Genomic DNA, 1,153,433 nt, shown 5'->3' with positions numbered 1-1,153,433 from the left:
TAAGTGTGTGCCTGTGTGTATAATGTGTATATCTATATTTATATACACACATTTATTTTCTGAATTATTTGAAGGTAAGTTGCAGGCAGAATGGCACTTCATCCCTAAATATTTCAGCACGTTATCTCCTAAAAGGACATTTTTTTCCAAGTTAACCACAATACAATGATCATGCCTAAGAAAATTAACACAAATTTCATAACGTCATCTAATATCCATTCCACAGTCAGTTTTCCTGGTTGTCCCAATGTTGCATATACGTCCACTGTTGTTCTTTTTCTGAACTAGGATCCAATCAAGTTTATGCATGGCCTTGTATTGTCACTCCTTTTCAGGTTCTTAAATCTGGGTTTTGTTCCCCTTGACACTGACCTGTGAAGAGTCCTGACTAGCTGTTTTGTTGACGGTCTCTGTCTAGCATGGGTTAATCCTCCCTCCTCTGTTTGACTACATATTTATCTCCAGAGTCACCTGGAACGGAGTACTGACCCGTGGTCAAAGCTACAGGCTGCACTAAATTCCCTATTTTTTATTGATGTCTGTTTCTCGGACCCACCCTCCATCACGTGGAGTGTTTCTTATTCTTGGGCATCCAGGTCCTTGAGGGTGAACAGCTTCTCCTCCCCAGGGCTCTCACCCCTTCGTGCTCTGCTCTCTGTGGCAGCTCTCAGCTGGGCCTCAGCAGTTACCACCATGCCATCTGTTCTCTCTCCTCCATAAATTTTGTCCTAGTCTGGCTAAGCAGAGGCAAAGGCTAATGAGCTACCACTTTACTAGGAAGTGTGATTCAGGTACGAGGGGAGTGACATGGGGGAGGAGGGAGAGTCAATAGGAAGATGTGCTGGCCAGGTAAGTACAATGGATTGTCGATCTCATGGGACAATCCTGGAAAGGGTCCAATGGCTCCCATCTCCCATGTGCCAAAGGTTTGCCCCGTGAGACATTAACATCCCACATTTCCAGGTAGCCAGGGGGGATCCTGCAGTATCCTACCCCTCAGTCTTAGCAGGGAAGGCCGAGGCAGGAGACAACACCTGTCAGGTGTCTGAAGGAAGTTGGCTGAAGCCCTTCCAGTGCCAGCTGGGACAGTCGTGTCTGGGACAAGGGATGAGGCTGAGAGGATCTGAAGTGGAGCCTAGAAGGCATGACAACTCTGGCTGATGGCCGGCCTCTCCTTCTTTTTGTCATCATTGACTTACACCTTTTTTGTTGTTTACCATGATTTAGAAGGGTGACAGGAGAGAGGGTCGGTCAGTGCACACAGTCAGTCCTTTACCACCAACAGCGAGCATCCTCTTCATTTGCCTTATGTGCTTCCTGAAATGTGCAGATGTGAACTTGGCAGTGTATCGGGGAAGGTGGGACAACTGGCCCTCTGGGACAAAGTCCTGATTTACAGCATTTGCTGATTCCTGCGGTGTAAATACTGCCACCATGGCCAGTTTCAATGTCACTGAATGCAGTTGGGAAGAGACACACACACAACTAGCTCCCGTGAGCTGGTACAAGTCGATGCCAGCACACCCCTGTGTGACCTGGACAGTAAGTAATGAGGACAAAGTAAGTGTGGGAGGGACTGCTCCATGGTCAAGTTGTGCACAGCAGAAAAAGTAAGCAACATACAAACAAAAGAAAAAGAGCAGTCCTCCATTAGCTGACCCTTTACGTGCCACAAATAACCGACTTACAGACGAAATCTGGGAAAACAGCTTGTTCTGAAGATGGGGACTGCTTATATGTCTCAGCCATGCCTGATATTTTTGGGTTACTTCCAAATCCAAATAAGCTACCACTGAAAGCAACAACAACAAAATAGAGTTTGAGGAGGATGCAAGGAAGAAGGGCCTGTACTTGTGGAGTCCAGGGGCTTCGCAACCAAACTGACCTAGAGCAATAACTCTACTTCTACCAAACAACTGGAGGAATTGCAAAGGATCCAGCACTCCCATAACAGCTAACCTCCGTCCGCACACTTAACTCATACAACGGATTTCACAGCCAAGGGATTTTCTTTCGTGAAACACATCAGTAGCAATCTGGCGAGCTTTGCCCAGGCTCCACTCTAGGCAAATTGAACACAAATTCCCATGTGACTCTAATGTGCCTCCCGGGTTCAGAATCACTGCGCTCGCTGCTGTACAAACACTGACGTCACAGCCGTGGGTGCGTCCTCAGGGGGCACCACTGAAACGTCAAACCTCACCGATCTATGAAAATGCTTCTAATGGCTTCCGTTGTCACTAGAAGACCCTTGAGGATATGGCTTTGAGGTCAATCCACCTGTCTATACACACACTGGATCCTGAATGGCCTAGTGAAGTGGCCTAAGGACCATGGGCTGGCACCAGCTCACCCGATGCCAGTTCTGCGGAAGCGGAGAACTCGAGACTCCCGTGAGGGGACGAATGTCAGCCACGTGCTCACGGAACTGTGTGCAGAGGAGCTTGGCGCTCTTCTAAGTCCTGGCTGGGTGAGAGTGGTCAAGTCCTGAGAGGTTGTAGTGACGCGGCCAGACTGTTCCCACACACGCTCTGCGCATGTACGCAGGCTATGCTCACACCGGTGCTTTTGCTGCCGCAACATTTCAGGATCCGGCCTCCAAGTTCACTCGGATCATAATGGATTTTGATCATATTTAGTCTCAGATTTTGCCTGTCTAGATCAGAGAGGCCCAAAGCCTGCCCTATCACTTTTGTGGCCCTTCTGCGGGTGGCCTCGTCTAGGTCCCAGAGGCACAGTTTTGCAAATATGTCCAGTCTTATTTCATTACTCATTTCAATTGAATGCTGTTGGTTGCAAAGAACAGAAAACCCAACAAAAAATGACTTAAACAAAAGAATATTTATTATCTCCTACACCAAGAATTCTGGAAGTAGATTGGTTCAGGCTGGGTTAATTAAGCAGCTCAGATATTATCAGAGACCCAGCCAGGTGCTTTCAACTTTTCCACTCTGTCATAGCCCTGATGTTGCCTACTGTTCTCAGGCTTGTCCCCTGATGTCACAGATAGGTGCCCCAGTGCCCAGCTCCTCGGGCAGACACAATGACGGGATCAGCAGAGGAACAGCCATCTTCTCACGTGTGTTTCCCTTTATCAGCAAGGAAAATCTTGTTCTGGAGCTTTCTAGAAGTTTCCCTTCATATCTCACAGGCCAGAATTTCATCATATGCCCACGTGTAACTGATCCACGGAAAAGAAAATGGCTTTACCGTGAATGACTTGACTAATATTTAACCCTCCCAGCTGCCTGTCTGAGTCACATTGCCGTCTTGTAGCGAAGAAGATGGGGGAGAAATGGATGTAAGGAGGTACCTAACCGGGCCGCAGCACCACACATCTTGATCCCAGCTGTACACTTAAGGAATGTGCCCATCCCGGTTCCCAGGAAACGTTCTGGAGACCTTTATTTTAGAAATGGTATATTGTTGGTTCCTCACACATCCAAAGGTATCTTTATTTGCCCCACGTTGCACTGACTTGTCGGACCCAAAGCACTTTCCCACAGAACTACGAGGAGTTAGTTGTTCCAGCATCTTCCAGCTTTCGGGGTGTCTGAAGAGAAGTCTGACTCTCAGGTAAAATGTTGTGTTGTCTCTGGAACAGTTTTGAATTTTCATTTTACCTTTGTATTGACATTGCACCCAAATGATCAAATGGGCCTGGCGGGCCCTGCAGTCTGATTATCACTCCTTCACTCCCACCTTTATTTACTCTTTATTCCCTCTGCTTCTGGAAGTCTAGTGGAACTGATATTTCACCTCCTGGGTCTATCATACTTGTCTAGTCACCTTTTTGAATTTCCTGTTTGTGACTGCTATAAATTATATGAGCTCTCCTTGGCTGATCTTCTAGACGGGCCATCAGCAAACCACAGCCCACGGGGAAATGTGGTCGCTGCCTGTTTTCGTATGGCTCTCAAGCTAAGAATGGGTTTCGTATTTTTAAATGGTGGAGAAAAAATATATTTTGAGGAAGGTGAAAATTTTATGAACTTCAAAGCTCCGTGTTCACAAACGAAGTTTTACTGAAGCCCAGCCTTGCGTGTACATATTGTCTCTGGTAGCTTTGGGCTACAATGGTGGAGCTGAGCAGTGGTGACAGAGACTACATGGCTCCCAATGCCTAAAATATTAAATTCTCTCCAGCAATGTACGAGCGAGCCAGGTGTTTCAAATGCTCACCAGCAGTTAGTAAGTCTTTTAAAATTTTAGTTATGCTGGTAGGTATGTATTACTATTCATTTGGTTTTAATCTGTGTTTCTCTAATAACTAATGAGTGAAAAAGTTGAGGCAAAGATGGCAACAGGTGATCCATTTGGAGGCAAGGTGCCGTGTCCCCACCTGTCATTTAAACAGGACAATCACAACGATGGTGGTAAGATTCTGGAAACGTATATTTTTTATGTTTTCCAATATGTTATTATAAACATTTTTTTTTATTAAGAAAAATTAGTCTTTTTAAAATTGTCTTTTCTCTTGAAAAAATGGGTCACATTTCCCTGTTTCTTTGTATGTTGAGTAATTTTGGATTGTTTTGTAAATGTTATGTTGTGGAGACACTGGGTTCCATTACATGCCTTTGAAGAGTGCTTATGTTTTTTAAACAGGCATTTAACTTGGTTGGACTCCAACTGTAAACTGTTTGCCCTGTGGTAGGTGGCTACTCAACATCGGTTCAGTTCTTTGAGCCTTAGCTAAGTCTCCGGAAGCTGCCCTTCTTATGCTGGTTTGGGGTCAGCCAGAGATTTGGGTTGAGTTCACACCCAGAATTTGGGGCTTCCCTCCCTCCTTTCCAACTTTTATTCTCTCATTTTCTACCAGATATAGTTGCCTTGAACTCTCCTAGTTCTTCAAATCAGAAAGATTACAGGTTTTCTATTGGAATTTTACCTGCCCTATATGGTGAACATTTGAGCCTTCCGTTGCATAATACCCATCAAAAGTGGGAAATTCACCCAGTGTGATCCCCTCCTTCTAGGTTCTCATGCCCCTCATGAATCTGTCTGCTCTAGGTTACTCTCCGGTTATTTAAATTTTATGTTCTATATAAAATTTTATATTTTATTATCTGCACAAGAGTATATTTGATTAGAATGTCATAGCAATAAATCACTGGCTATATTTTACAGTTAGAATGTAGGGCTTGAGAGAAATTTGGTTTTCCTCTAAGGAGTTTTAACTGAACTTTTGTAAAAATCAGTCTCAATTGTACTGGGGAAGTCTGGGGACGGTGTAGAGTTTGGAAGGAAGAATAGAAGTTCAGTTTGGAAATGTTAAGTTTGAAATGCTTGGTGAGTAGGCCATGGGATACGAAAGTGGTGAGTGTAGGAGATACATCTGGGCTGGAAACATATATATTTTCGGAGCTCTCAGCATACGAACTTTATTTAATGTCAGGAAACTGGGTGAGATGATCAAGAAAGTGAGTATGGATACAGAGTAGAAGACCAAGGATTGAGCCCTGGGCGCTCCAGACTAAGTTAGGAGAAGAAGAACCAGCAAAAGAGCAAGAAGAAGCAATCAGCATGGGAGAGAAACAAAGAAACAATGGCATCCTGAAAGCCATATACAGAAAATGTATCAAGGAGCAGGAAGTGCTGCCTATAGGTCAAGAAAGATGGCAACTGAGAACTCAGTTAGTAGCTTGGAGGTTATGGGTAATCCTGAGCACTTTTAATGAAGAGCACTTTTAATGAAGTCCTGGTGGGCGGGTGGTGAGGCCTGATGGGAGTGGGCTTAAGAGAGAACTGGGGGTTACAATTGGGGGCATTGAGGGGCTTTTTTTAGTAGTTCATCTGCAAGTGTGATGTAAGGATAAAGATGACGGCATTATCAAGGTGGTACTTCCAAGTGTGTGATGCCTAGAATTACTAGGACTGGAAGGGAAGCCAGAAAAACACTCATAGTAAAAGCTCAATTGGCCCCAAAGTTCCTGAACTCTGGAAGAACCTATGAGGTGGGATAAAGGTGTGAGAAGTCAGGAGGAGGAAGGCGATTGTGGTCAGAGAGGGGTGCCCTGACAGCTAGTATTCCCACATGGGAGCAGTTCAGTATGATGAGGAGGTCTAGAGCGCAGCCATGGGAAAGGATGGAAAGGCGGAAGGAGGTCAGTAGAAGTTATAAGAAGTTATAAGAAGTTAGGAGGCCTGAGTTGGGTGGAGCATCACGGGGATAACGAAGTCCTCCATCATGTTGGAAAGGTCTGGGCTGGAGAGAAAGCCTGGATCACTGGATCCAGTTGTCAGCACTGGATGAACATGGGGAAGTAAGTGGGAGAGGAGAAGATGACAGGTGATGAGGGTGAGGCTGGCCCAGATGGATGGTAAGAGCCCTATGAGAATGGGGGTTACATGAAGGTAAAGCAGTGATGGTTTTCAAGTATTACCCCCACCATCTTTGTCCCCGGGGTATTGGCACAGGGGAACAAACAATCCCAGGAGACCAGGGCTTGGGGGGATCGCAAAGCTTCAGCTCTATTACTCTTAAAAACAGGGGATTATTTCTGTTCCATCATTCAACCCTTCAACAAAAATCGTCAATCCCAAATACTTTTCAGTCCCAGACTCGTCACTGCTTGGCATTCTGTCCTCATCTGTCCTCATAATATATTTGCAAATTGATTGTTCAGTGTTTTTTTACTTAACTTTTCCTGGTTAGTGGTAGGCCAATGAACAAGGTGTGCCCTCCCCAAAGCCTCCTCCTGCCCTCTCAGTTCCAAGTAACCCCCCTCCCCCTCCCCCCCGCTGTCTCCCCTAGTGCTCAGCTCTCTTCGGTCCTAAGCCCTGCTCACTGTTCAGGTTTCAGCTTAATGTCATCGTCAGGGAGGACCTCCGACTCCTCCTCCCCAGTCTGTTCTTTGTTTCAGCACCCTCTTCCTTTCCTTTGTAGAACGTACTCCAATTCATTAATTTATTTATATGTTTCCTCTATTTCTCTCATTAGAATATAATTTCACTAGGAACAGCCTCATCTGTCTGGTTCACCATCATAGTCCCAGTACCAGCCATAGTGCTTGGTACATAGAAGCCACCTGAAAGATATGTGTTGGGCAGGTATTAGTAGCTCCATTTTATAAATGACAAAAACGAAATTCAGAGAAAGTGGCAATGCCTGGATTCCAGCCCAGCTCCCAAAACCTTCCTAGTTCTAGAATCCCTCTTGGAATCAGGGGTTTATTCTCTAAATCATCATGGTGGATTAAAATGGCCACAAGTTCTTTATCACATTATCTCCTGCGTGGTGCATATTTCCCAGTCCTCAGATCCGGGCTGGTTCTGACACTGAACTGACCAAGAGGATGTAGGAGTGAAGCTGTACCAGTTCTAGGCTCAGCCTTTGAGGGGACCAGTGGATGCCTGCAGTGCTGTGAGATGGACTGTCCTTCTGGAGAGACCCCCTGACAACACCGTGGGGAGAGACCCAGCTGTCCCAGCATTTCAGAACACCTCCAGGTGACTCCAGCCCCAGCCGCCAATCGGTGCAACCTCCCAAGATCTCAGGTGAGAGCAGAAGAGGCGCCCAGCTGAGCCTGTTAAGCACAGTACCACGAGAGGTATTAAAATGGTGGTTGTTTTAAGCAGGGTGGGGACTAGGATGAGCTAAGAAGGCAGCTGGGGCACATGTGGAAGGGGGCGCTCACTCAGGGGCCCACTGTACTGGCTGCACCTGGAGAGTGAATGCCTCCTTAAACCCTGTGCCCTGGGGGCTTGCCTGCCTTGCTCCAGTCCTGGACTCTGGTTTTCAGCCATTAGGTTTGGGTGGTTTTAACCCAGCACTAGACAACAAACACTCCTGGTACCTGGCACAGAGCAGGTGCTCAGAGACCCATATTTAATTGAATCAATGACAGTACAAGTCACAGCTTCCAATGAAGTGCTTTCCATAGGACTCCCTGGCCTGGAACATTTTGTAGCGAACTTTCTTCAACACATCATTCTTGTACATTCCCCACTCATTTTTCCCGGTAGTTCTAAACCCTGTCATTTCTCCATTTCAGCAAACATTTATTGAGTGTCTACCTCAGGCTCAGCACAGTCCGAGATGCTCAGGGATGTGTGTGTGTGTGTAGTAAACACAAGTGAGTAAGATGGGTTCCTGCCCGACCATGGACTGAGGCAACTGCTGTGGACAGCGAGAGAGCGGAGAGTGGGTGTAGGGCTAGTTGGCGGCAGCGCCTCGGGAGGTGGGTCCCGGGGGACAGGAGAAGGCTTTGGAGCGGGCAGGTTTGTGCTGAGCCTGAAGGAAAAACCAGGTTCTGACCAGCAGCAGCAGCGAGGGGACGGATACCGAGAACACGTCGCACACAGCAGTGACCTTGCCAATGGCGCTACTCACATCCCCCTTTGCCCTTTTGTTCTCCTGTTTCAGCCCCTTCTCCCTGCCACCCCCTCTTTGGACAGAGCAAGTAAAGAGCACGTTCATGGAGGTCTCTCCAGCACTCACCTCCACAGTTGTTTAGATGGACTCCATGAGCTGCTGTCTTTCTGGGGTGACGTTTTTCTGGTGAATGGCTGGTAACGAAGTCTCCGTACCCCTAACCAGCTCCATCATCCTTTAATAAAACAACCTGAGGAGACTCGATCTGTTGCTCCTATTTGCAAATGTTCCGTAAAACCCGACTCTTTCAAAGTAAGCGTGCAGGAGAACTCTAGGTCGGTGTAGCGCTGGTGCCCGGTCCCAGCCGGCCTGCCTCTGCCAGGTGCTCCCGGGCTGAGGATGGGCCTGGAGCAGAGAGATGTTCGGCTGGGCCGGTTCTAGTGTGATCGTTTACACTCAGTGCGTGGGTTGTCTGCAGAAAAGGGCGGCGACTTTTAGACGAGTATCTTCTCTGTAGGTTAAACATTTACCTTGTGCTCTGCTAACAGAGTTAATTTGCGGAGTAAACCACCTTTCCTCATGTACAATGTCAAGGTAAATTCCCGAGCCACCCGCTTTTCTGAGGGCTTTATTTCTCTCACTCCTCAGGTTCAATGAGGCTTTATTATACCACTTTACCAAGGAGAGAATGCAGGCTCAGGTGAGGCAGGAAATTTCCCCAGGTTCATATAACTTGAAAGTGGTAGAGCCGGGACTCGGACTCAGAATTACCTGGCTCCGGAGTCCTCATTCCTCCCGTGAAGAATCTGGAGACAGATTCGTCTCCTTCACTTGATGGGTGAACACATGTGGCCACGGAGCTCAAAGGCTTTGCCAAGGTCAAGAGTGAACATGTCGAGCAGCTGGAGCTGGTCTCGCCGCTGTGCTTTCTATGTTGGGGTGTGGTCGACTGGAGCCTTTGGGGATGTGTCCAACTCTGGGTGACGCCAGGCTGGTGGAGGCAGGTCGCTAAGTCCCAAGCACAGAGACCCTTGTGCCACTGTCCCCTCTTCATGGCGTCCTCAACCCCAAGGGTTACTTTGGATCAGACCAAGCCACAGTCACTTTCCAAAAGAAGCCACTGGAATAGTCATGAAAGACCACCTTGAATGTAGCTTGTGACACAAGAGCTGGTTGGCAGTTGCCCATGTATAGGGGCCCCCACCTACAGAAACCCTGCCCTGAACCATGGGCCCTGGTCTTCTCATCTCACCTTGGGCGCTGGCTGCTCTGTTGCTGGCAGGCTTGTGTCTTGGGGACTTCACTCAGGGCCACACAGGGCAGCAGCGACGAGGGTGACCCAGTTCCTCATTGCCAGCTCCCTCCTCTGCCATCCGCCTTGGTCTGTGAGGTTTCTGTGAGCTTCAGTCCCCAGCAGCCAGCGTCCTCAGATTCGTTTCAGCCTGGTGAGCTCTCCTGCCGCTGAGCCACCTGTCAGCCAACACCTCCCACACCAGATGGCCGCCCCATCCTGTCCCTCCATGGCAGTGCAGCCAAGCCCAGGCCCGGCACGGACAAAAGAGGACCTGAGAGGCTGCGGCCAAGGTCAAAGTGTCCATCTGGACACAGGTATCCGCAGAGCTGAGGCACTGCCACAGAAACCACTTCGGTGAGAGAGGCGTTCCCAGGCTTCAGCTCTTAGTTCCCATTCAGTCTTGTTTCAATCCCAAAACTGTGCCCAGAGGCACCGCTGCCCCAGCAGGTGGGCAGATGCCTGTAGAAGGCCTTCAGAAACGTCTCTTCAGTTAGGGCGGCTCTGCTTTTGGTGGCCACTGAGGACAAATAATCCCACTCTTTTGTGTCAGAGAGAAGGTTGACCAAGCCCTAGCTCCCACTCCCCCCGTGCCCCTTCTCCCGAGAAAGTCAAAGCCTTGACTGCTGAACTTCTTCCAGTTGCGTCCCTCCTAAAGGCTTCCTTTTAGCTCTTAGATGTGACCTCCTGCTGTGAGTCAGTCTAGAAACGTGAGGTAATATTATTGTACCAAATTGTTTACAAAATAGAAAACTGAAGAGGAAACTGTGCTTTGTTTTCTGAACAGTGAGAAATCTAAACAGACCTACTTCTTTTCAATTCCCGTTCTTCATTGTGTACATTAGAATGCCACTGAGATGGCCTTGCAAGAACCTTGTTTTCACTTTGAACCAGACCCTCTCCCTTCAAATCCCGTTGGTAGGTAATATATTCTGAATTTAAAAAAAAGAATCCCACTGCATTCTGAGTTTCCAAACCGGCATAACCCATTTCTTATTCTAAACAAGTGAACAAACGTTTGTTTTTAGGGCCAAGATGTTGGGGTTAAAAAAACGTTTTAGGGAAGAAAATCAAAACCCAACGTGCAAACCTGGGCCAGGCTGACCACACGCATTAGCTGATAATTGCAGAGTCTCCAGGCTTTTTCCTTATGTCTTTTAATTTATTTTTTCCCAAGTGGGAGCTTCAGGGAGGAATCTTTGTTCTCATTCCAGTGTGGCCTACGTTAGGTTCAGTTTTTTCAACATGGCACCAGAAACATCTTATCAATTTCCCCAGTAACTGGTAAATGGAATGCATGTGACTGATCATTTTTCTTTGATGAGAGACATGTTTGAATAGGGCAGTCTTATTTACATTAAGCCTGGATTTGGCGTAAGTAAATTCAGTGTTGGACTTGCAGTTCTGTTGGACTTCAGACAAACAGCTATGTTGATTGAACGCTGATTTGCTGGCACTCCTCAAATCACTGTTCTGCCATCTCAGCAACCCAACTCTTGCAATTTTTTCCATTTGCTTCTTTTGGGATGGGCAAGTCACTTGACAATAGCTGCCTGGATGAAGCTGGCATTGCAGTTTTGCCATTCGGACTCAGCTGTCATCTGATGCCAGGCTCATTTACGTGGTGCCAATTCTAGGGGGGAAATCAAATCTAATTTGAGCACTGTTTTATCTGCTTGTTTTACACAGAGATGTGAGTACATTTCTCTCTATCTTACATAAGTATTTAAGCTTTCGTTCCAACTGTTTTCAGCACTTACTACAGCAGACAACCAAATATATGTGCACATATAGACAACCCTCTCAGTGCTAGAAATACTTCTTCATGGACCTTGTTCTTCAAAGGCTACCAGAATATCGTGTATTCTGAAAGTGTGTGCCGAGAAGTGGCAGGTGGAATGAGTCTCCTCTGTTCCCAGTTTTGGCTCCTCCAAATGAAATATTATTGATATTACTACTGCTGCATTTGGCAATATGAAGAAGCTTCCATGAATAAGTTGTGCTTACAAAAATGACTGTATTCATTGAAGGTTAGCAAGACCACAATTTAGGTAGCATAACAGATGTGTATTCCCCAGGCACTTAAATCAATCAGGGAGTTACCGAAATCCTTGAGGATAATTCACTCACTCAAATGAGGGTTCACCAGGTAAAATGGACAAAGTGCTGTGTCAGCAAAACCTTGCTCCGCTAAGCCAGGACTCAGCCTTTCATTTTGGCTGTCTAATCCCAATGACTTACTGCTGGAGTCCACACAGTCAACAGGTATACATATGCCGTTTTATAGGGGCTAAGCATGGGTCTCTTAGTGCATATGATTTTAGTCTGATGTCTGTGGTCATTCTGGTGGGTTTGTGAAGTGGACTGCCAAGTAGCATTGGAGCTTTGAGGCAGGAGGCAAGTCCCAGCGAGAGGAGAATGTGTATTAGTCAGCTCAGGCTGCTACGACAAATACCGTAGACTGGGGTGGGGTGGAGCTTAAACAACAAACATTTGTTACTCACAGTTCTAGAGGCTAGGAGTCCAATGTTAGGGTGCCAGCATGGTCAGCTTCTGGTGAGGGTCCTCTTCCTGGCTTATAGACAGCCACCTTCTTGTATCCTCACCTGGCAGAGAGAGAGAGAGAGAGACGATCTCTTTCCTACTTCTTCTTATAAGGGCAGGTACATAGAGAGAGATTCAATTGGCTTTGGTACAAATGTGTCTTATATTGATCCCTGAAGGGGCCGTAGCAGAAAGTGATGGCCAGATGGTTGATGTTGACAGCATTTTCTTCCTCTGCCCAAACCTCCCTCCCTCATTGTCTTACAGGTGTTATTCCCAGTGTGCACTCCCTCATAACCCTCCTGTGTTCAAAGGTCCAGTAATGAATCTGTTTCTAGGCAATCCAAACTAACACACTCTCCCTGTTTTATTGTCCAACTTCTTTAACTTGTTCCTATGTACGTGGGTAGACAAATACTGTTGAGTTTTCAAAGGGCTGCTCTGCAAGAGACAGGACACTCAGCCCCAAGGCAAAAATCGTCAAGGCAAAAATGCTTTGGGACAAAAATCGTCATCATCACCATCATCACCACATTGTCATCCATACATTAATAACCACAGTATACAGAAATTGACTTGGCACACTTCTTCTAGGTCCATTATCGTAACTCATGAGGCAGCTTGAAGACTCTGAGATAAGTTAAGGCTAGATGGATGACCAGAGGAAAGAGCTCATAAAAAAGGCACAAGTCGCATAATCAGGAGATGGTAATTCATGTGTGGTTTAAGGTAGATGGACGGGAAAACGTGAGAAGGGACAGGGAGTGAGATTACGGAATAATCTCTCATCTGACAGATGTTGTTGAGCTGTTTTGTTTGCATAGACTCTATTGTGGATTGACTTGATGGACACAGCCACAGAACGATTATATCGGATCTAGTAACTTGAATGTAACTTTTTGTTAACTGATGAGACAGGTTGACATTGTCAATTTCATGTAGAAGAACAAAGAAATCTGTCTGAAGCTCTGCCAGCTAAGATAAGACAGAATAGCATAGAAGATATAACTATTAAAATCATAGAGATTCATCCCCCTTTATTTTTCATAGAGGGGAACAGGGTAACCGTTCTTGGGTTGTTGGCACTATTTCTCCCATTTGTATATTCTGTCTAAACACGAACATTATGTTGTTTATTCATCTGTTAATGACAGCTGATTATCGAGCCATAAATATACATGTCGGCTCTAATGGTTTGTGAATGTGAAGCCTCAGACAGTAATATTTGTGGGTATTTAGAAAAGAACTCTATAGCTTCATCCCAATCACTCACTATCTAGCTTGTCAGTTTTCTGTAGAATTATCTGATTCTTTGTGCTGCCAGCCGAATCATGTATTAGGCAGGAAGCAGCTCCCCCCCACCCATTATTGTTATTTTTTGTTTTCTGTCAGCAAACAGATTTTTAAAAAAGAAAGAAACACAACTCTCTTGTGTAATCTAGGCTACAGATATCATATTTTCTCTATGTCTTTTGGAAAATAGCAAATGTGATTTTTTAAGGCTTTTCATTTTCAAATCATTTCAGGAACATTAGCAGATACATATGAATGCAGTATTTTTGTACCATATATTGGAGAAAGTAACTGATATGAAGATGCTAAAGTTCAAATTAAAAATCCTCTAGCTCTGAAGTCCCATGGTACTTATTTAAAATTAAAAAATATTTGGCCACTAGCTGTTTGCTCCCTGAATGCCAAGATACATTTATTTATTTTCTAAGCACAGCCATAGTAGCCTGGTGTTAAAGCTTTGACAGTATGCAAATGTGTGCTGGAGAAAGACACACCGTTCCCCAGGGTGCCGCCCAGAGCCCCTGAGAACTTTAACTTAAAATGTCTTCATTCTTCCATTCACCCAGAAAAGTATCAGGCACTTACTAATGCCAGGTCTGCATTCAGCTCTGGGGAAACGGGAAGCGTCTGTGCTGGGGGCTCTGAGGCTGATGGAATGGGGAGCAACACTACATAAAGGGCATGGCCAGAATCCCAGCCTGCCTACCTGCATAGGGCATGCCCTTCACCTCCCCGAGCCCTTCATGTTTGTCAGGGATGGAAATACCCACTCAAGGAGCTGGGCGATGAACTGGCTGACTTAGAGATACACAGAGCCGCGCTCTCAGGACACTCCTGGTGTATTTCCATTTCTTTCCACTCCCCCTCTTCTCCCGACCCCTTCCAATTTGATTTCTATTCCACACACTCTACCAACAATGCTTTCTTATCTTCCTCCATTTTTGCTGCTGTATTGGACCCTTCTGGCTCTCAAACTCTGCCTTTCTTTCCCTGCCCTGTTCTCTTCTTATCTCTCTAGAGCAGTGGTTCTCAACTGTTAGGGAGGGCTTGTGAAGACATAGGTTTCTGGGCTCCAATCCTAGAGTTTCTAATTCAATAGATGTGGGGGTGGGAGCTGGAAAATCGGCATTTCTAGCAAGCTCTTAGGTGCTGCTAGTGCTGTCGTCTAGAGATCACCAACGTAGAGTATCCGTGCATTTTCCCCACCAGCTGAGGTATCTGATTAGTTCCCAAACCTGTTTATGTCAGTCGTGCCGGTTATTGTAACCAGGTAATTTAATTAAATATTGAATGAACTATGAAACATGAGGGAGCAAAGAAAAATAATTATATCTATAAATAGTACAAGCTGAATGCCATTGTAAAGACTGAATATAAGTGAGTCATTGAAAAAATTGCTGTAGAATTGGGAGTGGTCAAGACAATTGGAGAAAGGTCACGAAAATTGAAAATTGAAACGTCACAATAATCTAGGTTATTCAAAAGATTACTTGTAAATGTCTCTAAGTTCTTGCTCCGTTATGAAGTATCTCAAAAATAAAAATGGATGCCAATGTATTCATGGTGTAATCTATATAAAAAGGTATCTGAAATGCTGTTGTACACTCAAAGAAGAGGTCTTGTACCTATATTAGAATATTGTCAAATACGTATAAATTTATTTGTTTTAATTTTAAAGTTTAAACTGCTTATGAATTTTGTTTTTACTGATTCCCTGATTGGACTATTTTTATCCACTGACCTGTCCTGGTCCAGTAGAATGAGAGAACTTCCCTGGTCTCCACTATCAAATGTTTCTGTCCTGGAGCAGTTTTCTTTTCCCATGAATGAAGTTAGAAACTAAGAATTCCAGTGAGGATCCTTCAGTGTCCCAAATGGTATTTTTTCTTTAAAAATGTCAATCTAGTGTTTTAAATGGTACAAAATTGTCTATTTTATACCTTGCTGCCAATCTATTTGAATCATTACCCTCACCCCCAAGTACACATAGAATAAAATCTAAATCCTTGGTGTGGCATTCGAGGGCTCTCTCTGACTTGGTCAACATCTCTCTTACTCCCTGTGACTTCTCACTTTTTCCCTTCATATGCCTTGAACCCACACATGAATTACCGTTTCCTGATTATGCAACTTGTACCATTTTTTATGAGCTCTTTCCTCTGGTCATCCATCTAGAGGACTCCTGTTTATTCTTTAAAGCCCCGCCCAAATGTTCCATCTCTGGGAAACCTCCCTCAAGTCCCTCCTTTATTCTAATAGCTCCTTGTGCATGGTCCTTGACAGTGCCTGTCGGATTGCTTTGGATTTCTTTTTCTTTGGTTTCAGTGGAACCTGTAGGATCTTAGCTTTCAGTGTCGAATCTTAGCTTTTCAATCTAATGAATTAGAAACTCTAGGGGTGGAGCCGAAATAATATTTATACCGTGTTTCCCCGAAATAAGACCTAGCCAGACCACCAGCTCTAATGCATCTTTTGGAGCAAAAATTAATATAAGACCTGGTCTTATTTTACTATAATATAAGACCGGGTCTTATATAATATAATGTAATATACGTCTGGGTCTTATATTAATTTTTGCTCCAAAAGATGCATTAGAGCTGATGGTCTGGCTAGGTCTTATTTTCAGGGAAACACGGTAATCTTTTACCATATTTTATTTTACAACCTTACCTGAGATTTGCTGCTGTCCTGACACTTGGTAGGGGCCCAATAACATTGATGAAAACTATGAATGAATGAATGGACACTCTTGACCTCTTACATATTTGCCGCTTCTTACTGAACTGCCTGTAAACATAAAAACCCACTGTCATCTGAATGACAATTTAAGTATAATACATATTGTCTTGAATTACACCATTCACTCTTTTAATGCTTAGCCATTTCTTGTATTCATAAATAAAGCCCATCCATGTTCTAAAAACTCTTGAAACCACAGGAGCAAAGCTGACATCATTGAGTAAATAGCTTTATTAAATGTGATAGCTTCAGCTTTTTATAGATTCATCAGTGAAACTTCTCAACTGAGAGAGTGTGATGCTCCTTAGTCTCCTCAGCTGTCAAATGGGGGCAACAGTGGGACTGACCTCTCAGGGGCACAGGGAGTATTCAGAGAGATCGTTTATGGAAGCTACCTGAACACAGCGAGGACCCAAGAAACCAACTGCCTACATCTAACTGGGGATTCAACTGACGCCATTTTTGTTCAATTGAGTTTAAAAATAGTTAGGAACTATATTGCTGTGCCCTAAGACCCAGGAATCCCACTCCTAGGCATCCACCCAATACAAAAGCTCACACAGGGCCATCGAAAGACATGGCAAGAATGTTGATGGCATCAGCACTCATGGTAGTCCCAAATGGGAAACAATCCAAATGTTAGAATGGAAAAATGCCTCGTGTCACACTCACACAATGGAACATTACACAGCAACAAGAACAAATGAAGAACTGCAACGTGAAAAACATGGTGGAATCTCACAAGTGCAACACAAGGGCACAAGTTGGATGTGAAAGAGTACAAGTCAATTGATGAGAACTATCACAGCAAGCAAGCTAACCTGTGGTAGAAATAGTGAGTGGCTACCGAAGGGCTGGACACTGGGGGGTTGAGGGCACAGGCAGGTCTCTGGGATGCAGTGATGGTTTAGATCTTGAGCCGGATTGGTTAGCTGGGTGTGTTCACTTTGTACTTCATAGCGCTATGTATGATCTATGGGCTTTTTTGTATGGATGTCACACTTCAATAAAAGGCTTAATTAAAAAGATAAAAGACATAGCTGGCTGGTTGATTGGAAGGATGGATTTGACAAACACAACGACTAGGAATTCCTGGTGTTTGAATACTGGTGGGGAAGCAGTGAAGAGAATGCACCAACGTATGAGTGAAATCTTATGGTTCTCGGCTTTTTCCTTCTGACTTAATGTCACCCCAATAAATTTGTTTAAAAAATTAAAGCAAATGCATCAAGAACATACCCCTCCAGTCTCTGTGTATTGACAGATGAAAAACAAAACCTCTGGCAGTAACAGCTTGTTTTCTTCTCTGAATGACACAGCAAAAATGCTTGTCAGCTTATCAGACAGGCGAGTGGACATCTGGAAAAATAAAATTCACACTGTACATCAGTATAAATTCTAAGTGAACCAAAGCTTTATACATAAAACAGAAAACTGTAAGTTTACTAGAAGAAAAATGGGAGAATTCCTTTTTAATCTTGGAGTGTGGAAGGCCTTTCTAATTGTGACACGGAAGCAAGAAAACCCTGATAAATTTGACTGTACAATAGTAGAAGCCTCTTGTATGGCAAAACCACCACAACCATATTACACACACACACACACACACACACACACACACACACACACACAAAGCAAACAAAAAAAACCCTACAAAGCAAAGCTAAAAGACCAATGAAAACCGAAAAGATAAATTGTACTTCATATCATAGCAAAAGGATTAAGCTTCCTAGTATGTAAAGAGTTCCTAGAAATTGATAAGAAAAACAAAAACAGAAATCTCAATAGAAAAACAGGCAACAATATGAACAAATAATTTACAGAAAGGGAAGTACACATTGTTCTTAAGCACATGAAAAGATGCTTAACCTCTCTCATGATAAGAGAAAGGCAAATAAACATGGAGACTCCATCCTTCACTTATTGGATTGGAAGAAAAACATGTTTCATAATATTCTGTTGGTGAAGCCGTGGGGAAAAAGGCATGTTTATACATTGCTGTAGGTGTTTAAACCCGTGCAACCTTTCTGCAGACTAGCTGGCCATGTCTATCAAAGTTAAAAAGGTGTATCCCTTTGCCCCTGATTTCTAGTTCTGGGAATTTGTCCTACAGATTTACCAGCCCACGTGCAAAATGATGTAGGTGGCAGGTTATTTATGGCAGCATTGTAATGGGAAAAGCCTGGAGATAATCCAACTCCATCAACAGATGGCTGGTTACAAGGATGATGCATCCATACAATCTCTGTTTAGATAAATATCTCCAAGATGCAGACACCATTATACAGAAAAAAGCAAGAAAGAAAAGTATATGTAATATGTTACTTTTTATGTAAAGGTATGTGGAGGGTGGGGGCAATAGAAGAGTCTATATTCTTTCTTGCCTGATTTGTGCAGAGAAGCTTGGAGGAATACATTAAGAATCCCCAAACGAAAGTTACCTGTGTAGAGAGGTGGACATGGGTGCAAACCGAGTGGGTAGCAGACGTTTCCCTGATTACCTTTTCCCATTAAAAGATGTTTGACCTTTGGCTCTGGTATAGTTTTGGGTAGAATGCGACGCCTCTTTCTTAAGCTGGCAATCTAGCAAAGTAAGATTAGAGAGAGAGAACTTGTGTTCTTCTGTGTTTTCAGTCTTTTCATTAATACAAGAGCAAACAGGAATCATACGTACACTCCTCCAGATTCATGTTTTCTTACAATGGCTTTTAGTGAAGTAAAGGGATTTAAATGTGTTGCCCAACCTACTCACGGTAAAGGACCGAGTTTCAGAAGTCTACAAGTGGGCAAAGAGGCACAACAAATGGAAGTGTTTTCTGATCACTGACATGGAGCTTCTCAGTAAGACATGAAGGTCGGCCAAGCAGAGGTGGCTAGCGGCAGCGTGCCGTGAAATTGAGCGAACTCCAAGTTTACTCAATCACCTGGATGTTTTTAAAAGTAATAACTATGTACAGCATCATATGAGTAATAGACGTATTGGGGTTATCACTTTGTGAGGTGTATACTTTGTGCTCACAAAGTATGATCACATATCACTTTGTGATCACAAAATACAGTGAATGCTGCTGCTGAGTGCCATCCCATGGAAAGGCAGGGACCTTCAATATGGGAAGCGGTGCATAGAACCTTAGTAACAGTGTGTGACAAGTTTCACCTTGTTTGGTGCAGTCAGTTATGATTGAGAGAAGGTGCGTTTGAAAGTGTGCCATACATCATCCTCCATCATGACAACGCTCCGTGTCACACATCGCTTCTGGTAACAGCAATTTCTGTCAAATAAAAACATTACGGTGTGTCCTCATCCACCTTATTCACCGGACCTGGTACCCTGTGACTTCTGGCTCTTCCCCAAAGTCAAAATGATTCAGGACATCGAGGCAGCCATGACAGCGCAACTAAAGACACTCACGAAAGAGCTCTTCCAGAACTGCTTCAGAAAGTGGCAAGAACTATGTGATAAGTTTGTTTAAAGTGAGGGAGATTAATGGCAAAGTGTATTTTACTGTAATAAATTTTTGTTATTTAAACATTCCCCATATTTTTTTATCACAGCTCATAGATGTTCATGTTGTTTTTGTACATCTGAAACTAATAAAAAACTGAAATGGGAAATAAAGACTTTCTCTGACAAACAGACAAAAAAAAAGAAGTAGCCGTTAGGTAAAAAGAATTCTGGAAAAGTAACATGATTTCTTTTTATTTTATGCAACTTCACAGAGAAGTCTGACTCAAAATCCATGACCCATCCCTGTCTAAATTCCACAGGCGCTCTCTGAAAAGCAGGTAGCATCATGCTTCTTCATGTAACACGTACTTCCCGAGTGAATAACCGAATGAAGCAATTTTTTGTGTTTCTATTGTTTGGGCAGAACTTGCCCCACACAAGTGAAAAGGAAATTAACATGCGCGGTGCACGCGGCCGGTGGACCTGGCGTGGTGAGTGGCTCTCCATTAATTAAAGAGAACGTGAGGTGAAGTCGGTGTCTGCAAGTTACAGACTTTGAGAAATTGTCTCAATAAGGGAGAACTTCATTTGGCCTTAGGTAAAAGCCAATCAATAAATTAGTTGGCTAAGGGCAGAGACGTGAAGGGAGAAAGAATAAGGGTCAGGAGCACGGTCTGTGTAAAAGCAGGATGGCAGTAAAGAGTTAGGGGTGGGGGGTGCAAAGCAATTTACAAAGGGTAACAAAATAAAATGAAATGAAAAGCTGCTCCAACCCCCGCCTGCCATTTCCCTGTGATGTATAAACTAGCCCATCTTTGTTAGCAGTGGTTAGCCTTGGGAGCTGCAGACAGGGTGGAAGGGGGGTGATTGTCACAGCCCCGGGCCATCTATTTCTCCTGTGTGATCAGCTCCATTAGGACAGAGGGGAGAGCCATCAGAGGGTCACCTCACTGAGAAGATGTCCCGGGCCCTGTAATTCTGTTCTGAGCTGATGCCAGTGCAGTTCTGAGAGGTGTCCTGGCAGAGCCCCAGCACAGGTGTGGGGAGCGCTGAGCAGAGGTGCACTGCATCACTGTGGGGAAGGTACGGGGCAGGGGGAGCACCGGTGATACCTTGGGCTCCCAGACGGCCTTGTAAGACTTGAGTCATGGTGACAGAATTCTTTCCATCATCGTTTATGCCGCACCATCCTGGCTACATTACTCTTATTTAGCATCCTTCCGCCATCCATAAAGCACTCCACCGCCATTTGTTTGTTATTTCTCACTCTTCTGAGGTTCTCTGTTCTCATTCCCTGTCTGGAGGAGAGGGAGGGAGAGAGAGAGAGAAGAAAGGACTCTGTCCCAGGCTGCTGCCTTCAGCAGCCCCCCACAAGGCCCCATGCAGGGGCAGGTGCCTGTCTTCCATCTGAAGGGCCCTCCCACCCTTCATGGTGGCACCTGTCAGGTGAGTGCGTCAAGCCTGGAAAGAGGGGCCTGGCATCTGGCCCTCTTTCCCCCATTCTTCTGTGTTACGACTGTTGGCAAATCCGTCAGTCTCTTTTTTGTGTTCTGAGCTGTAAAACGAACGAAGTATGGTGGCCCCATTTCCCTCCACGGTGATGTCATGCTGTATCTTTTGTTTTTCTCTAACGTAATGTGAAATGAATTCATGTTGATAAGAACTAGAAGGAATATGTAAAAAATAAAAATAAATTTGGGGTTAGGTGATTGTATTAAAGGTAATACAGATAACTGAAAACAGAGAAACTGAAATCTCAGTGGCTTAACTCACTAGAAGTGAAGTTTTACTCACAGCAAGTCCTATGAAGATATTCAGGGCCCGAGGCTCCTTCCAGCTCTTGGTGATCCCTCGCCTAGGGCTGTGAAATCTTCTTCATTCAGTAGTGAATAAAGGGCCAAGTCTTACCCCACTTTGGCCTGGAGGGGACAGTCTATTTCCACTCATACTTGATTGGCCTGAGGGAATCACATGGCCCCATCTGGACACAAGGAGGGCTGGGTAATGTAGTCCCAGTTGGGCTGCTGCTCTCCAGGCTCAAGTCCACACTGTGGAAGGGAGCATAGTATTTTAGTATATCGGACTTTAAGTACTTTAAATACTTTAGTATTTAGTTATTTGTATATCTGTCCCAGTGATATTTTTCTTTACTTAAAATTTTACTTAGTTTAATTATTATTAGTAAATAAAAAGGATGATTGTACTTCAACAAATTAGATAAGTTAGATGAAATGGACAAATTCCTATAAAGACAGAAATTACCAAAAATGACGTAAGAAGAAATAGAAAATATGAATATAAGTAAGGAGATTGAATTAAAATAAAAAAAATCTTCCCTCAAAGAAAATCCCAGGACCAGATGGTTTCACTGGTAATTTCTACCAAATTAATTTCTACCAAATTAACACAATTCTTCACTAAGTCTTCCAGATATTGAAGAGGGGGCATCACTTCCCAAATCATTCTAGAGGCCAGTATTGCCCTGAAATCAAAACCAGACAGTGACCTCACAGTAAAACTACAGACCGATACCCCTTTGAATACATGTACAAAAATTCTCAACAAGACACTAATTTGTTGAATCTGGCAACATATGAAAAGAATTGTATACCATGACTGAGTGGGATTTATCCTAGGAAGGCAAGGTTGGTTTAACATATGAAAATCAATCAGTGTAATATTAATAGAATGAAGGACAAATCTCATATGATCATCTCAATAGATGCAGATGTGCCCAATTCCTATCTCTGCCACTCACTGACTTCATGCTCTTGAGCAAATGTCGCGGCTACTCTGAGCTTTAGTTTCTTCGATGGTAAAGGATTAAATCACTTAGTATAACTGGCATCATCCACATCTGCTAGTAATTCTTAGTGGAGAACATGAGAGATTCTCACGTGGTTGATCAGGAGTAAGCTCAGGTATGTGTATGTACATTTCATTAACAAGTTTTCATTGAAAAATGTGTGTGTTAATCTAAATAAAATTATCAGGATGTATTTGATGAAAGTCTCCTCTGCAGTGGTGAACAGTATCAGACATTTTCTGGGGCGTGTACATTTTCCCACTCCCCAGGGACGTGTGTGCCATAAAGTGCCACTGGGAGCCACGTGTTTCTGGGTAGAGACCCAAATATGTGAAACATCCTGGCACATAGTAGGTGTTCAATGAAATTTACCTCCTCCTCTCTTCTCTTGATACATTTCCTGGGTCTCTGGTGTGACTTTTATGGAGCTCATCATTATTCATATTCTGTATGAACTGTATGCTTTGTCTTTTGAACTAGCTTATAAATTCCTTTGGAGGAGGGGTCTATCTTCAACCCCTTTTACACTTACTACAGGGCCATGTGCATAGCAGGTGTGTAGATTTGCTTTTTAAAAATATGCTGTTGGAACATATTAGAATTGATAAGCTAAGTGAAACAACTGCTTTTGTGTTAATTTGTAAAGTCATTTGGAAACATTACAATCTAGCAACAATGCACTAGATACGCTATTTCCCCGCAAGGGTCGTGCTTGAGCAGTGCAGAACACAGTTACATCTGACAACATAGCACCGAGCACATAGTAGGTGCTTAAACCACTGTTGAATTCACTGAATAGTGATGAAGTGTGGACTTATTGTTATTGATGAGAGAACCAACAGAAACACAGAACCCGTATAAGACATGAAATATGTTAGTGTCAGGATGAGCAATGAGTTCTTACCTATACCAAATGTGCGAAACAGGTTTTTGGAGAAAAAAACAAAAGGTTATTTTGAAGGCAATATATTTTGTTTAATTTTAACATGGTCTCTTTTGTGCCAAGTGATTAGCATTTTCTCGTTAGCTTAGCAACTGCGATATGGCTAAAATATTTGGCAAAATGCTGATTTGAGAAGTCAGATGTTGTGCCAACCTTGCTAAATGATCTAGATATAATTTTTAAACCACCCAACCACTTCACGATTGTTTAAATGGGCCATAATAGCTTTTCATCAAAAGAACGATCTTTTTCTTGGTGGAAAGAAAGATATTTACAGTACTGAAGATAATGTTGAATATTAGAAAAAAGGGAACACATTTGAGATGTTTGAAAGGTAGAGATATTGGATATTAAAGAAAAATCACTCCCTGGAGGAATCCGCTGGTATAGTTCCCACAAGACCGAGAGCAACAGAGAGGTCCTGGGGCGCTGCTCTCAGGACCACATTTCACGGAGTTGCAGTGAAAACGGAAAGGCCGAACTGCTCCTCCTGAAATTTATTTTTATTTTGACTTTGCCTTTTCATGTCAATTAGAGACTCTTTGTTAAAATGATTATATAATTTTTGCAGAACTATGTTATTGCAGACGGGAGGATATAAAGCCTCTTAAATGAGAATAATGTACTCACAAATTCCTGCCCAGGGCACAATTTTTCACTGGGGGCTTCCGCCGACCATCTTTTTAAAGAGCAGCAGAGAGATGAAAATGCCCAAGAGATAGAGCGAGGCTGATGGCTGAGATGGGGGAGAGACTCCCTGTTCAAATAGCCGACAGAGATTGCAGGGAGCTAAAGCATCCTTTGCTTTGGAAGTCATCTCCACTCTCGTTTCCTGTCTTGTGATAAGGTTACACTGAATGGGGCTGGCACCCTTCAAGGTTACTGTTCCAGAAAATATTTGCAAATAATTTGACGTGCTGTCAGTTAGCTGCAACAAATTCTTGTAATTCAACATTCTAATGAGGTTTTTCATGCCTTAAGCTATAAATAAGTTGGATATGCAAAAGTTTCTATAATGTTTATTTAATAACAATATTTAAAAAAATAAATCTTCATTATTTTATTGTGTGCTCCAACGGAAATCTTCCACTCTGATGGTTGTCTGTGACCTCAGGCGGTTTCTTCCTTTCTTTGTCTCATTTGATGTCACTAAAGAAACATGCTTCTATTTCTTTTCAGTCTTTTGGAAGTAGCACTCTGATGCTTCTGCCTACGTGTTCCCCATGCCAGTCTCTGCTTGTTAAACGACTGAACTCAATTCAAGCTGAATAATCCCACTGGGGTGTTGCATCCGTGGGCTCAGGGCCTTGGGCTGGGGACACAGGAAGATGAAGCGGGCACCCCTGGACCTTTACCCCTGGCTCGTAAAGGACCGATCATATCACAAAATCATCGATCAGTTCGTGGAGGAGGTGGCCCTGAGTGGGACATGCAAAGATGTATATAAGATTTCACCAGGTCGAGATGCAGAAGTGAGGTGGCAGGTAGAACCACCTGCTTGTCCAAAGATAGAGATACTGAAACAGGGGGCTCCTTAAGGCAAGACCAATTGTAGTAGCGATTTGAGTACTGATAAGTTTCTGGAACGAAGTCATTTAAACTATAGCTAAGCTGAGTGTGCTTGTGTAGCCTTTCAGGAGACCTCTAGGAACTTCCGGAGCACCGGGGTTGGTGGCAGCAGGTAACAGGACCCCAGGGAACTGAAGGGCGTCTGTTCCAGTGGGGGCCGCTGGTCTGAGAGCCCATGGCTCATGCCCTTCCCCGGGGGTTGCTGTCTCTGGTCCTAAAGGAGTCTAGCATCTGAAATGAAAGGACACTAGAGTGATGATGGTGCTTAACTGACGTGAGCATGCCCCAGTGCACCCCACACTCCCATTCAAGGTTGGATTGTGGAGCGCTACCGTGGCAGGGGTGGGGAGCAGAGAAACAACTTTGCAGCCTCACGTTGTTCCCACGGCTATTTCTGGAGGGAGGGTGGGTCCTGCCTTTGGGGAATTTTACCAGGTACCTGGAGGTGACTCAAGTGCAGGGGGCAGCTGGGGAAGAGTAGGTTAGCATCCACCCATTGGGTGCAGGAGGTGTGGCTTCCCACGTTTCTGTGTCTACTGTTTTAAAAAACAATTTTATTGAAATATAATTCACATACCCTACAATCTGCCCAAGTAAATTGTGCCATTCAGTGGTTTAATATTCCCAGAGTTGTGTATCTACCACCACAATCAATTTTAGAACATTTCATCACCCCCCCAAAGAAATCCCACACCCCTTACCTGTCACTCCACCCTGCTTTCTTCCATCCCTCCAGCCCTAGGCAGCTACTAATCTACTTTCTGTCTTTATAGATTTGCCTATTCTGGACATTTCATATAAGTTGAATCATAATATGTGGTCTTTTGTGCTGGCTTCTTTCCCTCGGCATAATGTTTTCTAGGTTCGTAAATGTTGTAATTAGACTATAAGCTCCCTAAGTACCTGACACACAGTAGGTGTTAAAACATATGTGTTGCATGAAACAATGCACAAGTGATAGTAGCTGTGGGGCAGCCATGGCCTTGAACTTGTCATCTGAAGACTTGGGTTCCTTCCCACCCCAGCTCAGCCGCGTGCCACCATATGACCCTAGATTCTTACCTTGTCTCCCTTTAGTTCTTGTCTGTACTGCCACAAAAATGGTCTCTGGTTCGTGGAGAATGAAGCAGAATGACTCCGAAATCGTACATGAGGTTTGTAAATCTGAACATGGTATCTAACATGGTATCTATTATGAACAGAGCAGTTACAGAACACACAACACTGGCAGCCTCCGGAACACGGCAAGTTTAGCAATAGCCAATAGCTTAGTAGCACAGATCATCTTATGAAGACTTTTCCCCTTACCTTCTTCCCCTCCTCCGCAATAAAATATACAAGTAAAGCAAAGGTTAAATCAGGCTTGAAAATATTTTTGTTGCTCTTTGAGCATACACAATATTGGGGGAAAGAATGCATTCTTTATAGTTATACTCTACTAAGCAGAAATCTATCTACAACCATGATTTCTTTTATATTTTAAATAAGTAGACTGGCTTCTTTTCCCCTCAAAGTCATAATTGTATTTATTCTAAATTTATATCCTGTCTGCTTCAAAAAGGAATTTGAGGCAGCGAGGAAAATCATAAGCTATAAAATGAGCAAGCTCCATTTTATACTAATAAAATAAAAGTTAGGATCTCATCAGTGAAACAACTTCTCTTTGTGCTATACTGTGTGCAAATATTTGGATTACTAAAGTGAATTTATGAAGCAATTACTTTTAATGCTATAAGAGGAAATTAAGTACTCATTGATTCTTGATTTATAAGCTAGAGCTAAAGATCATGAAAAAGCAAATATAACTTAATTAAATGTCCCTTGGCTTTGGTACTATTGAGGTCTTCACTCATAAAGTTAGTAAAACAAACCATTCCTAGAACATAAATGTATATTGGTTCTTCCAGTTGGGAAGGCAAATAATTTACTTGTTAAATATATTCAGCAAAGTTAACCCAAGTGAGAGATTTTCCCAGTGTCCTCTGGGGCTGGAAGAGATAAAAGCTTTTGTTGTAGTTTTAAGGAAACCAGTGTCCTGGGAATGACAGGCACTGACTTGCTGTAAAAAGGAGTAAACAAAAGGGCATCTCATTTTTTTCTATTAGAAAATATATTTTAATAATATGCTCACAAAATAGGCTATAGATCTGTGAAAGAAACAGAGCGTTATAGTCTATTCATTGGCTGTTCACTTGTGGTTATTCATTGCCTACTGTGAACATATTAACCTGGAATAATTTAATTGAATCTTCTAGTAATGTTGCTATTTTTCTACTTTGAAGTGTAAATGATTTTAAAAAATTGGGTTCTAAAATGTAACACTTCAAGTGATGCATACAGCAAATCGAGGACCAGTGCCAGCCCCCTTTTGTGCTCCAGGAGTTATTGATCAGAAAAGAAAGGAAAAATGAAAGAAAGGAAAAGTGCAGCAGCAAAGGAGTGTCTGACAAGACGCACTGGACAAGAAGCGCCCCCTGTGAAGACCCTTCACTTCTGTCCTCCTTTCCTGCAAGTCGGCAGTTGCAGGAAATTGAGATGAATGGAGTCAAGGTTTAGGTTTCTTACCTAGTTGAGTAAGAAATTGTAAAGGGGTGCGGACATTCAGAGTTTCAAAGTTTCCCATGGAAAATAAAGGCTTTGAGAAATTCTCTTCTCCATCACTGGGGTAGATTAGAATCGTATCTTCAATGGCACATCAAGCTGGTTTGGGGAAGGAAGCAGCAAGAGCATCGGGAAGTGTTAGGATAACAGTGAAAACAACAGAAAAATAGAAGAAGCTCAGCTCAAGGAGGTGATCACCACCAGCAGGGCCTGGACTTCGAGGCTGTGCTTTAGGAAGGACTAGAGGGCTAGCAGACGTCCTCTTTGGTTGGCCGTGTGATTAGGCAAACATTTTTGTCCAGTGCCACTTGACGTTAGGGGCATTCTACAGTGATGAGGATGTTTCCCTCCTGTTTTCTACCCTGTGATTGAGTCCATGCCCTTGATCTCAGTGGCAATATGTTCTAACCCCAGGTACTAACTGGCCCCGATTCGCATACTGGGCACGCTAAGAGTACACTAAGAATATGCTAAAAATATAAGAAAGTCAAGGTGAAAAGATATATTAGTTTGCTAGGACTGCCATAATAAGACTGGGTGGCTGGGTGGCTTCAACAACAGAAATTGATTTTCTCACAACTCTGGAGGCGGGAAGTCTGAGATCAAGGTCTCCGCAGGGTTGCTTCCTTCTGGGGCCTCTCTCCTGGGCTTGTAGATGGCCGTCTTCTCCCTCTGTCCTACATGGTCTTCCCTCTGTGTGTGTCTGTGTCTTAATTTCCTTTCCTTAGAGGGGACACCAGTTGTAAGGGATTAGAGCCCACCTATCGACCTCATTTTAACTCAGTCATCCAGTCGTCTCCTTAAAGACCTGACATCCAAATACAGTCACATTCTGAGATACTGCGGTTAGGACTACGACATATGCATTTTGGGGGGACATGTTTCATCCCATAACAGAAGAGAAAGATGAGGGAGACGTACACAGTTGAGTCACTAATAAGGAGACTAAAGGAACAAATCTTGCCTTTCTTACTCCCTGTGTTTTGTCCATTCCTGTCAGTGGTGTGCTGGTAAGTGTTGGCCAACCAGCTACCTGATTTGTTGTATTTGCTGATTTCCATGGTGTAAATTTTTCCAGCATGGCCTGTTTCAACCTACCAACGTCACTTACTGAACATGGAGTTGAGAAGAAACCTGCGCAATCAGCTTTCACGAGCGGGTAAGAGCTGGGACCAGAACACCACTGATTTCAGTGATCAAGACAGAAAAGTAAAGGGGAAGAAACTGAAGCACAATTTTGGTCATTTTAAAGCTATTCCTATAAGGCTTGGTAATGGAAGGAGGTTCAAAAATGTTGATTAAACTAAATTATCTGTAGTTTTTGTCATTTTGCTCTTTTTTATTAGTAAAAGTCAGAATTTTACAGAAATATGGAGAATGAGGACTGGTAAAAAGGGATAATGATATAAAAGATGTTAAAAGATCCCACATTCATGGTAATGTGGCAGACTAGGAACCCTGACACACAGACACATACACACATACATACACACCCCTTTTTAAAGTGTCAGTGAGCTGGTAAGTTAGTAAGGAATATTCAGAAGCCAATTCAAAGACAAAGCAAAAATTCAGACAAAAATTGGGGCACTGAGATAGGGTGGCTATCCTCTTGGGAGTATTTGATGAACAGGATAACCTTGAACTTTGATTCTCATAGCTCCAGGGGAATGGGAGACAAAGCTCAAGATCTATTTAAGGATGGAGTCTGAAAGGAGAATCCCTGATGGTACTCTAAAGTAGTAGTTCTTTCCTAACTGGGGGTGATTTTGCCTACCAAGGCACATGTGTCAATGTCTGGGGATACTTTTGATTGTCACGGCTGGAGATGTGCTACTGGCATCTACTGGATAAGGGCCAGGGATGCTGCTGACCACCTCACAATGCACAGGACAACCTCCCACAATGAAGAATTATCTGGTCCAAACTGTCAGCAGTGATGAGGCTGAGAAACATTGCTCCAAAGGGATACACTGTCAGTGTAAGAGTAACCTGGAAATTAGACCATTTTCTCCCTTTCCGCAGAATGCAAGCAAAATTGTGTTTCTGAACCGTGGTACTCCATGAGATTTCAGAAGTACAAGCTGCCCCCTCTACAGATTAGCACCTCAGATTCATTCTAACAGAGGCTAATTTATCTCAGGCCATTTGAAAATGGTTCCAGGCCAGTTGTCCTCCCAGGTGCTTGACAGAAGCAAATCACCTCTCTCCTCTTTGGGCAAATCCATGATCAACCTGGGTCTCAAGTAAACCACACATATACACTTCCTAGAAATATACACACATAGTAAAAACCACAAGAAAATAATGTAACAAGAGAGAAAGCCAGTAGAGGAGGAGAATCAGATCGTCATATACTTCAGTTGTTGAAATCAACACAGAGAGAATACAAAATAAGGATAGTTAAATGTTTAAAGGAATAAAATGAATGAATGCAAATGTGATTAAAGAATATGAATTATAAATAATGACTGAGCAGATTTGAAAAATAAACAAATAGAACTTTAAAAATGAAAAACAGAATGATTAATATCAAAAACTCGATGGAAAGCAATTAGACATAGCTGACGAGAGTTAGTAAACTAAAAAGCAGGTCTAAAACTTTCCCACAATGAAGCATAGAGAGATGAAGATAGGGAAAAGAAGAAAGAGTGATGAAGAGATGTGGAGGATGGACCAAGAAGGTCCAACCTATAGCTAATTAGAGTTTCTGAAAGTGAAGAGACGACAGTGGTGCAGAGGTCAGATTTAAAGACATACTGGCCAGTCATTTCCCACAACTCCTGAAAGACGCCAGAGTGCGAAAGCCGAGTGCGTCCCAGGTAAGATGGATAAATAAAAGGAAATCTTACACATAGACCCATCACAGTGAAGCAGAAGAACACCAAGAACAGAGACAATCTTTAAAAAAATCCAGAGGGAATTAGATTACCTTCAAAAGAATGACAATGAGACTGACCACTGACTTTTCAATAGGAACAACAGACGCCCAAACAAGGTGGAATGGTATCGTCATTATCCTGTGAGAAAATAACTATCAACCTAGTGTAATGTACCCAGTAAAATACCTTTTAAGAAAACTGAGAGACTTTGCTATCAGTAGACTTCAAAGTAAAGGAAATTCTGAAAGATGGACTTTGAGTAGAAGGAATATGATCCAGACGGAGAGCTTGAGATGCAAGAACTATGTGCAGCTAAACAAACACGGACTGAATGAAATAATAAAACAATATTAACAATTCCCCTGAGTTGAAAAAGATAAATAAGAACACATATAAAATAGCACTAATGTGTGGAGGCGGTGAGAAGAATTAGTGTTCTGAGGTCTTGTATTGTTTGGGAGGAGAGTAAAGATAGTCATTAGTTATCCATTTTGGTAAATTAAGTGTGCGTGTTAAAATCTCTAGGGTAACCATTAAAATAATGAAAATGAGATGCATAGTTTCTAAACTGACAGAGGAAAAAAGGGAAGGAGCCGTGTACAAAAAGTTTAAAAACAGATTAAACTGAAATCTATATTGTTTAGGGATACAAACATATGCTAAAATTATAAAGAAAAATAAGAATGAAGGATCATGGTAACGGGGCAGGGAGTGGAAAGAATCATGAGATGGGGCGGGACAAGCAGAGCACTGACTTCAAAGGTAACTGAAAAAAATTTTTCCTAAACTGGGTGATGGCTACATGATCATTAAATTGTTATTAGTTACATCTTAAATGTAATTCATAATCTTTTGTATCTCGTCACATTTGATTACGAAAACAACAGACTATCAAAAGAAAAGGAAGACAATATTCCCCTCAAACACTTTCCATTTTCTGTAACACGCGGGGGTCAGAGATGTATGTCAGTGGCTCTCCTTCTCAGCCCTTGTGGGCGGGATCCATGCCTGTCTGTCCTTCTGTCTCCAGGGGCATCGCACTTAGGACTTTGGACAGAGACGGTGTCCCACACACACTGTGGCGTTGAGTTTATATAAATGAAGTTATAAGTGTCAGGACAACTGTATTTAGAAATTAAAGGAACGCTCTTCATTGTTCACAAATAATTTAAATAAAGTTTGTGTGTTTTTTTGGCAACGCTTAAAATAGTGTCTTTCATCTCTTTGGGGGGTTGTCTTGATTTGGGTTCCCCGGGAAGCAGATCCTTAGATAAGGATTCCAGTGATAAGTCGTAAAATTGGGAAGTGATCCCAGGAAACACTGGCGGAGCCATGGGGAAGTGAGACTGGAAAGGGAAGGAAACAAAAATGGGATGATTATGGAGCCAGTCAGTGGGGTGGGTTCAACCCCCCTGGGGCCTCTAGTGGAAAGTGAGGAGCAGGCCTCAGAGGTAGCTGAGCCACGCTGGGTATTTGCCACCTCTGCCCCTGGCAGGAGGTGCATTGCCACCCGGGGAACTCCCTCTTCAAAACTCCTGGTGTGTCCCGTGCACAGCCCAGCCCTCTCCGGACTGGAGACAAAGCCCCCAGGCAGAGAGCTGGAGTGTTTGCAGTGAGTCTCCTTCCGCTTGTGGAGGTGAAATCTAGGGCAGGGGACTACACCAACAGGACAGTACAGCCTCTGCTAGAGCAGAGAGGCCTTTTGGGTCGAAAGCGGAGGTACGTGAGCGTCGGCAGGGAGGCGTGGTGGAATTTAGATGTGAGAAACAACTTAGAGACTTGAGACAATAAAAGGCATTGGAAATACAGGGGCCACTGCAGTGAGTGCCATGGTCTCAGCAGCAGTAAGTGGAAAGAGGTGCATGGACACAGATAGGACTGTGACAGCTGTGACAGTAATTGGGGCTTGTCTGAACAGGGAGGTGGAGAATTAGGGGCATTACAAATGCAAGCATTCTACATATGGCCAGGGTGAAAAGGTCAACAGTGAGCATTGAAGTTACCATGAAAAAAAGGTCAGCTTTTTCATGCAGGGCAGATGTGTAAAGAGAATTGAGGTATATCACTCACAAGGGTGAGTCCATGGATGTGGTTTCATTTCTAAAAGGCATAAATAGATAGATAGATTAAAACACACTATACAAGATAGGCAAAGATATGGCAAGCAGAATGGAAAATAAAGCAGGTTACAGTATGAAAATCAACTAAAGGAAAATTAGTTGGAAGAGGCATTAAATGAGAAAACTCATGTTATGAAAGGAGTGAATGGACGTACATCGGTTGCTTTTCCAGAACCTATCCCCCCAATATTATTCTGATTCTCTCTTGAGGAATTTATCATTTCCCTATTATTAGCTGCATGTGTTAAGGTGGTAATGACCCACTTACAGCTTTGGGATGGGCACTAAAATAATACAAATCCTCCAAAAGACAGAGTAGAAAGAGGGAAAGAAACCAAGATCTCTGTGGGATTACGGGGGTGGATGGGGGGGGAGTTGGATCAAGCCTCGCCTAGAATCTGCTTGTTAGTTACAAGAACCAGTGTGTCCCATTTACTGTTTAAATAAGTTTGAGTGGGGTTTCCTATCACATGCAATGTAAAGAATTTTTACTACCACAAAGAGCATAGTACACAATTAAGGTAAAATTGTCATAATCTTTATTAGCTAAATAAAACCTGTCATTGAAATATATGAAGAAAAAACTCAAGAAATGCAGGAGAAAACATATAGAAATAAAATTGTAATGGAAGACTGTAGGGACCAAATAGGAAACAAAGCAAACATGTGGAAATCTGAATTATATAATTAACAAGGTGGATCTAATAGATATATTAGCAACAAAGGAACAAGACAAAAAAAGAAACAAAAACTCATAGGCACAGACAACAGTTAGTGGTTACCAGAGGGTAAGGGGGGAGGGGATAATAGAAGAGGCTAAAGGGGGTCAAATATATGGTGATGGAAGGAGAACTGACTCTGGGTGGTGAGCACACAATGTGATATATAGATGATGTATTACAGAATTGTGCACTTGAAACCTATGTAATTTTACTAACGATTCCCACCCCAATAACTTTTAATGAAAACATAATAGATATATTAACTTTGCACAGTCTACCTTTTCAAGTGCCCATGGTACACTTACATATATTCACAATTAAACCACACAAAAAAAACTTGATGTGTTCCCTGAAGAAGAAAAAGCACCACACTCTCTGCCGAATACTCCAGGAGTTAACAACAAAAGTGGATAAGAAACAAACCCCAAACCTCCAAATCAAACAAAAAACCTTCTTTCTAATCCATTCTTTGAATCAAAAAGGAAATAAAACTTGTAACTATAGATAGAATATCTAGAAAATAACTACAATAAAAATACAACTTTAAAACCATTGAGATATAATTGAAGTTGGACTCTAAGGGCATTTTCTATTAAGCAGTTTATTAAATAAAAAAGAAAAATACAAAAGTCAAGTATTCAGTTCAAGTAATAAAGAGAATCTGTACTTTTTGCTCAATTTTGCTGTGAACCTGAACCTGCTCTAAAAAATAGTCCATTATCAAAACAGTTCATAAATCTTAGGAAAATAGAAGTAAAAGCTGAGACATGAAATGAAATATTAATAAATTAGAAAATGGTATAACTCATAAATAAGCAATAGTTCTTGGGGTGTGGGGAATCCATGTATTAATCTACTAATTAGCTTAGACAAGAACTCAAAGAGCCCAAATATTCAAAACTAGGATTCACACAAGAAACTAAGCATAGATACTGAAAAAAATGGAAGCACTTTAAGACAGTACTTTGTTTGATTTTATGCTAATCAACTTAAATATAAGAAATAAATGATTTCCAAGAAATAAATGATTTCCAAGATCGTAATCAGTGGAAAGATAACCAGAAAATCTAAACGATAACCAAGGAAAGGACTGAAGAAGTTGTTTAGTAAGTCTTAGCTTGCAAAGTTTCCAAATTCAGAGGGTTTCATGGGCAATTCATTCAAATCTTCAAGGAATAGATAATTCCGATGCTTTGTTAGCTCTTCCAGAGCACAGAGAAATAAGGAAACCTCTAAAAATCTTATTAGAAAGCCAGAAATTGTAAAAGAAAGCATGCAACAAACCAACGAGCTTACTGACAGACAAACAGCAGGCCGGTCTCATTCAACACCCAGGTCAAAATCAGAATCCTCTATTGAAATATAGTCTATGGGATATTAAAGGAATTATGACCAAGAGGATCTTAGTAGAGGAGTAAGGATGACTTAATATTAAGAAATAGTACCTTGAGGGTAGGTTATCACTTTATGAGGGGTTTAAATGTCTATTACCTTGCTTTGTACACCTGAAACTAATAAAGAAAGGAAGGAAGGAAGGAAGGAAGGAAGGAACGAAGGAAGGAAGGAAGGAAAGAAAAAAGGAAGGAAGGAAGGGGAGAAAAGAAATCTATTCATATATTCCATCATATATTACCAATAGATACCAAATATTCATTTACTAAGTTTCAGTATCTATTCCTTTTTTTTAAAAAGCCCATGATAAAATAGAAACAAATGGATATTACCTAGATATGTTATGTGTGTGTATGGCATGTGTGTGCATTTTATCACATAAAACAATAGCCATTATTCTGCTTAATAATAAAACACTGTAAGTAACGCCCATTAAAGTCAATAAAAGACAGGAGTGCTGGTTATTATCACTGTTATTACAATTTGATAGTTCTCACCAAATTCTCGTGCAACAAGGTTTCAGCAGTTTATACACCCATCAACTCGATATGAAAGTGCTTGTTAACCTACGCTCTTGTCTGCACTACATATTCCACCCTTTTAAATCTATGCCAACTTGGTACGGAAAATAATATTTTACAGTAGTTTTAATTATCATTTCCTTAAGCATCGGTGTGCTGAATTTTTACATGTTTAAAAGCCATTTGTACTTTTGTGAATCAACTATTTAAGTCCTTTGCCCATTTTCCTGTTTGATATTCTTTGTTCGATTTTTTGGATTTGTAAAGTAACAATCATTCTTTGTCATTCTCGGTTTGTCTTTAAGCTTGTTGATGCTGTCTTTTGACATGAAGAAATTTAAGTGTTTTTATATAAGAAAATATTCAATCTTAGCTCTACATTTTTCTGGCCTTGGTGTTTATATTGAGACAGGCTCTCTTCCAAACCATAAAAAAAATTCCCCACTGTTTTGTTTTAATAGTTTTATAGTTATAATTACAATGTTACATGGAGTCCTCTGATTCACCTGTAATTTATTTGGGTGTAAGGACTGAGGTAGGGATACAAATAGCTATCAAGTTTTCCCGTATCCGTGGACTAAGCAATCCGTTTTCCACCCCCGGATTTCAGGCCTCCGCCTTGAGTACTATTTTGCTTTGGAACCTCAGGTCTGCTTGCATACATTCGATCCTGTTTCACCTGTCTGATGGTTGTTGTGACGCACACATTGTTTTAGAAACCAGCATTCTAGGCTCTAATATTTGCCAGCGCAAGTCTCCATTATTCTTCTAGTTCAGATTTGTTTTCTCGTTATCCTCACAAGTTAGTTCTTCCACAGGAGCTCTAGAATTATTTGTTAAGTTCCAAAAACAAGTTCTTTTGGCATTATGACTGAATTCTAGTTCGATTTAGAAAGAAATACTGAGCATTTCTACCTAAGAGTAAAATATGTTTATTGTAAAAATCATTTTTATATAAAACCCAGTGGGTTTTATAATTATATTCATGTGCATCCTATGCATTCTTCACTAATTTTATTCTCAGGTGTGTTATATTTTTGGTACTATGGTGGATTTTCCACTATATTTCTTTAAACCATATTTTAAAACTGGTTATTGACTATGTATTAAAAGTTACCTGTATATTAATTTTAATTGGTAACCTACATGGTAATCTATATAACATAATATTATGAAAAATAACTGTATATTTTTCAGTTATAATATTTTCAAATATTATAGTAAGTATGATGGCATTGTTTTACATTTTTGCAAATCTCTTTAATATCTAGGTTAATGCAAGACAGCTTGGTTCTCTGATCTGCTCTGCATTCAATCTACTGTGTTGTCACATTATCATGTAGCCTCTGGAAAACTATACAAGATGCTAGTAAAAGAATGACAGTGAAAAAACTCAGCAACATCTTTATGGTATAACATTCTCAGGGACCTCCAACACCTTTGAGAACCACAGCTCATAACCACTATTATGAATATTAAAGAGGCTATAACATGTAATTTAAGAAAAAATGCTGTTTCTTGAATGCTTACTTTGTGCTAGACCATCTGTTTAAGTCTTCAGAACAAGCCTTCAGGGGAGGCATTATCTCCTGCCTCCTCTTCCTCCCCCCAATTTAGAGACGAGCAAACTGAGACAGAGAGACTCAACCATGTCCCCAAAGTCACGCACTAGTAGATAATGGTGATAGAATTCAAACCCAAGTCTATCCAACTTCAAAGCACAAACCCTTTCCATCATCCCTGTCTCTCAGCATCTTTTATTAAAAACAGTTTCATGAAAAACACTGTATGAAGGTGAATTAAATGACAGCAATTTCTTTGATCTCCTCACTGAGTGCTTTGTTAGATAGATGCAAAATGCTATTATGGTTCTTTGTGTGACCAGGACCTAAGCTGACCTGAGCCCTGGCCTGGCCACTATCCATGAAGGACACCCAAAGCTTCTCCATGTGCTGGGGTGCCATTAATTCTGACAAATGGCTCTGAACATGCTTTTAACATATTGCCTCACACACTTTGGCATAAGGACGATTATTCTGTAATAAATGAAGGGCTCACATCCTCCTGTGAAGAATAGGCGGCAGTGGTAGATCAATTTCTTAAAAAGATTTTTTCTTTATTACTGTCAAGGGGTTAGATCTAGGATAGTGTAGCATACAGATAATAAAGGTGAAATACAGGATACTTTGCAGATAACTACTATCCACTTTCTTTTTCCTGACAGTTATGGAGGGAAAAGAGAACCATAGATGTCTGATAAGACCCAGAGACATCCTTTCAGTATGTGTCTTAAGAGATAGGAACAACTGACAGTAGAGCAGAAAAAGATACAGAAAAAAAATTAGGAGGATGAAGAAAAAAAAAAGATCAGTCCTGTATTATATGGGTAGTTTCTGATTACTGCACATCTGTGGACAATATTTGAGATGTATTTATTCTCTCTGGGGATTCCTTGCTGGGCTAAATGTGACGTCTGGAGCTATGTATAGCATCTGCGAAAGGATCTCTTGGCAAATTAATTCCATGGTTTTGTCTTCATTCATAACACATCTCTGCAAATAACTGTTGGAATTTAGACTAGGAAGCAACAAAATGGTCCTGGCTGTGGGTCTAATGAAAATTGGAACATTTGCCTATTCTGAAGTCATCTCTGATCACTTTCTTTTTCACACTAGACTAATCTTTTCCCATTGAAGTGGTTCCTGCATTTAGGATTATCAACAATGAAAAATGAAAACAAAGACGCCATGGCGCAAGTTTCAAAGGAAGTCTTTTTTCTTTTTCTTTCTTTTTTTTTTTTCTACTGTCTACAACATTTGTTTGTTTATCAAGAGAAACTATCCCTTAGCCCAAATATCCATGTTTCATAGTTCAGGAACACAGGTCAGTGACAAACTTCCATGGAAGTCAACTCAAAGAAATTCTTTACACTCTGAAATCACTTTGCTCTCTGAAAGATACCAGCCTTCCTCATCTCCTCAAAATCTTTTATGGAATCATAATTTCTGTAGAAATCTGCATATGCCTTCTTCCTTGGTTCAGCCTCAGCAAACTTATAGAAAGCTGCAACCCCCAGAGAAACAATGATTGCTCCAACAATATGAAATAGCAGACGCTTGTCCAGAAGGCCACACATCTGAGGTTTCGCCAAAGCACTGGAAGCAATGGTAGCTATATTCTACCTTAAAACCAGCATCCTTCTGGATGGAGCTCAAAAGAAGTCTTTATGCTAATATCATCCATATGAAAATAGGAAAAGAATCATCATAAAAATTTGAAAGAGAAAGGATAAAGGAAAAACCCAAACTTTTCCACACTGGCCTCACCTGGGGCACACAGTAAGTCTTTTATCAGTGATCACAAGTCATGGTGGGCAGATTCAACTGTTTGACGGAATTATTTCAAGGTCGAAACTTAAGGTTCCTATAAACAAAGTTACAGATCTCAAAGTACTCCAGAGACTTTCACCCCAGTCAAGCAAAAGAACTAACACATCTTCACTATTGAGCTCTCTGAGACCGAGGTAAGAAGGCTAAAAAATGTGGCGGTTCAAGCAGGCCATAACTGATGAGCCAACCAACTTTTCAGCCCGTTTGAAGAGCTGAGAATTACGTAGATTCACTTTAAGTTCAGGTAAAAATTTGTTACTTTTCTATTTTTGTTTGTAAATGATCAGTATACTGTTTGAAAGAAAGATAAGTGAGAATATAGATTACAAAGAAATTATGAAACAGAGCACAGGAAAAGAAATGTAAATATGACTGAGTAAATAGAGAGATAAAGGAAAACAATTATCCATAATCTTACCATCTTAATACTACTATTTGTAGCATTTTAATTTTTTCCCTTCTGATATTTTTTCTCCTATATGTATATGTATGCACATACTCTCTTTTTAAAAAATGGTCCTAGTCATATTGTGATATAGTTTGCGCCCTGTTTTTTTTTTTAATTTAGCATTACAAAATAAGCATTCACATAATCCAAATAATCTATGTAGTGGATATACCATAAATGATTATTCTCTTATGACTATAAGTGTATGTTGTGTCTAAATTTTTTTTGTGTGTGTGTGTATGTATTGAATATGGTCACGCATACTGCTTTCCCCTTTTTCCTCTCTCCTATTTTTTAAAAAAATCTTTGTTTTCTTTCATCCCTAATGCCCACTTGCCCATTTCTTACTTTCTTCACTGAGTACCAAGGTTGAGATCCATCCACATTGCTTCTGGCTGCAGCAAACACCCGTGGCAACCACCACACACTGCACAAACATCCACTCTCCCACGCTGCGATTCCAGATTGCCTCTGAGTCCCCATGCTACCAAAAACTCTGTCATTGTATGTGTCCCTTTTTGGATTTCTTTGAGAATTTCTTGGGGCGGTAGATCCATGGTTAAGATCCATAATACGTGGTTAAGAAGAGTCAAGATTATTCTCAAAATAGCTGTGTAACTTTTAATATTCTTACCAGGAGTGCATGAAAATTACATATCTTCACATCCCTTCCAACACTTGGAGTCATCCCACTTTCTAATTGTTGCCAGTGTCATAGATGTCAAGTGATATCTCATGGCTGGTTTAATGGTCACTCTCTAATAATAAATTTGAATGTCTTTTATTTTGCCTGCTAACCTTTTGGGATTCTTCTTCTGTAAACTGCCTTTTCATATTGTTCCCTCATTTTTTTATCGAGGCTGTCTTCTTTTGATTTGCGGGACTTCTTTGAATATTGCAGATATCTCTTGTTGGTTTTGGAAACTGCAAATAACTTTTACTCTCATCTTTCTTTCATCTTTGACTGTAGTGTCTTTCATGGACCAGAAATCTTTACTTTTGATGTAATTAAATTCATCCATTTTATGCTTTATGATTTGTGCTATTGAAGTTTTATTTAGAAAGTCATTCCATTCTCCTAGATTGTAAATATGCTCTCCTATAGTTTATTGTGTGGACTTTATAATTTCGTATTTCACAATTAGGTTTTAATTCATCTGGAGTTCACTTCTGAATCCACATTCAAATAAGTAGAAATCTGATTTGGTTTCTTCCACATACAGTAAGCAAGTTTTCCTAACACTATCCATTAAACCAATCTATTCTGTCCATATTGATTTGTGGTGTCACCTTTGTAATTTTTAGGTTCTCATATATAATGGATCTGTCTCTATTCCATTTGTCTATTGCCTGCTTGTTTACTAATATCATACTTTATTTCTTTGTAGTAGGTTCAAATCAATGTTAAATCTTCTGTTTTTACAGTTACTTTGGGTAATTATGGATTCCCCTCCCTCCATTTACATGTCAGAGTAAGTGTATGAAGCTTCTATTAAAAAATGCCAGAGGGAACTCTGATTGGGATTACTCTGAACTGATATAGTAATTTGGGGACAAGTGACATCTTTATAATATTAAGTCATCCGATGCAAGAGTGTGAAAGTCACTCCATTTATACAATTTATGATCTATGTACTTTCTTGGAATTTTAAAGTTTTCTCCATAAAACCCTGGTATAGTCTTTGTTAATTCCTTAGATGCATAAGCTTTGTTTGTTTTGCTATTGCAAATAATATCTTATTTTTTTAAACTATATTTTCTAGGTGGTTATTGCTGGTGTCTCTAATCTAGCAACCTTGCTGAACTCTTTTATTAGTTCTTTTATCAATTATTTTTCTAAATGTATTGCAGTGATTATATAGTTTTCTTCTTTATTTGATTTGATATGGTGAATATATTGATTTCAAATATTATATCAAACTTGTATTCCTGAAATAAACCCTTGGTTAGTTAATTAATTACTACTGGCTTATTATTTGAATATTACTCGATTTAATTTACTGGTATTGTGTCAAGAATTTTGCATCTATATTAACGAGGTATACTATATTTACTTTTCTTGCAAATGTTTTTGCCTGGTTTTGATACCAGTGTAATTCTAGACTCACGCAATGAGTTGGAAAGTATTCCTTCTTTTGCTGTTTTCTTTGTATACAATTGGTATTATTCCTTTCTTAAAAGTTGGATAAAAGTCACCAGTTAAGTCATCTAAACCTAGAGTTGTGTTTGTGGAATAATTTTTGATTAGAAATCTAATTTTTACAACTTATATAGGGCTGTGTAGATTTTCTATTTTTACTTGTTATGATTTTGGTAATTTTTGTCTTTCAAGGGTTTGTCCATTTTATCTAAATTTTCAGAATTATTGGCTTAAAGTTGTTCATAATATTCCTTTATTATCTTTTTTAATATCTGTAGGATCTGTAATGATGTCTTCTCTCCTCTCTTTCATTCCTGATATTGATAGTATGTCTTCTCTCTTTTTACTTGATCAATACAGGTAGGTTTTTTTTTTTTTATCATTTTATCATTTTACTGATATTTTCAAATTAGTTTTTGACTTTATTGATTTTTTTCCTACTGTTTGTTTTCCATTTTATTGATTTCCATTTTTATCTTTATAATTTCTTTCTATTTACTTTGTATTTAATTTCTTTTTCTATACTCTTAAAAGGGAAAGGTAGAGCAAGAAGATTAGAATATTATTCCCTTCTAAAAGAACCATTTAAAGTTATATACTTTCTTCTACTGCTTTGACTTCAACACAAAAGGTTTGATATGTTGCATTTGCATTACCATTCAGTTTAGAATATTTTCTAATTTCTCTTATGACTATATTTTTGTCTCATGAATTATATAGTTTAATTTCAAAATATTTGAGCATTTAAAAATATCATTTATATTGATTTCTAATATAATTCTATAACAGTCAGAGAACATACTATATGTAATTTCAAATTTAGCAAAACTCTTTTTCATGAATGTCCCATGTCCACTTGTATTTTGAAGTTGTTGGATGAAATTTGCCATAAATATTCATTAAGTTTGTTAATGTTATTCTCTGTTTGTCTGACTTTATGTCTACTGGTCCGTCAATTACTGAGAATTGAGTGTTAAAATCATTAACTATATTTGTTTTTCTACTTTTCCCTACAGTTTCTTTATTTTTTAATGTGTTCTTATGCTCTGTGATTAGGTGCAAACACATTTAGGATTGTTACAGCTTCCTGATTAGTGAACCCTTTTATCATTAAAAATCTCCGTCTTTATCTCCTGCAGTACTCCTCGTCTTTATTGAATTCTATGCCTGATATTAGTACAGCCACCATAGTTTTCCTATAATTTATAATATATAACGTGTTTTCCGGAAAATAAGACTGGGTCTTATATTAATTCTTGCTTCAAAAGATGCTTTAGGGCTTATGTTTAGGGGATGGCCTCCTGAAAAATCATGCTCGGGCTTACTTTCGGGTTAGGTCTTATTTTCGGGGAAACACGGTAGTTAAGATTATGGTACATCTTTTTGTGTCATTTTACTTTCAACGCCTCTATAGCCTTTATGTATAAGGTGAAACTCTTGTAAAGAATAAATAGTTAGGTCTTGCAATTGTTGTTTTTTTAATCTAGTGGATTAATTAGGCTAAGAAGAGTCAACTCAGGCTACAGAATGCATTACACCAAGATGGGTCCAGGAAACTAGTAGGAAAGTGGGAATTGTTTTAGTAACCAAGAATATATCTGGTTAATTTGGAAGGAAGAACATTTTAAATTCAATTATCCAGGTGGCTTAAATTTACTAAGCTGTTTCTTAACCTCCAGTATTATCAACTCTTGACAGTCCTGAGCCAAGAATATATTATAGGAAGGAGGAACGCATTTAATTTCAACCTCTTGGGGGGAAAAAAAAGCAAAAAATCAAATCAGAAATTTGTGATTGTTCCTTTTTAGAGCTCTGTCCGGAAGATATGCTCACTGGATAATTAAGTACTCTAGTGATAATCAGGGGCTTTCAGATGCTGGAACAGAAAGATGAGATTTCATTATTTTCCAATAACCTATAGTTGTTAGGTTGTGGTGCTGCTTAGATCAATATTTTTATCTCTGTGAGGGCAGTGCACATTCATTTTGTTACACGTCCAGCATTTCCAAAGAGACTGTTGTTTCACACAAATAAAGTCAGCCCAGTACTTTGCTATTATAATGAATTCTCCTTTAAGAGGCACTCAGTACTTGGAAAATCGCAAACTACTGTTTTAACCAGCATGATTTCCAGCAGTTTTAATGAATGATTTTTTTTTTTTGAAGGAAAAAAGGTCATCCTGACAACAAACAGTTGTGTTTATCATCTCTGCCGAAAAATAGTAAAGACCTTACTGCAATTCAGGTAAACAATTTCCATGAATTACTAATAACAGTTACACGACTGAATAAGCAATCTCAGCAACACAACAGTTGTGTGTAAGCTATAATTTGCATTAAAAATAATCATCTCATGATACAAATCCTGAGACCATACTAACTGCTAACTTTTATGCAAGAGGTATGGTTTGTTATATATACAATGTGTGCTAGCCTATAAGAAACCTAATTGTACAATTAAGGCTTATCACAGAATTCATATATATCAAACATTTTCATTTAACTTCAAAATTTATCTTCTCAGTTCTCAACCTAATGCGGGAATAATGTTTTTTAAATTCACAGTTGTAACATAGTGCAGACTGACCTTTTGGAAGGAGTTTGCTAGACGATTAGAAGAATTTAAATTCAGATTTTAAATTCAGGCTTCAAGAAACATATTGGGTCATAAATTGAAGTGCTGTTTACAAAACTCCCTGAATTGTGTTAAAGTTTTCTACATGAAATAGGTTCTTTGCTGCGCTGCTTTTGAAATCTGAAAGAGGAAGATTTAGTTGTTCTTTTCTAACTATGTATTTGCATGCCTCTGGCTTTTGCTCACTCTGCTCTGTGAACAATGAAAGGCCATATTAATGTGACACTTGGTAGGACAATGGCCGAGGTCCCTTTGGTAGCTGAAATCTAGATCATGAATCTTGATGGAGAAAGATGTCATTCCATAAATATGTAAGATATCCTTAAGCTGAAAGATCTATCACGTTGGCCTTATTTGTCAGATGCTGAGATGCAAAGTCATCGCCTGAGACTCCGGGGGTCCCAGCGTGGGCTCCCTTCTGCAAAGAAGAAGCTGGCCCAAGGACTGCTTTCTTCCTGGTCATGTTGTCAAAAGAACTCCCGGTAAAAGTGGAAGGCAAAGAAGCATTATTTAAACTGTACAAAGAGAAAACCCCAGCAACCGACACCATCAACAGCTCTAATTTCTTTGATGGGTTAGGCTGAGAAACTCCGGTAGGAGACTGGTTTAGATGTTTTCAGTTTGGGAGCGAACCACGTTTTATTTTTACTCTGTAAAATTTCACCGTTTGCTATTAGATATGAATACAAATCAGAGGTCAGAGCTGAAAATTTGGGCTTAGAATAATTTCTCCGTTGGTCCTATCTGATGCCTGCCTCCCCAACATTGAAGCATTTTGAGATAACATGTACAAAATGTGCAGCATAAATTTTTAAAGCTCATCTTCTTTGAAAATGACTACACATTATACCAAATAACTACAATGTATTGTTCTCTGGGAAAACAGGAGGAATCAAATTATTGATGAAGTCAGATTTCACATGGTTATCAACGGGCAGGAGGAGACTAACTGACAGGTAAAAATGGTACTCGTCAACACCACGTAGATAATGTGACCTTAAGTTCCTTTACACTCTGTGTACTCCAGTATGTGAGCCTGTCTTCTACACTGCAAAACAGAAAGGCCAGGAGAATATACAGTGCCCATAACTGAGTTATGCTTGAGGAAATGATATGCTTGAGGCCACCATTTACATTTGGGAATGTGTAGGGGAATATTTACCAGGGAGGTGAAGGTGGGGTGAAGGGAATCTTCTGGAACAATTAATTGTAGAGGAAAAATAAAACAAGTTTAAAAAAACCCAGACAAATCAGTCATCTATGTCCTGAAGAAAGATTGTATCTATTTCGCTTTTCATTTATGAATGTTGGATATAACAATTGTAATTTAGACACACTTTCAACCAATGTTCTTTGGTTGTTAATTTCAGTCTTAAAATGTTAGTGCAGGGAGGATCCCTGAAGTTGTATAAGCTCACTGTTCCCCTTGAAACAAGAATTTCTTATAGAAGTGCTCCGATAAATAGCTGTCCAGATGCCATTGGAAACTTCTGTGCCACCAATGCTTCTCTCTCTCATGAGGCAGCCTGTATAACTATTACTGGTAGAAAAATCTTCCTCGATTGAAAAGGAATCTCCCTTTCTGTGACATGTTCCCTCTCCATGCGACCAAACCCTCTTTAAAGAGAGAGAGCAGCTTTTAATGGATGACCCTTCAACTCTGATTTTATGAGATGACCCTTCAACCTTGAGAGAGGGGATTCCAACACCTTCAGCACCCCCTTCTCCAAGCTAACGAGGATTTCACACACCTTTCCCTTAGAAAGCATACTAAAGTGAGCAAAAATGGTTCTTAACTTTATGTGGGTTATTGTTCCCTTGGAAAATCAGATGCAAGACAGCATTTTTTCTCCTTACAGAAAATGGAGGAGCTGTACATGCCGCTAAAATTGGATAGTGATCTCAGAAATGACAGGACCACGGATCATTTTGGGGAGTATTAGAGGCTGATGACCAGCACCGGGCAGGGAGATGTAAGAGGGAGTGATTAGCTGAGGGAATACCGGGCACAGGGAGTCATGGGGACATTTGTGCTTTGTGTGTGTGTGTGTGTGTGGTTTTTTTTTTTAAATTTTAAAATATGGAACGCTTCACGAATTTGCGTGTCATCCTTGTGCAGGGGCCATGCCAATCCTCTCTGTATCGTTCCATTTTTAGTATATGTGCTGCCGAAGCGAGCACGGGACATTTGTTTTTATTTTGATCCTTTTCAGTGAAGTAACTGACACCAGAGTGTTTGTTTGAAAAACTGAATGCAGATGAATTCTGGTTCCTGTGGGACCAGCAGTAAGGGCTGTGGATATGCTAAGGATTTTATTACGAAGCCCTGTGCATTTTTGTGTCCCATTTCCCTGGAGAGGGTTGGCACAGCCAACATCACATGCTGACCTGGCAGGAAACCCCAGTGATGGGAGCTCTTTCATTCCTGTAACCACTGTCATGTCATCACCATTGGAAGAGCTGTCTACCAATCTCTCATCAATACAGCATCTTAGACTTTGGAATTAACTGTGATGATACTGGAGAATCACAATAATCAATGAAGGAGCAATTTTAGTCTCATTTTGGAGATGGAGAAACCAAGACTCTGAGAAGATAAACGACTTGCCCAGGGTCACAGGGGTGGGTGTAGCCAGGACGCAGCTGGCAGACTTCCTGTTACCCCACCCAGTGCTCTTTCATCCACAGAGCCAGCTCCCACTTACTAACCTAGTGAGCTGAACAAAAACCTCATTAAAATAGAAGAAGAGTCACATCTCAGCTTTCTGGAACTTCACTTGTCTAAGTGAAGTTCACTTGTCATACACAGGTGGGTTTGAAGCCCCAGGAGCGAATACTTTACTGCTGGTCCCAGAGGAACCAGGGATGATGGGAGGGGAAGAGTAGCTTTTGCAGGAGGAGGTGACCCAGAAAAGGAGGTGGTGCTGTTTGCTTGACAGGGGAGGGAGTTTGCTTCATTCTCAGCTTTGGAGAAAAGAGTGGCCTTCCCTAAGATTTTGTTCAGCGTCTAAGAATGTAAACTCCCACTTCTGGATGGTTCGAGCCCTTAGACTGGGGGCTGGATAACATTAACAGCGAAGAGATTTCTCAAGAAACCCCATCTTGCCCCTGGCCCCACCCAGGAAGTCTGAGGATTCCTGCCAGCTCTGGAGAACACCGCAGAGGAAAAACCACAGGAAAGATGCATTAGGCTGGAGACCAACTGTGTCCAGCTAATCTCTGCTTTTGGGTGTCTGATGCCAGTGTCATCTGACTGCAGCAATGCCTGCTCCATATTTATGCTCTCGCTTTCCTTTCTGACCTTGAAAATGCATGAAAACGTTTCCCTCTGCTGATCTTCTGAGCTTTGGCAGTGAAGTCCACTCATGGCAAGGAGAAACTTTGTGCTGGAAAGCTCTGTGGCAAATCAAATTCCCTCCCTATCGTAGACAGAATGCACGCGTAAGAGGGCCTCTTAGGCTGCCCAGGAGTGGAAGTAAATGCCCTGTGTGCTTCTTTCTGGGCTCTCCAAACAGCTCAAGGCCATGTGACCAGGACAACACATGTGCTGGTCAGGGCGCATTGCAGAGCCTCTGAGGGGAATATCCAAACCAATTCTGAAAGAGAACAAAGATGGAGAATGTGCACCACCTGATTGCAAGGCTTACTGCAAAGGTACAGTCATCACTACAGTGTGATACTGCCATAAAGATAGACCTAGAGATCAATGGAATGGAACAGAGTCCAGAAATCAACCCATATATACGGTCAATTGCTTTTCAACAAGGCATTTGAATCATAACAGGCAATTTATTGGAAAAAGATAGTGATGCTGGAGCAATTGGATTTCCACATTAAAAAAAAAAAAATAACCCTTACCTCACACCATATACAAGAATGAACGTGAAATAGATCATATATAGTTACATGTAAGAGCTAAGGCTATAAAACTTCCAGGTCCTTTGCATTTCCATATAAATTTTAGACTCCATTTTCCAATTTCAACTTGCCTTTCTGCACGATGACGGGTCGAGGTATTTTGGGTTCACTTGGACGCCTGGAAACTGGTGAGTGCAGCTCCTCTGCTGCATAAAACAGTGGGCCGGGGAAGATGTCTTTTGTCTCTCTCTCTCTTTCCCTGCATCCCTTACCCCTAACTTGTTTAATTGTCCAAGGAATACTTCTGGCAATTAAAATTCTGTTATGTAGTCCCAGGCTATGTCAAGTACGTCTTCATGCCTGAATCTCTTTCTCTCATCTAGATGCCAGCAATCAAGATTGGCAGTACAGATGAAGACCGGGGCACTCTGATTTTAGTGGGCTAGAAGCCTTCCTGGCATGTCTTGAGTAAACTGTGCCACTATCGTGAAGAACTGGATTAATGTCTGTTTTATAAATAAGACCCAAATGGTATCACTTTTCTGCAAAATGTAAACAGCGGTGTCACCAGTTACATCTTGGCTGTGTCAAATAGCATCGCGGTCCTTACTGTTTTATTTTTTCCTTTGAAGTACAGGGAAAGGGCTTTGTGTGAACTTTATGTTAGAACCTTGTTTCATTCTTGAACTTTGTTTTAAGAGAACCTTGTTTCATAGCCTAGTGCCAACAAACACAGAATCCAACCCCTTTGTCCATACAGGACATAGGGCTGGTCTAGGGGAAAGATAGGAGGTGCCTAGAGCACAAAATGTAACAGCCAATGGATGTCCCTGAGAGTGAACAGCACGTGGAAGTTTTCACGCGGAGTGCCTCCCTCTCCTCACCCGAGTCCTGGCCCTCCAGGACAGCTGGCTGGGGGGTTTCAAAAACTGCAGCTTATTTTAGTCATCAAGGACTCTCATTTTCAGTTTAGTGCATGTCCTATATTGTCCCCATTTCACAGATAAGAAAACGAAGGCTTAGAGAGGCTAGGGCAATTGGCTGAGGTCTTGCAGACAATATGTGTAAAAGCCAGGATTTGAACCCAGCCAGTTTCACGTTATAGCCCAAACACCAGTAGAGAACAGTTTTTTCTTTTTGTTAAATGGACTCGTGTTAAACATTGAATGGAAATATTTCAGCTCTTTCTATTTGAAATGTTTAGATATTTAAGCTTACGTGTGTTGAAGCGGCGTAGCTCAGTGCAGACATACTTTCCATCCTAAAGTACGTGTGCACTGACGACTGCACAGCTGCTGGCACACAGGCCTGCAGTCAGGACCCACTGCGCCATCCTTTTGCCCTCCCATGCATTCCCGGAGCGAAGTAAGACTTCACCAGCTACAATAACACCCGTCAGTTATCTGTGCTGTAGTGTAAACAATGAAATTCTTATTATGTACTCAGAGTCCACAAAGCCATTTCCATGGAAACTCTGTTTTCATGTCATATATTTAATGAATAGGAAATGAAAGTAATGCTGCATTTACAACTTCATTACTAGTTTTTTTTTTTAAAGCGTACACACACACACACACACACACACACACACACACACACACACACTAACCCAGCCATAAATTTGAATTATGGTGGCTGTCATCTTTGAGAACACGGTGAGCATCACAGGGGAATTATCAAGGCTGTCATTTTGGATTGAATGAATAGAGGGAAGACCAAAAAAATCGCCCAAATCCTACCTACCATGCCAACAACTTGGAGTGTTAGTCTCCCTCTTTATCTCATTTCATTATGATTTTAATAATTTTGGCACAAAAATCACTCCCCACCCGTAGAAACAAGCATGTTAGGGAGTAGAGAAGGGAAATTTTAAATGAATTTGTTTCCTTCAGGCAACTCCCAGATAACTTGCCCTGTTGTTTTTTTAAGAGGATATGTTAAAAATGGTTGTCTTCTTCAAGACTTTGTTATCACGAGAAGGTTGATGAGATAGGGATCTGATTTGCTGTTAAAAGATTGCTTTAATGTAACAGAAAAGATTGTCTAATCATGCCATCTAATCACCTAGGGAATTCATTCTTGTGGCATCAGTGCAAGTTCCTAAAAAGGACTTTTACAAGAATTATTAGCAAAGAACTATGTAGCCTCATCCTGATGGTCTGATCAAAACATGTGAGCAGGTCTGTAGGGACAGCAATAGAGCCACAGAACAACAGGAAAGAGGAAGAGGTCGTGAGGCTGTCTCCATATACACACCCACCCCTACCTTCCAGAATGTTCCCCTGTAGACAAGTGGACTGGGGCCTCACTGCCACTGCCCACACCCCCGGCCACCCCATGCCACGGATGGAATGTACAGAGCGGGTAAAAAATCCCAGCGGCAGTTCAGTCAAGACAGAAAAATATTTAAAACCTTCTTCCCGTCCTATCAGTCTGTCCTGTCTCTCATCCTTGCCCAGGTCAACTGTCTGACGGCTTAGGAAATGTCACACATTGGCTGGCACAGTTATGTCATTATGTCCCTGACCACTGACATCCAGCTAGCTCATGGGGCAGCAGATCCTCACTCGCCAGACTCCATCACTTGGGGTTTGTGATAATCTCAACAAGAACTGGACTGAAGCTCACTTTTGTCCATTCCTGGAGAGGTCGTGCTACAAAAATCCACAGGGAAAGAAAGCTGTCAGAGAAGACAGAAGATTACTTTCAAGGGGCTTTGGAAAAAAAGAAGCCCATTTGTCTATAAAACATAGCTGATCTATTCATTAAAGTTCTTTGCCTAAGAGCTCTGGACAGGTGGTATTTTTTTCAGTGTAACTCTAAGTACTTGAAAATAATAAAGCTCCATTTCTTTAATAATACACTACTGATGAAAGACATCATGCTATCACGGAGAGAAATATTGTCTGGTCTCCGTTACTAACTTGCTGTGTGGCCTTGGGAAATTCACTTCTCCAGGCCTTGGTTTCCTTATCTAGACATTGAAGGGGTGACGATGATCTCTGTGCATCTTCCAGGCTTAATACTTTATGAATTTATGTGCTTTGCTCTGAACCCCAGCCGAGCCCGACCCCCATCCATTAGGCTGACGCACAGAGACGCCTGGTGATGGTTGAGCCAACGCTGCCACTGGAAGCAGCCTCAGGGCTCTGACTTGACTCAGCCCATTTTCTGTCTCTGTCCACGACGTCACTGCAGGTCCTCACTCACACAAGCCCCTGGTCAAACCACAGCTTCAGCCTCCCTGGGGAACGTCGGCTTGCGTCTTTGAGGTGTCCTTGATGTGAATTTGTGTGGACTCCATTGCTGGTACCTTACATGAGCCCACCTCTAACATACCCTCCATACCCAGGGATGAGCCATCCATCCATGTCTGTGTGATGTGGTGACAAGTGCAGAGACGTACTTGAGCATCAACTCTGGGCAGGGGTGCGGGGAGGTCTGGAGGAGGGGCATGGCACTGGGCTTGTAGTCAGACCTTCCAGGTCTGGGGTCCAGCTGCGTGATCCTGGGTAAGTCACTCGGAGCTTCCGCTCTCTGCAAGTGAGAGCAGTAGTACCAGCCTTTGAACATGGCTGGCGGGGGAGGGGAGAGAAAGCGGGGGGGGGGGGGCAAGGACCACCCAAGGTGATGTGGTGAAACTGATTTATAAACTGTAACGTGCAATACAAAAGTGTTACGGAAAAACTCAAGCAGACAAATCCACTCTCTCTAAGAGCTCAGCAGATTTCCCAGCTTCTGTCAGCCCCACTGCTGACGCCTAAGCACCCTTCAGCACACACCATATTCAAGTTAGGCCATGGTTGTGTTTAGTCCTATTTGTCAGCAATGTCTTGCTTACAGATTAGTCTTTTCTTCCCTTATTTGTACCCATAGCACCTTCCACGGTATTGGGCAGAAAGCACTATAATTATAACACTGTATTCATGTTTGGGTCATTTGATAATGAATAGTTATAGAATCTACGAAAAACGAAGTGTTTTTTTCCCCATAGATGAGTCATCTTTTAAAGGAAAAAAGATGCTTTTGATTAACACTTTCATTTCTGGAACTCTATCCTAAGGATACAATCTGAACATAAAAAGTGTTATATGCAAAGATGTTCAATGAAGAATTATTTATAATAGGGAGAGGTTTTAATTAACATAAATGTTCAAAATAGGACAAGAGGGGTTAGGCTGGGAGTAAGTGGACGCCGACAATACACAGGAAATACACAGAGAAGGGGAACATCAGATGGTGATAAAGCTGCATAGAGAGGATGATGAGAGAGAAGAGATTGGGGCCGTCAGAGAAAGCCTCTCGGTGGAAGTCATATTTATGCTGAGATCTGATCGGCTGGATGGAAATACCGATAAGAATATCAGTGGGAAGAGCACTTCAGGCAGAGGAAAGAGCCAGAGCTAAGGTTCTGAGTTGGGAACAGGGTGGCTTGTTTGAGGAGTAGACAGCAGGGCAGTGTGGCTCCAGTACAGTGGGCCAGGGGCACAGTTAGGAGAGAAGGTGAAAGGAAAGCAGGGCTAGAGTCTGAGGCCTGACAAAGAAGGGGAGTCAGCCAGGAGGCTGAGATGAAGATAGAAGGAAGCCCAGGAGAGTGTGGCGTTTGGGAACCTAGGAGAAGGATGGAGTAGTCAGCTATGTGCCCTGCAGCTTTCAGGAAGGTGGAAATGGGAAAGTACTGGTTTTCACAATATGGAGATCAAACGGAGCACCAATAAGAGACATGAATCTCTGTGATACCAAATCCGAGGCTTGGCTGGAAGAGAGACAGACTGTTGTCAATTCTCCTGAGGAATTCTGATGAGATGGGAGTGGAGGAAGGGCAGTCACTAGAGGGGGCTGTGGGACCCAGGGAGGTCTTTCCCTGCAAGAGAAGGGCTCCTGTAGCCTCTTGATGTTTTTGTAAGAGAAGAGGGAGACACTGATGATTCAGGAGAGAGAAGGAGAAGCGAGACCTCAGAAGGTGCTCAGGTAGCAGCAGGACCTGCCAGAATGCAGATGGCCTGGGGGCAGGGGCCACTGGGCTGGTGGCTTTGTGCACAGGAAGGTGAGGGTGGTCCTTTCACTGCTTCTACTTCCCCGATTAAGATGTGTTGGCCCGTGCGTGTGTGTGCTTGTGTGTGCGTGTGTGTGTGTGTGTGTGTGTGTGATGTCAGTAGGGAGAAGAAGTTATGAGATTGGGATGTGATAGGTACCTATTAAGAATGTGAGCTTCTCTCTAGCAACAACCAGCTGCTCAGGTGGGTGTGGGGCGGTAATCAGGATGATCCTATACATATATAGGAAGTTTTAATTAACATACATGTTCAAAATAGGATAAGGGGGGTTAGGCTGGGAGTAGGTGGACACTGACAATACACAGGAAATACACAGAGAAGGGGAATGTCAGATGGTGATAAAGCTGCATAGAGAAGATGATGAGAGAGAAGAGATTGGGGCCGTCAGAGAAAGCGTCTCGGATCCTACATATGTATAGGATCATCCTGATTACATATTCATGCACATACACACATACATACACATACATACAAGTACACATACACATATACATATACATATATAGGATCATCCTGATTACCCCCCATATATGTATGTAGGAGGGGTGATTAAAAGACACGGTGAATGTTTAAATAAAAAAAAATGTATTACAGTAAAAGACACATTGCCATTAATCCCCCTCAGAATGCTCCCTCTCACTTTGAACACACATTCCATCATCCTTGCCACTTTCTGAAGCAGTTCTGGAAGTCCTCTTTCGTGAGTGTCTTTGCTTCATCCTCCATCATGACCGTGCTCCATGTCACACATCGCTTCTGGTACGGCAATTTCTTCAAATAAAAACATCACGGTGTGTCCTCATCCACCCTATTCACTGGATCTGGCACTGGGAGACTTCTGGCTCTTCCCCAAAGCCAAAATGACTCAGGACATTGAGGCAGCCATGACAGCGCAACTAAAGACACTCACGAAAGAGGACTTCCAGAACTGCTTCAGAAAGTGGCAAGAACGATGGCATAAGTGTGTTTGAAGTGAGTGGGTGTATTTTGAGAGGGAATAATGGCAATGTGTCTTTTACTGTAATAATTTTTTAAAATTTAAACATTCACCGTATTTTTTGATCCCACTTCATATATAAAGCCCAACCAAAAAGATGGCAAGGAGATACACCAAATTGTTCATGGTGGGTGTCTTTCAGTGGCGAGACCATAGCTGGTATTCCTTTTTTCTCTTTTACGTTTTATATATCTTCCAAATTTTTTATATGGAGCTTTAATAACAACACAAAATAATTATAGAGTTTTAAAATAAAAAATATGGAAGCAAAGTTAAGGGTGGTCATGATGCCCTATATGTCAGATATTTGTATCTGCCAGGGTTCCTCGGTGACAGTCCAGCAAAATATTCAAGTCAGCTGGAGAGTATTTCCAATTAGTGTTTTTTCAAAATTAACTTTTAATTTGGGTAATTTGAGATTTAATGAAAAATTGCAAAGATAATTCAGAATTTCCATATATCCTTCACGGGGATTAGATAAATCAACATCTTACATAAACGTCGCGTCTGTCAAAATTAAGAAGTTATCACAGCCTTACTATAAACCAAGTCACAGACGGTAATTGGATTTCACTGACATTCTTTTTTCCTTGCAGGATCTAATCTGGGGTTCCACATTGCTTTTAGCCAATTAGCTCTAAAAGATTCCTTGGCCAATGTACAAAAATCGTTAATTTTATCTACCTCATAGGGTCACTGTGAGAATGAACCGAAAAATATCTGTAGGAAAAAGCTCTGTGAACTGCAAAGCGCTAGACCACAATGGAAGGTAATGATGGTACAAACTTCACACGGGGGCGAGACCCGTGGGTGGAAACGGAAGGAAAAACGGTAACAGAAACACGCCTTTGTCTACCGTCTTGTACTTCTGTAAGTGCTTGAGTCTCATCAGCTGACACAACACGATCACATCTGGTCTATTACACACGTCGAGCCCTGTGTAAGTGCGCGTATTCATGTGCGAGGGCTGATGTAACAAAGTGCCACAAACCGGGTGGCTTAGAACAACAGACATTTATTTGTTGTCTCGCAGTTCTGCAGGCTGCTTGTGCAAAATGAAGGAGTCAGCAGGGTTGGGGCCTTCTCAGAGGCTCTGAGGGAGAATCTGTGCCATGCCCCTCTCCTAGCTTCGGGGGCGTGCCCACAATCCCTGGCATTGCGTGGGTTGTAGAAGTACCACTCCCGTCACTGCCTCTGTCATCACAGGTGTCCTCTCTCTCGTCTCTGTGTCTAAATTTCCCACTTCTTATAAGGACACCAGGCATTGGATTAGGGCCCACGCTACTTTAGCACCTCATTTAAACTCAATTACATCATCAAAGACCCCATTTCCAAACAAGGTTGCATTCACAGGTTTTGGGTGGGACTGAAATTGGGCGGGACATTCGTCAACCCAGTATAAAGCTCTAATTTTTAACTCTTCCCACATGAGTCAGCAACTTTATGCGGCAGATACTTTTATCCATCCCACCTGACACAGAGGAAGACTGAGGCTTAGAAAGGTAAAGAACTTGCCCCAAGTCCAATAGCCTTCTTTAAGCAGCTGTGCTCAAATCTGGTCTCTCAAGCTCCATACCTTTCACCACTATCCCGTGTTTCTCAAACTGGGGCTCAAGGTCCTATTCTTGGGACGCCTCTAAGTCTCAACAATAAGTTAAAAAGTTTGTTCTTTCCTGCTGACACTACTCTTCTAAAAATCCACATCAGCATAGTGTGGAAACTTGCCATGGAGCCAAATATTGCCCCCTGTGCTCACCGGGGTAACTGTGTCTCCAGGGGAGGTCGGGTGAGGGCCAGCTCTGAGCAAACACAGAGGACCGCATATGTAACGAGTGCCTGTCACCAGGCAAAGCCCGAATGAAATCATGGCATGCCGGATACACATGATTCTCTGGAGCTGAAGTGAGAAAAGCTCTCGAGACAGAGGAAGATGAGGACAGCGTCATCATGAGAAATCAGGATTCTCGGACCTCCCCAGACACAGCGTGGGAGCGGCCGGGAGGGAAGTCACAGGCAAGAAGCAATTTAATTCTGGCACAAAAACATCATCTGTCTCTTTAGATCCATGCTTTGAATTGGCCTTTTATAGGTTTGATGCTTTTGTATGTATCTGATCTTTAAATGTGTTTTGGTATTTAAAGATGTTTAAGAGCTATAAACATAAGGACGTTACACCTAATTTATGTTTGCACATATTTGAGTAATATTATAATACAAATAATTAAGGTCAACCCGCAAATTCATGAGCTTTTCCTCTAGTAAGAGAACACCTCCCTCTGCTCTCTTTTGCCTCCTGGCCTCACTCCTGCAAGCAGCTACAGAGTAGCTGTCACTCTGCTTCAGCAGGGAGGAAACTGCCCGTGGGGAAGGTCCAACCGTGGTCACACAGGTGAATTGGGAGACAGCTGAGAGGACTCACCAACCGGTCAGGACTCTAAGCTGTAAGGGGCAGAAAACTCAATCCAAACTGGCTCAACACTTAACAGGAATTTATTGGTACGTGTTACTAGATAGATCAGGGGTAAAGCTTCAGGCTGGTTTGGATCAGGGGTCCAGATATGAGACCAGGGCTTGGGTTATCGCTTCGTCTTAGCACCCCCACTTCTTAGGTCATCTCTCTCCCAGGGTCCCAAGATGGCCACCAGCAGCTCCCAAGACTTGGTGGTGCGTCTCCATTCAAGTCCAGTGAGGACATGGCAGCCTAGAGGAAACTCCCACACATCTTCTTGGCTCCAACTGGGCTGTATGCCCATCTCCTAAGCATCCTTAGACCCAGGGAAAGAGGTGAGTGTGTTGATGTCTAGGTCAGGTGCTCACCCCAGAGCTAGGGGTGCAGCCAACACCACCGGAAGCACATGGACTGGGGAGGGGGGCGGTTCCCAGAAGGCAGTTGAGAAAGGTTATTGATAAGAAGAGTAAACAGATGATGGACACAGGACATAAACAGACGGTTTCTAGGAGACAAAACACAGCAGCTGAGATTGCAAGCTATTACCCTAATTTTTATCTAAACTCTGTCACTTTTCTTGCTGTGTTACCTTGAGCAGTTGTTTAACTTCTCAGGACCTCAGTGTCTTCAGTTGTCAAATGGGGACCATGACAATATCTATATCATAGTGCCTGGGGGTTTGGTGGGTGTAAAAATTAGATCAGATGATACACTTAAAGTGATTAGCCCAGCATCCGGGATATAGATATTCTCACCAAATGTTAGCTGTTATTCATAGTAGTTTTCACTTGGTTCCAAAACGCAGATGCAGATTAAGACTGGGGACCGTTACCTTGAGAGTCCTTATTGAGCAGTGGGAAAATAAAAACAATCCAGCCTTCCCTATCCTGAGAAGCTTCCCTTCACTCTACCTCTCCCTGATGACTGCCAACTTTTGCTTGCTCCTTCCTTTCCCATGCAGCCTTCGGGAGTTTTCTGTGTGCGCCCTGTCTCTGTGCACCTCTGCGCCTCCGTCCTTGATGATAACACGATGTCTGCTTCCCAGTACCATGGACAGAATTCCCCTGAAGAACACTGGTGACCTGCTCCTTGAATCCTCATCTGTCTTCCTCAGCTTGGGCTATCGTGACACAACACCACAGCCTCGGGGCTTAGACCACAAACATTTACTTTCTCACAGTTCTGGAGGGTGGAAGTCCAAGGTCAAGGAGCCAGCAGGGTTGGTTTCTGGTGAGAGCTCTCTTCCTGGCTTGCAGATGGCATTTCTCCTGGACATGCTCTTTTTATAGAGTGTCTCTTCCTCTTCTTAAAGGACACCAGTCCTATAGGATCAGAGGACCACCCATAAGACTTCTTTTAACCTTAAGTACCTCCGTAAAGGACCTATCTCCAAATATGATCACACTGGGGGGTTAGAGCTTCAACATGTGAATTTGGGGGGACATATTTCAGTCCACAGCACCATCCTACTTATGTTGACAACTTTATGTCCACCATTATCCACCTGGCTTTCAGCCCCAGGCTCTTCTGCTTCTGTGCCTGCTCCTCTGCTAGTTCTTCTCTAGCAGAACTAGCTTCTGGGGCCCTCCTGTGCTCTCCTGATGTCTCATTCGAAGGGATCATCAGTCTCCAGAGATGTGTGTGCTGATGACGTCCGGATCTCCACCTCTAGCCCTCAACTTCTCTCCCCAGCTCCGGTCCCATATTTATTATTTCCTCCTATACCAGTCATTCTTAATGGTGGGCAATTCTGCCTCCAAGGGGATACTTGGCAATGTCCGGAGATGTTTTGGGTTATAACAACTGCATTTGGGGGTGCTACTGGCATCTAGTGGTTACTGCTAAATATCCTACAATGCACACAGTAGAGTTCTCCAGCCCCCAAAGTCAATAGTACTGAGGTTGAGAAACCCTGGCTACATCTGGGCTGAATGGGTCCCCATCTCCTGTGTCTCAAAAGCAAGACCTTTCCTTTCCATGCTGTGCCCCCCATACCCAGGTCAGTGAAATGAATCCCAGCCCCCTCACCCTCTTCACCCCGTTGCCTCAGCTGAGGCCCCTTCAAGTCTCCCCACTGCTGGCCTCTTTCTGCTCCTGACCATGTACTAGGCTACAGTTATAGTATATATAAAACAACATTTGGGTGATAATTTGCCCCTCCCAGTTCCAACACCTGTCGGCCTCATTTCTGATCACATCCCGCTGTGCACTCCAGGCCCCTGGAATGATGAGCCGCTTAGCATGCCCTGGACATGCCAAGTCCTCTATGACTTCCTACCTCCATGCACACCGTCTCTTGGGCCGAGAATGTCCTTCTCTTCCACCCTTTCCCCTGACAAGTCCCAATTAAAGGCCCTGTTCAAATGTCACTTCCTCCGTGGAGTCTTCCTCACCTAACCTGGGCAGAGTCAGTTGCTCTAGCCTCCTGGTTGGTATAGTCCTAGTTCCCCTCTCTGTTCTAGGTATAAACATGGTTTTCCATCTCCTGAGCAGACTGGATCCTGGGCGCCCCTGGAAGGCTGAGACTAACTTCAAAAGACGCATAAGTCCAAGAGGGGAGTCCAGCAAGGAACAGACACCAAGAAGGCTATTAAAGAAGCATATGACTAGGTATACCCAGAGGACAGGTTCAGGGTATGTGTGTATATGTGCACTTATTTACATAAAACCAAAACATCCAGGTGGAAAGTGGACAATCCAGAGACACATACGAACATCTGGGTACTTGCACATATGTGACCCTGAGTCTCGAAAACACAAGCAAGGCCGACACAGAGTTGAGGGCTCAGAACGCGCTCCGCTTGCATTTTTCTTCTTTTCTGGATATTTTTTATTTGAAAAATACAAAAATTATACACCAGAAAGAAAAAAATCTTCACCATCTTATACCTGAAATGTAAAGTAAAAAGTGACTATCCTTGCCCTTTTAGACCCTCTAATTTCACCCTTGAGAGATAACCACTGATAATAATTTGGAGCGTATCCTTCTAGTTATTTTTCTGAAAGGATCTGATTATATAGACACATATACTTTTTAAAAATAAAGTGAGATTATACTATATATATTGTTCTGCAAATAGCTTTTATTCCTTAAAAATATCATTTTCCCTCTCAGTACATATAGTTCTTCATTCTTTTTAACAGTTGTATAGTATCTTCATTATCTGGATATACTATTCTGCTCTTGTAATACTATAAGCTTTTGCAGTGTAAAATAATATGTGTATAACAACAACTAGTAAATTATTTTGAAGGAACTATATCCTCAGTCAAGAGCTACAGGCCTAAACCATTGGCTAAATCAAAAAAGGTGTTAAAATTTATTGTCACTTGTAAAGGTGCTTTGCAATTGAAAACAAAATCTCCCTGCCCAACACCCCAACTTTTTAAAGCTCATGTGCTACTCGTTGGAGATTACCACAATATTTTTACATTTCTCAACAAAATTTACAAAAGCTCAGAAGAAGAGATTTTCTTCCTCAGAGAGCCTGTTAAAGAGAAGGCAAGCCTGTGGATCACTGTCCTCCCTCCCACCCTCCCTTCCACTCGTTCTCAGCCCAAGAAACCTGAGTGGAATTCTGCCTTCAATAAAAAAATGTCATTTTAACACATTGGAGAAGACTGGGTGGATGGCCTTTTGAATTGCTTGGGAATTTTTTAGTCGCGAGTCCCTTATGTAGACAAATACTACAAATAGTACCAAAGAAGCAACAAGTGTTCAGAATTGTTCGCCTCCAGGTCTACTTGCTTGTAAACAATTAGATTCAGCAGAACATAGAAATGATATTTTGCTCTATTCTACTGAATGTGACAGTGAAGTTTGGTGGGATAGAGAAGACTGTGGTCCATATAAAAATACCCAAAGCTCAGTGTACCACAGCAATATGTTCTCCTTACCACAATTCCTGGGATTTGTATTGTGTATGATAAGAACATATTACTTTCAGTTTATTTATAAAGTCAGCTAACAGTGGCCAAGAGAAAAATAGTCGCATACAGAATTTCAAGAATTTCTTTGGTGGAAGATATAGAGGTAGTTTTCAATACCGGAGACCTAAGTCAGCAGATTAACTGACCATAGCTACAGAACATATAGATTTGAGTGAGTAAATTTGAGCTAGGAATTTGGATTATGTGGTCAAGCCTAAAGGGTCTTTCAGGCTATCTCTTCCTCTCACCTCAGTGGTCTTCTTAATCTATGTGCGTAATTGAAGCAGCATGCATTTTGCTGTCAGTACTGCGAAAATGAAATGGCTACAAATCAGAACTCTTTCATCAGAAATCGTGTAGGGTCAGACTGTCTTTAAGACCTCAGGTGACACCATGAGATCTGTTATGATCCTGAGGGCTGACATGTTTATTTAGCGTTATTTAGGGTTTATTTAGAAGTGGCAGCGCTCTTGGGGTCACCTGGTCCCACTTCCATTGCCCGACTTTGCACATGGGGAATCTAAAGGCCAGTGTAGCAGGTCTCAGCAAGTCCTTTGGCTGCTCAGAGGTAGAAATGAGTCTTGATGTGAGGTCTCCTGAGGCAGGTTCAGGATTCATTAGAGGGCAGAACTTGAACTTGACAGAGCCCTTGGGAGTGTAGGAGGACACAAAGAGGAGGAATCCAAAAATCTGAGTATAAACGGTGCCTAAATTTGTGGCTGGTGGATGAACTATGCAAGCGTGTTCTCTTCACCTTTGAAATGGGGGTGCGAGGGCATTGGACACTGTTGTAGCTGGTGCACGCTGTCGCTGATTTCCTGCCTCACTTTATGGGTGGGACAGGTAGCAGCGAGCTCCTCACAGGTCCCTTCAGCTTCTCTGACTCCTGGTCCAAGCCATCATGAGATGTAGAAATAGCAAACAGATATAAACTGTCTCACAAGCTCCAAGAATTATGCAAAGTCAAATCCCTTAGATAAATTGTGTATTCTCTATCATTCTTAGACATCCTTGTTGTTGTTTTTAATCACACGCAGAAGGACACACCATTCAAACAGAAAATATAAGAAAGCCGGAGTGACTACGTTAATGTCAGATGAAATATATTTGAAGTCAAGGAGAATTACTAGAGACCAAGAGAGATAATTCATAATGGCAACAAGGTTATTATAGCAGGAAAACACAATATAAATGTAGGTTCATGTAATAACAGTTACAGAATATATGAAGCAAAATGGACAAAACTAAAAGGAAAAAGAGACTAATCCATAATTATAGTTGCAGATTTCAATACTCTGTTTCAGTATTGATAAAAAAAAATCAGTAAAGACATAGAGGTCTTGATCAGCACTATCAACCAATTAACCTTGGTGACATTTATTCCATCCACTGAGAGCAGAATGCACATTTTTTTCAAGGGCATATGGAACATTTACTAAGAAACCCATATGCAGGGCCATAAAACAAGTTTTAATAAATTTAAAAAGACTGAAACAATGTGGATTCTGTTATCTAATAACAACAGAGTTAAACTAGCAATCAATAACAGAATGATCTGTGGAATATTTCCAAATATTTGGAAATTAAACAAACACTTCTAAATAACCCATAAATCAAGGAAGAAATTTCAAGAGAAATCAGAGTATATTTTGAACTGAATGCAAATGAAAACACAACTTATCAAAATTAGTGAGCTGCAGTTAAAGCGGTGCTAAAGACAGACAAGTATCTTTAAATGCTCACATTAGAAAGCAAAATGTTCCAATATCGGTAATCTAAGTTTCTACTTTAAAATGCTAGAAAGAGATGAGTAAATTAAACCCGAAGTAAGTAGAAAACAGGAAATAATGAAGAGTGGAAATCAATGAAACAGAAAACAAAAAACCATAGACTAAATAATTGAAACTAAAAGCTTGTTTTTTGAAAATACCAGTTCATTCAACAGACCTCTACCTAGACTGATCAAAGAGAGAAGACAAACATGTACAAGTATCATGATGAATGAGAGAAGAGGTATCACAGGCATTAAAAAACAATGAAGAATTACCATGAACAATGTTATGCCAATAGATGTGACAACTTAGATGAAATGTACAAATTCCTTGAAAGACACAAATGACCAAAATAAGCTAAAGAAAAAATAAAAACATGAATAAAGAAATTGAATTCTCAATTTAAATCAGTCCTACAAAGAAGATTCCAGACACCCGTGACTTTACTGGTGAATTCCACCCAATATTTAAGGAAGAAATAACATTAATCCTATAGAAAGTCATTCAGATAATGCAGGAAGAGAGAACACTTCCAACTTATTTTAAGGATTGCCCTGATACTAATGCCAAAGACATTAGAAGAAGAAGAAAAAAGAAGAATCTATGAGCCCCAATATCATGCATGAAAATAGAAGTGAAAATTCTAAACAAATATTAGAAAATCAAATGCAGTAAAAAAAATACACACAACAGGAATGTAAGGTTTGTTTATCATTAGAAAATTAATCACTATAAATCATATTAACAGAATAAGAAGATCATATGATCATCAAAAAGAAAAAATATTTGATAAAATTCAGCACCTGTTCCTGAAAACTCTCTGCAAACCAGCAATAGAATGCAACTTCCTCAAACTCATATTTATGAAAAACCTACAGCTAATATCATACTTCATGAGGAAATAGTGGGCACTTTCTTCCCTGAGCTCAGGAATGGTCAAAGGATGTCCATTCTCGCTACTTCTATTTAAATTACACTGGAAATCCTAGTAAGTACAATAGGTTACACACACATACACACTGGAAAAGAGGAAGTAAAACCATTTTTATTCTCAGAACACATGATTGTGTACGTAGAAAATGATTCCTAAGGAATCTCCGAAAGGTACTAGAACTAATAATCAGTGACTTTAGTAAGATCCCAAAATATAAGGTCAGTGTAAGAGTCAATGACATTTTTATGTACTAGCAATGAACAATTGGAAAATGAAACTTTAAAATATCACTTACGGTAGCGTAAAAATATGTATGTAGGGATAAATTTAACAAAATATGTGCAAGACCTGTACATCACAAAATATCGATGAAATAATTCTAAAAACATAAAGAAAAGTGAGATACGTACATGTGTATGAGTTGGAAAATTCACTATTATGGAGATGTCAGTGTTCTCCAAATTGATCTATAGATTCAACAGAATTCTGATCAAACTCTTACCCGGTCTTTTTTTGTAGAAACTGATAAGCTGTTTCTAAAATATATATACAGAGAGTGCCAAAAAAATGTATACACATTTTAAGAAAGGAAAAGAACTATTAAAATTGTAATACTCAATGTATACCAATAACAAAAGATGAATACAAGTCACGTTTGACTTCGGTAATTACAAGAGGTGCTCAAAGTGGTTACCATCAGAGTAATTTTAATATAGTTTTTTCCTTTCTTAAAATGTGTATACATTTTTGGGGGACCCTCTGCATATGGAAATTCAAAGGACCTAGAACAGCGAGAATAATTATTCAAAAAAGAACAAAGTTGGAGGACGCAGAGTACCTAACTTCAAGGTTTTGTATAAAGTCACAGTAATCACGTCTGGATGGTATTGGCATAAGGATAAGCATATAGACCAAGGCTCTTATTTATATGGTTAATTGCTTTGGCGTATCAGTAGCGTGTTTCTTTTCATTGCTGAGTACTACCATATTTCCCCAAAAATAAGACCTAGCCAGACAATCAGCTCTAACGTGTCTTTTGGAGCAAAAATTAATATAAGACCCGGTCTTATTTTACTATAATATAAGACTGGGTATAATATAATATAATATAATATAATATAATATAATATAATATAATACAATATAATACAATATAATATATATAGTATAATACCAGGTCTTATATTAATTTTTGCTCCGATAGACGCATTAGAGCTGATTGTCCGGCTAGGTCTTATTTTCGGGGAAACACAGTAGTCCACTGAATAGATAAGCCAAAACATAGACAAATCTCAAAAACATTATGCTCAATGAAAAAAGTCAGACATAGGAGACTATAGGGTGCATGATTCCACGTATATGAAATTCTAGAAAAGGTAAAATTATAGCAACAAGACGTAGGTGGCCAGGGGCCAGCGCTGGGGCAGGGGAATGACTATAGCAGAGCACAAGTGAACTTTTGGAGGATGGAAATAGTCTGTCTTGATTGTGGTGGAGGTCATGTGACTGTGTCCATTTGCCCAAACTCATCCAATTGTACACTCAAACATGGGTAAATTTTAATGTATGTGTAGTCCCCAAATGTTCCCCAAAATGCAAAAATAATTTCTGGACAAATAAGGACTGTAAGTAGGAAATTTACAAAAAAAAAAATTGCATGTTCTCCTCCCTTGTACATACAGCGGTATCTCCTGGGAAGCGATGCTTGTGGTCACGAGACATCAGTCAGTCTGTTAATCCCAGCATCACGGAGGACAGCAGAGGGCTGTACAAGGGGTACCCTTGTACCCATGTACCCATGGGTCTCCCACCCCTTGGGTCTCCCACCCCTTGTACAGCAGTGGTGGCCATCTTTCTTCTGTCTCCCCCAAACCTGAAAGATCGCGGCTGAGAAGGAGGTGTATCCCTGCATCGTTTCCCTCTCGTCTAGCATACCTTCAGGCAGGGCCCACCCAATGAGACTACTTTATTTTAGCAGCCTCCCAAGATATCTGATTTCACTGTCAATTCCTTCTTATCTACTCCAAGGCCCCAATGCTTCCATTTTCTCTCATTCCCTTCCTTTTCTTCTTTGAAAGCCAACGAAGCAAAGCTAATAACCATCTTCTGTAAAATAACCTTTCATACCCTTGAGGAGAATCATTCAATCATCCTCCACCTTTGCACACTGACATAAATACTTATGTTCGTGCTTTTCATATTTCCCTATAGTTTTCCCCAGAGAAAGGCCTCCTGGAACTCTGGTTGAGAGCACAGCGGGAAAAGGCACTGATTTCCAGGAGCCCAGTGTGGGAGGGGTCTGCTACTTATTCATTGGGTACCCTGGGGCCACGTGGCCTCTGTGAGCCTCAGTCTCTTCATCTGATTATTAGGCATCATAATACCCTTGAGAAGTGCTGCTGATGAGCAGATGCTCCCTAATTCGCTTCCTCAACCCTTGCTCTCCAATCCAGAAACCTGTCGAGTCCCGTCGTCCCTTGGAAAGTGTCCCTTGGAAAGTGTCCCTTGGAAAGTGTCCCTTGGAAAGTGCTATGACTGTACTCTACTCATCTAGGTGGACTAAGAGATTGCTCAGACTCTGTATTTTTGAAAATTAATGAAGCAGGATAATCATACCTAGTATTGATATAGCCTTTGTTCTGTTATCTTAATTATACTTTATGAAGCTACTATAAAATTGTTAAGTAAGATTACTGCAAATTAATTAATATTTATTATACTTCAGGAGCAAAGGAAAGCCTTTATAAATCAGGTACAGTGAACTAAAGAAAATTCTTCCTGAATTTGCAGGGTCCAGTGCCACTCGTGCTGTTGATATGTAGCTGAGTGAACCCTCAATTTTCAGCCAACGTGGATGGGATCAGCAGGGACCCTCATGCATGAGACCAAGCATGAACTACTAAGTGCTAAGGAGAAAGAATTCAGAATTCACTGAGAACCTTAGCCCATTGAAAAGTACAGTGCTTGAGATAAAGCCTGAAAGGTGACAATAACTACTTTTTTCTTTTTATTCCCTTACTTTTCTTTTAGTCTTGTCACCATTGTCCTAATTTGTCATCTGTCCATTAGTATGCACCTATTCCTTTGGGGGAAGGGAGCAGATGGGTGTGAAAGAGCTGGACTGAAAGCAACTATTGACTTACCAATCAGACTTTGATTTTGTACTTCACCAATGTCCCACTTACCTGTCCTTGTTTTATACTACGTGGCCCGGCGATATCTATAATTTGGTGACTTAATCAATGAGTACTAGTATTTGGCATCTATACATACTTTAATTTGCATCATCTTGTAGATGTCTTCCAGAAAGCATAAACATGCTTCACTTATAGCCGCCCTCTGACGTATCATCATAGGTTTTCTATTCATGTTTGTTTCAGAATTAGTTTACATTTAATTACTTAATAGAATATCTTGACCAATTCAAGGAGAGAGGGGGTTGGTTACCTTATACCCAAAAGCTTAGCGTGAGCCTAGAATAGGCACATTTGTGTATGTGTGTGTGTTTATATGCACACGGAAGGCATATATAAATATTTACACAGTGCCTTATGTAAAAACCATATTTTCAGTATTTGCTTGCATGTGGGAATTTACCTACAGTGTGATATAGGGGAAAGAATATGACATTTAGTGAAACAGCCCTGAGAGCAAATGCTGGCTCTAACATTTACCAGGTATGTAATGTTTGGAAGTCACTGCCTCAGTTTTCTCATCTTTAAAACGAGAATAATTAACAGCACAACAATAATAATTCTGCCCATCCCTTCAATCTCATACCTTATTATATATTCCAGGCACACAAACCATGGATTTGAAAGTGCTTTGTAAACTGAAATTTTGCCCAAAGCTAGTTATACGTTCTAGATGTTCTGGTATCAGGGATATCCAGACTCCCGGACTGGAATTAAATTTGGTACAACCCGAATAAAAATATTTCTCTAATGATTTTAAAAGATATAAATTCCATGTTTTCCACAATGGGTTTCCATTTCATACCCATTAGGTGTGTGTGTGTATATATATATATACACACACATATATATATATATATATATATACACACACACACATATATATATATATATATATATATATAGAGAGAGAGAGAGAGAGAGAGAGAACCAAAATAATATATACACATTTTAAGAAAGGAAAAAACTGTATTAAAATTGTAATACTCAACATATACTGATAACAAAAGAAAAATCAAGTCACATTTGACTTCTGCAATGACAAGAGGTGATCAAAGTGGTTCCCATTAGCTTAATTTTAATATAGTTTTTTCCTTTCTTAAAATGTGCATACATTTTTTTGGCACCCTCTGCATATATATATATACACACACAATAAACCAGAAAACAAGTATTAGTGAGGATGTGGTGAAACTGGACCTCTTGTGCATTGCTGGTAGGACTGTAAAATGGTACAGCTGATGTGGAAAGCAGTATGTCAGTTTCTCGAAAAGTTAAACACAGAATTACCATAAGAGGCACCAATGCCAATTCTGGGTCTATACCCAAAAGAACTGAAAACAAGGACTTGAATAGACAGCTGTGCACTAATGATCATAGCAGCATCGTTCACAACAGCCAAAAGGTGGAAGCGCCTAAGTATCTCTCCGTGGATGAACATAGGTGGTACTGACATACAATGGAGTATTATTCAGCCTTAAAAAGGAAGGAAACTTGGACACAGCTATAGCATGGCTGAGGCTTGAAGACAATATGCTCAGTGAAATAAGCCTGACACAAACGGACCACTGTTTTATGATTTCACTTACCGGAAGTACCCGGAATAGTCAAATTCATAGAAGCAGAAAGCAGACTAGAGGTTACCAGAGACAAGGGGGAGGGGAGACTGGTTTCACGGGGACCAAGTTTCAGTTTGGGAGGATGGAAATGTTCTGGAGACGGAGGGTGGGGACGGTTACACAACCGTGTGAATATACTTAGTGCCATTGAACTGTACACTTAAAAATGCTCAAAATGATAAATTTTGTTATGTATAGTTTTGCACAAAACTTTTTTCCCCATGCTTCCCCCCCAACTTAGCTTTTTTTTTTTTTAAGATTTTATTGGGGAAGGGGAACAGGACTGTATTGGGGAACAGTGACCAGCAACCTTGTGGTTGAGAGGATGCGCTCCAACCAACTGAGCCATCTGGGAGCTCATCGACAGCTCAGCTCAAGGGGCCGTGTTCAATCTTAGTTGCAGGGGGGTGCTGCCCACCATCCCTTGCGGGACTCGAGGAATCGAACTGGCAACCTTGGGGTTGAGAGCTCTCTCCAACCAGCTGAGCCATCGAGGAGGCAGCTCAGCTCAAGGAGCCGTGTTCAATCTTAGGGGTGGAGCCCACCATCCCTTGCGGGACTCAAGGAGTTGAATCAGCGACCTTGTGGTTGAGAGCTCACTGGCCCATGTGGGAATCGAACCGGCAGCCTTCGGAGTTAGGAGCACGGAGCTCCAACCGCCTGAGCCACCGGGCCGGCCCCTAACTTAACTCTTTTGATTTAACGATCAGTCTTTGAAATATCAAATTTCAAAGTTATCTGACTCAAAAGGCCCAGTAGGAAACTGGTTGACAAACTCACTACTAGGGTGTGACCCAGCCACATAACCTCATCCCTCTGCTTTGCTGTGATATGCGTTTGCTCAGCTGTGGTAACTGTGATTTTAAAGTATAACCATGGTTTGCGTTTCTATACACGTACCTCCCATTCCGTAACATTATCTGTACCCTGTTCCATATACTTTTCAGAAGGGTTCACTTGATTTTTGGTTTTGTTGATGTGGTGGTGGCTTTGGGTTTGTTTTGTTTTCCCTTCACTTTGCTTCCTTTCACAGCCCAAGAAGCGCATTTTGCATTGCATGGTCACACCTTAATTGTGACCGCCGTCCTTTGTCACTCTTCACTTGCCCCACGCCTGGAATCTCGGTTAATTTACCGTGCGTCAGTTAAACACAACGCTCACCTGCGTGATAGTTTTAGACCATCTCAGATCTGTCTGGTTTTCTTGCAAGGAAGCTGTAAGCCACCAGCCGCCTTGTGTCCCAGGCGTGTTACCCTCCTCTGCTACCAGAGGCCCCGTCTTCCTCAACCAAGACCTTTTCCACCGTGAGTCCCGATTCGCCCTCGGTAATGGAACATTTCCTCCTTTCTCGGTACGTTTTCCTCCATTTCCGCCTCTGCCCTGGAACTAAGTGCTTTTCCAACACTATCGCTTGTGTGGAACACACCACAGTGTGTGGGTGTACTGGGACCAGCTCCTTTTCTGTCCTTCGCTTGCCAGGATGTTTCTCTGCCAAGCGTCCTGCCTCTTGTCAAGTTTATTTTCATCTCCCTTTGCTGGTGTCGACCCTTCACATCACGTTTGTAAATAGGAAATTGGAAATTGAAGAACATTTTCTATGTTCTTTTTGTCCAAATGATATTGTAGCATGAAAAACATCTGATTCCAAAGAAAACCTCTAACTTTTACGATGGTTCTCCTCCACTATCGAGCTAAATTCACCGTCTTTTCATCACGTGGCATTTCATCATGTTCGCCTTCCCGTTTTGTGAGATGATTTCTCTCTCGGCCTCGTCTTTTAGTGGCTCTGGTCTCCAGCAGACTTCATGGGACTGGATTTGAATGTGGTGATCTGTGCGCCCTGGGCAGGCAGAAGCTGAGCACAGCAGTTCAAAACATGGCTCCAAGCAGACGTGGGGGTTTGGGCCCCACAACCACCACTGCTGGACTGCGGTGAGCTCTGGATCAGGGGCAGGTAACTTTGATGGGCCTGTTTCCTCGTCTGTAACGTGAAGGGTCCTTACAGTATCTAATCATGTGGGAATTGATGAGCTAACATGCCTGAGGTCCTTGCCACAAGGTGACAGTCACTCAGTGTGTGGACTGCTCCTCCCCCTGGGCAGGACCTTGCTCTCTGGCCTTGTCCCTCGGCCCACACCCTGCCGGGCTGGCCCAGAGTTGAGCGTGAGGAGACAGGTGGGAGGATTACGACAGGCGATGCTCTCTGGTACATTGAGAAATGGAGAAATTAGAACCCCTGTGCGTTGCGGTAGGATTGTAAAATAGGACAGCTGCTGTGGAAAGCGGTGGCGGTGTTGCACACTCCAGCACCCGCTCTCAGGGCCTTCTCTTTACGGCTCCTGGATCGGCTGGGCTCATTCTCATACCCACACCAGAAGCACATGCACTCCTGCTTTCCAGGCTCCTCCCTCCACCCTGCCCACTCTTCACATTCAGACGCCTCACGTTTCTTCTCAGCTCGGAGGCTGGCTCCCATCCTTTGCTGCTGTCTCTTCCAGGCACAGCGTGCCTTCTCCTGCCTCATCCCCACCCCAGTCCAGCTTACCAAATGGCTTAACTGTTCTTTCACTTTGTCTATGCCCCTCGGTGTCACTCCAGAGAAGAAAATCTGTCATCTGCCTGTCTTTGCTCGCATAGTTCAGGAATCACGTCAGCCTTACCTAACGAAAGTCCTGTCCGTTGTCATAACCTGACTGTAACAACATGGGGGCTTCCAGTCTTGGAGGGAAGCCTATTCCCATTTTAAAACATGTCTCAGCCACTACCCTTCTAGCTAATGTCACACCAGAGTGCAGGCCCTGTCACGGGCAGCAGGGGTTGGAATCCAGTTCTCCTACTCTCTAGCTGTGTGACCTTGTGCAGGTTACTTAACCTCTCTGTGCTTCATCCCTATAATAAGGATAATAATAGCTTCTACATCTCACAGAGTTGTTTCGAGGATTAAATGAGATAATGCCCATGAAAGGCTTTGTGTTTAGAACACAGAAATGTTCTTAGTAAATATTTTTACTAGACTCCTATCCCAAGGAGCAAGTCTTTCCATGTTTTCGTGTTTCTGTTTTTTGCTCAGGCTGAGCCACCTGGCAATTCCCAGGAGAAATTGTGCCTGACAGAGCTCGCTTGCCATTTCCACCCGGTCTGCAGGCTCATTCCTCCTCCCCACTCCTCCATTTGCTGTCTTGGTTGTTCTTACAGCTGCTGGAAGCACTGGGCAAACGACAGTCAGAGGATGCTTTCTCTGGGCATCAGTGAAGCAATTCGACTAAAAGCTGTACTTCCTGTTTTTGTGCCTCCAACACCGCCAGCTTCGGTTACTACACCAACACTGTGGGTCAGGCACAGGGCTGGGTGACACACGGGCACTCCCTGGAACCCTGGTAGCATGTGTTGGTGACAGATACATAAACAGAGCCTCAAAACCCTATGTGGAGGCAGCGCTTCGGGCAGGCCCATGGCGCATGAGGGTAGGGGGGAGAAGGAAGCAGTGGAGGCCGCAGAGGGCCCCCTGAAGGAAGTGCTACTGAGGTGCAGCCTTAGGGATGAAGAGGGTGGCCAGTGAGAGGCGGTGCGTTTCAGGCAGAGGGGACAACCTGAACTAAGGAATGGAGACCAGAAACCACCTAAGGTAAGCTCAGAAGTGAGTGAGGTTGAGCGTGATCGGAGAGTGAGGGGAAAAACCAGGCGATTGACTTCAAACTGAAATCAATCAAAACGCCAGCTTGACAGCGGATGAAAACCTCGTGGAGATCGCAGCTTGACCCTCAGCCCCAGGCTGGCTCCCTGACACACCCCTCAAATAAACTCACCTCCCCAAACTGCTGGCCTCTTCCTCAGGGGTAGAATCTGCCCAGGTGTCACACCACCTAGGGGAGCAGAACAGCTTGGAGAGTGAGACAGAAGCCGAGTGGCGTCTCTCAGCTCACCAGCCGACCTACCGCGCGTCCCCTCCCGCTCCCATCCCTGCCCGCCGTGTGTCAGTGACTCCTGTCTGGGAGTCTGAGGAAGGGGAGAAGTGGGCCCCTGCAGTGATGTGACCCACTGCCACCCGCTGTGTCTTCCTCCGAGACCTTGGGGAGCACGGGCGCACCCCTCTGTACACGTCCTTTCCACACTGGGAATTCTTGCCCACTCCTTCCAACCCTGGGTTCCAAAATTTTGGCTGCAGGGGTCCACGGCTGTGCATCACGTGCAGACATGTATGTAGAATGCTACTTGGCCCAATGTAAGAAAAGCCAAGGATACACGGAGAGGTCTTAGAGGCACCCCGTTGAAGACCCTTCTCCAGAGCCAGTCCACTTTCAGTGCGGCCTGTGGCAGTAAATTGCTGCACCGGCCATCCTTGACATTCCTCTCCCCTCCCCCCGCACCCACTCCCAAGTCCTGCCTAGCTTACCTCCTTAATGTCTTCCCAGTCCATCCGTATCTTTCTGTCTTCCCACCAAACCCCAAATCCAAGTTACCACCATTTCCTCCCTAGATTCCTAAGAAAAGCCTCCTAGCTGGGCTACCCGCATCCCACCTTGAATGTCCCCAATCCATTTTCCAGCCAAAAGCCAGGGTGATTGTGCTCAAACTGGAAATCTGGTCATGTCCCCATCCGTTCCCTTCTCTACTCCTCTTGGCACCAGACATGAAGATCCAAGCCCTCACCAGGACAGATGGGGTCAATGTGATGCCATCTGCTACCTGGGAGGGTCCACACCCCTACCTTTCACTCCAGTACATCCTTCAGAACTCAGCTCGCATGGAATCCCTTCAGAGAAGCCTTGTCCAACACTCCAGGTGACTTCAGGTGCCTGGGCACGTGTTCTTGGATCTCCCTGACCCTGTCTAGCCCTTACCACGGTTTCTCAGTTATGCCAAGATTCTGCTATCGTTGTGGTCATTCTGTGTCTTACCAACCGGCCGGTAAGTTCCCTAGGGAGAGTGTTAGCTCACTGCAGTCTCTCCAGGGGCTAGAACAGCACCAGAAACATAGTATACATTCATGAATTCCACGTTATTAATTTAGAGGCCATCAAGCGGAACCCATACCCACAAGGAGTGGGCTCCTTAAGTACGAATTTAATGCCAAATTCCTATCTAATTTTAAACAGTTCTTTTACTAAAATTGGGGGAGAAATGTCATAATGAGAGCCACAGGGGGGGGTACATATTCACGGAAGTGGAAATATGTGTAAATGACGTTCTCTGGAAAAATTCCCAGACTATTAACATCAACCCAAGGTTAAAACTGAAAGTCATTTCCTCCATGAGTTGCCCTGAGCTGTAAAGTAACACACGAGGATGTGGCGTCATCTCAGAGACCTCTGAGCTTTCCGTAACTTTGGAAAAGAGAAAAGAAACTTCTCGAAGCAGGCAGTAAATGTGTCTGTAGCAACTGCTCTAACAAATTCATTTGTGGTTATAAGATGGTGCAGTACAGACATGGAATTCATCCTGTCTGCCATTAGGGTGCTAATGAGGAAACATCACACACACATCACCTGAAAGCTGCAATTGAAAGAATCCCTGTATCACTAGAAGAAGCTAGAAATGGAGTAATCAACATCAACAAAATCTATTGTTTCCAGGTTGCAAAATTGAGGGATTATTTCTACTGCAAGTCAGAATGAAACCCGCTTACATTTGTCAGCAAAATGATCACATTTTATACCATTAACATTTGGCAAGACAGAGCACCCTCCATTAGCTAATCTGCAGATGCCCCAACCAGGGATTCTGAAAAACAAAGAGCAGCGTGGTGCTGACTCGTCCCTGCTGAGCCAAAACGAGCCAAAATGATGAGCTAAGGCTGCTTCGGGGTTACAACTCAGGTAGGGCAGCAGCCTGGTGGGCAAAACGGCATGGTTCATTAAAACAAGTCGGAATCTGGTGACTGCTGGGAAAAATGTCACCAGGATGCATTAAATGTCAGGAGACACTTGGGTGGGGACCCCTGGCACATTAAGATATGCATGGGGCGGTCATAAAAGACTTAGGACATAGCAGTAAATAAAATAAGCACTCTTCGTTAACTTACGTCCCAAGGATAACGAGTTGGCACTGGGGCTAACGTCTGCGCTTACGCCCTCCATGACAAACGTTGCATTGGGACCCCTCCTCATTCTCCCCCTTGCCTTTCTCCTGGCGATATGGCCACTTGACTATGTCCTTTAGTTTCCATCCATCTTGGCAAAATATCACAAATGAATTTCCCTGCTTAAACTGGACCCCAATCCCAGCCATTCTTCTGGGCTCAAAACTCATCAGTCATCTGAGATCTAAGGTTCACAGGTACCACCCACCTCCTGGCCACTGGACATTCTCCTCAGGGAGAGAAGCCCTCACAAGATGCTGCAAAACAAAACTTGCCTGGTACAGGGACAGATGTAGCTGGATGACAAACAGGGAAATCCTGCTCACAGACGGTGCAGCTAATGACTTGCTGGAAACAATCCAACAGACCCACGGATAGTGCGGAGACGGAACACCCGCCATTGGACCCCACGTTTTCCTTGGTAAGTGAATTTGTGGAGTTTTGTAAATATGGATCTAAAAAACTATTTTGAAACGTAAACACTCTTAAGATTTATTAAGACAGAATCATAATTCAAAATTTGTGCTGACACATAATGGGTGCTCAAGTATTTATTGAATGAATGAATGAATGAATGAATGAACCAAAACTGATCCCAAGAACAGACGTGTCACCATGGAGTAAAGCATTCCATCTTAATATTCAAACTGTCCTTCTGAGCAGAAACATGACAAACACCAATCAACATGGAGCAAATAAATATAGGGCTCTGGGAGCAGAGAGCTGTGACAAGTATTTGTTTTATGCATAAAGATTAGTGATTGTGGAAACTGGGATCGTAACGATTTAAACAGCCCTTAGTCAGCAAACAGGGCCATTTAATATGTGCTAGTAGGACAGCTTACAATTGTCACGTTTGGGCTAAAATTCAAACTGGCATCTTCTAGCCCAGAAGACTACACTAATGCACTTTTCCAATGTGACCCCTAGGCTGTGAGAAAATGCCAGATCAATCTGCGCTCTAGACAATGGTAATGATACTTTGCATTTGTACGGTGCTTTGAAAATGCACTTCTATCCATTATTTCATCTGCACACACAGTATTTCTGGGTGGAGAGGAGGGCAGATATTGTCCTCTGTTGTAAAGATGGAAAACGGAAGCTCCAGGAAGTCCACAGCTTGCCTTCAAATGGCCGAGGAGTCCAGGGTCAGGTGGACAGAAGCCCCGCCCTCCTCCTCTCAGGTCCTTTTGAACCTCGCTGGACACCCAGCTAGAGACCCTGTGGTGTCCACCAGGACACCAAGTTCTTTGCACCTCTGGCCACTTATCCATATGTTGCCTCTGCTTAGAAAATCACCCTTCCCTACCCTCACTCTGCTCCCCATATTCTGCAGGTGGAAAATGCACATTATATTTCATGTCTCAGCTTAAACTTTTCAGAGGCCTCCGCAGTTCACCCCAGCCACATCTGTCCTACTGTTTGTATGCTTCTCAGAACTTATCAAAATGTGTAATGACGTATTTACCTGTTTAGTTAATTATGAAAGTCTGCCTATCTCAGTAGCCCTAGCGGCACGTGGAGAGCGACCCTTCGTGGTTTGCTTCCCGCTATAACTTCCTTCACTGTCAGCCCTACCACACTATGTCTGTTCGTGAGCTCTGTCTGTCTCTAAGCCCCAAACCTAGCCTCGGTTCTTGGATCTGTCTCGCCAACGCCAGCTCTTCTTTGGCAGCTGGTCCCAAGAGGGGGCGCTAGAGAAAACCTGGGCAAGTGGCTGGAGGAGGCAGCAGGGTTTGCTCCCTCCTTCCTCCTGGCTCTTCCTGCCAGTTTCCTTAGCAGTTTCTAAGGACTCTTTTTCTTTCCACATTCCTAGAAGTCCTCACTGTGCCCCCTTAGTCCCTCTCTAGCCCAGAGGTCTGGGTCCCAGGTCTGCAGGGTCTCTCCACCAAGGACCCAGGTTCTCTAAGTAATAATACGCAGAATAATCAGTGTTTCCCCAGGCTGGCTGGGTGATGGCTGCTGCCTGCAGCTACTGTCTGTGTTGCCCTCACCAGCCCCTTCCTTCTGTTTGCCAATGCTTGGCTAACCAGTTTCTCAGATTGGATTTTTTCCGTTACAAACACTGATGTAGCTCGCATCCCTGGCTGGACCCTGGCTGGACCCTGGCTGATACCACCACCATAACCGTCCTCATCAAGGTTACTATTTACTGTTTATTACACACCAAACACTGCTCCAAGTGTTTGATGGGAATTCATCTAATTCTTCTGACCCTGTGAGGTAGTTGGAACCACAATTCCCTGAAACTTCACACACACACAAAAATGGAGGAACAGAGAGATTCGGTAAGTTGCCTAAGATTTCAGAGGCAGTAAATAGCAGAGCTGGGACACTTTGAAAGAATGAGTGAATGAATGAATGAATGAATGAATGAATCACCCATTGACACCCTGTGTGTGCACTAGCATCAAAGGCATTCGTTCGCTCGGCAGTGGGCTGACCCTGGGCCCACTTCCCCTGGCTTCGAGGCCCTTCATTTTGGGTTGATCTCCAGGCTGAACATTTCTGGGTGCTGCTCCTTACTTCATTCTCAAAGACAGGCCTGAATGTGACACGAAAAGCTCCTTTCCCTAAATCTCCGTTAGCCTCTGTTTCAGCCCCATGTTTGCACGGCAGTGAGCACCAGGCAGGCGAGGGAACTCTGCCAGGGATGACCTGGGTGACACTTGCAGCGGCATGGCTTCCTTCCCACAGCCCTGATCTGCTCTTTCTTCTGCCTCACAGGACCCTGAGAGGCCACTGGGAAAGGCAGAGTGATATTGGAGACATCATTTAGAGCGACGAAGCTTCGAAATGTTGGTGGATGCCTAACACTCAAGAGGAATTGTGCTTCTGGAGTGACGGTTATTGCGAGCTACCTGGGCGCTTGGGGTAGAAGAGGCTTTCCTCCACTCTGCAAGATAATTACTCCAATTTCCCTCACTCACAGGCTTGTTTAATGTTACAGCGTTGCTACTGGGCCCGGAAAACACTCCCTCCAGAGGCCATCATTAGCACCCTGAAAATGGAAAGCATAATCTCAGAACAAATAGATAAAATAATATTTGGCCAGGGTTTTAGTTTTGCCTTGTGAAGGGGGGACAGTAAGCAGTTGTTCTCTCTCTCTCCTTTTTGTTTTGGAGCTGGGCATGCTGGAACAACAGTGCTTTAGAAACAAAGGACACTGAACCAAAAGGGGTGGGAAGTGGGGAGAGTTCGTTCCTTTCCACCACCTTCGAGTTCAGTCCTCGTGCCCTTTGTAGAGAGGGGACACTACACAGATACAGGGGTGAGATCTGTTTTCGGAGGAGATCCCAGCCTGTAGCACCTTGCCAGGCGCTCCTTTGTGGTGGGTTGGCCGCTGGATGTCCCCCATCCATTTTGCCTCCTGCATCTGCCAGCTCAGCATGTGGCATCTCTCAGCTGCCCCCGCAAATACCAACCAGACTTTCAGTGCAGTGCACTCTCGGCCCCAGGTGCACTGAGTACTCTACTCACACCATGCCATTCTCTGACCTTCGGGCTGGCAAATGGTTTGGGACCTCGTTTCTCGGCACCCAGACTGAGAGCTTGAATCCACCTTACCACAGGGCCAGGGCCAGCTCGGTTCCCCGCCACCCTGAAAACAAGGCAATGACAGTGGCTTTCCTCCAGCCAGAGTTCACTCGCTCTCCGCATAGCATCAGTGCCAGCAGGCCCCGTGCTCACGGATTCCTCGGTCGCCATGGCTTTGTTGTTGGGCTTCCTGGTCCTGCCTTTGACCTAGGAGCCTGTGGATGCTTCATGCTCTGTCCTGTAGCCGTAGCCCCTCTTCTGCGCAGGACACGGGTACCTGACACATCACTGACCCGCAGCAGACGTGGCTTTGCAGTCGTCTTGAAGTGATGCATTTATTAATTTACTGGTACAGGAATCTTTCACTCTGAGACTTACTCAGAAACATGTTTTAAAACTATCACCCAGAAATGTGATTTCAATTTTAAATCAATGCACTGAACAGTTAGTGCAATTGGAACAAGGCCACAACGTGCTGAATTTAAGAGTCGATGCGGACATTCATCTTGGTAATCCGGTTCCCATCCCCAAATCCCCGGATCGTGGGTTGGGTGCATCGGAGGGTATGTGGGAACCTTCTAGGGATGCAGAAAACTGGGTGCAGAAGACTTTCCTTAGGTTCAGAGGCCAGGGAGCGAACTGGGCTGACGGGGCCACAGGAAGAAACAGACCGATGTAGAGGGTCGTTTTAATTACCTCTTCGGTGCTGTAAACTAATATGTTAGATGCTGAGTTAAACAGTCCCCTCTGGAGAAACTCCCCTCCCTCCTTGCCAGCCCCTCCCCACCTCCCACTCTCCCATCCCCAAAGCCTCTTCCACACACGCTTCAAGCTTTATTTCATCCACTTAATGCACTGTGCTCTGTGCTCAGGTACTTAAAATCTCCCATTACTATCACTCTGGCTCTTTTACGGCTTTTTTTATTTGCTCTATCATTTCACAGTCCAGTTGTTCTTTTCGGTCAGGTGGACTATAAAATACTCCGATAACAAGATCACAGTAGGAGCTGATGGCGGACTCCATCCATAATGACCGCAGACTCTTCTATGACTAGTGTATCCCAAATCAATGCACTCCAAAATCTTCACGTTCTCCTCCCAAAGAACTGATTTTTCTTACTCTTGTGTTGGTTGCTCTGCGGATACTTCCCTTTACACTAACAATTTTTCCTTTAAATAGTCCAGACTTTTCCACCCTTGCTTCTTAATTATCTCTCTTCTCTAAAGGTACTGTAATCTACTGCTATGCATTTAATATTATTTCTCTCTACACTGGTGCTCATAAATATGAAATAAAACCAGCGATGGAGCTTGTCTCTGTGGAATACCTTCATTGACGTGCTACCTGTGGTCTGTTTCTTCACAACACACCTTCGCAAGCTCAGTACCCACGTGAGGAGGGACACGGCCTGTGAGCATCGCCCCTGAGGCCAAACTGCCTGTGGGTCTCCCTCACACTACCTGTTCTGTGACCTTGAGCTTCTCTGAGCCTCCGTTTCCCATTTCATCTGTGAAATGGGGTCACAATCATTCCTCTTGGGTGACCCTGAGGCCAGGAGATGACCGAAGGGAGTGCCTGGTGCACAGAGATCTCACCACGGGGCAGGGTGCAGCCTGTCCCCCCCGCCCCCCAGGGATACAGCTCCTGGAAGAACATAGTCCTTGCTGATCCTGTCCTTACCTCCATCCCAACCAAGAACGGCCCAGCAAAAATGCAAACCCCACCATTGTTGCTGCTCATGCCAGGGCCAAACCTGTCCCGGCCAAACGCCTCTGGTCCCGAGTCATTATCCTCTGCCTGAGGAAGTGTGGGCGGTCACTCACTAATTCAGATCCAAGACCGCCGTTAGGCTGTGTCACTTCATTCCCTTAATCCAAATGCGCTTAAAGTTTGTTTTCCAAAAACATCTCCATGGCTCATAATATCGGCAGATAGCTGGTATCAACTAGGCCAAATTCAAGAGTATTATTATCACTACCTTTCTTAAAATTTTTTTTTAATTACCTGTACATATTAACTGCATACCAGACTAAGGGCAAGGTGCCCAACAAGTACTCTTACCTTGCAGAACCCTGTGAGGTGGGTGTTATTTTCACCCATTTCACAGATAAGGAAACTGAGGCTGAGTAAGGCTAAAAGTCTTTGCAAGGTCACGCAGCTAGAAAGCAAGTGGCAGATGGGATGCACGCTTAAGCCTGCCTGACTCCTGCTGTCAGACACTCCCTTCCAAATCTGCCATCTGGGAGACGACTGTGCCTCTGAGGCCCCATCCGACACCCCGTGGGCTCACAGAGGCTGGCCTCTCACTTCCCACGGCCACCTGGAGTCCCGATACCACGGATCAGAGCAGTGCTGGAGGGTCCAGTCTATCAGCTCTGTGTATGAAGGATGGAGTATTTATGATCTGCAATCATTCTTCACATTGAACTCCTGCCACGCTGATTACCGGCTGGAACATAATATGGCTCTATCTAATGACAGCAGTACATTCATATCACATAAATCTCATTCTGCATAAAATTTGGGAACTTTTTCTTCTCAATTCATCCAACTAAAAATAATAATCTAAAATTGAGATTCTTCTCTCTTCCATCTTATTTTTCCCCTACACACTTTATCTTTTTCTGACTAGAAAGCACCTTGAAAATAAGATGAATGGATTAATTTATCAGTAGGACATGAAATATACCTATTATCTCAGATAACGATATTTATTTATGATGTACCCCCATCCATTTCTAAAAATGATTCGAGGCGACTTATGATAACAAACATACCGAGGCCGAGATCCTTACGACAAGTAAAAAGAATTAAGGACTGTAGCTATGGAGAGGGACCTGTGGTGTTCAGCCAAGTGAGATCCTCACGGAAGCGCGATGTCCAGTGGAGGTTAATTACAACCGTCTCAGTCACCTCACCTGCCCTGTGTCAGCACTCACTCGGCTCCAGTTGCTTCCTATACACTATTCCATTGAGGCCTTCCAACCAGCATGCAGGTAGGCACCATCGTCCCTGGTTTCGAGATGCGATGATGCTCCAGGGATGATGGTAATTTGCTCAGAGCCCCAACCTCCACAGGCCCCAGAATGCCCTGCCTGCCTGCGGGATTGGCCTACACAAGCTGCACAAAACTCTACCCCGCAGTCGGCCTGCCTGCTCCCCACGTCCCAGGAAATCTCTCTTCCCAGACTGTGCCTTGTAGACCCCTTCTCCCCTCCTCTACCTGTGCTTCGCACCAATCCGTCCCCTCAGGTCCCTTGCTTATCTTCTGTCCACTCCTGGTCCTGCCATATTCTGGTCTGTCATACTCTGGCCTGGTTCGGTTCAGGAAGCTAGCATTGCCTCCCTTGGCCACAGGACAACTCCGTGCTGGCTCCCGCCCTGTCCCCGAGCAGTGCTACCTCCCGCATGCAGACCACGCTCCTGTCCTGAGCAGGCCTTGACCGAGTCCTGAGCCTGGTGCCCAGCCACAGCCTGATCTTACGGACTGAATGGACCCCCCCAAATACATGCTGAAATGTGATTGTAGTAGGAGGAGGGGCCTTTGGGAGGTGACTAGGGCATGAGGGTGGAGCCCTCACGCACGGGATTAGTGTCCTTACAGAAGAGACCCCACAGAGCTCTCTTGCACTCTGCTCTGTGAGGACACGATGAGAAAACGGCTGTCTGCAACCCAGAGGGCTGTCACCAGAGCCCGACTGTGCCAGTCTCGGGCTTCTAGCCTCCAGAACTGTGAACAATAAATGTTTGTTATTCCTAAATGACCCAGTCTGTGGCATTTTGTTACAGCAGCGCAAACTGACTAAGAAACCTGTCCTCTTTTCCACCAGCTCTCCATGGGACCATCAGCTCTATAGGGGGACACCAGCTCTCCACGGGGCCTCCAGCTCTCCACGGGGCCACCAGCTCTCCACGGGGCCACCAGCTCTCCAAGGGGCCACCAGCTCTCCACGGGGCCACCAGCTCTCCACGGGGCCTCCAGCTCTCTACGGGGCCTCCAGCTCTCCATGGGGCCTCCAGCTCTCCACGGGGCCACCAGCTCTCCATGGGAGTCGCCTTTGGGAAGGCCTAGTGAACATGTATCGAATAACTGAATACTTTGCTAAGGGATGGAAAGATGACGAACGAATGACCGGCAGAAGTCACAGATGGCATATCAGACTCCTAAGATCACGCCTCTAGATCCAAACCCAAGTCTGTGAGTCTCTAAGGTGTAGGCTCTCTTCTCTGTTCTCCGGCCCCCATGGCATGCACAAACATGCCAAAACCCGGAGTGTATCGCGCAGCCTCAGGCCACGGCCCGTCTTGCATCCTGTGTGGCTGTGCCTCCCAGAGCTGCGCACTGCTGCAGCCGGTGCTACTTTTGCCTCCTCCACAGTTTGCAGCAGGAACGTTTAAGCACTGCGACTGCAGAAGGCTGCACATGCCCCAGTGCCCTAGACCTATGACGAGGATGTGTCTTGCTAAGGCACTGCCAGGCAGTCCACAGATGCAGGCCACAGGACTTAGAGCAAGGCCGAACTTGACTCTTGCCTCATTTCCACAGCTGCCTCTGCCCTGGAAAGTAACGATGGAATATTCCATGAAAGTCACACTTGGCTTCCTTATGATGCCCACTCAATACATTGTTTTGATGGCAACATCACAAATCCATTTTGTGAAAAGCCAATGATATTTGCACCCAAGAATTCAATAATAGGACATGAAACTCAGGGAAAGAAGTAATCAAATTGTCCACCCAGAGTGGAGTTAAAATTGTCATAAACATTGATCCTTCATTGTAGGGAACAGAAATAATAAGCAGTTGCTGAAACTGCATAGCAGCAGAGATTTCATTCTCTAATTGTCAAAAAGCATTAAACATCAACCATTTATTTTGCAGCAGAGGAAGCGAAAGCAGCTTCCAGTGCATCCCTTCACTAGAGGTTGTCCCTAATTGTCATGCATAGATTGCAACAGAGGTTACTGAGAAAAACTGTTTGCATTTATTAATCAAAAGAAGTCAAAGGCACACAAGATATCATCAAGGCTCCCTTGTGCAGGGGGTAGGCTGACAACTAACATTCCTGATGAAGTGTTTGCAGAGTGTTTGCAATCTGTTCAGAGCCTTTTCTCTTTGCAGGTGCAAACCTTTCTATCTGAAACATCAAAGAAACAATCGAAAATTAAACATAGTAAACATCGCGATACAGGTTTCAATCTTCCATTTTTTGAGACAATGGGGGAGGTATAATTAATTTCAAAGCAATATTTGTGTGCTTTCAAAATTCATTTGTGCACAGTAGCGTTTCATTACTTGCATGTGAAAAGCACTGCGGCGCCTTCCCCTCTCTCTTTGGCCCCTTTTGTTTTTTAAAAATTGGAAAGTTGAACTACTCGGAGATGGCTTTTACTCCAAAGCATCCACGCATGGATAATTATCTTGCTCAGCCTGTTTGATCAGTAGACGAAGTCAGAGCTGCTCGGATAAAGTCAGGCGGCAGAAAATAAACTAAGGGGGAAAGCATTCCTCTGGCAACGGTAAGAACTTCAGAAGCAAATACAGCCTCACTAAATTTTGCTCTTGAATAATGAGCTTAATATCCTCAGTGTAGGTGCCTTTGAACATGTTGCTTTTCTTTCTTTGCTTCTCCCCACCCTGACTCCATTCAGTTTTAAACTCCTTTCCACGAAAATCAACCAAGTGAAAATGTGACCAGCACATGTGTTTTTTGTTTGACATCTAAATATCAGAAGTGTTCTTTTCTTATATTTTGCTTTTAACCTACATTTTTGGCTTTTGGACATTATATTCAACCAGTGATAGTGCCTGCATCACCTGTGTTAGATACTATGAACCTTTCCCCCTGTTAATTTTATACATGCTGGACAGAAAATCGACTTTCTTACACAGGATGCAAGGTCACTCACGTTAATAACAACACAACTCGTTACTGTGCCGTAAAATGGCATAAAATGGCACCACTTCACAAAAATCCTGTGGTTATTAATATTTTTTTAGTCAATAAGAATAATGCTTAAGGTTTGGGTCAAAAATATTTCCTGAGAAGTATGAGTTACTCAGTTACTTTGTCCAATATTCAAGTATCACACACAAAATTGTTCTATTTGCAGTTCTAATCCTAATTTGTGCAGTAGGAATGGGGAACTGGATTATTTGCTAAAGAAAACTCAGCTTTGGGCACAAAAGGGGCCGTAAGCCTGGTGGACTGCCTCAGCCGCCCCCTTCTGGGAGAGCTGTATTTGATGCTTGTTCTGTACAAGTCAGGTGCGACAGACCAGGCTGGAATGGGCCAATTCCACAAGTGCTTATTGAACTTCTAACTATGTCTGGCATTGGCCTTGGATCAAGCTATGGCACCAAGGGATTGCACAGCAGGGAAGTGTGCTCGTGAATATCATGCCCCATCCCCGAGAGAGCACCCCTTTCCAAAAGTAAGACTGGATGAACCATAATTTATTTTTAGGTTGCCCTTGACTATTAGAGACTGTTTTAGAAGAGCCGGACTGGAAATCCATAAATATCTTATTTGGGTGACTCTAAAGCCATGATACAGGACTGCTAGCAGGCCTCCCTACTCAGTGTTGAAAACGGCAGGAGGAACTGGTATTGCAAAATACTCTACGAAGTCTTACCAAACTCAGAACCATCAAAAGAGCCCATAGATGGCCTGGACCCATCATGCCAGCCTAGGAGACACACAGCCTCTCACATAGTTCCTTGGCTTCGTCTCTGGGTTTGGGATGTGGTGTTACTGTATCTGCCATTGTACCCCTCTGTGGGGCCTCAGTTACGAGACCCTTAACCACAGGAGGAGTTAGCAGCCTGGTAGATTTGTAGGTCAACAGCAGACCCCAGGGGAAAGAGCAAGAAGGCTCAATGAGCGACCATCTTGTCCTTGTTTTAAATCTGGTCTGTTTCTTTTGGTTGAGAATATTAATGAAATCTAAATGGGAATAAGGGAAGGAGTTCTAGTCATCAAGACAGGATGAGAAGTTTCAGGTTTCTCCACTTTATTGAGATTTTGAGGAGTTTTCTTTTTAAAACCTGAAAACAAGGTTTGAGTTTTCCCAAGAGTGGTGTGAAAATGCCCCCTATTATTTTGTTACCTCTGTTCTCCCTGTTGGGCTCTTTAACGTGGAGCCCCACGTTGTCCAAACAGCAGAAGGAAAGCAGAGGGAATCACAATGATGGACCTGGAGTCGTGTTTTTAAAAACTCACTTCATCACTTTAACTTCTGTCCATGAGCAATATTAACCTCTCAGATAGGAGAAGGCCAATGTCTAACAAAATCGCAGACAAACCTAAAAGAAACATCTTCAAGGGAGTCATTTTCCATGCCTGTGGGGCTCCCTTCGGGGAGAGGGGTGTCACCTCCGTGTCACCTGCGTGACGGCCTAGGTACCCCTCAGACACTGGGCTGCTCACAGCTTCCTCCGATATCATGTTGAAACATCTGATGAGCTCACTTGGAAACGCACCAGTTTCAAACTGTCAGCCTCTCGCAAGCAACTAGTTGTTAAAAAACACATTCAAGTTTCCCGGCAGTTTATAGTCCCAGATGTCCTGGAGGCTGCCTTCTGATGCAGGAGACAGGAGGGAGGGTGCACATTTTACAGCTGAAGGCCTGCTCTCCGGAGGGCAGCTGGAAGGGTATCTACATGCAGGAGGTTTCCCAGACAAGGTTGTGCAGGCTCCGTGTGCCCGGTAATGAAGGTTAAGTCCAGGGCAGTTCTATTTATTTGCTAGGTCAATAATTGCAACGACTTCTTTTCAAAGACTTCCTTCAGAGAGGAGAGAAGTGGTTCCACTCAGATGTAGAGTTAAGGTGTCTTCAGTGAGAAATCTGTGTTTGTCTTTTGAGAGCCTAAAGCCCCGTACTGAGCAAGAAACACAAATTCCATGGTACGGAGTACGGTGATTTGAACTGTGATTAAGAACTCCAAGTGTGGAGCTTCCAAAAATCTCGCATGCCGACTGAGACTTGAAAACTATTAAATTCTGGAGAGGTTAAAATGGTCCATTCAAGTCAACTAGAAGAATACAAAGTTATTTTATTCCCTTTTCATGGCTCTAAAATGACTTGCTGCGTGACCAAAGCAGAGGACAATCATTCATTCATTCATTTTACAGGAAATAGTTACTGAGTACCTACTATGTGGCAAGTCCTAAGCGAGTTTCTATATGTAGAGATGAAAACTCATGGTCCTTCCTCTAAAGCGGCGCACGCCTCGGTGGGAGCAGGCAGTCGGGAACACCCTTCATTGATGACAACAAGCATCACCTGAGCTTCAGTCCACGTCCCCATCGTGCCAGGTGCTGGGGGGCTCCGGTAGACAAGAGAGACCCTCCCTGTCTTCATGGGGCAGAGTGTCCAGCGTGAGACACAGACATGAAACACATGACTGCGCAGTTATTTAATGACTATTGTCCGCGAGCCCATGGAATAGGTGCCAATGCTGACGCAGGGAGTCAGGCGACGCTTCGTGAGGAAGTGACACAAGTGCCAGCAAAACAGGGCCACCAAAAGTTTTTCTAAGGATGATGCTTGTGAAAAAAATTAAAGCATCAAAGTGGTCACTGTGTGAAAAACCAGAACTTCACTGAACGGCCATGATAGGCGAGTCTGTGGTCCTGTCCGAAACGCCATGATCCGTTAAGAAGGCTTGATATTGGCAATACAGCCACAACCCAATTATTGGAGCAATAAAACATGATGGTGTTGGTGATGTATTAATCCTGTAAACCAAAAATATAAATAAATGTTATGGGCTATTTAAACCCAGGGGCGTTTTCTAAGTGTGGACGTTTTTGACAGGACCAAGTTTCAAGGACTTTTTGGCGTGGGTCAAATGTCTCAGTGGACATTTTGCACAGGACCAAATGTCCTGCGAGGAATGGCATACACTGACGGTGTGGTTTGGTCTTATCTTTGCATTTCATTCTGTTTTGTTTCTGGCACCATCATCACTCTTCCAGTGCATTAAGCTTCTGAAAGGGTCACTGTGCTTCCAGGTGGGGACCGGGGAGGTCATGGGGACCCCTTTCAGATCCTGAGTGTGGCTCTAGGAGCAGGGGAGTTTTAGCAGCTGAGTGGTATGGTCAGGTTTGCATTTTTAAGACCCCTCTCTCTTCTGTGTGTTTTGGGGAAAAGGGTTGGGAGAGGAGAGGAAATGCAAGCAGACTGGTGAGGCTGCACAGAAATAATGATCAACTACTGTTTACCAACGTTTCCTCTAGACATGGCCAGCGGGAACAAACAGGAAGGGCTGCTCCTTGCTGGCAGAAAAGGGGTCCGGGGTGGGCACAGGCGGGAGGCACTGCTCTGTTTGAAGGATAAATAATTCATTACTTTGCAGGCCAACTGGGCGCTCCAGGAAGAGGAAGAAGAGTGCAAGCCAGGCACTACGGGGATGGGAGGTGACTCAGGATGGTGGCCCAGGGGATACATGGTGGGCGTGGTGGGAACGGAGGCTCATCAGGTAGGGAGCTTCATTTCAAAGGAGAACAGAACCTGAAGACTGCGAGGCGACGGAGGGCTCAAATTTGGTGAGAGGATTTGGATTGTTGGAAAGCTCACGCTAGTGGTAATACAGAGGAGATTGGGAGGTATGGAGGCCTGGCTGTCCCGTTAGTCCTGTTGGAGGACCACGTCAGTTGATGCCCAGGGCAGTGACTGCGGGGCGGGAGCTGATGTGCCTGCCTTTAAAATTTCCTGCACAAACATCTCCAACGGTAGGAAGGGGCACAGTTCTTAACAAATAGGACTCAGGCCTGGTTACCAAGTGGGGACGAGTCACCTTTAATAATGGACCTCACTTCTCCAGCGCTGTCCCTGTCCCCTAAGCCTCTTGAGAAGGGCATGCCGTGGGCCCTGCTGTATCCCCAAAACCTGGTGTAGGGTCAGGTGCATAATTCTTACTTAAGAAAATGAAGCTCAGTCCTTCTGATGGGCAGAGTAGGATATTCCTAACGAAATACAAGCAATGTTTCCAGTGGTCGTGACAATAATGCATAAAAGATGCTTCTATCCATGGCCGTAGTTCATCCCAAAAAAGACTTCTGAATTATGGTGCCGGGGGACGGCTGCTCTCCTGTTAGGACTGATGGTGTCAAGAGAGAGATAATTGTAGGCAAAAGCGTGACCGTTTCAAAACTCCCAATAGTAAGTTGATGAAGTCTGACATTATGATACCCTGTAATTTCCCACAGCGACTTGTGAAGCCTCCATCTTAGGACCCCAACAGTCAGACAAGGCCTGATGCTAAGTCAGGCAAAATGGGGCTTTGACGAGGTTGCTGTCACTCCAACTCCCACTTGTGTCTGTGAATATATGGCCAAGAGGACTTTGGTGAGAAATCCAGAGCACAAACTTAATCCAATTATTATCGTAACTCAAGCCCTTGATGAGCTCTCACGTCCAAAAATGCTTTTAAATCGCCATGTTTTCAATAGAAAGATGAAAACAGAGATATTTTATTAAATACTTACCTCATTAATAAACACACGATGATCATTGCTTTTTATTTTGAATTAACTTTTCCATTTGGGTTCAATGCACATTTCAGAGACATATTCTTTCCTCTTGATGTGAGGGAACTTAATTACAGAAGCACAATTGGACTTCTACTCTGTCTGAAAATGAAGTAAATGGAATTGCTTTCCCCCTCAAAGGTTGTTGCTATGAAGAAACACAATTGAACATGACAGTTCTCTGCTACCCATTGTTTTTGGATGAAGTTTGGGGATTATATGCAATTATACAACCGTAAATTATCCATGACCATTCATGTTCAAGGACTTACTTTAAAAGTGAAATGAAAGCCTAAGTACAGAATCAGATGAACCATGATAACAAGTGTCCTCTATACCTCTGTAACATCGGTATAACTGATAGCGCTACATCTGCATTTATCAGGAATCAGTATAAGGAAACACGTGCAGCAGGAAGCAAATAGACCTGCTGATTCAATTTGCTGGAAAACCCAGGTAGACAAAGCATGGCATCTTTTACATCTCCTTTTCCCGCCCCAAGGATCCCCCCTTCCACCTCATTATGTATTGTCTGACTCTACAGCCAGATAAGACAAAGTGAAAGACGAGCGAATATGGCGTTTGGCAACATGGCGCAGCGTAGCGTCTGTGGATGAATGGACATGACTGGCTCCTGGCTGGCCCCCCTGCCTCCCAGCAGGTAGGGCTGCAGATGGCTTCCCTCAGCAAGAAGCACGGCCCAGGAACGCTGCCTAAAGCCTCGCAGGCCATGCACTGCATAAGGGCAGGGGTGGGCGGGGAAAGGTGGCCAAATCCACATAGACATAGATGGCAGTGAGCTACGCAATGTGGAGGCACTTCCCACTCTGAACCAGCCAGAGGCAGGGCTTTGTCCACCCCTCTCTGGCTGGTCTCTGGGACCTGGCCTTGGGGCTCTTTATCTCCACTGACCCCAGCTATATGAAGATTCCAAAATCTAGAATGAGCTGGAATAATTGCCCTCTCAGACACACTGTTTGGGGGCTGCCTGGCTGTTCTCTTTCCACACCGCCCCCGCCCCCCACCAACAGTGACTGGGTCCTTTGACATGGCTCCATCTCATTCCGGGGCGGGAGCGAGTCTCCAGCCAATCTGGTATGCTGCCCCATCTCTGACAAGCGTCTCTTGAGAAATATCTCAGGAAAGAATTTTATCTGATCACTACAGGCCAAGATCAAAGAAAACTAATTCCGCTGTGTTTGTTACAACAACATTAGTGAACGAAGTCAAGAATATAGTCTCAGAAGGAGAATAAAGTGTGCGGTAAAGGCCAATACATAATTAATGAGTATCATGTCTCTAACACAGCGCTCTTCAAACCCAGCACACAGTGTGCAATTATCCCTCACACCATCGTAAAGTAGAGAACGGGCAGATGCTAGTTGCCTCTTCTAAATAAGGAAACGGGAGAAAAACAAAACAATTTTTCCAAAGGAAACCACCCTTGGAAAGTACAATGAAACAGACCCAATCATCGGGAAATCCAGTTGTGATGCGCTTAAAATGTCAGTATAAATCTCCATCGCAAACTTCCCCTAATCTGAGGCAATCACTTGGTGTGTCTGTTTTATGGCATCTGCTGGTGAGAATTCCGGCACCGTCACACGTTCAAACCAGTTTACGAGTCACACAAGAAAATCAGTCTTCAGATGGCCCTGTGGTGTAGTGGGTGTCATGTTGCTTCCGTTCCAATCCCAGTTCTGCTACATACCCTGTTTCCCCGAAAATAAGACCCAGACGAACCATCAGCTCTAATGCATCTTTGGGAGCAAAAATTAATATAAGACCTGGTATTATATTATATTATATTATATTATATTATATTATATAGACCCAGTATTATGTTATATTATATTATATTATATTATATTATATTATATTATATTATATTATATTATATTATACCTGGTCTTATATTATATAAGACCTGGAATAAGACCGTGTCTTGTACTAATTTTTGCTCCAAAAGACGCATTATAGCTGATTGTCCGGCGAGTTCTTATTTTCGGGGAAACATGGTACTTAGCTCTTTTTTAAAGATTAATTAGTAGATAGTTGATAATGTTTTATTTAGTAGGTATGCTTGGGATATGGTGAGCAATATATAAGTACTAGCTCTTACTACAATATTATATTCACGTTTCATTTTGACCCCAAAATGGAATGAATTAACCATCTTGATCACCCTGTGATTCACTACAATTGATTTAAAAGATCTCTGGTTTAAGAAGAAAATCAAACATATCCTCTAAGTTAGATGAGTTGAATGCAGTCAACAGGATGATTCTACAAGTTTCAAAGGCAATGGAGGCATCATTAGAATATTCGGGAGGAGCCACAGATTCCATGTTTCCAGGCAGGTCTTACGAAAGGGAGAAGTTACCTGGTGTAAGACAATAGGAAACACTTTTTAAGGAATGTTGGATGCCTCCAGGTGCGCTCACTGAGTGCCCCCTTCCTGATGAATCGGTTCTAATAGATGTATTTACACCCTTTTGGTGCCTTTATCAAACCATTGCTTCTCTCTCACACCCAGAAAAGCAAGTTTTCACATATTAAATTACATTCAATGTGCAGGCCTCCTTTCATCTTTATACTTTAAAAGAGCCTAACCCTGATTCTAGGTTGGAGGTGAATTTACAGAACGAATCCCCGTTTGTTTGAGTAATGCTAATTATTCTAGCAACTCCTCTCAGCCTGCAGTAGGTGAGACATATTTGTGTCTATTTATGTAAATCTAATTTGTGTTCTTGGGAATTGCGGTTTTTGTTTGTTCTCTTTTCTCCATTAGAGTGAAAATTCGTCCAGTGTAAGAACCACATCTCTACTCAGCCTAATAATCAAGCATTTCTATTACAGTGCCCAAATGCAGCCAACGCTGAGCTAGGCAGCTATGAAGAGACGTCAGAGCTCCCTCCGCCATGCCTCTTGTTCCTGCAGTCTCAGAGGCAGTTCAGGCTCACTGAAATGCTCCACAGAACCACGACTCTCTCTGGAGTGTTTGCAGAGGGCTACATGGTGTCAGATCTCTTCTGAGGGCTTTTTGATGCCTGTTGTTTCATTTGATCCTTCAACAACCTTCTAAGGCCATTGCTATCATCACTCCCATTTTACAGATCAGGAGAACTGAGCAGAGGAGATCAGATGGCTTGCCAAGGTGACACAGCTGGTACATGCAGACTTAGGATAAGAACCATGCTCTGGTCCCCAGTCTGCCTACTACACACCATGTGTGTACAGAGGACCTGCAGTGAATGGAGCACCCCTACAAATCATGTGCAGACTCCTTGCCCCCAACACAGGCACTTCCTATAATAAGTATTTCTGGACACATATCCTTGTAATACAAGGGCAGGTTAATTGGGTATAGGGATCTATTTTCCCTCCTGCCTGCAAGCCCTAGATATAGTAGGAAAATAGATATATTTTTAAATACTGACTCTAAAATATTGAGAAAGAAATGTTAGTGGTTTCCTGGATAAAAGGAAGCAGATGGGATAGGATTTATGGAGAAATGAGAGTAGAGGAAATCATGGCCGCAGGAGACACTTCTCAGAAATCTACAAATCAAGTAGACAAAAATATAAGTGAGGCCATAGGATATTGGAATACCACAATTTATAAGCTTGATCTAATAGCGATATAGAATTTTCTAAACCAAAACAGAGAATAAGCATTCTCTTCAAACATCCATAAAGCACTCACAAAGGCTAAACATGAATTATGCTGAAAATAAAATCTCAACAAATTCCAAAAAGCACAAATCTTAGAGTCTACCTTTACTGCCCATACTGCATTAAAATCTGAAACTAGTAATAAAGGATAGAAAATTAAAAACAAAAAACAAAAAAAAATCTCTGGAAATGGGGGTGAAAATATGTCCTTTTAATTTGGTTGTATATTATGCATAATTATTTAGAAACGAACGGCAAGTGCCAGGTATATAAATAGTAGTAAAGAGGTGGTGAGGGCAATTTTATTATACTAGGGTAGTGGATGGAGATGGAATAAACTGAATGGACCTAGAAGCTATGTAGACAGAGAACCAACAGAACTCGAGGACAGGTTGGACTGGTCCCCTGCCAGCCCCTCACTGCCTGGGATCCAGTCTTGCTTTGCCTGAGCAAGAACTTGTCTGCCTGTTCAGCACTGGATCCCAGGACCTAGCACAGACCCAGACCCAAGCCAAGTGATTCATATATTTTTGGTGAAAATTTTCATCTAGGTCTGTCCATGCAGCACCCAGTGGAGCTACTGACATTTAGTTACAATCCTCTCTCATCTCCAGCAAATAGCATGTCTGGCCAAGCTTTGAGAGATAAAGACCATCTTACATTTACATACACTCTGAAACTGACAAAAGTCTTCCATGTAAATTACCTAGTTTTGATCCTTATAACAAGATTACTATTTCCATTTTTCAGATGCCGAAACTGAAGCTCAGCTTGTCCAAGGTCATAGCTGGCAAGTAGCAGAGCAAAGATTTGGACTGTTACTGTAAATGAAAATTGAAGAGTCTATGAAAATAAGTAAATAGCCTAACATTTATTGACTGATTGAATGCCTACTATGTGCTAAGCACTGTGCTGGTGCTTAAAAAAATTATTCCCTTATTTTGTCCTCACAAAGACTTTGCGAGGTATTTTATAATCTACATTCGTTTTCTATACCAATGAGGAAACCAGATGGGAATCTGCCCCAAGGTCACAGTAGAGGAGCCAGGATTTGAACCCAGATCATGGGTTCAAGGCTTTTATGCTCTTTTTCAAAGGCACACTGCCTCTCATCAGACCCCTCGGTTTCAACTGAACCATCATCAGGGCATTGGCAAGTAAAGATTTTAATGCAATTTAATCCTGGTCTGGATCTTTTCTTAAGGAAGATGCTGCTTTTGTAATATGCAAGTGATGCTTTATAAAAAACGAAGCTAAGGGCCTGTTTGAGAAAGCAAAATGCTATTGATTACTTAATAGCTGTGGTATAAATCACCCTGGACACAAATCATCTATTACTCTTTAAGGAGCAAGAACCCAATATCTGGGAGAAGCTGAACACATGATAGCACGATGCATATTAGAATCCAGTCGGAAAGACCCACAATAAAGGTGGTTTACAAATATTTCATAGGTTCAATAGTTATTTGAACTACAGTTCTAGTTTTCATAACCATCATAATCAGATATTTTTAAGAGGATACCTGGAAGTGTACCTTAAATTCTGATAGATAACTACAGCAATATTATAAAAGCACAGATCATCTGGATTAATTTTATGTGAACTGTAGTCTAAAAGATATCAATTGATTGATTTAAGAAATAGGTTTGGAGACAAAAGCAATTCTTGGGTACCTTCATGCAGCAAAATGAATAGCTCTAATTACTGAACGTGACACCCACTTTGTGTCTGCTACGAATTGTAGTACCATCAATTTTAAAGCTACTTAGTGCTCCATATTTTAAAAGTGTTTTGAAGCTGGGATCAATGTCCAGCCATACAAGAAAATTGTCTTGAGAGAATAAACAGTACATTTCCATTTTTTCAGAGGGAAATGAAAATACTGAGAATTTATGTTAGGACATATGTTGGTAACTGGACTCATTTATTTATTCTTTTACTCATCCCTGAGTTCAAGAAGCATTTATGGGATAGCTACCTGTTACCTTTAAGTTAATTGTTTTGGGGAAGGAGATAAGATGGAGATAAGCTGGAGGTAATATACTTCATTGATTAGTATCCCTTTATAGAAACTTTGAGATATAATTAACATACAGTAAAGCGCCAAGTGTTTAAAGGGTACAATGTGATAAATTTTGACATATATATACCTGCCAAGTTATTATCACAATTAAGAGAATGAACATATTCATCATCCCCAAACTTTCCTCATGCCTGTTGATAACCCCTGTCTCCCACCCATCTCCATACCCCATACCATTTTCCTGCCCGTATTCCCCAGGTAAACACTGATCTGCTCCTGTCACTAGAAATTAGTGTGCATTTTGTAGAATTTTGTATAATTGGAATCACACAGAATGTACTTTCTTTGGTCTAGCTTCTTTAACTCAGTATAATTATTTAAAAGATTCATCCACGTTGTTACATGTGTCAATAGTGTATTCCTTTTATTTCGGGGTAGTATTCCATGGTGATGATATACCACAACTAACTTTCCCATTCACTTGTTGAGATCTTTGTGTTGTTTCCAGTTTTGGTCTATCACAAATAAAACTGTGAACATTTGTTTATGAGTCTTTGTGTGGACTTCAGATTTCATCTCTCTTAGATAAATACATAGCAGTGTAACGACTGATTCATATGGTCGGTATATGTTTAACTCTGTAAGAAACGGTTGAACTGTTTTCCGAACTGGTTGTACCATGTTACATTCCCACCAGCAGTGAGGGCTCTGGTTGTTCCTCATTCTCTCCAACACTTCTTATGTGACTTTGCAAACAGTTCTTCCACTCTGTAGCTCATCTTTTCTTTTTCATACCAGGGCCTTTTGAAGAGCAGAGAACATATTTAGGAGGATATTGATTTTTGTTCTTTTTAAACCTCTGCCTTTCGATGAGAGTATTTAATCCCCTGGCACTTAATGTAATTATTGATGTAGTTTGATTTACACCTACCATTTTACTATTTGTTATCTATATCTCGTGGCTTTTTTGTTCCTCTGTTCCTTCTTTACTGCATTCTTTTGTATTGAATAGGTGTTTCCTAGCATACCATATTAATTCCTTTGTTGGGTTTTCAACTGTTTTTGAGTTATTTTCTTAGTGGTCGTTCTGAGGTTTACAATGTACATCTTAATTTATCATAATCTACTTCAGATTAATACTAATGTAATTTCATGAAAACAGAGAAACTTTTCTCCAAGAGAGTTCCATTCTCTCCTTCCTTCTTTGTGCTGTTGTCGGCATATACGTTTCCTATACACAAGTTCTGACAATTAAGTTCATGAACTTATTGTACTGATGTTGCTAACCTTTTTTGATCTCACAGGGATTATTCATTATTAATTTGTACCAACTGGACAAACAGTTAACCAAGTTTACTATTTGGAGGTGCTGAAAAGGCTGTGTGAAAAGTTAGCCAACCTGAACTTTTCGCCAACGATTCATGGCCCTTGTATCACAACAATGCACCAGCTCACACGACACTGTCTGTGAGGGAGTTTTTAGTCAGTCAACAAATAACTGTATTGGAACACCCTCCCTACTCACCTGACCTGGCCCCCAATGACTTCTTTTTTTACCCGAAGATAAAGGAAATATTAAAAGGAAGACATTTTGATGACATTAAGGACATCAAGGGTAATACGACGACAGCTCTGATGGCCATTCCAGAAAAAGAGGTCCCAAATTGCTTTGAAGGGTGGACTAGGCGCTGGTGTCAGTGCATAGAGTCCCAAGGGGAGTACTTCGAAGGTGACCATAGTGATATTCAGCAATGAGGTATGTACCGTGTTTCCCCAAAAATAAGACCTAGCCAGACAATCAGCTCTAATGCGTCTTTTGGAGCAAAAATTAATATAAGACCTGGTCTTATTTTAATATATTAAATATATTAAATATTAATATATTAAATATTAATATTAATATATTAAAATAAGACCAGGTATAGTATAATATAATATAATATAATATAATATAATAATGGATTTTACATTAATTTTTGCTCCAAAACATGCATTAGAGCTGACGGTCCATCAGGGAAACATGGTAGCACTTTTCCTAGGATGAGTTTGCGAACTTAATTGTCAGAACTTCGTGTGTGTGTGTGTGTGTGTGTGTGTGTGTGTGTGTGTGTGTGTGTGTGTGTTAATGGACTCAACAATGGTAGGTATTGTTTTGTAGGTATTGTTTTTTATAATCTTCGGCCTTTTAAAGAAATTAAGAGAAGAAAGAAGAAAAATGTATGTTTGGAGTCTTTTATATTAACCTACATCTTTGTCATGGACATACTCTTCATTTCTTCATATGGATTTGAGTCACGATTTGGGGTCATTTCCTCATTCCAGTATATCTCCATTTCCTATCCCTTCCATTGTGCTGTTATTGTTATATACAGAGGGTGCCAAAAAAAGGTATATATATTTTAAGAAAGGAAAAAACTATTAAAATTGTAATACTCAATGTATACCAATAACAAAAGATGAATACAAGTCACGTTTGACATCTGAAATTACAAGGTGCTCAAAGTGGTTCCCATCAGCGTCCAGACACTTCTGATTACAGCGAATGACTGCTTGAGCAACGTTGACCAAAGTGTCCACTTGTATACATTTTTTTGGCACCCCCGGTATGTCACATAATTATATGTAATAAGCTCAGTAATACAGTTTTATAATTGTTGTTTATGTAACTGTCTTTTGAATCAATTAACAGAAGAAAATATATATTGATACACTTATAACTACCTTTACTGGTCCTCTTTATTTCTTTGTGTGGATTTGAGTTATGTTCTGTTGTCATTTCCTTTCAGCCTGAAGGATTTCCTTTACTATTTCCTGAGCAAAGAGTTTTCTGCACTCTGCTTCAAATGAAGTCAGTCTCTCTGCCACACCCTGGTAGAACTACACCACAGAGCTGGGGGGTGGCGGGTAGAAGAGGAAGGCAGCAGCCCTAGGCTAAAACTTCACAGGCTTCCATTGTTCCTTCTAAGGTTTGAATACCATTTCTCAGACTTCTTGTCTGCCGTTAGTCAATTTGTAGAGTCCCAAAATGATTGTTTGTGACCATGTTGTCTAGTTTTATGTTGCTTTTTAAGGAGAGAATTTACTGAGATCCTCACTCAACCATTCAGAAGTCTAAAGCTACCATCTTACGGTTGTTTTTTAATTTGTTCCATCAGTTCTTGATTCTCTTTTTCCTATTTTTTGCCCTCTTTTGGATTAAATGTTTTTTAAAATTCCATTTTATCAGCTTTGTTGGTTTATTAGCTCTTAATCGTTATTGTGTTATTTTAGGGTTCATATTATACATATGTAACTTATCACATCCTACCTTCAAATGATATTGTACAGCATCACATATGTCATAGGAACCTTACAAGAATATACTTCCATTTCTCTTCTCCTGGCCTTTGTGCTATTGTTGTCATACATTCCACTTCTGCATATATTTTAAGCCCTATTATATTCTTCCTTTTAATTTAAACAGATTATCTTTTAAAGTGAGTAAAATAATAAGAAAACACTTTATCTTTATCTTCATTTCCTTGGGTAGATCCATAGTTCCATCTTGTATCATCTTCCTTCTTTCTGAAGGATTTCCTTGAACATTTCTTGTTGTTCAGGCCTACTGGCAATGAATTGTTTCAGCTTTGTATTTATTGCCATTTTTTTGAAATATATATTTGCTGGGTAAAGAATTCTAGGATGAGATGTTTTTCTTCCTCTCCCCCGCCACCGCCCCACTCACAAATGCTGCTTTATGGTCTTACAACTTGCATTGTTTCCACCAGGAAATCTGCTGTCATCTGTATCTTTGTTCCTCTGTATGTGATAGGTCTTTTTTCTCTGTTTCTTATTAAGATTTTCTCTTACCACCTGTCTTAAATGATTTGATTGTGATGTACATTGGTGTAGAATTATGTTTCTTAAGCTTGGGTTTGTGGAGCTTCTACCATCTATGGGTTTATAGTTGCCATTAAATTCGGAAAGATTCTGGTCATTATTGTTTCAAATATGTTTCCTTTCTTGCTCTTTCTTCTATTTTACAGACTCCAATTACAAGTAAATTAAGCCATTTCAGGTTGTCCCACAGCTCACTGATGTACTATTCATTTTTTGTCAGTTTTTTCCTCTGTGTATTTAACTTTGGATAGTTTCTATTGCTATGTTTTCTAGTTTACTAATCTTTTCTTTAGATGTCTAATTGATCCCATTGAGTGTATGTTTTATCTTTGATATTGTAGGTTTCAACCCTAGAAGTTTGACATGTGTCCTTTTTTATGTCTTTCATGTTTCTGTTTAACATATTCATTCTTTTTTCTAGCTTCTTCATATGGAATATAGAATATGGTCACAATAATTATTTTAATGTCCTTGTCTACTTGTGCTATCATTGGTGTCGTTTCTCAGTCAGTTTCAGTTGGCTGTTCTTTCTCTTCATCATGGCTTGTATTTTTCAGCTTCTTTGTATGCCTGGTAATTTTTTATTATTTATTCATTCCTAACAATATTCTTGAGCTTTGATCTGGGATCCAGTTAAGTGATTTGGAAACAGTTTGATCTTTTTTGGTTCTTGTTTTTAAGCTCTGTCAGTGGGGTTGCTAATCCCACTACTGAGGCAAGACCCTGCATATACTGTACTACTCCACGAATTATGAGGTTTACCACTCTAGTTATTGGAAATATAGGCACCATTCTCTCTAACCCTTTACTCTTTCCCTTTACCTTGAGTAGTTTTCTCATACAGATGTGCTGATCAGTTCTCAAGTGGATATTCAAGTGAGACCTCTGTAGCTCTCCAGAGCTCTCTTTTTTGTGCAGTTCTCTTCTCTGCAATACTCTTCCCTGTCTCTTAGCTGCCTTCACATCTCACAATTCTCTGCCTTCTCTCAACTGCTGTCTGCCTGGATTTCCCCTTCCTGCGCTGTGGCCTGGAAACGTGCTCCAGGCAGACGGCCGGCGCCATTGGAAGGCTCACCTCATTAGTTCCCCATCTCTCTAGAAGCTCTTTCCTTCATTGTTTGATGCCCAGCGTTGTGATAGCCATTGTTTCTAATAGTTTGTCTTGCTTTTTAGTTGTTTCTGGTGGAAACAGTAAATCTGTAAAACCTGTTACTTCATCTTGGCCAGAAGCAGAAGTCTGATTCATATTCTTTTGAAAGGGGTCTTCTTAGAACTTTTCATTCAATACCCACTGTGGGCAAGGCACTGCACGGACTATGGCATGATACTGTGTCTTTTGTGATTTTGTTCTGTTCTGTTTCGTTTCGAGGAGGGGCAGTAGGGAAAGGAGGTAGAACGCAAAAGTGGTGAGACATGGTCATTCCCCTGAAGGAACTTACAATCTAATTGGGAAGACGAGATGTATTCACAGGGTAAAGATAATTAACACTACAAAGAAGGTACGAACCCAGAAACATTCATTGAACAAATACACACTGAGAGCCTATTCTAGTTTCTGTGAAGCAGCAGTAGTGAACCAGACAACGCCTTTTGAAGCTTACCTTTTAGGGGGACAATAGACAATAAGCAGGAAAATAAATAACTAAAATAAGAGTAATGAAGGAAGATTAAACAGGGTAAAGGGACAGAGAATGACTGCGGTGCTATTTTAAAAAGAAGGCCTTTCTGAGGCAGGGTCATGGGAGTAGAGATCTAAACTCCATGAAGCAAATAGTAAGAACAGTTGACCCACAAATTTCAAAGGAAGAGATTCTCCTTCCAACTGGGGGTGTCAATGAAGACTCATGAAGGTTACATTTGAATTTCCACAAGATTTTCATAAAGGACGACCCATTGCTGTGGGGACAATGATAAGAAAGGGAAAGGCATTTTTGTAGGACAGAGGATAAAGACACTTGCCTGGAGCAGAGTGTTCTGAGAAGTGGGTAAATTGAATCAGTAGGAGAGAGTCTTAGGGCGCAACTACAGAAAGCCTGAATAGACAGGCTAGAGAGTTTGGTCTTTGTTTTGCGGGAATTGTGCAAAACGTGAGGCAAAGTTTTAGGATGACCACCCAAGCCTCCATGCATACAGGATAAATTAGAAGCATGGCACAAGGATGGAAGAACAGGCAGGAGCCTGCCCAGTAGCGGCAGTGTGACTGGACATGTTGGACCCAGAGTAGGGATGGGAAACTACAACACGGCTCAGAGGAAGAGTCAGCAGAACTTGGATGTTTGGCGAGCTGTTGGGCAGCCAGAGGGGAAGGGTTCCATGATGTCAACAGTGTTCAAATCCATTGTAAAGGCTTAACCTCAGGGATTACAGCGTAAGACGGTAATAGAGTCTTTCCACAAAGAAAGACCCAACTTAAAAATATCAGACTGTTGATTTTAAACTAGTTTTTTTTTGTTGCTGGGCCTTTTCTAAATCCACTGATAGGAGGGCAGTGATGCCAACCAGCTCTTGTGCTAAAACAGACTTTATTTTCAAAGGAACAGCTCAAATCTAGCATCTTTAAAAATCTGAACCATCTCACTTTCCCTGCCAACTAAAGGCATTGCATTAAAAAGAAAAATCACCATTTTCAGAAAGTCTTTTCAGTGTTCCCATCAGGACAAAGATTTCTGAAAAGACAGAGACAAGCTTCTTTAGACATCACATAAAGCAAACTATGCTCGAGGGACAATTGCAAATGAACTAAGGGAAGCTGCAGCCAAATGAAACGCTACAAACAACTGTCATGTTCCAAATGGTCACTCAAATGCTGGAACAACCTGAATGTAACAGAAGTCTATGATGATGAAAATAATGATCTCAGGACAAGTGATACTTAATGATTGGCAAATTTAAGTACAAAATAATTATTCACCCATGTCCAACTGGTGACTTTCAAGTTCTAACCATTTTGTATGGCTGACAGTGCTGCCTGGAACCGTGGGGGCACTTTTTAAAGTGAGAGGGGAAACAAATAATTCATCTTTATTTTGATTTCAATACAATTGCAGAATACAGAGCCATACTGGAAACGTGAATGATTCACCGAGGGGTATCTTTTTTACATTCCAGAGTATCTCACTGTTTGGGCAGAATGGTTCTCTTACTGGAATTGTTCACAAAGCAACCTATTATATGGTGAGAGGTACCCTCCAGGCACCATTGAAATTAATATGAAAGGAACAGTCAAGAATGCCAAGTGCAGTGCATAAAACGCAGGTAGGTGGTGGAAGACAGATAAGCAGCCTAGAAGGTGTAAGTTGCAGAATCAGAAGCTGCAGAAAGATGAGTTATACAGTTTACATTACAACCAGTCACCATTTTAGAGTGGCTAATGAAAAGCTCATATAGTTAAGTATTGAGTCCATAAAAAAACACAAAAAGCTTTGCAGCAACAGGGGAACTAAATGATGGGTAAATAGACAAAGAAGATAATCAGAGAGCAGGAGGGGAAAGCTGGACTCGCTTTCACAAAATTCCTCTGGTTTTGGCAACTTCACCTGCACGTCGCACATCGCATTGTGCCTGCAGTTGGATTATTTCAAAAGACGGTTTCTCAACCTTGCAACTAGTGACATTTGGGGCCAGATAATTCTTTGCAGTGGGGGCGGCCCAGTATCACAGGATATTTGGCAGCCTCCCTGGCCTCTACCCACTAGAAGCCAAGAACACCTACTCTCTCAGTTATACAACCAAAAATGTGTCCAGAGATTCCCAAAGTCCCTTCGAGGGGTGGGGGGAGGCGGAAATTGCCCCCATTTGAGAACCACACTGCCCTAAAGGAAAGCAACAATATAAACTACTCTAGTAAATTATTTCCTCTTGTAATCATGTGAACTTCACCCTTTAAAGAGTGTTAATTATAATAAAATGTTAACTGTCGTCAAAATGTCCTATTGTACACCAAATTAATCTGGAGGGTAACCTCACGGTAGTTTTAAATAACCAATTTACATGAGTTCTACAAAGTCTCTTTGCTGATTTCTCCTTCAATCTACCTAAAAACAACTAGGAAAAGTGAGTGTTCTCCTATCCATTTAAGTAATAATGAGGGATACTTTCTTTGTCACTAAATTAAACCACAGATTGGCTCCCTCTTAAGATACAGTGGCAAATAGTAGTTCAACACTTTCTCCACTTGATGAGATGTAAAAAGAAATCCAGGTATATATTTTTTTTGGTGTGTGTGTGTGTGTGTGTGTGTGTGTGTGTGTGTGTGAGAGAGAGAGAGAGAGAGAGAGAGAGAGAGAGAGAGAGATTGAGATTTACATTTTCTAGAGACACTGAAGCAGCAGGAATGGTCTCCTATGGTCATTAAGCTTTCAGAGGAAGGAGCCATTTTGACTTTTTTCTAGCAATTTACTCTTCAAAAACTGCATGCTGGCTGCAGGGTTCATGCTGTAAGTTAGACTAGTTTCCACTAAATCTTTTCCTAACCTAGAAATAGGGTCAGATTATTAACTCCGTGAGGGCAGGGACCACGCCTTATGTGCCTTTTCCATAAGACCTAGCCAGTGGCTGGCCAAAAGCAAACTGTCAACAAGTGCTTCCTGGATGAATGAATGAGGACAGAAACGCCAACTTTCAAGCAAAAAGATTAGGACGTCAGCTCCTCAACAACTCTGTGGTTGGCAGGTGGTGCGTAGTAGGTGACCAAAAAATGTTTGTGGAACTCATCTACATGGGAGCTCCGTACCCGTATCTTTTAGGCTGCAAAGCCCATCTGACTGTGGCCAAGGCAGGTGTGCTGCCCGAATCTGGTGACCAAGCTCATCTCTTCTGTTGTGTCCAAGTGTAACATAAGGACATGTTCCACCAGGAAGGCCCAAATTAAGACATCTTATGTGGAAAGATTTCAATACATGCTTTGCAAAGGGTCACTGTCACCCCTTTTAACAGATGAGGAGTCACATTTTATCCCTCAGCCTTATGATCCTGTTACTAGAGAATCCCCGAAGTGCCACAACAGCCACCCATACACAGGACGTGACATTATCGGCCATGCTGCAGTCCAGGCAAAGACCTGGGAATGTTCTATGCAAATTAAATCATCACAACCATCAAGGAGTTTATCGTCATCTTAAATGGCATTATCTCTCACACTGAATCTTTAACAACTCATCTAAAGTGAAAAAGCAAGAATTGTGCCAATAAACAGAGCCGCCGGAGGAATAATGATGTGGCTTGTGGGAAAGGTGCCGAGGTTCTCTTGAAGAACAAGTGCCCGGGGAGTGGCACACTGGGATATGCATTAGGCCGGTGGAAGGACAGTGCCCAGAAGCTACTGTGAATGGTAATGACAGGCAATAAAATACCCCTCTAAAAATCCAGCAGAAGAGCAAGACGGTAAGTAAATCAGAGCAATGCTTCAATAACCAACGGTTAGTAGATTAGCGCAGTACGGCAAGAAAACACAACTAAAAATTATTCAGTCATACCAAATGCTTGCAGGGAACCTAGGCCAAGAAAGCAATCAAAATCCAACAGAAGCAAGGTGTGTTTATATAATTCAGTCGTCCAAAGCCATTGAGAAACGCATTGCAAAAATAATTCAAGGGTTTCTATGTCCAGTTGAAGAAAAAAATAAAAATGAAACCTTCATTAATAAGAAGAAACACATTGAATGCAATTAATTCAAGAGGTCCGCCACATATGTTGTACAACCAAACTTAACGCAAATCACATGGATGTGTGTTGCATTTTATGACTGCGTCCTGGAGTTCTCCCAAGGGGTACGATCTCTTGAATTAATTACATTCAATGTTTCCTGTTATAGAAAGAAGATTCATGATTCATAGAGGCCGTAAATGAAATATGGCATACAGGTAGTAATTACTCGAATCGCATTCTTGAGTCTTCGAAGATAAATTAGCCAACAATGAGAATTTGATAGCTCATGTTGCAATTAGTTACAGATACAACACAGTGACCTATATAACTTACTGTTTTTTAAAAATCTAAAATTTACACAGGTTAATAGCAGAAGAGAGTCTTCACTGTTACTCGTGGCAGAAATGCAGTTCTATACATGCACTAGGGTGGGCTTCTTATAATAACTGCTTAACTCTTCATATAGAGGTAGAATCACTCAGATTAATTCTTTGACTAGGAAGGACTCCGAAGGAACCAACACTTATAGAGCATTACTATGTGCTCAGTGCTCAGGCAAACAGCATTTTATTCTATCTCCATCCTTCCTATGTGAGGAGATGCCCTCCCATTCCACAAATGAGGGCGGGGAATGGGGGTGGTGGCTCATGTGGCTTCCCAAGGCCACAGGTAGCTGCCCTCCATGCCCGCTCATCACTGGCCAGGGCTGGGCTGTGTCATAAGGGAGATCCGGTCATAAGAACGTCCCTCTTGCTGGTTTGAATGGAGCTGACTCCTGAATCGCAGTTCAGGAAGAAACATGGGACCCAGGCTGGCCGCTGGGAACACAGGATGAGAACCTAGTGCCTGGGTTCTCAAGCCCAGGCGAGCACATGGGCCTGAGCTGCAGCAGGCTCTCTGCTCCATGTAAGATTAAGTCTGCCCGAGACACGGCCAACACTGGGAAACGAGAGATGGAGACAGACCAGCGCTATCAACAACATTTTCATCGTACCCTGAAGCCAACTTTCTCTCTTAAAATGCTATTGTTGTGATTGTTAACTAAACACCATTCTCTAGTGTTGAGCAGTACAGTTCAGGTATTTTGAAGTGTGCCTCTCGATTTTGGTTTGGCTAATCCTTTTCTCATGGTTACACTGGGGTTAGGATTTTTAGGAGGAAAACCACAGAACTTAAGCACAATTCTCATCACATGGTACCGAGCGTACGTGATTTATCGCTGACGATGCTGTGAATGTCCGTCAAAGACCAATGAGAACACACTTGTAGGTAAACACGTGCGTGAGGCCTGTCACCCCCTGCAGGGAGGGGGCACACACACCATTGGGCCCTGTGGTGTCTCAGTGGGAGGGAGGGTATTAGAAAGAACCTATCACAGCTGTGGGCTTTGGTGGGATGATTTGGGGGTGGGTCTAAATAAGCAGGGGTTTCCTCTAGATTGCAATGCTGTCAGAAGCAGAGTAATCTTATGCCTGGTATCTCAGTAAGTCTCATCTATAGGGAGAGGAGACTAGCCTGAGTTCCCCTACTGCCCAAATCACAACTTTATTGAAAAACTGACCCCAAAATAGGAGATCGATCCGACATAAGATGTATACCTTACAAAATAAGGTGCAATTACATTATCTGGTTAGACTAACCGGAATTACTAAACGAATAGGTTCTCTGCGGCAGAACACAGGGAGGCATGTGGGTGACCAACTGCTCCCTGCTCAGCGAACTTCCTTTCTAGAGTCTGGCTTTTCCTCCTCTAGGTGGGCGCACCCTTGGTGAACACCCTGCACACAGAGCCACTGTCTAAGCACTGCTGGAAACTGTGGGAATCTTGCAGTGACCAGGACACTTTACATCTATAAAATCGGAATTTGGATTTTGCACTAGCTATTTCTTTTTGTGTTTATTCTTTTCCTTTGTCAAGTGCGGATAGAGTAAATCTCTGGCCCACGACGTGTCGATCTGTAGCTATATTTATCTGTCTGCATATCGATAGCTGTAGCTATCTAAGGCTTATCGATGGGGAGGAAAGGCAAGCACAAGGAAAAAGCCCTCGTGGTAAAGAGCTGCAGTCACTCACTGTGGAAGAGGCGAGGAGTGGGTGCAGGGGGTTTTGTGGGTGGCATAGTGACCTCATTTTTGTCTGTGCTTAGACAAAAGCATAAAGTGATATTGCTTTGTCTCATTTCATCACGGTCTCAGAATAAGTGAGCTTGGTCCTCTGTGAGATTGTGTCGAATCAGAGAACGGCATGGCCTGGCTGTGAGCGCCAGCCCCACCTCTGAATGGCGGGGCATGTTCCTCCTCCTTGCTACCCTTGGTCACCCAGGTGTCCCAAGTCCTCTGCTGTGCAGTGATTTTCCCGCCTCTTTCCACACTGCACTCTTTGACAGGAAGCCACCCAGTGGGGTGGGAGTGACGTTCCACCTCTTCGTGAGGTTATCCTTGAACTTTTAAGTCTCTTTTTCACTTAAACTGGTTTGAGTTGGGTTTGGGAGAACTGCTGTCCTTGTTTCACATCCTCTATTAATGAAAACTTGATAACGAGGTCACCCAGGAGATTTCTTTGAAAACAGATGACAGAAGACAATATGTCCAGATGGATGAATTGGGTTCTACGTTTTTCCAGGGACCCTGTTGACGGCGTCCCATGTAGCAACTAAGAACCAAATGTATTTTGGGGAGCCTGGGGGTCCACCATGCTCCAGATGGGAACTTAGTCTGCAAAGCCAACCTGAACAGAAAACCAAGCGCTACTCAACATGTCTGTCTAGAAACAATAAAATGCCAAGCTACCGGGAGAAGGGTCTCTAACAAATGAAGGAAGCAGCATTCTGGCCCAGAGCTGTGATGATCTGAAGAAAACAGGTTGCTTTAAAAAAAAGAAAAAAAGGGGGGGGGGAGAGCTTTCGTTCTGCACTAGAAAAGATAGAGTTCTTTCACTTCAGTTTCTATTCACCACAAACATTCTCCAGTGTAGAAAAATCAATAAAGACAATAAATAAATGGCAATCCATTGAGGGCTGCTTGCTAAGTGATTAAATGTTTCAAACCCCAAATACTTGCATGCTTCAGGGACACAAATCTGAATGAACATATGTAAATGGAATTAATGCTCAAATAATTTTCTAGTTACTTAGCACAAATGTGCAATTATTAATACTGCCATAATTTATGTTTGAATATTTGTCCCCACTTTCCTAAGCATAAAACCTTTAATCTACTTTTCTGACCTAATTTGAAAATAGACATGGGAATCTTTTTAATCATCTTATGCTTTATGTCGAGAGAAGAAGGAAACTGGAAAAGAAAGGGTTGCAGGACCGCTTGTTCTAAGGTAAGATGGCATCATTTCTGATGATGTCTCCACTTTCCCCACCAGGAAGGGAAGCAGTCTACCCAAATCCATGATGATTCTGGTACTGAGATATCTGTGTATATTTCATGCTTGTTGCATGGCCCCCGACCATGCAAATAAGCGTTTTTAACAGGTGATGTATAAAAAAGGTTCTCCGACTTACAATGAGGTGTCTGGAGGAAGCATGTGGTACAAAAATGATGTATCTGAGTCTTCTACACATTAAGATTGAGAGGAACATTTACACCTGAGCCAAGAAACCGCTCTCCATTTGCTCTGACTCCCTCCTCAGTGAGCACAGGGTACGGGCCCCAAGGCTACCTTCTCTGCCGTCTGCATCCTGCCTGGCTCCCATGGGGTTCAGGTCCTGTCTGTCACTGCCCGCTGGCAGTTACACTGGCTGGGCTTGAGAATTATGGTCCTTCAGATGCTACCCAAGTGCTTCCTAAACTTCGCTTCAGGACAGAAAAGCCTCCGTGCCCAGCTTGTTCACCTGCCGTGTCCCCCCCCTCCCCCCGCCATCCTCACTGGAAGAGAAAGCAGGAGGCGCAGAGAAAGGCCAGGAGACAGGGAAATCGACACTCAGGCCTGCAGCCTTTCTCTGAGAATGAAGGCTTGGCTTTGAATTCCAGTTCTGTCACTTACTCACTGGGTGATCTTGCAACCTCTATTTCACCATCTGTTAAAGAAGGAAGAAGGGAAGGAATGAGGGAGGGAGATGAAAGGACAGAAGAGGGAAAAGGGAGAAAGTGAGAAGGAAGGAATGAAGGAGAGAAGGGAAGAAGGAGGGAAGAGGAGTAACCCTGAAACTTCCTCGTAAACTTGAGATTCCAAGGTTCTGAAATCCCCAAATAGTTCGACCCTCGTCTGCTGAACCTTCTGCTCTCCTCATGGGTCCTGCCTCCTGCATCTCTCGCCCTTACTGACTGCATGGTGACCACAGTCCTGCTCCCAGGGGGGTCCAGCAAGATTAGCTCCCAGAATCTTCACTGTCTCCAAGCCCCCAAGTCCCAGCTACCTAGGAACTGGAGGACGTGAGCTGGGTTTGAATGCCAGTGAGATAAATCTGTCTCTAGTTTAATGAAAATTAAACTATATACTGTCAGGGAATATTGTTAACATTGATTTTAACAATAGACCATGGAGAACCAGGTAAGAATAGGAAAACTATAAAATGTTGGTTTGGTTATAAAAAGTAAATAATATTCATTTATGTTGAACCCTAATTAATATCTCATTATTACACAGAATCTTGTTATTCACGAAATATATGTTAAATTGTTTAAATGTTTAAAAATATGTATTTATTTTGAATTGGGCATTTCATTCACTTTGTCCAAAATATCAAAGTGTCAAAGCGTGTACAATGAGAAGTCTCCCTCTTCCGCTCTTCCTCAGGTCTCCAATTTCCCTCCCCAGGGGCAAATAAGTTACTCGTTCCTTGGTATCCTTGTTTGTAAAAGGAAATACAATGATTAAATATATAGATTATTCTTCCTCCCTTTAACACAAATGATGACCCACCGTAAGTTTTGTACATTTTATATCATTTAAAAAAAGATTAGTAGGTCATGTGTGTTCAGCCCTCATAACGGTCTGCTGACTAACTTGAACAACCTTGAGTATATTTTGACAGTCACTGACTATTTGTTATTTGTATAGTAAATACACTGATATGCCAAGCATTGTTTTAAACGCTTTGTAAGTATGAATTGATTTGATGCTCATCCATCCTGTGGTTTATTAAAGATATCCAAAAGAAAGTTCATTTAATCAATAGTTCTCGGGGGAGTTGTCCCACCCCGTAGGAAGCATTTTGGCAATTTGCAGTGGTATTTTTTGGTTGTTATGGTAATTGATGGGCACCAACGGTAGGTATTTGGTTAAGAGGTCCTGCAATGGACTGGATGGTCTCCCACGACAAATCATTATCCTATTTTCGGTATAACTTCTAAATGTCCCATTGCACATTCAGGTAGGTAATGTCCCGTTTATGATGATGTGATCTTGAAACCTAACTCTGTTCAACATACAAGTACAAAATACGTTTTGCATGGTTTTCATATACACTGAAATTTCCAGGAAGGGCACAATGATATAAATTGAGGGAAGACTGTATTTTGTTTCTTTGGGCACTTTACGGCGAGTTCTGTACTGTTTTAGAAAATTGTGTCATTGACAGCACTTGCTCCTGGGGGACGTGAGTCATGAGTGCAGCACACGTGTCTCAGAGCAGACCATGTCCTTGCTAACTCATCAGTTTACATCACCAAGAGTCTCAGGATCATTTTTTCTGTCTAACCATGATTTGGAATCAAGAGACCTAGGGACGAGTGGCAGGACATGCTTTCAAATACCTACAAAACGTGTTCCATTGAGCAGACCATGACCAATACCCAAAACGAGTCACCGAGAACTGTGGACTGTGTGTGGCTATTGTCTTAGGACTAACAACGTGTGTTGCATTGCCCCTGAGAGGGCCTTACCCCTGGGCAAGTCAGAGCCTGGGACGTGGTACAGGCAGGGTATGGAAGGGTGGGGCTATTTAAGTTTATATCCCTGGCAAGAGCTGGCCCGGGAAGAAAGGACCCAAACATCCAGAGCAGGTAGAGCAGCTAAAGAGGGAACAGTGACCATGGAATTAGGAAGCAGATCCTGAAAAGATGCTTGGAGAAAGTGAGGGCAAGGACCTTTATGATAACCTGAAAGGGAGCCAGGGAATAAGAGGGAGCTGCAAGGACCCTGGGGTGGTTTCCCTCCCAGAACCCGCCTGGGATGTCAAACCACCCATGAGAAATGCACACAGCCACTCACTCTAACTTAACTAAAGCCAAGATAAAAGACGTCACAACCTGGTGTGGCAGGTGTGGTGGTGACTTCCTTATCTTCCTCTACCTGCTTGAATTTGGCAAAGCAATAGAGATCAAGGAATTGAACTTTTAACATAAACAGACTTAAGCAACATGTTGACTCTTTGGGGATTTAAATGTAGGATGGCCATTTAGTCAGGACTGTGTGTGTACATTTTTTTGGTCAATTGAACCCCAAAACATCAGACTATTTTCCTTTAGTGTAAGATTGAAGCTGATTTTAGCTTCCCTTTTCTGTGTTAGGTGGGAAGAACTGGATGAATAGAGAACCTGTGGAACGGAGGCAGGTCGTGTGCAGCACAAGCATTTTAAAAAACAGCTCTGCAGTAGCTTTATTGGGCGTTCAGTGTTTTGGGGGATAAAAGTAAAAACTACATCATTAAATCAAACTTTTGGTAAACTATGCACACTATGGGTGTCAGTAGTCAGTGTTTGCTTTCAATCAACTGGAAAATCCTTTCAACTACATAGGTTATGCAACACCCCCCAACCCCCCGCCTTTCCATCTTCTTCCTTCCTTCCTTCCTTCCTTCCTTCCTTTCCTTTTTTCTTAGTTTCTCCAGTTCTGCTTATTACAACGTCACTGGCTGTGTTTTCTATCTCACTGCCTACATCTGATTTAGTGCTGAGTCCCCAAAACAGCTCCCTCTGAGTCTACTCCATTCGTCCCTTCCTTGATGTCCTCACCGTTGCCTTTCCAAAGGAGAGCCTGACTGATCTTTCTCCTTCCTTGTCTTCCAGCCTGAATGCTCTTGACACATGCATCCTCCCCATTGTCCGTCAGTTGTTCTTCCTTTCAACTATTCCCCCTCATCTACCCTGTCAAGATCGAGTCTCCCTGCTCTTTTCAACTTCTTCTGAAATCTATGTCTACATTTTTTTCTCACACTCACTTCCGTGCTTTACCCCCACATCAATCCCTTACCAAGTGCTCCTGATGTTACCACTGAAATATCTTCCATCCACTTTTCTGTTTCCTCTGCCATCACTCCAGTCCAAGCCTCCATAATCCCTCCTCCATGTTTGCATCCCAGTGGGTACCACTGTTTTCTCACTTTCCTGTGCAATTCCTCAATGCTCCAAAGAGCACATTACGTAGGTCATGTCCCTGGCTGAAAACCACTCTGGTTTCCTTCTGAACTTAAAAACAAGACTTACCATAGTCTGTAAGTCCCTGCATATTCTGTCCCCTGCTCATTCTCAGGCCTCAAAGTATGCTATTCTTTCTCCCACTCACCATTTTCCAGTTATATAAGCAACCATCCCCTCTACCCACATGTCCCACAAATATTCTGAGTTTTCTTCTGCCTCATGCCTCCACTTATGCTATTTTCTTTGCATTGACGTCTTCTAAGCCCTTGCCCCCCACCTTTCACCTGGTGGGGCCTTCTTATCCTTTAGGTCTCAGCTTAAATGATAGCATTGTCAGAAATACAAATATTCTCAAGGACATTAACTAAAATGGAGTCCCCATGAAACTCAAGATCAACAGGGACATGATAAAACACAAGAATAATATGAAAAGCGAGCTGGAAAATAGAGGAATGAAATTGAGGGCAAAATAAATTCCACTGTAGAACTAATCAATCCATGATAGACAATAACAAGAAAAGTTGGCTTTGCAGAAAACTGAGTCAGAGATGTGGAGAAGAGATTTGAGAAAATCTAACAGAGTGCAGAAAGAAACAAGACTAAAAGGATAGATGGGGCGGATGGGTGGCTCAGTTGGTTAGAGCCCAAGCTCTGGGCAATGAGGCTACAAGTTCGATTCCCACATGGGCCAGCGAGCTGTACCCTCGGCAACTAGAATGAAGTCAGCGAGCTGCTGCTCAGCTCCTGGGTGGCCAGATGGCTCGGTTGGTTGGAGCGCGGGCTCTCAACCCCAAGGTTGCTGGTTCAATTCCTCAATTCCCACAAAGGATGGTGGGCTGTGCCCCTTGCAACTAGCAATGGCAACTGGACACGGAGCTGAGCTGCTCCCTCCACAACTAAGACTGAAAGGACAACACCTGGACTTGGAAAATTCCTAGAAGTACACACTCTTCCCCAATAAAGTCCTGTTCCCCTTCCCCAATAAAACCTTAAAAAAAAATGAAAAAATATAAAAGAATAGATAGGAGGTATGACGGTAGATCTGGAGATAAGATAGCAGAGGTCAATATACAAATAACCACTGTCCTAGAAGAGAGAACACATATATGAAAAGGTACAGAAAAGTATATTCAAAGGATAATAGAAAAAAAAAGCTTTCCCTACGTGAAAAACAGAATCTCCCTATATTAGTTAGGTTCTTCAGAGAAACAGAACAAATTAGATAGATAGAACTATATCTATAGCGATTTATTATAGGAAACGGCTTATGTGTTTATGGAGGCTGAGAAGTCCCATGACATTCTCTGCAGTCTGGAGAACCAGGAAAGCTGGTGTGTACAGTTGACTCTTGAACAGCTCGGGGGTTAGGTGCACTGACCTGCTATGCAGTAAAAAATTCTCCCAAACTTAACTACTAATAGCCCACTGTTGACTAGAAGCCTTACAGAAGCATAAACAGTCGATTAGCACATATTTTGTATGTTATATGTGTTATATGCTGCATTCTTACAATGAAATAAACTAAAGAAAAGAAAATATTATTAAGAAAGTCATAAGGAAGAAAACATCCATTTGCAGTATTTACTGAAAACCATCTGTGTATAAGGAAAACCGTGTTGTTCAAGAATCAACTAATTCAGTCTGAGTCTAAAGGCCTGAGAATCAGAGGTTTGATGGTATATGTCTCAGCCTGAAGATCCAAGAACCAGGGTCATTGAAGCCCAAGGGCAGGCGAAGATGGATGTCCTAGTTCAAGCAAAGACAGCACATTTGCCCTTCTTCCATGTTTTTGTTCCGCTCAGGCCCTCAACAGATTGGATGACGCCGTTGGCATTTGGTGAGGGGACCCTTCTTTACTCAGTCTACCAATTCACAGGCTAATGTCTGCCAGAAACACCCTCACAGGCACACCCACAAATAATGTTTACCAGCTCTCTGGGCATTCTCTGTTCAGACAAGCTGACACATAAAATTAACCATCACACCTCCCATCAAATAGGCTCACCAAATTCCATGAACAAACAATGATCAGCAATAGGAAACCACATCTTGGGAAAATGTATTGGACTTTGGAAATACGGAATATTCCACACAGCTAAGAAGACTCGACAAGTCTCTTTCAAATGGAAAAAATTAAACTGGCCTCAGAGTTCAGCTCACCAATATTCAATGCCAACAGGCAGTGGTGCAACCTGTACAGAGTTGGAGGAAAAAGATAAGTGACCCAAGACTGTCATTCATATATTATGACAACACAAAGGCATTCACAAGTGTGCAACAACTAAAGAGAGCTATTGACCTTATATGTGAATCAGAAAAGTTTACTTAATGAAGAAATCTAGTGACCTCAGAGAGGATATAAAATAGGAACGTCATTGTTCTAAAGGATTAGAGGTGAGCACTGAATCCACATAAATAAATAACTATGGTAATTATGTTATTCAAAACAGAAGGCAAATTTTGAAAGATGTTTACAAAACTTGTTATTACAAGTAGAATGTAAATGTTTTGTGCAAAAATGAAAACATAATAATAGACTGGGATTTAAAAAGATATGCCAATTAAATATACCAGAATATACAAATAAATTAGAAATAAAAAGTGAATCAAGCAAAAGAAATGTAATTCCTCATAATGTTTCATTTACTTATTATGTTTTATTTCCTAAACTGATAAATGGAGAAAGATTTTAAAATATTGCTTGAAATTGTAAAATTTGGAAATTAAAAGACTATGTATCTTTCATACGCCTTCCAAAGCAATAAACAATCAAAACAAGCCACAATATATGGTGAAAGAAAGAACACAAAGAAAAAAAGTCAAGGAAACAAAAAACCCAGAAAACATTAAATAGAGTTACAAAATTGAAATGAAACATAGCTATTATAAGAATCAAGGCAAGTATGATCAAAAACTAAAGCCATCTATATGCTCTCGGGGACAAATTTTGAAAGGAAAGGAATGACCAAAGATACACCAGGCAGCGGCAAATAAAAAGAAAGCCGAGTTTGCAGTATTAGCATTAGACAAAATTGAGTTCAAGGAGAAAAGCGTTATAATGCTGAGCTATAAAATTCATAATGAAAATGTATCTTTCATTCATCTATATACACCAAACAATATAGCATCAAAATAGATAAAGTAAAAATGGCAGGAAATAAAAGGATAAACTATTTGAAACAAAAGAGTAAGGGGAGACTTTAACACACTTTTCTTAGTTACTAATGACTTCCATAGACTAAAAACAAGTGCATAAATAAACAGACAAAAAAAGAAATCCCACTGGATCTGACTAATGTAATTAATAGTAATTTCTTTCCACGTGTCATATATTTTGCAAACATTGGATAACAAAATCTCAGTATCTTCTAAGGAAACATAAATAGTACAGGTTTTCTGACAACAATTTAATAAAATTAATATTAAATGGCAAAGGAGAAATAAAAATAAAAATTCTCCACTACTTGTAAATGCACAAACATATCTTAAATTACTCTTATACTGAAGAAAACATCAAAACCATAAATGTAAAGTAGCTGAAAATAATGACAACAAAATAATGCAAAGCGTATTAAATCCTAAAGCTGTACTCAGATGAAAACATCAATTTTAATTTGTTTTACTACCAATCATTAAAAAAAATAAAACAAATGAATTAGGCATCCAAATCATGTAATTAGAAAAATAACAACCAAATACACACAGTCAAAGATAAATGCAGATAGAAACGAATTAGCAAACAAAACTGGCAGAATTGATACATAAAATCAAGAGCTGGTTGTTTCAAAGACAAGAAACAAAACAAAACAAAAAACCCAAAGTAAAATAAATAAATTACTTGCTGGATTAATCAAAAGAAAGCACAAAAACACAAAATCAGAAATACAAATTTAAAAATAATATATACATACAAAGAGCATTTAAAGAATTCAAAACAATATTTTGCACAACTCTAGCTGATACATTTGAAAACCTGGATGAAAAGTCAATCATTATATTTCTGTCACTCAGGATCCCAATCTCCTTTGCCAAGGGGACACCTGCTGGGGGGCTTTGGGGAAAATGTCTACATTCCAGCTGAAGGACAAACATGGATGCACTGGCCCCTCCTTATTTTAAACACAGATGTACTCCCAGAACTGCAGAAGTCTCCTTTGCAACCTTGAGAGAAAAGCCAAGAGACTCACAGACACAGAGCCTGTGTCTGTTGAGCCATCCAATGATCTAAAACCCTCTACCTCCAGCCTTCTTGTTATTGGAGAAAAATAAACTTTTTGTTTGAATCTCTATTACTAAAGTTTTCTATTATTTGCAACAAAATGTATTCCTGACAGGAGCATATACTTTGTTACCATGACAAAGCCAATGCCTTGTATTCATTTTAAAAACAGGTACAAAGCAAGGATGCCTCTATTGTTACTTTCATTTACCATTAAGCTACAAGTGTCAGCAAATGCAATCAGACAAGTGAACCAAATAAGAAATGTAAACAATAAAAAGGAGAAGGTAAATTATCATTATTTACATGCTATGACTGATAGAATACGCAAATGAATGAACTAAGACTATTATTAAAAATGTAATTTCATAAGATGGCTGGCTAAAAAATTAACATAAAAAATATTTACTATGTAAATACAATCATTAATTAGTGAACATAATGGAAGAAATGATCTCATTTATAATAGCAACACATTGATTAAATAACTAGAAACACATTTGGAAAAATAGGACTTAAAACTATAAAAATTTACTTGTTCTTAAAAGATAATGCTTAATAGTTCATATAAGCTTTTTCTCTATGAATTACAAATTTGATACAATCTTAACAAAAAGAAAGCTAGAGCGGCAATGCTAAAGTAAACCAAAATGGAAGCCATGAAGAAAAATATCAAATGGAGCAGAGTGATACTTAATCTTGTTAAAGAAGAAATCGACTAACAAAATAGTTATAAATTTTAATGTTTTGAATCGTGCAATGCCAAAACTTAGAAAATCAAAGCAATACTAACAAAAAACAAAGTAGTAGTGAGATTTTAACACAATTCTCTCAGAAATTGACAGATAAATAAAGACATGAGGGATTTCGATAATATAACTAACAATCCTAATTTAATGGATATATGAAGACGTGTCATGGAAAACAGTCATTCTACTCTAAACCGTATAATCATTTAAAAAAGTTTTTATAGTATACTATAAAAAAAAAATCTTAGTTCCCAAAGGTAGAAATCATAAATGCCACTTTCTCTGACTATAACTCAATTAAACTAGAAATTAATAATTCTAAAATTTGGACATTAAAAATTCTCTTCTATTTAACACTTAAAAAGAAAATCAAAATTAAATTAAAGAATATTTTGAAACTGACAAAAATCAAGGCACTACAAAATCAAAGTTATTGAGATGTGGCCAAAATACTATTAAAAGGAAAGTGTATTGCCTTAAATGCATTTATGAGAAAACAATGATGACTAAAAATAATAAATGACTAAGCATTCAACTCAAGAAGTTCGAAAAAGAACAATAACATAAGAAAAGAAAAGACTAATTTATTCATATCTTATCTGCAGAATAAAATTAGAAATTACTGAACTAGAAAGCAAAAAGGTAAACTTACTGAACATAATAGTTGATTCTTCAAAACAGCTGATAAAATGAACAAATCTCTGGCAATTCTAAACTGGAAAAAAAAAGAGAAAATATACATAAATTATGAGAAAAGAAATATGAGTTATAATCAAAGTCAAGGAAAAAATTTAATAAGAGAATAATTGCATACTTTCTTCTAAGATGTTTTAATAAATCTTGTAAATTATATTAAAAGAAATCAACAGTTGCCAGGCAGAGGAGTCTACTGCAGTAATTGTCATTGCCCCCACCTGGCAGAACTCAGCTTTGCTTAGAAGCTCTCTCTTCATTCCACTTTTCCCTCAATAAAGTTATTCTCACTGGCAAAAACACCAGCATTTAAAGTTTTTACACTAGTCCCCATTTATCTACAGGGTATATGTTCCAAGACCCCCAGTAGATGCCTGAAACCTCGTACAGTACCAAATCCTATATACAGGGTATGACAATTAAGTTCGTGAACTCTTCCTAGAAAAAGTGCTACATACCTCATTCCTGAATATCACTATGGTCACCTTCGAAGTACTCCCCTTGGGAAGCTATGCACCGACACCAGCGCCTAGTCCACCCTTCAAAGCAATTTGGGAACTCTTTTTCTGGAATGGCCATCAGAGCTGTCGTCATATTACACTTGACGTCCTGAATGTCATCCAAATGTCTTCCTTGCAATATTTCCTTTATCTTCGTGTAAAGAAAGAAGTCATTGGGGGCCAGGTCAGGTGAGTAGGGAGGGTGTTCCAACACAGTTATTTGTTTACTGGCTAAAAACTCCCTCACAGACAGTGCCGTGTGAGCTGGTGCATTGTCGTGATGCAAGAGCCATGAATTGTTGGCGAAAAGTTCAGGTCGTTTTCATGTAACTTTTTCACGCAGCCTTTTCAGCACTTCCAAATAGTAAAGTTGTCTAACTGTTTGTCCAGTTGGTACAAATTCATAATGAATAATCCCTCTGGTATCAAAAAAGGTTAGCGACATCATTGCAACAAGTTTGCGAACCTAATTGTCACACCTCGTATACTGTGTTTTCTCCTATACCTACATATCTATGATAAAGTTTAATTTATCAACTAGGCACAGTAAGAGATTAACATCAATCACTAATAAAATAGCACAGTTGTAACATTAGACTGGAATAAAAGTTGTGCGAATGTGGTTTCTCTCTCTCAGAATACCGTATTATACTGTACTCACCTTTTCACTTAAAGGAAGCACTGTCCACTTCTCTTTGGCAAACCTGAATCGCCAACATCACTACTTGTGCACTTTGGGCCATTATTAAGTCAAATAAGGGTGACTTGAACACAAGGCCTGCAAAACCGCGTCCCTGGATGCGATGAACAAGACGGCTGCTGAGTGATGACCGGGCGGGAGCGTCTGCAGCGTGGAGACGCTGGACACAGGGATGGTTCACGTAGGGAGAAGACAACGCGAGATTCCATCGTGCTACTCAGAACGGCACGCAATGCAAAACTTATCAATTGTTTTTCTGGAACTTCCCATTTAATCTTTTCAGACCGCGGTTGACGGCAAGTAACTGAAACGACGGAGAGCAAAATCGCAGATAAGGGGAGACTAGTGTACTTAAATTTCGACCCTTTGAGTTCGCATAAAATGTCTTCAAAACTATCACACTATCATGAAACACTGAAAGGAGTGGCCTGTGTGTTCAGTCCTAAGGAAGCCAAAGGCCTCCACCTCTGCCGAGACTGGAAGAGACGTCTAAAGGGTGGGAGAAAGGACCCACCTTTGTTTCCTAGAAGTGTCCACCGAATTGATGGAAAGTTCTAGCTATGAAAATAACATACTCAGCATAACCAAGGACATAGATCAGATTAAAAGAAAACTGGAAAGAAACAGCATCCCCATAGCAGCAAACGTCCTCCAATAAAAATTCTCCAATAATTGCATTCTCCAGGGAAAGGAACCAGGGATGTTTGGAGAGATTCTAGGAGTGGGGCAGGAAATATACAAGATGAGCTTGGAGCATCTTGTAGGGCCAGAAAGCAGGCTAGTGCAAAACAACAACCACCAAACTCTCAAAGTGATAGAGGTCTGTCTCAAACAAACACAGGAGCCAACTGAAAGAATTCCCAAAAGCTGAAGATGGAGCAATTGGAGCAACAAAACAAAGTAGTATTGGATTATAGCCCAAAGTATAAAATAAATATCCATGAGTCCATACTGATAGAAGTAAATGACTGACTAGATTAATAAATAGAGGAGAATAGACAAATATCTTTGCAGAAAAATTCCAAGTAATTTATGTAGCTAGTCCCCACTTTTAGGTATCCGCTAAGCAGAGTGTACATTCCAAAGTGTACAGTATGGAAAGTGGGGGAGGGGAGGGGTATCTTTACAAGGAAGAAAGCTCACAAGCATTACCTCAGCCAGGTGATCAAAGACAACATCCACAATCACACATCATGTGGATAATGTCTAGTTAACGTGAAGTGACAAAAATGACACTGTATCTCTATGGTCTTCCTCCCAATAACCCATAACCCTAGTCTAATCATGAAAAAAATTCAGACAAATTTCAATAGAGGTGTGTCCTACAAAATGCCTGAGTACTTCTTAAAACTGCCAAGGTCATGAAAAACCAAGGAAAATATAAGAATCTGCCACAGCCGAGAGGAACCTAAGGAGATATGTGGTATCTGTCATACAGTGTCCTGGATGGGATCCTGGAAAACAGAAAAAAGATATTGGGTAAAAAACTAAAGGAATCTAAATAAACTATTATCTTTACTGATAATATATCAATATTGGTTCCTTAAGTGTTACAAATCTACCATACTAATATAAGATGTTAAAAGTAGGGAAACTGGGTACCATGTGTGGGGGAACTCTAAATCTTTCTGAAAATCTAAAACTGTAGTAAAAATAAAGTGTGTTCAAAATAAAAAGCTATTAATTAGGGAAGCTAGGATATGGACATTGCAGCCTGACTCCGTAACTCATACTGTTAACAAGTGAATAATTTTCTAGAAAGAGAAAAATTATCATAATTTTCTTAACAAAGGGAATAAAAAACTAAATAGAATAACAAGCCTGGATAAATACAAGTTGTCAAAATTGTATACCTTTGTCTCTCCACTCTCCCTCAAAAGGCAACAGGCTCAGGCTCAGATAATTTAATAAACAAGTTTTTCCAAAGGAACCAACAACTCCTGTAACATATGTTCCAGAGAATTTTTTTTAAAAAAACACGGAAGTTTTCCCAACTCATTTTATAGAACTAGTATAATTTCTGACACCAAGCAGGACAAAAAAGTGGCACACACGCGCGAACACACACACACACACACACACACACACAAACAACCAATGGTATTTGTGAACACACACACAAAATTTAATGTGAAAATAAATTTTATGCTGGGGGGAACTGGGGTCACCCAGAGTGAGTCCATCAGAGAGGCCTGGGGACTGCAGCTGTTTACCAACTAGTATGGAAGCAGCTCCGTACTTTCCAGCTTTCCTGATATGTTCTGGCTGGCTGCCAGCCCTGGTATTAGCCCATCAGAGCATACCTGTGTTTCCAAGTCGGTACGTGTATAGATCAGGGTTTGGAAGGACACCGACCAAACTGCTAACAGGGCTGAAAGCATTGGAAACAGAGCCATGCTTGGTACAAAAGGGGAACTTACTTTTTATTTCTGTTATATCTTCTGTTATTTAAATTAAAATTTAAAATGTTTTTTATGATTAAAATAAGACACATATATTCAATCCAATCACAAAATTTTGTATGATAACATGATATGATAGTCAGTCTAAAACTCATCTGTGAAAATGAGTATGTGCAAATGGAAAATCAAGAGGTCAGGTAGTATAAAACCTGCCCTAATTGATATTAAAATATATTATAAACCTCAGCACTTTAAAAAGTGTCATACTGACTCAGGAATAGATAGAAATGTCAATAGATCAGAGTACAGTGTCCAGAAATAGACTCAAGAACATGTAGAAATTTAATGTATGACAAAAGTGGCATTTCAAATCAGTGGGCAAATGATGGATAACTCAGATGTCTTGCCATTTGGAAAACATAAAGTTAAATCTCTATCACACTGCTTACACTGAAATAAATTAGGTGCTTCAAAGACTTGAATGTAAAAATCTAAAATCATAAAGGCACTAGAAGAAGACATGAATGACTTGTACAATCTCGGCACAGAAAAAGCTTTCCTGATATGGTGAGGAAACCAGACACCACACCAAATTGGACAATTAGGCTCCCTTGAAATTAGACAGTTTTGCACAATAAAGAACACCATACACAAAATTAAAAGATAAGCTGGGGGAAATGTTTGCCACACATATAGGATAAAAATTCATATCCTTTGCAAAAAAAAATAAGAAAAAGTGAAAAATCTCAAGGCAAACTGGAAAAAGGAAGAGATGGAGGAAAAACAGGCAAAATTCTTATGAAAATGTTATTTAGCAATTCTTCCTCACATAGAAAGTGTTCATAGTCTTTGGCCTAAACATTCCACTTCTAGGAATGGATTCTCTAGACACACTCACAGAAATTGTAGCATTACTTGTCATAAGAAGAAAAACTAGGAAAATCCAATGTATGCTAATACGGTATTAATTAAACAAATTGTGATGTATCCATACAATGGAATACTTACTCTACAACCATGAAAAATAAAAAGGTAAATCTACGTGTACTGACATGAAAGTCTTCAAGATAATTATTTAAGTGGAAAAAAGTTGCATAGCAAAGGATCACATTTTTGTAAAATAATTAGAATATTTATATTTGCATAATTAAAGAAAAGGATCTTAGAAGAATATATACTGATCTGATGATTTCTGAGATGTGGGAAAAGAGTGGAGACATCTCTATTTCTTACATTTACGTATGGTTTGAATATTTTTACAGTTTTCATTATACAATCCAGAAGAATAATTAAAGCTCAGAAATAAATTTAAAATCGTTAAGATTCTTTTCTCATTTACAAATATATATTCTGTATTATTAGCAAAATAAACATTTCTAGAACAACAATAAATAAAAGGCAACCAACTTGATTGGTAAGCCGGCTGACTGAGTTCAGTGTCATAAGCAACCTCAGAGTTTTTAGCCAGAGTGCTAGTTCATTCATAAAGAACGTTCAAAAATGGGATTAGGAGCAAAGCTCCAGGGAAAGCCATCACAAATCTCCCCTACACACTTGTCCCTCGTCTTTCACTCTGAGCAGGCTGATGGTGGCATTAGCCAGGGACAATGAGTGGTGAATAAAGAGCCTGGGACAGGAAGTTGCCATTCCAACAGGAAACTTGGCAGAACTGAAGGAATGGCAGCTTTGTGAAGTGAAGAAAGGCCACCAGCTGTGGAATACTGCAGGCAACCGTGGTGAATGGAAAAACACTGCACTTGAGAGTCATAAAATTTGGGTTGCTTATCTCCATTGATGATTGAGTTAGAAAATCACATCACCCTCTTTGAGTCTCAGTTTCTTCATGTGAAAAATGGGATTAGTGACACCTATCTCACAGGGTTGTGGTAAAATGTTCAATTTAAATATATATTTGGAACACTTCATACATAGTAAGACAGTGTGCACATGTAAATGGTTACCCTACCCCTTATGGAACATGTTAGCCAGCAGAAGGCAGTAGTAGGACCACAACACACAGCTCCTGAAGACGATCCACCAGGATAGGCTAGGGTTGTGGGGTAAAATACGGGATGCCCAGTTCAATTTGAATTTCAGATAAACAGTGAATCATTTTTAGTATAAGCATGCTAACTGAGCACAAGTCAGCATGAACTATTTTCTATTGTCTCTTCCTTTCAAATAAGTTAGGCACGTCTCCCCACTATTTCGGAAGCTCTGTGAGAATAGGATCCTATATTCATCTTGGATCCTCCAGGATGCTCGAACACTGTCATGCACACAACAGGTACTAAATAGATGATGATGAGAGCAGGGATTTGGTTTGGGTGTTGTTAGTTCCCCTAATACCTTTCGTGCTTGACTACACACACAGATATCTCTTACCTGGCTGCCCTGGGAGCATATAAATCAGCGAATGCTCAGGAGCTCAGACACTGGCCCACTTCTACGAGTGAAAGAAGTAAGGTCTCAGAAACCTAGTATGATACAAACAGAGCCAAGCTCGTTCCTATTTGCTCCCATACCAGGTTTGACTTGAGCCACCCACACTTGGCTTAAAATCTGGAATTCCTCCCATACTCTGAGTGTTGCTGTATGGTTATGATTCACTAAGAGATAAATAGAATTTTTTAGACTCTGTCTGATTTATTAAAAAAAAAGAGAAAAGAAAGAAAGATAATTAATACCTTTAAACATGGAAGCTAACTCAAGTTTGGCTGGGTGTTAGGCAGCATCTGCAGAACGCTGGTCCCTGTCATTTTTTCTTACTTGGCTCTTTCTTGTTAAACTTTTCAATGAGGTTTTGGAGCTGTCACAAATGTCCCTGGCTTAAAAGAACATATTAAACCAGTGTTTGGTTAGAAGAAGGGAGAAAAAGCAAAGAATATAAAAGTTACTCTACCCATAAACAAGACAACAATCTATACTCATTATGCATAATCAGTGGTGTATTTTTTTTTGAAGAAAGTTACAGAATGTTCTCTTGAATTTCTTGATGAAATATACACTTGAATATCACACACACACACATAAATGTGACAAGGAAACACTTTGCATACTGAGTTGTGGCCATGGTTATGTTTAATTTCCAATTAAACAAAGAAATAGGCAGTTAGAAACACTTTTTAAAAAAAAACCACAGAGTTTCTTTGAAAGAAGAGTGGAATTTGCACTCTACCTTATTCATTCAAGTTAGAAACTGCCGTCCCTTTAATGAGTAGCCTGAGGGTGGAGAAAGTGTCTTGAAAGGCTGTATTCCAAGGACTGCCTGGCGTCCTCACTGACACGTAATGTGGGGTTGCAATTGTGTGGGTTTTTCTCCCAGTGAATAGGAAGTGATCAAAGATAACATTGCCTGAGAAAGAAGTAAAATAGTGTAACATTGCATCAAGTTATAGCCAATGCCAATCATTACACGGATGAATGAACAAGAGCCTTTAAATAATGGTATAGACGTGCTGTGGCATTCAAAATATAATGACCAACTTCAGTGGGGTTCAAATAAAAATGCAAAAGCATGTGCCCACTCATCGGGCCAGAACAGTGAAGTATAAGCATGTCTCTTTAAATAGATCTGGAAGCCACGTCCTTCATTTACATCATCTATAAAACACTGGACTGGAGGAAGTAAATTAATTCAAAAAGGCTGCCTTAGGAATTTTATCTCAGCAGTGGGAGATGCTTCGTACTAGGAGACTAGAAAAATTAGAGGCACCATCAGAAAAAAAATAAAGTAAAAAGGACTTCTGTAATTGCAGTGTGATCACCTTTCCCTCTGTGAATGGACAGGAAAGGAAAGTACAATATAGGAATTGAATTCATCATTGTGTGGATGAACATTCCTGGCATATAATGCTAGACAGAGCTATTTACTGGGCAAAGTGTTGGTTTATTTACATGCTAAACAGCACCACCTTCTAGCGCCATCTGACTGACAAATAACAACAGCACAGCAAGGAAGAGACAGAAAAGGCAATCTTTCCCTTTGCAGAGAGAAGTGGAACAGGACAGACAGGGGTTGTCACCAATTCCAACGTCTTGAGCCCATCATTACAAAATGGAATGCCCAGCTTCTCCAGACATCTCTGCTTTTTCAGTAACAAGAATCATAACAAGGAAACTTGACTCTGCATCCAGAAGGAGGGATGTGGGGGTGGGGCTGGGGGGAGAATCAATACTCGCCTTAATCTAGGAAATCTTCATAGTACAACAGCTTCAAAAGATGGGAAAAATAAAACTTAATCTTTGTCAGAGGACTCATCAGCAAGGCCAAATGCACCCTGGTGCACTTGACTAAAACAAAGGTAAAAAAAAATATCTGGTTTGATGAACAAAGACTGGCCGATGAATGGAGGGAATTGTTTTAATACAGGAGATCTGAATAAAGAGATCAAAGGAGGCCAGAGAGTGTAATGCACCCACCATTGCAATTGCTTCTCAGAGAGTGACAAGAATAAGATGGGAAGATTTTGCTGGGGGAGATACCGCCATTGACTCCAATATGGTTGGCACTGCTAATCAACACAGCTTTTGAGCTTCTTCTGAAAGTTTTCACGTTCTTGACTTAGAAAATAATGCTTGAATTTGCAGTTGGTATATATAACTTCTGACAGATATCAAGAGGGGAGATGAGGGCATTGAGTGAGAAAATAAATATTCGGGATATTGGTCTTGTCTTGCCCTTTCCTTGCTATGCAAGGTTTGGCAAATAATTTTATCTCTGGGCAACTACTTAAATTTTGTATGTTTTCTGTGCCCACTCTTAATAAAAATAATAAAATTTTATTAAATTAAAAAAATTTTAATAAAAATTTATTAAATTTAAAAAATAAAAAATAAAAATAATAAAAAAATAAAATTATTTTATCCTAAATCTTTGTGTTGAACAATAAAACACAAATGTTTTATTTGTGTTTTATTTGTGTTTAGAAATAAAAAAAATGTTCTTTTTTTTTTCCCCTTAAAAACAATAAGACTGGGTAGAGAGAACATTCATATATGAAACTATATTGAGAGGATATTCATATTTTTATTTTCTCATGGTACATTTAGTTTACTGAGTGGGATAAAATCTATAAGGAGATTATCTATGTACCATTTACTTATGTTACTTTAAAATTTGTGAACAAGGCTTTAGTTAATTGGACAAAGATGAAAAATATACGTTCCCACGGTTCGGTTTAAATTTTAGTTTAGTTGGCCCCAGGAGTGATAATAAGCTCACAGTGAAACAACGCTTGAAGGTGGTGATGCAAATGGCTGGCAAAGAGGAGGTCCGTTAGCTGCCTGGAAATTAGAACCAAGTATGTCAGGGCGGGGCTTCATGGATGGTGAGCACTTTCCAAGGATGTGCCCCAAGAGGCAACAGGCCCCACGTGGCCATCTTGCCACTGAACCAGGGCTGGGCCTCGGCTAGGGAGATGGGCCGTTGCCCGGCTGCCATTACCCAGCAGCCACTGCCTACCTGCAATTGCCCAGAAGCCATTGCTCCCTGCCGTTACCTGGTACCCTTACTGGAAGGCCATTGCTTGCTGCCATTATCCAGCAGCCATCATGTGTGTCCATCTCCAGAGCCCCAACCAGCAACCACAGCCACTGATGGCCAAGCTCATTCGTGCGGATGGAGCTGTGCAGCATCCCTTTCTGACCCAGGAATCCTTTCTAGAGGTAGGACCCAGACTAAGGACCCTGGCCACCGTTCCCCGAGGATTGCTCCTGGAGGGATATCGCACCGTGAAGCCAGTCAGGCCCTGCCAGCATGTTTGTAGGAGACTCTTGAGGGGACAGTCTACCTGGGAGGGACAGTGACTTCTCATGCTGGGCAGAGGCTGAGGCTGAGTAAAGACTGACCACCTGAGCAGTTGTCCAAGGCATCTGTCTGTAAAAAGCCCAAGGGAATTCTGGAATCCTTCTGGAATTCTAAAGAGATACGGAGATTGTTTGATTTACTACAATGCACCTTGCTTTTGGAGTTAAAGGACATTTTTGAGATGCTGATTTGGGTAAGATTAATGGCCTAAGGGGGCGGATTAACTATAAACTCCTGCTTTGCCCAAATAGCTGTGCCTGGCTGCCTGTCAATCACCGTCACCATGTCAATCACTGTGTGTGGTTGGCCTTCTGCCCTTCCTCTTTCCCCCTTCACCTCTGCAGTGCTTGGTCTTGCCTGTAAGTAAATGAAAGACAAACATTTACAGGATTGTGCTCCAAGGTGGAGAAAGAGAACTTGGGGTTTAGTACAGTGTCGCTCACACTGCACCCAGCCCAGAGCTTTATCACTTTGGTGTCAGGGGGGCAAAGCCCAGGTCACCTTGATATCCGAGGTGCCGCCCCTGAGAGCTTGGAGTGGAGCAGGGCCCTAGACCAGCAGGAGAGGAAAGGGAGGCACAGGGCTAATCGCACAGGGGTTTTCTGACTGTCAGGGGTAGAATTAGAGAAATCTGTTTTGTGACTGTCGTTGTGGCTATTTTCTCCCCGGGCTGTGTGGCCTAGGAAACATGGACAACTGAAGCTGTGGTGACACTTCAGAACTTGGATAGCTGACAGCCAAGTGCTGGCAGAGAGGTTGCTGGCTTTGGGAGGCATTTTGTCAACAGGCTCCTGCTTGTGAAAGTGTTTGTGGAAAGTCTTACCCTTGGGCTTCCAGTGTAGACCTGTGACTTATGTTTCAGGACTCTGGACCAGTCCAAGGCAGCACACATCCCCAAAGTCCCATGAGTGAGGTCACATGGCCATCTGAAGGGGGAGAAAGACTTCCGTGAAGAAATCAACCAGAAACTGAATTTGTTCCTATTAATGAAATTTCAAAACCCATGCCAGACCTAAATGCAAATCATGGACTAGAACTATGGACTAAAAAGAGGACAGGTTTGGGGTAAAAATATGGCACTTCCATCCTAGAAACCAAATTTCATCTTGGAAGCTTCAAGTTCCAAGCTTTAAACATGAAAGTTATAAGCTTTCTACAATATTTCCAGCTCTGATTGATTATGCAAATAAAGTGGTGATTTATCATTTATTTCTGAAAGAAAATATTTTACATCATTTATATACCTAGAGTAAAGTCAAATTTTTTTTATTTACATTTTTAGAAGAAGGCATTTCTGAAGAAAATAAAATTTCTGTGGAGAATCTCATAAGCTCTAGCCCTAAGAAAACTAGCATGTGGGCTGTAACTATAAAGTATCATGCCTGACAATGTTACCTCATGTTTGTATACACCATGTTCTTAACACTAGCTTCCTAAAATTGGTGATCTCCAAACAGCAGGACTGAGACAAAAAGTGGAGCAGCATATTGGAATTTCCATGGTAAGCTACAGTATGGCAAAGAAATACTATTCTACACACTTATTATTTTCATAATACGAATTACAGAAGTTAAAGCTTGACAAAATCGTTTTGGTTAGTGAGGGATATGCAAAGGTGAAAAAGGAAAAGTTAAAGTAAGTTAATTAGATTTAAAAATAAAGCTGGAGAAACTATCTTATTAATAAACTGAAATGAAGAAGTTACCTACTAAGAAGGAACTTAGGTAGAGAAATTAATCATATGAAAGCATGACATATAGTATAGACTGATGGAAACTTCCTGATATCTGAATTACAAATCAGTTGACATTGCATTAGAAAATGTCAACCATAGGGAATGAATGTTAGACTGTAGATTTCTAAAATCAAGGTACTGAGATAATGAAATTCACCTATTCATCCCTACTTTTTAGACCAAAATAAAATTAGATTTAAATTTGAAAGCAGACAAGTATTCAGATCCTTAATACTGTGATTTTATTCTGAATAATTGCCTTTTATTTTCAATGCCTATTGTGTCTTTACTGTACCTCATGTCACAATTTAATCTCTCTTAAACTTAATTTAATGCCCAATTTAATCTCAATATGACAGCTAATAATTAAGAGAACTCATGTTGTGTAGCTTAATGTTTGGTTGTGTTGGTCATGTATCTGTGTCCTGTACGATATTGTTTCATACCATGCAATTTAATGAACAGCGTCACTTGACATGTTTATTTATGAAGAACAAACAAATCAAACCACCATCTTTTGAGAGCCAAACACAGGTTTTCACGATGATGTTGTGAACATCAAAAGATGTTACAGGCTACCGAGGCCTACTTTTGTTATTTGTACATGACACGCACAAGTGTACGCAGCTATAGTCTATGTGTATTTTACATGTACAAATCTGAATATTATAGGCACAAGTCTGAAATAACCATTGTATAATTATAGTGGTTACCTGGATTAGTAATTTGCGTCAATGGTTTTTAAACCTTCTTCCCCTTTTTATTGTCAGTGAAATCTTTCAAAGGAATTCTCACTTGGAAGCCCAATTTACAAAACAAAGGTGGCTCTGCTCTGATAAGAGTGTTTGTGGGGTCAGAGATGGGCTTCACTGCAATGGCCCTCAAACGCTTTCATTGAGCCCCGAGAATTCCTGAAGCACAATTTAGAAACCATTGTCTCCACTACAAATTATATATATATATATGTCTATATACAGAGGGTGCCAAGAAAATGTATATACATTTTAAGAGATGTTATCTATGTTCAAGCAGTAGTTCGCCGTAATCAGAAGTGTCTGGACGCTGATGGGAACCACTTTGAGCACCTCTTGTAATTGCAGAAGTCAAACATGACTGTGTTCATCTTTTGTTATCGGTATATATTGAGTATCACAATTTTAATGCAGTTTTTTCCTTCTTTAAAATGTGTGTACATTTTTTTGGCACCCTCTGTGTGTGTGTGTGTGTGTGTGTGTGTGTGTATTACATTTTCACAATATTGTTCCATGTCATTCCACTTTACAGATGAGAAAACAGAAACTCAGATCAATTCATTTTCCCAGTGCCATGTAACTACTATTGAGGGACTAGCTCTAGGATTGAACTCAAACCTACTGACTCCAGTGTTTTTTTCCCATTTTTTCATACTGTCTGTGACAATAGAAAACATGCTCAGAGTCTCATTCCAAGTAGAATGAGATAGAATGTATGTCAGGCACGAGTGTTTCTTAATGCTGCCCTTCTTTAGTAAACATGACTGGTGGTAGACGGTCACGTGGGTCACGCTCGTGTGGCTTACCCAGATTACTGATTGCAGAGGGTTGTGAGATGAGTGTGGTCTCTAGCCTGTAAACCTGGCCCTTTCTCTCCCACTCGAGAAAGCATACTGGAGTGCAGGGCACGGGGGTGACGTTATTTTCTGAATCTATTTTTATTTATGAGCAAGGTGAAAAGTTCACAAATTTCAGTACTTAATTATTAGTGGAAACAATTGCTTTTCATCATCCTACTTGAGAAACAGTATATCTACAGAAATAGAATTTGTGATCAGCATCTTGAGAAATATTATTAGAATATAATAGTAGAGTCAAAAGTTACCTTGCCGAGAGAAGAGACTCAATAGAGGCCAATGAAAAAGGGGAAATTAAGAAAGAAAAATAAACTGCCTGGGTATAACATGGGAAGTGTTTAGTGTAACTGGAATTAATGCAGCAATCAGAATTATAACATTCAACACCAGTCAGTGATGAATCACTTAATTCATACATGACAAATACATGCAGTCCTAGTCAGGTGCTCACGACGTGGGCTGTCCCAGTTCCACATTCCTTTCCTCTGAGGACCTGAAAGAATTCCAGTGTGAAGTTAGACAGAGCCACAGCCATCAGGGAAGTGCCAATCAAAAGCACAATGGGATACCACCTCTTACCCATCAGAATGGCTGTTAGCAAAACGACGAGAAATAACAAGTTGTTGGTGAGGATGTGGAGAAAAGGGAACCCTCGTGCACTATAGGTGGGGATGTAAATTGGTGCAGCCACTATGGAAAATAGTATGGAGGTTCCTCAGAAAATTAAAAATAGAACTACCCTATGACCCAGCAATTCCACTTTTGGGTACTGTGATTCCCCCAAAATAAGACCTAGCCGGACAATCAGCTGTAATGCATCTTTTGAAGCAAAAATTAATATCAGACCCGGTCTTATTTTACTATAAGACCGGGTATAATATAATACAATATAATATAGCATAATATAATACCGGGTCTTATATTATTTATTGCTCCAAAAGACACATTAAAGCTGGTTGTCCAGCTAGGTCTTATTTTCGGGGAAACATGGTATTTATTTGAAGAAAACAGAAACACAAACTTGGAAAGATATATACACCCCCATGTTCACTGCAGCATTATTTACAATAGACAAGGCATGGGAGCAATCTAAGTGTTTGTCAATGGATAAATGGATAAAGAAGTGGTGGTACCTCTATACAATGGAGTATTACTCAGCCATAAAAAAGAAGGAAATCTTGCCATTTGCGATAACATGGATGGACTTATATGATGCTAAGTTAAATGAGTCAGATAGAGAGAGAGAAATACCGTATATGTGGAATCTGAAAAGACAAAAACAAAAACCAGAACTTATAGATACAGGGAACAGATCGATGGTTGCCAGAGACAAGGGGGAGATGGGGTGAAATGGGTGAAAGTGGTCAAAAGATACAAACTCCCAATTAAAAAATAAGTCACGGGGATGTAATGTACAGTTGGGTGACTATAGTCGATAATACTGTATCGAATATTTGAAAGTTGCTAAGAGAGGAGATCTTCAAAGTTCTCATCACAAGATAAAAAATTTTTTAGCTATGTGTGGTGATGGATATTGACTAGACTTACGGTGACCATTTCCCGATATATACACATATTGAATCATTACAGCGTACATCTGCAACTAATATAATGTTATATGTCAATTACATCTGAATAACAAAAAGAGCATCACAACTTAAGATCTTTGAGGAAAAAACAGAGAATGACATGAGTGTGGGGAAGAGAAAGCTGAAGTTTCAACTGAACCATTTTGAGGAGGGAAGCTAATAATGAATACGGAACCACCCTGTCTGTGTCCTAAAGGGCAGGACAAGACATTTATAGGACATACATTATTATGCTTTTCTTTTTTGACAAGAGAATCTTGCCAGGGCGGCAGGCAAACTAAGAAGGGAGAGCAAGTGTAGCTGAGAAGCTCATTAAACACAGGGAAATGTCTCACTTATCGAAACAATTGAAGTTTGTTCTTGAAGGCAGAGGTATGAACCAGCAATCCCCTTGAGATCTCTTCATATAGGTTTTATGACTCCTCTGGTGAACAGAATACAAGAGAATTTTTAGCAAAGGAACTGCAGACATGCAGCAGTGCCCCATGAAATGGTAATAGATGCTGTAGGGAGATTCGTTCTGTGTTCAAATCATTTGGGGCACTATGCGCTAGGTTTACAAAAGGCTTACAGGTGTCTTCCGGGCACGATTTCTCAGAGCTCTTGATAGGTTCGTGTACATTGTAAAGCTCCGAACAGCAGAGAATCGAAAGTATTTTACACGCTTGGTTAAATAAAGACCTTTCCCCCTACCTTTGCACACCTCACAGAACACTGCAATTCTTGGGGGACACAGTTTGGGAAATGCTGACACACAGCAGTGTTCTTCAACAGGGATGCATAGTCAGAAAATTGGCATATACCTCCTCATTAATGAGAAAATTCAGTCTGTCTGGGATGGAGCTGTGATCTTGAACCAGTCTTTCCCTCGCCCCCATCACACAGGTTAGTGCTGGTCCATACAGCTGTCTTCCTTACCCAGCACTACCTACCGATGCCCACCTTCCTTCCTGGTCTAATTGACTTTTCCCAGTTAGAATGTTTGTGCTGAGCACGTGTCACACACATACTGACCCCAGAGCTGGTGGCAGGAGAGGAACAAGGAGCTGAAGAATCCTGTCTCCAAGAAGCTTCCAGAACTGCACGCAGCCTCTTACCCAAAGACTTGCCAGTGTTTCCTGCACGGACTCTTCTGAACCTGTATGTGTTGTGTTTTCTCTTCTCTTACAACTCCTAGCATATTTGGCTTTGCACAGTAGTTATTTTAAATTACATATGGATTGAGCACATACTCCATCCATGCCAGGCAGCGAGCCTGGACCCAGGAAAGGAGTCCTGCCTTCAAGACGTCAGCATTCAGGGTAAAAAGTAAATGTTAGCAAGGCAGTCATTGATTGTCTTTTGACAAAGAATTGGCAAATAAAATTGTATATATTTAAAGGGTACAGCATGATGATACGGACACATTTCGAAATGATCACCACAGTCAAGTTAATTCACATATCCATCACCTCCCATAGTTACGTTTATCCCTTTTGTATGGAACCCTTCACGAATTTGCTTGTCATCCTCGCAGGGGGGCCATACTGATCACTGTATCGTTCTCATTTTAGTGTATGTGCTGCTGAAGTGATTGTCATCGATTGTCAACACAAGTCTGAAGTCCCTAACTTAGGAGGAAATGCTCTATGTTCCTCTGCCATGCCCCTCCCCCTCTCCAGTCCTACACAGGAAACAAAGGCTCTTTCCTAATTCAGCTTCAAGTTCACGTTTCTTTGTGCATAGAAATGGGACCATGTCTATAAGGAGCCCTGAACCTATTTTGAAATGAAGTGATTGGAAGGAGAAGCAGAAAATTTAATATCAATGTGGCCCGTATATTCTTTTTTCTTTACAATCTTTTGGGATTACCCTGTATTTCTTAATTGTTTTCTTCCATATTTATTTTTTTCCGCTTAAAGCTAATAACAGAATAAAATGAAAGTGGAAATATTAAAAAGAAAATAATTATCAGTATTACCCCTTAGAATTTTGCTTTATGAAAATATTTTAAAGCTATTACTCATGTTGAAGTTTTAGCATTCATTAATATATGCATTTAGTGCAAAATCAGCAAACTCCATATTCCCAGTTTGGCTGTTATACACACAAATTAATGAATGTACTTTAATGAATTTGATTAATATGCACAGTTTAAGATCCATTTTGTATTATTAGCACAGAAATGTTCCTCATTGAATGCTGCTGAGTCAGAAAGCTGTGTTTGCCTGGGAAGGCTGTTATACACACACACACACACATACACTTCACAAATAATGTAAAGCTAAGATTTTCATAATTATCATAATTCACTCATTAAGAAATTAGCAAACTGTCGCAGCCATAAAAGATTCTCTATGCATGGGATTTTCCATCTTTTGCCTGCACTCAAACATGCGGTGCAAGAGAGTTTTACATGGAAATCCTACTTCTGCATTTTATTAGCAAATTTTGCAAACTACAAACAGCTTGAGTGTTGTATAAATTTATAGTTGTACTTGCACATTTCTGATGGTGGTTTTCGGCATGCAAGTTTTATCGAAGAGCTTTTACTTGGAACTGCACAGAGCAATTCCAAAACCTCAAAACTAAAGGAAAATAAAATGGAAGTGCCTTTACAACTGAGTGATTTATACATTAAAGTTTTTATTTTAAAACAAGATTAAAAATACTGCACTCCCAGACACATTCTCTCCTGGTGGAAGCCACTCAGATGGAAAATTTCATCTATTTTAAACTGATTTTTTGCCTGAATGACTCTTACATATTTTCCTAAAACCTAGTCGTGTCAAATGATTTATTCTCTTTTAACAATACTGCACAAGTAGCCAAGAAGATTCGAGTGGTGAAGTGGTAGAAGGCAGTTGGCCAATTAGATGCTCGACTATATTTTGATTTTTTTATGCTTACACACACTTATTCTTTCCCTACCTTCTGATCCCCTACTCAGCAGTACTTTCTTCTACATGAGAATTTCTGCATATTTCTGTCCTCGGAATACTTGGCCGAATTTCAGCTATAGAATGCATTTTAGATCAAAATCCCATATAAGGATAAGGTGGGGGAAAAAATCCCACCTAAGAATAAGGTGAAGAGGTAACAGAGGGAGCTCCGGTGTGGTGTATAAAGGGCACACATATTTTTAGTGTCCTTCCCCTGGTACACCTGCCCCCACCCCCAATCACAGCACAGGGTCACCTGTGCCTCCACGATGGCCCTAGTGATCGGGATACCCTTATTAAAGGTGACTGGCCTAAATGGAGCTACCTGGTTGCAATACATGAAGCCATTTTTCCTTGCGATAATTGATGCTTTCTCTTCAGATTTTTCTCCCTCTTCATTAAAAAATTATTTTTCGCTTCAACAATTGTTGTCATTGACTCATCCTTCTTTGTAGCAACATACATTGTTTTTGAAAAACTGGTTTTAAAGAAAACAAACAGCATGTAAAATCTCTTACAGAAACAACTACTTGGCAGAAAAAGTAATGGGAGTCTGTGTGTCGTGCAGGGGGCCAGCAAGAAGATGGTGGCTGAGCCTGCAAGTGGCGGAGGGTGGGTTGCGGATGGTGTGGCTCCTGTTTCCTGGGTCTCCAACCCAGCCGCCGGCGAGAATATAGTGGTGTGACTCCCCTACCTATGGCTCCGTGGGTGTTCCTTTTTGGCCTCACCATGTCCTGCGTTCTTCTGTGGGGAGTGGGAGCTGAGACCCTGCAGGCTGCTCTGCATGACACTGTGATTCTCTGGATAGGTTTATGTCATGATCTTAAAAGAAGATAAAGAATGGGTATAAGTCTCAATTTATGATCTCAAGTAGTATGTAAGAGAGCTACCAAGGCAAATCGAGTTTTATATTTGCAATTCACTTTGGCTGTAGGAAACAGATGATAAGGACAGTGACGGCTGGGGAGTTTTTCTAGGGGTCGACTCTCAACTTTTTTGATTCTACTCAACAAATCAAAGGAGCCATCATTATTTTTCTAAATAGCAGGATCTTTAAAAAAATCCAAACAACATTCTGGACTGGGTTCTTCCCTCGATCCACTCACACTCATGAAGAATTCTCCAAGTGAAGGGATACAGATCTTCCTGTGACAACAGTAGGCAACCCACCAGAGAAGGAGCGACTTGGCTCATGAAGCCCTCCCCAGATGGCCATGGAACTCATTTTTCTGATGACAGAAAATGGAGAAAGCATAAGTCTCAAGCTTCTTCCTTCACAAAGCCTCATTTGAAATAAACAGGTCATCGAGAAACTGATTCTTTCTTGCTACCCTGATCCATGACATCCAGAGATTAGAAAGAGATCATTTGTCCGTGCTATTAACCAAATGCTACTGTGGCCTCTATCAATGACCTGAGGACTATTTTTATTTTTCACAATTCCAAAATACTTGTTTAATTAAAATGAAATTACAGTACTCCCTACAAAATCATTTGTCTCCTTCCAGCTGTCCAGTGATGTACTTTTAACTTTGTAAAGCGACTTGTTTATAAAGTTTAGTTACTGCACAACTTGTTTGCCTGTACATAATAGCTAATTTTTTATGACAGAGGAGAAAGATAACTGAATGCCAGTAACTCTTGGGAAGAAAGCCCAATTCATAGCATTCTGCTCCCAATCTCGGGAAATGTATGTTGTGCATATATCAATCAGGGTTCTGCTCTAAATAATAGTAGACGTTTTCACTGTTTTAGGCAGAAAGGGATGCTATACAGGGAATTCAGAACTTAAACATTCATTAGAAGTTTTAGAAGTGTAGGCTGTCCACTAACCTCCAGGAATGACTCCCAGGACAATTTTGCAGAACCTGGCTTCCAAGGGCACTGAATCAGGAAGCTGCAGCAGGGACTACCAGGTCCCAGGGTCACCGCAGATCTCTGGTTTTAGCTACCGCCAGGCACCGGGAGGCCACCGCTCCAGGAATTTGCCACTTAGGCTGCAATCTGCTGAGGAAAACTTGCAGCCAGTACTCTTGACTTCAAGGTCATGTTGTGGCTGCAAAATCCACAGGAGGGATATGGACGTTTCCTGCAACCCTGCTTCTCCCTCCACTGAACTCAGCTCCACATTTATGTCTCAAGAGTGCATCTGATTGGCCAAACCTAAATCACATTGGCTTTTTTTAGCTGCAAGGGAGTCTAGAAAATGTACGGGTTTTTTGTGTGTGTGTGTGTGTTTTTCCCCCTAGTCTTTTCAATCCAGAAAGCATGCTAATGGGAGATCAGAACAGCACGAGACAGTCAGTTTACCAAAACAAATCTACTCCAACACCCATAGACTCCTTTTCTACTCCTGGTAAGCCATGTATAAAATTCTTCATAGTTTTATTTTTTTTAACTAGTGTTATTCCTTTCTTTTATCTTTTTGGGGGGTCTTACACATAGTTATTTTAAAGTCATTTTTTGATTGCTCTCACTTCCATTTGGTCAGAAGTAAGTAGGTCTCCTGATGTGGTAAGAAGAGTAATTTTCCCCCTGCAAAGGTGTTTATGTCCTAATCCTTAGAACCTGTGAATATGTTACGTTACACGGAGAAGGAGAATTGAGGTTGCAGAAAGAATTACGTGTGTTAATCAGCTGACTTTAAGGCAGAGCGATCCCCTGGATTATCCAGGTGGGGCTGATGTAATCACAAGCGTTCCTAAATGACGGGGAGGAAAGCAGAAGAGAAGTTCAGCATGTCGCAGTGTGAGAAGGACCCACCCACTGTCCTGGTTTTAAAGATGAAGGCGCCATGAGCCAAGGAATGCAGGTGCCTCTAGAAGCTGGAAAGTACAAGGTAGTGGACTCTCCCCTAGACCCCCCAGGAAGGAATAAGCCCTTCTAGCACCTAGGTTTTTAGCCAGTTCAGACTTCTGAACTACGAAAGTGTAACAATAAATTTGTATTATTTGAAGACACTACGTTTGTGGTAATTGGTTATGGCAGCAATAAGAAATGAATACATCTGATATTGGAGATCATGGGCTGCTTTTATGTTATTTTTTCTCATGATCTTTGATATTTCAGCTTGCAGGCTCATCTTGAGTGGTGTTCTGCACCCCTCACACCCACCCCCGCCTGTTCTTCCCTCACCCCGTCCACCTGCTTGTAGACACAAGAAAGCTCCCTGGGCTCGCAGTGCTTAACCTGGTAACTCAGTGTCCAGTCCTGCAGTGACTGGACTGTTACGGTGCCAGGGCCAGCCAGGGCGCCTGTGGGCAGCTCAGCCCAGATGCTGCCAGTGCTTCCTTCCAGCACTGCCACAGTCAGGGAATGGCAATGACAGCTTCTTCTGGCTCCTTTCCCTCATTAGAAAGGCTGACCCGGCCCTTAGTTGTGTGCAGAAAGGCCAGCTCTGGTCCCCGGCTGTTCATAGGACACTCCTGTCCAGGCGACCCCACGGGAATCAGATTTTCACCATCCTGCCTGCTTTCGTGCTCAAAGCCCTGGAGACCTCTGGCTCAGGACACACCTTCTGCTCTGCAGTCATGTTTCTGTCCCATCAGCATGTTTGGCTCGTTTTTTAGCATAGCCATACTTTTAAATTTATAATATACAGAGGGTGCCAGAAATATATATATATTTTAAGAAAGGAAAACTGTATTAAAATTGCGTTACTCAACATAGACCAATAACAAAAGATGAATACAAGTCATGTTTGACTTCTGCAATTACAAGAGGTGCTCAAAGTGGTTACCATCAGCATCCAGATACTTCTGATTTTGGCAGACTACTGCTTGAGCAACGCTGACCAAAGTGTCCACTTGTAAAGGTTTTTTTGGCATCCCCATTATATTTAATATATAATTTAACTTGTAAAATATATATGAAATACTGGCTGCATGTTTTGTCATTGCTTTGTTTGGAGCAGAGGAAGAAATTCCAAGTACCACCTTAACCATAGGCAGTCACATGTAGGATGTATGATCAATACTTCTCAGGTTTTTACCATGTTTTACTTGAAGAGAAAATATAGTGAGTGGTTAGCTATTTCCATTGCTATCAGTGATTTGCTTTCTGCATTCGCAGGGATGTCACTTTCTCCAACAAATAATAACGTCTTGGCAAAGGCTTAGCTGGTTGAAAATTGTAAGAGAGCGTTTCATTGTATCGCACCTTCAGGTTGTTGTTCCAGAAATTCATCTTAAAAGTTGCTATTTCAGGAAGCTGGCTCAGCTCCTCCGCTTTTTCTGTAGTCCATCAATTTTATAAATTGGCTAGGCGTTACTCGAGGATGATTGTTAGGGTCAGGGCGAGGGAGGAACAGAACACCAGGTGTTACATTAAAAAAGGTGGCGTACGTCCCTGGTTTAGTCATGTACTTTAAGAGTGTGGAAAATAGCTGTTCACAGTTAACAGCAGAAGTGCTCGTTAAACTGATTTTCTGTTGGGAACGATTCCCCTAAAATGTCTCAGGCTATCAAGTAGCTAAAATTCTATCAGGATTATGATACCCACTGAGTTACGAGTTATGAGAAATGACACTTGAAATAAAGGCTTTGCAGGCAAATTAAAATAGTAATAATTTCAGTTAATGCAATGATATCTTTTTTTAAATCCCTTAATATCATTCAGCCAAAATTACATATTTGGAAAAAAATGAGCTACTAAAGAAGATTTCCTAATTGTATGTGATATGCCTGAAGGCATATTGCGGGAGTAATTCAGATGCCTGGACTCAGGAAGATGGCTCTGATGATGACACGTGTAATAGAACGACATTGTAGTCACAAATAGTCATAATGCAAAATTATTTCCCAGAAAAAGGACGCCGGGAGTATGTTACAGCTTCCACTGTGAGCTCTGGAATCCTGGCTGCTCTCTGGGGATCTGCAGCCTTCTTCTCTGGAAGCCCCCAAACCTTGCAGACCCAATTCTGACATCTAATATCTCGGTATTTTGCAAGTGATGGTGCTTATTTTCCTGAAATTCAAATGAGTCTCTTGCTTTCTTTGTTTGGTTTAAACCAATGTGGAATTCTCTCAACCAGTTCATTTTGGCTCACCCTGTCTCATCTGCAGGCTAACAAAGCCCCAAAGCCATTTCTTGAGATGAAAGGAAAATTATTTAAACAAGCATGAGTCTTCTTAACTATTTACAAATAGAAATAACTGTTTTAAGAAGTTTCTTAATTTACATTGTTGAGCTACCACTTGTTGTCTATCAATTTATCAATCAAAGCATTTGTATTTACTATACTTAATGGCCCCAGGAGCTTGCATAGAATTTTATGTGTGATTTTGACAGATGATTAAAAACCAAAACTTTAAGACACTGAATTCTGATTTGTAGTCTAACTCAGATGAGTGAATTTGGATTTTTTTTTTTTTTAATGCCCAGGAAGGGTTCCCAGATCAGACTGGCAAAGTCTTATGTAAAAGCAGGTCTCATGGTGATCCCCCACCCCACCCCAAACCCCATAGCTTCTTTTCCTGCCCTTGCTGGCTCAGGGGTCAGATACCATCACTTGTGAAATTTGGTTTTCGTCTTCCTGGGATAAAGGCTCCAAACCCACCTGGGCCACACTGTTGTGAACTCTGTTTCCTCACCAGCCTTGGAGCTAATGCTGGCATCTTGTCCTTCAGCAAGCTTCGTTCCCTCTCCATTTTGCCACATTCCCCTTGTGCTGGGCTAAATGAGGTCCCCTGGAGTGGCTGGGACAACGGATCTCTCTGTCATTACTGGTTGGCTTCTGGGGTAGCCATCGCTTCCAAATAGGCTTCTTGCCTGGTATACCTGGCCTCACAGTCCAGTCTCCCTACTAGGCCTGCAATCTATTTATGCCTTCTTCCCCAAGTCCCCCGGGCCAGCGTCATGATAGCGTTTCAATTGGGTCTCGGCGCTACCAAATACACCTATGGTCTCTCGCCTGTCATGTGGCCAGGGATGTCACTGGCTTGGGCTTAATCCATCCAAGGGAGAGCCCAGGGATAGGAGAGCAAAGAGGAATACACTGTCTCCCCGAAAATAAGACCCAGACGGACGATCAGCTCTAATGCATCTTCTGGAGCAAAAATTAATGTAAGACCCAAAAGACACATTAGAGCTGATTGTCCAGCTAGGTCTTATTTTGGGGGAAACACGGTAAGCAGTTGTTTGCTGGCCGTGGTCTAAAGTCTCGCCAACTATTTCCAGACATGTGGAGAGGAGGCACTCAAGATGAAGACCCATTCCCAAATTCAGGGCAGGGTGTGCAAGGCCTCCACCTCACTGCAAAGGCTGGTGCGATGCCTTGGAACAGAAAAGGCCCCCTACTTTTGTGTGTTTTCTAGAAGTGTCTGTTGAATAATGAGGAGGATATACGTAAGCACCATCAGATACTGTATGAGGACTGAGCTATAGTTTTTTGTTTGTTTGTTTTTTTGTGTACTTCCAGGTCTTTTTTCCAAGTCAAGTTGTTGTCCTTTCAGTCTTAGTTGTGGAGGGCGCAGCTCAGCTCCAGGTCCAGTTGCCGTTGCTAGTTGCAGGGGGCACAGCCCACCATCCCTTGCGGGAATCGAACTGGCAACGTTGTGGTTGAGAAGACGTGCTCCAACCAACTGAGCCATCTGGGAGCTCAGCTCAAGGTGCCATGTTCAATCTTTTGTTGCAGGGGGCGCTGCCCACCATCCCTTTCGGGACTGAAGGAATCAAACTGGCAGCCTTGTGGTTGAGAGCCCACAGGCCCATGTGGGAATCGAACTCCTTCAGAGTTAGGAGCATGGAGCTCCAACCGCCTGAGTCACCGGGCTGGCCCCGAGCTATAGTTTTTCAGATGACACTGTAATACTTAGACCAAAGCCAAGAATTAGGCTAAGCTGGGGAGAGTACAGACTATCTTCTGACCTCTTGTCATTTCATGGTCCCGGAGAGCTGCCTTTCTGTCTTTACCCTCAGGGTGAAATAAAGATGGCGTTATAATCCTTTCTCCCTTCACAAGAGAAATATATGCAGATGTAGTTTCATCAGTTTAACATCTTGTTTGTCAAGCTGTATGTGTGCAGCCTGCCATTCCTAATGGGAAAGGAAAGGAAGAGGTATCTAGTGTCATGGAAAGACCCTTGAACGAAGACTCTGAAGATCTGGGATTTGATCTGTCACTCATGAGCCAGGGCTCCTTAGTTCTCAATTTATCCCTCTGCAAAGAGGGTTGACAAGAAAAACGCTCTGCTGACTTCCCAGTTTTGTCAGGAGGGGCAGAACAGAAAAGGGAGGTGCAGTCTCTCAGGAAGTCTACAAACATGTTTAAGAAATGCTTAGTGAGCAGCAAACTCTGTGCCAGGAACTGTGCTAGGCCTTGGAGATTAAACATGAAGAAGATACTGACCCTGCCTCTTGGGGACCAGTGCTTTCACTGGTCCCCAATCTCTTAATCTCTGCGGCCAGGAGATTAAGAGGCGAAGTCTCAGCTCCCATCTTCTTTTAGTGACTTTAATTCAGTGTCTATTCCGCTGTGGGGTTGCTTATTTCTAAGCAATGATCCATAAGTTTTTGGGTTATTTTTCCCTTCACCTTTGCCTGATTCTTCTCTTGTATCTTCCTCTTCCTGCAAAACTGGTGCTTGGGGAAAATAAGGGACAGTCGTTACTAGGAATTATGTCTGGGTTGATGGAAAAAAGAGAAAAGAGAGACCTTCTCCCTCCCCCCAATCTCTCTCTCTAAAGTTCAAAGGGAAAATCCTCATTTCTATTTTAAGAAAATGATAGGACAGGGATGAGAGCTGACCTCCCGAGGGTACATATCAAGAAGATCATGATTTGAGACCTTAGAGAAGCACTTCATTATAAATAAAAGACAGCTGCCATATTCTAGAAAATACATTGGGAATGCCCTCTAAGGTCTCCCTACTTCTAACATTCCAGAATTCATTGTGTAATTTATTGTTGTTTGTTATTTGGATACCCTCCACTGAATAGTGAGCAAAAGAGGCAATTTTTCATTTTTTTTTCAATAAGTCAATATAAAAAAAATTCCTGTGCATTCTAACCTATTTGGTCTCCCACAATGGCCTTTAATTTGAAAGAAAATGAAGAATTATTGTAGAATTGCGCCCAAAAAAATGTAATGCAAAATGAACAGAGCTGTTTTATTTCTGCTAGTGGTGCAATATTTTCTCACAGTTGTGTTCTTGAGACACGAATCTGTGATAGTTTAAGAGCTGAATACATAATTTAATACAGCCCAAGGCCAGCATTAGCTAAAACAGATGTTTGTGGAAGATGCATGTCTTTATTGGAGGGTTGAACTGCCTTAATTTGGTCCATTTCACTCTGCTTCACTTTTAATGCTTATCATATTCCACTCTTCTATAACGATGGAGACTGATAATGACCACCACCCCAAGGTATGCCAGAAGGGCCCGTGACACACACAACCATAAAGCTGCCCCAAATGCAGAAGGTGGGCATTTTTGAGGGCTGGGTTACATGTCCACTGTAGGCATGTCATTGAGTCCCTCAATCTCACAATGGGGAGACCCTCGGAAGGTTGCTGGCTCTCTTTGATGCCTGGATATTTTACAGCCACAAGGTTAAACGCCTGTAGTGATGGGACATTTTAGAGCCACACATTTGCTGTGGGACAACATAATCCTCACGAAAAAATGGTGTGAAGGTGGAGGCTAAGAGCACCAACTCTGGAATCCCAGCTCCACCCTGTCCGCTCTGCGACCTGGAGCTAGTTAATGTACCGTTTCTGTGTTTGTTTTCTCATGACACTTCCCTCATAGGGTTGTTTTGAGGGTCCAATCAGATCATAGATGTAAAACCCTTGACACACAGTCTGGCATACTGTAAGGGCGAGCTCAGTGGAAGCCATCATTTAAATTTAATTTTTAATCAACATCCTTTTCACTGGCATTTCCACCCGTTGATTCTGGTTCTGCCCCTAGAGCTAGCTAGCTGCACAGAACAAACCTAATCTCTCTTCCACATGCCTATCCCCCAGATATTTGAAAATGTTCATAATTTTCACCTCTTTTCCCTCCATCCTTTGGAGTCTGCTACAATGACCCCTAATTACTTTCATTTCTCCAAATGTCCAATGCACCCCCTCATCCCTGGGCTTCTGAATATGCTGGTTTCTCTCAGCCTGGACTTCTTCCTTTGTCACTCTCATTCCTCCTGTGGCCTGACCAAATCCAGCTTATCCTTCATGTCCCAACTGAAATGCCCTTCTGCCTGCAAGCCTTCCCTGACCCCCCAAGACTGGATTAGGTACTCCTTTTTGTACTCATACACCCTGTAACTCTCCTGTCTCCGTGTTGTCACTGCTTGTTTACTCTCCATCAGCCTGTAAACTCCACAGGGCAGAGGCGGGGTCAGAATTGCCTCTCAGTAAAGCCACAGAGCCTACCACTACGCCTCCCCCACACCAGGTGCTCAGCAAATGCTCACAAAGGTAAACAACAAAGAAAGACTGATGATGACTGGTCCTGCCTGTTGATAAAAGCACGTGTCTATTGGCCACAGTGGAAACTCCACTGGACATGTGGATGGATGGCACTGGGTGGTTAGTAGTGGGAAAACAATATTTGGAATTTGTCAAATGTATACTTTTCTGAAACCCCAATGATATGAAACATTAAGAGTCATTGAAAAAAGTGTTCTTCGTGATGACAACCCAGAGTCCTTGAATGATGATAAAGAGATTTTCCATAGTGAGAACGAGCGCAGGTGACCCTCTCAAACAAAACTCCAAGAGTTGGTTCCCCTCTCCTTTTAGCCGAGACAACATATTTTCATGCCCTGTCCCTTCCCTCTCCCTTCAAATACAGAGCAGATTTCACATCTCTTAAGGACTTGCTCAATTCAAATGCTGCATTCTGGACTTTTCTGGTTCTTTCCTTACTTTCACAAAGGAAAGCCCCTCTTTTACGTATGTGTATCCACGATAGGAGCAGGGTGTATACTCTTAAAAAGTGATGACAAAACAATTTTTCAAAAATTATATTCAAAGGCATCACTTTTGAAACAACGATAATTTCCTACTCTATTCCTTCCATATATATTTAAATAATTTCTTACTTCATTGTTGTTTAAAGAAAGATAGGCTAGTAACTTTATATGAAAGAATTTTTCTGGCAACTTGAAAATGTAGCGATTTACAATAAATGGATAGTAAAGGTTTTACAATAAGCTCCCTGGAAGTAACCAAATATCTCAGCTGGAATAATGATGTCAGGGAGAGGGCAGGTGGGCAGGTAATTTTCTTAAGTAGAATTCAACCCACCAGGGCCGGCCGTGGTCCAAATTAGGCAACTGCTGTGGGTCAGGGCGAGGAAGATAGGGTCGTATGGAGATAGTTACAGCCATGGCGAACTGAAAACATCTCTGCCCATTTCCTGTCTGGGCTAAAGCACCTGGGAGAGGCCTTGATCTTGGCTAGCCAGCCCTAAACAGCCTGTGAGAGGAAGATGAAGTTCAACTCTGCAGACGTGTGCTTGCTCCCATGGCTCCTGAAGGAGCAGGGAGGGTTGTGGTGTGAGGAACAGCAGGACGACGGTGCCTGCAGGTGGGATGGTGGAGTGATGCTGGTCTGTGCCCAGAGGCTTCCAGAGGCTGGGACTTCCAGGCGTGACCCTGTGCCGGCCCAGCTGCCAGACAGGCCAGACACCTTAATGACTCTGTACCAGGGATTAAGTGGTTGGAGGAGGAGGAGTAGAAATCAATTCAAGGTGCTTTTTGACTTTTCCCTCTAAGGTCTCCAATGGGCCTCAGTAACTGGCAATTGTAGTTTAGTTCCCAATGAAGTCAAGCTGCCCAAACTCACAGGAGTATCTTCGTCAAGCACTTTTATTCCAACCAAGTCAGCACAAAATTTGAGATCTGTAGGATGTTCTGCCAATATTTTGTCTCCTTTTTCCTTTCCAAAAGCCACTTTTCAGTTTTCGTATTTGTGTTTGTGTGTTAAAACCAAAGTCATCTGTCCAAAATGCTTCATTGAAAATGGTTTTTGTGTTTGTCTTTTCATGGACAGGGAAATGTTTTATTTTCCTTTACTGTTTGTCTTCCTTCATCTGGCAAAGACCAAGGCCGGTGATTTAGAACAGAGAGGAAATTAATATCAGGGCTTTGTTTAACAGCGGCACTGCATCTGCCTTTAGACAACTTTTACTTCCTCTCCGAGTAGCAGAGAAACTGTCTTTCCTCAACCGAAATGTCAAATGGACACAGTCCATAAATACGAACATGAATCTGACCTTTACCGGATGTCTTTATTCTTTAACATTCTTCAAAGATACACACTTGAAAAAGTTAAGACTTACTGATCTCCGGCATGGAGGCTCTGTCATCAGTGTTTGTCAGCTGCCAGAGGCTTTCTTATGTGAACAGAATGACTGCTTCCGTCACAGTGGACAAGCCGATTTATTCACCTAGCAGAGCAGAGGAAATACTTTTTAAACTAAAAACACAAAATGGGTTGTTTCTGCCACAAACTTCCCACGAAAGTAGGAATCTTACTTCGTAAGTGGAACCAGACCCCGACTCCATTCTCTGCCCGGCAGAAAAATTACATGGCTTTTACTTTAATGGCCTTTTAGGCTTGTCGCCAAAAGAAGTTCCAAAAAAAAAAAAAAAAACTTTTCTGGTCCCAATTTGCCCTCTCAGCCCAGCTCTTTTGTAAGCAGGGAGGAGAGACACTGGAGAGCATCCAAAGCCAGGCTCTGTGAAACGAAGCCGGAGGCCAAAGGACCACTCCACACAATTGAGAGGAGAAGAAAAGTGGCCGCATGACCACAGTGAGTCAGGCTGCGACAGGAGTGTGTCGGGACGGTGAGCATGCTTCACTGATGTCACTTGCCGGGTACATGTGTTACCTGCCATGCAGGTGAGCCCACCAAGGTGGCGTTGGAGGAGCACCTGGGTGGAGCGCAGCTAGTGAGGCGGAGGTGATGCTGCATTTGCAGCTGTTTCTGTGTTCAATACACAGGCATGGCTTTTTTTTTCCCTCTTTCAAGATTTGGGGTTCTAGCTGAACACTTCACAACCCAGTCCTGAGCTGTTCCTACTGGTGAAGCAGAGAACACTTTTCTAATCCTTCACAGGCCTCGCCAGGCTGTAGCGATTTCTGATGAGGAAACTCAGAATATTCAAGCCAAAGCCAGGGGGTTTGAGGGTAGTATCAATCCTTGTCTGGCTGGACATTATCCACGGCTCAGATTCCTCACTCTTAAGATAACAATGATAACGCAGGATCCGTTAGGACAGAAATAGCATCACAATGTGCCCAACGTGGTGAGGGCCACTGGGAAGGGACCTCAAGAATGGCAGTTGTTCAGAGGATGTGAGAGTTGCTTCCAGCCTGTGGTGACGAAATGACTTCAAGGAGCAACCTGCGCCTGGCAGGCCCGGAAGGGTCCCTGGGCTGAGATCAGTGGAGGCTGCAGTGGGCACTCCTATCTGAATTGAGGAGCAAGGAGGACCATTTCCTTGTCACTTCCTCCTCTCAGGTTGGTTCCTGAGGGAACTGAAAAAACGCTTCCGCAATGCTGGTGGCTGTGCTCCAGGCACGTGCTTCCCCCCACAGCCAGCCAGGTTAAAAAAAAAAAAAACAATGTAAAGCTGACACAAAGAGACAAAAATAAAACAAAAGCTTCAAATGATCTGGATTAGAGAAACTTAACCAAAATATTTAAAACAAAAATGGGAATGCCCTGTAGTATTTGTGTATGATGTTGCCGGGCTCTAAGCCATGCCGGGATACTCTCTGGACCACGCCTTGGAGTTGCTGGAATGTTCCATGTGTCTGAGAACCTCTCAGACACAACTGGAAGACTAGCACTCAGCCCTGGAAATCTCCGGAGATGGAGCTTTGCGTGACTGTTATCAAAATAAAAGATGATTCCCAAGAAACAGAAACCTGCGAACACTGTGACCAAATGACATCTCGGGTTTCATATGAACAAATCCGAACCTGTGACTGCAATGTTCTCACAGTTATTTAAGTTCCCAGAGTGTGGTGAGTTTTTCCTCCTAACTGTATCGTTATTGTTGAAATGTAAGAAAAAGAACACTGAGAAATGACATCTTTCTGAATGAGTGTCAGAGAGCCCAAAATGTAACGGTCCCAGCACAGGCATTTCCAAACCTTTCAAATATAAGACAACACAGTTATATCGTTTTTACTAATAGGCATAAAATAAAAATTAGTACAACACGCTAAATGTTTATGAGCACAGACTCTGCTTCTAATAATTTCCATTTTAGATGGGATGCGTTAGCAACCAGAATTATAATTGCTCTCCTTGATGCATTCAGTTCACTCCGTTTCACCTTCAGGCATTTCATGGCAAAAGACAACGGTATCTCTAGTCACACTTGAAATATTAGATCTATAGTAAGGAAAACGCTCCCACAGAGGCCTTTCCCTCTTCTGTTCCCTAGTCTCTGAGTGGCGCATAGTAGGACAGCAGGCAGGCTCAAATCCCCGGAGGGGTGGCAGTGGGCAGAGAGCACCATTCCCTTCCATGGCACCCATGGCAGCCACACCCTGGAATTTCTGTGTTCAGCAGAACTTAAGAACAGGCTGCTTGGGGAAAGGCCCCATGGGCGATGCAGAGGTTTGTGGAGGTTGCAGAGCCCTTAGTGCAGTGTGTGTGACTAGCTGATTCCTTATGTTTGTGTTCTATATGTAGCCGGGTGACAGCTTTCATTCAGGCAGGACAGGTGGAGCGGGGGTGCAAACTGTCCCTCTCAGGCCGTGGTAAGAGGCTCCATTAAACCTCCCCTTTCTGAGACTATGCAGCCCCCAGACAGTCTACTTAGATTACAATAACTTACTAAGACTGTATGGACTAGTAGAGACATTGATAGAAATCCAGCGCCAAAGCTGGTCAGTGGGCTGGAGCAATACAGGCACCTGCGATGGTGGAGGGGGAGATGCCGTGGCACAGAGCAGGGGTTTGCACCTGGCATGAGGAGGGTGTCCACGCTTCTGGGCAGGTAGCTGCCCAGGGCAGATGTCAAGGTGGGGAAAAGGGCATCTTTATGGCGGAGGTGGGGGGATGGGTTTTGGGGGAAACAGAGGTGGGCTGATGGAGAGTGTCAGAGCCTGTGCGAATGAAGAGGCATTCCCGTCGGGCTCTGACTAAATAAATACCCATTGAATAAAGGATGGTGGGTGCTAGGTTTCTCGTTGTCTGAGAAGGGACTTACAATTGTGGAAAGAAGAAAGTTAACACCCTGTGAGTGTTGGTGTGAACATATGGCTTTAAATATATAGAGATAGACATAGAAATAAATATCAATGAAAATGTGCGTTGCATATGTACATATACTCCCTCGTTCTGAACACCTCAGTAGCACTGAGCAATCTAGCACCAGATATTGGTTTCTAAACACCATTCTTTACTGAAAGACACAGGTTCCGTGGAGAAATGGCTGACTCCACGGCTGGCACAGAGAAAGAATAAAATGGCTTGGAATTTCTTTTAGTGCCCCAAAGTCAGAAAACCTTTAAAGAATGATGAGGACATGCCAAAAGGACCCAGGAACAGGATTGAAGGGGCTCTGACTGCCAAATCAGTTACAGTTTGAGGATCCAACTAAATAATTTTAGTAATGAACTATAACCCATTGAATAAAATAGGAAGCCCTGAGTCCACACTGGTATAAATATATGAACAAATGAATTAAAAGTATGATGAGGAGTAGGATGTGTACATAGTCTCGAAATACCTCTGCACAAAATACTTACTAACTACACATTTAAAGAAAAAAAAGAACTTCTGCAGTGGGGAAGGCTGGCAGATTCTACCTTCTCAAAGGATCAAAGTAGCAATGTTAGTAAGACAAACTGAGATGGCGTGCCACCTGACGGGATCCGAGAGAGGAACACAGCCCCGTGTCTGGGGTATTCCTGTCACGCATATGTAGTGTGAATTTGATCATGAGGAAATAGCAAGCTCAAGTGGAGGGAAATTCCGCGGAATAACTGGCCTGTGATCTAGACCGTGTCAATGTTATGACAATCAAGGAAAGATGAAAGAGAGATGACAACTAAGCTCCACATACGATTCTGAACTGGATCCTTCCACTACGAAAACGTCGTTGGGACCATTAGAAAACCTTGACTGCCACGGGACGGTGAGATAGTAATACATCAATGTCAATTTTCTGATTTTTCAGTTGAATTTCATTTATGTTGGAGACCATCCTTGTTTGTAGGAACACACAGCACATATGAAATACATACACTAAATATTCAGAGATGTTAGGGCAACGTTCTCTGAAACGGTTCATAAAAAGAGCTTTTTGTACCACTTGCAATTTTTCCGCAAGTTTGAGTCTTCTTTAAAAAGCAGTTAATTACTTCTTTCTTCAATGAATGTTGACTTTCATGATGAAATCGGCCAGGGTTAGCCTCATTAGGATTTGCACAATCTGGCATTCTCAAATACACACGTGGATGAAAAGATGGAGTTTGAAAACATTAGGGATAATTGACTGTACAAACAATTCAATTTCTTTTCTTATTACTACAAATAGATACTCAATTTTCTCTGTTAATCTTATATTCTCTCTGTTTGTTAGGGATTACTACATTGCAGAAGTTTTCAAGCTAGTGATTACGTCCAAAAGAATGCGTCATATCATACTGAATATAATCTTCAGTAGATGCAGTAACACCATCTTTTTTGAAAAATGAGATGCTAATGATGCAAATTATTTAATCACACCATTATTAATAGACCTGTCATCTTGATGTATAGAACTTCCTGTGTAAATTCTTCTGGTTTATGGAACTTACGTACATGAAGCTTTGAGCGTGGTATGCCTATAAGTAAAAACTTTTTGGCAAGCAAATTTGCCAGCCATTTACCACCTTCTTCTTGATCTAAACTATCATTTTTCTTAAAACCACATGATAGCTTATCAACCTCAAGAAAATCTTCGGGTCACCCCCTTTTATTTTACACTTTTATTCTATTTCTACACTTTTATGTTAGTACTCTATTAAAAAAGTAAACAGTATATTTATATAAATAACTAATGAAGTAACATCTTTTTCAAGTGACATGATTTTATTTCTTCGGTATGTTTGCATTACTTTGTATGCATTTTTATTATGTTGTTAGCAAACAATAGTTTTTACTACTAATAATTTCATTTTACTAAATATTTTTAAATGTCCATACAAAGGAGCATATTTTACACATATTTCTGAATCCTGCTTTTCAAACTCAACAAAACTTCATGAAATCCCTTCAAAACAACTGGTATAACTTTAATTCATTTTAAAATACTATGTAAAGTTTCATGAGTGGGATGCCATAATTTATTCAATTATTCTCCTACTGACAAGGATTAATTTAATGGTGGTTTTTTTTTTTTTGCTAAATAATGCACAAATAAATACCCTTTTATGTATGTCCTTATGTTCTCCTGCTTTTATTTCTGTGGATTACATTCCTAGGGGTGGGGTAGGTGTGTCCAGATAGCACCTAAAAGAGGCCATAACAATTTATAAAGTGTGCATATTCTTTTATGCTCATCCCTAACAATATTAAGGATAAATATTGAGTTATTTAAACTTCTTTCTATTCCAATGGCTGTAAAGTGTTTCACTCATTTAACAAACATTTATTGAGCACTTTCTACATACCAGGCACTGTTGTCGGTGGCTGTGTACAGCTGTGAACAAAGCAAATCAAGTCCCTGTGCTCATGGAGCTTCCATTCCAGAGAGGTAGCTGGACAACAAGCACATAAGTACATGGAGAGTCAGAAGGACCTGAAGAAAAGGGGGCAGGAGTGACAGAGGCAGTGCAGCAGGCAGTGCTATTTCACACGGGTGCTCAGGAAAGACATCGCAGAGGTGGCATTTGAGCAGAGACTTGAAGAAAGTGTGGAACTGGGTCATAGGAAGAGGGGACCCTGGTGAAGGCTCTGAAGCTGATGAATGTTTGGCGTGGCTTGTGGGAGGGGCAGCAAGGGGCCAGTGTGGCTGGCCAGCATCTCTGCCCGCTCCATCTCGGGACTCCTTAGCAGCCACCTGCATAGGGAGTACCCCTGAAACTCACCGAGGGTCACACCACCAGGCGTCCCGCCCACTGCTGACCGCTGCACACAGCAGGAGTACGCTGAGAACATACTGGAACCAGGAAAAAAGACCCCTTTCTGTCTCAGTTTTCCTGCAGTGCCTCTACTGGCAAAATTGGTACCTACTTACACTACAAATACTTTACAATATTTTTTGTAATATTTTACATTACAAATATTTATACAAATATTTTTCCAAAATTCTGCATTACAAATATTTTTTCCCAAATTACTATTTGTCTATTGACTTTGTATAGAGCCCAATGTGTCTTTTGAGAGTTTAAAAACTAGTCACTTATATCTCTTGATTTTTAATCTATAACTTCTGAATTTCCAGTGGTGGTTAAGAATGCCTTTTCAGCCCCTCGATGGTCTGTGAACACCCCTAGATTTTCTTGAAATTTTTAGAGTTTTATTTTTTTCACACTAAAATTTTTAGTCCATCTAGATTATGTTTTTTAATGTGAAGTAAATACGATCCAGTTATATTTTATTTCAGGCAGCCATTACACTGACACTATTTATTAAACAATCCATCTTTTCCCCACTGAAATGAAACTTTGTCGTCTGGTATATTTTTGTTATATATTTGCTGGGATCTACTTTTAGATTCTCTGTTCGGTTCCACTGATCTGTTTGTTCCTGAATCCACACTGACTTAATTGCAGAGCTTTGTATCACGACCTGTTCTTCTGTAAGGCGAGTATCCATAACTTTCTTAGCTATTCTGGGGGCACTTACTTATTCTCCCATATAAGCTTTAATATCGTTCCGTCCAATTTGGAAACAACTCATTGAGATTCTAATTAGAATTAGATTACTTTTATATATTAATTTGGGAGAATTGGCTTTTTATGACATTAAGTCTTCTAATCCAAGAAGAATATTTGCTCATATCTTGCTTTATTTCATTCATTAAGAGTCTTTGGTTTTCTCTGTTTAGAGACTGCACTTTTTTTTTTTGTTACACTCGTTTCTAAGTATTTGTGGCTTTTGTTACCATTGTGAATGAAATAATTTTCCAGTTTCTACTTCTAGGTGCTGGTGTCAGTGTCCCAGCAGGAAACACAAGGTGTACTCAAGTGGGGTACTGAGAAGGGTTTAAATAGGAAGTGTTTACAGGGTATGTATGGACAGGAGTAAGGGAAGTCACCAAGAGCAGAGCAGCATGTCGGGGGGAGCAGCAAGGCGGGTAGCAAGGGCTGAGAGGGAGCGGTAGACAGAACGTGGAGAGAAAGCTGCAGCTGCAGGACAGGACAGTTGGTAGGGGAGGCAGTCATTGCTGCGCCAGTCCACAGAAAGGGAGATACCCTGGCTCTCCCTCCTCCCACCCTCCTACCTCCTCCAGTGCTTCCCAATGGCTGAACGCAGCTGGAAGGAAACCAGAGGAAAAGGGAGTCCATGCAGGTGAGCAGAGCACAGTGAGAGCGGCCGTGCATCAGGAAGGCAGATGAAGAGTCTTCAGCTCAAATGTAGAGTAGCGGAAAGCTATTGAATTTTGTGCCTTCATCTTGTAATTAGGCCACCTTACATAGTATCTTATCGATCCTAGTAACTTTAAAAAAATCAGATGGTTTTGGGTTTTTTGGGTATACAATTGTATCATTGTTAAAAACAGGTAATTCTGTCTCTTCTTTTGCAATGTTTGTATCAATTACTTCATTTTCCTGTTGTATCAGTTTGCTAGGGTTGCCATAACAAAGTATTATAAATCCAGTGACTTAAAACACAGAACTACATTGTCTCACAGGAAGTCCGAGATCAAGGTGGCAGCAGGGTTGGTTCCTTTTGCGGTCTGGGAGGGAGACTCTGTGCCAGACCTCTCCCCCTTTCTGGGGGTTCGCTGGCCGTCTTTGGGGTCCCCGGCCTGTGGAAGCGTCACCTGATCTCTGCTTTCATGTTCAGATGTCCTTCCTTCTGTGCACGCGTCTGTGCCCAGATTTCCCTTTACATAAAGATACCAGTCACATGGGACTAGGGTCACTCTACTGACCTCATCTTAACTTCATCATCCGCTAAGGCCCTGTTTCCAAAATAAAGGCGTGCTCACTGGTCCTGGGGGTTAGGATTGCAACATCTTTTGGGAAAGACACGGTTCAACCCACAATGCCTGTCATATTGCTTTTGTTAAAACCTTTAAGACAATGCTCAATAATAACATCAACGACAGGCATCACTGTCTAATGTCTAATTTAATTGAAATTATTTTAAATTTTCCTTTTATAGGATATATTTGCCGTTGATTATTGGTAAATAGTCTTTATTAAATAATTTAGTAAATAGTTCCATAAATAATAGTTATTAAATTATTTCCTTCTCATTCAATTTAACTTAAAATGTTTATAAAGAATGAAATTACCACTACATTTTATCAGTTGCTTTCCTAGTGCCTGTTCATTTGATCGAATTATTTTACTCCTTTAATTTACTGATGTAATGGATTATGTTGATAATTGTAGAGCTGTTGAATCTCGTTTGCATTCCTATAAAAAGCCCTTTTTGACAAAATATATTATTCTTTCGATACATTGATGGATTCTATTTGGTAATAATTTATTTAAAATTTTACATTCATTTTCATAAATTAAATCAGTCTATAGTTGTCCTTTTTGGCAATTCTTTATCAGGTTTTGGTATTAGAGATATGCAACCTTGATTAAATTTAATTGGGAAAATTTCATTCTTTATATCTGGCCTAGAATAGTTTACATAATATTGGATTTGTTTATCTGATCCTTAAAAGTTTGATAAAACTCAGCTGTGAACCCATTTAGTTCTACATTTCTTAATTACACATCCTATCTTTAAGAAGCTTTATAATTTTTTTCTATGGTACTTGGTCTATTTATGGCTTCCAATTTTTATTGGGTAAATTTAGGTAATTTATAATTAATTTGGCTTTTTCCTCTACATTTTCCCTCATAAGTTTTCTAAGCTCTCTTTCATCTGTGATTCCATCTCTTTTCTCATTCTTAATCTTGTTTAGTTTTCTCTCTCTTGCTCTCTTTTCCTTAATCTAACCTGAAAAAAGTTATCTTTTTTAGTGTACTTTCCAAAGAAACAGATTTTAGATTAATTTGTCTTTCTACTGTCTGTTGCTATGGTTTTTAGTTCATTAATTTCATCTTTTAAATTAATATATTCCCACTTTCCAGCTCCTTTTTATTTATTTTATAGTTCCTTTTCTAATTTCTGGTTTCTTTGTTTTTATTATTATATCTTTTATTTTTATTTTACCTTTTATTTTGCTATTTTATTTTTATTTCGTATTTTTTGTCTTTGATAACTATTTAAATCCATAGATTTTTGTAAAGCTTTTTTAGGTGTGCACCATAGGTTTTTAGAGTAAAGTGTTTCTTTCATTATTTTCTAAGTGGTTTGCTATTTTCTTTTAATTTTCTATTTGACCTAACAATGATCTTGGGCTGTGGTTCTTAGTTTACAAGATTTTAGGTTAATGTTTAATTCTTTGTTTATAATCTTTTTGAATTTGATATAATAATATAGCCTTTAAAAATCTACTTTTTGATCTTTCTGTGCTGATGCTAACTTTTAATTTTTCATTATTGTTTCCTCTTTCTCCTTTTAAAACTTTTCTTGTTTAGTCAAGTTGCTACTGGTTTCATTTTCCCGTAGCTAGTGTAGAATTTTAACTAAACATTTCTATTTAATTAATAATTATTGGACTTTCCCAAGAACTCCTAAACAGAAATGTATTTCTAAATTATTATTTTAAATCAACATGCTAGGTACGTCCTCCACTGAGATGCACTATTTTCCCTTTTCTTCTATTCTATCCCAATAAGGTAAAACAATTTTCAAGATGTTCCGGGTTATTCTTGAAAAGTTATTTTACTAAATTTTAGCATTGATTTAGTTTTTTAAAAAATTAACAAACACAAAACTAAAAAGGAAATTTGAATTGTGATAGAACATGCATTAAGTAGATTTTGAGGAAAGCAACATTTTTACAACATTCACTTTCCTGATCTGAAACATGATCTATTTACTAGAGTGTGATGCATCAGCCTTCAGGGAAAGCTTTGTCGATTTTTTCATACCAGTTACACATTTATCAAATTTGTTCCCTAAATTGTGTACTTTTAATTGCTATTGTCAGTGGGATCTCTGTTTCATTATATTCTAGTTGGTTATTATTGTAATAAATAAATTAAATGTTTTATGTTCATCTTGTATCTATTTAGAAAGTTGCCAGCATGCTAAATTTTCAAGTTGGTTATAATAGTTATTCATTTGATTCTCTTAGACTTTCTAGATAATCAGATAATCTATTAATAATGATGCTTTCCAATAGTTATATCTTTAATTTTCTTTTTCTTGTCCTATTGCACTAGCTAGATGTCCCACATAGTGTAGAATAATGGTACTTAAAGAAGGAATTCTTGTTTTATTCCTAACTCCAGTCCAAATATCTTCATTTAAATATATTTAAATATTAAGGTTTGTATTCTAATATACATTTTATATCATTCTTAAAGTTTTATTTGTAGCTATTTTCAAAGAGTTGTTTCTTTTATTTAAATCCAGAACGAATCTGAAATTCTGTAGGATGTCTTACTATCTCCTGAGATAATCAGGTGATTTTCTTTCTTAATCTTTCAAGGTAATGATTTACATTAATATACGTATTTCTTAAGAGTAAATGGTCTTTGCATTCTTAATCTATTCTATACTTTGTTGTAATTGGTTTGCTAATAATTTCTTTTGGACTTTTATACCTTTGTTCATGGATGAATGATCTATAGTCTTCCTATCTTGAGCTTCCCGTGTGTGATTTTGATGTCAGGAATATATTAGTCATTTAAAACTTGTCTGAAAGGCACTCTAAATGTTTTTGCAAAAAAAAAAATATAAACTACATCTTAATTCTATCGAAATGTGTCAGTCATACTAATAAATTCTTGAAAAGAAAGGATTTCATGGTACACAAGTCTGGGGAGAGATTCTTCCCAGGTCCACAGGTCTGGGGTCTCTATCCCTCTGTTAGAGATTCACAATACACCGTGTACAAAAGCTCTGAAAATTCCTGCTGGGAACAAGTTTATTTCTTCAACCCAGTGTTTCCCAAACTAATCTGAGTACCAAATAAGCTTGCTTATTAAAACGTCCTACAGGATATTTCAATAAAGATATCACTTTTGGAAATGCTGCTTTAAGTACAAAGATGTTTCTTGCAAATTATTTATAATAGCAAAAATTAGGAAACAACTTAAATAATAGGGGAACGTTTAGGTAAATTATAGTAGAATGGAACATTATGCAGTCATAAACTGCTGTGTGCAAAGATTTTATAAAGGCATGAAAATGCATTCATTTTAATGTTAAGTGAAAAATCAGGATAAAAATACACTATGTGATGACATGTACATTGAAATCAAACAAAGAAATGAAAACAGAGAAAGTGATTAGGAATAAATTCACCAAGATTCAAATAGTCATCTTGGATGGTGGTGGGTTTTTCTTTTTCTTCTTCTTTTTTTGTTTCTACAGCACGTATTTCTTCTGTATTTTGTGAAAAAAATGACAATTCCAAAATAATAGAAACCTCCAATTTCTACTGAAAGAGATCATGAAGGTGGGAGTTTGTGGGCAGAGGGAGGAATGTCAGGAGGAGGTGGTGGGTGCCAGGGCCTCTGTCTAATGTTCTTTTTTGCCTCCTGCCTGTGGAAGGGCTTCCTAGGACGGGCCATGTCCCCAGTATGGATTCACGTGTGAGCAGCCTCTCCTACACCCCAACACCAGAGGCGTTGCCAAACAGGCTGCCGCAGCATAGATTCCACCACCCTCCACCCTACTCCCTTTCCATCCTATCCTTGGTCCTGGTACTAACTATTTATGATTCTCTTTCCCATTTGACCATAGACTTCTCCAGTGAGGGAGGAGACAGTGTCTGATGGACTTCTGGGTTTCCTCTGGCAATTCCCACAGGGCCTTATGCATGACACATGTCAAAAATGTTTGTTCATATTCTAAAATAACGTAAGTGGTATCATTCTCTCTAACCCCGCCTCCCAAATCAACTCTGCTCAACATAGAGGAGTTGAGAAGGAAGCAGAAGGATTCTATAGCTCCAGGAAGGACAATAGGTGTTAAAGGGACAATAAACTCTATAGGGTCACTGAGGCCACTTCAGATTCTCTCCCTCCAAACCCAATTTCTCCGTTCTTGGAACTTGGACCTCGCCCCCACCCTCAAAGTAGGGATTTTCTATTCTGATGATGGAATTTTAATTGATTGCATATAAGTATTACTCAATTTTAGAGTAGCAATAAAATTTTGTATACTGGACTGTTAGTTATCCAGTAAGGGATGTGTTTTTTCATTACAGAGGTAGAGAATTTGGATATCTAGCGATTGCTCCAACTCTTGATATACTTATTAATCGCATTCTGATTCTAACCAATTACACAAAGTTGTACATAATTCTTGGCATCCTCTAACACAGAGAACATGTTACTATGCAATTTTTGAAGGCAAAGGACATAGAATCTCCTATAAGGGCTGAAGCCACACACAAAAAGGTCAAGAGCTAATTTTTCGGGGGGGACTCTCTTTCCTGCATTCAAAATACACACATGCAATCCAGAATCCATTTAGCCATGGCCTCTATATCATTTTTATTTCCTCTGTCAGATGAGACAAAGCCTAGTTTTCCTAAGATTTTCACGTGGTTTTGACAAACAATGACCTCGTAATACTGAGAATGGCATGATCGTGATGACAACGCTCATGGATTAAGCTGCTTTTCTGGGCCAGTCCTGGGTGAGTCCTCACTCATTCCATCCTCAGAATCCTCCTGGATGGTGGGTTCTGCCATTGCAGGTGAGCAAACTGAGGCTCGGGGAGGTTAAGTAACTCCACAGAATGACGCCGACAGGAAGTACACAAAAGACCAGGGGTTTCGGCACAGGTCTAACTTTCTCCAGAGCCAATTCATTTGTTTGTAACTGCTACATGGGAAAATTGAAATTAGCATATGAAATAGATAATACTTGTACAGTATGGCAAAAACAGAAAAAAAAAGCCTCCAATCAGCTGTGCCCTAAGCAGCACTTAATATGTATCAGGCATTGTTCCAAGCACACATCAGATATTTCTTTCCATTCTCAGAATGATCCTAGGAGGTGGGGACCATTGTCACCTCCAGTTTAGAGGTGAAGCGATAGCACTGACAGGTGAGACAACTTGCCAAAGGCTATGCCCCCTGCAGCAGCAGGGCAGGGCTTGAACCCCAGGGAAGATGTGGGGAAGAGCTGCTACTCTGGGCTGCTTGAGAACCACAGAAGCCCTGGAACTCTCAGCTGTTGGGCGTCTCCATGAAGATGGATCAATCCAAAGCTTGCTGTGCCATCCTCAGCCTGAAGAGACTTTTGGGTTATCTTTGGAAGTAGGCAAAGGTACTTCTAACCCATGTTTGTTCTGGGTCAGTCAAGCTATCTCAGACTCCTCTCAACTGAACGTGTATTTTTAAGCACCCTTGGGGGATAACATAGCAGTGGGGGAAATCTGGCTATTGACTCAGAATTTGTTAAATCTGTATGTCATGTTGGTATAAATTGGGCTTTGGATTGATGTCTTGGTTTAATCAAATATTGTATCCTGGTGTGTGTGTGTGTGTGTGTGTGTGTGTATGTGTGTGTGTGTGAGTCTGTGTGTGTGTCTGTGTAAGGACCTTCCTCCAGATTTTCCTGAATTTAGCAAATAATAAGGTGGTGGGAAGGAGAAAGATGTATTTCTCATGTTAATGTTTCAGGGTACCAGCTGCCTTAGAACCACCTTCGTGACACTTGTGAAGTACTGTTTTCCCAAGAGATTATTGTCATCAGAAAAGTGCCTCAAGTTAACATTTTCTAACAGCTTCCCATCCCTTTCATACTTATTCTTTGGCTTCAGATTTACCTCAGTCAATAAAATTACCATTGTTGGTTCGCACCTTTCAGAAAATTTGTGTGCATTAAACACTTTGGCAATATTTATTTATTCTGCCATCTGTCTCACTATCTACATATTCTCAACAGTCTGGCCTAGAAAGCGCCCAAAATCACCTGAGCATCGTAAAATTAGTCCATGGCTGTCAGAGTAATGCATGGAGAACACAGCTGCTGTCCTGCTGCCTGATTTAATGAGGTTCCGGAAGTATGTGGACAAGGATGCTTTCCCTTGGTTACCATGGAAACAAGATGGGCTCTCAGAGCAGGTGTCAGCAGCATCGAAATCAAGATGAATCAGCTGATGACTCGTCATCTGGGGGAGGCACTGACCAAGCCATGGTGGCTCCAGTCTGTACTCTCCTCTTCCTTGCTTAGGACAAACTCGAGGACAGAGACCCAAACTCCACCCAGACCTCGCTGTGAACATACTGTGTTGCCATAGAAGCTTTGTGAGTCTAAAAGGACTAGACTTGGAGTATTTCAAAATTACTCCAAGAAATGTGGAGAGTACCTCTGTTCTTTCAGATCCTAATTAATTGGTTGTCATGTGGGACGGCCTGCAGGGTCTCTGCTCCCACTCCCCACATAAGAACACAGGATATGGTGAGGACAAAAAGGAACACCCATGGAGCCATAGGTAGGGGAGTCATACCACTATGGTCTCACTGGAGGCTGGGTTCACACGACATGCGACCTGCTGTCCGTTTTGCTGTCAACCGACCGACTCTCCTCGACTGTCCTCGACTCCCCGACATAGCCGCGGCAGTTATATTAGTGGCCAATGGCTCAATGGTTACAGCTGACGGCCATCTACTACCCGAGCCAGCACCTTTCCACATGAGGCAGAGAGCCTGGAAACTGCTCTCTGGGGCTCTGTCCCCACATTGGTGGTCTGTTGTTTTATTTGAAAAGAAATAAATAATACCCGATTCCCCTCTGCACCTCCCCTCCTTCAACGTGGGTTTATTTGACTTTATTCAAAGTCAAACTCACCTCCGGAGGCAACTTTTTGTTTTAATGAACAGAATGGGATATGCAGTGCTTCCGGCAAAACTCACCACTTCTTGGGTCAAAGGCTTTTTTACACAAAGCTGGTTTTCATCCTAAATTATGCGTCACAGGTGAAGCAGTGAAATTTATAAACTTTAGTATTAGCTCCACAGGTCACTTCTCAGAGGCCTCATCTCTTGTACAGAATAGAAAACTTGAATATAAAGTAATTCCCTACCATTCATTCTATATTTCTGCGATAGTTCTCAGGTGAAAATCTATGAATGGAGAATGGAGCCAGCCGAAAGGAAATACTACTGGAGAACTAAGAAAAGACTTGAATACCATTTTTCAGAAAGTTCCAGTTTGGCACCAGAAACGTAAACCAGAATAACCTTTGGGAAATACAGATCTCTCTGACTTCTGAAGAGAGAAGGAATCTTTAACTTCTTGGCTTTTTCCTCTTAGGATTTTTCTCCATCTTTGTACAGGGTCAGAGAGATTTCATTAGCCAATTAGCTCAGAGAAAATAAGGCAGCATATATGCTATTTCATGTAGAAAAAGAGCAAAGTGTTCAATTTTTCTGCTTTTCGGCTGAACTGACAGATATTCTTTGTTCTCTAGGAATGTGATGATTTAGGCCAAAATTCTGCTTCCTGAATAATTCAGATAATTGCCTCAACCCCACACTTTGCTGAAGTTGGAGAGATTTGACTGCAAAAGGCAGGTGATCAAATTAAAATCATGTTTTGATGGACTTTATTTGAAGCTTTTGTTGAAAAAAAAAAAAGATAGCTATTTACTGCTTAATTAAACATTTCTATGTATTTTGAAAACATAGATGAATGACATAAATGCTCAATGTTATTAGTCTAATGTTAAGTGGTGAGCAGTGAGAAATCTCCTTTGAAACAAAGTGGAGGGTGTGTTTGATATACTAGACTTTGTTCCATAAGAATCATCCAATTAGATGTTTTTGTCAAGCAGATGTTACAGTTTTGATGTTCAAGGGGACAGAGCTTTCATCCCAGCCCTCAGGGGTTGTGTGTGCAAAGTGATGCTTGTTACACGGCTCTGTAGCTGTCAGTCTGTGTCATGTCACTCACTGCCATTGTCGTGTGCTGTAAAAAGAAACAAGGAATCTGAGAGCTAGTTATACTCAACATTTCTTGGGGTTATTGACATAGGAGCAGCGAATGTGCACATAGAACCAAAGTTGCCACATGAAAAGAAGTTAAAGGCAGAGGTTTAATTTAAAGAAATGGTATTGCTAGCAGACGTGCCTCGCAGTAGAATGAGGACTTCGTGTTGATATCACAGTGTGATTGTTTACTCACTTTGTGGACATTGTCTCAAGCCCTTGGGTAAGGCTGCCAACTCAGAACTGTGGTTTGAGCACATGCGTTGTGTGCCTGGCGGGTCCATAAGTCATTCTGAGCCACCTACACGCCTTGTCCCGAGTGACCCCTGTGCAGTTTTGCTGTCTGGGTGGACACGTGCACCTGTAGCTGCAAAGCAGATCAAAGCCAGAGAGGGGGGAAGCAAAGGGACGTATCTGTCCGTTGTGAGCCCCAGCACTGGCCCCACCTGGATGGACCCAATTCTGTGCCATCTCCCTTCCTGGCCCTGGGCTGCTCCCTGGAAATGTCATATGCCGGGCATGTTGGAGCCTGCACTTGGTGGTACCTAACCTCAGCTGGGCCTTAACTGCCCCTGAAGCCAACTGCCCTTTTTTGGGGTGACTCCCTCTCCAACTCTCAGTGAAGACCACTTTGAATCTCAGCCCCCTCTTCAAATGTGTGGCCAACTCCTCTCAACAGATAACCTTGCCTTCAAGTTCACAGAGAAAACAGAAGCCCTCAGGCAAGAACATGACCAACCCAACAAACCAACTTGACTTCACCCATCCTCTCTGCATTTCCCCGTTTTAATAATATCAGCAACAGATAATGCTTATGTAGTGCTTACCAAGAAGCCCCTACAGGTGTTACTTTATTTAATTCTCATAATAACACTACGACGTAGGTGCTTGTATCATCCCCATTTTACAGATGAAGAAACTGAGGTACAGAGAGGTAAAGACACTTGTCTGGGGCCACACATATGGTACGTGGCAGAGCCAGGATGTGACCCTGTTTAACCACCACACGGAGATGGTGACCAGCTTTTCATCTACGCTCAGTTCTCACGCAGGCTCTGACTCCTATCCCATCTCATCTTCCGAAGGACTCCCTCTAAGGTATATCTCTGCCCTCCTGGATGGTCAGCCTCTCCCTTCCTGTTGGCTCCTCCCCCTCAACAGTTAAATATAAAATATACTCCAGTCCCCACCCATGTACCCACCTTCAAAAAATCCTGGATCCCTCTTCTGTCTTCTCCCTTCCCTTCCGTTTTCTTCCCTTCCTTTCCTTTCCCTTCTCCCCCACCACTGCCCCCTCTCTCACTCTCATTCTCTTTCTTTCTTTCTCCTATCTTTCTCTTCACAACCAATCTTCATGCAAAAGTCACCAGCACTCATGGTCTCCATTTCTTCATCTCCCATTTACTCAGCCCACAGCGATCTGGCTTCTGCTGCCATCACCCTATAGAAATGTCCCTCAGTGAAGGACGTTAGGTTGTTTCAGTCTTTATCTCAGCACGTACTTGGCTTTAAAGAAATATGTGCGTTTAGTGGTTACCAGAGGGTAAGGGGGGTGGGGGGTGGGAGATGAGGGTAAGAGGGATCAAATATACGGTGATGGAAGGAGAACTGACTCTGGGTGGTGAACACACAATGGGATTTATAGATGATGTAATGCAGAATTGTACACCTGAAATCTATGTAATTTTACTAACAATTGTCACCCCAATAAATTAAAAAAAGAAAGAAATATTTGCAAAAATAAATGAGCAAATAGATAAACAAATGAATGAATATGATGAATATCTGATAAGAAAAACTCAGCCCGTTTCTTTCCACTCTGTTCCCCATCCCTCTAACCAGCTTATCTCAGGAGATCCCCCAAATCAGTATACTCAACCTGAGGTCCGGGACCACCTGCATGGGAATCTCATGCCCACCCACCCCCAGACCCACTAAGTAAGATTATCTGGGTGGGGTCTGGTATCTGCGCTGTGAACAGATACTGGAGATGAAAGCTAGGCACATGGCAGTTGGAAGGCCTGTGCTCCATATCTGTCCTTTTCTTCATTTTTGTGATTCAGTGATCTCCCTACAAACAATTGGATTAAAAACTATAAGAAAGGCTTATGCCTTTGAAAGCATTCACAAAGGAGAAATAAGTGTTCCCTTTGGCGTGTAATAATGCTTGTGGAATCTCACCAGTCCTTGTCACTTGCGTATGACACTTACCCTTTGCATCAAGGCTGTCATGAAAGGTTTCCAGAACAGAACAATAGCTGGCCAATCACGGCGCAGATGCTGGCTCTGATCAGCTTCCGCCTGGGAACTGACATCTTGGAGACTGAAGATCTGTTTCCTCTGCCCCCACTTTTTGGAATGAGAAAATGTTATTTAAAGGCAGAATCGCTTCTCAGACAAATGCAGATGGGGGAATACTTTCCCCCTTGCGTGAAAGTGCTCAGTGTTTTTCGTTCCGTGTAATTAACTCTAATACTTCCTGCTTATATGTTAGATTGCCATTTACACAGGACTTCATGTACGCTGGCACATTGGGGTCTAACAATACAGAGAAGTGAGTTGGGCATTCGATGCATCATTCCTTCCACAGATTCCCCACGGGTGCCAGCCTGGGTACCATGGGAACACGGAAGAGGGCGTGACTTGGATGCAGCTGCCCTCGGGTACCTTGCAGGCTGCTGGAGGAAATAAGCATCTAGGACAAGCTAGAAAGTGCCAAGGGCCTTGAGACTGGATTACAAATGCTCTGAAGGGAAGAACTCCACCATTTGTGTCTCAGTGCCAAGCACGAGGTCTGGCAGGAGTCAAGGCTGACTAAACAGGGTTAAATGACTGAGATGGCTCAAGTGCTTTGCAAATTCAGAATTGGGTTGGGATTGGGAGGTGGGTCACTTCCTGCCTGGGTGGGCAGTGGACTGGGGCTTCCTGAATAAGAGGTGTGGACCCAGCCGCTCTCACTAACCTGTACAGCTTCACAAGATCTCCTTGCTCAAACCTTTATAGTTGTGGTATCCTTGGAAAGTGTCTTTCTTCGAATGTCAACCAGCATATCTTACAGCTTGTATTTGGGTGAAAGATTCTCTCTACCCCAAGTGCTCACTTGCATTCAGCATTTTCTCACACAGTATTAATTTCAAAGGTTTTTCTCCTTCGTTTTTGTTTGTTGGTTTTTACTGTATTTTCTCATAAGAAAAAAGTAATGCAGTCTCATTATAAATAACTTGGAAAGTAGAGAAAAGTTTGAAGAACTAGGGGGAATAATCTTATTACCTAGAAGCAACCATGATTATTGTTTTGGGCATATTTCTTAATAGCATTTATATATGTATGTACTTTGAACATTGATAATTACTATTAAAAATACAATTTAAAGTTCTCCCACTGTTATTGAAAATTCTTAAGTAACTTTTAAAACCACCACGGAAGTTGACATTGTTTGATCATGCTGTAACTTCAATTTTCATCCTGTTTGACATTTGGATTGTTCAAACTTTATGTTAATATAAATACAGCTAAAATGTTTCTGATGTGTTCCCCCATTTTGGCTTATTTGCTTAGAATAGATTCCTCAAAAGACAGTTATGGAATCAGTGGAAAGGAACATTTGAAGGAGGCCAAGTAGGTACATATTACCAAACTGATTTCTAGAAATTTTGCCTCAGTGTACCCTGCTCCCACAGGGTTTGAGAGAGCTTTCAACACTCCCGTTCACCAGCTCTTCCAGTTCCACACGGCTGCTGAACAAACTATCCCCAAACTAAATGACTTAAAGTTATAGCCATTTTATTACCTCTCTCAATTTTGGGGGTCCAGAATTTAGGCAGGATTCAGCCAGCCGGTTCTTCTGCCCCACGTGGCATGGACTGGGGTTTTCTGGAGGTGCTGAGCTGGCAGCTGGTCTGCTCTGGAGGTCCAACATGTCTTCCCCACACGCCCTGCACCCTGGCAGGGGTGGCTGGAAGGCTGGGCTCCGTCAAATCCTTTCCCATCTCCAGGTGATCTCGGGGCCTCTTCACACGGTCTCTCCCTCAGGACGGTCAGACTTTGTAGAGGGTACCACCATTGAGCCAGCGTTCCCAGAGACAGGAAGTGGAAGCTGCCAGTCTCTTAAGGCACAGCATTATTTCTGCCATATCCTGTTGTCAAAGCAGTGACAGAGCCCACCCAGTTTCAACACGAGGGGACCAAGACATTATTTCTTGATGGGAGGAATGTCAAAGAATTTGTGGCCCCCTCGAGTCCACCACATCAGTATTGAGTATTATTGTAAGAAACATTTATTTGCTTGCTAATTTGAAAGGTAAGCTATGGTAAAGCAATGTGGCTTTCATTTCAATTTATTCATTTCAATCTTAAACTTCTTCATATATTTATGGCCACTTGAATTCTCCCACCTGGGAGTGCTTTGATCCTGCCCTTGGGTCTTTCCTCCCTCTGCCACTTACAATGTTGAGGTATTGGACAGTTTCTTTTAAACTCTGAGTCTCCACGTCTTCGTCTGCAGAATGGGGGTAATAATATTATTTACCAGAGAACCTGTGAGTGGCTGTGAAGCTTAAATGAGAGAAAGAAATCTAAATGCTTGTTTAACACCGGGCCTGACCCGTAATAAACACTCAGTACACGCGAGTGACTGTTGCTAATCGTGTTATTTGCTCAGTCTTGTCACAGCCTTCAGGTGCCAGCATGGGCAATTGCCTGTGGAGAGGATGCAAGGCCCCTGGGTTGCCGGGGGCATAGGAAAAGCCAGGCATCCTCTGTGTTCTGCTCGATGCCAGTTTACAGCCCCAGTTCCCTGGCACCTCTGCCCGAGGGCAGAGAGCTGACAGCTTGCGAGTGGGCACAGTGCCATCCCACGAGATGGGAATGAGAACAGGCGGCCAGGGGAACATGTATGTGTCCTGCCATGTTTGTTAAACAAACCGTTCCCAGCCGGGGAGCACAAAACCAGCTGTCAATCCTGGTCTTACAAACCCCCGTAATAGGAGGCATGCAGTCATTAATCCAGTTCTGGGAAGAATTACCTTTCCAACTTGTTTTTTCAAAAGAAGCAGGATAGTACACCCAGCAAATACAGAGAAGTTGATTTATGCCTCATCCATCAAACTGGAATAAATGTTATTCCATGGAAACAAGACCAACACTTTGAGACCAGAGGTGGTAAATTCCTTTGCTGAGCCCTGACTGAGGGGAGCTCACATTTGTCACTGCCCCCTCTTGTCTGAAGGTGACGCTCTGCACCTGCCACCAGCGGCACGAGTTCTTTTAGTGGCTTTTCCTCCCTGTTAGTGATAATGGGCTGTGTCCTGCCAGCCACATACTTCCTTCCTGATTTGAGCCCAGCAATGCCTGGCCACAGCTGGTAGCCTCTTTGGGTGACATTTTGGATCACAAGTAGATCAAACCACAGCCTTGCCAACGCTCGGCACCTCAGGTGTTTTAGGTGGGTGATGGACCTGGACAGAAGACAGGTAGGTGCTGGGTGCAACAGGGAGGCAAAGGCAGGTGATGAGGACTCGGAAGGCAAGGGCTCCTCCACCACCTTCCAATCCTGCCACTTAGGCTTCCAGAGCTTCAGTTTCTATACCTGCTAGATGGGGATGCAAATGCCTGCTCTGCCAGCTTCATAAGAATGAGATATCACACAAAACAAAGACCTTTTACCGCATGCAATGTAATCATAACTGAAGCAAACGCATGTTCTTTCTGTACTGTTCTTTTAAAAGGACCTTCACATCTGCATATATTTTATTGTTTAACAGCTTTGGAAGGGCTTCATAAATATTATTTTTCCATTTTACAGAGTAGAAAACTGAGGTGCATTGAGTGTGACTCGCCGAGGTCATAGAGTGGAGTCCAGGTCTCCTGATTCTCAGCAGTTCCCGGGAGGACTACACTGTCTCCACGTGGAACAAGGACACTGGAGCCTGGATAGTTTTCCAGGATCTTGCTTTTATGTTTCAGTAGGTCCATTCCAGCCGGGCCTCAGTGAATTAGGACTCAACTTGCCTGACGTAGGTTTCTCACCTGGAGAAACTCTGAGAGGCCATCCTTCATCTTCCTCAGTCCACAGAACACAATCTCGAGGGATCGTTGGGCCCCACGAGCCCAGAGACAGGTCTCTGAGGGTGCCCAGGTGCAGGGAGGGACCAGGGGAGACCAAAGCCGGGAAGCTGCAGGTCTGGGAGGAGCGTCCACACCTTGTGGGGACACAAAGGCCCATAAGCCCTGGGATAGGGCACCTCTTGTTTCTATTTTGACTTTGGAGTCTGTGTTTAACTGACAAATGCCAACTGCCACATTCAGCAGGGGCCTGTCCTACAAATGACCTTCTCAGGTTGGCTGGCAAAGGATCCGGCATGAGCTGAACCCAACCATGGGCTCCCTTGCCCAGTTCTAAGAGGGGCTGACTCTACCTGTGCCCTCGAGTTCATTGCTAAAGACTTTGTGTTGGGCGCGGGCAGGGTGGTTCGGTTCATCCAAGAAGATAAAGGTCCTCCTGAAGATCAAGGCCGTGTCTCAGATAGCTGGTAAGCTGGGGGAGCTTCTGAATGAGAAGCAAGCACAGAAGCCCGGGGGCTAAAGGCAGAGAAGTCAGTGCACGCTTTCCTTTCTTGTCAACAGTTTATTTCTAGAAAACTTTACTTTTGAAAACATTATTAAAAGCTATGTTTGTGAACGCCGGGGCCAAAATATGTTAGCACGACAAAATGTTATCACTCACTCTCTGCTGTCTCCAGTTCTTAGGAATGGAAGCATTTTTCTCCAGAAAAATGAAGGCAAATGTTAGAAAGAAGAGCTTGGGGAATTATACCACTTAACTAATTTCCTAAATGTTTACAGCAAACACAGCCTCGGTGGAGACTTCGGAGGGAAAGAAGGAGGCTTTCAAAGCCTTTAGAATAGGTACGAGCACCCCCTCTGACACTGGGCAGAAGTGGGGGACCACAAATCAAAGAATATCTCAAAGCTCAGAAGGAAGAAAAGCTAGCTGGAGGGGGTGAGGGGTGGCAGAGAACACATGAAAAAAGACATTATTCCCACTTTGCTGATTATAGAGCTCGACCAAATCCTCCCACGCCGGAAAGAACAAAGTACTCATTTCTAGCAACCCCAGAACAGAAAAAGGAGATATTGGCGGAATCCCTTCATATTAAGGAGCAATTAAGTTATTAGGAGATTTCAGAGAAATTCCAAGGGAACAGAGCCTTTTTCGTGCATTACAAACTACCTCCAAGCCCTTTGTGAAATCATCAGACACAACACTGTTGTGTTACTTGTTATTTATTTTTTTTTTTTGGCTGTGTTCACTCATTCACTCAACAAATATTTATCAAGTGACTTCTATGTATGGGTCATGACAAATGATTTTATTTTTGGATAAGTCTCCCCATCCAAAAAAAAAAAAAAAAAAAGTCCTGTAGAAGAAAGAATCAGGTCTGGAGTTAGAAAAGTTAGATTCAGGTAACCACTTGGCCACGCGTGTGCTTTTTCACATGCGTTTAAATCTCCTAGGCCTCCGACTCTCCTTTGTAACATGCTCCTCTGATAGTGCTTCCCAGAGTAGGTGAAAGGGCTCTGTAAACCAGAAAGTGCTTGACCAAGGTTGGTTGCCATTCTTTTTGTTTAGTTCCTTGGCAAGATGGGGCAACCACACACTCTGGTTTGCCCAGAAGAGTCCCAGCTTACACCTGTTTTCCCAACCCCTTTTCACTCTTACAGGTGTGCCAGTTTGGCAAATGAATTGTGTGGTGGTCCCCTGTTGGTAGGCTCACTGTGCCTGAGAACAACAGTGTGAGAAGGTACAGACGTTCCAATCGGATTGTTCCCTTACAGTCCATTTCCCTATCTCACTAGCTGTTTGCTTAAGTTCCTTTCTGCTTAACAATACCTGCTCTCTTTGAAGTTGCAGCCAACTCAGGTGTGCAAATTAGATGTGTTCACAGAAATAAGGACTCTGCAGCACATAGGCAACAGAGGTTTCTCAGAAACAGAGGAGCGAAAGAAATTTGTGGCGCACCCATCCCGAGTGCAGATCTGGGCATACAGAAACGTTTTCCCGCACAAAGGCATTCTTCAGCTCATGAACTGAAATATTATATTTCAAGGTAACAGCGCTGCTGGCCTCTACAGCCAGCACAAACCATGGCTGAGTCTGGCAGCCGCTGACACCCAGGAGGCTGGGGCTGACCAAGTGACATCAGGCTGCTGAGCTGTGGTCGAGTGGGGGACACTGCTGAGAGTCAGAGCTTGGATTTCAGCCCTTGCTTCCCATGCTGTTGGCTGTTTCTCAGACGTGCCCCGCTTCTGTTTCCAGACTTGGGGAGCAGGTGTGACGACAGTGTCTACTTCCCAGGGCTGTTCTAAGGGTTGGGAGGGCTGATGATGCCCATAGGTGTTTAACACAACCCCTGACACGTGGCAGATTGTCCACCAGTGCAGAAGGCTTATCATTCTCAATTCTGCTCCCAACAGAGCGCTCTGCAGTGGTTAACAAGCATTTTCACGGGCAACAGATACATGGCAGGAGTCAGGGGCCAGCTCCTGCTGTACCTTCTCTCCCCCTGTTGCCAAATACTCGTGAGAGTTGTCCACAGCAAAGACTTTCAAATGAGGTCAATGACCTTGGATTCTATGTGTCACAGTTAGCCATTGCCACAATAATGCTGTGTAACAAAGTACCCCAAATCTCAGTGGCTTCAGGCAACAATGATTTATTCTCCCCAATGTGGAGGTCAGTTGATGTCGACTAATCCAGGCAGAGCTGTGCTTCAGACCGCTCTGGCTGGGGGATTCCTCAGGCAGCTCTTCCAGGATATACCTTTCATCCTCCTCCTGCAACTAGGAGCCTGTTCAAAGTGTGTTCTTCTGATGACAATGGCAGGGGACTAACAGGCCAGTGGAAACCCTCCTGGTCTCTCAGTGTCTAGGCTCAAATCCTGCCACTTCTGCCCACGTATCTTGGACCACAGCAATCACATGACTGAACCCAAAGTCAACACTCCCCCAAAGGGCCATAGCAAGAATGCGTGGGGAACAAGGCTAAAGGAGTGGGGCCAAGTCACAGCATCTCATCTTTTGCAGGAAAAGATGGAGTGAACACATTTTGAACACATTTTGATTGGTCTGCAATGGCCTCGCCCACCTGCGTGGTGGTTGGCTGGGTGACAGTGACGCCTGGGCCACGTGCCTGTCCTCACCCCAGCAGACCAGGCTGCATCTGTTTACGTGTCAATATCCTGGTTGCAGGGGCAGCAAGAGAGCAAGCCCCAATGTGTGGGCACTTTTCTGCCTTCACGGTCTTGTTTGGTAATGTCCCAGTGGCCAAAACAAGACATGAGGCCAGCCCACAGCCAGCGTGGGAGGGGACGACGATCCCTGGGGTGGATAGAGGAAGTTAAATAAATGGCCATTTTGGTCACCCACCACAAGTGCCTTGCTTGGGGCACACAATAAACGCATGGCAGACTTCCTTCGTCAGTACTTTGGGCAGACAGGCATGTGGCAAGCACAGCCTGCATGTCACATGTGTCCCTGATGTGTTCCAGACATGCATATGCCTTCCCACAATGGCCACATAAACTGCCTGGTCCGTACTGGACTTTCCACTCAGACACATCCTAAGAGTCTTACGTCTCGGGGGCTTAAATAAAAATTAACAAATAAATGTATTTCCAGGACCTTTGGAAAAAAGATGTGAATGTCTTAGAGGCAAGTTTATTTTCAGAAACAGATATCTTGCATATGTGTTACTAGATTAATTCTTAAAAAGCATTTTTATAAACAGAACTGAAGGGTCCTGTAGGTCTCTGCCCTTGCGCCCACAGTCTGCGCCAACTTAGGTTACTGCTGAGTCTGGTTTCTAAAGAAGTGCCTAGGATTTGCTACATGCCCAGGTCCTAGCATCTGAGTTTTGACTATAGAAATATGTTCGCATGCATTCACCCATTTTGCATCGTGTATCTGGAAAAGGGCAAAGTCATTTTCCAAATTGGGGAGGATGGGGAGTGGGGAAATGTGTTTGGTGTTATTGCAATTCGTTATGCTTTGGAGTATCCCGGGGGAAGTCTACTCTTGAGTTATTATTGACATAGTAAAGTGGAGGAAGTTAAAAAAAAAAAAAGTCTGCAGGCACCATTAATTAACCTCTCCATTAGTTTTATTTCCCCATGCATTTTTCTGACGGGAAGATCAGGGGTCGAGCCCTGTTAGAGCTGCAGGCATCCCGCAGGAATTGTTGGCCATCTCCGCAATCACAGCAGGTTATCAGGTGGGTACAGATTCTGGTCCCACATCATAGGTGAGGAGGCCCTCTGAATCCTACCAGTCCTCTAAAGGCTGCTCAGATGCTCCTTCTCCAGGAAGCCTTCCTAGAACGCATTTCCCCTTTTTCTGTAACTGTCAGCCCTTGCTTAGAGCCTCTTTGCAGTGGATACGGGGGTATTCTGCCCAGTTCCCCTCTTTAGGAGGAAAGCAGTCAGCACCCAGCTGCTCACAGCTGCAGCCCTCACGGGCAATTGCGTTCAGCCACGGGGAGTAAACTCGGCCAAGGTTACACCCCTCAGAGGAGCCTGCACTCAGGGACTGGATGCAGCAGGGAGACCAAGCTCAGCTCATTCCTTCCATTTGGGCACATCCTGGCTTCAGATCTCCTGTGGGATTAGCTGGGCCCTGTGCTGCACCTGCATTGTGGACCCACTCCTCCTTCTGCCGGGACCTTACTGCCTCACAGGTCCACTCCCCAGTACACTGCCTCTCAGAGTCTGTTTCTAGGGAGTTCGCCTGGGGCATTCCTTCAGGGCACCCGTGTCTTAGTTTCCGGTCGCTAACTGGGTGGTCTCAGGCTGAACTCACGCTGATATTTATTTGTCTGAAACCTTGATGGCTAAAAATGAGGGAAACTGCCATTTTGAAGTTGGTCACCATTTCCTCCTTAGCTAGAGGGAGAGGCAACCTTGTCCCTGGGGAAAGACTGCGTGCGAGTCTGTTTGGGGTGGGAAGGACATTTCAACGTCCTTGTGGTCATGCAAAGTTGAGCCCCAGCCTGCTCTGGGTTAGAGAGGTTGAGGCCACAGCGTGACAGAACAAAGAGCATGTGCTGATGCTCAAGCCTACCTGCCAGGCAAGGGCTTCCGTCTCGCCAGGGAAAGAGTCAGCGGGGAGTGCGTTCCTGCCTCCTCTGTGCTGGCAGGAGGCACAGTCTGGATTCGACTCTGGTTAGAGGAATATGATGAAAGCCGTCCCCTCACTCCTGGGAGGAGCCAATGGCCCTGTCGAGGCTGGCCACCTGGGATGGACGCCTAAGGAAAGGGAGAGCAGAAGAGGACCCCTGGGAAGGGCATGGCCAGAGGACTCTCTTACAGTGTGAATCCTGGATCTGTTTTAAAACTTCCCTCCTTCACACTGTAGCCCCTGCCGTTATCCCCAGGCTTCTGTGGCCATTAGATCCAGGGGAAGTGCCCTGTGCCTGCCCACACCTGGGACACAGAAGGACAGCTCCAGCCGCCTGGACCACGAGAGTGACAGAAACAGTGGATACGCCGAGCCGAGGTGATAAAGTACAACGCAGTCGGTTCATAGAATGAATGTATTCTTCAGACATGCAGAAGCACTTGTTGGGGGAGGAGGGTGGCAGCAGCGGGCGTGGGTAATGAGGGGACAGTGCCTCCTTGAGAATTTGGGTCTATGGACTCTGGCTGGTGGGCTGTTTTCCTGCTCAAGGCTGTAAGCACCTCAAAAGCAGGGGCCGTGACTCATTACTTTCTTGAGTCACACACCCTGCTGGGTACAGAGTCGGCACGCTGGGACCTTAAGTGATATTCATGTTTGGATTCTAGAGCCATCTCCCACCACAGACAGCACCGTGATGCACCTGCCCAGGGTCCCAGAGTGAGTGAGTGGAGGAGGCAGGACGAGAACCTGGGTCTGCAGACCTGTTTGTAGGTCTGTGCTCATTCCTTTTGGCCACATGTACTGATTGGGAACTAAGAGGACCCTGAGTAGAACCAGGGTCAGCTTCAACCTCCTGGGAGGAAGGAGTTAGTGGGTTTCCTTGAGCCAAGTGTGCACTGCTGAGCTCCCAAGGGCCAGCAGGCCCCAGCCCATGGTCTGTACTGGGCAGGATTCTAAGATAACCCTCACTCGTGTGATCCCTTCCCGCGTATATGATGTGCTGTCACTCAAGTGATTGTGGTACGTGAGGTGGCAGAGGGATTTTGCAGCTGTAATTAAGGTCATTCATCAGTTCACCTTACAACAGGGACATTTAGCCAGATGGGCCTAACGATCAGAGACTATTCTCTGGCTGGTGGCAGGAAGAGAAGTCTGCAAGGTTTGAAGAACAGAAGAAATTCAGTGCATTATTGTTGACCTTCAGGATGGAGGACGCCACATGCAAGGCCTGGGGAGTGACTTGTAAGAGGCATGGGGACCTCAGTCCTGCAACCACAGAAACCGAATTCCGCCAACATCTGAATGAGCATATTCTTCCCCAGAGCCTCCAGAGAAGAGGCCAGCCAGCAGACACCTTGATTTCAGTCTTACGGGACCGTAAGCCCAGCCCAGCTAAGCCCAGTGGACTTCTACCTACGGAACTGTGAGGTAATGTGTGCTGTTTTAAGTCACAATATTTGTGGGAATTTGTTACACAGCAACAGAAGGCTGATACAGTCTTCTCCGAAAGCTCGTGGCAGGTTTCGGAGAATGACAGACTCTGGATAAATTCCTGTTCTTCTTTATCAGCTGCGTACCCCCTAAGCCTCAGTTTCCTCCTCTGTAAAGTGATGGCTGTAACACTTTTCAGGGTTGTTCTGTTTACTGGAGTCTGAGGTAAGTCCTTATCCATTCTGCACTTCAGCCATCTCCTTGGAAAATAGGGCTCCCTTAATACTCATCATTGTTCCAAAGATCTTATCAGATGAGACGATGGACAGCACGACACCGGTGTTCCTTATTTACATTTTCTTATCACATCAGTCTGAGCACAAACCAGACAACAACACACCCAGGAACGGGCCATCTAGCGAGAGCCATGTCCTGCCAGCCTATCACCAAGCATTGTCGTTTTTGTGTAGCTTAGGCCCATCTAATTAAGAAATTAATTGAATGTTTAAGAAATGTTGTCTAAATATCATATTATCCTCTTGAGTAGCCAACTGTCTCAATGCAACATATTATTTGCATCAAAAAATAAGACACGTGAAAGTTCAAAGGAGGTCCTGGGCTTTGAGCCTTTCAGCAGTGAGCATGACTGGCTTCACTCTTTTATCAGGAAAGAACCTTCACCAAACAAGCAAACAAACAAAAACAAAAACCATCACCAAGGAATTTTTGCCATAAGAAGTTGTCAGATCTGAAACTGTGTTGTCTGTCATTCATCCTTCCATTGAAATCCCACCCTGTGTCCCACAGGGAAAGCTCCTAACTAAGACACAGGCGGGCAATCAATTAGGAGAAGGAGCCGGCACGTTCAGTGTGAAGAAGCCGTGAACAGACTGCGCCGAGGTAATTGTCTCCCACTCATTGCGCCATACTGAGTGCCAGTGATTCATGGGTGTCCCCGTCGCAGGCCCTGTGTTAGCTAATAGATTTCTGGACTTTTCCACCGAGCGTTTTATTTTAAATGACAGTTATTTCTATTAATGGGCGGGCCCTGTCAGTTTCCTGACCCCGGTCGGGGAGGATGTCTTCCTGTTCAAATGGCAGTCATCATCTCTGTGAAGTGATGCGTAGCAAGGAGGCAGCCCGTGCACGGCGTCGCACACGGCTGTCACTCACGCTGACATCTCCATGTCGGAGCGTTTTCTCAAAGTTTTCTTCATGTGACCTGCAAGTTAAAGATCAGGGGGCTTCCTTCATCCAAGCCATCCATGTGCCAATCATCCTTACCTAAAAATGAAAGTTACAAATAAGCCGGAGCTACTATTTATACTCTTCTGCCTGGCCCATCTTTTCCCTGTCAATCTCGCTCTTTCATTATGGATCCATGGCGCCTCTTCTCCAGTGCAGGATCCCAGACGAGCTGCTCTCTCATTCTTCCGCTATTTGTTTTCCCTCACCTTCTGTGATGTTTTATAAAATAATCATGTCCTCCTGGCCTTAATGCTTCCTTCCGCCTCGTGGGAAAAGAGGAAATGTTCCTCTCCTTTGCTTTCCCCTCCTTCCCTTTCATCCCTCCCTCTCTTCATCTTTTTTCCTTCTCATCTCTCTTTTCCTTTTCCTTCCCTTTCTTCCCTTTTTCCTCCTCATTCCTCTTTCTTTTTCTCTGGCCCTCCTTCTTTATTCCCTCCCTGTGCCTGATGTCTTCACACAAGGAAGTTAAGATATGACCCTGCCATCCCCAACAGGAAACACAGACACCCAGTAAATGTTCACCCAACTTATTCATCACAATGGCCATAAGTGTGAGTCTGTCATCAATCAGCACGTATCCAGTGTAGCTGCCCCCTGGGACAGCCCAAAGTGCTGTTGGGCACAAAGGCTGCTGCTCCTTACAAACACATTCTGATTTTAAGAAACCCCCCACCCCTGCGGATGGAAGGCGGATCCATCCTCAAGGGCGCCGTGGGCTTCCATTCTTCTTGGATGTCTTCAGGATGCTGAGCTGGATGCCAGGAACTGGAAGGGCCAGAGCGACCGTGCTCATTGTGGTCCTTTGTCCCGAGGGAGCTCAGGCCTGTTTGCCGGCCATGTCTGAGTGTGTATGGCCTCATGTGTGTTCTCAAGTGTTTTGTTGTCAAGTGAAGCACGAGCTTCATTTCCAGGTGGGACCATAGCCTTCCAGTACTTGCTCATTAGCCATTTGCTGTCACACGGGCAAAGGTTAACCGTGAATATGAAAACACAAGTGTGCACACTGAGCTGTGAGAGCCCAAAAGAGCCTGTAGTACATGAGAATGAAGGAAAAAAGGGAGTGTCTTGAAAAGCCCAAGTGTAGTGAAGGGGAGAAAATCAATTATTAATATCTTCAGCTTCAGTTTCTTATGTGTGAAATAGGGACAGAGATAGCACAGAGATGTTTCCAAAGCACATGTTGTTTGCCCCAATAAAAGCCAATCTCTGTTCCCTGATACATGTGATTTAAAAGTTCCTACTGAGAATTGGCTCTAACTCACAGCAAATATAGTGTGCGTAACTGCACCAAAAGCCACGTTCCGGGGGGATGGGCTCTGGAGACCCCCCGACTCACAGAGGAGTCAGTCAGATCTCAACATTCGAACAGGACAGGGAGAAGTTTGGGAGAGCACGCACACTTGTTGTTGCCTCTTTCTACTTCATCCTCCACTTTCTGAATGTCAGTGGAAGGAGGTGCATGGGGTAAACTGAGGACCGGGGGCTGAACTGGAGAGACTGGGCCGGGGGGTGGGAAACTGAGGTTTGCGCTTTGCAAACCAGCCTCGATGTCTTCTACACAGATACTGGCAAACTGAGACTCGTGACAACTTAATGAACTTTTCTATGAGATGTTTCTCCTTGTAAATTTCAGGAAGTTCATATACATGCAAAACAAACTCAAGCAGACAGTACTAACCTAATTGACTGGGAAATCGAATCCTTTACCTGAAGGACTGGCTGGAGGTTATTAGGAGTTAAAACAAAACAAAACAAAGCAAAACTACTGTTAACTTTTAAACTAAAACAGCAACCAAAAGTCAGACAATTAAATGGGGAAGCCATGCGCAAATGTCACACACGAAGAAGGAGATCAAAGGAAACTGCGATCTCTGATAATGATCAAGAGGGACAAGTCAGATTTTTATGGCATATGCTGACAAATGGCTGAAGTGGAACAAAAAACACCCAGAAACTTGATTTCTCAATGTGCTGCCGAGATCAAAGGCTAGCCTCAGAGATGAAATACCACAAGAAATGGCACACCCTTTGTTTTTGTTATTATTTTGGGGAGCTGTTTGTATTTCAGACCCAGAACTCAAGGGCTAGAAATTTATGAGCCAGTGTCAAGGGAGGTCAGTCAGCTGGCTACGTGGCGAGGAATATTACCCTTAGAAATTCTTCTCATATTTTCTCATCCTACCTCCTCCTCAATAAAGAAGGTGAGGCAAGTCCTCTGTAAATTATCTGGTATCTTAATTAAACCCTCCTGTGTCCGAGAATGCTGCTTTGAGTTCTATCCTATGTGACAATATGTGCACATGTCAAATATCCCATCATTACGTTCTGGCATTGTGTCCTCTCATAGATCCATGTCCCCTGGACTATTCTAGAACTTTCTCTTCAACATCCTCTTTATCATCCTCAAAGTCCAGTCTTCTTTGAATTGTCTATAGTTACATCCGTGTGCATAGCACTGAAATCCATCCATCTCTCTGATCTGTCCGAATGTGCAGACATTTAGCAGCAGGTAAATACAACATCCAGATGTGTGGCCACTTCAGTTTTCCTCTGGCAGGAAACTTTGGCAGGATGTAGAAATATCCTGGATGAAAGCTAGTCTATTCGTTTCGATAGTCCACATTTGGTTATCGTTATATTTTTATTTATTGTTCTTTATATATAATTTACCAACTCATCTAGGTAGCCATCAACAAGCATAACAACGTGGTTAATATTTTACACAAACAATTATCCTTCGAATGTAAGTTAGTAGATGGATTACGAATGAATCCAAAACTATTTTGGCAAATATCCCCCGGAAGCTGCACTGGGACTGAAGCCATGGTAACAAAGCAGCATATTCTGGCTAGGGGACAGAAGGAGTGTTTGAAAAGCTTAATAAGACATGAAGCTTGTTGATCCTGCTGATTCCAGGAAGGGAGGCAGAGGAGTTTATTCAGCTAACACAGAGAACGTAAATAAAATAGAACAGAAATACATTTCTTATAATCAGTATGTTTGCATCTCTCTAGCAAAGGATTGCTCACAGTTAGGACGATGCTCAGATCATTGTAGTGTGTCAGAGGGACCTTCAAAGTAAAAATGTGCTGCCTGCTGTTGGGGACTAAGTTCCTAGCAGACGTGGTCCGGAGTCTGACGACTGTGCTGAGCTCTCCTCTCCCTCTGCATTGTGCAAAGTGACCGTGAGCACACTGGCGTTTCTGCTCCTACATCCTTAATCCCTTTGGATGTTTCAAGAATCCAGTCCCTCCATGGCTCTTCCTCAGTGGTGTTTGCTTTGAGAGCTGTGCTCTTTTCTTATGACTGTATTACCGAAAGTTCCAAGCATTTACTGAAATAGCACAGCGTAATGAACCTCACTCAGCTTCAACAATTAGCAACCTTCTACAATCTACAGCTGAATTTTTTAATGGAGGTTAAAAAAAACCAAACAAACCCACACAACATGAAAGTTACCATCTTAACCATGTTTAAGTGCACAGTTTAGTAGTGCTAAGTATATCCACATTGTAAAACAGACCTCCAGAAATCTTTCATCTCGTAAATCTAAAACGAGTTGTCCATATCCATTAGACAACTTCTCTTTCCTCTCTGCTGCAGGCCCTGGAAACTACTATTCTGCTTTTTGTCTCTATGAAGTGGAGTATTCTAGGGACCTCATATAAATGGAATCATACAGTATTGGTCCTTTTGTGACTGGCTTATTTCTCTTAGCATAATGTCCACAAAGTTTATCCCACATTGTAGCATATGACAGGATTTCCTTCCTTTTTAAGGCTGAATAATATTCCATTGCATAGATATATCACATTTTGTTTATCCATTCATCTGCAGATGGACACTTGGGTTGCTTCCACTGTTTGGCTATTGTGAATAATGCTGCTATGAACATGGGTGCTCAAATATCTCTCTTCAAGACCCTGTTTTCTTTTTAAAAGATTTTTATTAAAGATATAGCTAACATACAATATTATATTAGTTTCAGGGGTATACCATAGTTATTCAACATTTATATACCTAAAGAAGTGATCACCATGTTTATTCAAAGAACCATCTGACACCCTCCCATGCTATCACAATATTGTTGACTATAGTCCCGGTGAGTCAGCAGGGCGGAGCAGTGGAGCTCACCAGGCCAATCAGGTTCAGATTTGGCCGGAGGGGGTGGGCTCAACACAGGAAAGATGGCGTCTGCCAGCCGGCTGCCCAGGAGGTAGACTCCTCACTAGGAAGATGTGGACTGTCCTCCAGTCTTCCCCCTGAAGTCACACACCTCAGTCTGCTCCCCGGATGCTTCTGACGCCCCCTGAGTCACCATCCCTTCGCTGGAGTCCAAGGTGAGTGCCTGCGAGCGAGTGAGTCTATGCTCGGGCCGTTTATGAGGACGTCTGTGTTTCCTGCTTTCTTCTGTCCCACACATTCTGTCGGAATCCCTACTGTTTTTCACAGGCAGATGTTGTGGGGGCTCCTCTTCTGAGTACCAGTGCTCCAGGCTGGGGAGACTGGTGTGGGGGGCTGGGGTCCCTTGCTCCTCCGGGAGGAGCCAAGGTGGCCAAAATAACCCTTCTGATTCTCAACCGCCGCACACAGGTGTGGGGCCTGTTCTGTGTCTCCTTCCCTCCTACCAGTCTCGACATGGCTTCTTCTTTATATTTTTAGTTATAGGACTTCTGTTCAGCTAAACTTCAGATGGTTCTCCAGGTTGATTGTTCTATAACTTAGCTGTAATTTTAATGTGTTCATGGAAGGAAGCAGGCACAGTGTTTATTTGCTCTGCCATGTTGGATCACTCCCCATTTTCTTGATGTTTTGATAGGTAGCATCTTGATGTGTATAAGGTGGCATCTCACTGTGGTTTTGATTGGCATTTCATTGATGATGAGTGATCTTGAGCACCTTTTCATATGCTGGTCAGCCATTTGTATATCATCTTTGGAGAAATAGCTAGTCAAGTTCTTTCCCCATTTGTTAACTGGGTTATTTCATGCTTTGTTGAGATTTTCATTTCTTCTTAAGTAGAGACATAAAGGTTTTCTGTTTTGTTTTTAACCATAAAAATTGTAAAAGAAAAAAACGCCTAGATTACTGAAATGGAGATCCAGATAATTATACAGAGGTGGTTTCCAATAGAAGCCAGAGAAAATTAGTAGGTGAATTTGAGCTATCCCTATGGCTGATGTGATCACGATTCAGTCATCACACATTGACGGGCGCCCTGCTGAGCCAGCCCTCCTAAAGGCACTCGGGTACGAGTGTGGGAAAGACGTGGCCTCTGCCTTCACAGAGCTTACAACCATTCAGGAGAAAGGCAGGTTTTTGTGTGATTTTTAAAATAGCTTTATTGAGATACACTTCACATAACCATGTAATTTACCCACTTAGAGTATGTCATTCACTAGGTTTTTGTATACTAATTTTTGAGATTATGATAATATATATATATAACATAAAATTTGCCATGGAAACTGTTTTTTTCAGTGCACATCAGGGCACAAGCCTTTGGGTACACACTCTGTAGGCTGGCCAGCAACCATCAACGTGGTGGGGGTTCCTCCCGTTACCTCAGGCTGGATGGCCAAGTTCTGTTCTTGAACTGCTTGTGAGAAAAAGCAACATGCATTGGCCCTTATTTCTGCCTTAATTGTTTCCTCCGGTTGAAGGACAATACTAGAGAGAAGCCGGTGGGGTATCTAAATGTGCCCCTCTTCCATTTAGTCACTAATCACAAATTACTTGGTATGAATGGTTTTAACTTAAATAATTATTTAGTTGTTTTTTGGTTTGTTTGTTTGTTGCCATATTATACATTCATATGATTCAAACATTGAAAATCCCCAAAGGATGCCAATTCCCCACCCCTCCCAATAGGGGACAAGGATTATTAGCTTTTTGGTTTTGTTTCTTTTTCTGTCCAGAGATTTTAAAGCAATTACAAGCTAATACAAATATATATTCTTCTCCCCTTGCCTTCACCATAATGATAGTGCATAATACATCGTTCTGCACCTCGCGTCTTTCACTTAACAATATATTTGGAGAGCTTTCATGATGAGCTTTCGATCATCACAAATAGTAAGAAATCAAGACTTCTGATGGGAGTAATTTTTGTGAAGTATTTAGTTATTACTTGATTACTAGTGAGTGAGTCATTTATAATCGGTGTCTACCAGAGCACACTAAAAATTTCATGGCTTAAATTACCTGTGTCATTTAGGTGGAAAGAGACCCCCTTTCTACTGAATTATCCTGGTAATTGTGCTTGATGAGAGTGGATCTAAAAATACATAGCCCTATCCATTTCCCATCGGGGACATACTCTTCCCTATTTTGATCCCAACTTAGTTTCAAAGTCAGCACAGCTGGGTTATGGCTTGAACTGATTCACTGAGGCTCCAAATGTGAGGCCATGGAAAGATAAGAAAGATAAGAAATGGCTAAGTGGGAACCATTCTGTGTTCTAGAACACTCTGAAAAGTCAAGAAAGAGCACCTAAAAGACTCTTTCACCGGATTGCCAGGATGTAGCAGATCCTGAATCAGTAGTTCAGCTCCTGCAAGCAAAACAGCATCGTTAATCAAAGGGGATAGAAACTCCTTGCAAGAGTAACATGTATTGTGGGAAACTGGACTCAACTTGAAAAGTTACCTCGTCCCTGCAGGTGGACTGTTCCTGTGCAGAGCTTTGATTACCAGCCAGAGTTCAGGACACAGTGAAGGTGGATGGGATTTCATTGCATGAAAGGAAACAAAGGAGTATAGAGAGGGGTTACTGAATATTAAAAGGGACTACATTTAATAGATCTCAGCTGATGAAACTGTCCTCTTGGCCATATGTGGGGAAGTAAAATAAGGTGAGAAAAATCAGAAAGTTTCATTTTGGCTAAAAGAATCCATCTATAGGCCTCTACTATCCTACTCACCAGCACCCTGTTAAATTATCCTCTCCTTGTTAAATCAGTGTTGCAGCCAGACCACCAGCTATGATATCTCATCCCACTCCCTTCATTCATTCATTGTATTTCAGCCTTCACTCCTTTTGAAATAGATACTTCTAAAACGATCCATCTCCCCTTTACTTCTAATGAAATGGACAGGGGTTCGTGTCCTAGCTCAGCGTGGACTCCACTCTCCAGGTTCTGGTTCCTTCTCTGACTAATGGACCTGCCGCCTCATTCTGCAGGCCCGCACAGCTCTCCTTCCACTCTTCCTCTGGCATGCTCAAGAACTCGCAACGTTTTTGGTATCTTCCCCAGATGTCCCACCATGCAATGTTTTAAAAATAATCTATATTTTATTTCCTTAATGCCATTAACAGATTTACGACTTAACATCCCGTCAGTGTGGGTTTCTAACCAGCGAGAAAGAGTTTAATTACTGGAGATGGTTGCAACATGATTCTTCCACCTCGCGTGAGAGGAGCTGGTTGCCAGTTTCTGGGGATGAATCCATTTTGCCTCCTGCCCAAAGCCATGACATGGCTTGAGGCAGGAGAACACTGGGGTTCGTGAGCGCATTGTTTTGCAGAAGGATAATGTGGCAGGAGGTTGTTATTTAATAACCAGTTGCCTTCTGAGCTGGAGAGCTAATCACTACCATTAAGTGGTGATCGCACCAGGTGAGAAGATGTGAACAACTTCGCATTTGCGAAAGTCGGGAAGTCGAAAAGCCAAAGGGCTGGTGCAGTGGGAGCTTGACAAGAATGCTGTTTTCAGTTCCAATTGTGTTCGCGCTTCAGCGCCTTGCTTTTTGAGTTTTCTCTTTAAAAAAAAAAAAAAGCAAAAAGTTAGGAATGAAGATAAAACAACATGGTGCTGGGGACTGCCCCCTTCCGGGTTTACCTGTCCGTCATGTTTGAAAGTTTTCACAACAGCCTGGATAATTTTCGTCATTAGAAAAAGCAACTGACTTTCTTTAAAACCAAACCAAACGGTTTGTTTCTTCAGTCTTGCTTTTTGCCTAAGTCAGTCTTCTCTAAGTAGCTGTAGCCTCTCAGGGTTCGAGGACGTTTCATCAGTGGTGATAAATGCAGCAGAGTTTCACTTTAATTCCTGACTCTGAGAGATAAGATACGTGAAGACTGTTTCCAAGGAAGACAACAAAACGCCAAACGACAAAGAAGATGGAGATGACACTCACCTTCAGGTTGTTTCTCTTTTCCCCACTGTCCCCAGAGCCATTCCTTGCACTCTGCTGGGAACCAGAGCCAACATTAAAAGCCAGAGGACTTAAAGGACGAGGGTGGGAGTGGTGTGGCTGACGGCAGGGACACTCAGCCGAGACTGGCTCTAAGACACTGCCGCTCAGACGTGCAGGCAGTTTTCATCACCTAGGGTGCTTGACAAGTCCCTGATACCTGCCCCCGGCCCCACCCCAGAGGTTCAGGTGTGATTGCTCTGGATGAGGCCCCGTGATTCCATTGATCCATCAAAATCAAGAGCCTTCTCTCTTCTCCCATCTTGGCCCCGGCTGCATGTGGTCAAAGCCCTCCTGTTGAAAGAGTGGTTCACAGAGCACCAACGACACCTGGGAGCTTGGTAGACATGCAGAATCTCAGGCCCTACCCCAGACCTTCTGAATCAGAATCTGCAGTTTCACAAGACCCCCAGTTGTGTGGTGTTCCTGTTAAGCTTTAAGAAGCACTGATCGTGGTCTCAGGGTCTCTTGCCCAGATGCACCCACAGTCTCCTAAGGGTCTTCTTTCCTGTATTCTCTCCCATTTCAAGGCAGTGTCCACACTATCGCAGGGGTTCAGAATAAAGCACTGTAAAATTATTTTGAGTTGAAGGCATTTGAGTACCCGAAATCCCTTATCTGCCTAAAAGCAGAGCCTCCCGAAAAAGCAATAGTCATAAATGCCCTATCCTGGAGAAACTCTCCTCTGACCCAAACAGACATTGTCACAGGCCTGTTATAGTTCCCATCTGTTCTCTAAAGGGTCCATTTAACTTTCTAAAAAGGCATTTTCTTTTGCATAAGTAGTCTCCCACACTGCTCTTCTAAGAAGTCATTTGTTCTCCCAGAAGAGCTCAGTGTCCCTTCCCATTACCTATTAAGAAAGTATATAAGCCCCAAATTCTAACCACCTTCTTAAGCTACATTGCTTTATGAACTCCAGTATGTATGTATGTAATTTAATCTGTTTTTTTTTCACTTGTTGATCTGTCATTTGTCAGTTTAATTTGCAGGCCTCCAAGCACTGACCTAAGAGGGTAGAGAAAAAGATTTTCCTCCCGACACTATCTGTATGCCTGATCGTGTCATGCAGATGCCCACAGGATAAACTCCTTCATCTGGCAACAAGGCCGCTTAAAACTAAGCTCCAGCACACCTCTCTAGACTTACTGTGTGTGCCTCGCTCCCCGAAACCCTGCCCTCCAGCCATGTTCAAACCTAGATATCAAAGCTCTGTGATGAAGGTGTGCATTTGCACAAACTATTCATTCTGAATAGTCTTTCTCCCTCTTCTCTCCCATGATCTCTCTTCAAGAATAGCTCCAATGTTGCCCCATCCATACCGCCTTCCCTCTTTTCTTCCCAAAAAGGGTTCTCAGGGCCCCCAACCTGTGTCTCCAAAACCTAGCACAGTACCTAGTACATAGGAGTTTCATTTGAGTCAATGGATGGAAGGAAGTAAGGAAGGGAGGGAGGAAGAGAGGGAGGAAGGACTAAAACCTTGTTTCCCGAATTTCTCCATCTTCAAACATATTTAAATGCCAATTCCAGGGAAGAGGTTGCCTCTGTCCTGGGTTTGGACCTTCTACGGGCTCTGCTTCACACACACACACACACACACACACACACACACACACACACACACACACACTGAATGTTTCACAGAACATATGGGTGCTCCTGTCAGTGGGGATCTGACAGGTGATGCTAGTATAGTACCACCTGCACCCCTAAACATCCGCTCAGGTGGATAACGTACCTCAAGTCGGAAGGAAACACTTCTTTACCTCTTGCTCTATGTCCTCAAAACAAAAAGCACCTGAGCCCAAATGCCATGAAGGTTTGTGTGTTGCACCTGTAAATGTTAGAAATAGACACAGCTTCAGAATAGAGGAGGGTTTGAGCAGGAGAAGTGCTTAGGTAAGATAAACAACTAATTAATTACCTTGTCAAATCTATTCTCCTAGATAGGGTGAACACAAGAGATTCTTGCATAATGAAACATTCTTGGTGATGCTGAGAATCCATTTTCTCGTTTCTCTTCATATTCCAATTTGTGGCCCATAGGTACTGAAGAATTAGTGCGTTATTAGCAGAGTTACACCTGATATCTGAAGAACATTTTGCAATAGTTAAATAATTCATATGACTTAAATTTGCATATGTGTGGCTCTAAGTATAACACGCGTGAAGCATGTAGCAAGTCCTGTGGTTGCAACTAAATAGACTTTCAGTGCTAGAACTGGAAGCGATCCTATTTTTGTAAACTATTTAATGGCATCAACTAAATTTTCAAAATTAAATAAAAATTCATCTTTTAAAAGTAATTTCAATTTTTGTACTTGTTAATGATATTTTCTATCTTCCCTTTTAATTTTAATAGATATTTTAAATACTATTTTAAAAGAAAGTAACTTTTAAGACCATACGAAAAATGTCGATTGGTGTCACATTTGCTTTGTTTTTTGATGTAAATATATTTAAATTGTATTTACTTTAAAACTATTTCAATTTTTAATCTTTAAATCATTGAGAAATATAAGGCAACATCATGATAGGAATAAAAAATAAAAAGTGAAGCTCAGAAAAGGAAAAAAAACTGAAAAGGAAAAAAGAAATAGAATTCCTTCATATAGGTGGTCTGCCTGCATTTTTTAAAGCTAGGAACAAAAGTGAGAAGTCTGTGTCAGGCATGACCCACATAAAATTTGCTAGTAAGACATTACAAATTCTATATTTAATAAAGTTTTAATTACTGATCAAAACAATGAAAATGAGCAAGAAAATTATTCTAATCAAATTCACAACTTCAGGAGGTTAGATGAAATCCCCAGAACCTCATATTCTTCATTACATGAAGATTTAATTACTGATCAAAGCAATGAGAATGCAAAAGAGGGTTGTTCGTAGCACAGTCACAACTCAGAAGCAGCAAGTGCAACTCTGGCATCCTATTAGAAGATGAAGAAAAATCCATTCATGAAATTAGCAACTTGGACGAGAAAGATGAGACCTCTGGAGCTTCCCTCGTTTATTCTAGGATGACCCTAAAAGCAGCGTCAAAACCTCTTTGACAGTGTGAGAATGTTGCCACCAAAACATGATCCTATTCAAATTAGTGAATACAAATTTTCATTGGATGACCATGGCAGAAAAGTTCGTATTTAAGTTTATAGCGACATTCTTTCATATGGAAAAAGAACCTTTTATAGCAGGCTTTCATAGTCTAAGGCAAAAGACAAAGTAGTTTGTTACATGTGTTACATCATTCACAACCAATTTTCAAGATTAACTTTGGTCAAAGAAGGTATTTGAGATCAGAAACATTCAGATTTTTTACTAAAGTAACACAAAATGTCACTCACACACACATGAAAAACAGACACATGCAAGAACTAGAAATGAATAGGCTGAATAAATAGCAAACCACCAACAGTATTCAACAATGACAAGCAAATGCCAGTTTAGAGCACTGTTTTGATGTTCTGAAAATATATATTTTGGGTCCAATATTTAGCCACATTTACAGAGACTTATAACCCCAGTTCATCCCGTGACACTCCTGGAACTTTGATACTTACCTTTGTCCTCATCCGGACTTATTTTAACTCAGCTATTGGTGAGGTGGGAATGGGGGCCAGGGGAGCACCTAGCACTGGCCTTTCCCACAGTCCCCTGGGGCTGAAGCTGCCAACTGACTGCTCAACATCTGCCTCTGGACCCTTCACCTAACCTCCAGTTCGCTGATGGCTCCCATACAACAGGCTGTCTCGGCCCCAGGTGCCTTATTTCCCCCACAGGACCTGGTTGAGAAGATGGCCAACTTGTGCCACTCCGAAGGGTCTGACTCCCTCCCCAGCTTCAGTTCAATAATCCCAGGGCTCAGTGTGTACCCCTGGAACTGCAACTGTGTGTTTGGAGCACTGTGATTGACAGGTCCCGCTGAATGTCATGGCTGCAATGGAGAAGAAAGGGTTCCTCCATATTTCCCCAAGGTGGAGTCTGCAGCCAGCTTGTAGTTGTGCCTTGATGTCTTGACAAAGCCCAGGCTCCCCACATGTAAAGTTGCAACCTTCCATTAGATATGAGTTTCTTACAGCTGTTGCAACAAATGACCACAAACCGAGTGGCTCAAAGCAATACACATTTATTATCGTACAGTTCTGGAGGGCTGAAGTCTGAAATGGGCCTCCCTGAGCTAAAGTCAAGATGTTGGCAGAGCTGCTTCCTTCTGAGGGCTCTAGGGTGAATCCATTTTCTTGTCTTTTCGGGCTTCTGGAAGCTTCCTGCATGCCTTGTTTTGTGGCCCCCTTCCATGTTCAAAGCCAGCAATGGCGTGCTGCGTCTTTCTTGCATGGCAACACTGTGACGCCCCTTCCTGCCTTGCCCTTCTACTTCCTGGGCACAGGAGAAGGACTGGGTGTAACCTGGCTCGAATCCCATGTCCATCCCTGAGCTGCATTGGGGAATGGGGTAGCATGACTGGCTGACGTCCATCCCTCCTATCAGAGTGTGGGATGTGGGAAGGGCAGCCCATAGCACCAGCAACGGCTTGAAGCAGGAGAGGACGTTTTCTAAAAGGTCTCAAATGCTCTTCTGAATGGGCAAAACAATAAATATCAAGGACAAGTATTCATTATTTTAAACCATGAAAAAAGTATTAAAAATGCTAAGGAAAATTATCCTCCAGAATCCTGTCATCCCACCGCAACTGCACTTAGCACTGTGGAATGTTGCCCCCGAGTCACTTTTTTTCTAGGCACACGTTCACGTAGCATATAGTCCTCCCAAATTGTATAGACAAGTTCACATCCTCCTGTTTTGACTTGAAATAATAACAGGAGGATTTTCTCGTGATATTTCCTTTGACTCTGTTTCCCGCAACATCTACTTCCTTTCCCACTCAGCTCTTGAGCAGAAGGTTTTGTAGACTTCACCAATAACTGGAAGGCGTATGGGCCTTTTCAATCTGGGGGGGGGGGGATTTGAGCAAAGGGAGGAGAGAGGGATTCAAAGGACAAGCGTCTGTGACCTTCACAGGGCTGCTGAGATGAGCAAAAGACACAGTATACATGAGAGTGCCTTGGACAGAGCTGTAGTTATCAGAGTTCCCGTCATTAATCACCAAACGCCTTTTTAAAACAATCAAGTTCAGTGTTTGGTGCCAGGAGAAGGTTGTGCTCTTCCACTGCCCAGGCCCGCAGGGAAAGGAGTGATGTCACCGAGAATGCGTGGCTCTCCCGTGGGTCCTGGGTGGTAGGGGGATTCCCACAGCACCTCCAGTTTCAGGTGAGGAAAGGATGCTATCCTGAGAGCTGCCGGTAATACATGCGTCCAAACCCACAGACTTTGAAGCTGCATCATTGAAATTCACATCAAAACCGAATTCTGGTTTAGCTCAACTCGACTACTATGAATGATGACGGTAAACCGGTCACACAAGGACAGCGAGTAGAACTTGTTTGCTGGCGCAGAAACAACATTTCAACTGGGATTGAATTGTCTTCAGTTAACAGAACTAAATTTTCTGTCATTCTCTGACTTGCATTTGCGTTTTTCCCCCCAAGATAATAGTGACTCAGAAAACACAGTGTGCACACACAGCCGAGTGTGGCTGCGGGCTTACTTAGCATCAGCGTGCTGGCTCAGCTCTCCTTGAAGAAGCGTGCCAAAGGAAGGTGCAGGGCTTCATCCCCATCTGCTTCATTCCTCCTTCTGCATCCATTTGAAAGTTCTGCCAGATCTGCTTCCAGATTCTCCTCTACGGGAATACGCCCATCTCTCCGCTGCACTCCTGCAGGTTGGCCTCTCAGGGGCAAAACCCCAAAACGCATGCACCAGTCCCCTGCGCAGAGCCCTCCAACACCTGCCTGTTGCACTGGGATCAATTTCCCAGCTCTGTCTGTGCTGATGGAATCCCTTTCTGACCCACCCCTACCTCCCTTTCCCCACACACTGCACACCAGCCACTCACACCTCCTTTCTAGTTCCTGAACACCCCAAACTCCTTCCTGCCTCAGGGCCTGACACCTGCTCGTGCCTCTGCCTGAGCGCTGCTCCCCAACTCACCACACCAAGGACTTCCCATTATTCAGCGCTCAGCTCGAAGTCAAGATTTTCTTCAGTGGGGCTTCCCTGACTCCTTCCTGTTTTATTCATTTCTAGTACATTCGCCCTTGGAAGGAATCTTGTTTTTTCATTCGTGCATGTTTATCTTCTGTCTCCCCAGCTAGAAGTAAGCTCCCTGAAAGCACGATTGTTGTTGCTCTTCTCGATACTATTTATTAAGTGCCTTCTGGGTACTTACCACATATTAGTTGAATGACAGTATGAATGAACATCCATTTCAGAAAAGACATGTTTTCTATTAGACGTGGAGGATGATATTTTGGAGTATCGGTTTCACGTCAGTCAATATCCCCTTGGTTTTTCCACTAGCTTCCTGCATATGAACTTGTCTTTGAGCTACGAGAGGATTCCCTTAACATTCATTAAGGTCAGGCAAGTGAAAGCCTTATTTCTAGTAAGGGAAAGCAGAAGCACGAATCTAACTAAAATGTCAATTGCCCTAAGGTGTGAAAAATATTTTTAAATTCTCCATTTACTCTTTTGTGGTAGTATGCTTTGTCAAAACCTTTTCTCTGAATAATATTCATGCCTGATAAATGGAAAAAGAAAATTTTCCCAGAATACCATAAAACACACCAGCTAGATGGAATGTAGGAGTTTTAAGTGCCTTCCTAACTGGCAGTACCTGGTGATTGGAAGTAAAAGTGGAGAAGGAGAAGAGAAATCATTGACATATAGAGCTTGAAGATTGTTAGGGAGAGAGAAAGGGGCAAATTTAAATTTAGAGCCCAGAAACCTTCTTGGAGGGAAGGGATCAAAAATCTTACAACGTCCTCCTCACCCAGGGTCAAAATGCCTAAAGCCTGCCAGGTGGGCTAGTAGGTCCGGGCAAACCTCTGATGGGGAAAGGGCTCAGTCACACTTCTTCCCCCCTTACACTTGCATTTCTGGGAACAGACCCATCCCTCTGGCCAGGGATGGGCAAATGATCTATCCTGGACCAATCATAATCCTCCAATACTTGGACTACCATGATTGGTCCAGAAATGGTCACATGATTCAGTCAGGCTAATCAGAGTCCTTCCCTGGGACTTTGCTGGCTGGAGCAAGAAGAAAAGAGTATCCATGATCTCTATGGATATCAGCCAGAGGGGCTTGAGATCGAGGTCCCTGAAGAAATCCCCCATGCTCTCAGAAAGAACAAAACACACAATAAAGCTAGACATACAGACAAGCTCCAGAGTCCTCAGGATTTCTGAGCCCAGGGCAGAAGGTGCTGATGCCCACCAAGTAGCCAGCCCCTGGCTCATCTGGGATCTCCAGCTGCAGCAGCCCAAGGCCAGCCTCTCATGTCAAGTCCCTGTGGCTTTCTTCTTCGCTGCCTGGGCTTTCTCCAGCAGGTACAACCCAAAAGTATAGGGAAGCTTAGGTTTCCAGGAGCAGCTGTCACCTGGCAGGGGCCAGGAGTTGGTAGATAAATGCCCCCAGCCTCCCCAGCATGCACCAGAAAATCCTAAGGCTGCCGATCTGCTGGCTTTTCAGAGGCCCTCTGCCAGAGAGCCCACTGAGGCTCATCCTTGCGGCCGTTCTCACTTCCCTGGCCCACTTTCCCTCTCTGTCCTCATTTAGGCTTTCTGGAAACACCTTCTGAATAAGTGATCTGCACTCAAGTCCTTGTCTCAGACTTAGCTTTTGGGGAACCCAAAGGGGTGGCCTGGCTGTGGTCATCTCGAAAGCCAGTTCTGTCTATGCCCTTCTGGGGGTTGGATTGCAGAACCTAAAAATTCTCTTTTTGTCTCAACTTGTGGGATTGAATTGGGCTTCTGTCAAATAAAGAATCCTGAAAAAGAACAGGTGGGCAAGTCACTGCAGAGACCAGGTTCTGAGGGGAGTGGCCACTTGTTTGGGGGCCGTTGGGGGCTGGACTCATGACCTCTCCGACTCATGCATCCTCCCCCGTAGAAGCAAGTGAGTCTCAAGAGCAGCAGCCCCGGGAGTGCCACTAGCTGGCACAGACTTATGTGGGGAGGGAACTGTCCGTCCTCCCACCAGGAGGAGCCTGCGGCCAGAGCAGCAGCAGTGAAAGTAGGGGCCTGAGCCCCACTCACAAGGCCACAGAGACACACACTCTGCAGGACAAGCTGGAGTCTCCCCAGACCTTAGGCTCAGGGTTAGAGTGGCAGCCAGCTAGAGACGAGTCTGAGTACACTCTGATGACGAGGTAACCAACTCAGGAAGCAAAGGGCAGTGTCCCCTCCGACCTGCCAGTTCATGCCCAGGGAAGTGGGTTGGCACGGATGAAGTGGTACCCTCTGGGTCACTGCTGGGTCTGTAGCCTACATCTTAACTGCTGCGTCATCCATACGAAGAACCATGGCTTCCATCTCTGTGATGTCTAGCTATGAAGCATTTCACCCTCATTTTCTACTCTAGTTTTTCAACCTAGAATCTAGAACACAGATTTGCACACATTTCACAGAGGAAGAAGCTAAGGCTCTGGGAGGTAAGGTGGCTGCAGCACCCCACGGGCAGGGTGCACCCCTAAAAAGAGGAAGAAACTTCCCCGACTCTAGAGCTCGGTCAAGTCCCAAGGGCACATAAGTAACTTCACATTTGGTTCTCCCATTCAGCTGAGTGCTTATTTACAGATTGGAATTGGTGACCAAATGCACTAGATTGTACTGTTTATTTGTGTGAACTTGACTGCTTAATTAGCTGCTTAAAAGTTTAGTTTAGAGGGGGACTCAGCTGCATATACACCTATAGGCACAAACCCTCCATTTGTTCATTCAGACGATCAACAAATAAACCCTAGGAATTTACTTGGATGAACAGCCCAAAATCTTCTTGAGACGTCATTTTTCAGTACTTATTTCACTTTGGGTTGCTAGGAGATAAATTGTTGTTGTTGTTGTTTTTAAAGCAATTTGCATAAAGACCAGGAAAGCACTTTAATAATGTCAATATATAGCCAAATGGACTAAAGTGCTAAAGCGACTATTTTTCACTGGATAATTAAGCCTCCAAATTTAAATGTTCTGAAAGAGATATACTTGTATTCCATGGAGGTCTATTCCACTTAGGTAGCTAATTATTTCTCAAGAACAACACTGAGTCGTGTTAGACATCTTCTTGCTAATCTAATAATATTAAGCTACTGGGAGATGTTTCCTAGCCCATCACATAATCAGGAATGGAAAGCGGGTAGAGTTTTAATTGCAGAATTGTGAGAAATTCCTTTTTCTAATCACTAGCACAAATCTGACAATCTGTCCAGCAGCCAGGAACTAAATTAAAGTTTTCTTTCCTGATATACATGCTGGAAATCTCACTCATTCAAACTGAGGGAGAGGAAGAGTCAAACTATTTTGGTAAAACATATCTACTGTGGGACTCACTTAAGACTTACTTAAGACTTTTTAAATTTTTTCTTTCAAGTTCTATTAGACTCTTGAGTCCTGCCCAAAATAATCAATAGAAAAGTGTTAGCCATTTTTATCGTCTCAATGTAAGTACACAGACCAGAAGAAACTTTTAAAAGTCCTTTGAAATGGTACGGTAGATTGTTTGCAAATGTTTACAAGGAGAACCCGACCGTTCCTTCCATCCCTGTATTCTAGCCTCTTCACACCATGCTTCACCACTTACTTCTCCCAGCCAGACGAGGAGTCTGTTTCTCCACCCCTGAATCTGGGCAGGCCATGTGACTTGCTTTGACCAATCGGGTGGGGTGGAAGTGACATTGTGTAAGCTTAGAGCACAGGCCTTAAGAGGCCTTGCACCTGCCAAGTATGTCATCCTGGAATGCTTCTGCCACCATGTGATAAAGCCCCACCTGGCACTCACCTGGGAGAGAGGCCTAGCAGATGGCCAGCCCCAAGTCCCAGGCACGTTCGACTACCTCGGACCAAAGAGCCTCAGGAAACCCTCCAGACCCCTGGAACCAAGTGAGGGACTCCAGGCGAGCCCAGCAGAGGTCCCCGGCTGAGCCCAGCCCAAACTGCTGACCCACTGAATCATGAACGAATAAAATGCTTGGAGTTTGATCCCACTAAGTTTCAGGGTTGTTTTTAATGAAGCAATAGATAACTGGCACAAGTGGGTTGTTTCTTTTTAAATAAATGTAGAAAATTCAGAAATAAAAATACAAAAAAGAAAAATATCCCCCATAAATTTACCTCCAATGTTAACTACCATTAGTATGTTGGTATTTTGCTTCCAAATGTTTTCTTTTGTTTGTTTTTACAAGAATGGAAACATTAATATTGTATCATAAGTGTGATTTTTAAATGCACCCAATGTGAATGTTTTTCTGTGTCATAAAACAGCCTTTGTTCAGTGTTCTGTAATGTGATGGTCAGTTGGGTACAGTCCCAAGAGGTGACACAGGAGAGGCTCGGTAGACACAGTGGATCATACTCATAGGTCCTAGACCCAGGAGTCACGATGTGCCACGCAGAGTCATGTGGGGAAGCCCCAGGGTGGTCAGAAGGCAGAGGGGCAGGAGTGAAGGGAGGGCCTAGGCCACAGCCTTTATCAGAGTTTCCTCGGGAAAGGCAAGGCAGGGCAGGGTAAACAGTTTAGGATTGGCTAGTTGGAATAATTTTGGCAGGCTTTGGCTCTAGAGGTGGTCTCCAGTTGTCTGGTACCTGGCCCAGGGATGAGTCGGGCAGAGGAATATTACCTCCTGGGGTCTGCAGGCCAGATGGAGGAAGTAAGACCCTGGATTGCTTAGTTTGCATATCAAAGGTGTCCCGAGGGACTGCTAGGCTCACAGTCAGCCAGCTGCAGTCTCTTCCTGCAAGTCAGGGGGACTAACCCCCAAGAGACTCTCAGACCCCCAAGATCTACCTGGCACTGACCGAGGCCTCCACGGTAGCTGCGGCCCGAGTGAAGAACAGAGCATACGTGATCTTACATGCCTTTCATTATGCTCTTTACTCAACATCAATCATCAACACACCACACAGTAAAGCACACAGAGTCATACAATGATCGGGTAAAACAGAGTAACGAGCCAGTCCCAATGTCAATCGGAGTCCTGGTGGCGTGAGGAAGGGTGGCTGGTCCGAGAGGTCGGTTTGGCAGGGGTTCTGTCCGAGCAGAACAGAGCAGAGAGGAGGGTTCTCGGAGCAGAGTGGCAGTGTGGTCACCTCTCAATCGAGACAGGCTCTCTGAGCTGCAAAAGTCCTCAGTTCTCATGCAGTTCTGAGTGACTTCGCAATGTCACCTTATTGGGGCAGCCAGCCAGTGACCCTGACATCCTTATATCTTCAGTAGCAGACCTTCAGGGTATAGCTGGTTATACCCAATTACCAGGGCAACCGGCAGCTCCCTGGGTGTTGTCTACTGAGTTCTTTGCGCATGTCCACAATAGAGCCACTCTTGCTCACACAAAACTCATTCTAACAGCTTCCAGGGGTTCTCTACACCAGGGGTGTCCAAACTGCAGCCCCGGGCCAACTGCGGCCCGCAATCCATTTTTAATTGGCCTGCAGCAAATTCCAAAAGTATATTTAGTTTACTTAAATAAACCAGGTGAGGCAATACGTACTTCACCTCGAGTGAGTGGCCCGGCTGTTTGTGTATTTTACCACACATGGACTTTGGTGAAAAACGTTGAAAAAAGTTTGGACACCCCTGCTCTACACCAAAGGTATTCTGCCAGCTGAGCCCTTAGCTCTCTAAAAATAGCCCAGCCTCAGAAGGGGTAGTCTCCCCAGCCACAAAGTTTAAGATGTGAAAACATCATAATAATACAGAATATGAATATATATATATACACACACACACACACACACACACACATATATGTAAACAATACAGTCTTCAACATCATTTTAAATAATGGCTGAGTGTACTGTTTAAACATGGGTCTTCTAGAAAATACTGTTTTAGGCAAGGATTAAAGCGCTGATGTTTTATTTGGGAGGCGTGGGGCCCAAGGTCCAGGTGGTGAGAAGAAAAGGAAAGGAAAACAGAAAGCAATGCCCTCTGGTGAGTCCCCACGCTGGCTGGCCACAATTTCAGGACAAGCTGCAAATAGATACAACAGGTCGCTCAGCGGGCTTGTTCTTTTGGCATCAGGAGCTCCCCAGAAGGGCTGCAAGGAGGAACCTCACCACGAAGTAGTGGGAGAAAGAAGAAGGGATGTATGTGCTCATTCCTGCGTGTTTCCCATGTCCAGTAGGCCAAGGGTCACGCCCACGACCCTGTGGTGTCATCTAGTTCCTTGGTGTTTGCCCAGGAAGCTCCGACGTTCGGTAACAGGGAGTGACGGAGTGTGGGTGGAATGGCACGGCCAAAAGCCAGAAAGAAGCAGGCCGTGCAGGGAATCTGAGCAGGCACACATGCTGGTGTCCAGCATGTGTAGGGAGCATAACTGACTTAGTCAATTGTTTCACTCCTACCTTGTACATTTTGTTTGTTTCCAGTTTATTACTTTTATAAGCAGCATTGGGATAAACATTCTTATAAGTTAACCCTTGTTCTTATCTATGACTATTTCCTTGGCAAAAATTCCTAGAAGAGAAATTTTGGGGTCAAAGTTTATATACAATTTTGAGGATTTTGATACGTATCGCTACCCACAGAGACACAATTACATATTACGTAGTTTCGGGTCCTGTACATTCCTTGCTAACTATATACTTTGGTATTTTATTCTGTGTTCATGACTGTTGTGAATAGGATCTTATTCCAGTGTATCCCCCAGCTGGTCTTTGCAGTTTTGCTCACAAGAGTAATTTTAGTGGAATGTGTTGTTTCCCCACAGGCGGCCCGGAGGTAAGTAATTGAACTTGGCCTGGGCTGTGGTACCCTTGAGAGACAGTCCAGCCCAGTGATTAGAAGCATGACTGGGGGTGGGGGGCCCTTCACCACCTATCTCTGACACTCTGAGCGTCTTCTCTGTGTCTGTGTCCTCACCTGTAAAATGTGAATGATGATGACAGCAATTGTCTCATTTGGAGTTGTGAGAACAAAACAGTGAGTCATTAAACGTAAAACGTTTAAAATAGGGCCTGGCCTACCGGACACACTCCATGCGTGTTGGACGTCATTCATATTATTTTCATTACTGCATGCCATGGCCACTCTGTTATCAATAGGAGGAGAGAGAGAGTCAGGTGGTGGGTGTGCAAGTTTGAGAATTGTATATAGTTGGTGTTTCAGACCACCAACTATCCCAGTCCCCAAATTCCCAACAACCTGTACTAACTGGGAGAAAACAAGGCCGGGAGGGGAGGGACCCCAGGCTCCATGGATTTGTCGGACGATCTCTCCCGCAAGGGGCAATGACTGGCTGGCTGGCTGGCGCCCTCACCCTGTGAAACCCCACTAACAAAACCTCTGGGACAGCCATGGTTCTCCCTATTCTGCTTTCCTTGAGTCAATAGAAAATGAGCATTCCTGTATCAAAGCAAATGTTAGTCTCAACGTGGGAAGTGCAGTTCTAATACTCATGCATGTACACAGAGCTGCCACGTTAAAGTGAAAACCCATCAAACTCAGAGGACAACGAGCAGATGCAGTGGTGATGGTCCTGTTTACTCTGCTGTTGTCAACTTCTCTTTGTTTAAACCAAGCTCCCCCACCTGCTTTTGTGAGCATTATTAGTGCCCAACGGGAAATACGGACCTTTGCAGTTCACAAGTCAGCGAGCCTTCGTTTCCGAGCAGGGCCCAGCCTCCCCATTTTTGCACAAAGTGACAGCTATAATCAAGTCCTAACAAATGACTGTCCTGCACAATAGAACCGCAAATAAAATGCTACATGTTGAATGCGCGTATTGTTCCTTCTTGTTTGCAAACATGTACACAGTACGGTCTTCATTATTCCAGAGCTTGGGAAAACAAAATTGTCTTCCAGCCTGTTTGAGCACTGGTAGATTTTTCTGGCTCCTGGAGAAATGCCCAACTTTTTTGGAAGAGCATATCTTGTGCGTCCTCAGCAATCCGACTGGGAGAAAACTGGTAAAGACAGCAGGCCTGAGGCCAGGGAAGCTGGAGGCCGCTGGTGGAGACCTAGCACCTGAAGACGACAGGCCCCTGTCCATGTCCGGCCCCCATCAGTGGGTTCTGACCCCACATAATGATTCCTCCCTAAATACATGGTCACAAATTCAACATGATTCTTTCTTTGCTTGTACAAAACGTAGTTATTTGAGCTTTACATTTGGATTCCAGAAGAGAGAAATTATCCCCAACTTCTGAGAAGTTGCCTGACTCTAGAAAAGGTAAGGGAGTCTGCAGAGCCAGGCTTCTCCTCCTGATTTGGCCACTCATTAAGGTAACAAGGCATGCTGTGCTCGCCTTAAAGAACTGTTACAAGACTCAAACAGGCTAATACATTAGACATGTCTTAGAAGGTGCAAAGCATCGCACAAACATAAGGTATTACCGTTTATAGCATCATGTGCGGTTAGCTCCTAGTAAATGCTTTCATGGCGAAACAAAATAAAATTTAGAAAATAAACAGATGCACGAAAAGACAAGTATTGTATGAGTCCACTTATATGAGCTATCCTGAATAGGCAAATTCATAGAGAAATAGTACAGCGGTTACTCTGGGTGTGAGGCGAGGGGACAATGGGGAGTTGTGTTTAGTGGGTGCAGAGTTTCTGTTGGAAATAAGAAAGTTCTGGAGATGGATGGTGGTGATGGTTTTACAACAATGTGAATCTACTTAACACCACTGATTTGAACACTCAGCAACGGTTAAAATGGTCAATTTCATGTTATATTTTCCCACAATAAACTAAAATTCAATGAACAGATGGCTTAGGGAGACATAAGATTATATACAACAAGGAATATAGCTGTGTCCACGTGTTTGGCATGTTCTCTTTCTGTGGTCACACTACATGAAAAGTCAAATCATCATCAGAAGACACTTACTCTCTTGCCTTTTGACTGGTAATATTGATGTCCACAGATGACCAGCTCTGGCGTGATTTCCTCACCAAGAATGGCCTGTCTATTGAACTAGACCAGTAGTCAGGACAACCTCTCCTTCCCTGGATGGAGATGAACAGACACTACCAATGTTTGCTCACTGTCCCCTGACTGTCGTGTCCAGGGCTGAGTGTGAACCCTGTATGGAGGACCTTCTGTCCTTAGATCTGCTTTAATCAACTCAGGACACAAAACGCCCTCGTCGTAGACAACCGTATCATTTATTCTTCAAAGCTGGATGTTTTCAGGAATGAAGGACCAGAGCTGGAAGTCGGGACTGTCCTGGGAAGACCAGCACATGGGGTCATGCTGTATGTCTCCCGACGCATCGAGGCGACTCCTACAGATGAACTCCCTCTCCCTCTCACTCCGTCTGCTCCCTGGATGGGGACAGGGGGGACAAACAGCATCCAGGGAGAGAACTGAGTTGCTCAGATGCGATTCTTCAATAAACATCCTGGAGCAGAAGTTGGAATTTGGTGCCTTGATGTGAGAGGAAATTTTCTGTGGCTGATGAGGTGGAGAGGGGGTGTTCTCCAAGGAAAGGAAGGAGGAAGAGGGGCCCGTGGGGGAAGCCGGCAAAAGGGCAGAAGGCCACCTGCTCAGTGGTCAGAACACCCGAATGCACACCAAATGCCGCGTGAAGTTCCCAAAAGCATAAAGTGCCCGTGCATGAGTGGGGATTTGGGAAAATCAGTACAGATGTAGGTGTTTACACACTAGCTACAACATGGATGAACTTCAAAAGCACAATACTAAGTGCAAAAAGCCAGCCACAAGGGCTACATATTGCTCGACTCCGTTTATGTGAAATACCCAGAGCAGGTCAACCCACAGAGACAAAGTGCAGATTGGTGTCTGCCAGGGCACATGGGCAGAGCAGGCCTGCGCTACCTGCAAGGCCAAGACGCCAGGCCTTATGGTGCGTGGTTCCACATGCAGCTGGGTGCGTCCTGGGACTCAACTCCGACGTTGCTAGGCCGGGATCTTAGCTCACAACTCAGCTGTGCAAATTTGGACAAGTGACACAATTTCTGCTATTACTTTCCTTTGTGTAAGGAATAGTCCCCACTTGGAAAGCCACCATAGGATTACATGAGAGGGTCCGTGCAACACTCCTAGAAAGGTGCCTGCACTTAGCACGTGCTCCTGTGAGCTGCCTGGCCGAGGACAGGGTCCGCAGTTCAGGGGAGCGGCCATGTCTTACTGCGGACTCACCGTCACCCAGCGCTACGAGGTCCTGTGCCGCGGGGCTTTGTGCTCCAGTGCGCTGGGCGCCTGGACCTCAGGCTTGCACTGACCACGGGAGCTCAGTCCATTGTCCCTCTGGAGGACATCCCTCCAGAGCCCAGCCACCTCTCCAGGCTTTGGGCCACCTGCAAATTGGATGCCAGCTTCTTGTCCAGTGCCAACAGGACACACGATTTCCTGACCCCCAACACCACATGTGTGGCTGTCTGCTGTGCCCTCAAGCCTACCTTTGAAGAACCTAATGCCAAGAATAATCAGACAATGACAACACTAATGAGCATCGGTTGAGGTCAGAGTCCAAGGAGGCCTGCCGTCTGTTGTTTGTAAGCTCACACAAACCCTGGCAGCAACAGTGGAGGAAACCAGATCACTGGGCTGAGTTAATCCCCCGGTCGCCTGGGTGATGCCCAGGCCAGTGATCTTGCCAGTGCCCTCCACCCCCCACCCCCCACAGGTGTGGGTTTGCTGAGCTCATCAGCCTGTTCACTCTGACACACAGGATGTGTGTCCTTGGGAGAGTCCCTGCTTCGGGCCCACGACAAAGCCACCTCTCCCCAAACCAACAGAGCCCAGTGCTAAGCATCCAGCACTACAGTGGCCTAATTTTTGTGCTGAGAAAAATGAATCCAGAAAGTGCATCCCTGCCATTCTCTACATCTCTTTTAACTCCAGATTTCACTAATCAGTGGATTTTACTGATGTTACTTGGAGGTTTTCAGAGACCACGCAGGTTGATTATAGGAAATCAGATCCACTTGGAGAAAGGAGCTGAGCCCTGTTTCATCGTTGGTCAGGCTCAGAACAGTTTCAGCAATAATGTACTTTCCTTGAATTAAATTGCACCTTTTTTTGTAGGAAAAGAATGCCTAACATTAAATAGTTTTGAAATTTCCATACCATTGTTGGATCCCCCAGTCCAAAATCTTTTCTTTGGTCCTATTGACCAACCCATTAACAATGAACGTGACGTTGACCACGTCGAGTGTATTTCCATAAATGGGAAATGCCCTGTGGAGGCTTCTCCTTTTAAACCGCAACCTTGCTGCCCTTCCTATGTGCTCTCCCTTTGTTACCCAAAAAATCACACTCTGAACCATTGACTGTTGTACTCATCTTGAATTGTCCTTCTTAAAAATACAGAAAACAAATAAACAAACAAACAAAACCCCTTTCATTATAAAATGTAACCACATTAAAGAAAACTGGGAAAATGGAAAACGAAAATATACACCCATAATCTCAGCAAACCAAGACAGAGGTTTGCAGTCACGATTACACTGTGGTCCTTGCAGATGTTAAGACTGAAATTCCTCTCAGTGTGTCACTGTGGAGACTCATGTCCACAGCCGTCGGGCCTGGCTGAGGATTACCTGACATGGGTGACAAGTCACTATGGGTGACAGCTTTCTATTTGGTGTGTACACATGTGTGTGTGTTTCTCCTCTCTGAATTCTTGTTGTTGAAGCTCACTCCTATTCATTTTCCACTTTTGGTCTTGTTTTTTCACATATGCTTCCAGGCAAAGTTCTTTCAGAGATGAGTCTTTCCTTATCCATGCTCTCATATCCCACACCTGTAATAGGAAATGGATAGACAGCAAATGGAACTGCCTGTCTTAGGGAAAGATAGCCTGCGTGGGCACAGAAGTCACCCACACCCAAGGCCATGCACCTCACCGGAACTAGGAATGTTTCACTGCTTCAAACAACTCGCTAAGAAAACCTGCAATGAAATGTCCTCTGAGTTCATGTAAATACCACTTTGTAGCCCAATATTTCAGGACGGTCAGAGGCTCTAAAAGCGTGAATAAAAGCCCTAGTTATGAACTTTCACAAGTGGCTCACCCTCTCTGAGCCTCAGTTTCCCCATCTGTAAATGTGAGACGTCCCAAAGGACCCCTCAGGGGGCTTTCCCTGGCGTCCCAGCCACCGCAGCCCTCCTGTGTGGGAGCTATGACTGAAGAGACCCCCCCACCCCAGCTCAGCCCTGCGCTGGAACCCAGGACTCATGCTGACCTGAAGATGTACGTTCCATGATGTGCTGTGTAATCCAGCCCTGATGTCTCTGGTCCAATTCAGAAAACTGGTCTTGGGTCCAATTTATTTAGGCAGCAAACACAAATGAGCCCCTCTCAGAGCTGGGCACTGTGCCAGGACACACAGAGGACTGACTGCTACGCATCCTACCCTGAGCAGCCGGAGGGGCAGACAGGACGGCACAACACCATCCTCACGCCGTGCCTGCCCCCCGACCCCTGCCTGGCCCAGCAAGCACATCTCTCTGGTTCACCTGTGACCCACCTGGTAGCCGCCCGACACCCCACCCCCACCTTCCATTGCATCCTTCTTCCTCGGTCTTCAGATGCACAGGCCAATTCTCATCCTGCCACCTGAGTGCCTTACTCAATCAGATGAGGGCAAACTAAAACAAAGAAAGAACAGAAAAGCCTGTATAGGAAAGGCCCTGAAGGAGCTGGACCAAACAGGGAGAAAATGACAGGCATTTCTAAGTGTCAACATGCTCTCTGCACATGGGGAAGAGGTGGGAGTGAGGTGGAAGGGATACAAACACAGGATTGCCTTGAGTTATTTTCCGGGGGGTCGCACTGCTTGCCCACCTAAAGGACATTTCCCAGTCCCAGGCTAGCTGAGGGCAGGGCCCCTCCCTTCTCTGTCCCAAGCCCCAGAGGACTGGCCCTCAGGCAGGCAATCGATCTATGGGGAGTCCGTCTACAGGCCAGTCGGTAACTTAGGACCTCTATCCTCTGCTTGATAGGATGAGCTGAGCCGGTCCCTTTCCCAGGAAGTCAGCAGGAGAAAACTAGGAGATTGGGACAGTTGGCTGTGGGCCAGGAAAGTGGTGATGGGCCATGTGTGTCTGAATGGAGTGGAGACTGGAAACCTGGGGAGGAACAGCGAGATCTGGGCAGATGCAAAAAGAGATGGAGAGATGGCCTGGCATAGGTCACGTGGCTGTCCCACCACTGTCCCCGTTCCCATGGGAACCTTTCTACGGGGAAACCTGGGTTCCTGGGCCATCCCTATTGTACTTACAGTCATTCATCAAACATGCTTGGACCTTCCTTTACTTCAGGTACTGGTTGAGTTTTATTCCTACATAAATTATTTAAAATCAGAAAAAAAAAAAAAAGGGAGTACGCAGGGCTAACCCCATATTCTACATTTGTGGAAAACGAGGACCACAGCCGTTAAGACCCTTGTCCAGGCCACCCAGTGATACCCCAGGGTCCCTCACGGTGATGACCTTGGCATTACAGAGCTCCAGAGGGCAACACAGACGCTCCCATCTTTAAGCTAAACACAAAGATATCCCCATGGAAAGACCTGAAAAATCTCTTAGCATCTCACTAGCATTTCAAGGGTACATGAAGCCCTGTCTATAAACAAGTGAGAAGATTTCAGTCTGTCAATGTGAGTGTCTGAATACCACGGCCCAGTTCCATCTGGGTCTCACCTGAAAGCACACTATAGCGAAAAGCCCAGCTGATAATCTTCGCGGGCCAAGAGCAATTGCAAAAGAAGACGATAGATTTGCTGAGTCCCAGAGCAATTTTGTTTTAGCTTTATCACTTGGCCCGAGGAGTCGGGATGTGTAAGTGTTGATTCCATTTGGCTCCCTAGTTGAAACAAAGATGGAAAAATTTAACAGATTTGTGAAATCTAAGTATAATCCTATCTATTAATGCCCACATACTAATATTTTTGGTTTAATTTTTCAGTTAATAACAGCTAACATTTATTGTGTGCTTACGACGCACAAGACACTTTCAACTAATAATTCATGTTTAATCGTCACGGTAACCCTGTGAGACAAGTATACTATTATAGAAACTATAATAATTACTATACGGGGACCTCCCAGGAACTTGCCAAAGACTCACAGCCAGGAAGTGGCAACGCTGGGTCTCCACCTCAGAGGGCCACTTTTCTCAACCTTTGAGCTGGCTCACCCCAGGGAAGGTTAGCTAAGGAAACAGATGATTGCTTGTTTGTTTGAGGTGCAGACAAGGGAGATAATTCAGGAATTTGTAATTGCTCATCCCTGCTGGGGGATATTAGCTCGACATTAGCGGTGACACGTGAATCATGACACTTGTTTCCGGCTGAGTTATTACAATGGTGCTCACCAGCTTGCTGGCTTGGTTTAGAAAATGCTGCAGAGAGATGGTCCTCACTGCTCGCAGTTGTTCCCCATTATCTATAGCTCAACCAGGACCCCAGCCCCTGCCCGTCGCACATTGTAGTTGTCGGGCAGTCCCTGGTCTCAGTTTTACATCTGTGGGGTGAGCTGTGGTCCTGGGATATTTTTAGGGATAGTGATGGATCACAGCCCAAGAAATCTTGAGTCACATTCCCGAACACTGAACAGCTGATCTTTGGGGGCACTGGTAGACATCAGCAAGCATAGAAGAAATGCATCCTCAGGGTCCCCAGGGCCCCCTCTGCAATCTTTGCCCTGGCCACGTGCCCAGGGGCAGCAACTGACCTCTAGGGGTTTTGCTGGTCCCTGTTCTTGCGGCCCTGGAGGAAACCTGGGCCACACATCGAGGGCCACCCTAGCTGCCCCTAGGAGGGAACTGAACTGATTCCTAGTGAGATCCAAGGGTGCGGTGGGCGAGGAAGAAAGGCCTGCGGAGGCTCTGGTCCTCACTGCTAGGCATGTCATACCCCGCTCTGTGCTTCAGCTTCCTTATCTGTCAAAAGGAAAGGGCGCGGTGACCTGGGGAGGAAGCCAGAGTTCAGCTGGGACTCAGTGAGGCCCCAGTGACTCTGGGATGCAGGGCAAGCCCAGGCCTGTCTCCTGGCAAGTCCTCCGCCAATATTTCCTTCCCACGCCTGGGGATACACAGGCCTTCTATTTCATCACGAAATCTGAAGTGAAAACTTCATTCTTATGCTTAAAAATAGGGGAGGGGAAATACCTTTCATCTATTAAAAAAAAAAAAATCTCACCTCCCCGTACATCCCTGCCCTCTCTGTGTTCCAGCCAGAGAGGGTTTCCTTACGCCCCAAACACCCTAACTCCTCCCTGCTCTTTCCATGCCCTTCCCTCCTACCCTCCCTTTAGGAGTCAGCCAGAAGCCCCCTCTCCTGGAATTCAGTCATTCATCAAACGAGCTCAGAGTGTCTGCTCTTCCAGAGACATGCTCACCAAAGGGACAGAGGAGACAGTGCCCAAGACAAGTGGTGAGGACACAGGTAGGGAGGTCACGAACAGGCCTACCTTCAGTCCCAGGCTCTCCATCCAGTGTTTTTATTCTTGTTTATATTTCCATGCTATACAGAATTTCATTCCTTTTCTTTAAAATTCACATTTTTATTCTTTCTCTGCAATACCTGTTAAAAATATACCACACACATACCGTGTTTCCTCGAAAATAAGACCGAACTGAAAAATAAGCCGTAGCATGATTTTTCAGGATGCTTGTAATATAAAATAAGCCCTAATGCGTCTTTTGGAAGAAAAATTACTATACGACCCGGTCTTATTTTCGGGGAAATACAGTAGGGCTTATTTTATATTACGAGCATCCCGAAATATCATGCTAGGGCTTATTTTCCGGTTAGGTCTTATTTTCGGGGAAACACGGTGTCTGGTGTAAACGAAGCCTTTGAGTGGGGATAGGGGACACGTGGAGGGCTCCCCCAGGCCCAGGGCACCTGTGGTTCCTGTGTCTGCAGTTCCTGGGCCCAGGAAGGCCCCACCTGTGGGACCCCTCCCATAGCCCTGGTGCCTCAGGTACACGTGCATGGCTCCCTGGGCCAAATGCCACAGAAAAGAGGCAGAAAGAGGTTTGGGACAACTTCTCAAGTGTGAGCGCCACCGAGGGGTCTTCCTATTCCAAGAGTCCCACCTCCAACTAAAATGAGTTAAGTAAAAGTACCACCCCTTTCACCTCTTTCCCTCTAGGAACTGCAGGAACAGATGGCTTCCCCTTGGTTTCTCAGACATCCAGGGATCCGACGGTCCCCCAAGCCTTCCACTCTGTCCCCTCACTGCTCCTCCCTCCTGGCCCCCAACCTCCAATCACCGCAGGGTACCCTCCTAGCGCCCCTGAGCCCCGCCCCGCCCCCCCGTGTTCCCCCATCTCTGCCCACAGCTCGCCCTCGCCCTCCCATTTCACTCCTTCTACCGCTTACCCCACCACTCCTCCCTCCACTCCCACCCCCACCCCCCCACCCCGCTCCCCACCCCCACCCCCAGCCATCCAGTATTTTTATCCTTTAACACACTGATTAACACTTAAACCGCAGCGTGCACGAGTAAATCTGTCATAATTCTTACCTGCAGGCATGGGGCTCATGGCGAAATTTGGGGACTCGCTAGACTAAATCGAGGCCAAAACGCAGCAGCTGCGGAGCTGGGTTCCGAGGGCGGGCTCTGGCGGGGTGGGGGGCACATTGCCACCAGCACCGACCTCGGGTCCACAGCGGGGTCTGCGCGGGCTTGGGGCCTGCGGGTCAGGTCTCTGTTTCCTTCTTCCCTTAAAAGGACAGAGTATCCATGGTTCCCCCACCACCCAGGCAGAGGGAGGGCAAGTCATGGCCTCCCTCCCTCCGCCGAGGCCGAGGTGCTCATGCCCCGCCTAAGGCCCCGCCACCCCCGGCAGGACCCTCAGGAGTGCCAAGTGCCCTCTGTCTGCCCGCAAGGAGGGGACGTAGCGGGGCGCTGCTGGCGCGAAGAGGGCAGGTCAAGTACGCGCCACGGGTTTGGTTCCAGCGCTGTGCAGTAGAACTGGGGTCCTGGTGGGAAGAGGCTGCGCCTAGCCCATCTCTGGTTCAGGGGCCTCTCCCAGGACCAGCTGGGACACGCAGAAAGCTGCTGATGAGTGCAGGCTCGGAGTCCGGTGTGAGACTTGATAAGTGAGGAAGGGGCCTAAGGAGAAAGGAATCCTTATGGAGGGGAGAGGAGGACAGAGAGAGGGTGACCAGGTCCTAGCCCCAGGCCAGGGCTACCAGCTCCCTTGGCTGTCCTCCTAACCCTCCCATGTCCTCCTCCCTCTCCTGTGTCCTCCCTTTCCCCTCCTGCTCCCTTCTCCCTCTCCCATACCCTCCTCCTTCCTCTTACCCTCTCACTGTATTTTCTTCCCTGATAGACTGTAAATTCTGAGGTTGGGGCCATGTCTTCCCATTTCATCTCAGTATCCAGTATATTGCAGCGATGTGTAAGTGCTTACTAAATCATTTGTTCAGTGAAAAAACAAATGCATGAATGAAGAAAACTGAGTCCACGATTGGTCTAGTCTTAGATTCTAGTTACAGACAGTCTCTGTACTTTCCTCCTTATTATGAAAACCAACTTTGTGGGTTGTTGTTGTTGTTTTAAGGTGTGTTCAATTCACGCAGCTACCAAGCTTTTATTTAGCACCCACTGTATAATTTTTGTATTTGGGAGTTTACTGGCCCTGAGGGACTTTGGTATCTGAAAACATTCTTAGACTCTATCAGTACTCTAATAAAACTCAGTTTCTAGAATCCCAACAGATATAAAACTAGGAGTAGGAAAGAAACAGCCTTTCTAACTGAGCACCCTTGTAACATGTTTCCCCCCTGCAATGAACTGTATTCAAGAATGACGAGATGTCAATAGATTCCTAAGTTTTCAAACATCTCTTGAAAAATCCAAACCCTGGGCATCACATCTCCCTGTCTGCCCAAACAGGTAATTATACTTTGTGTATTAAAGTCTTGTGTCTTTGACCTATCCAGTGCACAAAAAACAGTTTAACCTTTAAACCAAGTCATGTACACCATTTTACTCCTAGAAAGATGAATTCATGTTATTCCGTCAAATCAGTATCAACCTGACCTTTAAACACATCAGTGTTTCTTGGGAAAATATTATGGCTGGGATGCCTACCGAGGTAAACAATATTAGCTGCTCCTACGCAGTGGAGAGCCGATCGGAGTATGGGGGTGGAAGGCAGCAGGCCCCAGAGCGCTCTGACAAACTCCACAGGATATGAAGAACAATGTAAGTGTACCAGAGTTGGCAGATATATTTCTGTATTACCGTTCCAGGGATAACAGCTAAGGTGTATCATTTCCCACCAGCTACCATTCCAAATTAGTTCACATTCTGAAGGGACCCTATTTATTTCATTGGTAGCTAGCAATTTACTTAGCAGAAGATCATTATATTTATGTGTCTGTGAAATCCTCACAATAATTACACATTTGAGCTGTCTCTGATGTGCCATATGTATTCTCATTAGTCATATACTTGGAAGGATATTATCACATTTTTGTAGTAACCTTCACAATGTACACATAAAGCGCCCAACTGGATGTGAACTTTGATTTTCGTGGTTTTCTTACATATCAGATTTATCAAACAGCAGGACAGACTGCATTCCCACACACAATAATGCTTACAGAAGGCTGGGAAATTGTCTTAATTTCTCTTTTCTCTAGATCACTTTGGTGCAGCAGCCCTGGAAGATATTGTATTGGGCAGCAGGGAGAACAAACTTGGCTGAGATCTAAAATTACGTTAGGAGCTTACCCAAAAGTTTCCTGATGGGAAATATTTATAAGCCAGGATGCTTCTGTCCCAACCATAAAGTCGCTGAAGGATAGGATGAGAAAGCCATTGGAAATTTCCAAGGTTCTCAAGTGTCCCCAGGTTGAATTCCTTGGACAACATTTGTGAGGCTGGTTGGTTTATCTGAAAGATCTACTTTGTCATTTTAAAGTCAGAAATTATGAGAGGGAACAGACCAACTGCCTGGTGGCTTTGCCTGTGTCTGTCTTCCACTCGTTTATTTCAGAAGGGCCCACTGTTATTATAAACAAGGTGATTCTCAAAACCTCTCTAACCCCGATAGCAAATAATTATGATAGGAGATGATTCTCCATCCTGAGCCGTGGTTCTAAGAAGATAGTGATTCATATGCCCTGTTGGAGTTGATAGTCCAGATGAATGAAAGGCAATAAACATTAGAAATAAGTAAATTGATGATGTGTTAGAGGTAATATGTGCATGGAAAAAAAACTTTAAGGAAAGTAAAGGGGATCAGGAGGTGAAGGAGGGATAGTCTGTGTGAATAGCTACTCCTGGAATTATGCAATTAATGGTCTGACGCTTTGTTTTGCCAATGGGATGCTGTAAAATGATGTCCTGTGGTTTTAATTGCGTTTTCCTGGTTACTGGTGAGCTGAGCATCTCTTCAGACGTGTGGCAGACTGCTAGCTGGTCGCCAAACATGGGTCCTTTTTTCCTGGGTACAGTTAGACTACGTTTCCCGTAATGCAGTTGGCTATGGCCTGGAATGAATTCCAACCAATAGAATGTGAGCAATAGTGTCGTCACAATTTCTGGGTCAGGCCCTATGAAAACCTCTTTTCTTTTTCCAGGGGCCCAGTTCCTAGGGCAACTTCAGAAGTGCCCTGTTGAAGTTGCAGAACTTCCAGCAGCGTGGAACCCTGTAGGGCTGTGAGGAACAGAACCTTGCCCCCACCCCTCACCTGCCTAGAACACTGCCCTGTTTACATGAGCAAGAAATACACTTCTCCTGGGGGGGTCTCTGTTACAGCAGCAGCAAGCCCTTCCTAACTAATACGTGTTTCTGGTTATTTAGTTTCTCTCTTCGGAAGATTGCCTGCTCAGACCCTTTGCCAAACTTCAGATGGGGTTAGGTCTTCTTTTTAATTTATCTGTAGGAGTCCTCTATCTCCTTGCTGTTCAAAGTGTAGTCAGTCTATGGACCAGCCGCATAAACATCACTTGGGACCTTGTTAGAAATGCAAAGTCTCAGGCCCTACCTGGACCTATTCATTCAGGATCCTTATTTTCAAAAAACCTGGTGATTCCTGTACTCATTCAAGTTTGAGAAGCACAGCCTCACATGTTTTGCACTAATTCTTCATCTTTTATATGCATTGAATTAATTATCTTCCAATCTGTAGCTATCTTGGCATTTGGGAGCTCTATCTTCTCATGCACAGATTAAAATTTTTTTTTTAACATTGTAGTATTTACCAATATTTTATTCTATGGTTTGTCTGTCCTCTTTGTCTCTTAAATTCTTCTCTTCCTAAGATCATACAGATATGATATCTTCTAAAAGTTTTAAAGTTTTTCTTTTCACAGATGGTTCTTCCACCTGAAATTTATGTTTGCCTGTGGTGTGCTATCACACTCTCACTTAAGTTTTTCGTGTGGGTGACAGTTACCCCAGCGCCATTCATTGAATTATCCATTCACTCCCTACTGGTCTCTAATGCCACCTGGTTGTAGGTCCTCCATCAAGTTTCCATCCATGTGTCGTTCATGTCTCTCATCTCCCTGTTTGAATTTTTCTGTTGTGTAACCTGCTTTTTTTTCACTTAACCACATATTTCGAACATTTTGTCCATATCCTGAGGTTCTTTCACAATGACAATTTTATGGCTGCCTAATATTCTGCCATAGTTCATTCTGTGAGACAGTTATGTTGTTTTCAGTTTTACTCTGTTGTAAATAACGCTGGGGTGAATACCCGTCACAGAATCTTTGCACACATGCCTATTGATTTAAGATACATTCTCTGAGTGAAATTACCAAATAGGCATATTTGTTAAGCATTTGATAAATATTGCCAGATTTCCCTACAAAAGAATTGTACCAATTTATATTCCCACTGTTTCCTGTCACCTTTTTCACCATTTTAATACCTCAGTACTTAAATCCCAGCCAATTTCACCAGAACTAAATAAAGTCACACAGTTCTTGTACTTCATGTGCCTTTGATTACAAGTAAAGACAAACATTTTTCACATGCTTATTGGCCTTTTATATTTACTTATTTTAAAGTGTGTGAGAGACTATCCTGTTCTAAGCCCATTTATGTGTAGGGACATGCCTTTTTCTTATTGATGGAGAAAGCTCTTTATATATGAAAAATGACAACTGTTGCTTAAGTATGTTGCTTTTTTTTTGTTTTGCAATTTGCACTTTACCTTTCACTTTTGCTTACGGTGTTTTTCAATGTGCAGAAGCTTTAATCATTTGGGGTGGTCAAATCTAGCAATGTACTTCTTACAATTATACTACAAGAAAAAAAAAAATCCTACCCCCAAATTATTCCTTAATGTTTTCTTTCGGTTCTTCCAGATTTTGATTTTCATGTTTTGCTGTTTAATTGATTTGTTAGTTACACTCAATCCTCAGGGAGCAACTATGTCTTTCTTGACTTCTCTGACATGGTAAGATCCCCTATTATAGGCGGACAGAGCTCCACGTACCTTCCCTCTTAGCTCTTTTCACGCTGGCCATGTTTTATGAGTGTGTCATTTTTCACTAATGTCTGCAGCCTACTAGAGCATACAAGCCCCATGAAGGTAGGGGCTGCTCTGTCACTTTTCCACCTTTGTGTCCCCAGCACTTGTCAAAATGCCAGGCACCTGCATCTGCTCATGTGTTATCACTCTGACTTTCTTTAGGGCACCTGAGAATTTCCATTTCTTCTTTTTTTAAAAAATTTTCTTTTATTATTTTTTTACCTACAAAATATGTATTTATTTTTCATGAGCTGTCTTTTTGACATTTAATATTATTTTATATTAATTTCAGGTGTGCAGCATAGTGATTAGACATTTATATAATTTAAGAAATGAGCCTCCTGAGTAGACCCTATACATAGTTATTACCATATTATTGATTATATTCCCTATGCTTTATTTTACATCCCCCTGACTATTCTGTAACTACTAATTTGTACTTTTTAATCCCTTCACCTTTTTCACCCTTTCCCCAACACCTTCCCATCTATCACCCCAATAAATCTAGTACCCATCTGACACCATACGTAGTTATTACCATATTATTGGCAATATTCCTTATGCTATACCCTACATCCTGTGACTACTTTGTAACAACCAATTTGTACTTCTTAATCCTTTCCTCTTTCTTTACCAACCCTGAACCCCCTCCCATCTGGCAACCATCAAAATGTTTTCTTTATCTATGAGCTTGTTTCTGTTTTGTTTGTTTGTTTTGTTCTTTAGATTCCAAATATCAGTGAGATCTCATTGCATCTGTCTTTCTCTCTGACACTCCACTCAGCACAGTACCCTCCAGGTCCATCCAGGCCACCACAGATGGCAAGAACCCATTTCCTTCCATAGCTGAGCAATATTCCACTGTATATATGTACCACCTCCTCTTTATGGTCATCCATTTATGGACACCCAGGCTGCCTCCATGCTTTGGTCATTGTAAACAATGCTGCAATGAACACATAGATGAACATGTCCCCTTGAAGTAGAGTTTTGAATTTCTTCAGATAAATACCAGGAAGTGGGATTGCTGGGTCCTTCTTTGTCTTTTGTTATATCCTTTGCTGGGTCCTTCTTTGTCTTTTGTTATATCCTTTGGCTTAAAGTCTATTTTGTTTGGTATAATTATTGCTACCCAGCTCATTTTGTGTGTTTTTTTTTGTTTGTTTCCATTTCCATGTACTATCTTTTTTCAATCCCTTTACTTTCCATCTGTGTCTTTCAATCTAAAGTGAGTCTCTTGTAGGCAGCATATGTAAGGGTTTTGTTTTCTTATCCATTCAGCCCTATGTCGTTTGATTGGAGCATTTATTCCATTTACACTGCAAGTAATTGTTGATAGATATGTAGATATTGCCATTTTATTCATAATAATAAATTATGATCTTATTTTTTTTTCCATCTTAAAAAATTCCCTCTAACATTTCTTTTAATACTGGTTTGGTGGTGATGAACTCCTTTAGCTTTTTCTTGTCTGGGAAGCTCTTTATCTGTCCCTTGATTCTAAATGATAGCTTTGCTGGGTAGTGTACCCTTGATTGTATGTCCTTGCTTTTCATCACATTGAATATTTCGTGTGAATCCCTACTGGCCTGCAAAGTTTCTTTTGAGAAATCAGCTGACAGTCTTCTGGGAGCTCCCTTATAAGTTACTAGTTGCCTTTCTCTGGCTGCTTTTAGGATTCTCTCTTTGTCTTTAACCTTTGCCATTCTAATTATAATGTGTCTTGGTGTTTGGATTCATCCTGTTTGGAACTCTCTGTGCTTTCTGGACTTGTATGTCTATTTCCTTTGCGAGGTTGGATAGTTTTCAGTCATTATTTCTTCAAATATGTTCTCAATCCCTTGCTTTCTCTTTTCTCCTTCTGCACCCCTATGATGCAAATGTTGTTGCACTTCATGTTGTCCCAGAGGTCTCTTAAACTCTCCTCATTTTTTTGGATATTTTTTTCTGCTGTTCCGATTGGGTATTTTCTGCTACCTTATCTTCCAAACCATTGATTCAATCCTCTGCTTCATCTAGTCTGCTGGTGATTCCTTCTAGTGCATTCTTCATTTCAGTTATTGTATTCTTCACTTCTGACTGGTTCTTTTCTATGGTTTCTATGTCCTTTTGTACGCTTGCTATCTCTTTATTGAAGTTTTCACTAAGTTCCTTGAGCATCCTTATAACCATTGCTTTGAACTATGTATCTGGTAGGTTGCTTGCCTCCATTTCATTTAGTATTTTTTTCTGGAGTTTTCTCCTTTTCTTTCTCCCTCGTTTGGGACATACTTCTTTGTTTCCTCATTTTGGCTGCCTCTCTGTGTTTATTGCTATGTGTTAGGTAGATCTGCTATGTCTCCCAGTCTTGGCCAGTTGACCTTATGTAGTAAGTGCCCTGGCACAATCTCCCTGGTCACCTGCTCTGGGTGCTCCTGGAGTGTCCCTTGTGTTGGTTGTGTGTGCCCTCCTGTTATAGTTGAGCTTGATTTCTATTGGTACATCAGTCTGTGGGATTGACCCTCATGCTGATTGGCTGTGGGTTTGGCCACGTCCATAGCTTCCAGGGTGCTATGCAGGGGACTTACCCCATTAAGTGGGATTCGCTCAAGCAGACTCTGGTGCCTGTTGAAACTGACCTTTGTGTATGCCACTTGTGGGGTAATTGGGTGCCCTGCCATGGTTTGAAGCCAAACTCCATATATGTTGGTTCTGGAGCCTCTTGGGAGGAGTCCCAGTGCAGGCCCAGGTCACACACTGCCTGTGACGGGTCAGAGACTACCTGGTAGGAGCTACAAAGTGATCCACAGTTGTTCATTGCCTGTGCTGGCCCTGGAGGCATGTGGGAGCGTCCACGCTACAAACTGAGGATATCTACCACAAGGACTGGGCCTAAGGTGACTTCAAAAAAAGCCAGGACACCCCGAGGCCTGCTGCCACCTGCCAGCTCCCTTAAGGTTCAGCCCCTGATAAAGTCTCATGTGGTATGTAAGTTGGGTGAGGCAGGGTCTCAGGGAGTCACTAGACTGAGAAGAGTTGTGGTCACCGGGTTAATGTAGATTCTGGTTTGGTGCCAGTGCTCAGCCTGGAGCTACTCAGCAAAAGCCTCAGAGCACACTGAGGCCAGTCACTGCCCACCTCAGGCCTGTGGACTCTGACAGTTTTCCAAGAAAGAGTGTGATGTGGGCGGGGCTGGCTGCTCTTGGAGAAAGTGCCTCCGGCATTGGTCTAGTTGGGTGGGGCAGGGTCCCAGTGAATCAGCAGGGTGGAGCAACAGAGCTCAACAGGCCAATCAGACTCAGATTTGGCCATGTGGAGGTGGGCTCAACACAGGTAAAAATGGCATCTTCCTGCTGGCTGCTTGGGAGATGGACCCCTCACAGGGAAAATACTGACTGTCCTCTATCCCCCGCCCCTTTCGAAGCCACACACCTCAGTCTGCCCTCTGTATTTCTCTGATGCCCCCCAAGTCACGGTCCCTCTGCCAGAGCCCAAGGTGAGTGCCTGGGAGTGAGAGAGTCTGTTTGCAGGCCATTTAAAAGGATGTCTAGGTTTCCCACAGCCTTCCAGCCCACCTGGATGGTTGGATCCTCACTGTTTTTCAAAGCAGATGTTGTGAGACTTCCTCTTTTCAGCACCAGTACTCCAGGCGAGGGAGTCTGGTCCTCACTCCTCTGGGGAGAACCTCCATGGCTGAGATATCTCTCCTGATTCTCAAGCACCACAGAGAGGTTTGCAGTTAGTCAGTGCCTTGTCTCTTCCCCTCCTATCAGTCTCAGTGTGGCTTCTTTATATTCTTAGTTATAAAACTTCTGTTCAGCTAGACTTCAGATAATTCTCCAGGTTGATTGTTCTATAATTTAGTTTGTAAATTTAATGTGTTCACTCAGGGAAGCAGGCACAGTGTTTATCTACTCTGCCATCTTGGATCTCTCCAAGAATTTCTATTTGTTTCTATCAGCCCTTACCTATATCTATCTCTATATATATTTGTGTGTGTGTGGTTTTAGTTTATAATTGTATGCTATCCAGCCTTTTTATGAGTTTGCAGCCAGACGAGGGGCTGCCTGAGCTCACTTGAACTGTCGTCCTCTCTTCCCTGCAGTATTTCTCTAGGTAATCCCCCTGGGCTTTATAAACAGACAAACATAATAACTAAAAATAATTTAGTTTGTCTTATTTTTACCAGTCATAACTCACATCTTTGATTTGTTTATTGCATTGGCTAAAACTTCTAGAACATGTAGTTCTTTTATAATCAGGGGGAAAAAATAAAACCAAAATAGAAGAGAATGTCTACATTGGATGCAGTTTGTAATTTTTTTCACTTATAAATTTCAAAAGATATCCAAATGGTCTCCTGATGTGCACACAAAGATAATTTTTATCATCCTCATATCAATACTAAAAGCAGCCACCATCTATATACCTCGCCACCCTCCCCGTCCCCCCCACCACCCAGCCTACTCTTGTCTCCTTTTGTACTGTGCAATGGGTCCAGGGTTCCAGTGGGAAGTGAGGGTCCTGCTCCCTCCAGCAGCAGGTGCCACAAACAGGTGCCCCACCTGGGTGTCAGGAAAGGTAAGACCCAGTCCCAGCTCTGGCCCTGGGCTGGCATCCTGTCTTTGATGAGACACTGTCTCTTTATGGGTCTCATTTCCCCATTTTCCAATCGAGGCACATGCTTCTCAGTTTGTGCTGGGATGGTCCTTCAGACAGTGGGGGTCCTCCTACCCTCCAGACCCTGATCTCTGGGCCAGGCAATCAATTCTTGCTAGAGCAGATGCCATCCACGTAATGACTCACATAAGCACTGACTTGAACGCCTGCTACAGCAAGCGTGTTGGAGAATATCCTATATTGGCTGAGTTGAGCATACATAGATCACAGAGATAACAAATCCTAAAGCACTGTCAACCTATCGCAGGAGCAGAGTGCCCAAGATGAGATGCCAGGGGAGGACAAAGTCAGAGCAAAGCACTACTGAGTCCAGCAGAAGCAGAGACAAATGCTCAAATCCTTCACGGCTGCTCAAGTGCCACCCATCTGGGGAGGCTTCCCTTGTCCCCATCCCATCACCACACGCTGACATCATGGTCGTCTCCACCAGGACTCTTCTGCTCCTTGAGTACAGGACTGTGCCTTGTCATTTCTGCTTTCCCCACGCAACTCAGATGCTGACATAATTTTTCACCTTTTTTCAAGTCACATGTTTTTAAATTATAAAAATATAAAATGCTCATTTTAGAATATTTGGAGGATAAAGAAAAGGTACAGGAAAATTGATCACAATCAAAGATTGCATTTTGATATATTTCCTCTCTGTTTTCATTTTTTTTTAAAACAAAATTGACCTTCATAACCTGTCTGCATATATCATTGCAAAAATTTCTTAAAGATCATTAAATATTTTTCTAAGATATGATTTAGGTAGCTACAGATTTTTCATCTTGTGCCTAAGTATTCTTCATTTGCCAGATATTTAGCTGTGGTCTCTGAACTATTATAAATAATACTGTAATAAGAATCTTTGCCCCAAAATCATTGCCTAAAAATCTTGTTGATTTCTTAGGATGTGTTCTTCGATGGTCAAAAGATATGAATTTTTTATAGGGCAGTTCATATGTACTCCTACATTTCTTTACAGAAACATACCGATTCTATCTGAAGTTACCCATCTCAACAAATCCTTGCCAGCATTAGGTATTTAAATTCTATTATTAAAAATCTTTGCTCATTTCATAGTGAGAAATGGAAACTCATTGTTGCTTTAATGGGCATTTCCTTGGTTACTAGTGAAGCTGAACATTTTCTCATTTGGTTACTGTCCATTTGTAATTTATCTTTTGTGGATTTTCTATTCATTCCTTCTCCCCTTCCCCCCTCCCTCTCTCCCTCTCTTCCTCAGACATCCAGTAAAACTGTGCTGAGCATCTATTTGCCAGACCCTGTCCCAGAAGCATGGTGAACATGGATCAGGAAGACACAGTCAAGAACTCAACATACTTGGGGTGACGCACACACACTCTGGCAGAACACAAGTGCACAGCCAATGACAGTTGCTGTGAGGAAACCATGTGTATTTTTTTTTAACTATAGCAACACACACATAACATAAAATTTATCATCTTGCGATTTTTAAGTGTACATTTGAATATTGTTAAGTACATTCACATTGTTGTGAAATCAATCTCCAGAACTTTTCATCTTGCAAAACTGAATGAATCTCTGTACCCATTAAATAGCCGTTCCCCACATCCCTTTTCCTCATTCCCTGGCAACCACCATCCTACGTTCTGTCTCTATGATTTTGATTATGCTAGAGACCTCATAGAAGTGGAACCATACACAACTTGTTCTTTTATGACTGCTTATTTCGCTGAGCATAATGTCTTTAAGGTTCATCCATGTTGTACTGTGTCAGGATTTCCTTCCTTTTTAAGGCTGAATGATATTTCATTGTGTAGACAGGTCACATTTTGTTATCCATTTACCCATCGATGGACCTTTTATATTATTGTAAATAATGTTGCTATGAACTCAGCTGTACCAATATCTCTTCGAGATCCTGTATTCAATTCTTTAGGCTATGTACCCAGAAGTAGAATTGCTGGATCATAAGGTAATTCTATTTTTAATTTTGTAAGGAACTGGGATACTGTTTTCCACAGCAGCTGCCCCATTTTACATCCCCAGTCACAGACTACAGGCGTCCCAGTTCCTCCACATCCTCGCCAACACTTCTTATTTCTCTGTTTTTGTTTAGCTTTGTTTTGACAGTAGTCATCCCAATGGGAATACGATGGTATCGCACTGTGGTTTTGATTTGCATTTCCCTGATGATTAGTGATGTTGAGCATCTTTTCATGTGCTTGTTGGTCGTTTGTATGTCTTCACAACAGGTACATTTTGACATTCCATGCCACCAGTGCACGTAGCATAGCAATATTGGGAGGGACTTGTCTCTCTGCATTAGATCTTCCTTTTTTGTAATATCTTTAATATGAAGCTGACTTGAAACCATCCCTATGAGTGGCCGATATCAAAATGAGAGACAAATCTTGCCCTTGATGAACCAAATCCTCTGCAGGCCCTGGAACATCCAGGTGTGAGGCTCCGTGGGACACATAGGTAGGTCTGAAGTGACAGGGTAAGTGTGAGAAACGCATGTTACGTTCATTCCAGCTCTTTGCAGCTTGATCGTGAATGTCATATCAGCAAATATGTACCTGGGAATTTAATGACACATTAAAGACAAGATGGGAGGTCAATTATTTTGAATGGCTGTCTATGCAACTTGAATTTACAAATAATCAGTTGCTTCTTTGCTTTGGCTCTAGAAACAGGGCATGGGGACGTATTAATGCAGATTGTCTTATCTTCTCCTTGCCTCAGAGTGGACACAGGTGAGAATTGGCAGGATTTACACATGTGTGGACAGGCTGGAAGGTGTTCTAAGGCGTTGATTTCCCCCCTTGGTATCATTAATTTTAAGTCTCAGCTTCCAGAACTACCTGCAGTCACTTTTTTATTCTAAGCTGGACAGTCTTTGTAGTCCTGGATCTTTTCTCCAAGCTGCAATTTGTTGCAGGCTCAAGAAAGACAAATTATTCTAGTGTTTGCTGAAGCAAAACGTATCCTGGCTGTTGAATCTCCGCATCTCTTCTCAGAACCTCCCAAATGATAGTGAAAGGACATGGGAGTGATGCCAGGTGCTTGTGTAAATATTGGCAGGGTTGTACTTTGCCCTGGAGCTGGGGGCAGTGCTGAGTGAGTGCTGGGAGTGGGCAGTGACCAGACAACCACGTGAGAAACCTAAAAGCAAGTCGCCACGTGTCCTGCAGTCCTGAGACTGTTTGGGGTCTGAACTGAACCAAAGGACCTGGTTCTCAACACTGTGCTGAGAAAGGGCTCAGGGGGCTGGAGGAGAGACGGGGCAGGTCATTATCGGTTCCTGGTTTGTAGCCAGTCAGAGGGTGCCATTCAGGGCCTGAGGTCCTCTAGGGTCCGCCAGGGTCCCCCCCTCACCTTGTTATTGTGAGCTAATCTAAAATGGAAGTTTAAGAGGAGTGAGGTGGGAAATGACCAAATGCACATGAGATGTACAGTTCTGCAGTTTAAAAAAAGAGAGAGAGAGAGAAGAAAGCAGTAGCTGGCCCTGTGTGGATCTAATGCTGCAGCATCCAGAGAACTCGGGGAGACTGTACAGAGGGTTTCGGGAGAGGAGGCTCCCGTGCAGAGGATTCCAGGGAAAGCCACTGTCCCTCCAGCAGCAGGCATGGGGATCTAAGAGCAAGCCACCGCTTTGCGTAGAAAGGTAAGGAAGGGAGTACAAATGCACAAAGGCAAGAGCCCAAATGAACATCGGGGCAGTAACTGAGGGGGCCAGGGTGACCTTGGCCTTTGGAGGAAAACAAACACAAGCAAAATGAGGTTTCCAGGAGCTGCGCCAGACCATGTAGGTGGCAATCTCTTCAAATCTGGCAGGCGACCATGTCTTCCAGACAGTCCACGCCGACCCTTGTCTCTCTCCTGTGCTCCTGGCTCAGCCCCTAACTTAGCTCTTGTGTATGCAAGGACTCTCCCCCAGGACCGCGCCCCTTGTGGGCAGGGGCTGGCCTTGTCCATCCCTGTTTCTAAGCCAAAAGTCAGATGCAGTGTCCGGCATGGAGTAGATATGCAATTAATTTTTGATGCAAGGAACTGAAAAAAGTTTAGTCCCCCCTTCCACCCCCCCAAAAGTTGTTAAATTTCTTTAGAATGAGATAGGAGGCTGTTAGTAGGTTTGAGCTGTTAGAAAATGGAGAGGTGTCCAAATTAAAGCGAAATTCAAGTTTCTCCAAAGATAGTTTTGATGTTCTGACTCCGTTCATAATTTAGATATAAAATGTTTGTTTCCATCTGGGGGTGTAATAAATTGAATTGTGGGTAGTAAAACCCCAATGACATTTTCTCTTTAAAAAAGAAAAGTAGGAGGCAGAGGAGAAGGTTGAACACAACACCTTGTTACAAGTTTTTAAAGAACTTGGAAGGCATTATTGAAATGTAATTTACGTAATGTCTATGTAGAAAAGTCAGTACTTCATCAGTGCCCCCGACCTAGAGCAAGAGACTGAAGGTTGCCAGCACCCCAGAGGCCTCACCCTGGACTTTTGAGGGTCCCACCCCCTGGACTAGTACAGAGCCACATGGATGACAGAGAATCCCACGTGTGTACACCAGGCTGTTTTGTAACTGACGCCGCCTCCACCCCTGGTGAAGGACTGGCGGAGCACAGCTTCCTCACTCTGAGCACGCTTCCTCAGGCCATGGATTCCAGAAGAAGAGCTGGTGTCGTGGATGCCCCTAGTGCACACCTCCAGGGACTGAAGAGGGCTGCCTGGTCCAAGGTCACGCCCTGTCCTGGGGCCACCCACATCCAATGTCTGAGCAATGCAGGGTGTAAGCCAGGCCATCTCGGGCCAAGTCAGGACAACTCTGAAGCGCTGTCCGAGCTCAGGGCTCCCTGGGGGGGCAGCTGAAGCTGTCATCGGGCCACCAGCATCACAGACCATGTCTGTCTCTGCCCAGTCCCGCTTCCTACCCCTTCCGCCCAGTGGTCTGGTCCCATGGGTGCTCCCTAGTGAGCATCCTACACACTGAACTGCGCCTAAGTCTCTGCTTCCTGGGGGCCCATCCTACAACCATGGGCTCCTCTTACCTCCCTGCTGGCTCGGTCCTGGGCAGGACGCCCGCGCTGGTGAATGCAGAAAGAATAGTCATTAACGTTCCTGTGCTTCATATAGTGCTTTTCTCTTTTCTAAGCATTTCCACGCACGCAGTCTCATTTGGTTTCTGATCATTCATTCATTCAGCCAGCTAACCAGTGAAGTGCCTGCCCCTGGAACTGAAGATACAATGAAGAATACCACTGTGGGGACAGAGTCCCAGGGAGCAGTTTCCAGGCTCTCGGCCTCACGTGGAAAGGTGCTGGCTCGGGTAGTAGTGGCCATCAGTTGTAACCAGTTAGCCATTGGCCACTGATATAACTGCCGTGGCTGAGCTAGCAAGCACGGATTACAGTTAACAAGGGGTTGGTGGGTTGGTAGAGAAGCAGAGAGCGGATTGCGGCTAGCAAGTGGGGTTAGCAAGCGGATTGAGGCTAGCAAGTGGGGTTGGTTAGCAGAGAAGAGGATGGCGGATTGTGGGTCATGTGGCTCCTACTTCCTGTGTCTCCAACCCAGCCGCCAGCGAGAATACAGTGGTATGACGCTCCTATCTATGGCTCCGTTGGTGTTCCTTTTTGGCCTCACCATATCCTGCGTTCTTGTTCAGGGAGCGGGAGCTGAGATGCCGCATGACGACCACCTACCCTACCTCCCAGAGCTCAGAGTCTAGTGCAGAAGGCTGATGCCAAAACAGAATTGTCCAGGAGCTGAGGGCTGTGACAGGACAAGCCATTGGAGTGGGGAGAAGGATGGTGAGACTCCCCGGGGGGGAGACTGCCCAGTTGAACTGGGAACCAGCAGCCACAGAGCAGACTCAGTGAGAGCACTAAACGCGGTATGAGAATCACAGCCAGGCCCCTGCTGATGAAACCTGCAGGCACAAGGGGCTGCTCCCAGCTTCCCATGGGCTTCACCCAGGATGGCAGAAAGTTGGAGACGCGCAAAGGGCTCTCGCTCCCCCCAGTGCATCCGCCTTGGGGTCTCCTTCTCATGCTGGGCAGTTGAGCTGGGAAGAAAGCAGAGAGGAGAGTAAAGAGGAAGGAGGGAGGTCCCAGGTGGTGGGTGGTGGAGGGTAGGATTCCAAACAAAAGAACAACAGGATCTTGGCAGCTATCCCAGGACCCACTTCAAGCACTGGATTAACTTAAATCCTTCTTTGCTACTTTCCAGAATCAACAGGGTTTGTTGAATTTTGTATCTTCAGTAGATAGAGGAAGAACCTTGAGAGAACAAGATAGAAAAGAAAATACATGTAAGTGAGATGTTTTCACTAATCGGAATTTGGGGCATAGCGACGCTCAAAATATTTCTAAATGCTTAACTGTGAGGTCAGATACAGTCCCCTAGAAGAACAATGAACATCAGCTTGTGCTTTTAGATGTTACAAAGACGAAAATACATCTCTGCTATTTATCAAATTAATCATCCTATAATTTAAAGACAAATGGGATTCCTCGGGTAGTATTCAGCCAGTAATTTAATACCTAAGTTCTTCTGATCAATAAACCACTGGCCTGTTAGAATATTTAAGTCATGCTTGCAGTCATTCAGAAAAAAAAATCTATTAACGTAAGTTCTTTGAAAGCATGTCTTTAATTTAAAATGTCATTTTCCATTTAAGCATTGCATTTCACATTATTATAACACAACACTGAACTTAATTTTAATAAAAATATTTAAAAATTGTTTTGAGTCAGAAATAAGTCATAGTTTATCGTCATTTATTCCCAGTACTGTGTGCTATCACATGGTACAACTTGGGGGGCACCATTTGTGTTGCCATCTCGAGAAATGGTCCAGGTCTGTGTGAGGCTCCCGGGATACTGTCATGGACCACACGTTTGTGACCCACGCCCCCACATACACAAATTCATATGTTGACATCTTAATCTCTGTGATAATATTTGGAGGCGGGGCCTTTGGGAGGCCCTCAGGGTGGAGCTCCCAGGATGGAGTTAGTGGTCTTATAAGAAGAGTAAGAGAGTAGAGCTTTCTCTCTCTCATTCTGCCGTGTGAGGACACAACAGCTGTCTGCAAATCAGGAAGAGGGCTCTCACCAGAGCCTGATCACACTGATTTCAGAATTTCCAGCCTCCAGAGCTGTGAGGAATAAATGTACGTTCTAAGACATGCCAGTCCATGGTGGTTTTGTTATACCAGCCAGAACTAAGACAGATACCGAGGTGATAAGATACAGCCCTTGTCCCCTAGGAACACAGTCAAGTGTGAGACCCCCCCAGTGAGGACAGCATGGCCCCCCAGAGGTGAGCTCAGGGTGCTCCCGAGCCCAGCCCAGCCGAGGGCAGCAACCTCACCCACCTGGGCTTTAGGAAGTACGGGGTGTGACTCCCAGAATGTTGAAGCCCCAAGAGACTCTTCAAAGACTCTCCAACTGAGAGGTTTAGAGATTTGTCCCGGCTAACTCAAGTGGCATGACGACTAGAGTCGCAATTTATTGCTTGTCCAAATGTAGCATGTTTGCTCTCGTGGGTTAAAGGGTATGCAAGTGATTAGTGCCTTAAAAAAAACCCTCCTAATAAAATATACTTGAGACCATGTAATGAACGGTAAGAAACATTTGGCACGTTGAATGGGGAAAAATGCAGCGAGCGCCCTGTGGTCGAATTTTCCCCTAGAAAAACCTCTCCTGTGTGCTTGGCCTGGGGGCAAGCCAGCTTTCCAAGGCCTCCATCTGGAGTCACTGCATAGGCTTAACGCAATCAGTGCGTGTTCCTCCGTAAGTGATTTGTACCTCAGCATCTCGGACTCAGAAACATGGCTAACGTTTCTCTGCAGCGACTCTGTTCCGTGGGCTCTACGGTGGGTTTGTGCAGACTCTTCCTGGAATCACGCAGCAAACCTTCAGGGGGCAGACAGGCAGGCGCGCTGCTTGAGGCGCTGCCGTCTGTTGTCGTAGGTCGGAGTGTCCCTCCCTCCTAACACTGATCAGGAAAATGGGAACGAAATGCAATTGTTTTCCAGTGAGACTTGTTGGATCTTCAGACGCATGCAGTATAGAGCATCTGTTCTGGAGGATTCTCCCGGAAGATTAGGAGCATTTGTTCTGCAGGAATCTTCTAGAAAGATTGTCCATGGCTAATAAGGGAGATGCAGTGTTTATCTATAATGTTAAAGATGTTTATAGACCCAAAAGCAGGGGCGTAAAAAGTCATAATAGCTTACTGTGTACAGGCAATGTGGTGGACATCTCACAGGTGGTGTATGGTCACGGGGGGGGGGGGGGGAGCGGGGAGCTGTGGTCGGTGGAGCACGAGCACGTACTGAGCACTAGACGCTCGCCACGATGTTAAGATCTTTACTCCCGTCTGCTCCTGCAATCCTCCCAACATCCTCTTGTGAGAAGTAGAAGGATGGGCTCCATTTTACAGATGAGAACGCTGAGGTTCAGAGAGCGTAGGCGTTGCCCATGGTCACAGGACTTCCACACCTGCGCTCGCACTCGCTGAGCTCCACGGCCTCCACTGGGTCGCTCTGGATTGGCGCGGGGCAAGCTCCAGGCGTGCGGTCCACGGAGCTTGGCTCTCCAGCGCCATCTGTAGGTAGGTACCCGAGTGCAGTTCAGCTGTGCGGACAGCCCCGCCCTGACCAGCCACAAGAAGGTACTGACTGCAGAGAGGGTCAGGAGTGCTGCGTGACCTAGGCTACCTGAAGTTGATAAGAAACGTTAGGAAAGACACAATTTGTGATCAGAAAAACCCCAGAGTCTGAGAAGCATGTTTCCTCATCTTTCTTGCAGAAATTGAGGCGACTTTAAATCATCCAACGAATTAGTTCATTTTAAAGTCAGAATTTATATGCGGAGGCGGGGAGGAGGGGTGGGGGAGGAGAGAGGGGGGAATGGCGGGTTCTGAGGTGAAAGAAAAATAAGTGCAATTGCTTCTTTTTTCAAAATCACATATTACTTTGTTCATTATGAAATAATGAAGCATTATTTAATCCCATTATGAAATAAATGAGATTGAGTAAATAGCACATCTGCATTCACGCAGTGATATGAAGTCAGGAAATGTTTATCCCACTGACATTTAAAAATAGCAGCTCAATTTTTCTTAGCAATGAAATTGTAGGTGTTTTCATTACAAAAATATATTTTTATAAGAAATACAAATATGGCATTGTTAAATTAACTGTCAGGGAACTTCTCCCACCAAACGTGTTCCCAGGTGGTTGGGTTTTGAAGTGTACATTCACTTCTTCATAACACAAGCCTATCTGTGAGCAGTGATCAATATCCAACAAAATCATGAGTGAAATGCAAAAAAAAAAAAAAAGTCAATAGGAGACAACAGGTTGTGTGCGAAGCCCTATTTCAGTAGGTACACCTGCCCTCTTGTGGCATTTATCTGTATGGTCACCAGCGTGCATTTTTAAGACTATTAGAAAGGGGGGACCCCAACCAGTATCCTAAGTGGCTGTCGTTCTGCAGCCTAACCACAGAGCCTTGTTCCCAAATAGTTCTGATTCTTTTCAACAAGTGCTTCCTGGCCATCTCCTCTGCGAGGGCTTAAAGCCATCAAGGTGCGCTCACGTTTGGTGACAGCAACATTGGGGCAAAATCCAATTACTGGAATTTCACGGTTTATCTTGTCCCAGCTGCCAGGGCTGCAGAACAAATGACCCCAAAACACACTGACAACCACTCTAAAAACAACCACTCTGTGAGTCAGGAATTAGAACAGAAGAGGATTGATCCGGGGCCTCATGTAGAAGCCTTCAAGGCTGGGAGCTGCACACATCTGAAGGCATGTCCACTCAGTCTGCTGGCTGAGGCTGGCTGGGGTCTGGAGCCTCTGTTTCTTCTGCACATGGCTTTTCACAAGGGGCAGCTTGGGCTTCTTCAGGGCAAGTGAGTAGAAGGGGTGGGGGAGAGAGAGAGAGAGAGAGAGAGACAGAGAGACAGAGAGACAGAGAGACAGAGAGAATGAGAATGTCAGACAGAAGCTCTATCCCGTTCTATGACCTAGCCTCAGAAGTAGATGTCACCTCCACCATATTCTATTGGCCACAAGGGACCAGCCCTGATTTATTATGGGAGGAGACTATACAAGGTCATGAATATAGGGAGGCATGACTTATTGGGGACCATCTTGAAGACTGACTGCACATGTTTCAATAATGAACCTACGTTGTGTTTTATTTTTAAGCAAGATATGACCGCCATCATCTTCTACACTTAATCCTAACATGCTCTCCATCCAACTGTGGGCCCGCATTTAGGACCGAAGCCTCCATACTTCCTGCTTGAGTGTCTCCAGGATGACCAGGGGAGAAGTCCCAATTAGAGTAAATCATCCCAGGGAAGAGGTGACATCTTCCAGGCTTTAGCTCCAGAAGCGAAAAGGGAGAGCAGAGGGGGGACTCTAGCTCAGATGGGGGAAGGGTGGGAATGGGGACTTCTCTCTGCTTTTCTGAGAAGTCTCCCTCCCAGATCCCCATTCCCTACGCCACTTCCACCTGCAGTTTAAGAGAATTCCATCAGGACTTCTGGGAGACATACAAATGACTAATAAACATTAAAAACAAAACAAAACCTCAATTTCACTGGTAACCCTGGAAACAGATATTGAAGCAACAATCAGATACCCTGAACAGACTGTTTTAGGCAGGAAAGGTGTGATCAGAATGCTTTCTCTGTGAGTGCAACCTCCTTGCATCTGAAAATTTACTGCTGCCTGTAATTATCTGTGTACATCTCATCTCAACTCAGAGTTTTCTTTTTTTTAAAAATGAGTATTTTCCCTTCTTAGAAAATAGCCTCGTATTCAGGAATAGCAGATATCGTTACAGTTGATCACTACTCACAAGCTATTTCAGGGGACACCTGTGTAATCAGAAGTGCTCATGGTATGGCCGAGGACTGTAGGATGGAGACTTCACTCCTGACCTTGAGCATTCTGCGCTGTCATTAGAAAGGAGACGGCCCAGGGGCAGGGTTGGAGAGTTTGAGGCTCCTGAGAAGATGGCGCTGGACCTGGGCCTTGACCAATAAACAAGGAGGAGTTTTTCCAGAATCTCCCCATCTGGTGGAGGGTAGCGGCAAGCATTCTGGGTAGAGAGGACAGCGTGAGCCAAGGCCCAGTGCCGTCAGCAAGTGCCATATGCTTGGACAATGGCAGGCGCTCGATGCCCTGGATGGTGACACAGGAAGTGGATGGTTGGAGGCTGTGCGTGGAGGTTGGTATTCCGTGGTCAACGGCCATGGCAGGGAGGTGAAGTTGATCCATTGGTGGGGAGACGTCAATGGTTTTTAAGCAAGCGCACCATACAGTTGGCTGTGTTTTGAGAGAATCCCTGTGAGCCTGGTGGCTCGTGCAGGAGCGAGAGGATATGCCAAAAGATAACAGGAAGCTGACAGCGAGGGATAATGGGGACAGTGACAGTGGGAATGGAAAGAAGGAGATTATCCAAGAGACATTTCTAAGGCAGATGGTGGGATGGATGCAGGGGGTGAGAGGGAGGGAAGAAGGGAGGCATTTAGGTGGCCCCCCAGGCTTTGGGTTTGGGTGACTAGATAGGTGGTGATGTCATCAACCGACACGTGGAACACAGTGGGGAAAGAGCCTGTGGTGGGGGTGGGGTGGGGGGAGTGTGAGCTCATGTTTGGACTTGTTGAGCTTATGTGCTTATGGGACGTCCAAGGAGCAAGTCCAACTCTGGTCCTGCCTTGGAGGCATTTATCTCCTTAAGTCATCTTTGCTTGTCTGCACGTCTGAGCCCCACGGGAACTGGCCCTCCTAGAGGAAGGGACTCCTTTGTCTTGCATCTCCTGTGCCTCATACGGGGCCGGGGACCTCGGCAGGGTACAGCAAGTTCTGCTGAAGAAATGGTTGTCTATGGTTGTCAGGGGTTGGCCAACAGAATGCACGCAAGAAAGAGGAGAGGGAAGAGAAGGGGAGGGGAAAGAAGAGGGTCAAGAGTGGACCTCTGAGGACCACCATTTGAGAAATGGTTAGAAAAAAGAAGCCAGTGAAAGTGATGGGAAAGAACACAGGGACAGGGCCAGAGAGCCAGCCAGCTAATGTGTTTGTCCCCAGCTAGTTCATGGGGGCAGGTCCCACAGCAGCCCAGCGAGGACGCATCCTCTCATCTGGGCCCTGGATGAGCAGCTCGTGCTGACCTGCTCAGCCTGACATTGTGTGGGAGTGGGTCAGGACTGGTCCTGCCCACTTTCACGCAGAGTCTGCCCATGGAGACAGTCCAGCGGAGGAATCCCACTATGTCTCTCAAGTCGCTTTCTTACTGGCGATGTGAATACGCCACACAGCCCACGGCTTCCTCTTTCCATAGCCTATCTACCGAGGGAAAATTTCCTCGTATTATTAATTACATGAAAGAATTCAATAAATGGAGAGACCTGATGAGGGATTACTTTTTATTAATGGTGGTAGCTTTGGACGTCTGTGCGAGTCAGCAATCCAGATGAAAGCTAAGAAATTCAGTCCTATGATACTTAATTGAATTTCTTGGGTTTTAGCTGATTTGCTTAACCTTGGGCGCCTCACGTGATGCTCTTTGTTCTGAGTAAAAGCATCTGCTAAACAATTAACTAATTGCTTTACCGATCCGTGTTTAAATTTTTTGTTGTTGTTGTTGGAAAACCAATATAACAGCAGAAAATTTCCAAAACAAGGACACCGATCTCCCTGAATCCTTCGCCCATCACGAAGTCTGCTAACAATGGGACACTTCCCAGCCTGCCTTGAAGCGGATGGTTTTCTAGTTGTAAACACAGTGTACTTTGTATCCTGTGTTTTTTTTTCAGTTAACATTATCTGATTCTTTTTTATGAGCAATGAAATTTGATACGAGGCGCTGCTTACACGATGTTTTGAAAGGCCATTGTTGGAGAGGTTGGTATTTTCTAAGCCCCATCGACTTCAGGGAATCAGGAAATTAAACTTTTTATTTATTGGTCTTTGACTTCCCCATAAATGGACACAGTTCCACCTTGTTTGACTGCACTGTGGAAGCAGACACGGGCGGAACAAAGCATGCAGGGAGTAATTAGGCGTGGGGCGGGGGCCGTGCCACGCTTTATGGGGCGACGGTTAGTCCTCACCCACTACCTTTCAGGTTCAAGTCTGCTCCTTGAGCGCCAGATACCTTCAGTTTTTTTGGTTTAAAAAAATTACCTGATGTGGGGAATTTTGGGGGCGAGGGGGAGGGTCCAAATGTTTACAAACAATGAATAGGCATTTAAGGGAAAGGATAAAGGGGGTTCGTTACATACGTGACTTTTTAGAAAGCATTTTCTGAATCTAATTAATCTTGTATAGCGCCTGGGTGCTTGGGGAGTTAAAACATAGATGGTGCAATTCATCCTTCAGAGCCCAGGGAAGCCAGCAACCTCCCTCCCCCACTTCCTCATGTCTCTTTCACGCTGAGCAGAGGAGGTGGTCCCCTGTCGCCTCCGCAGGTTTTGTGACATCCCTGAGAGGCCCGTGTTGTTATGACACAATCCTCTGTAAGCCTACTGAGTTTGTCCATCTTGGCCAGAGTTCTTGGGGAGAAATTGGTTTTCGCTCTGGGCACTTTTCCTCCTGAAATATATCCCTTCGTACACTTCGTCCACAGCAGAAATTGTCTTCTCTACCTGTGATCACAGCTATTAAATAAATAACTAAAGGGAGTCTATCTTCGGAGGAGTAAAACTGGAGAGTTCTTTTCCACAAATGTGACCTCAGCAAAATGTTGTCATCTTTGTAGACCCATCATCTTTACTTACCTGCTGCAGCTTTGTAAAGCAAAACGATCATTGCCACTTCTAGAACGGAAAGCGTACATTTTGTTAAACATCAGGTTAAAAAACACCCAGGTCTGTGAACACTGGTTTTAGCAGCTGACTGTTTTGAAACACTCCCACGTTCATTAGTGCAATGAGTCGTTGGTGAGGGTCAGAGAACTAGCACTGAGCTGAGCTTCAGGAGAAGGATGGATGTGCGCACTGTCCCCAGGACCTGACGTCGTGGGAGGCAGAGGAGGCCGCTACTTCCCATCCTGGTGGGCTCAGAGCAATGAGGGGCTCTGAGGAGGAGAAGAACGTCCCTTCCGGCTGGGGTGGAATGGCCAGGTCTTCCCTTAGCCAGGCAGGATGACGGGTCAAGGCCACATCACACCCACTGCCAGTCCAGTGTCCCCCGCTTCTCTAGGAATTAGTGCAATCCACTTTTGGTGCAACAGAAGTGTAACTAGGGACTTGATTTTGTGAAGACTTAATGGCAAAGAGTGTTGACAGGGGGTACCAACCACCCTGCTTCTCTGTGTATCCAGGAGAGGAGACCCAGGAGGTCACCCTGCAGGCCACGCTGACTGGCCATTGGAATCATCCAGGTAGCTAGAGCGTCTATGTACAGACCTGTTATCCTGCACCAAGCACGTTGAAAACACTTTCGTGCATCTTTTCGTATGATCCTTACTCCTAGGAGGTGGGATCTATGACTAGCCCCAAAACAGGGATGTGAAAACCAAGACTTAGAGGTAACTTGCCCCAGACCATAAAGATAATGAATCACTGAGCTGGGTACAAAGCTGTGCTCTCATCCAGTAAGCTAAAACTGTCCTTTGCAAAGACTTTCTGGAATGTTCTTTTGGCAGTCCCTTTTCGATAATAGCTCTGTATGCTGGACAAGTGTGGTGTGCTGAGGTGTGGAGCTATAGCAGACAGGGAGAATTACCCAGTCTTCTACTGTCCCCAGATGCTGCCATCATCCAGGACTGAGAACTGGCAATGTCCTGGTGTCCCCCATCCCCTTGGACTGCTGCCTCCTGTTTCCCACGCACACTGGTCTAGCCAGTGCTCCTCTGTCACCACAAGAAAGAGCTTCAGGGCTGGGGGCTCATCGCAGCCCAGAATGGACTCCAGGCCCGTGGAGCCCTTTCAACCTCTGTCTTTGGTGGCTGGGCAGCCTGAATTTCTAGGACACTTCAAATATTTACACATTGTATTTGCACAACTCTTTTATAAAGCTGATTCATTAAATGAATAACCAAAAAAGGTAAGTTTGTAGAAGTTCCAAATAAGTTCACAAACATGAGTTGTATAAGCCATGTGCTCCCCACAGTGTGACCCTGCGTTGTAACGTTGCGGCCCCTCCTTGCTGTGCGGCCACAGGGCCTTCTTCTCAGGTCGGCTCCAGGCCTGTCCAGCACCCTTCTAGCTTCTTTCAAAACTCTGGTGTGTTGAAGTGCATTTCCTTGTGCCCCACCAGGTGTGCTGAGCCCTGGGGGGCTGTGAAAAAATCCCAAAGCTAGATCCCACCCCAGGGACCTGACTTGACTCACCTGGGTGGCACTCAGCCCTTGGCTCCCAGCAGAGTAACGTGCAGCCAGCCCCAGCAGCCCGGCTCCAGGCCTTCTCCTGGCATCCACCTCCTTGATGTTTCCTACACGAATGATTTTTCACTCCCTTTTCATCGTTTTCTCCTGTGTCACTCTTGATTTGCTGAGTTCTGATGGGAAATTCCAAAATGGTACCAAGGATCCCTGTAAATCTAGACCATCTCCCTGTGGCTGGGCCTGCTGAAGCTGGATGGCCCCAGCCAGCCATCATCTGAAATGGCGACTCCACACCCCACTCACCTTCCCAAGTTCCATACACTCAGGCCCCTCATTCTCAGCTGAAGACCTACCCCCCACATCCCTAAGACAAAGCAGTGACCCGGAAGGACTCAAGGGCTCTGTCTCCCCTCCAAGGTTTCTCTTATCCCTTCCCATCCACTCATGCCTTGTGACCCCATGGCCAGCTCCCCTTCCAGGTGCACACCGACCCAATACTGCACCAGCCTTGCCTATCTCCACCCACATCCCTGGGCAACCTCAATCCATCCATGTCCATTCCTTGCTTTGCCTTGGTCAAAAAGCATCACTCCTTCCTATGTTGAAAAAAAAAAAATCCTAAAAAGAAAAAGATGGGTGGAGAGGGACCCTGAAGACAGAACCAGAGAGAAGGCCATGTGGGAAGGGCTCAGATCAATGAGGTCGGCTTTGAAGGTGGAGGAAGGGGCCACCAACCAATGCGGTCTCCAGATGCTGGAAAGGGAAAGATGGGTTCTCCCCTAGAGCCTTCCAAAGAAACCAGCCCTGCTCACTCTTCGATTTTTGTCCATGGAGACCCATTTTGGACTCTGACCTCTGCAACTGTAAGATAATCAATTTGTTGTTTGAAGAAAAAAACAATCGCCCTGTTCCTTGTTCCTGTTCCTCCATCAATCTATCATCCCCTGTCTCTCCTGCACGTTGGGTCCTCCGCCTGAGCTGAACCTCGGTGCCCAGCCGACTGCGAGAGGGGTCCCTCTGCCTCTCCCAGGTGCCACGTCATCCACACCCATCACCTGTCCCCCAGCCTGGTGCCTCTTCTCTGTTCCCCCTCTGCTTGCTCTCTCTGAGCAGAGGCTAAATGCCACCTAACTTTGCCCCAGGCCAGACACTGTGACTTCACGTTCCCAACTGAAAGGTGGGAAGACAGGCGGCCTCGTTCCATCTGCTGAATAAACCCACAATCCCTCACTACGTATCACACTATTAATTCTTAATTTTACCTATCATTACACTTTCAGCAAGTAAATAAATGAAACCAAAATAACTGCTTATATCCATAAGTAATCAAAGCGTATTTAGTGCTCTAGTAAATAGTTTGTTTTTCTAATTTTCCTGTAATTAGCAGAGAAAGAATTAAAATCAATTCCTCATCCAGCAGATAAAAATTAGACTCAGCTTTTGCCCTTCACATATCCGAATTTGAATGTACACAAGAAACACAAATTCGTAATGGTTCTGTAATATAATCTGTATCCAATATTAAACACGTTTCTATGACATTTATCTTATCTCCCTGATCACAGCTTAATAAAATTATAATTATGACCTTTCAAAGCATTGTCGCCCGATCCACACTTAATCAGCATCCTTGGCTTGACATCTTGGCTGTTGCGGGGGTGCTGCATTTTGTCATCTGACAGATCGCCTACGTGACATGGCAGGCGCTAAGAACGAGGATGAGTCTGTGGCTGCTCACCCTTCGTACCCCAACATCCAGAGCAGTGGCTTAAAAAATAGTCATTGGATGATGAGTAAGCACGTACAGTGTTGGGGCATGTCTTCCATGTATTCACATTGCACCCATGAGAACGGCGCTACACAACCAGGCCCGACGGAGTGGGATGATTGGGAGGGGCTGTGCGGGGCAGGGCGGGGGCAGGGCCTTGTTAGGAATGAGCTGGACATCAGCCCAGGTCCAGCTGGCAAACATACCTGCTTTCACCAGAGCTATCCTGACTGAAGACATGAGCTGTCAGACGGCTGTGTACCAGCTGAGCCAGATCCTTCCTTTAAAGGTCTAGAATGTCACACATACTAGGTGTTGGTTTCAGTACAAAATACTCTTGCATTTTGATAAGATTTCTTCTGTAGGATTATGTGGAGATTTCCTGATCCTCTTTGGAACCGCATGGCACTTGATGGAGAAGAATTGGAAACGCCATTCATGGCTGATGGCAGTCATGGAAACTTCGACGAAAGTCGTTAAACGGCAGGAGAAGTGGAAAACGGCAGGTCTAAGGAATCACAATGTGTTCTTAGGCAGAAAGGGTCACTTTCCATCCCGCAAGCAGCTATGTGGCACATGGGTGATGAGCAGAGTTGCTCTTTCTGCTGAGAACTAGGGGTGTCCGCTACAAACAATGCAGCCGGACCAGTGGCCCAGGGGAAGAGAAATCATGGCCTCTGGGTCTGCACGTTCGGATGCCAGCTCCTATTTAGGTGGGGGGCAAGAAGGGAAGAAAATGTGCTCTCTGCCTATTTACCCAATTTGGGAACTTGCAAATCTGTTTGATTTCGATTGGGAGAGAGAATAAAGTATTTGAGGTTATTTTGATTACTCTGTGCAGAAATCACTTGCAACACCTAACGAATACAACAATTTCATAGAGCTGTAGTCAAGCACGTGAGTTACAGTTTTATTCATTCCATTTAGTCAGTGAGTCAGGCTCTGACATGGGGTTGATTTGTTGTTTAATATTTTGGGGGATTATTTTGGTATATCTGTAACATGTTTACTTAAACACTGTGTGTTAAATGAGATGTTTTCATTTGTTTTGATAGGTACTTATAAAGGCAGTGCACAGCATTTCACACTTACTCAGCACTTTCTGAGTCCTAAACACAGCAGTAGGATTCACAGAGGGACCACCCTGTATGTTTGGGAAGTGCCAGCCTCCTTCCACCCAGGGAAAAACCCAGAGCTGAGCTGAAGGGGGTCTTCCCCAATTGCTGGCTCGACACACCAGGCTAGGACCAAAGATTGTGGGCAGCAGCAAAGATCTGCGAGGAGGAAATTGATTCTTCTTGCTTGTTTTGTGGTTCTGAGGGTGTTACCATAACAGCATAGACTCTCCTCTGAACTCAGCAGAACATATGGGAAACCTATACTTAGTTTATCATTTCAAGCCCTCACACCCATCACCCCCCGAGGAGTCCTCAATATGGTACCAATTCTACAGGTTAGAAAAAAAAAAGCACTCTTTCTCCCTGACCCAGGGGCCAGCAGCGACATGTCCTGAGCTTTGATTGGAGTTGCCTTTGACCACTGAACATACCGTTGTTTCTAGAACGGCTGTTGTGTCGGACATGGAAGGAGAAACACCGTCACCACAGTCTGAACCGTGTGTGGCCACCAGAACCGAGATGGCCGTGGCCAAAGACAGCCACAAAATGTGCACAACACAGAGAGGACACGAGGCAATCTTTAGCATTCGTCAAGAATGTCAAAACAGACTAATTGAGAATGTGCTTCTCTGCCTAAAACCAGGCAGCGTTTCAGAGTTGGTTCCATATAGGAAATCATCACTCTGCTCTTTCAACGATCGTGGCTAAGGGCTTAGATCCGATTTTTGAGAGCACAGAAACTCAGCAGCTACGGACATGCCTGTTATAGTCACAGTAAGCAGCCGAAGCATCCCGGCGCTGTTCTAGAATGGATGCTAGGCAGCATCACCCAGAAGCATCGTTATGAAGCCATCAGCCGCTCTTTCAGTGTCAAAGTCATTTCTAGGACGGCACAAGTCCAAGTCTAATTTATTAAAACAGAAGAGATCTATAAACACCTGCATGTAGTGGATTAGTAAGTTGAGGTTTCTGTAACTGGCTGTTTATTCCTCTGTTCAAGACAATACATTGAAACAAAGAACCAACAACAGTGAGTCACTGATACTGTGCCAAGTTATTAAATACTTTTATTTTGGAAAGTGGGTTATTGTACTGGGGGGCGTCAGCCCTGGAGCCCCCAAGACCTACTCCTCCGTTATTAAAGTGCTGTATCTTGGCTCACTGGTTGGAAAACTGTGAAGTGCTGGACAGTGTTGTTTCTTTTTTTTGTAGAAAACAGTTAAGTGAAAAAAGACTGGCTTTAAGGGCAAGTTACCTAATTTGTGTTTCTATAGATGGTAAATATACCCCCATCTTTAAACCCAAAGAGTAGAGGTCGACCTTCCTCCATCCGCATGTCCCTCCACATAATTGCAAATTCCGCTCTGTATACCTTTTTGGTAATTTTTAAAATTTCATCTCCAGTAAATTGAATTTGGGGTCACTCTTGATTGTTGGTGTTTGGGCAGAGAGTGGCAAGGCAGAGGCTCAGCAAGTGAGGGTTTGTGAAGACGCCCGGGGAGAAGAAAAGGAAACGGAAGAAAACGCACTGGAGAATAGCATTCCCGCAAATCACAGAGTCAGACACTGCTGCTTTTCAGAGAACTTTTCACAGGCAGAGCTAAAGCTACGTGAGCCTGGGCGTGGGGATAGGACTTGAGAGAAATTATGTAAATTCTCACTTTCACAAATGAAATAATCGTCTACATAGAAAATCCAAGGGAATCAACTGAAAAATTATTAGAACTTTATTTTTATTTTATTAGAATATTTGTTTGTTTATTAATTAGAAGTTTAGCCAGGTGAAAAATACAAGATTTACACACAGAAATCAACAGCTATTTTTACGTATAAGGCAAAACCAACCTAAAACTGTAACTTTAAAAAAAATAACATTCATAATAGCCACAAAAGTTCAAAATATAAAGGAATAAGTATAGAAAAGGAACATGTCAGGCCTAAGTGAAGAAAATTATAAAACTCTACTGAAGAACATAAAATAAGATTTGAATAAATGGGAAATTACAACGTGGTATAAAGATGTCAATTCTCCCATAAATTAGTATCTAAATTTTGGGCAATTCCTATCAAATGGCCAATGGATTTATTTAACAAGCTTATTCTAAAATTCATCTATAGAAAAAAGTATCTAAATACGAACAAGAAACTTTGGGTGCAGACTGAGGGGGACGCTGAGCAGTTTACAGGGGGAACTATAAGTGGCCGCTGGGTGGGAAAAGATGCTCAACCTCACTAATAATCAGAGACATGCAAAATAAGAAGATTACAAGATATTAATTTTTTGTCCTTAAATATCCTTAAATAGCTAAAAGGTAATTCAGGGGGCGGGAGAAACAGAAATGCACAGATCCTGTTGGTAGGTGTTTAATTGGTCCAGTCTTTTCCTTACTAAAGTAATTTAGGAGGATTTATTAAAACTTTGTGCACACCACCCAATCCAGCATTAATAACAAGGTAACCTTTTTGAGATTACTCCAGAGACGGGTGTCACCATGCTCCCAGAGAGGCTCATCAAGCATTTTCATGTAGCACCAGGTCTGACAGCCAGAAATTAGAAACAATTCAAACTCTCCTTCATAAGAGGGTAATTTTTAAAAGCCTGGTGCATCCATATTAGGGCATACAATGCAGCAGTTTTAAAAGCAAATCAGTCTATTCACACTGACACTGCAAGAACTCCAAATACACTGTTAAATATCAAAAGAAAGTTACGGAACATAAGGTACCACGCAACACAGTTTATGTTCAGATTTTTATGTAGCTATGCTCATCTAGTATGTGATTGTAAATGCACAGAATAAAAACAAACGGTTAATTTACTTCTGAGGATGGGAGAAAGACCTGGAGATGTGATGAAACCAATGGGGACTCCTACTTCTTCGGCATTGTTTGAAATTTCAAGATGAAAATGTAACAGTATAATAATTATGTCATTTTTATAACTCCCCCAAAAGTTAATGTGGCAATTTTAAAATTCATTAAACACATTTTCATTTAAAACACATTCATTTAATATGTATATATCTTCACATATCTTTATTTTATAAGGACTTGAATGTTTTTCAGCCTTATTAAAAATCATAAAAATGTCTTAAAGGTGGGAGTAGCAAGTCTGTTGCCATTCTGGTTTCTCAATGGAGGGACGTTCATCTCTATGTTACTACAAGAAAACTTCAGCCTCAAGGCAGATACAATCTCTAATTCTAAACAAATCTTGTGTTAAATGGTTGTGCTTGATCAGAATGTCCAGTGAAATACCAATATTACAAAACTCATCAAGAATCTTCTGGAAGGATTAGAGCTCCAGTGGAGAACCAGCCTTTTTATCGACAGCAACCCTTCCTTTGGGATTCTTTTTGAAAACCTTTGTACAGCTTTGCTCGGGAATAAATTGGAAAGTGCTCCATATCTCACTATAATGTCTTGGAAAGCGTCCGAAAATTGGGACCACCACAGCTTCCTGATAGACATATGATATTTGGTTATTGGAAAAGCCATCAAGACAAGATGGAATATAGTCACACGCCCAAAGATTGAAATTTCTTGAAACGTGTTGCCTTTTTTCTGGGGAGATCTTCCTACGTCCCATGCCCTGTGGAAGAATTACAAGAAGATTAGGACAAATATATTCAAGGTAACACAGTTCTGAGGTCTTTCGTGAAACCAGCTACATGACATCCTGTGTGGAAATGCACACTGTGACAACCATTTCCAGAGGTATCCTTTACCAACCTGTCGAAAGCTGTAAATCAACGCTCAAAACGGGCTGGTGTTACTTTGTTATTCTTCTCGAAGCCTTCCACTCCCAGGGGACTGGACTTCTAGAGACATGGAGGGCAGAACCGGAAAGACCACAGCTGGAAACAGCCTATATTAACCAGTGTGGACTCCAAGGGACCCCATGCAGGTAGGTTCCCTGCTCCCAGGTGGCTCTTCAATGTCTCCACCTGGGCTGCACCCCCAACATTCGGCAGGACAGATGGTTCTCACTCTGAGAGGTCTGAAGAGGTGGATTCTTTCCCATCCCAGAGGGTTCCCAACAAGGAAGCAGCACCTTTGGGTCTTTGGCCACAGGTATCCTCACTAACTCTCAGCACCTTACACATGACCCTGAGAATCACCGTGTATTCAAAATGGTGCTCATAACCAGGTGAAGACTACAAAGAAAACACTATGCTTAGACAAAAGACTAGAAGGAAATAGACATCAGATTGCCTAGTCTTTATGTTAGTAAAGTGAGGTTTTCCTTTCATAAGGGTGAGTATCATTTGCCAGAGTGGCAGATGGCATACTCAAATTAGGATATTTTAAGGAGAGTTTAATAAAGGGGCTCTGTGTGGGGAGACCCCAGGAAACAGTGCACTGGCTCTGTGTGCGAGAGGCTTGGGGAGGATTGGAGTTCACACGGGTCAGCCCCCAGGCCCACGGCAGAGAGAAAAGGAGAGAGTGGCTCTGGAGGGACAAAGGAAAGATGATGGTCACACCTTCCTAAAAAATCTCTTGCAGATACTCCAGAAAAATAAATACATAAAAGGAAGGGATGTAATGAATAAGGAAAGAGCTACAAGGAAAGTAACGAGTAAAGCTTGTAAGTCAAAATACTTGCTGACAATGTGACTATGAAATATACTGAAACTTTAAGACTCCACAAGAAGATAAATAGGAAATAAGAAAGGAGGGACAAAGGGGAAACGTGGGGAGAAAAAAGCCAAGAGCCGGGAGGTGAGTCACCAATCTGGAACTGAAATTTCAGGATTTCAACTTGACTAGGGAAGTGAGGGCCACTTAACATTATCCCATGAGAATGGTACCTCCACGAGTTGGGGAGCACAGCCTCCCCCAATACAAGAACCCCCAGAACAGGCAGTGACAGAAGTAAGCACTCTGAAGGACTTACCTTATTCTTGAGGAAAAGCTATAGATATTAATTTTTATATTCATAGAGTAATACATTGTTAATATATTTCTTAAACATTTATACTTAAGGGTAACCACTAGTGGCAGAACATCGATAAAAGACAGAGTGAGAAAATAAATTCAATCGAACAAAGTTGGGGGGGAGGCATAACATACAAACATGACAAATAGGAAACATAAAATGAGATGGCAAAAATAAAACCAAAAACAAATTATCGTGATAATGTGACTGGGTTAAATTCTTATGTAAAGAATGACTTCTGAATTTTTAAAAACCATGTTCTATTTTGTTTATAATAAAAAACAAACCCAAAACAAAATGACTACAAAGTATAAAGACAAAGGAATGGACCATAATATAAGGAACAAATGTTAACAAAGATATTAATATCTATGCTAATTAATATCAGTGCTAATATCACAATATAGAATTAATGGTTACGTGAATTGGTTACATGCATTAAAGCATATAAAGAGGGATACTTCACATTGATAAATAACAAAAGCCACTAAGAAATTAAAATAATAATGAATTTTTATGCAGAAAGATATGGTATTCAATCATATGAGGCAAAAAATATTTAGAAACTCAAGGATAGTCTTAGAAGGAGAAATTGACATGTCGAGACCAATATTAAGAAAAGTATATGAAGGATATAAATAACGTGATTAATAGTCCTGCATTAATGAAGATGAAGAACTTTGTAACCAACAGATGGGGAATATATATTCTTTCTCAACACCCATAAAACACTTGTTAATATGAATCATATACAAGATAACAAAGATAATCTTTATAATTGAAAAAGTAGAAATCACAGATTGCATTCTTTAAAACTTACTATAACCCATAGAACCAGATATTTTCAACAAAACGATGATCTTTAAAAATTCTAGCCATGTAGAAAATTCAAAACATTCTTGTAAAGTATTTTTAGTTAAAAAAGAAATCAAAAATTAAATCATAAACTATTTTGGAAACAAATGATAATGAGATCCAAGTTAGAAAAACCTTTGGGATGTAGCCAACGCAATAATCTGAGACATATTCAAAGATTTCATGAATTAAATAATGAAACAGTTTGCAAGTATATGAACTAAACATTCAACTGGAAAAGATTAAAAAGAACTGCAAAATAAGAGTATTTTTAAAAATATTACACCAATTAATTTCAAATGAAATAGGTAAATTTTAGGCAAACACATATTAGCAAAATCTGCTCAAGAAGAGCTAGAAAGTTTGAATAGATTAATCATCATGCGAGAAAATGAAAAGTTTGTGAAAAAAACTTACTCTAAAAAAGATGTCGAACCCAAATAGATTTACAAGAAATTCTATCTAATCTTCATTAAACTGAAAATCCATACATTATATATAGACTATTTCAGAACAGAGAAAGTTGGAAAGCTTCCAATGCTTTCTGTGAGACTAGCAAAAACTTCTGATAAAATATATGCGGTTCAATCCTATTTATATCATTAATAAGATATACACTTATGTGTGTATGTTTGCATATGAATTGTAAAATTCTCAAACCAAGCCATTATCAGAGAATCATCAAGGTGAGATTGTGAGGAGAGAAAACAAGGGTGCAAATTTAATTTTGTATAATTCTGTATTACTTGAATATTTTAAAGGACTTAGGTTACTTTGGTAGCTTACACAATCATTTTAAACATTCCATGTAGAGAAACAGGCAGAGTGCATATTCTGGTTCTGTATTCAACACTCTGCAGAGGCAAACCAGATATTTTAATGTTAAACCGCTTTAATTTGGCTTAGATACTGTATCCTAGAGGAGAGGGTAGCTTTGGGCAAATCGTTTCACTTTGCTGGTTCTCAGTTTTCTCACCTCTAAATTGGGGGTGATAAGAGTAATAACAACCGATAGGGTTGTCGTGACTCCGTAATAAGTGAAATAATATGCGGAGACAGCATATGGCACATGCTTGACAAAGGGGGATGCTGTTAACATCCTCCTCCTCGTCATCATGGACTTTCAGGTTTGGTGAGGCTTCTCAGAGATCACCGGATACAACTCTCGACCTAAGATATGTGGACCCTGCCCCATCCAGCTCCGTAGCCCCCAGCCACATGTGTTTTTGAGCACATGAAGCGTGGATCTTCCAAATTCAGAGGTACCTTACGTGTGAAATAGAAACTGGATTTAGACTTAGTTTGGGGAATGTAAAACATCTCATTAATAATTTTTCATTGATTACATGTTGAATTGATCATTTGGGGCATGACTGGATTAGATAAAATATATAAAAATTGATTTCCCCTGTTTGTACTTAACGTGGTTACTGGGAATTTAAAATTGCATATACGGACTGTAATATATTTCCATTGTACAGTGCTGTGTTAAGCCACCACTAAGAAGAGCAGTCATTGTCTCCAATGATGGGGGATCCACCACCTTTAGAGAAAAGACAACTCCAGTTATCAGAAAGTCTTTCTTTATGTTATGTGAGCTCTCCATCCCTTTGATCCGTCCTCGTGGTCCTGGCTCTGCCAGCAGAGACACACATAGGCAATCCCTCTTTCCCACGACATCGTCACAAGAAGAAAGCTCACTAGTGAGACAGCTGAGGGGAAGGCCCTTTGGGAAGCAGGAGGTGCACAAAAACCTAACCAGGAGGCTGTTGCAACTTTGAAAGCTGCATGGAACTCTGGGAGCTTCATGCATTTTTTTTTTTTTTTTAACCTGTAACCTTATGAGACTTTCATTTTGACCTTGTTTCAATTTTGAGGTCCGTCCTCTATCTTCAGCACATCTTGGAAAATTAAGAGCTCCGATGTCCCTCCCCGTTTGATTAGTAATTTGGAGAGAAATACTCACGGAGTCAAGGAAGTGTCCAAAATTCTGACAGCTGTACCGATTGTCGTGTACGGAGAAGGGGAAGTTATTATTGACAGCTTGCTGGGAAAGAGGAAAGGGAGAGATGAAAAGCACACATCAGAACGCCAGCAGGTTTTCAGAACTGGCCTATGGGGCGGAAGGCAGACGGAGGAGCAGGTGGCCTAGACGTGAGAGTTAAGCCGTCACCGCGGATGCGGCAAACAGCAAGCCGGTGAGGTCAGAGGAGTGCACGTCAGCTCACCACTGGGAAACACAACCTCACTGCCAGCTTGCTAGAAATCACAAAAATTCTTTTTCAAAACACCTTCTTTGGAGGCAAGGAAGGAAAAGTTTGCAGGCTCATGGAATTGAACCCTGGAAAGGAGTTCTGAGGCCATGGGGGCCCACGTCTTCATCTGGCCAGGAAGGGTCCTAGAGAGCCAGAGCCCTGGCACGGCTGCCAGGTGAGTCCGCGAAGTGTGAGGTCAATGCCTGCTTCTCCTTGGGCCACTTCCTGCCCCTGAAGCTGCTCCCGCACTGGCCTGGGAGGCAGAGCGTGCGTGTGAATGGACTGTGAGCTGTAACCAGAGGTGTTGCTTCTTGCCTATAGACGAGCCTAACCTGATATTAATTTTTGCTCCAAAAGATGCATTAGAGCTGATGGTCCGGTTAGGTCTTATTTTCAGAGAAACACAGTAGTCTGGACCAGGGGGTAGTTCCTGCTAGAGAGTACCCAGGGTGTCAGAGTGACCTGGGTGGGGATGCTACCAGGGGTGGTGAACAAGCAGTTCCTTCCAAGGCAGAATTTTCTGGCCCCAAATGCCAGTGGTGCCGTTCCCTTGGAGAGCTGTGGGGGCGTGTGGCCGTGGCCCGTGCTCTGGACTCACCTTCTCCCGGACTTTGTAGATTGGCGGTAGCTTCATCTCTATTTGCTGTGAGAAATGTGGGTTGTGGGGCTCTTTTAACATAGCACTGGTGATGGATTCCCATGTCTTCTGCGTTAGTCCAATGTGGGGGAACTAGAAAAACAGCACACGCCCTGATTAAAACCAGACGCATCTGACTTCTAAGCCAAGTATCAGGGCTTCCTCTGTAAAGTGATTAAAATGCAATTTGGGTGCTTCTGGCATGCAATGGAAATGGCATAATGTTAAGTATTCTTTCCAAGACAAAAACTAGTGTAACGGCCCAAGGCCATTACTGTCGGCTGTTTCAAGTTACCTGGGCCACCCCTGCTGTGCTGGAGCCTGGTGAAGAGGGTGTGGCCCTGTGAAAGGGAGCTGATGAATTCTGAGAAGACACAGATGTGTTATCTGAGATCTCGGTTCTGCTCAGGGAGCTCCTCACAATAGGGGCCAAAGATCCAGCTCAGGTCGACAGGGGTGAGCCAACCTCCTGCAGGTAAGAGGTGGAGCCTAAGACACAGGGAAGTTAAGCAGTGAAGGGGCCCAGGTGACTCTTCAATGAGAATGTAGGGTGGTAAAGAGTGGGGATATTCTTAGAGGGGCTAGAAGGACTTGGTGTCTCCCGGTGAAGGGGAGGGAAAGGAACAGGACCGGGTGGAGGGAAGTGGTTCCAACAAAGGCCTCAACCACTCCAGAGCACAGAGGGCTCTGGATAGGGGACGGCCTCTCAGAGTTGTCCTGAGTTGGGGCAAGATGGCTAGGCCTTTGTGTGCCCTCATTGATCAGTCACTAGGTGTGGGCTGCCCAGGAAGAGGAGGTGACCTGGGGGAGGCAGCTGTCCTCCGGGTGGGCTGACCACTCAGGGCTGCGCTCCCAGTAGCTGGGGGAAGGAGTCCTTCATTCCTGGAAGAGGATGTAGCCACTGTAGCTCACCCTAGTTGTATTTAAATAGCACCTCTTAAAAGCCAGTCCAACAAAGTGGGCTTTGACGTAGGGATCTTTAGGAGAGAATTATGAGTGAAAACTAAAATACAAACAAAACTCAAGACCCCAGCTCTTGGTGAAAGTTCCCACAAAGGGAGGAAGCATAATACGGTGGGGGGTCACAGACTGTACACTCAGAGTCCTGAGTCTGGTCCCAGCTCTCTCTCCTGTGAGGGAGCCTCATATAAGAGACAACTTTTCCAAGCCCCAGTTTCTTTATCTGTAAAATGGGAATAATAATAATACCGACTCGGTAGGGTAGATGTGATTAAAAGAGAAAATATATACACTCAGTGCTCAATAACTGTTAGCAGGATCTGTTTTTGCTCACAGCTGTCCCCTCCTTTGTCCCCAAACCCATTGCCATGGCCTCAGGCAAGTCCTTCATCCTTCTCTTTTGCATTATCATATCAGGCCACGCCACCATTCTCTCTCATTCCTTCTCAAGTCACAATATAACTGTATGTTCAGGTGGCTTATGTTTCGCGTCAGCACAAGACTGTGTTTAGTATGTTACTATTTATGTAAAAAGGTGGGTAGATTAGAGTATATATGTTGTGCACTTGGGGCTTTCTCAGTGGTGGTGAGAAGCAGCGGGCTAGATGCCACCTAGCAACGGAGGGATCTTTTAAACACAGTGCTGGGTGGGAAAAAGAAGGAACAGAGTGCGATCGATAAACTAACACCACTTCTGTAAATAAGTAGCCCATGTACACGAAACAACATACACAATTTACCAGAACATATCCAAATAGGACTCTTCATTAAACACATCTCTCTGGCTCCTGTGGGATGAGGAATGGGGACAGAGTGATGAAACGACCACACCGACCGGCACGCCATCCTGCACTCGGCTTGGGCTCTCGGAGGGAAGTGGCCACAGGGTCCCCTTGGAGGGGGGCGGGGTCACGGAAGGAGAAAGACTCGCTTTTCAGGATCATTTCCCACCACTTAAATGTTACTGAGTACGTGCATCTCTGGCATTGTCTTTATCCACAGCAAAAGTGAGCGTGTTTGTTTCTGATTGGAGCTGTAATACATACTCATGGTTTTAAAAAATTCAAACAATAATAAAAAATAAAAAAAACATACGGAAGAAAGTATAATTCCCCTGAAATCACATCACTCTTTCCTCTTAACTCTTGGGTGACCGTCTTTTTCATACATCCCTATATGAATATATATGTATATATGTGTGTATGTGTGTGTGTATATATATATATAAAATTTTGCACACATAGGATCATATTATAAATGTGATTTCTAAAAAAATTATAAATACCTTTTCACAGTCACTTCCGGTTACTTATTCTTTCCCCTTCCTGTCGTCCCCACTGCCACTCCAGGCAACAATATTAACAACTGAGTGCTCAGGTGATCATATACGAAATCACCTGTACCTGCAGGGGCCACTAAAAATTGCCTTACAAAAACTGGACCACGTGCTACATACTATTTTTCACCTCGCTTTTCTCACTTGATATAGCCTAGAAAGTTTCAAAGTCAACTTACATATTTCTAATATTTTTAAACAATTATTTTTTAAAGTAAATATAAATAACACAAAGGGCTTCCAAACTCAGAGCCTTTCCCTTCTCCCTCCTCCGGTCTAACCGGTCAGCCTCCTGTCGGGGCAGCTGTGGACATCAGGCTGGGAAAGAGAGCTGTTCTAGGGTCAGGAACGACCCCTCTCACCAGCTACACGACAACTGACTTGACTTCATTTGTATTCTCAGAGTCCATGGACTGAATCAGTGTGAGAAAAAAAAATGGTTCTAGCATTTTAATTTTATTCTTTTAAAATATATATTTAATGGTTATACCATGATAGCTGTGAAATAAACCCTTCTGTTAGATATTGTAACCGTGAAATATAGCTTTTTAACTAGTTAGTGGTGAAAATTTTGCTGCATTCAATCACTCAGCGACTGAAATATTAAATAGGAAGGTGACAGTGTGTGGAAAAGCCTTTCCTACCCGGCAACAGCCAGATTACAGCCAGCAAGGTCAACTGCAAAATGACTGTCACTTCTAATGTGGCAATTACTGTCCTCCCAAATGGGCTGCAGCTGACTCGAAGCCAACAATTTCTTTAATTTTCCCAACTCGTCTACAAGTCACTTTGGGAACCTCCAGGATCCGCTGTACTCCTTTCATGCTCTTAGGTGCTGGCAGCAGAAAGGACCCCCACCCAAGGCCAAAGTCTGATACTGGGAGACCGTGTCTCTCTAGCTAAACCCAGCCCTGGGCACATTCCTGGGATTGCAATAGGAGAGGAAATGTTCATTGTCGCTTCCTCTCTTGCACAGAATCCTGACTTTGTTTGGGGTAGCAATGTGGCTGGTTAAAAACACCTCCCCAAACTTCTCTACAGCTAAATTGGACAAGAGACTACAAGAGACAAAAGCAGATGTCTGCGGGGCGGGGCTCCTGGGAGAGCTGTTGCTTTCCCCACAGAAAGGGGCAGACTTGGCTGGCAGGTGCCTTCTGCCTTTTTGCCTTTGCCCTTCCCCTCATTTACCTGTCTGAGCTGAATATCCCCACATGACGGATGTCGGAAAAGGCTGAAAGGAACCGGGCCTCTGAGGATTCCCTTGAACAGACATACCAGCCCGGAACTGCCTGCTTCTGGATTTACTGATACTTGAGAAATACAAACCCCCGTTTGGTTAAGGCACTGTAATCAGCTTTGCACAATATTCAGTCAAATACAATCCTAACTGATATTGTAGGTTTTAGAAAGAGGCAAAGCTACTTAGTGTGAGAAACTTACATTTCTCCCTTCATAACTGATTAGTGTTACATAGTTCACACAATTTCCCATTTTACTTTAGCTGCCAGGGAACTCAAATTTGATGCCCAAATGCTACCATGCAGACCATATGGGCTCTGTGTGTGTGTGCGTGTGTGTGTGTGTGAGTGTTACATATTTTCCCATTCTCAGCCTCTTATTCTAAAGTATATTTAAACTGGTTCTGAATTTTTATTTTATTTATACTTTACTATTTTACTGTGAATATTTTCCACACATTAAATCTCGATGGAATGAAGCAGGATGTAGAAGAAAGAATGTGTGTGTGTGTGTGTGTGTGTGTGTGTGTGTGTGTGTGTGTACGTGTATATACACACATACACAGAGCGACAAGGCGAGGCCCTCACTCTTACAGGTGCAGCAAATGTTTCTTAAAGGAGGCAGAAGAGTGATGATCCCACCAGGCTTTGTAAGTGATCTCATAAGAGCGGGGTCTAAGGAAGAGTGTGAAGCTGAACAGGTCAAGTTTTCAAAAGATCAAGATAGGGAAATGATGCATTTCTGCACTCCTCCCCTTTCCCAGTCTGGTGGGGTGAAGGGGTTCAGATCGTAGGCCAACCAGAACTTGTTTCGAGTTTCCTCGTATAACATACATTCCTTCAAAGGCTTTTGGAGAAACTCCTGGGCACCAGGTCCTAGTCTAGGCACGTGGGATACAATCAGTGAATAAAAAGGACAAAGGATCCCATCCCCTGTGACACTTATATTCTAGCAGAGGGAGAAAACAATACACATCATATACTAAATTAGATAGGACGTTAGAAGATAGACGCTTTGGGGGAGAAAAACAGGTCAGGCAGCAAGTACTGCCTAGTGGGCACTCCTGAGGTGCCAGTGTGCTGAGCGTTTCGCACACATATTTCATTTAATTGTCCCAAGAATGCAATGAGATCCCCGTTTCATAGATGAAGGAACCAAGGCCCTCAAAGTGGTTTATCAAAGCAGCAGAACTGGCACGTGGATCCGGTCTGGACCCTGCCCGTACCCACGTGGCCCGAGAAAGGAAAGAGAGGGCACCATCTTTCTTACCCATCTTCCGTCCTTGTCGAAAGGTGGCTTGAAGCGTCTCCCTTTGGCCATTTTCTGCGGGAACTGAGGGTGGATGAGCTTGGCTTCCTCACCTCTCCGTTACCTCGTAAGTCCTGCACATCTGAGAGCCACTCCTCCTGGTTCTTGATCTTTAATTCCCAGCCTCTACCAGATGGGACATCAGGAGTGCCCGCTGTCGTCATAGAATCAAGGCCGCCCATCACAATGGGGGACAGGGCGAGGGGATTTTCTAAGTTCTCTGAGTGTTCCCGCCCACCGCTGGTTCCTTGCAGCGACTGCTCCCCAATGTATGAAGCAGAGAGCCAGCAGGTCCCAGCTGAGCAAGCCCCACAAACAGGTCAGGCAGGTGAGGGCCACGTTGTCATAATGGCAAACATTTATTACCCTCTGAATCCTTAAACCAATAATATTTGAGTCAAATGTTCCCATGGTAACCACTTGCCCCAACCTTTTAGTTTTCAGAGGAGTAAACGGAATCTGGGCTGGGGTGGAGCTTGTCCACGTTGCTGGCATTGCTACGCCCATGCTCAGCCTCCCTCCGTGCTCCTTGCATGGCCTCCTCTGTGTCCCAGCTCAGACTCATTGTCCTGGAGAGGACACACTCACTACTCACTCACCTAACTGCACACCACTGAGGCCAGAGGAAGTAACATCCATGGCAGATTACGACAGGCCAGGTGCTGTGCTAACTAAACACCTTCTGTGTTTTCATTTTATTTCTTTGCCACGACAACCTTCGGCATTTATAACTGAGAAAACATGGTCAGTAACCAATGGATGGGGCAGCAGGTCAAAGGAAAGCTGCAGAGCGCTCGAGTGTCCCCAAGGGCCACGCGGCCTTCCCCGCTGACATACGGTCCCACCTCACTTCTACTTAGTGAGGTGCTGTCTGCTTCTCTTTCCTTCTCCTTTTTAAATGCTATGTCTAGACAATTTTCTTGGCTATTCCACGTGAGAAACAAAGTAAACATCTACAGGAGAATCTGTCCAGCTCTCTCTTTTGCTAAGAAATTGTGTCCCCATCCCGCTCCTTCCCTAGTCAATGACCCGGGTGTTCTAACAACGTTAGTGACAATGGGACCTTCTCCTTCGGCCAGCACTGACAGGCTCCAGAGAGGAGGGCTCCCAGAGGTAATGCCTGAGGTGGAACAGTTCTCTCGCTACCTCAGGGCAAAAGTCACACGATAAGGATGGAGGAGGAAAAGGTGGTGGCAGCCGCCAGCTACCGGTGAGCCGCTGTACCAGCTCTAGACAAGCAACCCTGTTATGAGAGAAAAGTGAACCCTGCTGGGTTTCTGCCACCTGTTGGCAACCGCTCCGAGACGAGGCCCTTTCCCGCCTCTCAACATGCCGCTAGCCCCAGGAGGCAGCTATCATCCTCACGGCCCCAGCAGAGTAGAGGAAGGGAGAAGAGGAGAGAGGTAGTACCCTAGTCCATGAGAGTAGACTCATCCCAGCCGCTTGGTCTCTAACATGCTCTCGTCCTGGGCTCAGCTGCCTCCTCCTAAGGAAGGTTCCTTGCAGCTGCCCTTCACTTGTGAGCCATAATGCCAATGTTTACCAAGGACTGTTCTCTTCATTGTTTTGTAGAACTTTCACAACAATCCCAGGAGATGTGCTGCTTATTTTGCTTTTGTGGGCCACCTCCCCCCCCACCAACTCTGATGCACTCTGCACCCATCGCCATCCTGTTCTGCATCCTGCAGGCTAGTTGACAAAGATTGCATACACTGTTCTCTTACCCTTTGGCTTTGGCTGGATTCATCCATCAGGAAGTACCAGTGGGGATTGGAAGTGCAGGAAGAGATAGGTCAAAGCAGCAGTGTACTGGTAAATGGTAACAACCAACTCTCTAAGAAAAAAGGCGCCCGATTTGTAATGCTGTTTGCCAATTGCTATGGTGCAAATACTTCTAGAATAGTGGATTTTAAGCTACTAACAGGGAGTTAGGAATAGATGTACAGAGAGGCTCAATACCCACCTAGGTCAAAGTATTGACCCCCCAGGTTCCCTCCCCCCCAGGTCATATTTTTGAAGGAGCTGAGTACCTCCACCTACCTCCCCGCTCCGGTCAGGAGGACCCTTTCCCACAACCAGCAGCTCTTGCTATTAACAGCTCCCTCTCCCGGCCTCTTTGGCCTATGGGTGGACTAGGCTCTCTGCTCTCACTAGTCCCTTGTCAGCTCCGGTAACCCTGCCCACATCTCTGAAAGGAGACCCTTCATTAAATAGTCTTCTGTCCTGCAGTGGGCCATCAGGTTCCAACTGGGACACGGGCCCAAACTAAGACAAATGTTAGTAATTATCTCCACTTACAGATGAGGCAACTGAGCCTCAGAGAAGTGACAGGACTCACCCACAGGCACACAGCTAGTATGTGGCGAGCCCAAACTGGAAGGTCAAGTTCAATGCCAGCCTCCAACAGGGTTCACTGTGCTGCCCTTCCGTGACCCTGTTAAATGATGCGGCAATGTCTTGAGGAGGATTGCTTTTAACTCCCTTTCTTTAATCTGCAGAAAACGGCGCCTGTTGAAATGCCTCCCTCTTCTTAGTCGTGAGTGCTCTCCCGGTGAGCTCTGGGGGTCAGGGTAATGGTTGACACCATGCACGACTGCAGCAGCGTTCACCAGTGGCAGCAAAGCCAGCTGCTCTGTAGGAATGAAGGGATGGACAGGTACATAGAGCTGCGTCTCCCACACCCTGACCCTGAAACTAAAGCAGTAAGAAGGGAGGAAGCTGAAGACTTAGAATTTAAAAACCTAAAAGCAGTGTCGTTTCCAGCACAGTATTTCACGTGCATTCCCTTTGTCTCCACCAATGGAGCAGAAAGTCCTTTAGAACTGAAATCTCATTTTAAAATATATTTTGCGTTTCCTCTCTATTCAGGCTTATGCTTTGCTAACCAAGGTACACGATCACTGGTGAAGGTGTGTTCCAATTTTCCCTCTTTGGATGCTTGTTTAACATTCTAACAAATTTATCTAAGACAATCAAAACTGAATAAAGTAAACCTGGCCAGAACAAACAAAATTCAATTTTTCTTCAGCTAGGATTTCTTCCTCCCAGATTGGAATATGACCGTTCATGGTTGATGTTATTATTTTCAGAGGTTTGAATTACTGGGCTGACCTTTGCGATTCATCATTCTGAAAACAAGTCCTGGAGCCCCCGAGGCCCTCAGACCCACGGGGCTGAGGACATGAGAGGGCAATGCCCTGTCCTGCCTCATGCTTGTGCATGTGCTGGTCCCTGCATGGAACACAGTGGTCCAGAACGACCCGTTAGCCTGTCTGGAAGGTGATGCTGAGCACACGGCAATGTTGATTTACTCACTCAACAAATGTTTACTGAACATCCACCGTGCGCCAGCACTGTTTTTAAACAGCACTAAGGCAATCACCAAAACCAGTTCTTTATAAACAGCAAATCATGAATTTGCCAATACGTCTGATGGCTAATACCCCAAATTATTAATTAACCAAAAATTATTTTCAGTGAACTATCTACAACATTTATAGCTAATTGTGCTGCCCACTTTGTTGATACAACAGCTGTTGTGTATTTAGACTTTGAGCTCCTTCATGTCTGAAGTGTTAGGATTTTATGAAAGGTAGACGTGTCTGCCTGTTCCACGAGTTTCCAATGTAGTGTGCCATTCCTTGGTTTAATTATAGATCTGCTGTCTTTTGCAGGACAGAAAGCAGTGGAATTATGGGTACTGCACAGGAATGTTTTCAAACATGCATCTGCACGTGCCCACATGGGCTGCCGCACAAAAGCTCAGACCCTGCACACACAGGCATCCTTCGGTTTGTCGTTCCACCAAATGAAAGTGTCACCTCTACATTCATTTCCACAAATCCTGGACAACTTAACTTGCATTTGGGGAAAGCCAACCCATCAGCTCGTAAAAGGTGGAGCACCTGAGACATTCTTAGGTGTCTGGATTATAAAACACTTTCCATGTCACCCTGTGAGGTCGACTATTTGGATTCTCTGTGCAGATAGTGACCAAATGGAGGGGACTCTGCACTCTTTTACTGTGACTCATGATTCATAGGTAGCTCCTGGAGGTGGTCATGGATGCTCGACACGTATGTGTGCCGTGCCGTCTTGACAAGTAGTGGGGCAGCTGTCATGTGAAACACATTTTCTGTTTTGCCCTTTGTTGCAAACTATCTGGAAAATTAACTTCACTTCTCTCCTTTCCACTCGAAAAAGGAATTCCTGGTTGAAAACAAGCAAGACTGACTGAAAGACAATGAGTGCTGGACCCACGCTGGAAGCTCATACAATTGAAAGGCAGAAATCTCACTGTAATATTTATACAAACCCTTTGACTGCCAACAGTATGGAACCCCAAATTCAAATGACATGAGACATTGTCATTGTAATGACTGAATTTTTGATAGCCTTGCTGAAACAAAAATTGCTATGAACTTTTCCAATCACTTCTAGAGAAGCTTTTGGTTAATTAATAATTCGGAGAACTGGTCACCCAGAGAAGTGTTGCACTCTAGCAAATTGTCCTAGATCCAGTGAGGAGGCATACATACTGTCACCGTCCTCGTGAAGCTGACTCTCTTGTGGGGAGACAGACATTATTACACAAATAAAATGATTATTACACAAATACTACATGGTTATGACTGTGAGAGGTTCAGGGTGCTCCAAGAGCACGTAACCAAGGGACCTAAGTAAATCCGAGAGCTGACCAGAAAGATGAAGAAATGAGGAATGACTGCAGGGGGCCAGGCGAAACCAGGAGCACATTCCAGATTCCAGGAAGGTGGAAAGGCTGTCAGAGGCCCTGATGTTGGGAGCAGTTAGGCTCAATCAAGAAATGGCAAGGCAGCCATGCTTTATGACACAGAGGATGGCTCAGGTAGGAGCAGAGCTATGGGGAGGAGCGGGGGGCAGTCTGAGAGCCATGGACAGGCACCTTGCCCTCTGTGACCTTGACCAGCTAGCTGGTCAGTAGGCAGAGTCATGGAAGACAGGCAACAACAACAACAACTACAACAAGCCGTTTGAGAGCTTTGGCTTTTTTAAGAAAAGCACCTGAGGAATAAGACTTACCCTAAAATGCAGCAAGCGTGTCCCGTTTATTCTCACTCCAAATTCTGAAAAAGACAGGTGGAAATATTTAGCTTAATTCCCGTTTCTCCACTCGTTGGTACTTTTATTCCTCCTTCCACTTCTATGTTTCAGTGTTTGTTGAAGTTTACATGAAGACTCGATGCTATTGTTTTCACCCCCTGGAAAGACAGCTGCTTTTGTCCTCTCACAGTTTGAATGGGAGAGTCCTCTGAAAACACAGAAAAAAAGACAGCAGTAATTACAAGTGTGGTTCAAAACGGAGGGCGTTCAAATGGAAAATGCCGGCCTCCAGAACTGTAAAGCAAAATAGCAAAATAAATATATATTTTTCAGCTGAAGAGAAAATGAACAGTGTCATGAAACATGATGGAAAGTTCTTCTCTACCCGACATGGGGAGGGAAGAGAGGAGACAGGGTCCCTGAACAAAGAAGAGATCATAGGGCTTATAAAGTCTCCCTGATCCTCTGTTTTGTATTATAAAACAGAATGGAGATTTCATCAACTTGGCAGGAAATTACGAGCTAATAAAAGGGCCTTGTTACAAAGATAATAAGAAGACAAAGACATTAAAGACAGACTTGGACTGCATTCTCGCTTTGGGCCCCACTTTCTCCAACTCTACAGGGATCCGAGGTTCATCAAATCAGTTAATCGTGTGGATGACCACCACCAACTTGTCCTTTCTTGCTCTTGCTCTTTCTTCACATTCCAGAGCATGTCAGCCCATAGGGGGCATCTTGAAAAGGCAGAGAGGAAACACGCACAGCACCACGTCTTGCCATGTTGCTCTCTACACACATGTCACCTACTCGTTATCTAGGTAAATGATACCCTGATGGAGGAAGCAGATAGGACATGGCATTGAAGCCAGTGTGGATATGTCCCTGCTCTGGCAGGAGGACTGGCGTGCTCCTTGTGGCCCTGAGTCCCCCGTCCCACTCCTGGCTTCCAACCTGCTTGTCACCAAACCATTAGTCTTTCTCCCCTTCTCCCTCTAATGTTTGAGCTGGCTGTAAGGTAAGGCACCTCCCATCAGGGCCTCACTGCTCCAAGCGTGGTCCTTGGACCAGGCAATCGGGCATCACTTGGAAGTTTATTACAAATGCAGAGTCTCAGACCCCCACCCAGACCCACTGCATCAGAATCTGCACTTGAAAAAAATTCCCAGGCGATTCACGTGCACAGGGAAGTTTGAGAAGCGCCACCGTGAAGAATCAGGAGGCACATGAGACCCAGCTTGGCCAGGTCAGTGTTCAAGACCTCCTCAGTCTTGTCTGAAAGGATTGTGGGTTCAGGCTGCCCCATGGGCACACTTGACCTGGCACCTGGAGATAAGCATTGCAACCTAGTCACTGTCCTTCTAGACTTTTAAAGATGCGGAGGTCGAAGTAGGAGGCTAAGAGGTTACGTCATATTTACCTGGAAGGTTTTCCCTCAGGAGCACAGAACCTTTCTAGACGGTGGCATGCTGACTTTCCGCATGCCTGATAGGGAAGGAGGAAGTAGCCGTGTCCCCTGGAGGACCCCAGGACGCACGCTGTTTCTCTGCACAGTTGCGTGAACGTGCTGCAGTGCAGCTGTCTCAGTGCTGAACTGAGATCGCCGCCTCACTGATTCAAATGTGGATCGGGCAAATGAGAGTAAACCAAAGCATGGTTCTGCCGGGCCACGGTCCAGTCTTTTGGACTGGAGGCCAGTGGCCACATCCGGGATGTCCTCCTAATGAAGCACTTAGTGACCCACTCCCTCTGGACGAACCATTTGCTTTATCCATGTGGGCACGAGATCAAGCTGGGCAGTGACTGTGGGTAATTCATGCAAGAACTCATTGTAGGTGAGGGAGGATTGACTGCACTTAGTCATTTCAGTCAGTGTGGGAGATGGGAGAAAGCGCGCTTTCCCTCCTCAGGGGATTCAGTATTCCTTTCGAGAGGCAAGGCAGGGACCGAGTCCAGCCTGCCAGCAGCACGCAAGTGTGGACAGTAAGAGCCAGTGTCCCGGTGCAGGGAGGCAGGCTCAGCGGCTGGGGGACAGACTCTGTCATTGGTATGCACACAGCTCCCTGCCAAATGATGCCTCTAATTGTTCTGCGGTGAGATAAGAACTCTCCATTTCACCTGAAGTCTGGGGACGGCTTACTGACTGTACTGTCTTACCACACAGCCCATAATAGCATTGTTAAGGGAAATGTCAGCGAAGGCACTGAAGGGTGGAAAAACATGAAATCAAATTTCTCACATGACAATGGCTTGAAATTTTGTTGGGCTTTTGCTTCCCACAAATGGGAATTGGGGTCCTTCCCAGGCTGATTCGATCAGCCAGGGTACCTACAGTGAGTGTCCAGCCAACCTACCCGGCAGTTAACATATTTTAACAAGTCATCTGCCCTTCCTCCTCCCAGAAAGAGGTCTGGAAGGGGCCGGCGTTCTTCCCCACGCTTTACCAGTCTCAGAGAAATCATTTTCATAACATCCCCAGCGTCCTAAGTCTTCATGTTGCATTCTTTCATCAGCCATCTGCTAGGGTGGATGCGTCCATAAGACATTTTCCTTCGCTGGCATAATTAAAAGAGATTCTCTCCTTTCGAACGCTGTGTTACATTTACATTCAAAGTTATTTTGCTCTCTCTTTGCCCTTGCCCTCAAGGAATTGTGGGAATTCAAGTTAATAGGCTTTTAATGGTTCTGTGATAACTGTGATTATAAACTGTGAATCAGATCAGGAGAGCATCTACGTTCAGCTGCATCTCAGGCAAAGACGCCACCGTTGCTTTTGATCCTTGGTTGAAATTTGGTTTTCAGTGTTCAGACACCAGCATGCTGGAAAATAAATAAATAAAGGCACCTCATTTGCTTCACAATTGCTTTGATAGGAATTTTAAAGCCTTTAACTACACGTTTTCCTTTTGATATATTAACACTCCTTAGAAATACATCCTGTTGCTTAAAATTAAATTTCAAAGTCTACAATTATATTTTCTGGTTCCTTTTTGAGGGGGAGATGCTGGGTTTATTTAAAACACATGCAACATGTTGAACACACACACGCAAGCGTGTGCACACACACACACACACACACACACCCTGCTTTCAACCTTTCACTGCCAAATATTTAGAAATAAATTTTCACTGTGTTCTCTGAACATATAATTACTGCTTTGAGGCTATTTAATGAAAATATACTTTTCTCTGAAACATGTTGGCTCTACTAAATGAGCCTTTCCTTGTGAGTCCATAGATGAATCGATAGTGAGCCTCCTTGAAAAAAGAGGCATTCTGATCATTGTTGCCAGATGTCTCAAGCAAGCCTGCCAAGCTGGGGCTAGAAACACAGCCTTAAAATAGTAGGCATGGAATTACACCATCAGCCAATCAGGGCCCTTAGAGTAAATTAGGTCTCGTTTTCCATTGGCCAGAACAGCTGTGACTTGTACATGGACAGCCCAGGGACATTCCAGCAAGCATCTCCTACTCTGGCCAACTGTTGCTGGCATCTGAAGAGTCCACAACGAATGGCCAGGCCACAGCTTTAAAAGACTGCCTTGCTGACACACCTCAGCTCACTTTGCAGGAAAATTGCCGTGGCCATCTCTGGAGACCAGGGCAACCCCTAGGCATATACTCCCTGCGGCTGGAATAGTTCCATATGGCAAAGCCCTCGCTAAAGTTGGCCTCTAGAGAAGATCTTGCTCTTAAGTAGGGGAGCCCTTCCAGTGAAACCCACGAGAACAAAAGCTGAGGAATGGAACCACACACGACACAGCACTACCTTCTTGAGTAAGCACAAGCTCAAGTTGAAGGTTGCATTCACTGTTAATTTTAAGAGACATTTGAACAAGAAGCAAAGGGAAGCATCAGACCCTGAAAGACCAGTTCACGTGTAAGGAACAAAGGACCTCTGTAGTAAGAAGTGTCATCCACAGAGGTCACTCTTGGCAACATATGCCCCACTGTTGGCAGCAGCAGTTTAGACACTGTTCAGCGGTGCTGCCAGGACTGGCATCAGGACTAAGAATTAAAAATTGGCAGCAGAGAGTAATTTGGTAGCAATAGCTCCCCAAAAGCCTTAAAAATATCCATATTTTATCATCTAGCAATTCTACACTACTTCTGAGAATTCGCACGCTCCCCCCAAAAAATACCCATATATTTGCACAAAGATTTATCCTGAAGTGTGCTCATTATGCTACCTGTTAGAGAAAAAAAAAATGAAGCAATATAAATGCAATTGAACCCAATGTAGTCATGAAATACACAGGACGACACACAAAAAATGTTAATATTATATTGTTCAGTAAAAGGTAAATACATATATAGAATGGTTCTTTTTTTGGAAAAATATACATACATGTTCATGGAAAAATGGAAGGTTACACAAAAATTTTAGAATTACTTGAGTTTCTTGTTTCCTCATTGGGATTTTCCAAATTTCTATAATGAGCATATACAAAATCAGAGCATTTTGTGTTCAGAAACAAAATTAAAAGATTTTCTAAAAGAAGGCATACACAACAAAGCAAGTAATGTATGATCGGTGTCTTGCAACAATTCAACACCCAGAGAAGGTGGAGGACATGTAAATTAAGCTATAAAACACACAGAATCAGGGAAGGTCGGCTAGGCGCAGAGAGGGCCACACTGGCTATGGTCAAATCATGAATTTGCACATGTTCCAGAAAAAGTAGAGGTCACCCTGCACCTGGCAGTAGGTGCTGAAGATAAAACAGTGTGTCATCCGTGGTCCCCACTCTGGAGGGCTCACTCCAGCCGACTGAGGAATGTGCCCCCATTTCCACAGAGGCTCTGACTTCTGGTCCCTGGGGAACAGAGAAGTTCCCTCATTAGCTCCTGCGAATCCACTTGAATAAGTCTTGTGTTGTGGAAAGTGAGAGCTCATGAAGCTTAAAGCCTGCTGAGGCATGACACCTGGCCTGAACCCACACTTTTAAGAGTGAGCCCTTGAAGTCAAACAATGAGGAATGACAACGTTCCAAGTTCCAGCGGGATCCCTGATGAGATCTGTAAGAACAGAGGTTAGGACCTGCTGAAATGTCTCCATGGGCCCTCTGAACAAGTGGTGAAACTCAAAGTTTCCATCTTCAGGAATGAGACCCCAGAAAAGGTAGATTATGCCAATTGGGGACACATATCCTCTGCATTACTGAAGAGCTTTGGAGTGATTTCTTTAATATCCAGTGTTAATTTTTACAACAAATAGACCACATGACAGATTCTTCCTCAAATGGGTTAGCGCAGGCCCCACAGGCGCCGGGCACATGATCAAGACCAGGGTTCAGTCCTACCAGATCTTAATTGAAAGGGGTCCCTATGGGAGATTTTGGGGGCTGTTGGAACTGGGCGTGTAGAGGACATTTGGGGCTTGCCTCTCTCTCCAGCATCCATCATGCCCCTTCCTCCAGCAATAACCCTGATTTCTGTGTCATCCCCACTATTGTTCCATATGGTGGGGCCTGTTGCTCTGCACCAGCCAACCAGAGCATCACATTCTTCTGACAATGATGTTTGGCTCTGGGATGGGCACGTGACAAAATCAGGCCAATCAGAGCAAAGTAAATTCAGTTCTAGAGCAGAGAAAGAATCTCAATCTCTCTTCTATCCGATTTTAATCCAAAAGCATGTGAGCTGTCATCTCTGTTGCCACCTTCCCACCTCGTTACCTCAAGACTGAAGCCAACCCACAGAGAAGACGACTCCGGAGGGGCTGAAGGGACTTAGGTCCTGGTCACACAGGCTGAACCTGCACCTGACGCCAGCAATACCCCTGAACGTGTCAGTGCACAAGCCAATCAAGTTTCCTTCTTGCTGTGAAAAGGGAATGCGATTGAGAAAGAGAGAAGGCTTGGCCTCACAGGCTAAGGGAGAGGGGAGGGGGCGCCTCTGGGAAAGAAAGAGTTGAAGACACTGGAAGGTGGAGGGAAAGAAAGAACAGAATCTGCTCCCTCCAGGATCAGAGAGCCCTACCTGGGCCTGGCTGATGCTTTTGAAGCCTGGAAGCCATGCCACATGCCTCTTCCTCATCCATGTTCCTGGCCGATCCCCTGAGGTCCCCCATCTGCCGAGCGTGACTCAGTCTTCTACCACCCTTATCTGCAAGTCGGGGTCTCGGTATGGACTCTGCCCAGGAGTGGTCCCAGTAGGAAGCGGGGGCAGGGAAGGAGGACTCCAGCTCCTTCCCTGGTCCCCGTGGTCCCTCCATGTGTGTGACTCCAAATCCAGCCCCCCACCCTGAGTTTGAACTCACCCCAAAACACTATCTGTCCCCCGCCCCCGAAAAGGACTTCTTTTGGCAAATCCTGGGGCCTCCATGACAGCCCCACTGCTCATCCTGTAATTTCAGCCTTCCTCCAGCTGGCACAGACAGTCCCAAGGATAGGTGGCCCCACCTTGCCCTAAGTGTGACTTCCTTCTTGTTAAGATTTGCTCACCTGTTACCATAGGGCCCAGTTTCTCCCTTTGGGGTACGACAGGCAAACTAAGAAAGTTATCACGAAAACCGTAAAAGAGCAAATGGCAAAAGGCCCACCAATTCAATTTCATTGAATAAGGTTAAGTTCCATATTAATTTATTCCCTTAATAATCATATCAATACCATTAATATAAAATTACATTTTGCTGTTAACTATAGGGCTTTTCATGCTGTATCTTTGTTGACCATGTTTTCTGGATTTAATGTACTTGAATTCTTTGATCTGGAAAATAAAAACAAATGCCAACCTCTGTTACAACCCAACTGAGTGGAGGAAAAGAGAATTTTTAAAAGTACATCCAGAATCATCTGTTGTCGATTCTCTAACTCATACTTAAAGGCAGACGCCACCTGCACGGTAATAACTCAATCTTCCTCTGGATAGCAGGAAACATTTTCCAACACTTAGAAATGTATGAGCGGTGGCAAAACCCACCCGGGGTGGCTGCTGGAGCAGCAGTGCCCTGTGAGTAAGAACATGGCTTTGGTGGAGGCCAGCGGGTTTTGTGGCCCAGCACGGTCCCTTACGAGGTGTGTGATCTTGGGCAAGTTACTTCACCTTTGTGCACCTGTTTTCTTATCTGTAAAATGGAGATAATAAAAATAGTACCTGCGTCTTTGGGTTGTAAGGACGGACCCGTTGACAGACACGGAGTGTACAGAAAAGTGCCTGACACGTATTTAGGTGTAAGAAACAGTAACTCTTTTTACTAAGTATTATTGGTTCCCCAAAGTGCACATATTGTGTCACGATGCCCACAGGAACTCTGGTGCTGAGGGCAGGAGGGGGCGGGGTAGGAAACCAGAGATGGGCAGGACCAGAGGGGAGTCGCTCTGAGGCGCAGGAAGTCTGTCCACAGAGGCAGGGTTTGGGGATGCAAAGGAGGCAGACGCTATCCAGGCCAGTCCCTGGAGCCCCCCCCCCCCAGAAGATGTCCTAATTCTCAGGGATGGCTTCTCCAGGACTCACAGTCCCTGACCTTGGGGTCAGCCTCTCGTTCTCATTCTCTGCTCTTCTCATTCTCTCCCCTGCTCAGACATGAGGTCCCCTGCAGCTTTGCTGGCATCTGTCCTTATGACTGGGGGTGGGGGTGGGGCTGGGGTACGTGGGTGGGCTGAGGGTGAGGAGGAGTGCTGTGGAGGGGACTCTCCCAGCACCAAATGGGGTGCTGGAAGGCTCAAGGGCAACTACAGTTCTGTAGAGCTTTGCTGATGGAAAGCCTTGCTTCCAACTGAAGTCAGGTCTCCCAGAAAAATCACCAGCAATGACAGGCTCTGCAATATGGGCCCCAGCCACAGGCCAAAGAGCGAGCTTCACTGAGCCAGAGTGAGGAAAAGAATGACAGTCAAACATCTTCTTTGCTGCACGCAGACTGTAATCAGCTCTGCACAAGATCATCCTGGAACCCCAAGGACACTGCAGTCCCCTCCTGGCTCTCCTCAGTAATGGACAGAGGCAGTGGTGCAGATAACCCAGCCCGATGGTGGATAATCCAAAAACCATTTTCATTTGGCCTTGGGATAAGTGTCCATGCTCCTTCTGAGTGCGGGTGTACGCAAGTCTCCCTGCCAGATCTGGGGTGCACAGTGGAGTCTGGGCATGTCCTGAGGTCAGGTTGCACTCAGGGAAGGCATCTCCCAGAAGCAGCAGCGGCATGGACTGTGGTCACTAGCAGAGTGTGTGGACAGTGTGGGCTGTTCTGGAACGGATGTGTGCAGGGATTCTCCATTTGCCCCCTTCCCTGGTCCATTCTCCATCCTTCTCAGCCCTGCCCAGGCTGACCCTGCCGACGGCATCCCTTGGGCTTCATTGTCCTCTGGCTTCCTGATAAGTTTGAGCCATAGGCGATGGGAGCAAAGAAAGGGAAAAACAACAACAAAACAACAACAAAAACCTGACATATCTCTTCCCTGCTTCCTTCTGGCTCTGGCACTATTTCTCCAGTAATCTCGGCTTCCCTCCACTCCCTCCCTGGTTCCAATTCTCACTCCCTCATCCCTCCAGTCCTGGGGTGGTAACTGTCCCTTGTTGTCCCATAGGGGCCTTTAACCCACCCACACCTCTATGGGTGGTGCCTTCATTAAGGCATTTTCATTAAATAATCTGGGGAAAGCTCTGAACCCTGAACCCTGATGGATAGAATATGGGACTGAAGTTGAGGCTGAGACTGGGGACCTGGGTGGGTTTAACCAGAGAGGCAGCCAGAGGTGTGCTCAGAGCACAGCCCCTCACTGGATCTCACTGAAGCCCATCACCCCTTTCTGTTTAGAGGTCACTTGACTCTGCCTGGCCTGCCCTCCCCATTCCAGACAGGGGACGTCAGGCACATCCCACCTGGATCTCCATCCAGATTTGGAATTCGACCTCTTTCTTCTTTGTGGTCATGTGGGATGATGAGATTCTCCAGAGAAGGTCAGCTTCCCTGGGAAATGACGAAAGTTTTACAATGAGCAGCTTCCCCAGTGTCCTTGAATTTTCCTTCTCCTGAGCCCCTTTCTTCAATCTGTCTGCTTAAGACTGGGATTGGGATTGTATCAGGACGTGTTGCCTATCACCAAATTCCATGATCTTGACTCTGACCCTATTTTCTAGAATTGTGACCCATATTATTCCTCTTAGTCTGCTTGGCTTTCTGGCTTTCTGTTGGTTGAAGCCACAACTGCTGCAACTTTGCCCCTATAACAATCAGTGTGATTGTTCTTCTTTTGATGGACAATTCAGTTGTTTCTGATAGTTCTTAAATCTGGTAATTTTCCAGAGTTTCCTGCCCTGTGAATGGCACCCCCATGCATCCAGTTCCACACACCAAAGACTTAGGTGTCATCCGTGTACCTGTCTCTCCTCCTCCCGTCAACTCCGAGCCATCCCCAAGTCCTGGCATGTCTCTCAAGTTCATTCACCTCTCTCCAGCTCTCCTTCAAACACTGGGGTATAAGTGACCACTATTTCTCAATTGGATGGCTGCCTCCTTCCAGGAATCCCTGCATCCACACTGCTCTCTTCACCCGAAGCCATTTTGTACTCTGTAGTCTTTGAAATGTGAAACAGACCACATCAACTCTTAAAATCCCTCAGTGGCCTCCATTATATTGAGCATAAAGACAAAGCCCTTCGTGTGGCCCATAAACTCCTGACCGGTCTGGCCCCGCCTTTGTCTCTCACTGCATCTTGGACCATCTTCCCCCTCCCTTTCTGCACTTTCTCCATGCTCCACGCTACGGGCCACCACATGGCTTCCGTGCAGTGCTATGCTCCACCCTGCACCCCACCCCTTTACCTACCTGACGCCTATTCATCCTTTAGATCGTAGACATCACTTCCTCTGAGAATCCAGAATTTCTGTAGACCAGGTCAGGTCTCCGCCGTAAGTGGAGAAACCTGAACCTTCCTTCAAAGCACCTCTCACAGGAAAAAAAAAAAAAAAAAAAAGATTCTGAGTAGCGTAAGATTTTTCAGTAGCAACACTGAAAGCTAAAACCAATAACAGGGTGCCTTATAGGATACTTAGTTAAAGTGATTGTCAATCCAGATTTCTATTCCCAGCCAAACAATTTACAAAAAATAGTGAGGGTCATAAAAACACATTAACACATGCAAGAACTCAATACTTTATCTCCCATGCACCTTTTCTGAGGAAGCTAATGAAAGACATGCTTTGAACAACACAGATGAGATACAGGAAACAGCAGGAGAAAGAAGGGGAGAGTAAGGAAGGTGGAAGAGAGAAGCCACAGGATGCAGGTGTATAAGGGGACGATACTCACTTCAGGTTGGAGCAGAGGGGGAAGAGGAAAAATAGAAAAGACTAAAACAAAACAAAAAAAGAACTGTTATGTGTGCCCAAACGGAACTTGGCAAGCATGTAGCAGAGCATTAAGGAAAATAAAAACCCTGCCAACTGTAAAACTGATGCCACTGTTAACTCCAGAAAAAAACAACAATGACAAGTATTCCAGAAAAGAGACGAGGGACGACAGCACATCTGGCTCCACAGTTAACAATATTTGTAAAGTTAAAGAAAACACTGTTTTGTTTTGTTTTTTAATTTAGCCAAAACTATGTGGGGATGGGGATGAGGACTAAGTACGTAGAATGGTAGACAGTTGGTTATAATTAAGTCCTCACCTGTCTGATTGACCGTGTCTGGAAATCAAAAGATAATGTAAAAAACGGATAAGTCAAGAAATAGCTGCCCCAAACAACTGAAATCAGGGGCTCCAACAGATATTGTGCATCAATATTCACAGCAGCAAAGATGAACAAGTAAACAATAAGTGGCAGCTACATACAATGGAATATTATTCAGCCTTAAAAAAAGGAATGAAATTTTGACGCGTGCTACAACATGAGTGAACCTTGAGGACATTATGCTAAGTGAGATAAGCCAGACACAAAAGGACAAATATTGTGATTCCACTTATATGAGGTCCCTAGAGTGGGCAAATTCAGAGAGATAGGAAATCAAACAGAAGTTCCCAGGGGTTCGGGGAAGGGGAGAGTGGGCACAGATCTTCTGTTTGGGAAGGTAAAACAGTTCTGGAAATGGATGGTGGTGACGATTGCACAAGAATGTGAATGTCCTTCATGCCACTGAACTGGACACTTTACAAATGGATCAAAAGATTAAAAAGAAATATCCGAATACAAATACTATTTAAAGTTGTGGTGGTAGCTAACAGGACGAAACAGCCCAGAGCTGTGGGTGCTTGCCCAAGGAAGTGAGATGGGAGATGGCAGGGATATGCCTTTCACTACCATCCTGTGGGCACATTCTGCTTTTAAAAGTATAGCGCTAACATCACACAGCGTTTACTGTGTGCCAGGCCTGCTGTCAATCCTTGATGTGTACGTAATCCTTGTATCACTATGAGGTGAGTCCCGGTAACGATCGCACTTTGCAGAAAAGGGAACAGTACAGAGAGCAGGGCAGGGCTGCACGGGCCCTGCTCTCATCTTAATAACCTGATTTTCCTGCCTCTCGTGCACATGTGTAACTGTGAATAAAATAAAATTAATCTTAAAAACATGCGTTAGTGAATCCACACACACACACACACACACACACACACACACACACACACACACACTGTGAGATTATTAGATTCCTCGGAGTGAAATACCCCGTTTTTATAAAAGACAAAACATGGCATCCGGTCATCACATGGGCATAAAAACAATTAGAACGATGCTGGCATTGACATTCTGCTCGTTTTATTACGAAATTGAAGCACTGAAGCAAATGACTTTTCTTTGTTTTTGTCATTTTTAACAGATCTCCCCAGATCTGTTGCCCCCGTTATTTTCCCTCTCACCTCTCCTAAAACAATGATCACCACAACGGTACCTGTAGAATAAAACATAAGAAAAAAGAGCACTGAGGGAGTAAATTGAGCTCCCTTTGGAAATAAAGGAAAATAATTTTGCAGTTGGGAAAACATGTTGAAATATTATTTTTATAGGGAAAATAGTTACATCACAATTTTAAATTACATTTCCATTTGAAATGGAGTCAATTTGCACCACCTACTGGAATACATAGCTCTACATAGTCACAGGTTTCAAAATTATGAAACCACTTTTAAGAATTTCGAGTTATGTTTCTAGTTATCTTTAAGAGACCAGTCCCTTTGACATGTTGGAAATGCCAAATGCTAATTTACTTCAGGGGCCATTTTCTAAAACAGATTCTCTTTAGAAGCCAAATTTAATCAGCTAGCTAAATTAACAAATTGTACAACTGCTTATAAAAATAAAATGATTAAGCCAAATACATCAACCAAAGAGATAAAAATGTAAATTAGAAGTAAAACTGAAATCAATACTCATTATCAGTTGCTAACTCACTATTACAAAACAAAATTCAAGCAGACAACTGGAAAATGACAGGAAACATAAGCAAACAGGATAATAAACAGAACATAACTCAACATTAATTAAAAAAGAACTCACCCAATGAAAATTTGATAGTGTTTATATCCAAAGTAATAACCATTGTCATAGCTTAATTACAGCTGAACGTCAACACACAAAGTATTCATATTTAAGCTCTTTGACATTTTTAAGGAAATCCCAACAAAAATTTTCATTATTCATGACAAACTATTCCAAGCAATAAATTTCTGAACATACAGTAACAACATTTATTATGGTGGAATTGACAGAGATTCACGAAAAAATTGCATCTACAACGTCTACTATTCTAGATGAAATTACTTTAGACTAGAAGCCTAAATATATTACATTTTAATTTCTTGAAACCTATTATGGCATTTCACTTATTTTATGGGTATTTTGTCTGAAAATTGATTTTATTTTTATATGTCAACTAAATTAGATGTCAACTAAATTAACTGAAGCATAAAATATGCCGGCAAGATATATTTACAAATACACACGGCAAAATTGTGTGCAAGTAACAAGAACCTGATTTAAACTCACAAGCAAAGAAGAGCCTGTGCGATGGTGACCAATTCATCCATAATCCTCTTTATTGTTGCGCGTGATTTGTGCATGACAAGCCTGTTTGCAGTGACAAATGTCATGTGCAAGGGTGCTGCAAGGTTTTTCGTTCTCATTTTAGTTCACTGCTGGTGTGATTTCATTCTTAAGGTTCTCATCTGTATTAGAAACCTTGGGTTGTTTAATTTCTACCAAGTAAGCAGGCAGTCTTTCCCCAGGCATCACACGCAAGAATTTTCGCTCGCCACCTCTATGGAGATTGCTCTCACATGGAATCTGTAGCCCTGATCTCTTTTTACAGGTCGGGCAGCATATTCTGACCTGCTAGCTGTCCCAAAGGTACCTCACCCCCTGTGTCCCAAAGCCAACTCATGGTCTACCCACCCATCGAGCGTCATCCTCTCTCAGCGTTCCTGTCTCATTCATCCCATTCATGTAACCAGGTAGCCCTGATGCCTACTTCTCACTGATCCCTGATCCAATCCATTCCCAAAGTCCAGGCCATTTTACTTCCTAAATCTCTCTGGAGCCTGTTTGCCTCTCCCCTCCATGACCACTGGTCCAAAGGACCGTCATGTCCAGCCTTGACCGATTCAGAAGCCTAGTGTAGCCTCATTTACCCTGACTATGTGGCCACTTGCTCAAAGCCTTTCTCTGAGGATACAAAGGCAGGTCTTAAGAAGGCCATCGAGGCCTTGACTGGTTGCCTGTCCGGCCAGCCTCACTGCCCTCTCCCCCTGCCTCATCCTGGCCACGTTCCCCACTGCTAGCAGGACTTCCCCTGTGCTTTTCTCACTGCCTGGAATTCTCCTCTCTCCCCTTTTGAACTAATTACCTCCTCCCTAACTCTCCTGAGTGGTTCAATTCATACTTGCAAGTTTACATTTTGGGGGGTACTTATTTGAAAGTTTCTGCATGCCCCCATTAGACTGCTTTTACCCACCTTTGTGTTCCCAGCACATCACCTGCACAGAGCAATCATGCAATAACCCTCTGAGACCAGAGCCAGAGAGGCACCTGCTCTGGCCCTACTCTGGCCACACCCCTCCCACAGGGAGACGGACCCACCCAGAGTTCCGGGGAGCCTGCCCTAATGGCTCCAGGCCTGTCCAGAACCCATGCAGGCTGCTTCCCAGGCCTGTCCTCCGGAGGGCCTGGTCTATGTACCCTTCTGCCCGAGGGGTAGTCAAGGGGCATCTGTTAGGAAGGTAGGAGGATAGAACATACTATTTAATAGTTTCCAAGGGGGGGCTGTGATGAAGATATATTTATCGAGGAAGGAGGATAGGACGTATTTTATTTAATAATTTGTTAGCTTGATATATAACTTTAGATATTTAGACATATGCTATGCAGCCCTCCATTTATAATCTTCCTCAAGCCCTACAAAAAAGCAAACAACAGAAAAACAAAACACAGGGACAGGGCATATCTGAAGATAAACTTTGTCTCTTCGTTTAACGTCAAGACGATCTCCTGAACCCCTCCTGAAATCTGAGCTCAAAGGAGAATTGACTCTTAAAATCAACAGAGATATAAACGGTTGTCAGAACTCATCAATAAGCACAGTGAATGGGGCGGGGGTGGGGGGAGCAGCGGGGGCGGGGATGAACACATGTCATTCAGTATTGAAACCATTTTCCAAAATCAGGATATGACACCAAAATATTAAAAATTATCTTCTTTGGGTAGTGGGACAATGCATTTTCTTGCCTGTTTGTGTTTTACTATTGTTTGACTTTCCTAAAATAGACATGCTTACATTTGTAATGAAAACCTTATTCTTTTGAAAAATCAAGTTACTATTCTGTTTCATTTACAAAATGTCCACATTTTGTCAAAGCTCACCACCTTCTTTGTTATCCCTCATATGCAAGCAATGCTATGTCTCATATGCAAGCAAATCTTCTGTCCATGTATGTATTTCATTGGCAGAGGCAAAAACCCATCATCTCAGAACTCAGTGGGAAAGGACTACAGCTTAATTTACATTTTATGTAGCAGGGAGTCACAGACAAGCTTCATTTATAGGTATTAAAAAAAGTGTTACCTGGCTAATAGACCCAAGGTCCATTTTATTTTAGGCAATGACCCGAGTTTTCTTTTATTAACTCTGCCGCCTAATTTCCATTAAGCCTATCTTGATTTCCTTCGGTTTCCTTCCTAATTGGCGTCTGGAGTTTGTTTTTCATAGCCACGCTTCTAGAGATCCAGTTCTGCTTTCTCTTACTCAGAAATAAGAATTGTCTAGTTATTAACCTAGAAAGAACTGGAGGGTTACTTTGAGAGCCCAACTGCCCTGCCCTACCCCATCCCTCCAACCAAGCCTCTTGCACCAAATGTTCCAGCCAACTGGGTGCCTCTCCTGTCCCTCCACCCGGCAGCCAGCCACTTCCACACTTTGGCAAGTGTTTTTCCATCACCATCCTACCCCATGCCCAACACTCCTAGTCCCCCACGACCACGTCAGTCTCCAGGGCCCTTCCTGACCTCCCTTCACCCTCACCCCAGCACTTTCTCAGGCCTGGGAACCTCCACCCCACCCAGTACTTTTCCTTTGCAGTGACCACATTCTGCCATTGATTAGAGAGCCTTTCTACAGCCTCTGTCGTCTACCCAGCACTAGCTCAGAATTCCCGTGAGGTCAGGAATTCTTGAACCCAGCACTGTGACTAGGACTCACTGTCTGTTGGAGGGAACGGAATTAAGCAGACACTCCTTGCTCAATCTCAACACTTCTCTCAGAACTGCTTAGGGCTCTCTTGAGAAACGTGTCTTTTCATAGCTAACCCAGCAGACTGTCTTAAGGCAGTGATTGACAGAACAGAAGCAAATGGCCAGAAAAATGCAACAGAGAGGATTAAATTAAAAATGATTAAGGATGAGCTAATTTCAGTAATGATAGAAGGGCAGGTCGGTGGAAGTAAACTGGATGTGTGTTGAGAATTGTTCAAGGTGAACGATGGTGAAGGGTACTTAGGGGTTTGTTTTACTATTCTCTCTACTTAGGTATGCACTTGAAATGTTTGTGATGGAAAGATTTGAAGAAGGCAAAGGAAGGAGGAGGAGAAGCAGCAGCTGACATGCAGACTCAGAGGAGGCCCCAGATAGCAGTACGAGGGAAGGGGTTGAGAAATGGGTCTCCCTCACTTTGGGTACCATCCTTCTCGGTGGCTGCATCCCTGCCCTCTAAACATCTCACCCCTGCATCTATATGCCACCCGCCCACATTCTTTTATATGGCCCCACACACTCAGACCTTTGACCCAAGTAACACCATCTGAGTAACGCCTTTTGGGTAATGCCCCATGTTCTAGAACACTGCCAGATGGGAATGGGAGTTCCTCGGAACGGGGGTCTACCTCCACTAATTCGGTTGGCAAACCCTCATCCACGTGTGTGATAAGGCACACACTGAGAGCTCTGGGACAGAAAGTTCAGGATCTGCCACAGGTCACGGGAGCCATGTCGGTGGGATTTCCCCTCCCTGGAAGCCTTCTTACGGCAGTCGATCCCCGTGCAGACCACCGTCTGCCAGACGGTTCTGTTCTGAATGACCCCTTCGAGGCTCCTCCCTATGGCTCCGACTCCGGAGTCACTGCGATCAGATAATAAAAGTTCATTGCGGCCATGTTGCACAAAGCACCATATTGATTTCATACTCAGGTCTTTCCAAACCAATTCTTAATACCCGCACCGATTATGTCCAACCAGTATTAGGGATAAACAAGCCTAAGACCCTCGAATGGAAGAGCTTATTTTTCTCCTCCCACTCTTGTGCTATCTCTTTCCCACTTCCAGACCATTAAAAGAATGGTATTTCTAGCGGAGATGAGGCCAATCCTTTTGCACAACACTGACAGACACGAAGAAGATTCCAGAGAGAAATGCCAAAGCAGCAAATGAATATAAATGACGCCTTTCCACTTTGTGCTTATAAACTGCCTTTTGTACCAGAATCTCAAAGCTCTCCAGGAAGCAAGGCTTTGACTGGCACTGTCACTCAGGGTAAACGTGCATGGTCAGAGCTTCTCTAGTCATTCGTGATAAGAAGGAACAAAAGTCCAGACACTTTTAAAATGCAATATTCTTGGGGCCAGCCCGGTGGCTCAGGTGGTTGGAGCTCCGTGATTCTAACTTCGAAGGCTGCCAGTTCAATTCCCACATGGGCCAGTGGGCTCTCAACCACAAGGTTGCCGGTTCAACTCCTCGAGTCCTGCAAGGGATGGTGGGCTCCGCCCCCTGCAACTAAGATTGAAAATGACACCTTGACTGAGCTGCCTCTTGGATGGCTCAGTTTGTTGGAGTGCAGGCTCTCAACCACAAGGTTGTCAGTTCAATTCCTCGACTCCCGCAAGGGATGGTGGGCAGCACCCCTGCAATGGCAACTGGACCTGGAGCTGAGCTGCGCCCTCCACAACTAAGCCTGAAAGGACAAAAACTTAACTTGGAAAAAAGTCCTGGAAGTACACACTGTTCCCCAGTCAAGTCCTGTTCCCCTTCCCCAATAAAATCTTTTTTTAAAAAAATGCAATATTCTTGCCTTTTGGATTGTAGACAAAAGTGTGCAGATGGATAGTGACAACTGTGGATTCTGGCTCCCTTTCTTAGAGAGAAAAAATGTAAATAAATATGTAAAAAATTGTCATATGTGGATAATACTCGTGGTTCATCCAGTAGTTACCATTCTGCCCAACATCTGCATGCAGTGGATTCTATTACTGGGTGCTTGTGACCGCATTACATTGAGAAAGTCAAATGCCACTCATCACTGCCCAGGAGGAAGACAAACAAACGTTATAGAAACGTTTAGTGAAGAGGTCCAGGCAGTGGCTGTGACACTTGACACTTTTGCACTAAGTGATGTTTCCCTTTTGTTCTCCACTGGAAGCCTCCTAGGAAAGGCTTAATAGCTAAATGATTCATTAGGGTCTGCAAATGCCAAACCCTTAAAGGGAAAGGCTGAGGGAACCCAGCAGTCATGCCTGACTGTGGCACAGATTTGAAGGATCATTTGAGAATTCATGCCTTCTCCCTCTTAGCCTAAGGTGCATGCACAGCCTCAATAATGCTGTGTCTCCAGCCACCAACCAGGTGCCTGAAGAGCAGACATTTGTGCTTTTGAAACTGTTCCTGGGATTCATGTAGGGTAATAATCAGCTTTGGAGGAACAAACTCACAAAGACCCTAAGAACACTCTGCTGTGAAAGTAACACTTAGCAGAAGTGACCTGACCCGACAGTCCTTGCGTGCTATTCTGAAGGTCAACACTAATAGCTTTCAAAAGAATGTGACTTCATGGCGTATCTACAAAAGGAACTCTTTCAAATGCAGCCAAAATCGTTTCCAGATAGTTTCAAATACTTTGCTTAAATGTTATTAGTCTACAGAACAGCAATTAAATAATTATTACCTGCTAATTAAATGAGGTTTGTGGGTATAACCAAGAGCGTCTTGCTATTACACTGGTAGATTGCACATCAATGTCTGCATTGTCTTATATTTGAAAATCTTTCTACTCTTGTCCAATTAAAGGGTAAAGGAAAATATAGATCATTAACTTGATAATTGTTCTTGACTTACAGAGTAGCTAGCATTTTGTTTGGGGTACAATACCATGATGTGTGTAAATAGTTTTTTCTAAAAATAGCGGTCTATAAACTTTATCACACACCATATTTAGGTAAAAAAAAAATGTCTGAACATGCAGCCCAAATATATGCATATTTATTTATTTATAAATGATATACTAGCAGTAATATATTAACATAAAAAATACAAAAGTAAAAAAAGTTAAAGTCTAAAGCAATCAATATTTATAAAATTTTTGACACCAAACTATCTGTTCTCACCAATTATTTTTTAAAAGACAGTAAAGTGGTTGAATAGGTTTCTTTTATTTTTGAGACACTTGGTTGAAAACTTTGTGAGATAACAATCTGAAGTGTCCTTTTAAGTGCAGTTTAACACTTGGTTTTAATGGCTGTCATTGCTTAAAATATCTTGAAAGATATGTAAATTAGGAAGAATCACATGGTCTTACAGTGCACCAAATCAAACTGCTCATTTCAATTATATCCACAAATTGTGCAAAGGTTTCAACTGAAATTTGGCTAAATTCTCATCTTCTTTGAAGTCCATCAGTCTTTCTTACAAACCAATTAAATGGTGTCAAGGAATAATTCAGATATTTAACTAGTAGCTTTGCATGCAATTTGTTTACTCGTACATGAGGAAGAAAGGTCAATAGACTTGTCACGGGACAAAATTAAAAACAGGATGTATAAGCAAGAGGAGAGAGGAAAAACCCTGCTGGCAGCCTGGGAAGAGCAAATCTTGCAGACACATTTTTGGGGTAAACAAATCAGTTGGCAGCTGACAAAGAGATCAGTCTGGGCATTCTGCAGAGGCCAAGCAGCGGATCAAAGAAAACAATTAAGACGTCGCTAGATTTTTGCGAAGCTCTGAAAGTGTGGCTAAGAGGTACTTGCAGTTAGGGTATGTCTGCTGTCTCCCTTCCATTAGCACCCCGCCTTCGGTAAGCTGGATCTGCACCACCGATCTCCTTAGAATTCCTCCATACATGTAACATGCAAACTCTCCATTTGGAAGATCTTTAAAGGGGGTTAGAAATCACAGTTTCTAAGTTAAGTGTGCAGATACGACTTTTTTAATAAGCAATACACATCATTTTATAAGCAATACACATCATTTTAGCCACAAAAATCAAATGACGCTGGAAAGATTTCCAAACATCTACTGTCAAACATGAGCTCTCCATAGGATAAGATTCTTTTGAAAACTAATTACTTTCTCACTCATTGTTAAAACATCACCTTTATCTTGAAGGAACAGATTAAGCCTGCTTATTTTTGTGAAACTCTTTCCTAAGTAGCATCCAAATGACAGCTACTTATCATCACAGAAAAGATGAGGAAATGTGGAACACTTTTTGTAAGTGAGAATATAGTAACTCATTTTATTTTTTTTTAAAGATTTTATTGGGGAAGGGGAACAGGACTTTATTGGGGAACAGTGTGTGCTTCCAGGACTTTTTTCCAAGTCAGGTTATTGTCCTTTCAATCTTAATTGTGGAGGGTGTCGTTCAGCTTCAAGTTGTTGTCCTTTCAGTCTTAGTTGTGGAGGGCGCAGCTCAGCGCCAGGTCCAGTTGCCGTTGCTAGTTGCAGGGGGCACAGCCCACCATCCCTTGCAGAAGTCGAACCGGCAACCTTGTGGTTGAGAGGACGCACTCCAACCATCTGAGCCATCTGGGAGCTCAGCGGCAGCTCAGCTCAAGGTGCCGTGTTCAATTTTAGTTGCAGGGGGCGCTGCCCACCATCCCTTGTGGGAGTCAAGGAATCGAACTGGCAAACTTGTGGTTTAGTTTAAACTCATTTTTTAAACTTGACAAGTCTTTAAAGTACTTTGTCACAAGATGATCTGTGGTCTCTGTGTAGTACGTGAGATTTTCAAGGTCACTGCTCATCTTATTACAAAATTCTGAAACCATTCTCCTAAAGGCCTTGTTCAACCATGTGGATGGCATCCAATAGCCCATCCAAGCTACCGTACACTGTGGCAGATTCCATGATGGTCCAGAGATACCTGTGGGAAAGCATTAGTTTTCCCTGTCACACCGATGCTAAGCTTGGCCCTGTGTCTCATTTTGGCAAAAAAAAAAAAAAAAAAAATGTAGCAGTGACATTTGTTAATTCTGATCAGAAGCTTTAGGATCTAGTCTACAGTTCACCAACCTCTTTCTCCATCCACAACTCTAACTGGCAATGCTCCAGATCGAGGTTGTTTCATCAGCCTAGGTCCTGAAGTACAGATGACAATGACTAATAAAACTATGCCCTAAATGTTGCATGGGACCTACTTATACTAAATATTTGGGATATTCTTATCCTGGAAATTTTTTCATGGTTTATCTGAAATTCAAATTTAACTGTGTCCTGTATTTTACCTGGCAACCCTAGTCATGAGTCACTTACAGTTAGAGATTGTTTGTTTCAGCCACAGAACCCAATCTTACTTGACCAGTACACCAGCTGACCATGGCCCAAGGAAAGCCACCTGTGTCAGCCTGTACACTAAGTATCAGCAAGGCTTAATTCTGCCCTTACTTTTCAGATTAAAACAATGTGCAGGTAGTTTTTCCTGCACCCCAGAAAACTGGAGGTCACTGTCCTAAGGTGTGCTCTACAGAACGACCTGGTCAGATGCTACTAGTAATCTCACTAAAAATGTACATTCCTTGCCACTACCCCCAGAGATACTGATTTGGAATCTGGGGGTGGCTGGAGGATCGCCTCACTTAAGTTTCTCAGATGATTCTGAAACAAACTGAAGTTCCACTGGCCTGTGTCTGAAACAACTTTTTAGAAAGCTACCTGGGAGTACTACCTGTGAGAACTGGGTACTTACTAGTCCTGCCTTTGCTATAATACTAGCTATCTTTGTATGAGGTTCAACACATCAATGCGGTTCTCCTCTCCGGATTGCATTGCTCTTGTCTAAAGAGGGACAGGCCTGGCTCAAATCTCTCTTCCAGCACTAAAGTCCAGGACAGGAGTCAGAAAGTCAAGGCCTTTCGTGGTCCAGCAGGCAAGCAGAAACAAGAGAGGGTGGGTAGGCGTAAGACACTAGGGCACGGAGGGGACTATGCCAAACTGAAGGGCACAAACTGCAATCTAAGGGTTTCCGGAATGTTCCCCACCTGCAGGTAGACTGCTAGGAACTCAGAGGGCCCTGTGCACATCGGCCTTACATATAATTGTTTCACTGTAAAAGTTTCTGAAAGAATTTTTAATTTTGCTTTGAAAAACACTGTGCGCTCTAACTAAATGAATTTGATGGACGGGGACTTCCCTGAAATCCTCAAGCATGCTGGCAGGATTTTTGTAATCAGAGAAAGTGTAACCTACAGACTGTTTTAGAATGAAATAAACTGTGTGCAATACTAACTTTAATAATTAAAGATATTGACACTGCAATATTTTGGAGATACTTCATTAAACATTTTTAACTTTGATTTTGAAGATTAAAAAATATTTGGAGCCAACAACATTGTTTTTCTGTCCCAAACATGTTGATAAGCATTTTAAAAGCCTGTTGGCACTAATCATGGTACCTACATTGCCCAAGGGCTAAAACAGTGTGCTGTGCCTGATGTTGGTAAAACAGAGATGATCAGATGGGACACTAGCCCTGGAGAAGCTCACAGGCGGCGAAGGAGGCAAGTACAAACAGGTAGTTTGTCTATAAAGTGGCACGTGCAGGATAAAGCCACGTGCCACTAAAGGATAAAGCTTTAGGAATAAAGAAAGAGACCCGAAGGGGTAAGGAGAGGGAGGTATCAGGAGAGGCTACCAGGGGTGATACCTGAGATGTGTCTTGAGCCTAAGCCAGGTGAGAAAGGGAACGGTATTCTAGCAAGAGAAAAAGCATCAGCAAACATAGACTTATGGGACAACTTGCTCCATAAGCAGAAAACTATAAACAGCTTATTCATTCAATAAACATTTCTTAAGTGGTGAGAGCCTCAGGCACTGGGGAGGCAGGTAAACAGCTGGGAGCACCGATGGGTGACAAGAGCGAGGACAACTGCCCCTGCATCCATGCCCCTTCGTCCATGATGACGAAGTACATCCTACGAGGGCTGAGAGCCGGGGCACAGGGAAGGAGGGGGAAGGCAGACCTGGTACAATACAAAAATGAACATAAGTAAGCGTCCGAAAATGTGAAATTCTGGAAGTAACGATCCATGTTTTCCCACATATTTCAATCACTTTCATTAGAAACAATGATAATAACTTTTTAAAAAACCCACAGCACGCAAAAGTTTTTGAATAGGGAAAATAAAATATTAATAAGCATTGAGAGCTAGAAGTATAAACATTATGTAACTCAGATATGCCCAGTTTCTCCTGCCCTTGGGGATCACCCTCCTTTATACCTAGATCTCTCCTCCTAGCCCTGTGAGCGGCCCCAAGAAACCCAGCCCCTCCCCCCATAAGTAGTTCCTGGGAGTCCCCAGTCCACCCCACCCCCCACAACCCCTCTGCTTCCAGAATCCTCTCTGCTGCTGACCTCTCTTTTTCTGGGCTGAGTTCCTGGCTCTCTCTGTATCACTCTTCTCTGCATTTTCACAGGCTGTTTCCAGCACATTTTCCCACTAAGCATCATCAACAAAGGTTCAGGCACTTATGTCTCAAGAAGCCTGCAATATATTTGAGTCCTGAAAAAATTACTGCTACCTCAGGAAATCTCTTCTTACAAAGGATTATATACTAAGACAGAATAGACAAAATTTAAAGATTAGTAGAAGCAATATATATATATATATATACACACACACACACACACACACATATATATGTATATAAAATATATGTATGTTTAAAAGCTTAATAAAAACTGCATTTTACTACAAAATACAGGCACATCTCAGAGATATTGTGGGTTCAATTCCAGACCACCGTCATCAAGTGAGATGCAATCTTTTTGCTGGTGGAGCGTCTTGACTTCAGTTTCTGAAAAAATAAATTGCAATGCCCGTGAAGCACAGTAAAATGAGGTATGTCTGTAATGCACAATCAAAAAGAAAAAATAGGGAAATAAAGAAAACTTTAGAGTAAATTTGAATCACTTCCTCTTACCACTCAGATATGTTTTTAGGGACATAAGCACAGCAATAGACATGCTTTTAAAATTAGGATCATATTGCATATTTGCTTTTTAAATTTTTTATTATTTAACATCATATCATATACGATTTAAATGTTCTTGAATATTCTTGAAAAACGAGTTAATAGTTACACAAGCTAATAGTATTATGTACCAAAGATAAATTTAACCATCCTTCTAAGGTTAGATTTTTGTGTTCAATTTTTTACTATAATAATGTATTACTAGCAAAAAACAAAAGAATTGACTGCAAAATACAAACGGAAAATGATAAATATCAAATTCAGTACATGTTGAAGTTTCTACAAAATGTACTGCAAGAATTGACTGCAAAATACAAACGGAAAATGATAAATATGAAATTCAGTACATGTGGAAGTTTCTACAAAATGTACTATTATACCAAATTCCTTGGTAACTATAATTCATAAAAATGTTTTGTTACATTTGAAAACAACTTGTAAGGTGAGCTTGTTCGGTCACAAGGATTTCTGAATATGCACACAGCGAGTTATCAGAGCCTAAGGTAAATTACAAATTGAGATAGCCAACTAACTGCAAGACAAATTAATTTTTAAAAAAGCTTCCAATATTTTACCTCAAAGCAAAGCAAATTTTTATGAGGGACCTGGCTGCATTTAATTATGCTCGATATAATAATTGGGTGCGGAGTCTGGAGATACGAGATCCTAGTACTTTCAAAGTTTTAAACCGACCCTGGCTATTTCTCTCCCTCCTTGCTCCTCAAAGCACTGGCATCCTCTCCTGGGAGCCTGTTAGAAACGCAATCTTCGACTCGTCCCAGACCTACTGAATGAGAATCTGCCAGTCAACTAGATCCCTAGGCACAACAACGCTTCAGGACCACCTGGAATGCCCTCTGCTAGTTCCTGACAAATAGCCGGCTCTCCGGAGATGCTCCATGGGTCACCCAGCAGCAAACGCGGCACCTCGCAAAACCGTGCAGAAGTGCCACCGCCCCTGAAATCCGTCCCTTCAGGGAAGGCAGAGGGCTTCCTCCGCGTGTCTCAGCGCCGCTCTCCCCACGGAGCCCCGCCCCTCCTACACTCGGGACTGCGGGCCACACACGCATTGTGATGCGGGGACAGGACGTCCAGTCTCGGCGTGCTTGATTCTGGGCTGCCCCTCACCTGGGCACGTCTTCCCTTCCTGGGCCTGTGAGCCCGTTTGTAAACCGAGGGGCCACTGAAGGCTGGGGACAGAGGAGTGCTAAGACTTCACTACTTCATAAACGGGAGCCGCTGGTTACCCCGACAACAGCGGTTCTCCGCCCACGCAGCGAGGACCTCGTCAGCACAGACTACGCACTGAGCCCAAGTCCCAAGAACTGTTTGCCAACAAAGACGAGCCGCTTGCAAGGGGCGGAGCCTGGGAGTCGGATCCCGCGAGAAGTGGTCTCCCGAAGACGCTCTGACAGGCGCAGGCGCACTATAGCGCCTGCTCCTGTCGCGAGGGTGGAATCCATCTGGGGAGGCGGGGCCGGGCCTCTGACACGGAGCTCGCGAGATTTGAACGCGCCACAGGAACTTCTTCCTGTCAGAGACCGGAAGTGCTGTGTGCGGGGCATCTCTGGCGCTTGCGGCTGTGTTGCTGGTCTCGCGTTTCTGTCTCCGCTCCTGGGGCTCTGCTGTTCCTCGCCTCCCCTGGACCGAGGTGATGGGGGACTCCAAAGAGGCCGGGGCCGAGGCTCCACCGGCCGGGGCCACTGCTCGAGGAGGACTCAGCCTCCTATCCCAGGGAGAGTCCGAGGAACCTTCTGCACAGGTGAGTCCGCCGTGGGGCGGGACCTGCAGGGTTCCGGAGCTGCGGGCCCGTTCCGCTGGGGTCGAGTTCCACGGTTCCCGGAGGCTTCTGGCGCTTTCTCCACGCCTCTCCGGCACCCGCCCAAACACAGTGGAAGCCTGTGTGACTGTTGTCAAGTATTCAGGTATTTACTTGCAAGTCATTCGTGTCAAAAGCAGTCCTGGCTTGCCACTCGATGGTAGCCGACCAGTGAGTTAGACACGATCTCTGCTCTCAAGGACCGTAGATGTAAATATGTGGTTCCAAATTGTGACCCAGTTGTGCAAAGCTGGAGGGAAAAGAGAGGGCGTCAGGAGGAGCTCACCGAGATGGGACTGAGCTAATACTTGAAGGATGCAAAGTGTGGCAGGGACTGCCTGCAAGAAAGGTAGAGTCGTGAATTCAGACACTGAGCGTACTTGGGGGTGTGGAAGTGATGGCGTGAAGAGCCCCCAGTGCCTGGCCATGAAGTTAGCGATTCAGAGTATTTGTGCACATCTTTGACTCATCAATTTCTAAACGTTTGCTTAAAAATAAAAAGTCCCAGATCTCTAACCACAAACTACTTTCTAAATGGTGTATGTTATTGAAATTAAAATACATGTTTAATAATGAACAGAGGTTTTATCAAATTTTTCATTTAGTGAACGTGACACTGTTGACTCATTGGTTTCTGTTTCTCCACTTTCAATGAATTGGTTGTTCTGTTTCCCAGCCCTCAGTCATAATCATCATACTCCTTATGTTTTTTCTTTGAAATTATGTGAAAAAGAGATAAGTGAATGTGACAGTTTATGCTCACATTTATTAAGTTCTCTTAATGGCATGTAGCATACATTCTTGTGAAGCCTGATGTAGTGTTTTTTCTCTTTTTATAAGGGTGGAATTTTTCATTCCTACCAGTGTTCATTAAAATTGCATTCAATATGTTTATTAGGGATCAGCTTTATTTCTTGGAGGCAATGAAGTGAAGAGCCGAGCTGTGGTGAAATACTCTTCTGCCCCTGCTCGAACAGCATTTGCACGCCTTGAAGAGAAAACAGACTTGAAACTCCCACCTGCCAACTGGTTACGAGAGAGTGCCAAACTCGGGCCAGCAGGAACTACCATTCTTGGCAATAGTAAGAAAAGCAAGCCATTTTCAAGGTAAATATCCATCGGTGGTATTTGTACTTATCCCTCAAATCCCTCCCTCCCACACCAAACTCTAATACTTGCTTTTCAGTTTAATTTGTAATGCTCATCAGCATGGTGCAATTGCTGTCTAGAAAAAGATCATATTTGACTTTTGAAATTCTATTTTTTTTCCTGCTATAGGATTGTATTGTAATATGAAGATATCAATTGCATATGCTTTTTTCAAGTCTGCATCGTGTTATTAACAAAGCTGAATTTTGATCACTAAAATTCAATCAGCAAGTTTCCACACATTTTGAATTTGTAAATAGAATCAGGATGACACATAAGAAGGAAAACCCTTAACACTGTCTAATCTGTTCTGTGGAGTTTTCATTAATGATAGTGAACTGCCTGGTCTGAGAAAACCTGACGTAGGAGTCCAGCATGTTGGGTGACCCATACCCTTGACTCTGACACTCACTGGAATGCTGCTGGTGGTATTTCAAGTTGAGAGAGTGGCCTGGGGTCTTACAGAGAAAAATGTGTGCATTTCTGTATTTTTGTAGAGCATTTAACGTGTGGGGTTCTCTTTTTTCCTCTGTGATTGAACATAAAATATTTCTACGTAACGTACAGCAAGAGCCATAAATACATTAATACCTTATGAGCCGATAGTTTGGAAATTATCCACATGACTCAGAAGGTAAAAGTTATATTTGCAAAATGTTATTTGTTTGTAGCAATATTTACACCAGCAAAAAGTTGGAAATAGTCCACATATCTTCTTTTAGAAGAATGGCCTAATAAATTACGATGTGTTGACACAATTAAACGTTATGCTGTGGTTTAAGTAATTATGTTGACTATACACACACTGTGCTAAGTACTTTATACGTTTACGTCATTAATTCTCACAACAACCCTTTGAGTTAGGTACCATTAACTAATTTTCACATGAAAACTGAAGCTTAGAAAAGTTAAGTCACTTGCATAGACCACATGGTAAACTATCAGAGCATGCTTTGAAGTGAGGCAGTCCTAGGTAAGTATTCTGGCTCTCTGTGACTTACTGACTGAAAAATGATGACATCAGCTGCTTTTCAGGTTGTAGGTAGATTATACAAGGTGTGATCAACAAATAAGGTAAATGTTTAAATTTAAAAAAAATGTATTACCGTAAAAGACACATTGCCATTAATTCCCCTCAAAATACTCCCCCTCACTTCAAACACACTTATCCCATTGTTCTTGCCACTTTCTGAAGCAGTTCTAGAAGTTCTCTTTCGGGTCTTTAGTTGTGCTGTCATGGCTGCCACGATGTCCTGAATTGATTCAAAACGTTTAGCTTTCATGGTCATTTTGACTTTGGGGAAGAGCCAGAAGTCTCATGTCGACAGATCCAGTGAATAAGGTGGATGAGGACACAACGTAATGTTTTATTTGACAGAAATTGCCGTACCAGAAGCAATGTGTGACACGGAACCTTTCTGTTGTGATCAACAAGTAAGGTGAATGCTGCTGCCGAGTGCCATCCATCGAAAGACAGGGATCTTCAATACGGGAAGTGGAATGTGGAACCTTAGTAACAGTGTGTGGCAAGTTTCAGCTTGTCCAGTGCAGTCAGTCGGGTGTGAGCTATGGTTGATAAAAAAGGTGTGCTTTAAAACGTGCTGTAAATCATCCTCCATCATGATAACGCTTTGTGTCACACATTGCTTCTGGTATATGGCAATTTCTGTCAAATAAAAACATTGCGGTGTGTCCTCATCCACCTTATTCACCGGATCTGGCACCGTGCGACTTCTGGCTCTTCCCCCAAGTCAAAATGATTCAGAGCATTGAGGCAGCCATGACAGCGCAACTAAAGACATTCACGAAAGAGGACTTCCAGAACTGCTTCAGAAAGTGGCAAGAACGATGGGATCAGTGTGTTTGAAGTGAGGGGGAGTATTTTGAGGGATTAATGGTAATGTGTCTTTTATTGTAATAAATTTTTTAAATTTAAACAATCACCTTATTGTTTGATTACACCTTGTAGATGTGTCTCATGTGCTACCTGGCACTATTTTTTTTTTCTTCTTGCTGAATTTTGGGGTCAGGTACATTTTTTTGTATGTATATATTTTAAAAGAGTAGTATTGTGTATCACTAGGAACATAGGCCCAGAGACTAAAATCCTGATTGTTTCTGTTTGTATTTTTCATATCTTCCCACCTGAAAAGAACTATTTTCTTTTAGAGGTTTTTTGGGGTTTGTGATTATAAAAATGAAAATAATTGTTCATTGTTTTTATTCTAGATGTTCCTATTAATTGCTAGTAATGATTAATACTATATTTTATCAAATGTAAGATGCAATTGATTTTAAGTGACACTTATTTTATATACCACTAAAAAGGAAAACTAGCCAACTGTAGTGGTGATAGGCATACTGATTTCAGAGATGTCAGAATGTGGAAAATGTATATTATAGAAGCAATGGACTACAGTCTTCTGTTATAAACTCTACCTGCCTCATTATGAGCATGACCTTTGTGGCCTTTGTTCCCTCCATTAGCTTTGGAATGGCATATGACTTTATTGACTCAGTGGGAAATGACGTGGACGTTGTCTCTGACTCTGAAGTAAGTGTCCTTGTTGGGGGAGTGTATTTGGGGTGTTTGTGCTGGGCATTTATAGCATGCTCTGTTCTGTTGTCTTAAATAACTACTGATGAAGATACACTATCTGATTGTCGAATACCTTTTTTGTTATTAAGTAACACTGTGATATCTCCTTCAGAGACAAAGGAGCAACCCCCAAACTGGCAGTGGTAATAATACTAATATTGATGGTAGTATTTAAAAATTACAAGTGATTAGAATGTTTGGGATGATTTAGTATGTTACCAGTTAAGAATTAGAAATGATGCTGCTAGCAAAATCTGTCGCTCCTTAGTTGGTCAGATTTATCTGATATGCTACAAGCCTAGGCCAGTTGAACAGTGCGACCTATGCACACTTAACTTTAGGAAATTCTGTTGCGTAAAAGCTAAATCTTTGACCATTGTTTCCATTAACATAGTGTGACTTATAAAGTGTAGGTGATTCAGGTTTTCATGTCTTTGTGTGTAGCTCTTTGTGTAAAGTAGTTTGTATAACCATAGGGAAATACGGTTTCTTATGCTTTCAAACTGAATGAAGTGAAAATTTGAAAGACTCCGAACCACACCAGAAGGGTCTTTCTAAACAAATTTTCCTCTTTAATTCTTTTAAGAACATAAAAAAGCTCCTGAAGATCCCGTACAGCAAGTCCCACGTCAGCATGGCCGTACACCGTGTCGGAAGGACGCTCCTGTTAGACGAGTTAGATATTCAGGAGCTCTTCATGAGATCATCTCAGGTAATGCTTTCTGTGAGAAATAACCAGAAAAGCACTGTTTGAACAATGTGAGGGCGCTAGAAGTATGATTTGTTTCAAAAAAAGGTCAAAGTGGAAGCCTGGTTGAATACTTCAGCAACTGAAAAATGAGAAGTTTCACTGAAAAGCAAAAAGCTTTACTAAAGAAAAAATAGAAAAGAGAGAAGCTGGGGAAGAAACTTATTGATACCAACAGCCAGGATTCTTGCAAGAAAAAGGATGAAACCAAAGAAGAAAGTTGTGAAAAATGTGAAATTTAAGGGACTAGTTCACATTTTTGAAAAACCCTTAGATTGTCTCCATTAAAGAGATTCTTATGAAACATGGCTGCCAGGAAATATGAAAAAAGTTAAAAGTTACTCCTATGAATACGTAGTTACTAGAATTAATTGGTTCTCTTAAAGCAGAGCTTCTCACACTGTCGGTAAATAACTGTTGTCCGCCTAAGGTACTGATGGATGTGTCTGTAAAATATGATAGCCATGGTGCGCTTTGTCAGGGCTTCCTCTCCATTTCTATACTTTCCTTGTCATGGATTGTGCGCAGATCATGGTTCTGCCAGTCCATAGACGACTCTTCAGAGACTCTTCCTGCAGTGATTTGATAAAGGAAAATAAGTTATGGTGATTTCAACTGACATTTAAAATCAATGCCTTTCCCTTTAAAAGACCACAGTTCAGTCTGTAACATTTGGGCTAGCCTCTGGGCAAAGTCTTAGATGTGACAGTGAAGGAACACAGCCTGACCTTGCTTCTTAGCAGCTTACAGTTTGGGGTATATAAACATGCACAGATGATTTCAATACAGTGTGCACAGTGAGCCTTATCTGGGCACTAAAGAACATATTACAGAGAAGGGTCATCTCTCCTAGCCTGGCTTAGGGAGAGGAGCAAGACGGGGAGATTTCCAGAAGAGATGATAGGAATTGAGTCTGGAAAGAGAAGTGTTTGATATGTGTTTATGAAACTGTATTCAAAAAATGAGTATTTCCTATAAAAGAGTAATAGGTAACATATTGTTTTGACTATAGGTTTGTTGTATTTGTGCATTTCTTATGTTATTCAGACTGGTGATTGGACGTGGCTAAAAGAGTTTTATCAAAGACTTATTGATCAGAAGTGGCAGAGGAAGAAAAAGAGCAAAGAGCATTGGTACCAGAAGGCCATTCTTTCCAAGTTTTTGTATTACAGGTACTTGACTACTTGTTTATTGTTAAGAGGAAAAATGAAGTTCTGATCTAGACGTTTAATTCTAAGTGAGTAAAAGTAATAATTTAAGGTTTGCCACTATGGTATTGTTGACATTTCAATGTCTTATATTCTTTTTTTTTAAAGTAAGGTTTATGCTTGATTACATAGAGTTTAGTTTTTAACAACTAGTAGACTTTTACATAAAGTTCAGTCCAGTAAGAGTATGGTATTTTTATTTCTGATTTGGCCAGTATCAATGGCGACGGAGCTGCTCAGCCCGTCCCATCTGCCACAGAAGCGCAGGAAGCGTCCAGCTCGGACCAGACGGACGACGCAGACCAGGTTTCGTGGCCCGCCCCCTTTGAAATGCCGTCTGCGGTTCCTGAGGGTCCCAGTGCTTCCAGTCAGGTCAGTTAGTGCTCGGATGCTAGTCAGTCAACTCATTTAAGGGGCCAAAACCAATCGTTTCGTTAATAAAAATAGATGAGTAGGAGTAAAAAATATTCTATTAGTGTGTGTCTCAGAATTAGGAAAAAATAGTTCTTTTAGTTTTTCAAGATAGGATTTACAGGAATGGCTAGATCAGATTTTTTAGGTTACATAATTCAAAATATTAAAAAAATTTTACCAGCGTTTAAAATAGCTTACCAATACGTTTATCAGTACTGATTATCTCCTTAAAGTCATAAGAGTGTTATATAATGAATATAGTGATGTACATTTTAAACTTGAGATAAACAGTAAATGCCTGTCAAATATTGAGACTCACAGACCTGTTTGTAATTGAATACTGACCTTCTTACTTTTAACCCTTAGTCAGATTGTTAGGCCTAAAATTGCCCTTAATATTTTCTGGATGAAGTTCCTGAGACTTAACCCACATTCATGTTATAGAGCATTTAGAAAGGAAGAGAGAATAGAATATGTTCTCTGTTTTGTCTCTTACACTCTTGGTTTCTTCTTATTGGTCGTTCAGTTTTGTCATTACTGTATCTATCAAAGAAAAAAATAACTCCACAGAAGTAAATTGTGCATGTCTATTTTTAGAAAAATGTATTGACCAACTCATAGAAGATAAAAATAAGGTCTTTAACTTGTTAAATTGTGTTTTTCCTCTTGCTGTATGTTCTCATATTGAACATTATTTATCCCTCCAGATTGTTGCTCTCTTCACAAATTACAGGGTCATAAGGCGGCAAATACATTTACCTTGACTCTAGTTTCACTGGAGTTATAAGATAGAGAAACCTCACTGAACTCTGTAATGAATTTAAACTTTTTTGAAAGTTGGGAAAACTATACGGAAAAGGAAGGAAGTAATTGCCATGCCAGTTTACATAGTGGTAACCCGCAAGAGGTGGGGATGTCGTGGGAATGAAAAGGGACATGGGTGCTGGGTACTCGCAAGCTCCTGTGTCATGGCGTGGGTGATAGCTAATGGGTAATGGGCTGGGTAGGTAGTCACGACACTGTATTATTTGTGTTATGCACTTCCCGATACGTGATTATGTTTCAAAGGAGTTTTTAAACCTCAGTTAGTGTTCCTTGACTTCAAAACCCACACAGTACAGACTGCATAGTAGAAATGCTAGTCTCCTATCACCCATCTCCCCCTCTCCCAGTCTTATCGTTCTGTCCTTACCTTGTTTAGGGTCAGTCACTATGAAAGATCTCAGAGGCTTTGGAGACTCTGTAGACTTGCATGTGGAGGAGGGGAACTGGCATCTAGTTAATGTCCCTTAGGCTGCGTACTTCAGGCCGTGTGTGTATGTTCTCGTTTGTATCAACTTTTTTTCCATCCTCGGAGCTGCATATGAAGTCTTGATGGTATCGTTTTAAAATAAGTAAACTAAAGGTCATAAAGAGTAGATGTGTGTCCATGGTCTTCACGTAGCTGGTGAAGTCTGAGCTGGGGTTCAAACCCTGATCTTGATGATTTGAGAGGCCTGTTTTTACAGCCGTGCCCCACTGGCCCCTGTATTCCACACGTGTGTGAAAGGGCCTCTGAGCGCCTCTGAGCGGTCAGATGGTGTTGGCAGTGGCACATTCCTGAGCAAGTTAGCCTGCCATAAAAAGAATCTCCCACAGAACGTTTTTATAACCTACTATGCAGCCCAAATTTCAGCATTTAGAGATTTATTTTTGTTTGCAAGCTATCGCCTCGTGAATTCTTGTTCCCCAAACCTAAACCGCTAGTTTGAGGCCTGTGTTAAGCAATAAGAGTTTAAATATGTGAAATAGGTGTCTTCAGTGTGGCCTTAGAGCCAAACCTTTATGGAGAACATTATAACCTAGAGCCCCAACTCTCTTAAGGCATCTACCTGCAAATATAGTTTTGGGAGTTGGTCCACAGGTTGATAACTTGTTAGTAAAAATAAATAATAAAGTGTGAGGTTCTGTGAGGATTCTTTAAGAAGTCAGGACACAGCAAAAGCACAGGAGATTTCCCACCCCGTCCCCGTGCTTGCAGTCATGTGTGCTCACTTCGCAGGCAGGTGCTCAGCCTCTTAGCAGACACGTAGGGTGAGAAGTTCATGGAGCAAGCAGTATATGCACATGTATACATGCCCACCTTGGGGTCTGTTGCAGCACTGACATTAAGGTCTAAAGTAATGTTTCTTAATGACAGCCCTCCTGATGATTGGAAAGTTGAGTGGTGGACAAAGGTTCCCCTTCCTGAAAGTGTTTTCCAAAGTGTATTCCACAGAATGTACTAAGAATAAAAAGTGTTCTGAGATGGAATAAGTTTGAGAACATTGGATCATACAGAGGTACAGTAAATTTCTCTTAGAGGCTCTTTTGTAAGAAGCGTTGGTACTCTCCAAAAACAAGTCTACAGTAAGCAGCATGTTTCAAAGCTGACTCGGGAAATCTTTCACCGAGTATCCCAAGGACTAGTATTCTGTGAAACACATTAGGAAACGCGAAACTCAAGGCTGTTAATATGGTGGGTGTCTCAAAAACGTGGCCTGGGTTTCTTAGGAATTTTTTACTTCATTAGAGATGGGGTAGGTTAAAAGAGCAATGATATTCAAACTCACCCAAAAGAAGTAAAATGAAATACTTGGAAAGCTAAATAATCTTTTTTGCGTAAGATCTAAATGTGACTAGCTTATTTTAGTAGCTCTGATAGTTAAGAGCTGAAATAAGCCACCAGTGATGAGAGTTAATGGTATGTCTTAGCCCTAATTCACAAAGGTAGATTTGAAGTGTCTGTTTTGAATGTGTAGGTGATACACTCTTGAGTAGTAGGCCATTTTTTAGAAATTCTGGCAGCAGAGTCACTCCTTATCCTTGCACTTTTCACAGGGAAGTGACCCTCTTGAACCCTCATACATAGTGGGGCATGTGGCCTCAGCACCCAAAGAACAAAATTTGACTACTCTATTCAGTGACGGGGAGAACAGTCAGGTATGCTTTCCGTGGTGTCCGTTTGGGACACCCAATCCCCATCCACTTCGTTATTTACAAACTAGTCTGAATGGGAATTCATAGGGAAAAAAATCTACTTGATCCTGAAAATCGCTTTCTAAACATCTCTGTGATCTTATAGCTCTGTCAGTTTATTTTATTTTGTCTCCTTTGTCTTTTCTGTTTTCTAGTCTTTTCTGTGGATCATGGGGGCAAATTAGGGGTCTCCTGTTTATTATATAATAATCTTTCCTATTTTATTTTAAATCAAAGGGTCTTAAAAATGATTTTGTTCGGAATATTTTATGGACATTTGAAGATATACATATGTTAGTTGGCTCCAACATGCCAATATTTGGAGGAGGCAGATACCCAGCAGTCAGCTTACGTCTCAGGTAAGCCAAAGTTATCTTCCTTTAGAATCAGTGTCCCATCTGCTTTCACTTATCTATTTGGGCATCATCACCTTTTCCTAGGTTGTTTTCATCTCTCCTTCCCCCAGCAATTGAAATGGCCACAATAAGGAAGGAGCTATTATCAGCAAATGCTGAAAGCCCTATAGCTGGGTTTTCATTCTAGTCATTGATGAGTGGAGTCAGAGAGCTGTTGTATCAGCCTAGTTTTATGTCTGAATCTACAGCATGTGAAAATATAGTAGAATTTGTTTAATTAGTTAAGGAGGTGGTTTGCCCAGCTTCCTGTTAACTAACTGTGAGCATTGTTTCTTAATGCTCCAGGTGTATTTGTTCCTGTTAGCCACTGTGTATTCTGGCTGGCCGTTGTGGTGCATAGTGGTCAGGCTTTCCCCTCAGGTCGTATGAGGAGCACGCAGTAGGCTCACAGTCATCTGCTACCATACTTCCTCTAGTCTTACTGAAAACTCTCATGGACACCAGTTAGAAATCCAAGCAGAGCTTATGAAAAGATGTTAAACATAACCCAGCATGTGGGCTCCATGTGCTCTCTCAGCAAAGAAAGCACTATGGCCTTTTCCATCTAGGGATACAGGTTAGAGTAGTTACATGGGGGAAGTAAGTGCAGATGACTTATTGTGACTTACATTAATAAGTCTCAGCTTAATTCAATCAAATAACACTAGAAATGTGTATTTTTAGGGATAACAACAAACCAATCAATGTGCTAACTGGAATTGACTATTGGTTGGACAACTTGATATGCAATGTCCCAGAGCTTGTGATGTGTTTTCATGTAAATGGAATTGTACAGGTAAGAGGCAGTGTGACTTTTCTAATAATCTCTCAAGTGCAAATCGGTGCAGAGAGTATCTCACCAAAGCTTTTAAGGCCCTTAAATACTAAAGTGTATTTTGGGCAAAGAAGATAGCTATGAAAAAACTGAAATCCGAGTGTTTTCACATTTGAGTTGTTGATAGAATTCTAGATATTACAGGAGTATAATTTTACAGGTAATTATGGGAAGGACATAACTATACTAAACCTACATTTGAGGCCATAGAAGTCTAAATTTTAGGCACCCATAGTAATTATTTGAAAGCATAATGTACAGTGGAGGTATTTTGTCAGTACACAAATACCTAATCAGTAAATGTGAAGTTTTAGGGAAAGGCCACAGTAATAATTGCATAATGTAGGCAGCTTATATAGTAAATTGTTGTTGAGCATGTTCTATTTATGAGGGACTTTGTCCCCATTATAAAGTTTGGGGGAAAACAAAGACTAAAGTTTGGTCATACTCAGAAATATATAATCTAATGGGAAATAACAATGTGCAAAGGGAAAATAGGGGATGGTGGATTAAGTGTTAGAACTGTATGTAGTGTGCACACACAAGTCTGATGGTCATAGATGGGTGAGATCACTTCTGTTTGGATCTGAAAGAAAGACTTCCTGGAAGAAGTGGCATCTTAACGAGATCTTGAATGATAGATAGTATCCCAAAACTTAAGAGATGGATTTTAAAAGACGGGGGTGTAAGTAATGATGGGATTGATAATAAATCCAGTTAGGGAACACAGGATCCTGCAAGATCCACGTAGCAGAATAGCAAAAAGATTAGAAAAGTCGCAGACAAATAATAGAGAGCCTTGAATGCTGAGCTAAGGAGTTTGGACTTGGTTCGATTGGTAATCTGGAACCAGTGAAGGCTTTGCATGTGGGATATGAGCTCCGTTGTGTGGGAATGTTAATCTGGAGATAGCCTGAGGACAGACAGGGAAGACATGGAGACAAGAAGACGGGTTAGGCATCGTACAGCCTTTGCAAGTAGTGTAATGTGCTCATGCTGTAGAGGAAGCCCTGGGCATCGACAGCGGTAACAATGGCAGGCGTTTCCTGAGTGCTTGTTTGGTTCCAAGCACTCTGCTAAGTGCCTTACATGCGTTACCTTAGTGATGCTCATATCAGCTTAGGCTGCTCGTGTGCTATTCCCTTTGATGGAGAGGGAAACTTGAGGATAAGGGCACTCAAGTGAGTTGCCTAGGGCCACGTTGCTAGTGAGTGGTGGTGCCAGTATTTGAACCTATGTCTGGCTGAGGCCATGCTTTTAATCATTGTACTTCAGCCCAGTGATTCTTAACCAGCTGTGTGCGTCACAGTCACTTGTGAGCTCTTGAAAGATACACTTGCTTGGGGCCCCCACATTTCAGGATAGATGGGAGCTTTGTAGATGATTCTGATTTGTACCTTTGGATGAGAACTGTCCCCCATCACCCTAAATGGCAGCATTTGCTGAGAGGCCATGAATGGGGTAGTGAGGAGAGTCAAAGGGAATTCCAGGGCTTAGGGACTCTGGGACTAGAAGCATGGCCTGAGATGGGGACATTGAGTTGGTTTAGTGGGAAGGTAATACACTTGTCTTCATCGTGTGTTCAGTTTGAGGAAAACATTAAAACGCCTAGTGAGCATTTTGAAGTTGCAGACGTTAGAGAAGATGGGGCTAGAGAAATAAACTGAGGCATCACACCGTGGAGTTCATCACCAAGGGAATGTGTTAAAATTAAACATTGGAGCCCATCCCTGTACAGGTCCAAGGGAGAGCCAGAATGGTGCAGTATCCATCCACGGAAGGAGGGAGAGCCAGAATGGTGCAGTATCAAAACCAGAGTGCAGCATTTTAGGGAATGAAATGATGACTTGGGGCTTTAGATGAACCAAGAAGGATGAAAACCAACCTTAGGAGACTCTGTTTGGTCTTATTTCCCAATTGATTTAGAGTTTCTAGTTTTAGACTACTTTAGAAAATGTGGTAAGATGCGTTTCGGGAAGTGTGAACAGAAGACAAGCTAGAAAAAAATATGGAGGCACTTTAAAAATAGTGGTATCCATGCGTCTTGACTCTCATTGCTGCCCCCACCCCACCCCACCCCATGCTCCATTTCTGTAAAGGAATCGAGTCCGTAGCTCAAGGGAAAGAGTGGTGTGTCCTTGAGAAACTTCCAGGTGATTCTAGTATTGAGAAAAAAGCCTTCTGGGTGAGGTCTACCTTCACTTACCATCTTCCTGGTTGAAAACCATTGGGGTGGAATAGAAGAGAGTGTACCATGTGATTTGTGCCATGTGAGAACAGAAATGAGATCATGCCTGAATTTATGGTTCATACTTTAGTGATGATTCTCCCTTGAGAGTTACTCCTGTGGTGAATCAGCAGCGTTGCTGAGCGGGTGGGTCAGATTCCTTTGGAATGTTGGAGCCGTAGAAAGGTTGAGAACCATTGATTAAAACTTATCCATGCTGCATAGGTCTCTAATTGCAGGGTTTGTATTAATTTGCTTGCTTTTTAATAAGAAAAGTGTTGCTGCCTAGGTTTTCTCTTAAACTGCCTTCTATCTGTGTTTTACAGAAGTATGAAATGATAAAGACAGAAGAGATTCCCAATTTGGAAAACTCTAATTTTTCTACTAAAGTCATAAAAGACATTGCACAGAATATTTTATCATTTCTGAAATCTAATTGTACCAAAGAAGGACATACTTATTGGCTATTTAAAGGTGAGATAATTCTTGAATTAGTCATTAATTTGAGTGACTGCTGGAAAATGATGTTTATTTGCTTTTGGGTTTCTTTGTTGTTTTGTTTTTTTTCCAGCAAGTGGCAGTGATATAGTGAAGCTGTACGATCTCACCACTCTTTGTGAAGAAACTGAAGACAAATACCAAAACCCATTCACAATGCCAGTGGCTATTCTCTTATATAAGTGAGTGCTTTTAGAAGCGAAATGAAGAAGTAGTAGCTTTGTGTAAAATTTTAAAGTGTTCATCCACACTATGCAAGTCAAGGCTTTTAAATACCTTTAGGCTTTCATAATTTAAAAAACAAATTGTACATGTTTGTATGTGTGTATATGTATATGTGTACACACACACGGACTGTGCCAAAATGAGCGGGGTGGGGTAAAATACATACTTAATTGTTTAACTGGGGGGGTGTAAAATACAATATTTAGTTTTTTCTCATAGGGAAGAAGGACACGCCTAGACTTGCGTCTTTTAGAGAATGATGACTGGGGAGTAAAATTGATATACACATTTTTTTTTCAGGGTTGCTTGCAACATGATGATGAAGAAGAATCAAAACAAGAAATACTATGGGACTATTAGAACATTGCTTCTTAATTGTGTTAAATTGTTGGACAAAAGCAGACATCCTCAAGTAAGATTAACACTTACATGCTCTCTCAAAACAGTTCTAGCACTGTGACAGAGAAGTGTTGTCTAGACATTAAAGCCACCTGATTCACAGTCTGTAAATACCCGTCTGGTGTGGCAGCGAATTCCCCATGGGCTGTTGAGCACTTAAAATGTGCTTAATCTGAATTAAGTTGTGTTTGAAGTGTACAGTGCACACTGAATTGGAAGATTGTACACTTTACATGTTGAAATAATACTGTGTGTTTGTTGAATCAAATATAGTGTTAAAATTAATTTCACCACGTTTTTAATGTGGCCACTACTATAGTTAAAATTTCGTGTCTGGCTCATGTTTCATTTTTCTTGAATAGCACTGCCTTATAAATTTAGAACTCCTGCACAGTGCTTTTTTTCCCTTTGTTGTATCACTACCTGGAGGTGGAAACCATTTTACGCTATCTTAAGATCTATTTACATAAAAGGATGTTATTGCTGTTGGTGTAATACATTCACATTCCCTCCTTCAGTACATAATGCACCTCTTAAGATAATCGCTCAGTCACAGGCCCAAAGTTGGACACCACCCTACCCTTAGTTGTCTGAATTTGACAGTTGCATTTTTGGTGTAAGGCTAGTTGTGGCCTATTTAAACCAGAGAAGGTGTGTAGTATATGATTTTTTTTGAAGATCCAAGTTAATTTTTATTGTAGCCACACATCCAGTTTAGAGATAAAGATTATCCTAGAGACCAAGCCAAGAGAAAACCTATTGAAGAACAATGGCAAAACAGTTTCTTACATAAATATCTAATGCTGATTGTGGTGGTGGTGTTTCGTGGATGTTGAATAGTTGATGTGAAAGTTAGAAGATGGTGTTACAACTATTACGTGTCTACAAATAAGAATTACGTAATAACAGTGAAATAAATGGTGATATATACATGCCCATTTCACGAGGTAGCAGGATGAACTTTTCCCTCGTTAAGCCAGTGGGGGTTTTCTCCCCTGGAACCATGAATTGTATAGTAAATATTAGTTGTCTAGTAAAGGTAAACTTTTTTTATTTATAACTTGTAAAGAGAAATTCTGGTTTCTCAGTTGTTAGGGTGTGATATCTTACTAATACTGTAGTCATGACACTCTACATGAAAACTTCTGTCTCCAGGGAAATACAGTAGCCATCGGTTTTTAAGCGAGAGGGCTGAGTATGGAATAATTTCAGAGAATAAGAAACAACAACCCATGAGGGTGTTACAGAGCACGTTCAGAGTATCGGTAACTGACTTAGGAACATTTCTGTGTGTATTACAGTCTCTGGTGGAAACCACCTTGTTTGCAGACCTCCTAAAATTAGTGCAGTAGTAAAATAAATGCATTCCACTTTAGAGTGCTTGGTTTTGATGACAGTCACTTACACATATTTCCTTTTCTTTTTATAAGATTATTGCTTCAGCCAATTACATGCTTTCAGAACTTTTCCAATTGGATGAACCGAAAAAAGAAGAAAGTCCAGAATCTCCTTTAAATGAGAATTCTGATGAAAGTTATAGTGAAGAGGAGGAGGAGATGCCGGACAGCGATGAAAATGGATCCTATAGCACCAGTTCTGATCCTCCAGATGATAACAAAGCAGTAGCTATAATCAAGTCTGTTGGAGAATTGTCAGTTCCAGAAAAATACAAATCCATTCATCAAATCAGAGTAAGCATGGTAAAATTTATATTAAAGTGGTATCAGTGGAAAAACAAATAGTTGTTACTTGAATACAGTTAGCCTCTCAAAAGATGGCGTTACTCAACAAACCCTTCATGCTCCAGAGTCTAATCATTAGCTTTATGAATTCTAAATTCATAATTCTGAATACATGATTTTATAATTGTGCCAGAATAACTGACCCACATGCACACCTGTGGTGGACACATCAGTGTCTTAATGATTATGTGGGTGATTTTCCTTAACAGTGACCAGTCAGAGTAGACGTGGGTGGCTTGTTGATTCATATGTGGAAAGATCTGGTGCTTTATCTCTGTGCTACACGACTGTACTTTGTCTGTGACTGGGGCCACGTCATCTAGATTGGACGTGTCTCTGACCTAGTGAAAGCCAGACGGGTCCTAACAGCTTCCTACCCTTTGGGTTTCTGTTGGTGTGGATGGTGTTGACTGTTGTTATACCGTCAGTCTTTTTCCGGACAGTCTAACTATGTTTGCGTTTTCCAAATTATAATTACTTTCCAGTCCTGCCGTCCTGTGATCAGATCCAGGTCTGCCTAAAAAGAGTTCTGGTTGTTCCTTGAACTGAAATACAGTCAGATTTACAGATGATCTCTTAATTTAAGCTCAGAGTTTAACTTTTGGACAAGAAACTTTATATCCAGATAGGTTGTTAGAGGACCCCTCTCTGTCACTGCGAAACCTTGCCTGTCTTTCTGCCCTTCTGTCCCTTCACTTTCCCCTCACACATACCCCCATCACTGCTTTTTTTCTGTCTCTCAAACTCATCAAGATGGGGCCCAGCTGAGGTCCTTTGCACCTGCTGTTGCTGTGCTCTGAACTTAACCTTTCCCCGGACTTTTTATAGCTGCCTTTTTCTAAGCCTTGACTGAAGGTCTCCAGGAGACCGTCCCTGATGACGCTGGCCAAAGTGTGCTCTATATTTATCTCCTTCTGGGAGGGGATAATCTGTACCTGACATTGTGTTTGTTGCCTCTTCATTGAGACGTAAGCTCGCTGAAGGTACGAACACTTTGTACCTCCCGTGTCTCCAACACATAATGGGTGCTAGTAAATATTTGACAAAATGACTATAGGAAAAAGTATCCACTATTCATCTGATTTTCGGTACACTTTCAGCTTGAACACCACGGTGGAGTAAAAAAATACTTTTCTGATTATAAACAAAATTATTGACTGCAAAAGTGACACGTATTTAGGAAAGTATATTATAACACAAGACACTGGGTTTATGAGGCAATTAGATGGTAATTAAAGGTGTAGTGATAGGTTAGTTTACAGTTTTTTATAGAGACACTTTGTATCAATATGCGAAGCACTCAAAAAATGCAGTCACAGTATTCATACAAACGAGTCTCTAGTTAGTTTTGCCTGCTCAGTGCACGTTTTGAAACATGGAGTCCACATGGCTCCAGAGCCACAGCCTCAGCACTCACTGACTGTGTCCTTGGTCAGATGACTGAACATCGGGGCTTCTCTCTGTAGAGTCCGAGCAGTGATTCCAGCCTCGCAGCATTCACCCACATGAGATGCCTCCCCCATTACACATCATATCACTTAATACAAGGAGGTTGTTAGTGGTTTTGCTCCTAATTAATGAGACGATTGGTGACACTTGTTAACTGATTGCTAAATTGATGACATTATTAACTGTGTTACTAAGTGTCAGTGCTAATTAGAAGTTGAGCTGACCAAGATAAGGTGTACATTTATCTAAAACATTGCTACTCACGTTCACTTTTTTGTCATAATAGAATTATTTAAAAATTTTTAAGAACTTAAAGCGACATATATGCCGTAAGATATTTTTGTTAAGCAAGATTTTTTTGATGATGCTTATATCAATTGAATCTGTAATTAAAACTACATTATTAACCTTAATACCTCACTAAGCTGAATACACAAGCAAACTTTGAAATTACTGATTTATAGAGTTTTAGTTATTCCCGGGAGTTGAGAACTATGGAGTTTGTCATATTGGTAGCATATTAATAGTCTTAAATGTTTGTTTCTGAAGCCCAGTTGTGCATTTCCAGTTTGCCATGACACAGAAGAACGCTGTCGACTTGTGCTCAGCTATGTTCTGGAGGTAAATTTGGGTTTAGTCTTCACTGTTTCAGTAAAATTCATACTTGATATGCAAATAGCACTTGTTTATTCTAAATGATACTCTGATTATTTTTTCCCTTTTAAGTATAAAGTGAAAACTAGGTTTTCCCAACTTTTTAGGTCAAATGTACTTTTTTTTTTTTTTTTAATTTATTGGGGTGACAATTGTTAGTAAAATTACATAGATTTCAGGTGTAAATTCTGTATCACATCATCTATAAATTACATTGTGTGTTCACCACCCAGAGTCAGTTCTCCTTCCATCACCATATATTTGATCCCCCTTACCATCATCTCCCACCCCCCGATCAAATGTACTTTTGTAAAGTCTGTTTTCATACTATAAATTTAGTAGCCCAGATATTGCCTCATATTAAGTTTCTAGTTGACTTTCGGTTACATGTACAGTAAATCTTTCTCCTTTTCTTAAAGGGTTTAAAATCTGTGGATAGCAGCATCAAAAAAGAAAGTGACCTTCCTGCTGCAGACCCCAACACCCCAATCCCACTAAAATATGAAGATGAATCCACAAGGGGAGGTCCTGAGGGTCTGGAGAAGCAGATGGCCTTGTTTTTGGACAAAAGTAAGTTGAATTGATGTGCAAATGAGGCCCTTTTCAGTAGAATAATGTGCTAGTCCTTTAAATGAGTTAACATATGTAAAGTGCTCAGAACAGTGCACATAAATAAGCAGCACACAAGTGTTTTATCATTACCTCACGGCACTTGAGTAAGCTGGAAATGTCACGTCACGTGTTACCTGGGAACAACAATACATCACACACTTGTTAACGGTTTTGCACACGAACACAGTTGGGAGCAAGGACTTCATCTTACGTATCACAGAGTATGTGTATACAAGTAAAGGAAAAAAATGCGTGCACGATTAAAACCATGACAGAGACTGTTCATTACTTTAAAGTCTCGTGTTGTAGCTAATTAAAAAAAGGAGCAATCTGGAGGCTGGGAGGCTAGGGGTGCGGTGCCCACAGCTTTTTGTTCTCATCCGCACCTCACGTTTGCTGTGGTTTGTCATCAGCCGTCCCCATCTCTACTCCAGGAGGTCTTCCAGGATAGAGGCCATTTAACTCCATGGCATTGTCTGTCATGCCTAGCTAGTGCGTGGACAGAAATGGTCCTTTGTTGGCTGAAGAAGGGAGGAATGAGCTAGACTTTGCATTGAATTCTGAGAGAGGACACAGTCCAGTAAGACGGGAGAGAGGAAAAACGGGCAACGGCAGTAACTTGACTTTGGCTGATGGGTCGTAGGGGTGGAGTCCTGGCAAGTGACACTGAAAAAATGGAACTTAGGAAGTGAGCTAAGATGCTTGGACACGATTTAATAAGTGGTGAGGAGACATTTTAATGTTTTAGAACAGGGTTCCACTGTGATGAAAGGTGTGCCTTAGGAAGGTAAACTTTTTGGCAGGGGGTCACGTAGACGAGAAAGGAGGCAGATGTCAGTCATGAGTTGAGTTATGTCCGTGACCCTGAAAGAGAAGGACCGAGGTGACAGCTGCAGAGGAGCCTCGGGAATCTCAAGTGCCAGTCTGCTGAAACTGCCGTTTGGCTTCATCGGCGTTACGGAGCAAAGCATGGGCTTTGCCAGTCTGGTAGCAGTAGTGCCTACGCCTGGCATGTTCCGACTGAGAAGCAGAAATGAGTTTTTGTACTGAGACTTACATTCAAATAAAATGTGCTGCCTTTTCTCTCCCATGTCATAGTGGGCTCCCTTCAAAAGGGTAATTATTCCAGTCAATCTGGAATGATCCCTGGTTCTTGGCAACATAAAATGAAACTCCAGCTGATTCTCAAGTCGTCCAAGGCCTATTATGTTCTGTCTGATGCCGCCATGAGTCTTCAGAAGTATGGACGAGCGTTGCGATACATTAAGTTAGCTCTGCAGAGCCATGGTAAGTCGCCGTCAGTGAATGTGTTTAATAGGTGTTGGGAGGGGAGAACAGAAAAGGCATCGGAATCACAGCGAAATTTTACTCCTGTTTCTGTTGTGAAGTTTAATTTTAAAACAACTTTTTCTAAGCTTGCATATTACCTAGTATTTTATTTTCTGCTCTGAGTAGTTTAGTATGTCTTCATTTTGAAATGAATGAAGCCGTGTTTGCTATCTGGCACAGTAAACGTAAAGTAGCTACAGTGATACAATGCTTTCAGCGGGTAACCCATTTTCTTAGTATTTGCTGTATTCGTTAATTTTTAAGGCACTCCGTTTCTCCTTCCCGCCCTTTCCACACAGATACTTACTGCTGCCTCTGCACCAACATGCTCTCTGAAGTGCTGCTGTTTCTTTCCCAATATCTGACGCTCTGCGGTGATATCCAGCTGATGCTGGCGCAGAATGCAAACAATAGAGCGGCATATCTTGAAGAGTTTAATTATCAAACAAAAGAAGATCAGGAGATTCTGCACAGCCTCCACAGGGAGTCCAGTTGTCAAGGTACGCCCACCACACGGCGTTTAGTTCACTCTGGGTTTCTAGCCACTTCAGCGTACACTTACTGGAATGCGTCCTGCAAAGTGGCAGCAATGGTAGTATTTTGATACTGCTCTCTTTTGTTTCATTTCTTTCTTTTAATATTGAGCATGCCGCTGTGTGTTTGTATGTAAAATGGTTTTGAAATACTTTAAATTACTAATGACACGACTGGAACTGACCATAACATAAACTCTACGACAACTCTGTTGCCTCTGTGCATGTGTCCTCGGGCAGGTTTTCTAGGTAGCCACCCTCGTAGTCAGCCAAGCACCACGGTCTCCTTCTACAAACGAGTAACAGGTGGTGAAAGTGGATGATTCCTGCGTGCTCAGATAACAGGCTCATCGCTTCTTAGACTTAGTCATGGCTGTCTTGCTGAACGTACCATCTTTTTGGAGTTGTCACATGTTAAAACTGGGACGTAGGAGAAGTTAGTCCACAGTAGCAGGGTCCCTGCCTGTCGGCGGGTACAGTGTTACAAGCATACTGCAAGTTAGGTAATAAAAGTATCGTGCAGTTATTTTATTATACCCTTACGTTGTTTATATCATTTGATATCCACCATCCAAAAAGTTTTGGACAGTTAACATCTAGAGAAGTACATTGGGGAAAGTGTATTATTTCTCTTTTTTTGTCCTATTTCTTCCCCTTTTCTTCTTCTATGTTTCTCATTTTAATAGACATGACGAGAAAATTCTCCGTGTTTTTACTACTCCCATCATATTAATTTCATTTAAATACTTCTTTGTGAGAGTGATATATTTGAGTGTTATTAGCAAGAGTGCTACCTTGTTTCCCCTTGAATTTTGAGCTTTGCACCTAAGTGTACTCCAGTCCCCACTAGATGGCATATTTAAGTCTTTGAGAGTTTACCTAGCAGCTTCTTTAGTGAGTCAAACTTACACCGGCAAACTATAATATACATAACAGTAGCAAACAGAGCTTTGTTTCAGGAACCAGCTTCATTAATTAAAAACAAAAAGTGGTTTGCTCTATATCAGTGGGCAACTTTTCAGTCTTGATACCAGTAAACACACACCTGGTAAAATCCAGGTCATGGGAATTGTTTGATATTTTTAGGCAGGAAAATATTTATTTTACTCAGATAGTAATGTCCTAAGAAGTTGCAGTTTTCTACATACACTAAGAGATCTTTACTTTGAAACTTAACATTTTTAATTGTACTGATTGAATCTTAGTGTGTCTCTACTATGTTGCATTGATTTTATTGTCTCAAGAATATAAGATTCCTTAGATACTAAGCAAGAAGGGTTTACATGATTCATGCCGATGTTTCCTTCTTTTTTTCTTTTAAGGATTTGCATGGGCAACTGATTTGTCTACAGACTTAGAAAGTCAGCTCTCAGTTAGTTGTAAGTGTTATGAGGCTGCTCATGAAATCTTGCAATTTAGTAACTTAAAAAGCCAAAACCCAGAACACTATGTACAAGTCCTGAAGAGAATGGGTAACGTCAGAAATGAAATCGGTGTGTTTTATATGAATCAGGCTGCTGCATTACAGAGTGAGAGAGTGGGTGAGTATCTCTTTGGTGTCCTCACTGTATTGCCTGTTCTATTAGAAAATCACGTTAATTTCCACGGTTCATGCAAAGAACTGAGGCACTTGATGTTATATCATAAAAGGGGTGCTCTGTTAAAAAATCTTAATTCTTAAATTTCCAAAAAATAAAGTTAGGAAAAAACATTTTTTCCCTTGAGATTCATCATTTTAGTGTCCTCCATCTGATGAAGTCAGAAGTGAATTGGACAGCAGCCTGTGCTAGGCAGTGTGCGGGATATATAATGGCTAAAACATAGTTCCCCTCTGAGTCAGGAAACCAGGTGTGAATATACATCTCTGAAGAATTCTATAAATATAAATGCTGTACAGTAGAGGAGTGGGGAAAGGAGACATTTATTGACATTGTGGAGTTCTTAGAGGCTTTTGGGAAGATGTAGTTTGAGCAGATCGGTACGTGGTAAGTAGGATGTCAGCAGGTAGATACGAGTATGGGAAAGGGAGGGCTGTCCAGACTGAGTCGGCAGCATTAGGAAGGAGCCAGAGATGTAAGGTCCAGTGAATATTTAGAGTGGTGGCAAGTGGTATTGTCATTGGGGCAGAGGTGATGGATTCAGCTGGGCCCATGCTGAGTTTGAAATACCTGTGCACATGTGAGTGAAAAGTCTGGTTTAAGTAGTCAGTTAGAAATGTGTGCTTAGAGCTACTCAGGTTCCAAAACATAGGTTAGGAACCATCCGTAGAGGCGTGATAGTTGAAGCCATGAGAATGGATGAAAATACAAAGGTGGACATATGAGAAAGGAGAGGGGCTGAGCTAGAACTGAGGATGGCAGGTAGGCTGAATAAGTTATTATGTGCCTGTTGATCTAGGAACTATGCTTGACATTAGGGATACAAAGAGTTCATTGCTAGTGGGAGAACCTGTGCTTTTAAAAAAAATTATTTTTCTTTTTAATTTGTATCTTTTTTATTGAGATATATGAACCCGTGCATTTGAGGCGCTTCTGGAGAAGGAAGTCAGTGAAGCAGTATGAAAAGTAATAGTCAGAACCCTAGGAGAATTAGGTGAAACAGACTGTGCCTCTTAAAACTCGGGGACTACGTCTTTTGAACCTGTATGAAATAGTGCTTTGCCCAGATGTTTGTATTTGCTTGCTGTCACATCAGCCAATTAATGTGGAAGGGGGCTGTGTTTGAGTGTTGTATCAGCCTGCTCGGCTGCTGTAACATAAAACCACAGATTGGATGGCGTCCACACAGAAATTTACTTCTCAGAATCTGGAAGCGGGAAGTCCAAAACCAAGGTGCCAGCAATTGGATTTCGCTGAGGCCTCTGTTCTTGGCTCGCAGACGTCCACCTTCTCACTGTGTCCTCGCCTGCTCTTTTTTCAGTGGGTGTCCCTGGTGTCTGCCTCTGTCATAAGAGCGTCGGATGTGTTGGGTTGGGGGGCCCCCTCATTTAATCTTAATTACTTCTTTAAAGGCCGTATTTCCAGATACAGTCCTGTCAGGGTGAGGGCCTCACCATGAATTTGGGGGTGGATGAGAGCAGTGCACTGCAGTGGATCCCAGGGGCTAGCTCTCCACTAGGCGTGCTGTCCTGCCATCCTCCGACCACATCAAGAGACTGATGTCTATCATGTCTACTGACGCAATTCTTGTTTTTTTCTTAATGAAGTGAGCAAAAGTGTGTCTACTGCAGAGCAACAGTTGTGGAAGAAAAGCTTTTCTTGTTTTGAAAAAGGAATTCACAACTTTGAGTCAATTGATGATGCCACAAATGCTGCCCTTTTACTGTGTAACACGGGAAGACTCATGCGGATCTGTGCGCAGGCCCACTGTGGTGCGGGCGACGAGTTTAAACGTGAATTTTCACCAGAAGAAGGCTTGTACTATAATAAGGTAATGCGTCTGTTATACCCTGGCCCTCAGCCGCTCTTCCTCATTGTCATTACCTTTACCATTGCTCTCCTAAAATACTACAAAACTAAAATAACGAAAACGGGGGTGAGGCACAGAACCAGACAAATTATTAAGACACTTGGAAACTGGCCTGAGAAAACTAGCAATGTGGTATTGAAGATGGCGTATTGAATTGGTAGGGAACAGATGAGTAGTCAGGAAATTGTGTTGGCCTAACCAGAGTAAATGTCAAGTGGGTTAAAGATGGACATGCAGCAGTGAAACTACCAGAAGAAAATACAGGAAGAAGTCCACTTGATGGGATGGGGAAGAAATTTGCCTGCATAACACAGGAAGCAGAAATCACAGAGTAAAAGATGGATACATTTAAATGTATAACAATAAAGTTTTTAAAGTGTACAACAGAAAGCAAAATGGAAAAAAAAACACAATCTAGGGGAAGTATTTATAGCATACATGACATCAGAGTTCAAAAAATCTTGCTATATAAAGGACAGTTAAAAATCATTGAAAATAAACTGCCCCAACAGAAAAAAGGACAAATGACCTTGAACAAAAAATTCATACATGTAAAAAAGGTTAATATGTAAGAAAATTTTCAAAATTTAAATTTTTATGGAATTTAAAAATGGAGATTCTTGTGTTTATACATCAAAGTCACCAAATATTTTTTGGCGAGTGTTGCCCTCCAGTGTTGGAGAGGGCACAGAAAACAAGAGCATGGATTTAATCGAGTGCAGGGATCCCCCCCTTTTTGAAAGTTGGCTTTTACAAAAGTCACTTGGCTTTTATAAAAAGCCCACATGAGAGCCTGTTTTTGCTAAGCAAAGGAAATCTGAAGAGAATTTTTCATTTTACGAAGAAAAGCGACAGTAGTGCTCAGCATGTGTTTTGCAGCCAGTATAGAGGCAGTGCACATGCCCGAGCAGAGAGAGCAGAGTGGCCGCTGCAAACTCCTTTCCGGGAACCACGCAGCATCTCAGTATCAGGCTGCCACAGCTGTGAACTGCGTCTGAGCATCTGTGCTTTATTTCAGTTTATTTTGTGTATCTGTTACCAAGATGCATCTTAAAGTATCAGTAAAGCCTAAGAGCTTCTAAAGGGTGTTAACGCTTAGCATAAAACTGGACATAATTAGGTGTTTTGATCGTGGCGAATAAAAAAAAAAAAGAAATGTGCATGCGTTGAATTTGGGGTCTGGGAACACAAGAATTTTTCCATATTAATGGTAATTGCTTCTTCGATTTACACCATTTCGGCTTATGAAAGATTTCATAGGAACGCTGTACTTTCAGATAGTGGGCGAAACCTGTACTTCAACGCTGTGTAAATTTACTTTGGTGAAGAATGTTCATGGCATGGTAAATTGTAAAGTAAAAGACCTTGTTTTTGTTTTTCTTTTTTTGAAGTTTACATATACACAGAAGAAAGAGTGGATAAGTACACACAAGAAATGTGGAAGTTATTGCTGGGTGATGGAATTAAGTGTGGTTCAATTTACTATATTTAGTGACCATGTGTTTCAGAATGGGGTTGGCAAAAGTGGGAGGAGTTGCTTCTTTTTACAGTCAAATCTGGCAAATTTTTATCCTTAGAATCATCAAATTATATTTTCTAGTTATTATCTAAACTGTAATGTTCATTTAGAAAGGGAAAAAAACAAAGGAAGACCGTGCATCCTCATTCATCGCCGTGAGGCAGAAAGCACTAAGGCTTACTGTAGACCTGAGATGGAAATGGGGCGGGTGGTGCAAGTCCACTTTACGTAACTTACCTCATGGAAATAGTGTCACTCGTTTACTCTTTTCCTTTCCTCCTAACATTGTCTTTCTGTAAATTCTCCTCAAGCCAAATTAACATCTGAGTGACACTGAAGCATGTTTCCTCTTACTGTGGTAATGGCGTTTGTTTAAACTGAGTCAGAACTGGGTTTTTCCTCCCCCACAGGCCGTCGATTACTATTTGAAAGCTCTGAGGTCATTGGGAACACGAGACATACACCCCACTGTCTGGGACTCGGTGAACTGGGAGCTGTCCACCACTTACTTTACTATGGCAACGCTACAGCAAGATTATGCTCCGTTATCTAGAAAGGCTCAGGAGCAGGTGATGATGTTTGCTGGGTTATAAAGGAAGTCTGCAACTTGACGTATTCCCTTATGTGACTGAGCATCTTTGCCTTGACATGTGGTATTTAAATGTTTTTAAACTTCTTATGGAAGATTATACACTGCCTTTTTTTCATTTCCCTCCCACTCAACAAAAAATAGATTGAAAAAGAAGTCAGTGAGGCTATGATGAAGTCCTTGAAACACTGCGACGTGGACTCGGTGTCTTCCCGGCAGCCTCTTTGCCAGTATCGAGCTGCTACCATCCATCACAGGCTGGCATCCATGTACCACAGTTGTCTGAGGAATCAGGTACCGCCTTTCAAATATAGGTGCAATGCCGAGTCCATTTAAAAGTGTTCTGGGTACTTGTGTTACATTTCAACATACATTTTTAAATGCCATCTACTCTCTTAGCTACTTTAGAAAAACTGGGATTATTCCCCTCTTGCTTATGCCGTGTATTTTTCTCTACTATAATTGATTGGGTCTTAGTTTGCAAAATTATATATTTGCCTAGGTGTATTATTTTGATCTTTAAAAATATCATTAGGCTTTATAGGAATGGTTTTGTGTTAATTTTAAAGTACTTACTCCCAGCTTTTAAACTTTTTATTGTGAAATAAAGCATATGTGAGGTGTGATAAAAAACTACAGTGAATGTTTAAATAAAAAAGATGTATTACAGTAAAAGACACATTGCCATTAATCCCCCTCAAAATACTCCCCCTCACTTCAAACACACTTATGCCATCGTTCTTGCCACTTTCTAAAGCAGTCTTGGAAGTCCTCTTTTCATGAGTGCCTTTAGTTGCGCTGTCGTGGCTGCCTCAGTGTCCTGAATTGATTCAAAACGTTTACCTTTCATAGTCATTTTGACTTTGAGGTAGAGCCAGAAGTCACACATTGCGAGATGGTGTGAATAAGGTGGAAGAGGACACATCGTAATGTTTTTATTTGACAGAAATTGCCCTACCAGAAGCGATGTGTGACACGGAGCGTTGTCATGATGGAGGCTGAAGTAAAGACACGAAAGAGGACTTCCAGAACTGCTTCAGAAAGTGGCAAGAACGATGGGATAAGTGTGTTCGAAGTGAGGGGGTGTATTTTGAGGGGGATTAATGGCAATGTGTCTTTTACTGTAATACATTTGTTTTTATTTAAACATTCACCATATCTTTTGATCACACCTCGTGTATATATAAGCACATAGAAAATGTATGTGATGCATGTGTACAGTTTAAAGGATAACAAAAAGAAACCCCCGCGTATCTCACCCTTCCCTGATGAGTCTCCTCCAAGCCCACCTGGAGTAATACTGTCCTAGATTTTCCATGATAGACATACCTGTTCTGTGTTTTACCACTTAAATGGTATGTTTACATTTTACTTGCTTGTGAATTCATAGAACTAATCATACTGTATATATTCTTCTGTGGCTTACTGCCTTTCATTGGCTTCGTTTTTTCAAGATTCTTCCAGGTTGCTGCAGATAACTGTTCATTTTCTCAGTTCAGTAATAGTCATTACATGAACATATCACAGTCGATTTATCTAGTCTGTGTTGTTTCAGTTTGAGGCTGCTAGAAATACTGTAAACAGTCTTATTTATACATGAGTCCTGGTGCCCAGACAGATGCATGTATTTCTAAGAACAATCTGAGGACTAGGCAGAAGCTGCCTGCCTTCAGAGAGGTTGCCTTGCTTCTGCCAGGAGTCTTGTGCTTAAGCTTCTCAGGGATGTTTTCTGTTCTTTTTGTCGTTTTCCCTTTCTCAGCTCAGTACCAAGAAGATGTATCTTGCAGTCCCTTGGGGCATGGGTTTACTTTCGGGTTGCCCTTATTCTTTCAGTTCCAGTTTAGTCGGGGAGCACTTCTTTCCCCCTTGAGCTGGCCTTGCCCGTAGGAGGCCCCCAACCAAAATTCAAGTCTGCCCATGTGGCCTGATACCCGCAAGGCAAAAGCAAGCTTCAGAGTTCCAGGACAGTTCAGTGGAGGGGCACTGTCTTTTCAGCAGATAGTGTTGGGGAGGCTGGGTACCCGTATGCAGAATGGGGTTGGACTCCTGCCTCCCGCCGTATGCCGGCTTAACTGAACGTAGGCTCAAGATCTGCATGTAAAGGCTAAAACGCTAAGACTTGCAGGACACCGGCAGCGCTAAGAAGCAGTTAGTGGTGCAGGTGGAGACTGGAGGAGGTTGCTGCTGGGAAACCCCAGCCTCAGGACTTGTTTCCTCTACCTCCGGTCCTAGGTGGGTGATGAACATCTCAGGAAACAGCACCGGGTGCTGGCCGACCTTCATTACAGCAAAGCTGTGAAGTTCTTCCAGCTCCTGAAAGACACTCCCTGTGAACTGCTGAGAGTACAGCTAGAAAGAGTAGCATTTGCAGAATTCCAGATGACCAGTAAGTCTCACTTTTCACTTCTCAGGTGTGTGCGCATTGCTTGCTGGGGGATTGCCTTAGAGTGAGGCAGGCCAGGGGCTCTGTCTGCGATGTAAGTAATACTGTTTGCTTATTGGCCCTGCGTCAGTGTCTTTGGTGGGGACCAGGAGAAGTCTCTACCATTTCTGAAGTGCTTTTTACAACTTAGAGAAATGGATTAGATTATGTACAATAACTAGAAATATTGAAATACAGCCTATGATCCCTTATTTGAAAAAAAAAATTATGACAGTCATTTGGACAAAGATTTAAATCCTCACGAACAACTTAGGAATGCAGAGGCAGTGGTAAAAGAGTCGTGGTCCTGTGGGTCCCTTTAAGCGTGCAGCCGATACTGGCCGCTCTGTGGATTGTGGTTCTAGAGCAGGCAGATCCTGAACAAGGTATGTGGGTAGGATGTGAAAGGAAGGGTAGGGTGGGAGGCAGTGAGGCTGCTTGATTGTCTCCGCGGCAGGGAATAGGGTGTCTGCATCTCAGAATGGGCCCCCTTCCCCTGAGTCTCACCTCATACGCCTGCTCCCCTTCTGCAGGGGAGTCTTGTGAGAAATGCCTCTTGTACGGAAGGAACAAACAGTATTCAGAGTACTGCAATTCATTTGGTTTCGTTTCAGTTGTTTCCTTCTATAAAACTTAAGTAAAGATAATGGTTAACATACACATGACTCTCTGTTCAGTATTCCTGGGAGGATGCACGAGAAACTGACAACATTGCTGCCTCTGGGGAGGGGATCTGGGGGGCTTTCACCGAGTTGAATTGTACACATTGTGAGAATGGATTACCTTTTCAGAACAGTTTTTTAAATGCTTTTTACTAAAAGCATTTTTGTTAACTTTTTGCCAGTATATATGTAATAATGCCTGGCTGGGTGTGTGGGTGGTCCCCTGGGATGAACAGTACCAGCTCTTTCTGGGGTAGTTTTTGGGTGGTCTTTTTTCATTTCCATCTTGGAATTTTCTGCCATGTTTGAATTCCTTGAAGTGAGCAGGCATCTTTTGTATACAAAAGACATACTGGGAACCAATTTGCTAAGGTGGTAAGTATGTATGATTAATTCTCTTTTTAAAAAATATTTAATATTGTAAGTACCTGAGAAAAGTAATGTGAATATTTGGTGGGTTTTGTTAGCTAGATTTGTTAGCCCAGGTTAATCAGTGCTCTAGTGTACAGCACCTTTATTCTGTCTCATTTTACCCAGTCCTTTTTTCTCTAGTACAGTAGGACTCGAATTTATCTCCTAATGTCTTTCCTATCTGCACCCTGCCCCAGTAGCATTTCCATATGTAATCAATGGCTTGCCTTCCTGATGCCAAAATCTACAGTGAAATCATAGACCTCTATTGATTTTTAAGATAATAGGTAGTTTATACTATAAAGAAAGAAGGCAGCAGTTATTCCCCTCTGAAGAGTTGGGGGGTCCCCAAGACCACTTTATGTCTCACACCATCTACAAGTCTGGGGGTCCCAAAAATCATCCACAGGTTTGACAGTTCACAGAAGGACTCGGCAGAGCTCACTGAAGGGTGTTACACTCGTAGTTACATTTGTGACAGAGAAAGAAAATCATCCAAGGGAGGAGGCACCTGGGGCACAGTCCAGGAGAGTTCTGAACCCGAAACTTCTTGAGAAGCTGGTAGCCCTCTCCCCGTGGAGTCAGACAGTGCTAAATGCCCCAGCGGTGATAAGTGGCAACATGCACGGAGCTTTTCCCACACGGAAGCTCACCCACGCTTTGGTGTCCACAGTTTTTATTGGGACACCCACAGACAGGGCTGGCTGCCACATGGCTGACCTTTGTCTCCATCCAGCCCTTCTGAAGGTCGTGGGGCCCAAAGCCCCCACAATAAATCAATTGTTAGGCCCAGGGTCCCACAGGTCAACAAAGACCTTGTCAGACAGGATTCCAAGGGCTGAGCAATCACATCCTGGGAGCCAAGGGCAAAGGCCAAGTCTTTCTGAACAGGTTAAGTCCCTGCCACACACCACCTCGCACACAGCTAGCGTAAGCTCCCAAAGGAGCTTACACACACCTCTCTCCCCCTCTCCCCCTCTCCCACTCTCCCCCTCTCCCCCTCTCTCCCTCTCTCCCTCTCTCCCTCTCTTTCCCTCTCTCCCTCTCTCCCTCTCTCCCTCTCTCTCTCCCTCTCTCTCGCGCGCACACAAGCTCCCAGAGAGCAGGACAGAGGTGCTTTGTGGTGTCTGACCACTGCAGAAATTTTACTCAGGTCCTAGAATCAAATGAAACCTGGCTCAGCTGGTCTGACCTCGCGCTTTTAACAGTAAATGGATCTGGGTGTTTTACAGTTAGGACAACTGACAACAGTGCTTCGGACACATGACCAGTTTACTGTGGCCGCTACATAGTGGGGCGACCTTCCGAATGGCCCCTTAACCGCTGGCTCTTACTCCAAATGAGTTGTGTTCTCACCCCAACAGAACACGCGGAGGCAGGGAAACAATTAGTATTTCTTGCTTTGTCTAGACTTCATATTTTTCTCTAGGGATAATTACTAAACAAAAGCTGGATTTCGATTTGGTGGGATTCTTGTGGCTACCTTTCCAGTGCTTGAAAAATCAGAATTGTCATTAGTACATTAACGTTGGATGGGTGTCTAGACTTTATTAAAGGAATGATCATTTTGTGCTTAACACTCTAGGTCAGAATAGCAATGTTGGAAAATTGAAAACACTATCTGGGGCTCTTGATATAATGGTGAGAACTAAACATGCATTCCAGCTCATCAGAAAGGAGCTTGTGGAGGAATTGGCCCAGGTAAATGGAGAAAATAATTATCTTTGTTTTTATGTGTCTTATGCTAAATGGTGAATGTATCGAGTGAGCATATGGAATGTGTATGTATTTATAAACACACATACGTGCATCTGCTCTGCATAAAAACAGCAGTGAGGTATTATATTTTGTTGCAATTATTATTAACTCTCTTTTTTAATATGTAAGTATATCTTGTAAGTTTTTTTCTTTAACCACATAGACCTTGGTTAGTGAGGCACTGGGAATAATATAGTCCCTGTTAAGTTTTGCTTTGCGAGTGTGTGTGTGTGTGTGTGTGTGTGTGTGTGTGTGTGTGTGTTTAGAGAAAGAAAAGGCCTGTGTCCTCTTTTATCATTTCTACTAAACTGCCGGGAGCAGGTAAGGCTTTTCGGTCGGGAAGGTCTTTCTAGTTTTCTGGGCATCCCAGCATTCACCTACCTTCTGGAAGCTTCCCCGAGTCTCCATGGACACCAGCCTACTCCTCTCCTGGCCCTGGTTTGTCAAACCCTGTAACGTACCCCTTTCCATCTTGCTACTTCAGCCTCTGATGTTGGAAGGGAGGTTTTTATTCAGGAATTGTTTCTTCTCTGTAAGTGTGAGACATTTTTGTTTTGTGTTTTAGTGTTTTAAAATGATCTCAGAGGAGGAAGGAGGAAGAGGTGGCCTCATCACAGCCACCCCACTGCCAGCAGGGGGTGTCTCTGAAAAAAAAAGTGGTCTTGGGTTTGCTGGCTGTTTGTTTGTTGTTGGTTTAAAGCTTACTGGATTAATGAACTCACTTCCATCACTTCAGTGTGAACTGCAGTTGTCGGGGAACTCAGGTGATGAAACAACTTTTTGTTGTTTCAGCCTAAGAGTGATGAGACTACACCAGTTGCTGATTCTTCTCCTAGTCTGAATCGAGAAGAGGTGATCAAACTCCTCAGTATATTTGAATCCCGGTTGTCATTCCTTCTCCTTCAGTCCATCAAACTGCTGTCTTCAACTAAGAAGAAAACAAGGTAAGTCAAATTGTTATTTGTGGAAATTTCTCTCCCAGCACGTTGCCTGTAGAAGGCACGTAGGTAATCCGTACTGAGCCTGTGGAAGGCTAGGTTGTGTTCTCTCCTGTCTGATGTGGGTAGTCCAGAATCTTCCCCAGGTAGCCTCCTGTAGACTCCACTTAAGGACACAAAGAAATGGCGCTTCCTAACGGGAAATATGCCTCTTGGTTGCAAGGTTTGCTCCGTGGCCCAAGGGAGGGGCACTGTTGTTCGATGCTGCCCTCTCGTCGGCCCGTTGTTAGTCGTCCGCGTCTGCTCGGCGCTGTGTGGACAGCTCGGTGCTGTCCCTGGTGCACAGCAGGGCCTTGGCGATTAGCAAGTACGCGTCTTTTGAAGAAGCCAAGGGAAACAGTGTGTGTGGTTACACAAAGTTGAAAAACTCATGGCTTTTCCTGTTTAACAGTACTGGGTAAATTTTTGTTAATTTTATAATATAAATATATGATATGTGAGAAACACAGTGGTTCAACGATTTTCACAGATCAGTGGCTGGAATAATGGGCTAACAGGCAAATAGTTCAGTCTTATAATATCTTGTATAATCCTAAGTCGTATATATGACCTAGGTAATTTTGATTTTAGTGGTGGGTCCTATAACCTGTTTGTTCAGGTTTTTAATATTCTGCCGAAAAAAATTCTAATCTGAAGTTTTTGTGCATGATACTATTTAGCTAATTGGTGTTAATTTTTCAAGGTTTATTAAGTAAAAAAACGTATTAAATGTGATACTTGTGTTGATCCGATTGATACGTTGACAGGTTTCAAAACATAGAGAAATATCAGTTACCAGGTCAGTGACTTTCTCTCCTGTTTCACTGATGAAAGCATGTGTAATTGTATTGTGAAGATAAAGACATCCTGTGCGCTGGCCCAGTTATTTCTTCATGATTTAATGAACATTTCTTTTTGGAGTAAAGGGAAATCAAAACTAGACTTCAAAAGAAATACTAATATGCTTCCGTTTTGTTTTGGCTATGTTTCTCCCCCTCCCACCCTGGCCAAAAAAAGATTAAACTGAGCTTAGTAATTAAAATTTTATCTTAATTTTCTTAGAATCCTGAAGAATTGCTGTGCAATTTAAGAAAATTAGGATGTGTTCAATTTAAAACAATTTTTGTTTTCTGTTTGAGATTATGCAGGCACTTCCTCTCATGACAACTGCGTTGGTGGTGCCCTGCTTGAAACAGTTGTGTTTCTTCTTTTTGGATTAAGAATCTATTTGCTCTTGTACTGTAGTTCAGTAGTCACTGCTTTAGCAGATTGGAGCCTCTTCATCTTCTGATGGCTTTGGGGTTTAATATAATGAAAAACAACAAAAATAGAAGTAATCTCAGAGGGTTTGGGAAGTCCTTGACCATAGTGCAGAGAACAGGTCCTTCAGGTTTAGGGGTTGTTCCCAGCCAGGTGTGTACATTTCATATTCTGTTAACGTCAGTAAAAAGGAAAGTAGAATGGAAGTTAGTTGCCTTTGGACAAAAGATAACACTATAAAATGATAGAACCTTTCTGAATATAGTTCTTGGTTCAGTGAACTGATGAGAGTGGATTGAGGGAGGAGATAATTGTAGAGATTAGAAGAGGAAGATTTAAGATTCAGAATTATGATCAGAACAGTTCAAAGGGTTTTAAAATTTATGATCCCAGCAGCCATCAGTTATCTTGAGGCATTTGGCTAAAATGTCGTATCATTGTACGGGCAGGTCAAATGGGGCAAACAGGCAGGTCTAGAAAGCTGCCTATTCTCTGGCAGGCCGGGCCCATGGGCACTGAGGCAAAGGCAGATTCGGTACATTGGTGAGTGGAAAGAACATAGGGTAGAAGTCAGAAGACGTGGTGCTCTGACCTCCATCCAAATGCCTTAACCCTCCGGGGCTTAGTTGTTACAGCTATAAAATAAGAATACTGGGCCTTGCCCTCTGAGGGGACAGGGCGATCGTGTGGCTCCGATGTGGACGTGCACACTCTCAGGAAGCACACCGCTGTCAGCTTTACCTGCCATGTGTGGCCAGAGGTCTGTGGTACTTCTGGACTCGTTTCTTTTCTTTTAAAAAAAGGTGCCAGAAATGAACTGCTATGTCTTCTCAGTAGTAACACAAATATAATCCATTGACCTGTTTTTTGGGAAAATATTTTCAGAACAAACCGCAAACTTAAGTTTTTGTTAAAACAATTGTTAACTGGAGTGCTGTGTAGAACCTTCCCTATGAGAGGCTTTCTTCGCACAGCAGTGGCCCTGACGGTTCAGATACGTTGAGGTGCGATAGTTCTGAGTCAGGAGTCTGCGCTTTAGTCTCCAGGGGAGCAACCCCGTAGCTGCGTCAGCCGAGCTGCGTCACGCAGGACCCTCAGGCTGGGCGTGGAGCCTGGAGGAAGCCCCGGGAGCTCCCCATGCCCAGCCCGTCTCCAGTGTTGTTTTCCTCAGTGTGTAGCCGACACTCTCTTGCCTCCCCCCACTCCTACCCCAGCAGAATGCAGAGTCCGTGACAGCGGGGATTTGGGTCTGTCACATTCACGGCCACGAGCACTTGCCAGTATAGTAAGCACTCCAGTACTTGTAAAAAGAATGAGTGTGGGTTTTAATTGACGTGTTGAATTACATGTCTAAAGACAGGCCCCCAAGCAGTGGATCAGCTGTGGAACAGGACCGCGGCTTCCCCGGGAGAAGTGGTGGGTGGGCTGTTACTATATATTGTGTGGATCTCTGTTTGAACTGGTGGGGGGTATCGCCGTTCACGTCACTTCTTCCTCTGTTCTGTTTTTGTTTCATTCATCAAGCAGTAACATTGAAGAAGATGTAGCCCTCACAACCAACAAGCAGATTTACTCCCAGCTTTTGAGAGCAACCGCTAACAGAAACACAGCTCTTTGGGAAAGAGTCGACGTTCTCATCCGCCTGCTGGACGAGCTGGCTCCCGGCCGTGGCAGCACCGTCCCATGACTCACGCCAGGGCCGCGCCCACACAGATGCTGCAGTGCCTTCAGCACGGGGGCTGGTTTGTCCATTCGGTGCTTCTTTTAGTTAAATAAGCGGGAAATACCCGCTTACAACAACAGGCACAGCGGTGGAAATGCAGACTTCTCATTTCCCATGACAGACAAATCATGGTCGAGTTCTTTGGCTGCTTCATTGAAAGTGCTGAAACCAAATCAGAAGGAAAGCTCCCAGTGTTTATTTCTTTGAGAAGTGTGCGTGCCTCAATATTAATACACTTGCTGTGATGCAATTACACCGTTAAATATTTTTGAAGTATGGTAAGCTATATGAGTTTAAGATACAATTATTTTGGATAAATGTTACTTTGGTCAAGGGAACTTATTCCAAATGAGTTTAGTCGTTCAGGTGGGTTAAAAGAACTTCCTGTACGTCTACAGTGTTTCCTTCTAAATGCACAGAAAGAACTCTGCCCTTTTTAAGCTTCAGTGCAGGATTTTTCGAAGACTAGCCATTGTGCAATTCTCGGTATTTAGTGCATGTTCTGAAGGGATCTGCTTTTCTTTCACCTTGTATGACAGTTGATCAAGAATAGGTACTCCCCACCCACTTTCTTATTTTAAACTTAAAACTGTGAATAATGTAAGAAAATTATTTTGAATAAATAAATTATTTATTTAAATGTCTGTCTTTTTCCATTTCACATTCTTCACATTGAGTTTTGATTTGAACTGGTTTAATCAATTTTACAAAGTGAAGACTAAAACATTAGAAATAAAACGGTGCCATACACAAAATTCTCACGAGACTGCAGACGCATTACTTGCTGCTGGTCCACGGCTCCTATCCAGTTGCGTACAAACATGCTGTCGTTCCCGTGCCCCCGTGTACAGTGCAGTACTTGTCAGAGTCCGTCGTCTCAGCCGCAAGAGACTGTAATGTGTCAAGCACACTCTTTCCTGTCACGGTGACAGTTTGGATGGATGTGCGTGACACCTTCATAGACAAGCTCGCTGGGCCCCCATGTCCGCTGGCCTGGGCCTGAGCCTGAGCGTAGGATGAGGCGCAGCTGGTGACTTCCTTCAGAGCCGTCTGCATTTTCGCTGTGCAGCCCCTTCATGTCGACTGGCAGCCCTCCAGCCACCCCTCTTTGAAGGAATCTCAACTGTGCTAGAAAATCGTCTGGAATAAACTTGTTTTAAGCTGAATTTTTATGCCTTGCTTTCGTACGCTGAGATTTTAGATGTTTTCCTTGACAATGAGTTGATCTCTGTCAGCTTGGCAGACCTACCTCTTGCCATTGTCTACTTCCTTGTTCAGTTGCATTGTCCTTGGGACAGATTTGTATCAATTTTCAAAAATTAACCATTGGAGCATTTCAAGTTTTGACTAAATTATAAAGCAGTTGTACAAAATCAGCAACGTCACCTCTCAGGACAGCTGACATCCTGTTCCCTTTGCGGCAAGCACACGCGACTCACACTGTCTCTGCCAGTTAAACCTGGACATGTGTACACACCCAATTCTGGATTCAGGAATTCAAAAAGGATTTTCTACTTATGTAGAAATAAGGTCGAGTTAGGGATATGAGAGTCGCTTGCTTTATCTAATGGCCTCTCTTCTTTCTTAGCCTTTCCAGTCAAGAGGGAAATTTGTTTTTAAGCAAGAAGATACAAATTCTCGCTATCTTCCCTTGTCAAAGCAATAATATGAAAGTTCCTACAAAGGAAAGAAAGGTGCTTTTAAAATGTTTTTGTATTTTGCTGATTTTAATTTAAATCTTAAAGTGCTTGTGTTTTAGCTGTTCCTTTAAAAGAATTGTGGTATTTGTGGCCTGAATCTTTTTCACTTAATTTCAGTGCCCAAATTTTGTCCACATCCTTCCCTATTACATTGGGGGATTTTGTTTGTGTTAATTAGAGGTCACAGCTATATTATGTAAAGTTAAAGGGACATAACGTCTATCCTAGAGATAATTGATAATAGGAAAAATAAAGTTACCCAATTAGCTTCAAGAGACTTATTTCGGCAGACTAGTCTTCAGAACATAAATAGACTGCCATACAAAGTGTTTCCTGCTTTGAAGCGGAAGGAGCATGTCATATGAATTATGACAAGCCAGAAAACAGTTCAGGACCATCTGGATTCTAACAAAGAGCACCCCAGGAACGGAGAGAGTGGGAAGCAAAGATGGGTTCCTCCGGACTTGTTTCATAACCTTTCCTAAAAATCTGTAAAATTACTGGGTAAGTTATTTTTTTTTTGCCTGAGAATTTGTTTTTTTTTTTCTTCCCAAAATTCAAGTAATGCTTTTCCTATGGGTTTCAACTTAGCCCTATTCGCTTGCTACTAAAAGTCAAGACTTTTCCTCTTTGAAGAGAATTCTGTGGTTCTCTGCATTTGCCTGTTTTTCTCATTACATATTCAGGGTGGAGGCGTGGACGTCACAAACGTCAAACCACTTCTCTGAGATTGGCTGCTTCGGGAACACGCCATTGGACGGGAGCCACGGACGCTGCCGTCTGTCCGCGTCGGTCACCACTTTCCAGTACAGGCTGCCTTTGAAAAAGAAGACGGACTTGTGTGCGAACGAGTAGTAGGCGGAGTCTATGCTTCTGAAAGGGTGGTTCTGTGGCTCTATCGCTGGGAAGACTTCCGTCATCTTCTTCGGATAAGAACCAAGGACTTGATTTCTGTTGACATCAAATGCAAACACCTGCGAAGGAAATAAAGTAAGACTGGCTTTTCTGAAAATCCTTCATTTTAGGCTAATTTATAGTGACGAGGTAAGTAAATCTGTGGCTTTGCACGCAATTCTTTGGGCTTCACATTCTTAATTTTCCATGTGATGGGATGACCCGCCATTGCCATATCTGAGAACAGCTTCTAACTAAGAACTTGGTCATCTGACATTTCAAGTAGGGATGACAGCAACACCAGGCCGCAAAGCCTCCTACTTACAAAGGACCCTTTGAAGAAGTAAATGAACTGCTTCCTGCGGTCATAATAGGCAGTGTCCAGGGGACTTGGGATCCCAGGAAACCCCTCTGAAATCAGTTTGGGGTAGCTTTTCCCTCGTTCGTCTTCTGCGTGGGTCTGATCCTTCTCACTGTCGTATCTCCAGTACTGATTTCCTAAGAGCCAAACAAAATGGTGACCACAAGAAACGACACAGGACAGCCTTCAGCCTAGGTCCCTGCAAATCCTGACGTTCTGCTGTGATTCCGGCAGGAGGGAGGACTCACCACATCTGAGTGAAGCCTCCACACAAATGATTTCCCAGGTCCTGAATTACTTCTGGATTTGACCCCAGTAATCCCAATGTGGCCACTATAGTTCAGGACTTCTTAAACCACTGGAGGATGTGCTCCCAACTCGGAAGTATCCACACTGTAAAGTCTGTCCTGAGGCAATTTCTCCATGTAACTGGACTCAAAGAAGTCTTCCTTTGTGTGATGTGAAGGAAAGCTAAGACCAAGTTTATTCACGGATTTCTTACAGTAAAATTTGCATGCCAAGTTCTTCCAGTTTGGCTCTTGCCTCATTAACTCTGAGCCATTTAAAGCCATATGGTTGTATTACTAGGATTCAGGCAGAGAGCACCCACAGTCTATCTCTGGGAGGCAAGGGGAAGAAAAAGCAGCAACTACAACTTCCCATTGAGATCAGACTCCGCACGTACCCACCTGTCTGCAAAGGCAGCCTAGCCAGTGTCTGGGACAGCCGGCAGGCCTGGGCAGGGTGGCTGGGAGTCGGGAAGCAGCAGCAAGAAAGTCCCTTCCATGTGTTCACAAGACCACCAGGCCCCCCACCAGTTCCTGCCTCCCCGAAACATTGCCCTGCCTGCTGGATGAAGTCCGGCCCTGCCCTTCCAACCTGATCCCACCCCTACGGCCCTCAAGGGCTCAGCTGTCTCAGATACGCTGTTCACTCCCAGCTCTGAGGCTGTGAGCCTGGCCTTCCCTGCACCCTTCCCTCAGCCCCACCTCCCCTCACACACTACCCCAGGTGTCCTCTTCTGGGCACTCCAGGTCCTACCCACCCATGCCCTGATCCTGCGTGGCTCCAGCATCTGATTCCGGTGACAGTGCTCACCTCCTCTGCTCACTTTGCCCCTTCAAATCATACTGTATTGGTAGCCTGCTAAGGTGTTTTTCTCCAGAATCAGATTCACACTTGTGTAGGGAGAGCCTTTTCTTACAGTTCTTTGGCAACCAACTCAGCCCAGCACCATTCGTTCACTCATTCGTTCATTTGAAGAACTCAGTGCCTTGTGAAAAAGATCAGGGATACCACACAGTCTTGTGTTCACAGAGTTTACAGTCGGATGGAACACACAGAAACCAAGTAATTTCAAGAGCATTACACAGGATCCCTGGTAGGGGCTCAAAACATTTGTCCAGAAAGCGTTTGTTTAATAAAAGAAACAGTGCCGTCCGTAAGGACCTCTACCTTTAAAAAAATAACGTTCATCTCTTGTCCAAGTCCAAATGTGGACGAAAGCATCTAAGCTCTGTGCTGGGACTCCATGCCAGCCAGCGAGGATGTGGACGGGGTCGCCGTATCGGGTCCGGTTGTTTCGGTTTTCATAAAGCCAGTACCAGCTGTTGCGGAAAAAATATGTGCTAAATCTCACCGTCACATCTCCATGTTGGTTTCTCTCTGTACGAATCCAGTCAAATGCAGTATCAAATGAGCCTTCACATGAACCTTAAAAAACAAAACAAGAAGAGAAGTCCAGCCACTTGTTAACCTGGTGCAGAAACCAACGGTTCCTACTTTCATGTGTGACTTGTATAGAGACAATTGCAAAGCTGGCATTTTCTATGCAGACATCTTAAAGCAAGACATCTTATGGGACTGGAAGTAGGCCTTCCCTTGCTGAGTGGAGAGAGCTGGAGGGACCCCGCTGGCCTCCAACAGTCCTGGGCATGACTTCTGGCTTCATTCTGTTCTTAATAGTGCTCCCGGTCACCCGCTAAACTGTCTCGCTTTGGATACTAGTTATGTGATCACCCTAAGTATAGTTGATGCCTGTTTTGATGGCTGATCGGACTTCATTGGAGGGAAGTTCTGGTTCTGGGCACACACAAGAGGGAGATTGTCACTGAGGGAAATAAATGTGTCCTGGCCTCTCTTGTTATCCAGATGCTGCGTGCCAAGAACAGGGCGGTTTGAGTAGAGCAGAAATAGGGGTGGTGTCTGTTTTAGATGGAGACTAGCTTTCCTTCCTGTAGCCTCGGTGCTAAATCATTAATCCTTCCATTAAATAATCAGCACCAGCCCTTTGGCCTGGACAAGTACACAGACCTTAAAGCTCATCCTGGCAGGGCTGCTGGACTTTGCCTTGGGAGTGCAGACATTTCTCCCAGCGGCTTCCAGCTCCTATAGCTCTCAGGGGATACCATGGCCTGGGCGGCCCACTTGTGTTTAGAGAACCCCCATGGCCCCCTCCTTCCTCGCAGGGAGTATCTAATGGATCCCATGAAAGAGAGGACACAGAGGAAGTACCCATGAGAGTGTGCTTTGCTCTCCAAAATGGCTACAATCTAGGCATGGCCACCCTTAACTAAGAATTGGCATCCCAGAGCCTCAAGGCAGCTGCTCTTCTTGGGTGACGTCAGACTGCACTGTTTGGTGCCCTTTGGGGGCCAGCCTCCCAGTGAGGAGCGAATGGGGTCTTCTTATGCTCTGAGGACCCCCAGTGTCCTCTGTCAGCTCCGAGGATCATCTCGCCCAGAACAGCCTTACCATACAGCTTTTGAATGGCTTTCCTGTCTGACCAGTCCAACTCCAACGCAGGCCCCTGGGGGATGTAGTTTGGCTGCATTATGGATCCTGTCCTGTAGGTGTGCGGCAAGCCGAGGACGTGGCCAATTTCATGGACGGCCACCTAGAAGGGAACACAAACCATCGCTGCAGGGTCAGTGCTGGGTGAGTGCGGCTGGGACCCACCCCACCACCGAGGGCAGACCCTGGGCCTCCAGAGCACAAGGGGAACGAAGCTGCCAGCCAGGGAACTTGCTCAGAAGGAGGTGGACACTTCCCTGGAGAAGCTCTGGCTTTCTGGACTCCGGGCCACGCAACACTGCCCTTTGCCTCGTCACTGCGGGCAGCTGGAGACCACTTACTTTGAGAAGGCTGATGCCTCTGTCACTGGTGGGAGGTGTGAAGTGCTCGTCGTCGTCAAAGTGAATGTCACCCAGGCGCCAGGCATGTGCAAACTCCTGGCCGCTCCCATCAAAAACCCGAGGACAGCCCAGGTGCCGGCCTGACAAGGGGAGAAGGGAGGAGGGCGTCCTGGTGAACCCGGAGTGCCCACTGCACAGACTCCTTCCTCCCGGGACCTGGGGACACAGACACCTGCAGGGTTCCCAGCCTCGAGGGCCTGGCAGTCTGGTGGCAGAAGCAGCTACTCCTGGACTGACTACTCAGCACGAGGCGTGCGTGACACACGGTTGTTTATAAGCAATTTTTGTGTGTGTGACAGAGTGTGAAGACATAAACAGAGCTGTGTACCAAGGGCTGTGGGAGCCGCGAGGAGCGCAGCTGTCCCATGCGCCAGCAAGCTGTGTGTGTGGTGGCACGTGGAGTGCCGTGAGGAAGCTAGCTGATGGAGGCAGAACCTGAGCTGGAGCCTAACTGAGTGGTCATGGAATGACGGAGGTGCTGCCCAGTGGCCACCCGCCTTACATTTGTATAGTTTCTCACCAAACTGCCCTGTGTACTTCTTGCAGTAGGAAGTTAGTCCAGGGAGGCCAGCTGGGCAGCTGTTAGCACTCCTAGTTCCCAGACGGGGCTGCAGACAAGTTCCTTTGTCCAAACCCACAAAGCTAGGAGATGGTGGGGCCTGGGCGACAACCACCTGGCCCACCAGTGCCCCGGGAGCAGCCTGAGCCCTCTGTGGGCAATGCTCATTGGGCAGACCTGCTCAGCGACAAGTAGAGGGACCTGCACTGATGTCCCCTGGGACCACTCTGCTCTTTGCAGGGTGACACGCCTGTGCCCTTTCCAGTGAGCTGTAACAGTGACGCCTACACAGAGCTTACAATATGCCCACGCCCCGACAGGTGCCATCTCAGAACAATCTAGGAGACAGAGTTGGTGCCACCACTCTGGTGAGGGAGGCAAGCAGGAGGCGAGGGTGGGGTGACCCAGGTGGGCCCCATTTTGCTAACGGGGCCCTACTTCAGGCCATGGGGGAATGCAGAGGACAGGGTGGGCGCAAAGTCTGACCCCTCCTTACCTCGTCCAAAACCCAGCTGTATGTCAATCGTGGCTCCAGGGGCGGTGAGATCCTCCCGGAAGTCCAGTGGTATCACCTCGCTCCACATCCTGAAGGCCAGTCTGAAGATGTACCTCTGGTCCTCCACGGAGAGCTGGCTGCTGTAGCCCTCCCCCACCAACCTCCAGGTCAGCGTCTTTTTAGCGAAGGCCCGGGTGCCCCCACCCTGCGGGGAGCCTTTGGGCTGCCGGCGGGGCCCTGGGAGCAGAGTCTGCAGGAAGCGCTTCGGGCGGGCCCTGGGGCGCCGGCCCGGGAGGCTTGGCGGGGTCCGGGGTGCGGTGCTCGTGGCCATCAGCTGGGACCGAGGGTCGGGGACGCCGCAGCGAGGCCGGTTCATGGTCGCCAGCGTCGCCGCGTCCAGCTCCCCGCTCGCCGGCAGTGCGTTGACCTTTTGGAACTTGCGCAGTGCCTCAGCCAGGGCAGCACCTGGGGGGCCCTCATCAGGCCGGTCGGGGTGGGGACCCCGGGACCCTCGGGCCACGGACCCCGCCCCCGGGGGCGCCTCTGCCCAGCCGTATTTGGACAGGAACCGCTGCCAGAGAGAAATGCACGGATCAGCGGGGCGGGGCCCGGACTGACAACGTGCGGTATCACATCCGTCTGTCCTCTGCTTGTGTATGTACCACGCGGGACAGTGTATATCTGCATGCTGTGCACAGTGTCTGACGTGCGTGCTTACCTGTGCTGTGCAGCAGGCCTACTCCGTGTTTGTTGGAGGTTCGTGCGAGGCCGCGCACCTGAGGAGGCGTGCGTGCACCTGTGCGTGTGTGCACACCTGTATGTGCGCGCATGCGTGCTCGTGCGCCTGTGTGTGCGTGTGCGTGTGCGTGGTGCTGCTCTCAGGCTTTTGGTACCTGCGCTGCGGAGAGGTCGGCGATGGGCGTGGCCCGGCGCAGGAGGGGCGGCGCGAGGTCCGAGCGGTCCCGGCTGTGGAAGAGGGTCTCAGGCCTCGCGGGCTGCGGGGCGGCGAGGCAGCCGAGCAGCAGGCTCGAACGCAAGATGGAGGCCGCGAGCATGGCCGCTCCGAGCCGGCCCTCCCACCTCCGCTGCGTCCCCGTCTGCCCTCCCGGAGCAGCGGCCAGGAGGCTCTTATAAGCAGCCACAGGGAGCCGCCGCCCTTCTCACGCAGGCCTGAAGTGTGCCCACCTGGAGGCCCCGCAGGCCCTGCCTGTGCGACCCTTTGAAGACCCCAGGACCACCCCTCTCGCTGGGGTGAGAACGCCTCCCCTCGCCGCCTGCTAAGTTTGCCACACACTCCGGTAATTACATCACGAACTTGCAGCCGCCTGTGGATTGCGTTCCCGTGGTGAAGTGGGCGTGGGCAAGTTTGCTGCCCAAGTGAGCTGTGGGGTGGCCGGCCATCCCGCCTGGAAGTGGAAGCATCTTCCCGGGTTCGTGGATGTAGGTGTTTCTCGTCCTCGCTAGTGGCCACGTGGTGCCCGTTCTATGGGCCACGATGTTTCTATGAGGATGAACTGGGATCGCCTGAGGTCCTAGAGCATGCCCCCGCCCACGCTGCCCCTCTCAGTGTCACTTCAGGAAGGCAGAAGATGGGGAGGAAAAAGGCAGGCAGAGCGGGGTTCAGCTGCCCTGAATGTCTAACTGGTCAGGCCGGCGAGCCTGAGGGATACGGTTCCCGGGCACCGTGACTGAAGGTGAGAGCTCGGAATTGCAATGTCAAAGGTCTGATGAGAAGAGCAAGTGTGCAGGCAAGTGGGGCTATGCTGTAGTTACTCGTTCGTTCATCATTCGGCAAATACTGGTTACTGTTTTGGGGACAGGGAATATAGAAATGAGTACTATGGACTCATTTTTTGCCCTCATGGAACTTGCATTCTAAGGGCGGGGAGGCAGGCAATAAACAAAACAGTGAATGAAAAATTCAAATCCTGACAAGGGCGAAGAATATCAGTAGAGGAAGTGAGAGCCTTGGAGGTGGGGGAGGGGTCGATATTAAGATGGGCAGGAGACACCTCTTGCACATATGAAATTTGAGCAATGAAAGCAAAATAAGAGGGACATAGTCACACGTGACAGCGGGTTCTGGGGAGGTAGAGGCAAAGGAAAGGACCAGTGCAAAGACCCTGAGGCAGGCGCTGGCTGAGCATGTCTGGAAATAAGGGGAAGAGGGTGTGTGGTGGACTCAGTGATGGGGACGGAGGTGGGAGGTTAGGGTGGAGAGGAGAGGGGGCGGGGCCGAGGAGGGAGCGTCAATAGGTCACTATTGAAGGAGAGGGACTTCATTGATTTAGTGTTTCAAGAGTCCTCCCAGTTGCTCTGTGGACGATAGATTAAAAGGGGCGCAGCCCAGAGGCAGGTGTGGATTGCATCCTCTGGCCTCGCAGCCCCTCCGGGGAGCCCCAGCAGCCCTTCTGTGCCACGATGGTCTGATGGCCTTGTAGCCTGAGACCCCTCACTGGTCTCTAAGACGTCGGGGTTCCTTGGAAGGACACAGTACTAGATTGTGACCCAGGGGAGTCCACTACTAGTTAGGCCCCTGGTCAGGTGTGGGGCCCCGTGCCCAGTGCTGCCATGGCAAAGCCAGCACCTGTGACATTAAGGAATGTTCTCACAAAGAGCTGGTACACTCAACCAAAGTACCTGCAGGGCCCCACTCAGCTCCTGTCAGCCCAGAGACTTCCGCAGCTGGCCATGTACCAGGTGGGGACTGGATGTCCTGGTGTGAGCGCAAGCAGGGGGCATGAGTATGGACAAGGTGGGGGGGCCCTCCTGATTACTCAGGGCCGCTCACCCTCAGCTGTGTCAACAGATACCTGGGCCTGCTTACCGCACCCCTCTCCCGCTCCTATGGACATGCTCTCCTGGCACCCTGAACCGTCACCACTGAGTGAGAGGCCTTGGTGGCCACTCCTCTGGGAGGGGGACTAACGGGAAGGAAGCCTGGGCTAGTGGTCAGGAGACAGGCATGGTTCATGGCTTGGAATGTCTCATTGCTGCCCTCGTCCCTACTTGGCACTTTCCATAGTCAGAAGCAAACCCCAGGCATCAGACAAATTTTATGCATAAATATTTCAGTGCAGATCTCTGTAAGATAGATTATTGGGGGGAAAAAGAAAAGCATACTACCTACCATTGTCATGCCTTCAAACTTAGCAATAACCCTTTAATATTATCCAATTTTCTCACGCGGCTTCACATTTTCAACTGTGGCCCCATTCTTTATTAAATTTTAAATGAGCATTTGACAGGAAGGCACACCCTGAAAACTTTGTGTAAAACAGAAACTAAGGTGAACGGTACAGGGAAATTACTGGAAGTGGCGTGCGGCCATTGTGGGCTTCCCGTGGGACTGGCATCCAACATTTATATCAAGTCAGAGTCTGGGCCCAGAGCCTGATGGCTGCCGATGCCCACTGTGCCCGGACGGCTGCTCTGCTCCGTTCCCCACCCTGGACTCCGGGAGAAGCTTTGTGTAGCTCAGTGAACCCCCGTGTCTCATAGAACGAGCCTGGCTGGCTCTCTCTGCCTTGTGATCAGAGAGACCAGTCTCGGCCTGGTACCCTGCTCTGGTTCCTCCTCACTGTACCATGTTATACATGTCCGTGTGTATTTTTCGATTATACATGTCGTATGTTATATGTATAATACCGGGGGTGCCAAAAAAAGTATACACGTGACTTGTATTCATCTTTTGTTACTGGTATATAGTATTACAATTTTAATACAGCTTTTTCATTTCTTAAAATGTGTGTGCATTTTTTGGGCACCCTCTGTATATATAACCATGTATATAACTGGCATTTATATCACATGTCAGTTATATGTTTTATATATATTTATAGCTTTATAAAACTGTACATAGTTATACATGTCAATCATATTCAGTGTTATTTATCCATTTACTTAACTGTATCAACATGTCAATGGACAGATATCTGAATTGTGCTACGTGGCTGCATAGAGTTCCACTGTGTGGGTAAAACACAGCGTCACTCTTGGAAATCAGGGTATTGATTTCCAAGGGTATTGATCCCACTTGACTGGTTTTCCTTCTGTTTTTTTTTTTTTTTCAATTGAAATCTCAAACTGTGTTTTGATTAGAAGACGAACCCTAAACGTTTTCTCTGGAGGAAACAAAAACCTGCAAAGGCACAAGAACAAAATTATTCAAAACATTATCTGGATAGTCTGTTTCCTGGGAGACTAGAATTCTGACCATGGAACAAAGTTGAGAACTCTGTGATTGAGAGCTGGTGTCCTGAGGGCTGATGTCACACAGCCTGTGCCCTGACAGGTGTAAGACTCCCATGGTGCCTGCCTGCTCGGCGAGTTCTTGCTAAAGGCTGTGCTGAAAGTCAGGTCTGAAAACTTGCACGACAGCTGTCCCTAAGGATGACAGTAAGACCCCTCTTAGGGACCAGAGGCGTGAGGAACTTCTTCCTGAGCGGTCTTGTTCTCTGAACTCACTTTTTTCTCTTTTTTTCTTTGCTTTATTGTGCCGTTGGCCTCATGCAGCTCAGGTGACTGGACTGAGAGAGGTGTGCCTACGATTTGGGCTGTTTGCTTAGCTCTCGGGGCGCTCTTCTCCCCAAGTACTGCTCAGCCTTTGGCTTCTCAAGGCTCAGACTGTTTGATTAACCGAGTGCTTATTCCAGGTAAATTGGAATTTGAGGAAGTCAGTGGGATTTAGGAGGAAAAACGGCAGGGGGTGGTGTGTGGCCTACAGAATGAAGGACAAGGGCTCCTGGGGAAACTGGTTCCTGGTTGGTGCAGGATACTCCCCATCTCTGAGCCTAGGGGAGGGTGTGGCTGGAAGCTTCTAGAATCTCCTTAAACACTGAGGTGGCATTGACCCAGTTATCCATGCGCAAATTGAAAACTTTTCCCCCCAAATATGTATTATTTACAAAATGGGTTTGCATATTCTCAGCAATGCCCAACATAATATTTTGGGACAAGACATTCCCTTAGTTATTCCCGTGGGAGATTTTTCAGCCTGATGTACAGTGAGGGGCCAATTCTGACTCTGAGACGACGACTAATGTTAGGAGGTCCGGGTGTTTGGGACTCAAGCGATTCACTGCAGCACAGGCCTGTTCGTCATTTACAGCTGCACGTCACTGCCTGGGAAAGGGGAAAGAGTCTGCCACTTTCTCTCCTGATTTCCTTCTCTCTGGATTTGCATTTCAGTCCCTTTCATCCACGAGTAAACCCCTTCCCCAGCCTGGGCCAGACTAGGCCTCCCTGGGCGGGCTCACTTGTGTTTCACACGCTAAGGCTCTGGGTTGAGGGTGCTGCCTCCCCCACACGTTCGCTGCCTGCCTGCGCTTCTCTGCCCAGGTGCCCGCTTGGCTTGGACCATGATTGAGAAGGTTGACACTCAGATTATTATTGCCCTTGGGGGCTCCTTACTGATCGCTGCATTTGTGCTCATGTGCTGCTTCCTCTGTCTTTTCTGGAAATTGGCCAGCATATTGAGGTGAGTGGCGTAAGAGTGAACCCCTTGGAGCCCCTCCAGTGGGACCCCGGGGCTCTCTGCTCGAGTGGGGTCTTTCCTTGCCCTGGGGCCACGTCCTGGGGGAGGTCAGGAACAGCGGGCAGGTAGGAACAGGCAGAGGCAGGGGAGTATAGCATCTTGGCTTCTTCCCCTCTGGCGTGGCGTTGTGTGTGACAGCGCTGCTTGGCTGTCACCTACCTCATGGAGTTTCCCCTCAGCTGGGCAGCTCAGCACCCTGACTGGGTGTCCCCACCCCCCACACCCCCGCCCCCGGGTCCCAGGCACCGAGGACGGTGGGGGAGGCTGTGTGAATGAGTCTCTGCCTCGCGTTCACTCAGAGGACACGCTGAATTGATCTCCTCTTGCTGAGCTGGGAGCTCTCGGGGTGTCCTCGCATTCATTGCCCGTGGCCTCGTGGCCTCAGGGACAGGACAGTGAGGTGGCCTGTAGGACTATGGGGAGCTGAGCTGTGTGAAGATCCTGGGGACACTGAAAATGGGGTATAGGTCAGGATAAACTTGGAGCTCTTTTCAAAATGATTTTCACTTTATCTGGAGCAGAAGAGCAGTTTTCCAGGAGGTGAAATGAATGTTGTCAGTTTGGGGAAGTTAAAGCGGAGTGGATGGCGAGCCCCAGGCCTCCCCGTCATACGTGCACCTGGCCACCTGCAGCAAATGCACGTCAGGCACTGGCCAGGTCAGACGGTGCCAAGCCTGCGGTGCGCGCCCTTGGATTCATCTCACCCTCACTTCACGTTATAAAAGTGTTTGGGGAGGAAAGCACTGGGTAAGGATTCGCAAGGGGGGCAGAGAAGTATAATCACACGCTAGGGCCACATGGTGTGCTTTGCCCAGCTGAGAACTCCCGGACAAGTGTAACAAAGGGACTTAAACAAACAAAAAAGAAATCTAATGCTTTTTATAAAATCTCTGAAGGAAACTGTGACAACCAGTGCGTCGACACAAAAGGCAAGAGACATGGTTTGGATGAAGGTCGCCTTGAGACGCTGCCATCTCCACACTGTCCACTGTCAGCTCCCGACAACCAAGCCTCAGAGAGCGGCAGTGCGGAGATCGTCCCCCAGGCAGAGGTGGCGCCCCTGCATCTCCCGGCCACAGGCCTGGCCTGTGAAGTACAGACTATCCATGCTGAGCTCACCTACCTCCTGACTGTCTTTTCAAGGTGTTTGCGGCCCCTGGAGGGCAAGTGCTGTGCTGTCCCTGGTCCCCAGGCCCAGACTCAGCAGGTGTCAGGGGCCATGACCCGAACGTCACCTTTGCCAGCCTGGTAATACATTCCACCAGAGGAACCTCTGAACTCAGATAAAGCCGGAGCAACACTGTTTGCTTGCTGGTCAGAATGTTGCACATTGCTTACTAGTCACCAGCAGTGGCTCTTGGTCCTGCTCCGGGGACAGCAGGAACACTTTCTTAGGTTGCAATGGGAGCATCCAGGAAGCAACAGCTCAGACCTCTCTTGACAGATGGGGAACCGGAAGGTTAGAGGGCAGGAGTGCCTCTCCTGGCATCAAGTAGACGCCAGGGACAGGGAGACCGGGATGGGCCCTCAGAGTCTTGCTTCCGGCCCTCCCCCGCGTGCCACGCGCCTCCCCTGCTGAGCTTCCAGGACCCTCCAGACTGTTCACTTGTAACAGCTTCCCTGTGCAAAGTTCGTCCTTCACAACTCTCCTGGAGTGGAGCTGGTTGGTGTGGGTGCACACGAGCCCCTGGAAAGACGGAACGTAGGCCAGAGAGTTCGGCAAGCCCTCGAAGCGCCTCTGTAAAATGTCTTCTCCCTGCCGTCCTCTCCCACCTGCATTCGGTCCCTTCTGATCCTGCAGCCTGCCTGCCGAGGTCCCTCAGCCTGGAACTTGGCTGGGGCTGTCAGGGTGTCCTGTGGGGCTCCTGTTTTGTCCCCTGTCCCTGAGGTGTCGTACACATCCACACTCGAAGCTAAACGTCCCCAAGCTGGCCTATCCCTGGTGTGCCCCTCCATGCACACGCTTCCAGCTACTAGGCCTACATGATTCATTCATTGGCGGAACTGTGGTCCCGAAGAGGAACTGGGGTTCCTTAAAGTTGAGTTTTGTCTGCTCAGCCCCCGTGTGCTAAGCTGCTGACCGGCACCTCCAGCCCAGCTGCCCAAGCCCGGGTTCCCTCCTTACAGCAGTAGCCAGGGAAACCGCACCTTCCACTGCGCCCATCTTGTCTCTCATGGACCGGCTCCTCCTGCCACGTCGGCTGGCACCCGTCCTGTCACAGTGGGCCCCCATCTTTAACCAAACCTGCTCCGCCTCACCTTAAACCCTGCCCAATCTTTGCAAAAGGCCACTTCAGGTTGCTGTGGGGATGAAAGAAGACAGAAGCAGACATTTGGAAAATCCTCATCCCCTGTTCCCAGCCCATCCCGGCCCTCACTGGGCTGGGAGAAGCAAACCTCCTACCCCCAGTGGGGTGCTGTTCCTCCTCCTTTTTCCACGACCCCCTGCTTCCGAAGCCCATGCCATCCTTTTTCACCATGTCCTCCCCACCTGCCTCAGCGGGGTTTCTCTTCCTTCTTCGTGACTCCCGCCTGTCTTGTGTGTCTAGCTTCTAGAATATGCCAGGGATCATGCTAGAGTATGTTAGTGATCGCACCCTGACTGGTGGGACCCAGTTCAGATCATCCGGTGGTTTTCAAACATGCTCGCATGTGGGGACCCCCGGGGCACTTCTGGTGCATGGGCTTGACCCTAGATACCAGCAAAGCAGAGTGTGGGGGTGGGGCCCGAGCAGCTTCATTTTCAGAAGCACGTCACGCGGTCTGACATGCAGGCAGACTTCCGATTCACGGTCTGACATTACAGAGAAAGCTGTGTCACCCCGTGGCGCTTTCCAAATTATTTTACTCAGTCTTCTGGGACAAGTGCTGCCCTGCACCCCACACACCAGCCAGTCTCCAAACACACCCATCACCCCAGAAGCTGCCTTGGGCCCGTTTGCATGCCCATGTCCACAGCTGCACACGCGCACCTCTCCCTCGTGGGCTAACCTCGTCCTTCTGTGGCTTGCTTGTCCCCAGGGTGTCCCCGTCAGCTTTCTGCACCACAGCCAGACTGCAACCCCAGACTAGCGATGCAGCAGGTTTTCTCGTCCTTCCTACCTAGTAGTCCACCGCTTTGGGCTGGAAAAGCCCCGGGTGGCATTTAACCTCCCGAGTCTCCATTTCTTCACCAGCACAATGGGAATGAGAGTGGTGTCCACCCCCCAGGATGGACAGCAAAGCAAGGCCTGTGCCCAGCGCAGCAGCACGCAGGCACTGCCAGTGGAAGACGCCTCCCAGTGCTGCCCTCCACGGGCCCACGGTGTGCGGGGGACGCAGGCCTCTTGCCCACCAGCTCACATTACTGAAGGACAGACGTGGTTTCATTCAGCTCAGCTCAACTTCCGGGCCAAGATTTAAAAAGAGGAAAGGAAGTATGGGGACAATGGCGAAGCCTCTCGCTGGGCACTGTACCTGTCGGCGACCGCGCAGCCCCACCGCCCTGACTCACTAGCTGCAGTGACATTTCTGAGGAAAGAGTCTCCGTATTGACTTACAATTGTCAACAGTGCACAAAGCAGGAACTTCCGGGTCCTTTTTATAGGACAAATAAAACACACACAGCAAATTTCAGCATTCATACCACGTTTGTCGGTTATCAGAACATGGACACCTCTGTTTCCTCCCAAACACAGCTCTGCAGTGGAAATCACACAGTCCGCACAAGGAGCCAGTGGTGTTCATTTGATGTGCTCCCTGCTGCACGGGGCCTGGGCGCTGGCACGTACCGGGCGAGGGTCCGAGTGGCCGCATGGAGGCAGCGCGGGGGCCTGATGCCAGCGCGGTCGCGTCCTCATCACTGTCCCGCTCAGGCACGAGGCAGGGGTTTGAGGTCAGATACCTCGCCCGCCCTGGAGGCAGCAGCCCGGCCCAGGGAGGCCGCCGGGGCAGCTGGCTCAGCAGCTCTGGGGCTGGAGCGCCGTCCTGATGCCAGCGGCCAGGGCGTGAGGTGTGGGGCTCGTGGCCGTGCAGCTCACAGGCAGGCCCTGTGCGGCCAGGGCGCGCGCTGTGGTGGGGCCGATGGCTGCAAACTGCAGAGAGAGGAGAGAAGGGCCTCAGTGTACCAGCCGGTGCCAGCAGGAAGCAGGAGGCGACTTGTGCAGGGCCTGTGGGCACCCTGTCTGTTAGGACACCGCTCCTCGTGCGAGAGCTTATAAATGGGACAAACTCCTGATCGGAACCCGGCATTACAGGCTGCAAATGCCTTAGCCTCCCGGTCTCATTACAGCCTCAGCGCCAGCCAGAGCGAGATGGCGCCGCCCCTGCGGCTCCGGGGCGTTGGCAGGGACTCGAAGCCCAGAATCAGGACCACCACCGGGGCAGCCTCCTCGAAGCCTTAGCTGCCGACAGTTCTGCCTGGTACCTTGGGGCCCTGGGTGGGGTCAGGTGGAAGGAACACAGAACAGAGTGTGGCAGGCAGGGGTGGTGGCTGTGGACACCCCCGAAGCAGAGCAGTCCAGACCAGGGCCCTGCACCCAGAGGGTCGGGACACACTTCTCTGCGCCTGTCACTCCACTTGTAAACCTGAGAAGCAGTCCCCACCACCCAGGTGTGCTGTGAGACACACCTGTGATAAAGGTAAAGGCCGTCGCTGTGCCTGAGTGGGCCGGGAACTGCAGAGCCCTGCCTTTCCAGTTCTCCAGAGGGGCCCGCAGGGGCTCTGCGAGGTCAGGAGTGCTCTGACTTGACATGGAAACTCTAGGATAATTAATCAAATTTTGTTAAAAATCTGAAAAAGACCAAAAGCCCACTGACTACCTCACCTTAATTTGATGGATGTTGTCACCAGATAACTCTTGAATATGCTTGAGACTGTGTGTAAGGCCAGAGGGACTGAAAAACGTGATGCTGGCTGGGACGCCCTGTAGGAGAGAGGACAAGGTCAGTCCTTGCCGTAAGGGCGAGGAGAGAGAGTTCCCGAAGTCCTGTCACCATCCACCCGTGTCCCCAGGCGTCCAGCAGGCGGTTCCTGGTTGATACTGGCACTCTCTCGTTCTCACCCATGGAGGCCAAGTTCAGGTAAGGAACTGTTTAGAGAGCAGGGTGCGATGGAAAGGCCGGGCGCTGCTGGTGGCCGCTCTGCAGGCCCCCAGGTCTGGCCTGCCCGGCCAGAGGACACAGACCCCCGTGCCTAGCCGGGTGGACAGTGCCCCTAGTGTGTGTGGCCAAAGCGCCACTCATCTATGAAGGCAGCCCTGGAGCCCAGCTCTGTCACCTGTCCAGCCCTGCGGGAACCAGCGCAGACAGCAGACAGCCCACCTGCACGGCTTTCTGCTTTGCTGTGTGCTAAAAGGCTGTCCCAGAACCAGCAATGCACTCGGGAGCCTGACCTGAAAGGGGAGGGGAGGCATCTTACTGAATCTACATGTGGAGAACGTCAGTCAGCTCACAGGGGCGCCCTCCCGCGCCAGCAGTGCCACACGAGGAGGAACAGTCACAAGGCTACTCTCTGCCTCAGGCTTCCTATGTCTGGGATGCTGCTCAAAGGGCTTTGAGTAAATGATCTCCTTCAATCCTTATAAACACCTTCCTCAGCTGGTCTGTTCCCATTTCACAGATACAGAGATGGAGCCTCCGAAAGCTCACGTCCTCAGTCACACAGCAGGGGGGAGTGGAACCACGCAGACAGGCTGTGTCTCACCCACCTACCCCACCACCCACTGGGTGCCCGCCCTGCCCGAGCTCTTGCTAGAAACAGCACCCACCTGCTGGGAATAGTAGCTATTCAGGTTCACTCGGATTCCTGGGTGTGGAATCTTCTGGTAGACGGTTATGCTTTCCATGGGAATCCCTGGACATGATCAAAGCGGAAAACAGACTTACTGCACGGGGAACACAGTGGGGTGTGCATGCGGGCAGTCAGTGGAGACGAGCCCTCCCAGGGCAGCACAACCAGCCTGGAACATGCTGTCGGGAGCTGGGCCGTGCTGTGTGCAAGCGGCCTCGCCGGCCCTCTGGCCTGCTGGACACTCAGCAGTCCTGTGGGGGAGGAGGCTGATGGCAGAGGAAGGACAAGTCCCCGAAACCCAAGGCTTCCCACGTACCCTCGATGCCTTTTGTTGCCGTCTGTGTGGCATGTCCACCAGGGATGGTGGAAACCAAAGTTAATCTTAGACTGGAATAAAGAATAAAAAGCATTTTTTTTTTGAGCAAAATGGAGCTGCAGCCTGGGAGACACAGGTTCATTTGGGGAGCAACCACCGAGACACGGGAGGCAGCCTAAGCAAAATCCCTCCCAGCCTCTGAATTCGGTCATTTTACGTAAGTGCGGTCTCCACATTGGCAGTTCTGATTGGACGGGGCAGGTCTGTCTGTTGGTAGAAGGAAGAAAGCAGGGCGTCCCCGCAGGGGTTGACTCAGACGGCTGACCAAGCGGGACAGGTGCAGGGAGCCCAGAGATCAGTCTGAGGCTCTCCCCAGTATCCAGAGGAGGCCAGAGGCCCCTGTAGGCACATGGCCCTGGGCTCTTATAATTTATGAAATGGGGCCTCGGCTGACCATGGAGAGTCCACCTCAGCAGATAAATTCTTCTCGGCGTTCACATCAAATGATTCTTCTGGGGGTCACAACGCTATCAGTACGGAACCCTACACTGAGGACAAGGGGAGGAGGCAGAGCTTGGGGGGAGCTTTTCAAGCCTGGGGCTGAAGCAGGCAGCCAGGGCCTTCCAGGCACCTTGGATCCTACCACCTCGTCCCCAGCAACCTGACACCAGGAAGCAGGTCCCAGGGCAGCTCTTGGGAGAGGCCATGAGTCGGCGCCCAGCAGTGCCAGCCCTGCCTCTGCATGGCCACGTGCTCCTGGAGTGGCCACTGCTCCCTCTCCCCATGGACCCCAGGGACCCTCGCTAGATGAATGGGTTAGGCTCTGGAGTGTCACGTTCCTTCCTGTTCCACTCAGTGACTCTGAACATCTAGGATTTCCAGGGCTGGCCGTGAGGGAGGAGGCAGGAAGTGACCAGCGCAAATGTCAGCCACAGATATTTACTAGACAGGGCAGCCACTCAGGGCTGAAACCGTATCAGGTGGTGAAACCTCCAGCTTATAGAAATGAAATTGGAAGGAAAGAAAACCTCTCAGGAGGAATCAAGATATTTCAGCAGAAAACAGCAAGCTATTATCATTACATACCCAAAAACCTAAAGAAAGAAACTGAGGCATCAAGCCTCTGATTTATGTTTCATTTCTTTAAGGATACCTGGGACCACGCTTTCTCTTTTGTTCTCTCATTTTCTTGTTCCACAAAGGCTGAGGACCTCGCTGATCTTATTGCCCTGACGTCCTCTGCCATTATCCCCATTATCCCCAGTAGCCTTTAGGAGAGACGGATGGTAATGGGGGTAGAGAGATCAGATCTCACCCCATTTTAATACAGAAGGGGATTGTTACAAGGTCCAAGATCATCCGGGTAATATTCACTTGGATTGATGGAGGTTCAAAACATTGCAGGCAAATGTGTGAGTTGCAGGTCATGAACTGCTTGCCTTGAGAGCCAGGCATCGCGCGTCTAAGCTCACACAGCTCTGCGACGCAGGCTGTATGGTTTAAACCCGTTTCACGGACGAGCTGACACACAGAGAGAGCATGTGACCTGCCCGTGCTCACACAGCTAACGAACAGCAGAGGGAGAATTCAAATCTGTCGCACCCTGAAGTTCGTACTCCAAACCACGGATTACTCACCCCTTGCTCCCAGACCAACTATGTGACAGAAGGTGTGCAGGTGACACCTGAGACATCTGAGTCACTGGGGCTGGTTTCTAGGCAGGGAGAGCCCCGGGAGATGGAGTGGGAGCGAGGCTTGAGCGGCTGAGCTGCATGGAGGACGCTGCGTGTCATTACGGATCAGCTCCATCCTTAGACTTTCTTCCACATGTGGACCCTGCCCCGGGGTCACGTCCTCTTGGTGAAGGCTCAGTGACACCGCCTGTTCCCAGCTGGAGCTGGGCCGGCTGAGAGCAGACATGAAGCCAGGAAAGCAGACCACCTCCACGCCTAGGGTGAGGCGTGCCCCACCTTCCCGGCCTGCTCTGCCTGTGGCCTCTGCAGGGCCGACCACTTCCATCACCACTTCCATCACCGGAAGGCCCTGGGAGGCCCCACGAGTCAGCGCACTCAGTCACCTTTGTCCTTGAGCATTTTCGGCAGGATTTCTCCTTTGAGGGTTCCACAAGGAAACAGAAGAGGCAAGGCTGGTGACTCCCCTGTGAATAAATAACCAGACTTAGTAAAGCTTTGTAGGAACTCAGGGAGCTGCCTGTGCACAGGGGGTAGAGAGGGGCAGCTGCTGCCCTGCTCTGCTCCTTCGGGGGCACAGGTGCTTGGGAAACACACCCAACAAGCCAGGGGTTTCTGCCCTCGCTCCTTTGACTCCCGACCCCCCGCAGTGGCTCCTGGGCTGCACTATTTTAGAAGCAGCCTTTGCACCTTAACTAGAGTTAGAAGGTTAGAGGTCAGGTCTGGTGTGGGCACTGGGGCAAACTTTCCCTCCCAGTGAGGGAGCCATGGATGGGACCAGCGGTGGCAGGGAAACGGCAGCCAAGAGGGGCTCGGCAGCCAAGAGGAGCTCGGCAGCCACCCCCAACAAAGACAAGCTGCATGTCCACTCCTGTCCCAGCAAGGACAGCAGCCACCAGCCAAGTGCCCAAGGGGTGTTCTGGCAAGCCCAACCATAGGTGTCAAGGGGCCTTCGGAAGATTCCAGAATCTGCCCTTTGCACCATGTCTTCTGCAGGTCCAGCAGAGTATCGAGCTGCTGCTTCTCATTGTGACTGCTGGAGGGAGACAGGGAGCTTAGCGTGCATCCTGGTACGGGGCAGGCGTCTGTCTTCTTCTCCCTGCACCACCAGTGCCCAGCAGAAGGCCAGGTGGTGCAGGCCCAGTCAACTCTGCTGACCTCGTGGAAAAACTGCCTCGTCAGCACAAGGGAGAAAACTTGAAAATGTCATGGTTGCAAACTCTTTCCTGCTGAAGGGAGATCTATGGTAACTGTACTTCTGGGAGCTAACCCCCTTCAAGAAGTCAAAGGCAAATACAGGCAGACCGCGGGGATACTGCCGGTTCGGTTCCAGACCACGGTGATAAAACAAATATCGCAATAAAGCAAGTCGTACTCTTTTTGCTGGTGGAGGGTCTTACCTTCAGTTTGTTAAAAAAAACACATCTGTGAAGTGCAATAAAACAAGGTGTGTCTGTAACCCGTTCCTTTTTGTGACACGTTTACTGCCTGCAGATTTTCAACCCAAATAGGCCAATGCTACATAGGTCAAGGGAAAGCTGGTTGGTTGTGCAGAGGTGAGAGATGAGGTCTCCCTGGGACAATAGGGAGGGACGGGCCTGGCAGGAGTCTAACCCCACACAAAAATGATGAATCGCGGGGCTCAGAGGCTCCACTCTTCATTCCTTGAACAGGAAGAAGGCTGGACTGCCCAGCTAGACAGCCAAGGTGTTGAAGATCCTGACTTATGCAGCTGGGGTGGGGGCTTGATAAAGAATCACTGTGTCATTAAGACGACACTGATTGTTTAAAACGTCCTTTCACTGGAGATGTGAGTGTAAGACTGATGACTTCACGTCTGCAACGATTCCAACCTCTCAGGCGCTGCTGTGAGAATCCAAGTCAGGCAGGCAGTGGGAACTTAACTGTAATTAGGACAATGAGGCTTATTTGGAGGGACGGAAGAAGAGCCCAGCAAGTCTGCCTTTTCTTTTGTCAGCTCCACGTCCAGGAGGACATTTCAAATAAACTGCGATCTGTCTCTGTCTCTGTCTCTCTCCCTCCCTCTCTCTCTCTCTCTCTCAGAATTGTCTCCTACCTTTTATCATTTAACTTATATTTTCTTTTCCATTAGAGGAGATATCCTGAGAGGGATGAAGAATTGTCTATCAGAACAATGAGCTATCAAATTAAATCAGTGAATAGTTCTTAATGCTTCCAATAGTGCCTGTCACATAGTAAATAAGTGTTTGTTAAGTAGCAGAAATGGGCAATAACTATGAGTTGGCCTGTTTACTCCAAGCACTGGAAGTAAATTCTTAGCTTCTAAAATTAAGCTTCAGAGTTTACTTGGGGAGAAAATCTTGAATGCCTTGGTAAAACCAAGGTGAAACTCCTGATTAGCTGTCAAGGTGGATTCTTAGTCGGATATTTTTGAGTTGGAGATTCGTCAGGGCGCATGACATACTGGTACTAAATCAGAGGAAGTACAAAGGCATTGCAAGGTGCCTCCGAGAATCCCTTTCTTCTCCCCTCCCAGCCTGGGGTCAGCCTGCAACAGCAGTGTGGTGTCTCCAAAGTGACAGATCCGCTCTGCCTTGTTTGCAAAGCAAGGAACACGGCTTGCTGGCCCTGGAGCTGACAGTGAGGAATGCCTCAGTTCCTTCCATCTCCTTCCAGAACCAGCACATCAACTGTGAGTACGTACAGCCAAACCATCTGCTGTGGAAACAGGCCGGGCCACCTTTCCATTAAGGAGCTCACTGCCGTCCCAGCCCCTCCCCCACAGAACCCGTAATGGTTCTTTGTAAACCCAGGCTCTGCATCCCAGGAGCTACCATCTATAGTGACTGCTATTAGGTTGGTGCAAAAGTAATTGCAGTTTTTGCAATTATTTTTAACCTTTTAAACCGCAATTTTGTACCAACCTAATATATTAAAAAAGGAGGGCTGTGAGATGGTTAACGGTGACCATTATCCTGTGAAAGAACATTAGAAAAAAGGAGCCTGGAGGTGGATCATTCTGGAAGGTCTGCATCCCGAGGGAAGGAGCAGCTGGGGGAGGAGCCCAGCCACACTGATGACCCCTACCCCCCAGGAGCGAAGACCCGACTGTCTTATTTTGGGTTATGTTTGAGTTGTCTCAGTCCTTTGCTGAGAGGTGGGCTGACTCTCAAACAAGCACAGACATTCGCACGTACAGGTAGGCTCTGGTCCCAGGAGGGGCTTCCACACTGCGTGTCAACCAGCGTCATCGTGGAGAGCGCACCAAGGAGCTAGTCCTTTCCCTGGGTGGCAGTTGTGAGACCAAGCAACAAAAATAAACGGGCTCCATTTAGGGTGACCTTTTTCTACTTACTGGAACAAATATATTCTGCAAGCTTTTCTGCATTTCCACAGCTTTCTCCTTCTGTATCCAGGCCAATTTTATTCACTGGAAAACAACAAAAAATATATTTCTTCACATGGCTATTGAAGTCCCGTGGTTCCTGTGTTGTCCTTTTTATGTGCAGATGCAAAGCCATGGGCTTTACAAGTCCCACAGGGAAAGTCTCTTCCTAAGGATGGCGCAGGAAGGAAACAGGAGTGGTGTCAGATGTGAGGGAGCTGGTCCCGGCTCCACCCTTTCTAGATGCATGGCTTTGAGTAATGTTCCAATTTTCCTGGGCCCTACAGAGCTCCTCTACCAGAGGGGAAATAGACCACATGGGACTGTTTTAAGGATCACACGAGATGGTGAGAGTAAACTACTGGCCATCTCGGAGAAGCACAAAAAAGGTGGTTTTCTTCTCAGTCAGGAGGGTGTGAGCCTCTGAGATCTACTGTTCACAGGGCATTAGAGAGCCCTCATTTTGGTAGGGAGGCGACACCAGCCCCCATCCAGAATAGTGTCGTGGGTTGACATGGGGAGACTGAAATGGAAGTGGGGGAGGTTTCATAAGAAGCTGCCAGCAGGGCCCCCCAGGACCACGAATGCAGGTGGTTTGGGGGAGGGGCTGCACCAGCCACTTTGGTGTGACTTCTGTCATGAACTGAGCAAGAAGCAGGCACGCAGGCTCCCCTGCACTTTTCCAGGGGGGAACACTGGTCACTGCAGAGGACGTTAAAGAAGGAAGGGCCGGCTGGGTCAGCTCGCTACCTGTTTGCAGGAACGTGGAACTTCTCTGAGGAAGTTGCTGCTGTGGGCATTCCATGTGGAATTCACAGGACACTGGCTAATAACCAACTGCAGCTTTAACGTACACACCATCAGCTTTTAATTTACAGATCATCACAAATGTGCTGAGTCCAAGAGAAAAAGTCACTTGCAGCTGTAAGCTTAGTTCAGGAACAAAGCCCTTGCTTATGACACACCGCCAGCCAGTCTCTGAAGTAGGAAGGTCTCAGTGCCCCAAGACCCCTGAGGACTTCCCAGGGACTGAGCTGGGACATAAGTCCTCACAGTGAGGCTGGTACTTAACACGGACATTTGTGTGCATCCTCCTAAGAACCCAGACGGTGGGAAGCATGACAAGACCACTGGCTCTGCTGCTCAGAGCAGCACTGGCTCATCTGATCCTTACACAACCCTGTGAGCTGGACATGCAGGGATGACCCCTGCGCCTTACAGAGGAGGAGGCCGGTGGGGACTGGTCCACCCCGCAGCCCAGAGCGGCTCTCTGTAAAGGTTTGGGGAAATGAACGGGTGGTATGAGGTCTCTCCCTGCGGCGGGGAGTTCAAGCAACGCCTCCTCTCTTTACCCACTAAAGAGAGCTCCTTCTGTGCGTCATGTCTGGAAAGGTGAACTAAAATCGAGCGTTCAAAAGTTGGGTGATTGACTTTCATATTAAGATAGGATGTGGTTTCTCCCAAAGATCTTTAAAAACTGAAAAATCCCTAATTTCATCTCCCTTCTGATACTATGTTTCCAGCATTTAGAACATGTCCTGTCTCTTCACAGCTGGATAAACAGAGCAGCTTGAGGCCGAGACCCCAGCTTTGTCATCTGTGCCACACGTAATGGTGGCCCACTCTCAGCTGCTCTGTCTCCAGACAGATTGCTCATCACTGTATCACCACTTGCTTTTTTTCTAGTTTTCTTCTCATTTGACAGAACAGTGAGAACAAAAGGCATATTGATGCTAATGAAATAAAACTGAACGTTATGTGATAGCTCAAAATGTTTCTCAGCTAATGTGTGAAAGCGTGAGAACAAAATCAAAATAGGAAAATTTACCAATATACTATATTTGACAGTTGAAATTTTGGTATATAAATCATACATTGCCTATATTATTTTCTTTCCTTTTCTACCTCAGAAAAAAAGTGAGTAAAAAAGGTACCCACTAAAGAGAGCTCCTTCTGTGCGTCATGTCTAGAAAGGTGAATTAAAATCGAGCATTGAAAAGTTGGGTGATAGGACTCTGAACTTATTTTTGGGGGAGATACGGGAGCGTGGAGGTGGTTCCCTTGGTAAGCCGCTCATGCCCTCTTCCCAGCTGATCTGGTAAGCAGGACGGTGGGAAGGGGCGGGGGTAAAGATTTTGCTGCGTGACGAGCCACACATCATCTCTTAATTAATCTAGCAACTTCCAACTGCTCTCTTTCCCCAACCTCACTTTGTTCTCTGAAGGATGTGCTTTTAATTACTAAACTGTTTTCACTTATATTTCACCTTCCCCCAATATTTTAAAATTCGTTTAAAGAAACTGAACTGTTTTGAAAGACAGTCATAGGCTCATTTACTCACAACAGCTAAGCATTGTTTAAGTATTTAAAATGCCTTATGATAATTTTTAATGATTCCCTGTTTATATTTTGTGCTTTAGAAACAATGTAAATTCAAGACTATTTGGGAAAATATTAAGAAAATTCTAAAAAAACAACTATAATACTACTACCTAGAGATAACTATCTTTAATATTTAGTGATTTTCCTTTTAGGTTTTTTTTTTTTAAATCTAGTAAAAATCCACAACATAAAATTTACTATTTTAATTATTTTGAAATGTATAATTCAGTGACACTAAGTACATTCACAATGATATACAACCATCACCACTATAATTTCCAGAACTTTGTCGTCAATGAGAAAAAGACAGCATCACTTTTGTGATATTCCTGCCAGGCATGTAGAACCAGAATGACTCTAATCACAACGAAACATCAGACAAATTGGGGACCATCTACAAAATAACTGGCTTGTGCCCTTCAAAAGCGTCAAGATCACAAAGCCAAAGACTGACTGAGATACTTTTTAAACATTTAATAAACAAAAAATCATACTTTAAGCTGAATTAAAGTGTTGTTTTAGAAAACGAGCAAGGCTGAGTGACGTAGGAATGGAGACTCTTGTTTCCTTTCTGCTCTCTACTGTTACCCCTCACACTTCTGTACTGTGGTTCCCAATGTCTGGGGTTTCCACACCCAGCAACTCTCCAGCCCTCAGCTGGCTGTCCTACGATTTTACTCAGTTCTCACGCTATCAGACCCCACAGCTTAAGGTCTCAGGCCCACAAGATGGTCCTCACTTCAGACTCCAGTCCCAAGTCCAGGCTGTCACCTGTGCTTCTGACGACTGACCGGCTCTAAACTGGAGGTTCCCACCAGCCCCTCCTTGGGGTGACCGTTTGCTAGAATGGCTCACAGAACTCAGAAAACTGGTTTCCTAACTGTGGCCAATTTATTACAAAGGGTATTTCACAGGATGTAAATGAACAGCCAAACAGAAGAGGTGCACAGGGCAAAGTATGGGGGTGTGTGTGTGTGGGGGGTGCCGAGCTCTCCAGGCATGGCACCAGCACCTGCCTCTCCATGTTACTGTCCTCTGGGATTTTTATGGAGGTTCATTACATGGCATGGGTGAGCACTGGTGGTTAATTCAACCTCCCGCCCCTCTCCTCTCCCTGGAGGTGGCGCCAGGGGGCAGGAGTCTAATAGTTCCTACTATAATTACATGACTGGTTCCCTTGGCAACCAGCCCCAACTTTAAGGGCTTTCTGTAAGTCATCTCATTAAAATAAACTCAGGTGGAGGTGAAAGAGAATGAATAACAAAAGACACTTTCATCTATATCACTTAGAAAACTTCCGAGGGTTTTAGGAGCTCCGTGCCAGGAACAGGGACAAAGACGAAGTATGCATTTCTTCCTTCGAATCACACCACCACAGTGGACTGTCACTGTTTCTTGTTTGCCTTGATTGCTTACCTAGAGAAGCGGTGGCATTTCCAACCACGTACACCGACTTGGCATTCCATTTTTCTTTCAGGGACTTTTTCCAGACTGTAAAACATGAAATCAGATGTGAGCTGCAAATACCAAGGTGGCCATTTGGACGGGTGTCTACGGCTGCTTGTTCATCCTAAGACTTGAGAGCAAGGCAAACTCGTAATACGCAAGTCTAAAGAACAGCATCTCCAACTAAAATTCCGTTTGTATACTGCCCACATTCTGCACATTTGAAGAAATCATTTTGGTAAACATTGCAGTATGCCTTGCTTGAAATAGTAAGCAATTTCCACAGTTGGCACTAGAAGTATTTTTAATGTATACTAGAAAATAAACAGAACTTGAAGAATTAATTTGCAAGGTGATACTAACATTTTTAAAATCTAGACTTTTAAAGAAAAAGCCACTGGTCACTCAAAAGAAGTAGCTTAAATGTTTACTAAAGTAACACAATTGGTTTAATTTGAAACATGAATCTGAAAACAGTCAAGAAACTAATGTCGGATGAGGGCCCATGTACCCATTAGGTCAAAGTAGAGAAAATTAATTTCAGGGTCATAAACACAATAGCAAACTCTACCATTTTATGACAAAAATAAACATCTTTCAATATGAATGAAAGAAATATGAAGAGAAAATGGATTGTACAAATATATCATAAGGCCACTGCGTATCTGATACTTTTTTAGAAGGCAAGGAAACACTAGTTCTTCCTTCCTAAAATCTAACTAGGGCATAACCCTCCCTTAAATTCAATAGTGTTACTCTACCCTTTACACTTCTATGGGAAATTCCCTTTAAATGGTAATGGAAGATTGAGTTTCACCTTTCTTCCCTACCCCCAAATGTGAATAATATTTATTTTAAAATTATCTCTAGCATGTGAACAAACTGACAGGGTAAGTAGATAGATAGAAATGAGCAGGAGGAGAGACTTAGCCCCGGTTAGAAAGCCCCTTGCTGCAGCTCCTACTTGGGTCAAGACCCCTGGCACCTGCCCAACAGAATTTCAGGATTCCACATGCTTCTAAATAGAAGAAATGCATCGTCAAAAGCCAGAGAAGGGAGGAAGGCATCCTGCTTATCAGGACCACCAAGCCAAGCAGGATTCCAGGTTTACACATACCCCTAGGGGATGTGATTACACAGGCCCCTAAACCAAGGGGACGTGTTTACACATGCCCCTACATCAAAGAAAAGCATTGCTCTATATCAGAGAAGGCAGGACTAGGCACCGCAGGGCGAGAAGGAGAGATAAGGGAGAGGGAGAGGCAATTCTACCCATAGAAATAAAAGCCCTCACTGTGTAAGGCGAGGCTTCTTCATTCCCTTGGGTCAGCCTGAGCCACGTCTTGGAGTGTACTTTCCTTTACTAATAAACTTCTGCTGTTCATGCTGCACAAACTGTCTCTTGACTGAATTCTTTTCTTCAGGAAGAGAAGAACCGAGGTACGACATCATTTCCTGGTAACAAAACCGTTCTCCAAGCCTCACAGCAGATCACAGCTGGAGTGAGCCCTGGACGAAACCAGAAAGCCTAGCTTGGAGCCAGCTCTGCCCCTTCACTTGGGTATGTTTCCGGGTGGGTCAGCTAACCAGCTCGTCTGATTTCCCGTCTGGATAACTGGGATTAACTAGAGCTTTCCTGCCTATGTCACAGAGCTGTGAGAGTCAAAATAAGGAAATATTCAGGAAAATGCTTTTTAAGCTGGAAAGTTATGGTGTCCATTCTGGGGTTTTGTTCTTTTTCATCATCTTCATCCTCAAAACACATACAAGATGAAAAACACAACTGTGAGACGAAGATTCCTTGAAGCACTGCTGGCGGGCCATTTGGGCGCTTCTGTACTGTGAGTTTTCTCTCCACTCTGGGATGTCAGCACTTCCGGCTCTGAGCTGCTGTGCTGAGGGGGCAGCACGAGTCCTCATCCCTACGGAACGCATCAGACTTCCTCTTCAACGGGAGGGGTGTCTATGAAATCACCAAGAAGGAGAGCCTCTGGGCTGCAAGGCGGCCTGATTAAATGTGAAGACAGACTAATGACCACTGAGCACTGTCACTCGCTCATTGCCCGCCTGTGCCAGGCAAGGTCCCGAATGTTTCTCTTCGGGAGTCACTCTCTGAAGCTGGACTCACACACACGTCTGTGACTCACAGCCCATGTGGTCTTGGAGCTCCTCCGGCTCCTCGCTGGGCAGGTACTAACCGCACCTGCCTCAGAGGTAAAGCTCTCAGGACTGTGCGGCACAGAGCAGGCCCTTCTAAGTCCCAGCTAGCTCCTAGGGGAAGTGATGGGTCCATTTTACAAACAAGGAAACTGAGGCTCAGCGCTGTCCAGGAACTTGCCAAGGTCAGAACGGCCATCTGAGCCCAGGGTGAACTCACTGCAAAACCCTTTCGGTAACCACCCACCCTGCTGTCTCCACTCGTTATTATAACTGGAGCTGCTCAGGCCTGACTCACTGGTTCCATGGCTGTGGATCAGGGCGTACTCTTCCCAGGCCTCGGTTTTCTCATCTGTAAAATGAGGACCACAGCATGTGTACCTCTGGATTAAATGAGATAATGAATGTAAACATAGAGCCTGGTATGCAGTAGGCTACCACGAAGCTGTTTGATCGAGCAGACCAAGGGGTTGGTCAGTCTGAACCCCGGGCTCTGTTGCTCTGTTGTGATGGAGAGGGGAGGCAGGAAGAGTGTCTACGGGTCATGTCTCATTGAGCGCCTGGCACGGCACGCACTGCTTTCTCATATGTTGTTGGAGCCTCCATCATCGTTTGAGGAAAGAGCCTGGCGCCGATATACTGAGGGGAGCTGGGAGCGCCTGGCAGGTGAGCATTTCGACGCCCGCTGTTACGTCTGTCTGGGGTTTAGGAGGCAGCAGTGTGTCCCGTTTCCCACGGCAGGGTGTGTGACATGGCCCCGCGAAGTGCTCACTCCCATCAGGACACTCACAAGTTGGCATGTCCTTCTGTGTGGGACAGCACGACACAGCTTACGAGGAGAAAGGTCATTTCCTGCTCCCGCCAAAGGTTCCACAAATGTGAAGTAACCTGGTACCTCAGGACTTCTTGAGCTAAAAGTGACTGCAATTTTTCACACCTGAAGTACCTGTATCTGCAATCTATTAGGTTGGTGCAAAAGTCATTGCGGTTTTTGCCATGATTTTTAACCCTGTAAACCGTAGTGACTTTTGCACCAATGTAATCGCATTGCCAAGGGGAGAAACCAGAGTGAAGAGAAGTCCAGTGGAATTCACAGCAGACCCAGCCTCACCTTCAGTTTTACTGTCTTCCTCCAAACACAGCTCCACAGCTTCCACTGCTCGGGGACTGGTGAAAATGAGCCCTCCATAATCTTCTGGATGAGACAGCTGCACACCAGACAACAACAAAGGCATTTATGTGATGGCTCAGCTCAACATTTCCCAGACTTCCAAATGCTCAGAGGCGTAGCAGGCCAACTGAGTCATGCCCCGCGTCCACTCGTCCATCCCTCCACGCATCCGCTCAGTACTGACTGAGAGCTGACCCAGTGCCTGCACCTACCCTAGGCCTTAGGAAAACAGATGAATCCGTTACTCCTGGCACTCCCTCAAGCAGCTCAGTCGAGGGGGACACAAGCAGGTGCAGAGAAGGGTGGTGGATGTAACCAGAGCAGAGGGGCAACGGGTCTCAGCCTGGGCGTGGGCAGGAGGGGAGACCTGACCTGCATGTGTGATAGAACTGGAATATTCAAGGGGTGCTATCCACGCTGAAGCCCTGATTTTCAAAGAAAATGACAGTGATAAGATCGACTGAGCGTTTGTTCTGAGCCAGGCGCTCGGCTGTTTCATACAGATCCCTTCCCTGAACCTGTCCAAGTTCCCTGTGAGATCGGGGAGGGGGTGGTGGGGGTTCTATGCTCTCCTCATAGCTTATGCACACAGGCTTGGAGAGGCTGAGGAACCAGCCCGAGGTGAGCCCGAGGTGAGCGTCCCCGGGGACCCCCAGGCCTGTGCTCACTGCACACCCGGGGGGCCTGATGGAGGGTTCAGAGAACCCCTTGTGGAGCAGGGTGGCTGGTGTTGAGGGACAGGCTCCTGATTTCAAGTGATGTGGCCTCGGTTCCCCTTTAAAGCTGCGTACAGAAGACCATGCCAACTCGGGCCCCTGTTACATCATTCCCTCAGCACACAGACCCAGGGCATGGGAACATGATAAATCCCAAGTCAATGTCTGTGGAATTGAAGGAAGAACTGATATTCAGCTCAACCGGAAAGAACAGGAAGCTTTTCAGAGCGTGAAGGGCACGGCTGTGAGGTGCAGAGCCCGAGGGTGAACCTGGTGGTAACGGGCCGTGGAGCCCGGTGAGCAGGGCCGGGCGCCCTGGTTCCATGAAAGCCACCTGGCTCCTGGCCCACGCGTCCAGAAAGGAGCTCCCGGGAGATGCCCTGGGGTGTCTGTGTGCGCAGCGGTGGGGTTGCCTGGGCACTGACTCTTCAGCCTGAAATACCTGACAGGCTTTGCTGGGATCGTCCCTCCCAGGCCTGGCAGCAGAGCTGATGCTGTGGGGACATGTCCTGGTCTCGAGTGCCGACACTGCCTCTTATTTGCTGGAGGCCTCCGCTCAGTTGCCCAGCCTGGGACCCCAATTTGCACTTTGCATAGGTCGGGGCGGGTGGGTTAAAGCAGAGGATGCGTGGGAAAGGTCTGAACTGCTGAGGACAGTGCAGCTCTGGTGCCCTCCCCACAACCTGCCCTCCTGGGCCTTCTCACAGAACCCAGTCCAAGCCAGGGCAGCTTTCTGGAAGAGCTGATGGAGGAGGCTCAGGCCGAGAAGCCAACAGCAGCCCAATCCTGACGCTAAGTGGGGCTGTGCTGCCCTGTTTTGAAGTTTGGTACTGAAATGAGGGGAAGTAACAAAGTCCTTTGGCTTGGGTTGGCACAGAGTCTCAGAAACTAAATGTATCACACTTAGAAGTTACGGTGCTCAGACAATGACAGACCTTACCTTCTCCGAGAAACTGGGAAGAGACAAAAACTCAAATGATAAAACAGGGATCAAAGTGGCTTCAAGTCCATATAATCCTAATTCCTGCAAATAAAAGAATATAGTTCTGGATTGGCCAGGGTGGTTTGGAAAATAAGGAAAGGGTGATGGTATCATATGAACAACTTATTCTGTGCCAATTCCTCGGTTTTAGCACCCTCCGCCCCCGCCCCCACTTCACTGGTAAGGCAGTGCTGCGCTTTCCGGGACCAGGAGTCTCGGGCACTCACCCTGATGTACGGATCCTGGCCACTGTCATCCTCCTTGGCGTCTTTCAGTAAAAGAACCTTCATTGTTGCCTGGCAGTCCTTACAGGGCGCTGTGACAGCAGGGAAACAGACCTTACTTAGATCGCAAAGTCTTCCTAGGCCAGGAGGCCAGGAGCACGGGGAAGGAGGTAATCGCTGCTGGCTGACATCACCTACCCCCTGCACACTGAGTCAGCAGCACTCATGGGCTTGTTCCTTCAGAAGACTCATCCCTGATAAGGCCGAGGAACAGCATGCTGGCACTTGATACCACTGGAAAGGCAGATGAAAGCCATTAGGCAAAGCCAATGTCCTAGTCAAACATTTAAGGCTCACAGAAGAGAAGTGAGGCAAATTCTGGGTTGTGTCAATAACAAATAGAGAAATGGGTGTCTCGTATTTTAAGGAAATAAATAATTACTTCCATTTCAAGTTATATAGGCTAAGTTACTCACAAGCTCTTTAGGAAATGATTATATTGACTTCTCAAACTACGTTTTATAAATGTTGTCAAGTATCATGAGACAAACTTTCAAAAATATGTTCTGACAATCTAGAAAACAATTTATCGGTATATATCAAAAGCCTTATCTACTTCATACCTTTTCTTCCTGTAATTTCATATCTAAGAATAAACACTAAGGCAATACTCATAAATATATGCAAAGATTAACATAAAGTTGCTCATCCTGGTATTCTATTTTTTTATTATTGAGATATAATTGACATACAATATTGTTTAAGACGTACAACGTGCAGATTTGATACTTACATATTACAATATGATTAATTAACACCTCTGTCATGTCCCCAAATTATCACTTCTTTTTATTGTTGTGAGAACAAGTAAGCTCTAATCTCTGAGCAACTTTGAAGTTTATACTACAGTATTGTTGACTATAATCACTATGCTGTGCATTAGATCCCCAGAATGTATTCATTACTAGTTGCAAGTTTGTATCCTGGTAGTCTTTGTAATTGTAAGTGATTGGAAACAATGTAAATGTCTAACAATGAGAATGGTTAAATAATTTATGGTACAGTTATATGAAATCATTCAAATAGTAATCATTTAATTAAATGGATTAGATCATCACAACATAATATTAAGTTAAAAAATCAGGATTCAGAGTTGCATAAATAGTATGATTTTATAGATTTTATACATAAACATATGAAAGAATAAGCTTCAAAATACTAATAGTAATTATTTCTGGTGGTAGGTTAGGGTGATGATTTTCTTCTTTACCTCTTTCTGTATTTCCAAGTTTTTCTTACAACAAACATTAAATTCCTTTGTATGGAGGAGAGAAAAGCACATTATAACCCCCCAGAGGCCTCAAAATAAATGCTGCCAAAGAACTGGAGAAAAAAGGGCAGATTATTATCCTGGACGTATCGTTAGACCTGCCAGCAAATTACCTAATAAACATAGTACAGCAATTGGTAATAGTCAAACAGGGTGTATTGCTCGGAGCAGAAATGTGTTACCTCTGGGAACCATTACTTATAAGCTATTACTGAAAATAGAGAGTGCCAAAAAATGTATACACACTTTAAGAAAGGAAAAAAAACTGTATTAAAATTGTAATAATAAATACCGGTAACAAAAGATGAATACAAGATATGTGTATACATTTTTTTTGGCACCACCGGTATTTCCAAAACATTATAATATCTATAGGACGTCTTAGGAAAATTTGGCTCAAAATGAATTGTTTTGTATCTAAGCAACCAAACCTGGGTGAACACATACTAATTATGAAATCAAGTTCCAATTATTGCTGCTGTCGTGCTGTTAGCTAGAGAGGTTGGGGATTTGGGAAAGCGGGCAGCATAATTTCTCTCCTTTCCTGAAGTTACTGAGACTGTGTCTCAAACAGAAATTAGGAATCTACCTTTTCGTGATGGTGAGTCTTATGTGTCAACCTGGCGAGGCTAGAGTCCTCACTCATTCTCAAATGCTAATCGAAATAAGTGTTGCTTGGAAGGTATTTTGGAGATATGGTAAAGGGCACCATCAGTTGACTTTTAGTAAAACAGATTAATTTAGATAATCTGGATGGGGCTGATTCAGTCAGGGAAAAGGCCTTAAGAGCAGAACTGAGGCTTCCAGCGGAAGAAGCAATTCCTCCTGTGGACACAGCTTCAGCTCATGCCCGAGTCCTGCCCTCTCCTTGGACTGCACTATGGATTTCAGACCTGCCCCCAGAGTTGCATTAAGTCTCCTAATATATATATCCCCTACTGGTTCTGTTTCTCTGGTTGAACCCTGACTATGCATCTTCCAATTTGGGGGTTCCAGAAATCTGCTATGTCATTGAGTAGCAGGTAAAACTTGGCATTTTCGGCTAACGCGTAATTCTTTCCAGGGCACAAAGAAAGCAACTATTGTGGGATTAAACAGTGGAAGCTTATTGCTGTTGGAAGCGGGGAATCTTCTGGCCACAAATCTCTTCTCGGCCCTCCCATGACCCCGCCATGGTTCTAGGTTCTGAAATACAGATCCCACAGTTTTCAAAAGGATATGTTAGTAATGCTCTCAAATACCAGGGCCGATCTCTCACCGAGGTGTTTCTAAATAGTGCTCAGCAGTGACACCTAGTCTCCCTCAGGGTGTGCATTCCTTACTGGGGGTGGGGGACAAGTTCAAGTACTACCCAGTGCTAGGAGGTCATGTGGTAGAGGGAACTGGGGTGCCGATAATTAGTTACTTCCCAGGGGCACCTCTCTGGGAAGGTGACATCTGAATGACAATGGCAGTGAGGAGAGTTAAAGGAGGTGACATCAGAGTTCCGATCTGAGTGACAAGAGCCATCAGGAGAAATGTTCAAGTGTCAGAAAGGGTCCCTGGTGTCCCCAGGAAAGACGGGTATGCTGGGCTTGAGTGCAAGGGACAAGGTGACTTTGGGTTCCACGAGAAATAGTAATTCTCTGAAAGGTTTAAGTCGAGAGAGGCAGCGATGGGACTTACGCTTCAGAAACACCCCGGCCTCTGTGGCGAGGAAGGCCATCGCAGTAGGTTGGGCGGCGGCGGTGGTTTTGGGGGTTTAGCAGTGGCGAGGTTAACTACTAATGTTACCACTAACGTTAACTACTAATGTAATTCTGGGTGAAATCACCTGTCCACAGCCAGGTTTGTAATGGTTGGGAGCAGGATGAAAATAAGGACCTCTCGTCTTTGAATCCCACCATGTCTTCGTCGGTACCGAGGGCGGTGACACCTACCTCGCCGGCCTGGTGAGGCCCGAAAGGTCTAGGAGCCCGGGCCGTGCCCAGTCCGGCGGGCGCGGGCCCTGGTCAGTCCCCCGGAGGCGCGGTATCTCGCGATGCCAACCAGGAGGCTTTGAGGATGCGGGAGTGATTAGCAGGGCGGGGGGCGGCACCCTCACCACGTGGCCTGCACTACCATGGCGACGACCTGCGCGTGGACTGCGGGCACCGACACCGCAACCCCGGGTCGTGGAACCCGCCCTGCGCACAGCTGGTGATCGCGCATGCGCTTCGACATCCAGGCCCGGGGCGGGGGGGGGGGGGACGCCACCGAGATGGGTCGAACCACACTGCGCGAAGGGGAGGGAGAGTCTTGGAGGAGGAAAGGAAAGATGGAGGGAGGAAGAAAAGGCCAAGATAGGACTCCAAGATGGACTTGACTCTGAAGGATCGCGGTCGTGGAATTCAGCAGGGGCCCTGGCCTTGTCGCCGATTCAGCGCCGAGGCCTTGTGTGATCTCTCACCCCCTCGGGCTGTGTGGATGAGTCCGGAAGGGCAGGCGTCGGGACGTGGCGCAGGCGCAGTGAGGCCGGAAACATGGCGTCCAGGCCCAAGCGGCGCGCTGTGGGCAGTGGAGCTTCGCGGCCGCTAGACTCCCGGGTCCCGCGGCCTGAGGAGGAAGCGGAAGATGAAGTCGAGGACGAGGACGAAGACGGTGAAGACAGTGACGAAGACGAGGATGAGGACGACGAGGTCGTCGACGAGGTGAGAAGCACACGCAGCCCCAGTGTGGTTTGTATCCGGGGAAGAGCTTTCTGAGCGCCCAGGGCGTGTGAACGTGTGCGCTGCTTGGAGTCCTGACTTCGCGGTCAGTACCTGAGGGTCTGTAACCTGAATTTTGAGATGGTAAGAGGTGGTTAGTCAAGTTGCACTGCTGTCTCTTCCACCCTGCAGCCACAGAATTTGTTTTGAAACGCCCCACGCCAGCCAGGTCGGCCCCGGCCCCATGCCTCCCCCGCCCAGAGAAGAGCAGCACAGCGCTTGTCCCGTGACTTTCCCCAGTTCCCGGGCGGAAGCCCCAAGCCCACAGCAGGCTGCCCAGGGCTGCAGGGTTTATCGTCCTCTGCCCACCCCGCAGCCCCAACGCCTGGTTGGCGGCGCCTGCCTCCCGCGCAGCGGCTGCCTTTCCGGTTCTTGAGACCTGCTCCCGTCTTCCAGGAGCCTTTCCCAATGCTCTTCATCCTGCGTGTTTTCCCTTCCCTGTTCGGGGCTCAACCAAGCTGTCTCGTCTCTGCCTGCGGGTGGGGGTGACGGGTAAGCTGCCCTCCCCATCTCACCAAGTCCCGGGGGTACGTTCTCGTGGAACCGGGTTCCTTAGAACAGCTCCTGCCATAGCATTGTGGGCACGTAATATTTATTGAGTAAGTAGGACTAAGTGATCCTTACAACCACTGAATGGCTAACAGGTACCTCAAATTGAACACCTCCAAAGCACAATTTGTAATGTGTGCCCTGGCTCCTGCTCTTTGCCATTTCTGTAAATGGTTCCCAAATTCACCAGTTGCTCAAACCCGTAACCCGAAACTTAAATTTAATTCCTTTTATTTATCCCATATCCCGCTCGTCAGTAAATCCTGTTACCTTCCTTTTCGGTATCCAGATGTTTTTCATCGTCGGTTCTACAACCCTCATAATGCACACCTCCATCGTCTCTTGCCTGCGGTACTGTAGTTGTGTTAAACTGGCGCACCTGCCTCCGTTCTTACTCCTCTACAATCTGTACCCCATCCACAGCCAGAGAGATCTTTTAAACACGTATGTCTGTCCTCACTCCCCTGCACTGAACGCTCCAGTGACTTCCCATTGCATTTGTAAGAAAATTCGAAATCTTCATGGTTGAGGGACAGCAAGTCAGTCAGTGTGGCTGGATCAGAATAAACAGGAAAGAGAGAGGGGAAATAAAGTCAGAGATCAGCGTGAGTCAGAATGGCCGTGGAGGGGGATACAGAGTAGCATGGATGCAGGGCCGAGCCTGGCCTGGGCCTGTGACACATCCGCCCGTGAACAGAGTCCCCTCACAAAGCAGCTCTGTACTGCGGCCCCTCATCTGGCACTTGGGCTCACCAGTTTTCAATTAAAAGAACTTGAACCGTTGATTTTGTTATTTTTGAATTATGGAAATCAGTGCTTTTTGCATTAACATGGCTAACCTGTCAAACTGCCAAGAGTTAAAAATCTGTGTAATAACTATCACTGCTGATCGTGTAAGAAAGTAGGCACTTACATACACTGTTGGTGGGAGTGTAAATTGTGCGATCTCTTTGGAGAGCAGTTTGACAATATCCATCGAATTTTACAGTGAATACATCCCCTGACTCAGTAATTCTACTTTAATAATAGTAATTCATGATGTTCCAGGCTCTGTGCACTTTGTATTGACTCATTTAATGTTTACTTCAACTATACGAGGTTAGTAATTAACCATTTTACTACCAAAGATACAGAGCAGGTTAAATGAAAACAGGATGTGTAGTGAACCCTGTGTGAGAGAAAGAAGAAACAAAATATGTTTGATTGTATGTGTCGAAAACTTATTGAAAGGATAATTTACTATTGACAGTAATCTCTGGAGAGTGGGGGCGTGGGAAAATAAGACTTTGAACTCTCTAACCTCTACACTCTTTGTAGTGTTTACCACTGACGTATTACTTTTTTGACTGAAGAAATTGTTAAGGTTTTTAGGGCAGTTAGTAGATACTGATTCCTTTATTTATTTGAAGGAGGCTTTTATTTTCTGAGATGGTCACTCATCCACATTTCATTTCCCTGATGTAGAAATCTGTCAGAATTGTTTTTGAAATTCAAAATCTGCCCAGATCTGTTTTGAGACAAGATATAACTAACGAAGGAAATGTGCAGTTTTTTATATTTTTTTAAAGCTCTAAAGAGCCTGATTTTGAAGGACAGGGTGACCGGCTTTGAAACAGCTGGCTGAGCAGCAACAGAAAGAGAATTCCAAGAAACAGGTGGGGATAGTGAGAAGGAGAAGAATTGGACAAGGCATGTTTCGATAAGGTTCCTTTTGGTCATGTGGTTAGGACTTTTGTTTGTGCTGAATAGAAACCTTGGAGGATACTTCAGCAGAAAGGGGAATTTGTGGTAAGGGTGTAAGGGCATCTTGGAGACTTCCAAGGGCAGGAGAGCCGCTGGGCCTCCGGAATGGACTGGGTCCTGGAGCCTGGAATGCTGTAGAGAAACCGAGATGTCCTTCACAGTTGTCATCTCTGCTACATTCAGAATATTTGGTTTTCTTTCTATTTCCACTCTGTATAGCAGAAAATAGAAAATACCAACAGCTTCTGAGACTTTTTTCAAAACAGCAAGCAGGCTAGATGCCACATTTAGTCTTAATTCTAAACTAAGTCACTTGGGGGTGAGTGGCAGGGCTCTGTTTTACAAAGATGACTGTTGCCCTGAAACCATATGGGTGGGGGCCCATACCAAGGGAAAGGGGTGCTGGGCAGATAATCCATTTGGTGTGTGTTGCAATGGCAGTGCCATAATGGCCTGAGACAGGTCTGCGGCTTCTGTCTAGATAAGGGAAAGAATAGTAGAAGAGCTTTATTTCAGAATTTATTTCTTTTTAAGGAGTAATTCCAGACATGAATTGTGACAGTTGGTTGTTTGCTTTGGTTTGACCCTGTTTGGAGCACCCCCACCCAACTCCCAGGGTTTTGCTGTTCACGTGATCTGGCTGAGCCTCCTTCAGAGAGCCAGGATTTGAAGTCCGTAAACTGGCCTTGATATCCAGGCCTTGGCAAGTTAACAGCCAAGGAACGCTTAGATATATGCACATCAGGATGGCAAGGCAAAAGGAGGTCTCATTTTCCTCTATGGCCCCCTTCAGCTAAGGCCCAGATTGCAGAGCCTGCGAAATTTGAAGTGTGTGTAAATACACTTTTTCCTCAGAGCCCCACGTTTGGTGTGTCACTTACCAAGGTTTGACTTAGGATCCTCAAGGGCTGATCTTGTGTAGCGTTTGAAAGCTTCTCAGCTCTTGTTAGTGGAGAGAAGCGATCCATTCATTTATTATGGGATATGTCAGTGGCATCACCTCTTAGATTCTGTCGTCGTTTTGCCAACACAGATCAGGGAGCCTGGCTACACACACCTTTTAGTTCCTGTACTAACTGTATTTCCTCTGACCTCAGGGCCTTGGTACGCGCTGTTCCTATGCCAGGAGCTCTTGTCTGCAGTTCCCAGCTCAAATGTCACTCCTCTAAGGGAAGTCTTCCTTTGCTATCTGACCTCCTATTTCGCAAGCTGTTATAACACGTGCACCTGTGTTTTATAGCTCACATAGTTGCAGCTTCATATTTAGTTGAATATTTCCTTAATGTCTACATTTCCACCTAAACCATAAGCTCCATGGGGGCAGGATTATTCACGCCTGCTTTGCTCGCTCACCTTTTCATCTCGAGTGCCGAGCACAGTGCTTGGTGCATGGTACTTAGGAAAGACGTATTTGCCAAGTGAATGAAGCGTAGCCTCAGACCCGTGGGCTGAAGCAGGCTCTAGGCAGTGCAGGGACTTTTGAGATGATTTTGATCTTTGCTCACCCTTACTCTGCAGTCCGGTCAGTCGTTTCCCCTTCGTGGCTGCTGGGACTTACCCAGAGCTCACTCTCTCAACATTGAAACTAGGTCACTCTGAGTGCTTTGTTCTTCTCAGGCTTTTGTGTCAAAGGAGGAGAGGTCAGAAGGTGCTTTATAATCTGTACAAGATGTAATACTGGCAATGTTTGCCTGTTTTTGTAGACTGGGTGATTCTTTAGGTAACCTTTTCTTCTTGTCCTTTTTCTGGCATGTTCTGTAGATAAAGAGCCAAAAAGCATGGAGATGGAGGAAAAGGAAAATCTGCCTAAAGTTCCTTAGCAAGTTACGCATGATGACCTGTTTTGTGTGTTTACAGGAAGTGAACGTTGAATTTGAAGCTTATTCCATCTCACAGAATGATTACGACGGAGTTAAGAAGTTACTGCAGCAGGTATTGTCTTTTATTCTTTACACACAAATTTGCTAAGAAAATCCAGGCTATTCTACACTAGCTGTGTCAGTTTCATCCTTTCTGTTTTAGAATTCCCATTCCTGTCCTCTCCACCTTGTCTAGAAGGAAGATTTTTCTTTTCCTTTTCCAGAACTAATGCCCCTATTTGTACCTCTGCCTCCAGACCCTTTCCTCCGATTAATGTTTTTAAGCATTCTGTGTCTTAAGATACTCTCCCTTTCATCTGACTATTTGAGCCACTATTCTGTTTTTCTCTAATTCACACCCCAACTTTGTGGGGTAGAGGAATTCTTACATAAGAGCCACATCACAGACTGTACGCTCTGCTGCTTCTACTTCCTTTGCCCCATAGGAGGTGGCTTTGGTTCTCTACCCTTTGTAGCGTCCAGTGTCCGAGTCACCAAGTTCTTTGGCTTGTGCCCCTCCTCTTCCTCTCTCTTCTCCCCCTCCCCCACCGCCTGTGTTACACTGACTGCCTCTTCTATTTCAGTGCCTTTAGCTGCTTTGAGTCTCCTGGGCTTTTCCTTCCCTGCTGGGATTGCATCTCTGGGTCATCTTCCTGGTCAAATCATTGGAATTGCGTTTTTATTTGAACATGGAGATTAGAAGTTTTATTAGAAATCATGCTTTGATTTTAATTTTAAATATGTTTTTTCTCCTCAGCTTTTTCTAAAGGCTCCTGTGAACACTGCAGAACTAACAGATCTCTTAATTCAACAGAACCATATCGGGAGTGTGATTAAGGTAAGCAGGGCCGTTGTCCTCATTTGAATAAATTAGTTCTTTATCCTGCTAAGTTCCTCCTGATTTATAGCAAACAGGCCAGAAACTTCAATTGGAAAGAAGTGTTACTGGAGTAAGGGAGACAGGTCAGAAGGCCACTGCAGCAATCCAGGGTCATTAAAGTGTAGTCGTGCAGGTTGTGGCGGTGGCTGGGGAGTGAAATGGGCTGGTTCAGAAGACAGTTAGGAGCTGAAAGGTGATGGGGCGTAGGGTGTGACCGGGTCAGGGGAAAATACTCCCAAGTGCTGGCTCGAGCGGCATGGAGGAGGTTCAGTGTAGGAGGAACGTGAGTTGGATTTTGCTTGTGCGTGTGATTTGCCTGTGACACATGCAGTGAGATGCGGAGAAGCATCGGCGCCTCAGGCGTTCTCAGCAGGTCAGTGGTAACTGAGGTCTCAGAAACGGTTGAGATTGCCCAGGGAGGGCAGGGACGGACACTGCATTACTTGGGTGAGTAAGATAAGTGGCAGAGCCTGCAAAGGAGACTCAGGAGTGACCAGGAGAGGGAGAAGGAAAAGCAGAAGAGTGGAGTCCTGCCATTCAGGGAAGGGAGCATTTGCAGGAGGAAGGGCAGGACTGGGGACTCCTCTGGTGGCTCTTGTGGTGGCTTCTGCCACTTAACAAAGTGCCCCACCCTGTCTTAGAACAGCGACATTCACCTCTTGGCTCGTGGATCTGCAGTTTGGATGGAGCTCAGTGAAGACGATTCTTACTTGCTTCATGTCACCTTAGCTGGGAGCGTCAGCTGGGGTGGGTGTGCTGGAGGACTGAGCGTCCAGATGGCTCGCTCACGACTGGGACGTTACTGCTGGCTGTCCGTAGGGAGCCCAGCTGGGACCGTGGCCCCAGGGCCATGGTTTCTCTCCATTGTGGGCCTGTGCACACGGGTTGGGTCCCAGGAGCAAGCAGCTCAGGAGAACTAGGTAGACGTGCACAGCAGTTAGGAAACAGTGTCGTGAGCAGACACGGAGGTCTGCGCAGGTCCCAGGGGAGGGCACGTAGACCCGCCTCTGGGAGGGTGTCTGTCACTTTGTCAGAAGAGAAGCTGCGTAGGAGACACTGCTGCGGCCCTCTGTGGAAAGTACAGTCTACCAGTGACCTTACTCTAGTCCAGTTTCCGCCCTGAAAACATGCATGATGCTGGTACCTACTTGGCAGGGGGGGGTGAACGGAAGGAGCTGCTGAATGTAAAGTGCTTAGAACGGTGTGGGGCTCGTGGCAAGTGCTACCTGTGTGGAGCTATCACTGCTGTTTCTTTCTGGCCACACACCTGTTGTCCTGCTTATCGTGAAAAACCAGACACACAGCTCCACTTCAGTCTCACGTTCCACTCAAACTCCCTTACCTTCAGCCTCTCTGTTTTCAAAGCCCAAATTGTTGACAAAGCGTTTGTATTCACAGTCTCCACGTCCTGTCCTCGTAAACCCCAACCTGGTTTCTGTCTCCAGTACACCCCTGACGTGCTGAGACTGATGGCTACCACCGCATCTCTGTTAGTCAAGACCGTGGACACGTTTCAGACCCGACTGACACCAGTAACCTCGGCACTGAATGGAAAGCAGAGGAGTAACACCTCTGGAGCTTTCTCTTCTTAGAACAGGGGGCAGAAGCAGACCCCCTGCTCTCATCACACTAAGTGATCTCTAGCTGATTAGTGTGCTGAGACCTGATGGCCACCAGCGAGAAGCAGGCGGGTTTGCCCTTAAAGGAGCTTATTCTCTAACGGGGGCCTTTAATTGGACCATCATACAAATAACTACGATTACTGTATCGGCCTCCTTGGCTTCCGCAGACACTTGAGGTGTCTCGGGGACAGAGAGACTTGTTCGTAGGAGACGGACAGGCCAGAGTGTTCGCTGGCACCTCTGGGATGGATTTGGACTCTTGCTGAGACGGCATCTCTGGGGCGGGGAGAGCTGCAAACTGCGGTGCACGGTTGGGGAGAATCTGGAGATTCAGGGGCGCGGTGTGCTGTGAGGCGTTGCTTAGGTGCCCAGGAGAATTGTGTTGGCCAGGGAGGCTTAGGAGAGGCAAGGGGTGGCAGGGGAGGGGGCAGGAGACGGTCAAGTAGGAGGGGAGGCAGGGTTGTGGATGAGAGTGATGTGATTGGGACCAGAGACCCACGGAGGGGCAGAGCCCGGGTGGTGCTGCCCTGCTGGTTGAGACCCATCACGGAAGGGACCGGTGAGTGGGCTCCAGGGGCTGCTAACTGCTCGTGAGCCAAGTGACCTTAGGGCTTGGCACTGAGGGTTTCTTTTTCTTCTGCTGCCCTTATGTCTGTGGGGACTGCACAGGCTTTGTCACAGTAGCTGGGGGTCGTCCGAGGTGAACGGAACCGTCTAATGTTGACCTTGGAGGACCAACGCTAGTTGGCATGTTACTTTTTTTTGTACTTCTTCCCCGTCTCTCCTTGATGTGGAAACATGCCTTTGGTCCTCTCACAGCAATGGTTCGTCTCTCCGTGAGTTACCTTCTCATCTTCCACTTTTGTGTCCTGGTTTTGTGGAGCTGAGACTTCTCTCCTCTTGGCACATAGTTTTAGTTCCCTAGGCCTTGGAGGCCTTTACCTGAGCCACCCGCCCTTCCTGTTCCCACGGGAAGACACTGGTGGTTTTTGACAGCCAGGTGCAGCAGGAAGGTTGTGTTTCAAAGCCTGGTACCCCCATGCCTGAGGTCCCCCTTCATGGCAGTTCGGAGCAGCTCAGATCCAGGAGCCACGTGCTCCCGCAGGCCTCTCCAGGGTGCCCTGGCCCCTCCCGCAGGCCCTGGTCTGGAACTGAGGCAGGTTCCACTCTTCTCTCCCTGAGCACTGGGCCACTGTCGACCTTACCTGAATGAACCAGTGTGGGAAGGTGTGGCAGGGCTTTGTAAGTCCCCACAGAACGAGTTCAAGGACAGAATGGGACAGTTGTGGACCCCTGCTGTCCTTGGCGGAAAAGCAGCCGCCTTTCATTTAAGTAGCATATATTCCCCGAGGACTTAATCTGTGCCAGGCTCCACGCTCGGAGTTGGAGATGAGCAGTGAGAGGAGTGTACAGACAAACCAGCAACACATGAAAGGAAGTGTGGACGACACATGGAGGCCTCCCAGCCTCCCAGGAGAAGGGCTGTCAAGGGTAGAGCCAGGAAGTTCCCGTGGGAGTCGAGCACTGCATTCTTAGTTCTGTTTTCTTAGTTCGTCACTTCCTTCTTTCTTTTCTCCTGCCCGTGTGCTAGGAATAAGTGGCACTCAGGCGTTGTTCACCCTCACTGGTGGGCAGCACTGGCCCGAGCTCTGGCGGCATGAATTTAGGGGTGGGGGGGGGGTGTGGCCCCAGGAGAAGCAGGCGAGGGCTGGCTGCAGCCACGCTGTTCTGAAAACAGGTTAAAACGGTTTGTTTGATCTTTTCTGGATTTGGCATGTATTGAGAATCTAGTAAAGAAAATGTCTTAAGAATCTAGTGTGAACGGATTTAGAACAGGAAGAGATCATCCAGAATGTGACAAGAGGAACAATCAAGGGAGGGAAAGTGCTGTGAACAGGCCACATAGTAGGTAGTTTATGATGCTTTTCTAAGGTGATGATAGTAAAACAACGTTTGAGTTCGGAAAGTGAAAAATTAATGAGGCCTAGATTTCAAGACTTGGTATTTCTTTCCAACCAAATATAAAATTTTAATTTTTTTCTTTTTAAAATAGCAAACGGAAGTTTCAGAAGACAGTGATGACGATGTGGATGAAGATGAGATTTTTGGCTTTATAAGTCTTCTAAATTTAACTGAAAGAAAGGTTGGTTTCACTGAGTAGCATCTGAGTGGTTACTGGTTAGGCCCAAACCACTTTCCTGCGTGACGAACGTGTCCCTTACAGCAGACAGTGATGTTTGAAGGGCATGTGCTCTTGTGAATCGTATTGTAATCCTTCTTTCAGTGTGAAGGTGTTTTGTTTCGTTGTGTTATGTTCTGAATAATCTGTACCCAGTCAGTCATTTACTCCCTGAGGTACAGAGAATCACCTGGCTTTTCAGGAGCTGGTGCTCTGATGGGAATTGACACGGGAGCAGTTTGTGCTGTGTCTGCTGTTCGCAAAGCTGAAGGCATTTACTGACATTTACTTGTGTTTTCAGCCATCTCTTTATTATTGACTAGTTCTAACAAAAAGTAAAACCAGCTGCTTACCCTCCTCAAATGAGATGCAGGCTACACTTTCATTTTAAAATGAACTGTCCAGTGACCCCCCATTGGTCTTTATGGCATGGACTAGAATTGCTCTTCCAGTGTGCCTGAGTATTCGTGTAGTATGCCTCTCTTACCACCGACCGTGGGATGATAAATGCCCAGGCATGGTTCCTTTGGAGAAATAGTTAAGCAGTCAGCACGGAAGACCTAAGAGTTTAGAGGCCATGGCAGGAAACTGCCCTTACCTGTAAGATAAAAAGTAACAGTTCTCACTTTCAGGTTTTCTCCTGTAAGTGAGGGCCTGTAATAAAAAGCAAGCCTTCTCTTTGCTTTCTAGGGTACCCAGTGTGCTGAACAAATTAAAGAGTTGATTCTGAGCTTCTGTGAGAAGAACTGTGAGCAGCACGTGGTTGAGCAGCTGGATAAGCTCCTAAGCGACACGAGCCGGCCTGTAGGCTTCCTGCTGAGCGAGCGGTTCATCAACGTGCCTGCCCAGATTGCCCTGCCCCTGCACCAGCAGCTCCAGTAAGAGACTGCAAAGTGCCTCGGCCCTGGGTGTTTTCTGAGTGGATTGGGATTTAAATAGGACATGTGGATACAGAAAGAGTTCTACCCCTGGTTTAAGCCCCCGTGTAGTGTGAGAGTGCAAGGAACATCCTGTGACTTGCGTACCTCCTTAATCGGCTTTTTAGAGTTTTAATTATTGAGACTGTTGTGAGAATAGTCAATAATCTTAAAGATTTAAATGGTGTCAGAATAGGTGCATTTCATAGAGACTTTTTACCCTTTTTACCCCTATGAAGTGCTTCACCCTCTTCGCAGGTAGATTTCTGTAAAACGAATAAAACACTGAATAATTACAATTAACAAAAACAGTACAGTTTCTAAGTTCCGTTGGGATGACTGAGGAAACCATTGTCCTGATACCGCATTTCTGGCTTCTCGGGGTGGTTGTTCTGTTTGCAAATGCAGTTTTAACTTTATAAAAATATTTTAAATTTGAGAAGAGCCTAAGAATTGGTATAGCCTGGGCTTTGAAATAGAGGAGGATAAAAATACAGTCAGGTACTCTGGGCTTTACAGAACTGATTTCTCAGGTCACAGCACTTGGATTGTTCCCCTTTAAATGGTTTGTGGGGTGCAGCTGTAGTGTTCTGTAGTTTTACTCTTTCTCCTCCCCCGCCCCCTCCCACAGTTGCTCCTCATTGTACTGCTGGTTCCATAGTGGGTTTTGTTTTGCTTTGTCTTTTTTCTGATCAGCTGGAGCTCTAGTTTATTTGGTCTTATAAAAGGTGATCTGCTTTCACCTGATCCTGTTAAAGAAAGGTGAAGTGGGTTGTTTCGAGTTTCTTTGCATTTTTGGTTTAGCCAGATACACAGGATTATAATTTTCAGAAAGGGAGAAAAGTTAAGGCTTCATTGCTATCCCGTTGACTATTGTAGAATTTAGGCTTTCTGTGCCTTGACATGCCACGTCTTCAGTATGTCAGAAATTAGCCTTGGACTCTAGTGATTGGAGACTCGAGTAGTCAGTCATGTGCTCTAATGGCATTGGTAATGGCTATGTGCCTTTGTGTGTTTCAGTTAAATGTTTGTAGTTTTAGAAAATCCAGATTCTTATATATCTTTAACTTCTGCACTGCAGAGCAGTGATGTTGAGTGAACCTGAGACTCATCTGCTACTTGCTGTGTATCCACAACTCAGAGCTAATCTGAGATTCATCATACTATTTATTATAAGAAGCACTGTCACAAGCAATCAAAAGTACACCTGACGGTATAGACTAAAACTCATCACTTTAGAAGAAGTGTCCAGATCTAATGTCTGCTCATTAAGCCTGTGTCACAACAGAAACCTCTGAAGAAGCCTCACTGGTTTTCCAAGCTCTGGTTTGTTGATGGATTTTTTCACCTGACCCAGCAGGCAGACCTTCTGTGTGTGTGTCTTGCAGGAAAGAACTAGCGGAGGCACACAAAACTAACAAGCCATGTGGGAAGTGTTACTTCTACCTTCTGATTAGCAAGACATTTGTGGAAGCAGGAAAGAACAATTCCAAAAGGAAATGGAGCAACCAAAAGAAAGATGAGTTAATGTTTGCAAACGCAGAGGAAGAATTTTTCTATGAGGTAAGACTGCCCTGTTCCATCCCATCCCAAGGCATAAAAAAGACTGTATCTTTTACCTTAGCACCTCATGTAGACAATTTTGGGGAAATACGTATGGGTGTTTTAAGATGGCCTGGTTATGCAAACCTGCCTGTCCTCACACAAAACTTCATGCCGAGGAAGCCGCCGGGACAGGGCGGGCAGACCAGCGTAGAGTGGGTCGTCATGGATACCACCGGGCTGCTTGTTTCCACTCAGCTGGGACGCTCCTACCTGTACTCTCAGTAGGTCTCACGCTGTTGGTGTGCATTGTATACCTTCTGCCCGAATGTCCCATTCAAGCTTTTTTATTCTGCCTTTTGCGTCCTTCAGCTGCCGCTCTTACGTAAACGTAGGCCAAACAGTATTCTTTGTTGTCCGTTGAGTTTTGCTTTTCAGTTGTCTGAATTTTATGTTTATGGTTATTTGTGGTTTAGAAGGCAATCCTCAAGTTCAACTACTCGGTGCAGGAGGACAGCGACACGTGTCTGGGAGGCAGATGGTCCTTCGATGACGTGCCCATGAAGCCCTTGCGAACTGTGATGTTAGTTCCATGTGACAAGATGAATGAAATCATGGATAAACTGAAAGAGTATCTATCTGTCTAGCCCATTTCCTGTGGACAGTGCTGGGCTTGTTTTTGTAAAATTACCAGAATACTCAGTGGACATTTAGTGAAAAACTCATGACTTTATTTAGATTTAGGTCCTCTACAAAAGTAGGGTTCTGTTGCCTGTGTCTGTGACACATTTACAAAATACCTTTTTTTTTTTTAAATTTGGTCAAATTATGTATGGTTAAAAACTCCCAATACGAAGAAAAACATGGAGTGGTAATTTAAAGAACTCATTAAAAATGTCTATTTTTATTTTTAAATAACATACAAAGTGTTCGATTTTTCAGGGTCATCCTGTGTGGGGTGGGGTACGGTCTCCTCCTTCACGACACGTTGTCTGCACATCAGTCCAGGGGACCCAGCGCCAGGCTGACTGGGCTGTTCGGTGCACATGCTTTGTGTCGGAGCTTCTGAGGGGTCACTGCAGAGTGCATCGCGGTTCAGTAGTTTCAGGGCACTTCTCACACACTTGCTGTTCCGTTTCCATTGGTGAAATAGGGGAGAGGCGGTCCATTACTTGCTGGAGAATCTCCTTACTTTCGCTAGGAGGCAGGTTACTGAAATAGTATTGTGGTGCCAGTTGCATAAATCTGTTTAAAACAAAAATTTAACTAAGTATTATTTATTTATTGGTGTGAGATACCCAATATTATGTCTGCGCACTTCCCAGCCCTGGAGAATCTACTTGTAGAACTGGTATTTAACTTGAACTCCTGAGGGTCTTAGTCTGTCTTTGTAGAGTACATACTTCCTACGGTTTTTAGGGAACCAATCCCATGGCGTGTCTAGGATAAGCTGGCTTCTCTGGTGTTACGCCACACGGTAGACGTGACGCCCACCCTGGGACAGCTGTGGGGAACGTGTCCTTCCCCTCAGTCCCATCACAGTATGTGAAGGATCAGAGCGGGTGCTTGGGACAACTCTGGGGGAGGAACAGGGAGTACCTTTGCCTCTTTCTCTCACTAACTAATGCCTCCCCACCTCTGGCTGCTGGAGCTGGAAACCGATTAGTTCTCCTGGGTCTTGCCCAGGACATCACCCTAAGTAGCAGCAGTATCTTCAAAACGGACCCAGTATCTCCAATAGCCTTTGAGAGACTAGTCTCCATTCTCACCACTGCCCCTCCAAACCCCTCCACGTAGCAGCCAGTGACCTTTCCAAGTATGTGGAGAAGATGCCACCCTTGCTTAAAACTCTCCAGTTGCTTTGTCCTGCACTCAGGATAAACTGCAAACTGTGGCCCATAAGCCCGCCCCTCTGGTACCTGCCTGTCTTCAGCCTCGTCTTACCCCTTCATTCCCCACTAGCTCGTGTCAGTGCCTCATGTGGTGAGAGACGGCTAAGCTCATTCCTTCTCACGGTCTGCACCTGCCAACACTGTTTGCGGCGTTTTGTTCCTCTGAGATGCAGCGTGCTTGCGTCTGTTTCTATAATGTGCTCTCTCTTTCTGCTGTGATCTCAGAGACAGGGACAGTTCTTAGATGACCGCCCATGGACCTGCCTTTAGTCAGTACTCCCAACATAAATGTAGACTGCCACCAGGATAAACTTCTAGGACTGCAAAGGTAATAAAAACCAAGTTTCCCAGTTTCTGCTCAAGTATGAATTCAAAAGAAGCCCCTTTTGTCCAGGAAACGCACAGTTCGGGGGTGGTTTCTGAGGTGATGGTGATGTAGTTGTTGTCGGAGATGCTGAACTCGTGGAAGAGGACCCACTCCGGCGTCGTCTTGGTGATGGAGTAACCAGACAGGGGGTGCAGCTGAGCCACCTGCTTATGCGTCAGCATCAGGTAGTTACCTGAGCCGTCCACGTCCCGAGCAGTCTAAGAGGCAGAGTGTTAAAAAAAAAAAAGGTGTTGTGTTAGTATGGAGATCAGTGCACAAAAATGTGTAAAAATTCCAAAATGTTTCATATAGAACAGTCAGAACTACACATTGGCCACCGTGTTTCCGGTTTTCAGATACAGCAAAGAAGACATACACGTTTTACCCAAAACTTGGAGATAGCGATGATGATGTTGACTAACTTGAGCAATTGCAGGGCTGTGGGCTAAAGTACTGCAGCTACATCGGGTAATGTGTGGGCATGAAATAAAGCTGGCACGTCCCCTGCCACGGTGTGGACCATGTACTCAGATGTCAAGTGCTTTACACTGATGTTTTAGCTCATTTAATCCTCACGACAACCGTGTGGTGTGGGTCCCTAACTTCCATACAGGTAAGGACATCTATGCAAGTGTCTTTTTTCTCCATTAAGACTGCTTTAGAGTTTATGTGGAAATAGCACAGTATTTCTTTTGCTGTGATGTGAAGAGCATACCTACTTCTGTGCTTTCAGTTAGAGGAGAGCTAGTCGGCCTTCACTCTGGGAAGGAAATGAGACGTTATCTTTATTCGTTGGGCATCAGGTCACCGGTTAAATGTGAGCTAATTCGCAAACAGGTGCGATAAGGGACGACATCTGTCGTTCAGCCAGAAAGAGTGTTTTAATAACTTTCCCTTTGCAATGAAAAAGTATTCTGGCTTAGCCCTTCATTCCCTTGCGGGGAAGGATAGATACTAAACCTTTAATAACATAGAAGGGGTTTTTGTTTTGTTTTCAAGTTAACATCAATAAAATAATCATCCTGAGAGATTCCTGACAGAATGTCCTGACAATGTGAAGTCTTGTGGCGACCACCCTGAGGGCCTTGTCCACTCTGACCTGCATGAAGTAACCGGACAGAAGGGCCTTCTTTATGTTCAGAGTGTTTTCCTGTGAGCCAAAAGCAGGTTCTGCATAGGGAAGCTCGATCCGCTTGATAATTTCTAACAGTTCAGCTCGGATGACATCTGCCATTCTGAGCGCAGAACAGTTGAGGAAGTGATCGTGACACCATTTCTCCACACAGTCTGGGGAGGGAAGAACAAAAGGTTCTTAAGAGAAGATCTGTCACACGCTGAGGGAGTCCAGGCCAGGAAGGTGCCATGTACATCCTCTGTCCTGTCCTCAAAGGGTCGTCACAGAAGTGAGTGGCGGGGAGGCGCCAGGACCAAGATCTCTGGTGGCTGGGACTGGCTGTCCGGCACTGCCAGGAAGGCAGGTGTGGCAGCTGACAGGACCTATACTGCCGGGGGGAGGGGGTCGATGCCCCCACGGAACTGTAGACCGCACGTTCCTGGCACTGACCAAAAGACTGTCACCCTTCCCCTCACTCAGGGGCAGAGGAGACTCGCTGAAGATCCATATTTTGTCTCGTGTGTGTACAGCATGCATGCACGTGGCCACATTTAATCAAACCAGGAGAGGGAAAGCTTATTATAAAGTCCTCTGATCCATGAAAATATCTCACATATTATAAGGAAAGGATTATTGCTAGGTTGATTTGGGAATTAATGTAACAGTTAAGCTACCTTAGCTGCAAATTTTATATTAAAATTCAGTCCCTGGTTCAGTCTGAAGTTACTCTTTCTTGCCACCTGTAATTACTTCTGGAGGACTGGACTTTTGCTGTGACCTGGCAGTGCACATGGCCGTGGCACAGTGGGCAGAAGACCCTCGGCGGCCTGTCTGGAGCAACAAGAGCTCGTACTCGCTGGCACCCATCCTGCTTGCTCTCCAAGGATGCCACCAAATCCCCATGTGCTTTCTGGCTCCACTGATGTTTTCTTCTTAGCTTTGAAAAGCAAACTCCCTGCTCTACACAATTCTATGGCCATTCAAACTGCTATCCTAGTTTTCACTTCATGTATTTTTCCCTTCATTTATCGGAGCAAAGGAGGTAAAAGTAGCTTTTGTGGGAAACAAGTGAGGACACCCCTGGCTGTAGGAAGGTCACTGCACTGGCCTCTGCCCGGGAGCCCGTCCCGTCTTCAGCACCCAGCACAGGAGGAGTTTCTAGCTCCCCTGTCACTGAGGACACTCAGGTGTACCCAGGACTTCTGCCTCAGCTTCTAGACGCCATTCTGCTCTGCTGGACCCCCTCCTCTCTGCCAAGCTCCAGTCCCATTCTCCCCCGCCTCCCTCAGCACACCAGCCTGTTCACTCTGATCTGGAGCTGCAGGTGTCTGGTTTTGTCTTTTTTGGATGTTCCATATTCTCTGCACCTGGCAGTGACTGTGCCATGACATGGAAAGCACCAGCTCTGACGCAGCGGGCACCTAGCGATGGCAGTGAGTAGGAGCCGTGTTCTGCGGGTCTGTGTCCCTGGAACGTGGCCCTCGCAGCTCACTCACGGGGGGCTGAGCTGATGCGGGGTTCTAAAACAGCCCCCGCCCCCATGCCCCCCACTGCAGCTCTGGGAGTGGGACTGCGCTCATGGCTCTGCTGAAACCTGTGTACATGTAGGGCCTCAAGCGCCATTCCACTGAACTGACAACGGGGCCAGAGAAGAAGGGTGTTGACCAGTACTCTCTCAGCTCTATTTGGGGCAGGAAAGGTGGACTTTGTAGGTGATTTCTGAGAATCAGCATTTACTCACGCTCGCTGGTGGAACTCAGAGTTGTGTCTTGGTAGGCCTTGTAAATATTGATGAGGGTAAAGTGATCTCCTTCAGGATGTAAAAATGGCTTCCAACAAGTCAAGGCCGCCTCCTCAGTTCCACGTGGCAGATGAGAAAAGCAACTGGGAGCTTTAAGACAAAAGGTTACAAGGTCAGCGGTAAGGGAGACGTTTCATCCACAGCGTGGGCTTGGGGGCTTACTGCTGTTTGTGAACAGTACTTCTGTCTACTCTGAATAATGCATTATCCGTGTTTACTTAGGAATCACAGGAACTTAGCGGGAGGTGTCGTATCGTTCTCCTCCTTGTTTTTGTTGTTTGCTATCCGGCTTGTATTTCAGGAGCAGGGGGACTGGGTGCTCAGAGCCCAACACAGGGACAGGATGAGAAGGGGAGTTCTCACGCAGCACAGCCTTTGCTCTGTTCTCCAGTAAAAGAATAAAACATGAGCCAAGAGAAATGAAGGTATGGGAAATAAACAGTCCTTTGGGGAAGGCATGTCTGACTGATACATTTTCTTGTTTTTCTTGACGTGCACTGATCACCTCAGCAAAAGCAAACCTAGTGTGCTTTCACATGTCAGATTAAGAGATTCACTGCGTTCTCAGTTAGATTTTTTTTCGCATTAAGGTAATTCTTATAATTTTCTACTTTTTTGATCCATTAAAATATTATCACTTTAAATGGATCTCATTTAATCTGTATTCGGTACAGATTCACAGTACAAAAGAACAGTCCTTAAGGAGTACCTGTTACCATGGCAGCAATTGTTAGCATTTCGTCTACACAGTCAAATTCACAGGATGCTAAGATAGACTTTGAGAGTTGTGGGTCCAGAGGAAACTCTGACATGATGATTCCAAATTCAGAAAGATTTCCATCATTGTCCAGTGCTGCCAGATAATCTAAGTCTTCCAAAGCCTGCATCAAACTTTCCGGTGCTAGGACAGGAAAAAATCCATAATCAGAAAGCCTCCTACAACCAAGGCGGAGTGACAGGTACTGAATTTTCCCTCCCACATGAAATGAACAAAATATCTGAAACGGCAGTCTGGAGACAAATAACATCAGGCAGTGGAGAACTGATTCCTGAGTGGGGGACACTACCGAGGGGAGCCCTGTGACTGCCCAGCTTCCTGCCTTGAAAGTTTCCAGGCTGTAGTGCAGGGAGAGGAACTCAGCTGGGGCCTGCCAGACTCCCTGAGTTACGAAGATGGTGCTGCGGGTCCAGGGAGCCTGAGGTGGCCAGAGCTTGGAGGTGGGGGTACCTGAGCGCAGAGAGCTGTACAGAGGACTCGGGAGGCCTACACGAGTCCCCTCAACTCGTCAGCAGAGCACATGTCAGAAACCGCCCCAGGCCAGAGAAAGAAGCATCCAGAGGAGTAGAGGGTCCGTGCCTGGTGCTCACAAAGGATCTAGGACACTGCCCGTCTCCACCAGCCAGACTGATTCATGGGGCCCTGGGCAGGAAACAGAAGCTAACATCCCCCACCAAGATGGGCACTGCTCCAGTCCCCCGAACAAACCCTAAAGTCAAGACCTGGAAGGATCACACTACACTTCAGCACAAAGCTCAAGAACATGTATAGGAGTTCACAGTAATAACCAACACGGTAAAACGCGCAATGCCTAGCATCCAGTGAAAAACCATGAGGCATGAAATGCAGGAAAATAAAATTTAAAAAAATGAACCAATTGAAACTGACCCAGAACTCACGCAGGTGACAGAAAAAGACAAAGATGTTTAAAGTTATTTGCCAGTGCAAATAAGGACAAAGGGCTGATTTTCTCCATCCCTTTATCTCTCTTACAAGTTTATGTAACATTGATAATGGTTTGGTGTTTATTATGTGTGTTTAATTTCCACCCAAAAAGACAATCCACTTATTCAAAGAAAGGTATTCTTGCCCTTGCTGAATCTGGTTATATTAAAAGAAACATTTTTCACCTGTCTGCCACGTGGTATAGCAATAAAGGCCACACACAGAAGCAAATCATAGTATAAAGCTGCTGTCTTGTTCTACCCAAGAGACTGAAGGATTTATGAGAGCTACTGAATTGCTTTCACTGGTCTCAAGTCCAACATGTGCTTGGTGGATGGGAGAGGAAGACCAAGGGGACCTACAAAGCGATAACCTGACTGCATTTGGGAGTTCAAAGTAACAAATAGTAAAAGTTTACTTTTTTGCTGTCCACACTTTGACCACTAAGCTATTTGTCAAAATTTCTACAGGCAAACTGTATACCTTGCAAGCCAGTTGCCAACCCAGGCTTGATAAAATTCCCCCGTTCCTATCAACACACGATGGAAACACTGGGGAGCACGGCTGTGGGTTGAGAAGTTAGTCACGCTGCAGTGCCATCGGCTGCACCTCCAGTCCTGTCGCTGGAGAAGAGCAGAGCAAGTAACACATGACCTCAACCTTTGGTACATGGCTTGCAAGGAAAAGGTCAGTTCCTGGGAACAACAGGCGTGGGGCCCAGGGGTCTGTAAGAGCCCACGGCCAACCTGCCGAGAACCCAGACATCTGCTGGAAGACTCTGAAGGCAGCTTTAACCTAAGAAAGTTCAGCTTCCCTCTTGTTATTTCTCTCATCAAGGTTTACTACTGAGAAGAGCATGGCCTCCCAGGAGATTCCTGGCCCTGCGTTCTGACTCCTGGGCCGGCCTGGGTGCTGGCACGGAGCACTGGAATACTCCTTGTTCATTCTTGGAGACCCTGGGGACAAAGATGAGACCTTGAGAAGTCACAGTCCTGAGAAGGAAAGAGACGGGCTCTATGGAAGTGACAGTCCCGCGGTGTCCCGTCAGTGAGCCAGGAAATGAAGGGCCGAGCTGCTGGAGAGGAGCTCAGCACCTCGGACAGAGCAGGAGGGGGACCCCAAACTTCACGGCATTCCTGGGGCTGTTTGGAAACCAGCTGCTATGAATCAGCAAAGCTGCTGCTTTGTAAGTTACCGGGTCTTGAGCGTTGTCCCTCTAAGCATAGGCCTGGGCAGCCGGCTGTCCCCAGAGGGCACCGCCGCCTCATTTTTATGCCTGGAGTTGAGGTGATTACAGAGGATTACTGACAGATGCTTCCTGGTGCTGTTCCCGGTCCTACCACCAGAAAAGGAGATGTCCCTGGGGTTTATTGTATTAGAAAGAACGATAATAAATAACTGAGTAGAATTTGCCAATATTCTGCATTTTAAGACATCTCTCCAATGTGGCCCATAAACTTGTCTTTGGTGAAAAGCAGAGCGTTTAGATGAGGGCGCTTTATGGCAGTGCCATTTAAGTGTGCTCCATGGTAAATACTGCTAACAAATGGAACATAAATGTGTTACTTTGAGGCCTCTTCTTTACAGCAGTGCAAAATCAGACTGCTTTATTCCGAAGGCAATTTCAGTATGAACAAAACATCATTTTTATTAAGCTTGATGGCCACCGGCAGCCGTACTCCCTGTAGAATAGCTCGCCCCTCCCCCAGTGCCATCACTCAGAGTAACTGGAGAGCTCTTACTACAGTATTTCTTTACTGTTCCATGGAACCCCAGATGCCAAGCTCCAGCCCTGTATCTGCGTTTTCTTTCTATGGCATCAGAACAAAGGTCGTTAATGTCTAACCAAGTCCCCATCCCAGAGGAAGGGGCCGGCCCAGGGCTGGTTCTGAGCAGGAGCACAGGCCAGGCGAGCAGGCCAAGGGTCTGCTGGGTCTTTTCCAGAACCAACTGCCGCGCATGGCAAGTGTCCGATGTTTTTAAAATGTACGCCAAGAATTTAGATGTAAGATGGCTGGACTCATGGTTGTTCCCCTCCCCTCATGGGGACATCTCCTCAGGCGCTCAGCAGGAGAGAGAACCAGGAGACACACACGAGTGCCACTGCCCGTCAAGTCTGTTTTAGGTATTCCTGAGGCACAACCACATTCTCGTCTTGGACTTCCTGAGACACCCAATTTCCTTCTCATAATGCACTTTGCTTATGCTGGTTTGACCTCATTACTGGCTGGTCTGACTTGCAGGCAGAAGGATTCTGAAATACATACACTATGACAGAACAGGAACAGTGTATCTACTTAGAAAAGGTAGGGACAGAGGTGGCTGGGGAAGAACAAATACAGCCACACACACATAGCATTTGCTACGCGGCAGGGACAGATCTTAATTACACATGCACGCAGACAGATATACAGAGAAAGAAAGTAATAGCTTGAGAGGACGAAATGAGAAATGAAGTGGCCAGTCCCGACTGGTTTTAGCCTGGGACTTGGCATTATGTACACTGAAGTAGAGTCCACAGAGGGGAATACTGAAGAATCAAGAGATGGTGCTGGTTTGACGGCAGACTCTAAGAAGTCTCGGGACTTTTGGGGAATAGGATTAAGTTTGGCTTGAAAAGAATAGGAGGGAAAGGCTTCTTGAAGTTTCAATTTCACAAGGACATCCTCACAAAACCTGGCATTTGCCAAACTCCTACCCCTACACGGCATACACAGCACTTGTGCATAAATAACCTCATTTGAATCTCTTACTGACCCCATGAAACGAGGGCAGACAGTACCCTCATGTCACAGATGAGAAAAACGTCAGGGACTTGCCATAGCCAGGGCTAGCCAGCCTGTTTCCTCGGCTGTAAAGTGAGGATTTGGACCCTGGCCTTTCTCCGGCAGCGTCTGTTCTAACCAGTGCTGTAGGCACAGCTCCCCGTCCAGGGAGAAAGGCCTCTGAGACCACCTGTTTCCACAGTCAGCGGGTCCCGGCCTTCCTGACCCAGATCAATGGTGACTGTCACTCATGATGGAGGTGAATCGTCAGCACCAGGGAAGAAGTAAATAACTGGTGTTTTGTTTGTTTTTTTTAAAGATCGGTATCAAGCAAATTCAGTGAATAGCCTGTAGCCTACTTATGCCAAATTCATTTTCTCATGGTTCATGATCCTGAAAAGGGTAACAGGTCGGCTGGATTTGTGTATTTCTTTTATAAGCTGAATTAAATACAGCAGCTGCAAGCATCATGATTTTTTTCCTTCCAAAACAATGAGTTAGTTAATCCAGTTATATTTTTCCCAAGCACAGCAGAAAAGAGTTACGGGAGTATTGTTAGGAGAAAAATAAATTGTTACCCTAACCAACCCTCTGTCCCCGTTATCAGCTCTGAGCCTCATGGACCAAGTGGCCACTGAGCAGGAATTCCTCTGCACTGAGGCAGTTTGGGGTTCGCTTTTTAAAATCTCTGCCACTGCAAAGCCTGCTTTTCTCCTCCCTTCATGACTAGCCCACCACACAGCTGTTCTGAACAAGAAGCTGCTCAGGCAATCAACTCGCAGAGGCGGGAGCTGCTGGCGGATCTTCCCCGGGACAGGATGATTCATGAGGGAGGGCCCCGGCCTACACACGTTCCCACCGAGCTCTGCCTTTGCTCCGTTCATTTCGGCCTCCCCTTCCACACACCACTGTCCCCCTGACGCCTAAGGCGCACGCTCCCTCCGCTCCAGTGTCAATGGCAGACAGTTTTCCAGTGTCAGAACAGGATCCCCTATGTCTTCTAAAATTACTTTAGAGAATGTTTATCTCTAATAGGGAATATGCTTCGGGACTGGGAAGGGCCAGAGGCCAGCGGCTCAGTCCCAGCCCCATGCCCCCTGACGCGCGCACAAAGCTACCTGGTCTATTCATGAAGTCGCAGTGGCCCAAGCCTGCGATGTCCACCCTCTTCATGAAAAGCACCATGCTGGTGAGGTTAGCTTCCTGCATCTCTGCCACCTTCAGGGGCCGCATGTCTTTGGAGGCAAATTCTTCGGAGTATAGACAGAACAGTTTTCCTAGAAGAGATCCAGGGAAGTGGCTTTAATGTCTCTGTGCGGCCTACACACAGGAATGTATGTCAGTGACTGGCCATAGCTACCTGAGGAAGATGAACCGAGAATCTGCTTGCGGATCTCTGCTTGGCTCTGGCTGATGGGCTGCAGGACGAGGGAGGTGGCTCTTATCCTAGGGTTGTACACCTTTCAATGGAAAGACAGCACCTTTAGCATCAGATCACTCACCAGGCAGCAGGCCCACTGGACCGGAAGTGACTGCCATGTGCAGCCCTCTACCTCATGAAATGCTCTGCTGTAGGCTCCTTGTCTGTGTCAAGTATTACTGTCTCACTCACCTCAGGATGGAAACTCCAAGTGCCTTGATAAATGGATTTAAAGGTTGTCTGCTTTCACTGTAGTTTCAATAAATATGGGACCTCTGTATCATGGTGCTGAAATACTGGTGGCGTCACTTCTCAAAGCACGACACAGGTGAATGATGAGAGATACTCATATGCCCCTGGAGAAAAGGATTATCCTCTGACACGGCTGTGTTTCTTCAAGGTTCTGTTCAAGCTGACTGTGATCTCAGTGGTCTCCCCTTTACGACACATACTGAGCTTTTCCAGTTGTATCAGCTGACACAAAAACTGCATGTGGCACTAACATGGTGTTTCTTAAGGGTAATTTAACTGGGTAAGCAATGACCCTGGTTCTCTGCATGGTGGACTGATTCAATAAGATCAACCCAAACTGGTTTCAAGGGAACCTTCCTAATGGTTGAAATTGCTCTGTCACAGTAAGACAAGGATATTTAGGAGACCCATAGTTTCCTGGAGGGATAAAAATCTACACAGCATCTAATAAAGGTAAATGGATCAATACTTGGAGAGGTTCAATCAAATACTATGATTTCTTAAGTTCCAGTGTCTTTGCGAGTTTGAGATAGCCTATTTCCATTTTTCCTAAATTTAGAATGGAATTTTTTTTTAAGATTTTTACTTTGGAAGGGGAAACAGGGGACTTTATTGGGGAACAGTGTGTATTTTTCCAGGACTTTATTGGGGTACAGTGTGTTTTTCCCAGGACCCATCAGCTCCAAGTCAAGTTGTCCTTTCAATCTTAGTTGTGGAGGGTGCCATTCAGCTTCAAGTTGTTGTCTTTCATTCTTAGTTGTGGAGGGCGCAGCTCAGCTCCTGGTCCAGTTGCCGTTGTTGCAGGGGGCGCAGCCCACCATCTCTTGCGGGAGTCGAACAGGCAACCTTGTGGTTGAGAGGACGCGCTCCAACCAACTGAGCCATTCGGGAGCTCAGCGGCAGCTCAGCTCAAGGTGCTGTGTTCAATCTTAGTTGCAGGGGGCGCTGCCCACCATCCCTTGTAGGAATCAAACCAGCAACCTTGTGGTTGAGAGCACGCACTCCAACCAACTGAGCCATCTGGCCGCTCGGGAGCTCAGTGGCAGCTCAGCAGCAGTTCGTTGTTTTCAATCTAGTTATGGAGGGCGCAGCTCACTGGCCCATGTGGGACTCGAACCAGCAACCCTGTTTCCCAGAGCTCAAGCTCTGACCAACTGGACCACCCATCTGCCCCAGAAATTTAGGATGGAATTTTATCATGCCAGTTATAAAGCCAAAATCTGTTAAAATTAAAGTCAGTGTATTTACAACTAATTTCTAGTAGGTTACCTGAGGGAAGATGCTAATTATCTTGATAAAGGGGCTCCAAAAATACTGAGTCGTACATAAGAAAAGATTAGGAGATTTGCTTTGCTAGTATCTTAGCTAAAGAATAAACACTACAAGAACCGCCACCTTTATGCTTCAATAGTGTGTGTTTCCTCAAAACTTCTTCCTCTGGCACCTCAATTTGTTTCCAGACTACCAACATGCTAATGAAAGGCAGTGCCATGTGATCAGGACCCTGTTACTGGCTGCAGTAATTCTTTGAACACATGAACATACACAGAGTAATCCTCAATCATAGAGTTCATCCTGACTTTCTGGTCAAGAAAATGGTAGGAATCCAAGAATCTGGTTCTCGACAATTATCAGCAATCTATCTAACCTACTTGATAATAATTACCTTTCTCCTTTCCACGCCCACATCAATAACGAATTTGACGGTGTTGCTCCAGATCAAAGACTCTCCAGAGCTAGTAGTTAACACCACTCTTCTCTGATGAACTTGGCATCTTTGTTCTGTTTCATCATTTGGCTTGAACAATGCACATTTCTCTTTTGGATACAAAGGAACCACCACCAGCTCGCCAAGATCTGGGTTTAAGTTAGATCCTTCTTGACAGACAATTTCATAGGCCTTTTCAATATCCTACAGTAAAAAAAAACAACGTCCATGAGAATAAAGTACATTACAAACAATGTCACCACTTAAAAAAAGTCCAAATTAAATAAAACTACAGGCAAAAGCTGCACAGTGTATACAGGGAAAGAAATACCTGTGTTGTTGTCTATGTGTATCATTAAATATGAAAAGGAGATGTAACTGGATGAGAACATTTCTTTGGGGAAGTCAAATACCATATATAAGCAATTTCGCCACTTTTAGTCCAGGATAGTTTTCCTCCTGTGAAATGTACTATCTTTGCTTTCCTGCATTTAGCCTGTTTTTCTAGCTTGATGCAGTTTCTCATATCCATTAATGATGAGGGGTAAACAAGTTATTCTCACATCAGTGATGAGGCATCGCTGTGCTTTAATGGTGGCAGAATGAAACAGTATAAAACAGTCTCGAGATTTCTAGTAACAGGGTATGTACAAACACATTCTACAACTAGAGTCTCTATCTGGGTCATTTTGAAAATTATTTTCACCCATTAGCACTTAAAAATAGCAGAAATGCAATAAAGTAGGCGGGAAATATTCACTGTTATTTACCTCTTTGTATGATTCAAGCATTTAGAAGTGCCCTTTTAAATGTTTCACTGTAAAACCTATCAGACAAAAAGTCAATTATTTGCTCTAAAACTACACATACCAGTAAGAAATTGTGCAAAAAACTCAAAAGACATTTTAGATATGTCAGAAAATTCAGAATTTGAAGAAATTGCTTAAAATATGCATGTGGTGCTTCCCATCATTTATTCATTCCCTTTCTATTCGATGTGTACGGTGCATTTACATATGTGGGCCTTCCCTGTAATTCTATAAAGGAAAACACAACAACGCACGCAAAATGAAAGGCCCACAGCCAGAGAGAACATTTCCCAGGACAACCTTAAGCCAACAGTGCCTTCTTTGTGATGCTCCAAGTCGCACAATTAATGTGGCTAGATACGGCCATAAATCTCCTCTCCGGTTTTCTACTTATTTCCCATTTTGTGATCTAAGTTATAAGGCACAGCACACTGTAAACATGCAGGGCGCTGAGTCTTAACTAGGTACGAAGGCCCCGGGCAGCAGGTGACTTGTGGGTTATTTCACACGGGAGGCGCTCAGCCAGCAGAAGAAAAGTGAGGCACTGAATGCCCACCTCACCAAATGTCAGAATACTGCTGCGGTTGGAAAACGTACTGCTTAAAGCAAAAAAAATGACAATCAGTACGTTTCTGTTAGACTGCTTGGGTTTGTTTTCATGTGACATTTATGGCACACTTTTAAATTTCATATAGGAATCTCGAAAGCTTCAAATAGTATGGGGAAGAACGATCCATAGCTGTTAACATAGATTTCAGAGCAAGACAGATTCCAAGACCACAGGAAAGGAGTATGTTAATGGTAATCCTGACATAAGTGGTAAAGAAATAGAAAAGTCTGTCAGGATACTGAACTGTGTTCAGCTTGTCGGGTCATAGATGGGGAAAAGAAAACCAGATGACAACTGTGAAATTGGGCTGAATTGTGAGGACGAAACTGGTTCCCGTTGAAGGTGTGCTGAAGCCAGAAGAGCTGCTGCCCGACCCACCAGGTGGCCCACCGTGCGCCTCTGGGCAGGCCCCTCCTCCTGCCCCACCCCCTGCACTCCCCAGAGATCCCAGGGGGGCTGGACCTGGGTCAGATCAGCCCCACCTGCCCAAGGGACGCGTCCTCATTCTCAGAGGTGCAGAATGCAAAATCCTCCCGTAGCCTTCATTGCACCAGCACTCTCAAGATTTTAAGACTCTGCAAGACCGATGATTTCTTAATAGGAAATGTCTTTCCGGTCTGACTTTGAGGAAGACCACCTAACTTTCTAAGCCCCGGGATTTTATCCTTCCTACTACCAGCCTAGGTAAAAACGCATCTTCTAAAGTCTGGCAATTCAAAAGTTACTGCCATTAACTACAGCTTATGTTAAACTCTGAGAAGCAAATACTCTAAGACCATCACTCCCCCTAATTCTGTTATAAGATTTATTTTTCAAAAGTCCATTTGGAATTTGCGCTTACTCATTCTAGTTGTAATTATACCCGCCCCCCCTACCCCCCAAATGACTGTCTTCTTTTTCACCTGGCGATTCTAACTTTCCATGGTTGAGACCTCTCGTTTTGGTCCTCTTCCCTTTCTGAGGCTCCACCCAGGTACACCGAGACCCTCTTCTCCTAGCTCCTCAATCCTTTCATTACTGTCCGCAGGGCTTTCTTGAATACCTTGACTCATGCAGGATCAGGAAGTGATAAGAGAAGAAATCACTGTAGTGGGCAGAAGATGAACTGCTCAAGAAACTATAATCCAGGCACGAAACGTAGCTAAATATGCTGTAGTTAATCATATATTGGAGATTCTAAATGACTGTCTTTATGGAGACAGATAAAATCCAAGTTGTGAGAAAACTGTCTAAGTTCCCAAGGCTAGGAGGATGAGTCATCCTTGATGCTCTGAATATAAAACAGAGTCAGTACTCCTGCAAGTATTTCAGAAAGCATGGGAATACTTAGGAAATGGCCCTGGTAGAGAGCTGAGGTACTTAGTCTAGAGGCTCAGCCAACATGGAACAATTTCCTTTTCGGTTTCTGTTTAATCACCGCAATCACTACATATGTGAGCCATGCTCTAAAAACTAGTCCTTTCCCTCTCTGAGTGAGATGGTGGGTAGGAAAAAAAGACCAGAGAATTAGTCTCTAAGATGAAAGGTCTAATTCTTGAGATTCCAGAGGCTTTTAGAGTTAGGCCACAGAATAGTGGAGAGAGACATAGGGCTATAATAAAAGAAGATGCTACCCCAAATGACACGTTGACTGTATAAAAGCACTAACAGATACTTGCTTATACATACATTTCCAATTGTTCTTTTGAAAAGACATTTCTCCACGTTTTTTCTCATTTATCTTTTTTTTTTTCTTCATTTATCTTTTTAAGAAAAGGAGCCCGTGTCAGAAGAGAGCCTTCTCGGTGTGCTATGAATTACATTTTTCTGCCCAGTACTCCACCGACTATTGTAGGAACACCCGTGGGAACTTGTTTCTCGACTCTACGCCACATACTTAGGTTCTATTCCACATCTGCAGCAGATGCTCTGATCAGAAGGGAGGTGTCTTCCCTTGAGACGAGGCACAGCAGGCATGACTGGTACCAGCTTTGCACGTGGGGCAGCCCAGGACCCGGCCTGTCTGGTGAAGGAAGTTAGCCTTGGAGATCATTTCTATAAACCACCTGTTTACAGAGACTAGGAGTTTCTATACCTCACCCATTTGTTTTCAGAGCAGCATGTGATTTTAGAGACACTTCCTTGTCCTTTCAGCTCAGGTTTTATTACCCTACCTACATTTCTTCCAAAGTATAAAAACGAGGTGTGGTGGAACCAAATATTTACACATCTAATTAGCAAACTGAAACCTGTACGTTAGTTATTCAAAACATCCTAACAAGGTTAAAAGGTTCCCAGTGAGTATAACCTTATGATTCTGTTAGGTTAGAATAAGACTGACTTACTTGTTCACAGGCCAGAAAGACTACAATGTCACCCTTCTCACCAGACTGGTGAATTTCAAAGAGAAGGCGCAGAACAGACTCAAGAGCCTCCTTTGGAGCCCCGCTAAGGTACACGACCTCCACAGGCCGCTTAGTTTTCACTTCTATGAGAGGCACGTTGCCGTAGTAAGAACTCAGTTTGCTGATCAGGAGAGGTGAAGAGTTTATTATGAGCTTCAGTTCTGGTCTTGCCAGTAACACGTCTTTAAGAAGTCCAAGTAACACGTCAGTGGCAATGCTTCTTTCGTGTATGTCATCTAAGATGATGACCCCATAGCTACCCAGGAAAGGATTGGACATCATTTCTCTTTGCAACATATCATCGGTACAATACCTACAAGGAAGAAACATTAACGTTAGAATACACTTAGAAAATCATACAAAAAACTCCTAACAACAAAAGTGACTTTCCTGTATCTGTTTCTCTAAATCAGGAGTTCTACATCTTTATTGGGGCCAAGATTCCTTTAAGATGATAAAATCTACAGACTTTCAAAACCGAAAAGTACATACAAGCAAATTTTAAACACAGTTTGCATACGTTCACAGACCGCCAAAAGGCCATCGATGAACCCTAAGTTAAAGACCTCTGCCCTAAATGTTTATTACAGATATTAACAAGAGCTATATGTAACATTTGCCCTGAACTGATAAAGAGGGGCTCGTGGAGCTTACTATTTGTACGAACAATGTGGTCTACCCCGCTTTCCTTTTGGGAGTCAGGAATTTTGGAACAAGAAGGTCATGCCTACATGACCTGTCCCTAGTGAATACTCCGGGGAAGGAGTCTCTGGTAGCATGACATTTCACACGTGTTGTCATAACTCACTGCTGTGGGAATTAGCGTGTCCTATGTGACTCCCTGCGTAAGGGCGCCTGGCTTCCTGGACTTCACCCCATGCACCATTTCCCTTTGCTGACTTTGCTTTGTATCCTTCCACTGCAGTAAATCGGAGCTGTGAGTAAGGTACATGCTGAATCCTGGGTCCTCCTAGCAAGTCATCAAAACTGGGGGTGGTCTTGGGGACCTTTGTGTAATCCTCAACCCCTTTCAAGAAAGAAAAGGAAGGAAACGAACATTTATGAAGTCCCTAGTGTGTGCCAGGCACTGTGTTGGTGCAACATTTCTCATTTAACCCTCAGAATCAATCTTCATGGTAGGCATTACTATCCCATATTTATAAATGAGGAAACTGAGCTTCAGAAAGGTTAGGTGCCCTGCCCAAGTAAGTCATAAAGCCAGGGAGAGAGTCAAGATTTAAACCTGAATGTCTATTACACTTCATGCCACTGTCACATTATAAAGCTGCTTCCTCGGCCCCGTGGTTTTGGTCATAAAGTCCATGATCCCCCTCGTGGCACCTCTGTGAGATCAAAACATCTCTCTGCCTTTCTTTTCATACCGTTCTCATCCTGCGTCTTACCGAACAAGCAGTGATAAACTGCTAATTATTCCTTTTCTCAAACTTAAATTTTATATATATATACATATATATAGTATATATATACACTGAATACGAGAATACTGTATACTGTATATATATACACATATATATTCAATACTAGAATACTACACTTTGTACAAGATGCAAACAAACAGAGAGATGCATTCAGAATCTAACTTTCAGGTCATCTGTTGTTGAGGTTAACTAGTGTGATATAATAAGTTACAACTGCCTCTTGTCTAAAAACAAATTATTTTAACCTATAATACTTCCTTAATATTAGAAATTAAATCTCTATTCCCTCCTCAGCAAAACTCATCCCAGCACTCATCTTATAGGAGGAAATGCTTCCTGCAAGGTGGAGAAGGATTGTGTGTTATGTAAATGTATCTGGGCTTAATTAAAAAGAGATGAGATGATGCCTTATTTAAAACTCTGCTAGACTCAGCAAGCAAGACCTGGCCTCCTCGATGATTACAAAACACTAAGGGAATACTAAGGCTCAATCCTGAAACTTACTCTACAAACCTTCCATTTTCTACGTAACACAGAGATCTATTTCTCACCTTTATGGTAATAAGATCATGTATACAGTGCTTTAAAAAGTGCTGTTACTGGTAACTATGTAAAAACATAGATACATTGCCAATGTTTCAGGAAACGCAGTTTAAATTGTAATTTCCTAACACTAAATTTCTGAAAGCTAAGAATATAAAATACAGAAAAGTTTTATTAATATTTTCTAAAATTATATATAGTGAATGTGACCTTAAATGAAAATTTGAGTAATTCTTTTAAAAATCTGTGTTCTAGAAGGTCTGTATTTTGAAATCCATGTGTCACTTCTACAAGATACCTTGATATCTATCTAGTTCAGGAAAACTATTTTAGGTATAAAAAGTCAGGTATCCACTGTTTCAAAAAAGGCCAGAAAAAAGCTTAAAGAAGAACTAAGTTGTTGTATACAGCATCTAAAAAAATGGTGGTTGGCATAAAGATTTGATTTACTAAGTGCTCATCACGTGCCTAATGGCTTAGATACTAAGGAGTTACAGAGAAAATTAAAAAGAGAGTATCAAATATAGAACACGGAACTTTTAAAAGTCAATAGCCAACCTCAAATCCTCCATTGAAATAGCTATGCAACCTGAGCTTATTAAAAAATTACGGCTCACATACGTCTCCCAGAAAATGGATCTGGTTCTCATTTACCCTTATAATTGTAAAACTAGCTAACACATACATGTCAGTCACATATATTAGCTCATTTACTCCTCACGACAAGTCTGTGAATAGGTATATTAATCACCCCATTTTACAGACAAGGAATGAATCTGCCAAATTTAGGGATCCTTCACCCTTTCAGGGTTGTATGTCCTGTCCTGTCCAATTCTTTAACTAGTTTGTAAGTTCCTAAGAAGCAAAGAGGGTTTTACATTTCATTTGTATCTTTTTTTGCACAATAAATAATGTATAAATATATACTAATTTGGTGACCTGGGGACATCATGGCTATTAACAGCAGAAGGTTACCTAGCTTCACGAAGTTCAAGTGCTGTTGGTTGGAAGGGTCCCAATGGTTTAACACTACTGGCCTGAAGGCTATGTCTTCTATTTTTGAAAATAAACATTTGCAGGAGAGCAGCTTAACACAAACTAAATGGGTCCCATGGACTTTCTGATCGGGAAAAGAACTGCACCAGAGTCTGTAGCAGATAGCTGGACAGGACCTACTCCTTCCCTCCACTACCCAGATGTTCCAGATTTGTGGAACATCTTACATGGGACAAGCATGCCGGGTGCTGGGGATCTGAGTATGCAAAACACCGCCCCTGCCATACTGTGCTGTGCTATGTTCCACTGTACTCCACTGTACTGTACTGCTGTGCTCCACTGTACTGTACTGCTATGCTCCACTGTACTCCACTGTACTGTACTGCTATGCTCCACTGTACTGTACTGCTATGCTCCACTGTATGCCACACAAATGGACCACAGATGTGCAGACATACTATTCCTGAGATACCAGTCTCCTTAGCCCTTGGAGCGGTCAGGCAGTGCCTGGGGGCAGCTGAAGCCCTTGGGACGGTCACCTTCAGCTGCCAGCAGCTGTGACCATTTCCTGGAGGTGCTGTTAAGACATTCCCACTTTATGGGCTGTGACATAAAACTGCATGAGAACACCGGCCCAGAGCAGTGATTTTCCCCAACTTTCCTTCTTTTTCTTTTTGTTTCTTCTCTGTGTTAAGCCCTTGGAACCCTTTATGCAAAGGAAATCTCCCAGTGAAGCTAAAACAAAACAGAGATAAGAAGGATGTCCCTTGTCCACACTTGTGGTAGCGATCAGAAGGCTTCCTGGGACCTGGAAGACTCTGAAAAGGACAGTTTGAAAAGCAGGGCTCTGAACTGCCATGAGAGCCGATCCCAAGTTTGTAGAAACCCACCAGGGTTTTCTGATTTACACTCCAGGAGGGTCAGGGAAGGCTTTGTGGAGTAGGTGACCCTGTGCCGATTCTCGCGTGGCTAGGAGGAATTAGCCAAGCCTGGAAGTGGTGCGGGCACTGCAAGCAGAGGGACTGGCATGTATGAAAAGACCGAGTGTCACCCTGATGGGCACACACAACCTGTATGGACCTGTCCTGAGAGGAAGCTGGAGAAGCACAAGCCTGACAGTCTCTGGGCAACCGAGCAAGTCGTACTTTTTCCTGAGGACTATGGGGAGTCCCAGAAGAAGTTTACACAAGGAAACCCTGATGACGCCCGTCCGGGAAACTGGTGCATGTCAGGCTGGTGACAGAGACCAGTTATAATTCAACACAACAGACGCTTAAAACGTGACTGCAAGAACACACTCTTCTGGGCAGAACACAGCCCAGAGTCGTCAGGCACAGCACATAAACAACCCCAAACCAACCTCAGGATTGTTTCGCTGGTACAGCAGTTCTCAAAAGGGATCACGTAGCCAACTTCATGGCCAATGTTCACGTCCATTTCGTCTGCGACCCTCAGGGCGAGCTGGACGGCAGTCTGCCTGTGGACCTGTGTGCACACCACGCCCCCGTGCTGGTAGTGGATGGAGAGACAGTACTCAGCGCACCACTGCGGAACCTTCAACAGGAAACGAGACACATCAGCTCCCGCCAGGAAAACAACAAAACCAAGGGCTCGTCTTATAAGTGATTTTCCTTTCAGCAGTGAATCACCAGTGGGCTCATAATATCTTAGTGAAACTCTGAACAGTCTGTGTGTATGCACAGAGCTATTACTTGTAAATAGAGTTACGAGGAAAAAGGAGTTAGCAGGGACCATTAAAGTTGGACTCCCAGATGAAAAAAAGGCAGATAAAAATAAAAGGAAAAAAAATGTTTAACCTCAGCTATGTTTCTGAAAAGACTAATGTATAATATTTACTGATTATTATTTTCTTTCTGGTTACAAGAAAGCTCCATCAAAAATATGGCTTCTGGTATAAACTATTGTGTTTTAAGCAATGTAAACATTAAATAGCATTTCGATGAAAAATAGTGACTCAAAATTAAAGCATTTACATTTATATCTAAGTGATCATAACAAAATAACCAGATAAGCCTACTTAAAACTTCCCTGTAATAAAAGCTGAATACACTAGCACTTACCATCGAAATACAATGAAAAATAGGCCCAGGGAGAAAATCAACCAATCCATCCAGGTTTGGGAAAAGGTAACGCCAAGGCTGCTGTGGAATCATTTATTTTAAAAGTCCTTGTGTCGAAAGTGTATTATGGGTCGGTTGATTTTGTCAAGTTCACATGTGGACGCGTTATTACAGTAGAAAGTACTGAGCTCATTTATATGCTACAGTCCTAAGGCACTGTCAATAAATTATGCTTTGTTACATGAATTTTTAAAATAAATCATTCCAAGAGTATTTTAAAAATAGATGTAAGGTATTTAAAACTTTTAATATTTCATTATCTTGAGATTTGCTATTTACTAGGCCCATCACGGAACTCAGATTTTAATCCTCACTGTAATTTGCAAAATAAACATAACTTACCAAGAATCGTAAGTCACTCCAAAATGAATGAACTTGGAGTGCAAATTCCCCGACTAGAAGTGCAAGTGTAGTTCCCCCGTTTTAAGATAGGTGTCAGCCTTGTCAACAGGTTGGAAACTAATCCGTAATTACTTACTACCCACTTGGTTCTATGAAATGCACATGTAAGAAAACTGCACTCGCGAAACCTGAAGCCAAGGCCCGAGGCCAGAAATAACCAGGCGCCTAAGGGACGGGAGTCAGGAGCTCCAGGTCTGGCCTGCCGCTAGTTTGTTCCTTGTAAGTCACACTTTCTCTAAGCATCAGTTTCCTTCCCTGCAAAATGGGCTGAATGGAAGAGTTAGCCTTCAGGTCTGAGCCCCCAGGCCGTCTCTTCCCACACTGGCTGTGAGCCCTGGGAAGAGACCCCACAGTGCACTTCCTGACGAGCACGCGCGGCCCGGCTCCCTGCAGTGGCTGGTCCGTTCCTGGTGCCCTCGCACCCACCCGCCAGCCATGAGCTCTGCCTCAGTCACCGAACAATCCCAGAACTCAGTGACTACTACTGGTTGAATGAACAAATTTACTTCTGATACTTTATTTTTAAATTCTGTGATTCTGTATACTCTACCTTAAATTGCTTCACAATCGCCAGATCACCTAACTGGGAGTTCACATAAAACTTGTCATCTCCCTCATTCCCTAGCAAGTAGTTTTTTATTCTTGCCGAATCCTCACTTGTGAACCTGATTCCCTCGTGCAAGGGTCCATGACCTAGGGTCCCTAGCCAAGACTTCAAACATCATGCTCATGAAAAACAGTATTAAAACTTTGAAATCTTGTCTCCCCACTAGACTGGAAGATCCTTAGGCTGCACATGTATGGTTCATGTTTGTCTCCAATACTTAAGAGAAGCCCTGGCTCACAATAGGGATAATAAATATTTGGATGGGCGGATGGATGGATGGATGGATACGGACATGGGAATAATTGAAAAAAAGGGAGAGAAAGGCTTGGACTCAGGACTTAGCATGGGAGAGAAGTAATAAAACCAAGCGGTACTGATTGCAAAGGAAGAATGAGCAGTACTCCCTAGCAGAATAATTATGCTTAAGAAAAAAAAATATTTCAAGATTTCTAACTTAAAGTACAAAGGTAATGGCAAGATTAATAATAAGAAGATTGAAAGCAAAATAAAATGAATGAATGAAGCTAAACAGTAACATCCAGTTCTTTTTGGGGGGAGTGAGGAGTTGGGAGGGGAGGGAGATGCCCTTTGGGAGAGTTGGGAAGGCGGTCAGTGTTGTTAGGTCATCGTGACGGGAGGACATCTTGAGATCAACTGAGAAACAGGCCAGGAGCCAAAGGGAGGGGCCAGAGTTGGATAGACACGGAAGTCACAGAATCTCAGAGCTCAGAGAGATCTCTAGCAGGCATGGAGTTCACACCCTCATTTTATAGGTGGGGAAACATCTTAGAAGGGTGACTGGCTCAAGTCATACTACCAGTAAACAGCACAGCCAGAACTGATCCAAATCTTCGTTTCTCACCTAGTATAATATCCACGAAGCCAGTTGCTCTCAAGCATCTTTATACAAAGGAGGTGATCAAAGCTATGAGATTCTCAGCCAGAATCACTCTTCCAGCCCAATGGGAACGCCAGGGGACAGTGCTGTGGCAGTGGGCTGTTTCACATAGCTGAGAGTGTTGTGGATATGACACCATCCGGTTTTACTAAAACACTTGCATGTAGTTTTATGCTAACCTCCAGGATCGCTGCTTTCAAACTCTAGAATTCCACAGGATTCCTGTGGATTATGGGCCATGTTTCCCAGCTTCTGATTTTGTTTTTTGACTGCATTTCACTTATTCCTATCTACTCACAAAAATTCTGCAAGATCGAGTTATTACAGTATGTTTATAACAGCATAACTGTCATCCAGGCCTGGCAGTGCCACAAACAGTGCCACAAACCAACGCTCTTCATTGTCTCTTCTGCCCTCCTCCACAATAAAGCAAATTATTTCACCTATGAGGCAAAGAAATTAATTTAGAAATGGGAACACCCCTTCTACACGTTAGTTAGGATAACCACGGGAAGAGTGAACACACACACACACACACACACACACACACACACACACACGGCGCTCAGTGTAGGGTGTCTGCTGACACAGCCAAGTTAGCCACTGAGCACAAGTCACAACTAGTTGCAGAGAGCCCTGCGACACGCGACTGTGACTGCATCGGGTGGACCGCCCCTCCCAGTAACAGTTCCACAAGGATAATAACAGCACGTGATGCAAATGCAAACTGAACAGAGAGGAGAGGAACACGAAGTCATCTGTCCTTTTGGTTACACTTCCACTGCTTCCGCAAACCTTCTGGGTCACTCTACGCAACCTAAGGGGCCCTGCGAGCGTGGATGCCTTGGCCAACTCAGACAGAGTACCCGCTGACAAAATCTATGACGCAGCAAATGCCAGAAATGTGAACATTCACAATTTCAAGTGACCCCAAGATGACAGCTTCACAGGGGGCTCATGCGTCCTCTGTACTTTGGATAAAGACCATTTTGTGCCCGGATTCTCTGAGTCTCCTCTGGGAGCAGCTTTTTCTGTGTCCTCACAGTACCTTACCCTTCTCACCAATGAAGTGCATTAGAGATTTCGCTTCTCCCTCTATAGTTTTTCTTTGGAAGACATTACCCCACCCCTCCTGCCCCGCAACATTCAGAAAACATTCTAAGTGGGCACTGTGAGAACCCGGAAAGCTTAAATAGCTGCACCTCTCTATGAATCACGGGCCTTACCTTTTTTTCAGACAGAAACACTGAATTCTGGGCTACCGTGGCTGTGGCTTAAACAACACTTAGTACTTAGCAAAAGCTGTGCAATTTGATGAAAAAAGTGGGACACTGCTCCTTTAACACGTGAGAAAATAAATCTATTTACAAAGCAATCTATCTGAGACTTTTGGTCACAGACGACATGCTGATTTATATTTGGTCTCGAAACTCTCCCTACTGGATATCACGATTTTGAATATTTTCATTCTGAACTCACCTAACCGTTTTTTCACGTTCTCTCAATCCCCTGTCTAAATGCCATTTTCTGGACTGTACTATGTGCCTGAGTGCACGCTTCAGGCTCCGACCTCGCTCAGCCACCTCGTGGGCCGGGCCTGGGTGTGCACGGCAGGCATCCAGGGTTAGTGTGGTGGCGAGAATGTGTGTCCTCGGCTCCTCTCTCCTACCTGAAAGGGAATCAGCGGGCTGCCGGCCCATCGGCTGCTGTGAGAGTATGTAAGAGGTCACCATATCTAATCTACATCAGGGCTTTATCAACTTAAGTTAGTGGCTGAAGTTTGACAAGTTGTACGAATTCAGAAAGCAACGCCGAGACTCTCCACTGCCGACTCCAGGCTGCGGCTGCGCTGCTGGACGCTGGGAGGGCTGAGGTCCAGGGACCCCAGGGTGGGCGCGATCTACATCAGAACCAGGACAGGAGCAGTGGCATCGAACATTGTGACGTCACTGCTGCCACTGTGACAAGAGGACATTCACAGGAGAGACACTGTGTAGGACTTCCCGTCCCCACACACTGCGAGATTGTTTTGCCTCATCTAAAGGATTTCTGAATAAATGAAGTGAGATACTATGCTACTACGGTTACGTACGTCCTGGTCCCCAAGGCGCCCAGCCCTCATTTGATTTCACTTGTCCGTCCAAGCGGCCTGATTCTTCCTCTGGACCCAAGGCTGCAGCTCATGCCAAGGTCCCACTCACTTGCCGGTCATGGATCCAAAAACTGAGTGGAACCTGAAGGCCGGCCAGTTCCCCCCCAGGCATGGATCCGTCCAGCTGCATTCCTGCAGCACGCCTGAGGCTGCCCGGTGCGATCGATGTGGCAGAACAACTTACAGAGCAGTGGGCCCCTTCTGAACTGGACGTCACACATCCTGGACGGACAGGAGAACTCCTACATATCTTGGCATGAGTAACACACGTAGAACGTACCAGCAGACAATGGTGGGCAAGTTCACTCGGTTGATAAGTTGGAGACGCTCTGTACAGCTTCTTGATTTAGGTTAAATGGCAGTTATATGATACTTATTCACCTCACCACCCCCCAGTTCCTGGGAGATTTCAGGACAAAAGCTAGAGAGAAACAAGCAAAATAGATAATCCTAAAAATATGTCCTTCTCTTGTAGGCCTTTTCATAAACCTGCCCCAGAAAAGGTTAGAGGAAAAGGCTCTATAAATATATGAAAAGTTGTTCTTTTTTCCTTAGGCCAGTCACGAAATAGCCTTCATACCAAAGAGATGGAAGATTTAGGATCCAGCAAAGACCCTTGTGGTCTTCTCTGGGACGCTTGGGCCTGAAGACAGGCTTTTCTTTGAAAGGTTTCAACGCCAAGGAACAAAAAAAAAACATTCTTGGAAACTCTTTTTAAAATAACCAAGTTGTTTCCAGAATTAAGACAACACCTGATGTTCCCACTACTTTAAAGTAGTTTGGAACAGGCCCATGTTCTCATCATTTCAGTACTATTTTGATTTCTCCCACCCTGAAGATACATCCTGCATTCCCACTTAACAGAAAGCAAGACTGATTTATTAAATTATTGAGAAGGTAAAAATGACATGAGAAACCATTGCTAGGTAGTAACATAACGTATTACATAATACATGTAATTCTTGCCCTTAAAGATGACGAATTCTAAAAAAAAACTCAAGGAGTGTATAGATTTAAAAAACTTTATAGTAGTGGGGGTTAACAATTCTGAAACTACATTATGAGTATTCTAAGGGTGACCAAGTAAAGATACTGTGAATAATGAGAGCTAGGTTTCTCCCAGTTAGAGAAGAGAGTTACAACTATGGAAACGGGGAGGCTTGGATGAACCCCGCAGTGTGGAACTGGAGTCAGACGCATCCGTAGGAACTTACGGTATTAAAGACGTGCACAGATAGGGATAGAGATAACATAGAAATATATAGAGAGAAAGAAGTACACACAGAGGAAGAGAGAGGAATAGCACTAGATAGGCGGATAGAGCGAGAGAGAGGAGTGTATACATGCCCATATTTATGTCCATGCTCTGTCCACTGAGAGGGCCTAGACACAATGATAAACCAAAGGCAATGGGCACGCCGAGTTCCCAGACCTTGATTTCTAAACACAATTCTCCAGTAAAAGGAAGTGGGCTCCTTGATGAAAATGGCTTTCCAAGACTGGAACCAGGAACGCACTAGATGAGCCTGTTAACATCTTACTGGGCCAGAAAGCAAAGAAGTGCCCAAGAGTGAGGGGGACATAGCAAAAAAGGCCCAGAAGTCATCTCTCTGGAAGGGCTTCCCACTGGCCACAGCAGGGGCAATTTGAGCAACAAAATAAATGGGCTTAGTCATGAATGATAATCCAGAGAAGAAGAATGTATGAGTCCACGTTGACATACATCAATGAATAAATACTGAAGAAGAGAAACAGCTTTACAGAAGAATTCCAAATATTCACATGGAAGGAATGTCAGAATTGGAAAACACCATCTGTACCACCAGTGTAATAACGTCACAGGTAAGAAGCGCCAAAGGATGCTAAAACTGGGAGGTGAACGTGTGATGAGAAGCAGACTTCATGGAGTCTCAAAGTCTCTCTGCGTCTTTTCAATAATGGGGGGATATAGTGACGTCACAATAAAAAACAAGAGCGTCACCACCACCTTACCAAGTCATCAAATTTAACATCCCCAAGTCATGGGAAAAATCTGTGCCTTCTGATGTGACTCCCCGAGGACACCATAGCTCCTGTGGCTTCCTGCTGTAAATGAGTAAGTGGAACCGAATCCTAAGGAAACATCAGATAGACTCAACTTGAGGGACGTTGTACAAAATACCTCGCCACTTGTACTCTTCAAAAATGTCAAGATCATGAGGGCAAGGAAAGACTGAGGAGCTGTTTCAGATTAAAGGTGAAGAAAGAGAAATGACAATGAAATGCATTGCAATTGTGGATTGGATTCTGGACCAGGAAAATATTATTTTTATGATAAAAGCCATTGATGGGAAATGATAAAATTTGAATGTCTATAAATTACATAATGAGATGTCAATATGACATTTCTGATTTTGATAATTATATTGTGGCTTTGTCCAGTTTTCAGTACTTGGTGAAGTACCTGGAGGCAAAGGGCATCATATCCTCAACTTACACTCAAAAGGTTCAGAATAAAAATGTGTATGTGTGCATCTGTGCACGTGTGCGCGCATGTGTGCACGTGTACATATGTGTGCATGTGTGCGCATGTGTGCATGTATGCATTGTGTGCACATGCATGTGTGCACGTGTGTGCACATGTGTGTACGTGTGTGCGCACATGTGTGTGCATGTACATGTGTATGGGGAGAGATTGATAAAGCAAATGTAATAAAATGTGAGCATCGGGGTGAATAATATATGGAAAATCTCTGTACTATTTTTGTAAGTCTAAAATTATTGCAAAAGAAAAACATTAATAACTTTAAACTTGGCATTTGTCCACAGAAATCGGGAGAATTACTCATTCAGTTTTCATGAGATGCTTATGAAAAACCGAAATAATTTATTCTAATAACTCATCATCACAAATAATAAATCATAATAAACCCTTGCTACTGGCAACTATAAATCAGATTAAAGAAAAACACCTGTTGTCCGTCCTTCCTCTCTTCAAGTTATGTCTAAAACAAGTAAACCTGAGCGGTAAGAACGAGCTCAGAGGCAGCGATGCATAGTGGGAAGTGTCTTTATAATTCCAGCTCAGAAAGTTGTACCACACTAGTTAGATCGCCAAATCCCTCTGAGCCACGTTTCATCACCTGAGAAGTGAAGGGGTTCCATCGGATTATCTCTGTGGTCTGATATAATCCTTACATCATAAGAATCTAGAAATTAATTTTGTAATAAAAATACTGCTGGCTTTACAATTTCAGGATGAAATATAGATTTCACTAAAATCAAAAGGAACAACAAAGCAGACAATAAGTACTCGATAGCGATCTACTCTAATTCTTCCCTCCTCATCAGACCCCGAAACGTGCGGCCACGCAGTTATTCCTTATAACCAGGAAAACAAAATTTCCGTGTGCTTTTGAATTTCTGTAGCTTACCCAGCTTCACGAATCAGCACATCCTGGCATCCTGATGAGCAGATTGTGGGTGTGTAAACATGGCAGTTACATCCCCAAAGCTACGGCAGGCAAATAACATCTTCTAAAATGCAGTATGTGCAACGAGATAATAAGTAAACGGACTTTTTTGCTACCATTCTAGAGAAACTTCAGTGGTACCCTAAACACAATTGATATCCACATTAAATATTATTAACTGCTATTCACCTGGTTTGAATATATAAAATCAGATAACAATTGTCATGGTTGCATTGCTAATGCTCTCTTGTGTCGTGTTTTTAGGTTTAGATTCATCGTTATTAAAACAGGACACTGTGCTGTGACACTGTGATTGTTTAAGTAATTAAAAAAAGCACAACATATAAAGGAAACGGTTTTTTTGTGGTGGCAACTCACCTGAGAGCTCCTGCCGCAGTTGGCATCTCCTGAAACGATCACAATCTGATTCTGAAGCAGATTCTCCATAAAGGAGTATTTTTCTTTCCATATTGGAAGAGCTTCTCTTTCCTTCAGAAGTTTATAATAACGTGATGAATATGGCAACCCGTCAAAAGGGTTCAGTTCCAAATCCTCACAGGCCAAAATGCCCTCCTCGTCCCCATCACTGGAATCCAGAGACTCGGGAAAGTAGCGTTTTTCCGAGGAGGAGTTTGGACAGTCCAGTTCTTCTTCTTCCATCTTGTCCAAGAGCGAGCTCAAGCAGTTGGCATCCCACAGTCAAGCTTCTCCTGCAAGAAGCCACTGCCCGCAGCTGGGAGTGCACTCAGACAAACTCAGATGTCCCAGTCTCAGAGGCTTCAGTTCAAGGCTTTCGTAAGTTGAATTTCTCAAATCCTATCTGTTCTTTGCCGCGTTCCCCACTCACTGGGCTGGCTCACTTCAGCACCCTTCAGCACGTAGAATGACTGTCACTAAACCATGCTGAAAACAAACCAAAAAGGAAAGTCAGGTACACACACAAGATGTTCACAAGAAAAGTGCATAGGCGTTCAAAGCAACAGCATTATTTTTTCTGTGGGCTGGTTACTGCCTGTCATTTCCGCTGCCGGCTTAAAAGAGCAGGAACCAGCTAGGCTAGCTTGTACAGTAGGGTCAGCTGCAATTTTTCTCCTGGGCAGTTTAGAAAGTGATTCCACACTGGACCATTGCTCTCTGCCTGACCTTTGTCACAGGCCCCCGAACCTGGACTGACAGTGAACAGAAAGCTATGGGGCCGTGCGACCTCCAGGCTCAATCATGCGGCCACTAATCCCATTACAAAAGAGACACTGGGAAAGTCTGGTGACGGCTCCCCTAAGAGACGGCTCCCTACAAGAAAGTCTATTGTTACTTTTTGAAATTAAGAAATCCTCTAGTTTAAAGGAAAATATTTTTTAAAACTTCATTTTACATTTGCTTGTGCCAGTTTACAAAGTCAAGTGAGGGAAGTGAATTCATTATTTTTTTCATCTGAGGCTATAGGTAGCTTTTACTAATAAGGTCTTTTGTTTGTTTAATTAAGACAGAAACCTCAAGCCTATTTCTTGAGATTCCAGGGTCTTGAGCCCAACACGTCAGATTCTAGAGGCAACATTTAATTTAAACAAAGAAGAGAAATTACCTAAGCAAGGGCTAAATTTACCCCAGTAACTTATTCCCTATATGTCAGGTAAGAGGGTCCTTTCTCTTACAATCGCTAGTGATTTTTTAAAAAATCTAATCAGTATTGCTGGTAATAAGCCCCTTTTCATATTAGCCACGTGAAAACTAAAAAGACAGAAAAACTCAAGTAAAAAGGGACAAATCATAAAATACAGTTGATGCTATTTTGTCACTCTTTTTATGGCACCCCATTATGCTAACTATTGCTTCGGATGGTTGGTTAGTGGGCTCAAAGAGCTAGCTAGCTGCTAACCATGAGTAACAGGAAAAGCTGCCCATTGGTCCAGCCAGTCTCCAGGGAAACACTTGCTGAGTGCCATCTCAGGGCTCGAATGAATAAACTAGTGACTAGACACACACACACAGGGGTACTTGGAGGGCAGGACCAACAGCAGGACCGGACTTTTAAAAACACACACAGAAATTGGCCAGAAAAGGGAAAAATTAATAACCGGAGGGGGAAAGAATATTTTAGCTCTGCGAAGGTAGAACTCTTCAGAATTCATTTTGAAAGCCACTGTTTCCAAATCAAAAAGGAATTATAACGGTTTATAACAGCAATGTAATAGGGCTTCACCTCCCAACTCTTCCATTGCCTCTATAGGTGGGACTGGATCCACAGAATAGCTCCAAGGAACCCAGTAACGTGAGATCACTGGACAAGCTAACTTTGAAAAGGTATTCAAAAATCAGAAAATCCTGCTTAAGAGAAGTTAACATTTAGTTTTATATTTTTATTTTGTTCTGATGAGAACAAATCCCTTACAGAGATTCTCATCCTACATGTAAATTAAATTGCTGTTATTACCCTTAGGTACTATTTCTGAACAGCTTTGCCTTTAAACAAAGACAGCATAGCTTATTTTTACCAATTATATGCCTTTGCAATGTTTCTACTAATTTTATAATGCTCCCTAAAAGTGTAATAATCTTGTCATTAAAGTAAAATCTATAAAGTATTGACTATTTTGAACCCTCGGGGAACAGTTCATTTTTCTTAGTCATCTTTCTAGAGATCCAAGGCTCGCCTGGCCCCTTTGTAACATAACACACACAATGTGCCATCCACATCAATGTCATGGGGAGACCCGAAAGGGCCACAGAGTCCTCGTCACTGCTCCCACGGAACCAGGATGTCTATTCTTCTCCCCTTGAGTCTCAGCTGGCCCTGTGACTCGCGCAGACCAAAAGAATGCAGTAAAGTGATGCTGAACCATTTCCAAGGTACTCATATGCTTGAAACACCCCCTGGGAACCAGCTGTCATCCTCTGAGACGCCCAAGCCACGTGGAGAGGCCACTGGGAAAAGCCCTACTAAAATCGAGTGCACTCACAATTTTTTTCTTCGTGGCTCAGGGTCACCATCAGTTTCTATAAAAGAATGATGTTCTTAGATTTCCCCCAAGTGTCCGGGGTCAAAGGCCAGACTGCTGCCTCAGCGCCGGCTTTTCTCAGGGCACAGTACCCACATCACACTCGATCCCTTCAGAAGTTACTGTGTAGAAAAGAACAGAGCTGCAGAGTCAGGGGCCGGCATGCATCATGGGTGCTCCGGGACACCCCTCATCTTTGGGCTGCGTGTAAAGAACCAACATTGGGGAACAACATCCTTCAAGATGGGGAGACTACTGAACCCTCTGTACTACTTACTCTCTTTCCCCATTTGTCAGTCTCTCTACCTAGACTGCTATTTGAGCTCTAACCTCTTTGGTAATTTTTACAGTCTAAACCCAAATACAGGGCGCTCAGTTAGCAATTAGAGGCTGAACAGATAATGAATGAATCATTTTCTGTTCGTTAGGGATTTTATGCTTCTAAGGCTAACGTCTGTGTTTTATTATAGGTGTTACTCATAATCTAATAAGTTTTCTCTGCCCTCAAGTTTTCTCATCCTGGATGCCAATATTTTCTGATCCTCCATTTACTTTTCAACCAATGCTTGAGTGCCTACTAAGTGTCTGTATGTGAACATGCTGCTGACACAGTGTGAACATGAGGGTTTGTTTCTGTCCTCGCGGAGCTGACAGTCCAGCTGCGGCTGACGCTGGGATGGGAAACAGACACGCAAAGACTTAGTCGTACAGCCAAGTAACTAGAAGAAGGGAAATGTAGCTGGTACATAGTAGGTGAGAGAGACTCTGGGACAAGCTGAACTCACAGATGACACAGGGGCCAGGTCACAAAGGACTTGATGGACCCTGGTAAAGAGATTGTGTTTTATTTTAAGTGCCCTGGGTCTAACTCACCCAGTCATTTCTTGATCAAATTTTTAATTTTTTACTCTTTATTTTCTTAACAATTCTCCTCTTAAATTTGATATGTTACTCTATTTTAAAATATTATCTATGATCTTTCCAACACCCACCCTCAATTTTCTAAAGTCATTAGTGAGAGCAAGGTCTAGGAGAGCTGATGACAGTTTCAGGCAAATGGAAGAATGGAGCAGACGGGTTACAAGCAGGCTTGCCAAGTAGGGCAGTATGTGAAACCAATAAATCATTTCTGCGTAAAAAAAGCCTAAGAAATATGAAAAACTAAATAACATTTCTTGTCTTGAGCATTTTAAATTATTTCCCCCTATGTCTATGAAGATAGTCTATTCTATGTTCTGATTCACAGCCAATCCTTTTCCGTCTCCATATTTTAGGAAAGGCGTTGGGGAGCGGGGAATGGGACACACACACACACACAACCTTGTATTTTAAAAAATTATTCTTTTTATATGACTCCCAAATTTGTTTCCACACCATCTATTTGACCAATGCATTTTTTCTTGAAGAATCGGTGCGAATTTTTCTTGAAACTTTACAAATATTTTAGTATCTATTTAATGTCTCTTCATATTCTGCACTGCAATAAATTATTTATTATTCAAATGTCTGCAGACAGGATCAAATAAAGAATCAGTAATTAAAAAAAAAAACCCCTAAGGATGAACCTTCTATAATACTAATTTTTAAAAGTTGTACTTTTGTCATTTTATCTAAAACCTCAGATATTCCCTAGTGTCGCAGATTTCTGAATCTCCCAGGAGAAACACTACCTTGATAAAGTCAACTCTGATCTCTATCATGACAGTACAGATGCTGGGAAAAAAGGTATTAATTCTTTCCTTTTTGGGAGCAGCTTAGCAAAAGGAGACATCTGTCTACACGGAAGCTTTGGAATCAAGCCGTAATACTAACACAAACCCTCACTTCCAGTACTCGACACATTCACTCAGATTTTCCCTTTTTGTCTTCTCCCTCCAGGCTTACGGTAGACTTCCTCAAGTCAAGATCCCCTTTCAGAGCCATCTTTGCAACTTCTACAAAATAAGATATGGGGCTCTGCACAGACAGTGTGGTCAGTAAATATTTGCTGAACTATTAAACACAGCAGAGAGAAGGTTAATGAAGCATTACAAGTGAATGATAACTGTGTTCAGAATAAAGGGCTGTTATTTTTTTGACAACGGGATCATTGGTCCAGTACTCCATGCCAACTCTATTCAAAGTACTTGTCTGTGGCAAGATAAGGAGCTTGTACACGAATGTAAGTGAACTCACTGCTTCCTTCATGGCAGAAGTCTTGCTATTAAAAACATCAGCTGACCTAAACAATGATTGGTGCCATAGTCTATTTCCATTCTGGCACAAGTTCCTTATCTCACTGCAAACCAGTCACAGCCCGTGTGTGCATTGGTGCAGGTCTGCAGACCACTCTCAGACCACTCTCAGAGTCTACACCACTAGTAATGCTGGATTAACAGGAATGAGAACAGCAACGATAATGATAATTCTACCATGGAGCCTTTCCAGAGCACTCACGAGGTGCCAGATGCTAGAAGTACTTAAGCACTTTATGTGGATCATCTCACTTAAAGTTTTAAGGACCCCATGAGGCTTTACTTTATTATTTCCATTTTTCAAAGGAGGGCCTTTCAGCCTTCAGAGGTTTAGTTGGCTTACCCAGCATCTAGCAGCTGAGCAGGGGTAGAGCAGGTGCTCCAAGTCTGGCGGTCTGTTCTCAGCTTCACCCCCGGAGGGTACAGTGTACGCTCAGCCACACCCTACGCCGAGTCCTGCCTACACAGTGAGCTCAGGCTCGGGTCACAACACTGTGGGCCAAAGGAATATGTCAGGAAGGGTGGTCTGGAAGAAATACCATACAACAGCTAACGTGTAGGTCTTGTATGGAAGGAAAAACATTTAAAAACTTTGAAAAGATGGTTGTAATCACCTTTTTGTTTGACTTTGTTTTAATTGGTTCAGAGCTCCCCAAAACACAGCTTATTTGATTTCTAATATCTACTTAAAACCTTTCTTGAACAGCTAAGGTAAAAATTCAGAATTTATTTTTAAAATCTTATTTCTAGACCTCTCACAAGTTGACTTTCTTTTTAAGTAAATCAAATTAATGGGCTTTTAAAAACACATTCAAATAAAAAAATTCACTTTTAAGTCAATATTGGTTCATACCAAATACAGCTTGACTAACCAACTAATTTTTTAAAAGAATCCTACATTCTACGGGTAATTAAAAAGTTTTAGACTTACATGCAGAAAGACGTTGCAAGCTCAATCAATGCTTATGTATCATAATGATTTACCACTCTCTACATACAAGTTTATAAATCAAGTGTTTTGCTAGAATTTCGAATGACTGGGCCACACTCAGTGCTCTGATTATTTCTCTTTACTGAATAATATTCTAAAAATTAACATCTGAGTAAAAGCAGAGTTAATGAAGTGTGGTAAAATGTTAATTTGGCTTATTTATGCAGTCTAGCTACCCTGTTTCTCCGAAAATAAGACCTAGCCGGACAATCAGCTCTCATGCGTCTTTTGGAGCAAAAATGAATATAAGACCCGGTCTTATTTTACTATAATATAAGACCGGGTCTTATATAATATAATATCAGACCGGGTCTTATATTCATTTTTGCTCCAAAAGACGCATGAGAGCTGATTGTCCGGCTAGGTCTTATTTTCGGGGAATCATGATAGGTATCTGTGCAAATGGGTGAGATCCAATAAAAGCTGAAACCTAAGTTCTCTCTGCTCCAGCCTCAGTGAACTGCTAGTAAGAGCTGTTCTCACCCGTCCGTGCCTTTGCCCGGGCTGCCCCTCTGCCTAGGAAGCCCTTCTGCCCTCACACTCTGTCTACCTGGTCATTTCCTATTCCCCCGAATAGCAACCCCAGGACCCAGGAAGCACCTAACAGACTATGGCTGCTCAGTCAAGATTTGCTGTATGTCTGAATCAATCACAACCCTTTACATTTAACTTCTTTACAATAAACAATACATTTTTATTCATATCTCGAATCACTTTTCATTGATTTTGACTCTCCCAACTCGCCTATTAGACAACTACTGCAGGTTTTACCAGTGAGGAAACAATAACTAGCTCCTGACTTTCTCAAGGTGGGAGAGCTACAAAAGTAATTCCATCATCCCTGACCAAAGGCTTGTCCTCTTTCTGTTATTATCCTACTTAAATTATCAGGTATATACTGAAAACTCACGATCAACTAAAAGGAATATAGAACAAACCTAAATCATGGACTTAGCTCCTAAAATGTTTAAGCAGATGCACAAGACCCCAACACAAAAAATGAGAGAAACTCTACAAGAAAGTTTAATAGTGGACTAAGGACCAAAGTGTGCCCTCAGGAGGACAGAGAAGTGCATTTAGAGGGCTTGAGCCTAATCGTGGAAGACTTTCCAGAAAGGGTGGTGGCAGCGGGGTCCTACAGCGCGATTAGTCCATGAATGAGTAAAAGGGCTGGTCCATAGGCATTCCTTGAATCCAACAATTTGAGTGCAAACTAGGACAGGTCTGGAGGACAAAAAGGAAACACAGCAAAAATGAACATTTAATGGCTTTCAACATTGGACTCAACTCCTTGTGAATTTCAGAAAGTAACAGAAAAAGAGAAAAAAGTACCTGGTGAAACAAAACCCCAAAGTCCAAAACCAAAAATGAAAATTTCCTCCAACATGTGATACTGAGGTTAGGAAACAGAAAGAACACATTCATTTGCTTTTTCTATTAATTATCCAACTTGCATTAAGTAATATTAACTTCCTTCTAGAGTTATTTTTCATAATACTTCGAACTGTAACATGGACAAGAGATTTAAATAAGAAAAAGAAAAGCTGTATGTGTCTCTCAATTGCTACCTTGTTATTCCCTGGTGACAGTGCTGTGGTTCGTTACATTTAGTTAAGCATCAGCAAAGCAAGTAATAATGTAACTATTCTATCCAGTAATGACCTTGGGAACTTTTTTAGAAGTCAAGACTTTGTTTTTCACTTGATAACCAATAACATCCTGAGCACGCCAGTGAAAAAGAAATAGAAAACACAATGGTAGCAAAAGGGACAACCAGTGCCTTCACCATTCATCTCAGCCCCTATGCTTTTAGCAACTTTCTAACCTCAGGATACTTCCTCCAATAATAAAGCATATCCCTTTATCTAAAGCAATTCCTCTAAAGCTCTTCTCATTCATTCAACAGACATTTAACAAGAACTACATTGTACCGGGTGCCATAGGGAGAAAGAAACTGCATATGGCCCCTGCTTCAGACATGAGTGCCTTTCCACCCCATTTCCACCTCCCAACCAGTCGTTTCTTTCATGCGTACACTATCCCATAAAATCAAATGTTTCTTTTCACAATTGCCAAAGTTATCTATTACCTAAAATTTCAATGCAATACTTCCTCAATGTCAATTTTATAGCTACTGATAAAATCATTCCTTCATACCACCCTAAAGTACTTCAAACACATAGCTCCATTTTTCCAACCTTAAAATCTGCAGGCAACTACCAATTTTTTGAGTCCTTGTTACTTTAGCATGGAGTTCTGCAATGTTGCTTCTTTCTTTGTCTTATTTTTAAATGCAAATGTCTAATCCTCTTCAGTTTGGGAAAACGAAACCCCACCTCTTTTTGTGTGTGAATGCCAGGTTTTCATCACTATCTTGTCATTTTTAATAATACTACTAGTGAGCATCACTCTGTTTCTTGTATGAGAAGACCAATTCATGATTTTGCTAATGATATGAATACCGGATTTTGAAAACATGTACTACAGAAATACTCTTGATGTTAGAGGCTTTCTCTCTAAAAATGCATCCGGTCTGTACATTTCAGGAACAGTTGGTTAAGGTACCATGAAGTGTTTCCTTTCCAAACTGAATTTATTATTTTAATATTTTAGCTTAGGAATTATGTGTTCTGTGTATATTGACACTGCTTGTCAAGACCCACACATGAAGCTTCTTGCTTTGACAATTAATCTGAAAAATTCACATAGTCTGAGAGGGGAAGGCCTAATTTGGTGGAATATACTAAATGTCGGTTTCCAATATATACTATGTGCTTCTCAGGTTCGATCAACGTCTGAATGATGCGCTGAGGAAAGTAATTGTTCTTGGCGTCTTTATTGTCATCTGCGGAGTGGAAATCTGTCTAGTGCCAAAGAGTGAGTTATCACTTACATGACCCAAAAAGGGTTCTTCTTTCCATTTCCTTTAAGTACTGTCTAGAGCAGCGGCAGGAATTGTCAGAGAACACAATCTCCAGATGGGAGCAACTAAGTCAGTCATGAACTTGCCCTCCCATCTGCGCTTTCACCCTCAATTGTTTCCTTCTGTCTCCTCCATGTTTCTCTCCTCCTTAGGGTTCCTTTTTGCTTAACCTGTGACACTCCTGATTGTTTGATGTTTTTACGACCTACCAGATAAAAATCTCTGGCGATCCTCACAGCTTCCTCAAAGCACGACCTGCAACATTGTTTTAAAAACCAGTATTACGGAAGACCGTGGCGTAGGATAATGCTACATTTGTTTAACAGCCCTACAAAGTTTTGGTACAAAACATATGGGCAGATTCCGTCCCTCAACAGAAAACCCCGAGGATTGAAACAAAACAGACACAAAAAAACTAACCCGACGGGAGAGCTCCGACCCGGGCCCACTGCCTGAAATGTGATACTTGGGGATGACAGTGCAATGCCAGGCAAAGGAATTCTCCTGGGTTCCATGATTCAAGAGACACATCTGGCCCAGTGCTGACGGCAGAAGAGGCTCTGATTTGCTCAGTGCTTCCCGTAACTGCGGCCCGAGTGACCCCCTCCCCAGGCCCCGGCCGCCGAGGGACCCGGCTTAGAGGCGGGTGTGCGGGGGTTCGCTCCTCCCGCTCAGACGCGGGCTCTGGAGGCAGCGGCGGGGAGGCCGCCTCCGCCGGGAGCATTTCGGAGTTGGGGCGGGGTCGTCCGGGGCCGACTGGCGGGTACAGGGCCGCGAGGCTGCGGGGGGCGCGCTGAGTCCCGGCGGCCGCAACAGGTGGCCAGGGCCGCCCACCCGCCCCTCCGGCCTCCGGGCCTGGCCTTTACCTGCAGCGGCGGCTCCTGAGTCCGGGGAGGGAGGCTCAGGCCCGCCGCCCTGCCCCGCCGTGCAGGCCGAGCTCGCTGGACACACGGACAGACGGACCGATGGACGCCTCGGGACAGCGACGGGGGGCCCCGCAGGTCCCCGCCCGCCCCTAAGGCCGGGGCGCAGGCTGCACCGGGAGCACAAGCGCCACCAAGGAGGGCGCGGCCCCGAGATCGGGCCTCCGGGGCAGAGTCTTCAGCCAGCGACCCGGCCGCCACCCTCACTGGGTCCCCCGGCGACGCGCGGGCCCTCGCGCTCGCCCGCTTCCTCGCGGCTTTTGGCCCCTCCTTGTCGCCGTCCTTCTAGCCCCGCCTCCCGGTTGTCAGGACAACCCGAGCGACGCCTGCCCGGGAGAAGAGGCGTTACGAGGGGCGGAGGCGGCGCCGGGCTCAGGCCACGGCCCGGAGCAGCTGACCATGGAGCTCCAGCGTAAGGGGGCCGCGCCGGACGCCGGGGAGGGGGAGCCCCTAACCAGTGCGGGGTTTTTCACGCCTTGGACCTGAAACTACGGTTCTCCCCCTCGCGCTTTTCTCTCTTGGGGAGCGGAGGGGGCCCAATCCTGCCGAGAGTGACGGGTTGGGTCACGAGCGCGGACGGTGGCGCTGGGAGCCGGGGGTACGCGAGAGCTCGGAGGTGTGGACAGGAGGATGCAGCGCCCCCAGGGTGTTCCTTCCTGAAATTACCCCGAGCAAATCCACTTACTAGTACTACCTATTCCTGTCATTGTCATTATTTTAGTTAGATAGTTGTTTATTCATTGTAAATTGTCATCCTGCTTCTAAAATGTAAGCAATTGAACAAGCAGCGAGACCCCGTCCTCCCCCACAACCGTCTTCGATTTAAAACAGAGAGAGAAAAAGGAGTTTTTCCAAAAGTATGTGATTTATTGCTAGAGTTTCTACGAGGTAGGACATGAAAAAACTTTTTTTACGATTTCTTTTTTCTGCTTCCCACCTTGTTTGGCAAAAGGTATGCATTCTGGAGTTAGCAGATCTAACACGAGTTCTATCTTTTTTTCAAATTTCTCTTGCAACATAGTGCTCGGCCTTTCTTTCCCAAGTTAATGTTTTATTACCCCTTTCGCTACTAAAAATAACTGTTTTCTATGGCGACCTAAAAGATCTTAAACCTTTATGTAAAACCAAATCTTGCCTTGCATAATTTCAGAAATGGAAGAACTCAGACCAAATGCATTCTCTGGGAGAAATGCTGGCTGTTTTTAAAAGGCTGTTCGTTTCCAACAAGAATATTTTAAAGACTTTAACTCATTTGCGGTGGAGAAAGCTTACAGGTTGTGAGTTATACTTGGCTGAGTTGGTTTGCTACAGTATCCTGCCATTTGCCTGTGTAACTCTCTGGAGTCTACATTTTATCTAACCTATTGACAGAGAATTAACCGACCACAATACAGAAAATTTTGTCTCATGTCAAATGGATGCCAGGCTGTGTATGTTGTCTATTTAGAGAAGAAATGAATGGAAGTGAACTATATATTTTTTAAAAACAGCAACTTTATTTCTTCAGGTTTATGTTATTGTTTAAATGTGTGAACTATAAATTTCAAATCCTCCAGCGCTCACTGTCTTTATGCACTCATTCATTCCCAGCATCTATTATGTTCCAGACATCGGTCCAGGGCTTGGGGATTGACCAATGAATGCGGCAGTGTTAATTTGGGCCAGCCCAGGAAAACTAAACAGACTCTTACCCGCGAACTACTGAAGCCCCCCTAGGATCTGAGACAAGGGGAGAGGAGATGGCCAGACGGCTTCCGGCCGGAAGTAATACTAGGCCTGTGGAATGACCCAGCACACAATGACGGAAAGGAATTCCAGGCAGAGGTCCTGAGACCTGAGCCCGCAGTGTGGGTTTGAGGCTCAGAGTAGAAAGATTAGTAGTAAAGCTGAAGCTAAGAAGACTGCGGGAGAGGGGCGTTGAAAAAAGAGAGAGAGAGAGAGAGCGAGAGAGAGAGAGAGAGAGAGAGAGAGAGAGAGAGAGAGAGAGAGAGAGAGAGAGAGAGAAGGCTGGAAGAGCCCACAGGAGCCAGATCATGAAGGCTTTGTAAAACTAAGACATTTATTACACATATAAATTACACATTTATATCTCATCTCACTGGTTAAATAATTCAAATAATCACCATTTTGGGAAATTCTTTCACAGTCTAATAATCACCATTTTGGATAAATAGTTACTAAATCATTTGCAGTTATTCTATTTAAAGGACAAGATTAAATGCTTTTTAAGGTCCCTTTTAACGTTAGAATTCATATCCAACCAGATTTTACCTGAGATTCAAGTTATTTCATTGTCTCAAAGATAGTGAGAACACTTGATATGTTACCCAGTATTAGATATATGTAATTACAATTATACTGTTATCAATATTATATTAAAAATATATTATACCAATATTATCTAACATATTTTAACCCTAGTATTTATGTGCTACCTTTTGTTATTGAGGGGTTTTAAATAGCATTTTACAATGTAGTTGAATATGGCATCAGTAAATTGATTAAAAGGAAGGATCCTTCTTAATTGTTTTTAAGGATTAAACATATATCTAAAGACAACACCAAGGAACTACTAGAAATAACCCCCAAGTCAGCTTTACCCATTCTGTTTCCACACACTTAGTTTTCTGTTACTTTTAGGAATGACCTTTATTAACTGAATCATTAAAACCCAATCAACATAAACTCTCCAAACCCCACAGCGGGATCCTACTCTAGCAATAGGCTGAGCATGACAGGGGTTACCACTGTTTTACAGAATAATAAGTCAGTGATCCAAGAAATGACTCCTCAGGGGAAGGGCGAATTAAATAAGTTCACAACCTTGCACTGTGTGGAGTGGTTTTAGCTCTTGCCTTACACATTTACATCTTTAATTATTTTCTTACAGAACTAGCTACACGGTTGGAAAGATAACCCATGCGTGAAATAACATGGACAATGTATATCGAATTCCTTGTTTAAAGAAAATATTGAAGTTCAATAGTACTATTTCTCTTCCCTAATTTCTTGGTGAGTGACAATACCAAGAGGTAGCTTTGGGGGTCTTTAGCCCTCCCTCCTGTGATCTTCTTTTTCTTTAGCCCACCCAACCTCTCCAGGCAAACACAATCTGAATAAAATAAAATCTGATGCCTCAAAACCCTTTATTAAAAAAATAGGGGCCTAAGTTAGGTCACCCAGCAGTTTCCTGATAATACACCTCCTTTTTAATAGAAATACTAAGCTGAAATCTAAGTTGCTGCTATGACTAAGAGACTGAGGCATACGCTTAAGGAGTGAAAAGTTCTTTCCCCAAACCTGCTTTTCCACTCATCTTCCCCATCTTGGAGTAGGATTTTGCCATCTTCCCAATTATCCAGTCAGAAATCTGAGTCATCCTTTACTCTGCTCTTTCACTCACCACCTGTCCCACCCACTCCACCCACCAGTACGCCTGTTTATTGCACCTTCAAATACACCTACTGTAGTCACTGGTACTCCAAGCCAGGGTCTTACATAAAACACGATTAGAAGCTGTATTGATTTCTGCCTTTGTTCTCCCTGCCCCCACCTGCGCTCCACAGAGTGACCTCATCAAAATACACATCAGGTCAGGTCTCCTGCCCAAAGTGCTCCAGAGTCGGTCTGATCGAGCTGCCTCTCCAGACGCATCCCAGGTGATCTTGGACATATTATGCCTTGGGCACATCTGTCTGTTAGTCCCTTAAACATATCAAGCTCATTCAGGACGGTACAAGCTTTTCCCTCTGCCAGACATACTTTCCCTCCAGCGCTGGCCTGGCGGGCCTGACTCAGTGTCCTCTGGTCTTAGCTTCAGTGTCACCTCCTCACTGCGTCCTTCCCGGACTCCTACCGTAGGCCCTTCCTCTTGCCGGGGTTCTTCCTGTCTCTCCTTGTTTCTCTTCCTAGCCATAATCACAATTGTAATTCTTTTGTTAGTTAACAGAACCTCTTCCCTCCACTGGGCTGTAAGGTTGGGGAAGAGGGTCCTGTCTGCCCTGTCTGCCATGCTGTCCCCAGTGCCGGACATGGGGTAAGCCCTGAACAAGCATTTATTGAACGGAGGGCACCGCTGTTAACAGCTGGATGCCTCATCTAATTTGATTTCCTTAATGGTATTGTGGTGTGCTTAAGGAAAGGAGCTTTTGCTCTGCAACTGAAGGGGCTGTGTGGCAGCGACATTGAAGGCAGTGCCTCTTACAGAGTAGGCTTCAGGTAAAGCTCTTTGAAATCAGGCGCTTGTAGATGTCAGCTCGATTACACACATGGCAGTCTGTGTACCAGCCTAAGTGAGACGTTTTCAGGATCTCATTCTATCCCAGAAAATAAAGGAAATAGGCAAGTCATCTTATTGGGGGGGGGGGGGACCAGAGTACTGCCAGATCATAGACCCAACCAAATGTGTACATTACTATGGGGTACAAAGAGTAAGAAATTACTTAAACCCAGAGATGCTTTTAAAAGTCTGTGTAACAATTTTTCTCAAGTAGTCTTAGCCCCTAAAGAATATTAATTCTATCAATTAGGTTATAATTAAAAAATTATCATAAAGAAATAAATGCTTACATAAATCGAATTTAAAACTTAAAAAAAAAAAAAGCAATTCCAAGGCAACACCTTTTAAATAGTAGCAGTTTACAATCCCCATCAAAATACTAAAATCTGCAATTCTGACCTCTGGATGCTCAGCCAGCCACAGGAAGGGGCAAAACGATGTGATGGTTGTAGCTGTGTCTCCCCAGAAGCTCACGTTCACCCCAGCGGCCCCCCTTCCAGACCAGGTCTATTCCTGATAACTGGGATTTCACCTTCTCCTGACGGGAAAAGGAAGCACTGCGACAACTTGCCTTCCCTGGAGGACCTGGCCGGTCACTCCCAGAACTGAACGAGCCAACCCGATTATAGGAGGGGTTTGTGCACACCAGCAGCATCCAGGAATGGCCCGAATGACTCATGAAGTACAGAAGGAAGTACCCATCATTAACAAGTAAACAACTCACCTCATGTTCTGTGCATTTCCATACTGGCAGGGCAGGGGGGCCAGCCAGGCAAAACGGAGATGCTTACCTTTGAGCCCCTGCTGCCTGCATACTGGGGACGTTTCTCTCCTGGGAGCCATTCCTTTCTCTTAGGCCCCAGGTACCAGTTCCTTTAGCTGTGCCCTGCCCCCTTCCACGCTGGCCCTGTCTTCCTGGGAGGGTCCTCTCATCCTCACACTCTCCCCTTGCCTTTGTCTGGATGTGCTCACTGCCCATTCACCTGTCTGTCCTACAAACGTCCCTTGGACATCATTATCTCTTAGAAACTTTGCTGTGTTATGTTTGCCCTTCGCCAACCTAAATCCAGGTTAATTTCTCCCTCCTAGGTACTGTACTCTAGGGGTTCAGGACAGGCCCCCCAAAATGTGCCACTTTGACATGTGGATTATTTCGAGCTGAAGGCAATCGAGACCCTGCAGGCTCACAAGAAACTTTTATGTCCCCCTTAAAGAATTTAAATTAAGGGCCTTGCTCAGAATAAGAGTTACCACCGGAGATAACTTTTTACGACCTATCTATAGGGCAGGCAAACATCTAATTACTGAACATCTGCTCTTCTTATCATCCTGCAGTGACCCTCCCCTCTGAAGCCCAGGGCACCTTACCTCGTCCTTAGCTCAGCATATCATACGTACCTCATTTTCTCTTCCTGTCTCTGAACCTCTTATGTATACGGGGGTCTCTGACTCGTGTGGGGGTCTCATACATATGTAGGTAATTTTGGCTATTTTCTATTGTTAATCTGTTTCATGTCTGTATAATTATTAGGCCAGCCAAAAGAACTTATTGTGTCTGAATGTTATTTACACTTTTATTGTTATGACATGTTGTAATCTATATATATATATATATATATATATATATATATATATATATAAAACTCTCCCATTAGAAGTTAACTTGAAATTGTTGATGTAAGAAATGTCCAAAACTGTAGAGGAGTTTCCTTAAGAGTTTATTTGAGCCAAACTGATGACATATGCCAAGGAGCAAGGTCTCCAATGCTGTGGAGAATAACAATTTTGCAGCTTCTATGCATTTGAAATGCAGGAGGGAACTAAGGAAGATTGCATGAAGGTGGGAGAAGGCAAGGCGGGGATTGGATTCCGAGATTATGTGCTGTCTTAAGGGTGGTTACACCTTCGAGGAGTATTCCTTCTGGCATCTCAAAGGTGTGCTAACCAAGATTAACGACAGGGCTGGCTTAGAAACCTTTTACCATAGAAGTTGTAGGCCTGGGGCATGACTACCCACTGCGACTTGCCCAGTTAGGAATTTATGATTTATTACAGTACCCCCTTTTTTGTCCATAAAATGGATGGAGAGCTTAAATGTAAGCCCCAAAACTGTAAAACTCCTAGACAAAAACAGGGAAAATGCTCCATGACTCTAGTCTTGGCAATGATTTTTGGATATGGTGCTAAAAGCATAAGCAACAAAAGCAAATATCAACAAGCGGGACCACACCAACCTAAAAAGCTTTTCTGTACCGCAAAAAGAAACAATCAGCAACATGAAAAGGCAACATATAGAATGGGAGAAAATATTTATCTGACAAAGGGTTACTATCTAAAACATACAAGAAAGTCATATCATTCAATAGCAAAAACCCAAATAATCCAATTAAAAAGTGGACCGAGGATCTGAATAGACCTTTTCCCAAAGGAGACGTACAAATGGCCAGCAGGTACGTGCAAAGGTGCTGACCATCACTGATCATCAGGAAAATGCAAATCAAAACCTCCATGAGATGTCAGCTCACACCTGTTAGGATGGCTGTTATCAAAAGACAAGAGATAAGTGTTGGTGAGCATGTGGAGAAAAGGAAACTGTAAATTGGTTTAGCCACTGTGGAAAACAGTATGGAGTTTCCTCAAGAACTTAAGATAGAACGACCAGGTGATCCAGCAGTCCCACGGCTGGCTACATAGCTAAAGAAAATGAAAGTAGGATGTGGAAGAGATATCTGCTACCCTGTGTTCACTGCAGCATGATTCACAATAGCCAAGATATGGAAACAACCTGCGTGTCCGTCTGTGGATGAAGGGATAAAAATGATGTGATGTAAATACACAATGGAATATTACTCAGCCATGAGAAAAGAAATTCTGCCATTGCAACATGGATGGACCTTGAGGAAATTATGCTAAGGGACATAAGTCAGAGAAAGACATACATACTGTGTGATCTGTCTCACTTAGTGTAGAATCCAAACAAGCCGAACTCATAGAAACAGAGGGTGGAGAGGTGGTTGCTGGCGGCTGGGGTGGGGAAAACGGGGAGATGTCGGTCGAAGGGTACAAACTTCTAGTTAGAAGATGAGTAAATTCTGGGGACCAATGTACATGGTGACTAGTTAACAATACTGTGTTGTATATTGGAAAGTTGCTGAGAAAATAGATCTTCAGTGTTCTCACCACAAACACACAAGGTAATTATGTGAGGTGGTGGAGGAGTTAACCAACCTACCATGGTAGTCATTTCAAAATATGTAAGTGTATCAAATCATCACGTTGCACACCTTAAACTTACACAAAGTTATGTGTCAATTGTATCTTGATAAAGCTGGGGGGAAGAAAGCCATGAGCTCCCCGTTGTTTTCTTTCTTGAAGGTCCCTTGTAAGAAACCAGCTAACCCTATTATACTGCTTTCACTACGGCGGTCTAAGATAGCCGCTGCTTGGTTATCCTGAGCCTAGCCTTCTATGGGATTTGATTATAGGTATATGGTTTATATTTTAAGTAACTTTTTAGAAACCACTGTACACATAGACCACTGGGGGCCATTCGTGTCTTCAGATTTAATCACGTTGGAAAAACAATCCCGATAACCGAGTACCAATTCAGAAAACTCATCCCAAGCTTTCTGTTCTCTGGGTCCCACTTCTTTATTAATATTTGTATCAGGGGTTAATCAGAAAAGCAGAACCACTGTGAGTGATCTAGGATAAGAAAAATAAAATAAGGTCAAAGATAACTAATGGAATAGTTTCTCCAGAGGAGCCCAATCTCTGCTCTCTTTTAATATTTATTGGTTCATTTGGTTTAGGATGTGTTCGGGACAGCCCGCCACTTGGCTGGAGCAGACTCAGCCTTCTTGAATCTCCTTTGATGTACTACTTGGATGGCATTGTTCTCTTCTCTCTCTGTTGACTGGCTTCCTCTCTAGTCTGCCCACATTTTGGAATAAGGATAGCATTAGCTCCCAACAATATGTCATCAGTTTCAACTACCCAAGGAAAGACTGCATTTTCTTTCGTAATTCTAATTCCAAAATCCAAGGGAAGGGATCTTATTAAATCAGCTGTGTCAGATACCCACCCCATGGTGGAAGGATGCAGGGGAGGCATGTCCACCACAGCTTCTGTTTAGGAAAAGCTGAAAGAACCTGGTGAATGTCAGGGCGTTGTGCAATCAGGCGAGTGTGCAAAACCACAGCAGTTCCATTTTGGTCCAGTGGTTCTTCTGCTTGTTGCTGTGGTCCGTTGGAAGCAGGCCTGTCCTTCATCGACCCATCTCCTCAAAACTGTCACGACAGAAGCAGGGACTAACTTCACTGAGCTACTTCTAAGAAGTGGGGACCTACTTTTTGTGACTCAACTGCTTGTCTTGCTTGAGGTGACAAAGATGAGTACTGAGCGTTACTGCAGCCAGGTCTTGCTGACCAAACTGAAAGTACCTCTTATTCTTTTATGGAGAGCATTGCAAACCTAAAGATACTCGATATCTAAACCTAAATGTATTAATCAGGGTTCTTGCTTGCCCGTTTCTCAGAGTAAAATGATCATAACCGTATTCTTTAGGAAATTCCTTGTACCTGTAGCTGCTTTCTTGCCCTCCAAGGTGAGATGATCATACACTGAACTTTAAGAAATCTTTTATCCACAATAATATGGACAGTTTAGCCAGACACGGTGAAATCGAAGAGACATGAAGTAGCCACAGACCTCTCACTTTATATGGTCTGTGAGAAGAACATAACTTGTAGTTCAATTCACCATAGAATTCTAAGAATGAGGCTGACACAAGAATGAGAACGGTGGCATCATTATTTACAGCATGAGAAATATTCCCATACACTGCAGTGTTCTTTGAGCAGTGACCCTTTTTTCTTTCTTCTTTCTTTGATTATTATTAGATTAGTTTCAGGTGCACAAAACAACAGTGTGATTAGACATTTACACACCTCACAAAGTGATCACCCCAACAAGTTTGCTACCATCTTAATACAGTGTGCTAAAAGCCACCTCCAGCTCTTTCCCCATTCAAAGCCAAACAGGACAAAATTCAGGACAAAACTTCCTGATTTATTTCAGGAATGAAGTTGAGAACAGCTTAGTTCAGTAACTGTGGGACTCAAGTGAAATGCAGACTTTGAACATTTGGAATATTTCTGTCTCACAAAAGGTTATGCGTCACCTGTCCTGATGGGATAAGAAATAAAAAAGGTCTCCACGTGGGCTTCTGTGGCTCAGGTGCTTGTAATGACAGAATGTCAAAGGGTTAGTTCTCCCCACTGTGAATTGTGAGGTGAGCTTTCCAAACATCAAAACCAGCGATAGCCCATTTTTGCACTGTATCTACATGAATGTACAACTTGTCTTAACTTATGCTGCATATATATGGCATATATATAGATATATACATGTGCTTTTTCTTTTGAAAATTTGGGGAGCTATGGAATAGTTCAAGGACTCATGCAGTGAACACTTAATGTACCACTCACATGGGTTGTTTACATTGTGCCACACGATTCCTCTCTATTTCTCATTTTCTCTTTCTTCCTCTCTCTCTCTCCCCCCAACCTAGACACACACACACACACATTTTTTGCTGAAACATTAAAGGAGTTGCCTACATCATGACACTTTAGTCTTAAATATATCATATTCCTCCTAAGAACTAGGACATTTTCCGATGTAGCCACAATACCATAAACACATCCCCTAAACATAACATAGTAATATGATCTAATCTAATAGGTAGTCCCTATTCATGTTTTCCCCGTGGCTTTAATAATGTACTCTATGGATGTTCTTTCCTTTTGAAATGACCAGGACCCAATCCAGGATTATACATCACATTTAATTGTCGTATTCTTTTGGTCACCTTCAATCTAGAACAGTCTCCCATGTATGTATGTGAGTGTGTGTGTGTGTGTGTGTGTGTATACACATACATATATATGTTTTTCTTTCATGACACTGACATTTTTGAAGCAGCCAGGCCAGTTGTCTTATAGAATGTTCCAGGCTGAATTTTTCTGATTGTTCCTCATAATATTTTAGGTCAACTATTCTTACAAGGAATATTACACAGATGGTCTGTCTCTTCTTATCATCGGGAGGTACATGATATCAGTTCTGCATAATATTTTGATACAATGTCTCTGCTGCTACTGAAAAAGAAAAGACTAGTTTTCTGGAATGAAATGTGACTAAGAGTCGGGGAATCTCTGTGAAGAAGAAAAACACTGGTTTCTCATGGCTGTCAGGACGGGTGCTACAAGGGCTGGGGCTTCACACTCGTATAGGTGTGGGGTGGCCGGTAGTGCGGAAATGAAAAGCACGCCCCTCTTCTCTCAGAAGCTCCCTCCTAGCACAGGAGAGAACCTAACATATCTGAAAGAATTTTCCAGTGGGATGAGAATGTTTTTCAGCTTTAGGTCTAGAGGACAGATTTGAGCATGGCCAGTGCAATGTGTCAGTGGCTTGGCAACTAGGCCAAACCCCACTCTCCGTATTTTTATTTTCCCTGCTTCCCAGTATAAGTACACACTTACGATTCTAATTGGTCCATCTTCCTGTCTTCCACACTTTTTCGTCCTTCGCTCATGTTCACTCGCCCTGCCCTTCACTCCTGTCCACCGTCGGTAGCCAGCCCCCAAGATGGTCCCCGAAGACGCCCATGCCTCCTGGTGTTCTCACGCTCGTACCGTGACTCCTGGTACCAAGGTTGGTCTCCATGACCAGTAGCGTACGGCAGAAGTGATATGTTGCTTCCAAGATTAGGTTATAAAGGATGGGGGCTGGTCTTCAATCTCCCTTTCTCTCCTTCCTTCTTATTCTCTGTCTTCTTCGGATCACCTACCAATTGCCATGTCGTGAACACACTCAAGCACACTGTGGAATGGCCTACATGGGGAGGAGCAGAGGCCAAGAACCAGCGAGGACTGACTCCTGCCAACAGCTCAGTGCGTGAGCTTTGCAGGCAGACTCCCCAGCCCCAGCCAAGCTTTGAGATGACGGCCACCCAGGCTGACAACTTGACTGCAACCTTGAGACAATCTCTGAGCGAGCCAGATCCACCCAGCTAAGCCATTCCTGGATTCCTGACCCCCCAAAACTGAAAGATAATAGGTACTTGTTGTTTTAAGCCGCTAAATTGTGGGGTAATTTGTGAGGCAGCTTGGGAACCAGACACCATCTTGTATGTGTGTAAAGCTGGCCTCTGACTCACCCGCACTGATCTCGCCCATCTAGGACTTCTTTTGCACTTCGTTTTCTTTTTACTCTTTCTAGACTTTACTATTTTACTTCTCGGATAGGTAGCATAATTAAAAGTTTCAAACATTATAAGAGTATATGGCGTAAAGTCTTCATTCTGTAACACTGCCACCCAGTTCCCACCCTGGAGGCCGCCACCATTGTGTGTTTCTGATATATCATTCCAGGGATAGTTTAAACAGTATACATACATGCATATTGTATACACTTGACCCTGGAACAACACTGCTTTGAACTGTGCCAGTCAAGGGAAAGCCACCCGTGTGTAAGTAGACCCTGTTCTAGCTCAGCTGTATACTACATCCCCTTCTCTGTTCCGTACTTTGCTTTTTTTCACCTAAATTATATTTTGGAGAGCTTTCTGCTGAGTCCATAGTGAGTTTTCTCATTGTAAAAACCAACTGTGTGGTATGGTACTGTATGAATTTACGGTAATTTATTTAACCTGATAGTCAGTTTGTTACCAGTCTGTTGCTGTTGTGATCAGCTCAATAACAGATGTGTAACATGCTTCCCCTGAATCTGTGAGTGTGTGGCCTTCCACGGCACCAGGGGCTTTGCAGATGTGATTAAGGGTCGTGAAATGGGGAGATTAGCATGTGTTAGCCAGGTGGGCCCAATGCCATCAGCCACACGTGTCCTTATAAGAGGGAAGGAGGAGAGTGGGAGTCAGGAAGGTGATGTGAACGGAAGGTTGGAGGGATGCCAGGTCAGGAACCAAGGACTGTGCGCAGCCCCTAGAAGTTGGAAAAGGCTCAGAAATGCACTCGTCTCTAGAACCTCCAGAAAGAACAAGCCTCAGATTTTAGCCGGGAAGACTCATGTTGAACTTCTGACCTCCAGAACTGTAAGATAATAAATCTGTGTTGTTTTAAGCCACTCAGTTTGTGGGACTCGGTTACAGCAGTGATGGCAAGCAAGTACAGCTACGATTACAAACACTTACAAGCTAAGTTGCATTAAATAACCTTGTGTGTCTGGCATTTTGCATTTGTGCCAGTAGATTTGCACAGTAATTATCTAGATGTAGAGTTGCCCAAAGGCGGTGCTAGTTTTGATAATTGTTAAATCTGTTTGCCACTGCCTCCCCAACACGTGTGTAATGAAACTTTTGGATTTTTACCATTCTGCTAGCGAAAAGCCCCAATTTCTCTAACAACCTAATTACTAAACATCCCTCATCTGCACAGCATGTTGGAATCTCCTGCAGAGTTAAGACTATGTCCTTATTTCTGCTTTATTTTACATTGTTTGCTTTGTGTCCCTCCTAATTTCTGACATAGAGTGGGTTCTCCCCGTAGAATGATAAAAAGAAATACTGTACCCGAAGGCATTTATTCTACAGTAGTCAGTGGATGAGAAATATGATGTGTAATCCATTTTATCCATCTACATATCCATCAAGTTCCATTTGTGAAAACGAAATGTTTGTTTTGGATGAAAACATCCTGCTTGCCACCACTGATGATGAAGTGGTAACGAATGGTGGCCTGGCAAGGTCCCGATCGTTTCTGAGGACTGATGGGTTTAAGTGGGTTCAGCAAACCCACAGCATGTGTGTGGCCACGCCCTGCCTCTGTGCTTGGGCAGCTACTGCAGATCTTTCCCTGCAAGGTCGATGTCATCCAGGCTCCTGCAGGTAACCAATCCTTATCGATTATTTGCACGTGAGATGACACCTGTTGGTTGTACCCCTTGTAAGTGCTAACAGCCGCCCCACAAACCAACTGAAGTGCTTTTCCAGTGGGGAATGAGGCATCGATACAAACTTGTACCACCTCCACCTCTTCCCTTAGCTCAGGGATCACTATGCCTCTAGTCCTCATGTTTTCTTGTTGTTCGTACTGCCAATATCTTTATGTATTTACTCTGAGATCTTAAAACTTCAGGGAAAGAAAAAGCTACCCCTTTCTCAGAAACATTGGAGACTTAAGTTAGCTGCTTTTGATTTTGTCATAGCCTGGTTGGTTTGAAATTGAATAAAAAAATTGTAATGGTTCTGATCTGAGAAATATCCTGGTTCATCACGTGAGCTGTTGGCTAAATTTTTTTTAATCTATTTAATATGTGGTGTTTAGCTTCCATAAGAACCAATGTTAGAGTACACATTCAGAATTTTCAAAACTTCCACGAAACCACAAAACTTAATGAATTAAGTGGAATAAGTCATGGAAACCCAAAACAAAACAAAACCTATTGACAATGAGCCCAATTGACAAAATTTGCTGTTTCCTGAAAAGGGAAAAGAATACAAAATGATCAAGCCTTTTAAGAGAAGCCCCTGACTCCTGTCCCCTTGCTATTCTGAATTGGTGATTGCTAACAGAAATACAGAAATGATTTTATAGGTGGACCAGTGGTCTCCCCAGCCTTTCCTGAGCACGTGTCCACATTTTGGTGGTCGCTTATTCTGCATGACACCTGAACTTGGGTCTTTTAATGGAGTCCGAAAGGAGGGTGTGTTTGTGAAACCGACACTGTCCTAGGCATGGCACTCCATGAATGTACCAGTTATTAGGTGGCAACTTGACTACAGATAACAGCGTGAGTCAGCCTGGTTTGCCACAACTGTTTCCATGAAAGCTTTCTCCTCTGATAGTAGTCATTGCCACTGCCAAATGGAATCTGTATACTTTGTAAATGTGTTTGTTTTTATCTAAAATGAAGTCAAAGTTGTGATAATGCCAGCAGCACACTCAAATTACCATTAGAACTATTATTTCTAAACTCCCTAAATACCTATTACCATATGGGATTAGCCCCCACCCCTACCCAACCCCCGCCCCACAGAATATGGAACAGTCCTCATTCTTTGAGATGTCATGTTCTAAATTTGCATTACGTTTTCGTTTTTTCCAAAGCTCCATTGTGCACCTGTTTTTTATGCTTGGAAACAAGAAGAGCAGAAAATCTCGGGAATCTCTTTTCATGTGGTAATTTCCACACCACACTCTCTGCCTCAGCTAGACTAAGTCCCCTGAGGACGTGCCACCAGCATGTTTACAGTGCAGACACTTAGTAGGCACTCAAGTATTTGTTGAATAAGTGAATGGGTGACCTGAAAATGTAGGCGGAACTGAAAACTTGAAGGTAGAGGAAAGCTAACAGTGATAGGGATGAAGAAAGTTTGACCCTAGGCTGTGCTTCTTAACCGTATTTTCATTATTTTTCTCAAGGAGAAAAATTAGTTCTCTCCAGAAGAGAAATTGAATACTAAGGAATAAGATTTTCGTCAGGGATGGCTGAGCTTTGACCCAAAGTGCCGTTGTAATATCTACGATCCTCCTGCTCCTGCCTCCGAGAACTAATTTGGGGGGTATTGCTCCATGGAAAGTATGTGCTATGTAGCCTGGGGCTCCCATCTCTTTGTGGGCTTGACGTTCACTTTCTGAAGGGTTGACTCACTGTAGAGGGGTCGGGAGGAGGTGGTGCTGATCAGAAGTGTGGTCTGCGAGCTCCTGGGTTGCCTTAGGCATGAGGTGAAATGAGATAGAACTTCTGGCACTGAACTTGCATCAGATCTCAGAAAGGGAGGCTTGGTCAGAGGGAGGCAGGGAGCAGTTGTCAAAACCCTGGGAAAAACTGGGGGAGGCTCATTGACCCTGCTCTGCTAGGAATAGATCCAGGAATATTAAACTTGAAAATGATGCAAAAGCGTCTTTGCCACATTGGGGTAGGATTTGTCCGGATTCATTTCCATGACCACAGACCAGAAGCAGTAGCACTGCCATCAGTTCTTTTCCACTTAATTCCTTGTAAAATAAGTGAAAGGCAGTGCCGTGCTAGATGGGAAAACCGAAGGGGCGTGGACCTGAATAATGCATCCTTTTCCCACTGGAGCACAGATTTTTACCTACAATTTGTAATCGATTGGCATTTTCAAACTCTAGATTGCTCTATGTATTTGCTTGGCAGTTTGTAATAACTTTGTGATGAACAGTTTGTTTCTTTCCTCATAGTTTAATTGAATTATTTTGCTCCTGGGGGGTATGAAAAAGTAAGGAGAGCTAAATAGGATTTCCATCAATGAGAAGTAGGAGCTATCAGTGTTCCTCTGCTATAGGTTTATGGTTATTCTAAAGGGAGAACCTTTGCTGTGAGTCTGCGACAAACTATTTTGATTGCTTAACGTGGATGTTTGGCAGAAGAAAATCTGTATTTAAAACACTTGTCATTTGCATTAATCACAGTAGCCAAAAGATGGAAGTAACCCAGACTTCCATCAACAGATGAACAGATAAAACAAAATGTGGTCCAGCCATGCAATGGCTGAATAGCAAGTCCAGCCATAGTATTCAGCATTTGGCACCTGTTACAACGTGGATGAACCTTGAAGGCATTATGCCAAATGAAATAAGCCAGACACAAAGGACAAATACTGCGGGATTCCACTGTGAAACGACAAAACAATGTAGTCCTGAGTTGGCTGTCCTGTGTTCCAGGAAACAGTCCATGGGGGAGCACAACACCATCTAAGCAGTGGAGCAGTCTTCCCCAGGGGTGTTTGGGCGAGAGCAAGTTTTATAGAGTGTTAAAAGCCCCAGTGCAGAGACGGAACGATTGGCTGCAGGTCCATATGTGACCTTATTTAGAAAGATCAAGGGGCAAGGAAATAAGTATAGAGCGCAGAGTGGGATTCACGTTTGGGGATCGGCTAACTGGATATACTGTGTCTCTGGTCAGACGGAACATTTACTGGGGCACAACCCCGGGCAGGAGCGGCTCCATCTTGGGCCTGCAAGTTTATTTCAACACCACATACGTAGAGCAGTCAAGTTCACAGAGACAGAGAGTAGAATAGTGGTTGACAGTGGCCGGGGGACGGGAAATGGGGAGCTGCTTAATGGATGGGTACAGGGTTTTAGTTTAAGGTGATAAAGTTCTGGCGGTAGTTAGTGCTGATGGTTACACAGCAATGCAAATGTCCTAAATGCCACTAAGTCATACACATACAAGTGGTTAAAATGGTACATTTTGTTATATATATTTTACCGCAATAAAAAGATTTTTAAAACACCTGCCATTTGAGCGCCTACTAAATGCTAAGTACTATATGTGTATTTCCACTAACCCTGAAAGCTACCCTGTACAGTAAATATATCCGTAGTAAATATATCACAGACGAGGCAACAGGCTCAGAGAGGCTAGTTATACAGCCCAGGTCACGCAGCTGGTCAGTCCAACGGAGGCCTTCATGTTAAATCACATATTCTTTCTACCCTGCCACACTTATCTCTAGATAAAGCAGTTCCAGTGGAGAAACACCAAAATAACGAATAGAATGAAATTGTAATATTAAAAGACACAAAAGTATATTATTTGAATGGAGACCAGCTAAAGATGGCTGAAACTGTTTAATACAATTGAAAAGTAAATCAATAGGAAAGGGAAGAAGTTTCTAGGTTTCATGATGAAATAGGAGTCATGAGAATTACATAGACTTAAATCCTACTCCATTAAAGAACTAGGTGTCAGCTACTGTTGGCTACAGAGAATATTTAGTAAGGATCTAACTTCTCATATCATTAGGCTAGGACATTGTTTAATGTGAAATATAAACAAACACCCGAAAACACCTGGGAGACCTTCAGGAATGTTTGGGAAGAGGGAAGAGATGGTTTCTCATCTTGTGACTCTGTTAGAGACGAGTCAGCCGCTCAGCTGACGGTGGTTGCTGCTTTTCCATTGTTGGACGAGGACCACAGCCTGTAGAAAGGACTGATTCTTTGATACAAAGGATAGGAAGTGGGTCACAGGTGTGGACACGCAGCTGCGCCTCACTGACCATGGCTGGTGGAAGGTGCATTTTTCGGGCTGGGGTTCTGCTGGGGCCCTTTAAGTGTCCTCCCTTCCTCTTCTTGTGACCCAGGGGCCACTTTCTGCCCACAAGTGTTGTGGAATCTGCACCCTGTGTGTGATGAAATGCTGTGAGGTTGGCCATAAACCTCCAAGTGAGATTTTCCACCAAATGTGATTATTTTCTCGTTCCTTCTTTCTGACCTGACGTTTTAACCAACCCCAAAGCTAGGGGACTTTAACTTTCATAATCGTACGGATTCTCTTGCTCTTTCCTGACTTCTCACTTTACCACACAATAAGTGTATGAGCTTTTTATTTGTTTCTACCTAGACGGCTTCCGGAATGTTTTCTTCTTTTTACATTTTTTCATGATGCGTAGAGTATAGATTTTACTTATGCTACATTTATTAACGGTACCTTTCCATCCAAGTGACACTTGAGACCATGTCCAAATGGGAGAATATGGACATAGGAGATAACCACTGCCTCCTGCATGCTCTGTGCCTGTGCTTTTACATTTCTGTTGTTTTTAACTCACTCCGTGTTTCATCCTCTCACCGAGGAGCACTGTCAAACATGAAATGTAATTTCAGACTGTAGTGACGAAACACTACAGGTTGCAGGAGAGGTCAGCGATTATTTGGCCTGTACATTTTGCTTTTTATTTTTCTGGATTTGGGATTAGACCGAACCTTGAAATTTCTGGCCTTTGAGAATTGTGATGATGCATTAGCTCCATTTTACAAGTGAGATGTGACTTTGGATGAAATGTTTCCTTACAGCCATTTTCATAAGGTGTCCAAGTGAATTTATATCGCTCATCACCTTTTGGCAGAAGGCCACGTAAACATTTCTGTTTCTCTATGTGATTTATGGGTAAGGTTGACAACTGTTGTTAAGACAATGATCATAAATAGAGCATGTGTCAGAGCCTGGGCTCAGCCACTAGCTGGTGACTCAGATGGAACAGTGGGGAAATGGCAGTGCCAGCACTGGCACAAAACTTACAGCGACGGTTTTGCAATTGCTTGCCAGAGCTCAAATCTATCAGTAACTCAATGCTTTATATAAGGTGAGGCTTTTTGGTTAAGGTTTCTTTCTGTTTTTAAAAGAGGCTTAATAGGAGTTTGTGTACATTTAAAAATCAGTTTATAAGGTATTTTTTAAAAGCCTGTGTTTATCTTGAAATAAATCTGAGGGATACTTGGATATGCCTACTTTTGGCTTAATGGCACAGACTAATTTCAGGGGCCATCTAATTATTTCATCCATGTCTCAGAAAACACTTGTATCAACCTCCGTGCATGCTCGCCCTAGATCTTGACTGTCTCCTGGCCCTTTGCTTACATATAAATTTTAGAATAGACTGATCAGGTTTCACAAAACTTGTTGGGATTTCCACTGGGATTAAATTGATAGGTCATTCTGGGGAGAACTTCACAGTAGCAAATCTTCTAATCCATGAACTTCACTCAGCTCCCATTTGTTACATCCTTGATGTTAAGGTTTGTGTTATGACCAGAATATAGTCTGTTGCCCCCTGGCACACGAACCGTTCTTCCAGTTTTGCCTTCTTTTCCCAACCTGTCTGCTATTTACATTTCAGAGCCCTCAGGTCGTGGCTGTTTCTGTTTTGTCCAGAGTCTTACATTTTCATCAGGAGGAGTGACAGGCTGTAGCACGCATCCTGTGTCTTGGCCAGAACCACAAATTGTCAATACATTTTAAAAACAATTTTTCATCCACATTGAATAACATTGGCCTATAAACATCTTTTTCGTGTACTTGTCTTGTTGGGTTTTGGTATCAAGGTTATTTTTGTTTTAACCTCATGAAACGAATTGGGGAGTGTTTTCTTCGTTTTCTATCCTCTGAAGGATTTTGTATTACCTTTTTTTAGTTTATTTATTTATTTTCACTTGTATGTTTCATGGAACTTTTTGGTGAAATCATCTGGGCCTGGAAATTTCTATAAGGGAAGATATTTTTGACTACTGATTCAATATATTTGATATGTATAAGACTTCTCTGTTTTTCTACTTTTTGAGTCAGTTTTGATATTGCTTTTTTGGAGGAAATTTGTTTTTCATCTGTACTTTAAAGTCTATTGGTTATTCATAATTGCAACTTATTTTTTCAAAGTCTTTTGATTTATAGTGCCATCCTCATTTTATGCTGTATATTGTTTCTTTTTCTACTGCTCTTTTTCTTGATAACCCTTGCTACAAGTTTGTGAATTTTATTATACTTTTTAAAGAACCCGGTTTTAGCTTGGTTGATTCTATTCTGTATTTTTTTTGTATTTTATTCATTTCTATTATGTCTTTTCTGTTTCTTTCTTTGAGTTTATTTTGTTATTTTCTAATTTATCGACTGATGTTTCATTTATTGATGTTTTTAAGTGTTTTTCTAATGTTTGCATTTAAGATTATAAATTTCCCTTTAAGAGTGGACTCAGCTTTATCCCACAGTTTTTGACCTGTAGAACTGATGATGAATTTTCCTTGTGATTTTATCTTTGATCCCTGGGTTATTTAGAAGCACATGTCGCAATTTCTAAAATGTGGGCTTCCTAGTTAGGCTTTTGTTTCTCCTTCTTAGCTTAATTATGTATTGTCAGAGATTGCGGTCTGTATTCCACTTTTTTTGAAATTTGCTCCTTTTTTTAATACTCAAGTATATGGTTAATTTTTTGGAATTGTTTCGTATTATTTGAAAGGAAAGGTGTTTCTGCAGATGTTAGATCTCATGTCCTATATGTTGAGTCTCTAAGCTCTTCCATCGTTTGGTTTGTCTATTTTCTTTGGTTTTGGGAATAAGAAACAGAACACAGTCCATGCTCTTACGTGCTTACAGTCTAATGTAGGAATGAGTTAAATAAACAGCCAATTTCAATATAATGTGTGGAAGGAAACAGTATTAAAACTGTACTTGTGTTTAAGTTTTTAGAATTAAGCTGTGAAGTTTCACTTTAATAAAAAAATGTAATGCAGTAGGAAGACTGTTCTCATAACTGAAAGATATTTTGATTTCATGACCTGGATTTTCTGTATAGTTTACCATACATAAACATATCTGTAAACATACATCGTTTAGTTTTGTCTGTTTGGCCTTAATATAAAATGGCACTGCACCACACGCATTCTCCATTGTTTTGTTATAGTTCAATTTCAGATTTTTAAGACTAATTACATTTTAGTGGTGGAATTTCAGGCAGTGGGAAAAATTTTGTCCCAAAGGTTTTCATTAAGTCAGTAGTTCCTAAGATATGGTACATAATATGACTTTAGGTGGTATTACTATTTGGGCAAACATTTTAAAACATGGATGATTTCATTTATTTTTATCGTTACTTTCTGGTGATAAAAAATGATGCTGGTTTTTCCATTTGCTTATGGTATAAACTTTCAAGTCAACTTAAGAACATTTAAGTCAATAATTTTACAGGTGGTAGATACTTTGTGCCTCTACATGGCAGGGCAGAAATCTGAGGTGGGATGGGTCTGGTGTACTTGGGTACCACTATCTTCGTGTGCCTTTTCCTGGCCCAGTGAAGGGGCGAGAAGGATTGATCACGGCCTGCTTTTGATGGGAAAGGCACAGTTGCTCCTTAGGAAAGATACCATTGCCTGAGACAGCAGCAGCGCACTACTAGGCAAGACGCAAAAAAAGATGAAATCTGTCTTAGGTTTGCCGTTCTTCGGCAGTGAGTGCCTACTTACCGTGCAGCATGGTATTAGGGGTGCACATAATTGAAAGTCAACAAATTTGTGAATTCTCTAGCTATACGATTAAATTCCGCCCGTGTCTGTCTGTCTTCTCTGATAGACGGGGAGGTAAAGGGTGGTATCAGGGGTGCTTGTTAGGGTTTTGGATTGACTGCGGATGAGCTGTTATTCAGCTATGACTGAGGAGGCCCTCAGTTGCAGAAAGAGCATGATGCTTGGAGGGTAGGTTTCAAGGACAGAAGCAAACCGCCCAGGGATGGAGGAGAGTGAGCTTGGGGAATATGCCCCATCCAAAGTGAAGGTGTCCGGCCACGGTGCATTTTGTGGTACAGTGCAGCAGAATTTATAATTTGCTCAAGCTGTGTGGTCATCTACCTATAGGAAAGAAGCAAGAATCAATAAGACCTGTGCCAATGGGTGTGAGAGGTGAGGAGTGTGAATAGCTTAACAGCTTAGGAGAGCTAGAACGAAGAGTTCAAGTGTGGGAGGGTGGAGGAATGATGGTCTATCTGTGACAGCAAAGAACTAATCTGGAGGGGGGTGGATTGGGGGCGAAAGACAAGTGCAATGATAACATATTAAGTTGGAGGTTTTAGGGGCCAGTGCATGAGGCCGAGATGCTAAGCACAGGTGCCAGGGGTTGGGGTCTCCCCGTCTGGAAACAGTAACTCCTCAGGGCTGTTAGGGCAGCAAGGGAAAGGGACAGACAAACAGATTGGCTGCTACACATAGCCAAGGGGAAAAGCAAAGGCCTTAGCCAGGGAAGTTGCCTGGAACAGTGTCTTCTTGTCTGTAGTATTTAATAAATGTTTGTTGAAATGTTTGTGAAGACTGGTGTAGACAAGGCATGTCAGAAACTTCTGAGATGTAGTGCGATTTCAGCTTTCGGAGGTGGCGATTTTGTGGCACGTTAAACCTTGAAATGTGGTCTTAGCAGGAGGTAATAGAAAAACCTTTGAGTCCTTGCAGTAGTCAGTTTCCCTGAAATACGTAGAACCCCTGACTTCACTTCTCAGCCTCCCACTCCGAGCCTTGCTATGGCTGTTATTTAATACCTAATTTTTTTATAAGTGTGACTCTCTGGTTCCCCTTTCCACAGTGAATTAGAAGTCAGCAGTAGCCGTTCAAAGGCTTGTCAGCACAAAGGGAGGTGACAGCTGGCAACCTGGCTCAGAGGGAGGAGACAGGAAACAAAATCAGATTGCGTCTGATTACCGTATGTTCCTAAAGAAGGTGGGCTCTTTTAGAGGTGGGACAGGCTCTGTGGTAGACAGACTCAGTGGGCCAGGGCGAGCAGTGGGACAGGTCACGCACAAGTCGTCCAGGTAACCCAGCCAAGCTGGCCAGCAGCGTCTGTCAGATCACCGGGTGGACAGGTGACGCTGGCTCCGAGGAGATGCAGCCGAGGCAGCAGGTGGCAGTGTTGGGCAGGCAGATGAAGGTTTCAGGGATGCCAGCTATCCACAGGGATGGAGTTGTGGGCAGAATTCCAGTCCTGATCCCAGAACCCAGTGGAAGGAAGGAGCAAATGGACTGGAGGAGGGCAGAGAGGCCCCAACCGAGTAGCTACTGCTTCTTTCCACTGTGCGCTAAGCTTTGCACAGGGCACCTAACAACGTGTCATGCAATAACTCAGCTCCCCACCCACCCTTTTTTTTGCTCTTTCTTTCTTTCTTTTTTCTTTTTCTTTCTTTCTTTCTTTCTTTTTTTTTTTTTTTTTTTTTTTTGGCAAACGAGGAAGAGACATTCCAAAGGTAGCTGGAATGTGGCAGAACGAGGATTCCATCCCAGTCTGGCTGTGCACAACTCATGCTGCTAGTGGCTCAAACTGTTGCAGCTCGAATTCAGATGGGGCCCACCCTGCAGGTCTCGATGGGTAGTGGGTCCTGGCATGACCTTGTGTGCCCTCCAGGTCCACTTAGCACTGGAATCCAGCTGGTACCTGGTCCCCTCTGCCTGGCGGTGTGGGCAGTGCTTCTCTCTCCCTGCCACTGCAGGTTTCACGAAAGACTGCCTCCTCTTCTGATAGACACGCCCTGCCATGGGCAGACCCGCCACCCCTCCCGCAGGATCATTCCTAGCTGGAATAGTCTTCTGTGTCATCTTCCTGGGCTGCATTGATGGGAGTTTCTTATCTCCACCCCAGGGAACTGTAAGTTTCGTGAAGGCAGAGACCATGTCTGCCCCCTTACCCGTGTGTCCCCGCAGCTTAGCCCAAAGCCTGACACCCAGCAGGCCTTTAACTGTTTGATGAATGAATATGTGAACGATTACTGTAAATTCATTTGGATTGTCTCCTAGTTCTTTGTCACCAGCAGTATATTAGACCACAGCACTGCCTCCCAAACAATGTTTAATAATGTCAGAGACTAAAGGCTTGCTAGTAACTTAAATCCCATTCAGGGGTAGATCAAGGTTAGATCAAGGTTTTACTGGTTCTGAAGCAATTTGGGGAGCCTTCTTTAAGAAAAAGAATGCGAATTATAAACACAAAATTGGTTATGAATTTAAATTGACAAAATGCAACTAATTAAAAATATAAGTAGCTGACAAATACCATAAAAGTTGTCCAAATCCAGAAAAATAACATTATTAACTAATTGCCCAATACATTTCTGTTATACTTTCCCCTATATATTTTGCCTGCATGTCATTGTATCAGCTTTTGTATAACAATGATTTTTATAATTTTGTGGCTAGAATGGAGTCTTTCCATTATTATATAGTTACTAAATTCTTTAGTCCAAAATTATTAGGTTTCTTGCACAATGTTCTTATTATATTATGTAATAACTGCAATTTTTTTAAGCTAATGAGAGCCAGCAGCTGGAGAAAGGTTTGCATACTTTCTTGACCCCTGAAGGCATCATTCTGTAGCACAATTCATGGTAGGTTTTCAAACTACAGGAAAAGCAGGTCCCTCGTCCTGGCTCATCGGTTTCACTTGTTAGCCCATCCACTGAAATATTTTTATATTAAAATAAAAATATCATAGAGTTGAATGAAAACTACACTCATTTTAAAGCTCAAACACCAGACTTCATAAAGCTTTAGTCTTGACCTAATATCTCAGCACTTTTGAATCTAAGATACTCATCCTGGTTTCTATTTTAGGACTCCCCCATATTTTTAGATGTTTAATTGAATTTAGTGATTTTTGTTCTTTTACTTCATTACTGAACCAAAATTTAAAACATACTTTTAATTGAAGTACACTGTATATGCAGAGAAATAGATATATCATCAGCACATACTTTGCAGAATTTTCATGCAGGAAGGCACCTGTATATCCAGAATCCAGGTCAAGAAACAGAACGTTGCCACCACCCAGAAGACCTCACCTCCCTTCCAGGTACCACGTCCACTCCACTGCCCTGACTTCTAACAGTGTAGCTTAGTTTTGCCCGATTTTGAACTTTGTGTGAGTGGAACCCAGTTTGTCCTTATTTGGAACTGGTTTGTTCTACCCAACCTTACTTTTGTAAGATTCATTTATACTGCTGTACACAGTTACAGATCCTTTATTCTCATTGCTATTCCCTTTGTGAATGTACCACAATTCACTTATTCCACGGTTGACGGGCACTTGGGTAGTTTCTAGATTTGGCTGCTATGAATCATACTATGCACATTGTGTACATGTCTTTTGGTGAACATATGTACGCATTTCTTTTGAGTGTATAACGAAGAGTGAAATTGTTGGGTCATAGGTTAGCATACGACCAGTGATTGGTTGGATGTTGCCAAACAGGTGTGCAAAGTTTCCATTTACACTCTCATTGACCATGTACGAGAGTGCCCATTGCTTCTTCACTGCACTTGTTCTTTTCTGTCTTTTTAATTTTAAACTTCCCGATGTCTGTGTAGTGGTATCTCATTACACTTTTAATTTGCAATTTTAAATCACTGACAGTTTAGAAAAAATTCCAATTCACAGCTTGTTTTTGGCATTGTGCACATTTTCAGAATTGTTGTCAGATTTGGGGAAAACTCTATCAATTTTATTTTATGTACGAACTTTAATATTTCAGGGTATTTCCCATACACAGAAGTCTGGATGAATAAACAATGATACATCCACACGGTGCAGTACCATGCAATTATTAAAAAACAACAACTCCATGAACTGATGTGGAGTAATTTTTGTAATATATTAAGTGAGAAAAGGCAAGCTGCAAGATATAAATGGTATGCTACTTTTTGTGTGTATGTATATATTTTCATAAAAATAAGTAAAAGAATAAATCAAACACTAAGGGAATCAAACACCAAACCCGCAATGAGTGGGAATAGGAGAGAAGACATATGTAAGGGAGTGAGACTTCAAACTACCTACAAAGTACATTTTAGCAGTTGGCTGTTAAACTGTGTTAATGTTTTACATACTCAAAACATAAAATTCAATTTATAAGGATGGAAAAACTTAAAACTTAATACAAACAGAAACAAGTGGTCCTGTTTATTAAATTATTAACAAACCACACACAAAAACATTCATTTAACTTTGGAACGCAGTTTTCAGAGCCTACAATATTAGACGTATGTATATATTCTAGAGACAGAGCACAAGGTAGTATTGAACATAGTGAGTTTGTGGTTGCTACTGGTTTTGATACTATTTTGTGTAGATTCTGTGAGCACTTGAGAAAATATTGTTGATGCTGTTGCAATTCTCACTGTGGAAGAAGGAATGTATAAGTGGGGAAGGAGCAAAATAATATTGTCATAATAGTAATATTACGTGAATTGAATTCAAGTAATCAGTATGAACCCATGATTTAAAAAAGAAAATCCTGACTCTCCTTTGAAAGGTCCTAGAAACAACGACTGCGCAATAGGAGTGAGCATACTTAGTGTCACATCTTAGATTCTAAATATCTTTAGGAAGTAGGAGAAATGGCTTAGCAGATGGGATACTAATATTGGGGTGTGAAAAGTACCCGGTGAGCTAGGGCCTCCAGCTGTACCAGAAAAGCGAGGAGGTGCCGAAAAATCTGTGGGGCTGGTCGTCAGTAGGTGGATGGATAAATAAAGGGTGGTCACTGGAATCCGGACACTGGAATACTATTCAGCGCTAAAAAGAAATGAGCTATCAAGCCATGATAATATATGGAGGAACCTTAAATGCATATCACAAAGTGAAAGAAGCCAATCTGAAAAGGCAAAACTGGAGAAAACAAAAGGATCAGTGGTCGCCAGATGTTAGTGGGGAGAAAGGGATGAAAAGGCAGAACACATAGGATTTTTAGGGCAGTAAAACTATTCTGTATGACACCGTCATGGTGGATACATGTCATTGTACATTTGTCCAGACCCACGGAATGTTTACCACCAAGCGTGGACCCTCATGTAAACTATGGACTCTGGGTGACAATGACATGTAAGTTCATCAGCTATAACCGATGTTGCATTCCAGTCGGGGTGTGGAGAGTGGGAAAGGCAAGGAGTACATGGGAACTCTCCGTACTTTCTGCACAATTTTGCTGTGAAGCTAAAACGGCTCTGAAAAAAAGTGTTAATACTTGCTTAATTATTGCTTTTCTCTTAAAGAGAAAAATCCAGTTTGGCCTGGGTATTTAAAATACTACTACATCCAATATAAGAGAAACCAAAGCAGAATGCGTAACTGTTGCAAAATCCTCAAGTACTCAACAACGTCAGGTATGTGGAGACATACCTATGTGTGGAATTTAGGCATGAGCTGGCTGAAGGGTGTTTTCAACGCTTACTGATGTTTTCAAAGTGCTTGAAACTTGATCGTCTTTGCTAACAATCCTGCTGTCATTGGCCGGTTGCAAATGTGCTATGTGGGTTTCTGTTGTCCAGAATTTATTCACTCGATTGGAAAGCCAAAACTGCATCAGAATGACTCTTGCACATGCCTTAATTTCAGATGGATTTTGGCAAAAAAGTTAAATATTGGTTTTCTGCATAGCAAATTGGTTTTCTAGCTTAGAGCAGCATGCACGTGCAACATGGCTTGTGCAAAGCAATTCACTATTGTAGAATCTGAAGCAATAATTTTATTTGATGTCTGGTTTGTTTATTTGAGTTTTCATTTCATTGTGTACAAGTTTTCCCTTATTTTAATGAATTCTTCATGAGCTGTTTTGGATGAGTAAGTCACATTGGTGCTTTCGTTTTGAAAGTCTTCCAAGCACTCGTGTAAAAATGGATCAAATCTAACAGTCAGTCTACCGATTCTCTGAAATCTCGTTATTTGAAGGACACCACTTTTCATTGTGATCTCTGACCAGTGAACCTTTTTCACTTAACAATTTAATACCCTCAGCTACTCTTTTTACGACTTCAAGATATATACTGTGTGTTCTTTCTTGTCTGTTCTTCAAGGCAAAGGTACAGTACATCTTAATTCAATTTATGTGTAATCAAAATAAACATAGCCTCCGTGTGTTCTCTGAGGTCTTGTGAATTTTGAGAATTCTTCATGTATTAAATTCAGTCTGAAAACTTACCTGGTGTAAGTAATGTATATCTTGTTAAAAATATTGAATAATATCAACAACCCCCCCAATAAACGTGTTCTTCACTTGCGCAGTAAGCTCGCCAAGATTTTATAACAATCTGTTCACATTTAAATTTGTCTTATAACACCTGTCTGGGAAGCATTTTAACAAATTCTTTATATGTTCTGTTTGATGCTCTGTAAAATGAGATCATGATTTTGGGGGTGAAAGGCTTGTGTTCACAGTGTGTAGCAGACCAAGATGAGGGTTTGTGGTACTTACGGAAGTCAGCACATTCATTAAAAGGAGATTGTGCTGACAGTAGAAATCGTTTTCTGTTTGGAAATTCTGTTTTGTGTGTGGGAGTACTCTGACTCTCAGAATCTTATTTATTACTTCTGCTGTCACTTTTAGTAACAATATTTTCTTGGCTGTCATGATTCTTTTTGGAATGGTTCTGCATACCATTTCAACCAGCTGAGTTCTTGATTTCATTGTTCTAATGGAGGAGGAGAGGTTTTAACAGTTTGAAGCCCCTGCCATTCTTCATTCTTTCAATTTCCTTCTTTAAGCTTCCACTAGGATCCTTACTTTCCATTGTATTTGATTTTGAGGATGATCAATACTGGTAGAAAAAAATAGAAAATGTATCTGAAATTAAGGCAAACACAAGAGCTATTCAAAAGCATTTAAAAACTGCCACTCTGTTCAATCGAGCCTCAAAATTGTGTAATCAAATTATTCTTATATGATAAATATTGAATTATTGATGGGACATGGGTAGGAGCTTTTCACTGGAACATTTGTTTCTTCAGGCTACTTTGCTCTGTTGGTGGCAATTTTGCATGCTGTCTTATCTGGAGCTGTCAGGATGCATTAGGAGAGTTAAGGTGTGCGTAAGGAATGCATAAACCATGCTGCTTATCCTTAGCTATGCTGGCTATTTGTAGCAATACTTTCTGTGTGTGTTCTACAAACCAAGAATTTTATTTCATGTGATTTGCTGCAAAAGAGAAACATGGATGGTGTGTTTATGATGGCATACACTGCTTGTTGAGTACATTTCTGAAAGGTGAAAACTTCTGTTTTAATCAGACATCAATGAGATCCAAATCCTTTGCTTAAGATTTTAAAACTGTGATGTTTGGAAGAATTCTCCCCAGACTAGCTTTTGGTCTATACACTCAGTCTTCTCCACTGAAGGGCTCGTTCGTTTGGCTGTAGGATCTTTCACCCTGAGTTGTGATGTGGACTGAACCCAGGAGGCGGAAGGATCCCTAGAAGATATTGCTACGGCAGGGGCGGGGCTAGAAGTCCAGGGGGGCGGGGGGAGTTTGGATGCCAGAGCACTCCTGGAAAATTCCTACTCACCCTTCCCTGCAGCTCCGGTTATGTTTTCTGCTTATTTGCATATTGGTTAGGTGGTATTTTATGTTTTCCTAAAATAAAGTTTATGTTTACAATAATTTTAGATTTCCCAAAATGACAAAGATAGTACATAGAGTTCTCACAAAACCCATACCCAGTTTCTCATATTATTAACGTCATAGAAGAACATGGTGCATTTGTTACAAATAATGGATCAATCAATACAGTCTACACTTTATTCAGATTTTCTTCGTTTTTACCTACTGCCCCTTTTCTGTTCCGTGATGCCATCTAGAATACCACATTGCATTTTGTTGTCATGCTTTCTTCGGTTCCTCTTGGCTGTGACAATTTCTCAGACTTTTCTTGTTTTTGATGACTTTGGCAGTGTTGAGGCGGGTTTGTCAGGTGTTTTGTAGGACGTCTCTCAACTGGGATTTGTCTAATGTTTTTCTCACGATTAGGTTGAGTTTATGGGTTTTGGGGTGGAAGACCACAGAGGTAAAAATCCATTTTCATCACATTGAATTAAGGATAAAAGTTCTCCACATCACTTAGTACCATGGATGTTAAGTTTAATCTCTTGGCTGAGGTTGTGTTTGGTTTCAATGTGGTCAAGTTCTTTTTTTCCTCCTTTTCCACTGAACTCCGTGCAATCCACTGTGAAGGAGTAAGGAGCTTTGTTGTACCTCCTTGACGGCTGAGCCTCTACATAAATTACTTGGAGTTCTCCTGTATAGGTGATTTCTCTCTTCTCAGATTTGTTTGTTTATTCACTCATTTATTTGTATCAGTGTGGACTCATGTATATATATGTTTTATACTTCGGGTTTAGTTCAATACTACTAAATTTATTTTGGTGCTCAAATGTTCCAGCGTTGGCCACTGGGAGTTTTATTTTTTCAGTTGGCTCCTGTGTTGTTTGTTTGGCATTACCTCAATATTGTGGTTGGTTTTCGTTGTTGGTTTTTTAGCGTTAACTTACTTTCTGGCACTATAAGATGCTCCAGACTCTTCTTGGGTGTTTCCTGCCCCACTGCTAGAATCAGCCATTTCTGTAAGGAGTCCTGGTTTCTTTAATTGAAGAATGGTGTTAGACACCAAGATCTGGGTGCTAGATATGCTTGCTGCTGCTGGAGTGTCATTGCTTTTAGGCCCTTTTAGCTGACAAAGCAAGGAAATCTATGACTGTATGCACATCCATCTATAAATAGTTGTATATGTGAGTTACACTAAACGTGAGTTCATACTATCTCCAACTATAATTTGTTAACGTGTGGATCATTCTAGCCTCCTCTCCTTATCTCCAAACGCCCATTCCAACAGTGAGAGATCTGGCTCCCACCATCTGCCATGCATTTACTTGTTGTTCAGTTCCAATATACAGCACAGCAATGTGTTAATTGTTAGCCTGTGTCCCTAATGTCATCAACTAGACGACCGTGTTTGCGTATATTATTTTTCCTTTTGTTTTAGAGAGACCACTCATTTCCAAAGTTACTTAGGGCAGGCCCTCCCCTCCCCCAGACACACACGGGAGGTGGTTCCATACTTTTGTAATAGAATGTTTTGTCACATTCTGTATTCCATCTTGGGGGGGTGTCACAATCACCTAAATGATTTTTTTAAAATTTGCATACATTAATCTTCATTCTTTGTGCTGTGAGGTTCTATGGTTTTTGACAAATGCATAATGTCACGTATCCACCTTTACAGAATCATAAAAAATAGTTTTACTGTCCTACTAAAAATATCCCATGGTTCACCTATTCATTCCTCCTTCTTTCGCCTGACACCTCTGGCAACTACTTATCTTTTTACTGTCTCCATAGTTTTGCCTTTTCTAGAATGTCATGCAATTGCAATCATACAGATGTATCCTTTTCGGACTGGTTTCTCTCACTTAGCATTATATGTTTGCGATTTTTCTATGTCTTTTCGTGGTTTGACAGCTCAATTCTTGTCATTGCTGAATAACATTTTATTGTAGGATATACCTACAGTTTCTTTATCCATTCACCCTTTGAAGTATCTGTTACTTCCGGTTTTGGGCAATTATGAATAAAGCTGCTGTAAACATTCTCATACAGTTTTTTTTTGTGTAGATGTAAGTTTTCAAATCAAGTGGATGTGTAATTGCTGGGTCATATGATAAGACTATGTTTAACCTGGTTAAAAAAAAAAACCTGCCAAACTGTCTTCCAAAGTGGCTGTACCATTTTGCATTTCTATCAGCAATGAGTGAGAGTTCCTGTTGTTCTGCATGTTTGTCAGCATTTGGTGTTGTCAAGTTTTGGATTTCAGCCATTCTGACAATGTGTGTAGTGGTATCATGTTGATGTTTTAATTTGCAATTCCCTAATGACTTAAGATGTTGCGCATCTTTTCGTATGCTAGTTTGCCATCTGTGTATCCTCTTTGGTGAGGTATCTATTCAGATCTTTTGCCAGTTTCTTAATTTGGTTGTTTTTCCTATTGATGAATTTTCAGAAGTCTTTTTATATTTTGGATACAAGTCCTTTATCTAGCATATATTTTTTTTTGTGCAAATGTTTGTCTAGTGCCTTAGTTTTTTATTGGCAAATGTGTTTATTTCATTCTTGTTCTTTTTACTGAGTGTACAGCTCCATGCTGACAGCTACCCATTCTTTTCTCTCTGAAGATGTTATTGTGTTGTTTTCTGGCTTCCATTGTTGTCATTGAGAATTCTGTTATCCTGACGTTTCTTTGTAAGGGGATATGTGTTTTCTAGTTACTTTCAGGATCTCGTCATTACTTTTGATATTCTGTTGTTTCATTTCTTGTATGTGCCTAGGCATGTTTTTCTTTTTCTTTTTCCTGCTTGGGATATGTTTCCCTTCTTGAAATTGTGACTTTATATTTTTAATTAGTTATGGTGCATTTTCACTGATTATCCTTTAAATGTTGCCTCTCCTCCATTCTCTTTGTTCTTCCTTTCTGGAACTCTGATTAAATGTATGTTAGATCTTCTCATTCTCTTTTCTTAACTTCTACCTTATATCTAACCTTTGCTGTATTCTGGGTGTTTTAGATAAATTATTCAGATGTATAATTATCTTTTCATCTCTGCTTACTTCACCATTTAACCTATATAGATAGTAGTTTGTTTTTAACAATTGCGTTAAAGTCACATGTATTATCTTGCAAGAATACCTACCAGTAACCTGTTTCTATGCTAAAGAAATCTTTAAAGTTCCACCAAGCTATCGCTGGTGGCCATCTCCTGGGAGGGGTGGGGAGTGAGTGGAAGTGGGGTGGGTAGGTTATGAGATAACTTTTATTTCCTGCTTCAAAATTTCTGTATTGCTCAATTTTTTTTAAAACAATGAGTAGGTATTGTTTTTATATATTAAAAAAAATAATGACATCACCATTTTGGAAAAAAATGTACTTAATCGAGAGATTTTAAAAAGTTTCCAATATCTGAATACCTATCTTTGTTTCTCAGTTGAGACAGTACAGCATGCTTTTTAGAGCCCATCTGACTGGATGGTATTTATTACCTTCATTACTAGTTGAGGTTACGCTTGAATGCCTTACACGTGCCCATTTCCATTTGTAAGATTATTTTGTAATTTGGGTTTTGAAAGGGACATACATTTAAATACTACAGTAAGATAGTGTGAATGAAAACAAAAGTTTGTGGTTTAAAGCTAATTTCAAGTAGACCTCTCCTAAATATTTTTAGGAAGTTTAAAGAAAGAGTTGGATGGGTGGGGAGGAAAAGGGGGAGGGGTATGTGAGAGAAGAGTGGGAAGAGTTTGAGGAAGGACGACTTTGGAAAGGGTTGCGGAGGGAAGCATTACCTGATGGGCAGATGAAGACTGGCTGTGTTCAAGCTGAGGTGAAAGCTCTCCATTTGTAACCAGTGCAGAGAGGGGAAGTCAATCTATTTTCAAGCTGTTTCTGCTGCGTTGAGGAGAGACTTTTTGAAAGGACAACTATAACGTAGTAGCTGCTTTTGAATTTTATTCGTTGAACAGGTTTAGTTACCATTTACAACGAAGGGTCTGACAATCAGTCTTGGCTGTTAAGACAAGCTTGGAACCAAGAAGCAGATGAATATGAAAACAATCCCATAGGAGAAGCAGGGGATTTCTTACAGGACAACATTCTGATAAATGCAAACAAGAATGACCATTATTTATACTTAATACCTGATTTATGATCCTGGTTTATTCCATACTGGCTGCAAAAGTACAATTTATTTTTGTGTGTGTGTGTATACCCTGATAACTTATTTAGAATGAGTGAGTTTGGAGAGATTTATGGTAAAAAAAAATTATTTTTATATGGTAAGTTCATCCAGCTCTTCTGTTTATTCTTTTTATTGAAAACCATTGCAGAAAGCTGTTGGAGAAGCAGGGATGTGGTTATACATTATAAACGAACCTCATTTGGAAGAGCTACAGTACACAGCAAATATGTATTGATATATAGCAGGACATTACAAGGTTTTCATTAATAAATTACAACTCTTAAAGATTTCTATTTATCAGGTATGTTGATGGTGAGGGTGAATTTTTCTCTAGAGGCCTTAATATTAGTTGGGTTACTCTATTGCTCTTAAAATTTTCTGATTCATTGTTGGGCTTGGATTTGCATCAGGGAAGTTTGCACTGTGTGTTACCGTCAACTTAAGTGGAGAGATGAGTCCTTTTTCTTTCTGTAAATGTTCTTTGTGCTCTTTCTGGACTGCATCCTTGGGGCATGAGCTCAAATGTCTGGGCACTTGGGTCTTTCTTCTTTAGAGCAATGATCACATTGTACCAATTTGTTTTCCTTTGGTCTCTTGTTTAATGTCTGTATCTGCTCTGAGACTGTAGACTCAATGAGAGCTGCAGCCGACTGTTTTGTCCTGTCCTACTCTCAGAACTCAGTAGAGCACCCAGCACGTGGTAGCATTAAAAAAAAAAGAGAGAGAGAGAACCAAAGAACAGGGAATGGTTAGAAAAACAGATATTGGCAGATGAGGAACAGAGAAGGAAAATGGCAGTTGAGAGAAATTTAAGACGATAATCCCTGATGAAATCACTCTTTATATTACAAAATATGCTAAAATCTGTAGGATTTCAAAGGTTTTTGTGTCGGTATGCATCATTTCATTATATTTGTGTGAATAAGAGAGGTTCATCAAATGAAACAGTTGATTTATGTTACGAGCTGGATTACCTTAGTTTTTGTAGGGCTCCATGGAAGGCAACTGACAAACCTCTGAGTCAGGAGACAAAGTGTCACATTGTATGGGATGAAACACATAAACTAGAAGATGGGCAACATAATGATATGAACTCACACAGCCTAAGCACTGGAGACCTCTCGGCTCATTGGAAGTTGCTATCTATTTTTAACACTTACTGGTAAATAATATGCAGTCTAAATATCAATAAGCATTGATAGCTGTAGAATAAAACATAAGTCATATGTTGTGTAAGACACTACTTATCTTTCATGGTTAAGTTAATTGCAACTTAGGAAGTTATAAAATAGAATCTCTTGAATACATCAATAATCAGCTCAAGTCAAACATGTATTGGCATCGGCCTGGTAGCTCAGGCAGTTGGAGCTCCGTGCTCCTAACTCTGAAGGCTGCTGGTTCGATTCCCACATGGACCAATGGGCTCTCAACCACAAGGTTGCCAGTTCAATTCTTCGAGTCCCGGTGGGCTCCACCCCCTGCAACTAAGATTGAACACGGCACCTTGAGCTGAGCTCCTGGATGGCTCAGTTGGTTGGAGAGCATCCTCTCAACCACAAGGTTGCCGGTACGACTCCCGCAAGGGATGGTGGGTTGCGCCCCCTGCAACTAGCAACGGCAACTGGACCTGGAGCTGAGCTGCGCCCTCCACAACTAAGACCGAAAGGACAACAACTTGACGTGGAAAAAAGTCCTGGAAGTACACACTGTTCCCCCAATAAACTCCTGTTCCCCTTCCCCAATAAAGAATCTTTAAAAAAACCCAACAACATGTATTGAGTGGTGTTGGGGGTGAAACGTGAATGAATCTCAGTTCACTCTCTTCCTTGAAGAGAGTGAATTGAATGTATTGTTGGAATGTAGAACATACTAAGGACACATAATTCCCATGAATTTCTGAGTCTGACTGAACCGCCTTTCTTAACACTTTGAGATAATTTGAAGTAGAGGTTTCCTGGATACCCATTTACTAGGGAGATGAGTAAGACAAGAATCAGGATAGAAATACATCCATCCATGCTGCACCTTGTTCTATTCTTTTATTGAAAAGTTCAGGCATAAATTATATAAAATAATGTTAATATTGAAGTCTTGCCACCCAGCTTGAGAAACAAAATGTTGCCAATAAAATTATTTTGTTGCCATTCCATTCCTTCCCTCCTCCTCTTGATGTAGTTTTGTTTTCTCAAACTTTCCATAAACTGTATAATTCTGTACATATCATTTCACAACTTGCTTTTGTTACTCAACCCCTCCTCCCTAATTTATTCATGTGGATAAATTTAGATCCAAATAATTTTAACTGTTGTACAGTATTCCAATGTGTGACTGTTTATAATTTGCCCAATCTTCTCATGCTGGCCATTTTGGTTACTTTCAATTTCTCTCAAACGCAAAGTTGCCATGAACACTCCTGCACAGGGACGGTAGGCAGGAGCAGAATTGCCTAGCTCAGAGCGAGCCCGCAGTAAATTGTAATAATTGATAATTGTAATAATTATTGTAATTAGGGAAAAGAAATATCTCGGAAACACATTTCCTCCCCTGCCCACTACCTATTACCCATGTGGGATTCCAAGCAGGGTTTCCAGGTAGCAAAAGGTATAAAGGAGCTGAACGTTTTCAGAAGCATTACCACTACCTTAAGTTTGTGAAGCCCCTTATGCATTTCAAATCGCTTTTCAATATTTTATCTCATGATTTCTCTCTGCAGTAAATCTGAGAGGGAGGCAGGGCCGCTATCCTTATTTATCCCCATGTGCCTGAGGAAAGTCCGTGGTGGAGCCAGGACGAGACACCATGCTTCCTGAGTCTTACTCTAGGAGGTGTTGTCTTTTGTTTTTTTGCTTATTAGTTTAGGGGTTTTTTTTGTTCAATTTTCGATGTCTGAATTGATTTTTGCCCTCCAACAGCTTATTAGCAAAGTAGTGAGAAGCAGCTTTGAGCAGTTTGCATTTCATATTATTTTCTTTCAAAAGATACGGATGCTTGTGAATAAAATATAAGAGAATTTTCTAAGTAAATTAAAACATTTTCGATAGATAGTATATTCTCTGCTCACAGGCTCCACTGAGACTTGTTCCCCTGATCCTTCAAACCTCCCTTAAAGGCACCTCACCTCTAAGATGAGATGAGGTCACCCCCCTGTTAGGTGAGGACTTCTTGTGGGCTCCCTCTGCTCCCTCCGTTTCCCACTGGCATGCGCCAGGTGTGTATTTGTGTGGTGTCATGGTCCCCTCTGGTCTCTGAGTGCCCTCCCCTCCTCCATCTTGGTTATGCGGTGCCCTCAGGATACAAAGTGAGTGTCCCACAAATGTGCTGAATGAATGGATGCAAACTTATTCCCTGGAAATAAATGTGATGCTTGACATGAAAATGGTCGATACATTGAGCTACAGTGTAATTAAAATGTCTCATGCTATGAAGCATGCACACTGACTTATTCTTGATTTATTGTTTTATCAATGTTGTTTCTGTCATATGCATGTAAACGCAGGGAGGAAGAATCTAGGCTTTTTATTGCATTAAGAATGTGTAGACATGCATGGTTACATTTTGTTTTGTTTTTCTTATTCGATGGTATAACAACAAAAAAATTTACCAAAAAACAGCCATAATTTTACCACAGTAATTGTCTTCCATTTTCCTAAAATTTCATTTCTTCTATGTGCATCTTTTCACTTTATCTCATTATAATCACAGTATCTATGCAAATGTGTATTCCCTTAGCACGCCAAATGTATCTTACATTAGTATATATTTTTGCATGTGCGTTTAGTGGCTAAAATATTCTTGCATTTAAATGATGTACCTCAGTGTATGGAACAAATTCCATATTCTTAGACGTTTAGATTGTTTTTGCAGATTTTGTTGCTGTTAGTGATGCCACAGTGATTCTCTCGGTTTTGGTTTCATGTTATCATTTATACGTGTATGTATGTATTTAAACATAGGGAGGAGGTAGATCACACATAGAGAGGTAAGGGGCATGGCTCTGCAGTCGTGGTACCTGGGTTTGAGTCCTTGATTTGCTGTTTATCAGATGCCCTCCTTGGCAAGTTATGGGACTTCTGTGTGTCTACAGTCCACGTGTAAAGTGGGGAAGGAAATTCTAGTACTTCATAAGGTTATGAAGATTAAATGATGTATGTCAAGAGCTTGGAACACAGTCTGATTCGAAACGAAATCTCATTAAAATTTAGTTCTTCAATAACCCAGGTCTGGGGGAGGGCTAGGGGTGAGTGACAGCCTGGATGAAATGTGATTGGCTGTGATCCTGCTGGACAAAGAGGCTGGGTGCCAGGTACAAGGGGGTTTGGACTCACTGTACTATTATACTTTTTTAGATGTTTGAATTTTTTTTTTTTATAAGGAGAAGTGAAAGCACACACAATACAAAAACATTTTAGGTTTTTAATTTATTTTTTGGGTTTTGAATTATTTTCTTTGGACATGTTTCTAGAAGTGGAGTCACCAGGTGGGATATTTTATAATAGTGTTGAATACGGCAAATTGCACTAGTAAAGGATTGTTTACTGTATGGTGCTATGCACAAATCTGAAGTAAACCAGTTTTATCATGGTCATAAATAGCATGAAGTATTACTATTACATGTTTTCTATCCAATATTATGAATTAAAAGGTGCTTCAGTTATTTTAATTTCCACTTTTTTATTAGTAGAAAGTTTGAACATTTTCCTAATTGTGTTTGCTGGTGGTTATTTAAAAAATTTTAAATTATCTACTTCTGTCCTCCGTCCTTTTATCTATTAGGGTTTTATAGGATTCTGTTTTATCAAAGCAATATAATAAATAGTTTGTTATTAAACTCATGGTAGCTGTCTTATTTCATTTTTAAGTGAAAGGAGAAACTGTCATCCCTATGTGGCCATTGTGACATATGATTGAAAAATTCCCTGTTCCATACGTATTCACGGCAAACATAGTTTTGGATACTTTAGGAATCCAAGATATAGGAATGATTATGATCTCCATGTCACGTTGATTTGGAATATGTTTTGGATTTATAGTTGCTGTAAATAGATGGTCAAGCAATGATGAATTGCTCTGAGGTGACAGCCACCACTGTTCTTTATATAGTGTCCCCTCAGTGTGCTGTCATCGTCATTGTCGACCATCTGCCACCAGAGGCCAGGCTGCAGAAGTCCCTGGTCAGTGAAATTTGACCTCCGTAAATTTGCAGGTGTTTTGGGAAAGACAACGAGACCACCATTCCGCTTTTATAGTATATTCGCTACCAATACAGAATACTATTTGTATGGGGTGTATACTATTTGTATTCTGTATTCGTAGCGAACACACTAGCCCCCCTCATCCGTAATTTTGCTTTCCACGGTTTTAGTGACCTGCGGTCAACCCTGGTCTGAAAATATTAAAGTGAAAGTCCCAGACATGAACAATTCATAAATTTTAATTGCATGTGGTCCTGAGGAGCATGATGAGATCGCATGCCGCCCTGCTGGGTCCCACCTGGGATGGGAGTCATCCCTTTGCCCAGCGTCTGTACGCTGTACACAATCCCCATCGTCGGTTACTTGGTGGCCGTCTAGGTTAGCAGGTCGGCAGTGGTGGCATCACAGTGCTTCTGTCCACTCACCCTTATAGTAACCTAATGCTGAGTCACAGGACAGACGTCATTTATCTCCCTTCATCTCATCATGTAGGCATCGCATCATCTCACGTCATCACAAGAAGAAGGGTGGGTTCCCTACAGTAAGATACTTGGAGAGACTGACAGAGACCTCATTTACATAGCTTATTCCAGTATGTTGTTATAATTGTTCTATTTTTTATTATTGCTGTTAATCTCTTATGGTGCCTACTTTATAAATTAAACTTCGTCACAGGTGTGTATGCATAGGAAAAAACAGCATATATAGGGTTCCGTACTATCCACGGTGTCAGGCATCCACTGGGGGTCTTGGAACGTACCACCTGCAGATGGGGAGGGCGGCGGGGACTGCTGTATGCTCACATTTGCTTTCTCTCTTCATCATTTCCTACTTTTCGTGGTATTAATCACAATTGCTAATTCCAGTACAGACTATGATCACAAGTTCTCTCTGTAGCTTTACAAATGTGCCCAACTGCCTGTCATCAGGGTACTGAGTAATCTGATGTTCTTACGGACGTTCCTTATTATGGGTCTTATGGGGCGGACACATTTCTGTTATATGATTACAACCTATATTTTTAAAAATTTAGGCTTCTGGGTCCTCATATTGTACAGCGGTCTACTTAAACTTTATAGCATTTTGTGTTTAAACCTATAATTTATAAATGATAGCTTTTCAAAGTGGATTTCTGGTGTACTGAGAGCTGTATTTTATGCCATCTTCGTGGCCATAGGGACTGAATGGTGACAGTGTACCGAGCCCTCTATATTTCATATTCCTATTATTTACTCCTTGACAAACAGCAACAGGAGCATAAAATTGTTTTATTTGTTTTATCAGATTTGCATAAGAACTTTCTTACAGAAAGCTTTTATGGCACACAGCACATATATAAATTATCTTATAATTGTCCTTTTGAGGTATACCTTGTGGTTTTGTTGCTGTTTTTCCCATTTCATTTTTTGGAAAACATTTTAGATCAAAAACATATGCCATGATGGACAGAGCCTACCAGTTGTTTAAAGGATCCATGCAAATTGAAAGCAAGGTGTTTTTTTGGTTTGTTTGTTTTTGTTTTTCATTTTTGTTAGTAATCTTTAGAAAAACTAAAATTTTAAACCTGAGTTTATGACATGAGATTATGTGATGGGCTACATTTGGACACTGGTTGTCAGACTTAAAACAGACAAGCAAAAACACCTTTTAAAAGATCTGATATTTGCTTCTAATCAGAAAAAGAATAGAGTTCTAAAACTTCTGTGTAACAAGTAGCATCTAAATTGTGTCTATGAATGTGTGTTTGTGGGGGTGTTGTATGCATTTAATAAAACTTGTATAAAATTTACGGACAAAATCTCCAAAATAGTGTTTCTAGTGATATAAGATAAACACAAATGCGGATATAGATATTCTGGTTAACTAAATTAAAAAAAAAAGCTAAAAGGTCAGCTTTTGAGTTTTTAAAAGGTTGATTTCGGTCACCTGAGGAGAGATACATTAGCTGTCATACAGCCAGTAGGTTAGTCGTGGGGCAGAGCAAGTCAGGGCTGGCGTCTGAGGTATACTTACCTCCCTTTGCGATTCCAGCTTCACTGTAGAACTTGGGGATGATAAAATTGAAAATAGAGGAGCTTGTAAACTATTGTCTGTGCGGTGGTAGATGAGGGTAAACGGGGTCAAATATATGGTGATGGAAAGAGAACTGACTCTGGGGGGTGAACACACGATGTGATATATGGATGATGTATTACAGAATTGTACACTTGAAACCTATGTAATTTTACTAACCATTTTCACCCCAATAAATTTTTTTTAATTAAAGTTTATTGGGGTGACAATTGTTAGTAAAGTTACATGGATTTCAGGTGTACAATTCTGTAATACATTATCTATATCTCACATCGTGTGTTCACCACCCAGAGTCAGTTCTCTTTCCATCACCATGTATCAGACCCCGTTTACCCTCTTCTACAGCCCTCCTCCTCCCTTACCCTCTGGTAAGCCCTAAACTATTGTCTATGTCTATGAGTTTTTGTTCCTTCATTTGTTTGTCTTGTTCTTTTGTTGTTTTCAGTTTTATATACCACATGTCAGTGAAATCATATGGTTCTCTACTTTTTCTGTCTGACTTATTTCGCTTAGCATTGTAATCTCAAGATCTATCCATGTTGTCGCAAATGGTCCTATTTCATCTTTTCTTACTGCCGAATAGTATTCCAATACATTTTAATTAAAAAGAAAATAGAGGAGCTTGTTCCAGCATGCTTTCCCAATACGATGTGTGTTCCCTGCCCTGGTATAATCTTTTTAGATTTATCTATGAACTGTCTCCCTCATCGTTTCACCCACATTCTGTAACCTTTCCCCCAGCTGTTACTGCCACCACTTCCCCACTTCCCCCTCCACATTCCATGCTGAACGTAAAGAGGCACCTGGCTGGCTTCCTACCCATGCTCATAGTGTCGAGATAAACGTCAGCCAAACCTCTGTGCCTTCCTGGCCTGCACGTACGGCCGCTGTGACCTTAGAGCGTCTTCCTTCTCACGACTGAGTCCCTGAGGGTGACGTCCCTGACCCCTGTCCCTTCTCCCTCCTGCCTACAACAGTCCAGCACATTACTGAACAATCACCTTTCATCATCTCACTTTCTCTTGTCAAGTTTTCTTGCCCATTTTTAAATTTCCGTGGGATTCAAGCTGGTTCACAGTTTAAATCTGATTTAAAGTAAATTGCTAGAGGAAATCTGGAAACCTAACTAATAAATAGTAGATTTTTCAGCCTACATCTACATTTTCTTTCTCTGCTCCTAAGAGGCAGTAGGGTACAGGGTTAAAAGCAGGGACTCCTGAGCCACACTGCTGCGTTTCAAACCTGGTTCTTCTGCCAGTTACTGCTGTGTGACCTTGGCAAGTTACTCAACCTCTTTGTGTCTCAGATTTTTTATAGTGGAGATAATAGAAATCCTTATAGCATTTAGAGTTCTGGTGAAGGTGAAATGCACAAATAACTGTAAAGTATCCACACTGGTGACTGGCACACAGTAAAGTGCCATATAACATTTGCTGTTGCTGTCCTCCTGCTCCCAGCAGCTGGACCTGGGACGTGCCGGTTCTGTCATCTGTCACCAAGGCTCAGCGATGACCCAGGTCTCGCTCCTTGGCATAGAGATGTGTACTAGTGACCTCTTCACATACACATTTTAAGATCCTAAAAGCAACATACTAAAATATTAGCAGGTCATCACGAAAATACCAGAACTTTTATCAAAGAGAAAACACAAGTGACATGAGTGCACTGTTGTGAGGAGTGACACACACCTGGCAAGTGACCCTAGGCTGGCCAAGACCCAAACGAAACAAGTTTGGTCTCATGCACTGTTTCTTTTTTGGCCACGAAAAACAGCAGCGCCTCTTACCTGACGAGGACTTACCTTCATGTCCTGACCCTCCCCCGGCTCCTGTCTGGCATCACCAGCCTCCTGCCAAACGCAGCTCCTGCCTAAGTGGAGATTTGCATGGTGATAAGTTTTGTTTCAAAGTGAAGACAACGTGGACATTACGGCTGGTCCGTGCACTGGCCTGTGGTGTTCTCAGGAACACCCCGTCTGCGGCTCCACAGTCCTGTGTCCAGTGGGGTTTCGCTCACACCCATCCCTGGTCCTCGGAGAGGCCACAGTGGGGGGTAGGGGGCCATTGGATCCCTCTGGAAAAAAGAGTAACAATAAACCAGCTTCTCAAATACCACACCCTTCCAGTGTATGGGACCCGGAGGGGGCACCGAACAGCAGGGGAGGGTTCTGACCTGGTCCTGAGCCTGCGGCTGGCAGTGGGCACATCGCCAGGCCTAGTGGCCGTGGACTTTCTGTGGCCGGTGCCTGGCTCATGGACAGAGGTCTCTTGTTGTCTGCCTGCATCGATGATTAGTAAAGAGCTGGCACTGGAAATGCTTGCAGAACAGGGAATATTATCTTTTTCCTTCTCGTAGAAATTCATGGTGAACCATTGCTTTGTCCCTTTTGAAATTTGGCATTAATTTCGAATTTCTTGCCTATCTTGATTTCTAGTGGGATTCTAGGCCAGCTATCTTTGGATAAAAACAATACTTAATACTTGGCTTCTACTTATATTGAGGGTAATCTACAACAGTCTAACAATCCTGGTCTTTGAATAGTTTTAGAGGGTTCTGAAAACAAAATGAGCTGTTCAATGGTGCTTCCATGATATAAGCATATGCCATCATTATACTCACCAGCTGGAGTTGCTGGGATTAAATGAGATGATTCACACTGAAAGGCCAGTGTCTGGCACATAGTAGGTGCTCATTAGTTCCTTTCCCCACATGTACTTATTAGTATTTAGAACATCGAAATAGGTTACTCTAAGAAAACCAACAGTCCCATAGTAGTAATGCGTATCATTTATTTTGATGGTTATTTTAAAAAATTAATATTTCAAATATACTGAAACTAAAAATCCTAATATACTCGATGTACCATATAGACTTAAAAAGTGAACACTTTGCCATATAGTCTTAAATTCTTAAAGAAATGAAACCTCACACCTATATTGGGAAGGCACCCTCCCTGCGCCCATAGCTCAGTGCCTGCCCCGGCTTCCTTGAGATAACCCTCTCCTGGTGGTGGGCACCTTTCCTGTCAGTATTTTTAACTTCTACTATATTCCTATGTATTCTTTAATAATATATAATGTTTGTTGTGTGTTCTACAAAGTTGCAGAAGCAGTATAATAATGTATCCTTTGAACCAGTGTGCTTCGCTCATTCATTTGAAATTTATGTTGCAGCTAGAGCTAGTTTCTTTCAGCTGCTGTAGGATTCCATAATTTATTTAGGGATGTTATATGTATTATTTAATTATCATAGAACACTTTGAGGTAAGTTTTTCTGACTTAGCTTCAGAGCATGTATTCAAACCCAGGTTTATCCAATCCCGTGATGCCATCCTTTCGATAAATATTAGGAAAATAAATTTGGGGAAAATGAGCTTGCAGACTGGCTCCCACTGTATCTCTGGGATCTGAATGTAAAGGAAATCTATGGTTGTCTGTCCTCCCGGCCTGGGGCAGGCAAGACCAGGGCAGCCCCGACCGACTCCCTCAGGGGGCCTGTGGTCTGCAGGGAGAAAAGGGTCAGCAAGTTGAGATGTTGGTTCCAGGGGGTACAAGATCCTTTCTGAGTAACCAATGTGGAAATCAGTGATATTTTCGAGGCCTGAAAGGCAGGAGGAAAGGGAGAGGTTTTAAAAAAAGGGTAAGATATGGAGCCAACGCTCAAGGAACTTAAAATCTAGCAGGAGAGATAAAACTATCATGAAACAGAACAAACGCGTGCTGTCTAACTTGGTATATGCTGTGCTGCCCCCCCCCCCTTGTCATCTTCTGCAGAAATGGGACGTTTTGTATTTTTTATGCATCTTGATTTTTCATTCAACAATACCTTCTAAAAACCCTTTCAAGTCACCCTGTATAGAACCAATTCAACTTTTAAAGGCTGCATAATAATATTCCATGCTATGGACATATCATCATTTATTTAAGCATTCTCTTATTACCAAGTTTTTTTTTTTTTGGGGGGGGCTGTAAACTGCTAACAACATACATATCCTCATATATGTCTGTGTCCTCTGTGCACTGGTGGTCTGATTTTTCTGCAGGAGAGATTACCAGGAGTGCAATGGCTGGGTAGGAGGGTATATGAACTTTTAATTTTGATGCCATGTTGCTTTTTAAAAAGGCTATAATTCATTTTCCCTACCATCAATGTATGTGAGTATCCTTCCCGACATTGTCACTCCCAATGGTTACGATATCTTGTCTTAAGTGTCTGAGTGGATGTAAACTTCTACCCCGTTATCAGTTTCTGGGGCCACTAGGAAATACGAACATCTTTTTGGACATTATGTTGGTCATTTATTTTTGCCGTTTTGTGCACTGCTCATCTTCTGCCTGGCTTGTTAGTAGCCTTTGGGTTTTTCCCTTGGTTAGTTTGTAAGAGCTGTTTCTATAGAATAGGTACCAACCCTTTGTCATTTATATTACAAAATATTTGGACAAGCTATATCATTTGTCTCTTGCCTTTGTCTGCCAGCCAGTTCACTGAAGGATTAGAGTAGCAAACCAAGTTTTATGAGCTCAAAGAATAGCCTAATTAATCTGCTAATCCACCTGTGCCCATGACTGAACTATGACCTTGACGGGTAGGGTACAACCTGCTTGCTGAAGAGCGTGGTCGCTCACGGCATCAGCTGAATGTGCTATCACTTAAGCTTTTCAGATACTCTTCCAGCAGCAGGGAGGAATACTCACTTACCTGTGTGCCCGATGTACAGGAAAGTGTGGTTAGACCCCCGAGCCGCTGCAGTGCTCAGCTGGCCTCTCTTCCTTATGGAAACGGACTCCTGAAATCTGTATCATTCTTTTTTAGAATTCACACCATCCTCGAGGCCTCACCCACCTGTAGTGGGCAAAGTGACTCATCACAGCATTGAATTGTACTGGGACCTGGAAAAGAAAGTGAAACGGCAAGGACCTCAGGAGCAGTGGTTCAGGTTCTCGATTGAAGAAGAATACCCCAAAATGCACACTTACGGTATCATTTATACGTAGGTGCAGCGTCCAATTGCTTAACATTTTGCTTTGCTTTCCTGATTAGCTGGGATGGTTTCTATTGTCCATAAAATGACTCGTTTTAAAATTAAAGAAAAGAATGAGTCAGCATCATTTGCATTCATGCTTTTTATGAATTATAATCTTTGGAAAAATAAGCATTAGCAGTAGCTTTGAAATTAAACCCTCTGTACCTTTGAGAGCTTCTTAGCCTTCTGAAAGAAGAGCTTCTAATGGTATATTTTTAAAATCCAAAATGTAGAGACAGAAAGAAAGGAGAGTTTGATGAAATTAGATGCGATTCCCATCAGGCTGTCTGCCTTGGACAACTTCTCCCCCTCATGCCACACCACTGTTCCCTTCTTAACTCTTTCCAACCAACCTGCTGTCTCAGTCTGAACCAGGCCACGCTGGTTCCCACGTTGGCACCTTTCTTACTGCCTTTCCCTTCTGTTTTATATATTTCCTTCTGTTTTTATACGGCTGGCTCCTTCACACCATGCAATTATCAGATCAAATATCCCCTCCTTGGAAGGCCGTCTGGGGCAGCCATCCTTCCACCCAGCCACCCTCTCTGTCATGACCTTGTTTCATACGCCTTGTAACGTTGAACTCCACTGGAATTATTTCGCCTGATCGCATGTTCATTTTTCTATCTCTCCACCAGTATTGAAACTTAGCAACAGGCAGATTCCTCCCGCCTAACACTCTATTCCCAGCTCCTAGACCGTGTCGGTGCATAGTGGGCCCTCAAAATGTCTGTTGCATGAATAAATAAGTAAATGAATGCAACAGAAGTGATTCAGAAGTCATTCCTTCTTAGTCTTCATTTCAACTCATGTTTCTCCCCTATGACAGCTTTATCACTTGCAAAATGACTCTGTGTTTCAGGAACACCAAAACTGAGATACAAATATGGTTTTAAATTAAACTTTAAATTTTTTGGTAATTGCAGGTTCATATCTAGTTGCAAGAAGCAACACAGAGAGAAGGAAAACGGATAAATGTGTGCCTTTTCCCCGTTTTCCCCAATGGTTACATGATGGGAAACTGTCCAGCCAGGATACTGGCGCCGGGGTGGTCAAGCTCAAGTACAGTTCCAGCGTTTTCCTGCCTTTCCTCAAAGTGGCGATGTGAGGAGGGTGCTGACCTCAGGGTATTACACGCAGGCTTCAGCTCTCGCCTGAATGATGCCATCCCTGAGAGCTGATGACCAGTTCTCAAAAAGGAGTGGGCATTTATCTGAAATGTACTTAACCACCTGAAAATAATTCCTGACCTGACTGCTTGAAAATGTTACTTGAATCACGTCATGTATTCTGTTAGGTAGTTTCCATCTAAAAGCAGGAATGATATTATAAGTATTCCCCCTCCGCTCCCCCCCTTTTCCCTTGTACCATGAGCTGTGTGTGGGCCCAGCCCAGCCGGGGCTGTCCGGGATCCTCCCTTCCTTCCTTTATGCTCCTCTCCTTGGCTGGGCGGCCAGGTAGACAACCTCTCCTGGAGAGACCACGGCTATGTGCACGGCCTCCCGCCCGATGTGTTGTGTTGCATTTTCCCCAGAGACCAGCCTGCTGTCCCGCTGGGCCCAGCGCTTGGGTGGCCTGGCATTGCGGGGCTGGCAGCAAGGCCCTCAGACCTCCGCGCGAAAGGCTCTGGTGAGATGCTCCCACTTGCTCAGAGAACGAGGCAGCGCACACCTGGACACTAGGTGGCAGAATTAGACCGCATTCATCTTGAACTTCTGCTCCATCTGTCGCTCGCTCGCTTTGCGTTGCCCTAAAGCTCGCAAATTTCTTTAGAAAAGCGATTATCTGGAACACCTGACCTTGGGGTTCTAGATGTGAGAGCTTCCTTCCAACTTGTCAGCTTCTGTTCAGGTGCCCCCCCCCCCGACCCCCCCTCCAGTCTTGAATCCGTGGAGCCATCCTTGACTTGATGTCTCCTCACAGCGAGTTATCTAGTTTTCTGGGCTCTCCCTTTGCGAGTTTCTCCTGGACGCCCCCCACCAGACCGTGGTGTTTCCTGTGTGACCTCTGTTCTCTGACCGGCTCATTGCTGTGACCTCAGTTCCTGCAACTGCCCAGAATATTTGCTGATTGGATGGCGTGGCCTTATTCCTCTTTCCTCGCCTTCTATCCCATTGTTCTCTCTTGGCCACATGAATTTTCTTTGGAATCTTCCTTGTGTCAAATTGTCTTCAGTGGGTCCCCAGTGCTCGAGGATGAAGGTCAAGCTCCTTAGACTAATGTTTCACGCCCGTCACAGTTTGCCCCGACCCGCCCTTTGTGTAGCCGCCCACGAGGCCTACTTACTGCCCCGTGACTGTGCCTTGACTTTTTCTTCAGTTGTTTTCCTTGTTTGGACAAATTTCACCTCCCCGACCCCTGCTCCATCCTTGTTCTGCTCAAGTCAGATTCTACCTCCTTTAAGAAGCTCCTGTCACCATCCTGTCTACCTCCTTGAAGTTCCTATGATGACTGGTGCATTTTATTCATTCAGTCAGCATGCACTGAGTAGGTGCTTTATGCCAGACACTGTTCTGCATGCTGGGGGTACAGCACTGGACAGACAGACAAAAACCCCCCTTTCATGATGAGGCAAACAAAAGGTAAATAAGACACGTAAGTACATTGAGAGGGGATGTCAGATCATGGTAAGAAACAAGGAGAAAAAGCCGGGGGAAAAAGGGGGGCCTAAGGGGGAGGTGAGGAGGGCTTCTCTGAGACGGTGACATCTGAGGACGAAAGCAAGTGAGGCCTCTCTGGGGCCTGTGAAGAGACAGAACATTCCAGGAAGAAAAAATAAATAACACGTGAAATCAGATGGGGCCTGGTATGTTCCAGAAACACAGAGGAGTGGCGTTAACAAGGAGCAGAGTCATGGGGGGGAGGTTAGCGAGGCAGTGGAAGGGAGCTGCTGGGGGCTCGTGGGCTGTCACGAGAACTTTGCCTTTCCTGTGGAGGGGTGGGAAAGGCCCTGGAGGTTGTTAAGCTCAGGAGTGGCGGGCCTGACTTCTGCTGTCCGAGCACTGCTGGCGGCTGAGTTAAGAGAGGGCCGTAGGAGCCACGGCAGCAGGGGCAGGGAGGGCTCCTCAGGAAGCTGGTGCAGTCATTTCGGTGGGAGATAATAGAACCCAGTGTGAGAAGTGGTTGAATTCAGGGTATGTTTTAACGATGGATGTGAAAACTTTGCCGGTGGACCAGGTACGGGATGTGAGCGAAACAGGCCAAGTTAGACTGCATTAATTTCAACTTCAGAATCCCGGTGGCTTAGGACAGCAGTAGCTCATTTTGCCCACAAAGTGCCCGCTGTGTGTTGGCCATGGCTCCGTTCCACCTTCCTCCCTCCACAGCCCAGGCCGATGCAGTGGCCTCTGCCTGAACATTGTCAGTCATTGTGGCAGCGGGGGACAAGTGCATGGCGTGACGCCTGAGAATGACATACTTCCCTCCTGCTAATGCTTCATTGCTCAAAGCAAGTCATCCATCCATGTCTGAGGTCAGCAGGGCATGATGTAGAGTCCTTGGGAGGGCACCCAATATTCGTGAACAGTAATCGGTCCTCCACAAGTGGCACCAAGGTTTTGGCCTGAGCAGCTAGAATGACAGGTGGGGAGACTGCAGGTGGAGCAGAAGCTCGGTTTGGGACTAACAGACATTCACGTAGAGATGGTAATAAGGGAAGAACGGGCCAGGGGGGAGTCTGGGCTGGAAAACGCATTTCAGAGTCATCAGCGGGAGCCCGGGTTGCAGTGCGGCGGGCGGGAGCACAGAGAGAAATGTGGTGACTGAGTCCTCGGCATGCCAATGTTTAGTTTCTTATGTTTCATGTTTGCTCGACTCTTGCATCAAATATTTGCTTATTGACTGATAACAAAAAGGAGGGTATGCTTTGTACTTCGTATATTTTGCTCCACTGTGGAAACAGTTCGATGATTCCTTCATTCTTTAGCCTACCATGCCTGGGCAGGGTAAAGTTGTGTCTCTCCCCAGACTCAACAAACCGCTTCTGTTAGTCACCCTGTGTCTGCATGGTAATCACAGTGTCATGCCCGAGTCTGTGCAGTCACCACTGCACGACCCCCCAAGGGGCCATGTGCCCCTGCTGTGTCTGGTTCTTCCTGTGGGGCCATCTCGATTGCTGCCTGGGAGCCCCCAGCCTCCCCCAGAGGTGTTCAGTTACATCTGTCTTCTAGAACAGTTCTGTTATTTCCCTGTCCAGGGGTTATGAAGGTGCCATTTGCTTGAGGGTGATCTCATGATATTTATTAATAGCAATATTGGATTTTATGGGGAGCACTTTTGGTTTTCTTTTGGTCTAAAACTATGTTAAGTCTGTGACACCTGGCATTGAATTCCATTGAGACTTGGGTATTATATTCTCCCTGAGCTCCTGAGATCTTTGCAGGCGTCCCAAATTGTTGAGGGTTCAGTTTCTATGCTTCAAGTATATGTAGATACAGATCTATGCTCACAAAACAATAAAATCCACCTACTCATGAGATTGTTTGTCCCAAGCTGATAGAGTTCCCTTTTTTAAATTATTATTATTTTTTAGCCCTTGCAGCTTTTCTGAATATTTATCTTTGTTTCAGAGCGTTTTCTTTGATGGTGAATGCATTTATATCTATTTTTAACACTTTTCTGTGTTTTGGTTTCTTAATTCAGATGTTTCTCTTAATGCTGTTGTTATCATTTGTTCATTCTTCTTTTTTCTCCTAATTTCTTTTTTGCCGATTCACGTATCAGTTATCTATTGCTGCATAACAAACTACCCTCCAATTTAGGGGCTAAAGGTAAAAACCAATCACATGTTTGCTCCTGAGTCTATGGTTTGGTCAAGGTGGGAATGGCGTGTCTCTGCTCCTTGTGGTCTCGGCTGGTGCAGCTCAGCTGGGGTGGCGTCCCAATGGCGTCACTCACGTGACTGTGCCTCTGCTGGGGTGTCTGGGACGGCCGGGGGCTGACTGGGCTTCTTTGTCTCCCTTCATTGTCAGGCGTCTTCCCGTGACTCTGACCAGGCGGCCGCTCCCTCCAGCGGGAAAGCCGAACTTCTTTACATGGTGGCTAGCTTCCAAGGGAGCAAAAATAGAAGCTTCCAGGCACCTTCAAGCTTAGGCCCGGAGCTGCATCTCATGGCTACAGCCCGTCCTGTTCGAGGAACGAGGCTCTAGCTGTGGGAAGAGTAACATGGACCTGTAGGAATTGGGGGTGGAGGGGGGTTGTTGGAGGCCACTTAGATGACACTGTGCCACACATGCCTTTTTTCGGTGAAGAGAACTGTGATTCAAGTAGAGATGGTATCACTTGAGAGGCTGCATGGCCAGCAGAGAGCAGGAGAGCACAGACGAGGGGCAGAAGTACCTGAGGACCCCTCACCCCTTCCTTGGCTCTGTTAGAACTATGCCCAAGAGGTCATTTGGATTTAGGTGTCTGAAGTCACCTGTGATACAAAAAAAAAAAAAAAAAAAAATTCAATGAGTGTTTAGGACTTTATTTCAGCTTAAAAATTTACATTTTGGATAAACCACAAAGGGAGAGAAGCCCAAAGGGGAAAGGGTCTTTGTAAATCTTTCCCAGTGTGCAAACGTGGCTCTCTGGGCCTCAGCACACATGCGGACTGTCACCTTTGCTCTCACCCCCAACCATCTACTGCCCTGCATTCCATGTCCTTCCAGTCAGTGGTTCTTTCTCAGACAACCTGGGGCCTTCTTGTCTGCCAGGGAAGTGCCTGCTACTAGAGGACACGCTTCTGGGCCTTGTCTGCCCGTCACTCGTTCCTCACAGCTGAGGAATTACTTGCCTGCTGGGTGAGTTTGGGGATGAAACTTAGAAGAACTCTGGGTTCTCTCAAACTATCCCCCAGGAATCTGCTCCCTCTAGAGCACGTGTAGGGTCTGCTCTCTAGCCATGCATTGGCCATATGCCTCTCCTTGGGGGAAAGACTGCTTTCCAGTGGGGTCTGGGAGTGCCTGAGTGAGGCTGTCTAATGGACAAATGAGGTATGAGCATACCCCCCTGGCTCAGGTCTAAAGCCATGTTTCAGGTGAGCTTTCATCAGAAGTGATGCTAACTCCAGTGCTGTCATTTCAGCCTGACTCAGCTGTCACTTCTTCACTGTCCTTGACCCCTCTTCATGCCATTCACCAGCAGGAGATGGAGTCAACTCACGGTTGACAGGTTCATCGCGGCCCTGAGCTGGTCCAGGCTGCGTCTCCAGCCTGGCCCAGCCCCTCACAACTTAGGGGCACTAGATGTGTTTCTTGAGTCATGTGGAATAGAATTCATGTACAAATATTTAGGTTGCACATAAACATCCTTGAAAAATTAGTTGTGAATTCCAAAGTATGATTTTGGCCTCTGTAGAGGTCTGCTGAGAATGAATGAAAAATTAGAGACAGAAGATGGAGAAAACAATGGTAAGCTTGGCATCCAAGGAGCTCTGGAGTGTTCTGAATGGAGGAGAGAAGGCTGGTTGGATGTTGAAGCAGGAAAGAAGAGATGGAAACACACAAATACACACTGACTCCCCTGCAAGACACACACACACACCGACCCTCCTCTCCCAACACACACATACACACCGACCCACAAAAGGTAAGCCCTTAAGGTATAAGAAAAAAAAATTTAGATAAAGGAACTGGAAAGATACGTGGAATTGAGTCAAATGCCAATAAAGGTTTTTGTCAGTAATGGGAAGCTGAGGTTTTGGGCAATATTGGGAAATGCTGACTTTTAGAGACCTGATATCCTAGAAAGAGTACAAGTCAAAGCCAGGCCCCTGGGACCTGCCTCCCACGCAGAGGGACGGGGTCTTGTCCCCAGGGCTGGACCCCAGCCTCTTCTGAGCAGGCGGGGAGATTGCCTATCAGTGCTCATTTCTTGGTGCTCATTTTACAGGCTTTGAAAGATGAGACTCCATCCGTCTTCCCTCCTCAGGCGCACGGTTTCCGTTGCTCGCGTGGGATCCGTTTTCTGTGTGTGGTTAGCATCTATTTCCTACAAACCTTTTCCTAGATGAACTTGACCTGATGTTAGAGTAGTTTCTTGTATGCTGCCTGACTCCTCAGCCCCTTTCTGAGTTGCTCACAGGCTACAAGCAATCATGTATTTTATTTCTTCGAGTCCTTCCCCTGTAGTATTTATTATTTTGCCTACAATAGATACGCCGCCGTCAGTTAGACAGCCAGCCTCACCATCCACTCAAAGACCCCACTAGAAAAACATTTATGTACTATTGGACTGCCTGTCTGAGCTCTCAAACGTGAAACTCGGTTAATGGAGAGCAAATATCATAGGTAAACATGATTGTTTCTCCAAAGTACAAAGCTGCGTGCCAGCTGTGTGTCAACACTGGGCTAGCACTGTGGAACAGAGCGGGCGTGTGCTGGGGACAGATGGAGGGGTCACTTGTGAATTGTCTTCTGTGCAAAGACTCTCATGGTCTCGTGTGGGAGACGGACAACCGCCAAGATCAGATCTGTGCTGAAATAGACAGCGGTTGAAGGTGGCTGCCACCTGCTCTTTTAATGACTGTCAGAAAACACCGCTGTGATCCCTGGTGTCAGCATGTGTGTCTCTTCTGGTCTAGGGGATATGCAACAAAGCACGTGGTGGAAGGTCTGGAACCTCGGACACTGTACAGATTTCGACTGAAGGTCACCAGCCCGTCTGGAGAATATGCGTACAGCCCTGTGGTCACCGTGTCCACAACCAGTGAGTAACAAACACTCTGACTTACTTATGTAAAGACACATGAAGATACACCAAGGTGGTGCTGATGGAAACATCCTGCCTTTTTCCTGGCCTTACACGAGGAAGCAGGAACGATTCCATTTTTAAACGCTGTGCTGACAGTGTACCAATGGGGCCTGGCCGTCGCACAGGGACATCTAGCAGTGCTTCCGCCAACGGGAGGTCTGTTTTTGTGCCAGCACTGCCCTGTGGGTGCACGTTCCGTACAAAAGGGTGGGGTCACCCCTCTTAGGACATGGGCCAGACGCGCGTGGGTTGAGCAGACGTTCTCCTGCGGAGAACCAGTGCCTGTTGCCTGTCCTCAGGTGACAGACAAGGTCCACTCGGTGTTTTCTCCTTTGCGGACAACTTCAGTGTGTGTGTCTTGATTTCTGATTCCCGGGGATATTGTGAGTGAGGAAGAATGAACAGCGATACTTCCGTCCACAGAATGCAGGAGGGAGAGTGCCACACGGAGGTGGGGGTCAGAGCTGGCCACGTGCCTCTGACCCGTGCAGCTGGTGCCCAGGTCAGACCAGGGCAGCAAATATTCTTTGTGATCGGTATTTTAAAACATTTTAAAGATGTGTGTATATCCCATAGCATCTTTTAACGAGACTGTTGTAAAGACTGAAATAGTCAGAAGTGATCTTTCTGGCTCACTCTGAAAACACATGTCTTTTTGCCGCTGTACAAAGAAATCTTCCTCTTGTAGGTAAAAAGTCATTTTAAAATGTTATTCAATGTGACATTTGGCATATATCTCGATCTCTATCTCTTTCCCTATTCCTCTATCTATTTTTCCTCTTGTGGGTTTTCTTTGTCTCCTTTAGGCATTTATTCATGGACGTTTTTGTGTGGATTAAAGGTAATTCAGATTTTGAGTCAACCTATTAATATCTTCAGTTGCAAACAAGGGGTTAGGGGACCGGATCTTAGTTTAGCAAACTGAGAGTTTAGTTAAAGCTGAGAGGGGCGAAGCTGTGTACACTCCCAAGTGCTCAGCTAGTTTTGTGAAGAAACAAAATTTCAGAGGAGACTTTTGAAGTGGATTGGTCACTGATGGAGATGCATGCCTGTCAGGAAAGAGGGCTTGTCCCTTAAACGGGTGACTTTGAAAGCATTTGCTTTCGTGTGAAAGGCATTGAGCTCCTGGAGCTTTTAGGGGAAAGAAAAGAAGGCAAACCAGCAGAACACAAGTTAGTTCTTGGCGTGTGGAGGGAAGACAAGGGGGCAGGAGAAAAAGTTGGCAAAGGGAGCCTATCATTTGAACAGAGACCCTTGGGGACCCGGGGCCTGGTTGCTGTGAGGCCTCCGTGCAGCTCCCTCCGGTCCCCTCCTGCCCCCCCTGCATCCCCAGCCCACCCCCACGCCTCTGCCCCTGCTGTCTGGAGCGCCCCCATCACCGGCCTGTGGGCCGCCCCCTCCAGTCCTGCGCCTGTAGAGCCTGCTCCGGGGCCGGAGCGGGGCTCAGCCTCCGCCCACGTGCCTTTCCCTTCTCTGCCGTGGACTTTAGCTCATCCCCCGGCACAGAGCTGTGCCGCACCGCCTCTAGCAGTACTTCTTGCATCTTATTTCACGTCTTTATCTTCTTTGTCTCCCACCTATTTGCTCCTGAAGGGAGGGGCGATGGGTCAGTCTGCATGCAGACGGTCCTTCATAAATGGGGGTGGACGCACGGCGAATGGAAAGGCCTAGAGGCGGCATTAAGCGGATGAGCTCGCTGTCAGCTCGCTCTCATGTCTCTTGGGAGCTGGATCTGTTTCCCCCCACCTGGACCTGCAAGGTGAGGGTGAACTGGATGCAGAGGCGACCTTGGTGAGCCTCAGGCGGTCACTGGCGTCCTTAACATGTCAAAGCCAGGGCGGGGTCTTCCGGGCTTCCTGCCAGACTGGGTGACATGCAGGCAGTTCTTCATTTGGAGCTCTTTAGGAGGTTAGAAACCATAGTACCTGTCTATCAGCTGCCAAGGGCTCTGCCTTCTCATTGCCAAACTGGCTTCCGAGAGGCAGCCGTGAATAACTGGCTCAGTGGTCCAGGGCGTTTGTCTCGGCAGTCCACAGCTCCCGTGGGCAATTAGCCAGGACCGATGGCAGGGACACGGGCGTGATGGAGACTGGGCTTCTGGTGATGTCCCGGTGAGCTGGGATTCCTGAGCATGTCGCTGGCAGGTCACAGCACAGGTGCTGCTCTGAGGACGCGGGCTCAGCCTCAGGGGCGCCCCTAGTGGTAAGGTTCAGGTACACTCTTTCTTCCGGCTGGCCCCTGCTCCCTTAGCTCTTGTTACATTTACAATATCCAAAGCAGACTCTCTTAAGGAGGCAGACCATGCTACACAAAGAATTAAAAAGATGCACATTGTACAGAACAAGTGAAAATGCTTCTGTGGGTTGATAATTTGCATTCAGTTTGAAAGTGTTTTAGGGAATTACAAAAGCATGTACTTTGAATAAAGGATGCTCGGTCTATTTTTTTTTTTTCCAGGTAAAGTACACGAGACTCTTGCTTAAATGAGGCATGCAATTTTAATCAGTTGGGCCCTTAGAAAGAAAGAAAAACAGCTGGTGCTTGTTCATTGGCAAATATCTTCTCCAATGGGCTCATCATTTATGCACTGCTCTTCGTGGAGAGTTAGCTTCCACCAGGAAAGATGTTACTACCACATTATAATCTCTGCAGCTAAATGACCCTGTTATAGAACAGGAGTGATGGCCTTCCAAAGACCTCCCTGCCCTCCTCCTCTCCTGGGAGAGTCATTCATTCATTCATTCATTCATTCACTCGTTCATGAGGTCCCCCCTGTGTGGTCCTGCCTGGTGAGTCCCACCCATACAGGGTGGATGAGCACTTGTGGACATTCTCCCCACAGGCAGCGTCAGTTCAGTATTTGGAAGGACAAAACTCAGGGTACACATTAGAAAAACAAACCCACGAAGTCAAAGCCTGACTTCTTTATTTTCGGCTGCATGAACTGATGCCATCTCTTGGGCCAGATCCACGAAGTCTTGAGGGACTTGGGAGCAGCAGGAGTGGACCGTTTGGCTCAGGCTGGAATTTCCTCTTTGTTCTTCTCCACTCCTGCCTGGAGTGGGAGTAGGAAGAACCGCTCTGCTCTGCCAGCAAGAGCCTCTCCTTTCCTATTTCTCTGTCAAGTTCACAAACGGGAGACCCGCCCGGCCTCGGGTGACCCACGCCTGCCCTGCTGGCCGTCCTGGTGCCTCTTTGCCCCCCTCACAGTGGTCACGCTGAGAAAGCTTTCTTGCCCCAAATGACAGTTCCTGCTGCCTTGTGCAAGCAAGGAATGAGCAACAGTTACGCTGTTCTCCCTCTCTTCCTTGAGACGACGCTTCGTTCTCAGAATAAGAAATGAGAGGGCTGATGACCTCCTGCAGAAGCTGGAAAAGGCAACACATTTATTTAAATTATATCCTGATCGCGAAATACCCTGGTCTTGGCTATGCAGACGCCCTCAGCGTCTAAGCATGAAATGAACTTACCTCGTTTCCCAATATTTGCACACTGCAGAGCCTCCTGGGCGGCCGCACCAGGAAGTGAGCCCAGTGGGAGGGCTGTGCTGCTCAGGTAAGATGGACAAGGTGGCTCGCACGTGGTCAGCACGGAAGTGTGCTGGGAGGCTGTGAGTGCTTTAGAAGTTTCTTTAAAATCGCAAGAAGTGAACACTTCTCTGAAGCGTTTTTAGGCTTTAGGCACCCCCCTTTCATTGTATACTTTGTGGGTGTGTGGGAGTTGTCTGTCGGTCTTATTTATTTAAGATGTCTGCTTGTTTTCAAAAGTTACTACGAATGGATGCATATAGAGAATTGATCAGCTACCTCAACACGTACTAAACGCCCAAGGAAGGAGTGTGGCCTGACGAGACGTGCTCTGAGCTGCGATGTGATCCACCCCTGCCTGGGTGACCTGCCTGACTCACGCGGCCTTTCTGGCTCTGAGTTTTGTGGTCTGAAGGAGAACCTAAGCAGCGTTGTATGAAGTCCTAGGTGCAGCTTAATTAATAGGATTTCAGTCAGAAGACCACATTTTAAAATTGAGTAGACACAGGAGGAACTTCCTGTGTTCTTCTAGATGATTCCATGCAAATTACTTGTTTTTGTATTTTTAGTGGCAATTGAAGAGTGAGAGTCTCAGAAGTGGGGGCTGTTTGGTGAGATAACAGACTTTCCCTCCACGCCACCCTTTCCCTCCTTTCTGGGAAGTGTGAGGGAAGGGGAACTTGACTCATAGTATGTCCACTACAGTGGGATGGGTCACATACTACATTGTTGTAAGCCATAATACTGTAGCCCAGGGTTTCTCCATGTGCACTGCTGACCTCATGGGGCTGGATAATCCTTGGCTGTGGGCCGTCCTGTGCACTGTAAGATGTTTATCGACATCCCTGGCCTCTACTTGCTAGATGCCAGTAGCACCAACCCTTAAGTTGTGACAACCAAAACCATCATCAGACTTGATCAAATGTCCTCGGGGGGTTTTCTGGGGGCAAACCCCTGCCCCCTTGCGTAGCCCTCTAGTGGAACACCGAGCTAGGCATGACCTCCCTTGGAAGGGCAGGGACAGTGTGGGCCTTACGTTTTGACAGTTTATCCTGATACTTTCATTCAAAGCTTTTGGTCTAAAAATATGTGTGGAATGATGAAAGGAAGTACAATATAGCTAAAAAATCTTTAAGAGATTGGCAAGCTCTCGCAGACCAAATTATTTCAAAACAATTTTAACTTGGCCTAAATTTATTTTTATCAAACAGAAGAAAGGGTATCAGCGGAAGGTCATTCTGATAGTGATCCTTTCATTCTTCTGCCCCCGGCCCCCAGTTTGTACTTTGTCCAGCTAAACTCCTCCAAGGAAAGCAGGAGAATGGATGACCCCGAGAGTTTTCCCACCCCAAGGAGCTGGAATAGGGAATGTTACGTCCCACTGGGCAGAGATGGCCAGTGGGCGTCGGCCGGCCAGGCTGTAAGAGGGAGGTGAAGTGGTTGGGTGAGCCCCAGGAGGCAGTCTGGGGTGAGTGTGGGAGGACCAAGGACAAGGGTAGAGGGTGGAGGTTGTTTTTTAGGTTTTAGAATAATAATAGGCTGGACGTACACACTCAGTGGAACTGGCAGGGGAGAGGCACACGGTTGTCTTGTTGTCTCTGGGACCACCAGTGACTTGGCATGTAAGTTACTTAACAGACATTTGTTGAGTGAATGGACGAGACCTCTGAGATGACTCAAATGAGGGATTATACACGCATGCCCATGGGGGTCAGGTAGGTATTCTAAGTGTGGTTGGGGGTGAGCCGAAGGCAGAGGGACTATGCCCTGTACCCAACAAGGGCAGCTGCTCCCACCATGACTCTCCTCAGCCACAGACACGTGGTGGAGACTTACGACACGCCAGGTGCTATTCCCAGGGCTGTGCTTGTATTATTTCATTAAGCTTCATCAGACGTAATTTTAAAAATTAGAAAATCGTGGTACGTGACACCAATGAAGCCGTGACATAAATGCCTTGAAAGACGGGCTTCTTTCCCTTGTCCCTTTGTTCCCACACTCAGCTGGGTTTTGAGCTTCTGCCCATCCTCTACCTCGAGGAGCTCACATTCCCCATGTACAAAGGACGCCCTCCTGTCTGCCCCACTGTCCGTTGTTCCTTTGCTATTTCTCAGGCTCCTTCTCCTTGCTCGTCTTTACCCTTCTGCCCCCACAGCTCAGAGGAGGCAAGGCCAATGTGACTGGTATATTTCTGGGAAGAACCCACGTTTTGGATTCCAAATGTTAAAGCAATCTGTCTTTGTTTGTTTGTTTGTTTCTTTGGCAGGGGAAACCCAGCATGTTGTGACAGTTGTGGAGCTAATCCTAGCTTGTGAGAAACATTAAGTCTCATGAGATCTGAAAGGATCGTTTTCAAGTGTTATTTAACATTCACAGAACAATGCTTTCATAACTTGAAAGTGTTCCAAGCCTTTAGGATAGCATTCTTCTCTTAATGTGTGAAAATAAGGTCCTTTGCAGTAAAAGAAGGCGTCAACTCAGAAATGTAAGATACTGGAACAGCCAAGTGCCTTCTTGGTGGTGAACATGAACGTCTACTTAAGGCCACAGGAGGAATACAGCCAGAACAAATCTTCTTTCATTATATTTTGGGTGACTTCTTTCCATCTGCTTTCTCCAGGGGAACCCATAAGCAGTGAGTATTTCCATCGAGCTGTCAATGTGAATGATGAAGATTTGCTGGTTCGACTTCTTCAAGGAGGGTGAGAGAACTCCACCATTTAAAAAATTGTTTTTTTGTTTCTAAATTTTTTAGTGTCCATGAAGTGCAGTGAAATGCATGATACAGCTTTATTTTATTTTCCGAAAATTTCCCATGCTTTTCAACTGGCTCCAAAATTGACCTCAGGTGACTGATGTGAGTTTGGCATCATCAGTAAAGATGACGCTAGAGCCCCATGTAAGGGGTACATGTTGTGATTATTTAATGAAAACTGAAAAAGTCTGGGTATCATATTTTCTCCCCAGAACTAAATTCTGACTCGTGCTTACGTAGCAGTTAGGCAAATTTCACCCCAAAATGCCCACATCTAATTCCTAATAGAATTAAGTCATCACTAAATCAGCTGTTTCTAATTCAAAGGGCTGATAGAACATTAGAAGGACAGTAGCGGATATAATTTCTGCAGATGAGGTGTTTGAAGCTGCCTCCTAAATGAAACAAGGGACAATGTCGTCACCTAGATTCTTTTTGAATCAGTAGTTTTGAGTGCCCTAGAAGACAAGTCATCTATGAATTGGGGCTCTTGTACGTTGGAGAAGAGAAGGTTCCCGCAAAAACCAAAGCTGCTAAGCTGACATTTAAGCCCTTTGTGCCTAGCAGGTGAGATGGGAATCGAGGCAAAAGCGTGGCTGTCCACCCCACGGGCTCCTGTTCATGGAGCGTCTGCAGCCAAGATGCCGTGTCCTTCTCAGAGTGTTTTATCAGCTCGCATAATGGTTTTGAGTTGAAGGGAGTGCCTCTTTTTAGTGAAATTACAGCAATTTTCTCTTCTTTCCTTGTGAATTTAAAATATTCGGCAGGGCAGTCTAAGACAACAAAAATTTAATGGCCCAGAAGAAATTGGAATTTTCGGTAAAATGAACCATTTTAGCCACCTGTGCTGAACGCGTATGAGAAGTCAGCTGCAAATTTACAGGGAGTCATGCCAAGCATGTTAATCTTTTTTTCCTGTTTTCCCCCAGTAACGTGAAGGTTGATGTCCCCAATAAGTTTGGCTTCACGGCGCTGATGGTTGCTGCCCAGAAAGGGTACACCAGGTGGGCTTTATTCCTTCTCACCTTTCAGTGAGGGGCTGTGGCCACTTCCAAAGACTCCAGTCACGGTGGGGATGGGAGGGAAGAGGTGCTGGACGAACCCCATTTCTTTTCTCTTTCCAAAACTGTGCCCTGTACGGGCTGAACAAAATCTCAGCTGTTTTTCTCATAAAGTTATAGGACGTGCATGAGAGTGTGTAAAAATGTGTACTTGTATGGTGAGGAAAAGAGGTAGCCATTTAATTAAACTTTGCAGTATATTTTATATGTCCTGGGAAAACTGGGTATTAGAGTTTGAATTTCTTTAAAAAAAAAAAAAAGAGGACTATTAATTCTGGAAAACAAACTTCCCTGATAGGTTGCTAAGGTATAATTTTCACTGATACACTCCATTATCTCGGTTCCACACAGAGGCATAAATACTAATAGCTTATTTTTCAATCATATTTTAACTACTAAAATGCCATTATGGAAAAAATAGAAATGTATTTTCATTCAATGCCATCATTTGAAAATATATTTAAAATGGTCATTGACGTGACAGTGGACTAGTTTGATAGTCCAATTTGTTTCTGTGCCATAGTTTGTTTTCAATGAATAATTCATGTAAAAGGTAAAACCCCATTTTCTGTGTGTGAGTGTTAGTGTGTGTGTGTGTGTGTGTGTGTGTGTGTGTGTGTGTGTGTGTGTAAGGGTAGTTTGCTGCTTTGCCCTGTCTTTAAAGCTAGCTGGTCTCTGAAGATGGAGAGGGACGTATTGGGAAGACATGTCATAAATATAGTGGTTTTCAGTTTTACTGGATTATCGCTGGTTCCTACTCATTGAAGCTACTTATCCAGCTGTGTTTAAATTTGTCCCCTTTAGGCTTGTGAAAATCCTCATTTCTAATGGCACTGATGTGAATCTGAAGAATGGAAGTGGCAAGGACAGGTAGGTGGATGGAATATAACCAAAAAGTTCCCATATTTGTGTTGCTAGGCTTGTGCCCAGAGGGTTTTTGATTTAATGCAAATATTTGATCATTTCTTTTGGCAGTACTGAGAGATAAAGTACCATGTCACAAAGGAAAGATGGCAACGACGGAACTGTCTTATTCATTTGCTCCCTGAGTCAACAGCGTATTTGTGGGGTCTCTATTCTCATGCACAGATCTACCCTCCACCAGTGCCCAGCACAGACACACCAAATGCTCTGTAAACGATAGTTATTAACGTGGCATCACCAGCTCTGTGCTGGGCACTCGGTTGTAAGTACTTGTCGCACTTTGTACCTTCCTAAGGGCTGTCATTGCATTTTGCTTTTCTCTGTGAACTAAGTTTCTAGTGTTTCTAAAGACGCTAATGGCAATCAGAAAGGTACAACCTGAGAACTTCCTGAGGTGAAAGGGCCGAGTGCCTTACAGGAGGTCACGAAAAGAGCCTGAGCCTTAGAAATCTATACTTACAGATCAAAGAACACTTTAGAAAGACTTGAAAATGGTCACTAACTCAGTAATTAGACTTAATTAATTAACTTAAATCAACCAGTATGTACTGGATGACTACAGGTTCTGTGCTTGGCACTTGGGTAGAACAAAATGCAAAGCTCACAGTCACATAACGCGACACACAGATCCAAGGCTTGTGCACTGCAAACTAGCATCGAAGGGTAGCTACCAAACACTGATCGTAAATCGTAGGCCACAAAAAAAAAACATCAATTTCTAAAACCGGAAAGCCTGCTTACTATACTCGCTGCACACAATGCAGAAATAGATTTTGAATAATAACATAAAACAATCACTTGTAAATTTAAACAGCAGTTTTCCAACTAGTTCGTAGGTGATGTTGGAACTAAGCCGTTAAGTCAAGAAGGTTGGAAAAGAATAATAGCAATTTAAAAAGAAAAATGAAAAAGGAAAAAATTTGAGAGGTAGGAAAAGGAAAGACTTAAAAGTAGAAATTGATTAATTAAAAAATAAAGATTGAGATGTGAAGAGCTGCCTCTTAAACAAAAATCTCTTCAATAAAATGGACCAGTTTCTTATAAATCTTAGAAGAAAAAAAATTAGGAAATTGAAAAGGTACATAACTGTGGTTATAGAAGAAATTTAAACATGAGAAGAAAAATGGGGCACTTGCATCTAAAGTAGTAGTTTGATCACTTCATTGAAATGGCTGCTTTTTCTGAGAAAATTGAAACCACCAAAACCAACCCAAGAAGCAGAAAATCTGAAATAACCAATACCCATACAAGAAATTAGAAAATTTATTAAAGGATTACCTCCAATATAGCGTGACTGTTCTACCAGTCAGCTTGTTTTGTTTTCTAGATGCTGATAATAACCTTGAATTTTTCCAGAGCAGAGAGGAAGGAAGCTGGAAAGCTACAGAGGATAACCTCATTGCTAAAATCTGATAGTAAGAGAAAGAAACCGATTTGTATGTCTGTATGTGTGAAGACTTTTATATATCTCTCCTATCTCAACTAAGTGGGCTGTGCAGGAGAGTAAGGATATCTAGTATTAGGAAATGTTGTATCATACTTCTCACCAGGAGACTAAAGGTGAACACCTGTGTGTGTGTAGATGCAGAACAAAAATTCGGTGTAACACGTCACATCAAGATACTTTTAAAAAGTATCTTATTTTTTAAAGTGCAGGATACTTTCAGCCCTGGGACAGTGTCTGTCATATGGGAATGAGTGAATCCTTTGATGGCATCATACAAACTTGTCTATCATCTCAGATGATGGGCCAGTGTCACCGTTAGTGTTGACAGATTCCTTTGAAAAATTAGTAATGAAGCCCATGGTCAAGAGAAAGCTCAATGTCAAATCCCAACTCCTGTCTGGATGGGGGGGCGTGACCTTGGGCAGGTTACTTAACCTCTCGGTACCTCAATTTCCCCATCTATAAAATAGGGGTAATAGAAGTACTTACAGGCTTGTGAGCATTTAATGAGTCTGTATGTGGAAAAAAACACATAAACAGTGCTAGGCATATAGCTAACTACAAGTTACATATTGCTATTTCATGATTGGTATTTTGGCAGGCTGATCAGCTCAGCAAGACTTGAAATGAGGTGAGAGGCATGGTTCCTTTCCTGTAGAACCAAAAAGAATCAGCTTTCAAATATTTGGACTTAATAAGGAGGTTCAGTAAAATGGCCAGCTATAAAATAAAGAAAAACAATTTCTTAAATAATGGCAATCAATAACTAGTTAATAAATACAATAAGGGAAACAAAGTAGAATAAAAAAATAAACATCTGATAAAAGTAAGAAATTTGTATACAAAACCTATAAAAATTTACTGAAAGATAAAAATTTAAAAACTAGGGCCATATACCATATGCCAGTATGGCAAGATCAAATATTATAAAATTTTCAGTTTTTTCCTAATTAAATATAGGTTCAGTGTAGGCTCAAATGGAGTTTTTCTTGAGAACCTGTCAAAATGATTCTGTAATTTATCTGGAAGAACAAATAGATGATACTAGCTACCAAAACTTTGTCAAAGAAGAATGTGGAAGGACTTGCTTTGACAGTTATTTAAATGCTCATAAAATTTTAAGTAATTACGGTAGTATGATACTGGTACAAATAATTGGAAAAAAGATAAATAGAATGGAATATAAATCCTAAAATCAATCTCCATAGACATTAGGATTTAATATGTGATGACGGGGGCAACAAAGATCAATGAGGAAGGTGCTGGAAAAATAGGCTACTTGAAGAAAAAAAAAAATTAAGCTAAATCCTGGCCTTCCAGAATGCATCCAGATAAATTCCAGGTGAATTAAGAATTAAGTGTAAAAAACAAAACCATAGAAAACACAGGCATATACTGTGTTTCCCTGAAAATAAGACCTAGCTTGGCCATCAGCTCTAATGTATCTTTTGGAGCAAAAATTAATATAAGACCCGGTCTTATTTTGCTATAAGACTGGGTCTTTTATATTATATTATACTATATTATATTACATTATATTATATTATGTAATAAAATATAATATTATAGTATATGAAATATATTATAGTATATTAAATATGTTATTACATAGTGTTATATAGTATATTAAATACATTATATTACATTAAATATATATTACATTATTTTTATATAATACTACATAGTAACATTTAATATGCTATAATATACCATAATATATACTCTATATTACTATAATATAATATAATATATTTAACATACTATAATATTATATTTTATTACATAATATAATATAATATAATATAATATAATATAATATAATATAATAAAATAAAATACCTGGTCTTATATTATAGTAAAATAAGATCGGGGCTTATATTAACTTTTGCTCCAAAAGATGTATTAGAGCTGATGGTCCGGCTAGGTCTTATTTTCAGGGAAAAAGGGTATCTATCTGATCTCATAATGTGAAAGACTAAAGGATTATGAGAAATCACTAAGAAAAAGATTAAGAATACATCATACATTTGAAAAACCTGAATTACAAAGTCAAGGACAATCTGGGGCAAGATTTGCAAACATAGACAAATTACTGGCAACTTTAACTATAGAAAATACGTACCTATACTTAAACCCAAAACATCTATACACAGTAGAAAAAGCAATTTACAGAGAAGACAATTCATAGCAGAAGAAATTAATTCTATGAAAAATGTTTAGCCCTGCTAGTAATAAATGTCCACCTATCACATTAGCAGTTAAAACATGATGGCAGTGTTGGTATAGGGTGAGTAAAACGGACACTTTCAGATGCAGTCGATACCAGTGTGAACTGATGTGACATTTCTGGACATGAACTTGGCGACATGCATCAGAAGCAAACAGCCTCAACCCTGGGCAGGTGAAGGGCAGCTCTCTTCTTCCTGGGAGTGTCCAAGAAATGGAGGCCCCGTGTAAGGACACAGATGTGGCCATCAGGTTCCATTGCAGCCCCGTCTGGGCTGGGGCCTCAGGGCTGGACATTCCATTTATCACCCAGAGAGAGACCTTGTACAATTTTTTTTATTGAGATATTATTTATATGCCATGAAATTCATTTCTGTAAAATGTACAGTTCAGCATTTTAAAGTATATTAACAGAGTTGTACTACCTAATTCTAGAACATTTCAGAAAGAAGCACTGTACTCATGAGCAGGTACCCCCCCCCCCGGCCGGTTTCCTCTCCCCTTAGCCTGTGGTAACAACAAGTCTGCTAGTCTGTCTCTCTAGAATGCTTTCCTGCACATTTCATATCAATGGAATCATATAATATGTGGCCTTTGGTGTCTGGTTTCTTTTATTTATCGTCGTGTTTTAAGGCTCATTCGTGCTGTAGCGTATATCAGAAGTGTATTTCCTTTGTATGGCCAAATACTACTCCATTGTATGGGTATACCACATTTTGTCTATCCATTCACTAGTTGATGGACACATATACATTTTCTACGAATAATTTTCATGGCTTTTCCACTCAAATTAAGACTTCTTTCTCAGGGTTAAGCCAGGCAGGGTAAAATGTGGACCTGAGTTTGGCGACTGTACTTACAGCCAAACGCGGCTGCTTCTGTATGTTGCAGTCTGATGCTGGCGTGTTACGCGGGACACCTGGACGTGGTGAAGTGTCTCCGAAGACACGGTGCTTCCTGGGAGACGAGAGACCGAGGCGGCTGCACGGCTCTGCATTGGGCCGCAGATGGAGGCCACTGCAGCGTGATTGAGTGGATGATAAAGGATGGTTGTGAGGTACGGGGTCTGCCTTATGAACTGCACACATGCTGTTAATAACCTGAAATGCTGTGCCCCAGGGTCACGGAGAAGCAGAGCCTATTAGTTGAACTTAGAAATGCTGGAGAAAGTTCTCTGACTTCTCAGCAAGAACGCTCCTGAAACCTTGGGAAAAAAGACCCTTGTAGAAGTGACATGATAACGAGGCTTTGGATTGGCATGGAGGAAAAAAGAAACAGTGTTGAATCCAGAGCCGGCCTCATCCTTTTCTGCTTCACCTACTGTGTTTATCCCCTTGCTCGTTCATTCATTCATCTCTTCATTCCATCTCTCAGCAGTACTTTTATTGAGCATCTATTATGTGCCAGATACCCATAGGTGCTGGGGACACAAGAATGCGAGGAACTCTTACAGCGACAGTATTTCTTGTTGCTTCTAGAATTAGATTGTTTTTATTCTTGGTTTGCTTTAAAGATTAGTTACTACAAAAAAATTTCCAAAGAGAGAACTGAGTATATCAAGAATAGAGCATTTCAGCTCTTAGTGTTTTTACCTAGAAGCAGGAATGCTGGGTCTGCTTTTGGTTTCATGTTCTCAGTACGTCTACATTTGATTCAGCAAATAAAAGTGGAGTCTGGACTTCTGAAGATGGGTAAACAGAGTTAGCTCGAGGATGGTAACGGCTGATAATTTTGAAAACTTTAGTTCAAGACTTCAAAGAAGTCAAATAAAAATTTCAAGGTGTGGAAATAAGGAACGAAGAACAAAATGCTGTCTTAATTATGATTGCCAGATGGGTAGAGTACTGAGAAATTAAATTGGTGGTCTGGAAAACTCACAATGAGAAAAGTCCCACATCCTGGAAGATGTTAGTAGATCTGTTCTAGTTTGTCTCTGAAGTGTGGTTAAGGAAAGCCAGGCTTAAGTTGCAGGACCTCACGGATTCAGGGGCCGCTTTTTGCAGGCTGAGAAAAGGGCCCCTGGAAGGAAAAATCTCAGTCCTGAAGATAATTCCTTTTAATAACATTTCTTGTTTTCTTTGTCTGAGAAACATGCGCAAAAGGTCAGAAGGATTAGCCTGGGAGCTTCGGTGGCAAGGCCGGGCCACACCTGCCTTGTGTGGTAGGGACAGCCACGTTCCCTTGTTTGGTTTATGATGAACTCCGCTCATGCTTTGGACCCAAATAAAAGTGTGTAGCTAAAAATGAAGGTTGGCTTTTGCTGAAAGAAGGGCAGGTCTCTGCCATGAACATTTAAATATGGGATGTGGGAAGTGTAGGCTCTCTGGGCTTCCGATATGAACACACTTCTTTAGGGGTGAATTCCATCTTTTTCTGTAGCCCTGGGGCTGCAGGAGTGTGTCCACTAAAGATTTCGGTGTGGCTGGCAGATGGCGGGTAGATGATGTCATCATGAGCCCCCCCATGACCTTGGCTTTGCAAGACCGTGGGACGGAGCTGGGAGCTAATGGGGCACGGCTGCCACCCTCTTCCTGAATGTAATAATTCATCCTGAGGGGGACTAACTTGCATGAGGAACCATCTCTGCATTCAGTGAGCCAGCCATGTGACCCCAGGAAAGGCACTGAGTACTCGGCGACTTGGTTTAATTATTTGGAAACTCGGGATAAAAATACCTACCCTGGTTTCACCCTCAGGACTAAAGGAGGTGTGTGTGAATGTGCCTTGAAAACTGTATAAAGCACCATGTAATACGAGGTGATCATTTTGTTATTATTGAAATATATTGAAGCTTGCTGCCCAAAGATTATTTGTGATTTGCCTGATGAAGACCCTGAAGACATTGCATTGGATAATCTCATCCATACAAACAACTGCAATGTCCCAAGGACCTACTGGCAGTTCCTTGTTCCATTCTGATGTTTTACTAAAGCTGCGGACATCACTGAGTAACTCTGTGGCAGAATTAGGTGTGGGTGAGTGTGTTCAGTGCCACTCTTCATGGATGGATGAGACCTTCCTTGGAACCTGAGGAGGCAGTGTTTACATTTTCTTATCCTCAAACATGTCTTTTAAAGCACTGCACTGAGAGATCTCAATGCACGGCGGACATGGCCCTCTCATGATGAGGCTGACGACGTTCTGGAGCAGGCATTCGGTTAGCTACCTTTTCCGGCTGGAATTCGTGTAATAGCTCTGGTTGCTCTGTATTAACCTGTAAGTCTCCTGCTTAAAGTTAGTACTTATTGGTAAGTAGAAGGGTGCGTGTATGTGGTACTTGTCTTGTTCCAGAAAGGATTTAAAGCTACTTGAACATTAAATAGCTTTCAATATTTGAAAGTCAGCTAAGTAAACTCTATTTGGAAAACAGGTGAGGAAAGGTAGGCAAGAGAGAACACGGTCAGGACTTCATGTGGAGCCAGGCGTAAGGTGGTTGTTTAATTCATTTTTCTATCCCGGCTTTTTCCCATTTGAACAAAATGTAGATGACGAGCCAGGGTCACTTTGATAAATGTGAACACAATTAGCACAGTCCAGGCGACCCTTCACCAAGTCTAGAAAGACTGAGATCTAAACAAGGGGAATTTCGGCAAGGAACTCTTCCTTTGTTTCCGATGGGCGTTGTTTTAAGCAAGAGAGATGGGACTCAGAGCCGCTCTCCCTGTGGCCTCACAGGTAGACGTGGTGGACGCTGGCTCGGGCTGGACCCCACTCATGAGAGTCTGCGCGGTCTCAGGGAACCGGAGTGTGGCCTGTCTGCTCATTGAAGCTGGAGCCGATGTGAACGTGAAAGATAAAGATGGGAAGACGCCTCTGATGGTAGGCCTTTCTCCAGAAGGCAGCTGAGTTTTCTGTGAGGCAGGAAGGTCAGAGCTGCTTCTGTGACGAGGCAACACTTGTGAGTTCAGTGGTGTATGAGCACTGGCTTTCGCTGGGTATGGATTCCCCGCCGGCCCGTTCACAAAGGCATGCCAGTGTCACCGTCATGTTTTTGTCATCTGTTTTCTACCACCATTTCTTTAAGAATGACCCTCCCCAGTCCCCGAGGCCGTCGGAGGATCCACAGGGATCTCCTACAAAGATGGTGCTGCTCTCTGCACTGGGCTGGCCCAGCATGTCTCCGTGTGGGGAAAGGCACGTCCGTTCCCGTTCTCCTTGCCGTTGGCATCGCTGTAGACTGAGAGTCTGGGGGTGCTGCTGGTGGGTTTTCCTGGGCCTGTCTGCCCCAGGCACAGCCTGGCTGCAGCCTCGTGGGGAGGGAGAAGCCCACTCACACCCCACTCGCGTTTGTTTTTCAGGTGGCAGTGCTAAATAATCACGAAGAGTTAGTCCACTTACTTCTTGACAAAGGGGCAGATGCAAGTGTGAAAAACGAGGTAAATCACTCGATCGCTTTCTCTACAGTTTTTCCTGGGAGGAGAATACAGAACAGTCATAGAATATAATTTTTGTTGTTTTTCTCTCTCAGTTCGGCAAAGGCATCCTCGAAATGGCCAGAGTTTTTGACAGACAGGTTGGGATATTCTTTGTGCCTTTCCAGGCTCATTTTGTAGTACTTTAAACAAAACGAAACGAAATCAAACCCACCCAACCCTTGGATTGCATTCACCTGTTTTTGTTTATCTAGAATGTACTCTCCTTATTAGAAGAAAGGCAACAAAAGCAGATGCTTAAGAAGTCGTCGGTCCCTTCTGCCCGCTGACCGGGCACTGCTTCTCTCCGAAAGGCGAGTGACACAAAACTAAACGTGACTGTTGAACTAGAGAGATGAAATACTGCATCTTTGAGAGTTATACATTTGATTATTTATTTAGTTGAAGACTCACAGTGACTTTTGTAACGTACAACTGTTCCCACATTGAAATACAACTTTTCACCTAAGCACGTGAGACTGTGGTGTCATCACTGGGCGTTTGCAGAATGGGGATGTTTTCTTGCACTTGGGCCTTTTGGAGTTAGACATGAAACAAAATATTTATGTACCGGAGCTGCACAAACATACATGGGGCTCCCACTTTCTGCTCCTGCCCCCCAAGCTGTCCTCCAGCTACTCCAGGACCTTGTGGAAATTCTTTCCCTCATGTGTTTTCAATTACGGCCTCCCCTCCTGACTTCAGGCTGCCAGGCGGTGTTGTCAGGCTGGTGTTTCCCCCTGGAGTGACACTCCTCCCGAAAGCCCAGGAGGCCATGTGCAAAGTTTTCTCCTCAGCTGCTGGCCTCACATCAAAGCGCAACATACATATTTCAAGACTCTGATGCTGCTCTGTTAGAGGTGTCTGGCGGGGGTCAGTCTTTCTCGAGCAGACCTGTCTGAGAATGTGTTTCCATCTACTTCGGTCCTGACAATGAAAGGCCCAGCCTGCTGGCATGTTGACAGCTTTGCCAGCACATAGTATATTAAATTTAGCCTTCTGAGCAGAAAGGGTTTTGATGCTGATCACGCAGTTCAGAGACAAGTAGGAATTAACCGCAGTGAGGTCTGCCGGTTGGGAGCTTAGACACAAACGTGGGGGAACTTGACCTCGGCGGGCACACTTAAAAGTCAGCAGTGTGAGCCAGCGGACCACATGTATTTAGCGTCTCCAGAGACAAGCTGGTTAACGGGGCCTCGTGAGCAGACCAGCTACAGCCGTCTGCACAGGAGTCCAATTTTTCTCTGGTAAGGAAATACCAATTAAAAGGTAATGAAGTCACCAAAGCTTGGGGGGAAGGACAGAGAGAAAAAGCACACAGTTTTACTGGTGTTGGCAATTCTCACCTTTATTCCACACACTTTGTAGAATATCCACCTTAGGAATTAAATTTGTGGGTCACATACCGTTTTCTCCTGAGCTATTCCATTAGTGTTTTCCCTTTTGTACAAATGCATATGCCTTCACATTTGCTAGATTACATTTTTAAAGATCTCTCTAACAACCAGAGCATGTCTCCACTTTCCAAGGCCCTTTCGCACCATGGTCAATGTTGACATTCACCCTAGTTCATTTCTCAGTCTGCTGCAAATCTTACGCGCGAGCCCCCTCTGTGGGAAGAGGGCACACGCTTTCTCACTGACAAAAGCTTGGCAGTATCGTCTTCTCCCCCTGAAGCCATGGGCCAGATAACAGGGCTGACTGGTCAGTGAAATGAGAGTGGAAATGGCTTCTGCCCCTCTGAGCAGAAGTTTTAAGAATCCTGTGTGTCTCCTCCCTCTGTCACAAGACCAGCTGAGGGCCGTTCCATCAGCCTGGGGCCCTTGGAGAAGAGCCAAAACTCACCCAAACAGACCTCACCTCTGAGCAAGAAATAATCCTTTCGTGCTGTAAGTCACTGACATTTAAGAGCGGTTTGTTATTGCAGCATAACTTAGCCAAAAACGGCGACTTACAAGATCCTGTCCTATATTTGTAAAGCTGATTTTCCACAAACGACACGAGCATGTCTCACATCTTATGGTTTCCAGTCTTATTTTGTTCAGATTTTTAAGAACGCAGGAATGGGTATTGCGTTTTATCAATTGTCTTTTTAGCATCGCTGGTAATCATAATACGGCGTACGGTAATCATTCCTACAATCTCCCAATCTGGTGACTTGGAGTATTCGATTTTACAGCACCGAGCCATCCTTATTTTCCTGAGATAATCTCATTGGGTTACAGTGGACTGCTGCATTCTATGTGCTCACATGCTATGTGTATTTGCTTTTTATCTTTTTTCCTTAATGAAATTAGATGATGGGTTTATCTTGTGTTTTAAGTTTCCCGGAGAAGCCACCCATGCTTTTATTAGTCTTACTTTTTCCATTAATTTATACTTTTTTTTTCTACAAATTCATTCCTTCTGTTTTCTCCTAGGTTTATTTTTTTGTTCCTTTTTGTAACTTTTTATGTCAGCTGTTAAATTCATTTTTATCTTTTTTGCTTAATATGTGAATTTAGGGCTATGAGTTTTCCCCTCAGCACTGCGTTAGCTGTATTCCCATAAGAAGTGTCCTAAACTTTCCCAATGAGAAGATTGAATTGGGGGCACTTTTAAATATGAATCTCTAGGCCCCATCCCAAGCCCTCTGAACTGAAATCTCCAGGTAAAGGACAGGAAAATGGATTTTTACAAGCATCCTCGATGAGTTCTTAAAATTCAAAGAGTGTGAGAAGCACAGCTGTAGAGTGTGCTATTTCACATGTTTTCACTATTTGCTGCATAATCTGTAATTCATCTTTGATTCAAGAAACTTTACATTTCTAGGGCGGAGAATTTTTGTTCTACTTTTACTGCATTATAATCTTGAGAATTTGTAGCATTTGGAATTTGAGTTTATTTTGTGGCTTATACAAAATTTTATATACATATATATTAAAATATAAATATATATAATAAATAGAAATAAATATATTTGGTACCCTCAGAGGGTGCCAAAACATTATATAGTGGGTGCCAAAAAAATGTACACACATTTTAAGAGAGGAAAAAACTATTAAAATTGTAATACTCAATATATACCGATAACAAAAGATGAACACAAGTCACGTTTGACTTCTGCAATTACAAGAGGTGCTCAAAGTGGTTACCATCACACAATTTTAATACAGTTTTTTCCTTTCTTAAAATGTGTATACATTTTTTTGGTACCCTCTCTCTCTTTATAATTTTTTTCCTAGAGGCTCTTTGAAAGAAGGTAGATTTTGTAGGTTTGAAGTATTCTATTTGATATATATCAATTTGATCTGCATTATTAACTGTGTTTGAGGTTTTCTATAGACTTTATTTTTTTGCCTACTTACTTTGTCATGGCTGGAGGGTGGTCAGAATATAAAGACCTCGTTATCATTCAGTATGTCTATTTTTCTTTGTATTTGCTTCATGAAGTTGAATGCTATTTTTTTTTTTAATTTGTAAATATATTTCTATTGCACTTAGATTTTCATTCTGGTTAAGTCTCGTGTGAATGTTTCTACCCTTGCTTGCTTGCTTTTTGAATTTCTCTCTTCGGTAAATAAGGTGAGTGTTTTAAAAAAATTATTCTGATAGGTTATGAATTCACATTGTTCAAAAAAAGTATCAGGTTCCCCCCTTTCCACTGCCCCGGGTGTGTGAAGATGTATCTTACTCCCTCTGTCCTATCATCTGACCCGTTCAGGTCCATTGCATCCCCTGACCCCAGCTCATCCTTCTTCTTTGTGTCTTAGGTACTGTTCCAAAATTTCCTTATGCATCGGAAAATGGATGAAAACACAGATGCATTTTTCTACATCAGGCTTCCCCCGCCCCATTCTTGTAACATTCTCAGTAATGAATGAGACACATCTTTCTATTTACCTGTATACCATTTATTGGATATAATAGTCTTAACAATGACTTTTCTACGGACATAGCAGGTTGTGTTACCTGGAGAACCCCCGATATGAGAAATGTGTACAAAAGTAATGGACTGTAACATAAAAAGGTATGTGAACAGAATTAGCAAACCAAAGCATTATAAATGGATGAAGCACTATAAAATTAATGTACTGGTTTAGTAGCTATACGTTTGCACTGTGGTGAGTGGCCTACAGCAAAGTGTTACAGAGTTATGTTTCTACACACATTCCAACAATGGACCTTCCCTCCAGCCTCCCCGTTTGACCTGATAGAAGGTATAAGAGAACGTTAGCGCTGCCATGGCTTGTCCTGCCCGCGACGCTTCGAGGATTTGTCTATCTTCCTAATTTGACGTATTTTTCCTATCATTCTCCTCCTTAAGTACCTGCTTATAGGCCATGAACACAGACGTCATTCCACCTCTTTGTAAAATTAAACATAATCACATGATATTTGTTCTTTTGTCTGGATATAGAATGTGCTCAATCGAGGACTAAGATTTTTGTTTTATGGAAGGAGACTCACAGGGAGGATATAGGACACGTTGTTTTGAAGATGATGTGGAAAATCAGGGTGGTTAGAGAGCGATCAACCTGGACGAGTGGAATCACACTGAGAATTCCTTTAATTGTGTTGTCTTTTAGCTCTCACTAGCCATGTTTGAACATTCAGATGTAGGTGATTGGCTGCTGGGAGCATCCTCACTGCACAGAAGTGGTCCTCAGGCTGCGGCTCACGAGTCTGTCTCAGCGTGTTACTTATATCACCATCAGAGTTTTCACAGAGGTTTAAAAGAAATAGATGTCAATGGGAACTACAGAGTGAAGCAGGAGAATTTTGTGGTCATAGATAAACTGATTTTCTATGGCCAGCTCCCCCTTGCAATTAGAATAAGTCTTTCGGCAGGAGGCCACTGTGGGGGTGGCGTGTCTGTGGGAGGGGCTCTGCTGGATTCGAGGCTGGTGGGGTAGCTCCGTGCTGCCGCCCTGGGGACGGCTGAGATTTGGGTGGCCAAGGGGTGACTTGGGGGGCAGCCACACGCTTCAGCAGTCACCACTTTGGCTGACCCGAAGGAGCTACGAGCACAGAGATTTGTCAGAGACTGGAAAGGCATTAGCACAGGGTCTGACTTGGGAAAGGGACTTGTGTCCAGGTGATTAGGAGAGGCAGAGATGGATGAGCCTTGGCTCTGTGTGTCCAGATGGGGTTATGGGCCTGCTCGTGAGTCCTGGGGAGTGACTAGTAACCTAGGGCTGGCCTCTGTGGTGGGGAGGACAAGAGATGGTATCTGCAATGTCCCCCACTAGCCACCCGTAGCATGTGAAAGCCACAGCCTGAGAGACACACCTGGGGGATTTCTGGGGAGGGTTGCTGTAATGTTTATGTGGGTCACCTGTGATTGGCTGGGATCGTTTTGACAGCAGTGAGGAAGGACCTCCCGACCAAATCTGCCCTGGGCTTCCTGCTCCCAGAACACCCAGAGGAGTCCTTCATAGCAAAAGTCTTAAATGAAATAAGCCTCATGAGGAAAGACCGCAAAGGGGTGAGGCTGCACGAGAAAGATCCAGCTGCCCAGGCATCACGCCCGTTCAGTTGTCAGGTCTCATTGGCTCAGAGTGCTCAGTAAACATCAGTTGAGAGATGGCACAGATGCTGGGGCTTTCTATCTGGCCCAGCAGCAGGCTCTCTCTAGCACCGTGGGAAATCACAGGCTCCTAAGAACAGTCTGACACCGGTCAGAGTTTTAGCTGTTTTTCTTCTCAGGGATACATTGATGTACTGTATTGATTTGCCAGAGAACAATGGCCTCTGGTTTCAGCCTGAGAATTTCTCATAAAGTTAAGAAGGCATAAAAATGTCCCCTCTGAGACTAGTCAGGAGTATTTATTCTCATGTAGTTTAATTTGTTGCTTTTGTGGTTTCTGTGATGTCATCCCACATGTGTAAGCTGGAAAAATTCCCACGGGGAAGTGTAACCTCTGTGTGCATATTTTGACAATGGAAAATGTTATGCATTGTTTCTCTTGGTTGCTACACATCTGATTCCATGTGTCAGGAAAAACTGTTACAAAAAAAATTTCAGGAGATAAAGTTTTAAATCGAATGCCTGGAAGATTAGCTGTATACTTCCTAATAAAGTGGGGTCGTATACCCTACAACCATAATAAGATGAAGAAGAATGACAACCTTCAGCACCTACTGTCTGTCTAGGCACATTGACTTCCTCAGCGATGGCCTTGGAAACGCAAATCAACTTTATTATTCATACCTATAAAATTTTAAGCCATATTAAAAATAGGCTGCCATTGACATCTCAGTTTTGATTTTTGTTTCCATCATCTATGAGGATATAAAAAGAGGGAGACGTAACTCCTCCCCCAAAAACCTGGCTATTGGTTCCTTTCCTAAATTATATTAAAATGGAAATTATTGCTAAATATGTTTCATTGGATAAATGCTGCATACCGGAAGTAGTATTCCTTTGATATGATCTGTCTATTGTAAGGGGACATTACGTTCAAATATGCTCTTATCCAAAAATAAATTGCATGGCTCTAGAAAAACAATTAGTACTGCAGAGATAAGAATGTACAAGTATCATCACCTGCAGCCGCTAAGTGGCCACTGATGACACGGTGTAAAATCACAGCGTTAACCTCCTTTAATACCAAACGATTCCTGCTTCTCTGAAATAGAAGCACAGGAATTATAGCTAAGGACAGACAAGAAAAAAGTAACAAGAGTCAGTTCACATCCTCTTCCTCGCAAAAGGAGGAGAGGCTAAAATGCCAGATGTAAGGAGCTGACATCTTATAAGGACAATCCCCACACAACGCACCATAAAAATTCTGTAAACTTCAATAGTATGTGTTTTGGCCTTAAGACAATGACCACATGTAACAGCAATCACAGTAATTCTGTATGTGCTCATCAGCAGTAACATTTCTAACATGACTTTACATTTTTAAGAAATTAATAATTGTATAATAAACAGATACATGCTACAAGAGTTGGAATGTATTAGAGCTGGATTCCCTTTCGTGTGTGTGTGTGTGTGTGTGTGTGTGTGTGTGTGTGTGTGATGAGGACTTATTGAGTGTATCCATGATCATGAATAACTATGTTGCCTAGATCTGCTGGGGAGTATGGGGAGAGTTAAAATGCAGCCTTGTTTTCTGGAAGGCAAACCAAGGTTCTTGGTACGTTTTTGTCTTTCTACTTCAAGGCATAGAAAAACCATTGAAATTGACCCCAGATGACGTCTTTATCATAAAACAGAGTGAATTCTGGAACCGTTGTCACATGCCTTCTAATGTAAACACGAGTCACATGTGACCCCACTAGAAAGACAGAGGCATTTTCCCTTGTCTGAGTATTTTGTAGTTTTCACGCAATTAGATGCAGGCGTCTTCAAGCTCTCCTTGTGAAAATGGCTCCCCCTGTCAGACATCTGAAGAGTAAAAGTTTGAAGGGGACGCTGCTCAAGACTGCATTTCGTAAATATTTAAGACTGGGAAACTGATTTCCTGTCACACTCTGTGATGCTCAACAGGTAGGTTGCAAGTGTTTAAGAGATTCCGACTTTATGCTAAAAACATCTTTTAAAAATTCCTGCAGCCAACGGGGGAAAATAGGATACCCCCAAAAGAACTTCCTAGTAACCGATGGCCCTTTGTCCAATATACACCAACAAGGACAGCTGACATAGCCAATACCAGCGAACACAGCATCCATTTGGTTGTAATTTTTACAAGCATAGGGATCCTGCCTAATTTTGAATAAGTTGAACCTTGCCGTAAAGGGAGCTTTTTATGTACAGAGTTGGTTCACTAGATTTGGTTACCGGTTCACATCTGAAAATAGTTATGGTCCCACAGAAAGCCTCATCTGTCTGTCTGAACACAGAATCATTGTGTTACAGTGGAGAAGACAACGTGGTAATTTGCTAAGCTCCAAACAGGATGGGGAGACGGAGGCTTGCAGAGCCTGGGCAGTAGCTTCTTATAGAAACACCACCTTTCCCGATATAAGTCAGGGCTGATACCAGCATTCTGTAAAGGGCAGCCAGGAAAAGACGTTTTTGGGGTTTCTATACAGCAAGCTTTTTTGGTCGCTCTCCAAATATGCTCATGGCCAGTGAGCTCAAGGTCAAGTTTCTGTCTGGCTTTATGTTCCAGTCTCTATCCTGGTGTAGCCACACCTTAAAATTCCTCTCTGAAACCCAGGTTCTCTCCAAAGCTTCCCCGCCAGAAGCCTCATCCTTACTCGCTATCCTGGAGTTTCGAGGCATAGCTCTGGTGGACCAGCCTGTCAGCTGTGAAAGGGCCCAAGGGCTCCCTGAAAGCTGAGCACAGCCTGGACTTGAAGTCCCGGCCTGAGATGAGGGTTCCAGAAAACCAATCAAGGTTCTACCTGGGGGTCTCTTGAGCTGTGTCTGGTACCATAACCACAGCCTTGGGTAGTGGGGAATTGCTCTCCCATAAAGCCTTGATCAAAAAGTAAACATCCTGTCCAGAATCTCAGAAAGCGCGATATTTCAAGTTCACTAAACTATGAAAAGCACAAGAAGCCTTCCTTCCATGGAAAACTCAGTGATGGTAAAAAAAAAAAAAAACCCGCCTACTACAGCGCACTGCACTGTAACAAGCATTCTGCATAAATTAATAATTTACAAGTACCTGAGCAAGTATACAGAGCACCATAGCAGAGCACAGCACCGACGGCAGTAGCTCGAAGTTCTTAAAATAATGGTGTTTTAAACATTAAAAAAAAAATTCTAAAAGTTGGGACAAAAAAAAAATAACTCCAACTGGAGTTGAAAGATAGTGCAAACTTCTGTCTTCACTGTTGAAAAAGTGTCGGCTTGCTTCTTCTCACTTGGTGTAGGTGGTGTGGGCGGGTCTGGGCACTTGGTGTGGACGTTTAGGAGCCGGTCTGCATTGAGAGAGGACAGAACAAATCATGGTCTGAGGACTTGAAAGTGGTCCCTGCAGATACTGATGTCTGGGCGTGGATGTCTCTTCCTGCACTGTGATATGTTTCTGGGATGAGATCCCACCCCTTGGCCCACGGCTGGGAGGCCGCTCTGGGTGTCACCAGGGCTTGCAGACCTCGAGGGCTCAGGACGTCCTGTGGATGGTGACATCTGACCACTAGAGGAGCCCTTTTCAAAGCCCTACCTCCCACCCACAGGGGGACTCTAGCAAGCACCACCCACTAGTAATGTGATGGGAGCCCCAAGGGTAATTTAACATTTTCTAGCAGCCACGGGAAAAAAGTGGAAAAGAAATAGATGAAACAAACTTCAGTAATACATTTCACTTCACCAATAAATACATCCAGAGTAGCGATATTTCAACATAAAACGTGATTGACAGATGACATTTTTGGGGTACTAGGTCTTCAAAATCCAGGGTGTATTTGCACTGCCAGCTTGTGTCATTTTTTACTAGCCACAGGGTGCCTGTGGCTGCTGTATTAGATGCTGCAGTTCCGGGGAGCAAAGGCAGGCATGTGGGAACCCCCTAAAGGGAATATGCACAGAATTCTCCTCCTCCCGGGACAAGAGCAAACCTGGCTTGCACTGGTGTGAGCAGCTGGCAGAGGGAAGATAGGCTACTGCTTGAGGGCCTTTCCCTCGTCATGTCCAGGTAAAGTAGTGCTTTTTCTTTGGATCAAGAAAAGCAGCTTTAAGATCAGCATACAAACCACAATGAAATAATTCAGATGCTCTGAGATTTTTCTGTCTTTCTGCAGTTGGGAATTAGACCACTGTCCTGACCCCTTGACCAGCTTTATCTCTGAGATTTATTAGGCAGTTATCTCTTTCACAGGCCAAGCATTTTTCCCCAAAGCTGTAATGAAATCACTGATGTGCGCCTTCCCCCTTCAGAGATACTGAATTATTGAACCCAGGGCCTGGCTAACATGCTACCTTTCGCTCTTTTCATCTCGCAAAGCAAGCTTCCTGCCAAGGGGGCACGTGTGACAGAAGAGTGCCCTGGCTAAGTGGTTAACCCATCTGTGTGCTGGTAAATGTTTAACTACCAAGGGGGAGGCAGGAGGGCCTGATTGGTAGCGTTTGCCTATTTCCATGGGTTAAATATTCAGGCTACCAACGTGACACGACTGAATGTGGAAGAGAGGGGCCGCAGCTCCTGTTTTGGAGTATTTCCACCACACTGGATGGAGTAACTAATGCAGGTCACCCCAAGGGCATAGGTAATAGTACAACGTAGTTAAAAAAAAAAAAAGGAAGGGAGGCCTTTTGAGCTTTTATCACATTTGTTTCAAAATATAATGTATATCATTGTAAGCATATAATGAAAAATTTTAAGAGTGGCTAGGTTTAACACCTGGTTTGCAAAATTCCTGGAAATTTAGTAGCTCTTGAAGACCGGTGTGGCTGGCTCCAGCACACCATCGGGCTTTCCTCTTGTGCACGTTAGGATTCAGGACTAGGCCTCCCTCATGCTCTGTGGGACAGTGTAAAGTGACCACAGCTGCAGAAAGGTCTCAGGGTGAGTCTTTCGTTAGTTGTCCCGAGACGCTGCCACTTACACCAGGTCTCCTACCAGCTTGTTCACGTGACCCCTGCGAGTTCCCTGGCTTCACTAGGGTCTGCCAACTCCTCCTCACTTTTCAGGACCTCAGGGATTGGGCAGAGTCTATCAGGAGCTGAGGTTTTCTTTGGAGGTATGTGTCCAGCCATCATAACACTGCACCACTTGGGAGTTTTCTTCTTTGTCTCTTGGGGGGATGTGGCCCGGCCTCTCTCAATAGGCTCAGCTTTCTGGAGTACACTGCCTAGTTCTCACGGGTCGTGCTTTGATCTCTTAGGTACACCGGGGCCATTGCTAAGACCTCCATGGTGACACCCATGATTACAAGCTTACAACTGCCTCCTGGATATTTTTATAGCTACCCGTGCATCTATTTATATCGTTCCCATGAGTGGGGAACACAGGAAGCCTAGACTGCGACCCGCCCGCTGTCCTGCCGTGGTCTGAAAAGCATGGATGCAGCTGCCCCACAGTTTGGGGGAGACAGAGACAGGTGTGTGTGCATCACACCAACCTGACGGGCGCCAGGCAGAGCCCAGACTCCCGCGGTCCCAGGGTCCTGGCTGAGGCATTGGCGGGCCGGGTCGTCTTGCTCAAAGGATCCGCAGGCAGAGGCTTCTGAGGAGGGCTCGGCTTGCGAGTTCCCTGCAGGAAAGCACAAGATTACGCATGATCACCCATCTCTGTGAACTGGGACAAGACACTGACCGCAGGAGCCATCAGAATGCCCTGGAATTGGGGCACGGAGGGCGGTAAGTTGCTGTGCAGTGCAGTGAACTTTCTGAATCCTTGCACCATACCCAGGGGAGGTGGAGGCAGGGCTGGCCTTTGGGTGTCTTCTTGCCCAAATCTTCGCTAACATTTCAAAGACTCCTCTATGGGATCATATAGGTACAGACACTGAGACGCCGTGCTGTGCACCGGCCCTGGGAGCAGAGGCGGGCGATGCTCGTGTTTCCAGGCCAGTGCTACCCAGGGGGTATAAACATTCCCGTGTCTGTTGGCTTCTTTTCAATTGGTAAAGGCCTAAAATGAAAAGTTGGTGAAAATCTTCTTCAACATCACATTCATGTCTTCAGATTTTCCAGGATCCTGTCACAGAACTCATTCAACTGTGGGTGCATTAGCTAACGAGGCTGGTCACCATCCGTCAGTGGAGGGGCCATGTGCCAAATGTCGGCCCAGATTGCACAATGAAAGGCACTAACGTACTTCTACCAAAATAGTCTCTAATATTAATAATTTGTTCAAAGAATCGCAAACTCACCTGGAAAAGGAGGCCCAGAAGGAAAACCCAGGACACAGTGGCTTGAGGGACAGGTACAGGCTCTAAGGAAGCTAAGGGGAAGGTGTGACATTGACCAGAGACCAGCTAGGGAGTCAGCAATAGAAGAGCGTGCAGGGTAAAGCTTGAACTTGGCAGTTATATGTTACTTTGAGTTTCACCCGAAGACCCATGCTTTGGGACTTGTGCAACTCCTGTGAACCTCAACTTCTCCCTCTGTAAAATGGGAGGAAAAAAAGGCCTATCTCAGAGCACTCAGGCAGACTAAATCAACTAATGCACAGGAAGGTCCCAGGACATAAATAACGATTACTAATAACATCAGCATTCCCTCATGCCACAAGTTTTAAAATGCTTCAATATGAGAAAAACAACAGAAACAGTGTAACAGTAAAACCACACATCACTTTGTTTTCAGGGGACCCCTTCCCTGGCCACCCATGGGAGGGGTTTCACTGGGGCCGGGCCGGGAAGTCAGTCAGTGTTGACAGTGCTCTGTCTGGGGCCCAGGATGAATATGGGTGCTCTGGTCCTCAGAGCCTAGAAGCACTCATGAACACACAGAAAGTCAGAGGGAAACGGTGCAAGAACCTCAAGGGAGACAGGACAGCCTGATGAGCAAATGATCTCATCAGTTGTCACAGGACTCCATATTCCATATATCCAGGAAGCCTCCAGGTGATCGAAGACACGTGAGTTGAATTTCTCACAGTACTTATCCACGAAAATGACATTTTCTCGGCAATCGGAGCTCAGTCGAAAAGACGACTCAGGACACCATTGAACACATATGTGAAGCAGAGGACACCCAGAGTTGTATGGAAAATCCGCTCCCTTGAAACAGTGAGCACACTGAAAGGGGAAAGAGTCACTGAACTGGGGATAGACCTGAGAGTGACACTTCTCCATCAGTTCTCATGAAAGGAAACATCAACAGGCTGCAGACTATAACATGGAAGCAACTCCTTGACTAGAAATGAAGACCACAGAATGTGGCTGTCTGCAGTCAGCGAGGCTCTGCGCTCAGCAGCTCTGTAAGCACACGTCAGTTATTTAACTTCTCTAAGTGGCAGCCAGGGGATGGTAGCGGTCCCTCCCCGCACGGGGTTGAGGTGAGGACTACGTGAGATGTTACCTGTGCATTTCTGTACCTAAGTCACGCTCTCAGCACTGGCCCTGGCACACTGGTCTCCAGTGCAGCACACTGCCATCTGATGGCTGTTGTGACGGAGGAAATTTACCATCCAAAAGCCCCATAACCCTACCAACGAACTCTGAGTAATAAACCGTAGTAATAAACTAAGATCCATTTCCTATAAGGTGGCAGAAAACTATGAGCAAGATATTAGTGTCTAATGCAGAACTGAATGAATGTACCCATAAAATTGAAAGACTTTGAGGATTAAATAATTCATTACTAAATGATACCAGTTTTGCTACTAAGTATGAATAAGTATCTAGACTTGGCAATAAAGATAACGGCAGGTTTTTATTGCAATGCTGGAGGAAAAAAATCAGATGTATGTTACAATGTATCACAGTATATTTAGATTTATCATGGGAATTTAGGTTGGCCATTCATTCTGTTTTGCCTGGGCCATTCCCAATGTATGTTTATGGCCCTGTTTAATTATTAATCACACTCTCTCAGATGTGGCCTGGTTTAGAGGATAAATTATGTGGTCACCATAGTGATAAAGGCCCAAACAGTTGAGACTGAAAGTTCTGACTGCAAACATGGGGATCAGCAAAGGTACCAATCCACTTCCTCCTTCCATGCCCACGATGTGGTTTTGATGGAACCGTGAAACAGGATGCGCTCACAGATGCTGCCCAGGTAAGATGCTAGCCTTCCACCAGGCTCAACTGGGACAAAATGGCACAGTGCAACAGTGGGATTAGTGAAAGATGCTGCATGTCACCTCTCAGACGTCAGCATGGAGATGTGGAACCACAAATCATTTAGGAAGAAGGACCAGCAGCACATGCTTTGACCTTGGAGGGAGGGGTAGAATTTCCACATTCCTTCTTAAGCGTTACTTTTCATGCTGCCTTTGCAAAACCTGAATGTGGGCTCTCCCAGAGATCCAGTCCAGCCTGGCCACAAAGAATCGTCTGAAGGGAGCTGAGAAAGGACCCCCACACCCCGTTGCTCACACTCAATACATGTTTCTTTACCAAGTTTCATTTTACACAAGAAAACAAGGCATTCGACCCCCATGCTTCTCCCTTTTCAACTTCTAGATATTAGAGATATGCTACCAGTCAGAGTTCTCCTAGTTCTCCACATTCTGCTCATGTTCTTACAACAGCCACATATTTCAAGTTTTGTGGAAGACTGAGAATTTTTTAAATCCAAATATAGCCCTTTGCCTTGAATTCTCAACTGTTATCTACTTCTGCAGGCTAAGCAAGAAATAAACACATCCTGCTTTTCCAGAGAGGTCTCCACAGGAAGACGGGATGTTATCACAAGAAGATGCCAGAGATGCCACAGAGATCCGATGAGCTCAGGCAGGGACTGGGGCGGTGTAAACACCACGCATTATCTACACTCAGCCTATCGCTGGTCCTATGAGGAATATACACTCGCAGATAACACGAAGGACAGCCGGTTCCCAGAGAAATGCCTCGAATTCTTTGTATTCCTTATTCAGGAAAAGCAGGGCGTCTTGACAAATCTGCTCTCTTAAGAGAACACTTTTACACCTAGCTGTAAGATGCCCCTGGTTCCTTCTTTCTGAAACTATCTGAAAACAGTAAAGCAATGCACAAAAAGGAGCAAAACTCTATCTTTGAGGAAAACTTATGACCCCAAACAAATACATGTGAAAGGGATGCAAAGTGTCCAGCAGGCTAGGGGAGGAAAGACCAGGAGAAGGACCGCCTGCTGTGGCCAACCTGGCAGAGCATAGAGGGGAAGACCATCTACCTGTGCTTGGAACAGGAGGCGACAGCAAGCAGATAACAAGTGTCAGGGTTGAACAACCAGTAGTCCAGACGGGTCCAGCCATCTGTGCAATCCTGGAGCAGGGGTGGGGGCGGGCGGGGGAGAACCTGGCAGAGTCTTTTCTGAAAGTAGGGAAATCAGATAATCATCATCCCCCTCAAAGCCCTCTGTCCCATGGCTCCCGTGAGGCAGGCAACTTGGAGCTGGCCCTGAGCACTGGCCTGGCTTTTCCCCCAACTGCCTTGCAACAAGGGGTTTCCAGGAAGAACTCCCTTCCTTTAAAGAGGCGTTTAGACACACTAAATAAAACTACTGAAAGAAAAAGGACGAAAGGAACCATGATCAACAAAAGGCAAATTAAGAACCCACCCTGAAAAAATGTATACATAAGGAAATGAAAAGGCAGCTGGTAAAAATCAGGAGAAAAGGGGAAGAAAAAAGTAAAACAGTGATGAAAACCCAGGACCAAGATAGCACTGAACCCACTCAAGGCTATGGGGGTCCTGCTTGAAAGAGTTAAGGGGAGTAGACAGAAAATGAAGATAAAGACCACAGACAAAGGTGATACAACATATACACAGACGGTGTTACTTAAGGGATCTGAGCAAATAGTAAAGATAGAAAAAAATACCCAGATTTTTTTTTTTTTTTTTTAATACCCAGATTTAATTTGCAAAAAGAGTCAAATCCATGTAGGAAAGGGCACACTACTTCCCTGGGGGAAATGCATCAGACTCTTCAATGTTAACACAGAACTGAGTAAAGCTACCGAACTTTAAGGATACAGCATCGTGAGTGTTATCCAGACCCAAAAGTCACTCACAAAAATCAAAGAAAAAACTAGCTTCTGATTTCTCCAGGGCAGACAGAGGAAGCATGCATATGAGTTTCAGGGAAGGAAAGTGTGATCCATTAATTTTTATGCCCAAGCTGTCACTGAAAAAATAAATAGCCAAAGGTCTTTGAACATGCAAAAATTCAGAGAATATACTTCCCAAGAGCTCTTCTGGAAGGAATTACAGCAGAATGGACTTCGGCCAGCCCAGAAAGGAACGGATAGTTGGCAAAAAAGGTTGTCAATGAACATTGAATCCTTTCAGTGTACACCCAAGGCTAACAAAATTGTGGGGATTATGGCTACAAAACACAATGTAAATGTTATAAACCATAATTACATGGATGCTATGGAACTAGCCCACGTTGGGAGGTGGACCTTCCATTTCCGGTAACATGGCAGGCTGGGTGTCACGCAGGGTCTCTGGTCCCGCTCTCCACATAAGAACGCAGGACATGGCTAGGCCAAAAAGGAACACCCACGGAGCCATAGGTAGGGGAGTCACACCACTATATTCTCGCTGGCGGCTGAGTTGGAGACACAGGAAGCAGGAGCCACACGATTCGCAGCCTGCTGTCCACTTCTCTCTGCCAACCAACCCCACTTGCTAGCTGCAATCCGCGCTTGCTAGCTTAGCCACGGCAGTTATATCAGTGGCTAATGGCCAACTAGTCACAGCTGATGGCCATCTACTACGTGAGCCGCACCTTTCCATGTGAAGCCCAGAGCCTGGAAATTGCTCTCTGCGACTCTGTCCCCACACTGGGTTATTTTGACCTACCGTCTCTCTAAAACCACTAAAAGTGTTGGATAAAATATATTTACGTTTTCTTCTCAAAAGCATCAAAGACTTGTAAGGGAGTGAGATGTTATCAGGCCAATATCTCAGTGAAAGAAGCCCAGAAGGTAAGGGGCAGACTGAAGCTGCAGGCATTTGCTAAATTAGGGAAACCTGGGTTTGGGTTTGATACTCTTTTACAAAGAGGAATACAGGAACCAAAGGTCAACCCCAGTCTGTTTAATAGAAGACCATTCTCTTCCTGATCTCTTCCTCCCCTAAACTGGACTCTGCAAAGCACTAAACCTCAGGTAAGAATGTGCTAGAAGTAAATACATATACTGCCTATTCCCCAGAGATTGCAAGGAGGATTTCCTGGTGCTGGGCAGACAGAAGATGGAAAGTAAACCTGTAATTGCAAATCACTCCTGAGGCCCTGAAGCTGAAATCACATCACCTGGGTAGCTCAGTAAGCTCTGAGCCATTTAAATGTGTCTACAGCTGGCACTGTTCCTGGGCACCCGGCAGAGGCAAACATCTCCTCTCTGGAGGGACACACCTTCATCCTAGACCCCACAGAGCTCCCAGATAGTTTTCCAGAAAAATGAGCAGCTCACAGTAAAAAATAACAAAGCACACGAAGAAGCAAGGACTCGTGAGTGAGAAGCAATCAAAGCCTTAGAAGTAACTTGCCCAAAGACTATCGATTTTGGATTATTGGAGAAAATTTTCTTACTGCGATTAAAGAAACAAAAGACAAGCCAGCATATTTCAACAAGAGCCAAAGAGAACCTCTAGAAACAAGAAATAAGAGTAAAACAGTGCTCGCTTTAGCAGCACATGGACTACAATTGGAACGATACAAAGAACATCAGCATGGCCCCCGGGCAAGGAGGGCATGCAGGGTTCGTGAAGTGTTTTGTATGTTTTCCTGTGATGCACCCTGTGCATGCTTCCCAATAAAAGAAGTGTAGTGCAGGGGATCCTGCCGACTACGCCAAGTGTCATGTGGGGTGTCCGGTGGGGTCTCTGGTCCCACTCCCCACACAAGAACGCAGGACGTGGTGAGGCCAAAAAGGAACACCCACGGAGCCATAGGTAGGGGAGTCATACTACTATACTGTCACTGGCAGCTGGGTTGGAGACACAGGAACCAGAAGCAACACAATTCTCAACCCTCACTGTGCCGCTTGCAGACTCAGCCACCATCTTCTTGCTAGCTCCCCCTTTTTTCCTTTTGCTACTAGCCTAGCCACGGCAGTTATATTCATGGCTAATGGCTCACTGGTTACAGCTGACGGCCAACTAGCCACAGCTGCTGGCCATTTGATCACAGTCGATGGCCATTTACTACTTGAGCCAGCACCTTTCTATGTGAGGCCGAGAGCCTGGAAACTGCTTTTTGGGGCTCTGTCCCCACAAGAAGGAACAAAAAGTAAAACACAGCTGAGTATAAATGCAAATTGTGTGAAGCTAAGTATAGTTTAATACCATTTATGTAAATTGAAAAACACAAAATACTACTCTGTTTCCCCGAAAATAAGACCTAGCCAGACAATCAGCTCTAATGCGTCTTTTGGAGCAAAAATTAATATAAGACCTGGTCTTATTTTACTATAATATAAGACTAGGCCTTTAATATAATATAATATAATACAAAAAATAATATAACATAATATATATAATATAATGTAATACTGGGTCTTCTTCTACTATAATATAAGACCATGTCTTATATAATATAATATAATTTAATATAATGTAATGTAATGTAATGTACTATAATATAACATAATACCGGGTCTTATATTAATTTTTGCTCCAAAAGACGCATTAGAGCTGATGGTCCGGCTGGGTCTTATTTTCGGGGAAACGGGGTATCTATCTCATAATGTGAGAGACTAAAGGATTATGAGAAATCACGAAGAAAAAGATTAAGAATACTTTATACATTTTTAAAAACTTAATTACAAAGTCAAGGACAATCTAGGGCAAGATTTGCAAACATATTATAGACAAATGACTGGCAACTTTAACTATAGAAAATACGTACCTATACTTAAACCCCAAAAATCTATACACAGTAGAAAAAGCAATTTACAGAGAAGACAATTCATAGCAGAATAAATTAATTCTATGAAAAATGTTTAGCCCTGCTAGTAATAAATGTCCACCTATCACATTAGCAGTTAAAACATGATGGCGGTGTTGGTATAGGGTGAGTAAAATGGACACGTTCAGGTGCAGTCGATACCAGTGTGAACTGATGTGACATTTCTGGAAATGAACTTGGCAACATGCATCAGAAGCAAACAGCCTCAACCCTGGGCAGGTGAAGGGCCGCTCTCTTCTTCCTGGGAGTGTCCAAGAAATGGAGGCCCCGTGTAAGGACACAGATGTGGCCATCAGGTTCCATTCCAGCCCCGTCTGGGCTGGGGCCTCAGGGCTGGACATTCCATTTATCACTCAGATAAATAGAATGGAATGTAGATCCTAAAATCAATCTCCATAGACATTGGAATTCAGTACGTGACGACGGGGGCAACACAGATCAATGAGGAAGATGCTGGAAAAATAGGCTACTTGAAGAAAAAAAAAACCTAAATCCTGGCCTTCCAGCACGCATCCAGATAAATTCCAGGTGAATTAAGAATTAAATGTAAAAATCGAAACCATAGAAAACACAGGCATATATCATGTTTCCCCGAAAATAAGACCAAGCTGGATAATCAGCTCTAATGCGTCTTTTGGAGCAAAAATTAATATAAGACCCAGTCTTATTTTACTATAATATAAGACCAGCTCTTTAATGTAATGTAATGTAATGTAATACAATATAAGACCTGGTCTTATATTATAGTAAAATAAGACCAGGTCTTATATTAATTTTTCCTCCAAAAGACGTATTAGAGCTGATTGTCTGGCTAGGTCTTATTTTCGGGGAAACAGGGTATCTGAAGTCTAAATAGGCGTGTAACATAGAAAAGCATAGAACTAACATTGGTAATATAAATGTGAGTAAATTTTCCTATATTTTAAAAATGAACAGCAAGAAAATAATTTCAATTTTAAGACTATTTAAAAAATAAATATTGAAACACTACAAATTAGAACCAATGAACACAGCTAATGCAGTATTTAGAGGAAATTCCTAGACTTATATGCTTATATTAATATAGTATGAATAAAATAAAGTCTGAATAAAAATGAAATAAGGGTCTAAGAAGTTAGAAAAACAAAATAAAGAAAAAAGGGAAAGGGAAATGGTAAGATAAAAGCAGAAAATAATTAGAAAAATGGAAACATTAAGTATTATTTAGCTAAGACTTCTTACACACAGACATTCTAATAATGTTAGATATTTTCATTTAATTATCACAAAGTCCAAGGAGGCAGTTTACTTCAAATTTGTGGAGGAGCAATGAAATCAATGCTTCCATGGTCTAATGGTAATAAAAGCGCTTGGGGTGGAGCTGAGAAAAAACCAGATAAATCTAATAAAGAAAACATAGAACCAGTAAGTACACAAATACAGTAAGTGGTGTTGAGGATTATTTACGTGGTCATCTAGAAAAGTAAAGTTGGATTCCTACTCCATTTTATACGCTAAAGTAAATAGCAGATGGATCAAATATTTCAATGTGAAAAAAGACCACGGAAGTAACAGAAATAGAAAAATATAACCTTTGACCTTCATACATGTAAAAAACACGGCAAAGGAGCTGACAAGGCAGCTCACGAAACAGGAAAAGACAAATGAATCTGAGACCGGTTAAAAGATGCTCCACCTCATTTGTAGGAAGAAAAATGTAGATGCCAGTTTTTTTTCCAACTATCATATTAGCCAAGAAGAAAACTGAACACACTGTGTTGGTGCCGACGGCGGGTGGGAGGGGAACAGAAATTGGGACCTGAGAGGCAGGTCTGCCTCACCCATCAGCTTCCCCCACAGGCATGGCCCTGGACAGCAATGGTGCGCCCAGGAAAGCTCAGGCACGGGCCCGAGGTGCACGGGCAAGACCGTGCCTGCTTGAAGCGACACATGGTTGGAGAGAACCCCGATGGCCATCAGGAAGGGACAGGTTAGACAATTTATGGGATGGCTCTCCAACGAGATCCTGTGCAGCCAGGGAGAAGAATGAGGTGGGTCTGCATAGAATGGATATGGAAAAGCCAAAGTGGGAAAAATACATCGTCGCTGCAATCTGAATTCAAAATAAGGACCTAAGAGAAAGCAGGGTGATGGATAGCAAGTTGCTGAAGACGGGCAACGGGCAGACAAGGTTTCTTTGTACTTTGCTCTCTAAGTCTGAGTGTTTGACACTCTCCAAGTTTTCCATATTCGCTCACTCTGCAGAGAAAAACAGGCGGCGTTGACTTTTCACCGTGTTCCAAGTTGTAGTTTTACAAAGGCCTAGTAGCAATGGTCGCTCCTGGGAAGGGAGCCTACTCGCAGGGGTGGGAAGCAGACGGTTTTCTGAATGCACAGTTGAAATTTTTAATTGTAGGCATACGTTACCTGTTACAAAATATAAAGGTAAACGACCAAGCATCTGCTTTTTTCATGTACAATTGGTGTTTATAGTCACAGAAGTGAGTGGAAAACCAACACTCCTTTGAATACTGGAATCACTTGAGTAATTTCCTTCTGAAGTTATTTTTCTCCAGGGAGGTAGGGGTGCCTCCACGTGCAACAGACATCAGATGGGTCTGTCACGTGAATAATTATGTACGATACAGGACCAAAGAAATTTCCGTTACAGTTTCTGGAAGTGCTGGGCAGGTGGCAGGGAAAAGTTAGCAGGAGTCCGAGACCTTGGTAGCTACATTTTAGATTTACAGGAGGAAGTGACTCAAATTTTTATTAACCCGTGACTCATTAAATGTGATGGCCCCGTAGAGAATAACTGATACTGTGAAGAGGCTTATTTGTTAATATTTTAAAAATTCACATCAATTCAGCATATTTCCTACACGTCCACTGTGTTCAAGGGATGGGACTTAGGTATGTCTGGAGATGGTTAGCTCCGTCTGCGCCTTCTGAAATGGGGCAGAACCAGGTGAGTCCAGGACAAACAGCAGGTGAGTGAGGAGGCCTCTGGGAAGAGGTGGTCTTGGAAAAGGCCTGAGAGAAAGGCTGAGATCTGGAAAGCAGAGAGCAGGCACGGAGGACACGTTCCGGCACTTTCTTTACAATCACTAGCTTTTGGTTTGCCTGTATCAATGAAAGGCTTTATAAAGATCACTTTTCTTGTATTTTATCTCACTTCCCTGGGAGACCATGTTGGCAGCAAGTGGATTTCCTTTTCTCATTATGTGTTGGCATTTCTGATGAGCAGGCACCGGAACCCTCAGGTTTCCAGACTCTGGGAGTGCTGGTTTAAATATTAGGCACCCACGAAAGTCAGAACGGTGCAGGTCCCCATTCATTCAAATGCTGAACTCCTGCTGCTGAAGGGGACTTTGAAAGTCTGGGCTCTACCTGGGGCAAACGGCTGTCACTGGATGGCTCTAAAGTCAAGGTCTAAGTTAATGTAATTCATTTGTTTTGCTCACATTCCCATCCGGACAAAGGTTTGATGAGTAGCTGTTGTTTACCAATAGCAGCCCATGTCAATCGGTCATCCCGCTTTGTGTGGGTCCGGGGAGGAGGGGGAATTTGGACCTCCTTGAAAGAGACCTCCACCCCCATCCGTGGTTACCTGAGCAAAGTTTGATTGCCCTGCTGTGTTTCCTTAGTCAGCAGAGACTGTACGGTCTTGCTTTACAAGATACAGTGTGGTGTATGTTCTACAGACAGAGAACGTGTTGATTAGGAGAAATGACACGTGTGGCAAAAACACCGACTGAAAGTCTCCACTTGTACAGAAAACGCCCAGAGCTTCCTTCATGTGCGATGCCACAGATATTCCAAGTGCAGCGCCACTGCTGCTGTGGTTCTGAATAAGAGCTGGTTCCAAGAAAGACCCATTAAGACAAGGATGATGGGAGCATGCGTGTTACAAGCAGAAGAAAAGAGAAACACAGGATTCTCTTGTTACAGACTTGAATTGAAAACTCCTCCCGCCCCCATCACCTGTGCGTCTGTGGCAAAAGGGGGGAAATGACTGATTGCTGAGGTGTGAACTATGTCCACCATAAGTGCCTTCACCACCTTTTCCTCTTCCCTCCCTTCCATCCATCCTGCCGCGCACACATCCATGTTAGGACTTGAGGTAGAGAACGAGGGTTTGAACCCCGGGTCTTCCACCTCTGGGTCCCTCACTAGCTGTTTGATCTCACTGTGCCTTGTTCCCTCCTCTGTAAAATGCTTGTATCTGCTTCCCGGGCTCCTTGGGAGGGTCAGAAATGCCTGTGAAGGACCCAGTAGTAACGGCCACCTCATTGGTGCCGTAAATGTTTGCTATTGTCTGACAATTCAAAACACAACTAGAAGCTCCTTGTACCAAAAAACCCCACCTCCAAAACACAAAGTACATTCATATGCCTTTTGGTTATAAGAATAAAAATAGAAATGAATCCTGCCATTGTTGTTTTCCTGAAGTTTCTGCAGTGCCGATAAGAAGCGCCAGAAACAGGGCTGAGGCATATTCTCATGGCCTGTCAGCTTTTTCAGGAAGGGGCTTTGATTCAGCAAAAGTCAACCTCAGAGACATACTCAGTTATCCTTTTTCGCTTCCTATTGTTCTACTAAAGAAGCTAATCTAACTGGAAAAACAATCTCAGTATTATATTCACTGATAAGCTTGAATGGAGTAAAAACCACTTCCTAAGATTTTCCAGGAAACTAAGGGCTTACAAAAATAAACAAAAACAATCCTAAGCCAAATCTGACCACACAGCAGCATGTACAGTTCAAATGCCATCTTATGGGGCAAACCTTAAAAAACAAAAAAACAACAACATCAAAACCAGATAAATGCTGAGAGCGCGACAGTTTCATGAAGTTTTTACTTCTTAGAAGATGGCCCGTCTGAGTTACAGGGGCCCCTACACTCCATCTAGAATCATGGCACAATTCAGCGTGACAGCAGAAAATTGCATTTCGATCTGCTACTTCTTAGAACAGACTTCTCTCTAGACATAATTTTCTGTGAGCAGAGAAATCTATCTTAGATGTGACATTGAACATGTTTTTATTTAAACTTTAAGTGAATTAAGCCAATTAATCAGAATAAACTGCATAAAGGATTTCAGTTGGATATGTCTTAGAAATCTAATGAAAACCCCAAAAGAGTTAGTCCCTTGCTTCCCTTTTCTCTTCCAGGAATAAAGTTAGATACACTGGTATTTGGCAGTTAAGAACATCTCCTGAGTGTCCTCATGTTTTCTAGTCGTTTGAGTCACACTTATTTTTAAGTTCAAATTTAGTAACTTGACACCTTCTCTTGTATGACAGTAGCACACACCGTGCACGCCCAAACCCTGGGCATCTCTGTGTTTCAGCTGCTGCCTGCCACCTCCTACCCTGGCCTTTCTTTCCAGGCTGCCGTCTGGGCCCTCCTTAGCATCTCGGACCGGACTCTGTGGATGTCGTCCTCTCCCTGTACATCTGCCCTTAGTCTCTGTCATTCTCCAACCACCTCGGGACTGACACGAGGTTGTAATGGTGAGCACACTTCACTGAAGGTTTAAGGACGTCATAAAGGAACCAGCATACAGAAAAGAAAAACGTAACACTCCATGTCCCATGTGACTCTTCCTTGAGTCCATGGCTAACCCAGGCTTCTGGGGCCCCCCCTTTCTTCCTAGAAGTCAAGTCAGCCGACTTCATAAACGATGTCTAAAGTCAAGGAAGGCGATCCTTTCACTCTATCACACACAGCTCCTGAACTCCCCTCTCCCGCTTCCTTCCCCATGCCTTGGGGAGCCTGCCGCCTGAGGCTGGTCTTCCCAGGAAGATCCTTTCAGAATTCTGCTCAAGATACAAGCTTGTTAGGCACCTGTATGTTCCCCCCTTAATACAGATTATTCTTTTTATTTTAAAAATCATCAAAGAGTAAATTTGACTTTTTTGGGGGTGCTTGAAAACAGAGAAAAACAACATAAAATATTTTAAGATCAACCATCACCAGAGAGTCTCTCAAAAACCCCTCGGATCTATATGCAGCCACCCCTTTCTATTCTTTCCCTTCCAGAGTCTGAGATGGACTCTATCCAGCAGCAGTAGGTGCAGGAAAACTCCCCTGGTGCTTCTGAAGTGGCTTATAATATGCAAATGTATGCAGATTTGGCGGAGCTCTCCATGTCAGTGCAGGTCCCAGGTCCACTCAGAGAGGTCAGGGCAGAGCATAGGGGGCTCAAAGCAGGACTGCACTGGAACATTAAAGAGACAAAAATCTTGACTACAGAAGAAATACACAATGTAACAGACAACAAAGACACTGAAACTGTTAAAAGATGTTGCTGACCTTGGTTCAATCTTGAATTCAAATAGAGACTGCAGCCAAGAAATCATGAGCAGGCTGAGACTTGGCAGGGCAGCAATGGAAGAATTAGGAAAGGTCAACCAGACTAAAGATGTGTCATGAGAGACCCAGGCTGAGGCCATCCACACCCTTGCCTTCCCAATTACTAAGTACAGATGCGAACGTTGGACTGTGAAGAAGGCTGATAGGAAAACGATTGATTCATTTGATATCTGTCCTCCAGGGAGACCCTGGACCGCCAGAAAGATAAACAAGTACGTCCTCATGCAAATTAAGCCTGAAACATCGCTGGAGGCCAAAAGACAAAACTGAAGCTGTCCCACTTGCGGCTCATCAAGAGAAGGCAGGGTTCCTTGGAAAAGACAATACTGCTTGGAAAAACAGGAGGCAGTAAGCAAAGAGGGAGACCCAATATGAGATGGATGGACTCCATAAAAGAAGCCACAGGCCTCAGCAGGGGCTGAGCAGGGCTGTGGATGGACAGGGCATGGTGGATGTCACTCACTCATGGCGTCGCTAGAAGTTGGAGCTGACTCCACGGTGTATGACACACACCGAGAGAAGGCATCCTGTGACGCCCCTTGGCTGAGCACACAATTGTAGGTGACCACACACCGGTGGGCTTTTTTATTTTTATTTTTTCATCATTTTACTATTCTTTTCTCAAGCCCACACTTGGCCTTTCATGCTCAGCTTGTGGTTGGGGCGACCTTGGCAGCACTCAGCTCCCAGCTAGATGAATACAATGAATTATTTTCCCCTAAAATAGCTGACAGGATGAAAAGGAAGTTAAAGGTTGCTTCCTTGATCAAGGCTGAGGCGTTAGGTCGAGAAGTTCGAATTCCTCGGGTCATTTCGCCATGAAGGAAACAGTACACTTGGGAAGGTACACTTGTGGACAGGAGAGAGAGTTCCTTCGACTGTCCTTGATTTAAAAAATCAAACAGAGCATCTGATGGAAAGGTCACATGTTTTCCATAAAGAACTCACTTACTTTTGAGATGGAAGATTGACTAATATTGTAGCATTTATGACAGTGTTTTCCTTCCAGAAAGTTTGGATGGTATATTGGTGTGTTGGTCGTTTTGTGTGGGGCAGGGCACGGGGCGGGGGCTGTAAAGTACAAAATGTCAGTGCTGCCAAACAAGAGCCACCTCCAAATATTCGCCACACCTGCAGGGAATTAATTCCAGTTCCCTCTGTGTGATGGGGGAGAAAGCGTGAGCTTAATCTATATCAGATGTCTCGGAACAGCTCCAGATAGACACCAGCCTGGAGTGAGAAACGTGGATTTTTCAGTCACTAATGTTTAAAGGGTAACATTTCCTTAAGTTCATAAAACAGAATGAAGGCCTTTTTGAGGGCCTGCTGTACAGGAAGTCTTGAAGGAGTCACTTCTGTAGGCATTCACGGCTGGTGGGAAAAAGGACACCAGCGAGTAGAAATGTCTTTCGTCAGATCCCACGGTCTGTCAGGGGCAGTCCCAGTGTGACATGGTGCACAGACATGTTGCTCAAAGGGAGACATAAAAAAGCTCAGGGTAATGGAATCCCTGGGGAAGGGGCTTACAGGTTTTGTGGCTATCTGAAACTTGCATGCAAAACATGAGCATGGGTGCATTTTCTGAGGGCTCACAGCTTTCCTCAGATTCTCAAATAAGTCCATAACCCAGAAAAGTTTATGAGGTGCCCACCGCCTTCCACCAATGTAAATCCAAGCCAGGTTAGAAAAACAAATGCCAAAGAACTGTCAATCGCCGACAAAATAAACAGAAGAAATTAAGGGTGGGTCTTCACTGATACTGAAATGGGAGGGGACTCGGTAAGCACAAAAAGCAATGGAGGAATTCACAAGAGATGAATAGATATCATACTCAAAATTGGAATTCCTTTTCTACCAAAAACATCATCAACAAAATTAAAAGACAAACGAGGGAACAGGTTTACAATAAATTACTGCAAAAGGGTAGATATTCTTAATCTGTTAAGAAAATAAACTCTTACAAATGAGGAAGGAAACTCTCTCTCACAAATTGAAAAAAATCGGCAAAGGATAGGAACACACAAGTCACAGAACAACTGAGTGAACGGCAGTTGTACACTGGAGCAGCTTGGCACCTGCTCACGTCAGCCCACTCTCCACTTCTGGTCTAGTGCTATCACGGTAAGAGCCTGAAATTGGCCACTGGTGGGAGTTTCACAGCAGAGAAATCACCTATAAATCAGGGCTTAGAAACAAATTTTTTTGACAGCCAATTTACCAGCATACCATCGGTTAACAGATGTATGAGAAACAGTTCAAGGGTAGCAGTAATCAAAGAAATACAAAGAGAAATGAGGTCTAGACAAGGTGGAATAAGCAAATTTTACCCTATTCCTCCTGCTAATTACAACAAGAAAATCTGGAGCAAATTCATAAAGCAACTGACCGAGACTCCGAAAGTTTGTGAAAAGTAAATAGACTGGTGAAGGACTCCAGAATTCCAGGACCTCCTCAGCAGTGAGTTCTTGTTTTTCATTTTTGCCTTTTCTATACTTTGGCCTGGGCTTTGGAAAGCTCCCCCCTCCCCCCAATCTGGAAATGACAATGGCATCAGACAAAAACCAAAAGGCCCAAGGAAAGCTTGCTATCTCCAGCAAAAAGACCAGGAGAAGGGTCACTCAGTAGATGAGAAACATTTTGACTATACCTGACCTTACTCTACCTCCAGGTAAACACCAGAAAAAAGGCACGCCCCTGCTCCTCCTCACTGGGCAGCCCAGCCTGGAGAGGGGACAGTCCTGCTAGCCCTCCCTATTGTAACACAGGCCACATCCTTTCCCTGGAACAGACACTGTGGGCAGAACTTTCAGGAGATTTCTCATCACCCTGGGGGCCAGAAGGAAGTGGAACAACATTTTCAAATGTTGAAAGAAGAAAACAGTCAACGCAGAATTCTACATCCAGTGAAAAGGATCCTTCAGAAATAAAGGTGAAATAAAAGATATTTTCAGATGAAGAAAAATGAAGAGAATTTGTTGCCAGGAGACCTGCTTTATCAGCATAGCTAAAGGAAGTTTTTCAGACAAAAATGAAATAACAGAAGGAAACTTGGAATATCAGGAGTGAAGAAAGAATGGAAAGAGTGAATGTATGAGTAGATATAGTGGACTATTCTTCTTGAGTTTTAAAAGTTATGCTTGATGGTTGAAAACAAAAATGACAACCTCTGACGTGATTCTCAATGTACAAAATGGTAATACTTAAGAACCTATATCATAAAGGGAGAATGAAAAAGGGACCTAAAAGATGGTAAAGTTTTTACATTCCACTTGAAGTGATAAAATATTGATATTAGTAGACTGTGATAAATATGTACATATATTGTAATCTGTAGAGCAGCAATTTTCAATCAGCAGTGATTTTGTCCCCTGGGGGACATCTGGCAATGTTTGGAAACATGATTACTCATGCTGCTGCCATCTAGTTGGTAGAAACCAAGATGTTGCTAAATATTCTATGATACAACAGGACAGTCCCACACAGCAAAGATTTATCCAATCCAAAATGGCAATAACGCTGAGGTTGAGAAACCCTGACCTAGAATAACCATACAAAAAACTACATAAAGACAAATCAACATGGAATACTAAAAAGTTTTCAACTAACCCATAGGAATTCAGAGAACAGTACAATAAAACAAAACCAGGGGAACAAAAACAATATGAAAATAGTAGACATAAATTCTAACATATCAATAATTACATTAAATGTAAATGGTCTAAACACACCTCTTAAAAGACACTGACTGACAGAATGATGAAAAGATATATGATCCAACTATACGCTGTCTCTGAGAAACTCATTTCAAATAAAATGACATAGGTAGGTTAAAAGTGAAAAGATAGAAAAAGCCATACATTGCAAACACAAGTCAAAAGAAAACGGAAATGGATATATTAATATGAGATAAAGTACATTTTAGAACAGAGTTAAGTACCAGAGCTAAAGAAGGACATCACATAATGATGAAAGGGTCAATTCACCAAGAAGACACAATAATCTAATTGTGTGTATCACAAACAACAGAGCTTCAAAACACATGAAGCAAAACTGATGAACTAAAAGGAGACAGATAATATAGTTGGAAATTTCAACATTGCCTTTCAGTAACCGATAGAACCACTAGACAGGAAAAAACAAACAAACAAAAACAGAAAAACAAAAACCCCAAGACTTTTTGTGTGTGTGTCAAACTGGCAAAGGTTTGAAATGTTAATAGTATGTGAGACAGATGCTCTCTAATAACATGGGAACATGAATGTATGTAAGAGTCTTGAAAGTTTAGTTTAGTTCACGTATTAAGAGGCTTAAAATGGTTTCAACCCAATAGTTTCACTTTCAGGAAACTCTCCTAAGGGACTAATCAAAGTGGTCCAAAATTTACCTGTCTAGTCCTTCATAACAGACCTATTTATAATAGCCAAAATCAGAGACATCCAAAATGCGCCTGCTAATTGACAAGTAGTTAAAGAAGTATTCCATACCCATGTGTAGTGCTATCGTGAAGATAACGTTTTTACGAAGTTTTAATCGCGTGGTACATGGCAAGAAGTATATAAAGCCATGTACATACAGAGTAATCTAAGTTATGTTAAGAATACACACGTCATGGTATGTATACACAAATTACTAGAAGAAAATATAACACTGATCGCCATAAAAACAAATCCCCAGTGATGATCTCTTTGTGCTTTTCATTTCCTTGGTTTTGCCCTTCCCTCCCCCTCAAGTTCGCTATTGTGAAATGAATGTCATGTTCACGGTCATAACAAATAGAAACTGTGACGTCCCAAAACAGCATCAAAATGAGAAGATATACGCAAAGTGTCTAATACAGTGCTGCGTCTGGTATGGAGAAACTCAACAGGCTGTGAAATTTTTATAAATAATTTGAAACTGAAAAATAGTAGGAAACTATGCCCATTGTCAATGCCGAAGTGCCCTCTCTGTTTATTGTCCAGGCCTAATTATTAATAGTGCCCCTGCAATTCCCAAAAGTGTCACGGCTAGGACGATAATTGCATGGGCACCCTCGCTCATCTGAATATAGAAATACAACTACTAACAACTTAAAAGGATTACATTATTACTATACACCGAGCACTGTACTAGATGCTTTTCATGGCCTATCTCGTTTAACCACCCGAAGAGCTTAGAGAGGCACCGAGAAGTTGAACAACTTGTCCAAGTGCATGCATTAGCAAATAGCAGAGTCTGGACTTGAACTACACCCATCAAATGAGCAGCTGCAGGCGTACCTGGGCCTGCCTAAGTGCAGGGTTGGCAGGCAGGGGTCTGGCGGGGACGCTGGGTGCACGAGGAGCCTGGTGGAGAGGCGGGAGCACTCGCTGAGGCCAGCTGGGCTGAGGGAGGTCAAAGGCTTTGAGGGGCCGGCTGATGTCCACGTTCTGACACTGTGGTAGTCTCTTGGGATTATCCTGCAGGGTCAAAGCAAAAAGCCATGACAGGTGGGTCTCAAAAGTACAGGTAATCCCTTCAGGAAAAAGCAGTGCTGACTATGCTGCTGGCGGGGAGGTGGGGTGAGTAGCAAGAAATCAGGGAGTTATCGGCAGGGAATCTATTATTAATTATTTAAACCTCACAGTGCTAACAGAGGCACCCCGCCCCCACCCCATCAATCTGAGAGTGATCTATTTCTGTTTGGACTTTAAACTGGTTTAATTCATTCACAAATAGGTTCAAGGCCCCCGAGGAAGTGCCAAGTATGAAGACAGAACATCTCTTAAGGGAAATGCAGAAGAGTTGGGAAAATAAGACATCGTTCAATGCATACAAGGTTCATGAGAACACAGGAAAACCCCCGGGGAAGGGGAGTGGGGGCTTCTGGAAGCCAGGGCTGAGGTCCGGGGCCTGCGGCTGGAGGGTCTTCTCCGGCAGGCCACCCTCGTTTCAGTGGCAGATGAGAACACACCAGCATGAGCCTGTGCTCGAGCCCCTGTCTCTCCCTTCCTTTCTCTTTTCTTCCTTTCTTCCTAAAAATAGCTTTATTGAGGTATACTTGACAGGTGATTAATTGCACATGTTTAAAATGTACAACTTGGTCAATTCTGACATATGTCCACACCCAGGAAACCATCACATAAGCAAGATAATGAACATATCAATCACCCACAAAAGATTTGCCCTTGTCCTCCCCTCCCCCTGCACCTCATTTCCCCTTCCCTGTCACTATTGATTTGCCATCTAGAATTAGTTTGCCTTTTCTAGACTTTTATATAAATGGAATCACAGCGTATGTATTCATTTTTTGTCTGGCTTCTTTCCCTGGGCATAATTATGTCAAGGTTCATCCGTGGTGTTGCATAGATCAACAGTCCACTCCTTCTTATTGCTGAGCAGCGTTGCGTTGTGTAAATATACCCAAGTTTGTTTACCCTTTTACCTACCGCTGGATATTTTGGTCACTTCCCGTTTGTGGCTTTCAGAAATAAAGCTGTCCTTGCTATAATCCCACGTTTGGGGAGGAAAGGTGGTAACACTTATCGGGAATAACAGCCTCATCTTTGGATCCCAACCCTCTACACTCTAGCTCAAGGGAGATAAACTAGTTTTTTGCTGACTAAATATGTGATAACTATTTAAAAAACGCTTTGTCATTTCTTGACACCAACACCATTCACTGCTATAATCTGGACTCTCGTTGAATGAATTCACTATTCAAGAACTCGCATGGATGCATCAAAAACACTCGGTGGAGAAACTTAATATGAGAGTGACCCCCCTGTAATAATTCACCAGGATAGCAGGAAAGTTACAAGACAGTAGAGAGCCAGGAGGTACTGTGGTTTAAGGATCCCACTCTTTGAAACCGGAGTGACAGCTTCCGCAGCCCAGGGCTGGAGGACACTGGACTCAACCAAGGGCTCAGTGTAACTCTTACAAATACATTGGGAGTGACAGTGGCCCAAAGAACTCACCCGAAACCGGTCGGTGGCATTCTGAAACCACAGGAGGGGCCCAGCTTCAAGAATCTGCTTGGGTAGCCGTCCCCGGGGCCTCCTGGGACTTTGGCCAGTCTAGGTGACTGGAGGGATCCTAGTTCTCAATGTACCATGCACCATGGCACACAGGGGACACTGCCTGCCCCAACAGGACCTAGTAGGGCTTCCATGGGGCACTGTGAGCCTCCTCCCGGCCTGGGCCATGCCCTCAGTAAGCCTTTTCTAAGCCAACTGTGCTGGTGAGCATTTCATGGGAAGTCTCCAGGATCTGTTCCTACTCGAGCAAAACCCGTATCTTTGTGTCCGTTAACTTCTTGTGCTTGTTCCACACTGACCTTGGGCGTGTTGGAATGTGGCGGCTTCCTGATCAGGCCTTTGCTGAGGCGGGTGAGGTGAGCCTGACGGGGCCGGGAGCCGCTGGATGGCCGGGACGGGTGCACACACCTGCAACGTAACCACATCCCAGCTCACCAAGGGCGTTTCCACTCTGGTTGACTTCACTTTTCCTGTTTTGTTCACAATAACACTCACAACACATTTACTTATTTCTAACTCAATGTGAGTAAACATGCAAAGGTAAAATTACCTAACACTATTACAAGATTAACAATAAATATTGATTTTTTTTTTTTTCTCCCCAAAGCCACTATTCTGTGAAATTAGTTCTCACAATCCATAGAAACAAGGCTTTGTGACAGCTGGGGGACGTTTTGTATAAAGCTGGCATTTCAGCAAAACTGTCTTTGAATATATTTAAATCAAAAGCTAACCCATCTGATGAAAATATCTTTAACCTCCCATGTCTTATAAAAGTTACTAATGCAGGGCTGGGGGAAATACATCCCTGAGATTCATCAACACCCTGCTTACTTATGTAACAAGCAGCAAATAGTTTGAAGGGAAAGTAAAGGAGGCAGCGAATCTGGCAGAAATTTAAAAAACCCGAAATACCAGTTTTACTCTCCAGAAAATCTGACCTCTTCTTTGCTAAGGAAAGCGAAGTGAGAGCAGTTGGTTGTACATCCTTTCAACCGCCATTTCTTGAAAAGATGACCCAAACCCAGGGTACCTTAGCTTTTCAATGGCTGTTTTTTTATCTGTAAACAGCAGTCGTATCAATGTCTTCCTTTTGAGATAAACCGCAAATCCAGCAGCGAGCAGACACAGGGTGGTCACCAGAATGCCTACAGTTAAACCTTGGTTATCTGAAACAAAAACACATTTGACTAAGGGATGGAGGCAGTTATCATGAAATATGGGAAGTATCACATTGTGACATTTACGGCCAAGTGGACTTTGAAGGAAGGAACAAAAATGAAGGGAGTGAACCTCTGAACGCTGTTCAGAGGTCATGTTCGAGGTTCAGTCTATGCGGCCATCATTCATTTCTGACAACTCTGGGACTTGCAGACAGGATCGTCGTTTGGGTGGTGGGACCACAACCCTGGCCACTCAGGGCCCCCAAGCAAGACAATAGCAGGGAATGGTGGCCGCCGGGAGCCGTCGTTAAAATCCCATCAGAATTAAAGCAGTTCCCCAACCAAACTCCTTCCAGCTCCCATCACAAATGTGTTCCTCAGGCTCCTTCCTCCTCTCAGTCTTCAGCGTTGGAGTCTGTTCTATTATTTTATGTTTTTGTATTTCTTTAGGCCAAGACTCCTTATGTCTGGACACTGTTAAATTAGAAGATGGAAAAAAAAAAAAACGGAAAAGAAAACTCATAGCTTAAACAAAATGCCCACGGGGTTTGTTCTGTTATGTCAGGGACTTAATATCCAGTTTGGGGGTACACCCCTTTCTCTGGGAGGATGCGGTTTATTTTCTCCATGGCAACATCCCCTGTCTGTGATTTGATCACATTTTTGACACTGAGACTCCCTCCGGGGTGGGGGAAGGAAGGAAAGATCAAACCATCAGGCTGGTTTCTACCGCAGCTGTGGGCAAGCGCTGTCTGGGGAGGACTCGAGATGCCAGGGGCTTTATCTGCAGTTTCCACGGGACTGTGAGCTCCCGAGAGCACAGGTCCCATTCACCAGCGACGATCAGGATCAGGGTGTGCCTCACATAGTAGGCGCACAGCCGTCCTTTCAGGCTGCTGCTGTTGGCCGTGGAGGGGACTCTGTCACCCGTCTCTCACCCCTGTCTCCGACCAGAGCGGCAGTGGTGCCCCTCCAGAGAGTAATGACTCACACCTTCTCTGTTTGTGGACTTTGTCCCCAGCTGACAAGTGCTCTCAGGGACGTGTCTTAGCCTAAGGAAGACAACCAACGTCGGACAGTCGCGATTCTCTTGTTAGTGTGACTGGAAGAGCATTGCTTCTGGTGTCCTGGCCAAACGCGCTTCTTTGCAGGCTGTGGGCCAGCAGTCGAGGGCTCTGGCCTGAGTGCCCTTGTCTCTTAACAAAGCTAATTGAAAAGTGAGCAGCAAGAGCCTGAACCCTAATTTCCAGTTCCCTAAAGTCCTCCCCTAAGTCTTTAACTGAAGGAGCTGCGTCGCCAGGCTGCCTGGTCCCATGGGTGGCAGCGCCATCCGTCCAGCTGCTCCAGGCACAAACCAGGGCAGCGCGGGGACTCCGTCCCTTTGCCCCCTGACCCTCCTCCAGCACCAGCACCGTGTCCTGCAGATCCTGCCCCCTCCACACCACCCATCAATCCACTTCTCTGAGTCCCACTGTCACCCTCTCCCATCTGCCACTCTACATCTGCTTGATGTCTCGCCAGGACCTAGAAAAGCGGCTGGCATGTGGCATATGCTCGAGAAGGACTTGCTTCATAAATGACTGAGCCACGGTCAGGCCGGGGAGTGGAGGGCCAGGGGGCCGCCAGGCACAGGGCATGGCTCCGCCTGGCACAGCTGTTTTAGTATGTGATTGGGGCGGGTATCTAAACGCACCGTCTTTTATGAAACGATGGCAGTTGTAGGTGGAGTTAGGCCCTTCGGTTTTCGTTTCTTTAAATATTCTTAGTTGGCACAATGAAGAATGAGTGACTCTGTGGGTTCCCTGACTTTCTGGAAACCTCCCAACCTGAGTTCCGTGGGTCACGTGTCACTCGAAAGACAGACCCAGAGCGTGGGGCCCCTCTTGCCACCATTTCCAACTCCTTCGAACGCCATCGTCGCACTTGCGTGTGGATGGAATGGGGGCAAGCTCCCGACCCCTTAAAAACTAAAACCGTGGTATTTTTGTACAACAGACACTTAAAGCCACACTAAAAAATGAAGTTGCAGCACAAGGCTGAGACGTCAGCGAGGGAAGGGGACCCGGGGCCAGGCTTTGTTCCCACCTCTGGGATGGACACTCACTAGCGGGCAAGACTCTCTAGTCTTTTTGTACCTGCTTGGGGGCCTGGCCCGAGAGAGCGGAAGCCTGGGGCTTCCTCAGGACACCGTCCTACAGATGTGCCCGCTAGGCGGGCCCGTTCATCCTGAGCCTGCAGTGTCGTGTCTGTTCTCAAGGAAACTATGGCAAAGCCACAGATTCAACACTGCCAGTCTCCGCAGGACTTGGGGACAGGGTGACGTCCTCTCTAGTGAGAGTGCCATGGGGGCTCAAGTGAGAGCTCAGGTGGCAACACAAGTGGGCTCGGTAAATTCCCACGGGCTCCCGCGTCCCCAGCTGCGCCCAGTGTTGGCTCATTGCACCTTTTTGCCATGCTTCTTTCACTTTAAATGGGACACCATTCAGACTTGCCCCTCACCTGCCTGACAGGAGCTCAGGGAAGAGAGTACTGCATTAGGGGACCGTTTCTCAGTGTCACCCGAGGAGAAAAGACAGAGTGCTCAAGCATCGCTGCTATTACGAACTTCTTTGGGTAGACAGACTTGTGTCTCTACTGTAGCTGTGTGACTTTGGGCCGGTTACTTAACTTCCCTGAGCCTCTTGTCCTTTCTATGTAAAGAAAGAATAACACTGACTTCAGAGTCGTGCACGGACTCGAGGAGATAACGCATATGAGATGCCATGCGTGGTGCCTGCACACCGCTGCTCACTAAGTAGAAGCCACTGCTGCTGCTGGGACCTCTCCTGTCATGTCAGAGGAGGGTGTCTCCCTAGTAAGAGTTTCAAAAGGCATTAAACTTCACACCTCGTGGCCCCAGTACACAGAGGCTGGCCTCGACAAAGTCCTTTGATCAGGCAATGAAGTTCATACCCATTTGGCAGTGTGCTATAGAAGTGACCTCAGCTAAGAAAAGTATCACAGGCTCACAGGCAGACTAGGTGTCTTAGCCAAAGCAGAGTGAGGGGTCTTGGAAAAGAGCAGGTGAGGACAGCGGAGCACTGGAAACAGAGAGAGGCCTCGGGCTGTGTCCGGCCCACGTGGAGTGCCCCCCCACGCCCAGGGTTTCCTGCTCCCTGGGGGCTGTACCTGCACCCACACCAGTGGCTGGTGAACCCTCTGTCTTCCTTGATCCGCCCCCCGTCTCCCTAGCTTCTCACTGTCCCCATAGCTCAGCGCCCCCCCCCCACCCCGGGGATGCACTGTCTCCACCAACCTGCTTGCCGGATGGGGCCGCTGTCTGTGCTTCCGCCGAAGCCAAACTTGTCACAGAAGGGGGGGGCCCAGTGGGCCTCGCAGTGGCAGTTCTTCCTGTTGTTACACACCTTTCAGGGCGGCAGGGGAGAAGGACACAGAGAGGGAGGCAGGGTTAGGGCACACCGTCCACTTGGGGCGGCAGGGAGCCTCCGAGCCCTCATCTGAATCACCCCCTGCCTCACTTGCTTCAAAGGAGATGGACAGTCAGGACAGCCTGTGTGCTGAGTGAGAAGGGACATTTCTACGAAGCTGAAACTAAGCAGGTTAGTTGCCACGTGGCACAGCGTGTGCTGAACGGTTTCCTCGAAGAGGCTGCTGACCTACTGCCCACGGGATTCAGGCGCGTCCCGCCCACACCGCCCTGCACCGTCTCCGCTGCAACCTTTGGTCATGTGCCCTCCGGCAGCCGGCGGCAGGGAGACTGTACCCCTAACACCCCATTTGGAGTGCTGCTGGTGAGCCGTGTCTCCCGAGAGCAGGGCTGTGCTCAGGTTACTTGTCACCAAGTCATGGCAGCTGCCCCGTCACCCAGAGAATGTGAGTCTTTCCTGTCCCACGTGTGGATGGGACCCCAGGGATGCTGGAGAGTGAGAAGTCCAGGGTCCCGACCCAGCATGACTACTAACCAGTCATGTAACCTTGGACATGTCACTACCCCCACTTGAGCCTGGGCTGCTTCATCAGTCAAATAAAAAAGCTGCACTAGATCGTCTCTTAAAGCCATTAGAAAGAAATCTGTGATCCAGTGAAGACAGAAAAGGATTCCACTTCACACTGACAGTCAGTCACAGTCACATTGGAGGTGGCACTGTCATCCTTTATGGTTCTAGCACAATAGTGAGTTTATGAAAACCCCATAATTCTATGTTAGGATCACTGGCGAGTGTCTGCCAATTTTAAAAATAGAATTTGGAGCATGATTTCTGCAGAAAAGGTTTCAGAAAAACAAATGAACCACTGGCACGGCTAATCAAGATTAATATGAGCCCATTGGAAGTAATTAAGCCCATCAGGAAAAATAAATCATGTTTTAAACAATTAAGAGTCCTCTTCGCCCCTAAAGATTCTCTGAACTAAAATAACAGCCTTCTTTAGTCGAAACCTATTGTATGTGATTTTAAGACTACATGGTCAGGATGTTCTGTCTTCTTTGTTTTAATTCCTTTTGGAAGTATTTCAGTTCAGACACATATTCTGAACGTTGGTTGTAAAACCGACACAGCTCTGTTTGGAATGTTATTGCAAAACTCTTCATGAAGGAAGGTTAGTTTTCAAATTGTTCTGAAGATGTCACAGTCCTTTTTAGAAAAATCACAGAATGCTAATTTGAAAGATAATTACTCTCAATCTGATTTTCCTTGTTAAGTAAAAATCACATTTGTTATGCCACACAAAGGTCAAAGAAAATAAATGTCTTGAGAGGAAAATATTGAGAAGGCACTGCTCTATTTTTAAAAAAGTTATGGATCGCGAAAATCTCCACAGATACATGACGTAGTGCTTAATTTGTTCTGGACTGGATATAAAAAGGCCGTTCAGCCTACTCACCCCTCTGCTGTGACACTGCTTTGCACACTCATGAACACCGAACACACTGACATTTTGACACCGACGATTGAGGCAAATCTACAGGAGGAGGACAGCAGAGTACATTTCTTAGTACGTCCACAAGCACACATACATGCATATGTCTGTGTATTTAAACAGAGAAGGCAAAGGCAGGTTTCGGAAAACTATGTGCTTGCGGTTAATGTGGACACAGCAGAATGAGGCATTTTTCACTGGACTCAGACATAGATCCCAACGGTTGGCTCCAAACTCAGCACATTTCAGGACTCCAATCAATGTGAATACTACTGAGTTATTTTACACTTTCATGGACTTTGATGTGGTGTCAGTCGATTCTGAAATTACGATGACTGATTTTCTCGTGATTTTTGTTTAGAGCCTGCCATGAGGTCTATGTATTGCATGCAGCATTTTATTTTTCTCCATTAAAAGATACAGGAGTGGATGAAATAGACTAGTCTTTACCGTGGGGCCTGTCTAGACGCCAAGAATTCAGGGTCCAGGAATATTTTAAGGGAGATACCGAAATATGGGAACTTTTCCAACCTACTGACGGACAAGTACTATCATCAATGACAAAAACCATCAACAGAAATGCTCAGCAGAGAGAAACAGACGGTTCCCCTTGTATTTATCAAGCCTTTGTGGAGGCAGTCATTTGCTAAATGACATTGGGTTGGTGGAGTTTCATTTTGAAGGTGCATAATATCCTCCAGACTCCAGGGAGCAGGCCCTTTATCTCCCGTAAGGTGCTACAGATTCGTGGAGTCAAAAGAAGACAAGTCTAATTTTTCGATTGCAAAAGCATTTTTAATCAAGTAGCATCTTCCTATGGGACGTTCACCATCGGATCAACAGCTTGTGGAAGGTACGATCAATGCCCTTTGATGAAAGTGCCCCCACCCCCCAGGGCCGGTGGGTATCGCGGCCAAGAGGATTGTCACATGCCAGCTGATAAAAGAAACTGTCTGAGGATGCAATGAACACGCCAGGGCCTCAGTCAGCATCGCAGTGTAAAGGTGTGCTCTCCTCTAAACCCAAGGGCAAGGCGAGAGATGGCTTTCTCAGGGCCCAGTGATCCTCGGAAACGCAGATCAAAGCACATTTAAGCTTGCATGTGGAAGAACAAACTCACCGATAAATTGAGCCCTTGGAATTTCAGTGTTCAGCTGCACCTGCCCTGACTGTTCCGATGACAGTTTTAGAAACGAGTGTCATTCTAACGTGAAGGCCTGAGTATACGCTGATGTATGTGGTTAAGGAGACATCCAGAAGGTGTAACGTGTTTCACGTAGCATCCTACTTCCTCAAGGACAAAGCATTTACGGCTGAGGGTGTCTGGTGGGAAGGGGGATGGGTGGTGGGAATTCCTGTCCTGGGGACTCTGCTATAGGAGCTGTCTGTGTAGCTTTCTACTCTGTGACCTCTACGTTAGTAAATGATTGCGTAAGCATTTTGAAAATGGGGTCCTGAGAAAAGCATGTGGAGGTTAATCTCATCTTCTTTCCTAAAACATTTTATTAACTTGCTGTCATTTCGTCTGATGAGAAAGTTTGGTGAGAAAAAGGGTCACGTGGCAGAACGTGAAAATCTCAATTTCTTTCTTTTTTTTTCTTTTTCATTTTTGACTTTATTTCCAAACTCTCAAATACTCCAGTCTACCTTTTGCCCTGATCTCCAAAAGGACTCACTGTCAGCTTTAAGCTTATCCTGTCTCTTCCTCTCTCTTATGCGCTCGGCGGGGTCTCTGCAAATACACTCAACTTCCCGTTCTGTCCAGGTGAGAACAAGCCCCCTAGAACTCGGTGCCAAAGACCAAGGCCACATTTCCAAAAACAATATAATATGCTACAGCATTTCCTTCCAAAGTAATTTCCTGGCTGGAAAGCCTCATGACACCCAGAGAGGAGAAATGACTTATTAACACTAAAGAGCCGAGAAAACAAGCTTGATTTTCCTGAGTCTGCATCTCAGTGGTCAGCCCAGGATCTAGGATTTATTGACTTTTTCTTCTAGGTGCAAAGAACTGGATTCCAGACACAAAGTTCTGAGAAGAAATGGGTTTAGGAAAACAAACCAACCTCCTAACTCAGTGCTTGGCTAAGACACTGCTCAATGGGCCCCCTTCCAGACTTATATTTAAGATGCAAGAAAGCATCATACTTTGGGCTCTTACTTTTCCATCCGCACACTTTGTGCCGGCAAGGACCAGCCCTGGGTCCGGCATGTCATCGCCCAGGTACACGTGGGTCCCGCGGCACAGAATCCGACCTCCTTCCTGCAGTGGGATATTCGTTTCTATGGAAACGGCATTGGTACCAATGACTGGCCGGCTGGCTCCTCCTTGACACTGGATTTTTCCACATTTAGCATCTCTGGAAGGGCAAGAACAAACAGTCCCCCAAGAAGGGAAGTTTGGGACCAGCCCTAAGCGACATGCAATGCTCCCCACGAGGGCGCGATCAGGACCCAGATTCCATACCTCATCTCGCATTTGGCGAAGGAACTCTTGGAGTCTTTGCCGCAGTTGCCATAAGGGTCACCTGCAGAGTTGACTCTCTCAAAGCAGATCCCAGGAGCAGGTTTAGCACCTGAAAGGGAAGCAAAGCAGCACGGTGACCCCCTGCAAGTGGGTTTACTGTTTTTCTTTGAACAGCACTGGGGTTTGGGTTAAGAGCAGCGCTCTGCATCCTGCATCTCGGCTGACTCATGATAGGAGCTGGTGGGCGGAAGCCTAACCTCTGCTCCCTCTCCATTGCACAGCTCAGGCCCGTGGCATGTGCAGCCTCTCAGGAGATGAGGCCTGGCTGTGTGGCCAGACCCGATGCGCCCAGAAGGGAGGAGGCTGGCTGGCTGCAGGAAAAGGGGGGATCTTCCTTCCTTGGACGACAGCCCCCGCAGTTCCGGTGAGAAAACGCAAGCTCATGCAGGCTCCAAGGAGTCATGATGACTCATTTGGGGAAACAATGAGAGAGGGAACAAACAAGAACGAGAACGCAGAGCTTTTACACACATTCTCAGCCCCATAAAGCCCCCTGCGTTTGCAAGGCAGAGGTTCCTCTCAGAGGCCACGACTAAATCCCGATAGTCATTTTGGACAGCAGGACACTGTCCAGGAGACAGGGAGGTGGGAGCCAGAGAGCTCTGGAAAGGGTCATTTTTAGTACATCTTCTGGCCAGGGACAGAGAGCATATAATTGGGTTTGCGTTGCCAAAATTTCGGAGGGCTCTCGAATCCTATGCATAGTGGTCTCTGTCGAAGACTATATGAGAAATTCAGGAACACGTTCTATATTCTCCAGTATAAACGGTGCCCTGTGCTATCACCTGGGCCTGCCTTCTGTCCCACATGGGTGTCCTGTCTGGGCGCTTCCTCTCCTATCCTGGCAGGTGACACCTGCCAGGATGTCACCTTCCCAGATCCCAGCTCTGCCCTTGCCATGCTCTTCTCCCAAATCCGGGGAGGTCCCATTCGCTTTCCAAGGTGATTGCTGACTTATTTAAGACCCCAATCTAACAATGGGCAAGACTCCCCTTCTCCCAGGGAACAGAAGTTGTTCTTATTACTAAAAATGGGCATCTTTCTTCACCCTGCACCTACCTGATTCCACTTCATCAGCTGCGAGCAGCCACTATGAGCATCTCATTAAAACAAACAAAGAAACAAACTGACAAATCAAATCCAACTGTTGCAACAGTTGAGATCAGTCATAGGTTCAGCCATTGACCTCTGTACGAAGCCACCCCAGCACCGGACCTCTCGTTTTCCCATTCTGTTGTGTCAAACCATTTTAGAGAGGCCTCCGCAAACCGGGCACAATTCATGGGAAGAGGCAAGGTCGCCAGCTCGTCAGCCTCAGATTCTTGTCACTGCGTCTCAGTGTCACATCATGCCTCACAGCGTGACTACACCACGGACACACTCAGTTTCTGCCGATTGTGGACCTGTTTCTTCCACATTCTGCCCTCTTATTCTTTTTCATCTACTTACTGGAGACGGCGGGGGGCGGGCAGTAAGAGGAGGGATGGGGAAGGTGAGTCTCAGTGTTGAGCCTGCACTTTGTACTGAAATTAATTCTGTTTGATGATCAAAGTACCTGGAGCCACCTGACGAAAGCAGTTAAAAAAAAGTGGCATCTAAGATACCAGCAACTCAACTAGTGTTTGTGTATTTGCATGGACCCTTGCTTTATTGCTTGTCTGGCTTTGTCTCTTCCTTCCTTCCTCCTTTCCTCCCTCCCTCCCTCCCTCCCTCCGATCCTTTCATCATGCTGCAGACCTCAATCACACACAGATTTATTTGGCACTTACTATCTGCCAGGCACTGGGGGGTAGTGGTGACCAATTTGGACAAAATGGCTTGCTTTAAAATTGCAAGGAGAAACAGAAAACAAATGAACACATTCCTCTAGCCTCGTGATGGGAGTCCTATGAAGGAAACAGAGTCAGAGCGTCCAGGGGCTGCTCTAGACAGTGTGCTCAGCGAGAACCTCTTAGAGGAAAACCTCATGGGGACTGACAACTTGCACCACTTTCATCCACACTCCGCGACTGCTGTTGTTTCAGTGTGAGGTGTGGGGGTGCTGAGTGGCAGAAGGTGGAGGAGGATGGAACAGAACTCAGCACAACGCTTGTCATGCAGTGGGCTGGCGTTTCCTACCCTGGAATCTCCAAGTGGATGAGAACGCGTGCATGGATGTTTACAGACCAAGGAGTTTAAAAGGAACAAACCTTATTTTACAAGTATACATAAGCAGTTGAGACTTAATCCAGGTCACAGCATATCCTGCTGCCCCACCTCCAATTTCAGGCTGCAGGATGGTGCCATGCAGGTTCTAGGCCACCTCCTGGGGCCAGCAAGCTCCAGCCTGAGACGGGGCACTCCTCAGCACCACCCTTCCCGGTACCACCGGCCGCACGCTGGCCACGGGCCTCTTAGGGGATATTCTATCTAGGAGAGCCTGTGCCGTGCGAGGGGTTTCCTCTGGTGGTTTGGAGCATCAGCAGGGGCTTGGGAAAATCAACTGTAGCATAGGAGACATGGGTGGTTCAACTGTTGTCATCTAATACTCTTCCCATATCCCTCATTCTAGGAACAGAATGCTTTTCTCATGGAAAATCCATTTTATATGGTTCAGGTGGGGCTAACTTCCCGTCCCCAGTGCCAATGGGACGAATGGAAGATTCAAGTTTGGCCAGTGCTCCACGCCACAGGTCATGTGACCTGGTCAATGCTGGCACCTGACCGCAGCCAGGTGAGCCGTCTTCCTTAGGACTTCAGTGCTGGAGCCGGATGGACGAGGGTCCTGGGTTGCTGTATTCCTCCACTTCGGGGCCCTACTCCATCACCACCTGCCCCTGAGGCCGGGGCCAGCCCTCCTCTCATTCCTCCTGTAGGGCTGCCCCCACCCCTATTATTTACCTTGCTTTTGCCTCTTGCGATGTCCCAAGGCTCCTGCCTGCCTGTCAAAGTCCCCAACGACAGGGAGGGTGCCTCAGGCCTGCGCAGAGTGCGTGCAGCCCAAGAACAAAAGAGTGAAAAGCCAGAGGCAGGCAAAGCATCTTGGGGAAAGCACAGTATGTCTCTGATGGCCTCCCCAGGGGAAATCAACTATGATTTCCACAGAACAAAGCATCTTGGGTAAATGGACACCGTCTCCTGGCTTATCTTTTCTGGGACTCTGGATTTTCACTGATTCATGTACATCAAATAAAGTATTACCACGCTGCCTTATGACGAAGGAAGATATAAGTTCATAAGACAGTTTACTTGCTGCAAAGAGCAGCGGTCACTCCCTCCAAATTTTTGGCAAAGTAAGAGACCTGATAAGCAGGAAACTCCTTCTGGGGGCTCAGTGCTGACTTCATTCACCAGCAGAGGCAGCTCTCCTTAAAAGAAAACACCAGTAAAGGAAACGGGTGTGAAGACACAAATGCAGAGACAACTTCATGAGTGCCTTGGGTGTCTGGAACCTGCCCATGACAGGACAGGGACGAGGGTCCAGCAAAGCCTCTCAGGTGGCTTTTGTGTGTGAGCGGCCACCTGGCATTTATATTAGACACAGAACGGTCAATCATTTAAAAAGTGTGAATGATTTGTATCCACTCATAAGATGTTATAAAGCATAGATCTGTCCAATGTTGCTGGACTTAAAAATGTTTGTCTTCATATTTCTGTGAAGATGAGAGGCTTCATGTCTCTCTTGAAAAAAAAATGACAAGTTTTCTTACCATTACTACATCACATCAGTGTATAGCCTGGCAATTCTTAATGATGGAACGCTTAGATGTTTTGCCATAACCAAAAGATAAAATGTAGCCTTTCAGAGGAAACTTTGACATCCTACTGAATTTTATAATTATATAGGAAGAGTTGGATTTTAATTACCGGTTTTATCTTCAGAGTGCTATAACTTATATTCGTAATTGTAGTTTGGAGGTTCCCAATGTCATCAAGTCTTTTGAAAGAGACATGATGACATCTCGAATTAAGCTCACAATTTACTTGAGCTAATCTTTCCTTAAAATGTCTCCATTATGCAAATGTACTTCTCAGATTCAGTCAAATCATCAGCTCCTTCCGCTCCATCACTGATTTTCCTAACCTAATATCCAAAGACAAAGCATGTCTGTAGACAATTGGAGACTGTCTTCATTCTCTTCGTGTTTCTTGGTCTCTCTTTTCCAAATTGACCTCTGCATGCATCAGAAAATGAAGCCCAAATAAACGCATTTTATCCTTTCCTTCTCATACAATGGGACAAAAGGGAGACTTTCCTGACTCCTATACAATGTGGCTCTTGGAAAAAAATTTCGTTTCTTCCCATCTACAGCCACCATAGCCATAGATGAGCAGTAAATGTCCTGTCCCAGGTATACCATAATAAACCAAACTCATTTAAACCAGCCTTGCAGACAAACACTGAATATTTACCAGCTCATAAAAATTGTCTGGCTGGCTCACACTGCATCAATCAAGAGACACTAGATTCCGGTGAGTGATAAAATAGACAAAATGAACACATTTCAGGACTTCCCTGATGCAAAATGCTTGTGGCTCTAGACATGTAGTTATCTGTGAGATTAATTTCCAAGTAATGGTTTCAGTCACCATGCTAGTGGTTCAGATAAACAACACTGGCAAATGTAAATTTTCTGCCTGAAGAAAAATATCCAGCTGTGTTTCAGAAGAAATAAAGGTCACGTAGCATTGACAGAAAATCTTTGTGTCTATTAAGATTAAGCTGGACCAAGACAGCTAAATACAAGTCACAGTTTGAACTGCAGATAACGTTTGCGTGTTTGATATCAACAATGTAAAGTCTTGAGATACAAGATTTGTGAGAGAAATATCAGTGAGAAAAAAAATGTAAACTCCTAGCCAACAAGACCATCAGCAACAATAATTTGAAAAATAAACAAACGGACCCAAAACTCAAAAGACATTCTAAAAGTGTATGACTTTGCCAGTTAGGAGGTGCAGACATATGTTTTGAATTTTTTTTTTATCATTTTGTTTGTAGAAAGGTTTAAAAGTAGGGTAGTTTATTGAAATATCACGCTGGATTGAGAAAACCCCATTTCAAAAGAGAATGGTTAGCTGCAAGGAAGGGCTTCATCCGGTCAGGGTTTGGGCAACAGATCTGGAAAGTGAGTAACTGACTTCCTGAATGTAACTGGAGAATTCTGGATGAATCAGTAACTCGGTCAGGTCACCTGGGGACAAATGGCATGGGCCAGCAGAGCAGGACCTCAGTGACTCCCAGAGTTTGGCGCATTTGCTAATGGATGGGGAAACAAGGTATTGCAAATGTATCCTTGACAATACGTTTTCCTTTTCTGAATCCAGAAAGCGAATTCAAACCACCCACTGTAACACAGCATGAAAATGATCTCGCCAGCCAGGGGCCTGGTGAGGAAGTCACCTCTGCCCCTGGAATTGTGACGGTCACGTCCTGCCTCTACTCCAGGTCCAGGCCAGAGTGCACAGAAACTGTGGGAAGTATGTCACTCTGGCAGAATCGGGGCTCTCGAGTCAGCTTCTGACAAGAGCGGGACAACGATGAACATTTAATACATGAGCAGATGGGGTGACAGAGAAGGACCTCTGCTCTCCAGGTCACAGCCAAAGCTCCATGCAAGCAGAACCGCCCGCATCTGCCTGCAGTGGCTGCACAGTTCCTGTTGCCTTGACCCCTGCCATTCCGTATGCAGGAAACACCCTTCCTTTCCACCCCAGCAAATGACTGCCCCAGGACCACCTCATCTATGGCGCCTTCCTGGTTGGCTCCACCCCTTTTCCCCAGGCTGAGCCCCCGTCCCTTCCATACCCCATCACAGCCTTAGTAAAGCCCCATGTCTCATCAAGATCTTGCTCATTCGTCTGTGAGCTTCCTGCCAACACAGTCACGTCTTATTTACAGAGTTTAGATGTACTAGGTATTGTGCACCCAGCATGCTAGTGCATATGATGTATTACACAGAGTAGATGAGGCTATGTTAGCAGACAAGAATATACCCATGGGGTAGGCCTATTTCTATCCCCATTTTACAGAGGAGACACAATAAGGTTGAGTAATCTGTTGAAGGTCACCGTGCCAGTGAATGGTCTGTCCAATGCCTGTGGCAGGGAGATAAAAGGCCCCCAAAGAGGTCCATGCCCTAATCCTCAGAACCTGTGAATATGTGGCCTTACATGGCAAAGGGACTTTGAAGATGTGACTAAGTGAAGACTCTTGAGATGGGGAGATGGTCCTGGGGGAACTGACGGGTCCTGGTAAGAGGAAGGCAGAAGGGTCTGAGTCAGAGAGGGAGTTGTGACCACAGGAGCAGAAGTCAGAGACAGAGACGGAAGATGCTGTGTTGCTGGCCTTGAGGGCGGCACAAGGGGCCACGAGCCAAAGAGAGCAGGCACACGCTGGAAGCGGGAAAAGGCAGGGAAGCTCCAAAAGTAACCCTGCCCTGCCCACAGCTCGATTTTAGGATTTCTGACCCCCAGAACGATAAGATGATAAATGTGTGTGGTTGTGATCCACTAAGTTTGTGGTCATTTGTTACAGCAGACACAGGAAACTCATGCAGTGTCCCTGACATGGACAACAAAGTAGCAACACTGCTATGGAAGAAAAAGAACACGCTGCTTTTGTAAAGGGGGTGGCTGAAGGCCCTTCTGAGAAGCCCCCTGTACGGAGGGACACAGCTGGTCTGGTGCACAACTTCTCTGCTCTCTTGAGGAAGTTCGTGTTGTGATCTGAAGTACAAAGAAGGAGTTGGCGGAGGTAGACTGAAGCCCAGAAAGTCACTCCCTGAATCTGGTCCCACACCCATTGATTCCAGGGACTGTGAACACCCCTGAAGCCAGGGATGTTTAGTGTACGTGCCATGAGCGCCTCATGGCAAAGCGACCAGTGCCTGGAAGAGGCCCCTCGGTCAGCAGGGTGAGGGTGGTGGGGAAAGAAGCTGCGAGCTCCTGGGCAGCAGCCCCTCCGTAGGAGGTAGTGCAGGTCCCAGGCAGTCACCCCTGGCCACGAGGGCGTTGAAAGTTCAAAGCAGGTAACTTCCTACTGCCCTTGCTTTTGGAAAGCTCAGTCCATGAGTCAGGTTGTCGGTTTGTCTGCCTGTCTGGCTCTCTCTGGTCAGGCAGCTCAAGAGGGACTAATCCCAATGAGATAGTAAATACCAGGCTTGGTCAGCGTGAATCAAAGGCTTGCAGCCAGCTGAGTCACACGGTGGTGGCGGCTCAGAGACAGCTGTGGAGGTCTGTCAGACCTCCCTCTGGAAACGGGGCCAGACGTCCTAATAAGGCGGGGCACCGAGGAGCACGTTCACCCCCAACGCTCCAAGTGCTGTCTGTGCTCTGGCCATGGAATGCTCCTTGGAAGGGAGCTCTGTAACGTCCCTTGTAACTCACGAAGGGGAGAAGGGCTGGGAAGAGACAACCACCCGGGACGCTCTGTGCCATGAAGATTTGGTCTGCGAAGTAGCCGCTGTCCCCAGGTGACCTCATGTGGCTAAAAGATGCCTGAAGTCACTAAACCATTCAGAGCCCATACAACCATTCCGCACGTGTATAGTGAGTACCTACTTTGTGCTTGTCATCGAAAGGCGAACATTCATCCAGCCTGAGACAGAGAGACCCCACCTTTGCCTGGGGGCCCTCCCAGGCCATCAGGCAAGGAGGGCAGGACTGGGGGGTTGGTCAGGGTCCAAAGATGAAGCACTAAGGCCCCAGGTCCTTCAGGATCCTATTTTCCACCTGCCTAGCCCATCAACGAAGCCTGAGGAACGTAGGAAGAACTCAGAGGGTAAGATGAATGGGGCTGCATCCAGGCAGCTCTTTCTCCTCCCTCAGAAGGTTCCAAGTGCAGAGTGCCATTGCTGGCTGGCGGGGTGGTGGGCTTGATGGCAGGACCCAGGCCCAGAACACACCTGTCCTTGTTCCCCCTGCGTGAGTTATTGCTTTCACATCACAGCACAGCACAGCACAGCACATTTAAAACCTAAGCTTAAATATTTAGTCATCATTTTCTGCTCTAGTTTACTTCCCTCATCACTCCAAAAACCAAAACCTCACCACAAAAGGCTGACAAAGGTCCGTATTGGATTTCTCTCCTCCCGAGAGCTGGGGCCTGAGCTCGCCTGGCTCTCTGCCTCACTGACCACAGTGGCCTTGCCACAGCTAGGGTCTCTGGCCAGAACTGAGGTCACCCTGCAGCCAGCGGGAGGAGGGAGAAGAATGACAACAGGGTGGGGCCTGCATTCTTAGAAAATACTCTCCATGGGAGCTGGAAACGAGCAGCAGCTCCTGGGGTGACGAGCCGACAGGGCCCTGGGCCTTTGGCCCCAGAAGATGGACCATGCAGGGGAACCACACACAGGGGAGTAATTCCTCCCCCTTTCATATCCAAGCATCCGTTTAATTTGAGAACTTCCATGGAATTTCAGTTCAAGACCTGGCTCACTGGGGTGATTGCAGGGGGAGAGTCACGTGTGGGTTTTGGGTCGTGATGGCCCCAGTTCAAATCCCAGCTTCACGACCTGAGGAGACTGACTTTTCGCTGCTGAGCTTGAACTTTGCCTTCTGTAAAACTGTAGTCATTGTCCCTGCCTCAGGGGTCACTGGAGGTTTAGAAGGGACAAATTGTACCGAGCCTCCAGCCAAGAGTCCCCTATACAAGAAGCAGTGAATGAACCGCCTCTAACTCAGCCAGCCACCTTCCTGCCTGGGTGCTTTTCCTAGAACACACGAGTCCATCACTCTGCCTTCAGAACCAAAATGGCCTCAACTCCTGTCTCCATTTTCTTCCACTTAGCTCTGGTGTCCAGGCCTCCAACAAGCTGTCCCTTCTATGTGCCTTTCTATCCAAATGCTGGCTCATTGCTCCCCGCTCCCTGTCCTCCCCGGTCAGACTGCTCATGCCTCAGGTCTGCTGAGGGGCTCTCTCCAGCTGCCCTCTGGCCCCTCCAGTGGCAGTGACTTTCTCTGGCACCCTCAGCTCCTGGTTGGGGTCCTCATTTGAGCACTAAGAAGCACTTACACAATCAGAACATTGGTGGAAAGTTCTGTATGTCCGTCTGTCCAACTCCCTGTTAAGCTATCTGAGGTCAGAGGTCATGGCTGATTCGTCCCTGACACCCATGAGGCCCATAGGAGGTGCTCACACATCTCTCGCTGGACCACGCTGAGCTCCTCAGGGCTGCTCCCAGCCGTGCCAGGAGCCAATGCCTCCAGGAAACAGTGATGCTTCCGGCAGCAGCGAGCAAGCTCCCCAGTCCCCCACTCTGAGCTGAGCTGGTGGCACTGCGTACCTGGTCCCCAGAGCGTGACACACTGCTGCTCGTGGGTCTGACAGATGCCGTTGTAGCAGTAGCCGTCCACCCCCTGACACGGGTGCCCGTCGTGCAGGTACACGTTGGCTGGGCAGTGGGGGCTGGCACCCGAGCAGAACTCTGGGAGGTCACAGGAGTTGCTGGGGTCCCTGCACGCCGTCCCTGCTGGTTTCAGCTGGAAGGAGAGAATAAGAGGAGTGGGTTCTCAGCAGCACTCTTGGGATGCAATGGAGCAGACCATCCTCACGAAGCCTCACATAAAGGGGCAAAGACTTCAAAGCAAGTCCCCTTACAGCAGAGGGAGACACTGAATTAACAGTCTTACTCTGGGGTTCCCTTTTCCGCTATGGGGGGCAACCAAGAGCAGACTCTTTTTAGTGTCATGCAACATTAGCGTTTTCTGATGAGCAGACAAGCTGGTCACTGGCTCTTGTCACCTGGGGGCAGGCAGCAGGGGGTCTGCCGGATAGACTCGCTGATTCTTAAGGAAAAGCTCTCTAGTCATCAACACCAGTACATGTTTTAAGATGCGGGTTGCATTTACAGTGTTATTAATAGCATGTGGGGACAAGATGACAAAAACAATTCTAAGGGCACAGTCATAACAGCAATCGTACGCTGTCATCAACCCATGGAGCTGGAAACCTGTCTGGAGGCCTTTGTGGGGAGACGTGGAGGAGAAGTAAAGCAGGGGGAGCATGGGGTGTGAGGGACCCTCCGACCAATGCCTCATCTTTTTGTGACTGAAGACGTAAAGGCAGCCAGTGACCTCCCCTGCCCGACCCTCTTGCAAGCATCTTTTGCCACTGGCTGCTGCATGCCAGCTTCTTTGAATGGTCCCATTAATCAATCACAAGTAGGAAGAGGGTAAAACGGATATTTTAAGCTGAACGTAACATGTTTTACTGCATTCCTGGATCACTGTGCTCCGAGAGAGGTTCCTGCAAGCAGAACGCCAAGATCAATTGTTTAATTAAAACGAAATAAAATTCTACCCTTGGAACTTCTGAATCAAAAGCTCAGGCTTCCCCGTCACTTCTCAGCTCTGAACAATGAGACAAACAACGGAATTGCCAAAACAAGAGCTGTGATGGCAGCAGGAACGGCCAAGGTATAAAACCAGCCTCCTGGCTGGGCTAGGTCAGCCGGCACCTTCCGTTCAGAGGACATGGAGATCCAGATGTTTCTATGAAGCCCCGGACAGCCACGGCTGCTCTGCCCAGCAGGCAGATGGTGTGGGGACCAAGCAGAGGCCAGCCTGAAGCCGAGGGACAGGAATGGGGACTCTGAATCCTTCTGGGTCTGCTGTTAGGACAGCCGGTGCCTCCAACAGCAAGCCCAACGGAAATATTTAACATCGAATGAGTGCTTTGGTCCAATTACTTTTCAGCTTGTAAGTAATTTATCATAGGTGTCTTAGCCGAAGAATGTACATCTCCCAGGGAGATCGGAAGATCACAAACACAGGAGGTGAGAATACCGACTTATATGGTAAGGAGTTACGATTTCCGTAGCCGTGGGCTCCGTACTGCTCGCCCTGCGTCAGTGTGGAAGCACTTGAACCTGCGAGCAAGCTTGGGGGCCAGAAAACTCACCTGGCAGTCTTCACAGCACAGCCCGTGTGCACATACAGCGTCTGGCTTCAGGGTACAGGTGGTGGCATTGCAGCAGAGACTCGTACATTCCTGGAGAGGGGGACGGGGTTCATTTGACAGGGTCAGGGGAGCAGCTACGCATTGAAAGCAAAGGTTGTGCCTTGAAGTGACTGCAAAAGGGAGGAAAGAACCAGACGGCCTGGCCCTGGAGCTGAACACCAGCCCGCCTGAGGATTATCTTCCATCTGTAAGAAAGCAAAGCTCTCGGAAGTGTTTATGAACTGACGGGGCGGGTGAGTCCCCAGGAATAACTCAGCAGCAGTCGACAGTGCCTTTCGTGAGTAAGTGAGCCTGGACAGGAAGGCTGGCAAGGGAACTCATTCAAGCCAGCTAGAGTTGGGGCTCTGTAGGGAAGAGCTGGTGTCCGATTACTGTCACGAACTGTCTCAGGATCACTGGAGTACTCTGAACTTACTTCTTTCAAAATATACACAGATGCAGACAAACATCACCCTTCCAAAACTGAGCCTTTCAACCTGCGCGAACCGGAAGGAAACGAAATTACATCAATTGTGTTTGAACCACAGTCCCCTGCCACCCAACTGAATTCTGTCGATGAGACATCTGCTCAGCCCAGGTGGGCTGTCTGAGCTGAGCAGGCGCTCCTCAGGTCAGAAACGCAGGTGAGAAGGACCGAGAGGCTGGAAGGAGGCTTTGGGCTCTGCCCACTGATTTACAAGGACTCTAAACAGACAGATCAAACATGAGATGCACTGTCCTCCCTGAAATAAAAGTGAGAGAGGAAACGACCCCGTCCATCACGCAGTCCTTCACAACTACCTATCTTCTTCTAACGAAAAGAAACAAGAGATTGACACCTTGTCCCTATCTCTCAACAGAAGGCCTATCCACATTTATCTAGTGTATTTATGAAGTCCTTGTACTTCAAAATACTCCAATAACTTAAAGCTTACACAGTTTATAAAAAATTGAATTACCAGGAGAAGGAAGAGTTCATAGAATCTTTAGTATTGATTAATTTATCAGTGTCCTTTAACTTTAATTATTAGGTTGGTGCAAAAGTCATTGTGGTTTTTGACATTATTTTTAACCTTTTCAACTGCAATTACTTTTGCACCAACCTAGTAATGTATGATATGTGCTGAAGAATTTATATACTGTTGGCTACAATGAAGCCAATCATACTATTGTAATAGTATAATAGTTCATTCCTGAAAACCATCTTCTGAATGAATTTATAATTACAATGTTTAATGCAATTAAGAAAATTTTGTCAATGATCCAGAAGACGTATGGCTAACTTAGATATCTGAACTGGACTCTGTGTCAGACTCTACAAATTATACTCTCGTTAGGATTTACCAGTTGCTCCTATTATATATACATCCAAAGTTATTAAATTTTAAATTTGTTCAAGGATTCTATAAACATCCGGAGTCTATCATATACACAAGATAAAACTGCCAAGCAGAAGTCGTAGCTGTAACTTTCATGACAGTAAGGGATTCTAACTCATGGACTTATGACCCTAAAAAGTTTAGGAACTTGTTTTTTTTTTTTTTTTTTTTTAAAAAAAGAGTCCATCGATTGCCTTCCTGATCACTGCCATCAAATGTACAGCAACGTCGTCCTCCTTTTCATCGTGCATCGTGGTCTAAGTGGCTCTACTAATGACCCATTAGCCAAATTACAGAATTCCTTGAACTTCTAAGTTAAATCAGTCAGCCATCCTAAGACTGGGTCCTAGGATCCTCTAAGAACTCCCTCCCCACCTCCCACCAAATCACTACATAATATAAGCAGCAGTTCAAATGGAAACGCAGCCAAGTAGAATAGCTTTGACTTCAAAGAGGATTGATAATGTGAGAAAGATAACTAAGTTTAAAAGCTATTTCCGAGCTACTGGCATCCCATTGACTTTAAGCAAGGAGATAAGACTGCCTTTCCAGCCCTGTTAGCTGCAAGAGTGAGTGAGTTGTCAGGATATCCTTATGGTTGATGTAAATCCAATGCCCTGTGTGGGAAGCTTTCAGCAGTCACTTGGCCTTTTTGTAATGACACAGCATCTATTTCTTCTGCAGTACTGTATTTATCATAAGAGACTAATTCCTCATCTGTCGATACATTTATTATTTTAGGACTCAACAGAAGTTCAACGGAGCTGATGAGCACTAAGTCTCCAAAGAAGGAAGAATAATGAAGCCATTAGAAAGCTCCCTGCAAATGCCCTATTGTCATTCTCACGTTGTAGGTAGTAGACATGGCTTCTTCATCACAATGAACGGGGATAAGACACTAATGCATCTTCTTGAAAACAGTGGAGATTATTTCTGGGATCAGGGGAACAGATGCTGCTTTCAGTTGAGAGTCGGGGCAGGTGTTCTGAGTCACTGAGGCACAGAGTCCCTGACGGCCATGGGCTGTGTGGGCCAATCTGAAGCACAGGCACGAGGACGATTTCCAGGGCCTGGGTGCTGCTTAGGGGATACAGGTCCCAGGTTAATAGGTGGATTGAAAGTTTTGGTCAAAGCGATTTCGAAACTGGAAATGGGCTGTCACACCATTAGACACAGATGGAACCTGAACCTTGAAAACCAAAACACAAAAATAAACGAAACAAAACAAAACACCCTAAAAAGTGAGGCAAAAGTCTCACCTGTGACTTTGAAAGATTCCTTGGAAGAAAGAAATTTGGATGAGGAGAAGGAGAGTTCTCTTCAACTATCAAGCACTTATCCTATGAAATAAGAACCCTAACCACACATATAGAAATTTGGGAATTACATGCAAGTGAAATTTGGCTGTGTATTAGGAAAGAATCTGATTTAATCTAAGTGGCCCTGCAATGCAGGACGCTGCCTGGGGAGATTGGAAGCACCCTGCCACAGCTGAATGACTCCTTGACGGAGATAACACTGAGGATCACCACAGCAGTGGCCGGCAGAATTCTGGCACTGAAGCATTTGCTGACACCATAGCGGTGGTTGTGGTGATGCTGGTGATGAGGATGGTGGTAACATTGGGGATCGTGGTAGTGAGGATGGTGGAAACAGTGGAGATGGTCGTAGGGGTCATAATGGTGGTGATGGTGGTGGTGGTGGTAATCGAGATGGAGACAGTAACAGCGGTACCCTTAACAGCGTGATGGTGAGGGTGGCGGCGATGCTGGTGGTCATGCTAGAATATGAGTTAATGACAGCTAATGCAGTCACTCCAAACCTGGCAGTTCATGGCTCCATGAAGAGCTGTCCAATTTATTTAGATTAATAAACAATTACAAGGAATTCAAATCAAACACAAACCATTTTGAAGTCAGCATGGCATCTCTTGAGAAATATGGATAATTTAAGCTAATGTTTTTTTCTTCAAGCAATTAAAGTGTCCAAGGAATTTACCCATTTGCATACTCCATACCATGACGTTTTCAACTGTTCCTCTATTAATCTTATAAAGAGGTTCTGTAACCCCATAATGAGGACTTGCTCCTGCACAGCAACCACTCCCTGCTCACCGTGAGCAAAATTAAACACTGCTGTGGGCAGGGTTGTTGTCACCGATGAATCCTGATGTTGGCAAGGGCACAAAAACATTCACTGAAACCACCGCTAAAACCCCCATGCCCAGTGCTTATTCACCCCCAATATTCTTGCAGAAATGGTCAGACCGAGACCAAGATCATTCCTGCTGGGATGGGAAACCTCAGCGACTTGGAGGTAGGATGTGATGAAGATTCTACAATGAGTTGTTTGCTGGATGAGCAGAGGAATTCGAGATACGTCCCAGAGTCTCAGCACAATTTTCCTTTCAGAGCAGCTCTCCAAGACATGCTCTTCCTAAACCCTAATCAAGCCTATCTGTGAACTGAGCTAAGCCCGCCTTGAACTTGTCAACCATTTCAGCTTGCATAAGCACTTGGGGAGGAAATCCTACATGAGGACTGCCTGCTATACAAAGGCCTTGCTTTGATTTATTCTAAACACAACCTCCTCCACGCTTCCAGGGGCCACTTGCTTCACCAGGTCTCACTCATCCTCTCTGTCTTTCACTTTCCCTCACAAGATTATTCAGAGATTAAAAAGTGGCTGTTAAGATGTTTATGTTGATTTACGTTAACTTGGGCCCTACAGAAACGATCATTTTCTGGCATTGGCGGGAAAACTGCATTGAATGAGCCCTTTGATGGATAAAAATGCTCCCTGTTTGTGCTTACTGCTTCTGAAAGCTAACAGGCGGGCGGGTGGGTGGAGGTGGGGAGCCTCGGGTCCCGCATGCAGAGGGGGCTACAGCAGCAGCCAGGCAGAATTTCAACTGGGGAGGAAGCTCTTGGTGAAAAGTGAATGCTGTTTTTCCAAATTCCCCTCTGTCCACACCTTACAGACAGAGCAAGGGTGCTTAGTCATTTGAAGCTGGTATGCCAAGGCTCTCTCCTCTGTCATACTCAAAGCTCAATGCCTGTTCTTGTCATCTTGCAGAGAATACCCTGTCCTTCAACGGAGAAGATTCTTTATCTTTTTTAAACCAGTGACAGAACTTAAAATTCAAGGCCATCTTGGCTTGGGAGGCTTGTTCAAGGTGGCCATACAGAACGCTGGCAGTCTGAAATTCTAGCACTTTCTTTCTGCTACACAATTCCCTCCAAGTTCTCTCTTCTTCGCCCAGACAGGAATGCGAGACAAACACCCTGGAAATGTCTCCCTTACCTCTGGCTCACCGCAGTCACACTCCTCTCCTTCCTCGACGTATCCATTCCCACACTTCCGGCCCCCGAAAGACTGCTTGACTTCTGGCAGGTTGAAGAGGCACATCCCCATGCCTTTCTCCAGGCTGGCCTCCAGGTCCTTCCTGCTGCAGCTGCTGAACACCACGGGGAACGGGTACCTGTGGAGAAGGGCCCGAACAGTCAGTCGGCAGGACAGGACGTGGCCTCGCCTGCCCTCGTCCTGTGTCTGGGGGTCCCCACCAGTGACATCTGCGCAGGCGTCTACTGTTAGTCTCAGTGAACAAAGCTTTCAATGCGCAGTGTAAGGCGAATTGCCTTCAGCTGCACCCTGCGATCCATTCCTGTACAGTGCCAACACCACGGGTGAGGAAATGCTTCATCAGAAGAGAAATGATCTTTTGATGGTTTTCAAATCAGCATGTTTAGACAGTGTCTCATTACAGACATTATTAATAGTTCTGTGTGAAATGATACGATGGAACATGAATTCTTAGAATCTGTAGCTTGTAATATGAACATCGACTGATGTCCTTCTTGGAAAGTGAAAAGGAGAAACAAGTACACATGGCTGTGCCAAGCGGTTCCACGGACACCACCCCCAGTGCAGGTCAGGGCTGGCCGATACCAGCGTTCCGGTCTCTGAAGGGCACACCGCCGTCTTCCCCAAGCACAGTTGTAAGAGAATGGAGAGGGCCAGAAATGCAGGTCCTGCTCTTAACTCGAAGTACCAGGGCTACAAAGGGATGTGGCGAAGTCGGCCAACTTCCCAGCAAAGCTCATGTTCCCCCTTCCACAATCTAGAGGGGCTGCTCGGCCCCCTTGCACCTGCGTGGGCTGTGTGATTAATTCTTGGCAGTGGAGCCGAGGAGAGGTGCACGGATATGGGTCACTTCGGGTCAAAGGTATTTGAGGGTTCTGCTTTATGTCCTTTCTTTTCCCTCCCGCCAGCTGAGCCCAGGGTGTGCCAATGTCCTGGGACAGAGAGCAACCACAGGTGGCACCTGGTCCTGATTCACTGTAGGGAAGGAAGCCACCTGAAGTATAGAGACCCAGCGTGTCACGTGGAAGGGAAACATACCTCTATTATGGCAAGCCACTGAAAGTTGGGGGTTTGTTTCCTACCACAGCTAGTGGTACCCAACATATAGAGAGTGTCTCGCTCTTTTTTACAAGTGCGTTTTCCCATGTCTTAAAGCAGCAAGGATTATAAGGGACAGGATGCCGGAAACACAGGTTTTATTACTTAGTGAGAAGGCAGGGCCTGCTGACCACCAACCTTGGCACCCACTTCTAGGGCATGTGCTTACAGGAATGACATCGTAACTGGATCCCAACTGGCCAAACCAAAGCACGCGGCTACGTTTCCCTGAAGACGGCATGCTAGCCACTATTTCATGACTGAGTCTGGAGATGTTTCAAGACCACAGTGATGCCCGTGGCCAAACTGGTAGCACTACACTACCCCCCCTCCCCCGAAGTGCTTTCTATCAGTCTCAGGTTACTGACTTTGGAGTATAATTCTAATCTACAAATACACTAACAGATGCAAGTCAGGCTCTTAGGTGCAAAGGCAACCAACCATGATTTATTTGTGCTGCTGTGACCAAGTTCCTTTTGAAATCTTTATAACTTTCCTTGGCAGACAGATTGATTATTTCTGGTATCAAAATGATGCTGAATAGCTTCAAAGGATGATCCACAAGAAAAATTGTAAACTTATCAATTTAGAAGGGCTTTGTGTTGAAAAGACAATGGTACATTACATAGGGAATTGAGAGCGGTTCTTCTCTTTGCAAAGAAGTAAATCTCATCGAGGCAGAGACTGGCCCTTCTTCCCTGTGTGGGAGTTTTCCTAGGGCATGTGTATATTTCAGGGCCTGCCTTGGGAAACCAGACATCATTCTCACTCAGTGACATGCAACCAGGCATTGTGATAAACTCTTAGTTCATTCTGGAAAGGAGCTGTTTTCCAGAATATGTTCACAGTTAATGAGGAAAGACACTAGGATAGATTGTAAGCCTCAGGAAGGGGTTATAGCAAAAATAACAGTAGTTGAGAGAAGCCTGACGAAAAAGCAGGATGAATCACCCTGCTTCACGAGAGAGCAGAGAATGACCATCAGCGTCCACAGATCAGAGGACAGAGGCTGGCTCCCGTCACAGCTCAGACAAGTCCCCTCATCTCACCGTCTTTCAAAATAACAAGTACATGTTGGGTTTTGGGAGGGTAGCGGGGGGTTGGCATTAACGAGACAGAAGATGAATGAGATGAGTTTAAGTCCGGGGTTTAAACTTCAGAGTGTTTGGGAGACACAAACAGGACAGATCGTTGTTGACACAACTGTAGTTGTGTGTTTTCAGATACAGCTATAGTTATCTGTGTAACAGCACATTTCTGCTTCTCTTAGCTCCTTATTTTGTTGAAAGACAAACCCCAAATGCTTTAAAAATGATCTCTCACTTAGAATCACGGATAAGTAACATCCATCCGGTTCACAGGTTTTCAACCTTGCGCCGAGGAACTACGTCCAGGCATTAATTCCTTGAGGGTGTCTTTGTTTTTAACAACAACGTGGTAATGCCCCTCAGATAGATGCCAAATGTGGCAGTGATGACTTCACAGACAGAGCCAGTTTCTTTTTCCGGGTTGTCCATGGACAGCTCTGGGCCGGGCCTCATCCCGCATGGCTTGGTCTCACCTGGTGCCACCTGCTTCCAAAGTCGGCACCATTACAACCTCCAACAACTGCTGGCTCACAGCTCCTGCCATGGGCACACGTGACTGGGTCCACTTTCCCTCCAATCTGGGGCCTTTCCGACTTGCTCAGAGTGACCCAGTGCCGCCTGCTGGGAAGGCCAGCGGTCCTTCCCCAAACCTTCCTGCCCTTCCCGTGGGCTGGCCCGGCAGCATTCCTACCATTTCCTCTGTGCCAGGATGGAGAAACGCCTCTGCATTCAGCCAAGAACTCTCTTTAGATGACAAATGGCGGTGAGATCAAGGGGCGTCTTGTCCCTGTACAGTGTCTTTGCTGATTCCCTCCTTTCGTGATTTCTCATCAGGGAAGACAGGTGACTATTTTACTTGGATTTAGAATATTCCTAAATCCTATTTGGGCATTTAGAGGAAGTCGGGCTTAAGAGGAAGTAAAGCAGAGCCAACTGTCACTCATTATTCAATTATTCTGCAAATATTTATTCAACACCTACTATGTGCCAGGCATTGTTCCAGGCTTTGGGGATATGGAAATAAACAAAACATATAGAAATCCTGGCCGTCATGGAGCTTGTCTTCCAGGGGGGTAGACAGATAATCACAAAATAACGGAGTAAATTAAGTGTGTTAGAAAGGAATGAGTGTTAAGGAGAAAAAACAGGCCAGGGGGAGAGGATGTGTGTGGGGGGTGTTCAGGGAGGGCCTCACTGGGGGAAGGCATCTGAGCCCTCCCTGGGAGGGTGTGAGGGAACAAGCTGTGGGCACATCTGGAGACAGACGTTCCAGGCAGAGGGCAGAGCTGGACAAAGGTGTAGGACAGGTGTGACTGGCCTAGAGGAATTTATTCACTAACACAGAAGTAGGCTCTTCTTTTAATAACACATATCCAGAGAGGAGATCCCTTCTGCAGAGAAGGCCCCTAAGCCACTCAAGGTCATGCTGAGGTCATGGTAAAAAGACTAGCATAGAGTATCATTAAATGCGAGAGGGGGTTTTGCCCTGCGTGGACCAGGTACTGATAATGACTGAAGTTTTTTTCATAAGAACTGCAAACTCTTATTATTTCCTCCCTTTTTAAACCAAACTACTTTTGATTGACAAACAGGGTCTGCTCATCACCTCCCTTATCCTGCTGCCACCCTCCCAGTTGACTGGTGTGTAGGAATTAAGAGAGTATTTAAAAATTATATCTAACCCAGTGGCCCTCCCCCAATAAACAGCCTTTAGTGATCTACAATAATTTCAAATCTCAAAAGATCAGGAAATTTGATAGGACCAAGCATTAGATAGGTCCCCTAATTACTACACGACCCAAATCTACACATATCTGAATACCTTTTATATCCAAATGGTCACTGGTTGCACAGTGGCTCCTGCACAATAGATGTTGTTCACCATTGGCCTAAGGATTCAAAAACAGTTCATGGGTGTGCATGAAAAACGCGCCAATAGACCACAAATGAGGCATGGATGCACTCGCCAGCGTGATGCCAGGGATCCATGGACAGGGCTTATCAGCACAGTGATTACTGAGACTGTTACTTCTCCATCTCAGCCACACAGAAGAGAAGGACGTCGGGAAGACGCTTGGTACTGCCAAGCTCATCACGCTGCTCCCTAGGTACCAGCTCCATGTCCGAACATTGGATGATAGCAAAAGTCAACCTTCTGGGGACTATGTTCACTACTCCTTCATTTAGTCAGTCATCCACTCATTCACTCGAGAACTAACTTCCAAGTGTCTGTTACATACAAAGCTCTGAGGAGGATCCCAAGATGATTCAAATATGGCCTGAGCTCTTTGCACGGTCCCCTTGCTGGGCCTTTGCCAAGGGGACTGACTACTGGACACGCCAACTCTCCACACTGCCTCTCCATCCATATAAATATGGAAATACATTTACACATAAAAATAAATATATCATGCATATTTACCCACATAAATAACATGAAGTATATAAAATCACATATAATGTATCTGACATAGAAGTTATATTAAAAATATAAAATTATCTATATAATATAGTTATATTTAACTTAGATACTTCTATATTATAGATATTTTTAATAATTATTTATTGAGAAACTGCTTTAAGCTAGGTGATATGGTGGGCAAAGTTTCTCCTAGTAATATATTTTTTTCTTTTTTCCTACTTATTTCAAAACAATCCATTGAGATGGGTATTATTATGCCCACTTTGCAAACAGGGTGAAGGGACTTGATACAGAGTTCACAGGGGATGACAGAGAGGAGATGTGATTCCAATTCAGTTATTTAAAAACTGCATTTTCTTTACTGATGCCAGCTCAGTGCTGGGCCACCCAGAGGGAACTGCTGAAACGTGGGCAGTGCCCAGTGGCCCTTGATGCACTGATTTAAATCTGGAGGACGAATCCATCCATTACCCACCATATGCTTAGATTAGAGGTTCACAAAGGTGGTTTCCAGCTTCAGCATCATCTAGCAACTTCCTAGAAATGCCAATGCTCAGGCCCCACCCATACGCAGAAATACTCAGGGGTAAGGCCCAATACCATGTGTTTTAATAAACTTTCCTGATGATTTTTTTCCTAACTGCGGTAAAATTCACATGCCATGAAATTCACCATTAAAAGTATACAGTCCAGTGGCGGTTAGCACATTCACAGTGGTGTGGCAGCAACACCGCTGTTTAATCCCAGAACATTCCCATTGCTCTAAAAACACACCAACCCCTCACCCATTAGGTGGTCACTCCTCCTCATTCTCCTGTCCTACCCCCCCGTCAAGCACCAATCTGCTTTCTGTCTCTGTGGATTTACTAATCTGTACATTTCCTATAAATGGAATCCCAGAACACGTGACCTTTCACGTCTGGCTTCTTTCACTCAGCATCACGTGTTTAAGGTTCATCCATGTTGTAACGTGTTAGCACTTCATTTTTTTATGGCTGAATGACATTCCCTTGGAAGTGAGATTATATCACAATAGGGCTCATCAGCTGACAGTCTGAGTAATTAATCAAAATTAACGTTTGGGAACAATGGACCTAGATTTAAAATCCAAACATCGTAAAGATAATATATGGACAAGTCCACACTTATTTGTGTCAGAAATTAAGAACTATAATATAGGCTCATCATAGGTCACGTTCATGCAATTAAATTAGAAAACAGTTTTGTTTTTGACTGTGGTTCCATTTCCTAAGAAAAACTCAATGGACAGGCCTCTGAAAACCTTATGTTCTAAAGTCTCCTGACCTGTCTCTGAAAGCCAAGTTCACATCATGAATGAATTGTCGGCTATCGTAAGTGTTACAGCAGAGTAACTGACTAATCGCACCGTATACTTCTTAAGGTGCCAGGAAAGGTTCTGACTGTGAACAGTGTTGTTTCTATTCTGAAGCAAATTCCTTCCGCTTGCTTCAAATTCTAGCGTAAGGCAATTCTAACCTGTTCCTTTGGCTCCTACTGTTCCTTTCTTATTTTATAGCTTTAGGCCCTGGAATATTGATGAAAAGAACATTGAATGGGGCCCTACAGTTGCTGATGACATCAGAGACACTGTGCAGAGCATGTCAGTAGTTAAAAAAAACAAGCCTCAGTTTCTGTCACAGCTTTTGGCAAGCTCATCCCGTGTGCTTTTTAATGCTTTTTCATAAATGATCCCAAATACGTCAAGACAGCAGCTAATTGAATTGATGTACGGCAATGATAAACCAGTGCAAAGCAGTGAAATTGGAGAATTATTCAGAAAAGACGCCCTTTCTCACGATACTTTCCTTTGGCACGAGAACGCTTTAAAATGATTGTACCTCGGACCCAGAAAGAAATGCTGCCTGGTTCCCGGGCAGACAGTCTCTCTCAGCAACCGAGCGAGAGTGACTGGCTCCGGCTCAGATGGGACCTCTTCTGTTCTACACATCACCGTTTTCTCTAAGATTTAACTACCAAGGACCCTTGAGGGCAAATTTACCAGGCTGATGGCAAGGTTACAAATAATAAGGGGATGAAACAGCTGGGTGATTTGGGGAAATATAAAACAACATACAAAATTCACTTTTCAAAAGAGGAATGCCCCTCATGCCTTCCCACCCTAAACGCCGTCGCGGCTTAGTATTTTAGCCATTACGAAGCTGCCAAGGAAAACATTACGAGGGGTGACTTTGACTTTGACAAGTCTGTAGTCACAAAATTCTTTTCTTGGAGGAGTCTATTGCGCGCATCACTGCTGTATCCTTGGGGTGAATCACACTAAGCCAATTTATCAACTTTGACACGGGGTCAGGAGCTATCTGCCTGCGAAACTCTCTGGGAATTACTCAGAGACAACTGCTCTTCTTGTTGGAAATGAGGCAGCCAGGGAAAGGAGCTGTAATCCACTGGATTCACTGGGGCTACAGGTCCCTGTTCTCAATGTTTCTGTTGACTCTGTTGCCTCGTTAATAAATGTGTGCTGGGTCCCAAAGAGTCCGGGTTCTACAGCTCCACGCTCGGGGGTTACATCAGTCCATGTGGGGACTGCAGGAAAGAAATGGAAGTGACCGGAGGAAGACGGATGACACAGCCTGGGCAGCTGCTGAGAACTCCTTGGAGCTGACACAATTGTGTGACAGGAAAAGCCAATGTCGCAGGAAACAGGGATGGACGGGAAGCCATCCAGATTTCTCTGTTTGAATCAATTGAATAATAATAATAATAATAATAATAATAACCTTACATATTCCACAGCCGATAAATAATTAAAAAGTAGAGGAATAACTGGTTTTGGAAAATATGTTGCTGACATCCTGCTTCCCACTGATTTCTTTTTGTAGACTAAAATGGAGGGTTTTTTGTTTGTTTTTGTTTTTTTCTTCCTGATAGCAGAAGTGACAGATTCAGCAGCCCTGGGGGGCCCTTCTGGACTGGGTGTGTGGCCTGGAGGATGTGGAGAAGAATCAGAATTGGAAGACCATGTCTGAGCACCTCATCTACTAAACCTAAAGCTTTCAATCTGAGCCTCAGTTTTCACATCTATAGAATGGGGTAATAACTACCGCACACGCAGAGGGTGAGGGTCAATGAGCTTCAAACAAAAAACGTGAAAGTCTTTGGTTAACTTCAAAGAACCGTGAGGTGCTAGTTGCCAGTATTTCTACACAAAAGATGTGTATTTAGTTTTCTCACTTAGAGTTGCCACTTTGGCTATGTCAAATGACTGACTTGAATATTCTAGCGTTGGCAACATTTCGGATATGCTGCAGACTTTATTATAAGGGTAGCCCAAACACAGCAATCTTTACCCTGTAAAACCGTCAGTACACCTGAGAGGAAAACAATTCAGGAGGCAAAGGAGTGATCAGGCAGTTAAGTATGATCCCTCAACTTGATACACACAGGGTGTTAGAGAAGAAAGAGACCCCGCTCCATTCTGGAAGGTCTGGGCTACACCACTCACCCGGAATGTGAATTTACGAACACAACCAACCAACCAACCAACCCATCAACAAACTAAAAACAAACAAAAACGCGTTTAGGTGGTTGCTACCTGCAGTGCAGCCAGCTATGGCTGTTTTCAGTTCCTGGAAGCTTCTTCCAAATGTCTTCCCCAAACCCCCCAGCTCCCCATGCATTCTTCTGTCCTTTTACTCCAAGACCAAGGCCAGGCACCAAGCTCAGAGTGGAATATGGCCACAAACAGACCGGATCAGCCCGCTGTGCTCTGAGAACATGATCTAATGATTCACTTTTTATCATTGATACCACAACCGGCTTGAAAACTTGTTCAAAAACAACTCACTCATTCACAGCTCAGAACGGATCCTATTTATATTCCTAGTCCCTCCAGGAGCATGAGCCCCACCTGTGACCATCTTCTCTTCCTAGGTGAGTGCGAGGCCCACTGAAATAGGGGCAAGAGGGTGCAAGAGGTCACAGTTGGGATGGACTTTGCTCAGTCATGTTTCAAACCAAGAATTCTAGGGCAATCGTCAGAAAAATCTTTAGGTTTTTCATGATTATGCACAGGAATAAAAACTTGCAAATGCACAGAATTTAGGTGCAACCGTGAAGACTGCCCTGTTGGGATGGCTGGGGGCATCTGTACTCAGGCCACCAGTCTCCTTGTCAGCAGCCTGGCAGGACTCAGGTGCAGCTCCTGGAGGTCATCCTATTTCAGGGGCTTTTGATGTCACCTCACCTTGCACGTCAGGGATAATGAGTGTACACATTAAGAGCAGTCTGTTCTTTACTGAGCCCCTCCTGTGGATCAGAAGCTTTGTGGGTCACAGTCACCCCTGTGAGTCCAACGGTATCCTTCCCATTTCACAGATGAGGAAACTCAGGCTCAGCGAGGTTAGGTACCTTGCCACAGTCACGTGGGTCCAGAGTCAGGACTGAAAACGCAGCCCTTGGACATGAACAACCACACTGCCTCTAGGGCAGTCAGGAGGCCTCCAGGAGTTACCCTCAGGGCAGCCTCAGGCATGACCTGGCACAAATGGCTGAGCCAGAAGCATTGGTATCAACGGAGGACATGGGCAGCCACCCAGGTGCCTTGGGCTCCCTGGAGGCAGATGTAGGTAAGAGCGAGCTCTTACCTAATGTGCGGTCCTGCACATTACTCCGAGCTCCCCTTCCAGCACCTTCCTGAACACTTCTGGTGTAATGGCAAACAAAGACCAGTCTCAGGATTTATCCAGCACACCCGGAGTCAAGCACGGGCCAGACTGCACTCACATCAGGGAGGTCGTGAGCCCGTTCAGGCCCCAGCAAGCTGTGGGCAGAGAAGACAGTCACCCTCCTTCTCTGGACAGCAGTGCCAGTCTGCCGGGCTCCGCCAGGGTGTGATGGGACATGGAGGCAGAACTGAGTCCACTCTGCCCAGCCGAGCGTGCCCCGGCCATGACACGGAGGACACTGGCTCACACGACAGAACAGAACCCAGGGTGAGCCCACAGGGAGAACTCTTCCTCCTGTCAACTCCAAGAAAGGAACGCTGACCACATGGGTCTGCCAGATGGACCGCAGACGGTGAAGGACACCATCAGGTCAGGAGCAAATGATCAAAAATGTCCTCAGTAGGACATGTCCATTGTTAATAGTGAACACCTGGGGCCCAGAAAGCAGCCAACTGTGGCACGTTATAATTCACGTTTTTAACCCGCGAACTCTGACCTCTGCTCCTCCTCCTGGAAACCAATTAAAGTGCAAATGTAATTTCCCAGATTTCTAATAACAAAAGCTACCAACTGAGCTCTGGTCTGCTGAGTGGTGCACAGGAGGCCTCTAGAGCAGAGAGTAGACCTTTCACTGCTATGCTTGGGTGACTATTTTCTCTTAAGCCCAGTCCCGAAAGGCAAGGGACTCAAGGACAGGGGACCCAGGGCCACACTAAAGGGACCCAGCTCATCAGACGGGGTGTCTGAGACGAGTGTCTCAGTTGTTCCAAGAAAAGGCTGCTGTCCCTGGGGGCGCACCCAGGCCGGGGCTCTGACAGACACAGACAGATCCAGAGGTTAACAAGGGACAGCTAACAGTCCAGGAGAACTCCGCCCTTTCCCCTTACCCCAGGAGACGACCTGCAGAGGTCCTGCCAATTGCTCCTGCTGACTGCAAGTCTGTCACGGGGAAGACACTTCGAATCAAATACAATAGAAAGAGTGGTCATGGTGGGTAGACCTCCAAGCTGCCCATCGAGGGCTGAAGTCTGCACGGGCACTGTTCTTGCCTCACTGAGCTCCTGACGCTGGGGTTGTCGTCATGGCAAACTGGAACCCAAGAGTGGTGCAGGGCTGGCCCGTTTCCTCCCCCCGCCACCTCAGTGATTGGGACCCGGAAGCTTCTCTGCTCACAGACACTCAGTGAGGAGCCAAGGAATGTGCCAGAAGCCGCAAGCCAGAAGCTGTGAGCTGACATCTTGATGTGATCCTGACCAACTGTGGGGCCTCCGGCCCTCCTGAACCTCACTTTTCTCATCTGTAAAATGGAGGTGGCTGTATTCGCTCTCTCCTCTCAGGGTTGTGACAATTACGTGGGAAAGGAGATGGGGAAGTTCTTTGTGCACTGGATAGTGGTCCAGGCGGTCTCTAGGTTCCTATCTTACAACTACGTTTAGCTTTTATATTTCTGGCCCGCTCCCCCTACTTTAGCTAAATGAAGCAAAGGCTTTTAGGAGAAGCCACTTCTGAAGGACTCCACTTTTTGAAAACAAATTACTCCTGTCAGCCTGATCTCCATGCAGTATTACCAACCCCCCGGCCATGGACTCGGCCACTTATTTACCTGGGGAAGTTTCTCAGCCTTCACTTTTTATTTTACTTTTGGTTTTCTATTTATTGTGTTGTATCTATTCTTGTAAGCCATTGTAAACCCATTGCAGAATGATGTGGGCTATACAAGAAATGAAAACCGCAATGTTACAGTAAATGCTAGAGTTACTATAAAGCAGCCTCAGCATCTTCTCCCCCAGACATTTAGCTATTACACAAAAAGATGGCCTCACTCTGCATACAGCTTGTGTTGTAATTACCATCCATCCATCCATCCACCCACCATCATCTATCCATCCACAATCAACTTACTCAATCACCCATGCACCCATCCACCCATCTACTCATCCATCATCCATCCGTTCATCCATCCATCCATCCATCCATCCATCCATCCATCCATCCATCCATCCATCCATCTATCATTTTAGTAAAGGAATATTTATTGAACACTACTCTGTGCCAGGCACTGTTCTAGGTGCTGGGGATTTAGCAATGAAGTAAACAGACAATTCGTGACCTAGTGGAGTTTACAGTGGGTCCTTCTGGATATTTTCGATTGCAGAGAGGCCCAGAATGTACCCACGACCTCACACTGGGGCCTCCATACCACAAGTCCTGGGTGGAAGGGGGAAGCCATGGGGCGTGGAGGGAAGGGGAAGGGAGAAAAGATCGGCAGAATTTCAGCTGTACTGTCTTCACACATGTTCTACCACAAATAAAATGCTGGATTAGTGAGGAATGACAGGCAGTCATTCTCTGCTGTTGTAACGTAAGGTGAAGGAGGTTTGCAGAACTAAATGGCTTAAAAATGGGGCAGCGCTTCCTGTTTCCCAGAAGTTGCAGAGGGACACTGCTCTGTACTGAGAAGGCCTCAGCCCCCACATGAAGCCCAAACATGGCAACATACCCCATGTGACACACACTCGGAGGCGGGACAGCATGGTCGCCCAATGGCACCAGCCTCGCTGCACGGAGCCCAGCTGCAGGGAGCTCCCTTCAAGTCTGCAGTTGGAAGCTGAGCACATTTTTCTCTGGCCAGTATCCCAGGACAGAAGCCTTTCTCTTCTTCCTGAGGTTTAGGGCTACTGTAAATTTGTACTTGAGACGAGTAACACGGAAGGGGAAAGGTAGGGGAGGCAGGTGGCTCTCGGCACCTCGGCCTCCTACACTGGGGCTTCCACTTGGGTAGCTTTGAAAGCATAGGCAATTCATTTAAGCTTCTGAGCTCCAGCTCCCTTATCTTTCAAATGGGTATAGTGACACCCATCTCACACTGTTTACGGATGAAACAGGACATCCAGAAGGCAATCCTCTAGGGTCAAAGTCAGGTTTGCCTATGTTCATTTCCCCCAAACTGGATATTCAAGGAACGGTGGCCGCATAGACCTGTCTCCCTCGCTTGACCTCTGTGTGGTGTCCAGCGTAAGAGGGGATGACAATTCTACCTTGCCCTGGAGCAGTGACGTTTAGTATTCCAGCTCTGCATTAGTTGCAGACGAAGTCTTTTGTCCCCAGTGAGCAGCATCTAATTATACGGAGGGGAACACGCACACCTGTATCGTCGTGCCCTCTTGAACTGTTGTCAAGACTCTCTCCTGCCAGTTCATTTTCCCTTTATGCTAATTTCAGGATGCAGCCAACGTCTTTGCTCTGGTTGGATACTTTAATTAATCCTGACCGATACTGTGTTCCTCTTACTAGAGTTCCTCATTTTGGAACTGTTCCTCCTACTTTTTTCCCTCCGTACATAAAGATTTCCATTTTTTACCCCCCGACATTTTGAAGAAGGAATTAAAGACTATCTTAAACTTTTCATTTGAGGAAAAAAAAAATCAAATGAAGAGCTGATAGGGCAAAATAATTTCCCCCGATCCCTTTCTTTAAAATCTCTTTCTGATAAATGTATTTCATGATCTCAGTTCCTCAAAGTTCAAAAGGAGGTGAGTGTTAATTAAGTGTGTATCCTGCACTGATTTCTGCAACGTCTACAAAGACTACAGACTTTCCAGATACATCAAATTTCTATCAATTCCCACCACATCCAAAGCTCTGGGGAAATTTTCACTGATAAGTATAAATCATTTTAGTCCTTTGAAGCACATTTGCAGATAGAGACCGCCTCAAAAAGAAATCCGGTTTTCCCGTAATAGGAGCTACTGTGTTTCCCCGAAAATAAGACCTAACCAGGCCATCAGCTCTAATGTGTCTTTTGGAGCAAAAATTAATATAAAACCTGGTATATTATATTTATTATATTACATTGTATTATATTATATTATACCCTGTCTTCTATTATAGTAAAATAAGAGCGGGTCTTATACTAATTTTTGCTCCAAAAGACACATTAGAGCTGATGGTCTGGCTAGATTTTCTTTTCGGGGAAACACGGTAGGCATGCGCAAGAGAGTCGCCTAACCCTACTCAATACTTCAAGGATCGGGTCAGACTGGACTTTAGTCCAGAATGTGTTACCTGCCCAACACCTCCTTCCAACCTTTGCTCCTTGTTCACGATGAATTACTGCTAGTTTTTTAAAGGTGTGAAATGCTATAATGGTTATGTTTCAAATTTTCTCCTCATTTTTTTTTAAAAGGCACACACTGAAATACCTATAGTTGAGATGCCACGATGCCAGGACTGTGTAAATAGGTTACGTGAGATGCCCCCGCGATGATCCCCTGGCACCCAACCATGTGCCCCATAAGAGCCCTGGGCTCCCAGTCGGTACTCATCAGTTCACTTGCCTGTCATCCTCATCGCAATACGAGTTCCTAGAAGTCAAGTTTCCTGCCTTTTGTGTCTATGCCCCCACGCTGCTCCTTAGGCTCTGGAACATAGGCACACAGTGAATATTGGCTGAGGAATGAGTGGTTTGCTGTGATTGGTCACTTCACCCTACTTCCCCCAGTGGGCTGGCCCTGAGTCAGAGGAGGGCCCATGTCACCTTGGTTTTCATTAGAGAGGGTTGAACTTGGGTGGAGGCCTTCCAGATGTGCTCCACATCCAGACAGGTGTGTAGCAAGTAGGTGTGCAATAAATGTTTCCTGAATTGAATTAAACAGAATTGAATGAGCAGAGGAAGTAGAACGGCAATGCTTTCTCCTTAAACATGCTTATTGGAGCTAGTTGTAGGTGTTATTCCTGAATGTCCAACCGCAGCTTAATGTCAATTATTCACACCCCTGGGGAGCCAGGGGTAACCCTCATTTGCTCGTTTTCTCAGCCCTCATTCTCCTGGGCGCTCCACAAACTGCTTTCTCCCCATTGGCGGCCGGAGGCACATTCTTTCCTTAGGAGCCGTCTGCCAGTCTGGACTAAACGAAACCCAAACAGCCCCAACCCGCACCCCAATCTTAGCATCAACCTGAAAACGATGGCAGTGATTCGTTTTAGATACACACACAGAGTGTGGCAGTGCTCTTTTGTGGTTCTTTGAAGTAGAGTCCTAAAGGGTGCTTACTGTGGGAAGAGCAAAATGAAACCCTCAACAGAAAAGAATCTTTTACATCAAGTGTAAGGACTGGAGAGCTGAGTGTGAGATACCCCTGGTACGCTCACGCAGGATCCTTCTGAATGGACTGCAAGCCTATTAATTACACTGAACTGAAATGACAGTTTATATACTATTGCTTTTTTTTTTTTTACAGGAAGCCCCATCTATCTTTTTTCTTCCTTCCTTCCTTCCTCCCTCCCTCCCTCCCTTTCTTTTTCTTGTACAGACAGTAAGCCCCTCAATTTGGCAAGCTATACTAGCTCAGATGCTATGTGGTCGTCTTAAGAATGGAGAAATCTTAAAAGATAAATCCGATCCGATCACTGCCTTACCTAAATCCCTCTAGTGACTTCTCACTGCCCTGGGGAAGAACCCACGACCCTGATGCGCACACTGGGCTTTGCGGGCTTGGACTCCTCGTCCGTCGCCCCAGCAGTACCAGCACCACTTTCCCAGCCCCCACCCCCTCTGATCCAGCCCCCACAGGCCACTGGCCTCCGGTCGGCAATGCGTCCCCCTTCAAAGCCTTTGTTCAGTACCCTCTGCACTCAAGATCCCATCCTTCTGTGACCCTGCAGGCTTTCTTTTGATCTTTACTTAAATGTCACCTCCACACAGAAGTCTTCTCTAAACCTCCGGTTAAAGTTGGAGGCCCCAGCCCCTGTGTCTCCTTTCCATTCTCTCCATTTGCTCCCTTCATAGCACTTATCGGTCGTCAATTCTCTCTTCCTCACTAGAAAGCTAGTTCCACGAGGGCAAGAAACGAATCTGTCATGTCCACGGTCGTCACCCCAACCTCTATCAAAGAGCGTAAGAAGTTGCAGAAGCTGATTCAGCTGCATTGCCCTCAAGAAACGGCTCTATTACTCCAATCTCATTTTAACGGAAAACTTTTTGCAAAAAAAATAAAGGAAGCTGGGAGAGTAATTTTTGAATATTAATATAGCTTCCCCCCCCCCACACACACACACTCTGGGAAGTGATACTTACTCCTATGCTAAATATTGTTTGCCAAAGTGTTCAAACTATTTACATTTTTCTTACTCTCTTAAATGTGGCATACTTAGTCCTCAACCCCTTAAGACCAAATGCTCCAAGAAGCTCGTGAATAGATGGACTCAATTGAGTTTAAACTCCTACACGAATCCCCAGATACTGCTTTTGCCAAAGAATAATTTCCAAGACAGCTCTTAATGTTAACTACTCAGAGACATAAAACACACACTCTCACACACGTCAGAGACGTGCAGTAATTAGTGATACAGGGAGACCCCCTTGACCATGCCCGTCACACGCAACTGAAGTCATGACACCCATGTTTAAAAGAACTCCACTCGCTCCCAGCAATTTCAGGCCTTTGGGTCCAATTTGTCAATGATGGCAGTTGGTGAATGTTCTCAGAGTTCGGATTCTGGAATGTTTTGATCAAGAATAAACAAGGTATATCAGGGGATGCACTTTTCCTTTCGATCATGGGCAATACTCGGTTCTTTCTGATTCTGGGAAATTTTGATATCATTAAAGTGGTCACTGATTCATGTCTTTGCAAGTCACCTCTGGGGCTAAGACTTAAATAACATTTTTAACATTTGCCACTCATGCCTGAATCAGTAATGGGGGGAGTCAGGAGGAAGGTTGGTGTTTGGACGTGGGCCAGTTTCAAAGGAGCCATTCACACAGAAACTGAAAGACCGTTCCATAGCATTAAAGTGCTTTCCAGTAACTACAAGCAGGAATTCTGAGAAAGGCCTTTCATTTTTCAATGGTTCCAACATCCCTGTGAGCTAAATAATAATAATAATACTGCCATATATTTGGGGAGTGCTTTACAACTTATAAAGACATATGATCTCATTTAATCCACTCTCCCACTCTCGTGGGACCCTATGAGGAAAGAGAATGACCACATTGAGACAATACCGGAGATTAAACGCAGCCTGAAAATTCTGCAATGGGTGACGGATGGCAGAAGGTGGACCGGGCAGCTTGACCTCCCTGCACTGTGGGCTTTTCTGATTAATTCACCCACTTGCTTAGGAAGTTTCTTTCCATCTGAGAAAATTAAAAACACCACTCTCTGGACAGGAATGTGGGATCATAAATGAGAACCAAACAGAAAAGATTTATACAAAAGCACAAGCTCAGCAAAGGAGAAAAGTTAGAAATCGCTAATAAGGTATAAATCAAGTAAAAGCTATTAGCAAACCCCTGGTAAGAAAAAAAAAGCCTTTTAAGTGATTTGCTGAGCTCTTAACAATACCATTTCTACCTACAGTTTTCAAATATCTCCAGGGTAATTTGGCTCATGTCCATAAACACTGCCATGAAAACTTTCCAGTTTGAAGGGCTTAACACAGTATTATGGAGAGTACCAGAAAGTATGCCTTGCTATTGTGCCTCCAGATTCATACAATTTCTAGAGCTGTAGGGTCTTCCTCATCCCACAACAAGCTCAGGAGTCAAAAATATTTATTTAATAACTGAACAAATAAGTGGAAGGATGGGTGGGTGGGTGGGTGGGTGGAAGGATGGACTGATGGAAGGAAGGAAGGGAGAAAGGAAGGAAAGAAAGAAAGAAGGAAGAAGGAAAGGAAGGAAGAAAGGAAGGAAGGAAAGAAGGGAGGGAGGGAGGAAGGAAAGAGGAAAAGAAGGAAAGAAGGATAGATTGATTGATTTTACTGATGAGGAACATAAGAGCCAGAGGGGTTGCTAACTTGCCTGTATTACCAAAAGCAAGTGGTGTCAGAACTGGGGCCAGCAGGTCCCTTCGATCCCATTCTAATGTTCCCCGTCTAGATTTTCCTTTTTTCCACCCGTCTCTTTTATCAAGAGTTCAAAAGCATTAAAGATATTGATTAGCAACATAATCTTCTTAGTCATTGGGAAGCATTTTTGGAGGCATTTACTGGGTCTGACCTCTGCACAATGTGAGGATTCGGGGAGCTGACACCCCCCACCCTGCACCTTTGAGCATTCAAAATCTGCATCTAACTTTTGACTCCCCAAATACTTTAGTTGTCCTTGGTATCCACGGGGAATTGGTTCCAGGACACCCCTGTCCTGCAGATAGCAAAGTCCCTCATATAAAACAACAGGTATAGTGAGCCCTACACATCCGCGGATTCCCAAACTCGGATGGAAAACACAGTTTCGATCTGCAGTTGTGCAGTTGGTAGAATCTGTGGATGCGAAACACAGGGATACGGAGGGCTGACTATATATATATATATATATATATATATATATATATATATATATATATATATATATATATATATATTTTAAATCTGCGTGTAAGTGGATCTGTGCAGTTCAAACCCACGTTTTTCAAGGGTCAGCTGTAGTCTGATGTGTTTGTGCCTGTTTGATAATCAAGAAAATTAAGCACAGAGTGAATTTCTGTGGCCACTTTGAATTCATCAAGGAGGAGAAAGCATGGAGGAAGTTGCACGTCAGCTTCCGGCCAACCTCATCCTCTGAGAGTCACACAGCTCGCTGGCCAGCGGTGCTGGGCTCCACCTGCACTGGTGGAACATTGGAAACAGAAGACACCACAGACCCCTTCCCTGGCCAACCTCACACCCTAGGAAGGAATTCTTTGCCCCAAATGCCCAACCAACAGTTGTTACGCCTCAGCCTGGACACTTTGAATGACAAGGAGCACACTAGTGACCTGTCTCCCTTTTGGGGACCTCTACTTATTGGTGTCTAGAGGTTGCGATATTTTACCTCCTGTTGGTGTTGGCCTAAGATACTTTCACTTCAGGCCCAGGTCATCACAGGGTTAGAGACCAAGAGTGGAACTACTAGGTCTTGGTGACTCCCACGAATTGTGCTTAAGATGGAAGCAGGAGCCAGAGATGCCCCGAGGGCTTGGCGCTCGTGGTTGTGATAGACGGAAGAAGCAGGGCCTTGCTGGGATAGACGGAAGAAGCAGGGCCTTGCCATAATAAGAAGCCCCGCCCACAGCTCACACCATGTGACAACACCCAGGATGTGAGTGTGCAGTTCTGCCAGTCTCTGTTCTAGGGGCAACCTGACGCCCTACAAGCCTTTAGACAGCAGACCCACAAGGCTATTGCTCCCAAAAGCATAACCACAACTCAGCCCCCTTCTGGGACTCTGAGACCTCTTTGGCAGGGGTTCTCTTCACACCATGAATGTCTTCACAGAGGCCAGTCTCCGGGCTGTCAGTTAGCACTTACTTCTTGCTCCCGACGGTCCCTGTCAGCAAATCCAGAGAGCAGCCTCGGCCTGGGAAGTGCTATGAAGATACGTGCTGGGATGACTCCCAGGAATTACAAGAGAAGATGCCCTTGAAGAAGTGCTGTTTTCCCTCATGAATGAACACGCGACTTGGTACAACATTCTAGCTTGGGATGGGCCCTTCGAGGTGGAAGAACACATCAGAGTTTGTAATCACTCAGAGTCGCATCTATTTCCACCTCATCTGAATGCTCCAATAACGAAACTGTCTTCCTTTTTTTCTGGGTGAACCAAGTCTAGGGTTCCAGAAAGGCGTTGAATGAGGTGAAACAACATAATTTACTGAAACAGAAAAGTCACTTCATTTAACCTTTAAGACCTGGTAAGGTGACAGGGTAGCAGAGGTGTGAACGCTACAAATCCCCAAGATACTGACGCACTTCAAATACACCCCAGGGTCAACGCTGAGGGCAGAAGCACCTCTTCCTTAGCATCCTCTGAAGGACACGGATCCACGTCACCTTGCCCACCTTGCCCAGTGGGTTTACCAGGCGTTCAGATGGCTGGGTATGCCGGGACTAGAGGAAAATGTGTGACTTCTAAACAAAAGCAGCCCTCACCCTACCACTTCTCAGGGACGAGGTCTGCCCCCCACTATGTGGCACTGGAATCTGGTTGTCTGTGGCTCTCTCAGAGGAGCACAGTCCACTCCTGCTACTTGGAAAGAAATTTCTTTCTGGCAGCTTCCATGGGTACTCTGGCCCGAAAACCGGGAGCTTTCTGCTTAGCTGTTTCCCAATACACATTTCAAATTGAAGCCCAACTCTAAAAGCAGCTGGAAGCCTTGGTACTTGCCCGGTCGAAGGGTTCATGATGCAGCCTCCTTTATCGGCAGCCATTTTGCAGCTACAGCCCCTCTCCAGTGTGTCATGGTTCATCCCGAAATTGTGGCCCAGCTCATGTGCCAGGGTCACGGCTGCACCAAGAGGGCTGTCTGAGTGGTCCTCCAAGAAAACACAAGAGCACAGATGTATAGGTCACATCTCCTTGGCCTTATTTCCAAGTTCGCCCTCTTCCCACTCATTTACCTTTCCTCCACATTTGACTGAATCCATTCCCCTAGAACAAGGAACCAGTATAAAGCCCCATTATTTCCTTCAAACTTAGGAAAAAGATTTGACGTTTTATTAAACCAGTTTGAGATGCCTTTTGCTGAGGAATGAATAGCTCATGTATTCCTATGTCTCTACATGAGATAATCAAGGCACCCTTCTCCATTCTGCTTCCTACAATCCCCCAGAAACCGCCCTTCTACTGAATGAAGTGAAAAGTTGTCCTACATCATGGGAAAAGAGAGTCTCAATCCTTTGTGGGGAATAAAAATACCATTTTATCCGTGACTGAAACGTTGCTGACGTGAAGTTGGTAAGGGAAGCATACTTTGTGACATCCTCAGTAAGATCTGAGTAGCCGTTATGAGCAAGCCTATTCCTGTCTACTTGGTAGAGAAGGATACTTGGAAAATGCCCAACAATTCACAATAAATGCCAACCACGCTGAGCAATCCGTTTGAAGACTCACTGAATTAAGAATGTCATCCAGTAGGGCCTCACTCTCGCTGGCCCTCTGTCTTGTCAGGTAGACTTTGGAAATGGATGGAGGTGTCCTGCTACTCTGACTTTGGCTGCTGGGGCTCACTCAACCTTTTGCTTGGTTTTTAGGGGGCAGTTTCTCCACTCAGCAAGCCTTTCGTGGCTACCTGAATGAACTCAGTGGCGTGCATGGCTGGCTTGGCTAAATAGTTATCAGAATTAACTAAAGATATATTGTTACTTTACTTTAACAAACCAAAATTAGTTGATTAGTGAATGTGATGTGCAGGAATCATGCCCATGAATGGGGTCTTGGAAAAGGCCTGCACACCTCGGAGTGATGCAGGTACCTCATTTGAATCCTGCTTTGTGCTACTCAAGAACAAGATAAGACGTTTTCCAAGAGGCTTCCAGGAAACAGTGATACTGTGTTTTAGAGAAAGCATCATTCCTGAAACAGTCTCTGTGGGGCCTTGTGATCAAGGTGCGTTTGTTTGTATAAGATCTTAGTGGTGTGTTAGTAGTTACAGCTGCAACTGTCTCTCTCACTAGTCCTTAGTCTAAGAAAAGGATGGCACGTCAAGGAACCAAGTTATTCTTAGAATAGAGGAAATTCCTAATAAATGACTTTGTTTGGGTTTTGCAGTTTCCTGTTGTAGGAAGCTTCACAAATATGTTTCAGGAAATCAATTCTCAAGAATAACACACGTTGGCAAAGAGAATGTAGTGCAGCTCAGAACATAAAGGGCTGAATTTCGCATGCTTTGGCTCAAAATTCAAGGAATTCATCCTTCAAAAATTACCTCTGATTCTTTTGTATCACTGAATACCTTGGTTTTGCTTTTAATTGCCAAATTGTTGTACATTCTTTCACATAGAGGTGATTATAAACAGAATATCTCTTAAGAGACTCTGATAAACAGTTTACACCTGTAATAAGAAAAAAACCAAACACCTACTGCTTTATTCATGGTGTTATCCCAAAACCAAGACTGTTTTAGTCCAGTGCAATACCAAAGCATGGCTTTTAAGTTATCAAAATTAATGATTGGCTCTATCTTGAGAAAATAGAGGAACAGAACCAGAACTCGAATTTTCAATTGGATTAGGACTCCTGCTTCCTTGCTCCATAATTTCCTTCCTCTCAGATTTGTAAGTTCTTGAACGAGGCATGGCCACATGTAAGACGCGTGAACTTAACTTCAGAGACACCCTAGGAGAAAGTTGGTCAGGAAGTTTTAGATCTGGTCAAGATGTTGATCTTGCTTGTCTTGTGTATTTTATAGAAGTTAAAGGAGCTGTGGCCTCTTCATCCTACCTGATGCTTCTCTTGTACGTGGAGAAAACAAGGAATGTGTCTAAGGGTGATCTTACCTGCTGCCCAGTTCAACAAACGTATTTCCTGTTGATTAACTTTGGCCTTGACTTGATTCTTACTGCACTCCACATATTTGCTTTTATTTCCCACATTCATTTCCACACATTTAAAAAAAAAATTAGGCGTCCTTGTATGCCTTCAAAGAAGGAATCTTGATACAAGGCTTGTACGGAAACAGAATCAGGGATATGAACTCAAGAAAGCCACTTACTATGATCAGATTGAGTATAAAAATGTTTAAGTGCCACATAGCGGCAGAACCTCCCATGCTTATGAGGAATTCAGTTTCAGCTCTAAAAAATATTTGTGCCAATTTTAAGTGGCAAAGTCAGTAGCAACCAACCATGGAACCATGAAACAGAAAATGATTCCCTTTTAAAACTTTACAGGCTGCTCTGTAAAAATACAGTTGGGATCCGACTTGAAATGAACCTGGCACCAACGAAAACCAAACTTTCCAATGACTTCCATGGTGGAGAGCACATACAGGGCTTCCAGGTTCAAGAAAAACCAGAGGGTAGTCCATTCAAGCCAGATAGCTAATGAGTGGGTGCAAGCCCTCCAAACAGCCTGTCTATTCGGTGCATGTTTACGTGAATTACCAACACTGCCCAGAGAAGAGAGAAAACATCCCTTGTGTATATTCACTAAGAAGATTGGGTTGGACGGTATGTGGAAAGAAAGTAATAGTCAGCAGAACACCACTCCTTCCATCCTTTAATACCGTGGAATATTCACAAGCGTTCTGTTTGAAAAATGTGGAGGAATTCATGGTTTCTTGGAAGGGCAAGGTTCCATTTGTTTAATGGAGGTGGTGGAATGGTCTCTGAGGATACTCCCTGTCTAAGGGAGGGTGCAAAGGGGACACAGCATTTTCATAGCAGAGACAGCCACCAGCCTGGGCTGAAAACCTTTCTTTTAATTATCTGATGGAGTGGAGCAGGAGTCCCCTTTGGGCAGCCTAGCAAATCTACCTCCCTGTCAAATTCGTAAGAAACAAGTCCCAAATATTCTTCCCATTTTATTTCCTTTTACAAACACATATAGCCCATATATGACAAAACGATCCTTGTAAAGCAATAAACCTAGGTCTCTGCCTTCCAAGAATAAGGTTATTATACAGACAAATTGGACACTGGCTAGGAGGTATGTCAAGCATTTGCAGTGGTAAATAGTTAAAAACCTCAGACTTTTGGCTGTTGGGTGTAGAAGCAGAACCGTCAGAAACCCGTTCTCATGGTAATGTTTGGTGACACTCCAGTCCATCCAAGAAGCTGAGCGATGGGGGCAACCCCAGTGCCCTGGCTGATCCCAGTGCTGGGACGGAATTCCTGGATTGGAATGCTGTGACCGAAATCCCAGTTGAAACTTTTTCTCCATAAAAGGGGAAGACTGGTTCCCACTAAACTATTTTTACGCACTTACCTTTCCTGTGTGTGACTTGATGTGTTTTATAAACAGCCCCTACAATACTGTGGGTTATGTAAGACCATAAACAGACCTAGAAGGTAGAGTCAAATCTAAAACGCGTTAACGAGAAGGACCTAATGTCACAAAGTCTGATGAAAGTAGAGATTTCCTGGGGACTCTTCAGGGACCGGGTGCGGCCACAGCTGTCGGCGTCCTGGTGCCCGGCTCACTTACCATGACAATTCCGCCGGACTGTTCCGCCGTGCACATGCTCATAATGGGTGCCATGCCGATGGTGGTCCCTTGGAAATAAACTCCGCTAGGAAATAAAAGGAAGGGCTTCCTTAAAGTGATATAGAATAAAGGCATTTTCTAATACTTGAAATTCATTTGGACATTCCCCCAGGAGCTGCAAAACCTTTTCTATGCAAAAATGAAAAGGGCTTCAGCAGGGTATATTGACAGGTGATTTTATCTCTAGCTCTTTTACAATTTATTTTCCAGTTGCAGATCACGGTCCTGTAATCCTTTCAGATTTTTGTTTTCAAGATTCGGACAATAACCAGTCATGACTCTCGTATGCATATGTTGTATTCTGCCTATTTCCTAATGGACTGCGGGGAGCTGCTCCTTTTAAACAATGTCTGCTGACGGAAGGGCTGAGAAGCGTCACAGAGAATCACTGTCAATTAAATGAAATGCGTTAGCTGGCTCACTAGATTTTCTGTTGTAGCTGGATTTCGCTTTCCTGTGTAACAGGACAAATAGGATGGAAATCCAAACTGTTCCACAACGTCCTGTTAATGTAGCCTGCAAAAGGGAAATCGGCAGAAACATGATGGGTCCTCTGGAGTTGGTGTAGAAGAACTACATACCCACCAAGCCTCGGCACCTGGGAGGAAGCTTCTGGAAGCGGACCTGTGGCTTAGGTGCAGCTTTCCTCTATACAGAATCTTGATCACTGAGTGTAATGACATCAAGGCCTATTTAATGCATGTACTGCTAATTCCAACCTCATGCATTAAAAAGTAAACACTGGATTAAGAAGTACAGTAGTCATGGGGATGTAGGGTAGAACATAGGAATATACTCAATAATACTGTGATGAGTACTATGGTGTCAGATGGGTACTAGATGTGTTGGGGTGATAGATGGGAGGGGGTTGGGGACAGGGTGAAAAAGGTGAAAGGATTAAGAGGTAAAAATTGGTAGTTACAAAATAGTCATGGGGGTGCAAAGCATAGACAATATAGTCAATAATATGGTAATAATTATGTGTAGTGCCAGGTGGGTCCTAGACTAGTCAGGGGGATCACTTCTTGAATTATATAAATGTGGAACCAGTATGCTGTACACCTGAAAATAATATAAAATAATATTGAATGTCGGCTGTAATTGAAAAATCAAAAAAGGGGGGGGAGAAGGTGAAGGGGAATAAAAGGTCGAAATTTCCAGGTATAAAACAAACAAGTCACGGGGATGTGACATACAGCATGGGGAACAGAGTCAGTAATATTGTGATAGCGTAGTCAGATGGTTGCTGGACTTATCCTGGTGATCACTTCCTACATACGTAAATGTTGAATTACTATGGTGTAACCTGAAACTGATATAATATTGTATGTTAGCTGTATTTTTAATAAAAATCTTAAAAAATAAATAAAACATGTATGCAGAGCAGTAAAAAATAAATAATAATAAATAAAGAAATAAACACGGTATTTGCTGAATCTCCTTTAAGGGAAACAAATGACTTACCCATGTTACCTTGGCCATGTACATATGTAGATTTTACATGTATTATTTGACAGGTTAGGTATTTTGGCAGTGGTCACTTGGATAAAAGAGAGTACGTACATATAAATCTCACCTACGTATGTGTGGATGTATATTGTGTTTGCATCCCATTACATTCTTATGTACAATAATAGGGATTATAGCTTTTACATTTACATCCATATAGACCCTTTAGAATATAGATTATACATGTATATAAATAACGTTATATAAGAGGCTAATTTATTTCCAGATGTTCAAGTTGGATGGACTCCCATTTGGGAAAAAAAAATCACAACAAAACATTCTGATTCTCCTTTTAGTAGTTCAGGATTAATCAATGCATAAAATATGAGGCAACCACAAATATTCAAGGCGGGAGAAAAGAAAAACTGTGTGAAAATGGCCAAAGTAAATGTTCAGGGAACGCCACCAGCCTCAGTGCAGATGCAGGCATTTTCTAAAGTGAGGACGGGGTAGGATTGGTTTTTCGCTTTCCATAAATGTTCGATCAATGAGATTCAATTTGCTAAAGAAAAGTGTTTCTGAATCTAAATCTTTCATCCAATGATATGAGCTACATGAGAACAAAAAAGTAATGGCATAAACTGTTTAAGGATTTGAATGAAAAGTGTGTTACTCTGGGAAAAATCTACTTCATACTAATTTAGATTATGATAAGCATGTTTTTTCTTTTAAATAGAAAGGTGTTGGTTACATCTTACCTTTATACCATGCTATGGCATAGCTGTGCTTTCCCTCATTTATTAATTCACACACTTATCGCTCTCTGAAATGTCCTTATTTATTGTTGCCTTTTCCCATTAGAATGGAGACCCCGCCAGCAGGAGGCTCAGTGTTGAACATCATTATGTTCAAAGCTCCTAAACCGTATTTGGTTTCCAATTGGTGCTCGATACAAATTAATTGAAAGACAGAACACAGGGTTAATGTGCTACACTGCTGGCATTCTCTGATCTAGAAAATCAAAGAATAACAGTGAAACATGAGGAGGGGAAAAGATTTTTCTTTCCCCAAACATCTGACCGTAATCACCCTGGGGTACTGTCTTCAGATCTTACATAAACATTTTTCACTAATAATGAAAGAAAATGAGCTTTAAAAAGTAGCCTGCTCTGGACAACTTTATATCAAGACTAAGATGAGACAATGCTGCATAAAGGAAAATGTTCAAGTGACAGAAGAAAGAAATAAGACATCAGCTAGAGGCATCGGTTTCCCAGGGTGTCCAAAGGGAGACTTTCACAACAGATCCCAAATTCTGATCAGCATGGCCTCTGCCCCGCTGATGAGGGCTGAGAAACCACCTTGTATGAATTGGTGCACCTTCCAGGCACCACGTAGGTGGACCTAAGATGAGAGTGGGTCACTGTTCCTTTAAGCAAAGGAGAGACAATGAACGCCCTACCTGATAAGCTGTGCATTGTCATGGGATTTGCGAGGTAGAAGCTTCATCTTTCTCCAGTCCAGAAACTCATGGAGGGTTGTGAATGGGTCCTGACTTACAGAGCATTTGTCGATGTCATTCCACACCTCCACGCCCACCAACACTATTCGGATATTCAGTGGTCTGTAAAACTGACGAAGACAGGTATCCTTTGGGGATCACATGAACGAGAACTTAAAATGCAGAGTAGAAGAGACTTGCATGTTTTGAACTTCATGGACATAGGTGAGAAAAATAACACCGTGTTCCCTTATTCCTGTGGCATTAGAATTTAAGAAATAGTTGCAGTGCCTGATGCAAAATGATGTGTTAACTGGGTTCTCAAATTCTGTTGACCAATTAGATGCTAAAGTTATTGGCCTTTAGATGTCTGCTCTTATTTGTATGGAAGCTCACATTTCAAACTATTCATTGGTGATTTCAAATGTGCATTTAGATGTGGATTATAGCTCACGTAGTGATATTACAGCTAAAGGCTGCCAGTTAATATCCACTGCAGGAAAAACGGTGAGTGAGTGAGGGTTTTCAGACACTCTGCCAAATGCTTTGTTCATTTTAAGCCAAATGTTCTACCTATGAGTTACTGAAAATGAATCTGTATTAATATGTCAAAAAGACTAAGCCTTGGCTGACACTATCCTATTCTGTCACCCATCATCAGTCTAGAAGGTTTTAATTAAACGAGCGAATCAATAGCTTTCAGAATAATAAAGGCATAAACAGAACCCTTCTGCAGGAACTGTAATGACCATTCTTCTCACAGCCAGAAGCTGGCTCACCAATGGCATCATGGGAAGCCCCTCTTTTACTGGCTTGTGAAGTGAAGCTTCAGGTGCACCACTCAGAGCATGTCTTCTCATTGCCTTCCTGTCCCCCATCTTTACATACACGTGACTTCAACTTATAGCCCTTTCTCTGCAAGCAGGTCGTCCTGAGTCAAAGGTAGGCAGGGCAACTCTTGAATGGGACGAAGGGGTGGTTTTTATCCCAGACAAGCTTATTGGGGCTGGATGAGTGGTCAGGGGAGAGGGCAGAACTACCCACTGCTCCCAACTACCTTGCTGTCCCCATGTGCATCACATTCACCAGGAAGTGGCTCTGTGCTCAGGGCCGGGGGGTGAGACAATGGGATCACCTGGCTGGTTGTCAAACCTTTCACTGCCTGTGACGTGTGAGGGACTGCACAGCGAAAAAGTTCCTCATCAACTGATACCCCAGGTAGCCAAGGAGAACGATGTGGCTGGTGATAGCAGCCAAAGTCAAGCTCCAGATGAGAGCAGGTCCTGTTCTTAGTTACTAGATGCATCTGGGCCAACAAATAACGAAGGTCACAGAAGCTTTGTGTCGGATCATTAAGCCCCATTCCAATGCAATGAGCTAAAGTGCAGTGCACTCCCTCCCCAAGGAGGAACCTCTCACCCTGGGTTCTGACCCATTGAAGGAAGGCTCATCTTTTCCCTTGCTCACCTCCCCAGTCATCTGGTGAGCATTCGGTTCGCAGAAGAATACGACTGGAACACAAACTACATCACGGAAGATAAGCTGATTGTGGCAGTCCAACTTGGTTCCAAGCAGATAAAAATTATGGGCATTACATTAATAAGTTAATGAGACAATTATATGACCAGAATGCTACCCAACAGCTTGCTTTCAATCAAGAATTGCTTGGCTTGTGGTACCTACGTGGAAACCCCGAGCTGAGGCTTCCCAGGCAAAACTGAATTCCTGGACCCCTCTGGACCTCTGAACGCACATGTCTGCTTGCTGTCCTTTGATGAAGAGATTACACTTTCAGCGGTATTACACACAAAGGTAACAGTGATCAGAAGGCACAGACTAAGAGATCCAGGCCTGATGTCCACACCAGCTTGCTAAATGACACCCTCAGGTGTGGGCTTCAGGGTTGTCGTCTGTGAAGGGGACACTGTTTGCCTCTGACAAGTGTCGTATGGAAGTAGTAGCTAAGGTCTATAAAGGACTAATTGTCCTTGTTTCTGAGAGGAGCTTTGGTGCCTACTCATCAAGGAGCTTTTCCTAATCATGATGGGCTGAAATTTGCATCTATTGGCGCCCTCAAATCACAGCCTTAGAATGGATTTCATATGTAGATGTATATAACATATAGTCCCTCCACTGCAAAGCCATGCTACTGATTAACTGTCATGTATGCTGACCTCACATCAAGTTATCACACACAGTCCCTTTACTGCCTGCTGCAAATCTCCCCAGGACAGCTGAGGGTTTCCTTTGGTTCTTCCTATTACCAATAGCCACAGCTAACACTTACTAGCATTTTCTGCATTCCAGGCACAGGGCTAAGTGCTTTCCATGCCATAGCTCTCTTAGTCTTCACAATAAATCCGTGAATTGAGAACCATTACTATTCCCATTCTATAGTCAAGGACGTTGAGACATGGAGGGACCAGGTAACCAGTCAAGACATGGCTGGCATGGCTGAGGTTTGAATGCTGGCGCTCAGGTTTTAAACCACTAACATAGCCACCACCCTTGTGCGAATGCTCTTTCAAGATGACCCACTGTGACCCCAGGCCCAGAGAGAAGCTCAGCTGGAGCTTGGCAGCTGTGTGCCTGGTCTATGAATCCCAGAATGTATGCGGACATGGTCCAAGACCAGCTGAATTGATTCACCCATTCATACAGCAGCAACAAATATTTGCTTGGCTCTTGTTGTGTGCGAGGCTTGGCACTGGCACAAAGAGCAAGGATTGGGACACCCTTGCCCTTGGCTCAGAGGTCAGCAGGAAGCTCAAGGCATGGAACACTTAGTTTTTATTTCAGTGACCTCCAATAGAGTGACTGCCAAGAAAGGGTGCAAACCGGAAGTTCAGAATATGCTGTTCTTGAGGGCTCAAGGAAAGCTTTCTGGAAGAAGTGGATCTGGAAAAAAAACAGGTAGAACTAAAGGGCAGTCTCTCCTGGGGTCCAACACGGGGACTTGCATCGTTCAGGCAACTGGCTTGGGAAAGGAGGAAAGAAGACTCACGAGAGGGAAAAAAACCTGAAGAAATTAAATGCATGGCAGAATCCTTTCAAAAGTAGGTCACGGAGGCTCAGCCTTAAAGAATTTGCAGCTGGCGCTAATTTCTTAATGAATAAGAAGTGGGAAGATTGGAGATGAAAGGTTAAAGAGGCAAAGCTCTGACAAGCACTTCATTTGGCAGGCCCCGCCCCTCCCCACTGCTCCCACCCCCGCAATTTAATCAGGACCTGGGGCCATGTCTCTTAGTTCCTGTGTGAAGGGTTTGCCTACAAGGATAAGTACACGGCAGGCATGCTTTTTGTGTTGTACTGACAGGAGAAATTTCATGAACGGTTAAGAATGTCACCTTTGTCACTAAATCACTTCTCAGTCTTCCAGTCTGGGATGTCTTTCTCCTTCTTCCCTTCAAGCCAATGCAGTCAGCCAAGCAGTTATTAATTTAGAATGACCAGGCAAAGCCAAGATTTTTGCAAATGAGGATGTTGCCACTGGGACAGTCATTGTTTTTTTGGACTAAGACACCTGTCGAGTGAAAGTTTGCTTCTAAAGTTGCAAAACTAAAATTTGGAACACCCGCTAGAATGCAAGGCTCATTGGAGGGAGCCAGGGTGCCCCCACCGGGGTCTTCAGGGTCAGCTGGGGGAGGCGCATTTGTATGGTCAGCGATTCAGCTCTCTCATCATTGAAAACACAAGCACCGCCAGACTGGCAAACTCCATCGAGCGCCTCAGGGCTTTGCTGCGGTATATTGCTTTTTAATTACCAGTGCAAGTTATCAGCAAATCCCATTTGCTTATTTTGAGTTTTGCAGACTGAAGCAAGATATAATACAGAATAAGATGTAGAGAAATACAAACATGAAAAACCAAACACATCCTATTAAAATGGGCTTCAGCAATGACCAGACTCTATTTAATATCGTTCGTGGTTTCCTTTTACTTCCAGGGTCTAACAAGACCATGTCGGATGCATTCTGAATTTTCCACGCACAGAGCTTGCTGCCACCCATAAGGCTTTGTAGAATGGAGCTGAATTGCTGGAAGGGCCTTTGCCTTCATTTTTCTGAAGTCTTTGAAAACCCCATTCACACGTAATATGATTGTTTGAAAACATAGCTACCGCGAAGCATCCTCGAACTGCTATGTGTAAAATGTGAACATTCCAGAAGATCCTGGCTGTGAAAGGCTCAGCAATGAGCCAGGTCCCTCTTCCCTCTCACTAGTCTTCACAGACAGGAGACAGGCAATTGCTGAGAATTACAGCTGTGTTTGCGTTAGGTCGGCAGGGGCCAGCCATGCTGCAGGTGAGAACCACCTGGGGAGTCCTGATGTCCAGGCCCCTCCCAGACACCCAGGCACAAAGTGGGAGAGGCCTGTTGTTGGCTGAGAACATCAGCACCAAACAGCTCGGTGCTCTCGATTCCCAGCAGGGTGTGTTTCTGAAGGGCAGGAGGTGTAGACCGTTCCACCATCTCCTTGGGAACAGGTGGTGGAAGGAGTATTCCTGAGCAAATACCCCCTGGGTCAGACCAGGCACCCAGGGTCAGACCAGACCCCCCAGGGTCAGACCAGACGCCCAGGGTCAGACCAGACGCCAAGGGTCAGACCAGGCGCCTAGGGTCAGACCACGCGCCCAGGGTCTCTTCCAGCTCTGACATCACCTTGGTCAAGGGTGAGCTCCCCACCTCCTGAGAGATTTTCTTGGTGAGGGATTTTCCACCCGCTGATTGGGCCCAAAGTCAATTTCAGTGTCCAGCGTGTGTCCCTTATAAATGAGGGCCCACCCTCAGGGCCATGTTGGCACAGATCTGGGCTGACGGGGAAGGTGTGCAGGGGGCGTGGGATCGGGCAGTGGAGACCTGGGAAGAGCTCTGCTTGGAAGCTCTCAAAATGGTCGGAGGCTCCCGACCAGGGTTCGGCATGGAACTGGGGGGTCCAAGATCCCCTCAGACTGGGACTCTTGTCTGGCCAGCAGGGAGCGGAGGAGCTGTGTCCTAAGGCAGCGGCAGTCGGTCAGTGTGGGATGGCATCTCCTCTAGCTGCTCCAGGCCCCAGGAATTCCGTGTTCAGAAGATGGGAGCCCAGAGGCAGATTCCTATCTCCCTGCTCGGTCAGACAGGTGTGCTTCATCTCCTCCACATCATTTCCTAACATTTACATGATGTGAGTGATTTAATTACCCAAAAAAGAACTTACCTTGTCAACGTGATTAGCGATCTCTATTAATCGCTGCTTAACTTTTTCCAGATCTTTTCCTTGCCTCTGAAACTTAATAATTTTAAATGTCAGCATTAATAACAGCAAGAATATCAATCAAACCTCATCTTCCCAGCCCCTGGATATGTGAGGTCTTGGGCTTTGCAAACCACCCAAGGCCCTCCCTGGTTTATGCTGAAATGAGCCCCCACCCTGTCCAGTAATTTCCCCATCCAGGGACTTTCTCAAACTCCCTGAAATTCGCCCAAGCCAAATGCTCATAAGACAGTAACTTCTGCGATTTTTCCAGCCTCATAAATGATAGAGGCAGTGACATGCTTTGGCAACGAGAAAACAGACAACTAGAAAAGAATCCAAAACCATTTTTCATATCATCAACTTGATTTTAACTTCCTCAGAAATTTCTTTTATATTTGTTTTTTAAAATTAAATAGTAAAAGCAATAGATGCTCATGGCAACAAGTCAAACAATACAGAGGAAAGTGGATACAAAGTTAATAAAGTCCCTCTTTCCCCTCTAATCTGACCTTCCAGAACAGGAACAGCTTTCTGAGAAATTGTCAAGCCTGTTTCATTTATACGTGTTGTCTATGAGAAAATGTCACCTAATTCATAATACGTAGAAGCGGCAAGAAATGAATACAGGGAAGATAATCTCAGAAATGCTAATTAAAAATTAATTAAAAGAAGAAACTAGCATAACATCAAGCCTTACTTCAGAAGGTAGGGGTTTTCTGCTGTGTCTCTACAGCTTTCATTCACTCATTCATTTTGGTTGAGAACATATCGGACATTTTTAAAACCAAACTTTTCCCCAAAACGTTTTAGAATACATTCTAAAGCCATCTGCCATGTCCCTCAACTAATTCTCCCTGTCTGGAGAGCTTAGCTACAGAGCCACTCTGTTTTTTCTACAGTCCTTGCCTATTATTTTGTAATATCAGAAACATTTCTAACATTTTATACTTTATAATATCAGAAAATCACTTTTTTCATGGGTTGTTTACGACGCTTTTAAGGGCTTATAGAAAATGAAGTTAATTAAAGCAAGTAATAACTTGCTAAACATTTTCTTTTTCCTGTCTTTTTTTTTTTTTTTTTTTAACTGTACCGAGAAATTTCAAGAAGCTCTTACCTCTCGGTTGTCTGCTACAATAACCAGTTCTACGTACTTGGTCATCTTGAGGGTCTCCCGTTTATGCTGCCAAAAGGAAACATGGATTTAATTTCCCATAATGCCTCCTGCGGCTCTCAGTACACTGTCAACATCTCTGGACCCACGCAAGCACTGTAACTAAGGGGAGACTCTAACTGCATCATCACCGGCTCCCACACCTCCCTTCCATCTACAAGTTCACCTCCAACCCCAACAACCTCTGTAGAACCTTCTCAATGTGAGTGACCAGTTTCCATTGCCATCTGGGAAATCCTTCCAAGGAATTTAGCTTTTCTGCTGGATCACTGTAGGGTCAGAATGAGCACGTGCAGAAAGGCGCATCCACGAGCAAACCAAAGCTCTCTCTCGAACAGAAGCCAGTCAATGGCTGTTCATTTGGGCTGGATGTAGCACATCCGAAGATCACTACAGAAAATTATGACATTCAGGGTCCCATGTGTGTTCTCTTTGCCTTTATGGTTCACTTTTGTGAGTTGAGAAAAGTGGAGAATAATTTGAGCAGGAATTACATAATCCTTCTGGGGGAACACTGAGTAGTCCAGGCCAGCAAGCTTATTTCATATGGCTGATCATTTAAAAATCTAGACAGAAGCAAATGGAAGACGGGTGGTCTGGAGAGCAGGGAATGGCCAGGCTGATAAACAGGGAACAGAGCCCAGCAAGAAAGAGGTGTTAGGAAGAAAATTAGAAAGGAACAAAAGAGAACAGAAACAGTGTCAAGGAAAAAAAAAAGACTAAAATATGCCACTGGAGAAAAGGGATTTGGTAAGAGGGAAATGTGGAGAAGAATGTGGAAATTATATGTCAAGGGGTAGGGATGGAGAAGACCCAGACAGCACAAATATGAATGGCCTCTCACATAACAGCAGCCTTAGAAGTGGGTTACATTTTAATCAAGTTTCCTCAAAAAACATTCGCACTCTTCCATGAATTACTGGGAGAATCCCAAAGGCATTTTTAGGAGAAAAAGAGCAATTCATGGAGGGTGGTCTCAGAAAGCAAACATTAACAACAAAAAACAAAGCCTTCTGTTTCTGCAATAAAATGCAGTTGGAGGAAATGGGGGCTGAACTGGCCTGGTCCTTCTGACTGATATTGCCGATTTATGAGTTAACTACACACAAGGCTTGACGTTTAAAACTTGCGTGTTATAACCGTGCTTTCAGACAAAGCAAAAATGGCCCAGGCATGCTTTGGATCAGCTTTCTAGTCACACAATCCTGAGGGAAACATCTTTTACAAAACAAATCCCTGTCAGTCCAGGATCTTCCAAACAGATTTTTACAAGAAAAATGTTTGTATCATAGCAGAGTTCCCCGTCGCCGCCCAGCTGGGCTGATTCATGAATTTAGGGATCCCTAAAGAAATCTTATGAAGAAAAAAATAAAGCACCATGAAAAGCGCAATTTCTCATACTTTTACAACGTTACAAGAAAGAAAAAAAGTCAAGCTTTGTAACTACATGTTGTAGGTGAGTTTTATGGTGATAACTACGTACGTATAAAGGAGAAAACACTAGCCCCAGTGGTATCCACTGGTCTACAGAAAATGAGACACCTTCTCAAAGTGTGAGGCTCTTACTCCTTCTCCTGACTGAGGTGTGAAAGCAGCAGAAGTCTCTTTTTTCCACCCCCACAATTCCCTGATTAACCATTAACAGATTCAGCTAATTACACAGAAGAAACTAGAGCTCTATAAATGGAAAAATAATTTCCCATTGAAAAACTCAAGAAACGGCCTTGCTCCTTTAGACGTTGACACTTTTAGGCTGTGAAGGGGTGAAATAAACAACGAGGGGCTATATCCAAGTGGCCTTGGATCATCATTTAGAAAATACACAATTCCAGATAATGAAAACAAACACATGAGCACAATTTTCCTGCGTCTGCAGTTTTCAGAGGAGTCTACATTTTCTCATGAATTCAGAGAACTGCAAGCTCAGAGAGAAGCTAACCACACAATAATAAAAAGCCATGGGGGGAGTGGCCGGCTCATGTCCACGACGGTTCATTCCATCAGCTGTACACACAGAGAGGCTTAAATTACCTCCACATGATTTTGACCTATTTGGGCTGTCCAGTTTAAAAAAACACACACACACACAAATCGTATTTAAAACTTTTGATATGCAGAGCAACATTTGAAACTGGCTGTTTGATTAAAATTGCATTTTGGGGGTTATAAACAAAAGCCCTTCCCCAAACACATAGGCCCAGAAGCCTCTGACAATGGCCCGTCATCTCTGCTCCAAGAGGGAGACTGAGGCATTCCTTGAGTCTTGCTCAAGAGGGAAGCAGTTCCTGGACCTCTCGAAGCCATCACAGCCAAGTTCCTGGAGACAGAATGTCCCCCAAACATGCTGCAATGAGAACTCTGGCACCAGGAACTTAACTGGACCCAACTCAGGTTAGAAAAGCACTGTTGAGATCAGGGTGACAATAAATTCTCCTTGTAACTCTCTCTTCCTATGGGCCAGACTGTCTGTCATTCACTCACCCCATAAATATCTCCCAGGAACTGTCTGTGTGCTAGGTAGGGTGCTGGGTGCTGGGGATAAAGGGATGGGTAAGAAATGCAAGGCACGACCGTCAGGAAGCTCACATTGTAGGAGAGGGTCGCGGAAGGAATGACAATAAAGAATTAACAAAAATCAAGCGCAGTCGGTGAAAAGCACAGCAAGGGCAATAAACGGGGTCCTACAATTTAAAGAGAGAAAGAGAGGGGAAGGGAGGGACTAAGTTAGCTGAGACCTGAGGAAGAGGATAAAGTATGTGTGGAAAGTGTGGAGGGAACAGTGCTTCAGGTAGATGGAATAACAACAGCAGAAGTTGGGTGTGATACAACCAAACAACAAAAGAACAGCAGCAGTGGAACCAAGGCCCGTGTTCCCATAGGCGGTACAATCAGCAAATGCAATGAATCAAAGGTTTGGTTTGTCTTCCTCTGAATCAGGAACGCTCATTCTTGGCTCAGGCGAGGAGGCGCCATGCCTTCAATGTGAGGCCCCTTTATGAATATTTATAAGCTGAGCCGTGCTTTCCACTGTGAAAGGTTGTCTCCACCATCCTTTCCAATGTCCTGTGTGGGGATGAAGCAGATTGACCACACCTGTGTTGGATGTCGCCTCTGGGTCTGGACTAATATACTATATATACATATAGAGAGAGGCTGCAGAACTAAGCAGCAAAAGAGACAATAAGCTGGAAGAACAGGCTGAACCTGACGCCCTAAACATTAATAGGGAAGACCTGAAATTGAGTCCGAAAAAACTCATAGCACAAGTGAGACTTGTTACTGATTTATCCAGAGCTTTAATTTATTCAAGACACAACAGGAATTCACACCTGCAGATTTTGGAAGCTCAGCTCCCACTGATAGAGGCTGAACCCAGGGCCAAGGAAGCAGGCTTGCTGCTGGCCGTTCTCCATCGCCAAAACGACCAGGGCAGCAAAAGAACTTGGTGTGGCCTCTTGGGGGTATGGAAATGAGGACAGTTATGTTAGGGAAGGGGGCAACATGCCTGCTCTAATTAATGCGTTTTCAAATAGCTCTGGCCAGTTCCTGGTATTCAACTGTGATTAGGCTCTACATTTAATATCTGTTCCTATCCCTGCTCCTTCTATCACCACCAACACTGTGGCTTCTACAAAACCAAGACGATAGTCTATCTAGAAACTCAGAAGCAACAACACAGTTCCATTTCTGAATGGCTGGAGGGGACACAACAGTGTCATTCTGACCTGCAGTCCGGTTTATACTCAGCAGCCAAAGCAAACATTGCTTTCTAGACAAGACATCAATTTTTGCATTTGACTTACAATTATCCCAACTAACGAGGGGGAAAAACAGCACGGATTATCCCTAAAGAAAGGGCAATTCAAAAATAATTTACATTTCCCTTTGGGATGTGTTATGTGATTTTCCCCAGTAGCAGGCTTATGGAGCCTCTGCCTTCCTTCCTTCCTTCCAGCTGGCACAGACCAATCTAGAATTAACTTGCATTCTTGAATGCATAGCTGATGGAGAATGAAGGGGCATGTGGCTGGAGAGCTCAGTGGCTAGGGCTCTTCAGGCCAGACTTACAAACAAGAGAGCTGGTTATGGAGCTGTCTGACTGCAGGCGCCCTTCCAGGAGCAATTTGGGTTCCTGCTAAAATCTCATGGAAAGCTTTGTAAAAATGACAAACAATAGCTTCAGCTTATATTATAGCCAGCTCACACCCTGAGTGCAGATTTATTCCCGCTGCTCCGTGAGGAAAAATGCAAATGTTTGCAGAAAAATCTCAGCCTGCAAACCGAATTTTGCAACAGTCATTGAGTAAGGGCAGAAAAATGCTGAGAAAAAGCAAATGCAGTTGCTGCACAAACGAGATTAGTTACCGTGTTTCCCCGAAAACAAAGTCTAGTCGGAGCATCAGCTCTAACGCGTCTTTTGGAGAAAAAATTAATATAAGACCCGGTGTTATATTATATCATATATCGTATCATATCATATCATACTATACATAAGACACGATATTATATTATATTATATATCATACCTGGTCTTATATTAAAATAAGACCGGGTCTTATATTAATTTTTGCTCCAAAAGACGCATTAGAGCTGATGGTCCAGTTAGGTCTTATGTTCGGGGAAACACGGTAGCTGCAGTTACACTGATTTCTGAGTAGAGAATCGAGGCAGCGTGCGGGGGCAGGGGGCAGGGGTGCTGCAGACAATTTGAATATGTCCCTTTCATATTTACCACAGGTGCTACCCCAAACTACCTGGGATGTAATTCCAGTTGCCGTGCATTCTATTTATTTGAAAAGTATTTTTTTTGTATCATTTTCATTATATTTTTGTACTTTAAGTCAAGGACATTTTCTCTTCCATAAAAACACTTACAACTGTTTCTAGAGAGAAATATTGCGAATGGAGTTGAACTGCCTTGGACGCCTTCCTTTTTCAATTTAAAGGTTCATTTGCACTTCAGTATGCGTTATTAACAAAACAACCTTTTTATTCAGGTTTTCCACAGTTCTCTACAAATCAAAAGGACTGGAAATTATTGTGCCAATCATGGTTCTAGAGAGTTGCAGGCTTAGTTAAAGAATTAAAGCATGGCAGGCAAGCGCGGCCCAAGCACGCACTTCTACATGAAATGCCAAACATATGTGAGTGTCGTTTTTAACTGTCAAGTGATAAATCTCGTTATGTGGATGGTGCCTATTTAACAAGGTACTCAATGCAAAACACCTCGAAAACAGCGTGCAAATGTTCTACTTGTTTATGACTGGAAAAGTGACAGCCTCGTCACATCTCCTCCAGGTCTGAAATCAAAGGCAAGAGGAAGTTACAGTGACACAGGCAGAACACTAGGATGGAAAGAATGAATGTCAAATTGAAATGAAAAGTCCTGAAACCATTCGGTTAAGAGCAGGTGAGGGGAACCCACGCTACCTGTAGGTATGAGGGAAATTTTAAGAATGAGAAGAAATCATTTAGGATAACGTTTATAGTTTGAATTTAGGAAAATGATTAGGAATGAGCCACGAGGAAGAATATTTATGAAATGTTGACTGTTAGACAGCGGAAGACTCAAATGAAAGTCAGGAAAGACAGAACGTGTTAAGTGCAACCTTGAAAAACATGTTCCCATTCTGTAAAGTATAAGTGCAAGTGACATCATATCCATGAATTCTGGATTTCTTGTCAACAGAGCAACAGGACAGCCAGAGATGCAAAATCAGGAAGCTGTTGGTAATTTCCTATCTGGTTGTACTCATTTAAATCTGGGCCTCCAGACAAACGTGGGCAATGGCTATCCTTATTCCTTTTTATGAGTGTTCCACTGGGGCCTGTGGAACCCACCTAATACTGGATGTAAAAGGGTCAGGCAGCCATGGGGGGGGGTTCGTGCTGTTGCACCACGGGGTGTCAGGTGGTGTTTCTGTCCACTTGGCAGGAGGGAGATCTGTAGCCCAGACATCATTAAGCAACTACTCTTTCCAGTAACACAGCAGAAAGGAAGACCCAGGGGCAGACGGCCAGAAACACGGACCATGTGGACGGTCCCAGGAGGTGAGCAGCGCGGCACCTGCTGCCTGCAGGGACTGGGGAAGGCAACACGTCTTGGCCACACCGTACAGAAAGACTCAGTTCAGCTCTGCACAGACAGGCGTGTAGACGAAGGCTGGGAAGGTTGTGCAGATCACAGGGAAGACCCTGACTGTAAGCAGACTTGCCATGAAGAAGCCTCCATAGCGTCCTTCTCCTCCTATAGAAGGAGAGCTGCCCGAGAGCAGGGCAGGGTCCACTCTCACCTTGTTTGCCACGGTGGGCCGAGGCTCACGGTTGGTTCTCACTGAAGACATAATCAACAGTGATAATTCTGTTGTCCTCTGAGCTCCACTCTACCCAGCACAGGTTAGTAAGTCTGAGGCCGACATTTGCAATTCAAGGACGCCTCGAGGTTTCAGTGTTTGATTATGCCCCGCCCACATGACAACAACCACTTCTTCATAAACTGGGTGACTCCATCCTCAGACACAACATCCAGATGGAAAAATGTCCCCAGGTGTCCTAGCACCGGGCGTTCCCAGCTGGACCCCCAGATCCCCAGAAACACGACACTGGGGTTCCTTCCTACCCTTCTCGCCTGCTTCCAGGATGGCAGCGGGAGCCCGCTGGCTGCAGTGAGGCCAGAAGTATCGTGATGTGCTCCGCACGGTCCCCAGACGCCCTTCAGGGTCTCCGCTGGGAAGAGTTTGTATCTGTCGGTTACATTTGTCATTGGTTCCAAGACATAGGTTTTATTTTCAAAAGTAATAAGTCCCCTGTTGGAAAAGAAGACAAAAATACAACTTTTAAGGACAGCTTTTTGTTTAGGGCTGAGACCCAGCTCTTAACAAGAGAGAATGAAAGGAGAAATAGCAATTTGTTTATATGCTCAGCTTTAATCGGAAAGGACATTTCTGTGACAGAGGTTTGCATTGATTCATTTTGCAAATCTCTTGAAAAGTGAGTCTGAGAAATATTTTTGTTCCAAATACCTTATGGAATAGACAACGTTTAGTTTTTCTATACGATACTTTATTTTTACTTCTCAAATATATATTGCTGGGAAAAAGAGTTGAGAGAAAAGATGTTTCATCTGCTTAGAAAATAACTATATCAGAATTAGCATACCTGATTCAGAATGGAAATCTTTTTATTGTTTTTAAAGGAAGATTCCTACATCTGAATTATTTATCCTGATCAGCCATATTTCCTAAATATTTGAAAGGATTATGATATAAGTTTGAGTATGAACTTAAGATTTTTAATAAATTTTTACTTATTTAATTTGTGGGAGTTGTGCAACTAAAGGTGCCAATGCCAGTGCACAAAGCATTAGAGATCCTTGAAGGCTGAAGTCTGCCCTCTGGGTCCATCTTGGCTAAAAGTGGACTATGGTTTATAGGAGTGAAGGACACCCTTGGGAGACGTTCCCGCCCTGACGTGGAGCAGGCGGCCTAAGAGTCTGGCAGCCTGGTGTAAGGTCTAGCTCTGCCACTTACGAGCTGTGTGACCTTGGCCTCTTTGAGCCTTGGTTTCTTCACCTGGGAGATGGCATAATAATACCTACTTCTCAGGGCTGCTATGTCATCTAGTTCAAACTGTTAGCCTCGTGGAGGCCACGAGGCAGTGCTTAAATGGTAGTAGCCCTGTTTGTTATTGACAAGGACGGATTCATTGATTAGGCTTCTATTCACACGTTATTCCAAAGACAGACAATTTCAGGAAGGTCCTATACTATGTTAGCACATCTGCCACATGCTAACCATTCATGGCTCCCCAATGTGAATGAAATATAGCATTGAAAAGACAAATACCGGGGTGCCAAAAAAATGTATACAAGTGGACACTTTGGTCAGTGTTGCTCAAGCAGTAGTTCGCCGTAATCAGACGTGTCTAGACGCTGATGGGAACCACTTTGAGCACCTCTTGTCATTGCAGAAGTCAAACGTAACTTGTATTCATCTTTTGTTATTGGTAAACATTGAGTATTACAATTTTAATATAGTTTTCCTTTCTTAAAATGTGTATACATCTTTTTGGCACCCTCTGTATACTTCTGGGATTGACGATAACTAAACAGACCCCCTTGAGCTCACATTTAGATTTGGGAATAAAAGTATAAATTCTTTTTAAAAACGGACCAACTTGCTAAACATCCTGCAATGGAGAGACAGAAGGTGGCATTAGGCCATGGAGCACGATGTATGTGTGACCTAGAGCAGGACGGACCTGAGGCTGTGTCCTTCCTCCTAGAAATGGGCACTGTCAGCTTCCTTCATGTGACAGGGAACCGCGGGCTGTCTGAAGGTTTTGTTTCTCTTTTCCAAGTGGGATTGTAAAGCACCTTAATTTAAAAGGCTCTTTCTGATGTTGAAGGAAGACTTTTCTTTGCAGAAATGGCAATTGGGGTAATAGAAAACTGGCTGCTCTAAGGCTTCCCATACATATCTAGCAGGTTCCATTGTTCAGCAAGGTGAACACAATCTCTCCATTATAAAAATGCATACAATTTTCATGCAAAATTCATCTGATTGTAAGTACACATTTTCCTTTTTTATTTTTTAATTATAGTTGACATTCAATATTATATTAGTTTCGAGTGTATAGCATAGTGGTTAGACATTTATATATGAAATGATCCCCTCGATAAGACTAGTACCCACCTGGCACTATACATAGTTATTACAATATTATTGACTATATTTCCCATGCTATACTCTACATCCCTGTGACTATTTTGTAACTACCAACTTGTACTTCTTAACCCTTCACCTTTTTCACCCTGCCCCTCAACTCCCCCTCCCATTTGGCAACCATCAGTTTGTTCTCTGTATCTATGAGTATGTGCCTGTTTTGTTTGTTCATTTATTTTGTTCTTTAGATGCCACATATAAGTGAGATCACATAGTAGTTTTCTATGTCTAACTTATTTCACTTAGCATAAAACCCTCTAGGTCCATCCATGTTGTTGCAAGATTTCGTTCTATTGTATATGTGTACCGCTTCTTTATCCAATCGTCTACTGATGGGCACTTAGGTTACTTTCATATCTTGGCTATTGTAAATAATGCTGCAATGAACATAGGGGTGCAGATATATTTTCGAATTACTGTTTGGGATTTCTTCAGATATATACCCAGGAGTGGAATTGCTGGCTCATCAGGTAGTTCTATTTTTAATTTTCTGAGGAATCTCCATACTGTTTTCCACAGTGGCTGCACCAGTTTGCAATCCCACCAACAGTGCATGAGGGTTCCCTTTTCTCCACGTCCTCGCCAACACTTGCTTATTGATTTATTGGTGATGGCCATTCTGACAGGTGTGAGGTGATCTGTCAGTGTGGTTTTAATTTGCATTTCCCTGATGATTAGTGATGTGGAGCCTCTTTTTATATGTCTGTTGGCTGTCTGTCTGTCCTCTTGGGAGAAACGGTAAATAGATACTTTTAATACAGTGACTCAACCTTTTTTGAGATATGGACCTCCTTATACTCTCAGCATAATTCCCATATGCATATACCCACAGTATCTGCAGATAAGTCAGGATAAGAGTGTGGATGACGTCCATGGGCTCCAGGTCTAGGTTTTCAGTTCTAATCCTTACATTACATCAACCCAGAGTTTGAGTGCACCTTAATACGGAAGAAATCGTTGACAAAGTTGGGTGCTCCATTATTTTCCTCAAGACAAACTGAGCTTGTTTCCAAAAGGGGGGACCTTGTAAGGTGTTCCTACATCATTCATTATTGCTCATTTATTTCAGTCATTCATTCATCCTGTGCTTATTGATGGCTCACTTATAGGTGACTATTTCATCATTCTTAAGTTTTAATAGAATGACAGTATTTCAACACTCAAATAGTACGGAAGGAAGATGTTTGAAGTAGTCAAATATTTCTTTGGAACACAACTGGTACACACATACACCCAGATCAACTCATTATTATCCAACTGGTTCACACCACCAGTCCTGTTATGTGAAGTGTTCTAGGTAGTGGGAGAAACTGTACCCAGAATGCTCACACCCGAACCGAGAAGACAGCACTGAGAAACATGGGACGACTAGAAACCACAGGAGAGCGCAGCTGGGTGTTACCAACACTCATAACCCTTAACTGCTGAGCAATGGGGAGCCAATGTGGTTTGGACTAACTGAAGGATTTTTGGCTATTTTCGAATCCCACAGATTGATTAAAAAGTCATCATACATAGCTGTTCGCTCCTGTTCCCTGCCTCCTACCACCCACCCCCCCAACTAATGTCTTTGGGTACCTCCAAGTAGATCATACAGACATGACTTTGGTCATCAACTTTTTTTGTTTATTAAAGTTGATTTTTAAAAGCCTAAATTGAGAAAGAGAACTTTCATAAAATAGGCCAGAGGAAAGTGGAAAATGAGCACATTTGAAGGGAAAACAGAGATCTGCTAGAAAACCGACTTTCCTGTCCTAAAGATGAAAATGGCACCAACATTTTATATTACAACGTTTTCTATTTTGCATTGGATTTAAATAAGCTGAACACTTATAGTAAAACATGTCACCAAGTTCTAATCACGAGAAGCAAATTATAGAGAAAGTTTAATGGAAAATTTCTAGAAACTATTACTTAGTCATAAAAATGTTCTCATATCTCCTTTTATCTTTTAAGTCATCCAAAGGCCAGATGTTGAGAAATTGGGGTGAAGGCCTTCCCTTTGCTCCGAACAACTGGCAGCCTGTAATAAAACTTAATTAAATAATTGCGTTAGACTGTCTTGGGTATAATTAATCATTGAGCCCTAGAAAGCGCTGGAAACCACAGTGGACACAAAATTCAAGGATCCAGCATTTTGGAGATGTAAAATTTTGATGTTCTCACAGCCCTTCTGACCCTAAGCTAGATAAGTGAATGTGATTTAAGTTAAATGTCATAGATATTTAGTTGTAAACTTGGAGTTGGAAGTATCTCAGAGTTTGGAATTTAAATCCAGCAGACTTGGAAAGTGGGGTTCCTTTCCCCTTGGTAGAGTGAGAGAAGAAAGGTTAGAGGACAGTTTGGGAAATGTTTGAGAAACATGAAGACTAAGAATACCTTCTCTAGGGGGAGGTTAGGATTGGGAGGGCGATGGACCGGCTGTCACGGGGAGGAGTGAGTCCACGTTCTGGGGCAGTGAATTGGAATGGAGGGAGCAGAAGAGAAAGGGGTGGTTGGAGGTGCTGAGGGTCACCCTTTATGGCACTCTGCCTGGGAGCCACGGTCTGGGCTGCGCCCGATACATTTACTACCCAAGGACCCCCACCTAGCTGCAACTCTGGCCACTATGCCCACTATCAAGGGCATGAAGGTGGCACAAGGCAGGGCTGGGACCCAATCTGTGCCCTGTATCCAAGACTTGGGCTTTTCAACCCCCACGTTCTCCTGGCTCCCTCCAGTGCTGTTTTAAGAGGGATATGCAGCCTGGAACAGGGACGAGTGTGACAGAGGCAGAAGTCGAAAGGAAAGCGGCCAGAGAAATGGAGCTGCTGCTTTGAAAACAGGCAGCCTTACTTAAAATTTTGAAATCCCGTTGTTGTTCTCATCAATGAACACGAAGAAGAACTGATTACAATTTTAAGTTGATTTTGTTATCTTTCACAGTGAAAACTCAGGAGAGCTACATTTCTTCAAGATAAGTTTTTTTGTCTTTCTTAAAATTCAGTTTTTAATCTCCGAAGCAATGGTACAACAGGCACCAATGCTGGTTAATGTTGTTGTTCTGATTATAGTCCCAGAAAAGGACAGTAGCACATGGGTTTTCAACGACCTGTAATAAGATAATGATTAGACTATATGAATTATCCTGGCTAGCTCGGTCTTCGACTGCTAAGTTAATTTTCTTAGAAAAAGGCTTTGCTCTCAATATCACGCTGCCAATCCTAACTTAGAAATGCAGTTGGCATGAATTGCATTTCAGCCTCTTTTTGGAGGAGCTCGTGGGTAACAGTGACATGCCGCCTCATATATGTTTGATACACAGTGACGGCAGCAACACTGGTGAACGTACGAGGATGAGCACTGTGGGGCTTATTTCCAACAAGTGATTTCCGTGCGAACTACTCATGGACCATCAAAACAGATATCCAGCATCCCCTATCGGGGCACAGCACTGGCCTAGCTCTGGGGATCACATCAAGACATCTCACCCACGGTTCCCATTTCAAATGTAACTTGAAATCAGGTTTGGAGGCATGACGAACGAGGTAAAGCGTTAAGCTACTATAAAAGATGCTAAGACACCTCGATAATAATAGCAGCTATCACTTATGAAAAGACTACCCTGAGTCAGGCTCCTTTTTAAAATAACAGCTTTATCGAAAAATAATTCACATACCATTAAGCTCACTCTATTAACGCGTGCGATCCAAGGATTTTTAATACGTTCACTGAGTGGTGCCGATAGCATCGCTCTCTCATTCCTGAACACTTTCATCATCACCCAAAGGAACCCTGTGCCATTAGCAGTCACTCCTCACCGTCCCTGGGCCCCAGGAGCCAGGATCTGGACTGTATCATCTGCTCTAATTTTCAGCAATCCCGTAAAGCAGGTACTATGAGCCCATGTAAAGAACAGGAAGCCAATGCTGAGAGCCTAAGGTCGCTGTAGCGGGTTGAAGAGTGTCCCACCCCCTCTTGACACCCCCCAAAATACGCCCCAGTCCTAACCCTCAGAACCTGTGAATGTGACCCTTGGAAAAAGGACCTTTGCGGATGCAACTAAGTTCAGGATCTCACGATGAGATCATTCTGGATTTAGAATGGGCCCTGAATTCAATGACATGTGTCTTGATAAGAGACTGAAAAAGGGGGAGACACAGAGACATGGGGGTGAGGGCCACGTGAGAATGGAGGCAGAGACCGCTGTGACGCCACTACAAGGGACGCCGAGGATTTCAAGATGCCGCCAGGAGACAGGCCTGAAGCAGACTCTCTCCGAGAGCCTCCAGAAGGAACCAGCCCTGCCAACACCTTGATTCCAGATTTCTGGCCCCCAGAACTGGGAGGGAACCAAGTTCTGCTGCTTTAAGCCACCCAGTTTGTGGTCGTTTGTTTTGACAGCCCTAGGAAACTCACACAGTCACACAGCTGGTCAGTGGCAGAGCCAGGACGCCCCAGATGGACCCGGCTCCTGGGCCTGCGCCCGTGTCCTTGGCCATGCGGCCGGTCAGCCTCTTCTCCTCAGTTACCAAGGACTTGTGCTGGGAAGGGTGCTGCCGATATCTGAAATGCCACAGCAACTCAGAGCTACGCCGGGTGGGGCGGTCAGCCGAACACCGACAGAAGCAGGGTTGATACATGGCCCACATGGAACAGGAGCCGTGAAGGGAGTTGTGGTGAATGGAGAGGACTTGGAGACGTGGGGAGCATGGGGGCCAGGTGAGTGGCCTCCAAGGAGCATGAGTGCAGGTGCAAGAAAGGTCAGAGTGTGTCCGGAGATGCCGTGGACATGCGAGGGCACGTGCAGAGGACAGCAGGAGCCTCAGAAGGAAGGTGGAGCTCGGGACTTGGGTGAAATGGAAGGCTTGGCCCTTCTGGCTCCGTCCTCTGCCTCCGTCTTTATCTGGGCTTTAGGCTGCATGTCCACACACTCTTCATGCAGACGAGAACACTGCCTTCCACATACGTCAAGTCCCAGCTGCCAGGCCTGTGCTCTTGCCGTCTCTTCCTTCCTTGCCTTTCCCAATATCTATTCCGGGGCCGTTGCTGAATCCATCTGCTCCTTGTCTTGGAACCGCTGGTGGCCACGCCTCCGGCCTCGCAGGATGCCAGCTGCTTTGGGACTAGGGCTCTGTTCTGTTCCTCTGTGTCCCCCTCTGAAGGCCTTGCCCTGTTCCTGGGCAGCGCTCGGCTGGAATGACCTTCCAGGCTGACGCATAACCTTTGAGGTCCAGGTGCGCCTGAATGCCAACAGGATTCCCCATGTTCGGGAACCTTCTGAGTTTCCCACGTGGCTTCATGCACACCGACTTCCGGCTCCCCTGCACGCATTACAGTGATGTCTGGCCGCGTTCTGCGCCCCGTGAGACTTCTCCTTAGTTTCACTTCCCAGCCCCAGCACAGTAACTGGCACAATCAGAAGGTGATCAGTCCGCAAGGAGGTGATTAACGGATGTCTGTGGGGATAATGTCGAACAAGCCTGCGAGTGAAAGAGAGGCTTGGACGTGGAGGCCGCAGGGAGCCATGGGGTTTTCAGTGCAGAGGGATGGCAGGACTTACGATAGGATCAAGCAGTATTTTTGAAACACGACCTTCTGGAATGTGCAGGATGGCTGTGAAGGGAAGGGTGGAGGCAGGAAGCACGGGTGGGAGGCAATTTAAAAATCTTGGAGTGAGGGTTGATCTAGGGTGGTGACGGGGAAATGTGAAAGAAGAGATGGATGGGCGAGATGCTGTGGGGGTAGGGAGGCTGGTGCAGGAGGGAGGTTACCCCAGCTCCCCCGGGGACAAGCTCACGAGCCTGAGATAGGCTGGGACTTTCACGGAAATAAGTCAGGACGGGAGCCGGTCTAGGGGCCCAGAGGAGTTTGGATTCAGGCATTTGAAGTTTTGGGTGAGGTTGGGGCCTGGGGAGAGCTGTGCCTTGAACTTGGGGATCCTTCAGGGTGGAGACAGCGCAGATGGACTCCCAACCCAGCAGTGGCTTCCCCGGATGGATCCACAGGACGATGGAATGAGTATCTCTATGGGAGGAAGAGGCACGAAGAAGAGCAGTACAGAACCCTCGCCAGAGATGGCGTGGCCAGAGGGGACCCAGCACCGGCCAGCCCGATAGAAGCGGAGGAAAGAGAGTCACAGCACAGAGGTCAAGGTCAAATTGACTTTACCTCCTCTCTAAGCTAATTTCTCCCTCAATATGATCTACTACACTCTAAAGATGTTTTAAAAATTCACACTGTCCGGGATCAAGTTTCATCGACCACTTGATGGCTTGGGGAGAGCATATCATTCCACCAATATTTAGTGAACGCCTCTGACGTGCCAGGTTCTAGGCACTGTTAGGTTGGGCCCAGGGCCCTGCCTTCTTGGAGCTCACGGTCTAGCAGACAGGAAAACGAAGTCAAGGTCATCTCCGTGACTTTTCAGCCCTTTAGACAACTTTGTTGCGGGCCATTTAGGATGAGCTATGAGATCTGGAAAACACATATCTATCCCGGTCAGTGAACACAGACAGAGTCGAGTTCTGCGGTGCCAGGGAGGGAGCTGATCACACGGGGTCCATCATACCCGGCCCTGCAGGAAGGCTGCGGCTCATTTCCCAGCTCTTGCCTCTCCTCCGTCTTGTTTTCCTCGTAAGATTCTTTTCTTTCTACTTTCTCAGCTGAGATTTCTGGTCAATTTCTTCAAGTGGGTCCATTCAACTTGCTTTTAAAATTGTAGATAATAACACTGTATCAAAGCAGAACTTTTTTTGTTTTATTTTGTTTTGCTTTTTTAAACCATGGTTCTGTTTGCCCTGATCACTAAATTGCAAATAATTACTTTCATTGTAATGGTTATTTCTGATTCTATGGACTGTAATACCGGGCAATGCTACCCTTTGAAAACAAGTTGACTGTTTTTGCAGCAGTATGGGGACAAGAAGTATGCTTGCATTTTGTGTTTTATTTGGTGTCATTATATGAAATGTAGTGCTGTAAACTTTATATACACATTTAAAATAATACAAGACTTTAAAGGAATACAATTGTGCATGTACTTATTCAGGTACCAAATAGACTCGTATCTGAATATTTTGATTTAATTGGACTTTTAAAAGCATTTTGTGCTGTCTCCCACATCGAAGGGCAGTGCTAAGAGCGCCAGGAGCCACAAGAAATGCATCACAAATGTTCTTACAACAGGGCGGGTGAAAGGACAGCAGGGCACAACAACCGACTGTAAATGGGGCAACGGACAACGGACCCTTAAGACAGGGATGGAAACAAATGCTAATGAAGCACCTGCTAAGTGACAGAACTATGCTCGATAAGCAAAGGGCTGTCTGTGATGTAACCGGAGGTGGGGTTGAGATGCGTAAGGAGGGGTATTTGGGAGGCCAGGGTGGGCTTCATGGAGGAGGCATCATTTGATTTCGGCCTTGGTGGAGTGACGCTTCCAAAGCCAAACGAGAGGTGGGGAGGGAACTGTGTCCCAGACAGAGGGACAGTGAGATAAAGACATGTGGGGCATGTTCGGGAAACAGCTGGAGAACAGTGTGGCTGGAATAGATAGGCTTCCTGAGGGTAGAGGACGATGGAAAAAGAAGGTTGGATCCAAATTGTGCAAAAGGTTTAGTGGAAGCAATATGAAATGTGGAATCGGCGAGACTTGGGTTTAAGATGGAGTTTTACCCATTATAACCGAGGGACCAGGGGGAAGCCACTTCCACTGTCTTCCCTTCTTCCTCCATTGTCTGAGGAGTGCAGCACCTGCCATGGCTTTAGAGAGCATTAGGCGAGGCCATGCAAAAGCCCTGTGTAACTGCAGGGGTCGCCTCTCTCTCCAGACGGCAGCTGTGACTGGGAAGGGGGGTGACAGCATCACTTGACGTGAGGAGGAGGCCCCCTGATGCTTGCGCCTCAGGCCCTCAGTCAGATGCTCTGTAAAACGATGGCAATGACACCTGCCCCTGTCCTCATGACAGCGGTGATGACGAAGAATAAAGTCTGAGATACCCTGATTGTCAGCACCACCCCACAGGGTACCCTAAACCCCATTTAAAAGTGAAATTACTGTTACACCCAGTATCTAGTTTACAGCTCTAGTTTCCTCATTTATTAAGTGAATGGTTGGCTTGCGTGTATTAAAACAGGTGGGTCCTTGAGAAATGAAGCCTAATCTGAAGCACCATGCCCGCAGGTGATGGGAAAACTCTTGGCTTATTCCAACACTGTAAGGCCCCCAAGGCTCTTGGTGCCAGACTATCTGAGTAGGAACCGAGAGGGCGGAGCAAGAGAACAAGCAGAAATGGTGCGAGGCAGCTCAGTGCGTGCTGTTGCCAGGCAGCTGGGAGGGGGTGGGGATGTGGCGTCCATGAAAAAAATCAGGACACGGGGACATGACTGCGTTGATGCTCTAGGGCTGGATATCTGGCCCATCACAAAACACAGCAGCTTAGCGCCACCGGGGCGGGAGCAGGATTCTCTGCCATCAACACGGGGCCCTCCGGTCAGTGCACAGCAGAACTGAGATATGTACACGGGGTCGCCCGTGGTGAGGCTTAGGAGGTCAGCAGCGTGGGGGCGGGGGGCCCGGGGGAGGCACCGAGCTGCAAGAGCAAATGAGAGGGCAGAATGTGGGAGGAGCATGCGCATCGCATGGAAACTCTGGGGCGGGGGAGGGGGTGCTGAGCATCTTGAGGAGACATACAATCTGGTACAAAATTAATTTATGGCCCGAACTGCCCGTTTGACTTGGAGTCCTCTCAAAGGAAGCATCAGCTCTATGGCTGCACTCACTCTGAAACCCCGTTTCCACGTGGCACTTCATTCCCTCTTTAACTCCCCCTTTCTTCCTTAGGCTTTTCCCCTCCCCTTCTCTTTTCCCCTTCAAGCTTCGGAGGAAGGAGGATGCTTCTTTGCTCTCCTCCTCTCTTCTCTGTCCCAGGACAGATTTTGTTGCCTGCCCATCTTGGACCAGGCCTTTTTGAAGCAATGCAGGATGATCCGTCTGTTTTTCTTTTTCTATGCAAAACTGTAATCGGCTGGGCTCTAATTAACGCGTCCCCTGGGACACTCGAGATTTCCTCCACGTTCCCAGATATGAATGTATTTTGGGGTCACCTCATATTTAATATAATTTTTAATCCCTACTTTCTTTCTCAAAATCGGCCAGGCTAGTCCTACCAGAGCTGCCTTTTCCCATTGTGGCCAGCCATCTTCCAGTCTCCTGCCAGGGAGTAGCTGATCGAACACAGCTTTCTGTCTGGTCGGCTTCTCCACTTGCAAGATCATCAAGTTGACTACATAACTCTGGAATTTTCTGTTGATGCACGGTCTGCTGCTTTTGTAACAACAGCTCAGAGATCTGGGAAGTAAAAATCCTCAGGAGCACCAGTCCCCCACGAGGTTCCCCATTACTCTTCTCACCCCGTCTTGGGGGTCAACTCCAGACGACACAGCCCTTACTCTTCTGACTTTTCTGGAAATCCCCGCCACAAGTATGGCACAGAATTCCTCTGAGCCAAATTATGGTCTGTGCCAGGTGCCTAGGAGGTAAGGTTCTCCAGGTGTTGAAGACCAAAGGCAGATGCTGAGACTCAAGACATATTGTACCCTCCGGTCAGAGATGACCCCTCTGTGCAGGAGGGACGAGGGATCCTGACAGTTTACCTGCCCGTCTGGGGGGCAGGCCTGGGAAGAAGGATGGGGAGTCGTGACCCACCGAGGGGCATGGCCCAGCACAGATGGCAGATTTGTCCTACTTGACTATTACTCTGGGAATACTCTACCCAGTTATTCATTTTCATTTCGGACGCTAATTAGTTAATGTCACTGGACTGCAAATTGTTTTATTGATCGTAAAAAAGAAGCTATTGGAATTGCCTTGGAGAGACCTTCTTTCTCTTCAGCCATCAAGAATTTGCTATCCCTCTGAAAATCACCTGAAAATTATCAGACCAACCCGCTTGCCTCCATTGATGCCTCGTCTCAGTTTTGATAATTCCAAACTCCTTCATAATCGCGTGGAAGCTGCAGTTGGAGGACTCCTGTTTGTTCCTGAGCATCCCGGCCTCATCTGTCCTTTTCCTGGCGGAAGCTCACTGGTTTTCCTCATAACAGTTAAATCAGAGCACTGTACCCACCACTGGCCACTGTGATTGTTTCAGGGCCCGTGACTCTCAGGCCAATGAGATGCATGCCCTTTGCTAAGCTGGAAAGAAGGGCCCTCATTCGTCTACCTGCCCTCTGAAGGTGTAAGCCTGGAGCTGCCTGCAGCCCGTTTGTCACCACAAAAATAAACCCTGCCTGAGAATGAAGCCAACGCAGAAAATAAAAGCTCGAGATGGACAGAGAAAGGACTCTGACAGCATCAGTTATGGCCTGGATCCAGCACGCCTGAAGCCTCCTCAGGAGTTTTTAGTAGCACGGGTCTACACATTTTGTCTGGCTTTAAGCCAGTTTGAATGAGCTGTTTTGTTCTTTACACACATTGGCTTTTTATGTTAACTTGAAGGTTGGAAATACCTAGCCTTCAATAAATGGCCTTAGAACAAACAAGTCCACCACAGGTGTAGGGTGATGGTGATTTCCAGGTGTGTGGTCCTGGCCACCATGGCCTGTATGTGTTCACTCTGGTTCCCTTAGGAGCAGGGTGGCTTTGCATGGGATTAACCCAGAAGTACTACTGCATGAACACACCTCCCCGGCTGGCCCCATCCAGGAACCAAAGACTGTGAGACTCTCAATAGATTGATGGTTTCTCCATTGACTGCTCACTTGAGGTCAGATACAGGGCTGGGCTTCCCTATAGGTCACTGCATTTATTTTCAAAGCTGCCATCTCAGCTAGAGACTTGGTCTCCATTTTTAAACACGAGAAAACGGGGGCTCAGAGAAATCCAGTGACTTGTCCACTGTCACACAGCTAGTTCGTTGCTCGGACTACCACGTGCTAGGGAGAGAATGCCTAGTCATCGGACTCAGATCATCCATCTCAAGGCGGTCATTTGCGTTCATCCCAGAGGCCATCGGGTCTGACCCCATCTATCCGTCATCTCTCTCCTCTAGGAGCCCGAGCCCTGGTGTTCCATGAATACTGAGCCCGTGTCCCCACACAACTCCTTAATCCTCTGACTCCACCCTCAGTCCCTTTGCCCCGCAAACCTTCCTGCCATGTTCTTGGGACTCATGGCCCATCCTCACACTCCCCTTCCCCGACCCTTTCCTGACCATTCTCCTCACCTCCTTCAGTCTGGCTGAAACCTGGCTGACGCCCGTGGACACCACGTCCCCAACAGCCTTCCCAGATCCTTCACTGTCCTAACTCCTTCCCTTGTGCCCCTCAGTGCCTGGCTAACGAGCAGTCATCCTTTCTCTAAATCATCACTTCCAGGCTCTGTCCTCCTCTACCTCTTCTTGTTTCCATCATCGTTCTAGACTTGGAAGTGTACTGGAGGCCCCACCCGGTAACTGACCTTCCCACAGCTTCCTCATTCAGGAGCAGGGACTCGGTCCTTGAGTATGTCGGTGCCTTTTGCTACCTCAGGGGAGAGAGTCTGAGAAACAGAGCACTGGTGTAGAAGGCAATGGTTAGAGCGTATGCAAGTGCTAGAGTCGCCTGCCTAAAGCTTTGAAAATGTTTCTAGACTCTTGCATGGCCACATCCTTGGACTCCTTGTCCAGGTCCCCCATCTCTCATCGAGATTACTGTGAAGGTGCCTAGCTAAGCTCCTGCAGACATCCCCTATAGTCTAGTTTCATCTCGGAAGCCAGACTGACCCTGTGAAAACGTTAAGTCAGATCTCAGCTCAAAGTTCCTATGACACCTGTCACAGCCAGGAGAGAGGCCAAAGGCCATCTGGTGGCCTTCAAGGCCCCCCGTGGTCCTCCTGTTCTACTTCCCCTCTGACCTCATCTTCCACTGCCTTCTCCTCCCTGCTCGCCTCCCACTACACCGGCTACCTTGCTGCTCTGCAAACCCCAGGTCCTCTCCCGTGTCAGAGGTTTTCACACACTGTACCCTCTGCCGGCAACATACTTCCTGTAGACAGCTGCGTGGCTCACCTTCAGCTCTGGCACTGCGGAAGTGCTCCAGAAATGCTTACTGAATGAATGACTGGAGAGCCGCAAACCAAACAACAGCATACCTCCATTCGCTGATCAGATTAGCAGGTGTTTTAAAGTTCAGTAGGGTAATGTAAACGGGATATCAAAGCTTCTTCTTAAAAGTAACACACGCAGAAATGTGTGTGTGTGTGTGTGTGTGTGTGTGTGTGTGTGTACACACTCACTGAAATGAGACAAAGAGACTCAAGTCTGTATCTCCTGACGTGGAAAGACAGGTAGGGCCAGGGGACAAAAGCAAGCTGTAGAGTGATGTGTTTGATGTGTCTCTATTTTATAAAAATAGACAAATACACACTCCAATCCCTGACTGAGGGTTTGCCTGCACAGGAGTGAGGAGAAAGCAGGGAGGGGAATACTGTGTTTGCTGCCACGTCTCACCTGAGTGGGGCTGGAGTAAGTGGGGGAGGAGTAGCTTTTTGTGCATCCACTCATTTTTGTGGATAACTGAGTCCCTTGTTATCCACAGAGGATACGTTCCAAGACCCCCAGTGGGTGCCTGAAACCACAGACAGTACCGAACCATACACAAACATGTTTTTTCCCCTATATACACACCTACGATAAAATTTAATTTACAAATTAGGCACAGTAAGAGATTAACAACTAACAATAAAATAGAACAATTATAACAATATACCATAATAAAAGTTATGTGGATGGCTTTGGGGCCACTATTAAGTAAAGTAAGGGGGACCTGAACACAAGCCTTATGATACCATGACAGTGAATCTGACAACTGAGGCGGCCACTTAGTGGCTACCAGGTGGGAGCACCTACAGCCTGGGGTGACTCACGTCCTGGTGGGAAGGAGCGGGACACGTGTCATTTCATCACACTACTTAGGAGGGCGCGTGATTTAAAACTTATCCATTACTTGTATCTGGAATTTTCCATTTAATATTTTCAGACCCGTCGAGCTCAGGTAACTGAAACCACTGATAAGGGAGGCGAATGCATTGCGAGATCCCAATGATAAATACTTAAAAATAAGTCGGATATACCAAGGACTGGGAAGATGTGAGGAAAGAGAACTCTCATACTCTGACAGTCAGTGGAAATTGGGGCAGATGCTCTGAAAAACAAAGCGGCAGGAAAAGTGAGGGCCTGAGGCTCTCTGAGCCGTGTCCCCTCTTCCAGGCGCCTGCACTCCTGCCACGTGCCCAGAAACGCACCCTCGAGGCCGCAGTGCAGTGAGAACTGGAAACCACCTAAACGCACAGCACGGAGGGGAGACAAGACGCGGCCTGCTAGGAGGGGGCGTGCTAGGCGATAGATCCAGGAGGGAACCAGTTCTACGGGAGCCAAAGAGGATGCTGAACACAGAAGGCCTACACCCTGCGACCGAGACACCCTCGCTCCACAGTGGTCACCGTGCAGGTGACCTGTGTCACGCAGTGTGGTCAGTGGCTTGGAAGGACCCACGTTTGATGCTAAAAGGGGGCTCCTGCTAAAGTCGGATGTCCCAAGTCACATCAGAGATTTTTACCCACAAAGGAGTGCTGTCAATAAGGGCTGTGGCCAAAGTGAGTACTTGTTAATTCAGGGATATTTGTTAAATGCCTGCCCTGGGTCAGGATCAACATGAGGCAAGATTTGCAAGAGCGACCGCTGCCCGTTAACTTTCTTGGAGGCGCGTGTCTGTCATGGGCAGCTGTGAAAACCCTGATGAGACCAGTGAAGTCGTCATTTACATTTGCGAACATTGATTGACTGGTGTCTTGTGTGTGTGCAGTGTTGTGTGTGGTGAGTTGTGTAAGGTGTGTTGTGTGTAGCATGTCGTAGGTGTTGTGATAGGTGTGTGTGTTGTATGTCGTGTGTGGCACAGTGTGCGCCCTGTGTGGTATATTGTGGGTGGTGTGTGTTGTCATGTGTGTGGTGTGGTATGTGTGTTGTGTGTCTAGAGACTCACTTCCCTCAGCCCCACACAGAACTCACAAAGCTGCAGCGGTTACTGCCGACACAGGAGGCACCCCTGACTTTTACGCAAGCTGGCACATGTCCCCAGGCCCTTCTCCTCCCTCCCACAGAACCACTCTGCTGCCACGGGCCAAAGCAAAGCAGGACTTGGAGGATACCAGTTGTCAGTTCACAAACTCAATAGATAAATTCAATGGAAAGGCTGAGGCAGCTGGAAGTTTATCAAACAGTTTTTCCTGGGGACATAAGAGTCCACCATGATGTGGAGGGAGGGGCTGTGAGCAAAGACCGGGGTTGTCCTGCCTGGTGGGAAGGTGACTGCTTCTTGCATCGCGCCACAACTGAGCAGCAAAGCCCTTGCTATCCATGCCTGTGTTCAAACATCTGGATCTGTGTTGAATTTGTTCCTTTACTTTGGCTCGTAATGAGAGGAGGCCTTTTTATGTTTACTAAGCAAGCAGCTTAGACGCTACCTAATGTCCTATCTTTTACCACTGGCAATTGTCAAGCATCAAAGTCCGTGAATGAAAGATAGTCACAGGCCCCTGGGATGCTGAGACTCAGCCAGTTCAGTCACTCTTAGCGTCCCAGGCCTGAGAACAACCCTGACAAAAGCGCCGGGAAAGAGAAACAGTGGTCCTGGGTGAGGTGTGCTCTTGGGAGCTCTCGAGGGAGGGCCTTTTGTGTGGGGCCAGCGGGACGTGTGGCCCGTCATTTGCTTTCGAGTGGACAGGAGAAGGAAGAGGTGGTCTGCAGTGCTTCCACTTCCGCCAGAGCCATCATCCTCACGGGCACTTACCTGAGACCAGAACAGGTGCTGAGGCTGACCATCGAACCCGAATGTCCTTGCACGTGTCCGTGGTAGTAACAATGACCCTGAAAGCAGGAGAAAGTCGGTTCAGGCATAATGTTTTCTTGCCCATTCACAGTGACCCAACTGCCTCAGCTCATGTTCACTCGTTTCTAGCTATAGAATTGTCTTTTGCATAAAACATTCAAGCAGGCGTCATAATAGATCGTGCTAAGCCCAATGTGACCCAGTCAGGGTCTACGGCTAGAATATCTGATTTACTTAGAGGTTATCGAGAGGGTTTTAAAAGGCACCGCGGTTCCAGCCTCGTCTCTCCAACACCCTTCAGAAAAGCCGAATGTTCGACAAAACCCAGCAGCAGGAAAAATCATACTGACATCACCCTTTTCCCTCATGTAAATTGTCTCCTGGAATGAGATGAGCAACTGTATGGGGTATTTAAGCACACTGAAATGTAGGAAAATGAGGTCTAAATCTATGACTTATGAAAACAGAGAAGCTGATGAGAGGGAGGGCGAGGGCTAAGGAGGGGGGAGACCTCACTGAACCGCCCCATTGAGAGTGGAACATCTAACTCAGCAGGAAAGAAAAATCAAAAGATCTTCCAAGTCTACGACAAAAGTCCCCATGTGACATGCCTGCAATATTCCACTGCTTTAATAATGTCACTGCTTGCAAACAGAAACCACAGCATGGCACTTCCTTAGTGAAGATGGATATCTGTCCAGAATGACGGTTAATTTCACTGTTGAACAAAGGTTATGTTGTGGCCCTTAAGTGTGGACTGGCAAGCAACGGGTGGGTACACTCAGCGTTCCTCATTCGAGTCCTCTGAATGTCGGGGCATGTGGTCCCGGCATCAAAGGGCTGCGTCTTCTAAGGTGAACCAGAGGTGGACACGGGTTTCAGCCCGTCCGCCTGTGTGCCTGCCTTAGAACACAGCTGCTTCACTCGTAACAACAGTAATTCTCTTGTTCCACGACAGGGCTTAGCATACAGTTGTTCTGTCCAACAGAAACAAAATTGCGAAGACCACCTTGAGTTTGCTAAGAAAGAGGACCATCTAACACGGAGTGGCCGAGGAAATTGAAGAAGTCCATAAGAAAGGGGCCAAGATTATCTCTGTCACTGAGCAGAGGACAAAATTCTGGGGTCATCTGAAAAGCATCTGACTGAGGGCGAGGGGAGTGGTGCAGGACACATGTTATTTTGACATTTTCTTACTGATTCCAGAAGTTCTTTATATATTCAGGATATTAATACTTTGCCTGATATTATGTGAGGTATCTCTTTAACTCATGTATTTTTTTTGTTATACAGTTTCCAATTTTTATAGTCAAAGGTATCCAACTTTCTCTTTATGCATTTTGTGTTGTGTGTAAGGTGGCTTTCTTCAAGGCATATGTAGGTCCACCTTTGTTTCCTTCTATTTCTATAGACTTACACTTAGCTCTTTATCTGGAATTTGTTTTTGTGGGGGTGTGAGGTTGAAATCTAACTTTATCCACAAACCATGAGTCAGTTCTTCTCCACCACCATTTTCTTTTTCTTACTGATTTGAAATGCCACCTTGTCACATATCGAATATCCACATCCGTACTTGGCTTCAATTCTGTACTCCCTGAGCTACTCCACGGAGGCACACTCCATCCGTCCACTCCTGTGCCAGTACACACCGTCTTAGTTACCACTGATCTAGAGTACATTTTGATGTCAGAGTATTACGATTAAATCCACATACCATAAAATTCACCTTTTAAAAGCACACAATTGCTGGGTTTTAGTATATTCATCATATTGTGCAGCCATCCTCACTCTATTTCCCAAACATTTTCATCTCTCCAAAAAGAAACCTCATACCTGTTGGCAGTTACTTCCCATTTCCCCCCCCCCCAACCACTGGCAACCCCTAATCTACTTCCTGTCTCCATGGATTTGCCTACTCTACTCATTTCGTCTCACGTAAGTGGAATCATATAGTATGTGGCCTTTTGTGTCTGGCTTCTTTCACTGAGCATGTTTTCAAGGTCTATTCCCGTTACTTCAGGTATCAGTACTTCAATCTTTTTTTATCCCAAATAAAATTACATTGTATAGATATACCAGATATTATTTCTCCATTCATCAGTAGATGGGTATTTGTGTTGTTTCCACCCGTTGGCTATTACAAGATATGCTGCCGTGAACATTTGTGTACAAGTTTTTGTGTGGACATATGTTTTCAGTTCTCTTGGGGACACACTGTAAGTAGGTATATGAGTATATGCCTACAAGTGGAATTGCTGGCTCGTGCGGTGACTCTATGTTTAAATTTTGAAGCACTCTCAAACTGTTTTCCCAAGCAGCTGACCCATTTTACCTTCACAGTATATGGGAGGAATGCATGAGCGCCCCGAGTTCTCCACATCCTCACTAACACCTCCTGTTTATTCTAGTGTATGTGCAGTGCTACCTCACTGTGGCTTTGATTTCATTTTCCTAATGACCAATGACACTGAGCACCTTGTCACATGTTTGTTGGCCATCTGTACATCTTTGGAGGGATGGTTATTCAAATCCTTTGCCTATTTTTAAACTGGGTTATTGTCTTTTTATTGTTGAGCTGGAAGACGTCTTTATATATTCTGGATACTAGACCCTCCTCTGATGTGATTTACAAATACTTTCTCCCATTTTGTGGGTTGTCTTTTCACTTTCTTTCTCATGTATTTCGAAGCACAAAAGCTATCTTTGATGCGGTCCAAGCTACCTTTCGTTTTCTTCAGTTGCTTATGCTCTAGGTGCCATATCTAAAAAATCATTATCTGACCTAAGGAGATGAAGATTTACTTTTCTGAGTTTTACAGGTTTGGATCTTACATTTAGATCTTTGATCCACTTTGAATTGATTTTTGTGGATGGCTTGAAGTAGGAGCCCAATTTCACTCTTTTCTGCATGTAGGTATCCAGATGTCCAGCACCATTTGTTAAAAGACTATTCTTTCCCCAATTTGTCTTGGCACTCTTATTGAGAGCAAGTTTTCTTTGGGTACTATTCACTGTTTCAAAAGGTTATAGGCTATTATTGCCTATTTTCTCTTTCAGGTGAGTTTGAGAATAAAATTGTAAGCTCCATAATAATCCATTGAGATTTCTGCTTGGACTCCATTGACTGTATAGGTCAGTTTAGTAAGAATTTGTAGTTTTGTCATGAAGAATTTTCCTATTCATGTACATGGTATGTCTCTCCATGTAATGAGGATGTTTTTATGTCCTCCAGTCTAATTTTCGTTTATTTTTTCATATGGCTATTAGAATGTTTTCATTAGGCCGACGCCTAGGTATGGTACATGTTTGTTGACATCATGCACAGGATCTTGTTTCTATTACGACTTACACATGGTCATTTTTAATATAAAGAAAAGCTTTTGTTTTTTTAAGTTTATCTTATATCAGACCCTTCGCTGAACCATCTTATCAGCTTAATAGTTTGTAGCATATCTTGGATTTTTTGTGTTCTTGATTATATCAACTACAAACAATGAAAGTTTCGTGGTCTCCCTTTTGACCCCCATCCAACATTGAGTCCAACACTGAGGAATGGAATGGCTAGGTGTCCAGGGGCAAAGGCGGGAGGGGGACTTGCCCAAAGAGGGAAAGCATGGGCAAAGACAGTCGCCATGGGGGAGGGGTGGCAGCTCGGGCACAGTTATTTCCGCGTGGCTGTACAGTTCAGGGAGAGCATGACATGCACAGTGCCTTGTCCAGCCCCTGGCCAGCGTGTCCTCTGCAGTGAGCACATGGCTTAGGAAAGAATGCATGAGGGAGAGTCATGGGAAACACCTGCCCAGCCTGCGCTTCCGGCAACCAGCTGGGCGGTGGCGGACCTTACTGCCAGCCTGCCCCCTTAGCTTTCATGTGAAATAACTCCTGAAAGGCTCCACGGTTCCCCCCTCTCTCTAGAGAACGCTAGCTTGGGTACTTAAGGGAGGTGTGATAATTTTCTAAATATAAGGGCATCACGTAACTGGATTAAAAGGCTCCCAAGACCACTCTGCACAGGGTAAGGGGATTTCAGTTCTGGGCACCCAGCAGGCATGCCAGAGCTGAGACAAGTCAGAAAGTGAAAGGACAGCAGCTGATGTTAGAGTAGGCTGCCGGGGTAACCAGAATCACTGGGTTTTGACAGTTATATATTTTTGGGGGTCCCATATGGTATAAAATTGCCTCATTTTTAGAGAATGTGAAATGTTGGTACAAGCAGCTAAGTATTGGTTAAAAAACAAAAAAACAAAATGGTGACCGTAATCTTAATTACTGACCTCTGAAATTTCAAACCCTTTTATTTCCAGTCTCAATTTGTTTTTAATAGATTATTTATCAAGTGTACGTTCAAATTAAATACCCAGACATATAAGCTCATTAAAGCGTGAGCTGAGTACAAATTACTACAAAATTAATTTTCAGTTCAACAACTAGGTTGAAGTATTGCTCGTAAAAGAGGAGGGGGTGGATTTTAGGTCTCATAAGCTCGCACTGATACAGTCCTACTTCTCTTGGTCATGACCAGAGTTAATGACTTATTTCTTAGTTCTAAGACTACTTTTCCTTTTCCTTCAGACAGTGGACTAGCAAGCCCATTGCTCACTAACTAATTGAAGAAGCAATTAATGTCTTTGTTCGCTAAGTATAATTACCAGAACTCCAATTCCAGATTTGCCAGGACAATTTCCATTTCCTGAAGTTTCATTCTCTTTCCATATGATTCACTAAATGTTTAAACAAATGTGAGTTCATTTTTATAACGTGGGAAGTCATCACATTAATTCTCAACTCTGAAAGACATGCTCGTCACACCATGTGTCCCATAATGGTTTGGGGAATTTGATTATGGGGAGTGGAGGAGGCATACTGTCCTACTTCTGGGGGGGGTATGACGCCCTTTGGAGGTGGCTGAGGAAGCAGGGGGGGTAGTGCAGGCAGCATCATCCTCAGGGAACAGCAGTGCTCACTCAGGAAGGTCTCCAGGTAAGTGTATGTTCCCATATCCAAGGAATAGGTTGCCTCCCATAGACTGATGCTAAGAGGCAGGCACCTGCCAGGCCTCTGGATTCATAAACACTTGTCCTGTTGGATGTGGATGTGGCCACCCCAGTAACAGACATGGCAAGCGTCCATCATACTAGGAGGTCTGTGCCCCAGGACCCATGCATCTATCGATCACAACAATGACACTTGCAAACTTTCCCAAACTGTGGCCCCTTTCCATTGCCTCAAGCGTTTCGAGCTGTGCTGTGTCTTTCTTTTTGTCATGCTCATGTCTGTACCAAGATTTTGTCCTATAAGCATAGTCGTCTTTGTCCAGTTCTGCTGATCTAATACATTCTATTTCTACCAGCAAAACATAGCACAGAAAATAGCCCCAAACATGCACAACCACAAAATTACATCTTTTCCTTTACAAAACCTCTAACCATGTATTTTATATACTTATTACTTAACCTAATGCATTTCTCCACTCCAGTAAAATAAATGTTCCTTCTGTTTAATACTATCCATCAAATATAATGGTGGGTAAGAGGAAAATGGAATAAAAACTCTTGAGCTGGAAAATAGTAGCTCTCAAGTCTAGCCCACATGGGAAGTAAAATCAAAATTCTGTTACCCAACTCCCAGAGGACTAGAAAGAAAGGAATTTTCTATGTTAAATTGCTAACAAACATGGGCTGACCTTGTGATTCAAAAGATCTAAGGGCAGACCTTTAACAGAGCTACGTCTGGTGAAGAGACTACACAGGACCAACCTCAGGGGCCATCACATTATTTTGCTGAGCTGGAATTCTGCAGCAGAGAGCATGTGTGTAGGAAATTGTGTTCACACTCTTTGGGAACTGGATACAGCGGGTCTGCCATAGTGAGGTCACTCGGTTGACTGTGAGTTACAAGTCTTGGGGCTTGAGACTCAGACTCTCAGTTTTTCATCTGTAAAATGAGATTGACACTTGTCGCCCCAGGTTTTAGGGATCAAACATTACACGAGGAAGCAATCTGTGAAATGTAAGGCATCATTACAGATCGGGAACAGGAAAACATGTTGTAAGCTCTACTTTCCACCTGCCTACTTCCTCTGCAGTGGACTCTACTCAGTGAACTTTTGTAGAATGAACGAATGAGCATGTATGAGAGACACTGACCCATTAGAGAAGGGAGTCTGATTTTCTTACCCTCCCTCACTCAACTCCAAATCATCTTGAATGTGGTGTGGGACTTTGTGTCAATGCTCCAAAATAGACAGGAGAAGCTTGGAAGCCAGGCTCAGGAGAGCTAAGGAGCCAATTGCTATTTCATGGAGACTTACTCATCCTAAGAACTCAGTTCTCAGCACAGTGGATCAACCTTTTCCTTGTTCATAGCCTACGCTCTCATTCTATTATGATGATATTTGAGGGACTTGAGCGGAAACAGAAGCTCCAGGGTGGTTAAGAATGGTGAACTGATCATCAAACCAGAGCAGTGGGATGACGTTATAAAAATGGCAGCGTGAGGTGAGCCTCTTGAAATCTCCCCTGGAATTTACAACAAATTGAACAACTATGACTCCACAAAGGACTCCCAGCACAGCAGACGGACAAGACGAAGAGGCTCACTACTGAATTCACCTAAAGGTGGGCGAATTGCATGAGCAGGGGAGGAAGGAAGGGAGAAGTGCGGAGATGGGGCTGCGCAGGCACAGGACGCAGACCTGGCTCAGTGCTCCGAGCTCGCTGCGTCCCGGAACTACTGCAGCTGCAGGAGAGGGAAGAACTCGGACCTAGGGCTCCGTTTATGGCCCACAGGGCTAGGGGACAGCACATAACATGGCTGAACCCAACGCTCATGGCAGAGACCTCGGAGAAAAGACTGAGGGAAGAAGGCTGAAAACGGTGGTTTAAGCCCTCACTGCCACAGAGAACGGAAGCCTTAGGCACTGAGACTAGCCGCCCCCTCCCTACCCTCCCAGAGCTTGCCCCGTCCCCACCTGCCCAGTGCTAGAAGCGGAACAGTAGCAGTGTCAGATCAAAAGAACAGAATATTTGTAGTTCTGAGAATTATGGTCCGCAGACACAGATTCGCAGCTCAACTAGTTCTGGCAAAGCGGAGGGAGCTGTGGAAGCAGGACTGGCTGTGGTGGTGGTCGCCGCCATTGCTCTGGGCCACCTCTCACAACCCACCCTGCCCCTGTCCCTATCTACTACTGCAGGCGGATCCCTGCAGGAGTAAACAGAGCTACTGAAACACTCGGGCTCTGAATCTGGTGCAGGAAGAGCTTTGGAACTTCAGAAGCTCTCCACATCTCCCCACAGAGGTGGTGCCCTACGACCCAGGTGAATTGTTCACAGAGGAGAAGCCCACCTTCCAGGGAATCCTTCCATTGTGTGAGAAGCTGGAATAGTGCAGAGAAAATGTAACACTACAGTGTGAGAGAGAATAAAAGGCTGCAGTCAGAGAGAAAATAAAACATTCTACCAACACCTACTGGAAAGCAAAAGAAAGACCTCTTTCTCTCAACCTGTTGCAGAACCCACTCCTGCAGCTGTCTAGGAAGAGAAATAATAAATCACTTATGGCCATGAATAACCGAGGTAACAAGACAGCTCAGAAAGAAAATGAAAAGTATCCAGAAAATGAACTTAAAGACATGGAAATATGTGACTTAAATGACAGAGAATTCAAGATTGCAGTTCTTAAAAAACTCAATGAGATGCAAGAAAACACAGGCAGTTTAATGAACTCAGAAACACAATCAAAGAACAAAATGAACATTTTACCAAAGAGATTGAAATTTTAAAAAAGAACCAAACAGAATTACTGAAGATTAAGTACTCAATAAAAGAAATGAACAATGAAATAGCCACCTTAGGTAGTAGAGTTGACCAGATGGAGGAAAGAATCAGTGACATCGAAGATAGAAATCTGGAAATGACATGGATAGAAGAAGAAAGAGACTTGAGACTTAAAAGAAATGAAAGAACTCTACAAGAACTTTCTGACTCCATCAGAAAGAGCAATATAAGAATAATGGGTATACCAGAAGGAGAAGAAAAAGAGAAGGGAACAGAGAGTATATTCAAACAAATAGTCAATTAGAACTTCCCATACTTGTGGAAAGAAGTGGATCCTCAAATCCAAGTAGAAAATAGAACACCTAATTACCTCAACCCCAACAGGCCTTCTCCAAGGCACATTGTATTGAAGCTGTCAAAAATTTACGACAAAGAAAGAATCCTCAAGGCAGCCAGGGAAAAGAAGACGGTAAACTACAAAGGAAAGCCCATTAGATTATCATCAGATTATTCAGCAGAAACTCTACAAGCCAGGAGGGAGTGGAATCAAATATTCAAACTATTGAAAGAGAGAAATTATGAGCCAAGAATAATATATCCAGCAAAGATATCCTTTAGATATGAAGGAGGAATAAAGACCTTTCCAGACATACAGAAGCTGAAGGAATTTTCTAACACACGACCTGCCCTGCAAGAAATACTGAAGGAGGCTATTCGACCAGCATAAATAGGGATAATTTGTGAAAACCAAAACATAAAGGTGGGGAGAGTAAAGCCCGAACTGGAATATGGGAATGGAGAAAGTAAGCAGGCTGAAGAAAATGGAATACTCTAAATCTGAAACTTTCTTTTACATAAACTTAATGGTAACCACTCAAAAAAAATCCAGAACTGAAATATATAATGCAATAAAAGAAGAAACAGAGGGAGAAAATCATAGAATACCACCACACAGAAATAATAGACAACAATAAAAAGCGAAAGAAACAATGGAGACATAGTCTTACCAGAAAATCAAAGATAGAATGATAGGAAATCCTCACATATCAATAATCACCCTAAATGTAAATGGACTGAACTCACCAATATAAAGGCACAGAGTAGCAGATTGGATTAAAAAACTAAACCCAACCATATGCTGCCTCCAAGAGACACATCTCAGCTACAAGGAGAAATATAGACTCAAAATGAAAAGGTGGAAATTGACTCTCCAAGCAAATGGTATACAGAGAAAATCAGGTGTATCCATACTGATATCAGATGAGACAGACTTCAGGATAGAAAAGGTAACAAGAGACAAAGATGGACATTTCATAATGATAAAGGGGACTATACAACAAGAAGACATAACAGTCATCAATATTTATGCCCCCAATCAGGGAGCACCGAAATATACCAAGCAACTACTAAGAGACCTAAAGGGAGAAATTGACCAAAACACAATTATAGTAGGGGACCTAGATACATCATTGACAGCTATGGATAGATTGTCCAAACAGAAAATAAATAAATAGCAGCCCTAAATGACACATTAGATGAAATGGACATAATTGACATATATAGAGCACTTCATCCTAAAACATCAGACTATACATTCCTTTCTAGAGTACATGGAACATTCTCAAGGATAGACCATATAATGGGACATAAAATCAGCCTCAGCAAATTTAAGAAGATTGAAATCATGCCAAGCATATTCTCTGATCACAAGGCTTTGAAATTGGATATCAACTGCAAAAAGAAAGCAGGAAAAAACACAAATACATGGAGATTAGACAACATACTTTTAAAGAACGACTGGGTCAAAGAAGAAATTAGAGGAGAGATCAAAAGATACATAGAAACAAATGACAATGAAAATACATCCTACCAAAATTTTGGGGATGCAGCGAAAGCAGTTTTAAGAGGTAAATTTATATCATTACAGGCCTATCTCAAGAAACAAGAAAAATCCCAAATAAATAACCTCATGTTACACTAGAACTAGAAAAAGAAGAACAAGTGAAACCCAAGGTCAGCAGAAGAAAGGAAACAACAAAAATCAGAGCGGAACTAAATGAAATAGAGAACAAAAAGATAATAGAAAAAATTAATGTGACAAAGAGCTGGTTCTTTGAAAAGATTAACAAAATTGACAAACCCTTGGCTAGACTCACTAAGATAAAAAGAGAAAAGACACTAATTAACAAAATCAGAAATGAAAAAGGGGAAGTCATCATGGATGCCACAGAAATACAAAGGATCATCCAAGAATACTATGAAGGACTATATGCCACAAAATTCAATAACCTAGAAGAAATGGACAAGTTCTTAGAAACATATAGCCTTCCAAGGCTGAACCATGAAGAACTGGAAAATCTAAACAGACCAATCACCAGTGAGGAAATTGTATCAGTCATCTGAAACTTTCCCAAAAGCAAAAGTCCGGGACTCAGATGGCTTCACTAGTGAATTCTACCAAACCTTCAAAGAGGATCTAATACCTGTCCTACTCAAACTCTTCCCAAAAATTGAAGAAGAGACAATACTCCCTAACTCATTTTATGAGGCCAATATTATCCTGATACCAAAACCTGGTAAGGACAACACAAAAAAAGAAAACTGCAGACCAATATCTCTGATGAATACAGATACAAAAATCCTAAACAAAATTCTAGCAAATCGAATGCAACAATGCATTAAAAAGATTATTCATCACAACCAAGTGGGATTCATCCCAGGGGCACAAGAATGGTTCAACATACGCAAATCCATCAATGTGATACATCACATAAACAAAATAAAGAACAAAAGTCATATGATTATATCAATTGATGCAGAAAAAGCATTTGAGAAGATACAACATCCATTTATGGTTAAAACAATAAAATAGGTATAGAAGGAAAATACCTTAACATAATAAAGGCCATATATGACAAACCCTCAGCTAGTATCATAATTAACGATCAAAAACTGCAGCCCTTTGTTCTACGTTCAGGAACACGACAGGGCTGTCCCCTATCACCTCTGCTTTTCAACATAAGGACTTGGAAGTGCTCACCAGAGCAATCAGTCAAGAGAAAGAAATAAAAGGCATCCATATTGGGAATGAAGAATTTAAACTGTCAATCTTTGTCGATTAAATGATGTTATATATAGAAAACCCTAAAGACTCCACCAAAAAGCTATTAGAAACAATAAACTAATACAGTAAAGTGGCCAGCTACACAATCAACGTACAAAAGTCCATTGCATTCCTATATACTAACAATGAAATCTCAGAAAAAGAAATAAAAAAAACAAAAAACAATTCCTCTTGCAATTGCAACAAAAAGAATAAAATACCTAGGAATAAATTTAACCAAGGATGTGAAAGACCTATATGCTGAAAACTATAAAACATTTTTGAAAGAAATTGAAAAAGACACAAAGAAATGGAAAGACATTCCGTGCTCAAGGATTGGAAGAATCAACATAGTTTTAATGGCCGTATTACCCAAAGCAATATACAGATTTATTGCAATTCCCATCAAAATCCCAATGGCAATTTTAAAGAAATAGAACAAAAAATCATCAGATTTGTATGGAACCACAAAAGACCCTGAATAGCCAAAGCAATCTTAAGAAAAAAGGACAATGCTGGAGGTATCACACTCCCTGACTTTAGCTTGTACTACAGGGCAGCAATAATCAAAACAGCATGGTATTGGCAGAAAAACAGACGCACAGACCAATGGAATAGAATTGAGAACCCAGAAATAAACCCACATAAATATGGACAGATAACTTTTGACAAAGAAGCCAAAAACATACAATGGAGAAAAGACAGCCTCTTCAATAAATGGTGCTGGGAGAATTGGAAAGCCACGTGCAAAAGAATGAAACTGGACTGCTATCTGTCACCATGTACCAAAATTACTTCAAAATGGATCAAAGACCTAAGCATAAGATCTGAAACAATAAACTGCACAGAAGAAAACATAGGTACTAAACTTATGGATCTTGGGTTCAAAGAGCATTTTATGAATTTGACTCCAAAGGCAAGGGAAGTAAAAGCTAAAATAAATAAATGGGACTATATCAAACTTAAAAGCCTCTTTACAGGAAAAGAAACCATCGACAAAATAAAGAGGCAACCAACTGAATGGGAGAAGATTTTTGCAAACACCACCTCCGATAAAGGGCAAATATCCAAAATATGCAAGGAACTCATACAACTGAACAACAAACAACCCAACTGAAAAATAGGCAGAGGACCTGAAGAGACATTTCTCCAAAGAGGACATACAAATGGCAAACAGACATATGAAAAATTGCTCAACATCACTAATCATCAGAGAAATGCAAATAAAAACCGCAATGAGATATCATGTCACCCCAGTTAGAATGGCTGTCATCAACAAGACAAATAGTAACAAGTGTTGGAGAGGCTGTGGAGAAAAAGGAACCCTCATACACTGCTGGTGGGAATGCAGACTGGTGCAGCCGTTATGGAAGGCAGTGTGGAGGTTCCTGAAAAAATTACGAATAGAATTACCATATGATCCAGCAATCCCTCTCCTGGGTATCTACCCAAAAAATCTGAAAACATTTATCCATAAAGACATGTGTGCTCCAATGTTCATTGCAGCTTTATTTACAGTGGCCAAGACATGGAACAACCAAAATGTCCCTCAATAGATGAATGGATAAAGAAGTTGTGGTATATAGACACAATGGAATACTATTTGGCGGTAAGAAAAGATGAAATAGGACCATTTGTGACAACATGGATGGATCTTGAGATTATAATGCTAAGCGAAATAAGTCAGACAGAAAAAGTAGAGAACCATATGATATGATATGTGATATATAAATCTGAAAACAACAAAAGAACAAGACAAACAAATGAAGGAACAAAAACTCATAGACATAGACAATAGTTTAGGGGTTACCAGAGGGTAAGGGGAGGGGGGCGCGGGGCTGTAGAAGAGGGTAAACGGGGTCTAATATATGGTGATGGAAGGAGAACTGACTCTGGGTGGTGAACACACAATGTGATATATAGGTGATGTAATACAGAATTGTACACCTGAAATCTATGTAACTTTACTACAATTGTCACCCCAATAAACTTTAGTTTTAAAAAGTAAAACAAAAGAAAAACCAGAGCAGTGGCTGCAGGCGGCTTGCTTTTCTAAAGGCCTGATTGCACCAGGCGCAGAGTCTGTTTCACGTTCACGACTGGTCAAGTGCTTGAGCTGGGGTTTACACCTGGGCAACCTACCTCCCTGGCTTGTGACTCTAACTACTACACATGCTTCCTGAAGACAGAAGGCCTATCTCAGAGCTCCCAACCTGGAGTGTCTCTGGAAACTGATTCCTGATCCCACGTGGATTTGGCTCTTCCACTGTTTAGCTCCTGAAGCGTCCTTGCCATGGGCACCTCGTGTCAGCTGCAGTCAGACTGTACATTCTCTGAGGACAGGCACCGTGTCCTCCCCCCTCGAGCACACGGCCACAAAGCACTGGACCTCACTCAGCTCCCCTGGGCTTCTGAGCAGTGCACTGAGCGCCTTCCCGAGGGCTGTGCGGGCCTCTCCTCTCCGCATATTCCAGGACCGCCGCTCAGCAGAACATCCTCTGCTCTCCTCAGAAGCATCTGCTGGGAGTCTCTTTTTGCAAAGCAATGCCAGTCTATTCCCTAAACCATTGTGCTACAGTTTTATAGACTAAGTTCATTGCAACAAACACCACAGCCCTGAACATATCACAAAGACACTTCAGTGTTTTGCTCCTCGTGAATCAGGGGCAGTGTATCTACCTATCACGGTGGTTAGGAGCTCAAATGCTAGACTTGGCCTGTGTGGGTTTGATCTAGTTACTTAGCCCCTCTGCGTTTCAGAGTCCTCATCTGGGTATGGAATAGTGAACAGTGGTTTATCATGAGGATGAAACATGAAAATGTATGAAAAGCACTGTGCATAGTGCCTTGCATACAGTTGCTGCTGACTAAATGCTAGCTGGCATTCTGGGCACTGAGCAAGCATTTGTTGTTGAGTGAGCTCATGAATGAACGAATGAATGAATGCTTGCATATGTGAAAAGGTAGGGTATGTCACCACGTGGAATGTGACTTCTTCCCTAAGAAATTGGGACTTGACTGAAGGGCACTGGGGAAGCTACTGATGTTTGGAAGGATCAACATACAAGTGCAGTGGGGCAGGGCATAAACAGAAAGATGTTCTAGAAGGATCACTGAGGCAGAAGTGAGGGCTGGACTAAACCGAGGTGAGACTGATGGTGGGGAGAACAGGGCAGGTGGCTATGACAATGTCCGGCTGAGAAGGGAAGGCCTGACTAGAGCAGCAGAAGTGTCGGCGGGCAAGGAAAGGGTGGGAGCATGGTGTGGAGGCGGAAACCAACACAGGACCTGGTGACAGTGATGTGCTGATGACCTCAGGGGACGTGGGATAAGTGCTCAGTGACTCAGCCAATGAGAACGGAGCAGCCTGCTGAGAGCGAGGCAAGTCGGGAAGAGTTGATGGATTAGATGTGTATGGAGCGCAGTGATGGCAGAGGAATTAAATCCAGTTTAAATCCTTTGTAACGACGAAGATGACGGGCCTTGCTCTCAGCTGGCACGCTGACGGGATGTGGATAATCTCCGACTGCCCTCCTACCTCCAGAACCGCCCCGGCGTACTTTTCAGATGCTCTCTAACTATAACTGAGTGCCACTGATGCCCTACTGCCCATTTGCCCGGACGTGTTCAGGCCACGCCAACTGTAGAAGCTTCTACTCCTCTTTCATAGGAAACAGGAGCATGGAAATAGATGGGATGTCACCCAAACAACACTTTGGAGCAGGATACTGGATTCCATACCTTTGTGATGGTCCAGCCTCAGTGAACCTTGACTGGTCCCCGTCTGACGTCTGTCATAGCGGATGTTTTCAGACTTTTTTTTCAATGAGGAGCACACACAACCAATGGAAGCTTTCTGGGGATTGCTCATGTGTATGAGGTCAGACACTTGTCCTTCTCCCCACACCCACGGCCCCGGGCTCAGCAGCCATGTCCTCTTACCAGGGCTTTAGGCTCGTGCACAAGCGTCGACTGCCTGATCTTGCTGATTCCTGCTCTTGTCCTCTCTGATAACCTTGATGCTGCTGCCGTGGGCGAGGGGGGGGTCTTTTCAAAGCCCACACTTGTTCACGCATCCCCTTGGTTGAGACCGCTTAATGGCTGCCCAATGTTCTTGCATAACAACCAAATTTGTTACCATGACCGCTAAGTTTTACACACCCTGGCCGTCGTCAACTTTTAAACACTTCCTCACCTCCAAGTAAGACTTAGCATCGGCCTGGAATGTCCTCCCCTTTCTCGTCCCCTGTCTCGTGCCTCCTCAACTTTCAGATTTTGTTTCACCTGGTCCTTCCTCCGTGAAGCCTTCCATGATTCCTTAGACCGGATTAGGTCCCTCAGCCTTTCCTACAGCACACTCAGCACAGATTTTAATTGTTTGTGATTCTTGGACAAATGTCATCTCCTCCTGCCAGCACCATGGGGGCCCCCTTGTCTGTGTTGAATCCCTGCTGTGTTCTCAGTGGCAGCCACATTCCCTGGCACCGTGGAGGTGCTCCGTTAACATGTGGCAAACAGACGGATGCATTTCTACCAAAGCACTGACAACATCGAGGAGGCTTTCTGCAGGGTGATTCCGGCCTTTCCCAGAATTGTCTTTCAGGATGTAAATAACATAAATGTCATGTGCATTGTCTCCCACAGGCCTTATTAAAAGTGACAATCTAAAACATTATCTTCCCTTAGATGTGGCCAGCAAAGGATAAAGGCACAAATATTTCATCCTGTCAGGACAATAAAGAGATAAAAGACAAGCCCTCAATTCCAAAATTAAAATCAGGCACTACTGTGCTTGTCAACCAGCTTATACTGATTGTTGAGAGATTAAAAAAAAAAGAGACACTAGAGCCAAAAAAGTGGTTCTTATTTTGTGTATAATTTTAAAGTTAGGAAAATCCATTGTGTGCTGACTTGAGGGGATAAGAAGATGAGTCAGCACATTTCTTTGTGTTTTCCAGCCTGATTCAATAAAAACAAAGCCCCCAAAGCTGCATCTGTCTCCTCACCAAGAAAGACAATACGAGGACTTCTCCCCTACAGGGTTTTCTGCTGGAAGGACCCACTGCCTAGGGCTGTGGGTTTTCTTTAGTGAACAAGAGTGTTCACTCCTTATCTTTATAGTAACATGGCTGACAACTCAGAAAGGCATTGAAGGAATGGGAGAAAGTAGCTGCTGGATGATAAGTCAGTATTTCCGTAATTGTAAAAGTAATGTGCTGATAGTTTCTGGAGGTTTGGGGTGCCCATCAACCTAGCCTCCGGTTGCTTCTCTTACAGAAGATAGAGTCAGAGTCAGATGAAGATCAAAATACAGTATCAGCTGAGCTACCTCCAAAAAAGGGGGCTTGTGGTAGATTCTGTCAAAGGATACGACTTAGACCTGGGAAGAACTGAGGCTTCCTGAAATTTCCAACTTTCATCTACCTCTACCCCACTGCCAGCCAAGTCTTGGGACCCATCTTGCGGGGGCCAGGGGTGCAGAACACTGTCGCTTAGACTGCTTCATGGGGGGAGCAGGCAAGTCTCACCCACCATTGCCTGAGGGAGGACAGCAAGGCGAGCCTCACAGCCTTTCCAAGGCAGGGACCTGGGGCTGTCAGGCCTGCCTCTTCTCCCTGAGAAGTCCCTTCCATGGGAGAGTGAGTGAATGAGTAGAGGGATGAGACAGACATTTGTCCTTCTACACAGTCACCCTGGTGGAAAAATGAGGAGAAAGAAAAACATAATCTCCCTTCCCCCATACACATAACAACCATAGAAAAAAGAAAAACACAGACAGTCCCCCACCACCCAGACACAATCCCTGCTAACGTTGTGTGCCCTTCCATCCAGGCTGGTTCTAAGATGCCTGGATTTGTAGCTTTCAGCCTTCGCAGTTCAAGTCCAAAACAGACTTGACAGTGGTGGACCTTCATTTATGTAAACCTGTTTCTTCCTAAATGAGGTAAAAGGACAGAAAATGCCCAAGAAAAGGACATTTGGAAAGGAGATTGAAACAGAAAACCTGAAACTGCGAAAATAACTTTGGAAGTATACCTTACATAGTCTGGATATGTCCGTATTAGGCGAGTATCATTCCCCATCACAATAACAAGCCTATTATCACAGGATTTCTACGGTCTCTTTTTTTCTGTTTCTATTTGGAACAATTTCTAGGATCTCTTTTTTTTCTGTTTTCTATTTTTTTCTGTTTCTAGGATCTCTTTTTTTCTGTTTCTATTTGGAACAATCCTTACACTGTGAGGATAGCCTTAGTGCTAACTCTAAAAGCCTATTTTAAAGGAGGTCATCTTAAGGGAAAAAAAGAGGGGAAAAAAAACGTCAAGAGTGAAGTCCATGGCACCCGCCTGTCCTTGTAGGTGAGATTGGTCCTCAGATGGCATTTTTGGCTTCCATCTTTCTCCTGTACTCAGGATTCATATACCCAACTGCTTACTGAGAACCTTTACTTGGCTACAAACTCAACAGGGACACCTGTGCTCATTGTCCCCTCTGCCTTCCAAAACCAGCGACTGCACCTTCATGGTGCCAGTGATAAGCCCACCCAATGGCCTAAGCGAAGGGAAAGCACCGATGATGACAATTCCTCATTCGCTGTCACCAGATCTCGTTTGTCTCTTCTGCCTCTTCAAGCTCTCCTGAAGCTGGCCGGTTGGTTCCATCCAGAGCATGGCCTACTGCTGTCGGCAGAAACCTCCGTCCACCACAAAAAACCCGTAGCAAATCTTCTTGCCTTCTGTCTACCAGTAATCCTACCAGCCTTCTTTCCGTTCTGCCACCAAAGCCCCCTTCTTAAGCACACAACTGGACATGCCAGTCCCCTGCATGAAAACTTCCTTGGGCTCCCACTTTTCAGTTAGATAAAGTCAAAACTCCTTCGTGCTGAAGTGTTTTGCATCAGTCTTTCTCCTCTCGTCTTGACCCATTTTTAAAGACCTATGTTAAATAGTACTTCTTCAGTAAAATGGCCTCCAACAAATTAAAACTAATCCCGGCCTCCACAATGTTCCTATGGAATTCTGCGTATACCTCTTACTGTAGCAATAAAATGGAATTATTTTTATGTCTTATAAATGGCCCACCTCTCCAGCAGAATTTGAATGTCAAGGAGTATATTTTACTCAACCTGTATTCCCATAGGCTAACAGTGTCTGCACACAGAAGATGCATAATGAGTGTCTGCTGAGTGAGTGAATGAATGAAAGAATTCTGGATGGCATCACCTAACATGTGGCAATGGCTAAATGAATCAGTTTTTGAAAACCTAGTATTTGCAAGATGCAATGTGAGGCTCTCTGGAGGCAGAAGGAAGATGCAAAAAACATTCCTCACCCACAAAATCTCTTATAAGCTACATGATAAATAGTACAGATTATAATTGAAAAATAATATCAAGTATAATAAAACTTTTCATCTGAAGGTATTAATACATTGAATAATATACATATTTTTTCTTTTTTTTTCCTATTAAAAATTTTTGGGGTGACAATGGTTAGTAAAATTACATAGATTTAAAATGTACAATTCTGTAATATGTCACTATATATTACGTTGCGTGTTCACCACACAGAGTCAGTTTTCCTTCTGTTACCATATATTTGACCCCTTTACCCTCTTCTACTATCCCTCTGCCTTACCCTCTGGTAACAACTAAACTATTGTCTGTGTTTATGAATTTTTGTTTGTTTGTCATGTTCCCTTGTTGCTTTCAGTTTGATATCCCACATATCAGTGAAGTCATATGGTTCTTGACTTTTTGTGTCTGACTTATTTCACCTAGCATAATAATCTCAAGATCCATCCATGTTGTTGCAAATAGCACTATTTCATCTTTTCTTATGGCATTCCATACACAATATTCCATTGTGTATATATACCACATCTTCTTTATCCATTCATCTATCAAAGCACACTTTGGTTGTTTCCATGTCTTGGCCACCGTAAATAAAGCTGCAAGGAACATAGGAGCACGTACAGGTCTGACAATTAAGTTCATGAACTTGTTGCAATGATGTTACTAAACTTTTTTGATCTCATTATGAATTTGTAGCAACTGGGCAAACAGTTAACCAGAAGTGCTGAAAACGCTACGTGAAACAAAGGCTACGTGAAACAGTTGGATGACCTGAACTTTTCGCCAACAATTCATGGCTCTTGCATCACAACACTGCATTGGCTCACACGACACTGTCTGTGACGGAGTTTTTAGCCAGTCAACAAATAACTGTATTGGAACACCCTCCCTACTCACCTGATCTGGCCCCTAATGACTTCTTTCTTTACCCAAAGATAAAGGAAATATTGAAAGGAAGACATTTTGATGACATTCAGGACATCAAGTGTAATACGACGACAGCTCTGATGGCCATTCCAGAAAAAGTTCCAAAATTGCCTTGAAGGGTGGACTAGGCACTTGCGTCAGTGCATAGTTTCCCAAGGGGAATACTTCGAAGGTGGCTGTAGTGATATTCAGGAATGAGGTATTAGCACTTTTTCTAGGATAATTTCACGAACTTAATTGTCTGACTTTGTATATCTTTATGGATAAATGTTTTCAGAAATTTTGGGTATGTACCCAGGAGAGGGATTTCCGGGTCATTTGGTAATTTTATTCTTAATTTTTTGAGGAACCTCCACACTGCCTTCCATAGCGACTGCACCAATCTATCTTTCCACCAACAGGGTATGAGGGTTCCTTTTTCTCCACAGCCTCTCCAACACTGGTTATTATTTGTCTTGTTGATGATAGCCATTCTAACCAGTGTGAGTGATATCTCATTGTGGTTTTTATTTGCATTTCTCTGATGATTAATGATAGAACTGAAAACCCAGAAATAAACCCACATAAACATGAACAGATAACTTTCGACATACAATGTCGAAGACATACAATGGAGAAAAGACAGCCTCTTTAATAAATGGTACTGGGAGAATTGGAAAGCCATGCGCAAAAGAAAGCCATGTGCTATCTGTCACCATGCACCAAAATTAACTCAAAATGGATCAAAGACCTAAACATAAGATCTGAAAAAATAAACTGCACAGAAGAAAACATAGGTACTAAACTTATGGACGCTGTGTTCAAAGAGCATTTTATGAATTTGACCTCAAAGGCAAGGGAAGCAAAAGCTAAAATAAATGAATGGGACTATATCAAACTAAAAAGCTTCTGCAGGGCAAAAGAAACTATCGACAAAACAAAGAAGCAACTAACCGAATGGGAGAAGATACTTGCAAACAACGCCTCTGATAAGGGGTAATTATCCAAAACGTAGAAGGAATTCATACAACTCAACAACAAAAACACATTCAATCCAATAAAAAAAATGGGAAGAGGACCTGAATAGATATTTCTCCAAAGAGGACATACGGATGGCAAATAGACATATGAAAAGATGCTCAATACATTATGTTGAACTGTCTTCGGCACTCCTCAGGGCTACCATTTGGTCATAAAGTATTTTTTTAAATATGTGCAAGGTATGGTTTGCAAATATTTTACTTAGGATTTTTTAACTATGTTTGTAATTGAAACTCGTCTATAATATTCATTTTGTGTATGTTCTTTTTCTGATTTTGGTAGTTCTTCTCTTCCCCTCCTTAAAATTAAAAAAAAAATTCTCAGGAATCATTTGTTCCTTAATAGATTTGGTGAAACTCACCTGATAAACCCATTTAGGTTCAATGTTATTTTTTGGGGTGAATTTAAAAAATACTGTTATAGATTTAATTTCTTTATATAGTTATATTTACATTTTTCTATTTCACCTTGAACCACTGTTAAGAATTTACATTTTTAGTAAATGGTTGGTATTGTGCATAACATTCTTGTGATTTAAAAAAATCTCTGTATAACAATAACCGCATTCATTCTATATTCCTAATATTGTTCACTTGGGAATTCTTTCTTTTCCCTTTTGATTAAATTTGTGTGCTGTCCATTTTATTAATATTTTCAAAGAACTACCTTTTGGTTTAACGGATTCTCTCAATTTTGGGGGTCTTCTTTTTCATCCATTTTTGCTCATTTAAAAAATCTTCATTTCTCGGAGAGGTATATTTTCTGGTTGTGGATTTATCAATTTATCATTGTAACTCTTTCAATTATTTCTTTGTATGATTTGAGACTATTTTGCTGGTACATATAGGTTCACAATTCTTTTACCATCCCATCCTTTTTAGTTATTCCTTTTATCATTAAGTAATGACCCCCTTTGCCCCTAATAATGTCTTTTTTTTGCCTTAAGATCTAGCTTGTCTGATATTCGTACTAATATGGTAACTTTCTTTGGATTAAAAAAAGCATTTTGTACCATGTTTCCCCAAAAATAAGACCTAGCTGGAACATCAGCTCTAATGCCTCTTTTGAAGCAAAAATTAATATAAGACCCAGTCTTATAAGACTAGGTATAATATAATATAACATACCATACCATAACATAACATAACATAATATAATACCCCATCTTATTTTAATATAAGATCGGATATAATATAATACAATATAATATAATATATATAATACCAGGTCTTATATTAATTTTTACTCCAAAAGACGCATTAGAGCTGATGGTTCGGCTAGGTCTTATTTTCGGGTATTTTGAGTGTGAATTTTTGCAAAAATTAAGGAGCTGGATTTTATTTTAAGTTCTAAGCAGATAATCTGTTTTTACTTTGCCAGATTTAATCCATTTACATACAATGAGATTAACATGTTGATTCATTTTTATCTCATCATTTTGTTTTAGACCAGGGTGCCAAAAAATATATACACATGACTTGTATTCATCTTTTGTTATCAGTATATATTGAGTATTACAATTTCAGTAGTTTTTTTCCTTTCTTAAAATGTGCATTCATTTTTTTGGCACCCTCTGTATTTATTCTACTTCTTTTTTTATTCTTTCCTTCTTCCTTGCCATCTACTGGGTTGAAAAACTATTTTCAAAACCTCTATTACTTGGGATTATACATTCTGTTTTTCTATTCTTTTGATGGTTATTCTTAAGTTTGCAAGATACATATTTATCAAAATGTAAAGTTAATCAGCATCTCTATTATTCTCTAATACAATACAAACTCTTAAACTGTTTTAAATCTATTTGCTCATCTTGTTTTAAAACATCCAGATTGAGTTTTTATTGTTGTAATTATTATTTTAAATAGCTTATTTAGATTTATTCATATACAATTATTTTGCTTCCTATTGCCTCTGACATTTTACTCTTGTATCTTTTGTTCAATTTCCTTCTTTCTGAGATATTTTTTGGTACGTTAGTAGTTTTTCTTTGGTAGAATCTAAGAGTAGTAAATTCTCTTGTTTTTGTATGAAAATGTATTTCATTCTTATTTTTGTAAAGTAATTTGAGTATAGAATTGAGGTTGGCAATAATTTTCCCTCAGCTCTCTGAAGTCTTAACTCCATGGTTGCTAGTGAGAAGTCTGCTGCCGGTTCAGTTGTCATTTTGTACAAATCTGTCTTTCCTCTCAGGTGGTTTTAAGATTTCCTGTTTGGTTCTGCAGGTTCACTATAAGCCATCCTGGAGTGGGTTGATTTTTATTCTTCCTCTTTGGGACTTAAGTCTTTCTCACGTGTTTAAACATGGCTTCTTTCCTATTTGTTCCTTGTATTTTCACTCTGAAATTTCTATTTGGCTTATTCTGTACTCTTTAAAATATTTATTTTTTCTTTGATTTTTCTATGACCTTATATTCCTTAGGGGTGAGAATTCTCATTTCACTTGTTCACCAATACGTACTCGTTTACAGTGGCTTTCCTTATTGTGTGGTTTGTAATTTTGATTTAGGGCTCGTCTTTAATATCTTTCCTTCCTTCCTTCCTTCCTTTCTTCTTTCCTTCCTTCCTTCCTTCCTTCCCTCCCTCCCCTCTCTCCCTCCTTCCTTCCTTCCTTTCTTGGCATGGGCATCTTATATAACCTGGGCTGTACCCATGGGACCCAGGGTTGCTGATTTGGGCCGAGGCTTGAGGTCAATATATTGATGGAATTATACTCCTACACAGGTATTCGAAATCTGGACACCAGCCCATTCTATTACAAACACACTCTTGTGAGGCTAGCTGGGGTTTCAATTTCTCTATTTGGTATGAAATCTTTCATCAGTACAGGACACCTGGAGACAATCCTCTCGGCTGCCCCTTCTTTACACGGAGTTTTTCTCGTCTCCTTTTCACACAGAAAGCAGGTCTCTGAGGGCCACCTTCTGTGGGTTTCTCAATCTGAGATGTCCGCTTCTCTTGTTCCAAACCCTGAGCACCAGGTCCTCTCTCTGGGCCCTGAAAAGCTCTTTGGGGTCCCATGACCCCAACTCACCAACCTATTGCTCTGGCCTTACATCTCCTCTTTGTTTCTTCCTCCTGGGGATTTCTCTGACTCTTTCAAGCTTGACCAGGTATTAACAATAATTTTTAAATGCTTCTGTTTTATCCAGGATTTCTATGTGCTTTCTTTCAGGCTGAAGAGCTATATTTTCTCATTCCACCATATTGCTGGAAGTCAGAAGGTACTAAGTGTCAATGCCACGTGCCAAACACGTGCTAAAGAAACAAGAGCTGACATAATGCAGAGAAGGGGCCATCACTGAGGACAATAATGGCTACTTGACAACACTGTAAATATAGAGGCTTCCTCTAAGCCTATTCTTTTTAGAACAAATACCCACAGTTCCTTAAAACAAGTAACCTTCTTAGTCATCACAAGGCAGTGCTTCTCCTTGAATCCCCCCATTCATATGTGGAGCAGAGTATGCACTAAGCATTTCTTTAAAAGCAACAAATAAAATTAGCATCTTGTCCAAGACACATATGAAACTTCAAATAACATAAAAATTGACTGAGAGGTGATAAATGTCATATTAAGTAATAACCATGATATAGAATCACATCAACCTGGTGGGTACGTTTATAATAGGTTAAGCAGAGTCAGTTTTCCTTTGACTTCTTTAAGATGCTTCCACGTTTAATGCAGCCAAGTTCAGCCCAGGGTGACTGCTTCCCAAGCCATCTCTAACTTTGGCCAGGGTTTCTAGAAAGGATTTGCCCAACTGAGCATCCCAGAGGCCTTAGAAGGTGGTTTCAAGGTCAGCCTGCAATAAAGCCGTATCTCCAAGGACTGTCCCAGCACACACCGGCCAAGGCCAACTTTTCCTGGATCATCAATGGAAGGCCCAGACACAGCAATGGAAGGCCTAGACACTAAGTGACATGCAAGGTCTTCTTGGAACCTAAGTGAAAGACCTGAGCATGTGAGTTTGCTTAGGATCAAACAGCTACAGGGTTGAAGCACAGACGTGAGAGCAGAGCATCATGGTGGGCCAAACACGCAGGACTTACCGTGTAATTTCGAGTGAGGGACACATCAGTGCCATCCTGCAGATAATGGGTTTCTGTGAAACCGCTAGCAATGAGACCTCTGTGGGGGGAAAAACATAAAAAGCTGAGTGTAGAATTGCATTGATATGTCACTTGTGAATATCTAGACCGCCTGGCAGCCAGGGTCTGACCCTCCCTGTTATTTTACAGATGACCCAATTTTACTGAGGCTCCCAGAGGACCTTCCCCCTGTGCAGGTCATCCTGGGAGAGTGAGAAGGAGGTTCCAGCAGGTGAGGGTCAGAGATGAGCACTTTGAATAACCCCCGCAGTACAGGTAGAGGCCTCCTTCCCACTCTCCCACCTCACTCCTCCAACACACACAGGCGAGTGCACGCACTAGCACGGCATGCTGGAACACGCACGCACACTCTTCTACGAACAGTACGTGCAGGCTTCTGAGCGGGGAGCATCACCCGCCTGGGAATCACAGGGCCCTGCTGCCTAGAATCAATGGCTAAGCCACCTACGGGGAAATAATCCTGGGTTCACAATATGGCCCCTGCTGATTCTCCTGCTGGTGAGAGAACCAGCCATCGATATTAAAATATCAAAGAAGAGCTTAGAACAACACTGAAATGTTAAAAGCAGTGATTTTGGACACATTGAAATATTGAATTTCTAAGATGAATTGAAAGAGGAGAAAAACCCCTATTTATCCTACCTAAAATGATATGCAATCTACTACACCTCCATTAATGAGAGCAGAGCATGGGTTTATTTAGGTTTTAAACTGTCCTGCAATTTCTTCTGTAATATGCAGTATTTTATCCCTTTCAACATAACCACGAGTATTTCTTGTGCACCTACTATGTGCTAGGAGCTGTACTGGCTGCTGGGGGTACAAAGATAAATAAGGACACTGCAGCCTGGTGGGTGACAGAGGAAAGATAATCCAGTGTTGGGAGGGCTGTCATACGTGTAGGAACAGAGTCTTACTGGATGGATGGATGGATGGATGGATGGATGGATGGATGCACAGCAGGTGGAGTGCAGCAGAAGGGGAAGGTTTTACATAGGAGTTTGCAGATAGAGTAGGAGTCTGCCAGGCAAAGGAGAGATGGGTGGAGAAGGGAATTCCAGGCAGAGGAATATTCCTGGCCGCAGGGCCAGGCCACCTGAGAGTCTGGAATCTGATGAACCAGGTTAGTGGGAGTCAGAAGGGCCCTACACGGAGCCTGGATTATAACCGTCTGGGCAATAAGAAGTCAGAGCTGTTTTAAGTCCTGGGCTTACAGCATAGTGATGATACTGTCTACCCTCCCTTGCCCGCACAGAATGTGCTTTACACTGGTTGGTTCTGTTGGGGTCACTGCACTCCCAGTCCAGAGGTGAATGTGGACCCAAGCTAACCCTACAACATGCTCTGAGCGGGGCTTCTCGGGCAAAGGTCTTTCCCCACGGGGCTTCCTTCAGCCTGGCCCTTGCTTTGGGAGCACAGCCCCACTCGGCTGTGACAAAGGACAGAAAGGGGAGGTTTGCTAGGTGACCCAGGGCCCCACATTGCCTCTCCCCTTCCTCAACAAACCCCTCTCTTTTGCTTTAGCTGGCTCAAGTTGGGTTTTGCCACCTGAGTCCTGATACCTACGGAAAGAAAGGACTAGACGTGGGAATGCTGCATACGTAACAGATTAGAAAGACTTTCCTCAGCATCAGGTTTCTTTAGACTCTCTCCCAGTCCAGAACTGAGTAATCTCCCTGTTTTACATGGATTTCAGTATATGTAGGATACGCCTGGTTTACATCAGTTAGACCCCTGCAGCAGGCCCGAGGTGTGTTCTACTCAACAACGAGTGTTTGAGAATATGCCAAAAACATAAACCAGACAATCCTTCACACTCTCCGACAAAGGCGCACGGCTTCTCCTGCACCCCTCACTTTTTAGTCCGCTCAGGATTACAGACCATGCGGAGAAGGTTAACACCCTGGCGACTTTCGGTCTTCAGTCCCCATCTTCTAAGCATCCCTCTCCAGAATGGCCACAGGGCCCCATGGACCCGCTCATGGCCGGGGCACCACAGCCCTGCTGGGGTGTCAGGAGCAGAGGAAGGGAAAGCAGGCAGGGCAGGCAGGGAGGCCCCTGAGACCCGAGACCGGGAGTCTGGAGAAGGAGGTGGTGGTTGGCCTCTACACGGCAGAGGCTCCAGGAAGGCGTGTGAGGCTGGCGACCTTGACCGGGGCAGCTACAGGGGTCGGCCGAGGAGACAGAGCTAGGGAAGTTAAACAAATCTCTCCAGAGGGTGGTTCCGAAGGGAAGAAGAAAAATGGGATGTGAAGTCAAGGGCTGGGACGTGAGGGGAGTGGGTCGTCTAAAAGGACAGGTTGGAAGAATGGGGACAGAGAGGGGACGGGGACAAAGCTGCCAAGGAGCAGTTGGAAGGATGCACAGAACACAGGAGACAGAGAGCCAGGAGGCAGGACCCATAATGGCCTCAGTCGTCGTGTTGCAGGAGGGGACTTGGTCACCTTTAAGGTGACAGAGGAGAAAAGGAAAAACATAAAATAATTCTAACTATATTATTATTACTTATATTATTTACAATTCAAGAATATTTTTATTATTTTACTAGTCTCATATATTAGTGAACTTTAGTAATTCTGGTCTTAACAATGCTGGATCCTTATTTTGAACAAACAAGGCATATGAACACCTAATACTAAGAGGAATAAAGCATGTAGGAATTTATAGAAAGAACAAAGTGACATAATTTTAAGGCTTTCTAATGGAAAGCTATTTAGATGGATGTCCTAGGAGGTGACTTGCTCCATGTGTGAGAGATGGAAAACCCGCCAGGAAAGCTGGGAATTGGAGATGAGCATTTGGTGGACACCAGTCAGCAAACTTGTGGACAAGAAGAATTTTGGGGGTTCAACAGCAGTAAAATTAGTTATAAGGTTTTACAATGTGACTTGTTACAGTAACACAAAGACCCATGAATATTTGTGCCTTAAAAAAACTATTACTTTTCATTGTCATCCCAAGGTCACTTAAACAGAAATACAATCACCATCATACTTTGAGCTCTAGAGAGTTTTTAAGTACTATTGTGTGTTTCCTTTCATTGAAAGAAACGGTGACTTCTGAGTACAGCCTGCACATGTCCCCCTACTGCTAAGACACTGATGACGTGCTCCTTTGTGAGCTTTTTCAGAGTCTGGAAAAGAAAAGTTGACTTACAGCTCAGATGCAGTGATACCTCGAGTGTGCATTGTATCTTCTCGAATGGAGAGGAGGGAGGGCAGTTGGTGAGAATGGATGTCAGGCTCTCCTGTCATCAGCGCCAGCCCTGTGAGCTCAGAGAAGCCTCAGGCTGACACAGGGCACCGGGATAAGAGGCAGAGGAAAGCCAGCTGGCTCGCACAGGCTTTCCAACACTCAATCCCACGGGTGTGTCTGTGCTTCCGGTGAGGGCTCTGTGCTGCACACAGTGGGGACAGAACCCACCCTACTCTCTGCTCCGATTTCCTCTCCATGCCAGACGGTCCCCCTCCCATTTCCCTCAGGGTGTGAAGAGTGCAAGGGTGTGACAGAGCTGTCCAGGTCCCACTTTGGCGTCACGCCACTCCCTCCTGAAATCCCTGAATGCATTCCCACTGGACTTGGAACAAAATCCCAACACACCCCACTGTCTCCCAGCTTACGAACTCATCCTCCCCAAACATGGCGCCTACTTTCTCTGTGGCACACTCTATCCCAGCCAACACTGCCTCTGGCTCATTCTAGAACATTCCATCCTCTATCTCACTTAGGGCCTTTGCATTTGTTATGCCCTGTGCCTCGAACATTCTCCACATGGCTCTTCATGTGACTGGCTCCTTTTCATCCTTCAGGTATTAGTTTAAACGTCTTTGCAGTGGGGACTTGTCCTATCACCTTATCTAAAGTAGCCTCCGTCACCACCATTCCCCACATCATGGAACCCTTTTGGTTTCTTACTTTGTTTATTCATCTTTTACTTATTTGTCTCTATCCGCCTCAAGAATAGAAGCCACAGGAGGGCTCTTTGCTTATCACTGTGGTCCCACCCCCAGTCTAGGGACTTATAAGCCCTTTCTATGTATCTCATTTAATTCTGATAGTATCTAGTATCCAGCTCTGTGGGTTAGCTACTACTTCTTACCCAATTTAAACCAGGAAACCGAGACACAGGGAGGTTAACTGATCCCCCCAAGGTCACACTGTAGATGGCATCACCTGGTGGTTTTACTTCAGAACTTGCACTATTCACCACTCTATGCAGTGAACTTTACAAGCTGGTCAAAAGGCATTTACTGAGTGCCTGCTGCAGACACTATGTTCTGCAGACATAGGTGTTCAGTGTAATAATAAATGGATGCTTTGATGGATGATGGGTGGATGGAGAAGGGGAGGACTGAATGTGAGGAGAACACTGCAGGCACATTCTCTTTTTGTCTAGGTCTCTTCTCTCCCAATCGCAAATAACGCATGTCTCATCTCCTTCTTAGGTACCATGACGTGCCGAGGAGTCATGGATGAAACTGAGAAGGTGCTCAGTCAAGGCTTTCTAAGATGTTTGTCTAATTTTAAAGGGGTGGGATGTCAAAGATCCCTTGAGAAAACTAAGAGGCAGGTGGACAATGGTCATATTGGAAATGTGACAGCAATGGACCCAGGCTTTACATTTCCCCCAGGAGAAAATCCAATTAGATGGATTCTCTACTTCAGCAAATGGAAAGAGAAGGTAAACACATAATTTCATGAGAACATTCTTTTTCTCTGCTTATTAGATTTGCTGATCTAACAAGGAATTCTATTCCTCTCTACACCAGAAAATAAAATGCCAGGAGTTCATTTGGCTGTTTTCCATTTGTTTTGCTGTGACAAGAGACACTTCAATATTCTTGCATTTAGCCAACAGTTATTGTGCTGGGCATTAGGGATACGATATCCCAAGAGCTTACCACCTGGTGAAGGACAGACCCAAAGAGTGATTAGAGCTCCATGACAGAGATACACCCAAAGCATTGTAAAAATTCAAGGAAAGGCTTCTAATCCAGACAGATAGAGTCATTACGTTCTTAAAAGTATGGAAGGCATAGAAACATCATATTAATGGGGGACAAGCCAGGGGATGTGAAACTATGTAAAGTTCCAAGTTGCTGGGATATAAACTTTAACGTAGGGAGACGCGATGCTCGGACAGGCAGGCTGGGGAAAAATCCCACAGATTTCCAAGCGTCACTGACTTTATCCCGTGCAATGCAGAGCCATTAGATACAGCAGTAACCTGAGCAGGTACAAACTTTAGAGCTGAATGCCACTCTGACAGCCACGCAGATGAGACTTTGAGGGGGAAGAGACACGCAGGCAGCAGGAAGGTTCATTAGGAAGCTGGTATGAGTCCAAACAAAGGGCCTGACCAGGACACGAGCCTTCAGGGTGGGAAACTGGGGGAGAGGACAGAATTCGGAACCTCCATTGTCAAGCAAGACGGGTAATTCATTAAGGAGTGAGAGGAGACAATGAGCTGAGTCTTGGCCACGTTGAGTGAGAGATGCCGGAGACATCCTCTTGGAACTGTTTAGTAAGCAGTTGACTCTACGAGTGTAAGATTTTGGGAGTGGCTTAGAGTGAAGGCAGAGATGGAGACACTCGACAGCATACACTTTCTTTATGGGAGAACAAGTAGAATCACGTCCTTTCTGGCAGAATATTGTACTTTCTGATTTTAAGGTCTTTGGGTATATATGGCTGGAAACGATCATTTAGAATTTACATGAACACAATATTGTGCAGATAATGTTCTCCTTATAACATTTCTTACATTTCTAAAATGATTTGAGTATTGAAATAAAAAAAAAAAATCCTCAAATTGCCTTTTTAGAGCAATATTGAACTTAGCCTACTCTAAACTTACCATTACATAATTTAGTTATACAATTTGAATGAGAGAGACTTCATCAAAATGACATATTTTATTCCCCAAAGCATAGAAGAGCAGAAAGAAAAATATACTCATTTGTACCTCCGGGAGTCCTTTATCCTCCCACCCCTGTGGTGAGTTAACATTTCTCCTGTTTTCTACCAGGATTCTGTTACAGGACTTTCTCTCTTCTACCTTCTCTCTTGTTGACTTGTCTTCTCCCACGTGGGGCTGTCTAAGGACAGAACAAAATCCCTAAGCCTAGCACACAGGAAGTGCTTAGTGACTACACGGGTGACAAACACAGAATCATGAATATAGAAAAGCAACCCAATTTGGAGAGACTGTGTTCCACCTAATTGGATCAATTAAAAATAAAAATCATGTGGTTCAACATTGCTGTCACCAATCACGCTGGGGGCATGGGATGGGGATCGTCACATTCACTTTCTCATCCTTTCAAGAATTCCAAACGCTGTCAGGTCATCTAGACCAACCCTGACAACCTGTCACCAATTTTGGAACTACTTAAATCAGGGAAACAGGGAAAAGAAAGCTAAGAGATTGGCATCAATTCCTTAGAATACGAAAAAACTCTGACATGCCAACGTTTTCCTATTATTTCTTTGGAGATTGTACATCATATGGTCTGAGGGTTTGATTATTCTGTGCAGCACATTCATGCTAAGGCATCACAAGACAGCTCTTGTTTGTCAGTCACACTAGCAGGGACTATGCATAGTCTTTGCAATGAAATCACACATGTGCTATAGGCTTCAGCGAGCTCCCTAGTAAAACCCATTTGGTATTCAAAGGACCCAACCCAGCCGTTTTCTGCTGAAAATGTACTTCAGCACAAGTTATTAGCCTACGAAGTACCAAATCATTCATATACAAATTTGGCTGATGATTTTCTCTTACGAGAATTTGGAAATGCAGCTACTAATGCATCTTTATGAGGAATAAACGGCCTGGAGCTTCAACAAAACACAGCACACAATAACAACCATAATTACAAATCATGATCAGGATTTTCCTAGTTCCTAAAATGAACATCCTTTTAAAAATGATCTATCCCTCAACCAGAGCAAAACAAATATAGAGAAAAGATCGGGAGGAAAACCAGTAGTTCTCAGACTGGGCTCTTCATACACCAAGAGATCTCTATTTTTCAGTGAAAACTCTAGACTGGTTGGAATCGTGGGACTCTTAAAATTGCCATCATTGGCTCTTCTAGTCTATTTTACGGAGAGATCAGACAACTGAACAATTCTCTATAAAGATCACACACTGAGGTATGAAATAAGATGAGGGGATGAAAAATAAGAAAAAGAATAGAGATCTGGTATTTGCTACATCACAGCTTGGCTTGAACTTCATTGAGAACTTGGATTTTGTAAGTATTTATGCTTTTTGTTTTCCTTGTGGGGAAAGTCACCCTGGGAAATAACTTACGCTCTGGCTTCTTGATTTGGGGAGTGGAAGCAAAGTACCAGCTCCATGACCTTCCCTGTCTTGTCACCTCCCCCAGCACTGCCATCTCTGTCCAACTCCTGCTATTGTCTTGCTATTGTCTGCTTAGTGTGTCAGGCCCTGGGACACCTACTTTTCAAGGGCACTTTATTTTACTTTTCTAATTGGGGAACAGTGTGTCTCTCTAAGACACATCAGCTCCACGTCCAGTCGCCATTCTCAGTCTAGTCGTGGAAGGTGCAGCTCAGCTCCAAGTCAAGTCATTGTTTTCAATCTAGTTGTGGAGGGCGCAGCTCACTGGCCCATGTGGGAATCGAACCGGGTCACCAGGAGCCCTGCGCTCTAACCACTGAGCGAACCGGCCACCCCGGCACTTTCTTAACTTATCTTGCCAGAGACCTTGTGGTTATCACCTGCCTGATTAGGCAGATGAGACACTAAGAGAAGTTAAGTGATTTGTCCAAAGCAACACAGCTGAGCCGCTGGAGACTGAACTTGGCTCTACTTGGCTCCAAAGTCAGCCTCATCCTAACCACTGGTCAATACTGCCATGCCAGGAAGAAATGTGAGCACATGGTTTCAGAAAGTCTGAAAAAGCAGCAGCAGCAAATCATATGCCATTTTTTTTTCTGAAATAATTTTTTTCCACAAGCAAAATGGAGCTTATGTTGTTTCTCTTAGCATTCAATTTGATTTAGCTACAAAATTCAAATTATTTTTGGTTATAATTTCAGCATTTTGGGATCCTAACTATTTAGAACTGTACATCTGTAAGAACAATGGTGCATTTACACTCGATTTCCTTTTGTTATTCTCCATTTGCTAAAATACTCCAAATGATCAAAACAACTTATCTTTTTTTCCTGGAATAAAAAAAAAGTTCCCTTTCCCCAGCTCTTTCTCATTTAGTTTCACAAACGATAATAAATAAAACTGTTGATACAGCATTTTGGAAACTGTAGGGGACAATTAAGTTTCCTGCAAAATAATTTCTTAATATGCTGCTTCCATTTTAAGTCAAAAATACACAGAATTTTGGACAAAGCATGTGGCATCTACACTAAAGTCTCTTATTACTGTCATTTGGGACTATTCAGATAACCCTATCCATTCACAAAATAAACAGATTACATGTGCCATGACTGAAAGTTGTAGGCTCGGTGGAGATCTATTTAAGAAGAAGAGCAGGGCTGAGTTGCCAATTGCACTTTGTTCCAGCTGAAACATAAAAGCAGGTGAGAAATGATGGGTTCCTGCTTTTGCAGCTCCACAGCTGTCTTTCTACACAGGCCTACAGCTTTGGGCCCCTTTCTTCCCCTTTTAATGACCATCTGTAGTGTGAGAGTCTTTTGAACGTGGGATTATAACTGTTCTAGGCTGTTCTTGATATGACATGACTGTCTTCACAGTATGGGATTTATCAAGTTGCATCAACACAATTTTTAGAACAACAGGGCTGTAAAACATAGGGGAAAAGTTGAAAACCCAATAAATGATTATTTCCGAAGGCAAATAAAGCCCCACACCCACTTCTCTTAAAAAGGATTGCAAGAATAGGCTTTATACGCTAGCTTACATTGCCCTCTTCACATGCTTCTGCCAACGCAGGTACAACAGCCATTTCTTTTAAGCTTCAGAAGCTTCCTTCTTCCTTTTGAAAAATAAGAGTTGACTATGAGAGTAGCAGCAGTAGCTAGCATTCGCTTGAGCTCTTACTAATCAAAAGCACTTTATATGCATTATTTTATTTAACTTTTGCAACCACCCTAGTCGGTAGGTGCCTGTTTTGAGAGGAGAAACCTAGGCTCAGAGGGGGTAAGTGGCTTGTGTAGGGTCACACAGCTGGTACTGTGTGGACAGTTCCACTGCAGAGTCCAAGCTCTTACTGCTACACTTATATGACGTCTGCTTTCCCTTAGTCTTAATGTCTGCTTTTCCTGCTCATCTCTCTTTAAACGGACACTATATTAAATAGGTCAACACCTGACTGTGAAAACAATTAGAAAGATATTGTAGTTCGGGTCACGTGAGTCTGTCCATTTCCCATTTACTACCATGGGTTCAAAACGGAAAGGAGAATGATTCAGGGGTCTGGTTACCTCTAGAAGAATAATCACCTAACGTGTGTTCCTTTTATGTGTATCGGTGTAGGAAAGGCAGACACGATTCCGCACACAAAGGTGTGTGAAAAATTTAGTAGCGCAAGTGAATGAAAAATCAAGCCCATTTATTTTTATTCATCCTGCCGAACATTCACGGAAAATATCAAGTGGACTAGATACCAGAAGCAAAGTCAACGTTGATTCACGTTCTAACTGCCATCTTGCCTTATATTCAAAGTGCAACGTAGGAGCAGCAGCTCACTAAGCGCCCCCTGTGGTCTGTGATGTGACAGACCACCTTATTACTAGCAGTTTCTTAAATCTTTACATAACACTGTGAGATTGGCATTACGTCCATTTTACGGGTACAGAAACTGAAGCTTAGAGGGGTTAAGAAATGTGTCCGAGGTCACAGAGCTACCAAGTGGCAAAAAACTGAGGCTGTTTGATGCGGACATACTTTCCATTTGGACATACTTGGCCAAAGTCGTTGGCCATTACTTGTACATGCAAAAACATGCCTCCCTTTTCCCCTGTCCAGATTTCTTGGTTGATTATTTTAAGAAATGCATTCACCTGACTGACTAACTGAATATCATGCACAAAGGGGCTACAGAGAGGAAGTGCCTCCTCCACTGAGCTAAGTGCCACGAGGGTTGGGGCCGATCTTCCTTACTCACTGTGGTGGCCCCGCCCCTTAGCCAGATCCTGGTTCCCAAAAGGCTGTCAGGCAGTATCTGCAGAGCCCTTGGGCTGATATATTTTCAGAGAAGAAGACAAATCCACATCTCTGACAGCAGTGTAGCAACAGCGGTTGAGAGCAAATCTGGACCTCACTGTACTGGAGTTTCTTCATCTAAAATGATGATAACAGTACCCACCTCATAGGTTCTTGTGAAGATAACACATGTTAAACATTTATAAACAACGCCTGACCCAGTTACGTGCTCAGTAAATGTAAGCAATTACTATTAGCAGTAAACTTGTCAGCCTCCATCCGTCTCACCCCGCATCTCTGGTCCAAATCATCATTTCTCTCACCCCACCTTCTGTGACAGCCTCCACATCAGTCTCCTGTTTGCACTCTTATTCCATTCCAATCCATTTTTCACACGACAGCTGGAGTGTCAAGTTTTTAAAACAAAAATCAGATCATGTTACTCCTCCACCTTAAATCCTACTCTGCTCCTTACAGAACCCAGAATAAAATTCAAATTCAATAGCATGGCCTGGCGCCTGCCTCTCTCTACGTGTCCAGCTGACCTCACTTGGGCTCCATGCCCTCCATCCTTCCTGTCTTGGTCTGGAACATTCTTCCCTCTTTCTGTGCCTGGCCAGCTCATAGTAACCCTCACCTGAAATGCCATTTTTTGGAGCAGGCCCCCCTGCCTGCCGCTTTCTACATCTACTTCTCCTTTGTAACCCCTCTTGCAGGATCCTGCACCGTTCAGGTAGCACTCATCACCTTTGATTGCTTATTGGCTCCGTGACTTGACGTATGCACCATTAGGGTAGGGGCCTCACCTGTGATCCCCGCTGCATCGTCAGCCCTTAGATGCAGGCCTGGAACTTAGCAGGTACTCAATAAACGTTTTTTGAAGGAAGGCATGGAATAATCAAGAATAAGAAAAACACATCAAAGGCACTCAGAGACAATATCGAGCCATTATTCATTTGCAGCTGCTCTTTTAGGTACGACAAGGAATGTCTTTTTATCCCCCCAAAACAAAAACCAATACCAACACACATACACACACACTAGACCCGACAGATAAAGGATCCTCTGACTGTGAAAGCTTCCACAGCCTAGAACAGAGCTGGCCTTTTATTCCTACTGTGGAGCAAACAGTGTACGTAAAACATAGCCCTTTAAAGAGCATTTTCTCCATTTCTTGCATTAAAATAGTCCAGTCGGATTATCTGGAACCACTATATCGAAACACCTTTTTAGTTTTGGACACACGGCTTTAAACCTGGAAACTAAAACAGCTCTGGCGTGTGTGTGCCTTCCCTCACCCCGGCTGCTATTCCAGAGGCACCTTCCCCAGGGTCCGAAGCTGGGGGTCCGTCAAGACCACAGGTCCGATGTCCCCGTAAGCAGTTTCACAGAAAGCTGGATGCAGTTCAGCCCGTTTGCCTCACCAACACTGCTTGATGAAAACCTTTTATTAATTGGTACGCTGAGGCAAAAGAGGGGATTTTTTTTTTTTTTTTTTTTTTTGGCCTCAGCCTCAGCCAGCTAGCCCGCCAGCTCCCAGGCAGACTTGCAGACTGGCCAGCTGGGCTCTCTTAAAAATTGACCTTCATTGAACTAAACACAGAATATGTGTTAGATCAAATCTGTTCCTTTCTGCTCGCTCAAAACCAGTTCTGCCCTGCAAATTTCCATACCATCACTGCCATGAGATAGGTGCCAGGAGTGACCTAGGGCAGGAAAAAGACCCTGACTTTCTCAAGTTTTCTAGAACAGCCACTGACCCTCTTGCCGATGCTACCAAGTGATGTGCCTGGGTTTCAAAATGGGCAGCTTTTTCCTTTTTATTTATTTATTTTTGTTGTTTTTTGTTTGTTTGTTTGTTTTTGTTTTTTGGGTTTTTTTTTAAGCTTTTTCCTTTTTAAAAAGGGACTACCTGCTGTGCAGAGTGCGGTGACAGCACTCCCTCTTTCCCAGGACGGGCTGCCTTGGTCTGCTCGTACTCCTGAGGCTGAGTCAGGGAGATCCCCCAAAAGCCACGGATTCCGGCCAGCACCAAGCGGGCACCCACCTCTCTGTATGAGAGATCCGTTTAAAATGTATGTACCTCTGGGACAATGAGGGTTGTCAAATGTAACTGTAAAACTGTAAAATGAAACTGTGCATCCCATCTGAATTCTAGTTGCTGTGTTTTTCACAGGAAGTATTCTCCTGTTTCCTTTTTTTTTTTTTTTAAATAAAAGAAACCACAAGAAGAAGTACTTGTAATGCCCGAGGTGACTATTTCTGTTTCCCAGTAACTATTCTCTTGATGCTTAGTTGGCTTACTACCTGATCACTGACTGGACTTTTTTGTATGTGCATGTGTCTGGAAGGTTTTTGCATTTCAACCTCATGCTACTGAGACCCTCAGAGACGAAGAAACACAAAACAGACGCCATGAAAATGGGCCCCTGATGGATCTCTCTTCAGGCTCAGGGCCATACCAGTGACGTTCCCACCGCTGGGCCATTGAACTGCTCGCCTCCTCCATGCAGACTCTCCACGGGTAAATGAACTCTTCACGGTATCTTCATGTCTTACCTCACAAAACAGTTTGGCTAATTCTAACAGCTAATTGTCTACCAGCACTTAAGTAGTTTACTTGGAATGGTGATTGAGACTATTGTATGTTACTTTCATTATTCTTAGACTCGGACAATATGAACTACCCTGTTGATTTAGTTAAATAATGGAATATATGACAAAATGGGACCCTAGGTCATGAAAGCCAGAGATCTTTAAAGAGCATCATGGTCTCAAACTATAAACTTGGTTAAGAACACGACGGAGGGGATTCATTGGTTCATCCTGGACTGAAGCAAGAATCTGTGACTTTTGTTTTTTTTTTTTTGGTGGGAATAAGTTTTTTTTTTTTTTTTTTTTTTTTTGTTTTTTTTTTTTTTTTTTTTTTAGTAGTAGAATCTGTGACATTTAGGAAATCTTCAGAGCTCATCTGCTGTCCAGGAACCTTGTCTTCCTTACTCGGAGGGCATTTTAACAAGGCCACTGGCATTACAGCAATGACAGCTCTTACAGCACCAGGCTGACAGGTAGAGCCTTTTCCTTCCAGATGGGACTTCTCTGCTGCCAAGTCTCCCAGCTGTGCTGGGTACACAGGAAAGATGGATACCTACTTGCCACGCTTGGCCCCAAACATTACTTCACTGCCCTGGACAAACTTTGGCCAGAAAAAAGGACGAACATGCTTCCAATATTTCTGGCTTCCCAGCCACGGATCTGTTTCTCAGATGACAATATTGTGGTTTCTTTAAAAAACAAAAGAAAAGGAAAACAGAAGAATACTTCCTCTAAAGAACCCAGCAACCAGAATTCAGATGGGATTTACAGTTTCATTTTCACACAACAATCTTGCACGCAAAGTTGGGAATTGGGATTACATCATGTGTGCTACTAAACTCAGATTCTAAAAACATGCTCCAGAAAGGAGTTCTTCATTAAAAGCTGAAACCTTTCCATGCGTCTGGGGGAAAAAAATAGCAAAATATGTTGAGTAGGAGGAAGGTACCACTTAATGATTAAAAAATGTAATTTACAATGATCTGCCTCAGTAATCTCTCCTAATAGTTTCATGAAAAGAAAATACTATAATTACCTACAAACTTATTGAATTAATCAACACTTCTCGGGGGTCAGGAAACAATTATGTGTTCTGTATGTTAGAAGACTGAGGAAATGGATCGAACTAGAAGATGGATAAAATGTCAAGTTAATGCTCTTTATTTCCCCGATTGGGTGGACATTTCCAAAATTAAACAATCACATGTCGACTCTCTGAGGATCTGACCATTGTTTGGCCGAGGGCACATGAATCTGGACCAGTCCTAGGAAATTATTATTAATTTTACTGGGTGTGACAATGACATTGCAGCCACATAAAACAACGTCCATATTATTTTAGAAATGCGTAGTGACATGCGGAGAGGTGAATGATATGATGTCTGGTGTCTGTTTAAAATGACCTCAAAGAAGGGAGGGCCATAGAGGGAATAAGTGCGGCAATGTTTTAAAACTTTCTGAATCCACGTGATGGATGTCTGGGCAGGTCTCTCGACCTTAATACTGTTGACATTTGGCACCAGTAACTCAGTGGTGGGGGCCACGCGATGTAGGATGTTAACAGCATCCCAGGCTCCAGATGCCAGTGACAACCACCATCCTACCCCCTCCACCCCCAGTTGTGACAACTAAAATTGTCTCCAGACACTGCCAAAGCTCCCTTGGGAGGTATCATGACCCTCCATTGAGAACCACTGGTATGTGGGAAGGTTAATATACTATTCCCTTCTCTTAAGTATATTTAAAAGGTTTCAGAATAAAAAGCATCAGAGACAATGGGAAATACAGGTGTGAAAAGTCACACTGCTGACGTACTCTCTCAGGCTGCAGGATATTCATCAGAAGTGTGGTAGACCACACCTGGGCCCAGGCAGGAGAGAACTGCTAAGGCTCCTGGCCTGGACCTCACACTCCGGGCCTGGACCTCACACTCTGGGCCCGGACCTCAGGCTTCAGGCCTGGACCTCAGACTCCGGGCCCGGACCTCAGGCTTCGGGCCTAGACCTCAGAGTCGGCCCTGACCTCAGGCCGGGAGTCGGCAGCTCAGAGGCCTGGGACCCAGGGATGCACTTTTGCAAAAAGAGCCTTATTTAGTCTATTACATTTTATTCCATTTGCTTCATCCTTTGTGCTCTCGGGCTCCCTCGTGCCCTCCTCCCCTATCCACACAAACACAGCTTATTTTTTCTAAATGAATTGAGGCTAAGTTACACACATCATGGGCCTTTAGTCCTAAATACTCCAAGGTATCTTTCTTACAAACAGGGATATCCTAGTAATCACGGTACAGTTATCAAACATCAGTAAATGCCACATTGATGCAACACTTTTATCTACCCTTCCATTCCTGTGCCAATGTTTGCAGCTGACTCAGTGATGCTGGGGGCAGCACCCCCTCCCTCCAGGACAGAACCCGTCTGAGCTCAGCTATTGCACGAGGCCATGATGTCCCTTGCCTCCTTTTGTATTAACGACTCTGAGAGTATCTGCATAGGATATGGTCCACGCATTTAAAATGTCCAACCCAGTGACGTTTCAGTATTCACAGAGCTATGGAACCGTCCAGCACGAGCTGATTTCTAGAACATTTTCTTCCTCCCTTTGCCCTTGACCTTGTACTCATCACTCTTAGCCTCCTTGAATTTGAAACATTTCTGAGGCTTTTTTCTTTTATGATGTTGATATTTTTGATGACTACCACTCCGTCCTTTACTAAAACATTTCTTGTTTGGGGCATGCCTGCTATTTCCGTGTGAGTCAATGAGGGTACACATTCCCAAGCAAAAGCCTTCCTAACTGATGCGGTGACCTCCTCGTGGTGTCCCACGTGGAGGCCCTTGGTGTCTGTTTCCTGCCGCTGATGTTACCTCTGATCGCTGGTCCAGGTGCGGCCTGAGTCCCCGCTGTGCGCCCATCAGTGCGTGCTAGTCCAGGGGGGTGCGTGCGTGAGGAGCAAGGGGTTTGCACGGCCCTCCAGGGTCTCCTCACAGACTGCTCATGAGTCCTGAGGACGGAAAGCCAAGCAGTGATTCTCGGGCTCCCTGCGGCTGTCAGGCACAACCCCGGAAGGTACACGGTGCTCTGTCACTGCTGTCAGGGAGCGAGCCACCCGGGCTCTAGTCTGAGCAGCCCCCGCCCTGGGTTAACCCACAGGTAGGCCCCCTGCTGGTTAATAACCGCTCATTTCATTGTGTGGGTGTGTCACAGTCCCTCCAGGACCATGGTGAGGAGAAGAGCACATTTTGGGGAGGGAAGAGCCTGTCCCTTCCCAGAGGCACCTCATCCATGGGGATGAGTGACCCAGCATTCCAGCCCACCTGCAGGTCAGGCGGCCTCATGGACAGTTTCTCTGAAATACTCAGCCCACCTGTGAAGAGCCCGAGGTCCCAGTGGCCCTCACCACTCTTTGGCTCTGCTCAGGCCTTTCACCATTTCCCTAATGCAAACCGTGGAAGCCACGTGGGGGAAAACTGCCTCTCTCTTCTCCTGCAAGGTGAGAAGAAGGTAGCAGGGGGTGTGAAACGGAATTAGCTGCGATGGACTCAAAGGGAGCAGGGAACTACTTGCGGATGACGTGTGACAGATGCTTCATAGGAGGTTGCTTTGCCTTTGGGCCAAAGTAAATCCCGTCCTCATTGATGTTTGTGCTCGACACAGCGGATAGCTGCAGAAATGGGGGGGCCCTGCCCCAGGCAAGCAAGGTACGTCTGCGCAAGTGTGGGGGTCGGGCTGGAGGGGGAGAAGCGGAGACCGCCATTGGAGCCAGAGTCCAGCAAGGATGGTCAGGAATACAGCCCCCCAGCCTAGGACGTCACTCCACAAGGAACCATGGCCAAAGGAAACAGAGCAGCACACACAGGGGACGGTGTCTTTACAAACAGAGCAAAGAACACCACTGAGAGTGGCAAACACAACCTTCAGACGACCAGTTCACACAGAGGCCCTCAGGCCCCACAACCAGGCGCTGAGACGCGCAACCCTCCTCAGCCATGGCCTGCCTGCTCGCGGGGCAGTGGTAAAAAATATTATTATTTAATCATACCAATAACAATTACTCAGAAAAATAAAAACCAAAACAGGCACACCATTGGAACACCAAGAAGAGATTTCTTCGGGTTTTTATTTTAAACATATGTTTCTAAAATGGTCGGCGAACCAGTGCCAAAAACACAGTGTCGCGTCTCTCCTCCTTTTTCTGTGCACATGGTTTGCTCTGGAGACTGCCTATAAATGCCCTAAGCTTTCTTCTCTCATCAGAAACAACTGCGGAACAGAACACACAGTTCTGAAGCATAACCTAGTTATTCCATCCGTGTGGAGTGAGAGGGAAGTGATGTTCGGGGCAAATGAATGTGAAGCTGCGGGGGGGATGTCGGGAAAAGGATTTGCTCCCCTCGTTGGACTGCGCAGAAGAGGCGCTGTGTTGTACAGAATTTGGGGAAAGCCAGCCCAGCCACAGGCTGCCCTGCAAGTTGGTTATGGAGGGAGAGGCAAGGCCCTCCATTTCCATTCTGGAATTCTATGGGGGACTATGGTGTCACGCAAGGAAGTCTACTTGGCTTTCAATGCCCAGAAGGGCACGGGATATTCTAGGGCCTTCTTTTGGCAATATGGGCCCTGGAAGCTCTCTCCCCAAAGCTGTGTGTTGGAAATCCTTACTCCCTGTGTGTGAGCTCAGCATAAAGAAACAGCTGTCCTTCCCCTCACCCCAGACACCACACAACGCTTCTTTAAGGAGTTGACCACGGACGTCAGGCCCGTGGATGGCTAATGAAATAAAACAGACCACGCACCGAGTTAGCTCAGTGATGTCACTGAGCACACATAGCAACTGCAGAACAATTCCAAGTAAAGTAAATGAGATTCTTGGGGACTCCATCTAAAAGAGCACCATGAATTCAGATGCATTCAGGGCCTTCCCACCCCTGCCCTTTACTTCAAAGGTTCACAAATCAAGCGAGAAGGGCAAACAGTGTTCCCTGCCCAAAGCCATGATTCCAAATTCTGGCTTTGTTATCCTTCAGCGTGGGATCAATTATCAAAAGGCCTCTTAGGGGATTCATGTATATATGATGTAAAGTGGAGTTTACTGTCATTTTTAATGCAGCCCCTAGATGAAATTTAAGACATACGAAGAGGAGAGAGAATATAAAACCAGAAATGGCAAGACGATGCAAGTTGGGGAATTGCAAATTGCTGATCAAGAGCACATTCCATCTTGTGCTCAGAATAAGTAAATAGCTGAATTAAGTACATTCTGTATTATTTGTGTTTCAGAGTAATACAATTGTTTTGTCTCAATTGTATAAAAAGCAATAATGTAACTAAAATATGATAATCTTCTTTTAGCCTAAAAATAATGACCTTACAGAAAATAAATTGGAATAAAAACTGAATTCATAAGGGCTTTGAACAAAATCTCTCTCTGTCTCCTAAAGTATGGAGATGTACATGGTTAAACATAGGTGAGTCTTCAGTGCGATGTCAGTGGACCATAGACTCCTTCCGCTAAGGGTTTTCCAAAGCCCCAGAGGGAAGAGAGTATAGAAAGAAATGTGCAGTCGAGTCTCCTAATATTTCAGAAAAGAGCTCCTTTCACTTAAAGAACAGCCATCCATTTATGCAGAGCTGCAGTGAATCTGTCGTTGTATTTTTCAAGCAGGATTGTGCCAAAGCGGGGAGGGGGGTGAAGAGGGGGCGAAAGAGAGAGGGAGGTAAGGAGGGAGAGGGAGAGAGAGAGAAGAGGCGAATGAGAGGGGAAGGGGAAGAGGAGAGGGGGGGTAACCTGGTGGAATGCACCTGGTATTCAATCATGGTTGCACATTGCTGCAGCTGCATTATGGGAAATGTTTATGAGAGCCTTTTATGAGAGGAGAGTCTAGGTTGTCATGAAATACTAAGAAAGATGTAGAATTACTCTACCTAGGAGGAAAATAAAAGATAGCATTGATTGTAAGTGCAAAAAAAAAAAAAAGGTAAAGGATCAGCTGATAGGAGATTTGATGCTAGTGAGATGTGGAACACTAATAATTATTATTGTTATAGAATGATAATAGTGGCCACCATTTATTGAGCTCCTACTATGTGTCACGAAGAGGGCTAAGTACATTTAATACTTAAACAGATTCATAAGGTCCCATGATTCTGCCCATTTTACAGAAGAGACAACTGAAGCACAAAGAGCAAACGTACTCAGTCTGAGATAACACAGCTAGTAAACAAAAGATGCAGCATTGTGACATAAATTAGTCTAGCTCTAGACCCTGTGTCAGCTTCCTACTGAAAATTTGAGACTTAGGTTTTTTCCAACTGATTATTTAAAAGACATAAGTAAACAAGATTTTGGCTTAAGAATATGGGCAGGAAGCCTGGGGAGAAGCTAGATACGAATATGCAAATAAACAAACAAAAAATAAATACAATACAATGGATGAAGTAAAATAACACAGTCAAGAGTCCCCCCTCCTTGATTATAGTGCAGTAGAGGCTGGGAATTCAGTTGCTTCAGGAGCCCTTTTTCGTCGCCAGGCTTCTTTTTGGCCAATGAGCAAGGAAGGTTTTGCACTTGGCTGGAGGTACTTGGATGCAAGCAAAGTGCCACTCAAGTCTTTGGCTTCTTACTTCAGCTTCATTAAACAGAGTCTCTATGTGTTCATTCAGTTTAATTTGTTAACCTCAATAAGATTTTAGTCTCTAATTTAATTTGGGTTTTTTGGGTTTTTTTTTTTTTTTTTTGCTAACAATACTGAGGAAGCTTTTGTGTCTTATTTCTTATTTCTAGCAATCACTTTCGTGAGAAATGGCTGTTGTCAATATCTCAGAACCTACATTAGACAAAGTCAAACATCACAGCCATTTCAAAAATCTTTTTTATATAAATGCAATCTACTCTCTTTTGTAGAGAACAAACGTAGTCTCAAACAATAAAAAATAAAAATAAAAACTAGTATAGTTCTGAGGTGCCACATAAGAGTTTGGCTTATAATAACATGGTTCTATTATCAAGTCATATTTTTATGGAATTGAGGGAATTTTATACCTTAAATTCTAATCCATCAAACATGTTCGAAAAATTGAGAAATACTCATGTTTCTCTTTGTCCTCACTGGAGGACACCAATTATTATTTTTTTTTATAAACACCTTTAAGATATTTCCATAAATAGCAATTGAAAATTTACACAAGTGTCAGAGTCTCTTTTATGTAAAAGAGCAATATATTAAAAAAGGAACACATTTCCTTGTATACTTATAAAAATTGTTTATTTCTTACTTTATTTTATGATACCAAAAGTATCAGAACACAGCAAAAACACAGGCTGCAGACAGAAAAACAAAATCAAAGGAGATAAAAAGGTAAAATCAGAACAGTCTGCAAAGGCTGTTCCTGTGACTACCATATAGAAAAGTAAAAGAGACAATGCCTCCATCACCTGTGAATCAGAGAACATGACATTCAACTGTCAAGATCCACTCAAGTGGCCCCCAATCAACATGGTTGTGTCATTTATTTCATGAATGTAAGTGGAGTGTGTTGGGAATCTCTCATTGTTCCTGACAAAAGTGGTCGTAAGAATCCATTAAAAATGTAGCAGTTCTGAGAGGGAAGTTTACAGTGATAAAGGCACATATTAAAAAAATAGAAAGATTTCAAGCAACCTAACTTTACACCTCAATGAACTAGAAAAAGAAGAACAACCTAAGACCAAAGTTAGCAGAAGGGAGGAAATAACAAAAATCAGGGTAGAAATATATGAAATGACCAGAGAAACAACAGCAAAGTTCAACCAAACTAAGGATCTGGTTTTTGAAAAGAGAATCAAAATGGGCAAACTTTTAGCTACATAAAGAAAAATAAAGAAAAGACTCAAATAAATAAAATCAGAAATGAAAGAGGAGACATTACAACTGATACTACAGAAATACATAGGACCATAAGAGATTACTATGAACAATTATATGCCAATGAATTGAATAACCTATAAATACGGATAAATTCTTAGAAACATAAAATCTACCAATACTGAATCAGGAAGAAATAGAAATTCTGAACAAACCAATAATGAGTAAGATTGACTCAATAATAAAAATCTCCCAACACAGAAAAGCCCAGGACCAGATGGTTTCATTGGTGAATTGTACCAAACATCTAAAGAAAAATTAATACCAATTCCTCTCAAACTGTTCCCAAAAAATTGAAGAGAAGGAAACACTTCCAAACTTATTTTAGGAAGCCCTGATATCAAACTTATTTAGGAAGCCCTGATACCAAAGCCAAATACCAGGTAAGGACACTACAAGAAAACCATAGACCAGTATCTCTGATGAATATATATGTTCAGCACCTTTTCACGTGCCTGTTGGCCATCTGTATGTCTTCTTTGGAAAAAGGTCTATTCAGACCCTCTGCCCATTTTTTTAATTCGGTTGTTGTTTTTTTTGTTGTTGAGTTGTATGAGTTCTTTATATATTTTCGATATTAACCCCTTATTGGATGTGATGTATAATTTGCAAATATCTTCTCCCATTCAGTAGGTTGCCTTTTTGTTTGGATGATGGTTTCCTTTGTTGTGCAGAAGATTTTCAGTTTGATGTAGTTCCACGTGTTTATTTTTCTTTTGTTTCCCTTGCCTTTGAAATCAGATCCACAAACCCATCATTAAGACTGACGTCAAGGAGCTCACCACCTATGTTTCCTTCTAGGAATTTTGTGGTCTTGCCATTTGTGGCAACATGGATGGACCTTGAGGGTATAAGGCTAAGTGAAGTAAGTTAAAGAAGAAAGACAAATACCATATGATTTCACTCATATCTGGAAATCAAAGGAAGAAACAAATGAACAAACAAAACAAAACAAAAATGAACTCATTGATACGGAGAACAGATTGGTGGTTACCAGAGGGGAAGGGGGTTGGGTGATGAGCAAGAGGGGTGAACCATCAATTGTATGGTGATAGATGATAGACTTTTGGGGGTGATCACTTTGTAGTACATACAAGTGTCAAATTACAATGTTGTATACCTGAAATTTATATAATAAAAATTTCTGTAACTATGTATGATGACAGATGTTAAAACAAACATACATACAAACAAACAAAAAACCCCAAAAACCAATCCTAGAGAGGAAATTAAAGCAATTTAGAAACGTTTTTAATCCTGTGGGGAAAAAAGTAGGTCACACTTTTTGAATGCTAAAAATATCATGGAGTCACACATACTCCTTCTGCCTTTTGACTATGTTCAATATTATGTACTAATTAATTCCATAAACATTGAGTGACTGACTACAGATGCCAGGCTGGGTGCTGGGCATACAAAGATGAATTAGACAAGGTCCATGCACTCAAGGCCCATGTCGAGTGGGGGTGATCCAGACATACACAAGTATAAATAGAGTGTTATGGATGCTAGGCTGGCATTTACGCCTGGCACAGCAGGGCTCTGTCAATTGTCACTTGGTAGGACAGGGACGAGAGCTTAAAAAGACTTTGTAGATATGGTGACTGGGCACTGATGCTCCTCCTTTGCCTTCAGAGAAGTGACTTCACAATATTTTGAAAGCCATGCATAAAAGTTCATTATTCTTCAGTGAGAAATATTCTTTAGGCTATAAGGGCCATATCATATCTAGCTAAATAATACAGAAAATATCGTTAGAAACAACAAATCATTTGGGATAATACCCATGTCCCAGGAGCTATATTAAGCATTTCCTAATTCCTAACAATAAGCCCAGGCACTATTATTCTTCTAATTTACACATTAAGATTGACGCTTGCAAAGATGAAGAACATCTACTAAGTAGCTGAACTAAGATTAGAATCTGAGCTTTGTGACTTCAGGGTTCAAGGAGAAAGGGACAGCAAGGTTTGTGGTCAGGAGACTCTTTCTGAGTGTTGTGCATTCAAGAACCAGGCTCTGGAACTCCGGAAAGACACATCAACAACCGACCTCAGGCATCATTCCATTGGTTTGGCACTTGGAAGTGTGTGTGAATGGTTGTCTACAAGTGTCTCTACATGCTTAATGCATGAGGCTGATTACCATACTCAGGAAAAAGAAAAGAGAAAGCACTGACATGTGAAACAGAAAAAAAAAATGTGGGAAATCTAAATGTAAGAGGTAAGCTTGATAATTCCTACAACATGTGTCTTAGTCTGTTCAGGCTGCTATAATAAAATACAACAGGCTGGATGGTTTACAAACAACAGAAACTGATTGCTCACAGTTCTGGATACTGAAAGTCCAAGACTATGGTGCCCGCATGGTTGAGTGAGAGGGCCCTTTACCTGGTTCATAGCCAGCACTTCTCACTGTGTCCTCAGATGGCAGAAGGAGAAAGGGAGCTCTCTGGGGTCCCCTTTTTATAAGTGCACTAATCCCATTCGTGAGGGTTCCACCTCATGACCTGATCACCTCCCAAAGGCCCCTCCTACTGATACCGTCACCTGTATGGGTTAGGATTTAAACAGACAAAGAATTTTGGGGAGATACAAACATTCAGACCATCACTATATCTATTATTCTTTCCCCCACCCCAATAGATAAGCCCAGTATCTGTCTACCACCTGGATCCAAAAGGATTTAAAACCAAGGAGCAAAATGCCTCATTTTTCTCGTATAAATATTTATGAAGTTTTAATTTCCTTTGCATTAGAAGTTATTGATCCTTTTCCCTGTTCAATTATAACCCTTATCACTTACAAAGAAGCTTGTTAGAAAGAGAGTCAGTGAAGAGTAAGTTTGTTATTTGCTGGTTTTCATTTCCCAATGTGCTACTGTATGTCTGGAGAGATGGCCATCATTATTGTAATTATACTAAATACATTTGGAGTATTGAACAATCAGCCAAAAACATTCTGGAAGAGAAGAATACAACTACAGTTTGAAAAAGGAAATTTTAGATATTATTTTTAGCCTGATAATTTAAATAGTGGCTACTATTTCATGGACAAAGCTATACTAGCTTATTAATATAAGAACTAATAAAGTATCTGACGAATATAAAAGCAGACTGTGCTACATTGGAATCTGGGTCATGGTTTTATTAATTCCTCAAGATAATTCCAAGAGTTACATTGATTTACATCACATAGCACCCGCCTCCTACTATCTCATCTGTCAGGGTGGTATTTGTATATCCATCCATCCATCCATCCATCCATCCATCCATCCATCCATCCATCCAAGAAACTTTAAATAAGTACATGCACTATACTGGGGAACTGAAAGATAAATGAGACAAGTGAATCAAAGAAGAAACAGAGGAAGCGGAGAACTGGAAGAAGAAATGTATTGTGGGATATCACCTCCGTGTCTTATTTGGTTAAAATTGCAGCTTTGTGTTTGCCTTAACAGGCATCACACTAATTCACCTGGAAATTAGTCAGAAGCTTTTCACAGTCCAAAGATATCAGGCCCTAAATGGCTGTCCTTCTAGTGTCATGAGTTGTTACAGGAACCTCTCCTGACTTGGAAGGAGCTGAGATCCACTGGGGGAGCTCTGGTAGGTTCTGCTGCCTTGAATTGCATCACCTGGTCAGTCAGTGACCATCAATCCACTGCCTACAGAATGGCTCTCTTTTCAGAGCAGCAGGCTCTCTTCAATGCCTTCTGAAGGCATTGAAAGCACTTAATGATGGGAATAAATCAAGATTGAAACTCAACCTCACACAGCGCTGGCAACGCAATCCATTTCGTGAAGGTGACGAGTGGATGGATGGCGTGTATAGGAAATGGTGGCATGTTAGGACACAGTAATCTGCCTGGTGGCTGGTGAGTCTCCTTTGACAAGGCTTGACAGGAACATTTCTACTTCAAAGACACGGAAATGTGAGAGAAAGTGCATGAGACGATCAGAAACCTGATATTTAGGTTCGGATTTACATTACAGCCCAGAATGCTTATCTGCAGTGTCTAGAACACAACAGACATCTAATAAAAAAAAAAAATCAAGGTACTGAACACACATTCATATATTCTGGTCTAGATGGAATGTCTTGAACAAGGGACCTAAATTTATCTGGCAAAACAAACAAAAAATATTCACTACTAATTATTTTCCTGCATTCATTCACTTAGTTAATATTTATTGAACTGTTGATCTTTTTAAAGTATCCTTCGTGGGGGGTGGGGGGAGATACAAAAGAGTAAAAGTATCAGGTTCTGTCTTTGGGAAGTTTAAAATTTCAGTGGAGTCATACGACTTCTCATCACACGAGATCAAGGGGGAACCGAGGTGAAGGTATGAAGAGCCCAGACTTTTACGCAAGTTGCTGGAGGGATTCAAAGCAAATACTGAAATGGTGGGACAGAAACAAAGATCCTCAGTGGCCAGTGTAATTAATTTCTCAGGCCATCGTGGACTCAGGCAACGGCAAGGGGATTCAGTCTACCGACCCAGTGCCTCAGACCCTCATGATATCACATGACACGTGATATCCACTAAACGCCACCCGTGGACAAGCAGGGCCTTCCATTGTTTCAGCTTTCTTGAGATAAAATTGACAAAACTGTAAGACAGTTAAAGTGTACAATGTGACTTTTTGATAGATGTACACATTGTGAAAGGATTCCCCCCACTGAGTTAATTAAAGTACCCATCACCTCACTTATTTTTCCTTTTGTGAGTGTGAGAACATTTACGTTCTACTTTCTTAGCAAATTTGTTACACTATACAGTGTTATCAACTGTAGTCCCCATGCAGTTTGTGAGACCCCGGTCTTACTCACCTCAGAGCTGAGAGTTTGTACCCTTGGACCAGCCTCTTCTTATGCCCCAACTCCCAGCCCCTGGCAACCACTTTTTTATTCTTTCTTTCAATGAATTTGACTTTTTTCCCCCTTTTAATTCCACAGATAAGTGATACTATGCAGTATTTGTCTCTCTCTGTCCGGCTGATTTCACTTAGCATTATTCTCTTCACGTTCATTCATGTTGTCACAAATGACAGGAATCCTTTCTCTGTTTAAAGCGGAATAATATTCCATTGTGTGTGTGCATTTGTTTGCTTCCACATGTTCTTGATCCATCCATCCGTTAAGGGGTTGTTGCCATACTTTGGCTATTGTGAATAATGCAGTAATAAACATGGGAGGGCAGATACCTGCTCGAGCTCATGGCTTCATTTCTTCTGGATATACACCCAGCAGTGGGATTGCATGATCATAGGTACTATGAAATATAGTTCTAATTTCTTGAGGAACCTCCATCTGCTTCCCTTAGCGTCGATACCAGTTTACATTCCCACCGACGGTGACAAGGGTTCCCTGTCCTCTGCACCCTCACCAGCATTTGTTATGTCTCATCTTTCTGATACTCGCCATCTTAAAAGGTGTGAGGTGCTACCTTACTGGGGTCTTGATTGGGCTTTCCATCTTAAAGCATCTCACCCAGTCCCAGGATGACTACTTCAACGGACAAGTTGAGCTTCTTGCCTTGTCTGTTCCATCAGCATGAGAAGTGAGAAGCCCTGTGGGGCTCACGAAAGCACTTGAGGCTTCCTGGAGACATATTGAGCAAGTAAGTTCTATTTCCTGCATTTATTCCATACTTTTACTTTCAGTGAGTCTATTTTTACTAATTTACTCACACATCTCTTGAACAGCTCCTCTGTTCCCACACACCATCCTAAGTGCTGAGGGCACGACAAAGACAGACAATGAGGTGTGGTTTCATGCTTCCCACAAGCACCTTAAAGCCAGAAACAACAGCTGTTTCATCAGAGCCCACACAACAGGCATCCAGCAAAAGTTTAATGGGTGGATGGATGGATGGATGGATGGAAAAGTGAATAAATGAGCAGATATTTTGAAAGCTAACCACAGAGATGTTATGGCAATTTATATGTAACTATACAAGAATCAATTGGTAAATGCTGTGACTAACACTCAAAAACTTGGCCTCACACAATATTCCCTAAATCCACATTTAAGAAATGATTGTATAACACAGTGAGTTAACTAATATTCTTTCCTTACATCAATGCTATCCTTATCTTCTGCTTGCTTTCCTCCAAAAGCATAACATTTCTATTTAATATCAAAATTCATGAGCCAAGTCATCTGGATTTAGTCCTACCAAATCTGTACTAAAACCAGAACTTCGTCCCACTGAAGCGACATTAGTTCAGCCCCTGCCAAGATCCACTCTATCCCCCTTCTCCCCAGAGCCCTCTCCATCCAGAGAACATCAGAAATGAACTACCAGATAAAAGGGAAACTGCTCAACTATATTTCAGTGCCATTAAATTTTGTTTTGTTACATCAGCAACTTTTCGATAATACTGACAGATTAACCAACCACAGGTTTTATTATTTTCCCTAGCTAACGACAGGATTTTCTACAGAAAGCCATGGCTCTTGAGTGTTATATAAAAGTGGTCTCAAATTTTTAATATGGCACAAAGCTTATTAATCCCACTCAAATTTCATGCTTTAACATTCATTATTACATTAGCCTTCTAAATACGATTTATTTAGACTTAAGCATTCCAGTTTTTACAAAGAAATGGCAAATGCTGCATCATATTTCACAAATTTCAAATGACATTTTCTAGACTAGCATGAAGGGATTCAGCACTAGAGTTCAATTTTACAGCACGTGGTTTTGTTAAAAGTGCAGCATTTGGGCCCCCACAAAACTCAATGACCTTTCTGTTGGCCACGACTGAGCAGTGTCACCTCTTGACTATTTGTTGACAGCTATGCTGCATGACAAACCACAGCCTGGGCAGCAGAAAGTACGAAAGGTCCACGTGAGGAGATCAGCATTCAAGTTCTGCTGCCTTTCCCTCTACATATGTACAGCAAGAATCACAAGACCACGTCATCCTGCCAGCCCTCCAGGGCCACGTGAGGATCGAACACTAAATGTCACTGACCAACACAATCCTACATGGTGGGACGTGGGCAAGGCGGAGAGGCTCCTGCAGGATTTAGAGACAAAAGCCAACATTGCAGCCTGACTAGAATCTTCTACTGGACTAAATCTATACGCTTGAAAAGGCGTGGGCTGAATTCTCCTATTTTCTCTCTTTGTGGGCCTCACATCTTCCTCACACAATGGTTTGGATTTGACAATGCAAAGGCTGAGTCCGAGCTCACACCAGTGGGTAATGCTGCAGGATTGCTGTGGGGCTGTGGGTTCATCTATTCCATGAGTCATAAAATATTCTTTTATTCTGATGTCCCTGAAGATGTTGGGACTGCATTATATTTTTCAAACATATTTTCATTTGTTAACAATGGTGCAAAATGAAAAGGGTCTGAACTTACCCTTGGGCTTCCAGGCCTGGAATTGCTGTTTGCCAGTTAGGGCTATGTGCTATAGCTGAAGTGAAATGGCTTTGATAGTCTTAGAGAAGCAAGTGGTAGCACCCTTTCCTGAACACAGTGTTCCCACTTGGCAAGAGTCAAGCGTGGTTGGAGGTTCTATTCACATCTGCTTTTTAAAACAGGGGGAAAATAATTTTTAGGAAGTATATAATGGGGCCAGCTGTGCTCTATTATATGCTAACCTGAGCCCTGCAAGGGGAATTCTAGGGAGAGCCTTCCCCAAAGACAGGACTGACAAATAGAAGTACGTTCGGGAGACGGCATCGCGGTTGGCAGGAAGATCAGACACACCATTCCGTGGGGAAACAATGAAAGAAACAGAGAGGATGTGAGTGACAAAGAACAAACCGAGTTACATGGGTGGGAACTACACTAACCCAGTCAACTCAGCATAAGAGATCGTTTATCAGCGGTGTTCCTATCCTGTCTCGTGAGACCGGCCATCTCAAATGAGAGCGAGTTCCTGGCTCTGGGATGAATGACCCCTTGGAGAGAATGCTTTCGAAGATATCCAAAGATTAGCCAGGGGAGTAAACTAGGTGACTGTCAACGTCCCTTGTAATTCTGAGGTTCGATGATGTTTTGTTTAAATGTTCTGTCTAGACTTGTATTGTAACTGTGAACCACTGACCTCTCTCTGGAATGCCGACTGCTCGGGACGGACTAGAGAGGAGCTAAGAGAGGGCAGCTGCTTCTGCCCTGCCCTCCCAGGGCCTCCGGAAGAATGATGGTCTGTAAGCAGACGCCAGCCAGGTCTGCATCAGGAAACTCATCTCTACAACTTCCTTTGACTTCTCTCTTCCAACTGGACAGTGTACAATGTGTGGCCGCCAGGTCTCCATGCTACAATGCTCTCGGGACAGCAAAATTCTATCAACGTACTTAGCAACCATTTCCTGTGAGGGGATCAGTTAGCCAGTAATGAATAAACGGGAGTCTGAAGCAGGGGAACAGCGACAAGGTGCCTGGTCGATAGAAAAGTTCAAGTGACATGTCTGGCTGGGCAGTTATCTGAACAGGAGAGTTTATTCTCCTTGGAGCCGTCCCCCCTCGACTCTTGAAACAGGGGAGCACCACGTGGAGCTTATTAAAAGAACTCACGTTTTGCTAGGACTACAGAACACAAACACTTTATGCATTATTTCCTTTCATCTCCAAAATAGCTCTGAGAGACAGGTCTAGCATCTTTGTTTGATACATGGGGAAACTGAGGCTCGGCGAGCACATATGCTTTCTGAAAGCTACACAGTCACCAGGTAGGGGCTGATCGATCCCTGGCGTGATTCCAACCTGTGTGGTTTTCCTTTCCTGTCATGGTGCCTTCTCTCTGTCCTATTTTTAAGCTAATTATATGAGTGGTGCCATAATTAATTACCCTATTTATTCTAATGTTTAGGATCTATTTACATTCAAAAATCTTTTGCAATATGGGAATTACGACATAGGTAAACTTTTTATAGTTTGTTCTTAAAGTGCAATTACAACAGAGGACAGGCGTCCCCTGCGAAACCTTCCCCTTTGGTGAGAGTCTCCACATGACTGTTTATTGTTCTCATTCCTTCTCTTTTATAAGCTCTCCCCAACTGTGAAGGAAATGAAATAAAAAACAAATTTAGTGTTGCAAATAAAATATCAAACGCCATTTTGCTGCTGGGGGCATTTCAGTAAATGATTTCGACCTTCCTTCTAGCTCCTTCTGAAAGCCGAGGAAACCAAAATCCTGACATGCAGGCATTTGGGGGGCTCTGGTCTGGAGTCACGGTCAGGTGACAGCCCGTGTCAGGTGCCCAGAGGGCCTCCTGTAGGACACCCCTGGCCGGAAGCTCTATCCGAAGCCTCACTGAGCCTGCCCTGGAGGGAGGTGGCAAAGCAACATAGCGCTCCGGCACTTCAAGGTGATTTCAAAGAGTCTACCTACAGGAGGAGGGGCACCTGCACGAAGGGCACAGATGAAGGCACCAGGTGGGACTAGGAGGCCAGACACTGCACACCTGCCACAGTGTCATCAGTTGGAAGCTCTTGCTGGAGTTATTTTATGAGCTAAAGTTAAAGTCACTTCGAGGACCTCTCACTTCATGTCCCTCTAGGTCCAGAATAAATGCACAACGAGCAGTCGTGCTTCACCGGGTACCAGTGGATACCGCACCCCGGGCCGTCAATCCTGCTAATAGCAGGGCCAGAGGGCGAACTGGACAAGCATTTCAAAAGCATCCTTCTGATTTAGCTCAGAGCCTGCTTAGCTCTAACCAGGTTCTGGTTCCTGCAAAGAAGAGGTCTGGTTCTGAGACAGGTGTCACTGAAAAAGCTAGACTGTGAAGGGGCCACAGAACCCAGCCCCCCCTGCAGAGCAGAAAGCTACCCCGTGAACATTGTGGTCTGGTCTCAGGCTTTGCTGCTCTCTTTTTCCTCCCAACTCAAGTCCCTGTATCACTCACTCCTCAGTTTCTTTCCCCTGAAAAATCTGGCTCATAAGGGAAAAATATGTTGGGGGCTGATTCCAAGGACCAAAAGCGGAATTCTAAGTTTTCAAACCGAATCCAAGCCCCCTCCTGTGGACCTTTATTAGACTCTATATGTACCACTGAGCATGTCCTAATTTTCTTGGCCACGTCACTGTTGAAAAAGCCTTCAGGATTGCGTGTGGTCTCATACAACTACCCACAGCGAAATGCATATCGAAACTCCTTCTCAGCCAAACTCACCAGGTGGGACATCGACGATCAGTCTGTTTGTCCATCATTTAGGGTTACTTTAAACCTATTACGTGTCAGGCAATTGTACTCGGAAGGAAAAGCACACAGGCCTTGCCCGCCTGTGACCTTATGGTCCAGTGCGAAAGAACATTCTTATTTCCTAACTTCTACTTCAGGGACCTTAATCCGTCATAGGCATGTTCTGTATATGGAAACATGTCTCCTATGACACCTGTTTATACACCTTTAAACCCGTCCTTCCATCTTTAGGGTACTTTTTAAAAATCATTTTAATTTTCCTCTCTGTTACCATTGATCATCCATCCATCCATCCATCCATTCATCCATCCATCTCTACATGAACATGTTCTATGCCAGGTGCAGTGTGAGCCCTGGCTGCACAAGTGTCCCTGTCCTCAAGACGCCTGCAGCTTCGAGCAGGGAGACACACAAGCAAACGCGGTGATGCTTTAGGAGCCCTGAGGAGGGAGTCGTGGATTTACTTAAGGAGTTGGCGAAGGCTCTACAGACCAGATGACAGGGAAGTGACATGATGGGGAGGGGCTGACCAGCGCAGAGGGTGAGTGGGAGGTTGAGACAGTGGGAAGAGCGCACGGAAAGGACATGAAGCAAGAATGAGCATAGCGTCTGCAAGGAATGGGAGGTTCAGGCGGGATGAAGCACGGGTCCACAGTGGGTGCAACGGAGGCAGGAAAGACCAGCTGGGGCCAGAGGGTGAAGGGCCTTGAGGGCCAGAGTCAGCCTGCACCTCATGGCCTTCCTTAGCCTTTCTTTGCTCCTCATTTCATCGTCATGACAGCAGCAGCCATGGCTGCTCTACCCTGTTGACACCACCAGCAATTAGGACTATTTTCAAAGTGCTGACTATGTACCAGGCATGAGCTAAACACGCATTACGTTTTCACTCCTCTCAGTGACTCACGGGGTAGATACTATTGTTATCGCCACCTTATAGATCTCGGGAAGGGCAGATGGGGCTCCCTGTCCCAGGTCACACAGTTTGTACTTGGCGACAGGCTTGCGGCAGAGTCCACCGGGCTAGGCTGACACGCCTGCAGAACCTTCCTGACGGTGGTGGCAGCGTGCCTCCCGCCCCTCTGACTGCCCAGGTGTGTGCCCACCTGTTTCACTCTGCACTTCAGCCTAAATTCCTTCTCAGTTCTTAGCACGTGAGGCTCTTCCTCTGTCTTCATCAGATGGTCACTAATGGCACGGCGTCCTGAGTGGGGCTGCCAGCTTGCTCTTCTTAAAGGCTGCGTGAGTGCAGCTGCCATGCCAGGTGGGCACTTAGCCCCCGGGCTTGCCACTCCACCTGCCGAGACGTGCTCAGGGCTGTAAAGGCTTGGGCCGGGGTAGAGGGACTGACACATGGTACGTCCGCTTCCTCATGCCCCTTATTCACTCGTTTAGCAAAAACCACACAAGCACCCACTACGTGCTGGAGGCCGGGCACCCACAGCACCCATGTGCATGTTTCTGCCCTTGCAGTGTTTAAAGTCTGACGGGAAAGCAAACAGAATGTGAAGTGCATGTCTGACGACTTGAAGCTATTTTCTCCATGAAAGAAACACACACGAATTGGAGACTGAAAATGAGAAGGTGGTGAGGGACACAGCCCTTTGAAGGGATGCCACTGAGGCTGAGGCCAAAAGAAGGAAGGTGCTGGGCTTGCAGACCAGTTGGGGGAGGAGCATTCCAGCAGCGGGCAGAGGCAGGGGGAGTGCCACACCGCCCAGAAGTGGGCACAAGACGGGGGTCGGAGCGTGTGAGTCAGGGAGAGCGGCGCACCGAATGAGCCTGGCAAAGTCTGCAGGGCTGGCAAACACCTGGTGCAGAGTTTGGATTTTGTTTCAGGTGCAAGGTGGGGCCCTTGAAGGGCCCTACGCGGGGCGTGTCATGGTTTGGCTTATGCTTTAATCGCTGTAACGTTCAGTGGAGAGCAGATGGGGGCGGGGCACGGGTGGAAGCCTCGAGGAAGACAGGAGGCCACAGCATGAGCCCAGGGGAAAGCCAATGACAGTTTGGCCTGGATCAAGGTGGGTCTGTGGGGATGGAGGGAACTGGATGATTCAAGACCGATGTGCATGGGAGCATAATGGATTAGAGGGGGTGGGCGAGGAAAGAGAGGCATCCCAAAGGGCTCCTGATATTCTGGTAACATTGTGGTTGGCACACTCCTGAGATGGCGATGACTGAGGTATGGCAATGGGGGGACTAGAGCCAAATCCAAGAGTTCAAGGGCTAGTGGACAAGGATAATTCAACACCATTGAACGCTGCCAGCAACAGCCTAACACAGGGTTTGAGAGGGCAGAACACTGGAGCCCGCGCGTGTGGGCTTATATCTTGGCTCTGCTAATTACTGGCGGTGTGTCTTTAGAAAAGCTGCATAACTTCTCTGTGACTTGCTTTTCTCATTTTAAAAATGAAGATAATTTTTTTGTGGTCCTTGTGAGGATTACATGAATTAATACATATAAGGTGTTTAGAACAGTGCCTGATACATGGTAAGAAGAGCAACCCAATTAAATAACAGCTGTTAATACTATGAACAAACATACAAGGTCAGATAATTAAGTTCGTGAACTCATCCTAGAAAAAGTGTTACATGCCTCATTGCTGAATATCACTATGGTCAGCTTTGAAGTACTCCCCTTGGGAAGCTGTGCACTGACGCCAGCACCTAGTCCACCCTTCAAAGCAATTTGGGAACTCTTTTTCTGGAATGGCCATCAGAGCTGTTGTCGTATTACCCTTGGTGTCCTGACTGTCATCCAAATGTCTTCAATATTTCCTTTATCTCCAGGTAAAGAAAGAAGTCACTGGGGGCCAGACCAGGTGAGTAGGGAGGGTGTTCCAATACAGTTATTTGTTTACTGGCTAAAAACTCCCTCACAGACAGTGTCATGTGAGCTGGTGCATTGTCGTGATGCAAGAGCCATGAATTGTTGGCAAAAAGTTCAGGTCGTCTAACGTTTTCATGCAGCCTTTTCAGCACTTCCAAATAGTAAACTTAGTAAACTGTCCAGTTGGTACAAATTCATAATGAATAATCCCTCTGATATCAAAAAAGGTTAACAACATCATTGCAACAAGATCACAAAATTAATTAATTGTCAGACCTCGCCCGTTGAGCACCCACTCTGCATGCAGCGCCCTGTCCTGGTGGCCAGCAGGTTGACCTCCAAGGGGGCTTACGGCCTACTGGGGTAGCAAACCGTCCGTTACTCCTCTGTACAGCCGAAGGCCACTCGTTACGGGGAAGAAGAATGTCAGAACTCCAAGAGAACTGTGACAAGGGACTCCCGACACAGCTGTCTATGTCTACACATCTCACTCATTCGTTAATTTACTGTTTCCAATCTCTATTTTGTGCTTCAATAGATGCCGCCCTCCTTGCAGACATTCTGAAAACGCCTCCCACCAGCAGCTGACCATCTGACTCCTGGAGTGGTTGTAGGATATTTAAAAAGATCACATTTGAGCAGGAGGCCCGCGGCATCCTGTAAGACACGCCAAGGGCCCATTTCAGCCCGTGACTCTCTGACCCTCCTCAAGCGGCACTGACTTTACTGGTCCAGAACTGTAGGTTTATACCGCGTAATTCTGCAAGAAGCAAAGGCAATCCACCTGCTTCCAAAGGGAGAGACTGGCAAACTTTGCTCAAGGATTTATTGTCATGGTTTGCTGTATATAAAAAAAAAGGCCAAACTTAGGCAATGAGCAAGACTAAGGAAATGACTCCAGGAGACCATGAACTCAGGTAATGATATGATGGAAAGTTTTGCTTAATTTGCAAAGTTACTGTAATCTGATGGCAACGAAGAAGAAATGCATTTACTGGATTGACTTAGTGAGGACCGTAAAACTCAGCCATGAAACCCAGCAAAGGGAGATTCTTTGAAAACATAAAGCAACAATGCCATGGACATCCCTTAGGTAAGAGAGAGAGGCCAGAAAGAAGAAACCAGGGTTGAGGAACTGACTTGAAAATAGGGGGCAGTGGGTGGGGTACTGCTGTTGTGCACCCTGAAATCCTCTGGCAACAGTGCTTTCCTTCCTGGAGAATTTACACTTGTGAAATGAGGAGAATACTATTCCATAAACACTCTAGGTGCTTCTCAGGAGAAGAAGATAAACAAACAATAAGGCAGCTCTGAATACAGAGTGTGATGTGAGTAAATGTTAAGCTTCAGGGTGATCCAGTTGCAGACAAGGAGCGTCCTCGGTGCTTCTGGTTCTTGCCAGCAGCTGCAGACAGCTAATAAGAAGTTCACACGCTCAGAAAAAAAGGTGCTTTCTGGAAGCTGTCAGCCCATCTGTGGGAAGACTAGAGAGGAATGCTTTAAGCTTTCAGAGACAAATCAAAGGCCCTGGAGAGAAAAGGAAGTGTACGTTTACGGGAAGCCGACTCAGATCCTTTTGTTAAGCCAGTGACAGATAAAACGTGGGTCCGGTGAGGCATTTCTTACATGCGGAGAAAGTCTCTCCAATTTGAAGAGACCCCTGGTGTTGGACTTCACTTATTTTTATTCTAATATTATTTAAATGTATACCAGCACAAAACTAGGTATCGATGTATGCTTATAGCCTACCAAAGCAGATTTATAAGGGAAACTGGACTTCCAAACCAAGAACACACAACTGAACAATATTAATTCAACCTGATGATGTGGTTTCGTTGAAACAAAATTGTTCCTGTTAAGCTTCAGAATAATTGACCCTGCATATGGTTCCACATTTAATGTATCTGTACTTGATTTTAATAATATCCTTGCACACAATGTCTGTTTACACACTTACGGAATACAGAGAGATACAAAAATGTTCAGAGGTCCATTTGTCTGAAGAGGAAAATCAGACCTCCTCTGACTCCGAAATTCTGCCAGCGAGCAGCCCTCCAGTCCAGTGTCAATGGGGAGGGATCTGAGCCCCTGTTGTATGAAGCGAAGGCAGCGTGATCGTACAGTGAAAAACTATGTGCCCATCTCAACACTGCTGGACTCCCAGAAAACATTTTCTTTTATTTTTACTACTCTATGTACAAAAGATAAACTCTTGAGAATGGGTAACTAAAATATAAGTGTCCATGAGACTGTCAAGAAAAATCACCTCAAGTTTGGAACAAAGCAAAAAGCTTACCCGTGTGCTTTCCAGGTCCACCCAGAGCACCACGTGACGACAACAATCCCAGGGATTCATCGGGCCACCTGGGCAGGGCTCAGCACAGCCACGGGTGGCCTGCTTTTTGTAAATAAAGCCATTTATTCCACCTGTTTCGGGTGGCAGCTTTTGTGCTCCAAAGGCAGACCTGAGTCATTGTGACAGGCTGCGTGGCCTGAAAAGCCTCAGGTATTTAATATCTGGCCCTTTGCAGAAAAAGTTGCTGACCTTTATTCCAGGGGATGTCACTTGGCTAGATTTACTATTTGATCTTGACTGGGGTCCCGAGTCTGTAAAGTCACATGTCAAGTTGTGGGAGATGGATAACATTGCAAGTGATTTCTGTTAGGTAGAAGAGATAACCCCACAAGGATAGAAGAGATAACCCCACAAGGATAGAAGAGATAACCCCTCACGTTATGGGTTGACAGCGCTGAAGGACATTTGGCAGTTTTAAACCCAGGCGAACACTGTTACCACATCCTCTCTGATTCTCTTTGGAGTCCGCTTTGTCACCCTGGGTTCCCTCGTGAAAGAGCTGCACGAACCTGGGACAGACGCTCACTACATATTTGTATGGGCGTCGTGTTTTCCAACTCCCTGAAATTTGCACTCTGACATAACTTACTTGTTTACGTTTGATCAATGAGGACGTGAGTATTGGTCAACTCTGATCAGCTCAATGGCCAGGGGAGCCCTTTCTATGGAGAAGTATGCTGGTAGGTGGGGTACAAAGTGAACAAGCACCACAGCTGACAGAACCATGTGAAAATAACTCATCAACTCCGATAACTATATTCCAGTAGTCGTGTGTGCTCAGAAAAGGAAGTGTACAGTGAAACTCACCAATACTGGTAACTGTCATAACTGGCACGGACGGGTGAGATTATAGATATTTCAAGCTGTTCTCCTTTCTCTTCTGCATTTTCTGGAAAGAACATCTGTTGCTTCTTGTAACATTTTTTTTAAAAAGTGGAAGGATTTTAATTTTATCAAAATTTCAATTCAAGGTAAAAATACAAGGTCAAAGCATGAAGAGCTGACTTAGTTTCAAAGAGGAAGAGATGACTTTCCTTTGAGAAAATAATGGAAGGTCATGTGGGTTCATGGAAAATGAAGGGACAGAGGAAAAATTCACATGTGGTGGGGGGTGTCAGGGGATGGGGTTAGGGGGTCGGGGGTGAAGCCAGACTATGGAAGCCTTGCAAGCCAGACTGGAAGTGTGACCCTTAAGATCCCAAAGAAGAGACACAGATAGAAACTTCCAGCACCGTCCAGACCTGAGATGAAAGAGCACAGATCTGGGTGGAGGCAGGGGCATGGAATTGCGTGCCCCCCTGCCCCCAATTAGGAAATAGAGCAGAATCTCCAGGCTGCTCCAAGGGCTCCCTGACATTGGCGGTCAGGGCAAGGTGGACAAGCGCGGCCTTCCCGTGGGGGTATCCCGAGAGTGGACATGCACGAGCCAGACCGGGGTGAGAAGGCGAAGGGAATGGCTGCACATTTGGAGGCTGAGGAGAGGCAATCGTGAGGTGGCAGAAGTTACAGAGACAGACCGTACTGGTAGGAGCGTCTCAGGGGATGTAGGAAAAACACTAATTGAGAAGAAAAGCCTTCCTGAGCCTGAGAGGCCCGGGAAGAGGGTGGGCACCTGGCAGGCCTCCAAACCCTCTGCCAGGCATGAGGTGACATGGCCTCCGTGAGCTACAGGCCTGAGGTGGAGAAGGACTCGGGATTCGGCATGTGGTTACAGTTCATCATGCTCACGGCATGCCACGCACTCAAATTCTACATGACAGGTCCCTAAGAAATACGGAGATGCGAATGAATATCCCTGCACATGATGGGCTAGCTTGAAATCAAGACTGACAGCGAGACGAGGAACAGATCTCCTCAGATGAGGGGGCACTCTCCCTGGTGAGCCCCCCGCTCCCAGAACCTGCAGACAGGGACAGGAGAGGGCTGAGTCACTGCTGGCAGATGCCACGTGATGTCTAGCGTCAACAGACACATCTCAGAGATATAATCTCCACCCTGCCACAGCTGAGGAGAAGTCACACTATCTCGAGAGAGAGCCCTAAGGAAGTGTCAGACGACAGAGGACGAAGAGAAAGCCAGAGGTCCCTGCAGGCTCTCTCTCCCACATGCCCACCTGAAAGGGAGCCATCGGGAGGGGCCAGATGTTTCGGTTTCGCTGGCTCTTACAGTGAAATATTTGCCATCTGGTTTGTGGAGGGAAAATGTGCAGCCAGGGCAAGTGCAGCCTCTTTGCAAAATGTTAATCCCATCGCTTCTGTTTCCGGCCCTGAGACCAGAGCGGCCCCCGCCCCGCAGGCTGTGGGTGCGCGTGTCTCTGGCCGGGCCTCCATATGAGCGCCGAGCGCCTGGCAGCCATCCTTGCAAAGCAAATGAACAACCCATTAGAAACCAACTCGTTTTTTTTTTTTTTTTGTCTCAAGGTACGTCTGGGTTTAAACCTGACAATATGCTCTTTCAATTCTATTTTTCTTTAAACCCCACCAAATTTCATGTGTATTTATGAATATACAGTTACTGCCAAATTCCTGGCGATTTATTCACATTTGAAACTCCCAGCTGCGGTGAGAAAAGAGGAGCACATTTTTTCAAGAGGGGAAGAAATGACTTTACCCAATATATCAAAAATATGTCCCATTTTATTACCACATATCTGATATCAGAGTAAAGGAGGTGGGCTTGCGGACAGGGTCTGCGGATTCCGGAGGTTCCCTGCAGGGGGCGCTGCTGCCTCCACGGTGAGCTTTCCTGCTGCAGGAAGACCGGGTCTTAGGTAGTTGAGTCTGCAGACTTACTTGTAAAACTAGCTCCTTTCCAGGCTGAGGTCCCTAATATGCTCAGACCAACCACATGAAGATTAGATTTGGGGCAATTATCTGGACAATTCAGCCAAATGTAAGAAAAAATCATGTCGGTGAGGCAAAGTCACCCAGTGACACTGGCAAAGGCAACATAATCACCGCTGCCATTGGGACATGTAGGACCAACCTTGCTGGTGAAATGGCCCATGTCAGATCTGCTTGTGCATGAGTTGTTCTAGGGATGAGGGCATCCAGCCAATCTCCTTAATGACCATCCGTGACTTAACGCACTGCTGAGTTTGAAGCCCCTCTGGCTTGCAGTGAATAAGCTGGTATGACAGCCACACGTCTACGGCACCCACAGGATGCCAGGAGCGTCCATTTCAATTCTGCCCACACTCCACTCCCACCAATCACCACGGAGGTTCTCTCTTCACCACGGGAAACCTCTGCTCAACAAGCTGGCATCAGCAACATGAGTCTCAAGTATTATCTGCGCCTTTGCTGACATGACGCTACTAGAGCTTCGTAAGTGTCCTAGTGTGTGGTAGATTTCACACAGCCCAAACATCTGATGAGTCGAAACAAACCAAATTGCCATTTTTAGACTCCAGTGAATTATGTTTGATTAAATCAGAAAAACAAATATTTTGAATTTTAAATGAGATATGAAAAAAATTAACAAAGTTTTCCTACATGTCAGTAATACTCTCTGATAGTGGAACCATGAGAATGCATTCTTTTACAGTCAGTTCGGCCCTTCTCTCTCTAGCTGATTGAGATTGCCCATGATCTTGAAACAAGAATTAAGGTTTGTTCTGTTAACAAGCATAGGTAGTGACGGTCTGGTCAAAGCAACACGTTTTGGTCAAACAATTGGCTAAGAAAAACAATAGGTTCACTGGCCAATCCTAACACTAAATGCAGGCACTCGATGGGGTCACATATGACACATGGCTGAGATCTTCCAAACATATCATGATCTACATGATCCACCCACAGCAGGAAGGACAGTGACTTCCACATTTGTCACCAGCACATTACCACCTGTAAGTACCACTCTTTAGTATCAACATTCTACTAAGTCTGTAAAATGGCATTTCCACACAGGGTCTAACCTGAGCCACATAAGGTGGAACGGTGCAAACTGTTGAGCTGGAGAGAAGAGCGGCTCACACAGGAACAGACTGGGGGGCAGGGAGCAGACTGGAGGGATGCTGGACCTCCTGGGTCTTCAGTGAACCCAAAGAATGTGCCTTTGAAAAGGCTGAGCAATAGATTAACAACCATGGCGCTGATCTCAAACAGGATCAGATGCCTTCTGTGTCACCAACAATTTCAAATAGAGTCGCAATGCTCAGCGATTATGCTCTGATTATGGAAACCACAGCTAGCACATCAAAAAATAACCAACCCCAGTGGAAGCAGTGGGGTGTAGAGGTTCAGAGCAAGAATTTTGGAGTCAGATAAACTGGGTGCGACTCCTAGCTTCTCCTCTCCCTAGTTTGTAAGATTTGGGGCAACCTGTTCATCTCTCTAAGTCACAACATCTTTACCCACAACACGGCGACATAATGGTGCATACGTTGTGGAACTACTGTGAGGCTGACATGAGATAAGGTGCAAAGTGCTCAGACGTGCCCAGCGAGTGCTTCTACTTACAGCAAGAGGAACATCAGTGTTAATGAGGCACTAGAGGCTCAGCTCGAAATATCTCAGAAAGTTCAGAGGGGAGCGGAGTCCCTGTGGGTTGGAGTCTTCGAGACTCCAGAGAGAGAGACCCCAGAGTGTGGTTTGGAGATGGACCCTGGACAGTCGCCAGGACTCAGATATTTGTGTGTGTGTGTCGTACAGGAGGATGGCAGTCGTGAGTTCAAGGCAACAGGGATGCTATGAGCAAAGACACAGATTCTGTACATGCACATAGAATATTCTGGAGACAGTAAGTAGATCAGTCTGAGCAGGGCACAGGGCTCTCGTATGTGGGGGTGGTAATGGAGGGCAGACTAGGAAGGCAGGCTTGGACAGACTGGGAAAGAGTTTGAGCACCCAGCTAAAGCAGTCCGAATTTCTCCCACAGGCAAGAAGATTTTTTGAGCAACGGAGTGACAGGAAAAGGAATTTGAGGGAAAAAAACACACACACGGTGTATGTTATGGGTTGAACTGTGTCCTCCCAAAAAAGCTATTGTTACCTTCTAATCCCCAATACCTGTGACTGTGATCTTATTTGGAACGGGGTCTTTGCTGATGTAATCGAGTTGGGCCCTGATCCAAGGTCTGGTGTCTTTGTAAGGAGAAGGAAATTTGGACACAGACACAGACACACAGAGGAGACTAGGTGAAGCAAGAGAGACGCAGGGAGGAAGGCCATGTGATGAAAGGAGCCGAGGCTGGAGTGATACAGCTGTAAGTCAAGGAATCCCAGGGATGCCAGCAGCCGCGAAGCAGAAAGGGGTCGCAAGGGCACGTGGCTCTACTGGAAACCAGAGCCCTTGATTTTAGACGTCTGGTCCCCAGAACTGTCAGAGGATACATTTCTGTTATTTTAAGCAAAGTAGCAATTGTGATACTTTGTCATGCCAACCGTAGGCAATGAATAAGTGCACGCTGTACAGGGCTGAGGAGAATGAAGTCCTGGATGTAATGACCAGACGTGACGGCGGTGGTGACAATGCACAGAGCTGAGACACTCTTTCAGAGCACATCAACAAGATTTGAGATGTAACAGCTCTGCGGACAACAGTAAAGATCCAGAGCACCAAGGGCTCCCGTGGATGTAAAGAAAGACCAAGAGGGAGGATGCTGGTCCGGGAGCTGGACCGGGGTCTTACATGGAGGACCGTAGGTGCAGTGGTACTAGGCAGGGTTAGCCATTATGTGACTAACGCAAAGGACGCTCAGTGGCCTCCATCACATGTTGTGATAGAACTGGTTCAGGGGAAAAGCGGACAATTCACATGGTGTATGAGCACAAGAGGCCCCCTGGGATCCCTCATTTGTCCCCTCCTGGAATGGGCCACCGTAAATCACAGCTTCCAAACATCGTAGTTGGACAATTCTTTCACTGTGGCTAGACATCTACCCCATATGCATAAATTCTGCTCCAAAATGCATTCACATGAATTTTTAACCATTTTACTACTTGCGGAGAACTTTTGCTTTATTTCAAGATCTTTAGAAAAATAAACAAGGCATGCCATAATTGTTGGTTAATTTGTTTTCAGTTAATTGATTCCAGATTTTGACCGTTCTGATTATTGCCGCTTTTCCCTCTTTGGACCCTCCCTTCAGTTCACTGAACTATAATTTCGTACAAATGTAATGACGATCCGATGACATTATGAAGTCTGAAAATCTTTCTTTTTCATTTTGAGGTGTCCCACCCTATAATCTGAGGGCTTGAAAAACCCCAAAGTGATCTTTTTCTTCTTCTTCTCTCTCTCTCTTTCTTAACCAGAAGAAAATAAAGGTCACTCTCCAGTCAGAATAATTGCGACAATGGAGAGAAGATATTTTAAAAAACTTTCTCTCAAAATACAGATTCAAGATGATAATGAAAGTAAAATTGCAGTTGAACGCCAAAGCAAAACCCTTCAACTAAAAATACATGCTCCTCACCACCGTGCAATTAGACGGGGGCCGAGAGGCAGGAAGCACTTTGCTTTAACAGAATTCTGATCATCTGTGAATGTCTACAGAATTCAAGTGGCTTCGAGTCAGAGAAGGTCCCCAAATTACTGGCGGGTTCGCATACCTTAAGGGGTCTCTGAATTGCTATTCTAACATTTTTCTGAAGGTCAGATTGAGACTCAATTCTCAAATCACAGGAAAGAAAAACGTCTTGAATGAAGACATGTTTTTCTTTTATTTCACATGGTTGCAGGTGGTAGAATGTTGGGGAATTATGTGTAAATTTTTGTACTGATTCCTTTTAAATGTGCCTTGGTAAATCTCAACTTCCAAATGTCTTAGATGTACGGCTTTTTCACTGTGACATCTTTAACTAGACATCTCTTGTGAAAGTCGAGGTGTTCAACCGTCCAGGCAGACCTCGGAATACTGCATGTTGGTTCCAGACCACTGCAATAAAGCGAGTATTGCAATAAGGCAAGTCATGATCATTTTGCTGTGGGGGGAGAAGGGGTCTTGCCTTCAGTTTGTAAAAAAGGCAACATCTGGGAAGCGCCATAAAATGAGGCCTGCTTGTATCTAGTTTTAATCAGGAAGGAGTTAGCAAACGACAATGAAAATATAGGTATATTGACAGGCAGTTGTTTAGTAATATGGTAAAAACCATGCAGAATATTTATTCTAAATTGGAAGTTTCTACCTTAAAACCTAACAAGAGTAGGAATTTTATTAATCTGTAAGAATCACAGTAGTGATTTTCTTTACGGAACTAGAAAGCATTCTATCTTTCAGATGAAGATTAATGTTATATGCCATCCTACGAACAACTGGTCAAAAGAACTACAATCTGAGGTAGGAAAAATACCTGAGCTCAATTATAACTAAAATCATATTTAAGGTAAATACTGCCACAGACGTTTTAACTTTATTTTATAAAAAGCAAGTATAGTGGAATTCCTGTATGGAATGTAGGTGCTTCAGCCAAGAAAAATTATGTTTTACAGATTTCAGACGTTCTTTTTTGAACAAATATAGAAACATAAACATGCGGAAACACAGAAGTCAAGTGAGAAAAATGATTTAGGCATAAAGTCTACCAAAGCATCAAATACCGTTTGACTGAAGAGCCATTCAATTTTTAGATAAGAAATCATGTTTCACAAACATACTCTGAATATCCCTTACTTATCTGGCGGGATCTGACCAACTCTCTTTCCAGGTACAATATCCTTTCCCACTGCCACAAATCCTCCAGAACTGCTCAGCAGCACTAAACACAAAGTTGCATAACTTTGGGCAATGGGAAGGTGTGACCTCTGGGGACCCTGCTATGCTACCCCTCTCTTGGGAGCCTAGCTGTTTCTGATGGACCCTCCTTTCTGTGCTAGATGTGTTCTTGGAAAAATCAAGTAAATGAGATTTTTTTTTTTTGGTGAACTAAGTCATCTTTTCAATGCCCTCAGGAGTTTACCCAGGAGTTGAAGGAATTCTACAATGAGTCTTTGCAATAGAAGCAGCCACGGCAACATGCCTGTGACGGGCTCAGCTGTCAATCTTCTGGCTGTTAGCCCCAGTCCTTCTTCCTGATGGCAGAGCTATCTACGGCCACGGAGGCCGAAAACGGCTGTCCTCCCTGCGCTTACAATCCAACCCCGGTCAATAGGTCTGCTGGGGGAGCTTTCTGGAAAGGTTTTCTTCCTTAATGGAAAGAGCAATGCAATGCAAGGAAACATGGCTTCTTTCCTTCCTTCCTTCCTCCCTCCCTCTCTTCCTCCCTCCCTCTAGTTTTCACCTTCACACACAGTTGGGTGAAGCCGAGAAGTGCCATCTCTAGATGACTATTTATAGGAGGTAATAAGCTCCTCCCTGCGGAGGCCGCTTTGGGTCGGGCACCCTATCAGTCACATTGGAAAGCACGTGCCTGCCTCATGTCCTGTCTTCACAGCTGAGGGCCCCCTGAAACATCCCCGTCATCCCTCAAGGTTCAGTCAATGATCTACTTAAAGGAGCCTTGTCTGACCCCAAGGTCAGGCTAGTCACCCCTCCCTGGCACCCTGTGCACACATGGGGCTTCGAGTCGCTATGCTGATGTGAATTTTTTGCTTACTAGCACCACTAGCTATACCACTTGTGGTTCCCAGTGCAAAGAAAAATGGTGTCCTTGTTTATAAATTATTAATAATTTCAATGCAGCAACTTTCAGGGCAGTAAACCAGGGTGAGGCCCCGTGTGACCACAGGTTTACACACCTAAGAAGCTGGCCCTGCTTACAAGTTTACCTTACCTACTAGGATAGGGCTCAGCAAATCTTTCCTGAACATGGCCATACAGCAAATATTTTAGACTTTGCAGACCAAGTCTTTGTCACAACTTCCGACTCTGCCCTGGTAGTGTCAAAGCAGCCATAGATAATATGCAAGTGAATGGGCATGGCTGTGTTTCAATAAAACTTTGTTCATAACAACAGGTGGGTTTGGCTCAGGGGTCCTTGTGGGTTGACCACCAGAGCCTCTGAAACCTTGTGTGCACATGGACCATCTGAGGATCTTGTGAAAATGGATTCTGCAGTCCAGAGTGTTCATGTAGCCTGACCTGCATTCACAAGCTCCCTCGTAATGCTGAGGGATCTGGGACCACACTTTGGGGGTACAGATCAGTGACTGAGAAACATTGGCCTAGAATGGAGGGTGGGACCATGTGACTTCCTTCTGTGATCAGTGCCTCACACAGGAAGTCCCGTCTAGTCCCGCCATGAAATCCAAACTCTGTGAAGGCAGGAACTGAGGCTACTTTGCTCACCACTGCTGTGTAACCAGCACCCAGCCCAGTGCCTGGTACGGTTAAATATATGTTCAGAAACGTAAATTAATTACAGGGGCTCCATAAAAGTTTGCTGAATGAACTCACAAGGATGTAAGCTCCCAAGGGCCAGGAACTATTTCTTATATTTCTGGTATCTTCTAGACTTCCTGAGAAAGAGCTTCTGTTTTATAGGTTTTCAATAAATGTTTGTTGAATCTCTTTTAGCTGTATCTTATCTAGATTCTATTTTTATGCTTTCACCACTGCTGTTCTAATCATCCTTCCCCCTCGCCCTTTACACATCAAAACCTTCCCCCTTCTGCTGGTAACATAACCCTGCACTTCTACGGACACCTTATTCTAAGTGGATTAGGTAGGTCTGACCCCATCATCACGGGAGTTGTCGGGAAAACCAAGTTTGGTTAGAGTGACCCTAGGTTCCTGGCTGTGGTGATTGGTTCAGACATGGGCACGTGATGAAAGCCAGGCCAAGCCGCCACACCTTAAGGCTTTTGCGGTAGGTTGGTGGGGAAGATGTACCTTTTACCTGTGGTTCCCAAGCGGAGAGTGCGTGAGTCTGGGGCTGCCTAAAGGTCGTCTTGAGCATCATAGCAAGTGACCTTGACCAGGCGACAGCCAGAGAGACAGGGCCCTCATGACCCTTCTGAGTCCTTGGCCGGCCATGCCAAAAGCACGTGGCACCTTATGTTTTAGTTATGTGGTGGGAAGACGTCTTCACCTTTACTTTAAGCAGTTGGAGTTGCTTTTCCATCACTTAACAACCAAAAGAATTCTGACTATATAGAAAACCAAAACCCAAACCACCAATCCTATCTACTTGGGGTCAATTTCATTCCTTTTAAGTTTAATTAGTTTAATCACAAGAACCTACTTTCAATAGGATGGCTAAACATTTCATTCAATGTTAGTACTAGATCTAAAGGCTGCAATGAATCTGATCGCCCACATCCATCGACTTGCTACCATTTCTTGCAACTCAACTCAATCCATACCAACTCAAGGTCAATACATTTAGTAAACATGGTCCGTCCTTCACATGGCAAGTCCCGACTTACGGGACACTTAAGGGTGACTTAAAAGAGAGTCCTCCCTAAGTCGTGTGGACACCTGGCATCAAGTATGTGATATGCAAACTCATGTTCATTTTCCAGAAGTGAGGACAAAACCCAGGCTAAGACACCCTGCCTTAGATTTCGCAAACTCCTTGCATGTCTGTCCTCCTGTCGCTTTATGACTCTTTGGCAGTCCGAGAATATGCATAACACGTAACTGCTTGGGAAATGTCATCAGTATATTGTGGTGATATTATTCTCTTTTTATTGTCGTTGAGTTCATACTTTTTAAAATTTGAGATAGTCTGGTCACCAGATGATCAGTTTTATGAGCAAAAACCATCACTGGTATCTGGGTAAATTCCAAGAATGCACACTAATATATACACTGATCCACATTAAAAAACCCCAACACATCATAGTCTAAAAATCTTGTGGGGTAGGCTGTAACCGAGCCTTCTCAGCAAGACCTTGTGTGTTGGGAGAAATGTCTAGTTTCTCTCCCCCCAACCATCATCTAAAGAAACTACCTTGAGTACAAAAAGTTGGGTCTAACTGGAAATCAAATAACTGGACCACAGAAATCTCTGACACCGTGTTGTTATTAAACTTTCTTTTTTTGGGGGAAAATAGAAAACCAGGTCATTCTACCAGTGAAGAAAACCAGGCTGTAGAAACAGCACACGGACACTGAATTTCTTTCTTATCCTTTCAAAAAGTACTCTACAGACATACCAGAAAGGCTGACCCTGAAACACTCCAAGACCCTGACTCCCAACACCTCAACAAGACATTAAATTACAGTCAGTTGGGACACTCCCCTACCTGGTCTAGGGAGACTCACTAATCCAGTTTTGAAAGCATTTTCCAACACAAGCATTAAAGTAAAAGCGTTGACTCCTTAACACTCAGCCAGGGAATTAAGTTAATCCTACCGTCACAGGAAAAAAGAGCAACAGCCCCCTACAGTCAGAACACGTGACTAACGGCCATCCAAAACAACATCCTTTTCTACTACAGGATGTTTCATCTGTATCTGCTAAGACTAAATACTAGATGATTATAAGATTATCTGGCTACTACTGACACTTGAAGAAACAGACGTGCAAGATGCCACGCTCTGAGTCCTAAGTGTGTGGCAGTATGTGGGTTTCCTTTCTGTGAAGGCTTTGCGATGCTCTGCAGCAGGAAGGAAGCAAGCAAGGATTAAGAACATAAACTGAAAGTCACTGCAGACGGACAATTGCGGCTTCGGATTAGAAAGCTCAGGGATGAGGAATGGGGAGCAAGGACACGGAAAAGGAGAAGGGCTCATGATGCCTCTTCGCCGGCGCAGTGCAAGGCTGCCTTGTTCCAAAAACTATCAGCTGAGCTGACAGGCTTCTGATTTTGTAAGAAATAACAATGTGGTAGGGTCTTTTCTTACAACCTCGGCGGTGCTATCGCGTAGCTTACCCAGATGTTTACCACTCAGTTTGTGCTGTGAAGACACATTCACGTGATCACGTACGGGACGATTTTCAAAAAAAGAGATCAACACACATCCGTGCACTTCACATACTTTCGCAGATTGGAAATGCAACTGGTCTTGAGGATTTTGTCTGGGCCTTTGTCTACCTCAATATAAACTCAATATAAAACATGATGGCTTCCACTCTAGTGATACTGATTCACACAGCACTGGCTACTAAAGTATAATTTCTTTTGTGGCTCGCTAACATTTTTGCAAACACTTCCAAAGTTTATATTACGCTAGATTATATACTGATATTAAGGAGATTGTAGCTGCTGTTATTGAAATGCTTATTCAAACATTTCTATTCTTCCAGATTCTTGTTCCACTTATCCTCTCAGGAATTAGAGATTAAATTCCAGAATATATTGTTAGATAAGATTATTAAAAAATATACAAAATCGCTTACATGTTTTAACAGGAAAATACACAAAGGAAAAACAGTGGACAGCTCACCTTTCAAATAACTGACATATTTCAATGATCTCTGTAATTTTTTTCTGGAAATGTATGTTTTAAATAAGGACAATTACTATTCATAGAATTGCGTCTTGTGGATGGGAAGATTACGGAGGTCTGGAAACTGTTTCTGATGTGGGATTTCTGCTGCTCTGATGAAGAACTATTTCTAACAGGTGCCGGAGGAAAGGAAATCCTCAGGGACTTAGAGAAGCTGCCAGAAAGTTCCTTATTTTAAAACAGGGGTTCTTGACTGGGGGTGATTTTCGCCCCTCAGGAGACACTGGCAGTATCTGAGACATTTTGGGTCGTCACAACTTGGGGGGATGGGTTATGGCTAGAGGCCAGGGGTGCTGCTAAAAACACCCTATACTGCATAGGCTTACCCCCCTCAACAAAGGATATGCCCTCCCTCTGCCAAAGTCCATAGTGCTGAGGTTCCGAAACGGTACCATGATGTCATCAGGCTCTGGTCATTGCCTAACTTGGAGAGCTCGCAGAGCTCTGGAAGATTCGTGTGTGCATGTGCAAGAACAAGTACCGTAAGTGTGGGCGACACGGGCCAGGCACACCAGAGTCTGTAATGAAATTACAGTAAAGAGAAAACTCAGATAGGACTGATTTTTGCTTTTAATGACAGGTGACTGGTCAACAGGAAATATATGCCCCATATTACCGGGGGACAAAAATCAACACCTCACCATGCAGAAGGAACCAGCAGCTCACAACATAGGAAGACTGTGCAGATAAAGAAAATCTAAGCAAGCTGGTGAAAACAACTGACTATTGCAGGACAGAACTGTAAGTCCAGCCAGGCAGGGAAACTTCTTAGAATTTTATCCATTGGAAAATCTTGCACTGCAGCTTAAAAGGGAGAAAAAAGGAGGAGGGTTTTTTTTGTTGTTGTTGTTTTTCTGTTACCTCCCACAACTCTCTTGGGGATCCCGTCCCCTAGCCTGTACAAATTGAGCTTTTTCTCAATTATGCACCAACTGCCTGTCATAAGAACACTCGTATGCTCTGAGAATTGTCGGATGACAGAATATTTCTTTTCAAGAATTAATGAAACTTTTCTATTATTCATTATACTGCTGTTAAAATTGAGACCAGTGAGAGAGCAACGAAAGCTGGAATTCTGAAGGCAACAACTCTGTCGATTCACAGTCGGGAATTCTGGCAGGGAACCAAAATCCTATCAACACAGGAGGTATATTTTTCTTTCTTTAATTGCTTCTCATGGCTACTTCCAGAAAATGGAGACTGTTCACACCTTGATGAAGAGGGTGAAAAGATAATACGGCTCCTGAAATCTTTATTACGGTAGCATCCCTGGGTATAAATTTCTTTTGACACCTCTATGAAATTCTGCTGGACGTTTAAATTGTTCCAAACCGATAAAAATGAATAAAAATTACCCAATTGACAGTCTGGTCCTTTCCTGTCTTGGCACAAAAGACAAAAGTGTCTTAAGCAATGATTATTCTTTAGAATTCATAAGGAAAATTGATGGTGATAAAATAAATAACTGGGGTGTCCTCTTGTCATGTAGAATGTATTAGGATTTGTCATGACACGGTAACTTATCATGCCTTTGATTTTGACAAATGCAACCATCAGATTGTACAAATTGTAGAGCTCGAGGCAATGGTGACATGGTTATCAAAATAATCCACATATTTCTGCTGCATTCTGTCAACAGCTATTCAAGAAGGTTTCAGGAAGAGGAGGACAAAACAAGGACGATATTCTTACACTCGATGTAGGCTTTAAGCCATAGAGGATCCAAGAAAGATTTTATAAAACAAGAAGGTCTTTACTCTTCCTTTGCTAGAACTCCCACACCAATTAGCATCAAGCTCCAGAGCAAAGCACTTGATTCAACAGATTTAAGGGGCTGGACCCATGAATGTTCAAAATCTACTGTGTTTTCCAGAAAATAAGACCTAGCCAGATCATCAGCTCTAATGCGGCTTTGGAGCAGAAATTAATATAAAACCCAGTATTATATTATATTACATTATAAATTATATTATATTACTTATATTATAAAGATCTGGTCTTATAGTAACATAAGACCAGGTCTTATATTAATTTCTGCTCCATAAGCCGCATTAGAGCTGATGGTCCAGCTAGATCTTATTTTCGGGGAAACGGTACCAGCGGCTGCTGAAGACTCGCGCGCAGGCTCCCATTTCCAGATGGCGATCTCCTCCTCCTCCTCCATGCATGCTCCCCCACAGTGATGCGCGTTCGTTCTGAGAGCACGGCAGCGGTCCTGAAGCAACTCAGTTTGGGTTCATTAATTAGACTTTGGGAAAAAGAAGGACGTGTTCTAATAATGATCAGGATGCTGCCGTTTTCCAAGTGACCGAATTCTACGAACTTTATCTTAAACCGAGGAATAAAAGGTGCATTCTGAATACATATATGGCCCCCTCCCAGATTTATGAAAAATCAAGGCATTACTTATTTTGATGAAACATCAGTTCATCTTTTGGTGACAATCTCAGAAAACAAATAAAGCCAATGATGATGGGTTAAGCGGCAGCCCTTCTTTCCCCTTTCGCGCAGGGCAGCCCGCTCTCTTCCTGTGTCTAGGAAGAAAACCGGCTGCCTTGGTTTCACATGTATCGCTAGATCTCAGGTTGCTTTGCTAACCTAATTTTATCCAGGGACTGATAAAGGTATCTGGTAAATATAAACATAGGGGTTCTTCTGAACTTAAGTAAAAGAGTAGCTTTGATTATAGAGAGGTTGATTCTTTTCAGTTCTATTGCAATAGTAGGCAAAGGACTTTTCCTCACTGGTCATGACCAAACACTTAAGAATGCACCTAGGCCTCTGAGCTTAGTCCCACAGTCAGCTTCCTGTGTACTTTCCCTTATGTGCCCAGAGGGATGTTTTTAAAATAACAGCATTATTGAGATTTAATTCACATACTATAAAATTCACAATTGAGCAGGTTTTTTAGTCTATTCATAGAGGTGTGGAAGAGACCTTTTAAAAATACACATCGGAACATATCCCCACCCCTCAAAACCCAAAGTTCTACAAGATTCACATTCTGCTCACCACTTTTTCCCTGTAATGGCTAGCAGATAATAGGTGCTCAATAAATACTTGTAGAAGGAATGGATCCATTATTTTAGAGAAAGGCTAAGCTCAGAGAGCTACTAACTAGGGAAACATTTGTGTCTGGGAACTTTATATTATAAACCAGAATTTTACAAACAATAAAATGCAATAGGTTATCTTTTTTACAGTACAATCTTAGATTGTACATGATGTGATGTGTATGTGCTTTGTTCTTTAGAAAGAACACACTTGCTTTACCACATTTCAGACTAGCACATTTCAGAGACGACCAGAGGTAGTTTGTTGAACATTACCAATTCTTAAGTGTGGGTCTCAGGCAGCAAAAAATCAACCAATATTTTATCAAGCATTTGTTTCAATGGGACTTTGTGAAATGATACGCTAGATGTTAGCAACTCATTGAAATCAATAAGCCATTTACTAGGTATAGTCTAACATTTTCTCTCTGAGAGTTGCAGAAGAATTGCTAAGTATAAAAATATGCACAGGCTAAATTACCTACCAACACAAAAGGGCATATTTATTCTTAATATTAAATCTCCATGTGACTAAAACTAATTATTGTTGTGATTAATAATCCATATTTTGAAAAGCTTCCAGGATGCCCAAGGCATTCTGATGGAAGCAGAGCACAGAAAGGGTTTTTTCAACAGTGTTGTTAAGTTTCCTGCCAAAACACTAGAACGAAGTCTTCCTAGCTTGTCCCATGAGGCAGAGACCTTCTGTTCCCTTGACATTCGATGGATATAGTACAAGCGCATTAAAGCAAGCTCCTTTTTAAACAAACAAACAAAAACAAACAAAAACCACATAGGTTCTTAAACTGAGATGAATTCAGTGATAAGCAGCTTAACAAATCTCTCGTTACTACCCTTAAAGAAAATAACAGTGGCTACAAAAGCCTAATTTTATGACTTGATCCAAGAAATCACTTTAAAAATATGGTGAAATCAGAAAACCAGAAACGACCGAAATGCCCATCAATATGAGGTGACCTGACCTGGAGGTGAAGCTGGTTAGATGAGTTAGGCTTCTGTGCCCCCGTTAAAACCATGGAGTAGAAGTGTGTGGGTGACACTGAGTGACTGCCGGCAGGTAAGTCCATGAGCCCAGATGCAGAACAAACAGAATTATGCAGACTCGTCCCAGCTCCACCCTTACTTAGCTGCATGACTTAGGGGAGTCCCTTCTCTGTTCCGTCATCTCTGAAATGGGAGGATGGTAAGAGTTTCTACTGATAGAGTTGCTATGATGTGTTCCTATGAGAAAATATTTGTAAAGCACTTAGAATGGTGCCTGACACATAGTAAAAATGTGTCAGTATTTTCTACTATTCTCATCCCTGTCACCATTATCATCAGCAGTACACAGACATGTTAACATATGTGTGGATGTCCCTGGAAATGTATACAAAGAACTAAAAACAGTGGTTGCCTCTGAGAGAAGGTTCTGGAAGGTCTAGGAGATGGTCAGAAGAAGATTCACTTACTCACAATACTGTTTTGTAGTGATTTTCTTCTTACTGTGTGCATTTATTTTAAAAAAAGCACGAAGCTTTTTTAAAAATGAAGAACAGGGCGACTGACAGGAGGAAATGTTTTCGAGATGAGTGTCTATGACATTCATAATGACTCAACTTGGACTCCTAGTGGAATGCAGGTGGCCATGCACAGGCCATTTTTGGCCCTGGGATAGCAAACTCCCTCGGCCCGCCATGGCCACGAGCCCACTTTCTGTGGCTGCTGCGTGGATGAAGGCACTGCTCTTTGGCTGGACTCCCAGGTCCCTACTTCATTCCGTTTCCCTCATCTTGGCAACTCTCGTCAGCCTGTGAGAGTTGGCTTGGAACTCTCACTGGGTCCCTTTCCTGCGCAAAACCCATGTCGACACCCTCTTTCCCATGGCGCTTGGTCCAGACTCTGACCTGACCTTGGACGCCCTCTAGCTTGTCTGACCACGCTCCATCTGTCCAGACCGACTGGGCTTCCTTTAGAAACGGCCGGCTCAGGCCCTTTTCCCTGTACCCCGAGCTTACTGCCCCCGCCTGCACCTCCTGTAAGGGGCCACGTAGCACTCAGCGATGGTTCAGGACCACCTGCATCCAAATGTCACTCTGCCACTGTCAGTTTTGGCTGTTTGATCCCAGTAAGTGTCCTCCTGTTTCTGGTCCTCAGGCTCGTCAGGGGACACCGGGCACTACTGGCAGGAGGGCAAAGGGAGCGGCTGTACCTCTGCTCGGGGACTATCCCACCTATGCTCACTTCCCTCCAGCCCCTCCCTTCTCCTTCCCTCTTAAATCTGCGTTAAGGACACGGGGGAGATCACGGGACAGGGCCTCTCCCTCGAGGACCCGGCAGTTCAGTTCAGGGCCACCTGAAATCACAGCCCATAATGAAGTCATTGATTGTGGGGCTTCGGTTCTGGGGACTGCGTGGGAATTATTAGGGAGGGAAGGATGGCTGAGGACCGGGGTCATTAGGGAAGGCTTTCCGTAACAACCGACGCATGTTAGGTAAACTGAGGACAGGAGCAACCTGGAAAGGTGTGAGAAGAGAGAAGCCACACTCCTCAGAAGGCACTGTGCTGCCCCAACGTGAAGCTCAAGCCCAGGATGAGCACTAGGCCATTTTTCCGAAGCAGAGAGTGTATGTTAGTGAAAGCACATTGTCTATGGTCCCCTCCACTGCTGTGAACAGTACAGAAAGTCAGGTGTGTTAGCCAGCGGTCACAGTACCCACGAACACGTCAATATTTTGACTGGGGAGAGCTCACAGGTCGCCCTCGTTTTCTGGCTGACGTTCTCTTGCTGACCTTCCTTCAGGACATCTGCGACGTTGCCCTGGAGGTGACCTGACCCGAAGATGCAGCGATAACCACGTTCCCCGAGTCACTTGATTTCAGTCTTGTGTTCTCCCCTTTTGAGTGCTTGCTTTGCTGTTCAGTGTTCAAGATATTTGCTTAGAGCTTGCTCCTCTGATGTAGTTTGATTGATTAGAAAGAAGACAGTGACACCCGTGACATCACATACGAATGTGTCCTGTACAGACACGTCTCCATCTGTCCTGCTAAGGACCCCAATTCTTACTCTGTCCCACCAGTATTTGACTGCCGATTCCATGTAAGACACTGGGATGGGAACCAGGGAGATAAAAGCTTGGCTCCACCCCGTGAGGACAAGCTATGCCAAAGACCACTCCGAGGTTAAAAGAATTCCCATAAAGATTAAAAAACGAACTCTGTGCAAGCAGCAGTCAGCTTGTGGAGGCTGAACCATTTGTTTCCCAACCGTTACCAAACCCGAAAGCTCTGGACTTCACCTCTCACAACATGTATTCCATCAGAGCTTGCTGCATAAATCAGAGCTTGTGACAGATCTTTTGTTTCAGCCTCAAGAAACTGTTCAGCCTGAGGAACTCCAGGAAAAGGACGTATCCTCCAGGATGATAAATCTTCCCGTTCTACTGTAATGTGAAATGTATCACACGGCTTCAAATGTTCCTGCAGACCCGTCCGTCAGTAACGTGCCTTGGTTCCGACCATTCGGAATGTTGACCATATATCAAAACACCAGAGAGCTCTGCAGGTCAGCAAGGCGACCTCTCCCTTCCTGGAACTCAGCCAGGCCGCCGGGGGACTCCGGCAGGAGGCCAGATGACACCGCCTTGGGCCAAAGAGAGAACTCCAGATTTTCAAAGGCGATCCTTGAGATGCCCCCAAAGGGGTTCCAGGTCCTCATGTACATACATACCTTGAATCATCAGTCCTGGTGCCTTTTCCCTGTACCTTCCCACCCACTGCCATTTCACCTGAAGTCCCACAGGGCGATTCAGGAGGTTTTTCTGCTACTCCCTCTTCTCGTGGTGTTCATCTTTAAGCCTCTGAGTTCAAGAATGAGGGATGCGAACAGATCCTTGTACAGTAGAGGAGCTGAATTAATTAAACAACCTTTCACAACGGAGAAGACTGAATAAAACAAATGCTCTTCCACAATAATTACTATAAAAGGCTAAACTTTAGTTACCTAATGAATATCCTAAATACATGAAATCTCTGAAACGAAATGATGAAATCGTTTTATCCAGAGTTGAGATTACTGAGGGAAAAAAAAGCCAGTCTCACGGGCTTCTGTAGGAAAAAAAAAACAAGTACCCCAGTCTACAAAGCTATCATAGGAAAAGTCATGTATTTGGCACATTTTTGATCCATATAAATTACAATATTTTTTAATAAGATAAGTGAGGTTTTTAATTGGATGAAAGCGTAATACAAAAGAGGATTTTTTTGTTTGTTTTATATAATTCAGACCCACTGAGCTGCTAGCAATAACAGTGACATTATCATGATAATAACCATTAATTATTATCAACAACCAAAGCAAGTACAATTGTCAGGTATTTGTATATTTAGGGTGACCATCATGCAAACTGAGACATGTTTGAGAGTGAAAAGGTCACTCTTAGTACACACGACATGATAATAGGCATAAACCGGCTGTCAGGGGCAAACCTAGACCTCTGGGCCCCTAATGATGTCACCCACCTACCTCCATATCTACCCACTGAGACAGGAATCCTTATTATCCCCATTTTATGGGCAGGAAAACAGAGGCTTGCTCAAGGTCACAGCTAGTAAAGAGAAGAGCTGGGCTTAGAATGGATCCCAAAGTGTCGGCTCTTCTGGGCAGACTCCCTGGTGCTTTGGGTCTTAGAAGGGCCAAGGCAGAACAGACAAGGAAAGTCAGGCTCCCAGGAATAGGTGCTGTGGGCAGAGTCATGAAGGCCACGGGCAAGGGCTGCCTCGCTGGAGCCCCGCAGCACAGCACCTGCTTTGTGTTTCCTCTGTTCAAACAACACTCTCATCCAACCTGTGACAACACAGAAGCCAACCCAGGAGCAAACCCTTCAAAGGGAGATCGAACTACTATAGCCCACCACTCCTGCGTCATCGGGGCGAGAACGGCACCTGCCAAATCCCAGTTAGGATGCACAGAGATGTTCAGGGCTCTGTGTGAAAGTGAGCAGTTCAGATCTTTGCAATAAGTATTGATATCAACGCCTCCCACGAATCACACACCTGCTCCACGACCGCCTGGTCTTCTGCCTGATGCTTTCTACGCATTATAATCTACTCTCCCCAATTCTGTAAGGAAATATTATTCCACATTTACAGGCGAGGAAAATGAGACGAGGAGGTTACAGGTAGTAAGTAATGGGGCCAGGATGCCATAGCCAGGTATGGAAAACTCCAGAACCTCTGCACATTGCTCCACAGTTGTGCAACCCCATGGCTCAGCCTACTGGGGTTGACCTTGAAGGAAAAAGAATAAAAGGAAAGGCAAACCCATTGCCATAAGCCTCCAGAGGATTTATTGCTCTGGGTGTCATGCTATGACCATGTGGTATCTTTGAGATCAGGGCCTGCCACAGTTGTCCTTACAACTGTCCTGGGGACCTCACCAGGGAGGCTCTGCTCAGACTGAACCATCGCCATGACAGGAAGTCACATGACCAGGCACCCATACCTTTCCCTCCGTGGGGCAGGCTGGGGACCTCTGCTAATCTGGACATACATTCGTGTCTTTAGCTATGCAACATATACACCGACACTTGTTTCCTTTTTTTTTTTTTAAGATTGGCAGAGCTATAAAATGTCCACATTTTATAAAGAAATGTCCATAAATCCAACGGTGTTACTATAATATTTTAACAACTCAGAAGAATCAGGTGCAAATCCTTTTAGTTGAATGACTGTAGTCACATATACCGTGTTTCTCCGAAAATAAGACTTAGCCGGACCATCATCTCTAATGCTTCTTTTGGAGCAAACATTAATATAAGACCTGGCATCATATCGTATCATATCATATCATATCATATCATACCCAGTGTTATAGTAAAATAAGACCAGGTCTTATATTAATGTTTGTTCCAAAAGACACATCAGAGCTGATTGTCCGGCTAGGTCTTATTTTCGGGGAAACACGGCAGCTGGTGACTGAAATAGACACATTACAGGTTTCTTTCCTCGTGCAGCTTTAGGTTCTGGGGGACAAACAATAAATGTTGGTGATCCAGTGAAACCATGAACGTAACAAGCTCAATACATTAAGGCCATCAATTAAAGAATTTTTTCTGATAGACTCTCCTTCTTATTGCTATTATCAGACAACTGTGGGTAATTGAAAAATAATTGTCAGTTTGTAAGAAAAATAGGAAAAAGGGGTTTTGTATTGAGTTGGATAATCAATGAAATTGATCTGGACCATATTTGTCAAAACTAGGCCCCTGGGAAATGGAAATGAGATGAATGAATGGAAAGATCTGAGCTGGATGATTCTGGAATTTGCCATGATAATAAACAGTAGCTTGCCATAGCAAGTAGGATGTCTTCGAACTTCAGTGGAGACCAAGCCCGAGGAAGAGGACATCAACAGATCTCCTTGGGGGGACAGCACACGCCCACAGTGAGTCAGCTATGGGGTTGTCTGTCATGCAGAGGACAGAGGCTGTATTTTTGGGCACTTACTTAAAACACAACTGGAGTTTAGTTAACTTGTAGGAAGTGCATTCTCTTTTTCGTGATAGCACCAGCCATAGCAAACACAGAGGGTGCCAAAAAAAATGAGTACACATTTTAAGAAAGGAAAAATGTATTAAAATTGTAATACTCAATATATACCGACAACAAAAGATGAATACACGTCACGTTTGACTTCTGCAATTACAAGAGGTGCTCAAAGTGGTTCCCCTCAGTGTCCAGACACTTCTGATTATGGCAAACTACTGCTTGAGCAACGTTGACCAAAGTGTCCACTTGTATACATTTTTCGGCCCCCTCATATGTGGAGTACGTACTGCACACTTCACACTTCACACCCCGCACTTCACACCCCGCACTTCACACCCCGCTCTGAAGGTGAGGGTGAATACAAATGTCCTTTGTCCAGTTGAGGACACAGGTTGGAAGAGTAAACGACTAGTCCTCGCAGCCCTCAGCCGGAATGAGAATCCCTCATTTGTCGTGCCTGGACACGGTTGCTGGGTTCAATACAGATGCCCAGTTAAATCTGAATTTCAGACGCACAATGAATCACTTTTTTTAGCATAAGTGTGTCTCATGCACTATTTGAGACACAGTTCTAAAACATTGCTGCTTACCTGAAATTCAAGTTTAAGGGGGAGCCTGTGTTTGTATTTGCTAACCTTGGCAGCACTTGGTGTCATCCCTTCTTCCACGATGCCAGTGACCAGTTACAAAGCTATGACTGCTACACTTAGAAAGCAATTGGCTTTGAAAGCCTCACCCAACCTAAGCTGTGGGAAAGGCCACGAGTAACTGTCAGGCGTGAGGGAGACAGACATCCCTTCCCGGAAGCCAGGCTGGCAGCATCCACACCCGTTAGCAATGTCAGGCCGTCCTCCTGGGGCACCTGCCGGTTTCTGGGGCAGACTTGGCCCCCTCACTGTGATCAGAGCCTTGGGGCAGGGAAGGCGGCACCTCTGATCCAGCAGCTCCAGCCGGTCACTGAGGCCCGGACGTTTCCGGCACACACTCCAGTTCCACCCCTTCATGGAGAGAAACCCCATGGCGCTGGGACACTCACACAGCCTGGCGCCGAGTAATGTGACAACACACACGCGGAACCTGACGTGCCCGAGTCCCGCCATACTACCCGCGGCTCCGTCTCAAGGAAACGGTGTCCAGTGCCCAGAGGCCTGTGTGACAACAGGCTCATGGAAGCGCAGCCTGTATTACGAACAGTAGCCACACCAACAACTGGGGATGACGGCTCAAAGAGATGCCACGTGCATTCACTGGTCTAGTTCTCAGGCATTAAAGTCTGGTTTTGAGGATATTCAGCAACGTGGAAAATGCATACGGTATACTGAGGAGAGAGAAGGATGCAAAGCATGTTGGCATGATGACGTAACACAGACATACATAAAAGTTCTGAAGGGGACACATCAACTCATGATTATGCTTAAGTTATTGGATGTGGGTGATTTTAACATGCTCCAGTTCCCACTCTTTTTATAATGTTATAACATGTGGACAAGGTTAAAATACCTAAAATAAACTCTTCACCATCTGTCTTTTCTCTCTCACTTAAAGAACTCGGCTGGCAAGTTGCTGTCCACCGTTCACATCCAACACGGACGGGAGAGAGGTGCCGCCATCTGTCGCCAGGGAACAGAGGCAGGTGTGAAATTCATAGATTTACTTACGTTACTTACTTACTTGACAACTTAGGTTACAACTGCAAGCCTGCACCTTTCATTTCCCTTCACTGGACATACAGCATAGGGAATGTTGTCAATATATCGCAATAACTTCGCACGGTGACAGGTGGGTGCTAGACTTACTGTCGGGATCACATTGTAAGGCGTAGAAATGTCAAGTCACTATGTTGTACACCTGAAACGAATATGATATCATATGCCAACTATACTTTAACAAAACATTAAAAAGACAAGGCACCTCCCCTTTGTCCTGATCGTTCCACATGGAGGCTGACCTGGGTGCTATGAAAACTGTCATGTTAAAGAGACACCAGCCACCCACGTTGTCACAAATCAAATGTGGAAAATGGCAGCATGTTTACTCTTCCTGATGCCAGTGTTTACCTCTGAATCACTGGACACACACAGACCCTCAGACCCAGAAGGCCAGACTGGGTCTCAAGAGCTCGTCCTTCCTGGGCCACTCAGTGGACGGCCCCACTGCCCATCGGAAGTCCCTGTGTCCAGAGGGCTGTCCCCGAGGTCTTCGACAGCTGAGTTCACCCCTTCTGAGCTGTGGGCTGGCTCCCTGGCACGTGTGAACATATGCAGTACATGGAGTCGTGGGCATCGTCATTCTCTAAACAAGGGTGGTGGCACTCAATTACGGGAACACCTCACAGGTTCTTAGCCTCGTGGACTACTGATGGCATATTCTGGGGTTCTACTTAAAGCTTTCCTTTGCAGAGAAGATGCCGGGTTTGAAATCTCTGTGGCACAGCCTTCTCCTTCATAAAAAAACTTCATGTTCAGGGCCATTTGTCTCTGAAGTCTCATGTGAAATTAAATTGGCAGTTGTAAGGCCCGGCGCCAGCCCCAGCTGTGTGTCCACCGACGCATTCCTCAGCCTCTGAATGAGTCAACCTTGTCACCTGAAAGCAGGAACAAGGCTAGTGCTCATCTCTTGGGTTGTTGGAGGGAAGGCTGACCAGAGACCTGACTCACTGTGAGCGCTCAGTGCACAGGTGTGTGATGTGTCTTCTTGCAAAAGGCTGTTCCCTCCCAGGGTCCCAGCAGCCACAGAACCGGCGGGTTCCGGCAGACTCAGCCACGGTCCTTCCATGGGTCTGACCAGCATCCTTATCCAGACACCTGCCTAAGGCCTCCGATTTTGAATCTCCTCCCGCATTTCCGGGTAGTTTCCTACCCATAAAGAAGGTAGGCATCATGGAAGTGACTTCATTTTCAGGGCTGGCTGGGGAAAACAGGGGTTGTTGAGAGGCCGCAATTTCACACTATCCTAGGGTCAGAGGCAACAGATAAAAAGCACGGCGTCTTCCTGTCCTCGTGCCCTATTCAATACAGACTCCAGTTTCTTGAGGAATTAGACTTGCAAGAGGAAATTTTCCATCGTTTCATCCAGGGCCAAGGAAAAAGAGTCTTCGTCAACTGATTGATCGCACTTCCTACCGTGTTTCCCCCAAAATAAGACCCAGCCGGACAATCAGCTGTAATGAGTCTTTTGGAGCAAAAATTAATGTAAGACCTGGTCTTATTTTACTATAATATAAGACTGAGTATAATATAATATAATATAATATAATATAATATAATATAATATAATATAATATAATACCGGGTCTTATATTAATTTTTGCTGCAAAAGACACATTAGAGCTGATTGTCTGGCTAGGTCTTATTTTCGGGAAAACACGGTAATTGTTCCTCCATTCCCCAGAGGTTCTGAAACACAACTCTGCCAATTCTGCCACAAACGCTTCATTGAAATAAAAAATACCCTCCATTTTGCCGTTGCCATTTTTCCTATTAATTTATGGTGTATAAGTTTTCCCCTGGTCCTTCCAGTTAGATAGGCTACAATTTAGGGGGAACGTATTCTGCCTCTGAAACACAATTCTCAATAACTGGGTGCAATTTAATCTAATAGTTCCTGCTTCCTTAATCAGGCTAACATATAATGCTCTGACACAGATTCCAATTTGGTTTTAAACCGTTTATTTCTCACACTTCAGCTTCTGCTGTCACAGCCTTCTGCCCTTTCACATCCGTTGGGGCCATAAGTGCTGAGAATCTGAGCGCTGACTGGGAACGGGTGTTACTTCTCCATGGGAATCATGGCTGTCCGCCTTTGCCACACCCACCACAAGCAATAATGTGAAGAATGACCTTCTGTTTTAAATATCCTTGAATGTATTAGGTTGGTGGAAAAGTAATCGCGGTTTAAATGGCGAAAATTAATTGCAAAAACTGCAATTACTTTTGCACCAACCTAATATGAGTTGAGAACCTATTAGGTACACACATAAAATTTTTTAAAGGCTGCAACTCAAATTTTGAGAAGGAACCACAGAAGTGAGCGATGTTAGGAGGATTTCCTCAGCAGCACCACCAGCGGGTACCCACACGTACAAGATAAGCAGCCCACGGGGTCCCTTCGTCCCTGCTTTACAGTGTCGGAGCGCATCCAATGCCAGACCCGGACACAGACACACGCAGAGCAGAAGCAGTGTGGCCTTAAAGGAAATGCCCCACGGCCTCTGGTCAAAATGACTGAGCCTGGATGTGAGGGTGTAATGCTGGAGGGAGAGGGAAGCTGTGCCTAGTGTGGCTGGTCTGCGTGTGATTATAATAATTAGGGAGCTGGAGCCCAGTGCTGACATTCTGCCTCCCTTGTAACATCCTGTGGCGCCGTGCTCAGCTCTATAGATGAGAAAACCGTGACCCCAGGGAGGCTGGGTGACTGCCTGGGTCAGAGCAGGCCATGGGAGGTGGGGCACCATGCCCTCCGAGTGGGACTCAGCCCCCCAGCTAAGGCTGTGGGGCTCTGGACAGCTGAACTCCTGGGAAGGGCACGGGGAGGACAGCTTCCAGTGGCTCTCTGGGTGGCTGTCACTATCCACAGGTGGTGCCACACGTGGAGAGGTCGGCTACGAAGTTGACAAGGCCACGACCTACGGGACAGTCATGCAGAAGGGTGTGACTCAGGCGTCCCTCTCCCCTTCTTCCTCGTCCCCCTAGGACTGGGGCCTCCCCATGTCCAGCTCCTTCATGCCCCATCTTGGCACAGCGCCTTGTAGCTTCCAGCTGGTACTGTGACAGTGAGGACAGTCCCAGGAAGGAGAAAAGCCTTGCCAGGACACATCTCCAACATTGGGGCACCTCTCTTCACTGGGCCCCCACCTTGCCTCTCTGGAGCTGGGAGACCCCGAGCTTCTGGACTAAGCCCTACTCCATGGGGCCCTTCCAGAGAGGGGATCCCCTCAGGTCCCTCCCATGATACCCAACACTTCAGGGCAGGGCCTGAGAACCACGTAGCCCTGCCAGGAGAGTGAGGAACAGGTGTAGGAAGGAGGGAAGATGGTTCTTCTAACTCTGAGGAAGGTTCTAGGACCAAGTACCCAGCCCCATTGCAATGGAAGATTCCAGGAGTGTCTTCACATACCCCAGTCTGGAGCCCGTTGTTGGGGCTGGATCACAACGCATCACCTCCAGAGCTGTAACCCTTCCCGCCTTCCCTGGCCAACCTCACCTCCAGAGGGCCACAGCGTCATTGTCACAGTGCAGACCATTCTACATGGCTTGTCAGGCGCGGATATGGGTCTTGCCACCTGTGAGTCAGGTTTGGGAGTGAGAAGCAACTCTTTAGAAGGGAAGTCCTCCCAGGAGGAGGGAACGTGCCATTCCACTGTTCCCACTGCTTTCACAAGCGGCATCCCGGTGGCTGAGGTGAGAAGGCTTCTCTGGGGGTAAAGAAAGCTCCTAACCATTCGGACCTCACAGAGACTGGCCCAAGATCCCTGGCAAGGTTGGACATAGCGGGTTGCATTTGTTAAAGCACTGTTTACACGTTATATGTCGCATCCTGAGATTACAAAGCAAGGAGGCAGAGGTGAAATAATGAGAAAGGAATTATTTAAAAATACAATGTCACACATTCAGGGAGTCACAGAATTTCTAAGCTGAATGATCTCTGCACAGTCTCCTAGTTCAGGGCTTTCATTTTATAGATGAGGAAACAAGCACAGTGAGGTGACGGTATCTCTGTAAGATCACATAGCACATTCCAGTGAGGTCAGGACGAGAACTTCTTTGGTCCTTGTGTTATCTTGCCTGGTTATTTAGAAAATTGACTGGCTTTTCCTTTTTGGCCGGGAGCCTGACTTCTCTGAATAACTGGGTGGAGGCATGCGTGTTTAATGTATGGATTAGGAAACCGAGTGTGCGTTCAGGACTCAAGTGAGCGTGGGGGAGCCCCCCTCACAAAGCAGGCTGGCCATGTCCGCCGTCAGATAACCAGCCGTGACTTCAGTATACACCGTTTTCACCTTTTACCACCCAAGCGAGCAAAACCCTTCAGGATGAACTGGGAAGTGGCTGGGAACACCACTGCTCTCTGAGCTGTCTGGAAGTGCAGCTGGGAATTCCTGGGGTCCCAGAGCAACCGTTACAACGACCTGACACAGGATGTAAGGGCCTGCTGCACAGTAATTCCTGCCTACCTCCCAAAGGGAACCAGGTGGAAGCTTTACATAACTTTAACTGACACGAGGTTGTGGAGCAACGTTCCCCTGAAACATGAAATGGGCATCTGGGGTTCAGCTTGATCACTCTTGGGGGGCCACAGCAGCAGGCGTCTTGTTGGGGAGCAGCTGCAGAATCAGGATGCCCAGGACAGGCAGCCCGGGCCAGCCGGAACCATGCTGTGCGCACATGTACCGATGGGTTAGAGAGGATGGCTGGACAACGGAACAAGACGCTCCGTGTGAGTCCCGGGGGTCCCACGCTGCTATTTGAGCCCCTGGATGTCTGCCCAAACGCATCGCTCCAGGATGGAATCAGAACCATGTGGGAAGATGGATGGGTTCAAGGCCAGAAGCAGGAGTGACGGGCACACAAGGGTGTGTGTGGATGCGGCTGCTGAGTTCTCTGCTTGCCTGGTGAAGAGCTTCCGTGTGGACAGGAAGGGGTGGTCCTACGGGCTTCCTGCCTGCTGACCACATGGGCATAGGGTTTGAGGGCCCCGGGAAGAAGGCTGACTGACACACACACAGTGGTAGCTGTTCCAGAATCCTTCTGTTATCACAGCAGGACCAGGAGATGGTGAGGTGCAGGGTTGGGCTGTGCAATCTGATGGACCTGAGTGTGAATTCCAGCTCTGCCCCCACCTGCTGAGCATCCTTGGACAAGACTCAGTTTCTGCATCCATAAAATGGGGTTAATAATTACACAACCCCACCACCACCACTACCGCCACCACTGAGTTTGTAGCGAAGGTAAAATGAGAAAAATGCCTGTGAACTGTTTCGCATACGGTAAGTGCTCAATAAGTGAAGAGAGTAGCAACATCTACTGAGGGATTACACTTCCCTGGGTGCCGGGACACAGGGAGAGCGAAGACTACACTCTAGAGAATACTAATTAGGATCCTATGCACATCTTTCCTTCCACTCTTTTTTGATACATGTGCACTCCCTCCCCCTTTCTCTCTCTCCTTCCCCACCCTCCACACACACACACACACACACACACACACACACACGCCTTCCTTCCAGCTGCTACGCTCCCCTTTTCCTTTGGGAGCTCCACCCCGTCTCACACTCATACCTGGGGCGCAGGCGGAGCTCTGCCCCTTTTCTAGTTTCTTCTTCTAGCACTTATGGTCTGAAGAACTCAGGCTGCTTTGCAAACTACACTAAGTTCCTAGAACTTAGTATAAACATCCTGTCCTGGCCAAGGGGAACGAGTTCCTTTTCTCTGTTCTCCGTGCTGCTTGCCCTCTGAAAATAACTCCTTATGCTGCAGCAGGGTCAACAACGATATATCTATGAAGATGAATTTTTCCTGCTACCACCACCAGCACCACCATCACCATCACTACCACCCCATGACTTTCACTGTCACTTCCACAACCCATTACTGTCACCAACCATAATCTTCACCATCATAATCATCTTGACCATCACCACCATCATCGTTGTCACCAGTATACCGTCATCGTCTTTGCCATCACCACTGCGATTATTACCACCATTACCACCATCTTCTTCATCACCATCTTCCAGAACATTCTTAAGCACTTACTATATGCCAGCCCCTTTGCTCAGCCTGACACGGAATTCTCGTTGACTTTCAAGTAACGTCCCCTTTGCAAGTAGCTCCCTCACTCCTCAAAGCATGGGCCAGCAGGCTGTACCTCACCAGAAACACAAACTCTCAGGCCCACCCCAGCCTGACTGATTCAGAATCTGCCTTTGAAGTATATCCCGTTATTTGCAGGGATGTTCAAGTCTGAGAAGCACTGGTTCATGATGGCAACCATCTCTCAGCAAAAAGTGGCTGGTTTGATAAGAGTCTCCCATCACCCCTTTCGGCCCTTTCCCTCTTCCTTCTCAGGGACCCCACTGAACAATCACGACAACATCATGAGGCTAAGAAAACAAAGGGGTAGGAAAACAAAAATCCCAATACTTTTGTGAGGTTGAAAGAGTACGGGAAGCAGGGGGAAAAGGGAAAAGAAGAGAGTCCTGGGCAGGGGGGCTGCCAGCCCCTGGGAGCCCCACCCTTCATACTTCTCCGAAACCTTGAGGTCCCTGGGGAAGGCGTGGGTGTTTGCCTTCCTGCAACATCATCCCTGAGTCAGGGCCTGTGGTCTGGGAAGGGAGGGACTTCTACAAGCTAGGGAAGGAAGGGAGGGCCAAGGATGCCCCCAGAATCTCTGAGCCCCCACTTGACATGCAGACACAAGGCTGCCCAGTGGGGGGTAGACCACCAACTGACCACCTGGGAACGCTGCATGTCACTGCGCAGGTTCTCCAACGAAAACCGAGTCCTGTCGACCAAGGCAAACCTACACTTACTGAAGGTTCACAAAGTCTTACGGATGCCCCCACAGGCCAGCGCATAATAGATCTTAATGAAAGCTCAAAACTAGGAATGTGACAGTTTTTGCTACAACAAAGTGTCTCCAGAGAGTTCTCCTCCATTCAACATCTGTCAAACGCGCGATTCCAAGACATCATTTCATTTAAGCCCAAGAACTAGCCGCTGAAGGAACAGAAGCGAAACAGATTTTTAAAAAGTCGCTTCAAATGTACCATGTTGGGCTCAGATAGAAGGATTTAATTTTTATAAAACCTAAGAAGGTTTAGTCATATTTTTCAAACACTTCTTTTTTTAGAAACGCATAAATGAAAAACATCCTACTTATAGTCTGGCATAGCAGAGTGAAACCAGCGCATCAGAATTCATGTCCCTGGTAGGGTATTTTTACACTCCGGAAGTGCAGGACAATTTCAGACCCAATGAAGCAGTTACACATATTTGTCCTTCCTCATGGTGCTTCCGAGTTCTGATTATCAGGAGGAAAGGTGGACTTTCTATTCATTTTTCTGCCTATAAATCATGATCTACAGAAAAGACAGGCCTGGACTCCCACCTCTAGTTTGTCTACACCTCCTCTGTTCTTTAAATGAAAAAGCCTGCTTTTTCTGCAAGTACATTATACACTTATTTGTAAATCCAGTGCTTACGTGGAGATTTCACAGGATATTTTTTTAAGATAAAAAACCTCACTAGCAGTGTGCATGAGGGTTGTTAGAGGCGATACAAAACCAGTGGGTACAGAAGGGGAGAAATTCCAGTGCCATTTTGTGATGCCCGTTTGTCCAGAAAAACAAAACAAAACCTGGGAGGACCAAACGTATGGAAACATGGAGGGCCAAGGTTTCCTTATTCACCGGGCCACACGTGCGGACGTCCTCGGTGCCCAGCCGCATCCCCAGGGGCAGGCTGGGACTGGGGTGGACAGAGAAGGTGTCAGGGGAGCACAGACTCCTCATTTTCCTTTGGAGAACAAGGCCGCAGAAACCAAATCCAGGTCTTGTTTGGTTCCCGTGGCTTCGCAGCCTCGATTCTGAGTTGCTTAGGTGGTACCCCTCCTTAATGCAGCAGGTTGAAGGATAAATGGTGTTACAGGTATTAAAACCTTTATTCATTTTAGTGACTTCATGGGTAATAGCCTTTAAAACTGTTTTAGAATGATAAAAGCAATGTATACTGAATACAGAAAATTATAAGCACATTTCAGGTTCCCAGTAATACACCCTGGAGAATATTAATTAGGATCCTATGCACATCTTTCCTTCCACTCTTTTTTGATACATGTGCACTCCCTCCCCCTTTCTCTCTCTCCTTCCCCACCCTCCACACACACACACACACACACACACGCCTTCCTTCCAGCTGCAACGCTCCCCTTTTCCTTTGGGAGACCCACCCCGTCTCACACTCATACCTGGGGCGCGGATGGAGCTCTGCTTTTTTTCTAGTAAATGCTGTGAGATGTGGTTTTTAATCTCTGATTTCATTATTTTGCTCATACTGTTGAAAGCTGAAAGCAGGCCACCCAAGGCTGTCACGACCTGGCTCCTGCTGCATACCCCCATATTCCACATGCACAAGGCCCCAGGAGCGGCAACCCCCAGCACCATTTTCACCACCAACATGCCAGCCTACATCCTGCGGCCTGGCCAGGACCTTCCTGTCCTTTAGATGTGACTACTTCTTACTGATCTTTTTCATCTTGGCTGAGACGTGACTTCCTCCAGGAAGCCTTCTCAGGGCACTGCCCACTCTTGTCTCATGAAGCTCGGGGCAGGTATATGTGATCTGTGTGTGGTCTCCTGGTCCCCGAGCACTCCAGGTATTGGGCTCTCGTGGCCAATTTTACCTATCTGTACCTCAGATACAGGGGACAGAGGAGGGCGGGCAGAGGCTGGGTCCGCTTCTACCCACCTCCCACCCATTACCTCCCCTGCACCCGACACTGCCCCTGACTCTTCACTGATATTCCATACATGGATCTTCAGTGACTATATCGTAACCACACTGCAGTGAACATACTTTTCACACACCGTGGAATACACCAGCTACTTTCCTTAGAAAAAAATCCCTGACGTGAAATGACTGAGCCAAGGGTCTCAGTAGGTGTAACAGTCTTAATATTTATTGTCAGGCCGCTTCACGAAAGCGTGCATAAATGTCTGTCCTTCCAAGCTGTGTCAGAGCTCACCCACTCTCCTGAAACCTCATCAATGCTGAACAGTTGTCTTTTATCTTTGCCTATCCGATAATGGGAGTCCCTCTTTGAATACGCATTTCAGTATCAATTCGTTTGTTTTCCCACATAATTCATCAATGATGTGCACTTTTTTTGTGATTTTCTTAAGCCAATTTTTATTTTAGTGTGAACATCTTTTGCTTCTTGACTTGTAAAGTTCTTTATATACTGACTATACTTACACTGACAATTCTTTTCCCAGTGTATCATTTGCTTTGTCCTTGATTTTTATATGTAAATGTCTGTGAGTCTTAAATTTTTAATTAATTAAATAATGCCTTCTTCTCCGTTCGAGTTGTTTTTGTTGTTTTTTCCCCCTTTACCTTTATGTTGAGAAGGACATACAGACATGTAAGGGGATTAGTCACGTGTAAGTTGCAAAAGATTGCATTTTTAAGGGTTATAAATTGACCTTTAGCAACTAAAAACATTGCATTAAGAAAATAAGACATCAATTTTAAAGGAATTCTTTGGTGCCTTGTTCTGTAAATGGCAGCAACTGTCCTGGAGTCCTCTCCGACGTGTGCCCTCTGTATACAGTAAAGCCCTATATTCTTGTACCTTAATAGCTTTAGTTTAAAAAACGATTTCTTCAAACTACTGGAGGCTGAAGTTTGCTAGAAGAGGACATTCCACTCTGCTAAACTGAGGTTATTGAAATTTTGCTAGAAAGTTCTTTACTATTTGCTTTTCTCTGTGTTGGAACATTTGACCTCCTTCTCCCAGCATTTTCTTAACAGTGATGCCTTTTCAGGAACGTAAAACTCTTAGGAGGGGGGAAATAAGGGGAACAGAAATAGGAGATTAGTAGGAAAAATACACACACACATAACTTAAGCTAATGGGTCCTTCCTGTCATACAAATATGCCTTAATAGCAACCACCTTCTAAACAAAACTGCTCGTCTCCTGTTCCGCCTCCCACCGATCCCCAGCAGCTCTCCTCGGAGCGTCGTCTTCACGTTCTGTGTCTGCTTTCTTCTCCTTCATTCTTGCCTCACCTGCTGCAAGGGGCTCCTGTCTCCACTAAAAGGGGATCAAGGCCACCAATGCCACCCACTACCAGCTAAATGCGAAGGATAAATGCAGCCGGCACTGCCTTAGCCCCAGACTTCCTTCCCACTCCCCTGGCTGCCCCTTTCCCTTGTCCTTTGTGGGACCTCCCTCCTCTTCCCAACTTCAACATATTGGGGACACAGAGGGGGCCCTCGACCTGCTTTGCTTCCATGGCGTCTCTCCTTAGCTGACTCAGTCTAGCCTCAATGTATATTCTTTTGCTCCTCAACTGTTTTTCCCCCAGTCCTGAGTCCCAGACTTATATCCAATTGCCTTTTCAACATCTTCACTTTCCACTTCAATGTCTAGCAGACGTGGCAAACTTCATATGGATAAAAGGACCTCTTGACATCACTACCTCCTCACCCTGTTACCCCCTGCCATCGGCTGAATAAAGGCCCCCCGAAGATGCCGACGGCCTAATTCCTGGAACATGTGACTACATCACCTGGCAAAGGGACTTTGTCGATGTGATTAAGTTAAGGATTTCAGATGGGAGAGAGTATCTTGAACTATCCAGGTGGGCCCAGTGTAAGCACAAGGGTCCTTGTAAGACAGGCAGGGGGGTCAGAAGGAGAGAAATTAGAAGATGCTACACTGCTGGCTTTGCATGTAGAGAACGGGGCCAAGAGCCAAGGTCTGCAGGTGACCTCTAGAAGTAGGAAAATGCAAGGAAAGGATTCTACGTTAGAGCCCCCAGACTTGTAAGATAATAATCTTTGTTGTTTTAAGCCACTAAGTTCATGATAATTTGTTCAAGTGGCAAAGGGGAACTAGTACATCCACCATCATCCAAACCAAACCAAACCAAACCAAACCAAACCAAACCAAACCAAACCAAACCAAACCAAACCAAACCTCTGCTCTCTCCTTTATCTCCTTCACTAGCACCAACAAGTCCAACAGTTTAGGCACTGGCCTTTCATTCCTCTTTTTCTGTCATGTCACATACCCCATACGCCATCAGCTGACACACTTAAGTCAATCATGTGACAACTGGCAACCCTATGGTTAAGCAGGTGAAAATAGTGGCCCAGGTGAAAATAGCAAAGGTCGGAACTAGGAAAATAGTGGTAGGAGGAAGGAGGGAAAAGAACGTAATATCCGCAGGAGTTCAGGAAATGATGGGATCACAGGGCTGAGTGGGTGGGTGGGGGTCAGGACTGCCAGTGGAGACAGGGAACAGAGGAGGAAGTCTGTGGGGCCAAGATGTGGAGTCAGGAAAACTTCCTGCCGCATTTCAGGTGCATGGGGACAGCACCCAGGCAGACGTCTCCACTAGCCCACTGAAGACACCGGATGAAGCTCTCGGGACACACGTGGCCAGAGATGTAGACCTGGGCTTCACCAGCAAAGCAGTGGGAGTTCCAGTCATGCCAGAGGATGAGTTGTGCCAGTGGATGGGTGGAGAAAGGAAGTGTACTTTCAAGGCTGATATATTTTACAGGCTGCAAAGGAGCCGGGAGGGACGATGAGGGTGGGGACACAGGACACAGACCCATTACACAAGGGACACTAGAATGGTGAAGTCTGTCCCTCTAAGATCCCCAAAAATCTAGCAGAAAGGAGAGCATTCTGTAATTCTTGAACTCCCGTGAGTCAAATGTTTCTAACACAGCATGTTTTAAGGTGAACCCCACTTGTATTAGAACTGCATTTACACTGCAGTTAAGTGGTGTCTGATTTACAATCACATTGTTAAAGAGGTAAATGGCAACTGCATTTATATGTCGCACTTGGTATTTTATGACCCTTTGTATACATAATTCTGTATCCCCAAAGGTTCCATGAAGGAAAGGAGAAGAGATTAAGCAAGGGGTAATAGATCACTGCTATCTCTGCGTGTGTATGATGAGGAAATGAACACACACTTATCTTACTGTAAAACCAGTGGAGGTCAGCTGTAGCTCTTGGTCCTGGGAAAAGCAAGGCGGGGACTGATCACACCCAGCCCACTGAATGCAGAAATGCACAAGCTGATCAGCACATACACTCCCCACCCAGTAGACACAGGCTCAAGAACATCACAGAACAAAGCCCGGAAGGAAGTACATCAAACAATGATGGGATTATGTGCCATTTCTTTCTTTTTCCTTTTTGCTTATCTGTGTTTTCTATATTTCACATCGCTATCATGATCTGCATTTGTAATAAGAAAAGTAATAGCAGTTACAATAAAATACACAACAGAAACTCAATAGAAACTCAAAATGCCTCTTCAGGCAGTCATAACGCAATTCGGTGATTTTCGTGTGCTTGAAAACTGGTTAGATGGCTGCTGCCAATTCTCAAATATACAAATGCAGATAACGCTTCTCAGTGGCAATCATCTTTACAGATATTCGTGTGCATAAAGGAAGAACACACTCCTTCTGTTTCTCCTTTACTCTCACACTACTACCACACTTACGTTACTTCTGACTGTGGGGTTTTCCCCACCTACATCAAGCAATTCTCTGCGACACCAGCTGGCTGTCCCATAATTCAATTCCATTCTGACACTAACCAGAGTTAGCGCAGACCCCACAGGTTAAGGGCTCAGCCCCTTGACTTCAGATGTCAATCGCAAGTAGTAGGTCCTCAGGTTCCCACAGTTTCTGTCCAACTCTCTCCTCTCCAGCCCCCGCCTCGGATTTATTTGCTAGAACAGCTCACAGAACTCAGGAAAACACTTGTGTTTACCAGTCTATTATATAATAAAGGATGTGAGAAAGGACAAAGGTGAACAGCCAGATGAAGAGATACGTAAGGCCAGGTCTGTCAGGGTCCTGAGCACAGGAGCTTCTGTCCCCGTGCAGTTGGGGTGTGCCACCCTCCCAGGATGTGGATGTGTTCACCAACCCGAAGCTCCCTGAGTCCCACACTGTTGTTTCATGGGGGCTTCATCATGTAGACACCACCGATCATTAACTCCTTTTCTAGCCCCTCTCCCTTCTCAAGAGAATGGGGTGGGGCTGAAAGTTCTAAGCTTCTAATCATGGCTTCATCTTTTTCTTTTTCAAAGTTTATTGGGGTGACAATTGTTAGTGAAGTTACATAGATTTCAGGTATACAATTCTGTATTACATCATCTATCTCTCACATTTTGTGTTCACCACCCAGAGTCAGTTCTCCTTCCATCACCATAGATTGGATCCCCTTTATTCACATCTACTAACCCCCTCCGCCCTTACCCTCTGGTAACCACTAAACTATTGTCTGTGTCTATGAGTTTTTGTTTCTTCATTTGTTTGTCTTGTTCTTTTTTTTTGTTTTCACATTTATATACCACGTATCAGTAAAATCATACGGTTCTCTATTTTTTCTGTCTGACTTATTTCGCTCAGCATAATAATCTCAAGATCCATCCATGTTGTCGCAAATGGCACTATTTCATCTTTTCTTATGACAGAATAGTATTCCATTGTGTATATATACTACAACTTCTTTATCCACTCATCTATCAAAGGACATTTTGGTTGTTTCCATGTCTAGGCCACCGTAAACAAAGCTGCAATGAACATTGGAGCACACATGTCTTTATGTATAAATGTTTTCAGATTTTTTGGGTAGATACCCAGGAGAGGGATTGCTGGATCATTTGGTAATTCTATTCTTAATTTTTTGAGGAACCTCCACACTGCTTTCCATAGCGGCTGCACCAGTCTGCATTCCCACCAACAGTGTATGAGGGTTCCTTTTTCTCCACAGCCTCTCCAACACTTGTTACTATTTGTCTTGTTGATGATAGCCATTCTGACTGTGGTGAGGTGATATCTCATTGTGGTTTTTATTTGCATTTCTCTGATGATTAGTGACGTTGAACATTTTTTCATATGCCTATTGGCCATTTGTACGTCTTCTTTGGAGAAATGTCTATTCAGATGTGTTCCCATTTTTTTAATTGGGTTGTTTGTTTTTGTTGTTGTTGAGGTGTACGAGTTCCTTATATATTTTGGACATTAGTCCCTTATCAGAGGTGTTGTTTGCAAAAATCTCCCATTCGGTTGGTTGCCTCTTTATTTTGTCGATGGTTTCTTTTGCTGTGCAAAAGCTTTTTAGTTTGATACAGTCCCATGCATTTATTTTAGCTTTTACTTCCCTTGCCTTTCTCTCTAGTGACCAGCTCTCATCCAAGAGTCCACCCAGAGTCGCCTCAGTAGAACAAAAGACATTCCTGTTATCACCCAGGAAATTCCAAGGGATTTAGGAGCTCTGCATCAGGAACTGGAATCAAAGATCAAATATTAGAACAAAAGACGCTCCTAGTGCTCTTATCACGTAGGAACTTGCAAAGGTTTAGAAGCCCTGTGTCAGGAACCAGGGTCAGAGACCAATATAAATATTTTCTATTGTATCTCAGCATGTAAGCAACACAATCCAATATACAAACACAGGCTTAGAAAACATCAAATTATACCATTTATCGTTCAACAATGTGATTCTTTCATGACTTATTGAGTCGTTAGCCTGTGCCAAATAATGAGCTGAGCGCTGTGAAGAATATAAAGATAAACATGGTGGAGTATGGAAACTCAAGATACACCTGGCCTGGGGGAAACAGAAACATACTTAGGTATCTGTGCTTCTCTTAGTCCGTTTGGATACTAACTCTTCAACGTACAGATCTGTGTTTCCCTCCATCTATGTAAGGAAAAAGGAGGTAGATCCAAGAATGGCAGTAAGCCAGCTAGTTCAGGAAAACAGGAAAAATGCCCAAAAAAGGAAGGGAGGGTTGACGACGCCAGTGTTCACCCCAGGATATAACCAGGGACAGTCTGGCCACAGGTTACCAGACAATGGCTTCAGTGCCAAGGGGAAGTCCCCTAACTCAGGGACGCAGAAGCACATGGACAGGCCCTAATTAGAAGGGGACATGTGGGTGGGAAATTGAGGCAGGGAATCCTGTGACTGAGACTAGAGGGACGTGGGAGGGGATGAGTCATTGAGGATCTGGAGTTGGGGACAGGAAGGGATGGAGACTGTGTCTCCATGTCCCACAGGGCCAGTGAGTCCAGGCCAGGCCACTGCTGGTCACTAAGTCACAGGCCAGGCCTGAGGAGGCCGTCACCTCCAGGAAGTAACATAGCAGCAGCACAGACGTGATTGTTCAAAGGCAACAGAAAACACCTAGAAGAGACAGGACAAAATCAAGAAACGAGAAGCACCTGATAAGAGCTGCAGCCCAGGGGCTTGGGGTCACCTGACGAGGCTGGAGCTCAGGCTCTGCCCTCCCTGGCTTCATGACCTTCTCTACTTGCCACACAGGGTGTCCTCATCTGTGAGATGGGCCTTGATGATCCCACAGGGCTGTAGGGTGTCGCAGAGCCCAGGCCTGTAGACCAGGTAGCGCAGTGTCAAGCGCAGGTCGTGCTCGATAAAGGTTATAATGACCCATCTACCTGCTGGTCCGGCCTCATTGTCCATTACTGCTCTCCTCTCATTTTCTGCTCTGCGTTTCATTTGAAGCAAAGGGCTCTATTATTTACAAAAGTGTTTTAAAATGACGGGTTTACATGAAAAACAATGGAACTGTTCAATGAGGGGGGTGGAATCAGGAAGGAGAGGGTCGAATCCCAGGACCCGTCAACCTGTGGGATGAGGAGGAAGGTATGATGTGGAGGGGGCAGAGGCTCGGGGAGCGGGGGAGCAAGAGGGAGGGGGTGAAGGCTGACCTGTATGTCGGCCAGACCAAGGAGACAGTGGGGGAAACGTTAATTCAGGGTCAGGAAGGCAGGGAGGCGAGAGCTCAGGCTGGAGTGTGAGGGGCTCAGGCTCTGAGCGCCATGTTGGGGGCTTAGGTTTCATCCCGAGAGGGACAGGATGTCACCGAGGGAGGACAAGATGTCATTTAGAAGGAACCCCCTAGTTCCCAGGTGGAGAACGCCTGCAGGCTGTTGCTGAGATCTCAGCGTGACCGTGGGGCTGCGCCAGGTGAGTGGTAGTGGAGACAAGAAATGGAACCAAGAGATATGCCAGATGGCATCAGTAGGCCCTGGTGCTCAGAGCTGAGGCACAGGTCACTCAGTTCACTCTCGAGTGTCCACTTGGGCCCCTGGGAAGATGGGGATGCTGGAGCCTGAGATGGGGACCCCTGGGGACAACGATGGAGTGAGGAGAGCAAAACTGGGAGCTCAGTTTGAGGTTAACTGCATTTGAAATGCTTGTGGGACAGCTAGCTAGCTAAGGACAAACTGGTTTCTAGAAATTACGAACCGACCTGGGACAACAGAGAAATTGGAGCTGGAGACAAAAGTCTGTGTGTCACATGGAAGAATGGAGAGAGGGACGAGCGCGAAGCTGAGGAGGGAACCCAGGAGAACAAGCAAGGAGGAGGTGTAACGGGTGATCAGGTCACAGCAGATGGAAGGGAACCCCAGCAGTGTGGTGGCATTGCCCCGGCCGAGGCGAGGGCCCCTTCAAGCGGTGGGGCAGGCAGCAAGGGGGTGTTGTCTGCAGAGAATGTAAAACAATACAAAGCTAACCAGAGCCACTGCGTTTTATTATCACCGTGCAATTATAAACAGTGTCAGTGAGAAAAACACTCCTCCTGCCTGAGCAAACCTCCCCCACAACCCCTCACCCCATTCTCTCATACACCACTGCCTTCATTAACATATTTTTAGCACACTTTAAATCAGTGCCCTCGCAGTATAGTTAATTCAGAGGTTTTCTTTAAAACTGTTATGCATCCTTCTCTGGACGATGAGAGAAACGTAACTCACTATTTTATTCTCTGCCTTGGCTATTCAAATGCTATGGGAAGTTTTTGCTTGTTTGATGGTCTGCAAGGATACCGGTGAGCTACAGGAAAGAATCCTCCAAAGCATTTCTATATAAAAGATGTTTGATTTATAGGAATTCAACTTTCATTCTCTTTTAGAAGTACATATATTATATAAAATGAGAGCCTTCAAAACTCTTGTCTCATACTCTAAGTTAAATCCTCAGAGTTTAAGTCTAAAAATACGTAGAACGTTCTAGAATGTTCTACACAAGAACATGGAATTTATTCTCTAAAGGGGGGAATTTGTGTGGTCTTATGCTTTAATATACCTATGTCATTACTTCTTATCAATTGCTCATAAACGAAACTCAGAGTCTACTGCAGAGTCACATAAAACAGAAACGCCTTTTCTCTCTCGTAGTCTTAGCCTGGTTTCTGAGGGCAATCCTGAAATTTCACTGGCACTTCTTCTGCTCTACTACATTTCCTCCCCTTTCTTTTACAAAGAGAATTTGCTTCACAGGCTCTGCAGGCAAATGAATTACTCATAGACGAAGAGAGAAAAGAGAAGGTTTCAGGGACTAAAACATTCAGGCCTCAGGCTCTATGAGTTTGATCACATTGGGCACCTTGGGAGCTGAAATAAACTGGAATAAGAAATAAAAACTGTTTCAACATTTATTTTATTATTTTTGTGTGTGGGAACAAGAGAGAGCCACTTCCAGCAACAGTGCCAGTGTTTAAAGACTAACTTTCGATGCATAACATGTGCGTATAATTTAACAATGTTTTCCAGCTAGAGCTAAGATACGAAAACTGCAGAAATGAAAGTTGTATGGGAAAAAACATCATGGTTTCCATGAATCTCTGATGCAACAACCAACGTCCTACTGAGAAGCACGTGCACATACAGCTTTCCCTGTAAGACATGACGTCACAGTGAAGCTCTGTTGAAAATTTCATCAAAGCAGGTCAGCATTTCGAAACCAGTCTTTAAATTTTCATCAATCTTCTGGAGTGATGGGGGAGGGGTGTTACCAATGGAAAGTTCAAAGGTTTTGTTCACAGGGAACAAATCCCACAGCCGAAGATAAATGGCTGTGGAACAGTGACACATTCTGTCCCAGAGAAGGGCCAGGACCCTGCCCCTTTGGGTGGGCAACAGCCAAAGCATAAAGATGGACTCCTTCCCTAGGAACTGCCGGCACTGAGCGAAGCATGATACGACGTGTAGGAGCCTGGGCACCATTTTTGATTCCGCTTTCACTGTGTGTCTTAGGAATCTCTCCTGAGCTCTCGGAGCCACTCACTGGCCCAAGGGGCTCAACAAGGAAAGGGAGGTTACAACACCCTGCGTGGTACTAAGAGTGAATCTGGGGCTATTTCCTGCACCAGAGCTTTTCAAACTTAGTGAGCATCAGCAACCTGTTCCAACTCAGACAGCAGACCCCGTCCCTGAGTCTGATTCAGGAGGTCTTACTTAGGGGGGGCCCAAGGACTGGGATTTCTAACTAGTTCCCAGGCGCTGCGGATGCTGCTGGCCTGGGGAGTGCACTCTGGGGACCACTGTCCCAGAAGCGAGGTCACCATCTGGATATCGACTGAGTCTAAATATAGGTTCATCTAGGCCCTGGAGGCAAAGTAACAAAAACAGAAATGGTGCCCATCAATGGTGATTATGGGTAGTGGACGAGACTGACATAAAATGAGAAAACACAGAACTCTAAATTATGAAATGTGCTGTAAAGGGAAAGAAAGGGGAGCACTAGGAAAGAGCAAGACGGAGGGCCGACCTATCAGACAGTCACTTGCATTCTCTGGACATTTAGGCTGAGGAGGAGGCAGCCAGGCAGGACGTAGCTGGAGGCAGAACTGTCCAGGCAGAGAACAGAACGTGTGAAGACCCCAAGGTGGAGAGAACATATACTGGAGAATTGGAAGGAGAGTGTTGGACCCCAGTGAGTAAAGCGGCTGACAGCAGGACACACCAGCCTGGAAGGTCATGGTCAGGAGTTTGCACGTTATTTCACGGACAATGAGAAGCCACTGGAGAGCTTTACTTGGTGTTGCAGCTGCCACTACATTACCACTGGGCCTGTATTCTACAGCGACAGATCTCACGTTTTTGGCTCCTAGAGCTTACGCCAAACCCTTTGGAACACAATCTAGAGTGCCATCAAAATGCCATTCAGTAATTAATGGATGAACGAAATATGACATATCCATACGGTGGAATATTATTCAGCCATAAAAAGGAATGGAATTCTGACACAGGCTACAATGTGAACGAAGCTTGAACACAGGATGCTAAGTGAACCGTCAGTCCCAAAAGGCCGCATGTTACATGATTCCATTTACATGAATTGTCCAGAACTGGGAAATCCATCGAAACAGAAAGATCAGCGCTTGTCAGGGGGCTAGGACAGGGGAAAATGGAGAACAGAAAGACATTAATAGGTATGAGGTGTCTTTTGGGGGATGATGGAAATGGGATTAAATAATGGTGATGATTGCGCATCATTGTAAACACACCAAAAGGCACTGTCATTGAAATGGGGAATTTTATATTATGCTACTTATACCTCAATTAGAAAAATAGCAACTAGGAAGTAAAACTGACTTCTAAATGAAAGCCATTCAGTAAATGGTTTCCTCCAGTCTCTTAGAAAACATAGTGGCACTCAGACCTGCGGAGTGTCTCTCTCGAGCCACATCTCTTCCTCCCGATCAGCATAACGCACATGTTAGGCCGAGGGTCAGTCCACTGTTTGTGAGGTATGTTGAGGCTGGGGCAGGAAGGAGCAACTTCCTGTCGCTCACTTGCCTGGGAGGTTTCCGGAAGTCGTGGAAAAGCAGATAAGTTTAAGGCCAGGGTAAATTGAGTCTGAACCCCCACTTTGTCCCTCATTTGCTGTGTGGCCTGGGGCAAGCTCTATAAACATTCTGAATAGTACCCTCCTCTATAAAACGGGAAAAGAACACTTGTAAGGTTACAACACGGATTAGCGATAATAACATAGAATTAATATATAAGCAGCAGGCACTTAATAAATCGAGTTATTAATAGTCGTACTGACACACTCCGTAGTGTCTTGGCAATTAGTGCATTTTATAAATGCTCTTTGGAATCCCCTACGCACCCCGCTCACCGCCTCAACCCCCCGCCCCCCGCCAATGGCAAATGGCATATATGTTGTAAAACAGAGTATTTTTTTTTCCATATCCAATAACCATCTCCTGACGTACATGTTTGGAATCTTAGACTGATTTTTCTTTTCTTCCCCCATTACGTGAGTCAGTCTGCTTGCTTCGGTTTATGCTTGCTGAGCTATGTTTCTGAAAAGTTGCATGCAAATCAAATTTTTACAATTCTGATAATATTTTCCCATTGTTCCACATTATATGCCCAGGGGTGATTTATCTTCATTTGTGATTCATTTTCAATTGGCAGCAGCTCCTAACACTTTAGTTTTAAGCCTCTTCTCTCCCCAGACTCTGTCAAGTTGTAAAAACATACTTTAAAATACCCTTGACATTTTAAGGAACCCCCACTCACCTATTTTATAAAATCAGACTTTTACTTCGAAGGCTTTTCTACAAACAAGGGATTGAACTGTATTTCTGGTTCAGCAGTAAACACTGAACAGGCTTGCTTATTTTCCACTGAAATCCCCCAAAGACTTCCAAAATCAAGGCAAAATGATGCAAAATTAAGAACAATGTAAGCAGTTCTGGCATAGCATGGGGGAGGAGGTCGAGGGTGGTTTTCCCCTCTGTGAGATTCTGCGAGAGCAGCAGTTTGTAAATCACAAGGCTCCTTCTCGCCCGGCCACAGTGGTTCACCCACAAACCCTGTGACAACGCGCCGAGCAAACCCGTTTAATGAAGACCAATTCTGCTTTGAGTTGAAATGGGTGCCAGAGTGGTCTCTCTCAGTTTTCTATACAATCAACAAACAAAGCCATGGCTGGGGTCCCAGGCTCCTTAGGAAGTCAAGATGTCGACATTTGGGAAGAAAGAAGTGGATGCCGTCTGTGACCCAGCTCTGGGCTGAGTCACCAGGAGAAACAGCTTCTGTCGGCTCCTTCTAATGCCTCGATTTGACATCACAAAGTGCTGTGGGTTTTTTCGACCTCATGGAAGGGCACATTCCTCCCTTGTCCACATTAAAGCTGTCCCACAAAAGGGATGTGACCCAGCCAGGGCCGTGACACAGACAGAAGTACAAGCAAGGCCAAGCAGTGGCCACCCGTCCACCCACGTGGGACCGTGAATGACTTCATCCCTTTGCTTTCCCCCTTCGAGACACGCGTCTCGTCTGCACGCTCAGAGCAGCTGTGGTTGCTGCATGATGTCGCAGGGAGGAGGCCAGCATGACTCTGTCGCTTGCCTGCAGCTGATAAGCCGGCAGCATGGAGGCTGCCCTCTGCGCAGGAGACACCTTGTGTAAGGATCCCGCCCCAGGCTGAAGTCACCAGCCACCAAATCCTGTCCGTGTCTCGTGCCCGACTCTGAGCTGTTTAAGCACCATACAAACAGAATTGGTGATTGTCACGGACAGCAGCCCTGACTGTGCAATCACAACCAGACCAAACCGTCACTGAGTTCCTTCTTTGTGCCTGGCACTGCGCTGAGCTCTTTTCCTGCATCATCGTATTTAATTCTCCGTCCTCCGTGTAGACTACTGCAGAGCCACGGTCTGTGTACGTGTGTTTGGGGAGGTCGTTTAGGCAACATTCAAACATTTATGGGATGCATTTTTCACTTTCGGGGTGAATATATTTTACTGACTTCTTCTGGGGTCAGTAAAAGTGGTATTCCTACAGATACTGCCTTATGCACAGAAGAATACTCATGAGAAAACATACTCTGCATCTTAGACAATTATCTAGGCATTTCAGAGAAGGAGCTTCTACTATCTTTGTCCTGGCATTAGATCACGAGCTCGGAGGGCTTCTGAGAGCTTTGGGACAACACAGACATTGGTGTTGGGTAACTGCAGGCTCAGCCTCGGTGACTGTCCTCTACATATAAGCTCTTTTACGCTCTAGAGTAAACTAGTTGAGAAAGATTTGTAGCTCTCAAAAACTGGTGAAGGGTGCAGTACCAACTGCATCAGGCTGGGGGCAGAAGACTTCTGTTGTTCAAATTCTAGTCACTTCCAGACTCTAAGGCATGTTTTGGCCTCTCTGGTTAGAGCACAAGCATTCTGCCTCGAAACTGTGGATCTGATGGTCGTGAATACTTGGAAGCGAAGTGTAAGATCTCTAAACAACTCATCAAGTATTAGATGGACAACTGTGTGCAGGCCATGAATCTAACATTGGTAGTAGTCACAACTGCCAGACATGGTCTCTCTCTATCTTCATTCAGCTTATACAAAATGCTGAGAGATACGATAAAAAAGGCAAGATGGAAGGAGAGCGCACTCAAGGTCTTCACCTTGCAGTACACTGGCTGTGTTTGAATGGTAACTATGGGCTGCATGAAAGAGTGGAAAAGGTACTCACGGTGAGGAAGGAGGAGGGCACACTCTAGAGAGGCAGGGAGAAGAGACAACACAGACTGTGGGAATGGGCCCAGCATTTGCTGGAAAGCTTGGGCTGACTGTATATTGGGAAATCATGATAAACATGATGGAAAGTTTAGACGGGATAAACCAATTAATAGTAACCCAACCCTCTTCTGTCAGCAGGAGAGTGTGTCTTAAAGTTTAATTTAGTCGGTATTTACTAGTCTCTTTACAGGTCTGGTGCTGAGGACTCAAAGACAAGGCACTGAGTCAAGTCCCAATGGCTCATATCCCTGAGTAGAAGCAGAGTTATTAATAGATTTAATAAAACACATGCTATGATCCAGTCGTATGGGAAGAAGAAGGGAATAAACTCTACCTGAGCCAGGACAGGTGTGGGGGGATTATACATCGAACGGGAAAAGCTTTGAAAAGATGACACTGGCATTGTACATTAAAAAATGAGTGGACACACATTTACCAAAGGTGACGACCGAGTTCCTGACAAGAGGACTGTATGAGCAGAGACATGCAGATATCAGTGTCCAGGTGTGTTTGAAATGAGGGATAATTACATGTAGGTGCTGCACAGAGTGGGAGGAGGACAGTCAGCAGCAGTAAATATAAAAGGAGGGCTGAGGTCATCAAAGAGACCGACCAGCTATCCTCAGGAACCAGGACTTCCCCTTCCCAGAATAGGGGAACCATCGAAGGGGAGTGAGGGTAACAGGGACGTGCTCCAACCCGGGTTGGGGAAAGAACATTCAGCTGGCGGGGCGGAAGGTGGAGAGAGGAACACAAGTCTGGTACTCTAGTCTGGCATCTTTATAAGATAAACTGGTGGCAGGAAATTTCTGGAAGGTCATCTGGGCGACTGTTGAAAACCCAAGTGTGCACTGATGTGAACCTGAAGCAGGGCAGGAAAGAGAAAGAACACAAGGGAGGCTCTGAAGGAAGAAACACGGGGACTTACGACTATATCTAGACCGTGAAAGGAGTTTCTGCTGGCCTGAGAAGACGAGAAAGGTCACCCAGAAGGGCTGGGGGAGACTAGGAATTTGCATTCGGAGAGGCTGGCTTTGGTGGATAATGGGACATCCCTGAAGGATTGGACAGTAGATTGGACAGGTCAGAGCTAGGTCATTTGGGAATCTATGGCAGTGGTAGATAGGTCTCAGAGAAAGTCTAAGAATTAAGACCTCAGGGCTGAGAACTGGGTGCCTTGGCTTCCATCCCCCCTTAGAGGCCTGAGGAAGAAGAGAAGCCATAAAGGGAATCAGTAGTGGGACAGGCTGGGGACACTAGGAAACAGATCACCATGGACATCAGAGTGGGAGATACCCTCAAGGAGAGGATGAAAACAGGGACCAAAGGCAAGGAAGACCTGGGCTGAGAGAAAAGCTATGCATGTAACAAGAAAGTGTCCCTTCCTTTGGGATCTCTGAAAGTGGGGAGGAGGGGTGGTCTGGGAGGGGAACAGATGGAGAAGAGGAGGGCGGCAGAGCACACAGTTATGTAGAGTTTGGCTACGAGATGAAGCAGAAAATTTGGGGGAGGGAGGGAGGGAGGGAGAGAGGAGTGGATGGATGGATGGATGGATGGATGGAGATTTTTCTGTAACAATGGAGATATCAGAGCATATTTAGGAGTCAAAAGGGAGAAGCAAATGAAGAGCCTAGAGAAGTCGGTAAAGAAAACAAAAGAAATAGGGACACAAAATCCTGGCGTTCTGGAGGAGAATGAGATAAATAGGACCTAATGTACAGGCAAAACAAACAAACAAACAAGTAAACAACAACAAAATGGCCACCCGGGACAAAATGGGAGAAAGATAAAGACATCTATAGGGACAGTGACCTTTTTGTGTGAAGTTAAGAGTAATTGCTTAACTCTATTTTAACCTGTCGTAAAACATCCCAGATTTAATAGTTGTATCCTCAAGAAAATGCCCAACAACCCAAGGTAAACTCTACTAGCCAGTCATTCATGCAGGTTCTTACATACTCAGGCTCTTACTTTTCTGCAGCAACGTAGAGGAAATACCACTTGATATTCAAGTGAAAATGGTTTCAAAATTGTATAAAATCATTTCTCTTTGGGAAAACAACTGCAATTATCCTTTAAAAGGTCTAAGAGTGGTTCCTGAGAAAACCCTATCTGCGTCAAACCTCAAACCATCTATCTCAAATCAACTCTGTCCTACACTGAGTTGGAATAGCAGGAAGTTTGAGGAGAATCAAGTGTGTGTTTTATGTGTGCGTTACCACCTTTGGAGATGTTTTAAGTATCCCTGCGTATATCACTGTGTGAAATGCTCGTGCATATTGTTAACGCTTCTCACGCGTTTGCCCATGCAAAATAGTGTTGATTCCACTCAAGTACAATGTCAACAACACCAGGAAAGAGAAAAATTTCACATCAACAGAGCTGATAACCAAATGTCACTCACGCATCACAGCAGTTACAGGGACTTAGAAGCCCTCATCCCTTCGCCAGTTACTGTTGGGTGCTTAGGAGAGAGCCTCAGTGATGCAGGGGCCATCCCAATGTCCGCTCGGTTCTGAGAAACTTGTGTGTACTGGCCTCAGTCACAGGATCTGGTGGCATTCCACAGCCCAAGAAGAGAGTGAATCACTTAACACAAGTCTGGGCACCCACCTTGAGCATTAGTCACCCACCAGGAATTCTTTGCTGTTATCTAGTTTTGGGTAGTACTAAAAATGTCAACCGTGAATACAAACACGTGACTCTAAAAATACCTCTCAAACCAGCATGGTGGCAACAACTAGATAATAGAGTCCGCACACAATGGCCGTAACTTTACCTCCCTTTCTATGTAGCCATGACTAAAACTCCACAGAATAAAAACAAAGCCTGCTTCCGGAGCCCCCAGCGCAATCCAAGTACTCTGCCACGGGCTCTTTGAAATGCGGAATCTTTTCAAACCAAAGACTTGAGATTCAGAATGGTCCCTGAGGGCCATGAAGGCAGCAGGCCCTGCAGAAGGATCGCAGGGGAAACACTAGCGGTGGCTTCAAGTCCCAGGTTCTACCTGCCGCTGGGTCCAGAGCTCAGCACTGACACCACGTGGGCAACATGTCTCACTCCTGTTGGCTTCAGTACCCTCTTCCGCAGAATGCAGATGGTGATCACGGCTCCTACACGTCACCCAGTCATGGAAAGAATCAAAGGCCACAATTCACAGATTCTTTTCAGAATAAGGCCCATGTGCCAGGTACTCCTCCAGATACGGGGACTCAGAAAGGGACAAAACCAGCAATGTTCCCCCCGGTGAGAGCACTCACAGAGAGCGTGGCACATCATAAGCGATCATGTCTGTCGTGCCTCCTACTTCCGACTTCACAGGGACACACAAATGCCTCTCCGGCATCCCTGGGCGCCGCCCCCCCATTACTCCTCGCCCCCTCCCCAGGCAGCTCCCTTTCATGTGTAGAGCTGCAATGGCATGCCTGGCGCTTCTCCTCTCGGACTTTTTATCTTCCACTTGCTGTTCCACTCCCTCCCTGGGTGGCCAATCAGAAGACATCTCTGCCCTCTGACATGTCAGGCTCATCCATGAGTACAGATATTTCAGTATTTGACAATTACTGAGTGTGTGTCACGAGCTAGGTGTTGTCTTTACCTATTTCATTCCCAGATCCACCCACTGAGTACAGTTATTATCCCCAGTTTACCATTTGGGGAAACTGAGGCATGGAACAAGTAAGTGATGTGCCTGAGGCCACACCGCTTGTGTTTCTCCTATGGGTTGCCTCCTCTCGGCGAAACTTCCTATCCTCTCTCTCCAGTTAGCAGTTCTGGAAGACAGTTTTTATCCTGTAATCCATTTCCCCTCCTAAAATCTAGCCACTCAAGGTTAACAGAGACAAACACTGTACTCTCCCCTGCCTCTAGACCACAAAGAGGGTGCTCTAGCTGGGGGTTGGTGGGGGCGCGTGTTTAGGTCTGCGAGGGGAAACGCAGGCCTTATGAGTTTGTACAAGTGCTTTGCAAAGCCAATACCAACATGTAGCCCTTGCCTACGACATAATTTAAACTGCAGGCGCTCTGAATGTTTCCATGGCTGGATTTGCTTTCTTCCTCTTGAATTCAGCGAGCACTTTGGTATGCGCCCAGGACAAACAGACCCGCTGCCTTGACTGGTCATTACTGGAGCACACATCATGGTCCTCTATCCAACTGTGAATTTCTCCAGTTTTCTGGGTCTTGGTGTCTCCTCAGCTTAGCACAGGGACACACATGGTAGACCACCAATGAACGACTAGAAGAACTAGAAAGGGAAAGAATGAATGAGCAAAAATCTTGTGTGTGGTCAGATTCCACCTTCCACTAGGGCAGGGGCTCCAACCCATCCGGGCCGACCAGGAAAGCCGGAACTCATGCATACGGATCGCAGGCTCTTCAGGCTCTTGGATGAAGTTTATTCCTCCAGCATAATCCCAGGCTCTTTAAACAGGGACTCAAGGACCCAGTAACCCTAACAAACATCACTTACGAACTGACACTCACTGGGGCCCACCTTTACTTAAATAAACTAACATTCAGGAGATAAGATTTGAGAAAAAACAGCTTTAAGAGAAGCCACAGGGGTTGACTCAGACTGACACTTGTTCACGTGTTTACTGGGAGCTCTGTGTGTGTGTGTGAGTGTGTGTGAGTGTGTGTGTATGTGTCTGTGTGTGTCTGTGTTAGGTGAGATCATCAAGCATTCAATAATGAGAATTTTTAGAAAGGTAATATCCTGACCTGGCCTTGCTTTTATTGTATCTTCTGTTCTTCCCTGATGTTTAGAAAGAATTTTCAATCCATCTGGACTCTTACATTTAAACAGCACTTTTCTGATGATTTTTTTTTTTGGGGGGGTGGTTTGGGGTAGGGACTGAAAACAATTAATTCCAATGAGGGAGAAAATTCTTGGGATTTTAAAGTCATCATGAGTTTTCTTTTTTTTTTTTTTTAACTAACTGTCATTTTTATTGAGATCATTGTAGAATCACAAGCTGTTGTCCATAATCCAGAGTGATCCTCTATACATCGTGCCCAGTTTCCCCCCCAACAGTAACATTTTGCAAAACAAGTATGACAACACTGCAATCAGGATGTTGGCTCAGGTGCAATCCACTGATCTTATTCAGGTTCCCCATTTTAATGGCACTCATTTGTGTGCATGTATACCATTAGCTTTTTATTTGGAATAGCTTACACTATCGATCTGCTATCAATCATTCCAATTTATAATTGTTAACACACCACCGTTGATTTTTCAGCCCTTACAGCGTGGCAGGCGCGGAGCCAGGAGCCTTACATACACGAGGAAAATGAATCCCCATGGCATTCTTGCCTCCTTCCTCTGGTAACAGAAACTCTGCCTCCCCCGCTGGCCAAAGTTCCAGCCTTGTTCTCCCTTCAGCCAACAGGAGAGAGGTGACCTAATGAACCTGTCAGATGCTCTCTCTCTTTCTCTGGAATATGACCCTGACAGGATGACACAAGGATTGTCCACATCAGACCCGGACGAGCCCGCCCACTGGTTCTTCTGACAAGACCCGAATGGCCCTAAGCCCTGGCCGAAGAGCTTCCAGTTCTGCCTGCAGACCCCCTTTCTGTGTAAGTCAGCGCAGTCTGTTTCTGCTGCCTGCAATCCAACCTGTCAGTCGGTGGGTGCTACGATCATGACGCCCTTTAGTTGAGGAAGCAGACCCCAAGAAGGTGGGGAGCTTGTCCCCGGTCCCACGGCTACAGTGGCAGAGCAACGACCCAGCAGCTGGCCTGTTTGCACAGCCCATGCTTTGGCCACTAAGCTGACTGCCTCCTACTGCTTGTTGCAATAGACAGAGAAAGCATTCGCCGTTCCATGGTCCCTTCTTTGGGACAGCTCTGGATGGTAAGTTCATCCATGTTCTCAAGCCACAAATGAACACTCTGATACAGCAGTTTCTCATGGCCGGACATGCCTGTTTAAGACTGTGATTCCTATTTCTGACGCCGTTAGAGAATTACTACTCCAAACTATTAATTCATTTACACTCCCCGATTCAAAGTATCCTTTCAAACCTACGCTCCCCTGAACCTCTCCTCTCCCCCCAGGGTCCAGCACAGGAAATGTTGTTTTACCATTCTTGATATTTACTGCAAATGTTTTTAAAAATGAGACAGAGAGAGAGAGAGAGAGAGAAGGGGGGGAATGCATGCATTTCACGTTTGAGTCACCACGATGCATTTCTTAGGCATGAGCTTGTGCTTTTACAACTGCTCTTCATCACAGGGTTTTCATCTGCTCGCCAACGTGTCATCCGTCCTAATGACTCATGAGGAGGACTCATTCCTTTCGGCATGATTTATGCTGGCTTATCATTTCCTTGTTCTCCAGGGGGGAGCTGCTCTACGCGAGAGCTCAGCCCGGAAGGAGTAACCACCAACCAGCCGACGCTCTGTGTGAAGGCAGCCAGCTAATGGTGCTGTGCCCAATGGCCTGTTATCTAGTTTAGGAAGATGAGGAGACATCTGCTCACTGTTGTATGATGGGGACGGGACAGGGTGGGAACTCTGAGTCCTCTGATAGCTCTTGGACTCAGTTTCCCTTAGAACATCTTTAGGTGAAGGACGGTAGGCTCTTCTCTTCACCCACTCAAGGGCTCTGTTGGGCAAGGGGGCTGGCATACGTCGTGAACAAGCCTTGGTTCCTGCGTGGTCTGAGTGTGCAGGGGCTTCGGGAGAAAAATCTCACTCATGAGTGAGGCAGGTCCTGAGCCTTCCCCATTTTTCTCCGCGGCAGGTCCCCCTCCCCGCCCCCATCCCTGGAGGTGAACAATTACACAGCACAGAAGGCTGCTGAGGGCCCGAGTCCAGATGGGTAAGGTGCAGCTCCACTCAGCTGGCCCCGTGGTTACTTCTCCAAAGCTGCCTGGGTCCCTCCGCTGCCCTTCCCCACGCCTCTGCTGGGCAACACCATTCCCGTGGGAAACCCCAGAGGCATGCCGGGTGCAGCCATCGGAACATGAAGAGCTAGGGTCCTGCAGGCTGCCTGCCTGGGCCAGGGTCCGGGCTCTCCCACTCATCCGCTGTGTGACCAGGCGTGGGTCACCTGGTATCGCTGTGTGTTTCCACACATGTGCAACAGGGTTAGGAACAGCATGCACCTCCCAGGGGTGATGGAAGGAACAGGGAAGACGACGTAGGTAAAGACGCTTCGCATGGATTCCGTGCTCCCTCCACGGTAGCTACTTCCATTACCGTGAATGTCCAGGGCTAAGTTGCCATCCCCACAGCCACTGACCATGCAACCAGCAGTCCCCACTCCTGAGAGTGGCTGGCGAGCTCCTTCTCGAGCTGGGCACTCAGCCCCTTCCCAGGGGACACTCCCCTCATAGTCCTGTTATCCAGCGTCAGTCTCACACGCAGCCCCTGCCCCAGGCCTCACAGACCTGCGGTCATTCCTCCCCCCACGGGGTTTCAATGGGAGTCACCATCTTCCTGGGGCAGACGGCCCCTGGATGCTCTGCAGTCACGTCCCCAGGCCTCCTCGGAGCTGCCTGGCACTCTGCCATCTCCGCGGAGCTGTCCTTTCCTTGTGGGCGTCTCCTCACATGTTCAGAAACTGTCTCTATACAGTAGGCCTGAAAAATGTCCCAGCTGGGTAAAGCTGTCATTAGACAGAATCCCCTCCCGGAGGCACACAGGACACCCATTCTAGCCGGACTCGCCCTGGTTTCTGGCCCAGGTGGCACTGTGTGGGGGGCAGCCCCCTGAGCACTGTCCTCCTGCCACCAGAAGTGGGCATCTTTTCGGACAGTTTTTGGCTGTTCCTTTTCTGAGCTCATCTGAAAGTTTCTCTTGCAACATTTCACTCGGTGGGGCTCCCAGCTGGGGGTCCCCGCTCAGAGCAGCCTGGCTGGCTGGCTGTCACCAACATCATGACAGGGAGGGCTTTCTTCTCATCTCCCCCTTTGTTACACTCAACAAAGGTTCGTGAGGGCTAACAACCAAACAGACTCAGGCTCTGACTTCCTAGGGAAGTAAGACATTGTTCGTTTTTATCCCAGGAAGTAACCTTAGGCTGCTGATAACTTCACGTTGCGTCCTGGGTCAAGTTTGCATCTGCATTCAGTCCCTGCTTCCCTCCCGGCTCCAACCCCTCTAATCACACACCCCCTCCCTCCAGACGCAGAACCTTCATGGAGGGAAGATTGGGAAGGTCCACTAAAGCTCTTTAAACATTGACAAAGGTGTTGAGGCTTCCAGGAAAACTCACTGAAATCCCAGCACAAAACGGTTATCTATGGCATGGCAGTTTGTACCCATGAACTGCCACACGGCTTCCCCGGAGACTCCCCCACGATCAGAGGGGGATCATCCTCTTCCCTGCTCTGAATCCCCAACACGGCACCTGGTGCTGTAAGGGCTGTGTCCAGAAGCAAGTGAGTGACAGACTGAAGAGGGGATGACAGCTAACCACCCAGACACAACCCTGTCTTCCCAAAACTTACATCCCAGTAGATGTTCTCACCTCCATCTACTTCCGCTTTGGGAAGTCTACAAATCTAGGAGTCGACTTCATTTATCTCGACAGTAGCTCAGAGATTATACTAAATTAAAACAAGAGTAACTGGAGAAAAATTTCATCTGAGTCCCGGTTGGGGGGTGGGGGTGGGGGGTTGAAAGTGATGGTGGTTAGGTGAAGTAGGAGGAGCTACAGGGGACAAGACGGTGGATTTTTCCAGAAATCTCCTTCAGATTATTATCAAGACTACAAAGGCTGGTTCCTTAAGTACCACTCCAGCATGTTTATTCCTAACAAGTACTGTTCCTGGGGCTTTGAAGTGGGAATAACAGTAACAACAATGAGAATAAAGGGACTTCTGTGGCTTTGCAACTTTGTGCGTTTTGTTGAGCACTCAGCCATCATCCCTGGCGGCCCGGAACCCCCACCATCCACTTCTGCATCCCTGCCCAAGGCCCACAGCCCCCCTCACCTCTTCCATGAACAGCTGTGCCTCCTGCATTTGTGCTGCCAGGCTGGACTGCCTTTCACTTGACAGCAACCGCCTAACCCAAATGTGTCTGCAAAATACAATGACACCCAACAGTTGCCCTCTAGGGACAGAGCAGGAAGGGATGATGGAAGACAATGACGTCCTAAAGCTAAGATACCTGTGATGCTCACTCCAGTCTTGGCACAAAAAAACACCTGAACAAATTATGCTGGAACATCACACCAACTCCAGTTCTGGGATGAAAATATTCCATTGGCATCGAGATGGTCTTTTCACTGCTTAGAGAAAGCAGGAGCTGCACTGATTTTAGCAAAGTAACTCTTTCTGATCCAAATAACACTTGGAACAAAAAAGATCTTCTCTGTCACATGAGAATCTAGTATTTTCGCCAACTTCGTCAGGTTCACAGAAGGGGTAATGTATTCCTATGCCGTATTTAAAAAACAAAACAAAACATTTCATCGACTCTTTAAGTAAAACTCAATGCTCAATAGTAAAAGAAAAAATGGGGAAATATTACCTGTCATGGTAATCACATAAGAATTACATCACATATAAAATACTTACAACCGCTTCATGAAATAACGTTCATCCATCAACCGTAGAGATGGCAGGGAAATATAACTGTCCTCATTTTATAGAGGTAAGAACAAAGATGAAGATAAAAATATGTAAATGCCAAGGTTAGAATAAAAAAGAAGCAGTTCTTCAATGGACTCAGAAAAAACAGCTGAGCAAATGATGCCAGGCACTTATAAGCAGGTGATTTTTTTAACCAGAAGTTACGGATTGTTGGACAAAGTGTGGTGTCCTTATGAGTACCTGCCTGGGGACAGCTAAGAAGCTAGGTACCTGTCGCATTTGCCAAAGAGTCAGGCAATCCCAAAGAGAAGATGGTCTCTCATTATCCACCAAAACGATCTTGGAAGAAAAGATACCAAAAGGATCTTTGACCATTATATATCTTAGGTTTAAATAGGTTTAAATATCTTAGGTTTAAATACATATATTAGGTTTAAATAGATATATACACAGTGTAGAAACAGTCCATTGTCTACTTAAAATATTTAATTTGTTAATTTGTTAATTCAATTACATATTTTAAATGTACTGATCCAAATAACACTTGGAACAAAGAAGATATTTACATTTAAATGTAAATATTTTAAATGTACGTTAATTCATTAATATTGCTTTTCCCTATTCTCAGATCTCACAAAACACTTTCATCTGAAATCTCTGTAAATCATTAGAGTCTTTCCGAGTCACCTAACAGTTTCCTAGACCTAATTCCTCACGTGCATCTGAATAGTTTGGGATTCAGTAATTTCCCCCTAATTACTTCTTGACTCCTCCACGTCGTTACTCAGTCTCCACGGCTTCCATGCTCAACGAATCCCCTCTTACATTAACTGCGGTCTTGTCTCAATGCGCCTCTGACACTTGCCCTTGACACCCTCCGTCCCATTCTCTGCACAGCAGAGTGTCATTTTTCAAACACAGAAAGCATCCTGTCGCTGCCCTCCTTCCAGCTTCCAATGGCTCCCCATGGAGTTCAGGAGAGAGTCTGAAACCTATCAAAGGCTTGCTGGGGTCTGGTCTTCATCAGCCTCTCGGCTGGCTGTTGGCCCACTTGCCAAGCCCCTGTCCAGGTCCTCTGCCAGCCTCCCTGCCCCAAGCTGCTGCCTCACCTGGGCTTAAGACTCTTCCCATCTTTTCACTTGGTTGATTCTCACAGGTGACTGTGCCCCTAGCCTGCCAGCCTTTCCTGGCCAATAAAAGACACCTTCCCTCTTCTCCTTACTAGCTCTCAATGTTTATAACAGTCATTACTTGTGGCCTAATCTCTTTGACCTCTGCCCCACTAGCCTGCAAGTTTTCTGGGGTCAAGGCTGCTTTGCCTTTGTGCCCTGCTGTACCCCGGTGTTTGCACAATGCTTGTGTCTAGTCGGAGGTCAAGGACGTTGCGTTAACAGCACCAGCTCACAGGTAAGGCTCTCTGCCTTGGGCTCTGGGCTAAATCCTTCCCTGGATCATTGATTTAATCCTTAAAACAACAGGATAATCTTGCTAATCCCCATTTTACAAACACCAACTGGGGTTTAGAGAGGTCAGTTCCTAAAGTCACACAGCAGAGCCCGCGCGCTTCATCGAGATTATTGGGTTCGCAGACCACGGCTTCCAATTTGTCTCGTAAAATAAATAATCCTCTTGGGTAGCCAAGCACATGTGACACAGAAGAAAAACACTTAAAAAAAAAAAAAAGCTTGAAGAAGATCTAAGGAGACAAACCAAGCTCTGTAAAGTGGAATAATAAGTTTATAAAATGAGCTGTAGTCCTTGTCGCTCCAAAAACTCTCTTTTCAACATTTTTGTAACGTTTGTTTACTGAAAGAGGAATCGCATGCTTTCCTTAGTAACAAAAACAGCAAGTCATATTTTTTTATTGTTGTTCACTTAAAAGTTGTCAGGCACGTGGACTGGTCTGGGTAGCGAAGTATTTTCTATTTTTACGGGAAAGCTCAGTTCTAACACTTGATACCCAGAAGTCAGTTTGACATCCTAGTTTCTTCTGTTCTCTATTACAATGGCCCGGAGCCATCATTCATCACTGTCCACACATGGGTTAGGGAGGGGAGTGCCCCTTCTCTAAGCTCCGAGGGAATAAAGTCACCCTCTGAGAATTCAACCAGTCCAATGGCCCAGCTGGCTGATCTCTGCTTCTAGAAAAAGTTTCGAAACACTCGTAGTGTGGCTTGGGAGGCCAAATGGCTAATACTGAAATTTTTATAAAAAAGAAAACTGAGTGAAACAGAGTTGGCCTGTTCATGGCGGTAGGAAGCGGTGAACCCCCCACAGTGAGGAGTCTGTTAAGAAAGCAGAAATAAGGGAAAAGAACATTTACTCTGCAGGTTAGACTAGTCAAGTCGATGAAACATGGAGGCGTCTGGTATCCACTGCAGTCCCCTGTAAAGAGTGGGCTGTCCCCCAGGTCTGAAGCTGGACATCTGGGAAGCTTGGCTGAAATCGAGGGCCAGCTGAGTCCGATGGGGTGGTAACTGTGGCCAAAGGAGGGACTTGTGACTAGAAGAGGGTGCTTTGAACGGACTCTAGAAGTGGAACGTCTCATGAAATAGGAAAAAAAAAAAAAAAAAAAAAAAGGAGGGTTTATCCAATACAATTGCAGAAAGACACCAAATGTGGCGGCCATCAAGGTTCTGCGCCAGAGAAGAGGAAGCTGTTGCGGGAGTTTCCTGGGCCCCTTGCTCTGCACTAAATTAAGTAAAGCTAATTTATTGGGCATTATGATAGGCCAGGCACTGGGCAAATACTCTACTAGAATCACATAATTTAACCCCAATTCTTGGAGGTATTATTCCCATTTTATAGGTGAGAAAACTGAGGCTTAGAGAAGTTAAGTGTTTGATCAGCATCCCACAGAGAGTAAGTAGCGTGGAACTTCTGAGTCAGATCTTCTCACTCCACGGCCAGTGGCCTAGCTCCCTGACTATTTCCTCCACATGCCTCTGGATGGATCACCCTCGCCCTGCATTCTGGTCCTGATCATGGATGTAGCTGGCCAGGGCTGCTGGGCAATTTCCGTTTAGACGTCAGTCACACGGGAGTTCAGTCATTCTCATTCATACCTCCTGAGTTCTGTCAAGAATAACTTCTGGATGTGCAAAGCTGGCATGATCTCCCCGAGGTGCAGCTCTGTCTTTGAGGTCAGCTGCCACTCCAGGTGACCAGATGACACCTCGGTCCCACTGTCTACAATGGCACCAGCAGTTCTGCCGTACATGTGACCCAGCTACCAAGCAGTCTGCGCTCTGCTCTCCAGACCTGTTCTGAGGAAACAGGACAGGTTACGGGGAGCAAGCGCTCTGAGGTGCCTGCTGATCATCTGATCTCACAGGCAAACCTGGATGCACATTTGAATTCGAAAAGTTCATCTCTGTTCCTGCCTGTGATTCCCATAAATCAGAAATGGTCAGTGTTTACAGCAGAGTCCAAAGGGAGAGCTGTTGGGACAGCTCCAAACAGTTCAAAGAAGTTCTATATGGGAACCAAGAAAACTGCATCTGAGGACAGAAGATTGGAGGAACTAATAGGCCGCTTTTCATCTGGTTCTCATTTAGAAAAATTGAACTACTGGGGAAAAGAGTAAGAATAAAGAACTGGAAGCGAAAAAATAATCTGTAAAGGCAAGCAGATCCTTTGTCCTGAAAATGTAGAGGTTGATACATTCTACCCTTTCCTTACCACCAGTTCATTGTTCAGACAACTTGTCAGGCCGTGACGAAGGCAACGTGGGAAGCTGACAGAGGATGCGTGATTATGGCCCCAGGACCCAAGAGAAGAGCTGCCATTCAAAACCAGAGACCAGCGGTCTGAAGACAGATGGGGTTTGCTCTGGCAATACCACAGTAATGACATTTGCCTATATTATGCCACCTCAAAGGCTTCATGACAGAAACAGACCATTCATAGATTACACCAGGAAATACCGTGTTTTCCCAAAAATAAGACCTAGCTGGATAATCAGCTCTAATACTGATTGGAGCAAAAGTTCATATAAGACCCAGTCTTATTTTACTATAAGACTGGGTATAATATAATATAATATAATATAATATAATATAATATAATATAATATAAATAATATAATAATATAACACCACGTTTTATATTAATTTTTGCTCTAAAAGACGCATTAGAGCTGATTGTCTGGCTAGGTCTTATTTTCGGGGAAACACGGTATATAGTATGCGCAGTATGTAATACATACATAATTATATGTTTATGTAGATGCACACGCACATACACACACATACACATACATACATAGACATATACACATACACATGAGCTGGTAAGTTTAAAGCTTTTAAGAGTATACTTAGAAAAAGGCAAAGATTATTCAATTATTTGGAGAAGAAGGCAAGGCAAAGATTAGGAGAGGAAGAGCAGTATATTTTTTATCTAATTTCCCCATTACATTAATCACAAATCTTAATTTAGCAATACCCCATAGTGAGTATTTGCTTTACATCAACTCGTACAAGCCGATCCCTTACTGTTCTATAAAACTGGCAGTGAAGTATTACAAAGCACAGGAACCCTGTGTACCCAACCCCCACACAATGTCTAAAACATAGTTTATTGAATGGATGAATGAATGAACAAACATAAATGAATGAACAGAATGTGGGATATGGAGAGTATCAAGTACTGTAGTGCCAAAATATGAAACATAAAAATGGTAAAACACATGTTAAATTAAAAGTCCTTTTCTCCATTGGTAAAAAAGGATTGACAATTGTTTTTAATATTCAACATATAAATGTAAAGAACTGAAAGGCAGATCTTACATTCTAAAGAGCCCTAATTTCTGTGTCTAAGTCAAAAACCTATAGATTATTTTCAAGTCATAGGTCAACTTTGCACCACTGTTGAATTTTTTTGAAAAGTCACTGGAAGGTATTGCCTGAACTAATGCATTTTTTCCCAAACATAGCACATTGGCTACTGGTCCAACCTAATAAAATGATCCATTGCGCTCTATAAGGACTGATATTTACATCACATTATATATTATATAACACATTAGGATATGTGAGCACGTTTATGTATGTCCGCGTCAATATATAAATTTAATTACAAATACATTCTGAGAAATTCCAATCTTTATATAATATTTGGGTTTGCTTTCCCTATGTCCAGTTATAAGAATTCCATGGGAATGAGTACAGAAAAAAAAAGATGTCAATTCGTCAAAATATTTCACCAATTCTTGTCTCTGGCAACAACACGTGATCATCACTTTCCTTAAACTCAGGCCAGTGACAGCTGCCCTGCACATCAGTCAGGATTTCTATCCGACGAGGTCAGAAGGAAGAAGAAAACAAATGTGTTCAAAAGGAGCAGTAGAATCACTCCTTGGGGACAAAAAAGAATTGTATGAGGTTGTGCCATCAAAAACGGTGTTTCATTTTTGTGGCCTATAGTGAACAGATAACAGAACATGAAAAATGAACACTAAAATCAACCCTCGTGTACCCATCCCTTGGTTTAAGAAATAGAACACTAGCCTCCTGAACGGGCGGGCGCTCGGTGCCTTTCTTCTATCACCGTATTTGTTTTTAAGGAGATTAACTTTAAGGAGATTAAAGTTTCAATCATTATCAGGTGCCATGAAGGCCTCCACCTTCTATCAAGTGCCATGGACACCTCAGGCCAAGGGATTGCTTCCTCCCTTGGGAACTTCCCAGGAGGTCTCCATCCCACAGCGTGAGTATTTCACGTTGCCTCACCCTGTTGGCCATGAGCTCCCCCTGAGCACACCCCTCACCCCACAAGATACATAATCTCACATGGTCAAATCCCCCAACAGAACGAACCGCTCTGGGCACAAACGTGTGCCTGCAATTCTTTGGTCCCCAGGAAACAGAGCTCAGTGCCACATGGAAGGAGCTACTCACTTAGGGTTTCCTCGTTCACCAAAACATAACTAAATAAGAAACCCGGGCTCTCACAGGAATTGTTTCATTGGCCTTGATGTTTAAATACAGTATCCTCTAATGTGATTCCTCGTCTAGTATCATAAGTACAATTTCTGCCAGTGTGATCAGGCCAGAAATCCCTCTGGGTGAAGGAGTCCATGTTCTAATTCAGGAAGTTACTGAGGCCACAGATCTCAGAGGGGAAAATGTGTCCCTTAAAACCATCCAATCCAGGCCCCAAGCTGATTAAGGCATTCTCATCTTCAGATTACAAATGAGAGAAGGGAGGACCAAAGAGGCTAATTATTTTGCCTAAACTCACACAACTTACAAACGCCAAAGATTTCTTGTTTCCTCCTCCTTGATTCAATCCTTCTCCCCTATGCCTACATCTCCCCTAAATTTCCTTTGCTCTTCAAAAAACCACAAAAAAGTAAAGCAGTGACAGGTATACCTCCTACTTCCCCAAATGGTGATCAAAATAATTTCCATCACTATGGACTAGAATTGCTGCTCTAAAAACAGAGTAAAATGCAGAAAATTAGTTTGTTTGAGGTGGGGGAAGGCATAATCTATACATCTGGAGAAAGTCAATTAATTTTGTGTCTTGTTAGCAACCTTGAATCTTCTCTGGGATATGATATGGCATAAACCAATTAACTAATTAATAATATATTGCCATCTACAACAATGATTATATGTAGGTTCCCAGATGCAAAAATTATGACAGGAAAAGCATCAGTTTTGAATCAATAATTTTCTAAACAAAAGAGATTTCCGCAATGTCTATACAGGTAATTTATGGTCCAATGTAAAAACAGACTTTTGGATGAAGAAGTGTGTAAAGACTATAAGAAGTACTGTAATCAACTAGCACCACCCTATTTGGCAAGCTAATAAATTCTATCCACAATTTAAACGTATTTATTAAATTGTAAGGATAATGCTTTCAGCAAGTTTTTAACATGATTATATATTTTTTCTCATTTAACCATTTAATTCTTTACTTTGTGAAACTTGCACATAAAAGCTGTATCTCACAACGCCCCAGGGGACTTCTGTGGCATTGAGATTTGTCAGTTGGGTGTAGTTCAGCGCCTAACAGCATGGAGGGAATCTCCATGGGAGCCTATTAGATTTTCAAAGAAAACCAAGAAATCGACCAACAAAATCTCTTCTAGGTCAGTGGAAACTTAAGAGGTGGCCTTAAAAATGTTGGGAAAAAATACTCTCTCTATAAATAAATCATCTTCCAAAATAATTCTCATGCTGTGGGGGTTGGTCTTATACCATCTTCTATCTGCCCACATGTTTTTAATAAGGAAGAAAATCATAAAAAAGTAAAGAAACTCTTGTTCTCCACTTATGTCAAACCTACTTCACCCTACAGTAGAACTCAGCAGCACACTGAGAGGAAAGAAGTGATTATTTCACAGCATTTTCAGGTCTATTGCCTCTGTCACGTGTTCTCAGGTGCACCTGAACACGTGTAGTTAGCTTCTGCATCCTTTCAGGCCATGAGTCTTTCAGGAAATTCCTGCCATTTTCCTTCAGTCTTACTAAATCTGTTTGTCAGTGAAACAGATGCTTTAATTTGCCACTGTCACTGGCATGGAAGTAGCCCTCAAAGAGACAGGTGATGTCGGGACGCCAATCTAACATTACAAAAAGAGACGAGCAGAGGTCACAGAACTGATGTAATGTAAAAGGAGGACACAGCATCATACATGGCGTAATCCTACCGAAAAGTCAGACCCTGAATCCACTCAAGGCTGGAGACCTCACTACTGGTTAACAGAAGACTCGGGGGCCAGACGAACAGGCTAGATGACACCACAAGGATGAAATCAGCACACTTGACAATGTGGAACATTCTACTGGGCGAGCCACTTGGTTTCATTTGCAAGGATTGCAAGAGTTCAGAAGCAAGAATTAAAAAGAGGGAGCGTGAACCTATATATTATAAGAGACTAAGATGGAGCAATCGCATGCAATGTGAGGACCGTATTTATATCCTGAGTCAAATAACCCAACGGCCAAACGTGTTCCAAGCTCTCTGGGGAGTTAGTTTTGTTGTTCCCCGTGAGCAGTGAGATGTCTTCGTGTGTCACACAAACGGAAGTGTCGTAGCCCTTCTGTTGAGGACACAGAAACTAGAGAAAGTCAAGCCGAGACTTGCCACAAGCACACCAGCCTCAGCATCTGCACCCGTGTGGCCACCTCTGGTCATACTGCAAGGAAGAGGACAGTGAAGTGACACCCACAAGGAGAGCACTGGCTCTCCTCTTGGCTACTAGAGATCACCTGGAAATGACCAAGACAACTGTTGTTATCATTTGGGATGCAGTGTTCTGAAGAGGAACCCTGAGGACACGGCAGGGTTTTCATCAGAAAATCATAAACCCGCAGCATGAGAAGTAAAAGGTTGCAAGTGATGTCATTAAACTTGGAAATCCACTTCCACGTCAGATGTCCTTTTTAGATCCTTCTAACTTTAAAGAAGTCCACTCAAGGACGCCACACACTCACATTGGATCCCGGAGGGCACCACTTTGAAAAGGTTGCTCTTAACCGGTTTAGGCGTTTTCAACTTAAGTCAGGATGGGGAACAAATCAACTCTAAAAATGGTGTTCTGACATTTTCCAGTGTCTGTATAACTTCAAAGACTGAAAGGAGGAGAAATGCTGAGGGAATTGAGCTCTTATTCAGGAAGCAAAATCTCGTCCAATTAGAAAGATCTGCAATGTTAAGGCTGAGAGATTTTCACTTAAATTGGAAGGCATTTGCTCTAAATGGCTGCAGTCAGTCTGTGTAAGTTCGTGTCCGTTCCCTGAGTCTACAGTCATGTTTAGAGAGTTTTCTGCTGTGCTTTCCTCCTTTCATCAAAGTGCAGAGGTGGCCCTTTGGTACCACCTGATTCCCTAAGGTAGGGGAGGGAGCTTATCATGCTGTGGGAACGTGGGAACGAGGGCGACCTGAAGAGGAGTGGTGACTCTTAGAGTTAAGAACAGTTGCCCGGGCAACGCATCAGCTGAGACAGAAACCCCAAACTGGAAGGATCTGGCATTTCCCTGCCTTACCAGCACGGTTCGAAAGAAGCCCCTGACATGATGAAAATGAGCTATAGCTGTTAGTGCTTTCTGAGCACTGGGACAGTGGCTACTGTGATTGAGGAACCAAAGCTTTAATTTTATTTTCTTTAAATTGAAATAACTTCATGAGGCCAGTGGGCCTTGAATTAAAGTATAAATATAACTCCTTGGGGAATGTGTTAAAAATACAGACCACCAGGCCCCATAGCTGGGGATTCTGGTTCAATAGAAAGAAGTGGGGCTGGGTACCTGACTCTTTAATAAGCTCCCCAGGTTGGTCCCAGGCTGGTGGTCCCAAAACAATGATCCAGACCTGAAGGAGGGCAAGAGTCTCTGTGCTCCTGGTGACGGGGTACTGCATGGAGACAGCTAATAGGAAGGACGGGGAATAGGCTGGGGAGTGAGCCCGGAAGCCACAGGCTCACCCCACTCGGATCCCAGAAATTACACGGAGCACTGATGTTGCCTTGGGTTGTGACAACTATTCAGATACTCTGAGGGACATAGTCATGGCCTCACCAGGTCCCACCCACCACAGGCTGTGCTCTCCAGCTCACAGCCCCCAGCCACTGCTCTACTAGGTCAGCCCCAAACATCCATGGGTCCCACAGAAAGGCCACGTGCAGTTCCACGTGCTAGCCCTCCACAAGTCATCTCCACACGGGGTTCCGGCAGGCCCAAATGTCCTCCCTCTTCCAAGACTCTGAGGGCTACAGCCACTATGAGCCATGGCTCTGTGTCCCTGACCACTGCTCAAAGGGCACGTTCTTGGCCGTTTCCTGGGGTCTTCTGTTCTGATCAAAGGCATGGCTGCTCTAGCATTTCATGCATCAGCATTACCCTGGACACACCTTCCTTTCCTTTACCCCACACATTCAATTGCTCATGGATTTCTGTCCATTCTCTCTCCTGAACGTTTCTCAACTACTTACTCCTTTCTACAGATTCTCCCTTGTTTGGAGCCATCATCAGCCCTTCCTGTGCAACAGCGATAAATAGCCTCTTAACCACATCCACTCTTTACCTCCTCCAATCAAGTCTTCACATATAGCCAAAATGGCCTTTAAAAAATGGAATTTTATCATGTCATTGCCCTGCTTGCAGGCCTTGCTTCCATGGGGGACCACTGTTCTTAAGAAACAATGCAAAGTATTTATCACAGAGCACCGGATTCTACATGGACCGGGCTTCCACTTCTTTCCCCATCTCCCTCTTGCTCACAAGCACACTGACCTTCTTGGTTTCTGAAATGATGCAGAGCTCCTTCTCCCTCCCTCTGGACCTTTATGGACGCTCTTCCTTCTCTCTGGAACTGTCCACCCTCTGCCTCCCTGTACCTGACTCACCCTACGTGTGCACAGATCAAATGCTGCTCCATAGCTGGAGCAGCTTCCTTACCTGGTCCAGGCTGAGCCTCATCCATGACTTCTTAGCTCTTAGCATCACCGTCACTCCCCATTGCTTTGTGATGACTGGTTAGTGTTGGGCTCCTTGGGTCTCCAAGGGGACAAGGACTTGTCTTGCTTATTACTCTATCTCCAGAGCCAAACATAATATTAAATAAATGTCTGTGACTCAGGGACTCAGTAAATAAAGAAATGATTTCATTGATTTACTATTAATTTTGTATTCATCATTTGAATTAATGAGGACTCTGAAAAAGATGTGTGAGGGAAGCTGAGAGATAAAAACCATGAAACTAGATAGTAAAGTTTCTGAGATATGGCCCCACCCTCATTAGTTTAGTCACTAGTCAGAACCACCAGGCAAATTAGCACTGGAGGTTCTAATAGGCAGGCCAGGCTTCTTCTCCGAGAGTAGAGATGAAAAGCAATAGCACTCTATGCACAGAGATTTAAAACTTCTAGTTCTCGAGGATGTCAAGATGTGAAACTAGGGCCCTACAACACCAGGAATCCAAAGGATTATCATTCAAATCCTTTCCAGCCCGTGTCAGAATTAAGATGTTTGGCTAGCATCAATATATACAGGTAAAGATTAGGTGTAATCTGGTCTCCATGAATTTAGGAAGTTTGAGACAGGCTATAGGTACGGTGAAGCCATGGGTGTAATTGGGTGAAACAGCCCACACTGCTGGATCCACAGAAATATGTCACCAAATCATTCAATCCTGATCAGCAAAAACAACTTGAGCTCTAATCTTTTGGCAGTGACTATACAGGCTTTGATTCCAGTTTGCAGACGAGGAAGCAAAGAGACTATAAGCAGCTTGTTTACTGAGTCATAATTTATTGTTGTTGGAAGAAAAGCTGAGTTTCAAAGCCTGGTTTCCTGACTCCGAACCATGTGTCTTTTCCAGAAGCTTTCTCCCTGAGCAGTTCGTTTCTCACACCACCCAAAACAGACTTTTCACCTCCTGGTGACTCACTTCTGACTGGGTCCAGGCTGCCCACCTTCCATTACCCACTCTTTGATCAGTGCTTCTTGAGTGCCTGCTGCCAGCCAGGCCTTGTGGAAGGAAGAGGAAGGGGGTGGAAGAGGAAGTTAAGACCTTGCCCCTGACCTTACGGACATCTGTGGATGGTGGGAGAGATGAGGAAAGTCCAACAGTGGAAACAAACACAGTGGCAGACAGCTCTTGAACATCATGCTTGGAGGAGCACAGGGGCCAGGGCTCTGGATGTGGCCTGACCAGGGTCCCTGCCCGGCAGAATCACTCGGTCTAGGACCTGCCGTGGCACCCGTGCACTGTACACAGGTGGCAGCCACCTTTCAGCAACCACAGCAGCCCAGGGACTCAGATTGGGTTTGCAGGACTCATTCACAAAAACTACTAGGAAATTTCCTTCTGAACTTACTGTGTTGGTCACTATTTTGTTGTTAACCCAGGCATAGGCCTGGACATTCATCCCCATTAAATCTCATCCTGTCAGGGTGGGCCCATTGATCCGAACTGCTGACGTCCCCATAATCCAGATTCCGCCAATGCAGAGCAGAGCTACAGTTTTCCTCCTCCAGCCCTGCACGGCCAAGACAGGTGATCACTGCACCTTTACACCTTCACAGAGATGGCCGACAGAATGGGGGGCCGGGCTGAGGCCGTGCACACAGCCTCAGAGTTTGGGGCAATGTGAACAGTGGGTTAGTACCCTCTGGGTAGTTACCCAGCCAGCTACGAATCCACCAATGCTATCTCCATGCTGCATTTCTCCATCCTGCATTCTGAGAGATGTCGTGAAATATTTATGTCCACATGTGACACATTTCAAATGCCCTCTCAGCTACTGGTCTAGAGTGAACACTATTTACAACTGCCCCTAAAGAGATGTTCTAGCATTATTCCAGACGGACATAAAGTCAAGGCCAAAGTTCAAGTGGGCCGTGGATTTCATTCCGTCAGCGATGGCACAGGGCTGGAAAACAGAAAGCTCGGTGGGCTCAAGAGATGGGAGGAGTGCAAACTACTGCCATCACTTTTAATTATCCTCAACTGGGGAAACGCACGTGTAGGCTGGGCAGCCTGTGCAATAAAGCATTTTGATCAAAGAGGCAGTTGCACAGAGCACCTGTTGGAGGGCTGGCCCGAGAGTCCACAGGGACCCAGCCGAGTTACGGAAGTTATAAAGCAGGTCCCTGCAGCTCCAGGGCAGACAGCAACACTGAAAAACGCTTCTCTGGGGAAGCCTTGAGTTTCTTTAAACATTCGATTATGGCTCTACAGACGCAGATTTGAAGTGAGTAACATCCGATCTTTGCACAAATTAGGGATGCCAGAAGGCAAATAAAATAGACTCCCTGAAGCAACTGCTTAATTCAAATTCAGCTCTCCTTCACGAAGAGCTGGTTTACAAGAAGAGTTTTTGAGTCGGGTCACTTAGGCGACTCTCTTTGAGCATTAGCTTCAGATTATGCCTTTTATATAAGGCAGTAAAGCTACCTCACGACGTTCTCACTTGTGATTTCTAAGCAGGTTTTTCATTAAAACAGATTTCCGGATATTTAAAGACCCAGTATTCAATGGGTAGAGCTTTTTAGCCCTTTGCAAGTTGCTGGAGGCCTCTCTAAAACCCAGCATTTCCTCTTTATGAGTAATAAATACTTCGACATTCTTCTTTTCAACCATTTTTAAGTTGTTTTTGCAGCAGCTTTTTTTCCTTTCAATATGAAAAGTTCTCCTCATTTTAATAGCAATATTTTCTTGTTGTAAAACATGAAGACAATAAGAAAGTGAATGTCTTCCATATTCTTAACATTCAGCACACACGCACACGTGTATAATTTAAAAATTAGACCTGAATGCCATGTAAATTATTATTCAACATGTTGTTTACACTGATAATATCATGAATGTTTTGATACCAATAAAGAGGTCCACCATCATCCTTAATTGCTGTGTAGTCCTCTGTTTCATAGCTGAGCCATAATTGACTTAATCTCCTATGGATGTACTCGTAAGTAAAAACAATCTGCTGTGATGTTGCTTGAACAAGGACTGCCTCCCAGCCTGGGGGCACCAGCTTACCTTCTGATTGGTCAGGCTGTCTACCGCGCTGGTTGTTAAATACTAAAATGACTCTTACTTGCACTTTCATCTTTGGCTGCTGTAGCTTCCTTTGGATAAATTCTCTAATTGGATGTGTTGAGCCAAAGGCTATTCAAATTAAAAATTCTATTTTATACCAGATAATTGATTACTATTTGTGTCTGACAGCATTAACTGCTAGTAGCCTACAAGCATTTCATTCTACTTATAAAACTAGAGATTTTTTTGGTATTCATTCTCTCAAAGATGAAGTCTGTACAAAACAGACACGTCACCTTTCTCCAAGAAATTGGTATGCTGAATTATTTGGGGGAATGCTTTATTAAGAATGGTATTGGCATACTGTACTTATGAAAACGTTATTTTTATCAGAATGAAATCTCTACAATTGGTATAAGTAGTAGAATTAAAATAAAGCTATAGAATGTGACATTAAACATATTAAACACTCTCCACATATTTTCTAAAACATAAGTTGACGGTACGGCTTGGAAGAGAGAAATGAATCAAGAAGAGTTTTATGCTTTTGACATTTCTACCTTTGAGGTTTTTTTGTGAAAGGCCCAAAATTGGAAGTGAGAAAATTAAGGCACCTTTTAAAATGATTTTTTAATACAAATTAGTCACTGTCTACCTGCATTAGACGATCTGCGTGAATGAAAGGAAAGGTAAACCATTTTCAGAGGGAAACAAGGCTATTAAGCCATTTTATAGACTCAAAGAACTACATGGCCTCTAAGAAATGCATTTTTACATGAGGAAGGGTGTCCATCACAAAGCTAAAGGAAGTAGTAGGACAGAAATCAAATTGCAGGATATCAACTAGTACCACACAAGATGCAAATCTTACTCATAAGAAAAAATCTGTAAGAACATCCACCAAAATATTAGCCAGGACTGTGTTTGGTCGTAGGAACACTTTTTTTTCTTTTGGTCTCTTTATTATTTTTTTCTTGCAGCACGTTTTGTAGTAAAAACAAATGACTTAAGGTTTTACTAAGCCTGTTTCTGTTACTCTGCTTGCAGTTGTAACACAATCTGAAAGTTCAGGATCGATCCTACTCGAGCTATTTACCATATTCCTCCAACAGCCTAAAACAGGAAAGACACTTTCCAAATCCAACTGCCCATCCCAAAACCCCATCGAGGAAACGCACCGCCTTATTTTCTTTTGACCTTTCAGAGAATACTTAGTTTTGCCCACAGATGTATTTTCCAAACCACATACAAACAGCAACGTACAAAAATTAAAATGTCCAATGTCCCACAATATTCTTATGTGGAAAAAAACCCCATGAAAATATTTATACAAGCAACATACAGGTTTCTGTTCAGCTTCCTGATTATCCAAGATGTATGCCTGAATCCCTATTTTAATATCAAGTCACTAGGGAAGTTAAAAACACATTTACTGCTTACAAAAGCTCAATGGTGACGGGTAAACATGTAAGGATACCGAGAGGCAGATTTTTGTGACTAGCTATCTCTGGCAGAACTCATCACAGTGAGGCTATCATTTCAGGAGAAAAAAAAAAAAGAAGACGAAGAAAGAAAAAAAAACAGAAACAAACAAAAAAAGAAGCCTCCGTCCTTCACTGGTAGGTGAGGAATGGAACCAGTAGTTTTAGAGGAGAGAATGAAGCAGGACTTGAGAACTTGATTTATAGCTTTCGATGCAGGTTGCTTAAAGGAGAGCTCAGCTCTTTGCTGGTACTAATCAAACAGAATCGTGAGGGGTCCTTTAGATCTGAGGAAGCCATGGGGATAGACATACAGTGTAAAGGATGACAAAAATATGAATTGTTCTTACTTATGCCCTGAAGCAGACAAGTCTTTTACTGGGAAGGCACACAAACTATGTAACATTATCCACGTACTCCAGAAACAAATATAATGCCATTTTCTGGAAATGTATATAACCTTGCAAAGAAAGGGCCAAAGTTTTAAATAAAAAGATAAATACTTTATACCATTGGAGACAAACCCAGAAAGATAAAATAAACTCTCGGTATTTCTCAGGGAGAAAAGCATTTCTATTTGTTTGAAGCTGTTTCTCCTTGTATAACCCAGGAATTGGCAAAAGTCAACCAATTACGGAACACAGTTATTATATTTGAACAGAAGAGAGGATGCTTAAATGCTGTCCTTCAAAAAGTCGGGCTCTGAAGAGAAGAATATCAGAACTCTGAGAAAAACCTGCTGAGTTATGAAGTTCTTTTTTTGAGTGATGAAATTTTTTATTTTTCCATTGGATCACTGTTTGAAGTGAATTCCAATCTGCATTACAAATCCACGTACTTAGTTCTGTTTCTCGAAATGCCAGCATAAATCACACAGCACTTTTCAGCCCACACTGTCTTAACTTTCTCCTATCGTGCAATAAACAAGAATTAACGTGACTTACTCGTTTCTTTCCAGATTTATGGTCAGTTCTTTGCTTTCCAGTTGTATTCGAAAATTCAACACTTCTGGATGATTCTGAAAGATAAACAAGAAAAGTCAGTCAAAAAAAATTCCCCTTTGACTTGCCAGTATCTGAATCTGCTCTACAGGCATATTTAGTGGCAGGAGAGAAAAAGGCTTTTTCTCTTGGGGACCAGCCTCAGACCCCAAGAACAGGACAAGTCTGGAAAATGCAGCAGCCTCCTGGATGGCGCGGGCATGGCCGGGACTCCTGACCTTTGCTCTTTCTTCCTCTGGCCGTACACCTGCAGAACCCTTCTTGACTCTACCCCCACTTTCCCATATCAACTCCTTCCTCAGTTTCCCTGTCTCAGTAAATAGCACCTTCCTGTCCCCAACTGTTCATGCCAGAAATGTGAGGTCCTCCTTGAAGAAGCCTCCTTCTCCCTCACCAGCTCCATCTAGTCCATGAAAAGGCCCCGTTGAGATGCCCTCCAAACTACAACTCTCACTGTCCAGGTCACATGTGAGCACCTGGCTCCAGCTCACACCTTAGTCATCTCTCACCTGGATTGTTGCAAATCCCTTCTAACCTGGGCCCCTCCAGATCAACCTTCGCTTTCCCCCTAATCATTCTCCAATGGCAGTGGAGGGATATCTTTAAAAACACCACCTCATCAACCCACCTCTGTTTATAATGAGCCTGTACTGGCATTCCACTGGATGAGAAGATGCCAAGTCTTTATTGTGCCCTTGTCTCTCTCCACACCCACACGGCTGTTCTCCTTGCTCCACCTGCTTCTAGCCACACTGGCCTTGCCAGCTCCTCAACCACACCGGACTGCCCTGCAGCTCTGAGGCTTTGCACATGCCGTTCCCTCTACTTGCAGTGCTTTCCCCGCAACTCTTCTATTCAGCATCAGCTTTAATGTCCAGATTCAAAGAAGCCTTACCTCACTGCCCAGTCTAATTGTAGCCCCCTCCCTCCCCAGGTGTTCTTTCTTCCAGTTTCCTGTGCTTTTCCTCCTTATAAGGAAGAACTTCCTTTGTACTTGTAATAATTCACTATGTTCATTAGTGGGTCCACTTGTTTATTATGTCCATGGAGGTGCCAGATGAATAATAGAAGCTCAATTAATATTTGGTTGATGAAGGAATTAATGACTTGGGTGAAGAGCTCTGTGAAACTCTCCTCGCTTTAGCTAGGCAGACTCTGTCCTTCTCCTCTCCTCTCGGCCCCAGGAAACCCTCCTCCGTGGGTGACCCCCTGTCAGTGGGGAGCAAGCACCTGTGCTCTCTGTCCTGCCCTGGAAATCCCGACAAGTTCCTCGGCCTGCCCTAAGAACAACCCCCACGACCCCCCGCCCGCACCCTCCCCATGGCATCGTCCCTTAACTCACATCCCTAACCCAGGTGGCCTCCAACCTACTTCAGGTGGCCACACATGCCACACTGCCTCCTGGGAGCCCAAGTCAATGATTAAGAGTCTTTGCTCAAGACAGGAAATATCTGCAGGACCTTTTATTCCCCCCAAGATGTGAGCTCCTTTAAACATTAACATTTGAACTAATTCCACATAAAGTCCCTACAGGAGCTGTTATAATAGTTGGATGTCAACATCTTTCAAAGGAGTACATTTTCCCCCAGGGAGGCAAAAAGACCTTTATCTGTGTATTTTAGTTGAGATCTGACCGGTAAAGAGAAATCAATGGAAAAGGAGAACAGAGAGCTATTTTAATTCAAAAGCACTAATTGCTTTAGATTTCTTAATTTAAAAGCACGTATTCATTTCATTTTCTTTTGATTTTTATACATTGGAAATAATGAACCAGGGCTGGTTAAATACAGCGATCCTTTTCTTAGAAATGATAGATGGGTTTCCCTGATGTCTTTTACTGAATGCTTAAAGAACTGCATTTGCTGAATAAATCAATGAAACGCTAATCAATAGGCCATTAATGTTTTGGCAGTCATTACTTCTCCTTTTTTAATTGGAAGAAATACATCCAAAGAGTATATAAAACGTATAAGCACAATTTAAAAAACAATAAAATCATCATCGGGGCTCCCAGCTGCAAAACCAAAATATTACCAGAATCTTAGAAGACCCTGCGTTAGTCGGCTTTGGCTGCCGTAACAAAATACCACAGACTGGGTAACTTAAGCAACAGAAATTTATTTTCGCACAGTTCTGGACGCCAGAAGTCCAAGAGCAAGAGCTGGTTTCTTGTGAGGTCTCTCTTCCTGCAAGTTCCTCACAGGAGTTAGACCAGCTGCCTCCAGATGGTTTGCTCAGGCAGGTCAGCAAAGTAAGGCTCCAGCCGGGGTCCCACCGCTTGGACCCTCACCTGCCCGGTGCTCTCTCTGAGGATTTCCAGAGGACTTGGCAAGCAACACCTACTTCACTGGAAGTGTAAACAGCTGTGTAGAGAGTGATCGATTGATTAGCTACAGTTTATTTTTCTTCTCGGCTTTATCCATGTTGTGCTGCCTTCTATCATTTGTGTAACTGGGACCTCATCCAAATTGGAATTTAAATTCTTTCATCCGTGTTGGTGCAAAATATCTCAAGTCAACCAATGTGGATGCAGCGACACTTACAACTTCTCTCTGATGGATGGAAACATGCACAGCATCGTCTTGGTGTTTCTAGGTCCTGGAAGGATAGCCAATTTTCAATGACTTAGAGGAATCCGAACTCCATCACGCAGTTGCAGTACGGTGGCAGGGAGCCAGCAGAAGGAAGGGAATTGCATTAAGAGAATAAAATGTGGGGTCAGGAGCCAAGTTCACTCCCATCACGACTTCCAGGTTACCCCAGTTTGGAGCCAACACCCTTCATCTCAGCTATTGACAGATACTGGAAGCTCCAAGGGACCTAATTTTTCATGCAGAACAATTGTAAACTATTGCCTCCAAGGGCCTCGGAAACAACTCGCCCCCTCTCGGCACTGAATAGATGCCTCCGACGAGAGGCCTGGGGGCACGAGGGCGCCACGTATTGCTATGACTGTTTAGAGGCAATCTTGATCATCCCTGTACTGTTAGTGGGTTAGTTTCACAGCCGGGAAGACACATGCGCAAAAGAGGACAGAACTGAACTAACTGCAGAATAACCCAGTAAGGAATAGAGGCATTGCGACACCAGAATGGGGCATCCCCGGCTTGGGGCCTTGTCATTATTACGTGAATGAGGATACTGCTTATTCATAAGTTACGGATAATTTTTCCTGATGGGAATTGGCACACATCAACTTTAGATAAAAACTGTCTTGGAAATATATAGGAGGTCGCTTCTTAAGGATTTTTTGTGTTAAACGTCGGATTACTTGCAGCGTACCCTCCTTACTGCATATTGGGGCATGAGGCCATCACAGATTTCAGCCCCCCTCTTCCCTCCCACTAGGGGAAGGCACAACCTCCCCACCTTTCGCACCCGTGATGCTCTTAGTCACGGTCTTTATCCTATTGCTGCTAGTGGCTTCCCTAATGTTTAGGTTTGCGGCAAACATTTCAGGTTCTCACTTTAGATTACCGTCGCTATAGCCAGAGCACCTTGAAGCCTTATTTAGTCACCAAAACACTGCCTGCCTCCCCCAGGCATCTGTACACTATAGGGTCACACTTCCTTGTGTTCTGGGTCTAAGTACAATGGCCACGTGGGAAGCAGCTTCCTCCTGGAGCTCACTGCTGGGTTGTCTGAGGACAGGAACCACCTCATTTACCAGGAAGCAGTCTGGGACAACACTACAAGGCAGGTTTCTCAAACTTAACACACCTGAAATTCCAGGTTTTCTTTATTTTGCTACCCCTCCCCTCACCCATCCCATACAAAGAGAAAGTTGGGGAAAATCTACGATAGCTCTCCACCGGAACCTGTCTTCCCATCTCTATAACAAGGCTCGTTCTTAAAACTCCTCCTGCTCAGCCCTCAGTCTTGCTGTGAGTTCTGTCTGCTCACGAAGCTTCCATCACACTGGTGAACTGGCCGGATTCTGCCTGGAGGGCCGCCCGGGCTCTGGGTGGCTTCTCCTCCAGGTCTCAGCCTGGACGTCACCCCCTTAGAGAAGCCCCTGGCCATCTCGGTGGGCCTCTGCTCTCCAACACCCAGTTCTCGCCCTTCCCAGCATATTTTCATCATTTGTGATCCTTTACCGGTATGGTTACTTCACTTGTTGACTATCTACCTCCTCTCGTAAAAGAGAAACTTCTCAGGGGAAGGGCATTTTTCTGCCTGTTCCATCTTCTATTTCTAACGTCTGTAACAGAGCCACCTAGAAACATCTGTGGGATGACAGGATACAGGCATAGAGGTGGTAGGAGATGGAAGAGGGAACGCTGAGGGGGTAGCAAAGGGACCCTGAAGCTGTCAATGTCACCTCAGGGGGCATGAAAGGAATGTCTGCACTCTCCTCTCCAGTCACAGCAGAAGGCTAAGGTGTGTCCCTCGGACCCCGCGGGGCTGCCTGCCTCACCCCTGGAGGCTGACGTCACTAAGAGACACACGTGGCTATACAGAGGACCCTTCCTCATGAATGAGGAGCCGGATCTTTGAAGATGACTTGTGTTCTGTCCCGCTGAGGACAGTGGGCAGGGCTGGCAGAGAGCTGGATTTCTCACAGCCGGAGAAAGATTACCAGGGAGCCCCCACCCTTCCCAGCCTGGCTCCAGCACCTCTGATCTCTGCAGAGGACTCTGCTCCTTTTACTCACGTGCTCTGGACCATAGTGATGAAGAATTTCAATAGCGCAGAGGTACAAGCGACAGAAGAGGCGGGGAGTGTGACAAACACAAAGCCGTGTAAAATACAAGGCACAGGGGTGAGGACAGTTAGGAATCAGAGCCATGTCAGGGCTGGGAGGGTGTGGAAGAGACCCAGTGTCGGAGGACCTGAGGAAATCCCGTCTGCCACTTAATGGTTCGCCATGGCCCTGGGCTCACAGATTGGACCCTGGCCTGCACAGTGACATGGTGGCCCGGGGACAGGACCATGTGGTGACATGGTGGCCTGGAGGCTGGTCTGTGGGGTGAGGTCATGTTGCTGGAATCAGCCTTACTGGGGCCAAGCTGACACCAGACTCCACCAGGCTGGAGTACTGCATCCTCTGACCTCTGCTCCCCTCCAGTTTCTTCTGCTTTCCGACATCTGTATTAGCAGGAAGGAGAGACAGACTGGGGCTGGAGGCCAGTGGCTAAGACAGGATGCTCCATTAGCCATGCCTCCACCCCATTCGACTCACAAGCCCACCTGTCGCCTTGGCACCACGTTCCTGTCAGCCGGCCCCTCGTGGAGGTCACAATGCTACTGTCCCAGCACGAAATAGGGCTTGTGATGAGGCATGTTGTGTGAAGAAGGCCCTGGCAGTGCCAGGACCCAGATACACTTTCACGTCCGCAAACTACCCCCGAGAGCCCGGAAGGAGGTCACTGAGCCCGACTGGCTTCTAGGGGCATCTTGAGTTGGAAGTTTACAAATACGTAACAATTTCTCCTTTGATTGCAAAGGAATATTAACTTTAAATCAGAAAGAACTGTTTCCTATCCCCTGGAAACCCAGTGTTTTTCCATTTGGAGGGCTGTACAATGGGAGGGAGCTTAGGCGAGAGATCTGTCCACACTGGCTGGGTGTTGCTACTCGGGCTGAGGGACTGCTGGCCAGGCATTTAACTCTGCTGGGCCTCAGTTTCCCTGGAACCTGTGAATATGTTAGCCTACATACTTAGAAAAAGGGGTGGTGCACATACGATGAAGGGTAAACACAGGGGGATTCTCCTGGAGTATTCAGATGGGCCCAATGTAATCATGGGGGTCCTTACGAGCAGAGACCCTTTCATTGCTGGGGGCAGAGAGATATGACATGAGAAGAACTTGACCCATTTTGCTTCCTTTGAAGATGCAGCAAGGAAGCCATGAGCCAAGGAATGAGGTGGCCTCTAGAAGCTGGGAATGGCCCTCAATTTATAGCCAGCAAGAACAGAGGGACTGGCCTTACAACCTTAAAGAACTAAAATTCTGCCAAAATCTCTTAAGAAGCAAGAGATCTTTCCCTAATGCCTCTACCAGAAAAGGCCACTCTGCGAACACCTTGATTTTAACCCAGTGAGATGTTAACCCAGTGAGATTTTAACCCAGCTGAGCCACTGGACTTCCGATCTCGCGAATGGAGAGATAATAAAGGGGTATCATTTTAAGCCACTTAAGTGGTGGTAGTTGGCTAAGCAGCGATATAAAAATGATACAATCAGAAAGATCGCTGTGAGATTCCAATGGCAAACCGTGTTTGGAAACCATCGTGCGTGATAAAATGAAAATACATGTTTATTACAGAAATCCGATACAAATGAAACTGCTACTTCACAGCATGACAGCGACAAAATACCACTTCACTTATTATTTATTGCTATTTATCCAAATTGCAACTCTTCTGTGCTTTTTGTATTTAGATCTAAATGGACATTATAAATGAGATTTTTTTTTTTAAAGCTTATAAGTTTTTCCCCAAAATTATTATACATTAATTAGGGGCCTATTTATGACTCAGGCACAGGGCCACTTCCTGGGGAGATGGCTGAAAGCAATGTGGCTCTTCTTTTGTATGGAAAGAAGGTCTTAGGCCTGTCTGATGAGTACTAAGCATCATAGAAGGGGAGAGAAAGTTCTGAAAGACCCATGCGGCTACAGCACAAAATATATGCATGCACTTCATTCTGATGTGAAATATTCTAAAGGTAATACTTTGTAAGATGTGCTTACTGGTATAATCAGAGACATTATAATATTAGAAAATGGCACAGAGTGTTGCTTGTTGGAATGACTTGCCTAGTCTTACAGGGCACACCTTAGAAAGCACGCAGTGTGTTTATTAACGAGAAAGCTTGGTTTCCAATTCAAAGTTCATTTATCTAACTAATCTGATGTCTGGAAATACTCATGTACCATTTTCTTTTTTCTACCACACCATTTCAAAACTGCCAGTCAGAGGAAGTTAATAGCTTAAGTTGTGACTTTGTTTGCATGCAAGCTGTCTTCTAGAAAGAATATCCCATTGTGTTGACTAGGGGACATTTATAAAGCATGACTGTAATCTCAGTAATCCTGCTATTGATCCCAGAAGCACTGCCAAGTCATTGTGTACTGGCGGAAGCCTAGGCAAACACGTTTTTGTATTACAAACAGCATCACAGCTAATTGATAACTTTTTATAAGACACACTCTAATTGCTCAATGAAAACTCATGCTAAAAGTCTCACAGAGATCTTTGAGAATTCACATTTCACAACTTCAGACAAAAATTGGAGTATGAGTGTTGCCAGCTTTTCCCATCGCTTGCTTTTCATGCTGTTTCTTGGGGTGTTTGGGCTTCAGAATCATGAGGGAGAGAGAGCAGGAAGAAGAAAGGGAAGGGGCGCTCGCCCTGCCCAGTTAGGAGAATGGAGCCCACAGAGAACTGGACTTTGGGCCCAGATGCAGCCCTGCCACTGAGGGCTCAAGAAGAGTGAGTCAAGAACGTGAGTGACCTAGGGCGGCCGGATGGCTCAGTTGGTTAGAGCGCGAGCTCTTAACAACAGGGCTGACAGTTCGATTCCCACATGGGCCAGGGAGCTGTGCCCTCCACAACTAGACTGAAGACAACGAGCTGCCACTGAGCTGCCGGAGGGGCGGCCGGATGGCTCTGTTGATTAGAGGGCAAGCTCTTAACAAGGTTGCCGGTTCAATTCCCACATGGGACGGTGGGCTGCACCCCCTGCAACTAAAGATTGAAAAGGGCGACTGGACTTGGAGCTGAGCTGTGCCCTCCACAACTAGAATGAAGGCCAATGACTTGACTTGGAGCTGATAGGCCCTGGAAAAACACACTGTTCCCCAACATTCCCCAAGTAATAAAATAAAATAAAATAAAATAAAAAGCACATATTCAAAACCTAAAAAAAAGAAAAAGAACACGAGTGACCTAATGGAGCCATCTCACGGACCCCCACTTTACTGGCTAACAAGGCTTTGAACCCCTTGAGGATATAGTTTCCCATCTTCAGCCTGGTTTGGTTCTGGGACAAAAAGGTCCCCAGCAGGTATACTTAGCTGAATGAAAACTTGGGTACAATTCTCTTCCTGTTAAAATACTAGTCATAATCTAGTGACAACCAGTCATAAGTCCAGTGACACCGAAAACTTCGCCCTCTATCTAAGAGACCCCTAGTTCCAAATCTCGAGCCTAACATATGTGATACAAAGACCCCACCAGATGCATCCAACAGGCACCTCTGATGCTACAGGGTTTAAATCTCACCACATTTGCCCCCGCCCCAGCATTTCCCCAAGTGCATTCCTCATCCTCTGTCCTCTGGAGTTTCTCTGGAATTCTGTTGTAGATGAAAAAGGGGCCACATCCTAAACTGACAAGCTCAGGGGAGGCCTGCATGTGGGGCTTACCAACTCAGACCGACAGTAACCACATAGGATGGTCTGAATATAAAAATTCCTAAGTAAAAGGGGGTCAGGGCAGGTAGTCACAGCCCAGGCCTGTAGCTTCCTTGACAAAGGTTGGCCTGTCTATTGTCTTTTTGCATCTGAGACAACATACCTTTGAAATGTCAGAGTCATCTCCCCTCAGGGCACAACCACAAGCACCACAGCAGAGACCACAGAACCCCTCATTGTTACCTTACTCCCTGAATACCATCTCTATGTGCTATAAATGTCAAATAATAACTATCCTACACCCACCAGTGTAAGAGAAATGTCTCTCCAATTTACACTCTATCCAATCGCAGAGATTTCCCCACTTTGCTTTCTCCCACCCCTTTTATCTACTACCCATGTAACCCCCCCTTATGTCTCCTCCTTTGATTCTAATGAATAAAACAAGCTGCAAAACTGCCATTCTCTGGAGCATTTTCTCAGTCTGTTGAGATTTTGCTTCCTGACAACTGTTACCAGTTTAGTGCAAATAAAAATAAAATTCTGTACTGTCTGGACATTTCTTACATCAACAGTTACTTGGCACAGTCGGCAGGATTCCCAAGAAGCCCACCCTGGACCACCCAGGACCCGGCCAGGTGCTGGGTACCAGTCAGGGGCCCCGTGTGCCCCAGAGCTCCCAGCTTTACAGTGGGTGAACTCGGCTGAGTTTTTCTTGGAATTCTGGATCTCCCTGTTTTAAAGTAGAGGGACCTGGTTTTATTTGAGCTGTTCTTAAATAATAATAATAAAAAAAATCCTCGTGGTGGCACCAGAAGTTAAGGGTTGAGATAAATCAGGGACAGCAGAAAAAGAATGGGTGGCTGGTTTTTAATTTGCGCTTTTCAATTGGAGTCGCTGACTACGAGTCTGAACAAAACCTTTTGCTGGACAAATGAGGGTCTAGACTCATTCAGCTCCAAGGCAAGGGGCATTTACTCCCTCCAGCTCGAATTTCAGGTATTCTCAGGTGACTAAGCATCTATTGGAGGTGTCAGAGGTCTGGTACCCCTCAAAACAAGCACGGGCCCATAGGGAATTCCAACCAACTGTCATTATAACTGACTCATCTGGGGACGCGCAGGTAAAGGCTGGTTACCAAGTACTTCGAGTCCTCATGGTTGTACTAGGCAGCTGGGGAGAGAAACCCGGACACACGTGAGAGGGTTGGGGCAACTGGGGAGGTGACAGCCCCTTGTGGCTCAACCCGTAAGCAGCACACTTCAACCCACTACACAATATCCCTGTATTTAGACATGTATTTAGACTCTGCAGATCTCAAAAGAAAACTGAAATTAACATGGGAAATCGTGCCTCCAAGGCTGGCAAGCCCCCGCCCCCAATAATACTCCTGCAGATGTACGGTCCCCAGGGAACATTTACTTGGCAAGTACTTACAGAAATGGGAAGATTTAACCAGAAGTGCTATCAACCTTAGATGGCCGAAATGGAGTTCTTTTGACACCTAAATGATTTTTTTTGCACGCACAAAAGAAAAAAAGCCAGCTTTAAAATCAAATTGAACGAATGGGAGGCTTTCCTCAACTGGCAAATAAAATCCTCTGAAACAGAGCCCAGAGAGACGTTCTTCTCTCCAGAAAGTTAGTAAGAACATTTTAGAGACTGTCCCTGAACTAAAGAAGTTTCCCGAACCTGCTCAAGGCCAACACCCCACTTCTCCCTCTTTTCCAACTGCCCCACTCTACCCTTTACTTCGTTGTTCAGACTTACTCTCCTTTCCTCCTCCCTCTTCTCTCTCTCTTTACACTTCCCCTGCTGCAGCTCCCAACTGACGTAGGGACACTCAGACTAGAAAATCTGACCAGGATAGACTAGGAAAAAAACACACACAAAAAAACACCCAGAAATTCCGGGAGCTCTCTTTAGAGAAAAGCCAGTCTCAGGACAAGAAGAACTAGCCGTAATCCATCCTCCTTGTATTAGGACAGAATTAAGGATTCCAAGGAAAGATTTCCGGACCCTCTCCAGGACCCTGATGGGTTCGCTAAGGAATCTGATTTAATTGTCAGAACCTATGATCCTGGCTATTCTGACCTATTCCAATTAACACACCTATTGGTTTCTGAGAGCAAAGCAACAGAATTACTAAATAAGGTTTGTTAGAAACTCCTGTAGAGGAGTCTGCTTTTATTGTAAACAGTCAAGTCACCTTAACAAAGATTGTAGAAAACTGAAATGGGATTTAGAAAAAGAAAGGAAACAGCAGTAAGCATAGGGCTCTTCTGAAGACTGTGAGAGGACATTTCCCCTTCTTACTAATACTTGTGGAGAAATTGAAATCATCATAAAGGGGGAACTACGGAGGCCCTTGTATATACTGGGGCTACTTTATCTGTTTTTAATGCTGCCCAACTAAATTGCCTTCCTCCTCGCATTAAGCTTCTATACAAATGGTAGGGACATCTAATCAACCAATGTCTGTTTTTAAATCAGAGCCTGTTCGTTTCCAGCTAGGGACTTATGGGGCAACATACATTTTTACTAGTCAAATCTGCCCCAACTCACCAGATAGAGCAAGACTTTCTTGAAACCAATGATGCCCACATGTCCTTTTCCCAGAAGGGTGAAATATATTTAGAACTAAATGAATCAGATTGGGAAAATAATGCTTTAAAGGAACATGCACAAGAGGAAACTCATCTGAGAACGAACGTTTGTTATAGGACATTTCAATGCAACTCTGGGCCTTTTCCAGTACAGATATTGGCAAGACTAAGTCAGCCACTCCTACCAAAATAACCATTTTCCCTCTACCTAATATTCACCAGTATCCTTTAAGACCTGATGCATGATGCACCAGCTGGAATTAAGTTCATTATACAAGATTACTTAAAAGGGGGGCTTGTAATTCCATGCAGGAGACCCTGTAATTCTCCTATTCTCCCAGTAAGGAAACCCAATGGGAACGGATGGAGATTTGCATAGGATCTCATAGATATAAAAGCACCCTGTGGTTCCAAATCCACATACCCTATTATCATACCTATTCCTGTGGATTGTCAATATTTTTCAGTGATAGCTTTATGTAGTACCCTTTTCAGCATTCCTGTTTAAAAAAAAAAAAAAAAAGGAAATACCTCTTTGCTTTTACCTGGGAAGATCAGAATTTACTTAGACAGTAATGCCTCGGGGTATACGGAGGGTCCCACCTATTTCTCTCAAAGCTGATCTGAATGATGTTGAATTTTTCAGAAATTCCAATATGTGGATGATTTCCTTTTATGCTTTAGGACATAGTAGTCTCTCAAGAGGACACAATTTACCTATTACAATAGCTAGCCATAAAGGGACATAGGGCCTCAAAGGACAAGCTTCAGTTGTGTTTTACCCCAAGTTAAAATACCTTGGTCATCTAATATCTAAAGACAGAGTACTAATTAATGCAGAAATCTTATCCTTTTCTGTTCCAAAAACAAATAAACAAACAAAAACAGCTAAGAGGTTTCTGGATCTGACTGGATACTGTCATAATTAGGTTCCAAATTTTTCATTAATGGCCCGGTCTCTATATGTCTTATTAAAATTAGATCAACCTGATCCAATTCAATGGAACACTCCAGGGAAACCGGCTGGAGAAGCTCTAGAGGAAGTATTATTTAAAGCTCCCACCCTGGGATACCTTAATTATAAACTTTCTTCCTTTTTATACATGAAAATAAAGGAAATGCTTCAGGAATTTTAACTCAAAAACACAGAGATCATCTCAGACCCATAGGATATTATAGTCAGCAGTTAGACTCCATAGCCAAAGGGCCCCCTCCCTGCATGACCGCCATCTCTGCAACAGCCACGTTGTGCAAACAGAAGAGATAGTTATGGGCGCTCCTCTATTTACGTTCCTCATTCTGCCTTCTCTCCACTGAACTCTCATCACACTCAACACTTCTTATGAAGTACTCTTGCTTCTTGCACCTAATACTTTAACTCTATGTAATAGTCTTAACCCAGCCACTTTGCCATCTTCTTTGCAAGAGGAAGACATCCATGATTGTGTTTTGCTTACTGATCACCTTCTTTGCCTAGGAATGGTTTACAGGAAACTCCCATTGATAATGCTGACTTAATTTGGTTTACAGATGGGTCTTATGTGAAGGACGAACAGGCACATTACCGAATTGGATATACAATAACTTCCATGGTGGACATAACTGAAAGTGCTTACTTACCTGAATAAGATCTAGCCAACAAGCTGAATTAATTGCTGTAACTTCAGCTTCTCACTATGCCAAAGATCAAGCAGGCAATATTTACACTGATAGTTGCTATACCTTTGGGGTAGCTCACAACTTTGGAATGGTGTAGAAGCAGCGAGGCTTCTTAACTTCCTCAGGGCAGCTCATAAAGAATGGAAAACAGGTTGCAAAATTATTAGATGCCATATATCAACCGAAACAATTGGCAATTATCAAAATTCCAGGACATTCTAAAGTTGCCACCATGGAAGCAAAAGGAAATAATTTAGCAGACACTGCGGCTACACAGGCAGCAATAACCAGCCAAATTATCCAGACCTGAGAATGTTTCTTCTACTGATTAAATCAATAAGAGACTCTCTTTTACATCTCCAGTGGACAACTGCAGAAAAAGAAAATATGGCAACCAAAAGGGGGGAACCTCTGACCCAAAGAAACAGATAAGGCTTGGACCTAATCAGAAACCAATCTTATCTATAAGGGCTCAATTACCTACACTTCAACATGTACATGCGTTCACACACTGGGGTCTTGAAAAGATGATTTCATGGAGTAAACAATATTGCTGGAAACCTCTTACTGTAGCTCATAAAGTATATAGCAGATGTTCTAGCTGTCTAAAATATGACCCTGAAAAGTCACTTCATGGGTCCCAAGGACATCTCTCACTTCCTTTAGTTCTGTCTGAGGGATGGTAACTGGATTTTATCCCAATGCCACCGTGTCAAGGATACAAATATGTGTTAGTCATGATTTGTATGTTGTCTCACTGGGCTGAGGCATTCCCTTGTAGGAGAGCAACTGCCTTAACAGTAGGTAAATTTTATTATTGGAAAAAATAATCCCCAATTGGGGAATTCCCTCTGAATTACATAGTAACCGAGGGACTCATTTCACTGGGCCAATAATGCAATCTATTTGTAACATTTGGCCGATGCTACAGCATTTTCATTGGGCTTATCACCACAGTCCTCTGGATTGGTGGAACGTACACATGGACCATTAAAACTCAGCTAGGTAAAATTTCAGAAGCTTTTAATCTGCCTTAGCCAAAAGCTCTCCCTATAATGCTCCTCAACCTTGAGAGCTACTCCCTGTCGTAAACACAAACGTTCTCCTCATTAAATAGTCACTGGTCACCCTATGTATCTGGATGAAGGGGCATACGAGCCAACCTTACTAAAAGGAGACATTCTGCATATTATCAAGGACTGATTAACCAGCATAAAGAAACTGATAAACGAATAACTGATTCGTTTCCGTGTGCCCTTGGGAGAAGAAGACCTCAAAGACCACAACTTACAACCTGGTGATTTTGTCCATTGGAAAAGACATCAATTAAACACTCTCCAAGCTCATTGGAAGGGACTTTTCAGGTATTATCACTAATCCACGTGCAGCTAAACTGAAAGGTGTTAACTCAGGATTCACATTTCTCATTAAAAAACAAAACGCGGGTGCCCAACTGAGAGTGGACATTCTCCCCTGTGTGACACTCGCCTCCACCTACAGTGGACATCAAAGTCCTCAAGGATGGGAAGCCACCGACATCAGGTGCAGACGGCTGTCCCAACACGTCGACAAGGCCTGTTTACCTACAAATTTACGGTGAACTTAAAAACCACTTGTCTGATCGTCTTTACCTGTCTGCTAATATTAGTCATAATAATAGTTATACTTTTTCTTTGGGCTTTTCTCAAACCTTGTTCTTATATAGCCCAACTGTTAATAATTGCTGAACGTGTGTGTGTGTGTGTGTGTGTGTGTGTGTGTGTGTGTGTGTTTGAGAGAAATTAAAAGGAAGTAGTTTGTCCTAATAAGTTGGTTATTTCTAAATGAGTAAAAGGAGACAAACTGAGAAGGACAAGGGAAGTTGTAGAAGTTTAGTGGAAAAGAAATATTGAGAAAGGAATTTTGTGTGTAAATGCTAGAACCCAATCATGGAAACATGTTTGCCTCCTAACCCAACAAAGACTTCTACCTATATTAATTCAGATGGAAGCTGAAGTGGCTATTAAACAAAAAATGGCCCTCTATAATGGCTGCTGAGGCACAGGAAATTTATTTATGAAATTCTTACTGTCCTCCTGGCCTATGGAAATTTTTAGATGGTAACTGTAATTTACGTCTTTGTGTTCTTACAGCCTTGGCCCCAATTAAACCTTAAAGTTACAGTTCACAATTGCGCAAATAGCAGGAATCATATATATAACGAACGACATTTCAGTGCTTCCAATGGGAAGTAGACAGGCCATATTAAAATAATAACAATAGTAATAGTAATAACACCACCAGTAAATGGGAACCCATTTCACGGTCAGATTGTGAAAATAAAGAGGTATATGATATGCCCTCAAAGTATAAGTAAATGTTATACTCGATGCAAAATGCAGAAAAGTGAGACAGGCAGCCAAACTTGGGTCATGACAGCTTGCAGGTTAGAAATGATCCAGAGTTTTTGTTTTTGTTTTTTTTTCCTGTCTTAATGAAGGCCCATAAAACCTGACTGCCTCCCATTTGTCTGCCTTTCCCTTTTGAGAAAGGGAAAAGAGAAAAACTCAGCCTTGACTTCCACCCTAAGTTGCCTATGGTCTTGCTCCATCCCCAGTGGTCCATCATTTCAGCAGGACAAACGACAACAGTAAGACTTCCTAGGAATGAGTCTTCCTAGCACCATGGGACCATATCATTCAACCAAGAGGTTGGTCATTAGTGCATCCTTCGGATGGATTTATGACCAAAAGGGGAAAGTGTGGACAAAAAGGGGCCACATACTAAACCTGACAAGCTCAGGGGAGGTCTGTATGGCAGGCCCTACAAACTCAGAGACCGAATGTAACCACATAGGTTTGAACATAAGGCCATTTCCCCCAAAAAATAAGACCTAGCTGGACAATCAGCTTTAATGCGTCTTTCAGAACAAAAATTAATATAAGACCTTATCTTATTTTAATATAAGACCAGGTATAATATAATATAATACAATATAATACAATATAATACAAGACCGGGTCTTATGTAACATAATATAAGACTGGGTCTATATTAATTTTTGCTCCAAAAGACGCATTAGAGCTGATTGTCCCGCTAGGTCTTATTTTCAGGGAAACACGGTAATTCCTAACTAAAAGTGGGTTATGGCAGGTAGTCACATCCTAGGCCTGTAGCTTCCTCCATAAAGGTCAAGCTTTACCTAAAGTGAGCCCGTCTGTTGTCTTTTTGCATCTAAGATAACATACCTTTGAAATGTCAGAGGAATTTTATTTTCCAGACCCCTCAGGGTACCCCCACCACCCCAGGGCAGAGACCACAGAACCCTTCAGTTATCTTATTCCCCCAAATACCACGTCTGTGTGCTGTAAATGTTAATTGTTAACTATCCTGTACCCACTAGTTTAAGAGAAGTCTATGTGTGTCTCTCATTTTGCTTTTTATCCAATCCCAGAGATTCCCCCGCTTGCTCTCTCCCGCCCCCTTAATCTACCACCCATGGATTTCATGTAATCCTCCTTCCATCTTCTCCTTTGATTCTAATGTATAAAATAAGCTGCAAAAGTGCCGTTCTCTGGAACATTTTCTCAATCTGTTGAGAATTTGCTTCCTGGCGACTGTCGTCAGTTTTGCTCAAATAAATTCAGAACAAATGTAAAAAATATTCTCAAACTTGAGCAAGCATCAAAATCACCCAGAGGGCTGTTGAAGCACCGATTAGTGGACCCATCGTCGTGTTTCTCACTCAGTAGCGCTGGGAGGGGCTTGGGCATCTGCATTTCTAACAAGTTCCCAGGTGATGCTGATACTGACCTGAGGACCACATTTTCAGGACCACTGTGGCCAGACCACGTTTCTCAGGGTGGCAATTCATGAGGTTCATTCAGCCCGCAGCTGTCATTGGTTTGGTCCCAAGTGCGTGCCACCAAGTGTTCTCAATTTGATTTAGTTGCTAACATCTAAGTGTTAGGAGAATGCTCAGACAAATCTGGATGCACAGCTTCTTGGAGGGGATATATATCCGACAAATGGAAATATATCGGACTTGGTGGCGACAATTGTCTAAAACTGACTTAAAGCTGCCAGGCCTCCCAGCTCAACTGTGCCCTAGTGTAATTGCACACGGAGGCCAAAGGCCAAAGGTCATCTCTCATCTTAGGCCTGGCAAGCCTTCCTTGTTTGTAACACCAGCCTGGCCCCTGGTGGCATCTGAATTCACAATCTCTGGTCTAAAGTCAAGGAGGATGATAACAAGCAGGGTGATTATAGATATGCATGGAAGTAATGGAGGAGCACATTTTTCCTTCACTTGACTCCTCTTCTACTTCCTGAACTACTTCCTCCCCATCCCATAAGGGCCCCTGAGATGCTCCTTGACCTCCAAAGCCCTCCCAGACGGCTCAGGTAGAGCTCGCCTTTCCTCTCTCTGCACTTAAGCCATACTTCCACACCCTGCCTGGTGTGCGGGTAGTTTTGTCCGTGGCTCTGTGCTCACAAGGCTACACGCTCCTTGAAGCCTAAGCCAACACTGAGAATTCATCAAGATGTCTTAGGTGCTGCTTTCTTGCACAACCAAAGTACACAATTAACACCTATTGGTTTGATTAGCTTGATCAATACTTTACACAATCTTGCTCACTCATTCCTTTACGTAATATTACATGCTTAGCACAGATGCTGTGATCAGTGCAGGCTGTCTATCCTAATTAATCTTGACCTTGGTCAAAAAGCTCAAAGTCATGAAAATATCTTATTATCCTGCAGAAATGAGTACACTAGCTACTTTATTATTGTATTGAAAAGTTAGGGATTTAAATTCACTCTCAACACAGTTTTCAGACCAAAATAGTAAATCTAGTCCTTGCTGAAAATGAGGCTGGAATGATCACAAATGTGTATTTTGCACCTTCCTGGATTAGCCTATCTTGAACTAAATGAAAAGAACATCAATGAGATAGCATTTAAAAGGCCACTGTGGAGTCTGTAGGATTTCTACTAGGACCATACTGACTGCCTCCAAGTGGACACAATAAATGAAGTTCATGGTCACCGCCTTCATTTCCTTCCCCGGGGCTGTCCATGGCTTTGCCTGTGGGAGGACAGGCAGGTGTGCTCAGGGCTCCTCCGTGTCCTGCTGAGAAGAGGGAAGAGGGACTCCATTCCCAAGAACGACCTCACAACAATGATGCATGACTGGACAAATAATCAATTTAACTGGACCTTAAAACTAAGTAATGTTGACTTGACAAAAGGCAAAACAGAGAAGGAAGAGACAAGAGAGAAGCAGCACATAGGCATGAATAACTCATAACTGGCCAACAAGACTGTTAACCGATAAAAACCAAAATCCCATTATTTTCTAGAGAGAGAATGTCGTACAGCAACACCCGAAGTCCTGCTGAAAAATTTTTTATTTGCAACTATTTCAAAGAGATTTTAAAGATTTCAGATGAGTAGCTAGAAGACATTTCGTATAAAAAAGTTGTCTGTGTGTGTGTCTGTGTGTATGAATTTTTCTTAAGCATAAAACAGGATCTTACCTAAAGGTACACAGAAATAAGGAAATGTAAAAACTGTTGCATGGTCATCAAGTTTAAATTAAAAGTTTCCTTGCTAATTCTTTAGAAACAAAAATCCGGGCTAATAGAAGATAAAAGAGGAGACCAGTTAAGCCCATCAGGAGCTTTATGCTAAACTGGAACTCATGTCTTTATTATAACCTCAACCCCCTCCCCAAAACAAATTAGAACCAAACAGACATGGGTTCAAATCTAAGCTCCATGACTCACTACCTCTGCGACTTTGTGACTGTCAGCCTCCCCAAGGCCCCGTTTCTTCACTTGTAAATCATAGTAATACGAGCCTGGAGGATTAAATGACCTGGTTTATATCAATAGTTGGACAGGGCTGGCACGTCGGCAGCCCTTGATGTGACAGACAGGAAGGATTACTCCATACTGCCCTTTCTATTGATTATATATGTTGCTTTGTCTAAGAATGTGTTTTGCCCTCCAATCCAGCAAAACAGCCCCTTTCTTACAATCTAGTTTTCATTTTGTTACAAACCATAACATCTGATCACAAAAAATACCTATACACACACATATTTATTTCTGTTCTTCTATTGGAATTGTTGGGGAAAAAATTACTCCTAAGAACCTCATCCAAATGATCAATCTAGTTATCTGAATAAGAAGAGAATGGTTAATAAATTATTTCTCAATAACTCTAGGGGAAAAGGAAAGAAAGAAAAAGGAAGGAAGGAAGGAAGGAAGGAAGGAAGGAAGGAAGGAAGGAAGGAAGGAAGGAAGAAAATGTATAAAAATATATTTTTAAAAAAACAAATAAAATATAATTCTAGGGGACTCTATCCCTCACCACAAAAACATAAACATGTCCCTGTCCCCATTCAACCTGTACACTTTGTTGATCTTTCCTAGAAGGATGCTATTTGTAAAGAAAAACAAAACAAACACAACCATGGGGTGTGGGGTGGACAGAAGACAAGTCAATCTTTCTTCATCCAACAATAAAAGCTAAATATAAACGTCTGTGATGAAACATTGAACAATAGGGAAACATACATGCACTCCGCGAATGAACCCTGCATCCACACATCATGTCTGCTAAACCATTCAAGCTCCTGGCAGGTAGCTTTCATGAAAGGCAGTGGCTGGAGAGAACAACAGGCTCCTATCCATCCCTGTTTGTGGGGACCATCAGGAAATTGTACCAAAACATTTTTTTAAATAAAATGCTTGGTAGGTAACTTCCTTATTTTAAAATATCTTGTTGAAAGAACTACATTTTCAAAGTCATGCCAAGTCATCGTTCCCTCCCCAAAACACCATCTGTGGGAGCTACACACTCCTGTTCCTTCCACTCTTTTTCACGTGGTATAGTTCCAAATCAGTCACCATTCTGGGACTCTACTCGATGGACCTCAGGTCGATCAGGTTCTTAAAACGCAACTAGAGTTGTAACATTTCAGACATGAGTCACCTAATTTAGGGTTCATTGATGCTCCTTGTCTTCCCTGATCTGGATCTATAAATTGAGTTTATAGACCCATCAAGGTTTATAAATTGAGTCCAGGAGTTATTAGCTTGTCACCTACTATGCTTCCCAGCCCTTCATCCTATGAACTGTTATTGTACATACCGAATTCCGCCATCCTAGACCTGCTTAGCTATTTTTTTTATTGAACTTAAGGCCTTTTCATATTGCTTACTGATTTATCTTAGGAATTTTGAACTATAGTTCAAACTGATTGAGAACTTTTAAAGCCATGACTCTTTTGGCCAACCTGGTAGCCATCTGGAGCCATGCCAGGTTTAATAAAGTACAGTTTTCTTGGGTTTGTAAGATGTCAAGATATGGGCAATTTCATGCACAGCTGGTACAAGTGTAAATTGGTATAGCCTTCCATGAAACAATCTGGAAATAGTTATAATATTCCTTAAAAATGTATATATCTTTGATTCAACAATTCCATTCCCAAGAATTCATCTAAAAGAAATAACCAGAAAAGTATGCACAGATAGAAGCAACCCACTCCCCCCCAAAAAAAACCAACAACATTTAGCATAGTTCATATTGAAAAGTCAGAAAACACCTATATGTCCACCCTAGAGGAATGGTTAAAAAAAAAAAAATGACACAGGAGCCACACAATATATTACACAGTCTTTAAACTGATGGTACAAGAAGGGAGGGGTTCTGCTTCTGGCAATGATAGCCTGAGTAATTTGGATTCATCCTGCAACTGAAAACAGCCAGTAAAGCTGTGAAAATATACAAAAACCCTATTTGAAGGCAATGTAGAGTTGCCTAAGCAGTGAAGAATTATGAGACCATGAGCCAGGTAGAGAAGGAGACCCAAGGTATCAACCCAGAATTGGAGGTTAACTTTCCCACCCAAAGCACCTGCAGATGTTAGAAGAGGCAGCTGAGAAGCTGAAAACTTCAGCAAAACTTTCAGCAGACGACAGGGCTAAGCAGACAAAAACTGGATAGCAGAATCTGCTAAGAGGTGGTACGGATAACCCCCCACTCTGGACTTTGGCTTGGGGTCTCTAAATGCCACACTTTGGGAAAAAGGGTGAGTGAGAAGTAGACTAGTCCTCACAGAGACTGATACCAGCTCAGTCGCTGATCACAAGTACCCCTAGCTTAGGCACCTGCCATATAACATCAGTACTTCAAACGATCTTTAAGATTTTCATATATAATATCTGACACTCAAAAACATAACCCAGCAGAAGTGGACATCAAGAAGATGAGACTTAAGTGCAGGAGAAATAGTAGGCAGTAGGAACTAATCAACAGGAGATCCAGTTAATGGAACTAACAGCAATAGACTTTAAAATGACTATGCTTAATATGTTCAAGAAATTTAAAAAATAAAAGTTTTAGCAGAAAACTAGCACCACATGAATATTCTAGAACTGGAAAATACAAGTCAATAGTTTCAACAGTTTAAGCACAACTAAAGAGAGAGATAGCGAAATGGAAAATAGATCTGAAGAAAATATTCAGAACTAAAGCATAATGTGAAGCAATATGTGAAGAGAAAGTAGAAATTTTCCAAAATAGGCAAAAGATATCAAGACCCATATTCTAAAAACACCACGAATCCCAAGTACTACAAAGAAAAACCACTCCTAGACGTAACATCGTAAAATTGCTGGAAAATGAAAATGAAGGGGAAAAGAGACACGATATCTTAAAAGGAGCAACATGTGACAGACGACATCATAGAAAATAATGAAATATATCACAGTACTCAAAGAAAATAATTTTCACCTACAATTCTATATCCCAATTTTGAAATAGCCTTCAAAATTGAAGGTGAAATAAAGATATTTTCTGATAGACAAAAATTGAGAAAACTTGTAAGTAACAGATTGCATTAGAGAAATAAAAGCTTTCCTCAGGCAAGAGGAAAATTACCTTGATAGCTGCTTGGAGATGCAGGAAGGAATGAGGAAGTAAGATTAACATGTGGGAATCTCTAAATGAATATTAAAGGCATGATTTAACAGTCATTAGAGAAAGAAGTAAACATAACCCAATGAATGAGTTTATAGGACTTTAAACACAGCCCATGTCCATTTTCAATGTCTTTACTTCCAATAACAGGTTTTTAACTGGAAGAAGATTCCATGAGCCCAGACCTTGGTTTCCTACCTGGAAGTTCAGTCACTAAGACATAGTCCAGATTTCTTCTGGCTACATCCATTTCTTCATTTTCACTAATTTATCAACAAATCTGTTAACCATCTATTATGTGCCAGGCATCGTGCAGGGTGCTGGGACCACAGAGATAAAGACACCCATTTTATAGGTGAAGAAGAAAAACCCAGGGAGATTAATCAATTTGCTCAAGGTCACGTGAGCAATATCTGTGTCATATACACATATCAGTAGTTAGAAGTAGAAGACGTGTACTCCAGGTCTCGTTCCTTCCCATGGATTTTTTACTAAGCAACTCTAACTCCCAATAAACACATTGAATGGGTGCTCAGCCAGAATTATTCCGCATTATTCTCTTAATGTTTTATTGCCATTACCAATCAGCTTTTTTCCTCTCACATCCCCCATCACTGTCATTCAGTTCACCATCTTCAAAGCATTCCCTTTAACTCTTTTTCCTATTCTCTATGACTTTGCAGGATAAAATACGGTGGATTTATTTGTGAGATGTGCAACCTTCTATTTCTGAAGATGTCAGCACACAGCATTCTGCAGTTGGAAGAACCTCGCAGGGATTTCCAACCATTCAATGCTATAAATCATACACAGCTGCTGTCCACTCATGCCAGCCAAGAGCTGGGATTAAGGTCAAAGGGAAAGCTCCAAGGTGGCCCAGGAAACAAGGAAGGAGGCTGCTCCTCCGCCTGCCTGCCCCAATCCCTGATAGGAGTTGGGTGCTGGTGGCCCGGTGATGTGTAGAGTGGGGACAGGGGGTGCTGATGCCATCAGCGCACCTCTTCCTGCTCCCCCGGGCCAAATCCAGGACCCCCAAGCTAAGAGTTATCCCCCTTAACCGGGGGAGTAACTTCTGCATATTATCTGAATCACAATTTCACAACTTAGAGAGAAAAGTTATTTCTACAGAGCAATGATCTACATAATTTGTGGTCAAAACACATTTTTTGAATACGGAAGTACTGCTTCAGCATTTCTGCTATTAACATAAGACCCCAACTTTATTTACTGCAGATCTTACTAACAAAGGACCTCACTTTTTTTTTTTTTATGAATAGGAAACACAAAAAACTGACCTGACTGTAGAATAAAATTCTCAACAGAAGAATAAAAGCAACGTTTACCGCTGTAAAAGTCTACATAGGCTGAGCACATAATTCTTTTCACAATCCACATGTTGCGTGCTGCTCAAACACAAACATTGCTAGGATATTCCATGATATTCCACAACTATATCGTGATGAAAAAGACCAACTTCCAAGGGAGCTCAAAGGTTTCTGTAAACAAGTCTTTTCAGTTTTGTCTACTGAATAAAACCAAGTATTCCAAACAAGCAAGTATTTCTACAGGTAGGTTGAAATCAGTAGTTATCAACCTGAGATGATTCTGCCCACAGGGGACATGTGACAATGAGTCAGTAAGGGGTGCTACTGGCATCTAGTGGGTAGAGACCGCAGATGCCGCCAAACATCCATCAGGACACAGGACAACACCCACTCCTCCCAGCACAGAAATCATCCAGTCCAAAATGTGGAGTTGCCCAGTCGAGAAATCATGATTGAAAATTTTTCTTCATGAATAGCTGTATTTAACCAGATGGTCCATGATTCACTAAGTATTAACAACCACTGGCTTACAAATAGCACTCTTTCTTATTACTTTATTTACATATGCAAACAGATGTATTATGTAATTTTTAAGACCACCTTCAGGTGGAAGAAAACTCGCCAAAACAGAGCAACTACCTGCAATCTATGTCAGTGTGAATGTAGTTTCACTCAGTATCAGAATTGACGGTACCCTGGAAAATCGATGAATGTGTATTTAATCTGGGGAGGTTTTTCTGGAAGAGACAGGTCTTCTGTTCTCATTTAAAGAAAAACTAGGGCATGCTGGTGGGAGGAAAGAACTTTTATGTTTCTGAGTCAAATGTGCAAAAACTTGGATATAGGCAAAAGGAACAAGAGGGTGGGAGTGGGGTGGTATAGCTGGAACAGTGGGGTTTTGGAGCGGGGGTTGTGTATTTATGTGAGATCAAGGCTTGTAGGGTGTGACCAGTTGGCAGGAAGATTTGAGGACAATCATCAAAAGTATGCATTAATCCTGAGCAATGGAAAGGCAGGGACTAAAACAAGTCCACTGAGAAATACTCAGAAGATAAAAACACATGGGTCCGCTCTCCTCTCATCCAAGCGGACGACATCACACTTTGCAAATACTCTCAGGTCTTTCCTAATTTCAAGGCACGGTTAATACTCTGCCTCCTTAGTTTATAATCTGTGACGGAGGCATAATCACGTAGTCCTTTTCAATGTTAAGGAACATATATGGGTAGCATGTATCATGACCATGGGACAGCTTGAGCCACTTAAGAAAAATTTCCAGTCCAAATAATGTACAAAAAACATCCTGGCCTTATCTACAATTTCGACATTCTCTGGAGAAGCAACAATCTGCAGTGTGTTCTCCAGAGGGTTTCTCAGGGTCGTCCAATTTTGATGCTTAAATCAAATAATCATTTGGCTTAATTCTCTTATTGTTCCTCAAATCCCACTCCACTCCGCCCTCCCCGCTCCTTGCTTTTATCATTCCAAACTGTTCATTCTGCTTCACCACACTTGTTTCTGTGCCAAACTCTGCAAGTTCAGCCTCCAGCCTTCAGACCGTCCTTCCACAAGATGGGGGCTCAAATGAAACCCTTACGAATTTGTTCCTGGGATCACAGATGTGCCTCTGGATTCGTGTTCCTTTTGCATGCGATCTCAGGGAGTTTGGGCCGAAAATGGAAAGTCAGCGTTTTTTAGAAAGTAATTTCGGTCTTTTATGATATTTTGAGAATGATAAACGAGTTTTAGCAAAACCAGAAGTTATGATGATAAAACAGAATGCTGACACACGGGGGAGAATGCACCCCTTGCATGGGGACACTTAGGATAACGAGCCCCAGGTACAGGAGGGGGGGAGGGGGTCTTAAGGGTTTGAAATGACCTCTAAAACCAGCACAGTTGTCCTCTGTCTAAAGCCAGTTTGCACTCAGTTGTTTTTAAAAAGGAGACCACCAGTGGACAGGATCTTCTGTTATGCTAAATTGAAAATCACCACTAAAAAAAACTTCTAGAAAGAAAGAAAGTTTCCTTTTAAATAGGCTAGCCACACCATTACCAAAGAACGCATCTTTCCAGAATTATAAATGCTAAACTGTGTGGCGTTTAAAGTCTTAATACAGTGAAATACTCACTGCATCCAATTGCCACTAGTTGGGCACAGTGGCTGTGATGCTAGAAAAGAAGTGACCTTGGCAAGAGAGAAGAACAGGTGACATGGAGCTGGAACAGCCTGCACATTAAGAATAAAAGAAGAACATAAGCCAAGGAAGGTACCAAGGTGAAAGCTGGGTGCTGGGAGAGCGCGGATGCCGGGGGGAGAGGGAGGGGGAGGGAGGACTGATTGGATAATGTTTCTTATTTGATGGGCTAAGTAGTTTTACTTACGTGAAGTGAACGTTTCTTTAACGACAGTGTGACCCATTTCTGTTTCAGGAAACAGCCCTCTCCACACATTGGTCGTTGGTTGGTAAAATCCCCATTGAGGGCAGCGTGCTTTTCATCCCTGCGGTATTTCCAGTTGCTGTGCTAACCTATGTATGTCACTAACATAACAACAGCTGTTTTATTGCTGCTGTCATTGTGCTGGAGAAGTACAAATGCTTGTACAGCTTTTCTAAGCAACACTATTACTTTCTCCCTTATTAAGTTGGTCTCTCGTGATTAGTGGGGATAGTTAAATAGCTGTAGGAATCGGATTGAAAAGAGTAATGTAACAGCCTATACAAGGATCCCAGGCCATTTCCTAAGACAGGTCATTAAATTACTTCTTAAGAACAGAAGATACTCATAGAGCACTTTTCCCTCAAGATACGTATTAAAGGCCAATAAGAAGGTCAGACCCTATTCCTAGCCCTTGGGAATTTTTTGAGGCGAGGTATTATGCTTTGAGGAAAACCAGAGTGTTGTAAAAGAAAATTATTTGTGCACAACAGGGAAACAAGCAATATATTTGCATCCTGGCCTACCCACACGCATGCTCCGAGACAGACTAACTCTGCACAGATAAGCCTCTTTACCCACGGTGACTTAGGCTCCCTGACTCACTGCAAGGTAATGCCTCACCTTGCTTTTCCTAATATTATAGTAAGACCACCATTACTCTGATACCTCGAAGTGGCTGGTTCCTAGAAGGGTGAAGATCCTAGGCCGAAGGAAGTTTTTAATTCTCGCACCATGGCGTAATATCATTTGACAGTAGGCTATGAAGAAGTTGAAGAAGCATATTGTAAATTCCACAGCCTTTCTCAATCCGGCTTCCTCCACAGATTACAATGTTCTGCCTTAAGACATCCATTCTACATAATGAATTAACTTCTTTCTGATGCACTTAAGTGGTGCTGGTCATGGATCATTCTGGGGGGAACCGAGGAAATACACAGTTAACTGATTTTTTTTGACTCTGTGGTTTAGAGGAGAAACTCTGAGAAACGTTACGCCTCCCACAAACAGCACCAATAAATCAACCAACCAACCCAATCAATGAAGACAAAGAGAAAACAATGTAGAAAAATGGAATATTAAAAAAACCCACAAAACCTACATTAAATCAAAACAAAGTAGGAAAGTGAACATACACACAGCTGGGAAAGTAGAACATAAATAAATAGCACCAATTTCCATAAAGCTAACCATATTAATAATGACATTAATGTTAATGGTCTAAACACTGCGAATTAATGGCAGAGCTAAACTATGTGAAAAAGCAAGACTTAACCATATGCTGTGAGCAAGAAACACATTTTAAATATAAAAATGCAGATGGGTTAAAAGTTAAAGGATGGAAAATGATAGACTACAGAAAATGAAGCACTATTTGGTAAGTTCGATTTCAAATTTTTAAAATTCTGCTCTCAAAAGACATCATTAAGAAAACATAGTATTGTGACAATGTATATCAGATAAATTGACCACTTCAAGGATGAAAGCATTATGTAGTCCAGAATATTAAATGACTTGACTATTTAACAAAAAAAAAAAAAGGAAAATATTTGCAATAGAAAGGATTTGTATCCAGAATACATAGATCACTGTCACCACTCAAGAAGGGTATAAAAAACCCATTTAAAAATGGATACAAATTTTTGAATATTTTCCAGAAATAAAACATATTTGAATGGCCAATAAGTACACATAAACATAGTCAATCTCATTAGATATTAAGGAAATGTAAACAAAAATCACAATGAGACACCAATACTCATCCATGAGAATCCTGAGATTAAAAACAAAAGACTGAGGCTACAAGTGTTGGTAAGAGTAAGAGCAACTAGAAATACACACACACACACACACACATAGCTGGTGGGAAAGCAAAATGGTACAACCACTTTGGAAAACAATGTGACAACTTCTTAGAAAGCTAAACATGAATTTAGCATTTGAAACAGGAATCCCACTCCTAAATATCTTCCCAACAGAAATAATATGTCTATACAACAATTTACATGGGAATAGTCATAACATCTTTATTCTTCATAGCTCAAAACTTGAATCCACCCAAATATCCATCAACAGGTGAATGTATAAACAAACTGAAAGATCCAACAGTGAGTTACTATGATACCAACAACAACACAAATGAATCTTAAAAACATTATGCTTATCAAAAGAAGTGAGACACAAAAGAGTACATATTGTATGATTCCACGCAGTATATGAATTTCTAGAAGAGAGAAATTTGAATGTTAGTAATGAAAACAAAAAATAGATTGGGCCAAAGTTGATGAGAGGGACTGATTGATTACAAAGAAAAATTTGGGGATGATAGAAATATTCAATAATCTTAATTTTGGTGGTAGTTTCATGGATGTATACATTTGTCAAAATTCATTTAATTGTATACTTAAAATAGGCACATTTTACTGTTTTTTGTTTTAGTGCAATTAAAAATCTCCACTGTGATACAGTTTTGTCTTTTGATGATGTTTTGGTCTAGTAATTTTCGTGATACATATTTTGAATAAATTCTAAGGAAGTTTTCAAGATTAAAGGGAAATGATTCCAAATACAATTATGGCAGGTCCCTCTCTTCATTATGATAAGTCCCTTTCTTTCTTTATTTTTATACATGTCTAGTTATTTTTTATTTCACGTTAGACGTTGTATACGAAAGTATGATACAGGCTCCAGATGACATTTCCCACCAGAGAGAGGACAGCCTTGCCTCTGGGGGCAGATTAGACCGATGTGCTAAATCCCTCACCGGTCAGGGCTGGGTTGCATGTACTCTGAGTATGACTCAGCCCACATCTTGTTAGTGCCTATGTTTTGAGGGTGACCCTCCCAGGTCCCTAGAATCTATTCTCTCAACCTTGCATGACTGCACAAGATTCATATGTATCTTTTGGAGATTTGATTCTTACTTATTCATTAGCTTCCTTACCCACATAAAGTCTGGCACCAGGGGGGACCAATTATGTGACTGCTGCAAGCCCCATTCCTCTAGCTGGATCTGTGTCCCCATCACCATGAGAGTGTGGAAGATTTCACTCTGCCTTTCCCACCCAGCTTCCCGGCCTCCTGAACTACACCAGAACTCACATGTAAAAATCTATGCTACTGAAGTCAGACATTTTCCATGGGTTAGGGTTAGGATTAGGGTATAGGGTTAGGGCCCATCCCCATAGAAATCTTGCTTTCACTGTTCATTTATTTAGCATTTTTAATAGAGAATATAAAATCAAAGTTCTACACAGTCATTGGTTAAAATGAATTTAAGTTTTAAGTGGTGTTTTGATTACTTTTTTCAAATCTTGATTTTCTATTGGAGGAAATACCCTCAAACTATATCCTAGAAGCTTAAAAATATCCACTGCAAATTGGCTGATGCCTGGTGTGCTTTGTAGTGGAGTACATCTGAACGTCTCATCTCAGAACGAAGCATTACCATCCCATAGTGAGCAACTGCAAGTAACAGCTGTGACGTGCAGAGAGTCCTATCCATATGACATTCATACCTGAAGGTCAGATTTTATCACTTGCTAGTCCCAGAGTGATGCCCGTGTCAGCTGTCACAAAGCTTCTTCTGGGGTAACTGGAGAGATTCATTCATACAGTTGAGTAGACATACACCATTTTGCCAGCTTGCCTTCCATTCTCCTCTCGTGCAGTCGCAGAACCCAGGGGTCTTTGGGGGAATCACCACAGTCATACTCAGTTGCCGTGAGTAGACTATTTCCTCCCCCAGTACCAAGGATGGACACGTGGCCCAGACTTGGTCAGTCACTTACCCTGTTCTTCTGACCACACTGATCACTCCAAGTGTTGACACATGACCCAAATTAGTTCTCGGAGATTCAATTTGAGGACTCTTGTTTACAAAGTTGATATGAGACTGCAGCCATTGGCAGCCGTCTTGCCACTATGAAGACTGGGCTCTGAAAACAGAGCTAATAGAGAGTAGCTAAGCTCAGAGATTTGCAGAATAAATATCAGTTTTTGAGGGCACTGGTTGAGTCACTTTGAGACAATGGAGCCTATCGTGTCTGAAGCCAGGAAATACCCCAGGACTTTCCAGTTTTCTAATTAGAAAAAAAAAATCCTTCTGTAACACAGCAGGCTTTCATTAGTTTTCTGTCAGTCATAACCAAGAGTCAGTTTATTCATTAGGTAATTCTCAACAATAGATTATCATTCTCAGCCAGAGTCCATTCCAAAACAAAGGCTAGCTTTGGTGAGTTGGGTCCAGGAGGTGGACATATAATTAAAGTGTCCTGATTACATTACATTGAGTAGGGATCCGTGCTTAGAAATTGGCTGTGTAACAACCCGAATGTAGACGCTAGTAAGCCATTCAGCTTTCAAGAAATCCACTTGCAGGGTCTAGCAGCTAGAGAGAATGGCATAATATCCAGATTGAGATGATCTACGACAGTGGGAAATACAGACCTGACCCTTGCAAAAAGGTCAGGGCTGGGTTTCAGGATCTTTGTCATGTTAACAGAGGTGAGAGTGGAAATCTGGGAGTATGGTGAAAGGATCCAAAGAGAGAATGCAGGGAAAGGGAAGTAGACAGAAGACAGAGCCTGGGGTGTTGCATAGATTTAGAAGGCTGGTGGAAGAGAACAGGAAGAGGGGAAGAAGCTAGCGGGGCGGTCAGGGAGGGAGAACAAGGACAAACCTGGAACCAAGAAATCCAGGGGCAGCAGCTGGAAGGAAGACAAAGGGATCCCCAACTTCAAAGACCAAAAGGCGGAAGACCTGGAGACGGAGAAAAGCTCAAGGACTTTATTAAGGGTGCTGCTGACTTTGCCAAAAACTGTTCCAGGCAAGTGGTGGGGCAGAACCAGGCTGCGTTAGTTACACAGCAAATCCATGGTGAAAAGTCAGCCCAAGTGCCACCAGCTGCCTCTGAGAAGCCTTGTGGCTCAACCTAGAGGTGAGCATCTAGGACGTGCGGGTTAACTCAAAAGAATACAAATGCCATGGCTTCATCTTTGACGGCAAGTCACCGCTTACTGCCAGTCTCACTGGCATTGGGACAGTCTAAGAAACGTAGTCAGTAAATAAAAGTGTGAAGCTACAATGCAGAGTAGCACATGCTCAGTAAAATGATCAAGAGCTGCATTATGTCTGTTCTGTAGGAAGGGACCAAAATATGAAACTGCGTACTATGAAGAGAATAATAAGATTTTGCCCAGCATCTACTGCTTAAGATCAGAGGATCCTAAAAAGTAGAAGACAACGTTCCTGCCTCTAGGGGGCGCCAGTCTACGTTGAGGTCCTGCTCAAGATAAATCCTCCAGGAAGCCTCCTCTGAGCTGTGCCTCTGAAATATTAAGACTACGCCCCCACGGGGTTTGGGGACCTCCCCGCCTCCCCAGGTTGGGTGTGGTTCTAGCACAGTTTTAGAGACAAAACACTCTTTTCTCTACTTAGGTGTTTGTCTCTTCTGCTGGGCTGAAAAATGCAGGGATTATACAGAGGGTGCCAAAAAAAAAATGTATACACATTTTAAGAAAGGGAAAAACTATTAAAATGGTAATACTCAATATATTACCAATAACAAAAGATGAATACACATCACGTGCATACATTTTTTTGGCACCCCCAGTATTTTATTCGTCTTCCTATCAGGGAGGCTGGCACGGAGCAGACAGTCAATTAGGGTAGCAGATTTAGGAAAATAAAAAAACGACATCTAGTTAAATCTGGAATTCAAATTCAAACATTGCACGGAACATTTGTTGTTTGTCTGAAAGTCAAATTTCATTGGGCATCCTATGTTTATCTGGCAACACTGCCTTCCATCCATGTTTGCTGAGTGAATGCAGAAGTGTAACAGCGGTGGGGTGAGAGAAGAAGTAAACTGGGAGAGGACAATTACTCCTCTGAACCCATTCTCCAAAAACAATAACTTTTAAAAGTAATATGATGCTGAAGGCAGTACATGGGGAGTGCAGTTAGGACCATAAGAAGATACGTGAAAAGTTAGAAAAAAGCTGTAGCTGGAACATCAGATGGGGGAACCACAGATGTGTGGAGGAGGCAGTCCAATGGTGGGGCCTGCTCCCCACCTCTCCAACAGTTGGGTCCTGTCCTCGCCCACACCCCCAGGCTCACAACTCCTGGCTGTGTCTCTGGATGAAGGTGGATGAATTTAGTTCGTGTCTCTCCTCAACACAAATACAAAAGGAAAAACTCTGTGTGCAGCTGGGTGGCCTGACCACACACCCACACACTGGGGGCATTCGGAGACTGGGGTCATGGAGCCTGGGTGGTCAGGGAAGGCTTCAGGGAGGAGGCGGCCTTCGAGGAGGAGGAAAATCGCAATAGGCAGAAACCTCTTCTTTGGTTCTCACTCTGAATTTTGTTATTAAACCTAGAAACCAAGCCAATCATGAGACCGAGATCGTGGCTGGCTTCCTTAAACATTCAGTTTGTTTATTGTTTTAGCCTTTTCCCTGCTCCAGTAACAAGTGCCTCTCTTGTATTCTCAGCAGACAACAGCTCCCTCAACCCTGTCGGGATCAGCATAACTTTTTTCCCAACAGACTGTGAACTGCGCCCTCTTATTGGTGGGTGCGCACATGTGTACACACACACACACACACCCCTCTGTGGAGAGGCACTGCCAAGCTAACGGGCATTTCAGTCAAGTCTTCAGACTTTGTATTTTCCTCTTGTCTTTAATGTTACGTAACACCTTCTTACTTACTTGCCTCCCTTTGATGTGGGAGGCAACCTCTCTGGTTCAAACGAAGACAGGATTTTAGCTGCTGCTTTGCTTACAGGGGGCTTGACGGAGACTGCGGGGTCCACTGCAAGGTGGCGCACTCACAGCTCTCCACGTGGGCCTCTCCTCAGGTCGGCTTAGGTATCTTCATGGCTTGGCAGCTCGCGTACCCCAAAGGGACAGATCCAAGAGACTGAGCTAAAAAGTGGAAGGTCACACACACTACACTCCTGCTTTATTCTACTGGTGAAACAGACCAACCCTGACTCGGTGTGGGAGGGGGTGTCAGTGGGGTGAGGGAAGCTGTTTATCACAAAGTCAGCTTAGAAAATTCAACTTAGCAAATTCAAACTATGCTAATTGGGAACAAAGTCTCCCACCCTGGAACTAGAAGGACATTTTAAGATCTTACAAAGAATGGCCAGAGGCCCCAGGAGACCACACAGCAGGGAGGCAGAGACCACAGAGGCCACACGAACACCATGTGCTTCACGGGGTGATGGTCCCATCCAGCCATCACCCGCCCAGATAGGACTGGCTTTTATCACTCAAGCTTCTATGGTGGACTCTGGGGAACAGTGGTGAGCAAAGGAGATATGTTTCTGTCCTCTTGGAACAGACAATCCAATTGGGGAGGCAGACATGAAACTAGGATACAAGCAAATAAAATGGCAAGATACAGTGTGAAGGAAACAAGACAGCAGTATAGCAACCAGCAGAGCGCGATGACCAGAAAGTCTTCCTTACGAAGGTAGTTTGAAGGCAGAGATGAGAAGAGGCTCGCTCACCCAGCCACCATGTGAGCCGATGTGTGATGGAGGAACTCGTGGCCGGAAGGCCGGGACAGGTGTTCACAGGAGGATTCCTGGGGCTCTTCTGGCTAGAAGCTCGGAGGAGAAGCCAAGTCAGAAATGACGTGAGAGGCTAGGTGTGGAAGGTGAGCCCACACACCTTGTCCTCGGAGCTCTGAATAAAGGGGTTGGTGAGCATGGCACAGCCTCTGGGCTGCCAGAGGAGCTGAGGGTGGGGAGGCGTCAAGACAGGAGAGAGGGGTGTGGACAGAAGTCCCAAGAATGTGGGGAAAGAAGCCAGTTTGATTGCTGGAGAGGAGACCAGATGGTCCAGGCGAGGCAACGCAGAAACCAGCCGAGGGCAGTGTGGGGGCAGGATATGGAGGAAGAGAGCGTTACTGCAGAGGGCGTAGAGCACACGTGAGTGTAGGGTTTCAGGCCGTCTGCCTGCAGTTTAGCATCATCTCAGTGGGGCCTCACGTTACCGAGTCCGACTTCCTGTTTTAGGCAAACTTTGGGAGCACCATCCACATGGAAATTGGGACACGCCAGAATCAATCAAGAGATACGACATGGATATTTTTAGGGAAAGAGATTTGCCTAAGAGCTCACTGTTTATGGTAACATTTTTTTCAATAATTTAAAAATGCAAGCGCCTAAGGGAAATGCTTGATTGGTAAATTATTTGTGAAAATGATTTCTTTTCTTTTTTTTTTTTTGTGGCATTCATCAAACCTAAATAGAAAAGCACCAGACCAAAACAAAAATCAAGATAAAAGTAAATGAAATGAAATAACTGAAAAACAGGGGACTCTCAAAGTACACATCACTATTAACTCAAATGTCTTTGGGGACCTACTATGTGCCAAGCACTGTGATGGGCCTTGAGGATGCTGAGATGAGCAATACATAGTATCTGCTTTTAAATATTCCACAGTTTCCCTGGGAAACCAATAAGAAATCCACCCGCTAGGTATGGATATCATGCACCATGCTGGAGATACTGACTGGGTACTCAGATAACCTGATCCATGATGATGGTACCCGACCAAGTATTTGGGTAACCTGATCCAAAAGGGAGGTACTGACTGGGTACTCAGATAACCTGATCCATGATGATGGTACCCGACCAAGTATTTGGGTAACCTGATCCATAAGGGAGGTACTGACTGGGTACTCAGATAACCTGATCCATGATGATGGTACCCGACCAAGTATTTGGGTAACCTGATCCATAAGGGAGGTACTGACTGGGTACTCAGATAACCTGATCCATGATGATGGTACCGACCAAGCATTTGGGTAATCTGATCCATAAGGGAGGTACTGACTGGGTACGTGGCAACTACTAGACATTGACGATGGGTATGAACATGAGGGGTTTAGGAAAAACCACCTGTCTTAGTTTGCTTGGGCTGTTATAACATAATACCACAGACTGGGTGGCTTAAACAACAGACATTGACTTCTCACAGTTCTGGAAGCTAGAAGTCCAAAAGAAAGTGCCAGCATGGTTAGGGTCATGGTGAGGTCTCCTGTCCTAGCTTGCAGATGGCCACTTTATCACTGCCCTCCCATGGTGGAGGAAAAGCTCTGGTCTCTTCTTATAAGGGCACTAATCCCATCATGGGCACCCCCCCGCCACCCCCTCCTCTAAACCTAGTCACCTCCCAAAGGCCCCGTCTCCAAATGCCACCATACTAGGGGGGAGGGGTTAGGGCTTCAAAGTGTAAATTTGGGGGGGGGGCACACCAATATGTGGCCTGTAACACCAACCAAAAAGGTAACTTCTGTGACGAGTCCCAAAAAATGAAGCCATGATGTGCTAAATGAGGGACTCAGGGCAGGAAAGGAAAGAGTGTGTAGAAAAACTGTGCAGAGCACAGATGCAGGAATGAGCATCAGAAGGAAGGGGGCCCAGGGCAGGTGTATCAGCCCCACGTCGAGGGTCTGGCTCTCACTCTGAAAGAAACGGGCAGTCCCTGGTGGACTTGACGCAGTTCTGAGACACGCTCAGATTTGTGTTGAGGAAAAGACTTTCTGCAGCGGTAAGGAGAGGCCAGAGACTGAAGGGTCCAGTAAGATGCTACTAAGATGTACCAAGAAAATCCAGACTTTCCAAAAATATTTCACGGCTTGGGGAGTATAAATCATCACCATCATCATCGTCACAATGAACCTGGCATGGACGAGACCCCGAAACACCATCTTATCAATCTTAGCAAGAACCCTCTGAAAGAGGTACATTTTGGGGTTTCTGCTTTTAATGGAGAAGCAGAGGCTCAAAGAGGTCATGTAACTTGCCAAAGGTCACAGAGCAAGGGACTGCCAGTGCAGCGTCTGACCCCTGACACCCTGTTCCTCTTGGCGAGGCCACCCTGTAAATCGGCAGCTCTGATGGTCTCAGTGCTGGGTCCATGAGGACGGGCCCACACCACCACCTGACCTGACACTCTGCAGGCTGAAGACACTCCCTGAGCCAAGGAGCATCTGCTAGGGTGCTGTCTCTTGGGGTGGCCTCTGGGGGGGGCGGTGGGCTCCCCCTGCCCCCGACCCCAATCCCACTGCAGGGCTATGATTTTTCATAGTAAGAGTGAAGTGATTTGGGGAATGATATGGATGGAGTATACTTTGTTTTGAAAGGCCAAACTACTTCCTCTACCCAAATGGACACAGGAACACTAATAACACCATTTTGGCTCAGGGGGTATTGATCCAATGGTGGAAATGTTTCAGCCAGAAGCACGAGGCCTTGGGAAGGGCCCAAAGACCTGTGACGGTGAGGCCACTGGTCTTTTGTCCTTTACCAGCAGGGGAAGCAGTCCCAAGGCTCACACTTCTATCCTGGTTTTGTCTTCACTGAGGTGAGGCTCTGAGTTTGCACAGGTTCTGCACAGAACATGAGCCTCTCATCCAGCTCCCTGCTCTGGTCTTCTTACAGGCCTATACCCCACTTTCTGTCTCTAGCATAACCTATCTACTGGCTTGCCATCACTTTCCTTCCTAAAACACTCTATTTCTGACCTCTTCTAAAACTACTGCCCTGAATGTCACTTTAACTATCAAAAACTTCCAGGGGCTTTCCAGTACCTTTGGGATGGAATGCTCATTTCTTAGCCTGACAGTCAAGGCCCTACTTAACCTGAAAACTCCTCACCCCAAGCCCCAATCCTGGTGGCATCTTATCTGTGACAGGTGCTTAAGAGCCAGTTGTGAAAATAAAGAGAGAAAAGTATGACTCATAGTTTCTATACTCAAGAGCCCCGGAAATGCTGAGCCCCAGAAATGCCAAGCGTGGTGCCAGATCTCGACTGTGACCCTTTTCCATGAGGAGACGGAGGCACGGAGAATTTCCACAGGCTGCCTTGGTTTGTACAGAAGCTAGGACTTGTCACTTAATTAATGTTTCTTCCCATTTGATCCAGAAATCTAAGCAAGGAAATTCTAAGGCTGGATGCTTCAAATAAAGCAGTTAAATTAATTTGCTGTCGTGGCCGTAGGAATTTCTTGAAAGGAGCTGCCTCGGAGGTCAGTGAGTGAAGTGAGCCAACTCTGCACTGAAATTCTTGGAATCTGAAAAGATGGGCAGTCGTAACTGGTAAGGTTTCACCGAAAAACGTATGTGTTGTGTTCGAGGGTGTTTACTTAACTAAAGACATACATTTCCACAGCTTCTGGACATTTATAGGAAAAGATCTTTAAAACTTCTCCAACTCATCTCCCCACCTGCCAACGCCGCTGGCCAGCTCTTCCCCATAACGCCTGCTGGAGCAAAAAGCAAGTCTCCATGTTCCTGTCTTTTAGAACCAACAAAAATGCACTTAGTGTTTTGTATTTGAGGAACATTGCTTCAGTCCTTCCCAACTGACAGCTCCTGCTAAACCTGTCTAGGCACCTGAAGGACGTAGTACAGAAATCAGCCTCTGACTTGCGTCCTCAGGACGCAGAAAGCGAGCAGTTTGTGTTATGCCCATTACAGGCGTTTCCCGGGCAGCTGCATTCCCAGAAAGGCTTCCAGACTGAACCAGACGAGCCTCAGTACCTGCCAATGAATCAGCAGGCTGGAAAAACCCAGCTCTGGGACTCCACTGAGACTGTTCTGGAGGTGAACCTTAAAAAGCTCCCTCCTCCCCGTACTTATAGCCATGAGGCAAGGGGCGGGGGGTCTGCAGAACCGGAAGTCTTAACTCTTCCAAAACAGCCCAGACATGAAAACTGCAAGACATCAAATGTCTGCTCTCAGTGCCCCAGATGGGCAAAGATACACCCAGGCGGCCAGCACAGGCCGCCCGATAGCCCCTGGGAGGGGATGCATTCCCACGTATTCCGCTGAAGGCTCTGAAACCAGCAATGACTTTTGGCAATGCAAACACATTCCTATTAGCTGAATAGGCACGGCCAAAGATTATATGCCCCAGTGGTCTTGTTTTGAACTATAAAAGAAGGGTCTAGATTTCAAAAGACCTATGACAGAATTCTCTACCCCTGGTGGGCTCTTAACTCTTCCTTATATTCATTCTGCAGGAGTTGACATCTCCTCAAGTTCTGTCTGAGCAAACTTCAAAGTAGTCCTGAAATACGATTGCTGGTTCTTGTGCATTTTTAAAAAGGCCAAAATCTCTCTAGCACCAAGCACAGGGCATGGGACACAATGGATTTTCAATAACTATTTGTTGAGTAAGTGAATATACAGAAAAACTCAATAGAAAAGCAGGATAATCTTTAATCAGTAAATTCCCTCCCCCCTCAACAGTTAGACAGCCAAACTCTGAGATGGAATTCCATGGAACGGTGCCTCCTTGCAGGCGAGGCCGCCACCCGCTACAGCTAAGCATGCCGCCCCGCCCAACTCTCAGGAATGAATGGACCCCCCCCCACTCCCATTTCTGCAGGGCTCAATTTGCATGGCCTCACATGGCACCCCTGACGAGATACTCAATAAACATCTACTGGATGAAAAAACAAATCAAGACACTGTTAAAGCTCTCAAACACTACTTTGCAAACGGTAGACTATGTTTCCCAATGACAGACAGATGCATTTAAAGAGGTATATAGCACACTTCATTTTAATCACTTATATTCCTTTCATGTGTTTGAGAAAAACATCAGTAAGTACATCAAGCTTGTCAAACCAGTAAGTGTGGCTGCTTCTATAATTAGGCCAAGATACTGCCAATGGGTCACGGGTGACCAGAGTTGGGAAACACGTAAAGTATGTCACCTACGTATACAAACATGGCCCTGCCAATCCCTCAGTGATGGGGACAATGCACACATCATGTTTCTGCATTTGGGCTGATCCCTCCACAGACCTCGAGAGGTCCCCTGTGAGATGCCTGCTGGGGTAAGATGTGCCATTTAAGGCCAGGGAACTGGGCCAGGCTCATGGCTCCCATGGGAATGGGGACCCCTAACGGAGACACAATGCATAATCCTGGTCCCACAACTCTGCTTTGGGTTTATGACCGAGTCTTTAAATTATATACCGGGAAAATTAGTAGGTTCGAGCAAAACGAAGACCCTTAGTACCTTCACTGAGTAAAACGTGCATCTGAAAATGGTTATGGCAGCGGAACAAAATCTTTTCGTGTTCCACTTTTAGAAAAAAAGGTCAAATTAATTTTAAGTAATTAGGAGAAAGGCAGCCTTGAGGCATGGATTAACTTAGGGAAAATGAGATGGCAGAGTTAGGTCAAATGCTATAGAACCGGGAATTAATTTTTAGAAATAACATGTTGGGGAAGAGAACATAGTGATTGGGTTTGAGTTCAAGAACTGGTTTAGTTTACTGAAAATAGCCATTCCTCTTTTTTGACCTGTATAGGTATAGCCGTATAAAACCAAGTCCTGCTATAATTTTTCCTACACAATGTTTAAAAAGAAATAGATCCTATAAAAAGGTGTATGGTGCGTCGGTTATGACCCAGCACTTAAGATTTGTTCCTTTAAAGTCTAGCAAGAGTGCACACATGCATTTCCTTACTCTGTCAGCTAAGAAGACCAAGCAGCAAAGGCACTGCTGTAGCAGTGAGCACACCTAGAGCCCAGATCTTGGTTTCTAACACCCTTCTTCAAGGCACTGGGGCTTCTCGGAGAAATGGCGGATTTTAAGACTGGGGCAGGAAATATATGAGATAAACCTGGTACATCTTGTAGTGAGGGAAAGTAAGGAAGCGCTAAAACACACACACACACACACACACACACACACACACACACACACTAATGGGTATATATTAAAGGGACACAGGCACCAACTGAAAGAACCCCAAGGGCCAAAGCAGGAACAATTTGAGCAATATCATAAACAGCGTAGTTGACTGGATGACAACCCAGAATACAAATAAACATCCATGAATCTGTGCTGATAGGAATAAATGATTGAACACGTAAGTAAATATGGAGAGCAGACACACCTCACCTGCAGAAGGATTCCAAATAATTTATATAGCGACTTGACCTGCTAGGACGTGGAGCACAGCTCCTTTAAACACGGGGTGCGCTCAGTGACTTCCTCCCAAAGAGTTCAGCATGGAAAAGGGGAAACCAGACAAACACGACCTCAGCCAGCTGATCAAGGTCAACAGCGATGTGATAAGTCCTGTTGGTAGTATGCGCCCTTGATATAGTGCAACAAGACTGATACTTGACCGCCGTGGTCTTCTCCCCCAAACAGGTAAGCCCAGGGCCACACTGAGAAAAACATCAGACAAATCCCAACTGAGGGACAGTCCACAAAACCCCTGACCGGGACTCAAAACTGTCAATATCATCAGAAACAGAAAGTCTAAGTGACTGTCACAACCCAGGGGAACTTGAGGACACATGATGACCAAATGTAACATAGTGTCCTAGAAGGAGTCTTAGAACAGAAAGAGGGCATTAGGTAAACACGAAGAAAATGCAAATAAGGAATGGACTTTAGTAAATAATAACGCATTGATCTTCGTTCACTGTGACAAATAAAATAATGTAAGACATTAATGACAGGGGAGACCGGGTGTGAGGTATGTAGGAATTCTCTATCACCTTTTAATTTTTCTGCAAATCACATAAAAGACTTATTTCTAAAAATCGAACAAGAGCAGTCTTTGGGAGAGGGAAAAATCCAGTTTTATTCTTCCCTGCCCCAAATCGCCAGCAGGCAGGTTTCTGTAAACACACGCGGTTCTGGAAGGCATGCGCTTCCTTTTACTCATTTGCGTGTGGTGCCCACATGCATTCTCAGTGGGGTGGATATTTGCCCCCAGGGGGCAAAAATTGATACTTGGGGATGGGGCAAAACTTCTTAGATGATATCATGGTTTGGGAACCTCCAAACTTCAGTGCTACCCAACAAAATCTGATTCCTTGGTATTTAATTTCTCCCTAAAGAGAATTAATTTTAATTAATTCAATTTTTCTGTTTAGGCAGGCAATAAGGAAAACTGATTGTAAAGTACTGGTGTAAACCACCCAGAACACATACCTTAGGCTTATAAGGACGCAGCAAGAAATGGGGGAAGTTAGGAGCATGTTAAACCAATAATCTCTCACAAGAGCTCTCTCACAAGCTCTCTACACAGGATCACATCCTACTCGCATGAAGCACTGTGTTCAGCTGTTATTTTTAACATGATTTCACATACTTGGTTGCAGGTATTCTCGGAGTAGATTTTAAAAGATTTCTTATAATTTTAAGGAAAGAATAGGAGAACATTTTAAAACACCTGAACTTTAAATTTTGGTTGAACAAGACATCTTCACCATCACGAGTATTTATCGAACACTTACGAAGGAACTGTTTTCTTGGTTACGTTGTAAGTTCAGAGAAATTCTAGACTAAATTCATAGTCTAGATGAATGATGGCTTCCTCGGCCTTCACGTGACAGGAGATTATTAAATGTGACATTGAGACACATTGTCTTTCTTGAGAAGATATGCTCTTTAGTCTTAAACTATGATTTTAAAGTCCTAGTCCTTTCCAGAAATTATGTCCTAGTAAAATTGTTCAATGCTCAGAATCTTTTCGTCTTCTTAAGAGAGGCCAGGTTAAAACATAAAAAGACACGTATCGTTCATTGTTACAAATGCACCTTACACGTGTAAAGGTGAAGAACGGGAAAGCTGGGGGAACTCTCAGCACAACCTTTGCAGTTTGTCAGTAAATCTAAAAACTCTTTAAATCATTTAATTAGAGATATGTGATTTTAAAACTAAGTTCTCATTTATATGTATTACAATCATTAGTTCAGTCTACCGTGAGCTGCTCAAGGGCAGGACGGTCTCACCCATCCCTGCAGTCACAGGAACTTGACCTCAGCCCGGGGACATAGCAGACTCTCAAGCGTCCTTGGATGATTGAATGAAAACTGAAAACAGAAATCGTCAAACCCCTTTTCTCCTAATATCTAGCAACCTTATGCGCTACGCGTCAGTCAAACATGGAGAGTCTTACCTAAGGATTATAAAGAAAAAAACAATCATAACCTCTGTTACATAACAATGTAGGGCGACCAGTTAGCTCAGTTGGTTATAGCATGGTGCTAATAACACCAAGGTTGCCGGTTCGATCCCCACATGGGCCACTGTGAGCTGCGCCCTTCTTAAAAACAAATAAAAAGCAATCTAAACAACTATATCCCCTAGCATTATCCAAATTTATTTTAAAATACAATTTTATAAAATGACCCACTCCATGGTGATGCTAGTTGTTTGTTTTTGGGTTTTTTTGTGGGATGAGGGGGGTAATTGCAGAAACTATAGGAAGACCTGATTCAATAAAGACAATCTTTTTTTAAATGATGCTAATGCTTTGTCAAGAGGTCATAAGAAATAAACGAGTTAGCAGTGAGGGTGATGGAAATGTGGTCCCAGGGCCACTTGTAGGTGGAGGGGCGCGCTCCCAAGGTGAGGGACACAGTGGAACCAAGCCAGTACCTTGGTTTGCTTTCTCCTCTTTGTGTGCCAGACGACAAGGAGAGTGAACAGGAAGGGCCCGGCAGGGAGCCCCCTCAGAGGGCAAGCCTGACAGTGAAGGCAGTGACAGCAAGTGCTCCCCACGCCTGCCCTCTGAGCTGTCCCCTCGCGTCTGATTTATGAACCAGTCTCGACAAGGTGCACAAGGGAAAGAAAGCTGAAAGTTTTCCGTGCTGTAGTGCTGTGGAAAGAACACTGGACTGTAAGTCCATGGACCTGGGCTCAGTTCCTAGCCTTGTCACTTCCCTTTCTAACCCTGTCAACTTCTGCACTGTCACCTGCAAATGTGCACACAACACCCACCTTGCAGGACTGCTGGGGGCACCGGTGAGATGCTGCCTATAGTGGTACCTCCAGCCCAGGGGTTACAAACTACAGCCAGCAGGCCAAATCCAGCACACTGCCTGCGAGCTAAGAATGGTTTACATTTTTAAATGATTTTTTAAAAATAAAAAAAAGAATACCTCGTGACACATGGAAACTCTATGAAATTCACATTTTAACGTCCGTAAATCAGTTTTATGGGAACATGGCCACGCCCATTTGTCTAGGTATCATCTGTGGCTGCTTCTCCATGACAACGGCAGAGCTGAGGAGCTGTGACAGCGTACAGGACCCACACAGCTGAAGATGCTTTCTGTGCAGTGCGTCAGAGAAAACATCTGCCGGCCTTCGGTCTAGCTCCATCCAAGTCAAGAGGAGGTTCTTAGTGAGTGTCACTCTCCTGACCCTTCCCAGCCATACCCCTAGTGCACTGGTTTTAACCAGGGGCAATTCTGCACCCCCTCCCTCAGGGGACATTTTGAGTTGACAAGACTGGAGGGGAGCGTGCTCCTGGCATCTAGTGGGTAGAGGCAGAGACGCTGCTAAACATCCTACTGTGCACAGGACAGCCCCTGCGCCTGCACACACGACAAAGAGCAGCCCCAATGACAAGAGAGCTGAGGTTGAAAAGCCTGGCCATGGAGGAAGCGAAGGCCCAGAATGAGTTAAGGGAAAGGAAGGCAGAGGAACAGGACCCCACCCGGAGCAGAGAGGCTAGAGAGCCATAGGTGGGGAGTTATTCCAGGTAAGACATTTGCAGCCACAGAAGTGAAAAAGGCAGCGTTTCATCAAGCTATAAAAGACCTCCAAATGAGTTAACAGGACCGACACTTGCAAAAAGGCGGTCAGCAACCTCTAAAATGTCTGGGTATTCCGAGAGTGGTTTGCAAAGTCTCCGCAGAAATGAAGAGGCTCCCAAGGCCCGCTCTGGTGCTTGAATAAACTGCAAACCTTGACTGCTATCTGCTCTGCCTTCTCTAGCAGCCATGGCCATCTGGGCATTGCCACACCGTGAGCGACCAGCGCCCTGGGCACAGAGGGAGGTGTAGGGCCAGTCAACAAACATTTCGCATTGTTCTAGTAGGTGCCAAGACTGCACTAAGGAATGAGGGCTTAAACGGAGGCCACTGTCCCCCAGGGAGGGTGTGGCTGATGGGAGAAGTGGAGATATTATAAACTAGCAAAGACAGCAAGGATGATTCGTGCCAAAGAGCTGAGCCCCAAGCCGTGGAGTTAGCGTCTAAAGCTGGCACGGAGGCAGGAGGAGGACCAAAGGCCGGGTCTCAGAGAATCTACGAAATACCTTCCAGTTTTCGTGCTTTCCCACAAATTCAACACAGCCATGTCTTCTCTCCAGAATGTCACTTCTTAGAATGAGCATAGCTGAGTTGGCTTATTTGGGGGCCTTTGCTCTGTACTGATATCCAACTGAAGGAGCTGAGTCACTGTCAGGGAGTAAGAAGCTTGCCCTGGGTGAGGAAGAGGGACCGAGGACACACTTTGGGGACATCAGAGGATGGACGTATGATCTAAGCCATGTGCCTGCAGCATCTGTTTCTGCCATGTCCACAGGCTCTACCTGCGTGAGCAAAGGGTGTGCTGCGTGTGGCTGCACGTCACAGAGACACACATGACTTCTGAGGACAAAGGCATGGAGACGACCAATGTGGCTGGGGAAGTCGGAATGGGCTTCTTATGAGAAGGGGCTTCGGGAGTGAGCAGGACGCAGGGACACAGCCTATGCCAAGCACCACAGAGAAGAGCATGGCATATTTAGGCAATGGACTGCCGCTGACCAGCTGGCAGGCTGAGAGGTGGGAGGTGAGCCTCTGGCATGAGGATGGCACAGCCTGCAGAGCCCCTTCGGCATCACGCAAAGGAGCCTGGCTTTGGAGGCAGGTGGGTATGATGAGAGGCTGCTGATGGGTGTCTCCAACCTCATGATTGCAGGGGAGACGGGGGGTGACAACCTTTTCTTCTCGGGGCTACTCAATAGAGAACATAGTGGGGGTGCCGTGTCCACTTCGGGGCACAGTGCATTTAAAGTAAATGGGAACTTTCTGCTGGAGGTGCCAGAAATTCACTGGAAGTCAGTGACCAATCTCAAGGCAGGCTGAGCAATGCAGATTTTAAGCCAATGTGTGACAGAGGACGAATGGTGAGCTCGTCAAATGAAATGTGCCTGACACAGCACGTCACACACAGGATGAGTGCAAATGAGGCAGCTTTTCTAGCCTTCGTTACTCATGCGAGCCCATCCTTTCCCTGCTACAGGTGGACGGTGAGGTCACACGAGTAAATGACATGGCCCCTGGGAACCCTTAATCAGAAGTGGGTCTAGGAAGAAACTCAGGGGAAACCAACAGTTAAAAGACAAAGCTAAAAAGAGGAATAAAAAGCAAGAATTAGAAACATATGAGGAGAAACAAGAGGGAACGGGGTCTCCTTGGGAGCCAAAGGAAGTGAGAATTTCAAAGGAGAGTGAATCAGTGTCAAGATGAGTAAGATACAGAATGAAAGGCATGCACTGGCTCCGGCACGTTAGAAGGCCACCTATGACCTTGGCAAGAGCAGCTGTGCTGAAGGGTTGGGAGTGGAAGCTGCTACTGAGGGGAGCAGAGGGAATGAGTTGCGGAGCTAGCGGATGTCCCCACCCCTCTGAGAAGGCGGATTGTGAAGGGGTGAGAAGGCGGTTCTTTGAGGAAAAAGCAAGGCTCAGTGTTCTCAGCTGTGAAACAGAGCAAATGGAAACGTAGGGAGAATCCACCGCTGCCATTTTAATTAGTTGCTATTTGATATTTGAGACCTGCAAGAGGCTAAAGGAAGCTTTGGTTTCATGCTCTAATCCATTTGCCTTTTTATTTTCCATTTCATGTACTAGTTCCATAATTTCATTCTCATGCAAGAAAGCTATAAATTGGAAATTTCCTGGAGCATTCCAAGGCTGAGCTCGAATGAGGTCATCTCACGATTAATCACATCTTGACATGTCTTCCCTGGGTCCACGGCTGATTTTTTTCAAGACATGAAATTGGAGATTGGCCCCTAGAGACACTTTAAACTTTCAATATCACTTTACACGTGTGTAGTAGTTTTTAGTTTCCACCGTAGTTTTACACAGTTTCATCTCATTCCCACAATGATCATAAGAGCAAGGAAAAGCAGGTAAGCCGATCCTCTTTGTTACACGTCAAAACAACAATAAGCAAACAAAACAAACCACACACCCAAAGTCACATTCTTCCCCACTCTTCTACTCTTTCAGCTAAATTGTCACTGGCAATGATGGCTTAATTCTAAATTTGTAAAGGATGTCATAACATCCTATCACATATTTCAGAAGAGAATCAGAAGAGTCAAGTTCACCAGCTCTCCGGTGTCCACAAGTCCCAGGTTCTAAACCCTGCGTATTCCTGAGGGCACTTTATAAAAAGGAAGATGCGTGGGCCTTCCGCAAATCCAATGAAATCAAACTGTCAAAGACTGGATGCCAGACATTGTTATTTATAAAAGTTTCCAGGTGACCTTAATACACAGCCAGGCTGAGAACCACTCTCCATAGTAAGTCAACGATGATGCAATGAAAACCAAAAAAAGGGATCCTTTCTCTTTGAGGGTATTTATGATGGCACCACCACTCACCTACTGAGCAGGTGCAAAATGTCTCTAATCCTCTGGCAATCCTCTGGCAATGGACTCTCCTTTCAATCTGATCACTTCTCACCATGGCCCACATTCAGGGTGGGACCTGTCTCCCTTGCTTTCCTGGATGCTGCAACAGCCTCCCCACTGCTCTCCTTGTTTGCACTTGGGGTCCCATGCTGGAGTCTCTGCACAGTTGTTAGCACTCTGTTAAAACTCACTGCCACTGCCAGACGCAAAGCCCTGCAGTGTCTTCCCCTTCCAGCCCAACCTCATCTGGGCCCTGCCAACCTCTGTGCACTCCCCCCTTCTCTCCCTTTGTTCCAGCCTTATGCTTGCTGTTCCCTCTGTGTGGATGCTCCTCGCCAGATCTCTGCATGGCTAGCTCACCAGTCCCTCCTTCAGGTCACTGCTCAATATAACCTCCACAAGGAGACATCTCCTGACCAGCCCGTAGGGTGCAGCTCAGAACACTGGGTCCTGGAGGCAGTGTTAGTGGCGAGTGAGTCAGGACCACACGGTGATGTGGTTCTCATGCCAAGCCTAGTGTCGTGCAGGGTGTCGTGCGGGGGACCCTGCTCGCTGCGCCATTTGTCACGTGGGGCGGCCTGCGGGGTCTCAGCTCCCGCTCCCCACACAAGAGCGCAGGATGTGGCTAGGCCAAAAAGGAACACGCACGGAGCCATAGGTAGGGAAGTCACACCACTATGGTCTCACTGGAGGCTGGGTTTACACGACGTGCGACCTGCTGTCCGCTTTGCTGCCAACCGACCGACTCTCCTCCACTCTCCTCCACTCTCCTTCAGTCTCCTCCTCTCTCCTCGACTTCCCTCCGTAGCCGCGGCAGTTATATTAGTGGCCAATGGCTCAATGGTTACAGCTGACGGCCAACCAGCCACAGCTGATGGCCATCTACTACCTGAGCCAGCACCTTTCCACAGGAGGCCGAGAGCCTGGAAACTGCTCTCTGGGGCTCTGTCCCCACACCTAGTTTTCCTATGTGCTGTGGACATGAGGTCCACCTCCGAGCAGGACTGGGGTGAGTTAGAGCTTCATTTTAGGGCAACAACTCTGGCAGACTGTCTGGAGGAAACCAGAGGGGACCTGCCCTGGAGTTACATGTCCCCTTGTCTACCTTCCCAAGTCCCCAGGTCCTGTGGCGTTCCCAACTAGAAACCGTCTGTTCACACTTCCAGGTCTAGTTTACTGGACTTCTGACGTCCGTCCTGACAGAAACGCTGTTTAAGAGTTAGGTGTTTCTGTATATATTACAAGGAATGCTTCTAGTATCATGAACACTGCACGTGTTGCATCTGGGAAGAACCGTAAGAATTAATGTTACGGTTTGGTCACAAAATCAGAATGTTTACTTAGCAGAGAAAGAGGGTTACAGTGGATCATCTCAGGACAAATGTCTGTTTTTTACAGGCTACGATTTCTACAGTGAGGTCACGTATGACCCCCTCAATCCGGCCCAGTGTTTGGCCCCTCCCGCTCCCGTGTCATCACAAGACTGTCTCATTTCCCAGTCCACTGCAGACACACCAGCTCCTCACACGTTTGCTCTTTTCATGTCTGGCTCTTTCAAGCTTACTGAAAAAGTTTAATAGCTTTCATAAAAAGGTCCTGCCTGGCAACCTATAAAAGTAGATCTCCTCTGTTGGTCCCTTCAATAATATGTTGTTTCTTTCTTAACACTTATCCCAATCTGAATTTGTTTTATTTACATTTTCCTCATTAGAATGTAAGTTGCATGGGGGCAGAAAGCTCGTGTGCCTTCTTCATTAACTGTATGCCTAGCACCTGGCACAAAATAGGTGCTCAGGTAAAAAAAAAAACAGGGCTGAATTAAAAGCAACAGGGGAGCAAGAAATACAACAGGGGAGCAAGAAAACAAGAATGCAAATCCAAAGTGTCTACATTCTAAGGTACAGGAGGCATAGTTGTGCCACAAAAATATTCCTTAATGTGTGTTTTATATACTCGAAGTTACACTCTGTTAACACAGTTTAAATTAAAACGTTTACCGTTATGTTTGCTAACAAGAAAGACATATACATCATTAGCCAGAATCCCTATTCCCACAACAGGTACACACATCTACCCGGTGGAGAATTATAGCAAACGTAAATGCACGCTGACAGTCACTTATGTACATGTATCCCTTTCCATGCAGGGTCTTAGTGGTTAACCATCACTTATGGGGAGATATTCTAATTATATTCTAATTATAGTGCCATAATGCTGGTCCTATGAGCCGTATGTTGAGATGAGCCCCGTGGCATTACAACAAAATGCTTTCCCCCAAATCACCTAGCTCCCTATTCCTTTAAATAATCTCCGTAACCTGGAGGTACTTTAACACAATAGGTATGTGCCTCCTACCCACAAGGTTCTAATCTTGCAGGTAGAATCCCAGGGGAGTTGGGACAGTGATCAAACAATAGCGGTTCCTCCTAGTTGTCTACAAAGGTGGTACTAGTGGCCCACAGTCATCAGGCTTTAATGTGGCCGGCAGCAGATGTGCAGCTTCTTCCTCTGGCCACCTCATGATGTCTGCAAGATGGCTAGCTGGCAGAAATTATGAAGCTGGGGGTCAGAAACCAGTGCCACCGTGAACTGATCCATTCCAGTGGTGCACAACAACCCACACCGCCCGACTCCTCCAGGTAAGGTTGCCACATCAAATATAGGACACCAGTGAAATTTGGATTTCAGATAAACGATGAAGAACTTTTTAGTATAAGCACATCCCCAAATATTGCACTGGGACTTACTCATATATATATATTTTTTAAAAATGCACTGTTTATCTGAAGTCTAAGTGTAATGGGGCAACTGTACTTTTATCTGTTAAATCTGGCAACGCTACCACCAGGGAAAGCCCCCGTGACAGCTTCCATTGCCCAAGAAACTTTGGGTGGTTCCCTATTTTTTTTATTATTAATTAGTGCCCATAGATATTTTAAAGATGTACTTTTTTATGAAATCGTTTACTTCTCTGTCTCTGCATCTATCAAATCATGTCTAATTTTGCTGATTAATGGCACAATGAAATGGTATTTAATGTCTTAAGTTTTTCTTCCAGGAAACATGAGCACCACACTGATTGACTTGAGCTTTGTGTATTCAATTTGCAACAGTCTCCATGAAACAGAAATATTTTGTAAGTGCAGATTTGGCATTTAGATCCTTTCACCAAACCTCTGACTTTTCTGAATGCTCACTTTCCACTGAAAGCTCTCTAGAAAATCAACTAATGATGTAACCCATATTATTATTACTCATTTAAAGGTGGTCCACTACAGCCCTTCCAGAAAGCTACAGAGAATTTTCACAATCTCACTCTTAAAAAAAAAAAATCTGTTTTCTATTATAAAAAATAACCTAAAAAATAGTTCCACATAACACAAGGACAAAGCCATCTGTCTGATCTCTCCAAAGAGCTCATATTTCCATAGATTTTATCACTTTCCAACTCTTTCAACAAATTCTGAAATTTAAGGAAGTCATGTAGATTTGGCAGATAAGACTCACTGAAATATTTAATTTAATCATGAATATTTGAATTATTTTATATTATTCTTTTACATCACAGAAGGCTCAAATCAAACACATGGCCAAGTAAATGACATGTAAAACTGCATTAAAACTCATTACAAACTGAATTTTTGAAAGTTGCATTAAAATGTTTCTACCAATGATCGATCAATAAAACCAAAATGTTGATGAACTAGACACGAATACAGAAAAATACCCAAAACTCAAGGAAAAAAAGCAAAACACAAAAGTGTGTATCTGGATACGTAATCCCGGGTATGTGTGTGAAAAATAACTTTCAACACATGCAAATGACACCACTCATCGGAACTGACACATCAAAATTGGTTTGTATTTCATGTTCATGAGAATAAAAATTCCACTTTATGAGGATGAAGTGAGCAATTAAAATAAAGACAAAACTTGAATGAACGAGTATGAATGCAGTAAATGTGATTTTAAAACTTCAGCCATCAAAGTCAAGAAAAAAGCAAATAAAAAAACCGACCTTTGAGTCGAGGCTCTTCGCTGGGTTCCAGAGGTCTCCATTCAAAAAAGAGGCACTGACGACTTCATAGGCTCCTCCCTGGTCCCTTGTCTGGGCCTGTCCCACCGAGGGGGCTGAGTTGCTTCCCAAGTTCACCCCTGCATGAAAAAGAAAACAGCCCCGTTCTTCATTCTCCTCAGGAAGAGTTGGGCATCAGAAGCTTCTGATGCAAATGACTCAGGGAAAATATCTGGAAGGTGAGTGAAGCGAGGGAAACACCATAACCTATTAAATCACAACATGTGTCAAGAGGGAGGACATCTCTGTCAATCGAACCATACAATTTTGTAACTTGAAGAAAACAGAAGCTAAAAGTTTTCTTTCAAGACTTATGGATGTCCTGGGTGATTATAATAGTCAAAGTATATAATTCTGTCTTCAATAAGCAACAAAACTGTACAACCGTGACTTTCTAAACGACGAATTAACGCTTTGCTTAAGATCATCTCTTTGGGAAAAGTCTCAAGGCTTTAGGTGCATTAAGACTAAATCCATTTCTTTAAGCACCAGGGAATCAGACAAGCACAATGCCACCCCCCTCTCCGCATTCACAGAGGCTGATTTTATAGGATGCAGTGAGTGATCCTATAGACAAAATTAATTTGCCAGTACAGACTGACTAGACTGGTGTATGAAAAAAAAATTAAGTCATTCAATAAACGATTATATGATCTTGTTTCCTGGGGTCCTGTCTGTCCAAGCAGTTAATATACCGACACGGGTTCAATTTAGCCCAATTTCCATAAACAATCCTAATGGAAAGTATAACATTTTTCTCTTCTGGAGAGTGTATCACTTTCTTAACAAATACAGTCATTTCTCTGGGCTTGCTGTCCTATGAGGTCACGCTCCTTTTCTTTGTTGTGACCACAGAATATCCCTCAAGGTATGGGATGGGGGCAGATTCCTTCACATGTTATTCCTATTTCTTCAACCAGGGCTCATAATTTTCAGACCTGACTCATAATAGCACAGTTTTAAGTTACTAAGGAGTTCACATTTATTGGGCACAAATGGTATTGAAATTTTAATCCTAGACATTTTACAGCTCCCCAAATACTTTTAAATCCACACCATTTTATCATTCTCGATGTGGAAGTCTGCAGTTATATTCAGGTTACGAAAGGATTACTACTCGAGTATTAACTGTCTAACACAGCCTCTCTGGAAAACTCTCAAGTTGGTTACAACACATTTAAAATTCCCAGGTGCTGAGAGCCAAAGGAACAGGGATGCACCAAAAACTGGGAATGTGGCCAGTGGCAAAGGGCGTGAGCTGAGCCCCTCAGCCATGTGGGGACGAGAGTGGGAGAGGGGACCATGAGCATAGGTGAGCGAGGGCAGGAGACCTGTGCTTCTCGGGGCTGGGCTGAGTTGGGTCTTCAGGGCTGAACCCGTATCCAAGAGAGGAGGGCTCCGGCTGTGCAAGCAGAGGGGCCGGCTCTGGGTGGTGACAGGTGCGGACATTGGTGAAGGGCTGGCTGGAGGTGGAAAGAATGGGCCTTCGGAATGGGGGACATGAGAAGTCCTGGCTGCAAAGGGACAGCTGGCAGCGCGCAGGTCTTGAATAAATGAACCTTGCCCTGAGGCTTGATTTCCACGTGTCCCGAGGGAGTGCAGCATTGCTACCAGCAGGGGCTTTGGAGGAAGACATACGTCAGCATCGGTGCCACCTCTACCACAGACCCGCGGTGGGACCCGGGTCCGGCAGTTTGCCGCCCACTTTCGTGTTCATTCATTCATTCTCTTGCTCACCACTCAACGACTGTTTATTAACCGGCTTCCTTGAGAGGGTCAGTCTAGATCCGATGTGTCCCCTCAAAAGCCCCTTCTCCCTGCTTCAGGCCAGCACTCCCTCACGTGCTGGGGGAGCCAGGCCCTCTGCCTACGCTGCTGGGACCCTCATCTCCTAGACGTAGTCTCACCCCAGAACACTCGGCTCGCTCTGTTCTGTGCATCTAAGAGAGGGTGTCACGCAGGGACTCTGGTCCCGCTCCCCGCACAAGAACGCAGGATACAGTGAGACCAAAAAGGAACACCAATGGAGCCATGGATAGGGGGTTCATACCACTATTGTCTTGCCGGCAGCTGGGCCGGAGATACAGGAAGCAGGAGCCACATGATCCGCAAGCTGCCATCTGCTTCTCTGCCAACCAACAACCAACCCCCTAGCGTAGCCACAGCAGTTATATTAGTGGCTAATGGCTAACCGCTAACAGCGGATGGCCATCTGATTACAGTTGACGGCCATCTACTACCCGAGCCAGCACCTTTCCATGTGAGGCCGAGAGCCTGGAAACTGCTCTCTGGGACTCTGTCCCCACAGAGGGACACAGATAAAGCTGCTTTCCTGTCTTCCAGTCTTGTATTGGGAGAGAGACGACTGAACAAATAAGACCATTTCAGAGAACAGCCAGCACTCTAACAACAGGGCCACGGGGACCATCTGGGCCATCTCTAACTCTCCCGTAAATCAAAACTGAACTCAAAATAAAAAGTTAGTAAGAAAAACGAGGTGATGGTAGAGTGGGGGGGAGGGCTAGTCTTGATGGAGAGGTGACGAAAGACCTTTGTGTGTGTTGTTGTTGGGACGAGGAGCGTGTAAGCTAACATGTGAAGAGGAGAAGCATCCAGCCCCACACAGAGCCACAGGAAGAGTGTGTCATCAGGGGACAGTGAGTGCTTCCTTTTGCCATAAAACGAGGCAGAGTGTGGCGACACCCGGGGGGAGATAATACACTGAGGCCTGAATAACACCAGCTGGTTTCGTGGGCATCGTTCTCTCATCTTTGGGAGAGAACAGCTTAGGGCCTCGGGCCTCCTGCTCAGGGCCCTCAGTGAGACCCACGTGTTAGAATTTACTGAAACAACGTGAGTTCTGACCCAGCTATATGGCCCCTGCAGAGCTGGACAACAGACTGCAACTAATGAAACTTATCTTAAAAGAGAGCTGGTATGTTATTTGTGTTGGGTTAAGAAGGCTTTGAAATACTAGCAATCAGGGAGTATAAACTGGAGATTTGTCTGAACTTTCCCCTCAATCAATGAACACCACGCCACATGTCAAGAGTTCTCACGGCCATTATTTTGGACTTTTGAAAAGTCAGGTAAAACTGTTAGAGTGATTGCAAGCATTTCCAAATTTCCTCTAAGTAAACACACTCGTCTGATGATAAGCTACTCCTAGCAGTTGTCAGTTAAGTTTCCAACACAAGTGAATTGTCAGACCCATGGGTTAGTCACAAATCCAATTGTCCAAGGGTCTGTTCAATGGGATGGAGGAGGAGTTCTCAAACTGGAGTCCTCTGTCACCTACCAACACCACCACAGCGGGAGGACAGGATGGCCTGGGGGGATTCCAGTCACAATGCTCAAAGGCCTGGAGGATTTTCACCCAGGTCTCAGGCACTGGGAGAACCAGCCCTTGCATTTAATAGATCGCGCTTGAGAAGCCGTGTGTCTCAGAAGGAAGCAAATGGTGCCACAAACTCCAGGTCAGGAGTCCAGATGCCTCTGCCAGGCGGGGGCCTAGGACAGGCAGCACCTCCAGAGCCTTGACTTTGTGGAAGCTGAGAGGCCTCCTGTTTGACAACCAGGCCGCAGCTGCACAAACCGAATACCAAGGACACCCTAAGTCTTCTGGACCCTTTTCCTCTAAGACTCTTAGGAGCAGAAAAAGACAGTTATTTACTCTCCTGAAGGTAACATGTTCCAGCCCTTTTCACCTCCCTATTTCAGCATCTTAGCGCAAAAGCAGTCCTTTCTGGCTGGAGTTTTTTCTTCTGAGAGGCTTTATCTGTATATATTCCCAGGAGAATTGAGAGGCAGACTGTGCCAGCACTTGTAGAATGTTGTGCAACCTTTTTAAGAAACTGAGTGACTGTACTATTTGCTGAGTATGGTGCTTATTATCTAAATACATGATAATGAGGCCGTCTCTCAGCTTTTTAATTGGTTGCAGAATGTCCTCCCCCAGCAGTATCTGTAGTCAGAAGACTATTTCTTAGGAGCTCTTCTTTGTATTTCTACACCGGTATTTCTTTGAGATGATGGAAATAAAAATTTTATTTGTGCTGCATGGATAGACAGAATAAATTACACACAGTTAAAAAAAAATGACACACAGCTGTGAGATATCAGAACGCATTTTATGGAGTGATCTTGTTGACAAACCATAAAGGCAGGTCTTGAATGACGGATACATTCAAGCCCTAGAAACTGAGGGGAAAAATGTGACCTTATAAAATACACAGTTTGCATACATTTTTGTCTCTCATAGCATTTGGGCATCCACAGAACTCAGCCACCTAAATAAAAAATTTGAAGAGCTGATATTGGGGAGGAACTTCAGCTTGTTGCTGGTGGGTAACCTGTTACACTGCTTTTTGCCATTTTAATGCAATGGCCAGTTTGCTTCAGTCTCAGAGTAGAAAGAAGCATATTAGATATTTTGGTCTCTACCACAATTAGCTTCTGTGACAATAAGCTCTGCTTTCCCCTGGGACATGCGTGTTCCCTCTACACTCATCTCCTTGTCTAAGCTTGACATCTTCAGACCTGATTACGGCTGGTCAAGAGGGAAGTTATAGATCCAGTTCCTTAGGCAAGAATCTTTGCAGCAATGGCTTTTAAGGTCTTGGAAAGGCCAAAATGAGGACACCCTCCCCCCTCACCACCAAAGTGACACCAGATCCCCACCAGGTGAATCACTCAAAGCCTGGCTGCTGTTAAGTCCTGCCCATCCCTGCTCCAGCCAAGCCTCTTCCACCCATCTTCCTAAGGCAGGTGCAGACCACCCTGACGCCCACCTAACGGCTGAGATAGTGAACAACGAACTCTGTGGAGCCACAAGACCTGGGCCTGGTCCTGACTCATCTCTGACTTCTCCCCTTGGTCAAGGTGTGCATCTGAGGTCTGCCGTCTACAATATGGGAACACGTTCTCTCCCCTCATGATTCTCATTGGGTTAAAGAAGCTCAAGTAATTCCATGCAGTCAAAATGCTTTCAAAAAGCTTAACACAGGAAATCAGTTTAGGGTACCAGAATCCAAGCTTCCAGACTTCCACGTAGGGTTTGTCTACAAACCATGCTAATAGTGTGAAAGCGCCAACCACATACCAATCATTAGAAAACGCCGGGCTTCAGGTGCAGGTGGGTGTCTGTGTAGGCCGCCCAATGGGCCATTGGGGAAACAGAGAGATTGCTAGTCAAGATAAACTTTAAACATCATACCTGGATTTCTGCCTTTAAAGGGGAATCATTCTCAACACTTAATGAACCTAAGAGAGGAGAATCAATCTAAGGCACCAAAAATAGTATTAAGATAAATAGTCTTTTGAAAATCTAGTGTGTGTGTGGGGAGGAGGGAATGAGTCAAGGCGGCCTTAATGAGCTGCAAAAGAAGCTGGGGACAAGACCCTGGAAGCTCATGAAGCGTTTTCCGTAGCCTCACGTAGCTGAGAGCTAAAGAAAACCTTACAGACCTAACTGAGCAGCTCCTTGTTTCAGGGAAATATGGTGGCAATACTCCATTAGGACAAAACATATTTCTTTGGTTCAGATTCACATCTACAGTCTTCACCCAATAACAATGTCACTCTTTCATCTCATCTCTCCCTGGGTGGAAACTAGAGATGTCATTTTAGAATGACACAGCTCACGATGCTCAAAAGAACCATGGAAAAATTAATATGAAAAATGTAATTTTACAGGGAAAAACCTGAAAAACACTACTTCAGCCTGACTACCAAGGTCAACATCAACAGTGGTCAGTCCTGTTGATGGTAGGTACCCTTCATAGGATGTAATGAAAATAACACCTCTGTAATCTTACTCCCCAGAACCCCTGTCTAATCTTGAGACAAATGCCAATAGAGGCTCAAACTATAATAAACCTGACCAGGACTGCTCAAAACTTTCAATGTCATCAAAAAAGGGACAGTTTGAAAAAATGTCACAGCCAAGAGGAGCCCAAAAAGAGACACATGACGATTAAATGTAATATGGGACCCTGGATGGGACAGAGGAACAGACAAAAAGTAAGAAAATCTCAATAAAGTATGAATTTTAGTTGAAAATGTTAAGTCAATATCGGTTCATTAATCGTAATAAATGCACAATAGTAATGTAAGATGTGAATAACAGGGGACCTGGATGTCAGGTGTGTGGGAACCCCCTATACCAACTTCTTGATTTTGCTATAAATCTAAAGCTGTCCTAAGAGCCTATTAACAATTTTAAAAAGTCAATCTGAATCTTGCAAGAATAATGTCATTCTGGGACAATTCAATTTGGGAAGACTGAAGAGACGCCTGGTGAGCACTGAGGCCTCCAAGTATCACCAAACGGAGTGGCAGCCCTCCTCTCTCTTCTAACATTGCTCTTTGTTCAGATGGTGGAAAAGACACGGTAACTGCAGTCAGGCAAAAAGCCCCAAGTAATTGACAAGGTTTGCTAGAGTATAAAAAGGCAGAGGTATGTGAAAACAGTTGATCCTTAAGCAATTCAAAGGCCCCCCTCCATCCTCCCGAGTACTTTGGAGAGCACAGAAACAACGACTTGCGACGAAAACTGAAAATTTTCTAAATTATTGGCTACAATGCAATATTGGATAGTAGAGCAGTGAAAAGGAAGACCTGCCGCTTGATTTAGGAAGGTGACACCAAGCGACTGTCACATAAATACTTTGATAAAAGGGTGCACAAACGGAAGCAGATCCTCTCAGAGCCCAAGCTTGTAGCTGTCCACACCGCAGGCTGAATGATCGTATGCAGCGTGGTACAAAGGCAGCAACGTAGCGTTTTGAGTCGGAAGACACCTCCCGTGTCACCACGGGCTCTATATGGATGATTCCGGCCAAGGTCTTGCATTCCTTGATACTTAGGTCCTTCTTGTCTCCAGCAAGGTATGGATCACCATTCACTGCCGAGGGCTGGCAAGAGGATCAAGTGACATCAAGGATGCAAAGTATACGTGGATATCATGGAGCCTCGTTTTTTGTTTTTGTTTTTTAAAAATTAGTCTTTGGGAAGAAATACACCAAAATGCTCTTGCAGGTTTCCTCTGAGTGTTGAGGCTATGAATGCATTATGTTTTTCTTCTTTATATTTGTAGGTATTTCTGATTTTTCTATAATTGGCACATACAACTTTTATGATGGATAAACTCTTATGATGGATAAAAAAATAAACTATAAAAAAATCAATCAACTTGAGTCATAATGACAAACCAACTGATAGAATGTTTTACTTTCTTACCAGCTTTCCTGGTATCACAGATGCACAGTCTTGAGTGCGCTGGAGGACAGAACTCATTGGGAAATAAAAGAAACTAAGTACTTTAGAACAACTACAATTTTGAAAAGATGTTTTATAATTCAGAGAAATCCAGTTATAGCTTTCCATAAATATTTCAAATATATTCATACCCCAAGCAAAGGTTGTCTCTACTACACATAAAAATAACGTTTCATGCCCCCAGTGTCTCCCATCTGTGGGGAGCAAAATCATTTACAAATTAACTTGTATATAATACCTCTTGGCTGGTCAGTGGAAGCTAACACAAGTCCCATTTCACAAATGGTGAGACAGAACCATAGAGTTACGCAGGTTATTCCTTGTTACTCAATAATAAATGGCAGAATTAATGGCAGATCCAAGCCCTTTACATTTCAAATGCATTAATTCACTTTGTGCCTTGTAATAGGGACAAAGACATGCTGTAGAAATTCATCTGTAAGACTTTTGGAGGTGGGGTCAGAATTTTCCGAAGTTTGCAAGAAATGATAGAAGGGCAAAACGGAACCAATTATTAAAATCTATACCCTGGGGGGCAGTTTTTAGAAGGACAAAAATGGAAAGTAGTCTATTCCATTCACTATTGTAAACATATTAAATGGAATTAAACAACAATGAAAGAACAGCCATTCTGCACCTACACTAATGACCTGTCCCATCCAACGGCACTCTCCGACATGCTCGCTGCGCCATTTGTCATCCCTGACTACCTTCCGCTGAAATACAAACCTGATTTGGCAGCACTTGATGATTCTAGTTTTCTTCCACTTCTGACCAGGTCTTGCCTTTCCCCACACATGCTCCTTTCTCTGGCCTCTTTCCCTCCTTGGGGGACTTGAACACTCTCCAGCCTTAAGTTCTTGGTCATCTTCCCCCTCTACTCTTACTGTCCCCCAGAGAACTCATTAACTTTCAAGTGATGTTGCCCAAATCTTTACTTTTCTATCAGGCCAATTCGCTCAAGCACAGTCTGTATTTACAATATCTACTGGACATTTAATTTCAATGTCTTGCTACCCCATCACCTCAAATCCATCATGGTTAAATATCAAAGGTTCCATCTCCATCCCCTACTCAGAAAACAAACCATTTCAACCCTATGTGTCTTGCCAATACCATCACCTTCACCCCTCCTAACGCACATGGCTGGGCAACTGCTCTGACGGAGACCTTTTTTATTGCGCATCATCAACAACTCCAATTGGCTGTGTTGAGCTTCGCTTTTCTTTCTTTTGTTTCCTAAAAACACTCCTACTTCTTAACTGAATCCTTCCAGATAGCCTCATCATCTGCAGGGTCTTCCTCCCCCAACCTTAAAGGAGAGAAACACTTGACAAGAGAAAAGAACTCTGAGGCAGGATTTTCCATCAAGACAACGTGAACGTGAATGTCTTAAGGCGTCAGAAAGCTTAGTAGGTTCTAAGGATAGATAGGCAGTCGTTTGGCTACAATAAAGTGAGTAATGAGATGGACAGAGGTGTGAGTCGAAGTAGACAGGCCTGGATCAGGGTGGGTTTCATCTGAATGCAATGGAAAGGCATTCTAGAGTTTTTCAGCAGAGTAAATCGGATTCATATGGGAAACCCTCTCTCCTTGAGAATGGAGCGTGTGAAGGCTGGAGACAAATGGATAAAAGAATTATTCATTGGGCAAAATGCTATGTTGAGCACAGATTACAGAATCCATACGTGTTTACAGATTACAGTGGTTAAACACGAATTGAACAGCTGCTGTGCACCAAGCCCCATTCAAATCCTTTATAACAGGGGTGTCCACACGGCGGCCCGCGGGCCAACTGCGGCCCAGGATCCATTGTTAATTGGCCCGCAGCAAATTCCAAAAATACATTTAGTTTCCTTAAATAAACCAGGTGAGGCAATACGTACTTCACCTCGAGCGAGTGGCCCGGCTGTGTGTGTATTTCACCGCATACGGCCCTCGGTGAAAACCGTAGAAAAAAGTTTGGACACCCCTGGTTTACAAGTTTAACTTGTTTAAACCTCACAACAGCCCTACCATGTTAATCCCCATTTAATAAGTGAGGAATTGGAGACATAGAGAAATTAAGCAACTCGCCCAAGGCCAAACAAATCATGAGGCCAGGAGGCCAACGCACACGGCCAAGTTCTCGGAGCTGTGCCCCAGCCACACTCCGGGATAAATAAACAACCCCTCTGGCCAGGAAACACTGGGAATAAAATCCAAATTCTTTCCTGAGTCCTACAAGTTCTGGAACCTCATCCCCTGACCTCTCCAGCTGGCTTGCTCTGTTATGACCACACTGACCACCCATGTGACCCCTCGTATGCCCAGCTATGTCCTACCCCATGCTCTTTGCATCTGCCATTCCCTCTGCTGAGGAGACTCTACTCTCAACCGTTTCCAGGATCCCAATTTCATCATTCATGTCTCAGCTCAAATGTTACCACCTCAGAGAGGCTGCCCGAGTTAAAGACTCTTCCTCCCGACTCAACTTTTTCTCCAGCCCACCATCTTATTTTCTCCTTTCCTAGCATTTTTCAGCACCTGAACTTATTTTATTTATCCTTTTGTCTATGTCCACCATGCCACTCACAATCTAAGGGGCACTGTCTGTCAAATTCACTGCTATAGACTTATGCACAAACAAGTATTTATTTAACGAATTATTAGCAAACACATGGAAAGTTTCCACAGCCTTGTGATCCTAATGACATGGGGAAGGGGGCCGCGGCTTGGCTCCCATCTTGGAGGTTCTGACAGGTTGATTTTTAGCCACCTAGCAATGTCTGGTCCCCTGCAGGTCACTGCACAGGACCAAACTCACATGAGTCTTATTTATAAACCAGAATTCTAATTTACTTCTTTTTAATGAGAAAGAACTGGCAAGTCAACCGGAATCCTCATCTAAGGCATTTTGCTCATTATCTTCCCAGCACGAAATCCTTTCTGAAGAGCCAAATTAGATCAGAACAGAGCACTAAGGGACCATGAAAGGAACTGTCGTGGTGGAAGCCTGCTAGTTCCTTCTCTACTCAGGTGTATCTGCCACGCCAGCCAAGGGAGAGCTAGATCTCAGGGGGAATGCACCGTACGCCCCAAGTTAGTGAGCGCAGGCTGATGATTGGAACTTGAATGCATTTTCTATAGACTCAGTGAGTTCTCCAAGGCTGGCTCTGAAATGCTTATTAACTCGTAATGGAGCTGACTCATACCACCATTTAGAACTCTCCATCTTCTTTATAAGAAAAATGGACTTTGAGTTTTAACTCAGGTACCAGTTTCTAGACCTGAAACCCCATGTGTGTTTATTAGAAAATATATTAGGAATTCCAGCAACAGCAAGGCACATCTATGCCTCATGCCCCTAGGAGAGGAAGGTTCTCTCCCCCCTTCTCCACCGGCTGGGCATTCCATTGTAGAGACCCTGTGGTTTGGGCAGGATGGACATGGGACAGGGCAAGACTGGGAGTCGTGGCTTCAAGGTGGAACTGGAAGTGAAGTGAGGGTGGGGAAACTAGTTAGGGAACGCCTACCCAAACCCTAACGACCAAGGGTAGAGGGTGGCCATCTGGAGGTAGGGGCAAATGTGATTGTTACCACTCTTCATTTTCTAATTGTTGACTTTGCCCATTGAATGTGGACGACCCAAACCGGAATCTTAATTGAAATAGTGAAACAGGATAATCAAAACTATTGTAACACAGGATTAGAGTCCTGAGTTCACAGAAGTTTTAATTCTATGTGATTTAACAAATATTTATTAGGCCTACGGAATGAGCTAGGAACATTTTTAATTTGATTAGAAACCTTCTTGTTCAGTGTTGGAGAGGCTGTGGAGAAAAAGGAACCCTCATACACTGTTGGTGGGAATGCAGATTGGTGCAGCCGCTATGGAAGGCAGTGTGGAGGTTCTTCAAAAAATTTAAGAATAGAATTATCATATGACCCAGCAATTCCTCTCCTGGATATCTACCCAAAAAATCTGAAAACATTTATCCATAAAGATATATGTGCTCCAATGTTCACTGCAGCATTATTTACAGTGACCAAGGTGTGAAAATAACCAGTGTCCTGTGATGGATGACTGGATAAAGAAGATGTGGTATATATACACAGTGGAATACTATGCTATAAGAAAAAATGAAACATTGCCATTTGCAACAATGTGGATGGGTCTTGAGATTGTTATGCTAAGTGAAATAAGTCAGACAGAAAAAGTCGAGAACCATATGATTTCACTCATATGTGCGATACAAAACTGAAAGCAACAAAGGAACAAGATAAACGAATAAAGAAACAAAAACTCATAGACACAGACAATAGTTTAGTGGTTACCAGAGGGTAAGGGAAGGAGGAGAGATGGTAGAAGAGGCTAAAAGGGGTCAAATATATGGTAATGGAAGGAGAACTGACTGTGTATAGTGAGCACATACTGTGATATATAGATGATGTATTATAGAAATGTACACTTGAAACCTATGTAATTTTGTTGACCATTGTTACCCTAATAAATTTAATTTTTTTTAAAAAAAAGCAATACTCTTGTTCTCAGTTTTTGAAATTGAACAATCTGCTTCACTGTCTTTAAATACTTGCTTCATCTTATACAGATAAAGCCAACACAAGTAAAAGTGTTCAGTTTAGGAATTATTAAACAATTTCCTCTCAATAATACCCAGCTTGATTCCAATCTATTCCCACAGACGACAGAACTAGCCAATCCTGTACCGGCCAACAAGTACCTTATCAGAGCTATGCATTTGTGGGCTCAGTGTCATCGGCTTGGCTTACAATTCACACTAATGATGCATTAATTGTTCTAAATAGACTTCTGGTTCTCTGTAAAATTAGTACTAATATGTCATCCAACTGCCACCATTGGGACAGGGCAGTTGGCAATACTGGAAGCTCATGCCATATTTTCCTCCTTCAGCTGCTGGTCACACACACAAGGTAGCACAGTTGAACCAACAAAAGGAGGTACGATTTTCCAAGGCCTCCTTGCACTAATCCATGCAGGAGGCAGGGGTGAAGGGTGGGAGGAAGCTGGGCTTCTTCCTGGTCTTTGCTGAATCTGAGACATGACTGTTTTCCATTGATTCAGCAATGACTGGGCCCTGGCTCAGCAGCCAATCATTATAAAGAAAAAGCCCTATAAAAAGGAATTGACCCTGTGTAAAGAAAAAACCATATTTCTTTGTTTTAGCGTGTATTTGTCACTGAAGTTAAACTTTTTCATATTTTTATCAGGTATTTTCATGGCTTATTTGGGGATTATTTGTACAAATCTACTGCCCATTTTTAATTGTTCTAATTTGTTCTATTTATATGAAACTTCATGTTAAGAATTCATGTCAACAGGCTTATTTCTAAAACAAACAAACAAACAAACAAACATGTAAGTACTCAGTCAGCCAGAATTCTCCCCTAAGCATGGAGGCTGGTCTCACACGGCCAGTGGGGATCTCTCTTCTGCTCTTCAGAAGTGGGATGTAGGTAGTGGGGTAACAGCCAACAGCGTTTCAGGTTTCCGTGTAGTCAAGGACACCTCAAGCTCTGCCTTTCACCCAATGTGGGACCGTTGTCATACATACAATGGAGCACACAGTACTTAACCCCTGGAATGGGGTTAATAGTGGAGGAGATGAGACCATGGAAAGCCTTTGGCTTACCACCTGGTCCATGGTGGAGCTCAATTAGAAGCGGCCATTACAGAGGGAAGAAAGGAAAGGAAAAAACTTCTTCTAAGCGTTAATTTCGCCCCAGCTTCAATGCTGTATGTTCTTTCCTTAAGCGAGACTTGATTCTGCCCTCAGGGAGCATGGAGTCTAGTAAGGAGGACTGAAAGATAGGTGGGAGCCTTTAAGAAGGATCAGAGGTGAGCTAGAACACTGATTGCAGTTGAGATGGTCCAGGAAAAGTCTTCACAAAAGGGGTGTCAATTATACCAGGCTTTGAGCAGTAGTATTTGGGCATTCACATGTTAGGGGGAAAGGGAGAGGATGGCTTCTTAGATTATATCTCAGGTCTGTCTGCAGGAAATGGATACAAGGAGGGGAAATATGAGGAAATGGGAGTATATAAGGAGAAAAAGGCGTTGACCCAAGTCCAGTCAGAGGTGCAATCGATGTGATCTATTGGTCCACTTTTAGACTTTGTTCTAATAGAACATTAGTTTTCATTCTATTGAAGGGCTGGAACTGACATTTCCTCCATCTTTATGGCACACGAACTTTCACACTCACAAAACCTTCATCACTGAGGAATTTTCTTCGATGGTCACTGTTTATGTGAGCAAATAATAAATTGGGATCTATATAGAGTTGCCAGATTTAGCAAACAAAAATAGGACTTCTGGTTCAATCTGAATTTCAGATAAATAACAAATGATTTTTTTAGTGTTAAGTATGTCCCATGCAATATTGAGGACATACTTATACGAAAAAAGTATTCAGTGTTGATCTGAAATTCAGATGGAACTCAGAGTTCTCTGTTTTATCTGGCAGTCCTAGACCCAGGCTTCTTTGAATAAGTTTCTAGCCAACGAAGCCAAAAATTTTCAATCGATTCTTAGGAACATATTCTAGTTTCAAAATTTGGAGTTAACATGAGAATGCCTGAAATGCAATTATTCTCAATCAATTCAGGGAGTATGACAATATTTTCTATGGCACAGAATTTGAGGCCAAATAACCCAGTGACATATTTTGAAGGGGGAAAAGAGATTTTAAGCTCCCTTGAGAACACACCTCTTAAGCAACTGAAACCTCTTAATCTCCAAGCTTGTCTAACCCAACTGCTGGAAGACAAATTCTATGCACAATAAAGAGTTTCATTCAGGGGTCCACATGACTCCATCCGTCACCGGAGCACATGTTTGGCACAGATTGAAAGCCCAAAGCAGTCTAACAAATATTTCAAAACTGAATTTATATCTTTCTAACACATGGTTTATATACGGATGTAATACCTAGAGAGCTTTGCAGCTCCCAAATAATAACCTGGCTAAACTACAAATGATGTCTGCAGCAGACCACAATACCAAAATCATTTGCTTTTTAAATATGTTAAAGAAAACTGGGTTTATGAGGGGGCCGCTGCCAGAGATGCCTGTTTTTAGTGTGCAATTGTTACAAGGGACAAGAACACAAATATATCCACTCTGAGCTAAACATTTGCATAATTCCTTATGCAAAGAGGAAGGTGCCCCTCAAAAGCTCCAACTTTCAAATGAAATGATCAAGAATGGTAACTCCGCTTTTCATAAACTTTGAAAGTCCTGAGTATCTCTTCCATCTAGGAAAACCACATTTACATCAAATCTGTAACAATGCATACACGTATAGATTTGCCTATTGTGCATTTCAAAAGTAGAAAAAGTTAACATAATGACTTTCTCTGTATGCAAACTTGCTCAGGTATACGGGCCTTTACTTCTAAATGGTTTCCCTTAAGACAAATTTCTAGATGAAGACTGAAAATTACTGAAAGGTATTTTGTTTTCAGTGTCAAAAAGCCACATATTTGCAGACTTCCTTTTCCCTCATCTTTTTCATTTTTCCTCCATCTGATAGCATGTACACACAGCTTTCAGTCTGTGAGAGAGATATTTGCCACTGTCTGGCCAATGGTATCCTTGTAAATATTTCAATACCTTCCCTGTTCCCAAGAAGAAAATGGAAAAATTGAAACAACTAAAAGAAAGCAGTGTCCATACACTGGCACACATTGGAATTCTACTAACTTTTCCAGTGTGTCCTCAAAATTATTTTTCGTGAGAAGGGCTGGATGGGGAGCAAAGAAATTGTCACACTGATTTTCTGTGGAAATAATTTGTATTTTCTAACTTGACGGTATCAGCATAAATCAGAGCCATACGGAGCAACACACACACGCACACACACAGCTAGAGGGCAGACTTTCGGAGCTGGAGGGGAGCGGGGGAGGATTTTAGGCCGAGGACAGTGACAGCTGCCTGTGGTGCTCTCAGCATAACTAGGTTCACTTTGCCCACATCGTCACGTCACTGCATTTTAGGAAGCTCCTGCCCGGAGCCTGACTTTGCTCCTTTCTTGCAGGGCTTTGCATAGTGACCGTGTGTATGTATGAGTGTGTGTGTCCTATTATAAATGGCAGTCTTGTGTCAGACCCCTCCCAGTCATCCCAGGAGCTTCATGGTTTACAAAGTGCTTTCTGCATATGTCATCTCACCCAACCGCAAAATGCTTCCATCGGTTGTACGCACTCCACTCTGCCAAGGGGTGGGCGTGGGGATGGAGACGGGGATGGCCGGTGGGGCGGCGAGCCTCCGGGAAGCCAAGTGCCTTATCAGAGCTCACACCCTTGGCAGTCGGTGGAGGGTCGGCTCGCGTCCAGGGCCTCCACCTTGCTGTGGTCACCTCAGCCCAGAGCACACTGTGGTCTACGCCAATCGCCCACACCCTCTCCCATTAACCTCCCAGGCGTTCCTGCTCGTGCTGGCCTCCCATCTGTCTGGATCACCACCCTCTGTTCCCCACACCTCACCTCCCACTCCCCACGGTGTATCCAACTTGGTGGCTTGAGTCACACAAAATGGGACTTGGAAGGCAGGCAATGACCCAGCTTCCAGGAGAAGTTGGGCTGTGGCGAGAGGTACCCTGAGGTCCAGGCCCCACCTTCAGCACAAAGCCAGTGCCAGGCATCTGGGCCCCTGGCCTTTCACTCTGTCCCCTCCGGCCTCAGATTCCCTGTAGCCATCTGCACTTCACCTACGTGGCCTGGTTGTGACCAGTGCTCCTGCTGGCTCTGCCCTCTGCTGGCCCTACCCAAACCAATGGGGTCTCCAGTTTGGAAGGACTGGCGGTTCTGTGCCTCACCGGAAGTCACCCTGCATGCTCCAGGTACAACAGATCCCTGTCCCACCTGGAGAGCTACCGGGAGTCTCCCCAGAGACCCCTCAGCACTGTGTCTTCTCCTGACACAGGGCCTTGTGCCACGACACGTGGTCATGACCTGGCCACCCGGGAGCGGCCTCCTGACAGACAACGAGTTTACTCTGAGCTCCCAGCACAGTACCCTGGGCCTACCACATGCTAAATAAATGTGCCGAATGGGTGTGACAGAGGGAAACAAGGTCTGGAAGCTGTCAAATGGTTTGTATGCAAGTGCTCCCTCATTGGCGGTTTGGGTCCAGGGTCCAGGGAGAAAGTGCCACCATTCATCAACAAGACAATGCCTCCGTCTGGCACTGCAGCCTCACCTCCAGTGAAGGGCCCTGAGCCCCCAGAGGCTCTAGGTGGCTTCAGGTGTCATCTACACCCCCACCTCCAATTCCAGCATTTAGGCTCAGTGAGCCTTTAAACTCACTCACATCTAAAGAGTGGACCACGAACAGCACTCGCTGGTCACTGCAGGCCTCTGGGCCCTCCCTTCTGTCACTGTAACTTGGCCCTCTGCCTATTTGGTGACTAAACGGTCACCAAGTTTTCTGGGATTCTCGCTGAAGGAGCTGGGGCCTCAAGTCTCTCAGGACCCAGCATGCATGGGCACCCTTCAGAGGGTCAGACCTCCCAGCGGGTCAGAACCCCTCGGGTGCCTGGATGTCAGATGCTCTTAGGTATAACACTATGTCAATGGGGGAACAAGGTATTCCCTTCCCAGTTAGGGAGGCTCTAACGAGTCTTTAATTAGGACAAACTCTGTTTGGTATGCCATGCCTAACCCCCAGCCACTGGCTGACCACTCTTTTCCACAAAGGGAACAGGCTTCTCTCTACGGTTCCATAGCCATCCTTTCCTCCATGGGACCTTTGAGCATCTCCTACATACCAAACACAGCCCATGGATTCAAAGGAAGGTACTGCTATCTCCCTATCGTCAAATGGAGGCAACACCTTATGAGTGGAGATGTACCAGTCGTGAACTCTGACGTGCTCTGACGCCAACGAGCTCACGGCGTCATTATTTAACCTGCCAGACTTCACTGAGCACCCGCGATGCTGCAGTCCTTTGGGGTCGAGAGTTCAAGGTCAGATGCCCAGCTCTGACAGATTTCACAGTGTAAGTGGGGAGGACAAAGGTGTCAGGCCAAGAGAGTGGGGCACCCGGGGGGACTGCTTACCACACGGGGAGAAGGGAACCGGGGCGGAGGCGAGAGGACAGTGGTCCAGGAGGCGTCCCAAGGGACAGGGGTCAACAGGCACAGAGAGGAGGCGTGCAGGGAAGAAAAAGCAACATGTGTAAATAGGCGCGGCCACGATAAAACAAGGAGACACTGTGGTGACATTAGAATGTCCTCGGTTCCATTCAATTTGCACAGTACTCAACCTGTTTATTAAAGGCCTGAGCTATATGAGGGCCTCTGGTAGCTAAATAAAGTCAATAAGAGATTTATGACTCCTCTAATGCTAGTCACTGCTTGTGAGTAGACAAAGGTCATGGAATGCAGGTCTAGACCGACCCTGTTCATACACCTTTTGGGAGAGTCATTCATAATGTACCCTCCAGAGTCCCTGAAAAGAAGGGGAAACGCCTTCTGTACCCAATTTACTGCTCTGGCACACACTGCCACCGTAGGCTTCCAGCTGCCCTTATTTTAGGAACTGCATTCCCCAGGGATAACGACCCGTCACCTGTCTCCAGAATCAGGTCTTGGCTCCGGTCAGAGAAATCACATTTACCGCCAACTCCACGTGTAGTAACAAAGGAAGTCAGCCCCTTCACATCTGAGATGACAAATTTTAAGTCATTTTATACTGATTAAAAACACTTTGTAAAAAGAGAAGGGTGTTTGCATGTATTTACTTAGCTTATTTTTCCATTGTCATCTATACCTCCATGAGGTCCTGCTTCTTCACTAGTTTGGTACCTATCATTGAACAAGTCATTGGACCTCAGCCTTACTTTCCTCATCTGAAAAATGACAGATTCATGGGTTGTCACCTTGGCTTCTTGGGGTTCGAAGAACATAGTACTGTGGTTCTAGGAGTCATTTTTATTAAGGTAAAACCCCAAAATGTGTCCCACAATCCTGCTGGTGCGTTTCACGCAATTGGCTCCTGCCCTCCACCAAACCTCAACTGTTTCATAACCAGTGATCTTATGTCCTGGGAGGAGGAGTGAAGGAGGATTCAGAACAACTGCAAACAGTATCTGGCACACAGTAGGTGCTTGTGAACATGTATGGAGGGAATGATGAAAAAGTTGGTAACAATAGGACTGGGTGAGCTTCCAGGTTCTGATATGCCTCTAAAATCCCATAATTCTTTATATTCTGTATACTTTACTGGCAATGATACATGCAAAGGACATTTAAATTTAACCACAATTTCCATCGCTATTTTTTTTTAAATCAGGTTTTAATGGAAAAAAAAGTTTCATGCTGAGAATAAACTTGTTGGCTATTCAAAAAACAAAACGAAACAACTCTGGGGAGTATCCATGGGGATAAAAAGTACTCATGAACATCTAAGTTTTCTAACGCATTCATCTGCAAAGGCAATGCCACGGAATGGACCATGGCAAGACTGCAGGTAACCACTGCTGAGAAATTTTTTTTGGAAAAATACTCAAAAAAGATATTCAAGCAATGAAATTCTAAATCTATACTCATTTGATTTTGGAGTGGTAGCAAAAGAAGGAGGTGGAAGTTTCTCACATCTTTATATGGACACTCGCCTTGATCTTGGAGTTCACAGTGGTCACAGAAATTCCGTCCCACACGCCAGCTTATGTCAATCTTCAAATAGCAATTCGCACAGAAAAAGGAAAATATTTTTAAAGGAAGAAAAGGTTTCAAATTCTATCTAAAGAATACTACACATCAAAATATATGGGATGGGGTGGGGTCAAAAGTTTACTAACAGGAAAATGTACAGTTTTATGCATTTATTGTCAAGAAATATGAATATAAATGAACTATGCATTAAGCTGGAAAAAAACAGAACGATGAAAGACGAAGAAGACATAAAACAGAAAGTACTGAATTAAAAGCTATAAATAAAGGCAATAGGTTTGATTAATAAATCCAAGACAATTCTCAGACAGACCAAATATATATCCCAAACTCAGGTAAATCCAAATAAGGAGAAAGATAAATTGTAAATAAGAAATGGGTATAATTACAGCTATCAAATTTAATTTACAATTAAGCTACAACTACAAATAATTTAAAAATAATTTATTCTAATAAATCTGAAAACATGGATAAAATATCTTCCAGGAAACAATGTTACCAAAATTGGCTCAATAAACAGCAAAACCAATGACCACGTACGAAGTTGAAAAATCTCTAAGAGATTTCTGTCCTATGGATATGCTGGACCCAGATAATGTTAAGGGAGAGTTTTTAAAGCCCCAAAAGATAGGTGATTCTTATATTATTTTTACTGTCCCAAAAAACACAGGCACAAAGGCAAGACAAAGAAACTTCCGGCTGGTTGCTAGAATGGCCCTAATTCTTCACCCTTCCTCTATCTGAGCCCCAGTGAGCTCCTTGCTTTGGGGCTCAGATTTGGCTTTGGAGCATCTCCTCTCAAGAGGTAGTGCCGATTTCCCCTCACCTAGATTCTGGGTTGGCTTACCTGACCAGGCAATGAAATGTTAACAGGTGAGACTCAAGCAGAGGTTGGAAATGGGCTTGAGCATTAGGGCTCATTTGTTCCTGTACCCCCATGAGAAGGTACCTGGGCTAAACCTACTGTAGGGATGGGAGAGACACGTGGACCATAGCCCCATGACCCTGTCAATGGTCAGTGGACCCACAAACACAGGCATAAGCCTCACCAAGGCCAGAACTGCCCGATGGAAATCCATGACTCACAGACTCAGGAGCTAAAGAAATGTTTTACTGTTTTAAGCCACTGAATCTGGGGCTAATTGATTAGGCAATATTATTGTGTCAATAGACAACTGATATAAGACCACTTTGCCTTCTTAATATAGATGTAAAAGAATCTTAATTAGAACACTAGGAAATTAAATTCAGCAGCATATTAAAAACATGATACACCTTTACACAGTTGGATATGTCCCCCAAATGTAAAGATGTTTTGATATTGGGAACTCCATCGCTGAATAGTTATAGCAGTAAGTCAAGGAATATTTATATCAGTAGCTCAAAGGATTAAAAGAGAGAGAAAAAAAAAGATATGGTGCCTCAGTAAGTGCCTAAAAGACAGTTAATAAAATTCAACATCCAATGCTGATTTTAAAAAGATTCCTATATGAAAACTAGAAATAGATTCTTCCTTAAAATAATGAATTTGCATCTGACACCTATGGTCAATATCATAATCAGTGGTGAAACCCAAGGGCCTTCACGTGAAAGACCAAAGCATAACAGGGATGCCTGCTAGTTGCACAGGTTTCTGAAACTTCTTTATTTGAAAGAATGCAAGAAAGCAATAAAAAAGACTTCAGAGAAATAAATGTTAGAAAAGAGAAATTATAGGTGCTATGATTAGTTACCTACGAAACCCAAGAAAACCAACTGAACATCTACTAAAAACAGCAAGACGTTTTAATAAACAGGCCACGTCCAGAATGTATATGAGTAAATCAATACAAGAAAACACCATTACTACAATAAAATCGGATCCCATTTATAATGACCATAAAAGTAACTAGGAAAAAAAACACCTAAAAACGCTTAGTAAGAAATGGATTATACGGCTGTTCATCCAAAATTATGGCTCACGACAGGGTAGTGGGAAATATATAAATAGCTCTTAACAAATTAGTAAGAGAAGACAAATACCTCAATAACAAAGTGACCGGAGGATGTGAACTGAGAATCCAAAAAAAAAAAAAAGAAAAAGAAAAGAAAAGAATCACAAATTATTGATAAACAGAAGAGGGGAAAATTCAACTGCATTAGTGTTTAAAGAGGATCTCCTCCCTCTCCCCGACCCCCACTCTCGTCCCTGTTCCGTGTGCATGAACTTACTCCGGGTCTCCCCTCCACGCCCGACTCCTCAGGGGAGGGCACAGTGACCTGTATGACAGGAGACTGGGAGAAGGAACCCAGTTCCCTCAGGGTTCTCCCTCTCTTCTTGGATCGGTGTACGGTGCATTCATTCTGCTCTGCCCTCTGCCCTCTGATAAGGGTAGTGACCCTGTGAGGTAAGATCCCATACTGTCAGCAAGACTGATGACTCTCAGATCTGGACAGGAACCAACAAGCCCACTCAGCCACAGACCGAGAGCCAAATTCTCCAATTAGCTTTCCAGTAGTAACTGACAGTTTGCTGCCACACATTCAGCCTCCTGCATAATCAATTCATTCTGAATTTAAGAAGGGAAGAGTGGTTTGCCTATTAAGACGCCGAAAACCTCAGCAATGAATTTCAAATGTGAACTGAAATATTTTAACCTACAAAATTGGCACAGAAGATGTGGTGACAATCAACAACAATAATGCCACTAGCTGGTGATAGAGAGTCTTCAGAAAAGCAGGTGGGAAGACCATAAAGGTAGCTTCTGGAAGGCTGACAGCAGCACCACACACACTTTAGAAGGTGTTTGCTCCTCTCTGAGTGTATCAGCAATTTCAGTGCAATCCTGCTCACATTTATGGAGCTTTCTTCTAGATTCTAAAGTCTATATGGAAAATAAGATGGTACAGAAAAACTCTGAAAGGACTGTGTGAGGATTTTAGATCTACCAGACATTAGAAAGATCACGTAGCAATAATTAATCATGCAGTACTACTCCATGGATAGCACTAAATAGAAGCGAATTAAAATGAGGAAATCAAATCAAACATGTACAAAAATTTAATATATGATCAAGGTAGCATTCAAATCAATTGAAATAAAAGAGCGGTCACAACTGGTTAGCCATCTAAAAAGAAAGGGGGCTCCTATTCTCACTCTATATCAAAAGGAACACTAGTTGGATCAATGATTTAAATGTAAAACTAAAACTATAAAACTGGAGCAAAACACTGGTATACCAGTTTCACGATAACTGTCTGGATCTCACAGCAAGACCATGCTCTTTTCTATGACTCCTCTGATAAGTGAAGTAAGTTAGAGGTTCTAATTCCTGTAGCAACCACTAAAAGCTAACCATAATCAAATTAACAAACATAACTTTAAAAATGGAATACTAAAACTACTCATCCAAAAGAAAACAGGAAAAGAAAAAAAGAAACAAAAATACATTGGGCAAATGTAAAAGAACTAGCAAGATCCTGAACTTAACTCCCCATATGACTAATTAGATTATGAGTAATTGGATTCAGTGTTCCATTGTTAAAGGAAGAGGCCCTCAGAATGGATTAAAATGCAAGGTCCACTATTTAATGTTCACAAGAAATGCACTTTAAGCATAAATACATAGACACGTTGAAAGTAACATAATAATAATAACAATAATAATAGAAAAAGACACTCCATGCATACATATGCCTATAACATGCATAAGAAAGCTGAGCTGGCTATATTAATATCAGTCAAGGTAGACTTAAAGAAAAGAATTACTATCTGAAATAAAGAGGACATTTCACAACAATAGATGGGTCATTTCATCAAGCAGACATAATAATCCTAGATGTGTATAAACCTAATAAGAGTTTCAAATCACATGAAGAAAACTGATAGAAATAAAAGGAGAAATAGATAAATTGACAACTCTAGTTAAAAGTTATACTACTTTCCTAGTCTGTGATAAAAATGGTAAACAAAAAATCAGTAAGCTTACGGAAGATTTGAAAACACCATCAAACAGTTATGCCATTTATAGAATACTACCCATCTAACAACTGCAAAATCAACAATAATTCAGTTTTGGGGGGAGTCAAAGTTATAAGTGGATTTTTGACTGCACAGCGCGGGGAGGGTGTCAGCACCCCTAATCCCTGTGTCGGTCAAGGATCAACCGTATAGAAACAGAAAAGAATGGCATGCTAACTTGTGGACCTAGTATGTTATCCTTATTCCCAGAATCACGCCTCATTAGGCCACCGGTTCTTATTTATATGAACACGCTTCAGCAACACGTTCACTACTCCTTTGATAAGCTACTTCAAAATGTTGTAATCTAGGCTTAGGTTTTACGCTCTTTCTACAAAAGATTGATGGTAAACCACCAAGAGAGAAATGTATTATAAAAATAAATAGGGCACCGCTTTAAGAAAGTTGTGTCCTATTTATAAAAATAATATATTTTTTTATTATTTATATTTTTATTATTTATAAAGGTCAATGTAAGGAAATAATACAAAACAAAGTAAAATTTGTGATTTGCAAATGAGCCTGGTGTGGGGTTTTGGGTTCTGCTTTTTGTTGCTTTTGTAGTTGATGAAGTCGAGCTTTGCTTTAGAATGTCATTTTGAACTTGGACTCATTGGGGTCAAAATCACATCAAAAGTTCGATGTGGGAGGGGGATGAAAAGAAAAAACGTGAGTAGACAGTTAAGTGTCTCTTCAGTAGGTCACTAGACACTAGCTACAGAAAATCCAAACCCAAGCGTGCAGTCATTCCTTACATCCTTCCATCTCTGCGCTACTCAGGGAGCCCACAAGAACACGCTGCAAAGGGTCCAGGCCGCGTCTGATGTTTATTAAATTATCAGCTCACATTTTCTACCCGATGTAAAAATAACATTCAACTCATTTCACAAGATTCTTTCGAGTGATTTCTTTTAGATCACTCAGAGACACTAACTACCTCTTCTGTACCAAATACTAGGACACGTGGTGTTTCTAAAAACGATTTTCCAAATGTGCTAATTCGTTTACATGAAATGTCACACAGAGACAAACATTTAAGGGTAGAGCTTAGTGAACCGCATTTGTTGAAATGGGAAAGAAGCACATGAAGTGGGGCTGTTCACTCATTGTGCCAATATTTATCGAGCAGCTATGCTGTGTTAAGTGCTGGGGACAGCGGAGAGTAAGATGGATGTGGTCTCTGTCGGCTTGGAACTTAAATTCTAACCGGGGAGACAAACCGGTGATGATAACATGCTAAGTCCTCTGCTGGAGAAACGGAGAGCGCTGAGAACTCACCTAACAGGGACCTCTCCTCGACTGGAGTGGGGCGGCAAGGACCGAGAACAAGATACCCCTGAAGAAATGACGGCTACGCTAAGTGGGAGTTAGGCCAAATGCTGGAGGTTACGGGAGGGAAAGAACTGTCAGGCAGCAGCGATGTGCTTTGTAATGATAAGGACATGGAACAGTGGAACAGCTAAGGAAGGAAGAAGCAGGAACACAGAACCACCTTCCTAGCAGGAGACTGCATCCCTGTACTGGTAAGGAGACACCCTTGCAGACAGAAGCTTCCAGTTGTCAAAGCCATACCTGATATTAACAGTGCTCATTATCTAATTATAAGGAACTCATTGTGGTAGACGGACTGTTAAGATGGTTCCCAATGACCTTTGCCTCCAGGGATTCGTGCCCTTGTATTATCTCCTCCCCTTGACAGAGAACTGACTTGGTATAAGCAACAGAATATGGGGGTAACTTCCATAATGAGATTACAAAAACTGACTTTTGTCTTTCCGGCTGACTGTTGCCTTCTAAGCTGGCTTGCTTCGAGGAAGCAAGCTGCACTGCTGGAGAGGCTTGCTTGTGAGGGAGGTGAGGGAAGGCTGCCAACAGCCAGCCAGGACCTGAGACCCTCAGCGCACCAGCTCTCAAGGAACGGAATTTGCCAATAAGCGTGTGGGCTTGGAAGCAGAACCCTTCCAACCTGCAGATGAGACCCGGGCCCTGGCTGACACCTTGACTGTAGTCTCTGAAAGAAACAGGAGCTTCCCGCTAAGCTGTGCCGATATTGCTGAGCCACAAAAACGGTGAGATCATAAATGTGTGGACTTTTTAACCATTAGGTCATGGTAACTTGTTACACAGCAATAGATAACTAATATGCTCATGTATGTGCATTTATAATTTAAATATTTTCTATAACCATGATGGATAAATGTGGGTGGGGTGAGTCCTGCATTTTATTTGTGAGAGAGAACAGAAGGCAATATATGTAATTACTGAACAGTAAGTTCCCCCTGTAGAGAAAACACATTTTACCCAAGTCCACATATTCCATTAATGCAAAAACAAAGGGTCACAGACATTGGACCCTGAAAATGGGTTTCTAGTCCTATCTTTCCTATCAGGGCCCCGTGCCAGGAAAAGCCCCTAAGACCAACGCAGTGAAGGTCTCAAGTAATGCTCTACGTCAGGGCCTTCCTGGAAAGATGAGCTGGTCTCTCCTCAAACCCGAGACCCCAGGGACAGCTGTGAAGGTCCCAGCATTGGAAGGGCTCTTGGAAGTCATGGTTTTTTCCGTGGTAGCCCAGTGGGTCATCACATGGCTCTGAAATCAACCATCTAGTTGGGTCCTGGCTCAGCCTGTTATAAGACGCAGGAGCTAACGCAAATCACAAGTTCTCTTTGCCTTAGTCCCCTCATCTGTAAAATGGAAATATTAACAGCACGCAGTAGTACCAAGCTAAAGGAAAGACGGTAAAGTACAAGACGCTTTGCCCAACATTCTCATTCGACGCTCACTGCCACCCAGTAAGGTAGGCTCTGTCCTTATTCTTCTCTGACAAACAGGAAGCTGAGGTTCAGAAACATTTCGCAGGTTCCTCGGGTCCCACTGCTATAAAGAGGCCAAGCCTGACTCAAGTCATGCCTCCTCACGCAACCCGCCTTCCGCCAGGACCCCAGCAGCCTCTTTTTCTTTACTACCCAGTGAGAACACACAGCCCTCTGCACCTGGGCACCCACGTGGACGCAGCCTCAGGGTGGGTGAACACACCTCAATATCTGATATCATTTATGCCTCTAAGAGAAACAGAAGCTTCTATGAGGGACTTTTTAGTGCTTTAAAAGAGTGGCTTTGGCGTGGCTTCTCAACCCACATCCTACGCAGTCCCTCTGTCACCCTTTTCTTGCTGAGCCTCTGTGACCAATGTCGTGGCTCTCACGCGTACTGAATAAGAATGAAGGACGTTTGAAATGCACTTTTCAAGGGTGAACAGAGACAAGAAGAAGAGAAAAGACTGAACTATGTGTAACTGGGACAGGAAGTTCCAGGAGAACCATTCACTTCAGGTGAATAAATTTTGCTTGAAGGAACAGATTTTCCCTGCTAAGAAACTACAAGTACAACCTAATGGATTGAATCGACTAAATCCAAATTTTAGTGATGAATCAGACATCTGATTTTTCTGGAGAAATCAATCTCCATGGGATCACACTCTGCATTCCACGATTCACAAAGATGTACAGATGAGTGCTTCAGTCGTCAGCTTACCCCACTGTACAATCCGCTCTCTATATTCGAATTTTAAAGTATGGAACGAATTCAATATGCGCCCCTGGAAGGCTCACATGAATGGAATTCTGTTGACACCTCCGCTGGCAGAGGAGCAGCTTCTGGGAGTGTATGTGCTCTTGTTTCCCAGCTGTTCATTCTGCCTCAGCCAGAGGGAGATGGGAACAGCTGATGGCTTCACCCCCAAAGCTGTGCTTGGCCCCATCGTCAGCACATCTCACCCCCGCAGCTGCCAAGGCAAAGACGAACACAACAGCGGGAAAGCAGCTGACTCCCTTTGCTGACCAAGTTTTTGGAGTGTTTGAAGTGGAGAATCAGGGGGCCAGGTGGGTCCATCTCGATTTCTGCACATCTTTAGGATCCACTCCCTCTCCATACCAGGAGGCAGGGGCTGTGTCCGTTTATCCTACCATCATATCCCCAGCTCCTGGCCCAATCGGATTATAGTAGGCCAATAAATGTGTGGGCTCAGAGAACGAAAGACTCAATGTTGGGAGCTTCCAGTTCTGAAAGTGTGGTGGACTCAGCTGATACAGAGAGAAAAGCTTCCCACAACAACCACATAAAAATGCTAAATAAAATGTGACATTTTAATAGTATAGACATAACTGAACTAGAAAGAAAGGAAAGGAAATTACCAGGATCCATAAATAAAAAGGGAATTTATAGCCAGAGCATTAAAACATGGCCAGTACCATGGAAATCCACGAGGCTCGGCAGATGCAGGCCTTCCATCTAGGAGATGTAATTTTAATGACAGGAGATATGATCTCAAATGCATGAGATGGTAACACGAGCTGAGAGCTTTACGTAAAGCTAGGGTCTTACAGGACTGCCCTTCCCAAGTTCAAGGGGCTGAAACAAAAGTCTACAAAATGCGCCAGGGAAATTGTAAAGTGGCACGCATACCCAGAGAGCTTGTGACAGGGAACCTCCCAAGAGAAGGAAAAATGTCGAATCTTTGCCATACCCATGTAGAGACCAAAATTACAATAACCATGTGGAGTAAAATTCCCCAAATGAAAAATTAACACAAAAACTGGGCTCAGATAAGTGAAACCCTTGAAACACCTATGATAAGGAAACAAACTGTTCCACTGGACCTTTTATAATCCAAGGTACACAGGACTCCTGCAGAGAGGGTAGTGGTGGAGGGAAAGGAAATTGAAAATGAGTTCAAAATTCAAAAGCCAAGGCATTGGAAGAGATAATCCATGACAATACAGACTCAACACCCGAAGAACGAGATGACAGAATAATCAGAAAGGGATAACAACATATATATCCAAAAGTTTTAAAGACACAGAAGCATACATAGAGACCATAACGAAAGGACATTATTTGTAAAAGATTTAGCAGGCTTGAAAAAAAGGACAAAATAAAGCTTCCACAAATGAAAAAATTAAAGGCAATAGAAAATGCAAAGTAAGCCCATAGACAGTTTAAGTAGCAATTTAGACTCAGCAAGGGAGAATTGTGAAATGGAATTTAGAGTTGGAGACATCACCCTGATTACAAAGCAGAGTGATGAAGAGACAAAGAGAAGTTAAAAACAAGATAACTGAATGATAAGATCCAATTACATATAATAAAAGTTCCAAAGAAGGTAATAGAGAAAATAAAGACAAGGCAATAATTAAAGAGATAATAGCTAAGAATTTTCCATAATTGATTGGATTCAAGAAGCAGAGCAAGGCCATAAACACAAATTTAAAATACATCCATATCAAAAAAACATGATAATAAAACTACAGAACCAAAAATAACAAAGAACAACCAGAGAAAAAGGCAGGTGTAGCACAAAGAAACCATCATTAGGCTAAAGACTTCTCAACAGTAACAGTAGAGGCCGGGATACAACAGGTAATCCGCTAAAGGACAACAACTGTCAAACTTGAATCTTATGCAAACCTAACTTAACATTCATGGAAAAGAGCGAACAAACATTTTCCAGGCAAACAAATACAAAGAATAAGCTACTTAGATTCTCAATGGAACACTACTTTGATAAGAAGCAAATCACATCTACTAGGAGGCAGAAATGGTTTGCAAGGAGCCCTGATGGAAAAAAGGAACTGATAACATTAGATAAACCAAAATAAGCAAAGGACTATTAAAAACAAAAACAAAGCCTACCACCAACATATATATATATATATATATATATATATATATATATATATATATATGTGTGTGTATATATATATGCATATATATGTGTGTGTGTGTGTGTGTATATATATATATGGTGGTAGGCTTTGTTTATATATATATATATATATATATATGTTGGTGGTAGGCTTTGTTTTTATATATGTATATATATATATATATATATATATGGTGGTAGGCTTTGTTAATATATATGTATATATATATATTTATGAGATGAGTTTCAAAATGGTAGAAAATGCTAGAAAATAGCAATAATAAATGGGAGGAGTGATGACAGACATTAAAGCATTCTCGGCCTGTAGTATTATTTAGAAGGAGGCCACTTATTGACCACCTTTACCCTTTGTTACCCAAAGTGCAAATATTAAAAATGTTACAGGACTACTAACATTGTGGAAACTAATATATAACATTTAAATGAACAGAACTGAAATTAACCTTTTTTGAGCACTTAGCATGAGCCAGGAGCTATTCAATGTGCTCTCCATGTATTATCTCGTTTAATCTTCCCCACACCCCTGTGGGGGCAGATACTATGATTGCGATCATTTCATAGAGGGAGAAACAAAGATTACGTAATTTGTCTGAGGTTTAGAGTGACCAACCATCACAATTTGCCCAGCACTGAGGGGTTTTCTTCGATGTGAGATTCTCAGTACTAAAACTGGGAAAGACTCGAAAACACAGGATGGTCAATCACTTTCCTTAGATCACATGTCAGTAACTAGGTGACACAGCTGAGATGCAAACCCCTGCAAGCTGGTCTCAGTGTCTGCCATCTGCACCACTGTGTGCTGACCAATCTAAACATGTAACACTCCTTATAAAGTGTAGAATACTGAAAATAGTGTAATACTGGAAGTAGGACAAACAGTCCAACAGAACAAGGAACCCAGAAGCATATCTGTCTATACTTGGTGTTTACCATGTTTCCCCAAAAATAAGACCAGGTCTTATATTAATTTTTGCTCCAAAAGATACATTAGGGCTTATGTTCAGGGGATGTCATCCTGAAAAATCATGCGAGGGCTTATTTTCCGGTTAGGTCTCTTTTTCGGGGAAACACGGTATCAGAAGGGGAGAGGATTCAATCAATGTCATTAGGATAATTGGTTATCTTATCTACATGGGGGAAAATAGATGCCGACCTCATACCATAAAAAACAAAAAAAAATTCAAGGTATACTAAGAGTGAATAGCAGAAAGCTAAAATTTAGAAGAAATTGTAACAAATACCTTTTGGACCTTAGGAAAGAGAGAAGGATTTCTTAAACCAAACGTCAGAAGAGAAATGGGTAAATGATAAGAATAAGTAATTCAAGGAATAAATACAAAGAACAAAATGAACACATAAAATGAATCTTAGTGTCTCTCGTAATCAGGAAAATGTCAATAAAAGCAATGAAACATTTCACAACCAGCTTGGCAACATTTACGTACGAAAATGCTAAGCATTGGAAAAATCGTGGATAACCACACCTCCTTAAGAAAGTAGGCATGTAAATTGGTACAACCAACGTAGAAAGCAACAGTGTAGAATACGTTCAAGTAGAAAATTGGCATGCTCTACAACTCAACAATTCATTTGCAACAGGTTCTCTAGAGCTCACGCCTACATGTAAGGAGGTTGATACAAGTAGCCGGGCTCCATCACACTATCAAAAAGTTGGGGAAAAGAGACATTTATCCATAGAGGAGTACACAATTTATGGTCCAGTCATTCAATTAAAAGGAATGAAGCAAGCACATATATCAACATGAATGAGTCTTTAAAAATATATTCATTTTTAAAAAGCAAGTTACGGAAGGCTGGCGTCTACAGTAGAGTCCCATTTATATAAAATTTAAATACAAAATTGATATCAAATACTGATTAGGGATATGTATTTACACATAAACCCACCAACTTCAGAATAGTGGTTGCGTCTGCAGGAGGAGGAAGAATTGGATGGGTAAGGTGGACAGGGGATCGTTATAAAAATATCTTTAACATTTTACATCTTTCAATTTTACAAAGCACATGTAGAAATCTGGTTGAGAAGAAGATGGGTGCGTGACTTATTCTATGTCATTTTTCCAACTTTTAACATATTTCACATTTTATAAGAGAAGAGATGACAGGGACCATAATCCTTTTTCAATCATTTTTTCATGATCATATCTCAATTATACAGAAAGTGGCCGGAAAAATGATTTTAGTTCAGAAATCGTACTTAGTATACTTCACTTCAGGAATACATCCATCCCATTGTACTTTAAGACATAAGACAGACGCTAAATCCTAATTCAGGCTCCCAAGAACACTACCAAATAGCCCAGGATTTAAAAAACAAAAAAGCAAAACCAGTTTGTCTGATGATATTCAGAGTCATGTGAATACAAACCTCATAAGAAATGCTTAAATCCTATCTTGGCTTTGATTACAAATAGTGCAAAATACAAAACAAGGAAGCGATTGGTCAAAACACAGTGCTCACCATGCCCTGCTGGGGGGTGACATGTTGGGGTACATCAACAGTTCTAAGAATGGGTCATCTAAGCTGACCGGGGAGGCCACAGCTTCCAGGAGCAGGTGGACAGACAGGAGGTCCAGAATTAGCCCGATAAAACTGCCCAATTTTTAAGCACTTGCCTAGAAACTGAGCTCCTAATGCAGCCTTAGGAATGACATAAAAGCTTAAAGGCTACAAAATACCAATATGATGCTGAATTATTCAGCTTCTCCATCCCATCTATCAACTGGAGCCATGGCATATTGGGCATTAAATAAAGCACAAGGAAGGAGAATGAAAATTGAGCTGGAGCATGAAGACTGAAATGGCTGCCTGTTAGGGAGCATGATATTCAATGTGTACATTTCAATTGGCAAATAAAGTTTATTTGAAATACATTATCATTCTGATTAAAACCAAACTAAATTAAAATCACATTGCTATCAACATTATAATCACTCCAAAGACAGAGTACAGAGATTATAAAATGTTTATCCTGGTTAGGTTAAGGCATGGTCTCCATCATGAGGCAGCCTAGAGATGGCCCTGCGTCTGACACTTAGCAAATACTCACCATTTGAAGCCATAGTTTCCTCCTCTGTGGAGTGAGGGTAATAACAGGAAAAACAACACAATTCTTCCCCGAGGATTGGATGACACAATGCATGCAAAGACCTTAGAACAACTCCTGACACCAAAGCACTCAATAAATGCTTTTTTTCAACTGTGCTGGTATAAAAACTTTAGGTTTCATAAAATACTAAAAAAAAAACAAACAAACAACAACAAAAAACCCATAAAGAAACAGCCACTACAAATGCACAGAAGCTATTTCCTAAAACATTCTGTCTAGATTATACCAACTTCCCTTTCTCAATCCCAGAATGCTAATGATTAAAGAATTGTACATCCTCCAGGGCTGTTTAATACAGCTCCCGATGGGCGCACAGCCAAAGGGCTATCAGGCTGGCCATTTGGTACAGAAGAAACATCTGAAAATGTTTCTCACACCTGTCTTTATAAATTATAGATGCTGCAGGAACAATTTAGCTTAAAAAGGCCTCTGGAACACAGTCTGATTCAAAAACAAAAAAAATTTTTGCAACTGTAATGAGCTCATTACAGCATCGTCTACGCCAGGAAGAAATATGCTTCGCTTCTTTAGATGATGTAGCTGCACTGCCTAAAAACAGAAAAAAATAATCTTTACAGTTCCCACAGCTGCATCATCTATCTAATTAGGTATATGTTGACTTTGAGTATATATAGATTTTTCAAAGAAAGTTTCAAAACATTTAAAAATGGGTGTAATTTTTGTTTCTACAAGGAAGGAATAAAAAGAGCAAAATGACAAGTGAGGGAAAGGAAACATGTCTGTATGCAGAGTGTAGTAGTAACAGCATGGACTGACTTCTAGATGTACATGGGAGACCCACAGGTGCTTATCTGCACTCCCTCTTAAAACCCTGCGATAAAGAATAATAATAACAATAAAAAAACTGGAGAGAAGGTAACAACAGGCGAGAGAAAGCAACAAAGCTTTGGAAGATGGAAGAGGACAGATAAGTGGTTACCTACTTAGCTGGAGCCCTGTTGCCTCGGGAGGAGGGAAGCCATCAAGAAGGTGAGATGGACGCACAGAACCCCAGGAAGGCTTGGGGATGGGAGGCACTGGTGGCCAACACAGCTGGGCTGAATGACCACCCAAGGAGAAGTTAGAGCCCTAGGTTCCTTACAAAGTCAGCAGAGCTAGGTGACTTCCTCTCACTCCCCAACAGACTAGGAGATGTGTTTTCTGGAGATACTGTAACAGAGAAGTTCTGTACTCAAGACCCCAGGCTTAACCGGTCAGTTATACTATTGCTGCTGGAAATGCCGACATAATGCCAAAAGGTACAGCAGCCATCATGAGACCATGAGGCAGTAAACGTACGGCAAAAGTCAACATGTAAGAATGGCGGATACAAGCAAAACTAAGAGCTTGATTTCCTAACAGTACAACTGACATGCTACACCAGCTATTTCACAACTGCATGTTACCTAAAGGTAAAGAAAAAATATTGTTTTTTAATTGCTGTAGTCAGGTTTTCTGTTATTTGCAGGTGAAAGAAAGCATTCTAATAAGTTATCAGAAAAGTTTACCTCCCATACCCCCTTCCTCAGGAAATTACTAGAAAATGTGCTCCACAAAAAACAAGGAATAAACTAAGAAAGGGACAATTGTGGTGCTCAGAAAACAAGTGATCCAGTACAGGATGGCTACCAGAGCAATTTTTAGCATCTTGGTGATAAGGGTAGTACTGAAACAAACTGTATGCCTAAAAAGTAACCAGTTTATATTTGAACAGGAGGACAAGGGCTCCAGGAGAGAGGACACCAAGAAAAAATAACGGGTAGGTTACCTGATGTGTTTGGTAATGCTGAAAGGACTTGAATAGTTCTCTCAGAAAGTTTGCAAGTAGAGATTAGTACACAGGAAACAAAGCAAAACAGTAAAAACAAAACAAAACAAAAAAAAAAACAATGATTAACTCTAGGAAAAACAAAAAGTTGCAAGAGGGATAAAATGGAATCACAGAACACTGGGTGGCTCAACTGTGAATAGTATTTGCAGTCTTCACAATGCAAACATTAAATATTATGTTTAAAAATTACAGCGATACTATATTGGAAAGCTGGAGAAAAGAGAAGCCAGAGTGGCTGGGGTACAGTGAGCAAGGCAAGAATGGTAAGAAAGGAGATTAGAGAGGAAAAACAGGGATTAGGTTATCTAGAGGTTTGGATTTTTCTTTCCTGAGAGCCACAGAAAGCCACTGGGGAATTTTAAACAGGAAACCCGCACGATCTAAGTCACGATTGACAACAAGGACTTTGGATGTGGTGTTGGAACACACCACATGGGGACAGGTGGGAAAGTCAGCAGACCAGGAAGGAGGCCACCATACTAGAGAGAAGAGGCTTCTGCAGAAGACATAAAGAAAAAAAAAGGTAGTATGTGTTAGGGAAGGCACACTTTAAAATGGAGGGCAGCAGGTAGATGGGAATACGTTTTGGAGCTTGGTGGCTTATGGAGAGAAAGGGGTGACTCAGGGTTGACTTCCCAGGTGTTAGCATGACACATCTGGAGAAGACAGAGACTGTTATTACTGAGTTGGGAATACTGGGGAAGGAATGGATTCAGGAGTAGAGGGTTTGGGGTCTAAGGTTGTGTTTTGGACCTATTAGGGGTGACACGCCACTGAAGGGTACGAACTAGGCAATTGTTCTGGGGCTCAGGGTAACACACAGGAAGACAAACCCCAGGATGTACTCTGCCTTCAACAAGTAACAATTCCTCCTTTTCTCTTGCCAACACGAAGAAATGTTTCATTATATGTTTGGATTTTTTAAAACAACCTCAGTGCTATGATTTGGGGCATTGATAGGTTTAAGACTTAATACTGAGGACCCAAGGTAAACAAGCAGTGAATCCTGGAGTATCACAACATGTAACCTATTCAAACTGTTTAGGCCAACCTGGCTTTCTCTTCTGAGTCATCTATCCTAAGGAAAAACTGTCTCCACCAAAGATGCAGTCATAAAATAATAAAAGCCCCCGCCCTCCGTGAAATCCTTTCCCATTATTAGCTTGATTTAGTAAACATTTGCCTGTAAAAAAATAATATCATCCATACGCAGTGGACTTCTGTTTATGTGTATAGAGCATATGCCAAGTTCAAGGGCACCTCAGGCACACATTTTGAGATTGTTTCAGTTTTTAAAAAGTTCTTTCTCAAGAAACATTCTAAAGAACCAATTTGTACAAAAGTTTTTCAAAAACACTTCTGAGTACTACTATTTTCATCCGCAGGTCACGGAGTACTTTAACCAGCCAGTCAGCTGCATTCTTTCTTGGCTTTCTTGCTGCTTCTTCATCGCTTTGTGCAACCCTCGTTTTAATCATTAATTCCCCCAATTGGTCTTCCTTGCTGTGTGGCTTTTAACGAGAGCTGGGTTTTAGCCACATTGCAGTAATGCGGTGGGGGTGGAGGGTAGCTGTGGCAATTGCAGAATAAAACGTACCATAAAGTGGTAACTGTTCGTGATTGAGGCTAGTCGTTGAAAAGAAATGTCTGTGTATAGAACCATAGAAATTTAGAGTTGGAGGTCACGGCTAATCATTCATTGCTGGACAGACAGCGCCTCTAGCGGCAGAGGTGGTGGGGGCGGCGGCGGCGACGAGGATAAGCTTCGAATTTTTAAAAAGGCACCTGCTGGGTGAGTCCTCATTATGCAAAAAGAAAGGCTCCACAGTTGCCCACTTTCAGGGTGATACAACTCGGGAAAATCTAGATCTATAAAACAGCTATAATATCCATACTTTAACTTCGAAATGAGTTGTCGCTTTGCACAAGGTTGATTTAAGCGATTATTTATGGTCGAGAAACTGACCGAGTGGCGGGCGACGGAAAAATTCTGCTCAAGTTTGGCCGCCAATGGCAACTGGGGAGCGATCCGGAATTAACAAAAGAGGGAACGAAAAATAAAGTAGGCAAAAGTCTTTTTTAAGAAATGGAGACCGCTGTGGAACGCACACCTGAGGAGCAGCGGATGGCTCACCTGCGTGGTTACTGTGCGTCTGTCCCCCTAGTGTACCCCTTGGGGAGGAGGTATGGAAAGAGAACCCTCAGGGAGGCTTGACCCAAAGTTTGGGGTGGGGGAGATTCACCAAGGGACAGGGTAAGATGACTCGACGCACATCATCCCTGGCGACACGTGTAACTGTCAAGACAGAGAGACAGCCTGGCAAATGACACCCGAGAGGGCAGGGGATGGGGGCGCAGCCCCGAGGCCATGCCGTCCGGGCTACGCGCTGGCGGCTTCCAGGCCCTCAGCCAAGCTTTCCCTCCTTCCCCCGGGAATTGGCACCTGGAGGGGGGTTCCTCTCTGCGCGGGGAGCTGGAGCCCGGGGGCTCCGCAGACACAACCCGGTGCGCGCCTCGCGAGGCAGCCCCGCCACTCGGCGTCCCCCCGGTGCTACGTGAGGGGCCACCTGGGGCAAGTCCCCAGCCAGCGGGTGACCCCAGGCGGCAGGAGAGAGAGGAGAGCCGGGGAACCGGCAGGGAGCTTCCTGGGCTCGGCGACTTACCTCGGGCAGCGCGAGGCGCCAGCAGGACCCCGGCCAGGGCGAGCAGGAGGGCGCGGGCGGGGGGCGCGGGCGGCAGGCGAGCTGCCATGGTGGCCGGCCTTCGGTGCTGCAGCTCTCGGTGCCCGTCCGCGAGCGCGCACCATCCCACGCGGGCGCCGAGCGGGGGCCGGACGTCGCGACCCGAGGGATTTCCTGCTGCGGGGAGTCAGCTCCGAACCCCTCGCGCAGCGCCCGCGCCGCCGACGAGCCAGTCTAGGCTTTCATTTTTTTAAAAAAGTTTCTCCCCCCCCCACCCCGTGTGTGCGCGCGCGCGCTGTTCTGGCACCAGCCAGCCTTGACCGTTGCAGTAAATGAGCAAGCTGTCCGAGTTGGCCCGGGGACGAGGAAGATCGTTAGTGAGAGAGGGCAGGCCTGTGAAATGGATCCACGGCCAACAGTCACCGTCTCATTACCACGGAACAAATTATGGTCTCCCCCGCACCCCGCCCGCCGGCGGCGTCCCGCGGGTCCTAGAGACCGCTCAGGGTCCCCCGCCAGGGTCCCGCCCAGAGCCCGCGCTCGCCCACCCCCGGGACGGCTCGGTGCTGGGAGCCTCCTGGGCTGCGCGCCCCGGCGGCACAGACGTGGCTCGGTGGCGGCGCGGGCGCCCGGAGCGCACACATCCCCGCCCCAAGAAGAAGTGGCCGCCGGGCCCCGAGCGCCCGGCTGCCAAGAGCACGCGCGGCTGCACGGTCCAGCTTTCCAGTCTGAGGCTGGAAACGATGACTAGGCTGCTCGCTCCCCGGCTCGCCGAGAACCCGTGGAACGCGGGTAACAGGTCTGAAAGGCGGTCCCCAGGCCGGCGGGCATCCCGGGACGTCACCTAAGCTCCCAAACGGATGTCTGGTGCCTGAGAAATAAACTTGGACTCCGGCACACAGCGTCTGGGCATTAAGCTTTTGATGTACTGCTTTAGGTTTTACGTTGATACATTGACTCACTTTTCTTTTCCGTGGTGTGGACCCAGAAAAGGATGTACAGCGATGTTTCCCAAACTTTCTTGTTTATGAGAAGTAACTGGGTTTGTCTCTTAAAAATACAGATCCCGGGCACAGTCCCACGCCTCCGGAATGGGTCTCTCCCGGGGAGTACGGGGTGCTTGGGAAACACCAGTGGAGGGAATGGAGGGCTTCCCAAATGCTAGTTCTTGGTGGTCTCCGTGTCTTCCACCTGAGAGCCTTGCGTAGTGTCAGGTTTTATAACAGGACCTGTTGGCCTCTGGGGGCCATTGGGAGCCACAGACTAAGTAAAGGAGCTGGATGTAACAGGGATGGTAGTCCCCACCTTATAGGGGCTATGGTGACAACCAATTTTGGCATCTTCTTGGAGCCACAAAGGTTAAGATGATGCCACTCCCACCCAGATCCTTTAACGCAGAATCTCCGAAGGGGCAGAGCCTGAAGAGTTCTCAAAGCCCCAGGTGACCCTGCTGTGGAGCCAGGAAGGAGAACCACCTGTAGAAATCTGTCCTGTGACCTACCACCGATTCCCGGGATGGGTCCCATTCTAATAGGTGGGTAGCCAACGTTTGAAGAAATTCCTTCCTCCATCATCTGTTCCTCCTGGAGTGTAGCTTTTCTCACTATTTCCCTCCCATCCCCTGATTTGTGTAGTGTTCAGAAGAACCCAGGTCAACCCTCTCAAGAAAGTACAGGCCTTTTTTTAAAAAAACACAAAAGCCAGAGGCACTGCCCCAAGGGTCCCTTTCTCAGCACCAGGACATCTCAACATTCCATCTGGAGGCAAGGCCTGGGTCCCAGTCCCAGTTTAAACCCAGCCCTACTACTTCCGGGCTCTGCCCAGTCCTTTCTTTGTTCATTCATTGCTCCATCAGCAATTAGCAACACTGTTCCAAGTGCTTGGGAAAGCAAACTAAGGAGAAATGCCTCTTGCCTTCAAAGGCTTTTCTGTCTGGTAGGCAAACTGACAAACCATGACTCTTGAACAGTGTGAGTCGGTTACTTAAGCGATTTAATAATCATTCGCTTGTTTGTTAACTCCCGCATTATTTATTACATTCTTCATAGAATCAGAGTATTGTGCTAAAATGCTTCCCATACATTATTTCGCTTTAAAACCTTGAGTATATGGATGAGAAACTGCAGTGCACGGAGGCTCAGCAGCTTTCCCGGCTCAGGAGCAAGTCGGCAGCCGCTGGAGATCTGTTTGCAGACACCGCCTGTGTCTTTAACCCTGACTTCCAATGGTGGGCATCTATCAAGTGCAAATAAAATACAAAGCTGCCAGGTGGGAGTGAGCATTAAATGAGCCAATGCAATGCCCTCCCAACCACCAGATTCCTGGCTTTTGTGAAGAATTTATATCCCCTGGCATTCACACTGGAGATTCTCGTCAGGAAGGTCTGGGGATGACAGTTTTCCCAAGTACTCAGGTAGTTCTGATACTTGTGTACCACAGGACCTTCAGAAACGCCGTGGCAGACAATTAAAACTTGTTTCCTGTTAGATCAGCGCGGGCTGACTTGCTTTAGGATGAGTCTAGCTGCGGGCCTCTTGAATCATTCTGACTGGTTCAATTGCTTGCTTATAATGGACCGAAGATGTGCTGTGCACTGGATTGGGGGCTTTATACAGTTTCTCTCCTAATAATCCAGTCTCTTTGTTCTTTAAGTTTCAGCTATTACTCTTGACTATAGATGTCCTTTAAAAAAAAACAAAAACCTGGCAGTTGCAAAGCTCTCTCCAAAGGGCTAAGTGTGCCCAAAGACTGTCCTCGCTTTGTTTTTGACTGAATGAAACAAAACAGCCAATACGGGGGGCGGGGAAGACAGGATAGAAAATCCTCGCCCCCAGCCTTGGTTTCTCAAGCTTCTGATTCCCTATCTCTGTGAAGCAAGGAGCCTGACTGACACTTTCCAGAAAGACTTCGTGCTCGTCAATAACAGCCAACTAGGCATAGAGTGTATCTTTCGTCTGGCAGATGGTCAGTCTTTGGATGGGAACCCTGCCTCCTCATTCACAGGAAATGGAAGCTGACGTGGCGTTCAATACTGGATTGTTAGGTAATGGTAGGGGGTCAGAGGCCAGGATCTGCTCATTAAAATTTCAGATAGATGGCTTGTTGTCCCTTCCTTCCCAGAAGAATTGACCTTTGCAATACCGTTTCCTGTGTGCTATTTTGGTGTTACAGCCTGGACACTCACAGTGAACAGGGTACTTATTTCTTACCCAAGCTCTCATTTAGCTCAATCCACTTTGAGTACAAGCAGATGAAAAATGGAGGCAGATTTTCCTAAGCCAGGATTTTGCAGGCAGCCACTCCCGATTTCTGCAGTAAGCAAAGGGTTGGCCTCTTGCAGCTTGACCTATTGACGGAGCTTCAGACACGGGCTCACAAAAACAGCTTTTATCTGTCCAAGCACAGTCCCCCAGCTTGCTGCAAAATAAACAAATACAATCGCCCCGTCATGAAACTTCTTGGAAATCTTTTTAGTTCCATCTCTTGGGAAGATGGAGACTCATGATTCTCTCAGCCTGCAATAACATGTAGCCCGTTTTTCTTTTCACAGATCTTCTCACTTCAAGAACCCATGGCTTCACCTCCTCCCGCAGAGCCCCGTCTCAGCCCTGATACTTCCATTACCTCACACAGTCAGGACTAAGGACCACCAGGACACCCAGAGGAAACTGTCGAGGGGTGTGGAGTTTCACAAGGTCCTCTGAGTATTTTCACGGCACGCTTACCAGTCACACAGTGATCTGATCTAAACTGCCACTTCCGGAAGCTGTAAGACATTTTTTCCCAGCTGCCCCCAAACCTGCAGGCATTTGCTGTTGCTCGGTTCTTGAACACATCAAAGAGAAAATGTGATTAAAGTTCATGCTTGCTCTTGGATGGACAGACCCACCAGAGCAAGTGAACTTGTCCAGGCTGGCCACTCACTTGTCAGGTTTCTGCTCTGAAAAGAGGCACAAGGTCACAAGAAGCCAGGTAAGCTGGGACGGGTAGGGACTCTGGAGATAAGCTGGTGTCCAGCACGCTCCCCCCAGGGACGCAGCCCGGCCCTGTTTACAGTAACTCGGGTGGAAACCATTCCAAGACATGCATACACTTAGGAAAGTCCTTTACCTCGTCTCTCTTGTGGCAAATTAGGCCGTTTGCCTCTTATTTTCTGCTCTTGAAATTGGAAAATAATGGACACTGGCCTCTCTTCATGTATTTGAGTGCAGTTCCCATTCCTCTTTACTATTTTAGGCAAATCAACCCCAATTTCTTTAACTTGCCTCTTGGGTCCTATTCACACTCTCTTTAATCATGGGTTTTGCTCTCCCTTGGATCCTCTCCAATTTCCTGATTTCTCTTAAACTGTGGAAACCCAATGTGGCCATGGAGCTCCAGGAAGTCCTGCCCGAGGCCATGGGAAGCAGAGGGAGGCCTGGTTTATTGCTGCTGGGTCCCTCTGAGTTGAGACTTACCTCCTCTTTTGGGGTGAAGGAGTGATTGTGGGTGGTTCTGGGGAGGCAGGCTGATCTGACAGGGGGTGGGGAGTGGGGGTGTGGCCCTCTGTTCCATCACGACCTGCCCTTGCTCGTGCCACACACAGCCCTTTTGCTTCACTGCCGTGATTTCGGTCTCCTTCCTGGATCTCAGTCTTCGGGCCCATGCTGATTTGACTTCCCTCAGTTCTGGTTCTGCATACAGGTGGGCACTTTTATGCAGGACTCCTTTCTCCCATTAACTACTTAATGGACTCAGGCAGAAAAGCCAACTCAACATTTCTGGGGCCTGGGACCCATTGTTGTTCTTCGTGCACTAAACTCTGAGCTGGGATCTGATACAGCTTTAATTTTTCGGCAGTTACCAAGCATTTGACATTTTTGAGCCGCGTCACATCCTGACCCAGCTGCATCCCTACCACACCCATCAGCGGAGAAGGTGCACTTCCGTGGGCGTAAACACTGCCAGCACCCCGTCCCCCCTGAAGCAATACTCACCAGTGATTTTTCAGCTTGCTTTGTCCTAGGCTGGGCTGAGAAAGAAAGAATAGAAGTTGACCAAACATCCCCAGAGCTCCTTCTGCATCCCATGCTGGAAGTCAGGGACACAGATCCCAGCCCCTCTTCTCACGAGCCCCTAAATGTGTGATAGAGAGAATACCTGAAACAATCCTAAACTTTGGCCACCATGCATCTCCTCCGCCTCAGGCCTCCAGGAGCTCAGCAACCCTCCAGGAAATCTGTCAATTACTCTTCTTTTGAAAGAGGAAATGGAGGCTCTGCAAAGTGACTTGTCCATGAAAGCAAAAGTTGAAAGTGGGACTGGAAGCTGGTCCATCTAAACCCAAGGATCCTCCATTTTCATTTCCTCCCTGTTGATGCTTGCCCAAAACCTGAGTCACAGCTGACCTTTTCCTTTCTCTCTCCCTCAATCATGCCCTTCTAATTAGTCATCAAGTCCTGTCCGTTCCACCTCTGAAATCCCCCCGAAGTCTGTCCACTCCCCCTCTGCCCCACCCCCACCCCAGGCCCAGGGCTAGGGAACCCTGGTGCCTCTCTTGAGGACAGTCACAGGCTCCTGGGGCTTGTTCTTCTGTCATGCCAGGTACTGCTTCTGCGAGGGCACTTTTAAAATGAAAATTGGAGAAAACTTTTCTCGGTCCTCAGGGTCTTTAGTAAGGTACAGAATGCATCATGGGATATCCAAGGCTCCCTGGGCTAGCCTCCTTTCTCTCCCACCCCCATCCTGATACACAGCCACACGGGGCCACTCGACATTTGAAAGTGTTTAGCACTTTGTGGTTTTCCATATGCTTCTCCAAAATCATTCTCCCAATTACCTCCATAATTATTCCAGGTAAGGCCCATTACCTTTGTAAATAAAGCTAGGACTGACTTTCTAAGAACTAGCAATCTGTACCAGCACACGTTTGATTTTCTAAAATCTTTGGTTTTTAACTAAGTCTGTTACTTCTGGTATGATTTTTAAATTTAGTAGAAACAAAAATAAAACTCTTTTTAAAGCTCCAAACAACCTCAAACTCTGTTTTGTTCTGGTAATCAGACAATGGATAAAGACTGTGGTTACTTGGAGATATTGCCAACAATGGAAAAAATAAATGAGAGCATGAGTCAGAATAATTTGAAACTAGAAATGTGTGTTGGTAATAACTCAGAAAGTCACATGGAAAAGCCTCGGTCACAAAATCAAATTTGATGGTTTTTAAAAAATTATAATCTCATGTATTAGAGAGCCCCTTCCACCTGGTAGAGCGCCAAGAAACCTTACCAAATCCAGTCTTGGGAAATCAAAATACTGCACCATCAGGAAAACGCTGTCCCTCTTGGGGGCAGATGCAGACAGTCTCGTGTGCCATATGGAAAAATGACCCGCAGTGGTGAGGAAGTAGCATATCATTAAAGAGGAGCCCGTTAAAGTAAGGTAAAAGCCAGTCCTGCAGCCTAATCCTTTTAGGCATGTGTCCAACAGCAAGAGAGAACTGCCGCGTCTCTGGGTGGGGTGATGTGCGATGAGATTCCATGTCCCACGGCATTGCACTGGAATACCAGAAGCAGTACCCAGAAGTGTGGTTTTGCTATTCCAAATCAGCCACTTCTTCACCTATCCACAGAGGGAAGAAAGTACCTTGCTTATTTGTCCCCGAGAAGAATGGTTTCCCCAAACCTGTCCTGGGTGTCCTAGTTAGTGACCATCGGGCTTCAATCTGCCAGCGTGGGCCCGATGTCCAGCCGCCATGATCTCCATCCTAGAGGCAGCCATCCGGGAGACAGAGAATGCAGGCAGTCAGCCACAGTGCAATAGCATATCTGGTGGTACCCCCAAAGCGGCCCTTTAGGCCTTAACAGAACAGACGGCAGAGGTCTAAACATGACCCCCTTCTAGAGCTGAACCCCACTTCCTTCTCTGCGTAGACTGATGGCAACTGGCCTATTTTATGGCCCTTTTACTGACCTACTTTTGAGTTCTATTTTAGAAAGTGACACAAAAGCCTCTTGTATTCCTGAAAAAGAAGAGGAAGAAACACATGCAGAGGCACCCACATACACACACCCCAGAAATCAAGGCTGAAGTAATTTTCCACAAAGGAGCATTTGTTTTCTGTCAAAGAAAAAAAAAAGCCCTTGTCAAAAAGTACTTAAAAAGTGTCAACAGCCCTTTCAGAAGTAAAAGACATATATGTTAACGTATTAGATGCTTATTTTCTGGTAAAATACCTGCAGGACAATGTCAGTGCCTGTTGGTGGAAAGCCTCATCTTATAAACAGAAGTCAACGATTGACATAGGAGTCATGGCAGCTTTAGAGGCAAAACCTCCCCCTGCATACGTGGGCTGTAACCACACAGGAAGCTAGCAGAATAAAAATGACCTATCGTTTTATAAGAGAGAATTATACTCTGGATAGCACATAGCCAGACAGCCAGTTCCTAGGAGCTGCTCATAAGCCAGCCCAACAAGGATGCTCTGATGATAATTACCACTGCTCGGGCCCGTATCGTCGTCCAGACACCTCACATATATTACGTAGAAGCTTCTCTACTACCCTGCGAGGCATGTGTCAACTTCCCATTCTACACATGAAAAATTAAGCCCCCGTGATATTAAATCAATTACTCAAGACATTACAACTCCTAAGCAGCAAACCCAAGCTAGGACTGAAACCCAGGTCTGCCTAACTCCAGAGTCTGCGTTTCCTTCCTCTAAACCAGACTGCCTCTTACAACAGCAGATTGCACCAAGATCACGACTTAAAGCCTGTGATCGTCCCACTGCCAGGAAACCATTTGGTTTCCGTCCCTTACCACCTATAAAATAGAAGCCCTCTCTAAGGCATAGATTTTTATGCCAATTAAAAATGGAAAGACATTAACTGCAATGTGGGATTCTGGATGGCAACCTGGAACAGAAAAGGGACATTAGTGACAAAACTAGTGAAATTTGAACAAAGTCTGAGGTTTAGTTAGTAGTAACGGACAAGCGTCAGTCTCTGGCTTTGACAAATGTGCTGATCTTAGGTGCTGATAACAGCACAGACTGGGTGAAGGGTATGCGAGAACTCTCTGCACTGTCTTTGCAACTTTTCTGTTTTTAGTCTGAAACTATTTCAAAGTTTCAAAGTTGTTTTTTTTTTTTAAGGGACATCTAAATAAATAAAAGAGAAAATGGAAATTTATTAATTCTCTGGTTCCTGGTTGTCAAAATTTGCACCAAGTGTTACTTACTGTAGGTTGAACAGATGTGTGGCCTAACGTTTTCCAATTATATACCAACACATGAGGATTAATACATTTGCTTAAATGAATTTATTTAAAAGTGCTACTGAATGCATTGTAATTTTTTGTGTCCTTGTTTATTTTCTTATTCAGTAAATGCGAAAAGAATTACTACCATGTTTGACATTATAAACTGCTCTCAAGAGCTGGGTGGAGAAAAGTAAGCTACCATTTATCCAAGGAAATGTGGTATGAATAGACATGTATGTGTATAGCATTATATTAATATTATATCGTTTTTAAAAGAACAGATAAACTGTAAATATGTTTTAATTATTCATAATTTTAATTTTAATATTCATAAAAGGGAAATCAAGGAACGTGACAGATAGGAAGGAATGGGTTAGATTTCTCTGAACATACTTTGGCTTGTATATTTGATTTTGAAACCATGAAAATATTCTTATACGATTAAAAAATAAATTGAAATATTCAAAAAAGCAGTCCCTGAAAGTCAAAAGCAAAATGAAACAAATAAACCTAACTCTATATTGATTTTTGGCATGACCACAAAGACAGAAACTATTCCATTCGACTTTAAAACATTGAACATTAGTAAGATATACCCTAAGAACAAAAAGAATGTACAAACTGCAGGGTTTTTAACCATATTATTGATTGTAGGATTCGGGTGGTTATTCTGAGAGTTAAGATTAATAGAATCAAGTAAAATACCTCCTAAATTCTATCTGAAAGTATTTTGATAAACTCATTATATATTTAATTTGTAAAGACGTATTTTCTAGCTTCATGTACTCAAAAGTTCTGGAAATAATGACCAACCCAGCGGTAACGAATGCTTCTAGTGTTCAGATTGTGGTCTCTAAGTACCATTTCATATTAAATACAACCAAAATTTAGTTGCTTAAATGAAGACACAAGAAATATCGTTTCTAACGATTCTGTGGGTCAGTGAGGCTGTTTGTTGGGTCCAGACTGGCGTGGCGGGTCTCTGCGGTCATCCTAGTCAGATAGCCAGGCTGGCTCAGGATGGCCTAGTGTGATCACACCTGCGTTTTCAGGTAGTTGGCAGGTTGGTTGGTCTCAGGGCTTGATGTCTCCATACTGAGTCATCTCTCATTCTGCTTTGGGCAAACCTAGGCTCATCATGTCATGGTCTCAGGTGAACAAAGAGCAGGAGGGAGGCCATGTCCCACCATGCATCCTGTTTTCAAGCTTCTGACTGCATCATCCTGCTCCTGTTCTCTGATTGAAACGAGCCACATGCCAAACCAGGATGGCAGGATGGGGAAGGAGGTTACCCACGCTCGGGAGGACTGGTGTGCAGGGAGGGGAAACTGGCCCCATGGGAAAACGCACACGACTTCTGAAATCAGGAAAATGGAAGCTCTTTCTTAAAAAAAAAAAATAGAAGAAAGTTTTGCCAAGAGATTTGGAATTTGGGTTGAGAATTCCAAGAAGCCAGAGGTAACTAAGAAAATTATATATTTACCAACGTGATGAGCCATTTGTAGCCAAGATTAACTATTGTTTTAAAAGTCCAAGAGATGGTGGACACTCCTTCACCTCATTTAAATTGGTTCCCTTTTCAATGGTATTTTTTTCTTTAATTAAAAATAAATGTTTGTGGGAGACAGGTTTTGGTCACCGTGGTCTCATATCTTTCTTCCCTCTCCCCCCACCCCACACCCAGTGTTATGCCTGTGAATTTGTTAAGTTACATGGCAAATGAGAATTAAGTTGGAAGATCTTAATTCAAGGTTGCTAATCAGCTGACTTTAGAAGAAGGAGATGATCCTGCGTTTTCTGGGTTGGCCCAACGTTTGTAAAGGCAGAAGCGTCCATCTGAGAAACAAGAGGGAGGCAGGGACAGGACAGGTTTCAAGGTTTCAGGGAGATTTGACCCACTGTGACGGGCTTTGAAGATGGAGAAAGGGAGCCATGAGCCAACCAGTGTGACTGGCCTCTAGAACCTACGAATGATCCTCAGCGGACAGCCAGCAAGGAAATGGGGACCCCAAGGGAACTGATGACACACGGAACTAAATTCTGCCAACACCCTGAATGAGCCGGGAAATGGATTCATCCCCAAAGCTTCCAGAGGGGAACGCAGCCCTGCGACAACTTGATTTTCACCTGGTGAGACCTACACCAGACTTCCGACCCACAGAACTGTAAAATAATCAATTTTGTTGTTTTAAATGTGTGGTAATTTGTTATCGTGGCATTAGAAAACGAGTACGATGTTCACGATAAAAATTTTAGCAACTACATAAAAGCACAAAGAAAGCAAGCAAAACCCATCTATACCACTATTCTCTCCAGGTAATCTCAGTTCGGTTCACACACATTTTTATCTATTTAGCTATCTTGACCCAATTTGAGATCATACTGGACCTACTTTTTATAATATAGGAAGATTGTTTTTACTTCACAGGTATTGACAGTTTCCCATGTTGGTACACTGTCTTATCCATCCCTAAAAACAGGATTTTAATCCGATCTTAGAAGTGTTTATATAGACGTCACACAGGGTATGGAAACTTAGTGGTGGAGGCCAGGAAGCACTTCCTGGAAGAGACAAGGTTTTGAAGAGTGAATAGGAGTTCGGCAGGGGAAGATATTGAGGGTGACTTTCCTGGTAGAAGGACAGAGATAGGGAGGAATAAACCCGGAGTCCACTGCCTACAGCTGTACCGGGTCCTCCTGGTCCAGAGGGGAGAGCAGGGGCTGGTAGGGGATGGAGGAAGGCTGGGGCCAGACCCCCGAGGACACTCACCACCACCACGCTCCGAAAGACAAGCCTCTTATCTGGGTCAGGTCACTGTTTCCTTCAGGAGATGCCTTTGCACAACTGACTTACGACTTCCCCTGAAAAAGAGCCACAATTGCAATTCCAGGAAAGAACTGCAGACACCAGATTTTCCTAAAGCAATGCTCCAACACCACCAGAAAAGCACATTCCAACGACAGTAGCGTCGATACAGTCATTACCTTGAAGCCTGTTTGAAAGACGGAGGTCGTTCTAAGCTTTGGACAACAACCTGCGGCAGAACTGAAACTCGCTGACACAGAAATAAGCACATTTAATTACTACCACCTTACAAGCACTTCTTGGCAAAAAGACAGAGTACATCAAGTCCGATGTGCCAGCCTCACACATTCTGGAACTGTGAGCCACACAGTGCTTCCTGCACTGGGTTTTCTTATAGAAACTCGACTTCCAAGCAGCTGCTTAAATGGGCAGCAGCTGATGGGGTGGGGAGTGCGTTTCCCCCCCCCCCGGGAAGCAGGTCAGATGGTCAGGGGCTCTCTCTCTGCAAGTGCCCGCTCCCAGGCCAGTGGAGCCCATCTCTGCTGAGCCTCATCCCCAAAGCCACTTTTTCTCACCCTTTCCCAGGCAGAAAATGGGAACAACAGTCTCTCTGCTCACCATAGTGCAAATGAAGACTTCACATCCGGGAAGAACGGGCCAGTTCCGACTCCAGGCCCCAGACTACAGGGGACAGGCCACGTTGAGCACGCTCTTTTCCCAGGTGCTGCATCTTTCCCAGCAGGGAGGTTGCATACAGCTGCCCGTGGCCTCGCTTTGTCTGGGCCCCGAGTCTGGGTTCTATGTCCACATGTCACACTGTCTGCAGACCAAAGTCTGAAACTGTAGACCGTTTTCACCCAGCCTCTGCCCTACACTCGCGGCCTCCTAATCCAGCCCTAATTCCACCTGGGCACGCTGTCAGCTGCCCTTCAAACATCAAAGAACGGCTGCTGTGTCTGACATAATGGCTGTCTTTGTTACTTCTGCATGGACTCGGACCTTTCAAATGTCACTTCTTTGCAGCTCTCGTTTGGCATAAATGAAAGTGATTTGAAAACGCAAACTTGCACTTGGAGGTTGACTCCTGGGGACTGTGTCTCTTTTTGCCTTTTCAGCTGCTTCACCCCTTGGGTCCGACATCCTGACACGCATGTATATAGTACAGGGCTCTCTGGCAAATCCTTGAGACTCTTGACGTTTCTAAACCTTTCCATCTGAACTAGAAGAGGCCCCTGAGGACGTTCTACTGCTAAGATGGAGGAATTGGCACTGAGCATATTGCTATTTTTAATGATTTTCTCTTCTCTTCACGTAGCTGTTATGGCCTCACGTGTTCATCTTAGAAATGATTTTTTTTTTTTTTGTACGATTGGATGAATCGTATTAGAGAATGACCGTTTCCTTCTGGCCTGGACTGGCCTCCCCTAGAGCTATGTCACCAAGTCCAATTCTGCTCCTTGGGGGGGCAATCGGCCCAGTCTGTGGTCTGCTCAGGAGTTAAGAGCCTACATTTCCACATTTATCCTGGACCATGGCAAGAAAGCTGGACGAACAGCATCCTGCTTTTCAAAGTCATCGCTGCATCCGGCCAGATTCCCAGAGAGCTGAACTTCCCCTGCTTTGGGAGACAGCCACACCTCACAGGGGGCACTCAGCCAGGTCTCAGAGTAGACTTCAGAAGTGTGGGAGCGACCCATGGGGGCTTCACGGCCTGGAGTGAAATGCAGAGGAAACCAGGACCATTCAGACAATTTTAAAATGAACACCTTCCCCCAGGTCAGTGACCATTTGTTTCTGAAAATGGACCTTTTTGGAGTCGGGCCCTCGCTCTCAGCCGGCTGGTGGCTCTGGGCGCAGGCTTCTCACTCCTCCACTGTTCACCCTCTCCCGCCCCCAGGCTAATGGCCCACGAGTTCCTACTTACACTTTTACCTCCAAGGCTTGGCTCAGGGGGCAAGATGGATTCATTCATAGGGTCATTTCCAGTCGGTGTGGTGGTTTCCAGAACTCTCTACTGAGAAGAATTCTGAGGCTGCAAGTAGGCTTGGGAGACGAGGCATCATTGTCACGGGATGACCTAGGGCACGGGATGGGGAGAAAGTGAGGTGTTCTCTGCTGTGCTCTGGGCGGCCTTCTGTGCTCCCTGCGCCTGTGAGAGCAGTCCCCTGGCAAGCCTCGTTTAGCAGGTGAGAGCTCTCTCTTCCAGACAGGACAGGTGAGCCTGGCCCAGACCAGACACTTCCCGTCTTTCTCAGGGGCTCCAGTGAAGTCTTCTCAGGGTGGCCTCCCACACACATACCCCATCCACCCAAGTCGTCAGTCCGAAATGCTGCCATGGATCTCCCAGTGGTGATAAGTCCTTCATACATGCTATTTTAATGGATGTATAATGACTTTTTCAAATGGATATACCATTTTTTATAACTACTTCTCTGTTGTCGAACACTTGGTTTATTTAAATTTTTTCTCTTGAAAAGAACACCGTAATTAAATTTTGTACATAATGTCCTTTTAAAATGTTGTAAGTGTTTCTTAGAATAGACTGCCAGGAGTTAAGATTATTAGTTCAAAAGAAATGTACATTTTAAAGCTTAAATAGGTATTTCTAAGTTGATTTCAAAGAGACTTGTATCAACTTACTGTCTAACACATAATTTAAAAATTACTTTAAAAATCTGAGAGATAAACAGTTGTGATTTATGACTTAAGATAACATACGTTGTTATTTTTATCTAATTACAAAGTTAGAAAATTTGGAAAAGGTAGACTAACAAGAGAGGGAGAAAATAATTACATATAAAGATTATTATTTAGGGGGAGAAGGCATGATTTGTGCAACTTACTACCAAATAGTTCAGAAAAATTATCTATACAGTTTTACATAACATGCGTACTATGACATATATAATAACATACATGTTAGACATACATGTCATACATATAAAATATAAATATTACACATATACATTAATGATACACATATGTGTATATCATATACAATTATATATTACATACAAATTCTATACTATATCTATTATACATATATATTAATGTATATAATATAAAATACATACATATTATTTTATAGAGAGTGTCATAATAGGTATTGTGTGTTGTGGTGGGTAGTGTGGTGTGTGTGTAGAGAGAGAACAATAAAGCAAGTGTAGCAAAATGTTAACAGTTGGTGAGCCTGGGTGAAGGTTTATGGGAATTCTTTATACTATTCTTGCAACTAATGTAGAAATGTGGTATTATTTCAAAATAAAAGATTAATAGATTTTGGGTAATATACTTTTAGGGTTTTTTTTTTTCCTATGCATGAAAACACAGTTTTCTGCCAATTTATGGTTTATATTACTTAGCTTTTCTAGCAGCAGGCTTCCTAACATCACAGTCTACCATAAATATGTTGCCCTGCCCTTTGACTATCTTCTTTGGGATGTAAACAGTTTCCTTCCTGTGCAACTTTTAAGTTGTTTCCAATTTTTCACTACTAAAAATTATATTTCAAATCAGTGTCCCTGGACACACATCTTTAATCTCATCTTTGATAAAGCCCCTAACTGGGGAGCGCTGCTAACACAGATTTCCGAATGCCTCTGGACAGTTTCCGCTCATTTGCTCTGCCCGCCATTGGATAGGCAGACCTGCTTTGTCAGTCGCCAGAAACAGAACCCAGCTGGAAACAGCTCCGGTGGGAAGCGGGGTCTACTGTAGGCTCATGCAGGGTCTGGGGGGCCCCAGGAAGCACAACCTGGCAGCTTGGACCTGGAGAGCCTGGGAGCTGCCATCTGAGCGTCTTCTTTCTGCAGCCATTTCCCTGCCCCATCCGCCTCTTGGAGGGCTGGTAGCTTCTTTGCAAAGCTGAGTTCTGCCCCTCTGTTTGCGTGGTGTCCCCTCTGGCCCTGCACTCCAGGCCCTTGCTGTTGAGCGGCCCTCGGCCCTCAGTGATGAGGGCAGCTGGGAATAGTAGGTGGGGTGGGTGTGGGGCGAACAGATGTCTCAGGACTTGGCAGGAACCGGGAGGCAGTGACCTACATCTCCAAGTCTCATTGTTCCCTGTGCATTCGGTACATTTTTTCATCTTAAAAACAGAAAAGAAAAAAAGGAAAAATTGATTGGTGTAAATGTTTCGTTATTTTAATTACATTTCTTCAAAGACTAGTGCTGTTTAGCATTTGTTTGTTTATGTCTGGTGACCATTCACCTTTCTTCCCTGAAGGACTTGCTCATTCTTATCCTCGGACCATTTTCCTACTGGAGCACGCATCTTCACGGATCCATATGAAGCCTGTGTAAAGCATAGTACGTTTTGTTGTGTAATTTCAAATGGGTGTCCCGCTTTGTCATTTGCCTTTGTATTTTGTTTGCAGTGTCTTTGGACAGTGGGCAGTCCCTTGTTTTTGTATACTCAAATCTATCATTGTTTTCTGACTACAGCTCCACATTTACAGAAATGCTTTCATTACAGAGTTGTTGCCTTCCATGGGCTCATACATTATTTATCTGTGTATTTTCTCCCCGTCATTTGGGATTATTGCACGGCACCCCCTCTCGCTTCACCCACGCGGGACCTAGCACAGCACCCGACGTAGACACTCAATCAGTGTTTGTTGTTGATTTGAAGGAAGGGTAATGAAATCTCTTTATGGTCTAATGACTTTTGAACATTATTTGCAAGGCTGCAAATGAGAATTCAAGAAGCAGTGCCCTAAATGGTACCCTAGTGACTCTCTGAGGATCTGGCTAATTGAATTCAAACCGTATGTGGAGGCCGCCCGTCCCAGAATGCCCAAAGAGGGCAGCCTCAGAAGGCAGTGGGAGTGAGCTTTTCCTAGAGCGTGGGTGTCCCATAACAGGAAGTCATCTTCCTTCTGTCCCTTCAGAGATTTGGATTATGATGTGTACCTTCCAACGTTAACAATTTCTGAAAATTCATACAGAGTCGATGACCCAGGGCTTGTCTGCAAAGAGCAAAGCCAGTGCATTGTTTTAATGCAGGAAGTGGTGTTCACAGCTCAGGGCAACGAGTCAACTGCTACTGCAAATCTTTATAGGACGTGGGAGACAACAGCAACATCATTGTGGGGATCAGGGTGATTCCCGGACCTTTGATCCCGTTTTAAAAAGTGCCCACAAAAAATGAAAACCTAATCCACGCAGCACAGTTCTAAAGACATACTGCTCCCACAGTGCCCCTGTGCTTTCCCAGGCGTGGAAAACAATCTTTAGTTTGAAATCTTGCTTTTTTGACAGTTCTTGATTCTGTCTTGATTCCTTGATTACAGCATCATGGACTCTCTTCGTCATTACAAATCAGCTTTTGTAAAATTGTCTCTTTTGACCAACCTCAACAAAAAGGGAGCTTGGGTTTGCTAACTAACGTGTCCGGAGAAAACCAACATGTGTACTGCACAGATTATATTATTAATGAATTTAGTGAAGTTAATAATGAATAATGAAGTGAACACTTAATGGGTTATTAATAATACATGTCTTTAGGAAAATGCGTGTATTCTATAGAAGGAAGAAAAGGTTATAAACCTTGAATCTCACCTCTTGGTATCACTGCAGTTGTGACTTACATTTGATGAAACTACCATTGTTTTGTATTGAGAATCAAGTATGTTCACTGACATAACCCGGACGGTTCAGAGTTCAGAAGTTTGTTCCTACTTGTGGCTGAGGTGGTTGTGGACAGTACCGTCTCCCTTCCTTACCCGTTATGCCCTTCACCCACAGTTCTGACCACCAGCAATGCCAAAATGTGGGCTTTGAAGAATCGAGGTGGGTCCTGTGAATGTGCTCTGTGCATGTGTAGAGAGGAAGTCTTTCCCGCCTCTTATAATGTGATTCAAACTTAATGGCAATTTCTGTTCAGAATTTGAAAAGGGTCTGTCTATCCCACTGCTTTTGACTTTGAGGAGATAACATATACAATGTTTGCTTTTCCAGAAGGACTGAGACACAGAAGGAAGAAAAGTGAGGAACAGTTGGCGAGGTTCAGATGTCATGAAAAATCTAAGCCCTGATGGCTACTGACATTGAAATTAGAAGAACATCCTGACTCCCATGGGTGCCAGGTTTGCTGCTAATTGCTGGGGAGGAGAAGTGTGACATAACCTCTCCTCCCATGGTGCTTTCAGTCCAATCGAAATTTCACAGTGTTCCATTATTCCCATGTCATGATAAACCAACTTAATTCTTCCTTATTCTGCTGTACCTGATATTTCATTGCTCAGGAGGCAAGTTCTCAAGGCATATATTTTCTAATTTTGTTTCCCTGAAGCTTTGAGGTATCCTATTCCATACTTTCAGTCTGATGGGGTTCAGAACACACCACCCCAAAACATGGCGTCTCGGCTGCTTTAAGCTGAAGGGATTTGAGAAATGGCAGGCACAGGAAGGAGTCTCTGATGGATGTCCTCTTTCTTCCTGAAGCAGTCGGAAGACACTCATGTGAGAGATGTCTTCTGTGTACCCAGAGATAAAGAGCATCTTTATCTCAGGAGATGAAAGAACACTGAGCGGGATCTGAATGAACAAGCTTTCCTTAGGAGGTTTCCACCACCTCACTCCTCTTATTTCGGACCCTTCATCCTGCACGTTCTTCCATGACTTTCCTGTCTTCATCAAACCCAGTATAAAGACACTCACATTTAGCCATATCTTCTCGTGTTCATTTCCTTAGGAAGGTCCCCAGGTCATGGAAAATTTAAATAAATATGTCTGCTTTTCTCCTGTTAATCTTCGTCAGTTTGATTTTCAAGGCAAACCAGAGACCCTAAGAGGGTCCCAGAGAAGTTTTTCCTCCCAGGCGGACTGCAAGTCTCTTCTGTGTCAGTAAAATTACTTAAAATCTTAGTGAAACCCAACAGTATGTCTGTACCTTGAATCCCTAGATTATGTGTACAACATCGTGTCAGCATAAGAACTTGGGGTGCTGGAAGGGGAGAGGGGCATGGTTCATACCCTAGTCCCAACCTCCCAAAATGAAAAAACCTGGGCAAGTTACACCCACCTTCTCACTTCCTCCAATTCCTCATGTAAAATGGAGATTATTCCATGGGTCACTTCACACTCGCAGGCTTCTCTAAATTCAGAGACCAGCTCCAAGGAGAGAGGGAGATTTCAGCAGCAGTCCATGACACTCATCTTTCCACTCCAAACCTCCACCCTGCAGGGGTCCGGGTGGCAGATGGGAATCGATGGTGCCTTCCTTCTCAAAGTATGGCCATCTCACTGTGCTGAGTGGGATGCTAGTATTCAAAAGGAAAACTTTGTTTGTGCATCACTTCCCTTGAACGTGGCAATTTCTTCATCTGACGATCTGTTTCAGAGCTGGAAGAAACACTGACGGGTTGGCAGACCTGCACTGAGAGATGTGTTATTCTATCTACAAAATGGCACCTAAGAAATTTTTAAGAGTGATTTTGATAATACTCCATTCTTCTCTGACTTTAGAAACTATCCACCCACTACACACACACACACACACACACACACACCACTTCTCCAGCATCTATTAAAAGGAAGCCAGTCCAGAATCTACCTTCCTCCAAACTCCTAGGATTATTCTGAGAATAATGAGTGTGAAATGGGCATGATTTGTAAATGTGCAAGGAGCACCTGTTCATTAGCCATAGAAAAGAAAGGAATGGAATATCTTAGAAAATAAAAAGAGATCTTTGAACAGCTTTGAGCCCTAAAGCCCATTCTCTTGACGTTTCATGAGACAAATGTCTTGAAAGCCAAGCCTTGTGGGGAGAGGAGGGAGTACTTTTCCAAGTTCCTTGAGTTTCATTAGCATCTCAAGTGCTCTAAGAAGGGACTAGGTCACCAAGATCATCAATATGCAGGAGCAGAGAGAATCCAGGATATGGCTTAGAGGAGAAATCCACGTCCTCTAGGTTGGACAGAAGAAGGTCCTTAATTGCTTCTCCAGTGTGTTTCCCAGGTCCTTCCATAGGGCACACAGGAAGGTGTCAACAAGTTCCTTTATACGCCATGGGTGGTTGGGGAAGCTCGTGGTACTGGCTGGCAAACTTGCCAGACAGATATGCCATTGAGAGCAAAGTGTCTTTGTAGCAAAGGCTGCAGAACACAGAGACCAGTTGTCTAGGGGACTCAGGGCAGAGCTCAGGGGGATACACTGTACTCGGGAATGCACAGGTGGAGCACAGTCAACAAGGCAAACCAGCAGGCTCAAGGTCAGAGAGCTCACCTGCTGTGGCCTTAGGTAGCAGATGACAGAATGGGCAAGGAACAGAGTGGCTGCAGAGGACAGCAAGGATCCTTCTTAGTCGACACGGGCTGCCATAACAAAATACACTCACTGGGGAGCTTACACAACAGAAACTCATTTCTCCCAGTTCTGGAGGCTGAGAAATGTAAGACCAAGGTGCTGGCAAGGTGGGTTTCATTCTGAGGCCTCCTCGCTTGGCTGGTAGGCAGCCTCCATCTTCTCGTGTGCTTCCATGGTCTCTTCTTTGTGCACGTGGAGAGACAGGATTCTCGGTCTCTGGTGTCCCTTAGCATAAGGACATTAATCCTGCAGGATCAAGTCCCCACCCTCATGACCTCATTTAGCATTAATTCCTTCCTTAGGTGCCCCATCTCCAAACACAGCCGTATACAGTGGGTTAGGACTTCCACATGTGAATTGGGGGAGGAGGGTACCAACAATTAGTCCATAAAGGTCCGTTGTTACCTAAAGATCCTGGAAGCAGATCTGAGACTCTGTTTTAGTCATCCCTGAGTTTCTCCCATGTGTATATGAAATATACCTGTTAACAAACCTCTGTCTTTCTCTTGTTAATTTGTCTTTTGTTACAGAGCCTCAGCTGAGAACCTAAGATGGATAGAGGAAAAATTCTCCTCAAGTGTGTGGCATGTAGTTAGCACTCAAAAACAAACAAAAAACAATTAAGCTATTATTTTTAGAAATGTTCAAATTTGGTCCTGGGTTCAGCACTTTTCTGCTCAGGGTCTTCTCTTTTCTATTCAGAAAGTGCTATGCTCATCAATCAACCAACCAATCAGAAAACACTGCATGTGTTGGGGGACTGAAAGGTGAGGGAATTTTGCTCAACTGCTCATTGAGAATTAGAGTTGAAACACCCCACTCTGAAACAAAGGCTTCAACAAAAACACATTTCAGAATCAATTTCACCATCTAGAACTATTTACATCCACGAACTACATACCACAGTTTAACCTATGCAAAAATACCTGCTATCCATTGTCAAGATACATAGGCTTAGCCTTGCTAATGGAATGTCACACGCTGCCAAACACCCAGAAAAATATCCTGAATTATTTTGTCATTTTGATTTAACCAATGTTTCAGCTGAGAGAGCAAGACTTGGAATTACAATTATGTCACCATATGATAATTAAATCCAGCCTAACCAGCTTTCAGGTATATTTTTAAATAAAAGAAAACATACAAGTTCTGTACGTGCTCTCCATAGTTAATATTAAACACGTATCTGGCAACATGAAACTATTAAGTGGACGGTCATCACTAGTTCCGTTGATGTCCGTGTAATAGCACCAGCCATAAGGAACCACAGTAGATATAATGTACCATGTGGGTTTCTTTCTTTAGAGCTTTAGAAATCGGCAGCAGTAAAAAGATTTATCATTTCCCTCTCACTGGCATCCGTGGGCAAGTGCAGCCCGCAGCCTCCTTGGCTTTGATCAAAGGATATTACATGTCGCGTGGAGTTAACATGGGTGACGCTTGTAATATCTTTTCCCTGATGTCAGTTACAGCTGTTGCCCCGTTTCAGGCATGTCGGGAAAGTCAAGATATTTGAACAAAGGAAGGATACCCTGAAAGTCATCAACAGGACACTTTTCTTATGCCTTTCAATCCTGGTGCTGTTTCATAAAAAGATTTCAATTCATATTTCTTTCTCTGCTGCAATTTCGAGAATAAACACCTTTCTTTTCCCTTTTCAGCTTTGATAAGCATAACTCAGCATTTTTGAAGACCCTAGAGGCAGGCCACGTCTCTCCCTCCCGCACCCCCTTCAGGTTCCTGATGTGCGAAGATCTGAGAGAGAGGCTGCCGACAGAAGTCACATTTCCATTTCCGTTTCCGGCTGCAGCCTGGCAGGTAACAGCAGCATCCAAAAAGTGCACGTCAGAACCTTTAGTGCAGCAAGAAAAACGTGGAAGAATTTCAATCCTCCCCACCTCCACCCGCCCCAGACAACTACCTCAGACGGTCTCTTGGGGTCTCAGGATCAGAACTTGAGAAAAGCCCTCAACGCTAGGGGAGACTTGCCAAAGTTGTTGCTTTGCTCCATGTGGAGAAAACATTTGCATGAAGGAGTCGCCACTCCCAGACAAGCAGCCCGACCATGGGAAGGAAGGGGGGCCCCGGAGGAATCTCCCCAAGTTTCCTGACAGCCTGCTCTCCTGATAAGTGGGGAGATGGCCTGTCGGCCCGGGACAGAAGATTGTACCGGTTTCCACAATGTCTCAGCCCTCAGGGTGGGCTGGCTCAGCTCAGTGACAGCCAGTTCCAAGAGGTTTCTATTTAGCTACACATCCGTGGGTAATTACCAAGTACCGTTGAAAGTACAAATACAGTGAGCTCTGCAGCACAGAACCATCTGCTGATAGACTCATTTTAGTCACTTCACAGATCATTTCCTTGGCTTTTAATGCGCATGCCAACACAGTCACACAGACCTACAGTGAATTGTTTTTCTATCGCGTTTAACCCAGAACTCTCGCGTCCCCGCTGTCAGACCCCATTGGTGGCCACTCCATGTACTTCCCCTTGTCTTGTCATTCTGTATCAGATCGGCCTCGTCCTCAGCCGGCTGGCCATTTGACGCAGTTGGAGGTTGGGTCCAAGGCCTGCAAGTTTTACACCAACACATGTTGAAATGGGACAACTTCTTAAGGCCTCGGATTTTCAACCGCTCTCCAACAATCGGTTGTTTCACAGATAGTTCTTTCAAAGAGCTTCGTTTCATGTGAGCAATCTTTTGCTGACTCACTCGGGGCACACACAGCTTCCAGGAAGTTTGGCAAAAGACACTGGCAAAAAAAACCAAGACAATTGTTTTTCCATTACTCTATTACCAGCTGGCAGAGAGGACGAGTGACGAAAATAGGAATTTCTCAACACGAAGTCATGGAGACCACAGTAAATGAGTCTGGGGCTGATCTCACCAGTCCATTTCAGATGATGTCAAATGCTGCTTGGTCTGAGTCTGTGAATATCAGCTACAAATCTTTACCTACTGTTACCTGCCGGGTCAGTGAACGATTGGTCCATGCCATGACCCGAATACACTCAGATGCAATGGTGATTCTACTTAGAATTTCAACATCCTAAAGTCTAATTTTAATAAGAAAATCCAGTCAATGGGTGACAATTCCTGAGAGCAATATAAGGGACGGCTTTTGTGATTCAAGCCTTTACTTCCATATTTATTATAACGTTATAATATTTCTGTTCTAACCGTATTATAACAAAAAAGAAGTGCTGGCTATCTGAAATTCACTCATCAGCATTAAGAAACCAACACCACCACCAATAGCAATTGCGAAAAATACCACATTAGCAGAAACCAAAACTTTACTTTGCAGCCTCATACTGAGCTGGTTGTCCAGAGGAACAGACCAGCTCGAGCCAGATATCACATATTCCTACCATTTTCTACCTCAGTCACCTTAGTTCAGAATTACCCTTAGAAATACATTCATTATTCAGGCCTTCATCAAAGAATCAATAAATAAGTGCTGGCGAGGATGTGGAGAAAAGGGAACCTTCATACACTGATGGTGGAATTGCAGATTGGTGCAGCCACTATGGAAAACAGTATGGAGATGCCTCAAAAAATTAAAAAGAGAGCTGCCATACGACTCAGCAAATCCACTTCTGGGTATTTATCCGAAGAAAACAAAAACACTAATTTGAAAAGGATATATGCACCCCTATGCTCCCTGCAGCATTACTTACAATAGCCAAGATATGGAAGCAATCTGGGTTTCCATCGATAGGTGAATGGATAATATAGATGTGATATCTATATACAATGGAATAATACTCAGCAATAAAAAAGAATGAAATCTTGCCATTTGCAACAATGTGATGGATCTAGAAGGCATTATGCTAAGATGCTAAAATGAAATAAGTCAGACAGAGCATGACAAATACTGCATGATACCACTTATATGTGGAATCTAAAACAAACAAAACAAAGCAGAAGCAGACCCATATAAAGAGACAACAAGCTGATGGTTGCCAAAGGGAGCGGGTGGGTGAGATTTTTAAAAAGCCAAAAAAAAAATTTATATATATACACTATTTAATGGCATTTAATCACAAGTTGGCTTTTATTTACTCTTTAAATTTTAAGATGTGACATCAGATTTGTAAAAGGGATAAACTCTTCAAGGGTATTTTTGAAAGCTGGCTTCATCCAGGCATTCTGAAATATTTAGATGTTGGCTGACATAAATCTACTTCTTGGAAAGTGTCATAGAATAATCTAGAAGAGGTTGAGCCCTGAATTTAAATTATTGGTTAGGAAAAACTTTGAAAACTCTCTGAAGATATTACAGAAAAACAAGAAAAAAGTGTGGCAAGATCTTTACCTAAGAAAAATTATCCTGAACTAATATCATTGATTTGATTTAAAGTTTTTATTAAAAAAAAATTAAAAATGTAAATAGAAATTCAGTGTAACATCCTGGAAGAGGCCTGATAAGTTCAAGAAAGCCAGAATTAGCCTTAAGGGTAAGCTTATGTTGAAATTATTTCTAAGAGTTAGAGGAGCTTGAGAGAAAACAAAATAAGTTTGCAAAGCATCCTGTTTCTATGATTTTTGCTGTAGCAACACCCACAAATTCTTTTTGTCTTTTTGGCTCATCTTCTCCGGGCCAAGCTGAGGGATTATGGGAATGAACAAGCCACAGCCTCTATAGTGAGGGTTTCTCAGGACACTCCCACTCCCACATCTACATATGTGTGACAGGTAACACTCAGGTTGTGTTTGCTTTGGACCAGGCATCCTTCTAATTATGAACTCACACTGACTTCTAGTCCCATAACAACCCTGTGAAGGAAGCACCATAATTTTCTCCGTTTTATGATGAGGAAACTGTGGCAAGGTTTCATAACTTGCCGTGCCAGTTTTATCACCTCTCACCTGCAAATTCACCCTTTTTGCCTGCTCTGCTAGAACAGATCCCAGCCCCTTGAATGGTTTCTCTTTGCCTGCTGGTACAATGCTAAACTGTGTCAGTAGAGGGAGCTGGAGAGGGACTGCAGGGGGGAAAGAGGGTCACTTCCCGGACCTGGGACAATTTGCACAGCACCCAGTGGCCAGCTGCTTCCCGGGGTGCCCTCCCTCAGGTGGCACAGCAGCAGAGTGTCATCCTGGAAAGCAAATTGCCAGCATGTTCCAAACAGTGCATTTTCAAGAAGTTCCATGGGCATGGCAGCACAGAACCTTCTCTGTAACCTGCCCAGCTCCAAGCACGCCCTCTCCCACAATACCTAGGTCTCAGCCCAGGAATGGAGGGTGCTCTTTCTAGGGGTAGTGCTGCTCCCTCTATCTGCTGTTTCCACCTGTGTTCTTTCCAATTCTCTCTACTTCTCAGTAGCCACTCCATTACTCCGATCCTCCATTATGGTTAATATTCATATACAATAAACTTCCCTGTCCACATGACTGAATGGTTTCTCTCTCCCGACTGGCTCCAGACTGAGACCCTTGCCTAAGGATGTGGACCAGGGAGCTGTGCAGCCAAGGTGTGACTCCCCGCTGTGTTGTCAGATCGTCCAGCACAGATTCTGATACAATGTGCCAATCCATACTGCAGGGCAGAGCAGAGAGGGGACAGTGTCAGGAGAGAGCCCAGAGGCGGAGTTTTTTAACAGTTTTCCTGCAGACACAGAAACGAAAGGCATTCCAGAAAAGGGAACCCACTGGGTAGCAGCAGCGAGCAGAAGGGAGCAGACAGATGTGTCACCAGGGCTCCCGCTTAATGCCCTGCACTGCCTTCTCCTTCCGAGGGAGACTCCTGGTGAGATTTGGGGTCTTCAGGATCCCAAACCCTGCTCTCAACATCCTCCCTGCTCCTCTGGGGGCCGGTCTCTGGGCAACATCTTTCTTCCCCAGGGCACCAGGAAGCCATAGGCTCCTGGCCTGGGTGCTGGGGCAGCAGACGCACAGGTCAGAGGCTCCCACTAGGTCCTCGTGGTCTTGCTCCCTGAACCCCAGCTAGGATGAGTGCTCACACGGAATATATAACAGAGAAATACTTTCATTTTTGTAATAATTGCATTTATTTCCATTTTTGATAAAAACTGGTTTGTTCTTAATTCTCCAAGCGTACATTTAAAATCTTGGACTTTGTGAATGTTGGAAGAACAAACAGCAGCCTTGGAGCCATCGGGCCATTTTTAGCAACCTTGCTCTTCCTTGGGGGGGTGGGGGCTGTGCAGAAAACACTGCGCTCACCTACATTTAGTTTCAGCCAGTTCTGCCCTGATAACCTCCGTGGAAACAGACCCCGTGTTAAAGGAAGAAAGGTGCTGTGAGTGGGGAGGGCTGCGCTGACCTCCCCCGGGTCACAGGGAAACAGACTGCTTGCTCCCTGCTCCCTGGCACAGCCCCACTTATTTCCAAAGTCAGCTTCCAGGACTACGTGGCACACACATCCAGAGAGATTTTAAACACACCGTGTGATGACCTGAAGTTTGGAGTTGCTAGAACTGGCAGAAGTTGGGAATGGTATTTAAAAAGTGACGGATTTGGGTCCCAGAAATTTGATGGGGAAAAAAAAATCACCCGCAGGGATCTAAGCCCATGTGAGCATATAAGTTCTTTCTGTCTGGGTGGAAATGGTAGGGGGAGAAAAATCAGAAGCAAAAGGGTAAATTCAGAAGTAAGAAGTAAAGGGACTGTATCTGGTGAGTTATGTGACCGGATCACCCACAAGTATGCTGACCCACTTCCTCCAGGGTCATTGTTTCTGCTTGGTTTGGGTCAACAATTCAGGAAGCTAGGCTTTCCTTTACGAAAAAAAAAAAAATCAAGAATAAAAACAGTGTCTGACGTCATGAAGATAATGCTAAGTTTAATGGTTTATCCAGTGTCTGAAGTCATCCCAGGTCCAGGTAGGAGGTCAGCAGGGCAGGCTGTGGTTAGACGGCGTTCCTTTGAAGGAGCTGGTCCAGTAATTGCTAGGGAAGTAGGAGACAAAGACGTCAAGTTCAGAGTCAGCGTCTGCGTGCCACATACGCATCACACCTGCTGGCGGCCAGGCCATTACCTTTTTGAAGACTTCGGCACGGAGTCTGTTACTCTGTAAGATCACCCTCTTCTTTTGTTCTTCTTTTTTCTTTTTAACTTCTGGCAAGTTATTATAGATCCTGAAACAGATCCAGAAAACATATTGAATGGTAGCGAGACAACGCGTGCCTGGTGTGGCTCTGCATCCTGACCTGTCAGCAGGCTCCTCCATTTCAAAGGGAAGAACAGCTGCTTGTGGGCCATGTCGAACCTGCAAGACGGCACTTCCCAGGGCTCCCCTGACAGTCTCCAGAATGGGGCTACTGAGGCAAGGAGGGGACAACAGGCAGAGGCCCACGGAGGGCCAAGCTGGAGAGGCCAGTGATTTATTTAGAAGTCACTTTTCTTGTCCCTCCATTCTTTATGATCCTTAATGACTTGCTTGTAAAAGGAGGGTCCTAAGCTAAGCTCTCTGAGTGCAAACTTGCCCCTCAATACCTTTGCACCGTTCAATTTGTGCCTTCATCTGACTTAGAAAAGGAGCAGCAAATAAATGGAAGTAGCAGGAATGATGTTGGAATAACGCACAATAAACACTTGTTTGTACGTGTGTGTGCGTGTGTATATGTGTGTACATGCATGTGTGTGTGTGAGAGAGCACGTGTTGACCTCCTCACCGACTGCATTCCTGATTAAGCTATTTCCAAATTCATCTCAGATATAAGTCTGATGTGCTTGTCCTGGTGTAAAACTAGGAGCTTCCAGGTTATAAGCAGGGCCCAAGGGACCCCTCTTCTGGACGTTTCTTTCCTGCCTCGTAAGGAAACTCTTTCTGTACCGATGCCAAGCAATATTCCACTAGAACCCACAGACACAGCGCCGTCGGGTTCACATACATGGCACTCGGTTAAAGCATCTCGTTTTCATTTTCTCTCATGTTTGAAAGCCAGACAAATATTGTTTAAAAGGTTCCACTGCTAACATAATAATTACAAAGAATAAAAATATCAGTGATGACAAAAGTAACATGTGACATTACTTTGGTTTTTGGGCACGAAGCTAATCACTTGACACGAATTTTCTCATGTCATGCTCACAGCAGTTGCAAGAGGCAGACAGTGTCCTGCTGTTCCGTGATAAGGAGCCTGAGCCCCACGAGGTCAGGAGCTTGTGGAAAGACCCTCAGCTGGGATGTGACTGATGGAGAGCACACAGCATTGTCCCCAGCCCGGAGCACGAAGTGACCTGGAAACACTTGTGCCTAGCACAGCAGCTAGCACGCTGCGAGCATCGATTTGGTCTGAACAATAATGAACACACATCGTCACGTCCAGGAGCTCTTCCAGGAAGGGCTGTAAGGAATCAGCAGGAAAGCTGGATGTCCCAAAGCTCCACAGTGGAAATCCCTTCGGATCCATAGAGACCTGTCTTCCCAATGTGGACCATCTGAATCATGTGGGGAGTTAAGATAAACCTTCCTAGGTCTCACCTCTGACACAGGGTTTTCTTCAAGAAGCTTCCTCCATAAACATGCTACATCCATACACTAGACCACTCTGCAGAGAGTTAAAACCCAGGAGGAAAATCGTCTACATGGGTAGACACAGGGAGACCGCACAGACATAAAGTGAAAAGAGCAAGCTATACAAAGATAACAGACCCCATTTATGGTTAAAACTTAGGTAACTAGTATACGTAGAAATAGAAGTCTATTTTCAGGGAGAGAAAGACCTGGAAGGATACACAGGAGGCTGACCACAGGGTGTCTCTGGAGATGGACAAGGGCTGCGGGAGTGGGGTGGGACGGGGGGTCGTTGGTCACGAGGGACTTGAGCTTCATCTCCATTATTTGCATTTTTTAAAATGAAAATGTAATTTAACAACATAATTAATAACAAAGGATCCGAAAGAAAAGAAAGCACCAGTGTGATTCTGTGGGTAGGTGAGGTCTCAGAGCCTCCCAGGGCACCGCCCCCAGAGCAGGGCCAGCACCCAGTTTCAGAGAGGACCTGGCCCCTGGCTGGGGGAGCAGTGACATGATGGCAGCATCACCTAGCTTGTTGGTCCCATTCGAGTCTCAGTTTCCTCTTCAGGAAAACCGTAGTGTGACACTCTCTGTCCACAAATGCTGCTTTGACATCTATTATTTTAACTGAAAGACTCCATACTAGCAGCTTTGGGTTTGGGGACCGAGAGGGGAAGATTTGGCTGAGATTTTTTCACTAAATTGAAAGGGATTACTTTTGGCCTGAGGTGTCCCCAACTTGGCACTTCTGAAACAGCAAGTCTCGAAACCCGGTGGCTCTTTAAAACCCCCGTTAAAACGCAGTGATGGGGTCATTAATGGGATGGTGCCCCTTCTCCTCACTTTCACTAGTTTTATTTACAAAGAGGTTCCCTACAGATGGTCAATGTTGGCTAATCATTATAGAAATAGCATAGTCGTGGTAAGAGCGACATTTTTGTGCCTGAAGTGGGGAGAAACGTATTCTTCCCATTTCAATGGTTTCCCTAAGTGCACTATCAATTTGGTTGAATTATTATAATGCCTCCCTGTGCTAGATACTTTGTTATAAATGAGAGACATTTTACTTGCACAAGCTAGGCCAACGCTGCTGAGTTCTTACATTCCGGTTAGGAGGCCCGGTCCTAGAAAGAATGGTGGCCTTTGAGCGCATCCGGTGGGTGAGAATTAGCAGGCGTCTAGAATACCAACCGGCCACGTAGACCAGGGACAGCTTGCTGGTGGCAGGGCCACCCAACCCGCCCAGGAAGGCCAGTTTGTGGCCCTCTGCTGCTTCGCTGGCTCCCAGGTGCCACTGCCCCCATGTTTAGATGTTTTCCTACAGGCTCGGCCACCATCAAGGTCCCCAGGAGAAAGAGCGTCTCTCTTTCTCGTAAGATGACCTTCGGAGGTGCACAGTGACAAACCACTTGCCCAGAGCGACGACGGGCATTTTCAGAAGTGTTCCCTTATGAGTCTCGGGATCTCTTAGAGACCAATTACTGGATCGGTTCAGAATCCAAGACCCACCACTTTCCTAAGGTTTTTCCAAAAGCGGCATTAACGTTCAGAGGTGCAATTCGACAACTGCATTTCTTTTAGCCAGACTTTCAAATTCATGGCCAAGAAGACCTCAGACCTTAAACGTGGACCCAGAAACAGTGGCCCCGCTGGACAGCGCCAGGCTCCGTCAAGACACCCCTCCTCCCCCTCCCCCCCCTTCCCTCCTCCCTCATATAATAACCAAGTACCTTTTCGATCGCATGTGCATCTCTTTCTCTGAAATGTACCTTTCTTTGGGTTTGAACAAGTTATCTGGAAAAAATGGAAAGAGGATTAATTTCAGAAGGGATGGACGTCACCCGTTTCTGGAGAAACACACTACGGAGGCTTTGGCACACTGTGTTATTGATCCTGAATCTAGTCCCCCGCACGTGACAAATACTGCAGGGCTCAGCAGACGCTCATGCACCATAGTGGTTGTACTGAAATCACCAACCAACAGTTTGGTCTTGACACTAGTGAAATACGGGCATGAAGCACAAGGTTGGTTGGTGTCTAACACTTTATGAACAGCGACTCCTCTACATGCTTCATTTAGAGAGTCATGGTTTGCTGGGGGCAATGCTAGGGTGCCACTAAAATGTGCTTCAGGGTCACCGTGGGTGCAGGGCCCTGGGTGTGAGGTCATCCCACCCACAAAATATCTCCACACTAGGTTTTTGGTGCCTCTGAGGACAAGAAAACCTCCCCGCCATCACTGGAGCATATTGAGAACAGGGGCTGTCACTCACCTCTCCAGCCTTCCGTCAGGCACCCCCAGCTTTTACATACGTTCTAAGGATCACCCCTTTCCAGCGCCAGAAAATGCACAGGACAACAACATAATAGCAATGCCTTGCCTATCTCGTGTCCTCTGACTGAAAAACTGCACAGTGGCTAAAATCCACTGTGAGTCTGCAATGTTTTTGATGTAAGGAGAGACTTAATAATTACAACGACATGCTGGGTGCCTGTTTCATGATATATCTGAGCAGCTGTCACTCTTTCTGGAATACCTGGAGAGGAGCGCGCTCCCCTACTTCCCCGAGCATCAGCAGACAGAAGACCTGGCACCCGTGCTCAGAATCACAGAGCTGACGTGGGAGCCCTGTGGTCCCCAGTGAAGATCCCACTATGTTCCTGTCAATCACCCTCGCTTGGACCTTCCCCCTTCGCTCATTCCTCCTGTGAGGCCACCCAAGACTTCTCAGGCTTCAAAATATGCAGAATGTCCCAGGAATATACAAGAAGGTGGGAAAGTAAAACTGTCCTTCTTTTCTGGAGAAGGACAACACAGCTACCAATGTTCAATATGGAAACGACCCAGTGGCGGAGTCTGGATTCTCTCGAGTTATTTCAACACAGAAGAAAAAATGTCGGCCCCGTTACTGAAAAGACAAAATTCAAAGGAGAAATAACAGGAGAAAGAAATCAGAACTTTCCCAATTAAGGGAAAATGTCCCCCGTGTTTGGAAAGGCGTTGGGCCATGAGAGCAAGGGGCAGAGAGCATCACTACGAGACTGATCTGCCGAGAGCCCGCAGTGACCACCGTGGCTTTCACTCCAGACAGGGCCAGGTCAGAGCCTAGCGCCTCCCGAAAATGCCCCGGTCATTTTCTAAGAAATGGCTGTCACCTTAAGTCAGTGAGGGTCTTGGTCAAGCACAAATGTGACAGCTTAACGAGTCCCACTCAGGCAGGGAGAAGGAATCTTGTATAAAGAATTAGACTCAAGTCTCTGTTGGCGTTCCTTGGGGGCTGCTCAAGTTTAGGGTGAGGCCAATATGGACAGAGGGATGGTGTCCGAAGGGAATAAAAATGTTACAAACTGCAATTTTGTAACATTTTTATAACTCAGGTCAATTGCATGTGGTCTACTCTCAGAAATTAGTTTTGTGGGCTTTTTTTTTTTTTTTTTCAGTTTGTTTCTTTAGAGCACCTGATACCACAGTGAAGCTTTGGTTTTATTTCCAAGAGGAAACAAAAGCAAATGTGAGCTATTTGGCACCTCCACCGTTTTGTTTTCCGAACTCCTGTCCTCCTGCTGTGCCTCAGCAGAAGTTTAAATTCTGGGCCCAGCAGCCTCTGTTAGTGCAAAAGAAGCGGGTCAGTATCCAAGGGGCTGCTCCCTCCCCGCTGATGGTGCTGCCCCACTGCTTGGGGAAGCATCTGCACGTTGGTTGGTGTTGACCTTGAGTTTTCATAATAGCACCAAGCCCAGCTGATGGATCATGGGGGCCCTTCTGGCCCCAGGAAAGATAGAGGAAATAGGGACGTTCTACCCTCCTAGAGGAAGGTGTTTGAAATAAGCAAGTGTGTTGCTAACAGGTCCCAACCTCACCAGAGTAAAGAGAACCCTATTTGGCACTTTGAGAGGGGACATGGCAAGAGAGGGGGATGCAGCAGCATGACATACCTGGGGGATCAAGCGTCACTATTTGTAATAAAACTGCTAGGATTTACTGGAGCTCAACTGATCTTCATACTAACCCCGTGGCAAGCTCGTGATTTTTTTCATTTTAGGACTGGGGAAATGGAAGGTCAAAGGGCTAAGGGTTTCCTGCTCAAGTTCACACAGTAAATGAGTAAGAGGCAGAGCTGAGTTTCAGCCAAAATCAGTCCAGCCTCATCCACACATGCTGTTAACCTCAGAACACACAGCCAGCACCTAAGGTTGCAGAATCCATGTTTTTGGAGCCCTGACAAGTGCTAGCCCAGTTCCCATGAGACCAACCCAAAATTTGTTCTCTTACACTCCTTCCTTCTACATTTAATGAGCAGCTACTATGACACCAGGAGTCGCTCAAAAAAAAAAAAAAAAAAAAAACAGTAGGTAAGATCCTGCCACGGTGAGATTTCATTTGTTGACAGAGGTGTTAGATAATTAACAAAGGAGCTACAAAAATTTCAGACAAGAGCTCTGAAGACAGTGAAACATAGCCATAGCCATATGGTAAAGAGGGCCTGGGGGGTTAGGAAGGCCCCCAGGGGAGGAGATATTTAAACCATGACCCAAAGGACCACAAGAACCAGCCGGGTTCAGGCAATAGCAGCCTGGTAAATGACGGACGGCAGTACGCATGCAGGCCGAGAAGTGTGAGGACCCGGGGCTCATCCACAGGGAATGCGCGCAAAGCGGGGTGTAGGGCTGCGAGAGACGACTCATGGTTCGGGTTCATTTAATAACAAAGTTTTCACCTCATTGGTGCTGGGCAGTAGGGGCGCAAAGATAAGTAAGACTCAGGGCTCACAGCCCAGGGTGAGAGGCAGATGAATAAGGCCTGTTGGGACCAGGACCCACGTCTGCACAGGGAGAGGGCTCACGCAGGCATGGTCACCCATCAGGAAAGGGCTCAAGACACAGCTGAGCTGTGTCCACAACAGCCGGCAGGAGGGCTGGGAGGAATGGTGGCCCAGGCAGAAGCACACCAGGGCCCTGGGGCCCGCCTGTGGCCGCAGAAGGTTGGTCAAGGTCACGTGCAGCAGGACCCACTGGGGACCTCATTTCATGGGATGGAAACTGTTAACCATTCTGCATGTGCTTTGTCCAAGAATACAGTGAAATTCCATCTATCAATTCTCTTTTCTTGGAAATTCTGCCTTTATAAAATTAAAGTGACTGGTGAGAACAATTTTCAGCCCACTTATGAGTCTTTTATGGATGTTCCTTGAAGCTCTGTGTATTCTAATTCACTAATACGGAGGAAAGAGAACTGTGGTTGTATTTACGTCTCATTATCATTCAAATAGAGGAGGTTTTTTTGTTTTGTTTTGTTTTGTTTTCAATAAAATTACTAAGGCAAATTGCCCATTTCTGTCTTTCTGGAAATTCCATTTTTTTTTTTTAACCCTGAATCTCTGTGTCTGGCTTACTACTGTTTGTCATCCAAACGACAGGGCCTGCTGCTAATTTCATTTGCAAAGCCAGACGTGCTTAAACCTTTGCTTGTTTCAAAGTCAGCAAACAACCAGCTACAAGATCTTGGTTCTTCTGAGGCCGCACAGGGGGAGACGCTGACTGTAAGCCAGGTCCCACCACCCCATTAATCTCTACAAACGCATGCGGGTATTTATTATAAGCCCTCACCTCACAGGTGTGCACACATACACAGGGACAGGTGGCCTCGACACTCAGGCAGCTGACAGTGTCACCAGGAGGCCGCAAGTGTCACCTGGCCGCCAGCATGACTGGTTGCATATGGGGCCCAGACTTGGTTTCCTCCACGGAGCCCTTCTCTGAAAAGCTTCCTTTTCTCTGTTGAACAAGGAATCTCAATGATAATCGAGTTCACAGGGGTTATTAGGACAACGTCCTCCCAGAGCTTATTTTCCGCAGTCACCCCGAGTAGTCTCAGACTCAGCTTCTTTTGTCTTAGAAACACCAGAACCAAGAGATGGATGCCTGTTGGAGAGAATCCAGCCAGAAGCCAACAAGCCGGTTTGGAGTATAGATACCAAGTCTACACCTCCCAGAATCTTCTATCAAAGACGGAGCCTCTTGAAAGGAATACATGGGGTATGTTTTAGGCAGGAAAATCCCTAGAGGATTCCCCCGCTGAACAAGGACCCACGACGCATGTATTCTAAGACCACAAGGCTGTTTTTTATGCCAGTTTCACAACCAGTGAGCAGCTGGCCACCAGGCTTAATCACATTATGGTCTTCAGGAGTTAAATCCAGTTACTTGCGCTTCATTTCTATTCAGTTCCCCTTAGTGGGACCTCATTTGCTGATGTAGGCAATGGTGGAGTGGTCTACCTCGGACTAATTAGCCCTCCAGAAATCAAGCAATGCCCGCTGCCCCGGGCAACGGGAGTTAGGAGACGCGTAGGCTGTTTGCCTCTGAAGTGCTCTTGTGATGATAAAATCTTGTGCTGGGTAAACATTCTCCTTTTTCTAAAATCACTTCGAGGCTTCTGCGGAATCCTGCAGGAATGACAGTTGTGTGTGTGAGTGGCCTGTTCCAGGGCCCTGGAAGGTGGGCGGAAGCTGCACAGATGCTGGCATTGCTAGGAAAACACCACCGCACGCCAGTTTCATCTGGACACCCCAGAGAGATGCTGATGTCACAGTGTGGAGATGCAGTAAGGCTCTCAGATCCTTCTTGGGAAAGCGCGCAAAATTAAGAAATGAAAAACAAAGCAGAGGTCCCCAGAGGTCTCGATTCTGCTTTGCATACTCCGTTTGAGAATGGTTCAGGCTCCTGGTTACAGACGACTGAACCGTTCTCCTCACGGAGAGCTCAGCTCCTGCACAGACATCGCCCTCAGGTTTAGAGCAGGACCTACTTCTCAGCACCTCCATGAAAAGACAGGGGGCTGGGAGCAGAGAAGGATTTGGAAAGGGTTTGTCCCTCTGGGACAGGTGGTGGCGATGAGAAGGGGCCCCCCTGAGCACCGGCAGCCCACGAGTCCCCCGTCCTCGCCAGATGTTCATAGCAGAGAAGCTTGGGTACAACATGAGCAGACAAGGCCGGGGGCCATGGCTTCAGCTCCCCCAGCTACAGGAAGCAGTTCTCCAAGTCAGACATGGCCATGAAGAATATTGGAAAGAAATGGAACCGTAATGCAATCCCTGCTTGCATCCTGCTCTACCTCTTAGACCCGAGTACTGTCACAGCCCCTACTACCCCCCTTCCCTTGGGTTCCTCTCCTATGTGACTCGACACTTAATTTACAGCTGTCTGCCTGGCCAACTCTCTCCCCAAGTGGCTGTGAATCCTGGGAGGACAAGGGGGAATCGCTTCGGCTCTAGTTGCTTCTTCCCCACCCCACCCCCTCAGTCCATTCCACTAACACCCATCTCTGTGGCCAAGGACACCACATGTTAACACTTCTATTTATGGTCTGGTTAGTCCTCAAGAGGTAAGGCAGGGGCCAATGGGGTCCGAGGTGCTCCATTAGCCCCCATGAAAGCCACGGGGACCACGAAGGAAGACCGCCCTGTCTCAGTGGCGGCTCTCGGCTGCACCACCTCCTCTCTTGGTGGCTCGCGTGGCAGGCTGCCCGTGGAACCACAAGCTGCCACCGTGCAAACTCAGACCACACTGGTGTATGCAGGATCCGAGACTCACAACGAAAGCAGATCCTTGCTCAAGACCAGAAGCTCACAAACTGAACCCCCGCCAAGGGCTCCCACCAGCTGCCTAAAGCGTGCCTTTCCCGGGCAGCCCTGTGCTAAGAGCAAGGCAGCGTTTCCTGCAATGAGCGCTGTGGTGAGGCTGCAGGCACTCCAGTGGCAGACGGGCGGCTGCACCCGTCCTCCAGGATTTCATGAGCCCAAGTCTTATGATCTCACTAACATGCCAGGAGAGCCACAGTGTGTGTGCAGTCATGTATAAAAGTAATGCGGGCATTAGTGGGTTAAACATGATACACATTTGATGATTCCCCTGGTCTGCCTGACCCTCCACACCATGTAAGGTGTCCATTTGCGGTCTGAGTCTGAAGACCTGGGCCAGTTGAGGGCTTGGCCAGGCGGCTGTGTGCCCTGGACAAGCTGTTCAAGCTCGCTGAGGTCCAGTTCTTCTGCTCAGTGTTGGGGATGGCATCTGTCTTAGGGGTTCTTGGGAGTTTCTTGGCAGCAGAAGATACGCTGTAATCCGAGAAGACGCAAATGGCAGCAACAACACTAACTACCGCTGTTCTCCAGGCATCCCTCCTGCCCCCCGGTTCAGGATGCAGTTCACCCTTACTCCAACCCGGCAAAGCAGGTCCTCCTTCCTCTTTACAGGTGAGGAAGCTGAGGTCTCGCAGTTCAGTAACTTACCTCAGGTCTCAAAGGAAGCAGGTAAGACACCGGGGGCCTGAGTTACGGACAGAATCCATAGATTTCTATTCTCTGCAGATCTCCAGTGGCGGCTGGCAAAGGGGGGCTTGTATTTTGACACGAATGCCCACGGTTGGCTTCCGCGTCCCTTCTAGTCCCTGAGCCAGCAGCGTCAGCAGCATCTGGGAACTTGTCACACATGCAAATACACATGTAATTTTCATCTGAATCAGAAATTCTGGGGCTGGGCCCAGAACTGTTTGCATTGTCACAGGCCCCCCAGGTGACTCTGGTGCTCACTGAGGCGTGACGGCCACGGACAGAAGGTAAGAAGCGCGATAAACCAAGACCCTCCATGGGGTTCAAGGCTTTGAGGAAGCGTGGCCGATCTCACACAGGACACCCCGTGAAATCTGCATCTCAGATCAAAAAATGAAGCCTCTTTTGGCATATGTCCTGGGCAATATTTAGGATCTACTTATACCAAAGATGATTTCGTTGATCTGAAATGCAAATTTAACTGGGCATCCTATATTTTTCATTTGATAAATCTGGTTCTCTTTTCTCCCTGGTTATTTGACATTGTGACATTGTGAAATCCTTTCCATAGGGACCAAGACGGGCTCCTCTTTCCCCAGCAGACTTCGTGCTGGGTACCAGCATGGTGGAGTTGTTACACATGCCAGGGGGCCACATGGAGACAAACTCAGGCAGGTCCTGTCACTGGACAAGCTTCCAGGAAGCAAAGCTGACCACAGGCTATGGAATCAACACTATATCCCACTGCCCAAAGGTCCCCAGGGCACGCAGCCGTCACTTCCTGGCATTGCCAGACCAAAGGGGTGTGGGTAAGGAGAGGAAAACCATTCTCCCAAAGTCCCAGGTTTCTGTGGGGAATGGCAGATTGAAACTCCAGGTGGGGTTTCTTTAGCAAAGCATGATAAGTATTTCTACAAGCAAAGAATCCTAGAGCAGTGTGTACAAAGTTGACTCTCGAGAATTAGATAAAAGTGTTCCAAGGTCAAAGAAGTTTAGGGAAAATAAGGTTAAGCAAATTTAAGTAGCCCTCATTGTTGCAGGACTTATCAGTGCCTTTACCATATGTCGGGCATTGTAAAGGAACCTGAAGGGGTTGGTCTTCCTCTGAAATGCATTTGGGATAGTCAGCAGCTTGAGGATACTGGGGAGAAAAGTGACAACCGCAGAACATAAATAGTTATTCTCAGTTTTCAAAAGGTATCTGTGGTAATAGAATAGGAATTACACACACACACAAATCTGGTGTACTTTCTCCATATTTTCTCAAAATGTGTATGCATGTTTTAAATGGCAAGTTTAAATTACTCCTTTAAAGGAACTTTAATAATAACAAGGACTCAAATCACACCTTCCCAATAAAAGAGTGACATCTAGTCCAACTCTGAAAGACTAACTATGGATCTGAGAGTCAATATTTGCTCCAATTCCAGGGTTTCCAGCATTGTTTAGAGCCACAAAACATGGTGATTTGTAGATGATGAATAAACTCTCATTCTCGTTGCCAAGAAGATTTATATCCTTAGTGTCACCGCGTGGTTTCTTACTGAACTACGCTGTAGGATAAGAGCGCAATCGCTTGGAGAGTCAAATCAAGGCAATTGGGAAAAGGAATCTCTCTACAGTCCTTTTCCCTTGCCAGTCCGCAATTCTGGGGGGTTAATTTTAGTGGAAATACCCTGTCCTTCAGCCTACTACTAATCAATGGACAGAAATTGATCTTTTCTTCCCATGTTTCTTAAAGGTCCCCAACACAAGACCTTTAGAGTCGGTCTGGGAAGCAAATAATAGTGTCTTCGAATCAGGGAAACGGCCTTGTAGCTAAATCATGCTTCTTGTTTTCTTTGTAAACTGATGAAGTAACAATCTACTTTTATCTGATAAGCACTTTTTAAAACGCTTTTGTGAGTAATATTGGGAGACCTGCCCCCAAATACTCATTCAAATGTTTTATGGAAAAACATTCACGAGAGATCGGGTCAGGCAATGGTAGGAAGGATGTGGCCAGCGTTTGGCTGGCTGCGTGATAAGCAGCACATTTTTATTACGGCGATGACTTCCCCAGCCATCTCCTATCTGCTGGGTCACTTCTCCAGCTAGATGCTCTGCGAATGCAAATTAATTTAATACTTGCTCCAGCCAAGAATCATCAACGAAGGCCGCTGTGCTGGAGAAGGAATTCTGCAGTGCCTTCCGGAAAGCTCCATTCCTCTACTGATCCGTGATTTGAATGACTCGTACTTGGCTCACCTTGGCGAGTGTGGATAATGCAATTCAGATGAACACTGTCTGCTTTGCTACACACAGCAGGGCTTCCCAGACTGACCTAGTGTGCTGTGTGCCCACTGGCACGTACCATCTGGGGCAGTCTGTCCACCACACCCACACGACAATAATCCAAAATGAAGAAGGCAAGAAGGCAGTGGATCTAGAGGGATGCAAGAGCCCTGAGTCCTCCAATGGAAGAGACTGGATGGGAGTAGTCAGGGAGGGCTTCATGGAAGAAGGGTTTTCTATACCATCACAGGTTAGGAGGACAACCTGGGAGCGCCATGAGGAAGACCACGGCAGGCAGAGGGGAATAGGGGGACAGAAGCAAGGCAAGTTGAGTTGTGTTTGAGTACTGCCAGGCGTTCCAGCCAGCTGCAGTAGAGGGTGGGTAGAAGCAGTGATTCCGGATGAAGCAAGTACTGGACTGAGAACTGAAGTTACCACACAGCCCACATCTTGCATTACAGGAATCAGGAGAGCGCCTGGGGCTTCAGAGATGTGGGAAGAGGCTGCCGTTGAGAGGGGCTCGTGGGGTTAGGCAGGAGTCAGAGAGGAAGAGGGACAGATAAGGCTTCTATCAGGGGTTTCGGGGACCCTGATGGTGAATGTTACCAGCAAATGAGACCACCTGGAAAGAGTGGGGGTGGGCAGAGTCAGGCTGGGAGGGGTCTGGGCTGCTGGGTGGGGATGGAATCCGAGGGAGACTGAGAGGCTGGACTCCAGTGCAATGGGGACCATGAGGGCAAGGCTTAGGGGGCTGTAGCCAGAACAGGAAAAAGCCACAAACTGGTCAGCGGGACAGTGAGGGCTACCACTGACCGAGCACCTAGTACCTGCAGGTGCTGTACCTCTGACTGCCCTGCCTGCGGGTGCTTATGCTACAGGTGGGGCTATCCCTATGCTTACCACATGCTTTCAGTCCCCCCTGCTGCAGTCACCCTGCAAGGTGGAAGCAGAGACCGATTCTGAGACACTAATTCCAGGTTGTGACTGGCCTTTGAGCGACCACGCCTGGGATGCCCAGGAGCCCTGATGCTGCCCTGGGAAGCTCAGGTGACGTGAATAGGTGGAGCCCTGACCTGAGAGGGAGAGAAAGGCTCTCAGATTGGTGAGTCCAGGCCTCAGAGATGCAAGCAGAGCCCACCTCCTGCCTTCCTCCTTCAGCTCCATGGAGTTATCTCCACTCCACAACTTGGCGGTCACCACGTTCCACTGATTCTGCCACCCAAAGACCTCAGGCCTCTGTCACTGTTCTGCCTTCCACTGCCCTGCCCCAGGGGGACCGTCGTCATACCTTGCCTGGAGCTATGCTATACAATCCTGCCTGAGCTTTGGACCTCAGAATATGGTTCAACTCGGAAACAGCACGTACAATGCCTTTTAGCCCCCATCTCCCTGTCTGCTCCAAATCCCCATTTTACCGTCCAGCCACAGCTGAGCTAAGCAGCCCCAGGACCTCTCACTCCTGTGATTCTGCCTCCTCACTCACCACCATCCGGCTCTCCCCACCCTGCACACCATTCATCTGCATTATCTCCACTTATCCTAAGGTCATTGGAGGTCTCCTCCATCAGGAGACATCAATATCCCATACGTAAGAAAAAGTCCATCGCCTGTGGGTTGCCATGGTAACCCAGCAAAACTCCTTTCACGTCATTTAGCAAACCCCAAGGTCACTGCCTCCTTACCTGCGTGTTTTCCCCATGATTTGGGGAGGTGTGTGAGACCAGGGACTGTGCTTGGCCCAGAGTGGGCTCTCAAGAAAGGTTTGTAAGCAATGGATGAAGAAGCTCCTTGTGTCACTGCTAGAGCCATGCAAAGGGGACCCACGTGGCTCCCGGGGGACGAACGAGACTTATGGGTTAATTAGCTTTGGGAATGCAGGCAGCTGCTGACGAGCTAGTCAGCAGAGACAGGCTGGGGCTGCAGGCAGGACCTTTACAATGCTACCTCCTCTCTCTCTCCGATATCCCAATTGTCATAAAAACCTTCCCGTCTCAAGCCCAATTAACACTCACACACTTTGCAGGCACCCTGGGCCTTAAAGACGGCTCAGAAGGCACTGGCCAACAGGAAGCAGAGCTGACCCTCCAGCCCTCGTACTAATCATCCCTGCAAATCAGGCGCTGGCTGTCCCTGCAGCCCTTGCCCGAGTGGGCGTCTGTCAGCTGCCAGAGCTCCCACCTGAACCTCTCAGGATTGTTCTGGAGCCAAGACTGCGGTGCAAGCCCGGGTCGGAGGCCGCTGGCTCAGCTCAGAAAGCGATCCAGTCTCTCTAACAGACGTCTTGACACTGTAGCCAGAGCTCGTTCACGCATGGGATTTATGGACTAATTTAGCATGTAAGAAAAACATCTGCATCTCGCTTTTATCATCCTGCCAGCAGACAGGCTGAAGACAAGATGTGTCCTGCAGACTTGTTTAATGGGGCCTTAAACACTGCCCCTCACTTGCCCGTGCTCACATGAGGCTTTGGTTTCAGAATTCATCTGATTTAACGGACCTAACACAAACAAACATGAGCGTGAAGCTCTCATCAACCCGTCAATACCGCAGAGACAGGCCGAGTGGCCGTGAAACGCCCGCACGCGAGTCCCAGAGCACTGCAGTCACCGGGACGGTCTCAGAAGTCGAGGGAGGAAAAGGCACCTCTGTTATTTAAGACTACCGACTGGGTCTGGTCACCTTTTATTCTATACAATTTTAAGACTTTCACATAGAGGAACGTGAACTTCTAAGGGTATCTGTTCAGGGCAAAACACCACAGGACGATGTAGTGGGTAGAACTGTGTCTCCCCCAAGAAGATCCATTCATGCCCCATCCCGGTATATGTGAGTGGCTGTTTGGATGTAGAGTCTTTGCCGATGTACAAAAGTTAAAATGAGGTCAGACTGAACTGGGATGGAGCCTAATCCAACGATTGGTGTCCTTAGAAGAAGAGGAAATTTGGACACACAGACACACAGACACAATGAAGGGCCACTGAAGATGGAGGCTGAGAGCAGAATGACACATCTACAAGAAACACCAGAAGCCACCAGAAGCCACCAGAAGCCACCAGAGGGTGGGAGAGAGGCACAGGATGGATTCTCCCGGGACACCTTGATTTTGGACTCTGGCCTCCTGACTAGGAGAGAATACACTTCTGTTATTTTAGCCACCGAGTCCCAGGAAATGAATACAGATGCCGGAGGCGATGGTATTCCAGACCACTCAGGGCCTGTAGTACAGCACAGCTGGCCCAGGGGGTGAGGAATCCATCATGTAAGTTCCCAAATGTCCCTGGGTCTCCATTTCTTCCTACACAAGGAAGCTCCTCAGACACTATGTTTTGTCCCATGTGACTAGGCTGAGCTTTAAAGCAGCATTGCTTTCTATGGGCTGACAACACATTTGTTAACCTAACCGTTTTTATCAAGCAGGATTTTCTGAGGCCAAGTAGCCCCCATGTCACAGGCACAACCAGTGAAGGCCCCGGGGGACTCCCATTGTGGCGGACGTTTGGTCTCTCACAGCAACTTCGGAAGTCAGCACCTGCGCCCCCCAGGGGGTGCTCTCTGTTGAGCCAGAGATGAGACAGCCCCCACCTAGACCCTTTATCAGCCAGTCGGCTCACACTGCTGGCGAATCCCATTTGCACGTGGCGGAATGCTTTGGCACAAGCATTTTGCTGATTGCGCTTTCTTAGCTTACTGCAAAGTGTCACTGGGCAGGAGTACCAGGTGTTTGGCTAAATCCTTCGCCCGGAGAAGGACGCATTCAAGTTTGCCCTTGCCAGGGTCATAACTCCCCCAGCGATGCTGGGTGGATGAGGGATACAGCCTGCATGGACTGTGGATGCTAGCAGGAGTCCTATTACAACCGCCTTTGTCCTCTGTCCCCTAGGCCCCCTGAAAGAGCTGGGTAATGTTTGCTAAGCTGCATTTTATTGAATATGGTTATTTCCCCAGAGGACTTTTATTCAGAATTATACCCATGATTTCACCTCCTGGGGGCCAGAAGAAGGTTTTCCTAGGAAGAAAGATTTTAATCCTCTATCCAAAGGAATAAAACTGAGGTTTCCCCAGACCCCCAGATTTTAAGATTTGAGTTGGCAGGCCATCAGTATGTGCTCTGATGTCCACCATTTTCGCCCTTGTCTCTCCTTGTTATTCTTGCTGGTTGCATAGTCTGTTTACAAGCTCCATGAACAGAGGGCTGGGCACAGTCTTGCTCACTACACTCTCCCAGCTCCCAGCATGGTGTCTGGCCGGAGAAGCCTCCTGGTATCTCCTTCTGTAATGTGTGTGTGAGTGCCACCCCTTGCGGGGTCAGCGTGACATTGCGCCTGGAAAGCTGGCCCTCCATTTTCTGAGCTCACAGCAGGAACGGGGTTTCGAGATGACGAATGTTGATGTAGACAAGCTGGAGTCAACCTCTCACCCTGAGATCTGTTTTGCAATCTCTAAAGGGCAGTGTGGGTCTCTTGCAAATATTTGTCAGGAGCCAAGAATCTGAACTTGTACCCTGCCTGCTTCAGTGGTGTGGTTTCCTTCCCAGCCAGCACGATAAATTTGTGTCCCAAGTTATTTCCGCTGAATTCAGTGCCCATATAGAATCTCCCGGAGGGGGCTGGCTCCCACAGCAGGCTTTATGATAAGGAGGGTCAGGTACTGGGAGCGAGTATGTGCCCTGCGTACGTCAGTGGCATCGTTTGGGCCACCACCTCAGGGGCAGGTTCCAGTCCTGAGGATCCCCCAGCCTCCCCGGCCCCCCGAGCTTACCACTAAGAGGATGGGGGATGGTGAACTGCTTCCGGTGGGCGCGGATAGGAAACGGACTCTGCTTCTGGCCCTGGTCCCCCTTCCGCTGGGCTCTTCTCTGCTGTACCATGTGCTCCAGCTTCTTCAGCCGCTCTTGCGAGCGAGAGATGAACTGAGGGTTACGGACTTCCAGCGCTTCCTGATTGGAGCAAAGAAAATATTTGCTGTCTAAGAGAAGTGACACAGAAAGACCGCACAGCCATCTGACGCATCAAGAAGCCGACCAAAAGTACGGCATTTGGAGACCAACAGCTACAGTGCATAAGCTCGTCACCATTTTCTCCCACCGCCTCATGTGAACATTGTCACAGACCTGTTGGTGACATGGGTCCTGGCAGTCTGTCCTTGCCGAGGACCCCACTGCAACATCAAGGTTACGTGTGCAAAGGCCAAGCCTACCTACTCACTCCTCTCCCCTGACAGGTAGTGCATTTCTAACAGACCAAAACAGGAATGCCCTAAATCCCATATTCCACAGACACATGAGTGGGGAAGGAATGGAAGCATCACGTGTCACCTGCCTCTGCTGGGGCTGGAAGCCTTAAGAAGCACAGACCCAGATGACTGACCTGGCGCAACATATGAGCCTTTTCAGGAGAAACAGGAATTGTGCCTAAGAGAAGCAATGTCTCGTCCCAGGCAGAAGGAGCTGGCAAAATAGCTTTGCCTACGCAAAATGATTCTGCAAACTCCACAGAGGAGGCCAGAATCCCCTATATTTTCACTTGGGCCCTGTCTCTTACTGCACTCCCCGCTCTATGCACTAAGCCATCCACACAGGTCTACTGAAAACGCTGAATGCCACTGACACATTCTGATCCAGACACTGGACCAGGTGCTTTGGGTGTATTCGTGGTTTCTGGGAATCCCCACATTGATTCCGGAAGGCAGCTCTACGTACCCTTGTTTGACATGCAAAAGCTGAGGCTCGTTGTACTTTGGTAGATCACGTGCTGACCCTCAGCTGTGGGAGCCCATGTTTTTCCCACTGCCTTTCACTGCCTCAGCTCTCCGTCCCTTGGAACCCTCTGGTCGAGTCGTCTCCCTGGCGTACCACCCCAGCCACACCCACCGGCTCGGGGCCCAGCTCTCCCTGTAAGCTCCGCCGGGTCTCCCCTGCAGCTTGAGCACTGTGGAACTTCACAGACCACAGTGCAGGAGTGACACGCACGTTCACCTCCACGCTGGGCCTTGAGCTCCTGTGTGGCTGGGCCATGTCTCATCCACATCGTATCCCTCCCAGCCTGTGCCCAAGCTCTGCGCATAGCAGGTTCTCAGCAAAGACCCTCTGGAGGCGCCGCCCCATCCCTCTCCCAGCCCTCTGGGAGGTCAGAGTTCCCAGGAGGAGGGCAGCCGGGGCTCCATTTGTGTCATGGACAAGCCCCTGGCAGCCGTGGCAGGAAAGAAATGTTCTTGGCCAGCTGGCCTCCACGTGCCAGCCCCTAGGTACCAGGCACACATCACTGGGCCTGGAGGGATGGCCCCTGGGAACGGCCTGTTGGCCCAGGTGTGGCTCTGCCTCAGCAGCCGGCCCTGAGGCTGGAGGCTCAGCTGCTTTGGGGCCCCATGAGTCTCTCCCATAGGCCCAGCCGGGCCCCAGGGGTCCAGGGACTGGTGATGGAGCCATCTCCAGTTTCCAGGGTGGTTTACAGCATATCAAGTGCCTTCTTGGAAGGTGTGGCTGGCAACCCACTGTTAGCAAGGGCTTTCTGTGAGGTGGTTTGCTCTGCTAATTGTTATACTTCTGTATTTTTTTTAACTTTAAAAAATGTGCACATATTACTTCTATAATCTGGAAAAGACACCAAACGAAAGCTTCCGTATCTTTGAACTCATGGCTGCATGATTTTGGGTACTTCCAAAGGCTTAACGTCGTTATCTAAAGATGGGGTTGGAGGGACTCCTGCCTCAAAGGGGTGCCCCGAGGAAGGAAGGTGCTGATGACTATGAAGTGACCTCCCCAATGTTTGGGCACCCATGACTTCAACAAATGCTGTCATTGCTACAATCACTGTCACCATTGATATCATATGACCTCATTCTCACCAGTGGAGTCGCTACCATTATCTCCATTACTCACACTGTGAAACAGAGGCCCAGGGAGGTTAGGGCACTGGCCCAGAGTCACACATGAAGCCACCACGACGGGGAGTCAGGTCTCCAGCCTCAGAAACAAGAGTGAGGTCGTGTGACTATGGACTCCCCAAGAAAGATTTTCCCTTGGTGGGAATCAAGCCTGGTCACGCAGAAGGGCTTACCTGCAAGGTCAAGGAGCTTGCAGGTGTCTCCTGGCACTCAGAACAGTTTTCCTGCAGGTCGGGGGTGTCTGGTTCCTTGGAGGGTGCTGGTGCGGGCGCCGCTGGCTGGGGTTCAGACGAGGCAGAGTCCTCCCTCTGCTTGCATTCCTTTATTTTTACAACCAAGTCACAGCATGTGTAATCTCCTAGGAGAGAAGATTTAGAATTCCATTTAGAGGGCACGAAGTGATTTTTGCCTAGTTCCTCAACACCGTTAGGTACAGAAGACAATTTTGAAAATAGAAACGCCAGTGGGTTATTAATGGGGCTCGTGAAGCCAATGACATCACAGACCCCCGGCTGCCCTGGTCACAGACAAGAACGTCTGCAAGCAGCCAGACTGGATGGCCAGCTAATTATGCCATGGAGGTATTCCCTTGGCTGCTGTGGATCGAGATCCCTTTACTCACAACGAAAAGAAACTTTTCTAGTCTGTGCTGCATATTAAGAGTGTCCTGTATGATTATGACAGTTTGGTTGTTTGGGGACAGAGTATTAATTCACCTTATGTTTGCTACATTAACGATGTAAGAGGGAGGTTTGGTGTTCAATTATTTATCTCTCCCCTTCATTTTCCAGAGACAACCGCTGGCTTTACAGTCGTAATGAGGATGATCTCTCTCTCAAGACTGGATTCAGTCTCATCCTGGGGGCGTTTTGACATTTCTTTGTGGAAAAGGTCAGGAGTGAGTTGATTCAACAGCACTCCCTGCAGGGCGGGCTCTGTGTGTGGAAGGTGCATGAATACACACTCCCTGCCCACCGCTGACCAGCTCCTCCGCCTGGAACACAATGTCCTTTCCGCTGTCCTAGGCCACTCTTTGTGTCTGAGCCTCCCCCCCAGCCCTCCCCACCACACGTTCCCCAAACACAGCCTACCAAAGCCCCCCAGTTCTGAAGCTCACAGTAGCTTTCTCAGTCCTCGGCCACACGCTCTCCTGCCTCCACAAAGCTGCTTGGATTCCTCCACCCGGTGACTCCTACCACCGGTTGAGCCCCAAATGCTCAGGAAGCCACGTCGCCTTCCCAGGGCCGGCTCCGTCCATCCCGCCTCCTGTGTGCTCCACCAGGGGCACACTCAGCATTTACTAGGCGGGGTCTTAATGGGACGTTTTCACCCCACAAGACTGTGACTCCCTCAAGGCTGGGCCCTGCCATGGTCACCCTGGATCTCTCCACAGTGCCCAGAGGAGCCAACTCTGCTGGGAGTGGAGACAGGGCCACTTGGAGGTTCCCATGGTCCCGTGAATGTCTTAGCTGAACCTCCTGCTCTAACCCCACTGTTCACTCCTGGGTCCTCTCTGGTCTGGACCAGCTGTCCTATCTCTAATCAGAACCATCAATGTTCCCTGGTACCTACAAGCCCTACAAGCAGACTGGACTTTCCCTGGTTTGTTCATGGTCCATGTTCCACCTCCAACTAACACTTTTGATTCTCTACCAACAATATACTACTTAGAAATTCTCAAGTTATTTTCTCTCATTCTTCTAAGCGTTTGCTCCCGATATTCCTGGAGGATTTTGCTGTTGCTCCCCCCATTGCTGCCTGGGTCCTCAGCACTCGCCCTGACATCCAACCCCAAACCCCCTCCAGTGAGAGTTAGCTACACCTCCCACCCTACTGTTCCCATGTCTTGTTATGAACCTTTACTCTAGCTCACCTGACACACAGGGAAGCCACCGCATCCTTACTCCTTCCCCATCACCAGACCCAGCAACCCTAACAGGTCCGCTTTCCTCAGTGCTCACAGCTAAGCTTTGTCCATGTATCCTGCAAGTCTCCATTGCTGTCATCCCTCTTCCCAGTGACACGGGCTGGACCATGTCTAGCTGGCTGGTCCCCGTCCCCAGCCTTGCCTCTCCCGTCGGACCTCCACCTTGTCCAGAGTTCCAAGTGAAATTATTTTGATCAATTACCATAAATTTTTAACTGCTAAAATGGAAAACTCTTCAATCAGATATTTTCTTTTCTGTCCTTATCCATAGCTCTTTGGGAAAAAGCTTTAGAGTAAGAGAAAAATCTAAATTTCCCCACTAACATGCCGGGCGCTACAGATCTTTTTTCTATTTTATTCTTGTGTTCTTGAATAGTTCAGTGCTCACTGCAGTGTTAGTGGGGTCAGCCACTGGCTTTTGGAGCAGTGATGGCCTGGTTTGAATTCTTGGTCCCCTCCCGTGTGACAGGCTGACATTGGGACCTACCTCAAGGGCACTGTGAGGGCCAGCGTGCTCAGCTTGCTGAGTGCAGGGCACAGGTGGGGGCTGGCACCTCTCAGCTATTATCCCTGTTCATCAGGTACAGAGGGACACAGTCAGCCTGGTGGCCTGCCGCCTACAGAGCGGCCACCTCAGCATCTCAGACCTTCCCTGACTAAGCCTGAGAGCCTGCTACACACGTGGGACGGCCTTCTCAGCCTCGGGTCACACTGGCCTTGCACATGGCAGGGCTGGGGATCCCTACCCCACGCAGAGCTGCCATTTCCATGCTCGGGAGGTAGAACCCACCCACCATTTGAACCGGCCAGTCCTGCTTCCCACCCCTGGCACAGCTGGGCAGCCGCACAAGGTGGGCGTGTATGAACCAGGGCCCAGGGAGATGCGGTACCGTTTTTCATATGAATATCAGTGAGGAATCATTTCAGCCCTACCTCCCTCGCTCCTTACCTCTGGGGAACTCTCTTCCTATCTGAACACCATTGTCTTCCTGCGGAGCTGTGCATAAATCTTGTAAGGGGCCCAGAAACCCAGGTAAAAGGAGGCTGGGTTTCAGGAAGCTGTGCTGTTGAGACTTTGCGGGCTCAGAAATGTTGCTAGACTGACAGTTGTTGCTTGGAGAGCTATGCCCATCGGGAAGAAAATCTTTAACCAGCTTCTGTTCCACTGGGGGAGCAGACAAAGTCACACGTGCTTCTTGCTGCTTCTCGCTGCTTCCAGAAAATACCTTTGTTTCTACTAAAAATGAAATGAGAGTTGTGCTCAAAACATCTGACAAGTGCACACCTGTCATCCTGACCTCTGGACACTACGTCACGCGCTCCCTGATACAGGCAGGTCACTGTGGGGCTGCGTCTGGAGAACGGGGGCCATCAGTGGCCAGCGTGCACGTGCTCTGCTAGCGCTTAACACACGGCCGTCACTCCTGAGAAGTCTTCCCCTGGAGTTCACTTGGAGGCCCCATCATATGCACGGCTCTCAAGTACTAAGCTGTAAAGAGCGCGCTGGCTGGTGCCCTTTGGGAACTCACATGACCTTCTTGACAACAGGCAATGGAGTAAAGCACACTGACGCGCGGCCAGGTACCTGGGTTCAAATCCTCCACCATTATCAGCTAGTGGGCCTCATCTATAAAATCTAGTCACTACTACAATGCATTAATAATATTAACTATTATTGATTTAATTTTACTATTATAGTATCTATTGTTATAATAAGCATATGTATTAATAAGCAATATATGTATATACTTTATATAACTACATTTTGTATATTGACATATTTATATTGTTAATATAAATATTAAATGTTGAAATCAAGGCAATAACACAATACAATAATGATCTGTGTAAGATGCTCAGTTAGCATAATATCTGACACATAGTTAGCATTTACTAAATGCTAGTCATCATTATTATTCTGGAAACACTGGTGCAGGGTTACGTACTATGGCAAGAACTGAGGGGGGAGGTAATTTATCAGTGTGCACACTTCTAACAAAGCAGTGGATCTAAAATGTGGACAGCACGTCACTGCTTGTCGCCACACAGTAATATCAAAAGTCTGGAAACCACCTACACCCATCAGTAGGGGGCTATTCGATAAATTCCAGCAGATTCATGCTTCTCAGTGGTGAAAAAAGAATGAGGCAGATGCTCTTGTGTCCACGTGGAATAATCTCGAAGATATGTTATCACGTGAACAAAGCGAAATGTGAGACAGCATGTCAGGTGTGCTTCCTCAGTAAATGCTGATATGCTCAGGGTATCTCTGGAAGGACCCAGAAGATGCTGGAAACAGTGTTGCCCTGGGTGGGGAGGACAGAGCGGGGCAAGGCAGGACCAGGGACTGGTAGTGGGAGAGAGACTTTCTTCTCACTGCTTCCCTGTTTCATACTCTTTTTGTTTTTCGTTTTTTCTTTCGGCATACTCTATAAACTTTAAGGTGGTGTGCATTTTAATAAGGCAGGGACTCACCTCTGCATATGCTGATGGGGACGGCCCCCCCAGGGGAGAGAGCCACTGTTGCCAGTGGGGTGTGTCCAAACCTCCTCATATATTGGGGCAGAAAAACTGTTCTGGGGCCCCTTGGAATAATCAAATCTCCTAGAAGATTCTTGCTATATTGTCTCAAATGTCTTATACACAAAAACAAAATGAACCCACGACGACCTGGCATTGATTATAATGGTGACCTCTCTTAAAATGTCTCAGTTGTCTGCAATTTGTTCTCGCCTCTCTGTCCCTGAGGCCTGCTGTCCCAGACAACGGGAACAGGCTGAGTATGGTGCCACCATGCAAGGCAGAGGAAAGAACACAGAATCCAGAGGGTCCCCTCAATGTGCTTTCTGGCCATGGGATCTGAGGCAGGCCAGTCAACAAGGGGTAAACGCAGCTTTCCATATTCTGACAAAGAAACCAACCAAATATAGATAAAGTACCTTCTGGGTCTGGGAGCTTGTACGTGGAAATTACTCAAAATAAAAATGGCTGTCATTAAACCTTCTCATTCGGACAGGGGTCTCCTATTGGCTTTGTTAATTTGTACAGGAATCTCTTTCCAAACTTCGATTTCAAAAACTATCAATTCTGTGTATCTCTGAGTGTATTTCTGTTTTGTTTGCTCATTTATTCTGTTCTTTAGATTCCACACATAAATGAGATCATATGGCATTTGTCTTTCTCAGTCTAACTGATGGTTGTTCGAGGGGAGGATGGGTTGGGGGATGGGGGAGAAGGTGAAGGGATTAGAAAGTACAAATTGGGAATCACAACATAGTCAGGGGGTGGTGAGATACAGTATGAGTAATATAATCAACAGTGTTGTAAAGATCGTATAGGGGACCAGATGGGCACTGGGCTTATCGGGGGGATCACTTCATGGACTGTGCAGATGCCTGGCCACTGCGCTATATAACTGAAGCTGATGTAGAGTAAGACTGAATGTCAACTATAATTAAATATATATGTATGTATGTATGTGTGTGTGTGTGTGTGTATATACATATATATATATATATATTCATTCATTCGTAGGATGTAAAGTACAGCATAGGGAATAGAGTCAATGGCATTGTAACAGCATATACGATACCAGAGCATCAGAGGGGTAGTAGACTTGGGGACGGTTTCACTTTGTGAGGGGTGTAAATGTCTAATGAGCATGTCGCTTTGCACACCTGAAATTAATAATAAAAACTGTCCATCCTGTTTAAATATAAAATATTGTAAGCAAAAAAGTCCTAAAATAGTTCTTCCTTTCTATTTTCCTTCCTTTTATTAGAAGCTCTGTTAAAGAATCAAGAACGAAATCCATTATTAGTGATACAGTCCCAACCTGCTACTTCCACGCTGGTGTTAGGCTCTTTAAATTAATGTCTTTACTTAGAAACGCGTGGAGATCTAACTACCTCTATCTCTCTCTATCCTGTACCTACCTATCAATTACCTCTCTGTCTGGTAGATTCTCGTGTGACCGATTCTTAGTCAGATATTCTCTTGTGATTTGAAAGGGTTAAAACAACTCCCAGAAAGTGGAAAGCAGTTGGTCTACTGGAGAAAAGAAAAGCAGGCAGCCCAAGAAGGACTTTTCTGACAACTTGTTGATCAGGTCTCTTCTTGTGGATTCTGAAAAGTACAATTGTCGGCCATGAAATCATCCTCAGATGGGCCTTCTCTAGGCAAGGAGGCATGGTTGTCTTTTCCCCATACACTCTGCATGCAGGTTGGAGTCAGGTTCCCTATTCACACCCCAAGTGTTAAGCTGCATCACCCCATTGAAGACCCACTGCCAGGGCAGGCTCTGCCTCTACTAGGGGAACATGAATAAAGAGGCCGCCTCTGCCATTTCTGTTTCTTAGACTAAAACTCAAAGCCTGCTTCCTGAGCCTGACTCTTGGAGGAGCTGGGGCACCACAGGTCTTTAAATAGTAACGTTCCCTCTATTCCCTTTTCCAAAACACATTGGCCTATTGACTGGTATTCTTAGCTCGACTATCCAGCAAACTCACCTCTCCAGAACTGAGCTCCACATGGAGGGTGAACAAAAACCAACAAAAAACTTCTGCCCAACAGTCATGCATTTCCTCTTTAAGCTCTCATCTTTGACGCAGAGAAGAGCTCTGAACCATTACAAAGTGCCCACGTATGTTTTCCTCACTCTCATTTTGATTGTAAAATGTATTATAATTTATAATTTAAAGATATTAAACAGAGCACCTATGCACCTTCCCAGATAAAGACACAGCACATTCCCTGGGCTTCAGATGTCATCTCTGGGCCCTTTCTGGGGCACACTCATGCAGAAACAACCGCTCACTTAAATTGTGTGTTACTCAATTCATAGCTTCTGTCTATAGTTTTCCCACCTCTGTAGATATCTATAAATAATCTACGTCCAACACCGAAAATCTGAGTAGGAAGCACAAAGCTGGTTATTTTAAGGTAAGGACGTCATTACATCTGTTAGACAAAAGCTGTCAGGAGAAGAGAGTTCAGCCGACTGGCTGGGCCACAGCTTCCCTGAGAGGAGACGGGATGTGGTCTGGAGGAAGACGGTACTGAGCCCTGAATGAGCCCTGCAAACGGGCTGACCACCACAGTCAGGCAGGGCTGGCTGGCGGGAGGAGGGTCAGAGGACTGAGTCGCTCTGGATTTCCTGCCCCTGACCTCCCCGTGTCCACTGCAGACCTTAGGGATAACTTACAATAGGACACTTCACTGGGGTGAAATGTGGGCTCTGAGCTGACCACGTGCAGGGCAGGGAGGGGACAGCAGCGGCCTCATGGACCCAGCATTAAGCCCAGCTGAAAAGACACACAACCCTGGGCAAGGCAAGGGCACCACCAGCCCACACAGGCACAGAAGACAAACGGAGGAAAAGGCACCCCTTCCGCAAGATATTTTACCTCTGTTAGTCAGAAAATCTCAGGATGAACCCATTTGATAGAAATGTCACTTTCCTGCTTCTTTGCAAATATTACGGTAACACCTAGCCTTCTCTATTCTTCGAGGAGCCCCTATTAAGCCACTAGCCCCCCATCTGTACACAATTCTACTAACAGCAGCAATTTGGATACCACAGGAAGTTAGGAAGCTGAGAGGAGTTGCTAAGGAGAGGGACCGATACCGCAGCCAGACCGTCGGTGACATCGTAAAGGAAGAGGACGAGGGCATGAGAACAGATCCACAAGCCCATAGCAGAGCTGTGTGGGGACACTGAATAGCCCACGGCAGGTAAATAACACGTAGAACCCATTTTATTAGATTGGTGCAAAAAGTAATTGTGCTTTTTGCAATTACTTTTAACCTTTTAAAAGTAAATTGCTTTTAAACCGCAATTACTTTTGCACCAACCTAATAGACTCATATACACACAGACACACATGTGATCACAGACCGGGCCTGAAGTGGGAGACACAGCATTGCCCATTTTGTAATACTGTTGAGAGCTCAGATCACAGAATTCCCCTTCTCAGAGTTTCCAGGACACTGGCTGCAAAGAATCCACTATCTGGGGCATTTTGTGGGGCTGGGGCCAGGAAGGCAACAGGCTCGCCCTCCACTTCCTGCCTCTCCCTGCCAGTCTGCTCCTCCCTCCAACCCCGGTCAGACCCTTGTTTCCAGTACCAGATCTGGAAACCCCATTTTAGGAAGATATAAATACCTCCCCGGGTCCCAGGTCAGAAGAGGAAGTGAATTCCAGAGCTGTAGGGTCCCGTGGAAAAGGCTCTGGGCTCTACTTCTCAGCCCTACTGGGACCCCTAGAAGCACTTCCTGGCTTGGCTGACATCATTTTTCTGGTTTTCTCAGAGCTTTTTACAAACCTCAATCATGTCAACCCAAACTCAGCTGGAAACACTTGGCCTGGGCGCATCTTCTTCTGAGAATGCTGCTCCCTTTGAGGAACTATTTTTGAAAGTCAGAATTGGAGAGACCCTCCAGGGCCTCTGAAGAGAAGCACATGTCACATGAAAATAGTAACAAAGAGTAAATCCAGCAGCCAAAGGAGCATGAATCGGGGCCGGTCAGACCTCAGTAGTGTGGCGGGAATGCGGCCCTGATGCTGGCTGGCTTTCTCTGCCTGCATCCCTCCGCCATCATGACGAGGCTTACACATTTCACATCCTCTCATGGCCTGTTCCCTCCCCAAATGACCATCCTTCCCCAGTGAAACAAACAAGTGGTATGGCAGCATACGCTCCTCCAATCGCTCCCATTGAACCGGGACCTTCTGAGTTATTTATTTATTGTCACTGAGACTAATTCATAAGAAATAAAACATATTTCTTTTATGGGCTTGCCTCGAGAGACCACTTAGGTATGGAAAAATGCTAACATGTTGAACTGCTTCTTAAATGCTACAGTGAGCATTTGTGTCTAGTAAAAACATTTCCCTTATGCCCTAAAGAAGGGAAGGAGTTCTTTGTGAAAATAAACTCATCACTGTCTTATTGAAAATCGTCATTTTGAACCAATGTTCAGAAGGCAAAAAATCACTAAAAATCACAAGCTGCTCCTGAACTGATGTCTAATATACAAGCCTGGAGAAAGGAGTGAGGCTCCATGTACTTTTATTCTTTCTAGCTGTCTCATGCTGGCTAGGAGAGGAAATAACTTCCTTCTGACATTTTAAATGTTAACTTAATACAGCTAAGCGTTATTTTACATGAACTTGTATCATCAGCAGTGAATTACACAGAATAACGGTGGGATGTGTACTTTTCTTTCCCCTATCAATTTCCCCTCCCTTTTTGGGTCCGACTATCTAACTTATTCTTAATTTCAAGACAGTGGGAAAAAAAGATAGTTGATTGGTTTTCATTAGGCTTTTAAAGCTCTAAATGCTCCACTCAAGATTTCCCAAGGTTTCTCTTAGGAAGGTAAGTGGCCACGTTTCATCACCTCTGGTCCCATTCAGTTCCTGCCACCTTTGAGCCATCCTTGTTTCTCATCTTGATTTCTTTCAAAGAAATCCTTTGGGTCAAACTGTAGAGGAAGCACAGCACTCGTTAAAAACTGCATTTTCAGGCTCTCTTTAGGTTGCACTGGTGCCGGATGACTTAAGAAAAATGCTTACTAAAATCATCATCGCTAGCATTTTACCTGTTAGCGTTTGGGGAAGTGGCGTGAGGGGGTCCCAGGAAACTCTTTGTACGATTTCTTGCACCGTTTCTGTTGTCTAAACTTAGTTCAAACTTAGATGCTTTTAAAAATGGTCATTTGTGAAAGATCAGAAAAAACTTTCCACAGGAGCAGCTCTTCATATAGTTGAAAGGCACTTCTCAGTAACTCTGTAATATGACTCACTATATCTGCATTCTTTGACTCTCCAGAAATGGCAGAAACATGTTTGTAAAACCCTGTGCTATGTTTATCAAACCATCTGGATGTATCTCAGCATGGTTTGGTTCCCATCACTCTGTTGCTGAGTAGAGACGAGTCATCAGCTGCTCAGAATGCCACCACGGTCCGCTCTGTTCACCGGGCACCTGCACGGTCCATCATGGAGGTCACCACAGATCCTCCCAGGATGGCCAAGTTTGCAACATGACGTCACTTTTCAGCAAGACAGAAATTTTTGCAATACAAAAGATGGAAAGAATTTGAAACACACACCCAGAGATCAGGGCTCTACTTCTGCCTAATTCTGCCTCCCATTTACTGTGTGACTGTATCCAAGTCACCCAGCCCATCTGGCCTCAAGTTAGTTATCTGTACAATGGGATAATAATCGTCCTGTACTGTGAGGAGGAAATGGGACAATGTGAAAACTCAAAAAGAATAAAGCACTGTGCAAAGGTGAGCCTTTCATAGTTTGACTAGCCCTGAGGAGCCCATATCTAAGACACAAATGTCAACGGTAATCGAAAACTAGATTTTTTTAAGAATTAAAAACAAAACAAAACAAAACAAACAAAAAAAAGAATTAAAAACAAAGTGATCCTTAAGTGATATGAATAGACTTTGTCTCTCATTTCAAATCTAGGAAAACACATACACACGGGAGCCACAGGAGGGAAGACCTGTGTGTTCCTTGACCCACATCCCACCCCCCGTCCAAAGACTGCTTTCCCTGCCCACTTTGTCAAACTCACTAGATGACGCCAGTGAAGGTCAATGCGGTTTAGGGGCCGTGGCGTCTTACATGGTGGAGTAAGAGCTGTCCTCTGGGTGGGGCAAACCGATCCATCTTCCGGGGCCCAGGGGAGGAGGGTGGTTTGCTCTCCAACTGCCCTGGCTCTGGTCTTGTCCCTTAAATGTGCAAGCCCCCTCCTATGTGATGCCAGGGACTTTTCTGCTGGGGAGCAGATGAGAGAGAAGGATGTGGAGCCAGCTGCAAGGGCTGGAAAAGATCTGAGCCCTTCAGGTGAACTTCAAGTACAAAATTGGGCCTGAAGGGGTAACAGTAGCCCCTGCCCCTTCTGAACCTTTCCTGTGACCCTTCTCACCCTCAAAGATGCCCAGACAACTTCGGTCAGATTCAGCTGGAAACAAATACTGTGTTTCCTCGAAAATAAGACCTAACTGGAAGATAAGCCCTAGCATGATTTTTCAGGATGCTCGTAATATAAAATAAGCCCTAATGTGTCTTTTGGAGCAAAAATTAATATAAGACCCGGTGTTATTTTCGGGGAAATACGCTAGGGCTTATTTTATATTACAAGCATCCTGAAAAATCATGCTAGGGCTTATCTTCCGGTTAGGTCTTATTTTGGGGGAAACACGGTGTCTGTACTGGGGTGGAGAAAGGGGAGGGGACTATGCAGTGAGATTTGTGCTAAAGCTCCACCGGACCCCAGGCACCAAGGTCAGCCTTCCAAGGTCAACTCATGCATACAGACATTCAGTTTCTCAGAAAAGTCCTGTTGCAAAGGGGCAAGCTCTAGGGTCACATAGATGTGCCCCGGAATTGGGGAAGGGAATGCAGTGGGTATCAAGGGGCACGGGGTTCCCAACAAGCATGGCAGAGCCCGCCCATTGGGCCCAGATCTGGAGGAGGGCTTCAGGATGAGCCAAGGGACCCCCTCCCCCCAGCTGCTGCAAGGTCTCCTTGTGGCCACAAGCCCACTGTTATTTATACACTTGGGGTGATTCTTTTCCTCTATGGAGAGGCCTTTCTCCCATTAAGACTAATGGGAGTCATGTGGCTGAACCGAAGGCATTTCGTTTTCCAGATTTTCTAAAAATAAAATGTGGTGAAGGAAAACATATGCATTGTTTCTATTTGGGATTATAAAACACAAACAAAAAGGAAACAGAGATTCACTGCCCAAGAGATGCAGTTCCTTCTCGATTATAATAGTAGATCAGTTGCTTGCAGTTAAATAGGTTTAGATGTGGAACAATATGAAAGCCTGCTCAATTTACTATATGAGCATAGTCTGATGCCTTTTTATACCCTGAAAAATATATCCCATCTTTCTTTGATGACCAGGATACTGAAAGGTTTTATTAGCTAGTAGACCATGGAATGGTCCGTAGTAAGGTGCAAAATAAGAGCTGTATTCCAGAAAAGTTTACTGTAAAGAAAATTACTAAAAAGAGAATTTTGTTTTCCTAATGACTTTCATTATACATTTGTAATTATGTATGGCAAGGATTAAAAAATACTTCTTGGATATAATAAAATCACACTTAAAAACACAGATGTCCTTTAAAGTTCCATGTTTAAAGACACGGCAGTGATAAAATGTTAACACCAATCAAAACGCTAACAGCACCACGGGCCAAATTCAAAATGTCACAAAATAGCAACACTGAAAATGAACTTCTGGTCTGCCCTGTCTCACATAAGTGTAGAATTTTCTAAAAGTGGCCAACGTTGCTCAATCTTCTATTGGCATTAACGTTTCTAATTTTCTATCGAGCATCATTTCACTGTTTGCTTTACTTTTCTCATTACTTGGATTTGCAGGCATCTTTAAACATGGTCATGCATCCACACACAATTTGCTCCACTGCTTGGAAAGCTACAGACACATCCAGTCTCTGTCTGGCCATGACGGTTTTCCCCACAGACCGGCGAACATACAGCAAGGTCTGCTCACTGCCCCATACATTTGAAAAGGATTGAGCGGACCTGAGCTAACAACCGTCCTGTCCCTTAATGCAGTGACTTACTCACCCCCAAATCTAGGCAATACCTTGACTCCTTCCTTTCCGCCTCTCCACATGGAATCCATCACTCCTGTGAACTGGAACTCAAACCTACCTTGAGCCATGCACACTCTCCATCTCCTCAGATTACTCATCTGGGTGACTCTCCTGCTCTCGTGACTTCCCTGCTTCTACCTGAGCTCTTGGGAAAATGGAAGTCCTCCACTTCAAGCCCTCCATGGCTTTCCACCTCCCTAAAATAAATCACATTCTCCCAGGGTGACCTCGCTTTTGCCCACCTCCCTCAGCTCATGGGCTCCTCCTCCAGATCCTTTACAGTCCAGTCCCACTGGCCTTCGTCTTGTCCCTGGAATGTGCCAGCTCCATTCTTTGTCATATCAAGGGCTTTGCACCTGTGGTTCCTTTTGTCTAAAAGGCTCATCTTCTTCACCTTTACAAGGTGGGTTCCTTCTTATCATAGAGATCTTGGCTGAAATGTCACTCACACACAACTTCCCTGAGCACGCCATGTAAGGAAGCCAACAGGTAGCCAACTCAGTCACATCCCCTGGCTTTAGTGCTCAGCGAAAGCTCTTATCACCTCTTGAAATTTCTCATGTTGATGCGTCTATCTGTTGCCCGTCTCTCTCCACTCAATAGCAAGCTCCATGAGAGCAGGGACCTTGCTTTGCTGACTGCCTGACATCTGGATGACCCCTGGCACTCAGTGAATACTTGTCACGTCACTCACACGTCATCGTGTCTTCGGCAGGGCTTGTTAGCCCACGAGGAGCCCAGCAAACTCCTGAAGATGCATTTGCCTATCAGGTAATGAGAGACAATGAAGAAATGCAGAATCCCTACCCAAAAGTATCACCAGGGGAATGTGGATGGCTTCTTAGGGGTCAACATTAATTCAATAATTCCAAAGTATTTTTAGGTGCCTTATATGGTCCTGGTTTCTGCCATGAACTCAGCGTGTGATGTGAGCATAGATACATGGCTACTGATCCCTCAGAGAGGGCAAGTCCTGGAAGTTGTGAGAAGGGTAAATGCCTTGTACCTGGGAATAATTCCATTCCCACTCTTAGGATTCTAGAGGAGCCTGGATGCTCTCAATTTCAATGGCCTCAAGGACACACTGTTTGGGGACTAAGCCTAATTCCTAAATGACAGAGCCATTTTGCCCTCTTCTGGGCCTTGGTTTGTCCTGAGTCATTCACTCTGCTCAGGAGGGTGTTGGGAGCACTGCTTGCCTTAACTGGGGCTGCCATACTGGCAGGTGCTGCAAATCCATTTGGCTGAAAGGGACAAGGGGAAAGGGGGCAGAAAGTGGGGCTGCGTGCACCCCAGCTCCGTGGGGACTGGACATGAGCAAAAATTCAAATGCACAGACCTCACTATAACCGTTTCACCGTGGATGTCGGTGCCTGCCCTTTTCTACTCCCAGAAGTTTATAAACTAAGTGGCAAATTTGACCAATTCCAACTTCACATTCTCTCTCTGCACGCTCTTAGCAGAAGCACAGATGGGTAGAAAATTAGACAAAAGCCAGGTGGATGGAAGAGTGGAAACAGAGAGGCAAAGAGGTCAACTACACTTAGACTGAAATCGTTTCCTTCCTAACGAGCTAGGAGTTGTCGCTACGGCTTTCTCCTGGATTTGAAATTACACATTTTCCATTTCTGACATGACCACCGGTCTAGCCATGTGAGGGCAATTTTCAGGAAGGAAGCAGGAGATCAGCTTTACAGGCCGTGCAGACCAGACAGCAAACCCTGGTGTGTCGTTAGGGAAAACAAGATGGTCGGACTTTGTCTGCGCTTTGAAGGGAGAGGGCATTTCCCTGAAGGAAAACGTAATCCAAACTCTAAAGGGACGTTGCCCGGCCAGAAAGGGAGTGGACGAACAAGTTCCGTTTGGGCGCTCCTTAATGTTAACTTCCCTGCACCTGTGACATGCGGCACTCTTGCTGAATAACACGTAACAAATATGCAACATTTAGAAATGCAATGAGTTTCAAAATCCCCGTCTGGAAGATATTGTTGGCCAAAGCAACACGATGCCAGACAGTTATGGTGTGTGCTTTATATCCCAATGAAGCTGTTATTAAATAAATCTTTCCCAAAACAAGGTCGTTCACCATGTTGCTAGCCATGTGGCCTGCAGGTTTTGAATAAGGCGGGGCCAGCTGGGAGCTGCCTGGAGTTACACTGAGAGGATTTCATGCTTAGCAGGTGGAGCCCGCGTGAAACACGCTGTTGCACGCTTAGCATTCTGGTCCTTGCTGGTCTTCTGACCTAGACTCTAATTTCTTTTGGTTGAGGAACTAATTCAACTCAGCTGCAGAGAGGCAGGCTTTTGTGCTTTGAGTTTCGTAATGTAATTAACGATTCACATCCAATTACATCATGTTAAAAACCCTCTTCCAGTCCTTTCTCTACGAATCCTGGCCTCAGTGCCTGTGGGCTGGCTTGATCGGTGCTCAGGAGAAAAGCAGAAAGCTCATTTCAAGCGTGGAGCTGAGCCTGAAATGATCGGTGATCTATTATTAGTTTAGTCAAAGTTGTCTGAAAAGGCACACATGCTTTTATTTGTGATTTGAGATCAGTGGAGCATTTTTTATAAGGAAATCCTAAGGAAAGAGGAATATATCTTCAAAATAAGACTTTTGCGTTAGCTCCATAAACATAGCTTTGCTACTAATCTCATGCAACCCTGGAGAGCTTCCCAATGGCCCAGAGAGCAACCTGAAGTCTTTGTTTGGTGTGGACTGTACTTATGCAGGGTCCTGAACTCCTTTTCCATTCACGTATTCTGTTTACAATCCTTCAAGCCCCCAGGGATCCAAGGACACGTTCCATTTGTCATTCTCCGAGACTTTCTGCATGTCCTAGCTGCCATATGCTGCTCTCCTCCCCCGGATGTCCTCCTCTACCCCACTAACGCCAGCTTCTCCCTGAAACCACTAGCTCTCTCTCTGGAAACCCACCCCCCTCGCTTTGCAGGCTCAGTTTGGCTTTGTGTTAGTCCACAGGCCTGATTTGGACTCACTCCGCATTTCTCTCTTTCTCACTAGCCCGTGTGTACCTTGGGACAGAAAGTTCTCTCTCCCTTTACTGTATCACCAATAGCATTGAGCGCAGTGGTTCCTCTGTACTCTGTTTTCAGTAAAAGTTGAAAGTGTGTCATTTTTGTATTCCAGGTCTCTTCATGCACGTGCCTATTCCCTCTAGAACCATGATTACTTTGTGTTGTCATAACGCCAATTCTCTACAGACAAGGAAGCCAGAGTACAATAACGGAAATGTAAAATGCAAGTTCAAAGTGATTTAGGGGTCACTATACGCTGGCCCAAATGGTGCAGGCTAACCATCATGGTCCCAGGGACATAAAAGAATTAGTACACGAAAGACTCCTGGGAAAAATCCTAACACTCAAAGAGTTGAAGGACAGATAGAATATAAGACAGTTTCCAAAGTAGGAAATATACATGGCCAATAATAAGCAAATAGTTCCACTTTGCTTGCAATTTCCGATTAAACAAGAATAAGATACTATCCCACACCTATCAAATTAGCAAAGCATAAAAATATATGCGCTCAATTCTAGAGAGGATATAGGGAGACAAACTCTCCTATAACACCAGTGGCAGGGCACATGTTCACAAAGCCATTGCTAATATAGAATCAACGGCTTAAAAATGTTCAAAACATTTACCCAACAATTCTCCTTCCAGGAACAGGGCTTAAGAACACAAGTGGAAGTGTGGGCAAAGATGTCCACACAAAGACATACATTAAATATTATTTGTAGTGAAAAAGTAGAAAACAAGTTAACTGCACAATATTGATGGTTAAAAAATTTACATCACCATATGATCTGAATATTAGCTATTTTGTATATTTGCAGATAATTTTTAATAATGTGGGAAATAGGTCTTGCTAAAAACCGTAATAATGTTAGAAAAAGCCTAATAACGTCAGGATAAAGAAAAAAAAAACTTTAAAAACAGAATAGACACCATTTAAGTCTAACTGTGTAAATAAAGAGACATACATTAGTATTGTAATGATGACCATCAGTTTATAAATTTAATTTTTTAAAAACTCCATACCTCCTAACATTATCTATTTATGGATGGCCAACTTAACAAAATTTTACTGAAAAAAATAAATGAATGAGATCTTTAATTTCCTGCACTATGGCAGACTACAGTAGATACTCCTAAACCCTCATGCCAGAAAGCAACTAAAAACTTTGGAAATAAACATAAATGCTTATTTTGCATGTATGGCTCAGCTTGCAAGAAAGAAAAGAAACACTTCACAGCTTGAGAAGAAAACTGGAGAACAAATCCATCTACCCTAAGGGCAACTGCTGATTTCTGGTCATCTAAGCTTTGGCTTGAAGGCCAAGAAGGGGTTGGAGGCAAAACCTAGCACTTGAGAATGTGGGAACTTATCTTGGAAACCCCAGCACAGAATCTCAACGCACAATCTCAAACTGATCTCCTTTCAGGCTTGGGGCCAAAATTCACACGAGCTGCTTAGTATGAACAACCATAAGCTCCAAATTTAGTACAACGGGAGCCTGCTGACAGAAGCATGGAAATCTCTGGAGGAATTTATCCTTGATCTAGGACTCAGAGAATTTCCACAGATAAAATTCCAATGAGCATGAGCTCAGAATCATAGTAAAAATATTTATGAACCAGCAATCAGAGCTCACACAAAAATCACCCTTAGTGAAAGTCAGCAGACAAGCCAAATCGCAGAATCAGACCCACATATACCTCAGACATTAGAAATACCAGAGACAGGATATAAAACAATTGAAATGTCGGAAGGAATAAAAGAGTGAATCAAAATTATAAGTGAGGAACAACAGGCTATAAACTGACCAGAGTGATTTCAAAAAACTAAAAAGCACTCCCAGGAATGAGACATACATTAATTGAAATTTAAAACAGGTGAATTTAAATACAGCTGAAAATAAAATTAGTAAAGTAGAACACAAACCTAAAGAATGTGTACTAAATGCATCATAGTCAAGTACGTGGAAAATGCAAAAGACAGGTTAAAAGAAAGGAAGAGAGAATGAGACAGCATGAAACACATCTATAGTCATGTGTCACATAACGGCGTTTCGGTCAAGCATGGAACCGCATATAGTCTGGTGGCCTCATGAGATTATAATGGATTATAAGCAAGAGGTTTGTTTGCAAAGTTGAAAGGAAAGGTTGGACCCCCCCTAAGCTGTTAGATTTACTACTATTTCGGGGTGGCTTATATAGGCAAGGAGGATGAGCCTGCTTTCTAACCGCGCTGCACCTGCTGTGGCAAAGGAGCCAGCGGAAAGGGCTGGAGAGGAGGGGAGCCCGGGAGCCCCCCACCCACCCATGCCCACCCCTGTACACACACATGCACCCCTACATCCACACACACACTCTCAGGCTTACAAACTTCCTTTCCTTCCCTCACTTTCTCTTTCTCTCTCTTTCTCTCTCCCCGCCCCCTCCCTCTCTCTCCTCTCCCTTTTATTATTTGTTGACTGGACCTTTATTTCTCTGGGTCTCTTTTGATTTCTGCTCTCCCTTTCTTCTCTTTTTATCTGCCCTCTCCACGGCCCTCCCCCTACCCTTCCAACACACGCCCAGCACCCTGCCCCACGCAACTTTATCTTTTATACCGTATTTTTCCCCGCGCCCTTTCTACGTTTACATATGTTGAGATACACAAATACCATTGTTACCATGGCCTACGGTACTCAGCAGAGTGACGTGCTGTACAGGTGTGTAGCCGAGGAACCATACAGCCTGGGTGTGTAGCAGGCTGGGCCATCTGGCTTTGTGTAAAGGGCTCTCTGTGATGTTCGCACGACAAAATCACTTAATGATGCTTTTCTCAGAATGCATCCCCATTGTTAAGCCACGGGTAATTGTAGTCAACCTGAAGGAGGATAACAGAGGAAATGAAGGAGAGGAAATAAAGAAATAGCTGAGAAATTTCCAGAACTAATAAAAATAAAGGACCATCAGATTTATGAAGCACAACAAATCATGAAAATAACCAAAAAAAAATTCACATCTCAAAATATTATAAAAAAGTATAACCCCATGCACAGAAAGAAGATCTTGAAAACGGCTCAAAGAAAAGGTAGGCAGTTTTGACCGTTAGACTTATAGCTGTCTTTTCCATAACAACAGTGGAAGCCCAAGGTACAGGGGTAATATTTTTAAAGGGTGGAGAGAAAATAAGCGTAAACATAGAATTGGATGCCTTGCAAATTCTTCTTTCAAGAACATGGTGAAATAAAGATGTTTTTAGAATTCCCGCTTTCCTCCACACCCAAACAAACTTTGGAGAGTTTAACACCAAAAGTGTCTTCACTTTGACATAACACCAAGAGGAGCTTCTGAAATATTTATTTTAGGAAGATGAAAATTGCTATCAGAAGCAAAGATCTGACATGCACAAAGGAAAGTGGGGCACAGGCAATGGTAAATAGGAAGTAAATTAAACCCTGTGTAGAAGTAACATTTGAGTTGTCACACAAATAAAACAAGATAGAACTAAAACATGCAATAGTGTATCTGTCTGGGCGTGGGTACTGAGAGTTAAGGTGCTCTAAGATTCAAAATGGAGAGATGATTAAAACTCTTAACTTTTGGCTTTGTAAAGTTTACATTACAATTTCTAGCTGATCCCTGAAGTCATAGAAATGAAGAGCATAACTTCCAACTAGCAGAGAAAAAAACAGAATGAGTAAAAAATTAATTTAACATAAGACTATTAAAGAGCTAAAAAGGACAAACAGAAAGCCTAAATAACCTTTTATAAATAAATCCACATATATCAATAATCAACATAAGTGTAAATGGTCTACATTTTTGAATTAAAAGAAATACATAAAAATAACGACTAAAACTTTGCAAAAACAAAGAATAGTGACCCTAATTAAATATTAAAGCATACTATGATACTAAAGCTTATTATGAAAATATTAAAGCTTTTCAAAGATTAAAGTTTATTATGAAGATACAATTAAAATAAAGTAGCAATTGGAAGAGAATTCACAGAAAATATCTGAAACTGAATAAAAATTAAAAAACATTTCAAAATTAGGAGGAACTTCTGATTTATATCTTGAAATAACTGTATGAAAACATTTGATATGAGCATTTAATCTAATCTTCCCTCATAAACTAAACAATTAAAAAAGAAAAGAGTAAATTTAGGACAAAGTAAATAGACACATGGAAATAATAAGGCTAAAAGCAGAAATCAATGTAATAGAAAAATCAACAATAGAGAAAAATTAATGAAATGACACCTAGACCCTTGGAAAAAAAATCAATAAAAGGGATAAATCTCTAGCTAAACTGCTAAGGGAAAAAGACACAAAATACTAGTATTAGAAATAAATGACGGGAACATCACTAGATTCCAGGATAATAAGACTGTATTATGAACAACTTTATAGCAATAATTTCGACATCTTTGATGAAATGGCAAATTTCTTGAAAGACAGATTACCAAACAGACTCAAGAAATAGTAGAAACTCTGACTAGTCATATAGCAATTAAAGAAATTGAATTCATAATTAAAGCTTTCCCACAAAGAAAGCTTCAGGACAAGATGAGTTCACTGGTGATTTCTACCAAACACTTGAGAAATAATATCAATCTTCCAAAGTCTCTTTCAGAAATAGAGAAGAGAACACTTCCCAGTTCCTTGTATAAAGCTGAGACTTTCCTGATACCAAAACCAAAACTTTTCAAAGAAAATGAAATACCAATGTCCCTTAAGAATATAATGAAAAAAAAAATCTCTAAATATGTTAGCAAAATAGAATCCATCAATATATTTATTTTTGAAAAGCATAATGTAGCATGACTAACTAGAGCTTAACCTAGAAATACATAATTACATATGATAATCAATGTAATTTCCCATGTTTACAAAATAAAGGGAAAAAATCTTATTATTATTCCAATAGGTACATAAAAAATATGTCAGTATTCAACATGCATGAATAATAAAAGTGTTCATCAAGTCAGTAATAGAAACAATGAAATAACCTGAATAAAAAAGGGCAAAGGATTTGAATAGACATTTCTCCAAAGAAGACACACGAATGGCCATCGGGACATGAAAAGGTGCTCAGGATCACTAGGGCTTCACTAGAGAAATGCAAATCAAAATCACAATGAGATACCTCTTCACACCCATTAGGACGGCTATTATCAGAAAATCAGAAAATAACAAGTGTGAACTAGGAGGTGGAGAAATTGGAAAGCTTGTGCTTTGCTAGAAGGAATGTACAATGGTGGAGCTGCTGTGGAAAATGGGATGGTGGTTCTCAGGAAATCAAACAGAATTAGCATATGACCCAGCAATTCTACTTCCGGGTCTATACCCAAAAAATTAAAAGCTGGAACTTGGACAAACATTTGTACACCTATGTTCACAGCAGCATAATTCACAACAGCCAAGAGGTGGAAGCAGCCCATGTGTCCACTGACAATGAACAGATAAACAAAATGTGGCCCGTCCATACAGTGGAGTAGTATTTCGCCATAACAAGGGAGGCAATTTTGACACAGGCTACAACATACGTGGACCTTGAGGACATGATGCTAAGTGAAATAAGCCAGACACAAGATACAAATACTGTCTGATTCTACTTATACAAGGTACCTGCAGTAGTCAAAGTCCTAGAAAGAGACAGTAGAACGGTGGTTTCCAGAGACTAGAGGGAAGGTGAAATGGGAAGTTGTGTTTAATAGGTAGTCAGTTTGGCAAGATGAACAAAGTTCTGTGGATGGAGAGCTGTGGTTGCAAAACAATGTGAATCTATTTAATGCCACAGAACTGTACACATAAAAGTGTGTTAAAACCATAAATTTTATGTTATATAAGTTTTATCAGAATAAAGAAAGAAAGGAAAAAATTAGGAATAGAAGGAACCTTCCTCAACCTGCTCGATGGAATCTATCCCAAATCTCTACAGGTAACAAGAGAGTAAGTCAAGATGCTCACTCTTCTCACTTCTAGTCAACATTTTACTGTAAGCCTTACCTAGTGCAATAAGGCAAAAATAAATAAATAAAAATAAAAAATAAATTAAAAAAATAAAGACATTAAGATGGGAAAAGAATAAATAAAACTTTATACATAATAGCATGTACACAGAAAATCCTGAGGACTCCACAAAAACACGACTATAATTAAGTGCTTTTAACAAGGTTGCAGGATTCAAGGACACAGGTTTATGCATAGGCAAAAAAAGTTGGAAATGCAATTTTTATAAATCATGATCATTCATTTATAGTAGCATAAAGGATATGAAATAACTAAAGATACATTTAACAAACTATGTGAAAGAGCTGTGTAATGAAAATGCTAAACACGGCAGAGAGAAGTTAAAGAAAGATAGATGCAACGAACGACAGGAAAGAGTTCAAATGCGTTAGTCTGAATGAAAGAAACCTTACATAAAGAAAGTGCAATTTACTTCAATTTCTATAGATTCTAGAATAGTGACAGAAAGTAGCTCAGTGGTTTCCTGGGGCTGAGGGAAGGGGGAAGACTGACTGCAAAGGGGCCAGCTATTTTTCTGAAGTGATGAAAATATGTGTCTCTCAATGTGGTGTTGGTTACATGAGCATATACTCGTACATTAAATTTAATATAAGTCAATAAATTTAATATAAGTTGACTAAAAACAAACAACAGTGTAGGATGAGATGGAGAAGGTGCATATTTAAAGTAAAAAGTAAAATCTGAAAAGATATGATGCCAGCCTGTCTCTCTAACCATCTGACTCCCACAGTAATGAGGTACATCCAATGCCAACAGTTTACACTTAGCAGTAGTTAAAAGTAGCATCTTTCAAATCCATAGACAACAACAGAGTAGCTTTTGGGAGTCACATAATATTCAAGTGACATGCACTTTTCTAGAAGGAAACAACTGCATGAACCAGGGGAATCCTTGTGTACATACGAATATACGACTGACATTTTCAACAAGGAGAGAAATAATGGATTATCTCATCAATAGTTGGTAGACAACTGGCAAACCACGTAGGAAAAAATACATCCCAACCTTACGCTATTTGAGGAAATCTATCCAGAGGGATTGCAGGATGAAATAAAGGAGCTAGAGAGGAATATAGGCCAGAGAAGGCCATTCTAAGCCTGTCAGTGATAACAAAGGGAAAAGGATTAAGATAACATCTGATTGTCAAAAAATACCATAAACAGACATGATGACTAAATGTAACACGACATCCTGTGTAGGATCCTGGAACAGAGAAAGGTCATTGGTGGAAAAACGGGTAAAATCTGAATAAAGTCTGCAGTTCAGTTAATAGTATTGTACCATTATTGATTTCTTTGGGATTCCCAACTGTGGGTGATTTTGCTCCCCAAGGAACATTTGGCTATGTGTGGAGCCATTTTTGGTTGTATAACTGGGGAGAGATGGGCAGATGCTAATGGCATCTCTTGGGCAGAGGCAGAGATACAGCTAAACATCCCATATTACACAGGACAGCCCCCACCCCTGCAACCAAGAATCATCCCGTCCAAGATGGCAATAGTGCTAAATTGAGAAACTCTGGCTTTGATAAAAGTACTGTGATTATGTAAGACGTTGCCATCGGAAGAAGCTTATATACAGGATACATAGGAACTCTCTGTATTATCTCCGCAACTCTTCTGTTAATCTGATATTATCTCAAAATCCAAAGTTTAAAAAGTTATAATAAACAACATTAAAAAGTACAAAAGGATAGTTTTAACAAATAAAAATTCAAAAGAAAAAAAGATTAAAGAAAAATGGCCAAAGAAATCATAGAGGCAATTCACAAAAGAATTACAGATGTATAATAAACACGAGGAAAGTTCAATCTCTCCATCCAAAAAATACAAATTAATATATCATAAATACCATTTTTCACTTATCAAAATGACATGGAAATATTTGTAATGACGATACCCAATGCTTGTGCATGCTCAGGGAAGCTGGTATTTATGTGTTAATAGTGTATTGACACAACTGACATAGAGTATCATTTGGAAATTTATATCAAAAGCCTTAAAATTGTGCCTATTATTTGAACCAGAAGTTCTAGGAGTCTGGTTTAAGGAAATCACATAAAATGCCTATGAAGATTCTCTTACAAGGACATTTATCAACACACTGTTATAAAAATGGAAACAATCTATTCGACAAGGATGTTTAAAAAATAGTTTAGGTAAATCTATACAGCGGAAGCCTATGTAGCCATGTGATGGTTGCAGGACCTGAAAAGCAATTTCACGTTTCATTGTTGAGAAAAAAACCTGGGCTTTTTCTCCATGTTTTCCATGACCCTCCTTTTGTTAAGAAAAGGAAAGAAAGAATAAAAAGACTGGTGCATATATGAGAAGTACCAAGTAATCTTTTGGGGAAAGCTACTGAAATACTAGCAGTGCTGTTATCTGTGGGTGTTGGGGTCACAGTTGCTTTTCATTTTCCTCTTTTTTGCTTATCTACATTTTAATGTTCACAATGTACATTTTACTTTAGCAATAAGGGGAGAAAAAACATTACAAAAGCAAAGGTGGAAGAAGACACTGATCACATTTACGCCCTTTACTAAGCAACATTTTAATGGATGAAGTTAGACCTGGAGAGAAACCATGGTGCCATCAGCTGCGCCTCCAGCCCAGGTGGGTTCTCAGCTGGCAGAACCCCGCTAGGTTTTGCCACACCGAGTACATCAGCACAACTTTCCCGCCGATGTCTAGGTAAGCGCCATTTCTCTAACGTACAGCCCTGTGACATGCAGTGTGCTTTATGGACCAGCCCTCCCAAACTTTGCTGGCTGGGTCTCCTGCTCCATGTCACAGCTCCTTTGTTATCATTGTTTGAACTGAAGCGGGTCACTTGGTCTTACACACACACAGACACACACACACACACATTTATGAGGGTGGGGACAGGATGCCATTTGATCAACACTACCATCGAAAAGCTTCTATTTTCTTAAAACACCACAGATTGTGTATCATCTTGTTCTACAGCAAGCCTGGGTCTTCCATTTAGTTTCCTGCCCAAGGAGGGAGCAGATCGTAAGTAAAACTATATAATTTTTTCCCTTTATTTCAGCCAGCTGATTTATTTACGCATAGAAAAGACAAGACAAAGCCAGAACGCCAAATAAGACTCTGTATATTTGCAAGAGACAGGTCTCAGAGTTAGCCCTGCATTTTCAAACACACAATGTCAGAGGAGGAACAACAGGAGCTGCCTGGGTCAAATGCTCTGAGGGCTAAGAACCAGTTGCTCAGATGCACAACTCGAGGAACAGGGAGGGTGAAGGTTTTTTGTGTGTTTCTTGTCGGGCAGATAAATAACATGGTATAAATGAATGACCCACATCCTTAATGTAGGATTGTGATACAACATCACAGCACAGTGAAAGCAAACGCACTTCTACAGAAGACCAAAGTGATATAGTCCTCAGGTGCAAATGCTCCCACTCATTGGGCAAATGATGACAAAAAACTGAATTTTTGCAGCATTCATCTCCAACTTCTGAATCTATAGACAACCAGCACTTAATGGTCCAACTTACATACTCCTCACCCGGACTATGAGTGTTGATGTTTCTACAGGGCATTTATCACATGAATCAAGAGTGGGGAAGGGCAGGATTTGCGGCAGCAGGTTCCCTTCATAAGAGCATGACAAAGGCTGTGTTTCCAGCAAAGAGAACACCTGTCCTGCGCATCTGTCCCCAGGACCTCTTGGGGATCTCAACCTGGAAGAGTCTGACCTCTACCCCTAAATAGCTGAGCATCAAGATGCATAGAAGGGACAAGCTGTCCCCCAGAACAGGACTGTCCATGAAGGGGAGCAGAACACACCACCCAAAATATGCCATTTTGGTATAAGGGTTTTTTTGAGGTGAAGCCAATTGAGAAGCAGCAGATATGAGGAAAGCTCTCTGCCTTCCCCCTACTTGCCTAAAAGCAGGATATAAATTTACAAAGTGTCCCTTCTCTCTTCTCTATTAGGAAAAACAGAATTTATTTCATAACTGGAACCAACTTTAGCCCCCATCAGCTGGAGAAGACACCAGAGGAACTGCCATAGACGTTACTAACTTCACTAGCCTTCATCCACTGGTAGTGTCCTTTTATGTTTTTACCTTTTCACTTTGCTGACCTTGGATGCCTCAAACGGCTTTCCTTTATCCTGTCATTTCTCCACAAAATGATTATTCTTTGCTGACGATGCTGTAGAAGGCAGGGTTCTAAGCCACCATTTTGAGTTACTCATTTTCCCCTGGGAAGCTCCCGGGTACACCTGCAGAATACATGTTAATAGACTTGCTTGGTTTTCTCGTGTGAAATATATCTTTTGTTGGAAGAGCCCCAGAGAGAACTTAGGTGGAAGAAAAATTTCCATCCCCTCCCGCCTCCAACAGGGCTCTTAACCAGGGAGGCACAGATTCAGATTCTAGCGTAGGTACTTAGCATAGGTACGTAGGTAGATCCAGCACAGGTACTTTGAAAAAGCACCCCTGATGTGTCTGACGCCCTCCCTGCTGAAGAACACCTTTTCCACACTCTCTGGTAACAGCTGCTGAACCACGTGAGGTCACTAGCGTGCCCCACTGTGAGCTGTGACACTTCACCCACAGTAATGGCTTCATGCAGCTATGACCGAACATGGGACAGAAATGACCTCACGATGGCAATGTCTACAAGGTTTCTGCATTTACCAACAAACTCCTTGGACAACATAGTTTAAGATGACTTCACAGGGGGTCCCTCCAATGTTAGTCGGTAACAACAAAAATAAAATTACATGTTTTGGAAAGAGCTGAGCTTCTGCTTTAAGATAATTGGGGAAATAGCAAAAACAAAAACAAAAAAGAAAACATCGCGCCAAAGGAATTAAACACACCACCTGTTTCTCAGATTATTACTTTTTTTTCTTTTTTCCAGGGTCATCTATATCTGAGATGCTTTTCCTTACAGAATTCACCAAGCTATTATCACTTCCTCTTTCCAAAATCATGTCTAACATGATTTCCTACCGACTGCTCAGATGAAACTGAAGACTAATGATGATTACAAAATGTACTCAGTCCCCACTAAGCTTGGTACTCCTCATGTAAATCACCTCCTAGAGGACGCAGGTCAGCAACTGGCAGAGTTTTAATTGAAACTGAGATGGGTCTCCTTCCCAAACCCCTGGAGCTTCTGCTAGGTCACCCTGATGGTCACTCTTCTTATGCTCGCGTAAAGGGTTACTCTGAAGTTCCCCAGTTTACAAATCCAACCATCGTCCCATCAACCTGCTACAGGCTTTGAGTCCATTTCTCTCACTCCCTACTTGGCAAACTTGAGTGAATCGCCCATTAGAATGACTGTTTTCTAAGTAGTGTGGGGACATAACCCTTTCATACAATTCAGGGAGGCCCTCGGAAAGAAAAAAGAAAGCCCTTTTCTTAGTACAGACAGCTGGGGTGGCTGACGTGAACAACCTCTGGAGACTAGAAGACTCTGGAATGGTCTTCACGTCACATTCAAGATTATGGGGGAAAACATATAGTCTCACCAAGCCTTACTGTGAGTTACACACAAAAAAACATTCAAACTATTTTTGCAACACTGTTCATGTATCTTCTGTTTTTCGGCATTGACTTTGACCATCTGAAGAAAATAAACTTGTTCCATGACAACACTTGATTATTCTTATTGAGTTCTTAGAGAAAAACAGTATTTTCAGATTCCCACCCTCTCTTACTTTAAAAACCAAGTGGGAATGCTATAGTTTTCCCTTTATTTTAACCCCCTCCCTCTGGATGGTGAATGTGACATGGCTCCCCACTCTTTCCTAGGCAGAGGGGCGTGGGGTGTGGCCGAGGGGAGAGGTGGTTTGAAAAAGAAAAGGCGGCAAGCTTTTAAGTGACCTTGACATCAGCAAGGCTTTGTTGGGTCATCAGAATGGCCTGTTGTCTGCCGAGCACAGGTCCTAAGCCAGTGCTCTGTGCTCTAGGGCACACAGCTGGGCGTGGAGAGGTCAGTGCCCATGATAAGACCTGGGTCCTGACCTCGGGAACGTGCTGTCTACACGAAGAAAATGGCCCCGATGACCTCGCACATACATTGCATTGCAAGGCCACAAAATTCCCAGGAGTCTTATACTGGACAGATGAGGCTGGGAGACGCACTGCAGCTCAGTCAGTGCGTGGGCAGTGAGGATGCTGAGCAGGGTGGTCCCCAATCACCGGGGGCGTCGGGAGGCTGGGCACAGTACAGCCAGCGGTTCTCAATGAAGAGTGCTTTTGTCGTAGCTCCGCCCACCCACTCCCACCCAGATAATGCCCGGAGACATTTGCAGTTGTCACGAGTGGGAGGGAGGGTATTGGCGTCTAATAGGTAGAGACGAGGCATGCTGTTAAACATCCTACAGTGTGCAACTGAGAACGATGTGCCCCCAAATGTTGATACTGCTGAGGAGAGGGGAGGCAACACGGGTGGGGGGGCCACTGAGTCAGCCATGGCCAAGGTCAAGGTTCTTGAGAAGCAGGAACCATAAAGCAAAATGCTCCCCTTTACTAGCAATCACAGAGGTGCCAGCTCAAACCACAACAAAGCAGTATTTTTCATCTGGAAATGTGCAGAGATTTGCAAATTGACACCTAATCTTGGCCAAGCACATACAGAAAGGGTCTTCACCTAGGCTTTTGCTGGAGTCTCACTTGACATCGAATCAAGAACATTAAAAAGGCTAATACTGTCTGATTTAAATATTCCATTTCAAGGAGGTTTTTTTCTAAAGCAAATAATCCAGAATACAGAAAAGCCTTAAACGCCAAGTGTTCACATTCATATTATTTCAAAAAGTGAAAAATGACTAACAACTTTCAGGACCAACAATGAAGAAATAGGTAAACTTTGATATATCCATAAAACTATGCCATAATCAGTAGAAGTTATCTTTGTAAAGTACTATCAATAGCAGGAAATATTTATGACATGGTGCTAGGTGGCAGAGACCCAGAGGGAAAGTACATATGCCCCTGGATCTCAACTATTTAAAAGAAAAAATCAGACATGCATAGAAAGAGAATGGAATATACTAAAATATTAATGATTATTTCAGAATACTGAGCTTTTTATTCTGCTTTTTATTATTCTTGGTTGCCTATAATGTATTAATTTGATAGTCAGGAAAATAAATCCATTTGGGCATAAAAATTTCATGAAGATAAAGGCTTGATGAGGACAGCGGCAGTGAACATGGAAAAGATGGATGGACATAAGAGACTTTTGACTTTTGACTTGTGGCACCATGGTTAAGGGAATCAAGAGTTCAGAGACAATTCAAACTTCTAAGCCTGGGGTCCCAGAGGTGAGGGGACCATTACGAAGAGCAGGAAGGTGACACCAGTGGCCTGGGAGGTGGCATCAGGAGGCCATGGGAACACAGCCAGTTCATGAGTGCGAAGTCTGGCCTGCCCCCACATAACTAGCGGTGAGGCCTGGGCAAATCACTTTACATCTTGGTATCTCAGTTTCCCAACCTGGAAAATGAAGGAAAATAATGTACTTCTCCCGTGGACTTTGAGGGAGGAGTAACTGCAGTAAAACCTGTGAAGCTACTGGTCACAGAGCATGGCCTCAGAAACAAAAGCCACGGCTGGAGAGGTGGGAGGACCAGTACTGAGCTGAAATGCTGCTGCCCCCGCCAGACCTCTAAATATTAGCACTTGCAGGTCCTTTTCACTTTCTGTCCTTCTCTCTCCCTGGGTGTTCTCAAGCACTTCTGTGGCATAAAACACCAACTCTAGGAAGAAGGCTCCCCAAACCATAACTCTAACCTAGAACTTTCTTTTGGGCTCCAGATTCATGGGTCCAACCCTCAGCTTGCCATCTGCACCTGCTATCCCACTGACACTTCACACATGACTTGTCCCATGGTGTTCAGGACCTTCTCTGCTCGTCCTGACATACCACCCATGTGGAAAAAATCCTTCTTCCCTGTTATCCAAAATATGTGAAGAACTCTTAAAACTTGACAATAAGAAAACAATCAACCTGAATAAAATATGAGCCAAAGCCCTTTATAGACGTCTCACCAAGGAAGATCTACAGATGGCAAATGAGTATGCACTAAGATTATTCGGATAGTATGAAATGGTACTAAGTGGCAGAGACCCAGAAGGAAATTGTATATGTAGTGGGATCTCAACTATTTAAAATAAAAAGTAGACATGTGCAGAAAGAGAATGGAAGAAAATATGTTAGAATATTAACAATAATTATTTCAGGGTTCCTGAGCTTTTTATTCTGCTTTTTATTATTCATGGCCACCTATAATGTATTAATTTGATAGCCAGGAGAATATCGATAACATCATATGCCACCAGGGCAATGTAAATTAAAACAAGATACCACCACACAAAAATCCAGAACACTGACACCACCAAATGCTGACAAGGGTTTGGAGCAACTGGAACTCTCCTTCATCGGTGGTGACAATGCAAAAGAGCACAGCCACTTAGGAAGAGAGTTTGGCAGTTTCTTACAAAACTAAACATATAGTCCATATACCATATAATCCAGCGATCACACTCCTTGATATTTATTCAAAGGAGCTGAAGACTTATGTCCACACAAAAGCCAGCACACAAATGTTTATAGCAGCTTTATCTATAACTGCCAAAACTTAGAAACAACCAAGATGTCATTTGGTGGGTGAATGGATAAACAAACTGTGGTCCATCCAGACAATGGAATACTATTCAGCACTAAAAAGAATTGAGCTCTCAAGCCACAAAAAAAGACATGGAGGAAATTTAAATGATTATTAGTAAGTGAAAGAAGCCAGTGTGAAAAGGCTACATGTTTATGACTCCAAGTATATGACATTCTGGGAAGGGCAAAATTAAGGATCAGTAAAAAGACCAGTAATTTCCAGAGGTTGTGGGGAAAGTGATAAATGGAGGGAGCACCGGGGATTTTTAGGGCAGTGAAAATACTCTGCAAAACTACAATGGTAGACAGATGTTCTTATATAATTGTCCAAACCCGGAGAGTGTATAACACCGAGAGTGGACCCCAAGGTACACAAGGGGCTTTGAACCCTTAGGATATTGTCAATGTAGTTCATTAAGTGTAACAAACAAACCACTGTGCTGTAGGATGTTGATCGTGGTGGAGGGTTATGCGTGTGGCGGGGGGAGGGGCAGGGGGCCAGGGGAAATCTGTGTACTTTCCTCTCAGTTTTGCTGTGAATCTAAAACTGAAAAATGAAAAACAAAATGTCTGTTAAAAAGAAAAATATAACGGTTTCCCAGTGCTCAGCCAGAAATCCAGATGTCACCCTTGCCACCTCTCTGTTCCCTCCTCCCGACCTCATCAATGACCAAGGCTTGTCAATTCCAGCATCAGGCTACTTCCCTGCCTCCCCAGCCCCGCCAGGGCTCCACCTACACAGAGCAATAGCCCCACCTTCTCTGATCACTTACACTCTGAGGAGCAGGAGTGATCTTTTTAAAGCATACATTATATCAATAAGGTAAACATTACAACAAACACGACTGCACTCAGGATACAATTGTATGTAAACCCTTGTTCTGTCTCTAAGCCCCTAACCTTGACCCTAACCATGGCTGGCGGTCACCCCTCCAGCCTCATGGTGCTACTTGCTATATTGTAGGCACACTGGCCTTCTCAGTTCCTCCAAAGTGCCAAGCTCTCTGCCTTCAGCCTTTGGCACATGCCCGTCCTTCTACTGTTGCTTTAAGAATCAGTTTACAAGTCCCTCCCTCAGAAAGCTCTTCTCGACCAACTCCCTCTTCTAAATTAAGCCTCCCTCGTTAAAGGTTTAGAACACTGACGACAGTCTACAATGCAGACTGATTTCCAGGGTATCAGTTAGATGTCTGAGTATTGACATCTGATTATTGACAACACTGGGATTTACCTTCACAACCTCGCCCAGGAATCTGACCACCCCGCAGCACCACTGCCACCCAGGTCTATGTCGCCGCTGCCGCTCCTGGACAACTGTCCGATATTTGGTGTTGAGTGAATGAATAAACATCAAGGATGGGAGAGCAGGAGTCTCCACTTTCCTCTTTATACAGGTGCCAAGGTCCATACCCCACCCCTCCACCCCACAGCCCCAGGTCCAGCCAGGCGAGAGCCTTGACTCGTTTTACAGAATTATGGGATCACAAAGTGGAAACAGTATTTAAATGTGAGGCACTCAGACGCCCCTTGGGAATGAAGGGTCCATTCCGCCAGCTCCTGGGACTCCTCTGCAGGACCACAGTCCTCGGCACTGCACCACAAGGATGGCAGCTGGCCGGCCAAAGGGAGCTGAGGTCACATCCCCTCGCCAAGGGGTATAAAGGCCCAGCCCCCTCGCCTTAACTTAGAATAACTTTGAAGGGACATCCCAAAGTTAGAATTCCCTAAGGCCTTCATTAAAACTGCGTCACAGAGCAACTCTTCCCCCTGCAAAATCCTGCTTCCTTCTGTTTCTCTCACATCCACGGGTGCTGCCATTCCCACCACCACTCCCCAATAAAAGCCCATTAAATGCCATCTCAGAGTCGAATTTCCAGAGCCTCCAACATGCAGCACTGGCAAACAGGGTCAAGTTTGTCTTGGAGGATGGAGGAATCAGAGCCAGCAAGTTAAAGCCTGCAGGACCCATCTGGCCCACTGCCTGTTTTTATAAATAAAGTTTTATTGGAGCATAGCCACACTCATTTATGCATTGTCTGTAGCTGCTTTTGTTCTACAACAGCAGAGTTGAGTAGTTGCTATGGAGACCATCTGGCCCCAAATCCTAATTTAATTACTATCTGGCCCTTTACCAAAAAAAAAAAAAAAAAAGCTTGCTGGTTCCATTTCTGGATCATTAAAGAAAAACCACATTTGTAAAATAAGGGCTCCTCAAATGTCTTCTGGGCCTTCCAGTAAATAGTCCTGTGGGGCTGGGGGAGCTGAGTCGAAGGCACACTTCTCCGGTAGGCTTCACGCAGGCACAGTCTGTGATCTACTCTTCCCTTGAGTGGTATGCGTACTTCCTTCATGGAATAAACGTCACTCACTATTAATGGGTGAGAGTCTAGTGTCAGGACGCTAGTAGACACACACAGCCTGCATGTGATGTTCTGGCAGGAAAATCCCTTTGGATTCCTTCCTTTCTGGTCATTCACGTCTTTGATCACTAGTGATATGAAACTCCACCGAAGATGTCCGAGCCCAATGCCACCAGAAGGCTATGCCCTGACTGAGGCTTCCAAGACAGAGGGTCCGCCATAGAACCTCAATGTTTGGGGCCAATAGATGTGGGCAAAAAGTGTACTCATCAGTCTCTTCTCCAAAATCAGGTGGCTTTGTTCCATCTGCCTGGATGGTGTGGGAACTGGGGAAAGCTTCAGCTCCAGGCCAAGGATGCAAAATGAAATTCACTATAAGTAATATATCGAAGTCAATACTGTTTGAGGCATATAATACCGAGCGAGGAGAGAACGACCGGGATCAGCGTTGTATATGCCATAGCACACCACACCACAAAGGACGGGATTTCAGGCTGGGAAGGATTTCTGAGCTAATAAGTTTTAACCGTATCAAATGACATGGCTCATTACATTTAGTTAGAAATGCTGTGTAGCTCGCCCTCCTAATAGATTCTACCAGGGCAAGTGGCCATCAAACACTAGTGCTACTCCTTACATCCAAGAGTGGTCTTCAAACATCACGTCTGATAGCTGTTGTGCACATTGGGTTGGGGGGGCGGTCCCCACCAGCCAAACTGCTCTGCTTAGGGCTGTCACTGAGAAGGGCTTGGCAGGAGCCAGATGCACGGAACTGTTCTCAGCTCTGGCACTTAATGGCCACATGGATTGGACAAATCATTTAATCTTCAAGCCTTGTTTGTCTTACCTACAAAATAGGGATAACGATATTCTCTTTACAGAATGGTTTGAATGATTCAAAGTAACGGATACAACGGCTGTAGCCCGGGGCTTGGCATCAAGGATTTCCACAGTGTACGCGATGGTTATTGACAGGGTGATGATGGTGACGACGACAGCAGTGGCAGTAACGATGATGAAACTCTTCCTCATAGTAGGAGCTGGAGTTTGTACAATGCCCACCTGGCAGGTGCTGGCAGGATGCTTACTCACGGTGCAGATGTAAGGAGCAAGCATACAGGGACAGAGGAGATGAGCAAAGAGGGAGCCAGTCCTAAATCCTCAGCCCTGAAACGACAACAGGTACCCTGGGTCTGTTAGAGCGCTACGTCCCGGGAGACACGGCCTATCCATACGGCACAGTGTTTGTTCGTATCCAGTTTCCCCTAATCTTAGTCATCATTCTGGTGCGTGTCCTGGGGGCCCATTGAAGAACGCAACTTGTAGGACTTCCTGTCTCATGACCTTGCACTAGAACCAAGATCGCCTTGCTTCCATTTGCAGAATCTCCCAGACTGCACCCACCTTGCAGCCGAATGTCAGTAAGCCAGCTAGAGAGGACGCTGTGCACGTGCTGGTTTGGAATCCTTCAGATACAAAGGATCAGGTTCATAAACTGTGAAGTACGGGGACCACTAAGGGCATGTGTCACCACAGGAGGCTGTCAAGACGCCTCGGACAAGATTCCAGTTTCCAACAGGAGGGCACAAACCGTTCCTTGGAGTTTGAAGGAGCATCCCCAGTGTCGGAGAGAACTGCGTTACGACTACCACGCTTTGTCAGGATGAAGGTCAGCGAGCTGCCCCTTGCAGGGTTGTGCGGGTTACACCAGCACAGACTGTGGTGGTTGTGCTTATAAAATTCAGGCAGGAATTCTACAAAGTGGACAAGCAGCGCGCTTGTCACCTGGGAAGAAACGCATTCCACTGTGAATTAGTTTCTGAGGGCAGGAGCAAGAAAGTACAGGGATGTGTGTGTGTGAGTGTGTGAGTGTGCATTTGTACACGTCTGAGGCATGTGCCCCCAATGGTAGCCTGAGGTTCTGTGGCTTTGAACTTCAATACTAAGGGACCCAGAGTCACAGGAAGCCTCTTTCCCTCACAGATTTCACGTCAGGCAAATAGAGCTGAAATTTCTTCACGCTTGAAGGGACCTTCGAGAACACCAAATCCACCTCTTTCTCCAATTACTCAATGAGGAAACAGGCTCTGAGAGGTAGTGCGGCCTGGCCCCATTCACTGCACTTGAAAATAATAGATCAGCAATTCTGAAAAAGGGGATTGGGCCTCTGCGAGTATCTCTTTCCTTAAATGGCAGCATGAGGCTACGTGATGTAGAGCCACTCACATGCTCCACGGGTGAACCCTTGGGACACAGAGCTCTCCTGAGGGAAGTCAGCCTGGGGGAAGCAGAATTCACTCATACTCTTTGCCTAAGAAAGTCAGTCACAGGAGGACTCATTGACAGTCACAGTCAAAAATCTCCTCTGCACCAAAGCCAAAAATAAGTTGGGAGGTTATCTCTGCTCACACCCCTCTGCTCTGAGATGAACGGGTGAGTCCTGGCTCTAGTGATTTTTAAAGATCCTTTGGTGCAAGTGCCATAAATGCAAATTATCATGTCACACCACGAGACAAGCCATAAAGACAAAGATGAGCTTACAACAACGTAAGTCATATGTTTCCAGAACCTTCCTCAAGGAATTATTGCAAGGAAGGAAGAAGAAGTGGCTGGCTTCAGCAACTCCTTTAAATAGTAGAGTGAGGCCCACCTTTGCTACACTGATGGCTGCTTACATTCTCCTCCTTGCAATAATACATCTATAAGACTCAGGCATTTCAACTGTCTAATCAATCTGAAAGCTGTGTCAAATTGCCTTAAAAATCTGAGCACTTAATACACAAATGCTCGTTTAATTAATTACATCATTTAGTATTTCTACACACATGAAAGCTTTAGAATATTTTACTGTCGTTTTTATTAATTAATAAAGCTTTAATGGACAAAAATCGCACTGTAAAATTATTATGCATATGCTGCCTTTTCAATTTTACTATTATCTTTAAATGTTCTCCCCAAGTGAAAACTCACTAATTCATAAACCAGAGCCTCTTGCAGAAAGTAAAGCAGAAAATGGGAAGTTGACACAGAGAAAGAACGAACTGTGGGCTCTAGCTAAGGTCTGCTTTCCCCTCCCTGACCTCCAAGGAGAGGTGAGGGGAGCCTGGGGTCAGCTGACCTTGGGAATTCTGGCTGGCCCTGGCAATGGTCAAAACAGCAACAGATTCTGGCCAAGTTGCCCCCGAAAATACAACCCAGGAAACAGAAAACTGCTGCTTCTGCTGTTTGACATAGAGAGTCCCCAGTTTGCCTCATTTTGAAACGGTCCCATAATTACCACGCACGCACACATGCACACACACACAAACACATACATACTCACACACGTGTACTCCATTACGGGGCTGTGGAGCCTAGGCTCCTCCGGCCAATCCATAAATACCAGCTCTCTGATTGAAAAGTGAAAAGGGGAGCATTCTGGGCACCTCGGATACGCAGATGCTGGGGGCAGGGGGACGAAACCTCTGGGGGTGATGACTCTTAGTTCTTCCCACCTTGTCTGGAACGGCACCCGCCGAAGCTATCAATAACTTGATTTGAGGGCTATCGTTTCCCACTTGCTACATATGGTCTCGAAGTATTGTTGGAAACAAAACTTTGAGGGAAAGTGTCTCATAATCCACAAAAGGATCATGCAAGAAAACATACCCCGTCCGGAAATCCACACCGAGCTCGCAATTCAGCAATCTGAGCAGGTAAAGCAACTCTATCGAGAATCGCTTCTTGGAATAAGTTATAGACAAGAAACTCACTACCCGCCCCGGCAGGGCGTTTACAGAGGACCTGACCCACCAGGGGGGAGCCCCTGCGCTTGGTGGCCCCTCCTGAGGGTGGGCGGTCACTCACCTGCCGTGTAACTCCAGCCAGGAATGTGAATGGACAGTTGGTTGGCGCGAAGGCTAGTGTGACAACGAGCTGCATAGTCCTCCTTCTCCTTCCTTGTAGTCACCTGGTGAGTCCCTCCATCTGTATTCTCCAAGGGAGGGGAGTCACTCCAAGGACATGAGCTGGTCCCCAGATGCAGCCGCCCCAACGACGGGTTTCCCTTGCAGAAACTTTCCTGCACGCTCGGGGCCCAGCGTGGACCCAGGAGGCTCTGGCTTCCCTCCCTGAGCTCTGGCTTGAGGGTGCTGCCTATTGGCCCTCCGTTAGCTGTGCCATCTACTCCATCTGGTGTCAATCTGTGTGAACTGCAATTTAGGTTGAGCGACAGGACAGATCTGTGCATTTTAGGGCCCGCCAGTTGAGGTGGCTCAATGGGGACAGAGAGGGACCTGTCCAGATAGTAGATGGAATTCGGACACTGCTGAGACACCCTGAGATGGACACAGGAGCTGAACACCAGCGGGCTCTTTCCTGACTGCGGGGTGCCTGGAGAAAACCTGTTCTGTCTGTCGTCCACACTGGGGACCCAGTACTCGTGTCCCTCACACAGCCGTGCATGGGCCTCAGGGAACGTCAGTCTCATCACAGAGCTGTTTCTGGAGAATTCTGTGCAAGCGAAGGGTCCGTTGTGCTGACATGGATCAGCACTACCGGCCAGAGCAGAGGGGTCCGCGAGCAGCATGCCTTGGGCCCTGCACTTGGTGCAAAGTGGGTCTTGCACAGCCCCCCACACCAGGGTGCTGGCTGGGGGGCCCACGCGCCTGGCGGTGATGGTGATGGATGCAAACCCCTTTTGGGGGCGGCTGCAAGGCTTCTCTCTGGGGGGTGGCTCTGTCTCAGGTCCTTGCATCCCCACCGGTGACGTCTGAATTCCTGATCTGCCCGGAAGGAAGGCGAACGCCCTGTCGATGGTGACTCCACTGCGATTAGCCAGAGACCGCCTCATGGGACACAGGTGAGGCTGAGCCAGCGGGCACGCCACAGGTAAGGCGGCCCCATTCTTTTTTGATTTATTCTCATCAATCAGCTGTGAGATGACTATGGATGAAATCATTTTTGTGTTCTGTGATGCCAGCGTCTCCTGCAAATGGAAAGAGATGGCAATTATTCAAGTCGTCCATTGTACCACAGACAAAAAACCCTCTTTCAAAGGCCCACAGGACGCTGTCCCTGACACTCCCGTCCAAGGCTTTGGCCACACACCCGACAGCACCTCCAAGCATTTGTTCTGAAGGGCAGGAAACCCAATCTGTTTGTGAACCGATTATACATCCTGGAAACATTTCTCCGCCTGGGGAATTGGTTTGTCTCTGACAGGTGTCTATTTCTAGTTTATTTAATGGTCTGTGTGTGATGGGGATCATCAAATGTCGATAAGCAACCCCACCAGGTCCAGGAGTGCCTGATACAGACCCACAGCCTCACCGGGGAGAGCAGACACAATTCTGGAGGAGGCGGGGCTTGGGGTACACGCTCACGTGGAGGTGAGTCAGCGCTTCTCCATGGAAACAGCAGCCTGAGTCCCGGGATCCCCCTCCCTGCCTGGGTCTCCAGCTCCCCGGAGGAATCCCCACGTCTGCTGGTTTACATGGAGTTCAGTGTGGTTCCCCATGCTTGCCCTCATTGGGTCAAATCCCAGAGAGCAAAACAACAGCAATCAACCTTCAAGGCTGACAGCTGACCCGACTGGCACGCTGACCACGACCATCACTTATCAGAATGGGGTGGGGTGGGGTTAGGACTGAGACAGTTCAGCTGCCTTTCGATGCTCTGCTGCAGAAACACAGGTTTCTGTCCATATCACGGTCAAGGGGTTCCAGATTTCCTCATCAGCAGGTTGTATGTCCTAACAGTAAATCACTAGTGTGTCCAACACTATGTGCTGGTACTTTTAATACAACACGCAAGCAGGCTGAGAGCAGGCAGAAGAGTGTCCTCTGTCTTTGCTTTGCTTTCATCGGGTACATGGGCGGAGCGGCAGAAGACAGACACTGAATGGACTCCAGCACTGGCACATGCTTGCCAAGCCCCCGTTTGACGTTCATTAGTCTAGTGCTTCAGATAAGCCCTTGCATGAACTGCACAGGATCCAAAATAATACTGGCAGCTCCTCAACCCCCAGTGCCTGCAGCCTTCACCTCGGGGGCCCCAGAACGTGCAGTTGGTTCTCAGCACGGGGGCAGCAGGTCTCAAGCTCCGAGGTGCCTAACGGTCACCTGCAGTTTTACAATGGCAGCTTCCCCAGGCTCCAGAGGTTCTGGTTCTGTGGTTCTGTGTGTGGGGGGGGGGGGGCGGGGGGCGGGAGGGGCAGGCATCTGCAGTTTAACCAACATCCCCGTGATGCTGATGTACGTGATCCGGGAGTACACGTTGAGAAATGGGAGCAGCGCAGGGGGCTGCTCGTCTGTTGGAGGAGCGGAAAGCCCTAGGTCGATGAGAGCAAAGCGTACTCTTGCCTTGAGACATGAGAAGCAGGCACAGGGGCATTTTTGTTTTTTTCAGAGCAGGATTAGTATTCATTTACTCCACGAACGCCCTGTTCTCCTCCAGCTGGCCTTTTCATGGGTGGCCCCCCGCGTGTCACCTTAGCACTCGGCCGAGGCTCATCGGTGCTTCCTGGGAGACACTGGAAGATGGTCGGCTTGTCTTTCTTGGTTTCTCCTTTTCTTTTTCTTTATTGTGTTTCATGGCAATATCCATCACCTCACACAGGGTCGTATTTTAAAGGTATGCGAAAAATTGCAAGTTCAAACATGACGAGAGATTCCGTAGGTGAAGAGGAAGAAACTGATAGGAGAGTCATCTGAAAATTTACTTCATCTTTTAAAAAAAAGTGAAAAATCACTGGCTACCTTTTTCCAGATGGCCGACACGAGCCAGGCCCTCTCAAAACCCTTTCATGGTTCTCAGCCCAGTGGCACATGAGTCACCTGGAGCTTGTAAAACCCCTATGCTCAGCCTTGCCCTTACACAATTACATTAGGACCCCTGGGGTGGGGCCCAGGCATCAGTGTTCTGAAAGGTTCCGGGAGTCCCAGTGGGCAGATGACGTTGGGAAGACCTTCTGATGCTAGTCCTGGGAGAGAAAACAAATCCATCTCGGAATCTGTGCAGCACTGGTTTTATTTTATAGAGCACTGTTTTCCATAGTTTGGGCCAGTGACCACCTGCATAAACAACACCTAGGGGCTGGTTTTAAAATGCGGATTTCTGGACCCCTCCCTCCCTGGACCTAGGATGAATCAGGATGCATGGAGATGAGCCCAGAATGAGTACTTTTAAGCAGCTGCAGCGGGTGCATCTGCGGAGATAAGGCGGAAAGGATGGCGGGCTGGGACTCGGACCTCCTACTGTCCGTCCTGAGCCTGGGGCTCCCAGTCCGGCCACAGGACCCCGGAGGAGCCTTGCTTTCCAGAGCTGTAGATCAAGGGGAAAACAGTAATTCCTCTGGAGAAAACCAGGCTTCATTGTCCAGCTGGTTTTCGACATCAAGAGGGTACCCTACCCTTCCGGGTCAGGATCCCATGACAGCCTTGGCCCTGGTATGAACGACGGGTACCAGCAACAAGGGGTGAGTTTCTAGGAATGAATGAATGAATGTCATCTCAGCCTGGAACAAGGACAGAAAAGACCTCTCTGGAATTGCTGAGCAGGTCAGGGTAACACTGACCTGGGGAATAAACGCTGATGGAAGCCCAGTTCCAAAGAAAAAATCTATTTACCTTTTCTACCTCATAGGAAGTTTTGGAGATCAAAACTGATGATGGATGTGAAAGTACCTCCCGAAGTATAAACATGTGGTATAACTCCAGGGTCTGATTTTTCCTATGATTCAGCAGAAATCAGTGAATATCTGATATAGTCAAGCTTATGGAGGAATAAAGGAGTTTTTATATCAAAGTTATACTATATTTCAATGGAATTTATAATGAGTGCATTTGAGTTTATTTGAGTTGTTTAAAATGGAAATAACCCATTATATACCCAATACACTGAAATTTTATTCATGTGAATATAGAATGAATATAACCTTTTCAGACATAAATTCCATAACTCATGACATACAGTCATAGTGAAACCATTTATTTACTCACTCATCAGACAAATATTTATTGAACAACTACTATGCGCCGGGCTCTGTGTGGGGTGCTGAGGAAGCTTCCTGGCCTCCTGGAGTTAACAGACTGGAGATACCATCAAGCAGGTAATCAAATTACCATCACAGGGATTATGAGCTTAAATCACCCTGTGTTTTCTCAGGTGTTTAGACTCAGCTTTGACAAAAGCCCCAACCAATAAATGAGAGAAACTGAAAAGGAAACACTACATTCTTTGCTGTCCAATATACATCATACTCTTGTCTGACAAGTTCTCTTTATCAAATCCTATTTTCTCATTGAGACCCATTCAGTAATTAAAGATAACGTCCAACCTCTTCAAAATCAGTATCAGTCGGCTCAGGGTGCCATAACCAAGTACCACAGCCTGGGTGGCTCAAGCAACAGAAGCGGAATTTCTCCCAGTTCTGGGGGCTAGAAGCCCGGCCGAGACCGAGGCGTCAGCAGCGTCCGTTCCTCCTGAGTCTTCTTCTCTCGGCTTGTAGATGGCTGTCTTCTCCCCGTGTCCTCTGTGCTTGCCTGTGTCCTAACCTCCTTTTCTTATAAGGACAGCAGTCATATTGGACCAGGACCCTCCCATAGGACCTCATTTACCTCTTTAAAGACCTATCTCCAAGGCCAGTCACATTCTGAGGTCCTGGAGGTTAGGACGGCAACACATAAATTGGGGGGCGGGGGGTTTACAATTCAGCCCATAGCAGACTATAATACATCCCTTTGTGTCCAGTTCTTTGGAGGTTGTGAAACCAAGAAAGAGATGAGACACCATACTGATGTTCCTAAGTTGGCCTACCACTTTTAAAACAGGGCAAATTTTCCTTAAAAAGGAATCACATCTTCTACATCAAATATCTTCCCCAATTAGGCTATTTCAGTGTGTCACTCCATCTGTTCTTTATACTGGGTTAACTGAACATGGCTTTGAAAAAAGACACCTTTTATCTAAAATAAAATTAACCGATGTCAGATTTGGTTTGAAAGGAAGAAAATCATCTTGCATTTAAAGTAGACTGCTCAAGGTCAGAGAGAGCTCAAATGAATCGTTGGATTCTGCATCTTGCTCTGGTAGTAAATCACCCATTTCCTGACCAGCACCACACAACACTTGCATTTGTACATTTTCCTTTTCATAAATTCTGCTTAAGATATTGATTTCTTTTAAATGTTTCAAACATGATTTTGTAGTGCTGGTTACTGCCTTCGCAGTTTTATACATTCTATTGACTGTTTTTAACTTTATATTTATGCCTTAAGACATATTACTAAGAAGGGCACCATTTCATTAACTGAAGTAAGAACAAAATAAACAGCGAATGGTCAGAAAAATCAGGTCCTGAAACACTGGAGTGAATGTGCTTCTATTCCGTAGCAATTTATTTCTCCAAAGGATAAGTGTCTAATCCCACCTGTAGCTTTGAAATCCATACTTTTTCTCCATGAGACAATGACTGCCTTTTCCACAGCCACTCGCAACACACAACTATATTTTCTAGATGGATTCTTTGGCCCCATCTCCCCACAGATAGTCTCCACAGGTACCTCCATATTAGCTGCAAGCATGCTTTCACTCCCATTAGCACCAGCCGGTACCCTGTCAACACAGTGAGTCTCATCCTGACTGTAAAGCATTTTCAACTGTATGAGTTCACTCTGGTTTGTAGCAATAGGAAAGGACGGTTCTAAGACAAATGAAAAAATTGAAGCTTTTCTCCCTCTCCATCCTGAAACTTTTATCTTTCCATGAATTTACTAGAAACCAAAAGATTCAATGTACTACGATGTGTAACAGTGAAAAGCTGGCAAGAATCGAAATATTTCTTGAAAGGGTTTGGGCAGGTAAGTCATGGCCCACACAACTGCCTCATATTCTGCAGAAATTACAAATAAAGAGGACAAAGAATTTCAATGACATAGCAACATGTCTGTGATAGAGTGTTACGTAATAAAAGAGAGCTATAAAAGTTGAGATATGTTACAGTCATATGTAAAAAAATGCATGAAAAAATAAGGGAAATAAATATACTTCTGCCTTTTCATAAGTGTCTACATGGAGTTGCCATTACTATTGCTGTAAGGAAAATTTATACATTGTTTTTTAAAAAAAGAACAGTCGGTTCCATATTTCATTCCTTTTAAATAATCACTTGGCTCAAGAAGTGCCCGCCTATCATTGAGACAGCTTCGATGGGTTTTGAAAGGAAAAGGGATCAGTCTCATGGAGAGGTGGGATTTATGGCAAGTACAAAGGAGGGCGTCTGTTTGGGGTGTTTCATCATTTGCAGCAGCCACACAACACACACTCAGGCACGGGCATCAACAGCTCAAAGTGAGAAGGGAAATTTGAAAGTCACACTGCTGACACGATCAAACTAGGTGATCCGGGTCATTCCAAAGCAGATGTGGAGAAGGTGTGACTTCTGGGAGTTAATCAACGGAGGCACAGATGATGACCAAGTGTGCGTGTGTGTTATAGGGACCCAGACACGTGGTCCCCCAGCTCTAGATCGTTAAGGACCAAACTGAGCATGAACATCAACAGGGAAAGACTGAAAGTTGCCTGTTCAGTGGGGAAAGAGGCAAGAGAGAGCTTCAGTTGGTATCTTTCCTAAAAGAGTGGTCACCGACCTGGGCCTCACCCTCCCCTTCTAACTGGCTTCTAGCTCTTCCCAGTGAGGGCTCGTCATGATCCATTACTCATTTCCCTCCCTGCAACCCAGGGATCCCGCTCCTGCTGCCCGGGAACAAATTAATTACAGACACGCATCTTTACGTCTTCAGACGGCGAGCTCGGCCCTTCCACATAGAAAGGGCTTTAAATATTGATGACTAAATCTCAGGACCCAGAATAACATCCTTTCTCCATCGTGTGGGATTTCCGTCCCAGGGTCTTGCAGGGAAATGTCGGGTTTTATTAAATGCAGAGCTGAATCAAAGGGTAATACCTAAGGCACGCATTTCAAGGAAAAAATATGTCTTACGGATACCCTTGCTACTTTAATCTGCTATGAGAGATCAATTCTTATAATTTCATTGTCAGCATTACAAAAGTTGGTGGCAGAATATTCACTTGTGAAAGACAACAGACGTCTTGTAATCTGTGACATCTCCGACAATCCCTTCAGGCAGGAAAAGTCCATATTTTAAATTCTGTTCAACTGGAATGAGCCTCCTTTAGGCCAGCCCTTTAGAGCAAGGTAAGAACCCGACCTCTGAAGCCAGATAGCTGACGAGCTGCGAGATTTGGGGCAAGTCAACCACTGAACGTATTAGATTTAGTTTTCTCACCAGCAAAATCGGTATAATGACAATACCTCCCTCCCAGGGCTGTGGAAAGGAAGAAATGTGCCTGCCATGTGATACACTGGCAACGTTAACCACTGTGTACAGAGTTCTTTGTTCTCTAGAATCAGAAACATTTCATTTTATAAATATAACCTTTAATTCTCTTCCCGATTTGAGACCACTAATACTTTTTGCGGTTATATCAATCTGTACTAGCTGTTAGATTTCAAATTACGTCTTCTCCACCTTCAAAATGCTATATGGCATCTCTCTCTCTCTCTCTCTCTCTCTCTCTCTCTCTCTCTCTCTCTCTCTCTCTCTCTCTCTCTCTCTCCAGCAGATTAATTTTGGTTTAAAACTGAGATTCATTCACTCTACTCTGCTTTGACACTGCAAATTTACAGACTCTTGGTGAAGATTATAAAAGAATAATTGCATATACACTGCACACTTTCATGTAACAAGTCTTCGTCATTGATGGTTAGATTTTCTGCTGCGTTAATTCAATTTTTGACTAAGCAAAATAAAATGTGAACACATCATAAGCAGGCCAGTGATCACATTGTTTATGGTTGGCTGCATTTTGCTGACTATTCTAGAAGTTAGAAACATATGTTACCTTGGCGAAGTCAGATTGCTTCTCTGTAACTTCAGACTGGAGATTTTTAAGGGCAATTCGATCGTTTGTGCTGTACTGATTGTCCCGTATTCCTAGGGAAAAGGAGATAATATTGCTACTTCTTAGTATATGAAAAGATAAAATAGAGTGTATAATTTTACTATAAAATGTAATGTCACCTCTTCATGTATTATACCAGCCAGTGGTGAAGCCAGTATATTCTGACCCACGATAACACATTGTACATTTCCCCATTCTTCCCCCGACCCCCACTTAGGGTCTCTGAGCTCATTATTATTTAGTTTGTTAAGTTGAAATATTCATTCTTTCATACAGTTGTTTACGTTCCCAGACTCAATAATAATTGAACGAGTTTAGCCTTCTCACATTAACCCATGCCTTCTGCTGAGTTCACATCCAGCAGAACAGAGAACCTCATCTATGGATTTCGCAGCCCCCCTAGAGTTAAGAGTGGCTGAAATACAAGACCAACTTTCCTCCAGCCTCTTAACACAACCAGGCTTGACGGAGTGATGAATGACTCAAACGCTGATACCAAAGCCAGTTTGGAATATCTAAGGACAAAGCTGGGGTGATAAGGTGGGGATAACTGACACTGTGCGCAGCCCTCCCCGGAAACATCTGCCACAATGACAGCAACAATGTCACCAGCTCAAGTGTGCACAGTAGGGGACCAAGACATGGAAGACCTGGGCTCCAGTCCTGGCTCCGCCATCAGCGAGCTTGATAACCAGGGACAAGTCTATGGACCTGCTCGATGGCATTTCCTCGTCCACACACCTGCCCTGCACATCCCGCAGAGCCCTGGATAGAAGGGAAAGTGCTCTCACAGCAACCTGGCAGTATTAGGACCTCTGCCTGGGCGTCTTGAGTAGAAACATAAATCAAACTCAGGGAAGTGGAATGAAGAGGAGTCTGTGTGAGCCAGTCTCCCAACCCAGGGTAACAATTTTGCCTCCACAATACAGATGTTCTGGGGAAAATGATTTTTCAAAAGTCTGCAAAGAATGGTTCCCCCACTGCTGATGCTGCTGATGACACAGAAGGGATTTGAGAAAGCAGTTCTCTAAACGTGTTAAGCATTGTTTAGCAGTTCTCTAAAACTTTTTTTCCCACCCTCCTGCCTTCTTGTTCTTGTTAACCTGCCCCAAATGCCCACCAGGTTGATCTTGCTCAGCAATGTCATTTGGTGGGGTACAGGGGGCGTCGCCCGATGGTGGGGGCCTCTGCCAGTGGTGACAATTGTGTGGTCAAGTGGGAAGAGTCAGGGGATGTGTCCACCCCATGCCAGGCACTGTGCTAAATGCTTGCTATTCGTCATCCCATATTCCTCTAACCGCCCTGGAGACAGGTCACATGCGTCCTTTGACTCATGGTAACTGTCAATGGCTCACTGCTTTGCTCTGTGGGAGGCTATACCTTTTCCACGCCGGCCCACAGCCAGTGTGACTCCGGGTACAAATGCCAGGACAGCCCTGTCATTCATGCTGCAGAGCACACACCCAGGCCAGCTGGTCCCCGAGACCATGGCCTCGCTTGGCTCCTCCTCTTCCCATCAGGCCTCCCCAACTCTTTCGTGGTTCTTTCCTGAAGAGCACCCCCTCCTGCAAGTCCGCCCATCCCAGCCTCGGGCTCTGCTTCCTGGAAACGGGACCTGAGACGGGTCCTCCTTCACAGTGCTGTTTAAGAATGGGGGCTCTCTGAGGCCCCAGACCAGCAACCTCAGCATCATGGGGGAGAACTTGTTAGAAATGAACATTCTCGGGAACTCCGGGGTAGGCGCACCTACTGAATCAGAAAGCCTGGGCTGGGGCGGCCGTGTGAGCCTTGCCAAGGCCCCCAGGACTTGATGCAGATCAAGTCCGCGAACACTGTCGGCCTCAGTCAGACCAACAAGCTCCTCTACAGGTGGCAAGTTTGAGATCCAAGAGAGAACCATCATGCTTTTGATTCAAAGCCACCCCACGGCTTTTGGAAAACCCTACCTAGGGAATGGAAATGCGGCTTTTTCACCACTGGCTTCAGTTAGAACGACGTCATCACGAATGCCAGCGTGCTGACTTTTATTTTGAAACAGATTAAAAACCAGCTTAGTCAACCAGCCATCACTGCTGGTTATGAATCACGGTGGTGCTTGGTGCCCAGTGTGCTTGGTAAGGAGTGCGTCCTAGCCCGTCCCAAGACCTCCCATAAAACGGTTGGAAGGACTGAACATGCTTCTGTCTCCATCAGCCAGCGCCACTCATCCACACCCACCCCCACGCCCCTTTGAGGCCCTTCCCAGAGGCCACAATATTCATGAGCAACAACTGAACACACCATGAGGCCCTGAGCCAAGCTCTTGTGGAATCCAGGTTCCCCCCTTGGAGGAAGGTGTACTTCAGCAATGGGATCCAACTGAACAGTTCACACAGCGCTCAGGGTGTTGGAGGCTGAGAGGCAGGGCTCTAGTGGAAGTCACAGCTTTGCTACCTCTGGTCTCAGTAAGCCACAGAGGGAGCCCTGCCAGCCAAGGGGCCCAGGAAAGGGTGGGGAAGGGGACACTTGGAACGGCCTGGCTGGATGGGTGGATTTAAGCAAAAGAGGAAGTGGGGAGGGGAGAAGGTGGCACAGGCCTAGCAGAGGTGAAAGGCCAAGGTGGGAATGATTTCTGGTGAAACAGAAAAGCAGACAAACCCAGCATCTTCGGAGAATAGCAAGTAGCAGAGGGCAAAGCAGAGGACAGGGGAACAGAGTCACACACGATTCCACCGGCACCCAACACAGCCTGAGTTGTCTCTGCAGAGAAGCAGACTAGTGACATCATCATGCATCGCCTAGCGACTCAAGCCATCCATGTCAAGTGCCGATCGCGGACATTTGGCCTTCGTCCGTTTATAAGCTTGTTTTCCTCTCTCCATCATTCCCACTTCCTGGATGGCCAGTGCCTTCCCTCATGTCTAGCCCGAGACGAGTCAAGGCTCACCTTGAATTTCCGCCACACCTTTAGCCATATCCTTAAAACAGGTGTTTCTCAGAGAGAATCACTTTCCAAGTCTCAATTAAACATCTCTGTGAGACTTGACGCTGTTAGCTACCCAAAGTCTCTGGAAAATCTTCTCATCTCTGCCTCTGGAACAACGTAGCCTTCTGACTGTCTTCCTCCCTCCTGGCTACTGTGTGCCTTGCTTTCTTTTGTGGGGTCTCTCCTTGATCCCCGCCCGTTCTCCCCCTGAGACATGCCATGGCCTCTGCTCCCTTTGCAAATCAGTGCCAAGGAAGGACCTGGCTCTCACCTGCGAGCCCCAGTGCTTAGCTTAGAACCAGCCGCTTCCGAATCACATGAAACTGGGCTTTTACGAAACCAACCAACCCACCCACCCCTTTGCGGCCCCCTCCTCCTCTTCATCTCTCCCCAACCCCACCCCGTGTCCATTATCTTGGCGAGTGGCCCAAATCCTCCCATCACCCACAATAGAAATTGAGGCGTCCCCCTCCACACTCCTCCCTTTCCCTCACCTCCAACGCGCAGCTGAAAGCCGAGGCGTGTTTTATCTTAGGAAAAAGGCTCTGCTCCGTCCCATCCATTAAATCTTCCCTCTACTGCCTGGTCTCAGCAAGGTCACCATCAAGCTGGTGACCCCACCAGCCTAGTCTCCTATCAGGTTCCCCAAATCCCCTTGACACAGCCATGTGTGACCTTGTGGGGGTCCCATGCTCCTCTGAAAACTCCAATGAAAGGGACACACATTCCCTCGCCCCCAGAACAGGATATGGGAAACATACATGTAAAAATCTGCATGCACATTAAGGAAGGGGGCTCAAGAGGCCAGAACAGGAAGCAGTAAAACAAGTGCTCCTACTTCCCACACGTGGCCAGCTTCAATGTCCCTGTGTCTTTGATCTTTGGTGCCACCTTCCTAATTTTCCCACCGGACTGACTCCTCACCCTCTGATACCGCTCAATACCACCTCCTCTCTAGAAGGGCTCCCCAGCTCTCCCTCCAACCTGTGCCTTTCCCTGTGTCCCCAAATGCCTTTCTTTTTATAAGACTACCAGACATTGGATTTAAGGTCCTGCCTAATCCAATACGACCTCGTGGGGATTCCATCTACAAAGATGTCCAAATAAGGTCATATCCACAGGCTTTGGGGTTAGGATGTGAACAGGTCTTTTAGGGGACCACAGTTCAACCCACAACAGTGTCCCCTGGCAGGCTGTCATGACCATAGGTTCTTACTACACTGTTCTGTAATTATCTGTTCAGGAGTCAGTCCCCCGAGTTGACCGAGGTCTTTAGACGTCTTCCCCCACCCCCGACCCCCATTCAGTGCCTTACCTACTGAAGATACTCACTGAATGTTGGCTGAATTAACAAATTATTTTATATTTTTATAAGAGGTACTACGTCAGTGGGAAAAAATCAGAACATACCTTCCTCAGACAGTTTGATGATATCCCATGGGTGTTTCAGAAACATTTTACCCAATTTCAAAGGGCTTTTAACGATAAGGAGGTGTTTGGCTAAAGGAGCGAAGACTAGGCCACATTTTACATCTGTAACTACTCTCGGAATGAGGCAGGCTCCCACCTTCCATCCCAGCTAAGGAACCTCCTAGGGTTCTTCTACCCATGCTGAAGTCACCAGAATGTTTACGCGACAACCAAGGGAGGCGGCCGGTTGTCCACCTTGGTGCCATTTCTCATCAGCAGGAGCAGAAATCATCACTTTGACGTTTATATCTGAGGTTCCTTTGACAAGTAAAAAATGTATGCACGATCGTTATGAAAAGTTTTCTGCAGAACACTGTTAGATGTGACGAAGAACTATTTTATCTACTGCCTCCTGTCAGATACACACTTTTCTCTTCATCCCCAACTTCTCAGTACTTTATTTTTCACCTGTTTTTGAGGATGCTGGCTTTCTTGCTAAGAAGTATTTTTACTGTTTAAAAGTTTTCTGAGCATTAGAATACATTCAGATAACCTCACAACGCTAATTTGCTTAATGTACTTACAATGGATGTTACCAATTTTTGCACACCGGTTCATCTAGAAAATTGGGCAGTCTGTTTACCATGCAAGCTATTACAAGACCGATTGGTTTTCATACAATTTAATAAAACACCTTTGACACTAAATTATAATGAACATTGCTTTATAATTTATACCTAACGACATTTGAGGTAGTTTATAATTAACAACACAGATAAAAAGCGATGAAACTGTGATTTTTTTTTTTTTTTCTGCAAAGCGGCAAGTAATGAGCTGGAGAAATCATTGAACCATAAAGCCTGGGCTACAGATGGCACTGGCACATATGAATCACAACATAAGGGTGAGTTTGCAATAGCCAAGGCCAAAGGGGAACGTGATAAACTGTATAACTCGTTGCCTTTCAAATGAAATGCACTGTTTCATAAGGAGTTTACCCCCTGGGATAAGACATTGAAAGGATGGTTCATTATATAAATGGACAGCCCTTTTGTAAGCATTTTCATAAACACTGGACCAATGTACATTTCACTGGATAATCCCAAGGTGCTTTGAGTTTGGTCAATATCACTATTACATCATAAAGGCTCACATTTATTGCATTCTCCCTGTGAGACAGACGTTGGAATCAAGTGTTATTTCCTTTCACATTCGAAACGGCCTTAAGAGGGGAGCACTGTTACCTCCCCATTTTACAGATGCAGAAGCTGACCCTGCCAAAGCATACCCGCCCGGTGAGCCTCCAGCTGAGTTTGCAATGTTAATGATCGCTGTCCATGTAGAAACGGAAGGAATGGGGCAGAATCGGCAGACTCCGACAGCATCTCTGAAGCTTGAGAAAGCTGATGGAGCAGCCTAGGTTCTGGCATCAGGCTGGGGTGAGCCCTGCAGCTACCACGTTCTAACGCTCTAACCTTGGATGAGTAGTATCACCTCCAAGCCTCTATTTGCTCCTCGGTCAGAGGCACACCGGCAGGCACTGTAGGCTGAGAACGAGGAAGTAAGGTTAACAAAGGTTTCCACGGGCTCAGCACCATGCCTGTCACACAACGGGCCCTGAAATGATGGAATGGATTATTAGCCCCAGTTTTGCATGTACTCTTCATCTCACTCAGAAATTACACTAGGTAGTAATCACGGTGTTTTAAAAGCCTGTCCACTGATTTTGTAGCCACTTGGGCTCTGGCTGATTTCCAAGACGCCTGACGTCTGAGGTGCCGTCACTCTGGCCCTTAGCCTTTCGTGTGGCTGGAGCAGCGTCTGCCCGGGAGACGACGTAAGACTGGAGGCAAGGACTGCACAGCAAATCTGAGCGTACACAGCACCCTGTAAACCACGAAGGCCTGCCTGTGCGTCTGGCATTCACGTGATCACGCCACGACCCCAGCTCAGCAAACATTTACGGAGAATCTAATGTCTCTGTGGACCTGAGTTAGGCGCTGGGGTAACAATGATGAAGAGAGCACAGGAGTCCATCTTGAGGAGGTAATAGCCGCGTGGGTGAATGAGGCACGTAACAAGAGCTTTTACAACACAGTGAGGATTTCATCATCTTCTCTTGTGGGCTGTCTTTTTGTAAATGGTGGTAAAATACACGTAACATTAAATTTATCATCTGAACATGTCTAGTTCAGTGTCATAAAGGACATTCACGGTGTCATTCAACCATCACCACCATCCATCCGTACATTTTTCATCTTGTAAAACTGAAATTCTGTCCCCATTAAATAATAAATCCCTATGTCTCCCTCCTTCAGCCGCTTAAAATTTCCTTCCTTTTTAATGCTGAATAATATTCTACTGTATGCTCACACCACATTTTATCTATCCATTTATCTGCCAATGGACCCGGGGGGTCCCTTCCACCTTCTGGCTTTTGTAAATAATGCCGCTATGAACATGGGTGTGCAAATAGGTCTCGGAGTGTCCATGATGTTAATTCTTTCTTACAGGTTGTCTTTTGCCTTCTGTGATGTGGTCCTATCTTGGATTTATCTAATATATTCTTAGCAAACCCTGGAGTCCTTTTGTGAGAGGTAGGGTAGGGCCAAAAGAGACGCGTGGATCACTTCAGGAATCACCTGAACAGCATCTTTAAAAATTATCCTTTCCTCCCTTTGCACCCCCACGCAGGGGGAGGGCAGAGGGAGTGGATCTTGTTTTCGGTCCCCGACAGAGGTAAGCGGTTAAGCACAGGTGGTGTCTGTCATGGAACCCAAACACCTTCAATGCGGGCTTCAACATTCAAGGGAGAAAACGCACCTCCTCTCCCAGGACACGCAGAAAACCAGGGCCTGGGTGGCAGGAGCGAGGGTTCTGGGTTCCCAGAGACCTGCCTCCTTGCCCGAGCAGAGGGCCTAGGTTTGGGCAGCAAGAAGGCAGTGGGAGAGGTTGAAAGCATCTTTTTCCCCTTTCTTTTGGCCCTCAGAAGGACACAACACAAGATGGCGGAAGACACCAGAGGGACAGCAGGGACATTAGGCTCAGATCCCTCCTGGCCACTCCGCTGTGACCCTGAGCAGTTCAGCCCGTCTGCTGGGCTCAGCCCCCCACATCTGTGACACGAGGAGCGTGTGGGGGCCTGCGTGGTCTCCAGGACGCTGCGTAGCTGTGCCATGAGGTCTTGTCCTGTGCTGGCGGGGTGGTGAGGCCCTGGGGGCCTTTGAGGGAGAGCGTGACATCCGCCTTTAGCGGGCCTGCTCCCGAAAGTGGAAAGCGGCATCGTGTGCCTCAGTACGTCCTATCTTCCTCGAGCACCACCAACCTCACTGAACAAGAGCCATTATCATCTTGTAGTGAAAGTCACGGAGTGGTTTGACTTCCGCGGAGACCACTTCTACCTCTGCAGGTAGGTGGCAGAAAATCGGGGCCCTGTCACGGACAACAGTGACCAGAAAGAGACGCCCAGAACCCCGCACCTCAAACGTTACCTATGCTGCAACGGCATCCTCCCACTCACCAGACTCATGACCCAGCAGCTTTCCGTAGGACGAGCACTGATGAATTATTTGCTTTTCATTCAGGGCTGGATAACGACCAACACACAAGGAAGAAAAACGGGACATCTTTGAAAATTCCTGCAAAGGAACCTGGAACCATGTCCTGCCCAGCTGCAAAGCCACACACTCCAGGGAGACCAAGAGAAACTGTCAGCTCAGGGTTCATTATGTAAACAAGCCACGAAAACATTTTCACGAGGTGTCCGCATGGATTTCCTGCCCTTCACAGAAGCAACATGACTCTTGTTTGTGGGCCTGTGTGGCTTCTTGCGTCTCGTCGGTGCAGCTGACTTGGCTGGAGCCTGGCTGGAGCCTGAAGCAGGCGCCCACAGAGATGATTACAAGCTTCACCATGGGCTGGACAAACGAGGTTGGCGCAGTGTCTGAAAGCTCCAAGTCGTAAATCTCTCATTAGAAGAGCCATTAGCCACACACTGCAGGCCGGGGGTCTGCAGAGAGACCTGCTGTCTCCAGAGCAGATCTGAGAGCTCAGCGTTCAAGGGAAAACCCATCCTGGGAGATGCTCGCGCGTCACGCTGCTGTGACTCTGTCTCCTACTTAGAAAACCGATGTGGCCTCCCCACACCTTATCAGCTGGCTGGACAGTTGCAACAAGGTTGCTATTCTGGCCTGTTTCATTTTTTGTTTGTTTGTTTGTTTGTGTTGTTGTTGTACTTTAATGGAGCAAAGATCTTAGTACTCTATGTCTTCTACTGGTCCCTCTTACTGTAACAGACCCTAAACTGAGGCAAAAACCAGGGAAACTGTCCCGTGAAATGTGCATGCACGTTAGAATCGAAGGCTGCCTTAAATATTGGCTGGTCCACACCTGCCAGTTTACAAAAAAAAAAAAAAAGGAAACAGAGGCTCAGAGAGGAGCAGGGCTTGCCAGAGAAGCTTCCAGCTCAGAGTGGCAGAGGCAGGCTCACTCAGTCAGGTAAAAAAGACCCCAGATCTCTGGGTTTCAGTCAGGTTATCTTCTAAACACACTCTGTCCAGCTGGGCTGAGCTGCTTGTTCTTTCTCTGCAGTTAAATTTTTTAACAACAGCTTTATTGAGATAGTATTTGCATACCATAAAGCTTACCCTTTAGAGTATACAACTCAATGGTTTCTGCATACTCACCAAGTTGCGTAACCATCACCACTACCTAATTCCAGAACACTTCATCATCCCCCAAAGAAGTCCCATAGCCATTACTTCCCACCTCCCCCTCATCCCTCTCCCTGCAAACCACTAATATATGTTTTCTGGATTTGCCTATTCTGGGCATTTCATAGAAACGGAATAAGATACCGTGTGGGCTTTTGTGTCCGGCTTTCTCCCCTGAGCATCACGTATTCAAGACCCATCCATGTTGTAGCATGTTGCAGCATGTTGTAGCATGTTGTAGCATGTCAGGATTCCACTCCTTTCTACGGCTGAATAATACTCATTTTGTGTTCACATTCATTTTGTGTGGGTAGACCACATATTGTGCCTACACTTTTCAGCTGATGGGTATTTGGGGTGTTTCCATTTTGGGGTTCTAGTGAACATGGCACTACAAACATCTGTGTACAAGGCTTTATGTGGACACAGGCTTTCTTTCTCATGGGTACAGACCTAGGTGTGGAACCACCGCTGGATCCTACGGAAACTCCATGTTTAACTTTTTGAGGAAATGTCAAACTCTTTTCCACTGTCACTGTACCATTTTACGGTCCCACGAGCAATGGAAGGGGGCTCCAGTTTTCCCCAGCTTTTGGCAACAGTTGTCATTGCCTATCTATTTGATAACAGCCGTGAGAGAGGGTATGAAGTGGTATCTCCTGATGGTTTTGATTGGTGTTTCCCTGATGACCTATAACATTCTGCCTCTTTTCGCGTGCTTATTGGACACTTGTTTATCTTCTTTGGAGAAATATCTATTCAGATGTTTGCTCATTTTCAAATTGGGTTATTTGTCTTTTCATAGAAGCCCGAGGAAAACTCTGCTTAAAGATGCCTCCCACGCCCCCTCAGTGAGTGAAAGGGACTCCTCTCTGTGAACTTCAACAATAGCAGCATTCCTGCACGGAGGCTAAAGAATGTTCTTTGAGGGGGATCAAATGTACGGTGATGAAAGGGGAGCTGACTCTGGGTGGTGAACACACAGTGTGATTTATGGATGATGTGATTCAGAATTGCACAACTGAAATCTATGTAATTCTACTAACAATTGTCACCCCAATAAATTAAAAAAAAAAACAAAAAAACAAAAAAAAACACAAAACTTTACATCAAAGCAGGAAAAAAAAAAAAAAAAAAAAAAAGAATGTTCTTTGGTGTCCCACAGACCTGGACTTGAACCCAGCTTGATTGCTTAGAAAGTCTGTGACTTTGACAAGTCATCTAACTGCTCTATGCCTCAGTTTCCCCATCTGCAAAACAAGGATCATGATATCCGTTTCATTGGGTTATTATGAGAGCCAAGAGAGAAGACACACTAAAACTGCTTATCTTGTGGCATAGCATATAGGAAGCACTCAATAAAATTTATTTCCCTGTTGTCCAGCACACATTTATATGGCATCATCCACGGGTCAGGCCCTCGTCACAGTGTCACAGTAAGGAGCAAAATAAACAGAAAACACCTGCCCTTATGGAGCTTATATGCAGTTTACCATTCGAGCAAAAGTTAACGGTGGTAGTTATTATAATTCAAGATTTTTATTCTTGATTGCGAAATAAGTACAGCTCATCAGAAACCAAAATCTAGAATGACAAGATAAAGGAAGTTTCACTAATGAACTTGAACTTTAGAAAGAGACGAAGCATTAGCTTCAGTAATTATAGCTCCTGCCAGCTTCCCAGCATGGCCATTCTTTCCTCTGTACTTGCACAGAGACACAAAAGGGGACATGCCTGAGAAGCCACTGGCTCTGGGGCCACCAGGTTTCAGGATTGTAAAAGAAGGAGCAAACACCAAGATTTAGCACTTTCAGGTTTCTAGGCAAAGAGAGGAATAATACTCGGATACCGATCTGGGAGGGGTTTAGAAGCATCAGAACAGATAAGTGAGACAAAGCTAGGCTAAAGAAGTAAATGAGACGGGTACTGGGGGAGAAAGACCGAGAAGAACAGTTCTTGCTGCTTGAAAAACAGGCCCAGCTAGACTGAACTTGGTGCGGCTAAATATGAAACTGAATGAAGACTAAAACTGCTAGTCTCAAGAACTCTTCTGCGGGCTGGGAGCAAAACCCACTGAACAGATGAGCTTGTAGGACCATGGGAAACGCTGCTCTGTCTAGAGGTCAGAAATTCTGCGGTGGAAACACACTAAACTGACCTGCTCCACCATGGACTAGCCATGGAAGTCAACAAGTCACTTGGTTTTCTCATCTGCAAAATGGGTCCAACAATTCTGACCTCATCCAGCAGATGAGACTAAAAGAATATTCTGACCACGTGGGATGTGAGGCTTCCAGTATAACCTCACTGTTGATTCCCAGCCTACGGTGGGATTCTCTGAGGTGCCCAGATGACAGCGGCCTCTTTGTGTGTCTGAGGGGCAGTCAAACCGAGTTAGAGGAGAATGGCAGTAAGTTGCTGGCTATTGGGAGAAAGAGACACAAAGTAGTCAGAGCAGCGGAATCTGCCCTACCAGGTAGCAAAATTTACTTTAAAGATGTAGGGAAAAAGGAAGCTTACTACAGGAATAAATAAAATCAGACTAGGGGAAAAGTATAAGGAACCCAGAAAGACACCCTCACACATATGGGAATGTGAAAAATAAGGAGGTGATATGGACTTATTGTATATATCCACTGTACACTATCAGGGGGTATCTGCAATAAACACAAAATACACTTAGTTGGCATTATTTTAAAAACTAAAATGAGTTCCCTACGGCTTACCATACCCACAAATCAACTCCAGATAATCTAAAAACTTAAATACAAAAGGCAAAGCTTTAAAACTGTTACGAGAGGAAACAGTTAATATCGTTATGATCCTGAGCATGAAAGGATACCTTTAAAATGTCTCCAACGCAAACACTACTAAACAAAAGTTTGACAAAATCAAGTATTTTATAAAAATATTTCTGACTATCAATAGATGTGATAAAGAGAGAAGGTAAGTAAAAAATTATTTGTAACCCATATAACAGAGAAAGAATTAGTACCAAAACTAATTTTAAAAACGCCTATAAATTAATTTGAGAAAGACTAGCAACCCAATGAAAAAATAGACAAAGACAGAACAGGCATTTCCCAGAAGAGGAATGGTCACTGAGCAACGGAAAAATTGAGGAATGAAAATAAAATCACAATAAAAGACCAAAATATCTACAATACCAAATATTGGTGAAGATGTGGGGAGTGGCTGGTGAGCATAAACTGACACAACCACTGTGGAAAGTGACCTGGTGAAGATGGAGACGAGCGATTTGCTCTTATTTACAGCATTTCATTAAAAATGCTGTAAATAATGCAGATAATCAGTGTAAGCACTGATTATAAAATGAACCATTATTTTATTATGTATCATCAAGGAAAAAATAGCTTCTAATTATACTCTAAGATGCCATTCATTTTAATACACATTCTGATTTCAGATATATCAAAATAAAATTTTAAAATTTAGAATAAATGAAATAGGGTACGTATGTAAAAGAAATTTACGTACCTACCCTGGGATATACAAGACTGTCCATAGTATCATTGATTTTTTTTTTAATGGCAAAAAAAAACCCCAAAACAAAACTACCTAAAACAAACCAAAATGTTCTTTAACAGGAGACTTTATAACTGAATTGTGAGATAGTCAACCATCCAGCAGTGAAAATAAACTACAGATGCACACATTAATATGGATGGCAAAAAGCAAATCAAAATAAGAGCAGAAATCAATGAAACAACAGGGAAAAAAAACACAGAATAAAATGAACAAAGCCAAAAGCAGGTTCCTTGTGGGGTGGGGGGTGGAATCAACAGAATCGTTAAATTCAAAACAAATACAAACAGCCATTGTCAGGAATAAGGGAGGTGTTACTTCTACAGAGCTTACAGAGATGAAAAGGAAAAATAAAGAAATATTATGAATAAATTTTACGGGAATAAAGTCAACAACATAGAAAAATGTACAAATTGCTTAAAAATACAAAATCGACACAAGATGAAACAGAAAATCTTGAAAGTCCTATTGCTATTAAAGGAATGACCTCCTCATCAAAAACCTTCTTACATAGAAAACTCCAGGCGCAGATGATTGTACTGGAAACAGGGAAACGAGAGTCTGTGATAGAAGAAAATTATTTGGAAGAAAACCAAACCTTAGTCCAGGCAGCCCACAGGCATATCTGGGAAAGATAAATTCTATCAAAAGTTTAAGGAAGAAACACTGCCAACACTACACAATTCTTGAGAGACTAGAGGTGGCCAGCATAAGCATAACAGCAAAACCTGACAATGACATTCCACAACAAACAAACAGACAAAACCAGAAACAAAAAAAGAAAGAGAATTACAGATGAGTACCTATCCCTCAGGAACATAGACCAATAGTTCTCGACTTGGGGTGATTTGGGCCCACAGGGGACACTTGGCAACGTCTAGAGACACTTTTGGTCGTCACACTTGTGAGGGGAGGAGCATTACTGGCAGCTATGGGGAGGCCAGGGACACTGCTAACATGTCCTTTGGTGCCCAGGACAATCCCACCAGAGAGAGTCATCCAGCTCAAACGTCAGCTGTGCCGGAGCTGAGAAACCTGACAGACACAACAATCCTTCACAAAAGATTAGTAAATAGAATCTAGCAACATAGAAACAGGAGCAATTTGTGCTGATCATGTTGAATGTATCCCAGGAATGGTCCTTGAACAACTGGCTATGCAGCTGGGCCGGGGGGCGGGGGTGGGGAATGTACCTCACAAGAATGAATCTGAGATGATCACAGACCTAACCCTGAAATTAAAGCTATAAAGCATTTAGAAGAAAACCCAGAGGACTAGCTTTGCGAATCAGGAACAGGCAAAGTTTACTTAAGCAACAACCAAAAAGGAATAACCATAAAAGAAAAAAAAATAATAAATTAGACTTCAAAGTTAAAAACTTCTGTTCATGAGGAGAGATGGAGAGAAATGAAAAGGCAAGCTACAGACTAGGATAAAATATTTGCAACTGTATTTTTGTCAAAGGACCGAAGCCTGGGGTATAGAACGAACTCCTACAACTTAACAATAAAAAGACAACCCAGTATCAAGTGGAATTACCAAATAGTCAACTACCCTCCTTAGGACGAAAATAACCCATATTGGGCTGGTTGTCTGAGAAACACAGGCAGCCCAGCCCCACACCCAGGACACCAAACTTCCTGGCGGGTGTAACGTGGTCCTGGAGTGCAGATGGACTTCCTCCTTTCCCAGCCATGCCTACAGGCCGCCTGGGAAAAGTTTGGTTTCCTACCTCCTCATTCCATCCCACCTGCCATGTCTCTGACTTGACCTATGGCTGTCTGCCTACGGCGGGTAACTTTATGGTGGTCCTCTTGGTGGTCCCAATGCCCAGGGGGTGAGCTGCCTCGTTGCAAACTCCACCTTCCAAGAGGCCAGGCCGGCCGGGCTCTGAGGCCACGCTTCCAGTGGTGGCCTCACAATTGCATTTCTGTCCCATTTCTCAGAGCTTCCCTTGGCCCCAGGCACTCGGAGAACTTGCCAAACTTGCCTACAAACTTGCCTCCTCAAGTGCTCTGAGCTTTGGCCTGGAGGCTTTACTGGGCTCGAGCAATGGGGGGGGGGGTCACCCCAGACTGACCCCCAATGAATGGGGTCAGGACTCATATGCAGAGTGAGCACAGAGCAAGTGTTCTCTAAAAAACAAAAATTAGCTTTCTACCACATTACTGAGCCTCACGGACACCCAGCATGACCCCCGACAGTGGAATTCTGGGGTTCTCGATCAGCTCCGCAGCTACTATTCATATAGTATATGAATAACTCCTCCCAGCCAGATCTTACAGATTGCAGCTCTGAAAACTTGAGGTTGAAGTAACAGCTTTCCGAAGGCCTCTAAACATAGACATAAGCCCCTTTCAACACAGGGAAAATCCGTCCTATCATTTAAGGCCCATTTTCAAACGCGATCCCTCTGCAAGCTTTTGCCCCCAGAAGAAACACACCAGAAACACAAAAGTAGTTGTGTTTCCAGGCTACTTTTCCATGTGGGATTGTGGTGGTCAGCAGTTGTCCCCACCCCCCACCCCCCCCCCCCGAGATTGTAACCTTCTGGGGCAGCAGACTCCCCCTTTCTCTCCCCACCGCCTAATTTGGTGCTGGGGGAGATAAAGCGATGAGGAGCGACCTTGGACTCTGGAGGACCGGACGCCAACTCTGACTTCAGCAAAGTTAATCTCTCCGAGCCTGTTTCCCATCTGTAAAATGAGAAGCAAGCATCATACTTCCTTTGTGGAATTGCTTTCTGCATGGAAAGTCCTTAGCACAAGTGTCTGGCATGTGGCAGAAGCTGAGAAACGGCAGCTGCCAATAACTATAAGAGCTAATTAAATGTTTGCTGAACCAGGCTGACTGACAAGTGCTGGTTCTCCAGGGGTGGCCCCAATCCAGGGTGTCCACATGGCACCTTGCCTTTGAAGCCAGCACGCCCGTGAGAGCTGAGGCCAAATTGGACCAGAACGCCAAAGCTGTATCTACATAGAAAGAGAGAGGAGGAAACACACTGACCCGCTGTGACAGGGGCGCATCTGCTATTTCCCCCTCCCCTTACCTTCACTTGGAGCTTCCAGCCACAGCTTTACCTTCCCGCTGGGGAATTTCCTTCCTCTCCCCACTGGATCAGCTTCCCCAGAGAACACCCACAATGCACACCCCATTGCACAGAGGCCCCACCCCACCCATGAGACTTGGGGCTACCTGCTGTGCAAAACCCAGGTCGGCTTGGTTGCTCCTATTCTGGGCCTCCAATGTAGGCCTCAGAACGCCTACTTTCTGTGCCCAAACTACTTCTCTGATTTTGTCACTTGAGAATTCCGGGCATCTCCTCTCTGCCATTTCATTTTCTTTGCTGTCACATCTGCCATTCTCCACTGGGCTTGCTCTTACGCTTGGAAGTGGGCATTTTCCTTTCCAAACTTCTCAGTCCTTTAGGTCTGCCTGGAAGCTGCTCTGCCAAACAGAGGCTACTGCCATATTTGGGGTACACGGGCCCGCCTGTAGGGGAGTACCACCGGAGTCATAAACCAAGGTCCATGACACACATCTAGCTCTTTCTTGGTCTACAGCGATGGCTTTCTTACTTCTCTCTTTCACTCTCCGAGGAAGAAAAGATGATAATGCCGCCGGCCTCTATGACAGGGGTGTCCAAACTTTTGTCAACGTTTTTCACCAAGGGCCGTATGCGGTAAAACACACACACACCCGGGCCACTCACTCGAGGTGAAGTACGTGTTGCCTCACATGGTTTATTTAAGTAAACTAAATATATTTTTGGAATTTACTACGGGCCAATAAAAAATGGATCGCGGGCCGCAGTGTGGACACCGCTGCTCTGTGACCTTCATCTTCCTGCAAAGAATGTCGGAATTAGAATGAATTCCAAGTGTCATGGTTGGTGCTGTTTTTACTCTGTTTTCCCCTCATCTCTCGGCAAATGGACAGAAATGGGGGAGGGGAGTAGTGGGTGGATTTGCAAACGGGGTAAGCTCCTGTGCATTTCTCACTCAGGCCGTGGGAACACAGCACTGCCTTCAATACCCCAGGGGGTCTGCACACGCTGGGCCCCTTGGCCAGTGTCCCGGTCACCCCAGGAGCGCCTCCCCTCCTCCTGGGAGCCAACACCAGCCACGCCGGTGGCCTCCTGACATCACGCTCATGTGAAGAGCCATATTGTCAGTGCAGTCCAGGGAATTTTTAAGGAGACCCCAAATCTACCACTGTGTTCTTCATAGATTCCTGCGACCCGATTGTAGACCATGAAGAGGTGCTCAACACCTCTGCAGGTCAAGTGCGTTGTCTGCAATTCCTGGACGTAAAGGAAATAGTGAGAACAGTATTTACAATTTAAACCCACAGCAGCAGGGATTCTAATTATGTAGATAGTAAAAATAACAATTGCATTTTTTTTCACTTTCCTTTCATCTGTCTGGAATCTCCCCATTAGAAATAAATGCAGAGAAAATATGGCCATTTCTTCCGCAGGCCACCAAGACACGCTGTCATCCTGCTGCCTTCCTCAGCCCCTGTCCCTTGAATGTCCTCCTTAGGGTACAGAACATAAATTACCATGAGGCCCCCTTGCCCCCTTGAACTTCCAGGGGGCCGGCTCAGGCCACATTAGGTGTGAGTGCTGAAACCCCTGCCAGTGGTTTCTCTTCTCCAAGAACAATCTGAGATGTCACTGGGGCCCATGATTTGGTGACGCGTGGAGCAGGATTTAGATTCCTGCTCCTTTTCTGACAGGTGTGGGACAAAGACACAGCCCCGTCAGGGGGCCAACTTCAGAGTTATGGGAGGGATGTGGCTGGGAGAGAGGGCAAGCCACCCTTTGCACACTGCAGGTTTCTGGAAGTGGCCTCTGCAGGGGTGCTGCACTGGGCACCAGGGTGCACTGACACCAGAAGCCAGCCTTCGGTTAGACACAACCAGCCCCACTGTTGGACACAGAATGTCCTCCCTCTGTGGACGCAGGGGCTTGATACAACTTTGAACGTGGGAGAGAGATGGCTGGGGTAGTGTTAGCATGAGGTAGTGTGCAACAGACACGCCTGGGCAAACACGCCTAAAACCCTCCCACTGCCGTCCTTGGTGATCAGCCCTGGTCTTGGTTCTGTCCAAGGCTTCAGGAAAGAATGACGGTAACTCCTGTCTGCCTGGGTGCCCGCTCTCTTTGCAAGGACCTGTGCTCTCAACATCCAGATGGTCCCCTCCAAACCAGCGGGGAAGCCCTATCTGTGTTCTCACAGACAAAGTTGCCTTTTAATTCTTTCATAGCCCTGCCTGAGTCTGACAAAAATAGCTGCGTTTCAAAGGCAGCCCAGAAAATCCCTGGCCAGCTAAGGGGGTTTGGGGCTCTTGATCACACAGCCTCTGTTTCCCCTCAAACATGAAGCTCCTACAGTGGGATGTGACAAGCCAGTCACCACCCTGCCAGGTCCTCAGAAGCTGGAAGAGGAACGCCTAAGATTAAACAAACACAGGAAGGTAAAAATAAAGAGGAATGTTAAGTGGGTCTCGGCTTATCTCCCTGTCCAACAAAAGATAACAGTTAATTGCTTTTTTATCACTGGCACTTGAAATTTGAAAGTAAAGAAGGAGCAAGGCTGGATATCACACCTCTCAACTTTGCAGCCCACGGATCCTTAACTTCCACATCAGCTAAGGACCCACCCCGATGCTCTTACAATCCAATCAGAAAAAACAGCCAAGAAACAACAAAGGAATGTCAACCCTGTCATCTCCGACAGGAGAGCTTTGTGTTTAGATTTTGTTAACTGATTGGTTATAAATATACATCCCCGACCCCCATCCCCCCACCAAAGAAAGTTCTAAATTATCATCAATTCTCTAAATGTAGCTTTCACCAAAGAAGAGATGTTCGGACAAGGGGAAAGAGACGGTTCCGTGGCTTTCCCAGGAAATGAGAAAGCTGTTGCCTAGCAACCCAGCCCCCCAAAACTCCTGCCTGCTACCTGGTTCTTGTGATACTGAACATCTATAACAGACACAGCTATTGCCTGCAGCTGCCAAAGCAAAGTGCTTCCCAGGGCAGCAACCTTCTCTTCCCTGTTGGGGGTCGGGGGGTTCCCACACATAGAGTGAGCACAAAAGCCCCCTGCCTGAGCTTCACAGGCTGTTTTCCTCCAAGATTAAGATCCTTGGAGTCCTCACAACTTTTCAAGTTCCTCTGCAACGCAGGGCTCAACCGAAATTTACTCTTTTGTCTCTAAAGGGTTCTCTGGATACTCAAGAAATTCTACAGCCCCGCAGAGAAACTTCTGTCCTTTTCATCTGGAGGTAACTCTCCAGGTTTTGCTCTATTATTGAACATTTTGAAACTGATAATAATTATTGAATATTGTCACGGGTTGAATCCTGTGTCGTTGCCCCCTCCCCCCCAACCCCCCCAAATCATACACTGAAGTCCTAACCCCAGTTCTTCAGAATGACAGCTTATTTGGAGAGAGGGCCCTGACAGACGTCATCAAGTTAAAATGAAGTCATTTCGGTGGGATATCCTTATAAAAAGGGAAATTGGGACAGATATGCACAGGGGGACAACACATGAACACGATGAAGGCAGATGCTTCCACAGGCGGGGACCCCAAAGGTAGCCAGCAAAGCCCCCAGAAGCTACGGGGAGGCCTGGCACAGAGTCTGCCTGCCAGACCTCAGAAGGAAGCAACCCTGCCCACACCTTGATGTCAGACTCCTGGCCTTCAGAGAGTGAGTGAGTAGCTGTGTAAGCCCCCGATCTGTGGCGCTGTTTTGGGGGCCCTCGGAGTGTACTAATGTTCCTCCCACGCCAGATACACCATTATAGGTGTGTCATTTCCCTTTCTCGTTCAACTCCCACAGCAGCCCACGTGTGACTGACTGTACTGAACACAGACAGCTGTGGCTCAGCTGTCTGCCTGTCTGACACCCCCCCAGCTCCTCGGGAAGGTGCTGGAATTCCAACTCAAGTCGGAATGAACCCCTTTGGAATTCCTCCTCTGCTTCTTCTAGATGTGCCTTCCTGTTACCCCACGGGAGGGGTTGCCTCCAAAAAGAATGCACAGCAAAGCTAGCCGCTGGCCATGGCAGGGGAGCCTGGGAGCCAAGGCACCCTGAAGTACTTAACATGCGGATGGGAGGCCCGGTGCCAGCTGAGCCGAAGCCAAGAACTGGTCCTTGGCTGATGGGCAAGAGATTTCTGCTGCAGAAAGCTGAGCCTGAAGTGAAATTAGCTTTGAAGTTTATTAAACCTCCGTGTCTCCAGGACCACGGGGAGAAAAAGCCCACAGTCTCCAAGCTGAGCAAGGCAGTGTAGAGGCACCTTTGCACGCCGAGGGCAGTGTACGGTGTTGCAAAAGTATTTTTCACGTTTGGAACACTCAGCAACTCCATTGTAGTCTGCATTAGTGCATTTAGCAGGGAAAGCAAAACCTCTGTGAAGGGAGAGAAAAATCCGCTCTAGGGTTCTGTTCCACAAGAGAAGCTAACATTACCGCAGGCAGGTGAAGGTGAATTTATACCACAAACAAGGTCACCCTGTTAGAAAATGAAATTCCTACGGTGGGGGTAGGGGAGGATGTGGAAGGATTCTTTATTGTTAATGGGAGTCTCTGCAGTAGCATTTTATGATGGGGGAGAAGTTTTCATCTCAAGGAAGCTGCCTCCGTCTACTATACTGTTAAAACATGAGACCAAATAAATAAATGCATTTCGGTGAGTTTTCTACTCACAGGTCTTCAGCCAAATTGCTGTAGAAATAAGTTCATTCCATAAGTACAGTGTAAATGAAATCATCAAATATGAAAATCTGATAAAAATTTTAACAAAGCAAAAGACATTTAATTCTTATTCGGTGATTTTTATAAAATGGGCAAAATTTCTAAGACCAGTATATTTGGACCAGCTTGTAAATAAAATTTTCCAGCGTGTAGTTATCAAACATGTGAGATGACTTCTGGACGTTTTGAAATTTCATATAAATAATGAGACTTCTTGTGAGAGAACATGAAGTACCAAATAATGACACTTTAGAAGCTGGGGACAAAGCAAGCATTGGCAAGACCATGCCAACACAGTGAGATAAAGACGTAAGAGGCAGGACGTTGAAATGGAAGAGACAAAACCCTCACTGTTTCAGATAACATGACTGTGTCTACCTGGAAACTCAAGGGTTTAAGCTGAAAGCTATTAGAACTGCTAGGAGAACAGACTAATCTAACCACAATCAAAAGCAACCTCCAAGAATCAATAACTTTCACAAAGAGCAACAATAAGCAGAAAACATCAGGAGGACAAAAGTTAACAATGGCAAGAAAATTACAATGCATCCCAGAACACACCTAACATGAAACATGCTAGACCTATGTGGAGAAAATCATAAAATTACACTGGAGGAGGGGAAAAAAAAAAAAAAAAAAACAACTAAGTGAATGGGGAGGCATGACATGTTTCTAAATGAAAAAATCAAAATTGTAAAGTCAATTGTGCCCAAATTAATTTGTAAATTCCAGGTTTAATTAAAAAACTGACAATACATAATAAAATAAAAAATTGCCACTCTGAATCATAAATGTATGTGGAAGACAGACTACCCAAGACAACTTCAATAATGTACAGTAGGAGTGGGACATTGCCACACTACCCGTCAAAACTTACTCTAGTTAATGAAAACTGTACGGTCTCAGCAAAGGAATAAATGAAGAGATCAGTGGAATAAAACAGAGAGTAAGACACCGATGCACATTTGGGATCATGAAGGGGACATTTCAAGTTAAAGGGCTAGTTAATGAAAACTGTACGGTCTCAGCAAAGGAATAAATGAAGAGATCAGTGGAATAAAACAGAGAGTAAGACACCGATGCACATTTGGGATCATGAAGGGGACATTTCAAGTTAAAGGGAATGGGATAACCTACAAAATTGATCATTCATTTGAGGATAAAATGTTATAGTCCATATTTAAAGCCATACACGCAACTAAACTGAAAATGAATGAAAGGTATAAACATAAAAATGTGAAATTAAAAGATAATAGAAGACAATTTTTCATAATATTGAAATTCTTCTTAAAGAAGACAAATTATCCAGAGGCCATAAAAGATTAATAACTGAACTATAAAATAACGAGTAACTTTGATATGACAAATGTTATTGCATATAAAATTAAAAGACGAGGATTAATATCCAGGCTATAAAAGTGACTCTTATGATTATATTAGAAGAAAACACTTTAAAAATGAGTAAGCGAATGATTTGAACATGGGTTCCATAGAAAAACAAATGCAAAGGGATAATATACACTAAAAAGAGGCTGGAGCTCTTTAGCAAGTAGTAAAATGTAAATTAATACAACAATATTTAAATAAATTAAAACAATACCTTATACATCAAAAGATATCAAGAACATGAAATGACAATCTAGAGTGGGAGAAAATATTTGCAAATCATGTATCTGATAAGGATCTACAATCCAGAACATACAAAGAACTATCACAACTCAACAACAAAAAGACAAGCAACCCAGTTTAAAAATTGGCACAGGACTTGAATTTCTCCAAGGAAGAAAATTGCCAGCAAGCACGTGAAAAGATGTTCAACATCATCAGTCATTAAAGAAACGCAAATCGAAACCACAATGAAATAATATTTCATGTCTGCCAGGATGGTCCTCATTAAACCAAAACTAAAACAAAAGGTAGAATAATAAGTGTTGGTGAGGATATGGAGAAATGGCAACTCTCATATGACACTGCTGGTGGAAATGTGAAATATACATCTGCTGGGGCAAACAGTCTGGTAGTTCCTCAAAGAGTTAAACATATAATTAGCATATGACCATATTATCGTATGTACCGTGTTTCCCTGAAAATAAGACCTAAGCAGACCATCAGCTCTAATGCGTCTTTTGGAGCAAAAATTAATATAAGACCCAGTGCTACATTATATTATATTATATTATATTATATTATATTATATTATATTATAAGACCGGGTCTTATATTAATTTTTTGCTCCAAAAGACGCATTAGAGCTGATGGTCCAGCTAGGTCTTATTTTCGGGGAAACACAGTATGTACACAAAAGAATTGGAAACAGGTACTGAGACAAATACTTGTGCACAAATGTTCTTATCGGCAGTATTCACAAAATTTAAAAGGTAGAAACAACCCAAATGTCTGTGAGTGAATGGATGGACAAACTGTTTCATGTATATACAACGGTACAATATTCAGCTGTAAAAAAGGAATGAAGTACTAACACCTGCTACACACCCTCAAAGCCATCATGCTGAGTGAAAGAAGCCAGACATACAAGGAAGGTCACATACTGTATGATTTCCTTTACGTGAAGTATCCAGAACAGGTAAAGCTACAAAGATGAAAACCAGGTTAGTGTTTCAAGGGATGGGGGAAGGGAGAATGAGAAGTGACTGCCTATCGGGTACAGGGGTTTTTTTCGGGGTTGGGGGTGAGGAAACTGTTTTGGAACTAGATACGTGGTAGCTGCAACATTGTGAATGTACTACACACCACTAAGCTGCACACTTGAAAATGGGCAAACTTTTTGTCATGTGAATTTCACCTCAATTTAAAATCAATGATGAGATAAGGTTATCTTTCTCTTAGATTGGCAAACACACACACACACACCCTATAAAAAATCCAGCGTTAGGATGCGGGAAGGGGGTTCTCTCCACACTGTTGGCTCAAATGTAAATTGGTAGAGCAGCCATGGGAAGGAAAGTCGTATCTATCAAAATTTCAAACGCACATACCTTCCGACACATCAGTTTCCCTTGGAGGGTTCAATTCCACATTGCTCCAAGACAGATGTATACATTCACTGATGCTTTATTTGTTTTAAAAAAATGAAACAAAATGAAAAATAATCTGCAAATGGGTACTGTTGGTTTTGAATGCCTTGAAGAAGAAACGGAAGGACCATTTGGTCTCTAATTGTCCTTGAACATCCCTTGAATTGTCCATAAATTACACATGCGTGATGTGTGTAAACAATGTGACACAGTAATAAAAATGGAAAAAATATATAATTTACACTATAATGCATACTATGCAGTTCCACAAAGTGGTTGTAATAAAAATTGAATCATTCAAGTGTGACACTGCTTAGACACACGTCAACAAACCTGTAAATATTCACACTGCCGGCTCTGCCTGCTGATGGAAACTCGAGTGTCTCTGCACTTGGGATCTTTCATCTGAGAAATGGGGATGCCACGTACACCTGCCTCAGAGGGACACTGAGAAGAAGACGTGATGAGTTAGTTCAGATAAAGTCCCTGCACTGTTTCAGGTACACCTGACGCGTGCAGCAAATGTGAGATATGATTAAGCCTGGGAGGGGCTGACATTCTGGGAGGGGAGGTAGGTAATGTGTGGACCATGTTACACAGTCTGACGTAGTAAGGACTCTGCAGCTGTGGGCGCAGGCCCAGTGCAGAAGACAGAAGGTGTGCTGCGGGCAGGCTGACTGCCCAGGGGGTCCCTCCCTATCACCTCTCAGTCCGCATGGCAGCTGCCTGTCATCAGCCTGTTCCCTGAGACAGGGCCGACAGTTCACGGCTGAGACCAGCGCTAACATGCTCTTCCCCAGCGGTGACGGGTTGCATTCTCCAAGCCTGTGCTCTCTACCATTAGTACATGTATGTAAGAGCTCCCCGTATTTGTTCTCTGGAAAATAAGCTGTTAGAAAGAAAAGTCAATTTGCATTAGAGGTGCCATTACTTTCAAGAAAATCCTTTTTCAAATCAAAGTGTAGAGGACACTCCGAAAGGTCCTGACAATCTGACCTTCCCTAAGGATGGAGTGTGCTAGGACTCGAGCTTCAGGACTGGCATCTCACCTCAGCTGTATGCCAAGGTCACGAGACGATGTGCTCACAGAAGCCAGTATGTGCCATGGAAGCGGAAGGCAGGCTGGTTGGGGCTGTGGCGGAGAGCGCCCCCCACCTTACGCCAGGGATGGGCACCTCTCAACTCAGCTGATGGAAGCAGAGATCTGGTGTTGCCAGACCTCCTAGTCTTTTAAGAGAAACTCTAGGCCTGTCTTTTAATATTTGGAGTCTTCCAAATTTTTAAAATATTATCAACTAATTCAAAGTAAACAACAAAAACAACACTGTTGGGGTCCAACCAAATGCTTCTGTGGGAGGAACCTGGCCCACAGGTGCCAGCTGGTGACGTCTGTGAGACACACTTGCCCTTGGAGGTTAGAAATGGTGCATCCAGAGGTGTTCCCAGGCCATGGCTGTTGGTGTCGCAGGAAAACAATCTACCCTGTTCTTCAGGTCTGGGAAAGCCCTCCGTGAACATGAGTCACTTTCCCATCCCCAGCTGGTCAACCATCTGCCTCCAGATTTGGCCCCATCTTCCTCTCCACACCACGCCCCCTGCTGGTGGGCCAGGGGGGTCATTGTTTGAAATAACACCTGGAATGCTGTCCAGTGCCTCACTTAACAAAAATAAGTCACAAGACACATTCTCCACGAGAGCACACGTGAGAGTGTTGTTTCCTTTTCGCTTAAAGAGTCAACAGAATTGGTGACATTCGGCATCTCCCCTTTGTCTGTGGATCTTTTATAGAAAGCTGATCTTAAATATAAAAATAGAAAAAAGAATGATGGCATCAGAGGGGAAAACACTACATGGCCACCAGGCACTGCTAAAGCAGAATTGATTTTTCTTAAGTGAGGTGAGTGAATAATCACATAAATGCATGGCCGGGGAGAGTCACTCTGAAAGCCACTCTTCCTGGGCGGTGTAATGGGCCCCAGCCTTGCCCTGTCGATTGCTGCGCATACTGCCAAACGGTGGAGGCGCCTTGGATTACCCGGTGATTTTTAGTATCTCTCCCTCCTTGTTGATCAGCACTGGCAGGGTGACTGATGATGAAGCCAATTTACAGGCTAGATTTTCCCACCCCTGGTGTGGGCAAAATGATTTTTAAATAGCACAGTCATCCGTAGAAGAGATAAATGCTGACCTATTATTATTTAAAAGATGTGGTGCATATTACGCTGTGCGTGAAAGTGACTTACAGCCCAGCTGAGGCCATGCACAATGCATCTCCCACCCCAGTGCCACCTCCCAGCGAGTGTGACTGCACTCCTAACACCCGCCTTCCTCTCTGTGCCTGCTCACACCCAGCTCTCCTCTGATCTCTCACCCTGAGCCAAGTTTTGGTCCCCAGGGACCTGTGGGACATGAGATGAGACTAAGCACAGTAAAAACCTCCCATAAACGACTATTTGTGTTCAAAATGTACAAGCCATGGTTGGTTTCTAATATCCTAACCCCTCTTGGCTAAGATGTCCCTGTGGCCTCAATTAATTTCCTTGTCCCCGTCCTTTATTATGTGGAGGAAGGAATCACGACACGCATGCCTAGCCAAGTGAGTGACAAAAGTGCTTCACTTTTTGTGGCCACTGATAAACAAAGCTTTTCAATTATTCACTTAGTCTTACCAGTATGTTATGGCTGTTGCAGGCTCAAATCTCCCCATTGCCCGTGATCCCAATATGGCTAAGGAAACAGCAGGCAGAAATGTCTTATAATATTTCAATAGAACTCTATCTCCTTTTCTCTCTCTGGCAAATCCATTTATCAGAGTTCCTAAAACCATGGAGGCCAGAAAAAAGTGACACAATATTTTTCAAGTGCTAAAAGAAAAGAATCCCATACTTAGTGAAAATATAATTGCAGGAATGGAGGGGAAATCAGACATTCTCAGATGAAAAAACAAACTAAAAAAGAAAAAACTAAGAAAATTTGTGGGCAGCAGACTTATCCAAAGGGAGTGAGTTAAAGGTAGTTCTCTAAACAGAAAGGAAAAAAAAAAAGAACCTTGGAATATCACAAAGGAAAAAAGAATACAGTGAGCAAAAATATAGACAATTATAACGGGTTTTCTTCTCTTGAGTTTTGTAAATTATGTTTCATGCTTAAAGCAAAAATTACCACACAATCTGATGTGGTTCTAAATGTATGTAGAGGAAGTATTTAAAATAATTATATTATAAATGGTGGAGGGCAAAGGGATGTAAAGGAAGGTAAAGTTTCTACATTTTACTTGAACTGGCAAAATGCTAAGAGACCCTGACATATATATATGTGTGTGTGTATATAGAGATGAATCATGTATGTATGTAATATCTAGAATAATCACTAAAAAAGCTATGCTTTTTAAAGTATAAGACATACTCAAAACCATTGTAGTAAAATTATAATGAAGTTCTAAAAAATCTTCAAGTAACCCACAGAAAAGCATAAAAGGAAAATAGAGAAACGAAAAACAGAACAAGCAGAAAATAATAAATGGTTGACTAAGCACTAACATATCTATAATTACGTTAAATGCAAATGGTCTAAATACACAAATTAAAAGAGATGCTTATGGAGTAGATAAGAAAACATTACATAGCCTTTGCTATCTACAAGAAATTCATTTCAAATACAGCACTATAGGCAGGTTGAAAGTAAAACGATGGAGACAGATATACCAGGGGGTGCCAAAACAATGTATACATGACTGGTATTCATCTTTTGTTATCAATATATATTGAGTATTACAATTTTAATACCATTTTTTCCTTTCTTAAAATGTGTATACATTCTTTTTGGTGCCCTCTGGATATAATCGAAGGAAAGCAGGACTAACTATATTAATATCAGATAAAGTATACTTCACAGCAAAGAAAATTACCAGAGTAAGAGAAGGACCTTATGTAATGGTGAGACAATCTACCAAGAAGACATAAAAATCATAAACAGATACGTTCCAAACAACAAGGCTGCAAAACATGTGAAGCAAAAGCTAATGGAACTGAAAGGATTAATAGACAAATCTGATGTTATATTTGGAGATTTTAACATCCCTCTCTCAACTGTTCATAGAACAACTGGATAAAATAACAGCAAGGATGCAGAAGAATTCAACAACACCAACAACCTGCAAAATCTAATCGACATTTATAGAATATATACTCAAAAACAAACAGCAGAATGCACATTATTTTCAAGTGCCCATGGAGTATATACCATAATACACCACATCCTGAGCCATAAAACCAACATCAACAAATTTAAAGAATTGAAATCAGATCAAGTGTGTTTTCTGACTATAATGGAATCAAATCAGAAATTGGTAACAGAAAAAATGATAATCTCCAAACACTTAGAAACTAAGCAACACACTTCTAAATAATCAATGAATCAAAGAGGAAGTCTCAAGGGAAATTTTTTTAAAAAAAATAAAGTGAACTGAATGAAAATGAAAATACAACATATCAAAATTTGTGGGTTACAGCTGCAGCAGGGCTGAGAGAAAAATTTATAGAACTAAATGCATGCAATAGAAAAAAAGGAAAAGTTTCAAATTAATAATCTAAGCTCCCACCTCAAGAAACTAGAAAAAGAAGAGTAAACTAATCCCAAAAGCAGCAGAAGGAAGGGAATAATAAAGGTGAAGCAGAAATCAATGAAATCCAATAGAGAAAAGAATGAAACAAAGAGCTGGTGTTTTGAAAAGACCAATAAAGTTGACAAACTTCTAACAAGAAAAAAAGAGAGAAGAAATTGATTACTAGTGGCAGGAATGAAACATGCGGGTGTCACTCAAGATCTGGCAGACATCAAAAGGACAATAAGGGAATACTATCTACAATTCTACACAAAAATTTGACCACTGAGATTCCCTGAAAACACAAATTACCACAATGCACCCAATATGAAATACATGTTTTGGCTAGTCCTATAGCTATCAGAGAAATCAAATTCATAATTAAAACCTCTCCCTCTAAAATCTCTAAGCCTAGGTGCTTTCTCTTGAGAATTCTACCAGACATTTAAAACATCAATTTTACATCATGTCTTCCGGAAAACAGAAGAACATTTCCCAGTTTATTTTATGAAACTAGTAGGACCTTACTACCCAAACCAGAAAAAGACAGACAAAAAAAGGAAATTATAAACCAATGTCCCACGTGAATATGGATGTTAATTCCTTAACAAATATTAGTACGTAGAATTCAGCAATATGTAAAAAGAAATACACATTATGACCACGTGGGGTTTATTTCAGAAATACAAGCCTAGTTCAATGTTCAACTCAAATGTAATCTACCATATTAACAGGCTAAAAAAAATTACATGATCATGTCAATGGAGAAAAAGCATTTGACAAAATTAAACACTCATTCATGATAAAAACTTTGAGAAAAAAAATCTATAAAATCTACAAAAAGCCTAAAACTCACTTATGTTTAATGTGAAAGAGGGAATGTTTTTCCCCTAAGATCAGTAACAAGGCAAGTACGTCTGCCTTCACCACTGGTATTCAACATAATTCTGGAAATTCTAGCCAGTGCAATAAAGAAAAGGAAATGAAAGCTACACAGACTGGACAAAAGTTATTAAGAGAGTCGATCCTAACAGACATCATCACAAGATTTTTTTTTCTTTCTGCTGTATCTATATGAGATGATGACTGTTAACTAAATGGACTGTGAATCATTTCACAACATATGTAAGTCAAACCATTACGCTGTTCACCTTAAACTTATATGGTGATATATATCAATTATTTCTCAATAAAACTAGGGGGGAAAACCCCAAATGTGGTATATCCATGTCATGGAATACTATTCAACACTGAAAAAGAATGAACTATTATACACGCAACAACCTGAGTGAATCTCTAAAGAATTATGCCAAAGGCACGGACAGCCCCACAGGCTACATGCTATGTGATTCCATTTGCATAACATTCTTGACATGACAAGATGACAGACATGGAGAACAGATAAGTGGCTGTGGGGTGGAGGAGGGGTGGGAGCAAGAGGGAAGTGGGTGTGGCTATAAAAGGTTGATGGGCAGAATCCTTGGCGTGATGGAATGTTCCAGGTCTTGAGTGTATCAAATCAATAGACTACTTGTGATATTGTACTGTGCTTTTGTAAGATGTTATCATTAGGGGAAGACAAGGTAAAGGAGTCATGGAATATCTTTGTATTATTTCTTAAAGCTACATGTAAACCCACAAGTATTTCAAAAAATTTTTTTTTAATTTAATTAAAAATAGCCCAGGCTACTGCCTCTCTCTAAACTAGAATTAATCCGGCCCTCCTCTGTGTTTGCTCTCCCTCGGGGTAAGGAGTGGGAAGGGGAGGGCACAGCCAGCCTTGGAGCCAGGTGGCCCTGGATTTAAGTCTTGGCTGTTTATATGGCAGCTGAAAACCCTTAAGTGTGTCATTCATTCCCTCCAGGCCTCAATTCTGTAAAAGAGGGATAATTAAATCTACTCTGAAGGGTTGCTCTGAGGTTAGAACATTTGCAAAATGCGCATACGTTGCCCAGAGCATAATAAATGCTTAATATCTAGTAACTTTTTCTATGGCCATCACCACTTCGGCTAGATTCAGCCCACTTGGCTTGACGCAGTACTTGATGGAATCTGGGTTTCTCTCTCACTAGATGGGAAACTCCTTGTGCAAAGCATTGGGTTTTATTCATTCGTTTGTTCCCCGGAATGACCCATAGTTTTTCGTATGGTAAATACCTCATAAATGCATGCTGGATTGAATTACTGGAATAAAGTGTATCATATAGGGGGGACCTAAGCCAAAAGAAATTGAGGCAAAAGGAAACTGAAATCAGTAACTGAAGACCAATCAAGAGAATGGAAACAACCTTATTAAATGCAACCTGCTTTATCTCAGCAGATTCGAGGAGTATAAGATTCTATACTATGCACAATTTCTCCAAACTCATATCGAAGGCCACAGGCTCCATTTGAGATCATTTTACGTACTGTCTCCAGGAAAAAGGACCAGGAGAAGATAAACCAGTGGTTTGCAGGATTAAGTCCAAAACTGGCTTCCTTATTGATAAGGAGAGCCTTACCCTCTTGCTAAAAACCGTCTTAAAAATACTGAGCATTTCTGCAGGATTGTAAAATAAGGAAGAGGACAGCTATGTGTCACTTAGTTGGTGGTATAACCACAAACAGTAATGCCTACAATTGAATTCATCCTTCAGAACAAGATAGGAACCACCGCCTTTCCAAGGCATTTCAAGCTTCTGCTTCTATTTTCCAATCTTGGAGATAAGTAGGAATTACTAAAAAGTAGGTAAGGAACAGGGAGACTGCGTAGGGGTTACAACCTAGAAGAACTGGGTTGTCAAAATGCCAGTGAAAGTGGAGAAGCTTGGGGGAGGAGGGAAGGAGTTTATTCAAGTTCAGTTGATCTTTAAATGAAAAAGCTTGAAAGCACTTCTATGAAAAGATTCTTCTCTGAATGGAAGCTCCTGGAGAACAGGGGTCCCCATCTAGTTTGTTCGGAGCCATTTTTCCAGTGCCTGGAACCACACTGTATACCCTCAGTACATATGTGCATGTGCTGCCGACGCGTGCTCTACCCTCAGTACACATGTGATGAATGAATGAAGGGTTTGCTTTTGCGATCAAGTGCTAGGGTTACTGCTGGTAACACTAAATGTGGTCTGCTTCTGTCCTTGTCCCATCCAGTCCAAGGACAGAAGCCTCCACTCCGAGATCCTTGTTGGCACAGAAACAAAACCCAAGGAAACACTACTGCAGTGGAATCGGGCATGCTCAGTGAAGGAAGTCTTCCTGACAAATAGGAAAAGACTGGACAGGTGGTCCCCATCCAGGTGATCTCTCTGCAGGAGTGAAACACAGCTATGCATCCATCCATCAGCTCCTGAACCCAAAGAAGGCTCTTCTTCACTGTGCATCCTCATAAATGTTCGTTTCTCTAATGTTGAGAAATCACCAGATCTGCTTTGACCTGAGGCTGGACTGAGTGTTGCCAGGAGACACTCACCTGAGATACAATGCAATACGCAGCATCCTGCAATCTGATTACACGGTATTTCCTTGCCGCCTTGTCATACTGTTCTCCCAGCGTGGAAGGAAAGGCAGGAAAAGCATGTCTTTTCTATGGCAGAGGGTAAAGTCCTCAACTATGAGCTCTTACTATGTGGCCAGGATAAGTTATTTAATCTCTCTGAGCCTCAGTTCCCTCATATGTATGGTAGGGATAGAACCAATATATATATATTTTAGGGTTATGGTGAGAATTAAATTACAGACGACATGTAAAACACCCAGCACGTCACTGCAATGCAATAGGGGAAGAAAATATTTCCAATAAATGGTCTGGCCAAATAGACATCAGTTTAGGGGGAAAAAGAAAACCAAAACAAACCTTGACCCCTGCCTCACACCATAAATCAATTCCAGAAAAATCATAAACCTAAATAAGAAAGGTCAAACTCTAATGCTTCAAGAAGAAAACATAGAATATCTTCATGAATTGGGGGCAGGCAAAATTTTCTTCAAAAATGTACAAAAAAGTTCTGATTATAAAAAAAGATGGATAAATTGGACTTCAGAAAAATCAGGAACTTATATTCATCAAAAGACACCATTAAAAGAATGAAAAAATTAAGCCACAGATAGACAAAAGGTTTCTACAATACATATATCTTTGTCCTTAATATATAAAGAACTCCTACAAATCAATAAGAAAGCAGAAAACACAATTTTAAAAACTGGGTGAAGGACTTGAAAAGACACTTCATGAAAGAGGCTGCCCAGTGTCCAATGAGCATGTGAATCAGAGATCAGCACCATTAATCATCAGAATAACTGAATTAAGAAAACGTTGCTGGAAGGCTAAAATTACAATGTTTGACAGTACCAAGGCTTAGAGAGGGGGCAGAGCAACCACAATCCTCATACAGCGTTAGTGTGGGTAAAATTGATACAGCCACTTTGGATAACTGTCGGGCGTTCCCCACAAAGCTAAAAAAATTCCTATGTCTACCCTGAACTGCAGCTGTTCCACTTCGAGGTAATAATACGTCCAAGAGAAATGGATGAACGTGTCCACTAGAGGTGCAAACAAGACTGTGACAGAGTCCTTCATAACAGCCAGACCCTGGAAACAACCGAAATGTCCACCAAGAGTAGGAGCGATAAATAGGGGTATATTCATGCAATAGAATACCACTGGTATGCAGCTACGAAAAAGACCAGGGTATTGAGACACACTGAGACGAGGATGAAGCTCAGACAAAATGTCAATCAAAAGAAGCCAGATCCCAGAGTCTAGGTTGTACGATCCCATCTCTGTCAAGTTCAACAGGCAAAAGTAATCTATTGCAATGGAAGTCAGAACAGTGGTTACTTTGGTGCGGCTGGCGGAGGTGGCAGTTATGGAAGAGGAAGGGACATGAAGGCACTTTCTGATTTACTGGACACGTTCTATGCTGATTTGGGGAGTGGTTATAGACATCTATACCTGTGTAAAAGTGCATCAAGCTGCACACCTAACATCTGTGTGCTTTGCTGTATAAATGTGACATCCCATGAAACGTAATAAAAATCCATAATAAAAATACAGTGCAAAATACATAGTAGTCACTCAAGAAAGTTAGTGACATTTCATTTGTGTTAATTTTCATATCACCATGTAGATTTTTTTCCCCCAACCCCATTTCCTGCTACCAGGTTTCTCTAGAAACACTGCAGGAGCAATACAATACCTTTTAAGCTTTAACCTAGTAGCTGTCAAACTACTCCTGTTTTCTTTTTTGTCTCAGAAAATGTGTAGGAAAGTCAAAGACACCTTTGTTTCAAATGAGTACTCCTGCTGATTACACCGAGGCGAGATATTCAGCACAACATGAGCACAATCAAGCCAGCATCAGGACGGGGAAGGGAGCAAATGGAGAGACGGCTGATGTTCAGACACAGCAGGTAATGCGCAGGTGCAGACGCCCTGCCCTGTTGGCTGTAATTCTCACAGCACCCGCCTTCCTCAGGAGTCTTTTATAATTCTGGAAAGTCTCCCCTGAATACCCCCTTTATTCAGGGAAGACAATCTGATTACAGTCCATACACAAAAAGCAACTTCTCCCAAGATGTGTATATTATCAGTTAGACTCTACCTTGAAGCCAGGAAATTCAATAAGGGAGGTTGGAGTGGTGATGGAGCTGGTCCCACCTGACTTACCAGCATTTCATTTCTTACTAATTCACAACCTGACTTTGGGTTAACCTTGAATGTTTACAGGATAAATGCATTGGGCTTTTGGGAGTGGTAAATAAAACACAAAATACAGAAGTATCCAAGCACCAGCTCCCAAATAGCAAAGGAACTGGAGAGGTTGCCACATTAGCTTATACCTCTCAGCAAACACTGCTCTAAATAAGATAATCAACCCCCCCAAATTCACACTTGAGTCAAAGTGAGTGAAATCAGCATCGCATAGAGAAAAACCCATAGAAAAAGTAGGTAGACAGAAGTCCCTCTCTCTACACACTTAGCTCACTTCAGAAGTTGCTCATTCTTAGAGAGAAATGGTTCCATCCCACAAAGAAATCACTCTATCTATGCCAGAGTCAATTGCACATTTTAACCCTCCATAAAACTTCCGTGAAATTATACAATTTTGGTGAATTTGTAAAGTGAGTTATCCTTATGTTAACCAAAATTGGTGGGAAATGTCTGGCTCAGCCTGCATCAGATCATACATGAATCTTTCTGATATTATCAAAACCAGCTGGTTGCCAGTGCCTGGACCAAAATGGCCATTGGTTGAATGTTGTGTCCCATAATCATCATTTCAGGTCCTCTGTCACGATGAAGAAATGATATCTGATCTGTGATATCAAGAAGGAAGATGGAAGATTGCAAAATATCAACAGGTACTAAAATGTAGGAAGCAGGGGCAGGTAGGAGAGACTTTGAGTGGGCCCAGCAAAAGGAACCAAAGTGACCCCATCTTCTTCTTTCATGATCAAAATAGAGTACAGACAGTTTCTCCCTGTGGTTATCAAACCTAGATGCTTTTCTAGCTGCAAGCTCATGAAATGATCCTTGAAATTGTATTACCAAGAGAAATTTACCTTCATTGCTTATTTTGATATAATTTCAATAAATGTAGAGTATGTAAAATTATTTCTTCATTTCATCCTGGCTCTGAAAATGAAATTCAATTTATGAGCCAGTGTGGAACACTCCAGCTGAGCGGAACATGCCACTAGCGTATTGTTAGCTCTAGAACCAAGTTCCTGGGCAGTGGGGTTTCTGTGCCAGGGTGAAAACTAACACTTTAGGGGCAAGGTCGTCTTCAATATCTTCAAGCTCATCCCCAGTGACTTGAATCATGGACGTTGGATTCTTAAGTGATAGTGGCAACCCAGACGCCGTATTTCTTCAATCTGTTGTGTAATCTCTGAAAAGAAGGGCATGGGATAGATCTCACAGACTATTGACACATCTGCACACCTCCAGACAAGAAACCCTGGCCCAGAGGGTGACAGGCGGAGCTGTAGGTCCCAGGGTATCTCTGTGAAGGCTCTATATAAGAGTGGAGAGCACATTCCTGGGAGATGCATTAAAATGATGGCCTCAGGTGACGGGTTTTTGGTGACTTTCAAAAGTCATGCCATATTTAAGACATGTAGAGTTACAGGAATAACAAATTCTACAATGGCATACTCACCACTCAGTTTAAGAAATAAAGGTTACCAAAAGAATTAACGTCTTTCCCCCAATTATAGCTTTCTCCAATTATACCACCATTGTACCTTTCCCTAATTATACTTCTTGCTATGAATTTGGTGCTTAGCCTTCCTTTAACCACATATATGTGGTACTGTTGTGCATGTTGTCAGATGTTACAAATAGTATTACATTATTTACATATATACTCTGTCAGAATTGACTTTTGCTCAACACTTTAATTGAGATACATTCATGTTAATACATATAGTTCCAACTGATTCCTTTTCACTATTGTACCATGTTTCCCCGAAAATAAGACCTAGCCGGACCATCAGCTCTAATGTGTCTTTTGGAGCCAAAATTAATATAAGACCTGGTATTATATGTTATATTATATATTATACCCAGCATTATATTATATTATATCAGACCTGGGCTTATATTATAAAATAAGATTGAGTCTTATATTAATTTTTGCTCCAAAAGACGCATTAGAGCTGATGGTCCGGCGAGGTCTTATTTTCGGGGAAACACGGTATAATATAAATGGACAATCTCGTTTTTCTCCCTCCTTCCCCTCCCCCCCATTTTTTGCACTTCCAAAATTTCCTGTGTCAGACAGGTATTACTTTTACCATTAGAAGAGAACAAAATTCAAAAAAGTTTAGATATCCAGCACATGACTACTCCCCACTCCTCCTCCTTTCTCCAAGTTTTCTCTCTTGGGGAATGACAGTATTGAGTTAGAAACCTGGATTTCTTGCCTGGATTGTGGTGATGTATCTGCCCAGACTTCCTCTCCTTGCCCTGCCCTAGTTCAAGTCCACTTTTATGAATCCCAATTGCCAATCTGCTAGGTCAGGCTACCATCATCTCATCCTTGTATTACTTTACCAGCTTCATTACTGGTCTCCTGCCTCTAGTCTCAATTCCAGAAATACTGTTCTAAAACAGAAACCTGAAGCTCATCAAACCTTCCCCTGCACATTAAAAATCCTTCAGCGACTTCTCCTTGTCTTCAGGATGAAATCTGAACTCCAAAGCATGACGTGTAAGACTCCTTGTAATCTGATCTTCACCCATCTGGCCTGCCTCATCCCATCCACCACTAAAGAGCTGTTGAAATTCTCCAGACTGGCTGCTAACCCTCTCACCTTACCTGTGGTTTCTTCTGTCTGGGCAGTCCCCCCTCCTTTCCCTGCCTGGCCAATGCTGGGTCCTGGTCTTGGAAGACACCTCTAAGCATCCTCAGGAAGTCTTTTTGGAGCCCCTACCCCATCCCAATTGGGCCCCAATTCCATGATTCTTGGAAGTCCCCATTTGCCTCTCCCGTGGTGTGTTCACATTGATCAGTACCCACGTGTTCATCTCTCTTCCTCCCCACACCAAGCTGGGCTCTCCAGGACTGTGCTGTACATCTTCTCTTCCCCAGACCCAGCTCAGTGCCCACCCCTGGCAGGTGTTGAGTGAATGCTAGGTGACCTATATCAGTCCACCTGGGGGACACGGGTGGCCACATGCCTTTAGAGACCTGAAGAGTAATCATCTCACTACTGAAATTACAGAGAAATGTGGCACTCTGAAAAAGTAGATTTTCCACACAATTGAAATTGATCCCTTTGAGCCAGAAATACTTTGTTTAGTAATTACTCAGAAGTTTTTCTAAAAATAGTATATGCCACTGATATCTGGCCCATATTCTTTCGTACACCTGAGCCAGTTGCCTGCAGCCATATTTATTGTCATATGTCAGTATGTGCGCCCTACAGCTGTTAAATATTTTGCAACCAGTCCTGATTATTTGCTTTCCGGAATTTTAAAGTAAACAGCAGACACATTTCCAACATTTCCTGATGCTCCTCTGTGATAAGCATCCATCTTTATGTGGCGGGATCTACGCAAGGCTTTATACCTACATCAACAGGCATAGGGCTGAGCTTTTAAGTGGAGAGCTGATATTCCTTCTGTCAATGACCTTCACTGTCACCCATCACTTCTCAGTCCACAAGGGAAATTCCTTTGTTGGCATCAGGGCTCCTACAGCACTGTTTAGAATTGCCACTGGGAGCAGTACTGAAGGCAGGTAGGAGAAGGCACACACCTCGGCGTAGGGGCAGGCGCATTCCCACTACCTCCAGACCCTCCCCCGTCTCCTTCCACCTCCTGCTCCAGAGCCTGGCAGAGCGTCGCACAACAGGGTCAGTGCTGGTGGAATTGACCAGAAGATGGGAGTCAGAGAAACAGGATCATTCTGCTGTATCCAGGCAGCAGCCCAACAGCTTGAAAAACCACCCAGCCAGTCAGCCTCCTCTTGTTCTCATACGATGCCAACTGGCAAAGTTAGGACATTTTACATAACAGCTTAACCCAGCGTTGGTTTTCTTGAGTGAGCACGTCTGGAATATCTTTCCTGGAGTTTATTAACAGCTCCTGGTTTATGCTCAAAATACCTGACAGGAATTCTACTGAAATTAGACCCTCAACAGTTCCAGAGAAAATGCAGCATCCCATTATCTGCAATTGACAAATAACGTGAAATTAGACACCTTAGAGAACTGAGTGGTATTTGATTTTTAAAGTTCTAGGCCTTTTTTATTTGCCCTCATACAGCAGCTTAATGGGAAGTTAGACTGTCTGAAGGTTGCAGATTTCCAGTTTGTAGTATTTGATCTTGACAATAAATGCCATACGCCTGCTAAGCACCCATTTGTTTCCCAGCATTCTTCAGTTTGTTCTTTGAGCGAAGCCACACGTAAAAGAGAACTTGTCCTTTCTCAGTGGGCACTTCTCATTGGCCAGCATGGATTACCTTCAGAATAAAATTAGCAAGGACCCCAGTTTTTAAGTTGGTAAGAATCAGCCTTAGATGAAAACGCAGTAGTGATTACAGCCTTCGTTCTTAAATTTCTGCATTTACTTGCAACAGGAAGAAAACTGAAATTAATTTTCCACTTTACTTCATTGGCAAACTACTTTTCATTTTGCTGAATGTTCAAGGCATGATGATAAATGGCAAATAATAAGCCACCAGCGTACTCAAGCATGGTTGGAGGCCCCTCCATTTCGCCTTAATGGACACTGCCACGTGGCCCTCCCTCTGGGATGAAACCTGCTGTCCCGTAGGGCCCTGACTCCCAAGGGCCGTCAGGGCCACTGGAGGGCAAAGGTCTCAAACCAGCATAGGCATTACCCAAAACACCGCTTTTCACTGATACGAGACACCAGCACAGGGGTCCTTCAGTGACAGCCAAGAGACCACAGTGCCCTCTACCTGGGCACCTGCTCTCCTATACCAGGGCCAGCACACATTTTCTGAAAAGGGCCAGACAGTAAACATAGACTTGGGAGGCCATAGTGTCTCTGACGCAACTACACAACTCTGCCACTGCAGCATGAAAGCGGCTGGGGATGACACAAAAACACACAGGCCTGGCTGTGTCCCACTCAACTTTATGGACATCGAAATGTGAAGTTCATATCATTTCCATGTGTCACAGAATATTTTTCTTTTATTTTTCCGCTACCATTTAAGAACGTAGAAAAACATTCTTAGCTCAGCGATCTTACAAAAACAGGCAATACAATTTTGTAGGACAGTATCTCCCGGTTCTACAAAGCCCACAAAGAAAGTGCAACCCCTAAGCCCTTCAGAGTAAACTAAACTCGGCAGGTAATTTAAGACACTAGCGGAGGCTCTGGTTCTCACCCTGGCTGCTGTCAAAGACGCGTTGAGAGTGGACCCCAGAATGAGTCGTCTCGTAAGGCCAAAGGCATTAGAGTGGTCGGAAGAAAGTCAGATGTTCTGGAACAGAGAATCTGTAAAATGCACTAAGAATGTGATTCATAGTCTGCCGCTGGTTCCTAAGTGGGGACCCTCTCTCTCTAATTAATCTTAATGGCAGTGCTGCCAGCTTCTGCTCGTGGCATCCTGATGAAAATTCAGCACACTGGTGAAAATTCAGCACACATTTCATTCCGACATCTGTGGGGCTGGAATACCTTAGGAGCCGGTGATTCCATGGTGATGAAGTTGCAAAACGGCCAGCAAGTGGTAAACTCGCTGGAAATCTGCAGCTAATACAGGCGAGTGTGGGTGTGAAATTGTGGCAATTACATTGTATCACGGCTATGCAAGTTTCTGCTGAATTCATTAAAATTTGCTCTCAGGATTGGTAGTTGGACTGACATTCTGGTGGTCCCGATAAAAAAATAAAAGATAAATAAAAGCAAGCGTTCACTCTGTGCCGCAGGGAACCACAGAATATCCGCACTGCAATGAGGTTTGGATGTGCCTGTCAAATGTCATCTCCTAGAACTGCAGCTGCACATGAAACAAGGGGACTCTCAGGAGCAGAAGACCTGCGTTTCAAGCCCAGAGGAAGAGAGGGGCAGAGGCCAGGCAAACGGCAGGCAGAGATGGGAGCCTGATCTTCAGGGAAGCAGGCCCCTCTCTTCAGGCTCCCGGCCTGCTAAGCACCCATCAACACATCTGGACAGGAGTACAGGGAGAGACAAGAGGTGCAAATTTGGAAGTTAAGTGAGAGAAACAAACCCACTGCAGCTGACTTAGGAGGGTAGAATCTGAGACTAGGAAGGTCCTCGGATGAAAAACAGTCAGGAAAGTGCTCGGCCAGGATGAAGCATTAATTCCTGGCAGCTAAAGAGCCAGAGGGGCCCCCAGCTGAGGTGCTGGCTGGCTTCTCTCCCCTCTGCCAGCAGAGCAGGACCGAACGCCCAGAGGAAGTGCAGATCCAGCAGCCTTCTGCCAGTGGCTTGAAGCCTTTGTTAGCACAGCCCAGAGGGCGTCTAATGGAGAGAGGGAAGGAGCCCCTTCTGGCTGTGGCTGTCACTGTCGGTGTGCTCCTGTAGGCAGCTGCAACTTCCTAGATCCGAAAGGACTGGCCTGCCTCCCCCCTCCACTCCCACACACAGGGTGAAATGCAGCCCGGGACCCACATCTGTAATGGATACCCCTATGTTCTTCCAAGGGTTGGCCCAGGCTGGAAGCAATGGGAGACAGCGTCCTAACAAAATCCCTTCGGTATCTGCATACTGTGCGAACAGGCACACACAACAGGCACACATACACCTGATGGAAGTTCCGGCGCCATTAACTGCCACCTGGGCAGCCCACGCACGCTTGCTGACAGGAAGCTTGCCCCACCTGTCAAATGGGTACAGAGCAATTTGCAGAAGTTCAATTAGTGTTTCCCATCCCTTGCCTGGGGACAGGGACAATTTTGGATTCAGAAGTCATGTCAGTTTTAATGGGCAGCAGTTGTGTGGTTATACCCGTGCTCCTATGTCCTGCAGCTAAGAGCCCTGTAACCATCTGAGAGTCAGTAATCTTGAGGGGCAAAGCCTGCCAGAGCACCCCAACAGGGACTCTCCTTTTATAATGTACCAAATGCATATGAGTCCATCTGCCAATCAATGTGCTGCTGCATTTCACACCTTGCAGAAACTGAGATTCCCAGGTATGGGGGTCTGATTTACCTCACACCTCACGGCCACGTACAAGGATGTACTTGAGCCAGCTAATGGGCTTGTGAGAGATAACGTGTGCGCATCTCGTCCCAACTCTGTGTTCAGTGGCATCACCCTGATAGCTTGAAACCGGCCACGATGGGAGTATTTACACTACAGAAAGCGGCACAGACTACAACTCGGCAACTCCCCCCATGGCCTCCCCCAATGAGCTGGTTGCTTTGAAGACCGCCCAGCACACGTCCAGGGACTGCTGTGTACTCAGTGGACAGCTCATCCAGCAGTACAGCTGCGTGTGGCCAAACACAGGGGACCCAGCCCACAGCGCGCCTGCCGCGTGCCTCCCGCTGCACCTACCATATGACAGAATGGGCTCTGCGGCCCCAGCTTTTGCCCCAAACACACATGGGCCCAGGGCAGTGCACGTGAGGTCCTGCCTTGGCTTTACCAGGGTTTAACCAGAAGCCTAAATTGCCAAATGCCAGGCTCCTGCTCATAGACGTGCAGCTCTGGGTCTCCTGGGCCCATCTCCCCACCTGTCAGAGGGGGACAGCCATCGTCGCTTCCATACAGCAGGGTGGCCAGCATTAAATGAGATCATGCATGTGACGATGTGTGGGCCAGCACTTGGCACTGATGGTGGCGGCAGAGGTGGCCACCCTGCCAGCCAGCCCTGCTGTGGCCCCTATGAGCTCTGAACACAAGAGCACAGCCCAGGACCTCCTGCACCCTGGCTTTGCTCATTTGCCTGCAGTGAAACGATTTGGTCCTTAGAGCAGAGAAGTGGCTGCAGCAGCAAATGTGCTAAATGCATATCCTACCATTCATTCCACCAACACTCCACATTCAGGACCAGCCACATGCAGGCCCTGCCTTTGAGTGACTCACTCAAAGCCAATGCAGGGGACAGAGGAGTTCGAGGCTAGAACAGGAGACACATGTTTGCATCTTGTCCCAACTCTGGGACGAGAGCTCAGAACAGGCTTTCTCAACCTTGGCACTATTGACATTTGGGCAGAGCATTCTCTGTGGTGGGGACCGTCCTGTGCACTGTGGGTGCTCCAGCACCCCCGGCCTCTCCCCTCTAGATGCCAGCAGCTCCCCACTCCATCCTAGTTGTGACAATGAAAAATATCTCCAGACATTGCAAATGCCTCCTGGGGGAACAGACTTGATGTGGTTGAGAACTGTGCCTTAGGTAGAAATCCATCTTCTTGAGGAGCTATGGGGTCAGGGCACAGGGCGTCTGCACCGCCAGGCTCTACAAAGCAGCCTGTTCAGAAAAAAACGGAAATGTGTCACCAAAGTGTCCGCAATGACTTTCCTCTCCAAACCGAGCATTTTGATGTCATCATTCAGCTTTTGTAAACATCCTTCTGAATAAGGACGAAATCCCCACTAGATTTCGGTGAGGCAATGACCAGACCTGCCTGAAGGCCCAGCCTCAGAGGCAGCTACAGGAACAAAGGGCCTCCACGGGTGACCCCTCTTCCCCAGGGTTGACCTCTCCTCCCTCCATGCCAAACACAAGCCAACTATCAAAACTCACAACTTTCAATGAGCGCAGAGCCTTGCTCTCGGGGGGCCCAGTGGCCCCTGGCTCACGCCGGCGGAGCAGCAGTATTTACTAAATGAATCCCCCACACTCACTTAGCAGACAAGGAAACTGTGGTCCCCAAAGTGACTTTCCCCAGGTCTCAGAACATGTAGTAGCCAACTAGGGTAAGAAGTGAGAAAAGTAATAAAGACACCTGATGGGCACCACCAAGCACTCCCCAAGCGCCGGGACCAGGCTGAGGGCTTTGGAAATACAGGATCTAGTCGGCAGGCTCTCTGTGACCTTGGCATGGGGTTATTCCTGCCATTCTACAGGGTGCGACTTTGTCAAGGTCCCAAAGCCAGAACGTGGCAGAGCTGGAAATGGGACTTAAATAGAGCCCACACTGCTGAACCCGAGCCGCAGGACTTCCCGCTAAGGAAAGAGGTGACGGGCAGGTGGGGCTCGATGGCAGGAGGGTCACGTACACAGGAAGCCTCCGAATTCAGGTGTGCAACACTAACCAGCCTTCACTCTGACCTCTGCCTGAAAGGGCTTCCACATACATTTGTCTTCAGTGGGAAAGAAAGGCCCACCTCTCGGCCTTTGGCATCCTGGAGAAGTTCACTGATGGAAACCATAGCAACCTCCTCATCTCAAGCAGGAGTGGCCAGCCTTGGCCCACGTCCACTCGGGCACGCAGACTGGCTTCGTTCTTCTTTCCTCTGCCTCCCACGTGTGTGCCTGTGACTGCTAAGTGCCCTTCACCCACCCTCCCCTCCCCAGTTCGTCTGATTAAATATAAAAATAAAGACCTCTTTGTGTTGACTCAATTACAAGTTTAGGAATAAGACTCTAAACCCAAGGTCTATATACATACATATAGATAGATATAGATATAGATATATACAAATATGTATGTATATTTGTATAGATATATAAAACTTTCAAACGCGTACATCAATTTGCTGTCATTCTCCCTAAAAACAAGGCACTCGTAGAAACCCCAAGCTCTGCTTTTAAAAATGTCCTTCTTTATTAGCATCTGAACAATCAGCATGTTTCCAGCAAAATGGAAATTTCTCACTGCTCAGTGCTCCCGGGCTCTGCAGTGGGCTGGTCTGAGGAGCTTCAAAGCTCCCTGTTGTTTGGACAAATTGAAAACAGAAAACAAAGGGATGAGAAACAAGACATCCCCATGCAAGCACAGTCCATGAGCCTTTGATGTGGCCCGTGGCCACACTCCTCTCAAGCTGGTCCCAGCAGCCTGCTCCTGTTATTGTGAAACTCAGACCCGAGGTCACAGCATGCAAGCAAATGCACCCGACGGGAGGACCAGCCACTAGGGAGATGCTGGATAAAGTAAAGATTGCCCCTCCGTGTCTGCCTCCCATTTTCAACGCTCACACCGGACACCACCGCCCTCTGTGCGGCTCTGTGTGTTTTCACACTACTGCAGTCATTAGTTCCTAATTCCCCTCAATGGAGCTGGAAATGGACAACCAGCCAGTGCAGGACCGAGAGGCAGGCCCTGCAGCCAAAACGCCCGCCTTCAAGCCCTGTCTCCGGCGTTTCAAAAGAATAACCTCGGGTAGATTATTTCACTTCATTCTGATTTGGTTTCTTTACCTGTTAAATATTAATGATCGTCCTACCTACGTGATGGGGTTATAGAGTAGATCAAATGGAATATCTGAGCTTGAAAGATAGCAAGCCAACAATTGATGTTGCTCATTATTTTTTTTTATTCAACTAATATGACTTGAGGGTCCCTCTGTGTCAGGCATTATGCTAAGTGCTGCAGATAGAATAGTGAAGAAATTGGACTGAATCTTTGCCCTTCAGGAGACAAAAGCGGGGGGTGCTAAATCATAAAGAATTACTTTTGAGTTTCACAAAGTTCTAGGATGGAAACACAGAACAGAAATAAAGGATGCAAGAGGAGCCCTGCTAGATGAGTGGCCAGCGTTGCCTCTTGGAGAGACAGCTGAAAGGCAAGAAGGCAGCAACCGGCAGAAAAAGGGTGAAGAGCATCCCGACAGGAGGCCACAATCTGGGCAGACACAGCACCTTGAAGCAGAAAGGACCCGGAGACATTGAGGGTCTGAAAGACGACAGGGCCCAGAGCTGCGGGGCATAGGGCAGGGACGTGATGCTCTCAGAAAACCACTTCTGCTCCTGTGTGGTGAGTGGGCCTACATGGGGCAAAGTGGAGGCAGAAAGACCAGTTAGAGAAGACACTTGGGAGGCAGGACAGGCAGGAATGGTGATGGAGCACATGCAGGGAAGGACTTAACCATGACCTCTCGATTTCCTACAGAGGCAGGAAGTCTGGGGAGAAGACCTGGGCAGACGGAGGGGAACACTTCATTTCGACACGTTCAGATGGAGATGCGTATTACCTTTCCCACATCGCATTGGGTGGACAACTGGCTGCAAGCTAGTGGGGACCTCAGCAAAAAGGAGAGGTTTACACCCGTGGGAATGTGTGAGCCCCGCCCCGGGGAGAGAGGTGAGAGGCCAGCAGAGTCGGGGCTGCATTAGACAAAGGAGATTCACCAGCAGAGACTCAACAGACAAGGTCGGTGACACGAAGGAAACTAACCAGGAAACAGCGGTGTCCGTGAACCAAAAGGGGGCCCCTCTGCTGTCCCCTGCCGCTAGGAGGTCAGGTAACATCAGGACAGAGAGATGCTGCCATTCTTGACCTTGATTAGAGCGAAGGGCAGACTGCAGTGGGTAGGGAGTGAGTGGGGACTAGAGATGAGTGTCGTGCAGGCACTGGACAAACTCGTTGAAGAGAGAACGGGAGAACGGGCAGAGAATGGGAGTGGCATCGTGAGAGAGACCATGGTCAAGAAAGGATATTTTTAAGACGGGACAGTTTTGTACGCGGATGGAAATAGTCCAGGAGAGAAGAGACGAGGGGTATTGTACGAGATACTGCCCGAGGGCCAACAGGAGGAGACAAGCTCTTGAGAAGGAAGAGGGCATGAGAACAGAAGCAAAGTGGAGGGTTGGCCCATAGGCCTAATTCTGTCACCACGGAATGTGGTTTTCTGTTGCGGTGTGACACATAACCATCAACAAACAGCGCCCCTTAAAACTACACGGGTCTATTACCTCACCGTTCCTGTGGCAGTTGGGCAGGACTGAGTTGGGCTTTCTGTTCAAGGTCGCTCACGGCTGAAATCACGCTGTCAGCCAGGCGGCTCCGTCCCCTGGAGCGCGAGGCGCTCTCCTGTGCTCACTCAGGTTGGAAGAGAAAGGACTCGCTTCCTTGCGGTTGTAAGACTGAGGTGACCGTTTCCTTACTGGCTATTGGACAGGGGCTGCTCTCGTCTCCTAAGGGCGACCGTCAGGTCCTCACTACACCGCCCTGCGTCTCCAAGTCAGGGGCCCCCTCACGTTCAATGTCTCTGACCCTTTTAAGGGCTCACCTGATTGGGTCGGGCCCACCCAGATAATCTTCCCTTTGATGAAGTCAAATTCAACTGATTAGTATCCAATCATGGGCGTGAAATCCCATCCTATTCACAGGTTCAGTCCACACTTACAAGGAGGGAATTAGAGGGGCATGAGTGCCAGGAGCTGTCTCCAAGGATCGAGTGGAGAGACGGAGATAAACAGCAGCATATTTAGAGGCTTAAGAGTAAGGCAGACAAGAGGTTTTCTTGCCTGTTTCTCAGTGCCATGGAGGCAAATTCATCTGCTAAGAAAGTGGGAGGAGAGAGCATGGGGCGGGGGATGGGGGTCAAAGAATAAAGTGGGAAGGAGGAAAGGCTAGGGTGCTGGGAGGACTGAAGAGGAAGACGGGGCAGGACCGGGTCGCCAGAGAGTACTGGCAAAGTCAGTGGGTGGCACTTACCGCCAGCTGTCTTCTCCAAAGGGAGGGAAACCAGTCTGGGAGTAGTAGTGGGGGTCAGAGGGGATCATGGACACCCCCTAGTTCCCAGCTGGGGGCTGGTGGTATAGGAGAACAAGCATAGAAACGGGAGCAGAAGCCAAAGGGGAGCCATGGGAAGGAACCAGTCTGTGAACCCCTGGGGCTCTGAAGTAACAAGAGAACCTGTTCTTTGCCCAGCATTTGATACAAAAACAGCAGCTCTTCCTGGGGGCCCTGGAGATTCCTGCCTCTTCTACTGCACCGCGAATCCTTATAATACGCTGTATGTGAAGGAACTTGAGTGGGCCTCTGTTTCTTATAACCTGGAAAGCCCACTCACCCCAACCCATGCCAGGCTCTGTGCCAGGCTCAGTACAGAGGGGGCTGACACACGGGTCCTTCCTTTGAGGATTCCAAAACCTGATACAACACAACCCTACCCACAAATAATCGGTGCACCAGTCAGACCCAGACAGATGAGGTGGGAGGGGGTCAAGGGGTGAGCCAAGTGTGTATCTCGGCAAACAGTTTTGAAAATAGGAGTGAAAATTTAAAAAAAATAATAATAATTAAACGCAGAGGGCAGGGTGAGCAGAGAGAAAGGTGTGTCTTGGGAAAAAGACGAGAGAGGGCAGTTTATTGCAGGTGTGGGGCCTTATCTCTCAACACAACTTGCTGGGTTTCTACGGCCAACCTACGCTAATGGCTCCGAGGGTTGCAAACCCTTTGCCAACCAAAACAACATCACAAAGGACAATCCTGTGATTGTTCCCGCTCAAATCAACTCTTGGCACGGGACCACCAAGTTTAGAAGGAGCCCCAAAAACTCCCGAAGTATTTCTGAACTACGCAGGAAGCTGATGTGTCACTTTCAGGCTTTTTTTTTTTTTTAAGGGAATGGAAAAAAGAAAAATAAGGCTTCTTTTTTGCAGGCGACCCAGCACACGGCATGGTGACTGTACTACATGATCCACTGTAATCCTCGTGACACAGAGGGAACAGCACGCATCTCAAAGAAATACGTCTTTAAAAATTAAATAAAGCAAACGCTCTCCGTGAATCGGGTCTACACTGCACGCCAAGGTCTGTACTCATCGCACGCTCCTTCCTGCTTGATTGCAGACCTGGCTTGTGCTGCCTGCGCGCCGAGTCTTTTCACTCCCCCCGCACAGCACACTTTATGCCTGCAGACTCAGATGCTCCTAGCGGCATGACTTCATTAAGGCTGTGTCAATCAGTGGAGAGTTCTGTGCATTTTCAACAGCGCGGTGCACAGAGAACTTTGTAGGCTGACTGACTTCCCACCATGCCGGCTTGTTCAGCAGCCATCTGATGCATTTAAATGGACCCCTAGAATCTATTATTACCCGGGTAGCACAGTTTTATTTCGTGCGATGCTCAATGGCTTTTAAGGGATCAAAGGAGTTACTTTAAAACTTAATTAGGAAAATTTAGAGACTACACAGGATTCTTAGTGAATTTCTGGAAACTCTGGAATAATGCACTGACATTCCTGAGATTTATTTATCTAATGGAAATCCCGAATAGGGTTTTTGGAGCTGTTGTAAAGCCATCCTCAAGGGTACTGTTTCTTACAGTTGCACCGAAGGTATTTCACTGAAAAGAAATAAGAAACCAAACAAGAACGCAGCGGTTCCTGCAAGCGAGAGAAGCGAGTCCCTATTATAGTGTGACTTCTCAATTCTTTGGGGAGGTCCCCGAGTGTCCTTTCTACTTCATTATACTGGACACAGCTCTGTTCTTTTCCACATTTCCCATCTCTCTCAGTGTTTCAAACTAAAGTGATCTTATTTAAAAGCAAAAAAAAAGGTAAAAGTATTCGAGTCACAAGAGAATCTCTATCAAGATCCCAGAAACATATTTTCCCAGTGTATGCCCACAGCGTCTCCGCAGACAGCAGTCTCCAGTGCCACATCCATTCCCTTTCTTTACCCAAACCCATCCTTGGCTCACAGCTTTCTCTACTGACATTAAAATAGGTGTGCTCGCCTGCAGGCAATTGCCAGGGAAATAAACGTTGGGTTTGGCTCCAGTGCCTTTTAAAGGAGCCAGGTCAGAAATGTAAAGGCAATTAGAAGACTCAGCGGTGAGCACAGGGAACCCAGCAACTGACCCGCGGCGTCCCTCTGGGAACTGAGGCTTCTTATTTTCTTATTGCAACCAGGGTGAGTGATCACTTTTCAGAGACCGGAATCCCGCTTTCACCCCACGGGGGCTCCCACAACCTCATGCAAGCCCAGGGGTGCCCGAGACTCACCAGCGTGACCCACTCTTCTCAAGAGGGCTGGCTCGGAGCCGCCCCTAGAGCTGGAGTCACCCAGGACCCACGCAGTCGGGAACCCGAGAGGCCAGGCTGGCTAGGCAGGGCTGCTCCTGCTGCAGAGACTCTGTCACCTGTTGCTGGGCTGCAAGGCAGCCTCAGGGCGTCCCTGCACCCTGGGAGGTAGGACTTGGCACCTGAATAATGAATGTGCTCTCACCTCCCGTCATTAGCATTCCAGTCCAAAGACACAGATGAACCATCCATTTTTATTCCTGGCTTTAAAGGAGGAGCACAGCCTCCAGGATGAGGGAGGTGGGGCCCCGCTGGGATTCACCCTTAAACCACCAGCTCCGCAGGTGTGTGGGGCGTACCTAGGGCACCCAGGTCAAAATCCTCAAAACCTCAGGCCTCTGGATATCAAATCCAGAGAGGCACCGAGCACTCAGCAGCAGGCCTTCGGGGCCCTGCGCCCCCTCAGAGGAAGAGCTGGAGAGCGTGGCAGCAGCAGGACAGTCTCCCAGGGCCTTCTGGGCAGCAACCTGCGCTGGCCTCTGGCCTCAGTAGCCTCAGCTCCGGAACAACCCGTAGCATCTACAGTCACATTACATTTTTGCAGCCCCCCAGCACACCAGGGCCTTCCATGGTCCCACGGTGCACCGGCCTTGGACTCTCATCCATGAGCCCCTCTCCCCTGAGCAGACTCCTGCTCTCCCTCCCCCACTTCTCTGAGAAGTCTCAGGGAGAGCAGCCCCTCACCAACAGTCAGTCCCCCAGAGAACGCTCCAACCGATCAGCTCTGCTGATTGCCTACCTGCCCCCGGCACCCACACATGTCTGCACAAGGATCCGTGCCTTTTTATGTGCAGTTCATTAAAAGTTAAAACAAAGTCAGTTCTGTTCTATGGGCAGGCATCTAGCGCCAGCTGCCCAGGGAGCCACAGAACACCCATAGCCCTTCTTCTAAAGAAGTAGGACCACCGGGTCAGACTGATCAAGCACATGCACACCGGTGTTTCAGTGAGATTTCATTCTGAAAGGGTTTCACAAATCCATATTTCTCGATGCAATTTTACACTACGCGAATTTCACTGAACTCTATTCAAATCAGAGACTGTTGGAAACTTGTAAAATGTTTAGCACAGATATTATTCCCAGCTAGAGAAAAGACAGGAACAACAGAAGTTCTTCAGGAGCAATCTCTTGTTGAAATCTACCATCATTTTGTTGCAAAATATTTCCTACATAAATATACATTGGTGAAGTGATGGGAGGAAAAAGAGCCAGTTCTTACCGCACTCACAGGGCAGGCTTTGTCACAGGTACTTCCGGGCATTAACCCATAGTCGTCCTTGAGACAGCCCCCCAGGGCAGGGTTGTTTAATAGCCCTCTGTTTTACAGACAGGGAAGCTGAGTGCTTCAACAGCCCGCTGAAGACCACAAATCTCTTACACGAAGCCGATGAGACACAGACCCAGAGGCCTGGTACCTGTGCTCACGATTCTTCCTGAGAGTGATCTCCACACCCACAAGCCTAAGCCTTTGGGTCTTGACGCTGCGTCAACGTGCCTTTCCCAGGCCAAGGCCGATTTCCTAAGTGTAGACACCTGACCAGTGGTTCACCTGTTTACTGGCTAGCATCCTGAGTCTTATCTAAAAGCTACCAAGGAAGAGGGGTGTGTTGGAGCTTCGTTCATGGAGAACAGCAGGGGGAAGCCAGGAACACCTGAATTCTACTGCAGGGACCCCGGGGACCCTGGCTCTCTCTTCCTGAGACCTGGATCTTCAACTTTTCTTTGGATCCTATTAAGATCTGTCTCTTTTCTAATAAATCCACTTTTCCAAAAGCTAATTTGAGTTGCTTTCTCTCACCGCGATGAAAAAAGATAAACACTGACCAGAAGCGCATCTGCACTTCTCCGTAGCATAAACAAGAGGGTGTGAAGGTGTGTGTGTGTGTGTATTCAGGACAGATTGCTGCCCTCCCTCTTCCCACCGCGCATGTCTCCCTCTGCCCCACCCATAAGGGGCTAGCCACATTGTCAGTTTGCTCCCACGTTCTCCTCCCTATTTTTCCAACAGTCATGACTGACAATGACAGTTGTCACAGGAGGCATTAATTTACAGTAACAAGGCAAAGCCACAGGTGTCCAACCAGAGAACTCACTCACAGCTTGCCTGAGAAATAACCCGCGTAGCCTAGTTGCTCTGCAGGTTGGAAAACCCGGGGAACACATGCCAAATCTTCCGTTGCTTGGCTTGGACCTGCTAGATCAGCTTTCTCATGCCTCTGCCTTACTTAGCCCCTTTGACAAAATGGGACTAAGAGGAATATTCGTGCTGGAGAACTCAAAGGAACTGGAAGGAACAAGCTATAGTATGGTGAGAATTCCAGCCCCAGAGTTTGTTTGACCAGCAGGTGTGCCCCAGGGGAGAGCAGTCAGACCCACTGTGAGCCATTTTCCTAGCAGCGCGTCCTTGAGTCGGGACAGCCAGGAGAGAGGTGCTGCAGATCTGACCGGTCGTGGTTCCATGCCGGTCCATCCTGCCCCAGTGCCTTCGCCCTGCCCCACACGGGCCTGAAGATGGTCGTGGGGCGCCCTGCACGAGCTCCTCCCTCGTAGTGACCATGTTTCCTCGCTTCTCCCTTTATAGGGGGCAGGCCTTTGCCTTCTGTCTTTTCACAGGCTGTCGTCTTCTTCAGGGCCTGAAACTGATGTCCAGCGACTAACATGAACGGCAGCTCACATTTGGCAGTGTTACACATGGACTTGTTGTCACACGCGGCTGCATACAATGTGATGAACACCTTCCCCGTATTTTGGAAATTCCCCACATTGTGAATCCTGAACTTGGAATATAGACTCTTAAAGCCAAAACCAACAAAACTACGTTTCCCAGCATACTTTGCTGTGAGGATGCAGACATGTGACTCGGAGACCACCAATCAGACATGCCCCTGCGGAACTTTGGTTCAGAGAGCAAGTACAGAAGGAATCTCGTGGGGCCCTGTTGCTGGGGCACAGTGGTGGCATCCCAGTCGCAAAGGGCAATGTGATTCTGAGATTGGCAGCAGTGCTGCCAACTTCTGGTTGTGTCAGGGACAAAGGGCTCCAGGCAAGGGGCGTAGGGACGCAGCAGCTTCCTGGCTGTGGCAGGGACAGCATAATGCGGCATCAGCTGCAGTTCCTCTACCAGGTCACCTTGCAGTGGCTCGGGAACCTGTTCCTGGAGTGTAGCCAGCTCTCGGGGCCCCTCCAGCGATGTCCCTCAATAAGTCCCCTGAACAAGCAGCAGGGGACTTTGAGGTCTGCAGCTAAGAACACTGGACAATTCCCCGCGTCAGTGCTGAGTGTGCGCTAAGGACAATTTTAAAACTAGGACTGCTCTTTCACTGCTCCCACTTCCTCAACGCGTCTACACTTTGGATCCGAAGTGCGCAGTGTCTACCTTACTCTGCTTCCCTGATCGAGCCCTTTTGATTTCCTTGTTCCTTTCCTACAATTCAGACGAAACCTAAGGACAATTACTAAGGCTACAAGGAAGGCGTGTTAAACAAAGGTGTGCATGTACACATCTGCTGAAAACACCAGCGTTTGCTGTGAAAGTGTCTGCTGTAATCTCGTAGAACAGCGAGAGGAGCTGGCGGCGGCAGATTCCCCCGACATCTCCATAGTGAAGCATAAAACAAAGCCCCTCCAGTTGTATGAGAGAAGTGGGGGTACATATGGAGCAACAGAACTATGGAAATGAATGAGGGGATGTGTGTCTTTCAGTTTGGTTCTTCTTATTCTCTTCTCGGGATTACATTTCTTTCGTGTTTTCTAAACATCATAAAAATGCTGCCGTCCAGAGATGCAAGCAACATTCCACATTGCTTCCAATGAGCTGAAGGAGTGAGCCCAAGGTCTTGAAATAAAATGTGCATTGGACTACTTGAAACTTGAAAACATGCATCACATACCACTTGGAAGGAGGTGGTGCTGCCAGAACATTACAGATCAGGAGACTGTCCCCTCAGTGGCTCAAAGTCATTCTTTACAGGAGGGTTTCTCAACCTTGGTTGACACTGGACATTTGGCGCTGGCTACTCCTCAGTTGTGGGATCTGTCCTGAGCATTACAGGACATCTAGCAGCATCCCTGCCTCTCCCCACGAGATGCCAGTAGGACCCCTTTTCCCTGTTGAAAACCAAAGATGTCTCCAGATCTCACTGCCACAGGACCCCTGGGGGGCAAAATCAGCCCTAGTTCAGAACGGCTCAAAATCTGTGATTTTGTGAAAAGGGGCACAACAGACCACCTTGCCAAACAGAAGTGCAGGAAGCACTGCACTTTTGTGTGAATGTGTGTGTGCACACGTGTGCACGCGCACAGTGTTTTAGCTTAAGGAATGATGAGTTGTACATTAAATCTCAAGGTAAGTTTCTTTTATTTCTGAAACATTTAGAGAGGAAACATCATTAAGAAATCTAATACAAAGAGCTGGAAAATCTCTCATCCTCAAAAGTCATCTCCCTCTATTTGAGATACTATATTGAAAACAGACCCTAGGTTGTGTAAAAAATCCTTTATCCAGCTTTCTATTTCAGGCTGAAAAATGCTGCATTTTTATTCTTACTTTTCATTCTGTGTCATATTTATGACGGTATGCGTTATCAGTTCTGTTCTTTTATAGAATCGTTTCTTGGCATTATCCTGCTCAGACTTCAGCCGGGCCTGGTGGGCAGCTTTTCTCAGCGTCTGGAAGGAACTGTGTGCCCTGGGGGGACAGATGACGAAAGCTAGCCGCGCATCCAGACTCACCACAGCTGGCCAGCGTTCCTGCGCCCAGCTCAGTGAGCTCTTCCAGCGTTCAGGGGCCACCAAGCACATTGTCTCAGGAAAGACAGCCCAGCTACCCACCTCCCCAGAGCCTAGCAGGCTAGCAGAAATGATAAGCAAGATTGGATAAAAATTCGGTGCTCTGACCCAGAAGGGTACCCCCCCAAAACAACAACAACAGCGGATCTGCAGGTCTGTCCAACACCCCCAGTGAATGTCTCCACCTGGCACGGGGTCCAGGAGCATGAACTGAGCCCTGTGTGCTGTTCACATGTGGCGAGTGTCAAACGAAGCCCACCTGGACCTTCCCATCTATAGGAGACAGCCATCACCTTGGGTGGCCCCACCATGGTAACAGCACAGGGACCCCTGCTGCACCCCACCCCACCCCGCCCCAAGAATCCAGCTAATTTGAGAGTGGCTGACACTCCTGGAGCCTGGAGGTGAGGGGCCAAAAAACACTGTTATGTTTTAGGATTTTAGGATTTTAGAATTTTATTTTATTTTGGAATTTTAGAATGTTGTTACTTTTTAAAGAAGTTTTCACAGTTCTCATGCCCATTCGTTTCAATCCCAATGATGTCTGTATGTCTTTCAGAAGTTCCCTGGGTGGTTCTCACAAGCCCTCCATTCCCCTACAAGTAGACGCACACAGCCCAGGTTGGCAAACATTGGTGGAGCCCTGGAAAGTCTGAGCGGAAGAACAGACATGGCATCAGATCTCTATCTGAGAGATGTCTCCCCAGCAGCATAGAGGATGGAAGGAGGGGGACCAGGCTTGAGGCAGGATTCCTGCTGGAATGTTATTCTGCAACATTAGTGAAGGCAGGAATCAAGGTGATGTTTGAATCCTTGCAGATGGGATTTGAGCATTGGAAGAAAAAAGGAAGGAAGAAAGGAAGGGAGGGAGGGAGAAAGGAAAGAAGGAAAGGAGGAAAGGAGGAAGAAAGGAGGAGAGGGAAGAAAGGAGGGAGGGAGGAGTGGTCAGACGCAGCCTCTGTGGGGCCAGTACACAGAGAGCATCCCATTGGGCTAAAGTAAAGGATTGAGAAGTCGGAGACCAGACTGGAAAGGCATATTAGTGCCGGGTTAAGGACCCCGGACCTGCCGCTATGAGCTGGTGGCCCTCCAAGCGGGGTGCCCAGACCACTGCATCCGCTTTAGCAGCACACCCCAGGAACTAGATAGATACACAGACTCTCAAGTGTCCGTCTTCTCGCCCCAGACCGGAGAGCCACCCAGCCTTGTGTGAGGCCAGCAGCCTGAGTTCTGAGAAACCCGCCAGGTGATTCTGATGCTGCTGAAGTTTGAGACCCCCCCCCCCCCCCCCGCTGTAAGCAATAGGGAGTCAGGGGAGATTCTCCAACAGAGAAGTAAGTTAACTGTCCTAAAATGGAGGTGACTTGTTTTCTCCAGCTTCTCACAGTTAAATGGTAAATTCAAAGTTTACGCTGTTTCTTGTCCTAACTCCATCCCTTTGCTTTCAGCAAATGTTTTCTAATACTCAGCCTTAGTTATTTCAGGAACAGTTTTGCTGCTGTAATATTGACAATGCAGAAACACCTTCCCAGACCGATATCCAGGTGTGATGAGTAAGAGCCGCAGACGATCTGTTCAAGGGGCACGAGCCCTCAGGATGCTGAAAGCAAAGCGCTTAGCCTCCCCCAGCAGCTGCAGCCCATAAAACCTTGGCTTTAATTAAGCAAAAGAGAGCGTCTGTGGAGCCCGGATGGAGGTGGTGCACTCCCCATCCCGTGCCCCCGCAAGGTGCTGACAGGAGAAACTCTGACGGCCTTCAGAGCCAAAGTGATGCTCCTTCGTGAGTAAATTCGGGGTTTCTGCAGCTGCTGGATACGCCTTTCACGGCCTCCCTTCGTTCACAAAATAACAGCTGAAAAGCAGGTCAGGAATTTGCTGCCCAGCACCTTCTAAATGGCCATTTGCATCCGTTTCATTCCTGAAGGTCTTTGCCATGAAGGGTGTCATGCGGGGTCTCTAGTCCCGCTCTCCACATAAGAACTTAGGACATGGTGAGGCCAAACAGGAACACCCACGGAGCCATGGGTAGGGGAGTCATGCCACTCTATTCTCGCTGGTGGCTGGGTTGAAGACAAAGGAAGCAGGAGCTACACGATCCGCAACCTGCCGTCCGCATCTCTGCCAACCAACCCCTCTTACTAGCTGCAATCCGCCGTGCTAACTGCAACCCGCTCTTCCTAGCTCAGCCACCATCTTCTTGCCAGCCCCCATTTGCTGCTAGCGTAGCCACAGCAGTTATATTAATGGCCAATGGCTCACTGGTTATAGCTGACAGCCAACTAGCCACAGCTGATGGCCATCCAATCACAGCTGATGGCCATTTACTACCTGAGCCAGCACCTTTCCACGTGAGGCCGAGAGCCTGGAAACTGCTCTCCTGGCTCTGTCCCCACAGTCTTCAATTTCATACGCCTGCTTTTGGAATATGCTTAGGAAACATTTTCTAAATTGAGGCTCCAGATCCCCAAAACTTAAGAGAAGGAAGTGTCACATGTGGAGGGTGACAGTCCTTGGGGACCTTCTAAGATCCTGGATAAAGGGGAATGGGTAAGCCTCCACAGGGACATCGAAACACTGGTTTAACGACTCTCTTCAGTTGTAAAATATGTGCTTTGTCCTGACAGCAGGGATTCTGCTCCTCAGGGACTTCCTATGCCCCACCACCCGCACCCCCAAACCTCAGGAATCTGACTCTGGACATAAGTCCGAGATGAAGAGGTTCGCAGGCCAGTGCAAGGAAGGGCTGTGTTTGGCGTCTTCTGCCAGCAAGGGAGGCGACTGGACGAGAGCAGCATCAGAACAGAACCAGTCCGAAGGTGATTCTGTAATCATCCATTTCTACAGTCACACCATTGTAATCGCTAAAGAAAGACCAGCTATGAGGTTTCACACCTGGGGATGATGGAATCCACCGGTGATGTCACAGCCCAATGACATCACAGCAGTGACATCGGGAGTCCTCACTGTTATATCTGATTGGGTAACTAGAGTATTAAAGCATGGATGAGATCCAGGGCATCTCAGGGTCTCTGTGAGTCACAGCCTAGGAAACGTTAAAACCCCCACAGAACTTCAGGAGCTGAGCAGCGAGGTGGCGAGCTGGTGGATTTTTGAACACAATGCGATATTTTGTAGTCACTGAAGTAAGCATTTACTAATTTTATACTTTTTGCATTTTGGTGCCAGTCAAATGAGTTTGAGGGCCGCAACCATTTCACAGATCTCTGAAAAGCAGGCAGGCTGTCCGTCAAGTACAAAGACCCTTGCCGGGTTGTAACTGTGAGATGTGTGTTACACGCTCACCCGTTAAGCTTCGTGAGGAAATGAGCTGCCAAGAGGACACAGGATTTCCAGGAGGAGAAGGTGGTGAAAAGAGACGGAGCTGTGTGTTTGCGACCCACACACGCTGGGAGGGTGGAAAGGAAATCACAGGGTCAGGGTCGCTCAAAATGATCAAGAATGGGGTGTTTTCTAAGAAAAACATTATTTTAAAATTATTATTTCCTACCATACATCGTGCTCGCTGGTACCTTGTGGTCTTAAATCCCATTCTGGTTTCAAACATTGTGAGTGGGGGTGGGGTGGTGGTACAACATCCACTCCGGGAACAGCAACCTAGGCGTTCTGGGCACGATATCGTCTGCCCTGAATCTGCACTGGGAGGGTGGGGGAGGCCGCAGGCAGGTCCACGTGGTAAATGGGGTCCCACAAGGCAAAGAAAACAGGAGCGCCCCAAAGCAGGATCGGCCTGCTGTGAGGGGCTGGGGGGACTGCTGGTGAAGTCCTGGGACCACAGCAGGGGACACAACCCAGGCCTCCACTGATGGTCGGACAGGCCGCTTCACCAAGGAGGCAGCGCGGTGCTGAAGCGGAAGGATTCGCTCTGGGCACATTCCGAGGTGATCAGAGCGAGCTGCCGCTCAGTGTGGCTAGGAAGGGCTCTTTTACGTAAAGCACAAAACAAAACGACCAGAGACAGAGAAAAATCATGTATGTGTAGGAGAAGTCCACATATACATCCGTAAACGGCCAGAAGATGGATGAGGAGGAAATACGGGAAAATGCGAGCTGTGGGCGCCCCGAGGGAGGGCGCCTGGATCTGGCAGGTGAGGGCTGAGAGGGCGTCCTCCTGCTGGCTCTGGTATGGCGCTCAGCACGCTCTCAAGGATGCATCGGAGGGTGAACCAGACCCGGAGGCAGTGCCCTCCCGGTGATTGCATTCGGGTGGGAGGAGAGACTAAATGAACACATAAGTAAGTAACATCAGGGCCCGATGGACGCTCTGGAGAGAATTAAGGAGGGTGATATGACAGAGAATGGCGGCTGTGGCTGGAGATATCCTCTCCGAGCAGCTGAATGACAGTGAGGACGAAGCCATGGCAGGTGCATTGTGAAACCAGGCAAGAGGGTCACCCACAGAGCAAAGGTCCTGAGACAAGAAGAGGCAGAAAGGAGCAGGATGGACCAGGGAGCCAGTGAGCAGAGAGGAGGGAGGGCGGGCGGCTCCAGGAGGAGCGTCAGGGCACAGCCGTCGGTGTGGACTGTCCTCCAAGTGACGTGAGCAAACGCTGGAGAGTTCTAAGGTGGGAGAAGACCGACAGGATCAGGTTTATGCTGGGAAAGGTCACTCAGGCTGCTGCAGAGGCAGGGAGCTAGACCCACGCGGAGAATATTCCAGAAGCCCAGGAAGGGGGTGACATGGTTGTGGAGGGGAGTGGCAGCAGAAGTGGTAGAAAGTGGCAGGACTTACAGGTGCATTCAGTGTGAGGTGTGGCCAAAGAGAAGGACAGCTGTCACCCTTGAGTGGAGGCCTGAGCAACTTGGCAGAAGACGTTTTACTGTTGAAACTGACCAGGCTGGACAGGGGTGGGGAGTGTGGGCAAGCTGTGGAGGGAAAATCAACAGGGGTGCCAGTGTGAGTTGCCCACCGCGAGGAGATGCCAGTGGGCGGTCCTGTGGACACCGGGGCAGGTTCAGATGGAAGCTGTGAGTGCAGGCAGCAGCAGGCACCTGACAGTGCTTCACTCTACGGCGACATGACGTCACCTAGAGAGACGCAGCAGGTAGGTAAGACGATGGAGCTGGGGAGGGGGCAGAAGCCATCAAGGAAGACAGAGAAGGAAACAGGAGCAGCAGACAACTGAAGTGACCTTGAAGTGACCTTGAAGGCTAGAGCATAAAAGGAATCAGGGAGAGGGTGAGCCGTGTGTCACCCATTCCTGAGAGGGGACATGCTGTAGGAGAGATGACAACACGAGCGTCACTAATGAGCTGGACAGCAGTGCTTTCAGGGGTGGGCGGAGACGGTCTGGGCCCCGTGGGTTGCAAGGAGAATGTAGTCACGTTCTCTCTGCCGTCTAAAAGCCTCGTTAGGGACTCTGGAAGCCTCGGGCCTTGTCTTTGAACTCTGGAATTCAGCCCTTACTGGACTTCCACCTGCACTTAGGGTTGGTAGTGAGGCTGCAAGGATGCAGTCTTTGGAAACCAGAGCAGATGATTAGGATGTCAGGCTGCATTTCAGAAAATGGAAAAAAAATATCCTAATTGATACCCACGAAGCTGACCTCTGCTCCACAGTGATTGATGGACTGGACTCTTCCACGGAGATTATTCAGAATGTGCCTGCGTCGCCTCTGGACAATTGCCACCCCTCCTGACACACCCATCTTTTCTCTTCCCTCGCCAGTGCCAGCATCAGAAAAAGAAGATCTAAATTATTTAGCTTTACGGGTTGCCCATTTTCAATGTTTAAAATGCTGAAAAGACAAAGTGCAAATAAAGGACTTTGGAATCTCCAGCAGCTCCCACCCAGAGGCAGCGTGGAGGCGGGGCAGGGGAAGGTACAAGGTGGAGGAGACCTGGCTCCGGCTCCGGCTCCGGCTCTGGCACAGACTCACCAGGGAAAACCACAACCATCCCTGGGCCCAGGCTCCCCATCTTGTAACTCAGGGATCAGACAGAATTCTAGCATTATTAGATGTGGAACCCTTTGTTCAAATGAAACCCCACACAAAAGACCAATGAAAGCAGAGATAGAAGTGGAGGGACATGGTTGAGTGGGGGACCCTCCGGGGTCCCCCAGCCCCAGCTCATGTACCCCTTTCCACGACACATATCCCAGCCTGGCTCCTCACCTCGGGCGCAGGAAATCCTCAAGCTCATTGGACTATTCCATTTAGAAAACTGAGCTTCAACCCTAACCTTGTACCACACACAAAAATTCATTTGAAGTAGATAATAGACCTGAATGCAAAAGCTATTAGGTTGGTGCAAATGTAATTGTGGTTTAAAAGCTTAAAAATAATTGCAAAAACCGCAATTACTTTTGCACCAATCTAATAAAACTATAACACTTACAGAATAAAACATAGGGCAAAATGTATTTGCCTTGGAGTAGCAAAGATTTCTTCCAACTCCAAAACTACTAACCATAAGACAAACAAAGTGATAATTAAACTTCATCAAAATTAAAATCTCCTCCTATTTAAAAGACACCATTAAGTAAATGAAGAGGCAAGTCACGGACTGGAAGAAAATGTCTGCATTGCATATTTCTGGCAAAAGACTTGTACCTAAATCATACAAAGAATTTTATGTATCAATTAGAAGGCAGCTCTATTTTAAGAAGTGAGCAAAAGGTTTAAACAAACACGTCATAAAGAAAGATAGAGATGACAAACAAGCAGGTGAAAAGAAGCTTAACGTCTTTAGTCATCAGGGAATGCAAATTAAAACCACAATACAATGAGCTATCACTAGACACCTACAAAAATAGCTTAAACTAAAACTACTGACAAAGCAAGTGGAGTAGTTGCCAAGAGTGGAGAAACCTGCACTTTCATACTTTGCTGTGGAGAATGTTAAGTACAGTTCACTATGGAAAACAGCTCAGCAATTTCTTCTAAGGTTAAACTACAAAGGTTTACTGCACCACCTGGCCCTTCCAATCCTAGGGTTTCCCCCCAAAGGAATGAAAACGTGTCCACAGAAAGACCTGGATGAGAGTGTTCATACCTGCGTTAGTCACAGCAGTGGGGGCAGGGGGTCCATGCAACGGGCTATTACTCAGCAATAAAACGGAGTGCGTGGAAGTTCTAGGGGAAGGGGTCAGCACGTTCATGAACTTGGGGGCCAGAGTACATACTGTGTATTTGCGGAAGTACGCGGTGAGGGGAGACAGAGTGGGGAGGACGTGAGGATGGAGAAGAGGCAGGCCAGGTGCCACACGGCCCTGGGAAGCATGCTTAGCAGCCTGGGTTCATTCTAAGGACAGAAAAAATGATGCAGCAGACCAGCTGGGTCAGATCTGCATTTTTAAAGCACAACTGGCTGCTGGGAAGAGTAAACTGGAAAGGACCAAGAGCAGAGAACCAGAGACCAACCAGGAGACGGGAGGTGACCGGACTGGGGTTAGGATGGTGATGGGGGGGTGCATTAGGGAGCTTTAAGGGATAGTATGAACGGAACTTGACAACCAGCTGGATTCGGGAAAAGATGCTGCTTATCCCTGTGACATTTCATCTTAGCTTCTACCCTCCGTTCTGGGTTCTGTCCTCCGGCGCTTAAGCAACAGTTCACCATTCTCATCAGCATCTGTGGCACCTGAGCCATTGCTGCCAATGTGGAAACAAGACGAGGTGCCGTACTGCACGAGAGACACCCTCCTGCAGGCTGACCTGAAACAATACTCTTCCCTCCCAGCTATGGATCCACCCAGCCCACGTCCCGCCCTTCCTTCAAGGGTTTCACGAGACACCTGGCCAAAGGCCTGGGCATCCAGCTATCCTATTTCCATGGCCTTCCTCTGAACTGCATAACAGAAACGGAAGGAGAGTGTAAGACGCCTTGCTCTCTTGTAAATGCTCCTGGTCCCCTCGAGATAGCCAGGGACTTGCTTGTTCCCTGTGCGTCATCCCTGGTCCCACATGGGGCTCTGAGCACTGCTTGCTTCTGCCCTTTCTCCAGCAGCTCTGGCACTGAGTTGACACAGCCAGCCTCCGACCTTCTGGGCAGCGTGTTATCACCTCAGAGTAATTACATCTGCTGTGCTTTTCTTGGAAGAGAGCAGAAGACAACAGGAACTATCTATCCTCTTGACATCTTTCTTTCTGGAGCATCCTATAATCTGACCATATGGGGATTCATATCTTTGAATACCAAATCCACTGGAAGCAGGTATTTAGAACAAACCCACCTTGTCCGCCAGCTATGCCATCGAGCAGGTTATGATTTAAGCATCCATCACACCTGTATGGGCTCACGCCCTCTGCCAGCGGTCTCCTTGGTCCTTACCCATTTTCTGTGTCTTCCTCTACCACACCTGCAATTAAGCCACTCTCTTGGCAAACATTTCATTTGCAGCTGGCATGTGAGAGGCCTTTAGGAGGGCAGCAGTTCCCGGCTCACACTTGAGCATATTCAGCCATGGCATTTCTGCGCTGATTTCAGCAGCTGTCAAAACTAAGTGGTGAGTTCGTGGGGCGCTTTGGGGTGGGGAGGGGAAAGGTAAGAACAGACTCCCCGTTTTCCTCCCTCCCACCCCTATCTTCCCTCTCTTCCCCTGTCCCCCTTCCACCCTCCCGTCCTCCCATCTTCCTTCTTTCCTTCCTTTTTTCCTTCCTTCCTTCCTTCCAATTAAGTGAGGAAGAATTTGTTGCCTGTGACTGTTTATAATTGATCTCTGCTCTATCTTCTAAACAAACCTTCAGGTGTACATGCTGGCAAATTATAGTTGCTATTTTGTAACAATTATTTAGAGACTTGAAGACATGTCTCTTGAGGTCAGGGAGCCCTGGGTTACGCCTGTTTCCCCTTTCCTTAATCTCAGCTCTTCCTGGTGCACTCTCCCCTGCACAGGAAGAAGAGCCGTCTGTGTACTACAGAGCTGAGGATGCTGCGCCCGCTGGACTCTCACTCTTGGAAAGACAAGGCTGGCAGCGGCCCGCGGAGCCGGTCAGTGGATGGATGGATGGGTAGCCCGTTAGGAAAGTCCAGGAGGCAGAGGCTGGACGGGGCCCACGTGCTCTCCTCCGAGACACCGGGGTGAACCGCCCCTCTGGTTGCCTGCTCTGCTTTGTAAGGTTGTAAGGGCTTCACTGACAGATGGGTGCACAATTAGAAGTGGATTAGAAAAGTTGGTAATGGGCATTTGGGCATTAATCCCCTTCCATTTGTTAATATTAACCGGAGGGCTTTTTTCTTTCATTACGCAACAAACTACTTTTTCAAAAGAGGAACCAGAGAAAGCAGTTTCATAGGGTAACATTTGCCTTGGTTTTTCCACCAAGGAAAGCATTCTGTGTTTGGTTTATTCTCAGAACAAAGCTATATGATAGATATAAAACACAGGAGGAAAAGACTACCATTCACTTTCCCATTTAATTGGGGAGAAACTTTCCAAGTTCGAAGACATACGTGCCTATCATTTCCCCCAGGAATTTTCTTAGTGGAAAATTCCACTGCAGTTAGATTGTTTAGATTAAAGCACAGAGAGGACTCAGGTAATGGGACCCAGGCTTCCCTGGTGGGGGGAGGGGTGCAGGTGGGAGACATTGCTGTGGCCAAAAGGAAGAGCAGGTGACCCGCTCACCACAGCTGCCAGCCACACTGACAGCAGGGCTCTGAGCCTGCCGTCTTGGCTTCTCCCGGAAGATGCCATGGAAAATCTTCAAGACGATGTTTTTACCTCCTCTGTGGCCAGTCAGGTGGAAACTCCACGGCACTTGGTGCAGACACCTGTGCTGAGTACAGACGAGACCTCAGGGGACGAGGCAGACACAGTGAGAAGCAACTCAGGGCACTTGAAGCAAAACAAATGCCAAGTAAGGAGCTATATGCCAAGTGCCTAGGCTCAGGCGGCCGCTCACCCATCTAGGGAAAACTTATCTCATCAATGTTCTGAACTTCCAACAACAATGGAAGATACCTAGATTCTCCTTTCTGCTCACACCAGAAAATGTACAGGCTGTATTGCAGGCCCAGATATACACTAAAAGATGGTGTGTGTGCATGTGTGTGTGTTTCTGCACGTCTGTGTTTAAATGCAGCATCTTAATGAAGGAATACCAAAGACAGGGGCTGTGGTTTATTTACCTTCATTTTCTCCCCTAACGCATCCTATATGAGGCCTGACTCAAATAACCAGTTTTTCCAGTTTCTTATCATTTGGTGCATTTATATACAATTATCTCATTTGATATCAATGACTCTTTTTCTTTAAAATTTTAATAGAGTAAATTGACTTTGCTAGTTACACCCTAGAATGCAAAGGCTGGATAAAGTTCCATGTTCTAACAGGCCCAGCACACAGACATTCTTTGGGGACCCAGAATAACCTGAAAGCCACTCTCCCAAGGAACCATGAGACACCTGATGGTGCCATGGCCGGCCCCGCATCTCTTGCCACGCAGGGAGTGTGGCCTGCCCCGAGCTTGGCCACGTGCCATCAGGGAGCAGGAAAGCTCCACAAGACTTTCTCATAGCCGAACTCCTCTCTGTGACTAGCCTCAAGGCCACAAAGTACCTTGTGGGCTGAATAAACGCTGAGCAAGCACCTCGCGGTAGGAAAAAGCAGGGCTAGTCAGTCACACAGCCATTTCCAAGTCACTGTGCAAAGGTTCTCGTCACTGCCAGCGTCCTTGGGACCTCAGAGCCCCCATGTTCCTCCGAGTGCAGCCCACAGACGGGGCTGCAGGATAAACGTCCCCTGGGTTGCCGTTCATATGGCAGCACGAGCCCGTTTGATGAATCCCATCTCTAAACCGAGGTGTTACTCGTGCTGACCGTTTCCCAGGCTTTGAGCTACAGGGAGAGTGCCGGATGCACGGGCAGTGAATTCTTCTCTGAACCCCTCAGCGTCCTGGGTGAACAAACAGCTGTGAGCATAACAGTAATGATAATGGCAACGGAGGCCTCGTCTAGGGAGCACTTGCTCCGCTCCCCGTCCTGCGCTTTCTTCGGAATGTCTCATCTCACATCTACACGGGGAGGCCCAGCAAGGACCCTGCTGTGAAGGGGCTGCAGACCCCCTGCTCCTACATGCTTCCCTGGGGCACAGCCAGGCCCCAGGGGCACACGGCCACATGGGTAGGAGCCACTCCAGTCACTGCTTTCCTGGTTGGCTCCGAGCCCTTGTCAATACCTGGGCTTGGCAACCGGTGTGCCAGCCAGTTTGCCAGCTGCTGGGAGCTACTGGACCTCACTGAGTCGGGATGTATCCTACAGGGGATGTTGTGTCATAGTCTAATTGGCAGGTTTGGGGGTTTCCCTCTGGGTTTTTCTTAGCTGCATGTAAAATAATGGTGAATCTTCTAATTGGATCTTGGATTTAATGAAATATGGCAGTGTCTATTTACCCCACTGTAAATACATTCCAAGTGAGAATGTTTTAAATTTCAGAAAAACGAACAATGGGTAATGTGGAGGGTGCCACATCCACAGAGTAGGGACTAGGGGAGAGGGGCAGAGTGGGGGAGGGGAGACCGACTGAGAGAGACTGGGGGGAGGTGTGGAGAGGGGGAAAAACGGAGGATGGGGAAAGGGGGAGGGGGGAAAGAGAAAGGGAGACTGAGACAGAGAGACTGGGGGAGGGGGAGAGAGAGAGAGAGATGGAGGGCAGAGAGAGAGGAAGAAGGAGAAAGAGCTAGAGAGAGGGGAGAGGAGGAGGGGGAGGGGCGGGGGAGGAAAGCAGGTTTTGGGGGAGGGTGTGGTATTTTACGTGAATCACCAGAGGACAGCCCCAGCCGGGAGGCACAGATGGGGCAGCATCCATGTCAGCTGATGTCCTGAATAAGACAAAATACTTGGGTTTGACACCTGGCTGCCCCCGACCTGCTAGCTGTGTGACCTTAGGTGGGCTCCTTAAGCCCTCTGTGCCTCAGTTTCCTTATCTGTAAAGGGGCTAAGAGTTGCACCTGTCTCCCAGGTTAGCATGCAGGTTAGGTGTGTTAACACATGAGAAAGCAGTTATTCAAATGGCATCCATCTATATTTTACCTATAAAAGCATTCTCACACTGCTTCTGGGCTGAAGAGACAGTTGCAAGAGTGGGGTTGAATCCACACAAACATTTGGATTTGGGGGTGGGGTGAGGAGCATCTGCTGGGAGACAAAAAGCAGAGAAGAGAGGGAAGGGTGAAGGGACCTGACACAGAGACTGCTTCCTGCTGTCCCCCCTCTGCATTCAGAGTTGGGGTCAAGGGGGGGTGAGTACAAAGGTCGAGAGGAAATTAGATTGGAAAAGCCTGAGAAGACGGGTGCTCGCGTTCATTTCCGGCGACCATGGCTCTCCTGGTGGTGCTCAGGGCCTGCGTGATGTTTTCACTTCCACCCACCTTGACAGGACCCCTCCTAGAGCCAGCGTGAGCGCCCTGGGGAAACACAGATTCAGACAAACCATCTGGCCTCTCTCAGTATCCCTGGTGGCAGCCTGGCCCTGATCTTCTGCCTGACCATCCCTCATACCTTAGCCATGGGGACAACGTGAACCTCTGTCACCTGGGAGCCTGCTTCTCTGCCGCATTTTCACAAAGAAAAAAAAAAGCCTTCAGGTAAAGCCTTCAGGTAATTTATCCAATATTTCTGCCTGAATGGTTTGGCTTTCTTGATCGTTCATTTCCTTTCTCAGACTTGATCTTTAGTTGAAGGGGAAAAAACACAAACCTATATAAATGCACCTTTTTAAAGGATAGACTATTGCTTGAGCAAAAAGCTTTCCGTCTTCAGGGACAACCTCATCTCCAGTGTTCAAGACAGGAAAGACAGTGGACAGAACAGAAATGCAAATGCAGATGTGACGTCTTCCCCTCCCCCAGACAACTGGCAAAGTTCAGTTTAGGATTTTTGTATTTCCTCAGAAGCCGTAGACTGAGACAATTGGTTTTTACCACATCTCTCAACATCCCGAGGTTCAGAAAGGCTGAAGTTCTGATAATAGCCACACATTTTACTGAGGTAACAATTTATCTACACTTCTCTGCAAGTTCTACCCAGCTTGAATTTCTTCAGCTACATGGATCCATTTTAATAAGAGCCGACAGTTTAATCAGGTAAGATAAGGCGCATTTTCATAATAAGGCGCAAGAGGTATGCATATTTTTCCATAATGGATCTTGGGATTTGGTCACGTAGCCCCTGCATAAAATGTCACTCCAGCATACCCTTTTGATCTGCTACCACACCAGGAAAATTCAGAGAAAAAGCAAAACAAGCTGTAAAAGATTTTGTAATAAAAGGAACTGCACATATTAAAAAGAACTTGTCTTTCAAATGAATGTTGCACCACGTTTTCAGTCCCGCTGATCACTTAATGGCCATTTTTAACCGTGTAACTAAGACAGAAGAAAAAAATGCATTCTGAAAAATGGCTTCCTATTTTTTCTAGGTAGAGACGGAATTTGGGTTAACAAGTCATGAATATGGATGACTATAAACACCCTCCGTGGAGCGTGCCCTTAGGTGTGCCAAACCAGAGGTGACAGGGAGCCGGGAAGGGATTCTGCTGCCTGGCACAGTCTCCTCTCCCGACTCCAGTGCCAGCATGGGCCCCTGTTCTGACAGCCACCACTGCTGGGCCTGTGGGAGTGGGCAGGGCCAGTCCTGCCGGGCGCAGAATGAGACAGTTCCCTCTGGGAACTAGATGTGGAGGACCCCAGAGAGGTCCCACTGTGACTGCAGAATAGCTGTGCCTTGGCCACCCCGGGCCCCTGGTGGGAAGAGCCTGTACAGGTGGTCCTGGGAAGGCAGATAGGAAAGGAGGAAAGATGAGCCTCGGTCCCAGCCCGCAGCCCTGCAGAGCCTTCGCCGCCAGCCTCTGTGGCCAACGCGGGCCAAAGGCGGGCTCTAGGGTCCTGGTTTTCCTCTGGGGTCCTGACTTGACCACACCCGCTCTTACTGAGGTGACGCGGCAGCCTCTGGGAGTGGACTCAGAGACTAAGAACAACTACAGCCTGGGAATTGTGGGCCCGCGGGCCCAAGAGTGAAGGTCAATCAGAAACCCCAAAAGGCAGCTCCTCGTGATACAGAACTACGAGAAGACACAAAGGAAAACTTAAAATAACAACAACAATAATAAAATGCAGTTGCAGTAATTTTTAAAATAACTTTGTCTAACAAAATGTGATCTTTAAGTTTAAAAACTCCATCTATGAATTGAGATAGAGTGTGGCAACTATTGGGACCCAAATTAGTAGCCTTGAAATTAAGTAGAAGACATAGCTCAAACTAGAGGGTAGCAATTTACAGACAACGCAGTTTGGGGTTAGAGTGTGTGAATGCTGCCCCACTGCGCCCTAGGTGCGGGCCCAGCATTTCTCAAGAGTTCTGTCTGCAGTACATAGTAACTTTTAAGGTAGGAGAATACCCATCAGGGATTGCATTGATGCTATGATTAAAAGAATGTCCTTTGAGACATGCAATGATATTAAAAAGATGAATAATGTCCCCCTTGCAGGTTATATTCAGTATGAGAAATGATTTGGGCTTTACAATGCTTGGGGGAGAAAACATGGAAGGCCATTGCCATGACACCATTCATCAGTCTGGGTCCCACGAGTGGCTGTGGGCTCCCTCACGTTGTTTGTGACTTGGGAGGATCTCATCTCTCTCTCTCTTTGAATAACGTGAGGGTGCTACAGGTCACCCACGCTGTTGCTGAAGGTTATTCAGGAGTGGGCTGCCCAGTACTGACTTTCTGGGCAAGCAAAATCAGGTAACTTACGGCCAGAAAAAATGGTCTAGGCATTCCATCCGCTATAGTCTACTTCCAAGATATTTTGAGGGGCTCTGATGATTTGCTCTTAGGATACAGATTAACAGCATAATATCTTTTTAGAGTCTGGGAGTGGGGTGTGGATGGAAACAGAACCAAGAATAGCTCAGCTCTTGATTGCATCAGGTTAATAATTTTAATGATGTGGCCATTTGGGTTGGTGTATTTATTTTGGACTATTTGTACAAATACTGGGGAGTTTCCCTGCCCTTCCACGATGAACGTGCTGGACCTGGGGGAAGAAATGTAGCTCCTGGATTTCATTTTCCAAACCTCATATTCAATTACATGATGAAGAACATAGCCAGGAACAGAAGCCATCAGAAGAGTCTATGCAATGACCTCTAAGGCTTAAAAGAGGAACCTTTGAAAAATGGGCATCTCTTAAAATGGTTCCTAATGTATGGGGATCCCCATGATCCTTTCAGAGTTACACATGGTCAAAATTATTTCTATAATATTACCAAGATGTTATTTACCTTCCCCACTAAGTTCACATCAGTACTGATGGTACAAAAGTAATGGCAGGTGACATAGTTGGTCACGTAACAGGAATTAAGGCAGTGGCACAAAACTCTACTACCATGTTTCCCTGAAAATAAGCCCTAGCCGGACCATCAGCTCTAATGCATCTTTTGGAGCAAAAATTAATATAAGACCTGGTCTTATTTTAATATAAACTGGGTATAATATAATATGATATAATATACTATAATATAATAAATATAATACCAAGTATAATATAATTCTAGGTTTTATGTTAATAATAGCTCCAAAAGACTCATTAGAGCTGATGGTCCGGCTAGGTCTTATTTTTGGGGAAACATGGTAGCAGCCATTGTATTCTTTACATACTTGTAGTATAAAACAAAACAAGAAATGCCAATTTCTCTTGACAATGTTTTTGATGAAAACAAAAATTATTAATTTTATTATACAGCTATCCTTGAAAACTCACTTTTAACTATTCTGTGTGACAAAATGAGACGCTCATATTAGCAGTAGGACCTCCGTTGTCTCGAGGAAAAGCACTTGTGCAATTGTTCAGTGTTGCAGTTGGTAACGGAACTAGCCTTTTTTTTTTTTTTTTCATGAATCACCATTTTAACTTGAAAGAACTACTGACAGACACACGAGGGTTTCTCAGGCATTAAGTGTTTGGCAGATATTTTTTCAAGATGAACAAACTGAACCTGTTACTTTAAGGAAAACAATGGATAATCTTAGTTGCCAATGATCAAATTTGAAATTTCAAGTGAAATTAGAATTTTGAGAACACGTATATGCCTTCTCGAGCTTGATAGCTTCTCAACAATTAAAGACTTTTCTGATGAGATCAGTGGTCATGACTTCAGTGTTTCTTACTGTAAAACAAAATGTGTCAACACTTGGAAATCCTACATAACTCAGGGAATCAACATTTTCCAAATCACCAATACATGATGTTACAAGATCACACTTGGATAAAAGATTGGTTCAAGTGTAAGACCAACCAATAGATTTTAATGTAACAAAGTAAGAAAAGTTCATAGATAGTTTCCATGTTCCCTACATTGTAACTAACCTTTAGGAAAATATCACCTGACAAGTGTTAGTATAGTATCAAAGAAGAATATCCTTATATAAAAAGGCTATTAGAATATTCTTCCTTTCCCAGCTGCACTCCTGTATCCCATCTGACTTTCTTCCTGTACATCAACCCAAACAACACATGCTAACAGACTGCATGAAAAAGCAGATGTGAGAATCAGTTGTTTTCTATTAACCCAGACATTACAGAGATATGCAGAAATGGAAAGCAATTTAGCCTTCTCGTAATTTTTGTTTTAAAAAAGTTAATTTTGGTAAAACTATGTGTCAACAGGTAATAAATTTGTTACTGTTCTTTGAAAGGAGTCAATAAATGAATATTTCCGTTTCCCTTAGTTTTCATTTCTAATTCAGTGACTATAAATAGATAGAGCCTACATAAACAAGAGCTTTTTGGCGTCCCGGTAATTTTTAAGAGGATGTGGAAACTTAGAGATCTACTGGTCTAAAAGATTCTGTCTCTGCCACTTCCAGCCTGTGTGGCTGTGGGCAAGATATTTAATCCTCTGTGCCTGTATTCCTTGTTTTTAAAAAGGGGGGAATAATGAAATAATGCATGTAAATCATTTAGTCCAGCACCTGGCCCATAGTAAGCCCCCAGTGGGTGTTAGCTGTTATTGTTTTCTCATTGAGCACCTACTAAGTGCCAGCACTGTTCTAGGTGCTGAGGCAACAACCGCAAACAAAACAGACAAAAATCCCTGGCCTGAGGATGCTCAAATTCTGCCAAGAAGAGCAGACAATGAGACCAATGAATAAAATGTCCAGTGCATGTGACAGGGATGATTGCCATGAGGGAGGGGGAGGGGGAGTGTCCTGGAGAGCGGAGATTTAGAGCAGGGCGGTCAGGGAAGGCCTTGCTGAGAAGGTAACCTGTGAGTAAAGCCCAGAGGGGGCAGGGCATCAAGCCAAATGGCCGTGCAGGATGACCCAGGATGGCCCGTGGGGCTGGAACATGGACAAGGGGGCTGGAGCAGAAGACCGGGTCTGAGTGGGAGACGATGATGCCACATGCGTTATCGTGGGCATTGGCAAGACTTTGGGTCCATTCGACGTGAGCCGTGAGGCTTGGGAGACATTGAACAAAGCTGGGAGTTGATCTGATCCCCACTTTAGCAAGATCACAGTGTGATGTGTGCCTCCCCAGAATTGCCCTCTCTGCCTGGGCAAACCTTCAGGGCCTGCTCACGTTGGACCTTTACTTGGAACCTTCTCAGGGGCCAAGAAATATGTCCTCTCTTTGTCTGCTTCTCCATGGGCCCTAAAGACGACAAGTGTCTGGGTTAGAAGTGCATCCTCTCACCTTGTATCCCCTGTACTGATGTCTCCCATGCACCTCTCCAGACGCACTCCATTCTCCTCCACCTGTGTGTGCATGGCCCTGGCAGGCTGACCGGCATGGACCATGTTGACAGGGCTCCCTGGCCTCTGGCTTCCGGTGTACTCACCCAAAGAGGACCACAGGTAAGATACAGGAGGAAGAGGTTGGGATATTAAGTCCCCTGTTTCCTCCTCCTGGGTCATCTGTGGGCTGGCTGAGTCAAGTTCCTATTGGTGGCTCTCTGTCTCCTTCCATCCCCCTATTCTCTACCTCTGTGGTCCAGCCTCACCCCATCACCTCCAGCAGGACTGAAAAGAGCTGCTGACACAAGTCCTAGGGTTCTGCACTGTCTCCTGCTGACCTGCTACAAGTGGTCTCTTTCTTACGCTCTCCTAAAATTACCCAAAAGGAATGCGCTCTCAGTCCTCTTCCAGGGCCCGACCAATGGACTCGCAGGAATCCAGCCCAACGCCTTGGGCTTGGATGGCCCTCAGGGAGGGCAGGGCCTCCTCTGTCCTGTCCACTGCTCTTCTCTAGAGCCGAGAAGAGGCCGAAGCACATCATAGGCACTTGTTAAATATTTGTTGGATGAGTGAATGATAAATGGATTTTTATTTTCACTTTGTCCACATATTAAATCAAATGCTTTAAAACACTTTAGCATGGGAATTAATTGCGTCTCCTAGTCATTATTTTAATCCATAGCTATAATCAAACCTCCACCCACCCACAATTAATAAATGAAAAACAGACATGTAACAAGTTAGCAGAGATGAGAACTCAAATGAAGCCCCATCTGCAAATCTCACTGAGGACTCCACACTCCCCTGGCACACACTTGTGTGGGGGAGTCTCTATATTTGTTCTTTCTCTTTATTTCTTTTTTTCCATTTGCCTTTTAATTTCATTTAAGTATTTTTAGATGTAACAACTCGATGAAGATATAATTCACATACAACACAGTTCACCCATGTAGTGTGTACTAATCAGGGGTTTTTAGTATATTCACAAGGATGTCCAGCCACCTGCACAATCAATTCTAGAACTTCTTCATCACCCCAGAGAGAAACTCTGCATCCATTAGCAGTGACTCCCCAGTTCCCTCCCACCCCCTCCAGCCTGAAGCAACCACTGTCTATAGATTTGCCAGTTCTGGACATTTCATATAAATGGAATCATGCAACATGTGGTCTTTGTGATGGCTTCTTTCATTTAGTATAATATTTCCAAGATTCGTCCATGCTGTAGCATGTACAAATACTTCATTTCTTTTTAGTGCCAGATAATATTCCACTGTATGGATACACCACATTTTCTTGACCCATTCATCAGTTGACAGACATTTGAGTTATTTCCATTTTTTGGCTATTATGAATAATGCTATGAAGAACATTTGTGTTCGAGTTTTATGTGAACATATGTTTCTATTTCTCTTGGGTAGGATTGCTGGGTCATATGGTAACTCTATGTTTAACCTTTGAGGAACTGCCAGACGGTGTTCCAAAGCAGCTGCACCATTTTACAGTCCCACCAGCAGTGGATGAGGCTTCCAATATCCCCACACCCTCGCCAACACATAGCGTTATCTGTCTTTTTTATGATAGCTCTATACTCATTCTTAAACAGTTCCAGGAGAGGCTTCCATCAGCTACCTGGACGCCCCATGAAAGTCACCACATGTTTAAGGGGCTGTTCTAGAACTGCTTCCCCGCACCTTACAATTTCTGGGGTTCTATCCAGGCTCCCAGGGCGCTGAGTAAGGGTGGCCCCAAGTAGCGCATCAAGAATCCAGACAAATTCCACAACGGCATGAATTCTGCATGCTCTAGAGGTGTCCTGTCCAATATGGTAACCATATGTGGCTATTATAATTGAAATTACTTGAAATAAAATGAAACGTTCAGTTGCTCAGGCACATTGCATACGACTAGCGGCTGCTGGATTAGATGGCGCAGGTGGAACGTATTCCATCGCTGTAGAAGTTCCATGGGGCAGCACTGGAGGAACAGACTGGGGCGCCGCACCTCACCGCCCTGCGAGAAGCATTCATCCGAGCAGCTTTGTGGCCAGCCCTCACGTAAGGCTCCCATGACACACACACCCATGGCCCAAGAGGCTCAGAATTCTTGGGGGTAAAAGACAAAAGTGGGATGAGGGTGTATTTTGATGCAGAAATGCTGAAAGTTAGACCTCGAGACCTTGCAAGGTGACGATCACCTTTTCCAATAAGTCACTGACATTTAAGCTATTCTTTTCACTCCTCAGGGCAACTGGCCAAACCTCCATGACTGGGATGAGAAATACTTAACATCTAAAACGGTCTCTTTCTGGAAACTCTTCTGTAAGGGATTCATGCATTTCTTAAAAAAAAAAAAATCTCTCTGCATATGTGCTATTAATTATTAGCAGTCAATTAACACTTTTCAGCTTCCGGTATGTTAGAAATGTTAACCACGTGGTTTCTAGGAGAGGAAGTTACCCTTGAAGCAGCCATGGCGTGTCACATGCTAAAGCAGAGGCGGCCTTGAACATAAGGGCTGGTATCTGGGGAGACACAGCAAATGCTGGATTTCACACATCTTTATTATTATTAATATTCAGAGTATATTCTTTACACCTTGAAAGGCAGGCAAACACTCCTTACTGTTTGTATATCTCGATGGGTACTAGCCTTATCTCTAAAGTTATTACACTGCACTCTGTCAGAAAACAAGGGATGTCCAAGGACCAAAGCTCAGGTGAACATTCCAATGTACTTATACAAAAGCTTGCAGTTACTCATTCAAATCTGAAAAACCACATAAAACTACAGAAAAGTCCAGTTCTCCACAGAGCTCCCCCGACCCACTTTTCGATCACTGTGGACAACCTAACTCTCGCCAGGTCTTGTTTTAAACAGGCGACTGGTGACTTCTCCATAAGGAAAAATCTAATTTACAACATGTGACCTTCAAGTAAAGGCTGAAGGGCATCCTGGGAACTCCGTTCTCGGATATGAGCCTGCAGGGTACGCATGAGCCGAGGTTTGCAGCGTTTACCTCTGGGCAGAACACGCAGCACCCTGCGAGAAGCCTCTACCTGGCAGCTTCACGCCCACCGCCCTTCAGTATGTGCAGTGGGCAGCCCAGCCCAGCCCAGCACTGCCCTCCGCAGTCAGTCAGGAGACGACGCCCAGGAGAACGGCTAAAACGGGTGCCATTCTCCTTTCTCGGAGGCCTGTGTGCTATTCCGTGTGCATAACTTGGGTGGATTATGTGCTCCCATCACACATCAGATCTCCTGCAGTTCGGGGTCCCCAAAGCAACTTCAGAGTATCATGAAAAGTCAACTAGTTGTGAAGTAGGGTCAAGAGCAGGTGCGACCTGAGTCTTTCAGGGACGAATTTAAAGCTGAGTGACACCGTAGAGGCCATTGCACTGACTCCTCCAACTCCACTGCCCACTCTCAAGGAGGACGGGTCTGATCACCTCGATTTTATAGAGAAGGACACAGGAAATAACGAGTTATTCAAGGTCACTGGGGTGGGACAGTGACCAAGGGGTCTAGTCACTATGCAAGAAATAAAAGCATTCATAAAACGTGGCATGCACCACCAAGAATATTTCAAGGTCAAGGATAGGCACAGCTTGTCTTTGCTTAGTGGATTCAGGGTTACAGAAAGACCTATGACGTCCAAGGAGCCTGGTATCACCTGATGCTAAGCCATCAAATCCAGTAGCCCTTGCCCTTCCCACATCTGTGGGTCCCAGCTCAGGCCTAATACTCTTCCATGGTTTTCTATCCTCCACTCAGCCTTTTAACACCAGCGAAGGCTCATCAAAGCTGGGGACTAACAGTCCAAAGAGAGGAGCATTGCCCAGTGACCTAAAGGGCTTCATTCCTCTGGAAGGCGTGACATAGAACCATGAGGAGTGGCTTCAGCTTCTGTACATTAGCTTGACATACTTGACACTCTCTGAGATCATCTGTGAAATCTAGCAGCACAAATACTCTGATTTCTATTCCAACGGTTGGGCTCAGCTGAGTATCAGTTGGCACTTACAGCGTAACACTGGGTTGCAAAACTCGATGTCCTGAAACACCCATGTTTATGATTTCTGGTGATCTCGTACATTAGCTGGAGGCATCTTCTGTTCGAGGCTGGCTTGGCTGCGGCTAGATAGTCTAGAGTGGCCTCACTGACATGTCTGGTTCCCAGCTGGGATGCTGGGGCTCCCTCCACCTGTTTTCTCATCCTCCAGGAGGCAAGCCCGAGCTTATTCACACGGAGGCATAAAGATTCCCAGAAACTAGGGGGGATGAGCCCCACCTCACAAGGGCTTCTCCAGCTTCTGCTTGCATCGCCGCTGCCAATGTCCCTTTGGCCAAAGCAAGTCACAGAGTGAGTTGGGAGAAGCTACCCAAGGGCGTGGCTAGCAGGAGACATCATTCATCAGAGGCCGTTTCTGCAGCAATCTATCTGAAATTACCCAAGATGGGACTTGAACACCAGAAACCAGCAAAGCACATCTCTTCCGTTGAATGAAATGTAGAGAAGGCTGAAATAGTATCTAAGCCATTATACTTATTAGCAATATTTCATCATATGACTTCAGTAACCATTATCTATGAAAGAAGATGAACTCGAAGACCATAAAAATATAAAATTTAAATGCAATGATCTGATTTGACTTATGTTTTTAATTTCTTTATATTTTATTCTCTAATCAAATCTCCTTAAGGAATAAAATATAAGGAATTATATAAGGAAGTTAGGATAAATATAAGGAATTTATAAATAAAACATCAGGAAGTTACACAAGGAAGCAGACGGTTTCTTTCAGTTATCCACCAAATATCCTATTTCAGTACCTATGATATATAAGTCACTGTGAAAACACAGAGATGGCTAAGATAGGATCTCTACCCCACAGGGAGAAATAGAGTCTCTACTCAGATCGTGGTAATCTTTGCCATGAGCGAGTGGAAAAGCATGATGGGAATAGAAGCAGAGAAGAGTCCAAACAGCATCAAGATCAGGCTGTACGTGCATACCCCATGTACACCTCGCCCTTGGGGCTTCATGGAATCCCCAAACCCTTTCCATCTAGTTCCAATTCGACCATGTGCTGGGGACCTCCCCTCAGGGAACCACCAGCATAAAGTTGTCTGAGATCTTGGCATCATTGATAGGGGACGTCTGAGGGTCCTGGACCGTTGGAGACGGGCTTGTCCTCAGGGGTGGCTGGATGAGGGCTGAGCAATGCCCCAGGGCACAAGCAAGCACATTCTGCTGGACAACTGACACACAGGGCCCCTGCCGGTGCTTGGGATCTGCCAGGAGCTCACAGTCTCTCGGTGCTGGGCTATTCTTGTCTCAGGGGCTCTTTCCAAGCCTGGGAGTCTTTTATCTGTCCTGGGGATGGGATCAACTAGCCTGTCGCTGTCCATCCAAACCTGTCTGCTTCATCTTAAACCAATGACCTTTGAACTGAATACTCGAGCATTTGCCGCCATCTATGCTTCCATTTCTGCAGCGACCCTCTTCCAATAGGCAATAGGTGACCCCCAGCTAGCTGTCCCAGGGGAAAGGTTTTCAGGGCTCACCTAAAGGCGTGTGATGAGCATAGGGGGGGTAAGGGGGGCAGATGCATACGAAATAATCATTCAAATATGATTGTACCCATCCCACGGATTCGACCAGCCAGCCTTGCATCCAGTTGGCATTTGTGCAGGTAGGAGGTGGAACGTGAACTGGGCCTTGGGAGGATTTCACGAGGCAGGAAGGCACTGTGGATGTGGCAAAGGCACAAAGGCGGTCACACCACGTGAATCCCCCCGGCAGCTTCCACCACTCTCTTGATCAGCAACATGGCGGCTCTGTGTCCATTAACTTAACTTCAGAGGTCAGGGCAGGGCTTTTGGGTATTTGAGCCTTGGCTTTCTGGTCGATACAATCCATCTCCTTAATGAATGGCCATTCATGATTAAAGTCAAACTTGTGACAATTCATGCCACTTGAACAAAACCTTTGATCCTTGCTCTTTGCTTGTCTCCTCCTAACTGAATCTCAGGCAGAAAGAAAAATAATAACAGCCAGTTTTCCCTCCTTGGTCAGTGGCCTTCGGTGCCCTGGCCACATAGGGCCGGCAACACTAAGTGACCTGGCCTCTTGCTGCCCGCACCACCCTTCCCCCACCAGAGCTACTTAATCTAACTTGAAAGACAATGGGAGACTGAAATTCCTGGGCTGTGTTTCTACTGAAGCTGTCAGGCACCAGCTGCTGTGAGAAAACCAAACCGACTTAATTCCTACCCAGAGAAACTTCCTCCTGTCTCTTATAACCCAACGAGGGCTACAGTGAAAAACACTGTGCGCAATCCAACAGTACACCTTTCTCTACATCCTGCGCCAATTTTCTCTGAGCGGCCTCCTCTTTGACTTGCCCCAAATCGCTCTGTATACCTACACCCCACCCCAAATGGGAGAATTTGGGGCGTTCCTTCCAATTTGGATGTCATAAGACCAGGGCTTCATCTCCACCCCTCTCCCCAGGGCACCAGTGAAAAGAACACTCTGCTTGCCGACTGGCAGGAACAAGCGCCACCGCAAGACAACACCAGCGACCTACATACCTACACAGAAGTGCAGTGCTTTCCACTCAGCAAGGCTGCTTGAACTCTTCCAAACCACCAGCGCGAGCTCTCATCGCTTGGGCCCTGTCACTCGTCCAGCCCAAGGCCAGTCTTTGGAGCAGGCGCAGGTATCATGGCTGAACATTCAGTGTTTGGGGATGGGCACACACGGGCACATGGCCTCGGGGTTCATTCCCTGAGGGAGAGCCATTCCCTAGCTCTGTACCTCATTGGCTCTAATGGCTTCTGAGGTCTTTGCGGGGCAAGGAGCTCCGATACCAAGACCTTTGTCCTCGTCCGTGTCCTGGGCTCCTGTCTTTCTGCCAGGTTGATCTGTCCTCTCATCCTGCTCTTTAATCTCTACAGAGAAAGCACCATCTACCATAGGTTCTCCCTTGTCCTACCTTGGGTTTGCCATTATGATTATGAGAGAGAGAGAGAGAGAGAGAGAGAGAGAGAGAGAGAGAGAGAGAGAGAGAGAGAGAGAGATCATCAGTCACAAAATCCATGAGCAATAAATGTTAACGTGTGCCAATTTTTATTCAGAGCTGGCTGCGTGCCCGGCTGATTCGTAATATTTACTGAGTGCCCATAATGGATGAGGCCCCTTTTGACCCTCTTATGGAAGAACCCTCAGGAGGGGCAGAAAATGCTTTCCTAAGGGAATAAGCCCCCTCACTGTGAGGCTCAGAAGGGAATCTTGACGCTAAAAGGGGTTTTATTATCATATTTCATCAAATTAAAGGTGCCTTTCAATCTTAGGATCTTACATTGATGCACCATTATTTTCTGGACCTAAGAAAAAAAGACACTACCATGAATTGCAAAGGGTCAGCGACTGTGTGATGCATCTAGGTTTCAGAAATGTTAAAATGTGGCAAAATGCGCATCTCAGAATCAATGAAATATGTTATTTTGTCTAGCTCCGCTCCTGACTTCGACAGGAACTCTTTGGTGCTGGGACACTGTTTCGTTTTTAAAGATGCTAAGACAGAGGCCACCACCCCACAAACCGTTGTTGGATTTGGATCATCCTTATTCTCAACAAGTGCTGCTTCCTGCCTGGCCAAATTCTCTGCTGCTTTAATTTATATTTGTTTGATCTTCCCCTTACCTGGTATGAGCTAGACGTCTCCTTCCGTATTTTAAATAAAATCCTGTATTTGTTTAAAGACAGGATGCAAGCACCCCAGTCTTTTCTCAAACAACTTCAATTCCTTTTTATTCAAGTACGATACCTACATACAAAAAGGAACAAATCACAAAGGTACAGCTTGATAATTTGTATAAAGTGGACACATCTGGGGAACCACCACTCTGACTTTAAACAAGCGTGAGCCTGCCTCATGCCTGCCTTCCCCCCTGCCCCACCCCCAAGTGAATCATTCTAACTTCCATCAGAGCCAGAGATTCCTTTCGCCTGTTTTGAACTGTATGTAAATGGAGGCATGCAGTATATACGCCTGTGCCTGTGGTGGCTTTGCACACCATTTTGCACAACAGTTTGCAGTGCGTGGCAGTGGGTTGTTCCTTTTCATTGCTGGAACATCTTTATCCATCTCATTCTGGGTGGACATTTGGGCTGTTTCCCATGAATGCCTATTACGAATAATGCTGTCATGGGTCTCCATAAACATGGCTTTCAGGACACATTCCCACGGGGAATATCAGAAAGGTACAGAGGCTTGGCCATCGGGCAGCTTCAGGACAGACTGCTCAACAGTTTTCCAAAGTCACAGTGCTAGTTCGTACTCCCACAAGCAATGTATGAGTCCCACCTGCTCCAAACCCTCCCCGACACTTAATAGTGTCTGCTCCATTTTAGCCCCCTGGTGGGTGAGGGCTCACTGCAGTTTGCATTTCCCTCGTGATCAATGATCTTGAGAATCTCTCCATATATTTGTTGCCCGTTGTGAAGGACCTGTTCAAGTCTTTGGTCCTTTTAAAAATTGGGTGTTTTAATTATTGATGTATAGAAATTCTTTATATATTTTGGATACTGGATACAAATCCTTTGATCTACTTATCTATCTATCCATCTATCATCTATTGCAATTATCTTCTCTCACTCCGTGGCTTGCCATTTTATTATCTTGGTATCTTTTGATGAGCAGGAGTTCTCAATTTTAATGTAAATTTTAAATAATTCAACGGAACAATCTTTTCCTTTACAGCTAGTGGTTCACTTTTTACCTACCTCACAATCAGGAAAGATATTTCCCCATGTTATCTTCTAAAATCTAGTTATTTTAGTTTTTATGTTTAGGTAAAACATTTTACAATCCACCTGGAACTGAATTTTTTATGTATTTCCAACCAACTCAGGACGATTTCCTCCCCCATATCATCGCTGTCAGACAACAGGTGACCGTGTTCCAGCAGGTCTGTATCTGGGCTCTCTAGTCTATTCCTGCATCAATTCCACACTGTCTTGACCACTTTGGCCTTTTTGCTTTGGTTAATAACAAATTGAACCATATTAAAAATTTATGTTATCAAATTGTCACCCACATGATTCATGCCCAAGACAGTGTCTTGGTCCAAAGAACACAGTCCACTGGAACTAACACAATTCAACAGCTTTATTTGTATTTCTTGAGCATCATGCTTTGAGCACTTTCCTTCTGTCCACCTTACTTCACTCTCCTATTTTCCATCCCAGAAGTCAGAAAAAATAGAAGACTCTCCTTGGAGGGTACAGGGGTGAAGGGAAGAAAAATTCAGTAAATCCAAGGTCTTTCTGACTGACCAGGGAGCAGAAAAGGCTAGAGAGACTCACTGTTAATCATTTGTTCTTATTTTGTTTGGTTTTTAGAAGCCATACAAATATTTTCTGAATTTCAGTAAATGGAAGGAAGGGAAGAATTGATTTTCCCAACTGATTCAACAATTGTAAATTTAATGTAATCCTGCCTGGTCTTCATTTCACATGTTTAATTGGTCATTGCTTTTGAATTTGCCATAAGCATTATAGCACGTTTTGCATGACTGCAACTTCTTCATAACTTCTTTCATAAATAAACACATTTGATTAAGTTTATTACCCAGATTTACATAATTTTACATAATTTGTCCCTCCTATCAAGCTTTTAGGTTACTTCTGATTTTTCTTAGAATAGATAATACTGCAGCGAACATCTTCAGGTATGCAGTTGTTTTCCTTCTGTTGAATTATTTCTTCCCTAGTTTCCATAGAATTGTTTCTTTACTAGTTTATATGACCACTGGCCATGTTCAGCCTCAAGACACACATTGTGAATTAATTTACAATTTATTTACTTTTAATGAGGTTGAATATTTTTCCACGTGTTTTCTAGTCACACCTCCTTTGTGTGTCACATAGCAAGGTCTTAACATTTTTCTTATCAATTTGCACATCTTTAAATGACAAAAATAGTAGTTATTTGTGTTATCTTCGACTTTGTGCTCCTTTGGGTCAAGGACAAAATGTGGAACGTATCTCGTATCATTCGTGGCTGGCTATGACAGGCACACAGCATGTGCTCAATCAATATTTGCTGAGTGAATAAAGTCATATTTGTTCCAAGTATTCTTTCCCATCTATAGTTGCCATCTGTGCTTTCTGCATGGAAGGAATTAATAAATGTTGATTGTTTATTATGATAATGATGACATATGGTATACTTATTTTTAGTGGCATCTGTCATGAATAAGAGTCCCCAACTTAGTTATTGTAGTCTGACAATCTTATGGATTGCTTCTCCGGAGGCCATTCCACTAATTCTTGATAACAATAAAAATTCCTCTATATGATTAATGTCGTGTAAATATGAACATTTAGAGAGAATTCCCCTACTTCGCTGTAACTTGTCAGCACAGATCTATGCGTACTCTACAATTATTTTTCGTGTCAGCGATACTGAACCCCCTGCAGTCCGTTGGCTGTACTGCATTCTCTCTTGCCTCCTGGCCTTTCAACATGCTCTTTGCCACCATCTCTGCCACCCCTACCCCCTCCACCCCCAAATGGTTATACTCAGTTCCTTCCGCGTCCCAGTTTACCAAACATCCTCCTGGCCTCTCCCTCCCATGGGCTGGTTGGGATGTTCCTCCCCTAATTCCTGCTAGCACCCCAACATTTCCGCTATCAATGCACTTTGTATCAAGTACTAGAATTACCTGTAGGGATTGTGTCTGGTTCGTGCTCATGCTCAATCTACCCTTCACCCTTGAATCTATCTCAGCCCCTGGGACATAGTAGCGATGTAAGATTTATTGTGGAGCGAATGAAAATAATCCACATAGACTCCATGTATATCGACCTTCTCTAACTTACCTAATGAATAATTTTATCATGCTTCGAGAGGAGACCCAGACCCAGCTTTCTATTCTTTATCAACCCGCCTATTATCTCTCCTCCCAGTGACCAAGAGAGAAACATTTCTCTTTCTATTAACGTTATTTTTTTTAAGTCTTGATACTCTATGACAGTGGTTCTCAACTGGGGCAATTTTAGCCTCTAGGGGATAGTTGTTAATATCTGGAGACCTTTTTGGTTTTTATAACTAGGAGAAGGGGTGCTGCTGTATCTAGTGGGTAGAGGCCAGGGGAACAGCTAACATCCTAGAATACCCCGGCAAGCCCTTACCCCCTGCAAAAGAATTATCTGCCCCAATGTCAAGAGCGCTGAGGCTGAGAACCCTGCTCTGTGAAATCCTTCCCAATTACTTCAGCACCCCCTCTGTGGTCACTTAGCAGTCAGTCTCCATTTCCCCAGAAACCTGAATGACAGAGAGGATTTCAGCAGCGGTGGCCAGAATGACCGTGCATGCAGCCACGGTCCCCAGCTCTGAGAGCACCAACCATGCTCGAGTCACAAAGGTGCACACACCCCTATCATGCAAAGAAAACTCAACAACCCTTCAGATACCTACGCAACATAAAATTATTTAATTTACATGTGCAAGCACATATTTTCATACATACTTATCATTGCCACAAATTAAGTAGCAATGCTGGAAAGCCTCACATGAAATATTGACGATGTAATTGGATTTCAAAATGCTGTGTGCAGTTGTCCTCCGCGGGAGACACAGAAGTTAGAGCAAACAGCACAGCCCAGGGCCGCAGGGCCCATCCCTGCCCAACCAGCAGTTCCCAGGACTGTGGATGAGCTCACAGCTGGATGTCACTGCAGACTTTAGAATACGATTTTAAAAGGACAAGTCAGGGCACGTCCTCCCTTGCTCAAAACCTTTCCTGGGCGCCTGACTTCAACTTGAGTAAAAGCCAAAACCCTTACCATGGTCTCAGGGCCCCTGAACTGTGATGTCACCCCCATCACCTCCTTGTCCATCAGCTCTGGACTGGCCTCCACGCTGTTCGCAAACATGCTACGCCAGGTCCCTGCCTCAGGATTTTGTCCTCCCCCACATTTCTACTTAATTTCACTTCCTTCTTTCATTCAGTTCTCTTAAAAGTTCGCTTTATGCAAGAGGTCTCCTCTGACCACCTATCTGAGGAAGGCAGGACCCCCCCCATTCCTGTCTACCACCTTCTTTTGTTTTTTAATATTATTATTATTATATTATTAATTATTATTTTTACAGAGCCTACCATCTGACAGTTTCTATCTTTATCTATCTCCTGACGTAGAATGAGAGGTGCATGTGGCAGGGTCTTTGATTGTTCATGGCTATAGTTTCGCCCCTAGAATGGTTTCTAGAACGTAATGTTTACTTAATAAATATTTGTTGAATAAATGACTCCATCATTGCAATTTTGGACCTATCCCCATAATACAAAGAGATGAAGACCGCTGCTGGTCAACTCAGCAAGTAGGTATTGAAACCTTGCGAGGTGGGTGCTAGCACTAGAGGATGATGGCAAGATAATGAAACCTGGTCCCAGTGGGATCTGGGAATCTGGCGGAATTGCTGAGAAGACTGGGAACATGGCAGGAACTGAGTGGGCTCCTGAGAACTAAGCAATGGAGGGAGTCAGGAATGCTTTTATGGCCAGACACAGAGTCAGGATAAAAACAGTGAGCCATATGACCTATAATTATTTCTTTTCTCCTTGTTACTCATTCCAGGGTCAAAGTTCTAGAAAAGAGCATCCAGTGGGTCACCTTTAGGATATATGGTAAGGTATGGACTAGGAAGAGGAAGGGCCTGGCCGGGAGTCTGCCTCGGGACCACGTTTGCTTCCATGGTGGGGAACAGGCATCCATTTATCCCCACCGAGGCTGGCCACAGTGAGTTACAGATATCCCCAGAAAAAAATGGGCATGCTGGTAGAAATAGAAAGGGACTCTCGGCAGCCAAAGCTGGGCAAATACCACTCTGCCTTTCCCTCAAGGAGAGGTCAGTTGCTTATTATTACATTACAAGTCAAGGATGGGACAAGTCTAGTGGCCCAAAGGCCATGCCCACGCGGGAGCTGCAGGAGTTCTGAGGAAGGTGTCGGATGGGACCATCGAATCCCCGCTACTCTTCCTCATTGGAAATAGATTATATCTAAGCACACAACGGTCTGTCCTTCCCCCCGGGGCCTTGGGGCCCCGCCTTCTAGAATAGTCGTTCAGCAAATGCCCCCAGAGCACCACTTCCTAATATATGTCCACATGATGCTTGTCCTGTGGGACGCTGCTCATGCGAAGGTCACGCGGGCTGCAGAAATGGCCCAAATATGCCCATTAGCATGTGGCGGGCTCTAAGGGCCCCCAGCAAAGGAAACGGCTCATCTCAGCAACCCAGCGTTTCCCAAACTGACTTGACCAAGCGACATTGTACAATCATATTTGGCATCCTGCTTCACTGGGGACCAGTGGGACATCTTTCAGAACACTTGACCCAGAAAAGCGCGCTGTTTCAGGGGGTGCTCCCTCTGCCACCTGGCTCATATCTGATTGGTCCCCACGTACCCTGAGAAAGAAGAGGAATTCAGAGGGTGGAAGTGTGGGGAAGCAGCGCTCGGTAAAGACAACACGTGTGCTTTTTGTGATGGCTGACCTGTCTGGGCAGTTCCTTCCTTTCTCTAAAGGCATCGAAGACCCAAAATGAAGTAGCGGGGGGGGGGGGGGGGGCAATGTCGAAGTTAACTGCAGGACTGAAATTCATTCACTTCATTTCTTTACACTGTTCACCAGCATTTTTATTGCAATCTTAAGTTCCTTCAGCAGATGGACTTGAGATGGGAGACTTTCCAGGGAATGCTGGATTCCTTCTCAAAACGTGCGAAGAAGCCCTCAGACCCCTTTCTTTTCCTGGAAAATAACCCACTCTCCTCTGAACTACAGCCAGGTTATCGTGGAAGGTGGGCCATTCCCTCCAGCTCACTGTCCACTCCCGTTCACCCCGCCAATCCTGCACTTCTCTGGTCCTACAGGGACCCTGTGTCCCCAGAACCCACAGGTGTTCCGGTGAGCAGAGATGACAAGAGGTCAGCTGGCCAGCTGAGCTGCTGACTGCAGCAGCTTCGAGCAAGCTCAGGGAGCGGATGTTTGGATCAGCTCTGGAACTGGTAAGCCTCCTACCCTGCTTACCACGTGAAAGGCACATCGCCATGCCAATACGATTTTACACGGGCTTTAGGTACGTTCTTCCGACTTCAGAAAGGATTACTGCATCTTTGATGTCACCATTAAAATGGATCAGTAGGGAGAAATAATGATTGATCCTTGAACTATTGTGCTGATCTGTTCAAAGTGCTCAGATGTGCCTTGAGGAGAAACACTGAGTCCCAGGGATCAATAAACTGAGCTATCTCGGCACCCTGACTGCAGGCTTCCCGGGTAGACGGGTGCTGGCAATCAAAGAAGCGGGTTGACTTTCAAGCCACTTCACCAGGAGCACATAACCTTGATTTCCAAGTGAAAGTGTAACTGTCCTTGGAGTTGTCAACACCTTTAACTCTTGTCTCACTGTCTGCAAGGACATTTCCATCTGCACCTACCTCAGCTGCCATGACAAAAGCCAGCCTGCTAAACTGAAATGAAGCTCAGTGAAGCCAGGTTGGCCCTGGAAGCGAAGTGATTTTTTTTATAATGGGGGTAAACTGGTTATTTTCATGTCTAAGGAACAGTCCCGATTTATTATGCCTCATGGATGATTAGGAGAACCTGGTCGTGGTCCACGTGGGTAAAAAGCAAGGAGAGCATCTGACGGCTGGAAGTGACACCTAAAGGGAAACTGGCAGAAAGCAAATCTCCTCCTGGTCTCTACGGGCTTCGTGCCTCCAGTCCTGAGACCAGACTGAACCTCCAGAGGTTTGGTCGTTTGGAGGTTTAAACACAGAAGGGGACGCCTGGGGAAGAGGGAGATACCCTGTTAGAGACGCTATTAGATCACTTACAGCTCCTTTCTGGCTTGGGCAGGTCCAGGTGCACGAAGGCCATCCATTGTCATGGCTCCTGGCTCCCCAGCAAGAAGACAACCCAGATCCCAGCTGCTTGGCACAGTGCGTTTTCATGGCAATGTGAACATATCTGATGTATTTCTGAATATGCTGGGCCAGTTTTCTATGAATAAGAGCCTAGCTTGTTCTCCTTATCAAAATTAGCAGACGTCTCTTGGAAAAACACATGGAATTATACCCAATCCCAAAAGCGTACGTGTCTGGTTATCACAAAGCTGTGCAAACTCCTTCAACGGGCAGCTCTGAGGCCTGGATTCTCGCTCAACCTGGTGGGGACACTCCTCTGTCTTGTGACTTGGTTTTCTTATTGGTCAAACAGGACGAAGACTCTAAAGATCTCTTTGGCTTTCACTTTCCTGGGGTCTACAAATGTCCATCTGTTGTGGTGAATTCAAAAATGTCAAGGTCTGTGTCTTATTGATGAATGTATTTTCAGGGCCTTTCTCAAAGTTGGCACCCATTAGATGTTGAATAGATAGACAGGTGGGTGGGCGGGTGGGTAGGTGAGTGAATGGATGAAAGGTTAGGTGAATAAATGGAAGGAAAGGAGGGAGGGAGGGAAGGAGGAAAGAAAGAAAGAAGGAAGGAAGGAAAGAAGGAAGGAAGGAAGGAAGGAAGGAAAGGAAAGGATTGGACTGGATGCTCTATTAGTCACTATTTCATGGGTTTCTTACTTGTAGAGAATCCCAGCACTCACATTCAGCCCTCTGAGCGACTGTCAGTGGGGTACAAGCCCATGACACTGAGCCAATGGGCAGGGTGCTGGTCTTACCAGAGATCAGTCTCCAAGGTGAGTGTCATGGGCTCGTACCTCTCAGCACTAACAACAGTTCAATAATAATTAATTTGGGGCTGATTTCACCGAGTGGACAGTTCTGAATCCTTAGCAGTCAGCCCTCCTAAGTTGAGTGTCTCTGTGGCCACAAAGCACTTTTCTGTCCTTCATTGTCTCTGAAGCGTCTCCAACAGCAGGCTTCCCTACGACCCACCACCCACTCTGCACTTTCCTCACAGGCGGGAGCGCAACTCGCGAGCCCAGTTCAGTATGTTGTGGAAGGGCTAGAATGTGACAGCCCTGTCTCTTCCAGACACCGGGCTGCTTCCGTGGGTCCCCCAACTGCATAGGTGGCAGTACTCATCATTTGCCATTTGCTCTACCCCATGGCTCACCCCGGTTTCTGACGAGACTTCGGAATGGCCCTTGTGTGAAGAGCTGGGGTCTACACAGGACGCCTTGGGACACTGCCAATGCAGAGATTAAGATTCCAGACACAAGCCTGTGTTCCATACAGTGACATCCCCCAGGGATTGGAAGGCAGAGGCAGCCTGCAGATGTGGCATTTAGGGCCCTAACTGCTCATGAATAACGACGGCGGGTGTCTGCAGCGTTAATTTGCCATCACTGACCTCTTCCTGCATTAATTGTGGACAGTGACAACTTATGATGACAGCTTCTCAAATGCTAATTCCGTCCTTTTGCTGAGAGAACGAGCAGCCCAGCTTATCCTATTGAACAGGGCAAGAGGCAGAGCCCTCCAGCAACGATCTCTGACGAGAAATGTGTGATGCACGCACCCTAATGAAGGGAAACATCTGGCCAGAGACCATCCTCAGCACCCTCGAATAAGACCCCTGCTTCGTGCACAGCGCATCTCAATTATCAAGGAAAGCCTGTGCGGAGACAAATGGCAGGTGTTAAAAGGGAGTGCAGGAGACACAGCTTCCAGCTGCCCGGCAGCTGTAGACATCTGAGGGATCTATTCTTTATACCACGGCTAGAAACGGGGAAAGTTCTCCAAGTAATTCTGAATTTCACATATTAAAAATGTGAGTTCAACTTATCAGAAAAACTAATGCTCACAAGACACGCGAAGCCATTTGGAGAAAAACGGACCGATACGTAATAGGACTCTGCATGGCCTGTATTTGTTCCATGTGGAGACGACATCCTTCCCCATTAGCAAAGCCACATACTTTGTATTCAGTGCAGACGGAGCCGCCAATCCTGCAAAGCTCTGTCTGGGGCCAGGCTCTGAGTGGTTTGGTGAACGCCAGCTGCAGGGAGAGGTGTGGGGGGAGGGCATCTCAGACCCCAAAGACTGTCTGGGAACCTCATTGCTAGAGAGCCTGCCTTTTGCATTCACCAACTTCTCTTTTAACTTGCAAATAGTCCTCAGTTTCAGTTTACATGAACTATATGACAGTGTTCATCTTTCTTTCCTCTTAAAATATAGATAACAAAAATAGCAACCGTTTATGTGCGCCCTATGCATGACGCACGGTGCCCACGTGACCTTGTTTAATCCTCTCGAGGACCTATAATGCAGGGGCTATCATTTAATCCCAAGAAAACAGGTGAGAGAGTGTAAATCACTTAGCCCACCTGCAGCTGGCCTTAGCGACGGAGAATGTCATCCATGGAGCCTGCCGTGTGCTGAGTCCCAAAGGTGCTGGATGAGGAGGTGCCAGGGCGGCCCGCGGGCGGTCACCGTGTCCGTGGGCTCGTGCGGTTGGTGATGGGAGGCAAAGGAGGAGGGAGAGGTGACTGCCTGGGAGGAGATGGCCCAGGCAGTGCTTGGGGGAGCAGCAGGGGGCCCAGGGTTTGGGGCTGGTGTCAGCAGTGGGAGGAAGGACCCAGATGGGGACGAAGAAGAGAAGGAGGAAGGACAGAGCTGTTCTCAAGCCCATCTCACAGGCCTGTGAGTGACCCCCTGCTCTGCAGCCCCACAAGCACATGGTGACACTGGGCAAAGCGCAGCTTCTTCAGGGCATGCCAGCCAGGGTTCAAACCTGATGCCAAGTGGTCCTGACACGTGGGCACTAAACCTCCGAGTGTCCGTTTCTTTACTTCTAAACGGATCGAGAGGATTAGTGAAGATGCTCGGGGTGGTGTCACGCTCCGTTCCTCCATTCCCTGGCTACCCACATCCGATCACTGAGCAAACCTTTGGGCTCGGTTTCCAACACATATCTGAGTGCAGCCAGTTCTCTGAGGCCCTAGTCACCACTCTCTTCCCTTGCGACAGCTGCTGCTGGCTGTGAACTTGCCTCCCTGCGTTCACTCCTGTGCCCCATCATTCATACCAGCAAGGGGGGCCCAGTGTGAAGCAGAGGAGGCTGAAGCTCCGGACCCCTCTTCCAGGTCTCTAGCAGGATCCTGAGCTTTTGTATTCTGTTTCTTAAACAAAGTTGCCCAAATGATATGGGCTTGACGTCTCCCAACCGTCGAGTCTGCCCCTGCAGGCAATGGTCTTCTCACAAAGCAAAACGGGTCCCGTAGCTTCCTCCTTTCAAACCCTTTAGTTGCTTCCACATTATGCAGAAAACCCATTAGCACGGCCCTCCAGACTGCCTGATCCACCACCTAACCACCTCTCCAACCACTTCCCCCTTCCTCAGCACGAAGAAGCCACACTGGTTTTCCTTTTAGCTCCTGGCATATGCCAGGCTCTTCCTTTCCTTGGGACCTTTGCACATCCTGTATCCTCTGCCTGAAACACCCCACCCTGGCTCCTGGTACGGCAAGTTCCCTTTAAACCTGCCTCATCTGAAACAGGGGCCCTCATGTTTTTCTCTCTCATCTCCTTGTTGCAATAATTTTGCTTATTCGTCTGTTCACTTGATTTTTGCTCATCCTGAATCTCTAGAATATAAATTTCAGGACAGCTGGTTCCTTCGATGTCAAGTTCACCGTTCCTGGCACATAGCACGTGCTCAGTGAAAGAGGAGCCACCACTCTGATTTCCCGACCCTCTGTCTTCCAGGCCTTTGGGATCTCTGAACTTCCTTGGTGGCGGGGACTTGAACGGAGAAGGACCCAAATCGATGGTGTACACATAAATCCTGGGACCCAAAGAGCACATGTATAAACAGAAGAATGGAGGCGATGAAACTATCACAAAGGAACCGCAGGGGCAGCCTCCTCCGCAGGTCAAGGACAAAGCCACTGCAGAAGCAGCCAGAGCAGATGAGGAAGGCGTCAGTGGGGGAACTGACACAGTCCTCGCTTGTGTAGCCGTGGGTGCCCCAGCATAACGGGAACACAGTGGCCCCAGGGAGCAGAATCCCAAGACACATAAACTGGTGCATGACTGCCTGGGAGGAGATGACATGTGAAAGAGATGTGAAAGAGATGACATTGGAAATCTGCAAGAGTGACCTTAAAGAGACACCACGTTTCCCAGACTCCAAACCCCGAGATCCCACAGTTAAATGACTAATTGGACTCAGACTAGATCTGTATGACCTTGAGGTGTTGCCTTTCCAAGACCCCCATATGTTGTCACGCATCCACTGAACAGCTATTTGTTGGGTTCTGGACACTGCACCAGGCCCTGGGGCCGCGGTGATGTCTGTGACACATGTGATCAGTGAGTTTCAGGCTCTGCCGGTGGACAGCCAGATTCACTGGGCACTCACTGTGTGCCAGGCCCAGGTGCCCCAAGCACTTAATATGGCCAGTGCTTTCACCCCCACAGCAGAACGTGGGGTAGAAACTGTGACCTGAATCTTAAGGATGAGAAATTCACCAACCCCACACGTTACTGGACTTTTCAGAATCTCCATATTTTTACCTATCAAATGGGAATAATTGAACCTCCCTCATGGAACGGTTGCGAAAACCGCACAAACCCGTGTCCACACCCAGCAAACTGCCGGTGTGGAGTGGCCGGCAGGGGACAGCAGCAGACCTGATTCTCCATGCCCCCCACACCACCCTTTTCAATAGGCTTTGCGGCTCCTTCTATCAACAGGTGGGTTGACTTGTCTGCCTCCAGATTCTGAGGTCTGGTATTTGACTTGCCTGGGCTTGGAGACAAGTCTGTACTCCCGTTTCTGCTCTTGTCCCCTGCCTGCACCCCGACCGCATTCCCAGGCTGGCCTGCTCGAGTGGACCATCACCCCCTCTGACAGCCTGCCGACCCCAAACACATGAGCAGGCCCAGATGAGACCAGCCCAATAGCCAAAATCGCCAATCTGCCGCCTCGAGAGCTAAGAAGGCAGACACGTGTTGTTCTCTGACTCTCTGAGTCTGGGGGTCGTGTGCTTTGGGGCGTCATCACAGCGGTAGATACCTGGGTCTCATTACTATTGTTCATACCTTAGCCCCCCTCTGGGTCCGCCAACAAAACAGCATTTCTGGATCATTGTGGAGCCTGGTATGACTCTGGTATCTGCTGCCACCAGCCTGATGCGTCCCCTGCCACCACCAGACACTTGACACAGCCCTGCTGGCTCGGGTGTGGTGTCCAGGCTCCACGGGCATTTTCCAACATCCCTCCACTAATTTCCCAGGGACTCAGGAGGTGGGGATTTTGCTGATAGGTAAGACATGTTGTAGAAGAGGATGTAGAACATTCCAGGGCCAGGAGAATCCTTAGAGAAGGTACAGAGGTGTCTGCCTGAGATCACACGGCACAGAGCAAGGAGGTCACCAGCCACCTGCTGAAGTACTTAGAATCACAGGTCTAATCCATCCTCGGGAGGCCAAGGACAGACAAAGTCGGCCATCGCAGGGCTCATGGCCAGGAAGGTTGTCAGCTCCGCAGTCAGCTGTGGAGAGAGTGCTGCTTGTCCGGGACAAAGCTCAGGACAGAGAAGAAGGCAGGCAGGGGATGGGCCCAGCACGGTGACCGACTGTGTGTCGATAATGAGGGGAGAGCAGCCTAGTTTCCTGGTCTGGCAGACCTGGCGTGAACCCACATGTCATCTGACAGGTGATCCTTCAGTCTGCATGCCCCACCCCCACGCTCACCTCTTTCTCCTTCCCCTAGCATACAGCTCAAGCAGGATGTTTCAGAAAAGAATATCAACTATAAGCACTTGTATTTTCGTGTGGGGGGGTTTGATATCATGCAATGCTGATTTAAAAATCAACAATTAGGATTAGTCACTAGTCAGTAGTAAAATGCATACCAAAACCACAATGAGATACCATCTCACATCTGTTAGAATGGTTCTTATCAAAAAAACCGGAGCGGGCAGAGCTGTGGAGAAATTGGAACACTTGCACACTGTTGGTAAGAATGTAAAATGGTCCATGAAAAGCAGTGTGGAGATTCCTCAACAATTACAAATAGAACCACCAAGTGATCCAGGAATCCCACTTCTGGGTGTTTATCTTAGCACTGAAATCAGGATCTTGAGGAGATGTCTGCACCCCCATGTTCTCTGCGGCATTAGTCACAGTAGCCAAGATGTAGAAATGCTCTAAATGTACATGAACAGAAGAACGCCTAGAGAAAAGGTGGTTTACATATACAATGGAAGACTGTTCAGCCCGAAAAAGAAGGACATCCCGCAACACGCGACAACAGGGATGGACCTTGAGGATGCCATGCTGAGTGAAATTCGCCAAGTCACAAAGACCAACACTGCACTATCCCACTCACGTGAGGGATCTATTAGGTTGGTGCAAAAGTAATTGCGATTTTTGCAATTTTTTTTTTAACCTTTTAAACCGCAATTACTTTTGCACCAAGCAATAAAATGGTCAAATCCATAGACTCAAAGACTGGAATGGTGACGAGCAGGGGCTGGAGGACTTACTAAGCCACGGGCACAAAGTTTCAGTTAAATAAGATGAATAAGCTCTAGATACCTGCTGTACAACACTGTGCCCACAATGAACGAGAGTGTGCGGAACTCTTGAAAGTCCATTAAGGGGGTAGGTCACATATTGAGCATTCTTACCACAATCAAATACAAATTTTTAAATGGGTAGGATTAGTGTTTTCTATCTATTATAACTTCTCCTCAGAACAACAATGCAAGATAGGTGTTATGCCCCCTTTACAGATGGAAAAACTGAGCCTCACAGACGTCAATGAAGGTACCCAGTGCCGAAGAATGAACAGGGAAGAGCTGGGATCTGCCAAAGCTTCCCAGGTTCATCCCAGAATACTGACTCAGACCTTGCGTCCAAGAGTACGGACATTCTCCTTGGATCCTAATTTTAATTGGTGCCCAGGGCAGTGGACGCTCAGAATCCACGTTCCCAACCTCCTCAGGAGTGCAGCTTTCTGGAAGAGAAGTCCCAGACCCCCAGCACTGCCTGTCATCAAACTGTCCGGGGGCCAGGCTTGGCCATCCCCCCACCCCACTCCTCCCCGGGCTGCCTGCCTCAGGGTTTAATCCCCTCACAGGTTGTCTCCGAAGTCCCATCAAAAGAACAAATCAAACTTCAGCACACGCAAGGCGATAGAGAAAGCCGTGTTTGGGGTTGAGTAGTAGCTGGAGTCCGGCCAGGGCTGGTGTGCCACGAGCGGAAGGTCATTCAAGTGGAGCCATCAACACCAGTGGAAGGGAAAGTAAAAGCACACTCCATCCTTCTACACTCTTGCTTCCTCCCACCTTCCGGTTAAAACTCGGATGCGTTTCTGCCCCTTCTCCCTCCGCGGGGCTGTGGGAACCCGCCCTCCGTTCCTGAGATTCTGCAGCATCAGCTCAGAGCGATGGCCCTAAAATCCTAAGTCACGAGACCCCCTAAAGTAAGCGAGAGTCAGGAACTCGAGTGCAGGTCAAGAGGAGGCCGGGGACGGCTCTGGGTGGCCGTGGACTGCCCGCGGCGATCACCTGCTCCTTCCACGGGGCTGCAGATGAATTCTGTGAGGAAGCGATCCGTTTTTATTCAAATAGGCTGCGCTCTGGTTCCACTCAGTCCTGTGGAGGGGTTTTCCAATCACTCCCCGGACACAGCTGGACTCCTGCAACTCCGGGGGTGGGGGCCCGCCTGGGCGCCCCGTTCTGCCAGAGCGCCTCTGGTTTTACCCGGTCCACAAATTGGTTTCCCATAAGAGTCCATGTTAAGAAAGACTTCCATCTAAAAATAACGCAAATCGCTTTAAGGGAACTCTACCCTCTGTGGTCAAGGTAGTTTGTGAAAAACAGAAACTTCACAGAAAAAGTTCTTAAAATCCAATTCAGGAACTCTCTCCTTAGCGTGGAGGTCAGACAGTGGCCTTGTCAAATACCAGCCTAAGGGGAGAATGTTCGGAAGGTTTTATAAACACAAGGTCTCTTCAGGTGCCCCAGGGAGGCATGTGACAAGAGCCATGTGACGTGAGCCAAGGCCCTTTAAAGAACAGTGGCACATTTGAAAGAGAAGCCAGCTCTTACCTGTCTCGGCTGGAACTTGGTTTTCACCAGGACACAGGACGTCTTTGCACTCCTTTGGAATCTGGAAAGTGGCACTGGCCCTAATTTTCCTTTTCTGCCCTCTCATGGTCGCTATGCGCTCTCTCTCTGCCAGACACGGGCCTTCCTGCCCACTGCCTCTCACCACCTGAGCTAAGACCATGTTGTCAGCATGCCACCACACCCAGACAAGAGAAAGAGACCTTCTCAGAAAGCAAGGTTAGGGGATACTTCGTTCAGACGAAGGGGCTTTACAAGAATGAACTTAAGGCCAACACTGATATTTTCACCAAGATGGCAAGGAGGCGATGAGGTTGCCGGTTTGGCTCTGTTCGGGAGTGGCTTTACCCGGAGTCCTCGTCCCCTCCAGCTCAGTTATACCACAGCTGCCAGACAAACACACCTTTTGTGCTGGGAAACTGGACACTGCGATGATCATTGTATTACATAACACAATAAGCTTCAAACACACATTTAATTCCATGTGTCTCTTTCAATTTGGGCTGCTTTTGTTTATACACTCTTTTACAAAATATTTTCTTTAGATGGCCAGCTGGGTGCAAAAGCTATTTAAAAAAAAAAAAATACCACTTTCGCTCTTCACCAAGTCTATTCTCTCCATGTCTAATTAACAATATTTCACCAAAATGAGCAGCGCTCTGCACAGCAGGGCCCACAGGCATTTGGGAAGGCATCTTCTACTCGCCTTCCCCAGGAATACACAAGGAGTGTGTGACTTTCAACAATGACCTGTAAGTGTTATTTTTCTCTTATGGGGCTCTTGATACACAGCTCACAATTAATAAGGACGTCGAAACCAATACATATCTTTAAAGCAGCCTAAAATCACACCAATAATAATGTATAATCCCAAATCAGACGTGTTCACAGGCTGGGACTAAGGGCTCTGGGGCCAGGTGACACCTGGAGAGAGGGTGACGATGTCGGAGGAAGGAGACTGAAAGACGGAGGTTAGAAGGGAGGGTCGGATCAATTCAGAGCAGTCGGAGAGAGAGCAGAAAGGGAGATCCACACCATGTCTCTCCCAGTGCGTCATCTGCAGGTCCTTCTGACGTCATGGAGATGTGCCGATCGCCCTGTCCCCACGGCTATCCAGCCTCCAGCAGTGACAGTTCCTTTCTCTACCCAGCCAAGTCATTTCCCCAACCGTGTGTATGGACCGTTAAGGCTCGGTACAGGGGCTGGCAAGCACAACGCAAGCTTTTGTGCAGCTTACGATCTGATGGGGCAGCAGATATTCATCAAACGGAAATAAATGTAACATGACTGTGACAAGCACAACAAAGGAGAAGGTGGACTCCAGCTGCCGGAGGTGGGTTGGTCTTGAGGTCAGGGATGGCTTCCCAGGACCCATGGGTGAGGGTCTATCGGGTGACTCAAGATCACTTAGGGGGAAGGGAACGGGCTGGCGGCACAGCTCAAGCGAAGGGATCAGCTTGTACGGGGTTCCCAGAGCAGGAGGCCCCTGGACAGCAGGCGTGGAGCAGAGAGGGACAGGGAGGTAGAGAGAGCTCAGAACCCAATGCCCCAGGCCGTTCAGACCACAGTGAGACAGGTCTTCCCTCTCAGAGCAACTGAGAGGCATGGCAGGGTTTTCAGTAGGGGGTGGCGTGGCCTACACTTCTCCTTCTGGCTGATGCTGGAGAGGAGACAGGGAAAGCAGAAACTATTGTAATAGTCCAGGCCAACATCGCAGCAGGAATGGAGAAAAAAGGGTGGGCCTCAGAGATGGCTAGGAGGTAAATCAGTGGGACGTGCTCATGGATTAGACATGGCCCAGTTGGAGCGGCTGAAAGACACCGAGGTTTCCTGCTTGGCCAACCAAATGGATGGCAGTGCCATACCTCAGACGGGACCGCGATTCTGAGCTTTGAGAGATGGCGGGGTCTCATTGGTCCTCCTGTCCACCTTGTGTAGAACTCGGATTTCTGCCTAGCTGGGGAGTGAGTTCCTGACGTGTACCTGATTCCTGTACCTGATGCTGGGAGCTCAGGCGCTCTGGGCAGGACCCATCCTGTGTGAGACCCAGTCACACCTCTCTCTACGTGTGGCCCCACCCGCATTCCCTGGCACCACGGTGCATCTCCTGCATCTCAGGACACTGTGTTCTCGAGCTGCATGTCTCTGACACTGCCGGCCTCATGCCCGTGTGGTGTGCACACCTGGGTCTCACCACACTCTCTGAGCTCAGGCCAACGTCCCCCTCTGTCCTCCCTGCCCCAACAGGGAAGCTGACCTGCAGGTGTCAGCACCTCTCATTCCACCTGCTCTCTCCACGCCAGGACCTCACGTAGACAAGAATCCCAAAGTGTGTGCCGCCTTGACATCTGGGGGCTTCCTCTGGCCAAACCACAAACACCCCTTCCAACTCTGCTCCCACAGTTTACATCCCCCTAGCCACATGACCTTGCTCTCGTGGGGACCACAAATGGCTCCTGCTTATCTGCGTTCCCTGCCAGCCCATCAACTTCCTCAAACAAGCCAATCACATCCTCCAGCTGGAGCCGGGAGGCGCCCCACCTTCCTGATAATGAAACCCAGTGGCCCTCAGGTCCACGCCGGCGTCTGATTTCCTCAGAGCGGAATGAGGTCCCTTTGTCCCTCAGTACACAAGAGGCAGTGACTGAGCTTTCGTGGCTCTGAGAGGAAGCAGTTCAACCTGGCTGGATGCGTTTCTTGCGGACGCAAAGCTACACAGACTGGGAAGCCTTCAGCTGAACTCTTTGCTCATTATTTCCCCCATTATTTTAAAAATTAGATTATGTGCCAGGTGATGGGCAAAGACGAAGCTAGAGGCAGAAACTTGTACGGCGGGGACAGTTGCTTATTGCACTGTTTCTGGGTGATTCCAGCGAAGCTGATGCCCAGGACCCGGAATTCTGAGCTAAGCAGGATTCTGGAGGGACTTGGAAATAATGGTCATTCATTAGAGAGCGAGCAGGGACTACCGCATGCCCTGTGACAAAGGCCACTCGGGTTTTTTTTCTTTCCAGTATTGCCCTAAACAAGTAGGCACAACAGACCCAAACGTGCCAGAAGGCAGGAACGAGTGTCGTCCTTCTCTGGTAAGCAGAGTAGTCAGGCTGCTTTCCCTGCTCCCCGCTGGCACAGCAGGTTGGGCGCTGGGCAGAGCAATCACCGAGCAGACTCCACACGAACCACTGGTGGAAACCTGCCGCTTGCCACAAGCAGCTGAGTATAGGGCAGGAAGCGCTTGCAAGAATCCTGGAAAACCCCGAAGGCAGACGCTGCCCTGCCAGGCTCTCGAATGCTGTCACATGACCCAGTTCCCCGCCTGCTCTGGGGCTTTCCTGGGAGGGGCATGTGAGAACCCCGAATGCAGAACAGGCTCTTCTGTACTAACAATGCTGGTCAATCTAGTGCATACTTTCTATGTGCCAGTCTCTGACCTTGGGGACACAGAGATGAGTGAGACCAGGTCCCTGCTCTGGGAGCCCATGCTGGAAGGACAATGCTGGAACGGCCATGACTGTGGAACAATCCTGAAGCACCAGAGGTGGGGCAGGTTGCATCGGGGAAGGCCTGTGACAATGGGAAGGACTGTCACAACAGAAAGATATTAGAAGCAGCTCCCTGGAGACTCCACTGGCGAGTGTAGAGTCAGAGGGGAATGGCACCAGATGCCAAGGAGCTTAGACTTTGCCCTCTGACCTCTGATGCGATATTTGACCAGAGAAGTTGCATTGATTAAAGATACTCTTATATACTGTTCAATAGATACATTTTCCACATTGGGCGGCGGCTGTCTTTGAGTAGGAGGCAGACGGCGCGCGACGAGATCAAAACGGACGCTGTATAATCAAGGATCCACATGCTTCAACGTCAGCAACAGGAGCCCAAGTAAAAGTACAAACGGGTAAATGTAGTGTCTCTTCTATACCTTGTTCATAGAGAAACTACAATTACAAATGACTTTGTGGAGACAGAGAGCAGTTTCCAGGCTCTCGGCCTCACATAGAAAGGTGCTGGCTCAGGCAGTGGATGGTCATCAGCTGTGACTAGTTGGCCACTGGCTGTTACCGGTTAGCCACTGGCCACTGATATAACTGCCGTGGCTGAGCTAGCAAGGTGTGGCAGAGTGTGGATTGCGGATTGCAGAGAGGCAGATTGCAGGTAGCAAGTGAGGTGGGTTGGCAGAGAGAAGTGGACGGCGGGCTGCGGATTGTGTGGCTCCTGCTTCCTGCGTCTCCAACTCAGCCACCAGCGAGACTACAGTGGTATGACTCCCCTATCCATGGCTCCGTGGGAGTTCCTTTTTGGCCTCACCATATCCTGGATTCTTATGCAGGGAGCGGGACCAGAGACCCCAGAAGAGACCCCGCCTGACACCCTGCATGACAGACTTCTTCCGGAAGAGCAAAGAAATACAACTCACATCAGGGTCTGAGTGGGTTTTAAGGGATAATGGGATAATCATCCTGGAAGCACGGTCCGGGCGTGTGTTTTATTGAGGCACTAACGGTTTGACTAGAAATTAATGAAACTTAAACTATGGTTATCCAGGTAGCAAATCACTGCTCTTGTAAAAGCTGGAATAAAAGAACAATTATTCTGAAGTTGTAAGTGAAATATAATTATCTCATCCCACTCATCAATCAAGGACCTACTCTTTAAAAACTGCCAGTTGTAAAGGTCGGGCTTAATGGATTAGGAGGGGGCAAATTCCATGCTGCCCCACCTTCCTGCCTTCGCCAAGTGACTTAGTAATTAAAAATTCCAAGTGATCTTCATGAATTCCCCTTACATACCTTTCCCATAACTGATTTCCCCAGAAATGGCTTAACCAGGCACCTGAATCTCCTCCGCGTTGCTAAATCCTTAGATCGAGTAGTCTTACCTGCAGGCAGGTAGCTCAGCGATGGGAAAAGAGTAAATGGAATCCTTTTATAACATGCAGGATGGAAATTTGAAAGGGACTTCCTACCGTTCACTGATTGGGGAAACAGATGTGAGTTTGGGCAAAAACAGTCACCCTTCCTACATTTTTTTCTCTCTTAGTGATCAGATCCTATTAATCACAGTAAACCGACATTTTACACAGGCCAACAGATTTCACAGGTCTTGCCAAGAGGACAATTTTACCATAAGAAATCGCTTCCCCGCCCTTCTAAGTCCTGGAATAAGGCAGTGAATAGTTGCATTGTGCAAATGAAGAAAGCCAAGTGGAAATCCAGAGACGATTTCACTTCAGATTTCCTGTGTGAGCACTCTAAACCCTGTTGGACCAAACGCCTGACTGGTGTATCTTCTACAACAGAAGCTGCACCCATACCACTGAATTTTAGAGCAGCATAACCACCATTGTCTAAGAGTGAAACGAGACCTGAGGAAATGGAAACACTTTCCCAAATTAGGGGCAAAGTAAACACTGGCACTAAATACCTCAACTCGTAAAACAAACCCTGATACCAGGTCTGTGGTTCCCAGGACGGCGCCCCGTTTCCTACCGTGCACATAGGCTACTTAGGTCCTGTAGCCCCGCTCTCTTCCCAGCTCGCATATCCTCTTCTGCACTAATTGCAGCTGTTCTCGTGGTTTCTCATATCACCCACCTGTCAGCGGTGATCGCAGAAGGCCTATAACCCCGACCCGTCTCCAGAGCTCAGCAGCAAATGGCCCACTGTGTGAGGTGGTCTCTCACACAGAGTCCAAGCCCCCCAAATTCAGGATCCTCTCAGCAGCACCCCCCTTGGCCCCAGAAGCATCCTGGGTCCTGAACCTCCCTACCTTGTTAACGCTAGCTCTGGCCTCCCAGAAACACCTTCTTTTTTCTTATTATTTTTCAATTACAGTTGACATTCCATATTCTATTAGTTTCAGGTGTACAGCACAATAGTTAGGCGTTTGTGTAACTTACAAAGTGATCCCCCACCCACCACCATACATAGTTATCACAACATTACTGACTATACTGCCTGTGCTCTGATTTACGTCCCCGGCACTATTCTGTCATGACCAGTTTGTACCTCGTAATCCCTTCACCTTTTTCTCTCCAAACATCTTTAACATCTATTCCAACTGCCTGTAATTTAGTCATTTCCCAGTGCTACAAGGGTTCTAGCCCCCCGGCCCCCCGCCCCTGCCCTAGTCTAAATCTACCTTCTCCCCTGCTTGGAACACCACAAGGCATATGGATCAGATCACATATTCCAGCAACTAAAAAATATTTCATGGGTCCACATTGCCTACTCAATACAGACTAGAAATAAATAAACGAGGTTACTTTACTCCGGCTCAACATGCTCGAAGAGCTTTCTAACAATTCCCGCGGTGTGCGCACGTCAGGAGCGACCTTCAAAGGGTGTGTCCCCTGACCTTGGGACTTAGCATGTGGTCAGCCGTCCCTGAAGAGGCCGCCCCACTCCTGCATGACAACGAGGAGCGGGGCTTTCAGACCTCAGACACCAGGAAGAAACTGGACAAGATGACAGCTATGTCCCCTCCCAAACTGGAGATTCCCTGGGCAGACTTATGCCTTGGGGACATCTGCCTGGCCCGGGCCCACGGATGGGACAACTGCCCCACTAGCCAGGCACCCACAAGGCCGGATCCTCTGAGCCATGGTTCTGATACCTGACCTTGCCTCCTGCCCTGAGATGATTGAATGAGGACGGAGCCTGAGCAGGTTAATTGAGAGACACGAGCAGCACGAGTTGGGCAGTGAATCCTGCGTGGTAGCCCTGGGTGAAGCTCCACTCCAGCTGCAGGCAGCCACGGGGCCCTGGTTCCCGCCTCTGCAGCCTGGTGGCTTCTTCTTCCACGATATCCACTGGCTTCCTTGCAGTGGTTTCTCTTTTGTCTATGACAGTGTGTTTCTGGTCTTTGCAACCCCGGGTCTGACCTCAAACTCTGCTCTCTGGGTTTCTCAAAGCCCCTGAGAGGGCTGAGAAAGATTCCATCCTTGTGCTGGGTCCTTCTCCTGGGTGTGGGGACAGGGTTCCAATACCTGAATCAGATTCCCTGTTCTTGCCGGAGGACACAAGCGCAACGATTAGGAGCCTCCAGGGCAGAGGTGCCGTGTTTCCCCGAAAACAAGACCGGGTCTTACATTAAGTTTTGCTCCAAAAGACGCATTAGGGCTTATAGTCAGGGGATGTCAACCTGAAAAATCATGCTAGGGCTTCTTTTCTGGTTAGGTCTTATTTTGGGGGAAACCCAGTCGCCGCTCAGATCAGTTTTCCTAGGAAAGGCGTGACAGGACCCCCCTTGAGCGGCTTTAGTCAGGCTCCTTCCGCTGGGTCCCCTTGTCCACTAGGCCTTTGTCCTCAGCCTGACGTTATTGCTGTCAGGCCCCGTTTGAGCAAAGAATCCTAGTGAGTTCAGGCTTAGAGAGAATCCTGCCAGGCCCGTTTGAGACTTTCCCTGACTCCTGACATGTAATTAAGTTCCCTTCCCCCACCTCTGATGTCTGCTCAAGTTCTCAGTCATTTTCTATCCACTGATCCCCTTACCATACCCGCTGGCGTGAATCCCTAGCTGCCCAGCTCAGAGCTGAGCTCACTTCTGTACTGAAGTCTCTCTCCCCTACTTTGGTAGCTCAAATAAAATCCCTCTTGCCATTTTTAACCAGTGTCCAGTGCAGTTTCTCTTTAACAGATGGAAACGGCCTTGCAGGCAGACGCAGTCTGAGCGGCCCCTGGAGAGTCAGCCCTGGAGGGGAAACCGATTCACGGCGTGACTGGCGGAGCCTCTCCTGGACCAAAAGAGTGCAGCTTCTCTGAGGATTCCTTTTGACGGGGCCTCACCCTTGGTATCTGTCCTTTGTCCACTGGGTCCAATTTTGTTAACCAATAGCAAGAATCCTGCTGGGTCAGTTTCAAGAAAACTGTCCCCCTTTGATATCTGATCCATTTCCTCATGTCCCACATGTTAAGTCAACTGAACCCAAGTCCCCCGTCCCCCTGAGGTTTCTTCTTACAAATATCCTATCCACTCACCACTACCTTGGCTATAAATTTCCCCTTTTCCTTGTATACAGAGTTGAGCCCACTCTCTGCCCTACTGTCAGACCCCACTGTAGTTGTCTCCCTGGATAAAATCTGCCTTCCCTGCGTTAATAAGTGTCAGGAAGGATTTTTTTCTCTAACAACTGCTTGCCTTCTGTAAGAATACCCAAGATTTCGGGCTGTCTCTAAAGCAGGGGTGTCCAAACTGCGGCCCGCGGGCCAACTGCGGCCCGCAATCCATTTTTAATTGGCCCGCAGCAAATTCCACAAATATATTTAGTTTACTTAAATAAACCAGGTGAGGCAATACGTACTTCACCTCGAGTGAGTGGCCCGGCTGTTTGTGTATTTTACTGCATACGGCCCTGGTAAAAACCGTTGAAAAAAGTTTGGACACCCCTGCTCTAAAGTGTTCTTCCATAACCAGAACATGGGAAATATAGATTTAGAAAAAAGAGAAACAAGAAAGAGAGAGCGTCAGACAGACAGAGAGCTATAGGGAGGGAGGGGGAAGGGCCAGCAGGTATGTGTCCCCCTCCTCACGCAGGCTGGTTGGGCACAGGCCTTGCGGCCCTGACCATTCACCTAGGGCCTCGAGCCAGCATGGACTTAGATTCTAAGTCATTAGATGGCTACGTGAGCTGTGAGCAGGGGTGCACGGCGGAAGTACCCAATTAGGGCCACTTTGAGCAGAGCTACTTCTCCCGAGAAGAGAACCAAGGCGTCCGCATCTAGGTCACCCAGGGCAAACTGTTCTCAGAGCCACCTCTGAGTGTTCTGCGGAAAACATGCCATTCTTCTCAACGTCCCCAAACTTCCTGGGGTGCAGGTGGCCAGACGTGCTTCGTGAGCCAGTCATTCATGCCACCAGAAGCGTCTGTCAGTGGATTCACATTCTTACCACAGGCAATTTCTGGGGTAAGCTTTTAAAGGATCCAAACTAAATATCAGCCATTATTAACTTTCACTGCATTAATTGATTTCAAGTTTGTTCTCTAAAATGTGTCAAAAATCCACAGAAAATAATTACAGTATTTATGTTAAGTAAATACAGTTAAGGTGCTATACTTTATTAAAATAAATGATTACTTGAAAGTATAAAAATTTCCTATTGCTATTCATTCTTGAAAAACACAAAAATACAGAAAAATGTACATCTGCTTTCCTAACCTTCCTTTCTGAAACACTGAGCTCGTGGGGTAAAGTCGAACACCGCAGTCAGTGGCATGGAAATATCATTTGACTGTAGACGAACGTCACAGCGGAAGTGTTAAAGCATAAGCTACAAACCATCTTTGAGGCTCCAGAAAGGATTAACTATGAAAGTTTCTTTCAGATGATAGTTTTGTCTTTAGTTGACTGTGTCAGTTATGGAAAGGAATTCAGGTCCCTGATATCTTTGATATAAGCAGGTGGTAAAGGGTAATGAAAAGAGAAACCATAAATGTGTATAATCACACACATACATATATACGTACTTATATATACCGATTCATCTGCCACATTTACAAATTAAAATTAAAATGAAGATTAAAAAATAAAACCTGCTACATGAAAAACATTCTTTTAAAATTTAGTTTTGCTAGAGTCTCTAAATTGATATATTCCATCAACCCAGGAGCCTTATTACAGTATCATCAGAAATTTTGACCTAAATTCATATCATTTCTCTCATGAAAGGGAGAAGAAGAGCTTGTTTTCACACTATGTTAACAAACTTCATATAAGCTATGAACTGTAAACATCTCACCTCGTGTCTTTTACAGTTAGTGGCTGTGAACAGAAGCTTCATAAACATGATTTATGGATGCATAGACACCAGGCCGAGATGTAAATTGCACCGGCCCCATCCTGGGAAGATGCCATATTTGTCCGGTTCCTCATTTCTGGTAGACCCCGCCCCCCACTGCCCTAACCGGGAACACACAGCAGTCTGCCACCCTTATCTTGGGTTCCCAAGGCGCTCGCTACCTGAGGCAAATGATATTTCCTTTGCATTGTTAGCTTTTTCAGAGACTGCCAGCCTAACCGCCTGTGTGTTTAGAAATTCAAATCAGCTTCAAAACTTGTCGAGCCACTGAGCTATCGTCTCATGTTTGGGGGCACACTCGGCTCCAAAGCCCGTTTCGTTATTAATAAAAGTAAAGGAGGGAACGTAAATAAAAGCTTGAATGGGGATAACCCGTTCAGAGCCCAATTCTTTACCTGCATGCGAAAGACTTTCATTTCTTTCCCAGGCAGCGTGATCTTTCGGGGATGAGAAGAGCCGACTATGGATCTGGAAAATAAATAGAAACCTTCCCAGTCTCATATTTTTATTTGCCAGGTATATAATCTTCAATAATGTACATTATTATTGCTAAAAAAAAAAAAAAATCTAACACCATCCCTGCCATCTCTCCATTCTCCCAAGGCTGGAGATGGTAATGCATATGTCCCTCCATACTCGCCCAGGTAAACTCAGCCAGTCAATAAAAGGTAGGTTTCTGATGATTTCAAACACACAAGGAATGTCAGGAGGGAGTAATCAGCCAACGTGGATGCTGCTAGGAGAGCAAAGAACCACATCTAATATTTTTTTCTATCCCATCAGAATGCTGAATGAGTGTTGAGCAAAAATTGGACTTTTGATAAATATCGATAAATTGATTAAACACGAGCAATCAAATTTCGGAATTAGCCTTCAATACCCAGTGAAAATAAGATTACTATACACAAACGTCTTCTGCTGTCTACAGGTTTGGTTACTGTGCCGACTTCCTCTGCCAAACGGCAAAGGTTTGTTTCATAAGTTTATTCCGAAAGCATTTCATTTTTGGTTCTGATCGATAAACTTAGATCAGATGCCAGAGCACCTCTTTCCACACTGGGTCTGCCCCCAGGCCCATCGTCCCCTGACACCCCATGACCTTACCCCAAAGCTGAAGAATAAATAACTCTTCTGCTCCCCCCACCAATGTATGCGGTTGGTGCAAAAGTAATTGTGGTTTAAAAGGTTAAAAAGAATTGCAAAAACACAATTACTTTTGCACCAACCTACAGCCCGCTTCTAAAGCTGAACCCCAGTTAATTCCTTCGTCCCAGGGCTGAGTGAAGCTTTTCAGGGTTCAGGTCCCATTTTTGGCTTCCTCTCATCATCCCCAGCACCCAGGGAACCAGGTTGGGGATTCCAGAGGGGAATCTGCAAGCAAACCATTCTTCTGTCCCAAGCAGGGGCCTGGCCTCCCAGACCCCATGGCAGAGGAGAAAGAATGAGGGCAGGCGCCGGACTGCGGCTGGGCTGAGTCTGGGAGAATAAAAGCTATATCTCTTTTTCTGTTACTCTCTGGGTTCTGTACCCTGGGCCTCACCCAGCCATCGCCTCTCAGTAATGTGATTATTAATTATAACTATCCTAAGAACTGCTGACAATTAATGAGATTTCAGACGGGTGGTGGTTGTACTTAGAGCGTTCCAAACGTTATCTCATGGGATTCTCACAACTGTCTGAAAGGTATGCTGTTTTCAGCCCTGCTGCGACAGCTGAAACAGCCAAAGCTGAGGTGGCCCGTGGGGTGTGACACAGCCAGGGTTCAGACCAGGGTGGTCAGACCCAAGGTGCCTGAGCTTTTAGCCAGTGTGTTCCCCATATCGTTAGTAGTATTTTTACTAAGTACTAGTAGTGGCTATTTGACTGTATACGGGCATCAGACTTATATACATCCCTTTCTCAGACTTAGCACAGACATGTCACAGTGAGTATTGGATAACATATGGAAACTTTTCAGGAAGGAAACAGATGTGCAGCAACATTAGACATGAATGTGGAAACCAATTAAAATCCCAACTTTGTAGAAAAATGAGTTATCTCTCTGCTACTACAAAGTAAGCAGGTGGATCTGAAAGGTATGTGTGACAGAGAGAGAGAGAGAGAGAGAGAGAGAGAGAGAGAGAGAGAGAGAGAGAATATTGTGTGTGGGGTGAGGGAGGAGGTTGCAGAGATAGTCTCACCTAGCAGATTTAAAGCTTTCTCTCTCCTAGGCTGTTGTCTTCTATGGCCCTTTAAAGAACGGTTTTTATGTGTAATTTCTAAAGTAACTCTATCCAGTCGAACAAGTCAGTTAACCTGGGACTTGATAGTACAGAATTACTTTTTACCCCGTAAGCTCCCGAAGCACCATGAAGCCTTAGGGAGAGCCCCAGCACTAGCCCCACCACTGGTTCCAGCTTCTCTCTCTCTGGGGTCCCAGTGGTTGGCAGTAAATAACAAATTGACTAGGTACCACTGGCTTCTCCAAAAGCCTGGAACCATCCTGTACAGGCTCTGGGCACTATTGATCCAAGAATTCCCAACAACAGGGTGATTGCGGAATCTCTGTCATCAACTGACCCAGGTCTCAATCCCCTCTCAAGCGACATCCTGCAAAGACTTGGCTTTGGCTCTCCTTTCTGCTGGGTGCTCATTGTAATCCCTTCGTGCAAAAGAGTGACAATTTTTATCGCCCTTAGGACAAGCAGCAAGGGCACTGGGTGGTCTGCACCTGCTAATCTCTGCGGCATCACTGGGCGCATCTCTCTGGGCCACACACTGTGTGAGCCCCTCTCAGCCTCTTGAATTCACACATTCTCCCCATCACTGGGCCTTTGCACATGCTGTTCCATCAGGCTGTTTCAGCCTGCTGTTCCCCTCGTCCTTCTCCAGATCTCAGTTCAAAGGACCTGCTCATGTGAGTGTCTCTCCAGACACCACTCTGCAAACCAGTTCAGGGTTCTGATTTCTAAGCTCCAGCAGAAGCATTCCTTTTCCTGCAGAGCATCCCGCTCACCTGGGTTTGTAAATGCACAGCGACCAATGGGAATCTACAATAATGTGTGCTTCTCCCCTAGATGGTAACACCTCTGAGAATAAAATCATTGCTGCTGTGCTTGTCAATGGATTCCTAGTATAGGGCTGGACACATACCATGCTTTCCATAAATATTTGTTGGAAAAAAAAGGGATGGAAGAATTAATAAATTCATTCATTCATTCATTCATTCATTCATTCATGAAAACAAAGCTTCGCACCCAGGGTAAATTGTGCATATGCTCTTGGAATCCACAGGAGACACCGCATTGTCAAGGACCCCAGACCTCCCTTCGGTCTTCAACTTTGCCCTCCTCAGCATTTTAACCACATGCAAACCTTTCTTAGCATAAAAACAAAACCAACCAGCTCCCTCCCCCACACACGTTACCTTCCTCCCTGTCACTTCAGTCCCAGCAGATCTTGAAGGCGACGGCCTCTCTCTCTGTCCGACTCCTCACCCCCCACTCAGTCATCCCCTTACCACAGTCTGGATGCAGCCACTGTGACCCCTGGCACTGACATTCCCATCACGCTCTCCCGTGGCCGCCCAGCTGCCACTCCAGGGGCCGGGTTCTGCCCACACGTCCTGCTGGCCGCTCTCCCTGACCATCTCTCTCTCCCATCTCCGCCTCCCTCTCCCCACTCACTGCCTTCACGGGGGCCTCATAGCAGCGTCCTGACTCTCACTCCAGCCATGTTTCCACAGAGCTGGTTACGTCCCTCGCCAGCTTAAAACCCTTGGAATTTTAACTGACTCAAAATACAGCAACAGCCAGATCAATGAAGACGTGTTTGCAGTGGGGTTGATTGTGGCAAAACAACAGAAGTGTGCAAAACACGCAGCAGTGGGAATGGCTTTGTGGGTCAGACCATGGGTATCAATGCGTCCACGATCATGTAACAATGTACACAGTCCACGCTACAGTCTCTGTGTCCACGGACTAGGACAACCCAGCGCGGGCGGCCTTGCACTCTACGCTAAGTGACAGGAAGACGTGGCGACTGTTGAACAGGAAGAGCAAATGCCTTACGTTCAGCTGCACGCTAACACTTCATCCTGACACAGGTTCAGTTAAGAGTCTTGTCTCAGGAGCCCTTACTTGGAAGCTGAAATCGTCACTGCCTCTGGTAAAGGCAACGTTTTACAACTATGTTTTTTACTATGTCTAATATGGGACACATATTTGTTCTCTTCATTGTTTCTTGTGGTAAAACACACACAACATAAAATTTACCACTGTGACCATTTTCAGTGTACAGTACAGTGGTGTTAAATAGATTCATTCGTAAAGCTGTACATGACCACCATCTCGCTCCATAACTCTTTTCATTTTGTAAAACGAAAACTCTATACCCATTAACAGACACTCCCCCTTCCTCTATCCCTCAGCCTGTGGCAGCCGACACCCCACTGTCTGTCATTCTGACTACTGTAAGTGGCCCACGCAAATATAATCATGCAGGATCTGTCCCTTGTGACCGGCTTAGCACTTAACAAGACGTCCTCAGCGTCCACCGACGTTGTCCCTTCTGTCAGCATTTCCTTCCTTCTTAAGACTGAATAATATTCTATTGTGTGTATAAACCACAAATTCCTCATTCATTCATTCATCGATAGACGCACTGGATTGTGTCCATCTTTTAGCTGTTGTGAATAATGCTGCTACGAACACGGGTGTACAACATCTCTTCAAAACCCTGCCTTCAATTCTTTGGGGTATAGATCCAGAAGTGGAATTGCTAGATCTCTGTTTAATTTTTTGAGGAATTACCATACTGTTTTCCACAGAGGCTGCACCATTTTTTCCGTTTTCACCAACAGTAGACAAGTGTTCCAATTTCTCCACATCCTCGCCAACACTGGTCATTTTCTGTTTATTGATAGTAGCCATTGTATTAGATGTGAAATGGTATTGCACTGTGGTTTTGATTTGCATTTCCCTAATGATTAGTGATGTTGAGCATCTTTTCATGTGCTTATTCATCCTTTGTACATCTTCTTTGGAGAAACATTTATTCAAGTCCTTTGCCTATTTTTTAATTGATTTATTTATTTTTGAGTTTCAGGAGTTTTCTCTATATTCTGGATATTAATCCTTTACCAGATATATGATTTACAAATATTTTCTCTCATGTGGCAGATTGCCTTTTTACTGTGCTAATATTATCTTTTTATGCACAAAATTTTTTAATTTTCATGAAGTCCAATTTGTCTATTTTTTTCTTTTGTTGCCTGTTCCTTTGGTGTCATATCCAAGAAATCACAGCCAAATCCAATACCGTGAAGATTTTGTCCTGTGTTTTCTTCTAATAGTTTTACAGCTTCAGGTCTTACATGTAGGTCTTTGGTTCATTTTGAGTTAATTTTTGTATATGGTTTTATATAAAAATCCAGCTTCATTCTTTTGCATGTAGATATCAAGTTTTCCCAGCACTATTTGTTGAAAAGACTCTCCTTTCACAATTGAATGGTCTTAGCACCACTGTCGAAAATTATTTGACCATATATGAGAGATTATTTCTGAGCTCCCTATTTTATTCCATTGATCTATATGTCTGTCTTTATGCCATCACCACATTGGTTTGATTACTGTAGCTTTGTAGTGAGTTTTGAAATCAGGAAATGTGAGTCTTCCAGCTTTATTCTTGTTTTTCCATATCATTTGGCTATTTGGGGTCCCTTGAGATTACATTTGAATTTTAGGATGGGTTTTCTATTTCTGCCAAAAAAAATAAAATAAAATAAAAATCTTTGGAGTTTTTATAGGAATTGCATTGACTCTGTAGGTCATTTTGGGTGGTATTAACATCTTAACAAGACTGAATAATATTGTTCTTATTCTCCTAATCCATGAACATTGATGTGTTTCCATTTATTGATGTCTTCTTTAATTTCTTTCAGCAATGTCTTATAGTTTCCATGAAGTCTTTTACCTCCTTGGTTAGGTTAATTCCTAAGCATTTATTCTTTATAATTATATCATAAATGGAACTGCTTCCATAATTTCCTTTTCAGACTGTCATTGTTAGTATATAGAAATGTAACTAATTTTTCTGTTGACTTTGGATCCTGCTATTTTGCTGAATTCATTTATTAATTCTAACAGGTGTTTTGTGGAATCTTTAGGGATTTCTACACATAAGGTTATATCATCTGTGAACAGAGATAACTTTACTTATTCCTTTCCAATTCGGAGGCTTTTTATTTATTTTTCTTGCCTAATTATACTGGCTGGAACTTACAGTACTATGCTGAATAGAAGTGGTGAAAGCAGACATCCTTGCCTTGTTCCTGATTTAGGGCAAAAGCTTTCAGTCTTTCACCATTGAGTACCATGTTCACCATGGAGTCGGGGCTTTTCGTGTATGACTTTTATAATATGGCTGTTGAGGTAGTTTTCTTCTGTTCTTAGTTTGTGGAGTGTGACATACATTTATTGACTTGTTCTCCATTTTCTCCCACTAGAATGTAAACTCCACACAGTAAGTTCTTTGTTCATCGCTGTAATCCCAACTCTTGGAACAGCACCAGGTCCACAGTATATCTTTGCAAATATAACCGAATGCATGAAATGCCTGTGGATTCGCATGAGAAAATGCTAACGATGTTCTGTTCATGTCACGGATAACGTGATTGGATGACTGCTATGCTTCCCACTAAGTAAAATTTTATGAAAAAATGGAAAAGGCGTACAAAAATGAATACATGCAGTACTCTTTCCACAGGGAGAAACACTTTTCCTAGTAAACAAAAGGTATCGCTGTACTTCTTAGTATTTACTACTCACAGGGAGAGGCCGATTAGCCCCAAGTGACTTCCTCAGTAACTAGTAAGTGACTCTTAACTCAGTCCTTTCAAGGTCTTTTCTCCCTTAGGTGTCTGAAGCCCTTCATGTGTTATTCCGTGAATGGCCGCAGTAATTTCGCCACACAATAGGGGGAAAGATTTAAGACCCTGTTCCCAGTGCCCCTGGACTCGGATCAAAGCTGGGGTCACAGAGCTGACGTCACGAGGGTTCACGCCTGCCTCCCAATTACCTCAGTGATCCTCCCACAACGCTGTGAGAGAAGTATAATTATTATTCCCATTTTGCAGGTGTGGAAATGGAGGCCCTGAGAGGCTAAGCCACTTGCCCAAAGTCACACACACACCTAATAAGCGAGTAAAGGAGCCCCAGTTGGAACCCCAGCAATTAGGATCACTCCTCGGGAACAGAAAACTATGATTGGGATCAGGCACATTCGAAGAATCATGACCCCTCACAATCATGGGCAGTGTTCCAGTCGGCAAAGCTCTTTTATACACATTACCTCATTTTGATTCTCCAGAGTCTCTGAGAAGTGGCCAGAACACACAAAGTTTTGTTTTGTTTTAAAGAAACCAAGTCCCAGAGAGGGCGAGAGACATAACTGCCCAAGAACAAAATACAGCAGGTCTGGCACCTACACTTGTCCCCGACCCTGGTCTGGCATCCTTTCCGTTATCACCTCACCACCTGCCACCTTAGCAGCACGGCCGCCCGCAGAAATTCTATGGTCACGCCTGACCCCAGTAGGACACTGACGACACCGACAATCGTATGGTCTGTGAACTCCATCAGGAGCCAGAAGCAGCGCACTGGCAAGATTTGAACTTCGAAGCTACAATAATACTAGAACATTCCATTTACATAAGACTAAAAGCTGCTTTATAAAACAACTTTCGCATGCTCTCACTTGATCCTCCCAAGTCCTGCCACAGTAGCTGGGCTCTAGTGAGCATATAGGTGATTGTTTTTGATGTTTTTTTTTTAATTCACTGAGTCTTCCTTCAAGATATCTGACCACTCACAATAGACCCATAATCCCCGATCTGCAATCCTAAAACCAATAAAGCTGTGAACTCTGAGAGTTTTCCTCTCTGAGTTTATAGAAAACTAATCTGACAGCAAAACTGTACCTGAACTAACCTGCGGCTATTTGTAATATTAATTTATTCCATTTAGTGTGAATATTCATACATTTTATTGCAGAAACATCAGTGAGCTTAATTACAGGGTGCTAGTCACATCCCATTGAGAACGGTATGCAGTATTACCTTTCTGAAATGAAATTAAGAAATCGTTGTTGAATCACATTTGGCCCCAAGAGTTTTGGCTGGAGAATTACGTCTGGGTAGCGTAGATATTTAATGAACCTACCAGCCTCTGGGTTAGGGTTTTCCGTATGCCCTGTTATCCTGTCCCCACAAGACAGGTATTCTCTCTGCATTTTATAGATAAGGACCCTGGGGTATGGAGAGATTCGGTAATTTGCCCTAGGTCACAGAGCTACTAAATGACAGAGCAAGGACTCTCCCAGAATAAGGTGTTCTCAGCATCCCCCATATTACTGTGTGTGGGGGGGGATGGGGGGGAATGGAGGTGGTTAGAGATGTCTCCCGGGCTTTGTAAAGCATTGAGCAAGTAAAACAGGGACTGAAACTTCATATGCCCCAGGAAAGAAGAGGGAGGAGCACAGGAAGTTCCAGACCTAAAGAGAATCTCCCTCTACTGTGCCCCCTCTGGATCCATGGATGGCTCATGGAGAATATAGAGGAGAGATTCTGAATCTACTCATATCCCAGGTTGTCAAAGACCAATGGTGGACTTTGGCTGGATCTTCTCTAGGACAAGGGCAGACATTGTTGGAGCGGGCTGACAGCAGAACAGGAATGAGGACCATGTCTTTTCAGTATCCCAGTGCCTTCTCCTGAGAATGATGGAGGTCCCACTAGAGGGCAGATAGTAAGCCGTGGTGGGTGGTCCCAGGCTGGACTGCATACGGGTTATCTCTGGGGGCTGAAATACACTCTCCATGGCTAATCTACATGCATGATTGATCTCTGCCAGAGTTGCATGTTTGTATTCAATCTTCTGAACTCTCTTCTGCAACAGTAATTAACATCAGACCAGTTTACAGATCAACAGTATATTTTCTGATTAATGCAACACTGCACCTATAACTCAAAACTGAAATTTATCTCTCTGCCATGATTCCCTCTTCATGCTTCATCTCTTCATGTTTACATCTGGTTTAACTTTTTCTAATCTAAAATAAATCAGCATGAAAAGCATCAGATTTTTCATTTAGATTCTCAATTGCCTTTTATTACTGAGATAATATCCCTTATCTGATTGCAAATGGCAGGACTGTTCCCTTGTTAGGGTCTGAATGAAGATGCCGCAGTTCAATCTTCCCATCTCTCCTTGCCTTCTCCTTCACTTTTGTTTGTAAGGGTGGTGTCTGGTGGGATTCTGTTTGAAAATGAGACAAAGTGGGATGGAAAGAGGATATGTTATTTCCATCATCTGTCCTCTTGTGAGACACACTTTGGAAGACAGCCTCCCCTGGCCGTCTAATGAGAAGTGGTCTACGGAGAGTTCATTCTGTTTTCCCACCAGGGGGACTCCAGTTCCCTGTCTGTGTGCAGAGATGAGTAACAGCAATGACAAAGCACACATGGCGGGAGGTTTCTATGCAAACATCAAGCCCGGAGGGGGGTGGGGGCGGACAAAACTCCCTACTGTAGTCATGTTAATTACCCAGTTACACAGTCAAATTTAGCTGAACTGTTTTGTATATCAAAGACATAGACTTCCCCGATTCCTTAAGTGTTCCTTTTAGCTCTTCTATTCTGTTTCCTGTCATCTGCAACATTTTCTTCTGACTTGAAAATGTGAGCTGATGATTCTAGAAACTGAATCCACTTTTTGTGCCACGTGGAATCCTCCCTGGTAATTGTTTACTGTCACTCTCTCCTTTCCTTCAATTACAGTCCTGAACTGCTTGAAATACTCCAACATCGAATATAATAAAGTTACCCTGACTTCAGAAAACCTCGGAAAGTTCTGAGAATTCAATCACCCACTCAACCTTACAACTTTAAAGTCAATTGCTGTTGCTTTTCTTCTTTCAAAGGAACAGAGACAAAAAAAAAAAAAAAAAAAGGCGAAGGTATTTCCTGTTCTTTGGCTCCCCTGGGCCTGTGGGGAAAAGGTTTTATTATCTTCCACTGCTGGTTGCTTTTGCAACCTTTTATTCACCCATCCTGACCGAAAGCCATGTAGAAGGCGCACTTTTTATAGCTGACTTTCACACCTTCTCAGAGTTAGAAGAGATGATTTTTACTTAGTGAGCAGAGCAGAATCGGGTCCCTAATGGCTTTAGGACAGAATAATAATAACAGCTACACTGCAGTGCTCCTCCCAGCCCAGGGCGCCTGCGAAGGCTTCCCAGGCATTATGTGATCTCCATGGCGACTGGAGAAGAAAGGGACCGCTAGAATCGCATTCTAAAGGTGAGGAAACATTATTCGTAATCTTATTGTTATAATAACATCAATATCAACGTAATAAACTGCTGCTACTGAGCTCTTCCAAGCACGGCCCTACGCGTTCTCATTGTACCACTTTAGTCAATCCCATAAAGGCACTAGGGGATGGTAATATTATTAACTCCATTTTGTATGTGAAGCAACTGACGCTGGAGACGTAAGAAGAGTTCACGCCAAGTCAGAATTAATGAACGACAGAGCCAGGATCAAAACCCAAGTTTACCTGAACTGGAGCCCAAGCCCTGCCCCCTCTGCTGTCGCAACAGGACATCATCAATTTAATTAAGACACCAAAGTTTGTAACAAAAACTTCACCAAAGTCACACAAAAACGACACACTGCGAGATTTCAGTAATAGGACATGCTGGCCCAGGCAGCATTTAAGAGACAGGAAGCAGATGAGTGGTTGCCAAGGGGCTAGGTTGGGGCGTGGGGGTGGCTTGGATACAGAGGGCACAGGAGACATTTCTGGGCTGGTGGAAATGCCCTATGTCATGATTTGGTGCTGGTTACACAACTATACACATTTGTCAAAACAAAAGGAACTGTACACTTACCAAATGTATGAATATTAACGCATGTGAATTATACCTGGACCAGGCTGTGTTTTAATGTATCAGCTCCAATTTAGCTCCGAGTTTCAATTCAACAGACAGAGTTAGTGAGTGAAATAAGACACAGGTTCTGATCTCAGAAGCTCAACATCTAATGAAAGGGAACTGTCTCGGGCATTTTATAAACACACCAGAGTACAGGACCAGCACAGACATGAGACCTGGCAGGTGCACAGGTAGTCAGAAGGTCACATTCATAGTTTACTGTTGCCATCTCATGGTAAAATATCCATAACATAATACTTGCTGTTTTAAGGGAGCAAGTCCGTGAGATTCAGCGCACTCACACTGGTGTGCGACCGTCCCCACTCTTCATCTCCAGAACTCGTTCATCCCCCGAAACTGAAACTCTGTCCCCATGAAACACTAACTCCCTGTTCCCCCTCCACCCAGCCGCTGACAGTCACCGTCCTACTTTCTGTCTGGGAATTTAACTATTCCAGGTAGCTCATCAAAACGGGGTCAAATAACACATGTCCTTTGGGACTAGCTTATTTCACGGAGCATGTGTCCTCAAGGTCCGTCCGTGTTGCAGGTCAGTTGCCTTTTCATTCTGTTGACAGCATTCTTTGATGACCACAAAGTCTTCATTTGGATGAAGTCCAAGTTATCCATTTTTCCTTTTGTGGCTTGTGTGCATTTGGCATCACCATCTTGAATGTTTAAAGAACATTATCTTGGAACTTGCGTCTTGTAAGTGAAGTCCCATGGGACAGTGGAGTGTGCACGTGAGCAGAAAGACACGCGCAGCATTTGTGTGTGTACTGATGTCCATGCTGGCCCATGCACGGAAGGTGTTCGGGGGCTCCTCAACCACGGAATTAGGGTCCACCTACGATGTCTGGGAGTTCAGCGGAACTCAGAGTGAACACGGGGAAAGCGAATTACGTCTCCGATCCCCTAAGCAGAGTGCCGACCGCCCCAGAGGCCATGCTTTCCACTGTAGGCAGACTTATGCAGAAAAGCAGTCAAATGCAGAAAAGACAGTAACAGATTCCTGTGAACCAGGAGTAAGCAGGCGACCCTATCATATTCCTTCTTACTCATGTTATGTCCCTGTGTGAGCCAATTGCGTGTGATGAAAATGTGTCACAGAACGAAAAGGAAAGATAGGGCAACACACACTTCTTCCTTTCTGTTCTTCCTTCCTCAGCAGTAAGACCGAGCCAGGGGGTGTCGGTAGAATGTGATTATATCAAGGAATGAAATAAAAATCTGAGTTGTTTGTTTCCATTGTTATAGTAAGAATGAAATACATACATGCATGCATGAGATAAAAGTTAAAATTGTATTATTTCTGCAATTCTACATATGAGTTAAATGCTTTTATCTTTGCATTAAAACTGGCATTACACAATATAAAGGTGAACAGTGGACAGTGAAATACATGGTGACAATTGAAAATTTTGACTTTTCTCTGCTTAGACCAACATGAAATAGCAAATTAAAAACACCATGGTAAAAACAAGAGAAAGACAATGGAAGAAAGGATAAAAGATTTATAGAGTTTAGTATCTTAAATGACCAATCTTTCCTGCTTTTTTAAACATGGGACCCCATGTCCATTTTGTACCACAAATGCTACAGCGAAACCTGAGTAAGGGGCCATGCACTGTAGGAGGGTTTCCTGGAGGCTTAGATTTTTGTTCCCTGTGTGACAGCCAGCACAGCAGCACACATGCACAAGGACCACAAGAGCTTCCTCCCTGGATATTAACCCAGCAACAGAGCAGATGGGAGCACACGGCCTCGCCCGTTCACTCCTGGGCTCCCCTGCATATCTATCAACAGAGACCCAGTCCTGTTGCACACCTGGCCCAGCCCTCATCACTCAGCAGACTTCCTCTGCAAGTACAGAGCAACAAGAAGCAGTTCACCCAGAGCCCCGCCCTGAGAAGCCAGCAGTGTCCAGGACCCATCAGTGAGGACTTGAGCACATTTGTAGCTAAAATAACAAGTTTTGTGAACGCGTAGCTGGATCAGAGGCACCTGCGCCCCTGAGGGGCCAAGCCACTGGCGGCTGGCTGCAGGCTGCTTTGCTGGGAGTTAGCTTCTTGCCTTTGATACAAGATGACGAGCAATTTGTTGTCTACTTCAAAAAAATTATTCCCCCGTTTGTCTTCAGCCCTATTTGTTTTTCTGAAACATTCTTATTCCTAAATCCTGGATATTTTCCAAGATACTCATCCTTAGAGATCCTTAGTCTCCAAGTCCTTTCTGGCTGGAGAAGCAATACACATTAGACGCGCAGAAAGGAAGTTGAACAATTTCTCTATTTGGAATTTGATGAATGACTGGGGTGACAAAGCGAGTGACCTCCACTGTGGAGCTTCACTTGGACGAACCAGAGCTGATTCCTGCCTGTCTGTCTGTCTGTCTGTCTGCAGATGACCGAAAAATGAATGGCTCTCTCAGGGACCCTAACATAAGTACTGAATCAGGAAGATCTCTATGTATGATGTCATCACCCACCACTCATTCTGGCCTCAGGTTTTCATGTAAAACACACTTCATGTGCATTCATTCATTCATTCATTCATTCATTCATTCATTCATACATACGTATACTCCACAACGTTTCTTAAAGGCTGACCTGGTGCTGGGGGCACAGTGGTGAGCTTAAGCAGGTTAGGGGCACCTTTCCTCATGGAGCTCCCAGACAGAGGCTCTAACTTATGTGCCTTAAGTTCCTTTTATTTTCTTTTCTGCACAGATTCAAAAACTTTCAATATAGTGTGATTGGCAGAATACTCAGATGGTCCCCAAGATTCCCACCCATTGGTACATGTGCCCTGGATATTTTTCTCTTTGAGTGTGAGCAGAACCTGTGAAGATGATGGGCTAGCACTTCCACAATTACGTTATGTTGTGTGGCACCAGAGTTTTACAGATGTAACTAAAGTTGCTAATCAGTTAGCGTTGAGTTATTCAACAGGGAGGTCATACTTGGTGGGCCTGCCCTAATCGGGTGTGTGTCTAAAGGGTGTCAGAGCATTCAAACAGCAGAGATAGTCTTGCTGGCCTTGAGAAAGCAAACAAATATGTTATGACTGGCCTGTGACTGGACCCACATGACAAGGACCCAAGGAAAACTTCTAGGAGCTGAGAGTGCTGAGAAAATGGGGACTTCCATCTATGACCACAGGAGATGACTTTTAATAATAACCCGTGATCTTGGAAGAGTCCTGTGAGCCTCAGATGAGATCACAGCCTCATTGGGAACCTTGATTCAGCCTGGAGAGACCCTAAGCAGAGGGGCTAGCTAACTCACATCAGGAATTCTGACCTACAAAACTGAGATAATAAATAGGCATTGTTTTAAACCACTAAGCATGTGATAATTTGTTTTACAGCAACAGAAGAAGACTACAGGTAGTGTCTGCCGGATTGTTTTGCCTTTTTATAACAGCCAATCAGAGCTGAAATCTACACTAGGTGTGATCCTACACTAGACTGATATTATCTCAGTCATGAGTAAAGAAGCCAGCTGCCTCAATTAATTTACACAGGGCGGTCACAAGGAAACAACATATTCCTTGGACCGCAGAATCCTGCAAAAAACTACAAAGAGTGCTAACGAAACACACAACATGTGAAAACTCATTTGTGGTGATGCTCCAGTGCCCACAAAGACGGTTTACAAGTGCTTTGAGTGATTCCGTAATGATTGTGAATCGATTGAGGAGGAGGAGAGAGCAGGACGTACTGCAACATCAAAAACCCAAGAGAATGTGGAAAGAGTAAGTGAAATGATTCGATCAAATGGGCGATTTACTACTAGGGGAATTTCTGAGGATCTGAACATCTCCTATGCTTCCATTCAAAGCATTTCAACAACAGATTTGAATATGATGCGAGTGAGTGTTGCATTTTGATTGTCAAACAAATGCAACAGCGTTTGTCCATTTCGTTGCAGTTGCACAATCGTGCTGCTTCAGATTCCAGCTTTTAAAGACATGTCATCATGGGAGATGAAACTTGGGTCTGTGGTTATGATCCTGAGACCAACGTTCAGAGTTCTCAATGGAAATCACCCAGTTCTCCTTGTGCGAAAAAAGTGTGTCGATCAAGATCTAACATCAAGGTGATGTTAATTGTGTTTTCTGACAGTGATGGAATTGTGTGAGCTGAGTTTGTATCCAGTAACACTTCAGTGAACTCTGAATATTATAAGGACTTATTAGAGCATTTAAGAAAATGATGGGCGTGAAAACAGCCTGAGAAACGGGTAAACGGTTTCATCCTCCATCATGACCGTGCTCTGTGTCACACATCACTTTTGGTACTCGGAAATTTCTGTCAAATGAAACATTAGGGTATGTCCTCATCCACCTTATTCACTGGATGTGGCACTGTGTGACTTCTGGCTTTTCCCCAAAGTCAAAATGAGTCAGGACATCGAGGCAGCCATGACAGTGCAACTAAAGACACTCATGAAGGAGGACTTCCAGAACGGCTTCAGAAAGTGGCAAGAACGATGGGATAAGTGTGTTGAAAATGAGAGGGAGTATTCTGAGGGGGGATTAATAGCAATGACCCTTTTACTCTAATATTTTTTTAAAATTTAAACATTCACCATATTTTGTGATCACACCTCGTATACTTGACAAGCAACGCTTTGACATACATTACACTACATTTAGAAATGTTTTAGCCATTATTTCTTCAAATCTTTTTTCTGCCCTCACCTCCTCCTCACTCCTTCTGCGACACTAATTATATGTGTGTAGGACCTCTTGATGTTGATGTTGTCCTATAGGTCGTTCAGGCTCTGCTCTCTCTCTATCTTCAATTTAGAAATCTTACTGATCTTTTCTTCGGTAGCATCCAATTTCCTGTTAATCCCATCTAGGAAAATTTCCATTTCATATAGTGTCATTTATTTTCTTCTCTACTAGTTCAATTTGCTTCATTTTTATATCAACTATTTCTCTCCCTATTCTGGTGATATTGTCCCTTAAATCCTTGAATTTAAAGGGAAACCATATGTTTATAATAGCTCTTTTAAAAGTCTTTGCTTGCTAATTTCATCATCACTGTCATTTATAGATCTCCTTCTATTAACCATAATTTTTCCTGGTGAAGAGTCATACTTTCCTGCTTCTTTCAATGTCTAGCAAGCTTTTTCCGGATGCCAGACATTTTTAATTGTACATTATTGCTTGCTGGATTTTGTTGTAATCTTGTAAAGAATGTTGAACTTTGTTCTGGCAGGCAGTTAAACTACTTGAGGGACTACGTGACTCTTTGAAGAATTGTTTTTAACATTGTTATAGGATAAATCTAGAGTAGCCTTTACTCTAGAGATAGTTCAGCATACGTCCAAGGCATGAGCATTCCAGAATCTCTACTGAATCTACCTTATATTCAATGAAGTCTCTGTGTTCAGGATGGTGGGGAACTAGGATGGTCCTTGGCCCTGGGTGAGCTCTGAGGACTGTGCATCGTGTAGCTTCCCGGTAACTCTTCCTCGTCTGCCAGTTCTTTGGCCTCAGGGAGTTTCACGGCATAGACTGGTTTTTCTCCACAGAGCCGATGGAATCTGAACCAGCCTTCTGGAGCTCATTTTCTGCCTGGCTCCCTCCTCTCAGGAACGCTTTCCTGCAAATTCTAGCTGCAATTCTAGAGTCTACTGGGTGCTGTTCAGGTTCTCCCTTCCTCTGCCACCATCCAGAAGTTGCCAATCCTTCTGCCTGAGATGTCCCCATTCTTTGCCCCATATTCTCACTGTCTCTGCCTGACATGAAAAACTCCCAATCTTTCATGAAGAACATGCGTAGACGTCTCCCTCTCTGTGCACTCTTGCTGAGTTCTGTGGGTCTAGGGCTCCGTGCAGACACCCCAACTCGGCACTCATCGGAATGACACCTCCCTCACCCGATGATGAGCAGGGGTGGGGTCCTTGACCTACTAGATACAGAGGGTGCCAAAAAAAGTGGATACACATTTTAAGAAAGGAAAAAAATGTATTAAAATTGTAATACTCAATATACACCAATAACAAAAGATGAATACAAGTCACATTTGACTTCTGCAATTACAAGAGGTGCTCAAAGTGGTTACCATCAGCATAATTTTAATACAGCTTTTTCCTTTCTTAAAATGTGTATACATTTTTTTGGTAACCTCTGTATATATTTTAAAACAAGCCAGCCCAACATTTCTTCTTTAATCCATTTGCTCCACTAGAGAAGGAAGAGAACCTGGGTCACCAGAAACAGAGGGTAACGGGAACACAGTGGGGACCCAGGAACCAGTAGGAGGTGATTAGTGAAAGAGCCTTGGGCAGAAAGATGCCTAAAGCAGAAGGAGAGAGAGAGTCAGGGGCTCTGTACCTGTCTCTTACCACTTGATTCTGTATGGTCAACTCTGAATACTCCGGGGTCCCCGCGATTGCAGCAGGACAAATGCTGCTTTCCCGCCATCTCCCCCAGAGGGGAACATAATTGAGGGAGAATCCTCCTTCTACCAGTCCTGACTGCATCCCTGGGCAGTCTGCCCCATCTCTCTGGGCCTCACAGAAGTTTTTCTTTGGAAAAACAGGGCTCATGTGCCTCCCACAGCTGTGGCGAGGATCAATGAGGCGATTCAGGGATCAGCCAACAGCAGGCCCTTTTGTGACATCTCTGCCCCCCACTCTCCTTGCACACAATGGGCCAGCCCTCACCAGGCCCTCTCTGCCATCTCTCCCCTCCCCCACACCCATGCCCCTTCACACCAGCTTTCTCAACACAGGCAACTCCCATAAGCCTCTCTGTCACTCTCTCCTGGGTTTATGCGGTTGGCAAACACTGATCTGGAACTTCCAGATCAGGGTGTCAGACCTGCATCAGAATTACATAGTTTTCATGTTAAAAACATAGATTTCTGGACACCACCCTTCCCAGAGCCTGGGGCTCTGCGCGCTTAGAAAGTTCTCCTGAGGATTCTGAAGGACACTAACGCATGAGGGCCATCATCCTTTCTGAGGTGCTAAGATGGCATTTAGATCCCTGTAGGTCTCCTGAGGGAGGGTGCGTCTTACATGAAAAATGCCACATAATATTTCTTGCCTTAGTCTTGTCTTTGTCAGGCAGGATTCAGATGTGTACGGACTCGCATTCTCAACAGTGTCTTGTCAACGATGGAATTTGCAACTGACAACAGGACAGGGTGGTCTCTGAATGACAGCCGTGCATTCAGTTCAGGGCCAGTTGGGTAACTACTCCCTGAGTTGCGTGGGGAATGGAGATTACCCTGAGACAAGAGCACAAAAGGTCACAAATCCCCGTTACTCAGCACTTGAGTGTGGGGAAGGATCGGAGGGAGTGTTCACTCCAATTTGAACAGGACCGTTTGCACGGAGGTGGGATCCTTAAAGCACTGGTCACAATTGTCCAGGGCCCGGGGCCGTGTCCAGGCCATGGCTTTGTGGCAGGGTTGGGCATGGCAGAAAAAGGCACACTGGAATTTGAACACCAATGGCGACTCACTTTTATGGAATGCTGCCTCTATGCCCGTCTGTGGCGCAGCCTATATATAGATTCTCTCCCTAATCTTCCCAGCAACCCTGTAAGATAGATATCATGGTTCTCACAAACACCAAGAGGGCAAGAGACTTGCCGAGGTCAGCAGCTAGCAAGACCCCAGGAAGACCCCGTCCAGTGCCCTCACTCAGTCCCAACACCACCCTGCATCTCCCGGCTCCCTCCCTTGGTTTGGCTGAAATGTGCACACAGTTTCCCCACCATGCCAGACTCGATCTCGTGAGATGTCAGCTAGATCTCGTGAGACTTGGCTACAAATGTTCTCGATCGAAGCACACTCAACTTATAATACAACATAGTGCAGGTCACTGGGAGCCCTCGGTCACCAGCTGTGTACCCCGATGCCACAAAATGAATTCTTTCCCACCTCCGACTCTCGCACCCCTGCAGACCCTGCCCTCTGACAGCCAGCCTCCCATTGGCAGGTTCCGGGAAGGGCTGGAAGGACACGGCGCCTGGGTAGCACGGAGACCCAAGGGTTGTTTCATCTTTGGTCTCTTGGATTTCCCTTCTCCTCTGGGTGGATGGAGGCTACCAGCCATTGTCGACGGAGGCGAGTGGCCGAGGCTCCTAAGAGGAGCACGGGAGGAGGCGGGAGGTCCTGACCTGCCCGCTGGTGGCTAAGCCAATGGAAATATGTATTGGCCTTTGGAGAATGGCCTTTTCTCAACCCTCCTCACTCCGGAGGTCCCAGAGCCCTCGCTGCTGCCAGAACACCAGCCTCTCCCGGCAAAACATCGCCTGGAGGCCAAGACTTCCGGAAGAAAAGTGAGACTGTCACCTGGCTCAATCTCTTTGGCTTGGTTTGGGACTGAGTACATTGTACTGTGCCTTTTGATAACTGCCAGGAGAAAGGGAATGTTTGTTCTACCTCCTGTTTGGTCTCTGTGCCTTCTTTATTCCCTGAATAAAGTTATCTTGAAGCCCAAGCCACTTAAAATTTAGTGCTTTTATTTCATATGACCTAAGGGTTCACCCCAAGCGCTGGAAAACATTCATCAAAGCCCGGAGTGGCACTTCTCGCCCCTGGTGGGACATCCGAACCTCACGGGGAGACTTCCACTTCCGGCCACGTGGGAGTAACCAGACAGAAGCTACGCAGCAATGGTTTCCAGACCTTGGGCAGTAAGCCTTGTGGGGCTGTGGGGCTGGTGAGAGAGGAAATGAGACAGGGGAGCCCTACAGTTGTCCCCACCTGGGGGCAGTTTCCAGGCTGCAGAGCCGGAAGGAGAAAGTGGAGAGCCCGGGGTCTCACTGAGTTAAGCGGCACAGGTCAGACGCAGACCGGCTGAGCCAGCTAGAATGTGTGTGGCCAAATACTGAAGGAGAGAGAATGCAAGGAAAGAAAGTTCTCGCAACTTGCAAGGGGCTCGTCAAGTCTTGGCTGAATCCTGATTCACACGAGCTTGAGGAAAAACAACCTGAAGCTAGGAGACCAGAAAGGCACTTCCAGGACCCCATCAAGAGATGGAAACAGTTACATCCCCACTGGCCCTGGTGGAAAGGTCTCTGCTGGAAGCAGGGGCCTCCCAGGTTCGTGCTCTAACAGTGGGGGGGACAGCCGTGGATCAGTGTTTGTCAGCCTCCACATCCGGCCATTTCAGGCTGGGCTAGGCTTTGTTGTGGGGGGCAGAGGGCTGTCCTGGGTACTTAGGATATGGTGCAGCTTCCCTGGCCTCTACCCCACAGGTTTCAGTAGCATCTTCTCCGAGTTGTCACACCACAGTGCCTCCAGACATTACCAGATATCCCCGGGGGTAAAATCATCCCTGACTGAGGACCGCTGCCCTGGACTAAAGGCTTCAGAGAAGCCTCAGAAGAATCACACTGTTTTCAGGTAACGGCCTCATGCCAGAAAAAAGCTCAAGGCTCTTTCAAGGAATGCAACACAATCAAACACCTGCCCTGGGTCACAGTGGCCTTGGCTGGGCTACGGGCTTATGTCATTTTTAAAAGTTCACCATAAAGAAGCGATCCAAATGTCCATCGATAGATGAACAGACAAAGAAAATGTTATACACACAATGGAATATTATTGAGCCTTAAAAAGGAGGAAGGCCTACCAGTTGTGACAACATGGATGACGTAGAGGACATGATGCTGAGTGAAATAAGCCGATCACAGAAGGACAAATTCTGCATGATCCCACTGGTACGCGGTATCTAAACCAGTTCAATTCATAGAAGCAGAAAATAGAACAGTGGTTGCCAGGGGCTGAGGGAGGGGAAAACGGGGAGATGTGGCTTCGTGGGTATAAAACTTCAGTTATGCAAGACAGTAAGTGCTAGACTTCTGCTGTACACTATGGTATTGTGTCCTTTAAACCATGCTGAGGAGACACCTCGTATGAACTGTTCTTACCACCAAACAACAAACAAGAAAGAAACCCGCCAAAGAACACAAGGACATTTTCAGAGGTGATGGATACGTGTAGTACCCAGACTGTGGTGTTATCATCATGGGTGCATGTTATGTCCTAACTCGTCAAAATGTAGAGATTAAATATGAGAAAAGTTTTGTACATCATAATTTTTTTTTAAAATCAAAATTCACCATGATTCTTATATTTGGCCAGAATTAGGTATCACTAGCTAAATAAAAATTTTGAAAAATGAGTCGGAAGGGGGGAGATCAAAATGATAGAAGCCTGAGAAGTCTTGAAGAGGTGCAGCCAAATGGCAATTACCAACTACAGAAGCTTTCCCTGGCTCATCTCATGATTAAATGTATTAGAAAGTGTCAGCTATAGGAAGACGGATGGGCAAACCTCGGCTTGCGTGCCCCCGCCAGCGTCCGTCATCAGAAAGGTCTCAACAATCAATTAAGAGACGGCGACTCACATGCAAACTCTGGGAGGCGAGCTCACCTGATTTCCATGCAGTTTCCCTGCTGAAGCTGGTGAAACCATCTGTGCTCTCCCAGGAATGTGAGAACGTGGGCATGCTTGCAGTGTGGACGGCGGCCAGGACTCAAGCACGGGCCCCTCCCACTGCCCAGTTATGGCTATTGTGATGTCTGAAATTGATCAGATCTGTATGCAGGGAGAGAACGGCCCTCAACACACTGTTTTTAATAATTCGGGGCATTGTGGAGTCAGCAGGGATCAAGGCTTTGCAAACATGGAGACCAGATCCTAGCACCCTCCCCACCGTCGGCTCCCAAACCTAGTGACCTTTTGGCATCACAGGTGAGCTGGTCCTTCCTATCAGAAGACAGTTTACGGAAGGGGATGAGTGTGGCCAGAGTTAGGCTGGGTCACTGCTTGCCTCAGAGAAGAGGCAGCATCTCCAGGTGTGAACGCAGCTCAGTACAAAGGCCACAGGGTTAGAAAAACGCCCGTCAAAAGACCTTGAACTCCACTCAAACAGACTTGCAGGTCTTCATAGGAAGGACTGGAAATCCATAGAGTTTTCACAGAAACAAAATCTCCCCAGCTCACTTTTACTAAAGCACCAGCCAGCATCTTTAATCACGCACCTTTGTGCACTGAATTCATTCCAGGGACCTTGCTCATTTTTCACCCCATCAAGTACTTTACGGGCAAAGTCTGCACAGATTAACCGATGGCCTTGTAGCCTGAGAGAGAGAAGGGGTCAGTGGGCCAAGTCTAACAGGCCCCCAGGGCTGTTAATTTGGCTCTCTCATCCACTCAACGTGGAAATTGAGCGAGGAAGTTGCCTTTTTTCTTGGGTTTCCTAATCTAAATGGTGCTGACATGCCCTAATGGGAATAATCTGAACAGTTCGATGGATAAGGAACATTTTAGATTCTGAAATGTTTGCTACTAAAAGAAGAGAGCTCAGAATTCAGAGGGACAGGAACCGCAGATTCTATCAGATGGTTTTTCAACTTGACCTGCCCTTGAGCGGAAGAGGCAAGCCCTACCTGGACCACTTCTCAGGTCACAGCGAGGACCAGGCAGCTGACCAGGCTGATTGCTGTGGGACGGGTCTCGGACTCATGTTAGACTCCAGGTCACATTCAAGAAGCAGGCACACCCCCTCGACTGTTGGCTGTAACTGGTAATGCCTTGGGTGGAGGTGGGCTGCAAAAAGGGTGTAGCTCTGTCTGTCAGGATTCTGGGAGGCTTTTACAGCCTCCTGCAAAGATGTCCCTTTCCACATCGTTATCTTCAGTATTGCCTTAGGAGTGTGTGAAGTTTAATGCATGAAAAACAAATGGGGATGCAAGAGCTGCTCTTTGCTACTTCAGGTTTAAAACGAAGCCATGAACACTTTTGTGAAAAGCAAAAGGATGTAATTCAACAAGTTTCTCTCTCTCTGGAGGACTGAAAAATAACCTCGATGAAAATTATGCGATGATGACATTCTGTCCCCATCCTATTAATTACTTGTGAATAATAACATCTCTGGTTTCTTTCAATTATACTCTAATTGCACACCTTTGCTCTGGTTGATTGGGCAATGAACTAATGAACAACTATTACTGAATTTAATTAATGCCATTATTTCTGTGGCCTTTACGTCTCTGTTGTGAACATGGACATTCACAATCCCAGGGCTGGAACTGGAAGAAGCCTGCCTTGAACCCTGCAGAACAGGTTCTCACGTTGCCCTGGAATAATAAGGAAGCCAGTGTGGGGAACAAAAGATGGGGAGTAGTTGCCAGCATTCACGGGAAGCTTTCCTAATGATAGCGTCAATATTCAGGAAGGTTACCTTTTCATAAAACATTAGCAATCTGCATGTTGCATTTATCCAAAAAGGTGGGTAAGTGAGCTACGTGGGAGTCAGTTACAATGTCATTCATAATTTAGTCCACGTACAATGAAGAGCTGATCGGATTTCATGCCTGTTTACTTTCGGAAAGATAACTGCTTGTGGCTTATACTAGTTGCAGAAGACGACCGTTTCAGAGTGATTGGTTTATTTCACTTTGCCATTCTAAATCCCCGCAGTTCTCCTTTTCCCCCCACAAAAAACAGTCTCTGCTTGAAAATCTGAGCTCCTCCTCAAAAAATAAGAGACCATTCTTACCGGCCTAATTTAAATCATTCTATTTTAACTGGATCAAGGCAAGTCATGGCTATTCTCCTGCATGAACACATCAGGAAGCAAATTTGGAATTTGTTTTTAACGACAGATGATTGCAAATGTACAGCACTAAGAACGTTTAACTCACAGAAATGTACTGCTGTTACTACATGTGGATACAAATTATCCAACTCTTTGGCGCACTAATAAATGTTTGCAAATGCAGACATGTGTCAGGTGTAAATTACATCCATCAGATAAGCTTCTCCCTGCCCCATATTTCAAACACTGAAATACATTCAGGGATGAGAAAACCTTTTCCAAATCCCTTGGGAGAAACGAAAACAGATGATTAATTTATTAGTCCAGACAGACCATCTGAACTGTCTGACGAGCAGCACCTCCGTTTCTCTGACTTAGGTGTGCGCCCCACTGCTCCCAGCCCCAGCTCCGCCCGCCGTACCTCATGTCTGCTGGCTGTCTGCTCAGCTGTCTTCAGGCCTTGATACATATGGATGAGACAAACTTTGGCTCTTCTCTGCGACGGAAACCAGTGGCTCTTCACGAAATCCATGACCATCACATGGTTTTTCAACCCTGTACTAAATGTTTTTATCTGGAAAGTCCGGTACACGGCCGTTTCCGCGTGGCGGGCAGCGTACCCGTTCTGATGAGTTTGGGTAGGAATTCCAGGGTGCTGCATGATACTCGCAATCTTGTGACTTGGGCTCGCCAGCCTGGCAGACACACTTTTCTTTGTTTAATCCCCGTATTGAGTGCAGCAGGAGGGACTTGGGAAGTGCCCCGGCTCCGACCTCTCCCGTAGCTTCTCAGCTCCACAGTTCCTGGTCCCCATGCCCCAGCTGCGACCCGTGCGGGGAATGTATGTGGACCTCTCGAGGACGACCTCATGGGCCATAAAAAGACTCCTTCTTGCTGCTGTCCATCCGTCGCTGGCGCTTCCACCTGTGTTCTCCGGTCATTCCAAGTCCTCTCTGATTTCAAAGACACATCTCTCTCGTCCGCTGCATTCAAGCTCTGAACACAGACTTCGCTCGGTTATGGACAGTGAGGCTCCATATGCTTTCAGTCTCAGGCCCTCACCATCCAAATAAATTATTTACAGGACGCGGTACAGAGGAACCCGGAGTGACAGTGGCTGCTTCTCACAATTCCGGCTTTTTCTTGCCAGGAACAAGAGCAGACTCCTACGACGCAAAGAGTGACCTCAGCCCCGGAGAAGATAAGAAACACATTCAAGTGAAAAAGAGAACTCTGGCACAGAAGCAGCGATGGCTGCAAGTGGGCACTGGAGACGGGGCTGTCAGGGAGCCCCGGGTGCCGCCCGGCGGGGAAAGCACTGGCTCAGGCAGGGCCCTGTCCGCACTCAGCCGTGAGAAGTCCCCTCACCACCCTGACCTCACTTTCCCCAGGAGAAAATCTGGAATAATAATACCTGCCACTTACAGGGTTGTTGGAAAGATCAGGGGAGCGAAATAGTAGGAAAAGCTCAGCGTGTGATCTATACAAGGCCTCGTCTCTGAAGGACGGGTGCGTGTTTCCTGCCAAATCATCTGGCACTGTCTCTCTCCGTACATAGTATCCACTGCATAGCTACACGATGCTGAAAATGATGGGCTCTGAATGTCATTTAGAAATGCAGACGCATGATCTACCCCTTCTCATTTTATTTCATGCTTTCGTACCTTGTCTGTTAGACCAGTAATTCAGATGTGGAAATTCCAGACCTTGGATGAAGGGTTGAGCCAGGAGAGAGCAGGTGACAGGCACCAGCGCTGTGTTCTGAGTCCACACACAAAACTCTGCCGGCAGCTTCCTCCCGGCTTTAGGCAATGATGCTCCCCACCCCCGATAACTCTCCCTCCCCACGTTGAAAGCCATGGGGGTGACCACATGAGGGGGTGACTCCCGATGTCTTTCCTGAGGACAGAGCCGGTCCCTGGCCCAGAGCTCTGCCCTCCCTGATGTAAGCAGGAGTTTGGCGCACACCCTCAGGGACTTGGGCAGGTGGTGGACCGTAAACTCCCCAGCTGGAGGCGATGGAATGTTGAAGCTGAGAACAAAAAGAGAGCAGGAGATGTAAAAGACTTTGGAGCTCACTTAGGCCAACGTTCTCATCTGGGTGTTAAGACAACAGACCCACAGAGATTAAATAGCTGCCCGAGGACAATGTGAAGCGTGATTCGCCGTTCCTTACAGAACTGTCCATTTCTGCCTGGGATTCTCCCAAGGACATCAGTGACAAGCAGTGGCAGCCATGGTTCCCATGGGAATGCAGTACAACCAAGATCTGAGCCTGAAAGGCAGGCCAGCTACTCCCCAGGGAGGTATGCCATGGGGTGGAAGCCCCCTGATGAAGACAGCCATGGGTGAAATTCAGGCAATGAAGGAATGAAAGTTACACAGGGCAGCAAAGGAAGAGGGTATCGCTCAGCTGTGTGGGAGCTGTGAAGGCCACGCCCTATGCCCCCACAGTCGCCATCTGCCCCAGCTCGTGCTGGCGCCTGTCCGTACCCACCCAGCAGCTCCTGCAGTCCTGGTGAGAACAGTCTCTCCCATCACCACAGCACAGCCAAGGACCCTGCGCAGCATGCAGCCAGCAGACTGACCATCCAGCTGCCTGGAGGTCAGCCATGAGAGGGCTGCCGAGGGCGGCCCCTGATACAATATGCAGGGCTATATAGAATACGCAGCCATGAGAGGTCTGCCGAGAGCCGTTTGTCACAGGCAGTGCCAGCCTGCAGTGGCTCTGGAGCCTCCAAGGGTCGTCGAGGCTGTAGGTGACTCTTCTGTCTCCCAGGACCACAGGCAGTGGCTGGGCTTTAAGCAGCCAGTGCAGCCCCAAGATAAAGCAGTAATGGGACCTTGAGCGGGTTTCCAGAACTCTCATCAACAGGACTGCATGGAAACCTCACGACTGTCGGATCTGATCCCTCCTCAGAGGCCCAGAGGTAGGGAAGCTTGTCATGAGTCAGCTGGCTGGAAAGAGTAGTCAGGGGATGGGCCCCCAAACCAACTAGCACAAGATTATGAACAAGCCACTCCCCTCAGGCTTCAGTTCCTTTATCATCCTTCAGTTCCTATCCTTGCAACCTTGGAGGGACTGCAAACCGACCGTTGCCTCAGTTTTCCCATCTGTTTAATAGGATAACAATGGGATCTTCCTCCGTGGGTTTCTGTGAAGACTGAAGGAGCTGTCACACGTAAAGTGCCTGGGACAGCCTGGTACTGTATGTGCTCGACAGCCCTAGTCACCCCCAAAGGGCAAAGACTTTCTAAGTAGTAAAATACCAGACACAGTATTTTGATTATAAAGAAGGAAGATTGTTTAGGAGAAGCAGGACCTGAACTGGACACCATGAGACCCGAATTCTAACTCTCCTCTGCCAAGCAGAGGTGCCCAGAACTTGACAGGGGCCAGCCTTCACGTCCTCCCATGAAAAACGGAGAACGCATCCCTTGGTGTGAACATTGCATTAGGGAGTCAGTGCAGGTGAAACTTCTATAAACTGTATATCTAAAAAGCTATTCAAATGTAGGCTTTTAATGCCAGATACCAAAAAACAGTGGAAGGAGGAAGTGCCAGGCATGTACCCAACTAAGCCACTCCTCACCCAAAGGACAGACAATCACAATTGCTGTCAATCTGTTGTCGCAAGAGAATGGCGCCAGGCAGTGTGATGCTGTCTCACGCACCAATACTTGCCAAGGACCCCGGACACTCTTTGGTCTGCACAGAGCCCTGTTCTGCCCTGACCTGCAACCCCAGGGAGCTGGCCTGTGTTATAAGAACATTGTGTTTCTGACCTCAGCTGATTGGCTCGGGGTGCGCACCTGGCCCATTTGGAGCCAATCCAAACCCATACTGAAGAATCTTGGTCCTGGAACTGAGCAAGAGTAGGTGTTGAGGCTGTGAGATGGAACACGCCAGACACTGCTGGGGGAGGTGGCAGTTGTCACAGAGGGAGGCAGGGCCCCCAAAGGGGAGCATCCTGGTAGTTCTGATACCAGGTTCCCATCTATGGGTTCAACAAGACTCTAATATCATCATACCAGCTTCTCCTTTAGGCTTAAGCTATTGGAGTTGAATTTCTGTCACTTGTAACCAACAGAGTTCGGGCTAGTCCTTGAAAACTCATTCATTTATTAAGCAAACAGATGTGCAGTGCTTCTGCCTGCCAGGTACTGTACAGGTACCAGAGACGCACAGATGAAAGGGACTCTCTGCTTCCCCGAGGAGTCCCACTCCGGAGGGACAGACAGCTCCACAGTCACTCAGAGCACAGTGAGTGCTTTCCACGAGCGACGCTGGCTCCAGGCTGATGGAGACCCTGACAAACCCTCACCGGGAGGAAGACTATGGCCTGGAGCCTTGCAGGAGAGCTGGTGTGCTACCGAAACTCATGGCTGGCACGGTATGGACAAAAGTCAAGTTCAGGGCTTCACTTTTCACTGACTGTCGTACATTTTGTCATAAAGCAGTCACAGCCAAGAATGGGGAAGTGTTCACTGAAGCTGTATTTACTGCAAATTATCATCACTCTTTCTGGAAAACAACTATCTGAACCCTTTGCTTCTCCCTTTTAAACCAAATAACTCAGTCGACTATAAAAGTGAGATCTCTGACCTTACTAATGTCCTGCAGAAGATCCTATTTAATTTCCCTAAATTGTTCCCTGGGTTGACTAACTCAAATTGTAACCTTGTTAGCAATTGCTATCCGATGACACCAAGTCATCATAAATGAGGCTTGAGTGTGTTAGTGTTGAAATATATGCGAAATTCATCTCTTATTTCTCCCTGGCCCCTGATACAATGTGCAGGGCTGTATAGGATACGCAGCACAGTATTTAAGTAATGAATTATTCAAAAAGAAAAGGAACTGCAGGTACCTGGTGCCAGAAATTCATGCCTGTGAATTCTTAATCTGTTCTCCAGTGGGATTAGCATTTACGACTGTGAAAGATGTCCTAATTATGCAGAGTTTCAGAGCTGATTTTCTGCAGGGCCTGCGCAGATCTAAAAAGCATTAGGCAACAATAAAAACAGATGACTGTGAATTTCTGAATTCATAATTTGGTTCCCTTTTCAGTGGAAATGACATTTTTATTTATGGGCGCTTCACTCATTAGGTGGGAGCTGAAGTTTTTCTCTCTTCTCAGAGGCATGGCGCTTGCTGTGAGCACATCTAAACAATCATCTTTTCAAAACAGATGTGTGAAACTCACAGGGCTGTCGGACACAGAATGGATGCACTGTATTTCTCCTCCTCTTAGTCCCTACCCACTGGGGTTCTAGAACAAAACAAAAGGACTGAGAACAATATGGCTGATTATGGGAACCCGGACCTTTCAACCAGGTTAGGAGAATACAAGTCTGCTTGATGAATTCCATCCCTTTGAAAATCGTTCAGCTGCGCTGGGTTAGAGCATCGATGAATTAGAAAAGGGGAAATCATTTCAGCGATCAGTTAGAGGAGCTCAATACATATTTGTTCAGTAAACGAATGAAACGAAAAGGTATCAACTATCTTTTCTTAAATGTGTACCTTTTTCTCTTCTGTAAATGGAAAACGTTTTTCCCTATTTCTTTATACAACGTTTGGAAACTAGGATAATTTGATACTTTCTTCAACTTTCCAAAAAGCAGCAGCAAAACCAAGGAGAACACGAGAGTAGGGCACTGTGTCGCGCATTCATCCACAAGATTCATCTTCTCCCGCTTCTGCGAGCAGTCGATCATCATTTATTTCACCCCACTGGGTGTTCAGCTCGCGCCAACCACTGCGTTTACGCATTCAAAGCCACTTCTTACACCACTCAAAACCAAAGCAAACCACAGTTAGGGAGAAACGTGGATGCCTCCTTCAAACTCACTTGAGTCAGGAGTGAGTTATTGGAAGACAATAAATGGCATTTTCATATTTTCTTTCCAATGTCCAAGTAGGTGTTGAACAAAGAAAACCAATGGCTTTGTTAAAAAGTAGGTTTGATTTTAAAATACATATTTTGGCAAACAGAAGTGGGGGTGAAGATTATGGTTGAAATTTTAAGGAAACATCAAACTCAACTTGCTATTTCCATCCTGGGACGATTTCACTCAAAAGGGAAACCGAGCATGTCAGCCACCGGCCACTGCACTCCCGTGGAAAACAGACGCGGGCCGGGCTGCGTGGCGTATTGCTGGGGCCTGAGAAGGGAAACCACACTCTCCATATTGACTTCTCACAAATGCATTCACTGTCACTCTTGACCATGTTCCCTTGCTTGCATGAATTAATGTGTCAGTGAATGCACTGGACACAGCCCTGAGATCCAGTATTTATCAGTAAGATTTCCAAGGCCCAGGGGACACCTCGGAACCAGCACCAGCCAATAGGGCAGCCACTGCCAACTCATGGACTCCCCCCACTCGCGTCCCTCCCTCCCACTGGGACAGCAGGTGGGGGGCTGCCACCAGACCCTGCCCCTCAGGGCAGGGAGGTAGGCACCGGTGTGGATGAGGCCTAGATCCAGGTCACAGCTGGCACTTCTACCCGCACCCAGCTGTCAGCCAAGCCCATGTCCCCTGCCATGTCCCCTGCCAGCTGGTTTGTCCCGGTCAGAGGAGGGACTTCCTCTGAGCCCCCAGAGGAGCCATTCACCGGGTTCCAAAGTGACAGCCTGAGATTCTCTCCCACATAAGACGGAGCACACGTGGCCAACGGATCGTGCTCACACGTCAAGACCAACAACCGGCAATGGGCAGACTCCTGATTTCCCAATAAACCCTGTTCCGTGTAAACATGCACAGACACACACGCACACATCCAAGAATGTAGAGGTGGAACACTTCATGTGTGTTTTCTGAACATAAAATAGGCCTAGTACAATGTACTGTTCGGGGCATCTGAATTCCGTCCCCAGGCCTTTGGTGCCCCTTCTGCTCTCAACGGGCTGACACCGGAATCCCCACTGAACCCTCCTGATGTCCGGCCGTGTGTTCCTCATCACAGATTCCCAATGTCTGTCACATAGAATCGAATGAGAACAAATGCACCCACGTGTAGGACTACGGAGAAAACCCTGTGTGTCAGGATACTGCCAAAGGCCACCAAGCAGTTCTTGTCACACAACATTTGAGTTAAGCACCCGTCGTAGCACCCAGTGTGACTCAGCAGCCTGGGAACTCTGCACAGCGGGCCTGAGGGTCAGAGAGGCCAAGTGCCACTCGGCACATTTCTCTCATTCCAACCTGTCTCCTGAGGGGCTGTGAGCCTGAGGAAATGTCACCCAGGGTTACTTTTTGCATTCAAAACCCGTGAAGGGGGTTTCTGTCTGTTGGTTTGTCTTGTTCCTTTGTTGCTTTCAGTTTTATATCCCACATATGAGTCAAATCATATGGTTCACAACTTTTTCCGTCTCAATTTTTTCCATCTGACTTATTTCACTGAGGATGAAAATTCAGACACAGACAACAGCATGGTGGTTACCAGAGGGAAATGGGGGTGGGGGGAGGTAGAAAAGGGTAAAGGGGGTCAAATATATGGCGATGGAAGGAGATTTGGCTTTGGGTGGTGAACACACAATGCAATATACAGATGATGTGTTAGAGAAATGTACACTGGAAATCTATATAATTTTATTAACCGATGTCACCCCAATAAATTTAATAACATTAAAAGAAAACAGCGGGGGAAAAGGGACATGTGCTCCTGGTGGCTTTCGCCCCAGCAGCATGCCTGACTGGGCACCAGTGAAAGGAACAGACCCCCCACGTGAGCTCCTCAGTTCCTGCCTCTCCAAAGCCTGCAGCCCAGGAACCTGGAGCCTGTGCCCAAGGCCCCTCCTGCCACAAGGCCGGGCGCCATAAATGTTGTTGAACTGCTCCCCATGATAGGAGGCCCCTTTTGGGGCAACAGGTTTCTGTTGATGGGTTTGGCTATAATTCAGCAAAATGCACAGCAGTTTGGAAGAGGATTTCACTTCTAAGCTGCATTTGAAGTGCTCTCCTGCCCTGCTAGGAAGCCCACAAGGACACCTGAGCAGCTGGTGGGCCAACCTCCCCCAGCCGCACCCCGCAGTGGTCTGATAGGCAAAGGGGACAAAGGCGGAGGGTGAAGCCTGCCGGACCGGTCTGTCCAGTATCTGCATCCAGCACCCCAGCTCCTCTGCCCACTTCCTATGTGCTGGCACCTACTGGAGCGAGGCAACCTCACTGTGCAAACCCTCCCTCTCCCCTCTCATGTGTCCCTCAGCTTCTCAGCCTGTGGCTCTTCATTCTGGGCTGCTCTGTCCAACCTGTGTTTCCAGCCAGCCCGTCACCAAGGGGAAATGGACCTCGGTTTCCATTTGTCCTCCCTGCGGGCTGATCACCAAATGCTCCTGCTCGGATTTCCTGTGTGCTTTCTCTCTCCCAGCTTTGGTTTCCCTGCTCCTCCCTCTGCCTTTGCTAGGGTTTCTCTGTGTTTCTTACCCTGCACTTAAAACTCAAATCAAATGACAGCGCTATTTTTAAGCGAAGGAAACAGCCCGCTATGCGAGACCTGAAATGAACAAGGAATACGGGGCCAGACCAGCCCAGTGCCATTTTTAAAAGGAGAAATAGAAAGTCTGAGGGGTTATTTGTTGTTGTTGATTTTTTTAACATGAAGAATCCATCCTGCCAGCCAAGTGCAAAGGCTAAAATAGTTTTAAAAGTTATAGCCCGAGTTCTCTGAAGGAGTATCAGCCTGCTTGGCATCTTAGCTGGAAAACCTATACTTCAGAGCCCAAGCCCAGGCCGCTCTGGGCAGTGATTGCTGGAGCTGCCTGCTGACCACAGCGTCCAGACCCTGCAGCTCCCGCCCGTGCCTCGTCCCTGCCACCCGACACAGCTCGCTCCCTTGACCCCGGAACTTCAGGGAGGCTGTGCTATCTCTTGCCCATGGATTCACTCCATGGGACATTGAGCGTCCCCAGATGGCAGGCACAGTTCTGGGCAGCAGGAATACAGTTAAGTACAACACAGTTCTTGATTGCACATTGCTGGGGGCAGGTCAAACGGTGCAGCCATGGTGGAAACAATATGGAGGTCCTCAAAACAGTACGATCCAGCAATCCCACTTCTGGGTCTAGCCCCAAAAGAAGTGAAAGCAGGATCTCCCAAGAGATATTTGGACGCTATATGTCCATAGCAGCATTATTCATAACAGCCAAAAGATGGAAGCGACCCAAGTGTCCTTTGAAGGGTAATAAACAAAATGTGGTCTATCCTTACCATGGAATATTACTCAGTCCCAGAAAGGAATGAAGTTCTGACACTTGCTACAATGTAGATAAATCCTGAGGACATTATGTCAAGTGAAGTAAATCAGACACAAAAAGACAAACATATGCTGTGAATCTCCTTATATGAGGTACCAGAAATCGTCAAATTCTTAGAGACAGAAGTGGAATGGTGGCTTCCAGGTGCTGAGAAAGGGGGAAACGGGGAGTTATTATGTAAATGGTTACAGAGTTTCAGTTGTGCAAGATGAAAAGACTTCTGGAGATGGTCGCACAACAGTGTACTTATGTACTTAATGCCACTAAACTGTACACTTAAAAATGGTTAAGATGGCAAATTTTCTGTTATATGTATTTTACCACAATTAAAAATAATTTAAAAACAAAGAAACAAACAAATAAGTCCCTGCCCTCAAGGCTCCTGGAGTCTGGTGGGTCTGGGACATGGTCTTCAAAGCTGGTCTGGCAGTTGCACAGATGTTATTTTCCACAGGGCTGGTGGAAGAAAAGTCCACAACTTTTATTTATACTTCTCTCTATCTCATCTTTTTCAATACCTGTATAGAACTTTAGTTCTATATAATACTGTATTGCTGCAACAGCTCATGGCCACACTTTATGGATGAAACTTGGACCTATACCTGGAAGGCCCTAAAATTCCTTCCTGGTGGGGATGAATGACTGAAAGTGGAGTTGTGTCCCCGTCGGGGAGGATGGATCCCTGCACCTCTGAAGAGAGCAGGCGGACCCTTTCCAGGATTGGAATCGATTCCTCCTCGGTCTGGGTAAGGCTGGTGGCAGGTTGGGGAGCATCACAAGCCAAGTGGCTGACAACCACGAGTGGCAGTGGGACGTGGCCCTTGTCCAGCAGGCCTCCAGACCTCACTGGGAAGACAGGTCCAGAAACAGTGACCGTGTTCCTCTCTCCTTTCTCCGGGGGGGTCGGGAGAGTTCATGCATTATTCTCTTTGGGGGCGTTTTCTGCTGCTTCTGGGGCTGCCTGTTACCCTGCAAAATAGCACTGCTGAGCCTGGCAGAGCCGTTGCTGCATCACTGCCACCTCTGCTCCTGGGCCAAGCTCACCCCCTGCCCTCCCAGAATTAGAGCCTGCCCTTAGGCATCCCACTGTGGCTGATGTTACAGAGCCTACTCTGGAGCGTGGGGCCTGGGGTGCTGTCAGAGCACCCCCACACTGGCCTCAGCTGCCTAGCCTCTGTGCACCCTCTGTCTTGGGTCAGTTCCTGTTGAGCCTGCGGGGAGGAGAGTTTGCTAAGGCTTCCAAGGAACGCACCTGTCCCTGATGTGGCCCCGCTGGGAGACACCTGCTCCTTGTGCCTGGAGCAGGAGGGGGTTGTGAAGTCCAAACTTCTGTCTCCACCGCCCCCTGAGGACAAAGCTGTCAGCAGTTAGGCAATCGATGACATGGAAGAGCCAAATCAAAGCATCTCTGAAGCCTACCTTAGCCTGGACTTGTCAGCTCCAGACGCAAATAAATCCCAGATACTATTTCAACAGAGTTTCAATTCTTATTTGCACCCACAAGCATCCTCACTGTGTGCTCTCTGAGTCAAGACGTACCTCGTTTCTATTGCTGACTTTGATACACCAGGGGACTCTCCTTGGACTTCACTTACCTGGAACTATCCCACCGGGACGTGGAGAGATGTGTCCGCTTCTGTGATCCATTCTGTCTCAGGAGGCAGTGAGCTCCACCCTTCACCCGGTGGTCATGGTTCATCCTTCCGACTCAACACTACGTGTGTCTCCATGGGGACCCACGCCGAGCCACGAAGGACCACAGGCAGGAGAGAAGAGACCCTGAGTATTGACTTGGAGCAGAGGGGAGAGCCGGGCCCCATCAGTTCAAGCATCCCTGTTACGCTCACTGAGTTCCCCACGGTGGCCTCATGTCCTTCGTCGCTCACCTGACTATTAGGGGACACAGGGACATGTTTGTTTTCTTATATCTCAGCCGGCTGTGCTCACGAGATGATTCCAACAGTGTGATCTTTAATCTGATTAATAGGCTTACGCCCCGTTTTTATTTTATCTTGTCTTGTCCTGCTTTTGTTCTATCAGTCAAGTCATTCTGTAGAAAGTCACCCAACGAACATACAGCAGCATGTTCCTCCCGTCTCATACATCCTGGCCTCATCCATCTGGCTGTTGCTCCGTTCACCTTGTTTCTTTCAAGGATTACATGAACATTCACACGTGTTAAATTAGAGAAGTAGACAGCCTTGTAAGAGGGAGCTACATTTGCATAAAATACGGCCACCTGACAGCCTCGTAAACCACTGGAGACACGACAGGGCTCAAACGTGCAGTTCAAGGCTGATGTCTTCCTGGAAAACCCAGTTTATATCAAGAACACTGCATTTTGGGTCATGCCTGAAATACACAAAAGCACCTGGATTTTTTTTTTTTTTAAATAAACTGGTGGTGAGCTATTTTCTACAGTTATTCCTATACAGCTTATGGGAATATAGATTGGTAAGTTGCGAAGGTTGCTACAAGTTTTCTGAAGCAGGTTCTAGCTGACTGATGGCTTATCTCTCCAGGAGCTCCTTAAATCACATGCCCCGCTGACCACAGATGCTTGGGTGAGGGGTGCTTGGGTGACGGGCTTAGCCAATCCAATTTTCTTGGAGAAGCTTTGTATTCCGGGGTGTTGGAGGGGGAGAGACTGAATCAACTAGCAACGAGAGACCAGCTGGGAAGGTGATGTAGACGGAGGGCTGCCAATTTGAGGCAGCCCTGACAGGACCGTGTACGTGGGATGACCAGAGGAAGCGGGGCTATGGAGAGAGCAGAAAAAAGCAGGCTGGGAGCAAAGACGAAAGGGGCGACAGAGATGCTAGAACACCCTCGTCAGGCCTGCCTGTCCTTGCTGTATTTAGGATCTAAGGAATACACTTTCGTTCTAAGCTTAAATCCCGCGTCCCTTGCTCTTTCCGGAAGACTTCTGTGCCTCGCACTAGGGCAGTCACTATAGCTGGGATGCAGTGGACAGTGCATTGGCCTGTCATGTCCCCCTCTTTCTCAACACCGCAGGCTTCCCCCAGGCACTCAGCTTCACTCACTCTGCCACCTTTTCTTCTTCCTTTCTAATTTACCAGCTGTGCACACACTGCCAATTAGCTTCTGAGAAGACACCCAAGTGCCCATGACGGGACTTTCCAAGGCTTAGCACGTTCATGCCTTGGTTATAACAAATAGAATTTTCAAGTTAAAAGAAACTTTATATTAAAGGATCATCTGGCCCAAATTTACAAGATAATCCTGATTTTAAATAGTCTCTTCAATTTTCATTCTAGTCTTAATTTTGTTTCAGAAAATGTTTTCCTTTGTTCCTCCGGGGATCAGAGAGCAGGTATGGAGCCAGTAGCTAAGCTCCAGGAGCTCAGAGTCTAGTGGCAGGTTAAATAAGGACAGCGTGTTAGGATTCCTAGGGTTGCAAATGACAGAAACCTACCTGCACCAGGCTGGACAAAGAGAGGAACCCATTGACTCAAGGAATCCCAGGATAGATCTAAGAGCCAAACTGCCGGAAGGACAAGGATTTATCGGGAGTGGCAACTGGATTCTCTACCTGGGACTCTTCCTCTGCCTTCCCCACTGAGGCTTAGTCTACTTATCAACGAAATGGGAAGATAATGGCTCCCGCAGAGGGCCAGAGCAAAGATTGTAATATAAATATCTCAGAGAAGTGCCTAGAATAATACAGCACAGGAACTCAATATATTTCTCTAGTTCTCCTTATGGGGTCTTACGATAATTTTAAAAGTGAAGACCAAAATGCAGGAAAGCCCAAGAACATACAATTTGTTACCTGACATGCTTTTGGTAGAGTGTAATGGAAAATGGAAGACGGGCAAAGGGACAGATTCGGCTAAACATGGAGCCCAACCCAGAAGTGTGTCGTACCCAGCTTTACCTCCTATCCTCCGTGAAATCGGCGAGCATCCTGTTGACTCGAACATCTTTCATCAGTTAATGCATGACAGGCTACATATCATGTCTAATACTAAGCAGAGCACGAGCTTGGGAGCCAGCCTTCCTGCTGATGTTCACACTCCTTGTTCCGGGCTCCAGCGTCAGTCCTATAGAGTCAGGCTTAGTGAGAGCCCACAGTGAGCTGACACAGACGGGAGAAAAGAAGAAGGAGGAAGGGAGATAAGCCCTGATTCCAAACTCTATCAGTAATTGGATTCTCTCCCCTCCTCGCTTCGTTAACCTCATCCACAATCAGTGGCCTTGAATACTAGACTCACCGAACTTTATAACTGGAATTAGCCTTGAACACAAGAAGAAAAAAACAAAGCATAAAGGAGTTAAGCAAGTTGCGCAAGGTCACAGAGTCAGCTAGAGGTGGCCTTTCCATTTATTCTAAGTGGAAGTTGTTTGAGGTGATCTTAAATTAGAGTGAAAGATTCCACCCTGAAGATTGTTTCCAGGAGCAGAAGCAGAAACTGGTTAAAGCAGCAGCTGGAGGAATCCTAGTCACTGGGGGACCCACAGGCCAAAGCAATATCTTCCCTCCCCTCTCCATCCTTTTTTTGATGGGTCCCTTTCCCCTGCACATCTCTAATGGAGTTTCCCGGCCATGTGAAAACCAAAGTAAGGAAAACCAAGGAAGGAAACACCAATTTCTGGATTGAAGGGACGAGGTTGTATAGTTTTCAAAACCATATGTGACCTCCTCAACCAGGAGTCAGGGCCCTATGGCTCTAGGCCCAGCACTGTCATACATTCTACAGAACTGAACAACTAGAGCCTCAATTTCTCCTTCAGTAAAATGGGGGCAATGTTTGCCTTACCCACCTTAGAGAGTTAAAGAAAAAATTATTGTAAGACTTGTTACAATGGTAAGGAAGACTTTATTCAAGGCTATTGCAATAGGGAGAGAGACCAATCTCAACTCCAAATACCACCAGGACAAGTGGGGATTTATAGCCAAGGAGCAGGATAAAGGGTTGGTGGATGGAAAATTACTAACAGGACACATGATGGTTTAGGAATTCTTGCTAAACTGACCTAACAGGATTCTTGCTACAGGCAGGCCAAGGGCTAACACATCAAAGCAGGTGAAAAGGAGCTTAATCAGATATCAAGGGTGATCAGATATCAAGGGTGGAGGGATTCTTGCTAAGACAGGCTGGGTGGGCCAAACACAAGACAGGAGCCAATGTTGAGACCCTGTGGAAGGAGAGCTCAGATGAGCCTGAAGTTTGGCCGAGAAAAGAGTCTTTGTCAAGTCACAAAAATCAAACGAGACATTCTGGAACCTGCATGTTAGAAATCTGTGATGAACAAAACAGAAACAGACTCATACATTCAGAGAACAAGCTGATGGTTGTCAAAGGGGACAGGGTGGGGGGATGGGAATTAAACAAAAATCCAAGTCATTTTAAGAAAATAAAAATAAAACCAAAGACAAAAAAAGGAGGGTCTGAAACCTAAGACCAAGGGAAGCAAGTTAAATCTGACCCAGGGCAGGCCAGTGGGGCCACTGGTCCAGTAGAAGGTGATATAGAGCACGTGGATGTGAGGCAACCGAGCCCTGGCCATTCTTCCTGTGCCCAATAAGCCACATGTTCTCTTCACTTCAGCTTCTATCTTACGCTTCCTCAAACATGGACACCTGGTGGAAACAGACCCGCGTCTTGTAGATCTTCGGGGAATTCAAAATTATGGTAGACATTCTATGCACTAACGCCCATCACAGACCACCCTTTGGGAGACACACTCTAAATGAAGACTTCCACGATTCCCCAGCCTCAGTGCGAACTCCCTCTTCCTTAAGCCTCTGCTACTTTCAAGTTCTCTTCCAAGTGCACTTTGCTTGTTTTGTTCTGTGGTTACTTCTGCATCGGGTGCCACCCGCCTTATTCCACCACTTCCTTCCCTCTGAGGACCTATTGAGACCTCTTGGGTCAATCAAGGCATAGGTCCTACTGATCCTGGATGCAGTCTCACACTCCTCAATTTCTCTCCCTGGTGGACACTGCTGGTGGGCCAGAATTGGCATTGGAAATAAGTCTCTTTGTTGTCATTCTGAGTCCAGACAGGGAGGGCGGAAAACCTCTTATTCACCCTGGTTTCTCCCTCTTGTGCTGAGGAGATGGTTTCCACACTCTTTTTGTGCCTGCCTTTGCCTTAGGTTCTCACCTACACTCAAATAAAATGAGAAGCCTGACTTCTCACCAAAAGCATTTGGAGTTCTGAAGGCTAATTCGTATATGCTAACCTTTCCCAAAAGAGAGAAATGGAGAGGGATCCTGAGGGGCCCACCACACCCACACCCCCTTTTCTCACTTCATCCCTGCACAGCATGAGGAGCTGCTCTTGAAAGAGGGCATGGACCACACCGACTGGTTGATTGGAGTGTCAGGCCAGCCAGAGACTCCAATCAACCAGTCGGTGTGGTCACCTTTTGGGATGGACGCTCCTGCCAGAATCCCCGCCTTTGCAGGTGTTCGATCCTATAGACCTATGGTCCCCTGAAGGCTTCGGGTGTGGACAGGAGATTTTCAAACCTAAGCCTCAGCTGTTCCCTAGGTCCTGCCCACCTCACTCCTGGGAGGATGACAGACTGGGGGTGTCCTGAACCCCCTACTCGGTAAGGACACTGGAGAAAATCTTCTTCATTCTGGATGGGAACTATTCAAAAGAGAAAATGTGATCATCCCCTCGTGGGCATTAAGGAAATAGTGTCCACAGTCCATTAAAAGAGGCGTGATCTCTCTGAAGTCACTCACGAGTGGAGGCCCACAGCCATCATGCTAATGGAACCACAATAGCCTGGGAAGGTGAAGACTGGAACAAACAGGGGTATACTTTCTGGAATAGTTTTGAGCACTGAAGATTTGATTCCATTAATTTGCTGAGTCTAATAGAAAAAAAAAAAAGTCTCTTCAAAAAGAGGCAACCCAAATACTTACATGAGCATATGAAAGGGGAAAAATACATCCCTTAAGGGCCAGGTATAAACGTATAAACACATATGAAAATGCTGTAAGTGGCCATAAAGGAGCAGCACACTCAGCTGAATGACAAAACCGAGAATAAATACATGGACGATGGGTGCACTCCTCCAGGACACCGTCCCGGGTCTCCAGTGTCCAGTTCTAGAAGCCTGAGGCTCAAGGTCCCCTCACAGCCTGCTGAGGCCCTCTGGCTGTCCTTCATAGTTGGAGTGCCTTTTGCTGCCGCTGATGACACATACAAAGTCCGAAAGGCACGGACATTGAATCTGAGTCAGGTGGGCTTGGAAGCCAGGAGCAGGGGACCACTGGGAGGGCAGAGCCAACAGGCCCAGGTGGGGAGGCCAGGGAAGCAGAAGAAATTACACGCAGGGCCACTGATGCTGAAGGTCTGCCCTTTGGGTAATGTCCTTGTGACTTTCATCGCCTAAGGCCAGTGGTTCATGCCTTGGACCATTTTGCCCTCCCTGTCCCTTACCCCCACGGGAGGGGTGGACATTGGACAATGTCTGGAGACATTTGTGGTTGTCTCCAGGAAGGATGTGCTGTGGTATCCGGTGGGCTGAGGCCAGGGATACAGTTAAACATCCTACAAGGCACAGAACGGCCCGCACAACCGAGGATTATCCTGCCCCAAATGTCAGCAGGCTGAGGCTGAGAAAGCCCGCCAGCAAGGAGGACATTGGCAGTGTCACAGGCCGAGTGGCATTGTGAGACCTGTGGTTTGCGCCTTGCCGAAGGTCTCCTCCTAGCTAGAGTTTCAACTTAAAATCTCAGATCTGCCAGCAAAGCTGTGCCAACCTGATTCTCAGTCGTGCCATGTATCGAGTGATCTGAAGTCCAGACGGTCCCAAGGCTTCACGGCTGCTGCCATTTTACCCACCAGCCTGTTTCTTGTAGGGGGGCTGATACCCTGAAGAAAACCGATTTAAGAGAAATGAATTGTTCCCTCCTCTTGCAATAAAACAGGAAAGCTGTCATTTAACTAAACAGGAGCCATTACCCTTTGAAAGATATCTTCCCTTTTGTCTGATTCAAACTAGCCATTCTTCATGTAAAATATAAGCTAACTGGGAAATTACATTTCTACTCTCTTATAATACAGATTAGAGAGATGAAGAAAAATCTGTCATAAACAATAGAAAAAGCCACTATTCATATGAACAGCCTACAAGAGGCCAGTTTGCTTGAGATACAAGCCCTAAAACGTGCACAAGGCTCCAACAGAAATTCTCAGTCTCGGCTGAATATCAGAATCAGGGAAAGCTTTACAAACCTCCCAATGCTTAGGCTGCACCCTAGGCCAACTACATAAGAACCCCTAAGATGATTCTCATTGTGACTTCAGAATGACCTGGAGAGCTTCTTAAAATTCAGGTTGCTGGTCAACCCCCAAGGTCTCTAATCTGTGAGTCCAGTGGAGCCTAAGAGTCTGAATTTCTAACAAGCTCCCTGTTGACTTTGATGCTGCTGGTCTGGGAACCTCTGCTCTCAGGAAGGGCCCAGTATCTCCAGGTATGCAGCCAGCATTGAGAATCACCGCTGAACAGCTGCTCAGAGACCGACTTCACCCAGGAGGCAGGGAGAAGAACAGTTAGGTGGGGCCTTTGTGCTTCTCTGCTTCACGCATCAATGAGATCCTGAAAACGAGGACCGTTTAGAGAACACAGCGTGGACGAGGGAAAATGGAAACTGTGGAGTGGACAAAGCTGGCACACGCCACATCCGCCAAGTATCCAGGTCAATGTTCCAACAATGAGTCACGTTGTATCACGTGCCCCATAATAGGACATGATAAGGAGGGCACATCACCTCTGTTCATCCCCAAAATCTATAACTTTGGCTTAATAATGAGAGAACAGCAGAGAAACTCAAAAGGAAGGACATTCTCCAACATGGCTGACTACACTCTTTAAAAGCATCGAGATTATGGGAGCCACGGAAAAGATGAGGAAGTGTCCCACTTTGGGGCCGGCTAAGGAGACCTGAGGCCTACATGCCATGGAGGACCCTGGATTAGATGCTGGAACAGAAAGAGGACACAAGTGGAAGACGTGGGGAAGTCAGGGAAATCCATGGTTTGTGTAATAGCCTCGTACTGAAGCTAAGTTCTAAGTTTTGACAAATGTTCCGTGTTTCTATGAGATGTTAACACTTGGCGAAGCCAGCCGAAGGGAAGCCTCTATTATCTTTGCAACTCTTCTGTACCCTTTTAAATTATTTAGAATGAAAAGTTGAAAAATGAGAATCCTAGGACTGTAAGATTTGCTCATCTGGTCTCATTATTTAGAATGTATGACGACATCCATGGAAGTGCTCCAGATAGTTACAGAGACACCACTGTTCCCTAACTCAGCTCCTATTGGTTGCTGGTGACAAGGGCAAAGCAGGGTGCCTGATAGAACGGGACGGGGGGGCAGTACATGGGTGAATGTTTTAACTCTAGTAGTAAGGTCCTTGGTTATTAGAAAAAGTGATCCCCCCGATGTATGACAATGGCAATATTGAGGAGACAGTATAGAAATGACACAATTTGTGACAAACACACATGAGGCAAAGAGCCATGTACACCTGAGTAGGTGCCCTTGCCCTGTCCTCAGTTTACCCAGATACAAAAGTAGGAGCTGAGACAAAATATCCTTGAAGGTCTTTTCCACTCTCAAGTTCGACAATTCTCATGTATATTGGGATTTTTGAATAATCAGTATTTTTTTTGAAAGCAAGGCCTGCCTATTTCAAACACGCCGGGAAATAGGAAGGAACATCTGTAGCTATCCTTAAATGACACTACTGGTGATTTAAGTTTCTTCTTTATACAGTATTTTCATGTTATTTTCCCAATTTTGTAAAAAGTGACATTTCGAGCTTTGATAAATCAGGGGGAAATAAACTACAAGAAACACACAAATAGAGAAATATCAGTGTTTTTTTTAAAGACCCACAGAAAACAATCACATATGAGAAAGCCGTTGATGATTTGGAATTGCTAACAATGTTTTTCTCCGAGAGATACTGCAAATTGATAAAATGTGTAAATACAAGTGCCTCAGGGTGCAACGAGACGCTGAAAGAAATGAGTTTATTCTGTTTTCTACAATACAGAGTTGGTCTTTCTCTCGCCTCCAAGTCTCCAATTGTGCTGTTTCGAATCTATTCCACCAACTCATGGCTGGGCTATGGATGGAATCAAGAGTTAAAACACACAACAGTACAATCTGAATACAGTGCTTTGGAGTGTTAAATAAAACCTAGACGGAGACTTACATGGTAAGACAGTCACTGGTTTCAGATTTCCCTGCTTGCTGTGAAGACCTGGTATGAACTGAATGTCTATGTCCCTCAAAGCTCATATGTTGAAGCCCTAACGCCTTTAGAGGCGGCACCTTTGGGAGGTGAGTAGGTTTCGATGAGGTCCTGAGAGTGGGGCCCCCAGGAGGGGAATACAGAGCTCCTCTGACCTTGCACACAAAGAAGAGGTCATCTGAGCACCAGCATGATGGTGGCCGCCCATGAGCTGAGAGCAGGCCTCAGAATGCAACCCACCCTGCCGGCACCTTCATCTTGGACTTCTCAGCCTCCAGAACCGTGAGACATACATGGAGACTGCTGTTTGAGCCCCTCCCTCTATCGGTGGTATTTTCCTATGACAGCCTCAGCAGACCAAGACGACAGCTATACATAAAACTGAATACAATGCATGTGACAACTATTTGGAGATGCTGGACCACAGGCAGTGCAGGAGAGTACCCCCCCGCCAGAAGAGGGGGCCCACCAGTGACATGGCGAACAGCCGCACATTTGCTGGAGCTGCTTTCATAGCCCATTGTGGAAGGTGACACCCAAACACAGGATGGTCGCCCTGCTGAGCAGATGCCAGAAAGGAGGGGGCCGGGCGTGGGAGCTCCCGTTGGCCATGAGACAGACATCAGCACACACAGGTGAGACTGTGAGAGTTAGCTGGGAGGTAATGAGCTGCCAGAGGTCGCACACAGCAGTCATCTAGCTCGTGGAAAAGGGGCTACGGACATGGTGAGCAGTAAAAATGGAGAGTGTCCTGTGGTACCAGGTTGGAAATTGAGTGGTCACTATGGACTCATGCATATATACATGGATACATGTATGTGTCTACACAGACACACACATATAACACATGCACAAGACAGATATAGAAATAAATATAAACACAGGTGTGTACACATTTGATAACAGTATCGTGATGATGTGCTTAGAAAATGTACACTGAAGAATTTAGGGGTAAATGGAAATGATGTCGCCAAGTCACTTTCGTGTGGCTTGGGAAAAAGTTATAGATAGACAATGATAAAGCAAACGGGGGTGGAATGGAAACAATCGGTGAATCCTGGTAGAGGGATATTGGAAATTGTTGTACAATTTTCTGAAACTTTTCTTTAAGTTTGAAGTTATATCCAATAAAAAGTTATAGAAGAACTTATTGTCCCCTACAAGAACAGGTGCCCCCCTCAAAACATGACCTCAGCCTGCCAGTCTCACCTGTAAGCCCACTTCCACCCGTGGGACTTGGTGCCCAGCACATGGTGGGTATTTGGGAGGATACAACATGGAAGTAAGTACTTGCTGCACATAATACACCCATGAGCAAGCCCAGGTGCGTGGCCAAGGGCAGGCGGCACGCTGACGCTCCTCCCAAAGCCTGCACACTGACCCACTGAGCAGGAAAGGTCCACTTCCTGGTCTCTCTCATAGTATCCGCTGTCCATACTCCGGGCACTTGGCCTGGCTGTGAAAAGTCTTCGTAAACTCAGAGTGGCGTTTTGTGTGTGTATGTATGTAACGGTTGTCATCCTTATCTACGGACCATGTGCAATAATACATTTGTGTCTTCCCAGGCTGGGGCTTCTTGGAATCAGGGAGTGTGTCTTACTCCTTTTGCAATCCTACGGAAATCCCACTACAGCACGTCGTGGTGTGGCAGAAAGCAACGTGCAGTCAGGAGACCTGAATTTTAATGGCCCGGGGTCTCCATGTGGCTTTGACCAGCTCACTTCACCCTCTCTGGGTTTCAATTCGCTTCCGTCATCCACATACTGGTGCCATCAACAGCTGGTCTGAAAAGCAGTGTCAGGAGTTATCAGCCCAGGTGTAATCGGGGAGCGAAACAGCCTGTGTATCATGGATTAAGGCGTTTTTCGAGGATGAGGTTTTATACAACCATGCGGTGCTGGGGAAGGAGCATCCCAAAGGGGAGCCACTGGGTCAGAGGAGTCACGCCTTCAGCAGCGCCCCTGAAACCAGGGACGGGAGCCACCAGAAGGGGACTGTGAAGGGCTAGAGAGCCAGCTGAGGAGCTCGGCGAGGCGCCGTCTCTGCCTTGGGTTGTGGTCAGCCAGTAGGCCAGCAATTGGGGGACAGGGCTGGTCGTGGGTCAGAGAGAGTCACAGGCAGCTGGCGTCCGACGCTCCTCCCAGACTCTGACTCCACTGGCCTTTCAGGGTAATAGGAGCCACGTCGTTTCCTCCTGCTGTGGTCACCTGCAGAGGCACGTGGACCCCCCACCCCACATTTGGTTCAGATATCGAGACTGATGCCACCGCACTCACACCAGGAGGGAACGAAAAGTTGGATTCCCATGTCACTGAGGGCTCGGCGGGAAGCGGAACAGCCTCTCTGGAGCCGGATTGGCTGGAACGTCTTGGGAGCCAGAAAGGAGATGGACTCGAGTTTGTTGTGTTCAGGGGCTGGGGCCGTCGGGGGGGGGGGGGGGGCTGCTGAGCACAGGCAGGGGCTTCTGTGGCCCGAACCTCCTACCGGCACCCAAAGGAGGGAGCAGCTTTCTCTTCAGCTCGTCCAGATGTGGGCCAGGGGGGGTGAGGCAGGGTGAGGCTGAGGAGCTGTCAGTGGACAAGCATCAGGAAACGGAGTAGAGTCCTCATTCCGACCTTCCAACCTCACACGAATGTCCTTGACCAACTTTCTCTTGGGATCAAATGGAAGGAGAGCCTGGAAAGCCTAATTCTAGTTCAGCCGAGTGACACCATGCAGAGCCACCACACATGTCACCTGGCGTGTTCGTGATGAACTAGCCCCAGTTTTGTTAGATTAGCAACATTCCTGTGGCTAAAAGTGAACTCGAAGGCTGAAGAGTGGGGTAAGGTGTCAGGGGAAAACACTCGCCTTTTGCGTGGCGCTCGAGACACATAGCTCTTCCTTTAATTGCAGCTATTTCACATCCTGGCTGGAAAACACACTTGGACCGCTCTACTCCCTGTTTTTTTTATTAAGAACACCATTTTCAGTAGCTGATATTTATGGGGCTGCTGGAAAGAGAGGTCGAGGGAGCCTATACATTCCTCAAGCTGTCCCGAGTTTTGTCCCCGCATCACACCAGCTTATAAGGGACCTGCACACCCGGCCATTGTTTTGGCCCCTGCAATGAATTAAAACCGGCTGCCAATTTTTTGTTATTTCTCCTGTCAACGGGTGAAATCAATTTCCCACGGCCTTGAATCTGGGCTAGCCCTGGGGTCTGTGTGGACCCACAGAATGTGGCAGAAGTGACATTAGGTAACTTCCAAGGCCAGGCAGTGTCTACACATTCCAAGACGTCTACGGCTCCCCTTTCGCTCTTAGAATGGGTCTCTTGGAAGCCAGCTGTCATGGTGTGAGAACCGAGGCTTCCTGGTCAACAGTCCAGCTGAGCATCCAGCCGACAGCCAGTGCCACAAGCGGCCATGTGCGGGAGCCACGTTGGACGCTCCAGCCCCAGCCAAGTCACAGGTGACAGTCCCAGCAGACACTACATCGGGCCTGCCCAGCTAAACCCCACCACGCACAGACTCTGGAGAGACAGTAATGCATTGTGGCTGTCTTGTCAGGTCATTAAGTTTGGGGTGTTTTAATGCAGCAGCAGATAACAGAATCCCCTCCACCACCTGCTGCACCCTTTGGGGTGTCTTTCACTGACATGTGAAAAGCAAAGAGAATTAATGTTGCTAGTCAGCCGATGTGAAAATAGGGAGACGACCCCGGATTATTTGAGTGAGTCCGATGCAATTGTGAGAGTCCTTAAAAGTAGAAGAAGGACCAGAGAAACGCAGCGTGAGAAGGGCTCCCCCCACCCACCGCTGCTGATGGCTTTGAAGATGGAGGAAGGAACCAGGGGGCAAGGGAAGTAGGCGCCTCTCGAAGCAGAGGCAAGAAAACAGACTCTGACTTAGAGCCTGCAGAAGGAACCAGCTCTGCCGACACCTCGATTTCAGCCCAGTGGGACAGATTTCAGACTTCTGGCCTCCAGAACTGTCAGGTAATAAAACTGTATTGCATAAGCCATTACACTGTGGTCATTTGCGTTGCAGCCTTAGGGGCTGATACACAGGATAATGAACAATGCCTAGGGACGTGTCTGTAACCTGATGTAAACTTCCCAGCTCATCTCCAGCTGTTCTTCCATCACTAATCCCTTCACCACCCCATTTCCTTCCTCCCTGTCCCCATTCAATGCCCACTGGACCTCTTGGCCTGGAGTGCTCATGCTTTAGGCACTGGCACGCTTGCCCTCAGCCTGCCATGCCCTGCCCCTCCTCCATTTCTCCTCCAACCTGTCCACCTGCTGTTCTCCTACTCGTCCATCAAGATCCAGCTCAATGATCACCTCCTCCCTGGAGCTCTCCTTGATTCCACTCCTATCCTGCCCCCTGCTCCACGCCACAGAGTAGGAGTCCCTGGCTTAGAACCCCCATGTGTTCTGTTGTTACATCAGCATTGTTGGTTTGCTTTTCTATAACCTTCCCCAGAACCAACACTTTGAAGACAAAGAGAGTGTCTTCACTCTATTTATTTATTTATTTACTTATTTATTTATTATCTAGTAAAAGTCTCCACTTTCACTGGAGTCCAAATATGACACTTGAGTTCCACTTTTGCTTCTAGTGGAGAACAACACTGTGGCCACCATAAAGGCCTGCACAGGTGTGTCTACCTGAGGTCCCCTCCTGTCCCACTGCACCTCTGGCCTTCAATGCTCCTCGTCCAGATGCAGTTTGTGTCATGTGTGCAGTTTCCTGAAATGGGACTTTCACGGCACCAGACAGCAGTCAGCATGCTGCCCCTGCAATCAAAGAGCTGGAAGGACAAGCTGGGTCCAAGACGAAGTTAACAGAAAAATCACCGAGCGGATGTGCTGGCCGCACTCAGAGCCCCCACCCCCACCCCCGAGATGCTGATTCCCGGGGATCAACAAGCTCCCCCACGCGGTTCTGGTGTATGAGCCCACAGAGCCCCTTGGCAGAAGCCCTCGTTCATGGTCCTTACGTCCTTTCTCGCTGGATGTCTCGAGAAAACTCATGTAGGAACACTGTGTGAACTCCTGACCTAATGCTCAAGATTGCCTGGCTCCCGTTGGAACCTGCCAAGGAGGGCACATGCCTTTGCCTGCCAGCGTCCATGCCCTGCCTTCAGCTACAGCAGCCACACCTGGCCTGTGGGACATATTCCCTCCAACATTGTTCGCAGTGATGGCGGGGCTGCCAATCAGGGCCCCTGGCCCCACCGCCCAGCCAGCTGGCACGGCTCCCTGCGGAGGACACCCACTCACTCCTGCTCCCCAGGTCGGCACAGCAGCCCCCCGAGGCCAGATTCTTCAGCTTTCCATTTCTGTGAGCTGCCCGCACCCTTCCAGCAAATTCCTGTTGGTTTTAGGCCAGCTGATGTTAGCTTCTGTTGCTTACAAACGCCTGAACCACGGCCTTGCCTGTGACCTGGTCCCAAGCTGAGGCACCACGGGCGGGAATATGAAGGTGTTTGCCAAGAGGATTTCCTGGTAAGGGCTGGCTCTAAAACGGGAGTGAAAAATACCAACTGTGTCGCGTTCTAGGCTTCTACAAAAACAGCTATCAATATTCAGGCCGCCTCCGGGTGATCTAACATGAAAGAGTGGCCCTAGAAGGCAGGACTGCCGTCTGTGAGCAGCATTTTAAGAGGATGAAAAGCACCAAAGTGACGATGAAGGGCAGTGTGCCACGCGGCTCGAGTGGCAATGAGGGAAATGTGGAAAAAGTAAAAGGCAGAAAGGGTTCCCGGTGGCGCCTTGGGCCAGGTCTCCCGCAGGCAGTAAGCGTACTGGAGACCCAGGAATCCTTCCAGGGCCTCCATTTCCTGTCCAGCAGGTCAGTGTCTGCGTGGCGACTGTGGGACAGGACCCAGGACGGAGGCAACATCCAGGGCTGCTGGCCCCAGGAAGAGCTGTCTTTGCCCATGGGAACCAGGGTGGGCTGCAAGAACTCTGCGGGAAAACGTGGACAAGGGAGACCCTCTTCCGAGTCAGAAGCTCAGAGTCTGACGGAGCGTGAGGTGGCCTTTCCTGGATCAAGTGAGGGGAACAATTTCTCGTTCCACAGGCAGATCTTTCCCAAGGTCCTACCACCCACCTGGCAGGGTCCAGGGCCCCAGCAGCACCACAGTGAGGACAACAGTGTGCCCTGCCTGCCAGTTCACACCCACAATGGGAGCTATCATTAAAACAAAAAGAAGATGGTGGATAACAAGCGTTGATGAAGATGTGAAGAAATCAGAACCTTCGTATGTTACTGGTAAAAATGTAAAATGGGGCAGCTGCTGTGGAAACAGTCCGGGGATTCCTCAAAAAGGTAAACACAGAATGACCTCCTGACCCAGTAATTCCCCTCCTAGGTATATATACCCTGAAGAACTGAAATAGGTGTGCACACATAAATGGGTACCTGGCTGTTCGCAGTAGCATTATTCACGGCGGCAGAAAGGTGGGGACAGCTCAGATGCCCATTGACTGATGGAGGATAAGGAAACATGTTCTAGCCACACAGTGAACACGATTCGGCCTTAAAACGGAATGAAGTACTGATTCAGGCTGCAAGATGGACGGACCTGCATGACATGCTCAGTGGAAGAAGCCACGGCATCGGTGGGGGGGGGGTGCTGGAGGGCCACAGAAAAGGGGTTATAGCTTGGATGAGGGGAGGGTGTCAGTACGGAGGACTTCCTGGAGGCAGCGATATTTAACCTGGGAAAGGAAACATGGAGGTAGCCAGACTGGGACACAGGGATGCAGGGCGTGGTGTAGAGAGCAGCTGTGGGAGGAGAAGGGGTGATCCCACCGCTGGGGCATGAGAGTCCCGGCGTCTTTGAGGGGCCTCGGGGTGGGGGCAGAGTGTGAGGTAGGGGGTGGTGAGAAGCAGTGTGGGGCGTAGAGACCAGGCAGAGCGGCGCTCACTGACTGTAAGCATCCTTTGGACGGGAGGTCCACTGGTTTACAGTGGCCGTCCTGTCCCAGCGACCTCGAAGCAGAGAACAAAGGGGGACGGCGCAGGCTCCATCTTCAGCACTAGTCCCAGGCAAACCATGTGAGAAAGGTGTAACCCGAGGATGTTCTAAGCTTCCCAGAAGCTCTGTGGCTCACGTTGCCACGTCCCTGCGCCTGGGCCCTTGTCTGACGGGACAGAGCATAGATGCAGGAGTACTAGAGACTTCTCAGAAGAGCAAATGATAAAGGGACTCAGACTTTGCGTGTGGACTCTCCCATCAGACACAAGCTCCACTCTACAGATGGGGAAACTGAGGCTGGCGGACATTATAAAGTTTTCTCAGAGTTCCATCAGTGATGAGCAATGGAGCCGGGACAAGCGCAGACATCCTGAGCTCCGTCCTGCGGACAAGGGGGGACAAGAACCCTCTAGAACGTGGACAGGGTCCAGGATGGAGAGGGAGCCCGGGGCTTCCTGTGAGCGCTTCCCGAGGCCCTCTCCCCTCTGTGCTCTGCGGAGCCCGCTGCCACCTCCCCAGGGTCACAGAGCAGGAGGAGTAGATGCTACCCTTTGATCCCACCCCTCCAAAAATGTCCCCAGGTGCCCTCAGTCCTTGACTGTCTAGTACCAGTTACAGTTGCAGCTTCTCCTGCCACCACAGGCTGCCTCGCCCAGCCTGCATTCAGCTTCCAGCAGGACCGGGCCTGTCCTTTCCCCCAAACAGCTGTCCTCCTCCAAGCCGCTGGGCCTGCCGGTGAGTCTGTGTCCTCCCGCACTTGTCCAGGAAATGCACTCCCCACTGGACCTCTGGAGCACTGCAGCCAAGTGACATTTTCTAATGTCAGACAGGGATTTCCCAGGCCCCGTGATTTCCTGCTGCCTGGGACACAAGTTGGTGAGTGAAAAGCAGCCAAACTACTCAGCTTTGGGGGCACGTGCTGCTCCTGAGAGCTCGATGAGATGGGGCATTACGGCCTTGTGAATCCTGTCCCGGGGCTTTCATGTCCCGTGGCCTCAGAGCCTTCAAGAGCTTCCTAAGGTCACAGAGAACTTCCAGCTTCCCCGCCCACAGCAGGTCCTGCGCTTCCCCACAGAGAGGTGCTCTCTGCTAAGGGTACACACAGGATCCTTACAAAATATGAGATTCTTGTGCACCTGCGGAGGTGCGAACGGAGTTAAGATAATGAAAGCAGCGATAGTGCTGTAATTATTTAATTAGGGGAAAAGGAAAGATAAGAACCTTTATCTAACACTTCAAAACACAAGCCAGAAATTCATCCCCGGTTTTAGGCAACTCAGAACCCCACCCTCAAGCCAGAGGCTCCAGACACCCTGATTGTTCGCTGCTCCTGAAACAAAGCAGGCCTCTGTCCCCTGGCACATGGTGTCCTCTCCTCCGACCTTCCACCTCTCCTGCCCCACATCCAGCTCACATGGCTCCTCCTCAAGGAGGCAGCCATCTCTGCTGACTTCTACAAACCCCTTCCAGTCGGGTTGTCAGGTTGAGCAGATAAAAATACAGGATGCCCTGTGTTTTATGGGTAACTCTATCTTTCAAGGACCCAGGAAATTTCAGACGCTCTTGTCCAGTGCTCTTGGCTATTTAAACCCCTGTGGGACTTTCTCAAAACTGCTCTGCCTACAGCCCCACCCCCACTCCATGACACCTACGCTCCTGCATGGCGTTGGGACTAGGGCTCTGATGCTTTCCTGGGCCCAACCAGACCCAGGGGCTCAGGCCTGCTCTGCTCTAACACACCCATGTTTATTTAGTGGTTTTATCTTCCCTCTTCCTCGGAGGTACTTACCAAACTCTCAGGGTGGGGAGGGGGCATGGAACAAGGCCTTTGCAGACCCCCACGCTAGCTTCTAACTTACTGGTTTTCCCTCTGATTCTCTCCAGCCAGGACCCAGGCAAATATTTGTTTTCTTCTCTAAGAGAAAGAAAAATTGGTTTCTTAAGTCCTCTTCTAAATCTTACTTATATCTACACCGCACTTTCTGGGGGGAAACAAAAAAAAGCTGAAGGTTTCCTGTCTCATTTCTTTGAATTCTGGCTAAACTAACCTTACCAAGCCTATCTTAAAGGCAACACATTTAGGGGGAGTAGAAAATACTGGGAATAAATTATAGATTAATAGTTCAAAATATTATTGGGACATTTGCTTCCAAACAGGCTCAGGTAACTGGTGGCTGAGCAGGGCTCCCACCTAGAACAGCTGTAACAGCTGATAAAATAGAGAAATAACCTGTGTTAATCTAGGTCCTCCAAGATATCAAGATGAGATTGAAGGTGCAATGAATTTGGTGGCGGGGAGAGGGTGGAGAATGTCCTGTGGGAAAAAAAATGGAGAGGGAGCTGGGAAAAGTCAGGGAGAGTCATCAGACCATGATGGAAGTATGATGGCAAGTGAAGAAGAAAGGGAGAGGAGATGTCCGAGGTTGGGGTGCAGTCTGAAGAAGGCTGGGCACAGCCCTCAGGGAGGTCTCAAGCCACAGCCAGCTGATAGAGGGGTCCTGTGCCTCCCAGGAGTGGGTCTGCTTTAGTATTCATGGAACCTGTAGTCACTGGCTGAGAGCAACCCATGGGAGGTGTGGCCTCGGTGCAAAGGCAGTGACAGATTGCAGCGCACAGCAGCTGTGCATCCCGGTCACTTGTGCATCCCGGTCACTTGTGCATCCCGGTGACTAGAGGTTTGTGAGGCTCATACTCCTGCCCACTGTCACCTGCCTGGAAGCAGTAGAGAGCTGCAGAGGCGATGAGAACTAGAGGGGCTAGCTTCCAGAAAAGGAAAGATTTCAGAGAGGAAAGCTGGCTGTCCCGGGATGCTGTTATTTTGGGGATGTTTACCAGTTCTAAGTATGGGGTGAATATATCGTAAAGCCCAGGGAAAAAAATGGATAAAGCCACTGCAAGGGGGAAAAAGAAAACCGGCAGAGTGCTGGTGGATGTTGGGCATTCTCAAGAACATGGACCAGTTTCCTCTCAATATGAAGCTAAGGTCTGAGGCTCTGCAGAACGTAAGCTAAAAATTTCAGTGGACGCCTCTGAAAAGCACAGGCTCAAGAGACAAAGATTTGCACTCAGGACCTTCCAGGAAAAGAGGTCTTGCAGAATAAACTTGGATCTTAGCAGAAATTCCTTGGAGGGTCAGAGGTAAATCAGAATAGATGAGCCTTCCTAAGGCTGCTGCCTGTCACCGCTCAGTCAGGCCCTGATTGCACGGGGGTAAGCAGCCACCACTCCATGTTCCCAGCAGAGAAAAGGGTTAAGTCCTGTCCAGAGGAAAACAAAACTTGGGAACTCTAAATTAACAAATTACCAGGTAGATGAAAAGACAAAATCGCATGACCAAATAACAAGAGAAAAAAAAAAACTATAGAAACATACCCACAAGGATCCAGATATTGAAATTAGCTGACAAACTCTATAAAATAACCATTATTAACATGTTTCTGGTGATTTTAAAAATGCATATTAGATGTGATAAGACAGAGAATCTTAACATAGAACTATTATCTATAAAATATTAAATAAATGAACATTCTCCAATTGATTGGTGCAAAAGTGATTGTGGTTTAAAAGGTTAAAAAATAGGTAATGTTTGAAATTAGGAACTCATTGATTGGATTTAACATGGGAGAATACTGGATTATTTACCTGTACTAAAAGACAGATTAATGGAAATATCCAAACTGAAGCATGAAAAGGAAAAAAGGATGGAATAAAAGCAGAAAGAAACATCTAAGAACGTGGGGTTGCAAACTATCTAAGATGTGTGTAACCGGTGGTCTAGAAGGAGACGAGAAAAAGAATGGGACAGAGCAATATTTGAACCCATAACGGGAGAGAATTTTCTAAACCTGATGAAACACATCAACTTACACACACATCCAAGATGTTCTGTGCAAATATAAAGAAACCCATAACAAGGTATATCACAGTAATACTAATAAAAATCAAAGATATAGAGAAAATCATTTAAGTAGTTGAGGAGGGGAAATAAACTTTCCTTAAAAGATCAACAGAAAAACTAACAGCTGAGTTGTCAGCAGAAACTATGGGTTCTAGTGTCAATGGAAACAAATCTTTAATGTTCTGTAAGAAAACTGCCAACCTAGAATTTAAAACTCAGTAAAAAAATAAATAAATAAATAAAAATAAAACAAATAAATAAATAAATAAAATGAAATAAAATAAAATTCTTCCAAGATAAAGGTAAAACGTAAATTAAGAACATTTTCAGACAAATAAAACCTGAGAAAAATCTATTGCCAAACTTAATTTAAAGCAATACGAAAGAGATTTCTTAAGGCAGAAAGAAAATGACCTCAGAGAGAAACACAGAATTGCAGAAAATATGAAGACCAATAGTATACAAGTAAACATAAATGTTGATTGAAAAAAAGCACTGTACAAAATTATAGTAGCTTCTTGTGGATTTCAAAATATAAGTAGAATAAAAATATAAGTAGTGTTGTATGACAACCACTAACACAGAAGTTGGAGGGGGGTAAATGGAATTCAAGATTCTAAGGTTCTAGTACTATTGGAGAAATAATAAAAATAATAATTTGTTTTAGATTGGAATAAGACAAGATTCATTCTGTGATCTTTACAGTAGCTACTAAAAGAACAGTAGAAAACTGTATAATTAACAAGTTAAGAGAGGAAAAATGAAATGATAAAAAACATTTTATTAATCCAAAAGGAGGCAAGACAGGAGAGGGAAAAAAACCATAAAAGAAGTGGGTTATGTTTATGTTATCATAAACATAAGATGATAGATATAATCCAACTATATCAATAATTAAATATTAATGGATGAAATATTTCAATTAGAAGACTACGCTTGCCAGAGTGAATTTTTTTAAAAAATAACTGTATGCTGCTTACAACAGTCACATTTAACGTATAAATATACAGGAAGGTTGGGAAAAGATAAGGCATGCAAACAACAACCAGAAGAAAAATAAAGTAATTACTATATCAAAGTAAACTTTAAGGCATACAACCTACAGATAAAGAGTGATATTTTATAATGATAGAATGATATCACACTTCTAAATGTATACGTGCCCAATAACATACTTTCAAAATACATAAAGCAAAAAATTTACTAAATTAAAAGTAGATAAATCTAAAATTATAATGGCAGATTTTAACACACTTCTCTCAATAGTTTATATCAAAAAAAGACAAAAATGTACAGTGGATAATATATATAAGATGGGAATTAATAAATTTGACCTAATTGATATATATGAAATGCTGCTCTCAACAAAGACAGTATACATGTTTTTTGAAACACTGAAGGAATATTTACCAAAATGGACCATATTCTGGGTTATAAAGCAAACCAGAACTCATTTCAAAAAATTGAAATCATTCAGAATAAGTAATCCCTGAGTCATAAGAAAATTGTAAACAAAATAAGAAAATGTTTGTAACTAAATATTGTAAAGATACAATAGATCAAATCTTGTGGGATGAAGCTAAAGTAATGTTTAGAGGGAAATTTATAGCCTTAATTTCATGTATTAGAAAGAAAAATTATTAAAAATATGATATGCTTCCAACTAAAGAATCTAGAAAAATAAACCCAGCAAATCAAATACAAAGAATGTAAAAGAAAGGAAATAACAAGAGCAAAAATTAATGTACTAGAAAACAAATGTAAATTTTTAAAAAGCTATTAGTAATTGGTTACTTGAAATGACTTATCAGAAAAAAAATGGACTGCAGATATGAGAAAAGAAAATGTCATAAAAAGATAACAGAATATTATGAACACTTTACACCAATACATTTGATGATTTAGATAAAATTAGAAAACTCCTTGAAAAACATGACTTAGCAAAAATGTCACAAGAAGAAATAATAAATCTGAATATTCTTGTGTATTAAAGAAATTGAATTCATTGTTAGGCATTTTTTTCCCACAAAGGAAACTAGCCTCACTGTTGAACTTGTCCAAATTTTTAAGAAATAAGACAAATCTTTTACAAAGTCTTCCAAAGAACAGAAAAAGAGGGGAAACCTTCCAAATTGCTTATTGAGGCCAGCATCTCATTGATACCAAAACACAACAAGGTTTTTACTGGAAGGGAAAATTCCAGCACCAATCTCTTTCATGAATGTAGATTTAAAAATCTTAAACATGAATAGACCTTAAAAGCTCTCATCACCAGAAAAAATTTTTTTATAAGTCTGCATTGTGATGATGTTAATTAGACTTATTGTAGTGATTATTTTGTTTAAAACTTGAATCGTTATATTGTACATGAAACTAATATAACGTTATATGTGAATTCTATCTCAACTTTTAAAAAAACCATCAGCAAAGGAAAAACAATCTTAAGCAAAGCATTAGCAAATTGTATTTGCTGTATAAAAAGGACATATAAAAAGATAATACATCACAGGACTCACTAAAGTTTATTCCAAGGATGGAAAGTTAACATTAAATAACAATGTAATTTACCATAACAGAATAAATGAGGTTATTTTTGGGAAAAAAATTTGAAAATTTCCAAAAATCCACGTATAAGTGGACAGTCCAACCCCATGTTGTTCAAAGATCAACTGTGTTTTCGATCCATGGTTGGGAACCTGCATACATGGAGGGTCAACTGTAATTACAGGTGGATTTTCAACTGTGCAGGGGCTGGTGTCCCTAACCCCCACGTTGTTCAAGGACCAACTGTCTATCTAAGGCAATAAAAAGAGGGAATTGGAGAGATATCTGCACCCCCACGTTTACTGCAGCATTATTCACAATAGTCAAGGTGTGGAAACAACGTAAGTATTTGTCGATGAATGGATAAAAAAGTTGTCACACACACACTCACAATGGAATATTATTCAGCCATTTCTGACAACATGGCTGGACTGAGGGCATTATGCTCAATAAGATAAGCCAGGCAGACAAATACAAACCCTGTGTGATCTTACTTCTATATGAAATCTAAAAAAGCAGAATTCAGAGAAACATAGTAGGTTACCAAGGGCGGGGGGGTGGGGGTGGAGGGCAGAAGAAATGGAGAGACATTGTTTAAGTGTACAGACTTAGAATCAGTAGATAAATAATTCCTGGAGATTTTACACACAGCCTAGAGATTATAGTCAACAATATGGTATTGTAAACTTCAAAGTTGCTAAGAGACAAGATCTTCATGTGTCCTCACCACAAAAAAGAACTGATAATTATGTGAAGTGACAGAGGTGCTAGCTGACACCACGGTGGTAATCATGCTGTAATATGTGAGTATCAAATCAACATGTCGTACATCTTAAACTTGCACCCTGTTATATGTCAATTATATCTCGATAAATAAAAGAATGTCTCAATCATTTATTTGACCTGAGCAAGTGGAAGAAGAGCTACACCATTTACTGATGCTTCAATAAAATAATGCAGGGAAGCACTCAACACTGTGGCTGCCATATAAGCACTTATTGCGCTATCACTGTTGTTTGTGATAATTATTATTTATTTTTATTACAACCAAGCTGGGGACTTATTATAGGTTCGTGAGTTGGCAGAGCTGCTGGAAGCCTCCAGTCCCTTCCCAGGGCTCACCACCTCTGCCGTGCCCTGGCCCATCCATGCCATGGACCTCATCCGCAGCTGCTTGGCAAGCCCACTGCCTGCTGCAGGAAGACTGCTTTCTCACTTGGCTCCCTAGGGAGCAGGAAGACAGGACCTTTGGCCACACCTGGAGGGCATCCCCACTGGAGTCTATGGCATTTGCCACTCGCCACCATCTGGACAGACTTCTTTGCCTCGCAATTCAAAGCTTGGGCCTTTTTCTCCAGCCCCCAGGCTTTCAGTCAGCCCTCTGCAGGTTCTGCTCAGAGACCCACCCTGGTTGGGGCCCTGGACACAGGTGGGCTTGCCTCTGCTGCCCCTTCAAAACGCCACAGCAGCTCGGGGGGTGCCAGGTGTTCTGGCCTCTTTCTTCCAGCTCCACTTCAAAACCGTCTGGAGAACTTTTAGAACACCCCGACGCCTGGGTCGTTTCTGGCATGATTTAAATCTGAGTCACTGGGGTATAGGACCGAGCCATCCATGCTGTAGTTTAAATGCTTTTCCAGGTGGTTATACAAATAGCAAGAGTTGAAATGCATTCGGATGTGGATTGTCGCTTTGCCCTTGAGACGCTGAGGTCCTAAAAACACCCTAAAAGGAGGCAGAATTCCCACCAGGGAGATAGTGTTTCAGGAGTGTCTTAAAGTAGAGATGCTTCTTCAACTCAGCAACTGGCGACGGTGCTTGGAGTGATGAGGACAAAAGCAAAAGAGCTGAACTTCTATGGAAATGTTTCAGTAGCATCAGCTAAACTACAAAGATGCGAAAGGGAGCCTGCAAGTTGAAAGGTATCCAGTTACCATCAACGCGATCCAGCCCAGAACCCACAGCATACAATGGGCACTCAGTGTCAGTGACACGTCCACTCACCCTCGTGCATGCGCTCAAACTGCTGAGAAGTTTCACAGACTTCCGAAGCCCAGATCACCAGACATGGGGGTCCCAGCTTACAAAGCCTTGAAAAAGATTGTGACTCCAAAAACACAGCAGCCATGTCCTTCAAACCAGACAACACCAGCAGCAAGGACACGCCAGGCTTGTTGAATGAAAGAAAGAATTCCACACCCGCCATGTCTGGGGCCTTTTGTCAAGCGACTGCATTTGCCACAGCTGTCATGCCAACTCAGCTGGAGTCCTGTTATTTTTCGAAGGGTCCCTATGTCAAGAAGTAACCTGTGTTGTAGACGAGCTCACCAGGTAAGAGAATATGGCCCCGTGACCTCCCGCGAGCTGTTAGTTGCTTAGCAGCCTCTGTACCGGGAGAGCACGCGCACACCTGGGAAACCTTCACACTTACTGCTCGCCTGTGAAGCCAAGGACAGCGATCCATTGGGTAACGCTGTCCAGGCCGGCTCCAGAGTGACAGAAAGGGATGAGGAAGTCCAGTTCCTTGGCACAGTAACTTAGTCTTTCTGACACATCCTTCGCGTGCTTCTCCCAAGCCATCCGGGAAGCGAAGCAGGATGCGTGTCACCGGTTTCCCTTTCCTCCTAAGTTGCAGTGGCAGGAAGGTGCCCTGCACCTGTGGCAGGGCAGCCAAGAGAGAGACGAGACCCACGGTGCTGGGACCGGAGCCAGGCTCCCTGCCGCACGGTACCCTGCGGGAGCTTTTAATGGCTGACAGAATGCTTCCCAGCTCGACAACTGTCATCGGCCCTCTTCCTACCCATGCTTTTCTCTTCTCGCTTTTCTTTCGCCCTTCTGTCTATTTTCTCCACTTTCCCAACAGTGAAGGACTCAGCCTCAGGACCCACTGAATCATCGAATTCTGTTTCTCTTTATAGCTCCTTTACTGGGTTCAACAGGACTCCCCCCGCCCCCCAGTTCATGTTCTTCCTGGAACCTCAGAATGTGACCTAATTTGGAAATAGGGTCGCTGCAAATGTAATTAGTTAACATGAGGTCATATTGGAGGAGGGCAGTCCCTTAATCCAACATGACGGGCGTCCTTAGAATAGAAGAAGAATCACAGGGACAAACACACAGGTGAAAATGCCATGTAACAGTGGAGGCAGAGACTGCAGTGCAGCGACGTGTCTGTAAGCAGAGGGAGCTAAGGACTGCCAGCCACCAGCAGAAGCTCCACGAGGCCAGGCCGCCTTCTTCCCTGGAGACTTCCGAGACAAAGTGGCCATGCTGTCAGCTTGCTTTTGGACTTTTGACCTCTGGAGCTGTGAGAGAATAAATGCCTGTTGTCTTAAGCCACTGAGGTTGTGGCCATTGGTTATGGTGGCCCCAGAAAACGAATACAGCAGCTTCAGTAGATTTTGTGCTGGGATTTGTGTTTGCGGGAGAGCAGTGCGTGTGTATTTCATACACTTACTGCAGGTTGGTGTCTATGGATAAAGACTTAGGAGAAGGGGGAAGCTCGGCCCTTGAGATGGGGGCGGCCACGCTGGGTAAGAGGCCGGCGGAAGATCCTCCCGCTTGAGTAATAACTGCGTGAATGGTCATCCCAAAGATAAAACTAGTGATGGAAATGCCCTTCAATTCACTGTAAAAACACTGAGGGCCAACCCCAGTGGGTTCTGACTCTCTTCTGAGAGTGTCACTGCCTTTCTCTGGGGACCTCCCTTCCCCTGCTCTGTGTGGGTGTGGAGTCCCCTATAAGAGCCTGATGCCCGGCCTGGCCAATCAGCGAAGCCCACATGGCTGAATTAAGAAAACAGCACCCAGTTCTGGCAAGCCACTCATACTTCCTGTGCCTCAGTTTCCTGACTTGTTATTAGTAATTGGTCCCCTGCCTACCTCCCCGGCGCCTGTAAGAAGCAAATCAGTCAGCATGTGCCCGGACTGTTCGATGTGTGACACAGTGTGCAAATGTTGGGGATTACTCGACAAGAGACTTCAAGGCAGCTGGCAGTTTCACAGCGCACCGGGCAAGCAGGAGCTGCAGCCTGCCTGCTCCCTGGAGGGCGGGTGGCGTTTGGAAATCACAGCACTGTTTGTCACCGGCATTGTTTAATGAGCGCGCCCATCCTCCTCGATTGCAGAGAGAAGGAGCACGGGCTCAGCCAGGCATACAAATCGCGAGGCTTTCTCGCTGCATTCAGAACAGGTACACTTGGCATTAATTTAAACTCATTCACTGCTCTTCTTATCAGGGAAAAAGACATTGGTGCATTTTAGTGTTATCTTGAAGTTAATTTGAGGCTTTAAATATTTAGGTGTTTGATAACTTGTAGTCTGGAAGAATGAAACACTAAAGGAGCTGTAAATTGTATTTATTTATTTGCTGGTAAGATACAGGACACCTTCCCCTCTTGAAATAACACTGACTTTTAAAGAAGTCGTTGTAAAAATTTATTTCAGGCTATTGATCCTTTCAAAATGAAGATGCTCCATCTGAGAGGAAAAGAAATGGCTTATAAATAGCTTCTTATTCTACAGAATATCTGGGTTAGAGTGAACACTCAGTGATCTGTGCAAGTGGACGAGGATGAAATGTGAGCTAGCAGCATCCTAGAGCAGCCCTGGGAGCGCGCTGTGTGGTTTCAATAGCCTCCTGCCACCACAGCTGCCATCATGCCACAAAATGCGCTCGGGAGTGGCTCCCTCAGTTACAAGGCATGTCTTTTGTTGTTTCCTCAGAAGAATGAGTTTTATGAAAGAGTCCCCACCTCCCTGTCGGGCACCCTTTGTACAATTCATTCATTCATTCATTCATTCATTCAGGAAGTCTATCAGCCTCTGGTTAACAGTACAGCATGGTCGATAAAAAGTGCCCCACCCAAGTGCAATACCAGCTCTGCTGCTCACCAAATGTGTGACCTTTGGCAAAGATCTCCTCCACTTAAAGTGAAATAGGGATGTTTTTCAAAGTACCTTCTCCTGACATGGTGGGAAGGTTATTACAAAATGCACAGCACCCGGCACAAGGAAGGGTGCACCGAGTGCTGTGCACCCACTAACATGCCCTGATCGGTGTGCAGGGTCCGAGCACGGCACGTGGGGATGCCAAGAGGAAGGAGTACTAAGCTGCCCCTGCCACGTGGGGCCCAGAGGACAGCTGCAGAGAAGGAATTTCAGAACGTGTGGCATTTGGAGACCCCAGCACCCAGGGACGTATGGGATGGAGAGAAGAAAGCCCAGGAGCTGAGATCCTGAGTCTCCCTGGGAACAGAAATAAGGGCAGAATGACGGGCACCGTGGGTGTAGGGCAGGGATTCGTGGAAGGGGTACATGGTTTGGAAACATGAGCGGGCACTGTTTGGGGCATTTTCACAAATGCTGCCCCATTCCATGGAAAGCCAGATTGGGACCAGATTGCAACGCACCGTGAACGCAGACCAAGACGTGAGGACTCGATTTGGTTGGGTGTAGAATCACTTTCGTCAAAGTAGGGCAGTGACATAATCAGAGCGGGTCTCCAGGAAGGGTAATCTGGCAGCAGCATGAAGAACAGGTGAGAAAGGGAAAGCTAGAAGCAGGGAGGCCAGGTGGGGCCTCCCAGGGATGCTCGTTAATGTGTGATTAGGATGGGGCTGGTTAAATCAATCAGGACCTGTACCCTTCTGCCTGTAGGATCGTCTCCTGAACCTTCGAACATGCTGTAACTTCCAATCTTGGCGGAAGGGGGGGGAAAGGGGTTCTTGGGGGAGGGAGAGGCCCATTAGGTTCAAAGGAGAAATTTTAAAAATCGATTAGACAACAAACAAATTGAAAAGCACAAAAACGCACCTTTCAACTGGGAAACCTAACATCGAAGATTCAGCTTCAGGAAAACATCCTGTCACAGCGCTGTTGTGATTCGAGCTTTACTGGTGTCGTCCTTCAGTTGGCATTGGGTTAATTATTTGATTTGGTGGTTTTTGGAGTTCACAGAAGAGCTCTCAACATAGAACCAGGTATATGAGACTGTACCTGCTTCTCTGTTGGTATAGACGTGTATGTTGTGCGATGATAATAAAACAATTTGAGGCATCACACTCTGTCTTGACCCCACGCAGCCACTGCTCCGTCCCCCGCATTACACTTTACAACAAAACTCATGGCCAGAGACATATGAACAGCACCGTCCAATTTCCCATCTCCCATTTTCTGTGGCGTTCACTCCAATCGCGCTTCACTGCCAGGCCCTCCTCAAGGTCCCCAGGGACCTCCCGGCTACTAAATCCCAGGACCAGGCTCAGTCCTCATCCTGCTTGAGCCATCCGCAGCACCTGACTGGACACTCGGCCGGGGCACATCTTCCCCCTCACCAGCTGCTCTGCTGTCCCCTCCCCGCTTCTTACCGCCACCCCTTCCCAGGCTCCTCTGCTGCTCCCTCTTCTTCCTCCTGAATTCTGAAGCTAGGAGCCCTCAGTCCTCAGGCATCTCTCCATCTGTAGCCCCTGCCTGGCTGACGGCATCCCTCATCTGCTCATAACTCACCTAAGACTCTAGTACCGACTTCTGCCTGGAACTCCACGCTTGTATTTCCAACTTCCAGTTTATGCTCTTTGCGTGCATGGATAACGGGCATCTTGAACTCAACATATCTAGAACTGAACTCTCGATTTCCTCCCCTAAGTCTGTTTCTACTGCAATGTCCACAACCCTAATAAATGGCAACACCATTCCCGCCGCTGCTGGAGCCAAAGCCTTGGAGTTTTTCCCGTCTCTTCTCTTCCTCTCCCAACCCATGTCCGATTAATGAGCAGATTATAGCAGATCTTCCTTCAAAATTCACCCGTGATCTCATCACTACTCACCATCTCTGTCACTACCATCTGGGTCCAAATCAATGTCGCTCTCCTGGATTATTGCAATAGCTTCCTTCCAGCCCCCTTGACTTTCCTATAATCTCCTGTCAGCACTTCAAAAATGTAAGTCAGATCAAGTCACTCTTCTGTTTAAAATGTTTCAAAGCTTTGCCATTTTACACGGAGGAAAATCCAAAGTTTTCCCACTGGCCTCCAGGGTCCTACATCACCTGGCCCCATCCTGCCTCTTTAAGTTCATCTTCTTCCCTCCCTGTTGCTCAGTCTGCTCTAGTCACATGGCCCTTCTGGCTGTCCCTGGGCCACAGTACAGACACCGTCTGCCTCAGTGGTGTGCAGGGCCCAGCTCACACCCACTGGAGACAATTATGAGTATCGCTTCCCAACTCCACATTAAGTGACCTAGCGGTGGCTTTACATCAGCTATGGTGCGGGTGCTTACATGACGGAGGTCAGCCAATGCGGCATGTGTTTTCAGAGAGCTGGTTGTTAGTCACTTACCGGCACATCACTGCTCTGCCTAAAACAACTTTCCCAGATCCGTCCTCTCACCTCTGCTGCCTTCACGTCTCTGCTCAAATGCACTCTCACCAGTGGGGTCCTCTCTGACCACACCCTAGAAGACAGTAAGCCCTACACACACTCACTCGCCCACTTACCCTACACTATTGTTCTCCACTCGACGTACTATTCATTTAACAGTGTGTTCATGGGTTCTCCCCTCTGGAATGTCAGCCCCATAATAAACGCGGATTTTGTTTTGTTCCCGTCTTTATCTCTAGCGCCAAGACCAGTACCTGACAATGCTGAAGACACTCAATAAATATTTATTAAATGAATGAATAAATGCATTTTATGCATTATTCCATGCATTTGTGACTTTCTCAGTTATTATTCAATGCATTCAATACACTGAGTAATACACAGTCAAAGAGTAAAACGGATGGATCTATTATACTGACGCGAAAAGACATCGGAGATTTAAATTTAAAGAGCAAGTTGTTAAACGTGTTAGAAAATAATGTACGCGTATATACGTACATATTTACAAAAATGTCTAAAAGGTTATAGAAGTCTTCTGCACTTCAATTTACATACTTTTAGAATGTGATTTCTAAAACAATGTGCATGCACCATTCTTGTTTTCAGAGATTTCAAATCTGGAAAAGCAAATCATGAAAATGTGCTCGATTGTGAGCTCCATGAGGAGAAGTCGGAGTCCTATTCATCTGGACTTCTTTAGTGTCTAGAAACTTCCTGGCAAACAGTAGGTGCTCAGAGACGCGGTGGCATGGTGGAGGGCCCGTGAGAGCTAACACAACCTAAACTCAGGAGGACCGAGGGGGCCAGAAGCGCATTCAAAGTGGGTTAGAGTCGGCAGCGTCAGAGTTGTGACAGTGAACACCTGGGGCTTTAGGAGCAAAGGGACAGGGAGGGACGGAGATGCGACCACATGTGAGCGCCGATTTCGTGCCAGGTACCGTGTTGGCACGTGGGGACAAGGTGATGAACAACACATGGTGCAACCAGACCCGAAGCCTGCCAGTCTCCTGAGCTGAAGCCTCGAACCTTGGAGGAGAACTGGGCTTGGCAAGGGCTGTCCTTGCAGAGAAGTCCCCAAGCCACAAAGCCAGGAAGCCAGCACTCAGAGGTGGGCTCCATGTGTTTGGCCTCCTGCCCTGCCCACTCTTGGGCCCTTACTTGCCAGGGCTCCCCGCTTACACGTAACATCCACAAAGTGGCCACCACATTGAACCCTAATTTTGGGTACAAGACCATTAACTTGGAAACGCTTCCCTTACCAGCTTGGTAATGTCACAAGAGAAATGGACAGAATTCCACCTAGACAATGGTGCCTTTCTTCTTGGGAAATGAGACTTGTTCTGGTCCCTGATGACACCCTATTACACACACCATTATCTACACATTCCATCTGAGAGACATTCATCTTCTATTTTAAGGGATCGTGATAACTCATTATAAGAAAGAAAAAAAGAAGATCAGGCACAGTTCATTATGTGTTTTCCCTCAATTAGGTAGAGATCTCGGTGGATTAACATTCCAAAAGCTATGGGTCTTTTTTCGGGATTTTTACTCGATTTTCTCAATATTAGGTGGTAGACAGCAAGATAAAAATCAAGGATGCAGGGTCCAGAAACACACACATGACTGCATTTTAAAGTTTCCCCAAGCCAATTGTTTTATCATAATAATCTGATCAAAATAAAGAACTCCCCTCTACTGTTTTTAATGATTTTATTTCTAGGAATGGGACATGTAGGATATAAAAAGACTTAAGATTGGTATTAACAAGATTGCTTCTGCAACTAAGCAAGTCATTTGACCTCTATTAGGCATTTTCTCATCTGTAAAAAGTGGTCAGAATGGTAATGAGTTCACAATGCTGTCGTGAAGGTTAACGAGGTACTTCATAAAATCATTATGACATATTCCAGCAAGAGCAATTACCACTCGTGATCATTTTTAAGTAAAAGACTTTTAGTTGTATACATGTATTATTAAAATTAATTGTGTCTTAAGCTTGTTGTAACTACTAATTACAGACATTTTCCTACAACTCCTGCTAAACAACCTGCTTAAAAAAAAAAAAAATCCAACGTGCAAATCATATTCATTTTCCAAAACGGCACTAGTCTCTGTACCCAAAATTTTGTAAGGTCTCTCCACCCATCGAGGGACCACCCCTTACATGACCTTGTAATTTACCACACGCAGGCTCAAGTTGCAGGCACAAAACACACAACGAAAATGAACAAGCAAAAACCAATGAAATTAAGCACAGACGCCTGCTCATGAGCAAGTCTCCATGGGTTACGTGGTGAGTCACGGGAGCTTGTCCTTGGTGTTCACATGAAGTGAAGGTGAGGATTAAAATTCAGCTCTTTCCACCAGTGCTTTCTTTAATGAGTAAACCAAAATTGCATTTGAAGTAGATTAACTAATTCGTTTTTGAGGCATTCACTAGAAGCAAACACATGTGTTTTGCCATTTAAATGTCTCGACGGCTCCAATCACTTAGCATTTGCTGACACGCTGACCCCATGGTCTGTCTACCGGCCTGGAAGCTGAATGCCTCGGACTTGCTGTTACTTCCTGTATCATTCCCACAACACACAGCACCACATGACGTGAGACCTTCGGAATCCCCCAATTCCGGGACTTGGACGTGCTTGAGAGGCATCTGGGCTGTTTGTCACAGATGCATATTCTCCTCCGCAAAGCGTACCTTCCGCAGGAGGTGGGCGCCAGAACCTAAACATGTAACAGGTCCTGCACGTGGAGGACAATACCTTGGAAAACACCGAATAATAGGGAGGCCTTTTCCACACAGGGGTGCTCTGCACCCACCCCGCAGCCTTTGATGTGATAAGTGCCTGGGAAACGTTCCACACTTAGGATCCATGTATACAGAAAGCATACCCAGCAGACGGGGAACTCACCAGCACCGGCCCTTCCCTGGTTTTAAACCTCACTGTTGATGCCTATGATGCTTCATACGTCATGACACCAGACGTGACATGTTAGATTCGTGTCACATCCATCGGCTTATTTCACTCAGACACAAATTCTCTCTCTCTCAACAGGAAGTAATCCATCCTGCTCTTTCTGAATGCCGGGACCACCTTGTTCCAGGGCTCCACGGATTTTCACTCTTCTTATGAGCATGACAATCGTCCTTTAAACAACACACCAAGAGATCAAAGATCTGTGCAGCGCGGCCCTGACATCAGAGTGTGGACTCCTGGGGGCATGCAATACACTTTTTATAATTCCTACTGACAACACTCCGGCGGGATGATTTCCTCCTCGCCATCCTGGGAGCAGAACAAAGGAGCCATATGCCATCTGCTCAGTAGAGTCAACCCCCATGAAGGTTAGTGGGTTTGAATGCATTTGCCCACAAATTGAGCCTCTCAAAGCGGGATTTCACTAAATCAATGTTAATCCACTTACATAATCTCCTACTTGGGGTTTTCGTAGACAGGGTGATTTAGCAAGAAGCTGTTCTCGGATACTGAATGGGATTCCAATATAGGGGAATTGTTGGTGTCAAGCTCAGCTTGCACACCCCAACGCTCAGGCTGGTTGACAGGCGAGCAGGGTACAGAGGTGACTCACTCAGTTGCAAAGCACACACTCAGAGTCTATGAGGAACTCAAAGCCTGTAAGGAAATGAGGGCAGCTGACCTGTTGGGGACTGTGGCAAACTTGGAAGGGCAGCTCCCATCCCAAAGGACCCACAGCTATGGAGCTCCATCCAAAGCCACCTGGCACAGTGGCAGCCTTGAGCCGCCAGATTTTCTGGTTTTTCAAAAGAAGCCAGATGTTTGTTTTTTAGGTGAAAGCCACTGAAGTTTTCTTAATCAACGTAATGCATGAGATAGTTAGAAAATCAAAGGCTTAAAAACTATGGATACAGTCATAAGATCAGTTTCTAGGGGTTGGGCAGAGCACAGAGGACTTTTAAGGAAATGAGACTACTCTGTATGATCCTAGAATGATGGATACATATCATTATACATTCGTCCAACCCACATAATGTAAATCACCAAGATGAACCGTAACTTAAACTATGGACTGTGGGTGATGATAACGTGTCAACGTTAGTTCATGAATCGTCATAAATGTCCCACTCTGGTGGGGGACACGGGCAGTGGGGGAGGCTGTGCGTGTGTGAGGGCAAAGGAGACGTGAAATGTCTGAAGCTTCTGCTCCATATTGCTGTGAACCTAAAACTTCCCTAAAAAAACAACAAAACAAAACACAAAAACCCACTTCCCCATTCTCAGTAACCACCACTTTCAACTCTTCCTTTTATTTTTCTGTCACTTTCTTTCATATTACTAAAAAGTATGCTTTGTGTCCTGCTCGGTGTTAGTTTAGTTACTCTGAACACTGCCTATTTGTGCCCGGCCTCCGTGGAGGCTGTTTTAGCTCTTACAGCACCCAGCCCTCTCAGTGTCATCACAGCCCTTTTCCACTGCGCTTAGTCCTGGCTGTGCAGCTGCAGCGCACACCAGGGGCTCCCAATGCCTTCTCCTGAGCGGGGACGCCTGTTTTCTGAATGCCATGTCTTTTTGTTGCTATAGAATCTTTTTCCATCAAGGGTGTGGGTGATGAGTCCATGGAAATGTACTGTTTGCCATCGCAGACAAAGGGAGCACCTGCAGATTCCATCACCATGGTTGACCAGATGCCCAAGCCCAGGACACACTGGCTGTGCTTCCTTTGCAAGCAGGACTGCCCTTCCCCACCCCAGGTGCTCTGCAACCCCAATCCCACTGTCTCATAGTCATTTTTCTCAACATTAAGACTCTTCCTCTCCAAAATCCCTCTATTTTAAATAAACTGAGACTGTTTTAGAAATGACTAGTAACAAATAAAATGCACAGCAACTCCATGCATCAAGCCTATTTGTGAGAATGTGTTGACTACGGTCTCGTCTGCAATGGCAAAAATATTCAAGTGCTCCTAACAGGCCACCAATACTCAATACGTACATTACAATACTCCCATGCTATGGAACTCTGTGCAGCAGTTTAAATGAACGAGGTACTTGTCCATCCAGTCTTAGAAGGGCACCTGTGCTGGATTATTGGGGATGACCACTATGGAGAGTACATATACAACTCTGTCAAAAAGAAATGAAGCACATGCACCGATATATAACAAAGTGTGTAAGTTTCTATGTGCACAGAAAAAGACATGGAAGGGTATACACTAAAACTATGACAATGATTATACCTAGAGAATATAATGGACAGGGAGGAGGTGATATAGAAGACTTTTATTTTTTATTAGAATGGACTAACTGCAGCGTTTTTAAAAATCCTCTATTAAAATACAGATCTCTATGGGAGGGCTTGTTTCACGCTGAGGTCCAGTAGCTCGGAGGGAACCTGGGAACCATGGGTGGGAGCATTCATTATACAATCTGCTGAGAAGCAGCCCAGAAATTTTCTCAGGAAAGGGGGTGGCACAGCCCAGACAGAATGCACGCACCCGACCTACGGACCAGAGCGCAGCATGGGTCAAATAGCGAGATTTGTGGAGTCCTGCCAGTGGCACTGTCTCCTTTCTTGGAGCGACAATGATACACCCTTGGCAGCTCCAGTCATCCTGTGTCCTGTCTCTACCAAGGATTTCCTTTCCCAAAGATGCTGCCCCTGGTGGAGTATGACAACCAAAGGACCAAACTGCAAATGGGCGGTCCATTCCCCTTGCTGTTTTCCTTTCCATCACTTCAGATAATTAAATATCAGGGTCTCTACATGGTCAGAAGAATTGAAAGCCAGGTACATTTGGGCAGCTTGGGACTAGAAATGGCGGGAATTCCCATTACATAAAGAAATCTTTGGCTTCCGCATCCCGGACTCGAGCTTCCCTTTGATTGATTAGCTGCTGACGGACACCTGAACACGGCATGAAACTAAACTCAACAGGGCCCGGAATTTTGCTTGCCATCCCAAGCAATCTGCTGACCCTTCTGTGACTCTACTTATATTTTAGTGTTAGGATCAATCGAATGGTGGGTTCTAAAGAGAGCCACTGAATACACCTGTGTTTTGGGAAAAGCTGCCTTAGGGATCCTCATCCATCACTGTTGGATGGAAGGGGGTAATGACCTTAAAGTGGCACGTTTACTTTCCATTTATGCTAGCCGTGCGCATAAAGACTCTATAACACGCAGCGACCACTGTGATTTATCCTCATAAGGCAATGTCTGAGTCAAAAGAGAACGTCAATCTCAGAGAACTCACTTTTCTCTGTTGGGAAAGTGGACGGGCCCTTTAGGTATTGTCCAGGTACCAACCACGTAAGTGTTACAGCGCCCTCTGGTGGTGGTTGCTTTCTCCTGCACCGCGCAATCTTCCGTTTCTCTGATTGGCCCCCATGGAAGACCAAGGCAACTCTGACAAGCGGACGGTTTGGGGAACGGGGAGGCTGAGCGGAAGAGTGTCTAAAACTGAAAGTAAAGAAATCAGCATTTAGAAATACCACGGGAATGACCAGTGGGTGCAGGTTGGCCTCCTGTGTATCATACTGAGAGTTGACCAACAACAGACAAGTCAATAGACTAACGTTTTGATGGCCTCCTCGCCAGATCTGCTGAAAAATACGGTGAAAGGCCCAACGCCCTGCTACAAAGAAAATCAGTACCGCCACGTGGAAGAACACAGACTTGGGACAAAGGAGCTGGGTATGGGACCCTGCTCTGTCACTTGCTGGTTGAGTGACATAGGGAAACTCATTTGGCTTGTACAGTTTGCTCATCAGTTTGCTATCTGCAAAATGGGGGAAAGAAATCCTATCTCATGAGGCCATCATCCAAACAGACAATATGCACAAGAGCTTAGGCCAGGGTGTAGCAGAGAGCAGGCAGTGGCTCAGTGACAACTGTCACTAACTGTGCTGTGATTCCATGTACTGCTTTAGAGTCTTTATGCAAATGGATGAGTCAATGGGAGCCGAAGTACATTTTAAAATCACAGATGTGTATAATAAAGTTGTGGTCTCTTTCCTTTAAAGATGAAATCTATGAATCTGATATGAACAATCATGTGTGTTCTTTATTTTTCCTTCCTCGATTTCCCCACTGCTTCTTGTACCTCTTTCTAAAATGAACAGACCTCAATAATTCTTTTTCAAAATCTCTCACAAATTACTTTCAAGTCAGAGAGTTCCTAGTTTAGACAACCCTACGTGCTCAAGTTGGCCCAAAGTATTTCAAGGAACAAGATCATCAACAATGTGCCCTCTAATTTTATTTTAAGTTGCAAACAGGCAGCTGACTCTTCTCTGTGAGTCATCTTCTTGAACACTGAGCTTATGTGGATAAAATGTATTGTTATTATCACATAAGACACACCAATGGTCTGTATCTCGATTGGGGTGGTAGGTACATGAGTCTATATATTAATAAATTGCACAGAAATACATACACACAACTGGCTGCATGGAAATTGGTGAAATCACAATAAGTTCTGTGGATTATGTTAATATCATTCCCAGGTTGAAACACTGTCCTATAGTTACACAAGATGTCACCGCTGGGGAAACTGGGTGAAGAGTACATGGGACCTCCCTGTCCACATTTGCGACTAACCTCAGATCTAGAATTATTTCAAAATGAAAAGTGAAAATCATAAGATATCAATGAGTTTGCGCTAATTGACAATTACTGAGAGCATCGTAACTATTATACCGTGAGGAACTAAGACATCAACAGTCAGCCAGGACATACATTACGATCACTTATATTACTTTCACACTCAAGTTCAGCATCTACCATATTTCCTCAATTGTACGTTTCAGCATTTTTATATCTCGACCCACTTGAAACCAGAATGAGTCTTACAACGACTAGCATGTCATAGTTTAATTAGTAGCATTGCTTCTTTCTTATTGGTACATAAAATAATGGTGCACATTCCGCTCATGGCGCCCTAGAGAGCTGAGGAAATGTAATGAATGTGACAGTCATTGGTGCTATTCACCCAACACTTCCTGCTCATCTGTTGGACACATGGTAGGATTACACTCAACCGCCCTCTGAAATTCAGTGTGACTGTGGGATTGACTTTGGCCAATGAAATATGAGCAGAAATGGTGCTCCTTCTGGAATAAAGTCTTCAAATACTTATGAGCCACATGTCCCTCTGCTGCCACCATGACCGGCAATGTCCCAGTTGCTGGGGTCTTTGTCAGCCTGCGTCCCAGGGGCAGGAAGTATGCAGAAGAGCCCTAGGTCCCCATGATCAACCTGAAGCATGACTGGAAACGACATTTTTATCATCCTAAGCCATTAAGACGGCGGGGATGTTGTCACTGCAGCATAACTAGCCCAGTGTAACTGATGAAGTGATGGCCGCTGTGCGCCACGGTCCTTACACAGCCGATTCTCATTAACCTCAGTCGTTACGTTCTATAAAGTCGCAGTGAACACTGAATTAGGGAACACTGAATCACTGGCCCTGAAGGAAACGCAAGGCTAGCTTCCTATGAGGCTCTGGTTTCAACCCTTTCATCGACTGATCAATACGTAACCTTGTGTTATGTGTATTTCCGTTTAAAGACACCTTATATATTTAATATATATTGTTAACTCATTAACATTGAACTTGTTGCCAACAGCACCATAACTCATGCCTGAACAAAACTTTCCTAACACACATATTTCTCCGTAAAGCACGTCACAGCCGTCTGTGCTCAGAAACATGAGACAGCCCTTCGGCACTGCACTTGGGAGCCATTTTAAACAGCACAATCACAACAAAAAGCACAAAACTAAAGTTGAACACATGGCACTAAATGAACTGCAGAAAAGATACATGTATACAGTGTCAGAGTCAAAACGAGAGGGCGGGTGTCACCTTGTTTGACCTCAGCTGGGAACGTGCACATCGGGTCATTCCAATTTAAGCCACTCTGGTCATGTGCTTGCCCATAAAGGGCCAGAAATGCGCGCCGAGTATTGACTGAGAACCACAAATAAGTCTAAGTAGATGGATTCACAAATCCGTGAATCATGAGTATCAATTGGCCCAGAGGTTGACCAAGTTGGGCCTGCAGACACCTGGTATGAGAAGACGCTTTCAGAAAGTCTGAGAGACCAAAACAATTTTCACAGTATTACTGAGATGCCACTTGCCTTTTTCTCTCTACTGACGTTTGCATCAACAGCACAAACAACAGGGTGTTTCAACAACCAGAGAAGGTGTGACACCGACCTGCACTAGCCACCACTGTGAACTTCATCACCATGTACTCCTAGAAAGAAAAAAGAAGCCAGTTCCATTCAAGAATGCTCTGGAAGAAGCAGTAAAAATTATTAATTTCATTCTGTCTTTTTCTATGAGAACACATCTTTAAATAGCCCTTGTGGCAAAATTGGGAACTACATATAAAATACTTCTTGATCATAGTCGTCTTGAATAAAAGTTCCTGTGCCATTGTTTGAGTCGCACACTAAACTAGCCTTTTTTTTCTCTCTCTCTCATACTCTTGAAACAGTGTTTCTACTTGAAAGAACTTCTAACAAATGGTAGGACATTTTATCTGGAGTGAATGAAGTGAGCCTGTCACTTCCAGGAAAACAGATTATTTGTTGCCAATAATAAAATTCAAGCTTTCAAGTGAAAATTACATTTTAGAAAAGTTGCATATGCCATGATGAGCTGGATAGCTTTCCGGTATTTAAACACTTTCCTGATATGATTGGGGCTGATATTAACAAATGTAATTTTGGATAGTGTCTAATGAAATATATCAACATTCTGAAGGGCTGTCTAACTTGGTGAACCAACATTTTCCAAGTGGCCCGTGCATGAAATAACAAAATCATGCATAGGTAAAAGATCCATTCAAAGTACCAGATAGAAAAATGGATTTTAATATACCAGGGAGTGAAAAGTTCGATATCATTCCATATTCCACACGGCAACTAACTTCTGGGAAACTACTTTCAAGTTTTGATACGATATAAAAAGAACAATATCCACAATTACCTGCAAAGAATATTGGAATAATCATCCTTTGTCCAACTACACACCTGAGTGAGGCCCGCCAGGTTTTTCTCATAGGCTTCAACCAAACATATCACAACACATTTCATGAATAAGCAGCTATGAGAACGTAGCTGCCTTTTAGTAAGCCAGACATTAGAGATTTGCAAAAATGTTAACCAATGCCACTCTTCTCACTGTCTTTTTCTTGGAAAAGGCAGTTATTTTTAATTAATATGTAATTTATGTTAACATGTGTTGGGGCTGTTATATTTTCAATTAATTAATAATTTTGACTGTCCCAGTTAAGTTTCAATGTGGTAAATCTCTACAGACAAAACCCATATTAACAAAACTCCTTCAGGGTTCTCAACTTTTAAGTGTTTGAGAAGGGCTGGCCCTGCCACATCCTGCTTAACCAACACTGTCGTCGCCCCATACACACACACTGGTTCACACACAGGTTACAGGAAGAAGGGACTAGATCTCACTCCCAACAGCAAGGAGAGCAGAAAGAAGCCGGTGCTCGGCGAACAGGAGACCCTGCAGGCAAATTCCCAGCCTTGCAGATTTCATGCCAATGGTCTTCGCCTTTCCGAGTCAGTGACCCTAGAAGTGAAGTGGAAGGACTCTGATCCCTCCCTGGAGAGAAGGCTGATTTTCTGCCGGCCTAGCCACTGAGGATCCACGGACAGCAAGCATGGTCCTCCAGGTCAGTGGATGGAGGATATGCTGCATCCACCCTGGGCCATCGCATGAACGCAGAGACATCCAACTACCGTGTACAGCAGGACTTCTCACCCTATCTCTGAGAGGCTGTGAACTCTCATCTGTTACCCCAGGAAAGATGCAACAGAAAAACAAGAACAACAGCCAACATGTGAAAAGCCATGTCGGTGGTCAGTGAAGTCAAGCCCGTGCCTAGCTCTCCGTAAGATGATCTGAATTGGCTCAGAGTGCCACGCCTCAGGCAGCGGCACCCCCCAAATCTCTCACGTCTACCCAGGTTTTTCCTGTGCATCCGTCCTCCCATCTTCCTCCTGAAAAAACCATCCCATCCATCCTGACTTTAGAGCTCCTTTTTTCACGAATACCTGTCGTGATTTCTTACATACTCAATTTAGCTTTCCTCCCTTCTCTGCTCTGTTCATTACACACAGATGGACCCAACAAACGCTCCCAAAACGTCAGGATGGCCTGGGAAAGGGAACAGCACAGGCTGAAACTACTTAGATGCAAATATTTTTGTACAAATCACTTTCTTTTCTAACAGGGAAATGACATGCAGTTCGAAAGTCTTTTATTTTTATAAGACTCAGAGTCACCCATAAACGCATTTCTAAGTTTGGAGTTCTTAAACTAAAAGCAGCTCCGTATTAGAATTTACTGAGGAGTCTGCCTGACAGCCTCATTGCTGTCCTACTTTCTGTGCAGACAAGCACTTGGCATTTTCAGGGGTGCTGCTGCGTCATTAATGCTTGTCAACGTCACCCTGACTTGTGGTTGGGCCTTGCTGTTATTATTCCGTTTTAATTAGAAATCTGTATTAGTTTGACTCATCATTATTGCTTTAATTTCTCGTGAGCTATTTGGTTTGCTATATAATGAGAGGCCTATTAGCAAACAGAGCATTTTTGGCCCCTAATTTTCCAGTGCCCTGATTTAGGATGACGTGTAATGGCACAAATATGAACCCTTCAGACTTCTATGGCTAAGATTTGTGAGATGTTATTCTAGATAATTATGTAATCATAAATACGTTCTATAGATAATTTTGTTATTGTACAAATAATTCTCTCAGAATGTCTTTGGACAATGAAATTCTGTGGTTATTAAAAGTGTGTCTTCAACTGGGAAGGTGGAAAGGGGCAGTTTGGGGTCATAGAGTCTAATGTGAAAACTGTTTAAGATGCAATGATTTGCAGCATATGCCGGTAATTCTCAAATCAGAATCTCTGGCCTCTCATTTTTCCTGGGCTCTGGTTCCATATATTCAACCAGGTTCCACAAACTCATCATTTCCAAAATGGAAACTGTCTTTCTTCTCCTGTCTCAGCAAATGGTGTCACGTTCACTTAGTCACTCCATCTACACACCTGGCTCTCTCTCGTTCCCTGTCCAAGTTCTAAGGTCCATTGATCCTGCCTCCTAGACACTTCTTAAATGCCCCTTTTCTCCTCATCCCCACTGCTACCACCCCAAGACACTGCCATCTCTCACCGCTTTATTTTTCACTGCTTTATTCCCAGAATCACCCCTGGCACATAGTAGGTACTTGTGACGGATGTCCTTTGTTTGCCCCTTTGGATCCAACCTCCTCCCTTCCCCACGTCCTGGGCCCAGGCGGCTGACCTGACGAACCCTCTCAGCAGAAAGGCCTGTTCTCTGGCTTTTTCAGCAGTGCTGTGCAACAGAAACAAAACACAAGCCACCGATGTGGGCCACATGTGTCATTTTGAATTTTCTAGTAGCTACATTTTAGAAAGAAAAAGAGAAATAGGTGAAGCTCGTTTTAATAATATATGTTATTTAACTTAATATACCTTAGAAATGATCATATCAAGTTATGATCAATATCAAACAATACTTATTAATGGAATATTTTACAAGCTTTTTCTTACTAAGCCTTCATCATCCAGTGCGTACGTTACACTTACAGCACATCTCAATTCGGACTAGCCACATTTCAAGCACACCATCGCTACGTGTGACAAGTGGCCACCATCCTGGAGAGCTCAGACAAGGAAATCAGAGGGAGGGGAGGGAGTCGGATCATGGCATTTATGTCTCTCAGCCCCCACCACACCCCTTCACGGTCCTCACCGGCTGGTGGGTCCCAGCGCTTGGCGAGCAGTCTGTCTCCAGACCCAGTGTGTCAGTCTCCTGGGGCTGCTGTAACAAGTGTCACACACTGGGTGGCTTAGAACAACAGACATTTATTTTCTCATGGCTCTAGAGGTCCACAGTCCAAAAGCAAGGTGACGGCAGGGCCACGGTGTCTCGGGAGGCCCCAGGGAAGAAGCCTCCTTTGCCTCGTGAAGCTTCCGGCGGTGGCTGCAAGCCCTTGGTTCCTTGGCTTGTGGATACCTCACCCCAAGATCTGCCTGGTCGTCTCATGGGCTTCTTCCCATGTGCCTCTGTGTCTCTTTGTACAAGGATGTTAGTCATGTCTGATCAGGGGTCCACCCTACTCCATCATGACTTCCTCTGAACTAATGACACCTGCAATGACCTGTTTCCAGAGCACATCGCATTCTGATGTGCCGGGAAGGACATGAATTTTGTGGGGACAGCATCCAATGCAGGACACCCTGTAACTGCAGCCTCCTCTGATAAAAGGATGAGCAAGTCCTTGCTGTTTCCCACCCCTCCCACACGGCCTACCCCCCAGCTTGCGATCCCATCTTTACTGAGTTCTGAATTTCCAAAAGCAATTAGGTCTATTTCCAGATTCTTCTACTCTGTTCCATTGGTATGTCAATGCATGCACGAATTCCACACTATTGTAGTTATAGAGTCTTCCGGGCACGTTTTAAGGTTTTAATTCTACAAGTTCTGTAGTAGATTCACCTCTGCTCCCCACCCCTACTGCTCACCTCCCTCCTGGTTATGCCTAGTAAACCTTTCTCATTTGTTCTTCTAAATAAATCTTATAAGTGACTTGTCTCACTCCAGTTAAAAAAAAATAATCAATGATATAATTTTAATTGAGATTGCCTTTTATTTATAAATTTATAAATATTTGTGAAAACGAGTTTTGCTATCCAAAATACAAGATGCTTTTTCATGTGTTTATGGCCCCTGTTGTATCTTTGAGGGGTGTTTAAGTTTTCCATATAGGGTTTGAACATTTCTTGTTAAGTTTATGCCTAGGTATTTTATTTTCTTTCTTGCTATTTAAAATGCAGTCTTCTCTTCCATTATATCTTCTAACTGGCTTTTGTTTATGTGTATGACAACTATTAATTTGTATGTTGATTTTATAACTTGTTAATTTACTGCATTTTCTTACTATTTTATAGTAGTTGCCCATTGATTCTTTGAGTTGACACATTATCATATTACCTATAGAGATATTTTTCTATTCCTTCCAATACCTATTCTATAAATGTTTTATTTTTCTATTCCTTCCAATATCTACTGTATAAATGTTTTATAGCATTGGCTAATAATATAATGTTAACCAATAGTGGACACAGTGGTTATTATTTCTTGTTCCAGACCTCGGAGGTAAAGGCTCAAGTATTTTCTTACTACCGTGTTTCCCCGAAAATAAGACCTTGCCAGACAATCAGCTCTAATGTGTATTTTGGAGCAAAAATTAATATAAGACCCAGTCTTATTTTACTCTAATAAAAGACTGGGTATAATATAATATAATATAATATAATATAATATAATATAATATAATATAATACCGGGTCTTATATTTATAATATAAGACTGGGTCTTATATTAATTTTTGCTCCAAAAGACGTATTAGAGCTGATAGTCTGGCTAGGTCTTATTTTCGGGGAAACACAGTAAGTTAACAAGCTAACTTTGGTCTGAGGCATATTTATAGTTGTCATGTTATGAAAGCATCCATCAATTCTTGTATTACAAAGTGTTTATAAAATGGATATTGTTATGGGTGCAATTGCGTGTCCCCCAAATTCATACATTGAATCCCTTACCCCAATACCTCAGAATGTGATTGCATTGGGAGCAAAGGCCTTTGGAGAGGTATTAAGTTAAAGCGAGGCTCTTAGGGTGTGCCTTGATCCAATCTGACTGGTGTTCTTATAAGAAGAAATTCGGACACACCAACAGGTACGAGGAGCCCGAAAACATAGGAAAGACCACGTGAGGTAGCAAAAAAGAGATGAGAATCTATAAGCCAAGGAAAGAGACCTTAGAAGAAACCAACCCTACTGACACCGTGATCTTGGACTTCCAGCCTCCAGAATTGTGAGAAAATACATTTTGGGTTGTTGATGGCACCCACGCTGTGGTGTTTTGTCACAGCAGCTCTACCAGATTAATACAGGTATTGAATTTTGTCAAGTGCCTCTGCCATATCTATGAAAACGATCGTATGATTTACCACTTAACTCTATCAACAGCATGGTATACCAATATATCTCCTAATATTGAACTGTCCTTGCATTCCTGAATGGATCTCACTTGTTCTTAATGTATCATTCTTTTAATGTGCTGTTGGAGTATTTTGGATTAGTTTTCATTTAAAAACTGTGCATCAATATTTATAAGTAAGATCAATCAGAAGTTCTATTTTTTGGTGCAACCTTTCAAATTTGAGGATTAATGATATACTCACTTCATAAAAAGTTTTACTTTATTTCTTATGCTCCAGAATAGTTTGGTTGGTATTGGGATTACATGAACTTGAAAGGTGCATTTTAGGTTTGATGCTTTTGCAGGGGGAAAGTTCTTCAATTATTTTTCCATTTTTTTCCTATGTTAATTAATCCATTTAGACTTACTGTCTTTACTAAATTCAATTTTGGTAAGTTGTGTTTTTCTAGAAAATTACCCATTTCATTTAGGTTTTCATATTTATTTGCATAGAGTGTGCAAAGTACTCTCAATTTTAAAATTTTCTCTAATTCATGAGTTTCACCCTTTTTCACTTCTGATGTTTTGAATTTCTGCTTTCTCCATTTTTTTCTTGATTTGATTAGCTGGTCATTTGTCTATGTTGTTGTTTTCTTCTTAAAGAAATCCACTTGGATTTCTTTATGATCAATTCTGTTTTTTTTCCTAAGGTATTAACTTCTTTATGTTTATTAGATTGTACCTCCTGCTTTCTTTTTAGCATGATGTGCTGTTCTTTTCTTATCTTTGTGAGTTGGCATTCAATTTTTTTAGTTTTCATTATTATTGCTACATGTAACTAATTTTACAAGTTTTTCTCTGAGAACCAGTTTAGCTGTATATCTCTTAGATTCTCATAGATTATATTTTAACCTATACTTACTTATAAAAACTGCAATTTCATTTTGCATTTTCCCACTGACCAAAGAGCTGTTTAATAAAAAATGCTTTTTTATTGTTGTTTTGTATTAATGTGCTTGACTACTTCTCCTTGAATCTTTCATAGAATCTATAAGGTTGTTGCTGTGTTATTTGGTGCCTAAATACTAGTAACTGGCATCTTCATTGTGACTTGGAGGCTTTGACGTTATAAACTATCTTCTTGGTCTCATAATGCTTTCTGATCTGAATTCTGCCTTGAAAGATACCAAGTTTTTTCATGCATTTTTTAATCTTTCTTTTAATTTTACTTATTTATTATTTCACATAGTGTAAGTTTCTTCATTCTTTAATTGTTAACCTCCCTTTGAACTATTTAACTTAGGAGTGACTCTTACATAGGGAATAGTGTTGTATTTTTCTTTTGCAGCCCAAATTGTAAACCCCTCTTTCAATAGGCTAAGCTCATTTATATTTATTATTATAATCAATATATTTTCCCTCAGTTTCATCATACCATATATTTGTGTGTATATTACATATATATGTGTACATACACACACACATACCTATACACATATGTACATACATATTGAAATACATCTAACAGTCTTTCTTTCAGTATGTGGTCTTTTGGGTTTTTTTATCTTGCTGCTATTTATTTTAATTTTTGGAAATTAGAAAGGTTGTATTTTGGTGTAAGTAGTTACCTTTATATTACTACAGTTTTATAATACTTTAGTTCCTCCTCATTTAGCTTTTATCTGTTGACCCCCTACTGTGAACAATATCAAAATTAGCTAATAGCCTCTTGTTTACACTTCCATGCTTCTCCTCTGCACCTAATTTGAAATAATATCATTTGACTCCCAGTTAATACTAATAAGTTTGTCTTTGGCACTATTAAGTCTGAGGTCTTCAAAGTTAATAATTCCAACGTCTGTAGTTCAGTGAACTACTATTTAATTGATCCGTCCTGCCCTACAGGGTTCCCCCAAACCCCTGCATCCTGAATATTATCAAGGCATTTATGGTCCAGGGCTGCCTGCTACCTAGCTCCAAATATTGTAAACAATAGAGCATGATACATGGCTGGTTCCCAAGGCTCCCAATGGCCGCACTGCCCTCAAACCTGTGTCTTTGGACACCTTCAACCTGTGGCCTAGTCATTGATGTTCACTGGGGGGCCAGTGGGTGCCCTGCACTGCGCTAGGTACAGACAAAAAATCAGTGCATGTGGGCAAAGGGCAGGGGACAGTGTCTTGTACACAGTAAATCATCACCGCTGTCGCCATCGTCATCCTCAGCATCACCACTCTGAACAGACATCAGAGCTGACCCCACAACACTGAGTGTCCCCAGTGGGCATATCCTGGCAGTCAAGGTCTTCTGGAATCTGACCCTAAACGCTTTGCCTGTTATAGACATTCAGGCTTTTTTTCATGACCTCCTGGGGTCGATTATATTTTCCTTTCCAACCCCACCCTTATTTCCCTCTTGGGGGAACCACCTCTACCAAACTCTCATTCCTTGTTGTTGGAGGAGACCTGGCCTCATTCCAGAGGATAAGCTCCAGAGGTAAAGCATGTGACCAGGATCTAAGCCAATCAGGGGAATACATCACATTTCGTTCGACGTGCTGGTTGGTTGAAGGCTATGCACGTGACCAACTAGAGTTAATGAGGCTTTTTTCTACGTATTCAGGGCAAGACACACTATTTTCTGCTGAGAAATGTGAGGTCTGCAGCTCTTTTGTGGTCATGAAAAGAAAGGGTGTCTGGGAGGAAGCCTGTAACTGAAGCCACATGACAAGACGGGTAGAAACAAAGTTGGGGCATTTTTTGAGCCACGCTTATAACTACCCCTGGCTTTTCTCTTAAGTGAAACAACACATACATTCCTTTTATCTTTAGCCGATTGGTGTTGGATTTTTGTCATTTCCACCGAAAGAGTCTTAAGTGACACATGATCTGATCTTGCTTTTTGTGATTTTACTGTCTTCTATGTGGGCTCCATAATTTTCCACCTACTTGGCTCTGTTCAAACTAATCCCTCTCTCTGGGATGCATGTTTGCCCATCCCCAAACATCCAAAATCTTTCTAGTTTTCTGGATTTCGGTCAAATGCTGCCTTCTCTTTAAAGAATTCCTTGAAGTATTCAGGGAAGATGAGGCACCAGCTCCGCAATTTATACTCAACTGGTCCAAGAAACCACTGTTCTTTGTATTCCACCTGCAACTTCTCTATAATTTTGTAATTATTCCAAAATCTTTAAAAATCAAACTTCAAAAGAAGTCTAAGCTCTTTGGTAGACTTATCATCAGTGGAGGCAACTTCACAACAATATTATTAACTATTATTAACAGTCTTCCTGTTGGGGTTGGTTTGAAATAGCCCTAAATGTGTCCAATCTCTTGGACAAGGTAGATGGGCCCCTTGTCAAATGGACAGAGTACCCAGGATTTATCCCAGTCCCTGGCACATGGTAGGCACTCTGTGTGTTTTTTGAAGGAATGAATGGACAGGGATGGATCCTACACACAGACGTCAAAATGTTGATTGTACAGAAAAATCCATAGAACATTTTCTTCAATATTTTATGTGATGTAAGAGATTATTAGTGTTCTATGGTCTGATCACTGATTAAATAGTTAGGAGAGTAAAAGAGGAGATTCTCCATCAAGTGAAATAACTTTGCTTCCTGCAGCCTGTGTAATGGGGTAATTGCAGATTCATGCAAAATTAATGGATTCTTTGTGAAAGGAATGGATGCATGAAGGGAACCTGGTATCATGGTGCAATGACAACAGTAGCGGTTATTTACCAGAAAAATAAATTGGATTTACTCACTCCTGGCACTGCCCCTATGGTAATGATAAGTATGCACTTGGCACAACTCGTCCATCTTCCTGACCGTCCCCTGCTCTGCTTTCCCCTCACCTGTTGGCACTTCGTGTGTTGGGCGGCCAATTTGCATGACCTACATATGGGTGCAATCATGTACATGGTCATAAAACCTGCCCGACGCCATCAGGAGTACAGCACCTCAGAACACAAAAATCCCACTCCTCAGGGCAACTAGTAAGCGACCATACTCAGCCTGCTGCTGCAAGACCACCCCGCACCCTGACCTCACGGATCAGAACTGGACTCCGACTGCTTTCTCGAAAAGAAGCACCAGAAAGAGGCCAAGTGTCCAGTGGGGAAACCTAACCCCTGTCTCATGTTATGGAAAGAGAAATACATCAGTTCAAAAGTTCCCAGCCCCAACACAGTCTGTATGACTTTGGTAAGTCACCCAGCGTCCCAGGGTCTCAGACTCTCGTCACACAAGCAGACAGAGTGATAACTGCCCCAACTTCTTCACACTGTCTTTGTGAGGGTCAAATGTACGTGAAAATACTATGAAAGTCAAACAGTTCCCAATACACAACCATCATCAGCAGTGTTTCAATGCCGAGGCAGTAGTTATGGAGGCCTGAGGCATCAGGGAAAAGGAAGGTAGAATAGATGAAGGAAATCTGGTCCAATCTGCAGATGGAATGCAATGCCTGACGGTCCCTTATATGATGCTGGTTTTCCACTGGGCTGATGGCATCTCCAGGAAGGTGTCTGGTTGCTGGACAGAGCTAGACACTGCAAAGTCTTAACAATTATACATTCATATTACCCACATCTCCAAAAGATAACATCTGTGGTATGTGGTGGTGTTTGGCATGGCAAAGAGAAGAGTGCCTACTGAGACAGTCTGTGCTTCCTTCATTTCTCTCGCCACCTATGCATAACTAGTCCTTGCCCCCATCACCGTTTCTCACCTGCTCTTCCATTCTGCTCTGGCTTTCCCTCTCTCTAACATGTGCTTTTCTAGTAGCACCAAGCCGCAGATACACTTAGGCCTCCCCAGAAAGAAAACGCATACTCCCTATTGCTGTGTCACCCTCCCCGCTGACGGGTTCTCTCCCACGCCTCCTAAGTGAAGAGCGGTCTCTTGTCCCAGTTCTTTCCCACTCTCTCCATGTCCTCTTTCCTTGACTTTCTCAACCCACCTGGACGGCAGCTAACACCTCCCTGGGGGCTCCTGAGCCTAACTCACCACACTGTCACTTCTCTAAGGGATATCATCACCTGAACGTCCCAGCAGACCCTAATGCTCACTATAGGTCCACCTAAAATTTCATCTTTTTCTCCAACTACCTTCTACGTCAAACTCCTGTATTTCAACCAGTTGGGCCAGCATCATTCCAGGCATTTAAACCCAGGAGTGGCCTTTGAACTCCCCTTCGATTCCCTACTAGTCCTACAAGTTTTTCCATCCCTTTTGCTGCCACCCTGCTCAAGTCCTTACTGCATTTCTCCTCGACACGAGCCTGGTCTCCCACCGAAGTGTCTCTTCTTTCCAACACAATTTCTCAGTAGATCTTCCGACATTCAGCATTCAATACTCACATCTGACAGCCTTCAGCCCCACACCCACCTCTCACATTGCTTTCTGTACAGTTCAATCCCCTCCGCTTGGCATCAGAGGCCCTTCTTGGTCTTGCTTCAGGCAGCTTTTGCAGATTTGTTCCCTCCTCCTTCATACGTACTGCATTTCTCCCGTATCCCAAGTGTCTGGCCCTGTCCAATGGACTCTGGACCTCCCACCTCCCACCTGCGCTCACACAGTTTCTCTTCCTGGGGCACCTTTCCCACCTCCTATCTCTCCTTGGCAAAATCATCTGGAGGCCCAGATCCACTCCACCTGCCAGGAAACCTTCCCTGATCCTTGCTACTCTGCTGCCTTTATCAGAACCATGGGTACGCATGCCATTCTCGTTACTAGATGATAGATTCCTTGGAGAGCAAGCCGTGTCTTGGTCATTGGTGAATGCCACACAGACTGATCTCACAGCAGCACGCAATACTGATTTGCTGTGGTAAATGCATTTGTTAAAATCAGTTCTCCTGGGTTGGATTGGTACCTTTTTGGGAGGAACCTTGTTGCCTTCTGATGTTGTCACTCTCTTGAAAATTTCAGAAATATTTTCTAAGACTTGAGATTTCTATTTTGAATTATCTAGATAGATTTGCTTAGCTGGTGACCACAACACCAAACTTGAAACTTTATCAAAGAACAATCATCCAATTCACATGAAAAAACAACGCTGCTAAATAAACAAAGGTTCGTGCTGGTGAACTACAAAACACCCGCCGAAGATGGAAATGCTGCTTGAATATGTAATTAGAAGTGATGCAATAAATAAATGAATAAATAAATAAACCCAAAAACACAAACAAAACAAAAAAAAACTGAAGGAAATACAAGTAGGGTCACTGATTCCGTATTCTCAATTCCCTGAAAGCTTGGGGAGACGATTTGAAATCAAGAGTTGAAATAGGAGATTTCTGAACATAAAATGGATTTGGCAAGTCTGAACAGGGTAGAGAGAACCAAACAGGGTCCGAACTGGTCCGGCTCCAAGGGAGTGCAAGGCAGGCAGCTGCAGATGCCCTGAACCTGAACCCTGGGTTTTGTCTAATACTCTACTGTCGCCACCTTGAAATTATTTCTAATTTCTGAACAAGGAGCCTGGCATTTGCACTTTGCACTGAGCTCTGAAAACGATACAGCCAGTCCTGGTCTAGGGCTTTTGGTGTCAGAGGAGCAGAGGACAAAGTAACTCTGAGAAGGTGGAGACATCAGTGAGCTGCCACATATCTAATGTCACTTGACCGGGAGGGAGGGGAATGCTTGCTCTGCTGGAAAAGGTCCCCTATTTTCTAGGAAAGTTGATACAAGTACCTTTTCTCTTTTGCAAGCCAGCCAATGAAGGCATTTTTGGAAACGTTTTCCTCTCTAGAAGAAGGGGGGAGTAGAATTTCCCAAGAAAGTCTTCAACAAAAGGCTTCCATGTGGAATCACCAGACCAATTAAAACTTACAATGTGCAAATGTCTTTGGCATATATGCCCGTAAATCTGCAGCTACTCCAGGGTGACGTGTCTTGGCTGCAAATGACGCAGCCACTCGTCTTCTGAAGCACATCTACAATCCCCTTTTAGAAAGTGACCATAAACAGTTTATATCCACAATCTGTGAATTTTCTTAAGTGGAATGTCTTGGAAAGGGATTGCATTCCTCTAACACCTAAGAAAGCGCTCCTCTGGTAATTAGAGGAACTAAGAAACCTATATTTTGTAGGCAAATGCCTACACTGGAGGAAATATAGGGTTTAACTACAATATTTGTCTTGTGACTCATTTGGCTTTCACAGTTTGACTACAATAATTATCACTTTCTCAGGAAATATTTAATGAAGATAATAATCCTGTGCACTACCGCACTATCTCATTGAATCTTTTTAATCCATTATTTTAATGATAGGGGAAAAAAAACGTGAATTTGTTATTAAGCAAACCCAAGGCTGAATTTTCACATATGTTGCAAAAAAAAATGTACTTTACGATATGTAATTTTAAAGTGCAAATATGTTGTGTTTATTTATGTGGCGAAGTTTAAATAATCACCTTAATGGAAACACCAGCATTCTTTTAGTGTAGGGGGATGCTTAGTCTCTTTAGGAAAATGACTTGATAATCTGCTGACGGGGTTCACAGTCGGTTCCCCCATCCAGCTTGACTTGAAACAAGCCAACAAAAGATGTGGCAAAGCAGCTCTGCATTTGGGGGTCAAGGAGAGAGGAGAGGAAAGGAGAAAGGTTGAAGCAGAGGTTCCTCGGGGGCTTTTAAGAACAGAACAGCTCACATCTCGCTGTTATTTATAAATCAGTTCCATCTCCCCAACCTTCCTTCAAGCCCACGCCCACACACACAGGCCCTGTGTTTGGAAGCCAAGCGAAGGGACAGCGTTATCCACTCAGGATGGCCTAGAGCACAGAGGCCGCGTGTCCTGTAGGAGCAGAAAGTGAAAGCACGAAGGGATTTCCCCAAACCTTCAGTGGGGCTGGAAGAGGGAGCGAAGTGCCCTGATTTTAAGTCTCTCTTCTAACATTACAATAACCCCCCTCATCCATGGGGGACACATTCCAAGGCCCCCAGTGAGTGCCTGGAACAGCAGATAGTTCCAAACCCTGTAAATACAATGTTTTTCCCTCTACAGCCACACCTATGATAAAGTCTAATTTACAAACTAGTTGCAGTGAGAGATTAACAATAATAAAACAGAACAATTATCACAATATAATGTAACAAGTTATGTGAATGTGGTCTCTCTCTCAAAACATCTAATTGCGCTGTCCTCACCCTTCTTCTTGGGATGCTGTGAGATGGTCTGGTCCACGTGATGAGATGAAGGAGGTAGAATTTTCCGTTTAATCTTTTCAGACTGAGGTTGACCGCGGATAACCGAAACCACAAAAACCAAAACCGTGTATAAAGGGCGGAACTACTGTACCACCAATTTTCAACAAGAAAATATTTCCCCTAGAAAACTTTTTCCGTGGAGCACATGTTTTCTGATTTGAGGGATTTACTATGACTCTCCGCCAAGCTTTCCCCTCCCGCCTCAACTCTCCCCAGGAAAGGATTTACCTTGAGCAAGGCACAAAAGGATTAAGGATAAAATGGCCCCGGCCACTTCAGTTGGGCATGCTTTCCTTTCTCTCTCTCTCTCTCTCTATGGACTCAAGACAGATTTCCTGTATTCCCAAACCCTACTGAAATACTCCAAGAAATGGGAGTATCAACTTCCAGCATCTTTGCTCAGGGTCCAAAGTCCTTAAGACTCCATGTCGCCTTCTCTCTTCTCCCCTAACCACAAAATGGAAATTTTAAAACATACTAAGTGAGGCTTTCTTCCTCTCAACTGTCATCCATTTAGAATGTTTTCTGAGCACCAACTCTGAGTAACATACAAACCTATAGGCAGTCTTGCTTAAAAGCAATATTTTTTCTATTTAGCAAGAAATTAGAAATGGTTGAAAGAAGACGATATTAGGAAAACTCACGTGCTAGAGTAGTGACAATGTGTAATTAACCACCAGAAATACATAGTTACACCTTGCAACTGAGGCCAACGTCCCCTGCTCGGTAAACCCATGATTTACCTGAATCGTAAATTCTAAAACCACTCCAAGTTTCTGGATGATTCTTCATTCTAGGCCTTAGGCGATGGTGGCCAAGTCCATGTTACTCCAGAACAGTGTAACATGACAGCCCAAGGTGAGATGGGTCCCTGAGGTTTTTTTTTTTGTTTGTTTTTTTAACAGGACTTTATTGGGGAACAGTGTGTACTTCCAGGATTTTTTCCAAGTCAAGTAGTTGTCCTTTTGATCGTAGTTGTGGAGGGTACAGTTCAGCTCCAGGTCCAGTTGCCATTGTTAGTTGCAGGGGGTGCAGCCTGCGCCCACCATCCCTTGCAGGAGGCGAGGAGTCAAATTGGGCAGCCTTGTAGTTGAGAGCCCACTGGCCCACATGGGAATCGAACCGCCAGCCTTCGGCGTTAGGAGCACGGAGCTCCAACTGTCTGAGCCACTGGGCCAGCCCCCTGAGGTTTTTTTAAATGCAGGTAAACAGAAACTGGGAAAGCTTATATACATTTGTGAGCAGTTTTCTTCCCGAGTGGGAGGTGCTTGAATTTGCACTTTGATGTGATCTGTTCCTTCGTTCTGGGGAAACCAGCCAAAGGTCCTTCAGTTACCTGCAAAGCGAAGACTCTACTGGGAAGGAGGGCCTGAGAAACTGGGGCTTCGGGGCGCCATGCACCTCTGCGTAGTCATCCAAGACACTGCTTCCAACTCTGCAGGATGTTAGCGATGGAAAGGTGCTTCTTCCCTAAGTGAGGACGGAGCCTGCACTCGGTCTGTTCTTCCAGGGTGGTGGGTGTGTCCTCACAGCAGTTTCAGGCGGCGTAGGTGGGGTGTGGAGTTCTACATGAAGCACATGCAACCCTATCCATCACCTCACTCCAAGAGAGACTCAAAAGGACACTGGGTTCCCCTCGGGCCAGCCCAGCCAGGAAGTGGGATTGGAGACCAGAGAGCCCGGCTTGGAGACATGTAATTATGTCCTATGGCTGGTAGTGGGCAAACCAAAGGCTCTAAAGAGACCAAGTCTGGAGTAAAGGGGAAAAGTGTCCTTGTAGCCTTAGGGTCTGGGGCTAGTTTGCCTTGGGAGCGCACGGATGGTGAGGCAGAGGCTGGCAGGGAGGAGGCTGGTACAGGACCCTCTGTGGTGTTGAACGCGATTCTGCCCATCTCCTAGGATCACAGATTCAGCATTCATATTTTTGTAGGAAGTGGAAACTGGTCCTTGCTGTGTTGCAGGGCTCAGAGGAGCTAGGAGGAAGGCCAAGCTCGGTCCTTGTATTAGTATTCTATTGCTGCTATAACAAATTACCACAAACTATGTGGCTTAAAATAGCACAGAGTCATGCCTTCATTTCTGGAGATGAGAAGTTCACAGTGGGTCTTGGGGAACTAAAACAAGGCTGGTGCTTCCTCTGGAGGCTTTGAGGGAGAATCTGTTTCTTCGCCTCCTTTCCCTTCATGAGGGCTCCTGCGTTCCTTGGCTCATGGCTGCATTACTCCGACCGCCACTTCCATCCTCAGTCTGCTTCTCTGACTCTGACCTTCTGACCTTCGTCTTCCAAGGACCCTTGTGAGTGCACTGGGCTCACCCAGGGAATCCAGGGGAATCTTCTCATGGCAAGAGTCTTCACTTAGTCCCGTCTGCAAAGTCCCTTTGCCGGGTAAGGTCACATACTGACAGGGTCCAGGGATTAGGACGTGGTCACCTCTAGGAGCCCTAATTCACCTTTCCAGCCCCTGGGCTGAGTGACCATCAGCAGCTACGACCTTCAGAGGAGCCCATTCAAGGGGCAGCAATGGCAGAGGCTGCAGAGCGGGGCCCGAGCAGCAGGAGGCCAGGATGGAACTTCAGGGGGTCTTCTTGACACACTTTGTTTCAGATTAACAATGAATCACTTATAGTATAAAGAAAACCCCAATATTACACGGGACATACTTGCACTAAAAATTAATCATTGTTTATCTGATAGTCGCATGGAACTGAACGTCCTGTGTTGTTATTTGCTAAACCTGGAAACCCTTGAGGAACTCACAGAAACAATTCCAAGGCCTCTGGAAGATGCTTTGAGCAAGCTAAGCATCCTACCATGAAGCCATCAGAGCGGTTTGCTATTGTAATTACATTACACATACATTCACCGATGTTCTCAGTTCAATTTTATAAGTTCTCTTAACACTTTCTCGTTTCCACATCAATATTTCTCTGATTTTAATTGTATTGTCCTTTCTAATGTAGGTTTTCTGTATTTTTGAAACATGGCCACTTTTACCCAGGTACTAAATATATATTTCAGAAATGTGATTTCAACCAATGTATCAAACTGCACATTTTATTTTCGTAAAGCAAAGACACGCCTTGTTGCTTTCAACCAGCAGATGAGTGGTTCACAGAGTCAAACTGATTTGTCCTCCAAGTTCCTACAAGATCAAGTTAACACCAGGAAGCAGTCATATTCCTGCGCATCAGGAAATTCCCAGAGGTCTCATGTATAATGCTATGACTCTCCAAGCCGTATCATAGGCTGGATATTGAAAGAGTTTCAAGTAAAATGCTACATCATGGAAGCTCCCCTACACAGCGGGCGGCCTAAATGTAAACAAGCTCAGGAATGAGTCGGCATCACTTTTAACAAGTGGACATTCTTGTTTCAATTGCACAATAACCTGCGCTGTCTCCACCAGTCCTGTCCAACAGAAGAAATGAGAGCCCCATACATAATCATAAACTTTCCAGTAGCCACATTAAAAAAGTAAAAAGAATCAAGGCGAATTAATTTTGAGGATACACTATATTTTACTCAACATGTCCAAATACTTATTCTTATAACATGTAATCAATATAAACAATCTTTTTAAATGCATTTTGAGTAGTTATTGACTTAATATTTGGAAATTAATCTTAGCATTTCCATAATGTGTAATATTAATTATCTTACCTATTTTCAACTTAAAAGGATTTCTTATATGTGGTTTTGTGACTATAATAAGGACAGGCTTTTAACAGAATCTGTTTATATCCTTAGTATAAACAATCCTAACGAGATATTATTACATTCTCTTTTCCCTACTAAGCCTTTGCAATTCGGAGTGTATTTCCTGCTACGGCACATCTCAGCCTGGAGTAGTCACGTGTGCAACGCTCAATAGCCATGTGCGGCCGGCGGGTTTCCTTACTGGACAGGGCAGCCCTACAGTGTAGTGGACCCCAGTCAGCACAGACAGCATCCTCAATAGAGAAGCCCGAGCGAGGCACCGACTCTGGTGTTGACCGCTAACACTGGGGCATTTCTGAACGCTCCCAGCATCCAGGAGGATTTCATAAAATCCCCGCCAGCCACCCCATTTATTCCCATTGTCATAAAAGAAGAGCGCTCAGACACACAAAGGCGATTAACTGGAGTCAGGCAATTCGGAGAGAACTGTATGTGAATTCATTCCTTCACAACCACAGGAAAAGGGAAGCAGTGAATGCAGCAGCCTGGGGCTAAGAGTGACAAAACTCAGCTTCTAAGACAGAACAAGTTTCTGAACCAGACTCAAATATACTGTGAATCTCAACCTTGTGAAGAAGGGTTGGGGCATTTTAGAGATTCTGGGGCAAACTGAGGTCTGGGTCGCAGGGCCTATGGACCCCAGAAAAGAGGGGTTCAGAGGAACCTGTATCTTCCTGAGCAACAGGGAAATCCCACGGGTCTTGGAGAAGATAAAGGACATCTAGACCCTAAGTGGCTCTGGGCCTGATACAGTCCTCCCAGAAGTGAGACTGTCACAGACCTGTAGACATTCAGGGGAATTGAGGCAGCAGCTACGAAGGGGAGTCTGGGATCCATAAGGCATTCTGGAATTTTCCTCCCTCCGTAGAAACTCCTTTCTCACAGAAACCCAGTGGCCCCAGTCAGCCGCGCCTGGAATTCCTACCACAGACGTTCTGTTAATGGGGTTCACCAGCCCGTGCCTGGGGTGGGGGGACCTGGCAGCCAGTTGAAGCGAGTATTTAATTTCATTCCTGTGTGTGTGAGTGGATGTAAGAACTCACTGACGTGTCAAACAAATGCCCTGCGTCTACAGTTCACATACTCCATTTTTGAGGTTATACACTATGCTTAGGGATTGTAATTGCTTCTTTGGAGCACAAGATCTTAGGGCATCAAGGTTTTCACAAGTTACAATCCCTACTTAGAATTGTAGCTGTCAGAACATTCATAATGAAAACAGGAACAAAACTCCCAGGGCCCGCGTTTGATAGAACACAGCTGTGTTTGACAGAGGGAGGCTGCTCTAATTTTCTGAATGCATTTTAGGTCCGTGACTTGGGCTCCTGGTCTGAATTCCTCTTGGGAAAGCATGTGACACTGGGGCCGCATTTTCCACATTTCTTACCGAGAAAAGAATCACACTGACTGAACTACCAACACTGTTCTGAATATTAAGTCTTCAAAGCACGACCTGTGTGTGTGTCGGGGGCAGAGAGCCACGAGTAACTAATATTACAGTGGCCAGCTAACGCCCTGCTCTGCGAGACATAGGTATCATCCGCCTGATGACAACAGCTGTGTTATACTTAAATCATAACTTATGGAAAATGGAAACTTCTCACCCAAAAGATTCTGCAGGGCCCTGCCTGTCCCAGGAAAAGAGACTGATACCACACCACCAAGGCTCATAATTTAAAATACAGATCTTCCTTTTGAAAGACTTCCGCTGAGGGAGATTTTGGTACAGGAAGTGGAGAAATACAATGCACTGACTCCAGACCTCTTCTTTTGGCAATTTAGCCTCCAATTAGCCTCCAAAGGGACGTTCATGGAGTGAACGTCCCTTTCCTGGTCCTACTGGGGTGTGAAGAGAAATATTTGAAGAATAAAGGCAAATAACTTGTCAAAATTAATAACGGATACCAAGTCACAGATCCAGAACCTCAGAGAACATGAAGCAGAAAGAATACCAAAAAGTCTACACCTACTCATATGATATTCAAACTTCAGAAAACCCACAACAAAAAGAAAACCCTGAAAGAAGCCAGAGGGAGGAAAAAAAATCTACCTTGCCTCTAGATGAACAAAGATAAAAATTGTAGCAGACATTTCATTAGAAACCATTCAAAAAGAGAGAAGGGGGTGAAACATTTTCTACTGAAAGAATGCATGCCAATCTAGAATTCTATATTCAGAGAAATTACCTTTCAGCATTGAAAGAGAAAGATTTTCTCAGATAAACATAAACTGAGGAAATTCATCACCTGTCGTGCAAGGAATGTTAAAAGATGTTCTCAGGCAGAAAGAAAATGATATAGGTCAAAATCTTGGATCTACATAAAGAAAGGCGGACCACTGGAGAAGGAATAAATGAAAGTAAAACCTTTCCTTATTTTTAATTGATCTAGGAGATAACTACTTGTTTGAAGTAGTAATGATGTATTGGATGATTATAGCAAATGGATCAAATGGAAAAGTGAAATCAATGATAGCAATGTCAGATGGGTGAGAGGGAGAATCTGGGAGTTCTCTTCTATAAGATAACTTCCCTACACATAAAGGGGGACAATATTATTTGTAGGTAGACTTAAATTAGCTTAAAAATAAATATAGTCAAATTGTAGAGCAACAATTAAAATTTTTAAGGAAGTATAATTGATATGCTAAGAGAGCAGATAAAATATAATTATATGAAATGCTCAAATTAAATCATAGAAGGCAGAAAATCCTGACAATAAAAAGAAAAAGTTACAAACATGGTTGATATTAATATTAATCCAAATATATCAATAACCACATTAAATACGAATTGCTTAAATACTATAATTAAAATACAGAGATTGTCAGAGAAAAAAAGACCCAAGTATATATTGTCTACATAAACTGACTGCAAATATAAACTTAGTGTAAAAGAATAAGAAAAGATAGGCCATGCTAACACTATTTTAAAGAAAGCTGAAGTAGCTATATTAATTCAACCAAAGCACATTTTAAAACAAGGAAAATTATGAGGGGGCACTATATAATGACAAGGGGGTCAATTCTCTAAGAAGACATAACTGTCCTAAAGACGTGTACACTTAACAACTGAGCATCAAAATACATGAGGCAAAATTTGATACGACTGAATGTTGAAGCAGATAAATCCACAGTTAGAGTTCAACGTCTTCCTGTCAATAATTGATAGATTAAGCAGACAGAAAATCAATAAGGATATAATAGACCTGAATAATATGGTCAATCAACTTAATCTAATTGCCATATATAGAATATTCCATCCAAGAACTGCAAAATATACATTCTTCCCAAGCTCGTATGGAATATTCAGCAAGATGGACCACATTGTGGACCACAAAATACATCTTAATACATTTAAAAGAATAGGAATCACATCACATAAAGTGTGTTTTTAGGCCACAAAGGAATTAAATTAGAAATCAGTAACAGAAAGATAGTTGGAAAACTCCTAATATTTGCAAATTAAGCAACACACTTCTAAATAATGTATGAGGCCAACCAAGAGGAAGTATCAAGAGATACGTAAAAATATTTTAAACTAAATTAAAATGAGAACACAACTTATCAAAGTTTGTAGGCTATAGCAAAATCAGTGCTTAGAGAAAAATATATAGCATTAAACTGCCCATATTGGAAAAGAGGAAAATGGTAATATAAATAATCCAACCTTTCATCTTAGAAAACTAGAGAAGGAAGAGCAAGTTAATCCTAAAGCTGGAATGGGACAGAAATAATGAAAATTAGAGCAGAAGTTAATAAAACTGAAAACAGGAAAATAATACAGAAAAAAGATCTATAAAACCAAAAGCTATTTTTTTGGTAAGATTGATAAAACTGATAAAACTCTAGCCATGCTAACCAAGAAAAAAAGAGAAGACACAAATGATCAATATCATAAATTTAAAAGGTTCATCACTACTAATCCCAGTGATATTAAATACATAAAAAGGAAGACTACAAACAACACTATGTTCACAAATTTAATTTAAACTGGGCCAATTCCTTGAAAGACATAAACTAACAAAACTCACACAAAGAGATACAGATAACCTGAACAGTCTTACATCTTTTAAAGAAATTGAATTAATCATACCTTTCCAAAAAAGAAGCCAGATCCAGACAGCTTCACAGGTGAATTTTACCTAACATTACAATAGAAATAATGTAAATTCTCTACAATATCTTCCAGAAAATATAAGCAGAGAAAACATTTCTTAATTCATTCTAAGAGGCCAGCATTACCTCAATAACAAAGTCAAATGAAGACATTACAAGAAAGGAAAGTTACAGATTAATATCTTTCAAAAACATAGACTGAAAAATTCTCAAAAACTATGAGAAAATCAGATCCAACAATGGGTAAAAGTATTCTATTTGACAACCAAGTGGGATTTCAGGAATGCAAGGCTGGTTTGATATTTGAAAACCAATCAATGTAATCTACCACATGAACAGACTAAAGAAGAAAAATCATATTGTCATATCCATTGACATAGAAAACACATTTGACAAGATCTAACATGCATTCACAACATGAAAAAAACAAAACAAAACCTCAGCAAATTAGAAATAGAGGGAAACTTCCTCAACCTGATAAAGAACACCTATAAAAAACCTACAGTTTATATCATACTTAATGGTGAGAAACTGAACAATTTCTCCCTAAAACCAGAAACAAAATAAGGATTCCCTCTCTCATCACTCCTATTCAACATCATACTTAAAGTGCAAGCTAGCAAACTGAGATAAGCGAAGGAAATAAAAGGTATGCAGATTGAAAAGGACAAAACTTCATTGTTCTTGGATGACATGATTATGTAGAAAATTCCAATGAACAACAGCAATAAAAAAAAAAAAAACTTCTGAAACTAAAAAGATAGTACTATAGCAAGATTACAAGATACAAAGAAAGCATACAAAATTCAACTGCTCTCCTTATACCAGCAACAAACAATTGGAATTTGAAATGAAAAAGGAAATAATTTTTAATAGCATCCAAAAATGATATGCTTAGAAATAAATCTAACAAAATATGTCTAGTATCTATACATGGAAACTTAGAAAACATTGATGAAAAAATCAAAGGAGATCCAAATAGAGAGATATTCCACATTCATGGAATGGAAGACGCAATATTGTTAAGACATAAATTCTTCCTGATGTGATCTATGGATTCGACTTAATACAAATCAAAATATCAGCAAGGTATTTTGTAGATATCAACAAAATAATTCTAAAGTTCACAGGGAAAGGCAAAAGACTAGAACAGCACACACAACAATGAAGGAATACAAAGCTGGAAGACTCAAACTACCTGATTTCAAAAGTTACTATAATGCTAGAGTAATCAAGACAGCACAACATTGGTGAAAGTATAGGCATATAGATCAAGGGAACAAAATTAAAAGTCCAGAGATAGACAAAGGCACATATAGTCAACTGATCTTTGACAAAGAAGCAAAGACAATTCAATGGGGAAAGTCTTTTCAACAACAATACTGCACGTAAAAATAATTGATCATCTGTATGCAAAAATAAGAACCTAGACACAGACCTTATAGCTTATACAAAAATTAACTCAAAATGGATCATAGATCTCAATGTAAAAGGCCAAACTATAAAACTTCTTGAAGAAAACATAGGAGAAAATCTATATGATCTAGGGTTTGGTGATAAGTTTTTGAACACAACACCAGTAGAATGATCCATGAAAGAAAAAACTGATAAGTTGAACTCTATTACAATGAAAATATGCTATGCAAAAGACACTGTTAAGAGAATAAAAAGATGAGCCACAGACTGGGAGAAAAAATTTTCAAAATATATATCTGATAAAAGATTTGTATCCAAACTATGCAAAGAACTCATTAAACTCAACAATAAGGAACAAACAACCCAGTTTTAAAACAATAGACATCTCAACAAAGAAGATATACAGATGGTAAATAAACATATGAAAAGTTGCTCAACATCACTTATTCTTAGAGAACTGCAAGCTAAAGCAATGATGAGATACCACTGCACACCTATTTGAATGGCTAACATCCAAAACAGTGACAATACCAACTGCTGGAAAGAATCTGGAACAAAAATTCTCAGTCATTGCTGTTAGAAATGAAAAAATAGTACAGCCTTTGGAAGACAATTTGGCAGTTTCTTATAAAACTAAACATTGTCTTATCATAAGATCTAGCAATTGCACTTATAGGTATTTACCCAAATGATTTGAAAACTCATGTTCACATAAAAAAAAACTATACACACATTTATAGCAGTTTCATTCATAATTGCCAAAAACCAGAAGCAACCAAAATGTCCACCAATAGGTGAATGGATTAACAAACTATGGTACACCCATACAATGGACTATCCTTCTGTGATAAATAGCTATCAAGTTGTGCAGAGACATGAATGAGTCCTAAATGCATATTGCTAAGTAAAAGAAGCCAAGCTGAAAAAGCTACATACTATGTGATTCCAATTATATGACGTTCTGGAAATGAAAAGCTAGAGAGACAGTAAACAGAGGTTTGGTTGCAGGGGGCTCCAGGTCGGGGTGTGAAGGATGAGTAGGTGGAGCACAGAGCATTTCTCGGACAGCAACCGAGTCTGTGTTATACTGTAATGGTGAATACAAGACAATAAGCGTTTGTCAAAATCCACAGGACTTGATGGCACAAAGGGTAAACCTTAATGTATGCAAATTAGGCACATTTATAAAAATCACTTAGGATGCTGGGGGAGCCTAGGATAGAAGGTAGACCACAACACAGAAATGTAAATGTATTTCAAGTATATGAAACAATCTTGCTGAATGGGGTGGGGGATGAGGTGCTGACCTAGGAAACTCTGGAAATTAAGTAGAAGCTATTAAGACCAAGCCAAAGGAACTATATATAAGCACCGTGGTTGATAAAGCTGTTTCCCATGGGATATGTGTTAACGATTCTGAAACCACTATATGTACGTAATGGATGTGAGCAGTTACTACGTGGTAGGAGCCAGGTTTCTCACTGTGGGAGTGGAAGGTTACAGAGAAACAAGGACAGGAGGCTGGATGATCCACGTAGGAACGGAGAAGAGTTGGAGACAGGAATACACTCAAGTTCAGCTTGCTAGAGATACAGATGGTTACACACAGAAATATTTACACACACACAGACTCGTATTGCATATATAGCTGCTGCTCTGTCAGCTGAGGGGACCTCAAAGAAATGACATCCCAGTAGCAATAAGCACAGCTCACACTCAGATATTGGTTTCCAATACCATTCTCCAGCAAAAGGAAACGGCCTCTAGGAGTGATGGCGGATTCCAGGATGAGGACAGGAAATACACAAGATGAGACTGGAGAATCCTATAATGCAAGAAGTGCTATAAAAAAAAAAAAAAAAAGATGGGGGTATTTCAAAGGGATATAAGAACAACTGAAAGGGCTCCCAATGGCCAAACTAGAAAAAAATTGGAGCTATAGCATAAAATAAAGTAGGATCGGATTATAACTTGAAGTGTAAAATCAGTATGTGGAGTCCACATTCATGTAAATAAATGATTAAATAAATAAGAATAGACAAATCATCCATGCAGAAGAATTCCAAATAATCAATTTATGCATATACTCCACTTTTAAGGAGGGGGAACATAACTCCCAACCCTGTAAGCGTGGGTTGCATATGGTCACTTATGAGGACAGTCGAGCAAAGGAAAAACAAAAACATAACTTTACAGTGGAGAAACCTGACAGCACGACCTCAGCCAGGTGATCATGGTCAACGTCCACAGTGATAGGTCATACTCATAGCGTGTACCCTTGATATGATAAGATGAGAATAGCAAGTTACCTCTGCGGTCATCCCCCCAGAAAACCCATTACTCCAATCTAATCATGAGAAAAACATCAGACAAATCCCAATGGAAGGACATTCTGCAAAATATTTGACCAACACCCTTCAAAACTGTCAAAGTCATCCAAAACAAGGGAAGTCCGAGAAACTGCCACAGACAAGAGGAGCCCAAGGACACGTGAAGCCTAGATGTAACGGTGTCCTGGATGGAACCTTGAAACAGGAAAAGCGCTTTAGGTAAAAACTAAGGAAACCTAAATAAACTACGAATTTTAATCAATAATAGTATATCAACATTGGTGCATGAGTTGTGACAAATATGCCATATCAATGTAGGCTGTTAGTAACAGGGAACTAACGTGGGGTATGTGGGAACTCTGTACTGTCTTGGCAATAATCTGTAAATCTGAAACTGTTCTTTTAAAAGTTATTTTTTCATCAAAGGGATGGGAAAAGCAGAAGTCAGAGTTGGAGGGACTCACAGAATTCTGAAATCCAGGCAATACATTTGCAAAAAATAATCCCCCCCGCACAATTTTTTAAATCTACCAACATGTCCATCATCACAGTATCACTGGTTAATTTACCTTGGCTCTGGGCTAAACTTGATTTAACTATACCTAATTATAGGCAAGATGTAGGTACATACCAAACTATTCAAGAATCAGATGGGGGGTGGGGTTAATATCTTAATAGAATCAGCAGCTTCTTTTTTTAAATGCTAATTCAGAACGGGCTGGCGAAATCCACACAGAGAAGGGCAAATAGAATGCAAACGTTGTGCTAATTGCTGGCATCCTTATAACTAAATTGGGCAGCGTGAGGAACACCAGGGAAGAAAGACAAATAGTAAAAATGGACCTACGGAGGTTAGACACGGAGCCAGAAAATAAGATGAGGAGATTGCAGGTGGATAAATGCCAGGTAAAGCACCTGGGGAAAATAATCCCAAACACAGACAAAGTCGCAGGGAATGTGATGCTTTAAAACGTCAGAAGAAATGAGGCAGTGAGAGCAGGTGAAATTAGGTGTTTGTAGTATGGAAGCGGAAGTGAAACAGGTGGCCCCAACGGAGGCAGTGTGTTGTGCCTCTTCTGGGGTTTACAGGTGCAACAACGGAGTCAGTGAATGTCCTCCCGGGGAAGGTAAAACCTCTGGTTCTCCAGGAAGCTGGGGAGGAATGAGTGTCCCAAAGAACAAGTTGCTAACAGATTCCATGCTCTTAAAATTCTTGCCAAATGAGGTTTTCTTCATTTCCGCTAAGTAGTCATCACTGAGTCGAGCCAAAGTAAGCCCTAAAATGTGAGAGTTGGAGAGGACTTCTGCAATTCAACGTCTAAAAATCTTAGGGCTCATGATAATGGGGGCATTGCACGTTGTTAGTAAGTACATATCTTTACACCATTACTTTCAAAAAATAAAAATAACAAACAGCATTGGTTGCGTGCTTACCAGGTGCCAGGCCCTGGGATAACAAGCATTTTACGTTAAGTCTCATTGACTCCTCACCAAGTTGCCTCCCAGGGCTCTTCCCCAAAGGCACCCGAAGGCCTTCTAGGAGCCCCCCACATCCTCAGCCAGCTTGCACCAAAAAGAGCCCTTGGAATATTTGTCAACCAAATAGAAAGGATGTTGGGTTTTTGCCCAAAACTTGTGATTTTTTTTTTTTAGTAGTCTTCCTCTCCAGATGCTTTCATTTACACCCTGTAGTTTTTAAACACAGATAATTAAATGGATCTTTCAAGGCAAAAACCAACGAGTGTGATAGGAAATTATAGTTAAGCACATGCTTCTCATTGAAACACGCAACTTAGCAAACAGCCCGGGCAGGCACCTTCTGCCTCATTTGTGCCAATGCCAACAGCTGCCGATTCGCTTTTCTCCATCACACACGGTAACTAAGGGGTTGAAGGACCCTGAGCGCGCCCAGAATGGCAGCTCGTCTGCCCATGCTGAGGGGCTTTCTTCCGAGTCCTCACTTTCAAGCACGAGGCCTCAAAGCAATGCGTCTTCAGAGCCATAAGCTCTTGCTTGGGCAAACGGCCAATCCGAAAGCCCTGCCAGGTGTTTCTTTGTGAAGGGAGCTCTGGATGGGTTGGTGGCCACACGGTTCTTCAGCCATGCTTTCCTGCTGGGACCGATAGTTCTGGATTGAATGACTCCTGACAGTCAGGCCTGGCCAACCAGGTCAGCAGAGGGACAATGAACAGCCCTTCTCAGTGGCCTCCTGAGAATCAGACGACCCCGGGGAAATGTTCAGATCCACTGGTGATTGTCCACGGCTCCTGCTCCCGGCCCCCCCCCCCACTGGTTCCTGCAAGCCTGCTGACTCCCCTCATACAAGGTGTGATCACAAAATATGGTGAATGTTTAAATAACAAAAATTTATTACAGTAAGAGGCATATTGCCATTAATCCCCCTCAAAATACTCCCCCTCGCTTCAAACACACTTACCCATCGTTCTTGCCACTTTCTGAAGCAGTTCTGGAAGTCCTCTTTTGTGAGTGTCTTTAGTTTGCACTGTCATGGCACCTCCATGTCCTGAAGCATTTTGGCTTTGGGGAAGAGCCAGAACTCTCACAGTGCCAGATCCGGGGAATAAGGTGGATGAGGACACACCGTAATGTTTTTATTGGACAGAAATTGCTGTATACCTGAAGCGATGTGTGACATGGAGCGTTGTCTTGATGGAGGATGATTTACAGCACGTTTTAAAGCACACCTTCTCTCAACCATAGCTCATACTCGACTGACTGCACTGAACAAGTTGAAACATGTCACACACACACTGTTACAAAGGTTCAACGCACCGTTTTTTCCCATATTGAAGATCCCTGCCTTTCTGCTGGATGGCACTCGGCAGCAGCATTCACCGTATTTTTTTATCACACCTCGTGGAAGAAAATCCCTTTGCTGCCTGACCTTGCAGCTTGCAGATGTCAGGATCCAGGGATCTCCTCTCTGCAATACCAGTCCCCTCCCCGACTGCCATAATCCTTCCAAGCAAAGTTTCTCAGTACCTAAGCCCAGATTCATGTTTTATCTGACACCGCCAGCTCCAGTCCCCCACACGCCCTCTCATCTCCACTTTTCTCCTCGATTGCCTGGGATGGGACCGATGTGCTCTGCTCACCACCACAGAGCCTTCCTGGCCTCTGGCCAGACTTAGCCCAGTGGATGACCTGCGGCTGGTGTAGGGCATCCTGGCTCCAAATTGTTGCATTTCTGAAATAGCCACAGGTCCTCCAACAAGTTCCTTCGCCTCTCAGAGCCAAGGTTGCTCCTCTACAGAATACTGTTGAAGGGGCTTTCCTCCCAGGAGGAGTAAAGGGGGTGAAGGAGGGGAGCTCAGAAGGCACTCAGTCTCCAAAAGCCAAGGCGGGCAAACAGCAGCATGCTCTAGCACCGAGATAAACGTCAGCAGCTGGCTCCCACCAACTGAGAAGACAACAGGAGCAGAAGCACCTGGGAGAGGCCCGTCACTGTTCAAGACAGGGAACCAGCCAGGGCAGGTCCTGGAAGCCAGAGTTCCCAGGGCCATTCAGCGCACGCTGCCGATGGCCGCTGGCATCCCTGTGCCTCCCACCCAGTGGTCCCACATGGCAGGAGCCCGAAAGGTAATAATGGGTCATCTATTGTCTCCGTTTCCTAGGCACTTCTCTGAGTGAAGGCTGCAGAATCTCATTCAAATATTTATTTTCAAATTGCTTTCAGTTGGCATCAGAACACGGACTCTAGCACTGACTCGCAATGGCTGTTTAACAAATGCACTGCATAGGCTGCCTTTCCCAAAGTGAGATCTGTGGGGAGGAAAAACTCTGGAAAACATCAAAGGTGACCCTCATCCTACAGCAGAAGCTCAGAGAAGTTGGGGCACAGGGGGCGTGTCAAGTTTAGGTTACAATAACCAGGGGTCGCAGCTTTGCCACTAAGGCCAGCACATGAATCTTGTTTGGGTTTTTTTTGTTTTCTTACACATCTGAATATCTTCAATCCCGCTGTGCTGACCATTCAAATGTGCATTGTCTGTTTTCCCCAGGCCCCAGCACCGGCGGCGACTCACCCCCACCAGGTTCCATCGGCTGTCAGCCCTGCTGGGATCCTGGGGACACTTTATTTTGTGACTGCAGTCAGGTCTCCTGCCTCCTTGACCAGTGACTTCTCTGTGAGACACTGATTTCACTTTGAAAGCCCAATGTTCCTCTCTGACCTAGCTTTTTACTTCTAGAAAAACAGCCCTAGGAAACATGGTCCAAAAATATATGTATAATGATACGGATCGGCACACAGACTGAACACTGAAAAATTGGCAACAATTTACATGTCTAGCGATGTAGCAGTAATATATAATTTATAGCCAGTGAGAAAATACACAGCCATCTTAAAAATGATACATGTGCTATAATCAGATGTTCGTTTAATAACCTAAAAATGACATATATTGGAGCGAGAAAAGTATACAGTATGTTGCAGTGGACCCAATATGCTTGGTCAGCTTAATGCACACTCCCCTGCCTGAGGGCCTGCCTGCTGCCACCAGGACCTGAGACAAAATTGTCTCCCCAGGCCAGGGCCAGGCTTGGGCTCAGGACCCATGGCTCCAGGCGCCGGGTCCAAACCCCAAACCCTGTGTAGGCCATAGAGCATCTCCCAGCACTTCCAGGCGCGGGTGACACAGAGATGCAGGATGGGTGGGATCTGCTCTCTCTAGTGTCTGGCCAGAGAGGCTGACAACAGAGCACAGAGATGCCAGGGGGTTGACGGTCATGGGGCAAAATTTGACCAGCGAGAGGCAAGTGACGAGAAGGAACCCTCAGAGAAGAAGCTGACCTTTCCAACTGCTAACGGGGAGCTCCAAGGTGTGGAGGTCCCTCGCAGCCTGTCAGAGGGCCGTCCTCCGTGGTTTTCTGTGAAGCTCCTAATAGCTCGGTAATGCCGCATGTCACACCTGCTTTATCACCGTCTCTGCCTCACTCTTGCTGCCCTGGGATTGCACTTGCCAGGAAAACCTCAGCAAATAAGCGAGGTGTCTGGGCTACAACGTGCGTATGAGAGACAAAACTGTTATCATGAGTGATATTCACTTTTATATACTTTTAATGTTCTATAATTTTAATAATGAATAGCATTACATATTCATAATCAATGTGATCCACTGAAAAGTTGGACCCCCTGCAAAGGTTAGCCAACGGCTCAGTTAGGGGGAGCACCGGCCACGGGATCACACTCACGGCTGACACGAATTGCAAATGTGGGAGGATCCCCGAACCCACCGTCAGGTTTGATAGCGCTCTAGAAGGACTCAACTCGACGAAGCTCATGTTCTACTCATGGTTATGGCTTCTCACAAGGAAAGGACACAAACTGAAGTCAGCTGAGGGAAGAGGCTCAGGGGCAGAGTCGAGGGATAGGACCAAATGCCTTGCTGCCACTGTCCTCTCCCTGGGGGCCGGGCACAGCATGACCTCCCCAGCATCGGTGTGTGACAATACGCACGCTACCGCCCACTAGGGACGCTCACCTGAGGCGCCGTGGCCAGGTGCCGACCGGCGCTGCATCACACAGGCATGGTTGACGGCCCGTGCGGCCGGTCTATCTCCAACTGCTCTGGAGGCCGGCTGATGCCACCTGACCAGGGTCCCCACCCAACATCACTGACTAGTCACCAGCTTTGCCCAGGACCCCGTGGAAAACAGGACCCCACCCTGCACCCCCCAAAAGGCTGGACATTCCAACAGCTTAGAGAATACCCAGAAGCCAAGAGCAAAGGCCAGACCTCTTTGGGGGACGTGGTTAAATTCTACACTACACAACCCTGGAACATTCCTCAGTGGTTCTCCGCTGCCTTCATGGTCAAGCCAAATCTTTGGAGACCCTTCGAGATCTGGCTGCGGCCTGTCTCTCCACTGCACGCCTCCCGCCCGGGTCGCATGTGCCCCTCTCCTCCCATCGCAGTCCCTTACATGCGTGTGCTGCCTGTTGCCTCCAGGCCCTTGCACGGTCTATGTCCTGTGCCTGGACCATCAGGCGAATCCCACCTCATGTGTGCACACACAGCGTCTGCATCTGAAGCCTAGGATTCTTAGACCCTCAAGGCTTCCATCCCTACAGGCCTTCGCTCAGGCAGCTGCTCTCAGGAACTGATTTTTAAAAAGATAATACCAGAAAGAAAATCAGTGCTGGGGATGGAAGTAAAGCATCTAAGAAATGATGGTTCTTGGCCAGGAACTGGAAGTTTGGGATAAAGAGTGAAATGTCAAATGTGGCAGAGCTTCCTGTTTATGTCTCTTATGATTTTAGTCTCTTTCTAGATAAGCAATACAGGCACTGATTCAACAAGCAGTTCTACCACTGCAGAAATTATACATTGAGATAAAGATAAAACTACAAAGACATTTGGAAGGACAGTTTACCCATGGTGTGTCAATAGGCAGGGGAAACATGTAACTGTCAATTGATTTAAATAATTTATTTACTTAATTCCTTCTTAGAACCCACTGGATTGGGTACTGCCCCAAACCCTTTACAAAAACTTTACAAATAAGTTATTTAAGCCTCTTAATAATCCTATAACTATAATTGACTATATAATCCTAATGACTATAATCATCCAGTACTATTATTATGCACGACTTACAGAGAAACTGACATACAGAGAGGTTAAGTAACTTGCCCAGGGTCACACAGCTCATAAGTAGTGGAGCAGAAGAGCACCTGAGTTCTGATTCTATAGAAACGGTGTAATACACTAGAGTATGAACTCCAAGACACCAACTGAGATTAATTTGCTCACTGCTACATTCCCTGGTTTTAGCACAGTTCTTGGTACCTAATAGATACTCAACAAAGGTTTGTTGTTAATTGATTAAGAGGACTAAATATTTTTAAACATCCATTAATTAATGTATAATACTGAGGGTCTAATATGTGGAACATTTAATGGACATTTGAGGAAATTAAATGATCTTTCCAGACAAAGGACTGGATAATTTGGAGACTGTTTTGAGGATGTGAGGGAAAGTAAATAAATTCGAGACTCCGGGAAAGAATCCATGGAAAGAAAAATTTTGCAAGCCGTCTTGGAGCAAATAAGAGCTGACAGATGACTTTCTGGGGTGAATATAGCTAAGCTACAATTAAATAAATTTCTTGTTGAATTCTTGAGTGTACTGTCAGGTTCATTAATCAGTGCCCATAAGGCTTAGGTGGAGAGAATCACAGAATTTCAAAAATGAAAGCGACCTTCGAGGTCATCAAATTTAACTTTCTCATTTTGCCTGTGATTTTCATAAAAAGAAACCAAGACCTAGAGTGCTCAAGTGGCTGGCTTACGATTATCGCTCCCTTTCTGAAGAAATCCTTCCCTCTCCTCCTCAGAACACCCTGTTTTGATACGTCCTACAAGGCTCTTCTTCACTCCCGTCCACCCACGTGGCCTCCCTTGCACCCTGAAGCCATTGGAAACCATTTTATCTCCTTTTAACTCCCATAATATGGAGTTTGCAGTACTGTTTAATGCTTAGCTTTTTTCAGCAGCTGAGTGTGTATTTAATTTCCCAGGTGGGCAGACAGCTCAACAATTACTTGTTGGATGACTGTATGCAAGCTCCATGTGGGCTGGCAAGGTAGCGTACACCACGACGTGCCAGGCCAGGAGCTCGCCCAGGGATGGGGCCCAGGGAACACTTTGCATGCAAACTTACACCTGTCATCTAAGAAGTCGGGAATGAGTGGCTAGGACCGGAAGCTCTAGAGCACATTGCCTGCGTTCACGTCCTTCTCCATCATCACTAACTAGCTGACTTATTTAGACATTTACTTAACTTCTCTGTCTCCCGCCCTGTCTATAAAATGAGAATAAATATAAACCATACCTCATAGGTTTTCGTGAGGATTAAATACGTGACGTTATGTAAAGCACTTATAACACTGTTTGGCACATAGCAGGTGCTCAATAGATGTTAGCAAATATAATTATTAATTTCTTATTTTTGTGCCTAGAATGAAGCATGACACATAGCAAGTGCAGAATAAATGGCAACTGCTATTAGTTCCTTTGGCACCTAGAACCTTTGTCACTGCTTCTAACTCTGCTTCAGAATAGAAATTTTCAGATTATCCAAGGAGCAACGAATTCAGAATAAACTAATGAAGCTGCACCTCACAGGGCAGTAGAATAACCAGGGAAGTGGCAGAAATGCTTATCTGTGCAAGAAGAAACGTGTATAAGTACTACACTCTTAAAAATTCCATAAAGTTGCCTGAGCAATTAAAACACATTAGAGACCAATTCCGTATTTGCTCTCAGAACCAAAGAGTATAATTGTGTCACTGTGCTAATATCATCATTTCCATTTAGCTGAAAGAGTTCTCAGGCCATAAACACAATGGTTTTGCATTCTACCACAGCCGACTGCTGTGAGCATGCTAGAGACCTCATGACCCAGCCAGCTTAATCAAAGCAAGGAATCTTCTTTCCAGAAGCTTCTGTCACTTAAATTGTGTTACCTAAACTTAAAATTATGGCATAGCCCAATACAAAACAATATTCATTCACCTTTACAAAGTACTTAACTCTGAAGATTTAAAATACACTGAGCCAAGTACTTTAAATTTGGGGTGGGGGTGGGGGAGTCTCTTCAGAGTGAAGTTCTGGGAGTAATAATAGTTCCGAGGCATAATTAACCTTTCCTGACCTAAAACCACATTTCACAAATGGTGAGGAAGGATTTTGCTCTCCACCCTCAACATCAGTTTCTTTCCTTTAACTTGAAATATTAGGCATGGGTTCCTGTGGCCTGTGGTAATATGACAAGGTGCCCAAGTTTTAGCATATTTTCTCCTCATGATTTTATTTCCTACGTGTGGGGAAATAATCTAAATATGCAGCCCTGCCACGAGCACCACGGGTCTCAGCCCTTCAGCGAGGGCTGGCAGACTGCCACCATCCAGGACAGGTAAATTTGTGACTCTGAGAACGTGCCTGTGTCCGAGTTTAGAGGTCTGCTTGACATGTGAGCCGCGCTTTCATTCAGAAGACAGAAACAGAAGCACTCGTTAGAAACAGCTTCTCCAGCAGGGCCATCTGTGCAAAGAAATGAGACCATTTCATTCCTTTGTTAAGCTGCCTTGTAAGTGACTATTAGGGAGGAAAGTCTCATTGTGAGGGATGTTCTTGAAGTATTTCTGTCTGAATTTTATTTGAGGATAATTCTTTGCACTTGCAGAAAGTTTCTTTATTCTTCCTTAAAGAGAAAGCAATCCTGCTGTGTCCTGCCATTCTTTCTAAATAGCAGCGATGTCACCTTTTGCTTTGGCCTCTCATAGGGACATAAAACGTCTGTGACTGAGATAATTAGAAGGATACAACTGAACAGGAAATGAATTAAAACATCCTAAGGATGTATCAGTGTGAACTGGTTCAATAAATCATGGCATTCATATAAGGGAATATTATAAAGCTATTTGAAAGTATGAGGCATTCCCTGTGCTAATGGCAAATGTTCTCCAAGACAACATATTATTAAGTGAAAAACAGCAAGGCCATAAACAGTGGGTATAGTATGCTTCAAATGGTGGGGTTGTTTTAAAGGAGGTATATATCTTTATACTTATATATGCACACAATTTCACAGGAAGAATCCATTAGAAATTGATCATTATTGTCTCTGTAGAAGTAACCAGACAACTAATGTACTACAGTGAAAGAAAAATGTATTTTTTAACTGTATACTCCATATATTTTTACTGAGCTATAGTGAGTGAAAGAGTGAGAGAGAGAGAGAGATTTACTTAAAAAAAATGTTCCTACAAATGATATTAAAATAATTATTGTCCATATCCAAAACACAAACCCAACTCTGGATCTATATAAAGATTAAATCAAATGGATCAGAGCTCTAAATATAAAATACAACTATAAAACTTTTTAGAGGAAAACCATCAAAACCTAGGGTTAAATGAAGAGCACACAGAAATAACCAAAATCAGGAGCTACTGAATAATAATTGAGAGATATCAGCAGATGGTGGAATGGGAGCTCTGGCTCTTACCACCCTCAGCAACAATAATTTGGTATGCACCCACAAACAAAAATGAAAAATAATTGATAAGTTAGATTTCATTAAAATGTAAGAGTTGTGCTCATCCAAAAATACTATCAAGAGAATAAAGAGACTGGAAGAAACTATTTATAAATCACATATAGAACCAAGGACTTGTATCCAGAATACATAAAGAACTCTCAAAACTGTACAACAAGAAAGCAAACAACATAATTTTTTTTAATGGGGAAAAACTTGAATAGACACTTCACCAGAGACTATCTAAGTATGGTAAATAAGCACATAAAAGATGTTTAACACCATTAGCCACTAGGGAAATGCAAATTATAATAAAAGCATGATGAAATACCACTATAAACGTGCTAATGCAGAATGACTAAAATTAAAAAAAAATACTGACAATATCAAATGCTGGTAAGGATGTGAAACAACTGCAACTCTTATCCATTGATGTTAGGAATACAGAATAGTGAAGTCACTCTGGAAAACAGTTTGGCAGTTTCTTATAATGTTAAACATTCACTTATCATATTATGTCATGTGACCCAACAATCCCATTCCTTGATATTTGATAAAAAAAAAAAGAAAGAAAATTTATGTTCACACAAAAACCTGTACACAAATATCCATAGTAGCTTTATTTGGGACAGCTAAAACCTGGAAACCATGCAAATATTGTTCAGTAGGTGAACTGATAAATATGGATGTGGAACAGCCATGCAATGAACTATCATTCAGCAGTGGAAAGAAGAAAAAAGGATACATGGAACAACTGAGATGAATCTCAGAGACATGGCAAGTGACAGAAGCTAGCGTCAAAAGTTTACATATTGTACAAGTCCATTTATTTGACACTCTCAAAAAGACAAAACTATAATTATGGAACACAGATCAGTGGTTGCCAGGAATGACAGGGGAGGACAAGGTGTCATTATGGAAGGATAGCATGATGGCCTTTGAGGGGATAATGCAACTGTTCTGTGTCCTGATTATGGTAACGGGTGCATGAAGATATCTATGTGTCAAAACTCACAGAACTATATATCAAAAGAAAAATAGTAAATTTTACCATATGGTAATTTTTAATTAAAGAAAAAAGAAGGGTGCGTTCCAGCTTCCAGAATAATATTGGAATAGACTGGTGGAACTAAAATACTGTTGCAATGTTTCTGTATTATACATAAAGTAGTAAAATATTAGGTCTAAGTTGATTGTGATAAGTTAAATTAGACACATAATGTAATCCTTACAGGAACAACTAAAAAAATAAAACAGAGATAGCAAAAAAGTTGAAAGTGGAAACAAAAGACATACTGTATTAACTCAGAAGAAGGCAAGAAAGAAGAAACAGAAAAAAAAGCAAATGAGACAAATTGAAAACAAATAGCAAAATCGCATACCTAAATCCAATGGTATCATTATTTATATTAAATGTAAATGGACTAAAAACTCTAATCAAAAAACAGAGATTTTTCAGACTAGATAAAAAACTAAGACCCAAGTATATGCTGCCTACAATGAATACACTCAATAGTTTTTAAAAGACACAAGGTTGAAAGTAAACACATGAAGAAGGATATACCATGCAAACACTAATCCTAACAAAACTAGAATAGCTACATTAATATCCAACAAAATAGGTTTCAAGACAAGAACCATTACCACAGATAAAGCAGAGCATTTTATTAATGATAAAAAAGTCAACATATCAGGGAGGCATGACATATTTATAACTGTGTCCCTAATAATAGAGTTTCAAAATACATGAAGCAAAACTGACAGAAATAAAGGAGAAATAGACACAGCCACAATTAGAATTAGAGACTTAAAAACCCTTCTCTAAGTAAATGACAGAACAATTAGAAAAATATTAGCAATGATACAGAAGATCTGAATGGCACAATAAAACCCCTGATTTAATAGATATTTGCAGAACAATGCAGCTAATAGTTACGGAACATGCATTCTTTTTAAATGCATATGGAATGCTTATGAAGCTAGACCATATGGTGGGCTATAAAAAGTCTCACTAAATGTCCAAAAAAATAGAAATCCTAGAGAGTATGTGCTCTTGCCAAAATTGAAGTAAATTAAAAATCAATAAGATATGTAGAAAAGTTCCAAGTACTGAAAATTAAAACAATAAACTTCTTAATGAACTATCAATCTGATAATAAACCAGAAGGCCTAAATCAATGATTTAGGTTTTCACTGAGAAATCTAGAAAAAGAGATGAGTAAACTCAAAGGAAGTAGAGAAAAGATATAACAAAAAAGGAAAACGAATAATAAAAGAAATAAAACAATTGGAGAAAATTAAGAAAAGCAAAAATTGGTTCTATGAAAAGATAACTCTGGTTGATCAACCCCTAGTAAGATTGATGAAGGAAAAAAGAAAGAAAAACCAACCACCAGTAACAGAAACAAAAGAGGTGATGTCACTATGACTTCCACAGACATCAAAGTACAACAAAAAAATATGAACAAATTGTGTCAATAAATTTAACAATTTAACAGAAATGACCAAATTCCTTGAAAAACACAACTTATTAAAACTGAAATTACATGAAATGTAACATGTGATTAGCTCTTTGTCTAGTAAAGAAAATTAAATTTGTTATTTAAAAAATTCATCAAAAGGAGATCACTGGCCCCGATGTTTTCACCGGTGAATTCTACCAAACATTAAGGATGAAATAATACCAAGTTTACATAAACTCTTTCAGAAAACACAGAAATAAGGAACTCTTGCGAACTTATATAAGAAGATAAGCATATCTTTAATTCCAAAATCTAACGATAACATTGTAAGAAGAGAACTTTCTAGCACAATATCCTTCACAAACATAAAAGCAAAAATTCTTAACAAAATATTAGCAAATCAAAAATAAGTATACCTCATATACTGATATACAAAACATAGTATTTAATATAATTTACATATAATTATAAATATATAATACATATTTATGACATAGGTATAATGTAATCAATACATGATTATATTGTTATATATTTATATATTATATTAATTACATCATATATTATATAATAATCATATTATGCCACTATAATTACATATCATATAGTTATATAGGTTATACAGTTATTATATGTATTATTCTGGTGGAATACCACCTGATGATAAAAGGAACAGACTACTGACATGTAACAATGTGGGTGAACCTCACCTACATTACGTTGAGAGAAAGAAGCTAGATACAAAAGAGTACATACATGAATCCCTTTTTAAGTTCTAAAACAGGCGAAAATAATTTAAGGTGAAAAATAACTCAGGCCAGCAGTTGTCTGCAGGCTGCGGGAGGGACTGACGGGGAAGGGACCTGAGGGAACTTTCTGGAGAGGTGGAAACATTGTACATCATGCCAAGGATATAGGTATTACTGGTACGCCGCTCTATCGGCATTACACACTTCAGATTTGTGTGCTGCGAAGTTTGTAAAGATTATCTCAAAAAAAAATAAATAACCTGCAAAAATAACTAAGTGTGGAGGAGAGTGAGTGGAAATACTAATGAAAACAATGGTGACTGAATGTCCATAATTGTTGAAGCCGGGTGTTGGGTACATGGGTGATTCGTGGCTACATGTTTGAAACTTGGCATAGCAAAAGCTGAAATTAAATTCAGGTCAGCATATACGGTCTTTCATGGCCGGCTGTTAAGCTTTACACACACACACACACACACACACACACACACACACGCACAGGCACCACTACCTCTGATGGTGGAAGCACAACGACAGAGTGTCCAGTGAACGATGGCACCTGCCTTCTCCCTTATTTGTTCCCTATGTCTCCTTAGATCCTCCCATCTTCTGGACACACAATGGCATCCACAGGCCTGTCATACCATTGCTGAAAACGTCCCCCTCCTCCTCCATTTTTAATTCAGTCCCATGTCCCCTTGAGGGGGACAGCAGTCCACATACTCATCCTTCTTCAATGTGCGAAGTCACTGCCCATGACATTCCCTGACACTCACCTGGCAGTTAGCACATATTGTCCTGTGAAGTTAACTTTCTTCCACCAAATCGAATAGGTCAAAAAATGGACACAAACCTTAAAAACTGTCAGAATCTTCACATTCTGGGTAGAAACACTGTGTTGTGCTCCCTTCGTGCCTCAATAAAAGATATAAATATTTAAAAGAAAATAGAACCACATGACCATCTTCAATTTTAGAACCTAGCGGACCACACTGAGTACGGGCAGTGGTCACTTTGGTGATGACGTGCAACAGACACATAGGCATACCAGACCCCGTCTGAGCCCTCACTTAGCAATTTACGATCCTGACAACTGGGACCAGGGGACCGTTCTGATTAAAGACAGGTGAGTAAACCTACCTCTCTCACCCCTTTCAGTGCCACCCAAACAACATGAAAATGGAGTGAAAACATCCTCAAAGGGACAGAGAGCGAGCCACAGCTGCCAAGTACAAAAGGGTGCATACCTGCAAAGTGCTGTGAAAAACGGCCTGCCAGGAAGACTGCGAGAGATTAGGTGCATATTCAGGTTTGAGCTACTCACAAATGTCCACTCATGTTAGTGTCACAGCCCTGAAAGGACACTCCGGTCACCGGCCTTTGACGAGATCGTGAAGAGGGAAGGCCATGCGAGAAGCCAGTGGATCAATGGTCAGAAGAGGTCAAAGGAACGGAGAAACCATGACGAGACACCACTGTCATTGTGACGGACAAAGCATCTGAACTGCGGGAGATGGCCAGAGAAAAGGAGGACGGGAGGCAGCCATGACCAGATCATAAAACAGAGAGGCTGTGACCACGGACGTTATAAAAGCCCCACTCAGTTTTGGTTTCTGAAAAGTGAGACAGTACTTCCTTTCATCTCAAAGATATCGCAAGTGCTGTGGACTGAATGTTTGTGTCCCCCCAAAATTCACACGTTGAAATCTCCTCCCCAAGGTGATGGTGTGGGAGGCGGGGCCTTAGGGAGGTGACTAGGTCATGAGGGTGAAGCCCTCCTGAACGGGATTAGTGCCCTCATAAAAGAGGCCCCAGGGAGCCCTCGTCCCCCTTCCAATACGAGGACACAGGCAGAAGGCGCCATCTATGAACTAGACACCGAGTCTGCTGTACCATGACCTTGAACTCCCAGCCTCCAGAACTGTGAGAAATAAATGTTCGTGGTTTATAAACCTCCCACTTTAAGGTATTTTTATTATAGCAGCTCACAGACCAAGACAACAGACAAATTGATTCTCTGATACAAGAGATCAAAGAAGAGATAAAAAGATGCAAAACATGTTATAAAATTAGAAGAAGATAAGCAAGTTGGAAGATCTGAGAAACAGTAAAATATCAAAAAATTCAAATCATATTGGAAACAACCAAAATTAGTGTTCAGAAACATAGCAGGCACAAAACAAAATGCAAAAAATTAAGCTATAAACTTATTAGAATTCTGCCTTCCAGTAACACAGAGCAGCTGGTGTCAGACTAAGCCTCATGGTGGTTATAGTAATTATAAACTCTGGACAAAATATTTTTTAAAAAAATAAACGTTTGAAGTCACTGGAGAGCAACCGAAATCAGGGAGAAACTGGAGGTAGGTCAACCCTGGAGAGAAAGAAATCACACTGGGTGTGATTCCTGTTTAATTGCTTTTCCTTCGAGAATACTCCACTCTGCATGTGAGGGTCAGCTACATCTCAAGGAAAGTCACAGTCCTACTGGTGGGCAGGATCGGAGAAATGTGGGGCTGCCAGGGTGACTAGGGATTAAGGAGGAAATCCAATCAAGCTGGAAGGCACAGAAAAGGGAGTCCCCGTGTCTGTGAATAAATAGTCTCTCCTCCAAATCATTGGCTGGCCCTGAACTGCCAGCAGCCAGTGAGACTCTGAGCAAGCGGGGGTGGGAGCATCACGAGCCAACAGGGAAGCTGATGGAGATGAGCAGAGATTTCAGCAGCTGTCATTCCCCCAGGGAAACAGAGTTTGGGATCAGAGTTACCATAACATGGGAATAATAACGTCACATAGTAGACTGAGGTGTTTGACAAATAAAGAATGAATGAGATGGTTTAGCTCACGGCTGGCACAGAGGAATCAGTAAAAGCTGTCATTTTAGGTTTATCTCTGCACACCAGGGTTAGTGGGGGGAGAAGCGGGACTAGAATCCACGGCTGCCTAACCCCGCGCTCGGATCTTTGTTACACTTTCTGTAGTACATGGAGCCCTCTGCCCAATGCCAAGCACACAGGAAACACAATAAATCATATGACTATGGTCATGATCCAGGACCTACCCTAGGCAGGTCCTGCCCCTAAATAAATGCACAGAGGCACAAAGCCCCAACACACACACACACACACACACACACACACACAATTTTAGAATGAATTATGGCCCTTTCCTTTTCCCTTAATTTTATAAAATTAAATAAACACTTGGGAGGAAGGAAACAGTTGTATTCCCGGTTATAATCACTGTGAGTGGAGAGAGACACAGGGCACTCTGGAGGCGTGAGCACACTCGAAACACCGGTGGAACTGTGGTTCCTGAAAGGAAGCTAAGAGGGAATACAGGTGTTTGGTTCAAGTCCACAACTGTCATGATCCTAATTGGTGACCCTCTTGCTAGATCAATTAACATACAAAGCAATAAAAAACAAAAACAAAAAAAACTGAAAAAATATTTCTGCCCACTTTATTTGAAAGGTTGAGAAATGCACCAGTTTGGAGATAGGCAACAACCATAAAAAAGTTAAACCTCATTTATCATTTTTCCACCGAGTTAAAACAGCCAGTTCTCACTGACAGTGGACAAGAATGAAGCCTTGTAAGAAAAAAAATAATAATAACAACAACAACAACAAAAAAGGAGTCCTCAAATGTCAGAACCCACAGGTTCCTAAAACTTAGAAAGCCAATGGCACAGACCATGTCCTTCTGGTCCCCCAAACCCTGAAATGCTTCCATTGCTTGACAAGCTACTGTTCACTGAGCACTTACTATGTGCTAGGTAGGCACATGCTAAGTGCTTTTCTGACAAGGTTCTGACAGTGCTAACTAATGTCAGAGCCGGGATTCTGACTCAAGCTGGTCTGATTCCAACATGGGGTCCTGACCCCCACTCCAGAGCACAGACTTGCCTATTATTACCTGTCACTACCCAGCAGCCCCCATGCTTTCCCACCTCTATGTGTTTGCTTCTGCTGTTCTTTCTGCAAGGATGCCACCCTGCCAAGTCTGTTGAAAGTTAATCCTCCTTTAAAATAATCCTCACAAGCTACCCTTTGGAGAGAGATTTTTGCACTCTGGCCCCAGCCCCCCACCGCCCCTTCTCTCTCCCTGTGCCCACATCTGTTTTTCCACACCTGGCATACCAGGCCCCTCTCGTAATGGAACCAGAGGGTATGTGGAAGCTCACGGTGTCCTGAACCGTGCCTAGGCTTTCCCACCAGAGTCTGGATCCTGGTTCTGCTTTCAGTTCACTATGTGATCTTGGGTGAGCTGCTCAGATTCCCCATCCGTAAAATGAGGGCTTAAGGAGATGAGATGAACGGGGTGGCCCGAGGCTCAGTGAGCCCCTGCTTCCTTCTCCCTCCCACTGACAGTGCTCCCCACAGCTGCCTGGCCCTGAGCTGGGACATCTCTTGCTAGCCAGTGAGTTGTCTGAGGCTCACAATAGAACTCGTCCACCATGTGTTCTCATAATACACATTTTTAATGCAAGAAGAATTATAATGACTTATTAACTTTTAGAAACAGTCTTTGCAAAGAACTTCTAAATCTTTAGTAGAGGCTGTGTTTACATAAATATTTATTACGTGTAAGGAATTCAGTGTACATTGTAAGTAACGTTTCCAGGCACAGCTCCTATTATTGCTCAGAACAGACTGAACTTGATTTTTCAGTAGTCATTAAGGACGTGTCTCTGGAGCTCCCAGCACACAGAAGCCAGCAGAGAAAGGAGGAGAGTGTGATTCCAGGATCCTTGGTCAATGTTATTACTTACCAGTGGTGGGATCTTAGATGAGTCAGTAAAGTCATCCAAGCCTTTGTTTGCCATCTGTAAAATGGAAATAACCATAGCATTGCCGCAATGATGCAACAGTGTTGATGAAAACAACCAGCACTGCCCTACTGAAGTTGTTCACCAAAAATAGCTCTGAGCTTCCTGGGTATCTGGTCACAAGGGAGAACCATACTTTATACAGTTTGCAATGTTTAGCAAGAGGAGGCTTAATAGTTCTTTGCGAAAGAAACTCTAACGTCTAAGCTCAGGGGAATTTGTCACGTTGAAGCACACAGGACACCAGCAATTTCCTAATGAATGATGCATTTGGGCCATTTGGGAAGAAACAGAGAGCAGCTTCGAAGGTTTCTCACAGTGACACCTGATGAAAGTCGACAACTATTATTGGATTGTCACTCAGTGAGGGGGTTCCTAGCAGCTAGATTTCCTGCTCCTTGCAAAGCCTTTCTCGGACTTGAGAATTTCTGAGTATCAGAACATGGCCACGTGGCATAAAAGGGCGGGGGGATAGTCTTCAGGTGTCATCTTCACCTACTCAAAGGGCAGAGAATCTAAGATCCATGACCTCCTGTCACTGTCTCCTGTGACAAGCCAGAAAGAGATAACACAGCTTTCCTAGAACATAGTAATTCATGGAGAGAAAAACTCCTAACTAAAGTACTTCCTGTGCCAACGTAAATTATTAAGCCATGATTTATATCAATTAGCACAATTGTTTAACACGAAGTATTTAGCAAATATGTATTGGGCATCTGTTGCATTATTATTAATAAAAGCAATATTAAAAACAAGAGCAAAAGACTGCTGAGTGCTTACTATGAGCCAATGAACACGTCTGGATTCTCATGGTCACAAAACTTCTGTCTCGGCCAGCACCCCGGAGAAGCCAGGCCTTTCCTCTTCCCCCAGCTGGGAACGAGGGGTGCTGGTGTCCACCCTGGGGAAGGGGCGGGAAGTGCTGACGCTGGGAACCTAACCCTGAGCATGTGAAAGTGCCCCTTCTCCCTAAGGATGGGGCAGCCCAGTCTGCAAGGTCAAAAGCCACGGCGGGAGAAGCGAACACATTCAAGGACGAAGGTGAGGAGTTACTTGTAACTGGGAAGATGGAGATCCCAGCATGGACTCCACATCCCTGGAAAAAACAAGTCTACAGCTGAGTATTTCGCCAAATATTGCAGACGTGCACCCGCCCGTCTGGAATCTTCTGTCTGACCTGCCCCCACGCTGTTCAAGCCCTCCTCCTCGCTTATGGGGGATGGAGGGGTGGCTACTTCCCAACTGCCCCCCGTCCCATACTCACACAGCCGCTAGAGTGTACATTCTGCACTGCAGATCCGACTTCCTTAGCGCCCCACTTGACATAAACACACCAGTGGTTCTCTGGGGCCCTCAGGATCCAGGCGGATCCCATGAGGACACCGACGGCCCTACCCAATCTTTCCCCACGGACCTCCCCAGGCTCTGCTCCTTGGAGCCCTTCTTACCACCCTCAGACCCGCTCAGTCCTCTGAGGTTCCCTTCTGGACCCTCACCCCCGGCCTGGCATAAGCCTGGTCCACTCCCCTCCTCTCCCTTCGCCTGGCTGGCTTCTCATCCTTCCAGCCTCTGAGTCCGTCATAGGGAATCCCCGCCCCTGACGGTTCTCCCACCGTGAACCCGCCACACTGACCATTGTTGCCCAGTTGCTCTGCCCGACTGATGTTGACAAAAACAGCCCAGAGGAGAGCCCAGGTGGACCCATAAGGGATGCTCGGGAATGATGGTGGAATGGACATATGCGTATTCAAGAAAAGAGGAAGACGACCACCCAAGAAGACCACTCCTGACCCAGAGGAGAGCAACACCAGAGCAGGTGGAAGGGCCATTAAGGTCAACCGGCTCCTGACCTCTGCCTGGGGACAAACCACCCACGGGCCTGACTTCCGTGAAAGTGCAGGACAGGAAAGCACTGGCTGGATTTGTTCTGCGGCCCAGACACAGGGACGGTCTGTCTGGCTGTCAGCACGTCTTCCTCCGCGGTACCCTCCCTTCCTGGAGATGAGGTCTGTCTTTATGTTTTATAGGTGCGCTGTCCACTTCAGAGCCTCTTCCCTCCTGAGTTCTGAGATAACCACCCACAGAATAACATGATACATATTCTAGGCCCCCAGAGTTTGAGGGGTCTGAGAGACCACGTTTCTGAAATCAAAGATTTTTTTTTTCCTTCAGTCACAAATAGCTCTAATGTTTCACTAATGTTATAAAATATAGACTTCTCAGAATTTTGATGTTTAGGGTGCACCAGACGTGAAAAGAGTGGACTCGAAAGGCCATCGCTTTCCCTGCCATCCCCGGATGCACCTCCCACTCTCCACACACCGCCATGTGCTCCAGGGACCTGAAACCTCCACGTCCAGTTCAGAGAACTCGGAAAATCTCACTGGGGATCTCCGAGAAAATAGATAGACTCGCTTTCTGAATATGATCAAAAAAAATCTAAGCAGAAAATACCAACAAAGCTTTGTTGCCACACCAAACTTAGCCCCTTGGGAAATTACACTTGGATGATTTATGGAGTGTGGGTCTTTAGCTGTCCTACACACTACAGTGCCGACAAAGACGGCAATAATGTGGAATTGATTCCACTTGGATCTCAGCAAGTCAATAAAGAACTTTGTTTATACATAATTTTGTTGGGCAAATCTCCCAGATGGTGCTGAAATGTTGCATTTTTAAGATGTTGAGTTTGGGCCAGGAGGATCATAAATTATAAAGATAATGTGTCTTTTGTATCGTTACAGTCATCTAATTGTAATCACAATTATAGTCACTGTGAAATCTACATTCTATTTTAACATTACTCTCGACATTTTTAAAGCTTCATTTATTTAAGAGCCAAAAGTCAAAATAAGGGCTCCAGACTCCCAGAGCTTCCTCCACCTGCTAATGTGAGGGCAATTTTACAAATTAAAACCTATCATGAAAGTAAATATGTAATATTCTCATAATAAGAATCAGTACCAACACAAACTCGTCAATTGGTTTTGGGTTAACTTTCGCACTCTATAGAAAGAGGCTTTAGCAAGGTTCCTAGGAAACAAACACTGTATCTCTGCGATAATTTTGCACTCTCCAAAACATGTAATTTGTGCCTTTATTAAAGATAAAATTATGTTTCTCTCTCTTATTGCTGCATCACACAAAAGTGCGCGAACAGATTATCACGAAATTGAGAGGGTCGGTTGAGGATGGCGTGACTTAAAATATAAGGTCCAGGCTTATGAAATGCCTCGGGGGCCTGGCGGGCATCCCAGTGCAGCTGACACTGGCAGCCCAGTGCGTCCCACGTGCCTCCCTCCCAAGGGAGCCACAGGGCCTGCATGCTAAGACGCTGTACACAGAGAAAGCAAGCAGTAGTTTCAAAAATGAACCCCCAGAAGGTGAATGACCCAGGCAGAGGCTCCAGGCTGCAGGCACTGGCTTCTACATGACCTGCTCCCCAAAGGCAATGTCGCGTCACCTGCTCCAGGTAAGAGGCCTTGGGGATCGAGGGATCAGAGGCTGGTTAATGATTCCCTCAGGTAATGGCAGGAAGCCCAGGTGCCTTCTGAACAGATGGGAGGAGATTCGGGGCAGGGGAAGAAGACACAAGGAAAGGACCAGAGCAGCAGTTCTCAGACCCGAGTGAGTGTCCGCGTCACCTGTAGGGCTGCACCCCGGAGATTCTGATCTGAGGGTACAGAATGGGACCTGAGTACTTGCAGTTCTAGCAAGTGGCCTAGTAAGTGACCAATAAATGGCGGTGGTGGTGGTGGTGGTGGATGTCCCAGCTAACGCTAACTCTGAACTAAGCCAGTGGAAAGCAAGGTCAGCAAGACCAAGTCATTTCAGTCAGGAAACGGGCCCGGTTTGATAAGCACCAAAGGGAACATGGCTCTTCAGAGGACAGTGGGGTTTCTCCATGGACTCCGACCTGAAGGGCTTTGTGGACAGTGAGGTGCCTGCACAGTGGTCACCAGGAAAATATAATAAGGCACTCAAGTGTTAATTGGGCAAAAGCAGCACTGGGACGTGCCGGCAAGTGGGGCACATGAAGAGAGGGAGCCATATTGCCCAGAACAAGCCCTAACCCAACCTTGACCCCGAAGTAAGAGAGTCAAGGAGTCCATACCTAGGTTGGAACAGGGTCTGGCTCGCCCATTTGTGAGCCTTCGGCAAGATGGCCATTCAGCCTCTCGGAGCCTTGGTTTCGTCATCTGTAATGCATTTGCTAATTGGTTTGTGAAATACTGACTGAATACCTACTATGTACCAGCCACTGTGCTAAGGGCTACAGACACAAATGTAGTAGGTTTAAAAAGATAGATGATAGATGGCAGATAATAGACAGATAGATGATTGATAGATAGATACATAGATACATAGACAGGCAGACGGATACATAGATGATAGATTAGATAGATAGCCAGATGATAGATAGATAGATAGATAGATAGATAGCCAGCCAGCCAGCCAGCCAGCCAGCCAGCCACTAACAGCTGCCATCAGGAGAATATTTAGATTGGCCTCTTGGGTTGTGCAAGTTGAGGGCCAAAGACCACAGGCTCAGCTGGCAATGGGGTTGTCCAGTTGGCTACTGGAAGGTGGCAGGGATGGCAGGGCTCTGGGCAACTGGACAATATGGGCCCCCTGTTAGGGGAAAACTGATTTACACATGAAGGGGGTCCCAATTTTGCCAGATTGTCAACACTTACAAAAGAAACCAGAACACCAGATTTTCATGTGCAGTGCACCAAAAGTTAAATATTGGTCTCTATTTCAAAATTTTTCAACTGCTATGGTCCAAACAAAGCACAGCTGTTTGCTGAACATATCTGGCCCGTGGACCACTGGTTTGCAGTCTCCAGTTTAGAAAGAGGCAGCAAAACAACGGGCTGTGTGAGAAAAGACTAGACTGGAGAACAGACTGAGGGGGCTTGCAGGGGAGGACAGAGGTGGGAGGCCAATGAAGTGTGTCCAGGGCACCGTGGTCGGGAGGTCTCACGTCAACCCTGCGTGGTTCCCGCTGTGACATCAATTCCCTCGTCCCTGGCCACACCGTGGGTAGATCTGCCTTGCATGAGGGGCACGGGGGCAGATGCAGACAGGGGCTGAGTACAACCTGGGAAGCAGGTGGAATAGGCAGGGTGGTGCCAGCAAGGGCAGCCACTCAGAACCCACATGACAGGAAAACAGACGCCCCTTGCGAGTGGTGAGAATGACCTGGACGTGGGATGGAGGGCTGGAGTCCATTCATCTCAAAGGTCCTATGGCCAAGTTCAACAGAGGCATGCAAAGCCTGACCTAGTCCTCAAGTCTCCTAGGAGATGCAGACAACACTAACCGCTGACCGCGTAGATCAAATGAGCTGATTTATAAATGAAGTGCTTTACTGAGCCGCTGCTCCATGCCAGGTGCTGACACCTCTGCACATCTTATCCTCACAGCAGTTTACACACAAAGCTGGGAGCAGACAACTGGATAATGTACCAAAGTCACGTGGTAAAGGGCATCTCCGGAACCCTGCCCAGGCCTGTGCGATGCCCAGGTCCACCTTACTACTCAGCCTCCTGAGAAGCGTGATTGTGGTCGTGTTTGTTGTGTGGTTGTCACAGTCCAGCCCTGACTAGAGAAGAGAGACACCGTGCCTGGTCCTCCCGACAAGTGGAGAATATCCAGTAACAGTCGCTGCAGGAAAGACCACCTCCCGTCAAGCTCCCGTCCTTTCCCGTCATGCTGTTGGTGGGATGCAGGCTGAGGATGGGCGGGTGGCAGGTCTGGGGGCGTCTTTGTGAGGTTGACGCCCAGTTTCCCACTCTATCTTGACCGGAGATGTGTCTTTTATGCTTTCTGAGCCTCAGTCTCCTCATCTATGACATGGGAATAATAATAGCAGCTCCTGTCTTGAAAGGTAAGTGTGTGTGTGTGTGTGTGTGTGTGTGAAAGATTGCATGACAGAGAATCCGAAAGCCCCATACAAATGACTGTGCCCCTGTTGGCTGGGTTTATATTGCTGGGGCAGAAACCTGTGCCCTTTTCCACAGGCTTTACCCTGGGGGGAGAAAGCCCTGACTCTGCCAGTCGTAACCACCTCCTGTGGCCCGACTCTGAGTCTATGGTGTGACTGGTCGTCACACTGTTGGGTTCCTTCGTCATGAGGGACTCATCATTGGCCTCTCAGCTCCACGCAAGAGTCGCCTGGGCTGTGCTGACCCTACGGTGGGGCAGGGCGATTTCGGGGTCGGAGAGAACTGGGACCAGCTGAAGAACAGGGCAGGCCACACTGGGTCTCGGCATTTCTGTTCTGCTGAACTCCCTCCATCACATTCCCACTCGCCTCCAGATGGGCCTCTGCTCTCTGCTGGCCCATGTACCCAAGTCTTCCCCCTCCCACCCCACCTGTCCAGTCTTCCAATTCTTCACAACCCGTGGAGCACAGATGGAACCCGCACTTATTGCAACAAGGTCCCCCCACCCCCGCCACATTTACCCAGGTGGGGCCTCTGGTGTCGTAATTTGATCAGTAACTAAGGATCAGGCTTCAGTGAGAGGACTGTAGGTTGCTGGGCTTGTTCCCTGCTTGGGCTCTCCTTACAGGCAGGGCTCCGCCCAGGACCACGACTGTGGTTTCTGGGGGCCTCATCTAACATAGAGCAGGGGCCCCGCACACAGCTCCGTAGACTGCACATGTGTGGTTTCCGTTACAACTTCACAAGTACTCATGGGAAACACACCCATATTTTTAAGTTCTCACTGTTTTTACTTAAGCAGACTGGCTGGACCTGTACGTGCTGGCGCACTGACGCTAGTCTTGGGAATTTCTCTCAAGCCCCAAACTGTGGGTACAGGGAGTGAGGGGGCATGGCTGCGGAAATGCAGGGGGTGCCTGGGACCTCTGTCCCCACCCTGTTCACAGTGTGCCACACCAGGGCCAGCCAGCGACCTGCACACACAGGCTGCAGCCATGAACATGAAAATAACAGGTGTCGTGCGGGGCGGCCTGTGGGGTCTCAGTTCCCGCTCCCCACATAAGAACGCAGGACATAGTGAGGCCAAAAAGGAACACCCCCGGAGCCATAGATGGGGGAGTCACACCACTATATTTTCGCTGGCGGCATCCGCCTCTCTGCAATCCGCTCTTGCTAGCCCCCATCATCCGTTAGTGTAGCCATGGCAGTTATATTAGTGGCCAATGGCTCACTGGTTACAGCTGATGGCCAACTAGCCACAGCTGATGGCCATCCAATCACAGTTGATGGCCATTTACTACCTGAGCCAGCACCTTTCCACGTGAGGCCAAGAGCCTGGAAAAACTGCACTCCTGGCTCTGTCCCCACAACAGGTATTTGTCTTCAGATCACCTAACAGCATCACGTATAGTACATATGTCACGCTTTGGGACTCACTGGCCTACATCAAAGAGTATATATAAATTCATCAACTATATTTCCTCCTTCCACTAATTTTGTAGTTTAATTAAAAAATCAACTTTGCTTGATATTATGCATTCTGTATATACCGAAGGGATAGGCATGACTGCTTTAAATTAAAAACAATTTTGAAATGTGCCACCTGGATGTCACTGTCCCTTAAGCCTTTTAAATCATATTCTCTTGGAAACAATGTGACATTCTAGCTGAACAGAGTCTTTTTTTCCTGATTGTAAAAGAACGTTTTATGTCCTCCCAAAATCAAAAGGATATTTTTACTGTTATGATTTTATTATGTATCTTTATAGTGTCATTTGCTTTTGTGAAGTTAAGGCAGTGAAGCGGAAACCAGTAACAAATAGGCCATATTGAAATCGGGCTCCGTGGTTTAAAATTTCCATTCATTTAATTGGGGAGAAAAGTGTGTGTTTGTTTGGATATCTAATTATTGGGAAAGGAGAGGTTCATTTGTCTAAGTTAATATCCCTTAACCAGTTAAAAATTAGCACACATCTCTTTAATTACACCTTGGTGTGACAGCACCATGCATCATACACACTCACAGGCCCATTTACCACGGTTCCCCGTTTGCACAATCCATGAACAAGGATGGGAGGGGGTGTCCTGACCACCTGACCCCCAAATGCCTGTGGCTGAAGGGACATCAGGGCCTCCCCACCAGGAAGCTCCAGCCACCCCTTCCCCATCACTGGCTTGAAGCCCACATGGCCCCAGGTGACCTGCCACCATCAGCATGCAACGTTGTGCACAATAATTGTCAAATAAACGAGTGAGTAAATGAATGAATGAATGAATGAATGAATGAATGAATGAATGACAATTTAAAAAATGCTTGTGAGCCCTCCATTGTGGCATCCAAGGGCACATGGACTAATGTTCGACCTTGGAAGCCAAGAGTCAACCAGCCATGTGGAAACTATAGTGGCTGCCCCTGGAGGCTGAGGCGAGAAGAGCCCTCTCGGCTGGGGGTCATGCGTTAATTTCTAAGCACATCATCTGGAGGTTCTATTCATTCACTCGCCTATTATTGCCAGAATCAAATGATCTATATCTTAAATGTCCAACAATCGAACAATGGTTGAGGAAACAATGGAATTGCAATGTACTATGTTGCTATTTAAAATGATGTTTATACCGCGCTTATAGCAACATGAGAAATTTCTTATGATCTAATATTAGCAGGAAACAAAATAGTTTACGCCATATCATGTTATATGAAGACTATTACGGCAAATGCGTTTTTAAAAAATCAGAGAATTCTAATAGAATTCTGATATAGAAGAAAACAGCAAGAACACTGTTTTTGGGTGATGAGTTTATCATGCTGTTTTTCCTTTTGGCTTCCCGTACTTACCAGATTTTTCTATAGTGAGCATTTATTACTTTATTATATAAAGAAATCATGACATATTTTTCTTTTAAGAGAAGGGGACCTATACCTGCCCCTGTGCCCGTAGGCCAACTTAGAAAGGCTATTTTGGGTTTTCTTAAAGAGGGGTACCCGGTGACATCTGTGTGTGCAGGGGGCTTTCTCACACCTGGAGGGCTGTGGAGTCTGAGCTGAGGGGTCTCAGGTCCCCACCCCAGGGCGGCCACCCCTCTCCAGTGACTGAGGACGGAGTTAGTTCCCAGGTAACGGGGGTCAGTGGAGGATTGGAGCCAGAGCTCCCACGTCTGCTTTTCCTGTTAATTATTCAGACTGGTACGGCTCACTGCCTCCCACATTACATTTCCAAGGTGTTTTCAAATCAATAACTAATTTATACACGGTCCTCTCAGACATAGGTGTTATTTTTCATCTCATTAACATGCAGCTTGAGCATAAGCCATGACTGACACTGGGAATGAGAGCTGGGCCTGGGGGTGGGGCCGGGGTGAGAGGGTAAGGATGGGCTCTCGACACCACTGGTGCCAACGGGAGAGGATAGCGGCTGAGGAGGAAGTCCGCGAAGCTCGGCCTGAGCGTGGTCGCAGGGCAAGGGCCATGCTGAACTCCCACTGCAGAGGACACTTCCATGTACCGTGGTGTGAATTCACTTCTAGGAGTCTCGTAAGCGGTGATAACTGTATGTGGAAGTGTGTGTAGGAGGGATTTTTCCAGGGTCCTATTGGAAGTCCCATGACAACCTTAAACACCCCACTGAATGTGGTTATTACCACTAATGGGCCCCCACCTCAACACAGCTCTGGATTGTATGCCCAGGGAAACCATCATATACATTCACATACTTCCTAGAGTGTTCAATTTTAAAGAAAAATCTTTAAGGTTTTATTTAACAGCATCTAAAACACTGCTGTCATGGGGACAAAATCCTTTTTTAAATTGCTTATTGCAACATTAGTCATTTAAGTTCACAAAGATAGAAACTCTACCACAGTACATTTCATCAGAAAAGCACTGGAATCCTCTACCTCAAAACGCCCGTGCATGTTTCCTTGGATCTGTTGGTATTTCAGCTATTCAGCAATTAAACTTGCTTTAACAAGTGGCAGGGCCAGTGGCTCTCCGTGCCTGGGTTCTGCAAATGCATTTTTTTAAAAATCAGAGAATTCTAACAGAATTCTGATATAGAAGCAAATAGCAAGAACACTCCCTAGATCCTACCCATCCTGTACACTTGTCTCCAATGACATCTCCTATCACACTCCAGACGGTTCGAGGTGCCATGTCCTCTGAGTGTCTGGGTTCTCTGTCTTCTTCTCCAACCCTCTGGCCCTCCCACGTCTCCCTGTGCAGACCCACCTCATCCTTACCCCTCTACTGGCGCCATGCAGCGGGGCCATCCACATGCCAGTTTCTAGGAAGCGAGGAGGAAGGAACAACGTCCAGGAAATAGATAGTAAGACCATCTATTAGGGAGAAGGTGGGAGATCATTCCAGAAGGGTACAAGGGGGTCGCTTTGGAAGGCCCTAGAATGCAGTGCCAAGGCACTTGAACTTCTGTCTGCAGGTAACAGGAAGCCATCGCTGGTTCCCAAGCAGAGGCGTGAGGTGGTCAGAGATTCCTGGACTGCACTCACTTGTCACTGGGCACCAGTGGGCCTGCCTCCCACACTAAACACGAGTTCCCGGTATTCTAACTGTCCCCTTAAGACTCCAGTCTCCTTCAGAAAGGCTAGAGACCATCTCTAATACCAGCTTATGCAAAGTTCATGACACCAGAAGGGTTACGCCCTCCTCATGTGGAACTTCCCTTGACTACAATCCTTTAGGAAAACAGAAGAAACCCTCGTTGCTCAGGCTGATTAAACTGGGGTCTGTAGAGATGTACATTTCTCTTCCAGCTAAGCATCTACCCCACGAGTCTACCCCTCATCCAGTACCTGGGTAGTTTTGTTCCTCCTACTGGACCTTTTCCAGGTGAACTGAACCCCCTGGGTGGGAAAGCATTTTTTAAAATTCCACCTCAATACAAATATTATTGGACAAACTGGCTGAGAAGAAATACAATGTGTACTGGAAAGATAAGTAGATGCCGGGTCTCCAAGTTATGAATATTTTTAAAAATGGCCTGTACCCAACGATATTTATTTATGACAGTGAAAAGCAAAATGTTTGGAAAGTTGTAATAACTTTAAGTACAGCATAAAGCATGATTTGCTTGCCATTATGATATTTGTACTGTATAGATACAAAATTTCAGAATCAGATGTTTTATGGGAAATCATTACACTTTTGAAAATGTGAACTTCTCCTAAACATATAAAAAATGGAACAGCCGGTGAGCATACCTAATTGAAAACAAAGTTTATGAGGCAGTTGATGTCTATAAATATGAACAGAAATTTAATGGAACTTGTCAAAATTTGTGTTTTGCATATTATACTCAGAAACACACTCCCCTAACATATCCACTGTTCATGCAGTGGGCGACACTGACCCATTCACAGATGGGTAAAATGATTTGACAAGAGGGTCTATGAGGTTTGAGACCAATGGGGCCGCCATGTACAGCCGTGCAGGTTGTGCACTGAACAACCGCAGGGGACCCTTTGACATAGAGAATGATGTGAAAGGCGCCTGTTGGAGTGGCATAGTTCACAGCCTGCACAGCTGTGAGCAGTACTTCTTGAGCCATCACCTTGAGGGAGAAGCAGAATTCACCCATGTGCCCCCCACAAACACAGCCAAGGAAGAAAACAAATTTCAACTCTCATAAAGAATTCCCTAAACCCTTGCGCACTGTTGGTGGGAATGTAACTTGGCGCAGCCGCTATGGAAAATGTGGAGGTTCCTCAAAAATTAAACATAAAACTACCAGCAACTCCACTCTGGGTATTTATCTGAAGAAAATGAAAATACTAACTTGAAACGATACAAGCACCCCCATGTTCACTGTAGCATTATTTACAAGATATGGCAAGCACCTGGGTGTCCATCGATGGATGAATGGATAAAGAGGTGATACATTTATACAGTGGTCAGTATACAGTCCGTCTGAGCAGAGGAAGTATTGGCTGAGTGGAGTATTACTCAGCCATAAAAAGGAATGAAATCTTACCATTTGCAACAACATCGGTGGACCTTGAGGGCATTATGCTGAGTGAATAAGTCAGACAGAGAAAGGTGAATGCCATATAATCTCACTTATGTGTGGAATCGTTAAAACACACACACAAAAACACTAAGCTCATAGATACAGAGAACAAATTGGTGGTTGCCAGAGGCAAGGGGTCAGGGGGTGGGCAAATGCGTGAAAGGAGTCAAGAGATACAAACTTTAAGTTATTAAAAAAAAACTCCCTAGCAATCCGAACCACCTTCAATTCAATCATTCACTCATTCATTCACTCATTCGTTCATTCAGCTCTTAAAGTTATGAGTGCCCCCACAGAACTGTCATGGGGCTGCCAGGGGATTCCTGCATCGACGAGAGAACACAGCTCCTTGATCTGCTCTCACTCCGGGGTCCATGATCTCGTCAGCAAGCCAGGCGTTTTTGTCCTGGCAGAACCTTTGTTTTACCCTGGGGTTTGTGGGTGGGAACATGTGCTGCCTTCTAACAACTGGGAAGGTTATTTTTGCCAGTTTTGGATTTGTATTTGAGAAAAGGCTCAACCACATCCTCCCGTGTCATATGCCATGGGCTACTAACTCTACCCGACAGAACGTGAAATAGTTTCTTGAGAGGTGCCCATGTTAATAACCTAGAATAAGTCCACAAAACATGCTTCCATTTTTGGCCCAGCAAAAACAATTCCATCCCAATGGATGGTTTAGAACTGACAAAAAATATCTTACAAGTAAATAGCAATAAGTAAGTCATGAGTTGGCATCTGTCACAGCTTTTAAAAATGTCTGGTGGGTATGCATGGACTCGGGGCCCACCATTTGTAGAACTTAGCGCAGCTCCTCGAGGGTCCCCACTCTGGAGCTGGGTTCATTTAACACTGGGGATTTCTTGGCTGATTCTTTTCTGCCTCACTAGTATTTAAAGCTACCACGCACACTGAACAATTGCAAGAACTTGAGTCTCTTCTAGAGAAAAGGAGCTCAGAAAACAAGACCTAAGAGAAAAAATTGATGGATTTAGGACTATGTAACCCAGAGAAGAAAAAGGCTGCATGAGGGGTCACGAATTCCAGCAAGGTTATTAACAGTTGTTATACACAAAATACTGACCATCTGGTTTCCCTTTCCTGAGCACGGAGAGGAAATGATTTTCAATTGCATCAGGAAGGATTTAGGTTGGAAAATAAGGAAGAATTTCCAGATGCTTCAAGTTATTAAATACTGACTGCCGAGAGGTTCTAGCTTCACCTTTTTGGAAATGGTTTAGGGGATGACAGTTCATGTCCGTCTGAGCAGAGGAAGAAGGATGAGTGAAATGATATCCGTAAAATGCCTTCCAGCCCACCTTGCTGGACTAAAAGGGCCTCCTGCAGGAGCATACGTAATTTCTAACTTCGAAAACACTTTTACTGTCTAGATTACGTAGACCATCCTAGAGGCAGTGGTGGGGCGAGGGGGGTAATTCTGTTCTGGTCTCACCTCTGTTGTGGGTGCTTCATGGGACCTGCAACATGTCGGATCTCTAAGCCCCACTTTCCTCATCTGGAGCTGTGTCAGTGGAGGTAAACATGTCAATGAGCTGCTTGTTTTATGCACCAGCTGTTATTTTCATCCTGCTGGCATCTCGTCCCCTGCATCTGGATCTAGAATGGGCTTCCTTAATTGCAGGGGAGGGCACCCAGCCCAGGTTGCAATACCTTGTCCTTTGTCCACTCTGATTGGTCGAGAGATGGGTGTGGAACCTGAGACAGGCCAATCAGAGCTTTGCTTGAAGTTTTCTACCTTAAAGTGCTGGGAAAGGCCTTTGTTTCTTTTCTGGAGGCAAGTCAGCAGGGATGGGAGTCATAACTGTAACTGTCTGAAGCCCCACCTCCACTACCTGGAGAAAGCTGTTTGCAGGAGAATCTCCAAAGCTGTGAGAAGCTGAGGGGGTAGACACAGAGAAAGTACTCCCAGCCTTCAAGTCAGCTGCAGGCTGCCCTCTCCCCGCTATTTCCCTTTGGGTTTTATGAGTCAATAGAATACTTTTTTTTGTTTTTATCTTAAACTCATTTGATTTGGGTTTCTGTCATTTGCAACCCAAGAATCCTGATAAATATGGAGGAGGAATAAGGTCCCCAGGCTGTGGGTGTGAACAAGATCCAAGGACACAGAAGATGGTGCCAAGTTATTCTGCATTAGAAATATCCATTAGCAACAACTAGTCCCTCCGCAGAGGAAGGGAAGGGAAGGGCAGGGAAGGGAAGGGAAGGGAGGGCAGAGGAGGTAGGGGAGGTGAGGGACCCGGTCTTATACTATTATATTAAAATAAGACCGAGTCTTCTATTACTTTTTGCTCCAAAAGAAGCATTAGAGCTGACGGTCCAGCTGGGTCTTATTTTCAGGGAAACATGGTATACAGATGAGTATCATTAACAGTAGTGAAGCCAACATCAGTGTCCAGTTAGCTCAGTTGGTTAGAGCGCAGTGCTCTTAACAACAAGGTTGCCGGTTCAATCCCCACATGGGCCACTGTGAGCTGCGCCCTCCACAACTAGATTGAAACAACTGCTTGACTTGGAGCTGATGGGTCCTGGAAAAACACACTTAAAATATATAAAAAGTGAAAAGAAAAACAAAACAAAAAACAACCAAACAAACAGTAGTGAAGCCAGGCCCTTTCTCCTTTTGCATGGGGCATTTTATAACCAAAAAAATAATTTAGAAAAGTCTTTCGGGGAGCTGAACAGTAGCCAGCATCAAACAGAAATTGTGAACTAGACGGGGTCAGTAAGACCAGCACAATTATTGCACCTGAAAGGTGAAATGGAAGGAAGCAGCTTTCAGAATGAAATTGATCTGGGCTAGAATTACCGAGAAACAAGCTACTTTTTTTTTTAACACGCTAAGCTTATTCCAAAACTTCTTTACCATTACCTTTAACAAAGAAGGTTTAATGTGAAAGAAGCTAAACTTGCAGTCAGTTATTTCAAATGTTCCCGATTGCTATTTACAGGTAATGATGATCTTGAAAAGCATGTTCCTGCAGCCAAGAGTGGGAGGCCCGGCTGGCAAACGCAGCACGTGGCGTAATCTCCATGAATAATTGCCGGTCAGTGTGGCGGATTAAAGAGAAACAGCAAGCTTACAAGACAGGGCTTTGGTTTGTTGTTGAACTTGAAGACACAAAGCAGAAAGCTGGGCTTGACGAAAATGCTTTTAGACTTTCGAGTTTGCACGGAATTTGGGAGTCTTAACCCCAAAGGAGATAGCTTAAAGGGATCAATGGATGCCCGGAAAATTTGCACCAGACTTTATTGTATGTCTATGTGACTGTCGTGCGGGGCGGCCTGTGGGGTCTCAGCTCCCGCTCCCCACACAAGAACACAGGATATGATGAGGCCAAAAAGGAACAGCCACGGAGCCATAGGTAGGGGAGTCATACCACTATACTCTCGCTGGCGGCTGGGTTGGAGACACAGGAACCAGGAGCCACACAATTCTCAACCCTCAGTGCGCCGCTTGCAGGCTCAGCCACCACCTTCTTGCTAGCCCCCATATTTTTCTGCTAGCCTAGCCACGGCAGTTATATTAGTGCCCAATGGCTCACTGGTTACAGCTTACGGCCAAGTAGCCACAGCTGATGGCCATCCAATCACAGTTGATGGCCATTTACTACCTGAGCCAGCACCTTTCTATGTGAGGCCGAGAGCCTGGAAACTGCCTTTTGGGGCTCTGGCCCCACAGTGCCTTATTCTAGGAAGAGGATCCATAGAGGGGATATGATCCCCAAATGCTTAAGAACCACTGAATACATATACTTTCACCAGCACTGACCAATAGAACTTTCTGGAATGATGGAGATATTTTGTATCTGCACTGTCCAAAATGGTCGCCATTAGCCACATGTAACTATTGGGCACACGAAATGTGGTCAGTGCAACTAACCAATGGAATTTTTTATTTTATATAATTTTAATTAATTTGAAATTTAAAAGGCAAAATTATAGGGATAAAAAACCGATCGAAGTTACCAGGGGTTGGGAGAAGTTTGATCATAAAAGAGCTGCACGTGGGGGCGCTTCAGAGTGATGGAACTATTTTGCGTCTTGATTGTGGTGGCAGTTACTTGACTCTATGCATTTGTCAAAGCTTATGGAAATGTACATCAAAAATAGTGATTTATTAAATGCAAACTGAAAGTAAAATTTTAAAAGATGTAATTGCCTGCAGGTGGTGAATGGCGACCATATTGCATCTGTAGTTCCAGACCATGATTTAAAAAGACCTACGTGTATATGCATCAGTAATGATGTCACGGGACTCTCCTGACCAACAGATTCATTAGCTTAGAAACTGTTCCCCAAACCACTGCCATCATTAAGTGATTTCTGCCTCATTATCAAAGGCAATATGCCCAGTGCAGGATGCTGACTGCCTCTCCCAATCCCTCCATCCCTCAGTGGGCCCAGCTCTCCTCGGTTACAGCAAAGCCAGGCAGAGTGATCTTGTCACCAACCTGACACCATTGTCCCAAGTTCCAGTCTCCAATCCTGGGAGTAACCCCTGCCTTGACACTACCCAAAGACTCCTCCAGGCAGCAGAACAGGCACGGCGACCTGAATGTGCCACCACAGCTTTCATGGCCTCCACTGACGATCGCATCTTACTCAGAAGCAATCCCGAGCACACAGGCTCCTGCTGGTTTTCCAAACACAACTGTCATTGTGTCCCTGACCCTTTAGTACTTTCCTAGGGCTGCATGCTGGGTGGCTCAGAACAAGAGAAACTGATTGTCTCATGGAGGCCAGATGTCTGAAATCAAGGTGTCACCAAGGTTGGTGTCTTCTTGAGTGCTCCGAAGGAGAATGTATTCTCTGTCCCCCTGCTGGCTTCTGGTGGCTTCTGGACATCCTTGGCATTCCTTGGCTTGTGGCAGCAACACTCGGATCTCTGCCTCCATCTTCCATCCTCACATGCCATTCTCTTGTCTGTGTCTCTCTGAGTATGTGTCCAAGTTTCCCTCTTCTTTTAAGGACACTGGAAATTGGATTAGGGCTCACTCTAATTCAGGATGACCTCATCTAAATGTTAGTACAGCGGCAAAGATCCTATTTCCCACAAAGGTCATATTTCCATATAATGGGACTTGAATGCATCTTTTTGAGGGACGTAAATCAATCCCTAAGAGATCCCAACCATCATTGGGACAGAATCCCTTTCTCAGGGTGGAACATTCCAGACCAGATATGGCTTCACCTCTGACTATCTTTAATTTCCTTTGTGTGTGTGTGTGTGTTTGTGTGTTTTCCATGGTAGTGTTTTTGCCATAACGCAAGTATCCCATTCATGGAAAACGGAGTGGTACCTGGCAAGTGTCCTCCTTTACTGAGCTCTTACCATTCAGTAGACACTCCCCTTCATTAACCGAAGGAAGGGCAGGCCTCCGAGGCAGAAATGTGGCATCTCCTAGGTCGGTGGCCCTTGAGCTGGTTGGCAGAATGCTGGGCACATATGCAAATGTGATGCAGCAAAATAAGGGGAACTGCATTTGGTTATCAAGTGTGCCTCTGATTATAAGTGACACTGAAGGAGTCGCTTTACTTTGAGCCTAATTTCCTCCTTAGTCATGTGTGAATGTAGTACCTACTTCTTGGGTTGTTTGATAATCAAATAAAATACGTATTGAGAATTTAGCTAATTGATAAATGTTACTTTCTAAGTCATCCCCCTTTTGACTTCTTTTTTTCACTTTTGCACTCACATAGGGGCCTTATAATGTAAAAATAATTTTTATTTAATATAAAAATGAAGACAAGTATGAAGGGTAAATTAAAATACCTGTAATTCCCTCACTCAGAGATAATCATTATTTAAATTTTTATGTATTTCCTTACAGTCTTTTTAAATGTATATTTACACACACCATTTCTTCAAAATTGGTTTCATTCTGTACATATTTGTTTTGTAACTACGTTCACTTAACATGATAGTACATTTTAATTAAATGGTCTTCGGAAGCGTGGTTTATAATGTCTGCAGAGTAATCCATCGTGGATATAATGTATTTCTTTAATTAATAACTTTTTGTCACATTTTACTGTCCCATTTTTCACTATTCTAAACAATATTGTTAGAAATATTCTTATGGATAAAACACTGTGCACCTCTTCGACTATTCCTTTTAGAAAAGTTACAAGAAGTAGAATGACTGAAATCCACTCTCTAACCATCTCACAACTTCTCCTTCCTTCATTCTTTTTTCCTTCCTCTTCCTCATCTCAGCTGACAAACTTTGCTCTTGATTTCACTGAAAGCACAGAAGCCATTAGAAGAGAACACTCGGACCATCCTTGACGGACTCCTGCACCATCGTGCTCTCTGACCTCCCTCCTGCACAGGCGAGTCCAGCCCCTCCCCCACGTGAGTACTGGGTCCCAGCCTCTCTTGCCTTCGCAAAGATGCTGCTCCTAGAACTCTCCCCTTGCTCTCCTGCATCTTCACAGGTCTTTATCTTTACACCATGCAAACATGCTCATTTATCTCCTATATTCCTTTTCTATGACTGTTACAACAAATTACCACAAACTTAGTGGCTTAAAGTAACACCAACTTATTATCTTACAGTTCTGGAGGTCAGAAGTCCAAAATGAGTTTTATGGGGTTAAAATCAAGGTGTCAACAGAGTTGTGTTGATTCTCGGCACTCTAAGAGAGAATCCATTTCCTTCCCTTTTCCAGCTTCCACACACTGCCCATATTCCTTGGCTCGTGGCCCTTTCCTCTACCTTCAAAGCCAGCAATGTATCATGTTCAAATCTCTCTCTGACTCTGACCCTTCTGCCTCTTCCTTATAAAGACTCTCGTGACGACACTGAGCCCACCCAGATAACCCAGGACAATCTCTCCATCCCAAAATCCTTACTTTCATCACATCTGCAATGGAGCTGTTTGCCATGGAAGGTTACTACGCAGAGGCTCGGGAGATTTCTACGTGAACATCCCTGGGGCATCAACATCCTGCCAACCACGTCTTCCACCTTTTCTCCCAGAACCCACTCCAGTGGGACCCATACCCCACCAGTGTCTTCCTCCTGCCACAATGTCCCCAGTGCCCCATCCAGTGGTCCAGGCTCAGTCCTGCTGGGGCCTGATGTCTGAACTACATTTATCAGCTGATCATTGTTCACGGATCTCCTTCTTTAGCTTTTCGGATGCTGGAATTTCTTGGTTTTCCCTGTATTTCATTGGCTGCTCCTTCTGAATCTCTCTTGCTAAACCCTGCCCTTCCCCTTGGCCGTTGTCACCCCAGGACTCACTTCTTTATCTGCCCTGACTCCCTGGGCCCTCATTTGGTCCCACAGCAGTAAACATGACCTGTTTACTGATGGTGCCCAACTCTATGTTCCCAGCCCCAACCTCTCCTCCGAGCTTCCAGACTCAGATACCTCCCTGTGGATTCTGATCGATCTCTCCATCTTGACAGGTCCAAGACTAAACTCAAGGTCCCTCCCCTTCCACCTGCCCAACATGTTATTTGCATCTCAGAAAATGGCACAAGACACCCAGATGCTTAGGCCAAAATCATGGATTCGTCTTGAATCTGCTCTTTCTCTCAAAACCAGCCTCCCGTCCATCAGCGAGTCTTGAAGGTGCCTTCTTTACCACGCACCCCTAGAAGACCGTTTCATCCCCTCAGCACTCCACGCACTGTCTCCTGTTTCCTGGGTTACTGCAGGTACCTCAAGTTACCTGGATGCTGGTGCCCCTGCTTTTACTCCTGCCCTACATAGTCTGGGCCCATGCAGAAATCGGAATGGTGTTTACAGTTTTTCATCAAAAGATGTCATTCCTGTGCTCAAATCCTCCAACGAGAGTGTGTACACAGGACTGGGGTGGTAAGAGTGGCCCGAGGATCGCAGCTACGTGACAAGGGGACTAAGGACTTCACTGATGACCAATGACTAGGCCACCATTAGCCCGGTGGGTACTGGATGTGTAACAGGAAGTAAGCTAGAAAACTAGCGGTGAAAGAGTGAGATCGAGGTGTACCAAAAGAGAATGGGGAGTTATTATTTAATGGGTACAAACTTTCAGTTTGGGAAGAGGAAAAGTTCTAGAGATTGTATGACAATGTGAATACACTTAATGTTACTTTACTGTACACTCAGAAATGATAAAAAGGATCAATTTTATGTGTATTTCACGATTTGAAAAAACTAAAACAAAAGCCCATCCTCCGCCAAGTCTTCCTGGAGTCCCCACGTGGGGAAATCAAGGTCCTCAGACACTTCCACTGAGGCACTGACCACTGCTACTCTGTAACCACTTACTGAAGTGCTTCCTTCAGCAAATGGGGGGCCTCTGCAGGGGGGTGGCCTGACTCTATTGGTCTCTGTAGCCACAGCCCGCTACACAGTTGCTGGCACATGGCCAGGTCTCAGCAAATCTTTGCTGATCCATTAGGACCCTACGTGGGATGTCACCATTAGGTGTCAAGCCTTCCCCATCTCTGGTATGACTGCAAGTCCTTAGAGACTCAACCCGATGCTTCGACAACTGACAAGCCACTTATAAAGAATCAGCTCGACAGACTGAACACTTTCCCCTTGAAAAATGGAGATGAGTAAGAAAATATTGAGCATCCTGAAGCAACTGGGTGATTTACAGAGACGTTAACGAGCGCTGAGCTGTACCCAGCTCAACTTTGCATTGTTGGCATCTAATTCACCTCCATGGCTTCCTCCCCTTCTCGGCATCTGCAACCCACAAGCACATAAATATTGCAGTGTCATGTGACCAGCAGTGTCAGTCGCAAGATAAAAGTGTCTGTCAAGAAGTTGGAGGGTGCATCACAGTGACCGATGGACTGGAGACAGGACAGGGCGAGTGTTAATTACAGGGCTGGGGTCTGGGCTCCAGGCGCAAAGGCAGCCTGGGGGCAGGAGGAAGGAGAGGCCTGAAGACCTGTGGAGGCCTCTCCCCCTCCTCCTGAGCGGTTTCCTGCTCTCAGTGCTTGTGCTTTGGGCCCAGTGTTGACATGTTATTGCGTCCCAACACAAGTCCCAGCAAGTTCTCATGGCTCTCAGCCTTTATGCTACCTCTTCTCCATCCCCAGTCAGCCTCTGGCCTTGGCTTGGCATGTGAAGAGGAAATAGCTGGGTGGGGCTAGTGCCCCAAAGACGGGTGAGTTGTAAACACAGAGATATGGGAGGAGAGGGGTCGTCAGTGGGAACTAGGTCAAGGGGTTGGAGTTGACTGGAAATGACTATTTCAGGGCCTAGGTGACCCAGATGGTCTAGCCGGACTCATACAGGACCTCCGGGGGGATGGGACGTTAAGAGGGGTCTGGAAGCCAACAGCAGAACCTGCACACAGCTAAATGGCTTCGCTGATAACAACGACTTACCTTGACCGAACATTTGTTTGATGCCAAGCACTGTGTAAGCATTTCTAAATGGACTAGCTCATTTAATCCTCCAATAACTCCATATAATGCAGTATATTCCATCACCTCCACTTTCCTATGGAGGAAACGGAGGCAACGAGGTCAGGTGACCTGCTCAAGGACCTATGGGAGACTGGACAGGAACCCTCATAAGTCAAGGAAGAGCTACAACCTTGGAGGTGGGTAGCCATGGAAACACATGCTAGAGACGTGCCAGCAGTTGTAGTCATCACCAGTAGGCAGACGGTCAGAAGCGGGAACTCAGATATCATTTAGGTAGCAGAACTCACGTTCATCAGAGGGCAACAATGTTTCCATAAAGGGGCCATAGGAAGAGTGGGGACAAGACAGACTGGTGGTCCCTACCTGACGATGATGGTGGCTGCATGCAGGTGGCCAGGTGACACTGAGCAGCGGCTGCTGTCAGGGAGGGCAGGCTCCTCCCCCAGGTCCATTCCCACACACTCCAGCGAGGCCTGGGCCACACGCAGCGGGTGTCCCGGTCTGGGAGTTCACAGACATCTACAGCCTCCGAGAGAAGGAGACGGCTGTCCTTGTCAAGAGTCTTCAGCATGCCACGTCTCCAGAATCTGTAGTGAAATTACGGATTTAATCTTTAATGATCACTCATTAGAACTTGGAATGAAAAAGACACAGTTCATTCCACAGTAGATACTGGGGAAAATACTCTCAGGTTATCTCCACCCTGGAGCTAGAAGAGCCGTGGGAGCGAAGCCGCACATCATTTACACGCTCAGCCCATAAGTAGTGGGATCCCAGGCGTGCCAGGTGCTGAGCTGGGCCCTGGGGCTATGACATCAGATAAGATGTGGGCTCAGCCCTCTGTCAGGGTGCTCACCGTGTCGGGGGCAAGGCTGCAAGAAGCCCTGGGACGGAAATGCACATGGGCCCTGTGGGAGCACAGGAGGGTGAGAACCAAACAGCATTCTCAAACCACACGTCCCGTGGGACGAGAGCTCCACCCTGCTGGGGACCTGGGGGCGAGGGCAGAAGGCCAGCCTCAGAGCTGGCCCACCCGGGGACCCCACCTGTCACCCAGCCATCAGCCTGCTCCCTGAGGGTTTTAACTCCTTGGCACTTCTGTCCTGAGACGCAGGTAACAGATGAGTCCACTGGCAAGCAGAATCTCTAGGGAGGGTAGGGGGGAGCCTATGTTGGCACTGGGACCCTGGCCGGGAGCAGTAAATGCAGGCCGCATGAACAGGACACTCACAGTGTCTGCCCGAGGGTCACATGCCTCCCAGTGCCTAATTTTAAGCGGATGCTCTTCCACTCAAACGAGAACGTAAGCCTGTCCAAGGACAAAGACCATCCCTTTGCCTCTCAGCGTCCGGTCACACACTACTGCCACACGCTTGACTAATACCCTGTGTCCGGTGGAGACCAGGAGGGTACATGCATTACTTCCCCCAAGGACTCTGTGCTATGAGATCACCAACTGCTTTACAGAGAAGGAATCAGAGCCGCTGCTCCGGGGATGGGAGTGTTGCATCCAGCATACCCATGGGGGTGCTATTCCTGCAGACATCGATATAAATGGAGCCCCCGAGACTTGTGCTGTGTGCCGCCTGTGCAACCATACGCAGGAGCCCTTGTGAGAATGGTTAAGCCACTTCCCAGGCATCCCACAGGGAAGTGACAAGTGGAACCCTCCCCTACTACTCCAAAGCCCTGACCCCCGCCACAGCCTGGGGAAAGTGCTTCATAAAAGCTTCACAACTGCAGAGGCCTGTAAAGAAAACCCATCTTAACTCTTTCAGTCCCTTGAGACACCGCTGAATCATGCAGCTTCATGGCTTAAAGGATTTGTGCACACAACCAAGAAGAAACCAGACCCTGCCAAGGTGCGGCGTGACCCATGCTAGGCCAAAGCAAAGAACAGAAGCAAGACTGGGAGGTGGAAGGAGCAGGAAAAGCGGAGCCCTTTGCAAGGACAAGGAAGCAGTTTTAAGAAGCAAATGGACTAAAGAGACAGGAGGGAGATTTAGACTAAGGAGCCGCACGCACGCACGGCACTCCCAGAGAACTCAGAGCCCTGCTAACAGGAGGGGTTTGGCGCCAGCTCCCAGTACACACACGTCCCCTGGGCCACTGCCAGCATCAGTGTTACAGGCCGAGGCTTCAGTCCAGGCTGCTGGTGAGAACTGTTCTCGGCATGAATGTCAGGGAGCCCGGGAGGCATTCAGACCAACACTTTCCTTTCCTTCCAGCCCACAGGAAACCCCCCAAGTGGTCCACTTCCTATCCTGCAGCAGCTGAGAGCACCGCTGCTCTGGAGGCAGCTGGGTCCCCTGCAAATGACGGGGAGGCACATCCAGAGAAAGCAGAGAGCGTGCTGGGCTTCAGGAGGGATGCGCTCCCAGCCCACAGACAAACGCTGTCCCGTATTAAAGATGGCCTTCGAGGGATTCCCAAAAGGCCCCCCTGGAAGCATCCGGTCCTTCTGTCTGAGCCCATACCCACCCACCCTCCTGCTGCCACCCCGCTCCTGAATCCTAGGAGGCCACACTCACGGGATTCCTCCCAAGTCAGTAAGTGCGGTGCTCCGGACCCCACACCCTGTTACCAAGGCCAGGGCTGGACTCCTGTGCTTTGCCCTCCTCTCTCCGGCTCCATCCCTTTCTTCCCCATCAGCACACAAACCTGCGCTCGAAATAAATGTGCTGTGTCTCGCATCTCGGACCTCGCTCCAAACATGCCTCACGGCGCCAACAGGGTTGCTCACGTCCAGGTCACACATGAGCTCCACGTTGTCACTCACATGGTCCCTCCTCCCTCCTCATCCCAGCTCTCAGTGACCCTCACCGTGGACCTCTCCTTCCTGCTGACCTGCCGCCTTCCCCTGCCTGCGAGGACCCCACCCTTTCTGAGGTTCCCTCTGGATCTTTGGGGTGCTTGTTCTCAGCCCCCTTTGCTGGCTCTTCGTCTAGATTTTGACCCTAATGACAGCATACCCGGGGTCTGCTCTGGGCCCCCTTCCCTTTCTCTCTGCACATTCTTCCTGGGTAATCTTATCCTGTCTCTAGGCCTTAAATGCTATGATTTAATCTCTACAGTCCATAAGTCCTGCTCCCATCTCCTCCCCAAATTCCAGAACCCTAGAGCCAAGTAAGTGTTGATATAGCTTCTTGGACACTAAGATCACCTAAGCCTCCGCAGGGCAAACAGGACTTTTTATCTCCCTCCCTTACCCACAGCCTGTACCTACCTTCCCGAGTCCCTTCCATCTCTGTAACCCTCACTACCAGCCACCCAGATTTTTAAGGCAAAAAGTCTAGGAGTCCTCACGGAGCCCCTTTTTCCAAACTCCCCACTTGCAGCCCATTACTGAGTCTGGCATGTCCCTGCTGCCACGTGCGCAAGGACACCTTGATCCCCAGAGAGCTTCGGTACCTCCTAGTGGGTTTTCCTGCCTCAACGCCTGGAACCTCTTTGCTCTCCTCTCAGCAGTGCAATTGGCAAAATGATTTAAAACACTAGAAATGTTACTACTCTCAACCTAACACCCGAGGCTTGCCACCACGTTTAGAAGAAGACCCAACCCTTTATCATGGCTGTTCCACTCTCCTTGTTCACGTTTGCCAGCCACGGCGCTGTTTCTATGCCTGACACACCCCGCTCATTCTTCATGCTGGGTCTCGGGTCTCCCCAGCCGCTCTCCTTGGGATGCATGGCCCCCTCACCTTGGCACCGTTGAGTCTCATCTTAAATGTTCTCTCCCGATGTCTGCCCTCGGTCACCTCCCCCAGTTTTAATTCTCTGCAGAGCCCTTTCGGGCATCTCATTTTCTTATGTATATGCCTGTTTGTTTACTGTCTGTCTTCCCAGCCTCACTCACCATTGGAGCAGTGGCCAAACACCGTGATCACTGAGAAGCACTGGAGGGAAGTAAGAATGAGCAAATGTTTGAACGGACCCATCAGTGGGGGACCGGGCTATGAAGTGAAGTCTTTCAAGAACGGGCTTCCCCAAGAGTCTTCTGAGAACTAAGCTGCCTACGGGACCAACGAGATTACCGTTCTCCTATCCCCAAAGACCAACGAACAAATGAAAGTCAGGCGCAGAAGTCTAACGAAGGACACTTCCTTTTATTCCTCCTCTAAATCAATCTCATCATTGCACTAAGCACATTTTACATTAGAGTCAACCTGAGCTTGAGGATAAATCAGTGACACCAGGAATGGCAGCGAATAAATGGGCCCATTTTATAATCCTTAGGCTCAAACGTCAAAGAAATGTTTATTTCCACATTAACCCTTAACTCCTGTGGCTGGCCACTCGGTGCCATGCAATGACTAACAGCTTTACAATTGTGCCATTCATCAATGGCGTATGTTTTCTTTCATTGGGATTTGGATTTTGATCTGTCATTTTTCTATAACTGTATGTCAGGATTATATTTCAGTAAGAAAAACTATTTGAAGCCAAAAGTACAGGTCTTACATTTAGACATTAAAAATGCACCAACACCAGAACGTTTTGTGAATCTCTGTCAGAAATCAGGTCGGACCACAGGTTTGCAAAGTCAAAAACCTCGTGCTATTAGTGTTCAAATGGGCAAATTCCATACGTGTAAAGAATGCACGCATGTAGTATAATAAGGAACAAAGGACAGGGACTGTTAAATGGAAATATGCAGGACTTTTCCCCAAGAGATAGGTTTTGCCCTTTGATACCAGTTGGTCACACTCTCAGACTCTGTGTGACCTTTAGCTATAAACCTTCTCCATAAAATTTTAATTTTGAAATCTTAAAGCATTTTATTCTATTTGTTGGCTTTCAAGCGTGATGAAAATAGCATCGTTCACGTTATACTAAGTACTAATAATCAACTTATCGATATCACTGTGTTCTAGATATGGGCTCTGTGACTCCGGGATGTGGGTTAGTGCAGCCACTGCCCCATATGCCCACGCCACATCTTGCTTGAGGACCCGCCACTCCTGAATAATGGGGATGAGATAATTCACTGTGCCAACAACCAGAGGTCCATTTAGAAGGATCTCAGCTCTTGTCTTATCTTTTATCTTCTCTCTCCTCTGTTCCATCAGCTCCTGTCCTTCTTGCCTGGTCAGGCCTTCATTTCTTCTCTCCAGGTGAGAATGAGCTTCACTCCCCAGAGAAAGGGCATCTCTCCTCCTGGATCCAGCCTCCCCGTGCGCGGCAGCCCGGGCGTCTGCTCTCAAGGACAAACACAACCACGTAGCGACTCACTCCACATGGAAGCGTGCCTACAGGCGAAGGCGTAAACAGGAACTACTGAAGCAGCCATGACCTTGACCCGTCCACCCTCACCTCCCCCTTCACCCTTAGCACCTTTCCAGTCGCGCTTCATTGCTCCTCACCCTTCCATCTCACGCCACACTCCAGCTACACTAGACTCTTGGTGTCTTCTTCGCTTTCCTCACACCCAGTTTTCTCTTATGAAGGGGTTTCCTCTCCTGCCCCAGCTCACTGAACTCACCCCCTAAACGTCATGTCACCTCCGCTGATAAGTCTTCCAAGTCGTCAGAATTTGCCCCAGGCTTCAGGGTCACACCCAGTGCACACTCTGTGTTCTTCCCAGTGAACTGTTTCCTCGTCTCCCTGCCCCACCTGACCGTCACCTCCTTGAGGTCTGGGACAGGATGTTTCCCGATACATACCAGTCATTCAACAAATGTTCACTGACTGGATGAATGAAGGAGACACAGCCTGTTACTACAGCTACTGCCAGAAACTTTTTTTAAAATGCCAGCTCCTGTCATCTGGGCCAAGGGGACCTAGTTAAGAGGCCAGTGTCCGAGCCTGGGGCAGAGCAGCAGAGGAGGGAGATCAGCTGGGAGGGACCATCGTGGAGGTGGCACAGGGCTCAAAGGGAGAGACTGTCCTCACAGTGGCAAAGGTGGGAGGCTCTGACTTGGGGTTAGTGGGAAAGACAACTTACTGACATGTAAACGTTTGCTCCAAAGTGCCATAAATGGGAACAAAACAGAGAAAGAATTGGAAAAGGAATTTGAGAGCAGAGATATAAAGAACTCAGGTTTTTAAAAATAGCGGCTGAATTCAAGGAGAGGCCCGCACATGTAAGAAGCATGCATTCACGCCACACAAGACTGGTGGGGGGACGTCCACAACCGCCACTGAGGGCCGGGAGGCACAGGATTCCCTCTGGAAGAGGGACAACCATCCGTCTAGTCTGTGTTACTGCTGTACTGGGACCAACAAATAACTGACGTCTCAGAGTTCCTGCTGCAGTAGGAAAGATAGGCTAGAAGTGACTGCGCCTGCTGGGCCTCGCAGGGCACAAGCTAGATGTGTCCTGGCTGAGCCCCGTGTGCCAGGTACAGACGTCGGCACTGCGGATCCCGACACTGAATCTCGAGGTGACCAAACATAGGGACAAGTTCATGGGAACAAAGTTTCCAAGAGGTGAACGTGAGATCAGAGCAGCCACGTATTCACTGACATCAAGAAAGAAAATGCTACGCAGTCTGTAACGCTCACGTTCCCTGGAGGGAGACGTACAAGGCAAGGTGCACTGTCACGTCAAACTCGGGAGCGTGACATCCAGCAAAGGCTGCTGGTCGGTGACCCTCAGGTGAAGGCCAGGGGACTCTGCCAGCCAGTCGCCCTGTCGTTACCATGGGGCGGGCTCTAACTGCTCGCCGGAAACTGGGATTTGAATGGACCAAACCCTGCCTTCTGTCTGCACCTTTTCTAGCCCCTCTCCCTTCCTCGACTGCACATACGTAGGGGATAAGGTTTAAGACTTTTGGAAATAATACTCCCGTTAGTTGGTGCCGTCGTTTGGATGCTCCCAAAAGCAGATGACACGACAAAGATTTGAGTGAAGACAGTATTTTGAAAGGTGATCCCAGGCAGCGCAAGGGCAGAAGTGAGGAAAGTGAGCACAGGAGGGGACAAAAGTCGGTGGCATTTCATTAATGATCAGGCTGCTCCCGGTCCCCACTGGGACCATCTGAGACTGAGACACCAGCTGGAGCATTTGCCCACAATCGCTCCCCACTGGTTGGACTTTATCCCTGGAGGCATCTGCTCTCCACTCCTCGTGGAAACTGCACCTACCCACACTTCAAGGCCAAAGAAAGCCTTCAAGCAGAGAGGATGCGAGAGAAGCCAGAGTTCCAGGGGGTGACATGGGGGGGGTGGCCTGGGAATTGTCTGCAGCTGCAGGTGATTCGCGGGGACTCTGGGATTTTGCTCCAGCTAGGAATTCTCAGATCCCTGAGGCCACACATTTATAATCAGCTAAACTGCTCCATAAAAGGCTAATTCTTTGACCCTTGATTCTTTTTTATTCCCCTTGAGAAGTAATCTCCCAGTGACCTCTGCTCAAGCCTCAACCTAAATTCTTGGTCCCACAGCATTCAGCCCAAGAAGTCAACTCAAGTATAAAAATGATATTCCCCGAAAAGATTGTTCTTTTTCCCATAATATTTTCATTCACCATGGACTATAAATGATTCATAACTCGATTTTCCCCATCTGTCACAAAATATGAATTTTCAGTTCATTTTAAAGATTAATTTTTAAACTTAAACCAGCCCCTGAAAAACCAGACTGATATTTAAAATAATCTTTCAGTTCATTTCTATTTTAATACAGAGATTAACAGACCTACTCAAGATTTAAGACTTTATCCTTTTACTCAATTAATATCTCAGAATTACATATTTATTATTGATATTAATGAAAACTTTAAAAATTATTCATTGCGCCTGACAATCATGTCAAAATTTTCCATATTAAGATGTGATACTAAAACAAACATGTATCATTCCTTTCGGCTCATGATATAATTACGAAGGCAGTCAACCTATTATTTATCTCCAGTATTCATTCAACCATATTATAAAGCATACATTTTTAGGACAAGTTCAGTTGCCAATCACTCCTGGCTTATGCTTACATATCTAGAGTGTATTCCTTGCTCCTCCCTTGACTGTAATAGCAAACAACAGCGACAACCTTTGTGGTATCTGCTACCTCCAGCTGGAGTGCAATTATGGAGGGAGCAGACCACACTTAAAAGGCCTCAAAAAGCAAAGGTGTGCAGGAATTCTGAGAAGGGCACTTAAAGTCAGGAGGGGTCTACCAGGGGCACCCAGGAATGTCTGAAGGAGCTGGAGCAGCTCTCAAACCACCCTGCCAGGGATCCTCCCAGAGTAGGGCACACACAAAGGAGAAGCTTCAGGAAATGGAATTAAAATTCATCTGGACAAGGGCAATAAAGACGAAGGTGAGAGAAGACGCAGACCACAGTGGGGTAGGGGAGTCGGTCCAGGAAACTTTGCTCTGAATGCAAGTTGCCATATTTACAAACAATTCAGAAAAACAACAGAGGGAGCTCTGTGGAGGGAGAAAGCTTTCCTGAACACTGCCTTCATGGGGACGTCCTGCAGAACGAACTCCACTTAAAAAAGAGCGACATTCGAGTATCAAGGTCAAATCCCATACAAAAGGACTGTAAGAAAAAAAGAGTAAGCAGCAGAAAAACTTCCCTACAGACAATCAAAGCATGCCAGAAAGACGTGACCACAGAACAAATCGGAATTAACCTATTATTTCAAAACAAGCTAAAATGAGACAACATATGAGTAAGCATTTAGGGAAACTCAGAAATGAGGTAACAGAACTCACAGAATTAGAAGTCAAATGAAAGTTTATATCACAAATAAACACCAGATTATTAGGTTGGTGCAAAAGTAATTGCATTTTTTGCAATGATTTTTAACCTTTTAAACCCCAATTACATTTGCTCCAACCTAATAGAAAGAACATAGTAGTGAATAAACAAAGATAATGGCTAAAAAGAAATACGAGATTTAAAAAATTTTTTACATCAATAAGAAATGAAAACAAAAAGATTTGAGAAAAAGTAACTAATACAGAAGATAGGCAAAGAAGAGTAAACATGCAGGTAATCGGAGTCCATTCAGAAGATATTCACAGCAAGGGAAGAAAAGTATTAAAAACATAATTAAAGAAAAGGTCCTGAAATTAACAAAAACCCATGAAACTACATATTGAAAGAGCGTACCACACACCTGAGACTACTGACACAGGAGAATAACACCAACACAGTCTAGTACAATTGCTGAGTTAAAGAAAAAGTAAGAACATAGGACTTGTGAGGGAAACAAAATTAGGTAATCGTCAGCCTTTTTAACTGCAGTGTTTTCTGCTAGAAGAAAATGGAGCACATATTTAAGAAAGTCAAGGAAAAGGACTATAAGCCAAAGATTTTATAGCCAGCAAAACCAGCTTTCATATATAGACACAAGTTATGAACATGCAAGGAATCACGGAGTAGCGTTTTCCACGAGCGTTTCCTGAGACATCTGATAGAGAAGAGGCTTCAGACCCCCCAAGAGATAAGTCATCAGCATAAGGGCTGGTGGTGAACACTAAATACAACATTAGCTGTGGAACTAAGACTAAAAGAGGGTGAAGGCGGGAGGTCAGAGGAAGCCCTGGGATGTGCTGGGACCATGAAGATAGAGACAACTACTCTTTTTCAATGGGGAAGGAGAGGATGTGGAGAACATTTGTTTAGAACATATCTAAAATATGTTCATGGTAGTATTGGTATTTTTTTTCTGAGGCTGCTGTGTGCTCAATATGGGATAAAAGAAATGTGTGATTCTGGGCTATATTAATTCCATCATCCTCTGTGTCCCTGAGAACGAGGATTCGTGGTATCGAAATAGAAGGTACAGATAAAATAGAAAAGAACTAGAGGAGAGGTTATGTCCAAGCTCTGGAGTCTTAAACTTGACTTGGAAGGTCAATATGAACTCAAGAAAAAAATTTTGTATATATGATTTTTCATATATACATAGATATTCTCATATATATAGGTGGTGAAAAGGTACAAAATACCAGTTATAAGACAAATAAGAACTAGGAATGGACTATACAGCATGATGCTATATGGTATGTAGGAAAGTTATTAAGAAAGTAAATCTTAAGAATTCTTATTAAAGGAAATTTTTTTTTCATTTCTTTTTACTGTACTTACATGAGATGATGGATGTTAACTAAACTTATGATGGTAATCAAACATTTATGCTGTATAACATGCAGTGATGTGTGCCAATTATATCTCAATAAAACTGGAAAAATAATTTTAATGAAAAGGAAAAATTTAAATTGTTGATATATATACCGGGGGTGCCAAAAAAACATATTTTTAAGAGATGTTATCTATGCTCACGCAGTAGTTCGCCGTAATCAGGTGTCTGGACGCCGATAGTAACCGGTCTGAGCACCTCTTGTAATTGCAGAAGTCAAACGTGACTTGTATTCATCTTTTGTTATCGGTATATGTTTAGTATTACAATTAATACAGTTTTTTGTTTCTTTCTTAAAATTTGTATATATTTTTTTTGGCACCGTGTGTGTGTGTGTGTGTGTGTGTGTGTGTGTATAAAGTTACGGAAAAGGCTGAGAAAAAATAATCCAATAGTAGTGAGCATTTCTAGAACTCAGACTGTCATCTAAAATATAGTTTCTTACTGAAAGAAACTAGTGCTTCTTGGGGAAATGACTGATTCCAAGTCAGGGGCAGAAAACATAGTGAAAATATCTTCTAATACCTATTAGCACAGAAGTGATCAAAGACTCCTAGGGACAAGTCAAAAGGCCCCAGGAACCAAGGTAAAATGACTCTTTTAGACCAAAGATGAAACAGTGAGCTTCAATAATGGTAATAATTGCAATGGATCAAAACCCACCCAATATGTTTAAATCCATAATGTCATAAAGTTACTATAAAAAAAAAGGATTCAATTTGAAGATGACAGAGAAAGAATTCATTACCTTGAAAACTAGTCATTGTAGGACAAGAATCAAGCATTATCCTATCTTTCCTATATAAATTGTCCCACTGAGGAACCAATAGAAGATGAGGGGTAGTGTCTCTTTAAAATTGTATTCCAACTAATAAATGAGAAAAGAAATGATGGAATTCAAATATTACCACTTAACTATCCCTGATAATTTAACAGAATCAGGCATTAAGCATTGAAGTCTACTAGCATTAGAAAGAGCAAGACACCTAGTTATTAAGTCTAGCCAAAGGGACCTAACGTAAGTCTGATCTGGTCTCTGGATCCAGCTGCAAATTTTCAGGAAATACAGGGACAAATTAAACTATAGCACAAGTATGCAATCAGTAAAGTTCAGACTGGAAAATTTTACAGGTCAAAGGTCCCTCAACAAATAAACTGCGAGGAAACGAGAGATAGAGGAGGAACCTAGAGATTAAAAGAGACTCGAAAGATAAATTTAAAAAAAATAAATGTAAGGCTATAGTTGTGACATGGTAAGAAATAGCTAGTGGGGCTCTGGCCCTGGTTCCTAGCACAGAGCTTAGGCCTTTGGAATCTCCTGAGAGCAGGAGAGTCTGTGGTACAGTGACGGCTGCTGGCTGAGGGGTCTCCAGACAGCGTCAGGCTGGGGGCTGGCTGCCAGGGGAACCAGCCATTTGATTAGAGGATTGGAACCTTCCGCCCCCAACCCTCCACTTCCAGGGAGGGCAGGGCGTTAGAGAATGAGCTCATCACCAGTGACCAAAGATTTAATCAATCCTGCCTACATGATAGAACTTCCACAAAAACCCCTAGATGATGGGGTTTGTGGAACTTCTGGCTTGGTGAACACATCCCTGTGCCAGGAGGATGGCGCACCCCAGACTTCAAGGGGACACAGACTCCTGTGTTTGGGACCCTCCCAGACCGCATCATCTGTGCTTCTTCATCTGGCTGATCATTTGTATCCATTGTCATGTCCTTTATAATAAACAGGTAATAGGAAATAAAGTGTCCCTGAGTTCTGTGAGTCCATAAAGCAAATCAATCTGAGGAGGGGGTCATGGGAACCCCTGCATTACAGCCGAGTTGGACAGAAGCGTGGGTAACCTGGGAAACCACTACTTGTGACTGGTGTCTGAGGTTAGGAGGCAGTATTGTGGCACTGAGCCCTTAACTTGGGGAGTCTGTGTCACTCTGGGTAGTTAGTGTCAAAACCGAATTAAATTATAGGACACCCAGGTGGCGTCGGAGAATTGCTTGTTGTGGAAAATTCACACATTTGGTGTCAGAAGTGTTGTGAGTAGAAAAACAGTTTGCCTGTAATAGTGGACAGGGATGCACATGTGAGTGATAAAAATCCATTTAAAAAGGCACAGGAAGTTATTACTGTGAAAGTCAGGACAATGGTTGCTTACGGGGCCAGAGGAGGGGTCGTGGCTGGAACAGGCGCTTGTGATCTGGGAGGGGCTTCCGGGTGGCTGGCCAGGTCCTGTTTCTTATCCTGATAGTCATGGCCCTGAAATAATTCACTAAGCCATGCATTTGATTGGTGGAGTTTTCTGACTTTGTGATTTTACAATAAAAAGATTTTTAAAAGCAAAAACAAAGGTCTACCCCCCACCCCCAGGACAATTTCCTTTCGGAAAGCTAAAACTTGCTTTGTCTCATGGTCTTGTCTACACATCATGAAAACTATTTCTATACAACAAAGATGTGTTTAAAACCTCTCTAGGAACTTTTATCTAGTGTCAAAATGAACACAAAATTGTCCTCTTGCTTAGTTTCCCGAGGCTCTGAGTCATTCTGCAGAAGAGAAATTCACCCACAACTCCTGTTTTGAGTCATGTTTCTTCAACAGAACCAAACCTACTTTTCTATCATCTGCTTGAGAGTAACAGAGAGAGAGTCTGAGATTCTGTCATTTCCTTAGAAAATGAAAGCCCGGTGTGGTCACTTAAGGTCATCCATGCCAGTTTGGACTTGAACTGGGCAAGAGCTCCCTGCCTCTACCTAGCGAGTGTGGCTCTGAGTGGGTCTGAGCTCAGGCTGCACTCCGGAGACGCCCTCCTCAGCCCAGCTTCCTCCCGTTCCCCTAGGCTGGCTCCTGGGGAAAGAGTGAAGAAACAAAATGGAGTCAGTATGGTCAAGCTACTAAAACTGAAATCAGAGCGAGCTGAAACGAGGAACTGATTTTTATCTTACTTTAGCCTGAGAACTTAATCTTCTGAACTTCTCAGTTGTGCATCAGTTCCTGGGTGTACATAAATCCTAGATAACCCTCTGAAGAAAGAAGGCAAAACTGTTCCATTGCCCAGACCACCAGACATCTGGAAGATTACCATCTCGGACCAATCCAGAGGCTAAGAATGCAGGGCTGATTCCTCTCAGGAATGTGCTTGTTGCTGTAGAGCTCTCTCCTTGTCCTTTTCTTCCCAACACTCTGGGTATTGGCCGGTGGTGTGTAAAGTACTGCAAGTCCCTTAAGAAACCTCGAATAAAACCTTGTCATTTAATTCTAGTGAAGCCTCCTCAGTTGACAATACTTCCATTAGCACTTTGGTTTTGAGCTTCCAGAAGCAAGGCGATCACAAACACAGCCACCAGGGCCCTGTAGGCATTTGGGGCTTGAACTTTGAACCCCACTACTGAAGTGAAAAGCATCCCCCTTCAGTGCTCCAGAAAAAGGAAGCCAGGCCAAGATGAAAGCTTGCCCTTTTGAAGTCCACACCCCTTTCTGCATTTGTACTGAGCTACACTCATCAAGGTGGACACCGGTGGTGCCTGCCCAGGTAACCCGACCTGCCAGTACGGCCATTCCCCAGCTGCTGGGAGTGTGGACAGGAACTGAAAAGATAACAAAAATATCTAACATTCTTTCCAGAAAATGGACCTGTACCTTTAGGATGTACCTCAAAAAGGCTGGGATGCTGGGTGCCAGGAGCCCCTGACAGTGGGAACAACCTGCGCTTCCAGCACCCGCAACCCCCAACCCCCAGAAGAGCCCTGAGTGATAATACGTAATAATATACTATATATTATTAGTATATATAAGTATGCACTAATACACTCATGTAAATAAATGGTAAGACTAAATAACTTTAAGGCCTGGTTTCTGCCCTGGGTGTGTGTGTGTGGGGGGTGCCTGTTGGGTTGCTGTGTCGGTGCTGGGGGTCCCCTTCCCAGTCTGGCGGCCCACCCTTCTCTACCTGATCTACAAACACCTTCCCTTCTCCCTCCAATCCGGGACACTGGCCTCTGCTTTCATACAGATCTCAGGTCAGTTTCCTAGAGGTAAACCTGAGGTGGGAAAGCTTGTCCAGTGGCCTCTAGGGAAAAGGGAAGGGAGTGAAGCAGGAAGCCCAGCTTCAGCCTGACCCAGAGGACAAGGCCGGCCTGAGGACGGTAACTGCTCCAGAGCTGTCCCAGTGGAAGACACGAGATGCCTTCTGCACCTGCGTGCCCATCAGTCACTGGTCTCAGTCTGGGTGAGGGTGGGGCCCCATCCAGGGGGCAGCCTACCCTCACAGTAGCTGCAGGTAAAGTCACCTGGGTAGGGATCTGGACTTTCTGCAGCCTCTGCCTCCTGCCTGCAGGAGGGATCACTGCCTGGAGGGCCTGCCCTCAGTGGAGGACGAGAGAACCACGAGGGAGGAACCTAACTCCATATCTCCAGTATCATGCCACAGAAGCAAGGGTTCGGTAACTGTTAGCTCTTAGCTGCTGGGGTGCCAGCTGCAGCCTGGCTCCCCACCTGCCCTCCCGTGGAGCCCCACAGCCTGAGACTGCCTCTCGGACTCCAGGGCCTCGTCCACTGGCAGCACGGACAGCGGGATCGGGAGACCCCTTTCCCAGCAGCTCCTTTGCCACCTGTCATCTCCACCACTAGTCTCTTTACAAGCAGCTGGACAGCCCTGAGCTACAGACGCTACAGTCTCAGGAAACCCCCTGCAAGTGGGGCTGCTCTCGCAGAATTTCTCCATTTCTTTGTTTACTTGTGGGAAGAAAAGAAGAAAATCAAGGATGCCCAACATACAAGAGAGCACTTGTGTCTTTAAACGGTTTGTATCGTGCTGATTAAAAAATCATCATCATCATCATCAAATAAATTTCAGCAAATGAAAATCTGAAAACTGCATTCATTACGAATTGGAATTCTACACGTATTGCAATTCTGAAACAGTAGTTTGAAGTTTTAATTTTTTATAACACGATACAAAGCAGGCAGGTCAACCCTGGAAGACATCCACATGTCCGGGGGTTGGGGGAGGGGCGGGGGGGCAGAGGGGCGGTCTTTGTATCTCAGAGCTCCAGTGGAGTGGGGTAGATGCAGAAAGAACTCAAATGCCTGCTGCAAGCATACCCTGACCTGGTCCGTGATCCGCAAGCAGGTCAGTGAGGAGCTGGGGTTGGGGCTCAGGCACTGTTTCTCTCGGGTGTTATCTCCCACGCCCAGAGTCCGGGCTCTCTCCTGCTGACTGTGAAGAACTGAACGGCTGAACATGGCAGCCCCTGCAGCCTCCGCCCTGCTTCCCAGGACCGCAGCCCAGCCCCCTTTCTGGTCCTGCCCCCTGCAGTCCAGCAGAACGGCTTTCTAACCCAAGTCTCATGCAGTCCCCTGAGAGAACGCTCCATGGCTCTGCCTGCCCATGATGTGAATCCCCATGGCTCAGTGTGGCCCCCAAGCTCCTTCTGGGAGCACGCTTCCACCCTGCCCCCACCCCAAATGTTCTTGCTGGGACCTGAATGTCTGTGTTCCCCCAAGTTCACAGGTTAAATCCTAATGCCTAATGGGACACTATTAGGAGGTGGGTCCTCTGGGGCTTCGGGCACGAGGGCAGAGTCCTCACGAATGGGAATAGTGCCCTATAAGGGAGACCCCAGAGAGCACCCTCGACCTCTCTGCCAAGTGAAGACAGATGGTGCTATGACCTAAGAAGTGGGCCCTCACCCTGCAAGTCTGCAGGCGCCCAGATCTCGGACCTGCCTCCAGAGATGAGGAGAAAGAAATGTCTGTTAGAGCGGCAGGCACAGATAGACTAGGCCAGCTCCCCTCTGGGGAGTGCCAGATTGTGGGTTTTGTAGTGAACACACACACGCACACACGCACTCACGTGTGCACATGCACACTGGCCCCAGGCTTCCCGCTGCCCACATGCCTGGCTGTGCCCTCTGCTGCTCTAGCCCTTTCTCCCCCCACGTTGCTCACCTCCCTGCCCATTGCTGCTGCAGGACCCCCCTCCCACACTCGCAAAAGCAAAATGGCCTAAGAACAATGTCCGTGACACCTGCCCCGTGGATTTGCTGTCGAGACCAAACTCCCAGTTGGATACGAGTCTGGGCTCTGACATTTGCATGACTGGGATCACTCTTGTGCCTTGTACTTTTTAGCTGTGAACTCTGGGCAAGCTACAGAGACTCTCTGGGAGACTCAGTGTCCTCACATGTAAGATGGAGCGACCACAGCACCCGCCTCATGGGTTATCGTGAGGATTAAAGCTGTTGGTGCCTTAGTGGGCTCAGTCTCAGTAAAAATCTGTAAAGCACTTGCCAGAGTCATCCTCCCTTCCCTCTTAGCTCATTTTCTAGATCCACCTTCTCCATTCCCCAGTCCATCTTCCCTTCTTCCAGGTCGAGCTTCATAGAGCACAGATTGGGGACCCTGTGGGCCTCAGGGCTTGGGGGTCACAGCCCTGCCCCCCCGGCCCCACATCCTGCCCCCACTCTGCACCCCACTCCATCGTCCAGTCTCAGGCACTGAGCACTTTCGGGGTGGGAGGGGCATTTCTCATGCTGTTCCTTCTGCCTGGCATGACACGGCACCGTCATGTTTCACGTTCCCCCTCCGACTGTCACGTCTTTGGCTGCTTTCTCTGAATCTTCTTTCTTCCGGAAGGTGTGTGTGTGTGTGTGAGACATCCCCAGAGTCTGCCCACAGTGGGCCTTTCGCAGGTCGGCACTCACTCAGACACCTCCTGGGGGCTGAGAAGGAACCTCAGGCAAAGGGATCAGATGTGAGCCGCAGAAGAGGAAGTGCTGCCTTTGCAGCTGAAGCTTCAGCGGGCAGCAGCAAGACCCTGGAGCAGGGCCAGCCTCCAGCGCCTAACCCACTTCCTGTCCTTTGCTTGGGGTGACTCTGGGTGAGGCCGCATGCCAGCGGGAAATCTCGGCAGCGGCAGCGACTGTGCAGGAGGCTTTGCGCAGCCAGGGAGGGGCAGTTCATCTCTGTTCTGGAGGCTGGAAGTCTGGGACCCGGGTTCCTCCCTGAGGCCTCCTGGCTGTGTCCTCACACGGCTGTGACCTCCACGCATCTCTGATGTCTCTGTGTGTCCAAATTTCCTCCTCTTATAGGAGCAGGAAATTATAAGAGATCAGATCAGGGACACCCTAACGGCCTCATTGCAACTTAATTACCTCTTTAAAGATCCTATTTCCAAATACAGTCACATTCTGAGGTACTGGGGGTTCGGGCTTCACTATGAATTTTGGGGGGTCACCATTCAGCATATTAGAGGGGGTCCTCAGAGAAGTGGGGAGGGGACAGACAAGTCCAGCAGACACCCACTGTCATTCCCGACCACCTGTTCCCACGGCCAAGAAGCCCTAGACCCCACGCCCACAGCAGTGAGAGCTTCTAGAACCACGGACAAGAAGGGTCTCATCTGAGTAAGTTTAAGAGGAGGCTGTGTGAATTCTGAGAATTGCCCGAATGGAATGAGGTACCTCTGAGACATGACCAAGCCCACAGTGACAGGAAGAGGTCCCGGGTGTAAGCACTGATTCTGCCTTTATGGTCTCTGTTACTTTCCTCATATTCTCCGTGTTTTCCTCTCCATTTTTGGGTACCTGGGGCATACTGACAACACTGTTTTTAAGGGCTTTGTCTGCTAATTCCATCACCCTGTCACTTCTGCAACTGTTTCTACTGATGGCTTTCCCCCTGGGCTATGGGTCATGCTTGCCTGCATCTCTGCATACCTGGTCATTTTTGGCTGGATGACAGACATTCTGAACTTTATATATGATTGGGTGCTCGGGTTTACTGTATTTTTATAAATGGCATCACACTTCATCCCAGCATGCTGTTCAGTTACTTGGGCATGGTTTCATTCTTTTGAGCTTGCTTTACCGCTTTGTCATTCACCAGAGCAGCCTTTTGTTTGGGGAACATGCAGCCCCACTTCTGGGGTGTGGTCCTTTGGAGGGCTCTACCTGTCCCACTCTCCTTTATGGCGTCTTTCCACCCTGGCTGGAGGGAACACTACTGTGTCAGCTCTGGGAATTATCGGGGGCCTGCGACTTTCTGGTGTTCTTTCGGTAGCTGGCCCACTGCAGACACTTCCCAGGTTAGCACTCAGCTAGTTTCACTCCACACATGCTCAGGTCAGTATTAGAGACTCAGGCAGCCCTTCCGCAGCTCTCTGAGGATCTCTCTCTGTGGGCAGCCCCTCCTGCTGGGTCCTCTCACCTGCAAGTCCTAGCTTGCAGCTGTGGCTTCTCTGAACTCCAATATCTGTCTCCACTCAGTGAGCTACCAGGCTCAGCTGAGTTCCCCTTCCTGGGTTGCGGCCCAGACACTGCCTCCAGGAAGCCAGCTGGGCAACCCTCCGTAGGGCTCACCTCATTCATTTCCCTTCTTTCAAGGATCACAGTCCTGCAGTGCCTGATGTCTGTATCTGAAAACCATTGTCTCATCTGGAGCCCCTCCCAGTGTTAAGCTCCGCTACTGTTCTTTCATCAAATCCTCACGACATCCTAGAAGTCAGGCTATTTTAACAGCGAGGAAACAGGGCTCCAGGTAACTTTCCCAGAGTCAGACAGCTGCCAACGTCTTGGCCATGCATCTGGCTGACTCCATGAACACTACCCTGCATTGTCTGAGGACCCTGAGGCCCAGGGGGGACCCCGAGGGCATCCAGCCTCCAGGTCAAGGTCTTGACCACCTCAGGACTTGCAACCCAGATCCTGGGCTCCTTCACTTTCAGGAGGCCCTGCCTATTCCAGAGTTCATTTCCTTGTGTATTCCCCATGGGAAGGACTGCTTGGTCTGCACTTACATGCAGTCACACTGGCCCACAAGGCACACAGGCGCAGCACGCAGCCTCCTCTACTAAACAACACGTTTGCTCTATGGAGCTGGTTAAGGTTTAACAAGCAGGGTCTGCCTTAATAATCTTCACGCAGAACGCTGAGCAGTGCCCCGGGAGGTGAGGCAGAAGCTGAGCTAGGAGAGTGAAGTCAGTCCTGGCTACAGCTTCTCAAGCTGGTTTTTAAATCTCAAGCCCTGCCTTTCCCTCACTTTGACTTTTCAAACATATATAAAGAAAGTAGTGCGAGGTGGCCCTCATTGCCCATCAGCTAGACTGAACAATTTTGCTTCATTTTTATTTTTTCTATAGTATTTGTAAGTAAATGACAAACACAGTGACAGTTCACATCTAAACACGTCAGCATGCATCTCTAAGATATAAGGACTTTTTTTGACACAACCACTGTAATACTAACCTAACAACATGAAGCACAATTTAAAAAAATACTTCAAATCCCCTCTTGTCCTTAACATCTTTTAGAGATGGTTTGTTAAAAGGGGTGTCCAATCAAGGACTATGCATTCCATCTGAATGTTCTATTTCTTAAGTCTTTTAAAATCTAAAACAGCTGTTTCCCATCTTCCCCTTCTTTTTCAATAATACTGACTTGTTGACGGCCAGTGTCCTGTGGAAGGTCCCACCTTCTAGGTTTATCCGGCTATAGTTCTTGTGGTGTCATTTAACTTATTCCTCAATCCCCTCTAGTTCCTGCCAACTCAAAGTTAGGTTGGAAGTCTTGATTATATACTTTGGTGCTGTGTGGCAGTGATACTGTGACCACGTACCTCGGCATCTAATATGAAGCCAGGATCTGCCACAGGGTCAAAGGGCGGCAACTAGATGGCTCATTGCCAGACAGTGTTCCTCCCCTTTCAGGTGGCAAGCAATCTGGCCACACCCCTTTTCAAAGCGTGCAAAATCCCCATATCCCCGTCCCATTCTCATCTCACCCCACTGTAGGAACATGCCTCCCCCACCCACTGTACCTTCTGGTAACTCCACCATCGAGATTTTGCTGAATTTACCTCCTGAGTTTGCATTGTGATTATGCATTTTTTTATTATTGCATTTTGTTTCAAATTAAAAAATTAAAAATTTTCAAAATTTAAACCTGTAATGTCGATTATACATTTTGATGTCCACATCTCAAGATTCTGCCATGTTTTGGGAGGGGTCCCTCGTCTGAATTTTTACTGACAGTTAGGACTGGGCCCCTGGGTGCCCCAGTGCTCTCGGGCACGTCACCCCGGCACGCTTGGCATCGACCCAAGGCCTAAACGGAGCCGGGAGGTGTGGCTGAGATCTGTGGCCCAGCCATGTCAACTCAGGAGTTAAAAAGGCCAACCACCTGCAGAGCTCCTGGAGCCGGAGGTGGAGCCAGTCCCGAGCTCATGCCACCACGGGGCAAGGAGCCAGGGCCACAAACTCAATTTAGAGTCGCACGATGAGACCAGTGCGGGAGTCAGCCAGGAAAGGCTGACGAACCTTCTCAGAGCTGTGGGGACTGTGGCCACATGTACGGCTTCTCAGCCAAGACGGGGCCCACATGGTGACAATGGGGCCAACACCTCACTGTGTCAAACACAGTCCACAATCTATCCGAAATTTTTAAGTTCGCTTTTAGAAATGTATATGACAGTCTTACAAAAGCATACAAATCCCGCACCACACTTACTTATATATCCATTGGGTAATGTTTATCAGTGGGAAAGTGGCAAATATTCTAGAAACGGTGAATCAGGAGGTTATCAAAGAACCTGGAGGTAGTGTCAGAGGAGGATGCCAACCACAGTTACAGCGTCTTACCTGTGCAGCCACATCTTGTCCTGCGGTCCTCAGAAGAGCCTGTGAGGTTGGTATGATGACTCCTCATTTATATACAGGACTGTCAGAACCCCAGGGCCTGGACACAGAAGAATGGCCAGAAACCCAAGGAGAATGGTCACGCAGCTGCCAATGGCGACGCCAGGCCTCCCGTTTGGCGTGACTCTCAAGCCCGTGGCCTTGCACTGCTACATGCCACCTTCCCCACTGCGGAGCTGTAAGCGCAGAACCAGCTCCAGATGGCCCCGTCCTGTTTCTAAGAAGATAGTGCCTTGCTTTCCGGGGACAGCAGGCCCAAACCCACAGGTCAGGCAGCTGAAGCATGCGCAAAAGAGAGAACTCTGCCCTCCAGCGGTACCCGGAACCAAAGGCTCAGTCCCTCCCCTCCGCCGCACGGAACCACAGAACCCGAACATAACCGGAACTTGACCACCGTAACCCTTTCAAAAGCGAATCATCTGTTGTCAGGGAAGATGCAGTCCTGAAGCCTTTTCCGATAAATGGCCAAGTTCCGGGTCCTCCAGTGAAAACTTGCCCAGCCAGCGCTTCTGCATGTGTCCCCGAACCCCTTAAACACCTGCCCCAAACCCTGGATCCAAGAGACAGACTTGAGTGGTGCCTCCTGTGAGCTGACTCAGCGTTAAAAACATCGCACTTTCCCCCAAAGCCCATGTCGTAGAATCAGGTACCACACACGTTGGGCCGCAAACCCTTTTTGGGCAACAGAGCCACACACGCGGAATTGAAATTGGGCAGAAAAGATGGTAAGTACAATCCAAATTTGTTTTCCAGGTTTTCTTTGGGGAATGTGAGTTCCTAGCAAGGCCTCGAAGGCCCTTTGACTGCAGGCTCATTTTGTGCCCCTTTCCCGTTGTTCCCTGTGCTTTAGCCATACGATTCCTTGAAGGTGTGTGTTTCTCCTACTCCAGGGCCTTTGCATGTGCTGTTCCCTCAGCAGTTCACCGCGCTGGTTCCTACTTCTCCTTGAAGCCTGGGCTGACCTTGTTTCCTCAGGGGATGCCCCCTGGCCTAGAGTAGGTCAGGCCACCATGTCCTTTGTCTGGGGGCCCTGTACTTCTGCACAGCATATTCACAGTAGCTTCTCCTTCACCGGGTCAGAATCACCAGGCCATGGTTCAGGCCTGAGCCCCTGAGGTTTCTAATTTCCACAGAGGGCGTTAAGTGCGTGTGATCAGAGCCCAGGCCCTTCCCTCTGTGGCACTTAAGTTCCTTATCAGTAAAACAAGGCC

General features: G+C 44.7%; 9 protein-coding genes and 2 non-coding genes across 24 annotated transcripts; 4 read left to right on the top strand and 7 right to left on the bottom strand.

Moving 5' to 3' along the window:
- Positions 1–45,870: 45,870 nt before the first annotated feature.
- LOC117036492 (U6 spliceosomal RNA) lies at positions 45,871–45,977 on the bottom strand. The gene has a single exon (XR_004425387.1). It is a non-coding gene; the product is annotated as a U6 spliceosomal RNA (small nuclear RNA).
- Positions 45,978–235,654: 189,677 nt separating this feature from the next.
- On the bottom strand, positions 235,655–246,357 carry TEX36 (testis expressed 36). The gene is made up of 4 exons (XM_033131081.1): positions 246,307–246,357; positions 241,464–241,595; positions 240,577–240,657; positions 235,655–236,408 (listed from the first exon to the last, which is right to left on the bottom strand). The coding sequence occupies exons 1-4, from the start codon at positions 246,355–246,357 to the stop codon at positions 236,112–236,114; spliced, it is 561 nt and encodes a 186-aa protein (XP_032986972.1). The 3' UTR covers positions 235,655–236,111.
- A 30,278-nt stretch (positions 246,358–276,635) lies between these two features.
- Positions 276,636–312,353, top strand: EDRF1 (erythroid differentiation regulatory factor 1). 3 transcript variants are annotated; one of them, XM_033130768.1, is made up of 25 exons: positions 276,636–276,850; positions 277,806–278,014; positions 280,544–280,610; positions 281,242–281,367; positions 282,451–282,575; positions 282,827–282,983; positions 285,885–285,986; positions 286,260–286,381; positions 287,102–287,213; positions 289,806–289,953; positions 290,051–290,159; positions 290,503–290,614; positions 292,032–292,292; positions 294,342–294,413; positions 294,866–295,016; positions 296,157–296,345; positions 296,687–296,887; positions 298,243–298,461; positions 300,126–300,349; positions 302,318–302,476; positions 302,641–302,790; positions 304,729–304,882; positions 307,577–307,692; positions 308,542–308,693; positions 311,511–312,345. In XM_033130768.1, the coding sequence occupies exons 1-25, from the start codon at positions 276,743–276,745 to the stop codon at positions 311,671–311,673; spliced, it is 3,708 nt and encodes a 1,235-aa protein (XP_032986659.1). In that variant the 5' UTR covers positions 276,636–276,742; the 3' UTR covers positions 311,674–312,345. The 3 variants fall into 3 exon arrangements, with proteins under 3 accessions (XP_032986659.1, XP_032986661.1, XP_032986662.1); XM_033130770.1 differs by having other exon boundaries at positions 311,514–312,289; XM_033130771.1 differs by lacking the exon at positions 285,885–285,986 and having other exon boundaries at positions 311,511–312,353.
- Positions 312,354–312,484: 131 nt separating this feature from the next.
- On the bottom strand, positions 312,485–320,728 carry MMP21 (matrix metallopeptidase 21). The gene is made up of 7 exons (XM_033130772.1): positions 319,807–320,728; positions 318,914–319,484; positions 317,799–317,938; positions 317,419–317,560; positions 316,120–316,377; positions 314,629–314,801; positions 312,485–314,383 (listed from the first exon to the last, which is right to left on the bottom strand). Exons 1-7 carry the CDS (start codon positions 319,966–319,968, stop codon positions 314,084–314,086), a joined length of 1,746 nt encoding a protein of 581 aa, XP_032986663.1. The 5' UTR covers positions 319,969–320,728; the 3' UTR covers positions 312,485–314,083.
- Positions 320,729–328,012: 7,284 nt separating this feature from the next.
- Positions 328,013–348,180, bottom strand: UROS (uroporphyrinogen III synthase). Of its 4 annotated transcripts, XR_004425358.1 has the most exons (13): positions 347,921–348,180; positions 344,870–344,965; positions 344,675–344,763; positions 344,406–344,489; positions 342,690–342,786; positions 339,392–339,466; positions 335,564–335,638; positions 332,613–332,693; positions 330,197–330,282; positions 329,751–329,821; positions 329,278–329,353; positions 329,059–329,189; positions 328,387–328,522 (listed from the first exon to the last, which is right to left on the bottom strand). XR_004425358.1 is itself a non-coding variant. In XM_033131239.1 (12 exons), exons 3-12 carry the CDS (start codon positions 344,735–344,737, stop codon positions 328,465–328,467), a joined length of 789 nt encoding a protein of 262 aa, XP_032987130.1. In that variant the 5' UTR covers positions 344,738–344,763; positions 344,870–344,965; positions 347,921–348,180; the 3' UTR covers positions 328,013–328,464. The 4 variants fall into 4 exon arrangements, 3 of the variants coding, with proteins under 3 accessions (XP_032987130.1, XP_032987128.1, XP_032987129.1); XM_033131239.1 differs by lacking the exon at positions 329,059–329,189 and having other exon boundaries at positions 328,013–328,522; positions 329,255–329,353; XM_033131237.1 differs by lacking the exon at positions 329,751–329,821 and having other exon boundaries at positions 328,013–328,522.
- A 167-nt stretch (positions 348,181–348,347) lies between these two features.
- On the top strand, positions 348,348–389,778 carry BCCIP (BRCA2 and CDKN1A interacting protein). Of its 3 annotated transcripts, none has more exons than XM_033131236.1 (7): positions 348,348–348,670; positions 352,877–352,951; positions 353,636–353,716; positions 357,434–357,523; positions 358,250–358,437; positions 359,865–360,039; positions 389,758–389,778. In XM_033131236.1, the coding sequence occupies exons 1-7, from the start codon at positions 348,503–348,505 to the stop codon at positions 389,761–389,763; spliced, it is 783 nt and encodes a 260-aa protein (XP_032987127.1). In that variant the 5' UTR covers positions 348,348–348,502; the 3' UTR covers positions 389,764–389,778. The 3 variants fall into 3 exon arrangements, with proteins under 3 accessions (XP_032987127.1, XP_032987125.1, XP_032987126.1); XM_033131234.1 differs by lacking the exon at positions 389,758–389,778 and adding an exon at positions 360,495–360,936; XM_033131235.1 differs by lacking the exon at positions 389,758–389,778 and adding an exon at positions 360,528–360,700.
- DHX32 (DEAH-box helicase 32 (putative)) lies at positions 361,068–399,638 on the bottom strand. 4 transcript variants are annotated; one of them, XM_033131230.1, is made up of 14 exons: positions 399,504–399,624; positions 395,067–395,215; positions 392,451–392,611; positions 389,872–390,396; positions 381,202–381,395; positions 376,804–377,176; positions 373,019–373,264; positions 371,041–371,140; positions 370,799–370,957; positions 365,902–366,093; positions 365,133–365,282; positions 363,377–363,564; positions 362,314–362,495; positions 361,068–361,263 (listed from the first exon to the last, which is right to left on the bottom strand). In XM_033131230.1, the coding sequence occupies exons 4-14, from the start codon at positions 390,151–390,153 to the stop codon at positions 361,092–361,094; spliced, it is 2,238 nt and encodes a 745-aa protein (XP_032987121.1). In that variant the 5' UTR covers positions 390,154–390,396; positions 392,451–392,611; positions 395,067–395,215; positions 399,504–399,624; the 3' UTR covers positions 361,068–361,091. The 4 variants fall into 4 exon arrangements, with proteins under 4 accessions (XP_032987121.1, XP_032987119.1, XP_032987120.1 ...); XM_033131228.1 differs by lacking the exon at positions 399,504–399,624 and adding an exon at positions 398,847–398,897; XM_033131229.1 differs by lacking the exons at positions 392,451–392,611; positions 399,504–399,624 and adding an exon at positions 398,847–398,897.
- Positions 399,639–399,910: 272 nt separating this feature from the next.
- Positions 399,911–469,501, top strand: FANK1 (fibronectin type III and ankyrin repeat domains 1). The gene is made up of 11 exons (XM_033131232.1): positions 399,911–399,972; positions 444,767–444,944; positions 452,542–452,666; positions 458,859–458,940; positions 459,923–459,997; positions 460,859–460,924; positions 465,543–465,708; positions 468,327–468,470; positions 468,950–469,027; positions 469,120–469,164; positions 469,279–469,501. Exons 1-11 carry the CDS (start codon positions 399,960–399,962, stop codon positions 469,351–469,353), a joined length of 1,047 nt encoding a protein of 348 aa, XP_032987123.1. The 5' UTR covers positions 399,911–399,959; the 3' UTR covers positions 469,354–469,501.
- A 6,551-nt stretch (positions 469,502–476,052) lies between these two features.
- Positions 476,053–799,913, bottom strand: ADAM12 (ADAM metallopeptidase domain 12). The gene is made up of 23 exons (XM_033131268.1): positions 799,466–799,913; positions 763,083–763,219; positions 713,165–713,238; positions 605,579–605,657; positions 581,311–581,387; positions 564,399–564,585; positions 557,723–557,788; positions 556,567–556,638; positions 551,332–551,501; positions 548,361–548,445; positions 544,602–544,750; positions 525,081–525,258; positions 520,360–520,449; positions 518,744–518,939; positions 509,418–509,526; positions 509,112–509,310; positions 506,915–506,992; positions 505,326–505,434; positions 501,901–502,036; positions 501,167–501,275; positions 499,128–499,307; positions 480,065–480,195; positions 476,053–477,922 (listed from the first exon to the last, which is right to left on the bottom strand). The coding sequence occupies exons 1-23, from the start codon at positions 799,551–799,553 to the stop codon at positions 477,862–477,864; spliced, it is 2,760 nt and encodes a 919-aa protein (XP_032987159.1). The 5' UTR covers positions 799,554–799,913; the 3' UTR covers positions 476,053–477,861.
- LOC117036505 (U6 spliceosomal RNA) lies at positions 486,220–486,327 on the top strand. Its single transcript, XR_004425398.1, has one exon. It is a non-coding gene; the product is annotated as a U6 spliceosomal RNA (small nuclear RNA).
- A 25,200-nt stretch (positions 799,914–825,113) lies between the features above and the next one.
- Positions 825,114–1,018,164, bottom strand: C16H10orf90 (chromosome 16 C10orf90 homolog). Of its 4 annotated transcripts, XM_033129827.1 has the most exons (10): positions 1,017,237–1,018,164; positions 993,663–993,735; positions 889,366–889,457; positions 881,308–882,427; positions 847,684–847,971; positions 844,981–845,165; positions 842,684–842,861; positions 829,055–829,118; positions 825,840–825,939; positions 825,114–825,750 (listed from the first exon to the last, which is right to left on the bottom strand). In XM_033129827.1, exons 1-10 carry the CDS (start codon positions 1,017,474–1,017,476, stop codon positions 825,712–825,714), a joined length of 2,379 nt encoding a protein of 792 aa, XP_032985718.1. In that variant the 5' UTR covers positions 1,017,477–1,018,164; the 3' UTR covers positions 825,114–825,711. The 4 variants fall into 4 exon arrangements, with proteins under 4 accessions (XP_032985718.1, XP_032985715.1, XP_032985717.1 ...); XM_033129824.1 differs by lacking the exon at positions 847,684–847,971 and having other exon boundaries at positions 1,017,237–1,018,161; XM_033129826.1 differs by lacking the exons at positions 847,684–847,971; positions 889,366–889,457 and having other exon boundaries at positions 1,017,237–1,017,363.
- Positions 1,018,165–1,153,433: the final 135,269 nt, after the last annotated feature.

This window comes from Rhinolophus ferrumequinum, chromosome 16, assembly GCF_004115265.2.
Source record: "Rhinolophus ferrumequinum isolate MPI-CBG mRhiFer1 chromosome 16, mRhiFer1_v1.p, whole genome shotgun sequence".
Classification (NCBI taxonomy): Eukaryota; Metazoa; Chordata; class Mammalia; order Chiroptera; family Rhinolophidae; genus Rhinolophus; species Rhinolophus ferrumequinum.
The sequence above is the reverse complement of the archived record's forward strand: the minus strand, read 5'-3'. Positions and strand labels throughout refer to the sequence as shown.

Bases quoted from the DNA above. Each gene is read 5' to 3' on its own strand.
- ADAM12 (XM_033131268.1), bottom strand. From the start codon at position 799,553: ATGGCAGCTCGCCTGCCGCCCGCGCCCCCCGCCCGCGCCCTCCTGCTC. The intron at 544,751-548,360 runs GTAAGTGAGCCG...GTTTTCTTGGAG, and splicing joins AGTCCGGCGGAATTGTCATG to GACCACTCAGACAGCCCTCT. The intron at 477,923-480,064 runs GTTGGTGTGATG...CTCTCAATGCAG, and splicing joins CTCTGCCTGGCGCCCGTCAG to ACCGGCTCCTAAACGTCCAC.
- BCCIP (XM_033131234.1), top strand. From the start codon at position 348,503: ATGGCGTCCAGGCCCAAGCGGCGCGCTGTGGGCAGTGGAGCTTCGCGG. The intron at 353,717-357,433 runs GTAAGCAGGGCC...TTTTTAAAATAG, and splicing joins ATATCGGGAGTGTGATTAAG to CAAACGGAAGTTTCAGAAGA. The intron at 358,438-359,864 runs GTAAGAGACTGC...TGTGTCTTGCAG, and splicing joins CCCCTGCACCAGCAGCTCCA to GAAAGAACTAGCGGAGGCAC.
- C16H10orf90 (XM_033129827.1), bottom strand. From the start codon at position 1,017,476: ATGCAGCACCCTGGAATTCCTACCCAAACTCATCAGAACGGGTACGCT. The intron at 993,736-1,017,236 runs GTACGGCGGGCG...TTTATTTTCCAG, and splicing joins AGACAGCCAGCAGACATGAG to ATCCATAGTCGGCTCTTCTC. The intron at 889,458-993,662 runs GTAAAGAATTGG...CCTTTTCCCTAG, and splicing joins TGAAAGTCTTTCGCATGCAG to GAATACGGGACAATCAGTAC.
- TEX36 (XM_033131081.1), bottom strand. From the start codon at position 246,357: ATGGCCAAAGGGAGACGCTTCAAGCCACCTTTCGACAAGGACGGAAGA. The intron at 240,658-241,463 runs GTGAGTCCAGAG...CCTCTTTCCCAG, and splicing joins TCTACAAAGTCCGGGAGAAG to CAAGCTGTCAATAATAACTT. The intron at 236,409-240,576 runs GTGAGTATTTCT...ATTCTTCCACAG, and splicing joins TTGGACACTTCCTTGACTCC to GGCATGGGACGTAGGAAGAT.
- EDRF1 (XM_033130768.1), top strand. From the start codon at position 276,743: ATGGGGGACTCCAAAGAGGCCGGGGCCGAGGCTCCACCGGCCGGGGCC. The intron at 290,160-290,502 runs GTGAGTGCTTTT...TTTTTTTTTCAG, and splicing joins GTGGCTATTCTCTTATATAA to GGTTGCTTGCAACATGATGA. The intron at 294,414-294,865 runs GTAAATTTGGGT...CTTTTCTTAAAG, and splicing joins TGCTCAGCTATGTTCTGGAG to GGTTTAAAATCTGTGGATAG.
- FANK1 (XM_033131232.1), top strand. The intron at 465,709-468,326 runs GTACGGGGTCTG...GTGGCCTCACAG, and splicing joins TGATAAAGGATGGTTGTGAG to GTAGACGTGGTGGACGCTGG. The intron at 468,471-468,949 runs GTAGGCCTTTCT...TTTGTTTTTCAG, and splicing joins ATGGGAAGACGCCTCTGATG to GTGGCAGTGCTAAATAATCA.
- DHX32 (XM_033131231.1), bottom strand. From the start codon at position 390,153: ATGGAAGAAGAAGAACTGGACTGTCCAAACTCCTCCTCGGAAAAACGC. The intron at 377,177-381,201 runs GTTGGTTTGGGG...TCTTCCTTGTAG, and splicing joins ACCAGCGAAACAATCCTGAG to GTATTGTACCGATGATATGT. The intron at 365,283-365,901 runs GTACTCCTTAAG...TTTGTCTTAAAG, and splicing joins AATTGCTGCCATGGTAACAG to CTCCCAGTTGCTTTTCTCAT.
- MMP21 (XM_033130772.1), bottom strand. From the start codon at position 319,968: ATGCTCGCGGCCTCCATCTTGCGTTCGAGCCTGCTGCTCGGCTGCCTC. The intron at 317,939-318,913 runs GTAAGGAGGGGT...TCCCCTTGTCAG, and splicing joins ACAGCTGGGTTTTGGACGAG to GCCGGCACCTGGGCTGTCCT. The intron at 316,378-317,418 runs GTAAGGCTGTTC...TTGTTTTTTAAG, and splicing joins AGCCATTCAAAAGCTGTATG to GTTCATGTGAAGGCTCATTT.
- UROS (XM_033131237.1), bottom strand. From the start codon at position 344,737: ATGAAGGTTCTTTTACTGAAAGACGCCAAGGAGGATGACAGTGGCCAG. The intron at 344,490-344,674 runs GTGAGTGCCCGA...TTTTATTTGCAG, and splicing joins GCCAGGATCCGTACATCAGG to GAATTAGGATTATATGGACT. The intron at 328,523-329,058 runs GTGTGTCTCACA...CTCTCTCTGCAG, and splicing joins GGCCTTTACCTTTATCACAG to TTTGCAGCCATCGGCCCCAC.